A 1,153,433-nucleotide genomic window follows, 5' to 3' on the forward strand; every position below is an offset into this window, starting at 1 on the left:
TTTTGCTCCCTTCAGGGCTATAGGTACCAGATACTACAGTGATGGGCTCATTACAACTGGCAACCTCAGTAACAATGAGACATTATTGCATTGGCAGCAAGATGGGGAAGAACGTATTTAACTCTATATATGGGGGGAAACAGACTCTTACAGGGTCTCCTTTAGGCCCAGAGGATCCTTCTATCCCAAGTGGACCCTAGAGAGAAAGAGAAAGAAAATAAGCTGTAAATATAGGCAAGAATAGAGACCCCATTCTTTACAGTTTAAATGAAGTCAAAGCCAAAGAAAATCCATTTCAGCCTCCTTCAAATCAGGGTGGGAGAAGATGTCACTACAGCTCAAGGGCAGCACTTGCTCATTCGCATTGTGCTATTTCTTTCACTCCACAGTCTGTTCAAATGCCATGTACCCTCAAGCCCTGCACTCAGTGGTTTATGCCCATTGGTGATGCAGGATCTCTGGTGATTTCATCTCACGAGCCCTGGCTCCTCCTACACTCCCAGTCTTACACAGTTTCCACTTAGATTTCCTGCAAGTGAAACTCTCCCAAGCAACGGACAGTCAGATGGGTGAGGAGGGGTCAGAACTAGAAAACAATCCTGGTGAATTGTCCATGGGGATGGAGAAGTTCGTCCCAAGCTTTCCTACAGCCCATTACGGAAACAGGATGGATCTGGATGCATATTTTCATACCAACGACAATGTTTTTCCATATGTACTACTCCACCTGGGATACGGCTTGCTTACATTCGTCTTTTCCTGTATCTTCATCTCTGTTTTCTCCTTCCACTAACTCCTCTGGGCTGGCCTACCAATACCTGTAGGTGTCCCTGCCAGGGCTATGCTAAATGAGGAAAACAGCCTCTTCTAAAAACCGCTGCTCTTCCTGCAGCGTAACCTCCCTTCCGGTCTTTGATCTCACCTGCGGCACAGAGAATCAGGCTCTAGTCCTCAGCAGGAGGGGAGGAAAAGATGTAGGATCTCGCAGCATAACTTACAAGAGGGTTGTATACTAAGATGCGCACCCAGACATGCCCTTGCCCCCACCCTGGCCCCACCTGGCTGGTGGTGGGGCTGGGGCTGGTTGGAATGGGGGCTCTGGCTCCAGCTGTGGGGGCAAGGGGGAGTTGACCAGAGTCAAGTGAAGGGCCCACTAATCCTCACCTAGCCCTCACCCTGGGATCACTGCCTCACCCCTGTATCCGTAGTAACTCTGTTTCCCGGTCACAGGCCTCTGTGAGGTCACTGCCTCACCCTGTACCCTGAGTGACCAAATGGCGGTTTTACCGGATATCAGGCTTTCCAATTTTCACCAAAATCAACAGGGTTTTGCCCACGGATCCTTAGAACAGTCCTCAAAACGTTGGACTGGATCAGCTGTGGTGTTCACATGTTATCGCCTGACAGACACAGGCCAGCGAGATTGTGTCGGGCCTAGCTTGGCTCGGCCAATACTACGAGACACGAGCCCCATTCTTAGGAGAACAATGCTCACTTGGTCGGCAGCACGGTGTGCTGCTTAGAGGAAAGGAGTCAGGAGACCTGGATTCTCATCCCAGCTCCATTGTTGGTTCATTGTGTGACCTAGGTCAAGTCCCTTCACCGCTCAGTGCCTCAGTTTCCCCATCTGCAAAGCAGGGATAATATGGATTATCCGCCTCTAAAATACTTTGAGATCCTCAGACAAAAAGTGATATATAAGCACAAGTATTACTAGTGATACTTAATGGAAGGTGGCCAGTTTCCTACTGTTAGCCAGTTGTAGCCTGTTGCTGATGCTGGCTGAGCAAAGCTAGGCCCTACACAATCTCGCTGGCCTGTGTCTGTCAGGCAATAACATTTGAACACCACATTCGATCCATTCCAACATTTTGAGGACTGTTCTAGGCATCTGTGGGCAGAACCCTGTGGAGTCAGGGGGAGAGGGATAGCTCAGTGGTTTGAGCATTGGCCTGCTAAATCCAGGGTTGTGAGTTCAATCCTTGATGGGGCCATTTAGGGAATCTGGGGCAAAAATCTGTCTGGGGATTGGCCCTGCTTTGAGCAGGGGGTTGGACTAGATGACCTCCTGAGGTCCCTTCCAACCCTGATAGTCTATGATTCTATGAAAACTGAAGAACCAGGAAAGCCTGATTTCCTGGTAAAACCACCGTTTGGCCACTCAGGGTACAGGGGTAAGGCAGTGACCTCACAGAGGCCTAAGACACGGGGCCCTCTTAGCCGCGGGGCCCGATTCCAGGGAATCGGGGGAATCGGCCTAAAGCCGGCCCTGGACTCAGACAAGGCCCCACTTCTCCTGGGTGCTGCATGGGACACCTGTGGCCTGGGAAATGTCACGTGTTCTGTACTGAGAAGATGATTACGCATCCAGGAGCAATTTACCTGTGATCCTCTAGAGCCTGGAGGTCCACGTCTCCCTTGCAAGCCTTGTGGTCCCTACAGAAAACAGGGTGGGGTGAAAGCACCCTACAGTTAGGTTTGAATTAACTTGAGTGTAAGTGCCACCTTGCAATACACTTCATCAGATGCGCTGCATTCCTTATAAACCGTTCCCCTCTTTCAAGGAATGAGCGGGAGTGTCTGCAGCATGGGCTGGAGGTGCAAAGATGGAGAACGGTTCTTTAGCCTCCAGGCCAATTAAACCTCCCTCCACCCAGGCCTTGGTTGCCAATTAGTGCCTGCTGAGCTATCTGGTGCCAGGCAGAGACAGCCACTGGGAGCTGGGCTCCACCCCTTGAACTCATTTCACAAAGGTCCCCGTAGCAACTGCTGTCATCACAAGGCTAGTGTTGAGACATACCTTCGGGCCCCGTGGGCCTGGCAAGCCGGAAGGGCCCATTTCTCCCTACGAACAAAGCAAACGTAGGCACGCTCACTAAAGTGGCACAGCAGGCAAGGAAAGAGAGGTACACAACGGCAAGTATATGCCACCTTCCCCCACGCTGCCCCGTAGGCAGGGCCGGCTCCAGGGTTTTGGCCGCCCCAAGCAGCCAAAAAAAAAAAAAAAAAAGCCGCGATCGCGATCGGCGGCGGCAATTCAGCGGGAGGTCCTTTGCTCCGAGGCGGAGTGAGGGACCGTCCGCCGAATTGCCGCCGAATACCTGGACGTGCCCCCCAAAGCACCTGCTTGACAAGCTGATGCCTGGAGCCGGCCCTGCCCGTAGGGACTCACCTGAGAGCCATTGACTCCTTGTAATCCGACTGGCCCCGGCTGCCCCGGCTCCCCCTGCAATAAAACAACACACAGATACAGTCCCCATAGTCAGTGTGTCATAAAATGCGGGAGAACCATGCAGTCCGCTCCTCCACGGATACCGGTCAGGACAGCCAGGGGGCTGGCAGGAGCGGTCTGTCAGATCCGCCAGGCAGCTGTGAATTCTCCCAGCAAGGTTGCAATGTTGACCAGTCTGGAGTGGCTACTTCCATTATACCTGCTTTGGGGCCACCTGGCTAGGCCCTTGCTTGTAGATTGGTTGGGCCCTGGATGATTGGCCTGGGCCTACCATTGGATTTGCAGTGCCAACCAGTGGTTTCTGTCTTGTGGCTTCCAGAGACAGACCCCAGCAGAGCAGGGCACTCGGTTGAAGCAACACAGACAAGAAGCTCAGAAAACCAAGTTATTGGGCTCAATACAGGAGTTACTGGGTGAAATTTTATAGTCTGTGTTGCACAGGAGGCCAGACTAGATGACCTACTGGACACGTCTGGCCTTAACATCTCTTAATCTAGTATTCCTGGAGAAAGCCACGGGGGATTTCCATCAGCTCCGTGGTGTTAACACACAACAGAGTTCACCAGAAGCACAAGATGGTGAGCTCTTTGAGACCGAGACCAGCTGATTATTCTCTGTTTGTACAGCACCTAGCACAATGGGGTCCTGGTCCGTGAGCCAGGCTCCTAGGTACTGTCACTATACAAATAATACATCGTAACATTTCATTGTCTCACAATCCACAAAAGAGCCCCAGACAGCCACCATAAAGCACGGGGCTGAGCCAAACTGGAGAGAGCACGTCACTGGCATGAATAGGTCAGTCCCACTCCTTCCCGTGTTACCACCTCACACCTCCCTTTTATTGCTGCACAGGGATTTACTTCACTACGCTGCCACCTCCCACCGCCAACTCATTCCCACAGAGACTGATGCGTATGCAATGCCCTGTCTCCTAACCCTGGCAGGGCCAAGGCGTGGGGACAATTGTGGCCATATGTTTAAAACTCAGTAATGCTCTTGTATTGAAGAGACAGCTGCCCCCAATCGCACCACAGTGCCATTTCTTTGTGGGTGTGTAGCCGAGGGGTAACGGATCACTGAGAAAGGAATTCCCTTTTCTTCCACTTTTCTCCTTTCTGCAGATGGTGTTTCCATCTCGTGCACACTGTAACATGCCCCCCCCCCCCTTTCACTGCAGGACAGATTTCCTTTAGAGCTGCACAGGAAGCAGAATTTCCATTTTGCAGGAAATTCACCATTTTGAAATGTGCTGTCACTCCACCCTGGAGTGAAAATTCCAATTTCAAAGCTTCCTGGGAAACTGACTTTTTGAAAATGGGTCATTTCCATTTGGATTTGTTTTACGTTATATTATAGCTTGTAATATAAAATGAAATGTATTTTTAAGCAAAAAAAAAAAAAAAAAAAAAAAAAAAGGTTCCATCCCAAAAGCATCAAAACAGAATTTTTCGTCCTTATGAATATTCATCATTTTGATGTTTCCCCCCCAAAATAAGTGTTTGTTGAAATTGACACATTCCCCTGGAAAATTTCAATTTTGACAAAATGGCATTTTCTAATGGAAAAACATTTTGCCGGAAAATTTGCAACCAGCTGTAATTCCATTTCCAGCTCTCAAGGACGACAGCCCTGAATGCACTAGGGGAGTGCTAGGGTGACCTACAGCCTGAGCAGTGAAAACTGTCTGAGGCACAAGAACAACCTTGTTTTTATCCATTGGTTAAACTGAAAAATTATAAACTTACCATAGGTCCGGCCGGCCCTGGAGAACCCACTGCACCACTTTCCCCCTGAAGCAGGATAAAGAAACACTTGAGATCTCAACACTATAAGCAGCATCTCCTTTTCCCTTCCCCTCTTTTCTACTGAGTGACACAGTACCAAGTATAACCTGGAAAAAGCCACCTTTGGTATGTGAACGAGGACGATCTAATGCAGACCACTGCTGGTATGTAAGTGTAACCCACACTCACGCCATGTGGCACTCTGTTCCGCTCTGGTGGTGACTAGGCCACAGATAGGGACCTGGGTCTCTTAGCTTAGGCAGTAGAGGCTCATGCTTTAAGATCCAGAAGTCCCAGGTGCTCTGTTCATGGCATACACTCAGAAAAGTTAGATTAAAAACAAATATTCTTGCTGGAAGCTTGCAACATAACACTACTTCATTTCTTAGAATTCAGACTAACAACACACAAGAACCCAAAAACAGAGAGAGACAAAGCAGGCTGCTCCCTAAAACAGAGAGGCACAACTCACCCTGCCTTACTGTAGGCTGGCTGACTGCTGCCAGGCCTAGATCACACACTTCCCTAAAGAGCCTTATACACTGCAAGCAGGACCGGGAAAAGTCCTTGAATGACAATTTACACCATTTCAGTACAGAACACCAGGTTCAATCCCTGCTGTGGTCAGGGCCGGCTCCAGGCACCAGCCCACCAAGCTTGTGCTTGGGGCGGCACCTGGAGGGGGGCGGCGCGGCGCTCCGGCCGCCGGGGAGAGCGGGCCCACGGCCGGGCTCGCCGCCCTCCCCCCGGCGCTCTGGCCGCCCTCCCCCCCGGCGCCCTCCCGCTGGGGCTCCGGCCGCCCTCCCTCCCCCCCCCCCCCCCCGCAGGGGCGGCGGGGAGGGCGGCCGGAGGCTTTTTTGCCTGGGGCGGCAAAAAAGCCAGAGCCGGCCCTGGCTGTGGATGACCCGCCCAGGGGCAGAGCATCACACAAGCAGTGTTCCTATCCACTGCTGGGCAGGCAAACTGACCCCAGTCCTGTGAGGGTGAATTCCGACTAGAAGCTCAGAAGGCCATTGTGAAGGGCAAGTGATTAAAATCCTCATTTATCTTTTTACAAAATCCACTGGTTAATTAGTCAAGTGTCCACAGGTATGAGTCCAATGGCTTTAGTTGTACAGTACTGAGGGCTATTGGCTTTAAGGCTACTATATAAACTCCAGTGAATGATCAGTCCATTCAGTGGAGTGGTAGAAATGTTTGTAACCAAACCCTGAACTCATCTGGTTTCAGACTGTTGCAAACCTGAAAGAACAGTCTGAGTTTCCCAAGATTGACAAACCTTTGGCAAAGCGGGGCTGGATTTCAAGTGAAACAGGGCCCATTTATGGCTTTGGGTGCAATCTATACAGGACTCTGGCTACACATGGCTTTAGCCCAAAGACAGGCACAGCTCAGCAACTTGGCTGGGTTTCACTTTGAGTTTTGTTAATTGTTTGAATCTGAAACCCCAAGCAAAGTCCCATTGGGTGCACATCCCCATGGATGAGAATTGTGAAGAGTGTTTGGCATGAACCCCCTTGCAAATCAGAATCCACCCAAAATCCACCTACTCACCTCAACTCATATGGGGCATTGCAGACAGACTGGGGTTATTTCACCTGCTTTACATTCACAAAGGAGTATCTCCTCAGTCCTTAGGATTCATATTCGGAGAGACCCATTACCCTTTCATATGGAGAACTTGGATTGCTGGGAAGGGATCCTACTTCTGACACCAGAATAAGAAGGGACTCCCAATGCCCCAGGGTGACAGGCATATGCCATAGAGGCAGGCGGACCCCTAGGCCATGGCCCAACTACTTTCTAGCCAGGCCAAACCTGAGTGGCACTGCAACCCCATATGCCAGGTCATGACACCACTCACTCAAATGTGGCCCGGCTGCCCCTCCGCTATGAGCGAGTGGCATTGCGACCTGGCATGCGGAGTCGTAATGCCACTCAGGTTTGGCCCGACCGCTCTCCTGTGATGGTGGAGGGGTGGCTGGGCCAAATTTGAGTGAATGGTGCTAAAAGGTAGTTCAGTTCTTCCCTCTCCCTCCAAGAACATGACAGAGCTGTGTTAATGTCCTGCACTGCCTGACTCATCACTTCCTCCGTGCACTACCGTTTCCATTGGTCTCAGGACACATGAACAGACAGATGCTGCAACACTAGGGAAGTAAGCATACCACGGAGAAGAAAGCAACTCACTTACCTCTGGTCCAGGCAGGCCCTGGAACCCTGAAGCACCCTTGACACCCATCATCCCCTAGGAAACAAGCCAACATATTGAGGAGAGGATTAGGAGCAGACACGTCAGGCACAGGGCCACCTCATTTGCCTCTTTAAAGAGTCAAACCCAAGACAAGAGAGTCCCACCTCAAGGCACTCAGAACACTGGGAGACCTGTCCACTATTTACTGAAGTGCCATGGCCATTCAACAAGGGTTTCTTCCCCGGGGGGAGAGTCTCCAAGCATTAAGGAGCTTCGCCACACACCTCCCCATCCCCAAAAGGCCAGTAGCATCATCATAATTTTGACAGATGTGTAAATTGAGGTAGAGAGAGATTGAGTGACTTGCCCAAAGCCACATGAATCGGTCTCAGAGCCAGGAACAGAACCTGTATCGCCCTACTCCCTGTCATGTGCTTTAACCACTATAGACCACCCATCCTCATCCAATGACAAAAGGTATCAAAGTTAGGTACCATTCCAGCTATGGGACAGTGTCTGCTCAGGAGAGCAAAGGGGCAGAATGGAATTGGAGGGATGCTGCATGACAGAATCAAGAGGCACTGGAAGCTCAGTACTAGACCTGTGAGATGCTTGGCTCTTTTTGCCGCCTTTGGAGTGGGAGACCCTTGTTTCACTTCACACAGGTTCACGTCTCCCTGAGTTCTGCTTTGAGTTTGGGGTTCAAGCAACCCCCTGACCTCAAAGCAAAAGCGACTACTGGGCAAGTGGAAAGAGAGGTGAGAGAGGAACCCTGGGAGGTGGTCAGAGGATGAGAGGAGCTGGTTTCTTTGCCAACTTACCTGAGCTCCAGCAGGTCCAGAAGGGCCGTTTTGTCCTTTCACCCCCTGAAACAGCAAAAAGCACAGACAGTGACTGAACAGCACAGAGGAGCTCAGGAAGACGCACCCCATGCAGCAGAAAGCAGTGCCGGAGGGGAGGGGACGCCTCATGCCTGCTGGGATCCTGAACCAGGCCAGAGCGCGGTGAGCACGGACTGATCAGCACCCCCTTTCGCAGGGCGGGCAATGGGGCTGCTGAGTCACGCGGCTGTCCCACCAAATGGATTTCCATTCTGTACCCCCCAAAGCCAGGCCTGGTTGGGAGACGCTGCCCTGACTGCACTCCAACCAGCCAGGAGGTCTTTCCCCTTCTCTGTTGTAGGCTCTTTGTCGTGAAGGGGAACTACAGTCCAACCTACCCCCTCCTCCTCCTAAAACACAAGAGATGCGGAACAATGGGAAGGGCTGGCACCTTCTATAGGAAGGAGAAAGCAACGAAGAGCTGAAGGAACCTGTACCGGGGCTGCGAGCTAATTCAGCACACAGGGGCTGCACAGACGTGAAGGTGCAGAGAGGAATCAGATTTATTTTCTGAGTGATGATGAGACTTGAGCAGAATTGGCTTCATCTAGGTGAGAGGGGAGCAAAAGCCAGTATCCATGCAACATGGCAGAATGCCCCGAGGCCATGGGGGATGCTGGAAGGCTTACTGCCGAAAACCAGTGCTCCACATTAAAGTGACTCAAAAACACAGCTGCCAGCAACGTCTTTTGCATGCGTCTCATATCCACTGGGTCCCCGTGTCCAGGCTCAGAACAAGTGAACTCACCTTTGTCCCCTTTTCTCCTTTTTCCCCAGGTGGTCCGGGGTCGCCCAAGAACCCCTGAAACAGGTACATTGGAGACATGAGAACCACTGCAGAACTATTACCCACCTGGAGGCAATCAGCCCGCTCCCTCTCGGAGTGATGGTGATTTGAATGCAATTCACATGACCCAAACCTGGTCCATCTTAGGGCACAGCAACAACCTGGGTTACCCTTAGAGGCTGCAGTTAGCTTTAAAAAACGGTCTTCTAGCCTGGCATAAGTGATGTAATGACCTCATCTTCCATAAACCACTTGTGGCTCAGTGCATGAGGGTTGCTAAAGAGGTGGGATTGCGTACGTTGGAAAGGCCTGCAAGCTCTCGACAAAACAAATTGAAGCAGAACCACGTTCAGAATTAAGGCTGCTACCCTGGATCCGTCATGCTTAACGGGCCTGGTGGTTTGTAGGCATGGCATAGAGAACCCGCCAGGCACAGTGAGCCTTAGAATTCTGGATAGTCTTGATTTTTTTTCCCCCCCAAGGGCCAAATTTTTGAAAGTGCGCCGCTCCCAATCTGCCCCCACCGTGCTGAGCACTGGGAAAATCCGGCCCCGATGGCGGGAGCTGAGCACTTTGAAAAATCTGGCCCTATACCTTCAAGCGGCAGCACCGAAAATCCCCCAAGTTAATCGAGTAACGAATCCTTACATGCCCCCCGTTGAGCCCTGCAGGTAGGCAAGCATCACTGCTGTTGTACAGATGGCGACACCGACTCAAAGAGATTAGTGTCAAGCTGTTCAGAAGAGGCAACTGACTCTGGGTGACTCCGTTTCTGCGCGTCCGACTGGAGAGTCTTTAAGTGGCTGACTTTCAGAGATGCTCAGCTCCAGCAGAAGCCAATGGGCACTGAGAGTGCTTGACGCCTCTGAAAATCAGGCCACAGGAAGTCTCAAAATGGGCCCCAGAAAGTGGAGGCATCCCGGGAAAATATGGGCCCACGTGACTTGCCCAAAGTGACAGAGGCAAAAAGGAGAGCTGGGATTTGAACTCAGGCCTCGCAGGCTCCCAGGCCCCTGTTCACTCCACTGGATCATGCTAACTTGTGGATCTAGAGTCAATTCCCCCTTCTCCCACAGGCCTTGGGTGAGTTTGGCCCTGGGGAACAATCTCTGTTCCTCAGTTTCCCCAGCTAGGATAATAAAACTGCCCCACTTCGCAGAGGGGAAGGGATATGAAGACAACTTCATTCATGTTTGTGAGGTCATATACTATATACTACAAGGATCAATACAAGATTTATGTAAGTATCTGAATAAAAAGAGAATTATTTCAGAATATTTTGAAGTAGTGCTTTTTTTTAAAATTACTTATTTTAAAGATAAGGACAGTTTTTTGTTTTTTTGTAGTTAGCCCTTCAGACAATTGTGGTATGAATTGAATTGTTCTAACATATAAATCACACCGGACATGTCTATGGACCCTCTAACATAATGCAACAGGGATGGAAGCTGTCAAAACTGATGTCACAGTATTCTCTCTAGATCATGAGCATTACTGGAAGGTATGAGGAATATGCTGATGCCAGTTTTCTAAGGTACTGTAAATAGGGGAATTTTCAAACGTGACTGAGAACCATAAGTCCCATGAAAGTCAAAAGCACAAATGACAGTCAGGTGCCTAACTCCCATTGACTCTCTTAATATTCACAGGCAGAAACAGCAGGTAGGTGCCTAACTCGCATTGACATTTGGCGGGCATTAGGAGGACATTATCAAAGGCACAACCAGCATATGGGTGCATAACTCCCACTGAAAGCCAATGAGAGTTAGGCACCTGCCTGCCATGTGTGCCTTTGAAAAATCTCCTCCCATGTGTCTAATTCCTTCAGGCGCGGTTGAAAATTCCACACTCAATGTTTTTAGAATTAATTTTTGCTTTTAAAAATCAGGGCTGACATTTCAGAAGCCACCACAGGGATTTAGATGCCCAATTATGATGAAAATGAATGGGAATTGGGTACCCAAATCCTTTAGGCAGCTTTAAAAATTGCTGCTAAGGCCTTTGGCTTAAAAAAGAAAAAAGGAACCCAAACCAGTAGAACTCAATTTATTTTGCCCGAGGGCAGGTCTACACTTAAAACGCTGCCACTGCACCACTGGAAAGCTTCAGCGAAGATGCTATCTACGCCGACAGGAGGACTTCTCCCATCGGCATAGTTAATCCATTTCCCCGAGAGGTGTAGCTATGTCCACAGGAGAATTCTCCCATTGATTAGGTGCTGTCCACACCGGGGGTTAGGTCAGTTTAACTGTGTTGCTCTGGGGCATGGATTTTTCACACCCCTGAGTGACGTACTTATACCGACCTAATTTCCTAGTGTAGACCTGGCCTGAAAGAACTTTGCATGGACATTTCCATCCAGGCTGATAAATCCGAGGTGATTCAGAGGAACTCAAACCACCAGGCTGATCAGCCTCTGAAAACCAGAGTTTGGAAAAAGTAAGTGAGCATGAAAGGCTGCAGTGATTCAGATCCCAGAGGAACGTATTATTTGCAACATGATGCCTCTTCTAAAGAGGGAGCTTTGGGTTGGGGTGGAGAGAGGGTGGAGTCACGTCTCCTGTATTCAAGGCAAATGAAACCCCTCGACCTAAGGATTCCCCCTTCCCTGCTGCCCCCAGATCATTGCCTCCTGCTCACCTGGTCTCCTTTCTCTCCAGCTGGACCTTGGTCGCCCTTAAATCCCTGAGGGCCCTGGTAACAAGGAAGAAGGAATGGAAGACACAGAAGACCGGTTTATGATTGTGAGACCTGAACTGACACAGCTTGTGTGGCAGAACGAGGCGGCAGTTCTCAAACCGCGGTGGTGATGCTCACCGGGCCAAATTCAAGCCTGTTGTAAGTAGGCGCAACTCAGTTGGCTTCCCCCAAGTTGCTCCCACTTATATAAGCCACAGGCCAGTTATTGAGCCTGGCACTTTCTCCATATTGCAGCCTCATGAGCAGGGCTGGATTAACACTGTGGTGAACTAGGCGTCTTCACCAAATTCATAGGGAGTCCAAATGTCACCCCATGTGTCAGGTTGCAATGCCACTCACTCAAATTTGACCTGGCCGTCCTTCCGTCATAGTGAGCAACTCTCCAAGCGGCAGCCAGTCCTGATGGCTCCATGGCCAGTCCAGCTGTGGCCAGTGTGCTGTACAGTAGTTTGTTGTTATCCGTATTAGAAGGTAGGGGCTCCGAAATGTATGTTTGTCTAGGGCCCAGTGATGGGTTAATCTGACCCTGCTCATCAGACCAGTCACAATTCTCAGGCCTCATGAGCCAATCAGCTGCGTGAAGAGCTCACCCTGTGCTAATTCATCTGCAGTTGTTTTCTACCAAATGACTCCCCCCTGAATGCTGAGCCCACGGTCGACTGTAAAGCAGGGTTTCAGTGAAGAAATGTTATTTAGCCCTTCTGAGCTCTGAGCCCCACCCACTTCCTGGGGCTTTGCCACCGCTGCAGGTGCTACGCAGCTTTTCAGGCTCCCTCAAAGCAAGTCTCTTCCATATTGCTATCACTCTTTACTCCCCAGCCCAATCGGTGTAGGCATTTATACTGTTCACATCACCCCGCTACCTCCCCGCATTTGATGTTTTAATGAGGCCGCCACTTCAGACAGTCCCAAGCAGGTCATCCACGCTCCTTTCCTGACACAGTTCTGGTTATAAGCAGGCAGATGTGCGTGTAATTAATTCAACGATATTGTTGCCCCTTTTGGCCAGAGTGGTTAGCCAATACTTGTGACTTTAGCAGGTTGCTTCCATTAGGAGAAGAAATTGGTGATGGAATCAGGAATTTCTTGATGCAATCCTGTTTATTTACAAAGAATGTGTGCAAAGTCCTGTTTCCCCGAACACAATAGGAACAAACAATAGGAGGCAGTTTCGTTGCTCACAATTCCAAACCTCTTTCCAGCCTGTAACTCTGCCCAATAAGCTCTGTCTCTCAGCTTCCTCTTAGGGCCATGTTAAAAGTGCTTCTCTGCTGTCCCCTGGCTTTCCGAGCTGCTTTCTTGCTGGCTTTCTGCTTCTTAGCCCCACCAATTTTTTATCCCTCTCCATATACACCTCTCACAAGACCCTGAATCAAAGTTTGCACTTTCCCGACTGAAGTCAGCATGCAAGGCTAGTTAAGGGTAGGGCTGTTAGTTCAAAGAATAGACGAGCACCACAAAAGAAGTCAGAGCTTGTGAACTAGACAAGTGGATGGAAGCCAGATTCTCTCGTCTTTTTTCCTTTCTCCCTCCTGTAAAAACAACCTAGGAAACTAAATGCAGCAATGCAATCAAGCACTCCAGGAGTTCACTAACTATGCCCTGCTGACCATATACGCTGTTCCTCTTTCTCTTGTTAAATGTGAATCTTCAAGGCATTATTATTAAAGTAGTGCCTAGAAATTCCAATTATAGTTAGAGTGGGCCTTTTCTTTTGTTAAAGGAGGCAAATAAGCATATCCGTAAGCATCAGCTTCAGCTTGCTGGTTGCCTACACACTATCAGCTGGGACAATGGGAAGTGCCTTTACCTCTTTGTTGCAAACTATCCGATGATATCTGGCCAGAGCATCCAAAACTCTTGGCAGTTTCTGACTTTGAAACATGGGATCTCTCCGCATTAGTGCTAAGTGTTTTGCAACTAATTGGCCCATAACCAATTCTAATGAAGTGCAAAGTGATCCTTCAAGCTAATGTCCAGGTTCTCACCTGCTCTCCTGGTAACCCAGGTGGTCCAGGCTTTCCATCCATTCCAGGAAGCCCATCTGAGCCAGGGAAACCAGCGTGTCCTAGGAAGCCCTGAAGTCCAGACTCCCCCTGCAGAGAGAAAGCAGGTGGATCAATAAGAGGCTACAGAGGAACTCCACAAATGAAGCTCTATCTTACACTCCTGCCTGGTCATTCAGTTCTGCCTTAGGACTCAGTAAAAATATTTGTGCGTGGAGGGAGGAAATCAGCAGCATCCAAAGAGGTGAAGTGTTTTATTTCCACTGTAAACATGATTAAGAACCAAGGGGTGGAGGTAAAGAAGGTACAGGAAGATTAACCAAAATCCTGGTCATGATGAAGCAGATAGTACATTAAAGTCAAATTCATTGGCTACATGACAAGAAAGGAAATGGAGGCAGGAGAATAGGAAAGAGAATAAAGGCGACATCAGGAGAAGGTCAAGCAAAGGCCTTGTCCGTCTGTCTCAGCCCTAACAACTGCACATTGCTGACTGAGCTCAGAGACGTCTCTCTGGCAATTCCAGGTGTGCAGCAGCCTGAACAGACTCAAAGACCTGGTTACTTTCAACTGTTGCTTCTGCAGAGCCAAGAGCAGCTGCAGTTATGATTGGTGTAACCGTCACATCGGGCTATAGCCTGTGCAAACACATAATTACAGTCCCTGCCTCATGATAATCTGAACACACAAAACAACGTCCGTGGCAGAGCAATGTTCTATCGACTGGACTCACCGAAACCGCTGTGTATGTGCTCGGTATGGGTCAGCCGCGCCTCCGCTCCCACTACACCCGCTACCACAGCTACACTGCTACTTATGCCATGGTGTGTCTGGGTACATGAGCAGGGGAATCACACCCCTAGCTTGTAATGTAGACGTAGCCTCAGTAGCAGTATCACCAGGGACAGAGGAAAGTCACAAACGTGAAAAAACACCACCACCAAAACACAAGGGTCCCAAGTTCTGATTCCACCATTGTGTTTGCGCGCATTTGCAGACGTCAGGCTTTACTGCAGAGTCTGCACGTGCCTTTAAAAACTAGAATGGGGGGGCGGGGGAAAGTTTGTCAAGTCTGGCATGAAGATCAACTATGCAACAGCAGCTTGCTAGGGGGAAGTACTGTCTCCACAAAAACAACCAACGATGACAACAAAACTGTGGCAGCAAAGACGGGTCAGCTCGTTTCTGGGCCATCCAGGGGCTCGTCAGTATAAAGCAATGGCCATCTGTTAAAATGCAGCTGGAGACAGAGGGATACGCCCATTCGCCGCTGGCACGGCAGTGGTTTGGCTGTCTCTCTCAGAGATTGGTTTGACCTTCCCGCCTGGTGCAGCTCATGAAATGCCAGCCTGCCACTCATCGCCAAACTCTTCTCAAGGAACGAATGAACCAATACCGGCAAAACAAAAAACAGGCCCAATCTGCACCAAACCCAAATGATCCATTTGGGTGAGTCCCTCCTCAACTACAACCACAATCATATCATCCCAAGGGCTCTAGGTCACGTCGCTGTGGGGAAAGATTTCTCACATTCCTACCAACTAATGCCCTGAACCCCTCTGTACAGAGCATGATGCAAATTGGGACTCACCTCTTGGAGTGGTACATATGCCAGGCACACCCTGCACTGGAACACGGCACCGAGGAGGAAGAGGTGTGTACAAGATGGCTAGCGGGGAGGTGGGATATGTATGGAGGTGAATGGAATTTCTTCTTTAATGTAAATAGGATCAAAAGATGCTTGACTCAAGTTTCAGTAGAGACCTGCACTTCATTACACAATATGTTCCTAAATCAGTCTGGTGGTGTCTTAGCCAAGAAGCCCTGCTGTACATTACCATCATTATTGTATCTGGAGTCCCAGTCATGGACCAGAACCGTCACGCTCCATGCTCTACAAACAGAGAGCCAAAAGAAGGTTCCTATCCCAAAGAGTTTCCAATGTAATCTACATGCCAACTGCACAACTTTACACCAAAACGGTGGCATCACTTTCCACTGGTTCTGCCCAACGCTTGTTATTGGGACCTTGAGCTAAAAACGTGTTACCGTCCTCTGGAGTTGCAGAGCCACGGGACAGCGCGAGCGCAAAGCTCCACAGAAAGGTAGAACTCCGGTGCTGAAACGTTCAAACCCACAGACACGGATCCAACGGCAGAGGTCAGCAGTAAGGCTGAATCTCTAAAATCAATGCAATGGCTGCCCGAGAAAAGAGACTCAGGAATCCAGGATTTGGTCTGTGATACAAAACCTTGTTGAGACTTCTCTGGTTTGCTGAGACTATATCCTTTGGAAAATAAACATGTCCACCTGGACAATGACAAAGAGCAGGTCCTCTACATGTGTGGTATGCTATTCAGTATATTCCATGTGTGTGCTGCAGGAGTAGATCAACAGGGATCAGAAACATAGGCTGCATTTGAGGAACTAATGCAAGCACCAGACAAAGCTGCTCATTCAAACCTCAGACAATGCAGAGTTTCGCTTCCCTTGCAAATCTGGGTCTCTGTTCAGAGCTACACAGTGATGGGAGCTCAGTCTCAACCCCCTAGCTGGGATGCAGACCTGCTTTCGAAGCACATCAGGGGCACAGCTGCACTCTGAGAAAAATGGTTCCTTTTCATTCCTGCACTAATCCCTCAGCCAACCCCCTCGCCAATCGTGTTTATGCGAATGGATGAATAATTTTGGTACCATTTGATGGAAGTTACACTGACAGCCTCCAAGGTTTACATTCTGTCTGCTTAACACGATTAGTGAAATCTTCCAGATGTTGGCAGCTGGTAAAATACACGGGAAGGACACTGTTCATTGCTACCGATTCCCCAGAGCTACCCTCCTCTATTCTCCACAAACAGACGAGAGACATCTGGATTTACGGACTATACGTACCCCCCACTAAAGAAGCTTTTCCATCTTGTAAAAGGTGTATCACTCTATGCCCCCTCCTTGCAAAGCCCAAATGGACCAGTGCACAGACATCTTTGTTCAATTCCTCAGCCCGCAGTTCAAAAAACACTGCAAGGAGTGACTACTTGGACAGGGCTTGGAGAGATAAAGCAGCAACAATGCACTTAGTCAGGGGTTAAAAAAAAAAGCAAACCACTTATCTCTGCTATCTAATCCCATGGGCCTTGGAGATGCTAAAACAGCTCCGGGCTCTTTGTCTCCATGCCTCTGAGATGTCAACGCTCTTTCAGCTTTGCTGTGCTATTTAGCGACCTCATATTGAAAGATGCCCAGCACTGGCTCAGCAGAAGCTACAAGAATCTGCCCCCTAACTCCCCCCACGACTATGCATTCCATATGCAGATACCTGGGAAACCACAACTGTCTCTGCCCTAAACTCTCCAGTCTGGAAAAACATTTGAGACAGGGAGGACTTGGGGTCTACTAAGGATGGGGTAAACCAGTTCAGGAAAAAGGAATAATGCCCTGAGCTTTTTCACAAAATTCAACCCAGACACAAACTTCCACACTGAGGTTTGAAACCAGTCAATTCTCTCCTGGCTCTGCACGGACTTGATCTGGCTAGGATCAGGATGAGAAATATCAGCCAGCCTCATGTTCGCAAACACAAGGTTTGCATAGGTCAGATCATTAACTGAGTGCTTATCCTAGCAAAACCTTTTAAAGTTTCCCCCTTGCTAATGTTTACTTTGCAGTCTGGCTAACTCACCTTTGGCTTTGATCTCCACAGGCCCAAGAGATACCATCTTTGCCTGCATGCCAGACAGAGAGGCTGCATCTGGGGATTAACGGCGGGAGTTGAGAAAGACCATCTACAGCTTCTCCAGTGGTACACAAGACCCTGAGCACTTTCTGGTTGTGCTGGGGGTGGGCAGTGTTCCCTGTGGAGCTCCATGCTGCTCTGAGGCACAGGCCATGAAGCACTAGCTACATCAGCAATTGGAAGACAGTGACCTTAGAGAAATCAGGAAAAATATCACCCCCCAAAAAAATAACACTAAAACTCATCGAAAGGCCTGTTTCTCCTCCATGGAGCTCTTTGTGGAATCCAGTTAGAAGCCAAGGAAAAAAATCTGCCAATGACCTAAATTTGCATGAATCAAGTTGAGAATCTCCCCCCCCCCCTCCTCCCATACGCTCTTCCTAGACACACAGGCCAGAGGAAACAACTCACTCGGAAAACAGAAGCACGAGGAACGGACAGCTGATTCCTCTGAAAGTGGGGGCGGGGGGGGGAGAGGAGAAAAATGAATGAAAGGGAGCAGCATGGGGAAGGGAAGCAAAAGGGAACTGCGGGTAGATTGGATGTTATCACTGGGAACATTGTGGGATGAGGAAAGCTTGGGAGAGCACAATTAAAAAGGCATCGTTACCAGACTGGTGAATGTCCTGCCAGACAACAGTATAACAATGAGGTCAGGGAAAATCTACTGTCTCTTATAACTGTGAAGGCTGGACCTGCAGCAGTTAAAGACAAATGGGCCTCTTGGGGAGAACCCGGAACTGAAGGTCACACAAGAGGACCGTCACTGGGAAACAGCCGAGTATTTGGTGAGCAGAGGCTCAGAGAAGAGGATGGTTTTTAATTCAGAAAAAAAAAACAGCCACCTTTATGTGAAGTAGGTACAGATCAAGAGTGCGGTTTTCAAAGCCACCCAGGAGATTTGGACACCTGATTCCCCTTGTGTTTTAATGTGATTTGGGTATTCAAATCCCTTAGACAGCTTTGAAAATCTCAGCTGAATTTTGCAGAGCGGTTTGCTCAGTCCCAGCTGAGAGAGGGAGGATACCTCACCCCAGCATGAATAAGGAGGAAAGAAGGGCATAGGCTGGGGCTGCTCCTATCTGAAGGGAGCGAGAGAGACAGGAGCAGTGGAGAGATCTGTTTAGATTCAGAGTTGTCTGGAGTTAAAGCTTAGGGGAAGAGGAGGATGCTTTCCAGGATTTGCCCTAAAGATGATTGACAGAGCAGGTTTGGAACGACACACACAAGTAAATGAACAGAGCACAAACCCCAATTTCATCCACTTCCTTTAGACAAGGGGTTCAGTTTTTAGTGAAGGTGTCACCTGCTGCATCTCTATTGATGCTTCTAATGAAGGCCCAGAATCGCCATCCCAATGCTAGTACAAGTATCTCTCTAAATGGGTGATGACGCCTGGGGTGGTTATAGAACTCATGAAAATGACAAGGACTGACGAAATCACACTGGCTCAAACCAACCCCGCCTTGTGCTGGAGGCGGGTGATTACTCACAGCAGAGGAGAGCAAAGGAACAAAAACAAGACACAAATATCCAGCCAGGGGAATCCCGCCCTCCACCGCTTATCCTGTCTACAGTGAGCCAATCTCATCCCCATCTGGTATTTCAGATGAACCCACAGGCCATTCCCTGTTATTGCAGCACAATTGTGCATGCCCCGTATCTCTCCGAATCATGCCCTCTGAATGTACAGCGGCCCACCAGCAGGACGCCAACCCTGACACTAGAATATGTCTTACTGCCCTAGCGTTTGGAAGGTCACATACCTGGACTGGGCTAACACCTACCTGAGACAGCAGCTATAGGCAGCCAGCACTTACCATATACCCCAACCGGCCTTTATCTCCTGGGTCTCCTGGATATCCGGGCGGACCCTGCACACACACAGATCAAATCAATGCATGTTTGACTTTCCCCCAGCAAGCTCGGATCCTGTTGCAGTATTGACCGTGTTGAAAGAATGTTGGGCCTTGCAGCCTTGTTTAAAGGCACCATTACAGGGGAGACAATGAACAATACACAAAGGTAGAATTGGCAATCTCAGTCACATGCTGCGTGACAGGGTGATCCGCACCATAGCTCTCTGAATGCTCTGCGGAAACGGCCCTTGTGTGCTGTTCTGCCTGCATTCCCCTGCTTTATGGCAAAGGCACCATCAAGTACTCAACCACAGGCTGTGGGAGCAAACTCTCTCTCCACTGCTTATAATTCTCTTTTGGAGACTAGAACATAAGACAAGATGTCTTCCCCCTCCTTCTCTCTCATTCCATTTGGCTTCCACAAATTTCCTGTTATACAATCCATGTACCTTCCGAGGCATATTTATAATACAGCTTGTCAAGAGCACCCCTGTCTTTTTTCCCTGTCTGTGCATCAGCACGGTCAGTTACATCAGCAAGCCTAGGGACCATTAGTTAATTGTGGCTGAATAGTCAGCAGAGAGAATGCAAGAACACCAGAACTGACTTGGTGTAGGTCCTATAATAAACATCACTTCAGAAAAAATCATCCACAGGAATGGATATAAAATATTAATACAAATAGTCTGTTGCAAGATAAAATAAAGTTTCTTTAAGATACCTTTTTAATAGTACTTCACACCAGCCAGGTTATTGAGAGAGTGAAAGAGAGAGAAGGATGGGGATATATGTTGGAGAAATTGTGGTGAAAGAGGAGATTTTATACATAGTGACAGACATGTCCAGTCACTAGGGAGTACTGGCATGCAATTCATAACCAAATAGCACAGATGGTTGAATATTTATTACCAAACGATCATTTAGGGGTTGTCTATACAGCAAAGAAAAACCCGTGGCTGGCCCATGCCAGCCGACTCTGGCTCACGGAGCTCAGGCTGTGGGGCTGTTTCATTGTTGTGTAGACTTCTGGGCTTGGGCTGAAGGCCGGGCTCTAGGACCCTGCTGAGAAGACATTCCCTTAGCAAGCCTCCTCTCTAGTAGGTACATTCACCCAATAGAAGTGAAGAATTAATCTCTCAACTGCTAGTAGCTGCTGGCGTATTGAGCACTGACTGCCTCCCACAGGAAAAAGAAAAGCAGCCCCAAACTAAGGGAATGGTTCAAAAACCAAGTACATACACAATAGACCTGCCAAAAAGAGGACAGAAATTTGGGCACCCTTTTCAGCGTTCTCAGAGGAGGAGGGATCCCTAGCCAGCAAGCCAGAATCTTTAGCTTGACTATTAACTTGATCCTAAAAAGTAACAAGTAACGTACAATGACGTATATTAATGTTTTATTGTAACTTTGCCTAAATAAAAAGTGAAAAACACATATGGGGGGTTGTTGCTATGGAAAAATTAATGCACCAATTACATAGCCAGCAAAACAGACAAAGAACAAACAGATACATAGATATTGGGTTACCAGCTATTCGATACTCAGAAAAAGTACATTCGCCGGCAAAACAACCAGCACACCTATCCAAATGTTTTGAATTTTAATATTGGGTAGAAGTGCCTGGTTTGACATGCAGGTGTAGTCAGAAGTTTCACTCAATTTAATAAAGTCACCAGAAGCAACACATCCTGGGTAGTGTAGAGAGGATCACTCTGTAAGATGTCAAGTATCAGGGGGTAGCTAGGTTAGTCTGTATCTACAAAAACAACAAGGAGTCTGGTGGCACCTTAAAGACTAAACAGATTTATTTGGGCATAAGCTTTCATGGGTAAAAACCTCACTTCTTCAGATGCATGGAGTGAAAGTTACAGATGCAGGCATTATATACTGACACATGGAGAGCAGGGAGTTACTGCGCAAGTGGAGAACCAGTGTTGACAGGGCCAATTCAATCAGGGTGGATGTAGTCCACTCCCAATAATAGAGGAGGAGGTGTCAATTCCAGGAGAGGAAAAGCTGCTTCTGTAATGAGCCAGCCACTCCCAGTCCCTATTCAAGCCCAGATTAATGGTGTTAAATTTGCAAATGAATTTTAGTTCTGCTGTTTCTCTTTGAAGTCTGTTTCTGAAGTTTTTTTGTTCAATGATAGTGACTTTTAAATCTGTAATAGAATGACCAGGGAGATTGAAGTGTTCACTTACTGGCTTTTGTACGTTACCATTCCTGATGTTCGATTTGTGTCCATTTATTCTTTTGCGGAGGGACTGTCCGGTTTGGCCAATGTACATGGCAGAGGGGCATTGCTGGCACATGATGGCATATATAACATTAGTAGATGTGCAGGTGAATGAGCCCTTGATGGTGTGGCTGATGTGGTTGGGTCCTCTGATGGTGTCGCCAGAGTAGATATGGGGACGGAGTAGGCAACGAGGTTTGCTACAGGGATTGGTTCCTGGGTTGGTGTTTCTGTGGTGTGGTGTGTAGTTGCTGGTGAGTATTTGCTTCAGGTTGGGGCTTTGTCCGTAAGCGAGGACTGGCCTGCCTCTCAAGGTCTGTGAGAGTGAGGGATCATTTTCCAGGATAGGTTGTAGATCGTGGATAATGCACTGGAGAGGTTTTAGCTGGGGGCTGTATGTGATGGCCAGTGGTGTTCTGTTATTGTCCTTGTTGGGCCTGTCCTGTAGTAGGTGATTTCTGGGTACCCGTCTTGCTCTGTCAATCTGTTTCCTCACTTCCCCAGGTGGGTATTGCAGTTTTAACAATGCTTGATAAAGATCTTGTAGGTGTTTGTCTCTGTCTGAGGGGTTGGAGCAAATTCGGTTGTATCTTAGGGCTTGGCTGTAGACAATGGATCGTGTGATGTGTCCAGGATGGAAGCTGGAGGCATGTAGGTATGTATAGCGGTCAGTAGGTTTTCGGTATAGGGTGGTGTTTATGTGACCATCACTTATTTATGGAACACTGACCCACAGGAACCCTCCTACCAACACTACAAGAAGAAGAACTCTGCGTGGACTCCTCCTGACGGTCAAAATGACAGACTGGACCTCTACATAGAGTGCTTCCGCAGATGTGCACAGGCTGAAATTGTGGACAAACATCACCACTTGTCCCATAACCTCAGCTGTACAGAACGCAATGCCATCCACAGCCTCAGAAACAACTCTGACATTATCATCAAAGGGGCTGACAAAGGAGGTACTGTAGTCATAATGAACAGGTCGGATTATGAACAGGAAGCTGCCAGGCAACTCTCCAAGACCACATTCTACAGGCCACTATCCTCTGATGCCACTGAGGAATACCAAAAGAAACTACACCATCTGCTCAAGAAATTCCCGGCTACAGTACGGGAACAAATCTACATGGACACACCCCCAGAACCCCGACCAGGGGTATTCTATCTGCTACCCAAGATCCATAAACCCGGAAACCCTGGACGCCCCATCATCTCAGGCATTGGCACTCTTACAGCAGGATTATCTGGCTATTTGGACTCTCTCCTCAGACCCTACGCTACCAGCACTCCCAGCTATCTTTGAGACACCACCGACTTCCTGAGGAAACTACAGTGCATTGGTGTTCTTCCTGAAAACACCATCCTGGCCACCATGGATGTAGAAGCACTTTACACCAATATCCCACATGAGGATGGACTACAAGCTGTCAGGAACAGTATCCCTGATGAGGCCACAGCACGCCTGGTGGCTGAGCTTTGTGACTTTGTCCTCACCCACAACCACTTCAGATTTGGGGACAACTTATACCTTCAAGTCAGTGGCACTGCTATGGGTACCCGCATGGCCCCACAGTATGCCAACATTTTTATGGCTGACTTAGAACAACGCTTCCTCAGCTCTCGTCCCCTAGTGCCCCTCCTCTACTTGCGCTACATTGATGACATCTTCATCATATGGACCCACGGAAAGGAGGCCCTTAAAGAATTCCACCTGGACTTCAACAATTTCCACCCCATCATCATCCTCAGCCTGGACCAGTCCACACAAGAGATCCACTTCCTGGACACTACAGTGCAAATAAGTGATGGTCACAAACACCACCCTATACCGGAAACCTACTGACCGCTATACGTACCTACATGCCTCCAGCTTCCATCCTGGACACATCACACGATCCATTGTCTACAGCCAAGCCCTAAGATACAACCGAATTTGCTCCAACCTCTCAGACAGAGACAAACACCTACAAGATCTTTATCAAGCATTCTTAAAACTACAATACCCACCTGGGGAAGTGAGGAAACAGATTGACAGAGCAAGACGGGTACCCAGAAATCACCTACTACAGGACAGGCCCAACAAGGACAATAACAGAACACCACTGGCCATCACATACAGCCCCCAGCTAAAACCTCTCCAGCGCATTATCCACGATCTACAACCTATCCTGGAAAATGATCCCTCACTCTCACAGACCTTGGGAGGCAGGCCAGTCCTCGCTTACAGACAACCCCCCCAACCTGAAGCAAATACTCACCAGCAACTACACACCACACCACAGAAACACCAACCCAGGAACCAATCCCTGTAGCAAACCTCGTTGCCTACTCCGTCCCCATATCTACTCTGGCGACACCATCAGAGGACCCAACCACATCAGCCACACCATCAAGGGCTCATTCACCTGCACATCCACTAATGTTATATATGCCATCATGTGCCAGCAATGCCCCTCTGCCATGTACATTGGCCAAACCGGACAGTCCCTCCGCAAAAGAATAAACGGACACAAATCGGACATCAGGAATGGTAACATACAAAAGCCAGTAAGTGAACACTTCAATCTCCCTGGTCATTCTATTACAGATTTAAAAGTCACTATCATTGAACAAAAAAACTTCAGAAACAGACTTCAAAGAGAAACAGCAGAACTAAAATTCATTTGCAAATTTAACACCATTAATCTGGGCTTGAATAGGGACTGGGAGTGGCTGGCTCATTACAGAAGCAGCTTTTCCTCTCCTGGAATTGACACCTCCTCATCTCTTATTGGGAGTGGACTACATCCACCCTGATTGAATTGGCCCTGTCAACGCTGGTTCTCCACTTGCGAAGTAACTCCCTGCTCTCCATGTGTCAGTACATAATGCCTGCATCTGTAACTTTCACTCTATGCATCTGAAGAAGTGAGGTTTTTACCCACGAAAGCTTATGCCCAAATAAATCCGTTAGTCTTTAAGGTGCCACCAGACTCCTTGTTGTTTCTGTAAGATGGTAACACCCTGTTCAACAGAGACATCTGATGAGATCACGGTCTAATGATACTCTACACAAAAGCTCACTGTTGTAATGATTATCGTTTTGTCTCTTGATATGGACATGGCAACGATCTGTAAACCTATTATAACTTCACACATACAGTCACCGTCTCAAGGTGTGGTCTCTCGAGGGGATTCTGCTTCTCCTGACTGACCCTCCTTAGTTTGCTCTCAGTCAGGCCAGTTCCTGGATCCTCATCTCCAATTAAGCCTGCCAGCCCTTTACTCTTGCAGGCTCCTTTAGTCTCCTGGCTGTTTTCTTGGAGGCAGCCTGGTGCGGGGCTGTTGCCACTTTGCCAGCCCAGACCTTCCAGCCTCCCCTTCCTTAGCTGTACTCTCCCCTTTATTGCAGGCCTTGTTTCCTCAATTGGGTTCAGCTGTGGGTGCCTACCTCCATGACTGGCAGCTGCATGGGGTTATGATCAAGCTGCTTGCTTGTAAACAGGAGAGACTCTCCTCTCTCCACACTCAATATGGGGTTTGTAGGCCCCATTTCTCTCTCTCACACACACACACACACACACACACGATCTTCAATGAGTGTAAATGTGCATTGTTTCACCGAAGGAAGTCAATGGAGCTATGCCAGCTTAGGGGCTGGGCTTTCAAAGGGAGTCAGGCATCCAACTTCAATTGATTTTCACCCAGCTCCAACTTTTTTGAAAATCCCAGCACTGAAACTTTAGTTATAGCAATACAAACAATTTGACAGTAACAAATGTAAAGGCAGCTCAATTGTGGGGCCTAAATTGTTCAAGTGTCTCTAAACATTGCCTCTGAAAGCTTCCAATGAAAGCAGAAATGTCTGATGGGATAACTGAGGACTTGGCTTCTTCGGACATATTTAGAGGGGATTTTTCATACTTACAGGTAATCCTGGTTTCCCCGGATGCCCCGGCAGCCCACGTGGTCCTGGATGTCTCTAGATTTAAAAAATAAAGGCAAACAGTAACATATTTTAGAAATCAAAACTATTTGGAAAGAGACAAGACTCCAAATGATCAAACAGAAAAAATCTGAGACCATGTTAGAGGATTTAGAGCACAAAATCCATGCAACACATGGGGTGGAGGAATGTTATAATACAGAGAAAAGGACTGTGACGTGGGCAGAATAATTACATGGGTTTAAAAAAAAAAAAAAAAAAAAAGGATTCATTTCTGACTGATTCTGAAAATGAATGGGGAGCCAGCGGAGGTTCTGGAAGACAGAGCTTCTAAGGGGTGTAACACTGGATTCCCATCTCTTGTTTCCGTGAGCCTTCAATCCTAGGCTTAACTATGAGCCAAAAGTGCAACCCAGCCACTCCACCCTTTCCTGACGTACCTGGTGGCATTCTCCCACTTTCCTACTTTAAGGGGCCATTAAGACCATCTTGTTTGACCTCTTGCATAACACAGGGCAGAGAATTTCCCCCAATGATTCCTGGGTCAAGCCTGCCACTTCTGTTTGAGCTACAGCATATCTTTTAGAAAGACATCCAGTCTTGATTTAAAAAACAAAAAAATTCAGGTGCTGGAGAATCCACCACATCCCTACGTAGACTTACTTAACAGGAGACACTCACCGGCCAGCCTGCGTGGAGAAGCTGGTAAAATGAGGATTGCTAAAAGGAAAGGGGCGAAAAAAGAGAGAGCATGTAAAAAAAAAACCCCATGTCTATTATACCAACCAAAGAATGGCACATGCTTCTGTAGCCAAGACACCAGGAGCAATGCTACACTCCTGTCAGCTTCACGATTTCTATCACATTGGATGAGAACACCCACTCAGGGTGTGTCTACACAGAAACTAGATAGCTGTGGCTGGCTTGTGCCAGCTGGTTTGGACTCGTAGGACTCCGGCTGTGGGGCCATTTCCCTGCTGTGTTGATGACTGGGCTTGGGCTGGAGTCCAGGTTCTAGGACCTGCTGAGTGGGAATATCCCAGAGCCCAGAAGTCTACAATGAAACTGCCCCGCAGCCCGAACTCCGTGAGCCCAAGTTAGCTGGCATGGGCCAGCCGCTGGGTTTTCTTTGCTGTGTAGACATACCCTAAAGCTGCCACTCTTCTTATTTATCAACCCGGCAGCACCCACTCTGTGCTAAGAGCTTTCCAGCTTTCCGCCCACGCCCCGAAGAACTCACAGTCTAAAGACAGACACAAAGGGAAAGGGCTACAACATATCAGTACAGTGGTCAGGGAGGTGCTTGCCAAGTCTTGACAAAATAATGTTGATGTGGCTCCCCCCACTCCTCTCCCCTGCTCAATAATGCCTCATATTCATCGGTACAGGTCAGCTACTTTCTCTACAGGTGTCAGAGCAGATCTGGGGTTTCAGAAGGGATTTGAATGTGGAGAGAAGAGGCCTCATGAATGAGCTCTGGAAGGCCATTCTACTCCTAGTGGGCCGCATGGTGAGGTTGATGTGAAAAGCCGAATCGACAGGCGGATGAGGCTGGCATTGTTGGTGGAGCAGACAGGTTGGGAGGCAACTTGAAATGAGACCAGGGAGAAGAATTTGGTAGGACAGAGTTATGCAGGGCTTTTAAGGTGCCTTTCTGCTCTTGAATTCTTTGAATCCCCCACTCTGTTCCCAAGTTTTCTCCTTCCATTCAATCCCACCTCTCAAACCCATCTCTCCACCTTGCATTTGATGTGGTAGAAGACGGGGAGCCCGTGGAGGGATTCAAAGATGGAAGGATGATGGGAGGAGAGAAAGATGATCAGAGTAATGGATGAAAAAGATATTTTAGGGGCAGCTTTTTATATGGACTGTAGGGAGACAAAACAGGTGTCAAGGAAGCCAGAGAGGGGGAGGTTGTAATAACAGACGCAAAATGATGAGGGCCTGGACTAGAGAATTTTATCCAGAGAGAGAGAGAAAGAAAAGGACAAAGCTTAGAGACATTACGGAGGGATTTGGGTTCCCTTTGGATGTGTGAGGGAAGCAGGAGAAAGGAGTCACAGCTGGCTCCCTCATTACAGGTCTGAGTGACGGGGAGGAGGGTGGCTCTGTCAGCGGTGATAGCGATGGAGAGAGGAAGGGGTTGAGAGGGAAGTGAAGGTGATCGGTTTCGGTTGTGTGATGTTTACGTTGACAACGTGTCGGCCCTGGGATGTCAGATTGACAGGCAGGTAGGCAGGATCTGATGGCAGCGGGCAGGTTGATTTGCCATTCGTCAGCATCAAGATGGCAGCCGCATGAATGGATGAGATTGCCCAGAGAAGACATACAGTGGAAAGAGCAGTGGTGAGGAGGGAGAGGAAGTGTGTGTGTGTGTGTGGGGGGGGAGGTAAGGGGCTGGGCCATGGTATGTCTCCCCAGAAGAAGGAGAAGAGACAGAAGAATGGAAATGCGCTGAGTGGGGTGAGAAGAGGAGAAGCAGCAAGGGGGACGGGGTCCCATTGTGCCAGGTGCCAGCTCCTGCCCCACAGAGCCAATAATGAGATGTGAGACTCAACCTGTAGTGATTTCCTATTTTCCATTTTCACGTAAGATTATTCCTTTGCTCTGGAGATGGAGCCTCCTAGGTCAGGAGATCGTCAAATAGAATGAAACAGCAGAACAGAGGAGGCCACCAAAGAGGTCTGACATGCTGCCTGTCTCTGAGAATACAGAGCCATCACTAACTGAAGGGGAAGGCAGAATACCACACAGAATGCAGCTGTAACCTATGCTAACATGGCGTGGGCTCCGTCTTCTTCTGTCTCTGGCGAGACTACATATAGAGGTTTCCCAATCTGCTACCAGGTCTAAACAAAATGCAGCTTATCCTTTTGGATCCAGAGCACCTGGGTTCAATCCCCGCAGATGACGACAGGCAGATGTTAAACAGACGATAAAAATTGAATCTTATGGAGGCTAGAAAACAAAAAGATTTAATAGGCCACACAGTCCCTAGACTGGGGCCCAGAGAAAAAACTGCTGGAACAGGACAGTTTCTAGTGATTTCTCCAGTTCAGTTTAGAACTTCAAAAGTGATATGGCTTTGATTGCTTTTGGCGAGAAAATATCTCAGAGCCAAAGAGATCTCAGGGTCAGGAAACATCTCCTGATGTTCAGCCAACATGTTCTCTCAATTTCATCTCCTCAGTCCTTGCGCTGAACCCCACTACACTGCCCCAGATATTTCATTCAGTCCTGGCTGTTCACGGCCTCCTAAGTGACTGATAGGCTTGTTTTATCCCCCGCTTAGCCAAGCTGGACGTATTTAGCTACTTTCATCTCACCCCATAAATCAGTCCCTCCAGCCCCTTAATCATCATTTCTGTTACGCTCTGAACTCCCTCCAAGAAAGCCACCAGGATATTTCAAATCCTGTTGATTTGTTGCTTTTACCTCAAAAATATGCCACAAACATAACTTTTGGTGGTTAGTCATGAAAGTATTTTGGGGACATTAAAATCCAGAGGAAATGCAATGTGAGCAGCAGCTGCTTGACAGACATTTAGAGCCTAATCCATATCAAGGTCAATAGACTGGATTCCACTGACTTCAGTGGGCACTGGATCAGTCCCTTCAGGAGCAAGATGCAACAGGCACTGCCTTTTTTTACCATGCTCCTTTCAAAGTGTTTGACCAGGGTGGGGAACCTCCAGCCCACCGCTTCTTTTCATCCGGACCGCGGTAAGTCTCCGTGCCGCGGGCCAGATGTCCCGAGCCTCAGCGTCCCCCGCAACCCCCCTCGGGTCTCGCCGGCATGTCACTGTGGTCCCTAGGCGGAGGGGTGATCAGCGAAGCTCCGTGCATTGCCCCCACCCCCAGCACCAGCTCCGCAGCTCCCATTGGCCAGCAATCACACCCAAACTCCCTCCCAGACCCTGCACCTCCCCCACACCCCAACCCCCTGCCCCAGCCCTGAGCCTCCTCCCACACCCAAGCTCCCACCCAGAGCCCACACTCCAAACCTCCTCCTGCACCCCAACTCCCTGTCCCATTCCCGGCCCCACCCCCGAGCCCACACCCCCAGCCCGAGCTGCACCCCCTCCTGCACCCCAACTCCCTGTCCCAGCCCTTAGCCCGCTCCTGCACCCCAAACCCCTTGGTCCAAGCCCGAAGCCCCCTCCCACACTCTGAACCCATTTCTGGTCCCACCCCAGAACCTACGGAAGCCCCGAGTCTCCGCCCCCCTCCTCCCCCCCCGGGCTGGAGCCGCAAGCACCGGCTTGCCCCTCTGCGGGGGGAAGTCCCGAGCGTCTGACCCCCCCCACCCTCCGTTGGGGCTGTCAGTGGCCCCTGACTGATTTTTTACGTGGGTCACTATGGACTCCAAACTGGAACTGGGGTCAGGGTTTTTTCCCCACAAGATGTGTTTTCATCAGAGAATGCAATTAGTCAAAACAAATTCTTCACAGAACCATTACTGGTTTCAATGAAATGTTCATTGGGAAAGTTTATCAGGCCCAGGCTGGAATTTCTCTCTCTGTCTCAGTTTAACCAGAGAGACCCCAGAATAGCCAACAGCCCAGAGATTATGGCACTCGCCTGGGCCGTGGAAGGCCCAGGTTCAAGTCCTTGTTCCAAATCAGGTAGCACAGGGACTTGAATTTGGGTCTTCTATTGAGCTATTCTTGGGTCAGTCTCTCTGTTTTTTCATGAAAAAATTCAAAAGCTCTCAGTTTCCTCCTGATACAGAATGAAGCCCAATTGCTGCAACCACAAAATGTTTTGCAAAATGGAATTCTTGTTTTCCAGCCAGCCCTACTCCAAATCACCATCTGAGATGTGTAAAAAGAAGCCAGCAACACACTGCAGCAGGCAATACAAAATCCCGAGTGCTTATCCTGGGACCTAATGATAGCAGTAAGCCACTGCTAAAAGCCAGTCATGTGAGCTGCGTCTGTTGAGTATTCTGCCCCAGCTCAGTCTAAAAAATGACCCAATCATTCATTCAAAACTAGAGCTGGTTGAAAAATTACCAGTGGAACAGTTTTCCATTACAAAATGCTGTTTTATCAAATTCCGAATGTTTCACAGGAACGTGTCGATTTCAATTAAATTTGAGGGCACAATTCAACACTGAAATGAAATATTTCAATTTGACTTTCTTCGTTCGACTTTCATATAATAAAATCTTAATTCAAAATTCTATATATGTGTTGTATTTAATGTTTTCCATTATATTTAATATTTTATTTTAGACTTTTAATGTTTCAACAAGGTCCCTTAGATGTTGATGAATAGACATTTTCTAGAGTTTTTGTTCTGCAAAAGTTTCCACTTTTCATCATGAATTGGGACGGAAACAAATTTTGAAATGTCAGAATTTCCCATAGGACAGAAATTCCATTTTCCACCCAGCTCTACTCTAAATCCAAACGACAAGAACCTTTCTCGACTACTGATTTTCATTTATGGGCCGCTGCACTTCTGGATCATATCTCCACTGTATCTTTAAAAGAAAATTAAATTATAAACATTTAAAAAAAAATAAAACACCACAAAGGAAAAGGACTGAAATATGACTGGGAACTGGGAATATTTAGTCTGCAGAAGAGAAGAATGAGGGGGGTTTGATAGCAGCCTTCAACTACCTGAAAGAGGTTCCAAAGAGGATGGATCTAGACTGTTCTCAGTGGTAGCAGATGACAGAACAAGGAGCAATGGTCTCAAGTTGCAGTGGGGGAGGTTTAGGTTGGATATTAGGAAAAACTATTTCATTAGGAGGGTGGTGAAGCGCTGGAATGGGTTACCTAGGGAGGTAGTGGAATCTCCTTCCTTAGAGGTTTTTAAGGTCAGGCTTGACGAAGTCCTGGCTGAGATGATTCAGTTGGGGATTGATCCTGCTTTGAGCAGGGGGTTGGACTAGATGACCTCCTGAGGTCCCTTCCAACTCTGATATTCTATGATTCTATGACCTGGGAAGCTGGTCTCTCGGTAGTTTTGACCCAGCTAGAGGAATTAAAAAACTTCTGGAGAAAGCCTCATTTCCACACATTTCCAGTCCAGTTTTCTTGAGGGGCTCAGTTAGTTTGGAGAAGCACCCTAAAAACATTAGGGCACAAATTCAATCCCCCAGCCCTTTGGAACTTCTCTCATCAGCATGAATGACAGGAACACAGGAGGGGAAAGGTCTTATTTCCTCCTCCTGTCCCCAATCCTTTTCACTTTATTCTGGTCTCCAATACAGACTAGCGCCTGATTCTGCCAGCTCTCCCCAAGCCCCGGTCCACCACAAAGGCACAAAAGCACCTTAGTTTCCAAACAGAAACCAAACACCATTGATAGGACTGGGCTGCCATTCATTGCCAAGCTGTATACCCAGCTCCAGTCTTCAAGGCTGTGAGAAATCCCCCCCTTTCCCAGATTATTCCTGGGACATAGGAGGAGAGAGAAGGAGGGGAGTCTGAGAGAGCTCATTTACAAAAACAAACAAAGGTCTTTCACCATATGGAAATGTTTCTAGCAATAAGCAGGGTTCTTGGGCAGATGATGGATGGATACATTTAACTAGCTCTAATGTTGCACCAGGCATTTCGGCTCCTTTAAAGTTTATCCCAAATTGATTAAAATGAGCAAACGTGCAAAATCCCTGACAGCCTGTCAAGCCAGGCTGTGGCCCATGGCAGCGGAGTCTCATTTCCCTCAGAAGCCTCTTCAGAGATATTTTTTGGAGGCACTGGAGGAACTGGCATGCAGCCAATGCTTTCTCCCCATGGCTTTTGAAGCAGTGAACTCAGGTGCACTGGGGGCTTGTGATGCTGTTTCGTTAAACTTCAAACGAAGAAGAAGAAGAAGAGAGAATTGAACCCTGAATACAGGCCTCAGAAGCCAAGGCAAATCGATTGCTTTCTGCATTTTAAGCAGCTCATTGCCCGAAGGAGCTCTGGTCAGCAGAAAAGTGGAATGATTAGTGCTGACACTATCCGTGACAGAACACCAGCACTAAGAGAGGTCACATTGATGGGCCAACTAGTTTGAATCCTGCCTCTTATTGTGGCTAATACAGGATGCTTCGTGGGTCAGTGATACACTCCCATGCAGCAGCTAGCTAGTTCCAAAATGCCACACTGAACACTGGTGCAATAAATAAATAAATAATACATAAATAAATCCCTTCCTGACCTCTCACTGGGGACCAATGTATGCTCTCCATGGCAGCAATCAGCCACCCATTCCTGCCAAGAGTCACACAGCCCTAGATCATCTTGAAACAATTTAAGTGCAATTAGATATGACCGCAACCGCTTCTGATCAGTGGAAAGAACGCACCACTCTAATAAATGTTTTCAACATCTGCGCTGGGAGCAGACATCTCCATATTAGGAGCTGCATCGTGTAACATTTATCACAAGAAAACATCAGGAAGGGCCAGCCCTGTTGCCTCCTGGTAGGAAACTGCTCTCGGAGTATGGGAATAGTATAGGCAGAAATGTCTGTTTTGGGGGGAGGAGGGTGCAGGGAGGCCATCTAGACTTCTTTTAACAGTATTCCACCTTCTGGATGCTTATCAGAAGCAGCGTTCTAGAACATTCCAGAATATTTTATTAGAGACAAGACGACGTAGCCTTCATTTGCTAGCAACCTCCCTTTGACTCTCCTCTCAGGGATCCGCCGTGCTCCTTCCACAGCCGTCATTGGGGTGAGACATGGTCCAGGTTGGTCCCAAGTTATTTAAATGGTTACCCTGAGATGCTCTGCAGAGTCTAGGCCGTAACAGCCTGGCAACAGCAGCAGCTCCAGGGTAACTTCTGTGATCACTACAGTGTTACCTGCTGAGCCTCACCACCACTGCCCCAATAAAATCGTATGACTAACGTTACTCTGCTGCAGCCGTTTCACTGGAAAAGACAGAGAGAAAGAGGGAGAAACGAAGAGCTAGTTCACGGAGCTGACTGCCGCTGTTCTGTAGCAATGACCATCTGCCTCCTGGGTTCTGCAGCTTGCTAGCTCACCAGTGCTTGAGCATAGCGTTGCGCTCCCAGTCCCACCACTTTGGGCACTGTGATGCCATCAGAGAAAGACCTCACTGGAGTCTCAGTCTCGTTCTCACTCAGCACAGGGCAGGCTACTGCTCCACATTAGTCAAAAGCAACAGTAGCTGCCTAACGTTCTAAGTAGCAGGACGCCAAGCGGAAGGCGACAGATGTGCTGTTGGAAGCATGGGACGTATCCTCACTCTTCTACTGATTTCACTGCCGTGTTCAGGTTATGATGGCAGCAGAGCACCTCACCCACAAGACCCATCCCAGGAGGGTTAAAGGAATGACAGGTTCTGAAAGGAGCCCTGACCAAACCATCCCACTCGGAAGGCTTAGTGAAGGGCTTTAAGGGTGAGAAAAGGAGGCAAAGGCCAGAAAGACTGCAAGGGGAGGGAGTCCTCAAGGCTCCATCATGGATGGTGGAGAAACTGTTCCCCCAAGTAATAAAGGAACAATGTTCTGGGGGGAAAAACCCACCAAGTTCTAAAAGCCAGATCAGTAACTGAGCGAGCTGATCAAACAAACTTTGAAAGGCTGAGCCTGAAACCAACCAAATCTTAGAGAGTGCATGAAAACCTCATGTTGTGTGGACTACACCAACCTGGTGCTTTCTCTGAGGTCATCCAAGGTCTCAAGGAAGTCTCTCTCTCTCATGAGAACAGCCACTTCCCAAGCAACAGAACATTTCAGAGCCACCCAGGTGAGCTCAGATGGTTACAAACAAAGTCAGCTGTGATCTCTCTACAAAAGAGTTTCAGGGAAAATGAAGATTCCCGTATTACGCTGACAAAGAGATCAGCAAGTGTGTAGCCTGTCAATCTGGAGTGTGGCTGCATCGTTACACTTCGCGTTTGTTTCAATGTACGTCATTTTCTTCCTTGCCAGCAAAGCTGTAATGTTATCATTAGCCGAACCTATAGCTAAATCTCCTCTGTTACACCCTGACACCCCAATATTCACCACTGTCCTGTAATTAGGATATGGCTTATACAAAGCATGCCTTGTGAGGTGTCATTCTAAAAGTCTTGATCTGCTAGACAGTAATATCTCGTTGAATTGTATGTGCTATCGTCGTGTGTGAACTTATGAAGTTTGGCTATGTATGTGTTGCTGAAACATGTCCTGAGGTTGAAAACACCCACAAGCAGCCTTTCAGGTACAACAGTAAAAAGGTCAAACAATGTTAATGGCTTATTGAGGAAATGCACACGAGCACAAGGATTACCCCAGGAACTGTGTACAATAGAAACCTCTCAGAGATAACACTACACACTGGGAACTGTTTTACCCAGGTCCCAGCAAAAGAGCTTTCCAGCAAATGGGGAGAAGATATAAAAGGAGGGAAATGACATTATGGGGGGACCTCACTTTTCCAACACCACCACACCTGGAAACACCTGAGGAACAGACTGAACTGTGGGAAGTGATGGTCCCAGGCTAGAAGGATTTTTAGCCTGTGTATGAAAGCCCAGGAAAGCCCAGGCAACTTGTGCCTTAAGAATCTGCCAGTCTGTTTATCACTCAGGGTGAGAATTTGCTAATTTCTATATAGTACCTATCTAGCGTGTTAAGCTCAGTTTGCGGTTTTTGTTTATTTACTAAGGTAATCTGCTTTGATCTGTTTGCTATCCCTTATAATCACTTAATATTTACCTTTTGTAGTTAATAAACTTATTTCTTGTTTATAACATAACCCAGTTTGTGCAATTCATATCTGGGGGGGGGGGGGGGGGTTGCAAGAAGCTGTGCATCTCTCTCACCACATTGAGAGAGAGGGCGAATTTTTATGAGCTTGTGCTGTGCAGATCTTTCTATACAGCACAAGACAGTATTATTTAGGGTTTATCCCCCAAAAGGGGTGTGACTGTGAGTGCTGGGTGAGTCCTCTCACACAGAGCTGACTTCAGTCTGTGTCTGCCGTTGGGTGTGGCCCTACCCGTGTGTGTGTGCTGCCTAATTCAGCAAAACCGAGAGAGGGAATCCAGGCTAGTGGAGCAAGAGAGGCTCAGTGAAACCCCAGTACATCAGGTGGCATCCCGGACGGGGGGGGGTCCAACCCGTCACCTCCTCCACCACTGCAGTTACTGGGGTGGCCTTTCAACTACTCCGCATCATCTTTCCTAGTAGCTCTTTTCACCTGAAGAGTAGCAATTGGCTAAGAGCAAGGGGCCAGCCACTGGGTCCCATGATACACAAGGGTCCATGTTTTGTTCAGCGGACACATGTAGCAAGAGAATACACCATCTCTGCAGAGAACACAGAGCACTTGAGAATCAGCCTCCAAAACCGTGTTACAGATACCATCTGTTCCCGCCAACGATAATACCACTGTTTACTGTGGGCTCACAACACTCAGACGAAAGATGGCTTTGGGCAATATTTTCAAGTGACAGAGTTTAGGCATGTTAAACAAACAGAATGCAAGTGCACGAGGCCAAACCAGGAGCTTTAATACAAAATGCCTCCAAATAAAACTGGTATTACAGGCAGGCAGGAGAAAAGCATGGCCATAGCTGGACAGAGCTCAGAACCGGGAACCAGGAATGTCAGAGTTCTAACTCCAATACTGAGAGGTCACTTCACCCCATTTTGCAGGCAAATGAGGACTGGAAAGGTGACTGATCAGATAGGTGGCTGATCCCAAATGCACATGATGAGGTTTGCCGTTTAGCAGAAGGGAGATGGGGATTAGATAACCCCACAGGTTTCATCCATCTCTAACTTCTGTCATTCTATCATCGCTCTTAGTTATTTACTGAATTTCTGGTCTATGGCAACAGGCAATCAGAATGGTGTGGATGCTGGGTTAGCTTTAGCCAAGAGTTTGGATAAACAGCACAAACCTCATGACATTTCAGCCAGTTTGAATTCTCGGGAGGAATCTGGCATCATCCAAACCTGAAATTCACCCTCCCTTATAGTTCTGATCTGGCCTGAAACAAAAAAAATCAAAGAGGCAGATTTGGATCTAGGGAGCCCAAGTCCAAGCTTCTCAGAAATTTGGAAAGGTTCAGATTCCAGGTGCTGGGTTTGCTCCCATGTGACTTCACAGGAAGGGATAAGTAAAGTATTCACGTTCCATCTACCTTAATAGGAGTAGCAACGATCTCTTCACTATCTAGGGATGAAAACAACAGACTCTATAGACCCTTGATGGACCCAGCCAACACCTTGGAATGACACAAACCTCCCCTCTCCAATGCAACACGAGTCGCGGCACAAACATGCTGCATCACAACATCTGGCTGCCATGCGGTGAATGCTCTCCATGGTACTCTCCATGAGTGAGAGCTGGGCCAGTTCAGTGGCTTCACCCAAGTGACAGCAGGCGCCGACTAACCTAGGAGAACACCAGCAGGAATGACCCAAGTGTCCACAGGGCTGGGTTATCTTTTCTGATGGAAATGTCACTGCTCATGTCCAAACAGGTGATGCGAAAAATCCCTTTGCTGGCTTGGCTAGTGATGAACAATATCAAAAGCAGTGCTCATAGTCATGAGGATCCCTCTCATCTCCTGCCAAGCACCTGCAGGCCTCCAGTCCCCTCCTCCAGAAGCATCTCTCACTGGCACATTGCTAACAGGAGAGCATAAGCAACACAGGCCCCACTGCCTTGAAATCGGTTTGCATTTCCTGTATGGTGAACTCCCCTCCCCAATCACGCTGGCACCTTCACAGCTCTCCCACCCCATCCTCTTTGATGTTATTTACAAAGGGGAACGACGGAAGTAATGTAGACAAGAACACCCACCCCAAGAATGTACCCAACACACACGTGCACCGAGAGGAACACGTCCTCACCTGCGCCACCCCACCCGAGCGCTTGCTTTTACAGCACACCTGCACATGGCTGATGGAGCTACCGGCAGCAGCGACGAAGCGTTCTTGTTACAAGCTCGCTTTGTGAAACCTGCATTGCCCCCTCCTTTCTCCCCTCACACCTCCTGCTGGAATAATAAAAAGTGGGTTCCCCTTAGCAGAGGCGAAGCCAGGACATGCAGCTGGCGTCACAGAGAATACGCCTAAAGTACATGCTCCAGTGGCTTCTCAGAGCCAGCTAGGAACCTACACGGTTAATTGATCAACCTGTTGTGGCCACAGACCGGCTGTGCCACAGCAGGTCAAACCATGGGTCAATCCATGGCAACAGTGGCCAATAGCTAGGGCCCTACCAAATTCATGGTCCATTTGGGTCAATTTCACAGTCATAGGATTTTAAAAATCATAAATTTGATGTTTTCAGCTATTTAAATCTGAAATTTCATGGCGTTCCCAGCTCTTGTGGGGGTGGGGTCCATAGTGCCGCTCCAGCTTCTGTGAATGTCCTGCCTCCTCCACCCATAAGTCCCCGATTATCGGCTGATCTTGTCAACTGCAACTGTCATGGCAGCAGGAGGAAAACTGATCTCAGGACTAGCCCCATCAATGATAAGAACAGAGATCTAGAACTGCATTCTAATCTACGGGAAGCCAGGGGTGATGCCTTTGGGGCAACCAGCGTTGCTAAGCAGGTAGGTGGGTGCGTTTGGTACAACCTGGACCTTCTTCAGACTCCAATGGCTTCACTCCTAGATCCGAGGGGCATTAATCCAGCCTGGGATGTCGTGAACAGGTGGATCACCATGGCCAGGTCTGTGCCTGAAAGCTGGGGTACAATCTTCCAGTCAGTCGTAGAATTCATTATTTTTCTGCCACTGTGGCTATTTAGGCCTTCAACAGCCCTATTCCTGGCTATGCCACTGACTTGCTACATCGCCTCAGGCCAGTTACTTACAATAAACCCTTGGTCCCTGACTCCCCATCCAGAACACAGGTTAATTTCAACAGCTGGCCCCCTCTTCGGAGTGCTGGAAGGCTTGTTTGTAAAGCCAGTTTGTAGAGTGGCTGGCCCAGTGGCTACACATCATGGCTGCTGCATGGGGACATTGGCTCAGCACTAAAAAGCAGGGCTGTGGTAGGCTCTGAAATAGCAACATGTGCTTCCCCTGCAGACCCGGCCGGCAACCCAGCCAACACGCATCACGGCCAGCAGGGAATACGATGCAGCTTTAAAAAGCATTAAAGGGCTTTGATGTTTTAATATATCTTCCCTAACATCACGTCGCAGCAGCATGCAGTTCTAATAAAGGAAAAGTAATAAATACCAAACATACTGCTTCCATTTCTTGCCAGGACAGCTTCAATTGGAATTGTGTCACTGGCTTGAACCATGTTTCTCCTTAGGAGTCTTGCTCTTCTTTCCATGTGGTTTGAATCAGGATTGCTTTCCCTCCCCCTGCCCCAGGGCAAAGTTTGGGAATGCGGGTTAGGAAGGGGGGAAAAAAAAATATCAAAACCCTTATGCTTGAAATAGAAAACCACGGATTAGCCCTCCCGAGGAATCCCAGCGGCGGCTCGTTCAGCGTTGATCTTTGGCAAAACGGAAAAGGCGGGTACGTGAAGCAGGGAGGCTGCTGCTACGGTCTCCACCGCTTTGCAGAATTTACCCCGGCATCACCGCTGCTGCCACGGCAGGAAGCCCGCCAGTGAAGTTATGACTAATCAAAGCTCGTGTGCCAGAATATACAGCACTCCACACGCCAGCATCACACGCTGGGTAAGAGTGTCAACCCCCCTTTTCATTTCATGGCTGGGCCACAGAAAGGATCAGGACTTCATTTGTGCTAGGGCTTGCCTGGGCTGAGCCCTGGCACCTCTAGGCTTGGCAGTTCGTAGCCCCGGCACCTCTGGGCTTGTCACATCAGTTATGAATGTAAAAAAAATTGCTTGAGCCCTGGCCCCTCTTTCATTAAAAATTAAGCCCTGGAAAGGATTAATTGCCTATGGTCTATCTGCTAGCTAGACTCCAACGAGAGACTGCTGAATTGGAATTAATTTGCAAAATGGACACCATTAAATTAGGCTTGAATAAAGACTGGGAGTAGATGGGTCATTACACAAAGTAAAACTATTCCCCCCCCCCCCCCCACACACACACACACACACTGTTCCTCACACCTTCTTGTCAACTGCTGCAAATGGACCATTTTGATTACCACCACAAAACGTTTTTTTCTCTCCTGCTGGTAATAGCTCACCTTAACTGATCACTCTCGTTAGAGTGTGTATGGTAACACCCATTGTTTCATGTTCTCTGTGTGTATATATCTATCTTCCTACTGTATTTTCCACTGCATGCACCTGATAAAGTGGGCTGTAGCCCACGAAAGCTTATGCTCAAATAAAGTTTTTAGTCTCTAAGGTGCCACAAGTCCTCCTGTTCTCTCTGCTAACAGAGTTCTTCCTTAGGTTAATTGGTAGAGACCTGTGCTTTGGTATGGCAGATTGTGGGTTCAAACCCTGCTGCTGATGCCTGGGGGGAGTTTCTGACTTGGGGGTAGCAGGGTTTTCTCTTACTGCTCCCCAGAATGTGCGTTCTGAGTGACTATGAGCTTTTTGTCCCTCTGGCCCATGGAACGCTTATTGTGCAGGGCAATGCTAAGAGCCTCCTTAAGACCAGCTTCTTCTGGGATGCCCACAAGATGTGATTAGATGATCAAAGAAATGTAAATGTGTTAAAGACATGAGCATGCCTAAGCTGAGAAACCACTCAGTCTTACTGCCAGAACTCTCACCTGCCCTCCCCACTATCCTCAGGCATAGGGCCAGGTTGGAAATTAGATTGTAGGCTCTTCAGAGGTAGGCTGTGTGGCCTAGTAGATAGAGCACGGGACTAGGATTCCAGAGTCCTGAGGTTTTTTGCCAGGCTCTGGCCCAACACTGCCATAATTGAGGCTGGAGCAGGTATTCGCAAACATAGAGATCAGGTTTTTAAAATCTGACAATTAACTTCTCCGTGCCTCAGTTTCCCCAGCAGTCAGAAGGGCATAGAACTTATTTGCTGCCCGATGATGTGAGGCTCAACTGGTGTCTCAGAAGCTCTTGGAGAGCTGCAGGTGGCAGGTATTATTGAAGTGACACTCTTTCTATACAGAAACTTTAAGTCCCTTTTTTGTTTCACCCTGGCAAGAAAGCCACCGTCCCAGTTTGTGCTGCACCTCTCCGCTCAGGGGTTTTCAGGAGCAGCCAAATGCTGTGCAGTTCACCCTAGTATGCACTGCCCTGGGGAGCAAGCAGTCTGAGTTTTCCTTTCCTTCTCCGCAGAAAAGGGCTTGTCCTAGACTCACCATGAACGCCAGCCAGTCCTCCTTTGAATTTCTCCAGAGAACAACGGTAGGTACACCAGGGACGCCTGGGGGGCCTGGATCTCCTGGGGGACCTGTTCTCCCCATTGCACCAGGGTGCCCCTAGGAAAGAGAAGGGCAACTCCTTTAAGACGGGCTTGGACTTTTCAGTCAACACAAACCCAGAGCCAGCCTAAACCAAAACCACGTACCCCAACTGAGGGGGCGTTCAGATCTGAACAACTGGGCCGATTCCTGTGACCCAAATGGGATAAATCAAAACCCTGAGATCCAAACAACCCTGGGAAAGTCTGGAGCTGGGAATGAAATATGTGGCTTGACCCAACTCTAAAATGTACAGAGAATACACACAGGCCAAGCGAGATGCTGAAGGTGGAGATTACAGTTGTAATACTCCAGATGTGGCCTCACTGGTGCCGAATAGAGGGGAATAATCACTTCATCGACCTGCACACGTCGTACACATCCATCGGGGCACACCACTTTTAGACAGATGAATGATGCTGAATGATGCTAGGTTGAGAAGGGCCTTTGTACTTGAAGCAGCAAAATCACCCTGGTCTCTGTGGCCAAGGTTTTAAGCCACATCTGAGAAACCAGCATCCCTAGGTGGGCCTGCTGGCTGCAGTTTCAAGCAGTGCCCTGGTGTCTTCCTTCCTTGTTTAAGAGGGAATGTGGGGTGATTTAAAGGCACCCTGCGCACAGACAGGACAGCTGGGAGGACTGGGATTTAACCATGCCAAGGGCTGCAGTTTGGGTTTCTAAAGCTGGGAAAAGAGGCATTGTGCAGGGACACAGCCTTTGGAATAGGTCTCTGTAGTGCACTGCTGTCCTGGAGAGTTAAGGGTACATCTACACAGCAAAAACACCACCACCCTGGCAGCAGCAGGTGTCAGAGCCTGGATCAGCTGACTCACGGTCACGTGGCTTGTGTTACAGGCCCAAACTAGCCAGGTAGATATTTGGGCTCAGGCTGGAGCCTGGGCTCTGAGACCAGTGAGAGGGAAGCGTATCCAGCCAAAGCCTGAAGGTCTACACTGCTATTTTTAGCCCCTCAGTACAAGTCCTGCAATCCCGAGTCAGTGGACCTGAGCTCTGACACTCGCTGCTGTGGGGGTTTTCTGCTGTGTAGATGTACCCTGAGGAGCTAAGTCTCAAACCTAATAGACAACGTGAAGCAGCACTGGAGCGATGCCCGCTTCCCTCCCCCCGACACTATAACATCCAGGGTCTCTCTTTGTCGACAAGGCTATTCCTAAGGTATACAGAGTCTTTGTTAACAGAGAGGGCAGGGTGGTCTACTAGCGAGAGCACTGGACTGGAACTTGAGAGACCTAGGTTCTATTCTCAAGTCTGACCCTGGATGGTATTGGGTAAGTCACTTTACTGCTCTGTGCATCAGTTTCCCCATCTGTGAAATGGGCGTAATGATACTTTGTAAGGTACCTACTGGTAATTCAGAATAATAATAGTAGCTCAAACTCCTCTACTGTGCTTGTACAGAAAGGCTGTCTCAAGACACAAGCATGCATTTGGCTCTAAAACATCCCAACAAAAGCTGAATTATCATTGTATAAGTATTGGACCACCAGGCTTGGTGGGCAGGAAGCTCACCAGGCAGTTTCGAATCAGAAGATATGTCTGCTGCATTCACCCCTGGACCTAAACCACATCTAATGAACTTCAAGAGTTTTCCAATTTACTCACTTTGTCTCCTTTGGGTCCCAGAGGTCCGCGTCTCCCTCGGCAACCCTGAAAAGCAAAACAAGAGCTGTGTCACTCAACCATGTTTGTTTGCCCTGCTCCACCTACAAAGATTTCAGATGCTGGCACAGGACAACCTTGACCTGTGAAGATCTCCCAAGCTGGTCATAGGACAGTTATTTCTAAGCAGAGGTACTGCAAACACAGACTGGAAGGCAGATAACTCAACTGGAAGGCTGAGCTTGTTGCTGGCTGGGTGGAAACCAACAGCATGACTGTCACAGGGCCTGTCTACATGGGGCACACAGGAAAATTAATATGGATTAATGAAAGGTGGGACTTTAAAGTGAATTAGTTAAACTGGATTAAACCCATATGGGCACTCTCATTCAAATTAAAGTGGCGTTAATTCAGTTTTTTTTAGTTAAAATAAGATGAATTAAGGCCACTTTAAGAAACTCAACCCAGCTACATTGCTCAGGGGCATGAAAAATCCACACCTATGAGTGAAGTAGTTAAGCCAACTTAAATCCCCTGTATAGAAAGCACTAGGGAGATGGAAGAAAATAGCTACCACCTCTTGGGGAGGTCTATTTACTGCAGCAATGCGAGAACCAGTAGTAAGTGTCCACACTGGGGCACTGCAGGGTTTTTAATGTAGACATAGCCGGATTCCTTTTTTTGCAGGAAAATGCTGATTCCCACTACAACGTCCTGTTCCAATTGAAGGGTCCGTTTTGTAGGGAAGGTTTAGTGCAAGATGGAAAATCTAGTCAAAACACAAGGGAGACCCTGATCCAAATCAGGTCAGACTTGAACAGGGGTCTCCCGCATCCCAGCTGAGTGCCATAAGCACTGGGTTATTGGCTATACAGGGGTGAGACAGAGCTGGACACACACACGTAGGACAGGGAAATAGTTTCAGCAGTGTAAATCCCACTGATGATCAATGAGACTTTGTTTCTTGACTGCCTCTGTCACTTTTAAAAATGGTACTTAGCAGCCTTGGAAAATGTGATCCAATCCTTCTATTTGACAGTAGCCATCTTTAGTTTGTAAAGCTTTTTGCTCAGGAAAAGGATGAAGTACAAATATCATCAGCGGTGGTGGGGGTGGTATATTTGTGTTTTCAGTTGTTTGTAAGGAAAAAAAGCTCTACATCAAGTTCTCTAGTCCAGTGGTTCTCAGCCTTTCCAAACTACTGTCTGTCCCCCTTTCAGGAGTCTGATTTGCCTTGTGTACCCCAAGTTTCACCTCACTTAAAAAACGACTTGCTTATAAAATCAGAAATACAAATACAAAGTTGTCACAGACACACAGTTACTGAAAAACTGCTGACTTGCTTCTTTTTCCCATATAATTATAAAATAAATCAATTGGAATATAAATATTGTACTTACATTTCAATGGATAGTATGTAGAGCGATATAAACAACTCATTGTATGACATTTTAGTATGAACTGACTTCGTTAGTGCTTTTTACATAGCCTGTTGTAAAACTAGGCAAATATTTAGATGAGGAGTTGTACTCCTGGAATGCCTCTATGTACCCCTGGGGCTACATGTACCCCTGGTTGAGAACCTCTGCTCTAGCCTAATAAAAATTCAGCTCTTTAGCTACTGTAAATCAGCGTAGCTCTATTCAAATCATTAGAGCTATGTCCCTGATCCCAAAATATACCACCTGCATCAACAGCACTGGTGATTTCAATTGCAGCAGGAAGCAAACACCTTGAGTCCTGAGGGAAAATTGCAATTCAACACATTTGTTCTGGGCCTGGGTATTTTTACGGAGCCCAGCCTGCAAGCCAAGCCAACACGTGACTGGTGGCTCTGTAATGCAAGTCATGTTCTACTAAGCACTGAACGGAGACACCACCCCCTATCCCCTTCACCCCTACGCGGGACTCCGTTCACCCAAGAGTTTAGTTTGAGGGGGTAGCATTCATATAGACTTCTGTCAGCCAAGCCAAAAAACCAACCAACCAACCAGTCTCCTTTCACGCTGAGTAGAAGAGGAAACAAAGAGCCACAGTCTGTATCAATTATCAATATCCTTCCCTGGACCACCAACAGCAATGACAATGACTCATCAAACTGCTCTGTCCATATTTCCCAGTTATATTTGAGGGTAGCTGCCTTGGCACAGAAATAACTCAACTATCGTTCTGAAGACAAGGCCATTATCCAGAACGTTGTACTGGAACAACACTGGCCAACAGGTATGAATTCCACATGGCTTCATGCTTTGTGGACGTCCAGCCGCAGACGTTCTGGCCCTGTGCACAGCAATTTTGAGGCTTTTTTTTTTAAATAGAATCATATGGCGCACATTTCTCCTGAATGACAGCCACCTCGGGGGAGTTCATCCTAGAATATGATTCTCTGTAAAATGCCTGATGTTTAAAAGTGCTATTGGAAAGTTCTGGCTGACTTTCAGGATGCGTGTAATGCCGACGGACGCTGTTGTGGGTAAAATATAAAGCAGCTCCCGGGTATAAAAACACAACAGAGCTAGCAGAGGCAGCCATGGACATGAATTAGTCCTGCTGATTATTTGTGCTAGCAACCCACCTGTTTAATGGGCGGTGTGTGGAGCAATCGTCTGTGATTTCGCTCTCCACACAGACGCCCAGAATATAAGAGCTGTGGGCACAAATGTCTCTAAGTATTTATACCATGCCCACATCCATGGTATCTGGAAGCTATACCCAGTGGTCTCAAATCTGGGCACCTACCAACTTGTGAATATTAATAAGTGGTCTGATTTGCAGAGATGTTGAGTCTCCACATCTACCATGGAAGTCAGTGGGAGCTGGGACATTAAGTTCTAGGTTCCTACTGGCTTGGGATGCTCGCACAGCTGAGCTGTTGGAGCAACCGGCTGGAATCGGGCATTCTAGTGCGGCTACCAACCTCTCTTCTCTCGTACGAGACCAGCCCCTCTGCATCCCCAAAGGACGTTTCCAGGCAACACTATACTGCTTAAGACTATCAAAGCCTCCTTGTGCTGCCCCAACTGCATTGGTACCTTCCTCGAGTCCCTTCCCTGGTTTTCCTCATCCTTTACCTTCAGGGCCCTGCTCAGTTCTGCTCTCACCTAACCCCTTGCTAAAAGAAACCCACCAGTTCAGCTGGTTATACTCACATTCCATCCTGAACTGCCATCTCGCTCTCTCTGTTTCTCTAAATTCTCTTCAACATCTGCTCTTCTTTTGTCTCCTCTGCCTGCTTTTTATTATTTATAGCGCCCCCCCCCCGAAGGATCACTCTTCCCATTCACCCCTCCCTCTTTTCCATCTTCTCTCAGATGACATCGCCGGACGTTCTCATCTCTGAACTGTTAGTCCGTGCATGTTGCGAGTTAGAGGATAGCCCCTTCAAAGGCCTCAACGTCTCCCTATAACCTCTTTGCATTCACACTGGGGAGACCTACATGGCGGCGCAGGACTTTCTCTCAAGCAGGGCAAACCATTCAGCCAAAATTGGGGAGGAAGGTTGATTTTGTGGTTAAGGCACTGGACAAGGTCTCAGGAGGGCTGGGTTCAAATCCAGACTCTGCCACTGCCTTCCTGTGTGACCTTGGGCAAATCACTTATGCTCTGTGTGTCATTTCAGATTATAATCCTTCCTTCTGCCCTTTGTCTGTCTAGTCTACTTAGACTGTAAGCAACTCAGGACAGGGACACTCACACCATGTTGCTGTTAGCTCAGCCACGGCACAATGCGTCTCCAATCTCAGCTGGAACCTCTACATGCAACTGTCATACAAATAATGACTAATATTAAAATTAATCTGTACCTGAGTCTCATAAACGGACTGGTATTTTCAAAGAGAAAAAAATCCCTCTTCCATGGTCTTGGCCATGGGCACATATTATAAACTACGCTGCGTTCATGTTTGGGATACTCCATCTTTCTGTATTTTGATGGACAGTGAACTGATTAGATTATATTCTCCTAGTTCACATTAATGAATAGCCACCATAAATTCACAAAATAAATGCCATCTCAGGAGGGAAATATTACAGACAAACATACTAATCCTGATAGATGATGGACAGAAAGAGGTGAAGATTTGGGAGTTGTTACTGAATTCAACAGTCATCATGGCATCAGCTACAATTTCACAGTATATATTTCTCTCTCCTTACAAGCCAAATTCCTCTTACATTGATACCATTTAAAGCAAGACAAAACACATTCACAGCACCAAGAATAGTGGACTCAATGGCTGTAGCATTTCAGAGCAGAAGATGAAAATTGATCCATGGGGTCTCTTAAAGAAGAAAGTTCGTATTTTTCTCTGTAAATCATACTCTGTCATTCTGGAGTGTAATCCTTCATCTTCCAGAGCGACCTGACATTTGTAACTGCATGTGTCATGAAACAACGGATAACTCCTTAGAGAAAACCAGAGTTATGCTTCTGCATTTGCTTCCCCTATGGAATCACAATGGGTTTCTTTCAGATTTCAGGGTAAATCCTGGAATACAAAACATGCCAATTCCTTCAAATAACCAGTGCTAAATTTGATTAATAAACAAACAAACAAAAAATGAATAAAAAAAGCCTGACAATACTTACAAACTACCTTGAACCCGCCCCATATAAAACATTGGCAGTCAAAACCCCAGCACAGAAGCTTCTAATGTGGTTAGAATGAGACGCAGAGATCATAAGCATCTACAGTTTTTAAAATAAAAAAATATACTTTGCACTTAACATAGTGCTTTTCACCTCTAGACCTCAGATCTCTTTACAAACGCTTAAGGAGTATCATCATTCCCACGTTTCAAATGGACAGACACGTAGGGGAGAGAAATGACTTGACCAAGGTCACCCGGGAAATCAGGAGAAGAGTTGGGAATAGAACCCAGGTTACCCAATCTCAAACCTTTACTTAGTCCACTACACCCTACTCTGATGCCCCTCTCTGCAAAGACTAGGCACAGTCTGACCTGGTTAGCAAAAGCCGTCTGTGCAAAGTTATTAAGGAAAGCTCCATCTAGGATTCATTATGTGGGCAGCTACTCAAAACAGTTTGCAAAGGCATAAAACTTCTGCTGAGGAACTGCAGCAAAGCAGAGACACGCAGGCTGCGCTAGAAAGCGGAAAGCATCCTTGCTTTACGAGTATGACACATTAGCAGCCCAAAGGAAGATCAATTGCTTTTTCTTTGCACAGACAGAGAGACTGCAATAGAATATGCTAGGAGTGCCCTTTTCCAACATTAAGCATAAGCACCGCTGCATTAACCTTGCCCGGGTTAAGAGCTGCATCCCCTTGGCTCCCGCACCAACATGGCTCTTGACCACAAACCTCATGCTATCTCCATCTGCCTGTGCTTTACTGCCTTCTAAAGGCAACTAATGCTGCCAGGGCAGAGCAGATGAACATCTACGCTGCAAGCACAGCCGCGCTTTCCCCAGCTCTCCGTCCAGTAGTGAATCATGATCTCAGAAGCCAAGTGTCAGACCCTGTGCAGAGCTAAATGGGATCAAAATGTTAACGCGATCGCTTGGCTTTTCCAAAGCACAGAAAAAGCCTGACGGGGCCATTTTCAAGAGATCAGAAATATACAAATCTAGAACCAGAGAGACTTGTGCATGCAAATAAATAGAAATCTGAGAGTTTGTGAAGGCCAGGAAGGAGGAGAAGGGACAACCAGGGCACTCTGGAAACAAAGACAAACTGAACATGTAAGACAGGGAGCAAACCAGGCTTCCATTCAAGACAGGTTGTTTATCTTTATTGCCATGTTGCCTTGGCTATCACCTGCAGCAATGGGACATTCCACTGAGCTTGGAAGAGGGAGAGGAATTCTCATTATTGCAGCCCAATCATGACTCCTAGGTTCTAATTCCTGACTCACCCTGGGGCTTTGGCCATATCATTCTGCCTCAGTTTCCCTCCTTATTTCTACTACAGTGGCACCTAGAGCCCCCAGACAAGACTGGGCCCCCACTGTGCAGGGTGCTGTACATAAGAAGAAATTGTCTGTTGTATAAGTGTTTGGGGGGCAGAGACTAAGGGTGGGAGCAGGAACAGAGGCACAGAAAGGAGGCCCCTAACTTTGTTGCTCAGTAGTTGTGCAACCTTTGGGCCCAACACCCAGAGCTTAATTTTAGGGACTTTAAGGAGAAGTCTGTCCATTTTACCCCAAGCAGATTTTGACTCCCCCAAAAGGTGAAGTGTCAGAGACTGCATGAAGTCCACCAGGGACTTAGCTGTTGCTGTAGACTTAATGTGGAAGGTGCTAAGATATGTGGTAATGGGCGTCGGTATAAAGTTTTAAGAGAGGATGTGATTAATATAAGCTTAAGAGCCTTAACTAACTCTGGGTTTCTTGTGTCTGTAATGTTTGTACTATTTAAAAACAGAAATCAACAACCATAATTCCATGTGAAAGCCCCCCCCCTCCCCTTTAATATCAGTGCTATTCTGTGCTTCCCTTGCCTGGCACCAATCCACCACCCAGTCTTTGGCATCACAGACGAATGAGATCTGGATTCATTTCTCACTCACTGCCGACTCAGGGGAGCCCATCGCCCTCTGCCTTGCTGAACTGCCTGTGACAAACCAGTCAGGGATGAATGTCACCCCGCTCAATATTAAATACAGAGGAAGCCACAGGGTTTCTCATCAGAACTCCTTTCTCAAGGCAATGCCCTCTCTCTTCATTGGCGGTTCCCTTCTATGCTGCCATATCCATCCACCTCTTTGGGCCCTGTTCCTATGGGGTAGGGTTCTGGATGTTGGGGGTGTGATTCCCAGTTCACGTCAAGCTCTCCTCAAGCTAGTGTGCTACAAATAGTAACGTAGGGACAGTAGCACAGGCAGTGGTGAGTGTAAGTGAAAACCTGCCTGAAGCCCGTGGGGATGTACTGTACTCAGCTAGGCCATAACCACTCGCCATTGCCTGCGCTACCCCGGCTACACTCCCGTTTGTAGCGCGCTAGCTCCTTGAGAGCTGCCCCGGGTGCGTGAGCTGGAAATTGCACCCCTCGCTCCAAGTGCAGACGCCACCTCGGGCTTTCTTTGTGGACTCGGTGCGGCCGTGACTCGTCCTCGGTGGCGCTGCTCCGCTCCCAGACAGCGCTATCTCCTCCCTAGCCGCCCGCGCTCAGCCTGGCTTCCTGATGCAGTACAGCGTGCAAGTCCGAATTCAAGCCAATCGAGCATCAACCAACCGGCTCTCATGCCTGTTGGGCCTCCTGCCCCCTCCCCACTTTCAGAACCAATGAGCACCCCTGCTTTCCTCCACTGTACTATTGCTGGGGTCTGCAGCACTTTAACCCAGTCCCTCTGCTGCTTCTCTGCTAATTCTACAAGCAGAGTTAGGCAGCAAGAGCCAGCACAGGACATTGGGACAGACGACTCCGCTGGGACACCAATGGTCCAACTCCTCTCCCGGTGGCAAAATTCCCCAGTGCCTGGCTCAAGAGACAAGCACCCAAACCCAAGCGATAGGAGGCTGGCCTCCTTCCAGCAGCCGAAACCCTCCCAGCCTTTCTAGCTGATAACACCCTGCCACGCTGGAGCTTCCATCACATGCCTGTCTCTGTGTGACTGCAGCAGGGACTAGCTGGGCTCCTCTTCCTCGTCACAGGCCTGGTCTACACTACAAGTTTAGGTGGACTTTAGCAGGGTTAAATCGAATTAAACCTGGACACGTCCACACGACGAAGCCCTTTCTTTCGACTTAAAGGGCCCTTTAAACCGGTTTCTTTACTCCACCTCCGACGAGGGGATTAGCGATAAAATCGGCCTTAGCGGGTCGGAATTGGGGTAGTGTGGACGGAATTCGACGTTATTGGCCTCCGGGAGCTATCCCACAGTGCTTCATTGTGACCACTCTGGACAGCACTCTCAACTCAGATGCACTGACCAGGTAGACAGGAAAAGGCCCACGAACGTTTGAATTTCATTTCCTGTTTGCTCAGCGTGGAGAGCACAGGTGACCACGCAGAGCTCATCAGCACAGGTAACCGTGATGGAGTCCCAGGATCGCAAAAGAGCTCCAGCATGGACCGAACGGGAGGTACGGGATCTGCTCGCCATATGGGGAGATGAATCAGTGCTAGCTGAACTCCGTAGCAGTAAACGAAATGGCAAAATATTAGAAAAGGTCTCCAAGGCCATGAAGGACAGAGGCCATAAGAGGGACGCACAGCAGTGCCGCGTGAAAATTAAGGAGCTAAGGCAAGCCTACCACAAAGCCAGAGAAGCAAACGGAAGGTCCGGGGCAGAGCCGCAAACATGCCGCTTCTACGCGGAGCTGCATGCCATTCTAGGGGGTGCAGCCACCACTACCCCAACCGTGTGCTATGACTCCGTCACTGGAGAAACACACAGGGAAGCGGGTTCGGGGTACGAGGAAGATGAGGATGAAGATAATGTAGATAGCTCACAGCAGCAAGGAAGCGGAGAAACCGGTTTCCCCAACAGCCAGGATATGTTTATCACCCTGGACCTGGAACCAGTAACCCCCGAACTCACCCAAGGCGTGCTCCCAGACCCTGAGGGCACAGGGGACCTCTGGTTGAGTGTACCTTTGTAAATATTACACATGGTTTAAAAGCAAGCGTGTTTAATGATTAATTTGCCCTGGCAATCGCGGCCAGTACAGCTACTAGAAAAGTCTGTTAACGTGTATGGGGATGGAGCGGAAATCCTCCAGGGACATCTCCAGAAAGCTCTCCTTCATGTACTCCCAAAGCCTTTGCAAAAGGTTTCTGGGGAGGGCTGCCTTATCCCGTCCGCCATGGTAGGACACTTTACCACGCCAGGCCAGTAGCACGTAGTCTGGAATCATTGCATAACAAAGCATGGCAGCGTATGGTCCCGGTGTTTGCTGGCATGCAGACAACATCCATTCCTTATCGCTCTTTGTTATCCTCAGGAGAGTGATATAATTCACGGTCACCTGGTTGAAATGGGGCGATTTTATTAAGGGGACATTTTATTCAGAGGTGCCCCTTCCTGCTCTGCTGAACAGAAATGTTCCCCGCTGTTAGCCACGTGGTGTGGGGGAGGGGTGAAGTGATCATCCCTGAGAATTGGGTGTGGGGGGGGGGGTTAGTTGGGTTTGTGCTGCATGTTAACCCGGAAACCGCAGCCCCTCCTTTTACACTGCAAACCCATTTTAAATGGCCAACCCAATGGGTGCTTGATATGGGAAATGAGGGCGCTGCTGTTTGAAACCATTCCCACATGTTAAGAAGGTTAAAAAAGCCAAAAGACTGTGGCTTACCATGGCTGCCTGCAAGCCGAAATCTGTTGCCTGGCACTGCGTGAGTGATCTCTCACACCAAACCGGCAGGCCCTCAATATAAGAGGAAAAATGCGACCTTGTAACGAAAGCACATGTGCTTTGTAATGTGAACAGCAAAATTTAACGTGAAAGAGTGTACCCATTATTCTCTAAAGTGTGTCTTTTTTAACTACCTCTCCCTTCTCCTCCACCAGCTGCAAATGTTTCTCCTTCACAGAGGCTAGTGAAGATTAGAAGGAGAAAACGGAGGACGCGGGATGATATGTTCACGGAGCTCCAGATGTCCTCCCACGCTGACAGAGCACAGCAGAATGCGTGGAGGCAGTCAATGTCAGACTACAGAAAAGCACAGTATGAACGAGAGGAGAGGTGGCGGGCTGAATCGTGGGATGAACAGAGCAAGTGGCGGGCTGAAGATGATAGGTGGCGTCAGCTTGCAGACAGAAGGCAAGAGTCGATGCTCCGGCTGCTGGAGCATCAAACTGATATGCTCAAGCGTATGGTTGAGCTGCAGAAAAGGCGGCAGGAGCAGAGACCACCGCTACACCCCCTGTGTAACCAACAGCCCTCCTCCCCAAGTTCCATAGCCTCCTCACCCAGACGCCCAAGAACACGGTGGGGGGGCCTCCGGCCACCCAGCCACTCCACCCCAGATGATTGCCCGAGCATCAGAAGGCTGGCCTTCAATAAGAGTTAAAGTTTAAAACTGCAGTGTGTCCTTTTCCTTCCCTCCTCCCCCACCCATCCCGGGCTACCTTGGCAATTATCCCCCTAGTTGTGTGATGAATTAATAAAGAATGCATGAATGTGAAGTAACAATGACTTTATTGCCTCTGCAAGCGGTGCTCGAAGGGGGGAGGGGAGGGGGGGTGGTTGGTTTACAGGGAAGTAGAGTGAACCGGGTGGGGGGGGGTGGAGGGTTCATCAAGGAGAAACAAACAGAAGTTTCACACCGTGGCCTGGCCAGTCACAAAACTCGTTTTCAAAGCTTCTCTGATGCGCACCGCACCCTGCTGTGTCCTCTAACCGCCCTGGTGTCTGGCTGCGCGTAATCAGCGGCCAGGCGGTTTGCCTCAACCTCCCACCCCGCCATAAATGTCTCCCCCTTACTCTCACAGATATTGTGGAGCGCACAGCAAGCAGCAATAACAATGGGGATATTCTTTTCGCTGAGGTCTGAGCGAGTCAGTAAGCTGCGCCAGCGCGCTTTTAAACGTCCAAATGCACATTCCACCACCATTCGGCACTTGCTCAGCCTGTAGTTGAACAGGTCCTGACTCCTGTCCAGGCTGTCTGTGTACGGCTTCATGAGCCATGGCATTAAGGGGTAGGCTGGGTCCCCAAGGATCACAATAGGCATTTCAACATCTCCAACGGTTATTTTCTGGTCCGGGAAGAAAGTCCCTTCCTCCAGCTTTCGAAACAGACCAGAGTGCCTGAAGACGCGAGCATCATGTACCTTTCCCGGCCATCCCACGTTGATGTTGGTGAAACGTCCCTTGTGATCCACCAGGGCTTGCAGCAGCATTGAAAAGTACCCCTTGCGGTTTATGTACTCGGTGGCTTGGTGCTCCGGTGCCAAGATAGGGATATGGGTTCCATCTATGGCCCCACCACAGTTTGGGAATCCCATTGCAGCAAAGCCATCCACTATGGCCTGCATGTTTCCCAGAGTCACTACCCTTGATATCACCAGGTCTTTCATTGCCCTGGCAACTTGGATCACAGCAACCCCCACAGAAGATTTGCCCACTCCAAATTGATTCCCGACTGACCGGTAGCTGTCTGGCGTTGCAAGTTTCCACAGCGCTATCGCCACTCGCTTCTCAACTGTGAGGGCTGCTCTCATCCTGGTATTCTGGAGCTTCAGGGCAGGGGAAAGCAAGTCACAAAGTTCCATGAAAGTGCCCTTACGCATGCGAAAGTTTCGCAGCCACCAGGAATCGTCCCACACCTGCAGCACGATGCGGTCCCACCAGTCTGTGCTTGTTTCCCGGGCCCAGAATCGGCGTTCCACGGCATGAACCTGCCCCAGTAACACCATGATTTCCACATTGCTGGGGCCTGTGCCTTGTGAGAGGTCTATGTCCATGTCAATTTCCTCATCACTCTCGTCGCCGCGCTGCAATCGCCTCCTTGGCTGCTCCTGGTTTTGCTTTGGCATGTCCTGGCTCTGCATATACTCCAGGATAATGCGCGTGGTGTTCATAGTGCTCATAATTGCCGCGGTGATCTGAGCGGGCTCCATGATCCCAGTGCTAGCTATGGCATCTGGTCTGAAAAAAGGCGCGAAACCAGTATCTGACGGACGGAGGGAGGGAGGGAGGGAGGGGCGAGTGACGACATGGCGTACAGGTACAGGGAATTAAAATCAACAAAGGTGGCTGTGCATCAGGGAGAAACACAAACAACTGTCACACAGAATGGCCCCCCCCAAAGATTGAACTCAAAACCCTGGGTTTAGCAGGCCGTTGATTTCACGGAGGGAGGGGGAAGCAAATGAATACAGAACAAATCTATTTTTTACATCTTAAGCTGGCAGACGACGGTGCAGCATGACTGATAGCCCTCGGCATCTTCTGGGTGCTTGGCAGAAAATACTGGGCGCTTGGCAGAAAATAGCATACTACGACTGATAGCCATCATCATCAAGACAGTTTGATAGGACTGAGCATGTCTGCCCAGGTGCCCATGATTGACAGCCACTGCAGTACGATGACGACGGATACCAGTCATAATATACCATCTTCTACCAAAAGGCAAGGGGCTGCTGCTGTGTGCAATGCAGCCCCACGTCTGCCAGCCCCACGTCTGCCAGCACCCAGATAGCCGATGATGGCTACCAGTCATACTGCACCGTCTACTGCCAAAAGGCAATTAGCTGCTGCTGTGTAGCAATGCAGTACCACGTCTGCCGGCACCCAGAGGACATATGGTGACGGTGAGCTGAGCTGAGCTGAGCGGGCTCCATGCTTGGCATGGTATGTTGTCTGCACAGGTAACCCAGGTAAAAAGGCGCAAATCGATTGTCTGCCGTTGCTCTGATGGAGGGGGAGGGGCCTGACGACATGTACCCAGAACCCCCCGCGACACTGTTTTGCATCATTCAGGCATTGGGATCTCAACCCAGAATTCCAATGGGCGGCGGAGACTGCGGGAACTGTGGGATAGCTACCCACAGTGCAACGCTCCGGAAGTCGACGCTAGCCTCGGTACTGTGGACACGGTCCGCCAACTTAATGCACTTAGAGCATTTTATGTGGGGGGACACACAATCGGCTGTATACAACCGATTTCTATAAAACCGGCTTCTATAAATTCGACCTAATTTCGTAGTGTAGACATGAATCCACAGCCTCTGTGGATTCATCTCCCCCTGTGCATACACTCGCCCTCAACACCCACTGCACCTGGGAAGCCCGGCCCTATCCTGAATAGCATTCAGCTTCCCTCGCCTCCTCCAGGGTCTTCTCCCATCTCCAGTCCCGCCAACTGGGTTCCCTGCCGCCTGGAAATTGTGCACTGAAAAGACAGGACCTAACACAATCCACACTGTGCACTGGATTAGTAGCTTTGCTTAGTGTCACCCTCCCTCCCTCTTGCCCTCTCCTCACATCACGTCACATCTATTGCAGACTGTGAAGCCCTCAGGCCAGGCGCCCTGTCTTTGGCCTTTCTGCAAAGCACCAGGCACAGCTGTACAATCGACAAAGCAAGGAAGGAGCGTCTGAAGCACTGAGCCAGGCTAAGCAGAGCAGAGCCCACTGGGTAAGGCCAGAACTTACAGCAAGAATCAAGACACCTGGTCCAGTAGAGAGACATATTTGGAGCAGCAGAATTTATTGCCACGTTCACAGGGGCCTGTGCATTGTGTGGGGCCCTAGGCAATGGCACCGACCTAAAACCAGCTTGGGAGAAAAATATTTTCCAGATTTAATGCCTTCTGGGACATAGTTAAACACTTGAAAAATCCATCACTTCTTTGCTTTAGTCCCTGGGGCATTTTCACAACCTTTTGATGGGACTTGTGCGCCTAAAACCACCTAGATGGGCTGGGCGGCTCAGAACCCCAGTGAGAAATGGGATCGACACAGGCCAATTGCCAGGCCTCCGATTTACAAAAGGAAACACCTGAAATTACTTGAAGCAACTCTGAGTCCCTGGATCATAGTTACAAGCCAGGTTACGTTTTTCCATTCAGGATCTGCCTCATGGCAGACGTTAAGACAAAATTAACTGGTCACACATATGCGCTGTACTATGGGGAGTAGGGCTAAAATCACTGACCCACAACTCGACTCCCACTTCAGACAAGTGGATGAAACACACCAGAGCAGGCCCGTGTGCAGAGGGCTCTAGAACAAGGAGTGTGACCTACAAGGGACATTTAGAGCTGGTCGAAATATTTTGGTTGAAACATCTTTTCAGCAATCGATTTCCCCCCCCGGCTTTTCAATTAAAACAAAACATTTGGGGGCTTTCCCCGTCTCTCCTTTTTCCAGTGGAAAATAAAGAGGAGGGAGTTATTTTTCAGTTTTGTTTAGCCATAGAAGAACAGTTCTACCAAAAAAAAAAAATAATCGAACTAAACACCAATTTTTCCCCTCCTGAAATATTTGGCAGGAAATGTACAACTTTCGTCTACTAGCTTTAATCACTTTGGCTTCTACCAGGCTAGGCCATGTCCACCGAGTACATGGAGCTGACATTTTGTTGCACGCTCTGCTCATGTGATTCTCCCTGTCCTGATGGCAAGACAGCAGGATTGTCAAAAGTCGTAAAAACTTTGTGACTTTTGGAGTCTTCTTGGCATCTGTTCTATTCTCTAGTGTAGTCCTGCAGGCAAAAACAGCAGCAGCAAGAAAGAGGCTCGGGGGGGGGGGGGGGGGGGGGGGAGAACCTAATGGACCTAAATTTAAATGTCAAGTGACCCAATACCCTGGTGATAAAACACATTTTGTCTGAGGATGGGAGATTGAGTGGAATTGATCTTGTGACTGGGACAGAATTCTCTTAGGGCTGATTATTTTACATACAGTTAGTTGTTGCCATTAGAAAGTCACCCACGGCAGTTATAGGGAAATCACTGTGGTATTTGCTGTACCACTGTGTGGGAACTGTGGGTAAAGGATGACCGTTTAATGACAACGACTGCAAAGCCTGATCACACGTACAACCACGTAAAACCGGCCGCTGGTAGAGAACTTGATACATGCAGATTATTAAAGGGAAAAGCAAATAACTCAGAATTCTAGTCCTGGAAGTTTGTTTAAGCAGAGATGGTCCAGATGGCTTTCATTGGATGGTGGACAAACATCCATCCATCCATCAAGCTAAGATCATGTTCATAGCCGTTATCAGAGGCTAAGGCCTTCAGAAATGAAGGGTTAATGCAGTCTGTGATGGATGTGGAACTGCGCTGTAGTAATGTAAGAATACTGTATGTTGACCTGGTTATTGGGATGGTCGCTGTATGCGATATTGGGTTAAATCAAACAGCGCTGTTAGGAAAGAAAGTGGAAGGCGAAAACAGTGACTCTGGATAAGAGAGAGAGACAGCCACACACACCCACACCCAGCAAACACTTGGGGGTTACAGGACAACGGGAGAGCCACTGACTCTGAGGAGACTGACTCCACCTCCCGCTGAGTCCACCAAGCTGGTTTTGGACAGCAAGACTAAAAAGCCTGGGAACAGAGAGAACAAAGAGCTCTGGCTGGATAAAAAAGGGACCATCTAGGGAGAGACAGTTGTTGGGGACCTGTTCAGGGGAACAGACTGACACCCACTGGGGTGTCAGCAGACAGGTCTGCCTGGTCCATCATCACCGGGTGGCAGGACTTTAAGCAAGACAGACGTGCACATAGACTGGTCATTGCACTAAAATCCCTTTTGTCTCATGTCTTCATTGCTACTGTGAAGATTAAACAAGCTTGGTTTATGAAGGCCGGCTGGCCACTGTATTCACCTCCGGTCACACACTACCAAAGGGTAGCACAGTTGTCACACACAGGGATGTAGCCAAGGGCCCAGTCTAAGATTGGGAGAATCAACTGATTCCACCCCAGGAAAGGTAAAGGCCCAAGGCCTGGTACCTGAGGTACACTCGAAGAGGGGATGGAGATGCAGCTAGCCCTGGACCCATGGCATAGTCTTTCCCCACCCGAGAGGCGGACAGGTTAGTCCAACAAGGGGTCTCTGGGCGGCACAGGCGAGGGAGATGAACAGCAGGTGTAGGGAAAACAGCAGCGTGCCAGGTCCTCAGCAAACATGCTGCATATTAAGCACCGTGACTCTTCAAAACCTCCCACCTTCACACCACCCTTCCCTCCCCAGGCCTGCACCAGCATCTTGGCTATTGGCTCAGGCAGCTGCCCATTGACCCAGGCTTCCTGTCTCTGCTCCCGCAGCACTAACCTCAGCCTGGTTCCACAGAGCCAGTGATGGATGCCCCCTGCCCACCCCCACAACACGTACTGTTGTTTGGGGGGTGGGAGAGGGAAGGAAAGCAACAAAGAAAAGGGGGAGAGCTGAAGACAAATGAAATATAGAAGGTTGGGGAAGCCATACATAGAAGGAAGGATGGTTTAGTGAATAGGGCACCTGATTGGGCCTCTGGATACCTGGATTCTATTCCTGGTTTGGCCACTGACCCACTGTGAAGCCCTGGGTGAGTGATTTTGCCTCTCTGTGCTGCTGTTTTAACCTCCTGCCCTGCTCTGTGGGGCAGAGACTGTCTTTCACCATGTATTTGGACAGCACCTAGCACACTGGGGCCCTCGGGTGGGATTTCAAGGTGCTATTGCTATACAAACAAACAACATGGAAAAACAAGAGAAGAAAAAATGGGAAGAGAAAGAGAGGAAATGGAGAGAGCGAGAGCAGCAATTGTTCTGGGACATGGTGCAAGGGCACAAGAGAGCTGGGTCACATGCATCCACCAATCTGTGGTGCATTGAGGACTGTGTTGGAATTGCAAACTATCATTTTAAGACTGCAGGTGTGTGTGTGTGTGTGGGGGGGCATCCTGCTTGCAGGCAAGGGGGCTCCATAGGGAAGCGTGCCATGATGAGTCAGTCTGGACAGAGCCAGTCTAGAGCAAGGTGGGGGGAGTTGTGTCTCGCTGTCTTAGGGAGCAGTCTGCTTTCTCTCTCTCGGTTTTGGGGTTCTTGTGTGTTATCGGTTTGAATTCTCAGAAATAAAGTTGTGTTATGTTGCAGTCTTCCAGCCAGAGTAGTTTAATCTAAGTTCTCTCTCTGTGTCTATGCTGTGAACATAACACAATCCATCACCAACCGGGGACTCTAGCAAAAGTAGGAAGCCGGAAGTCACCGGGGGGAACTTCTAACCCTCAGGATGCTTTAGCTCAAAAGTGCCTGTATTCCTAGAACCCTCAAATGATGCTTTGGTTGACGTGAGAATTACGAACAGGAGGACTTTTCTGAAGTTTGCCAATGCTTTAGAAGGCACCAAGGCTTTCAAGCCTTCCTGGGCAGCAGGGAAGCAGCAGCAGCTGCTCTTGCAAGTATCATTGCAAACCCTCAAAATTTCAAAAAGCATTTGCCTTTCTTTGAGCCGATGAGCTGGACTTTACTTCTGTCTGCCCAGGACTGTATATGCATCATCCCCTCCACATTCATTCAGCTAGAAAAGGGCGGGGGGACGACAGTGACGCCACCTTAAGGGTTAACGGTTTAATATTTTACAGTAGACTGCCCGTAGTTGTGGGAGCAGGGCTGAAAGGGAGGGAAGGACGAGGTGTACCTGGGCTATTGCCGAGGGCTCAATTCGGCATTAATGGCTGCCTCCTGCGGTTACTGATGGGGACAGGGAACAATGACAGCTCAGCATGGTTGCCAGAGGGGTGGAAGTCTCCTGACCTCACCAGCTGTCAGGCCTGGAGAAGAGCCTCCAATATCGGAGCCTCTTCTTCAGACACCTCCCCGCCTTCCCCCAAATCCATGTGCCGTCACAGTCACGGTCGCTTGTGACTTCTGACTGCTTCCGTTACGGTAAATGAGGATTCCCCACTGTATACAGAACGGTTCCCTCAAACACAACCCCTCACACCTCACTTCACTTACAGGCAAACCTGGTGGTCCTTGCGGCCCCCGGGGTCCTGGCTTCACTCGAACCTGTTGCCCGTCTGCTGCTGTCCACAAGACACCGGCCTGACCATGGTCCTCACTCCCCTTTGCTTCACTGCCTGTCTTCCCTCGGTGCACGACCCCTTTGTTGTGCTCTGTGGGGACCACCTCAGTATCCAGTGATGTCTGGATTGGTTTCACAGCATCCTCGGGGCTTAGGGAAGCTTTAGAAGGGCTCTCTAGGGTTCCTTCACCCACAGGTGCCTCCGCCTTCCTATGGGAGTCAGAAGAGGGGGCCCTGGCTATGTTTCCTGCAGAACCCGCTGTCTGGCTGACCTCTGCGGAGACTTTGGAGAAGATGGAAGGGTTGTCTAGGTCTATGATGGCATCAATCGGTTTGCTGGGTGAGAACCAGGTCCGAGAGCCCGTGTCTCCCTTCAGCTTTTCCGTAGTGATGTTCTCATCCTGGGGTTTCGAAACGTGGTCTTTCTTGGAAGCCGGTCTGTTTACTTTGGTGGAGGTTCGCGAAAGGATAATGTTGTCATCAGCCACCTGAACATCTCGACGCCCAGAAGGAGGAACTGAGGTAACCGTGGTAATGGAATCACTGGCATTTCCTGCGACCTCCAACTCGCTTCTGCCAACCCCGGGCCTGCCAGGTCCTGTGATTTTATTGTAGGTGGTGTTCAAAAGCTCGAAGCCTTCCTCTTCAATAGAAAGGTGTTCCTCCTCTTCCTCCTCCTCAGCAGAGAGCCTTTTAGTAGAAGGGGCTGAAGTGAGGGCACTTCCATTGGGGCTGGGCCTAAGGTTCTCTTGGGAATTCTCCCACACCAGGGGTGGCCGCACGGCCAAATCTGAAGTGGTAAATTTTGAGCCCTGAAAGGGAGGAAGAAGAAAGGACATTTTTAATCATTTTAACCTGACAAGACATTCTCTCTTCGCATTCCAGGCCTTTGGAAAACACCTGCTGTTGGCCATGCTGGTCCAGAAACAACCCATGTTTATTAGCTTTTAGGTCCAACCTTTTCTCCCTCACCCATGAGAAAAGGGGCATTGGGTAGGGCTGGGTAACAGCGGCATGGAGCAAGTAATTCATTTATTTTTGATTATACAGAGTTGCTGGGTTGTTTGGTTTGATCTGGTGTAGTGGGTAGGCTAGTTTATCCCTAATTTCAGGGCAAACTGGAACTTCTCAGCTAAGGAACCAGAACCCAGAGCTCCTTAATTCATGAGCGTCATTTTAGAAGATTGCTAAAGGCACCCAGAGCATTGGCCAAGTGAAATTCTAGGCCACGGACAAAACTTTAACATGTAGCCGCTTCTTTTCTCAGCCTCGAACTAAAGGGTAAAACAAAATTAAACACCTGTTTTTGTGGAGGGGAGCCAGAGGCCAGAGTTATGAGGATGGAAATCCAACTCTGGTGCAAGCAGACTGAAGTCCACGGAGTTACACGAGGCACAAATCCATAAACCCAAAGTCTTTGAGATACAACTCAAAGCACTTAAAGTCCCCTTGTGGTCTCAGTGCAGTCACATGCTCAGGCATATCTCAATTAAGGGCCACTGCTAAGCTCCCAGCCCTTACTCTGAAACTTCCTCTTCCATTTAACAGCAGCTGGAATAACACTCTAGGCAGCAAACCTCCTTGAGGGTCCAGCAGGGAAGGGGGTTGGGAGGCAGGGAGAAGGAAAGATAAGAGGAAGTGCAGTCTCTGGGACATCTGTGGCAAATTAATGAATTAAACATGGTGACTGGCAAGGGTTTCATTCTGGGCTAGCCCATCATAGTAAACTGCCCCCTTAGGGACGGTGAAAGCAGCAATTGTTCTTGCAGCTTCCTAGCACAAGAGAGATGGAGTCCCGGTACCTCACCCTTCCCCATACAGTGAGAGGGGAGTGGGAAGAGGGGAGGGGGAAATCATGACATTAAAAAAGTTCCAAACTCAAAAAGAAAATAACCTCCCTAAACAAGTAAGATGTTCTACCCAAAGTGGTTTCGCTGCATTAGAACATATGTTAAACTTCATCTTCAGTACTGTTGTCACTAACTCCAACTTCGGTTAACAGTGAGGTCTGAACCCAGATTTTGTTGTCTGTTGTGTCAGACCGTAAGCCCTTTTTGTTCTGTGTCTGTAGAGTGCCTAGCACAACTGAGTCCTGGTCCATTGTATCACAATACAAATAATAAATCCTCTTAAAGCAGTTACTAGAGGGAGACCACGCCCCACACTTGCGTTGCCCTTTTAAATCTCCCACAACTGCAGCTCCATTGGTGATAGCAACAGTAGGAATGCTAGTGTAGACAGAGTTACCAGCCTTGTTACCAGGGTTATACTGTTGTAAAATGGGGACAGACCAGGAAGGAACACTCGTACGTGAGATCCTCTCTAGCCCATCCACATCTGCCAGGATCTTGCTTTGAGCAGAACTGGTTAGCAACATCATTTAGCCCAACTGTTTGTTAGGCACCTGGTCTTGGTTAACAGACCCGCTGTTGCTTATTTAGAAATGCTGAATTAATCGGTCACATACAGCAAGTGCACCACGAGGCAAAATCAAGAGAGGAAACATATAATTAAACTTCCAGAACATGTGGTGCCTCATTTAACATGACAGGAGGGCGGGAAGAGGTGGAAACCAGGAGGAAGGAAAACAGACCTCACTCAGTTACCCCTCCCACAGCTCTGTTTCTGTAACAGTGTTAGAAGAGGCCTGGATTCACAAGGAAGCAGGGCAAGGTGGGTGGGTGTCCATCAAAGCCATGATCCTGCTGATAAGTTAACACAACACAACCATCCCCTTTTAAGTTCACCTATTAGAATCAATGAGATGCTGTCTTGATTACAGAGAAACCTGAACAAGATACAGCTCTTATCAAGCAACTTCCTATCTTGTGCCCTAAGGTATTGCCAACATCCTAGGTAGAGCTGGGCAGGAAAGTTTCCCCGTCCCATGAACATTTTTGAGATTTTGAAATTTTGGCCCTTCCCAAATCAGGACAAAGTCAAAAATCTCAAAAATGTTCATGATCCAGAAAGGAGCAGGGGGAGAATTCAGTTCCAGTCAATGGAAACATTTTGTTTTGACTGTGTCCATTTAAAAATCTGTTTTTACTATAATTAACTTACATTTCAAAACAAAAAGTGGTTTCAAACTGGAAAACCAAAAACATTTTAATTTCCAACATGTCAAAAGAAACATTGACAATTTCAAAACGTTTTCAAAAATATTTCAAGTTGAGAACTCCATCAAAAGTGACCTTTTCCCACAAAAAATTCTGATATTGCTGGATCGGCATTTTTCAATGAAAAACATTGTGTCAAAATATTGCTGACCAGCAACGATCCTAGGTACGATTCTCTCCTCATGCAAGTTTTACCGTGGTGTAATTCCAGTGACTTCAGAGGAGTAGCTCCCAATTTACACTGGAGTAAGAGGGGAGGGATAGCTCAGTGGTTTGAGTATTGGCCTGCTAAACCCAGGGTTGTGAGTTCAATCCTTGAGGGGGCCACTTAGGGATCTGGGGCAAAATCAGTACTTGGTCCTGCTAGTGAAGGCAGGGGGGGGGCTGGACTCGATGACCTTTCAAGGTCCCTTCCAGTTCTAGGAGATAGGATATCTCCATTAATTAATTAATTAAATTAATTAATCAGAATGTGTTGTATCATTCTGCATAAGCCATCCATTTTTGTGGGTCCTTTGGGTGTCGCTTACGGCAAGTTGCCCTGTACTTAACAGGTATCCATACTCACTGCAGGAGTTTGTTTCAATCAGGCTGAGAGCTCACGACAAGTATTTTAATACTCAATGCCACAGATGTAAGCCCTGGTTACTTACCAATGGAACTAACAGCGAGCTTGCCATGAGGATAAATTTGTTTTTCAGAAAGTCTCCCACCACAGCACTACTGTATTTGCAGAGCAGTGTCCGTAGTGGAAGCACTAGTACAAGTAGAGCTCTGGCAATGACAAGCATTTTTTCCTCTCTGTTAACTAGTCCTGCTTTGAGCCAGACTAGACACGGTGGTAAAAACGCGGATGGCTGTGTCTATACTATCACTCCTGCTGTTGCTGTCCCCAGTGAAGTTACTAGGAGATTTCCCCAAAAGACTAGTGTATTCGAAGCATTTTTGGCCAACAACTCCAATGTTCGTTTCCTCAAGAACTAAATGAAGCCACAAAATGAAACCCTGGATGACGTGCTTGATTGATCTCTACACACAACGTGTGCGTATTTGTAAAAATAGGGACATTTCTCTGTCAGTGATTTCTTCCAATACTGCTCCTTGGAACAGAGAGTTGGTTGGGCTTCTAGATTACTAAATATAGATACACACAACTTATGTAACTGAACTGAAACTTGGGGCCAAATAGTAAATCCTTCCGCTCTGTGGCTGTGCAGGTGCTGCTCCGTGGCACTGTACTGCAGTCATCAGGGCACTGATCTAGCTGAGTGGGTTTCAACCTGTGGGCCGTGGACTCCCGGGGGCCTGCAGACTATGTGTAAGATTTCCAGAGGGGTCTGGCACCTCCCTTCAAAAATTTTTAGGGGTCTGCAAATGAAAAAAAGGTTGAAAACCTCTGATCTAGCTGAAATAAGTGTAAACTCCATACAGTTAGATACGGCATTTCCACAATTAAAATGAAGGAAAGTCAATAACACATTGTTGTCTGATGCACAGAGTCCACAGTAATCAGGGCCGGCTCCAGGCACCAGCTTGTCAAGCAGGTGCCTGGGGCGGCCACTCCGGAGAGGGGCGGCACGTCCAGCTGTTCGGTGGCAATTCAGCGGACAGTCCCTCACTCCAGCTCGGAGCGAAGGACCTTCCGCCGAATTGCCGCCGCAGATCGCAATCGCGGCTTTTTTTTTTTTTTTTTTTTGGTTGCTTGGGGCGGCCAAAACCCTGGAGCCGGCCCTGACAGTAATCCACTTCCTCGAGTGTCTCTCACACACAATTCAGTCTCCTGGCAAGCCTGATTAACAGAGAAACAAACAGCCACCTCGAGCAGAAATAAAGAAGAAAAAAAATCACTTCAAAATGAATTATTTGAATTCAGAATAAAACCAAACGCAATTGGGAGTCCCAGGATTGAGAGGCATCATCATCAAAGCAGCAGCTCCCTAGGGAGACCAGAGAGCAAGTGTGAAAAATCGGGATGGGGCGTAGGGGGTAATAGGCACCTATATAAGAAAAAGCCCCAAATATCGGGACTGTCCCTATAAAATCGGGACATCTGGTCACCCTGCCTAGCGTATCCACTGAGGTCAGTCCCACTGCAGAAAGGAAGTCAGGTTAAAAACAGGACCTGGCCATGCCCAGTTCACTACCTGAAGGAAGATCTACGGAAGATAGAACCAGAGCAGCAGAATGACACACAGTTGCTTGCCTGAAAAGATTTATGAACATGATATAAATACACAGCAAAATGTCCCTGCACTCTACGTGCTGTTTAACCCCAACCAACTTATTATCCTCTTTGTGGACATTTTGAAACAATTTAACGGTGGCATTTACTTATCTTCAAAGGAACTGATATAGGCACTCTCTAAGGGGGTAAAATAAGTTTGTCTTCTGGAGAGAGAGAGAGAGACACACACACACACACACATCAGTAACTGAAGGGATGCAGATGTGGGGAAAAGAACACAAACCAAAAGCCTTTACTACTTGCAATCAAACTGGACTGAACCTCCAGGACAAATAATTTCATGTTACAATACATGAGACTTACAGCTGGGTCCTCCATGGCTGGGTGCATATGGGGGAGATTAACACCAACCCTAAACAATTCACAGAATCATAGAATATCAGGGTTGGAAGAGACCTCAGGATGTCATCTAGTCCCACCCCCTGCTCAAAATTCCCCTACCTTAGGAAAGCCTATGGCAGCCCGAGCTGCTTGCAAATCCAGCAGCAGACAGCTCAGCACGAGGATCTTCATCATGTCCCGCAGGGCAAAACCAAGCATGGGGAATGGAAAGGTTCGACTGTGCAGTTGGCATAAAAGACTCAAGGGATGCTACATAGCCCCGCCCACTTCACTACCACAGAGCTAGTCCCGACAAGTGCCCTCATTTTTCTCAATGGAAGCACAGACTACAAGTATGGCTGGGCTCCAAAGCACACCACAGATTTTGGGTTCTTCTTAAAAAAAAAAAAAAAAGCCATTGCCAATTTGTACTTAAATATCAAGAGTGGGTAAGGAAATTTTACCCCGTTGGCACTGGAGTGAGCTGTCTCTCTCTGCTCCTGGCTATGTGAATATATTATAAAACTCCAGGAGCCAGGGTGTGGTCAGATTTGACTGGAGAAAGGCTTTAGTTTAACAGAGCCCAGGGCAATGGTGTCCAACTACAGTGTCCATTTTCCCTCGCAAACCAGAAATAACCCGCAGCAGCAAGCCACAGAGTCCAGATCAACTGACTTGGGCTTGCACTCCAGGGCTAACACTAGCAGTGTAGACATCCCTGCTCAGGCTCTAGTCTGGAGGGTGCAACTCAGGCTACATCCTCACTACAGGGGGGGGTCGATTTAAGATACGCAAATTCAGCTACGCGAATAGCGTAGCTGAATTCGACGTATCAGATCCGACTTACCCTGTTGTGAGGACGGCGGCAAAATCGACTGCCGCGGCTCCCAGTCGACGGCGCTTACACCCACCTCCACTGGTGGAGTAAGCGCGTCGATTCGGGGATCGATTGTCGCGTCCTGACGAGACGCGATAAGTCGATCCCCAAGAGATCGATTTCTACCCGCCGATTCAGGCGGGTAGTGTAGACCTGCCCTCAGAGCCTGGACAGGACCATCTCCACGTCTATTTTTTAGCCCTGTAGTCCATGTCAGTTGACCCAGGTCTCTGAGACTTGCTGCCATGGGTTTTCTTTTGCAGCGTAGACATACCCTAAGTCTCAAGGACACACTGGAAGTCTGGGACAGAGCAGGGAATTAAACTCACATCTCCAAAGCCCCTGGCTAGCAGCTTAACCACTGGAGCATCCTTAATGAAGTTATCCATGGCACTGGAAGAGAACATGTCCCACAAGCCCTTTCTGTAGCAGAACATGCCTTTGACTGGCAATCTCCTATGGGCCAGACAAAGAAAGCCCAATAGAGGTCATCTGCATGGGAGGAAGCAGCAGGTGCTTGTGAAGGTGAACAGCTCTCCGTTCCCACCCCTCCCCAGACTGGGATGCCTATGAGCGCAGATGTGTTGCGACTCTGAATTCATGAACAGGCCTCCCTGAGGGCTGACGTTCTGTCTCAACTCCCACCGCAAACCAGAAGCCAGTGGATGCTTCTGTGGGACAAAGGGTTCGACATCAAAAAACAGAGGGAGGAGGGGAAAATAAGTACGAAAAAATGGTGGTCTGGGGAGGAAATAAGCAATACTCCTGACAAGAGCAAATGGAGACTTTTCTTGCAAAGAGGTCCTGGTTTGTGGGTCAGAGCTTCGTGGGTTCAGGTCCCAGTGAGGGACAGATTCCTCGTCACATTTATTCGATATGCTTACAACCCTTTGAATAAAGGTGAACGACAGCGTCTGTTCTACTTGTGGCTTAATGCAAATCCCAGAGGTGCCAGCTGTGGGTTACCCTGTGGGCAGTGCAATGCCTGAACTTGCTGAGCAGTGGTTGCATTTGCAAAGCGTGATCTGAAACACCTTGAGAGGCCTGGAACAGAAATGGCACCAGGAAGATGCCAAGAAATGTGCACAGGGCCGGTGCAAGGAAGTTTCGCGCCCTAGGCGAAACTTCCACCTTGCTCCCCCCCCCCACTCCATCCTGAGGCGCCCCCCGCCCCGCAGCAGCTCTCCCCCCCCCAGGAGCCGTGTGGCAGCTCCCCACCCCAGCTGACCTCTGCTCCGCCTCCTCCCTGAGCACGCCGGCCCTGCTCTAATTCTCCTCCCCTCCCAGGCTTGCGGCGCCAAACAGCTGATTGGCACTGCAAGCCTGGGAGGTGGGAGAAGTGCGGGGGAAGGGGCGTAGGAACGCTGTAAAAAAAAATAATTGGGGGGCACCGCTTTTTGGCGCCCCCAAATCTTGGCGCCCTAGGCAACCGCCTAGTTTGCCTTAATGGTAGCACCGGCCCTGAATGTGCAGCACCTTTGAACAAGAGCACTCTGCAAAAGGAAGGCTTAAATCCAGCCTCTTGCCAGGGTCCTATGTCCCTCCACTGCCCAGCAGGGACTCACAGCTAGGAGCCCCCTGGCTGGGGCACTCCCAGCAGCAGGGGGAGATCGGACCCACCTCTCTAGCTGCAGGAACCTCTGAGGTTGGAGCTTCCTGCAGCAGGAGGAGGCACGTGGAGGTCGATCTGATCTCCCACGTGACAGCGAGAGTGGCTGTGCAGGGGAAGGACAAGTCCTGTCCCTCCCCAGCCCAGGGGGGACTTGCAGCTAGGAACCCCCTGGCTAGGGTACTCCCAGCAGCAAAGGGGAGATCAGATTTCATGGAGAAGGGCTTATTTCATGGTCCGTGACACATTTTTCACGGGCATGAAATTGGTACGGCCCTACTCATGATACTTTGAAACAGAAAAAGAAAGGTCTCTCTTCCTGAAGCACTGCCATACGAACACTCTCCGTTGCCAGCACCACTGTTATAGATCACGACAGAGAATCCATCAAAGCATTTCAAAGCTGATTTCTGTACCCAATTAAGGTGGAGCAGACTATCAAATGAAAGAAATAAGCTGCATCTGGTTAAAAACAAGGAACTGGAGAAGGAATACAGTTCTGCAGAGAAATCCCACCGTGAGTCCATGCGCAAAGGGACCAGGTGCTCATTACACTCCCAAAGTGGGGCGGGAGGAGGGGGTGTTATATAACATATTAATCCTGGAAAAGCCAAGGGGCTTAACAGAAGAACAGGATGGCCAAGAAATGATTTTCCCATCCTGCAAAAATATTCATACTATTGAAATTTTTCCTGCCCTGAACTGGGACCAAAAAAAAAAAAATCAACATCTCAAAAAGTTTCCCTGAATCCAAAATCTGAAAAAGTTTCTGGGTTCAGGTTAACCAAAATGTTAGGTTTTGATAATTTTAAAATTTTTTATTTTTGATTGCTTTTAAAATCTTCTTTAAGTCTAAACGTACTCCAAAATTTGAAACACAGCCATTTCTACTAGAAAAAACAAACGTTTTCATTTTGGGATGTTTTGACAATTTTGAAACTTACTTTCTGTTCAAAAATGTTTTTGAGTCAGGAAATTCGTCAAAACCAACTCTGTTTCCGCAGACAAATGGGGTTTCAATTCATTGACATTTTTTGGTGAGGAAAAAAAAAGGGGAGTTGTCAAAAAATCCCCGACCCGCTCTACTTAACAGCACATTGGTGAAATTGACAGACCTACTCAATTGGGAGGGTTGCAAACTTGAGCAAGGACTAACACAAAGCTATTTGGAGAGGAAAGATGCTCTTGGGGTTAGAGCACTGGACTACGCTTAAGCGGTCTGGTACAGTTCCCAGCTCTAACACAGATTCTCTTATTCATCTGACTTCAGTGAACCCACAATATCTTTGCCACCTGAGATCCCTTTTCCCCCCACTCTGAGGAATGTGAAACAGTGTGTGTGACAGCTGCAAGAGCAAGTATTATAGATCTGAAGGAAAAGGAGTCCCCTAAAGTTGGAAGAGCAGTGCCTATTGCTAACTATAACCACACCCACTTTTATAGCATCTTTCATCCAAGGACCTCACGATGCTTTACATTAAGCAATTACAGGTAGAGCTGGTTGATTTTTATTTTATTTTTTTGCGCTTTTTCAAAGGAAAATGCAGATTAATCAAAACCAAAAATGTTAATGGAAACAAATCAGTTTCAATGAAAGTTTTCTCAAGTCCAGGATGGAATTTCTGATCAAAAACCCAGAATAGCCAATAGGCTTGGTGGTTAGGCCATTCACCTGGGATATGAGAGACCCAGGTTCAAGTGTTCCTGCTGTACCGGATTTGGAAGAAGGACTTGAATCTGGATCTCCCACATCCCAGCTGAGTGTCCTAACCACTGGGCTACTGGCTATTCTGAGATTAGTCTCTCATTTTTCATGAAAAAAATATGAAAGGTTCCAGTTTATCCCACGGTGGAACAAAACCTGCCTCCGTTTTGAAAATGTTCATGAAGTGGAATTCTTGTTTTGCAGCCAGCCCTCCTTACAGCATAGACGCTGTAACCGACATAAGCAAACGTCGATAAACTGGTTTTCAGAGACGAAGAGTATCTGAATCTCCCATTCGGCCGACTCAATGGGAGTTGGCTGGGCTCAACAACTCTGAACATCAGCTTGCCCAAAATCCCAGATACCGAGCTGGGAAGAGAACCCGTATTCCCTAGTTTAGACACTAAACAGCCCTCCTCCTATGGTCAGCTTCAACTCATCTCATTTACACAAAGGACGGAATCCTAAACTGTTCCGGTGATGAAATTGCTGCAGTTAGCACTTGTGTAACACATACGACCCCACTGATTTTCCCAAAGGAATCCTGGATAGTATTTCAACATCGGAGCTCTCGTCACACAAACCATGGTAAGTCCTCTGCTTTTTCCTGGCACCACCTGCTTTTGAGAAGCCAAAGGGTTAAACAATGTTCGTGCTGTTCATGGGAACACTTTACGCATCACGGCTAGTGTATATGGGGCTTCAAGCAGCCAGCGCCGGCATCATCTGAAACTAATTAGCAACAGAGGATTGCGTGTGTTAATGTGTTTATACCACATATTAGACAAATACACGGCACGTCTCACAATCCTCTCTCTTCTGGGCTTTCCCATAGAAGCCATAAGCTGCAGGCCAGCACCATACAGGAACTCCAGCCTGAAATTACTTGGCAGAAGGCTAAGACACCATGCTTACTCTCTTCCCACATGCAGGGATCATGTTCTGAGCATTGGTAAGTCTTAAACCAAAGGCATCCAGATGTCCATTTCAGACATTAAGACCCAAGCTGCCTGGTGATGGCTTTGAGATGGATTTGGAAGAAAGCCAAACTTTTGGAGCAAACACAAGTTTTCTCCTACAAAACGTATTCTGAACGGTGAGGCATATTCCACCCCGTGCATACCCCATCTCCTCCTCCAGTCCAACCATCTGGGTGCATTTCACTCTACCCCCCCCACCAATCATTAAGTCCCATTCTGCCCCTTCTCTCCAGCCTTCCCGCAATTCACATTGAAAATTTTAACCAAGGTTGCAGACCAAAAGGCCCTATGTGATTTAGGAGCCTACGCCCCATCTTCTTTCTATGGAACTGAGGCGCCCAAGTCACGTAGGCGCTTTTGAAATTTTTATCCCTTGTCTATATTCAGAGTTTTCATTTATTTAAATAAAAGTGTTATTTCAAATTGATTTAATTAAAGTGGTTCATAATCCCACATGGACCCCCTTAATGCAATTTAAATCTGATTTATCTTGATTTAGCTACTCTTAATTCAATTCAACCTTAGATAGAAGACAGGTTTAAAATCAAATTCAGAGCATCTACACTGCGTGTTCCACTGGTTTAACTAAACAGGTTTGAAGTCACACCTTCAATTACACTGTGCAACTTTGAATACAGACCAGGCCTTAGAAGAAAATCTCTGTGTGCATTAAAAAACCCCACCTGCCCCCTAAATGAGGATAGATTTATTTGATCCGATTTGGTAATTTTCAGATCCATAATTTTAAAAGTTTAACAATCTATTTTATTAATTATTTTCAGGCCAGGGACTAAGTTAGTAACTTTATTTCAGAAAAATGTTTTCAGATTGAAATTCAGTCCAACTGAATCATTCATAGTTCTTATTTAAAAAAAAACCAACAGTTTCATCCTTAACCATGACGTGGGCTTAGCTTTATTAAAATGTAACCATTCTGATCAAGCCAATAAAACAAGATCTAGCTCACAAGAGGATGTCTCACAATCACAATATGTAGCAACCACAAAGACTATGTGGTAGGGTTGCCCAGTCGCACAAAACCGAACCTAGCCCCACCCTTTCCCCGAGGCCCCGCCCCTTCCACAAGGCCCCGCCGTTGTTCACTACATTCCCTCTCCCTCAGTAGCTCGCTCTCCGCCACCCTCACTGGGCTGGGGCAGGGGTGCGGGAGGGGAAGAGGGCTCTAACTGGGGGTGCAGGCTCCAAGGTAGGGTCAGAAATGAGTGGTTCGGGGTGCAGGAGGGGGCTCCGGGCTGGGGGGTTTGGGATGCACAAGGGGCTCCAGGCTGGGGCTGAGGGATTTGGAATGTGGAGGGGGCTGCAGGTTGAGGAGGGGGGTTGGAGTGTGGGAGGGGGTACAGGCTCTGGGCTGGGGCCAGGCTTGAGGGGTTTGGGGTGCAGGAGGGGACTCCAGGCTGGAGAGAGGGGCCAAGGGATTCGGCGTGCAGGAGAGGACTGTGGGTTGAGGCAGGGATTTGGGGTGCAGGAGGGGGTATGGGCTCTGGGCTGGGGCCGGGGATGAGGGGTACAGGGTGTGGGAAGGGGCTCTGGGCTCGGGGTTGGGGTGCAGGGTGTGAGTGCTTTGGCTGGGGTGCAGGAGGGGGCTCTGGGTTTGGGGGGGTCTCAGGGCTGGGGCAGGGAGTTGGGACTCGGGGTTGGGGCCCGGGCTTACCACAGGCAGCTCCTGGTCAGCGACGCAGCGGGGCTAAGGCAGGCTCCCTGCCTGTCTTGGCACCGCGCTGCGCCCCGGAAGTGGCCAGCAGGTCCGGCTCCTAGGCAGGAGGTCCAGGACGCTCCACATGCTGCTTTCGCCCGCAGGCACCAGCACCCCCAGCTCCCATTGGCCACAGACCCCGGCCAGTGGGAGTGTGGAGCCGGAGCTCGGGGTGGGGGCAGCGCACGGAGCCCCGTGGCCCTCCCGTGTAGGAGCTGGACCTGCTGGCCACTTCTGGGGCGCAGCGCAGTGCCAGGACAGGTAGGGACTAGCCTGCCTTAGACCCACAGCACCGCCGACTGGACTTTTAACGGCCCGGTCGGCAGTACTGACCGAACCCGCCAGGGTCCCATTTTGACTGGATGTTTCGGTCGAAAACTGAACACCTGGCAAACCTACTATGTGGGGATTAAGACAGCCAGGAATATAACTTGTCATACTGTTCAGTAGTTTATCCATCCTGTTCTAGGATAGGATTCATTCTGGAGTCTTTAGGGAATGCATTTGAGATATTTGTATGGGGGGTTAGACAGGATGGGGAGCGATCTCTCCGAGATGAAAAGATAAACTTCACATTCCCGCCAAGTAATGTGACTGTGGAATTCATTGTCATAGCATTTCACTGAGGTCAAAACCTTCACAACGTTCAAAGAGAGAGTAGGCCAGAGGTCCACAAACTTTTGAGGGTTGTGCCTCCCTTACTCCTGTCCATGCCCCCCCACCGCTCTGGAGCCAGGCTGGGAGCTGGGGGAGAGGTTGGGCGGAGACACGGACAGAGGTAAGGGGGTTGAGGCTACGGGCTGCAGTGGGGGCCAGCAGCCAGATGCAGAGCCGCGCCGGGGCCAGTCCCCACGCAGGGCTGGGAGCAGGGCTTGGGCCGGGGTGGGGCTGGCGCTCCCCTCCCTGTCCTGCGTGGGGGCTGGCCTGGGCCCACCATCCGCCTCCCCGAAATGTGCCTCCATGTCCCCCATTTTGGGAACCTCTGGACAAGACAATTCTGTATAAAAAGAATACATAGAGTTATAATGGCTAATGCTTAAAAAAAACATGTTGGAAGGGACATAAAACTTCTTGCTTTGGGGTTTAAACCAAATAGCTAATTATAAGGGATGCGGACCAGACCTGCAAGGGGGCAGATAATCCCACATCTGCTACTGTCAGATTCTGACACCTTCCTCTGCAGCATCTGGTGCTGGTCACTGTCAGACAGGACCTTGGGCTAGACGGACTATGGGGCTGATCCAGTCCGGCAGTTCCCTGGTTCCTGACTCCATCCTTCCTACCTCACAGCAGCCAACATGAGACCAAGAAAGGGGAGATACAAGCTCCCCAGCAAACGGAAGACGTGGGTTGAGAGGGGACAGGAGAGGCTGTTTGCTTTTCTAATGCCATTGGCATCACCTATTCTGAAGCCATGTTGCTTTTTAATGGAGGCTGCAGCTCTCCAGGAAAGCATGAGGCTCTTGCAGCCTCCATCAGCCTCCCTTCTTGGGAATGATTTTTGCTGCTTCCCTGAAGAACCAAATTAGAGCTCCCTGGGAGATAATTAGAAAGGAGCGTTTCAGTGCAGACCCACAGACCAGGCGCTGCCTGCCAAAGGGGGACACCCAGCTCCCGCAGGGACGTATAAACGTCAGGAAGGGTATTTTTGAGCTCTCTGCAAGGTATAATTAAACATCCTGGCAGACAGGATTGCTAAATCGGAATCCAGTGGTTTTGGGTTCCCATGCCCCAAATCCTGGCCAAAGGCAGCACAAATAGTACTAACTACTCTGCCGTGCATAGCACTTTGGGCAAAGCGTCTTCAGGCCCTAGCAAGCAGATGGGCTCTTTTAGGTCCAATGGCACAGAACCTGGCTGGCATGCAGGAAAACTGGGGTGTGGTTCCACCGGTGAAAACACGTGACTGTTTGAGCATAAGAATGGTCCTGCTGGGTCAGACCAAGGGTCCATCTAGCCCAGTATCCTGTCTTCCTACAGTGGCCAGTGCCAGGTGCCCCAGAGGGAATGAACAGAACAGGTAATCATCAACTGATCCATCCCCCGTCACTCATTCCCAGCTTCTGGCGAACAGAGGCTAGGGACACCATTCCTTCCCATCCTGGCTAATAGCCATTGATGGACCTGTCCTCCATGAATTTATCTAGTTCTTTTGGTCTTGACCTTCACAACATCCTCTGGGGTAAGGAGTTCCACAGGTTGACTGTGCATTACGTGAAGAAATACTTCCTTTTATTTGTTTTAAACCTGCTGCCTATTAATTTCATTGGGTGACCCCTAGTTCTTGTGCTATGGGAAGTAGTAAACAACACTTCCTTAGCTACTTTCTCCACACCAGTCATGATTTTGTAGACCTCAATCATATCTCCCCTTAGCCCAGGGCTTTGGAGTGGAGCCCGGAGCTGGAGCAGCTCTGGAGCAGTGGAGCTGCAGGTTTTTGCCTGGAGCTGGAGCAGAGCTCCCAAGCCCTGCCTTAGCCATCTCTTTTCCAAGCTGAAAAGTCCCAGTCTTATTAATCGCTCCTCATATGGAAGCCGTTCCATACCCCTAATCATTTTTGTTGCTCTTTTCTGAACCTTTTCCAATTCCAATATCTCTTTTTTTGAGATGGGGCGATCACATCTGCACACAGTATTCAAGATGTGATCGTACCATGGATTTATACAGAGGCAACATGATATTTTCTGTCCTAGTATCTATCTAATGACCAGGAGATCCACTCAGCCCTGCACAGTATCCACATGGGTCTCTTGTACTATTAAAACCTGCCCAGACTCCACCTTGGCCTTACTCTTCAATCGTGGCATTTCAAAGGAACACAAAACAACCCTTTCCAACAGCAAGGAATGGGCATGCTAGTGAGGACATACATGGAAACAGATGGGGAACATGCCTGGACAGAGGAATGAGGGGCGCGGAGAAGGCCTGTGCCTCAATTCTTTGGAAACAGAGGCAAAAGCATGAAGTGACGCACCCCAGTTGCAGAGGGAGTTGGTATCAGAACCAGGAGAACTCAGGTGTTTTGGGCTCCAACCATGTCCCTCTGACAGAACTGTACAATCAAGTGATTGCATGAACTGGAAGCCCTTGGCTCCCGAGGTTCACAGGGACACCAGTAGAGTGCTAACTTCTGAAGAAACCTCATCGCTAACACTCACGTGCACTGTATTCTTACCTCTCTCCTTTCTTGCCTGATAAAATTGCCTGCTGCTCTCTCCGACACCATGCCTGCCTCCCCGCCCGGTGCCTCAGCAAGGACGGGTCACAGGCACTGCTATTCCACTGAAAGGGTTTCAACAGCTCCCTTTTAATCCTAGTTAACCTGGGCAACTATGCTTCAGGCCTGTTTTCTTCAATCAGTAGAGATTCTACAGGGTAGCAAGAAAGTAGAGAAGTGGGCTATAGCTCTTAGCCCCTTTCAAATGGATAATATCACAGTGGTGTCTCTTTGCCCTGCATTTTTGCATTTAACCAGCTTTACAACCAGTATTACGACCAGATCTATATGCAGGGTACTGGGATATACATTTTAAGAACAGCCACCCGGCGCTTGGGTCATCAGTGAGGTTCAAACTCGGAACCTTCATTATTAAAATGGTGACCCTCCAACCGTTGAGCTAAAAGAGCAACTCCTCAAGCTGGTAGAAGCAGTAGGCTCTTATGTAGACTAGTCACGAGAGGGCGACAGACACAGTGTGTGGGGTTACATTTAGATTGCAGTCTACTGTGATTTCTTTTATGTGCTGCAGTAATTTTCAGATAAATAAAGGAAAGAGAGAAAATCAAAAGCACCATGTCCTTTTTTTTAGAAGCTTTTGAAGCCCCAAAATACTCTGGGGCAAGTGGTCACTAATAAGCAAGAGATAAGTGAAAAGAAGGGACGGGTGGGAGTCAAAGCCCCACAGGATAGAAATGCAGCCCAACGAGCAACCACAAGAGAAAACACCCACTAGATCCAGTCTGTCTGTCCCGAGATGCAGGCCCAATATGACATCAAGTCCATTGGGGGTCACAGTCCTGGAGAACAGGTCTGAATGAAGCCATCCAGGGGCCGGTTGGGCTTGGTTCTGGGGCATTCTTCCAGCACATTCTCCCTGAATGCCGACGTCCTGATAATTAGTGATGATACCTGGAGAGCTCATCTGCATATGCAAATCAAATTCACTATATTCCCTCCATACTATCACAAACCTACCCAGTCTAATGGAAGTGACTCAGGTGACAACAGGTGCACGCACCCTAACTCACTTAGGAGAAACAGGGCTGGACAATACGGGCCTCTGTCAGGCACAAGTTACCCAATCCCAAGCAGGACAGCAGCATAGGCTGAAATAGAAAAGCCAAGCAGTGAAAAATGGGCACTGTCCTTGTAGATGCCAATTCAATTCTGATACCCTAGGGATGAGGGGAATCATATCCAACTCTCCACAGAATTCAGTCACAAGCTGCTACCGGCGCTTCCCTTCGGCACATAGAATCCTGATCTAGCCAGCAGGATCCCTCAGCGAACGAAGAGGCAGCTCGACCTCAGGGTGTGAAGAGTTGGAATGTTATCAGGTTAGCGTTGCACAGATGGTTTTCCGGAACAAGGAGACACGGTGCATCAATCTAATGAAGCAGAATGTATAAACTCTGTCCCAGTGGGGTGCTGACATTGGGAGGGTCAGTGAGCACACAGCGAGGGGAGGAGCTGCTTTTACATTGCATCCAGGGGTTCTGAAGCTTTTCCATTCTGCACAACACTTCATAATCAAGATGTGCACCTGCCCTGCTCTCAGGGGCGGCTCCAGGCACCAGCGCACCAAGCGCGTGCCTGGGTCGGCAAGCCGCAGGGGGCGGCCTGCCGGTCACCGTGAGGTCGGCAGTCAGGCTGCCTTCAGCGGCATGCCTGCGGGAGGTCTGCCGGTCCCGCGGTTTCAGCGGCAATTTGGCGGTGGGTACGCCGAAGGCGTGGGACTGGCAGACCTCCCGCAGGCATGCCGCCGAAGGCCGCCTGACTGCTGTGCTTGGAGCGGCAAAATACATAGAGCCGCCCCTGCCTGCTCTAAAGTGAAATCTCCTTTAGCAACCTCGTGATCCGCCACTGCTTTGACCTGCGCATCACCAAGAGAATCTCCGCCGAGCAGTGTCTGGGAAGCACAGCACTGGGACGTCCTGGAGGGCAGTAGGGACTTAAAGAGGAAGCAAAGCTCTTCTGGGGAGTTTAGAAGGACTATTCTGTTTAGAAACAGACCGCTTCTTTAACCTATATTTTAAGCATTTCACAGGGTGCTGTGAACACCAAATCCTGAGCATAAAGTGGTCTTTGTGCAAAATGTCATAATCTCGCAGAGATGTGGTCTTCCTTCAATCTCTCGTTATATTTAAAAGAGGCATTGCACACTTTGGCCACGTTGACAAAACTAGGTTACAATGGGCAACAAAGTGGCAGATGAAATTCTGTGTTGATGAATGCAAAGTACAGATGCTCCCCGTGTTACGCAAACCCGACTTATGCAAATCCGCACTTACGGAAAAAGTCCCGTAAGCTTTTTTTTTTTTTTTTGGCGTAATTGTCGGGTATACATTCCCGACTTACGCAAGGCGTTCCAAAACGGAATGCTTGCGTAAGTCAGGGAGCGTCTGTAATGCACACTGGAAAAAAATAATCCCTACTATACATTAAAAATGATGGGATCTAAATTAGCTGTTACCACTCAAGAATGAGATCTTGGAGTCGTTGTGGATAGTTCTCTGATAATCTCTCTCAATGTGCAGCAGCAGTCAAAAAAGCTAACCATGTTAGGAACCGTTAGGAAAGGGATAGATAGTAAGACAATAAGTATCATAATGCCACTATATAAATTCATGATACACCCACACCTCGAATACTGCATGCAGTTCTGGTCATCCCATCCCCAAAAAGATAGATTAGAATTGGAAAAGGTACAGAGAAGGGCAACACAAGTGATTAGGGGTTTGGAACAGTTTCTATATGAGAAGAGATTAAAAAGACAGGGACTGTTCATCTTAGAAAAGAGATGACTAAGGGGGGGGATATGATAGAAGTATATAAAAGCATGACTGGTGTGGAGAAAGTGAATAAGGAAGTGTTATTTACACCTTCATATAACACAAGAACTAGGGGTCACCTGATGAAATTAAGAGGCACCAGGTTGAAAACAAACAAACAGAAGTACTTCTTCACACTGTGGGACTCATTGCCATGGGATATTGTGAAGGCCAAAACTATATCTGGGTTCAAACAAGAATTAGATAAGTTCATGGAGGATAGGTCCATCAATGGCTATTAGCCAAGGTGGTCAGGGATGCAACCCCATGCTCCAACTGCTAAAATCTGGCATTGGTCAACAGGGGATGGATCACTTGAAATTGCCCTGTTCTGTTCACTCCGACTAAAGCATTTGGCATGGGCCACGGTCAGAAGACAGGATACTGGGCTAGATGGACCATCGATCTGAACCAGTATGGCTGTTCTTACGTTTCATGAATGAGCGAAATGCTTTCTAAAGAGAAGGTTTCTGACGTTTCAATGAAAAATAAGTATCCATGTTAAGTGTAATGGGTGAGAACTGCTATGGTGAGAGGAATACCTAAACAGATTGCTTTCCCGCTCTCTCTATATCAGTACTTTAAAGACTTCAGTTTTAAACTATCAGAGATTGCACAAACACTTTTTAAAAACAAGAATCTGACACTAAGCCACATTTCTTCACTTGCATTTACTAGGCTGGAGTGATAACCATGGGGAAAGAAGGGTAGGACAGCATGTATTGGGGGTAAGCATTAGCTCACCACCTATAATCTTGGTTAAAATGCTAACCATTAGTTCCCAAGTGTCTCATCTTAGGGTATGTCTATACAGCAGGCATGGGATATGATTCCAGTTTGTGTAGACATACTCGAGCTACCGTTAATCTAGCTAGCCAGAGTTCTGGGTGGCCTTCCGTAGCCTGAACTGAAGGCCAGGCTGACACAGCTTCACTGTTCCAGGACCTGAGGTAGCTAGATTAAAGCTAGCTTGGGTACATCTGCAATCCCACCCCATGACTGCAGCGTAGACACGTCCTTAGTCCAGTTTGCATTTGTTCTGTTATTCCTTGCTTCCACTGGGCTGTGAACCTGTCGGGTCTCCCACGTTAATGAGGGTCAGACTCTGAGTGTCGTCTCAGTGCTGTAGAAGGTGGTGTTGGTGATTCAATAGGTGATATTTCAGCCGTTAACCAATGTCCCAGATCAGCGGATATTGGAGGGGAAAGGTTGTGCTGTAGCTATGGCGATCATTCGGGCAAGACCTGGAAATCATAATCCAGGCCGTAGGACACATCATCAAGTGTATGGGCGCTAGCCTAGTTCTCCTGGCTATAATCCAGTTCGGATAGTTATATTCCACGTACCTATATTCCCCTTGCAGTCACAAGTCCATATGGTTTTATTCCTAGAGTCCCGCTCTTAGTAGCGATGCCGCATACTGCTAAATGGCTGCTGTTTTCTATCCCAAGCATGGCTGCATTTCTGGGATTGGTGAAGAGATTCTTATACAGCCCTTCCTTACTTGACTTCCTATGAAGCTCAATGACTAAAAAACACATTGAAACCCTCGGATGGAAAGTGCTATTAAGTGCAAATTACTATTTATGCAGAACGTTCACTCGCCTACAACATTTAATCGCTGCTACCACGGCTATGGAGATGGTCCTCAGCCCCTCGCTGGTTTTCACAGGCTGTAATTTTCCATGCCTGCTGTGATGGAACTATTGAACTAAAAGGGTCGGTATAGAAAGAACAGGCTCCTCACTACAGAACAGCCAAAAAAAGGGAAGTCGTCCAATGTCTAAATGTGCCTTCAAATTCAGGCCGAGGAATCTTCAAGTCTGTCCTATTAACTTTATTAAAACCAAATCACTCTGGGTATTACTTATGGCAGGAAACCCTGAGGTGAGGTTTTAATAAAAAAAAACACACACTTCCCCACTGGCATTCATTCATTGACCCACCAGGCAGCTACAGCTGTCCACAAGCTGACCAAAGCTTCCTGCTTTTAAGAGCTGCCTAGTGGCATCATAAAGTTGAGTCATCGCTAGAACAAAGTCTGACCTGATGTCATTTGTTAGCTTACAAAACAGGCGGTTTTTATTTAGTTTGAAAGCGTATCAAAGCAAATTTGCTCGAGGTTTCCAAGCGTGGGCACATCAGGCCTTGTTAACATTGCCACAGGCTCCCCATTGGCTGCAGCCTATCAGCTCCCATTCTACCATCCATAGGAATCTTCAGCGCATAAGAGGAATCTAGGTACTTGTACAGCCAATGCCCAACACCATTGTATTAAAGCACCTCACCCACGTTAATGAATGCACCTCACAACGCCCTTGTGAGCTAGGGGAGTATCACTATCCTTATTTCAGATGGCGCACAGAGATTAAGTTATTTGCCCAAGATCACGCATTCCTAGGTCTCCTGAGTCTCACTCCATCCCGCAGTATGCTCATTGCTGGGCGAGGGCTCTGCAGGGAGTTCTTAGAGAACAAAGAATGTTCTGCAGGGATCAGGGGATCTTGAGCAGCTCTTCTTAATTCATAGCCCTCAAACGCAACACACAAACTGCCTTAGAACCTGTGATTTTACAGCAGGGCTTGTCCACACGGTCAGATCCATCGCAGGGGCTCATACAATAACAAGGCTTGCGCTTGCCTGCAGCGATGGGACCAGAGCATGGAAAACCAAGACCGTAATAACCGTCTGCTGGTCTTTGGCTGCAACAAGTTTCCATAACATGGTTATAATTAAGTCCAGCTCTGTCCACACTGGCAAGATAAAAGAGTGTAATAGCACAGCTGGGCCCCAAGGGAAGTTGAATGGGACAAGGTCTAAGCGTTCATTAGCACTGCAGGTGCTCACCACTGGAATTCACTCCTAGTCGAGGTTCTGACTCTGGCCATATTCAGAAAGCACTAGAAGATGTTCTTATTATGTCAGGCTTTTCCATGGAAAATGTTCTACATTTCTCATGCCATTTCCTCGACCGCCTGGGTCTTCCTCACTCTCCTTTTAAAATCGCAGTACCGAGGAATGGGGTGGTGGTGGGGTATGTAGGTTCTAGCAGTGAGGGCATTGGTATGGGACTTGGAAGACCTGGTTCAATTCCATGCTCTGCCACAGACTGCCTGAGTGACCATGGGCAAGTCCTTCAACTTCCCGGTGCCTCAGCTCCCCATCTGTACAATAGGGATAATAGCCTTGCTCTGCACCATAGGGGTGCTGGGAGAATAAGCAACCTGAAGATTGATACTACAGTGATAGGGGGGCTATGTAAATACCTAAGATAGACAGAGTACTTCAGACATGGCAACAAATCCTGGTGTCTTTATTCAACCCTGATCGGCTTCAGCAGCAACTCTGCTAGAGTAGAGTAAAAACTGAGGAAGGAACTTATGCTTTGGCCTACGATTTGGAGAGGGAAAATCCTAGTGAACGGAGTTATTTAAACCCTGTAGGGGAAAGCACAAGCTACATCATTTCATACTCAAGACCACATACAACTGGAAGGCAGGTGAGTCACAAGAAGGACAGAGAAACTGTGGGCCAAATCACCAGCCAATATATATCACCTTAGACCCACTGCTGTCCAGGGAATTATGCTGGTTTATACCAGCTGAGGATCTGGGCCAACATTTCTATGGAGGAATAAACTCTCTTTCAAGAACGGCAAGGATCTGAAGGTGCCAATGCATCCCAAAGAGCCCTGTGCTGCTTGGCTCACATGATGCTGTATTTAAAAAAAAAAAAAAAAAAAAGTGCAAGAAAACACACAAGGAATGATGGTCCCTAGAGTTAACCGATGTCTTCTGAGCCCCAGGTTAAGATTCTCTGTCCCCTCACAGACACTCTGCGTGACCTTGGGCAAATCACTTTGGCCTTGTCTACACACAAAAGTTGTACCACTTTAATTATACTGGTATAGTTAGTGTGGCACAAGCCCTTTGGTGCTTTACACCAGTATAGCTATTGTGGTTTGGGAAGGGGATTAATGATAATGGTATAAGCCACCTTTATATATCATAGAATATCAGGGTTGGAAGGGACTTCAGGAGGTATCTAGTCCAACCCCCTGCTCAAAGCAGGACCAATCCCCAGACAGATTTTTTTTTACCCCAGTTCCCTAAATGGCTCCCTCAAGGATTGAGCTCACAATGCTGGGTTTAGCAGGCCAATGCTCAAACCACTGAGCTATCCCTCCCCTGCAGCCACATAAGGGCTTGGACTATATCACTACAATCTTCAAGTATACGCCAGGCTTTGATCTCCTTGGACCTCCTCTCCCTGTCTGTCTGATGGGGATAGCAGTGATTCTCTCTCATATATCATGGGCTGTTGTGAGAATAACACACATTCAAGACTGTGCGGTGCTCTGAGACTAAGGCAAAGGGGGTCATATAAGTCCCACGGATACAATATTTCTGAGCAGGTCGAGGGACTAAAAGACGTCTCAGTCGAAAAAGAAAATTAAGGCCATGCCACATGGAAGCCATTCAACGTAATGCCGGGCTTAGAAATCCGCTCTTCAAAAGAGAGAAAGTCAACTCACTTGAAAGAGAAACAAATGCCGAACTAGATGGAAAACCTATTTTTGTCTCTGCTTTTGAGAACAGAACTGGAGCTGGGACTTGAAAGCACAGGCCTCTCCCTTCTCACCCTACAGGGTAGATAGAAAAAAACTAAATACCAGCTAGTAGCTCATTATGCACCAAGACTCTTTATCATTATAGCACATAAAAGCCTTCTCCAGCCTCGGCCTTGGAAAAGGCAGTTGCTGCTGCTAAAATAAAACAGGATATAATTTTAAACTACAAAAAAGAGTCAAAATCTGGAAGATGGCAACAGGATGGGCAGCAAGTCTAACATTGATGAGTATTACGGGCAGCCAGGGCTTAGCGCTTGAGCGCCGTTCCCAGCTCTTTCCTAAAATATCACGTTGAAAGGCTGTTTATACCCCAAGCACATCTGTTATTAGCAACAAGCTGCAAGCAGGAGGGAAATCAAAACATTCTGGGGATTTTATAGCTGAAGTTAATGCAAGACAAATATCTTCGTATGATACCCACCAAGCACAGGGATGCAAGCTTGAAGCAGGACACCAGGAGTTTATTCCCGGCTCTGATTCCATTTCCCCTCTGTGATCCTGAGCAAATCCCTCAACTTCAACTTTCCCGTTTGTTAAAACAGAGGGTATGTCTACACTACGAAATTAGGTCGACTTTATAGAAGCCGGTTTTATAGAAATCGGTTGTATACAGCCGATTGTGTGTGTCCCCACATAAAATGCTCTAAGTGCTCTAGTCGGCGGACCGTGTCCACAGTACCGAGGCTAGCGTCGACTTCCGGAGCATTGCGCTATGGGTAGCTATCCCACAGTTCCTGCAGTCTCCGCCACCCATTGGAATTATGGGTTGAGATCCCAATGCCTGAATGATGCAAAACAGTGTCGCGGGGGGTTCTGGGTACATGTCGTCAGGCCCCTCCCCCTCTGTCAGAGCAACGGCAGACAATAGATTCGCGCCTTTTTACCTGGGTTACCTGTGCAGACAACATACCACGGCAAGCATGGAGCCCGCTCAGCTCAGCTCACCGTCACCATATGTCATCTGGGTGCCGGCAGACGTGGTACTGCATTGCTACACAGCAGCAGCAGCTAACTGCCTTTTGGTGGTAGACGGTGCATCATGACTGGTAGCCGTGGGGCTAGCAGACGTAGGGCTGCATTGCACCAGCCCCTTGCCTTTTGCCTTTTGCCTTTTGGCAGTAGATGGTATATTACGACTGGTATCCATCGTCGTCATATTGCGGTTCGATCAGAGGCACCTGGGCAGACATGCTCAGTCCTATTGAACTGTCTTGACGATGATGGCTATCAGTCGTAATATGCTATTTTCTGCCAAGCGCCCAGTATTTTCTGCTAAGCACCCAGAAGAGGCCGAGGGCGATCTGGGTGCTGGCAGACGTGGGGCTGCATTGCTACACAGCAGCAGCCCCTTGCCTTTTGGTAGAAGATGGTATATTAAGACTGGTATCCATCATCATCGTACTGCAGTGGCTATCAGTCATGCTGCACCGTCGGCTGCCAGCTTAAGATGTAAAAAATAGATTTGTTCTGTATTCATTAGCTTCCCCCTCCCTCCGTGAAATCAACGGCCTGCTAAACCCAGGGTTTTGAGTTCAATCTTTGGGGGGGGCCATTCTGTGTGACAGTTGTTTGTGTTTCTCCCTGATGCACAGCCACCTTTGTTGATTTTAATTCCCTGTACCTGTACGCCATGTTGTCACTCGCCCCTCCCTCCCTCCTTCCCCTGGTCCGTCAGATACTAGTTTCGTGCCTTTTTTCAGACCAGATGCCATAGCTAGCACTGGGATCATGGAGCCCGCTCAGATCACCGCGGCAATTATGAGCACTATGAACACCACGCGCATTGTCCAGGAGTATATGCAGAGCCAGGACATGCCAAAGCAAAACCAGGACCAGCCGAGGAGGCGATTGCAGTGCGGCGACGAGAGTGATGAGGAAATTGACATGGACATAGACCTCTCACAAGGCACAGGCCCCAGCAATGTGGAAATCATGGTGTTACTGGGGCAGGTTCATGCCGTGGAACGCCGATTCTGGGCCCGGGAAACAAGCACAGACTGGTGGGACCACATCGTGCTGCAGGTGTGGGACGATTCCCAGTGGCTGCGAAACTTTCGCATGCGTAAGGGCACTTTCATGGAACTTTGTGACTTGCTTTCCCCTGCCCTGAAGCGCCAGAATACCAGGATGAGAGCAGCCCTCACAGTTGAGAAGCGAGTGGCGATAGCCCTGTGGAAGCTTGCAACGCCAGACAGCTACCGGTCAGTCGGGAATCAATTTGGAGTGGGCAAATCTTCTGTGGGGGCTGCTGTGATCCAAGTTGCCAGGGCAATGAAAGACCTGGTGATATCAAGGGTAGTGACTCTGGGAAACGTCCAGGCCATAGTGGATGGCTTTGCTGCAATGGGATTCCCAAACTGTGGTGGGGCGATAGACGGAACCCATATCCCTATCTTGGCACCGGAGCACCAAGCCACCGAGTACATAAACCGCAAGGGGTACTTTTCAATGCTGCTGCAAGCCCTGGTGGATCACAAGGAACGTTTCACCAGCATCAACGTGGGATGGCCGGGAAAGGTACATGATGCTCGCGTCTTCAGGCACTGTGCTCTGTTTCGAAAGCTGGAGGAAGGGACTTTCTTCCCGGACCAGAAAGTAACCATTGGGGATGTTGAAATGCCTATCGTGATCCTTGGGGACCCAGCCTACCCCTTAATGCCATGGCTCATGAAGCCGTACACAGGCAGCATGGACAGGAGTCAGGACCTGTTCAACTACAGGCTGAGCAAGTGCCGAATGGTGGTGGAATGTGCATTTGGACGTTTAAAAGCGCGCTGGCGCAGCTTACTGACTCGCTCAGACCTCAGCGAAAAGAATATCCCCATTGTTATTGCTGCTTGCTGTGCGCTCCACAATATCTGTGAGAGTAAGGGGGAGACATTTATGGTGGGGTGGGAGGTTGAGGCAAATCACCTGGCCGCTGATTACGCGCAGCCAGACACCAGGGCGGTTAGAGGAGCACAGCAGGGCGCGGTGCGCATCAGAGAAGCTTTGAAAACGAGTTTTGTGACTGGCCAGGCTATGGTGTGAAACTTCTGTTTGTTCTCCTTGATGAACCCTCCGCCCCCCCCCCCACCAGGTTCACTCTACTTCCCTGTAATTCAACCACCCCACCCTCCCCTCCCCCCTTCGAGCACCACTTGCAGAGGCAATAAAGTCATTGTTACTTCACATTCATGCATTCTTTATTAATTCATCACACAACTAGGGGGATAATTGCCAAGGTAGCCCGGGATGGGTGGGGGAGGAGGGAAGGAAAAGGACACACTGCAGTTTAAAACTTTAACTCTTATTGAAGGCCAGCCTTCTGATGCTCGGGCAATCATCTGGGGTGGAGTGACTGGGTGGCCGGAGGCCCCCCCACCGAGTTCTTGGGCGTCTGGGTGAGGAGGCTATGGAACTTGGGGAGGAGGGCTGTTGGTTACACAGGGGCTGTAGCGGCGGTCTCTGCTCCTGCTGCCTTTCCTGCAGCTCAACCATACGCCGGAGCATATCAGTTTGATGCTCCAGCAGCCGGAGCATCGACTCTTGCCTTCTGTCTGCAAGCTGACGCCACCTATCATCTTCAGCCCGCAACTTGCACTGTTCATCCCGCGATTCAGCCCGCCACCTCTCCTCTCGTTCATATTGTGCTTTTCTGTAGTCTGACATTGACTGCCTCCACGCATTCTGCTGTGCTCTGTCAGCGTGGGAGGACATCTGGAGCTCCGTGAACATATCGTCCCGCGTCCTCCGTTTTCTCTTTCTAATCTTCACTAGCCTCTGTGAAGGAGAAACATTTGCAGCTGGTGGAGGAGAAGGGAGAGGTGGTTAAAAAAGACACACTTTAGAGAACAATGGGTACACTCTTTCACGTTAAATTTTGCTGTTCACATTACAAAGCACATGTGCTTTCGTTACAAGGTCGCATTTTTCCTCTTATATTGAGGGCCTGCCGGTTTGGTGTGAGAGATCACTCACGCAGTGCCAGGCAACAGATTTCGGCTTGCAGGCAGCCATGGTAAGCCACAGTCTTTTGGCTTTTTTAACCTTCTTAACATGTGGGAATGGTTTCAAACAGCAGCGCCCTCATTTCCCATACCAAGCACCCATTGGGCTGGCCATTTAAAATGGGTTTGCAATGTAAAAGGAGGGGCTGCGGTTTCCGGGTTAACATGCAGCACAAACCCAACTAACCCCCCCCCCCCACACACACACACACCCAATTCTCTGGGATGCTCACTTCACCCCTCCCCCCACCGCGTGTCTAACAGCGGGGAACATTTCTGTTCAGCAGAGCAGGAACGGGCACCTCTGAATGTCCCCTTAATAAAATCGCCCCATTTCAACCAGGTGACCGTGAATGATATCACTCTCCTGAGGATAACAAAGAGCGATAAGGAATGGATGTTGTCTGCATGCCAGCAAACACCAGGACCATACGCTGCCATGCTTTGTTATGCAATGATTCCAGACTACGTGCTACTGGCCTGGCGTGGTAAAGTGTCCTACCATGGCGGACGGGATAAGGCAGCCCTCCCCAGAAACCTTTTGCAAAGGCTTTGGGAGTACATGAAGGAGAGCTTTCTGGAGATGTCCCTGGAGGATTTCCGCTCCATCCCCATACACGTTAACAGACTTTTCCAGTAGCTGTACTGGCCGCGATTGCCAGGGCAAATTAAGCATTAATCATTAAACACGCTTGCTTTTAAACCATGTGTAATATTTACAAAGGTACACTCACCAGAGGTCCCCTGTGTGCCCTCAGGGTCTGGTTCCAGGTCCAGGGTGATAAACATATCCTGGCTGATGGGGAAACCGGTTTCTCCGCTACCTTGCTGCTGTGAGCTATCTACATTATCTCCATCCTCATCTTCCTCGTACCCCGAACCCGCTTCCCTGTGTGTTTCTCCAATGAGGGAGTCATAGCACACGGTTGGGGTAGTGGTGGCTGCACCCCCTAGAATGGCATCCAGCTCCGCGTAGAAGCGGCATGTTTGCGGCTCTTCCCCGGACCTTCCGTTTGCTTCTCTGGCTTTGTGGTAGGCTTGCCGCAGCTCCTTAATTTTCACGCGGCACTGCTGTGCGTCCCTCTTATGGCCTCTGTCCTTCATGGCCTTGGAGACCTTTTCTAATATTTTGCCATTTCGTTTACTGCTTCGGAGTTCAGCTAGCACTGATTCATCTCCCCATATGGCGAGCAGATCCCGTACCTCCCGTTCGGTCCATGCTGGAGCTCTTTTGCGATCCTGGGACTCCATCACGGTTACCTGTGCTGATGAGCTCTGCGTGGTCACCTGTGCTCTCCACGCTGAGCAAACAGGAAATGAAATTCAAACGTTCGTGGGCCTTTTCCTGTCTACCTGGTCAGTGCATCTGAGTTGAGAGTGCTGTCCAGAGCGGTCACAATGAAGCACTGTGGGATAGCTCCCGGAGGCCAATAACGTCGAATTCCGTCCACACTACCCCAATTCCGACCCGCTAAGGCCGATTTTATCGCTAATCCCCTCGTCGGAGGTGGAGTAAAGAAACCGGTTTAAAGGGCCCTTTAAGTCGAAAGAAAGGGCTTCGTCGTGTGGACGTGTCCAGGTTTAATTCGATTTAACCCTGCTAAAGTCCACCTAAACTTGTAGTGTAGACCAGGCCTGTGACGAGGAAGAGGAGCCCAGCTAGTCCCTGCTGCAGTCACACAGAGACAGGCATGTGATGGAAGCTCCAGCGTGGCAGGGTGTTATCAGCTAGAAAGGCTGGGAGGGTTTCGGCTGCTGGAAGGAGGCCAGCCTCCTATCGCTTGGGTTTGGGTGCTTGTCTCTTGAGCCAGGCACTGGGGAATTTTGCCACCGGGAGAGGAGTTGGACCATTGGTGTCCCAGCGGAGTCGTCTGTCCCAATGTCCTGTGCTGGCTCTTGCTGCCTAACTCTGCTTGTAGAATTAGCAGAGAAGCAGCAGAGGGACTGGGTTAAAGTGCTGCAGACCCCAGCAATAGTACAGTGGAGGAAAGCAGGGGTGCTCATTGGTTCTGAAAGTGGGGAGGGGGCAGGAGGCCCAACAGGCATGAGAGCCGGTTGGTTGATGCTCGATTGGCTTGAATTCGGACTTGCACGCTGTACTGCATCAGGAAGCCAGGCTGAGCGCGGGCGGCTAGGGAGGAGATAGCGCTGTCTGGGAGCGGAGCAGCGCCACCGAGGACGAGTCACGGCCGCACCGAGTCCACAAAGAAAGCCCGAGGTGGCGTCTGCACTTGGAGCGAGGGGTGCAATTTCCAGCTCACGCACCCGGGGCAGCTCTCAAGGAGCTAGCGCGCTACAAACGGGAGTGTAGCCGGGGTAGCGCAGGCAATGGCGAGTGGTTATGGCCTAGCTGAGTACAGTACATCCCCACGGGCTTCAGGCAGGTTTTCACTTACACTCACCACTGCCTGTGCTACTGTCCCTACGTTACTATTTGTAGCACACTAGCTTGAGGAGAGCTTGACGTGAACTGGGAATCACACCCCCAACATCCAGAACCCTACCCCATGGGACTCCATCACGGTTACCTGTGCTGATGAGCTCTGCGTGGTCACCTGTGCTCTCCACGCTGAGCAAACAGGAAATGAAATTCAAACGTTCACGGGCCTGTTCCTGTCTACCTGGTCAGTGCATCTGAGTTGAGAGTGCTGTCCAGAGCGGTCACAATGAAGCACTGTGGGATAGCTCCCGGAGGCCAATAACGTCGAATTCCGTCCTCACTACCCCAATTCCGACCCGCTAAGGCCGATTTTATCGCTAATCCCCTCGTCGGAGGTGGAGTAAAGAAACCGGTTTAAAGGGCCCTTTAAGTCGAAAGAAAGGGCTTCGTCGTGTGAACGTATCCAGGCTTAATTCGATTTAACGCTGCTAAAGTCGCCCTAAACTCGTAGTGTAGACCAGGCCAGAGACAGATACCTCCTTCCCTCCATGGGGCTTGCACAGATTAGCCGTGGTTTAGAAAGTACTTTGAAGATGACAAACTCCCGCACACAACCTCTTTCCCAGTGTACTTTTCCCCAGGAGGGTATACTCCTGCTTGGGCCTGCAACTGCTTTTGCCCAGGCCTGCCGACAGCAATTCTGGGCCCCAGGCAGAACAGTCAATGGCCCCGCTGGAAAGGGCTGGCTGAGATTTACGACACTACTTTTTATCCTATTGATAACACATTAGAACCCGTCATGTGAAAGCTGTGGCGTTTCTTGATCTAGTTAACTTTTCCCCCAGTTACAGCCAGGGCCGGCTCCAGGGTTTTTGCCGCCCCAAGCAGCGCAAAGAAAAAAAATAATAAAAAAGCCGCGATCGCGATCTGCGGCGGCAATTCGGCGGGAGATCCTTCGCTCCGAGCGGGAGTGAGGGACCGCCCGCCGAATTGCCGCCGAATAGCTGACGTGCCGCCCCTCTCCGGAGTGGCTGCCCCAAGCACCTGCTTGGCAAGCTGGTGCCTGGAGCCGGCCCTGGTTACAGCACCAGTATTAAACAAATTGTGAGCCTAAATAGAAGATGTAGAATTTGTTATTTTGAATTATATATTTAAATTAAATAAATACATTATGGGATGAAATTAATTAATATATAAAACATTTAAGGAAGCACAAAGTAAGGAAACACCTAAAGTATTAAGTAGGCTAATTAAACACCTAATCGTGATTTAAAGACAAGGAAAAACTGATATACAAGATGTAACTGACTGAATATGACCAACAACATCAAAATATACAATTCTTGCGCTGCTGGTGCTGTGGGCCATCAACACGGAGAGCAATGAAGAGACGGCAGGCCTGGTGCGCCACATCTACTGGGAGATCTCCGAGGCGGCGGCCAGGGGCGAAGGCAGAGGGAAAACTTGTGCCTCGTTCCCTGGCTGAGCGGTGGAGGTGGCCCTCATTCTGCACTTGTGACAGCGGCTCGTCAGCCAGTGCTAGCGGCAGCGAAGGGGGGGCTAGCCCCGGTTCCCCTTGGCAAACTTAGAGAGGCTCGATTGGGTGGCTGAACTTGCTGGCTTGTGTTTGGCGAGGAGCAGCAGTCCCGGGGGAGGAAATCGGGTAGCGCAGAGGGAGCTCGTTCCTCTCTAAAGTCTCCCTGTCCTCAGCCCCGCAGCCGGCCCAGCGGCTCCCAAGCAGCCCGAGGAGGCAGCAAGCGCCGCGGTTCCCAGACTGCTGTCGCTGACGTTCTGCCGGACCAGCAGGGTGCAGCAGTGCGCTGGCAAACGGCTACTGTTGCAGTGAGGGACGGCGCTCTGTACAGAGTAGCCGGAAACCGGATTTCTTTTCATCTTAATTTTTATTTAAAAAATGTGTATCTATCCCATCCACCTAATCCCTTTTAAGTCAATGGGCTCCTGGGCAATTGACCCCTTTGCCCCCCCATCTCACCCCTGTCGGCGGGAGGGCTTTTGCCCAGGCATCTCATGGAACGTAGGACTTGCCAGCCTGGTACAAACCAGTGCTGCACCTTGCCTAGTATCTTGAGGCCAGTAGCAGCTGATTCCGCGCAAGGTTGAAGAAACGCTGCAGCAGAGGGTGATAGAATAACCTGCTCCCAGGCAAAGTCCCTCCTAACCTCCATTAATTAGCGGTTGACTGATGCCCTGAAGCAGGAGCGTGTAAACCTAGCCCGTACCAAGTTATCATAGAATATGAGGGTTGGAAGGGACCTCAGGAAGTCATCTAGTCCAAGCCGCTGCTCAAAGCAGGACCAATCCACAGACAGATTTTTACCCCAGTTCCCTAAATGGCCCCTCAAGGATTGAACTCACAACCCTGGGTTTAGCAGGCCACTGCTCAAACCACTGAGCTATCCCTCCCCCCATCATTTGGACCCTAAATCTGCTTCCTGTGCAGGTAGGCAATAAAACTGCAGCCTGACACCAAATCAGAAGCAAAAGCAATGATCTGCTTAGCTGGACCGAGCAAAGGCAAGGCAGGAAGTAAAAACCCGCTCCCCTCTGAGTGCACGGCGCTTTTCTGAACTCCTCAAGGCAGCCAGAAAAGGAGACAAGTTAGAGGTCAGCTGCGCACAAAACCTTCGTGAATGGGTCTAGCACCTGCTCAGAGACTATGAGCCCCACCTACCCAGCACCGAAGCCAAGAGCAGAGCCGCTGTGCCGCAGGAGCTTTGGGAACAACAAATTCCTTCTGTTGCTAGATCAAGAGTCCATGGCCCCCTCTCTCCATTCCCCCCTCCCCTTCCCCAAGATAACTGATTCCCAGTCAGTCCTGACAACAAAAGCCTAACTTGATGAGCACTGACAGGAAGAATGTGAAGGGATAAGCAGCCCAGGCGCGGCTGTCAATACCTCACTCCTGCCTATCTCCAGCAACTTGTTCATGCCGGGCTTCTGGGAGCAGCCCGTGGGCTCCCGGGCTTCAGAGCAGTTCAGGTGGCGGCTGCTTGTCTGTCAATGCGGCAAATCCTCCTTCAGCAGCCCCCATGGAAATCGATGCACTTCTCTGCCTCAAGAGCTCTAGAAAGCAGAGCCAGTGGAGTCAGTAGTTTGAGTGCTCAGGGACACAGCTCTCTACTAGAGCCGGGCAGGAAACGGGTTTCCCATATTTTCAAGAGTTCAAAGGTTTTTCCCCCGTCTCAAATCAGGCCGAAAAGTCAAAATCTTGAAAAGATCAGTGAACCAAACCACAAAGTTGTTTCTGGTTCAGGGCAATCAACAATATTTCATAACTTGTGTTTTGATTTACTTTTTCTTTAGAATCTTTACCCTAACGAGCTTAAATGGCTAAAGGAAAAGTCATTTTGATTCAGAAAAAACAGACATTTTTGTTTCAAACGTGTCTACACAAAATACTGCCAATTCCAAAGCTTTTTTCCCTCCACTTTCTTCATTGGGAAATTCAGACTCTGTTTCATGAACAGTTTCCATTTCAACAAACTGGCATTTTTCAATGACAAAGAGTTCTGCAAAAATTCCCATCTTGCGCTACTCTTTACCTTATGGCATGTTTCCTTCAGTAACAAAACCCCAGAGGGGATCAGCAGCACGAGGGGACTTGATGCTGCAGATTCTGGGAGATAACTATGGAGTAGCAGGAAGGTGTGCCTGATCCATTTGCTACTGTGGAAAATCAAGATACTCAACCCCCGCCCACTCCTTGGGGCTAAGGCAATGTGACAGCAATTTTTGCTCCCTTCGAATTTACAAATGATGTCCAGATGCTGGACCTGGAATATTAATACACTGCAAGCCTTGATTATTAAAGGCCTAAACTTTCAAGAGTGACTAGAGTGATTTTTGGGTTTCACCATTTTTAGGTCTCAATTTGAAACACCTTAAAGTGTCTAATTTTCAAAGGGCAGGTGCTCAGGACTTCTTACCGTCAAGACCTCGTAAGTTGCCTCAAGTTGGGTTTCCACCAATTGAGGTACCCAAAATCACTCTAGTCAGTCTTGAAAAACTTAGGCCTCAGGGTCAAATTTAGACCAGCCAAAGCAAGGAGTCACCAACCTAAATACCTTGAAGTATCTCTATAAAACAATGTGTGACTGTTAATACATCGCCACTGAGAATCCAATTCAAGAAAAGGGACGAAAGAGAAATCATTTTAAAAACCATCCCCTGGCAAATAGCAGCTCTTCTGACCTTGCACAAGATCAATGGATCTATAACCACATGGTCACAGCAAAACATCAGAACGACATGACTAATCATGGAGGTGCAGTGCTTTGTAAAGGAGCTAGTACAGGAGCAGAGAAGTAATCTCTCAAACTGAAAACATACTGAAATATCGCAAGCACGTGGTAAACAATAAAAGGCAGCATGAACATGGGAACCGAGAGCCTGCAGGTCAGCTGATAAAAGGTTTAATACTGGCAGTTATTCACTCTAGGCGATGCCACATTGCATAGCTGAATGGTGTTTTATTTTTATTATAAGAAAAAACAAAGTAAAAAAATCAACCCAGATTGCTCCCCAACTCATTTTTTTTAAATATAGTATTAAGAAGCAAAACACACATCTGGAATGCTGTGCCAGAAACCATCTAACTATATCCTATCCAGTTTGAAATGCAGCTCAGTCCATTTCAGATGGCTGAGACATTAGAAGGTCTATAATTAGAGCTGACAAAAAAAAAAAATGGGTGAAAATAAATTAGCCAAAACACCCATTTTTTGCGGCACAGAAACAATTGACAAATTCAGGTCGAATTCGGCAAATAGTTACATCTGAAAAACAAAGTGAAAACAACAATTTCCAAAGCACTGATTGCAGTCGACCCCTGAAACATTTTGTTTGACCCACGTGATTTTTTTTGTTTTTAATTTCATCAAGGAAAACAATAAAAAAAATCAGTTTCAGTTGGAAGTTAACCAATTTTTCTTTGGATTTTGCGGTTCAGCCACACACACACACAAAAAATCACTTATTTGCTCAGCTTGATTTATAATAAAAATTAGAGCTGATCCTTATATGCACCGTCTCAAACAAGTTGCAGAGAGAGGCAGGAACAGTTCCTCATTTGCTCAAACTTCTTCAGTCAAGCTTTCAAGATTCCAAACCGGCCTTTGCTCTCAAACACACACAGGGATTTCTGTCTAGACTGCATTAACCGCGACGCATATAGTCAGAGGTGCTGGAGAGCATTAGTGGGGCAGAAAACTGCCAGTGTTTATTCCATCAGGTCTGGTCTTTATCACACAAGACGCACACAACAAAAACAAGCAGTTTGCTACAGGATGCTGAGTGCCAAGCAACCTGCTGAAATTTAACTCCGTGACTCCCACCGATGTTAATGGTAAGCAAGCAGCCAAATCCCTCATTAACCACTTTGAAAAGTTACGCTTAAGAGGGGCTTCCCATCCAGACAGAGTGTTAGTTCAAAGACATCATAACTTAAAGATGAACAGCAAAGGGATTTTGTGTCTCTTTGTATCCTTTCTGGATTTGTATTCCAACCCTCATTCCCCTCCCCACCAAAAGAAGTTTTCTGTTCTTTCTCACCACCACCAATCTTAGAGTCACCAGAAATATCCTGGCTTGATTTGCTCAGTTTTGCTGGGACGACTCCTCGGAGGACTGAAGAACTAGTGGGATAACGACAGCATAAACAAACTGAAGCCTGAGCATGAGCTTTTCCAGACCTCAAGTGGAAGCAGGGTTTTTTGCTGGTAACTTCTGATCCCTCATCGATCAATAAAGGGCCCAGATACAATCTTATTTACTTTGCAGTTCATACAAAACAACCTCCTAGAACTCACAGCATGCTTTTTGCAGTTATATAACCTGGGTACTTAAGGGCCTAATCCTGTGAATGCTTATGCATGTGAATAACAATAATCCCATTGAGTGCACTCAGCTGCATAAGCACTTGCAAGATCAGGGGGAGAGATAAACGTTTGCTTAGTTCAATCCATTTATCCTCCTCTTATTTGGTGCTGCAGGGAAGGCCATTGTTCCGGTTTGTTATTTGGCCACACTGCCCACTGGAATTGCTTTAAGATACTTTTAGTTTTGCAGGAGACTCACAGGCCTTTGGGCGCCATAAAAAGAAGATTATTTTCACAGCAACCCACACAATGTCATCTCGAGATATCCTTGTGGCACCTTAGAGACGAACACATTGATTTGGGCATAAGCTTTCGTGAGCTATAACCCACTTCATCAGATGCATGGAGTGAAAGTTACAGTAAGCAGGTATAAATATACAGCACATGAAAAGATGGGAATTGCTTTGCCAAGTAGGGGGCTCAGTGCTAATGAGGCCAATTCAATTAGGGTGGATGTGGCCCATTCCCAACAGTTGACCAGAAGGGGTGAATATCAATAGAGGGAAAATTTTCCATCTATTCAAGGGACACCATCATAGGACCTAACCACATCAGCCACACCATCAGGAGCTCGTTCACCTGCACATCTACCAATGTGATATACGCCATCATGTGCCAGCAATGCCCCTCTGCCATGTACATTGGCCAAACCGGACAGTCTCTATGCAAAAGAATAAATGGACACAAATCAGATATCAAGAACTGTAACATTGAAAAAACCAGGAGAACACTTCAATCTCCCTGGACACTCAACAACAGTCTTAAAAGTGGCCATTCTTCAATAAAAAAAACTTCAAAAACAGACTTCAACGAGAAACTGCAGACCTGGAATTAATTTGCAAGCTTGACACCATCAAATTAGGCCTGAATAAAGACTGGGAGTGGCTGGGTCACTACAAAAATAATTTCCCCTCTGTTGCTATTCACCCCTTCTTGTCAACCATTGGGAATTGGCCACATCCACCATGATTGAATTGGCCTTGTTAGCACTACAAAAAGTAATTTCCCCTCTGTTGATATTCACCCCTTCTTGTCAACTGTTGGGAATGGGCCACATCCACCATGATTGAATTCATCTTTTATTACCCAAGCACAAGGGTTGGAGATGAAACCGCATTCGTAAAACCTGGACATCAGGCAGATGAGGAGACAGCTCAGAGGCTAATGTTGGTGAGTTCAGTGCTGTTGTAGTTCCTCTGTTAGTTAGGACGGAGGGCAAACCCCTGGAACAGAGTGAGGATGGGTTTGGGCACCAAAGTCTGGCCTACAGACTTAGGTCGGTATAACTCTGCCGCTCAGGGGGGTGGAAAACCCACGTCCGCGTGATGCAGTTATACCGACCGAACTCCTGGTGTAGACAGCGCTATGTTGATGGAGGACGTTTCCCGTCGACAGAGCTACCGTCTCTTGGGGAGGTGGCGCACCGACGCCGATGGGAGGTAGGGTCTTCACTAAGTGCTACAGTTCCACTACTGCAGTGCTGTACGTGTAGTCAGGCCCTAATGCAGGGGTGGCCAACCTGAGCCTGAGAAGGAGCCAGAATTTACCAATGTACATCACCAAAGAGCCACAGTAATACGTCAGCAGCCCCCCATCAGCTCCCCGCCCCCGCTCTCAGCACCTCCCGTCCCACCAGCAGCCCCGCCGATCAGCACCTCCCGCTCCCTCCCCGCACCTCCCAATCAGCTGTTTTGCGGCGTGCAGGAGGCTCGGGGGGAGGGGGAAGGAGCGAGGGCATGGCAGGCTCAGGGGAGGGAAGAGCTGGGGTGGGGACAGGGCCTGTGGCAGAGCCAGGGGTTGAGCAGTGAGCACCCCACGGCACATTGGAAAGTTGGCGCCTGTAGCTCCAGCCCTGGAGTCGGTGCCTATACAAGGAGCCGCCTATTAACTTCTAAAGAGCCGCATGTGGTTCCGGAGCCACAGGTTGGCCACCCCTGCCTTAGAGTCACAGATTCCAAGGCCGGGAGGGACCATTGTGATCAAGTCTGACCTACTGTATAACCCAGGCCAGAGACCTGCCCCAAAATCATTCCTAGAGCAGATCCAATCTTGATTTAAAAATGGTCAGTGCTGGAGACTCCACCACAACCCTGGGTAAGTTGTTCCAGTGGTTAATTACTCCCACTGTTACAAATTTACCTTATTTCCATCTGAATTGGTCTAGCTTTGTCTTAGTTACACAGATGCTCCAAATGATAGGATAGGATAAGAAGATTTGATGGGATAGATAGATAGATAGATATACACACACACACACACACACAACCAGTAACTGGTCTTGAAGCCAGTTGGAATTTTTAACAAGATTTCCCCCTAGTTTAGACTTTGCCTTAATTGTTCAAAAGCACCTAAATTACTTAACAGCCAAAGTGCCATTGAAAGCCCTTGAGACTTTGCTCTCCTAATCGCCTGTGTGATGGCTGGGGAAAAAAAGACTTCGGCTCCTATGTCATTTGGAAAATGCTTTGGAAAATGGTACCCATGGTACATTGGTCAAGCCATCCATCTGGCTCTGAAATAGCAATTACAATTACTCAGGAGGGAAAGGGATGGAGGGGGGGGGGAAAAAAAAAAGAGAAACGTGTCTTGCTTCCTCTTCCCAGTTTTACTAGTATGTTATGATTCCCTCTTAAAAATCCAGTTGGCCCAACTGCTCCCTCGTGATAAATGGTATAAATATGACAAGCAGAATTATCCAGCTCCAGAGACTGCATAAGAGCTGTTGTCTGGACGAGGGTAAACGCATGTTACCAGCACTTCCCTGGATCTAAATTGCTAACCTTGCCTGGAGACACAAACCAAGGATCTTATACCCTTGAAAAATGGAGACATCGATTTATGACATAAGCGCCAAGCAATTAATCGAGTACCTTTTGTACTCATCCACTTACATGATTGCCCTCAGCTCCAGCACTGTACTAACCAAGTCCTTTATAATATGCAATTAGTTAGTCCTAATTAGCAGTTAATGAAAACTCTGGAGCTTCCATCTACCCCTAAAAGTGCAGAGTCTTGAAAACAAAAACTACAAACTGAAGTTTATCACAGTCTCTGCAGCAGGTCTGGGAAAGACTTCTCTCTGCAGGAGCTGATCTCTGGTTTCGATTAAGGGCTTGAAAAATTAAACTTGACCCAGCTCCAGAATCTCATTATTCTTCCCCTTCGGGCCTGTGAAGTTCACCGGCTTTCTTACTATGGCAGAATCTCGCTAATTCACACTAACCAGCAGGAAAGCTACTGAGAATGAGCCGGGTTTCAGAAGCAGACAGATAACAGAGTAGATAAGGAGAATGCATCACAAACTAGGCTGCTCATTTGGATAACTGTGAAGCTGCGTAATTCAGGGCAATTCATAGTTTGCCTGGAATATCAAAGTTCTCTAATGTATTCTGAGGAATTTTATGGAACACTTTTTCACAACTGCATACGCTCGGATTTGCACAGATACCTCAGTTGCACGTGCATTAAGACTAAACTGTGTGTTCAAATTAGGGGCAGAATTCGGTACACACTTCTGAATAGCTACATTTATGTATTTTGCATAAAATTAATGACATCGTGAGAGTGAGAGACCATGCCATAGGATTCTGCTATTAAACTTTTGCTGTGACCTCCTGTATGTTCAAAACTAATAAATAGTACACCAAGTTTCAAAAGCTACTCACACTTAAACCCTTTACATTTCCACCTCTGGCTTAAACCTTTCCCCCTACGATTAGAAAAGCGACTCTGGCCTTGTCCCTTATCCCCATACTGAGAAAAGCGTTGGCAGTTATAAAATTTGGGCACTGGTCTGGCAGCTTCTGCCCCTTCCAAATACTCTATGACGGGAGAGCAGCAACAGGAATCTTCCTGGGGCAAATCATTGAAGTCCCACATCAGTAGCGGAAGCGGTAGCCATACTTTCATTCTCTTGCTCCCCCAACATCAACTTCAGAATTCACCATCTTCCCGTCATCCTCACCTCCTCCTCCCCTATTTACAAGAACTCCAGGCAGCACTAGCTATCCCTACAGATCATTTTTGTTTCCACTGACACACGTGACCCATGTTTACAGCACAAACCGATCCATCTGTGCAGCCATTTGATTCATTCCACCAACGCCTGACCAGCCTCTCAATCCATCAAGGGTGAAAAACGAAACACTCAAAACGTGCCCCTAAAAACTCTAAGCAACTCCATAATCTTGTGATGCTTCTTCTGCCTTTACTGTTTAATATGGTTCATGGGAGTTCTATATTTTTTCTGGAAGCTCTTCAGGGCAGGGATGTTGTCTAGTGTTTGTTCTGAGAGCATCTAGTGCACTTGGGGTGCTTGGAAAAAAAACAAACAACTTGTCCCCCTGGCTGTGCAATATGGTCTTTTACCGGATAATTATTGATGTAGTCAAAACAATCCATTTGTTTCCTTGAGAAACATCATGATGCGTAATGAAATCTTGGATCCCCTCCAAACCCATCCCAAAAAGGGACTACCCCTGTACACATCCCCCCCACTGAGTTGGGAAAGTCATACCTGAGTGTAGGATTCCTGAATTTCATTGGTTTCTTTTGGCACCTAGATAATCGAGAGAGAGGGAGGGAGAGAGAGAGAGAAATACATCACTACCTGAATAGCTGAATTTATTTAAGCAAGTGATTGTTGATGGCTCTGCTGTTTCCATAGGTTAAGAGCGTAATGGGTAACAGAACTGGTTCTTGGAAAAAGTCGCTCCTTTCAGCATGCTTCTCGCTGCATGAGCAGGACTGGGGAATTTGGTTGGTACTTTAACACCTGTGCTTCAAGTGTGCACATTTAGCCATTTTCTTGTTGCGATTCTGGAGTAAAGTTCCAGGAGCTTTTTCTCCGGGAACACAGGTATTTTACTACGCAGCTCTAGGAAGGACTAACAATGGGTGCGGCCCACAAAGACCTAGCTCTTCCAGAGCACTCTTGGACAAGATCATCTCTGGGTCACAGTTCCCCTTCTGTAAAATGGAGATGATACGAACCTACCTCATGGGATTCTGGCAAGTGTTAGATAGTAGATCTGCCCAGCAACCTGAGCAAGAAAAGTGCCATCTAATGCGCCAGGACCATCATTACTGGGGAGGACCGTGAGTAACGCTTGTTGTGCTGCAACTTGGGGCATTTTGCTTCTGAGCCCAAACTGAGCCGCTCAGGCTAGAAAAGATGGTGCTAGAACTGACACAAGTTTCTTTGGACTGGGCTCCCGGAGGAGCAGCAGCAGTTCTTCTTGAAAAATAATTAAGAACCCTGGTAAAATGGAGACCCACGACGCTTCTGGTTGTCAATTACACCAGTAACTTAGGGCTGGTCTACACTACACAGTTAAACTGTCTTATGTCGACCTATGTCAACCCAATTACGTCAGCGTCTACACTACAACCTTCCTCCTACCGATGTAAGGCTAGGTCTACACGGGGGGGGGATCGATTTAAGATATGCAAATTCAGCTACGCGAATAGCGTAGCTGAATTCGCCGTATCCGAGCCGACTTATCCCGCTGTGAGGACGGCGGCAAATCGACCGCCGCGGCTCCCCCGTCGACGGTGCTTACTCCTACCTGCGCCGGTGGAGAACGCGCGTCGATTCGGGGATCGATTGTCGCGTCCCGACGAGACGCGATAATTCGATCCCCGAGAGATCGATTTCTACCCGCCGATCCAGGTGGGTAGTGAAGACAAGCCCCAAGTGCCCTACTATACCAACATAACTCGTCCACTTCCAGGAGAGGGGTAAGGCTTATGTCGGTGTAGTTAGGGCGACAAAGTGTCTGTGTAGACACGGTGTCCCTTACGTCGGCCATCTTGTCAATTTCACGGCAGGAGCCCTGAAATTCACAAGAAAGCCCCCACTGGACCCTGCTCCTGGCTAGGAGCCGAGGTGAGAAGCTCGGGGGGCTGCCCCTCATTCCTGGCTGGGAGCCAGAGCTTGGTGGCTTCGAACCCCACTCCCAGCTGGGAGCTGGGGTGAGAAGCAGGAGGGACCCCCCTGCCTGCTCCCTGCTGAGCAGTCTTGTCAATCACAGCTCGGTGAGCCATGAAATTGACAAGGGTACCCAGCTCCTGGTGGGGAGCGGGCGGGGGGGCCGAGAAGATGCAGACAGCTTCCCCCCCACACACACGCTCCTGGCAGGAACAGGTAGGGGGGAGAAACCCTGGGCGGCTTTCCCTGCCCCCGGCAGGAACAGGGAGCAGGAGGAGGGAGGCAGCCCGCTGGGAGCCGGTGGGGCAGCCAGGCCCCTGGCAGGGAGCTGCCAGCGGAGCTGAGAGACCGGGCTCTCACCTCCCCACACTGCCCCTCTTAGGTCGGTGGAAGCGCTTCTGGTGAGGACATGCACCACCGACCCCAGGAGGGTAGTGTGGACATGCACATTACTGCAGTGGCTGTAAGTCAACCTTAAATAGGTCGACCTAGATTTGTAGTGTAGACCCGAGGTTCTCAACCTTTTTCTTTCTGAGCCCCCCCCAACATGCTATAAAAACTCCACAGCCCAACTGTGCCACAGTAGCTGGTGTTCGGCATATAAAAGCCAGGGCCGGCGTTAAGGGGTAGCAAGCTGGGCAACTGCCCAGGGCCCCTTGCCACAGGGGCACCGTGAAGCTAAGTTGCTCAGGCTTCTGCTTCAGACCCACGTGGCGGGGCTCAGGGCCCCGGGCTTCAGCCCCAGGCAGTGGGACTCCGGCTTTCTGCCCTGGACCCCAGCAAGTCTAACACTAGTCCTGCTTGGCAGACCGCCTGAAGCCTGCTTGCGGCCCCCTAGGGGGCCACAGACCCCTGATTGAGAACCACTGGTGTAGACATCCCCTTAGAGGAGTAAACGTTCGTAAGCACGATGCACGAGGACGTTCCATGCCTAGCCCTGATGCATGGCGGTGGGATTTCATGGTGGGAATGGAACTCCTGAGCACAACACTTCTCATTCGTCGCACTCTTTCTTTGATAAATGTGCTGCAGCATTGCGCAATACTAGCTGTGTGTGTTCTACACACCCACGCACACACACAATAACGCGCACACATACACACACACTTCCTACAGCTAAAACCCCTCCCTCCCAGCCATATCTTCCCCTTTGCACCAAACCCCTTCGCAGAGGCTTAGCGAGCGCCCTCCGTACCCTCTGACCAGAGGGGGCCCCGCAAGGAAGGGGGCCCCTAAAAGTGGCAAAATAAATACCGCATTCCAGTTTCTGCATTGTAAGGGGCCCCGCCCGGACATATGTTCGGAGGGGGCCACCGTTCGGAGGGGGCCACGTTCTTTGTTGCTACGGCCCTGCCCCTTCGCCATTTCACAAAGGGAAGTCAAATGCCAAAGCCCCAAATGACAGAGCAGCAGCTTATGTTTAACAGAGGCTCCTGGGTCACCAGGACATCAGCAGTAGAGCCATCTCCCATGTTGCCATGGGGATTCTCAGGGGAACGGGCGTGGCTCTGTTTGGAATGAGGGATAAAACTACCATGATCCCTGGCCCATGAGCCCCTCTCAATATGCATGCAATTGTGGGGTCTTCTCCACCCCCATCGCTGATCTAGATTAGCTTCCATTCAGCTTCCCCCATCTAGCATGATAGTGTACACCCCCTGCCCATCCATAGCTGCAGACTTAGTACCCCGGCAAGGTCATTCTGCTGACCCACCCAGAAACAGAGACCGGGCAATACGGCTGTGAGCTCCCACCCCAGACACAGTGCGGGAGGGGATGAGAGGAGACAAACTCCAAAGCTATCGCTTATTCCTAGCTCTCCCCAGGTGACATCCGACACCGTTGCTGAAACTCTTGCTACCTGCCACTGTTGCGTAGGTTATGGGGCAGTGGAACCAGGTAAACAGGTGCTATTGGGCTCCTTTCCGGCCCTGGAGCACTGACCCACGTGGGAAGGGAAAGACAAACACTACACCAGTGCCCAACCGCAAAGGGTGTCACAGTCATTATCATATTCTCTCCACACCACTGCAGAAACCTGAGTCCCAATGGGCTAAATTAGGTCAATGGAGAGACCCCAGGGATTAAGTAACATCAGGGATAAACTGAATCCCACTTTGCAATGGGGAAACCCAAGAATGCTCTTTGCAGGCCCTTGACACACCTCCGGCCAAGCGGGCGAAAGATCCCCTGGGGAGCGGGACTGGTTGCGGAAAGCTTCAGTGCTGAAAGTGCTGGCGCATCTGGGATTGTAGTCTCCACAGTATTCACTGGCAGCCCCCGGATCTCCCATCTGGAAGGTCAGCTGCTGCAGAGCACCCTGGGAGGCAAGGGAACAAACAAGTGGAGTTTACACACGGACCGCTGACACTGCCTCTGGAGGACGGGCGGCAAATAAAACGCAAGTGGGATAGGTTTGAATGGAGTTATTCGGACTCAGGATATGCAGCAATTACACTGGCAGGGAGATGCGCCACCACAGTCCACAGAGAAGGAATCCTATTCTAGGGCCAACAGAGGGACCCCACAGAGCAGCGATGTCTGAGCCTAGTATGCTTGGTCCTGCACACTTTTTTGTGTCATCTTGGCCAAGGTTCTGAACCCCGTGGGTCCCAACACCAACACGGGCACGTCCCCTGGCTCCATGGTGAGACGAGATGAACAGGCAGCAGGGGAACATCCGAGCACAACTCCTGAGAGGGAAGGATGGGATTCTGCAGCGTGCTGGGCCTCTCCGGAGAGATGAGAATGGCGCAGAGAGTGCTGAGCATCAGCCCTGAAGGGGCTCAGCACGCTGATGGATCAGGCCCCAAATCAACACCCTGTCCCAGAGGGCAGACACATTCCCCCCACCCACAGCCTGAAATTACCTAGAAGGGCTCTGGATTACTAGACCCCCAGCGTTTGGCAAGACAGGGAGGGAAGAACCAGCTGTCTCCATGAGGTCAGTGTTGGCTGGTAACTCCAAACACCACCTTCCCCGCACCCAGGCCCCCCTCCTTGCACTCGGATCCTTGGCTCTAGAACGGGGGTGTAAGAAGGCCATTGCCGCAGCAGGGCAGACAGCAGCTCTTTGCCTTCCTTGGCCTTTGCTGGGGACAGCCCTGTGCAGAGGAGAAAGTGTCAGCAGGAAGGAGAGAGCATCAGGGCCAGGGGAACCTGAAGAAGAGGAGGCCTGTAGGGAATGCAACGCTGAGGGCCTGGTTCTTGGCACTGGGAGAGGTGAAATGAGTATCTGGGGGGGAGTGGGAAGAGCCCTGCTTGCCTGGAGAAGCCAGGAGTCTCCACAGTTGCTATGGTTCTGTAATTATTAAAGTCAGAGCCAACTCAAACAGGGCTTCTCCTTGTTAGCATCCTTCTGAACCTCTCCTCCCTCTTGAGCCCAGTGTAACTGGTGCAATGATTTGTTAGCTGCAGCATCATTAAGCCATAAGCAGTTTTTTCTGCACCTTGTGACTGTCCAGAGCAAACATCTCTCTCCATACGAGCCTGCCCCATTTAATCATTCTCGCCCGCTGTCTCCAAGGAGCCGTAAAAGCTGAGATGAGATAAATGTGCGAAAGCTGTTGGATAATCACCCCAACCCCAGACCATCTTAATGAGATGAAATCTTCCTTCCAAGCCAAGGGTTTGGCCAGGCGACTGGCTGTGAAAGAGAGGTGGGGAAGGGTGACAGAGCTATACGCACGCCTGAATCAACAGGGACGGGCATTGTGCAGATGATGCAAGATGGTAAGGGGCCTTAGAGCTGCCTATTTTAATCTGGTTCCTGGTTTGCATGTTAGTTATTGGGGAGGGGGTTTCAGTGCAAAGACCCTAAAATAATCCTGGATCCAATAAGATCTAAGCATTTCCTTAACAGAGCTCCTTCTTATGACCTGCTGTGTGTTCTTAGACAGGAAGACTGTATCTCCAACGCATGCCTGTAGTGTGCCTAGTGCAACGGGGCCCAGATCCCTGCCTGGACCCTTTAGCCACTGTGTCTAGGCAAATAATGTTATTATTCTACAGCACACGTTGCATTGTCCAAGCCAGGACCAATTGAACAGGAAGGCAGCATGGTCTAGTAGCTGGGGGAATCCTGGTTTATATTCCAGGGTCCTGTCACACTGCTGTGTGACCTTGGGCAAGTCATGTCAACTTGTGGGAGCCTCGGTTTATCCCCCTGTAAAATGGGGGTAATTATAAATATCCTGGAGGATGTGACGGATGCTAGTGAGGAGCTTAGAGTCCCTCAGGATAGGTCTATGCTGCAATCAGGCGCGTGATTGCAGTTCGGGTAGATATATGCACGCTAACTTTAATCTAGCTTTTCTGGGTACCAAAAGCAATGAGGAACATGGACCCCAGTGCAGGCTAGCAAGGACTGTTCATAGCCAGAGTCGCTGGTTGGCTTGCACTGCTATTTTTAGTAAAGAAAGCCATCACACCTCGGTTTGCAGCATAGACAAACCCGTACAGGAACGCTGCTATGTCAGAGTGCCAATTTTGTATTGTTTGATTTCTCTCCTCCTAAATTTCAGGAGTCACAAGCATGTTGATTTGGCTGGAAATGGGATGCTGCATTCCCTGGTGCTCTCATTCTAGCTACATTCACGGCCAGTTCTGACACGCTGCTTTTCTACTTCAAAAGGCTTAAGAATCCTGTTTGGGGATATTAGTGTGGAGTGACTATCAAGCTCTTTCTTCACTGCTTATTTAAAAAGTCACTCATCTCAGAGGACGTACAAAACTAATCCCTCTCCCCACAGTGCGGGGGCACGTCTGTAACTGACACGTGGAGAAAGGAGTGGGTTAGAGGGGATTCTATTGGGGGTTTCCGTCTTACTGGCTGACGTCCTTTCACTGTTTTGGTTTCTCTGACCTAGGAGCAAACCCTTGGTGCACTTCAAAGCCTTTGCACTGCACATCACCTGCGTAGTGAAAATAAACAGGGTGTTTTCAGTGAGGGAGGAGATGGGGTTCCATCAGCAAGTGGAATTCCAGCATCATTTCATTAGAGTGCCCTCCCACCCCGTCCCAATGCAATGTCTCCCCTGCAGGCTGCCTATGCAGCTCCTTTGTGCTGAAAGAGAAGAGTCTGTGTGTAGGAGGAGCAAATTCTCACCTCAAAGGGAATCTCAAAGGATTCAATCAGGCCTCCAAGAATGACCAGCCCCTGCATGGTGATGCCCATCCCAAAGTAATTGGACCAGCCCACGCTCTCCACCAGCTGACAGTCCACATGCAGCTCCAGTCTCTCGGAGGAGATGCTGAGGGCAACCTGATGCCAGTCCCCATCCCCCAGGATGGAAACTGGGAACCTGTGTGCCCCAGGTTGGGGACAGGAGAAAGACAGAATAGGAGGCTCAGACAGACACAAAACAACCAACATCTTATACTGGGCTGGGTTCACTGTTCGGTATTAGCATAGGCCCCCTCAGAGGCTCACCCCCGTTGTGCTATGCAGCCAGCTACCCTGGACACACTGGATAATTACAAGCCAAAGGAAAGCGTCTCATGGAAATCTAACCCTTCCATTACTTGGAACTGGGCAAATCATTGGGTTTTCAGAAATCAGAAAAAAAATATTCAGTTTAGTTCTGAAAACTCAGGTCCCCCCTAACCAGTGAGCATCCAAACCACCAGCCTATGGGCCATTCTGCTCTCCGTCTCTCCCACTGCAGCTGGTCCACTTCGTATAAATACTTGACTGTTCACTGGGCCAAAGAGAGTGAGAAGGACCCTGCTGCCTGGTGATGAAGGCACTCGCCCAGCAGATGGGGATTTGTATAGTCTCTCTGCCTGATTCAGAGGACGGATTTGGAGGGAGGAGACCTGACTTCAGGGGTCGGTCCTAGGGCCGGTTTTGTTCAACATCTTTATTAATGATCTGGATGATGAGATTAATTGCACCCTCAGCAAGTTCGCAGATGACACTAAACTGGGAGGAGAGGTAGATACGCTGGAGTGACCTAGACAAATTGGAGGATTGGGCCAAAAGAAATCTGATGAGGTTCAACAAGCACAAATGCAGAGTCCTGCACTTAGAAAGGAAGAATCCCATGCACTGATACAGGCTGGGGACCGACTGGTTAAGCAGCAGTTCTGCAGAAAAGGACTTTGGGATTACAGTGGATGAGAAGCTGGATATGAGTCAGCAGTGTGCCCTTGTTGCCAAGAAGGCTAATGACATATTGGGCTGCATTAGTAGGAGCATTGCCAGCAGATCGAGGGAAGTGATTATTCCTCTCTATTCGGCACTGGTGAGGCCCCACCTGGAAGATTGCATCCAGTTTTGGGCTCCCCACTAGAGAAAGGATGTGGACAGATTGGAGAGTGTCCAGCGGAGGACAACAAAAATGATTAGGGGGCTGGAGCACATGACTTATGAGGAGAGGCTGAGGGAACTGGGGTTATTTAGTCTGCAGAAGAGAAGAATGAGGGGGGATTTGATAGCTGCTTTCAACTACCTGAAAGGGGGCTCCAAAGAGGATGGAGCTCGGCTGTTCTCAGTGGTGGCAGATGACAGAACAAGGAGCAATGGTCTCAGTGTATGAAAGGTCTAGGCTGGATATTAGGAAACACTTTTTCACTAGGAGGGTGGTGAAGCACTGGAATGGGTTACCTAGGGAGGTGGTGGAATCTCCATCCTAAGAGGTTTTTAAGGCCCGGCTTGACAAAGCCCTGGCTGGGATGATTTAGTTGGTGCTGAACAGCCTAGAGCCTGGTAGGGAGGAGATCCGAGTTCAAATCCTTGCTCCAGAGTGGGGATTCGAATGTGGGTCTCCCTAGCCACTGGGTCAGGGTTATTAGGGACACAACACGGTTTTCTGAAGCTGACCTTGACAGCCTTTCCCCAGCCTAAACTAATCAGGTCATCAAATTCACATTGTTTCAGATGGACTGAAACTGCATTTTTCAGCAAAAAAACTATTTGTTTAAAAAAAAAAAAAAAGTCACTCAGCTCTCCTTGTAACAGACACGTACCGTCACTGCAGTCTCTAAGTGCTGGAATATTGTAGCTTTCCAATACACTGGGGAATCTGTAGAAAAATCCCCCATCTAGTCAGTTACAGCCTCTTTCCCAAATGTCCATCTGTCCTGGGCAGGCCCCTGCGTCCACTCATCCAGCCCCACTCCCTCTGCAGGGTAACACGTCATGTGGGCACCCAAGCACTGGAATTGACTGCACTCTACTGATTATCTGCCAGTCAGCCACTTTATCCAACACTTTCCTTGGGTTTTGCAGCTGGTTTAGAGTCAACCTTTCCAGCTGGGATGGGGGGGGAAGGTTGGCTCAGTCAGAGCCTGAACAGCAAAACTGGCTCTGGCCATATCTTGCCTCACTGCAGACAGCAGCACGCCTGGACTTTCAAAGGCTCTTGCAAGGCAGAGAGAATCCCATCCCCCCAAACTGAATGGTGCAGGGACCCTTTCCAAGCGGAGTCTCAGCCTGGCTCGGATCCAATCCTGGAGTCCTAGGTTGTGTCAGCTGGCTCTTTTATTTAGGCTGACACTTCCCCCACCCCAATTTCTCGTACCCCCGGCTTTACACTGCGCAGATCCCCCCACCTGCCACATGGACGACACACTCGGCACGTGAGGCCGTTTATAACCATCACTTTGCCATCGTGTCATCTGCAGCCCCGAGCCAAGGCACGACTGAATCCGGAGTCACATTAACAGGTGATGGGTCACTGGGAACGCAACTCCCGCTGCTGCTTTGGACCTTCCCTGCCTGCCAGTCAGCAGCGAAATAACTCAAGAAAACCAGTTATGAGGCGTTCATGGACAAGGCAAGAAAGGGAGCCTCCCTCTTTCTTGGAGAGTGAGGAAAGGGGACTGGATCTCAGCCAGGTTCCTTGGAAAAGCCACGGCTGTGTCTGAGACAGGCTTTGAGGATTTCATTAGCAAAACAGATGTGTCATTATGCACATCATGGCAAATAATCATAAAACCAGAGAAGCGTAGTGTTGGAAGGGACTCAAGAGATTATCTTGTCCATCATCCTATACTGGGCAGGTTTAAATAAACCTAGACCATCCCTGACAAGTCTTTGTCCAACCTGTTCTTGGAAATCTCCAGTGATGGGGATTCCACAACCTCCCTTGGAAGCCTATCCTGGAATTTAACTATCCTTACAGTTTGAAAGTTTTTACTAATATCTAACGTAAACATCCCTTGCTACCAACTAAGCTGCTGTCTTCTTGTCTTACCCTCGGTGGACAAAGAGAGCAATTGATCGCTGTCCTCTTTATAACAATCTTTTGCGTATTCAAACACTTAGGTCCCCACTCACGCTTCTCTTTAGCAAACATGCCCATTTCTTTCAACCTTTAATAATAAAGATTCCAAATGCCATCAAGTTCTTATACAGCACTCTTCATCGACAGATCTCAAAGTGCGGTACAGAGGTGGTCACCAACATTACGCCCATTTTTACACATGGGGAAACTGAGTAACAGAGAGAAGTGACCTGCCCAAGGCCACACAGCCATCTAATGGCAGAGCTGGGAATAGAATTTAGGTCTCCTGACTCCTAGTCCCATGCTCTAGCCACTAGGCCACAATCCCTCCCAAATGACCAGGTCAGAGTGTGATCTCAGTCCAGGATTAAAATAACGATAGCTAGGCCAATACCAAAGCACTCAATTTGCCATATTGAGGTGGGCGGGATCTATCCATCACACATGAACCATCCACGTAGTACGGTAGCCTGGATTCGCTGCAAATTATTTTCTTCCTCCAACCGCTACATTTCAAAACTGTGAAGCATTAGCCTGGGGGGATACCTCAGTGGTTTGAGCATTGGCCTGCTAAACCCAGGGTTGTGAGTTCAATCCTTGAGGGGACCATTTAGGGATCTGGGGCAAAAATCTGTCTGGGGATTGGCCCTGCTTTGAGCAGGGGGTTGGACTAGGTGACCTCCTGGGTAGGATTCTAGGATTCTATTAATCCCTGGCATATGGACTCATAAGAGGTTTCCCAGGTGAAGAACAGTATTAAAGGCCTGCCTCACAAGGCCAACTGAAGTGTGGGCAGACAGACTGAACTCTCATATTTGTACCCCCCAAGAGATTCTCTCTTCTGCCCCTATATGACGAATTAGTCATGGCTTGAGGCTTTTAGGCTCCATCTCTACTAGGAGGTAGGGGGGTGATGCCCCTGCTTGCGTACAGATACTCGCACTAGCTCTCATCAAGCTAGCGCGAGTATAAATAGCAGGGTAGCTGCAGCGGCAAGGAAGGCATGGCTTAGCTGTCCTGAGTACCAAACCAATTCACACTCGGCATGTACTTCCACTGCCACCACCAGCGCTGCCCTGCTGTTTATACGCGTGCTAGCTCCATAAGATCTAGTACGAGCATGTGCGCACAAGCAGGGGGAATCACCCCCCTAGCGCCTAGTGTAGACGTGGCCTTAGAACAACAGCTCCACAGTACGTCCTGGTGACTAACGCTTCCTCCCTCCAAACAATTTCCAACCCAAACGGGGTGGATGGGGGAGTAACCCCGTTTCTCCAAGGGGGACTCTGCTCCATGAACAGTAGGAGAGAGTGCTAATATGCTGTCTACCCAGAACTATGTCGAAGTGGGGAGATGTCCAATCTCAGGCACAACCGGCAGGAGGATAGTATCAAATGCTCTAGGACAAAACCAGGAGCACACCCTCCCACTTAACCTAGAAAATCTACCAAAGCAGCCTTCACCTTAGTGGATGTGAGACTAGCACACAGGCCCTGTCCTGTCAACTCACCTGCATCAGTAAGTTGCAGTGAGCTCACCCTTCAACAGCCCAAGCAGGGGAAAAGGGTGTCAGACAACCAACTTTTGTTTGGTACAAGTAGCAGAGATGCTGCTTTGCGACCAGAGGGGCCCTGCCTCAGATGTCAGCAGGGACAGACCCTTGGAGAACTTTGAGGGGACATGACCAGCAGGACCGGCCCTGCCTGCCACACTCCTGTTGACTAAAGACCCTGAGTTTTGTTGCATCACCAACCTTCTTCCCTGCTGTGATCCAAGAACCTCTTAATTCCAACTAGCGAGGGGGTTCCAGGAACATCTTGATTCTGGTCTGTACATTCTGATTCACCAAAGAATGTCATGTGAGGTCTTAAATGAAAGCCGGGGTCACACTGGTCATTGATATCATTGTGAAATGTATATAGAGATACTGTGTAAGGAGTTACGTACATAACTGAAAATATGATCTTCGAGTCCGTAACAAGGCATGAGTCAGCATCAGAGGTGAAAAAAACAGGGTGTTCTGTCAGACAAGAGATGTTTATTCACCTCTCTCTCTGGCAGGATGCAACTTACGCATGGTACGCTAACATAATGGATTTACGTCAGCGAAGAGATGCAAAGTCAAAAGGGAAGCAGCACGCGGGAAAACCAAGCCCCAGGTGGTTATCCCGTCTCTAAGGACAGACAATGAACTTTGTGGGGGGTATAAGTAGAAGACAAAGACGACACCCCTTATCGTGCACATAGGAATAAATGGACAGTGCATTTACATTTATGAAGACGGGGTCTCAGACAACCTTGGCTGGAAAGCTGCAAAAGACATTGGGTGAGATAAACTTTAGACAGGTTAGCCTGTTCTTTAAGTTTAGCCTCTAGAAAGCATGTGATTTTGTTTTTTATGTAACCCTTTGTTTCCAATATCACTTGAATCTGGAATCTTTGATAATAAATTTGTTTTTGTTTTCATTATATCTAAGAGCGGTGATATTAAGCAAAATGCTGGAACAGAGCTGAATCTTACTGGCTGGTGTGTATACTGCTTCTTGGGGGACAGCAGACTTGATATTTCTGTGAGCAGCCTAGGGCTGGATATCACGGGGAAACACTTCAAAGGGACTCTGGGACTGGGGTGCAGACACCCAGTGAAGCACAAGCAAGACTCCTTCATGCTGGAGGCAGGGGGTAACAAGGTGACTCAGTCCCTGGCACCCCGAGAACCTTCACACCTGCCAACTAATTTCTCTCATGGCTGGAGCTAGAGCATGTCTCCATATGCAAAAGACCACAGTTCTACATTTTCAGATAGGCACCTGAGAGTGCAGTGGATGGATATGTGGGTGCAATCCCGTGATTACCAGCAAAAAAACATGTAGCAGCTCTAGCATTAATGGATAGCTTCATGCTCGTGACCTGGCGTGCCCAGGCAGTTACCCCTTTGCACCCACCGCTAAGTATTCAACAGGCTCAGCTTCGCTGCCTGCCTTTGGAAACTCCTCCCCAGCCCCCCCATATTTTGGGGTAGAGAAAGAAGAGAGCTAAGATGGAACTTACTCATAATGTCGCCTCCTAGTGGTGACAAAGACCAAGGCAAGGGGGTTAATCCTGATCTGGAACAGCACATGGCTACGATGACTGAGGATCGTCAAGAGGCTGGTCTCCTCCTTCAGAGAATACTTAAGTTTCACCAACACGCTCAGCTCATCTGCAAACCTAGGAGAGGGAAGCAAGCCACGGCATCCTGTAGCATCCGGTGTAATAAACGGAATGTTCATTCATTCTATATAATTTGATGCACAAAAACTAAGTTAAAAGAACATTATGCACATGGCAAAGTCAAGCCCCGAAAAGTTACGAAATGCTAGAATTAAGGAAGCTGTAGTACAGGCTTCAGTATGGGCAACACAAGCCCACCTGGCCCCCCGGGATAGGTATTTGCTTGTGCAGCTGGCGCTGAAGCCCACGCCGTGGCTTCTTCCCCTCTACTTGCAGGGGGACGTCTACACAAGCCGCCATGCACAACCCCAGCAGCAATGACAATGTACCCCAAGGAGAGCTGAGGGAGGAATGAGGTTTTTAAAAGACCAAATCACCAGGCATGCAGGGAGTCCGATTGTAAGAAGCTCTGGACAAGCAGCCTACCTGTCCCCAAAGGCCTCCCGGGTGGGGATGCTGAGGGTGGAGTACTGTCCAACCTCCAAGACACTGCAGTTGGCTTCGTCATAACTGAGGGAAATATTGCTGAAGTCCCGGGCGGAAGAAGTCAGTTTGTCCAGCAAGTTCACTTCATCTGCATGGGGGCAAAAAGGAAAGAGAGAGAGAGACTAAATGTTTCATGCATCCTCCTGCCAGAGTGCTGCTCACATCATTAGCCACGGGTAAAGGTGCTCGGGTGTACTGGAGGCCGCGGGAACATGGTCCCCCATAGCTAACAGCCCTTTGAAAGGGTTTTCAGGAGGAGAATGATCATGTCTGGGAATCTTCCTGCCCGGAGGAGTGTCACTGAGCTGTAAGAATCACTGAAATAGAGTCTCAGCCAAAGACGTGCTTATTCCAGAATGACCTCTGAATTTAGGGAGATAGAAGGACTCAAAACACTGCCTGGTGGATTAAACAGTATAGTACGTCTTAAGGGGATGGGACGGTATTTCTAATTAATATTCCCCCAGCCACATACCCACTGTGACAAAGCTCCTCCTCTATCTTGGTGGGTCCTGCGCTTATTGGCAGATTTTCTTGCCTCAGAGATTCACCATGTGGGTTGGGGAACAGCCCAGAGACCTTCCCCTCTGGAAGAACCCAGTCCAGGTAAATTGGGAGGTTTGGGGGGAAACCGGGCCCGCCCTCTACTCCAGGTTCCAGCCCAGGGCCCTGTGGATTGCAGCTGTCTATAGTGCCTCCTGTAACAACTGCATGACAGCTACAACTCCCTGGGCTACTTCCCCATGGCCTCCTCCAAACACCTTCCTTATTCTCACCACAGGACCTTCCTCCTGGTGTCTGATAACGCTTGTACTCCTCAGTCCTCCAGCAGCAGCACACCCTCTCACTCTCAGCTCCTTGCTCCTCTTGCTCCCAGCTCCTCATACTCCCACACAAACTGAAGTGAGCTCCTTTTAAAACCCAGGTGCCCTGATTAGCTTGCCTTAATTGATTCTAGCAGGTTCCTGATTACTCTAGTGCAGCCCCTGCTCTGGTCACTCAGGGAACAGAAAACTACTCATCCAGTGACCAGTATATTTGCCCTCTAACAGACTCCTGTACCCCACTGGTCTGGGTCTGTCACACCACCTACAATCTCTGCTCGACCTAGGGCAGGGGCAGCAAACTTTTTGGCCTGAGGGCCATATTGGGTTTCTGAAATTGTATGGAGGGCTGGTTAGGGGAGGCTGTTCCTCTCCAGCCAGGCGTGGCCCAGCCCCCGCCCCATCCGACCCCCCTGCTTCTCACCCCCTGAAAGCCCCCCCAGGACTCCTGCCCCATCCACCCCTCCCTGTCCCCTGACCGCCCTCGGAATCCCTGCCCGACTGCCCCCCGCCGCCCAATCCAACCCCTCCTCTCATTCCTGACTGCCCCCCCGGGACCCCTACCCAATCCAGCCACCCCTTCTCCCTGTCCCCTGACAACCCCCAGAACCCCTGCCCTTGACTGCCCCCCGCCACCCCATCTAACCCCCTGCTTCCTGACTGCTCCCCCGAAACCCCTGTTCCCATTCAACCCCCCGTTCCCTGCTCTCTGACTGCCCTGCCCCCATCCACACCCCCACCCCCTGACCACCACCCCCAACTCCCCTGCCCTCTATCCAACCCCCCCTGCTCCCTGCCCCCTCTGCAAGAGCCCTGCTACCCAGAGCATTGCGCCCGCAGTGCAGTGAGCTTAGGCTGTGGGGGAGGGCGAACGGCAGGGGAGGGGCCGGGAGACAGCCTCCCGGGCCAGGAGCTCAGGGGCTCGGCAGGAGGGTCCCGTGGGCCGGATGTGGCCCGCGGGCCGCAGTTTGCCCACCTCTGACCTAGGGTGGCCAGATGTCCCGATTTTATAGAGACGGTCCGGGTTTTGGGGTCTTTTTCTTATATAGGCTCTATTACCCCCCACCCCCGTCCCAATTTTTCACACTTGCTGTCTGGTCACCCTAGCTCCACCCAGCTAAAGGGTTTGTGTTAACTGCCTTTCTCCTCACTGCCCTATGAAGCTGTGCATTGCATCGTCCATAAGGATACCGCTATGTTCCCAGGCATGTCTGGAAACTAGCTCTCCCTCCGGTCCCCTCAGTCTAACAGGACCCCCGCCATTCCCACAGCGGGTTTTTCATATCCCAGAAAGGAAGGACACCTGTAGCTTTGCAGGCGATTATAAGAAAAGTGTGAGGATCCCAGTCATTTCTGTGATTGGCTGTCATGGCTGGGGAACGGCCACACCCCTTTTGCCAGGTCAGAGGGACGCTCTCGAATGGCACTGACCTGCTACCTGGAAATTACAATGGATGAAAAAAAGGGTCCTCTCAAAAAGCTTGTATCCCACGTGCTACAAAATGAGCCATGAAAGTGTCCAAGCAAGAGGTGAGGAAAGGTTCCTGCAACATCAGCGAGACAGGCAGCCCTCCTGCGGGAACCCCCAGCAGGCAGAGAGAAGGAAGGCCCATAGCAAGGCGTCAGCACAGCATGCTTGGCGGGAATGCAGTTTCCCAGGGAGAGCAGATCACGCTTCAGATGGAAAGCGCACAAGGGACGACTAGGGCTGAGCACAGCAGCCCTTTGCTCTGGGAGTGGGAACAAGCACCAGATAACTGCATCGCGGCCAGAACATCCAGAGCTTGCCCGGCCGACATGCGTGTGCACGTATGCAGATTGTCCTGTCCTGTCCCTTCCACAGCAAGGACGGGGGCCTTGGGCAAGCTACTCTTGTGACTTCAGGAAAGAGTTTAATTGCTACTGCCAAGAAGAGCAGCAAAAGCCAGGGCACTCTGCCGTGAGACCTCGCCATCCTGGGCCCGGTCGCTTAATCCAGGCTGTGGACAAAAATGTTGGCTTCAGACCTGAATAGTCTCCCTTCTTGAACCAACTCTGGGCGGTTTGTATAAACATGGGTCCAGTTTCAAATAATCTGGACTCTGCATGAATTCGACCCAGTCATTTCAATGCAGGTAGCGGGACAAACTATGTCATTTGGTGAGCAGGAAGGTTAACAACAGTTTGAGCAAAACATTTGCAATGCCAGCAGGCAGCGAGCTGAAAAGGAGAAGGTTCAGCCCTGGGGCTGGGGCAGGGAAGGCAACATCAACTCCAGTGTGGTTACATTGGATTTTTATGTCCCCAAGAAAGGAGAGCAACCACATGGTAATATGGAGCCCAAGAGGAGCCAGATTCCCCCTTCCCCATGAACAATCAAGAGTGGGCCAAGGCTACCACACCGATAATGGAAATGCGTTTGAAACAACATTTGGAACCAAGCTCATGAAGTTGTTTGAACTTTAAAAAACAGTGGGTCTCAGCCTTTTCTAAACCATGACCCCACACTGCAAGCGCAAAAACCTTCGGGGTCCCCCTCCCTCCCCATCTAGCCATAAAGGAAAGGGAGGGTGGTCACGACCCCCTGAAGTCTGTTCACAACCCCCAGGTTGAGAATCCATGCTGTAAATCAAAGAGTTTCAGCAAAGCAGAAGTCAGACTGGAAAGGAAGGCAGAGAAAATACAATCAGAGAGTAAGCAGTGCCCTAGGAATCTTCCACGCTAGTGCTGTTTCTGCACACCACTAGGAATCCAGCCGCTGAATTCCCAATGAGCCTGGGTATTTCTGCCAGTTCAGATCTCAGAAACCATCACATTCAGCAGTGACCAGTATTCTGGTTGGTCTACGATTAGATGGTGCATGGAAGAGATTCAACTCCAACTCCTGATGAAGGGCATTGATAGGGGAGCGCACACAGACACACAGCCAGTGATGTAACTGCTCGAGAGGACTTCAGTCTCCAGTGATGTCCATCCCGCATCAGCATTTAAAAAAATGGCCTAGATGAGAAGAAGCCCCAATGCTGACAGACAGCAGGACCCCAAATTACTTGTAAATCACCCGGACTGCCCCCATTGTTACAGAATTAAGATGACCACCAATGACATTCGCAGATTAGACACCCCAGTGTTTGCTACAGGTGGCTTCTCTTGCTGGTGGCGCGGTTACAGACACAGCCAAGCAAGACCGTGAAATACGCCAGCTGTGAAATCATGTAGCCAAACCGTCAGCTACAGAACTGATCAGCTCCATAGAAACCCCCAGCCCCCACTCAAGCTGAGGAATGGCTGCAGTTGCAAATTAAGTCATCCAGCTCTTATCTTAGCATGTTTAACATTCATATTGTGGTAGTGCCTAGAGAGGCACCAACTGAGATCGGGGCCCCACCGAGCAGGTGCTGTGCATACTCATAGTGAGAGGGAGTCCCAGCCCCAAAGAGGTTACAGTCGAAATAGACACGACAGACAAAGGGCAGGAGGAGAAAGAGGCAAAGTGACTTCCCCAAGGTCACACAGCAAGGCAGTGGCAGAGCCAGGAATAGACTACACGTCTCTCTACTCACAGTCCAAGTGTCTCTATCCACCATCACCCCGTTGCAATCCATACAGCAGATTCAATAACACAGGCTCTAGCATCCAAAACTCGGAGCTATTGATAAGCACGGCCTAGCTCAGTGCTTTGGAAAGAAATTTGGGACACCCTGCTATGAAAGGCACTGTCTAAAGCCAAACAACGTTCTGGGCCAACTGCAGTCATGGTGCCCAGTTCAGATACGGCTTACACCAGTGTAAGGTAGGAGTAACTCCATGGAAATCAAAAGTTACACTGGCATAAGTAAGATGAGAACCAGGCCATGCGTACAGATAAATGTGCACATGTTCAACTCTCAGCTCAAGGAACATCCATCTGTCCGTGGGTTTTACACTGACACCCATCACCGCAGCATCTGAGCGTCATCCATGTGTAATCAACGTGTCGTTCAGTCTCACCTCTGTAGAGCAAATGGGTTTGCTCTTGTAGCCAGGAACTTTCTTTGCCTCACAGAAGGAAAAGACCAGTGCTGTCTGACCTCTCTGGTATTTCTAGAGTGCATGCCTGCATATCCAAGTCCTTTCTCTTCCCTCACCTAGTGCTGGAGGGTCTCTCAAGCTAGCTGTCTCCCCTTCATTTTCTTGCTCCTCTCTTTCCAGCCAATTCTTTCTCCCACCCCACCCCCAGACCTATTGGATGTTCTATAGGAATGTGTGTGCAGCAGCTGTATAGTTTAAAGCAGGGTCCCTAGGGTCTGGTGCCTATCAGCAGCTGCAGCTCTTCTCAGACCTCTGGGGCTGAACCTTCTAATAAACACAGCTTTTCCAGCCCCAAATAAATCAGCAAGGGGAATGTCAGGGCAGCTTATGCAGCGCGGTTTCTTGCAGGGTTTGTTTCTGTTTTGCGGAGAGGCGGATTTCAAACGTTAAGGGATTTCCATTCTTTAGAATTTATTTATTTTATTTAATTTAATGCCCCAGACTGAAGCTTTGTCTTCACTGCTCTTATCTCCCTGTCAAATCCTGAAGTGATTGCCACCAGGTAGCTCTGCAAGGTCAGCAGGACCCCCCTCCCCACCGGGGTCGACTTTACCTTGAAGTAAACCTACAGTGCCTCGCCTCCACTGTGGTTGTTACAATGGGAGAACCAAGGGTATGTTCGTTCCTCCGCAGTAAACTTGCACCTTTTCTTAGCAGTGCAGACAAAGCCTCAGTACCTTGCTCCTATTGCTTTTCAAAAGCCCCTAATGGGGAGGGGCAAGACGGCCTGACCGAACATCAATGCTCACACCTTAGATCTGCAGGTGGCAGTACCCTGCTTACCCTGGAGCATCCGCCTCAGCCTGCTCCTCCCCAGGGCGCCGGATACATCAGTACGCCACCTTTCTCGAGGTACCCTCTTGTTCTCTCCGTTTCACAAAGAAAGAATAAAGAAAGCAAGTCTCTAGCCCTTACAGCTGCGAAGAAAACCTCCAGGACATGAGCCAAGTGCAGCGGTTGCAGCGGCGTCTGCAGAGAGTCTGACACAAGGACAAAGCCTTTCAAAAGCGACACGTGATTTTGGGTGTCTCCCTTGAGATGCCTTAAAGGACCTGGATTTGCAGATGGTGGGTGCTCGGCTTTTCCTGAACACCAGGCTACTTTAAAGGCATCTCAAATTGGGCACCTACATAGGTCCACACTGCACACCCAGGGCTCTTACCTGGTGGGGCGGGGCAACGACTCACCGGCACGGCGCCTCCTGCTGGTCGTCTTGGGAATTAGCTCTTCCAGCCCAGAGCACCCTCTGCGGGACGGTGTCTCTCCTGCCACTGGCCCCGTGTCCTTCCCAGACCCCGGTGCCCTTTGCCCAGGGGTTCTGCCCACCGCAGCACCCCCCAATCTGGGTCTCCCCACCCAGGGGAACCCCCAACCCTCTATCCCCATCTTGCCTCAGTGGCTACTGCCAGTCACCATCTAGCCCCCACTCACTGGGGCCGACGCAGTCTGTAAACCCCTCATCATCAGCAGCAAGGGGGGTTGGACCAGCTGCCTCTGCCTATCTCTGGGCTGCCCCTCTGCAGCCCTAGTACCCCTTTGTGGGCCCTTAACTCAGCCTGCAGCCTGGGGCTTTGCTAGGCTGGGGCTCCCCAGCACTGCTCCACCCTAGGTACCCTCCTCAGCTTCCCAGGCAGCCCGGTCCTTCTCTCTCAAAAGGCGAGAGAGAGAGAGAGTGTTTTCTCAGTCTCTGGCCCTCAGCCCTCTTATAGGGCCAGCCGTGGCCTGACTGGGGCGTGGCCCCACCTGTGGCTGCTTTCCCCCAATCAGCCTTTCCTTTCCCAGCTGCAGCCCTGTTTTAACCCCTCCCGGAAGGAGCTGGGTGTCCACCCTGCTACACCTGGGTTGTAGCCTTGACCCCCTACCATCCACACAGAAAAACCTCTAACGTGGTTTTGGAAGGGCTTTAAGCCCAGATACGCTGACATAGCTCGGGGGGGAAGAGGGGGTTAAAGCCTGGGCTCTGCTTGCAGTGAGGATGCAGGCTAAGGATGTAGTGAGAAGACCCGTGCCCAGAGTCCAGTCAGCTGCTGTGCTCGGGGCAGGGAGTGGGGAGCCAGGACCCCAGGGGGCAGCACAGGGCGCCAGCCTGGCTTGGAGGCGAGACCCGGCAGCAACCCGGCTGGGGAGCCAGGAGCTTTCTTGTCAATGTAACGGTTCCAGCTCACACCAAGGAGGAAGAGGTGGCGTTATTTCAGGAATCAAAGGCCACCGAAGCAGCGGGTGGGGAAGGGAGTCACCCCAGGACAGAGCGTTTCTGCCTCTGGGATCTCTGTGACCACATCCCTTGTTTCTGCCTTGACCTGCATGACACATGATGGGAAATAACCACTCCCGGCCAGGGGGCTTGGAGAAGGTAATTATCTCAGACAACACCCCGCTGGGCCCACCTGGCACAAACGCGCTGGGTTTTCATGGAGCCAGTAATGCAATAGGTGGGAGGGCGTGGACAATCTGACTTGATTACTTGACAGCGGGAGCCCTGCCAGTACCATCTGCACTAGCGTCTGCAATCTCTTGGCAGACATCCAGCCTCTGCTTTCACTCCAATTCCCACTGTAGATGAGGTGTGAGATTTATTCCAGGGCACACGAACACCCTAGGGCACGCTGCAGCTTGTCAGGATATATACACGAGGCACAGATCTGCGGCTTTGGCGAATAGCAAGCCAATTGAGCAGAAAGCTGTTTTGATCCAGTTCACACGCCGTAATGTAACAGTTCTGCCGTCAGGCTCCTCAAAGGGCTTTTCTAGGGAGCAGAGCCCCGTGGGAGGATTAGGGATCTGCAGGGGAGACTTGTGGCTTTTGCCCAGCTCTCAATGTGAATAGATAAAGTGAGGGGGGTGGATGTCAGTGGAGTTCCCAATGGGCCCGAGTCCGCAACATTCCACCACCACTAACCGATCTCCTCATTGGCAGTTTCAGAAGCGGGGCTGTGGACCGGACGTACTCTACAGGATGAACTATCTTCCCACACTTAGGCCCCGATTCAGGAAAGCTTAACTTTAACCACATATTTACGTGCTTTTCTGAATAGGCGTCTGTGCTTAACTTTAAGCAAATGCCCAAATCCCAAAATAAGCACAGGCCCCTATCCTGGAAAGCATTTAAGCACATAGTTAAAGCTAAGCACGTGCTTAAATGCTTTCCTGAACAGGGACCCTAGAGACGTCCCCCTCCAGGGTTGGGGCTCAGCATCACAGCAGGAGAGTGTGGTCGTCATACCAGTACTGTAGGTGCTCTGCGTACACAGAGAGGGAACCGTTCTTTGCACTCCTTTCACTGGCCTTAAAAACAGCAATTGACCAAAACAAAAAAAAAAAAAAAAATTAAGCATGAAATTAACAAGATCCCTTTTAAACTAGATTCAGACCAAAAAGGGAGCACGGCTACATTCCAGAGTGTGGAAGAGCAGAACATACCACACGGTCCCATCCTGATCTGGGAGGGCCAGTACACCAAGCGGTCATGCAAGAGTACAACTTGTCTGCAGAAATAGCAGTCGCACCAGCACCCAATCGTGGTGACACCATCTGTGCTTTCAAAGTGCATGTAGCAGGGGTCCCTCAAAGGAGGAGGTAAGGATGCAGAGAGTGAAATGAGGGAGAAAATAATAAAAAAATACCCATTAACCTGAAGGCAAGAAACTACAGGTAAGTAATTTTGGTACCCAAGATACATCTTTGTTTTTGGGTGAGATCAGCACTTAGAAACCATGGCGACGGGCAGTGTAGAAATACCGTGGGCCATCAGACACATTTACTGCCTCCCCACCATTCGCTAGCTGAATTGATGTTTAAATAAATGACATCTCACTCCCAGAGACACCAGCTTCCATTAAGAGGTGGCCAGGGGGATCCAAACTAGTGTATCACCTCCCCGGGGTGCAGATGCTGCCCTTCCGCATTAACCTCACACTGCAGCACTTTTCCATAGGAGCAGCAGGTTTCCATTTATTTATTTAAGCCGAGCCTCATCTGGCTAATTTCTGCTCTGTCAGGATAAGCCAGCAGGCCTCAGCAACCCACTTGAGCAGGCAGAGAAGAGACTTGTGCTACAAGAGAGAACAAACACGATCCTCTCAAGTGGCTTAAACAAGCAACCGCTCTCGGCACTGACATCTCTATTGCGATGCACTGGCTCTGCAGAGGAGATTGCAGCAAGGCAAGCTCATGTAAGCAGCCTTCGTGATGTGTTCAATCCAGCCGAACTGGGTAACTTCTGCTCCTGAGATTAACCCAGGGAAACGCTACTTCCCGCTCACCTTTGCTATTTTGTAGTTACAAGGACATTAAGGGACTCAGAACAGTTTTCAAAATATTTCTCTTCCATTGTAGTTCAGCACCTGCTGGAAGTTTGAAAGAGACCCGTTACCTCTGGAAGGGATACTGAGATTCCTGATTCAGGGCTTATGCTAATTAGTGATCAGATGAGACCCTCATGGGAGGCAGGTTATCCCACATCTGCCTCCTGCAGAGTTTCTTGCATCTTCCTCTGAAGCGGTGCATGCTCACTAGAGCTGGGATGAGTAACTGGTTTTTCAGTTTGGTGGCGACATCAGAAAAATCCAAACAATTAGGTTTCAGGTCAACCTGAAACTACAACTATTCGTTTCTATTCTGTGAAACGGAAAACCAAACATTTTCTGATTTGGGCCAAACAAAACTTTTAATTCGACCCAAAACAGAACTTTTCATTTTCAGGGTTTTGTAGGTTGCGTTTTTTGTTTGTAAAACGAGCTACAATTCTAAATGAAACATGTTTTTGAAATTTAAAGACTAAATGTATCATCCTGAAAATGTCAAAATGAAACATTTTGACTCGGTGTTTTTCTCCAGTTTTATTCAGCTGAAACTATTTGCCAAATTTGACCCGAATTCACAAATATTTTCGTTCGACTGAAAAATGCATTTTTCGGCAAATATTCTATTTGCAGAGAAAAAATGTGCCCAAATCGAGTGCCAGCCACTATAGGAGACAGGATACTGGATTGGATGGACCACAGGCCTGAGCCGTCCTAGCAGTTCCTATGACAGATACATGGAATGAACCAGGGTCCTATTTACATACAGCCAGCATGACCATTAGTGGGGAGGGAGCCCAGGACTTCCAGCACCAAAAGCACAAACCCCAACTCCTTAAATAAAGGAGGCAACACCCATCTCTAAGTAAGAAGCAGGCTGTTCCAGCCACCGGGGCCAAACACCGGGAGGGAAAAGGGAGGGGTGCACACACAGCCTATGCAATTACCATAAGAGCAGGTGGGAAACCTTTCCTTACATTGATCCCATGCTGAAGGAGGATTTTTCCCATCTATTTTGGTTTCCTATGAAGTGAAGCATCTGTTTTAGAGACTTACCCTGCTTCTGCAAGGAGCAGAAGGGGAATTTTACCACCAGCTAGTCTGGTTCTCAGGGTGGCTCAGTTTCCCCACCTGGAAAATGAGGCTCATCACACTCACTCACCGATGAGCTTGGAGACCTGCAGATGAAAGAGCACTCGAGAAGGGGGCATTAGAAGAGGCCGCGCACACTCTAGACTCATTAGCTGCGACAGATTTAACTGAACAATAAGAGAGTAGCCCCTAGCTTGGCCCTTCGGCACAGCTGAAAGGGCCAGGAGTTCCTCAACCCTAGTACTGAGGGGTCTCCTCTCAGTCCAGTCCTCTCCCAGAGGTTCCCCAGCCAGGGCTCGGTTCTGCAGCATGGCTTGTTGGGGTCACCACTGCTTGTTCTTCTATGTCAAGGCAGCAGCTTCCGTGAGTTTCCTGCCAGCAGGCGGCTCCCCTCACCTTGCAACAGCCTCCTTCCACATCTCTTTGCTAGTGCCCAAGCACCCCGTACCGCGGGAGGGTCACCACGCTGCCCTCTGCAGAGCGATGGCTGTTCAGCCAATCCACCACACCACACTGGGTTTCTCTGCATCAGTGCAAGACAGCATCCATTTCCCCCCAGGCTGACCATGGGCAGCTGCACCACCACCATTAACACAGGCCTCCCACTTGCAAGTGCTTTCCTTTCCAGAGGCGTGCGCTTGGCTAGCAAGGTGCATGCCCCATTCCATGCTGGAGGAAACGTTCCCTGGCGACTGCTGTGGCAAAGGAGCACAGGGCTAGTGCACCTTGCAGAGATTTAGTCCAGAAGCGTCCCAGAATTGAGCCTATCCCTTCATTCCCCTTGCTGTACTTCAGAAAGGAGAGGTAAGGTTCCCAGTTCACTTCAAGCACATTAGCTCATTTCAAAGCATATTTTTGGGTACATTCAGTATGCAAAATGCTGTGTAAACTAGTGTCTACTCTGCATTGTTCACCTTCAAATCAAAAGGACAAGAGAAGGTTCTCTCAGCACTTTAGAGAAGATTCTTAGAGATCAACATTCACTGCCAAATTTAACTTGCCTCTGGGCTGCTAAGGCAACAGAGAAACCTTTCCAGCCAGCTCTGCGCCAGGGAGACTTGTACACAGGCCAACATTAGCAGGAGCAAGCACAGGCCAACGAGACTGCAGCCAAGAATGTGTCATCTCAATCTTAAGTTTATCAGTGGTCACTATAGCACCAAGCGCATTTTGGGAGGACCAGTTCCAAGCTGGTCGTGGAGATGCCAATGAATAGCATCCTGTTCAAAACCAAATATGCCTATAAACACCCATTACAGATGCACCTTAGCTCATTGCTTAATCATATCAAATGAATCTATTACAATGCCTGGAGTTGCACAAAAAAAGAAGCTGCTGCTGAGATGCCAGATGGAAACAATGATATTGAACCAAAGAATGCAAGAGCAGAGACATTTTGCTTTAGTGCAATCAATTTCCAGCACATCCTGTAGGCCCCGCTGAAATGCACTGGTGGGATTTGAAAACAGGCAAGTGTTTTCGGACACACGTTTTGGGGTGTGATCGCTAATTGCAAAAGGGTCAGAGGTGGTAATATGGTGCACAGTAGCATCATGTTATACATGAGAGGTGGCAACGCTTTTGGACAGGCAGCAAAACTTGTACAGCAAAGTACCCCTCTGTGCGGGTCACATTGTTGGGGGACGGCAGGGGAAGCCGGCATGAATTGTTCTGTGTCTGTGGATAAATACTCAGCTTCCGTCTCCAGGTTGTTCATCCAGCACCTTTCACCAGTGCTCGTTTCACACAGCAGGGCTGTCCTTAACATATGCTTCTGTACTTAAAGGGACAGTGTCACTTTAAAAGATGGCCAATATTTTTAAAAAGTTTAAAGCAGTATCAAGTCCTACCTCTGCCTGTATCCCCCTGGTTTGATTTTACAACCATAATATTGAATTTTAAAATGAAGTTACTGCCAAATGCACAAAGTAAATGGGTTAAAACAAAATAGAGAACAATATTCCCCCCCCCGTAATTTCTTTCACTTGTAAACAAATGTACACCCTAATGCTGTGAATGTTAAACACACAAATCAAATTAAGTAAAACTTTCCTAAGAGCAGGCCTGAAAAAGAGCTCTGTGTAGCTTGAAAACTTGTCTCTTTCACCAGATGGTCCAATAAAAGAGGTAATAAGCATTTAGAGAGACAAGGTGGGTGAGGTTAAGTTAGAGATGATCTGAAATTTTCCAGTAAAACACTTTTCCATCAGCAAATGCCACTTTGCTGAAATCAAAACTTTCCAAAATAATGCGTCAGCGTAGACAAAATTTCATTTGGAAAGAAAACATTTCAATAAGGTCAAAATAATCCATTGGGGTGGAACAGTTCGAGTTTTCCTTTTAAGGTGACTTTTTGTTTTGAAATTTATTTGATACTATATTACAAATTATAAATATAAGATTATAATTTAAAAAGTCAAAATAGGACCAAAATGTTTCAATTAGCCTGAAACAATAAAATTTTATTTCATGGGAAATTGTGTTTTCATTCGGATTTGGAATGAAAATAAATTTTGAAATGTTGACCATCCCACATGGAACAGAAAGCCTGAGTTTTGCTCAGCTCAAGGGACCTAGCCCTCAAGTGTTAATTGTAACAATAGCAGTTAGAATCATAGAATATCAGGGTTGGAAGGGACCTCAGGAGGTCATCTAGTCCAACCCCCTGCTCAAAGCAGGACCAATCCCCAGACAGATTTTTGCCCCAGGTCCCTAAATGGCCCCTTCAAGGATTGAACTCACAACCCTGGCTTTAGCAGGCCAATGCTCAAACCACTAAACTATCCCTCCCCCCAAAAATAATATATGGAGTTCTCCTTCACCCCAGAAGAGAGTTATTTTCATATGTGAACATCAGCTTATACATAATTCTACAGCGATACTGTCACGACTGCTTTGGGCATCTCAACAATTCGCCACTCCACAGCCCGTTTCATTGTGACCCGAGCTGAGCTCAGACCACCTCTATGGAAATGAATGCACAGCACCACCGGCCCGGGAGAACTGAAAGAATTTAGAGCCACCAGCTAGCTTCCCTCGCTGCGGGAAAGAAAAGGGCTGTTAAAATACAACTATACTGTATTTAATGCTCCAAAATCTTCAGGAATCTGTTAATCACCACATCATATCCAAAAGCACGGCGAGATAAACCCTTCTTGGGACAGCTCTTTCCCTAAGACATAAAACATGCAAGGCAGCACTAGGCACGTGCCCCTACATGAGGATGGCAGGGAAGTAAGGAAGCCGCAGCGAATTGAAACGGAGGGAGACTTTACACAGTTTCACACAATTCATCTCTAAGGCATCTGGAGCCTGAAATTATCACAGGCTGTAGCCATTTTGGATGCATTGAGATTACAGGACGGGAGCTGCGAATTATTGAGGTGAAGACTGGAAAGGGACCTCAGCCAGAACAAGCCTTGCTTCTCGGGGTACGTCCACATCCCCATTGTCGAGATGGGGAATTTAGGCACAGGAATTGAACCCCAGTCTCTGGAAAGCCCACCCAGGCCCCTAGCCGCTACACCATCCTTCCCCTCCTAGGAGCAGCAAGAGAATGTGACTTGGCGAAGCACAAACCTTCCCACAGCCTGATGCTTAGTGCTTGGGTGCAGACTTGCCCAGGTGGCTACTTAATCTCAGGCTTAAAATATGCGGGGCACTTGGATACATCATCGATGGGCAACCTGCCAGCAGACGGCAAACTGAGATGGAATCAAGTGAATAGGGAGGTTCAGGAACACAGAACCCATTAAAAGTCAACAGACCCCATGCTGCTAAACCCCTTCTGGGCTTCCAAAACTCTCCCCTTATGTATCTAGACTGCAAGTTCTTCGGGGCAGGGACTGACTTTTTATTATGTGTGTGTACAGCACCCAGAACAAGGGGGACCCCGATCCTCTAGGCCCTACTGTAATGGACATAAATAATAATGATAATCCAATGACTAAAACACCCAAATGCTTTCTTAAGGAAGACACTCCGAATCTCTCAGGAACCCCTGAAACCAGAGCAAAAGCAATCTGATTTCAAGTGACACCGGACGTTTGCTTACATTCTCAATACCATGAGTTTCTTCCTGGTGTTGAGTTGTCTCGAGTGCTGAGATGATCTCTCTTCCCACCTCTGCCCTCCAAGGCCAAAAATGCCTGCTAGACCTATTTAATACATACAGTTGAGAACAATATAGGTCAATGGCTGTGAATATAAATCTTCCGGCATTCCCAGGATTCTTTTAAACAAAGTACAGCGGGGGGGCGGGGGGTGTCAAACGATCAGACTAAACATGACAACTGCAGCACAGCTGTAGACACAGCTTACAATTGGGCTTGCAAAGCTGCTCGCACACCCACAAATTTTTGATCAGTGTAGGTATGTTTCCTGATGGAAATATATGGCATGCCATGGCCACATCATATACACTTAAGAAAGGGAAAATTTACTCGGATGTTGCCTGGAGTCTATTTTAGGTACAGCTGGTTGAAACTTTGATTAAAGTTTTCCATGGAAAATAGCAGTTTAGTCAAAATGGAAATGTTTTGCAAGAAAATCTTGATTTGCCTATATTTTTCATGGGGGAAAAGTCCAAACAAATCATTTTGAGAAGGTGAAAAGTTTTATTTTGACTTTATTGTTTAGATTCATTTTGTTTAGACTTTGTAATTTTTTATTAAAATACATTTATTTTTATAGCATATTAAACTATTAGATATATATATATATATAATTTAGTATTTTACACTAGTATGAAATATTTTAATAATAAAAATAAAAAAATCAAACAAAATGAATGTGAATGATCGAAACAAAACACAACGTCTACCTTATCAAAATGACACAATACAATGGTCCCAAATAGATATATTTTGAATTTTTGTTTTGAAGGAAATTCTGAAAACTTGGCTTTTTGTTCAGATTAAAAATGAAAAAAATTCGACATGTCAGAATTTCTCATGGAACAGACGTTCTGATTCCCAACCAGCTCTAGTATTAGCTTGTAGAGTCATAGAAGCAAAGCAGGAAACCGACACACTGATCAGACCAATTGTCTGGGAAACAAAAGGAGATCTTGCAGTTAAGTTACCAGCCTGGGGACTCTGGAGAGAGGGTTCAATTCCTGGCTCTGTCACAGACTCACTGTGAGACCTTGGGCAAGTCATTTAATCTATTGGTATTTCCGTCCCAACCCCCAAAGAAAACAGGGATTGGACTGAGATACCTCTCTGGGAGACACTCAGATAGTAAGATCCCATCCTACCTTCCATGGTGCAGCTCAATGTACTTTTGTTCGTGACCTTGCATAAATAACTTTACAAGTTGGTATTAAGCCACTTAACAAAAGATGCTCGGTGACTGGGGGGGAATTAAACCACCTATTCCATTTAGTTAAGTCACTTCAGTTCAACTTCAAAAACTTCGAGCAGGTTGGAAAGAGCCAGGTTTGTCGCAGGCGCCGGGCGAGCATGGGCCAGGATTCTCTCCTATTTATTTATCTAAGTTGCCTTCCAGTTATGTTCTGTTTGCAATCGTGAGACAGTATTCGTCTCTCAGGGCATTTCAGCAAAGCCTGAAAGAACCATAAAAATGAAAGACAAATACAGGCAGGGAGACTAAAGCAAGGAAAAGCAACCATGTTTTGTGAAAATGAACTTGGTTTGTTTTCTCACTCCTCTTTAAGCCAAAAAGCTGGATGAGCATTTCTTGCTGAGTAAGGGCCTTGGCCCCCCGCATCGGAGAGAGGTCTCCCTCTGCAAGGCAACATCAGGGACACACATCAGTGCTGGCTATGAGGGCAAACGGGCCCATTAGGATTATAACTACAGGCTTCTTTTGAAGGAGCTAATCTGCACAGAGTCAATATATTTACAGCGTGTGTGTCGGGCATGCAAAGATAGATTCCATAGAGCATGCACATGGGGGCTGGCTGTGTGCTGATATGAAACAACCCACAATTCAGATGCACACTGAGAGGAAGCCATAGGCTAAGGGTCTTTAGGGAATGTCTGCACTGCAGCCGGGAACATGCCTCCCAGCCTAGGGAGGGAGAGAGGGAGGGAGGGACAGACACACACACAAGTTACAGCGCTAAAAATAGCCATGTGGATGTTGCGGCATGGACAGCAACACAGGTTAGCCACTCAAGTACAGAACCAGGGTACTTTGGTGGCTAGCCCATGCCACTGCCTATGCCTGTCTACAGTGCTTAATTTGTAATGAAAGAGGTGCCGGTGCTCCAGCCATTTTTTTACATTCATAACTGATGCAGCAAGCCCAGAGGCGCCGGGGCTCTGAACCGCCAGGCCCTGGCACAAATGAAGCACTGTCTGTCTACCTGGGCTGGGAGGCATGCTCCCAATTGTAGTGTAGACACACGGTTGGAGTCTTCTGAGAACAGCTAATCTAGGGGAAGTTTTAATGGGAATTGGTTAAAAATTGACTAGGGCATCTCGTCTTCTATTGTTTTAGAGGCACACTGTGGAGGGAGAACTGTCAGTCCTTCAGAATAAGCATTTGATTCAATGTGAGGAAAAGACTTGATTTTTAACTCCATGCCATGCAGTAAGAGCTATAACAGTGGCATATTTATCACGACGTTTTGTACTCGGTACCGCACATTTCATGGGGGAAAATGAATAAGCCCAAAATCACAAAGCCCTTGCAATTTGTTAAACCTTGCAACATCATCCCTGCAAGGGAAGCGGGGCGATTCCTGCGTCACTGATAGAGAAACTGAAGCACAGAGCAGCAGTTTGAGTTCAGGGATTTCCCAAGAGCACACTGCCGCTGACTGGCAGAGGCCAGAGAACCTGGGAGTCTGTTGCCAGCTCTTCCAGTTTTATCATGCACTATTTGAATGTTTCAGAGATGGGCATGGGGGTGGTTTTAGACTTAAAGCCCCAGCTACTGGAGTTGTAGGATTATGTGAGAATCTTGGCTTTTTCTCTTTTAAAGGAGTTTCTAGTGTTCATGGCTATGAAGAAAAAGATGAAAATGTGACTGCTTCAAACTCAAACATCCCCCCCCCCCAACATTTCTGATATTTTAACAAAACCTCATGATGTTTATGATGGGGGGGCAGATGACTGGTGGTTTTTGAACACATGAGATGGGCAATACTGCCACTAACTGCGAATCATCACTCATTCACACTTCAGCACAAGATCTCCCCCCACGCCTTCCAAACAACCGACTCTTCCATCTACCCACTCTGGGTAGCGAATATGTGCCTCAAAGTGGTGATCTGTCCCATTTTCACTAACCCTGCAAATAGGAAACCTCTAAAGTTGTTGACTGCATCCTGGCCAGGTTAAATTGACTGTGTCTAAAACCCTCCAGCTCTCCTAGGCATGGCTGACCTGAAATTCTATGAGGCTCTCTGCCGTTTGCCCGCCATGAAGCCTTGTAACCGTATTCCTACTGAGGGGGGAATAAGAATCTTGGCTTCCAAGTGATTTGTGCAGAACCTAATGACCATCACAGTTTATTGCGGTAAATTAGAAACGTTTTTGCACAGCCCCTCCTGTGAAACACGCAGCAGGAGGTGGGTGATTTCAGAAGAGCAAAGGAAAACAACATTTCATGCCTTTGCCACTTTGAGACCCAAACACACAGTAGCCATCTAAGGTGGGGTGGCCAAACGTACGGACTCTCCGAGCCGCATACGACCATCTTCAGAAGTTCGATAGTCTGGACTCGGGGCTTCAGCCCTGCGCCTGCTGAAGTCCTGAGCCCCGGCAGGTGCAACCTGTGGGGCTGAAGCCCCGACACGCCCCTGCCAGGCAGAAGCCCCTATCCCACCACCCTGCTGCAAGGCAGAGGTCCCGAGCTTCTCCCCTCAAGTCTAGTAGGTGGAGAATGGGGGGGGGGGGGCTGGAGGGCTCCACAAGCCGCACTTTAACTGCAAAAGAGCCGCATGCGGTTCGTGAGCCGCAGTTTGGCCACCCCTGATCTAAGCCCTTGTCTACGCTCGCAGCAGCATGTCGGGCGCACACAGCTTCACGCTGCAGCGAAAGGCAGGCTGGTCCACACTCACTGCGATGTGGAGCTGCATACAGCAGTGAAAGGCTGAGGCCCAGGTTCCCAAGGGGGAGCTGCCAGAGCCTTTCCCCACTGCCTCCCCCTTGCCAGAGCCTCCCGCCAGTGCCGGAGCCTTTCACTGCAGTGAGGGAAGGCTCCAGCGGCAGAGGTAGGTAGACACTAATAGCAGTGTCGACATAGGAGAGAGCTGTGTAGAGTTTACGCCCTTGGGTTCAGGTGTGTAGTGACCCCTACTCGCCTCAGCCGTGCCTCACCGGCTACATCTATCTGTGCTACCTGACACGCACGGCCTGTACTGTACGCGCCACCACAAGTCTAGACGTACCCTAAATCGCCTCATTGATACCTACATCCAGCAGTGATGTCTTGATTCCCAACCCCAAGGAGAGGAAGGAGAGCAGCAAAGGATGCATCAAATTATGTTTCTCTTGCCTTCCCCTCATGCTGGTAGCAACAGGATGTGCCGTGACCAATGGGATGAGCTGACCAGCAGCCTTTCTATTCTTTGTCTGAAGCATCAGACCACACATCAGAGCACCAGGTTGAAACCATTAGCACTACATTAACCAGAACACACAGATTCCACATTCAAAATGGCAGTTTGACAAGCGCCTCCACTGACATCTGTGGTACAGTGCTAGGGGGTGACTTGGGGTGCTCTCCTCTCTATCGAGTTTGAGGTAGGTTTTAAAATCAACTTTAGTTTGATGGTGGGCGAGTCAGCCCTCACCTTGTTCCCCAAGGTGTTAATTTGATTGAACGTTGGAGTGAACATTTTATGAGCAAAATGAACTGGAAATGTTGCAAGTCATTCCCTTTCTATGAGATCAACTCAAGCTAGGTGACATTTTTTGATCCCGATTAAATTTGCCAAAAAATGAGTTTCAGGGAAACCAAAACTATTTGTGAATTTGGTGAAGAGTTCCAGCTGAATAAAAAAAGAAATTAAGGAAAAAAATATCAAAGCGAGACGTTTGGACATTTTCAAAACAAGACATTGAATTATTGTGAAACAATGTTTCATTTCGAATTTTAGCTAGATGTTTAAAAAAAATCAAAAAGGGTAAAAAACCATAATGAAGTGACCCTCACCGCTCAAAAAGGGGGTTTGAACAAAATGTTTTGTTTGCTCTGAAATGAATTTTTTCAGTATGGTGAGAAAAACATTTTCAGTTTTGCTTCAAAACAAAGCAATTCCCCCCTCCGCCAGATTTTTTTGTTTTGGCCACCAAATTAAAAAAAAAATCAATTATTTGCCGAGCTCTGCTTACAACACCCGCCTCACCACTTTCACAGCCACCGTGCTAACAGCGGGCACACCTGGCCTAGTCTCAGTGCATCTAGTCTTACCAGTGGGTCAAGCCAAGAGATGGCATCTGCTTCTGTAGTATGACTGGCTTCATACCAAGTTTACCGGGTGGGCAGGGGAGCACCTGTGTGCCAGATGCTTAACATTTTTTGGGGGGGGGGGGGGTAAGTTAGATACAAAGATCAATCTCACAAGCAAAGGCCAATTAATCTCTTTGCAAAGGAGCCTTCCTGAAGGGGAGATACGTGTGTGTGTGCGCACGCGCGTGTACGCATGCCTGTGTGTGTGTACAGGTTTATAGAGGCATGTAATGCACACACAATGGGATTTATGGCCATGTTTTCCTATGTGGGGCATAGGCAAGGCAGGAAGTGAAAAAGTCTCAGTGTCCCTCATAGGTGCTGGAACTAGAGGTGCAGGGGGTGCTGCGGCACCCCTTGGATTGAAGTGGTTTCCATTATATCCAGAGTTTGCAGTTTGGTGCAATGGCTCTCAGCACCCCCACTATACAAATTGTTCCAGCGCCCCTGGTGTCCCTAGCACCTGACATGGGCATGCACCAGCCTGAGCCCACACAAACACAACACACGTTGCATTCTGCAATATTCCAGTACACTCATTCATCGATTACTTTAGCATTTGGGCCAGTGAGCGCCTTAGCTACTAATGGTTGCAATCAAGACTTATCCACCAGCTGTTGAAGTTTCTTCCTCACTCACTCACTCATTTATTTACTCATTTAAGGAACCAAAACAAACCCCAAACCCGCCCACGGATCCCAGCGAATAGGCAACACCTGGAGTTTTCCCACCTTCGAGCCATTTCTGAACAATTCTAGTCTCTTCTAGACAGGTTCTTATAACCACTCATCACCGCAGCATCGGAGCGCCTTCCAGCAGTGCGTTAAACGAACTCCTCCACTGCTCCACGTTCGACTGTCAATGAGCTTCTTGCACGTGGGAGGGGAAAACTGTGAGGCTGCAATGGAGCTCCAAGCACAGCCTTCACACCCCTCGAAAGCTCAGAAATCAGCCATGCTGCATAAACCTTCTTGTTTACAGCAGAGAAAAGAGCCCCTGTATATATACCGGCCCATGGTACCAGCCCCGGCTCTGCCCGTCTCAGCTTCCTGACAGCAGTTTTATTCTCTCTTTATTGGATCTATCACCTCTCTTTATCTGGAAAAACTCAAGGTACGAGGAGTCAAGTTTTATGGCTACTGAGATATTACAAACATGTCTAACACACGTGGAAATGAAGCACTGAAGGACCACATGAAACAATAAGGAAAGAAAGAGAGAGTGTGTCATACACACGCATGAGAGAAAGATTATGGATGGAAAAAAATCTCAGACTTTATGCAGCCATATCCTCTAACTCTTAGCTTAAGGGTCAAGAGGTCGACTCCAGCTCATCATTTTTCTCCCTTTATTTTTTAAGTGCTGTCATTAGCACACCTCCCGTTTATCTTCCATGACCCAGGCAATGTCTGCTGCCTATACAGAGCCGTTACAGCATCCCAACATCGGCTGGATTTACACACGCACCCTTGACCACATTGCCCCCTTGAAAGCATGCAGCTTTTGACTAGCCGCAGGAGAGGAAGGAAAGGAGAAAAACCAATAGTGCTCTAACCAACCACAGGACTCTTTCCAGCACGCTCATTCTGGCATCTTTCTTTATATTCATTTTAGAAGGGAACCTCAGTGGTGCAAGTACGGCGGTCCGGTACGCTGTACCAGTAAGATATTTATAGCCGGTACTCCCTACTGGAAAGACACAGGAGGTGCAGAACGTGGGGCCGCCAGCAGCTCCTCCAGCGTAGCTGTGTACTGCCCCCAGCCCCGCTCCCAGCCCTTCCATGCAGCTGCGTCTCCTGTCTGGGGTCTGTACAGCAGCCCCACCAGAGGACAGGGCTGGGGGTGGTACAGCCACGCCGGAGGAGCTGCTGGTGTGTGGCCGCCCAGTGTGGGGCCGCCCGGAGGAGCTGCTGGCATGGGGCCCCACATTCTGCTCCTTTCACTGCTGCAGTTCTGGAGAGCCCTGCAGTTCAGAAGCCTCCGGTGCAGTGGGAGGAGAATGGAGCCCTCTCCCTCTTCCCCAGGTAACGTGGGATGGGGAGGGGACAAGGAGAGCACGGGGACCACGGGCGGGGAGAAGTCACATCAGGGGTCACATGGGGAGGTAACGTGCCCCCCCTTTAGCTGGTGCCCCCCCCCTTTGTGTCCCTCCCATGTGTGCAGCATACCGGTAAGAAATGAATTCTGCTTGCACCACTGGAACCTCTCCAGGTCACTTTAACAAAGTCACTTTATTAAAAGGATCCCGTGCATCTGGCAGAGATGTGAGTTTCATTTGAGCACAAGGCTCCAGTGGAGAGGCGCAGGGGAGGATGGTTTCTGGGTTGCTCTGAAAAGAAACATTCATTTGTGGTTGTGATCCTGACACTCCGCAAAACAAAACCAGCGGCCTGAGCTATCCTCCTTCAGGATTGTTATAATCACTAAATACCTTCGCAATACTCAGAATACACTGCATGTCAGCCTCTTTCCCTGGGTGTATTTCTCCCTTTTCTGGTAATGAACACCAGCAGCTACCACACACAGATGCATTATTTCACAGTTTCTGCATTAAGTTGGGAATCAAGAACTTCTGAATTCTAATACCAGCTCACCCCCCATTCTGGCAGCCTTTAGAAAATCCCTTAACCTCGGTGGCTCAATTTCCCCACCTGTAAAACAGGGATAATACTCGCAAAGTCAGAATTAATTAAATAACATCTCTAAAGCATTTTGAACATAAAAAAGAGCTATTATTCAAATACTATTCCATAGCCAGGTTCTCAGGGCAAAACACTCTAGAAGTAGCTTTGCCTTGGCTCTATATCCAGAGACAAAATCGGGCAGGTGTTGCCAACTCTCACAATTTCTTTGTGATCCTCACAATACTGGCTGCTTTCCTTAAAGCCCCAGCTCCTGGAGTCAGGTGGCTAAATCAGAATATTAATTTTTATTTCAAAGGAGTAAGTTTGCAGCCTTCATCGTTGCGGAGAAACGCATGAGACGTGGACCCAAGTGAGTACTACAGGTCCAAAAGTCAAATGGCCCCACATTTGTTCATTAAAATCTCATGATCTTGAAACCAATCTCACAATTTTGAATGTTTCACGTTGGCAACACAAACCAAGGAAGAACAACCTCAAGGTAAACATCCTTCCACTGCAGGCTCAGTCTGACCATTCACCTTGCTTTGTATTTTCACATGTGTGTAATGTGACCTCACGGCTGAGCTCTGGTAGAGGGGCAGGTCTGGAAACTCCCAGAAGCTATCAAAGACCCTGAATGACAGCAGGTCAGCGCACCATGCAATCTGGTTTTATACAATGTCCGTAGTAGGTGTTAGCACCAAACTCATTGCAGAGAAAGCTATGAGATAGAGATGGACAGAAGAATTCTAAATGTAAACTGAGAGCACTTAACTCAAAAAGCTTTTGGGGAGGATAGGATTGCGTTCCATAAACCTGTATTAACAAGCACTCCCTGGATACATTTTTCAAAACCACTTAAGTCCCATTTTCAAAAGTGATTTGGGCACTTAGCAGCTGAAGGCTCATTGGTAATCAATGGGACTTGGGCGCCTAAATCTCTTTTGAAAATGGGACTTGGGTGCTTTTGAGAAAAATACCCACTGTCACCAAATCTTCCCTTTTGTCCTTCCCCAGCCCCCACAAAAATATTATGGTAAGTTACATAGAGACAAGACAATGAGGAGGCTGAGATTTGAGGAACAAAAAGCAGAAGTTGGGGGATGGAACAAGACAACAGAGAATCGAAGCAGAGATGAAGAGTGTAACGTTAAATTGAATTCAGAGATGGACTCGAATGCAGCCGAGGGAAGATGGGGGATGGAAGGTGGGAAGTGGAAATGAAGCCAACGAGGACTGGGAGGAGGGAGGAGAGCAGTTAGGAAGCCCATAGACTCTATCTGCAGTAGCCTTTTCAGGGAAATTTCCCATCATTGCATAATCACATGTGCATCTTCTCCAGTGGTAGCAATGGTGGGATCGTTAGTGTAGACAAGGCACAGGTATTTTTACCACCTTGGCATCTAAGGATAATCCCTGGCACTTTCTTTTTACAAAATGGGAAATATTTAATGACAAACAATTAAACAACAACAATTGAAGCTACTGTTGGTGAGCCCGATCTCCTAAAACCTCTAGAATTAACCACAAGGAGTGGAAGCTCTGCTGCTTCCATTTATGGAAAGCTATCAAGCAACGAGTGTCCCAAAACGAACCTGCTGGAAGACTAGGAAAGAGATTGGAAATATTGCAGTGACAGAAGTGTATGTGCTATGCTTAAAGATGCATCGATTCCGAGGCCAGAAAAGACCACTGTGAGCATCTAGTCTGACCTACTGCATATCCCAGGTTCAAAAGCCAAATGGATTCCCCTGAATTAATTCCTGCTTCAAGTGCAATAGCTGTGATTGAACTAGAGCACAGCTTATAGAAAAACATCCAGTCTTGATCCAAATATTTCCAGTGATGGAGAATCCACCACAAAACCAGCATTTAAGCTTGGCCAAAAGAAAATATGTATCGTTCTAGCCCATGGGATACTAATGAATGTGAGAAACGGTAATTAGGACTGGAGCTGTGGACGAAGATCCATAGCACATTTATGACATATGGTATGACAGTGTTCAAAATGTTCACTAATTCGGGGGGGGGGGGCAACCACCAGTAAAATATTAATATGAACACATCAATAAGGATCTAAAAACTGCTTATTCAGGGGAGCCTCATAATCTGCTCATTATAAGACCCACAAAAGTTTGCTGCTCAGAGCAAGTTAAGCAGTTTACCAGCTTATACGGCAAAGGGTGGAAACACTATTCTGTAACATCTGAAGTTCTCAATAGGTTGTTCAGACAGATCCGGCTACTTTGCATAGGGTAACTTTCAGTTTGAATAAGGAGTCTAAGGAGATGTGATCCAACCTGCTAAAGATCTCGGATTAACACACTTGCTGTACATTTTATCGTACCACTAGGCCTCAGTACACACCCCAGAGTTAAGGATGCAAATCACTTTCCATTATGGGCTCACTTAAATTGAGGTTGATCCTTAGGTGACTTAGGAGGGTGTAAACCAAGCAGCAGGGCAAATGCTCCCCCCAAATGAGTTTTGCCCTCTCTCAATTCAAAAGGCAGAAGCGGCCCTAATGAAGCCCATTTGAGAATCAGCATGCGAGACATGAAAACGTGTAAATCAAGATCCACCCCTTTCCTCTCGCATGGCCATTTCAATATGGATTAACCTCTGTCGCACACCGAGGGAGAGAGAAAATCTGCACAGTTCCTTTAAAACACAGGCTGGCACATGCCCACTGCAGGCCAGTTTTCTGTAGCCAGAGTGGAGGAGAATGACACCTGTTATCCTATGGCTCAGGTGTTCCCCCATCATAAACATCAAGATGTCAGACCTTAATGGAGCCACTTATCTTCCCCAGCCCACAGAATATTTGTACAGAGCATGCACACAGGCAGTTTCTAGGTAACCTATTTATAAAAGAACAATTCTGCCGCACTCCAGGAATTGCACCATTCTGCTCTCACTTCCAGATCTTCTCCCCATAATATTTATGGCTCTTGGCACAGCTCTGCTGAATCCGTGAACTGCTCTGCAACGGCAGGGCCCGGCCTCTTGCCATCTGCAGCCCATGAGGGACACCACGCAAAGAAAGCGTGTGTTTGATTATGAAATGAAAATGGCGTCTCCCTGAGCCATGTCCCGGCATTTTGACTGAAGTGTTTAAATCAGCCCCCTAGCTACACGGAGGAGGAAGGGGGGTGCTGCCTATTGGCTGCCTCAAGTCATCTTTTCTGCAGCCCCAGGAGCCGCTCTGGAGTGAGCCAGGAGTGATCTGAGGAGTTGATTTTCCTTCCTTATTGCTGGATTACCCTCAGCAAGGGGGCTTATGGGGCAAAGAGTTCCGAACATCTACCCTAAAGTCTCTATTGCAGTATTAGTCTCACCCTAAAAACTCCAGTCATGAGATTGGCTTAGAAACCCCTGAGACTTTAACCAATAATAAACTGCATTCTTTGAGTCTGCTTTCTGCTTTTGGGGCCTTTAGGGCTCATGTTGTCCTGATTTTCTCAGTAACCACAAGGGCTAGAAACTTACTTTTTTTTTTTTTTAAATGAACGTCGAGATATTATCCAATGTATTCACATGACCCCAGGAGCTGGAGACTTAAGTAAAAACACCAAAAACCATGTGAGCTGACAAGACTGTGATGGGACCCCTGGATCTTTTTGAAACATGATCACCTTCAACACTGAAGACACTGGACACTACTGCTCTACGCAAAGGATTCTGTTCCTGGGTTTCAACTGTTTTTAAGCCTCAGTAAGAATAGAATTTGCCTCCAAAGTCTGAGACAATAAAGCAGGGCTCCGAGAACTTGGCTGAATATAGACCCAGAGTGGGATTTTCAAAACTGCCTAGATGTTTTAGGACCACATGGTTCATTGATTCAATTAGACGTATGCACTTAAATCACTTTGGTCAGATTTGTAAAGATATGGGAGTTGGATACCTACATGCCTTTAAAAATCTGGCCCTTTGGCATTTTTGAAAATCCCACCTACAAAGTTGAACAAGTGGTTAAATTCTCTCGCGGGCCACAGGTGTTGTAAGACACTTTGGTGCAGTTCGTGCCTCTGGGGCGAAGTTCTGTTACAGCTGAGATAAACAGCCATACTTCAGCCTAAGTGTTAACCTGGTAGAAGGCATGCTTTGGGCCCATCCTTGCAGACTGAACCAAGCAGCGTCAACGCCCTGGATGGGTGTGTAATAATGGAGGTTCTGTTCCCAACAGCGTCTACAGAAAATGGCTCCTCTTCTGCTGCCTGCGTGTTCCATCAGGTCGGCTCATTTTAGTCACTGTTATTTTGCGCAGAGAGCCCTTCAGGGGACATACCCACAGGGTTCAGGAGTCTCTTTACTCGCCTAAGCACCTTTCTGTCTACACTGCTGGCATGTAGGGTATGCACTGTACACACCGCCAAAAGCAATGTGACACAAAGACTAGGGTGACCAGACAGCAAGTGTGAAAAATCGGGACGGGGGTGGGAAGTAATAGGAGCCTATATACGAAAAAGCCCCAAATATTGGGACTGTCCCTATAAAATCGGGACATCTGGTCACCCTAAGAAAGACCCAAAGCGAGGGAAATGAAATTCTTCACACAGGAAACTTAAAATGCAGCAGGATTCCTTCTCCTAGTGTAAATCACTCTCCGTCACCTCCGTTTCATGATTTACACCCAAAACAAAGAATAATTTTCAACCGTTAAACAATGGGAGGGGCACCAAATTTTTGTGGAAGGTAGGTAACTCAGGGACTAAAACGAGCAATGCCCCTCAGAACAAGGAGCATGTGAGAGGCATGATGGAGATTGGGTCCTTTGTATAGCCCTCTTCCCCCCTTCAGCCTCTCAATTTATCATTCTAAGAGCAGACCTGCTCAAAAAGCTGTGGGAAAAGATGGGAGGCGGAGAGACAAACAGTAAAGGGTGTGGTAAATCGGCTCACTTAGATCTCGCTGACAGAATGCAAGATTTGTCTTCAAACACTCCATATTTCAAATCCTATGCATCTCTAATGACCCCTTAATAGCACTCATTACAGAGCATCTCACTCAACTCTTATACATCCAACGCAGATGAAAACAAAAGACATGTCCACAGGCAAAAACCAACTCTTTGAATTACCCAGTTCAGGGTCTTCAGAAAAGTGTTGTTAATGCAACCGTGTCAAACTAAATGCTGCATTTCTGCACCTCAGATGCATTTGTAGGATGACAAATTAGTTTAATTCTCTCTATCAAATGCAACGTTTTCTGTGTGCAGTAAGACAATGATGACATTTGCTTTGGGGCCATTTCCAGGTAGCTCTGGCTCATAAAACCAAGGCCTGTTAGCAAAAAACAAAATAAGTTACACTTTTCATAATGTAATGTAGCTCTTTAATAGTAATATAATATAATGTGATGTCAGTTTGTCCTGGGTCTGGCTCTATTTAATATCTTCATCGATGATTTGGATAATACCAAGCTGATGATACCAAGCTGGGACGGGTTGCAAGCACTTTGGGGGACAGGATTAGAATTCAAAATGATCTTGACAAACTGAAGAAATGGTCTGAAATACACAGGATGAAATTCAATAAGGACAAATACAAAGTACTACACTTAGAAGGAATAATCAACTGCACAAACACAAAATAGGAAATGACTGCCTAGGAATGAGTACCGCAGAAAAGGACCTGGGGGTTTACAGATGATCACAAATTAAACAAGAGTCAACAATGTAACACTGTTGCAAAAAAAGTGAACATCATTTTGGGATGTATTAGCAGGAGTGTTGTAAGGAAGACACGAGAAGTAATTCTTCTGCTCTATTCAAAGCACTAGTAAGACTTCAGCAGGAGTATTGAGTTCAGTTCTGGGCACTACAGTTCAGGAAAGATGTGGGCAGACTGGAGAAAGTCCAGAGAAAGGCAACAAAAATGATTAAAGGTCTAGAAAACCTGCAGGGAAACAGAGAAAAAACGGGGTTTGTTTAATCTGGAGAAAAGACGACTGAGGGGGGATCCAATAACAGTCTAGAAGTACATACAAAATTGTTAGAAAGAGGAGGGTAATAAATTGTTCTCCTTGTTCACTGACAAGAAATTATGGCAAGGGAGATTTAGGTTAGACATTAGAACAAATTACCGAGGGAGGTTGTGGAATCTCCATCCCTGGAATTTTTAAGAACAGGTTGGACAAACACCTATCAGAATTGGCATAGATAATACTTAGTCCTGCCTCGGTGCAGGGGACAGGACTAGATGACCTATCGAGGTCCCTTTCAGTCCTGCATTTCTATGATTCTTTCATATACATTTTATTATTTGTATTACAGTAGCATGCTGCTTTAATTATAACAGATTATAAAATGTCTATGGAAGAGCTACATTATGTGATTAAAATGGTAACTTATTTTGTTTTGTGCTAACAGGCTTTGCTTTTCTGAACCAGAGCTATCTGAAAAGCCCCAACCAAGATCAGGGTCTGATTGGGCTAGGAGTTGTACAAACACATATCATATGAGACAGTCCTTGATCCCAAAGAGCTTGAAATCTAACTGGACAACGCTGACAAAGGGTGGAAGAAATAAAGGATCATCCCTGTTTTACAGATGAGGAACAAAAACAAAGAGTAAAGGCCAAATTTTCATGAGCTCGGCTCCCAGACCCCTAAATAGGTCTCAGAACCCAGCAGCTCCCACTGTGATATTTGTGGCCAGATGTTCTAATGAGCTTAGCCCCAAATGCACAGAGCTCATTTGAAAGTCTAGCCACTTACTTTGGTCTTCTGAAAATCCACCCCAAGCCACTTGCCCAAGGTCTCACAGGGAATCCGCATGAGAGCTGGGAACTGAAAGCAGATCTTGAGCCCCAGTCCAGTGCATTAACCACAGCTTGAAGCCTTTTACAAAGGTGGGTGAGCACTATCCAAAGAGTAGTGGTGGAAAACTGCACCTCCACTAGACCCCTCACCAGTGGAGTTCCCAAAAGGATCAATTCTCGCTTTGGTCTCTCCGTTCCCTGCACTGGCTTCCCACAGAATTTTGAATCAAGTTCAAGGTCTTGGTCCTTGTCTTCAAAGGATTCCCTGGCCTGGTCCCAGAACATCTAACCGACCACCTAATGCTCCGGAACCAAGACAGTGGTTGGCAATTACACTTCTCTGGCCCAATGGATCTCTCAACAATAAGAGTAAAGCTCATCTGTGTGGGAGACCGAACCTTCTGGAGGTCTGAGACTGGAATGAACTCAAAGGAACTAAGACCTATCACAAACCACATCACTTTCTGCCCCAAGTTCGGGCTCATTTCTTTGACCTTGCCTTCCCTTCCATCAACACCTAGCAACAGCTATGTTTATATTTAAATAAAACTCCCACTCCCTACCAAAACGAGACACCCCCCTGCACACACTTCCTCCTCTGGGAGAGGATGAGCGCGCAAACACGAGAGATCTGTGTAATCATATTGCTTAATGCGCTACTGGAAGGTGCTCAGATATTATAGCGCTGAGTGCGATAAAAAAAAAAATCTATGTAGAATAGAGCGTCGTCCCCTCTTAGAGATGAGGCACACAGAGATTAAGCAAGATGCCCAAGATCATACAGCAAGTCAGTGCCAGGCCTGAGAATAGCATCCAGTTCTCCCAGTCTGGTGTTTTACTTATGCTGCTTCCTTAGGTGGCTTTTGGTTATTTCACAATCTTACTTCTATAAAGAGGGAACCATAGGTGCCGACTCCGTGGGTGCTCCAGGGCTGGAGCACCCATAGAAAAAAAAAAAGGTGGGTGCTGAGCACCCTCTGGCAGCTGCCCTGATCAGTGCCTCCTGCTCCCCCCAGCACCTCCCACCTTCCGGCGGCCCCGCCAATCAGTGCCTCCCCCTCGCCGCGAATCAGCTGTTTAACGGCATGCAGGAGGCACTGGGAGGGGATGGGGGAGGAGCAGGGGAGGGGCACGCTTGGGGGAGGGGTGGAACGGGGCAAGAAGAGACAGGGTGGGGTCTTGGGGGGAAGGGTGGCGGGGCCTGGGGGGTGGGAGGGGAGTCCCCTCCCAGCACATTAGAAAGTCGCACCTATGCAGGGAATATAAGTTTTGTGATGAGTAAGGAGTGAGATTCTGTTCCTTCCACACAATCCCTGTTGCACACAGTTATCTCAACGGTTGGGTTTGCTTTAAAATATTCTCACCCCTTTTCCCCATCTTAAATCTGAAACTGAGATACCTCAGTCCTTCCCTGAAGGCTGGGCTACAAAGCCACAGCTGCAGTAACTCTCTCCCCCCCTCAAGGATCTTGGCAGCAGGTAAGATTGAGGAGAGAGGAGCATCAGGACGGCATAGCTGGTGGAATGCAGTGCTCTTGGCTGAAGAGCTGAGAAGAGGTGGAACGGAGGGGAGTGAAAGGCAGGGCAAACGCGAAGAGAGGACATTTACTGTAATTGGAATTTAATGACAGGAGCTGCTGGTCAACAGATGTTGGGCAAGTGCCTGTTTCTGCTGTCATCCGTGCTTTGGCCCCTCCCCGTAACCTGCACTTCTAAAGCAAGGAGTCACTCGCTGGAGCTCCGCATGGGGGTTGGTTTTGCTCACTGCAAGCCTGGTGCTACTCACATTCAAATCACTGGCAGAGGGGCCAGTTCAGACTTTGCAGTCCCCTGAATGCAATGGCTGCCGTTGGGGTCTAGCCAACAGGCGAGAGGGTGCCTTGTCTCCACTCCTTGTACATCCATGATCTGCACAGGTACAGTCTGGCCAGAAAGGAGGGGGTGAAGGGGGTGACTTCATTTTTCCCATTTAGTCCCATTATAACCATATCTAGATCCAGCATCCAATTAATGCCAATGTTCAGCAATCCTGAGTTATAAACCACACCCACACCCCCCAACTCTGGTGCCCGCGTGCCTCCCAGTTCTTACCAGCTAGGTACAAGAGACAGAATTGAGTAGGATTCAAATGCTGCTCTCCACAAGAGGAAGGATGGTCCAGTTGCGAGGACACTGGTCTAGAACTTGGGAGTCCTACGTTCAAGTCCCTGCTCCACACAGAGTCCCTGTGTGACGTTGGGAAAATCACATCATCTCTGTGCCTCAGTTTCCCCTCTGTAAATGGGGATAACTGCCCTACCTCCCTGGGTTGTTGTGGAGATAAACGCACTAAAGACTGTAAGGTCCTCAGACACTATGGTCATGGGGGCCATATACGTACCACTGACAGAGATACAGTTCAAATGCAGCCCCAGTGATTTCTGCAAGGTTGCAGATACAAGATTTATCTCTGGATGTTTCCTGCCGGGGATGTTGCTCAGCAAAATCACATAGGACATAAATTCATTCCTCCCCAGAAATGTTAAAACAAGCACCTAGAGGGCCTCTAGAAACTGGAGACTTTTTAGACCTCTGGACTCAATTATTCAAGGTCAATGCAGGTCATAATACACAGCCTCTTAAAGAAACCCCCTACAGGTTAAGGGCATGAGGCTACCATCCATAACTCCCCAGGATGGAGCCAGCATACTATACACAGCAAACACTTCTGCAGAGAAGCTGGAGGCTGCTTCCCTTGAACACAGATGCGGTGCCCCTGCAAACTGAAATCTTGGCCCTGCATGTGGTTTGTAGGCAATCAGCCAGCTCTTCCTCTCAGTGACCCTTAATGCAGACATTAGAGCGACTGTCCTTCCCCCCGACCCATCACACAACCCGATCCATGGAGCACGCCCGCTAATCCGCAGCAGCTATGCACGGCGGCGCCGCGGCTTCACAAGGTTGTTTCATAATTAGTTGCAGATCTCGAGGCCACCAAACATCCCTTTTGGATCCAGGTCTGGTGTTCATTTATTGGCACATCTACCGCATCAGCGAAGCCAACACCAGTATAATAAAACCCCTCAAGATTGACGTTGACAGTGGAACACGGGCTGTCTGCTACTCATCAAAACTTCTTCGTTTTACTGTAGCCCCACTGGCAAAACGAGCTCACGCTAGCCATCCTCAGAGGGAAGCTGTGGGCCTCTCTGTCCGAACCGTTGGGTTGGGACTGGACTCCGGTCCTGCCTGAGAGGATCCCTTAGATTTCTCTCTGTGGATTACTTTGTTTCATTGCAGTATTTCAGTTTCCGAGGCGACGGGAATTCATTGCAGAAGAACCTTTCTATTTGCGGTTTCTCATGCTACGATCCAGGGCTCCCCGCACTCACAAATCCCAATGCCATTTGCATCCACGCTAACCAGGAGGGAATGTTTACGGTGGCTGCTCATTCTGAGGTGGGAGTGGAGTGAGGGTACCTCTCTCAAACTTCACCTCTAGTGCAGTAAAAAACAGAAAGGAGGAGCGAGTTCAATATAATCTTCCAGCCATTGCATACGATGCCGGTTCAGATGCTGTGATTACACTGCATGGTTTGGATACATTAGAATCACACTTTGTTGTAAAATAATAATAAAAGAGTGCACCAGTCACCCAGCATTCTCAAAGCACTTTATAAAGGCAGGGAAAGCTTCATAATCCCCATTTCACAGATGGACAATCTGAGGAACAGAGGGGCAAAGTGGCTTGTGCAGGTTCACGATGAACAGGTGACAGAACTAGGAATAGAAATCAGGAAACCCAACTTCCAGTCCTTCATTCTAGCCAGTAGACCACACTGTCTCACCCTTAGCAGTTAGCTTTTTTGTGGCTTCCAAGCACATGGACGCTTCCGTTCTTTGGAATCACGCACAGCAGATAATGCATCAAATCAGTTATCGTGTAAGTATCATGGATGCCCCTCCTCCATGATGCCTGCGGACTGGAAGCCCCTTCAATTTTTCTGTTCTCAGAAGACAGAGCTGGTCATCAGCTTCCATTTCCAGACCCCACCCCCACTTCCCACACACACCCCATCAGATCTCACAAGCTAAGCAGTCCAGACTTCATCTGGGAGACTTCTCAGAAACACCGGTAACACATACTGAAAGAAATGGTGTTGGGAATCCAGTAGTTGTGGCTCTTCCAAACACCCCTTTTTAAAGGTCTGCTCCAACACAGCAATGGGGTGCTGTGCTATTGTGTTGTGAAAGAGGCCCAGACCACTTATTGTCATTCAAGTTCCCAAGGTATTCTCTGGAACCAGTTGGCCTAGCCATATGCACCAAAATTATTCTGTTGTTTACTTTCTAATCTGTCACGTAGGGTTGCTGTGTGCTGTTAAACATCAGCTGCATTTCATGCTAGAGGTGACTGCAGTTCAATGATGGGTGAAATTATCCATATTTTTATATACAGAACACACATACACATTATATCTATATCTATCTGTCTATATATAGATATATCGAGAGCGAGAGAAAAAAATACGTCTTAGGGGAAGGGATAGCTCAGTGGTTTGAGCAATGGCCTGCTAAGCCCAGGGTTGGGAGTTCAATCCTTGAGGGGGCCACTTAGGGATCTGGGGCAAAAATCAGTACTTGATCCTGCTAGTGAACGCAGGGGGCTGAACTCGATGACCTTTCGGGGTCCCTTCCAGTTCTATGAGATAGGGATATCTCCACAGGTGATTTAAGATTCCCTTTACAATAAATTTTTTATGTGTTACTCTGATTTCTCCCAATCTTGACAAAAAATGAATATGTAAACCAAATATTTATTAAAAATACATTCACTGCTAGGAGTTTTTTGTGTGTGTATGTGTGTAATGATATTTGTAAGAATAGTTAACTTTCTATAGATACAGGTACTTTTCCTTAAGAATACACAAACTGTGTCTTAAAATAATAATGTAAAGAGGTGAAAACTTGACCTTTAATTGCATTCTACATAAAGAAACAAAACATGGCAGCAGCTTTCCCTGGGCTAAATCCCTTTGACCTATGCATAGCACATTTACTAGGAGATGAACTGAGCACATCTGTCATATGGGACCATTAAACTGTATCAAGTAATTCCAGGTGTGGAGAGGCAGGTTCTACACAAAACACCAAGTCTCTGCAACTATTACAGAATCCTCAAGGGATGATAAATGTGGGTTATGTGGCAAATAAAATAAAACAAAATAAAACCCCCCGAAACCACTCAACAAACCCTTTAAAACCTCGAAGCATGAAAGAGCTGTTCACAGTAGAATCAACTGCTCACATCTTTCCAGCTCTTCAGAGCTGCACGTCTGGATCATCCAGGGCCAAACACTGGACAAAGACCCTAAATTAAGGTCAACAAAACAGCGATCAAAACTTCAACAAGTGTTGATTGTACCAGGTATAAAACTTTGAATAAACTCAGTTTCCCCAAGTCACCCTTCCTGATCTCAGTTTACATTCACTGCCATAAGATACCATTCAGTCCAAGAGCTTGGGGCTGCAGCTAATTGCTGGGGTGAGGCAGAAACATTCCCTATCAGCAGGTTATGCCTTGATTGTCCATTCTGGGGTTTTAAAGCTTCCTTGGGAGCATCTGGGATGAGTCAATGTGGGAGATGGAACATTGGACTAGATGGACCATTACTCTGATGGGGCTTGGCAATTCTTGTGTTCCTTAAGAGTTCGCCATAAGAGTGAGGCTGACGGCAGGTTTTTGTGACTGCAAACATGGATCTAGAAAGGGGGAGCGCTCACACATGCACCTAAAAGTACAAGCTATAGTACCTGCAGTCATGCTACACACTTCAGATATCGGCACTGGCAGCCCCACCTCTCGAGCCCCATCCTTCCCACGTCCTTGCAGCATCTCATTGAATGTACTTCTGGTAGCTCCAGTAAGCTTTCCCTTTGTATCAAATTCTGCAAAATTCTACCTGGTTCACTCACCCAGGGAGGGGAACAGATGTGTGTTTTAATTATAACCATCCCCTGGCTAGAGGACAGAGGAGTAGAAGTAGAGTTCATGTCAAAGGGTATGTTTTCACTACCCGCCAGATCGGCGGGTAGTAATCGATCTATCGGGGATTGATTTATCGCATCTCGTCTAGACGCGATAAATCGATCCCCGAACGCGCTCCCCGTCGACTCCGGAACTCCACCAGAGCGAGCGGTGGTAGCGGAGTCGACGGGGGAGCCGCGTCCATCGATCCCACGCCATGAGGACGCAAGGTAAGTCGATCTAAGATACGTCAACTTCAGCTACGCTATTCTTGTAGCCGAAGTTGCATATCTTAGATCGATTCTCCCCCCCCCCCCAGTGCAGACGAGTGATTTCGGGAAAGGCGGGCTGGTATCTGGGACTCCCTTGACTGCAGCAGATCCCTGGGATTTGTGATTGCAAAGGTCCGAATATTCTTTTCCATCATTATATGCCAACAATGTCACTTTTCTGTCACTGAACCAACAAGTTCATGGTGTTCAGTGCTACGCGCCAGCTGCGTCTGACAGACGTTCTCATGCACGCTTCCTGAGGGGAGGAAGCACTGATACTCACACTGCAGCCAAGCCTATTTTTTGGTGGCCCCGATTCAGCAAGGTTCTTAGTGTTAAAGGCACGTGCTTGAGTAGTCCCACCGCTGTTGGGGGTCTGTGTGGACTCGAACCAACCTCTAACATTCTCCTCGAGAGCACCTTTGCAAGTCACGTGCTCGACATTCCTAACTCTACCATCTCTGCCCCAAGCATTTTCCTATCTATGGTACATACATGCCCCCATCACCATTTTGTTATGTTTTTATCCCCATTTTACAGCTGGAGGACGGAGAAAGTGACTTGCCCAAGGTCACACAAAGCCCGTAGCAGAGCAGAGAATTGAACTCCTATCTCTTAAACCCAAGGCTAGTACCCTAGTCACTAGATCACGCTTCCCCGTGGCTATATAGACAGCAGTGAGGGCGGACTGAGCTTATTACATGACTTTGTCATTGTTCAATCAGTCGGGAACCACTTGGGCAGAATTACCATAGTTACTACAATATCAGCTCTGTGATAGCTTTAATGATTGAATCCTTGTTATGTCTTTCAGCCATGACCATTTAATAACCACTCTCTTCCCTTCACTCTCACTAGGGTATTGTATATCATTTCAGCACATTCAAAGGACATTGCTGAAATTAGACATTACATTTAATCCTTCAGCTGGCAACAGACTGAATGCCCAATAGTTTACCTGCAGAGGACACTCTCGGACAGCGGTTCTCAACCGAGGGTCCATGTACCCCCGCGGGTACTCAGAGGTCTTCCAGGGGGTACATCAACTCATCTAGATATTTGCCTAGTTTTACAACAGGTGACATGAAAAGCACAAGCGAAGTCAGTGCAAACTAAAATTTCATACAGACACTGACTTATTTGTACAGCTGTATATACTATACACTGAAATGGAAGTACAATATTTATATTCCTGATTGATTTATTTTATAATTATATGGTAAAAACGAGAAAGTCAGCAATTTTTCAGTAATAGTGTGGCTGTGACAGTTTTGTATTCTTATGTCTGATTTTGTAAGCAAGAAGTTTTGAAGTGAGGTGAACCTGGGGAGTAGGCAAGACAAATCAGACTCCTGAAAGGGGTACAGTTGTCTGGAAAGGTTGAGAGCCACTGCTCTAGGAAGCAACATTATACATGAAAGAGCCTATATTGACAAGAGCCCCTTGGATGTAAGAAATGAGCAAGATGCAACCTCTAACCTCATCTCTTCTGCATTTTTTAAGTTCTATGAGTGAAATATTGGGTGGTAATGCCCCCAGGAAAATGCAAGAAACTTCTTTCCTTTCTTAAGAGGCAGAGAAGGTGTATATTACCCTAATTCAGGAAATGGGTGTAAAAACCTTTGAACATTTAAACTGAAAAGGGACTGGAAGAGAAAAGTATGTGATGCATCCTAAATGAATGAAAGGAGAATAGCTATGTTAGTGTGTTAAATGCTCCCACTTTGTGATTATTTCAGTTATCGCAGATGAGAGAGGATATTAGCTCTTGTATAGTCTGGCTATAATCTTAATATTAGAAAAAGAACAGGAGTAATTGTGGCACCTTAGAGACTAACAAATTTATTTGAGCATAAGCTTTCATGGGCTACAGCCCACTTCATCGGATGCATAGCCCACAAAAGCTTATGCTCAAATAAATTTGTTAGTCTCTAAGGTGCCACAAGTACTCCAGTTCTTTTTGCGGATACAGACTAACACGGCTGCTACTCTGAAACTTAATATTAGAGTGCAGTCAAAACATCAGAATTCCATCCTGTGGGAAATTCCAATATTTGTTTTCATCCCAAATTGGAACAAAAAATTAACATAGAAATTTCTCACAAACTGAAATTCCAAAAAGTTTTGGAAATGGTGATGTTGCATTTAAGCATCTTTGATCAAACTGAAACATTTTGACATTCCCAAGGTGAAACGTTTCATTTTGGTTTGTTGAATTGAACTAACACGTTTCATTTCAAGTCAGTTCAACATTACACTGTATTTCCCTGTGGGGTTGCAGTGCCTCATGGGAGTTGTAGTTCAAGTGCCTCATGCCCCCATTCACCTATTATAGGCTGGGTTACTTGGCTAGACTACATCTCCCATGACAAACCACACAGCTTGGTCAGAAGGGAGACCATGTTGCATCATGGGAGTTGAAGTCCAGCCAGACCCATAGCAGAGAATGAGGGCATGAGGCACCTGAACAAAACTTCCACGAGGCACTATAGGGCAATGTGGTTTAATGTTGAACTGACTCTAAATAAAACATTTTGGTTCCTGAAGTATTTAAGTTTGGGATGAACCAACCCAAAACGAAATATTTCATTTGTTTTCACAACAGAAACAAAACAAAACCAGCAACATATATATTTGCATAATCTGCATTTTCTGCTGAAAAGTCGCCTTGATGAAAAATTCCTGACCAGCTCTAACCTTAGTTAGCTCCTTGTGATCATTCTTTCCATTTCCTACCAGGTTTGGTTAGTAACGCCCATCTTACAAACAGGGCCGGCTCTAGGTTTTTTGGTGCCCCAAGCAAAAAAAATTTTGGCTCCCTCCCCTCCCCCCCCCGCACCCTCCTGCTGCCCCAGCCCTGGGTCACTGGTAACTCGCTCCCAGGGCGGGTCATTCAGCAGGAATTTTGGATGTGCACAGAACACAGACAGGATTGGTTCCCATATGGTTACAGAACTGCAGTAAAGTGGAACAATTTTCAGCTTGTGTGATTGAAGGCTATCTGGATGCATATTATAAGACTGTCCTACATAAATGAGGAAAAGTTGAGGTGCCTTTATTATTCTTTTGTTCCATTCTTTGTTTCTATGGGGAATTTGCCAATGCAATATCACTGTCTTCCTTTTAAACAAATAAAACTAAAACTTAAAAATAATAATAATAAAAAAAAGCAATGGCTGTTGAAAATAGCAACTCCAGTCCTAATAACCACTGGGAAGCATTTCTTGCTCAATTTATTCTACTTTTTCCTACAGCAAGTTACAGTGGATCAGTATATTTGATTTGGGAGAAATGAAGTAACAGCTGCCCAAATTGAGCTTGAGCACTCCTGAATTTTGAGGGTGTTCAAATCTGGAAGGCAGGTGCTAGATTCCCTTTCTGTATATTAGCTAAATCTGGAAAAGAAAAGTCAATTTCTGCTTCCATGGCTCAGAAGTGTAAATCCTCCTACGTGCCTGGTACTGTATCTAAAGCTGCCCAGTCTAGTAGAGCCTCCCCTCCCTTACTTTTCATTTTAAATTCTAGTGGGATCCATGTACCTGCCTTGCTAGGCTTCAGATAGAGAGATGCACTGTCCATTTAGTCCACCCAATTCTTTCTTTGGGGGAGAGCCCAGGGCTGGGGCATCAGGGGGTGCGGGGGGGGGGAGAAGAGCCCAGGCTGGGGCGGCAGGAGGTGCAGGTGGGGGCCAGAGCTGGGGCAGCAGGGAGTGTGGGTGCAGGAGGGGGGAGAAGAGCCCAGGGCTGGGGCGGCAGGAGATGCGGGTGGGGGGAGAGCCCAGGGCTGGGGCGGCAGAAGATGCGGGTGGGGGCCAGGGCTGGGGCGGCAGGGAGTGCGGGTGCAGGGGGGGGGGGAAGAGCCCAGGGCTGGGGTGGCAGGAGGTGCGGGTGGGGGGAGAGCCCAGGGCTGGGGCAGCAGGGGGGTGCAGGTGGGGGCCAGAGCTGGGGCAGCAGGGGGTGTGGCGGGGGAGAGTCCAGGGCTGGGGCAGCAGGGGGGTGCAGGTGGGGGCCAGAGCTGGGGCAGCAGGGGGTGTGGCGGGGGAGAGCCCAGGGCTGGGGCAACACAGGGGTGCAGGGGGAGCCCAGGGCTGAGGTGGGGGGCGGCAAAAAACCTAGAGCTGGCTCTGTCCCTACCAGGGCCGGCTCCAGGCACCAGCCCACCAAGCCTGTGCTTGGGGCGGCACCTGGAGGGGGACGGCGCGGCGCTCCGGCCGCCGGGGAGAGCGGGGCCACAGCCGGGGCTCGCCGCCCTCTCGCCGCCCTCTCGCCGCCCTGCCCCCTGCACTCTGGCCGCCGGGGGGAGAGCCGAGCCCCAGCCGGGGCTCGCCGCCCTCTCGCCGCCCTGCGCTCTGGCCGCCGGGGGGAGAGCCGAGCCCCAGCCGGGGCTCGCCGCCCTCTCGCCGCCCTGCCCCCTGCGCTCTGGCCGCCGGGGGGAGAGCCGAGCCCCAGCCGGGGCTCGCCGCCCTCTCGCCGCCCTGTGCTCTGGCCGCCGGGGGAAGAGCCGAGCCCCAGCCGGGGCTCGCCGCCCTCTCGCCGCCCTGCGCTCTGGCCGCCGGGGGAAGAGCCGAGCGCCAGCCGGGGCTCGCCGCCCTCTCGCCGCCCTGCGCTCTGGCCGCCGGGGGGAGAGCCGAGCCCCAGCCGGGGCTCGCCGCCCTGCCCCCTGCGCTCTGGCCGCCGGGGGGAGAGCCGAGCCCCAGCCGGGGCTCGCCGCCCTCTCGCCGCCCTGCCCCCTGCGCTCTGGCCGCCGGGGGGAGAGCCGAGCCCCAGCCGGGGCTCGCCGCCCTCTCGCCGCCCTGTGCTCTGGCCGCCGGGGGGAGAGCCGAGCCCCAGGCGGGGCTCGCCGCCCTCTCGCCGCCCTGCCCCCTGCGCTCTGGCCGCCGGGGGGAGAGCCGAGCCCCAGCCGGGGCTCGCCGCCCTCTCGCCGCCCTGCCCCCTGCGCTCTGGCCGCCGGGGGGAGAGCCGAGCCCCAGCCGGGGCTCGCCGCCCTCTCGCCGCCCTGCCCCCTGCGCTCTGGCCGCCGGGGGGAGAGCCGAGCCCCAGCCGGGGCTCGCCGCCCTCTCGCCGCCCTGCCCCCTGCGCTCTGGCCGCCGGGGGGAGAGCCGAGCCCCAGTTGGGGCTCGCCGCCCTCTCGCCGCCCTGCGCTCTGGCCGCCGGGGGGAGAGCCGAGCCCCAGCCGGGGCTCGCCGCCCTCTCGCCGCCCTGCCCCCGGCGCTCTGGCCGCCGAGGGGAGAGCCGAGCCCCCGCCGGGGCTCGCTGCCCTCCTCCCAGGGCTCCCGGCGCCCTCCCCCCGGCCCTTTTTTGCTGGGGCAGCAAAAAAGCCAGAGCCGGCCCTGGTCCCTACCATTCACAGCAAGCTGCAGCATGAGGCTTCAGTTCTACACTCCTTCCCCCTCCCTTTCCTGTTAATTGCGGCCGAGGGAATGCTGGGAAATGTAGTTCTTTCCCTGCTCCAGGGCTGGCTCTATAGGCAGGGAGCTAACCAAGGAACTACAGCTCCCAGGGCTCCCTGTTGGTTCTCAGCTCTCATGCTGGATTCTTGCGCCCCTGCAAATTTGCCGCCCCTAGCACCTGCTTGCTTTGCTGGTGCCTAGAGCCGGCCCGGCTTACAAATAATCAATTCATTCATGGAGAGCACTTTTCAAGTGCCAGAACTCCCACCCAACTTCCAGATACACAAAAATCTAAACTCTTTAATTGTTTCTTTATGTTTTCTTTCCTTGCGATGTCTCAGGGAGAGGAACAGTCTTTTTGTTATTTAGCTGTACAGGAAAATGAGTCCTTAATCTCTATTTTGCATCCTTACATGCTACTGCAATAGAAATAATGACCAGATAGTCACTATTTGGAAGCTGAGTTGATTTTCACTAAGGTTGAAACAGCCTTAAAAGATTTACCTTTGATGGTACCTTCAATGCATGATCTGAGATAAGCATTTGAAGTCACCTAGAAAACATCAAGAAGTGGTGTGTGTTTGATTGTGTTTTTAATCTGGTGTGGACAGGACAAAGGGCATCTATGCAATTCCCAATGTGATAACAGAAGGGGAAAAAAGTTTCCTGGTTGCAATGTATAGAGGCCCTTAATCAGAGGTGTGACTGTAGACATGTATAGACAGACCTGAGCTTGCTTTGATCTCGCTCCCTCAAACAACAATAGCAATGAAACCACAGCAAGATGGGCTGTGCAAACCTCCTTGGGACCATGGGTACCCTTGCTTGAGAGGCTAGCCCATGCTGCTGCATCTTCACTGCTATTGTTATTCGAGCGAACCATATCAAAGCCAGCTCAGGTACATCTACAACTGCTGCAGTTACTTCTGATTGCAATGTAGACATACCCTGACCAGTTTGCTCAAGTTACTTTGGAAAAGTATCATTCACTTATCCCAGCCATGTAATTTTGGGACAAACTTTTCATCATAGTGTTTTCCACTGACTAAGACTGCTCCCATGGGTGAGGTAATATCTTTTATTGGACCAGCTTCTGATGGTGAAAGAGACAAGCTTTTGAGCTCCAGAGAGCTCTTAGGTCTGGGAGAGGCTGAGGGAACTGGAGTTATTTAGTCTGCAGAAGAGAAGAATGAGGGGGGATTTGATAGCAGCCTTCAACTACCTGAAGGGGGGTTCCAAAGAGGATGGAGCTCGGCTGTTCTCAGGGGTGGCAGATGACAGAACAAGGAGCAATGGTCTCAAGTTGCAGTGGGGGCGGTCTAGGTTGGATATTAGGAAACACTATTTCACTAGGAGGGTGGTGAAGCACCGGAATGGGTTACCTAGGGAGGTGGTGGAATCTCCTTCCTTAGAGGTTTTTAAGGTCAGGCTTGACAAAGCCCTGGCTGGGATGATTTAGTTGGTGTTGGTCCTGCTTTGAGCAGGGGATTGGACTAAATGACCTCCTGAGGTCTCTTCCAACCCTAATATTCTATGATCAGAGCACCACAGCTAAATACAACATGGAAGAGATTGTGAAGTACAAGGAATTAACACATGTTGCAAGAAACCATTCAAAATGAAGTGGGCAATTAACACCTCCGCAGTCACAGGACAAAGGAGAGTTAGAAATCTGGGTTATAGTTGTTGCAATGAGACATAAAACCAATGTCTCTACTGAGTCCATGATTTTTGGGGTCTAGTGCAATTATGAATTTAAGCTTTCAGGCTCATCTTTTAAAGGTGATGTACAGGTTTTCTTTGAGGATGAGGACTGAGAGGTCAGACATGCAGTGATCATTTTCTGAAAAGTATTCACCCACCAGTGATAGAGTGTTTTTGTCTTTTATCATCTTTCTGTGAGAGTTCATTGGAGAGCGCAGTGATTGTCTGGTTTCACCACCTAGTTGTTGTTGGGGCATTTGATGCACCACGTGTTGTGACAGGCCTGTGTAGCACCCACAGACCTTGAAAGATGTGTTGTGGGGGATATTGATCATCGTACCAGTGGAGATATGGCTGCAGGTTTTGTATCTGTTGTTATGGCAGGGTCTGGTGCCACTTTGAGCTGGTGTGTCCTGTCTGTTCGGAACTTTCTTTCGATGATGAGCTTGGTGAGTGGGTGGTTTGAAGGCCAGAAGAGGGGGTTCAGGAAAGATTTCTTTCAGGACATGGTCCCCATCAAATATGGGTTGTAATTGCTTGGTGATATCCTGTATGGATTCCAGTGTGCGGCAGTAGATAACAACTGGGGGTGTCATCTCCTGTCTTCTCTAATCAACTCCAAATATAGACACAATGAATGCTTATGCAACCAAATCAAATTCACACTCAACAGGGTCAAATAAAGATACGAGGAATGGAGAGAGAGATATCAGGTAAACTACTCGCCCGAAGACTTCAGATGGAACTAGCCAGTAACAATATTTCTCCCTTCTTAAAAGGAGGGAGTGTCATGTTGGAACTAACAGATATAAATAACCAGTTTAGGCAGTTCTGTTAAGCTTTACATAATCAGTCAACTCATTTGACCCTAACAAATTGGATCATTTCATTGAAGACCTGCCTTTTAATACCCTAATTTCAGAACAAGTGTTGTTCATAGACAAAAGATTTCTCAACACAAGAGATTGAACAAGTTATTTGTTTCTTATAAATCTCTTTGTTCCCAAACTTCACCCTGAAAGACGACCCTGAAATCAGAAATAATCCACACCACTGCGACAAATTGCTTATTCTTAAATCAGAGACAAAAAGCAAAGACGACTCCAACTGAAGAATAAGGTTGGCTGCTGTGCCTGGCAACAGTGAAGTCAGTGGCAGCCTTTTCACTGATGTTAATGAGTTTTGAAATAGGCCCTAAGTTCCTCAAAACACCAGGTGCTGCTACGTAAATCAGCATGGCCAACTCTTGCAATATTTGGTGTTTTTCGTAAAGCCCCAGCTCCCAGAATCCTGTGATTACAAGAAAATTTCAACTTTAATTAAAATAAATGAAGAGTTTTTAGCCTTCATGGCTACAGAAAAAAGCTTGGAAATATGAACCCCTAAAGGCTCAAAACCCAGAAAGTAAATCAGAAAAAAACAATTATTATTTTTTAATCTCATTGTTTTGGAGCATGACTCAGGATTTTTCTACCCTACAGGGTTGTCTGGAAGCTGGGGGAAGCTGCCATATGGATCTCTGACCTCATTGGAAAGTTTCAGTGGTTTAATAAAAATTAGCTATACTTTTTTAAAACACAGAGCGCATGCTTGGAGAGTCTTCATTACACAGCAGACGCTCCTAAGCTGTGCGTGCCATGCAAAGGTTGGTAAAGCAATTAAAACTGAAGGCAGAGCAAAATATGAAACAGAAGCAGAATTGTCTCTACATTGAGCATCACTCTATGTTTCCAGGAGGTCTCTCCTTTAATAGATCTGCCTGGTGCCAACGCTAGGAAATGTACCATTGGGTTTCCCCAGGGCACAGAATATGGAAGGCTATATCAATGCTCTCCCTGCCCCCCTGGATCGAAGGTCTGAAGCCTGGCCCTTCACCCTGCCAGTCCTCTGTGATTGATCAGGAATCCTCATGGCCTATTCACTGCGCTTTGCTCACGCTACGCCTGTTTGTCACACACAGCCCTGATGAGCAGCATCTATCTGCCTTTGATCTTCAGCTGACTCCAGCCAGACCCCAATACCCTGCCTCAAAGGCGCTTCCCGACAGCGCAGCTTGTTGGACGTTCCCTGAAAACTCTCCAACTCGGCCACCCGACTCATGAGAGGAGCCTCCCTGGTCATATCGTCACCCCGAAAATACAGAGCAGACACAAAAGTCACAAGCCCAAAGTCAGGTAAAGAGAGCAACTTCAGTACCAGGTTCCTGTCAGAACACATCCCACCTCCCTGGCACCTTAGTCCACTCCCGGAACCCTAGGCAGCTATGCCAGTACACCACAGCCCTCACCTGTAGTACCCACCTGCTATTCCACCCGGTGCTCTCCTCCCTCATCTCACAGGTCTGCCAGTGCACCCCAGTCTCACTCACAGCACAGAATCCCCTGCCCAGACTTCCCACCACAGCACCCCAAGTTTGCTGCAAACCCTACTATTTCGAGCCTCATCAGAACGGCCACACTGGGTCAGACCAAAGGTCCATCTAGCCCAGCATCCTGTCTTAGTCCTGCCATGAGTGCAGGGGGCTGGGCTAAATGACCTCTCGAGGTCCCTTCTAGTCCTATGTTTTATGATTCTAACACCACAGCATGTGGAAGTACTCTTCACGGCGTTAAAGCTATGTAAGGCCCTAGCACTGAATACATCATACTATGCCAACCTAGTCTCCCAAAGGGCATGGCCAGGCAGTTAAAACATCCCAGCTGCCCTGCGAGCATGAAGCCAGATGGTTTATACTAGCTTCTCTTTTTAAAGAAAGAAACAGAGCTGGTAAATGTAAAAATAAAGCAATGCTTGTCTACAAAGGGCCAAGCGCTTTCTGCTCTCCATTACCGACTGCCTTGAGGGACGGCAAGGAGAGGCATCTGGAGTAACTACACCTGAACGGGGAGGCCATGTTTGTACAGGGAGACCTGTGCTGATGCCAGCGTTAAGCTGCTGAGAAAGTCCAGCGTGTCGTAGCCTTTTCCAGAAGCCTGAGCAGATTTCTTCACTCATGAAAGTTGCACTAGTTTCATTCCCGGGGCAGCGTCGCCAGCCCTCATGATTTTAAATCACAAGTCTTGCAACAGTTGGTAGCTTTCCTAAAACCTCAGCTCCTAGAGCCATGTGAATACTCCAGAAGCTCAGCTTTCATTACCAGAACAAAGTTTCTAGCCTTTATGGTTGTGAAAGTAAACTTGTAAATGTGACCCCTAAAGTATCAAAAGCCAGAAACAAATGAGGAGACCCCAACCATTTTATTTTTACAATCTCATAATTTTTACAGCAATCTTGTGATTTTGGGGGGGCCTGACTTGCGATTTTTGCATACTTGGGGTTAGCAATACCGAACGTATGACTTTAAACCAATGCAAACCTACAGGGACACTCATTTCCCTTTAAAAGTGGCTTATTTGGGGTCGATTATGAACAGGTTAAAGATAACCTGAAATAAGCCAGAGTCAGAGTTTCCACACATGGGGTTGAAAAGGGTTAACTAAATTGCTTTAAAAATTTATTTCAGTTAAACCCAGTGAAACTTCCCCATGTAGACAACACCTCAGACTGAGCTGAGGGCTCATATATTAAATAGTTCACAGCCTTCCCTTGTGACAAACCTGACCTCTGAGTGTGTATTACCCATTACAGAAATGTAACAGTTAGAACTCCACAAACAACCTTAACTCTGACCCTAAGCCTTGCCTGCTCCCCATTCAAGTTCATTATGAATTCCCTGACCAGAAACCGTACATATGCAATAAGTATCTTATGGTGCAGTTTATATGGGGCTTTGTAAGAAGATGCAGATACACAGTAACTATATAACGGAGGCAACGTTCGTAGAGGAGAAATGGAGGTGGAGAGCAGGGAATTGCAGTAAACAGAGAGGGCCCAATCCTACAAGGTGGTGAGCGTCTTCAATTCCCCACGGACATCAGGACCAGGTGCAGTTCAATAGGGCTGGTCAGCTCACAGCAGAATAGCACATGCGTGAAAGTTCTTAACATCCCATTCACCTTCACCCCTGAGAGACCCAAGCAGAAGCACTGGCAGGCTGGCTGTGCTCCCCAGACAGCATCTGCCGCTGCTTCCCTCCTCTGCAGGGTCTCATGGGAAAGGAAAGCTCTCCAGGCCCGGGGCTAGGCAGCTCCACAGCACTGAACCTTGGTTCCTGTCAAGCTGTACCGGACCTGACCCAAACGGTATCTCTGCCACACCCACTCAGAGCACATAACGCTCAGTGCTCTATCCCCCTCTAGTGGCGGCTGGGCAACACACAGAGGTTGCTACAACCTCGGCTAACAGACTTCTGGGTCTTTTAGCTCAAGAAGTAGAGGTTGGCACATTAAAATATTGAAGTCCCAATTCAATCCTTGGTGTTTGACGACTCCGCCAGAGGCATGGTGTAACACAGACCTTGCAGAAGCAATTGCCCATAGTGAGTAACTTGGAAATGATCCAGCAACTTACTAAAGCATGCAGGAGTAGCTACACTTTAAAAAATGTTTTGATGACAAACAAATATGAAGCTCCTAGCCCAAAGTTTTCTCTCAGATGATTATTCGCAGCAACTTGAAACCCCAGAATGTTAAAGTGTCCGTTTTTGAAGTCTCACTTCTCTTGCACATCTTGCCCAATCTTCCTCGAACCGCTCCTGAAACATTCTCCTCTAGCAAGAGCACACCAATAAGAACTCAGGTGGGAAGGGAGCATTTGTGGAGAGGTTGGGGGAGGAGGGAGAGATGAACGTGAGGGTGTAAAAAAAATAAAATAAATACAATTCTGCCTTATCCCAGGTTCATAGCCTCCAAGGCCAGAAGGGACCATTGTGATGATCCAGTCAGACCTCCTGGATAACACAGGCCGGAGAATTACCCCAAAAGTACCTGGAAATTATTTTGCAATCTTAACTAAGCAGTCACTGCTGCAGATCTAACACACCACTGTGATACATTGGGTGAAACAACCAGGCTGAATAGCTGCCAGGGAGGGCTATCGGCTTCCTTCCATCATTGCACTCTGCTAAAATTTCACCTTTACCTTGCTTATATTTACACATCTAGCTCTAAAGGGCCAACTCACCATCTTAGCAGGGTACCCTCGCCCCTGGCGCAGGTGACCAAAAGCGGCCTTTAACCTTTCAAAAATTACGCTGCCGGTGGGCATGTCACAGCCAGGCAAAGTTCAGCTCAAATCATTAGTGCTGCACTAATTACCAGCATTGTGGGCTAGAGAGACATCGTCAAGGTTGACAGGTCTTAAACAGAAGTGGATTTGAATAATGTTCTCTCTCTGGGCCTTGGGGGGAGGAGGGTTGATCTATTTGCTATCTGAGGCCTGGTCCACACTAACCCCCCACTTCGGACTAAGGTACGCAAATTCAGCTACGTTAATAACGTAGCTGAATTCGAAGTACCTTAGTCCGAACTTACCGCGGGTCCAGACGCGGCAGGCAGGCTCCCCCGTCGATGCCGCGTACTCCTCTCGCCGAGCTGGAGTACCGGCGTCGACGGCGAGCACTTCCGGGATCAATCCGGGATTGATGTATCGCGTCTAGACAAGACGCGATAAATCGATCCCAGAAGATCGATCGCTTACATCCGGACCAGGAAGTAAGTATAGACGTACCCTTAGCAAGCCTCTCAAAAACTAGAATTTTGAGAGAGGAACTCCATCTGTTAAACTGGCTGCCTCATCCCAAGGGTTGCTAGTTAGATTTTGACTGCGGAGGATGCAGAGACAACAAGATTAGGGACTCTCCTCTGCTCTTGTGCTTTGCCTCCAGCCAGGAGACAAACCCAGCTTTGATCTGGTCTTATGGGCGGTGACAGCAGGATTGCTGTAAATTTCAACATCCTGCCCTGCTCCTAGGACAGCAGCAGGCAGAACAGACAGATGTGACAGAGAATCTAGCTCTAATTATAGGCCGATCACAGTACCAGCTTCCACAGCTGCTGTAGGCGCTGTTATTCCCACTGCTGTTGCTGGAGAAGCAAAGTAGTTTTAGGAGCCAGCAACAACTACTGGCTTGCAGGGCTGAAAGTGATGGAGTGGTGAGAATTAGTGCTTGCCACCCAGGGTTATTAAAAAGAAGCCTTGCAAAGAGATGACAATTAGCCTCAGGTTGAATGGTCTTCATTAGAGGGGATGACGTTTGCTTTCATATCATATTTCACTCTGCTTGGTTTACATTTTCTTTTCAACACAGGTCCTGTGTTTGAACCGCCTCCTCCCAGAACGATTCCTCAGCGCCAGAATTTCTCAATGATGAAAAATCCAAATGCCAGGCCGTCCCCGCATACCCTGTAATGAATCAAACAAGATCTGACATTGGAAACCAATACCTTGCCCAGAGCTAGTCAGGGAGAATGGAAACAGACAGAGCCGAGGGCTATTTGACGCAAATCCATCTATAAGTGGGCTACGGGCTGGGTTAAGAAAAACCCAGTGCCAGCATCGGAAGGGTTTAACCCGAGGAGGTTTGGAATGACTGTTCATTCAGAGCTGCTAACCACCTTCAAGGCTTGCGGGAGCCAAACGAAATGGACGGCGCTCAGCACTAGCGAATGGCGACATTTTTCATAGTAAACGGTTTTTGGCTAACCGTGCAGATTCGGCAACGCCTAAATGTCTTGGGAATTCACGCCGGTTTCACCAAATTGCTTTGGTTGGGGGCGGGGGGGGGAAATCCTACAACAAATCTAAATGTTTCATTTCAACACTTTTTAAATGTTTTGATTTTTCAGTTTGAAACAAATGTTTCAAGATCGTTTTAGTTTATTAAAACCAATCAAATGGTTACAAATGGTCAAAATCTCAACGTTTCATGCACGTCAAAATGAATTTTTGTTCAACTTTTCCAACTCACTGAAAAGTTTGAAGAATTTTTTTCCACCCATAATTAATTTTTTCTTCCATTTTTCAAAATTGCCAGTGAACCAAAAATCATTATTCACCCAGCTCTGCTTAGCATTTGGCAAGATCAGGGCCTTAAAAAGAATGCATGAAAGTACATCTGTGCAGGTTATACCACATTCTTTATTACTTGGGAGTTATTTTTCATCTCATGCTTTGGAACTTGTAGTGTAACGGAATTGGGTAGTGTCCCTTTAAATAGTTTGTGATTCCTCTAGTGGTCCTTGATATCTGCTATATTTCAGAAGCCACCACAGCAACAGTGTATATATATGTAGCTAGGCCTTGCATGTTATATGTATTTACTAAACAAGGTTATTTGAATCCCATAGTGCCCATGTGGTTACACACTGTGTAAAAAGCATAAGACAGACCTAGCAGTTTCAAGAACAATTAGAATAAGGTTTCATAGAAGACAACCCAAGAGGAAGCCCTCCCTTATGGCTGAAAATTTGATTCAAAGATCAACAGGCTACAACAAACCCAAGTAATTCAATACTTGCTACATAACACTTTGTGCCAACTTTCAAAAGCAGCCTCTTTGCATGATCAAAACTATGCATCTAGATCTTCGCTGCGGGCGGTCATTTGGAGGATGCACGGACAGATCACTGGGATAATTTCTAGGCCAAAATTTCCAAGATATCTGTCTGAACCACCTGAAGTCCATATTTAGGTAGATACATAAATGGACTGATTTTCAGGGGTGCTGAGCTCTTGTGAAACCGCGTGTCCACAGCTTCTGGAGAACGTCTGAAGGTGGACCCATTTATTAAGGGCCCAAATATGGATTTAGGCGCCGAACGTTAGGCGAGCAGGTTTGCAAATGTTGGCATTAGCTCTTGATAACTTTATTAGCATCAACCGACCACATCACTTCAGTGGTTAACACCATGCCTGCATTATACGACACCTACGAGCAAAAGGACAGCTTCTCCGACAATGGCCCAGGGTGTCTGGAAGACGGAGTAAGGAAAGCTTAACTCGCAAAGAGTTTCCATAATCATTTCTAATGCACTGTGTATGGTGTCTAGGAGCCCTAGTCAACAGGACCCCCAGATGTGATACAAACACTTATCCTTGAAGTACCTGTACCATGAATCCGATTCCAACCACTCCTCATTTCATCGCCACGGGGAGCTGCAGCCCAAAGTGACAGAAATCTCTTGCACACATGTGTGAATGAGATGTGGTGAGAGTGTACCAGGAAAACTGCAACAAGCTGTAGGTTTGTGACCGGAGCATGGTGTGACGAAGTGGGACTGTTCTTAATGTTTCCTCTGAATACTGTGTGGGAAGTGCACGGAGGGGCAGAGGATGCTGAATGCTCCAAGGTCAGACCCAGGAAGATGAAGCTGTGAGAGCTTCTTGCCCTGAAGACAGTCTGCTCACAGAGAGGAGACTTCACCAGAGTCCTGACTGGCTTTGTAGGGAGCAGCAGGGCCGGCTCCAGGGTTTTTGCCGCCCCAGGCAGTGGGGGAAAAAAAAAAAAAAAAAAAAAGCCGCGATCGCGATCGGCGGCAGCTCCACCACGCCTCTTTCTTCTTCGGCGGCAAGTCCTTCCCTCCGAGAGGGACCGAGGGACCCGCCGCTGAATTGCCGCCGAAGAGCCCGACGTGCCGCCCCTTCCCCTTGGCCGCCCCAAGCACCTGCTTGCTGGGCTGGTGCCTGGAGCCAGCCCTGGGCAGCAGTTCCAGAGCATCGCCCGGGAACTCCGTGACACTGCAGGCAGCCACAAGCCCGATAATCCCCCAGCACGACGCAGCCAGGGTCAGGGGACTGAATTTGGTGCGAGATTATGGATTCTCCTCCATATTTCCCTGCCTTGTGAATCTCCCTCAAGGGCAAGCCAGCCTGGTGCTGGTGTGTGCCCCAAGTACTGACTGAATTCTAAATCCTTTCCTTAAGAAGTGGGCTTTACCTTTCCGCCTGCCCAGAAGTAACACCGCTAGGTCCCCAGGAGCAAACCCTTTGTGTTTTACAGGGGATGGTTTATTGGAGGCTAGTTTATGATCATGTTTTTCCTTTCCCCTGTCCTTGGCTCCACATCTGGATAGAAAGCAGGGGCTGAGCTCCACCCTGGGTAAGGGGAGTGGGTAGGCAGCGTTCCAGCAGAGGCCAGCACCCACCCTGCCCTCCCCACTATTCAGCTTGCACCCTTTGCTCTTCCCCATGCAGACCCGGGCATGGAAGTCCCAGGAGCGTCCCAGTCTGGCCTCGGCTCACTCCCTGTCCACAGATGTGCGGTCAGCAAGAGGGGCTGGAAAGCCAGTTATTTATTCCCCCCTTGGGTAGCTTTGTGGTAAAAAGTCTCTCCAGGAGGCTGGCAGAAGAAGACAGCGAAGGGGGAGTGGGGATCAGGTGTCTTATCACAGCAGTACACAGCTGGGAGGGGAGGAGAGGAAAGAGGAAAAGGGTCGTTTTGGGGGGAGTGGTAATACAAGGAAATAGGCCAGTTAACAGAAGTCTGATAGACAGGCAAAAACAAAACCAACAATATGAAGATAAACAATAAGTGGGCAAAGTGTTAGAGAAGAGGTATGTAAACCCACCCCCTCCCTTGCAGTGATTAAGTATAATCAAAATGCAATGATTGATTGCTGAGACAACCACATATCTACTATCATTACCCGCATTTCCCATCCCCACCCTGCTCTTATTGTTATTTCTGTTCCCCTTGCCTCCTTGACCCTCCCCCGTCAATTTGCTGGAGTTTGAGTCTTTGGCTTAAATTGGATCATAAGCTCTTCAGTGCAGGGGTTGTAACATCTGGGGTGTATGTACAGCACCATGCACAACGGGGCCCCAATCCTGACTGGGACCTCTGGGCATTACAAATGTTGAGTGGATTTCCTTTGCCTCCCATCCCTCTGCTCTACAAAGGGGGTTTTGTGCTTCCCTTTCCTGAGCCTGGCTCAAATCAAACCAAGTCTGCAGGGAAATGAACAACCCCGTATGGAGCAGATGACATAGCAGGGCTGGGCAGAGGGGGAGTTTTAATCACCTGCCACTGCTGATATTGGAATTAAAACCAGCATCTCTCACACAGGCCAAAAGCCCACGTGCGTTAGGAGTGACATAGCAGCCCTGCTATGAATACAAGGCTTGTAAAAGGGGGACTTCTTTTTTTTTTTTTTTTTAAACAATACCCAGTGAATATCTGTAAAAAGAAACCAGCTCTGCCTGTTTTGATTTGAGATGGAACAACATTACCTCACCTGATATGTCTCCTTAGCACCATGGCTGTGTCATGTTAGACATTTGTGCACCTAAAATCTGCCACTTGCTTCCCAGGGTATCAATTATGAGATCTGATCATTTCAGAGCTTGCCCACAGGGGACATGGCGTGGAGGAGAACATCAGACCCACATCACTTTACATCCCAGCAAAGACCTCTTTATCACACTAAAGTCCTGGGCCGCCAAGGACCCGGCCAACTCATTGCCTCAATCAGCCTGTTATTTTTGGCCACAGCTGGGTCTGCAGCACATAAAAATAGCTGGTGTTTTAGTTTGGACCCATTAGTGATGGGAGTTCAGGTTTATTGCTGGCAACATGCACTGCCTTGAGAGCGCGGGAGAGCTTTTGTAAATATTTCTAGAATGAAAGATAACAGGATTCTGCATGGTAGCACACAGGCCTTGCCAGACTAATTCAATCTGCTTATTTTTCCATGGGAGTGTTGCATGTATCATCTGTCTGCATTAAACATATGTATTTAGATTATCATAAACACACATGGTATTCTGATGATATCTTACACCTTCTTGTCTAGAAACCCCTCTTCCAATTATTTCCATGGAAAGGCACTCATTAAAAGAACATTAAGTTGCAAAATCAAGCACTAATTTTAGTATTTCCTAAAGTTGACCATTGGAACCACTTACTAGGGAGGTGGTGGATTCTTCGTCACTTGAAGTCTGCATTAAGATTGGGCGCCTGTCTAAAATAAATACATATAATCTAGCTCAATCACAAGCTATGGGCTTGATGCAGGAGTCAATGGGTTACATCTTATGCCGGTGGTCAGACTAGATGATCATAATGGTCCCTTCTGGCCGGAGAAGGCTGTGAATGTTCCCCATTGACCCATGTCATCAGCTAGGGCCCAGGTAATGGGTTAATCCAGCTCTGAGGTCAACTACATTACCCAGAATCCTGTGCATCAGCTACACATGCATACAGTCTCTCTCACTGACTCAGAGAGAGAGGGAAAGGCTGACACTCACGTGTGGCTGACACATAAGATTCTAGGTAATGTAGTTGCAGGAGATCACCTTATTAAATCGGGAGTTTTTTGTTTGCAAACGGGAGTCTCCTCGACATACCTGGATGGTCAGTATGGCAGGAGGATGAAAATTGGACAGAATCACAGAGAAATCCCAAGTGAATGCTTAGAGCATATTCTGAGTGAATCCAATTCTTCACTTGGATTCAAGGCTTCTCTCCACTGCCATCCAGTGAGTGCTGCAGGCAAAGTACAGTCAAGGGGAACATACAAAATAGACACTCTACCCCAGGGTCACAACTGGAGATGGCTCCAGCTTCAGGTCTGAATCAAGCCTTCCCCGCCCACGGCGTTCAATGGTGCTGCACACCTGACATGCTTGTGTGCCCCCTTTACGCTCGGTACATACACTCCCTACTTGTGCACGGTTAACCCATTGGCAAGTGTATGTCATTCACCCCTCTCTGGGCCCATTTCACTGAGGGATGTGAGTCTTTTACCGCCCCCAGCAATACAACCTGACTATTCAGCACAAACTGTAGAATGACTCATGCTTTTAGTTCCGGAGATCACCAGATCAATGCCTGATGCGTGTGAGACAGCTACCATCCTGACCAACATTTATATTATGTTCATTCCATACATACAGATAAGTTAAAGTATGTTTCTATCTTTCGGGATGGTTGCAACATAACACTACTTTATTTCTTAGAATCCAGAACCCTAACACACCAGAACCAAAACCAGAGAAAGACAAAGCAGGTTGCTCCTTAAGGCAGCAAGGCACAACTCACCCCACCTTGCTCTAGGCTGGCTCTTTACAGACTGACTCAGATTGCACACTTCCCTACAGTGCCCCCTAGCCTCCAAGCAGGACCAGGAATCCCCTTACAAATGAAAGCAGAGCAGGAAAAAAAAAAACAGGAAAGTTTCACAGACATTCAGCTTGGCTACCATGGCGTTAAGATATTGGAAGGTAGGTAATGAATCCAAGCTCAGAGCATGGCATTCCCATAGCAGGGCTGTTCGCCAGAGGAAAGTTGGGGTTTAGATTAAATTAAAATAAATTAAATAAATTAATTAATGGAGATATCCCATCTCCTAGAACTGGAAGGGGCCTTGAAAGGTCATCGAGTCCAACCCCCTGCCTTCACTAGCAGGACCAAGTACTGATTTTTTCCCCAGTTCCCTAAGTGGCTTCCTCAAGGATTGAACTCCCAACCCTGGGTTTAGCAGGCCAATGCTCAAACCACTGAGCTATCCCTGCCTCCTCCCTCAGATTCATGCTGATCTCAGAAGAGATCTTGAAGCAAGCGCCTGAGGAGTGAGCAGAGTGAAGCGAGAAAACCACAGGTAACCAAGGGGTATCTGCTAATGACACTTCACTGCCAACGCTGAGAGCTGGGCAGGAAAGGAAGTTCTGCATAAGAAATGGGAGAGTTTTTTTTTTTTTACTGCATCAATAGTGCTGCAGCTCTGAAAAGAAGCTGGCTGTGGCATCCGGTGGGAATTAAACTCCTTGGTATTCCACCCGCCTCAACACGGTAAGATCGGTAGCCAGGACCCCTGGATCAGGGTTTCGTATGTCTGAACACAGCCTGCCCTCAACACAGAGCAGCTTGCAACCTCTTCAGATGGGCCGTAGCGTAGGGCAGGTGCTATGCAAAGCTTCCCTACACACAGACTGGTCGTGTTACCTCAATTCTGGCCTACAAGCGGTGCAGTTATTCCAGTCCTATGCAATGCTGCCCATACAAAGCAAGTCTGACCTGCAATATGCCATGCCTTGCTATTTCAGCTGAGGGCCCCTCTTAGGGTTACCAGGTGTCCGGTTTTCAACCAGAACGCCCAGTCAAAAAGGGACCCTGGCGCCTCCGGTCAGCACCACTGACTGGGCTGTTAAAAGTCCGGTCAGTGGCGCAGCAGGGCTAAGGCAGGCTCCCTTTTATATATATATAAAAAACTAAACCTCTAAGTTCCCTGTAAGCTGTGCTGCATGGCCACACAGCAGGCTATCAAGGGCCACGCAGACAGGGAGAGGAGCCCATCCCCCAGCCCAGCCCAGCTCAGCCCAAGCTGCCGGGGAGAGAAGCCCCTCCCCTGGCCGGGCCCAGCCCAGCCACGCCGGAGCTGCTGCAGCCGGGGAGCAGTGCCTCTCACCCGGCCCCAAGCTGCTGCGGCGAGAGAGGACTGGGGGGAGTTCTCTTCCCACCACAGCCCCGGGGCAGCCTTCACCCCAAACCCTCTTCCCTGGCCCCACCCCAGAGCCCACACCTCCAGCCAGAGCCCTCATCCTCCACACCCCAACCCTCTGCCCTAGCCCTGAGCCCCCTCCCACACCCCAATCCACTCATCCCCGGCCCCACCCCAGAGCCTGCACCCCCAGCCAGAGCCCTCACCCCCCTGCACACAACCCTCTGCCCCAGCCCTGAGCCCCCTCCCACACTCCAAACCCCTTGGCCCCACACATCACCTCCATATTGATGCACATAACATTTATTCCTCACATGGACATAAAAAATTAGAGGGAACACTGATATATACATACATATATACACACACACACACATAGATCGATCGATCGATAGAATGCAAGCACATGTACTTTGCAATGCAACAGCTGGGTAGGCGCCCAACCTGGGAAAGGGTTTGAGGAGCTTTTGGGATGGGATTTTAATGCTTCAGGTCTTTGGACGGAGGACATACCAAGAGGTCATTTTCACTGGACTGAGAGGAAGATATGTCGTCCTGCAGTAAACCAAGCTTTGCAGCTTCAGATACCAATCTTCTCTTAATTAAGTAGATTTTAATCAGCTAACTAAGATTTAACTGAGGTCAACTTGTTTGCATCCATTCATTTTTAGGTCACTTTCTCAGAAGGTTTTTTTGAGGGGGTTGGTCGGTTTTTGGTCTTGTGTGGCTAGATTAAAGCCTTAGCCTTTCTGTAGACCAGCCTTTACATTCCGAGTTGGGTTCCAAGTACCAATGGTCTCATACTGGTTCCTGGGGAACATTGGTTCATCTTACGGGACCACACCACAACTTTTACACAATTGAGTTTTCACTTTAGACAGGCCCATCCCATGTTATACAAATTCTTTATCTCATCACATCAGTTCTTATCCCTGCAGACCAGTTAAATCTGGGCCCTACATAATTGATACTATCACCCTACACAGGCACAGATACAAACTGATTCTGAGAAAGTGATTTCAAAGGCCTTTGTGATGCCCATATGCTACCTCTGACAGCTCCTTCATTTGAAATCCTCTTATTCCTCTTCCTATTCCCACCTTAACCATGCTGAGCAGTCAGAGAACCAAATTCTGCCCTCAGTTACACGAACTGGGAGTAACCGAGAGCAGAGCTTTGGTCATACAGGGCTTTTCAAACCACTGTCCGCCACACACGTGACTCTATTCGGAATCCTTGCTCGTTCCCCACTTTGCTCATTAGCTTCTTGATTGTGTATTTACGCTCACGATCTTCTGTGGCAATAAGACAAAGGATCTGATCGTCACAGGGAACTTTGCAGTTCAAAACCACATAACAAAGGTAGCCTGAAGAGTGAAATAATGCCACCTGGATGAAGGGAGACGGGACCTTAGCTTAGAACAACCAGCACTGCCAACATCCACACCGATGCTGGTTCCTCACATGCCCGCTGATAAGTAGTTTTCACTCTGAAGTTATCCAGTTCTTTCACTCTGGACGCAATCCGTCTAGCAATGATCGACACGCACCCAACACCATCTCATTCTCCCTAGAAAGTCCAAAAGGCAACTCCCAGGCCTGCTGGGACTCTCTGTGCTACCACAGGCAGCATGAGATTTAGGACTCAACCCCACCACAGGTTAGGGGGTGGGGAAGGGACAGTCCCAGGTCAGGAAAAAGCTAATTCTCCTGCTCGTCAGCCTCACTGTGGGCCTTATGACACTGACGGTGCTTTGAAGCCCAGGTCATCACAGACCTGAGTTCTAGTGGCGCGGGGTCAGCTCCCATCGACTCCAGCGGCAGAAGTGCAGCACCTCGGAGCATGAGGCCCTAGGTGTATAATTAAGGAGTATCCTTCTTACACCCCACAGCAAGGACAAGGACAAACAGCCGCAGGAGAGAGAGACCTGATGTCACATCCACCCCCAGCTCCCACTGCCGATTTTGCTGTTGCCATGCCCAGGTACCTCCAAGGGAGGAGGAACGGGGCAGGGTAGCTATCTTGCTGCCTGATTGCCCCAGTGTAACCCAAAGGTTCACAGAACAACCAGGCTCCTAAACCTCATCCCCTCAAGGACAGCCATTTCCCCTTCAAAGAGCATTTCATTCAGCAGGGGCTACATTAGGGGGAAGCCACATTGAATTAAACAAGGTACTGTCTCTTCAGCAACGCATCACTTCACGAGAGGACGCTAGGGAGGTTAGTATGGGAGCCTGGTTTGGGAAACCTAGAGAATGTAACCTCGGAGCATGACCAGCATCAGCAACTCCTCTAGCATGGCAGAAACTGGGGAGGGAAGTGCAAAGGGGCTCCAAAGAGTAACAGCTCCCATCTCCTGCAGGCTGCATTCTGGCCTCTTACTTCTCTCATGGTGAGTAAAGAACAGATCACCCAGTATCTTTTCCCTATCACCTACAGGGGTCGTGAGACCCAGAGCTGAAAGCTGCTATAGAAATGCAAAGAATTAGATATGAACCAAGAAGAAGATCAATAAGCACCAACAAGCAGCCAAAGTTAACGCCAAATGACCTTGAGTGAACATGATCTTCTGACCTATGAAGCTGCCTCCAATGTCCTCTCTCCCCCATCCCAAAACACATGCCAAGAACAATGAAGCCCTCGCATAAAACAGAGGAAACAGCCGACCCAGAAGGCCCCGTGGACATTAAACAACAACCTGTCCAACTTGAGTCTTCAGCTGCACTCATCACTTTTCTTTGGAAGTTGTGCTGCTTCAGTGAGACTCCATCTCGGCGCGCAAAGACCACCGGCTGGATATATGAACGCCACAGGTCACTGCACCAGTGTACAAAGCTGCATGCAGTGCCGAGCTCAGGGAGGGCAGCCAGGAATAGCCTTCTGTTCGGCTGGGTTTCACCTACCCCCTTAGAAAATGAGCCTCAGCACAAAATAAACCCACTGCAACCTTGGCAACCGATTCCACAAGGGGAAGCGATAGATAGGGAGTGTGGATTGAAATGGGGAGGAGAAGGAAGCAGCAGAGCAGAATTCAAAGGAGGGAAGCCAGGCTAACGCAGGGGGAAAGCCATTCAATGCATTCGGATGGTGTGACGATTCGAAATATCAGGTTTAATCAGCACCAGAGAGGAAAAGTCCAGGTGGAAGCAAGAGAATCATAACAGTCCATTACCAATACAGATATGCGCCTGTTGAAGAAATGCGAGTCGGGCCTGCAAGACAAAGCCAGGAAGAAGAGCTCACCAAAATACCTGGCTCTGAGCAGCTCTTCACAAGCCATCGCATGTCCACCCAAGTGGAGATTTATTGGTTATCTGTATGACTGCAGCACATAGAGGCCCCAAGAAGGGCTGAGAACCCATTGTGTTAGGTGCTGTGCAGACTATGAAAGGGCCCATGCCCTGAAGAATTAACTCCCTCTTAAGATGTACAAGCCCTATTTCAAAGGGCTTCGTTTGCTCTCGGTTTTTGGAGGAGCAGAGGCGTGGAAGGTTCCTAGGCAGGCCGTAAGCCCAACAGAACCCAGTATGCATGCCAGTGAGCAAGAAGGTAGAATGAAGCACCAAACTATAACAATTCAAGTCCCTTTCCTCAGGGGCTGGCTGTATTAACACAAAGAATATCCAAAACACAAGAGCAGAGCAGCTTCTAACACTTGGTGACAGCCACCAGTTGGGAGCTTCCAATTAATGAATTAATCCGTTCTTCATTTCTGTGTACTAACAGCCTGTCTCTTTCCCTGAAACATCTTCTCTTCCTCTTCCCCTCCAAACACCCAGCTGCGATCCATGGCACTGGAGTTCTGAGATGACAAATAGCTCTCAAGTTTTGGATGTGCGCTTCAATCCAAGGAGCTTCCCTTAGGCATTGTCTACATTTAGGGTTGAGAAAGGTAGGTCGACCTAGCTATGTCACTTTGGGGTGTGAAAAACCTCAGATCCCCGAGAGACCTAGGGCAGGTCTACACTTAAAACGCTGCATGGGCCCAGCTACACGGATGCGCTTTAATGAAGATGCTCTGAGCTGAAGGGAGAGAGCTCTCCCATCGGCTCAGTCAATCCACATCCAGGAGAAGCAGTAGCTATGTCAGTGGGAGAAGCTCTACCACCAACATAGCGCTGTCTCCACCGGCATTTAGGTCGGTAAAACTATATCGCTCAGGGGGGTGGATTATTCACATCCCTGAGCCATGTAGTTACAGAAGTAATTCTGTAGTGTAGATCAGGGCTTAGTTAAGCCCACCGAAGCCCCACTGTAGACAGCGCTAGGCTGACACAAGAATTCTTCTGTCACACGCGCGACCGCCTCTCAGAGAGGTCGATTTACCACAGCGATGGAGAAACCCCTTCCACTGCCATCGTAATTCTCTGCACGACAGCGGCAATACCAGAGCTGTGTAGCTGCCATGTTTCTAGCACAGATGTAGCCTCTGACTTAGCCCTAATGTCAGCCACCAGAACAGCAGCAGGAGCGCCGTTATCTGCGACACTGCCAAGTGCCAAGCCGAGGTATGCCCACGTCTCCCTTGCCTGCCCTACAGGCTCGCACCAGTGAGACTACGCTCAAGGCTGAAATCGAATGTCTAATGGATTCCAAGCGTGCACTCCCTCGGGCAGGGGCAGTCTCTTTGTTCGGTGTCTGTGCAGCGCCTAGCACGATGGGATTCGGCTCCATGGCTACGAGTACGTGTAATTTGAGCTGGGAGGCGTGATTCCCACGCCTCCCAGTACCTACCCGTGAGCTCAGGCAGGCCTGTCCTTGGGCAGCTAACCCGAGCTGCTGCCTGTGCTGCCACAGACACTCTGCTATTGTTATGCTCTAGCGCAGCGATACTCCGACTGCAGCTTGCGAGCCGCAAGTGGCTCTTTAATGCATCTCCTGCAGCTCTTTGCAGCACATGATATTAAACCACTGGGTGATTTAATTATTAATCAATCAGGATGCGTTCACTATGCTATTAACCAATTAAGTTATCAACTTGCACTTATTTGCTGGGAGAAAAATATATATATATATATAAAAAACTAAATAGTCCCCAATTATACTGTTCAAATATGAATAGTACTACAGGAAACGAAACACTGAATTCACGTGACTGTGGCTCTTTTGGGTAATGTTGATTGCTTACGTTGCTCCTGATCCACTGAGGGCTGAGTATCGCTGCTCTAGCAGAAGCAGAGGTAGTGCAGGTATGAATCACACCTCCCAGCTCAAATGAAAACGTACCCCGGGGTGGAGGCTCCCAGCTCCTGCCACAAGACGCGTAACAGACCACGCCTTAGCAACAAACAGAGCTTTGTTTTAAAATAAAAAAGAATTCCCCTTTGCATCTTAAACGCACCCAGCTGTCTCCCCCCACACGGAGCTTATCGACTTCAAAATGGAGGAAAGTCCGAGTCCCCTGCTCCACCCACTAGGCACACTGCTTATTTAAGATTTTCAGTCCATCCTTGCCTCCACCATGACCACAGCTCTCACTGCCTCGTCTGCACACCGGGAAAAGTAACACTGGCTATTTCATGATGCTGTATCCCTTTGGGAAGGATTTGCTCTCCTTGGATTGTATTTCTCCTTCAAAGTCAGCTCGCTGTGAACTCCCTCAGCCACCGGTAACCTCCCCAGGCACCCTTGAGTTTAGCGGCAGGGTTGGGAGAAGAGCTAAATTATAGCGAAATGAAGCACTGGAAGCCAGCGCCGGGCACAGCCATGCGAGAGGCTCTCCTACTCTCAGCAGGCTGGCATGGGGGCTAGATTAGAGCAATGGATTGGAAGCACTGGTGAATGGACAAAAAGCAAGGACGGACTGGATTGGACCAGCCTGTAACAGACATGAGCCTTCCACCTCTTTGTTACACTCTGGCAGTGCTTGTGTAGCTTCTCGTGCCAACACAGGTGCATTGAATTGAGCAGAGACCACCAAGTTCATGCCCCCTGTGACTAATTTTTGAAGCCGCACCTGTGGAATGCTAGTCAGTGCCCCAGATCTCCCAGCCCCCTAACCACACCCCCACACGGCATAACTAAGCCCAGCCTTGCAGCTCTGAAAAGGGAATAAAAGAGCAGCCTTATAGCAGGACACTGGCCATGATGTTTGGCTCTACATGGTCCAGTTCTGATTGATGTTGTTTGCAGCTAGAGATGATTTCCAAATGTTCTCCTTCAGAGAAAGCGGTGTGAGTTTCTTTGGTCAGATGGATAGGTTTGGGGGTGGGGGTGATGTCCACCAATTCCCAGATCTGTGATTACAAAACCACCCTAACCATACCCAGCACCTGCACATCGTTGTGCGTCATTGCATCACTCTGCAGTTCATACAGGTGTGTTGCATTAGGATTCTAAAACAGAGTCAGCCCAAAGGAGGCAGGGAATGCAAGACATCAGCAGCTAGACAGAACAGGCCAATCATCAGGAAAAGCTTTAAGACCAAGCACTGTTGTCAGTTACCTCATCACCTCCTACCTGGGTTTCCCAAGGAGCGTAAATCCTGGTTTAACAGTGCATCCTAGTGGAGACCTCTTATCAGTGGCTCCATCGCAGGGAGCGCCAGACCCCAGGACATGCATGATGTGAACAGCCACATGGAGGAATAAGGGACTTTAAAGGTTCATTGTGCTTTCCACGGGAAAAGCCCCATCCCGTTTGGAAGGTGGGAATGGCTATCCCAAAGGACACGGACAGAAAGTGACGCCTCCCAAGCATCTGTCTCCAAAGTAACTGGCTCCTTAGCAAAGTGGTACAGAAGAAGAGCAGTTATACAGACTGCCTAAGCGCCTCGCATGGCTGTACAGTGAGTAACCAGCGCACCAGGGCAATGCTCCCTCCCCTGAACACAGGCAGCTTGTCTAGACACATAAGGAAAAGGACCGATGCCGTTAGCTGGGTGCAGAGTTGGGGGAAATCCCTGCAGCAATTTCAACAGACATACATCAGGCTTGACCCTGCGCACAGAGGTTTGCACCAGTTGAACTAGGTCAGTTTTTAAAACCCCATTTAACTTAAACACATGCGACTTTGAGTAGACAAGACCGGAGTGTATTTCTACTCTACATTGTAAACCTGAGTCCGTGGCTCGCACGCTGGTGGACTCAGCGTTTCCAAGCCCACAATGCCCACCGCATTGTAAACTGGGCTTACAATGGCTGGACAAGGGTACCCCAGCCGTGCTAACCCGCCCTTGCTGCACTACCCAGACCTGACTTGGGTCTGCGGCTTGGCCCGCATCCACACTGCAAAATGACAGGGCTTGGACGTGAGACTCGGGCTCTGACCCACCACCCTAGCAGGGCCCTAAAGCCCAGGTCCTGAGTCAGGGGGGCTTGGGCTCAAACCTGGGTCAGAGCCCGGGGTTGTCCAGGAAGGCCAGAGCACAGCAGGATAAGGGGTACAGAGCTAAAGGGGTCTCTGGATGAGCGAGGATTGTCCCCCAGACCCCTCAGCAGAGCATGGCCAGGCTCCATTGCCGCAAAGCAGGTCTCAAAGGCTCCCTCCCACCACCCCCCTGCTGGGCTGTCTCCTAAGCCTGCCCCATGCAGCCCCCAGCCGGAAACACCCGAGCACCAAAACTAAAGCGCCAGCCGGGCACGAGCAGGGCCCCTCCCCAGCAGAGAAGCATCTTGCTGCTGGAGGAAGGACTGGAGGGGCTGCCCGCGGGGAACAAGGGGGAAACGCCCCCAGGCTGGGTAGTCTGTTTGCAGGCCCGTGTTGGAGGTGCCCCCTAGCCCAGGGAGGGTCCCCGGGGATGCCCCAGCGAACAGGAGACTCCCCCGTCCCTCCTACGGAGCGGGCGGGGAGCGGAAAGGGATGGGCTCCCCCACGCAACAGCATCCCGGGCTAGAGACCTCCCTGCAGCCGGGAGTCCAGCTGGGGACCTCAGGCGCACCCCCGTTCAACACAGGCAGCCCCCTCCTGCCTCCACCCCGGTCCCCGCTTCACCCTGCTCCCTTGCCCTTTCACCCCCCCAGCTTCCCCTCCCCCTTCGCCCCCTTCACTCCCTTTCCCCTTCACCCCCCCAGCCCCCTCGCCCCTTCACCCCCTGCTCTTCCCCACTCACCCTCCATCTCCCCCCTCGCTCCCCCACCTGGCCTCCCCCTTCACCCCCCCAGCTTCCCCTCCTTCACTTCCCCCCCCAGCTTCCCCTCCCGGCCCCCTCGCCCCTTCACCCCCTGCTCCTCCCCACTCACCCTCCATCTCCCCCCTCGCTCCCCCACCTGGCCTCCCCCTTCACCCCCCCCCAGCTTCCCCTCCCGGCCCCTCGCCCCTTCACCCCCCCAGCTTTCCCTCCCGGCCCCCTCGCCCCTTCACCGCCTGCTCCTCCCCACTCACCCTCCATCTCCCCCCTCGCTCCCCCACCTGGCCTCCCCCTTCACCTTCCCCTCCCGGCCCCCTCGCCCCTTCACCCCCTGCTCCTCCCCACTCACCCCCCCCTCCATCTGCCCTTCACCCCCGCTCCCCCCAGCGCCCCTACCTGGGTGCAGTCCGGAGCCCAGCTCGGAGGGCTCCTGCTCCAGCCCGGCGCCCAGAGCCAGGTAACGCAGCAGCAGCAGCATCCGCAGCCCCCCGCCGCCCATGCTGCCTGCCGCGCCCGGCCGAGCGGAGTCACTCCCCAGCCGGGAGGTGGAACTCAGCCCCGCCGCGCCCGGCTCCCTCCCTTCGCCGGCCGGCTGCTCCCGCTTCCAGCCCGCACCCACCGGGCCAGGCACAGCCCCCGGCCCCGCCCACCGCGGGACTCCGGCCCGGGGCTGCCTGGGGGCACCTGCCCCCCCCCCCCCCCCCGCCTTGGCTCACAGCAGGGTACAGGGGGCCCCTTTCCGGCTTGGCACGGACAAATTAACGGGAAATCCCCCGGCCTGGCACTGCATGAGTTAATGGGGACCCGCCCCCTTTCTGGTGCGGCACGTGTTAATGGGGATCCCCCCCTTGGCTCCCCAGAGGTTAATGGGGATCCCCCTCCCAGCCTGGCACCGTATGGATTAACGGGGACCTCCCTCCCTTTCTGGAGCTGCAGGGGTTAATGGTTGGGTACGTCTTCCCCCTTTCTGTCACTGCATGGGTTATTTCTCTCCCCTCCCCCCAGTGGAGCCCTAATCGCTCCTGTCATGGTCTTTCACATGATAAAAGACCAGAGGAAAAGTGTGTGAAGCTCAAAGCTTGTCCCTTCCACCAGCAGAAGTTGGCCTAATACAAGTTATTACCTCCCCGCAAGTTAAAAGGCCAGGGCCAGAAGCGGTTAATGGGACACAGGCTTCCTTTCCCCTAGCCTGGGGCTTCATGGGTTAATGGAACACCCAACCCCACTCCACTCCCACCTGCTGCTGGTGAGAGAATACTTGCCCTGGGGGGGGCCATAAAAGCTACCCCCCCATTACAGTTGGGGTCTGTTTATCCAGCTCTCTGAGGTGCAGGGTCCCCCCAGGCTCCTGGCTCTAGCCTCCTGTGGGATTCTGGTTCCCCTAGGGGTCCTGTTTTGGAGTCCCCAGCGATGGCACACTGGGAGGAGGAACCATTCTACTTCTCAAGGCAGTTCTTAGTAGGGCCTCTGGGTTCTTGCCTCTTACTGCCCTGCCCTTTACCCCCTGCCTCCGCAAACCTAGTGTCAGTGACTATTCACTGATTAGCAACCAAGCTTGTCTCTAACACGGGCTCCACCTGCTTACTTTCAGCTGTTCCAGGGCCGCTACAGTTGCACCATCTGAGCCAAGTGCTGCTAGTGAGCTGGGTGGTGACAGCTTCCTGGAGTCTTTTGCTGTCAAAGGCCACATCCACACTAGGAAAAGAGGCATAGCTTACCTGTTAATTAACATGTGTGAAAATCCTAGCATGAACAGAACAAGTTGTAGTTTTAATGTTAGTTTGTCGAGGTGAAGGCCATCTGTGATAACTAAACCCACCTTTTTCCTAGTGTAAATGTGGCCAAAAAGAATGTCATTTTCCTAAAGACAGAGGATTTTACAGACTCAACCTGCAAAGGGCTTGTCAGGAGAAAGCAGCCCTGCTTTGCAGATCTATAGACTGCTTCTCTCAGGTACCGTCTACACAAACTCTGCAACTGTCTCATGACTACCAGTGCAAGCGAAGGAGTGCTAGCATAGACTGTAAGTCAGTGGTACTTTTAACCACCTTGCTTTCCAGACCTGCTCTGTATAGGGTTAGATAACCTAGGGCCTGCTCCAAAGCCCATTGAAGACAACAGAAAATGCCCATGGACTGCAGTGGGCTTCCAGTGGTGGTAACATGTGTATCCCCTCTAGACTAGCGTTCCCACCATCAGAACAGAACACAGGGAGATTTTAGAGGAAGAGGTTTGTACAGATAAGCAGCCTGATTCTCCACTGTCCAGCAGCTTGGGTAGTTACTTACACCTGTGCAAAATGGGTGTCAAATGCTATCAAGGCGGAGTGGTAGCAACTGATGCGATGCTCACTTTGCTCAGGTGTATGCATTGACATGGTAGTGGAGAATCAGGCCTGAGTAGGTCTTGACTGAACCCTTGTTCAGGAACATTAAACTATGAAGCCAACCCTCTCCACCTGTTTGTTATGGGGGCTGCAGGAGCAACTGTTGCTACTCATTATAGTTAGAAAGGTTTCCCTAATATCTCAGAATAGTTAAGCAGTAGAACAGGTGACCTAGGGTGGTTGTGAACTTGCTGTCTTTGGAGATTTTAAACAGCCTGCTAGACAAACACCTGTCAGGGCTGCCCTAGTTAGACTTATCCTGCCTGAGCCTGGGAGGATGGAGTAGGTGAACCCTCATGGTTGCATCTAGCCCTACATTTCTATTATTTCTACTGCTATTCATTCCCTGATTACCCCTTCTGAGGCAGCATCCTGCCACCATCTTACTCAGCTGACCAAGGAAATAAACTTCAGAGACTTTGCTTTACAAAGTGTATAGAATTTCATTTGTCAGGAGGACATTTCCTTCCTTTGTCAGATGTTACTGAATCATACTGATTTTCAAGGCTGAAACCTTCTGTCCCAGCAGCCCATCTGGAAAGCTCCTGTAGCATTTCCCCCATGGGTCTCTTGTAACAGGTTTCTGCTGTGAGACATCTATCCAGCCTTCAAGGTAACTAGCTGAAGGATGCAACCCTGCTGTTCACATGCAAATCTCCCATTGCCTATAGAGTGGGGGGCTTTGTGTGAGAATCAACTGCAGTCAGGCTTTTTACATTCTCATTGTTGTACTTAGGAGGAAAAAAAGCCTTGTGAAATGAATGCATTTACTCTGCAACAGTCTTTTGCTCAGTTTAATGTTACCTTTCAAACAAGCAATCATCTTAAATGGCAAATCCAATAGCCAAATACACCCACTCCCTCCCACTACATTAGATGAGAAACACGGGTTTTATGCCCCCACCCATGGCTATTCCAGGGTCAGTTTGTGCTCTGGTAACTGCTCAGGGACCATGGCTATTTGGGCTATACAGTACTGAGTGGTGAGTGCACAACTGGAAACTAATGACTAATAATAAACAGATGCGGACAAAAGAATTGGGGGAGGAATATTTTCTGGCTCAAGACCATCACAGAGATTTGAGATGGGGTAGGGGGAGAAATGATTACATGCTCCAGACCACCCCATTTGCATCAACACAGGTTTGCTCCCAATATCTCAATCATCATTTCCCCCAATCTACTTAAATCTTGCCTCCTAAATCAATCCCTCCAATCCTTTCATCATCTTTTTTATTCCTCTTCTCTGGATTTCCTCCAATTAATCAACACATTTCCTGCAATCTGAGGTGCCAGGTATTGCATGCAGATTTCTAGGCACAGTCTCACCAATGACCTAGGCAAAGCGTTCAAACGAACCTAAGAGATTGAAGATCCAGGACTTAGGGAAGCAGTGTGGCCTAGTGGACCTCAGAAGACCTGGGTTCTAGTCCTGGCTCTGCCACTGGCCTGCTGGGCGACCTTGTGTAAGTCAAGTCATTTATCTGTGCCTCAGTTTCCCCATCTGTAAAATGAGGATAGTGATCCTGCGGTCCTTTGTAAAGCATTGTGAGATGTACCAATGACAAGCGCTATATAAGAGATAGGTATTATTACTTAGTCCCATTTGAAAACGTTACCCTCTCACTGTATTCTGTGGCAGTGGATCAAAGAGAACGTATCGTCAATTTTGCAATGATCAACAGGAATGAATTCCAGCAGGTCACTGGAATGAGTAAATCATAGACTTAGTGGAGACTCAGATGTCTATAGAACTCTATGGACTCCTTATGCAAATAGACATAGAGTTGGGAACCAACTCAATTCGAGCCAAACCATCTCGGTCTCTCCTGGGATCTCTTTTTCATGTCTATCCTGTATATTTAGTAACTAATGGGTTTCAATACAACCCATGTTATGAATTCATTGAGGGTCATAATCCAGCATTTCCTGTATAATAGACCCCCTTTGTTTCCTCATGATGTAAGAAGGCCTGCAAGGATTGTTTTTAAACAATAGGAGGTGGGGGAAGTTGCTCTTTTATCTTAGAAATATTAAGAATGCCAAGTTCAATTCCTGCAGATGACTTGTTGAGGGGCATGGTTAAAATTGGTGGTCAGTACACGGATCTGAACTACTGTGGACCTCTGGTACTCAGGAGGGGTCCCATGGTGGGAGGGATAGGTAACCCACACTAACCCTGGGGAGGGCCATGTCTCCATCTAGTGGCCAGACTGTGTAAGAGGTTTAATATGTCCGCCACAGCGTCTGAGCCCCTACACCTCGCCCTTTAGCTCAGGTAGCAGAGGTGTGTGCTTTTAGATTCAGAGAGACTTGGCTCAATCCCAGCAACCAGCCCACCCAGGAGCCATCACAACACATGGAAAGATGCCCAGCCAGACGTACATGCTCTTATCCCCTGGAAGAACATACCAGGGATGAAGCCAATACCGTTCTGTAGAAATTCCTCTTAAACCATAGGGCATACAGATTTCTATACTAGGGATCTGATTTATGGAATAAGTTCTATAGGATGAGTCAAAGCCTGTAGAAAAGTTATTTGTGTATTAAATTCTACAGAACTTTTCCTTAAAGGTAGGAAGAGCAGTGGGCACAGATTGACTCCCAACTGTTGGAATGGGCTAGCGAGTAAATCTTCCCCTTCTTCCTGATCAGACGCATTGATCAGAGGGAAGCCCTCCCTTCTGACCATGTTTGGAAGAACAAAGATCTCCTTGTCCCCAAAGCCTGTACATTTGGGACTGCTAAGGAGAGGCCAAATGGTTCAGGCCAGCAGCCAAGAGATGTGGTTCTGTTCCTCCCATTGACTTGCTCCAGAACCTTGACCAAATAATTTCTCCTCCCACTCCGCTGTCAGTCTTATCAATGGAGATCATAAGATTTTGGGAGCAGGGACTATTTATTACTATATATGTACAGCATCTAGCACAAAGTGCTGGTCTCATTCGGTGGTTCAAGGTGCTACCAGTATCCATAATAAACAACAATAGGTGGGCAGTGAGGGAGGAGAGATGGAATGAATCCTAAAAAGCCTAAATCTGGATCTCCAAAGAATACTGAAAAATGCAAGCGATTCTCCTTTCTGCCGTTCTTTTCAGGCGTAATGTTTCTGCAATGCTGGGAATAAGCGCAAGTGACTTATTGCTTTTTGACTTGTCAGAAAGAGCACAATGTCTGATCCTGCTCTGGGAGCGTTCAGCAATTTCTCTGGTGGTGGGGGAGGAAGTTTGTCTGGTGGCCAAAAGAAGCGAGTTGCGGATGTTCATTTATATTTACAAACATTCCTTGGATTTTTCTTCTGCTTAAATATGAGGTCCGAGCTCCAGGGAAATGCAAGCGGCTCTCATTAACTGTTTTACAAGTGTGACATGTTACCTCTGTGTATTAGGCAGGTGACGTAAACCTCTTACACTGCCAAACAGACCTCCTGTGTCTTGAAGCTCTGTTTGATTTCAATGGGAATGTATACTTGAAATAGTATCACTGGAGACCGTTGCTGGCTGTGGGAGGCAGAGGATTCAGCACGGCAGGTAAGGGGTTAATGCCTAACACTGCTCCACCTCCATGAGAGTAACATGCATGTGTAAAAATGTGCGTCTGTCAATCTGCAGGGAACAACTAAAGATTCGATCAATTTCTTACAGCATTCAACCTGGCTTATGAAATTTTGCTACACATTGGACTCCAAGAATTGTAACCTTAGTACAATTAGGCAAATTCACAAACAGCTCCTTTAAAAAATGAGCATCTGCAGGGGAACGCAACCAAAGAGAGGATCAATTACTTATGGCATTCAATCCAGGCAATGCACAGATTCCAAACCCAGAAGGGACCATTGTGATCATCCAGTCAGAGAACTGCCCCAAAATAATCCCTAGAGCAGATCTCTTAGAAAAACATCCAGTCTTGATTTAAAACTAGTCAGTGATGGAAAATCCACCACAACACTTGGTACATTGTTCTAATAGTTAATTACTCTCACTGTTAGTTTGTGCCTTATTTGCAGTCTGAATTTGTCTGGCTTCAACTTCCAGCCATTGGTTCAGGCAATCTTGCTCCATATGAAATCCCACCAATGGCATTTTGGACTCCTCATATTGAAAAGGCAAATTTCATAATAACGACTCTTCCCTAGCGAGATCATTAGAATGAGCAATGCTTTCGGGGTGCTGCTCTCCCATTCATCATGCACACTGCACACACCACCTGTGGAGCTGTACGTTTTTTGCTAAGTTTTTATTTTAATTCAAGGACTTTGCTTCATACAAAATGTAATTGTAGAAACAACTGCAGAATTCAAAGTTTGGCTGATAAATATTACTCAGGCAGCAAACTAGGCAATCACAGAACCTTTTTTTTTTTTTTTGTAAAGTTCCAGTTGTGTTGCATGGTTGGAACGTTTATCATTTTTAACACTGTTTTTTAAATATAAAGTTTTGCAACAAACCCCCAATTTATATCAAATATAATTAAAAATTAACAACTGATGAATACATTGTATCAAAAAAGTACGAAGATAAACATTTTCCATGCACATACTTTATATATATATATGTATATATTTTACATGCAAACATTACTTATTCAAAGTACAGCCACTACGAGACTGGTTCTGGATGCAGAAAACTGGTTGGTGCAATTCAAGTTTGGCAACTCACTATGAGAATTCTGGGAAATATTATGTGTGTGTTTAAGAGACAGCGCACAGGCTGTAAAAAATATGCAAACGGGGTTATGAACAACAGTGGTCAGGCTCTTCTGTCATTGTCATTTGGAGAAACCCCCCGAGAGAAGAGTGGGAAGTCATCAACAATGTTCTTCTTTGTGGTCTATACTATATAAGAATTTAAATGATCCAATGCCATCTATTTCTGTGAGATTCCAGCCATCTTATTTATATGAGATTGTGGCTTTTAATATCTAAAATGATGTAGGAAGGGGAAAGGCAGGGGTGGAGGAAAAGACAAAATAAATTAATACAGAGAGAACATTTCCTTTCACTTTCCAATGTGGGTACAATGGTTGCATGCACTATCAGCCATACTGGTTTTTTTCCTCCTTTACTTCTTGGAGTAAAATAGTAATGTTTTCTTTAAAATTTCAAAGAAAGTGTTTGTGCCTTCATACAAGGAAAATGTATAAAACATTTGGTCACAATCATGCTGAAGCCTGAAACAGGAAAATCCAGCAGGTAAAGCTACAGAATGGATGAAGGTCTTTTTGTTTGTTTTGTTTTGATTTGTTTCCTTAAGTGTCATCTTGTTGCATAGCCCTACAATTAAAAATTACATCCGTTATCCATAATGTACCTCTCGGCTAAAGCACTTCCTTTCCTCAAAGTGCACAGATATATAGAGATATAATAGAGATGAGTTGGTTATCTTTTAGCAGAATCCAGGGATGAGATTGGCCAAAGCTCCTAAAACAAAACAAGGTTCAATTTTTCTCAACATAAAGGTTAGAGGAGATGTGGACGACCACACGACACCTGTCCCGCTCCCCTTCGGAGACTTTGCCGATAGTGGCAGATGCCTTCCGAGCCATTTTCTGAAACGTGTGATACCCCTGCTAACCTAGCTACAAAACGAAACTGGGCCCAAACTTGCTCCTCCCAAGTACCCACTCATTCTATAGTCTTAGTGTCCCATGGCTTGGTCACTATCTCAGGCCTACTCCTTGCCAACGTTCTGACCAACGCCTCTTTTGTTGTTTGGCCTTGCTGGGTTTTTCTTCTCCTCATTCTTCTCCCTCACTCTTCTCTCAAAGCGCCATGCCAAACCCCTGGCCGCAGCACGTCCAACAGTGGCCACACAGCGGTTCTTCCAGCCCATCAATGGAAGGTCTGCCAATCTTTTTCTTTAACCCTTTCCCCCCCTTCTTGTCATTGTCTTCTCCCCAGACTCCAAACGCAGAAATCCGCACTCACGCACAAAAAGGAAATGATCCAACATAAAAATACAGAAATCTCATCCCTGAGAGTCGGATTTTTTTTTCAACAGGCAATAATAACAAGGCTCTCTCCAACTGCCCTCGACACGAACTACGCACCATGAAACGTTGCCAGAGCTTTCACAACCAAGTTAAGACTAGACATGCAATGTGAAAGTCTCTCTCTCTTTTTTTTTTTTTCCTGTAAAAGCATTGCTGCCGATGCTGTACTTCTACCTGCATTTCTCCTGCAGGATCCTAAATTCTGTTCAATGAGAAAAGGCCGATTTTGTTTGCCCTGATCATTCTCCTCCCGCTCCTCAACAAAATTATTTAAAAAATATTTTTACCCTCCCCTTTGAAGTTTCCAACCTGGCTACTTGAAAACACTGTTCAGAACACATACACGTGGCATTGTATGCACAGTAGATATCTGAGACAAACAGATCTTACAGGCTCTTCCTCTCCCTTCCCCCCCCCCCCCACACTTTCTCAAGTTCTGATGCGTTGAAGCAAGAGGGAGCATCATCGCTGTGAGAGATTTCAAAGGCTAGGCACTTAGTAGTGAACAACTGGAGCATTCAATAGAAACAGTGGGACCTGGAATGACAATTGGACTAATTCTCTACATAAAGTTTGTTTTTTTTTTCGTTTTTTTTTCTTTTTTACTGTACAATTTACAAAAATGCACACAATGAAAAGTTAAAGTTCTATCTAATAGCTTGATATAAAACCAATTCCTTTTCTCCTTTCCACCACCCGCTTTTTTTTCTTTTCTTTTTTTTTTCTTCTTTTTTTGTTTTTTTGTTGCTAAATCAAGCTTATATTGTAAACAAGACAAAACATTGAGGGCATGTTGCAGTTGACAGGAGATGGGGGGACAGAAACAAAAGTCCCAGCAGCAAGGAAACCGTCCTTACAAAGTAGCTTTATCGGGTGTCAGTGTGAAGGACTCGACGTGGACAAAGAAAGGAAAAGAAATCCCCAGAGCAGCGTGTCGAAGCAGAGAGTCACGGCGACACAGTGCTTTATCAGCTTGAAGGTTTGTTACTGGCTCCAGTGAAAACGATTGCTGTTGTTGAACACTGAGTCAAAGGACAGTCCCCCGTTCTGATTTGGGTTTCTCCTTTCCCAGTGCGTTAGGCAGATCTCTTTCTCTTAATGTTTGAATGAGATAAAATACAGGTTCGATTGTGTACAAGAGTGTCCATTTCCATCCCCGACACCCGCTCTGACCGGAAAACTAAAACAAAAACAAACAACCACCCAACAAAAACTATGGATCGACAGTCCTTTTTCTGCTGTCAAAGTTCAGACCTTCCCACAGCTCTGTGCATACATTGCAGATTTGGCATCTGGTATATGTCATTTAACTAGACAAGGCAGTAGGCAGGTGAGAGCGAGAGAGAGAGAGAGAAAGCACTCCCTCCACAATAATGATCTTCAATTATTTATTTATTTATTTTGTCTAGTGCAAAAGGGGGGGAAAAAAAGAAGAAAGAAAGAAAAGACAGAGGCTGAACGAGCGTCTCAGATGGCATCGGGTTTGGAGCAGTTCTCGCCAGCGGCTGTTTCTTCCCCCCCGTGACTCCGGTCACCATGTGTGTCTGAGCACACAGCCATCCAGATGATAAAACTCATCGATTCCAAACGCGTACACCGGCAAGGGCTTTGCCTTTATGCTAGCACCAGTCGTCCTCATCGGCTTCGTGGTAATAGCTACGGGTTCTGGCGCATGTCCCAGGGCCCGTGCTGAGGCCCAACGTGTAGTGGTAGCCGTTGGGAACCCTGCGGATTTGGTGAGACTGGGAAGTCAAGGACGAGACGTAAGAAGTCCTTGAGGACCTTCCTGAATTGGTGGCGACAGCCTCCTCGAAGGTGAGCGTGTCCTCGGGCACGACACGGTGCGGGCTGTCACTGTCGTCGCGGTGTCCAAGGTAGGGGTCGGAACCAATGCGGGCCACCGGGGAGCGTGAGTGGCTCTGAGAGTCCCCATGCAGTAACGCATTATGCTCAGACAAACCTCGGCTCAGGCGCCCCGGGGAGAAAGCGGGCAGGCTGGTTTGGAAACTGGTGAAGTGCACGGGTGAGGAGTTGGCGGTCTTGTAAGTGATGCTGGGGCGGGGGGTCAGCGGAGTCTGCGGGAGCTGCCTCCGCCCGCGGCACGGGGTGCTAGCACCAGATGTCGACAGCAAGGGGCTCCCATTAACTGAACCACTACCCTACATGAAAATTGGAACACAGCAAATCAAAAATAAAAAAGGAAACACCAGACAGACACAAAGGCACGCGGGTAAAAAACAGAAGGACAAGCGACAGGAGGGAGAGACAAATCACAAGAGGAGAGAAAAAACAAAAAAGAGAGAGTTTAGACAAGCACAGTCAGGGGAAGGAGGTTATAGAGAAGCAATTAAAACAGAGATGTAAAGAGCTGGAAAAGTGCCGTGAGCGATAAATCAGAACAGAAACAATCAGAGCGCTAGTAGGACGCAAACCAGCAGACGGCTCCAACAGAAAGGGACACTGTCCAGAGAAAAGTCATACACACCAATCATATTCTTTCCCAGCTCCTTACCTGAGATATCCAATGGACCCAGTAGGAAAATGTTTATTATTTTCCACAAAACAAATTGGAAAAAAAACCCTACACTCTTTCATATTTTTTTAAACATTTTGCAGTCTTTTTCAGGTTTTTGACACCTGAACATTGTCCATTTTTTGATTTTTTGTTGAAAACTGAAAATATTTTGGATTCTTGGGAGTGCAATGAAAATTTCTGTTGAATTAAAAAAGCCATTTTTCATCACACACACACACAAAAAAGATGAAAATGTTTTGACCAGCTTGACTCTAAAACACCTGGGATCATTAAAGAGAACTCTTAAAAATCTATTTACTTTTCACTATTTATGCTGTGCGTTTCCTTTTTGGGTCTCAAGCTGGATGGCAGAGTAGACAGGTCAGTTTCACACTGTTGGTGAAATTATGTTCTTATAGACTGTGAGTCACTTTGTAGAAATCAACAGAGTTACGCTGGTGTAAAATTGGTGGAAGCCAGAGGAGAATCAGGCCCTTGTGTTGGTGTTTGTTTGCGGTGTCACATGGAAGAATATGAATTTTCTGAAGTATTTTTACAAACATTTATTTCTTGTTTGGTTGAAACGACCTGACAGCGCCCTTTAAATATATAAGAGCTTCATCAGGTCATTCCAGTTCTTATTCTGCCACATACATTTTTTCCATTATGTTTTTGTAGGTGGATTGAGTGGTAGTGGAAGATAGCGGCCTTCGTCTTATATATAGCGAAGTTACCATAGACACTAAAGGGGAAGGGATGCAGATCAGGATAAGTAAAGAACAAATCAGAGATCTTCTGACCAATTTTAATGAATTAAAATCAGCAGGGCCTGATGCTCTTCACCCCAGGGTGCTGAAGGAATTAGCTGAAGAAATCTCAGAGCCACCCACTGGCAATAATATTTACAAACTCTTGGATGACAGGGGAGGTCCTGGAAGACTGGAAAAGGGCTAACATAGTGCCCATCTTTAAAAAGGGGGGAAAGGAGAAGCGGGGGAACTATAGACCAGTCAGCCTGACTTTGATACCTGGAAAGCACTAGAGCAATGTATAAAACCTTCGATTTGCCAATACCTGGAGGATGGAGGGGTGATCACTAGCAGCCAACATGGATTTCCTAAGAACAAATCATGCCAAACCAGCTTGATTTCCTTCTTTGACAGGCTAACTGATTTGGTGGATAGGGGGAATGCAGTGAACATAATATACCTGGATTTCAGCAAGGCTTTTGACACAGTCCCATATGACATTCTGATAAGTAAGCTGGAGAAATGCGGGCTTGGCGAAACTACCATTAAGTGGATACATCATTGGTTAAACAACCACAAACAAAAAGTAACTGTTAATGGAATGATGTCAGATTGGAGGGAGGTCTCCAGTGGGGTTCCATGGGGATTTGTTCTGGGCCGGGTGTTGTTTAACATCTTTGTTAATTATCTGGATGTAGGAATAGAGAGTGTACTGATCAAATGTGCAGATGACACAAAGCTGGGGAGGGCTGCCAACACTTTGGAGGATAGAGCTAAAATTCAGAGGGATCTTGATAAATTGGAGAACTGGGATACAGACAACAAAATTCAACAAAGACAAATGTAAGGTGCTACACTTAGGGAAGAAAAACCAAATGCACAAATACAGAATGGGGGATAACTGGCTTGGGGACAGCACTGCTGAGAAGAATCTGGGAGTTGTGGTGGATCGCAACCTCAACATGAGTCAGCAATGCGATGCTGTTGCAAAAGAAGCAAATGCAATTTTAGGTTGCATTAACGGAGGCACAGCATGCAAGTCACGGGAGGTGATAGTATCACTCTACTCGCACTGGTTAGGCCTCAGCTGGAGTACAGTATCCAGTTTGGGTCACTAACGTATAGAAAGGATGTGGAGAAACTGGAAAGGATACAGAGGCGAGCAACAAAGATGATCTAGGGATGGAATGCAAGTCATATAAACAAAGGCTGAAGGAACTGGGTATGTTTAGTTTGGAAAAGAAGAGATTAAGAGGGGACATGATAGCGGTCCTCAAATACTTGAAAGGCTGCCATAAAAACGATAGAGAAAAGTTGTTCTCTCTTGCCACAGAGGGCAGGGGAGGCAGAATGGTTCCTGAGATGCCAAATTACAGTCATCACCACCACCTCCGCCAGGCAGCGGTGGCTTCTGGGACCCAGTCTGCTGGAGCTGGCAGACATCAGGACAAATACTGTGTGCTGCTCAAGTGACACAGAGACAGTCCCTTCAAACTAGCAGACTTAGGCAAACAGAGATTGTGTTGTTCATTCCATTAATGCTGAGTGTGTGTGTGTGTGTGTGTGTGGGGGAGATAGGAGTTAGCTGATTTATTTATTTATTTTGAAGCAGGGAGGGCCAGAAATCAGATACTTTTTGAGGTGTATAGGCAAAATGCTTCCCAGGCCTGGCAAAATCTGCTAAGCCAGGCATGGCTCCTGGTTAAAGGTGGTGTCCCCAAGGGAAGGGAAGAGCTAACAAATAGAAGACGACGACGACCCTTGAGCGTTAATAGGCAGGTTACAACAATGCAGAAACCAGCCCAACCGAGCTTCTCACAGGCCCCTCATCGGGGCAAACATCCTCAGCTCATTAGGGTGGAAACTCTACACTGACTGCACTGTTTATTTAAAAAAAATCCATGTGTTCCAGCGTGACCAAAGGGACATATTAACAGGTCCGTGTGAGTCAATTGACATGCATCGCTTGGGGGGCCTTTTTAATGCTATCCTGTATGTAGAACATACATGGACACTGGAATGACATTCTTCGTCCGTCCTTCCTGAATCAACTCAGGCATTTGTTTTTAAAGAGACACACAGGGCAAACTAAAACTCAACGGAGTAGTGGGGACAGGGTAATAAGGTGTCATTGGAGCTCCAACACTGAATGATTATTAACTTCAGGGAATCTTTTTGTTTATAATTAACATGTGCATTGCATTTAATGCTCTAGTATATACACATAGAAGAGGAGAGGTCCAGCAACCCCACTAACAATAACAGAAGTAATCATCTTCTTCCCTTCTCTCAAGGAGCGGAGGAACAGCAGGATCAGAAAGAAAATTCATCTGCAGAGCAGCTGAGTATGAAATAGGATACATTTAAGGCTCGTAGTAGCTGGAGATAGAAAAGACTTGTTCGATCACTGAATCCATCCCTGTGCCTGGGCAGGGCCTGAATGTGTCAGACACCAAACAGATATCTCCCATGGCATGACTAGCTGTAGCACTGAGGTTTCTACAGCACAGAGAAGGCTGTTGGCTTAACTGGAATCAAGCAACTTGTTACTTGGGAGGGGTAGGGGTGGTGGTGGAAGGGGGACTACTGCCACTTGGTGGCAACTGCTGAGCTAATGAGGTAATTGGCTTAGCAAAGGGGAGGATACATATTTGGGAGGAACAAGATGTAAAGGGGAAGGAGTTCAGAGGGTGTGCTGTGTACCTATGCTACGTCCTGCCGCGTTGGGAAACTGAGGATTAAAGGAACATAGGTAAAAAAGAAACAGACTGTGGGTGGTGGTGACTCAGAGACCACGAAAACAGGCTGGGTAGCACTGCACTCCCGGGGGAGCCTGAGGAGCTCCCTGTGACACTTGGTCTTAGCCAATAGACCAAGTGGTGGATGATTTTACAGAGTGTATTCTATACCTTAAGTACGCCAGTGTGTGTTGCAAAGCAATGCGTTGGGGACTAATGAGGCATTAAGCATTCAGTTACCGTCCACACCCAGGCTCCGAGACTATAACCTGTTTTGCTGCTAGGAATCATGAAAGTACAATGCACCCGGAGAGAGGAATAATGCACAGAACAAGGCGAAGAGGTGGAAAGATCTGTTATCTTGGGGGTGGCACTAGTTATTATAAAGACTCTACTTCTTTTTCAACCTTCCTTCCTTTTATCCCATGGGCTCTAACCCACACAGCAAATGCAGCCGGCTTTCCTTCCCTCGGAGCTATCCATTTATCAAGTGACGCTGCTGCGGGGATGTGTGTCTGTTCAGATGACAGTACCAGTCAGCCCTCCTGAGACGGCCTGTCAGTCACACTCAGACTGCAGCTCTAGGCAGATTTCTAAGTGTGGTCACAACTCTCTCCGCCCTAGAACTAGCGCTAGACAGTGTTTTGAGACCCACTTAGGGCTCAGTCTGGCAAGGTGCGGAGCACCCTCAACTTCCATCCAAGTTCTACTTTTTCCCTACATTACGTTAGCTGGTTCCCGGCTCCTGTAGAGTTGATGTGTTTGTGGGTGGATTTAGCACGGGGGGAAGGCGCCCATCCTAGCTCCTGTTTCAGAATGCTGCTGAAAATGCCCCATTCCATGAAGTTTGCCAGCTGCAAAGACAGGACCATGCTGGAGGCCATCTTCTGCCCTCAGTCGCCCCTGCTGAAGTCAGTGGTTGCAGGGGTGTAACTGAGGGCAGGATTTAGTTCTCTGGGTTCCCTCTCTCTGCACTGGACTGTACTTGCTTGTATTCTGGTGGTCTGGATTTATGTGGTTAGTACAACTCCATTTCTGTATAACGCCCACGAGTGCTCTATGCAAAGTGCGGCAATAGGCGCTGGGTTAATATCTCTATCTCCTGGAGAGAGACAGCGCAAAAATCAGCAGTGCAACCTTCCCATTCTGCCCTGCCAGCCTGCCTGGGCTTAGACCTCATGGGACAATTTCCCCAGGAGAAGTGAGAAGGTAGTTCAGTCTGCAGGCCCCACTTAGTCCTTGGCCTCTCTCCTGACACTGCCAACAAGGGTGCCGACTGGGAGGGTGGATTCTGAGGTATGGACCCCTGTTCTGTAGGAACTGGGCTGAGACCATCAATTCATTTTGCAGAAGGCCTCCAAAGAGCCATCCGATGGCAACAACCCTCAGTCACCAGCCTGGATCTGAACCAGGCTCCATCTCCTATTGTTCAGCCAGTCCCCAACCCTGATTTTTTTTTTAAACCTGGGTGCACCCGTTGAAGATGTCATGCCTCCTCCCGCCTTGAATCTCCTCACCTGTCTGTGGGGGCCTGGCTCCAGCCCCCCATTGGGCGAGGTGGGCCTGCTGTGATCAGCTGATTTGGGCTGAGAACGGTCCCGGCTCCCGTAGCGGTCGCAGGAGTAGAAGCGCTGTTTTTCGGAGGAAGAGGAAGAGTGCAGCTTTCTCTCTTGGGACCTGCCTCGTTCTTGCTTCTTATCCTTGGAAGACGCCTCACCTGAATGTGCCACCAAAATAAAGTAATGGGTTGGGGCTGCAATAACCATAGAAACATTCAGCTTGGGGCCGAGCAAGTTCAAGGACTCTGGGGGTCCCATGTGGATCCTCTCACATGGAACTGCCCCCCCCCACCCACCCGTAGTGTAAGCCTCCCTGCTGGGCACCATTGCTCATAGTGGGAGGAAACAGCCATAAAGGCCCCCCCTTGGGGGTATTGTCATCCATGGGGAAAGGCCTGGGGCATCATGCTCCCTCCCAAGTCCACATCCCCTCATCCTGACGCATGAAGAACAGCGGTTTGGGAGGAACAATCATCAGAGTTCTGTGGTGTGAACGAGAGACAACAATGTGGAAAAGCCTTTACCGGCATCCCCATCGGCCAGCTGGTTGGGTGACCTGTCCAACGACTTCTGCTTCTTGTCTCTCCGTCGATGGCAGCGATGGTGATGGTGGTGATGAGCCTGGTCCGGGGGCATGCGCTCCAGGGAATACTCGTACAGGTGCATGGCATGCGGGCGCTGCGGCGTCAGCGTGGAGATGGAGCGCTTCATGGGGCTGGTGTCTGGGATGGGCTGCAAAGCACAGGGAGGGAAAGGGGAGCGGGTGGGGGAGGGCAGAGATCACACTGCAGTTAATTGGGTGTCTTCCAGAATGGGAGAGTTTTGCAGGGCTGGGGTGGGGGAAAAGACAGAAAAGGTTAATCAAACAGAACGGGAAAGGACAGAAGTGGTTGCACAATGAAACATTTAGTGCTGAATGTGTGGAACGAACGTAGTCGGCGATACCTGAATTGGGCTTTATTGTGAATTTTGTGACAACACAATTACTGTAGCCATAGAGGAATGCACACATCAGCCACAATACACAGTGTTCATGTGAGTCATCAAGAAGGACTAAGTAGGATCACAGGGCAGGCATGGCATCTAAATGTTTCGCAAAGATAATACGCCAACATTTGTTTCACCCAGTGCAATTCCAGAAACTGCACTATTCCCAGTGCAATACCAAAAGAAATAAGCAGGCGCACGCTACTGTACATCAGACAAAAAGCAAGAAAATCAGTAATAACGATGTGTAAGTGGGGCAGAAAGACAGGCCATGCTGTCCAGTGGCTGTAGCGAAGGACTGGGATTAAAAGAAGGTGTTACTTCAGGCCTGGGCTAAGCCACTTGCTCTGTATGAGTTCAAATATGTGAGTTGGCCTCCTTAAGAACATAAGAATGGCTATTCTGGGTAGACTAATGGTCCATCTAGCCCAGTATCCTGTTTTCTGACAGTGGCCGGTGACAGATTCTTCAGAGGGAATGAACAGAACAGGGCAATTATCCAGTGATCCATCCCCTGTTGTCCAGTCCCAGCTTCTGGCAGGCAGAGGTTTAAGGACACGCAGAGCACGGGGTGGCATCCCTGACCATCTTGGCCACTGATGGACCTATCCTCCATGAACTTCACTCATTCTTTTTTGAACCAAGTTATACTTTTGGCCTCCACAACATCCCCTAGCAACAACTTCCACAGGTTGACTGCGTGTTGTGTGACAAAGTACTTTTTTATGTTTGTTTTAAACCTGTTGCCTATTAATTTCATTGGGTAGCCCCTGGTTCTTGCATTATGTAGACAGGTAACTAACACCTCCTCTATCATATCCCGCCTTCCCTGGGGAATAAACTGCAATGAAAAATTAAAACTAGGGAGCCAAATTCTCCTCTTTATAAGACTGGTGCAAGCCCACTGATTTTCCATGGGGTCACATCACTTTAATGGAGGAGACTTTGGCTCAGGACTTTCATTTAGTGGTGCATTTTTTTTCCTTTCGAGTAGGAGAGAAAGGAACAGTCCTTTCTCTCCGCCTCCAATGTCTTCTTCACTCCATGGGACCAGCTGCCTGTTGGAAACATCATATGCTATGGATGCGGCTAAGATTTTTTCACAGTTATTTTTAGTGAAAGTCACTAACAGGTCACCGGCAATGACAAAAATTCACAGAGCTCGTGACTTGTCCGTTACTTTACTACAAATAACCGGGGGCAGGGCTAGGTAGGGGGGAGGAATGGAGTCCCATGGGGGGGACTGAGAGGCCGAGCCCCCGCGACGGTGGGGGGCACAGCCCTGACTCCAGTGGCCGCAGCAGGGGGCGCAGCCACAGGGGGCACACAGCCCCTACCCCAGAGCTGGCCCAGCTGCGTGACAGGGGAGTGCAGCCCCCACTGCAGCCCCCAGCAAGCCCCAGCCACAGGGGGGCACACAGCCCTGGGAAGCTGCAAGGAGGGCGCGCCGCCCCAGCTGCAGCCCCTGGCAAAAGCTGTGGGGCTGGGGCACATGGCCCCGGCTGCAGCCCCGCCAAGCCCGGGACGCCCCGGGGCTGGAGCGCGTGGCCCCCGCCAAGCCTGGGACACCGCGGGGCTGGAGCTGCAGGGTCCTGATTCCAGCCAGCCCCAGTTGCGGGGCAGGGACGCACAGTCCTGCCTTTTCCTCCTGAAGCCCTAGAAGTCACGGATGTCCAGTAAAGTCACGGCATTCGTGACTGCCGTGACCTCTGTGACTAAATCGTAGTCTTAGCTATGGATCATATTGTTGCTGTGGGAAAGGGAGCTTCTCTCCTCACACCTGCTGGGGGCCTTGCAAATCCATTGGGGCTCCCCCTGCTGCTTTTCAAGATCTTGTAACCACCCCTCTTCTGTCTGGTGAAGGCTAGAGGGGATTCCCTGCAGACATTAGCCAGTGCCAATCCTTAACTGGCTACAAGCCTTCCAGTTCCTCTCTTCACCACATTCCCAGTTTACGAACAAATGACAAGAACTTTGCATCAAATACAGGCTTCCTGCAGGCAATGTTGAGCCTTGTCCCTAGGCCAAAGCCAGACCTGGTCTCTGTGACCTCCCCCTTTACAATCCCAGCATTAAGAATACGCTTTCCAAGTGTCTCACCAGTGCAATATGAGGTGGTCAATAGAGAATGGAGACTTCATGACACTCTCCTCCCCCTACCCCCACTGCCACCATATCCCCAGCCCTGCCTTTCTAAGAACAGCAGCTCCCCGCTCCAGAACATTTCACCTGTTGCCAAGGTGCTGCAGGAGAAAAGGCAGATCTATCATGATGCAGGTTCAGAGCCACAACGTGGCTGAAGGGGGGACCGGTGAGAAGAGGACCGCTCTGTCTGCTGGGAGGGCCTCACAAGACAGACTTCTTGGAGAACCAAAGTGGAAATCCTGTTGAAACTCTAATGGAACTTGAGCCCTTAGCACCATGGTAGGACATGTGCAGAGTAGTGCCATGGGGCAGGTGCTGGGGTCACTGAGAGGAGTACCAGTGTGCTTTGAGTTTTGGTCTCTCTCTACATTGCCATGGTCTTTGCTTGCACTGAGCAGGGGGTTGGACTAGATGACCTCCTGAGGTCCCTTCCAACCTGATATTCTATGATCCTGACTGCTACTAGCTCAGCTCGAGACCTGTCTCCTGCCCAGCGACCACTGACAAAGCTCCATAAATGACAAGAATCTGTTTTTCTTTTCTTTCACTTTGCTTGTCTCCAGTTGTTCTGTGGCCCTGCTTTATGGACGTGTCAGCCACCCTCTAGAGGTTCTGCTGTGTCTACTCATTAGGCAAAAGGAACGTGGTAGAGAAGAGACTTCTACCCACAACAGTCTCAAGTCTCATGGATGTGGACTCAGGATTTCTCTCTGTCCCTTTGGTCATATGCATGACAGAATGCTCCCTCCTCCTATGTGTGCCTAAAATGACAGCTCTAGCAAAGCATTAACATTGTTCTTTTTAACCTTTCTATCTACTCCATTGTGGGGTTGTTCTGGTGGTTGTTTTTTTAACTGGTGGTGCCACTTTGTTAGCATACACTGGAGTTTGAGTATCTGCTGCCCCCAGATATTTGCACATTATTAGGCTAGCTGGTATGCAATTATTTTTAATGTAAAGACACCCTTCATTTCCTAGTGGGTAGTGTCAGTGATGGGGTTGCTTATCTCACATGCCAGGGAGCAATCTGAGCAGAATTTTTAACCCCCGCATTCTTTCTTCCCAGCAACTCAGCCAAACCGTGATCCTTCCCATCAGGCCTCCCAGGTGGGATGTTGTTGCTGGAAGCAGGGCTCTCACAGACACATAAGCACTGGGAAGGCACAGACTGGGCACCGGGGATTAAGATATGGCCAAGAGGACTCTCTCCAGGGTGCGGTGATGCTGCAGCCTATTGAGGAGCAGGGCAGTTGTGACTGCAACCTTTGAACAGGAGTATTCTGAATCACGGTAAAGGGACAGGAATTGGTTGGACGGCTAACACTCTCGCTGCCCAGTTGGGAAGATGGCTCTGGTGAGTGGTGTAGGTTTGGAGTGGTGAGTAGTAGATGAGACGCGCAGTGGGGAAAGTAACTGAAATACTTTCCTGGTGGATTGTATTTTCTAAATGGACAACCTACTCTAAATTCTCAATGACCGAGGGACAATCTACACTCATTGCTGCATTTGCTTTCCACAACCACTCTGTATAACTCTTCATGAGTGATGGACCTGAATACTTAGAGGCTAATATCTAAACTGTATTCTTAAATGTGTTCACCTATATTTGGGTTATTGCTGAGTGTGCACTCTATGTACCTTATGACTTTAAAAACAAACTTTGTATTTGTGGATAATCAAAGCACTATACCCAGATGTACAGACACTCCTTTCTTAACCTGTGCACTATGTACTTTTTTAACATTAACTTTAATAAAAAAATTTAAGTAAGGGGGAAGAGAAAGGAGGCAAAGAGGATCTCCGAACAGGGGACTGGCAGGTTATTCAGCCCATATAGACAAAGGACAGCACCGCTTGAGCGCCCTCTCCTGGAACTCACAAGTGGGCTTTCCCCACTCTGGAGCTGTCCATTTTATAGGACCTTCACGAGATGTACCTGTCTTAATCAGACAGAGCTCTGTATTTAAGTCACCAATAGAGCGAACAACTGGCCACAGTATAATTCATGCCTTATTTGTTTCCTTTTCCACTGCCTGCTTTGTACCTTCTTCCACGCTGCCCCCTGTGCATGGAATGACCTCCCAATGCCAGGTCCCCACACTTATTATTCAGAGCCAGGAGATTTCTTTTTTGAGGGGCTGAGGGTAAGGTAACAACACTGCAGATTTGACATGCTGAGATCTGGGAAATGACAGATCTTGGCCAGGAAGTAAATGCAGGAAATCCCCCCATCCTAAAAACGTAGATCAAGACCTTAGATTAAGTAACCTGATAACCTCCCTCTGCCCAAAGGAACTGTTGCAAAGGAAAGGGCAGAGAGGGGCAAAGACTTTCAAAAAAGAAGCCAAGTACATAGGAAACAAACCTTCCTAGGGCCTGATTCTTCAGTTGTTCCAGGTGCAACCCTCTCCTCCCCCCCTTCCCCCGAAACTAACGAGAGATTGATTAGAACAGTTTCTCTTCCTATACCACACAGACAGGTATATTCCCACCTGGAGGCTTTCATTACCACCTACACCCAAGGTACATCTATGCTGGAGCTGGAGATGTCATTTCCAGTACACATGCTAGGTTTGATTGCGGTAGCACGCTAAACATGGCAGTGTAGCCGTAGCAGCATGGGGGGCAGGAGAGGCCAGCTGCTGGCGTACAATCCCACCCGGGACCCTAGTATGTACTCGGGTGGCTCTATTGTTAGCATGCTAGTCCCCCTCAAACCTAGCATGATTACACCTACGCAAGCAGGAAATGACACCTCCAGTTCGAGTGGAGACGTACGGGAGGAGAATATACCAGAGCCTTTGAGAGGTTCGTTAGTTTCTCATTCATTATCAACCCTCACTGTTTTCCCTTATGACATTTTTAGCCAACAAGGCAATACAAACAAAGGCAAGGTATCACAATGTGCAGTATGCAACTATGGATCAAAGGAACTGCCATGAACTGAAGTAGAGGGAGACCGCAGCTGCATCTTTACAGCACCAGAAAGTAATCCAAACAAGGAGTGCCGGGGAGGGGGAGAGGGGGAGAGGGGGAGAAAGGGGTTAGTGAATGTTAATCATTGCTTAATAACAATTGAATAGGATACAACTTAGTGCAAACTACATACTGCTAGGTAACTCCCCGGTGACCGTGTTTTGCTCCTCTGCAAACAATTCGGACAAGATGAGAGAGAATATTTGAAGCAGCCATTGTCAGACATCACGGCAGATGTGCAGCAGACGAGATGATGAGACGGGAGGGAAGGTGACCGGAGGAAAGGAAGAAAGCAAACGGGGAGGGAGGAAGCGAGATCGGTAGTGTGAAACGATAAAAGACGTGAAACGCAAAAGGACAGAGACGTGACAGGCAAACAGAAAAGGGGATGAATGAAAAAAAAGGATTGTTAATAAAAGTTAAAAAAGAAATTAAAGTTTGGGGAGGAACCAGAAGTAGCACATAAAGGGTACGGGGGAGGGCACAGAGGGGAAACACACAGAAAGGACATCAGTTATTCTGCTGAAGCTACAAGCACTAAAACATTATATCATTAAATGAGTTAGATCTGTTCAGACAGCATAGGCCTGATTCACAAATAAATGACACCGCATTAATGCAGGGAGAGTGTGCACTTCGCTCTGGGCAACATGCTTCTCCCAAGCAAGAAATTCACTCCCTGGCTTCGTTAATGGCCTCCCTCCCATGCCCCTATTTGCTCACAGGCTTCATCTGTAACTCTTTATTGGGGAAATGGAGGCATCGATTTGTTTTGTTTAAAAAAAAACTATAGGAGAAGTTGAAGGAGTCTCCTGAGGGAAAATGATGGGTCTACGGAAGAGCCCAGGAGCAGTCTGGCAGATTTCATCTGTTCTGCTGGAGGGCTATCTGTGGGCCATGGGGCTTTTCAACCTTGGACTGTGATTTTGTCAGTTCTCATCAGTTAAGCAAGGCTGGGATTGGTCAGTACTGGGTATGCAGTTTTCCAAGGACTGCCCAAGTGCTACAGGTGACCTCTTTCCGTGTGAATCAGTGTATTAAACTGGAGCAGTGTGGTGCTGGGAATGCTGTGGTGCTGGAGGGGTTAGCCTTTATTTTAGTGTCCTGTGGTCATCAAAAAACTCATGCAATTTCTGTGTTAACCCCTGAAATTTCCCAGGAAGAGATGCTACTAAGTGAAATGGCTACCAAGACACAGCTGCTTTTCAGTGGTGGGTGAGGGATTCCTATGCATGTGCAGTGGTCCCCATTAAAATCTATAGTTTTGCCTTTGCAAGCATCAGCAAAAATTTTATTGGCAACCACTGTTTACATGCACAGTCCTTAATGTGCTTTGGGATTCTACAGGCTGAAAAGAGCAATGCAAATATGAAGTTAGTGTTAATATTGCATTGAAGAAAAGGATCAATGCCCAACACTAACGCCCAAGGAAGGGTTGTTTTTAGGGTTCGTATGCTGACATTGTTCCCATTAGGAATGGCTTTAGGTTTGGTAGAACCTGGCACAAGTCTATCCCATCAGGGTAGCTCAGCTTTCGGGGCTTGGGGGTGGGGGTGGTTGGTTTTAAGCAAAATAAATAGAGTTTCTGAGAACACAAAGAATTCTGGGAGATAGAGTCTTATCCAAGGATTTCCTACAGTCCTTGGGGAAAGGTGTTCCTTTAGATCTTCCTTAAGGTAGCAGAGAGATCCAGACAGCAGAGCTGGGTGCAGTTTGTGCACTGATCCAAGCTGGCTGTCATACAGTCAGTCAGGAAGGAAGGACATATCTACTGGAGGTGCTGCTGTATACACGAGAGCCCTTCAGTTCTAGAATTCAGCACACCTCCCACATTCTGTCTCACCTGTGGAACAGCACAGTCACACGTGACTCACTCGTTATTATATGAATCAGGCAATTTGAGCTAAAGAGACACAACTAGGCATGGCAAGATGGAGATGTTCTAACACATAACAGGCAGTGTGGTGATCGGAGAGTGTCTGGCGGACATGTTAGCAATGCACCTGTGAAATGCCCAGAAGTGATTTGAGAAAACCGTGTTGTCGTGTGCCCCATGAAGCGCACAGGGGTAGTCACAAAGTTGCTCTGAAGGCCACCTCTCATGACAAGGCTTCCTTACAAGGCTCCATCAGATAAGCAAAGGAAGTAAAGTCTTAAGCATCATATTACCAATCCACCATACAGTGCACTACATGCTAAACCTAGTTGGAGGGTGGAGGAGGAGAGAGGCAGAGGAAATGCTTAGTGTCTAAATGCAGCCCTCTGGTGAGGGAGCGCCTACAGCACATTTCATATATAAACCGGCTCATCAAAAAGAAACATGCAGCTTGTTTTATTCCCAGGGCTATGGATATACCCCGCCACGGACTCAGGGCAGTGACGTATGCATGTTCTATGCAAGGCTATGAAATACACCTCTGCAAACCATAGAGTGACTCCCTGTCAGTCGGAACACATCTTTTCAGCTAGACAGACATCAGATTAAATGAGGTGCTTCGCCCAGAGAGCAGGATTTCTTTTTTGCTGCCTGTATAAGGGGATGGAGACAGCTGGGGGAACAGCTCTGTATACACAGCATCCCAAGGATCAAAAGCACAAAGGCTGCTCAAATTTCTGAGCCTCCCGCTCCATCAGTGTCTCTTAAAGAAACAAACAACCCACCAGTCGCTTTAAAAAACAACATGACACGGACAAGAAGAGAGAACGTGTTGAATGCTTGACTTACTGTAAGTTTTCCATTGCCAGTAAAGCCTCCCTCCCTCACCTGAGTTTCGGCGGCCAGACGCGGCATGGAAGCCGCCCGCCCCTGGCTCTCCAGGCCAAGCTGGTGTTCTCCGTTGGCCAGGGTGGGGCTGATTTCTCTCATTTCTACAACCTGATTGGATTGAGAAATATTTTCAGAAGCAGGAACATAAATGTCCGTTTAAAGCAATCGCTCTGCCAGGCTTGTTCCAGGACTAAGGCGAACTGCTGGGTTTCTGTTTCATCTGTGAGGATTTACGGCTAGTCCGAGACACCAGCCTGATAGCCCTGGTGACTGAAGGTCACTATTTATCTACAGAACTAGCTCAGCCTGGAGAATGCTGGTGTACGCTTCCCCACACTGCCCTGCCAGCACGCCTCAACGTGGACCCCTTCTCAGCGTAGGTCAGTCTCCACGCCGCACTCAGTCAATAAGGGAGCCAATTAGTGCCAAATATGGTGGTGCTTTTTATAGTACAGCCCGTCGATATGCAAGGAGCTGCACTAAAGACCCCAAACCTCAGCTAGGTCACTGAAGAGCCATCCTATGGTAAACACTCGCAGTAGCTATTCACCTGGGCTGGATTTGAATAGGTGACCTACAATTTAAAGACTCCGTAAACCCATCGCACTAGTCCCTCAATCCGCCTTTGGGTGTTTGGTTTCTGATTTCCTCCTCTTGGCTAATTTCCCCTGCTCCGGTTTCTCCAGTTCTGAAAAGTTTTGCTGTGAAAATGACACTCGCTAGAAGGAACAGTCACAGCCCAACCCTCGTCCCCCTCCGCCCTGCCCCACTTAACACCCACTGTCCAGCCATGTCCACCTCTGATCATGTATCAATGATGCCAAACTAATCCCAAATTCTCTTTTCTTCCCCTGCCTGTCACCTAAGCACCAATTCCAAGCAGCTCCAACAGCCAATGAGATCCAGGTGTATGGCAAGGGACAGATGGGGAAGCCAGGCACAGTGACTTGCTCAAGGTCACACAGCAACGTTTGTGGCTGAGCTGGGAATTGGACCCAAGTCTCCTATCTCCCAATCCAGCCACCTAGCCATGAGACCATTCTTCCTCCCCCATGCTCCCATTTGGAATAAGCCTGAATCCGCCACACACCCAAGAGGGGCATCTGCCAAAGAAAGTGTTACAAAGACATGAATGGGTCAGATTCAGTCCTCAGTTACATCCAAGCAAGACTTTTGCAACCAACAGAGCAATATTTGTCCCAAAACATGAATGGGGAGCTGTTTGGGAGTCAAAAGGAATAACTCGCTTGACACCTATGGAGACCTATTGCATTCTGCTTTATCTTCACCTGTTTGCTTGTCCGCTCAATGGGAATTTCTTCCGAGTGGCCTCGTTCAAAAGCTGGGGTCCTGGTTTCGTAAAACACATCCTGAGTGCGCTGAGTCCCCCACGAAACAGACTCCTTGATCCCGCTCTCTGGGGCTGGCCTGGTGCAAGGTGAAGAGAAAAGGTGAACTGCTGTGCTAGGCGTTGCAGCTGGATTTAGTTAAAGCGCTCTGGAGCGGTCTGGGGGTCCCCCACTTCTCAAGTCGTGTGGCTGGATGGGGGGAGCGACTGGTGAAGCTAGTAAACTACAGGGCTCTTGAGCTTTGACTGACAGATAATTTCCTCATTCTCCCTGAGGATCTCAGGAAGAACATGGAAACAAAACCAATCTACTTAAAAGGGAAAACAGCAACCTGTTTTCAGTGCCTTAGGAAATTAATTCTGGCACTGACACAGAAGACCAAACTTTTCTTGCAGATCACATGTTGCTAAACGGGGGTATTTTCCACAAAAGAACAGACGAATGCTAGACTGTCACTAGTAAACACACACAAAAATACTCAGCAAATACACATGCTTATGTAAAACATGGAGAAGTTACATTAACATGGCCAGCTAGGCTAAGACTCTTAAATGTTATTGGCCAAATTCCTCTAAGGTGTAACGCAAATGAAATCAGCAAAGCTGCATCAGGGATAAATTTACCTCTAGGTTTTTACAGTTTATTACCACCATATTTCCCCCTACTGGTTATTAATGTATTTATATCTCAGAGGTCTATTGTTGAATGTCAGTGGCATGAGTGACCCAGACAAATCTAACACACAAGGAGAGCAGGAAATAGGGAGGGAAGTAGAGGACAATTGGCATGCATATTGTGCAGAGATTGTATTGTCTGGCTGCAGGAAACGAAGGCCAAATTCTTCGCAGTACCATGCATGGAAACTCCCACTGACATTAAGTCCTGTCATATCTGCGGGGCATTCTTTGGCCCCAAGACTCTTTAGAATCAGTGAACGTTCACTGGGCAAGTTTTGCAATATTCCAAGCTCCCGGAGCCCGAAAACACAAACTAGCAATGGTGGGAAGTTACGAAATGCAGACTGCATGAGGGGGCTGGCTCGAATACTGAGAAATCAGAGAACTATGGAGAAATCACCATGGGGGCCACCGCAGTCAAAGGTAATTGTGGGAAGCCCAGGGAATACTCACAATGTGCCCCCATTGTTGAGCGAGGTGCAACTTTTCTGGCGAAGGAATGCTTTAGCATGGTTGAACACCAGAGGCTGGGTTTGCTCCAGGGTTGCTTTCAAGGGGTGGAACAACGACACTGGCCCAGTCTGCAATGCATAAGGAGAGGGCATCAGTGAGAAAGCTACAGCTGCTTGGAGAACGTGGGGTGTGGTCTTTCCTAGTCGCGTTCTTAGTGGTGTCCACTTTATTAAACCCTCTTCCAAGATCACAACCAGCACTAATTGCCCCCTTCACTGGCATTCTCTATGGATAGGCTACATGCTGCGAGGGCCACATTGGACCTTAAAAGTGGTCCCTATGTATCAGGGATGAGGCACGTTGCAGGGAAAGTATAAAGGAAGCATGCGTTGCCACTGTCCTTGCTGTACACATTCTGTGGGCAAACAGAAGAACATCACAATCCAGGGATGTCAATCTGGCACCTTGTTCCAGCACTAAATTCACTTTTAAAAATGTTTTCTTTCGCTCTTTCCAGTTTGTTTTCATAGCACATAGCCGAGCCTTTTATAGTTCACAAGACAGGCTATTTAGGAGGAATGGTTTTAGCTACACATCAATTTTCAGATCAAACAGAATAAAATGATATGGTCTTGAGTCAACCTCAAAAGGTCCCACAGCTTAAAGGGTCAGGTGCTAACTCAGATCTCAGTCTGGGATACCGAGTCTCGTACTGAACATCACCCTGAAGCCTACTAGGTGCTTGTTATTTCAATCCCAAGGCCATGTTTCTGATTTAGGGCTTCATGATACCAATGAAATTTACTCATCATCCCAGCTTGGCGTTAACTGAGTGACCCTATGACTATATTATACACTTTATAGATGAAATCCTGGCCCAACTAAAGTCAGTGGGAGTTTTGTCACTGATTTCAGTATGGCCAAGATTTTATCCTATGACCTTAAGATCTGAACATGGACACAGCCTGGGGATCATTCCTGCAGTTCCTATTCAGTCACAAGGCCTTTTGAAGTCAACGGGAGCTGGGTTTAAATTCTGAGTCAGAACCTCAGGATTTAGCCCAACAACAACAACATGCCGTGCTTGTGAGCTGTGGAATGATTATTGCAGCAAAAGTAAGGATCACAGTAGCGATAAACAGGGACAGATGAACTAGCTTGGCTTCAATAAGAATCAACCCAAACCTTGGCCCCAAACTCAAGCCAACTCTTTCTCAGTGTTTGCATAAACTTTTCACTCATTGTTTGTCATTGTTGACCGCTGACACCTGACCTGATCTTGGAGGGGCTACAGTTTGGGGTAAAATATAACTTATCTGTAAAGCATGCTTATAGACATCATAATGGAAGTTACTGAAGCTGCAACAGCAAGTAGAAAAACCCAAATACGTGTATTAAAAATAGGCTCGGTTATAGGTCTTAAGCATTAAGCGTTAAGGGCTTAGAGTCAGGCCTCGTAGAGGTCGGCAGTCAGCATAAGTTAGCATAAATATTATGTACTTGACCAAAGGTTATGAAATATGTGCTTGACACAGGGTTAAATACGGCAATCTGTATTTTGTGAGAAGTTAGCAATGCATCTAGGGATAAAGAGATAAACCACAAATGAAGAGATGACAGCATCTTAGGGGCTTTTTGCAATAAAAGTTAACTGCATTGATGTACCAAAACTATTGGGAAAGGGACTCACATTAACTGTTGGAAATGTAATTATGGTCAACTGGAATATCACATGTGGACAACCAGAACCCTAAAACTGGTCTCTCAGAATATCAAATATGAGTAGGGGGCTGAGATTTAATTAGATATGGTCCCAGATGTATGTGGGCAACCAAATAGGAAGCCTAGACCAGCACATTCCTTGTGTGGTAAGTGTCACAGTGAGCACCACTGATTTTTCTCCTATTTTTACTGTAATCAGTCTCCATGATGTTGTAAGTATGTCAATCACCATAAATCTGCATAATCTGGGAAGTTTTGTTATAATTATTGTGCTTTCTTTTCTTCGTCTATAATTTCAATTACACTTGCCTGCATTACCTAAAACATCATCAAGTCTCTATCTGTGTGTCCCACACTCAACCACAATATCTGTGTAGCCATCTGGGGGAAGAACTTGCGTTAGTGACAAGTACAATCTCACACTCTCAAAATTTACCAGGCTATATGTGCCTCGGCCCTCTCAGTTCTGGCCAGGGTAGGAAGAGAAGTGCCCAAACACCATGGGTGGAGATATTTTCAAGGAGTAAAATTTTCAACAGTGCCTAAGTTCCATTTTTCAAAAGTGGCAGCACTTGGAAGCCTAGATCTCACTGACTTTCAATGGCTCTTAGGTTCCCAAGGGCCTAAGCACATTTACTGCTTTTGAAAATATTACTCTTAGTCACTTAAAGAGCCTAAATCTCATAGACTTTTAATGAGACATAGGCTCCTAAGTCACTTAGGTGCTTTTGGAAATTTTACCCAAGGTATTTCCAGCTCCGCTGAAATTAGGAAGGGTCAGAAACTAAATGAGATTTTCCACTTCCAAGATGCTTCGACAATTCAAAAAGGCTTGGAGAAGCAACCCAAATTTCAGGTGCTGGAGGGAATGGGACCGCTAGACTTTCTGAGGTTTGGTCATTGCTAGTATAAAGGACCGTGAGATGCACAGGCACCTTGGTGGGAGTGAGAAGAGGGAACAGCGTCTTGTTGCTGGGTACCTGGCAAAGACCTCCAGGTGGCTGGTGCACTTGTTCCCTGCTGTTTTTATTCTGCTTGTAGAAGTCGAATATCATGAGAGCGGCATAGACCTTCCCCACAGTCATTTCGTCAGCTGGATTAGGAAATGGGAGGTGAAATGCAGAAAGGAGAGTCAGATGGAGAGGGGGAAAGGTGCAGGAGGAGAGAAGGAACGGGTGTTAGAAATGGAGGGAAAGGGAAGAAATTATTTAAATGGGGGAAATGTCCAATGGACAAGAAAAGCAAGTAAAAAGCCATATAAGACGTCACATTAGAAGTGGAGAAGGAGGAGGAGGGAGAGAGAAAAAAGAGGAAAAGACATGGTTAGAACAGACTTCTTCAGCTTAGCAATTTTCCTCTTCCTTCATTCTCTCCCTGACCATTGTTGCCTTTCCTCTCTCTGAGGGTCAGGGCACCCCGCTTTGAAAGCCACCCACCCCCCTAGCTTTGCTCTCTGTTGAAAATATTTAGGGATATGTTACAGGAAGGATGCCCTAGGCAAGTAAAGCCATATGGTGGTGTAAGAATGGGAGACAGAAAAGAACGTTTAAATTAATACCAGATCTGCAGCCAGCCTTTTTATCATCAGAAAGGCCTTATTTTTCTTTCATTATATTATCATCAACAGGGGAATAACGGGCTAATATACATTTAAATTGTATTTCATTTTTCCAGATGGTTTTTTGGTTTGTTTTTGTTTTACAGGTCTATCACTGACCTCTCCCTGTCGCGCAGCTTAGCGCCATACCTTTCTCAGTTAAAGCTGCCCTGATTGGACGGGGCTGTTTCTCATTAATCAGCAAGCCAGGGGATTCAGAGCCCTTGCTTTTGCCAATCAAGAGAATTTCAAACTTTCCATTTTCTCAACACGCTCCCACAGGCCATCCTTAGGGGAGATTAAGCCTTTAGTACCAACCCCCCCTTCCTATTACACGGGCTCTTTGCAGCCTTTAACATCCTTCTCTTGACTTTTTTTTTGGATGCAGACAGAACCCAGATGGTAGAAATTGCTCCCCTGACCGGCAGGAGCCAGACTGGAAGCAGATAAAACTACAGGAAGCAGGACTGCTGCATGACAAAGAAATCTCTCTTGAAGAGGCTGGACAAGGCATTGCTCTCTTCTGGCCACTATGTATTATCTTCATCCACAATGCAATGAATCTACTGGCTCAGGCAAGAGGCACTAGGATATAATGTTTTGAGACCCATGCTTGGGAGTGACCTGGGATTCTTACTACGGAGGGATAGGGACATGAGGCTGTGAGCGTTCCAGAGGTGACACTTGAAGGAAACTCCAGGCAGAGGATGAAATGGGCTTCTGTACTGTGTCATCTGGACTGCGGTGCACCCCGAGGGTTGGCTCTGGGCACGAGAGGGGAAGAACCTGGATTTCTGTGGCTGCCTGGAATGGGCTTTTGGGTTCATGTCTCTGCATTGCTTCTAAGGGGAAGAGGATCCTTCCTTAGCACTTACGTTTATGGGGAGGCACCAACAAGTCCAATGTCTTCTGGGACAGATTGGGCCAAACCAGAGAGATCTCTTTCCTCAGCTCGGCATCACACTGGTGCTGCTTCACACCCGCTGGGCAGGGGGCAAAAAAGGCAAATGAAGCGGAGCGCAAACGACTATACGTTGCACACGTACTTTCCTCATTTGTACCTCAAATGAACGAGCAAGCTACCATGTGAACAGATCCTGTCTTTTCCAAACCCATTCCCCTGCCTTCTTCCCAGAACACCGAGTCAGGATCAGCTTCACCACTGATATTAACGGCAGCGCTAGCCCTCCCCACTATAAACCAGCGTGTGAGTTCTGGAACGGATTCAGTCTGACCAGTACAATATTTCAGGGACCAGTTTGATCTGGTGTCCCCACCAGCGGGACGCACGGCCACTGTTACCCTATAACCTGAACAATGTCCTTCTCACATCATTAGCTGCTTCTGAGGGACACAGCAAAGCCACAGCAGAAAACAATCTTACTATGAAATAACAGTGGGCTTGAGCGATTACATAAACACTCTCCCCGCACGCGCTCCCCTTCCTCCCTCACCAGGGTGGGTGTGGGGGGAGAGCACACACAAAAAAATTAAAAGACCGTTATATAACATCAGCATCAAATAAATGCTATAAAACGAAACACAAGGACAGCGAGAACGTTAAAAAGGCCAAAGTGGGTTCTCGACATGCGGGCTGAGAATGATTCAAGTATTTATGAGGTAACAGGCTGGTTCCCAAGTGGCTAAATTGCACAGTACGAGGCTGAGTAGTTTATCCCTATGACAGAGATGGATTTTCTAAGAGAAAAGCAAACGGAGGAGACTATTATCGTCTTATAACAGGGCTTGGAGCATGCCACCTGCCACGCTGCATCTCATGGGCTGCTTACGGGACTGTTTGTCTTACCAGCCACTCTCAATTACATTTGGCAGGAGAAACCTAAAAATCCAAACCAACCAGGTAATAATGGGTAAGGCCAAATCCAGAACCTCAAATCCATGCCCCTGACTACCCTGTACCCCCTCAAACTCCGTTCTGTGGAAAGTGGCCTATTTGCTGGTTCCTGTTTGCATATGGCCAAAGGTCTCACAGACAGTCACCCTCAATGAAGTGACTCGGCCTGACCGATCACCAGTGAAATGTAAGAAAATGACACAGGCTCTCAGGGCTCGGCTGTCCCCTTCACACGCAGGCTTATTAGTGTGAAGGCGGTCCTGGCCCCTAAGAAATGAGACCGTCCTAAACACCTGCTTTAAAGTTACATGGTCAGAACCTCTGCTGGCGTCAGTCAGCCTAGATCCATTGGACCATAATATTTTGCCCCCTACAGCAGAGGTCTCCAAACTGTGGGGCGTGCCCCCGGCACAGAGAATGTTCGGGGGAGCACAGCTGGGGCCCAGACCAGCCCCCACAGGCGGCAGGGAGGGAGCATCATCCAGCTCCGCTCCTGGCCCCAGCGCCCAGGGCCCCAGCTGCCGGCCCCATGCCTGGGGTCCCAGCTGCTGGCCTCAGCCTTCAGCTCTGCTCCCAGCCCTGCCCCCACCTCCAGGGGTGTGTGTTGCAGACAGGAGTAAGGGGGGGCGCAAGGTAAAAAATTTGGGGACCACTGCCCTAGAGCAATTTTCACCCCAAGATCTCAAAGTGCATTTATGAGCTAAAGCGTCCAGCCCTACTATGAGCTGAGAAAGTATCACAAAGAGGTTAAGCTGTAGAGCCTCATCGGTATTTAGGCTCTTCACTCCCATTAATTTGAGGACTTCAATGGCTCAGACACCGGTTTGATACCGGAGTGGGTGGGTGAGATTCGGTGGCCTGCGTCGGGCAGGAGGTCAGACTAGACGATCATAATGGTCCCTTCTGACCTTAAAGTCTATGAGTCTATGAATAGGAGTTAGGTGCCTAAATGCCTTTGGGCAAGTCATGTAGGCCGAGATCCTCAGTCTCATTCAGTTAGCCAAGAACAGAGCCCACCTCTCCCGACTCCCAGTCCCGCATCTTAGCCACAGGGACATGCTTTGTCCTCCCTTTAGGTTGACATTCTACATGACCATCAAAGACTCTGGCCATTTCCACTCTGTCCCTGGCTCCAGCGGAAGCCACAGCTTTGAAGGCCGATTAACCAGGCTAACAATCCAAGGTAGAATTTGATATATTTTATTATATTGTACTGTTTAATTGGGAAGCCATGTATCTGCCTGATTAAGCATTTCAATAATTGAATTTTATCTCAGAGCATAATATAGGTCAGAGCTCGCAGACTCGCGGCTTCCACGCCAGCAGACAGCATCATTAGCAGGGAGAGGTTTTTCTTCTGACTGGCCTGGCTAAGGCAATAAAACCTAAGGAGTCAGGGTTTTTTTTTTTTTTTTTTTAAATCACAACGCTTGGTGCTTGCCTGGGGCTTTTCACCTCACAGCCATTGACTCGGGAGAACAAGCCACGTTCTCCATTTACAAAGCAGTACAGAGCGGTGGAGTGACTTGTCGAGGACACACATCTGCACTGCACCCCGGAGGTGCAATTCCCAGCTCACGCAGACCAAGGCGCTAACTCTGCTCCAGCTAGCCGGCTAAAATTAGCCGGGTAGCTGCAGCTGCCCGGGGGGCGGGGCGGGGCGGGCTAGCTGCTGCACAGTCCCACCCACCCATCTGGGTACGTTCTCGGGCAGCTAGCCCAAGCCATCGGCCGTGCTGCTGCAGCCACGCCCATTTACATCAACGCGGGCTGAGAATTACACCGCCCAGCTGCTGTGTAGACATACCCTGAGTCAGAGCAGAGCTGGGGTCTCCCAATCCAAAATCCATCAGTCCACCTTCCCTTTTAGGAGGTGGAGGTAATCGGCTAGAGGATCCTCCCACTTCCTCTATGGAACTCCTCCTCCACGTCCCCTTCCTTTGGCTTAGCGGGCTGGCCCTCTCTGCACAATAACCCAGCTGCGAGCTAGCTTCCGAGCTCACGCTCACGTGCGCGCCCGTCTCCCTCTCATCTCCCCTCTCACCTGACGCGAGTTTGATTTCTAGAGCGGTCCGGATCAAGGCCATCAGCGTGGAAGTGAAGTGGACCGTTAAGTCCGGGTCCGAGATCGGCATGTTCATCCGCACCAGGCGCTGAGGAACCAAGCAGAGCTGCTGTCAGTGCCTGCTGGCGCTGTCCCTCCCCCACCCTCCACGCTGCCCCTTCTAAGGGGATCATCCCTCCCCCCGATTCTTACAATAGCAAAATCACAAGTCTGTGCCATTCGGAAACGCTAACCGTTCGCGTGCTGATTGTTGGGAGACGCAGCCTTGCCCCTGGGGAGGGCGGCTTCTTTTCTGGACTGCTGCGGAACCAGAGGGCTCACTGCAAAGTTCTCAGACTGGGATTTGCCAGCATTCATGCTGCCCTCAGAGGGGTATATTTTGTCTCCAGCTGGATCAATTTGATCTCCCTTGGCAACATCCCATGGCAGGACCTACCACCCTAGCCTAATCTCCCACCACGTGAGCTCCACGGGTCCTGGTTTGGGCAACAGAAGCACAGCAGCAGCTGAGGCCTTCTCTCAGCTATCTTCGGGGTGCTACTGATGCTTCTACCAAACCAGTCACACCCTGGTTGTGTATGTCTAAGGAAAGCCACTCAGTCAGGGTCACCGCTGGCCAGGCAAGAGGCATAGGGTGACATGGCACATTAAGGAGAACACTCTATGGCTGACTCCAGCTGCAGGCGTTACCTGTCCCACAGGGAGGCTACAGCACAGAGACAAAGAGCCACAAGCAGGACCTGGGAGCCTCAAGTCGGTCTGAAGGGTGAGTAGGTCGACACTGCAGGGGCAATTCCCTTCTGGGGTCAGTGAGTGCAACGCCACCGCAGCGAGTGTGGCTGTGCCTGCTGATCCCAGCTGTGCATCTGGCCCTGCATTTATACGGAGTTCTGGGAGACGTGGCGTGCCCTGACCGTGCACACAGTCACGCTGCTGTCTCACCCCACGCCTGTAAGGAGAGCTGAGCGAGACAGAGAAGGGGTCTGACCTGCCACGCGCACGAGGGCTGCTCCTAGCTAAGGGAGAGGGAGGATCCCTGTTATGACAGACACACTGGACTCTTTTCTCCACCCCTCTCCTGCAGATCCCCTGCAATCCCATTAGAGCGCTGTAGCGCTCCTCCTCCCCTTCCCTTGCTGCCAGCTACGAACGCCCATCCAGTCCATAGCAATGCCATGGCCGAGTAGCTGGAAGGAGTCCTTTTATTGAGGAGTGCTAGGCCCTCCCTTCACCCTTTCCTCCTGGCAGTGGAGTGTGATGCCCGCACAAAGCTCCAGCTCCTCCCCTTTGATGGGCAAGTCACAGCATCAGAGTGACTCTTTCCAGAGTCTGGCTAGGGATCTTGAGGCCCTGTGGGAACGCTTCCCCCATCATCCATGATTAGACTCCCCGGGCCAAATGAATCACTGGTGTCACTCGAATGAAGTCAATGAGATTACACCAAGTGTGCCACTTTGGCCCATCAGCTCTTCCTGCTTTTGAACAAGTTGGCTGGTGGAGCAGTAAGTGATCACTAGAGGCCCAGCCCTCCAGGCTAGCTGATAACCTGAGCACTGTTCAGTAAGGACTGATTTCTTTTCCTCAGCAAATGCTGAGATCCCAGTTCCTCAGCTTTCATATGCTGTTCAGAAACTTCCTAAACTGGAGCCAAAGCAGACAAGCCTCTACATTTCTTTTCTCTAAGATTTCATGCAACACAAAGAAGTTACTGGTTGTTATCTGTAGAGTTATTTTATTTTTTTTGCTCCTGTGAAAGGGGTTTGCATAGGTCGGTAGAACCCAAGGTTTGGGTCCCCTGCACAGGGTGGATTTCATCCCTGGGGAGTGCCATCTGGAAGCTGATTAGGCTGTTAGTTTGATCACTCCAGGGAAACCTTTTCTTTGTTTAACAGAAGTTCAGCACTTTGCTAAGGGCATTTAAGTGGGTTCTTTGTGATTCTTCACCATGCTGAAGATATTTGTACATAAAGGGTTGCCACAGCTGCGTGTGCACAGAAAGGGCCAGACTGGACCTAGGCGCTGGATGGGCTTGCCAGGGGCAAAGAACCAGCCTTCTGTCTGCATCCTCTCATCCCTGTGCTCTCCTACACACAGGGGCAGTGTCTCTCTACGAACTCCTGGGGTACAAAGCACTCCACCAGGGGTAGGGGAAAGTGGAGACATGGCTCCACCCCCTCCACTCCAGGCAACACAGCTGGCCAGATGCACAAGGGAGAACGTGTTGCAGCCCCCTACAGGGAGGCACCGTGAACGCACTCCTCGTGTGCTCCCAACAGTTCCAAGAGGGACTGTGCTGGAGAAGCCCTATTGAAGCCAAATCCATCCTAATTGAATTGGCCTCATTAGCACTGACTTGGTAAGGCAACTCCCATCTTTTCATGTACTGTATATTTATACCTGCTTGCTGTATTTTCCACTCCATGCATCTGATGAAGTGGGTTCTAGCCCACGCAAGCTTATGCCCAAATAAATTTGTTAGTCTCTAAGGTGCCACAAGGACTCCTCGTTGTTTTTACTGATACAGACTAACACAGCTACCCCTCTGAAACCTATTGAAAAGGTGTCCCTTTCTGCCTAAAACTCAAACACTTCCCAGGAGAAACTGAATCTGGATTCAGATCCAGACACCACTTCCTTGCCCCATCTCCAACCACCGCAGAGAGGGAGACTAATAGTTTCAAAAGTGCCTAAGTGATTTAGGAGCCTACTTTTTTTAAAGTGATCTGGACATGTAGGCCTGGTCAACACTTAAAAATCAGATTGAACTAGCTATATGGCTCAGGGCTCTGAAAAATGTTGATCCCTGAAAGCTGCAGGTAGGTTGACCTAACCCCAGTGTAGGTGTTGGAATTCCATCTGGCAGAAGTGGATTAACTACACTGACAGAAACTCCCCTTTTGTCGAGGTAGGAAGCACCTATGTTAGGTGCTACAATGGCACCGCTGCAGCACCGTAGCTGTCCTGTTGTAGTGGCTGTCGTTAGACAGGCACCTAAGTCTGGATAAAAGCCAATGGGAGTTAAGCCTGGTCCATACACAGTTTTTGTACCAGTATAACTATGGCAGTGGAGGGTGTGATTATTTTCTATCTGTATAGTTGTACTGGTACAATCCCTTGTGTGGATGCAGTTATACCTGTATAAAGGGGCTTTACGCTGGCATACTTTATTCCCCTTCCCTTACTGGAGTAAGCTATACCACTAGAAGCACATTTATTCTGGTATAACTTTTGTTCACACTAGGAGGGTTTTAATACTTTAACTATGCCGGTATAGTTAGAGCGCCACAACTTTCGTGTATAGACAAGGCCTTGGGCTCCTAAGTGGCTGGCACTCTTGGAAATAGGACTTAGGTAGGGTGACCATATTTTCCCAAAGGGAAAACGGGACACCGCCACGCCGGCCTGAACCCCCCACCCCTGTGGGGCTGTCCCAAGCCGTCCCTGCCTCCTGCCCACACAGGGCCAGCCTCCCCACTGGCAGCCAGGGCCGGCCCAAGGCCCCCCCCCGCCGCCTGCCCATGATTCCCCTTTCCCCCCATGTTCCCTTCCTCCCCCGTGCATTGGGCTGGTCATCCGAGCCCCCACCCCCGCTGCCTGCCCATGCACAGGGCCACTTGAGGCCCCCATCTCGCCTCTGCATGTGGGGCAGGGTGGCCCGAGCCACTCTATCAAGCCCTCCCTCCAGCACAGGGCTGGTGTTGCCACTCCCTCCCCCCCCCCCCCGCACGTTCCTCCATGCCCCGTTAGGGGTCCCACCCCACTTTTTTGGCAAAACTGGACATTTATCCCGTTTGCTCTTGCCAACTGATGATCAGTTTGGTCAAAAAAGTCGGGACGGCTGGGAGAGGGACTGTCCCAGCCAAAATGGGACGTATGGTCACCCTAGATTTAGGCCACGTCTACACTAGAGACCTTACAGCAGCAAAGCTGTACCGATGCAGCTGCGCCGCCGTAAGGTCTCCCATGTAGCCGCTCTACACTGACAGGAAAGAGCTCTCCCATCGGCATAATAAAACCACCCTCAACGAGTGGCGGCAGCCATGTCTGCAGGAGAGCATCTCCCACTGACATAGCGCTGTCCTCGCCGGTGCTTCTGCCGCTGTGACTTATGTCGCTCAGGGGTTCTGTCACCTGAGAGACAGAAGTTAGACCAACAAAAGTGCCAGTGTAGACATGGCCTTAGGCTCCTAAGTCACTCAGGTGCTTTTGAAAGTTTTACCCAGAGTCTTTTATCAGAGACTCCAAAGCTGGGAATAGGATTTTGTAGGGGTCTTGATGCTCAGTCCTCTGTTCTAATCATTAAACTGCTCTTCATAGAAAAGGACAGGACTCTCACATGAATATTCCGTCCTCCTTTTCCACCATCGGGGAAAAAACAGTTTGGACTCTTTGTGGGGGGGGGAAGCTCAGAAACTGTATTTCCCAGTGGTATAAACTGAACATTGACTTAGGAGTCGCATCAAACGCAACCACAGAGAGGGTGGAACTGAGGTAAAAATGGCGGAGCCTGATTCCCCTGTTCACTTCTAGGAGCGCAAACTTCTACACCACAGCTGGTAGCGCGCATCCCAGTTCGGGTAGATCCCAGCTCTGCTTGTGCTGACACACTATAAACAGCAGCGGGGCGGCCGCTCCGGCTACCTGCCCAGCTATGGACTCTGGGCGTCGGGTGAGACTGTACTCGGGGCAGCTAGTCTGAGCTGCTGCCTGTGCCGCCATGGGCACACTACTGCTTTTAGACTATTTTAGTCTGACTGTCTGCTTGTGCTAGGAAGCACCCATGCAGCTGCTCTGTACAGGTAACTCCTGTGACGTCAATGGAATCGTACCAGCACAAAGCATCATGGGAGAAATCCAGCCTGTACTGTTTAAACCACACTGGTTGCTTAAGGAAACTGGACTGTTAACGTGGGCATGTGCTTGCATCTGATCCTGAATGAATAACTCCTCTCATTAGCTTCATCAGCCCTCAACCTCAAACCCTCCCAGCTACTTGTGTGGCAACAGGCCGAGGGTTACACACACAACGCCAGCTGCCACAGAGGAGTGCGGGAAGAGCTCAAATAAATACTCGATCGCTCAGGGAAACTGGCCAGCCCTCGGAAGGGCAGGGATGAGCGTGGTAGGACTTTAAACACTATTTTGAGCCCTGCTGACATACAGTGGGGCGGGGGCACCCTTTGGGCACATTATCTTTGTCTATGGTGAACAAGCACTGGAAAGAGCTGAGACCACCCCATTCATTTTACACGTTAGGTTCTGATCCCACGTCTAAGGGGGCGAAAGGCTTGTGCAGCAACCCACTCTGCCCCCTACAGGTTTAGTCTAGTAATCAATGAGCTAAGAGAAACCAGGACAACCTAACAGAACCCCCTTTAAAACAAGGACAAGGGGTGCTCCTCTGTGTATTGACATGAGGGATAACAAAATCGAAGCTGAGCGTTTCCTCCTCATGTAATCCAAAGGCAATAGCAAATGCTGGCAAAGCTCCACACATTTTGTCTGTTCAATGGTGTAAAACCGAATAGCGCCTCGGTTGGAATATCCTCCTTCAGCACGCCAAAGGTTAGCGCAAACGCAGTGTGTTCAATGCAATCCAATGGTTAACTTACTGAAAGAGCCCCACTGAATCCTACTTCAGTGAGAGAGAGAGAGAGAGAGAGAGAGATAAGAGATGGAGAGAGAAAGAAGATGCGTGGAAATGAAGACCAAGCAGGTGAGAAAATAAATCCTCCTAGGAGAGCTCCATCCTCCTGAGAACTGGGACTGCAAAACCTGGCTCTCCCCATGGACCTAGCAGAGTTAATTCCCAAGAGGAGCCGTGCTCACGCACAGAGGGCAAAATGTAGCCCATACTGTGACCTGACACGGCACCACTGCCCTGAGGCCCTTCCTCGCAAGTTTCAATCAGTGCTGATGGGATGTCAAAGGCGAACTCTCCAAGGGCACGTGTAGCCCTGTGTATCTGCACGCACAAACAGACGTGTGGCGCAGCCGGTTAACTGAGCAAACGGGCGCTCACGTGTACATGCAAACCAGTGTTCGCTGGGTGCAGTGCTAGCGGCCCACCTGGACATGTGGCCCTCCATATTTATTCTGTGTCCCATTGTAACCATACTGCTCAATAGCAGGAGTGATGTGACTGGCTGCCTTGCCTTGCGGAGTCCTACATAGCCTTTACAGCCATACAGTGCAAACTAATCGGATGACCTAATGCCAACACCTCTAGAGTGACCCAGCATGGGTTATTTCTGATTGGACATGTTAGCAATACATGCCAGCCATGGCACGGAAAGACAAGAATAACTTTTAGCCTGTGCACAGCATTTTTCATCTGAGGATCTCAAAGCACTTTACAGATATTCATTTGGAACTAAAATCCGGCTGTTAATGTCAGAGATGGTGTAGCGAGTCCAGCAGACTCAACCAGACTCCCTCCTGGGGGAAGCACAAGCTAGCTCCAGCACCACTGCAATGTGTGGCACAATCATGGCCCTCCACACCCAGCCAGGAGAGAGGATGGACAAGACCAGGGCCTTCCCTCTGCCCTCCATCCAGCTCCTCCCACAGTTGGTAGCAAGGATCAGTGTGCACGCCCTCCAATGGGACTGTAGTTAGCCACTGAGCAAGGAAAGTCTCTTTGCACTCCCTGCAATGCCTTGCTTACCCGTGCACATTCCGACCATAAGCCTCACTACTCCTGTCCGAGGCAGGTTATTATTGTTCCCATTAGGCAGAGAAGTGAAGTGACCTCCCCAAGGTCACAAAGAGAGTCAATAGCGGAGCCGGGAACAGAACTCAAGAGTCCTGACTCCCAATCCCCTACTTGAATGACTCCTTCCCAAAGAGCAGAAGACAGGATAGCAACCTGTAATGCACATGAATAAAGTGCTCTCATTATCTCTCTATAGCAAGATTTGGGTTTGTTTATCGCAATGGTTTTAAATCATCTACTTAGAGCAGCCACCCCTTTCCGAATGCATCCCCGGAGAAAAGGGAGAGGAAAAATCAGACCCTTTCTATGGTCGATTCCCCTTATTTGGGGGCTACCCACTGTCATGCTGAATAAGCACTCAGGGGCCAGGTTTGTTAGGAGAGACGCTCAGTCCTTTCACTAACTCCACCAGCACCCAGTTCAGCATGAGTCTGCTCAGGCTCCTAGAAACATCTAGTTCACACTGGACAAGCTGATTCATGTTGTCTTATCTGGCAACATAAATAGCAAATATCTCTTTAAAGTAACATTTCCCTCCAGTTACAGCACCTTGCAGTCCTTAATATGTGCCAAATATTTATTTTTTTCTTCCTCCCATTTAAAAGCCTCATCTACCTGCAATGCTGCTAGGCCCTGCCACATAAAAATCATGGAATCGTAGGACTGGAAGGGTCCTCGAGAGGTCATCTAGTCCAGTCCCCTGCACTCCTGGCAGGACTAAGTATTATCTAGACCATCCCTGACAGGTTGTTGTCTAATCTGCTCTTAAAAATCTCCAGTGATGGAGATTCCACAACCTCCCTAGGCAATTTATTCCAGTGCTTAACCACCCTGACAATTAGGAAGTTTTACCTAATATCCAACCTAAACCTCCCTTGCTGCAATTTAAGCCCATTGCTTCTTGTCCTATCCTCACAGGTTAAGGAGAACAATTTTTCTCCCTCCTCCTTGTAACAAATTTTTATGTACTTGAAAACTGTTATCATGTTCCCCCCTGAGTCTTCTCTTCTCCAGACTAAAAAAAACCCAGTTTTTTCAATCTTCCCTCATAAGTCATGTTTTCTAAACCTTTAATCATTTTTGTTGCTCTTCTCTGGACTTTCTCCAATTTGTCCACATCTTTCCTGAAAAGTGGCGCCCAGAACCGGACACAATATTCCAGTTGAGGCCTAATCAGCGCGGAGTAGAGCGGAAGAATTACTTCTTGTGTCTTGCTCGCAACATTCCTGCTAATACATCCCATGGCTTACAGTTTAGGGGCCTGATTTTCAAAGGTGCGGAGTGTCCAAAACTCCCACTGAAGTCCATGAGAGCTGTGTGTGCTCAACACTTCTGAAAACCCTGTAATCAGCACTTCCCTCTACAACCCCCATGCTGAGAAAAATGTCAAAATGTTGCTTAAAGTTTCTGTGACGGTTCCTTGCAAATCCAGAGGACCTGGGAGGAAGTAATTGCTTTGTCTTTGACCTGATCTAGCTTCTGGGTCTATGCAACGCATGTAGAAGTCAGCAGAGGAGGCCTTGCACTTTTACTGAGGCTAGGTCTACACTACAGCGGGGGTCCGACCTGAGATACGCAACTTCAGCTACGTGAATACCGTAGCTGAAGTGGCGTATTTTAGGTCGGCTTACCTGGCTGTGAGGACGGGGGAAAGTCGACCGCTGCCACCGACTCTGCTACCGCCTCTTGCCGCGGTGGATTTCCGGAGTCGACGGCAGAGCGATCAGGGATCGATTTTATCGCATCTTCACTAGACGCGATAAGTCGATCCCAGAACATCGATTGCCTGCCGCCGGACCCTCCGGTAAGTGTGGATGTAGCCTGAGTCACAAGCAATCTGCCCAGGCATCTGAGCACTTAGTTCAGACTAGGCGTGCTCAGGAGTGTAACACAATCGTTAGCAACCTAAGCTCGCACACCTTATCTGGCACCTTCCACCGTGCTTGGAAGTGGATTCACATTACACAGACTGAATTAACCCTCTCCATTCCTCTCCGGCACAACGAGGCAACCTTACAGCGCTATAACCCTGTGAGAGCTAACGAGCATGCTCAGTGAGAGAGGGGGCTGCATTATCTAGCCCCTCTGCTCTTCATGTCCCACTCAAAACCAAAACATGGCCCATTTTAGCAGTATTTCAGACGGCAGTCCTCACTCTGCGACCCACTGAGCCTTGGCACTGCCTGCTGCTTTGAAGTGTGATTCAAAAATTTGCCAGAAGGAACTGTAGGGAGGAGGGGAAGGGTTTAATTTGCAGCATTTTTCCATTACTCCAGATTTCAAAGGAAAACATAAGAGCGTGTTGATACAGATGGTAAGGGATCACAATGCTCCTAGACTCCAGTAAGGAGTTCACTCCACTCCAGGATCAACTTGGGACTGCCTGCCACAAATAAAAAGTGTGGCTAGCTACACTAATTAAATGGGGGAAGAAGACTACCTTGGACGAAGAGAAAAGCCCACGCTAGATCTCTGTGCCTGGCAAAAACAGATTTCTCTGCTCCTTTTGCCATTCCCCTTCCTTCACTTCATTTGCTCTCACATTTCCTCAAATGGAGTTTGAAGAGAAGTATCAGGCAGGAGATGGAGATCTAGTTCCTGATTTCCTAACCTGTGCCAGAGAAACTTCCTCAATCCCCAGATCTTAATTAGGCAGTTTCAGAGTCACTCTCCCTTCTCAACATGAGCAGAACAGAGGCTAACAAGAGGAACCTAACCAATGTATCAGAAGATCTTGTTAATGTTTCTGCAGTGAAAGGCCTCAGGGGCTGGGGCTGTGATATTTTCTCTAGAGCATCCTAATTAACTCTCTGCATCACAGAAGAGGGAGCAACCAGATAACAAGATAGCAGCCAATTACAGACTGGAGCATGGGTTACATCTGCAGCATTTCTTGCTCCAGGAGATGAGAGAGTCAGACGTGCCTCAGCTATTAACAGGGGTTGTAACTAAAGCTGGGCAACTAACTAACTGTGCACAGGTGTTCATTCCAGTAAAATACAGAACTGACCTGGCCTGAATCTGTGCCAATTTCATGTTCACTTTTAGAAAACAGTCTCCTGAAAATCTTTACTTACAGGAATTCCAGTGGAGACAGAGAATTTTAAGCAGATATTAAAGAATGTTAGGGGCAAACCATCTCAGTGTAGAGGGCTACTATACAGCCTATACATCCCTTACATCTCAGTGCTTAAGTGAAATTTAAAACCACATAGGCTGCCTATAGACCCTCTGCAAGGAAGTGAACTGTAAACATGAGTATGTGTATGGGGAATCTGACTCACTGTTACACTCATCCAAATGTCAATGGAAAAAACCACCATGTGCTCTGTGTAGCCTATTAAAACTAGCTAACACCACTCAAATTTTGGATACTGAAAACTCACTTTGAACTATTGTTTAGTCTCCAGAAGAGAAGAATGAGGGGGATTTGATAGCTGCTTTCAACTACCTGAGGGGGGGTTCCAAAGAGGATGGAGCTCGGCTGTTCTCAGTGGTGGCAGATGACAGAACAAGGAGCAATGGTCTCAAGTTGCAGTGGGGGAGGTCTAGGTTGGATATTAGGAAACACTATTTCACTAGGAGGGTGGTGAAGCACTGGAATGGGTTACCTAGGGAGGTGGTGGAATCTCCTTCCTTAGAGGTTTTTAAGGCCCGGCTTGACAAAGCTCTGGCTGGGATGATTTAGTTGGGAATTGGTCCTGCTTTGAGCAGGGGGTGGGACTAGATGACCTCCTGAGGTCCCTTCCAACCCTGATATTCTATGATTCTATGATTCTATTCATGGGCAATTTATGGGACAAAAATCACCGGGGGAGGGGGAGGGGGGAAGAATGATTCCCAACAGTGAATACATTCAAAAGAATTGAGAACTGCTGACGGAAATCTGCTGGCAGAAAAAGAATCTGAATTTGTTGAATAAATTATTTGCTATGAATAATTAACCCTGTTCTAATTGTAACTATTATCCTCTGACTTATTTAATGCCCTGTCTTTTGACTGGCTAGTCATTGCATTTCCCCATACAAACACTGCTCGGAGAAGGTAGAATGACCAGCCTGTTAGCATAGAGACCAGTTAAAGGCTGTGATTCATTTAGAATCTTTCACAGCATAATCCAGACATTCAAATTCTGCTGGCCCCATTCTTGACACAAAGCTTGGGAAGGGAGAATATTTGCCAGGTGTCCCCAAAGCCAGTCTGGCCGCTTTGATATGGCCTAAGGAATTCTAAAGTATAGCCCATGGGCACTACCATCTCAGTATGCAAGGCTCAATCTTTGGGCCAACAGAGGGTTACTCAGAACAAGATGAAGCATTGCATGCTGGAATTTGTAGTCAACATGGGCTGCACCTGTGGTTCAAGATGGGCAAGGTAAGGGGATGGACCGGGTATTCTTGGCAAATTGTCAGTGTGACGCTCAGCGGGGCAACGTTTGGATATTCCTGGTATCAGCAAAACCGTTGACGTTACATTGAGGCTTGGCAGAATTTGATTTTTTTTTTCATAATTTCGAGGGATAATATTGAGGAATCAAAAAATTAAAGCTTTATAACCAGTAAACATCCTATGTCAAAATATATGAAGTAAATAGCCTTAAATCAAACTCTAATAGGTTCTCAAACATCATTTTTCTTACTTTGCCTATCTGTACATTCCCACTATTACCTATGGAAATATTTTTTCCATCTGTTTGTGTGCATACAGTGAAGTCGACATTTCCTGACATTGACCAATAAAAATCAAATCTTTCCAAGCCTAATGACTTTCTGCTCCAAAGTCCCACCTCGACTCAAATCAACCTGAACCCCCTCCTCCAAATTCTAATTCACTTTGGCATCAACTCAATAGCAACGCATTGCCAAGTACACAGAGGGCGTTGCGCTGGTTGGGTTTCCTTCCCCCAGTTTCACTGCAGCTACACCGGAAAGTCTGGGATGTATAAAATCAGCCCCACGCTGAAAATGCCATTGTCGATAGCTGTGTACAATGACTGCAAATGCTTGGGCTCCAGTTTTGCCAGATGACGAAAAGCACGCTGTTGGAATGCTCACTGTATTGCCTTGGGCTTTGTCTTCACTACCCGCCGATCCGGCGGGTAGCAATCGGTTTATCGGGGATCGACTTACCGCGTCTACTGAAGACGCGGTAAAATCGATCCCTGATCGCTCTGCCGTCGACTCCGGAAATCCACCTCGGCAGGAGGCGGCAGCGGAGGCGGCGGCAGCGGTCGACTTTCCCGCGTCCTCACCGCTAGGTAAGCCGACCTAAAATACGCAACTTCAGCTACGGTATTCACGTAGCTGAAGTTGCGTATCTTAGGTCGGACCCCCGCTGCAGTGTAGACCTAGCCTTGAAAACTAATGAAGGACAGATTTCCAAGAGAGAGAATCATGAGCACCAAGATGCATGCAACCATTGCAGCCACAAAATCTTTTAATGTATTCAGATAATGCACTGACCATTTTCCTATGCAATTTTTCCAGGCGTGCATGTATGCGTACATACACAAGGGCAGGGTTATCCAGGATTATTTGTCTACAAACCTGCTAAAAAGACCAATGTTTAGAAGCTTCCATGCTCCCAGTGTACGTTATAAAAAGAGGGGAGACCCATAACTAGAGCCGGGCAAATAATGGGTTTTTTCCTGTTTGCTGCTAATTTTAAAGAAATTGACCAATTTTTTTTTTTTTTTTAATTTTCAGCAAATCTAAAAGTCAAAAAAAAAAAAAAAGGTTTCTGGTCGAACTAAACATTTAATTCAACCTGAAACAAAATGTTTCCATTTTGTCAAAAATGAAACAATTCATTCAACCCAAACTAAATGTTTTGTTCCATTTTTGGCCACCTGTAAAGGTTTTTTGTATTTTTTATAAACAAACAAAATGTTGCTTTGAACCAAAACGTTTTGTTTCAAAAATGTCAGCATAAAACATTTTGATTATTTTGTACTTTTGTTTTGTTTTTGACAAGACCAGTTTGGCGAAACTGACACGAGCTCACAAAAATGTGTTGGTGTCGCCAAATCTGCATCTTTTGCCAAAAAATTTGGACCAGCCTTCCCCGTGGTTGCTGGCAAACTCACAAGGCCTGTACAGGACGACGATGAAGTCTCAGTAAACTTTGCTAAATGGACCGAAGGCTCTGATTTGAAACTATGCTACCACTAGAAGTTTAATCAATTGGAGGGAAGCCAAAGTGCTACTTTCCCCTACCCCAGCCCCAGCAATGTCGAGGAAAGTGGCCTTCTTCTTTCGAAAGCCCAGTGTCTCTTGGGATAAAGCTCTCCTGTCACCTGAGGAGTGTCAGAACAAGGCACTAAAAGATTCCCATGCATGAACATCAAGGCAAGCAGCAAGCCACGTGCATAACAACTCTGCAGGGATTGGTCTTGCTAACCAAGGAGAACAGTTCACAAAGGAGGAACAAAATAAACAAATTTTAAAAAAAGAAAGAAATTTGATGGAAAGAAACAGTAGCCCCAAAAGGCTGGAGAAAATAAACAAACAAAAAACAACACTGAAATATCGAGAAGGTCAACAGACAGAGACAGGGACAAATCCATACAGGCTGCTCAGATCTTTGCAATCAAAGAGAGAGTCAGGAAAATACACATGATACAAAGAGGGACAAAAAGGGCAAAAAACCTTTTGCCCAACAGAACAGAAAACAAATGACTTTTACTGACAGCGAGAGAACAGGAGAGGGCAAAGACAAAACATTGACTCCTTTCACTAGCTGTCTCTGAGCTACAGTTGCACAAGTAGAGGGTGTCATTTGAATTGTTAGTTACTTATTTTCTATCGTCTTAGAAAGCAAATTTGTTTGTGATCTGAAACATGTGCATGTAGCCGAGCATGGATGGTTGCACTGTGCCCCAAGCAGGGCCCACTGTCTGTCACACCGAGTTTTCCCATCAGTTACCAACAGATCGTGGTGAACTGCAATGGTAACACCAGGTAGACAATGACCACTTGGCAACCACTGGCGTCTAGGGCAACTGAATGCAACCATTCACATGCAGTGTTACTATGAGTGCAGATTTTCAGCACAAACATGTCTCCTTGCACATGCTCTTCCTAGACACGTCAGTTAATAAAAATGGAGGAGAGAGGCAATGAAAGCCAATGTCATTATTAGTGAAAGCATGGATTTTTACAAATTAAATTAGTGAAATCCCCTAGTAACACTGCTACCGCTATCAATGGAGATGAGCCCAACCTGCAATGACTGATCTAACCCTCCAGTACTTTGTGGGGGGGAATTCAAATCAAGATCCAGGGGCAAACTCCAGAGCTTGGACCTATTCTATAGTGAGCCAAAGTGGAACAATATATCTGACCACCTTCAACTCAGGGAAAGTCTGACTGTGAATCTGAACTTCACAGCTCGGACCCGTCTCTACTTATGAGTCTCGGTTACACTCCCTGCCATCTCTTTGGAGAGCTGTTACTTGATGAGTAAAAATTAAGGGTAGGAGAATCAAGTGGGTGTATTTTAAAAAAATACTCAAGGATACCTAAATGCTATGGGAGAGGTTTATAAATACAGACATAAATTAAACTGCATGTAGGAAGACTAATGTGAAAAGAACTTTCTAGTGACGAATGAGAGCAGATAAGTATGTAAGGTCTCAGGCTGGAAAAAAGTCTGCATATATAGGTTAAACAACAACAAATGCAGCCTCTAAACAATGCAGAATTACAAGCAGGGCCGGTGCAAGGAAGTTTTGCGCCCTAGGCGAAACTTCCACCTTGCGCCCCCCCAGTCCTTTGGCAGCTCCCCGCCCCCCCCCACCCTGAAGCGCCCCCCCCCCCCGCAGCAGCTCCCCCCCACGTCTACCCTGAGGCGCCCCCCTGCGGCAGCTCCCCCCTCGGGAGCCATGCGGCAGCTCCCCACCCCAGCTCACCTCTGCTCCGCCTCCTCCCCGAGCACGCCACCCCCGCTCTAATTCTCCTTCCCTCCCAGGCTTGCAGCGCCAAACAGCTAATTGGCGCTGCAAGCCTGGGAGGCGGGAGAAGTGGAGTGGTGACCGCGCGCTCGGGGAGGGGGCATAGGAACACTGTAAAAAAAAAATTGGGGGCACCACTTTTTGGCGCCCCCAAATCTTGGCGCCCTAGGCAACCGCCTAGTTTGCCTAAATGGTAGCACCGGCCCTGATTACAAGCAGCCAATAACCCTGTTAAAATGTATGTTTTAAACACACTTATTGGCTACTTTTAATGTAGAGAGGTAGGAAAAAGTAATACAATTGAAAATATTATGCTTCTATGTGTGTGCACGTACATACATATGCTCTAAAAAGCATATATAGAAAGTGGCCAAAAAACCCCAAATAAACAAAAACCAAAACCCAGCAGCTCTGAAAAATCAAGCTCACTGCGTCTTTGGGCCTCTAAAATAGACACACTTAAAAAAACCAGTGGCCACTTTTGCAAATGTCGTCCTTTCTGTGTGTGTATATATATTACCAACGGATATTTTAAATGGCTGAAATATGGAAGTTTAAAAATTGATAATGTGTCTGCAAAGTTTTTATAAGGACGTTTACTATATATTGGCCATTATTATATATTCATAATAGATACGCCCCTTCGGAGTACTCACATTTTATGCCAGGAGCATATCAAGATGCACACAGAAAATGTACCTAACTGATCATTCGTATAATACTGGAGCCAAAATCCTCCTCCAAGCCAACTATTCTTACCTTCTTTTCACTTTGTCCCATAGAGGGGAAATGCACTACAACAGGGAAGAGCCATGTGGAAAGTATTTATTTGAAACTTTGGTTGATATTTACATGTGCTACGAAAGGCCACAGTGAAATTCAGGTCTTCCCGGAAGTGGGTGGAGGTGGGGACTGGACCTGGGGTTTTGGCGTAGGCCCATCTCACATGGAACTGCTCCTGAAACTCAGTGTCACATAGTTTAAAAGAGAAACCAGGTGACACTTGGAGGTACGATGTGGTCTGGGTTCATTCCAACCTGTCACACCAAGTAAAGCTCAGGGTGGATGAGTGGGATTTTCAAAAATGCTCAGTGCTGGCCTAATTCTGTTTCCACTAAAGTCAACAGTAAAACTCCCATTGTCTTTAATGGGAGCCAGTCCTGCATGCTGTTGAAAATCCCTTTGAAGGCATGAGAACCAAAGCTAAAGAAATATTCCCAATGAAGCCCCCTCCAAATGCAAATTTCATGCAGAATTTGGTGGTGGCAGCGCAAGTCTCGCTGAAACCAATGGGAGGGAATTGGCTGGAATCCTGGATTGTGCTTTATACATTCAATCTAATTTATCTCTGCATTTCTACCACACTCTCCACAGCAGGGTCTGAAATGTAGCAACTAACGTATTTTTATAAATGTACTGTGTCTTGTGGCTTAATTAAAACTTTGTTTTAGGACAAATTATATGTGATTTCTCTTTTTCCTTTGGACCAAAATGGTTTGATTTGTGTGCAGTTGTTTCCACGAGTGTATTAGGGAGCATTTATGGTATTGGCTGTATTTAATAACTTGCTACCTCCTACGGCCCTGCCTATCCTAATTACTTTGACCTAATTAAAAGAAAAAAACAACACACAACTAAAAGGCTAGTCAGAGTAGACAGAGATATACAAAAATAAGTGGAGTTGTATTGATGGCGTAAATTGCTCATTAACTCGACTTCCCACCCCGCCAGTGGACTGGAAAGGAAGCAGAGAGATACAGAGAGCGCCACTTATATAGCTAGGTGGAGACATAGCTAGAAAGACAAACTAACGTGTCACAATTTTAATGACTGAAAAAAATATTATCAAAAATGCGGCACGTTTAAAATCCAGTCTGCGTAGAAAGAAGATAAAGCACCAGAAAGAACTCAGCATCACACCAATAATATCACAGGAAAACGGCACCCATTTCAGCCATGGCAAAAGAAGCTTTCACTGGTGGTTTGGGGAGTTTTTAAGGATGATCTACCTTATAGGCAACTCGAGCAGGGCATTTCTTTCCCAGGCCTAGAGGTGGGGACATGTGTCTCAGCATCTCATACATGTCAGTGTAACTGATGCGCCCGCTTGGAATTGAAGGCGGGGAGAGAGGGGGGGGGTGGCAAAAGCAGGAGGACACAGAAATCAAACCGGAACCAAAATAAAAATGGGGAGCAACACAAAGAGTGAAACGAAACCAGGGAGAGGGAAATGCAGGGGCGGAGCGGGGGAGAAAGCAGACAAGAAAAACAGATATCCGGTTAATCAGATTTCTCAGGAAAGAGAAAAATAAACAAAATAAACAGGAGGGTAAACTGTAGGATTTCTCCGCTTCCGTCCCTTTGGTTGAACCCCCGGTGTCTCCTCCTTATCGCAGAGAAATCCCAGGTTAAACGCTGACACACTAATCCCTGCGGCAGCAGTACGGAATGATTGATGTCTACGTCAATGGATGTGGAAAGGGATTGGGGTGGGTAGGGATTTTGTGGGGGATGGAGGGGGGTTTGTTTTTTTGTTTGCTTGTTTTTCAAATCAAAAAATGGTTGTATTCACCATGCCAGGGAGAGCTGGTAGGCAGAGTTATGGGACAGTCACAGATGTGACATATACAATGCTTCTCTTTTCCTTTTGTGAATAAGAAGTTTTGCTTCCAATTTAGGTTAAAGGCTAAAAGAGAAAGAAGAAGAAGAAGAATCCGCTTTTGTTTTTTCTCACATGGGTAGACTACGATTGCTCGGACTCCCAGAAAGAGCTGAATCTCTGCAGCACCCTATCCAATGAAACCAGACTCCTCCAACAACTCAGATTCGGATCTGACAAGGGCAGCCGCATAGCTCCCAGCCAACCTTCGATCTGCGAGTGGGGACTGGGGAGAGGAGGTGGCCATTCCATTGTCTAACCAACTGGCTTCATTAAAAGGGTACGTTGACCAGCCTGCGAGTTTGGGAGCAGTGGAAAAAGCTAGGAACTACCGGGGCTCAACAGAAGCCTTGCAATTCTGTCTCCATTGTTGATGAGTTTTGTTACAGCCAGAGTCCACGACAAATTAAATCCTCCATTGGGAAGAAGGGGCGGCAGAGCTGAAAAGCCATCCCTTCCTGGCTTGCTACCCCTACTGTTGCTGCCGTTGACTTTGGACACAACTGTAGTGTCTGGTTTTATCTTCCCAGCTGGCTGCGTGTTAATAATGTTTTGTAATTCCACAGTGCCTTTCATCCAAGGATACCAAAGCATATTAAAGAGCATTATTAATTAATATTAACCCCCCTGTGAAGCAGGGAAAGTATCATCTCCATTGTATAGATGGTGAAACTGTGGCACAAAGAGGTTAAATGAACTGGCATAGCTCATACAGCAAGTCAGGTGTAGACTCAGGAATAGAGCCCAAGTACCCTGAGTCCAAATGCTCTAGGGTGCTCACTAGACCACACTCCCAGGTACTACACAGATGGCTGATAGATGGGGGGCTGGTCTACACTGGGGGGCGGGAATCGATCTAAGATACGCAACTTCAGCTACGAGAATAACGTAGCTGAAGTCGACGTATCTTAGATCGATTTACCTTGGGTCCTCACGGTGCAGGATCGACGGCCGCGGCTCCCCCGTCGACTCCACTTCCGCCTCTAGCTCTGGTGGAGTTCCAGAGTCGACGGGGAGCGCGTTTGGGGATCGATTTATCGTGTCTAAACGAGACGCGATAAATCGATCCCCGATAGATCGATTACTACCCGCCGATTCGGTGGGTAGTCTGGACGTACCCGGGGAAAAGAAAGGAAGAGAGAAACAACTGACAAAAGCAAAAGGATAAGTGTCTATGCCTAGCCATTATCTCAACGTAGAAATACAGCCCTGGGGTTTTTATTCCCACCTGAAAAAAGTATATTTCTGATAGATTTTTAAACCTCATTGATCATATGAATTGAACATGGAATGTACATTTTAGAGAACTATCCACAGTGGCTCCAATATCTCTTTCTTGAGTGGTAACAGATAATTTAGACCCCATCATTTTGTGTGTATAGTTGGGATTATTTTTTTCCAATGTGCATTACTTTGCACTTATCAACACTGAATTTCATCTGCCATTTTGTTGCCCAGTCACCCAGTTTAGTGAGACCCCTTTGTAACTCTTTGCACTAAGCTTTGGACTTTGCATCATCTGCAAATTTTGCCATCTCACTGTTCACCCCTTTTCCAGATCATTTATGCGTGTGTTGAACAGCACAGGTCCCAGTAGAGATCTTTGGAGGGCTCCACTATATACCTCTGTCCATTGTGAAAAATGACCATTTATTCCTACCCTATGGTCTTGGTCTGTACTGCAAACCTAGACTGGTATAACTACGTTGCTCAGGAGTCAAAAGCCGTGTTGACTCTTCCCAAACATACTGTGTTCCATCTATGTGTCTGATAATTTTGTTCTTTAGTGCAGTTTCAACCAATTTGCCTGGAACTGAAGTTAAGATTACTGGCCTTTAATTGCCAGGATCGCCTCTGGAGCCTTTTTAAAAAATTGACATTACATTAGCTATCCTCCAGTTATCTGGTAGAGAGGCTGATTTAACAATAGGTTACATATCGCAGTTAGTAGTTCTCCAGTTTTATATCTGAGTTCCTTCAGAACTCTTGGGTGAATCCCATCTGGTGCTAGTTACATATTACTGTTTAGTTTATCAATTTGTTCAGAAATCTCCTCTACTGACACCTTAATCTGGGACAGTTCCTCAGATTTGTCACCTAAAAAGAATAGCTCAGGTGTGGGAATCTCCTCCACATCCACTGCAGTGAAGACCAATGGCAAAGAATTCATTTAGCTTCTCGGCAACGCCTTGTCTTCCTTGAGTGCTCCTTTAGCACCTCGATCATCCAGTGGCCCCACTGACTGTTTTGCAGGCTTCTTGATTCTGATGTACTTAAAAAACATTTGCTGTTATCTTTTGTATTTTTAACTATTTATTCTTCAGATATTTTCTCAGGCCTGCCTGACTACACTTTTACACTTGACATGCCAGACTTTATGCTCTTTTCTGTTTTCCTCAGTAGGATCTGACTTCCAACTTTTAAAGGATGTCTTTTTGCCTTTAACCATTTTGCCTTTTTTATTCTATTGTTTAGCCATGACGGTATCTTTTCGGTCCTCTGTTTTTATATTTATTTATTTATTTGGGGGGGTGGGTACATATTTAGTTTGAACCTCTGTTATGAATCAAGAATTGCCTCTCCCCAGGAGAAGCTGTTCCACATGTCTAGAAATGTTATTTCTGCATATCCTCCTGAGGTGACGTACCCAGTCAATATGAGGGTAGTTGAAATCCCTCATTATTATTGCGTTATCTGTCTTTGTTGCTTCTATAATCTCTCTGAGCATTTCATAATCACCATCACCATCCTGGTCAGCTGCTCAATATTATACTCCTACTGTCCTACTCCTATTGTTCAAGCATAGAATTTCTATCCAAAGAGATTCTATGGTACAGTTTGAGTCATTTAAGATTTTTACTTTATTTGACTCTATGGTTTCTTTCACAGACAGAGCCACTCCACCACCAATGCAACCTGCTCTGTCATTCTTATATATATATATTGTACTCTGGTATTACCATTTCCAACTGATTGTCCTCATTCCACCAAGTTTCCACAACACTTATTATAACAGTATCCTCATTTAATGCCAGGCACTCCAGTTTACTCATCTTAGTACTCAAGACTGCTAGCATTTGTATGTAAGCATTTGTACATTTTATCAATATTCAGTTGCTTCCCTCCATATGTTATATTTAAATGGCATTCTTTTACATTTGACTGTTCCTCAGTAGGCCCTACCTTTATCTTTACCAACGTCTTTCCTATCACCTTTCCTAGACCATAGAGTTCACCCTTTAATAAATTCATCCCTAACGGAGATCTCCACTGGAACCATGTGCTCCTCTGCATCTGTCGGCTTTCCTTCAGCTCTTAGTTTAAAAAATAGTCTAAAACCTTTTTGAATATTAAATGCTAGCCGTCTGGGTCCATTTTGGTTTAGGTGGAGCTCATCCTTTCTGTAGAGGCTCCTCTTTTCCTCAAAAGGTTCTTCAGTCCTTAATAAACCTAAGCTAAAACCCTCCTCCCCCTACACCATCATCTCATCCAAGCACGACAGTACTTTGCAAGTCCATTACACTGTCATCTGAGGATCTCAAAGAGATCTGTGTTGTTCCTAACGGCAGTCTCTGCTATTACACTGTGGCAGAGAAAGACTATTCAGTCCCTCATCCTTTCCTAAGCCTATGTAAGCATTCCCACCCTGCTGCATCGTTAACTGGGCCCTTGATCTAATGTCCTTTCAACTCAGGAAAGAGCAGGGATCAGAGGTTAGTCACTAAACTGAAAGTGCAACATCAGCTAAAAATCCAAAATAAAATGTCCCCATATTACTAGATTTCCTCCTCAGTATCCTGCAGAAATATTATTATGCTGTCTCTCTCTCTCTTATATATATATATATATGAGTGTTGCCCCTTGCTCACCCCTTCCCATCTAGACCATGAGGGATGGAAGCTTTTGAGTTCACTGTCTCATAAGGCTGCCTTTCTCCAGCCAGCTGGGATGTAGGAGTAGATGGGGAATTGATGCATCAAGGGATAAGGGGGCAGTCAATCATTCCTTTTCAGGCAACGGGTTAGTCACGTTCCAGTTTCTTTTCAGTATCGTTTGCATTTGCAGTTTGGATAAAAAGGAAAAAAAAAAAAAAAAGAAAACCAAAGAAGGAAATGCTGGACAGACTCTCTGAAATTCCAAACCTTGTATGCCACCCTATGAGGGCACTTCTTTCCTAAGCCAAGGGGTGGAGCAATAACACGTAACAAATTGTACATATCCTTATAATGAATCCGGCAACTGGAAAGAAAACATCACAAGTTATAACAGCACAGGCAAGGAGGGAGGCCTTGTTCCAAAAGATCACTCCCCTACAGAACATAGCAAATGGCAGAGGGTGGAGGAGGAAAACATTCTAGAAACAAGGTTAATTTGACAGTGATTGGGTTTTCTGGGAGGTAGACACCTTAATTCAGATCTAGAGAGGGAGAACTTCCAGTTGCTCTACAAAAGCCACAGCATAAAGTAGCATGGATGTTTTAATTACTGTCCGAACTACAATGCAATAGAAAAGATCTTCTAACCACCGCATTTAATTATGGGAGTCACTAATGTTATAGTTCTTTAATGTGTCTGAAATATAAGAACATAGAAGATTAACAGTCAGCTCAGTAGTTTGCTATCTTAAGAGCCTTATGAGACTGATTAGGACTGAGAAAATTCAGATCCCATTAGTAATAACTGAAATCAGAAATCGCAAAGTTGTTTTTATGGTTAATTCTATTATTTTAAAAAAAATGTTTTCAGTTAATCTAGCAGCTGGATTAAGAAACGTCATGGATTACTTTTATTTCTAATTATAATTAGCCAAATCACCTAAATAAATAGCAGCACCGAACTTCAAGGGAAGCTGCAAAGAAAAGCAAACTGGTATTTCCCTCCCCCTCTCCCCCCCACACACTTTTTTTTAAGCTTCTTTACGATACATAAAAAAGGCCTTAGAGATTTTTCCCCCCAATATTTTCATATGGTTTTGTTTTTTGTATTAGACATTCCGAGCTGGTTTACTCATAGCTTTTGCACAGGTATAATTGTATCGGTTTAGAAAACTACATAGTTCAATTGGTGTAACCCACTACTATGAATACAATTAAATTGATATTAAACTGTGGCATATTGATATTATAGTGGCATTTTCCTTTGGTGAATTTACTGAAATTTCTAAATCAATATTGTTACGTCAGTGCAAAAACTGTGCATAGACAAGCCCCGAAATATATCTACCCTGGGAGACTCTGTGGATGCCTGGAAGAGCTAGTGTGTTTTTGACATGACAAATGCCACTGTAGTGAACCATGATTAATTGACAGTGGAACTGATTCTTATTCAGGCAATTGAAATCTCTTTGGTTTTTGTTTGCCATTGTTAACACCTATTTGTCTCAGACACTTGTGAGAGAAGCTCTTCTTGTTAGGGATTCCACAACCCTGCTCCTTCAATTAAGAGCTGAAAACACTTAGGGCACGTCTTCACTACCCGCCGGATCGGCGGGTAGCAATTGATCTATTGGGGATCGACTTATCGCATCTACTGAAGACGCGATAAAATCGATCCTCGATGGCTCTGCCGTCGACTCCGGAAATCCACCGCGGCAAGAGGCGGAAGCGGAGTCGACGGCGGCGGTCGACTCACCGCCGTCCTCACAGCCAGGTAAGTCGACCTAAAATACGCAACTTCAGCTACGCTATTCATGTAGCTGAAGTTGCGTATCTTAGGTCGACCGCCCCCCCGTAGTGTAGACCTAGCCTTACAGTACATGCTTCTAGTCAGCCAAGAAGGACTCTGACAAAAGAGGAAAGACAAGGCTTGACGTTCCTAATATTTCCAAGGGGGAAAAACAGAAGACTCTTCAAAAGAAAAATACAGCACCTTTCAGGCCTTCTTTATACATCTTAAAGAAAAAAAAAAGCCATACATCCAATTTCATTTTATTTTGCAGGTCATCTTGAAGTTCAGTGCTATTATTTTTAAAAATAACTAAAAGTGGCTGATAATTAATGTGAGATTGCCATTTGTCAGTATCAGTTTACATGTGATAGATTTTCCCCAGAACCAGATTAGTAGGGTTCATAGCTCTCTCTCTCTCTCTCTGATGTATGGTGTTTCTACCATCCTTTAATCCATCAGCATTACCATATTTACCTTCTATTTAGCAAAATACTTTTTTAAAACAATAGTAATATTTTCTCTGCTTTTACCTCTTTCTCAGCATTTTGATTATTTCCCCCCAAGAAAGTTTAAAGACACAATAACCAGGAGAACGATGGTGACACTGAAGATAATATTTTAAAGACATAAAATATTAAAATAAATATATAACTATTACCCTATACATAATAATATTTGCACTTTGCACTCACACTTCATCTTTGAGTCTCAAATAGCTTACAAAGGTGGATAAGGCATTATTATGTTCATTTTATTGATGGGCAAACTGAGGCATACAGAGGTTAAGTGGCTTGACAAAGGTCACAAAGTAAGTCATCGATAAAAGTAGGAATAATAATCTAGTTTGCCTCAATCTAGATCACACTGTCGTATAATCCCCTTACATGCAAATTATTATAATTATCTATTATTCCCCATGACATGTAAACACCTGCATTATGAAGAAAAGTTCTTATCTCAGAAAGTGTAAATCACTGATATTTTAGGCCTCAAACCTGCAAACACTTAAGAATATGCTTAGTTGATGTATGGGACTTCAATGGAACTACTTGCATGTGTAAAATTCTGCAAAGGCCTGTTTTTGAAGGCTCAAGGCCTAAGATATCAAAAGTCCTGATTCCCCTTTGATTTACACAGTTGCACTTTGGGAGTAACTCCACCGAAGTCAATGGAGTCACACCAGTGGAAAACTAGAGTAAATCAGAGACTGAAGCTCCCTGATCTTCATGCGTGACATAGTACAGTCTGCATTCATTACTTTTTAAAAATAAGTGTCATTTAAAACCATTTTAATCATTCACTTCAGAATCAGAAGAGTGAGGAAATCATGCAGAAAACACCCTCCTTATGACCCCCATGGTCTGAGCATCTGAATCTTAGGAAAAGCGCATTGGGGTTTTTTCTTGTACACAGGTAATTTCTCTCATTGGTGCTCATGGGAGTTGAAGTTATTTGTTAAGGGAGAATGGACATTCCCAAATTTTCAGCCTCACGGAGTTTCCCATCAGTGGTAAGAAAGTGGACAGGATTTGCAAATGAAAAATAACCCCCAATTGCTGATTAGCTATTATATAAGGACTGGTCTGTATTAGAAACTTGCACTAACTAAAATCTAGTTATACTGGTTCAAATCCCTAATGTGGATGCACTTGAGATGGTATAGATTATGTTTAAACAGATTTACCCACTGTACTAAAGCTACTACATTAAACCAAATTAGTTTAAGTTTGATTTAAACCGGCTTAAGTGCATTCTTATTAGGGGTTTAAGTTCATGTCTATAAACATTTCCCCTACATCTTCAGCTCTGCTTGCGGGGGAACAAAAACAGGACGAAAAGCATTAAAGGGTTGGAAGCAGCTTGTGTGTTGCAGATGTACAAGTCTGAAGCCTTTTCACAAGAGAGCTGTATTTTGTGGGAAACACATTGCCCGGTGGCTTAGTGCGGAGGATGGGGGATAAGAATTGGGTGGTAGTTTGTAAAAAAAAATTGTCTCCAATATACAATTTCCAAAAGCTGTGAAAGATCAAGGAAATGGTTCTGACTGCACCTCAGAGCATCTAAAACCTTCAGGTTTATGGAGCTCTCTTTGACCTTTTAAAGCCTTCTGTAGAGGCTAAATGTCCTGCTTTGTCATAAAGGTGGCACGTAACCGAATGCTTTTCTCCCCTACATTTGTTGCAATGTTTTCAAGCAAACTTTGCTCCGGACCTGGTAACAAGGCAACCTTGTGGGAGCCAACCTCCACTTCATCTCTATGCTAAAACTCTTCCAGCCTGACCTCTTGGTCTGTGGTAACACTCTCTTGCTCCTTTTACTGCAGTGTTTCTTGCCACGAGGGACCCAGCCAGTTGTGTGTAGGTTCCTCCACTACTGTATTTGGATTAAAAAACAAAAAATCCAAGGCAGATTTAATTGAAAACCTCACTTTCTGGCTGGGAGAAAAAAACCCTTTCCCTTAACAAGCCTGTATACCAAGGATGTTTTATTGGAGATTCACTGGGAATTGAAAGGCTCAGAGAAGTTAGGTTTATTGGTTTTTCTTCTCTTTATTGCTTTACATGTCTCAGCTTTCAACCTCTTGCCCAAAAAACAACGTATTCTTAAAAAGATCAAAGATTTCATCTGTGAATTGCTGCCATTCAGTGGATGTTTCCAGGATCAAAACACAATTTCTGATGCTTCTTCTCTATTTAAGTTGTATGTGTTAAGCAAACCAATGCTCTATTAACAAATATTCAGTCCTTCCCCCACTGCCTTGCAACCTGTGTTGTCCCGTACACCTGTTCAGAGTGGATGTAAAATGCTACCGGGCGTGAGTGGAGGATTATGATTTGTTAGCATTTTACACTCAAGTTGCACAGCTGAAAGTGATGACTCGATGTGCAAAGTAGTGGCAAATCAGGGCCACACTCTTTAGGGAGGAATGGCACCTTGAAAACGTGAAAAGAAAGCTTCACTGGTTTCCCATGACCTCAACACAAATACACGCTGCTGTATTTTATTATTTTAAATGATTAAGGCAATCCTTGTCTATTAACAAATGCTGCATAATCTTTGTGTATCTAGACTGGGTTTGGGAGAACTTAATTTCAAGTGTTAACTAACACGCTTAAGATGGCGAGAGATTCTACTTTCTTTCCCCTTCACACTGGGAAATGAAAACCAAAGGTGTTCTGTTGTGTTTCCAGAAATAATAAATGCCTTTTCTGCATGACCATGGAGCTAGGATCAGGCACTCTGTTTGCAACGGACCCATTCGTTTTCTGGCACTGTTAAGGGTTTGAGTTTTCTTTCTTTTCTGGTTCCCATGTCAGCTAAAAGGAAATTCCCCTGTAATTACATCAGATTTGTTAATCTCAAGTGCAGAGTGAATCTGGGTTGCAATGTTCACCTCCCCACCTCTTTTCAGCTCTGGATTTTGTTTTCCTTGTGGACTTGTAGTCACATTAAAAACAGTATATGGACTATGTCTATATATATATTGTCTACATAAATATATGCTGTGTACATACCAGGCAGCTGGGTCGTATTCAGCCCAGACCCGAATGAACTCATCCAGGTGATGGGGTCCTAGGATGGAAGAGTCTCGTGTCAGGTACTCAAAGTTGTCCATGATTACAGCCACAAACAGGTTCAACATCTGCATAAGGATGTTGGGGTGGGGGAGGAAAGAAACACACTTGCCTTTTACCTTGTGGATTCGATGTAAGATGTGTAACTGAAGAATGAAGCTGCAAGTTGAGAATACACGTATTTGCTTAGTGCGAGGTGTGGTTTCTCCACATCCCTATGTTTGTCTTGAAGTCTCCCACTTTTTAATCTTTGTTGCACCCTCATCCTCATTTGACGTGGCACTGCAGCCACTAGTCACCCTTCAGGCCAGCAATAACTGGAGAAATCCTCCCTTGGGGCCTGTAATCATAGCTCCTCATTCATTAATAATAGCATGTTAACAGGAGACCTGCCCAACCCTACTCCACAGGCTAAATGCACTTTCCTTTTCCCGGAGCGTCAGTCACTGCAGGAGCAGAGCAGGGTGCAGGCACATGGAGAGGCAAGGGAGAAGAGGAAGCACCCCGCCCATCCTTGCAACTAACAGGATCTGCAACCCTTCCACCAATGCCCAGCAGCATGTTCCCCTCCACTCCATACAACCCCACCCTAGAGCATCCATCTCTGCCTCAGCATCCCCAGACAACAGCTCCTGACCCTCCACCAAAGTCTCCCCAGTACCAGCAGCTCTCCACTGAGAAGGTGGGTCCCCATCCAATAGCACCCACCTTCCTCTCCAGAATCCACAAACCCACCCCCATCAACCACCTACATCAGACACCCCCCCATCCCGAAATTGCCATGTTTTCTTGCCAGGATGCCAAAGAGACATAGGATGTGACTGCAAAGGATTGTGGGATTGGAACCATCACCACGGATTGTTTGGGGAGGTCCTGGGTAGAGAACCTTTGAGAACTCCTGGTTTAGAAGTCTGCTGTGAGTGTCAAGAAATAAGATTAGAATATGCTGGCTTAGCTTTTTCTTCCTGGCCGCAGAGCCAGGATCAGGAACTCCATTTGGCCCATTCTTTTTGGCAGCATTAAGGTTGTTTTAGGATGATCAGTAGCCCATATAAAAAGAGCTGCTGGTCTAAGTCCATTTCCCAGGCATGCGCATCACAAAGCCCAACACCGCAAAGGGCACTAATCTGTCATGGGGCTAATGGCTCTTCAGGAGAATTAGGGCCTACTTGACTCATGAAAACCTTGTGGGCTACACCTGGCAGCAATCAGGTGCTCCGGGTGATGCCCCTTCTGCTAATGAGCAAGGGAGCAGCTTTAGCTAGAAAGAGGCTGCTAGAACAGAATAAAGGGCACATTGATTAGAAGGAAGGGGGAGAGAAAAGGTTCTCTCTCTAGAGAAGCCATGCAACTGGCGTAGGCTGGAAGGAGCCCACAGGGGGTAGACTAGGTCTCTGTGGGCGCAGGGCCTGAATGAGGGCTTGGAGTTGACAGTGAGAATGCCAAGAGAACTGTCCGGGTCTGGAGAAGGGAAGCAGTGGCAGAGCTCCTGTTATTGGGCTCTGGGACAAGAATGGGCCTAGGCCTCCGTCCCACAGAGCCCTGCGGGTGGAAACTGGCTCCATGGAAGGGAGTAAGAAGGAGCGTGATGTGGCAGAAGAAACCTGTTGGGAGCAGAGTAGACTCTTGTGGGGGAAAGCCCTGAGCTAGGGCCTACAACGGTGTGACCCTAAGAACTCCTGTAACCACACCCACGCACTATTTTAATAATCTTTGTACCTTATGTTGTAGCACTTCACAAAGTAATTGTTCACTGGTCAATGATGTCAGGATGAAATGTATGTAGCAACATTACAGGTCAAGTTCTGAATTCCCTTTGTATGACAATACTGGCCCATGTTCAAGACTGGACAGCCGGGCCTGGGTAAAAGGGTTAAACAGGTTTGTCCTAAACAAAGGAACATGGGTTCCCTTAATTTACACATATGCAGTAAACAGGCCCATAAAGCTAAGAAGGGGAGGAGATTGAAAGAAGCAGAACAATTTGCATTTTCGCAAACAGCATGGTCCTTCACCACCAGACTTCATATCCCTTCCTTACAAATTGAATAAACTGTACTTTGGGGGATGACCTTCAGAAGAATCCATTTCAGACGTTCAGTAGACTATAAAAGAAAGAGGCAAGGAACCCAAGTTCTCCTAAGATGATAAAGGAACCAGCACTTTGAGCTTCCAGAGAAGATCGTGACGTGTGTGTGTGTGTGTGTGTGTGTGTGTGTGTGTGTGTGTGTGTGTGTGTGTGTGTGTGTGTGTGTGTGTGTTCAGCTGTCCTGCTGGAAGACTGTGGGTGAGAAAAGCCATCGTGAACCCACACTTTATGTTGCCAGGTTGAGTTTTAGTTACTAGAAAGCATGTTTCACTTTTGTTTTCTTGTAACCATTTCTAACTTTTTCTCTTATACTTGAAATCACTTAAAATCCCATCTTCTAAGTTGTAAATAATAAACTTGTTTTACTTTTAATCTAAACCAGCAGTGCTGTGTTAGAACTAAAGTGCTTGTTAACTCCAGTTAGAGTGATAAGATGTTGTTAACTCCAGTTAGAGTGATAAGATGTTGGGTTTTCTCTCTTTAAAGGGTCAAACGGACCTTATTGTTCCTGTGAATATTGCAGGAGAGGACTGGACATTGCAGAGCACATGGGTTTGGGAACATTTGGGACTGGGAGTGCGTTGGGGTCACCCTGCTAGTAGTAACCGATGCTGGGGGAAGCCAGGGTGGGGTTGTAGGCAGGCTGCTGGGGTCAGAGTTGCTGATCCAGGGATGTGTAGGGCATAGACATTCAGGGTGTCATCTGCATGCAGCAGAGCACTGAGGCACCCAGGGGTACATGGCAGGTGATGGCAAAACCCCTCACTGGTCTGGATTGCACCCCAGAATGTGACAAATGGATAGAAGGCAGGTCAGGCTCCCATGGGAGCAAGGCGACCCCAGAGATAAAGTGCCAGCGTCCCTGGGGGAATCCTGCTGGAGAAGTAGTAGCTACTAGTTTGGCCCGAGAGAGGCCAAAGAATTATTACACTGGATTTGTTTGGACTTTATGACTTGGCCAGAGGGCTGAGCCACAGAAGGCCCTGCCAGAGGCAGATGGCCAGTAGGAGGTGCTGGGAACAATGTCCCCTCGCAGCTTCGCACGCTGACGCAAGGGGACACCACAGGTGGTGAGCACACTACCTTACCCTCCCTTGATGACCCCCTCCACAAAGAGTCAAGGACTGAATGGGCCATGGAGAGTAAAGTTCCTTCTCATCGCCTAAAGACAGTCCCTGCCTGGCAGGACTGAAGCACGCTGGGGAACACTGGGACACTGCTTCCCATGCTACTTGCTGCAGTGGATCAAGAGAGGAGTTTGTTCTTCAGGGCTGCTAATCCAGCACCTTTCGCCAGTGTGAAATTCAATACATGTGTATTATTGTAACAGGAAACGTTTCTCTCCGTTACTGAGGCAGTTATGCTGAATGATACAATCCCGGGCATAACTGGTACAAGGTGACTCACTCTCTCTCTCTGGAGAAACATTGTTTCCTTATTCATAATGCAGGCAGAAAGTGCTCCAATCAACTAACCCATCATTCGGACGTATGCAGCTCCTCTCCTGAGAACATTCCCCAGTGCTGCTCAGATCAGAGCAACTCAAGACACAACAGCTCAGATGAACGGGTTTTGAACCTGGAGGTCCTCTGTTAGGATCTCAGAGATGAGACTCCTCAAAGGGACCCCAGGGATGAGAAGGATAGTATGCAAAAGGCCTCTGCCTCCAATGGCAAGATCTTAATACACAGGTTGGCAAATGTTCCTGAGAGATAAGGGTCCAACCCAACTTCTATTAAAGTCAATGGAAAACCTCACACTGACTTCAGCAGGAGTTGAATCGGGCACAGAAGGTAGGCTAGGAAGGTCACAAAAGACAGGTAAGGTCTTGTTAGTTTCTCTCACCCAAAAGGTGGAGGTGATGCCCCTGTGCCAGATAAAGACCTGAGAAGCACAAGGCAGCTTTCTATATTTCTGCTCTCTATTCCCGGCGCTGATGTGGGTGCTGCTTCGTGGCATGACATCTGCGCACCAGGAAATAGTGCAGCGGAGCAGTTTGCCAGCTCTCTGCTTGTGATCAACAAAATTAAACAGAATTTAGCGGTCTCCAGCTCAGCAGCAGCTGCAAGTCATTAAAATGAAACCAGGCAATTAAGTCGGGGGTTTGAGTTTGTGCTGTTTAAAAGAACCCTGCATCCTTCCGTACTCACGAGGAAGAGGGGGTGCATCTTTGGTTGGGGGATCGTGTACAGGATGTGCTACTGCTGTTACGCATGACCCGCTAATAAAGACATCCCCAATCCCTAACTTACTGCCACAGTAATATACTATATGAATGTCAATTAATCACTCTTTAGACCTTTCTTCCAATTTACATGGTATTACTAACCCCATTTTATAGGCAAGGAAACTGAGGCAGAGAAAAGTGAATTGACTTGATTACCTGGTAAAGTGGAGAACAGAATCCAGGTATCCTTATTCTCAGTCCCATGCTCCAATCTACTAGAATTCTTTCAGGGTGTCAACAAGCATGTGGACAAGGGTGATCCAGTCGATAAGTGTACCTGGACTTTTAGAAAGCCTTTGACAAGGTCCCACCACAAAGGTTCTTAAGCAAAGTACAGTCATGGGATAAGAGGGAAGGTCCTCTTATGGATTAGTAACTAATTAAAAGATAGGAAACCAAGAGTAGGAATAAATGGTCAATTTTCACAGTGGAGAGAGGCAAATAGTAGGGTCCTCAAGGATCTTGTACTGGGACCTGTGCTGTTCAACATGTTAATAAATGATCTGGAAAAGGGGATGAACAGTGAGTTGGCAACATTTGCAGATGACACAGAATTACTCAAGATAATTAAGTCCAAAGCTGAATGTGAAGAGTTACTCATCAAACTGGGTGACTGGGCAACAATATGGCAGATGAAATTCAATGCTGATAAATGCAAAGTAATGCACACTGGAAAAAATAGTCCCAACTATACACAAAAATGATGGAGTCTAAATTATCTGTTACCACTCAAGAAAGAGATATTGGAGTCATAGTGGATAGTTCTCTGAAAACATTTGCTCACTGTGCAGTGGCAGTCAAAAATGCAAACAGAATGCTAGGAACCATTAGGAAAGGGATAGATAATAAAACAGAAAATATCCTTAATGCCACTATATAAATCCGTACTATGTCCACACCTTGAATATTGCATGCCACTCTGGTTGCCCCAGCTCAAAAAAGATATATTGGAATTGGAAAAGGGCAACGAAAGTAATTAGGGGTATGGAACAGTTTCCATACGAGGACAGATTAAAACGACTGGGACTAGAGCCCTGCAAATCCGCGGATATCTGCATCTGCGGATGTGGATATCCGCGGACCATTTTTGCAGATTGTGGATCAGATGCAGATACAAATTTTCTATCTGTGCAGGACTCTAACTGGGACTGTTCGGTTTAGAAAAGAGATGATTTACGGGGGATATGACAGAGGTCTTCAAAATCATGGATGGTATAGAGAAGTGAAGAGGGATGTGTTATATACCCATTCACATAACACAAGAATTAGAGATCACCCAATGAAATTAATAGGCAGCAGGTTTAAACCAAAGAAAAGGAGGTACTTCCTCACACAACGCACAGGCAACTTGTGGAACTCATTATCATGGGCTATTGTGAAGGCCAAAAGTATAACTGAGTTCAAAAAACAATGTGATACTTTCATGGAGGATAGGTCTATCAATGGTTATAAGCCAAGATGGTCAGGGACACAATTCTATGCTCTGGGTGTCCCTAAACCTCCAACTGCCAGAAGCTGGGACTGGGCAATGGGATGGATCACTCAAAATTACCCTGTTCTGTTCATTCCCTCTGAAGCATCTCACGCTGGCCACTGTCAGAGACACGGTACTGGGCTAGATGGACTATTGGTTTGACCCAGTATGGCCGTTCTTATCTTCTTAAGGATCTGGGAATGGACCGTTGAAAGTGCTTAAGGGTACGTCTATACTTACCCGCTGGTTCGGCGGCAAGCAATCGATCTTCTGGGATCGATTTATCGCATCTTGTCTAGACGCGATAAATCGATCCCGGAAGTGCTCACCGTCGACGCCGGTAATCCTGCTCCGCGAGAGGAGTAGGCGGAGTCGACGGGGGAACCTGCCTGCCGCGTGTGGACCCGCGTTAAGTACCTTTAAGTTCGAGCTAAGATACTTTGACTTCAGATACGTTATTCACGTAGCTGAAGTTCCGTATCTTAGTTCGAACTGGGGGCTTAGTGTGGACCAGCCCTTAGTCACTTACGAGCATAAATCCCATTTTACAAAGTAAGAGACACTTAGGAGACTAAATCTGAATGAAAATCAGTGGGACTTAGGTTTTTTAATACCTAAGTCTTTTTTGATCATAGGACTTAGACTCCTAAATCACTTGGGCACTTTTGAAAAGGTTACTCCTAGACTATACTTTTTCAGGATCCCTTCTGCTACCCCCAAAATGCATTAGGTGCAGTTACACTTAATACTGCCTCCTCAGTCAGAAACACCAATAAGAAGAGGTGGCTATTGAAGGAGGTGAGAGTTTACATGGTATAAACCTGATGTTTCATACAGCTTCCCTCCTGCCTGCCTGACACTGAAGGCCACTGACTACTCCAGGGCAGCTGAGGCCAATGAAATAATTCCTGCTGAAGGTACTCGGCTCATTTTGTGGAACTGAAGTCAGTACATTTGGCTAGTATGTACATCTGACCATGTGTTCTCTGATACACATTAGCTACACAGCAGGTTGTTCCATACATAATAATTGCAATCCTAAAGTCCTCACATCCATGGCATCTTTTTCGAGTTTGGGGCTTGATCCAAAGAAGTCGATTGGAGTCTTTCTTCTGACTCCACTGAGTGTTGGATCAGGTTCAGGTTGGGAGTATCTGCTCACCCCCCTTAGGATCAAAGAAAATGATTCTCTTACAACCTGTTACAGCCCCCCCAAGCCTCAGAGTAGGAGTCAGGGGCAGGACCCTGTCTCCTCTCCTCTTTCTGCACTGCCCAGAAGAGGTGGTTGGCCACAGGGGGGAGTGCATGTTGCACTGCCCAGGGCCATGTCTACACTACCCACCGGATCGGCAGGTAGTAATCGATCTATCGGGGATCGATTTATCGCGTCTCATTTAGACGCGATAAATCGATCCCCGAATCGACGCCCGTACTCCACCTCGGCAGGAGGAGTAAGCAGAGTCAAAGGGGGAGCCGCGGTGGTCGACTTGCTGCCGTGAGGATGGCCAGGTAAGTCGAACTAAGGTACTTCGACTTTAGTTACGTGAATAGCATAGCTGAAGTTGTGTATCTTAGATCGATCCCCCCCCCCCCCTCAGTGTAGACCAGCCCTAAGTGAGGACACAGCAGGTGAACTGGGAAGCTATGGGAGGTTGTTCTCCCATGAAGGTGGTGCAGTTTTGTGTAGTCCCCAATGCAGGGCTGGGTTCAATACAGGTTTATTTAACTGCTACAGAGCAACTTTTACAGTTGCTCTATTTTTTAGTTTCACTTTATATCAAAGAGTGCAAATTAAACAAGGAAAATGATGTCAAACCGGACATCCTTAAAGCCCCTGAAGTAATGTTAAAAACCAATACATTACATAATTTCCCCCAACTCTGTGATGTAACAAAATCTAATAAACCATAAATACACACCCTGCTGGCAAGGCCGCTGTTCTATAATGGTTTAATCGTTTGTGGGGAACCACATGTTTTATTGCAATGAAGTGCCAAGTACATTTTTAAAAATGAGTAATGAGTGTGTCTCAAATATTGCAGCTGGCTTACTTTTCACGCTCTATTTTGGAAGCCCCGCCTCCTTTCCTTAACTCTTCAGCCTGGGGCCTCCCCATGGCCTGCCAATGAGTGAAGGGTGTCAGCCCAGAGCTTTTGGGAGCACTGACTCAAGGCGTAAGATCATTCAGGGCTGTATAGGTCACAGATGTACGCCAGCCTCCCATTCCGCTACTCCATTTTGAGTGTGAAAGTTGGCGTGATTCGGTGAGGTTTTTCCACGGGGGAGGAGGGGGCGGGGAGAACCTGAGGAATGTTAATGGACTTTAAAATAGAGAATTTCTGATGTTAGGTTAGGGATTTGTACAAGGAAAGCTTTAAAGTGGTGGAGTGCTAAAGGAATCAGTAAATGGAGCAGTAACTTTTTATCAGCTTCCAAGGTGCTACAAATTTTAATCCACACAGGGAGGAGTGAGATGTCAGATGCCAAGGAGAGGGCTCCAGTTGGCCAAAGGACCTCATGGTGACCTAGGAGGTGGCATGTCTCCCTGCAATATATAAATGCCATATGAAGCTAGTTTTCCTGGACGGAGTCTTTTGTGGGTAATAGGGATTGGCTGCATTTGTGAAGTTCCGATTCATAGGGCACGTCTTCACTACCCGCCAGATCGGCGGGTAGCGATCGATCTATCGGGGATCGATTTAGTGTAGACGCGATAAAATCGATCCCCGATCGCTCTGCCGTCGACTCCGGAACTCCACCGCAGCGAGAGGCAGAAGCGGAGTCGACGGGGGAGCAGCAGCGGTCGACTCGCCGCCGTCCTCACAGCCAGGTAAGTCGACCTAAAATACACAACTTCAGCTACGCGAATAGCGTAGCTGAAGTTGCGTATCTTAGGTCGACCTCCCCCGTAGTGTAGACCTAGCCATAAACAGCTCTTAAATTTTAAGGCAATCTCTTGTCTGTACAGTGGAAAGCAGTGAGGGATCATATGTAGGCTAGAACAGATAAATCCTATTTGCCTTCTGGTAAGTTTCAGAGCTGTGATTTCAACTCTTCAGTCTCTGAGTTTGTTCCCTGTGTGCCTGATTCTCCATTCTCGTACACTGATGGAGTTATGTCAGCATAAAACCCAGCATCGCTGAAGGCGGAATCAGCCTCCAGGAATGGATAGCCTTTCATGTGTTTGCAAGGGATTTGCAAAACATAGTTTATGTTAAAAGACTAGTTCCAGTCCTGCCTGATGAACAATGGGAGAATCAGCTACAGCAGCGTGGTGTGCTTCTTTCACCTTCATGACTGAAAATTTCCCAAACACCATCAGTGGAAAATTATCAGGTTTTTCCCACAACAAATAAAATACAAACTTGGTGCTTTCCTGCTGCTTTCTGAAAGCAACATAGAGCCGATGGTGTCCCTACCTCCCCAACCCCTCCCCATTCCGAATCCCATTCTTCAAAAGCCCATATAAAAATTGAGACAAAACAGATTAATGTTTAATTCCATAAATTAGACCCCCTCCCCCTCCTGGGGAGAAAGATAAAAACTGGTGCATTAAACTAATTACTAAATTATCTCTTTGGAGATTAAAGGGTTTTTATCACCATGATAATAAATGCTTTTTAATGGAACTGTCTTGTAATGTTGTCTAAATCATCATTAGGGAGCAGCAGAAAACAAGGAGGTGGGAAGGAGAAGAGGGACCTACTTCGTGCTAAGTGCGAAGGGAGCTGGAGGAGTTAGTGAGGGCTGATGTGATGCCTGCAGTTTGATAAGACAGAAAGGAAGCAGAAACTGGGACTGACTTACCAGAAAGGAACAAAGGAAGATGAAAGAGACGAAGTAAAAATAGGCAAAGTCACTGCCACATTCGTTTTTGGTGAGGCCGGAGAGTTTGTCGCAGGCTCTGTTACTGAGGCAGGACAGCATGATCTCGTGCCAAGCTTCCCCGGTGGCACTCCTACAGATGGGGGACAAAGTTTCAATGAAAGGCAAAAGCGTGAGTTCTTTTGACTGCAGAAATGTACACCATTAGAGCTAATCAGAGCTCTGCCCAGCACACCTGGTCCTGTTACAGGAGATCAAATTAACCAAAAAGACACCCTCTAACAATCTTTTCTAAATTCTATTTTGAATTCCTTTATCAATTTTTTGTTACAAACTACATCTTGCTTCCATCCATGGCTAGCTTTTGTGTGTTCGTATGCATTCTTGGAAGCAGTGTGCACTGGCATTTACTGTACCTGATTCATTTACCAACTTTGTGAAAGAAAGAAATGAAAAAGATTCCCCTCTTATGAAAGTCTCCTGGGTTTTTCTTTAACTTCTTCCCCCCTCTCTCTTTCCCTGTGTTCTATATAGCAGCAGTTCCTGTAGTAAGAAACAGATGTAAATATAACCTTAAATTTTCCCAAAGTGACTCCCAACTGTCACACGCTATTTAAAAATAAATTAATTCACCAGTCCCAGAGGCACTCAGCCAAATGTACCTTCTCCCATAGCAGTAGTCACTTCTTGTCTCTTTTCCAAGCATTCTTCCATCAAATGACTGAAACTTAGCTTGTATGCAATGTAATTGCCGCCACGTTGGTCCCAGGATATTAGACAAGGTGGGTGAGGTAATATATTTTATTCCACCAACTTCTGTTGGTGAGAGAGACTGGCTTTTTGAGCCACATCGATCTGAAGAGCTCTGTGTGTCTCGAAAAGCTTGTCTTTCTCACCAACAGAAGTTGGTCCAATAAAATATATTACCTCACCCACCTTGCCTCTGACACTTAGTTTCAGATTAATAGATTATAAAGCCAGAAGGGATCATTATGAGACTCTAGTCTGACTTCCCGTATATCACAGGCCAAAGAACTTCACCCAATAATTGATGCATCAAGTCCATAACTTCTGCCAGAGGGCCTGATTCTCCATTGCCCGGAATCTTATGTAGCTGTTTACACCTGTGCGAAGTGGGCGTAAAGTGCTGCAGCTCTGAAGTCCTAACATATTTGTTATTCCATTTGTTTCCCCCCCCCTAAACTTTACAAACTCCATAGGATATTACAGCATGGACTGTTAAAACCTCCCACACAGTACCCGACTCATGTGCCTTGACCCTGATCCTGGGGCTGGTTCAATTCCTCGTGCAAGTCAGAGCAGCCATGAGACTTCTCCTAGTTGTGCAAGGTGCAACTGGGGATCACCAGAGTCAGGCCCCAGACCTTTGTCCACCCTTCTACAGTGATGGTACAGCACAAAGCGAGCAAAGTCAGCTCTAGGCCACTCAGGAATTCCCCCTATTCTAGGAGTATCCTCAGCTGGCTGGTTAAACTAACTTTACAGTCTCCAGTGCTGCTGCAGCTGTGAAAAAAAAAGGGCTATACCAGGGGCCAGGATCTGGCCCAAAGGATCCAGGGGCAAGATTGAAAAAAATCTGATTTTATTACAGTTAAGAACATAAGAACGGCCATACTGGATCTGACCAAAGATCCATCTAGCCCAGTATCCTGTCTTCTGACAGTGGCCAATGCCAGGTGCCCCAGAGGGAATGAACAGAACAGGTAATCATCAAGTGATCCAGCCCCTGTTGCCCATTTCCAGCTTCTGGCAAACAGAGGCTAGGGACACCATTCCTGCCAATCCTGCCTAATAGCCATTGATGGACCTATCCTCCATCAATTTATCTAGTTCTTTTTTGAACCTTGTTATAGTCTTGGCCTTCATAACATCCTCTGGCAAGGAGTTCCACAGGTTGACTCTGCATTGTGTGAAAAAATACTTCCTTTTGTTTGTTTTAAACTTGCTCCCTATTAATTTCATTTGGTGACCCCCAGTTCTTGTATTATGAGAAGGAGTAAATAACACTTCCTTATTTACTTTCTCCACAGCAGTCATGATTTTATAGACCTCTATCATATCCCCCCTTAGTCATCTTTTTTCCAAGCTGAAAAGTCCCAGTCTTATTAATCTCTCCTCATATGGCAGCCGTTCCATACCCCTAATCATTTTTGTTGCCCTTTTATGAACCTTTTCCAATTCCAATGTATCTTTTTGAGATGGAGTGTCCACATCTGCATGCAGTATTCAAGATTTGGGCGTACCATGGATTTATACAGAGGCAATGTGATATTTCCTGTCTTATTATCTATCCCTTTCTTAAGGATTCCCAACATTCTATTCACTTTTTTGACTGCCGCTGCACATTGAGTGGATGTTTTCAGAGAACTATTCACAATGACTCCAAGACCTCTTTCTTGAGTGGTAACAGCTAATTTAGACACCATCATTGTATATGTATAGCTCGGATTATGTTTTCCAATGTGCATTACTTTGCATTTATCAACATTGAATATCATCTGCCATTTTGTTGCCCATTTACCCAGTTTTGAGAAATCCTTTTGTAGCTCTTCGCAGTCTGCCTGGGACTTAACTGTCTTGAGAAGTTTTGTATCATCAGCAAATTTTGCCACCTCACTGTTTACCTCTTTTTCCAGATCATTTATGAATATGTTGAATAGGACTGGGCCCGGTACAGACCCCTGGGGGACACCATTATTTATCTCTCTCCATTCTGAAAACTGACCATTTATTCCTATCCTTTGTTTCCTATCTTTTAACCAGTCACCAATCCATGAGAGGACCTTCCCTGTTATCCCATGACTGCTTACTTTGCTTAATAGCCTTTGGTGAGGAACCTTGTTGAAGGTTTTCTGAAAATCTAAATATACTATATCCACTGGATCCCCTTTGTACACATGCTTGTTGACCCCCTCAAGGAATTCTAGTAGATTGGTGAAGCATGATTTCCCTTCACAAAAATCATGTTGACTCTTCCCCAACAAATTATGTTCATCTATGTCTCTGACAATTTTGTTCTTTACTATAGTTTCAACCAGTTTGCCTGGTATTGAAGTTAGGCTTACTGGGGTCACCTCTGGAGCCCTTTTTAAAAATTGGTGTCACATTAGCTATCCTCCAGTCATTTGGTACAGAAGCTGGTTTAAATGATAGGTTACAGACTACAGCTAGTAGTCCTGCAATTTCACATTTGAGTTCCTTCAGAAGTCTTGGGTGAATACCATCTGGTCCTGGTGACTTATTACTGTTTAGTTTATCAATTTGTTCCAAAACCTCCTCTAATGACAACTCAATCTGGGACAGTTCCTCAGATTTGTCACCTAAAAAGAATGGCTCAGGTTTGGGAATCTCCCTCACATTTGCAACCATGAAGACTGATACAAAGAATTCGTTTAGTTTCTCCGCAATGGCTTTATCATCCTTGAGTGCTCCTTTAGCAACTTGATCATCCAGTGTCCCCACATCCTGCTTCTGATGTACTTACACATTGTTTTGCTATTACTTTTTGAGTTTTTGGCTAGCTGTTCTTCAAATTCTTTTTTGGCCTTCCTAATGATATTTTTACACTTCATTTGCCAGAGTTTATGCTCCTTTCTATTTTCCTCACTAGGATTTAACTTCCATTTTTTAAAGGATGCCTTTTTGCCTCTTGCTGCTTCTTTTACTTTGTTGTTTAACCACAGTGGCCCTTTTTTGGTTCCCTTACTATGTTTTTTAATTTGGGGTATACATTTACGTTGAGCCTCTATTATGGTGTCTTTAAAAAGTTTCCATGCAGCTTGCAGGGATTTTGGTTTTGGTGTTGTACCTTTTAATTTCTGTTTCACTAATCTCCTAATTTTTGTGTAGTTCCCCTTTCTGAAATTAAATGCTACAGTGTTGGGCCGTTGTGGTGTTTTCCCCGCCACAGGGGTGTTAAATTTAATTATATTATGGTCACTATTACCAAGCGTCCAGCTATATTCGCCTCTTGGACCTGATTCTGTACTCCATTTAGGACTAAATCAAGAATTGTCTCTTGTGGGTTCCAGGACTAGCTGCTCCAAGAAGCAATTATTTAAGGTGTCAAGAAACTTTATCTCTTCATCCCATCCTGAGGTGATATGTACCCAGTCAATACGGGGATAGTTGAAATTCCCCATTATTATTGAGTTTTTTATTTTAATAGCCTCTCTAATCTCCCTGAGCATTTCACAGTCACTATCACCATCCTGGTCAGGTGGTCGGTAATATAGTCCTACTGCTATATTAATATTCAAGCACAGAATTACTATCCATAGAGATTCTATGGTACAGTTTGGTTCATTTAAGATTTTTACTTCATGTGATTCTATGCTTTCTTTCACATATAGTGCCACTCTCCCAGAAATTAAGAGATTTATTTCAATCAGATTATTTTAAACTGTATAAGCAAACCAGAGTGAGCTAATTTCATGTCTGTCTGGCTCTACACACACTCCATTAATCAAGATCCTTAGCAGGATATCCAGTTACAAGCATTACATCATCAGAATAAAATTTCATTGGCTGACCAAAGCCTGAGCCCCTGACATTGGTGCTAGCGGCTTGCGGAAGCAGTAGCCTTATGCAAAAATTAACCATTTCTTGTGCATAACATATAGCACACCCAGCTGTCAGTGAAATATACACAATAAAAGGCAAAGCTACCAAATATTGAGGGTTGTTTTTTTCTCCTTTTGTTAGAACCACAGAAAAGGCAACAGACGGCTGAAAATATTGCTACAATTCACTTAAAAGTGGATTCCTTTTCCAACGCGAATGAGTGCAAGTGGAAATGGATTCATTCTGAACCACAAGTATCTTTGAAATATGAAATTTCAAGTTGGTCATGATGCAAAAATAACCGTTAAGTTGAATCTCTCAAAACAGCAAACTCTGAGTGGCATAAACTCACATGAAATGAAACAGGAATTTGTGTGCAAAGTCTGGCAGATACATTTCCAGCTGATGTGTACAGCTCTAACCAGGAGGAACAGAAAATGGAGGGAGGTATACTTCACTACAACTGCTGCGCTTGGAGGACTTCTATTAACTCAAATAATCTCAGCAATTAAGCTGGCACATGAAGACAGAAACTTATTTATTACTCATGTGGAAAACCTAAAAGTTCGTAGATTTTATTTTATTTACCTGAACAATAGCATCAGGGCTTGCAAGAAAGTTCTGAAGTTGTTGTGTCGATTAATTGAGGTATCATCATCTAGTGCAATGTTTCCAAATACCTGCAAAAGAAAACAAAAGCATCAGGACCAAATGCAGCCTGGAGTAAGCTCCCCTGGGAATCTCTGGTCGCAAGTCAGCAGTGATGCATGAGAGCAGCACAGTTGGCATAACTGGGCATAAAGCAGACGTTAGAGAGGGTGGTAATGTAACTTGCATTGAGTTGACATTCAGCAGATGGGCAAAATAGGCGTATCATATACTGTGGAGGCAGGGGTGGAGCAGGAAAGACGTCAAACAGAAGAGAAGATGGCCTGGATGCAAATCCAGCTGGCTGTCCCCAAAACTGATGGAGCCAATTCAGCTTTAGCATACGCAGGTGTAACTTTCATTTATTTCAATCAGAGTTACTTCCGCTTAACACCAGGGCTGCATTGGATCTCCAGGGAATATCAGATGGAAAAAACACTCATTTCGGATACCCAGGGCCCAATTTGTCAGTGCGTCTGAGCGCTGTTTGGCACAGGACCTTGGGGTGGGGGCAAAGGTGGCTTTATGCCTTCTCTGCACCTCTCCTATTCTGGAGTCCGGGGAGCTCTTCACCTTACTCTGAAATAGGCCCACTGCTGGAGGCAGGCTGTAGCAATAGCTTGTCTAATGCTCTGCGTCAGCACGGCAAATCTTAGATTTTTAGATATTGAAGCCAAAATGTTACCTGCATGCCGATAATGGCATAGATGAAGAAGAGCATCGCAATGAGGAGACACACATAAGGCAAGGCCTGTAGAAAAACCAACAGGGTCAGCATTAACAAAGCAGGGCCACAGACTAGCCAACAGTCTTTACTCATTATTGGTTAGCCAGGTGCTTCGTCACATTGTGTGTGGTTTGGATGAGAGCACTAGCAAGAGAAACCGGAGCGGCTGTGGCGCAAAGGAGACCTTCAGAAGATACATTGCTGGCAGCAGGTCTTGCCTTATTACAAACCATTAGGATTTTTTTATAGAGTTAGTTTCCCCCAGTGTTATATTGCATACATATCCTTGTGAGTAGACAGAACCTACCCAGAGAGGAAGCAATAACAGACTGCATGGTGCGTACTTTAGCTTAGAAACGACATACCTTGGCAGTTCTCAGGCAAAGTTACACAGTGATAAAATAGCTATTTCTAAAAAAAAATTTAAAAACGTTCTCTGAGAAAAATACATCTACAAAGAAGCAAGCATTGGTTTTAATTGGGCAGAAAATTACATTGGCGGGAAAAAGTTTTCATGATCAATCATTAAGGGCTAGACTTTGACTCGGCCTAGATGCCCATGCTGAGAGTTAGTACGGACCCAATCTGTGCAGGTCACCAGGACCTTGCATCTGGGTGAGCAGGAGTGATGTGCCTGCTCGCTCCTCCCCCTGGAGCAGATGGGAGGGGAGGAGAATGGCTGGAGCTGCATCTCCTCCATAGGACAGCTAGAACAGCTGAACCAGCGCGGTGTGGGGGAAGAGAGACGCTGATAACCGGGAACTGTAAGTGCTCAGGATCAGGCTCTTCTGTGCCTATGTTTCCACCCATGTAAAAAATGGGGACAATAATATTGTTATTCTGAGGGCTGGGCACTCAGACCACCTCACTGGAGCTGCGGGGCGTGATGACCCATTCAAGCTAAATGAGGGAACAATTAAATGCCCCTTTCTTTAGCAGTAGCTGAAACAAGGGAAAACCATCGCCCGAGGCCAGACCGCATGCAGTCCTGGGCCATGCAGTCCAAGGAGTTTCCTGGGATTCCGATAACAAATGCAGCGGTAGGGGACTGATTTGATTGCAGCCATGGGTGAGAGAGGGGGGGGGGGGAGCAGGAGAAACACCTCAGAAGCACGGAGAAGGCAGCAAGGGAGCCTGACAGACTGCCAGGGAAGCACTTGTAGCGTGACCCTGGGAAAGAGCTGAGAGAGAGCCCTTTTGGGCTGAGTGCTGGCTGGAAAGAGGCTTGGAAACTGCGAGCAAAGAACCTGTCTCTCGCTGTTTGATTCCTGGAAACAGGACTTGGTACATTCCTTGCAAATAAACAGGATCATACCAATGAATATACCTGACTCCATCGTCGATTTCTCCTCCCAACAGAAACAACCTACAAGACCCTGAAAATCAGTGAACCGCTTGGGCCAAAGAGGGTAACAATCCTTATCTGCCTCAGGGTGGAGTTGTGAGGACATGTTCATTCATGTCTGCAGTGCTTATTGAGTCAGATAGAAGTTGCTACAGAAGTGCAGTGTATTATCAGCAGGCAGTGGGGACACACTTTGGTTTCCAGGTCGAATCATCAATCAGTCTTGGATAGGGTCGTATATTAAGCAGAGTGCAGTTTCTCCATACGAGGCCATCTCTGTGGATGAGGGGAAAGCAGTGGATGTGTTATTCCTTGACTTTAGCAAAGCTTTTGATACGGTCTCCCACAGTATTCTTGCCAGCAAGTTAAAGAAGTATGGGCTGGATGAATGGACTATAAGGTGGATAGAAAGCTGGCTAGATCATCGGGCTCAACGGGTAGTGATCAATGGCTCCATGTCTAGTTGGTGGCCGGTATCAAGCAGAGTGCCCCAAGGGTCAGTCCTGGGGCCGGTTTTGTTCAATATCTTCATTAATGATCGGGAGGATGGCATGGACTGCACTCTCAGCAAGTTTGCAGATGACACTAAACTGGGAGGAGTGGTAGATATGCTGGAGGGTAGGGACAGGATACAGAGAAACCTAGACAAATTGGAGGATTGGGCCAAAAGAAATCTGATGAGGTTCAACAAGGACAAGTGCAGAGTCCTGCACTTAGGACGGAAGTATCCCATGCACTGCTACAGACTAGGGACCGAGTGGCTAGGCAGCCGTTCTGCAGAAAAGGACCTAGGGGTTACAGTGGATGAGAAGCTGGATATGAGTCAACAGTGTGCCCTTGTTGCCAAGAAGGCTAACGGCATTTTGGGCTGTATAAATAGGAGTATTGCCAGCAGACTGAGGGACGTGATCATTCCCCTCTATTCAGTATTGGTGAGGCCTCATGTGGAGTACTGTGTCCAGTTTTGGGCCCCACACTACAAGAAGGATGTGGAAAAATTGGAAAGAGTCCAGCTGAGGGCAACAAAAATGATTGGGGGCTGGAGCACATGACTTATGAGGCGAGGCTGAGGAAACTGGGATTATTTAGTCTGCAGAAGAGAAGAATGAGGGGGGATTTGATAGCTGCTTTCAACTACCTGAAAGGGGATCTAGACTGTTCTCAGTGGTACCAGATGACAGAACAAGGAGCAATGGTCTCAAGTTGCAGTGGGGGAGGTTTAGGTTGGATATTAGGAAAACCTTTTTCACTAGGAGGGTGGTGAAGCACTGGAATGGTTTACCTAGGGAGGTGGTGGAATCTCCTTCCTTAGAAGTTTTTAAGGTCAGGCTTGACAAAGCCCTGGCTGGGATGATTTAGTTGGGGATTGGTGCTGCTTTGAGCAGGGGGTTGGACTAGATGACCTCCTGAGGTCCCTTCCAACCCTGATATTCTATGATTCTCTTGCCCCCCAAATGTTTCGGATCATCTGACTTTGGCCTGTATCATTACAGATGTTATTAGCGATCTTGCGACTATCCGGCTCTCTTAGAAGTCCAGCCAAAGTATTTGGCTCATGCAGCTGCAGCTCTCTCTCTCTCTCAAGACCAGGCCGGGTGACTTGCTCAAGATCTGGGTGACTTGCTCTTTCAGTGGCAGAGGTTGATCCAAACCCAGTGTCTCCCGAGTCCCACTCTTGTATTTTAACTACAAGCCCACCCCTTCCACCATTCTGTGGGCACCGGTTTATTTCGGAGGAGGAACATTCTCAGTCCAAGGGTGGGAGATGTTTTTGGTTAGTTTTAAACTGGCTGCTGTAGCTATGATAGACTAAAACCCTCCCCCACCCAGCCCATGGATTGAATCCTTAAGGAAAGTGCTATCAAACAAATGTCATGGGGTGTTTATTTTAAAGCATACCAGCCATAGCAATAGGCTCTTTAATTACACGGCCTGACATCTAGGCGAGAGTGGAAATGTTGAGGGCGTATTTGAAACCACCAGCTTGCCTGCCCCACGGTCTCTCAAAGGACTTTAAATACAATCTCATTGTAATGAACTCAAGTTCCAGCTCTCCAGGCTGCAGCCTGCACAGCATACTGCTGCCTTCCTGCTGTAGTGATACGAGCCCCATCGCCAGCCTCCGACACCTCCCCATTTATTTCAAAACCGTGTGTTGAAATCCCACAGAGGGATAGCTCAGTGGTTTGAGCATTGGCCTGCTAAACCCAGCGTTGTGAGTTCAATCCTTGAGGGGGTCACTTAGGGATCTGGGGCAAAAATCTGTCTGGGAATTGGTCCTGCTTTGAGCAGGGGGTTGGACTAGATACCTCCTGAGGTCCCTTCCAACCTTGATATTGCGCTCAGGTCCTCTGAACAATCCTTTCCCACTTCCCCTGGCCATCTAGCAATGCCCTTGACCATATCCCCTTCACCTACTCTTGGAGGAAGTTTCTGCTACCGGGAACATCCTGCCTCGCTGACTCCACGTCACATTCCAAACATGCTCCCTCTGGACTTCGCTTTCCCTTTGCAGTTATTTATGGATTAACTCTGTAAGGCATTTGCAGGGGGGTAGTTTGCATGGAAGGCCCTAGACACAATAAACCTGTACTATTGTTCTCAGGAGAGCTCCTGCAGCAAAAACTTCCATGCAACGATCTAAAGCAGCGGCTGTAAGACCTCAAGCTAGAGGGAAGCTGTATACGCAGTAGAAAGCCTGACAGATGATACCTAGACATACAGAGCAGTACATCACACACTCTGCTGTAACTCAGTATGCACCTAAGTCAGGGTAGGGAAAAATGCAGTTAGCTGCATGCGGATGTGGGCTAATGGATAGATCTGCACTTTGAGTCCTTGGCTAACAGGAGAATGTAAGCTCTTTGGGGCATCTTTTACTTGTGTCTTTGTACAGCACCTAGCACCATGAGGCTGAGGCCTCTACCACAGTAGAAACAATTAGTAATAATATATGCTAAATATTATCATTGCAGATGGTCTGGTGACTACACTGAGACATCCCTATAGAATTTAGGAGAAAATGATAGCCTTCCTAATCTACAGAATGTAATTACAGCCCTTCTACAGAATTAAAATCCAAACAAGCCCCACTCATTCTCTACCTTCTATAGGTTTTGGAAAGCCCTACTAAATATCTGTAGACCCCTACTGTTTTTGCCGTTGTTACATTCTAGAAGAGGTTTTGCAGCAGACAGAGCAGGAGACTGGAACGTTGCACTCCTGAGCTTTATTTCTGTGTCTGCAACTGACTCGCTTTGGGGCCGATTTTCCAAGGTGTTGAGCACCAGCAGGATCCACTGTTGTCAGATGTTAGGGGTACTCAGTGCTTCTGAAAGTCAGACCAAGGAGGACCTTCATCAAGTTAATTACCCATCTTACAGAAAGGTTATCAGAGAATGGCCTTCTAGGGATGCTGAAAAGCTTAGTTCTTTAGTATTTGATGTCCTCATCTGGAAGATGCTACAGAAGTGCAAAGCATTAGCTGATCCCGCTCGGCTCTCGAGCCTGGCTGCCACTCACCTTAAAAGACTGTACAAATGTCCAGAGCAGAATGCGGATGGTGTAACCCTGGCGAAGAAGTTTGATAAGTCTGGCTGCCCTGAAGAGCCGCAGGAAGCTGAGGTTGATGAAGTTGTCCTGTGGAAAGTAAAGGTTTTGTGTCCTTCAGAAATTAACGCGACTAGAAACCACAGCCCGCAAAAAAGAAATTAAAATTACCGGCTTCACGATCTAAGCAGCAAATCGGCCACCAGAAAACCTTCCAAAAGAAACATTCGTCAGTGCAGATCACTCCACATGCAGTAAGTCGAGAAAACCCCTCTCTACAAAAGCCCCTCCCTCGGCTATTGGGTAAATAATAAAAAGAAAAATGGCCCTCACACGCTTTTCTTTGAATTCTTGTTTTCTTTATGCAAAGCAGGTTTCCCCAAACCGTTAAGGAAAGGTGATGGTGCATTATTATTATTTGCTATTGAGTGGGATTGTTTTGAAGCCTCATTTTATTTTTATTAGAGTGAATCCAACGTAAGCCAAGGGAGTCTCTAACAGTGGGAACCATTAGCCTCTTCCATGACAAAGGAAGAGATCAGCCAATCCACTTTAAAGCGCCCTCCTTTTAGAAATATTTACACAACAGGTGATAGGACAGGAGCCTTGCTGAGAAGCATTGCTGGGGCATGACCATTATCTTTAGAAGCCTGATCATTTGAAGACTAGAGTGACTTGAGAGAAGGTTGAATGTTCAGCAGCAGGGGTTGCCCTTAGGAGCCTGCTGACTTATTAATGATTCATAAATATCCCTTTTAAGGTGGATCAAAGAAATGCCAGGGATTTTGATTTTCATTTGATTGTTTTGGTTGATTCTCCTCCTCCCTTCCCTTTTCTTTTATTTGACCGAAAATAGCTCAGCTAATGAGCTAATCTAGAGGGGGGTCTTTCCAAAAGAAAACATGCAAACGTTAAAATAGGAGGGCCGGGGGGAATCTAAGTAGATTAAAAAAAAAAAAAAAGTCCCCCTGCCTGCGCTGATCCCAAATCTCATGAATGTGAAACTTTAACCCCAGGAATTAATTTGACAAGGTTAACTACATAAAATCCCACCTAGTATTAAGCAATGGAGGGGGTGACACAATCATAAGGAGGCCTTGTAGCTAAAGATGAATCAGTATAGGCTTCCCCTTGTTCCATCTCCCCCCGCCCTCATCATCTTTTACCACAAGATACCTGCTCAGATTAAAGTGACTGAAAGCTCTTGTTTATTTGGGTGCATAGCTCATGCTGAGTTTTTAGGCGCTTGTTTGATCTATGAACTTATTTAAATGCCAGCTCAGCAATTGGGCCAATAGTGCTGCATTCCACCGAGACCATCAACTGGTTCAAGAAATCAGTTTCAGACATGCACTTGTTTTGTGTTTAAAAGGCAAGCGGCTCAGAGTTAGGCATATACTGTATGTCAGACTCAATCCTAAAATAAAGAGAAAAGAGAAAAGCACAGAGATGTTCAATGAAAGAGCAGACAACACAAAGCTATTTCTGGTCTACAACAGAAGGCAGATCATGGCAGGCAAAACGCAAGCAAGGATTCTCCTGGGCTCTTCAAGGTTAGCAAAACAGAGCGGAGGATTCAAAGATTATTTCTTAAAACTATACTTTTCTCTAGGTTGTTGCTCCTTCATAAAATACCTAGCAGAGCTCAGCTCAGCATTAAAGGCCATCTATGGACAGGAGTCAGATTCTGACTGTGGTTACACAGCAATGTCAATATATCCGAACTTCATTGCTTTAATCTAGTCTTCAACCTAAACACACGGTCTAAGATCTCGAGTGGTCAGTTGCATCTGTGCATAGTGGGGGTACATATCACCACTGGAATTGGGGCGCAGTTCATACTGACCTTGTGCAGGCCTGATCCAAAGCCCAATGAAGTCAATAGAAAGACTTCACCTTATTAGCAGGTGTTGGATCAGGCCCCATCTGACCACATAAGGTGCACGACTTCGGAGAATCAGGCCCTTAACTCCCATTGAGACAATAGGTAGATATGGCGTGATATTTGGGCCAGATCCTGCACATACAAACACGCACACGACTACCTTCCTCATACACGACTACCTTCCTCATATAAGTAGTTCTGTGCACATACAGTAAGTGTGAAAAGGATCAGGCCCTGAGTTTATAAAACATTAGAAGTGCATTTATACAGCATTTCCCCCCCTAAGGATTATTACCGCATTTGCTTAGTAGTAAAAACGCTATAGTTTGTTTTGTCCAGACTCCAGTTAGAACTCCCTCATAAATCACAGTCAGCTGATATGATGCTTAACATTTGTCTTGATCAGTGTCACGGTCAACATTGCATTAGCTAACTCAATTTTTCACTCTACGGGAAAACACAGGACAACTGTGTAATGGTAAGAAGTGCTAAGATCTCTCCCACATGAACCTGGTCCAGGATCGGATCTTCAAATGTGCCTCAGGGAGTCAGGCACCCAACTCTCATTGAAATTTATTGGGAGTTGGGTGGCTAACAACTTTCAGTTCTTTTTTTATTTTTTTTAACAGATCCAGGCTCAACACCTGCTTTGCCAACACACCTGCCACCATTTCACCAATTGTAATAAAATGAACAGCCCAGAGGAGGATGACCAGAGACCCAGGAAAATCCTACTTTATCAACAGTTACGAAGCATTTGAGGGACGGTTCTCCGTGCTATTCACCGGTTGGTAACATTACACACGCAACTGTGATAATCAAAGCGGTATTGCGTGTGTGTTACCCCCCAGTACACTGTGTAGAAATCCTGCCCCTCGTTGGCAAGAGTGCCTCGGCAGTTATTAGAATCGCATGCAATTAAAGGGGAAACTCCACATTGCAATATTTCTTGTGCTCAATTGTTTTTGCATTGATTTTCCTTTCAATTAACTCTATGTGACACACGAATGTCATTCCTGTGGATTATTTGTTTCCTTCTTGCTGTCCCCCTTTTTCTGTTGCACAGGTGCTGAAGACTGACCAGGGTGACATTATTTTCAAGTATTAGCTTTTACCCATTCCCATGATATCATGCTATTTACCATATTTAAAAGCAGCAAAGTGACCATAAATATGACATCCTGCTATTGTCCAAATCTGCTCCTTCTGCATCTACAGCATCATCTCGGCTTCATTTGCAGACAGCTAAACTGTTGGCAGTGTCAGCAGAGGCAGTAAAGATGCAGAAAAGCCATCTGTATTTTATTCTGCTCTGGGTATTGGCAGCAAAATAACTGGCTAAGTTAATTCCAGAAGCTTTTATTTGAAATGGCAGTTGTGACGCCTTATGCCACAACTGAATTCATTCCCACGGACTATCATATCGATGTTAGTTACATCTAACAGAATGATGAAATCAGTGAAAATTACATTAGTGTGCTTCATATGCCTGTTTTTTTCTTTCAGCTAACTTATGCCAACACTGTCAAAACTGAATTTGGCCCAGAGATATAACAGAAAACAAATGGACTGCAGCTATAGGATATGTGTACTCCACCATTAGCGGTGTGGTTGCAGCTCGGGTAGGCATACCTGCACTGACTTTAGCCTACCGTGGATAAATACAGCATGAAGATGCAATGGCTCAGGTCATGGCCTGGACCAGCAACCTGAGTACGTTGCCAGGATTCCAAATGGGCTTGGATGGCCCATGCCGCTGCGTCTTCACTGCAGACATGCTAGCTGTCTTCCTTCAGAATAACGGTTTTTCCAAAGTCATGCGCCGCATGTGGCAGGAATTTGGCCTTGAGGACAGAGGTCAGCCTTTGGGTCTTCAGTGCTGTGACTGGGATATCTCGGGGAGCCTTTACTGCACTGTAGGGGTGACAGTTGGGAACTAACATTTCAACTATATCACTAAGAATGAGTGTGTGAACAGTCTGAAATGTGCAGAGAGAAGGGTATGGTCTTCCAAAATGCACGTGACTCTATTAACATTAAGGGAAATGACCAGACCTTGGGTGAAGTGTTGGCTTCATTGAAGTCAATGGAGAACTCTCACTGAAGTCAAGAGGGCCAGGATTTCACCCTATCTATGTGTGTGTTCAGGAGCTTCTGTCAGTTCAAGCATGTTGTTTCCAGCGGCCCTGATCCTAGAAAGTGAAGTCAAGGGGATTCCACAAGCATGTCAGGTTCAGCCCATGGAGGATCAGGATCTAAACCATTAAGCTGCACCACGGGTAGTACCAAGGCCCACGTTCTCAAACATGGGTGACAAAGTTGTATGAGAATAAATTGTGCACTCGCTTGTTGTACATTCAGAACCTGCTTTTGCACACACAAATTTGGTAGTGCAATCATGGCCTTATACCATCACTGCGGTAATAATTCAAGTTACCGTAAAGCACATCAAGCACGCACCTTTCAGATTTCACCATGAAAATTCTAGAAAGGCATCATTTGAACTTTACATTGCTTTTTCTTCTCTGTTGCTTCCCAGAAGACAACTTCCTCCCATGACCCTGCATTAAATGGTTATGGAATGTGTGTGTTTGCAGTCTGTCATGGAGGCCAAAGCTAATTTAATCTCTGGAGAAAACCGCAACTGTGCAACAGAAAATCCAGATGGAAAACTAACACAGCTTAAAGAGATGCTGCCAGATAAAATGCATGTATTTTTAATAAACCCATTTCCTTAGCTGTGTTACTAATACCACCTGGGATTATTACAAATGGAATAGTTTTTTAAATGTATTTTTTCACAATCTAAATGGCTTGCTTTTTGTATTTGCTCATCTTGGGCGAAGAAAACAGTCTATGGTCGGATTTCCTATAAGCCAATGGGAGTTAGGCACCTAACACTGATTGAATTTCAATGGAATTTGGATTCCTAAATCCTTTTGGCCTTTTTTGCAACCCCAGCCTCATTTATTTTATTTAGAATGCTTTACTTTTGTTGCTAGTCACTGTCTTCTTCTAGATCTCACGTGGCGGCAAAATGGGAGCCTGCTGGCTTTGCAGTGGACGTTCAAAGCCAAACAAAGTCAATGTTTTCACTAACCTCTTTTTAATTCAACGAAATTAATTCTATATCAGCTTCACTAAAAATCTTTGCCTTTCAAGCAAAGTTAAACTGTGGGTTTAAAGCACCTGGCATTGTCCTTTTAAATGGACCACGTCCTTTTTCACAAAGTCCAACAAATCTCAGTATAAAATAGTGGTTGCTTAGAACCTTAAATTTGATTCTATAACCTGCAAAATAAAGATTTCCCAAGCCAAACTATCTTCCCTACTCCAGGTCATACGAAAGCAGGTATCCTTCTAACACTTATTCAGTCCTCCATGAAAATAAAGCAAGTGTCAGTTTCCCCTTTATCATTATCAAGAGTAACAACAAACAGCAAAAAATGGGTTATTGGTAACTTTGTGTGCCTCATGTCACCAATTAGCCAATGGGAAGAAGATGCACAAGAGAAGCCAGTTGTGAGGCACGCTGCAGACATACAGTGAGGCTTTCCACTAGTGCAATCGGAAATCTCATAAAAATGAAATAAAATTAAAAATAAAAATAATAATAAAACAAGAGAAAATAAAAGCAGAGAATTAAATAATTGTTTAAATTCAATGAAACCAACCGTTTCCTATATGTGATGTTTTCATGGATGAATATTTGCAAGATTATTTACAAATTATTTTTTGAGCAGCAGGTGCACAACATACAGACGGAGACATGGTTTTCGCATTGTATGTTGATTGGATGGCGTGATTCAGCAGGTAGGTAAGGAAAATAAAGAACAAAAACAGAAAACAAAAGAGAAAATGAGTAATCAGGACAAGCAAAAAACCGAAGCTCTGAAAATTTCATTGGAAAAAAATTATTGGCTTTTGGTTTTTTCCCCTTTTTTTAATGGTAATTAAACAAATTAAAGAAATGCTTCAAATCAAAATAGATTTTGAAACCCTAAAGATAACACAGACAGTGTGGCAGTTATTTGCATTTCATTTTGTAATGCAAATTAGTAGACAGTTCACAAACACTTTTTATTTTATTTTTTTGTATTTCCAGGCAGAGAAATAGATGTCAGTTTCACATATGCTCTCAGCACCTCCTGCAGGCCTAATGCACTCAGAAGAACTGACCTGTCTTTAACTCCATCTAATTTACTTAGGTTATTAAACCAGGGAAAAATTGACATACGTGTTTTTGCCTAAGGAAATAAAAAAAAAATCTACTGCATTCACAAAGTAAATTACATATAACATGACTAAGAAATTAAAAAAAAGCAGTTAATCAACACATTTCTTTTCCTTTTATCTTTACTCTTCAGTGGTACAAAAGTGCTGATGCAGCAAGGCTAGCCGGGTTAGCTGGTTGAGTTGGCTTGGAGAATATTTACAGTTGGAAAGTTGAGGGAGATTGGCCAAGCAGGAAACTGGAATCATTGCACCTATTTGCAAGCCAGATCTATCTCTTGTCCATCTCTAGTCACAGTTTGCCAGCGATCTCAGGGTTGGTCTCACAGAGGAGTCCTTCCCCTATGGACAGTGGAAAGGAATTCATTTTCCATCATAGGGACCCATGAACAGAAATTGTGCTGAGCTGAGAATGGCCAGGATGTCATCTGTGCAGGGGTGAGCAACGTGTCCGTACACAGCCACAAGTGTCCGTGGTAAAAATTTTGAAGTCCATGGTAATTTTTCAAAAAATGGAATGATTGAATGACATAACCGCCCCCAATGTCCGTCACTAAGTACAGTAACTCTGTCAAGCGTCCGTCGCGCAACATGGTGGTGCCGACCCCTGCGTCTGGGGTCCTTTGTGCCCATGTTAAAACAACAATATGTAACTTCAAGCTGATAACTAGTTAGGCTGAGCATTCACGTGGGGGTTAACTAGTGGTGTCATACAAATGTCCATACTGTTGTTTACATCCTGCTGAGAGTCTTGCCCAGAGGAAGGCTGGGCTATCAACAAAAGGGGCATTTCCTCCAATAAGGAAACTATACACTTTTGACACCAATCTTTGGAAAATGACCCGAGAACAAAGTCCCTTTCCTTTCTCCGGCTCCTGCAGTTTGTATAAAACCACAGCCTTGATCCCAGAAGCATGTGCGTGATGCACAAGGGTTGCTATGTTCCAGACTATGCATGAATAGAGATGACATGTGAGTTCAAGTAAGGTTAAGCACTAGCTGCACTCTTCTATGCTGAGCCAAAGTAAGTCTTAGTCCCTTTGCCAACCACACTCCTTTACACGCCAGAGCGCGAGGGGCAGGAAAGGCGTTGGGCACGGACAAAGATTAAACACAACTGAAGGGATACGCCCTGAAGTATGCGCCTCAAATGTCTAACGAGGCACCACACTGCCTGTGCCCCTCGTAAGATCTGTTCCAGCTCCCAGGTGGAGTTATTGGTGTCTGCCCGGCCGTGCTCTCGCTAAAGCAGGGCAAAATTCCCTCGCGCTCCTTGTTCTTTACACCATTTTTCACTTGGTAACATTTTCAAAAGCAGCTCAGTGATTAGGAGTCTACGACCCATTGAAATTTACAGGGACAAAGCTGCTTAGGCCCAGATCCTCAAAGATCCTTACCTAACACCCCCGGATTTCAGTGTTTGCTCAGAAGTGTAAAGGAAAAGAGAGCTTGGATCAATTTCTGTCCTGCACTTCCAGGAGATGGAGTACAGCTGGTGCAGCCAAGGGGGAGAGGTCCACATGCCCTCCAGATTTTGGGCTGTTGCAGGGGCCAAAACAGCCCTTGGTGTAATGCAGGCAGCCCTAGGGCCTGCTCTAAGTTACAGCTGCCTGTGTCTGTGTCTGTACCAGGCGAGGTCAGAATGGCCATAGTGGTGTGTGCCACAGCCTTGCCCCCCCATGCCTGGGTTTGTGAAATGGGGCCATAGCAGGGGGCTGAATCCCTCCTCTTGGGTTCCACCCTGGGTATCACTGGCTTCTTTGGGGTTGGAGAAGGAGGAAAAGTTCCAGGGGAGCCAAGCCCCTGTTGCAAGGTTGCCTAGATTGCACCCAGGAGGATGGAACTATAAAAGTACATTTCTGTTTGTGAATGACGCACTGCAAACTAGAATTATTTATTGCTGTTAATGTCCTGTTCTAGATGTAATTTATGGAACGCCACTTCAAAAAACAAAAAAGTGTCATTAAGCAATGATTTCATGAGATCTGTATGTCCCTCTCACCCTTAAGTGAGTTAAGCTCCTTTCTAACATCTCTTCAGCTAGCTTTGTGTGGTGCCTGAGAACTATTCGCGCCCTGATCCTGTCTGAAGTTTACAAAAAGATGTGCTCTGCTTAAAGGATTGTTCACCAGAGGCTACAAAGCTGTTCCGTAACGAGGACTATGTTACTATAGACAGTGACAAACTGGAGAGAGTTCAGAGGACAGCCACAAAGATGATAGAAACCCACTGAGGAAAAGGTTGAGACAAGTGAGCATATTCAGTTGAGAGGAAAGAAGAGTAAAAGGGAGACAAGACAACTGTATACAAATACTTATAAAGGCACGATTAAAAGAGAGCAAGGATTAAAATAGGTTCATTAGTCAATGGATACGGAACAAGGGGTAATGGGCTGGAGCTGAAACGGGGCATTTAGGTTAAATGTTAGGGAAAAGTTTGTAAGAACAGTTTTGCAACAGAACTCGCAGCCAAGGGAAGCTGCAGAACCAGTGTAGCTGGAAATGTTCAGATACCCCTCTCTGAGGGGGAGCTAGATACATTTAGTTCCTCTTATACCAGGATGTAAATGCTGGCTAAAATGCAACTTGGGAGCATCCATGAAAAATGTTACAGGTGCTTGGAAGTTTGGCTCTTTTGTATATGACCATCTTCTGATGTAACTTACACCATCCTTTAAACCATCGAAGTATTTTGCCCTCCATACATGATGGTTAAGCTTGAAGAAATTACAGTACAATAAAAGGGTAATGCAGGCATGCATATTAAATCATTGGTCATTCCTAGCACATTGTATTTTCAGAATTACTATGGGCTTGTCTACATGAATATTTAGCTTGCAGCAAGCTGACGGGTTTATCTACCCTGCACTAGCCTGCCGTGCATTAACAGTTTGGTATTGTGCATTGATCCCATCCTATTGCAAACAGAACTAGATCAAAGCACACTAATGAACTGTTAATGCGTGTCAGCAGGGTCCAAGTGGACAGTTAGTCTGCAGCAGGCTAGTGTGGTGTAGGATTCACACCTCAGCTTGCCATGAACTAAATGTTCACATAGACAAGCTCTAGATAAATCTGTTACAATTTGAGTGTGAAATGTACTATTTGTGCGGAGACCTGCATACATATTTACTCATCTGTGTTATGATTATAGGAAGCTCTAAGGTCCATCTCATTGCCCGCTGAGGGTCAGACTATGGCTGGCCTCTCCATGGCGATGCAGGAGAAGAAAGGTGGGAGCATGGAGCTTTCCCCCCAGCACTTTTTCTGCAGAGCCAGGCAAAATTTCTCTCTCTGCACTCTCCTGACAACAGATAGTGCTCCATCCTAGCAATGGTTGGAGTGCAAACTACCCCAAAATTGTGGGTGGGGGAGGTAAGAAGACCTACAATGACTCTGGGGTAAATTTCTCCTCCCCAAACAAATCACCACCCCCACACCAGCCAGTTGTGTGATAGCTGCTTCCAGGGTCCTGGGATATTGCAGCTTTGTACCATGCAGCATGGACCGGTAACAAAGGCACAATTGGCTCGATTCTGTAAATGAGTCCCTGGGACAGGACTTCTTAGAGTAAGGGGGAAGGTCTGGGCTCTCAGTACACACAGAAATATCCTAAAACATGTCTCTAGGGGCTAGTCTACACGGCAAATTAAGTGTGGCGAGCCAGGGTGTGAATCTACGATGCACCAGTTTCCCGCGCAGTAAGATCCTGTGTGGAGACTGCTACAGACCACTGAAAGTCGCAGAGTGCGGTTTGACATTCTACAAGTAGTAACCGGGACATTCAGTGAGCTGGACAGTGTCCACAGGGGATGTTACACTAGCAGGTGTGCTGTAGATTCACACCCCAGCTTGCCGTGTAGTAACTTGCCATGTAGATGATGTACAAGGAAAAGTTACAGTGCTGTACATTTTCAATATGCACAGCTAAAACAACATCAGAATGTGATGAAGACAAGCAGCTAAGATAAGAATAGTTCATAAGCGGGGTAAAACCAGGTTCTCGGTATGGGGTCATTATTCTTCCTTGCCCTTATGAAAACATCCTATAGAATTTAATAGAAAGTAGGACATTTTTAAACAATCCTCAAAAATTCCTTAGCAGTGATGGAAGTCTCTTACATTTTACAGCTCGGCTGGTAAGTTCTACAGAAATGATCTCATTCTCTACTACATTCTTTTAACACTAATTTCTATGGAAACCTTTTATGTAGATTTTTAAAAATGAACAATGACCCCAACATGGCTAAACTGAGGTTGCAGACAATGCTATTGTTCTAACCCTCCTCCTTCCTCACCCCATCTGCTCCTTCCTGGTGTGTCACTTTCACTCTTTTTGTCCAATATAAAACATAGATTGAAAGCTCGAAGGGACAGAGAACAGCATCTTTACATAAGAACGGCCATACTGGGTCAGACTAAAGGTCCATCTAAGGCCAGTATCCTATCTTCCGACAGTGGCCAATGCCAGGTGCCCCAGAGGGAATGAACAGAACAGGTAATCATCAAGTGATCCATCCCCTGTCGCCCATTTCCAGCTTCTGGCAAACAGAGGCTATCCCTGCCCATCCTGGTTAATAGCCATTGATAGACCTATCCTCCATGAACTTATCTAGTTCTTTTTTGAACCCTGTTATAGTCTTGGCCTTCACAACATCCCTTGGCAAAGAGTCCCACAGGTTGACTGTGCACTGTGTGAAGAAATATTTCCTTTTATTTGTTTTAAACCTGCTGCCCATTAATTTCATTTGGTGACCCCTAGTTCTTGTGTTATGAGAAGCAGTAAATAACACTTCCTTATTTCCTCTGAGAAGCTCCTAGCACAGTGTGGGACACTACAAAACAGAAACAATTGTAATAACCCTCTTTGGGTTTCTTCTCCATTAAATTCTATAGGACTTTTCCATGAAGGGGTAAAAAAGGCTCAACGATGGGATCCTTTCATTAAAGGAGAAAGAGATGGCATTTCCTAGCACAGCTACTAACACGGCCGTTCTCATCAGAACTCCTTGTAAAATGGGAATCTTTAGCCAGACAGTTTTTTCAGCCTCGGGAAAAACCAGAGCTAATGTGAATGGGCCCCCAAAGCACATCATCTCATGAGGAGCCCCAGAGGCAACTCCAGGAAATAGGTTGGTGGGAAGGAGATGTGACGCCTTGACAGGGCACAGTTTTGTGGGTTAACGAAGTGAATTTAGCAAACTGTACTTACCGCAATCTCTGTTACTAAAATATCAGTAATACTTCCCAAAACTGTTACGAAATCAAAGACGTTCCAGGCATCTCGGAAATAATTCTGCAAAATAAAAACACAAGAAAGGAAAATAAAATCCCTAAATTAAATTTGGGGTTGTTTTTTAATCTCTGTGTCATCTCACAGCATGAATGTTTGATGAGAAGGGAAAGCAGCAGAAGGTAAATGAGAAAGGAACGTACCAGTACACCAAAGGCAATGATCTTCAAAACGCATTCCATTGAAAACATAGATGTAAATACAATATTCAGGCATTTCAACATTTCTTCATATGCGTCTGGAGCACCATAGAACTAAACCAAGAGGGAAGACAGGCTGTTACGGGAAGGCTTTTTATGCTGATGAAACAATGTCCATAATTGACGCGCCTTACTGTAGGACTCTTCATAGAATCATAGAATATTAGGGTTGGAAGGGACCTCAGGAGGTCATCTAATTCAACCCCCTGCTCAAAGCAGGACCAATCCCCAACTAAATCATCCCAGCCAGGGCTTTGTCAAGCCTGACCTTAAAAACCTCTAAGAAAGGAGATTCCATCACCTCCCTAGGTAACCCATTCCAGTGCTTCACCACCCTCCTAGTGAAAAAGATTTTCCTAATATCCAACCTAAACCTCCCCCACTGCAACTTGAGACCATTACTCCTTGTTCTGTCATCAGGTACCACTGAGAACGGTCTAGATCCATCCTCTTGATTGATTTAGGGCCAGATTCTGCTTTTACTTAAGGCCAGATCCCAGTCTATGCTATGGATCCTTTGTGCCATTCCAAAGGCACAACAGGGTCATGACACTATCTGAATTGGGCAGCTGAACATTCCCCTAGCACTGGAGAATCTTCTGCTGGTGTAGGACCTCCTCACAAGTAGCAGGTACATTGGAGGAGTGCTCAGAAGGTTAGAGTGTGCCCCGAATGCTGCTGCACCCAAGTAATCTCCAGCAACGTAACAGCCGCTGGGCTCATCTGAGGCAGCTCCATCTTACGCCAGGGATTGGAGGAGATCATACATGCGATACAGACACCTCTGCCTCTCCCTTTTGAGTGCTGTGTTGAGTGAAGCCCAGCCAGACCCAAGGATTCTCCATTTGGTGCAAATCTGAGTAACGGTGTTGACTTGAGTTGTTCTGGATTTCAACCAGTGTAAACGAGAGTGAATCTGACCCTTAATTAGGAGTGACAGATTCAGTGGGGAACACCACATTATTAGAGAACTGAGTCCCAATTCCTCTACAACAGGCATAGGGGAGTGCAAGCAGAAGCAGTCTGAGCTTTCTGCCTTCGTGGGCTGGGGAGCTCTGTCTTACCATGGTCCACGTCCAGGCAATCCTGTCTTCTTCAGTAAGGACTGCCCAACCAACAGTACTGCGGCCACACCAGTGACTAGGCAACATCAGAAGCTAATCTAGCTCTTGTCACTTCCATTTTACTCTAGTGTCTCAAGCACGTCACTCCTATAGCAAATGCCACATTTCCTAGCCCACATGAAGTCAGGAAGAACTAACAACAGCTCACTAACCTTCATCATCAGCACAATAGTATTGAGTGCAATCATGACCATGATAAAATATTCAAAGGGAGGGGACACCACAAACTTCCACATCTTGTACTGAAAAGACTGCTTGTTTTGAGGCATGTAGCGGGTCAGTGGCCTGGCACTTATGGCGAAGTCTATGCAGGCCCTCTACAAAACAGGAACAAGGGGAAAAAAATCAAAATCGGCTGGGGTCATCCAGTAGCCAATGTGTTCATATGAAACAGGTTATCTTTGAGAGCATGGGTGAGGTATTTTGGGGAGGATGGACTGAGTATGTTTATCACATAGTGGCTAGGCACAGAACAATCAGCTGTTTGGCGCCTGGTGGGAGGCACTTGGGGGAGGACAGAGAGCAGCAAGCGGTGGGCAGGGGGGTGGCCTTGGGGGAGGGGGCGGGAAGAGGCAGAGCGGAGCAGAGCCTTGGGGCGGAACAGGGGTGGAGCACCCACCAAGAAAAATAAAAGTCAGCCCCTGTGCATTCACAGAGTGCAAGTACTTAACACCATGTTCATCTGTAATAGGGAGGAGTGGTCCACAGAGACATGTAATTTTGTTTAGCTGCTCAGGTCAAGTTGTAGCATCATATTCAGAGATGTGTGGTCTCCATGGGCCATACATCCATGCAAAGGATTAGGGGGGCGGCAACTTGATTCTTTACATTTCATATTCAACACATCTCTCAATGTGGTCATTGGTAACACAAAATTTAGGACCTCCCTCTGTTAATAACTGCTGTAAAGTCCTTAGTACTGGTGGTGGTAAGGGTGGGATTTTGTTTGTAGCAAGGTAGTCTGAGTCAAAAAATGCCAACTCCCAGTGTGCAAGGGGTTGCTGAATTCATAACGCCTGGGTACCTCGTTTTTTTCTAGACTGCATTCCGACATCACTTTATCTCCTTGCTCCTGGAAGGTGATGATGATTAACGCCACAAATATATTCACAAAGAAGAAGGGGAAGACAACAAAGTACACCACGTAAAAGATGGACATTTCCATTCGATAACCAGGGCTGGGACCCTGCTCCTCATATGTAGCATCCACCGAATGCTTCAATACACTGTAATCAAATGCAGAGAGAGAAGAAAAGCAATTAAATTAAGTGCAGGGCAAAGTACCAGTGAGCGCTCTAGATTTACTTGGTATCAGAGGCTTCACTGCGGAGATTCTTCCTTACATGCATGGGATTAAACTCACTGCCACCTTTGCAACTGGGAAAGAACTTTCCTTATGGGCTAGTCGGCACCCTTTCTTTTTCCTCCATTTTGGAACAGGGGACCATTTGTTACTGTCCCATCAGCATATTTGCCATGATCAATTTTCTGAGATTGCAAGGAGAAGGGATACTTTGGGGTCTGAATCCTTCCTCTCGTCTTCTATGTGTCAACAGGGATGAAACAACAGCGGTGAAAGGACTGTGAATAATCTGCGATGCACACTGCCCTGAGAATATGTTGGCCCCTGAGGTTTTCATTCATTATTGTATTAGGAAGTGGGGCCTGGGTGTGACGGAGCAGGGAGCGGGGCAGATTTGACCTGGGAATGTTGCAGGGGAGTTACACTGGGGATGGGGGACTTCCCTTGAAGGAAGCTACCTGAGCTGTAACCTGAGCCAGGAGGGGGGTTGGGAGAAGTGACACCTTCTGGCCGGGAGACTGAACAAAGGAGAGAAGGATCTGGGGGGAGGGGGGGAGAGAGCTGCTGGAGGAGTTTTTGTTGTCAGTCTTGGGCTGGGTGGTGCAACGCAGGGAACCCCAAGCTGGGGTCTAAGCTCCCTAAATCCCCCAGAAGGACTTTATTGAGGGGTTCTGGTTGTACCTACACGCTCTGCTTGGGACTGTGTTCCTGTCATCTAATAAACCTTCTGTTTTACTGGCTGGCTGAGAGTCACGGTGAATCTCAGGAAGGGGGTGCAGGGCCCTGACTCCCCCACACTCCGTGACAATGGGTGAAAGGGGTTGCCTGCCACATGAAAAAGACTTCCAGGTTGCATTTTTTACTACTATTTCCCATTAAAAGCCAAGCAAAATAAAGTAATACGCATAACAGTAATGATAGTTTTGAGCCAAAAAGCCTGGAATGCTTTCCTCATGGGTCACAACGTTCCTTTCGCCCCCGACCTCAAGGTCAGCAGCTTTTGTGAACCTCTTAATCTATTTCACACCAAAGAAAGCAGGGCAGATCTGAAGACTAGGAGTGAGCAGACAATTATTTATCAAAAAGTGCCCAGGAAACACCACTGGACAACCTCATAGGAATGTGCAGAAAAATACACTCAAGTCCTGCCTAATCCTCTGATTCGTTTAACATTCTCGTGAGGAAAACCAGAAGCCTGGCTGATAACGAATTCCCCATCCACTTTGCACAAGTCGTCGATTGTTTATCTGTCCCTGACAGCTACGAGGAGTTAGCATTACATCTCAATGAGGTAAATGAACCCGACAAACTCCACGTTACTTACGTTGGCCACCCCTCTCCTGTGGAGACAGTGAACAGCGTTAACAGAGCCCAGAGGACATTGTCATAGTGAAACTCATACTTTTTCCACTGCCTGGGCTGTGCCTCCACCTCACTCTTCTCATAATCCAGATACTGACCCCTAAAAAGAAGAGCAGAGGTTTGAAACAAGTGAGGTGACAAGGCTCGGCAGCAATTAAGGATGATTATCGTTATTACTTGTATTGCAGTAGTGTATGGGAGCCCCAGTCTTGGATCGAGACCCCATTGTGCTAGGCACTGTACAAACACAGAACAAAAAGATGGTTCCTGCCCCAAGATTTTATAATCTAAATAAAAATGAACAGAGCCAGAGAATGTTAATCTCTGCACAAGGTGCAGCAGAGACTTGAATCCACAACCTTGGGCATGGGAGGGGAGGACCATATCCCTAGGTCGGTCAGTCACACATGAGAATTACTAAGGGCTTCTCCTCACTACCATGGCAAATCAGCCGCTGCTGCACTAATGCAGCGGCGTCGATTTAGCGCGTCTGGTGAAGACGCGCTATGACGATGGGAGAGCGTTCTCCCGTCAACGTAATTACTCCACCTCAACAAGAGGCAGAAGCGATGTCGACAGGAGAACACTCTCCCACCCACATAGCGTGTTGTAGACACCACTTTAAGTCGATGTAAGTTACGTCTCCCGGGGGGGGTTCCACACCCCTGAGCAATGTAACATACATCGACTTAAGTGTAGTGTAGACAAGCCCTAAGACAATGCTTACAATTAAGAGGACATTGTCGATTACTTTAGGCTTGGAATAATCTGATCCATCAAAAACTGTTACAATCTAGTGGAGAATGTCCTCTGGGTTCCAAATATCTGTTTGAAAACAAATCCACTATTCAGCCAATGAGAAACTGAAAATACAAACCCCAGAAATACTGCTGACACGTGACCTCATAATATATTTGCTCTGCTGCTGTAAAGCTGGCAGCCAGAAAAGGAAATATACAGAGAGATTAACCTACATATCACTGTTCCAAGCGCTGTCGCTGACATTACTAAAGACATTCCCAGATGATAGCAATCATCAAAGAAAGATGCAAGCAAGGAGGAGCCATGCCGGCTTGTGGTGCATAAGAACAACATAAAAAACACTGTTAAAGGACAAATCAGGCTGGAAACACGGGTCTTCTATCATATTAGTGCCAGCAATGGCCCTTTAACTTCCTTTTAACTTCTTACTTATTAACTACAATGTTCAAATAAAAGAGCTTCAAGAAAAAAAAAATCCATTTTAAAAATCAGAAAGGCAGCTAGCCAAATTAGCCACACAGACCTTGATCCTTCAAACACTTAAGTTTGTGCTCTACTTTAAGCACATGATTAGTATGAACCAAGTCACTGCAACTACTCAGACTTAAAATTAAGTATTGGACTTTGCAGGATCGGGGTCTTAGACATTAAAACTATTAAAAACAAAGGGTAAAATTAACGTCTGGTATAACTCTGTTAAAGCAGCACTCTTATTCAATGGAGCCACGCTAGAATTAATTGAGCCCAGAATGATGAGACTAAGTTACACACAGTTAGGAGAGTTATCACCGTCAAAGGAACTCAGGACGGGACCCAGGATTTTCCTCCTGCAAGTAATCCACTGCTGGCTTCCAGCAAGCCCTGCCATCCTGCCAAGTACCTGCAGTCCTTTTCTAGCTCCTTGGACTCATCCGTGCAGTAGAAGAATTTGCCTTTGAAGAGTTGCACAGCAATGACAGCGAAAATGAACATGAAGAGCATGTAAACAATTAGGATATTGAGGACGTTCTTCAGGGAATTCACCACGCAGTCAAAGACAGCCTATAATGGTGGGGTGAAAAACAGGGGAAGAGGTGAGGAGACAGAGAGAGAGAGAGATCTTGGCATCTAAACAGGAACATGTGAAATTTTGGATCAGATACCTTTAACCTGCACACCAGATGTTTCAAATTCCTAATTCTACTAATACCCATTTCCTGCAGTTCCATTCTTTTTCCTTGTTGCAAGAGTTTAAACCGTGTGACTGAATTCTGTGATATTGCCAGTAAAAATGGCAAATATAATAACCGGTTGTCTATGTAAATATTAGCCCCAAGCAAATATTTGTATAGCTGGATGAATAAGTGAAAAATGTATATGTGACTAATCTATTCAATGACTGTTAGGGAATAAACTTTGTCAAATAAATTACTCATTAAATATTATTTGAACTGTTTGAATGATAAGAAAAATTATTTCATGATAAAATACCAAAATGCTTTGAATAAATAATTTGTAGCAAACAATTCAACCAGTGTTAACTATTAAATAATTTAGTTGGCAAATGTAGCTTGTGAACTGTCTGCAAACACTTTCTGAAAGTATTTGTTATATGGTATTAGTTGCCAAATAATTTCAGCAAATGGCTGTTGGCTTACAGCATGTTCATGAGCAGTCTGTGGTGATAATTCAATGTAAGCAATTCTGAGCGGGATTGATTAGTTCTGTTCGAACACACCAGGCATATGGTATTGTTTTTCTGAATGTAACTCTTAGAATCATGTTTCTGGTGCAAGCACAATCCAGAAATTCCAAATTCACGTTCTGCAAATATTCTCTAATAATCCCCACAAAACATTCAGTTTCAGTGACCAGTAACTAGTTTCCAAGGAGCAAATGCAAAAGGGGTGTGAAGACAAGCAATATGAATTCAGTTTCTGATTCATATAAATATTCACTGACACTTTTTAGCAGTATTCAACCCGGTCTGGCAAATATAAGTTTGAAAATAAAGAATTTGTTTAATAAAAAGCCAGTGTTTCTTTGCATTCCAGAGCAGACGAAAATTAACACTGCTGATTTCAAGGGCCACAGAACAACACATTTAAATTTCCAATCAACTAGCCTTGGTCTTCTGCAGAGTTTTCAGGTGAATTTAGCGTGTGTGAAAATTAAATTGGCTAAAATTGAAATGATCTGAACCTGAACCAGGGGGATTTGGATAAAACAGGACCCAGAGGGAAGCTAAAAAAAATTGGGCTGATGTGGTTTCACAAAAGCAAACGCTCTTTATGTTTTTGGCCCATCTCTAATGGAAAAGCTCCGTATTGGTGAGCGCACAAAAACACTGTACCAGGGCCGGCTCCAGGCACCAGCGTAGCAAGCAGGTGCCTGGGGCGGCCAATGAAGAGGGGGGCAGCACGTTCGGCAATTCGGCGGCGAGGCCGTCACTCCCTCTCGGAGCGAAGGACCTGCCGCCGAATTGCCGCTGTAGAATGAAGCGGCGGTAGAGCTGCTGCCGCTTGCAATCGCGGCTTCTTCTTTTTTTTGCTGCTTGGGGCAGCAAAAACGCTAGAGCCGGCCCTGCACTGTACAGCCATTATTTCCTGCACTGAGTGCCTACAATGCACATCTGTTTAATCCTGTAAATCCTCCCACCCCACAATTCCAGTGGCGGGCTACTCTTGAACAGTTTTCAATCCATTCTTGAAAAGTAGTGAATAACTAAGCTCAGGCCACCACATTCATTCAACTTGTGACTCGGGATTCCAGAGATGTAAGGCTATGGTTTGAGCATTGGCCTGCTAAACCCAGGGTTGTGAGTTCAAACCTTGAGGGGGCCATTTAGGGATCTGAGGCAAAAATCTGTCTGGGGATTGGTCCTGCTTTGAGCAGGGGGTTGGACTAGATGACCTCCTGAGGTCCCTGACATTCTATGATGCTAACCCTGCATTACACACTCCGAGATGAACAGATTAAAATTCCTCCTGACCTAGTGGAAGATTTCCATGGACAGAGCTGGGCAAAATGTGCAGAGTTCACTGTGTACAAGTTGTGCAGTGAAAGTGAATGCTACAGGAGTTACTTTTTGCACACCACAAAATTTCAAAAAATGGTGTTAAATGTGTAGGTTGCGTTTTGGGTGGGTTTCCCCATCCCCAACCTTTATAAAGGCTATTGGTTGTGCAACAGTTCACAAAATTGAAGGTGGCATTTGCTGTGAAACCAAAAGACCTTTTAACATTTGATAAAAATGTGCCAAACTATTAAATGAGGGTGTGTGTGTGTCTTTTTTTATCTAAGTAAAAACTGGCAAAAATTAAAATCAATTACAGTAGAATAATAGGTCTATACATTACCCACTTTGAGTTTACACAAGAAATTTTGCCCACAGCCCACCCTGCAAGTCCCCAACAAAGAAGAACTGTTTCCTGTTATTCGCCAACCTTTAACTTGGGCAGACGCTTGATAGTCTTCAGTGGTCTTAGGACTCGCAGGACTCGCAGTGACTTGATTGTGTTGATGTCTTTGCCTTTGCTTCCTCTGAAAGGGGAATGAAAGAAGAACAAAAGGAAGGAGTTTGGTTCTAGAGGGGCTCATATAAAGGCCTGCAAATACTCATATTTTTCAGATTTGGAGCCAAATTTTTCCCCTTGGATGCTCACACAGGGAGTTACAGATGAGCATCCGCTTGAGAAGCGTAAAGCGATGTACAGAAGGGAAGTTGAGGGCAGAACTTGGCCCTGAGAAAGTTTAACTGCTTGTGCTCTCCATCCCGGCATCACTTCCCAGCTATTCACACCGTGTCACCAGGCTCAGATTCCTCCCCTTCCTCTCACCAGTAGGAGGGCAGCAGAGGATCTCTGGTTATAGCAGAGAGGAGAGAAGCCAGAGCACTTGAGCACAGCTGCAGCTATTGGTGGGAGAAGGGGGAAAAAGTCACATCTGCCCCACCCAAAACATTTGTGGCCTGTGTTACACACGTCACCGCCTCTTCCCACAAAGCCAGAAGTTTCGATGACACACCTCCCATCCAATTTGCCAGGGCAGCTCTCTTAATGGTCTGGAGATAATGTTTTCCTTAGTAAAACAGGCAGTGAATAGAAGGGACTGGACCTTTTGGTGGGTAGATGGACAGCACGTCCTACCTGGGCAGAATAAGCTTTCCATTTCTGCATTCTGTACAGCCATACTATCGCTCTCAGGTCTCTTTTAGAGGACATGCTGCCAAGACCATGCTGAGCCATGTAATATGCAGACATATTACATGCCTGAAACAATAACAGTGTAATTTTTCAGGCCATGCATGCAGAGGTTGGAGGTCACTTCTCTTTTACGAAAACCGTATGCGAAAGGTTAATAATTTATGCAAACAATACTGTTCATTTAGCTACCATTAAGGGGATGGGGGGGTTGATGAAGAGATAGAGTTCCTTCCCCAACCCACCCCCAAAATAAAAAAGTAGGGCTTTTTCTGAAGAGATGCAGCTAGGCCTTTTGTCAATCTGCTAGTACAACAATGCAGTTCACCTTCATTTAGTATGGCGTGAGAATGAGATGGAAGACTGTTGATGGAGCTGAACTTGACTACAGGCATGGGTTTAAGGGCTGATTGAGACATAAACTTGCACTGAAATAACAAAAGGTGTGAATGAACACTGCTTTGAGCAGGCTCCCTGGCTCCTCTCCGCTCCCCCCACATTCGGCTTCCCTTCCCCATTGGGAAAGCATGTCAAGAAAAACACAATTAAGCCAAGAGACTCAGAACTGTACAGCATGGGCAGTGGCAAGTTCAAACTTCTCCCACACAGCCTCACCAGTAAGGACTTAACACTATTCTGGAGAAACCATATTTAGGGGGGAGAGGACAGCTCAAACTCTATGGCTCACTCAAGCCACTGACCCTGCTGAGAGTGGTGATGGTGAGTTTTGTGACTTGGCTCCATTAGTAAAGAGAAACCAACAAGTCATTTCATACGACCAGCTGAACAGAAATGAGAGGGTAACAACTTTTGCTCGCTACTGAACAGAGTGGATTTGCACCAGTATCTTAGAGGTGAACATACCCATGTCCCATTTGCAGTCTTTTTCTCTACCTAGTGTGACAGTCTGTATCCCTATGTTCACCCTTTCTACAAAACTATGATAAATCTGGTACAAAGTGTGCCTTGTAAGGTATCATTTGGAAACTCATAATCTGCTGAACATTATTGTCTTGGTAAAATGTGTGTGGCAACAATGTATGTAAAGCTATGAAATTCTATTGTATAAGACATGTTCCAAGTTTAGAAAAGCAGCCACAAACCAGTTCTTCAAAGACAAAAGGCAAACTAACGCCTTGGCCATGGGTCAACAAAATCAAATAGACCATCACCTGGTTAAGCAGCCATTCTTTGGCAGGGAAAAGGGCGAGAGTGAGAAATTTAATTGTTGTCAAAGAAACGGCTGGAAGTTCCCATCCCACAGACATGCTGTCACCTGAACCACAGCTGGAGATGTTTCTCAAAGAAGAGAAATGCCATAAGAAAGGGAAGCAAACACCTCAGATTACCTCTCTCCCTTCATCTCTATGCACAGCATCAACAACACTTGAAAAGACAAAGGAAGCATCATTGGACTGAGGGGAGATTCTGACTGGAAGATTCAGCTAGTAAGACTGCTACAGCATGCGGTGAGAGAGACTTTTGCTTTGAATTCTCTTAGCTTGTTAAGTTAGGTGTTACTTTGTGTTTTACCTTTTGTTTCTTTGTAACTAATTCTGACTTTTATGCCTCCTTACTTGTAATCACTTAAAATCTTTCTTTTTGCAGTAGTTAAACTGATGTTATTGTTTTCTCTAAACCATGTGTTTGGGTTGAAGTGTTTGGGAACTTCAGCGGGGATAACAAGATTTGTGCACATCATTTTCTATGAATGAAATGACAGATTTGCTATGAGCCTCTATTGTCCAGGAGGGTGCTGGGCAGTACAAGGCACACAGGTCTGGGACTGAGAATTTACTGGTGTCGCTCTGTAATATAATTCATGGCTGGCTGGCTATAGCTCTCATACAGTATAGCTGGGGGTGATTTACATGCTGGAGGCTGGGTGTGGGCAGACCAGGAGTGGTTGCTCTCACAGTGAAGCAGTATAAAAGGCACCCCAGATTGGCGAATTGAGGGGAAACAGCTGTTCAGCAGTCCAGATTGTACCCTGGGGAATGTCACATCAATCACTTCTGTTCATTTACAGTGCACGGATAAGCAAGGGCGACATCAGGAACATTCAGAATGAAAGCTGAGAGGCTCTTGCCTATATCATCTTTACAGGTTAGTCTCTAGTGTTGAGTTCCATGACTTGATTGGGAGGGATGGAGGGTGAGGGGCTAGGAACACAGACAGGGAGAGCACAGAACATCTGAGTTTTTCCACTGCTATTTTAGAACCACTTTAAGCAGACACATCTGGAGCTTGTTCCTGCTCTAATTCACATTGCTGTAAACCAGACGTAGCTCCACTGAAGTCAATGGAATTACATTAGCATAAAATTGGTGTGAGATTAGAAATCCAAGCTATGACTGGAAGGGATTGCCCACTTCCACTATTAGTCTTAAGGGAGACTGTTCTAGAGATAAATTGATAAAGCCATTATAGATCCTCATGATCTCTCATGGTCTAAGGGGTTGGGGAACCTCTTCTGCAATTGAGTCACAAGGGGATTTATGGGTTTAACTCCAATGCACATGAGGGGAGAAGCGTTTGCTTCTGTATACTCCTCTGCATAGAGATGGCAGAAGAGGCTTTGGAAAGTCCCTCTATAGCCCAATCTCTTGCCAAACCACCCAAGCATTGAATCAATCAAAATAGATGGTTTTCAGGTATATCACCATAAATATTTTTGTTCTTAATTTGCAAAAAACACAGCAGCAGTACAAAGCTTTTCTATGGAGCTGCATTAATCAGGAGTATTAATTGTGATTTAATATGTTAATAACTGCTCTTTGAGGAATGTGAAGGTCTCTGATGGAGTCGTGACCTGACGGTGCTCTCGGTGAAGCTCGAAAGCTTGTCTCTTCCACCCACAGAAGATGGTGCAATGAAAAAACAATATTACCTCATCCAACTTGTCTCGCCCGATTAGGAGACATTTGATGACTAATAGGCACTGTCTCCATTATGCAGCTGGTAAAAGTTTTAGCCACAGCTGTGCTTAAGCATGGTCATTGCTAGCATGGTTTCCCTAAGCAGCATAGTTGCTGAAAAAACATGCTAGCCTGCACCATGCTATTGACTATCCCCTCTAGGCAGGCTGTTACACGAGTGTCAAGGGAAAGGAATCCCTGTCTATGTGGGTCAGGGAGGACACATGAAGGAGAGTGGAAAGCTAAGACGACAAGCCAACCGTTTGGTTTAAGAGATTCTATGAAATGTACCCATAGGCATCTCAAAGATAGCAGAAAAACTTGACAGTTTTTATACCGTGTCTGACTGAGTTGTAAGCATTTTTTCCAGAGGGCAGTAACAAAGTTTTAGCATTGTGCATGTGGTCCATCAGCTCCTGTCGTTGTCTATGCTGACAGAGAATAGTTGCCTGTGTTGTAATAAATGGCACAGCCAGTGGGAAAATTGGCAGATGCAAAAGATAAAAATAAATAAATATAGGAGGCCAATGGAATGCTAGGCTGATTCAACCCATGCAGTGCTAAGCCCTGATCCTACTTCTGCTCAAGTCAATGGCACAATTCCTTTAGTTCAATGGGAGCAGGAGAAGGTTTTTATTTTTCTTCTTGCAGGATGTCTGAGGACACTGAAATGTAATGTGAGAGGAGGCAGGGATTCACCATACAACTCAGATTGCAGCCACGAGGGAATAATTTCTGCGGTCACAGGGACAATAATGCCCTCATTTCTGAAGGAAGCAGAGACTCTGTGGGGCAGATCGACATTAGCAAGGTGCAGTCAAACTCCACTCAGCTGAGGTCTGCACTGGCAAGTTGCCAGGTGTCTGAGGTTCATAAGCCATTTGCAGGAAATGAAGCAAGCTGTAGCCTCTTTCGTCTTCAATACAGAGGGCTGGCTTTTAGAAAAAACAGGAAAGCTCATCTTCAGTGGGCTAATGCTTTCCTAACCTTGCTCTGTGGGGACTGCAGGAAGGAGTGGTAAATGGGTAGCTATTGTTCTACCTGGCCTACTGCAAGGGTCTCTTGGAGGGATTAGAATATAATCCAATATTATTAGCTGATGCAGTAAGCATTGAAGGCAAAAGTTAAGATCACCAACACTGTAAGGGCCTAAATGTGTTTTGAATTTTGAATATGGGTTAATGTCACATTAAAAATGATCAACCATCTAAACAAACGGGTGTGACTCCCATTTACACTAAGGGGTGGGGATCGATCTAAGATACGCAACTTCAGCTACGAGAATAGCGTAGCTGAAGTCGACGTATCTTAGGCTAGGTCTACACTACAGCGGGGGGTCGACCTAAGATACGCAACTTCAGCTACGTGAATAGCGTAGCTGAAGTGGCGTATTTTAGGTCGACTTACCTGGCTGTGAGGACGGCGGCAAGTCGACCGCTGCCGCGCCGCCGTTGACTCCGCTACCGCCTCTTGCCGCGGTGGATTTCCGGAGTCGACGGTAGAGCCATCAGGGATCGATTTTATCGCGTCTTCACTAGACGCGGTAAGTCGATCCCCGATAGACCGATTGCTACCCGCCGGATCGGCGGGTAGTGAAGATGTGCCCTTAGATCGATTTACCTCGGGTCCTCACAGCGCGGGATCGACGGCCGCGGCTCCCCCGTCGACTCCGCTTCCACCTCTCGCCCTGGTGGAGTTCCGGAGTCGATGGGGAGCGCGTCCGGGGATCGATTTATCGCGTCTAGACAAGACGCGATAAATCGATCCCCGATAGATCGATTACTACCCGCCGATCCGGCGGGTGGTGAAGACGTGCCCTAAGACCACTTTATACTGCTCTGGCCTTAAAGTGAGCATGACAGTAATTTACTCTCCCTTTAGGCCCCTTTACACTGTCAGGGCAGTGACTTTAGTGTAAACGACACTCAGGCCCAAAGGTTTTAAACAGCATTTTTGGATCTCTTTATGCGTTTTTACATCACCAGATGCTAGCAAGCAAAGATGATGTTACAGCCAGTGCACGCTGGCCAGCTCTGCCAGCATAACCAAGAGGAAACTGTTCACATCCTTCCACTGAGTTTCCGTCTTCAGGTGTACAAGCACAAAAAAATACTTAACTGCTCATCCTTCTGTTCGATTTGGAAGACAGAGCCCTTAGACATAAGAAAGAATCAAAAAGAAAAACAACTAATTTCACAGCCCAATTTTGTTTTCTGAAACAGGATGTGCGAACAGTAAACAAAATGAGATTCAAATGTTTTGTGAAAAGGGAAGAGATATTAGGTACCTGTGGGTGTGATCTATACAATGCTCATCTCTGCAAACAAAAATCTAGTGCTCTCAGTATATAGAAACAAGAACTGGCTTTTGGCAGCCCACCCACCCACACTACGAAGCACAGGAAACAGATGGATCTGTTTCTACACGTCTTGATGTAGCTGGGAAATAATGAAATACAGGCAATCAGGGAGGGCTTCTCGTGGGGTGCACTGTATCTAAAACAGCACAAAACATGAACTCCGGCAAACTAGAAATCCATTGATGTCTGAGGCCATGAATCCTGCAGTTACACAGCCGTGTTCAGGAGCCGTCTTGGAATGGGCAGAATTTATTACAATGAATAAGAGGCAATGTTTAAAATCTGAAACTGTTCTTTGTACAGAGGGAAGCTGTTGGATGGCTGATCTGGGAGAGTGAGGCTATGTCTGTAGAACAGTGATCACAAACCTCAGGAGGGAGAGACATTACTGCAAACTGGAAATCCAGTAGGCTTCATCTACAACCAATTTATAACCAAATATTAAGTGACTGCATTCCTGGGGAGGGGTAGAAGGTTAATAGACATGGGGCTTAATGAACAGGTATGGTGACACCTCCCCCCGAGCATAGCCACCAGTCTTCTTGATGTAGGGATATACTTCAAAACCATTCTATGATGAGAACGGGAAGCATGCTGAATTCCTAATAAAGGATTTCAAGATTTAAAACTCTTTCTGTGTGTTAGGAGGATCTCAGTCAATAACAATGAGGGTGGGGTTTTCAAAAGCACCTGAGTGAATTAAGAGCATGAGCTCCATTGAAAGTCATGGAGGTGCTTTTGAAAAACCCACCCTGATTTCCTGTTAAAAAAATAAGGCTCTCCCTACAGGAGAGGTGGAATTTTAAAGGGTCCAGGACTGTATGCGATGGATTAATGCAAGTGACATCTTGATGAGACATACCCCCTTTTGACAGCTCCACTAACTAGCTATCTGTACAAGGACAAGAGTGTTTGTTTTTAAACGGAGGGCTTTTCCAAATTTGATTGGCAAAATGCCCTAGTACGAGGCTAGGAAACAAACTGGAAGGGTCAGATGTACTACAAATTCAGTTAATGGATATACACCAGGATGCATTTCACTGTCTAATATTCCCTGCCCAAACACATTGTGGGGGTGAGAGAAAGAAGAGGGGGAGTTGATCGTCGCTGCGCTATGAACTTTGTTGAACAGCTAGAAAATGGACAGAAAATAGAAACCCAAAAATCTAAAAAAAAAAAAAAATCACGGAAAAAAATAAAAAGGAAAAATAAAATGGCCTGTGGGTTTGTGTTAGGCCAATACTGGCGGCATCCGGCCAGCTCTGGTTGTCCTGTAGTAGAGTGTTGCTCATACATTTAAACTATTAAAAATAACAAAAGAAACCTCGTAAGTAATTTTTTAAAATAAATAAATGATCTGTTAAAAAATTGATAGATCTTTCAAACGGAAGCTTCTTGTTTCTGTTGATCCTGCCAGCAGCTCTGATTTCATGTACACAGGGCTCTTAAAGGCTTATCATCAAATATTCATGGAGAGGAGGAGCCACTGTCTCCTGTGATCGCCTGAAATCCCCAAGGTAGAACGTGAACTCCTCCGCTTAAGAGCAAATGAGGTCACAATTCTGCCTGAGTGTGATTCTATCCACTTCCAGTGCCTAACTGATCCAGCTTCTAAAAGGGAAGAAAGAAGAGAGCACCCTACTTCCTAGATTGTATCACAAAACTCCTGTCCCTTTCATTCTGTCTCTTCATCTTCCTCTGCAGAGAGACTGAGGAGAATCCCTGCCCTCTTCTCTTACTCTAGAAAGCCAGAAAAGGAGATGGCACAGTCTGTCTTCTGGCGGAAGGAGCTCTCCGTGGTCCTGAAAAGGCAGCTCCTTTGTCCCACAGACATAACTGAGATCCCCTGACAAAAAGGTTAAAGGTCACTCTTGCAACATCTTTCTTTTGTAGTGCCCTCAAAACCCCACATCACTTAGTTTCCATGTCAGAGAGCTTTCTCTATTGGCAGTTGCATAGAGCCAGAATTCATGCGGGGTTTGATTCTTAAGAATGCAGAAAGTTATGCATGAAACTTCCATTACCGCTAATGGAGTTTGCACATGCAACCCCCTACATGAGACTAAACCCTGCTACTCTGATGCCTACTTGTTTATTATTTTTCATGCAAACTTCTATCACACATCAAGGCTAGTCCCAATAAGTCACTCCCCCAAATCTTTCACACTGTAGCTGGATGCATAAAAATTTGCATATTTCAATCTGTGACTTTTGCTAAACATAGGAACTGCAACCTGGGTTTATTCTTCTGACTACAGTAATCAGGGACAAATGAGAGCTGTTAAGAGGAAGGGGATGTCATTGAAGAATGGGTAGTGAAGGGACAAAGAAGTCAATACAATGGGTGTAACATGGATCATTTCCACAGGTGAGTGTGTACACTCTGCCGAGAATACACACAGTTCACAGGCATAACAATGCAGCAAGAGAGCAATAATGCATTACCCCATGAAACTCCTAGAGAGAGATTCCAGCAACAGGAAGACAAAGAAAGAGCACAGAGTCAATGACAAACAGAAACAGAGGTCTATACAGTATACCCACTGCACAAAGAGATCCGTGCTCCCTCCCCACCACCCACCCTAAACTCAATGCTTATAAAATAAATAAGGAAGTAAGTAATAGATTTGATATGTGACATATGCACACACACCCTGGCTGGTGTCAGATTGACAAACAGACAGTATTGCTATACTTTCAACTTATTGTCACTTTGGGAGGAAATAATTTTCATTGTTCAGCAAATTATGGTAAATTCATTCACTTTAAACAAGCTGTGCAAAATTCTACACATCTGGGGTAAACTTTTTTTGTTGATGCCCACCGAGTGTATCTCTAGTTTTTTCCCCCCATTCATAAGCATCATTTGATTGAGCAAGTAGAATTTGTGCCTCGGGCTGGCCAAATGTCATGACAAATTTGCAAGGCTGTTTTAAGCCCTTCCACTTCCATTTCTTTAAAGACAACAATATACAGCCCAACCCTCATGTCATTTTTATCATCAACACAGGGAGATGATTGCTAGACAGAAGATATATAATTTTTGTTATTATTCATCGCTTACAAGCATCTCTTTGGGGCCCACCTTGAAAAGAATAAATTGAGTTACAATCTGAAGAACTATGAGCAGAAGAAGGTGGACTGGTGCAGCAGTGACTCATATTATTATCTATATTAACAAGCTGATGCTGTTGCAATATTCCAGCAGACAATGTTTCTGAATGGGCTGGTTTGACTTGGTGTCCGCTTGAAATGCCCATTTGGCAAAATTTAATACAGATCACCACTATCAAACAGTAGATCAAGAAAATGAATTTGGTGAATTAAATGGGTTTGGCTGAGAGGTAGTCATTGAGCTGTCTTGTTGCAGACTGGAATCAGTAAAGGCTGCAGTAAAGAATGTTTACAAGATTATCGTAGGCTCTACCTACATTTGTGCTCTAGCATTTGGAAGCAAAAAAAATCCCTACAGAGGCACAACAAAATCACCCATCTCACTTAGCAAATCAAGTTCTTTTCTAGTGATAAACAAAACTCCACAAGGTTCAGTCAGAAGGCCTTTGGTTTGGATAAGTACTCAGGAGTCTGAATGTTTATCCAAACTTCATCCGAACTGTCCGAATCCCTTATGTTAGCAGAATTGGACTAGGAATCTCTGGAGAACAGGCTCTCACAAGACTGCTGGTACTTCCTGCATCCAATGAGTCCAGAAATCCTGAAAATATTGTCTCTCTCATGGAATTTTATCATTTACAATCCCAGCTGGAATATGGAAGTATAGAAGCTACAGCAAGAACAGCAGCAGCAAAAATAGGAAATTCTTCAAACTCTTCCAAACCGCAAAAAAAGTTGGATTCAGTTCAACTCTGGGCGAAGGTTTGGGATGGTTCTTGTTTTATCCAAACCAGTTTCCCCATCCTTCTTTATTGCCTCCCAAAAAGGTGCATGTTTAAGAGTCCTGCCCCCTTCCCTTTATAATCTTTCCATGAACCTATTCTCGACATTTACTTAAAGAGTAGGTAACACACGTCGTTCAAGACACGCTGTCATGAAGTACAGCCCAAGGATGTACAAATAAAGTGCAGAGGCTGATATTATACTATTAGATATAAATGCCAGCGTGAACTAAAGAAATACTGAATACAATGCACTCTCAAAAGGAGCAGAAACTAGAAACCTTTCATCAGAAACAATTTGTCCAGCAACATAAAAGGCTCTATAGATCTGCTGATGTTCTACGTTACCTTAAGAGAACCATGTTCACCAAGGAGAAGATATTTTAAAGACCAATGATATTATTGGTCTTCAGAACACACAAGAGTTTCTCTGACTGGACAAGCTCCCTAGATTTCTCTCCTCCCAACCTCTCTTGGAAGTGTGAAATCTTACTGGAGAGGGAGATCAGGAATTTACAACAGACCACAGACATGGACATTATTTCCCAGAAAATGACATTTAAGTTTAACAATACTTAACACTTCTAGACCACCTTTCATCTGGGGCTCTCTATTTTTTTTTACAAGCCTTAATTAACTAAGCCTCACTAAATAAAAGCTTGACAGGTATTATTATACCCATTTTTGCAGATCAGGAGACACAGGCATAGAGAAGTTTAGGGTCAGTTTTTCAAAAGTGGCCTCTAATTTTGGTGCCCAACTTTACACAACCAGAGCCTAATTACCAGAGGTATGGAGTGCCTGATTGACCTCAACTGGAGTTAGGAGTTCTCAGCCCTTATGAACACCAAACCCTCGGTACCTAAAATTGGGTACCCAAAGCAGTGGGCAACCAAAACTAGAAGTCATTTTTGAAAATCTGGGCCTCAAACAACTTGCCCATAAGATCACAAAGCTCATTAGCAGCCAAGTCAGGAACAGAGTACAGACCTCCCAGTTTGCAGTCCCCTTCTCTAAACACTAGTCAACATTGTTACCTTCATCATATGCTGTAATCTAACCATTTCTGGGAAAGTCCTTGTCACCATTATGTTGTTGAAAATAAATCTAGAGGATTAAAGGATCTAATTCTGTGATTTAATACAAGTTTCCAATAGCCTATGTCCAAGCTCTCTCCCTGGGGGAAGAGGGAAAAGATGACTGTCACATCTTATTGTTTTTACAGTCTCAGTGACTGAGGTCAAATCAACTTAGATTTGGGTTTTATTTTTTAGAGCATTTGCCATTGAACTAAAACAAAAGATCTAGAATGTAGACTTCATGGACACAACACAGAAGGAATTCTGAAACTACAGAAGAAGAAAAAAATCTGGGCCAGATTCACTGGAATGCTCTGGCAACTTTATGTAGCTCCAGTGATGCAAAGCAACCATAAACCTATCTTAACTTTAAGATGAGTTTATGGTGGTTTTGCATTGTCAGAGTTATGCAAATCAACCAAAGAACACGAGTAAATCTGGCCTTCTGTTTAGAAATGGTTCTATTTCTGTAACATATAGGGTAGGCTTGCACACTTCCACTAGCTCAACTGTGAAGAGCAAATTCATTCTTTTGATTGGCAAGTAAAATACTGTTAGAGCTTGTCTATATGCACACTCAGTTTGCAGCCATCTGGGGTGTAAATCTACCCTGCACTAGCCTGCCATGCATTAAGTATCCATATGGACCCCGCTGCTGCCATGAACTAGAACCTCCCTAGTGCACTTTAATCTACTCCTATTTTAAACTTGCCTCCAGGTCAAAACCTGGAACTTCAGAGGCATATTGAAACCCCTCATAATGCAACTGGTAAACTACACACTACTACAGGGCGGGAAATGTTCTCCCAGACTCCCTCTGTGATCAGCTTGTGTTCTGAAGTGTCTGTATTTCTCCTCCTGTGTTCTTTACTAGTAAGGGCATATGAATGAAAAGAGGATCTTGGTTTCGTAACAATTCATCTGTGTCTGTTGCTCATTCCTCACTTGATATCAAAATGTTCTGTGAAATCACAGTAGTTGGTTTGGGAAATTATACTGATGTCAAGTATCAGAGGGGTAGCCGTGTTTGTTGCTTTTTACAGATCCAGACTAAGAGTACTGTGGCACCTTATAGACTAACAGACGTATTGGAGCATAAGCTTTCGTGGGTGAATACCCACTTCATCAGACGCAGTGGGTATTCACCCATGAAAGCTTATGCTTCAATATGTCTGTTAGTCTATAAGGTGCCACAGGACTCTTTGTTGCTTTCTACTGATGTCAGAAACAGAGGATAGTGACTTGAGGTACTGAATAAGCAGCAGGAGAAGAGGACCTCTGTAGAAACTTGGAAATTGTTGTCATGTAAATATCTTTAATGAAAAAGAATGAGGGGAGAGAAATACAGAAAACACACAAAGCAGAAGCTGCAGTGATTCTAAAAAAATATGTTTTTCCAGATTTGGGGGGAAAGATATACATTATCTGGTGAAAAAAAATGCACTTTCTTAAATGGCTCGATCTCCTGTGATCATTTTTTTCTCAATCAGAGCAGCTTAAAAATATTCAGAGCTGCCAGAAACTTTTGCAATGAGCCAGGAAAGGCTTGCCAATAGGTCACAAACATGGGTCCAGATTCGAATGAGTGGCAGCTGGGACCAAAACACACCTGGGTGAAGTTTCGATGAAATCTAGAACAGCTTGTTAATTGAGGTTGACATTATGGAAAGTTCTTTTCCCCCTAAGTTTTGGGTGAAAGAAAATGAAAATTTCACTTGAAGTTTTAAGTTTGTTCTGACCCAAACTTTAAAAGAAAAAACTGGGGCTGTGAAACCCATGAACCTGTTGTGAAAAGGAACCACAACTACTGAGCTTTAAATGGCTCTAGTTCAGTGTCACATCTACGCTCCTCTCTCCTTTCCTGGAAATTCAGATTCTAAAGAAAAGCTACTTACGAGAAGGCAAATGCCACCAGGGCCCCACTGACCACAATAAAATCCAAGATGTTCCACAGGTCACGGAAATAGGAGCCAGGATGAAGCAGCAGCCCCAGGTCAATCATCTTCAGAGGAAACAAATTAACATGCCACATGTAAAAACACAGGAACCAGCTCCAAATACAGATGTGTAGCAGGGATATTTATTATCTGCAATGAGGTGAACCCCTATATCCTTGATCAAATGATTTCGGTCCCTTCACAAAACCTCCTTATAAATCATAAGAACAGCCATACTGGGTCAGACCAGAGGTCCATCTAAGCCCAGTTTCCTGTCTTCCGACAATGGCCAATGCCAGGTGCCCCAGAGGGAATGAACAGAACAGGTAACCATCAAGTGATATTGTCACCCATTCCCAGCTTATGGCAAACAGAGGCTAGGGATACCATCCCTGCCCATCCCGGCTAATAGCCATTGATGGACCTATCCTCCATCAATTTATCTAGTTCTTTTTTTGAATCCTGTTATAGTCTTGGCCTTCACAACATCCTCTGGCAAGGAGTTGCATTGTGTGAAAAAATACTTCCTTTTGTTTGTTTTAAACCTGTTGCCTATTAATTTCATTTGGTGACCCCTAGTTCTTGTGTTATGAGAAGGAATAAATAACACTTCCTTATTTAATTTCTCCACACCAGTCATGATTTTATAGACCTCAATCCTATCCCCCCTTAGTCGTCTCTTTTCCAAGCTGAAAAGTCCCAGTCTCATTAATCTCTCCTCATATGGCAGCCATTCCATGCCCTTAATCATTTTTGTTGCCCTTTTCTGAACCTTTTCCAGTTCCAATATATCTTTTTTGAGAAAGGGCAACCACATCTTCATGCAGTATTCAAGATGTGGGCGTACCATGGATTTATATAGAGGCAATATGATATTTTCTGTCTTATTATCTATCCCTTTCTTAACGATTCCCAACATTCTGTTTGCTTTTTTGACTGCCGCAGCACACTGAGTGGATGTTTTCAGAGAACTATCCACAATGACTCCAAGATCTCTTTCTTGAGTGGTAACAGCTAATTTAGACCCCATCATTTTATACGCATAGTTGGGATTATGTTTTCCAATGTGCATTACTTTGCATTTATCAACATTGACTTTCATCTTCCATTTTGTTGCCCAGTCACCCAGTTTTGTGAGATCCTTTTGTAGCTCTTCGCAGTCTGCCTGGGACATAACTACCTTGAGTAGTTTTATATCAAAAGTTACACAGTAGTGATGTTTTTGTTTTTGACAGGTTTTCAGTAGGGGAGAGGGAGGTTTGCTTTTGTAATTTAGCGAGAGAAGTTAGTATTTCAGAAGCAGATAATGTTGACTAGAGTCAGGAGTAGTGCAAGCATAATGCCGACAGACCCCGGTTGCTGGGATCGAACCGGAGACCTCTGGAGCTTAGTGCATGAACCTCTACTGCATGAGCTAAAAGCCACCTGGCTGTTAGCTAAGGCTGTAGAGCAGACTCAGTCTCTCTCTTTAAGTGGTCTCGGTGCCACTAGACGGGACAGAACACCACACCCGGGAGGTGTGTGGGTTACATACTTCCCCTAGCTGAGGAAGCGTGTCCCAAGCTTCAGAATCTTCCCAGTTGAAATCCCGGACGAGCCCTCACTTGTAAGACAGACAGACCCCGGTCGCCGGTGGGCAGGATCAAACTGTGGACCTCTGGAGCTTAGTGCATGAGCCAAAGGCCAAATGGCCCTTAGCTAAACCTGTAGAGCAGGCTCATTAATCTCTCTCTAAGTGGTCCCGATGCCACTAGATGGGACAGTACACGAAACCCAGGAGGCGTGTGGGTTACACAGGCAGATGCTCTGTAAGCTTCCTTACACATATTTTTGCCAGTGCACTCCATGATTGTCAATCCCCTTAATTTTCCACTTCCTGGCCTTTTCCTATGCCACATTGTGTGGTAGTTTGTTACAATGAACACATATTAGAGATTATGCCGAGAATAGGGCAATTTGGATCCATTCTTGTAATTTAGTCTTCTCTTAAATATACGTTCACCTGTACTGTTTACTTCTCATTGTTTAATACATATATACTGTAGTGTACTGGTCTTATGCACTTTGCCAACTACACAACATTAAATTAAATAACATCCACAGAGGCATCTCTGCTGGAAGTTACTTGGGGGCCAAACTACCTGACTATAATAGGTAGAGAGAGCTGCCCAAGGAAGTAATAAATTCCTTGTGTTTGGAACCCCATCGGTGGCAATATCCCCCCAAATGTGATCCCCTCCCTTTCTGTTCTTATGTGTGAGATGAAATAGTGAATGTTGACCTTTGAATAATCGTCACTGAGCCTCAGCATTTACACCTGATTGAGATGAATGGGGCTGTTCGCACTTCTGAGAACTAGGGTTTCGAGTAGCTGCAGACTCACGCTGACATTTCTGCATCACACTCCATTCACATTTTTGAGATTTTCTTCACAACCATAACAGCAAGAAACTTTTTTTTTTTTTTAAGACAAAAGCTGAGATTTTGGAGAACAAGACAGTAGCTACAGAAAGATGCTGGTATGATGTACGGGTGTGTGCCAGCTGTTTCCAAGCCCTGTTCATAATGGGTAGAACTTCTTACCATCAATGTTTTCCTACACGCATGAGAAATATCTCATTTTCTACAAGCCCTGTTCATATCTCTTGCTCTGGACACCTGAAAATATACCACAGTGAATCTGAAAAGTTGAATAAATACCCATGGTGATATTCTTACCTTTATCACCATCTCGAAGGTAAAGACACCCGTAAATATATAATCCAGATACTTCAGCGCCTAAGTCAGAAAGAGAAATCTGTATTTAAAGGAGACTAAGAACAGAATCACTGAAATGATCTGCCCAAAAAGAGTGTATGGAAGGCCAATTCCAGCAGTGGCATATTTACCAAGGTGTCATTGCATAACACCCATTTCATGGGTTGCTTTCAGGTAGTTTACACCACAAATTGGAGTTCCCTCCATGGAACTGAAACAGTATTTTTTTTACAAAAGAAATCATTGTCCGAACGCTCGTGTGCACGTGTGAGAGATCATCTGTGTGCACATGTACATAGCAGGTTTAAAATAGCAAAGTGAATACACTTTAAATCACAATATTTGAAAATCTTTTCCGAATTTGCTTCTCTGCCAACACCTTTGTACAAATGTGCTTCCCTCTGCAATAGTTGATGATAGCATTGCTAATGCCTCTGGAGTGTAAGGAAGAGATATACATCCCCTGGTCTAGAGCAGTGGTCAGGGCCGGCTCCAGGCACCAGGCACCCAAGCACGTGCTTGGGGCGGCACCTGGTAAGGGGCGGCGGGAGGAGCGCGGCTCGGCATTCCACGGGGGGGGGGGGCGCTCCGGCGGCGGGGGGGGTGGGCTCCAGCGGCGCGGCGCTCGGCGGGGGGGCAGCGCGGGGCTCGCGCTGGGGGGGGGTTTCCGGCGGCCTCGGCACGGGGGGGCGGGCTCCGGCGCGCGGCAGTCGGCGGGAGCGGGCTCCGGCGCGTGGCGCTCGATGGGGGGGGGGCGGCGCGGGCGCGGCGCTGGAATGGGGGTTCCGGAGGCGCTCGGCAGTGGGCGGGGGCGGGCTCCAGCGGCGCGGCGCTCGGCGGGGGGGGGCGGTGCGGGGCTCGCGCTGGGGGGGGTTCCGGCGGCGCTCGGCACGGGGGGGCGGGCTCTGGCGCGCGGCGGGGGGGGGGCGGCTCGGCGATCGGCTGGGGGGGGGTTCCGGCGCGCGGGGGGCAGCGCTCTGGGGGGGGTTCCGGCGGCGCTCGGCGGGGGGGCGGCGCGGCGCTCGGCTGGGGGGGGCTCGGGGGCGGCGCTTTTTTTTGCTGCTTGGGGCAGCAAAAAAGCTAGAGCCGGCCCTGGCAGTGGTTCTCAAACTTTTGTACTGGTGACCCCTTTCAAATAGCAAGCCTCTGAGTGCGACCCTCCCTTATAAATTAAAAACACGTTTTTATATATTTAACACCATTATAAATGCTGGATGTAAAGTGAGGTATGGGGTGGAGGCTGATAGCTTGCGACCTCCTGAGGGGTCCCGACCCCCAGTTTGAGAACCCCTGGTCTAGAGCATAAACCAACCTCTAACTAGCAAGTATTAGGAAGAAACTTTCCCCTTAGCTAGTTTATTTCATAGGTGCCTATTTCAGGGTTTTCTGAACCCTTCCCTGAAACCTCTGGAACTGGCCAGATTGGAAACAGGCTATGAGACGAGGTAGTCCCCTTATCTGATTCAATATGGAAATTCCTATGTTCTGAGGACTGCAACTCCTGATTTGTTTTAGGGGTTAGGAAAAGGCAGAATCCTGAACTCAGGCCTCAGTAAGTAAAACACCTGACAGTTCACACCTATCAATTAGATAATCTTCTTGGTAAACTGCTTTGGATTTTAAGTGTGAAATTTTCAGTCCCAGTCTCTGGTTTTGTTTTACACTTGGAATTGACTGCATCTATTTCGTGTACACAGTTTGTGCAACAAATCAGGCAGCTGGATCCTGCTGTATTTGTTGCTAATTTAGGGCCAGATACCGCTGATACCCTTGATAACAGGGCTACTCACGGAGTAAGGTGTTACTGAAGAGCAAGAGTATTTTAATCCGGGCCTGTAGGTTAATATAGCTTTCATTCTCCAAAGTCACATGAGACGAGTGGGGAGGTTTGGTAATCATCTTAATTCTAGTGACTAGCTGACACAGCATCTGAGTCTCCTGATCCAAATACGGATGATCTGGAGTAGATCCGTTCCAAGAAACCCAACGGGTACCTAGGTGCTAACACAACAGGTGCCCAGCCATCCAATCTGTGACTGCAGCTGTGGGGTTTGTGTGTAGATATAAGGTGCATGCCCATTTGTGTGCGCATTATCACTTGGGTGTGTAAGCTCAGACTCTGGTTTGAAGCCTGTTGAAAACTGGGCCCTAAATGTATTTTTCTGTACTTGTTTAAAAACAAAATATCCACCCTGGGCTGGTCCTAGTGGTTACTGTTGTGCCAAACCATTCAGGAGACGCCACTCTACGCCTGGCTTCAGTCTCTTGCTTTCTGTACTACAGACGATGAAAATACCCTGGAAGTGTACTGCACCCTCAGGAGCGTGGCAATGCCTTCCATTGCTCGGCAGCGATCCCTCTGGCTGGTGAAGGCACAGCCCCTTTCCAGGTTTCCAAGGCAGTCCCATCCAGCTGGCATCAATCGACAGCTAAGACACAGGTTCTCAAAGGTGGATGGGGTTCAAACAGAGGAAAGGGCCAGAGAACCTCAGTGCTTGTAGTAGGGAAATTGACAGACCAGATTGTTGGTATAAATGACTAGCCACTACTTTGGAAGGCCATGCAAGTAAAAAGTTCAATGTTGGCTCTGCAACGCTTCTCAGAAGGAGACATGAAATCTGGGAGCTGTCATTATGTTAGTGTGAGTCTCACCCTAATTGATACCTATCCGGCCTCAGTGCTAGCCAGATTTGGTGGCTGTTTTCTTCTCTCTGTATTGCACTTGGCTGTCAGGGGTGCAGATCTTACTTCCAGAGGGTCCCAGGTTTGCACTCCCAACCCCAGTGTCACCCACTAGATAGCACATGTTGATATCACTGGATGGAACCCCCACACTCTGCAATCTGTGTTGTTCTGCTGTCCACACCTCCTACCAGAGAAGCAAAACAATCATCTTCTGGTTGCCTTGGTCACTACTCACATCATTCCTTGGAGACTCAGCTTGGACAGGGTCTTCGGCAGCCAGGGCAATGCTGCTCAGTGCTATGACGATGAGGATGACCATCTCAAAGTAGCGCATGTTCACAATGTAATGAAACAGGCGTCGGATTCTGAAAGAACAAAGAAATAAAAGAAAGCAGATGGAAGCACTGACATTGCTACTGTCCCTCAGAGTCTGCATCACAGTGTTGGTGGCTTGGGGGGCGGGTGGGGAGCACGTTGCTTATCAAGAATATCAGCTTTGGGAATTTTATTATGGTTATAGCGGGAACTGGGAGTCATGACTACTGGGCTTTATTCTTTGATCTGCCACCAACTTGCTGCGGGACATTGGGCAAGTCACTTCTCTTCACCTCACTAATCCATCTGTGAGATGGTGATAGTGGTATTAGATATCCCAGGACCATCAAGAACTTTAACTTATTGGGGCACAATTTTGCAGACCTTACTAAGGGCTAATCTTGATGGGACGCTAGTGTGCCGCTACCCGGGGCATGAAACTGCAGCACGCTACCTTGACGTGCAGCAACTACAGTGCACTAAAAGTTCTGTAGCACACTTTGCTGTCCTCCTATTTCCAACAGCAGTACGAGAGAGTGCACTATGGGACTTTCAATGAGCCGTAGCAGTGTCCATATGGGACACCCCAGCGTGCCATGCACTAACATCCCCTGTATGCAGAAGGCTTGACTTGATCCTGTTCAGTTTAGTGGCAAAACTCCCAAAGACTTGAATGATGCAGGGTCAGTACCATAGTACTGTAGGATCAGTACCATAGTACTGTAGCACTTACTCATGCAAGAAATTCCTTTGAATGAAGAATCAGACCTTCAATGTTTGCTATGTGCTTTGAGATCCTCAGATAAACAGTGTTTTATAACTGCAATGTAATGTTTTTATTCTCTCTCTCTCCAGGCATCTCTACCATGCTCTTTAATACAATATTTGAGAGCTGGACAACTAGTTCATAACCAGTAATTTATTTGATACATTTAACCTCTTTTTATTGTGACTCATCTACAAGAAAATTGTGAAACTCTGGTATTTCTATATCATTCAAACTATTCACAAATTCTTTCAGCAAATAACTCTTGATTGGCACTCAGTTGCAAATGTTTAATTGCAAATATGCAAAATAATAAATGTGCATGGTGTTGGTTAGTTAATAATAAACTTGGTATTGTTTCTATTCCCAGATTGGATGATGTATGTAACTAACCAACAGCCCTAAATTATGATAGGAGCATATATTTAGCAAATATTTGAGCAGTGGATTTTAAAATTCCCTTTTTGCAAGTATTTACTTTAGTAATTCCTGTTGCTAGATTAGTAATGGAGAGTGAATGTAAAAGGGGCACAAAACAACTGAAGTGAACTTGTTATGAAAAAATACTGAAATAACAGTCATAGAAATAACAGGAGTACTTGTGGCACCTTAGAGACTAACAAATTTATTAGAGCATAAGCTTTCGTGGGCTACAACCCACTTCTTCGTATGCATCCGAAGAAGTGGGTTGTAGCCCACGAAAGCTTATGCTCTAATAAATTTGTTAGTCTCTAAGGTGCCACAAGTACTCCTGTTATTTTTGCGGATACAGACTAACACGGCTGCTACTCTGAAACCAGTCATAGAAATGTTTCACAGAGTTCCCCAAGCTCTAGTTATGCATCTTACAATAAGGCAGAACTATCCTGATGTTCAAGGACTCTAAAGAAGTGAAATTACCCACAACATTTGTAACTTTAACTTACATGTTGAATTTGGATTAATCAAAGAAATAACAAGTAGTTATTTTTGGTTATTTGTCATTCATAACAAGTACTGAGATGCAGAAATATTTGTAAACTATGACTGGCATGTTATAAATAATTTTCTATGTGCTTTTTTTAAACATTGGTACTTTAAAAACCATCTATTTAAATTATATTTTTCAAAAATGCTTTGTGCTCTGGGCAATACAACAGAGCTTGGGAAGATAATCATCTAGAAATAGATACTGTGAAAAAATATCCCACCCTTCAAAAATAGAAAGGAACTGCTTTATGAAATAGAATCAGAGGTGTGAACCTACACCCAACCTTCACCTGTGTAGACCCAGAAAAAACTTCTGTTTTCTTCCTGTACCTTCTCGAGACCTTTTGGTGCTTCTGACCATTTTAGTGTGACATTTCATTTCAATCTGTTTGTAGCCCTTCTTACATTGAAAGTAACTTTCTGAATGTAAAGGGGCTCAGTAACCCGATGAAATCATCCAATTGACACACACCCAGAGCTAGATTCTGGCCTTTTCAGCTGGGATGTGCGGTATGGCGTACTAAGGAACAACACGGCAGCGGGAGAGCTCGGGAGGAATTCTGGCTGAGTCTCCAGGGGAGCATATGTTCCACAGACAGCTGCATTACTCTTGCACATCACTCTGTGTCTGGCCAATCTCGTCCTTACTCCTCCCTGTAGCCCCAGCCACAACATTTGCAGGGATCAGTGTATGTGCTCCACAATGGGACCGCATTTAGCCCCTTCATGGGAGGCATCTTGTGGCCTCCTCATCTCGCTTACCTTCACAGTGCCGGGCCCCGTATGGCCCTGTATGTTAATGCCTACTTTGCCCATATATGGTCCCATGCAGGGCCAGCTCCAGGCACCAGCCTGACAAGCAGGTGCTTGGGGCGGCCGATCCGGAGACGGGCAGCCGCTCCGGAGAGGGGCGGCACGTCCAGCTATTCGGCGGCAATTCAGCGGACGGTCCCGCACTCCCGCTCGGAGCGAAGGACCTCCCGCCGAATTGCCGCCGCAGATCGCGATCGCGGCGCTTTTTTTTTTTGGCTGCTTGGGGCGGCCAAAACCCTGGAGCCGGCCCTGGTCCCATGAACTATGTATTACACCGTTGGTTGGTTTTTTTCTTGGGGGGGTCATGAGAGGGGGGCATTAATAGAGCACAGAGGATACTGGAATATGGGGCTCAAAGCTTTCTGCAAGATGGGGTAACAGAAGAAAAAGGGGGCGTGTTTTGGGAGTTACCTGAAAAAAGGTTGAGAACACCTGTCCTGCTCTAACTGGTCTGTACCAGGCTACAGGCAGCCCATTCTCAGTCCAGGACTTTGTATTCTTTTTGCTATTGCAGCTTAGTAACGTTATCAGGTGTTTAACTACCTAAGACTCAGTCCAGGCAGTCAACCCACAGCTGAGGCAAAGCAGAACAGGCAGCCAAATATCCGAGGCAGAATAATGTTTCAAATCAAGCCAGCCAGGATCCAAGCCCCATCATTCCAACATTTCTTTGTTCCCAGAAAGTTCATCATTCTTTTGTACCATGCTGTGTGCACATCTGATCAAACTCTTCCCTCACACTGACTGTGTATTATCACATTCATCAAAGGATGTTTTGTTGTATTTGAAGCTACTGGTTAGAACTAGTACAATGTGTTCACAGCATTCTGAGAAACTGAAATCTCCATAGACTTTTCAATCAGCCACCCCAGCCCTCCACGAAGCCTTAATGACAGCTGAAGGAACAAACCACAGAAAATGTAGAAGGGGAAATCAGATATTTCTTTCAAATTAGAGAAGCCCATGCTGACAATGGGAAGTGGACTGAGCCCTAAATTCATTTCCTATAGGCTACTGAACAGCGGTCAGATTGCTAACGGTCTGGGCTCCTTTGTAGCTACAGTTTGTATTGAAAGATACCCTCCGTATTTATTTCCAATGTATTCCAACTACACACACACTCATAGTCAGGTCATCTTGGTGAATGTGATTATAGCCCAGAGCTGTGAAAAGCAGATCTAATCAGGGTTTAATCCAGAGAGAAATGATCACAAATAGTGCAAGCAATCCTCAGAGGTGGCAAAGATTCCAAACCTCTGCTCCAGACCCAAGTTACTGCTTGAAATGACTCACAGCCCGTTATGCTAGAACTCCTACGGCTCATGATGACGTACCTGTCTAGTCCTGCGGCACTTGGGAATGACACGGTTCTCTACGTGCAGAGTCAAAGTGCAAAGCTACCCATGAGACACAGATGCTGTAAGCAACAGAAGTGCTATAACCCCAGCAGACCCTATATGTTATACTCAGCCTCAGCTCATGAAGAAATACTTGCAATGTCCCAGAAATTCAGCTTCTATGGTGATGTGGGGCTACAGGGCTGGCAAGAGGACCACATCCTCCAAGGGAAGGTGTTTGTGGAGCCAGGCTGCATTCGCTGGTCTCAAAAACACTTTCCCTCAGCCCTTTGCTCCTCATAACGCCTCTTCTTCTACTGACATTCCATCCTCCAAAACAGATCTCTGACAAAGGTATGTGCTCTTGGTCAGACTGGAAATTCAGAGGAGCAATCCACAATAGCGAGCTCACAGTCTCCACCGATGGATCACTGAACAAATATTCATTAACTTGACCATCAGAAGCTCAGACTTCTTCCGGGATTTGCCCCCCTCTTTTCCATTGGTAATTTATTACCTCAGAAAAGCCCAACTCAAACGGTGCATCTGGTTCGTAGGCCAGTCAAGCTACATACTTAGTTTTCCAATGGATTTGACTAAACATAGATCAAGTAAATGTACATTATTTTTTCTCCACATATTCACACACACATGCACAAGACAGAAAACGCACCATGGTGGTAGAAGACTTACGGGTTTGTAGGGCTTAAGATAAACATGGAGCTATAAGGCAGGATTGGCTTAGGCCCATTTTTTGTCAAGTCATCAATCTCCATATCTTTCTTCTCTTCCGTTTTACTTTCAAATTCAACGTTGTTCACTACAAAGTGAATTGAAGGAAACAGGCATCAAACAGGTCAAAAATGTAAACACATCCCATTCATAAATGTTCTTCAACTGCTGGATATATAGACAAGGCAGCTTGTATACAGAAAAGCCGCTTTCAAACATGCTGATTAAGTATAATGAACCTACTAACTGTCTGTTGTTAGCATGGCTATTTATTATAGTATAATATACAGTACAAATAAATTATTCCTTAACTGCTTCACTGATGAGCAACATTTCAGAAATGACTGGGAAATGCCCCAATACGGGCAAATCTTAAGGTTTTGGTTTTTTTTAAAGGGTCTGTCAAGACGGGCATTGAAATTTGATCCCAAACAACCAGATAGCTCTAGAATCCAGCAGGTAAGGATAGAGAATCAGCTAATGAGCCTAACTGACAGCATGCTCCTGAATCTTTTGATGCATGGGATATGAACCAGCAGCGGGGATGGATCTGGAAGGCTCAGATAAGCAAGGTATAGCTTTGCTTTGATAATTCTGGGATTGAGAAAAGCCTGAACTTCTCTGTGTTAGGAGTTACTGAAGTCAGATGCCCAAACCATGAACCAGAGACCCTGTTTATGCTGCATGTTCTCTTCTTAGCCAAATAGCTGCTGCATACACTGGCCAATCAGTTCGTAAGTCCAAAAAGACATTCTCTTGTGATGCTTTAGCTGAGATTTTGTGGTTTACCCACCGAACCTATACTTTTTATCCCCCCCCCTCAACAAACCGATATTTCAGCATGAACAAATGACAGATCTCCCTAAATCCTTTTCCAAAACATGCGGAGTAAATTCCTTACTAATTCTCAGATCAGATATATGTCAACATCACAAGGGAAGAAAGAACTAGGGGAGACTGTGACTGAAAGAGACGTCAGTATCAGAATGTAGCAGAATTACTAAACATCTCCTATGGTCAAGAGAGTAAAGAGGAAGAGTACAAACAGGGGCCTAAGAGGCACAGTCCAGACTGCTTTAAGCCAAATTACATTCCCTGTATTCCAGGCCCAGCTACCAGCACAATTTACTGCAGCTCCAGGGGCTACTCTAAGTTAGGACGACTTGCTCAGAAGAGCTCTCCAGTCATGCTCCCAAAACATCCCCTTCTTCCCCTGCTCCCTCCCGCCAAGCCAGGGAATGGAGAGGGCTGCTCATAAAGTTCTGTGCCACTGGTATTTTCTAGCTCGTTCCACACCCCTTTACACAGATGCAGCAGGGAAGAGACTTGGGGCCTGACGATACAAATCAGACAATACAAAGAAAAAGCTGTATTTAGAGTAAAAACGGAAGCAGCCTTCTCATCTTCTTCAGAAAGGGGCCTTGTACTGGTCGTATCCAGGATATAAGCTCAAAAAGGACAAATAACAACCCACCAATTTCTCATTCATCTGAGTCATAATGAAAGAGCTTAGACATGGCACGCCAGCCCTCGTTAATTAGAGCACACTTTGAGTGACAAGCTTTAATCAAACTCTGCTCGCTGTCCCTTCCCTAGCACTCACTTTGGATAAAGGAAAAGCTTTTGGCGTGCCTGGCTGACAGCTGCCCCACGGTAAAGTGACCATCGCTCTGGGGTGATAGGCTGTTTGGTTTCAATAGTCTTGATAGTGATGTATTGGCTGATGTGCTACATGGGGCTTGTCCTAGTCACTTTGAGGGGAAAACCAGTCTACTGGTATTAATAACACACTGTAGTGCTCAGATGTTCTCAAAGTGCTTCACAAACATTTCCTGAATTAAAGGCTCACAACCATCTCCCTCTCTTTCATTTGGGGACACTGAGGCAGTAGGGTTTAAAGGGCTTGATTTCCACAAGCGCTGAGCACCCACTGACTTCAGCTGGAGTTGTGGGGGCTCATCTCTTCTGAAGAACCAGGCCCCAAGGGATTTGCCCAAGAGCAACACACCAAGTCAGTGTCAGGGCTTGTCTACACAGCGTGGCAATGCGCACCAGAGGGGTGGGATTTCAAAAGAGCTCCGCACCCAGCGTGCAGAGCTGTTTTTGAAAATCTGGCCCATGGTCCACAACTTCCATTGAGACCGACAGGTTGTCCAAGGCACTCACTTGGTATGACAGTGGTCTCCCCTGGAGGCGCGGTGATGGTGACGGGGATGTTCACAGTGGTGGTTTTGTCCAGTGGTGGCTGAGTCATCCGTGTCACATTCTTCTCGTTGTCAGCATCTTCTGGCTGCTCGGGCACTTTCTGCAGGTAGGTGCTGGGCAGGGTATGAACTGGGACGACGCTCACGCTACCCCCAGCCTCTATCTCACACTGAGTTTCCCTGAGACAGAACAGCAGAGATTATAAACCTCTTTAAGACCAAAGCAGGGAGAAAACCCATGCCCTGCAGCCAGGCCACCACAGGATATGCCTGTCAGATCTTCTCAGCTAAGCCAGGTCAGTCTCTACATGGAAGATCTCTGGGGAAAACTCATACGTCAGTGATTCAGTAAAGCTACGTCCACATTGCAGCCTCAAGGTGTGATTCCCCTGTTCACGTGCACATACTCGAGCAAACACAGGTATCAAGAGCAGTAAAGCTGCAGCAGCATGGGTACTGAGCTGTGCCAAATACAAACCCACCTGAAACGAGTGGGTACGTACTCATACTAGCACCAGCTCAATGAGAGCTGCCGCAAGTAGGTGTACGCGAGCAGGGAATCACGCACCGAGCTCCGAGTGCAGACGGAGCCGTAGTGACTCTTTCTCCTCTGAGTCCGACTGAACCAGCATCCAAGCCTGAGGTTGTTATTATGATGTACTATTGTATTACCTCGACGCCTGCTAGTCAGAGACATGGACCAGGGCCCCATTGTGCTAGCTGCTGTACAAATGATGTTCGGAGGCTTTGGGTGTCTGGCGGTGCCGTTTGCGTTAATGAGACATAAAACTGAGGTCCCAGCTATGCGCAGTAAGGATCCAACTGGGCACTTTTGCAACAGTAAGCAAATTAGCCTCTCCGTATTGGCCGGATTGCGAATGAGGACATTCCATTCCATCTCCCTGCAGTTTCATTTCAATCTGGTGCTCTTCACTTCCTGACCTAAGCTGTTGTGGAAAGTTGCACTTTGCTGTTAACTAGCTGCTGAGTTCCACTTTAGAAGTGGCTACATTTCAGCAATGAGCAAAGCGTGTATGGCTGATCTATAACATTTGTAAAGTGCTTTGGGATCCAGTTGGAAGGTGCACTATATAGAGATCATCATGTCAATTCCACTCTGTTACCAGGACTTCACAGGTGAACTATGCCCACTCCAATGATTCCCAACTTAATTTGTTTCCATTTAGATTAGCAGCGCAATAAAGGCAATTTTGTACTCTTTCCTCATTTCTTTATTAAATATTCTAAATGATTCATGGTGATTAAGTTTTCTATTAATTCTAATAAGAATGAAACATAACAGAATAGAATGGTTTGTGTACTCTCCTGCAGCCCTTAGATAACAGCAATGCACTGAATGCGGTTGCCATTATGTGCACACGTATCGTCTTGGACATAATGGACTCATCCTTTTCCCCGCTGAGGTCTATGGGAGCTTTGTAATGGACTTCAGTGGGAGTAAGACTGGGCTGTCGAAGCTATTTTTAATGAGAGAAAATTAGCCAGGGCACTTAAGTTTTCCAGCACTTTAAGTGCTGGCTGAATAATGACCAGAAAGGGACTGGGGTTTAATGTGTCACTTCTAACACAGCAGCCCTGCCTTAGTAAGGCGCTGCGAAAGCAGCAGCAAGTAGGAGCCCAGTTGCTAGTGCGAGACGTGAACGTACAACCTTCTAGCCCATACATGGAGCGCATCCCACGGAGTCACGCGGATTGATTAGTTAAGTGCTGTAAATGGCTCTCGGGTGTATTCTCAGATTTCAGGCACTGTTCAAAAATCTTTAACCTGTCACAGAAATTGAGCCTCAAGGGGACTCTGGGCACCCAAAATCTATATTTGCCTCATGATACGGTTACAATCAAATACATACACTCGGGGCAAGAAGTGACTTCAAGCCTTAGCCAGTCTATGGAGTTTCCACCTTTTCCCCATAAGTGTCGCCTTACATTGTTAAGTAGTACAACAAAAGAGACATTTTGGCTCAGGATGGTTCCTGGATTACTCCCAAATGAATCAAACACAGGAAGAAAGAATAGCCTAAAGAGATCATTAACGGTGAAACTGTAGCTACCGCATCTGTGCAAAAATCAATCCCTGCAGAGATTTCGACTGCACAAGCTCACCAAGATTGGGCTCCAAGAGCTCTAAAGGGCTGGAGCATGTTTATGTGAGATGCTGTAATAGCTTGAGAGAGGTGTGAGTGGCCAGTTGATCGATTACATATGTTCTTAAAAGCCCCTAAGTGCTTATTAGTGGTATCCCCATTTTAAGGTGCCTGTGAACACCTACTGAGGAATCAGCGTGTGATGGAATCAGGGTAGTAAGTGGCTATTGTGCTTAGCCTAAGACACTCTGAGACATATTCAGCTTCAAATTAAATTCATTTACAAACTACAACAGAAATTCACATGCACAAAACTGTCAAGGATCTGACAACAGCGTAAATACCCTGGCACATGAAAGCTGTCTGGATACTGCAGACACAGAAGGCAAGATTTTGATCAGCCATACACTGGTATACATCTGAAGTTTTCACAGAAAGGACTTCCTGGGGATTACTCTGGATTTGTAGCACACTGAAACTGAGACCAGGGGGCCAGATTCTCCTGCTCTCATCTGCAGCTGTGCAGTGGGAGGGGAGGAAACAGTCTTTCAGAAGGGCCAGACAAAATTTCAGTCCCTCTCTGCTACCCTGGGGGTGCACGGTGACCAAGAAAAGATTGGGAAATAGACCCCTCCACTATGTACAGTCTCCGATGCACACTGGGGAACTCCAGGAGACACCCCCACCTTACTACAGGCACAAAATAGCTCAGAATATGGCCCACTGAATATGCACGCCCTCCTGTGCTGTGGTTGGCTGCCTGGAAACCAAGCAGCATTCTATGGGTTAAGCGTAACAACGTTCCATCCTGCAAGGGACATGTTCCATTTTCATCATTCACTAAAAAGGGATTTCTCCCCACTGCTCCCCACTCACCACTGAAGAGCAATCCTTTTGCAATGCCATCATGAAGCATCTCACCTTCTGATGTCAAAGTGCTCTACAAGCATTCACTAACGTAACCTCCTAACTCCCGCTGCGGCAGGTCAGTGTTACAATACTCATTGTACAGATGAGAAAATAAAAGATCCCTCCTATTCTCAGCCGGTTGTGGCACACGATAGTTTAGCCTTCTGAGGGCTGCAATGCTTTGGTCTACTGTTGGTTGCTGGATTTAGTGTGTGGGTTCTGGGTGGCCTGTGGCAGGCAAGAGGTCAGACTAGACCAGAGGTTCTCAAACTGGGGGGCGGGCTCCCCTGGGGGGTGCCGAATGTGTTCTGGGGGGGGTGAGAAGCTTTAGGGAAAAGATGTACTGTGCACGTTTTACTCCCAGAAATGAATAACGAGCAAAGCTGATTCCTCCAGACATAGCGGGTCCTCAGGTGGCGCTGTGCATTTGACTCTAGAGGCGCTGGGCATTTCGATGGATTTCTGTGACGCTCGCCCAGCGTTCTACAAAGCTGTTGCCATCTGTACATTAACCCGTTTGCTACGAGGCGGTGCGCACGCACGCACCACACTCACAGGTTTGCTTTTGCTCTTATTACACTGGATCGTCGGCTCTGTTCCAATCAAGGCCTTACTGTTCTTAATATTTAGGGAGAGTCACATGTTGATTTGTTTTTACTGGTATATGTCCTTGTCTGGCGGGGAGCGGGGCACAAACGACTACAGACACAAAGAAGGGGGACGCAATCGAATACGTTTGAGAACCCCGGGACTAGATGATCTGGTGGTCCCGTCTGGCCTTAAACTCCACGACTCTGTGAAAGTACGGGACGTGCAATTATGCACTAAGCCTCTTGGGGGCATAGCACACAGATACACAGCCCGCAGGGTAGGAGGCTATCATGGCCAGACCAGATGTCTTTTTAAAAAGTAAGCTCCAGCTCAACCACAAGTCACGCACTTCACTGCAGGAATTACTGGGTGAAATTCGATGGCCTGTGATATGCAGGAGGCCTAGCTGGCTAGTTCCTTCTGGCCTTGAAACCTACAACTCTATTTGCACCCTTCTGATCCTCGGCTGTTCGGGGAGTCTGGGTGACCCCAACAGGACTTAGGCAGCCCTAGGGGTTACCAATTTAAGCAAAGGAGAAACAGAACACTTTTATTCCAAAATCAGACCGCCCACACGCAGACTTGCACCAATATAACATCAGGTACGAATTAAAAACCATTTCGTTATTGTGATGCCAGTTAGTGCACAGAGCAGCCCTGGGACAGAATGGGTTACCAGGCTTAAGGCCTAATTCGCCACCACCTTGCAACAGCTGCAGCCTTTTACAACTCTGCAAAGTGCATGCCAATCAGAACAGCTTTGTTGAACACTTTGCACAGGTGTAAAAGACTGTGTAAGGCACAGAAGAATCAGACCCTCCCAGAGAACTTTGCACTGCAATCAGGAGGTGTATGTCTACCCACCTCCTAACTGCAGTGTAGACACACCCTGGGTCTGAGGAGCAAAGAGGCACTGATGTCATAAACCTTAACATGGCAAACATACGGGCTGGTTCCCTTCTCACAGACACAGACGCAAGTCACGAGTAACTCCACTGAATTCAATGGCGCTACAGCCCATTGGCGTGCCACTGAACCGAGAGCAGAATCAGGCCCATAGCGTTTGCATGCATGTAATTTCACTTGTAAACAGTGTCAATTAGCTGTCAATTAGCTCTACAACCTTTAAAATACAGCCTAGCTGTGCCCAGAGTGGAGGGGAGCTTATGGCAGTGCAGTGACAGTTGTGTTGTGTAGATGTTAGCAAACATATCTCCATTGAGAAGGGCAAAACCCTAGTACCGAGACACTTTTTACATGCTCCGAAGCTGCGGTGCCATTTGGGGCTTATTTTGCCCCATGCAGACCATGTGACATTCTAGAATGATGTATTCAACCCTAAATATTAATACAAGGGCAGCCAAGGCAACTAGACACCCCAACAGGCCCCCAGACTACGCCTTACAACACTGTCATTACAATGCTGTAGGCCATCAGAGAGACAGAGTGGATGTATACACATTACTAAGGAAGAGCTTGGCATTTTCACAGGCTGGGTCCGTGAGATGCACAGGGCATGGAACCTGTGCTGGTTTCTGACAATGACTTTCACTCAACAGTCAGCTTTCTGCTCCACCCCAGACATTTCGCCATGAGGAAGGGTGGGAAATCAGTTGGGAAGAGGTGACAAAATTGCTTAGATTGCAAGGCCTTTGGGGCAGGGGCCATCTTTTTGTCCGTGTTTGTACAGCACCTAGCACCTGGGGGTCCTGCTCCATGACTAGGGCGCCTACATGCTGCAGTCACACAAATGATAAATAAGAACAGTAACAATACTCTGCTAAGTAAATACTACAGTATGATACAATCGTAGTCCAACACACTGTTAAAAGCAACGGGGCTCAATTCATTCTGCTGGCGCAACCATGAACACGTGTGCCATGCTGGGAAGCATGCCAGGAGCAGGGGCCCAATCGGGCAACTCTTCATCAACCCTCACTCTGCCAGAGGCCCTAGACAGGGAAAGGCTTAGGCCAGGCCAGAGACATCCTAGCTCAACACCACTTCAAGGCAGCATTGACTAGAGGAGCTCTGACCAAATTGTAAAGTTGTCCTTTAGAGGGAACAGCCCCTCTTGGCATGGGGAGGGGTGGCTCTGTCCTCTTGCCCCTGTGGGGGTTTGAAGCCCACAGTGCTATTGAGAATGACTAGTGAATACTGCAGTGAGTCCCCCACAGCTGACATACTGACAAGGTCTGTGTGTGCAGTGCTGACTTACCTGGGCTGATGGTTCTTAAGATCTTTCTCCCCAGCCTCTCCTTCCTTCTCCCCATTCTCCTTCTCCACCGACTCATATGTCGACAGAGCTCTGTGCCGGATCTTGTATCGTCTGTGGGGCTCTTCCCCATTCTCTCCTTTCAAGCCGGGATCGCCTTCCCGGTTCCCTGACCTTGACCCTCCTCGGTGACGTGAACGCCGCTCGCTTCTGGCACCGTTGGCTGTCCCATTGCCTTCCTTTGCTTGCCTCTCCGCTGAGTGCCGGTGAGGCCGGTGCCGCCGGTACTCCTTCTCAGTCCCTTCTTCCACGGAGCCTCGACGATGATGCCTTTTACCCCCTTCCTGGCTTCTGTTGCGCTCGCTTTTTCCTTCCTTGCTGCCCCCCTCTCCTTCTTTGCTGCGGCTCCTGTGCTGCCTGTGTCGTTCCTCCTTATTGTTCGTGCCAGACTCCCCGTTCTCATCCTTGGCCACGTCGCTCTTCTCCTGCTCTCCCATTTTGTCTTTATCCCGATGCCGGTGGTGCTTCCGTGGCACTTCTGCATTGTCGGCAGAGGTGGCCTTGACCTGCTCAGTCTCCTGAACGTCCACCGGGCTTAGCTTACCGACGTTGTTCCGCCCTTCGGTCCTTGGCTCTACCACCAGAGGCCGATCCAAATGGGTCTTCATGTCTGGCCGGATGTGGAGGGTGGTAGCATAGCGCACCCGCTCCTCCGGATCGAGCTCATTGTACAGCGCCTCGCAGCTGGCCCGGAAATTGTGCATCCGGATCTGGCTGGTCCTCTGTTCCCAAACGGACTTGGATTTGGAGGAGTTCTGCTGTTTGCTGCAGAACAGAGGAGAAAAATAATAAGGAGATAGTCAGCATCAGGTCTGGCTCCACTTCTCCAAAAGAAATTTTAAACGAAAATGTAAATTTCTAGCCGAGACAGGGAATTGTAGGGTTGAGCCAAAGAAAACATAGGGATGAAGATAGAATGACTAGTGGAAAACACATGAGCAGATAAAGCTAGTGGGGTCACCAGAGTGCTAGTGACATCCCCACACACAACTGGTACTATAAGAAAGGGCTATTTTGAGTTCTAAAACATGGCCATCCCATGGTCTAGGGCCGTGTACAATTGGCACAATTAAAGCCACTTCTCCTGAAAACCGTTGTAACTCTCCAAATCCCGCCAAATCATCCACTGACCCCTTCCCTAACCAACAGTCTTTCCCTGATCACCAGGACAAGCCTGGGAGAACGACTGAACCTCATAGTGCAGGGGTCGGCAACCTTTCAGAAGTGCTGTGCCGAGTCTACATTTATTCACTCTAATTGAAGGTTTCGTGTGCCAGTCATACATTTTAACGGTTTTAGAAGGTCTCTTTCGATAAGTCTATAATATATAACTAAACTATTTTGTGTGTAGAGTAAATCAGGTTTTTAAAATGTTTAAGAAGCTTCATTTAAAATTAAATTAAAATGCAGAGCCCCCCGGACTGGTGGCCAGGACCCGAGCAGTGTGAGTGCCACTGAAAATCAGCTCGTGTGCCGCCTTCGGCACGCATGCCATAGGTTGCCTGCCCCCAGCCCCCTCACATTTCAACAAAAAAGTTGGTCATTTGAGCAACCCTGGACAATCTGAACTGTCCCATTAGCGCTTGGGGGGAGAGGCAGCCTCTGATATATCCAAAATTCAAGGCACACGCCAGTCATTACCAAAGTGGCATTGATCTCAGCTGCTACGGGAACAAGTCTGGCAAAGGTGCACGTGAGACACATACAGCTAGTCTGCACCCCTGTCACAAGAGGATCTGGAGGGTGATACAACACAGATGGAATGAGGACTTCTTTATAACCACATAACAGCAGCAACCGCAGCCTTGCCAATAAGGACATGCCGATAAGTACTCTGCCTAACCAATGAGGCAAGGAGACAATGTACTCCTGTTGGCCTCTTTTATTTAAACCGGAAATTCTAAAGATTTGGGATCCAATTCTGCTCTCATTTGCACCAGTGTAAAACCAGAGTAAGCCCACTGGATTCAAAGGAGTTATTCTGGATTTTACACTGACTTAAATGAGAACAGAACTGGCCCTTGGTTCCTTCACAAAAATCCCCTTGCCAAGAAAGGAAATGCTCTCTTCCCTCTCAGACCCCGATCTGCAGCTCTACGGTGTAATCTCAGTTGGGACTTCCCTAGTCAGTCACTGCAGGAAGATGAACCCCTGCAGTGGGACAGGAGATCTCCGAGGCTGACTGACCGCCTTGGGAGAGGCTGTGGAGATAGGAAACCAGAACTGTTTTCTTGACATTCATTCGGGTCTGCTCCAGTGACAGAACAAACCAGAGTGTGAGTTTATGTGCTCTGACTCAGACTGGCAGTGTCTGTCACCATTCTCAGGCCCTACGGGAAGCAGCGTTCAGACGGAGTTATGTCACGCCACGGGAGATGTCGGAAAAGGTTTGCATCTCAGACATCTGCCATGTTTTACTGAGCGTGGTGTCGGCCAGTTTTACTAAAAGAGGCAAAAACGTATGTAAATATTCACTTGGAGGGGATGAGGACAGTCAGGCAGACGAATCTGATTTGACCACAAAATCAGAACGAACACAGCTGATCGCTCAGTTCAAAGCTGAAGGCTTCTCTTTTCTTGGAAGGAGTTTTCTATAGGGTGAGCACAATTTAAGCCAGTGGCCTACCAGCTTAGTGGATCATTTAAAGTACTGCGTGCTCTCAAAAGGAACTAGAAAGGGAGGCATGGAGAGCCCTCCAACTCTTTCCTGTAACTGACAACCCCGAGTGTCTACCCAACTGGCAGAACCCTGCCTCCTTACATGGGCTGGCTGACATGGGAATTTGAGAAGCAAGTGTGGGATACTCGGTATGGCTCATACACCTGCATTGCTCTCTCAATTCACAGCTATATAACTGCAGCCTCTACAAAAGTAGTTGCATCCTTGGGCAATTCTCACCTGAGGGGCTGGCAATTTTAAAATCAGGACACGCCACCTTCAGGCCCTGCCAGCAGAAGCTTCCCGGGAAAGAGACAGCACCAGAGCATCTCCTGACTGTCTTGGGATGGATCCACCAGCGTGGAGGCTGCAAACAATAGTCTGGGGTCCCCAGGACAGCGGGGATGGCTTTAGGGTGACCAAATGTTCCCATTTTATAGGGACAGTCCTGATTTTTGGGTCTTTTTCTTATATAGGCTCCTATTACCCCCCCACCACCTGTCCCGATTTTTCACACTTGCTGTCTGGTCACTCTAGATGGCTTGTTCTGCTGTGTGCTTGGTCTAGAGATCCTAGAGTTTTGCGGAAGCCCACAGACAGGGTCATGCTAGGGAGCAAATCTGTCCTGTGACACTCAAACTCAGGGAAAACAGCAAGAAAGCTTGAGCATGATTCGGTGCGTTTCTATGCACTGAGTGTCATTTACTGTGTGCAGGCAGCACGATGTTGCTGAGCTGATACTGTTCATTCGATTTTAAAGCCCTTGGGGCAAGGATGATTTTTTCTTCAGCGTCTTGTACAGCACAGAGCATGCTGTCAGCACTAAAATAACACATCGTAATAATGTGTTAATTGAGGGCTGGGTGACAGCCCTAACGCTGATTGATGTGCTCTATCTATCCACAGAACAGAAATAGCTCGGGCAGCAGCACCGTGCCCTCCCACACACACCGCCCTTCCAGTGCGCTGCCATCCTGACTCGGCGGGACCATCTCCAGAGGGGAGTTCTGTCTTTGAGACCCTCGCAGCCCGTGGCCAGTAAAGCGGACAATCAATGCGACTGTGGTTGTTATTTGTGATGTAACCTCTCCAACGGCACTTGGATTGAGACCCCCAAACGTATTCCACACAAATTCCTAAAGCACTCATACCATGGAGAGGGGTGCCAGCTAAAAACCTAGACAGACTGAGAGTCATCATCAAGTAGAGACTTCTGATTCCTACCAACCTAGGCTGGATTTGAATCGGTGAATGGCTGTGCCATTGAGTGGTATGACTTCCTGCCCGTGTGGCTTATGAAACTTTGAGAACATGCATACGGCCCTCTGAGATCTCAGAGGCTTTCTTTATGGCTCCTACCCAGTTAGAGCCCCTATATGATGGTGTTTGCAGTAGGTTTTGAGATCTTCCCCTTGTGTAAGTTTCAGGTCAGTGACCTACTAATGCAGGAAGCAGTTGCTCTGGAAATGGCAACGTGATTTGTTTTTTAGCTGTTTTTCACATGTATTAAGAACACAAAACAGTCATTAAAAAAAATGCAATCATCTCAGAGTTGCAAGGTGTTCCATTGTGTTTGGACTATGGACAACTGAGAGCTGAAGCCGCTGCTAAGAACACACACCACTGGGAACCTGTAGGAGCATAGTAATTTGCATATTAATGAAGTCTATTTTGCAAAATTTTCTTCCTTAACAGGGACAGCAAAATTACAGACTCACCAAACTTTTCAGAATCTATAAATACTGAGGTCACATCATTGACACTGACAGTTAGCAAAGGGTGACACCCACACAAAAAATGCATTGCCAGCCACTAGCTTTTGTTACTAACAAGCCAAAGAGCAAGAGAATTAGTTAGCAGTGAGGTTTGGAAGTAATGATTACATTTATTTCATGGAACGAAATGGAAAAAAAATTAAGATAAGCATAGACACTTTCTGCAAAGTTTGAAGCATGCCCTCCGTTAATCATCACACCCAAACTAGTCAAGAACATCAGGAGCAAGTGATGGTGCATATTTGGGTCCTGGCTGGGAAATGGGAATAAAGAAATAGAATAGTTTGGTCCCTCCAGGAACAGTATTTAGCTGGGGGAGTTATGTACTCTGCTTGTCCAGTTAAATGTATCTGATTCTTGCTTTCCACATGTTCTCCCAGTAACTGAAATACAGACACATTTGAGTGCCGCTTCTCTGACGTTGTATTTCTTCAGAGAGGAAGGCTTTTGAACTTATTCACCAGACTTATTTATGGCACAATAGCAGTCACCTTAAGACAAAACATAGTATCATTAAACTACCATATGAGGATACAGTTCATGTGCGTTGCGCACAAAGAATCGCAGAAGAGATGGGGAAAATCTAGCTAATGTACAATTATTCCCTATAACACATTCTCTGGTGCTTTGTCTAGTTCAGTTTTAAATGACTCAAGTGATGGGGCTACCACAAAATCCCCTTAGGATACTAAATATAGCATTAGCAGCAGATATTTCTATGTCGGGTGTGAACTAAGCAAAATGGTTCTTTACAATAATAGGTGCAACCATGAACTCTGTGATCACATCTTTTGTTGGTACTGTTGATCTGGTGCTTTAAATCAATAGCTCTCCATATTATTCCTTCTGCCGACAGGGCCGGCTCCAGGGTTTTGGCCGCCCCAAGCAGCCAAACAAAACAAAACAAAACAAAAAAAGCCGCGATGGCGATCGCGATCTGCGGCGGCAATTCGGCGGGAGGTCCTTCGCTCCGAGCAGGAGTGAGGGACCGTCCGTCGAATTGCCGCCGAACCGCTGGACGTGCCGCCCCTCTCCGAAGTGGCCGCCCCAAGCACCTGCTTGGTAAGCTGGTGCCTGGAGCCGGCCCTGTCTGCAGACCTCCTCATAAGAGGAAAAAAATCGACTCATGAATCCACCTCTCTTCCCCAAACCCCAATGTCCACTGCCTTTATTCAGTTCCCTACCAACAAAGCTCTTCCAATTCTTTATAGTGGTATCGCCAATATACACAGCTTCAGTCCCCCAGGGCCTGACATGACAAAACAGATTGGCAGATATTATGATTAGCGCATTTTAATTGCATAACGTCATCAATTCTACTTGGATTCAGAGACTGACTACCAAACAATAAAGCAGTGTCTATAATCAGATAATTTACATTTCTCTGTACAAAACAGACATTGTGTCAAATAAAACTGATGTTAATCTATCAGTTTCCTGACCGGTGACTCCTCTATTTCCTCATTAAAAATAATACAAATGAAATATCAACTAATCACAATCTAGATTATTCAAGAAAGTACAGTGCATCCCTTTTTGGTATTTTTTTTTAAATCACATTTAAGAACAAGCAACTTTCTTATTGGCTGAGGCATTTTTATCACAGCCATTTAGAGTGCTGCTTTTTGATAAGGACCATTACCTTCCAGAACAACTGTTTAAAATAAACCACTTGAATAAAAACAAATAATAAATCATACATATTTTCTCATTCATGTCTTTAGGAATTTTACCTGAGTATAGACGGAATAAACGCTGTATAAGAACTCCAGAATTTAGTGCTATATGTTTTAGATATCCTAGAAAAGTATTTTCTGATTAGAGCTGTTGGGGAATTTTTTGTTGAAATATTTTTTGATGAAAAACACAATTTCCGCAAAATCAAAATCGGATTTCTTTTTTTAGAAAAAATTTCAATTTTGCCTAAATGTTCTGATTTTCTATGGGAAAAAATCTAACAAGTATTTCAGTTTGGTTTGAGTTGATCCGAATTGAACCATTTGGGTTTGTTAAACCCAACTGAAACATTTTTGTTCCTGGTGAGTTCAACACTAAATCTCTGCCCGTCTCAGCTCCTGCACTGCCTCTTGGGAGTTGTAGTTTGAGTGTCTATGGGCTCCGCTCTCTGGCTGGACCACGTCTCTCATGATACATCGCAGTCTCCTGCAGGTTGAACTGCCATGGTACATCAAGGAAGTCCTATGACCATGGAACCTCACAGGAGGTGTCGTCCAGCCATGCCTTCTAACATTATATGAGCATTAGCCCATTGAAAATTACAATTTCTGTTCTGTGAAAAGTTTTGATATTGTAACTTTTTGTCCGAATTCAGGACAAAAACAGTTTTTGAACATTCTGATTTGTGACCAGCTCGAATTCTCTATTAAACTCATATTGGAAGCATATAATTGAATTATGAAATGGCTTTAAAACTGTCAACAATGTCAACTTCCTGGATCAACAGAGACCAATAAATACAGGAGCCTGACTTTTAGTATTCTCGTATAAAAATGCTATTTCACTTTCTAGCTCGTTGGAAGAAAACAATTAATATGAAAATAGTGGTGGTGAAGGGCACTCTTTTGGCTGGTAGTTCTGGGGGCTGGAGTCCTCTGTCCAAACAGCAGTTACAGCTCAGGAAGCACAAATGCTGACCTCTCTCATGCTGTCCTGCCAGCATGTCTTAGTCCTGGCCTGGAGAATTTGTTCTCCATGGCACGTTCAGTTCTTGGTCTCGCTGCTGAAACTGCCAACAAACATCAAATTTTGTGCCAAGTTCTGATAGCAGTTTTTCACAGAAACTAGATATTGTAATGAATCAGCTGAGTTGTCAGAGGTCAACGGAGACCACTATGGTGAATGCGTTAAGTAGTACATTTGCTGTTCTTCACTCTACTGCCTGGAGGGTGATACGTCAGCAGCGGTTGGAAGGCTCTGGGGCAATCAGAGGAACTGCCAGATACTAGAATCTGTAAGGTCCATCCGCTGAAGTGGCTTAAACTCTTGCCCTATGGTCATTGTATACTTAGCCCACTTTCAGTACTGTATCCTCAGCACCTCAGCAATCCAGTGACCGCCTGGGGGAGAGGATTACAATAACAACCTATTGGATGATCCAGTCCATCCCTTACTGACACCTATCCACTGGGAAGAAGAAAGCAAGCCTCAACGCCTTTCATGCAGGCTATCGAGCAATCTTTAAGATGGTAACAACTTTGGGTGATTATAGAGCAGGGCTTTTATGGATTGGTAAACTAGAAAGGAAAGCTCTAGTATTTCGTTATCAATTCCCCGAGCCAGCCAGTCTCTCCAGCAATTCAATTTCACAAGAAGCAATAAACCACACTATAGTGCAATTTGCTAGAGCCTCGAACACCAAAATGAATGGTGTCGTCCATTGAGTTACATCTTCAAACAGCCAAAGTCCTCAAGGCCAAAGCCTGAAGCTTTCTCAAGCAGAACTTCTGTTGAAATCAGTAGGAATTTTGCCTGAGTAAGGAGAACTGCAGGATCTGGATTCAATAAAATGCACCATCATGCATGCCACAGCCTATTGCTCAGTGTCAAATTATATGATCATGCATTAATTTATTAGTATACACTGAAGCCTACTATTTTTAGCAAATTCTAACTTCAAGAAAACTCCAAGTCACCACACTCATACCATATTGATTAGATTTCTCGTTAGACCTTATGATTTTGGTACCATTGGTACACACTGTGATAAAGTAATTGCATACTTAGTAATAAATTACAGGGGTGAAAAATTCTTTACTAAAAGCAAGTTAAAAGTGCACTTTTCAACCCTGATTCAACAAACAACACATCTAGCTTAAACATATTGAACGATCCAGTGCACAGAAGTCCTCCTAAATCCAGTCAAATGACATTTCCTTTTCAATGAGTTATTTTCTCTACGTCACTCATTATAATTTCAATAAGACACTTCAGTGATTATTATGCACAACTGCACAGCCCACACTGGGTTCTGGCTTAAATCCCGGTAGGAACTCATTGGTTCTGATAAGAACAAAACAATTTAGTGCAATGAAGCTTTTTGCTGTGAGAATGGAGATAAAACAGAAGACATGGATAGTGAATTCAGGCAGAAGCAAGTGATATGGGTGAACAGTGATTTGGATGGCAAATGAGGACCAGGAGATATTAAAGCTTTTTTATTTCCCTCCTGGATGGGTGCTGCAGAATCATGCAGTTATGGCTTTAACCAGAGAAGCAATTGCTCCAAGAACATCAACTTCTTTTAAAGTCAATGGGCACTGACTGCAACCATGGGCAGAATTTGCCCTAAGGCTTAAATGTGACAAAGCAGCAGTTATAATTTCCCAGCTAGACTTCCAAGACGCCTACATAGTGTGCCTACTATAGCACTTTAGACTCATGTCCGCCTTTCCTCCCACCCCCCTCCATATTATGTATTTAGGGGGAGGGAGAGCTCAGTGGTTTGCACATTAGCCTACTAAGCCCAGAGTTATAAGTTCAATCCTTGAGGGGGCCATTTAGGGAACTGGGGTTAAAAAAAAACTGTCTGGGGATTGGTCCTGCTTTGAGCAGGGGGTTGGACTAGATGATCTCCTGAAGTCCCTTCCAACCCTGATATTCTATGTGAATCCACTGCAAAGATGACCTTTATCATGAGCACTGTTGTAGCTGTATGTTGAGTAGGCAGTAGTGTTCCTTAGTCAAAATTTTCAGCCACTGACTATAATGGGAACAGCAGGTGCTCAGAACCTCTAAACATCTTATTTAGTGCCTAAATCTGGAGTTAGATGTCTAATCTTATAGGGACCCAGGGTTGAAATGTTGGCCCTTTCTACAACATGTCTTGAGATCACCCCCTCTTTTATGTCTGGAATGAGACTGATGCATCATGGGTGCTATTACAAACAAATACCTCTAATCAAAAGAGAATCCCAACCGAGTGAGTAACTACATAGGCTGGGACTCAGTTGCCCATCTTAATATAACAGAATATGTAAAACACTGATAATATTTCCTAGATACCTGTGACTGGGGTGATTGAAGGCACTTTGCCTTTGACTTATACCTTAAGTATAACTGTGCACTTAGCTGTGTGTTAACACTTTATAAAGCAGCTCGTTGCCAGTTGTCAGCGTGCATTTTATGCAAATGATGACTCACTTTTTAGAAGTAAAAAGAATTGTTTGTATAAATGTTTAATTCTTTTTCTTTCCCAAGTGAACCAAACATGGATTTTTGTTGGTTGCAGGGTTTGTACCATAAGTTCATTACAACACGAAGGTTTGAAAATGACATCAGAAGGTGACTCGCCTTAATATCTTTTTGTTAAGAAGCTACCTCAGATATTTTTGTCCTGATTTTCTTGCCACTTACAATTTTCAACTGAACAAATTCCCGTGGGAGAAAATTAAACACCGAATACTGAAAAAATATCTAAATTCCAGTGGGAATTTTTTGTGTGTCCATTCAGTAACCATGGATTCTCAGGGCCTAATTCTTAGGGATATTAAGGCCACTTTCAACTGCTCTCACAATGCAAAGCAGTGTTAAGGTGGAAATAAGTTTTATTTGTACTTCACATGACTAGAGCATGGCCTTGGGCCTTGTCTAAAAATTATTCCCCTTTGTACTAGTATAGTTAAAATGGTTGAATCCCCATAGAGAACATGCAATTATATTGATATAAAGGTATCTTATACCAGTATAAGTATTTCCACAGGGGAGGAGAATTAGCTACGAGGCACCTTTATACTGGTATAACTGCATCCACACTACGGGGAGCAAGGGTGGGGAGATTGTACTGATTTAACTGTTTAAGTAGAAAAACCAGCACCTCTAGCCGAAATAGTTATATTGGTGCCAAAACTGTGTGTAGGCCTTAGTATAACTAAGAATCAGGTCCTTCAAGTTTAGGTACAGAGGGGATTTTATTGGTACAAACTGGATACTGGAAATCCAACATGTAACATATAGCGAGTGACAGGGCCGGCTCCAGCTTTTTTGCCACCACAAGCGGCGAAGCGGAAAAAAAAGAAAAAGATAAAGCCCCGATCAGCGGCACTTTGGCGGCAGCTTAGCCGCGCCGCTTCATTCTTCGGTGGCAATTCGGCGGCGGATCCTTCGCTCCAAGAGGGACTGAGAGACCCGCCGCCGAAGACCCGGACATGCCGCCCCTTTCCATTGGCCGCCCCAAGCACCTGCTTCCTTCGCTGATGCCTGGAGCCAGCCCTGGCGAGTGATAGCTACCTATGGGATCCAGTGAATTGTTTAGCCAAACAAGTATTTGGCTGGGGAAAAGCACTGCAGATATGTATAGAGAAAGAAATGCAGACTTAGGTAAACTTTCAAAATTCTAGATCTGCCTTACACACAATGGGCCTGATTCACATTTATTGCTCTGGTAGTGTGAAGGGGCCTTAACGTGGATATAAACTATATCTGCACCTGCTTGAAGGCTCCACTACATGACTGAACAGGTGTGAAGTGGCTTTAGGGTCAATGATACTCACGTGATTTGTGTACTTGTCATTCAGAGTCAGTTTTTTAAAAGTGCAGTCTGCACCGGTCTCCACGAGATGGGCAATATGGGTCAAATTCAAAGATAACGGGCCTGGTTCACATTAACATGAAAGCTGCTTTATACTGCTCTGGTGCCGTTTTAACTTACACTGCTGGAGTAAAGTCCCACACCAGCAGAGAATCAGGCATGGACTCAATTCACCACATCCCCTTCCCTGCCAAACCTCCGCCTTTCTTCTCCCTTCCACCTGCCTCCCCTTGTCCTGCAAGAGACTTCCAGTGTACTAAGCAACAGACAGACATCGCAACTGGTGCAGGAGGCAGCACAGTCCTCTCCACCAACTTTGCACCAACAGAGATTCCCCCTACACAGGGGGAATTTTCCAGCATGGCACAAAGTGAACAGAGATTGGAGAAACCAGTCCAAACATCTCTAAGTTGTCCCGGGGCAAAACCGGACCTGAGATGCCACTTGGAATCAGGGAGTGGGAGGAAGGAGCAGAAAGGTGGTGGAAAGCTTTCTGTTTCCCAACTGCTCAGGTGCGCTGAGCCCTACTATGATGACGCACCTGAGGATCTGGCTCTTCGTGTCTGAACTGCACTATCTAGTCTTCCCAAGAGCATTACACCGTAGAAAAGTAACACAAAATGATAAAAGTGTAATATAAGCCAAAGACACTCAATGAGTTGATGACAAACATCACTGCATGACGTGGAAGGGATCAAAGGTATTTTCTACAAAGCTGCAACGTGCACCTTTGAAGCCTACTCATGATTCACAATGAGTCCCGGAGAGGGTGGGATTTTTAATGGGAAGTGGGTGGAACGGTTGAAGGGTCTACCACTGTGTTTGCGAAATTCTAGGGTACATTGGAGCTTTAAACTCATACCCCAGGAAGGGGTGGAGGAGCGTGTCTGCTCATCATAACAAATTTCCAAGGGTTATTTAGGCAGAGTTTTCAAACACTGTCCCATTTGAGTCCTGTTTCCAGAAGCTGGCTCCCTTTGAAACTCTCCCCTTCTAGCTTTCATTTTAAAGAGCACGCTCATGGTGGGGCCCCATTCTCCTTCTGAACCAAAAGTGCAAACACTGGTGGAACATCAAACCCATTAGCCCAGTGTATAAATAACACAGGAAAAAAATATAAGTGAGAACAAGACAGGCCACAAAACAAGGGAAGAGGGCAAGGAAGACAGTAAGAGGGAAAGGAAAGGAAAACTACTAAGTAAGGAAAGGACAAAGAAGGGCAGAAAGAAGAAAAGGGAAAAAGGAAAAAAAAAAGGGAAAGAAGCAGGGGAATTCACACCCAATGTACAAAACACTACAGAGTTGCTCACGCTCAAATCACAAGCATTATATGGCACTGCTGTACACCTTCCAGTCCTTCCAGCGAATGTTGGCCTGGAGGTTTTCCACAATGATGTGAATGATTTTTGGAAAAAACAAGGGAAGGGGGAAGGCATCAGGAGGGTGGGAAGCAGGGAGGTTTATAAATATATAGATATAGATCATAAATCCATTTACTGAATATTGTAACAGAGAGCAACTCACGGTGAATTTACGCTGGAGACTGACGAGCTGCGAGATACAGTACCTCGAGTTTGCTTTACAAAACTGCACATGCAAAAAACAAAAAACAAAAAACAAAAAAAGGTGAGAAAATAAAGGAGAGAAGAGAAACTATAAAAGACATCGGGAGGAGACTCATACAGGCTGTGTCCTATCGAATGCAGGCTGCAGCGTGCATCTTGGAAGGAGCCCGGGCAAGCTTCAGAAAGTGTGGAAGCCACAGAGACATCATCTTCTAGTTAAAAGGAAAACAACTGGAAAATCAAACCGGAGCCAAAAGAAAATATAAAAAGGTGAACCAAAAGACACAAGATGATCATAAGACTTTTTGCTGCAATATGCTGTACTCACATAGTCAGAGTCCTCTGCACAAGCTACCTTCAGGGCCCCAGAGCAGAGGTCTTTGTAGAAATAGGTGGAGTTTGCATTTACAGCATGTACTGCAATGATTCATTTCCAGCTAAGAGAAGGACACAAGGCCACCAATTCCAACTCAGGTTATCGTAGCATCAATAGGGTAGGGGAAAAAGGGCCTGGCCCTGAGGATATACCATCCGCATGGGCAACAGGAAGCATGTCTGTGTCTCAAACATGGAAATAAAGAGGCATTTGTTCACATTTTATTTGATAGATTTGCCTCCATTTAACACATGTGACTGCCTAACCGGGGTGGGGTGGGGGTGGATTTGACAGATTGGGGGGCAGTTTCTGCCTGTTCCAGCACTTAAAGGGAGACTTAGTTCTAATTTTAAAAATAATTCTATATATTCTGTTTTTGCAACATTACATTGTCTATAGACCCCTCCCAGGAGGTGGAAAATATAACCCGTCCTCTTTCTGAATTTACCACTTTCAGTTTAAACACCGATTTATTTCCATTGGCTTTTTGTGGGGTTTATTTAGCTAACAACTGGTACTATAAAGCCAGAAGGCCCAGATGATAGGATATTGCCCCTGGGAAGGAGATGCGGTTGGAGGGGGGAAGGCAGGATGAACTGGTGGAATTTTAAATATATACATTACAAACCCACAGCATATTAAGTAACAATGTATTATAAAATTAAAAGTAGACCAAGGTGAAGTGCATGTATATATAACACTACCTTATAGGGGATTGGATAGCTTGTGTGGGGGAGCAATCATTAAAGACACTTACTTGGCTTTGCTTGGAATAAATGGTCTTGGGGAACAATCATATGGTTATTTTGCCGTAACTTCATTATTAGTATATTTTATACTGCACTGAAACAAACAGGAGCGTTTTTGACCCTTCGGTGCTGGCACTCTTTACGTTTTTAAAGGGAAATTATTGTTATGGGGTCACCAAAGCTGGTACTCCTTTATTTCTTGATTTGGCAGGATGTTAAGTGAAACTCCCAGCAAGGATCCTACAATTGCATAAATGTCTAAAGTATGGGTAGAATGGCCTGAGAAAACTAGGTGGAAAACTCATGATAGCAGAGAATGTACCAGTCATGGCTTACCGCATCAGAGATTCGGGGAAAGGAGAACCAGCACTGGCAAAGGTGTCTGTGGAGGCATAGAGGCAAACTGAAGCATTTTATTGCTTAAAGCACATCTCAAAATCCCTTGGCAAAACACTTGTGCTTATCATCATATTCCTCATTGCCTCATTTGGTCCGGTGCAGGATGAAGGCCCCACAATGATGCTGCCAAACATCCCTGTACTTGGCCAAACATGACTACGCAAGTCCTGCAAAAGGGCTCTCAGAAGTCCATTTCTCTGTCTTCATTGCTGGAATCCCTGTTCTGCAATACCCATCAGCTAATTTCATACTGAAATCACACTATGTAGACTCACAGGGCAAAGACAGCCTCCTTTTTCAAAGCGAAGTGGAGGAGGTATTTGAGCTTTGCTTGCTGCTACTTACCATGAGAGAGAGAGAGAGAGAGAGTCTTTCTGGGCAGCTGTTTGCTGATTCACAGTTACATGACAAAAAGGGCAAAAAAGCAAACTAACTGGAAGAGTCACAATACCCCACACACCAGCACATTCAGGGAGCAGGAAGAGGGAAGAAATGACAAGCCGGCAGGATAAAAAGAACGCCTCTTCTAGTCTATATGTCATCGTACACAGAACTTTTTATTTGCTAGTTATTCAGGCACATTTCTTGCAGGGTTCTATTGGTTACCAACAGCCATGCCCAACGACGACTGTAGAACAGACCACAGAGTTCCAGAGACCAGAGAAAATAAAACAACCCGCCCAGACCTTCATCCCCAAACCTGTACAAAAGGGACAGATGACCACTAAGAAGTGTTTGTGAACGATGGAAGTGTGCTCCTGTACCTGCTCTTTCATGTACTGGCTTTGGTATTTTAACATCACATCTTTTTATTTATTTACCAATTTATGATGAGTTGGCAGCACCCTTGGGTCAGAGCTAGCAATGCAATTGGTAGGGTTTACCTGTGAGCAGGAGGTCTTAGCTGAGCACACAAGTAAAAAGCCTTAAGCAACTACATAAGGGACCAGCAAAAACCAGTTGCCTAACAGAGAGGGTTGTTAACTGGAAAACACATGGAGTCATTTAAAGTGGTCAATTACGTGGTCGGTCCTAGAGACAGCTCTTAGTGAGGGATTTGGCCCGTATATTCCGCTACAAGGAGAAACTGTCTCCTTATCACTCCATACAGGGTTACAGCCATCATATCTGGGAATTCCCGCTCCCATCAAAATCTCCAGCTGGAGACCTATTGTACAGCATGTTATGCTTCGACTCTTGGAAGCCAGCAACAACTCAAAACCATTACCATCTTGGAAAAAAAAAATCACTCAGTGTGACAACTTAGGCACAACTATTTTGCAGGTTGTTATAAATTTAGTAATTTGGCTGTTGCTGCTGTTTTAAGACTTTCCCCAAGAAGAGTCTGAGGCAGACCCATTGGAAACACAGGAATAAACAGATACAAAGGTTATTTATTTTAAGCACAAGTTTTGCCTCAGTAGCCTCTGAGCGCCAGTGGTGAAGTGGATGTGCTTGCGTGGGCCTTCAGATTCCTTTATGAGTCATAACTTGTCTGTCAGTCTGGTCAACTGAACTGCGAAGAGAGCTGGTGTGTGCTTTTGTTTAATGCAGCCCCTTTTGTACATGACATTGGTGCATCTCTCTGGCTGGGAAAGAAGAGGTGGAGGAGGAACTCAAAGGTGTGGTGTTTGGGACTGAAGGTTTGTGAAATAGCAAACTTAACTACAAAAAATTACATTTCGAAATAGGGGCTTTGTGCCTTAATCCTCAATCCTGATGTGATGCACTTCTCTGGTGCCTCTCACGTAAGGACTCAAAGTGCTTTACACATTGACCGATGGAGCCTCACGCTCCACAAAGTTAATAAGTCACCACCCTGTTTTCCCCACCGAGACACAGAAAAGTTAAATGAGTTGCCCCAACTCCCATCGTGAGTTAGTGGCAGAGCAAGAAACAAAGCACTGATTCCTGCCTCCCAGTAACTTGTTCTATCAGCTAATGAACTCTACAATTAAAGGGGAATTCCCCTAAGATGGGCTTCCCCCTCTCTCCTCCATTTTCACCACCAAGGAAACTGCACCAATGGCTTGTTGTCAAGTCCCATCTGTTATTACAGTAGCTCAATTCACGAGGCCGAGCAATTTAAATGCTATACGAAACAGAGGTTTTCAAAGGACAACTCTGGGTAAACTGAACAAACCCAAACTCACCTCAAGAAACAATAAAGCAAGGAAAACGCTAAACAGAAAAAAAAATCACAAAACCAGAATGAAAATAATGAGCTAAAACTAAAATGTAAAACATAGATTAAACAAACATCTTGTTTTAAAACAAACATCGCAACAGAAAAATGTCTCATATCAGCTTCAATCCTGAAAAAGAAAATAATAAGCCTATTCAGGATAGAGTTCACCAGGTAAAAAAAAGCCAAGTCATGGCCAAATCAATCCGCTCTTATTAGCCCTTTTTATGGAGTAGAAGTTGAACCACTGACATCCTTAAAGATCAACAAACCACGAGCTACAATAACTTACTTCATTGCCTCTCCCAGTTATAGATGCAGTATTATAATATAGCACCTTCTGAGTCAGTTATGAGACAGATGATATCCTTACTTGACTGCAAAGATCAATAAATTATTAAAACAGTTTCAAGGTTCAGTAGTAGGACTTTACCGTCTACCAACCAAAAAATAATCCTTGTTCGCACTGAATCCTATGCATCTGCAAAATTCTAAGATATCACTTAATACACTGAAATTAGGTTGCCCTACTAAAGAAGCAACTAACTTTTGTAGCCTAGAAAGCAAGTTCTATAACTGATTCAGTAAGCTGAATTCTTCCTGGAGCTTAGCTGTTGTTAAATGAGGTTATTTTCCATAGCAGAGCAAAAGGACAAGTACAGACAATCACAGGCATATGGATACACATGTACACCTCCACATACAAACAAATGCACAGTACATACACATCGCAGTAATGCATGAGGATGCTGCCACCCACTGTAGTGTAAATGCACGATAAGGAGTTTCCAAAATGTAGACTTTGATCAGATGAGGAAATAGGAGTGAAGAGGATTAGACGAAGGGGCGCAGGATTCGCTCCCACTTATAGCACAAATGTTACAAAACTGACAAGAAATAGAAGCAAAGGAGCAAGCACAGTATCTTACTGTTTAAACACAAGAGAGGGAAAATAGAAATGACTTTTTACCAGACTGAACACCAGGATGGTTTTGCCACCTCTGTAGGTTCTAGGAACCCAAAGGACAGGTCCACCAAATTAATAACAAACCATATTAAGAGTCACACTACAATGTTCATTGAGAACCATTCTGCTAACATGAACAACATTACTAAGAAAACACTTGAACCACAACACTCTCTCTACAGAACACTGAAAGAAAGAGAGTTATTTTAGTTGACACAGGCAGAGGGACTTTTGAAACACATTTTCATAATATTGGTTTATACTCAGGTCATCAATTATGATAGAAATTCATTTTAAAATATGCTTTTTGAAAAGTAAGTTTAAAACTAAGAGAACAAAATCAAATAAAGCCTTTTTTAAAAATAAAGACCTATTAAAATTATAAACACAAATTTCAAAGAAAAAAATTCAGTGTGGATAGATTTATACATCACTCAGATCTCTGTCACATCCATCTATTAAACCACCTGTCTGTCACCAACCAACAATCCATCCACACATGTACTTACCTTCTAACCACTAATCTGTCCTTCTATGTTTATTCATTCAATCACCCATCTATTTATTCTTCAGTCTTTCTCCCAACCTAATATCACTCACTCACACATGCAAGTAAATCACAGTAGCCTTGTAAGTATCTCATGCTTCTATACAGCAGATACAGCTTGTCTAGAGACACACTGTTGAAAAAATAAATTCTACATTTCCAAATGTGGCCTCTAGTATTGCAAGCACAATTTTGCTACTGCTGTTAAATGTGGAAACAACTAATTGCACCTGGAACTGCATTCATTTTATAAGCCTAACCGCCTGAATTTACCTACACATCAGGCACATAGATGTCTGAGCAGATATAACTGTAGGCACAACAAATAGTAACTTGCAATTTTGCACTTACATGTAACTGTAGTCACAAAACTGATCATGTGATATCAAAAACCAGCTTAAAGCCTGATGAAAAATCAGGAACTAAAACTACTGTTGGTAACTAAGAATCTGGGGTGAAATCCTGGGCCCATTAAAGTCAATGGGCGTTTGGGGTTCTAAGTAATCTTCACATATACAATCATTTTATAACAATAATAGAATAAACAATGCCATCTTACATTTTAAAGTTACAGTACACAGAAGTACATCAAAGAATAAGAGTAACTTTTCTCATGTGATTTCTTTTGAGGCTGGCAAATCATTATAACAGGAGAATGATCTATAATTCTAACCATATATGCATTCTACAAATATGAATTGCAAAAAATGCTAAACAGATTAAGAATATTCTTTTCTTTTTTTCAAATTTAGTGAACAAGTTTCATTTGCACCCTTGTTTCTGAAATAACATGATTCTAGATTAAATACACACTAATGAAGGCCTCATGAGATGGATTTACACTGGGGAAAATATATTAGAAAATTGTTCACTTAAATAGGGTTCTCTCTGGACGACGGATATTTTGGAACACACCTGGACAGGAAATTATTCTAAATAAGTTTAGGCTTCCCTGCTCCTTGGAGTCATTTCCAGCTGCCCCTTTCTGAGGACTGGAGGCTGTCGAGAAATACTTGTAGCTCCCAGCAAACAGCAGGGCAGTATTTTTGACACAAAGACACTCAAACTTCCCCATGGAATTGCATAAATTGAATAATTGTGTGCGTCAATCAGTACATTTCAAAATGTGTTCATTTTCAAACACAGGCTCCCTAAGAAGCACACGCAAAATGTGTGTTATATGTGCAAACAAGCAATTGTGTGTACCAAATTAAGTCCTTACCCTATGCAGGCAAAACTCCCACTGACCTCAAAGACCTCAGCACATGTCTGAAAATTACCTATTTCCACCTGCCTATGCATGTTCTGCAGGAGAAGTTTAGATTCATATATTTGAAAAGCTGGCCCAAAGAGTAATATTTTCTAAGCATTCTTCCAAAGTGAGATCGCACAAGCACGCCCACTTCCATGCACAAAGCCTACATTTGCATGTGCGAGATGATACTTGTGAATGTGAACCAGGTGCATAGGAGTGCCTGTTCACATGTGCAATGTCCCATTTTGCACACTCTAATGGCTTTTTTTGAGAGCAAAGGGCATGCAAAGCCACTATTGTGTCTGAAATTCAGGAGGTGGTCTTTACAATTTAGTTATCAAAGCACAGATTATTGTATTTAAACTATATTTTATATGTCATACACACGCATCTTCAGAACGAAAGTCTGAAGTGAAATGATAACAGTTCACCTGGTGAAGTCTTTCCTAGGACAACTTAAAAATGCTCTAAAATGCATTTCTTTTCCAGTGATGCAGAGACAATGATATTTCAAAGAAAAACAAACTAAATGCAAAGGTACCAAATAAAACACAAAACTAAGTGATCGACACTGAAGTATTCAAATCAACCTACACCCCTTGTTAGTCCTTCATATTGTACATCAGAATTCATGTGCCCTATGAGTTGCTACAATGGAACAGATACATACTCAGTCTGAAGAATAGAAACAAAGTTCCCAAATAATAAAAATTACGCTTACGCTGCTATGGAAATATTAGCTGCAGACATGGGACTGACTTCTGCTACCTCCTTGGCCTTCTGGAGTGCAAGCTTTTGATTGGTAGCTTCTTCCATCTCCTCTTCATCCTGTTTCCGAAATCAAGACAAATCCAGGTTTACATCATTCATCATTTAGTTAAAGACCTAGGATGAAAATCAACTGAACTCATAAATGGCCATAAGTGATACACAACTGTCACAGCCACTTTTTAACTAAGTAACAGTTAAACACTCTGAAACACTGCATTCAGGTTTTGTTAAAGGACACAACTGCATGATTTGTTACAGCATATTTTCCTGAGCAGGGCCCATGGGCTTTACCTGTCTGGTGCCATATTAGCAAGTTATGAGCCTGAAGGCTGCAACTACTCTGCATAAAATGGAGCTGACGGCAGCTGCCCTCATCTTTATACAGTGGCAAAGTCTGTCAATACTGGAAATCCTATAATGCAAGGTTCTGTGTGGTTCCATCTGCTTAGGTTCCTTCTACTCAGACCAAGAGGGAGAACTGCATGCTGGGTGGAATCTCCAGTCTCTGAGGGCATCTTCTTATACCTCTTCTCATCATAATCAGGCAACATGTGCCACAACGTGGAAAGAGAATATAAAAGAGCATGACATTTTGGGTGTAAAATAAGGCCACGTCCCATTGATTAGACTGAAAGTATTTTTTCTTAAAACAAATAATGTACCAGAGGACCTGAATCTGAACTTATTCACACCAATTTTACACGGGTGTAACTCCATTGATTTCAATGGGAGTTACTTCAGATTTACCCTAGCGGACCTGAAATCGGAAGCCATATTAAATGACGGTTATGGCCAGAAAGATGCTCATGTAAAGATAGCTCCTTCTTACTCAGCAGATTAGAAGTTTGCAACCTGACCTGAACTCGACGGGACCGAAATACCAGGGTTGGGTTAAATGACCCTGTTGGGGCTTGGGTCCGGTAGTCTCCGATCACCTCCTCCTGCCCAGGGGTTTGTGAAGGGGCAGCTGCATGCCCCCCTCTTTCCAGCCACCACCACCTTGCTGCGCTCTGTGTGCTGCCGAGTGTGAGGTGCTGTGGCTCATGGTCTCCCAGTCGCTGCGCCAACCCCCTGGACAGCAGGCAGCAGGAGGCAGACGGAAGGCAGTCATTGGGCGTGAGGAGTGGGAAGCCCCCACCAGGTCAAGCCCCAAGGATGAGGTGGCAGCAGTGCTGACACAGGTTCAGGGGGAAGTGTTGGGTTTGGGTCAGGTCTGAAAACAACTTGACCCACTCAGACTCTGGCCGGGTCAGGTCAGGCTTTAAAACTAGGCCCAAGCAGACCTCTATAGCAGGTCTGCTCCACGTGTGCCTTGAGAAACACATCAGTTGACTCTTCCAAAAAAACCCATAACCACTTTCTGTGTTTGCCACTCCTGTTAGCATTGCAGGACCCATACAGTTGCAGAAGCGTGATCTACTGTGTTCTAGCGAGTGCACCATCAACACCATTGTTTCGTTCTGACTGCTGAACCTTTATTTCTGATGGTGAGCCATGGAAACAGACCCCAGCTGGGCTCAGATCCCAGGGCCGGCCTTTCTAACCTTCAAACTAGTCCACTTTGTCAGGGAAATTATGGAAAGATAATCATGGAACCCTACAATGCCACTTTTGACATTACTCTGAGTCTAATCACTCTTCAAAGATGAGGGCAGTTATAGACCACACGGTAGCACTTTGTAGGATGCTATTTGACCACCTCCTGCAGTTGAGGATTAGCTTTGTGAGATATTAACTAGTGCATAGCCTACACATGGATTTCTCCACCCTGGAGTAGTATAGGCAAGAACAAGTAACTGGTCTGAATTTAATAGTATTTGATCAGATTTAACTCACTTGGAAATTGGTTTCCTTTTCCTTCCTCTTTTCAAGGGGAAAAAATGACAGTGAATTATAGATGTGGGAAAAAACCCTCTGCCATTAGCCTTTCAAGCTTGTTTTTCTCTCTCCAGATATTACTGCATCTATAATGAGCAAATCCTCGTTGCAGTTAAAGAAGGAATCCAAGCCAGACCAAGACGAAAACGCTCCATTAAACAATTATACAAAGTCAATGTTTCTCAGCTGCCAACTTCCAGTACATTTATCAATCACTTGAGACTCTTACTGTAAGTCAAATGTATATTTTTATTTTGCAGAATATGAATCCGTTGGGGTATAAAATCTGAAAGTGCTGTAATTTGACGAAGGTTTGACTGTTTTGTTTTTATGGGCTGGGGTTCTCTGATTGTCTCTTCTCCCAAGTTCTAGCCAGCTTTAATACGATCACAAAGGTTTAAATGTTGTCATGTCCTTTTTTTTTTTAATATCTCATTCACTGAACATAAACCTTAGAAAGTAGACGATTACATTTCCTGCTTCTAAGCCACTCTTAACTGCAGCACAAAATTTTGATAGACTCTGTAGCTCAAGAAAACTGCTATTGTATTTACAAATTTAGCAATACATAACTTAGAACAACTACAGTGTTTAGCAGACAAGTGTTTCAGAATAAAATAAAGATGATAATAGTTCTGTAGCACCTTCTATCCAGGGTTCTCAAAGCACTATACACGTATTAATTAAACTTCTGTCTTACACTTCTCTCTTTGAGGCAGAGAGAGAGAGAGACTGTGTTGGCTCATAGTCGCTACCGCAATACAAATCCAATATTACTACTACTACCGACAGCAGCAGCCGCCGCCCTGGGTCATGCATCTCTATCAGTATCCTCATTTTACAGAAGGGAAAGCAGATAGGAAGGTTATAAGTGATTTGCTTGGGGACACTTTAGTGGGTCTGAACAGAACCCAGCATTCCTGTCTCCCAGGCCTGTGCTCTAACCACTTGATCATCATTCCTTCCCTGAAGCTGATATCTAGTCCATAAGCCCTACACTGGAACATGCATCTGATCAATGGATGAAAACTTTGATATGAATGCTCAGAATTATCATCATTAAGGCTAAGATTATGTCACGGAGGTCATAAGAACATAAGAAACAGCCGTACTGGGTCAGACCAAAAGTGGTCAATGCCACATGCATCAGAGGGAATGAACAGAACAGGTAATCATCAAGTGATCCATCCCCGGTCACCCATTCCCAGCTTTCGGAATCCGTGAGTACCAGAGCCCTCAGTGACATTTTCCACTTCAGCTCTGGGGCCAGTAGGGCTGGAGCTGTCAGCCAGCAGGGGCCCCAGAGCAGTTGTAGGCAGCAGGCTCCATCACAGCTCCCCGCCGCCAGCCCCTGTAGTTCTCAGCCACCATGGGCGGTGGAGAGACCCTCGATCTCTGAGCTGCTGTGGATGCCTGGGAGACCCTGGAGCCGCAGCAGCGGTAGGGGCTGGACCCTCTCCTTCCCCATTCTGTCACAGTTAGTGAAAATCAGAGACAGGTCTTGGGGCTTCTGTGAAGTTTTGTTTATTGCGCGTGACCTGTCCGTGACTTTTACTAAAAATAACTGCCCGAAGTGGAGGCGAAGGCAGCCCCTTGCCCGTGTCCCCACCCCCTAGCCGCCCAGGGCAGGAGGAGGGTCTGCGACTCTATCCCGGGTCCCCACAGCTGCCCACGTGGCTCTCCCTGACCCAGCTCTGGCCGGGGTTGCGGGGGGCCTCGGAGCCGTGGGGAGCCACGGGGGACCCGAGCAGCCCCTGGCCTGTGTCCCTGCCCGCCCGGGGCAAGTGGAGGGTCCGTGACTCCATGGATCCTCACAGTTGCCCGTGCGGTTCTTGCCATAGCCAGGCTGCGGCTACGAGGCCCCCCTTCCGGCCAGAGCCAGGTCGGGGAGAGCCATGTGGGCAGCTGTGGGGAGCCGGGATAGAGTCGCAGACCCTCCTCCTGCCCTGGGCGGCTGGGGGGTGGGGACACGGGCTGGAGGCTGCTCTCAGCCCCCCCACGCCCCGGGCAGGTGGAAGGTCTGCTGATTGCCGCAGCTCCCTACAGCTGCCCGGGCTCCCCAGCAGGGCTCCACACTGGCCTGGCCAGGGGGTGGGATGGTGGAGCTCAGGTGGAAGAGGAGGGGAAGTGGGAGAGCTATGGTCCCCTCCCTCCCCCCATGGTTCTGGCGCCACTGGCCCAGGACTCGGCCACATGGGAAAGAAGAGCTGCGGGCCCGAGGCGGGAAGCTGGAGGGGCCCTGGAGAGAGGGTGGGCGGGGCCATGCAGGCAGATTGGGTAGGCTGAGCCTTCCCCTGCCTTTGATACCTGCCGCCCATGGGCAGCACACACTCTTATTCAAAGCAGAAGGGGGAATACTTGAGGAGTTTGTATTCTTAGGGAGTTGCTTTACAGTACTGGTCAGTTTTCTAATCAGGTTTCCACTTACTAAACTGCATTGAAATGCAGCATCCATGACTCTGCTGGTTTCCACTATCAGTGACAATCCACTGGTTAATGCTACAGAATAAGTTCAAGTCATGTGATAAACCATGTCCTATTTCATATCTAATACAGGTGGTGCTGGCTGAACAGATGCAGACCTAAATGGAAGTGGGGAGGGGTTTTTTGTCCTCCCCAAACAGTCATTTTCAGGTTACTTACGGTATTTGGACATTGTATGCAACACTGATCTTGATGAGTTTTAAAATGTAATTGTCAAAGGAAGTCTCTGGGGGTCAACCGAGTAATTTAATTATAGCTCCAGGCCATTTTGGATTTTACATGATCATATTTACTTAGCAATAAATCTCTCATTCTCTAGGTAGGCCGCGTAATTGAATTACTTTTATCTTTTCCCTTCCCTTTTGAAAACCCTAGTGATTTTTGGATCCATGAAGTAAAAGAGAGTTTCGAAAGAAGCTCGGTGATTTGGCAATACTTTTTGATTCTGTCAATATTTAATTGCACTCTATAAACTCTAACAAAGGCAGGTTCCTAACCATCAGAGTCAGCTTCTGAAATAAGCAAAAGGGGAAAGTTAAAAGGACTGGAAAGGAAGAGAGATATCTAGTTCATAGAACTGGAAGGGACTTTGAAAGGTCATTGAGTCCAATCCCCTTGCCTTCACTAGCAGGACCAAGTACTGATTTTGCCCTAGATCCCTAAATGGCCCCCTCGAGGATTGAGCTCACAACGCTGGGTTTAGCAGGCCAATGGTCAAACCACTGAGCTATCCCTCTCCCCTGAGCTTCATTAAACAAGAGCTCTAAGGGGCCCAGTCTTTTATTCTTGCATGCAAGTGACTCCCACAAATCTGCATGGGAGGGGTTAAATGCACCTATGGAGAGGATCATAAATCTCTATTATAAGAATGTATGGACTTTATTATGCACAGAAACAGCTGAGTTTCTGAAAGGGAAAATCTTCCCCAGTAAAACTAAGCCCCATCCCCAAAAGTCAGGACTCAAATGAATCATAACAGAAAAGAGATGCAGAAAACATGATCTCACACACAGAGGAACATTTATTATACACCTGATACCCATTATCCCTTTCTTGTGCTATACATCAGACATCCGCTTTCAGGAAACAAAGCTCCATTCAGAGCTGCAGTCTGAAGGCAGCAATGCAGCTGCCTAGCAGAGAGGGAGGACAGTAGAAGAAAAGTTCAACCCTAAAACAGCCCTGTACCATGGTATAGTTAAGTGTGTTTGGATCTGAGTGGCAGGAATTGGGGTGGGATAAGGGACCTTCTTTTAGTCTGGCTTCCCACCGCAAGAACTATTAGGGATGTATGGTATCTCTGAACTACTGGCAACAGTGGCATGCTGTCGGTGTCTGCAAGGCATGCATTGAATGCCTCAGTCTGGCTGTGCCTGCAGGACAATTCTGTCTGGCCCTGCACTTGTGTGGAGGATGCCATTTTGTAGAACAAAATGGCATCCTCCGCATAGCATGACCTCACGTGTACTGTATATGCAAGGTCACACCGCACAGAGGATGCCATCTTGCGTGCCAATGTACAACTGCATGCCTGACTGAAAATTTCCCGGCATGCCACTGACTGGCAAGCATTGTCACAGCTCTACCAAGGAAAGCTCTCCCACTAGCCGGTGCAACAAGCACAAGGATTAGTGATCATTTTACTATAGAAGGAATAACCCATAAAAGTCTGTGAAATATAACTGCCCAAAGGGATATTATTATTTCTTATTGTATTATCTTAGCGCCTAGGAGCCCCCGTCATGGACCAGGATCCCGTTGTGCTAGTTGCTGGACAAACACATTTCTCCTCGTTAATTAGCAGGGGCCACACCATTGTAGCAGAGGGAGCAGCATTACAACAGGCCTTGTGTTAATTTTATTTGCCAATGAGAACGAGTTAGAAATGTGTAAACAAAACCATAGAGACCGAAGAAGGATTCTGCTAAGGATTCTGCTATGGTAAGCTGTAGCATTTTGGACCTTTCCAGCACAATCCTGGGGTATATATATTTTCCCATAAGGGATGTTCCAATGTAAAACAAAGTATTAAAGTAAAGCTACCTCAGCTTCATTTTAAGCTCTTGCCAGGTCCTGGCATTCTGCCAATGCTCTGGCCTGTGTGTCGAATTTCTCTTGCCTCTGCCAAGGGGCAGGCAGGTTTTAATATCTTGACTGAAACTCTGTAAAGGCCTTTTGCAAGTGGCTTTCCACAGACCTGACTGGAGGATTTTAATTCTCTGATTTGTACTGAAATTCGGCAAGGTAAGAAGTATTAGCACGAAACACCAAACTAGGCAATAGGACACGAATCATTGAATTTCCCCAGGCGAGAGCTTCAAAATATGCTATTGAGTAAGCTAAAAACCTTCAACTGGTTCACCGCTGCCCCCTGAAACTAGCTAATAGTCAGAGGTCCTTCTTCACTTTTGTGTGATAGCAAGGAAAAGTGCTCACTACCCACTCTATAATAAAATAAAACAATAATATTATTATTAATAATAATAATAGGGAATCTAAAGAATAAGGAGAGCTCAGAGGTACAAAGATGCACATGCACAGATCTTCATTACTAAGCAAAAAGGAATGTATCTTTCAAAATCAACTCCCTAAATAAGGGTTGCAGCAATGGAAATGGGTAAAGAAATGTGCCACAGGCGCATGACACTTGTACAGAAATCTCAAGGCCACCAGAGGTTGGCTGGAATAGGACAGTTCATTTAGATCCACCACCAGCGGCGTATACAGAATTCTAGGGTCATAGGGGGAGAATGCAATAAGAATTCATTAATCACATTTGCAGAATGGAGATCACATACTACAGTCCCCCTGGAACAAGTATGGGTTGAAGAGCCAGATGTTTCATACATACCTTGGTTAGCTCTTGTGCATTCGCAAGATTGTCGACAGCAATAGCCAAGAAGACATTCAGGAGTGTGTCTTTTAGACAGCAGCTAAGGAAAAATCTTCACACAGTGATGGGTTAAATAATCTTCCACCTATATTCCCCCCCCCACCACCACCTGCAACCAACAGAGTATTATAGACATGGGAAAAGGAAAAATCTAGTTCCCCTCCTGCCAACATAGGATTGCACCCTACTGAATATTCTCCAGTGCTTTGTCAATCCAGTTACGAATTACCCAACTTCATCACTTGCATTGGGAGACTATTCCAGAGCATAGGAGATATCACAGTTTCATCCATTCTTCCCCTCCAGCTTCTCCACTCCACCATGCTGACTCAAACACATGCACCTACTTTTTGGCCTTCTTCATTCCCCCCTTAAATATCAACCATTAGCTGAAAAACGGTTTGCTCTGAGACAATTCTTCCATCTCTACTATACAGTGGTTGCCATTAAAAAGGAAAATATCTTCTCAAGTTAAATTTGTCTCACTGCAATATTACATACTAGCTAGAGAAAAATACAACTTATCACAATAAAGTCAATATGTCAATGAGATTATTGCTTCCTTTATCACTGGCACATATTATATGTCTAGTATTATTCTTTCATTTATTATTAGGAGGAACACTTTCATTTTTGCTTATGATTTCAGCTCTTCCTTGTTCCTTCATATTTTTTTATTGTGACCATTTTTGGTATTGGTTTCCAATAAAGCGAAGGATAAATTACAAATAAGATAGTACATACACAAAAGGCGGAGCATATACAGCAAACAAACAAAAACAAGACTTGTCCACAAATCCAAAATCATATCTCAGAAAGAATCCCATGTTGTGAAAATATCTGATATATGACAACAAGGTGTTCAGCTCTAGATGTCCTGTGATGGCTGTCTGAAGTAGTGATGGATCTGCTGAATGGGATCCTAACATGATAATGAAGATGATCTTGCACGTACTTAGTCTTCTTCCGCTAAAGAATCCCAAAGTCATTTACTACTATACGTGCCTATATGTGTGTGTATATTGGTTGCTTCAACCACCAGAGCAAAACACTGTAGTAGTTTGACACAGTAGTTGTTGCACAAGAATTTAGGACAGGAATTGAAAATATACAAGAACCAACTGAAATGCCTGAAGGAATTTTAGGCAGACAGAACGTAATTAACTACTAGGCTGTGTCTGCTGGTGTGGTCTGTGAGCTGGGAAAGATGCACAAGGCACTGCTGTAGGGAACAAATGATTTATAAGAGAAAGCAATGAGATAGAAAAGAGTGAAGGAGATAAAGGGGAGTATGGCAAGGAGCAAGGGTGTGTAGTATAGTTAGCAGACCCTTCCATGGCAGCTAAATCTAAGGGCAGGTCTACACTACAGCAGGGATCGACTTTCTGAGATCGATTCACCGGCGGTCAATTTAGTGGGTCTAGTAAAGACCCGCCAAATCGACTGCCGATCGCTCTCCAGTCGACCCCTGTATTCTACCCCCAACAAGAAGAGTAAAGTAAGATGACGGGAGATTTTCTCCCATCGACCCCCCGCGGTGTAGACCCTGCGGTAACTCGACCTAAGGTACGTTGACTCCAGCTACGTTAAGTTGAGTAGCGTAGGTCGACTTACCGCGTAGTGCAGACATAGCCTAAGACAGGATTTAGGGAAACACTGGGCTAAAAACTCATTTAACTATGTGGGTGCTTTGCACTTCTCAGGCAGCTGTCCTAGTAGGGCAACTGGGACTCCCCAGTGTCCAGGGGATCTGTGGTGGCATAAAGCTGGTGTAGTTGGCTCCACACCATCCAGTCCCAGACCCCTCAGCTTAGGGGCACATGAGGGATGTGCTCAGAGCACCCTGAGCTCCAGCAATACTCAGCTAGCTGAGTGGTACCTTGGGGACCATTCCCAACAGTCTAGCTCAGAGCAGGCTGCTTAACTTAGTGCCTGAGTCTTTTCTCAGTTATGCATTACCACTGTGATGAAGCAGAGAAACTGCCCATCAGCACAGCAGGGGTAAAGAGAGCCTTTGGGCCCACCTAGCCCTGCCCCATTATACCTGCAATCAATGCCAGGTCTGGAGGGGGGAGAAAAGGAGAGAGCCTGGCTCAGTTTAGGGCTGACTGGCAAAGAGGCAAGAGCTACCTGCCTCCCTACCTGAGAAGAAGGGTCACTAGCCTACCGGCTGAGGCAGCCATCAGGGAGTAAGTACTGTTTCCCTGGCCAAGGGAGACTAGGAGCCTCCAGCACCTGAGGTAACTGGATGACTGAAGCACAGACACATTGTAGGGTTCGGCCACACCAATCTTATGACTGCCCCGCCCGAAGGAGCCTGGGTCTATGGCAGGGCACTGCCCAAGATTCACAAAGGGACACTGGGAGACAAGTCACCCCAATGAAGGGACAGTGGTAGGAAGTAGCCCAGAGCAGGTGATTTAGACTCCCTGCTGCAAGGGCCCCCTGTTCAGGGGGTCGACTCACACAGGGCCCTGGTCTGGGACCCAGTGGAGAGGGAGGGCCTGGGTCCCTCTACCCCACCGCCTAAAATCCTGAAGCACCTCCACTAGGGAAACAAGGGGCTAGAGGTCAGGCGCAGCCAAGGCCGGCTCTAGGCACCAGCAAAACAAGCTGGTGCTTGGGGCGGCACATTTTTAGGGGCGGCATGGCCGGCGCCAGAATGCCGCCCCTAAAAATGTGCCCTGGCCGCCCTAGCTCACCTCCGCTGCTGCTGCCTGGGAGGGAGGGGGAGATCCCGAGCGGCCGTTTCGCGCGCCGCTGCTCCCCCTCCCTCCCTCCTTCCTAGGCTTGAGAGCCTGGGGGGAGGAGGCAGGGCTGGGGATTTGGGGAAGGGGCGGAGTTGAGGCGGGGCTGGGGGTGGGGTAATTAAAAAACGGGGGGGGGGGGGGGCGGCCAAAATTGTTTTTGCTTTGGGCGGCAAAAATCCTAGAGCCGGCCCTGGGCGCAGCAACCCCTAGGCCCCCTGGCCCTACAAGCACCTTCTTACGCCACATTGACTCCCTGCACGGTGACACTAAGCAACAGGGGTTGTGTTTAGTCAATCAGTGAGCTACAGAGCCAGAGAAAGTCACGAGGTCTGTCAGCCTCCATGGGTACGTCTACCCTGCAGCTGGGAGCGAGCATCCGTGCCCGGGTTGACAGACTTGTATCAGTGGGGCTCGCACTGGCGTGCTAACAATAGCTGGGTGAGCTTTGCAATCCGGGCTCTCAGGCCCACCCAACCCCAAAGGTTTGAGAGCCTGAGCAGCAACGTTGACACCCCTGTTTTTAGAGCATCAATGCAAGCCCTGTTAGCACGAGTCTGTCGACCAGGCTGTCATCTCGGATGGCGGAGTCTGGTCTGTAGAGATGATCTCCCTGGTTCTGAGAAAAACTGGAAATGGTTCCTTCTTGTTTGCAGGCAGGGCAGGTAGGGGCAATGGGTGAGAGAATATCCTTCCTGCTGAGTCAAGTCAGCGGAAAAAAAACAAACCCTCTGAAACAATCATTCCCCACCCACCATGCTGTCTCCTTAATGATTGTGTTTCTGACAGACGTTTGAGTTCCATTAACTTTTGATGTAAAAGATACTAATTTCCCAATTCCCCTTTACATGCCCGATTGGAACATTAGGTTCTAATTTAACAAAATGGAGTGACAGCTGTGACGGCTGCATTACCGCTGTCAGAGGTCACTGCTGCCATTCCAAGTGACCACGGCTATCTGGACTTCTTCCTCTCAGGTGCTACCAATGCTTTCAAAACGCCTCTGAGCAACCAAGTCAGAAACCCAATGGGGTTAAATGGCAATCACGGAGCTGGCTTCCCACTCCTATCCCTTGCATGCAAACAAGCAGAAAAAGCCTCATGTAATGTTGTTAACCGCCGCCAATATATCTTTTAATGGGGTGCGCTGTTTTGATCCACCTTCAAACTGATACAGTCTGGTCAAATGGGAGCTTTGGGACCATGCGAGTCACATGAAGACCTTGGCAGCAGCCCTGGTTGTACCAAGCACTGCACAAAACTTCAGCATTTGGCTCAGATTGTATCTTCCTGGACAGGTTAACACAATCTGCAGGTTAGCTGAATTCAGCAGCTTTTGTTCAGCATTGCCCTCACGCCATAGTTACAAAGAGAGGGCCATCACAGGCTGCTTTTGAGGGATAGATTTGGCTTTGAAGTTTCATTTAGGACACTCCCTCTAGGTCTTGATTATATTCAAAGCTGCACTTGTGTACAGAGCAACACTGAATATAGACAAGGCCTTACCTTGTATCGGGCCAGATTCTTTTCTCCATCCCAATAGTGCCACTCCTATTAAACGTACTGAGACAGAGCCAGCAATAGGATTTTGTGGAACTAGAAATATAATATAAACGAGAATCTCAGGGTTTGGGGGTCTTTTTGGTTTTGGTTTTTAAGCAAGTTTCTAGCCCTTTTCCTTGCAAAGGGCCTCGAAAACATAAACTGATACAAACAAGTGGGCAGCACTATTGAAGCCGGAGGCTGGGGATACACCCACTCACCACATTTACAATGAAACAGTTACGTCTCCTGAAGAATCATCTCATTGACTCGCCCCAAAATTCTTAGGCCAGTTCTGCGCAGAGTGATGCGATCACAGACCATGGTGGGCAGGAATTTATGTATGCAGCAGGTGGGGTAGCAGCAAAACATTGCTTTGGAAGCCCACCCCCAATTGCTAAAACAGGCTCTCTAATCGGAGCAGAATTTGGTCCATTTCTTTCCAACCTCCTTCTCCTAAGCAGTAATTCATCAAAGGCTGGTGCTGAGAACCTGAAAATAAAGCCACTCCTTAAAGAGGAACCTCAGTGTCTTCTTTTGCTTTGCTACTGCACAGCCTCCCAGTTGGAGCACACGTTAGCTAAGAAAACCTGTTCCCAGAGCTGATCTGACTTCAGTGATGCAAGTAAGAAAAATGAGAAGAGCCATGTATATTTCAACTCCAGTGAAAATGTCCACGGGAAAGGGTGGTGGAAAACTAGTGTTTGCCTATTGAACAATCCAGGTTGGGAAAGAAGCGTTCTTTTCAAGCTTCTAAGAGGGTATTGCAAATGACAGAGGCAGGAACGAAATAGTAAAATTATTGTTTAAAAAGTAATTAACAGTGTCCCTTTAACTGATGGATTAGAAATAGAAGAGACATTATCTGTCATATCTAATCCACTATCTGGCCATTGCAGGATTGTTCCCTAAAGGATAATAGATATATTGTATCCTACCAATATTTCCCTTTTCTTAATGCCATTCTATTACTTCAGGTTATACCTACTTGTGCCGCCAACAATTTAACATCTAGAAAAAATATTAGGGAGGGTTGGTTGGTTGGTTTTTGGCAGACTACATTTATATTTCATTTTCAGACATTTCTGATTATGTTGTACCTGACACAACATAAGCCATTTGAAAGTTATGGTTCACTTTTCTCTGATATATGAAAAGAATGCTCCCTGCATGCCACAAGCATTAAAAATGTATTTCAATGAAAGACAGAGGTGGCAGCGACCTCACTGAAATCCTTTTTGAAATATCAGCAGGAGTACGAGTGGGCTTACCACTGCTATTCCCTGAGTGATGAAGGGAAAAAGAGACACTTTAAAAACAGAACAAAAAAAATCCCCCACATCTGTTCTTCCCAATCTGTGCAGATTCTCATGAATGTTAATTGGAGATAAAGTCACATGGTTAGGAAGCAGAGTAATCCCAAATTTACTCTATCAAATTATACCGGTCTGAAACATTTCGGAAGACATATTTCTACAGAGACAAAATAAGCCATACTCTGATGTCACTTACACTGGTGTAAAACTGGAGAACCTCCACTGAAGTCTTTTTCCAGATTTGCAACAGTGTACAGTATCTCACATCCGAACCTGGTCCAGGAACTTCGTTGGGATGAATTAGCCCTGTTATAGTGATTTCCTTAATGTCATAAATACTTTTCAGTTGGCTTTCTTCTCCTCCTGTGTACTTCATTTATGCAAAAACTCCACGGCGGTGAACTCATGTTCACCTGCAGGATTCACAGAGAATTAAAGAATCACTCTCGACATATCTTATTTTATGTGTGTATATAGTGCCCTGAGGATTCCTCTGTCTGCATTACAGGGTGTGTGGCACGTAGTTCGGATTGCCTGGAACAGACATGAGAAGCAAAGTTTTGGTGGCTCTCTCCTGGATGAGCTGAGTGAGAATCCCGGAGGCATGTTACTGAGCACTGAAATGGGCAATAATGAAAATGAACTAATAATGAAAGCGACCTGAAGAAAAGCTCTGAGTAGCTCAAAAGCTTTGTCTCTTTCACCAAAAGAAGTTGGTTCAATAAAAGGTACTATAATAATAAATGGAGATATACCTATCTCATAGAACTGGAAGGGACCCTGAAAGGTCATTGAGTCCAGCCCCCTGCCTTCACTAGCAGGACCAAGTACTGATTTTGCCCCAGATCCCTATATGACCCCCTCAAGGACTGAACTCTCAATCCTGGGTTTAGCAGGCCAATGCTCAAACCACTGAGCTATCCCTCCCCCATCTTGTGTTTCTAAAACAATGAAAGAGCCAGACTATTAAAATGTCTTTTAAAATGTTTTCCCCAAGTGTAATCTTCAGCTGGAACTGTCTGTCAGTTAAAATGGAACTTTAAAGTGGTTAGTTCCGCAGCATGAGGTCCCTTTTATGTGCAAAATTCTCATGGTTGGGGATGCTCAGCCCATAAATCTAGTTGAGCTGCTAATCATGTTCCAGAGTTGGAGATAATGACTATTATTTTAATCTAACCCTTTACCATCTAGTCTGCTCTCTACCTCGAAAAAAACATTTCATGGATTCAATGAAATCAATAAAGAAGTGACAGCAAAGAGATTTCAAAGTGTTCCTTTATGGCACCTGTTCTTGGCAGAGTACGGCAGGTAGGTGTGAGGATCTGCAGAAGTTTCAGACACACATCAAGAGGAGTCTGGGTGGAAACATACAGGGGAGAGGCCCTCCTTGCATCCCTAACAAAGAGGACAGTTGGATAGCTGGAGCGTACAAAGAACATGATGTTGGCCCTGGAAGGCATGTAGCATGGAAATGAAAATAAAACCAGTATAGGAAACAGTGTATCAACCAATGGGAAACCCTTTCCCCTTCTCCAGTGCCATATGTCCCTGTAGCGGGGTGGTCACCCGCTCTAGCTCAGAAAGGGTTAAAGCCAGCCCTGGGAGAGGGCTGGGGCTGCGAGCTAAAGGCTCGCTGATTGGGGGAAGCAGCCGCAGCTGAGCCACGCCCCAATCAGGCCACAGCTGGCCCTATAAAAGGCCAGTGAGCCAGGAGCGGGCAGAGTCTCTCTCTGGCCATAGAGAGAGAAGGACCTGGCTGCCTGGAAGCTGAGCAGGGTACTGAGAGTGGAGCAGGGCTGGGGGAAGGCTAGAGGAGCTGGGGAGCTCCAGCCTGGCAATCCCTCAGGCTGCAGGCCTTTGATGAAAGGCCAGGACGGGTAATGGGGTAGACAAAGGCAGCAGGTCTAAACCCTCCTCACCAATGATGAGTGGCAATTATACTTCAGTCCGCCCCAGTGAGTGGGGGCTAGATAGTGACTGGCAGTAGCCCAAGACTGAGGCGAGGTGGGGATAGAGGGTTGGAGGTTCCCTGGGGAGGGGAGACCCAGATCTGTGAGGGTACAGCACGCCAGCCTGAAAGGGGCAGGAGGGACTCAGGCCCAGCGGTAAGTGGGACACCGGCCTGCAGAAGGCTCTCTGGAGCTGGAAATGCTAATTCCCTGGACGACCAGCAGGAGGCGCCGCAGGGGTGAGTCCCGCCCCGTGATAGTCCCTCACAGCATTTCATAAAGGGCAGGGCTCTTCCTAAGCAGGTCAGGACAACAACTTTGGGACAGTCTGGAGAAAGTCTCTATGGCTTCTGTGCCTCCCTAATTCTGGACTGCTCCAGGTACTGGAGTGGCTCCAGATGCATGTTAGGCTAGCCTCGGGGACTGCTCTAACCTACAGCAGCCTTGTATAGCTGTCTATGGGCTATCCAGCGCACACAGCGCTCTGTCCACTCCCTTGCCTGCCTTCGGCATACCTATACTGCGAACCATCTCTCACAGCTCCTTTGCAGGGGGAGTTCGAAAAGGGGCTGGTGCAGGGAAGAGACTCTGTCCCTTGGTGGCTCTCAAATTGAACAATACTCTTTGAAAACTACACTCTGGCTCTGATTCGCCATTCCATCACCCAAGTTTTATGCTGGTGAAACTAATGAATTCTGTGCAGTGACATCAGTGTATAGGAGCAGAGAATTAGCGAGGGTGGAGGGGGGGAAAGGGATAAGAATGGAATCCATATCCTTTTAAAAAGCATTAGATCTCAGTCTCTTTACGGTTAAAAGCCAGCCTGTTTCTCCCAGTCTCTCTCTCTCTCAATGTGATTATATTTTCATCTCATTTTCAAATGCCAAGCCCTAAGGATCCAGAGCTCTTCCCTCCTCCCCCGCCCCCTCCCAATTTCAGAATCTTCTTATTTCCAGCAGGGTCTCTGCACTGCATGAGCTGGATACCCTAGTGCAAAGACCGAGCCCGTCTCCATGTAGTAGATACTGCTGCTCACTGTCAGTCTGAATTAGAGCTGGGTAATTCCGAAGACAGCCTCTAATGTGACAACTACAACTCAGATGCCATTTAATCTGCCGTTCCTTATCATATTGCCTCACGCTGAATACAGAGAAACGTGCAAAATGAAAGGCTGGTATGCTTCTGTGAATGTGCACTTACCTTGTTTTCTCACTTTCCCCCCAAAATGATTCTACATTGACTGTTTCAATACAGCTATTCTCCCACCCCCGCCACCCACCCTTTAATACAAATTCCCAAACAAACATCTTTTTTGACCTGGAGCAAAGGCTGCTAAGCCGAAAGAGGCTCTCTCAGGTAGGAGGTGGTTGTGAGGCACTCTGATCAGCCTGTTAAGGCTCCTTTTCCCTGCTATAGGACCTTTCATCCAAAGACCCTGAAGCGTTTCACAAAGGTGAATATTATTATCCTTATTTTACAGGTGGAGAAACAAACTGAGAAACAGGGAGATCAAGGGGTAGTTTACTCTCAAACATTCACCAAATAAATAACTAAGGCCGTGTCTATACATACAGCGCTGCAGCTGTCCCAGAACAGTTTCACCGCTGCAGCACGTGCGGTGAAGACGCTCTATGCACTGAAGGGTACAATATGTGTTAGCTAGATGTGGTGTTTGTTGAATCAAGGCTGAAAAGTGCACTTTTAACTTGCTTTTAGTAAAGAATTTTTCACCCCTGTAATTCATTACTAAGTATGCAATTACTTTATCACAGTATATAACAGTGGTACCAAAATCACAAGGTCTAAAGAGAAATCTAATCTATATGGTATGAGTGTGGTGACTTGGTATCTAATAAATATTTTCTGGAGTTTTCTTGAGATTAGAATTTGCTAAAAGTAGTAGGCTTCAATGTCTACTAATAAATTAATACATCATCATATAATTTTACACTGAATAATTAAAAGACTCAGTGTGTTAGAGCAATAGGCTGTTATTCAATCCTGATCCTGCAGTCCTTACTCAGGCAAAACTCCTACCGATTTATGCGACTGGCATAAGCTATGTTGGCGCAAGAAGCTCTCTCGTCAGCATAGCGCTGTGCACACGAGTGCTTATGCCAGTGTAACTTCTGTCGCCCGGAGGGTGGAATAGTCACACCCCTGAGTGACGTAAGTTTTGCCGGCCTAGGCTGTAGTGTAGACCTAGCCTACGTTGGATTTCATTTCAGTGCAAGTATGTGTGTGGACACACTTCACGCTAAAAGGTTCTATTTGGATTTATCTTAAATTATTTTTTCCCTGGCCTAAATTCAATCAATATGGGACTTTCTTAATTTGAAGTAAGTGTCCACACACAGACTTGCCGTGAAATACCAAAAGGTATGAATTAAAACCAATTTAGTGTTTGGAGCAGGTCTGTGCAGAGGCAAGCCCTAAGTGACTTACACAAGGTCACCCAGTAAACCGGTGGCAGAGTCAGAATACCACCAAAGTGTCCTGACTCCCAGACTTGGGCTTCACCCACTACACTACATTGCCTTCCAGCACTTCAGGAGGCTGGAGAATCCTGAATGCTGATTTGCCAGTGAGAGACGGCATGTCATACCATGGACAATTCATACTGAAGTGCAAGGATACAGTTACCAAACAACGTCAGGACGATGAAGTAAATGGAAGAGAACATTCCTGAGTGGACCCCACCTTGTGATACTATCCCATGATACATCACTGCATTCCAGTCTTCGCCAGTCAGTATCTGGGTAGTTAAATATGAGAGAGAGAGAGAGAGAGAGATGAGCAAAGGATTGGAGTGTTTAAGCATCATTTATATACAGCCATGGGCACAGATCCTCAAAGGGAAATCTACTGATAAGAAGGCCACTGCAAAGGGGTGTGCCAGAAACCCGTCCAACACCTTCAGGTTATTTAGCCTTCTTTTGCCCATAAGAGTTTCTAGAAGCTCTTTCTGCAGATCAGCTGCCACCCTGTCTCTACCAACGTAGCTACAACGCCGCATACATATCTACCTAAAACTGGCAGTCGCTTGCATTTTTTTCTGCATCCCTTAAGAGGATAGGGAGAGATTCCTCCTGAGAACTCCAGTCAATTACATTCCTCAACATACATTGTTTAAACTATTTTGGTTTAGATAAAACCAAAGTAATATAGTGATTATTGGGAGGTACAGCAGAGAAAATAGGTATTAACCACCAGACTCTATAAAATTCCTTCCAGCCAGCTGGGGGTGGTTTGAGGCAGGATTTATGGATCCTCAGATCCAAAGCTTGGGCTGGGAGGAGGCCCTTGGACTCAACAACCCATGAGAGGCCCCTGTAACCAGAGACATCTGTGGTCTGCCATGAGGGCTGAGGAGTACTTGGGACCACTGGCAGCAGGAGGCCAGTAGCAGCACTTAATGGCTGCTCCTTAGTCCTATTCCCGCCTCAAAACTCCTTCCTTCAGCGGACTCTGGGGCTGCCTGTTTTCTGCTGCCTGGCAGCACCGGCACTGTGAGATTGGCGGCTGGACACAGAGTGAAGACTGCCAGCATGCAGAAGCGGTAGCAGCCCTACTCCTATATGCCCTTGCCAGGCCAGCCCAGTGGAATCTTCGGTTTCCTTCTATTAGCCAGTCATGCATAGGGGCCAAGATCTCCACAGCTCCACCTGTGATGTTTCCCATGGATGGGAGAGAGTCACTGACTTCACTCCACAGGGGGGCAGGAGAAGAGCCTGCCTCTGGCAGGGGGGAACTCTACCAGCTGCCTATGGGGCAAAGGCAGATGGAAGCAGATGTCTCCTGATGCAGGAGGTACCCTGGCTGTGGGTTGTCGGAGGTAACTGGAAGATGTTTCAAGTTGCGGGTGCTAGGGAGGGGGTACCTGGGCAGTGTGCATGGGACAGCTGGGGGGTTCCCTGAGTGCTATCTGGTGGGTGCTGGGGGACAGGTGGGGGAGCTGAGGGGTGAGGGGAGCTAGCTGGCAGGTGTTGGAGTAGCTGGAAGGATGCTGAGGAGGTACCAGGGTGCAGCTGGAGGAAGTGGGTGTGCTGGCAATGGAAGGGAGGCAGAGCCCAGCAGCGAATCCCTCACCTTCTTTTTCAACCAGCCATTGCTCTCATCTCGGCTCCATGCTTTGCCCTGGCAGAGTGACAACAGGCTGAGCAGCGAGGCCATCTGGATTTTTGCTCAGCAAGCACCACCCAGCAGCCTCGTGGAGCAACCGTGGAACCTGCTTCCTACTCGCCTGCCCCATTCTCCATCTGTCCCCTCTTCTACCCACCCTTCTCCCTCGCCAGCAGCACTGCACCAGGCTACCAGCCACAGCTGCTTCCTCCTCCTGGCTGCTCCATGCAGCTTGGCTCCAGCCGGGGAGCAGTGAGAGTGGAGGGAAAGAGGCAGCTAAGCTACAATTTACCCTTACAGCAGCCCTAGTAACCTGGAGGATCCCTGTTGCCTCCCTACTAGATCCTACAGGGCTCCAGGCAGATGCGATGGGGCTGAGGCAGACAAGCGTCACAGGAGACATTGGACACTTGGTAGCCCCACCATCTTGGTTTGTCAGTAACAGCAGGTGCAGGTGTAACGCCAACAGACCCCAGTTCGTCGGCGGGCTGGATCGGATCAAACCCGGGACCTCGGGAGCTTAGTGCATGAGCCTCTACCACATGAGCTAAAAGCCAACTGGCTGTTAGCTAAGGCTGTAGAGCAGACTCATTTTCTCTCTCTCTCTCTAAGTGGTCTCACTGCCACTAGATGGGACAGAACACCACACCAGAAGGTGTGTGGGTTACACAGGGGTCTGGTCAGCACCTGCTGCTCCCTGCCGTCTTTGACCACAAGGCGCCACAGACAGCCAAATGTTGCAGACAGCAACCACCAGGCCAGAGAAACACAAAACCCAACACAGAATCTAAATGAAGAACATAATCGGAAGGAGGCGGAACCTTGGGTTCGTAGGTGAGGGACTGTGACTTCCTATGTGGTTGTACAGGGCACAACACAATGGGACCCGGATCCTGATTTGAGGACTTTGGATGCAGACACAATAACAATAAATAGTACATGAATAATAGCTAAACAAACAGTGACTAATGAATTTGTCTCAGGCTTTGATAAGCATCACAGCTACTAGGTGCTCATTCCACATCAAAACTTTCACTCTTCTGAGCCTCTGCCATCCCCGTTTTTCAACAACTTTCTTTGTGTTTTCAGCACTCTGAAATTTGTGCACCTAGCATTCTGATTGCCCCGTATGGGGGATTTTAATTATAGTGCTTCTTAGTGCATTAGGAAATGTTTTTTGGAATTCAGTACTCCAACCCACTAATAGAAAGTTTGAATGGTCTGTATTTAGTAAGAAAATAAATATGATCAATCAAGACCCACGTGTGCACGATATACTAGAAAGAATTTCAAATTTCAGACTGCCCACCAGCTCCTGACCTCGGGAAAGGCTCTGGCTGAGATACAATGATGATTCTTATGGCAGACTAGCAAATATAGTGCAGTGTGTATATCCTAATGACCACTTAGGGACAGAGATTCTGGTCTCAGTTACATCAGTGTAACTTGAGTAACTGACTCTGGCCATTGGTCTCTCAGCACTAGTGCTGGATGAGTTCTGAAAAACAGGATTCACAAACACTTGTTCAAATAATTCCCATGAATGTGCATCTGCTTTCATTTTGCTTTCCAGGTCCATTCATGTGAGTGAATTTGGTTCACAAGAATGTTCATGGAAAGAGAAGCTGGGGAAACAGGCATATGCATGAAAAATCAGGATGGGAGTGTTTAGGGGTCAACTGGAAAAAGCAGGGTTGCCAGTTTTGTTTGGAGGTTATTCCTGGAGGTTTCATCACCTGACAATTGGAGGCTCCAGAACAATCCTGGGGGGTTGGCAACCATACTGGAAAGCTATTTGTGGCTTTTGGAGTCACCCAGCCAGGAAGCAGAAATATCATGTGACTTAGGAAGCCAATCACAGATTGCATAGCAAATCACGACTAGTGAAGAGCTGTGGGAAATGATCTGTGAGGAACTCACACTATTTGCCAGATCATTTGAAATATGGAAAAAAGTCACAAACGTCCAAGTTTGTTTTATGGAACGTTTGCAGAAAGATCAATGGGCAAAACTTACCAGATTGTCTGTGGTGATTAGTTTGGCCGGCACTGCTCAGTATTGAATGCAAAGGTTTGGCTGAACAGCCATCAGATGATAGAATAAGAATAGCTTTTAAAATCTGCTCCATAATAATACTGGACTGACTAGTGCGTGTTAGTGATGTCAAAGCCTGGGATGCCAATTCAGGAAAGCACTGAAGCGCGTACTTAAGGTGCTGTCCTGAATGGGGATGCTTTCTGAACCGGGACCTGAATGAATTTAAACCCAGCATCAGACACCCATGCAAAGCTTGACTCAGAAAAGAAGACAGCTAGAGTGGTCAAAAGCAGAGGGTCACTGAGGTCAGTACTTAGAGAGCTCAGCCACTGAACAAAACATCCCTCAGCAGAGCCAAAGTTCAATAGCATCCTGTCTCCAACATTCCACATCCCCTCAGGCACCCGTCAATGGCCTACCTCTTACCAGCTAGCAACGTATAATTATTTAAGTGGCAACCCTCAAGTAGTGCTGCATGGACAGCCACTGAAGTTTTTCTGGTTTATAAACAGCCTCTGTGTCTATGGTTGTTGTAAACATTTCTTGCTGAGCCGATTGCTGGAGTACAGAGATGTAGCAAGTTGCTACAATGCCCTGGGTCACATGGTAGACGACTGACATGGAGACTCAAACACTCCTGCTGAGATACAAAGGGCAGCCTGAGTTCAGAGGGAGAGCTGAAGGGAGTAGAGTGGCTCCTACAGCAGACTGGAGATCAAGGAAAGGATCGGGAAGGGAGGGCTTGCTGTGCCAGCTAGGTGAAAGACCTGGCTGGGGATACGTGCTGTGTGGGCTACAGCAGAAGCTCTCTGTGGCCTTAGGAGGGGCTGGGGGCAGGAGGTGGTTTACCTGTTTCAACTGATGTTGATCTATATTTGTGTCTGAGCAATAAATGCTTTGCTGGGAAAAAGGGACTGAAAAACTGACGCTGGTGGGAGTGTCATTGGCTACATCTACACTTGGATATGTCTATGCCAGCTGGAAATCGCACCCCCGGCTCCAAGTATAGACGTAGCCATAGATGCACTGGCCAGTGAGTTGGCCCACTGGCTTGTAGGAGAGTAGGGAAACTGAGGCAGGGGCAAGGTCTAATGCTGGGTTTGGGGAGCCCTTATTACAGTGTTCTGAATGGTTGTGTGTGTGGTGGGGGGAAACATGACATCAAATTACTTCTTCAGAATGAACAGGGTAGCAGAAGCTCGCTTCAAAATTTCACTGAGTTTATCTTGTGTTGCCATTTTACACTTACTTTTACATAAATTTCATAACTGATCTGCAAAGACTCACTCTCATCCCACAGAAGCCCTATTGCCCAGTGTCTTTATCATGTGAGTGGAAAGCAAGTACTATAAAATTTCCCACCAGGTAACAATTGGCTTAAACCAAAACTCCACCAGAGTCTGGGGATTTTCATATCTGGAGCTACGCTTTTCAGCTCAGTCCCGTCTCTGTCACAGTACCTTTGCTCTTCTATAGGATCTTGCCTTGGAAGAACCTCAAAGCACTTTGCAAATATGAGCGCAGTAAGCTTTGCAACATCTCAGCAAGCTGAGTAATATAACCCCCCCTTCACATCTGGGGGAATTGAGGGCCATAGCAAAGCAGCTTACCCAAGGTTACTCACTGAAATTGTGGCCGACCTGTGAATAGAACCCAGATCTCGTTCTCTGTTTTAACCACAAGACTCCTTTGGAGGACTGTGAACTGGAATGTCCAATCCGGGCATCACTCAACTTTGGGGACGTTTGGGTCTGGATCCAAATTCGAACTTCTCAGATTGAGCCCATCTCCAGCAAAAATGGATGTACAGTGAACCGAGTGGTAAATGACATCCATGCCGAGCTTGTGCCCCTACGTTCATGGGTCTCCCAACGGCAAATGAAAATTCACTTGCTGTTTCAAACAGAACGGGGCGCATCACTCCCGTTTCTCTAACTAAGCAAGTGATTCTGTAATAATGTCAGGCATGGAGCAGCTGCAGAATCAGGGCCTTAAAACCTGAGCTGCAGCTCTCCCAGACCATCCCATTGTGTTGCCTAAGGTTGATGAGTCTTTCCTGGCTCCCCCACTGATTTTAATTCTTATCCAATCTTATCCTGCAACCTTGGTAGTGCAAAATGCTATATTATTTCCTCATTGCCTCAGGCCCTTCTCCAGCAACTCTCCTCATGAACGTATGGCAACTGCCGGAGGAAATGGAAGCGGATCATTGTGTGCTCAGTTGCTACATTATGCCATTATAGATGCTGTGCAGAGGACAACACACGAGTAGTCCCACTGCAGTGTAAGGTATTGTGGAGGTGACCTCATGAAGGACGCTGGAGGGCCTCCTCCAGTCCTTGGATTATGCTTTGTCTGTGCAAAGTGACCGTCCATTTTCCCCGTAAAAGAATTCTGTTTGCCTGAATTTCAAAGAGCCCCTCAGCATTTATTTTAATGGATCATTTCACTGGTAAATGTGTGCAATATAATCCCACAGCACATTGTGAGCAGTTCTTCTCTAATAAACAGTTGGCGATGAGCAAACAAAAATGACTTTCTCCTTTCCTAAATTCCAGATAGCTTGAGGGACATCTCCTCCATCGGGAACCGACAGATGTCTACATGTTCCTTTCTAGCGCACACCCCATAAAGGAGGAAGCTTTACCTGGAACACAGTGAGGATGGCAGCAGGGAACGTATCGAAGTTTGTGGTCGGTGTTTCATCTTGGAAATTAAACCTAAGCAGGAAATAAAAATTAAAAATTAAAACAGTGCAGGAAAAAAATATCTATGCTCTCATAATTCTCTATCGCCAGAGTCAGAAGACAACATTTGCTCCACATAGAGATAATCTGGTCAGTTTCAGGAAGGGATGCGGTATGTTAAGTAAGGCTATGTCTACACTGCGCAGCTTACAGCCTCAGAGCTATGCCGCTAAAGCCTCACCACTGTCAGGCACACAGTGTAGCTGCTCTTTGTCGGCGGGAGAGAGCTCTCCCGCCAACAAAATACAACCACCCCCAATGAGGGGCAGTAGCTTTGTCAGCGCTGTCCATACCGACGCTTTTCGTCAGTAAAACTTTTGTCGGTCCGGGGTGTGTTTTTACCGCCGAAAGTGCAGTGCAGACATGACCCAAGAGAGGTGTGTTTAGCAGAACAGTTAAGAAAATGGCATTTTCGTCTCACTGGAAATTCCAACATTTTGAAATTAATTTCCATCCCTAAATGGGAATGGAAAAATCAAAACACTGAAAAATGTTGTGGAACAAAAGTTTTAAATCAGAAATATCCAACTGAAAATAAACTAAATGAAACTATGAATGGACATTTCAACATCAAATGTCATTTTGTTTAGATTATTTTTTTAAAGAACAAAATGACAAATTTATCTTTAAACGAAACAAATGCTCTTCGTTTCTTTCAAAATGTCAATTTGCAACAAAAATGCTTGTTTTGACATTTCACTTTGGAAAACTGAAATTATTCATAGAAACTGGCATTGTCCCATAAAAAAAAATCTCAGGTTTGATAAAACTATGTTCCAATAGGAAAATTTTCCACATGAAAGAATTTAAACCAGATTTGCAAATCCTCTGAGCCATCCAGTCCCCGTCAGCCTTTTGCCTTCCTCGGGGACTGCTTTGATATGAGCAACACACTACACTTACTGTCCTCCAAAGAGCTGCATTCCCAGCAGAGCAAACACCACAATGAACAGGAAGAGCAGGAAGAGCAAACTGATGATGGATTTCATGGAGTTCAGCAAGGAGACCACCAGATTCCTTAGGGAGTTCCAGTATCTAGGTTGTAAATCAAAGCAACCAACCATTAGTGTCACGGGGTGAGGAGGGGCCACTTCCGGGAGAGATTAAAACGATCTAGCTCTTTAAAAGGGACCTGATGATGAGTGTTCTATGGGACACAGTCCAAGCTGAACAGTCTCCTTCAATTCATCTGGGCCAAACTCTCCACTGATGTAATGCCAGCAGAACAATGTGGCCCACTTGAGTCTATCAGATAGCAAAATAACACACAGAATCAGAGAAGTCAGAGATGGAAAGCACCTCCTGAGCAAATGCCTGCCTGCGGAGAATAGTCACCTCCCATGAATTCTGCAGTGCTTTGTCCAATCTAACTTTAAATGTTCTAAACAATGCAGCATTCCTTAGCTCATCCTCTCTGCAGTATAGGTCTGTTCCCTACAGTATATAATCCCATGCATTTTCCTTTCCATTACTACACATACCAACTGTTGGGAATGCCAAGAATGAGGATTTACTGATAAGGCCAAGGCCAGAATGAATTGGCGGGGACTGTGAACTAGTCATTTTGGTAAGACTGGAGCCAGGACTGAATGGTTCATTTCCATAGGAGCCTGATTCCCCCCACCATGTTGTTTGGGAAGTTATTTAAACATGAACTTTCAACTGTTTCATGCCTGATTTCCACAGACAGACCTAAAAAAAAAAAAATCTCACATTCAGGCATTTAAATTGAAACAGACTTTTAGGCATAGAATGTGAGCACTTAAGGGGGATTTGGCCATCCTATTTAGCAGGCAGTCATGATTGAAAATTAACCTCACTGCATCAAACCCCTAAATTGTGCAAATTGTGGACAAGAACTCAAGGAAGGAGAGCATACCTCAGCTCATGACCTCCATACAGCAGGGTCCACCTGGCCAGGCACTGCTGTTCCATCTGCTCTTATCCCCACCAGGTCATCCTGGATTTATTCCATCCCTTGTCATTATGGGCACATACATACACACACACACACACACACAAGGGTGGAAGAGGCAGGCTAAATAAAGGAGGTCCTGAGAGGATGTACAGAAATGGCACTCTCTCTTTATTTTATTATCCTGCTGAGAACAAGCAGGGAACGTTTATATTAGGAAAACTAATGAATCAGAAAATGCAGATAGAGCTATTAAAGCTGAGGATCTCTTTAACAATCTCCAGTTAGACAGACGAGCCTGAGAAACAACAGGGTTAGAGCACACAATGGGAGATCGGGATTTAAACCTTTGTATATGCTGTTATCTAGGTTTACATTGTAAACCTACGGCTGTGGGACCTGTGCTTGTGGACATGGAGTTTCCAAGCCCATGCTTGAGCATTCATATTGCATTGCAAACCCAGGCTTACCGTAGCTGTGCTAACATGTCCATACAGCACTATTCAGACCTTCTTATTCAGGTCTGTGGTTTGATTTGCGTCCACACTGCAAAATGGCAGGTCTTGGACCCCGAGGCTCAGTGGGACTCAGGCTCTGACCTAAGCAGGGTTCTAAAACCTGGGTGCTGAGTGCTTGCTGACCTGAGTCTGACTGATTTTAGACACAACAAATCCTGCACCTTGGCAGGGGGTTAGACTAGATGACCCTTGCGGCCCCTTTTAACCCTGTGGTTCTATGATTGGTGTGTGGACAGAAGAGGGGCTTGGCCTCAAACCTGAGTCAGAGCCCAGGCTTAATGTGCGGTGTAGACATTCCCTTCAAGTTTTTCTGATCACTTTGGGATAGCAAGCAGGAATTTTTCCAGCTCTTTCTCTTTCCTTTTTCTCCAGTTACTTCTATCACTTCCTCTCTCCAGACCAGGAAGCTACCACACAGAGCCTGGGTTCCTGATGGCAGTCCTGCTCCACAGTTTCCACCTGGGCTATGGGGGACAGGCCCTTAACCTGAAATCCTTACTGCAGAGCAGCTGTTGTAGGGTGTGGAAGAAGGGTGCCAGATGATTTGTCTGTTCCCCCCACCACAACTCCATAAAACAGCTTACAGAGGAAGCTGGCTTTCATACAGGCTCCTAATTATTCTATTTCTACCCACTCCTCCTTCACTTTTCTCTGTTCCACTTTTCCAGTTCTTTTCCTAGAACACCATTCCCTTCTCCACCATCTACCAGCAAGCAGAGCTGGGTGAATAACTGATTTTCTGGTGTGCTGCCTGTTCTGATTTTTTTTTTAATTGTTTCGGGCTGTCCCAAACCCAGAATTTTTCAAATCTTTCAGCAAATCAAAAAGTTAAAAAAAAAAAAAATGTTGTTTCAGGTTGACAAACATTTCATTTAGATTTCAAACACTAACTTTAAAAAAAAATTAATAAAATTGAAGGAAATTTCTCAAAAGCTATTTTGAATTCATAGATTCACAGAGCCTAAGGCCAGAAGGGACCATTGTGATCATCTAGTCTGACCTCCTACATAATACAGGCTAGGGAACTTCCCCAAAATAATTCCTAGAGCAGATCTTTTAGAAAAACATCCAGTCCTGATTTAAAAATTGTCAGCGATGGAGAATCCACCATAACCCTTGGGAAATTGTTCCCATGGTTAATTACACTCACTGGTAAAAATTTACGCCTTATTTCAGTCTGAATTTATCTAGCTTCTACTTCCAGCCATTGGATCGTGTTATAACTTTCTTTCCTAGATTTAAGATTAACAACTATATGGGCCTACGACAGGAGTGGGTGCATGAGGTTCTGTGGCCTGCAACGTGCAGGAGATCAGACTAGATCGGGGTTCTCAAATTGGGGGTTGGCACGCCTCAGGGGGTTGAGAGGTTATTACATGGGGGGTCGCGAGCTGTCAGCCTCCACCCCAAACCCTGCTTTGCCTCCAGCATTTATAAGGGTGTTAAATATATAAAAAGTATTTTTAATTTATATGGGGGGGTCGCACTCAGAGACTTGCTGTGTGAAAGGGGTCACCAGTACAAAAGTTTGAGAACCACTGGACTAGATGATCATGATGGTCCCTTCTGGCCTTTAAGTCTTTGAGTCTATTTGTTCCCCATGTAGGAATTTATAGACTAATCAAAATCACTCCTTAACCTTCTCTTTGTTAAGCTAAGTAGATTGAGCTCTTTGAGTCTATCAATGTAAGGCAGGTTTTCTAAACCTTTAATCATTCTCATGGCTCTTCTTTGAACCCCATCCAATTTATCAACATCCTTCTTGGACTATGGACACCAGAACTGGACATACTATTCCAGCAGCAGTCACATCAGTGCCAAACACAGAGCTAAAATAACCTCTCTACTCCTACTCGAGATTCCCCCATTAATGCCTTCCTGCCCAGCCCTTGAAATCCCGGCTGGGGTGGCTAGCCCCCGGCCCCTCCCCTGCTGTCCCCCATCCCCTGCAGCCTCAGCTCGCCGTGCCGCTAGCGCTCTGGGCGGCAGGGCTGCGAGCTCCTGCCAGGCAGCGCGGCAGTGTGGTTGGCTCCGGCCGGGCGGCGCGGCTTCCAGACATGCTGCTCTGAGCGTCACGGTAAGGAGGCGGGGGGGGGGGTTGGATAAGGAGCAGGGGGCCCGGGGGGCAGTCAGGGGACAGGGAGCACAGGGCGGTTGGATGGGGCGGAGGTTCTGGGGGGGTGGGCGGTCAGGGGACAGGAAGCAGAGGACGGTTGGATAGGCATGGGAATCCCGGGGTCCTGTCAGGGGATGGGGGTGTGGATAGGGGTCGAGGCAGTCGGGACAGGGAGCAGAGGGTGTTGGATAGGGGGTGAGGTCCCGGGGGGGACGGTTAGGGGCGGGGGATTCTGGGAGGGGCGATCAGGGGACAAGGAGCCGGGGGGTTGGATGGGTTGGGAGTTCTGAGGGGGGCAGTCAGGGGGCAGGAAGTGGGAGGGGGCGGATAGGGGGCGGGGGCCAGCCAGTTTGGGGAGGCACAGCCTTCCCTACCCAGCCCTCCATACAGTTTTGGAACCCTGATGTGGCCCTCAGGCCAAAAAGTTTGCCCACCCCTGGCTTAGACCCTAAAAAGAGGCTAAATTGCTCTGATGGAGAGACAGGGGTTTTCATGACCACAGTCCAGGACAGAAAGTTCTCCAAGGGAATTTTCCCTGCCTCATGCTGCTGCCTGCCTCAGGCTGGTATTTCTCAGTTAACATGACTGGGCAGCAAACACACAGGTCAGGTGGCTGGATTATCCAGAGTCGCTGGGCATACCCGGGTCATTTCAGCACCCATCTAGGACTGATGACAGGCCCCAGGGCTGTAACAAGGAGTTAAATTTCTACAGTTGCCAGTTCCCATTACATCTTGACAAGGAGGAAATTATGTTGAGCTATTTTCTCCTTGTCTTCCTCTCTCTGAATTTCTGTGCCTCTTGGGCTGCATTCCCACTCACGGTAGTGACGTGCCATCCTGCTGTGACCTTTTCAGCCTGCTGCAATTTAACTTTCTAACCACCGTGTCGCTCTGCTTTTTACAATCTTCCCGGCTTGTGCTGATGGAAGAAAAAGCCTCCAAATCAAAAGGTGTAATACCCCCAATTATTCAGAGCAGGATGGTGTGCCCCTGCCTTCCGCTGAACAGATTAGAGGCAAAAATCCCAGGGCAGGATGCTTCAGGGAAAGATTGCAGTGAAAGCCAGGCAAAAAGGAAAGAATTAGCACAGGGTGAGGCTGTAATGAGAACCAGACAGCAGCAATGTAGCATTTGGAGCTCTTGCTTTGCTAACTTTCTCAACTAGCTCATGGTCAGATGTGTGGTGCTGGTTTGATTGAGCACTTTTCTGGAGCTTGCTGCCCCTTCAGGACATTTCTTTTCTGCTGAGAACCTACAATTTTTCCAGCTCCCCACCCTTCCCAGAAAGTGTCAACATTTGGATTTCCTCAGACACTTACAGGTGAAAGTTGGAGCCGCAGAACGATCAACATGTAAAAAGCCAGATAACTCTAAGGGTGTGTCTACACAGCAAAGAAAGGTGTGTTCCTAACTCGGGTTAGCTAACAGGTTAAAATAGCAGCAAAGAGATGGCAACTCAGTATGGCGTGTCATTCCATATTCTTTATGAAAATATGCCTATGATATGAATATGACATAACTGATATACTCTATGCAAGATGGCTCATGTGAGATATCATTGGAAAGGTTATAATTTACTGAATGCCATTATCCTATTTGTGTGTATGTATCATTTCTGTATCTATGTATCTGTATTTCAACTATGCTACTTTGGGTGACGCCCACTGCCAACACTTCAGGTACAACAATGGAAAAGTCAGACAGGGCAGATGGCCCATCAACAAGGACAATGGACTGTAAAAGAGCTTAGTCTTCCCGTGAACCTGTGGGTCAGCCTGTGAAGAATGGCCACCAGGGCCATACAGGGTCAGGTGGTCTTGTCACCTGATGCTAAAACATTACCTGGGACTTCTTGTAACTTTCCACTGTAAGGGAACCGGGGTCAAACTAGGAAACAAAGGATTCCCGCCTTACGCAAATCCTATTTAAAGGTGGGGAGTGAGGCAATCCAGGTCGTGAGTTCTCCCCTGCTACCCCACCCAAGATGACTGCTGGAAACAACTATGGGTATGGCTACACTTGCAAAGTTTTTGCATTGTAAGTTTCATCAGTGATAGGGAACCGGTGAAAGAAAAGTGCTGGTTTGTGTACTTAATTCCTCAGGCATCAGAGAGTGTTTACACTAGCAGCACTTCCATTGCCGATGAGAGCAGTGCTGTAGGGCAGCTATCCCACAGTGCAGCTCTCTGGATAGGTCTTGGGGGGGGGGTGCGAAAGGCATTCTGGGTCTCTGCTCAGTGCCCCGTGCTGCCCTGCTTCATGTCCCAGCAGCCCCATTACTTCCTTGTTTCTTTCGTGGCATTTTTTTTAAACCCCCTGCCACATCTACAAGCGAAGGGAAAGTGAGTTTCAAACTTCCCGGGGCTAACAGGGAAGGGGCGGACATCTGTTTACCTGGCGTCAGAGCAGCGGAGATGCTGGCCAGAGTGGTCACTTTTGGAGCTGTGGGATATCCTCCAGAGGCCAAAAGGTGTTTACACTGGTAGAACGTGTCTTCACTTTCACAACAGCGTGAAAAAAACAGCTGTAAGAGCTGTATGCCTCTCATGAAGGTGGTTTTCTTTTTGCGGTGAAACTTCTGAGTTTCACCGCAAAAAGTCATTAACAAATGTAGACGCTCCCATGGTTTTAGCATAAAAAAGGGACATTTTGCGTTTTAAATGGCAAGTGTAGACATAGTCTAAGACTGAACAGGGGGAAAGAACTGGGCCCAGGCTGGAAGGACGTCTGGCCTGTGAAGAAGATTATTAGAACCACATTTAGGGTTGAGAACTCACATGTAACCAGTTTCTTTAGTGTATTAAGCTTAGTTTGCGTGCTCTGTTTTATTTTCTTAGTAATCAGCCTTGTTCTGTCTGCTACCTCCTTAACGACTTAAAATACACCTGTTATAGTTAATACATTTATTTCTGGGTTATAATGTAACCCAGTTTATGCAATTTCTAACTGGGGGCATAGAATTTCAAAATTTCTATGCACAGCCCTCTTCCACATTGAGGGAAGAGGCGAATTTCAGAATCTCTCTTTGGGGCTGCGCTCCAAGGGAGGTGGACATCTAAGTGCTGGAGCAAGTCCCTTAAGCTGAGTCTTCCCAGAGCTGATCTGCAGCTGGGTGTGGCCCTGCCTGTGTGTGTTGGAGGAGGTTTTAAGAGCCTGGCACAGCAAGACAGGGTAAAGGGGGCCCAGGCTGGCAGAACAGGTAGAGTCAGTGGAATTGCAGCACATCAGGTGACTTCCCAAGGGGTCAACCCGTCACACTCAGCTTTTAACTTGGGTTAGCAGCTCGACTTCAACTCTGCAGGGATATGTCTACACTGTAGCCGGGAGGGAGCTTGGTCGGGTAGACAGACTTGTGGTAGAGAGGGGCTCATGCTCGTGCGCTAAGAATAGCTGTGTGGATGTTGGAGCACCAGGGAGGGGCTCAGGCGAGCCACCTGAGCTTGCCCCGGGGGGTAGACGGGGCTTGAGCTCAGGTGGTTTGTCTGAGCCTCTGCCGTTGCCGCAACGTCCACACAGCTACTTTTAGCATACTAGCGCAAGCCCCGCCACCATACGTCTGTCTACCTGAGCGGGAAGGGTCATTCCCAGCTGCAGTGTAGACACACCCTTGGGGGCCTGGCGTTGAACTAGAACCGGTAATCCAAGTTAAAAGCTGAGTGCTGTGTCTTTGTCACTATTTTAACCAAAGTTTGCTAACGTGCATTAGCTAACCTGAGTTAAGAACATACCTTTTACTGCAAGACAGTTTGTTTGCTCTGCATCCCCAATCCTGCAGAGATGTGGTAGGTGAGGCTAACTGACCAGAGCTGAGTTGCCCCAACACTCACCTGGCTGCTATACTCCTCTTGTTAATACAAAGAGATAATTAAAGAGAGGAAGGAAGGGAGGGGCAAACTTGTTTGTGGGGGGGAAAACAAAACAGGCACGAATGCCCATACCATTTTTCAGTTAGCTCAACATTACAACTTTAACATCCTGCAGCAATCGATTACAAATTGCACAACTGCTGTTTGTTAATTCCAGCGCATAGTAACCTGACATGTCAGAAGAACAAGTGAAAAGGTTCGTCCACCAAACTCTACTGGATCACAAAAGTGCCAGATTCACAACCCTGGAAACTGAAGACCTCAATACACTCCTAGATTAGGTACAGTACAGGCAGCACTAGCTTCCTCCTGCTGTTGTGCTGGCAAATCTTAGTCTTGTCCTCTGCAGGGGAGTAGTTTCATCTTCATGACTTATTCAGCTGTAGCAACAATCACCCGCTTTGGCTGACATGGGTGTTGGTAGCACTCACATCCGATAATCGCAGTTCATGCTTGGCAGTGTAAGGGGGATGGACAGAAGCAGAAGTTACTGCTGGGGCCCGAATTCTACATGGCTTTATAACAGGAGTGTGCAAGGCAAGCGGGCAATGTCGAGCTAAATAGCCAAAGGGAGCGAAAAAGGAACCTGGACTTACTTGGTTACTTTGAAAATCCTCAGCAGTCGAAGAGCTCTCAATACACTGATGCCAAATGAGGTACCTGGCTTCACTGCTGCCCAAATCACTTCAAAAATGCTCCCCACTATCACCTGCAAGAACAAGCCATTTTAAAAGGGAAAATGGTTGCATAACCGGCTGGGGCTTTGGGTCCTCCCACAAGGGCTAGGGACCAAAGAGGAGACAGCTCCTGCCCTGTGATTGGATTCTAATAGGGGCTGCCAGTATAATTTGCATAATCAAGGAAACAGCAAGGAAGCCCAAACTCTCAGACATAATGGTGCTAATTTTGTAAATGTGCGATCCAGCCGGAGAAAGGGGCGGCATGTCATCGCACTGCCCCGGAGCAGGACGGCAACTCAAAGTCACAGTCTGCTGTTTGCTTCTCCCTTGCTGTGGTGGCAGAATCACCATACATGAGCCCTTCGGGTGGTGCAGATTGCTTCCCCCTTTGCACCAGTTCTGTGTGTTGGCTGGTGTATTGTGACTCTTGTGAGGTCACAGCCAAGGCTCCTCCCACTCCCCACCAGTGCCCACTTGCACAAGACTGGGGATAGCAGTCAGGCAGAAGCTGTGCCCATCCCCAAACTGTGCATATGGGCAGCCCCCACAGGGATGTGAAGTGTCTCCGTACACCCCCTTACTCCCATGAGTAAGGGCACAGCTGGGCTCACGAGTGTGCACCGTATAGGAGCTAAGTATTATCATGATGTAAAATCGACTGGAAGCATCTCTCTGATCAGAACCTTTAAAATGCTGGTTAATTAAGATACTTGCAGTTAAATAAAAATCCTTAAAATCCACTAGAGTTCGCATCCAACCATTCAGCAGCCCCCGGCCTTGAGATATTTACAGAATTGTCTCTGGACATATTTTGTTAAAATGTTGGCAGCTATGCAATAGTACAAACCCTAAGATTCAAAGGGACTTTCAATGAAATGTAGTGCAAATAGGGAGAAATTATAGTAATGAAAAATGCATTATAGTAAAGGGGAATTATATAAACGCTAGGTTACTGTTTAGGTAATAAGGTAAGACAAGCATTTCTTAGCCTTTATATCTAGCTTCAGGCAAGACCAAAGGTTGAGACACTTTAGCGATGGAGAAGCACAATAATTGCCTTGAAATGCACAAGGGGCTTATTTCTACCATGGAATGCAATTTTCACAGAAAATCAAGGTGAATAGACAGACCTGTGCCAGTTACCACACCAGAGTGATGATATGAGATTGTCGACACCCTGAAAACACCATTTGTGTACAGCATTCCAGCTCCTTTTGAGCAGAACCCAACTCTCCTCTCCTCCACTGTGTATCCTTTCTAGGGATCCATCATGCATCAGTGAAACCTTCCCCCAGACCCTCTGAGTTTTAAATTGATAATTAATTTTCTTGCCATATTAAAATGACCTCTTGGGAGTAACTTCACACAAGACTCCACCAGACGACCCCTCCCCGGGGCCAATGTCTCTGTTTTGTTGTTTCGCTCTTTGCTTTTGAACTGTTTCATCTCAATGGTTTGTCAAACTAAACTGACTACAGAACTGTGTACTGTTCCAAAGGGGGTGAAGAAACGGAATTAATTTGGGGAGTGGGAAGGTGGGTGCGGGAGAAGAAACATAGATAGTGGTGGGTTCCCAATGGACTCTCTAAAATGGGAAGAATAAGAAAAGTGCTCAAAACCCACTCCCTCCTGGGAATCCCAGTCTGTGAAACTTATTACCAGTGCTTCATTCAGCATGGCATGAACAAAAGCCCAGTGGATTTCTTCTGTGTTTAATATAAAATTCTTAAATAATTCATCCCACAAGATCGGGTATAAGTTTTTGTTCCTTGTGGGTGGAGCATTCTGATTAACAATGCCTTTTATGAAATAAATGACGGGAAATTAGCAGGCAGTGAGGGTGAAGCTTGCCATATTGTGGCCCATGCAGTACCTGTGTGGGGGATAGAGAACATCAATCCAGCATCTTTCACTAGAACTTGACAAAAAATGAGGCAGTGATAAATTTAGGTTAATTAAAAGCCAAATTAAAGTGTTACAAAACGGGCTTATTTTCTTGACACAGCTCACACAGACTGGAATTTTCAAAGGCGTCTCAGGTTGTTAAACGCCTAACTCCCGTTGACTTTCAATAGGAGCTGGGTGCCAACTCCAGGGCCGGATTTAGAGGTAGGTGACCCAGGTGACCACCTGGGGTGCCAGGCTTGGGGGGCGCCAGGCTCAGAGTGCTGTTTTGGTTGTTAGCGACAAAAGGGAAAATAGAATGTTTGAAGTAAAATGTTTCAGGTATTCCGTATGTGGATTCGTTTTTAGTAACCTCCTAGAATGTTCTGGGATCTTTGTGGAACCTTCCAGACTGCTTATATATAGCATGACTAAATACAGATTTACAGATCCTAGTAAGCAAGTTTTATCGTCTTATATGACGGGGATAAATCACGCATGCAAATCATGCATCAGAGTCATGAAATGGGCTACAAATGCAATAAAAAAAATAAGGTATTCAAAAGTTTAACAAATGGAGAGGGTACTGAACAAGCTCCTCGCCTGGGGCACCAGTTGGTCTAGGGCCGGCCCTGGCCAACTCCCTTAGAAGTCTTTGAAAATCCCAACCAAATTTTCAGTCCAGCCGTAGCAGAACCTTCGTTTTTGCAGGCACAAAATTATGCCCACAACAGCTTGTTGCTTTTAGTTCAGGTGATGTTCACTGAAGTCCCTGATTACATCCCAAAATCAGGAATGTAGCCATCAAGGTGACTTAAACTGTGGGTGCAAGTAGTTGCAGATGCAATGCCACACACACAATTATTTGCATGACAGTTTGCTCCCACAGAACTGGGGGATGGTGTCCGCACAGCTAGCCCTAAATGTTACGTTTTAGCATGAAAATCGCCAAGTTTAGGCATATTTGATATGTTGTGTCAGGGGTTTGTTGTTGTTGTTGTTGGTTTCTTTTCGCAGTGTCAGTGAAAGGTAAGGGATTTCCAGCCCCGCAAAGTACACCTGATGCTTCCCACATGTAACAGGGTGGTTTACCCCGTTAAGCAGCAGGGGCTCTAGGGCCCGTCAGCCCCAGCTGGGAAGAGGTCAGGTGATCCAATGAAGAGCTGAGAAAGCTCAGTTGGGGTTGAGGGGGGCTGCAGGAGGAAGGCTGGCTCCTATGATTGGCCCTGAGAGAGGGGGCGGGGGCGGTGTTGGTCTGGGGAATAGCTTTGTTTTGTCTGACTTCGCGAGGCTTTTAAAATCTTAATTAATAAACCGTTTCCTGAAAGAGTGGCATGGTGTTAGTCCTTCCTGGGCTGGGAGCCCGGCCAGCTGCCCGACACACACCACACCTTTCCTGACCTTGTTCTGCTCCAAACAGCCCCCCTCTAGAGAGAAGGGGTTAGTCCAGGCTCTACGCCTAATCGGTCCTTGGCCTCCCTGCTGAGATGGCCAACAAAGGGGCTGATTAGAGTCAGCTGTGAGAGTGGAATTTGTGATGTGGGCACCTGCCAAAGGGGAAATGGAGTGAGTCTCAATATTCATTTCCCAGTCGAGGAACGGTGCAGAAACAGTGAGTTCAGTCCCAGAGGGGGAAGGGAATCACTCGCAGCATCTTGTCAGTTAAGCGTCCAAGGTGTCAGACGTAAAGTCCACCTCAGACTGGCTGGAGGACACACGAGATGCCCCAGCTGTTCTTTTCCCTCTCTAACCTTTATGGTGGTGACTGCATCTTGAGTGCCAGCGACACGAAATATTGCAGCCCAGATACTCTCTTAGGATCCAGGTACACAATTCCCATTAAAGACAACAGAAGGTGTGTAAGCCTATGTGTAGGCAGAATGTAGCCCATTGTGTTAGACACCCATATCCACAGACACCTATAGAAGTGTCCTGTCTTTCCAGAGGGCCTGAGCAAAAATGTTTACATCAATGGCATATGCTCAGCATCTCCCCCCAAACATGCCACTTTTATTATATACGCCTCATTATGGACACAGAACTTTGAAACTCACTGCCCATGTATCGTGAGGGGAAGTCACCCACAGGATGGTAGGGAATCCGAGCAAAGGGAAACATGATTTAAAACACAAACACACCCCTAACTTGAAAATGGCATCTCCTGGTATTAGAGCACTTAGTGAGGCTGCTGATGAGAACTGGCTCCATGTGGGCTTTTAGCAGAAAACAATTCCCACAGACATACAGTTCTGGTTGGCTACTGGGTTTCTTAGGAGGCAATTCCTAGAGGAAGTGTATTCAGACTGGCATGTTTCCTCATTGTATCTCACTGTTCACTTGATTTATACAGGGAAGTGAGAGAGGAGTAACTAATCTCTGTAAAATGTGCCCATGGGACATCATTGCCTTTGCACTCACTGATAAACATATAACATCACTCAACAAAGGAGGGGCTTCCACACCACATTGGTTTGTGTAGCTGATGTCAACTTACCCCAAAGTCGAAGCAGTTGAACGAGGAGTGGAAGTAATTTCTTGGCCCCAGTCCGTACATCTTCAAGGACATCTCAGTAAGGAACAGACCCAGGAAAACAAACTCTGCAAAATCTAGAAGCCAGCAAAGAGGCTGAATCAGTTAATGAGGTCCTGCTAGGCTGAGATAACGCAGTGCAACAGCTTCACAGCATGGACTGCCTCCTGCTGGGCGAAAACTCCTCTGCAATGGGAAGGTAACTGCTTTAGTACCCTTTCACACAATTATTTCCGCATACACGTATGGGAGGCACATCGTACAAGAAGCACAAAGGAAGCAGTTTCAGCTCTGCCGTGGGAAGTTAGGTATGTGAGCTTTGAGAAATCCTGTCCACCTCTAGGAAAAGCATTTTGAGAAAGAGGTTTGTGAGGGGCTGTTTATAAAGGCCTCCCTTAACTCCACCCATAATATTTTGCATATGTACAATTACACAGACCTGTCAATCACTCTTTCAAATGGGTGGTAGATTCACAGATTCCAAAGGGACCATTGTGATCATCTAGTCTGACCTCCTGTATAACACAGGCTATAAAGCATTATATGTGCTGGAACTAGGGGTGCTGCCACACTCCTTGGCTTGAAGTGGTTTCCATTATGTACAAGGTTTACAGTTTGGTTCAATGGCTCTCAGCGCCCCCACTATACAAATTGTTCCAGCGCCCCTGTAAAACTTCTCCCCAAATAATTCCTAGAGCAGATCTTTTAGAAAGACATCAAATCTTCATTTTAAAATGGTCATGGATAGAGAATCCACCATGCCCCTTGATAAATTCTTCCAATGGTTGCATCTAACAGTATCATGTGCAGTTTACCCAGTTTGCTCAAATATGCAAAAAGATGTGATCCTAAGTATTGCTAGCACAAACCTGTGATCCTAAGTATTGCTAGCACAAACAAGGAGTCCCTTTAAGTCCCTTTAGATAATTGGTTAAATTAGATATGCTATAGCTGAAAAATCACCTTTTTCAAGGTGTGATTATGGTCTTAAAAATGACAATGAGTAAAATTTTTACAAGCAGCTATGTCCTATTTTCAAAAGTGCCTATGTCACTTATGTGCCTAAGTTCCATTGACTTTCAATGGCACTTTGATAACTAAGGGCAGGTCTTCACTACGGGGGGGGGTCGATTTAAGATACGCAAATTCAGCTACGCGAATAGCGTAGCTGAATTCGACGTATCGGAGCCGACTTACCCCGCTGTGAGGACGGTGGCAAAATCAACCTCCGCGGCTCCCAGTCGACGGCGCTTACTCCCACCTCCGCTGGTGGAGTAAGAGAGTCGATTCGGGGATCGATTGTCGCGTCCCGACGAGACGCGATAATTCAATCCCCGAGAGATCGATTTCTACCCGCCGATTCAGGCGGGTAGTGTAGACCTAGCCTCAGTGATTTAAGTCACAAACACACTTAAGTCACTTAGAAATCCAAGTCCTATTGAAAGTCAACGGAACATAGGTGCCTAAATGATATAAGCATTTTTGAAAATGAGATTTAGGTGCTTTTGCAAATTTTACCATATGTAAAAATGATACCACCTAATTCAAGAGACCTGCACCCTGTGCGCATTCAGTGTCCAAGGTGCTGACTTTACTACTGACTCAAAGCAGATTCCTTTTGTTATCCCTGCAGAACGTACACAGCTCGGAGACAGCAAGTTGGGTACCATTCTGCCTCATGCATCACCAACAAAACAGCCAGGTACGTTTTTGATTGGAAAGTTTTTAATCACCTATCATGACATAAGGGGCAGAAAAAATCCAGCTGGATTTTTCAAATCCCAGATTGAATTTGCAGGAGTCGCAGTTATAGAAAAAACTACCGTTTGCTTCGTAAACTGAGCAGCTTGGATCTTGAGGTCACTGAGAAGGAATAACCAGGGAACATTTTTTTAAAAGCAACATCAAAAACAAAACTCTACCAAAACAGAACACTCCACTGCACACACAGTTCTCCTCCTGGGGAAAGGATGAGAGAAGAACAAACCACATGACAGATATTAATCTCGATGCTTAATGCACAGCTGGAAGGTGTTTGTATGCAACAGCGGTAAATACATTATAAAAACTGATATAGAATATGGAACTCACATGTCATATTTACAGAGTCACTCTTTTGTCTACAGCTGCCCTTTAAGCTTTGTGATTCGAACTCTCCTTAGCCCGTTAACAGAATTCCAGTTCCCTTCTCAGCAGAACTCAGCCCTACCAAAGGATGTGGCCTTCAGGACATAAGTGGAATGAGTTTAGTGGAATCCTTCTATTTCCTCATGGATATTTGTTCCACCACATGCTATGAAACAGGCAGAAGTCTCTACCTATGAGGGGGCAAGATATGAAGCAGCAAGGGTAGCTGCAGGTCAGGGAATTTGCATCCACATGCCTGTTCTACCTAACTCTAGGCAAAGCTCTTGGTTTCTTGCTTTCAAGAGCACCAAATTTACCCCAAACGTTTTAAAAATAGCTATGGATCCAGGAAGTCGCACTGGAGAAAAGTCCTGGCTCAGTGTGAGACTCCTTCTATGTAGGTATTCTAATATCTAGCTCTTATATAGCAGTTTTCCTCAGTAGATCTCAAAGCACTTTACAAAGGAGGTCAGTATCATTATCCGCATTTTAGAGGTAGAGAGAGGGGGCAGTGACTTGCCCAAGGTCACCCAGCAGGCCAATGGCAGAGCCCGGAATAGAACCAAGGTCTCCTGAGTCTCAGTCCAATCCAATGCCCTACCCACTAGATAAAACTACCACGGGCTGAGAACTATCTAGCACCCTAGATATTCATATATAGAAAAACACAACACAGATTGGCTGGATGGATAGATAGACAGACAGATCAATCTGGGCTTTTTTAAGGTACATGGCAAGAAATGGGAGTAACAGATGTAAAAGTCAGAGAAACAGCTAAGAAGTTTGAGTGCCTGCTCCAGATCTCCTCTTTGCACCCCTGAGAGAAGAAACCAAATGTCGTTTCAGAGCTAGTGATCCTTGCGTCCAGAACTAGACTCAGTGGCACCTGGTTCCAGAGATCATAGCTGGCAGTGTCAGCAGTGTCTCAATGGTGACCAGCTGCCACGGGCCCTGGCACCAAGAGGCCATATGCAGGCAATAAAGGAAGGGCGGAAGCAAGGAGGCAGAGAAAAACGAAAGCACTTAACTCTTTGAGTACGAGAGCAACTCAGAATGAATCAGCTTCTCTGGCTGACGGATCCAAAACAGGATTTCTTCTGACATGGTTCTGCCCATATAATTGAAAATGCAATTTCATTGTTTGGACCTCCTGGTATTCAGGCCCTAAATTTAATTTAATCTCCCTTAAACAGAAGCATTCTGTAATTCAATTTAAAGGGAAAATAGTTTGATACAAATAGTCTAATTTAATTTAAAATGTATGCTGCTGGCAAAGGCCACACTGGTATCATTTTGCCCCATCTGTCTGAATTAGGTAGTTAGTGGCTCTTTTTTGTCAATCACCAACAAATTAATTCCATTTCCGCACTGTCTGGAAGTCTGATGTCATTAGGTGCAGGAGTTGGGGATGCTACTATCAGGTTTATTTGCTCTTCCCCGTGTGGAAACCTCTAACCAGGAAAAGAGCCCCAAGTCCAAACCTCCCTCTCTTCTTGAAGAGAGCGGGCTTGAAATAACCAGCAGACATAAATAAACATGCGTGTTTCAGAAACCCTTTTTCTTTTGATTGCAAATGTTGCATATTTATATCCAGAGGGAGCTGGGCCTCTACTTCAAAGGCAAATACGATACCATCAAGAAACTAATTGCATAATGCATTTGGTTAAGCGCACTGCAGCGCACAAAAGAAAACAGACGAGATGAGTTCTTAGACCCTGATGGCCCAAATATCTTGATCGAGTTCCCTAGTTCCCAAAAAATAATAGTAGTAATAATAATGTTTTTGTTCAGCCTTTTAAAAAAAAATTTCATTCGTAAAGCGTATTGAGGGAAGGTGTGAGGTATTAGATGGACAGTCCTGGAGAATGTCAGTCTCCATTGGTGGGAGCCAAAGAACAACATGGACAGCAGCAATGTGAGACTTCCCTGCACGCTGCCCAGCCAAACTTACCTAGAGAAGTGAAAGGACAGTTCAGTCTCTATAGTCCATTAGTTCCTCGGTCTTCTTTCATAGACGTATAGATTTTAAGGCCGGGATGCTAGTGAAGGCAGGGGGCTGGACTCAATGACCTTTCGGGGTCCCTTCCAGTTCTATGAGATAGGTATATCTCGATATATTTTGGGGGGGTTAGTCCTGCTTTGAGCAGGGGGTTGGACTAGATGACCTCCTGAGGTCCCTTCCAACCCTGATATTCTATGATTCTATGGATAACTGAGATCATCTTTTCTGATCTCCTACATAACACAGGCCATAGAATCTCACAGAACTTCTGCGTCAAGCCCATGATTTCTGGTTGAGCTGTAGCATCTCTTTTAGAAAGGCATCCAGTCTTCATTTAATGACTGCAAGTGATGGAAACTCCACCACATGCCTAAACAAGTTGTTCCAATGGTTAATTACCCTCACTGAAAACATGTGCCTTGTTTTTACTCTGACTTTATCTAACAGCAGCTTCAAGCCACTAGCTCTCATGATGCCTTTTTGTGCTAGATTAAAGAGTTGTCAGTGATCAGAAATCTCTTCCTCTTGAAAATGCCAGCGACAGTGGCAATTAACGCAAACAGTGATGGTGGGTGATTGTATGAAGCAAACCTGTCCACTGGGAACTGCAACCTATTTCATCTAGGCCACTAAACAAAGGTCTGCACTTTGAAGAAGAGAAACTGCATAGCAGACCCATAATATTTATAGCATTGTGTGACACTGATCAGCTTTCTCTGCAGAGGAGAAAAATTGGAAAATGTTCCACAAACATCCAAAAAGTTCCAGTGCCTTCTCCAGATCTCTTCATAACATAAGAACATCAGAACGGCCATACTGGGTCAGACCAATGGTCCAGCTAGCCCAGTATCTTGTCTTCCAACAGTGGCCAATGCCAGATGCTTCAAAAGGAATGAATAGAACAGTGCAAACATTAAGTGATCCATCCCCTGCCATCGGGTCCCAGGATCTGGCAGTCAGAGGCTTAGGGACACCCACAGCATGGGATTGCATCGCTGACCATCTAGGCTAGGCTCTCATTCTTTTTTGAACCAAGTTATACTTTTGGCCTTCACAACATTCCCTGGCAATGAGTTCCACAGTTTGACTGTGCGTTGTGTGAAGAAATACGTTCTTTTGTTTGTTTTAAACCTGCTGCCTATTAATTTCATTGGGAGACCCCTGATTCTTGTGTTATGTGAAGGAGTAAATAACACTTCCTTATTCACTTTCTCCATACCAGTCATGATTTTATAGATTTTATCGACCTCTATCATATAGACCTCTAACATATTTCCCCGATCGAGATGCTAAACGAGCACTCAAGGACGATAAGGCCATTGCGGAGAAACTAAATGAATTCTTTGCATCGGTCTTCACGGCTGAGGATGTGAGGTAGATTCCCAAACCTGAGCCATTCTTTTTAGCTGACAAATCTGAGGAACTGTCCTAGATTGTGGTGTCATTAGAGGAGGTTTTGGAACAAATTGATAAACTAAACAGTAATAAGTCATCAGGACCAGATGGGATTCACCCAAGAGTTCTGAAGGAATTCAAATGTGAAATTGCAGAACTACTAACTGCGGTCTGTAACCTATCATTTAAATCAGCTTCTATACCAAATGACTGGAGAATAACTAATATGACACCGATTTTTAAAAAGGGGTCCAGAGGAGATCCTGGCAATCACAGGCCTGTAAGCCTGACTTCAGTACCAGGCAAACTGGTTGAAACTATAGTAAAGAACAAAATTTTCAGACACAACATAATTTCAACAACAATTTGTTGGGGAAGGGTCAACATGGTTTTGTAAAGGGAAATCATGCCTCACCAATCTACTAGAATTCTTTGAAGGGGTCAACAAGCATGTGTACAAGGGGGATCCAGTGGACATAGTGTACTTAGATTTTCAGAAAGCCTTTGACAAGGTCCCTCACCAAAGGCTCTTAAACAAAGTAAGCTGTCATGGGATAACAGGGAAGGTCCTCTCATGGATTGGTAACTGGTTAAAAGATAGGAAACAAAGGGTAGGAATAAATTATCAGTTTTCAGAATGGAGAGAGGTAAATAGTGGTGTCTCCCAGGGGTCTGTACTGGGCCCAGTCCTATTCAACATATTCATAAATGATCTGAAAAAAGCGGTAAACAGTGAGGTGGCAAAATTTGCAGATGATACAAAACTACTCAAGATAGTTAAGTCCAAAGCAGAGTGCAAAGAGTTACAAAAGGATCTCTCAAAACTGGGTGACTGGGCAACAAAATGGCAGATGAAATTCAATGTTGATAAATGCAAAGTAATGCACATTGGAAAACATAATCCTAACTGTACATATAAAATGATGGGGTCTAAATTAGTTGTTACCACTCAAGAAAGAGATCTTGGAGTCATCGTGGATGGTTCTCTGAAAACATTGGCTCAATGTGCAGCAGCAGTCAAAAAAACAACAAGAATGTTAGGAATCATTAGGAAAGGGACAGATAATAAGATAAAAATATCGTATTGCCTCTCTATAAATGCATGGTACGCTCACATCTTGAATACTGCATGCAGATGTGGTCGCCCCATCTCAAAAAAGATATATTAGAATTGGAAAAGATTCAGAAAAGGGCAACAAAAATGATTAGGGGTATGGAACGGCTTCCGTACAAGGAGAGATTAATAAGACTGGGACTTTTCAGCTTGGAAAAAAGATGACTAAGGGGGGATATGATTGAAGTCTATAAAATCATGACTCGTATGGAGAACGTAAATAAGGAAGTGTTATTTACTCCTTCTTTAAGAAGAACAAGAACTAGGGGTCACCAAATGAAATTAATAGGCAGCAGGTTTAAAACAAAAGAAAGTATTTTTTCACACAATGCAGAGTCAACCTGTGGAACTCCTTGCCAGAGGATGATATGAAGGCCAAGACTATAACAGTGTTCAAAAAAAGAACTAGATAAATTGATGGAGGATAGGTCCATCAATGGCTATTAGCCAGGATGGGCAGGGATGGTGTCCCTAGCCTCTGTTTGCCGAAAACTGGGAATGAGCGACAGGGGATAGATCACTTGATGATTACCTGTTCTGTTCATTCCCTCTGGGGCACCTGGCATTGGCCACTGTCGGAAGACAGGATAATGGGCTAGATGGACCTTTGGTCTGACCCAGTATGGCCATTCTTATGTTCTTAGTTATCTCTTTTCCACGCTACATAGTCCTAGTCTTTTTAATCTCTCCTCATATGGACGCTGCCCCATTCCCTTAATCATTTTTGTTGCTCTTCTCTGTACCTTTTCCATTTCTAACATATCTTTTTTGAGATGAGGTGATGAGAACTGCACACAGTCTTCAAGGTGCAGTCATACCATGGATTTATATAGTGGCATTATGATATTTACTATTTTATTATCTATCCCTTTCCAAGTGGTTCCTAACATTTTGTTAGCTTTTTTGACTGCCACTGCACATTGAGTGTATGTTTTCAGAGAACTGGCCACAATGACTCCAAGATCTAATTCTTAAGTGGCAACAGCTAATTTAGACCCCATCATTTTGTATGAATAGTTGAGATTACGTTTTCCAACATGCATTATTTTGCATTTATGAACATTGACTTTCATCTGCCATTTTGTTGCTCAGTCACCCAGTTGCATCCCGGAGGGAATGGCTATTTCTCCAGTGGACCATTGATTCCGGGGGCATATGGATATCTGCTGCTATTCACTGAGGACCTGGGTCCAAAGAATTCACAGAACACAGATGCTACTAAACGAAAGTGAAACTAAACAAATATTCCAATTAATTTCTTAAAGCTCCTACAGTTCCTGTTTCAAAGCAGTGGAGACAATAGGAAATATCAAGCAGAGAAAGTTAATCAGAGCATTTCAATAACACAAAAGTTAAAAGAACAGGGGTGGGGGAAAATCAATGCAGACCCAAAGGCTCTCACCATCTATTCATTAAGTAAAATATATTTGTAATGTAATTAAATGCTTCCCGGAGGGACAGCTATACTTGAATTAGAAGGTGCCTGGTTGAGTTTCAAGGTGCTGCAGACCCTCCCAGACTTGACTTCACTCCTTGGACTCCTGCCCATTGCAGTTCACAAGACTCCTTTCAAGTTCAATTACAAGTGCCCTCCAGGAAACAATATAATTAGAGGCGGTTACATTTCTCATGTTCTACATCAGGCCTTCCAAGTCTCACTCCTTTACAGAGAGACTCACTCGTGGATTAATCTTAAGGACGGTTTTTAAACCTCTCACTATTGTGGCGAAGGATTTTGCTGTGTGTTTCAATGAGATATTTCAAATCTCCTGGTTTTGTGGAATCTCATTCAGTGTCACTGACACTCTTCGATATAACCCTGTTACATCCAGGGTTCATTCACCATTAGACGTAAGGATAATTAGAGTGCCTATGGTTCAGTGCAGAGACAGGCCTAAATAAAAACACCAGATCTGATCACCCCTAACATTTGGAAAAGTTTCTATCTGCATTTCTGAAGCTTTGAACCGTCTTAAAGGAAGAGCAGGGTTTGTTAATCATTTCGGAGCTCTTTGGTCTGAAAATGACAGGCTGGAAATACTGCACACAGCATGGTGGCACTCCTGCTACTGGTCTCAGCCAAAGACAGGAGGTGCAAAAGCAAATGAAAATTATGAACAAGGAGTTAACCAGGCTTATCTGAACTTTAGAAAATGTTGGATCTGAGCTCAGCTGGAATTTCATCTCAAGATTCAGGTTCATCTAACCACTGTACCCTTCCTTAATTGAAACATCGTCTTCTCCAGCCTATGAAATGAGGCTAGAATTACAAACTATGACACTTGCTCTTAGAATTCCTATGGCTGAGGTTCATTCTCCATGTCCAAGGCTCCTTTTCTCTGATTGTCACCAATCATAGAATCAATCATAGAATCATAGAATATCAGGGTTGGAAGGGACCTCAGGAGGTCATCTAGTCCAACCCCCTGCTCAAAGCAGGACCAATCCCCATCTACCAGTCTACACAGCTTATAATATTCTAACTAGAGAGAGGCTAGAGACGCAAAGCTCACGCATGGATCTGAACAGCCACCAAGTCTGTGGGTGTTCAGATCTAGAGTTTTGGCTTGGGACCCACCTCTAATTTCTACAGTCCCATGCCAAGAATGTGTCAGGCTGCTGTTTCTTAGAGCATGTGGCCCATTTCCACTGGTGTTTCCTTAGCACCACCCAGGGATGTATTTGTGGGCATGGGAAACTATACAAAGATCTCTGGCCTGCAAATGGTAGAATGAAGGTGTCATAGGAAATGATCGTGCAAACCACAGAAAACTATATAGGACAGAAAGAAGAAACAGCATCTCTGGTTGGAAAGTTACTGAATATTTAGAGTCAAGGAACAGATGTGACTGAGAAAAGAATTTCTCTGCTGTTCCTATTGAAAATCAATCAATCACAGGGGTCAACTGTGATTCCCAGTTGGGTAGCATCCTGAATGCACAGATTAGAGCACCCGGTCAAGATTTTCAAAAGCATCTTGTGGTTTTGGGTGTTTCCATTTCTGGGTGCTCAATTTCAGACTCCGCAAAGGAGCCTGGTTTTCAGAGAGCAGGTGTTGGGGAATTTCTGAAAATCAGGCCGCTTGAAGGTGTCTCAAGTTGGGAACCCAGAACTAAGTGATCCAAAATCATTAACCACTTGGCCTCTGTCTTATAATAGGAGGTCATTTCTGGTAGACTCCTCCTCTCGACAGTTACTGCTGTCGTGGCAAAATGCGCATTTCAGTGGGGTGGGAGTGTGCCCCGTATTGCCCCCATTGAGATAAGTTGGACCCTTAACTTCTCACCTTTATCCTAGATTTTTTTTCTCCCCACGAGGAAATGCATCTTTAATTCCAGTTAACATGAACATTCCTTCAATGCGAGCTTGGATATCAAAATGAAATGGATTTCAGCTCACATTCCTATTTAAACATTCCCTCAGAAATGTTACTGCATTTCTACAGTTCCAGAAAGCAAACTTGGAAATCTTCTGGTTAGAATGAAAGACTTAAAAACATTTTTCTAGCCATTTACTCCTAATTGGAGAAGAAATCCTAAACCTGATATTTCTAATTGCTTTGCTACTCTAATCTATTATTTCTGCTGTTTAATTCAGAAAAAGAATAGGTAGGACTGATTGCCTGTGTCGTCTGTTTCTATTTTCCCTCTAAATCCTGAGAGAGCAGAAGAGTTGAAAGGACTTTTTTCTCCTTTTCACCCAACCCTCATTATAGCTTTCAGTTACCTGGTATTATTAAATATTTTAGTAAATATTAGCAGGAGCTCTTTGAAGATACAGTAACCCGTAGCTTCACCCTTTTAGCCTGTGGGAAAGGAAAGACTTCAAAAGTTAATCTTTTTTTTTAATTATTTTAAGATAGGAAGACTTAGTTCCTAAAAGTTATTCTGTTTTACACATCTTATTTCATTTTTTTTTTCTGGTTTGGAAAAATTTGCCCATGAGCCACGAATCGATAATCCACATATTGGCGCAAGGGCTCGATCATTCAAGGTGCTGAGCATTCTGGCCCAATCCGGCAAAGCACTTAAGCACATGCTTAACTTTAAGCAGCCCCATTAAACTCAATGGGTGAAGTCCAGGCCCCATTGAAGTCAAACGGAATTTTGTCATTGACTTTAACGGGCCCAGGATTTCACCCAATGGGACTACTCATGCTTAAAATCAAGCAACTGCTTAACTGATCTGTTAGTCCGGGCCAGTGTACTTATTACCTTGCCAGACTGAGCCCCAGAAGCATGAAGCAGATCAAACTGTACCGAGAGTCCACCTCCAGCTTCTCTGATCTTCTAATACAAGAAACTGCAGCACACTAAGGGCCAGGTTTCCAAAGGTGCAGCCTACACAACCGGGGGCCAAATTTTCAAAAGTGCTCCGCATTCAGCAGTTCCCATTTTGATGCATATAGCGAGATTAGCACCCAACATACTGGACTTGTCTAAATGAACAGTTAGTGCACAGCAAGCCGGGATACAGATTTACAGCACGTCCGCAGACTGCACACTAACTGTCCGCGTGAACCCTGCAGTGCACTAAGGAACGTTTAGTGTTCACCAATAGGTTCTACACGGATGGTAAGTGTGCGCTTGCTGTGCGATGTTCGTCTGCACGTGCACGCTGAGCTCTTCTGAAAATGTCACCCTAAGAGCTGAAGATCTGGGGCCTGATCCCAATGTGAGTTTTGCAGGGGACTTCAGTTGGAGCAGGATTGGGGACAAGGGCTCCAAAGACATAGGGAAATCTTGGAAAGTGCATCATGCAATTTGACCAGTCCGACATACGGCGTCATTTTCACAATATCCCTCTGCAGAGAGGGACTCTAGGATGGGGACAGAACAGTACGTGGGCGAACTCAATTACAGGATATGGAAATGCTGTTTAACTCTCTAAATTGTTGGAGTCTAAGACTCCATTACCACCTTCACATTCATGCTATCCATGAGCTCTGCTGTCACAGAATTAAACTTCGAGGATCTGACTATAATTTCCCTCACAAACATTTTACACCGGTATATCTTCACTGACCGTATCTTTAAACCATTATGAGGCCAGAATCAGGGCCCTACAACTGACCTTCTGCTCAGCAGTTGCTTTGACTCTGTGCTAGGTTTTAAAACACATCATCTTCTATTCAATGTCTAGTCATCTGACTTGAATTCTTTGTCAGATACATACAGACAATGCAACTCTGTTATTCCACCCCATAATAAACTCAACCCTCCCCAACCTCTCAGGGAGAAATTGATGGTGCCCGGAATTCATTGTCACTGTATGCTTAAATTCTCAGTTTATCCAAACTGCAATTTCTCGGGAGGTTTTGGGTCAAATCTTGCAACCTTTAGATGAGCAGGGCCGCTCCTACTTTTATAAAAAAAAAAAGGGGGGGAGGGGCATTGTGAAAGCAAGAAGGCGATCAGCTGAGGAAGAGTTTAACTGTATAAAGGATCTAATTGCAGAGAGCAGGATTCATTGGCTATTCATTACAAAATAAAACAACATTACACACTTTAAAAAAGCAATAACACTCCAAGGGCCTTTATACAGTACTGGATGCCCATACTAATGGGTGACCAAAGGCATCGGGCTAAAACACATCTAACATGCGTAGGCATATGATATCATCACCCACCTGTCCTGTGTTGTTGCTTATATGTGTACTGGACATATTTTCACAGTGTGATTCGCTGGAGGGTACTATTACATTTCTCCTCATTGGCCACGCCTGGCTTATTAAGGCAAGTGCTCTCATGGAAAGCCACTTTCTGTACAAGTGCATGTTCAGAGAGGGTTTGCTATTCATTGGCACAATTGGACTGAATTAGTGTAAAATGTTTTGGTGCAGGGAATACTGTTTCTATTAAGTGGAACTGTCCATTGCACAAGTTGATATCAAGTGGGCTTCAGGGTCTATATTATCTTCATATGTTTTACTATAAAAAAATGGCCTAGTGTATTGAACTTAGGGAAAATCTGAGAACAAGCTATACATCTCCTGGGTGGGGGTTGAATTGTGAGGTTCTCTGGACAGCCACAGGTGAAGACAGCTCGAGAAACTTATAAAGCTGCTGGGAAGGACCCAAGTAAATGTTTTTTCCCAATCCACAAGCCCCCCCAAAAATCCTCCTGCAATGGGCATAAGAAGTTACAAAAAGCCCTCAAGGCTGCAGGTGTTAATGGCAACGTGGGGCTAGTGCTCAGAGCACTCAGGAGCGGGAGGACCGGATGGAACATGGCTCTGATCCCGGACACTTACACAAAGCAGTGGTGAGCCCCTCCGGCTGGTCATAATGCACCATGGCGACGCACAGAGTGTTCAGGGTGACGACACACAGGACGATCCAGTAGAAGCTTTGTGCTTTCACCATGCGCCGGATGAAGAACCGGAACATCTTCTCCTTCCTCCGGAAATACGAGGAGCTCTCATTCTTTCCACTCTTCAGACTGGCCCGGGCAAATGGAGACCCTGGGCATTGGAGGACACAAGGGATTATCATCAGACTAAAATCAGGAAGATAATGGGGGAGGGGGAAACTTGAAATCACAACCACAAAGGGCCCAGATCCTCAAAAGTATGTAGATGCCTAACAGAAATGACTGAGAGTTAGGTGCCCAAATACCTTTGAGGATCCGAACCAAAGAACCTCCCCCCTCTCTGGAAATGCAGCTAAGCACAAACGTGGCCATATTTACAATGAGCTGCAAGAGACACCGATTTGCCCAGACCATCCCAATGGATTAACACTGGGATTTGAAAAGAGCCTAATGGTGTCAGATGCTCAGGTCCCATTGCCTTTCCAAGTGAATTGGGCACCCGGCCCCTCAGGGGCCGGCTTTAGGAAGTGCAGGGCCTGATTCGAATACCCGGTGGCGGTCCGGGTCTTCAGCAGCACTTTGGGGGCGGGTCCTTCACTCGCTCTGGGTTTTCCGTGGCACTGAAGGACCCGCCCCCGAAATGCCACTGAAGACCCGGAGCGGAGTGAAGGACCCGCTGCCGACATGCCACCGAAGACCCGGACCGCCGCCGGGTGAGTAAAAAAATTTAAAAAGTGCCTAAGTTAGGCGCTCTTCTTTAGGGCCCGGGGCCCTCTTAGGCGTGGGGCCCGATTTGGGGGAATTGGGGGAATTGGCCTAAAGCCGGCCCTGCAACCCCTGTAAATAACTTGAAAAATCCTAGCTAATCTCTTAAATCCTGAGCTCTGACTGGCCAGGTTAAAGCTATGGGCAGCATGGCACTTACTCGGTTATCTGTGACACGAGTCTAACTCCCTCTCCCCCGCCAGCTAGCCCGAGTGTCGTGGAGCTGGCTGCAGGCACCCTGTGGCTCCACAGTGCGAGTCACAGCATGGTGTGCATCTCCCTGTGCAATCCAGCGCTGGCGGTCCGGAATGCTGGGACCGAGAATGTACATGATCGCTTCCCTGCCCTCCATCACTGCACTGGCCTGGGCGCAGGGAAGTAATGCTGAGCCCCCTTTATCTCTCCTTCAGAAAGGAGAAAGATACAACCTCAGCTAGTGCCTTCTGCTCCCAGCAGCCCAGGCTGGCTAGCTGGATGGGGCAGAGCCTCAGACCCACCCCTTAGCCTGGCAGCCTGAATCCCCTTGAAGCTGGGAAGTGCTAGCCAGTGTCTCCTCCCAATACCCTGCGTGGCACAGATCCTGCCCCAGTGCTTGTGCTGCGGGAAAAGGCTCCCTACATCCCTCTCTCACCTCCTCCGCCCGCACAGCACAGGGCAGGATCTGACCTCAGTGTTCTAGGGCATTTGCTCTGCCTCTCATGGCTGCATTTCACATCTTGTCTGAAATCCTGATTAAGAGTCAGATGTTTAAAAATAGACACTTGAAAGAAGAAAGGCATTCTAGATTAAAGTGTCCACCCTACAGGGATGGGCACTCTAGAAATGCCTGGTGTGCTATTTGTTTTAAAACACTTCCTTCCGTGCTGAAGAATTTCTCACTGTTTATATTGCCCTTCAAGGCAACAGAATTAACCTGAGGCCAAGAAGAAAGCTGTGTCCGAGTTCTGATGTTATTCTGTAAATACAGACCTCTCAGGAACCGATGGCAAACCTCTGCTGGCAAAGCTGCCCAGGAGATCTGCACACGGATATTCCCACTCCGCTTACATCCCTACCGCTCTTCATATGGACACCGCTCTGAGATAACTAAATTCTGCATTCAGTTCAACTGGTCTGAAGCTGGAGTAACTTCTCTGAAGTGAACCTAGCCCGGTGTAAATCAGAGTGGTATTTGGACCAATGAGAGAATACAGATTTGCCATGTGCCTCTGAGCAGAATTTTGCCCTTTCCTTGGAAAATCACACCCGACATTAGGCAGTCAGAGTGCTGAACTGGCTGGATATTCCAGTGCTAATGTGTCCATTCCAGCACCTAATGTTCCTATCATAAAGCAGCCAGGATCTACCATTATGGTTTTATCAGCACAGAAAGAACACAAAGAGAAGGGAGAAAATGAAAGTGTGGATTAAACTATTCTTTCAGAAAGCACACTGTGACTGATGTTTATTGTTATACAGCTTTCTAATGTGACTATAAGGTACCTGGAGGCACTTTTAATTGAATTACAAAGCAACTTGTGCAGGTAACAGCTGGCAAGAGGCTCATCAGTGCAACTATTGCACTGGTCAGCACATTTACATCACACTTTGTAATTAGATTGTTAGTTCTTCTAGGGTCTTTAAGTCACATCAGAGAAATATGTTACTATAGCATAAGGAAAATATTAGAAAAAACCCACATTAAATCCTCACTTTGTCCATAAACCCCAGTAGGTTTTGATTATTTATGATATGCAGAGTTTCATGCATTTCAGGAGGATAAAATATCTCTTCCACAGCCTGCAGCACTTTTTGTTTTCTCTGCTGTATTTGTTTCTTCTTCTCCACCGTGTGCCCTGCTTTACCAAACACACACTCCCCAACCGGGGGAACCAGTCATACAGAAAAGGGGGCAGTGCAGATATTTTCCTGACCATACACTCAATAGATGGGTCTCAGTTCAGCATCAGATTATCCATGAGTGCAAGTGCTGCTGCTTCCATCAGATCTGCTGTGTGAGGCGCTAGATGCAGAGAATTGCTCATGGGGCACAAGTTCCTGGAGCCCAAGAGGACTTAGGCCAGGTCTACACCCAGCCGCTAGTTCGGCGGCTGGGAATCGAAGTTCTGGGTTCGATTTATCGCGTCTGGTCTGGACGCGATAAATCGATCCCGGAAGCGCTCGCCGTCGACTGCGGTACTCCAGCTCGGCGAGAGGAGTACCGCGGAGTCGACGGGGAGCCTGCCTGCCGCGGGTGGACCGCATCTGAACCGCGGTAAGTTCGAACTAAGGTATGTCGACTTCAGCTACGTTATTCACGTAGCTGAAGTTGCGTACCTTAGTTCGAATTTGGGGGTTAGTGTAGACCAGGCCTTAGAAATGGATTAAAAGCTCCCTATATGTCCTCGTGACAATAAGCGAATGCTGTAGCAGTGTGGACCTCCTGCCACCCACACAGCAACTCCACCCCACCCCCCACCCCCACCCCCACACACACAATGATGCTCTGATTTCTCCAGCAGCAAAACTTTCTTACTAGTTTCAGCAGGTTGAACAGTTCAACTGCTTTGTGGCTAATCTGGGTGGATTCCTGGGGATGTGATGGTGGGTTACAGAGTCACACCAATGCGCTGTACAGCACTCACCTGGAATGATCCGCTGCTCAGTTAAAAAAACCAAAACCTTTGAATCTCTTAGGGCCTGTCTACATAGCAAGTAACCGCACAGCGAGCCATGGTGTGATTCTACAGCACACCAGCTTGTTGTGCAGTAGCATCCCATGTGGACAACACGACAGCAGAGTGAAAGCAGGGCCGGCTCTAGGATTTTTGCCGCCCCAAGCAAAAAAAATTTTGGCCGCCCCCCCCTTTTTTTCGTGCCCCCCCTTCGTCCCCAGCTCCGCCCCAAATCCCCGGCCCCGCCTCCTCCCCCAGGGGTGCCGCATTTCCCCCCCCATTGCTTCCTGTTGGCCCCCCCCCCGCGACCTCCCACCCTAGCTCACTTCCGCGCCGCCTGCTCCCCTGGGCACGCCGCCGCTCAGCTTCTCCTCCCTCCCTCTCAGGTGAGGGACGGGGGAGAAGCGGAGCAGCAACGCGTTCAGGGGAGCAGGTGGAGCGGAGGTGAGCTGGGTGGGGGGGGGCGCAGGAAGTAACGGGGGGGTAGAGGAACTGCTCCCTGCTCCAGCTCACCTCCGCTCCACCACCGCCGCCTCCCCTGAGCACCCCGCCACTCGGCTTCTCCTCCCTCACAGCCTTGCTGTGCGAAACAGCTGTTTTGCGCCCGGCAAGCCTGGGAGGGAGGGGGGAGAGGCGGAGCGGAGGCGAGCTGGGGCAGCGGGGGCACTTTTTCTCCATGACACAGAGTCAGTGCCTATGATGGCCGGCGCCAGAATGCCGCCCCTAGAAATGTGCTGCCCCAAGCACTTGCTTGTTTTGCTGGTGCCTAGAGCCGGCCGTGAGTGAAAGTCCCAGAGCGCAGCTTGGCTCATTGTACTTTCAATTAGTTGTATGCCAAGCCGCACTTCAGGACTTTCACTGCGCTATAGCAGCGACCACATGGGACGTTACTGTGGGGCAAGCTAGGGTGCTCTAGATTCACACCCTGGTTTGCCAAGCAGCCACTTGCCATGTTGACAAGCCCTCAGCCCGTTAAGTGCCAAATTTTCGAAGAGTGGAAGTGAGTGTGCACGGTGCATTCGCATTTGTACGTGCACATGGACAGGTACCACTTATGCTTCCATTTTCAATGGGCATCATGAAAAGCTCATGATCTGCTGCTCCTTAGTGTCTGTGGGAGCATGGTAATGCATTAGAAGCTGGCTGAGAGCAGCTGCTGCTTTAGAAGCAAACTAAAATCAAGACACACTCAGCAAAGTTTCTTCCTAGGGGGTTCATTCAGGACAGTTAGAGGGGAGAGGGCAAAATGATTTACCAGAAAATAATACCTAACCAGAAAATAATCAGGACATGTTCGCAGCTTGGGGCTATAGTCCAGCCTGGCCACCACTGGAGGTGGAAATTTACCATCTCAAAGGCCTTCCCCTCTGCTGGTGCTCAAGCAGCAGAGAGCTGCCTGAGCTTGCAGACCTCCAGCCCTGTCTCATCACTCCACCCTGTCCACCTGTGTGAGGTCTAAGCAGAGAATTCATTCCTGTTTTCTGGAAAGCAAGTAGGGTTTCTGGACCCTATCACATTCCTGCTTTACGTATTGGAAGATGCTGTGGTCACGGAAAGGATCTGGGACAGGTATATAATGGTGCACACTGCACCTGATTTATGCATGTGAGCATGGGGTGACCATCTGTGCGCAGCCCTTCATCTCCACATCTGGCTTAACAATGTGGAGATCTGCAACAAGAGACATTGCTAGGGCAAAGGTTATAGAACTAGCAGAGACGTCCAGTCCAGGGTTTCCCTGTGCCCATCCAGAATACAAGCCATTCTCTAAAGAAGTCAGCCATGTGTCCAACAGGGAACACTGTTCATTGTTGTCCATTCCCTCGCCTCCCCACAACAGATGAGGCTAGAGAGCACTTTAAGGCCCAGGCTGACGCAGCGGGTGGTGTATGGATGGAGGAGCATTCCCCAAGAAGGAGTCCCAGAGACATTGTGCCTGATGCAGGAATGACTCCTCCAAGGGCTCTGTAAGGGCAAGGACTGGGATTGTATCTGGCTCTCAAGCAGGAGTGCAGAAGGGTGGAGGAGAGCTCCTGGCTCCCCTCCCACTCCCTTGCACGCTGGTTAAGGACCAGATGCTGAAATGTCCCTGGGTTCCAGCAATTAAGTGCAGTCTGTCGAAACAAAGGAATGGCTCAGAGGAGTGTGACACAAAAGCACTTTGCCCGAGTTCTTAACACCGCCAGAGAATGCTGGGCCAGTACTCACCAACGGAGCAAATGTCTGTGAAATGGTCCTCCCCCTCTTCAGCATGAATCAGGTCGTTTTTGCTCTTCTTTATTGTAGCTCTTTTCAACACTGCATGCAAATTAAAAAAAAAAAAAAAAAAAGCACCATAAACATTGTGTAGTCGATCCTCTCTCCACCTCTCACTCGCCAGGGCCTATATTTACTTCCCAATGCCAACTAAAAGCTGCCATACATGGATAAGCCGTAGCAAATGGATCAACCTACTGCTTTGTACGGTGGCCTCTGCTTGCTTTGATGTCAGGGTCATTATTTATTTAACCTTCTAAATCTCGAAAGTTTGCCAGGCAGGACTTCTGTCCACCCACGTCTCAATGCGACTGAAGTGGCAAGAAAAGACAGCGGGAAAGAAAAATATCTGGTAGCTTCTTAGAGCTCGGAGGCAGGGCACTGCCACCATTGTTCATTTCAGCACAGCTACCGGAGTGATATTTATGTTAAACAAAGGTATATGCAGAGGAGAGATTTGCCTTGGTTAATTGAGCCATGATGAGATATGGGATAGTAGTGCTATTATCTGTTAACATATTCATATTGATACTCTGTTTTTCTACCGCATGCACCATTAAAATGTCAGCATTCACTCTATTCCAGTAGAGAGAGTTTGCCACCGTATGTTGCCCTAAGCACAGGAAATACCATGGATAAGCAGATAATATCCCATGGTGAATGTCTTTTTAATGACACCCACTCTACAATACCTTCCATCTGGGGACGTCAAAACTCTTTGAAAACATAAGCCTGACCCGGCAACCCCTTTTGTGAGGTAGGTAAATATCACTATCCCTGTTTTACAGATGGAGAAACCGAGGCACGGAAAGATTAACTGATTTGCCCAAGGCCATTGAACATGTCAGTGGCAAAGCGGAATTGCTGCCTCGCAAACCCTGCTCTGAGCCTTAGACCACCTGCCTTGGAACCTTGCGAACTATCAGAAAATATTTTGATACCGTCTTGATAAGAGTTTAAAAACAATATCATGATTAAGCACCATTTGATACCAGCAGTAAGACACTCCATGGTGTGGTGATACAAACTGTCCACTGGAGACATACAGGAAATCTGCTATGTCAGAACTGTCTTGAGGATAATTGGGGTTTACGGTAATGTGAACAGGGGATCCTTATCCTACACCAGCTGCATTGCTATGATTGAATAACGGGTGCAGCACCTCCTCAGCATCAAAATCCTTCTTATAAATGATGGCATAGTTCACTTTAGATATAGGCTCACAGCAACCCCCCAGATTCACAAGTATCCGAACTCTGGAGGGTGAAGGGTTCTAATCGGAACTGGGATCTGGATCCAATTTTTGCATATACCGACTTAATACAGGTGAAGCAATAGGCCCCAGCTTTGGGGCATTAAATATCTGGGTCTGAATTCTGTGGCCTAACTCCGTCTCTCTTTTAGTTACACAACTCCGCTCTTGTAAAGCTATTCCTCCAAACCAGGCGCTCATTGCAACCAACAGCACCGGCTACAGCCAAGCACTGTGCAAAACTTCCCTCCCACTCCAAAGTTCTGCCGAAGCACCTCAAACCTGACCTGCCAAACCCCCTGCTTTTCCACTCCTGGGCCTCTCCTGCGTGCAGATCACCAACCACTCCAAAGCATGCCAGATTTTGTGATCCTTTCGCATGGTGGACCAGTGGCCATGGAGGATTCAGATAAACCTTGTTCCTAGTGACCTGTGGTACTCAGGATCTGAGGTCACAAGCAAAAAGTCTCACCCCACTGTGCCACCTAACCCCCTGTTGATTTGCAATCCACTCACTGTTGTAGCTGCTGCCGCCAGTCTCCGCCGGTGCTGTGCCTTGCTGAATAGGCCCTTCGGAGGCAGCCCTCCCTGACAGTGAATGGGAGGAGAAACAAAAAAAGAGAAGGGGAGGGACGGGGCGGGAAGGGGAAAGGAGGAGACACAGGAGGACGAAAGATGGTCAGAAAAGGGAGAGGGAAGAGTCTTTAACTGAATGTTCACTGTCTGTAACATCCTAAGAGTTTGATGTCAGAGGCAGGGGGGAAACACTCTCCATAGTCTCACGGCACCTGTGTCGGAAATCTTAATCCCTCGAGTTCTCCTGCTAACATGAGGCCCCTAGGAGTCGTGAGATTAGATAGGATCACCACACCCTGCTATGTCTTACTGCTTAAAAGTGACAGGGGTCTTTGTCTCTTTGTGAAATCCTTTTGAAAGCCTTCATTTCGAGCCCTGCCTTTATTTATTTTTGCTGGCATCCACACTGAAGCCTTCCCCTCAAGGCTACAAGTAGACACATCCCTCCACACTACCCAGAGGCTGGTAGGGGGCCCTGTGCACACCAGACCCCCACAATTACACTGGGAGTCTGGCAGATCCCAGGGGTGGCGCCCCATCCCAGAACGACGTGTCTCATAGCTGCTGATTGTCCACCTGAAACTTTGAAGAAGTCCTACACAGGAAGAGGGAATTTTAGCTGGGTTTGCTCCAAGGCTGGGATCAGAATTTTCAGCTGCATGCAAAGATATGGCGCTTGTATCCGCTAGGTCACAGTGAAAACCACATCCGCATACGGCGTATAAACCTCTCCTCTAGTGCAAGAGGAAAAGTACAAGGCAAAACGACCTACCATCCAGGGGGGACTTCTCTTCGGCATTCTTGTCTTCTTCTGCCAGCATCACCTCCTCTGCAAAAGGGAAACAGCAGTGCTCAACCCTGGATCGGTTGCATTTTCATCATAAAGCTTCCTGACTGGGAGGCAGTGGGCGTGGCCGTTTGCCACAGCATTAGCTCACCGTACCGCCCAACTAGACTTAGTGTTTAGACTCAGCATTGAGTAAGGGGCAGCCCCGAGAGTCGTAATTACTCCCTTGCGCCCTTCTTGCTTCAGGAAGGAAAGCAAGTTATGAAAACCCTAGAAGGGTTGCAGCTTGCTTCGCCCCTCTCACCGAGCCACCTCCTCAGACAAGTAAGAAGGCAGAGCATTGGCTTTGCCAACACCCCTCTGCCCAGTCCCCACCTACTTGCTTGCAGTGGAGAGTATCTGGAGAGCAATTGCTGCCACCCACTCCAACCTGGACCCAAGATCTGCATAGGCGTAAGCACATACTGTAGTACCATCGCTCTCGGTCAAATTCGAGCCATCATACCAGCAGTGAAAGAGGCCATATGCCATTACCATGTCTCTGAGACACTCACTCATCAATGCCAGGACGTAAGGCACTTGTGCACTGATCTGCAACTCGTCTGTGTGAAATCATGGCTCCACTGAAGTCAATGGCAAAACTCCAATGGATTTCAGTGGGGTCAGGATTTCACCCACTGTGTCGACACAGTTAAAACTACATAAGACACATGAAAAAACTTGTTTTGTTTTCCATATTTATATGATTTGTCTCCAAAATTGGCAGAGTTGATGATGCTCTCCAGTAATGTCCGAACCTAGTATTGACTGAAGCCAAAGCATGGAACCAGTGGTGCTTTAACTTACTAGAGAATAGGGCAAATTCCATCCACGTGAAACTACACGATACAGTATTCTACAGCAACAAGCCAAAAGACCAGGGTTTGTATAAATAGTTCTACAGTGTTTTGGCTTATTACTGTACAGTAATGAATTTTCAAAGGGTTTTTTAAAGAAGGGACTGGTGAACCTCACAAGACTTTGACATTCTAAATTGTAATTTTCTTTACATTCTTAAGCATAACTGTGCACTTGGATTTAGTAAAGTATCTGATAGAGTATCTCAAAATCCTACTTGAAAAGACAATTTAAATCATCTTAGATTTGGCTAAAGAAACAGACCACACAGCAAAGAACCTATTAGTTGGGGGAGCTATCTAGAGAGATACTAGAGCAGGGGTCGGCAACCTTTCAGAAGTGGTGTGCCGAGTCTTCATTTATTCACTCTGATTTAAGGTTTCGCGTGCCAGTCATACATTTTAATGTTTTTAGAAGGTCTCTTTCTATAAGTCTATAATATATAACTAAACTATTGTTGTATGTAAAGTAAATAAGGTTTTAAAATAGTTTAAGAAGCTTCATTTAAAATTAAATTAAAACGCAGAGCCCCCCGGACCAGTGGCCAGGACCCGAGCAGTCTGAGTGCCACTGAAAATCAGCTCACGTGCCACCTTCAGCACACGTGCCATAGGTTGCCTACCCCTGTACTAGAGAGATGGATGTTAACAACAGTCTTAAAATATCTTTATTAATTATATGGAAGAGGTAGTGAATGCTGCTACACTAATGAAAAGACACAAAATTGAAAGGAGAAATAATACAAAGGGACAGAGAGATTAGAAATATGGGCAGAAAAGAGCAAAATGAGATTCAACTGGGGAAAATGCAGATTAATGCATCTGAGTGAAAAATAATTAGAGACATTCAGTCAGCGGGAGGGAGAGCTCCAGGAAGCAGAGGTGCTGACAGAGACTGGCAGGTGATCGCAAACAACAAATGATAGATCAGTCTGCAGTTTTACAAGGTATCCAATGAGTCCAATATAATTTTGGGTGCATATGTAGAGGCATCACGTGACAGAACAGGAAAGTAGAAAGTGCCTTTCTAGATGGCTCAGGTGTGACTCCACCTGCAACATCACTGGACACCTCAGTATCCAAAAGATACGCACAAGTTGGACAGTTGAGAGAGGAGCTGCAGAAATGTTTAGGAGTGGGGTGGGGAGGGAGAAGATGACAAGAGTTAAATATGGCTAAGTGACAACGCAAGGGGAATATGATATTTCTGAAATATGAGGAAGAGGAATAATTTAACGTTGTAGAAAGGGGTATTACATGGGAGGTACTGGGACAAATTAAGTAAAGGAGTTGTCCGTGACTGTGAGGTCCCGTAGGCTGTGGAACAGTCTCCCAAGGGAAGTAATGGAACCCTTGTCACTTTGTCCAGTTTACTTCTGAACGAGCCACGGAGTAGTAGATGTACAATATAGAACGATCTTCTTTTGGCTGGACGATGGACTGCATACCGTAATAATACAGGGCTTTATCTGTAGCTTCTCTGAGCCTTATTTCACACAGCTAGATACATTAAGTTACAGTGAAAACTAAAATCCAACAGCCTGGCTTGGATTTGAGTGTAAACTTCATGTTTGCAACTGAAACAAAGAATATGAAAAAAGAACAGGAGTACTTGTGGCACCTTAGAGACTAACAAATTTATTTGAGCATAAGCTTTCGTGGGCTACAGCCCACTTCATCGGATGCATAGAATGGAACATATAGTAAGGAGATATATATACATACAGAACATGAAATGGTGGAAGTAGCCATATCAACTCTAAGAGGCTAATTAATTAAGAGGAGCAATTATCAGCAGGAGAAAAAAAACTTTTGTAGTGATAATCAAGATGTCCCATTCCAGACACTTGACAAGAAGGTACGAGGATACTTAACATGGGGAAATAGATTCAATGACTCATTACACAGATTGAATCTATTTCTCTGCACTTAACTATCCATAGTGATAGCTGCCTTCAAGATTAGACCTATTGCTACTAATTAAGTGCTGGGAATACGCTTGGTGCTGGACATGGCACAAAATAAAGCCAGCCCTTTCCCTAAAGAGCTTGCAAGCTAGCAAGCCAGACACCACAACCGAGAGACTACGGCTCTACAGTCTCTGTCATGTAGAGAAAGGACATTGCGTGCCAAGGAAAAGGCTGGATTATTGGAATTAAAGCTGCAATGGAAATACAACAAGGCAGAAGAATCAAATTAAGTTATCGGGGCTAGTAAATATGAAAGACAAAAATGCATCTATAAGGAGAACCCCACTAAACTTTCATCTGGGCTCATCACATGTCCCATGAATGAGCACCCCGACCCTCCCGCTGAATCTCTGGCATGGCTTTGCCTCTCTTTAATTAATCCAGTTTCTAGGCTCAGCTGTGTGAGGGGATTGCTGTCTCTGTGCATCTTCCACAAAGGCTACGTCCTGATGCTCTTGAAAGCTCACAATGCTGGAGCATGAGACTCACGTGACAACGAGCTGGAAGAGAGAGGTTAAATGAATCGTCCCAAAGATCGCTTATTCCAGGGGAAAAGAAATGCACAGGAACTGGCGGTGAAGGGCTGTGGCTAGGAGATGGATTTGAAAGGAATTAAAATGCAAGAAGCGGCTTGATTCGCTCTGAATTGTAAGACTTTCAGTCTCCAAAGCGAAAACATTTTCAAATGATGCATGTCCTTGTAAGATAAGAGAAATGGCTTCAAAAGACTATTTGGGGACTTACGAATGCTTTTCTCTTTGCAGAGGGAAGTTCTAGCTCTCAGCTCCCTTAGAAATGCAGCATGACAGCCTAAGAATTGCTACAGCTCTGAGGAGTTTAATGAAGAAAGCAGCAGTGGCAAGACCATTTTCACGGATTACATCGGTGTCTCCTCAATGCTCTTCTCCTTTATTCCCCTAAAGGGCACAGTTTCAAATAAACTCCTTGCCACCTTCCTTTTGAGCCAAAGAAAAAATACCCTTCCCCAGCAGAGAGTGAGTGAGGCTGCAGGTTCCCAGCACAGCAACAGCTTTCCCTGGTTTCCAGCTAGATATCACTTGGCGTTGAATTCGCCGAGGAAGTGGTGGTTGGTAAGAGAACTGTGTTTGTGGGTCTAGGGCTGTAAAACAATGCAATCCATAGACATTGTGCACCATTGGCTGGCTACATTTCAACGGTGGATAGAGATTACCCTTGGACAGAGTTTATTTAAAAAATCCCATGGACTTCATTCTTTAGTCTGTGCGGTCTTTAAGTCAGATTAAAGATGTCTCTTTCTAGCAGATATGCTCAACCAGAAGTTCCGGGCTTGAGGCAGGAGTTACAGGGTGAAGTTCTGTGGTCTGTGTTTTGCAGGAGGTCAGACTAGTTGATCACGATGTTCCCTTCTGACCTTAAAAAAAATCTATGAATCTATGAAAATTCTCCTTGCATGCCAGTTTTACACCAGTGTATCTTTGCTAACCCGAACAGAGTCACACCACATTTACACCAACGTGAAAGTAAAATCAGACCCTATATGTTGGCTTCCTTCTCTCATGTCCACCTCCAGGCCCTTCTTTCAGAATGCCCCATTATCTATGTAACACCCACCTGAAATCTGTCTGCCTAACGACCATCCTCTCCTTATCCACATCCCTCCTAAAAACTCAGATTCGCTGGGTTGCCTATGCAAAGCGAGTTCATACATTAAAAATATAAATCCGCTCCCGCAAAACTGCAAGGGAGCCATCAAGACATGGACATGTTGGAATGAGTAACCCCAAGGTCTTATTCTTGTGCCCGCCTCCTCCCCTCTCCCCACTCCGTGGCTCGCGATTCTCACTTGGACCACCTGTGAATGTAGGCTATAAGCTTTTTGAGGAAAAGCCACTCCCCTATAACAAGCCCTCTCTGTTGAAGGCACCTGCCCTCAGAGTGTTAATATGGTCTGCAGCTTTGGGGTCCTTTTGCAGTCCTCAATGCTACCAGATGTCCAAAGGGCCATGATAGTAAAAAGCAGTCAGCCTCATCCGCAGCTGAGCAGGAGTCTGCATTTCATCCTTGGCCATGGTGATCCACACACTCGTAACCTCCAGCCTTGATTAATGCACCTCATTGTATCTCAGAATGGAGCCCCATACCCTGGAAAAGCTCCAACTGGTACAAAATGCTGCAGCCCATTTGCTGAACATGGGGTACCACAAGGACATCACCCCGGTGCTCTGCTCTCTGAACTGGCTCCCACAATGAAAACCGATTCCAGTTTAAGGTGTCTGCCCCGATATTCAAAGCCTTCCATGGGACTGGTCCTAGATACTTGATGTTTCACTGGAGAGTTGAAACTATCAGCCAGTTTGGGGAGGCTCATGGGACCAGGAAACAGACCTCTGACAGAGTCAGGAATCGGGGCCGGCAGCAAAGCCAGTCTCCTGGCAACCTAATGAGTGCAGCTGGCCTGTAGTAGGCTACCTGATTGGCTATGCCGTCTGATTGATTGAAAGAATCAGCAAACCAGCTCCTACATGTAGCAGCAGTTCAATGATTGCTCAAAGCGTGTGCCCCCAGCTGTGATAGATCCTGCTCCTGCCCTGTCCTCAGCCCCGATCCTGCTTGGCCTCACACCAAGAACCCCAGTCTCGAACCTCAGCTCCAGTTCCTGTCTTCTGACTCCGGCTCCGACCATTGGCCCTGGCACCAAGCCTCTGACTCCGATTCCCTGGCTACCATCCCCTGCTCTAACCACTAGCCATGACTCCTGTGCCAACCCCGAGGCACAACCGCCCACATCCCAGTCACAGACAGACAGGAGCTGAATTTAGACAGTTGGGCTCCCCCCTCCCAAGAGATGAGATTGATCACACCCCATTTAGAGCCAAATGCAGGACTCCTCTCTGGCCTAGCCCTCCCGCAACAAACTCTTATCTCCCAAACCTGCACTCAGAGCTGAGATCCAGTTTCCACACTAGCTCCTCTATTCCTGTCACTCACAACTTCCTCAAACAAATTCCGTTGAGCTAAAACGATCAGTGCTTAGTCTCAGCCCCAAGGTAAGCTCTTCTGGGAAGTTTAAGTAAAATTGCCTGTCTTCAAGCTTGGAAGCACTAAAAATACCAAAACCACTCTTCTAATTAAATTCCAGCTGAAATATTAGCATTTGCAGGGCTTAGAAATACCTAGCTTATTTTATAACACTATTTCGGGGGGGGGGGGGGGGGAATCAATTCAAGCTTTCAGAAAATGGGTGTAATTTATTTTTAAGTCAGCACATTTAAATCCAGCGCTTTCTATTTCTTTTCCTATCCTTTTGTTAAGAAAGCATTTGTTAAGTACCCCCTCAATTAAGGCTTCCTGTATTAAGTATACCTCATGCAAGCAGTCCCATATTAAGGATGTCACCATTAAGCACACCTTTGTTTCAGATGCCTCAACTAGAAACGCCTCTGCCAAAGTGATAAACTCCTCCATTCAAGCAGCCTCAGGTAAATCCATTTCTGCATCTGTTAAAGTTACATTGCTTTGGTGATTTACCAGCAGTGAACTGTCTCTAAGGTCTAATGCCAAGATTCTTACTTCTGCATTCCTTAAGTAGCCATGTGGGCTGGTTGGTCCAGGACTGTCCACGATATGTTTCTCTCACCTTCCTCTGAAGCAGCTTGTTCTGGCAAAATTCCCATTGACTTCACCAGGGCCAAGATTTCAAGACCTGACTTTTGAGCACTTGATTTCTCAGCTTTAGCATAGCCTCCAATGCTACTTTTTGCATTTAATGATTTCCCAGCCTAGCTATTTTTTTCCCGCTGCATGAAACTTCCTTCAGGCTGTACTAGGAGCCTGTATTACATTGCTATTGTATTTCCAACAATGCCTCAGTAGGAGTGTTTTATTATTCCCTGATTCAGCTACTTCCTTTAAGCTTTGCAGTTCTAAATGTCACATGTCATTAGAAAAAATGGAAACGATAGGCATCTCATAGCATTTGTACCACACGCTCATGTGACATTTAGGGGCAAAGTGACACAGCAGCCAGACATTCCCACAGAGAGGTTCCACAGTGGCGTGCAAATTTAAGGGAAGAGATTTCACTGTATGTTTTGCAACTTACGCATCTCAATTTTCAAACAACCACTTCCAGTAATACCTGGCACTTGCGCAGTACCTTTCAGCAGACCATGTCAAAGCTCTTTAACCAATCAGAATAAAACCAGGCCACATCCTTGGAAGAACAGTGTTGTTATCTTCATTTTACCAATGGGGTAACCGAGGGTACCTCTACACTGGAGCTGGAGGTATAGCTTCTAGTTGGAGTAGACATACCCGCGCTAGCTTTGATTGAGCTATCATACTAAATATAGCCATGTAGCAAGAGGGGCGGGATGGGCTAGCCACCCAGAGTACCTACGTAGGATATTAGATAGGACAGTACTCAGGGTGGCTAGGCTGAGCGACTGCTTGTGCTGCCGTGTGCACACTGATGTTTTTAGCATGCTGGAGCCATCAAAGCTAGCGCATATATTTTTATCTGAGCTGGAAATTACACCTCCGGCTACAGCTCAGCTCAGAGAGACCAAGTAGTCACAAGGGCCCCTAAAACAAGGCAGCTAGAGACGGGATTAGAACGGAGGCATCCTCTGCTCTAGCTACTAGATAAACCTTTAATTAATTTGAATCTGAAGTAGCACAAAGTTGTAAACAAATGGAGGGACAATTTATGAATAGAAAGCAATGTGAATGGTTCCTTTCTTGAATGCTAAGGAACCACAGAATTAAAAAGGAGATAAAGTGTGGGTAACTAATTGAGGGTAGTTCCCGCTGAGCAGTTACACTCAATAAATCTTGGTCAATACAATTGGCTTTTGCTTGTCACTCTACAGAGTACAGTGCGAAATAATGGGTTCAGGTGACCATACAAACTGCTGCTGCTTCTTCCTCCTACTTAACATTTCAAAGCTTCAGCCTTTCCTCTCCGACCAGACTGTCAAAATTCTTGTCCAGGCGACTGTCATCTTCTGTCTTGACTACTGCAATCGCCTCTTCAAATCCCAGCAAATGTTAATGCCTCAGAGGAATTCACAGAGGGGCAGAGCTAGCCATGGATGGGTTTGCAGAGGGGGTAAAAGCCATCCAAGGAATAAAGGGAAAGAAATGAAGCCACTGGAGATACATAAGGTCATTTTTTCAAATTCAGGCACCCAGGCTGTGCATGGTAAAACACAGACACAGCAGTTACAAGCATGAACAAAGAGACAGGTAGGGGCACAAAATGAGTCACTGCAAGCACTTGTCCATTTTGCATGTGCAACTGTCTGTTTTGAACACACAGTTATCTGTTTGCAGAAGCATATTTTGTGGGTCCAACTTAGGGAGCAGCGAGAACAGTGTCCCCTGCAGTGTTAGTTGCGGTTTCAATGCTATTTAAAAGGGGGAGAGGCCTAATTTTTTCAACACAAGGTTGTTTCTTTAGCATCACAAGGTGGCCCAAGTCACAGCATACGCAAGTCGAGACAAAGCAGGAGGAGGGCTCTCTCCTTACCTGCCTTGAAGATCCACTCCAAGTACCCGTTCAGCTCCCGTTCGATCTGCTGCTGCCTACGGAGCTTCAGGAAGGCCCGGCGGTTCTCCACCCTCTCGCGCTCTTTGGCGAACTCGCTGCAGAGAGAGCGAACGTGTATCACACAAGGTCAAGACAGCTTAACAACTCCTCCTTTCTCCTTCAAATTTACTTTTAAAACTCTCCTTTGCCGGGATGCCTACAAAACACTTGACAATGGTTAGGTAGCAGGTGTACTGACAAATACGGTCCCTTTGTTTCCTTTTGCTTCCCTAGCTGCCTGTCTCCACCTGCCGTCTCAGGTCTTATACTCAGATTGTAAGCTTTCTGTTCTGTGTTTGCCTAGCCCAATGGGGTCCAGTCCAGGACTGAGGCGCTGAGACACTACCACAATACAAATAAATAAAACAATAATAATACTGCTGCTAACACTACGTAATAAGGTGCATGTAAACAAAAACCTCTGCTCTTCCCAGAACCACAACTTAATAAAGATCAAAATATTATCCCACAGCGGAGCTCCCTGTAGGACTAGTCCCGTCGTACAGCACGCTGAACGTGATCAGGGCACAGCCGGCCTTTTAGAATTCGGAATGGGGAGTTTTAGCCCATCTCTGAACTTTCACGGGCCCGGGCGGAGTTTTCACAAATGCAAGTCAAACTTGAATCAAGAGTGCTGGTGGGCACTTGGCAGTTATGGTCAAGCATCTCACACAACCCTAGGCTGAGGATCCGGGAAGTCCCATTAGCTGCTAAAATGACATGGAAATCCATAGTCAAAACGGAACTATAAAGAGGAGTCTGCCAGAAAGTACCTGGAACACGGAGTCATCTAATGTATCCCCCAGCCAGAGCGGGAATCTCTTACACATTATATTCTAGTCTGTGTTTAAATCACCCTAGTGATGGTGTATCCACCACTTCCCTCGCGAGGCTATTCTGCAGCCTAACACACAACACTGTTAGAAGCTTTTCCTGATACTCACCTGCAGTTCCTTTTGCTCAGTTTCAATTCATTGATTCCCAGTAACACAACTTTGAATTTCCCTGCCCAGTCCCTCACTCACTTTGTGGCTGATTCTGATCTCACCTGGGGGCAAATCAGGAGTGACTACACTGAAGCCAATGGAGTTTACACTTGGGTAAAAGTGGTGTGAGGGAGATCAGGATTGGACCTTTGGTGTTGACACCTTCCAAGTACTTACAGATTATCCTCTTATCCCCCAGTTAGTCATCACTGAGCCAAGCTTGGCCAGTCCCCGCAACCTTCCAGTTAATTTTTGTTGTGCTTTTCTAGATTCCCATCCAAAGCATCCAACCCTGTTATCCAAACATGCTCTATGGTTAAAAACCAGCAAGGCTGGGGGTAGGGGATTAGAGGTGCCCGAGGCAGCTTCATGATTTTCATTTCATCTGTCAAAGCTGACACTTTAGCTTAGTCTGGAGGAATTGTCTGACCCGTTTCAAAGGGACTACAGTGAGAGCTTGATTCACAGCACAGCGCGACCGGCTACCAGCTGATACTTGCCATCAGCTGTGCCGTTATTCTGCTCTTCAATCTCAATCTTATGCCTCTCCTCTCCCCTCCCACATCCCACAGCACAACTCATGACCCCATCCTTTAGGTGGAGGAGCAGCTGTGTCACTCCCGGTCTCAAGTGCCTGCCTTGGTATTCAGTGGGCATCTAGCTTGCGATTCGCAAACCTGCACGTGTCAGCAGGGATACTGATTTTCCTCTCTGTCTTTTTTTAATGTTCTGCTTTCTGGTTCAGCGCCCATCGGTCCAGGCCGTGGGACCTCCAGTCAGTTTTGATTTCTTTCAGAGAGAGGAGGAATAAGATCTGACAGCGCCGGGGCAGAGACAGTACTCGTATAAAACTGCTGTGCGTGGAGGCCCAGCTGGGCTATGGTTGCTGCTATACGGTGTTGTTCCACTGCAAACGATGCAGGACTAGATTGTGCCAGATAAACACAGCCCCGAGTAGGAGGTGACGTGGTGTTGCAGAGTCCCAGGCAGAGGGTCATGAAGGACTGTGCTTAACCCCGTGCCCTGTCCGAGATTTAGAGTAGTGGGAGGCACACAAACAGCGCCCCTTCTGGGCAAGGTGCGCTGCAGTGGGCCTGGACAGAGCAGTCTTTGAGTTCTCCCGAGAGCAGGGACTATGAATGTTCTTGGCTCTTGAGTAATGCGCCTAAGATGTGGGGGGAGGTCCCTTGCACATCTCTCCCCCCCCCCCAGTCACAATCTGGGCCCAGGGAAAAGTAAACCCTAGGTGGGGTTTAATATGCTCTTGGCTATTGACTAGTGGGTGTAGATCCTGCCGTGAATGAGTGTGCTAGGGCACAAGACTGTCCTACTGTAGCTCCTAACCAGGCTGACTGACACCCCGCTTGTAAGGTTAGATGCTGTGACAGGCTCCAGCCTGACTAGCAGAGGAAGTCGCACGTCATCAACTATCAAAGATACAGTCCCTGGAGACATGGTACAGTGACCTCTGCCAGGTTCAGCCACAAATGGAAGATGTTTAATCCTAAAGTTATATGCTATAACACTGCCCCATGCAAGAGCAAGACTGAATCCCAGGTCTCCTGTTCTCCAATGCTGGCTGAGTTTGGACAAGCTGTGGAGGAAGGAGCAGCTCAATTCACTTCTCATTGACTCTCTGGTATGATTAAGCCAAGCCACCCAAGCCACCTGGACTGCAGACAAGGGCACTTTGGGAAAGGTTTTTCCTGGTGGTGAAGTGTAGATGCCTGGTGGAAACAGAGGACTATGCCCGTGTATCTGCTCACAGTCAGGGTGGGGAAGATTATTTTTCCCCTCCATTAAAGTTTTCAACAAAAATACACTCCGCCTCACACACATTTTCTTAAACATTTTTCTTTGTTTGTTGGTTTGTTTTGGCACAAAACTGAAACTCAACAAATTCTCAAGTTTTCCAGTTTTCAACAACTGCTTTTGACAACCCCAAAATGTTCACAAATTTCTGTTAAATCCAAAAGCCATTTTCCATTAAAAATAATGTGTTAGAAAATTTTCATCCAGCTCTAGGTGAGAGCACAGAAGGACCCAGAGACGGGGGTGGCTGGCATTAAATAAACCTTCTGATTTATTTAGCAAAATTGTTATTTTCACACCAGTGACAACCAAAAATCCCTCACAGCGTCACAGAAGTGAAAGCAGGAAAGAGCTGTCCGGGCATCCCGCCACACAGTAGAGCAGCTCTCAACCGACAGGACTATTCCTTGTAGGGCGATTCCCAGCATTGTGCCCCGTTCACACAGTGGGGCTAGTTTCCACAGACTGTGGCCTTCTACGTTTCAGTGCGTGGATGCTCTGCAGCATGGTCTCACTCATACATAGGGCAGGAGGTAGATGAAGCACAAGAGAGTGCTCGCACCGGGGAGGTGTGAGGTGAGAAGCTAACATCAGTGACTCACGCAGGCAGGGCTATCTAGCCTTTCACACACCAAGCTCTAACTTTAGGAGAGGAGATTTTTCCTCGCTCTTTTTCTTTGTGAATTTAATGCTGCTGGTGAAGGATGCCAGACTGACAGCCCTGGAGACGGAAAGCCCTTATCTATCCACAGGACGGGCAGCAGCTTCTTCACCAATGGACTGCAAGCTGGAGCTGGAGACAACCATCTCCAGGGATTGGAAGGCCCATAGCCTGTTCATCTCGTTTGGCATCTCTTTTCCAAGTGTCTCTCTTCTCTTTCTCCTACTGTTGTGCAAATGAGTTCAACGTGCTGGCACCAGAGACAGACTCAGAGTGGTTCAAGGAGATGGAACAAAATATCACAGGTGGTTTCATTGATCTACTCTTGTGAGTAAGCTGGTATGTACACAGGGAAAAGTCCCCTCCTCCCCCCCCCCCGGGCAGAAACTCCACCTAAGTCTGGTGATCCAAGACAGTACCAGGTTACCAAGGTGCTGATGGAGGCAGCCATCTACATAGCCCAATGCAGTTGGCTCTAAAACTTTCTCCCATCATACCCCACTTTTACCAAGGCAAACGACAGGATTGGAGCGAGGGGTATTGGGAGCCTGGAGTCTTGGAATAATTTAACTCAGGCTACCTCAAATTCCCATCATCCCCTTCAGCCTCCCATCAACCTCCCTGTCCATCTATGTGCTCCCAGAAGCCAGATTGTCCCCCCACATGGTCCCTGATGGCTCCCTGCGGCTTCCTCCTCCACCTCACTCTCTCCTGTCCCAGGGGCTCCCTGCTGGCTGGGCACCAGCAAAGGGGAACAGTGAGACCATGGCACCAAAGAGGTTCTCCCCACACCATAGTTCGCCATAGTGAGGCTGGCAGCTGGGAGGCCTCACTGTGGCAAACACCATACTCAACTCTTTGCTTGGATGCAAGACAATCAAACATCATAAGGACTACATATGGAATATATCTGTAATAAATCACATGGAGACACCACACTCATGAACAGGGAGCAAACCCAGGACCTTCAGCATGAAAACCACTTGAGCTAAAGGAGTCACTTCTTTTGCTCAGAGTAGCAGGCTGTTCAAGTTGCTGGAGCCAGCCAGTAGGAAGAGACACAAAGGGGGGTCAACCCCTGGGTGGGTAGAAGATTAAAGTAAATCAGGGTGTAAAAAATGTCAGGATGGCCATTTTGAGGGAAATCATAGCTAAGGAAAAGAAGAGACCATTAAGCTAAGCTAATCACCACCGGGACCAACAGGGGATTATTGCCTGATGAAGGTCTTCCAAGTGGTTTATCCATGCTAGCTGTAAATATTTCAAGCAATGTGGTTTCCACAATTTCCTCTGGCAGTGACATAAACTGTGTCACAGCATCCAAACCCTTGGCTTCCTTCCGTGGGTCTGCAGAGCAGGTCTCAGGGTTAGCTCTGCCACTTTAGAGCAAACTAGCTGAAATGCAAGTGTCGGACAATTTGGCCGTCGTTCTTGGGTTTCCTACCAGCCTCTCTGGGTCAGCTACTCCTGACTTCCTGTGTGACCTCAGCCACGTCCTTCAACCTCCCTGAGCCTCGTTTCCCCGTCAGTAGAATGGGGACATTAACATTTACCCATCTCAGATGAAAGGTGCTATGTACTGTTTATTAATAATTATTATTAAATACAATTACCATATAACTGTGCTGTACATAAATTATCAGAACACAGCTCCTAAAATAGGATGGCAGCCATAGGCTATTGAATGGAAAGCCATGCTCAGTACAAGCAGAGAGAGAGAGAGAAACTGAAGCACAGACCTAGCAGAACAGCTTTATCACCACCCCATGCCCAAAAAGAGATGAGCTGGGCGCATGCAAACGCCCCTTGCGTTTGTGAAACAGAACCTAGTTCAGATGCCTAGAGCTCCGTCACCTCAACTGGGAATTGACCTTCCACTGATGAAGAGTTGCACTGAATCTGCAGAGCATAGCACACAGGAAGCTAACGGCATGCAGCACTGCGTGGGAAAACATAATCCCATCCGAATGAAGCCCAGCCGTATAAACACAACTGGTGAGAAGGCTATTCTTCCTTCTAGGCCTGGCAAGCCAGGCAGATGTTGCAGTGTCTGGGTTGGTCACTGGCTGAAGAGAATTCTCTCGGTGGAAAAATAAAGTAGGCCGAGAGAGATGGATGAGCCCTGCGGAGGCTAAATTTGGAAGCTATTGTTACTGAATGTAGGGCAGTGCCCAAGAACAGGCTTGCTAGGGAATAGCAAACAGTATGTTAAACAGCCTAGTCATTCAACAGCCTAGAGAAAAGGACAGCTGACGCCTAATTCAAGCTGAAAATAAGATTTGGAATAAGGCAACTTCTTTGGTTCCCTGGGATCCAGACCCCACAGTCAGAGGAAGAGCGAGTGCAGCAGTGAATCTGTCAGCATAGCATGTGGTGGTGCCAAGCTTGCCTGAGTGGTGCCAGACAGCCGCATGCTGGTTTGCCTCATTTGGCAGGAAAATTAAAGACTGAGGAGTGGGAGGAAGGCAAGAGCTGTTCATGGGGGGGCCTGTGTGGGTGGGAGAGTTTGTCAGGGGAGAGGAGAAGCGGTGCCATTTTAAGGGCTTGGGGGTGGGGGTGTCCCAAAATTCTGGTGGATCAGGGACCAATTTAGTTTTAATCCACCCTTGATGTGACCAGTGATGAAGGAACCTCAAAAGGTCCAGAGGTTTGGTGAAGATAGTTCTCCTAAATGTTGAATACTTCTCAGAGTCTTCTCCAAACCTTTCAGGAAATTAAAACTGGCCTAAAAAATCTCCCAAGGACCTGCTGCCTATTAATTTCATTTGGGTGACCCCTAATTCTTGTATTATGAAGAGTAAATAACACTTCCTTATTTACTTTCTCCACACCAGTCATGATGTTATAGACCTCAATCATATAGAATCATAGAATACTAGGTTTGAAAGAGACCTCAGGAGGTCAACTAGTCCAATCCCCTGCTCAAAGCAGGAGCAATCCCCAACTAAATCATCCCAGCCAGGGCTTTGTCAAGCTGAGCCTTAAAAACCTCTAAGGATGGAGATTCCACCACCTCCCTAGGTAACCCATTCCAGCGCTTCACCATCCTCCTAGTTAAATAGTGTTTCCTAATATCCAACCTAGACCTCCCCCACTGCAACTTGAGACCATTGCTTTTGTTCTGTCATCTGCCACCACTGAGAACAGCCAAGCTCCATCCTCTTTGGAACCCCCCTTCAGGTAGTTAAAATCATAGAATATCAGGGTTGGAAGGGTCCTCAGAAGGTCAGCTAGTCCAACCCCCTGCCCAAAGCAGGACCAATCCCCATACAGATTTTTGTCCCAGATCCCTAAATGGCCCCCTCAAGGATTGAACTCACAACCCTGGGTTTAGCAGGCCAATGCTCAAACCACTGAGCTATCCCTCCCCCCTAAGGGCTGCTATCAAATCCCCCCTCACTCTTCTCTTCTGCAGACTAAATAACCCCAGTTCCCTCAGCCTCTCCTCATAAGTCATGTGCCCCAGCCCTCTGATCATTTTCGTTGCCCTCCACTGGACTCTCTCCAATTTGTCCACATCCCTTCTGTAGTGGGGGGACCAAAACTGGACGCAATTCTTAGGTGTGGCCTCACCAGTGTCGAATACAGGGGAATAATCACTTCCCTCAATCTGCTGGCAATGCTCCCACTTATATAGCCCAATATGCCATTGGCCTTCTTGGCAACAAGGGCACACTGCTGATTCATATCCAGCTTCTCATCCACTGTAATCCCCAGGTCCTTTTCTGCAGAACTGCCGCTTAGCCAGTCGGTCCCCAGCCTGTAGCGGTGTATGGGATTCTTCCTTCCTGCACTTGTCCTTGTTGAACCTCATCACATTTCTTTTGGCCCAATCCTCCAATTTGTCTAGATCACTCTGGACCCTATCCTTACCCTCCAGCGTATCCACCTCTCCCCCCCAGCTTAGTGTCATTGCGAACTTGCTGAGGGTGCAATTAATCCCATCATCCAGATCGTTAATAAAGATGTTAAACAAAACTGGCCCCAGGGCCGACCGCTGGGGCACTCTGCTTGATACCGGCTGCCAACTAGACATCGAGCCGTTGATCACTACCCGTTGAGCCCAATGATCTAGCCAGCTTTCTATCCACCTTATAGTACACTTAGTCCACCTTATCCCCCCTTAGTAGTCTCTTTTCCAAGCTGAAAAGTCTTTTTAACCTCTCCTCATATGGAAGCTGTTCCATGCCCCTAATAATTTTTGTTGCCCTTCTCCGTACCCTTTCCAATTCCAATATATCTTTGTGGGGTGACCACATCTGCACACGGTATTCAAGATGTGGGCATATCATGGATTTATATTTTCTGTCTTATTATCTACCACTTTCTTAATGATTCCCAATATTCTGAATCATTACATTCTAAGTGGCCATTCTTTGGCAAGGAAGGGAGCAGGGACAAAAATCTATTTATCAGCAAAGAAACAGCACAGTTTCCTTTCTTCATTAGACTGCCTGTCACCTTGCTCCCAGCTGGAAATGCTTCTCCAAGGAGGGACAGGACTACAAAAACAAGAGGCAGACACCCCAAGACACTCCTTCCCCTCTCCCTGCCCGCTGTATTCTCTGCACCTGAGAAGACAAAAGGAAACAGCTGTTGGACTTTGGGGGCGGAGTTCTGACCTGAAGAGTCTGGTCAGAACCTTGCTGGAAGCACGTGGTGAGAAATTTTGCTTGAATCTAATATAGTTTGTTCAGTTAGGCACCAGTAAACGTTTTATCTTTATTTTTCTTGTAACCATTTCTGACTTTTATGCCTAATTACTTGTACTCACGTAAAATCTCTCTTTGTAGTTAATAAACTTGTTTTACTGTTTTATCTAATCCAGAGTGTTAAAGTTGAAGTGTCTGGATAACTATTTAAAATAATAAACTGTCATATTATTCCCTTAAAGGAATCATGGACTGAATATATTTGTACTTTCCAGGAGAGGGCTGGGCAGTAGACAACACACATTCCTGGGGGAAGATCTGGGACTGGGGGTATGCTGGGGTCACCCTGAAGTATAACCAAGGCTGGTGAGAGCCAGGGTGTAGCTGGCAGGCAGGAGTTACCCACAGACACTCAGGGTGTAGCTTGCATGCTGGCAGGTTGTTTGTGAGCGTCCCAGGTGGGAGCTACTACAGCAAAGCATTGTAAGGCACCCAGCGTTGCATATCGGGGTGACACAGCCCCCCACTAGTTTGGATTGTGCCCCGGTATGTCACATAGGATCCAGCCTAGTTTGTTCTGGGGCAGTGAATCACTGACAGGCCTAATCTTGGGGGTGTTCAGTCTGCTTCTCCGCTCAGGGAATGGGGTGACACTCTAACCCTTTCCCCATGGCCTGATAGTGACTGTGTCTCCATCATCAAAAGCATCCACACATAAGCAGGAACACTTGGCTAGACTTGGAGGGAGCAGGTTCCTTAGACTTCTCTGGCTCATTCAGCTGCCCTGTGGGGTGGGAGAAGAGGAACGGTGGGTTTTGCTTAGCCTTCCCTTTCATTCTGTGGCCATCTTGCTTCTGATGAAGAAAGCCATTCCAGGGTGGGATGTGCCACATGTCTAAAGACAGCAGTGTCACAGCTGCATGGGTTACCAAGACACCATAAGAACACAAAAACGGCCATCTTGAGTCAGACCAATGGTCCATCTACCCAGTATCCTGTCTTCGGCCAGACTGCAGTCGGTACATCCCTCCATGGTTATCAATCCCTGCCAGCCCATGGAGTGCTTGTTCCTGAGGCTGCTCCATCTTGAACTCGGCCTCCTTTGTTGCAACATGCTGCTTCTCAGGTGGTTGTCAGCTCGTGATGCTGCACTTGCCAGCCCACCCTTTCTGCAGCAAGCTCACGTTCTCCCCTCCTGCAACTCCCAGCTACAAAGTCCTTCAAAGCCCCTGCAGCTCGTCTCACTAGGAATCCGATCTTGTTAATGTTCTTACGCTTCCCTCAGTAACCACATTAGTGTTCCAATGTTTATGAGAAGCGGATCCTTGCTCCAGGGGAAGAATTTATTCTGCAGGTTCATATCTCTGCTGCGTCTTCCTGGAGCACAGTAAATCCATTGCAACATACAATCCCTCCCGGCTGCAGCAAAAAGCAGCCACTTTGTGATTCTGTTTATACAACTAAAAGACATATGGACACCAACCTTCAGTGACTCTAACCAGGGCCGGCTCCAGGGTTTTGGTCGCCCCAAGCAGCCAAACAAACAAACAAAAAACAAACAAAAAAAGCCACGATCGCGATCTGCGGTGGCAATTCGGCGGGAGGTCCTTCGCTCCGAGCAGGAGTGAGGGACCGTCCGCCGAATTGCCGCCGAACAGCTGGACGTGCCGCCCCTCTCCGAAGTGGCCGCCCCAAGCACCTGCTTGGTAAGCTGGTGCCTGGAGCCGGCCCTGACTCTAACATCCATTTAATCACTGCTAACCTGCCCTAGGAGAGACAAAAAGCAATGAGCGTGCCCTAAGGGGAAAAGAAAAGAAAAGAAAAGAAAAGAAAAGAAAAGAAAAGAAAAGAAGTGAGAAGACAGGGGACCAATCCTGCAAAGTGCGAAGCATTGCCAAATGCAGATGAATTTGCAAATGCAAATGGCATTCCATGCTGAGTATCTGTCAATCCCATTGACTTCTAAGGATGCTTAGGAATGGGTCCAGGAATTAAAATGGAGAGTGGTTAGGCAGCCATGAAGAGGAGGTAGAAAAAGACAGTGAAAAAAGAGGCAGGGGATTTGAGATACAGTAGCAAAGCTCAGGACCTGAGCAGGGTTAAACGTAGGCTTTCTTTCCTTTGATTCCTGCCTTGTTTAGCTCCAGATGGATGTATTTTCAGTGGGGAAGTGTCACTTGAAACAGGGCCAGCATCCCTTTGAACTCTTTTGGAAGCTGAATAATTCAGACAGACGCCCACCACCTCGCCCTGCGATGCGGCAGACCTCCGAGAGCCTGAAATGGTAGGTCAGGGAGACGGCTGCAAGAGAACAGAGACCCCCGTCGTGCCAACCTTCGCATGTCCCAGCATGCCGGCCACAGCCCGACCACCTCAAAGATGCTAACCTTTGGTATTGCTCAGAAAATCTGCTCTGTGCAAAGAACAAAGGCAGATACAGCAGCAGCTGCATTATTCATACTAGCAGATCGGAGCCACAGGGGTGGGGGAGGGATGGGCGAGGTGAGGAGAGAACATCTTTCTCTTCAATGCACTAACCAGAGCAGCTGCTGAGAGGTTACAAACGCAGGTAGAAAATAAAATGAAATTTGTCTTTAAAAAAAACAAAGGCAAGTAAATCTGGGGGGAAATAATCGGAAGCCTATATATGGTGGGAGGGGAGAGAGACGCAGGCAGCCGCAAGTCAAGAGAGATCCAGGAGTGACAATGGGCCACAAATTAGAGAGGAGTTTGGAATGCATCATGGTAACAGCACAGGCCAACACAATTTGAGGCTGCATGCACAGAGCAGGAAAGACACAAGTCCATGGCTATCTGGCTCCGGTGTGACCATGTGGGGAATACTGTTTTTGTAGAGTGACCAGACAGCAAGTGTGAAAAATCGGGACAGGGGGAGGGAGGTAATAGGCGCCTATAGAAGAAAAAGCCCCAAATATCGGGACTGTCCCTATAAAATAGGGACATCTGGTCACCCTATGTTTTTGGCACCTTGCTACCAAAAAGATATAAACAAAGTGAAGAGAGATCAGTGAAGACTGAAGGACACAAATTTATCTTAGGTACGTATAGGCCTGCTCCCCCCTTCCCAATCAGATATTACTATCTGAGTACTTCACTACTTTTAACACATTTAATCTTAACAATAGCCTTGTGAGGTAAGGTAGCACTATTACCCCCATTTCACAGATGGAGAATCGAGGCACAGACAGGCTAAGCAATTTGCCCGTGGTCATGCACGAAGTCTGTAGCAGAGCAGAAAATTGAACAGTCTTTCCAAATCCCTGGCTAGCAGCATAACCACTGGGCCATCCTTCCTTTCTGTTTAGGAGGGAAAGAATTAAATATGTCTAGCTTGGCTAGGAAATCGCTTGGAAGGGAGGTGGTCACAATCTACGGGTGCAAGAAGGGTGTACACACCAAGAACAAGGAGGAATTGTTTAGAGCAATACAAGGGGGTATAACTGGGCTGGGATGAGATGAGATAAAATTAGGGAAGTGAAACATTTGGCAAAACATCACCAGGAAACTTCTAATACAACTGAGACGGCTTTGGTTGCAGCACTGCCTCCCACGGGAAGGGCCAGCTGCCCTGTCACTTTGGACGTATCAAACCGGAGAGCAGGTTCTGAGAGCCATGGAGAAGGGAAAGTACGTGTCTGCTCTCATGTGCCTTCCTTAGGAGCTGTGCATAGCTGGTGCCTTTCAGCATCATTCCTGGACATTCCCCTCTGAACGGAAGCAATTGCAGGGATGGCGTAACAGAACCAGCAACCACGGCGCCCGATGCTGGGACGAGGCGGCACATCAACACCAGTGCATGGAGCTGTGCGCCCGTTGCAGGCACTGCTGCGCTAGCGGCATAGATCGGACCTGCTGATGGGGTTTGCATGGGGAGGTGCACAGCTGTTGGGAGGAGAGGAGGGCATGCTGTCATCCCTGGCCATGGAGCAATTCTGTGGCTGCTACTGCACTGTGGAGAATACAGCTGATGGATCCTCCTGGCAGTGGCTATACCAGCTATGTCTCTGCACTTCCCTCAGCCTGCTATAGCCCATCCCTCATCACGCTAGGCTGACTGTCCCTGGGGAGGGTGCGGGAGCGCCCCTTCTGCCTACAGGTAGCCTGTGGTGTAACTACGATGGTGCCTAAAGTAGAGCAGCCTCGGCTGGTTGAGCCCCCATAGCCTCGTGAACCTGGTGCGACTGCACCACTTGCACCACTGTAGCTACGCCCCTGAACGTAGCCCCCACGGAGCTCAGCTTTGCAGTGCACTGGGGCTGCAGCCTCCCTGTTCAGGCTCTCCCCATCTCGCCCACCTCCGACACACAGCAGAACCATGCCAGCACTGCTGTGTGCACAGCTTTCTGCAGCCCCTGCTTGGCCCAGCAGCGTTGACACTAATGGAAAAGTGTTAGCACCAGTAAACCGACGGGCTCGAGATGGAAGCAGATGCCCCGAGTGAGAAGGTGCCTTTTTTCAGCATCGGTTTCTGGAGCATAAAGGCACTTGTGTAACGACACCAGCATCTGAGCCAGAAGATTAAATCGCCAACATTTAACCATACGCGTCGAGGAAGCATGAGGGAGGAGTAAGATTTGATGATGATGCAGATGACAGAGCACACTGCTGCAGATCTGCCCTCAGTGCTCCCACTAGCTACATGAAATCCCCAGCATGCCCAGTGCTATCCAACCCCGTCTGGCCTTCGGGCTGGCGTCTGGCTGTGTCATGCTGTGCATGGGAGAGACAGCCCCCCCCCCCCCACCCCCCCGTTGCTTCCTGACTGGACTCGGAGACGGGGCTCCCTGGAGGGCAGGAGAAGCCCAGCTGGCAAAGACACCAGCCCTTGCTAATAGCTGCCATTTATCTCGGGAAGGGCCAAGGTCTAGGCTTGATCAATCCTGCACATCCAGAGCTGCTGCTGCTGCTGCTTCCCCCTCATCACTTGCACAGAGGAAAACATAGCTCTCCTCGGCTAGCTGAAAAGGGATGAAAGCATCAACGGGAGAGCGATGCTCACAATCAATCCAGGCTTTGCCACCATTTCTCTCTCTTGAGCATGGAGTGAATCAAACATGAATCAAGCAGAGAAAGCGCCATGTAGTCCCAGAGCCGGGGAAGCGGAAAGGCCCAGAGACAAGCCCTTTAATGCCCTTGCAGCCTCTTTGTCTTTACACCAGTTTCCATTTTATTTTCCTGGTCCAGGAAGTAGCGCTGCCGATCCCATGTCAGCGCAGCTCTGAGGCAGGGGGCTTGGGGACAGCAGCCCCATTTGCCCCACAGTGTCAAGGGCCATTTTCAACAGAGCCAGAAAATGAGAGGTTGTTTGGAGGGATGCTGTAACTAGATCCAGCAACTCTCCATCCCAGTGGGGAAGGACAGCCCCGTGTAGCTTAACCTAATCTGGTCTCCCCATTGGTTCATACACTACAGGCTCTATCTTCTACCTCACTCCCAACAGGGGTAAGTGTGTAAAACACAGAGTGAGTGAATGACAGACAGCTCCTGATACCCTTTAGTGCAGTGGTTCTCAACCAGGAGTACACGTATCCCTGGGGGTACACAGGGTCAGTCAATGGCCTAGTGGATAAAGCCCTAGACTGGGATGTAGGAGATGTGAGTTCCAGTCCCAGCTCTGATTGGGGGGATAGCTCAGTGATTTGAGCATTGGCCTGCTAAACTAGGGTTACCATCCATCCGTATTTCTCCGGCTTTTGCGTCTTTAAATAGCCGTCCGGGAGGAATTGGTAACAAGATTAAAAGGTCCGGGATTTTTCCTCCTCCCCTCCCTCCCTCCCGTCCATGCAGAGTGCGGCCTCGCTGATTGGGCGGCTGGGCCTGATTGAGCCGCTCCCAATGGCCTCCCGCAGCCAGAGCCTCTCCCCCGCCCCCCGCCTGCAGCCCGGAGTAACAACAAAAACAGTCCCCCCAGGCAGCGTGTTTTGCCTACACGTGGAGTCAGCAGGCATGGGCATGGTAAGGGGAGTCCCAGGGCGCAGTCAGGGAGCAGAGGGAGGGTTGTGGGTCGGGAGTTCTGGGGGGGAGGGCCTGTCAGGGGGCGGGGAGCGGTTGGATGGGGCTTGGGAGTCCCGGGGGCCTGTCTGGGGGTGGGGGTGTGAATATGGGATGGGGGGGCGGCGGGTTATATTCTTTTGTGGTGCCCGAGCTCTAGCAATATCCAGGGCCAGGGGCCCTGCTCCAGTAGGGTTACCATACGTCCGGATTTTCCCGGACATGTCCGGCTTTTTGGTCCTCAAATCCCTGTGCGGGAGGAATTGCCAAAAAGCAGGACATGTCTGGGAAAATAGGGAGGCATGGTAAGGGGACCGCCCCCTCCCCGGGCTCCAACTTTCCAGGGCCAGGTGGCGGCTGTTCGTTCTCCCCAGCTGGGCAGCCAGACTCGGGAGCAGCCGCTGCTGCAGCTCCCACTGCCGCGGGGGGAAGCACCAAGCATGTGGCGCTCTGTGGCTGCGGCTCTGGCGCCCGGGGCGTGAACCCCCTGAGCCCGGGCCTGCTGCGGGAACCCAGCTGGTGCAATCCTGCGGGCGGCCCTGGAGTGGGGGCAGCAGGTTGCAGGCCCCCTGTCCTGCTCGGGTCCCGCAGGGGAACAAACGGGGCTGGGCTGCTGATGCCTCCGCCCCGGGGCCGCTGCGGGATTGCAGCACCAGCTGGGCAGCCAGCCCAGCCGCGACTGGCCAGGGGCTGGGCGCAGTGTGCGCGCTGCTGGGTCCCCGCAACAGGCCCGGGCTCGGGGGGTTCGGGCCCGGGCACCAGAGCCGCAGCCACCGAGCGCCACGTGCTTGGCCGCTTCCTCCCCCCGCGGCAGTGGGAGCTGCAGCAGCGGCTGCTCCCGAGTCCGGCTGCCCAGGTGGGGAGAACAGCCGCCGCCTGGCCCCGCGGGCCACCCCCCTACTCTCCCTCCAGGTACCGCCCGAGTCCTGCCTGCTCGGGGCCAGGCCGGACTCACATTTACCCCGGTCCCGCGCTCCCCCTGCATCTCCCGGGCCTCCCTCCAGCGCTTGTGGAGGGAGGAGGAATGGTGGGGGGGTTGGCTTTTTGTTTTCTGTTCTGCCGTCTTTCCCACCCCACCCCACCCCCCCTGGTCACCCTGGGGGCGGAGTTGGGGCGGGGAAGGGCGGAGTTGGGGAGGGGCCGAAGCCCCGTGGAGTGTCCTCTTTTCGCAGGATTGAAATATGGTAACCCTATGCTAAACCCAGGGTTGGGAGTTCAATCCTTGAGGGGGCCATTTAGGGATCTGGGGCAAAATCAGTACTTGGTCCTGCTAGTGAAGGCAGGGGGCTGGACTCAATGACCTTCAAGGTCCCTTCCAGTTCTATGAGATAGGTATATCTCCATATATTCTGTATTCCTGGGGTACATCAACTCATCTAGATATTTGCCTAGTTTTACAACAGGGCTACAGAAAAAGCACTAGCAAACTCAGAACAAACTAAAATTTCATACAGACACTGACTTGTTTATACTGCTCTATATACTACACACTAAAAGGCAAGTACAAGATATATATTCCAATTGATTTGTTTTCTAATTACATGGTAAAAATGAGAAAGTCAGCAATTTTTCAGTAACAGTGTGGCTGTGACGCTTTTGTATTTTTATGTCTGATTTTGTAAGCAAGGAGTTTTTAAATAAGGTAAAACTTGGGGTGTGCCAGACAAATCAGACTCCTGAAAGGGGCACAGGAGTCTGGAAAGTTTGAGAGCTGCTGTTTTAGTGGACCACACACAGAATAAGGGACCAGCTACCTCAGCTGCAAACTAAGGGTCACTGAGCTCAAGTGGGAGAGACCTGTACTTTGGACCAGAACATGGGCGGCGTATCATAGGCTGGGGGAAGCTGAGCCTCCCCATACAGCCCAGTGTGGCCTTGCCCATGCGCCGCTCATCTGGCGCTCCAGGACTGGGGGCGCTGGGACCGCGCTGCCCGCCTGGCACTCCAGGGCTGGGATCGGGGGCGCTGGGACCGCACTGCCCGGCATTCCAGGGCTGGGATCGGGGACGCTGGGACCGCACTGCCCGCCTGGTGCTCCAGGGCTGGGATCGGGGGCACTGGGACCGCGCTGCCCGCCCAGCGCTGGGACGGGGGGGGGGGGGCGCGCTGGGACCGCACTGCCTGCCCGGTGCTGGGATGGGGTGCGCTGGGACCGCGCTGCCCGCCCGGCGCTCCAGGGCTGGGATGGGGGGCGCTGGGACCGTGCTGCCCGCCTGGCGCTGAGATGGGGGGTGCAGGGATCGCGCTGCCCGCCCGGCGCTCCAGGGCTGGGATGGGGGGCGCAGGGATCGCACTGCCCGCCCGGCGCTCCAGGGCTGGGATGGGGGGCGCTGGGACTGTGCTGCCCGCCAGGCGCTCCAGGGCTGGGATGGGGGGCGCTGGGACCGCGCTGCCCGCCCGGCGCTCCAGGACTGGGATTGGGGGTGCTGGGACCCAAGGGCCAGTTCACCCACCGCCCATGGACCCAGAAGTTCTGCTCTCACCTCTGCAGGGACCACGTGGGAGCATGTAGCCTCTCTGCTGTTTACAGCAGTGAGTCTACAGCCTATCCTGAAGGATGATCCCTCACTCTCACAGACCTTGGGAGACAGGCCAGTCTTCGCATACAGACAACCCCCCAACCTGAAGCAAATACTCACCAGCAACCACACGCCACACAACAAAAACACCAACCCAGGAACCTATTCCTGCAACAAAGCCCGTTGCCAACTCTGTCCATATATCTATTCAAGGGACACCATCATAGGACCTAACCACATCAGCCACACCATCAGGGGCTCATTCACCTGCACATCTACCAATGTGATATATGCCATCAGGTGCCAGCAATGCCCCTCTGCCATGTACATTGGCCAAACCGGACAGTCTCTCCGCAAAAGAATAAATGGACAAATCTGATATCAGGAATTATAACATTAAAAAACCAGTAGGAGAACACTTCAACCTCCCTGGTCACTCAATAACTGACCTAAAAGTGGCAATTCTTCAACAACAAAAATTTCAAAAACAGATTCCAACGTGAAACTGCAGAACTGGAATTAATTTGCAAACTGGACACTATCAAATTAGGCCTGAATAAAGACTGGGAGTGGTTGGATCATTACAAAACCTAAACCTAATTTCCCCCATACTAATTTCCCCCTACTGTTACTCTTACCTTCTTGTCAACTGTTTGAAATGGGCCATTCTCATTACCACTACAAAAGTTATTTTTCCTCCCTTGGTATCCTGCTGTTAATTGAATTGTCTTGTTAGACTGACCTCACACTTGGTAAGGCAACTCCCATCTTTTCATGTATTTATACCTGCTCCTGTATTTTCCACTCCATGCATCTGATGAAGTGGGTTCTAGCTCATGAAAGCTTAATAAATTTGTTAGCCTCTAAGGTGCCACAAGGACTCCTCGTTGTTTTTGCTGATACAGACTAACACGGCTACCCCTCTGAAGCAATGGGTTTGTGACCCAAGTGGGGTGGCACTGGGAAAGACGGGAGAGTCAACACATCTTGGACTCTGTCTGCAGTTCTAATGTGGAGCAGAAGGTAGGCTAAGCCCCACATTAAAGATCACCCAGAGTAAGAGAGCAGGAATCTGAAATTAATGCAAGATACGTTTATCACACTGACATCCCTTTCCATTATGCAACATTTCTGAGGAAAATAATTGATATCAGCCAAAGTGAGATCGCAGTAGGTAAGTGTGGGATGGAAATAAATCTGGGTGGAAAATGAGCGACTGTCCCTCATAATGAGGGAAGAGAAGGACAGGGGAATTTTTTGCCATTATGATACATGAATTAGCCTTTCACTCTACTCCAGTCTCCGCATCTCTCACAAGCTGAAGTTTTATGATCTCAATCTAGCAGAATCCTCTGAAAGGGAAAAACCTGTCACGAAACTTAGCAAATCAAGCCACTAAGACAGACGGCTCAATGAGGTTTGAACGGAGCTGGGCGCTCCCAGCCAATAGGCTGCACTAATCAGCACTGAAGCCACGGTTCCCCAACACACCAGGGTAAGGAATGAAAAGCAGAATCCCCTGGGGATGCTGTAAGAGATGGGAAGCAATGATAATCTAGGACACACTGCCTCAGCACTGAGAAAACAGCAGCCGATGGGAGGAGGATGTATTGAAAGTTCAGTTCAGACGACACCGTGATAGGGCGGAACCTGCTCAAAATGAGCTGTGGCAGGAGAGGTTTAAGATGTGCTGTTACAGTGAACCAGGAAAGCTGCAGTAGCTCTTCCAGGACAATCAACAGCTGCTAGTTCAAGCCAGAGACGAGCTCTTCAAATCCACTGAAATCCATTAAGCCTGGCACCTTGAAGCCAGAGTCATTCTCGGTGTGGAGAGATATCGAGCAGTACTCCCCCCGCAGAAGGAGGCTCCCTGCCTGGTCGCTCAGAGCCAGTGCTGTCGATCTGGCTGTGGCAGAGCACACAACACGCTTGGGGTGTTAAATATAGACAACATCAGCAGCCTTGCTTATCCCTGCACGCAGCCGGTCTAGACGGTGCACAGGTATGTCTCCACCAGGACAAATAGGTGCTAGCTACCATCTTGGTGCATCGCCGCACTTCCTGGTTGCAGCTGGGACCTGAGGCCCCAAAAAAGGCTGTTCCTGCTTCTTGGTTGGGCTGGAAATACCCCCAGGGCCACCATCAGTGTTGTGGAAAAGCTCATTTTCAGGAAGTGGCCAGCACCATCCTTCGCACTCAAGAGGTTCAGATGTAAAAGCATCCAGGGTTTTGGAGGTACACCCGGAGTGAGCCACTTGCAACTACTCACTCCCCTCCCAGCAATGCTGAACGTGGTCTGAAAAGACTGCTGGTGCGGGGTGTCTCATCACCCCCACATCTGCCCCGCAATTAATTCTGCCCCTCAGCCCCCAAATCAATCCAGTCCCCACATCAATTCTGCCCCCACATCTGTTTGCACCCTCCAGCCCCTCTTCAGTTCTGCCAGCCCTTCAGCCTCACCTCTTCCCCTCCTGGGTTCTTCCCATGTCTGGGGGGAGGGGGTGGAGCTGCACGGGTTCCCTCTTCCCCTCCCCAGGCCCAGTACTGCCTGGAGAGAGAGGGGAAGTGGGGGGGGGGGGTAGAGGAGCTGTCAGTCATTGCTCACAGAGCTTCTGCTGAAGCTCTGATTGGCTGCTTGCCCCACTGGCCCACCTCATAGGGAAGAGCAGCCAATCAGAGGGGGGGGTTCCCCCAGGCGGCAACCCAGCTCAGTGTGCCCCCACTTCGACCCAGCACACTATAAGCGCTGCCCCACAGACCAGCCCTATGCACTGCTCCTGTGGGAGGAATGCTGGTGAGGGAAGGCTGGATAGCGGGCAGCCTGGAGGAGACTCAGGAGGGCCTGAGAGCTGGACAGAGACACACCTTGATGCTGGGAGGGGGACCAGCTTTAGACCACAGCAGGAGGACACAGAATTGCAGCCTGCTGCCAAGAGGATGGGGTACAAGGTTATAACTAGACCTGGTTACCGTGTATACCCCTGGACTGCCCCCAGGGGCAGAGTTAGGAACTATGGGCTGGTCTCCTGTTCGTGTTAAAAAACAGCCATGCCTAGCTTAACTGCCCCATTGATTCCTGGTAGGATCCTTTTATCAATTTGAGGCACACGAGTGTTTTGGGTTTGAGTGTCTGTATCCACACAGTGCTGGAGCCTGAAGAGCCCAGTGGTTGCAGGACCTCTAGCACTCACGTCTGATCTCACAGCCTACCCTTAGCACACTACCAACCATGTAGGGGACCACAGCCCTCCGAGCCACACCCTGCAGTGTTGTCAGTCACAGTAGGGAGAACACTTTACAGACATCCACACGGCAGCCCCCGAAATACTCTATGAAGGGTTTAATAACTAGCTAGGGCAGACCGCCTTTCAGCAGGCTGAATAAAACAGTTAAAGCATGATCAGATTAGTGCCAATGTGGATGCAAATAAACTAAAACTGTTCAGCTAGGCCCTCTGCGACTGCCCCACAGTGCATTAGTGGCCTCGTGGAATCTCCTAGAAGGCACTGCTTCTGGGAGCTAAGGTGGGGATTGTGGGATAGGTACCCAGAGGGCACTGCAACGGAAACAGTTTAGAACAGCACTACTATGGATGTAGGACAAAACGTAAACTGATTCAGCCAGGCTAGTCTGGACACACGGGCCTGTTTGTGGTTACGTTGGATCAGTACAACCACTCCAGTTCGCTAGTGTCAACGAAATCTGAGATACTCGCTGAAAGGTGCCTGGGAAACATTGGTCGGGTTGTTAATTTGGTTTCTTTGAGGTAAACATTTTCTTCTTTAAAAGGCTTTTGCTGTCTGTGTAGCTGAAGAGTGCATGCGGACACCTTAAGCCAGTTTGATGTGTTTGCTAGGGCACGGATGACTGGGTTGATAGATGGATGGCCAAACACACACTGTATCTGTCCAACGTGATCAAGTACACCGTCCACTGATGTTTATGAGTGGGAGGGTTAGCCCAGTAAAACAGATGCCAGCCAGGTGAATTATTGGCATTGGTCATCTCTGAAGGGCGTCTCACCTACTCATGCTCAGCTAGAAGGATAGTGCCTGTGATGTGGGATATTGGTATAGGTAAGGGAGGAAAGGAAGGAAGGGGAGTGGAGACCCCCAGGGGTTCAAAAGGAACATAGAAGACACCCTGTGAGGGGAAAAAATGATGGCAACTCATTGCAGAGCAAAGAAGGGATGGGCATGAGCTGAATTTGAGAGGCACATCTGGCACTGAGGTCTACTAGTCTTACTCCTCCCTGACCAATGGTTCCAAAGGATAATGGCATGCAACCTCCGAAAACCCAAAGTGAAGAACACGACTGCACACAGCTGTCACAATATGGTGAGTACGCAGCTTTGTTCCTGCTGCAGAGACTTGCACTTTGTCTACACTAGCAAAATTAGGACCTTGATTTCAGCAACTGCTAGAATTCGGCTGCACGAGTTTTTAAGCCACTAATGTAGACATGAAAACCCATGCCATGGGGCTAAAACCTCCTACCCTTGTCTTGAGCAGTTTAAGACTGGTGCAGCTGCGTTACCCCTGGAAAACGGGTACTGAGTTTGTCCTTATAGACTCACCCTTAATGTCACAGTGAATCGATATGACAAGGGTATGTCTACACTACAATCTGGAGACCATGTGTAAGCATATCCGAGCTAGCTTTGAGCGAACCAGCTCCCTAAAAATTGCATCGTAGCCACAGTGGCATGTGCTCCTTTGGAAAATCTGCCCACTTATTTTGGTGTCTCAAAGGGAGCTGTGCTCTTTTGACCATCTGACCAATGATATTTGCACTGGGGAAGAGAAAACAGCCACCCGCTTCAGCGATGAGCATCCGATGACAGAGAGCAGAAAGCTGAGAAGGTCATTTTGAGAGGGTATTTAAATATTAACTGATTACAAGAGCGCTGGCAGCACTTTGATCAGCATGCATGGGGGGTGGGTGGGCCACGCCGTACAGCAGGGAGAGCCTAGTTTAATCTGAATGACAGAGCCAACATGCTTTAAATGACATCTTTAGCCATATACTCAAGGGACATCATCACGTCAAGTGTGGTCTGATGTTTAGGGTTATTTTTATATCACAATTTTACGAACACCTAAGAGCCAAACATTTTTCTCCAGTTTTTTGTTGTTGGTTGTTTATTTTACTTTAATTTCTGCTGGAAATGATGGGGATGGAGGGGTTATGTGGCCTTCCTTTTCAAATAAATACCACACCTGCAGTGTTTGCAACCCAGACATTGCCAGGTTTAACTAGTACATGAGAACCAGGAAGCAAAACAGGCGAGTTTATTTGCATTGCCCACCGAGAGAGGAAAAGAAACAAAACTCCCAGCATAGAGAAGGGACAGGGGCGTGGTAAAGGGAGCCCACGTGCGAAGCCCTGTCTACATTAGAGAACTGTGCACTGGTATTATATTATTGACACTCTACTTCAGTGAAAAGCCCTAATGTAAACGCACTGCACTCATGTAAAACAGGGTTTACCAATTCCCTCAGTAACTTGGGTATAAACCCAGCTTTACATGGGTACAGGGCTTCTAAATGAGTCTAACTAGTGGTGCAGATCTCTCTAAAGTAGACGGGACCGGAAACAGTGGTAGCTGTTCAAACATAGCTTTGCCCGGTACTCAGACACTATATAGCAATGAGTGCAGTATAAATGGCTAGCAAGAGAAATTCCTAGATAAATGGTGAAAAGTAATTTGATTTTTTTTATTACTGCTCTTTTCATAATCTCCAGTGCTACTGGGAATGTAGGTAATTTCATTTGTGTTTAAAGTGATTTATTATTATTGATGATGGTTTTTGAGATGATGGCATCTCTTTAAACAGGTCAGAAATCTATAGCATTTCCCTTGCCACTCTGGGAAAGGGGCCTAATCCAGGCATCAGAGAGGAATTAGTTAAAACCTAATCACAATGATAAATACCCAAGAGCTATTTTGTTAAAAGTCTGTTCCATGTCTTTCCATGTCACCAACGGTGGCAAGTGGAAGCTATACACGCAACTAGAAATCGAATTTTTTTAAAAAGCCATATACATGCCAATGTAGTTTGCAAGGTTAAGGTTGTGACACTCTGTACCTCGGGGGAACACCCTACACCCCCATGTTCATCCTTATAATATGATTGTGTGGTATCCAATGCAAAGTTTGTCATGTCGGGTGTCTTTGGAAGGCTCATGATGCACTGAGCATTGTTGTTATAGGAATGTTATACGTTGTAATTTCATGTATATAGTTATAAGGCTGAAAATGTGTCCTCATGGCTTAAAATAAACCCAGGCAAAAACTCTCCAAGAGCAGAGGGGCAGTTCACACCTCATCAGGGCATGTATGGGACAAACCCAGCCCAGCCTCACAGGAACAAAGGACGCTGGCCTAGGCAGCAACAAAGGATCTGTTGGACCCCCTTCCCTTGGTCAGTTTGGGACTACGATTACGATGAGGTAATGCTCACCTGACTCTGAAGGGGGGGGGCAAAGCCAAGAGGGAAGAAAGAATATGATAAAAGGGAGAGATGTTTGCCATGCTCTTCCTCTCTCTTCCACCTCTGTCTACAGACATCACCACTAAGAGACTGAAGCGCTGATCAAAGGGGAGATCCTGGCTGAAGAGCAACCAGCCAGCCTGGGGTGAGAAGCATCTAAGTTTGTGAGGACACTGAAAGTGTTAAGATCAGCTTAGAATGCGTTTTGCTTTTATTTCATTTGACCAAATCTGACTTCTTGTGCTTTGACTTATAATCACTTAAAATCTATCTTTGTAGTTAATACATTTGTTTGTTTATTCTACCTGAAGCAGTGCATTTGGTTTGAAGCGTGTCAGAAACTCCCCTTGGGATAACAAGCCTGGTACATATCAATTTCTTTGTTAAACTGACAAACTCATTTAAAGCTTACAGCGTCCAGCGGGTATAACTGGACACTGTAAGATGGAGGTTCCTAGGGTTGTGTCTGGGACTGGAGATATTGGCTAGTGTCATTCGGTTGCACAATCCAAGCAGTGGCTGGCCAAAAGTGCCCACTGGGAGCAGCTTACATGCCAGAGGCTGTGCGTGAACATCCCGGGAGTGGGGGTTCTCACAGCAGAGCAGGGAAAGGCTGGCTCCCAGAGCCAAGGATTGGAGTGGCCTGGCAGATCACCGGTCCAGATAGCACCAGGGGAACGTCACAAAGGTGTTGGATGTATATAATCACCTGAATAACACTCATGAGAGGAGGGATGGTATATTGATTACGGGGCTGACCTATGACTTGCGAGACCAGCCTTCCATTCCTCACTCTGCTTCAGATATTTTGTGTGACCTCGAGCAAGCCAGCTAGCCTTTCTGTGCTTCAGTTCCTCGGGCGTACAATGCGGCTCGCAGCACTGCCCTATCTCCCAGGAGCGTACGTAATGAGATAATGATAATGGGGGCCAGATAAAGACTGAAGACATGATTTTGGAGTGAACCCTTTTGGTGCTGGTCCCACTAGCCCCCCAGCCCCAAATTCATGTGTGCCTCTGCTTTACAGGAAGCTGGTATATAGCTGGGGCTGGCCATGGCCGAGGGGGTCGGTGTCTGCTGGGTGCAGCCGGCACACTGAGCAGCTGTACTGCAGATTAATAGAAAGTCCTTGGGTGAAATCCTACCCCATCGAAGTCAATGGGAGTTCTGTCATTGACTTGACTTGGGTCATGATTTCACCCTTTGGCTCTCTCTTTTAATGATCAAATGCTCTGCGGGCAATGACTCTTCACATGAAATACAGGGTTTTTCCTATAATTTTAGCAGAAACACATTTCTTTGAAGTGATGCTCCAGAGCCCTCTCCCAGAGAAGGTAACAGCACTGGTCACTGCCTGCAGGAATGCAAGGCTTCGTCATCAGCATGTCTAAATTTAATCACAGTAACTTGCCATTTTCTACTATACTCTCCTCGTCACCGTAATATTTAGTACCTTCCAGTAGTGCGGTAAGCAACGTGGCTAACGTCAGCCACAGGTGGTTGGATCTTTCTCTTAGCCTCTCCTCACGGGATCTTCCTCGTGAAGCTCTTTACAAATCTTAATTAATTGAGTCTTTCCCTGTGAGGTGAGTATTATTTCCCCTATAATACAGATGGGGAAACTGAGGCACAGAGTGGCAAAGTAACTTGCCTGAGGTCAGAAAAAGCATGTGGCAGAGCAAGAAACAGATCTCTCAAGTCCTTGCTTTGGTCACAAGATCACCCTTGGTCCAAACGTAAGGGAACAGGAGCCTGCAACTTTTCTTCATTATTATTATTATTATTAAGCAACATCTTATTAACCAAGCTGGGCTGAGACACTGGGGAACCATGCAGGTGAATTGTGCAAACACTAAACCACCCCCAGCTCCAGCCACTGCACAAATGCTTTCGGTACGATATCACATGGGTATGGACATGAGCTTGCCCTTTGCCAACTCCTCTGAGATCAGACGATGCCTGATCAATGGCCCTGACAGAATATCATTACCCCTAACACTCATCTAGGAATGAAGGGGAAGCAAAGCTCTTTAGCTGGCCAGACATCAGCCTGCTCTCTGACTAGGGCCAGCCCTAGACCAAACGGCGCTCCAGGCAAGAAGCATCTTCGGACCCTCCCGCTCCATTTGTTAAACTTTTGAATGCCTTATGTGTTAGTGCATCTGTAGCCCATTTCATGACTTTGATGCACGATTTGCATGCGTGATTTATCGCTATCATATAAGAGGATAAATTTGCACACTAGGATCTGTAAATCTGTATTTATTCATGCCATATATAAGCAAGCCTGGAAGGTTCCATGAGATTCTACAAAGATCCAGAACATTCTAGAAGATTAATGAAAAAATGAATCCACATACGGAATACCTGAAACATTTTACTTCAAACATTCTATTTTCCCTTTTGTCATTAACAACAAAACCAGTGCCCTGAGCCCGGCGCCCCACAAGCCCGGCACCCCAGGCAGTCGCCTGGATCACCTGCCCCTAAATCTGACCCTGTCTGTGACCTTCTGAAACAACTTATGCCAGCTGTACCCTCCCTGCCCCAGGACAATGTTCCTGATCCTCACACAAAGCCGCTCCCTACTTTTCCCCCACACCTGCTTTGAACACAGGAGGATCTGTGGATATTGAGGCTCTTTTAAAAATACTAGGCATGGATCTGTTCTTTGAAGAACGTTTTATTTCCCTGGCTACATAAGACAGAGAAAGAGCAAAGGCTGCAATATTAAAGGGCTTTTACATCTGAACAGCATTAACCTTTTCCTCCAACACAGCTGCACACTCCTCTCGTTACCAGAAGGGCAATCAGCAAACAAGGGATCGTTATGCCAGGGGCTGAGAACCATGCTGTGAGAGATAAATCTAGGTGCACATACACAAGCCCAATACTGGTTTATCGGAGGGGCTCTGGCACACACTGTAAGAACTTGTGTACTACTGAGATAGGTCTGGATGATAAACCCAGATCCAAACATCCACAGATGCTGGGGACACTCAGGTTAGGATCTGAATTTAGCAGCTCTCTCTCTCTCTCTCATGGGCCAAATCAAAGTCTCACATCCAAACTTAATGAACCCCTGGCTCAGTGTTACCAACTTCATGCATTAAAATAATCTGAGTCCACACACACACACCCCAAACCAGGTGATTGGCTTAAACATCATGAAATTTAAAAAATAAAAATAAAGCTGAGTTATTTTTATTTGCCTTCTGGTTTTTGAGCCTTTACATTCCACATTTTCAAGCTTGCCTCCTTAACTACAAAGGCTAGAAATTTACTTTCACTTTTTAAATGGAAGCGGACATTCTCCTGTAATCACAGGACTCCAGGAGCTGAGGCGTGGCAGGTGGGGCTGCTCCATAATGCCCCCTCTAGGGCCAAACCCTACCTTAATCCATAAGATTTGGCCACCTGCTTGGAGCAGATCGGTGTCACTCTCTCAACATTTAGATAACAAAATAAACTCAGGATTTGGCTGTCTGCACTTTTATGCAAAGAAGCCAAACTTCAAATGCAAACACTTAGTTGCAGCACTCGAAGGCAAGGGCCTGGCCCAGCGGTGGGGTCCAGGACTAGCACGGAGCAACACCTCCTCTGGTCCAGTCTCCCTCATCTCTCTCCTGAGAAGAAGCAGGCAAGCCTTCTTAACTGCTCTGCTGGCTCTTGATTGGTCTGCATTTCCTCCAGGCCATTCTAGACCTTCGGAGGACTGTCTTCCTGGTAGCCTACTCTGAGTGGATTTTCCTTGAGCAGACAGGTGTCAGGGAGCCAATGGCTCCAGCAGGGGGCAGAAAAGGCCAGATAAACCCCATCACACCGGTCTTTAAGAAAAACACAAAATATTGCAAGACATGAAATAGAATCATAAGAGCTGGCAACACTGGGGTTTTATACAAACTGGTTACGTCTACACTGCACAAATGGCAGCATACAGCGTACATTCACTACATGCCCCCCTAGCATGGGAAAAAATAGCAGTGTAGGCAAGTAAAGACACCCCTGAACCCCCAGGCTCTATGCCCTACGCGGCTCTCTAAACACCCAAGCAGTGTCTCCTCCATCTAGGCAGTGTAGTGACCCGCCCGCTCCCACCACCAGAGCCTTTCCCCACTGCCTTTCCCCAACCAGAACCTTCACTGACACCTGTAGCTATACACCACAGCATGGACACGGCCTGCTTTTCACTGCAACGTGTAGCTATGCATACCCTACACACTGCCCCAAGTTGTGTGTGGTGTAGACGTAGCCACAGATACCATAGTGGATGTCACCCAAGGCACAAGCCCCTACCACTGCATGAGCTGACAAGCTAGCTCCATCATCTGGGAGTAAGTAGCAGGCTGTCACCATCACTGGAGCCCGTCACTAGAGGGAAATATACCCAAATGCATTACAAACACATACTCACATGCTTAATTTTAAGCATCAGAATAGTCTCATTGACTTTAGTGGGGCTACTCATCTGCTTACAGTTCAGCACTTGAGTAAGTATTCGCTAGACAAGGCCTAAGTCAGTATATTCCATGAAACTCCCTTAACCCTGGCAACTGAAGTCACATTTGACAATTCAGGACCATCTTGGCCACTGACTTTTCACCAGCCCTGCTGGTGTTCTCAGGTTACAGCTGTGGGGTGGCCTCACAGGGGCACACTATTACAAGGAAGAGAAAGGGGGTAGGTAGGGAGTGAAACCCAAGTAATGTGCTGAGTCTGTTGTGTCACCCACCTGTCCCAGTCCCTGCCCACCCCACGCTGAAGCTGTTATTGCCCCGCACATCCAGGTGGAGACGGACAAGTCATCGGCGCCTTACCCTGATAAGACGCCCAGCACCAGGTTGAGCATGAAGAAAGAGCCAATGATGATGAGAGGGATGAAGTAAAGCCAGTTCCAGGTATTTCCTGCGGCATCATTGGTCTGGAAATAGAGAAGGGGAGAAAGAAAAGCAATTTTTTATCAGTCCCCAGAAAAGCAAACATCTATCATTGCAGGACAATGGATCCTTCCTTTAGACTCCCTATAGACTGTGCCAATATTAATTAGCATTGTTACATGTGCAGCAACTGAACTGAGAACTGAAATCCCAGGAACAGAATGAAGCAAATTTGGGTCTCACTGTACTCTGCATGAGGTGTCCACATCACAAAACTGCCACCAACTCCAGCAAGAATAGCAGTCTCTGATTGAAAGGACCCTAGGACCAGGCCCCTCCAACCTCAGGATGGCCTGTCGGCATTCCTTCCCGACACACACTTTCAGATATCCAATCCAGTCATCCACCTTGTTACAAATATAGCCCCTCCATTCCAAACTCCCTGCCTAAGATCTGAGCTACCATGTGCTTACATCTGTGTTGTGCTTACATCTGAACCAAGACACAAAGCACATAAGAGAGATGCAGTCTTCTTTTTGTGTGTGTTGCAATTAACGCAGCACATGGCGGCATGCCCAGAATTCACACACACACACCAAACAGAAAATGAGGAAAACGGTCGGCAAAACAAATAAGGTGAATGTATCCTTTAGCGTGATGCCAACTTTGCATCTGCTTATCCCGCACTTTGGAAGTCTGTCATCGAAACCAGTATCTAAAACTTTCTGAGTCAGCAACTGTGCGTATTGGGGGGGGGGGGGGGGGGCGAGACCGGGTTTTAGTTTCTGACAAAGTTTCTGCATTCTTTAACCACAAGGGAGCTCTTCCAGTAATTGCTGAAAAGTAAAATGCCATGTGGCCACTACACAAGCCAAGTGCCTTGGAGAGTTCAGATTCTTCTCTTGTGGAAGAAAAATGCAGCAACTTTTGAATCAGCTGATTTGAAGACTATAGTTCCTCCATCCCTAATACAGGCCTGAAATGCCTGATAGACTGCAAACAGAACTTGGCAAATACTGCAGGAAAATACTTGTGAGCATTGGCTTGAACAAAATCCATTAACTCACTTTGACACAGAGTCTTTTATTCACAATGTGTCATGCCTTATATTCACCATTCCCCAACATTTGTGCAAGTGAAATTTTGCTCACAACTGTATTCACACAGGAAGAGGAAGTGTCACAAATGCATTGACAAGTATTTGAACCACATGCGTTCTTGAAGCCATCTTGAAAGCTCCTCGTGTTGTTTGGGAGTCATCCAATCAGGGAGCAATAACAAATACCATGTGACTTAGATGACCAGTTATACAGTATCAATTACAGATAATAAACACTTGAAGTATTAATCGTGGCAAATAGTTCATGAGTCACCGCTGGAGTATACACTGACACAAACCATTCCTCGAATGACTGAGACGAAGGAGCAGATTCATGAGGAACGTTTCTCTGAATAACTAATGTATTTATAAATATCTACGGCAGCTGACGGGTGATTCGCCAACAATAAGAGGGGCTAACAAATTGTGCCTGCCAGCATTTCATGCTGTCCTAGTTAGAAACCTCTGAAAAGAAAGAAAGAAAGAAAGAAAGAAAGAAAGAAAGAAAGAAAGAAAGAAAGAAAGAAAGAAAGAAAGAAAGAAAGAAAGAAAGAAAGAAAGAAAGAAAGAAAGAAAGAAAGAAAGAAAGAGAAAAAAAGAAAGAAAAAGAAAAGGCACAGAGAGACTAAAGGAGGGAAAATAGGTTGTCCCACACCCGGTCCATCCTCTGCTCCCACAAAATACGTTATAAAAAAAAAAGCCACCACCAATATATTTCAGCCTTCCCCCATCCTATATTTTTCCTTCTTTTGCAGTTTTTTCTGTCTTTCTGTTCTCTTCTTTCCTCCTGCTCTTAGTTTCCCTCCCTTCCACTCTTCTTCTCCTTTTCTGCCCTGCCCCTTCTCCACACGAGGATGAAGTGTGAGTACCTTTCCCCAGGTGCTCTGGCTCCGCTGATAGTGTTGATGCTCAGCGGTAAGCCAACGGTGAATGTGTGCTACAGGTGCCCCTCCACAGAGGAGATGAGTCTGTTACAGCACCAGGGAGCGAACCAGGGTCTGTTTGCTCAAGCTTGAGCGGCATAGGCTCATTCAATTCCCACTCTGTTGGCTAACACAGCAGCACATGGATGAAGAGCTCCCTCAATGGCAGACCACATTTACCAGTACTGGGAACTGCAGTCTGATACTGGGAACTGCCCTGATCAGGCTGATGGGACAAAGGGGTCTAGAAAAGGTCAAAGGGGGAGCACAGAGGAAGGGCATAGATGGGAGAAGAAAATCCATATAAACATGCACTGCTTTATAGGTTAAAATGTTGCCAAGTGATCATTTGTTTATCATTTACTTATTCATCTGAAGCCCAAACTTGGTGACCGATGCATGATTCAATTCCGCGATCAAAGCCTTTAGAACAGAATGGGCAGAAAGGTGTCTCATTGAACACCTTCCTTTGAGCGTCTGCAGGGTCGCCTTATGTTTGGGGCAGGCAAGGGCATGTTTTTCGCATGCACAAAGGGGTCAAGGTGCAGGCAGCATTCAGCAGGAAGGGAGAAGGGGCCATAGGAATCTTCTTGGGGGGGGGGGGGGGGAAGAGGTCTTGTGTCCACACAAGAGGGGGATCTTTTTTCCACAGCCCTAAAACTTGTGTCTGGACACAGCTTACGGCTCCAATCCTACCCTAGCGAGATGCTTTCGTGAATCAACCTGTGAGCTGCCAGGAAAAAGGAACTGCCAACCCTGGGCAGCAGAGCCCTGCAGCCGTATCATGACATGCTGAGCCGCAGAGGGCAGTGCTCCATGAGCGGAGCGGCTGGGCTGGACTCCCACATCCCGACTCAAGTCCTGCTCATTAAGTGGGGGAAGCCAAGAGATCAAATCAATTTTTATGCTTCCAGTTAACGCTTGGCTGACTGCTGCTCAGTCCCCATCGCAGGACTAACCGGATAGGGAAGGGAGGGAAATAAAACACTTTTAATGAGGTGACAGCATTGTATCAAGATGCAGAAGGCGCTTACGGGCAGCTCCCAGCAGCTTCAGAACTGCTGCACTCACAGCAGTAACAACAGTGAGTTGGCACTTTACAAGCCCCACATGTATATCCAGCTAAGGGTTTATACGTGGCCCCCCATCACCACCGTATCTGCGCACCTCACGATCTTTCAGGCGTTTATCCCTACAACCAGAGCTGGGGGAAACTTTTCATTTGAATTTGCCAAAATCAAGATGCTTTGGAAATTCAGGTCAAATCTGGCGAGTACTTTCGGCTGAATAAGCAATGAGGAGTTAGGGCAGGATTGCACTTGGGTGGCTAGCCCAACTCACCACCCATGCCACTACAGCAGGGGCGGGCAAACTTTTTGGCCTGAGGGCCGCATCGGGTTTCCAAAATTGTATGGCGGGCCGGTTAGCGGAGGCTGTTCCTCCCCAAACAGCCAGGCGTGGCCCAGCCCTCGCCCCCTATCTGACCCCTCCTGCTTCTCGCCCCCTGACGGCCCCCCAGGACCCCTGCCCCATACAACCACCCTGTTCCCCACCCTCTGACCACCCCACCCCCTATCCACACCCCCGCCCCTGACCACCACTCTGAACTCCCCTGCCCTCTATCCAACCCCCCCTGCCCCCTGGCTGCCCCCGGAACCCCTGCCCCTGACTGCCCCCTGCTGCCCCATCCAACCCCCATCTCCTTCCTGACTGCCCCCCCCGGGACCCCTGCCCCTATTCAACCCCCCTGTTCCCTGCCCTTCGACCGCCCCGCCCCTATCCACACCCCCTCCCCCTGACCACCACCCCCAACTCCCCTCCCCTCTATCCAACCCCCCCACTCCCTGCCCCCTTACCGCGCTGCCTGGAGCACCAGTGGCTGGCGGCGCTACAGCCGCACCGCCCGGTTGGAGCCAGCCACACCACCGCCGCTGCCACCGCACAGCACAGAGACCGGGTCAGGCCGGGCTCTGCAGCTGCGCTGCCCCAGGAGCTCACAGCCCCACAGCGCAGAGCATTGTGCTGGCGGCAGAGCAAGCTGAGGCTGCGGGGGAGGAGCCGGGGACTAGCCTCCCGGGCCAGGAGCTCAGGGGCCGGGCAGGAGGGTCCCGTGGGCCGTATGTGGCCCGCGGGTCATAGTTTGCCCACCTCTGCACTACAGCCACGTTGCTCGTAAGCACTAGCTCGAGCGGAACCAGCATGTGTACATCTACCTGAGCTGGGAATCACACCTCCCAGATCAGGGATGGACAAACTACGGCCCGGGGACTGCATCCGGCCCTCCAGACATTTTAATCCGGCCCTCGAGCTCGCTCCGGGGAGTGGGGTCCCGGGCTTGCCCTGCTCCGGCGCTCCAGCTGGGGAGCGGGGTCAGGAGCTTGCCCCGCTCTGCACAGCTCCTGGAAGCAGCAGCATATCCCTCCTCCAGCTTCTACGTGTAGGGGCAATCGGGGGCTCCGCATGCTGCCCCTGCCCCAAGCGCTGCCCCCGCAGCTCCCATTGGCCGGGAACCACGGCCAATAGGAGCTGCAGAGGCGGCGCCTGTGGACGGGGCAGCACAGGGAGCCCCCTGATTGCCCCTACACGTAGAAGCTGGAGGAGGGACATGCTGCTGCTTCTGCGAGCTGCTTGAGGTAAACGCCGCCCGGAGCCTGCACCCCTGATCTCCTGCTGTACCCCAACCCCCTCCCCCAGCCCTGATACCCCTCCTGCCCTTGAACCCCTCGGTGCCAGCCCAGAGCACTCTCCTGCACCCCCAACCCCTCATCCCCAGCCCTACCCCAGGCTGGAGCCCTCACCCCCTCCCCCAATTTTGTGAGCATTCATGGCCCGCCACACAATTTCCATACCCAGATGGGGCCCTCGGGCCAAAAAGTTTGCCCACCCCTGTCCCAGATGCTGTATAGCCAAACCCTCAACCATGCGAAAGCCTTAGGCTACCTTGCCTCATTGCACTAGCAAGATGTCAGCCTCTGCCTCATTGTGAATTCTTTTTAAATGATGCTTTCAGACAATCTGCTTGACAGCAATTCACTCCTGCTTGCAATCGGCTGCACTGACTAGAAACCCTTTTGTGCCACCCTGCCGCTTTCCCTTCTCTCGCCCTATTCTTGGATGCAGCTTCATTGGTGGGTCTATGGCCCTGAAAATGCCAGGGGACAGAGCCCTTTTGCCCTGTTAAACCAGGAGGAGGAGGCTGTCTTTGTTTTCAGAGCTTCTCGCCACGGGAAGAGAAGGAGCGACCACCGCACTCAGCGCGACCCAATTCCATCAAACACGAGATGGGATTTCTGTTCCAGCCAGCACAGATCAATGGAGACCTGCCAGCTCAGTCAAATCTCCCCAATTCCGTGTACCTCACGGCAGTGGAAAGTTCTACCTCCAGGGACCCTACCTACTTTCAGTTCCACACTCCCTCCGGCTGGGGGAATCACCAGGGGAGCTTCATGAATCGTGGGCATAGCTGCTGACTTCCACATTCCACTGACTTCAAAGGGCGCTGATCAAAGGGGCCACATCCCAGCATCGGTATGAAAAAGGAGCATGTAAATACTCCTGAAGACTTTGCCTCCATTGTCAGCTACATCTCCATTAATGATGAGAGGGGGCTGGGAGGAAACGTGGGATGTTCCCTGCAGATCCAGACCAAGCAGCAAACAGCAAGGGGAGGTTGCAGCAGTTTCTGTATAGACTGGTGTAAAACAATTTGCATTAACAGAGAGCCTCTGTTCTAGTAATTCCCAGGTGCCTAACACACAATAGCTAGTTTAGCATCACACGTACCCTTTTAGGTAGACAAGTATTAACAGATGATTAAATTGACCTGTTGAACAGATGAGCAGTCGGAGGCACAGAGAGATTAAGGGACTAGCATCAGGTCATAAAATGAGCTGGTGCCAGAGGAGGGAGCAGAATCCAGGAACCCTGACTCCACACTTCCCTTACTTTAACCAGACTACAAACCCTCCCACCTGTTGTTGCATCTCTCCTTTTTTCAGAAGTGTCTCTGTGCACTTTCATATGACGCTAAGCCAACATTCTGGTCAAGAAAAGGCACATGGAAATGTGTCCAGTCATCCGGTGAGTCCAAAGAGATCAGCTAATAACACTGAGATGAGGCATTGTCGTCAAGGGCACACTCCCTCCCTGGGAATGGCCAGCCACTGCCTGTGCTAATGTTCCAAAGGAGAAAAATTCCACGGGAGAAAATGGCTCCTGGAATCTTACAATCATGCCATCCTCCACCCCTTTGGGTTTCTAATGATGTACTTTTTCTAATGAGCGAAAGAACTCCCAAATACTCATAGGCACATTGTCTGCACTCCACCTAGCAGAAGCCAGAGAGCTGAAATCTAGCACATGCCTCAAGGGGCTTCTCTACGCTCTGAGGGTATGTCTAGACTGCAATTAGACACCCACAGCCCCAGCCCGAACATCTGCACCGCAGTTACACAGCCCCTGAGCCCTGCAAGCCTGAATCAGCTGACTTGGGCCAGCCCCAGGTGTCTAACTGCAGTGTAGACATACCCTAAGGGACTAAGCATGGTCTAAAGCGTGGAGTTTACAGTTTCTTGCAACCCGGGCCAACAATATGCCCACCACCTCCTGCTCCGCAGCTCAGGTTCACACGTGTCAAGGACCGAATGGCATGAGCAGAATGGCAATGTGTGTTTAAACGGCCTGTTCAAATAACCCAGTAAACGTGCTGAGAGTGATGAAATCCGTTTTGGGGACAACAAAAGCAGTAGAACAAAAGAGGCCTCCCCGCAGGAAGATGCTGGGTGGCACATGGCAGATCCTTTGAATTCCCCTTCCTGGGACCGTCATGCTGCGGTGAACTTTAAACAATCAACAGAATCGTTGAACAAAACACTATTTATCTTTCATTTCGCCTCCTGCCTTCCAGGTTTTTAGCGGAAAACTGAACGTTCTCCAGGCCCTCCCCCAAAACCTCGCTATCACCTTCAGCAGTCCCTCAACTCCTGCCTCTGGGGTACACGAATAACAATAGGGGTTGCCTATGTGCAAATTTGCACCAGTTTAGTTGAACCACTGCAAACCCCTGTGTGGATGCTCTGATTTCGGTGTAAGTAGGTAATTCCATTTTAGTTTTAACCTGCTCCTAATCCATTTAAATTAAACAGAAAGTAAACCCAAGAAAGAGCTCCCACACAGCCTTTGGCAATGTTTTAACTAGGTTTCAAATCACACTAAGTTCAACCAGTACAAGTTTGCATGTAGACAAGTCCTTGGTGGAGTTTCACTGGCCTTTTCTCACTCTGATATTAAGTTCAGGCTACAACACGGTGCGATTGATAATGTTTCCCCCCCACTGCCTGTTCAGTGATGGGGTAGCTTAGCAGTCAAGACATTACATTTGATGCCCCTCTAGAATAACCAGCTCAAAAAAGCCCTTCATAACTCCGAGACAGATACGTTTAATTTCACATATGGCTATTTTGGTAGAACCTAGATGCACCACGGTGCTAGGTGCTGTATGTAACCCTTCTGCCCGTTGGAATTGGCAGCAACCAGGGCCGGGTTCAATATCTAGTGGTTTCTCTTCAACAATACAACACAAAACCAGCTCAAGCCCCCACCCAGTATCCTGGGACAATTACACACCGCCCCCTGGGCACCTCTAAGAGGCAATACTTCCCCTCTCGCAAACACAGGGTCTGAGTGTAGAAAAGGAACTTTTAATAAAAGGAGGGAAGTAACCTGGCATTAATTTGTGAAAACACCGCAAACAGGGTTCATAAACCTAAACCATGAGCAAAAGACCCACCCCCAAGTAAGTTGGGCAGTGTCCTTTTCCAACGGGTTAAGTCCAGCAACCAAAAGCCCCTTTAACGTGCCTGTCCCTTCTCTGCACCCCACTCGCAGTTGTTGTCCTTGGTCAGTGCAGACCCAGAGTCCAGATGTGCATCTGCAGAGTTCACCTCCCACCCTGGGTGGAGGGGGGTAAGAAAGCACTTTATTCACTCCACTGCTCGGGCACTTGCTGACTGTTCCTCCTCGCCAGCCGCCTGGCCAATCACTGCACCTCTCCGCCAGCCACCATGCTGACCAATCACTGAGCTTCTCTGCCCGTCGCCTTGCTGGCCGATCTCCACCAGTGGCAGATTAATGATTTTGCCACCCCTAGGCCCTGAAATAATTGCCGCCCCGCCCGCCCCTGGCCCCGCCCCCACTCCACCCTTTCCCCACCCCCATTCCAACCCCTTCCCCAAAGTCCCCGCCCCAACTCCACCCCCTTCCTGACCCTATTGGATCCCTTCCCCAAATCCCCGCCCCGGCCCCGCCTCTTCCCCCAGCGCGCCATGTTCCCCCTCCTCCCCCTCCCTCCCTGCCCCGCGAAACAGCTGTTTCGCGGTGCAAGTGCTGGGAGGGAGGGGAGAGAAACAGGACACGGCGGCGCGCTCACGGAGGAGGCGGAGGCGAGCTAGAATGGGGTGGGGCGGGGAGGGGAGCTTCTCCGTGCGTGCTCAAATTTGCCTTGTCGGCCTAGGCGATAATACGCCGCTGATCTCCACACCTCTCTGCTGGCCACCCTGCCAGCCGCTCACCCATCCACTGAGATGTCTTCAGGTCCCACCACTTAACAGGGAAGGGATAGCTGAGTGGTTTGAGCATTGGCCTACTAAACCCAGGGTTGTGAGTTCAATCCTTGAGGGGGCCACTTATGGATCTGGGGCAAAATCAGTACTTGGTCCTGCTAGTGAAGGCAGGGGACTGGACTTAAGGATCTCAATGACTTTCCAGTTCTAGGAGATAGGATATCTTCATAATTTAATTTTTGGGGGGAGGGATAGCTCAGTGGTTTGAGAATTGGCCTGCTAAACCCAGGGTTGTGAGTTCAATCCTTGAGGAGGTGATTTGGGGAAAAAATCTATCTGGGGATTGGTCCTGCTTTAAGCAGGGGGTTGGACTAGATGACCTCCTGAGGTCCCTTCCAACCCTGATATTCTATGATTCTATGAACACAGCTCTCAGTGATTTCAGCTGTTAGTGGGGGAGCCTCACTGCTGGTGCTGGGCAGTCTCTTGCATCAGAGACACTGTCCCAAGGCAGGTCTAATGCTTAGACCTAGGTATCAATGATTTCAGCTCTGCGGTGTGTAACGAGGCTCTCAACTGAGTCTAAATTAGCTCTGTTATTACACAGTGGAGCGAGTAAGGATCAAATGGTGTCTGGGACCCTTAGGCAAGGCCCATACCACCAGATACAAGTACCTGTCCCCACCCTCTCTCAACTCACTGGCCTTTGCAACCCAGCTCACTGAAATCCCGGCGCTTTATCCCACTGGCCACAATGGCTCTTCTACTATCACAGAGGGATGAAACTTTGTTTTTAAAGATCCTGTCAGCTTGGACAGAGGGATGAAACTTTGTTTTTAAAGATCCTGTCAGCTTGGACTGGACATTAAAGCTTTCATGGCACTTTTCATAGAGCAGGGGCTTATTCTCGATCGAAATTTCCATCACCTTTGTTCTCGAGTAGAATAACGCGTGTCGTTTGGTTGCCTCACGCCACCCAAAGTGGGTGCTGTACACACATAGTTTGGGAATCTTTGGGATTAATGTAAAATATTGTCATTGGGGACTTGGAAGTTCAGGCTGTGATAAGCATCCAAAATGCTGAGGTGCTTATTTGAACATCTAGAATTTGCAAAAATTTGGAAATCCACCCAGGTGTTTCTTGTTGAGCCAGCAATACCACAAGAGTCATTTCTGGTTGTGTCTGTTTCTGGTCCCATTCAAAACCAGGAACTACAGAATGGCGTAGCAATGGAGGGGTGGTAAGGACCTGAAGCATCTTTTATGGTAAGGTGACCAGACAGGACCGGACCGTAATGCTCAAGTGTTGATTCTTTATGGGGGCTGTTGGAGACACACAGATCTTGTGGCTCCCTCTGGCTCTCCACCTCCAAGCCTAACATGCTGTCTGTGTTGCTGTCTGGGATCAGCACCCAGAGTCTCTTTAAGGGTATGTCTAGAGTGCAATCGGAGGTGTGACTCCAGCCCGTGTAGCTATGCCCATGCTAGCTCAGGTAGCAATAGCGGTGAATCCACGGCGGCACAGGCTAGCTGCCGGAGTACGTACCCCCATGGTTCGAGTCCAGCAGGGTTGGTTCTGTCCATAGATCCAGAACTGAAGGTCTCTGAACAGTGGCCTTGGTTGTCTTCTCTCAGTAGCACAATCCATTTATTTTAGCAAGATTACTCTTGGTTTACACCAACAACAGAGAAGAATCAATTCATTTGTCTTTGCACAGGGAGACACAGAGTTGTCTAAATAAGTTTCCCTTCTTGACTGGGGTGGAAGACTTGACTTGAATGCCCCTGCCTCTTTTAGGGAAGAAGTACAGCCACTATCGGGACATAGCACATTCTGTCCGTATGAAATGCAGCCCATGCAGAAGTTAACAAAGAAATGTTTATAAGTGTTTTGGAGTTCAATAGAGAAGAGATTTAATTTGACAGAGGTATCCGAGGTGGAAATAAACAGACCATTAGCCCTTTAGTATGTCTTTTACAAAAATGCATGGCATACCCAAAGTTCACTCTATCTTAGTTAATTTAACTACTGGCAGAATCTGACTTATTTGGGGCAATTAAATTATAATCTTCCCTTAAAGAAGCACTTTCACTCTCAGCTAGATCACTGAGCTGAATTCCATTTACCTTTCATCTGATTTTCACAATTCTCCATGCCACTTCTGCTAATTAGCCAAGCCATTTGTGCTTTATTTATTTCCATTTCTTCCTACTCATAGCTCTGGGTGCACACACACACACACACACTGCCATAATCAACACAAGCAACAGAGTAGAATTTGGACCAATTTCCACCTGAAGCCCTCCTCTGCCCACCCAAACAAATTTCTCCCAGCACCTGCTCCCATCCGCTTAGCCCTCCACCCTAGAAAAAGTGATAGACTTTGCAACAGGACAACTATGGGCTCCAGGGGACCAATGGGAAGAAGCGAATTCCAGACCCTACACTGAGAATGGCCAGTTTCTAGCCACCTCCCATTTCAGTCTGGGGGGGCTATAAAGTCAAGCACCTTTAGCAATATCACACAGAGAGGCAATCGTCGAACCAACCAGAACAAGTTATTTATCTCTCTACGGTATTTAAATGTGCCCCCCCTTACTGTACTATCAGAGCACCTCAGAATCTTTAATGCATTTCTCCTCACAGCCCCCCTGTGAAGTAGGGAAGTGCTGTTATCCCCATTTCAGTGCTGAGAGACAACATGATTTGCCCACGGTCACAGCCTGTGACGCAGGAAGGAATTGAAGCCACGTCTACCACATCCCAAGTAGCCCCCTAATCACTGGACTAGAGCCCTGCGCGGGACTATTTTTAACCCCGCTCCCATCTTGCCCCGCAATACCCATTCCCACCTGCTCCCGCTATTATAGTAGCTGGTCCTGTGGGAGCCGCGGGATCCCAGTCCCACTGCATGGCTCTACACTGGACTATTCATCCTCCTATGCACTAGAGTTCTAGACGTGAACACTAACACCCTGAGTTGCACCCAGAAATAACTTAGAAGCCAGCCCAGCCCCACAGGTGTCACACACACACACACACACACCCCCACACACACACCCATGCTGTGAATTAAGCAGCTGGGGGCACACTCTGCACTAGCTAAAGGTTCTGAATGGTCTTCAGCTGAGGCACGACCAGGCAGCCGGCCATGGCAAGTGTGTTGCTAGCAAAGTGGTTATTAAGGGGGACATTTTTTTTTTTTTTGGCAAATGTTCTTTTTTGAGCATTTTGTCCCCCTTGGCTAGGCAAGAAGCATGTGTACAAAGCCTTTCATTAGAGCTTTTGTTCCCTCTATTATCTTTGTTCCTGAAACTGGCCTGCGCAATAATCTGTTCTTCCTTTTAATGGGCCCTCTAGATAGTTCACTGGGTTTGCAGCAAAATTTTGATTAGATGCAAATTTCCGGCATCCTGTTAACTCTTCATCAAATGTAACACTAAGGAAAATAACCAGCATCCCCCTTCTCCCCTGTCCTCTTCCACAGTCTGAAAGCCTGAGAGCACCAAATCCCTCTGACTAGAAACAGGTCCTACACAATGCAGAGATTATTATTTGTAATATGGTAGTACCTCAGAGCCCCAGGCACAGACTAGGACCCCAGTGTGCTAGGTGCTGTACAAACATGGAACAAAAAGAGCTTCTAAGCTAAGTAATAAACTTGGAAATTATCTTCGGTGGTCCAGTGAAGGTATTTTCTTCATAGATTCCAAGGCCAAAAAGGATCATTGTGATCATCTAGTCTGGCCTTCTGTATAACACAGCCCAGAGAGCTGCCCCAAAATAATTCCTAGAGCAGATCTTTCAGAAAAACATCCAGTCTTGATTTAAAAAGTGTCTGTAATGAAGAAGCCACTACGACCCTTGGTAAATTGTGCCAATGGTTCCTTACGCTCACCATTAAAAATGTATGCCTTACTTCCAGTCTGAATTTGAGAACTTCAACTTCCAGCCTTTGGATCACACTACACCTTTCTCTAGATTGAAGAGCTCATTATTAAATACTTGTTCCCAAGCAGATACTTATAGACTGTAATCAAGTCACCCCTTAACCCCGTGATCCCTTTGCATCATTTAGGGTTAGATGGCCGATGCCTCCCTAGCATGGTTTCAGCTGACAATGGCATTTCTATGTGAATAGAGCTCTGATCAGCACTTGATTCACTTCGTCTCATCTATGCCAAAGAACTCAGATGCCTAAAAGTAGGCACAGCTAGTAGAATATTAATTAGGCACTGCATGTCACTTGCTTTATTTTTCAAAGGTTCAAAGCAGAGCTGGTCACAAACTGAGGGGGGAAATTGTGAAAAGGTTCAAAAAAGTTGCAGTCCTTTTTATTGTGCAGGTTTCAATAGGAAACAGGTTTTTGCTTATTCAAGTTTTTTCCCCAACAATGATTAAATTTTTTTTTTAAGTTTTTCCTTTTTTTCTCTGTTACCATTTCCCCCCTTTATTCTTTCCCCCTTCTCGCACACTTTTTAAAAAAAATTTTGCACTGGAAAAAGGAGATGCGGAGGAGGTAAAGCAATAAAAGCAAAACGCTACTTTTTTGTTTTCCAATTTCATCGTAACAGAAAACGTGAACAATCATAATAATTGGGCGAGAATTTCGGAAAAAAGGGCCATTTTTCAACTAAAATTTTTTTGGGGGGAAAACTGAACCTTGGAATATCTTTTAGTAGTAAAGGGAACACCTACAGTCTTTGTCAATGATGGGTACATTAGCAATACACACAGGTAGGCTATGCTGTTATGATTTCTATTTGAGATTTTCCTCCTGCTCTGTGCTTTATAGAAACACACTTTAATTGCATTCCTGTGTGAATTGTAGGGTCAGTGCTTTCTTTCAACTAAACAATGGACAATACACCATAATAACTCATTTAACAATAGGAAGTGCTCATGTCTGCGGATGTAAGATGCTGTCGGGGTCACTAGGCAGAGAACCCCATTGAACAACCATTGGTCTACAAAAGGCTCTGAAAAGCTAGTGGGATCTAGTGGAATTCTGCCCCGTCAGATGGGTCACAGTCAAAGAGATTTCGTCTCACCATCTCCTGTTTCCAGACACATGAATTAGCCGGTATCAGCAAACAGATGTGACTTTGATTTTCAATGGCATAGTAATAACAATAGCAGCCAGCTCTTCTATAGCACTTTTCATCAGTAGGTTTAAGAGCATTCTACAAAGGAAGTCAGTATGATTACCCCCATTTTACAGATGTGGAAACTGAGGCACAGAGACTTGCCCAAAGTCACCTAGCAAGTCAGGGACGGAGCTGGGAGCAGAATCTAGGTCTTCTGAGTTCCAGTCCAGTGCCCTAGCCACTACACCAGTAGTATAAAATCACATAGTAGCTACTTGCAAACTTTCTTTTTCAGTCCATTTTAACTTTGGCATAGACATAGACCCAGTCCACACTTAACACTTACATCAGCCTTATAAAATCACATCCCTGAGCACCATAGTTAAGCCGACCTAACCCTCCCTGGTGCAGACACGGGTAGGTTGATGAAGAAATTCTTCCATTGACCTAGCTACTATTGCTTGGAGAAGTAGACTGCCTACATCGATGGAAAACCCCTTCCTTTGGTGTAGGAAGTGTCTACACTACAACGACATAGCTGCAGTGCTGCAGCCACGCCACCATAGTGCTTGTAGTGTAGACACAGCATACGTCAAATAACTCTGGTTATTGTTTTTCAGATGCTCAGTTCATTGATCAAGTGGATCTGGTATTTAGCTCTACCTTGGCATGACACTTCGGGTAGAAGCACTACCAGCAGACCTTTCCCAGCAAAATAAAACTGGCAGGGGGATGGCCTAAATATTAGAAGACACACACCAATAATGAGGATTCGCAAGAGCCTGCTTTTGGGTTTCCTTACAAATATTTTGCAGAATTTTATTGACAAAATGTCTCAAGTAACCAAATGTTTTGGAGCTACAGCTCAGTGGCAAGGCCAGATAGTGAGCTGAAAATTAGGCAGGTTTGGTGGGTCAATAGAATTGCACTCTCCACTTTTCCTCTCCTCACTCCAAATCCTTCTGCATCACTTTTCTTGTACAACATTGCATCTATTTATCTTCAGAACTTAGATAACCCCTGGCACCATAGAATCCAAGTGCCTCATAGTCTTAAATGTATTTATTCTCCCAGCACCCCTGTGAGGTAGGTCAGTACTATTAAACTTATTTTACAGATGGGAAACTGAGGTACAATGAGACTAACTGACTTGCTTGAGGTCACACCCAAAGTATGTGGGAAAGCAGGGAACTGAACCCAGGTTTCCTAAACCCTAGGCTAGTGCCCTAACAACTGGACCATCCTTCCTCTGCAGCATGCATGCCCGTTTTGATATTTGTATCATCTCTGGGCCAGCAATGGTTACAGAGAGAGGGTTATGTCCCTCTGTAATCTCCTACCATGCAAACAGGAATTCTGCCCATCTGCATGGCTTCTGATCTCAAGATTACCTTTAATATTGCTACGGCTCAAAGGACTGCAGGCCTCTAGAGCCCCCTCTGCTCACAGGCTGAAAGCAGAAGAGGACTAGTGAGATGACCCTCTTTCCAAGATAGCAGCTCTTTGATTCATCTTTTACACCCTCTGCTGGCACAAACGAAAACTGGGCTGTTAGAGTTATTGCTTTAATGATATAAGGGACCAGACAACTCAAATCTCCCTTCCTCCTCCTCCTCATATCCTTTCACAGCTCCTGCTTCCTAACTGGGCAGCGGGCTGAGAATCAGCCCAGCTCTGCAATTCTTTCGATTCTCACAAACTCTCCAAATTCAGCAACATTTAAAAACAAATTTTAAAAAAGTCATTAAGTTCCAGTCTCTCTGTCATTTTATGTTTAAAAGAGCAAAGCACACAGCTGTTTGCTAATTGGATCAAAAATGAATCCAGCATAGAATCAGCATGGCATTTGATATTAAATGATTAAAATACAAACAAGCCCAAACCCTTAATACATTTTTTTTTTTATTGGCTCAAATGAAAAGCCACTCTGGCCCACTGAGAATTCACTACTTCTCAGCATATTTTTATAAACGTTGCTGGGCAAAAGGATGCTGCTAGACTCCGCCATGCTAGCTACAAGACTATAGGTTCACATTTCACATGGCCAACACCAGGACCCGCTTTGAGAGAGACTCAGAGCATTGTTATGGCACAATTGTCCAGGTGCATGATGGGGATTTTTATGCTTCTCTCTTCAGCTTCCAATATAGGCCAGTATCAGAAGCTGGCTTCCACATTTATATAGCCCATCAACGCCAATGTTTTCCAAAGTGCGGAATATGCTTAGTACCACCCATGATAGTTCCAAGCACATCAGCAGAAGGTATCTGTAACACCTTCTACTCACGTGTTAACACGCTTATCACAGCTATCAAACATTTATCAATGAAATCAATGGAACCCAATCCTTTTGATAAGGAAATTTGGACTCTGATAATATAGCCTTGTGTGGTGGCAAGAAACATCAGGTGTGAGGAGAGGGGCACAGTACATGTGTCCATTAAGATTGGTAGGCCTCTGACAACACATCGTGGGGTTGAGGCGTGGTAGGACTGAGAATGGTTTCATTTTCCTGAAGCGGGGCTCTAATGTCAGATGTTTGGGAAACGCTGACGTAGGCGATTCCTACTTTCCTCTTAAAGTGAGGGGCTGAAAATAAAGCCAAGCCCTCTCCCCGTAGTTTGGCATTGGTCACTCATGCCTAACAGAGATGCAAAGAACCACAAAGCTCACTCTGAGCTGGGAGGTGGGAAGATGAGGATGTGAGTGAAGGATCTTTCACGTCACTCCATCACGATCTATTCTTCTCATGCCCATGTCTCAGAGGAACGTGAGCAGTGAGGCACTTGATGCGAATTTTTAACAAATCTCAGAATGGCTGAAAAGAAGGGAGATAAAAATAGAAGCAGCGGGGCTGGCGGGGGGGGGGGGGGCACAAGGGGAAAGCCCTCACCAGGCCTAAGCAAAGCAGCACAGCATGGGATGTGCAGATTCCGATACACAGAAGAACAGAGCTACTGCAATGGCACCACGGCATTTGAATGCCAGGCAGAGGGAGAGCAGGTGTTCTGTCCCCAAAGGCCCTGCTGAGAAGAGCTAAGAGACTCAGAGGGCCAAGCAGGCAGTAGGAGACATGAGTGCCCAGATGCAAAGGGGCTATTTGCTCCATCTGGACAGAAACTGAAACGGAACCAGGCTCCAATGCAGGGAAAACATGGTCTGGCAGCCTTGAAGTGGCTGGGCTGATGGAGGCTCTCCGCAGGGGTGAGCTGAGGTGCCCTGAGTTCTCTTTTTCTCATGGACTCAGAGCCCAGCTGAGTCCAGAATAGCTTTGTGGAGTTACCTATGATGCACCCCCATGTGCCCCTCTAACCAGGGAGTTAGAGATCTGCAGAGAGGGGTGACACTTTCTCGGGACACGAGAATTATGGGTGACCTTGCTACACCTCTGCCTTAGCAAAAGAGATGTGTTGGTGCTAAGCTGAGTGGCACCTTGTCACCCCTGTCCGTTAGCCACCCTAAGCAAATTTCTCAGGACTCTGCCAGCCCTTACTTGGCCTTGCAGGTAAAGCTTGGTGTATCCCAGTGGCTGAACCTCCTTGAAGAGCTTTTCCCTGCAATTCCCAGCCCCTGTTACTGGACACTCGCAGAAATTACCAGCGCCACTGTCTCCAAAGAGACAGTGACCACAACAGCCTGCTAGCACAGCGGAGGATGCACGCTTTACTTTAATATTACAGCACCGACATGAATTTAGGATAAAACAAAGAGAAGTTAATTAATAAAGATAGATCTTTAAGTGATACCATGCAAAGACAGTGGAAACAGATATCATTACAAATAAAATAGAAGTATAATATGCTTCTAAGAGACTAAATATAGTTTTGGTGCTTAAAATGGAAACTTCACAAGATGAAGGAGGAGGAAGCCGGACTAACCAGTGACATCCACTTCCTGAGCAAATGCAATAAAAAAAAAAATCATCCCCACAGGACTTACCATTTATAACCCTCTGACCACTCCATACAACTCCAGATATGCTTAACAGCTCTGCAGAAGGACTACAGGAAAACTGAGGAACCATCTCCTCCACCTTAGATACTCCAGAAGGGACCATCTCAATAAAGAAATCATCACATGCTCCCATACACTGGAATTTAGAAAAATCAGGAAACCTACCTGAAGATCATGCAGGATACCCAAAACAACTATCTAAAAAACACCCTGATGACAGCCATCTAACACAAAAACAAAAAGGTGGAACCAACTACAGTAATTCCACAACCAACAGAACACCACTTCTGGGATAAACCAAGCCACTAGGATCCACCACCTGGGCACTACACAACACTCCAACATCATCAACCTATCAAGACTACCCCTAACCAGAAGGGAAGTATCTGTACTCTCCAAAAGACTGAACTTCTGACCCACACAGAACCTGATACCATATTAGCATGTGGAGAGCTAGAAGAATTCTTCCATTGGTTCTGCCTCAAGGAATTCTTTTACAACAAAGATGACACCATCCACAATTACCACATCCCCATCAATAGTTACAAGAAAAAAAGAATAATCTCACTGGACACCCCCCCAATGGGCAAAACCACACACTTGATCATTATGTCAATTGCTCCAGGAAAAAAATTGACTATGAAATCCTCAACAAACATTAGATCCACCACAGTCTCTCTCCCACCAACGGGACAGCCATACAGTCCCTGAAATCCAACCACTGGATAGTGATCAAAACAGCCAACAAAGGGGGCACTATTGTAGTCCTTAATTGCAATGACTACTTCAACGAGGCCAACAGAATATTCTTTGACACCACCTACTATAAAGAACTAAAAGACAACCCCACACCACAATTACACAGGAATTTAAAGATATCAAATTCTGCTCCACGCCACTCCAAGAAAAACTCTACAACCTCATCCCCCATGAACCCTCCCCAGAGACCTTTCCCCTGTTTCTCAAGATACACAAATAAGGGACCCAGGCAGACCCATCGTATCTTGCCAGCGCACTCTTACTAAAGGAATACCAGGACTCATAATATACACCATCTTCAAACCACTCACCACAGAGAAAACCGTCATTGCCATCATGGATGTCACATCCCTATATATCAACATCCCTCACTATGACAGCATCGCTGCCTGTCTCAAATACCTAGAACATAACATGCAACACTCAGAAATCCACTCAAAACACATTGCCAAACTCATCCATTTCATCCTCACCCTTAACAACTTTACATTTAACAACAAATGCTTTGTCCAAACCATGGGAACAGCTAGGGGTAGTAGGATGACTCCCCAGTATGCCAGTCTCTTCATTGGCCATCTCGAGGAAGAATTTCTGGAAAAATGTACCATGAAACCAACAATATACCTGACATATATCGATGATATTTTCCTCCTCTGACCAGGCGTTCTAAATTCCCGTATAGATTTCCACCACAACTTCAACAACCACCACCCATCCATCAAACTCTCTCTAGAACACTCCCACACCAGCATCAACATCCTGGACAGCATGATTAGCTTCAACAATGGAACTCTACAAATGAAAATATACAAGAAAGCCATGGATCACTACATTTTCCTTCACAGATCCAGTAACTACCCAAACATACCAAGAAATTGGCTATCTACAGCCAGGCACTCACATAGCACAGAACATGCTATTAGGAGAAAGTCCAGGATATACACCTAAACACACTTCACTAAACAAGGACACTCCACCAGAGAAGTAGATCATATCATGGAAAGAGCCACCCAAATTCTCCAGGAGAACCTGATTCAGTACAGGAAAAAAACCAAACCAAACAACCCTGACTGCACACCCTTAGTTGTCACCTACCAAACTACAGTACATATGGAACCCATATGGGATATCATTGAACAATGACTACTATTTGATGGGGACTACTTCCTGAAAGATATCTTCCCCCCTCTTTTGGCCTCCAAACAACCCCCTAACGTTGCCAAACTCATCATCAGAAGCAAGCTCCCAACAGACCAGATTAACTCAAAGCGGCACCAGACCCTGCCAGAACAACAGACTCAAAACCTGCAGACATACCTCCCATTGCTATGATAAATACCCCCACAACACACCTTTCAAGATTCAGGGGTCTTACACATGCCTGTCACAGCATGTGGTGTACCTCATCCAGTGCATCAAATGCCCCAACAACCACCAGGTGGATGAAACCAGACAATCATTATGCTCTGGAATGAAATCACACAGAAAAAGTGATAAAAGACAAGAAACCATGCCACCAGTGGGCGAACACTTTTCACAAAGTGATCACTCCATAGCTGATCTTTCAATATTTGTCCTCAAAGAAAACTTGCACAACACCTTCCAGAGGCGAGCCCGGAAACTTAAATTCATAATGTCGCTAGACACTAAAAAACATGGACTGAACAGGAACACTGGTTTCATGGCTCACAACAACAACCTGGAACACACCTCGCTGCTAACCCTTAGCCCACTTCAAAACCCTTTTGCATAACAATCCAACTTTTATTGCCTGCTCCATCTCAAGTGCCCTTCTTCTCGTTACTCCTTATGCTTAACTATCTGTCTCAACTTGTATTTAGCTCAGACCTTGTCTGCACTACAGGTTACTTCGGTATAACTTGTCGCTCAGGGGTGTGAATAATCTGCACCACAAAACATAAACTGGCCCACGCTCTCCCCAAACTTGGACGAGATTCATCTAGAATGTAACCAAAGTTCAACAAAAGGTCGAGCACACCTAGCCCATCTCTCAGGATTGTAAGGGAACTTACAGTTCGGTCCAGTTTGGGCAGTCAAAACTGGGTGGGGAAGACTGCCATTGCCTTCAAAGGGACTAGGAGTTCATCCTTGATTTTCACACTTCCAGCAGAGTTTTCCAAACAATGGAGAACCAAACAAAATAAAATACGGGAAAAACATACTGGACAGCATTCTTATTAACTGTAAGAGTGGTACCTATTCCAAGTCTCCTTATAATCATGATTGAGATACTTTATAGTAAAGTTCCATTTATAAATGTTCCATAGAGGTTATAAGCACGTTGCAGACTTGACTAGGAGATGGTATGGATGTTTCTAAGCACATCAGCTGCAGGTGTCATGGATGGCTGTAACTCATGGTAATAAGAAACTCGTTGCCCTGTTGGTCTCTCACAATCTATAACAACTGACTGACCATTTATTGAAACACCAATTTCTCTTTTATTAGCCCTTTATTAACTGTTTATAAATGGAACCTTGGGATTATCTTATTTTTATTAGAAGCTGCACACTCAGATGGATAGCTTTGCTGGTTCTGTTGTATCGGCGTTTAAACACAGTTGCTGCTAGCATAGCTCTGCTGACCATCAGTCTCTCTCTCTCACACACACACACCCCCTGGTTAGGGCACACTCCTGCATGGTGGGAGACCCAAGTTTAAATTCCTTCTTCACATCACGCAGAGCGGGGAATCAAACCTGAGTCTTTCATATCTCCGGGGAGTGTTCTGACCAATGAGCTACAAGTCAGAATGGCAGCCTCCTCCTTCTCCACTGCTGCAAAAGATCAGTTGCAGGTTGAGTCATTCAATCTGAAAAGGATTTCTTTTTTATTCATTGACATTTTTTGCAATTTCTGGATTTGGTTTGGGTCGAATCAATTCTTTTTTCAATTTTTCAGAACTGCCAGGAAATCAAAAAATCAGTTACTTGCCCACCCCGTTCTATTGCCAATCCACAACGTTTTAAAAATCATCAGATTTCTATACTACGCCTTTTGATTTTTGAGCTCTTAGGGTCCACACTTTCAAACTTCTCTCTGCAGTCATGAGGGCTAGAAAATTCCTTAAGAAAACAGAAAGAAGATAAAAACAGAGATTCTCACAATCACATGCCTCCAGGAGCTTGGGGTTTAAGAAAAAATCTGTGCTAAATGTCACAAGACTCAGGATAAAATCCTGAGAGCTAGCAACACTGAAGTTGTGCTTGGACCCTGCTAGCAGTGTCTGTGTTTAAATACAGTCATTGCAAATCATCATGCAGTTAATTCAGCCAGAGTGTGACCAGGACATAAGTCTTTATTTTGTTATTCCCTCCTCCCTCTCCTCTGGCCCTACCCTTTTCCCAGAAGCTCAGACTTAGAGAGAGAGAGAGAACTGAAATGTTTTCTGCACCGATCTGAAGGCTTATGGCACCAACAAATCAATCAATAAATATGCTAACAGGATCAAGTGATAAAAAATTCATTCAGTCCTGTGCTACTGCCTCATTCATGAGAGTGCTCAGCTGCTCGCCTGCCTGGCACTGTTAAAAGTTTAATTCACTGACAAGAATTACAATCTGGCCAAGGAACTTTTACTTCAGCTAATCATTCCCCTCCCCACAATTTTTAAAACAGCTTTAGACTTTAATCATTAATCTAAACGAGGTCCAAGCAAATCACAATGCCTGCTGGTAATGCAAGAGCTGGGTCGGACCCTTAGTGTGGACAGTATTGAGCTGGGAGCATTAACACAGCATCTACATGATTGTCGGTGCCCATCAGTGTGACATGAAGGTTGTATGAAGCATGCATTTAGAGGAGAAGCTTCTCCAAAGTCACACAGCAATCCAGTGGCACAGCTGTGTATAGAACTCAGGAACCCCAATGCTTTAACCACTAAACAACACTCTCTCTACACCCCCGCCCAAAAGAGGAATACTTATTAGGAATTTGATTTGCATTGTTTTGTTTTTGAGTGCAGTTATGTAACAAAAACATCTTTCACAATAAAGAGATTGCACTACAGTACTTGTATGAGGTGAATTGAAAAATACTATTTCTTTTATTGTTTTTACAGTGCAAATATTTGTAATAAAAAATAATATAAAGTGAGCAGTGTACACTTTGTATTCTGTGTTGTAATTGAAACCAATGTATTTGAAAACGTAGAAAAACATCCAAAAATATTTAATACATTTCAATTGGTATTCTATTGTTTAACAATGCGATTAAAACTGTGATTAATCACAATTAATTTTTTTTCGCAATTAATTTTTTTGAGTTAATTGTGTGAGTTAACTGAGATTAATTGACAGCCCTAAAAAATGTAGAAAATTAAGCATTCGTGTGCACCAAGTACTTTACCATGCAGTATGGTTTCCCCTGTACAGTCTGTTATCTATCATAATAACAAGACCACTCAGTCCTATTTCTCGTTCAGACAATCACTAAAACAAACAAGTTTGCTTATATTTACGGGAGATAATGCTGCCCACTTCTTATTTACAATGTTACCAGAAAGTGAGAACAGGCATTCGCATGGGACTTTTGTAGCCGGCATTGCAAGGTATTTACATGCCAAATATGCTAAACATTCGTATGCCCCTTCATGCTTCAGCCAAAATTCCAGAGGACATGCTTCCATACTGATGACGCTCGTTAAAAAAAATAATGCATTAATTAAATTTCTGACTGAATTCCTTGGAGGCGAATTGTATGTCTATTTTACCCGCATTCTGCCATATATTTCATGTTATAGTCGTCTCGGATGATGACTCAGCACATGTTGTTCATTTTAAGAACACTTTCGCTGCAGATTTGACAAAACGCAAAGAAGGTACCAATGTGAGATTTCTAAAGATAGCTACAGCACTTGATCCAATATTTAAGAATCTGAAATGCCTTCCAAAATCTGAGAGGGACGAGGTGTGGAACATGCTTTCAGAAGTCTTAAAAGAGCATCACTCTGATGCAGAAACTACAGAACACGAACCACTAAAAAAGAAAATCAACCTTCTGCTGGTGGCATCTGACTCAGGTGATGAAAATGAACATCCATCGGTCTGTTCTGCTTTGGATCGTTATCGAGCAGAACCCGTCATCAGCATGGACGCATGTCCTCTGGAATGGTGGTTGAAGCATGAAGGGACATATGAATCTTTAGCGCATCTGGCATGTAAATATCTTGCGACGCCAGCTACAACAGTGCCATGCAAACACCTGTTCTCACTTTCAGGTGACATTGTGAACAAGAAGCAGGCAGCATTATCTCCTGCAAATGTAAACAAACTTGTTTGTCTGAGCAATTGGCTGAACAAGTAATAGGACTGAGTGGACTTGTAGGCTCTAAAGTTTTACAGTTTTATTTTTGAATGCAGTTATTTTTTGTACATAATTCTACATTTGTAAGTTCAACTTTCATGATAAAGAGATTGCACTACAGTACTTGTATTAGGTGAATTGAAAAATACTATTTCTTTTGTTTTTTACAGTGCAAATATTTGTAACAAAAAATAAATATAAAGTGAGCACTGTACACTTTGTATTCTGTGTTATAATTGAAATCAATATATTTGAAAATGTAGAAAACATCCAAAAATATTTAAATAAATGGTATTCTATTATTGTTTAACAGTACGATTAATCACAGTTAATTTTTTAATCATTTGACAGCCCTAATTTTTTTCCAAATTAATAATATGTAAGTCAGCAATTAAAAACTCTAAATAGTAATCCTTCCCCTACATTCATTCAATAGTCATTGTAAATCTAAATACCTAATACTAGTAACCCTTTGTGAATCAGATTGGTTGACTAGAACAATACTGCACTATCTTGGGAGTTTCGAGGGGTTGTCAATTGATTTATCATTTAACAAAGCTCCAGAATATTTGTACAGGGGCACCGGAATGAGGAGGCCAAGGCCCACCCGCTTTTTGAAAGCGGACAGGCCTGGCCTGCCCACTTTTCACCACGGGACCGGCCCCCTACTCCTCCTCATCCCCCTGAGGCCCCCCCCCCCCCCAACAGGCTGGAAGCTGGAGCCCGTCCCGGGAAGTCTGGGCAGCTGTGGGGAGCTGCAGACCCTCCACCTGCCCGAGGGGGGGGGGGCCCGAGAGCAGCCCTTGGCCCCTGTCCCCACCACCTGGCCCCCCACCCACATCTCGTGGCTCCCCACATCTGCCTGAGTGGTTCTTATCATGGCCCGGCTTTGGCTCTTCGGCCCCGCCCCCACGTAGGCAGCTGTGGGGAGCTGCGGACCCTCCACCTGCCTGCGCCAGAGAGGCCCGGGCTCCACAGCCTGGCTCCGGCTTCCAGCTTGGCTGAGAGGTGGGGCCCTGGGGGAAAGAGAAGGGGCATGGGGCAGGGCCACGGAGGGGGTGGGCCCTCGTGGGCCCCCCACTATTAGGAAAACTCCATCACCTCTGTATTTGTATTGTTATCATAGGCATTACCAGGTGTTATTGTTGCACACAATCTACCAAGTTCTTTTTCTGAGGCCTGGTCGACACAGCTACATCGCTCAGGGGTGTGAAAACTCCACAACCCTGACTGGAGCTGCCGCAGCAGGGAGAAGCACCTCTCCCTCCCAGCCCAGGTGCTGCCGCAGGGACAGAGAGCTGGGGGGAGTCCTCTCTCCCCGCCGTAGCCCCAGAGCTGCCTCAGCCCCGGCCCCACCCCCAGAGCCTGCACCCCCAGCCGGAGCCCTCACACCCCTGCACTCCAACCCTGTGCCCCAGCCCTGAGCCCCCTCCCACACTCCAAGCCCCTTGGCCCCACCCCCACCTCATGAATTTTGTTATGTGCACCAATATGGAGGTGATATATCACACAACACCTCCATATTGGTGCACATAACAAAATTCATTCCGCACATGGGTGGGAAAAAGTTAAAGGGAACACCGGTGTCTACACTGAAGCGCTCCAGTGGTGCAGCCGCACTGTAGCATTTCAAGTGTACACAAGCCCTTAGTGTGCAAGCAAGTTTTGACTCTTGGGAAGTGGAGCAGGGAGGCAGGGTTGCCAACCCTCCAGGTTTGGCCTGCAGTCTCCAGGAATTCATAAAATGTATCTTTAATTAAATATTATGTCATGTGATGAAATCTCCAGGAATATGTCCAACCAAAATTGCCAACCCTAAGTCAGGAGACTGTAGTTGGACCTCGACTACTTATTAAGAGCTGTGGACTGGGACCCACTGGAGAAGAAGAGGCTGGGATCCCCTACCAGCCCACTGAGGAAGCTGAAGCAGGAACCCCTTGTAAGGGGGTAAGGGCTACTGAGAAATCTTGACAGCAGGGGTAAGGACTAGTGAGACCAGAGTTGGACCGAAGGCCCAATGTGAGGTCAAAGAACTATCCGCTGGACCGTGGATTTAAACTCTAGGGTGACTCGGTCAGAGCGCTGAGTTGCAGAAGGCAGCAGACCACCACCCAGCCACAGCAGCTGTCTGCAGAGGGCACAGAAGGAGAACCTGCTCCACCACACCCAATCCTATCGGGGCGCGCCGGCCGGTGAGTCTCATTCTTACGCCTGGGCTCTGATTGCTGTCAGTGCATGAGGCAGAATCGCTCCTTGGGAACCAGGCATTGGGCAGAGATTTCTGAAAGGAGGGGTTGCCCTGCATGCTGTTTGACCGGGATGGGTATGTATAGTGTAAGTAAAGCAAGTTACACTTAGAATATACCCAGACTTAATGTCACTGATTTCTCCTAGAACAAGGGAGCTGACCTACAAAGCCCCAGACATATTCTGCCACTCGGCAGAGGGGCAACACTGGTGTAAAAATGGGCCGCTAGTGTCGGACAAAGGGGTGACATATATATATATGTGTCCTATAGTTTTTAGGAATCTTCTTTCAGTGGTGCTGATCCAGTGTGGTGGCTTCAGTAGGCTAAGGCTGGTTGAGACTGTAATGAGAGCTCTGTTGGTATAACTTGGGATAAGCATCCTCCCCCCCCCCCCCCCATGCCACAGCAGACATGCTCTGTACTCCTAAGTCAGTGACAGAGTCCATCCTATGGGCCAACTCCCAGAATGTTTAGCAAAGCACCAGGTAGCCAGTTGCCAACTTGGAATGTATGAAATGGTGGATCAATGCCCAAAACCATTATATGAAATGACCGCCCCAAGAACAATGCATAAGACTGATAATCACATCTAGAGCACCTTAAATGTAGATCTGGATTCATTTTGTTCAAAAGCGAACAGGAGAAGTACAAAGTACTGCATTTTCCTGCACGTGCTACAGATAGAGGCTTCATCAAGGCCGCCCAGAGGGGGGGGCAAGTGGGGCAATTTGCCCCAGGCCCTGGGCCCCACAGGGGCCCCCATGAGAATATAGTATTCTATAGTATTGCACCTTTTTTTATAGAAGGGGCCCCCAAAATTGCTTTGCCCCAGGCCCCCTGAATCCTCTGGGCGGCCCTGGGCTTCATAGAACATCAGGGTTGGAAGGACCTCAGGAGATCATCTAGTCCAACCCCCTGCTCAGAGCAGGACCAATCCCCAGACAGATTTTTGCCCCAGATCGCTAAATGGCCCCCTCAATGATTGAGCTCACAACCCTGGATTTAGCAGGCCAATGCTCAAACCATTGAGCTATCCCTCCCCCCATACTCCCTTCCAAGCAGTATTCAATGGCAGGAGAAAGTGCGTGTTCCCCAGTGGAGCAGAGTTCAACCTGGCTATACATCAACTGCAGCCTAACAAGGCTCCTAGCCTGGATATCATCCATAATGACAAGTATCAGAGGGGTAGCCATCTGTAATTTTCACTCCATGCATCTGAAGAAGTGGGTTTTTTACCCACGAAAGCTTATGCCCAAATAAATCTGTTAGTCTTTAAGGTGCCACCGGACTCCTCGTTATCCATAATGAGTTCGTCTCTGACTTTGGACTGATCACCAAGAGCTGGCTGCTTCGATTTCTGAATCACTGTACTCAGGATTGCAACATCCCTAGAGCCTGGTGCAGAGCAGAGGCTCTAGTGATTCATGAGCCAGGGAAAACATTGACAAACCCAAAGAGCTATTGCCCAATTTCTCTGACGTCTGTTACCTATAAGCGGATGCTGAGACTAAGATGCAGATTAATGAGGTAGTCGAACCTCAGCTGCCTTACATTCCGGCTGGACTCAGGAGGTAACGATGCACCCAAGATTAGGTACTTCGTCCAGCTCAAGACACAGATAATGCATTTGAGTCATGAAAGAAAGTTGGTGCAATCCTTACTGATCTGTGAGAAGCCCACAACACCGTGCGCTCACTGTGCCAACTGCCAAGGTGCTGCAAGTTATTCCTTGTAGCCGACGGAGCAGTTCATCCAAGAAATGATCAGCATATGACATTTCATCCTGCAACAGACCATTGGGTCTGACCCAGTATGGCCATTCTTTAGTTGGGGAGAAAATTGGTTGCCTTAAATGTCTCTGCAATGGCCTTCCACAAGGGTCAGTTTTGGCCTCCCTTTTATGCAATATATACACATACAACATTCCTGAAATGCAGGCCGAAAAGTACGTGTGCACTGATGACATCCCTATTGCTGACACTGGAAATGACTTCCACAGGATGGAAGGGATTCTCAGCCAAGATCTGGATACTTTGACCACTTACTTCCCCAATTCCCTTGTTTTAAAATGAGTCTTTTCCTGGCTGAGAGAAAAACCTGCTAGCAGAGCTCCTCAAAATTTCCCAAATTTAAAAACTTCAACAAAATTGTGGGTAGCAATTTCTGATTAAAAGTTAAGGGAGGGTCTTCTCATAACATTTTTTAAGAAAAATTAATCCAGTTTTTCAACATGCTGTAGAACTGGTCAAAATTTTCCAAATGTTGATGAACATTTTTGTCAAAATTTCAAATCTAATTTGAAATTGGGAGGTGGTTGAAAATGCTAATCCAGGAGAAATCAGTGAAAATTCTGGCACCAAGCCAAGATACCTGATTACCTTGTTCCATGTTTGCAGAGTGGTAAAGAATATTGCCTGAACCCCTAAAGGCACAGGTCTGGCCACACATCATGTTGAATGATATGCTGCACCACTGCTTTGCAATGCGTGGCTGCTGTTTTGGGTGTCTGTAAAACATAATCAATTTCAAACATATCAAATTACAGGTGCCCAGCTAAGGAATTTCCAGTCCAGGAGATTACTAATATCTGCTTTGCTTTTCTGTCTGGGTAGCTCTCTGCCATCAGCCCTGTATCAGCACACTTGTATCTGTACTGGTTTATGTCCTCCTGCAACAGTCCCACAATGCAACATTGCCTTTAGCACTAACCTGTCTGGTAAAAGTTTTGAACTCAGCTGTCCAGGGATCACATTGACTGGACCATTTAAAATTCCCAATGCATCATTTGTAGCTGCATCTGTTCCTGTTACCAGCTACCTTTCACACAAGTGCGGCATGCATGGCTCCAGCTCGTCCTCTTCTATTTTAGACCAAGTAGGTCAAAGCAACGGGACAATTTGTAGGAAGCGTCACAACTAGGAAAGGCCATTCATTGTTCTCAAGATGACTTGGCTACACACAATGGTAAATTGCACCATTTCGGAAGGGGTTACATATTTCAAATTACTGGATTTGTTAAACTGGGTGAGTTCTGTAACCCCTGGTATTTGGATACCTCAAGGGGTCCATTGAAATGGAAAATTAAAGAGACTTTTGCTGGAGTCTGGCCTCAAGACATTGCCTTTGACTTACCAGATTTACACAAAAAGCAGATATAGTGCTGAAGGCCTCTAAGACTCCTTTAAGGCACTGAATGGAAGATTGCATTACACTGAGATAAGCAGGATGCCATCTGTGAAGAGAGCAATTTTATGTTCTTTATCATGGATTGCAATGCCCTGAATCTCTGGAGCATCTGAGAGCTACTGTAAGTGGTTCAGTGGAGACAGCAAACAGGAGAGGTGACAAAAAATGAACAAAATAAAAAGCAGTGCCTTGTACATCATCTTTTAAAGAGAAATTCACTAACTGGGAGCCATTCAAATAAAAGGCGGCACACCGAGAACTGCAGAACAGTCTGATGGAAGTTATAAATCAATGCTTGAAATTCTGCATCTCCAGCAATATTAAAAGATAGTCACCAAACAATCTTCTCTGTCTCTAATGCTAGAAGAAGGCTGATATTATGTTTGTTTAATGGCATAAATGGTGCTTAGCTTTCACAGAATATTATGGCAGTTTGTGGCACCCATTGGAATAAGATGGGTCAGCGTGACTTAGCCAAATTGCTAAGGCAGATTTACACATTGGTTTTATACCATTTAATTAAATTGGTCTAGAAACAGATATATTTGAATCAGTATAACCTCCTTGTGTGGATGCAGTAATACCAGAGTTTTTAGCTGTATACCATAGTTCAGTAAATCTACGGGAATTAACTATACCAAGACCTTTATACTGGTTTAATTGCATCCACATTCGGAGATTGTCGCTTTAACTATATCAGTTGCTAGACCACTACAGTTAAATTGGTACAAAATCTGCTTGTGGACAAGCCCAGAAGCTTTTCGCCAGTATGTTATTGTCTAGATTCATTAGTGATATTGGTCAGTATGATCTACAGTATCTTTTTTTCAGGAGTAGCAATGCTGACTGCCAAACAGGAGTTGGGCAATTTTCCCTGTGGAATGGAGTGACAGAACATTTGACATATTTGAGGCATTAGAAACTCTAAGAAGATTTAGAGAACTTGCTGCTAAAACCATCCGGCCCTGGAGATTTGCCACTTGCAAGGCCCATTATAGCACTTTGAACTTCCTCTGTTGAATGTTAGGTTCTCCAAAAAAAAACCCGCTATGGGCTGAAATCTCCACCAGTCCCGAGATCTGCTTGGGCCCAGGGGAGGAAGTCCCAGCATGGAGCTGTGTGCAGTTCTTTGATCCCACACAGCCCAGCCCCAGGTTAAGTTAGAGCTGCCAAGGGGCTCACAATATTTCTCAGGGAGCTACCCAAATAGAAGATTGGGTGTAGTGGAACTCTGCCCTGCTGTGCCCTTCCTTTCTCTGACCCCATCCCAACACTCCCCTGACACCAGAAATGCAGATGACAGATAGCACAGGAGGCAGCTAGGATACCTCCATCATCTTGACAACATTGGAGAGTTCTTCAATGGTCTAGCAAAAGGGAATTCTGCTCTGGGTGCCTCTGGCCAGAACACAGCCACTTTGCTTTGCACGGAGAATCACACCCTATTTATTTGTTTGCATTAGGAACTCCTGAGGGTGAATAACGTTTCTGGCAGACTATTAAAATGTGTATTGTCTTGCTTTTTATTGTTAATAAGTGTCCTGTTATTTTCTTCCACTATAACAGAAGATGTAACAGTCGAGGCATTAGCAGGATGGCATATTTTTGAAAGCATGCAGCTGGCTTTATTTCCTTATGCAGGAAACCAATTGTTGGACACATGAGAGAGCTGCTTGTACCCTAAATGTGATAATATTGTCAAGCTGCAAGTTAATTTCTTCAGCTTCAGCTTTCATTTCTTGGCAAGCACCAATGATTAAGTTGCTGTTTGGAGAGATTTTAGATTCTTTTCCAAAGTCAATTGCTTTGCTAAAAGGGCTCTTTGGGTGGGCATGATAGATGTCACTCCTTTACTGTGCATCTAAAGTGCCTCTCATAAAACCTGTGAAGAGGCTGCCCCACTGTCATTTGTTTCAACCTACTGCTGAATATATGGTAACTGGTAAACTAAATAAGACCCTGAAGATTCAGCAAAGCACACAGACATTTGCTTAACCTAAAGCATTTGCTCAAGTGCTTTCCTGAAGAGGGATAATTTGCTATAGCATGACTTTTTTGGGGGTGGGGGTGGCTTACCCAAGATGAATTTTCATCTCAGCACTAGGTCTTTGACAGTTTGTGCTTCCAGCCAGGTATATATTGGTGCATGATCAGTGATACGTATCAGACAGATCGTAGAAGCTAAATATACCATTGTCAAGACTGTTTCAGCCTTAGGCAAAATCCAAATCTATTATTATTATGTCTTTAGATTTATTCAATTAGTTCTGGATGAGGAACCATGAACTTTGCAATGGAAAGCAATGTTTTATTTCAGCAGGAAGTGAGAGTCCCAGCATCTCTGAAAATGAGACCATCTGGGTCTCACATTGGCCATTCAAAATTAGGCGATGCTTTGGATAATTTGGACCTTTGAGCGGGGGTAGGCAAATGGGATCAGGTAAAATAAGTCCCAGCCTGAATCTTTGCCCTAAAGTAAAAATGAACCCACGGTTTTAATGAGACGATAAAAACTGCAGTTAACTTTTAAAGTTATAGGTTAAATCCTAGCCCTATTGAAGCCAAATAGTATTTTGCCATTGACTTAATAGGGCCAGAATTTCACCCTTTGACTTCAGTGGGGTTTCTCCCACTTAAACCAACAGAGAAGTTTTGATAAGCAGGTGATGCTAGGTAGTGAGGATCGGATCTCAAAGGGGTTCTGAACATTTAAGAGTAATCATCCAAATAACTGGAAGTGATGTTTGATCTAACCTGAATTAGAAGCCAAAGTGTGGATAGCGCAATTAGATACATGTGTTATATACACTTGATTAGTTTTCATTACCAGCAGCTGTCTGTGTCTGAGGTATTTCCAGGGCCAATAAATATTTGATGATTAAAAAGAAAAATCAGATTTTTTTAAATTTAAATTGGATTTTTTCCAATTAAATTAAATACAGATTTCTTTTTAAAAATAAACCTATTTGAAATTACAACAATCTATGTAAAGGCCTAAACTTAGTCTAATCTATTAAAATCATTTAAAGTAAATAAAAAATAGGCTTATATGTTTACTGCCAAAGTTTTAAAGAATGTCAAACCAGGGAACTGATAAAGTCACTGGCTAAGCACTCGGAACCAGAGTAGGTTAATATGCTAAACCACATTTTGACCATAGTAGCCTCTTCTGTAGTGCAGAGAGACTATTTTCTTCACTTCAGTTTATTTAGCTAGTTCAGCTCAATGATTCAAAGTTAAAAATGAATAGGACTTTGAAAATCAGAAAAGCTTTGTTTTCCTCCTCCAATCTATGTATAAAAACTCGGTGTGAGGGTGAGAACTACTAGTTCTAAAATCTTGAAGGACATGGTGACCAGAAACAACCAGTTCAGTTTAGGAACTGCAGAAAATACCTTTCTTTGGTTATTAAAACAGTTTTAAATGCAAAACATGTTTTAATCATTTTTGTATGTACCCAGCCCAGTTAAGGTAGTTTTATTTAATTAATAAAAAACAACTGTAAAATGCTGGGAGAGGGTTGCATTTTTAATTGGATTCAAATTTCTATCCAGCTAAAGCTTGACACAAACCACAAGTAAAAAATTAATCATCTGGTAACTAAGTGCATTATTCACCATTTTCTAACATGATAAAAAATAAAACATCTGAATAAATGCAGCTTCAGCTATATAACTGCTTAATTCAAGTCAGCTAACTTGCCACGACTGACTTCACAACAGCCTTTTCTGGGACCATTCATGTCCAGTACCACTGGTGCAGTGCCAATCTTGGATGAACAACGGCATATGAGGGCCAACAGCTGTGTCCTCGCTGAGTGACAGTAACTCTGGGATAGAGAGACAGGCACCCTGACAAACTTGCAAATTGAGGCTAGGTCTACACTGGGGGGGGAATCGATTTAAGATACGCGAATTCGACGTATCCGAGCCAACTTACCCCGCTGTGAGGACGGCGGCAAATCGATCGCCGCAGCTCCCCCGTCGACGGCGCTTACTCCTACCTGCGCTGGTGGAGTACGCGCGTCGATTCGGGGATCGATTGTCGTGTCCTGACGAGACGCGATAATTCGATCCCCGAGAGATCGATTTCTACCCGCCAATCCAGGCGGGTAGTGAAGACAAGCCCTTAGATACAGATCCTGGACTTGGCTTAACAGGCTGCTGACAGGAACAGCCAGAGTGACTGCCACAAAGCAGAATTTGGCTTATCCCAATCTTCATAGTCTGATTGCGGGGCAGCGACACAGACGGTCAAACATGGGGTGGAGGAGTGCACAATTAGAAGCCTGGAGAGTGGACTGCCACACCTTGCTACCTTTGATGATGCGGCAGTTCGATGGCTGAATAATCTAGATAGTGATTTGTGATGCACACAAAAGAAGAAGATTGCTTAAATAAATGTGCACAAATGTGTATCCTCTTGGTTTTCAGAAAGAAGCACCAAATTTAGTGTAAAGGCTGCATTTCGTTTCAAATCAACACATTGTAATGGCTAACCAGTCAAATCAATCTTTCTTTAGGAAAATAACTAAAAAGCACCAATGCAAAACAATTAAAATTAAATATTTAAAAATCAAGGTTTTCCGCTTGCTGATGTAAATCGTGATTTCAATCCGTGATTTCAATCAGTCCACCCTGGGTGTTTCTAAAGTGCCTAGCACTCAGCACATAGATATCCAACTGCAGGATTTGGCCCATTATTTACTGATGTCCTTACTCAAAGCTCTCGCGGAAGGTTAATGGGGGGGTTGCCTGTATATGAATGGAAAAAAGACTTCAGCCACTACCAAAAACTTCAGCCACTACCAAATCCTCACAACCTCACAAAACAAAGCCCACTTCTGTTATTGCCTTCCTTATATTTTGTTAATCACTTGCTATTCTTAAAAAAAAAAAAAAAAAGCCCACTGCATGCAGAATCTCTCCTTTGGATGAAGCAGATGTACAAGGATTTCCATACCGAACCATTGGTCACAATTAAACAGGTTGTTTTTCACATTTTCTAGGAAGACATTTTTGGCAATTAAATCCATCCTGAAAAAAATGTGCTTCTGCCTTGTACTACATGATTAATGATTTTTCTTGCTGCAAACTAAAGCAGACCAATGAGCACTCAAAAGATTAAAGAATTTTATTTTGCTTCTGGGTTACTGCTGACTACTCATCTTGGTCCATAACAGCCTGACAGGGTTGGCCTTCAGTGCATACTGGAAGGTCCATATTTAAGCAATCGGAGATGGATTGGGCATGGTAGCAGTCATGTGGAATGGGACTGCGTGTAGAGTTTAATTCTTTTTTGTTATATGTCTGTTGCTGGTAGATAGAGGCAAAATATTTTAGCCAAAACATTTTTGGAGGGGAAAAAATGCAGATTTGGTGGCACTGAAGTGTTTCGTGAATTCATGTTGATTTTGCGAAATTGTTTCAGCCAAATAAAACCTGAAAAACTTTAAATGTTTTGTTCTGATATTTTGCAAACGTAATGTTTTGATTTTTCAGTTCAAAACCAAACTTTTCATTTCCTTCAAATTTACTAAAAACAACTGAAAAACATTAATGATGGCTCAAAACGAAACATTTTATTTCAGGTCTAACAAAATTAATTTAAAATCAAAATGACAATTTTTTCCCACTTTTCAATTAGCTGAACATTTTGAAAAGCTTCATTTTCAGATCCGCCGGAAATGATTTTATTTTTCCTTGATTTTTTTGGAATTGCCAGTAATCTGAAAAATCCATTATTCGCCTATCTTTATTCACTGGGTTGGATTTGATAGGGGGGTAACTGGCGAGTTTGTTTATTTATACATGTATTTTTAAAAGGTTGTGAAGGGTGCCCAGAGTGTTGGATGGGTGCTTTTTAATGAAGAGTAGCAAACAGCTAAATTAATAAATATTGAGCCAAAAGCTTGGGCTGTAATGAGATTCCTGAGATACACTGTAGCTTAGGGATAAGATAGATAGAGAAAGTGGGTGAAACTCACCCCTGTGCAAAAAGCCAGCACTATGCCTCTCTAAAGTTCCATTCAAGACCTCAAAAGATGATTGAAATGGTGTAAATGGTGCACAGGCCTGGTGCTGACTCGGTGCTGACTCTCTGCTCTGAGCCAAATCTCACACATCTCAACACTACAGCCAGCAGGGCTCCTGGGTTCAGTTTGTGTTTCAGGCAAAAGAGCCGGACCCATCTTTATTCTTCTTTTTGCTGAACTGGCTCGCTCATCCCCAAGTGTTCCCCACATTGAACCATCTGAAGATCCTCCACTGACAATTCTGCATGAGCTCTGATCTATAGTTGCCACCAGTGGGCAGAGCGAAGACGGGCTCATTCTTCCTCCCACACAACTTTTCATTGTCCTGCTGATGTGCCACTCAAAGCAGCTGCCAGCCTCCTGCATTTTTGCTCCCAGTCCTCCTCCCACCATTTTACTGTATGTGGTTGTAGCTCTGGGTTTATATGGAAATGCAAGCAAGTGAAAGACTAACGAGGGCCAAGTGCAAACCTGTGTCCTAAGAAAGAGGGCTACCCAGTCTCTGTTATCACTAAGAACATAAGAATGGCCATACTGGGTCAGACCAAAGGTCCATCCAGCCCAGTATCCTGTCCTCTGACAGTGGCCAGTGCCAGGTGCCCCAGCGGGAATGAACAGACCAGGCAATCACCAAGTGATTATTCCCTATCACCCTCTCCCAGCATCTGGCAAACAGAGGCTAGGGACGCCACCCCTGCCCATTCTGGCTAATAGCCATTGATGGACCTATCCTCCATCAATTTATCTAGTTCTTTTTTGAACCCTGTTATAGTCTTGGCCTTCACAACATCCTCTGGCAAAGAGTTCCACAGGTTGACTCTGCGCTGTGTGAAAAAATACTTCCTTTTGTTTGTTTCAAACCTGCTGCCTATTAATTTCATTTGGTGACCCCTAGTTCTTGTATTATGAGGCACAAATAACACTTCCTTATTTACTTTCTCCACACCAGTCATGATTTTATAGATCTCAATCATATTCCCCCTTAGTCATCTCTTTTCCAAGTCCCAATTTTATTAATCTCTCCTCATACGGAAGCCGTTTCATACCCCTAATCATTTTTGTTGCCCTTTTCTGTACCTTTTCCAATTTCAATATATCTTTTTTGAGAAGGGGCAACCACATCTGCATGCAGTATTCAAGGTGTGGGCGTACTATGGATTTATATAGAGGCAATATGATATTTTCTGTCTTATTATCTATCCCTTTCCTAATGGTTACTAACAATCTCGTTGCTTTTTTGACTGTTGCTGCACATTGAGCAGATGTTTTCAGAGAACCATCCATGATGACTCCAAGATCTCTTTCTTGAGTGGTAACAGCTAATTTAGACCTCATCAATTTTATATGTATAGTTGGGATTATGTTTTCCAATGTGCATTACTTTGCATTTATCAACACTGAATTTCATCTGCCATTTTGTTGCCCAGTCATCCAGTTTTATGAGATCCCTTTGTAACTCTGCGTTGGGCTTAACTAACTTGAGTAGTTTTGTATCATCTGCAAATTTTGCCACCTCCCTGTTACCCCTTTTTCCAGATCATTTATGAATATGTGGAATAGTACTGGTCCCTGTACAGACCGCTGCAGGACACGACTATTTACCTCTCTCCATTCTGAAAACTGACTATTTATTCCTACCCTTTGTTTCCTATCTCTTAACCAGTTACCGATCCATGAGAGGACCTTCCCTCTTATCCCAGGACAGCTTATTTGCGTAAGAGCCTTTGGTGAGGGACGTTGTCAAAGGCTCTCTGAAAATCTAAGTACACTATATCCACTGGATCACCCTTGTCCACCTGCTTGTTGACCCTCTCAAAGAATTCTAGTAGATTGGTGAGGCATGATTTCCCTTCACAAAAACCATGTTGACTCTTCCTCAACAAATCATGTTCATCGATGTGTCTGACAATTCTCTTCTTTACTATAGTTTCAACCAATTTTCCTGGTACTGAAATTAAGCTTACCAGCCTCCTCCTTGCAGTCTCCATTCACTGTCAATTAACTAATCCAGCTGCACTCTTGGCAGCAGTCACTCCTCATACTGTGGGTGGGCACTGTCTGTACGGAACACACCATTGCCTAGGCTTACACAATCCAAAGGCTTCCTCCATCGGTGGTAGCAGCTGGACCCATCGCCGCTGCGTGTGTGAGAGAGAGGGCTGCTTCTCATTAGCAGGTGAAAGTATCCCTAATCAAATAGAGGATGATATTTGACACTCATTATTTTAGAGGCTGAGGAGGCTGGTAAATTTCTCATTGTGCTGCAGGGGCGAAAAGGAGAAGGCTAGTATAGATGTGGCCCATTTCTGCAGCAGACGGGCTCCCCCATTACAGACAGCATGCTCTGGTATTCACACACAACCCACTATACACATGAGCCTCAGTGCAAATGGCATAAGCTACACTGGCTCCTTAATGCAACTCCTGTGTTTGCTGCTGCTCTGTTCCCTGCCACATCTCTCAGCGTTCAGAACATTTAGCTAATCAGAGCTACTTCCGTGACAATAACTTAGGCCTGGGTGAATACGGGAGGCCCTGAGGACACTAGGGTGACCAGATGTCCCGATTTTATAGGGACATTCCCGATTTTTGGGTCTTTTTCTTATATAGGCTCCTATTACCCCCATCCCCTGTCCCGATTTTTGCTGTCTGGTCACCCTAGAGGACACCTTCCCCCAGACAACAGATGAAAGGGGAAGCTCTCCAATAGGACTGATTACTCTTGCTTTCTTTGCCTTTTGCGTCCGTGCCCTGCAGGGAGGTTGGGGGAGCTTCTGAGCAAGAGGAGGCTGCACGGAAGCCTCGTCTCAGAACATTCAGCGATCGCACGTTTCTTAGCTCCTCCGAGCTTCTGACATTTTATCCTCCCCACTCCTTATTTCCTGCAACTGGCTGCACCATGAGGCCACCAGCCTCCGGTGGGGTTTGCCAATGGGCATGTCTACGCTGCAATCGCAGGTGTGATTGCAGCTCAGGTAGGCACTCCCAAGAGAGCTGTAATCTAGCTAGCATGGCTAAAAATATCAGTGAAGATGCAGCGGTGTAGACAGTACCAACCCGCCTAGACCTCTGTGTCCCATGCCCTCGCATCTTCACTTCTATTGCTAGCCATGCTAGCTAGATCTAACCTAGTGCAGGTATGGTACCAGAGCTGCAATGACATCTCCGACTGCAGCGCAGACATACTCTATGTCCGTCCTCTGGTTCCCAACAGTGTGAATCATGCTGTGTCCCAGGCCCCACAAGAAAGCACTGCAGCTTCAGATTAATCAGCCTGACATCAACACACCTGCAGGTGGGCAGACATCTATCTTCTCACCCCTGGTAGTTATTCCTATGACTAGGGCTCTACCAAATTCACAGCCATGAACAACACGTCACAGACCTTGAAATCTGGTCTTGTGTGCGCTTTTACCCTCTACTCTACAGATTTCATGGGGGACACCAGCGTTTCTCAAGATGGGGGTCCTGACCCAAAAGGGAGTTGCAGGGGGTGGCAAGGTTATTTTAGGGAGGTCATGGTATTGCCACCCTTACTTCTGCGCTGCCTTTAGGGCTGGGCAGCCAGAGAGCGGCGGCTGTTGGCTGGGCGCCCAGCTCTGAAGGCAGCACCTCGCCAGCAGCAGTGCAAAAGTAAGGGTGGCAATACCAGACCATGCCACCCTTACTTCTGTGCCGCTGCTAGCAGTGGTTCTGCCTTCAGAGCTGGGCGCCCGGCCAGCAGCCGCCACTCTCCAGCTGCCCAGCTCTGAAGGCAGCGCCACCACTAGCAGCAGCGCAGAAGTATGGGTAGCGTTGTCACAACCCCCCCTACAATAAGCTTGCAACCCCCCCCACACACACAATTCCTTTTTGGGTCAGGACCCCTACAATTACAACACCGTGAAATTTACTGAAAACATAAAATTTACTATTTAAAACATCTTATGACCATGAAATTGACCAAAATGGACCGTGAATTTGGTAGGGCCCTTACCTATGACTAAGCAACCACCCAAGAAGGAATCCAGCATCACGGCCCACAGCATCCCAGGGAAGGGATTTCCAAAACCTTGGTTGCACGGTCCATTTTGCAGGCGCTGGTGCCCTCTGCAATCTGGATTCATGGCACCCCACTTTCAAATAGTTCAAATTCTACCCGTTGCACAGAACGGAGAATGCAGCTTAAAAAAAAAAAAGTCACCCTGGAAACTTGACATGTGGCCAGGGTGAAAAAAATAAAACCTTTACTTGTCCTTTTTCCTCCTCCTTTGTGGCTTCATTAAAAGCCACATTTTTGCCAAGTGATTTTTTCCCCTTTGGCTGCCCATGCTTTTGCTGGCTAAACAGTTTTTATTCCTCAGCATGTTCACTGAGAGCAATGAGAACTGATACACACACACACGCGAGCGAGAGATCTCGAACCCACCATAAATCCCTTCAGCCAGTGACACTGCAGACAGCTAGCTTCAGGCGCACATAAATATCAAGTGCAAATGAGCCCTCGTTAATTCAGGCTGATGCTGGTGCCTAACATGTATGGATTTGGGCTGGCAGTTAAAATCACGTCTAATTGATGGCGGGATGGTAGGTGCGTTCTGAGAAAACAGTGATTTCAAAGCCACCTCCTTGGAACCCCGTGGGGTTTGCCGGCTTATTCCACAGCTAAGGCAAAGTAGGTGAGACATGCAAGCACAGGTAGATAACCTCAGGGTGAAAACCACCCCCTTGCAAAATGCCAGCAAAAGCCATTCAAACCCTAAATGGAGAACGTAAGTACTGCCTAGACTTGTATTGGCCTCTGCACAGAGATTAATCTCACAAACAGAAGCTACCTATCTTAGCTACTTATCTGCCCCCACCACTGTAATATCTGGGCATCTCACAGTCTTTATTGTGTGATCCCAACACCCCTCTGAGGCAGGGTAGCATTATTATACAAACCCTTCTACAAACAGAGAGACTAAGTGGTTTGCCCAAGGTCACATCAGATGTTTGTGGGGGAGAAGGAATTGAATGCGGGTCTCCCAGAGCACAAGAAAGTGCTCTAACCACTGACTCATCCTTCCATTAAGTTACCAAAGGTGAGTCCTATCTATGAGAGTGAGGGCTGCATTACTTCATCTTATTTATTTTTCTCCTCTTTTTTGTTCCATATCAAGCTTCAATCCACTTCTACCTTCCTTTGAGGGTAATTTTTCTTTTCTCAGCTAAAAATCTGATGGCTCTCACAGCCTAGGCTGGTCATGCTCAAATCCTCCCTGACAGACATCCCAGAAACACCCCCAGACTTTAGGACTCACCGTTTGGTTTAGTGATGGGCAAACCTCAAACAATGTGTCTTTTAGGTTCATCTGAAAGAAGTATCCAAAAGTCTGGAGATGCTTATCTGAGCTATGGAAACATAACTGGGTCTAAAGTCTCATGAGCACAGATTCTCTCCCCAAATTCCAGGGACTTCTGCCTTCGTTGGGCTGGAAATAGAGTGAGAACAAATTTTCTCATTGTATTTTGATCCTTCCACTTCCATTTCTAACACGAACCAGGAAATTCAGAGATACAGGGAGAAATGAAAAATAGGACCAAGTTAATCAAAAGCCATTCTCAAGCCCACTAAAGGTTGGGTTCAAATTAGGCTCAAGTTTTGGGTCAATTCTGATTTTTTTTTTGAACCACAAAGCACATATTAGCATAGCAGTTCAGCCCTAGTAGTTCACAGATACGAAATATCCATTGGCCACTGGTATTAGGCAGGAGAAACAGATGTTGCACTTACAAGAAATATTACAATCTCTCCTTATTGAGAGAGAGAAATTTGAAATTTTGTGTGTTCTGCAGGACATTCCATATCTCGCAGGGCAAACTCCCCCGAATAGGTTTAAGCGCCTGTACAAAAAAAAAAATATATATATATATATATATATATATATATATATATATATATATATATATATATAATCCTACATGAAATCCTGGCCCTACTGAAGTCAATGGCAAAGCTCACATAGATTTCAATGGGGCCAGGATGTCACCCAGGACGGGTGAAAGTACTAGGTTCCAGGACTTGCACACCTCACTGTTGCTATTTATTTCCTGTTAAGTGTAGCACAGGGATTTCTCAACCTGAAGCTCGTGGGCAGGTGGCAGGGGAGTTGCAATCACCTCGCCTTTGCAAAATGAGAGTGGGGTCTGGCTAGATCCTGGAAAGAGATGGAGGAAGGAGTCCTGGTATGGAAGAGAGCAAGAACCACTGACGTCGCACAAGAGAAGGAGACAAACAGAAATGACTCTCCTACTCCCGGTGGAAAACATACACCATAGAATTGTAGGACTGGAAGATACCTTGAGAGGTCACCTCGTCCAGTCCCCTGCACTTTGGCAGGACTAAGTATTATCTAGACTATCCCTGACTGGTGTTTGTCTAACCTCCCCAGGCAAGTTATTCCAGTGCTTAACCACCCTGACAGTTAGGAAGTTTTTCCTAATGTCCAATCTAAACCGCCTTTGCTGCAATTTAAGCCCATTGCTTCTTGTCCCATCCTCAGAGATTAAGAAGAACAATTCTTCTCCCACCTCCTTAGAATCATAGAATATCAGGGTTGGAAGGGACCTCAGGAGGTCATCTAGTCCAACCCCCTGCTGAGATCAGGACCAATCCCCAACTACATCAAATCCTTGTAACAACCTTTTATGTACCTGAAAACTGTTATGTTCCCCCTCAGTCTTCTCTTCTCCACACTAAACAAATCCAATTTTTTCAATCTAGGTCATGTTTTCTAGACCTTTAATCATTTTTGTTGCTCTTCTCTAGTCTTTCTCAAATTTGTCCACATCTTTCCTGAATTGTGGCACCCAAAACAGGACACAATACTCCAGTTGAGGCCTAATCAGCACAGAGGAGAGCGGAAGAATTATTTCTGGTGTCTTGCTTATAGCACTCCTGCTAACACATCCCAGAATGATGTTTGCTTTTTTTGCAACAGTGTTACACATATTTAGCTTGTGATCCACTATGACCCCCAGATCCCTTTCTGCAGTACTTCTTCCTAGGCAGTCATTTCCCATTTTGTATGGAAAAGTCCTATAGAATTTGACAGGGAGAAAGCCAACAGGATTCTGTAGAAATGTAATTGGGTGCTATAAACCCCATAGTAGTTAGTAGAAGATGACATCCCTTTGAATAGTAGGTGCTTTTTAAATATCCTATAGAATTTTATAGCAGGGATAGAATGCTCTATTGTACTCTCCAGGATGGTTCAAAAATTTGACAGTAAGTTTACTAAATAGAGGTTTTGAATCAAGGTTGGATTTTTTTTCTAAACAATCTGCTCTAGGAATTATTGTGGGGCAGGTCTCTGGCCTGTGTGGTACAGGAGGTCAGACTAGATGATCACAATGGTCCTTTCTGGCCTTGCAATCTATGAATTCACTACGGCCCATTAAATGCTGCAGGACTTTTCTATGAGAGCCTATATTGAGCCCACAAACTCATTTCATATGGAGGCCACTGAACGTATGGTAAAAAAACCCCATATAATGTCTGTGTGCCATACCATACTATATTTGTGACATGGAGTAGAAGACAATGACCTCTTGAGGTCCCTTCCACCCTACATTTCTATGATTCTATACTACACACATTTTAAAGAGGTAAAGAACTGTACCCAAGGATATTGTAACTAATTCTAGAACTAGGGGTGGAGAAAGACCTGATAAGAACAATCCTGCATGAGCAGGATGACCTGAGTACTTTGTCTAGTCTAGTTTGAAATAACTCCAGCAATAGAGCTCCCGTGTTTCTCAGGGGACACTATTCTACCGTCTACTGAACCTCACGGCTAAGAAGTTTTTTCCCCCTGATATTCAACCTCAGTTTTCCTTTCCCCAGTCTCATCGCATTGTTCTTATTTGCATCCCCTTCATCCTTCCTTGGTTTCCTTCTGGGCTCTCAGAATAATCCACTTATAGCAAAACAATATCCTCTTCTGTCTTGGGGAGTAATTTATTCAATCTAGTTCAGCTCCCCAAAGTGAGGTCCTTTTGACACCCCTCCCCCCCAGGTTCAGGGTTTCACAGCCCTCCTTCTGGGGCTGAGAGAGTCCTGCCCTCCCCCGCCAGCCCACAAACTCACCCTTCAAGGTTTCACAGCCCTCCTTCTGGGAACCAGGAGCTAGCTGATTCCTCCTCCTTGATAGGGCTTGGAGCATCCTTTTGAGATTCTCCCACTCAGTCATCTCACCACCACCATAATCCTCTTCAGGTGGATCTAATAACCCCAAACCTTTATCTGGGCCAGCTGAAAGGGGGGGGGGGGGGACTTTGACCTGTCACTCTACAAGGCTCCTGGTCCCAGGCCCTTAAAGAAAAAGTGGTTTTGGTTTTTCCCTCACCTTCCCTCTGCCAGACAAACTATAACCCAGGACTGCTTCATTTCCTTCCCTGGATACATGGAACAGGATAACTCAAACTACCACCCCTCTGGCCTTAAAGGGTCAGTATCCCATTACAATCCCCCTTTTACAGATGGGGAAACCAAGGCAGAGGTGAAAGAGTTTGCCCCAAGACACACAGTTATTTGGGAGCAGAACCCAGGGCACGTGCTGTGTACTCACTCCTCCATGCTACGCTTCAATAAGAGTCTTCAATAGAAATTAAACTTCAGTCCACAGGATCAAATTTAGGTCCCACGCAACTCACTTTCCATAGACGAGACCTGGAAAAGCAAGGCCTTGTCCACCCTGCATACTGTCTCCTGTGCTGCCCCTCATACTTGGAAGGAGCGCCCTCTAAACATCTGCACTCCCTGTAAACATTGGCACAACTAACTCATTCTCCTTAAAACTTTCCTTCGTTGTGGTGCCAACAAAAAGCTTGACAATGGAGAGGCTGGTGGTGCAGCAAGATCACTGTCCATCATGCTGACCGATATGGTCTCAAATGTTTCCTCTTGGTCCCCCCGATCTGCCTCCCTGTATCCACCCACTGTCTTGTCTTCTTCTTTGGGCAGGGACCATCTTTTTAGCTGGCGTTTGTACAGGGCCTAGCTCAGTGGGGTCCTTTGTCCATGACTAGGACTCCTGGGCTCTGTGGTGGGTAATAATTTTATTCTAAAGATCCTATGGAACATTTAGCAAGAGTAGAGGTTTGCTCTGATGTCCTTGTTCAAAACTCCCCGTCCCTCACTGTTTGCTGGTTGGTTTCCAATCCCCACCCCACAGGAGGCTGTACTTCAGTGGTGCTGTATGGTGTGTACCCGTATATAATTTGTAAAGCACTTTAGGATGAAAGGAGCCATGTAAATTATTATAAACACTTCTAGGCAGTTATCTTAATCCTCTTGAGCAATCATTTAGCCAAGCTATACACATTAAGTTCTTTTAATCTTCAGTCCCTCCAGCCTCTTAATTCTTGTTCTCCAAGTTTCCTCCAATGTAATGATGTGTATCTAGTATCAAGGTGCCCAGAACAGTAGGCAGTATTCTACTGGGAGATACAGTCACATCTGTGCTGTACAGAGAAAAGCTATGGCTTCCAGAGTCCAAGGAACAATGTTATTTTGTATTTCAGCAGGCTACTCTCACAGTAAGGTACCACCCTGGATGAGTAAAGGTTTCAGAATCTGGCCATATGTTACGGAGGAATCTCTGTGGTCCCATCTGTACTCTATCATCTTCCCACAATTGTTCTCAACCTTCTACATAATGTGACCCCGTGCTACAACAGAGAAAAGTTTCAGGTCCATCTTCTCAATGAGCCACAAAGAAAAGGCGGCGGGCTGTGACAAGGGAAACTGGTTCCCGAGTCCATGTTGAGAACACATGTTCTGCCACGATGGGGAAAATGGTTATGGCACGTTAGTCTTCCAACACATTTAAAACAGTGTAATGGCCGTGTAGATGGGCTCAGTCTATGCTTTAATCATGTTCTCAGATTATGCTGAGGCCTTGGGGTTCTCTCAGTAGGAGAGAATTTTGGCTCTGCTCTTTGCGGGAGAAAAGATGGTTCCCCGTCATTAGCACCACAAGACAAAGGGACTGTTTCTAAATCATCTGCTGCTCTCTAAAACTCACAGCAGCTTTCTGGCTGGGTGCAGGCCACAGCTGGTGAGCCTGCGGTATGCAGAAGAGCTTGTTTGGAGCGATTACTCTGCTGTTATTGTGCTACTGTTTCAGAAATTAGCTTCCCCCAGCTTATTCTTAAAGCATTTTACCTGATTGATGCTTTAATCTCTTTGCCTCAAGCATAAATCACTTTCCACATAAAGTCTTGCTAGAAAGCTTTCATTGACTCCAATGAAAGGGAAACTCCCATAAAAGCATAACCGGCAGATGAGTGAGGCAAAGGGGGAAAGACATTTTTGCAGTCCATGAAAACCTGAGAGCCGCCCCCTTGCCTTTATAAGTCCTCCGTTTATTATCATGGAGAGGGGTTTAAGGATTTCCAAGCCAGTCTTATCTATCACGAAGCCCTGCCTTCTGCCTGCTGTGTTACTCTCGAAGAACCCGTGGGAAGGTCATGTCCATATCAGATGTGAAGTCAGCACCATCCTTTAGAAACACTTAAACAGTCCACAGAACCATTGCTGCTCCTAAAAAGACCCTTTGTGAAAGAGCTGAGCCCAAATGGCAAACCAGACCCAAAGCGCCCTCCTTGGCTGGGGAAGTTTGTGCCTGGATTTGATCTCTGCAGGTCGTCTATCTCCAGAACAGGAAGAATCAGATCCAACCCCTTCCCCCCCCCCCCAAAAGCTTTGGGGGAACTTCAGGTCCAAATCCCAATGCTACAGCTCAGGCCCATCTTTCCAATGGGCTGAATCACAGCACTAAGCCTAAACAGGCCAGAACTCTGGGGTTTAGTTGCCAGCCGAGACCCGAGCTCTAGGGCTTGGGCTCCGACAACAGGACCAATCAGAATTGGTTATTTCTATCAGCCCAAAGTTGCTTTGGGAAGGAAACCACTCCTATTCCCTGGTGACGTTAATGAGGAACTGGCTAAGCAGCTAGGACGCGAGCGATGCTCTTCTGGGTTTATGAGTGACCCTAACAATGACTTACATAGGGTAAACGCCGTACCTCTTTCCACTGCCCTCATGGTAGAGCGCAGCAGCAGCGCTGGCTGTAGCCGAGAAATATGAACAGCGACAGAGTGCTATTGATCCAAAGCAATCAAACAATCAATCCGCTTGTTTTTCAGGAGGAAACGGCCCTCCAAGCTCATTGCAACCTCAACTTCCCCATAATGGCCTTGGGCCCCAGACTGCCCGGCAGGATAACCCACTTTCAGTCCCTAGGACGGACCCCGCTCCATGGTAGCCCATTTTAACAGCGGAAAGCAAGAGGAAAAGTAAACGGCCTTCCCAGCCCAAGTAAAACCAAAATCTAGCAGGAGCTGGACAGTGTTCACTCAAAGGCAGTGGAATAGGAACAGCCCTGCTGGGAACAGGGAGATGACCTTTTCACGGCTCCTAGGCAGTTGACGGCATGAGAAGTCTCAGCCCTGATTCCTTACAAAAGCATACTCATACTTGTACCTCCCTGGAGGCTCATCTCAGGATCTCACAACACTTTGCAAATATTAATTAAGCATCACAACAAAAAGTGGATCCACGACTTGGCCAAGGTGAAAAACCTGCATCCAGGGGCTGGCAAGTTCACCTGGGGAAAGCAGAAGAGACCAGAAGGTTGGTCTCCTATCAGGACATGCTCCACCCTTTTAAAGTCCTAATCCACCCTCACCTGTCCCAGCCCAGAAACCTTCTCCTCCCTGGCAGAATGCTCCTAGAGCAAAGCAAACTCCTTAACCAATAACCAGGCCCTCAATATGTTCCGGGGGAGGGGAGGAAAGAGGGGCAGACTAGGCTCTGCAAGGTAGAAGCCACGTCTTACTCTGTTTCTTAAAGCGTTGGATAGATTATGGAGCTATGTACTGCACATGCTCATTATTTCACTAGGAGGGTGGTGAAGCACTGGAATGCTTTACCTAGGGAGGTGGTGGAATCTCCTTCCTTGGAGGTTTTTAAGGTCCAGCTTGACAAAACCCTGGCTGGGATGATTTAGTTGGGAATTGGTCCTGCTTTGAGCAGGGAGTTGGACTAGATGACCTCCTGAGGTCCCTTCCAACCCTGATATTCTATGATTCTATGATTATTAACAAACCAGAGAAAATATCCAGGCGTCTCCTGTTTTGCATTTTAGGCACACGGGCAGGGAAGAGTGGGTCACAATATGGGGCTGGCAGTCCAGAGACATGGCTTCGGTCCCTGAGTTTGGGCTCTGCCCTAGAGGTAGCTGTAGTCTAATGGACTGAGCATGGGGCAATGAGTCAGCATGATCTAGATTCTGCTATTGACACATCTTGGACAACTCATTGTCTTGCTCTATACTTCATTTCCCCTCCTCTATCTAGTGAGGATCACGACCCTCGCACCCTCCCTTTGTAACATGCTTGTAGAGCGATGGATACAAAATGCAGTGTCCTTCTGGCTCACTTCCACACTCTAGACTCAGCCAGCGCAGGCAGCAAAGTCTACAGAATAGCTGGTACGCAGCTGGGTTGGTTGGAGCCGCAGGCTTTGATGGGCTGGGTACTCTCTGTTGTGCACAGTCTGATAGTTGCATCACTGCACAGTTGCTCTGATGAGCTTAGTGTCTCTGTTGTATGTTTCTAAATTATACGAGTAGGCACTGGGGGAAACGAGAGGAAAACTACGCCATTACAAAAACAAGGAAGGAGACCGGTGGCACCTGAAGAAGTGGGTTTTTTACCCACGAAAGCTTATGCCCAAATAAATCTGTTAGGCTTTAAGGTGCCATCAGACTCCTCGTTGTTTTTGTGGATACAGACTAATCCGGCTACCCCTCTGATACTAAGCAATTACAAAACAACAAACCAGATGGATCTTCCCTTTTCTCCTCTCTTATCCCTCCCCCCCCCTTTTCACTCTGCTGCTACCCTGTGAACAGCACAGCTCACTAGTAAGTGATAGGAGTGTACCATCAGAGGGATATAGGGGATGCAGCTGGCAGAGGGACAGGTACAGTAACGCCTCACTTAACATTGTATTTATGTTCCTGAAAAATGCAACTTTAAGTGAAACAATGTTAAATGAATCCAATTTTCCCATAAGATTTAATGTAAATGCGGGGGGTTAGGTTCCAAGGAAATTTTTTTGAGGCAGACAAAAGGCATTATATACGGTACAGTACTGTACTGTACTGTGGTTGGGAAGTGCCCCAGGCTTACCCCACACAGGTACAGCCCGCTGCAGGCAAGAACGCTAGGAAACACCTTTGCAGCAGCAGCGGCAGCTTCCCCGGAGAAGAACAGGCTTGGACTTTGCCAGGAATGCTCTAGGCCCGCCTCTTCCTGTCCCTGCTCCACTCCAGGCCCACCTCTTCCCACCCCCACTCCACCTCCTCTCCGGAGGACGCACAGCTGTTTGGCGGCGCTTAGGACTTTCTGGGAGGGAGGGGGTGCGGAGATGCAGCGCTTCCCCGCTCCTGCCCCTCCCTCCCAGAAAGTCCTAAGCGCGAAGTGCTGGGAGGGAGGGGGAGGAGCGGAGAAGCCCTGCATCTCCACTCCTCCCCCTCCCTCCCAGAAAATCCTAAACGCCACTAAACAGCTGTTTGGCGGCACTTAGGATTTTCTGGGAGGGAGGGGGAGTGGAGACGCGGTGCATCCCTGCTCCTCCCCCTCCCTCCCAGAAAGTCCTAAGCGCCGCCAAACAGCGGGGGAAGCGCTGGGAGGGAGGGGGAGGAGGCGGAGAAGCGGAACTTGTGCAATGCTCCCTTGTAAAGACGCTGCTCTTCCACAGAATCTTACAAGCAGGCAGCCAAAGGACGTTATAAGGGAGGATTGCACAACTTTAAAGGAGCATGTTCCCTAATGGAGCAGGGACGTAACATTGAAACAACGTTAAGCGGGACGACGTTAAATGAGGAGTTACTGTAATATGGAAACAGGCAGACCTGGCTATTGTCTATCTAACTCTGCTTTAGTTGAATCTAGATGGCTAGGTGACTCTTTGGCCATGTTTCTCAATGGTACTTAGTCACATGCACAGAGTTAAGCATGTGCGCATTCCTGTTGAAGTCAAAGGGATATTGGATACCATGGTGATAGGCAGATGCTTAAAGTTACACACATGCTCATTGGCTTAAAGTTACACACATGCTTAAGAACCTTCCTGAATTGGGGCTTCTGATATCATGGAAACAGGCAGATCAGAAATAGGATAGAATTGTTGGAAAGAAAAACAATCCTCCATTTTTGAACTGTCCATGGTTGCATTTGTGCTCCCACAGGAATGACAGCGTCACAGCCTAAGAAACATTGTCCTCAGCCATTCACAGAGCCTCCCACTTGTAGGTGATGGGAAATCCACCTGACATCTAAGGCTTAACCAGGGATAAGCGGCTGGGGCTTATTGCTCCACAGACAAGATCTGCAGCGTCCGAATCACGTTTGCACAGCCAATCCTTGCTGCCCCAGATCAATGTATCGGTTTCCAATTAGGTTAATGGTACTGCAATAACTTCAAAGCAACCCCAAATCAATTCCAATAGCCAACTCTGCTCCCTGCATGCTAGACAAAAGGCAGGCTGGAGGAAGATGATCTAATATGCCATTTATTCATTAATAAGTCAAAACCAGGACTCTAATGGGCTTTTCGCATGATTGTTGATTGTGGAGAGAAGAGAAAGGGTCAGTGAATGGGTCTGGGGGGACTGGTTGTGTGATGAAATAGGCAGGGAGTGGAGGGGGGAACACGGCTGGGAAGTGAGGCCTTCCCTCCACCTCGCGGTTGCAGACTTCTGCGACCAATCTAAATGGGCCGGCGATTGTCGAGAAATGAAGACTTGTGCAATGAAAAGAGAAGGGAATAAATGAGATGTATCGGCTTCAAATAAAGCAGAATTGCACCTTACAGTTTACCGTGCTTGCTGCTAACCATGCTGTCCTGCTGTCAGAGAAATATCCAGAGGGAAGGGGTCCCATAGCCCAGAATTAAATGGTTTTTAAAACACTGAGCACAACTTAAGTCTTCATAGGTCACTGGCTGTGCCCATTCCAATAATGCTCAGTAAATGCAATTGTCTGACTCTTTCCCTTATGTCTAAATTCCATTCCACGATAAGCAATAAAGCCCATTAGGCCTGTAAAGCAGGAGGTTGCAGCACTTCTGGAGTGGTTACAAGTCACATCGCTTTTGGCCTCATGCTTTATAGCACTACTCAAGGCACCCTATAAATGTCTCCCTGCCCCGAAGCATGCTGCTGCATTGGCTATTATCACACAAACCCCTCAATTAAATACAAAACATTTCGGTGTCACTAGCACTCATGAGCGTGTTCTACAACCAGCGTGCTCTACTCCCTTGTGCCGAGTGCAGTCACCTACATGGCACAAAGAGGGTTCAAAACCGCTGGAAAATACTCTCAGATCTAAACTGTAGCCTTTTGTACCCACTTTGCACACGTGTAAATGACTAAACAAAGTGCAAGGCAATGAAGGTTCAGACCCAAAAGACCACATTCATCCTGGGTGCAGCTCCGCCCAAGTCAGTGGAGATACGGCAGGTAAGAATGTGGCTTGTAAAATGCTCCCAGAATAACCCAAACCAGCCCTCCATTTGAGACCATCATCTACCTATGTTCCTTCAAGCATGTTACAATACACAGCACTAGGTGTATTGGAAAGCCCTTAGATACAAGAGACGAATGTCAAGGAGTCACTGATTGTGCCACTTCTATTAGGCCTTTGATGAAATATATTCTATAAGAAATAGTGAGGATGGACTCAACGCTTGGAGCTCCTACAATGGGATAAACCCATTTGGTGTGAAACTGCATCAGTACATTGCAATGTAACCTGATGACATTTTGGCATGGTATCATCATGGTGAATCAAAAGTCACTACATAGGTATGCAAATACAAGGAATGCTGCCTCAAAATGCCATCTCTCTGGACTGCGATAATGATTGGTGGGACCCGTAAAGGATTATAAGGCATCAAGGAATGTCCTACAAAGCACAGTGCTCGCGGGCCACAGGACTGCCTTAAGAAAATTGGGACAGTCCCAGAAAAGCCTGGGCTGAGGGCTATTGATGGAAAAACACCAACCAGCTGATGTGTTTTGCAGTTCAAGCCAGAATTCTAATCCTATCTCAGTAAGAATGAACCACTGACAAGTTCCTCCTTGTTTTGTTCTCCACACTGGGAATCTGTGCGAAGCCTGCCCCCGCAGTGGACTAGAAAAACGCAATTCACACATCGCCCGGAGATCTCTTTGTGGATATTGTCTGTGATACTCACATTGTAGAGGATGTCAGTCCAGCCCTCCATGGTGATGCACTGGAAGACAGTTAGCACAGCAAACAGAATATTGTCAAAGTTGGTGATTCCATAGTTGGGGCCTGGCCAGTATTTCCTGCATGTGGTTCCATTCTCACATTGCCTGGCCGGGGGATCCTCTCCACAAGGAAAATCTCCCACCTCCTCACCTGCAGAGACAAGAGGGGTGGGGGAGGGAAACAGTTACTGATCAAAGACTCCCAACCATACCGGTATCACTGAGCTCTCACCAAACTGCCTCCAGGAGAAGCAGGGTCTGATTCTCATTTACACGAAGGTTCCTTTCTGCTATTTTGGGATCTTAAAGTGGGTGTAGCTATAATGTATGCCCACGTAAGGCCCTTTACATTGCCAGGGGTGTGTGATAGGGGCTTTAGTGACAGTGTAAATGAAAATCAGGCCCCATGTGTCCAAAACCTAGAGCCCACAATGGTGTTAGTGCCATGTTTGGGGCCCCAACTGAGCAATACTATAGCGTTAATAGTCAGAGTAGACCAAGGAGATGCCCTTGATTTAAAGCAGAATGAATACTGTGATTCAGGGATGTACTGTAATGTGTAGAAAAGTGCTAAGTATTAACATTACTACTATTGTATCATAGAATATCAGGGTTGGAAGGGACCTCAGGAGGTCATCTAGTCCAACCCCCTGCTCAAAGCAGGACCAATCCCCAGACAGATGTTTGCCCCAGATCCCTAAGTGGCCCCCTCAAGGATTGAACTCATAACCCTGGGTTTAGCAGGCCAATGCTCAAACCACTGAGCTCTCCCTCCCCCCCCCAGTGATGATGGACAGAAACACAAAGATTATGAGGCAGGTTCTCCGGTCTGCTAAGGCCACTTAGCACAGCAGCTGTCCCAGCAGAAGGGGCAGGAGGGAGAATGTTGAGGGTGCTCCAAGGGCGAAGTCATGAAGGGAGGGGCAGAGCAAAGCTAAACCCCATCCTATATAGTGTATGTTTACACTTCTCGAGCTGGGAATCACTCCCCAAGCTCGGAGACAGACCCACGCGAGCTCTGATCTAGCTAGCATGCTGAAACCAGACGTGTAGCTATGGCAGTGGGAGGGCCTAGCAGCCCCCGAGTCTGATCCCGCCCAGGAGAGGAGCTACGCACTCAAGACGGCTAGCCCATCCCACCGCTCACGCCGCCCACTAGCTTGATCATAGCTAGTGTGGGCATGTCTACTCAAGTTGGACATAGATCTCCAGCGTGAAGTGAAACCATACCCAGAGGTACAAGGAGTGCCTAATGCCAGCGGTGAAAGTTAGAGCTGCACCTAAACGGCTCTAACTTTTCTCTGGGACCAGACAGTAGGACAGAGAGGAGAACTGAGCCCTGTAACTTCAGCAATGCAGGCCAGAGGCTCATGATACCATAGTCCGTGTAGCACAGCTGAGAGCATGCTAACCTCTGGGACCGAAGGCAGTGGGTTCATGTCTCTTAGCAAGTTTTGTGCTCCTCCCCAGTGCAAAGAAGGCAATGCTGAACAGCTGTAGGGGCCATCTAGCAGGGAAATATTCAACAGAGGCTCTGGGGCCAGGGCATACCAACTCCCTCCTGGCCCATGTTGGAGAGTGTAGAGGAGGAGGCTGGCATGCCCTTTCCAATGCGACTTCTCTCATTGAAACAGGTTTTTATGTCCATGGCTGCCAAGCGCTGAACACAGAATGGACTGTAAGCCCTTGGGGATGGGACTGTCACTATGTTACATGTTTGTACAGAGTCTAGCACAGTGGGGGCCCCGGCTCCAGGCACCACCACAATACAAATAATAAATGAACAACTACTACTAATGGCTGCTCTGCTGGTCCTACACAATCACTGCAGTAGTCATCCGTATTTAATTCATTTGTAAAGCGACCCTGAGTACGAAACACAGTCTCTGTTCTATGGTGGTTGTCCTCCAGCCCCACTGAAGGTGAAGGTAAAGACTTCTACCACTCAGGAAGACCTTAGAGGATGTGTGGAAAGGGTGAGCTAGCACATCCGAGACAAGACCAGAAATATCCACTCAGTGTCGTGAATAAGCAAAGAATGATTGATTCCCCCATCCCGCTGGCTCTGAGCAAGGTCAGAAATAGCAATTTGTTGTCATGACTAAGCAAAGATCGACCACCTGTCAGGTAGACACTCAAACCCCCTCCTCTCCCACCAAAAATTAAAGTCACTTTATATCCATATTCCTCTTGGTTTTCATGCTCACTGTTATCTAGAGCAGTTATTACTCTACTGCCTTGCAGTTGATGGAGAAGCTTTGGGAGCCCAGGGCTCGATTCTCAAAGTAAATAAACTCACCAGGCCACGTTTTTCATTTACACGAAGGCCCCTTTATAACACGCTGGCAGAGGAAAAGGTCCTTACAGAAAGACACTGCGAGGGCAATAATAAAATAATAATAAATAATAATAATGATTACACAGAAAGAAGCCTGCAGAGGAAAGTCTGGCAGCCTGGCTCTGTGGTATTTCACAATACGGTGTGTGCAAGCAACCTTTTCCCATCTCACCAGCCCTTTATTACAAGGTTTTGCCCTCAGGCTCCCGTGTGGGTCGCTTTGGCTCTTGTAATGGATGTTGAAGGGTTTACTGAGGCAAGGCAGCAAGAAGAAAGAAGAAAATAAAGTCTTTGAGGACAATTCTCCAGGGGCCCCTTGGAAAAGCGTGGCCGGCTTTCTGACGTTTGGCCTTTTGTTACAAGGTAAGCCTTTCTAAAGGCAATGAACATCTATTACTACATGTATTGATTACCTTATGAGCAGGAGACATGACAAGCAAGTCGGGTCTTCTAAAGTCCATGTGAAAGAGAGAGTGCAGGGGAGGGAATCGGAATTAGCTATTCCACTTACTATTTTTTTTAAAAGTTTGCAAAGTGATGCGGCCAAATTATCATCATTTGCATCCCAGTAATGACTTACCAGCTGCAACTGAGATTAGGGCCCCACTGTGCTAGGAGCTGTACATGCACAGCCTAGAGTAGGGCTCTGCAAATCACTGAATATGCTTGTTTCAGACATGCTGAAATGAAGAGTTTTGACATTTCTGAAGACATTTCCTTTTTTCCCCCTGACAAACAATTTGGCAAAATCAGTCCAAATTCTCAAATTCTTTCAGTCAACCTGAATCTGCATTGTTTGGTGAAAAAAGGGATCACAAGAAATAGTTTCACCCAGCTCAAGTCTAGAGTTCTTGTAACTGAATACTAGTTAACTCAAGTTTTTAAATGCTAACCTGTTTTTAAATCCATGCCACAAAGGTTTGTCCCAGGATACAACTAAACCACAAAGGTTTGCATCACAGAACAACTGTTTGGGTCACATCTAGATTAGTCTTTTAGCAACTCAAGTTAACAATCAAGCAATCAACTCAAGTTAAAACAAACCTCTAGTCTACACAAACTCAAAAGGAGAGACCCCAAAGAGTTCCCAATCTGATCTCAGTTATAAATCCAGGATAACACGATTGATTTCAGTGGGATTATTCTGGATTTTTACACTGGTGTAACAATGCAGAATTGGCTCATAATCTCTAGTGCATGTTTCAAAGGACTAGGTAGGCGTCCAAAGGAAAATTCAGAAACGGGTGTGGTGCCTTCCTATCTCAAGACAATTTTGTAGCCATAACTTCTGGAGTCTGGTAAGCAGGGAATGATGAATGAGAATATGTGCAAATGGGTGTGCATAAAAGAATTCTCTGTGTCAGCAACACATGAGTGCATGGAAGATTATGGAGAGTGGAAAATATCTCACATATTCACTGAAAATCGCACACTAATGTGTGAGTCTATCTTAGACTTTTGCCTGGTTTTCACCAAAACAAAAAGTGTCTTTTCCATAAACTCAGAACAGCCCATTGTGCCATATTACTAAAGCTGTGTCGATGTGGGCCATGACATTTCCATTCATATCCCATGAGCTCACCGGCTTTCTGAATTACTGCTCTTTGCTTCTTGGTTTCCATAAGAATCCCAAGTGACTGTTTCATTTGGGGACTGGGAACAAGGCCAGGCCTGAATCCCCCTAACTTCCCAGATCCCCAGACCTACTACTGTTGCAGGGATGCAGCTCCTGAGGAGGTTCATATTTCCACCCTGAAGTCAATGCTCAGAGCAAATGGACCTGAGCTTGTTAATGCACCTCTTCTGAGATTAGGCATTTAGGTTTAAAAGGCTGGGTTGATTAGATTAGCGGGATGCTTTGCTTTCCCTGCACACAAATCCCACGAGGGATTCCAGATCCAGGAAACCTCGCCCGCCGCCTTTTCAGAAATGCAGCGAGGAGGGGAGGAGAGGGAACTGGGTAGAATCAATTTCTGTAATTCATCTGTAGATGAACACATTAACCACAGCGCAGAGAGCTGCATGGTGCCCTTTAACAGAGACTCCTTCATATGCTGGTAAGGTGGAGGCTTTAAGGAGGTCATAACCTTCATTCTGGAGCTGGCCCTGCTTCCCTCCTGTCGAGATGCCAGATGCCATGATGTATGGTACTCACAAGCTTCTGGCTGGGCTCCCAGTTCCATACTTGAGTGCTACTCCAAGAGCAGTGCTAAGCTGGGTATGTTACATCACATGCCACAAACAGGGCTCAGCCTTCCGCTTGGCCTAGAGATCTGTCAGTCATAACATCATCATGATGTTGTCCACCAAGATGGCTCCCAAGTGACCATGAATGGGACTGTGGCTTTTTTTTTTAAAAGACGCTACAAACATTAAACGGGGAAAAACCCAGCAACTACCTAACACTTTCCCTCCTTTGCCCCACCCACCGAACCCGTCATGTCAATGAGGAAAAGGCTGAGAATTCTAAGTGGCGCTTTGCCAAGGGCATAAAGAAGAGTATTACGCGATGCTTAGACCAACACCTGATCACTTGAACCTTCTGTTCCCTGGTTCTCACCTCTCCCCACCTCCGGTCTACCGCAAAACACCACCAATCTAGCCATCTTCTTTATCCAGGGCTCTCCCCTCCTCACACTCACTCGTTGGCAGTCTCCTAGTGTAACCCACCAGTGTAGACGTGTTACAGGTCTCCCTCTAGTCCGATCCACCTAGGATGTGAGTTGTTACAGCTCCCCCTTAGGGAGCGTTGGCTCTTTAGCCACTCACGATTTCCACTCTGGAGGTCCCCAGTCCGTCAGCCCAGACGACGGCTGTCTCACTACCACATCAGATCATCCTCCTCACCTGCGAGGCCCCAAACAGTCTGACTCCCACCTGTGTCTCTGCTCCCATATCCTTGCAATCGTCTGTCATCTCAAACAAACATCTCCCCAATTGCATCCCCTCAGTCACTCTGGAGAGCTAGGGCCAGATTGTCCGCTGCCCTGACCCCACGCTGTCACTTGCACGCCAGTCATTCCCAGGTGGATTCAGGAGCTTTTCACGCTCCATTTGCACTGGCATAAATGACTCCACATGGCACAAGGGAACGGAGAAACCAGCCTCTGAAACCTCATCCCCATTTCTATCACGTGAGCTGCAGGGTGAGCTTGGGCAAGTTACTTCCCTTCTCTGTGCCTCTATTTCCCCAGCTAGAAAATGGGGGTAAAATAGGAACAATCCTAGCTGTTATCTAGCGCTTCTCATCAGGAGATCTCAAAGCACCTTACCCAGAAGGTCAGCATCATTACTCCCATTTTACAGATGGGGAAACAGACACAAAGGGAAGTGATTTGCCCAAGGTCAGCCAGTCACATACTGACAGAGCAGGGAATAGAAATCGTGTCTCCCGAGTCCCAGCCCAGTGCTCTAACCACTAGGGAACGCTGCCTCCCATGCTGCTGCTCAGTGGCCTTGTGCGTGTGTTCGATGGAAGTTATTTCTGAGCCCAGAACAGAGCTGAAGGTCCCACATCATTCAATGGCCAGGCAGCCTTTTTAAACCTATTTAAATAGCTACCCAGCTCACTGGGGGGGGCGGGGGGTTGTAAGGATCATTTAACTAATAGCCGTAAAGCTCTTTGAAAAAGCAAAGCTCTATATAACTGCTTACACGGCCATCTCTGCTTGGGAAAGATCTTCCACTCCCTGGCCAGCAATATTGTTATTACCCATTTGAATTGTGGTAGCATCTCTGAGCCCCAGTCCTGGACCAGAACCCCATTGGGCTGTTGTACAAACACAGAACAAAAAGTCAGGCAGCCCCTTCCCCCCCAAGAGCTGTTCATTTAAATAGCTCTCTTCCCCTCCTACAAATCCTTTCTTAAAATCCATTTCTTCCAGCAATCTTCTTGCTTTCCTTTGGAGTCAGCTCTCTGCAAACCCCCTTACCTGGATCATTGTGCCAGGTTTCGCTTACCTTACTCAAGAAAAGTATCTCACTCTGGGTTTGCAAAGCCCTGTGTCAATGTAAGATACTATTGTAACAGAGTTTTTACAGAATTGCCAAGGGCCTCCCAGAGCATTGGCTGGGACACTCTTTTATTAGGGTTCGTATAAATCTAAATAAATAAATGCAACAGATGCTTAATGATAATCACTGAAAAGGTTTTTTAGCTTGCAAGCTCCTTGGGGTAGGAACTCTTTCCCTGTGTGATTCCACACCACCTAATACAACTGGGCACCATGTTAATGAAAAGATTAAAAACTGACGGGGGGGGGGGAGGAGGGGAGAAGAACACGTTCTGCGTTTTTTACAGTTAAATTGCACCTCAAGCAGCTATTCTGATGTTGCACCTGCCCTTAGTTAAGGGTCTCTGGGTGTCCAGGCCCTACTCCTCTATTTTCTGGGGTTTATTACACAGTGGCAGGTAGACACGTGTCATTTTCACTGCAGGGTCCAATTTCCCATTTCCAGGCCGCAACGTTTCTTATGGCAATTGCCAGGTTTTATCCTTATCCTTCATCTGGCCTTTTATTAACATGCTGTGAGGGCGTTCTCTCTCTCTAACCACAGGTGCTGCATTGCTGATCGGACTGCGTGTAACGGCAGGGCTGACTATGGAGTCAGTGCAGCAGATGGGAGGGGTCAGCGTGTAGACACTTAGAATCATAGAATATCAGGGTTGGAAGGGACCTCAGGAGGTCATCTAGTCCCACCCCCTGCTCAAAGCAGGACCAATCCCCAGGATTTTCACAGTGCTAGCTGTGAGCACTCCGCCCGGACATGGGGTATGCTGTGCAGACTGTACACTCTGTAACAGAGCATCCTAAGGGCCCAGCCGTGTCGCCCTTACAAGACACTGGTACTTAAACATCCCCGGCCATGCTCCAGCAGCCTGCATCACACTCTTCCCAAATCCCACGCAATTGCTTCCGTAGCCACTTCCTTCTCTGTTTCCTACACGCCCCACCTGGAAGACTGTGGTCATGCCATAGATTCCTCCTTCCTCTCACCTGCCATAGCCCCTCATTCTTCCCCCTCCTTCTCAGCTTCGGCCTGCTCGCACTCTACTCCCTCCTTCGTCTCTCCCTCAGCCGGGTTTGGAACCATCCCTCTGGACTTTTCTTCCTCTCTGACTGATTTTTCCATCTGCCCATCTCTCCTAATTCACAGGGACTTCAACCATCACATCGATGGCCAGTCTTAGCTAGCGGCCTTCCAGTTCCTCTTTCTCACCAGCTCTGGACTGTCCCTCCCACTCATCTTCACGGTCACGCCCTCAGCCTGCCCTTCTCAAAGCTCCATCCAGTTCTGACTTCCCTCTCTGTGTAGTCCTTCACCCCTGTGTCCTCCTCCCAGAATTTTCATTTGTCTCTCTCTCTGACTTCCCTGCTGCTCGCCATCTGTCCCAACCCACGCTTCATGCTATGGTGTTGTCTCTTATCCCAGCAACCTCTAGAGATCTCACAAATAAACAGCTGCACATCAGAACCCCAATCATCTTGAAATCAAAAGTCACTGCATCCAGCCAGCGCCATGAGTGCCTGGTTGCCAGTTACAATGCAAAAGTCACACACACACACACAAACTGAGGGCCTGAGCTGCTTCTTACACACGCTGGTGTAAACTGGGAGTAAATCCATCCAGTGGAGCTACAGTGCTGTAAATGAGAGGAGAATCTATCTGGTTGCCAGTGCGCATGTGTGCACCCAAGCGTTCTGTGGCACTGAGAGAAGGTGGGCCGGGAGGGAGAGAAGGAGTGGAAGGGGAAAAAAGAAAACAGAGAAGGAGGGAGAAAGGGGTCTAATATAGAAGGCTGTGGTGCAATCAGCTAGAAGAAAGCCAGAAATCCCAGAGGAAAATAAAGAATCAGAAAACTAACTTGAATGGAAAAGAGAAATTGAAGAAGACTGAATGAACGTAGAGACAAAAACTGGAAATTGTATTAATCAAATGTTACACACAAATTAGCCTGGAAAAAACAGAAACAGGCTCAGTACACAATAGTTTAAGACAGGAAGTGAAGAGTACTGGGCCAGTGAAGCTGCACAGACTTATAGCAGCAGAAAACTGGGCCCACTACATCCAAGTCAAACTGCAGGGTGAATAAGGGAGACAGAAGGTAATTATGCCAGCTGGAATTTTGCCAGGATACCTCTGGGTCAAGAGGTCATCACTAGACAAGCTCCTGGACTTTGGCTTTAAGTCTCATCACAAAAAACCCTGTGGAATTCAACCTCTCTTACGTAGGTCACTTCTCTGAGAGACAACACTAGGCCCTCAAACGGATAACGTGTGCCCTGCTGACTTACTGAGGGAACAGCAGCAGCTCAATCTCACCTGTTTCGTTCGAGAAGCAGGTTTTATGAAACTTCCCCATGTAGAACTCCAGCCCAATGATGGCGAACATCACAATAGCAAAGAAGAGAAGCAGCCCAATCTGGAGCAAGGGCACCATGGCCTTCATGATGGACTTGAGGACAACCTGCAAACCTGTAGGAAGCAAGGAAATTATTGTAGTCAGTGACTGGAGAAAAAGGGGTTTTTTGGAGGGCAGGGGAGTTTGGATTTTTAATAAAATGCTCTGGATTGGCAATGTCCTGCAATGCCTCTTTCTTCTAGGTCATTGATTCAAAGCTCTCCCTGCTCAGTAAGGATTAAGGCTCCAAACCAGATCCCATCAAAATCTTCCAATTAGCATCAGTGGGAGCCAGGCCAGGTCCTAAAAGCTGTTCAGTGGCTCATGTGAAACGTGTTGGTGGTCTCAAGCCAGTGCCCAGAGCACGGGTCCAAATACCAAAAAAACTACTGCCACAATTGGTGTGAATTTAGCACTCTCGTTTCCCACAGAGGCCAAGGAGTCAGTGGGTCAGAGAGAGCATCGTGGTAAGTCATAGTCACTGGGCCAGGTGGGGAAAAGCGAGAATGCTTTACAGCCTGGTAGTTAGCACACTCGCCGGGGAGGTGGGAGACACAACTTCAAGGCCCTACTCCAGAGACTATAATTATTGATAAAAAGTGGAACAGCTTCAAGAGGGGAGTTTGAGAAAGCCCAATACCAGAATATCCCATTGCCAAGTGTGCAAGTTTAAATGCCTAGTCTACATCAGGTAGAGAGGGGAATTGAACCTGCGTCTCCCACATCCCCACTGAATGCCCTAACCTGGGGGCTAAAGCTTATAAAGGGAGCCAACATCATCACCGTCTCCTCCCTTCCCCTCCCCTGTCATTTTTAGGACTCCTTTCCTTTGCTTCTGACAAAAGCCTGAAAAATCAAAACAGAATTTTTGCGGGGCCAAATGAAACATTATCGACGTTACCGACATACGTCGACTTTTTCAGTTTGGTTGAAACGATTCGGCAAACTCCACGCAAATTTGCAAATCATTTCAGTCAACCCCCAAGGGCATTTTTCAGTGACTAAATGATTAGTCGGAAAAATTTTGCCCTGCTTTAAGTGAGACCCATTTATAAACAAAAAGGCAGTGGTGTCACTACATTTCGCATACCCATCTTGTGGCTAACCAGAGGCCTGCAATCTCTGGGGCTTCCAATCTTGGGCCTTTTCACCAGCACTCAAATTCAGTTTCAATTAAAACAGGGGAGAAAAGAGGAGAAGGCAAAGAGATAAAGCTGTCAGATAATTTTATGCAGATGTGCATAAGGAAAGCAATGCCCTATTAATCACCTGTTTAAAGCTACCTTGGCTGTGGGACCCACACTGGAGCAGTGGGAATAAAGGATCATCTTTGTCCCACTGCCTTGTAAAACTTAAGTGAGGTCAACACAGAAGTGCACAGAAAAACACTCATCTAGGCTGGGAAAAAATACAGACACATGGAGAGAGCATATTAGGACAGCATTCAGCACATCTAAGGACTGTGTGTGTATTGCAGGGGGGAAGAATTATAAAGCTCTCAGGTGCCAAAGCAGCCTTTAAATTGTATAGCAGAGCTATAGTATGTCTTAAATCTATGGCAGGGGTGGCCAACCTGAGCCTGAGAAGGAACCAGAATTTACCAATGTACATTGCCAAAGAGCCACAGTAATACGTCAGCAGCCCCCCATCAGCTCCCAGTGCCTCCCACCCACTAGCAGCCCCGCCAATCAGCGCCTCCCCTTCCCTCCCGATCAGCTGTTTCGTAGTGTGCACGAGGCTGGGGGGGGGGGGAGGAGCGAGGGCACAGCAGGCTCAGGGGTGGGGGCGGGAAGGGGTGGCAGGGCCAGGGGTTGAGCAGTGAGCACCCCCCGGCACATTGGAAAGTTGGCGCCTGTGGCTCCAGCCCTGGAGTCGGTGCCTATACAAGGAGCCGCATATTAACTTCTGAAGAGCCGCATGTGGCTCCAGAGCCACAGGTTGGCCACCCCTGATCTATGGTTATGACTCTGCTCAAGGGGCGGAAGAGTTGTGGCTGCTGGATTAAGTTGAATGTCTGCTTTCATAAGGCATAAGTGCCCATGAAACAAAACGTGGCTGTTTTCTCGTATGTAAGTATCAAAATGGGAGATTCTCTCCCACCAGATAATCAGTTTTAGAAAGTTGGCTGGGGCTCTAGAGTATTCCATGGAAAGGTGTAATGTTGTGGTGATAGTGAGGTGAAATTCGCCCCTATGCAGCCAGCCAGCACACAGCCTCAGTGCCACGGAAGTCCCACTCCCACTCTCAGAATAAGGCGTACGCTGGACTTATGTGGCGCATACTCCTTGTGCTGATCTCTCTGCTCAGGGGTGCCTTTATGCAATGGAGAGGTGAGTTGTTCTCCTTTAAGAAACTCTCGTATCTGTGATCTCACCCTCCCTGCAGTTCCTATATGGGATCATGGTTATTTTATTCAACTTGCTTTGGTTTCTCATATGAATTTCATGCTAGAGAAAGGTGCTGGATTTACAGCCCTGGGGAGTGGAAGCTGCTCTTCGTCCACCCACAGCATGGGCAATGGCAGGACAATCCTTTCCCGCACTGTCAAAGCGCCTCACGAGTGGGCTGGGAAGAAGGGTCAGTCAATGGCCTAGTGGCTAAAGCCCTAGACTGGGATGTAGGAGACATGAGTTCCAGTCCCAGCTCTGATTTATCAAGTGATCTTAGACAAGTCATTTCAGCTTAGTTTCCCCTCCAATGCTTTATCCTGTCTATTTATATGGCCTTGTACACTCAAAAAGCACTTGTTGATTGGTGCTTAACAGATCAAGGGCATTTCACTATGACTATTAATTTCAAATAAAAGCAGCAAAGAGTCCTGTGGCACCTTATAGACTAACAGACGTATTGGAGCATGAGCTTTCGTGGGTGAATACCCACTTTGTCGGATGCATGTAGTGGAAATTTCCAGAGGCAGGTATAAATATGCAAGCAAGAGTGAGTCAGACTAGAGATAACGAGGTTAGTTCAATCAGGGAGGATGAGGCCCTCTTCTAGCAGTTGAGGTGTGAACACCAAGGGAAGAGAAACTGCTTTTGTAGTTGGCTAGCCATTCACAGTCTTTGTTTCAAATTAATTTCAAATACAGATTAAGAAATAAAGGCCAGCTTGTCACAAGCCCTTTCCTTCTGGATGGGAAATGCCTATGTAATCTGTGCTCCCAAAAGGACACTGCTGTCTCAAGTTTCCAGGCAGGGAAATGCATTCCTCATCAGCTCTGCACAGCCCCTGGTGTTTTGGCTGCAAGAAACCATCTCTGGAGCACAGCTGAAACACCAGGCTGCTGTTTGAGAGGAGGAGAAGGATGCTAATGAGTTAATCCGGATGAACAGCTGAGCTTCATGTGAGTGCATCCCATTTAAAAGGGAAACAATTTCCTCTCACTGCCTCATGCTGCATGGAAAATGCTTCCGTTCCAAATTCAGCAAGGGAAAAATGAACAGATATCACTAGGAGTCCCCTGTATTTCTACAGTGCCCCTCACCAGAGCATCTGGGCCCTTCAAACTAACACAAAGTATCAAGTTGCCTATGGTGAAAACCTGATTATAGAGACTGTCCCTTTATCCGCCTTGCCCTTACCTGGTGTTACTTACAGGCCTGAGTAACATGGGAGGCCAGATCCATATTTGGTGTTAACTGCCTTAGCTCCAGCTAAAGATCTCCCTTGGGAATTCTAGCACTGGGGGGCCAGAAGGTTGGCAAACTTGGCATCTGGCAGTGCTTGGAGTACAGATCAAGCCCCAGAGTGAAGAAGTCTCAAGCACCATATCTGTGAAGTTCCAATCCTGGAGCCTACTGTGGTAGCACTTTGCAATCCCTTTGCATAGGTGTAAATGCTGACACACAACACAGAGCAATGGAAAATCAGGTCCCGGGCATGGAAAGCCAGGGCACCAGTGCGATAGGAAGCAGGGGGAAGACTATATAGTCCAGAGGACACAGACCCTAAAGGCCAGAGGGCCTCACTGACAACGACAATGATGTTGCAATGATTCTCGTTACACTTACTTGGGATTCCTGACACCAACTTCAAAGGTCTCAATACCCGAACAGCTCGCAGGGTTCGTAGGTCAAAATCAGTCCCAGCGGTGGCTAGAATCCTGATTTAAGACAAAAAGGGGCGGGTGTGGGGAAAGGTGAGAAAGAGAGAGAAATTGAATTAAATGTAAGTTTTCCAAATTACAAATAAATGAAGCATGATAACAAATTCAGGCCACCTAGGACTTTATGGTGGTCATTACACTGCATTCAGTAGCCAGTAAAAACACACAATGCTCCTGAGTCACATATCCCTACTACTCGAGTTAAAGGAAAATCTCCATTAGCTCTCTGCAATATAGAGCCTATGAGACACAGTTGAGCAGTTCTGATTCCATCCACTAGAAAGGAGTGTCCCATGTACACAGACACACAAGTACCAGTGCATTTATATAACGCAAGCTTTGCTTTTTTTTTTTTTTTTTTAATGTTTTTTACTTTTTGTTTTATCTGATTTTGATGTTTTCCATTTAATCTTGAACAATTTTACCCCCTTCAGTTACATGAGTTCAAAATTATTAACTTAGCCTTCTGGAGTCGCCTGCCTTGCTCTTTAGGAGATTGCGGAGTCACCCCACAAGATCCTGGGTGAGGGGAGGAATTCACACAACACACAACCTTGAATTTTGAAAATTACGGAGGCTAGAGGAATTACGAAAAAAAAATTCTAACTTTTCTCACCCACTCCCCATCCCACCAAAAAACCCTTTCAAATTCAGAATGTTGATGACATTTTGAAATTTGCTCAGTCCTCACAGTTGGGGTCATATTTTCAAGAGCTCATCTCCTATCGTGCACCTAGTATGAAATGTGCATCTAATAGGGCTCTTTTGAAAACTGGCCCCCGGTGTCCAGAAATCTGCAGGTCAATTACATCTTTGGCTGAGGGTCTCTATCTCTACCTACTGCACCAACTCCAGATGGAACCAACTATAGAGTTGGTTGAAAAGTCTCCCTGAAAGAGCATGGTGTGAGCATCTACCCTGTAACAGTCTGCAATAACGCTGAGAACAAAATGGCTGCCATCTTGGCAGGCAGACAGTTCATAGACACTAAAGGGCATCATACACAGACAACGAAAAGGCATCACAGTTTCAGGCTATCCTAAGTGCACCACATTTCACTCCAGCACCAAGGGAAGAAAAGAGGGCAAAGGATCCAAAAGGCATCAGGAATGCAATCTTCCCTGAGCAAGGAAATTGGAACCCCTGGTTGCCAGTCAACTTAGACACTCAATGCCCCCTCAATGACAAGAGTAATTATTCCAGCTCTTCCTTTGGTGTTTCAACAACGAAAATGTTAAGATCTGGGGAAGGAAGATCCCCTGTAACACACGTCCACTGAAGAAAACAGCTCAGAAGGGAAAAGCACCTCACCAACTCCCTCTTGAGTGCTCCCTTTAAAGTCATTGTAAGCAACATCCGTTAATTTTGATAGGACTGTTGTGAGGCTACTTTAACAGAGGGAACAAAAGGAAGGTGTGGATGAACTAGCCCTGCCAATGGAGTCTGCAAGACCCAATGTTACCCAGGCCCAGCCATTTTTAGCCATTCTTGCTTCCTGCCCATTCAGCCATCACTTCTGTCATTGTCTCCTTCCCAGACGGAAAAAATATCCTCGTGCACAGAGGTCAGTAAAGCAGTCTGGCCTAACATCATGCAGATGTGTTCATGCACTGCCCTTTGCCACTGGAGAGCTGGGTTCAAATCCTGCCTTAGGAGAGCAATTAAGGGGGGGAAATTCTTGACAATACAACTCTCTGCCTAGTGATCTACATAGGCCTCAAAGCTAGGCTCAAGCAGGAGAGGTTCCTATGCAACCAAAGCGTTGATGAGACAAGCCCAAGATGTTATTTCCATCATCCGTCTATGATTCCGTTGAAAGTGAGGCTCATTTTAGTCCATCCCTGGACACGTGCCCAGATCACAAACCCGCTAAGCAATGCAGCACAATTTACACTCTCTCCAAAGGTCTTGGCTAGCAGAGGTTGTCACAAGTAGCATTAAGATGTATCACCAAAGCTGTGAGAGATTCCAGCGGTTGTAATAGCATAGTGGATGCTTTAGGTCAGGGGAAAGCTATACAAAAGCCTGGGACAGGAATAATCAAGAGTTTGGCAGACAGGACTGGGGCCTTGTCTACGCCAGAAAGGGGTTGCTGGTATGGGTAGATCGGCAAACCCTCCTAGTGTAGATGCAGCTGACACAGGCAAAAGAGTGCTTTTGTCAGCATAGCTTATACAAGTTCCCCAAATGAAATAAGCGACGCCGGCAAAATCACGCCCCTGCTAGACAAAGCTATGCCTGCAGAAGTTTTCAGTGTAGCCCCGGCATGCAATACATTGGGGAGCCCAGGACTGAAGGAGCAGGAGGTGCTAAAGTCAGGATCTGAGTGCCTGGGCAAAGCAGGGTGAGAGCCCCGTCCAGGCATAGCAGGGGCTGAATGAAGTGAGCTGGGGGCACCAACCCACGTTACAGCTGTCTCTAGCCACTATGACTAGCCCTACATCTTCCCAACGAACTGGAGCGACCAGAAAAGAATGAGAACATATTGTGAGTGACTGTCATCCGAGCCCAAGCTACTGAAGATCATTTAAACCAGGGGTCGGCAACCTTTCAGAAGTGGTGTGCCGAGTCTTCATTTATTCACTCTAATTTAAGGTTTCGCGTGCATACATTAACGTTTTTAGAAGGTCTCTTTCTATAAGTCTATAATATATAACTAAACTATTGTTGTATGTAAAGTAAATAAGGTTTTTAAAATGTTTAAGAAGCTTCATTTAAAATTAAATTAAAATGCAGAGCCCCCTGGACCGGCGACCAGGACCCGGGCAGTGTGAGTGCCACTGAAAATCAGCTCGTGTGCCATAGGTTGCCTACCCCTGATTTAAGCCAATAGCTATCGCATTCGGAGGCATTGAATTTGAAGCTTTCATGCTCACGCTGCCATTCTCCTTCCCCCCCCCCCCCCCCCACCATGCCAGTGCTCATGTGTCAAACCTTTGCAGCCTGGCAGCGCCATACACTTCAAGCCTTAACCGTCAGCCTTGGCTGTGCCTGCCGAAGGTGCTCGTGGCCTCCAGTGGCTTTCACGTGGATTCACGTCGTCCTGACCCAGGCCCTTTCCTGTCTGCTACAGGCTGAGAGGAGGAGCCCTTGTGCTCTCACCGTTTGCTTTCAAACTTGTTGGAGAGAGACAGGGAGTGAACGCAGGAGAGAGTCAATTAGTCCCACGGCACCAGTGAGTGCCCCAGTGACAGCGCCAGCTGTCTCGCTGCTCAGAGGCGCCTCTTCACTCCCCTGACGTGTTCTTAAGAGGTTTGAAGTGAATAAAAACTCCCTGGTTTACGGCTACCCCCGCTTCCTGCACCCCCTTTAGTCAAGGATCTCAGCCACTCGCCTACCCTGTGCTGTTAATAACCATTTGCCCTACCCCAGTGTGTGACAATACAATTCCTGTAAGGCACTTTTCCGAATATTCTGCAATAATGCCATTTCTCCCACATAATTGCATGATAATATACAGCTCCTGTATGGCCAATTCTGCCACTGTGCTGCTTTGCAGTTCTACATGGAGAATAATACCAATCCCCAGTGAAGGGAAGGATGTAATTAACTGAAGGCTTCTGCTAACTTCATAAAATTTGCATAAGGGTTGTCTTTCTTCTCCCCCCCCCCCATTCCCTGAACTCAAGCTGTAAACCCTCAGAACCCTTTGTGGGCTGCTTCTGGAGCAAGAAGGATTAATAAAAATGGGGGAGAAAGGGAGAGATCAAACGAGCCAGATGACAAGCATGACTTGAAAATCCTGCGGAAGCTTTCCTGTCTGCACGCGTAACAAGTGAGAACAAAGAGCAAGTAACTGAAGAGCCAGAGCTGGAGGAGGAAATTGACAGTGAGAATAAAAATAGTGGGAAAGAAGTTTTTAAGAGGCGACTTAGCAACAAGGGAAGAAATTGGGGCTGTACCTTTTCATGCTTCTTGATGAGTTATAAGGACATCTTGATGATTTGTAGGTTTGGGGTGGGTGGTTTCGGCTTGTTTTTTTACTTTAGAAATAGTAGGTCTTGACTTCCCTGCTGGAGGACTCTGTGGAGGACTGGGAAACCAGTGGGATTATGAAAGCACAAGAGACTGAAAGCTGAGCAGTTGTGCCAGGAAGGGACTTTTACTCAAGTGTGATGATTAGAGATTGACAACGGAGCTGCAGCACAGAGTCTTGCTGAAACGATACAGACTCTGCCTTCCCTAGAGAAACCTCGTTTTATTGTGAGGCATGTGTGGCAACAGATTTACCCCCATAGCTGTGTGCTGGGCTGCACGTTCCCCCTCACTGCGACTCCTGCAGGATATTGGAGCGTTTTGGAACTACCTGAGTAGATCAGGAACTGCTCAAGTCAAGAAAAATCCTTGGGATCCGCAATTATATCAGTCCATCTAGTCCAATACCCAGGGTCCGACAGTGGCCTGCCAGTACCAGCTGCTTCAGAGGAACATGCAACAGACCCAGGCAGTGATGGGACAACCTTCCCCCAGGAAAAGCTCTTCCCTCCCAACCCCAGTAGCCACAGGTTGACTTATGCCCTGAGCACGAGATCTGCATTCCTTCCAAACTACTTTATTTTTAAAATATTTCCTATTGAATCCTGGATATTCTTGTAAAAAGCAACAGAGAGTCCCGTGGCACCTTTAAGACTAACAGATGTATTGGAGCATAAGCTTTTTTGCTCCAATACATCTGTTAGTCTTAAAGGTGCCACAGGACTCTCTGTTGCTTTTTACAGATCCAGACTAACACGGCTACCCCTCTGATACTGGATATTCTTATTATCCATATAAACGTCTAATGCGCTTCAAAAATCCTGCTACACTCTTGACTGCAATAGCATCTTGTTGCAGTGAGTTCCGCTGTCTAATCGTGAATTGTGTGAGCAGGCTGAGTGGGAGACCAAAAACTCTTTTCTCGTGAGCCAATGTAGGCTTGTAACAAAGGTGTCCAAAGATGAAAACGTAGTGCTTTATTCCCCCACTGCCCAACAGCATTGCACTGTGTTATCCCGTTGTACCATCGCTTGGCTAAACTAAAACTTCCCATCTTACCTCCCTCCTTTAAAGTGCTCTCTGGCCAATTTCTGTCCTCAGAGGCCAAGGCCCATTTATGAGAAATACGTGACATCTTCTGTTCCAATGATCCCTGGTAAAAAAGCTTATTTCTCTGGTTATAAAATGATGCAAAGGGGAAAAAGGAAAAACTCAGGGTAAATAATTGTCTGCTTTCATTGCCAGGGGACTCAGTATTTTTACTGTACTAGTACAGTGAGAGACACATTGTCACCCAATGCCAGGGATTTCACGGAGACATGATCGTGAATCTTCTTATTGAAACGCTGATCAAAGACAGTCGCAAGAAAAGGCCAGAAAATGTATTCGAACTGAGCCTCTGGATCTGTAAAGCCCGAGGCGAGGAGGGTTGGAAAAAGCTAACCCTCTTCTTCAGAGCTGCTGCTATCTTGCATTCATCCTGGCTTTACAGCCTTTTAGCAGATTTAGTTCATCTTTTCCATATGATCCCATGAGGAACGGATGACAAAAGCTTTCTGCCCTCTCTCCATAGGTGGATGGAGGAGAGGAAAGAGGGAACTAAACACGGGGAGACTTTCTGAGTTAAGTACCAGGAATAATGATCCTAGATAAGGAGCTTTCTGTGAATGCCTCTGCTTAAATGACACTGTGGGTCCTGCTTCAGCAGAGAATAATCACTGAAGCTCAGGGTTAGCGGAACACCAGACTGCAGATGATTTGGCATGTTTTTTTTCAGCCTAAACCCCGGGCGCCGTTGATAATGAGATAAGTTGCAATGGAGGGGACGAGGGAGAGATCTCCACGTGAGAATTGTAACTAGAGTTGTGAGAAATTCAGCAGCTTCAGTCTAGAAGTGTGTGTGTGTGGAGGGGCGGGGGGGTCATGTCAAACTGCAGCTGAAACCACTGAGATTGAAAAATAACCACAGCATCGCCCCTCTTCTGAGCGCTGTCAGATGTCAGGGCCTTGCAGCTCAGTTTCCCGTTAGAGGAGAAACCAGTGGCATGGATGCAGGGTATTTTTTTTTAAGATAACTGGTTTATTTATGCTATATACACCACTCCTAGAACAGAGGTGAGCCCAAATGGTGGGTAGGAAAACCCCTCTTTCAGCGTCTGCAGCCCAGACACCAGTATCCAGTTCCCAGGGAGACCTTCGGCTCAAGAATTGACTCGAGGTAGAGAGATTAAGGCAGAGAGTCAGCTCTCTTGATGCTTGCAACAGCTTCCCTCAGAAGAAACTGCATCACAAACCTAATCAACAAGACAGCAGTTTTTCAAAGACTCTATGCTGCTCACACAATAAGAAAAAGAACTTTTAAGATTATGTGTAATAGCCCCATGTGGTGACACCTGTCCAAATAAATACCAATAATCTCCAGGCAGCATTTTCTTCTTGGTCTCAGATCTCTTTACAAAGTTAGGTATGTGTATTATCCCCATATTATGTATGGGGAAACGGAATATAGCGACTTGCCCAAGACCTTATAACAAAACAGTAGTAGAACCAAGTTTTGGACCCAGATTTTCTAGACCCATACCAAGTCATCTAGGCCCCAGAGACCTCCATCTCCTGCTTTGAGACTGAAATCAATGCCATATCACCAAGTTCCACAATTCTTCTGCTATAACTGGTTGAACAGTATGTGTTTGGCACATGCAGGCCACTGGGTTGGTCTATGACTCATTTGCAAGCCATGCCTGACAGCTGTCAGTTGTATCCGTTCTTCACAAGAACTGGCGGACTAGCTTGGAAAACGAATTTCCAGACTCCGAGCGGTTCACGAACCATTCATTGGATCTATTCACGCTTCAACACGCCTCATTCGGGGCTTCTACCCCAAGCTCCTTCACGCTTTCTCCCGTGTTGCCCCTTCTGCTTGGAAAAGCCGTCTCATGCATATCGGTAAAGTCACCACCCTAGCCCTCCTTGGAACTCACCTCTGCCATAATACATAAAGGGAGCCGAAACCTGACAGCAGCTAGGCAGATGGTAAGTTGCACTTACTGCTCCTGAGAGGCTACGTGCATCATTAGTCAATTATTTTTGTCACCTTCTGTCCCTTACCCTGACCTGCTTTTTTGTTTCATCCACCAGTTATGTCTTGTCTTCTCCATTTAGACTGTAAGCTCTAAAGTAGGCACTGTCATTTATTGTATGTTGGTACACAGCTGAGCATAAAGGTATTACTGATCACATGTAGGACTGGTTGAAATCTTTTCATTCCAAAACCAATTTTTAAATGAAAAAATGGCCTGTTTTGAACATGAAAATGTTTCTTGCAACATTTTCCGATTTTTCTAGGAAGCTCTCCCCCACCCTGCCAAAAAATATAATCAGTTTTTGCAAACTGGTTTGTAGTTTTTCATCAAAACCTATTTTTTTTAAAAAATCAGCAGAAGCTGTAGAAAAAAAAGAAACATTTTTGTTTTTTTCCTAACCTTTTCACGGAAAGTATTTACAATTTTCCACCAGCTCTCATCACATGGCACCGCTTCCACTCCCTGATTGGACAACTGAAACATTTGAACAGAAGCATAGTGAGTAGCACCTTTCTGGTACAAGTTGATGAGACTTTCGGGGTTTGTGAATACCAGCAGCTGGCTGAATTTGAGTGTGATCAACAGTCTAGCCCCACAAACAGCGGACCAGTGTCTACCCCACACCATAAATCACTCTAAGCTCACTCCAACCTCAGCCCCGTGGCAGCAGACTCCTGAACTGTTCCATTCATGTGCTGCATCTGAACTTTTCAGGGGAATCTGCCCTATTTCGAGCAAGACCAAGTGACTGTCACTTGCTTTCTGGTTTTGATATGAAAGTTTAGCACTTGTTTCAACAGAACAAGCAGCACTCAATGGGAAATATCAAGAGGAAGGGCATGTATGCACCAGTCAGTCCATTTGTGTGAGAGTGTGATACCCACCTACTCCAGAAAAGCCTGGCAAAGACGCCTTTCAGGGCACCCTGAAAGTCAGTGAGAATCTGATGCTCGTGAAAATGAAGAATTCATGTTACTCATTTGACCTAGGCATAACATGTGGCCAGGTGCTATGCAAGGTGACGCCTTTCAGGGCACCCTGAAAGTCAATGAGAATCGGATGCTCGTGAAAATGAAGAATTCATGTTACTCATTTGACCTAGGCATAACACGTGGCCAGGTGCTATGCAAGGTGACGCCTTTCAGGGCACACTGAAAGTCAATGAGAATCGGATGCTCGTGAAAATGAAGAATTCATGTTACTCATTTGACCTAGGCATAACATGTGGCCAGGTGCTATGCAAGGTTACTACACACAAGGTTCGATTCTCATCTCACATCATACACTATTACATGAGTGTAATCCCATTGGCTTCAATGGAGTTACTTCTGCTTTATGACAGTGGGACAAAGTCAGGTCCACAGCCTTGCTCAGTGCTGATCTGGAACGATTCCTGCTACTCCAGACTTAGAAACACCAGAACTGCCATTCTAGTCCATCAAACCATTTATCCTGTTTCCAGTAGTGGGGTATTCCTGATGCTTCAGAGGAAGACGAAAGTCTTCCAAAATGCAGCTGAACCAACATGCAAAAAAACTTCAGAAACAGACTTCAAAGAGAAACTGCAAATTTAACACCATTAATTTGGGTTTGAATAGGGACTGGGACTGGCTGGCTCACTACAAAAACAACTTTCCCGTTCCTGGAATTGACACCTCCTCATCAATTATTGGGAGTGGACTACATCCGCCCTGATTGAATTGGCCCTGTCAACACTGATTCTCCACTTGTGAGGTAACTCCCTTCTCTTCATGCGTCAGTATATTTATGCCCGCATCTGTAATTTTCACTCCATGAATCTGAAGAAGTGGGTTTTTTACCCACGAAAGCTTATGCCCAAATAAATCTGTTAGTCTTTAAGGTGCCATCGGACTCCTTGTTGTTCTTGTGGATACATACTAACATGGCTACCCCCTGATACTTGACAACATGCAATGCGACTCTCCCCCAGGGGGTGTAGCAATTCTTGCCTTCCTGATCCCTGCAGTGATCCAGTGATGTTCCCAAGAGCAAGATTTCATCACCCCAATCACAGTACATGTAGATACAAATAAATTTAACTCCTGTTATCCCACACTTGGACCTTACTTGAGAAGAGACTGCGGAGTCATACACCACCTCTGTCACCAAATCCTGGTGGGTTACCTGGTGGACGTGAACTAATAGGATATTGGATGAGATCAAACTATTTTCCCCAGATTTGTGACCTAAGAACAGATCCAAAGGCAGGTCAGTGGCGGTGAAAGGCTAGTGAATGAGTTCTTGAACTGGATGTCAGGATGCTGGCAGTGGTTTTGCTCACGTCTTGCCTCCAAACTCGAAAGACCACTATGGCGTTGCTGTCAGTCTCTCTCTCTCTTCCTTACGTTCTTGTTCTCCCAGCTATATCACAGATTTCCAGGAGAGCACTGACTGCACCATCTGGAAAGATGCCCTCTTCTAGTCAATTTGATTTCGTGGGGTGTGAGCTTTATCTTGGCTGCTGAAGGCAAGCAGCTGACACCAAATTTGGGCAGACAAATAGATTAGGAATGCTAATCACTGCTGTATAATTTATAGCACCGCCAGTTTCATCTGTGGGTTAGTTAGAAGACTCCATATTAGAGACTTCCCTAACCATCAACCTTAGTAACCCTCTGACATACATGCGAGCACTCGGCTTGCCTGCTCTTTGTTGGACGGCTGACACAAAGGAATCCAATCATCCAACCAGACCTCTGCACAGTGCTTTTCTAGCCATTCCTTCCTCTGCCTGCCCAAGGAGCCTTAGCTCTATTTTATTTAACCCCTGTCCATGGCAATGATAGTTCAAAGCCATTGCCAAGCAGGACAACAACAGTTCGCCCCCACCAACATGGGATTATAGTGTTATCTACAAGGTGTGAAACAGCTTCCCAACACTTACTAGCCTCACGACTAAGCCTGCTAGCCCACATGAAAAATAACTCTGCGGCCAGCCCCCCAAAACCCACTCTACCCCCAAAGCCACCCCAGTGCAATTTAAAGGTAGATAACAGTTAGCACTGTTTATTGGTATTTATTATTTGCAAGACACTAGCACCTCGATGCCCCAAACGAGGTCAGAGAGACAGTCCCCGCTCTAAGCTTGCAAATTAAAGAGACAAAGGCTAGGTCTACACTACCCGCCTGAATCGGCGGGTAGAAATCGACCTCTCGGGGATCGAATTATCGCGTCTCGATGGGACGCGACAATCGATCCCCGAATCGACGCTCTTACTCCACCAGCGGAGGTGGGAGTAAGCGCCGTCGACGGGAAGCCACGGAGGTCGATTTTGCCACCGTCCTTACAGCGGGGTAAGTCGGCTGCGATACGTCGAATTCAGCTACGCTATTCGCGTAGCTGAATTTGCGTATCTTAAATCGACCCCCCCGTAGTGAAGACCTGCCCTTAGTTATCAAAGTGCCATTGAAAGTCAATGGAACTTAGGCACATAAGTGACATAGGCACTTTTGAAAATAGGACATAGCTGCTTGTAAAAATTTTACTCGTTGTCATTTTTAAGACCATAATCACACCTTGAAAAAGGTGATTTTTCAGCTATAGCATATCTAATAGCTGAATTTGTGTATCTTAAATCGACCCCCCCTGTAGTGAAGACGTAGCCAAAGAATGGGCAGAAAGAGGCCCAGAGAGGCAAAGTGACAAGGGGAAACAGAAGCATTCAGGGGAAGGAGCTGTTCTGCTCCCTGACCCCAGCCACCCTACTCGCTCCAAGTTCCTACACATCCTGGGTGGGTTTCTCAAGCCCTGGTTATATATATTAAACACCAGGCTTCATTCAGTACAAAGATACTTGGCCTCGATATATAATGTAAACATCTCTCCTCATTCCATCATTAATCTGCATCAGCAAATAAAATGCAGAGGCACAGAAGCAGGGCAGAAAGTCACCCATGGAATACATCAATCCCTATGGATCGATCTCTAGGAATTAACTGAGGTCATCTGACCTGGGTACTCCGTGAAAATCCCAAGCAGGTGTTTGGCACATTCCTAAAATAAGCCACAACGACTGCCCCACAAAAGGAAGAGTCACAATTCGGGTGACCAGATGTCCCGATTTTATAGGGACAGTCCCGAATTTTGGGACTTTTTCTTATATAGGGTCCTATTACCCCCCACCCTCTGTCCCGATTTTTCACACTTGCTGTCTGGTCACCCTAGAATGGAGTGACATCAGGCTTCGAAATCCCCAAAGAAGCTACCGAAAGCCAATCTCCTGAGCATGATTTCTGGATTAGATTTCACCCCTTGGGGGGGACGACCCCCACAGACCCTCCCATTTTTATGATGAGAGCCAGAAGAATCCTGAGACATGCTATTTTCAAATCTAACTGAGCTTTTGCAGGGTTGCAGAGAGCCAAGGGACAGGGCTGCTCCCCAGGAGCACGGGCACATGTTGGTAAATCATGTGTCTTGTGATCTTGCCTTGTTTGACACTAGGTAAGACAGGACTAATATCCAGAGCCCGCAAAACAGCAAAGGGGACTTTTCTTCCCACTGAACATGAAGCAAGCTGGCAGAGAAGCTTGGCCAGCTGTGTTTTCCTGACTTTGCATTGGGAAAACAAGCACGGAAGAGTTAAAACCCATCCTGCATTTGGATCTAGCCAGAAAGTAGGTCACCCTCCACCTCGCTACATTAGCATTGCAAAGGGAGACACAGCTGCCTTTTTGAAACTGGGCACGGCAGAGGGTTTGTTCCTGGGGTATGTGACGGGGGAGAAGCGAGGGGCCATGCCCCCAGAGAGCTCTCCGGAGCTGCTGAGTGTCACACCTCTCAGGTTCCACACTCCAGACCCCGTTATGGAGCTCTGGGTCCCTGATGGAACCTCATGCATGCAGCACGGTTGCAGTTCCTCATCTCAGCCGTGAGGGGTTGCCTCTCCCATTGCTGGAAAGAGGGAGGATGGAATGAGCTAGCGCAGGGCACATGTACACTGGGGAAGGTGTGTTCTTAACTCGGTTAAGATAGAGAAGACCAGGAACTTGACTTTTACCTGGCTTAGCAACTCGAGTTTAACTCCACGCTTCCCTACAGGCCTTAACTCAAGCTGCTAATCCGAGTTTAAAGCAGAGTTGCCATGTCCTCACTGCTACTTTTAACCCCAGTTAAGAACGCACTGTTTGTTTGCAGTGTAGACGGACCCTTAATATTCTCCTGGCAGGCAGGTGGGGGCACGTGGCAAGGTGTGTGGGGGGGCACATGAGGAGGCAGAATGAGGGGGGTGTCGAGCAGGCACAGCGGGGAGCATGGTTAAGAAAGTGGGAAGAAACGAGGCATAAAATCATAGGCAAAGAAAGAGAGATTAGGGCACAAAAGGGGAGGAAGGAAAACAAGGAAGCCCGAGCAGGTTCTTAGCATTGTTACTCCCATTTACCGAGCGTTCGCTTTGCCCCTCGTTTTCTCTCTGTGCTTCAGAGGGGGGGTCAGCCATTGCTAGGATTTTTTTTAAAAAGTTCCCCAACCTTTGGATGGAGGGGGGCAGAATCCCCCCAAGCCCCTTCATGTCCAGGCAGGGGGTGATACCCCATCTCCATAACACCTCCCTTTTGGGCTCCGTCACCTTCATTCCCTTTTTAGAGAAGCTAACAGGGCCCATTGGCCCCTCGTCCTACCACGTGCGCCTAAGGGAGAGCACTGGAGAGCGGAGGACAGGGATGGGGGTGAGACACAACCACACTTGTTTACTCCAGGTTGGGGAGCAAGTCACCCCTGCCCCCAGCATCCAAAGCTCCCAGGCTTCACTCACACCCATCCTATCACCCGAGGAGCATGCCAAGATATGCTCCCCTCGCCACATACAGCAGAGCAAACCGGGGGGCTCTCTTTGACCACGTTCCCTTTGCAGCTGCATGTGGAACGGAGGGGGTGGGTTGGTTTGTTCTAACATCTGCCAAGAGGCCTGATTCTCCTGGGTTTCCTCTCTGGGGCTGAGACTGCTTTTTTCTCCCTATGAAGAAGCTACCTACTTGTCCTCACTACCTCCCCTCAGCTTCCATGGGCAAGAAAACAGCCACCAGAACGGATCCTCGCCGGGGCATTTTCAGCCTCCTTCAGAAGGAGAGAGAGAGGATGCGACAGGTGGAGGAGGAAACCTCATGGCGTGCAGGGAGCTGCGGATGGGACTAATTTCCCATTTCTTCACCAAAGGCCCTGTCCTGAAGCTCTTTGCTCGGGCCTTTCTTGTGCAAACCTCTCGCCAAACGCAAAGGGGAGTTTTGCATGAGGCAAATCTGAGTCAGGGTCTAGAAGAGTCAGCTCACCATTAGTGGGCCCCCTCGTGGCTGGGAACAGCAGAGCCGCTCTTTGCTTTCTAGCGTCCCCTTGCTGATGGTCACTCCAGTCCCCCGGCCGTCTGCGTCCTGCTCTCTGAAGCCTCTGACACAGCTTCCCCTAAACACCCCTCTCTCTGCCTTTAGCCCACAAGAGGAAACTCCCAGTCACCGCTCACCGAGGGCTCCTCTCTGGCCTCCTTTCCCACAGCCCCGTGCTCCTTCCTTTAGGAAAGCCCAGCTCCATCCCCACTGGGTTTGATCACCCACTATGCTACCCACCCGCAGCGCCATCTGGTGGCCTAATTGGGCTCAAGCTCTGGTTAACCCATCGTTAACCAGTGTGGGGCTTATACACCCTATCACAGGATTTGGCCCCAAGCAGGAATTGTTTCGTTTGGCTTTCTTATTTTTTAAACAGGGCCATGCTGCCTTTGTACAGGGGCGGGGTGGGGATGTCCAAGGGCTGTGATTGCTCAGGATTTTTTATTTGCCTGTTCTATTTAATTAGGTCCCTAGAGTCCTGCAGTCCGGGACCCCCCGCCACCCCATCGTGAGACAGACCTACAGCTCTCTATGGCCTGTGCTTCATAGCTTTGCCTGTAGTGCACTCAGTATCTCTCACTACCTGCCAATGGTTCCAAAGTATTCACTCGCCTTCTGTCCTCTGCCCACTAGGCACTTATTCCCCCAGATATGTCGGTTAGCTCGGTGCAAAGCTCCCCTCCTGGTTTGGTTTTTTGTCCTGACCCCTCCATTGGTGCTGGACTGTGCTCCTGGCAACAGGTTTCTCTTGTCCAAAGGTCCACACAGAGCACTGCTGGACGGGTTCCCAGGGAAGCACATGTAAGGCAGGAAAGGGGTTCGCCTACTCTGAATTGTCCTCCAGTCCCTCTAGCCCCAGAGTGCAATGCCCTGGAGGGCAGGCCCCCACAAGAATGTCCAATTATTTAGACTGTAAACTCTTTGAAGCAACTTTTTTTATATTCTGCATTTGTACAGCACCTACCACACCGGGTCCTGGACCATGGCTGGCGCTCCTGGACACTACCATAGTACAAATCAGAAATGATAATAATATACCTAATACTACTATATTGCCACTAGGAAGGAAGGAAGGAAGGAATACATCCCTCTGAATGCTGTAATGCGGTATGTATGTATCCCTGATCTTTTCTTCCAACTAGAGCTGAAAGGTGAACTGTCAGGCAGGTTGGAGGGAGGTTACCAGTGGAGTTCCTCAAGGTTCGGTTTTGGGTCCGATTTTATTTAATCTATTTATTACTGACCTCGGAACCGAATGTAGGAGTGGGCTGATAAAGTTTGCGGATGATACAAAGTTGGGAGGTATTGCCAATTCGGCGAAGGATCGGGATATCCTGCAGGGAGATTTGGATGACCTTGTAAACTGGAGTAATAGTAATAGGATGAAATTTAATAGTGAGAAGTGTAAGGTGATGCATTTAGGGATGACTAACAAGAATTTTAGTTATAAGCTGGGGACGCATTGGTTGGAAGTAACGGAAGAGGAGAAGGACCTCGGAGTCCTGGTTGATCGCAGGATGACTATGAGTCGGCAATGTGACGTGGCCGTGAAAAAAGCTAATGCGGTCCTGGGATGCATTAGGCGAGGTATTTCTAGTAGGGATAAGGAGGTGCTGATTCCGTTATACAAGGCACTGGTGAGACCTCATTTGGAGTACTGTGTGCAGTTCTGGTCTCCCATGTTTAAAAAGGATGAATACAAACTGGAACGGGTACAGAGAAGGGCCACTAGGATGATCCAAGGAATGGAAAACCTGTCGTATGAAAGGAGACTCGAGGAGCTCGGTTTGTTTACCTTAACCAAAAGAAGGCTGAGGGGGGATATGATTGCTCTCTTTAAATATATCAGAGGGATAAATACCAGGGAGGGAGAGGAATTATTTCAGCTCAGTACTAATGTGGACACGAGAACAAATGGATATAAACTGGCCATCGGGAAGTTTAGGCTTGAAATTAGACAAAGGTTTCTAACCATCAGAGGGGTGAAGTTCTGGAACAGCCTTCCGAGGGAAACAGTGGGGGCGAAAGACCTCTCTGGCTTTAAGATTAAGCTTGATAAGTTTATGGAGGGGATGGTTTGATGGGATAACGTGATTTTAGTCAATAGGTCAATAACGTGCCATCGCTGGTAATTAGTAACAATGGTCAATGATGGGATATTAAAAGTTACTACAGAGAACTTTTTTCCAGAGGGTCTGGCTGGAGAATCTTGCTCGCATGCTCGGGGTTCAGCTGATCGCCATATTTGGGGTCGGGAAGGAATTTTCCTCCAGGGTAGATTGGCAGAGGCCCTGGAGGTTTTTCGCCTTCCTCCGCAGCATGGGGCAGGGGTCGCTTGCTGGAGGATTCTCTGCGACTTGAAGTCTTTAAATCATGATTTGGGGACTTCAACAGCTCAGTCAAGGGAGAGAATTATTCCAGGAGTGGGTGGGTCAGCTTTTGTGGCCTGCATCATGCGGGAGGTCAGACTAGATTATCATAATGGTCCCTTCTGACCTTAAAGTCTATGAGTCTATGAATAGATAATGCAAAACAATGGCCAGGAATATTCATTTGAGTATTTCACAATGGCCACACACACACACACCCCTCTTTTGCATTCGCTTTCCTCGCGCATTCAAGTCATCATGCTTTAGTGACACAATCACATCCATGAGGATTGGCAGAAATGGAATATTGTCCTTCGCGCCCCAAAGTGCTTGCGTGCTCAGCCAGTCAGGGAACATAAACACCGCCACGTGACTGACCCGAGCAATCAAAGCCAAGTGCCGTGATCAGAATTTCAAATATTCCCGATTAGTCCACGGAGTAAAAATCAAAAGGAAATCTGTCGAATACATTCAAGGCGGCCCTCATCTGGTTATTCCATGAGCAGACAGAGAGGCCAAGTTTGCTGCAGATCATTTGCCCAGCTTCACTTCCTACTGTACTTCCATCAGAAAGATCTCCTTCACAGTTCACCCTTGCATACGGGCTCCCTTGGCATGGTGCCCCAGCACAGCACAAACGCAGCAAGTACAGAACAAACCGTGAGGGCCTTGCTGCCATAGGTGTGTCGTTAAACAGCGCTTCTTCCCTGCCTTGTCATTGTGTTTGGTTGCCCTCTCGGCTGAAGCGCATTGGGAGCTGTGCTGTATACAAGGGAGGGACTCGTGTCCTTCTGGCTTGTCGCATCCCATTGATTTTCCAAGAGAAAGCCAGCAGGGATGCTAACCTGCCACTCTAATGCACAGCCAAATAGAGCTCTTTGTCAAGTAAGGAGAAACCACAAGCAGCTGTGCCAGCCACGCTGCATTACAACAACCTGAAAAGTGCTCAGCCACCGCTTCCCACTCAAGGGAAGAACATCGAACACGTTCTGCTTAGTGAAGGTGGTTTTCTTTCAGGGAAGAACAGGTGGTTCACAAGCCAGACTATCGCAGTTTCTCCCGCCTGGCACCAGGCCATGCAAAGCAATGAACAGTCACTGGCATTGAGCATGTGACTTGCCTCTTAAAGAACATGGTTGGAGGACACTGAATCCAAAAGGCAATGCATTGCAGCAGTCTTTAAGTACACACCTAAGCATTTAAGCAGTGTACTCCCACATCACCTGTGGCCCACTACCCAGAGTTCTGGTTCCGTCCAATTGCATGACCTAAAGCACAGCCAGGCCAGTTCTTGAACAGGAGACCTCCAACACACACCCGGGTATCGTAGGAGCACAGTGGTGAGTCCATACAGGACAAATGCCTGCTGAAGATGCTAATTCTTTGCATGTAAAGGCAGTCAGAGATCCCAGGTGCTTTTTGCCAGAGCAAGGACACTACCCCCAGTGCACTGGTTAAATCCCAGCCATGCCTTTCTGCCTCCCTAAATTTCCCCTCTGATTCCAATTGGCTGTAGCATTCTTCCCTTCCTGTCCTAAACAGCTGCACAGCAGGGAGCGGCTGTGGGAACAGCTGTCTTGTTTCATCGTGCTCTGTAGTTTGTCTATACGTTTGTAAAGCACTTTGGGGATCCTATGGGGAGGGAAGGGGTAGGGGAAATGAAAGCTGTTATATTATTTTTTTCATAAGGGTGGCCCAGTAATATGCTTAATCACTGTTCCATTAGGAACTGGGACCCTTTTACCTCACTTCTCTCCTACTCGCTCATCACATCCTGCTCTCCTCCGCCTGAGCACACAGCAGCAGCCCCTGTACACCCTGAAGGAGAATGGGTTGGGGGAAGAGTATATTCCCTCTCCCTTCCTTACTTCATTCTACCCTTCAACGGGTAGTGTTCAACAGCTCGATGTCTAGTTGGCAGCCGGTATCAAGCAGGGTGCCCCTGGGGTTGGTCCTAGGGCCGATTTTGTTCAACATCTTTATTAATGAGCTGGATGATGGGATGGATTGCACCCTCAGCAAGTTCGCAGATGACACTAAGCTGGGGGGAGAGGTGGATACGCTGGAGGGTAGGGATAGGGTCCAGAGTGACCTAGACAAATTGGAGGATTGGGCCAAAAGAAATCTGATGAGGTTCAACAAGGACAAGTGCAGAGTCTTGCACTTAGGAAGGAAGAATCCCATGCACTGCTACAGACTAGGGACCGACTGGCTAGGCAGCAGTTCTGCAGAAAAGGACCTGGGGATTACAGTGGACGAGAAGCTGGATTTGAGTCAGCAGTGTGTCCTTGTTGCCGAGAAGGCTAACGGCATATTGGGCTGCATTAGTAGGAGCATTGCCAGCAGATCGAGGGAAGTGATTATTCCCCTCTATTCGGCACTAGTCAGGCCACATCTGGAGTATTGCATCCAGTTTTGGGACCCCCACTACAGAAGGGATGTGGACAAATTAGAGAGAGTCCAGCAGAGGGCAACAAAAATTATCAGGGGGCTGGGGCACATGGACTTACGAGGAGAGGCTGAGGGAACTGGGCTTGTTTAGTCTGCAGAAGAGAAGAATGAGGGGGGATTTGCTAGCAGCCTTCAACTACCTGAAGGAGGGTTCCAAAGAGGATGGATCTAGACTGTTCTCAGTGGTGGCAGATGACAGAACAAGGAGCAATGGTCTCAAGTTGCCGTGGGGGAGGTCTAGGTTGGATATTAGGAAACACTATTTCACTAGGAGGGTGGTGAAGCACTGGAATGGGTTACCTAGGGAGGTGGTGGAATCTCCATCCTTAGAGGTTTTTAAGGCCCGGCTTGACAAAGCCCTGGCTGGGATGATTTAGTTGGGGTTGGTCCTGCTTTGAGCAGGGGGTTGGACTAGATGACCTCCTGAGGTCTCTTCCAACCCGAATCTTCTATGATTCTATTATTCATGCTACTATGTGTCCTACTGTGATGACTGACTGCAGCCGGCCCTCCTGCAACTTCTGCCAAGCACAAAGGAAGCTGCGTGTGATGTGGGACTGGAACATTGTAAACTAGGCAGCTCCCAGCAAGCCCCTCCCCCACGGCCGGGGGGGCTGCTCCTGCAGCAGCCCACCTTCATTCCCCTCCTTCCCGGCCTCCTCAAGGAACTTCACACACTTCCAATGAGGGTCCAGGTTTATTAATACCAAAGTGGCAAGCAAAACTGAGAGTCCCAAAATGAAGTGTACACAGTCCAACTCCTTTCCCTGCTTTTAGCAGGCCACTCTCAGCCCTACCGGACTGGAGTCATTCCCCTGGCATCTCAAACTCGCCTGCAGCCGTCACTCTGCCACAGCTGCCTCTCTGGCTCTTTCTAGAGACCAGCTACCTTCTATCATGCCTCATCACAAAGCCGTTAACGAGGCACAGGTAGGGTTGCCAACTTTCTAATCACAGAAAACCCGAACACCCATGCCTCACCCCTGTCCCCCCCTTCCTCACTCCATCTCCCCTCCCTCCGTCGCTCGCTCTCCCCCACCCGCGCTCATTTTCACGGGCCGGGGCAGGAGGCTGGGGTGCAGGTGGGGCTGAGGGCTCTGGCTGGGGGTGCAGGCTCTGGGGATGACAGATGTGAGGTGCAGGAGTGGGGGTTCGGAGTGTGGGAGGGGGCTCTGGGCTGGGGTTTGGGTGAGGGCTCCAGCTGGGGGGGTGGGCTCTGGGATGGCGCCAGGTATGAGGGGTTTGGGGTGCAAGACGGGGCTCTGGGCTGGGGGGTAGGGCCAAGGGGTTGGGAGTGTGGGAGGGGGCTCTGGGCTGGGGCAGGGGGTTGGAGTGCAGGGAAGGAGGGCTCTGGCTGGGAGTGCGGGCTCTGGGGATGAGGGGTTTGAGGTGCAGGAGGGAGCTCCAAGCTGTGGCTGAGGGGTTCTGAGTGTGGGAAGGGGCTCTGGGCTGGGTCAGGGGATTGGGGTGTGAGGGGGCTACAGGCACTGGGCTGGGGTGCCAGTTCCAGGGTGGAGCCACAAATGAGGGGTTCGGGGTGTGGGAGGGGGTGTGGGCTCCGGCCAGCTCCCGGGAAGCGGTCGGTATGTCCCTGCGACCCCTAGGTGCAGGGGCAGCCAGGCGGCTCTGCGCACTGCCCCCACCCACAGGCATGGCCCCCACAGCTCCCATTGGCTGCAGTTTGCAGACAATGGGAGCTGCGGAGCCAACGCTTGAGGGCAGCGCATGGAGAACCCATAGTTGCCCCTCTTCCTAGGAGCCGAAGGGACATGCCGGCCGCTTCCCGGGAGCCAGGCAGAGCCGGGTAAGGAGCCTGCCTTAGCCCCGCTGCACTGCCAACCAGACTTTAAATGGCCCGGTCAGCAGTGCTGACCTGAGCCAGCAGGGTTCCTTTTCGACCAGGCATTCCAGTCGAAAACTGGACTCCTGGCAACCCTAGGCACAGGTAGACTGGACCTGCTCTCTCTTAAAGGGCCCAGTCCAACCTGTGACAGGTATCCGGGGATGGTTGTCATGTAGATCAAAGCCATGGGTGCTGTGCTTCTCTCAAGCATGAGGCCTGCCTGATCTTTCACCCCAAGTGTTCTGTTAGGAACCAGAGTCCCCTAAGAATCTAGCTCGTGATCTTAGCTAATGTAACACCAATATTTAAAAAGGGCTCTAGAGGTGATCCCGGCAATTACAGACCGGTAAGTCTAATGTCGGTACCAGGCAAATTAGTCGAAACAATAGTTAAGAATAAAATTGTCAGACACATAGAAAAACATAAACTGTTGAGCAATAGTCAACATGGTTTCTGTAAAGGGAAATCGTGTCTTACTAATCTATTAGAGTTCTTTGAAGGAGTCAACAAACATGTGGACAAGGGGGATCCAGTGGACATAGTGTACTTAGATTTCCAGAAAGCCTTTGACAAGGTCCCTCACCAAAGGCTCTTACGTAAATTAAGCTGTCATGGGATAAAAGGGAATGTCCTTTCATGGATTGAGAACTGTTTAAAAGGCAGGGAACAAAGGGTAGGAATTAACGGTAAATTCTCAGAATGGAGAGGGGTAACTAGTGGTGTTCCCCAAGGGTCAGTCCTCGGACCAATCCTATTCAACTTATTCATAAATGATCTGGAGAAAGGGGTAAACAGTGAGGTGGCAAAGTTTGCAGACGATACTAAACTGCTCAAGATAGTTAAGACCAAAGCAGACTGTGAAGAACTTCAAAAAGATCTCACAAAACTAAGTGATTGGGCAACAAAATGGCAAATGAAATTTAATGTGGATAAATGTAAAGTAATGCACACTGGAAAAAATAACCCCAACTATACATACAATATGATGGGGGCTAATTTAGCAACAACGAGTCAGGAAAAAGATCTTGGAGTCATCGTGGATAGTTCTCTGAAGACGTCCATGCAGTGTGCAGAGGCGGTCAAAAAAGCAAACAGGATGTTAGGAATCATTAAAAAGGGGATAGAGAATAAGACTGAGAATATATTATTGCCCTTATATAAATCCATGGTACGCCCACATCTCGAATACTGCGTACAGATGTGGTCTCCTCATCTCAAAGAAGATATACTGGCATTAGAAAAGGTTCAGAAAAGGGCAACTAAAATGATTAGGGGTTTGGAACGGGTCCCATATGAGGAGAGATTAAAGAGGCTAGGACTCTTCAGCTTGGAAAAGAGGAGACTAAGGGGGGATATGATAGAGGTATATAAAATCATGAGTGATGTGGAGAAAGTGGAGAAGGAAAAGTTATTTACTTATTCCCATAATACAAGAACTAGGGGTCATCAAATGAAATTAATAGGCAGCAGGTTTAAAACAAATACAAGGAAGTTCTTCTTCACACAGCGCACAGTCAACTTGTGGAACTCCTTGCCTGAGGAGGTTGTGAAGGCTAGGACTATAACAGCGTTTAAAAGAGAACTGGATAAATTCATGGTGGTTAAGTCCATTAATGGCTATTAGCCAGGATGGGTAAGGAATGGTGTCCCTAGCCTCTGTTTGTCAGAGGATGGAGATGGATGGCAGGAGAGAGATCACTTGATCATTGCCTCAAGGTTCACTCCCTCTGGGGCACCTGGCTTTGGCCACTGTCAGTAGACAGGATACTGGGCTGGATGGACCTTTGGTCTGACCCAGTACAGCCGTTCTTATGTTCTTATGTAGTTCAGGCATGTGGCATGAACATAAGACCACAAGGATCCTACTATATGGCAAACTTGTCAACAGCAGGTCTTTGTGAGGGTCTCCTGGGGGAGGAGGGGTAAAATGACAAATAGGCCATCTCTTTTAGAAGAGGAGGAAGGAGCTGAGGTTCCTCTCTTTAGAGCTTAGCAGGGTCTTCAGGTGTCATCTCCTGGAGTCTTATCTGCAGCAAGACCTGACTGGCTCTACATCCCACCACTAGGAACCACTCCTCCCCAACTCCAGCCTGCGCCCCTGATATGCCCTGTCTTCCCTCATGGCCAGGCCCTGCCCCCTCCCTCAGGCTAGGACACTGCAGGGAAGAAGGCACTGAGCAAGCAGACAGGCCCATATGTTTTCACTACATCTTGTGTTCCAATCTGTCAGATTAAAGCAGCAGTTCTCAAACTGTGGGTCAGGACCCCAAAGTGGGTCACAACCCCATTTAATGGGGTTGCCAGGACTGGCCTAGACTTGCTGGGGCTAAGAGGCCAAAGTCCGAGCCCCAACGCCCATGGCCAAAGCCTGAGGACTTCAGCCTGGGTGGTGGGGCTCTGGTTACAGGCCCCCTGCCTGGGGCTGAAGCCCTTTGGCTTCAGCTTTGGCCCCCTGCCCGGGGTGGTGGGGCTCGGTCTTTGGCCCCCCCTGCCCAGGGCAGTGGGGCTCAGGCTTCGCTTTGGCCTGTGGAAGAAGCCTCCTGCACTGAGATTCGGCATTGCTAACCTCCAAGCCTTTAAAAATCATGAGTCAGGCCCAAAAAAATACATGAGATTAAAAAAAACAACTCATGATTTTTAAGGCAAACGACAACAACATTTGGGGTCTGTTTATTGGCCTTCTTATTTCTAAGCCTTTAAGGTACACTCAGATCCTGTCAGCTTTTCTCTGCAACCAAGCCAGATAGAAACTTTTAAATGAAAGCGGAAATTCTCCTCTAATCACATGACTCCAGGAGCTGGGCCTTCACAAACGGCACTAGATAGCACTAGACTCATGATAAAATTGTGAGAATTGGCAACCCTGGGACTCATCTCATGACTATTAACACTCACCTCTGTGTAACTCTCATAACAGTCTGAGAACAGGAGAGAGTGGATATGTTTTTTTTTGCCAGAGTCATTACAGCAACCGTGTAATGTTGTTCTAAAGAAGAGACAGTTTGCCAAGATATCTACAATATTGTGTATTCCCTCCATCTGCTTCTACTAAATAAATTCAGGGCCTTATCTGATATAATGAATGGAAGTTGGCAATAATTGCATAGCCATCCGGACAGTGCTTTAAACCCAGCGCAAGCAGGGCTGCTGACATGAGGAAGACAGAATCGATCCATCTGACAATAGAACAAAGAATTGTGACTTGTTTGGGTTTTTATTTTAAAAGGTCGTTTATCCACCTCAGCTCCTGTGCAGGTGCATTCTAGGAGGTATAGTTCATGCTGCTGACAACCCCATTGTTCTGGGCGCTGTACAAACACACAACAAACGATGACATGACGGGTACGAAGCTGGTGCCCCATCCATTCTGGCGCTCCCACAGGTGGGGCTGTCCCAGTCTTGCGCAATGGGTGGAGCAATCCCCAGAAATGTTAGTGTTGATCAGGCCTTTGGGTGAACAAGGGAGTCATCCGCAGCACGCAGGAGTAGAATGGTTTTCAGCAGCCTGATGGGAAACAGCAGCACCTCCGCTGGATGCTCGATGTTCCTTCCTCTCACAGAACGAGCCCTTTCCTACGACATGGGCCCGACTCCAAGAGTGCCCTTCCCAGCCCAGCCTGCCCATGAATTGAAGATCCTGGGGAGGAAGACAGTATCTGCACCAGACATCTCATTTCCTCTGCATTCTTGCTGAGCAGCCGTGCAAAAGTCAGCTGAAAAATAATTATCCAACAAGACAAGAGGCCTCAGTAGGTAACCTGCAACAGAGTCTCCTATCCCCTTCCTCCTCCTCTCTTCTCCCTCTTCTCCATCACCTTGGAACACTCTAACCCACAGCTCCTTCTCTGCCGCTTAGATGCACTACTCCAATAAAGGCACACGTCAGCCCCTCAGTTCTTATTACAGTTGGAGATAGTGGCATGACCCTCGCTGGGATGGACTCAAGTGCAAAACCCTCAGCAGACCAGTAGATCAAACGTAGTTGAGTAGGAAGAGAGCCCAAGATAGAAGCCATTGTATCAGAGGCCTGGTATGAGGCAGGCCCTGCTCACAGAATCTGGCAAGAACAGGGCTGATATTGCAGAAATACACATTCCTAAGCAGTGCTAAGCACAGAGTGCTCACGCAAACACATCCCGCTATCAAGGATGGTACAAAAACATCCCCCAAGGATAACAGGAACACACTGACCCCTCCTAAAAGATAAGATCAGGATGACGGTATGTAATAGAGATGTTTTAATTGAACCAACATGTACAAGGTAATGGGTGATAACTAGCCACGTCAGGGGACAGTAACTAACTATGTCAGAGGGGCAGTACTAACTTGTGTGTATCGGGGTATAAAGATGTATCTCAGAGGGAGTCCCTTTGTTCAGCCAAGGGAGGAATAAAAAGTCCCGCCATTCACTGCGCTGCGTCCATTGTCACAGGCATACATGTCTTTGAATCCTCGTGGAGTCTGCTAGGTGCTATTACCGTGCTTTGTCGACAATAAACCTGGCATGACACCTTCGTACCTTAACGGATCTGGTGGTCATTGGGAAGTTCGCTTGAGGTCTGCTATGCCGACTGTCTGCACAGAGCTGGGACAGTGCACAGGGAGAACACACACACGCAGCCAAACATCTAACCACAGTAGTCTGATGCACAGAGCATAGGACTGGGAATCAGGAGATCCGGGGGTCTATTGCCAGTTATGCCACAGACTCCGCTGTAACCTCAGGCAAGTCCCTTAACCTCTTTAACTCAGGCTGTAACCCACCCACTTTGCAGCAAGCTAAATCACTCAAGTGCTGATAGCCATAGAGTTTAAGCCCAGAAAAGACCGTGAGATCATCTAGTCTGACCTCCTGTACATCACGGGCCATCAACCCCACCCAGCATCCGCCCACTAAACCTAACCACCAACCAAAATTAGACCAAAGTATTACAGCCCTCAGGTAAGTGCCAATGCCTTCCTACAATTCCCCCCAGAGCACAGACAAGCTCTCCCACAACTGCCAACTGCCTGGGAAAGAACCCTAAAGTGTCTCAGCACAAAGAACTATGGGATTCACCCCCAGACACACATGGGCGAGTGGAGAAACAGTGAGGACCCAGTCACACGGGTAGGGTCTTGTAGAGAGGATCCTAGTACCCAGGCTAGGCTAACCCAGGTGCCCATCCACCGGGTTACCTGTGCAGGGCAGACACAGCCTGTGTGACCGTTGGTAAGCTGCAGAACCTCTGCCCCTCCATTGCCCCATGGGGATGATACGTGGCTATGCCAAGGAGGTGTTGATAGACTAATAACGAGGGTCTGACTCTCCGAGCTTCCGAGCACCTTGTACAAGGAGCTGTGCACCCTCAGCTATAAATGCCTCCAAGGGGAACTGAGGGTGCCAGATGCCTCACAGGATCAGACCCCTCATGTCTAAGCACCATGGGCCTGATTTCCAAAGGAGTTCGGCACCTAAATAAGGGCCAGGTTCTCAACAGAGCTCAGCACCCCATGTACCTGGGTTCTCTTCCCTGCTCAGCGTAGACTCCCTGTGAAACCCTGGAGAAATCACTGACTCTACCCCCAGCCTCGGTTTCCATTCTGTAAAATGGGGCTGGTACGTCCCTACCTCACAGGGGTGTTGTGAGGATAAAACCCACTAACGACAGTGAGGCTCAGATACTAGGGTGAGGAGTACCTCGATAGTGGGAGAGGGACCAGCTACAGACCCAGAATACAACCAGGCTAGTTCCCAGCAGCTCAGGTACTGGGCTTTCTTCAGACCCTGTCAGTTCACTAACCAAGTTCAACCCAATGCTTGCTCCAGTCATCCCTGAAATGCAGCAGGTGGGGTCTGCTCTCTGCTTGCAGACAGCAGCTCCAATATCCCCTCCTGGCTAGAAACCGAGGCACGTGAGGGACAAACATTCTGGATTCTGAGCTCCCCACAGCAGCTACTGCATGTGGCAGCTGGGAACTTGACTTCTAGACACAATCAACTCACTGACTGCTGTTTCTATTACCGTCGTGTCTTTTGCTACCTACAGCCCTTCTCCCCCCACAGTTTGGTAGCCATTCTCTCTACGCGTGGGCATTTTGCTAGCCACATTCTCTCTCCTCGCCCTAAACATTTTGCTAGTCACATTTTCTCCCCGTCCCGTGCCACAGTTTACTAACCACAATCTTTCTCCTCCTCTCCATTTTGCTCAGCCTCCTTCTTTTCCCCCAGCGTTGTCAGAATAGGCAGCTGCCCGCAAGGCCAGCACAGATGCTGCTATTAGCTAATGACGCAGGAGGCAACATGGGCATGGCCGGTGTCCCCGTTGAATTAAGATTAAACGCTCCCCCCCCCCCCCTTCTAACTCCATCTTTGAGGCCAATGCAATTTCCCTGCTGCAGAGAAGCAGTGTCTATGTAACAGGGTAAGAGAATAGGGTTCAGATAATCGGGAATCCAGTGACAGCGGCTTTTGCTCTCCAATGGGCTGTTACTAATGCAGAAATTGCTCTAGAGAAAAGTCCAGCAGCATTTTCATCATAAGCTCAGTGTTTCTGGGCTCTATCATTCAGTCATAAAACTTACACTCAGCTGGAGCTTGACACATGCGGTCCCAGCACAGCAGCAAATGTCGGAGTTTGCCGAGTGTCCAGAGCAGTCTCTTTAGGCCCACTGGAAAGTTACAAGCCTGCAGTAAGGAGATGGAAGTTTGCAGCCTTCTGAGCGGGCTGGTGCTCTCATATCAGCTCAGCTTCCGCCTTCGCTGGCCAGTCACCCTCTGTCTGAGCGCTGCAGCCTGACAACTACAACAGGACCGTACACCCCGTGCCACAGATAAGAGCGCTGCACTCCTCTGTTTGCTACAGCAAGTTTGTCAATAGCGTGCAATAGGAGCTGATTATGGGATGGGACAGAGGGAATAGGGGTCATTTGTCCCCAAACTCCCACAATTCCCTGAGAGGCATGCAGGTATCCCACAATGCACAGCGGCTTTTCCACAACATGCAGCAATGGCTTCCCATGCGGTAACACAGAGGACACTGGGGCACCTACCCATAATGCAACATGCTTTTTGGCAGTATCACCTGATGCAGCATGGGCACAATGCGTCCAGGGTGGATGCACTCTACTAAAACAGTTTTGTCAGCGGTGCTAGGCCAGCACAACGTTTACTGGTACAAGCTTCAGTACACACAATGGCAGAACCAGTTTTTACAAACAGCCCTTTACTGGCTGCATTCAAACTTGAGGAGCTATTTCCCGTCTCATTTACATAACCTAGAGCCAGAGATCAGGCCGTGTGGAGCCTGGCGTAGAGAGGTCCCTGGCCAGGAAAGGGTGCAGGGAAGGCGAGCTGCCTCTGTGGCAGTGAATCCCCTTCCTCCGTGCACAGCTGGGGATCCGCGGGTGAGGAGCGGGCGGGCAGGGGCTTGGAAGGACGCTCTTTGCTCACATCACCCATAGGGAGCCTGCTCTTAATTCTTATCGCCTGAGACTGCATTAGCAAACATGAGCAGAGGCAGAACAAACCCTAACTCACATGGCCAATGTCAGGCACTCAAAACCTGTGAGTAAGCCCTTCCCCCCGCCCCCAAAAATATCATGAGAGTGGTTTAAAATTCCTGAGATTTAAATAACAAATGTTGGGTTCTTTTAATTTGCCTGCTGGTTTCTGAGCCATAGGGTGCCCCTGGGTCACGTCTCCCAGCATTTCGCTGCAACCACGAGGGCTAGAAACTCACTTTGGGTTAACGAAAGCTGCGCTTTTCATGTAATGACAGGCCTCCAGGAGCTGGGGCTTGGGGGGGGGGGAAAACACCAAATATGGCGAGACTTGGAATAAAATCGTGAGAGCAGGCGACCCTGGATCCGGAGGAAGTGGGGATCTAGATCCAGATCTGGCTTGGAAGGCTGGCCCCAGGCTCAACCAAAAACCCTGGTTCCAAGCACCACTGAAACTTGGCAGAGTTCTGACGGGATCCGGATTGTGCTGCTCAGGCTCCGTGGCAAAGGAGGTTGGTAGTGGGAGGCAGCTGAACTTTGAGGGGTGAGATCCATAACCACAGAGGGAAAGCGCTGAGAGAGAGCACTGGACCAGAGAGAAGAACGCAGAGCTCTCTCATGATGGGTTTGGCTGAGACAGATTCCACCTTGTTCAGTTGGGTGAGGAAAGCCCCTTTGTCCTTAAACCCGGACCTCAACGGGGCAGATTGCTCCTTGCACTCGAGTACTGTTCATCTTGGCACTTCAACACCAGTGCAGGCAGAGGCCCCTAGCGAAGCTGTCTCCACTCTCAGCAGCCGATCACACAGCCAGAGGGAGGAGACTGGACAAGGAGCCCATTTTCCAACCAACCAACAAAGAAAGAGTGAAACACAATGGATTTTGTCACTGAAATGGGGCCATTTTCAAGTTTGTAACACACTGCAAAGCAGCTGAAATATTTAGCAGTGTTAGTCAAGCCTTTGCAAAGGGCTTTACGCATGAACCTTCACAAACCTCGTGTGAATTAGAGATGATCCCCATTTTGCAAGCAGGTAAACCGAGGCACAGGGTGATGAAAACACTGAGAGGACCAGGACTCTGTTCTCGTTCAGCCACTGACCTATTGAACAGCCTTGGGCACATCCCTTTGCTTCCTCTCTCAGGATGCCTGTTCCCCCCGTCTGTCTGTCTGATTAGAAAGCCTTTGGGGGCAGGGACTATCTTTTACTAAGGTTGCACAGTGCCTAGCATGATGGGACCTTGATCTTCAGTGGGGTCTTAAGGCATGACTGTAATGCAAATAATAGATAATAATTGCCTGAGTTAACAGAGAGCGCGCATCACAGCTAGGATTAGAACTCAGAACCAGCCCTGTTCGCAATCTATTGCGTCTCTCTGGGTTGTGACTCCGTCACACAGCTCTAATGCCCAAGCAAGAAGCTCTCCAGGAAGAAAGGGAAATAGTAGGAAATGCTGCTCCGAGGCTGGATTCTCTTAGCAACTTTCCACTCTATCGGCCTGAGTTAAATGAGGATTTGCATCCAGCGGAGCCCAGCCTCGGAAGCACTAAACTCCAGAAGGGAAGGGGAGGAAGGAGTTTAATCTCCATAGTAAGCATTTCTGACAATCGCTTAGTCATTTACTTTCCTCTCATTTGTAGTTATCAGAGATTCTTTCCTCCGGTAACCCTGGAAACGGCAGGGAGGAGGCAGCTCCAGATGTGCCTGTGTCCATGTCAGTGGCTGCTGCTGTTATTTTGGCTCTGCGAGGACCTGCAGTCTCGGGGCGTCCCTGTTCTTGCAGCCTACCCCTCCCCTGGCCAGAGGGATCGGACGAGTAGCCCCATTCCGAGTAAGGATGAGGGCCCCATCTGGGAACGAGCAGCAGAGGACCCCGTTTTACCCTCCCTTGTGAGTGGGGATCGCATTCTCCCTTCTCAGCCTTCAGAGCTGAACTCACACCCCAGAGAGATGCTGTGGGGTCAGCGAGCCCCTACCACACTTTGGCCAGTTAGGGAGCTGTGATGAGGAACTCTCCAGACATCCTCTTTGTCCAGAAAGGTGGTAGCCTTGTAGTTCCGAGGGCACAGAGCTGGAGCTCTCCGTCTCTCTGATGCGTGAGCGAACAGCTCCTTCTGCCGCTGGGGCAAATGAGAACAGCAATGCATCGGTCTCCCAATTCTATGCAATATACATGACTGGTCGGTAAACAGCAGCTGCTCCAGCATCTCCACAATCCACCCAACACGTACATGCTCCAAAAGAGGGCCCTAAAAAGCAGCAGTCGGACTGTAACAACGGCCCTGAACAGCAAGACTGAGGGGGACTTCCAAAAGTGCCCTTAGTTAAATAGGTACGTACACAATTACCTGCTAAGAGGATCATAGTCCCCCACCTAAAATTCTGGCTTAATGTAGCCACTAGGACCCTTCCCCACATCCCCTTGCTTCCCTCACTTAAAGGAAAAGATCAAATAGGAATAGCACTGTTCTCAGAAAAACTTAAAGCCTTACTCTCCCCTCACAGCAGTCTGAGTTTCAGAATTGTTGCGGTCTAAAGTATGTCACTGGAAATCTGGATATTCCAACATGAACCAAAGCCTCACACACTCTAACAGAAGAGAGGGAGCCCTATGATGCAAGTGAAGAGACAACAAATGAGCACTGCATGGTTTCTAGTTTTTAAACACAACCTGTACATAATCTGTGGAACTCACTGCTGCAGGATATTAATGCAGGCAAACAGCTTACTAAGAATTTTTTAAGGACTTGGCACATAGATTTTAAGAGCAGAAGGAACCATTATGATAAGTCTGACCGCCTGCATAACACACAGGCCATACAGAATTCTAGCTGGTAATACCTGCACCAACCCCATATCTTGTGGTTGAAGCCTGTAATGAATAGCAACTGGAGGAACATTGGTAGGATTAAAGAAATGTAAGGTCAGTTAGACCCCATGTGTGATGCATGTGCTTTTCACCAGGTAGATCTAAGGAGGATTTCTCACCCCCACCCTATGTACAGGACTAAGTGCACTATAGGTGGGTGTGGGTGTTTGGCTGGGAGAGGAAGGGGCTACAGCTTCATCTGAAGCATCTAGAACGTGTCACTCTAGGAGGGAGGTTATATGGCTAGGTGGACTCTCTGTTCTAGCACCGCAACCAGCCACACTCTTCCAGAGGCCTCCAACCAGGTAGTTTATCTGACCTTGAGGGATCTAGTCTCCTTCGCCATCCCTTGCCTGTGCCTAATCCTCACTAGCATCAGTAGGAGAACGGTGCCTCAGTGGTGGGGAAGTAGATTCCCAGAAATAGTTACAGGTTTGTTTTCCTTCCAGTAATTTTTGCCTGTTTCTTCTGTGTGAGCATCTTTGGAGACAGGGACAAGCAATAGCCAGTGCTGAAACCTTCAGGGTCGTGCAAAAGGGAACTTTTACCACCACCACCCCTGTCTAAGTACAGCATGCAAACCATAATGCTATGAAGCAGCGCGAACCCACAGGCAGCTCTGCACCCACGGGCTTCCTCATGATCCCTGTGAACCGGGAATCTGCCACACTACGGCGCTGAGAACAAAACTCATCGGCTGCAGAGCCGTCTAAGGAGGGGGCAGCATGGTGTGATGTGCAGGGTCCTCACTTTGTCTGAGACTCGGGAGATTGGGTTTTATTCCCAACTCTACCATTGACTCACCTTGAGCAATGTTCTGTGCCTTTATTTCCCCTCCCACTCTTCGGCGGTCTGGTCATCTGCAGATTGTAAACTCTTCCGGGGTGGGACTATCTTTTAGCATATGGATGTACAGCACCTAGCACAATTCATAGATTCATAGATTCTAGGACTGGAAGGGACCTCAAGAGGTCATCGAGTCCAGTCCCCTGCCCGCATGGCAGGACCAAATACTGTCTAGACCAGTGTTTTTCAACCACTGTTCCGCGGCACACTAGTGTGCCGCGAGATGTTGCCTGGTGTGCCGTGGGAAAAAAATATTAAACCATGCTTGAATGTCGGAACTGGTTACTAAAATTTTTGAATCCCACCACTGATGTTAAGGACTATAAATAGCTCAGAATATCAGCTTTGTGTTCAGCCAAACAGGCCCAGGTTGCGCACTGAATAAAGTATTTTATAATTTTTCATATTTCTGTTTACTTACTATTTCATAATAAAGTAATTATAAAATACTTTATTTGTGTTTATTTGATTCCTATTCAAGAGAATTACTTTATATATAGTCAATATAGGCACAGAGTTAAATTTTTTAACATTTTCTAATGGTGGTGTGCCTCGTGATTTTTTTCATGAAACAAGTGTGCCTTTGCCCAAAAAAAGGTTGAAAAACACTGGTCTAGACCATCCCTGATAGACATTTATCTAACCTACTCTTAAATATCTCCAGAGATGGAGATTCCACAACCTCCCTAGGCAATTTATTCCAGTGTTTAACCACCCTGACAGTTAGGAACTTTTTCCTAATGTCCAACCTAGACCTCCCTTGCTGCAGTTTAAGCCCATTGCTTCTTGTTCTATCCTCAGAGGCTAAGGTGAACAAGTTTTCTCCTTCCTCCTTATGACACCCTTTTAGATACCTGAAAACTGCTATCATGTCCCCTCTCAGTCTTCTCTTTTCCAAACTAAACAAACCCAATTCTTTCAGTCTTCCTTCATAGGTCATGTTCTCAAGACCTTTAATCATTCTTGTTGCTCTTCTCTGGACCCTTTCCAATTTCTCCACATCTTTAAGTTCTCCACAAAAAAGTTTGTTTAGAATCGGTTTGAAACTTCCCCTGGGGAAAACAGCATCTGTCAAAATGAACATTTCCTAACCAAGAGTTTTCGCAAGACCTTTCTCCTAGGAAAAACACTGGCTTTCTGACCAGCTCTCCTTAAAATCCAAAGGAAGGCTTTTTCCCTGCATCAGATCACAACAGCTTTAAGGCAGGATACATTTCGGAGCCTTAAGCACTTGATGGTGTATTTTTTTCATGTTCATTTTATCTTCAACAGCAGCATCAGCTATGTGAAATCTCCCAGCCAGCTACGCCCCCCCAGCCCAGGTGGGAAACCAGCCTGCCAGAGGTGCTCTGTATGGACACGATTCTTGGCTCGATTTCATGAGGCTGCCTGGGTTTGAAGAGCGCGGCTCAGGGAAACCCAATTGCCTCTTTAGCTGTTGATGGCTCAGATGACTGATCAAACTTTGATATTTATATAAGTGAGCCACTTGTCACAGTAATCTTCAGCAGCCCACATGCTTGGCAGGGAAGGAAAACTCCTTCAGTCGTTTGTAAGGTGTAGAGAGGCAAGTGGGGTTTTTTGCCAGCTCCCTTTTGCTTTGTTGTCATATTTCCAGGCAGCCTGGCAACATGTCATGAAGCATGACAGGGGACGGGGGAGTGGAAGAGCAGTCAAAAGCCAGGTGAAATGCTCTTCCAGTGTACTCAGAAGCAGCACAGACTCCGTTTGGTTTCGGCAAGGCAGGATCAAGGAAGTGGCTGCGAGCGCGAAGGCGGTGCCAGGGGCAGGAGACAAGGAGGTCAGCAGGAACACGCTCCAAGAGGCATGTCTCTCCCAGAAAGCAGGTCTCAGGCACTGCACATTCAGCCTGCAATCCTCCCCAACAGACTGTGTGTGGCTGGGAGGGGGAAGGACTCAATCAGCATCAACTGCGAGTTTGCTGAGACCACAGCCCCACGCCCCACTTTTGACCTTCCAGTCCTGAAGTCACTCCCAACAGATCCGTCATAATACAGCTTTCCTGCAACACCTCGGTTATTCAAGTCTAGGTCCCCAGCCAACTGGGCACAGACTGGGTCAAAATACTGTAGGCCAATGGTTCTCAAACTGTGGTCCGAGCTCCATTCAGGTGGTCCATGGAGAGTTCCCGCTAAGGTATGCACCTGGGTGGCCGCACAAGAGAGAATGAAGGGCCACCCACCTAATTAGTGTAGCCGCGCAGGCGTGGCTCCACTAATTAGGTGCCTGGACCCTGGAGAAGACACATATGTAAGGTGAGGTGGTGGCCTTGGGGGGAATAGTGGGTAGGTGGGAGAGGGAAGTGGGGTGAGCAGAGGGGGTGGGGGGAATTTGGGATGTGCAGGGCTGTGGCGGCCAGAGAAAGAGGTGACTTTCCCCAGCTCCAGGGCTGTGGCTGCCGGGGAGAGATGGCCCTTCTTCCCAGCCTCAGCAATGTGGCTGCTGTGGCGTGGGAGAGACTCCCCTCCTTCCCAGCCCCAGCTCAGGGGCTGCCGCGGTGGGCGGGAGAGGGAGAGACCCCCCCCTCCTTCCCAGCCCCAGTTCGGGGGCTGCTGCAGCGAGGAAGAGAGGGCACATCCATTGCATTAGAAAGGTAAGACTATTGAGATTAAAATATGAGTTGTGTGCTTTTATTTGTAGAACAAACAAATGTTAATTATTATTAATGGTTTTTTTTATACAGTGCTTTTATCCTAAGCGCTTTACAATAGTTAGCTAATGCTACAGACAACATTTAGAAAGATCATTAAGTGGTCCGCCAAGACCCTCAGCAATTTTCAAGTGGTCCACGAAAAAAAGAGTGTGAGAACCACTGCTGTAGACAAAACAAAACCAGAAGAAAACTCAGACCACCAATTTCACGTTACTTGTGGCCTGCCCTCAGGCACAATTTGAACCTGGGTCTACAGAAGCGAAAGGCCGGAATATGAATCCACCAACGCAAGCCCCTCGAAGTAACTACAAAGGGTTCGGTTTGCACCATTTCCCTGTGTTGTTCCAATATCGTTTCAGGGGAGATTGTTTTGTTGGGGTTTTGTGAGGTTTTTTTAGCCATTTTCTTCTCTCGTTACAACTTTCTCCCTTGTTACAAGAATGAGACAGCAGAATTTTAATACCTTGTATGTTCTGTGACAGAGAACAGGAAACTGTACCACTCTGACCTTTTCAAAGTTTTATCATTCGATTGGCTGTCCACAGCCACTCTTCACTTTTACTGCCTCTGCCACCAGCGAAAAAGAGGCAGAGGGGACAGCAAATCCAAGTACAGGCTAACCCACACGTGCCAGCTGCTTTCCTTTCAGAGAATGCTCTAGCACCTCCTCTTCAGGGGATCAGCACAGATCTCAGGAAGGAAAACGTCTCCAAGCCTGCCAATGGGAGCCAGGTGTTCTGAGTTCTAGTCCCGTGTCTCGCTTAGGAAGGAAGGCAGTGGTCAAGACAGCAAGGGACCTGACAACACAGATAGGAGAGAGGTAGCCCCCTGGGAGGTGAAATAATAAAATCTTGCCTTTCTATATCACCTTCCTTCTGAGGATCTCAAAGCGCTCAGCAAACATAAGTTCAGACTCGCAACCCTCCCTCGCAGAGGTAAGGAAGGATCACATCTGCATTTTACAAATGTGGCAACTAAGGTTCAGTGACGTACTCAATATCACCGAGGGGAGTCAGGGGAAGAATCAAGCCCAGAACTCCTGAGTCTCACTCCCAAGCTCTAACCATTAGCCCACCTGCCCTCTCATGGCTGGGCATAGAACCCAGGAGCCCAAGCTCCTGAACACGCATTGTCCCCAAATCCCACACTCCTTTCCCGTTCCGAGGGAGAGGGGCGTTATTCATTCTCTTATTTGGCCAGCCTCCTGCGGCACCTCCAGAGTCTGATTGGCACCCTGTGTGGTTGCAAAAGGGAGCTGGCAGCACCAGGAGAGCTCTGACAGGAAGTGACCTGCTAAAGCCTTGACGTGCAAATTGCTTATGCCGGATGTCAGTCATCCTTCAGCCAGCAGCTGGGAAGACACTTGCCTTTCCGGAAGTGGAGCCAAGCCCACGAGGAGTGTTTTCTTGTCTCTGGGAGGAGAATCCCACGGGTGGGGGAGGGCAGTGAGACTGAGAGCAGGGTGGAGAAGAAGGTGCTGAGCGTAGCCGTGGGATTCAGGATGGCATAGCATAGGGATGCTGGGGAAATATACAGAGGGAGGCAGGCGCCCCTGAAAACACTAGGGAAGAGGTTAGAGCAACACAAGAAGTCAGAGGCACAAAAGGCTGGGTAACCCTGGGGGTTTAGGCTCAGCCATAACCAGAACAACCCTGTCCTCAGACAGCAACGCTATGAGATGGTCAGAGTGGCGGCTGAAAGCATCTGCTGCTGATTCACGGTGGCAAGTGGGGGCTGGTAGCATCAGCTCCCCATGACAGCCCTGCCCAGGCACTTGTGTCTGCCCACTCTCCAGTGGGGATCCCCTCCGTGATCCAGCTTCACTGCCCGATTCTGATCTCTCTTGCTCCGGTGTGAATCAGGAGTGTTCGCACTGAAGCCAGTGGAGATGCATCCCTGGAACAGCAGCGTGAGATCAGTCAGGCACCTGGATTTTGGAGGTGCCAAAGCAGAGAATTCTTGGAAGAGAATCCATGCCAGGCTCCCCGTGGGCCCCAGCTCCTGGCACTCACTGCAAAGTGCACCTGCCCTGGCCCTCGTCTCCCGCTAACACCCCGCTGCTCTCTGTGCTCTGCTCTAACTTCTCTCCTGTCTCCTCCGCCCTCTCTAGGCTTTGGGCCCAATTCATAGTTGCCTCACCAGCATAAAAGGGCCGTAAATCCGCCTGATATGCCCCTGGAGAAATGCCCCCAATACAGGAGATGGTGTTGGCAGGCATAGAACCAGCAAAGCCAGCCCTGTGCCCCCCTCCCAGCAGGACCCCCGGCACAGGGACATGCTGAGAGTGCATCAGGGGAGTGTAAGTATAAAACCAACTGCATTGATTTACTTTTAGGACAGCACCCCTGGTAGTGACCAGAGGAAGACTGCGGTCATGGTCCTTGGGTAGGCTGCCCCTTTTAAGACCCCTTTTAAGACCCCATGGCAGACCCATGCCTCCTCTTCTAAGGCCCAACCACTGCCCAACTGGGTCTCCAGATTGCAGCCCTCTGATACCTGGACTTGGTACCTGCAGGCATTCTCCTTTGGGAGCCCATGGACAGCGGTAGTTTGCCAAAACAATGCAGGATTTATTCTGCCCAAAAGGGACACCGCACTTAGAAGTGGATTTAAAGTAAAACAGAGACCTGGGAGCAGATTGTTATGAGCTGGGAGAAACCTCCTGATGGATTGAGTTAAAACCCCTTTGAGATTGATAGGTTAATTGAAGGGTGAGTTCACACCTAACTGTAAGCATAGGGTGACCAGACAGCAAATGTGAAAAATCGGGACAGGAAGTGGGAGGTAATAGGAGCCTATATAAGAAAAAGACCCAAAAATTGGGACTGTCCCTATAAAATCGGGACATCTGGTCACCCTATGTAAGCATAAGCCCCTACCTAAGACAAAAGAAGTGTGTGAACCCGCCCAGGAGCGTTGGGCTGAGTATTGGTTTGGATAGGGGTCTGTTGGGTGTGGGGGATGAGGAGGAGAAAGCAGAAAAGACAAGAACCTAGAGAGAGGCGGAGGCAAAAAGCAAGGAAGCCAAGCAGTAGCCTGTGAGCACAGTGTGACCCTAAGGCTATGTCTACACTGGCAATTGAACGACAAAACTTGTGTCTTTCAGAGGTGTTAAAGGTTTAAGAGGAGCACTCTCCTGCCGACAATGCAAACGCCGCTCATCGGGGGTAGAATTTTTTTGTTGGCAGGAGAGCCAACAAACAGTGGCTACACTGCGCGATTTTTAGCGGCACGGTTGTGGCAACACAGCCATGTTGCTAAAACCGGTGTAGTGTAGACAGCGCCGAAGCAAAGCTAGAGCGATCTTGTGGCTCAGTGATTGGCTAAAGAGGCTTGGGCGGTCAGCTAAGAAACTCTTCCTTTCATTCTTGGTTCCTCCTGCATTCAGAAGAGAAGGACTTTGTACGTTCCTCGCAACAAACAAACTGGCAGCAAAGAAAATACCAGACTCCATCCATTTCTACTTCCACCTGGAACAGCCCGAGGGCCCCAAACTTTGACAAGCCACTCAGGGCGAAAAGGGGCAACCCATTGTCCTACACATATTATATTCCCCTCCTACTGCCAGCTGGATATGACTTTGCCTAGGGGTACTCCCTTCTTTTGCGGGCTGAGCTGTAGCCTGCTTGCTGTGGATCCTAGTTCTCCATCTCTGGGTCAGCCTGCAGCATACTCCCCTGGGTCAGCTACCAGCTGAGCTGACCACTTCCCCACTCCCTGTCTGCCAGGAGCACCTTTGACAGATCAGTGGCTTTTCCTCTCCAGATTCTTGCCCTTGCCAAACAGCCCTGTCACCAGAGTCCAGGCTGAGAAATCTCCCTTCAGGGCTGTAAGCCTGGCTATTGTTTGAAGAGATGCCCTTATGTAGGCCATTGTTTTGCCTTCCCTGCCTGGTCCCTTTAACAAACCCTTGTTGATCTAACTCTATGCAGTCAGGCAGGGTAATATCACACCAATACACTGAGGGGCATATGTTGTTATATAGATATCACAGATGCATAGAATATCAGGGTTGGAAGAGACCTCAGGAGGTCATCTAGTCCAACCCCCTGCTCAAAGCAGGACCAATCCCCAACTAAATCATCCCAGCCAGGGCTTTGTCAAGCCTGACCTTAAAAACCTCCAAGGAAGGAGATTCCACCACCTCCCTAGGTAACGCATTCCAGTGCTTCACCACCCTCCTAGTGAAATAGTGTTTCCTAATATCCAACCTAGACCTCCCCCACTGCAACTCGAGACCACTGCTCCTTGTTCTGTCATCGGCCACCACTGAGACCAGCCGAGCTCCATCCTCTTTGGAACCCCCCTTCAGGTAGTTGAAGGCTGCTATCAAATCCCCCCTATTTCTATTTCCCAATTCTCCACAGTCCCTGGCTTCTTATCTGGTAGAACTGCCAAAACGTTGGAGCCCTTGCGTTCTATTTGGAAAGAACCTGAGACAACAGCAAGGAACTTAGGCCTGATCTACAGCTAAAAATTAGATCAATCTGGCCCCATTGCTCCAGGCTGTGAAAAACCTCATGCCCTGTGCAACTTAGTTCGGCCAACCTAACCCCCACTGTAGATGCACTGAGGTTGTCGTAAGGATTCTCTCATCGACTTAGCTACTGCCTCTCGAGGAGATGGATTTACTACAGTGACAGGGAAATCCCTTCCGTCGCTGGAGTGTCTACACTAGCAGAACTGCAGCTGTTCTGCTGTAGCACTTGTAGTTTGAACATACCCTGAAGGTCTTTCCATCAGTCTGCCATGTAAGTGCTTTCAAACAAGCGGGGTTAGGTTCTATGCCTGGAGATCCAACTGTGGACCAGTGCCAGCTGCCTCTAAAATGCCATTAATCCTGCCTTGTTATCAAAGCCACTTAAACAACCCACAGAATTGATTTAATTGGGGATTTTTTTCCCCTTTTCTCTCCAAACCTTTCCTTCTTCCCTAATGTTTAGCTGCGATCTCCTCTGACAAATTTCTCTCCACCGAGAGGGAAATGGGCTCCGATTTCTACAGGCGACTGATAACAGCCTAGTAAATTTTAATCCTTGCCTGTTATTGTATTACCGCCAGAAGTACATGCATTGAAATAAAAGGATCACCAACCCCAGCGTAATTATATTAGAAAGGTAATTATCTCCTCTGCCACAAGACTTTGCGCTCTTCTTTCTGTAACTAAAGTTTCCAGCTAATGTTTGCAGCAATGGGGCCCACAACCACGAAATCACTGGGAAATGTAAAAGCTAATTGACGGTTGAGCATTAAAGAAATACAGGAGGAGGCTGAGGAGGGGAGACAAAGGCAGAAGGAGCCCACAAGAGCCCCTGAACTGGGAGCATATCACAGCCATTTCCTTCCTAATGATTGTTATTGATTTGTTGTATGATAACACCTAGAGGCCCCCCGCTGAGATCAAGGCCCCATTGTGCTAGATGCTTACAAATGCATGGCAAAAGAGTTCCCACCCCAAGGAGCTTACAACAGCACTGCCCACTCCTAGCATTCAAAAATCACAAGCCAGGACCCAAAAACATGAGATGGGCTTAAAAATCAAGAAGTTAAAAAAAAAAAAAAAAGAATCAAGGTTGGGTTCCTTTCCCTTGCCTTCCGATTTCTGACCCTTTAGGGCACATTCACGTCATGCTTTCAAGCTTTCTTCTGCAACCATGAGGGTTGGAAACTTGTTTTTCATTTTAAACAAAAGATGAGACTGTCATGCCACCTTTTGTTAAGTCTAGCACCTGGATCTGAAAGGAAAGCACCAAATATTGTGAGACTCAAAATTTAAAAAGCCCCACAAAGGATGGAAACACTGTGACAATCCAAATAGACAAAGGGTGGGAAAGGAAACAGAGAGGTGAAGAGTCTTTCCCAGCATCATAAGAACATAAGTGCTGCCATACTGGGTCCGACCATGGGCCATTTGCCCAGTATCTGGTCTCTGACAGTGGCCTGTACCAGAGCTTAAGGGATCATGTACAGAACAGGACAATTAAGGGGTGATCCACTCCCATCTTCCAACCCTGGCTTCTGATAGTCAGAGGTTTAGAGTCACCCTGAGCATAGCGTTGCATCCCTGATCATCTTGGCTAATGGCCAGTGATGGACCTCTTCTCCATTAACTTATCTAACTCTTTTTTGAACCCAGTTATACTTTTGGCCTTCGCAACATCCCCTGGCAATGAGTTCCACAGGTTAGTTGTGCATCATGTGAAAAAAAGTCCTTCCTCTTGTTTGCATTAAACCTGCTGCCTATTAATTGCATCAGATGACGCCTGGTTTTTGTATTGTGTGAAAGCGCAAATAACATTTCTCTATTCACTTTTTCTACACTATTCTTGATTTTATAGACCTCTGTCAATCCCTCCTTAGTCATCTCTTTTCTAAATTGACTAGGCCTAAACTTTTAAGGCTCTTCCATACCCTTGATAATCTTTGTTGCCCTTCTCTGAACCTTTTAGAGTTCCACTAGATTGTTTTTGAGATGGGAAACCAGAACTGGACACAGTATTCAGGGTGTGGGTGTGCCATGGATTTACCTAGTGGCATTATGATATTTTCTGTCTTATTTTCTATCACTTCTCTAATAGTTGCTAACATACTGTTAGTATTTTTAATCACTGCTGTGTATTGAGCAGAAGTTTTCAGAGAACTATCCATGGTGACTCCAAGATCTCTTTCTGGGGTGGTAATAGCTAATGTAGAACCCATCCTTGTATAGGTGTAGCTGGGGTTATTTTTTCCAATGTGCATTACTTTGCACTTATCAATGCTGGATTTCATCTGCCATTTTTTTTGGCCAGTCAGCCAGTTTTGAGAGATCCCTCTGTAACTCCTCGCATCTGGACTTACTAGGCAAGTAGTAAAGGCCGGAATAGAACCCAAGTTTCTTGAAAAAAGCAACAAAGAGTCCTGTGGCACCTTATAGACTAACAGACGGATTGGAGCATAAGCTTTCGTGGGTGAATACCCACTTCGTCAGATGCACAAAGTGCACTTCAGTGGTCTAACCACTAGGCCACGCTATCTCTCCGCCAGTTTCAGCCCAAAACTTTGCATCTGAAGGACTTCATGCCTGGCATTTACACAAACAACTGAATAGAATTAAACCGCTTTTTCTTCTAGACAACAATTTATCTGGAACTGATCTCTGTAATTATATTTTTGAACCAGCACATGCTGTACGTATCAGGATCGGAAGATGTTGACTTACATATGTCGGACCCATTGTTTGATGAGTTCCTTTTTATGCCTTGAACTATTACTGAATGGACTAAATTACCATCTGAGACAGATAATTGTACTAATTATGTTCATTTTTGGAACATGTTGAATAATTACTGTCTTAGATCTATGAATAACTGACCAAATGATCTTCTGGGTAATATTTCCCCCATCCTCTTTTGCATCCCTCAAAATGAAGGGCTAGGACTGGAGCTAGCTGAATATTGGATTTTTGAGTTGGCTAGCCATTCCAAAAAGTTTTAAAAAAAAATTATAGGTTGGACCAAAAATGAACATTTTCAAAATTTTCAACCAATCAGGTAGTACCAAAATTTTTTTAGGCCAAATGAAATGTTTTGTTTTGATTTTGACCATTTTTAAATGTTTCTGACATTAAAAAAAAATTAAAAGACATTTTGAATAAAAAAGTCATTTCCATAAAAAAAAAGTAAATGTTTTGTTTCCAAAATGTCAATGAAGCATTTTGATTTTTCTTCTGACTGTTAGGGTTTGTTTGTTTCTGAATGAACCCTTCAGTGAAACCGCCATGAATTCACAAAACATTTCAGTGTCATGGAATCTGCATGTTTCCCCCAGTTCTAGTTAGGTCCGTTCTTCCCAATCATTCCAGTAGGACCACTTACCACCTGGAACGGGGAAGATGGGTTGTACATCTCAGACCCCATTTCAAGACAGAAGGTAACAACTAGATTTAGCTACAGATGAACGAAGCCTAGTAGTTTGGTAAAGCAATCCTGGCCCCATTGAACAAAATGGCAACATTCTCATTGACTTCAATGGGGTCAGGATTTCACCGAAGTATCCAAACATCCCGGATCTGCATAAAGAGGCTGAAAGCTTGGTGGGATTGGGCCCTTGGGTGACATTCCCAGTACTCCCCATTCAGGTCAGGCCTGGAATACCCCCAAAAGGCTGCCCTGATGGCAGATCAGCCAACCTGCTTCTGGTCCTGGCTGAATCCAGGAAGTGCAGAGAAGCATGGGAACAATATGATGAATGGGGCTCAGGCCCTGCCAGTCCCGTTTATATGGTCTCCCTAGAGTTCTGCTCCCATACTGAATAAACTGACTGGCCATCTAACCTTTACCGGGAAAAAACAACCCACACAACCTCCTGCCCCAAGGGGAGGCTGTGTGGCCTAATGGACAGAGCACCAGCCTATGTGTCTGGAGAGCTGGGTTCTGCTCCTGCCTCTGCTGTCTGACTTTAGGCCTGTCACTTCACGTCTCTATTCCCCCTCCTACCCTTTGTCCTGTTTTCTCCGTTGTAGGGACTCTCTCTCACTACGTGTCTGTACATTACTGAGCACGACTGGGCCCCAATCTCAGTTGGGGGCCTCTAGAGGACTCCTCTAAATCGTAATACTGCTCTGGAACGCTAATGGCTTTCAGAGATGGGCCCACATGTGCCATGCCAAAGCAGTGTCTGCCTACTCAGAACATCTGTCCTAACCCACACAATCCTCCTTTCATCCTCCAGACCCAAGTCGCTGATGGCTCTGCTACTCCCTTCAGCTTGGAGCCAGAGGCGTCATCTTGCAGCAACGGCAGCTCCCAAGGACTCGAAGGCCACCAAGTGTTGGTGGGTTTGGATTTACGCCTATGCCCTGGGGTACAATATTGGGAGGGCCTTTATATTATTGTGAATATTTCACATTACACCAAGGCGCCCCATTCAGGATCAGGGCCTCTTTGTGCTAGGTGCTGCTGCCCATATGCACCAACAAAGCCATGGTCCCTGCCGCCAAAGAACTTGTAGTCTTCTCCATTTGCACTAGCAAATGCCACACACTGCCCCAGAGGATGCTAGGCATGGGCCACTGCACAGCCAGGAGGATTTGGGAGGAATGAATTCACCAGGATGAAGAACTGTGTGAAATCTCCAAAAGCTACATCAGGAGAACAAGAAAGAGGGACTAAAGACAATTAAACCCAAAGAGGGAAACAACAGGAAGTTAACACCTGCCACTAACAACACCTGGTCCTCCCAAAACAGCCTTGGACAGTGTACAACTCCAACAAAGACAGTTTCTGGTTTTTCAAAAAGTGCTTTCAAAAACCCAGCCAGCTAATTCCAGGAACAGCCCGGGAAAGAGTCAACTATAGATCTCAAACAGCTATATATAGAGACAGGGAGGGGAGCTGGGTCTGGCTGGAGAAGATGTTTCATTTAAGCTGGCTGTGTCGAAACATCCACCAAGCTGTAAGCAACTCCCTTTCCAGGTAGCTCCTGGGTGTGGCTGGATAGCACGAGACTGGATAAAGTAGGAAACTAAGAACCAATGTAGTGCTCTTCTACTGGGCTGCACTACTCCCCTCTCCCTATAGACACACACACATTGCTGTAATCATCACCTAATCCTACAGTGTGACCGAGAGCTCAGCTAAATTCATCACTTCCTGTGGGACCCAGGAGTCCTGGTTCTCCTCCCGTTGGCGCTGGCTTCCCAGAACCATAGCCGCAGTGGCGCTACTCCAACCGCGCAGGGCCAGGTCACAGTGTGCACGGCTGGGAGCGGCAGGGGACAGGACTCGCTGCCAATTCAGCATTTCTGGAACTTTCTAAAAAGAAATCATAAGGCATACAAAGACTTGGGGTTTTTGTCCTTTGCTCTTTGGAAATCCCCCCCGATTTATCAGCCCCACAGTGGGGTTGAGGCCGTGACCGGACCCACCTCTTTCTTTCCGCCCTGCCTAAGCGGCACAACTCATCAGCCTGGCTGGAACTGCGCAGCGTAGGGGGCATTCACGTCTGCAATGCAAACGAGGCCTGTCTGCTCCCACCTGGTGCCCACATGGCTGCTGGGCCACGTCTCCGGAGACCCCATCGCTCTGCTTGTAATTGGATTCTTCCCCTCTGGCTAGTGCAGCTGGATTGCACCGAGGCAGCAGTTTTACCATCCGCCCCAGCTCGTTGACGGATCGTCCTCCATGGTGATGTGTTGCCTCTCCGTGGCGTGCCAGGTCAGCAAATTGTTCCTCCGCTGCTCAGCCTGCCGGGTTGCTGGGACTCTGGCATTTGCCAGCCCAGATAATCAGCAGGTTCCTCTGCTCCACCCCGCCACGGCGAAGATTAAGTCAGACTGCACCTTCAAGGCACAAGCTGCTTCGTGCCAGTCAATCAATTCCTCCCCGTTCCCCTCTGACTGTGGTGCATCCATGAGGAGAGAAGGTCAAAGTGATGGGGGAGTGGGGGAGTCAGCCCACATCCCTCCCATTACTTTGCTCTGAAAGATGAGCTTCCTTTAACCTGCATTTTTTAAGCAGAAGGAGAAAAACACATCCCGATCCAGCCAGTGTCAGCAATTAGGAGCATGAAATATCTGGTTAGAGGAGCTTTATAATTACAGCTTTTCCCTGTTCCCTCTCGCTGCCAAAAAGAAATCACTAAAGATCAGCTGCCTCTATGGGCTTCTTCCAGGTTGGCCCGGGCAGGCCGGGCAGCCGTCTTGGAGGCAGACTGGGTTGAGGCCCACGCCTTTTTATTTCTCCAGGTCTGAGTTCAGATTCTGACCAGCCCCAGATGGAACGGGCACACGTGGCCTCAGCCATTCTCTGCGGTGAACAAACGTCTCAGAGGGAATGACGCTGCGGGTTTGGGAGCAAGAGCGGGGGCCTGGTGGATGGAATTAAATGGGCCCAAGCCGGCAGGCAGGCCGCCCACTAACCAAAACATCCATCTCGGAGGATTTTCTCTCCTGTTCTGAAGGAGCAGGCATCCTTCAGCTGCTCCCCCGGAGCCGCGGCCAAATACAGCAGGTGGCGGGATGTGGGGACACAGGCCAACCAGCTCCCCCATGAGGGGCCCTGAAAGACCCTGGAGGGAACCAGGCACCACAACTTCTTCTCAGGAGTGAGGGGAAAGCCGAATCCGTTGGGGCGGGGAGGTCCCAACTGCGGAGGCCCTAGCTGGAGACAGGGCAGAGGCGGATATTCAGGTTGGGCACTTTTCTTAGTCAGGGAGCTGAATGTTACTTGGATATTGGGACCCCTGAATGTGAGCTGAACATGGCAGCCCACAGGCCACTCAGCAGGTGACTCTTGGCTTGGTACCCAGAGGTTTGGATGCTCAACGCTCTTGTGCCTGCAGAACACATCTCTCACACACCCGTGCCAGCACAACCTACATCCGCCCCCACGCCCAGCCCCATGCTATCACAACCTACATGTGCCCCTCACACTCACCTCTACATTGCCACAACCCTGGCACCCGCCCCTCACACTCACCCCCTGCAACCTGCACCCGCCCCCCCGTGCCGTCACAACCTACATCCACCCCCACGCCCAGCCCCACGCCGCCGGAACCTGCCCCCGCCCCCCCGTGCCGTCACAACCTACATCCGCCCCCACGCCCAGCCCCACGCCGCCACAACCTGCCCCCACCCCCCCGTGCCATCACAACCTACATCCACCCCCACGCCGCAGCAACCTACACCCACCCCTCGCAACCTGCACCCACCCCTCGCACTCACCTTTGCATTTCCACAATCCTGGCACCCGCCCCTCACACTCAGCCCCTGCAACCTGCACCCACCCCCCCATGCCATCACAACCTATATCCGCCCCCACGCCGCCACAACCTGCACCCACCCCCCCGTGCCGCCACAACCTACATCCGCCCCCACGCCCAGCCCCACGCCGCCACAACCTGCACCCCCCCCCGTGCCATCACAACCTACATCCGCCCCCACGCCCAGCCCCACGCCACCACAACCTGCACTCACCCCCCCGTGCCATCACAACCTACATCCGCCCCCACGCCCAGCCCCACGCCGCCGCAACCTGCACCCATCCTCCCGTGCCATCACAACCTACATCCGCCCCCACGCCCAGCCCCACGCCGCCGCAACCTGCACCTCCACATGCCATCACAACCTACATTCGCCCCCACGCCCAGCCCCACGCCACCGCAACCTGCACCCACCCCCCCGTGCCATCACAACCTACATCCGCCCCCACACCCAGCCCCACGCCGCCGCAACCTCGACCCACCCCTCGCACTCACCTCTGCATTGCCACAACCCTGGCACCCGCCCCTCACACTCACCCCCTGCAACCTGGACCCACCCCCCCATGCCATCACAACCTAGATCCACCCCCACGCCCAGCCCCACACCACCACAACTTGCACCCACCCCCCTGTGCCATCACAACCTATATCCTCCCCCACGCCGCCACAACCTGCACCCACCCCCCCGTGCCGCCACAACCTACATCCGCCCCCACGCCCAGTCCCATGCCGCCACAACCTGCACCCACCCCCCCCGTGCCATCACATCCTACATCCGCCCCCATGCCCAGCCCCACGCCACCGCAACCTGCACTCACCTCCGTGCCATCACAAGCTACATCTGCCCCCACAACCTGCACCCACCCCCTGTGCCATCACAACCTACATCCGCCCCCACGCCCAGCCCCACGCCGCCACAACCTGCACCCACCCACCCGTGCCATCACAACCTACATCCGCCCCCACGCCCAGCCCCACGCCACCACAACCTGCACCCGCCCCCCCGTGCCATCACAACCTACATCCGCCCCGACGCCCAGCCCCACGCCGCCGCAACCTGCACCCGCCCCTCGCAACCTGCACCCGCCCCCCCGTGCCATCACAACCTACATCTGCCCCGACGCCCAGCCCCACGCCGCCGCAACCTGCACCCATCCTCCCGTGCCATCACAACCTACATCCACCCCCACGCCCAGCCCCACGCCGCCACAACCTGCACCCGCCCCCCCCGTGCCATCACAACCTACATCCGCCCCCACGCCACCACAACCTGCACCCCCCCGTGCCATCACAACCTACATCCGCCCCCACGCCCAGCCCCACACCGCCACAACCTGCACCCGCCCCCCCGTGCCATCACAACCTACATCCGCCCCCACGCCCAGCCCCATGCCGCCGCAACCTGCCCCCACCCCCCCGTGCCATCACAACCTACATCCGCCCCCACGCCCAGCCCCACGCCGCCGCAACCTGCACCTCCTCATGCCATCACAACCTACATTCGCCCCCACGCCCAGCCCCACGCCACCGCAACCTGCACCCACCCCCCCGTGCCATCACAACCTACATCCGCCCCCACACCCAGCCCCACGCCGCCGCAACCTGCACCCACCCCCCCGTGCCATCACAACCTACATCCGCCCCCACGCCCAGCCCCACACCGCCACAACCTGCACCCGCCCCCCCGTGCCATCACAACCTACATCCGCCCCCACGCCCAGCCCCATGCCGCCGCAACCTGCCCCCACCCCCCCGTGCCATCACAACCTACATCCGCCCCCACGCCCAGCCCCATGCCGCCACAACCTGCACCCGCCCCCCCGTGCCATCACAACCTACATCCGCCCCGACGCCCAGCCCCACGCCGCCGCAACCTGCACCCATCCTCCCGTGCCATCACAACGTACATCCGCCCCCACGCCGCCACAACCTGCACCCACCCCTCACAACATGCACCCACCCCTCACACTCACCTCTGCAATGCCACAACCCTGGCACCCGCCCCTCACACTCACCCCCTGCAACCTGCACCCGCCCCCGTGCCATCACAACCTACATCCACCCCCACGCCCAGCCCCACGCCTCAGCAACCTGCACCCACCCCCCCGTGCCATCACAACCTACATCCGCCCCCACACCACCACATCCTGCATCCGCCCCTCGCACTCACCTTTGCATTGCCACAACCCTGGCACCCGCCCCTCACACTCACCCCCTGCAACCTGCACCCACTCCTCCCACCCATGTCGCCACACCCCCTGCACTTCCACACACATCCCACCATCACCAGAACCTTGACCCGCTCCGTGTGCTCTCTCTCTCCCACCCTCACACACACCAGCATGCCTACAATCTGAATATACTCCTCACTCCCACACATACACCCCCACCAACCGTCTCCACAATTTACACATCCTCTTCCTGCACACACTCCATCAACACGATCCAATCATTCCAGCCTTCCCCGCGTCACCCTTCCCTTAATCCTGACTGGCTGGAGTAGTCGTATTAAGCCATAATCTTTGCAATTTCTTCAGCGCTCACACGCCTTATACCTTAATGCCAGGATAAATATGCCCATCCAAATGTCTGTTTGCTAAGCTGGCTGACTAGGAGACTGGGTGGTATAGCTACATCGGAGGCCAGTGAGTGGCAATTTTTAACAATAAGAAAAAAATAGCCAAATAGGAAAACACGTGACTAACAAGCAAAGGGTTTCATTGTACAATTCTGCAGATGAGACCTGGAATCCCAGGGCTGCTCTCCACTCCTGGCTCATTAGGTGATGCCCTGACTCTGGGAGCTCCATGCCTTGCGTGCTACTGGAAGGCAGGTAGCTCGGGTCCGTCCTCAGCCAGGAAGGAGGCAGGGTTTGTTTTTCCCTAGCAGGCCTTTAAGGAATGGCTGAGCCAGCTGAAGTCTTCCTGGAGACCCTCTCTCTTTGGAAAAAAAAAAATCACACATTAGGTTCAGCTTTCAATAGAAACATCAATGTGCTTCCACACCAGCCCCTGAGAAGACACCCCAGCCACCGCCTTCCCCCTCTCAGCTGAGCTGTTTCAGACAAACGCCAGCCAAGAACCAAAGTGCGAAACAAAAGCACCGGGACAACAGAGCTGGCGACAAAGGCAGGCGTCCTCCCCTGACTGCCACTCAGCAGTCACGCGAAACCGAACGACATTCAGGGTCGGAGTCAACAGCAAAGGACGTTCCAAGTCGAGGCTACCACCGGGCCCTGAGCCCACTCGCCACACGTGGGCGTTCCAGCCCGTGTAGTCTGCGCGGTATCCCACCCCAAGAGGAGCAATCCGCCCTGTCTCTCCTGCCAGCTGTCATCAATCCCCCTGTCCTGCTGCAGTGAACCAGGAACCAGCAGGGTCTCCGGGGCTCTTGAGCTAGCATCAGGCAGACGGGACCAAGCCTGAGGTGAAGCGAGCTCGTGTGCGCTCAGCCCCCAGTCCTGAGCAGGCTGACAGAGGCATAAATAAATGCTATTCCAAAACACAGGAAGAGGGTCTGGGCAATGGCTCTGAATTCTTTCCTCCCTCGTGCTCAGCCCTGGCCGCATTCCTGCATGCCACTGCTTCCGTACTGTACCAGCACTGCAATTGTGTGCACCAAGGCCCATGAGGAACACTCCCCTTGGACGGCCTGAACTGTTCCACAAAGACAGGCCCTACCTAGACAGCTGCCCAGGGGGTTATTGCATGGACCATGGGCTGCCCTAATTTTGACAGTGACCCTGTGTCGTGCGTACCCAGCTCTGAGGATATTCAGTGCTCTCACCGCAGCGCCACATGGGGGCCACATACCACGATGCAGCAAGGCAGGAGCCACAAATTCACAATTCAAGGGGACGCGCGACCAGACAGCCAGTGGGTTATCAATTGCCTCTGCTTTCCTTTGCTGCACCTGAATTAACCCTCACAGCAGAGCAGCCCAATGGAGCGGGAGCTGCGCTGGGATGCCGGACACCTGGGTTCTCATCCTGGCTTGCTTGTGACCCTTGGCAAGTCACTTCCCCTTTGTCTGTGGGGTCTGTTTAGATCAGGGGTGGGCAAACTTTTTGGCCTGAGGGCCACATCGGGATTCCAAAACTGTATGGAGGGCTGGGTAGGGAAGGCTGTGCCTCCCCCAAACAACCTGCCCCCCGCCACCTATCCGCCTCCTCCCACTTCCCGCCCCCTGACTGCCCCCCTCAGAACTTCCCACCCATCCAACCCCCCCTGCTCTTTGTCCCCTGACCACCCCCCCCGGGACCCACCGCCCCTAACTGCCCCGCCCAGGACCCCACCCTCTATCCAACCCCCCCACTCCTTGTCCCCTGACTGCCCCATCCTGGGACCCCCCTCCCTAACCACACTCCCAGGACCTCACCCCCTATCCAACCTCCCCTGCTCCCTGTCCCCTGACTGCCCTGACCCCTATGCACACCCCCGCCCCCCCCGGGACTCCCACACCTATCCAACCCGCCTGTTCCCCATCCCCTAACCACCAGCCCCCAGAACCTCCGCCCCATCCAACCGCCCCCTGTCTCTCCCCCGGGACCCTCTGCCCCTTATCCAACCCCCCCACTCCCCACCCCCTTACCATGCCGCTCAGAGTACCAGGACTGGCAGCCACGCTGCCCAGCCAGAGCCAGCCACGCCACCGCGCAGTCTAGAGCACCGGGGCAGGTCGGCGGCTCTCGCAGCCGCACTACCCGCCAGGAGCTCACAGCCCCGCCGCCCGCCAGGAGCTCGCAGCCCTGCCGCCCAGAGCGCTGGCGGCATGGCGAGCTGAGGCTGCCGGGGAGGGAGGATAGCAGGGGAGGGGCTAGTCTCCCCGGTCGGGAGCTCAAGGGCCAAGCAGGACAGTCCCGTGGGCCCCATATGGCCCGTGGGCCGTAGTTTGCCCACCTCTGGTTTAGATAGTTAGTGCTTAGAGGTAGAGACTGTCCCTGTCTGTCTAGACAGTGGGACCCTAGTTCTGTAGGAGACCTCTAGGCACTACGGCAATCCACGGAGTAAGTAATAATAGCAGGAGGGCTGTGCTAGCGGAGAGCCAGCATTCAGCTGTTTCATTCAGCTGCTGAGGCAGAGCGACCCAGAGGGGTCTTCACACCTGGCCAGGCCGTCTCCTCAGCCTGGCCAGGCCGTCTCCCCAGCCTGCCCGGTGGCCATCTGCCTCCTGAGCTCTTGGTCCCTGGTCTCTGTTTGTCCTCGGTGCTGCTGGCTTCCATTTGGCTTGGTGGCTCGCTCTCCGGGCACCCCTGCGCGCAAACAACAGGGGCCTCACTGAGTTATATTAGCCTTGTCTAGGTCATCCCCGTTTGTCTCCGTGAAGCCTCACTCTTAAATTCCGCTGCCATGACCCTCCGCTTGGACTCTGCTCTAATTATTAATGGGCTTTAATGAGCAACTGCTGCCACCCGTTCATATTTCACTGCCATGCAGGATGCAGTGAGAGGCCCCATGTCTTCGGCAGGCAGCTCCTTGCAACGAGGAAACAAAACACCCTTCTCGCCTCCCGGCGCACACTGCCCAGCAGTGGCTAGTCCTTGGCACAACAGAGAGGATTTCATTGTTAGGGAAAAGGCACAGCATCCCCCTCCAGAGAAAAGGAAATGACCCCCAGAGCCCATTCCTCAGGCACAGGAGATCAGCAGAGGCACTGAGCAGGCTGGGTGGAGATAGATGGCTATCGTTTCCCCTGCTAATCCATCACCAGCACATCCCCATATAAACCATCTTCTGTCCCTCCCTGTGAGGAAGCACACAATGCACTGCCCCTCTACCCCCCTGCCCAATCCCACAATGCTCTGCCTCTCTACCGCCCTGCCCAATCCCACAATGCACTGCCCCTCTACCACCCCATCCAATCCCCCAATGCACTGCCCCTCTACCACCCCTTCCAGTCCCACAGTGCACTGTGCTGCTACACCCCACCCAATCCCACAATGCACTGCCCCTCTACTGCCCCCCGCCCAATCCCACAATGCACTGCCCCCTCTACTGCCCCACCCAATCCCACAATGCACTGCCCCTCTACCCCCTGCCCATTCCCACAATGCACTGCCCCTCTACCCCCTGCCCAATCCCACAATGCACTGCCCCTCTACCACCCCATCCAATCCCACAATGCACTGCCCCTCTACCATCCCACCTAATCCCAATTGGTGCAATGTGGGATCAGCGTGCAGCCTCAGAGCAAACGACCCTCAGTGGCCAAAGAAAGATCTCAGCTATTCCTAATTCCCAAACCCCTAGTGGCTGGCAGATCAGCAGCGAGGGCCTGCGTTTGAGATTAACATGCAAAGCTGGGTGGGAAATGTTTCCTGAACAGAGACCTTTCAGAATTTTTCATGAAAAGCAAGAGAGGCTATTTCTACAGTCTGCTGGTTGGGGCCCTCCCCTGCGATGTGGGAGATCCAGATTCCAGTCCCCACTTTGTCTGATTCAGAGCACTGGGCTATTCCGGGCTCTCTGTCCATTCCATCCTGGAGCCGAGACACCTCTCCTGATCGAAGTTTTGTCAAAATTGACACATTCCCAAAACCAGTTTTGGTTCCGAGGGGGGAAAAAATTTAGTCCAAAAATTCCCAACCCGCTCTATTAATGTGGTGATACGTGAAGCCAGCCTTGCAAAACGGTCATAAAAATGGGTCAAGCCCAGGTGCAAAACCCCGCAGCTGCCCTTCACTGTGAGGATGGAGAGCAATGGGGGAAAAAACAAAGGATATTTTACTTTCCCATCAAATGACTATTTCTCATCCTGGCTGCCAGCGGACCAGCATCCTGAAAGAATGCATGGAGCTACTCCAATGTACTCTAGCGAGAAAACTGATAGCTATGGATAGACAGACAAAAAGAGAAACGGCAACAGGTAACTCTTATTCACTGTCCCTAATAGGTAAAACCAATAGTTCCATTCAAAGGCATACCTAGAATGGCTCCGGCCCATCACTGAAATCACTGCCCATCATGCTGACCAATATTATCTCATAGTTTCCTTGTACTCTCCATCTGTCTGTATCCACCGGTTGTCTCATCTTATACGAATGCCTCGTCTGCCAGCGTGTAGCGTACGGGCACGACACAGGCTGGATCCACACTGCACTGGGGTGTGTAGCTACACATGGCAGTGAAAGGCTCCGGCAGCAGGGAGGCAACAGGACACTGCAGTGCGAAAAACAGCAGTGTGGACAGGAGAGGCAGTGCTTGGGCGTGTAGAGAGCCCATGTAGGGTATATAGTCTGGGGATTCAGGCATGTAGGGTTCTCTACTCCACTCACCTAAGCCACACCTCACTTTCTACAATGCTACTTATACCTGTGCTAGCCGGGCTCCACATGTGCAGGCCTCCCTCTAGATTGTAAAAACTCTTTGAGGCAAGGTCTGGCTTTTTGTTCTGTGTTTGTACAGCTCCTAGCACAATGGACACCTGGTCAGTGACCGGGACTCCTAGGCGCTATGATACTTCATAATAATAATACATCCCAGGCCTGCAACACCAAATCTTCTTCAGCATTCCTGGCCTTCTAACTCTTTCAACCATTTACAACTCACTGCAGGGCACAGGTGCCGACTTTTCAAAGTGCCAGGGGGAAGCTCAACCCTGGCTCTGCCCCAGGCCCTACCCCCACTCCACCCCTTCCACCAAGGCCCCACCTACGACCCGCCTCTTCCCACCCCCGGCTCCACCCTGCCGTGCCTCTTCCCGCCCAGTTCCGCCCCTCCCCCAAGCGCATCGCATCCTCGTGCCTCCCCCCTCCGCACAGCCTCCTGCATGCCAAGAAACAGCTGTTTTGCGGCAGGCGGGCGGTGTAGGGAGGGAGGGGTAGGCGCTTATCCGCGGTGCCCGCCAGTGGGCAGGAGGCACTGGGGGGAGGGATGGAAGCTGATAGGGGGGCTGCCGGTGGGTGCTCAGCACCCACCATTTTTTCCCCGTGGGAGTCGACGCCTATGCTGCTGGGCATTGCTCCTGTATATTCATCCACGGCCATCTCTAGCCCCTGCAGAAGGGCCAAGGCCTCTCCATAAACCAATCCCACTGCAAAGCAACAGTTACAAAGGACTCACACTGCCCATGAGCACCGGAGAAGCCCCAAGGCCTGGTTTATCAACAGGCAATAGTCCTAGAGACAGAACAGTGGCTGGAAAGATTTCTGCTAATGGGGATCTACATAACCAGAGAACAGTGTAACCTAGGGCTTCCATATGTCCGGATTTCCCCGGACATGTCCGGCTTTTTGGTCTATAAATAGCCGTCCGGGGGGATTTTTAAAAATCTAAAGATGTCCGGGATTTCCCCCCGGTCGGCTATTTATAGACAGAAAAGCGGCGGCCAAGCGCCGCTCGGCAGCCAAAGCCCCTTCCCGGCTCCCCCCATCCCCTGCAGCCTTCCCACGCCGTCCGGCCCCGCAGCTGTCTTCCCCCTCCTCCCCTCCCCTGAACGCTCCGCCCCCCTGCTCCTCCCCCTCCCCTGCTTCCCGCGAATCAGATCTTCGCGGGAAGTCTGAAAAGAAGCAGGGGCAGGTGGGAGGCAGCAGCAGGTAAGCTGGGGCTGGGGCAGGGGGGACGCGAGGAGAGCAGCTCCGGGGAGGCACGGCCCTGGCCGAGCGGCTCCCTCCGGCCCGAGCCAAGCAGCTCCGGCCTTGGCCCCAGCAGCTCCGGCCTTGGCCCCAGCAGCTCCGGCCCAGCTCGGCTCGGGCCCCAGGGCACCGGCCCTGGTTCCGGCCGAGCGTGCCAGCCTGGGAGGGGGGGTTGGATAGGGAGGGAGTTCGGGGGCAGGGCTGTCAGGGGGGCAGGGGTGTGGAGAGGGGTTGGGACAGTCAGGGAGCAGGGGGGGTTAGATAAGTCGGGGGTTCTGGGGGGGCTGTCAGGGGGACAGGGGTGTGGAGAGGGGTTGAGGCAGGCAGGGAGCAGAGGAGGTTGGATGGGTCAGGAGTTCTGGGGGTCCTATCAGGGGGCAGGGAGCAGTTGGATAGGGCGTGGGAGTCCCGGGGGTCTGTCTGGGGGAGGGGGTGTGGATATGGGGTGGGAATGTGGAGAGGGGTCGAGAGAGGCAGGGAGCAGAGGGGGTTGGATGGGTCGGGAGTTCTGGGGGTTCTGTCAGGGGGTGGGGAGCAGTTGGATAGGGCATGGGAGACCCAGGGGTCTGTCTGGGGGCGGGGGTGTGAATATGGGGTGGGGGTGTGGATAAGGGTCGGGGCAGTCAGGGGACAGGTAGGGTCCTAGGGGGGCAGTTAGGGTGGGGGGTTCTCAGGAGGGGGCAGTCAGGGCACAAGAAGCAGGGAGGCTTAGATAGGGGGTGGGGTCCTAGGGGGCAGTTAGTGGCAGGGGTCCCAGGAGGGGGCAGTCAGGGGACAAGGAGCGGGGGGGGTTGAGGGTTCTGAGGGGGGCAGTCAGGGGGTGGGAAGTGGGAGGGAGTGGATGGGGCGGGGCGGGGCAGGGCAGAGGCGGGGCTAGAGCGGGGCTCTCCCCCCCCCCCCCCCCCCAGTGTCCTCTTTTTTGCTTGTGGAAATATGGTAACCCTAGTGTAACCAACAGTCCATGCCTGGCCTCCAGAAAGAGCTGTGTATTTATTCCCCAGATGAATGCAATCTCTTTAATATGGCACAGCTACTCATGTACAGTTACCGACCTGCAGCCCCTAAAGCAAGTAGCACATAAAACAGTGGGGTTTTCTCCAAAATAGACACAGAGGACCCAGGTTTCAAAGGTACCACCTAGCCTGTGCACAGGAAGTCAGCACAGACAGCCATTTGCATTCCACAAATCCCTCACTTACTTGTGAAATTCACCCCTGTACAGGCCAGCACGAGGCCTGTGCATGGCTTAAGCCCCCATGAGTTATATGGGGGGCTTCAAAAGAGACCTTGTCCTGACCCTCTGCTCAGGCATGAATTCACTCTTACATGCAGAGACACACATTTGCAGGCATTTTTGCATGCAGCTGCTAGCTCTGTGTATGCAAGGATAAGCATGTGCAAACTGGTGCAGGTACAAGGCAGGCGGCAAACTTTGAAAATAAAGTTTATTTGCTAACCTCTCTGGAGATCCTTATTGCTCATCCCCTCCGATCTCTAAAATGGGCAGTGAGAAAGGATCTGGTCTCAGCTGGGTTCAAAGTCAAATGAAACTGAGATCGTTAAGGCCCACAATAGACAAACTGGCCTGATAGGAATCCCAGGTAATGTGGTGGGTGTCAGTGTGATACACTCTGCCTTTCACTAGGGAGAACCAGGAGGAGCCCACACATGAATTTATGAGCTCTGCACTCATGAAAATAAAAGGAGCATTGTCTGGGCCCCTCTTGACGGAGTCCTGGCTCGGACGGGCCTTACACATGATGAGAGACTGAAGAGACAGATCATATAGCTGGAAAGGAGTGGTACGAACAATCCCGCACTGGCAAGGGACGGACTGGATGATCTTTTCCATATCTAAAGCGTGGGATGGGACCCAGAGGCCCAGGGGAGGGGAAATAACTTTGCCAAGGTTGTTGGTAGAGCCAGGCATAAAACCCACAAGCCAGCACTAAACTATAGCACCGCCCCTACTTCAGTGTATTCAACCAGCCCAATGTGTTTTGGGAGCAGCTGGACTCTGTCGCCTGGAGCATACGAGACAGAATATTCGGGAGTGAAGACAAGCCCTAGAGCTGTAGTAGATTGGGAAGGAGGTGACCCAAAAGAGGCTGGCTGATGGAGCAGGCGTGCCCCACTTTGCTGACAGCTGCAGGGCAATGCGGAAGGCTGGGAGCCTTTTCTGAGGGCGCTCCAGGGCTCTTTCAGGAGCAATATGCATAATTGTTCTCCCAGCTGGCCATGCTGTAAACAGCCTATTGCAAAAGGGAGATGCATGGAGCTGTGTCTTGGGGGGGGGTTAAGGCCCCAGGCTAGAATAAATGAGTTTGCTCAGAGAGGCGCAGGGACGAGGCCAGAAATGACAACACCCCACGTTCCAGATCTTACATTAGCATTAGCACACAGAGGGTCACGGGCTGATGAATTGGTTACCATCACAAATCAAGGAGTCGTAATAATAAGGCTGCTAATGATTTAGAAGGGGGAAAGTCGGCCCATCACCCAACTGAAGCCAGGGGGGCTGTAGCTGATGCTGGGAACCAGGCAGGAGAGTTGCACAAGGTGCAGGAGAATTACAGAGCTTATGCTATACAAGGTATTACTGTTCATGTTCTAAGTACGGTACATAAGGATTGCAAGGCACCCACTTTATACCACCCAGGAGCACTGGGGCCTATACAGGCCCTAATCCAAAGCCCGTTGAAGTCAATGGATCAACTCCCATTGACTTCAAGGGGTGTTGCACTGGACTTGTATTGCGTAGGGCCCATACAACAGCATATAGCCTGAGAACCCTATGGCCTACATAGGCCCTGATCCTGCACCATTAAACTCAATGAGAGCTTTGCCATTGACTTCAAGGCGCCTAAGATCAAGCCCATACTGCCTAGAGTCCACTGTCCTGTGGCTAATACACTGCCCTGGCTCAGAGAGTAGGAAGCGAAGGTGGCAGAGAAAGAGAGACCTAAACCCTTTGTGTTTGATTCTGAAGTAGGGTGACCAGACAGCAAGTGTGAAAAATTGGGACGGGGACGGGGGGTAATAGGAGGCTATATAAGACAAAGCTCCAAATATCGGGACTGTCCCTATAAAATCGGGACATCTGGTCACCCTATTCTGAAGGCAGGAAGGAGGCAGGTTCAATGCTGTAAGCAACACATCACAGCTACTTTCTGATGGGGACTGTTATCTTCCCTGGGTGCAAGCCAGTGCCCAGAGAGGAATGCAGAGCGCTTGGCAGTAGCGGTGGGGATCCCTGGGCTGAGGGGAGGGGAATAGGCCTACCAGGGACAGCCCCAAGGATTGACCGACGAGTGGTGGGCCTACTGGACTGTAATGGTGTCCTCGATCCAAGATGCACGTGTGCCTGTTACACACGCGTGTGAGTGCGCATGCACACAGCGCAGATCTATCCTGAACAGACCAGCAAGAAGAAACGGTTAACCCTATGGACCCTCAGGTTCAAAGCATTGGGATGGGCTCTGAGATCCCATCTGCTCTCTCCCCCCACCTCCCATCCCAGCCCCCTCTCAGCTCATAAAATTATACCCCTTCCACTTTTCTAACCCATCCCGACGTCCCCTGTAGGTAGTCACACTCTGAACAGGGAGAGCTTCCTCTCCTGCATGGATCCACTCAGTGCCAGGACATCCCTGTCCATAGCCACTCGTGCTGTTGTGCTCTGCCCCCTCCCTGGGGCAGGACTAGCAGGCAGAGCTGGGAGGCGGGTGAGGGGTTCGGTGGTGTTGCTTTCCCTCGTGAGCCATGACCGGGCCCCTCCTTTCCCAGCCCAGAGTTCCTCCCCTTTAGGAAGAGCTCTGATCGGTCAGGGATGGGCAAAAGGCTTCCAAGAAGCTCTCCAGATAGTTTCTGGGATTTGCACAGCTATTTTCGGTCACCACCCTTTCTTCCTGTAATTGAAAGCCATTGGCTTTGCATGGAGAGCCAGCTCAAAACCAAGTGGGGTTCTCTGAGTGACAGACAGAGAACCCCGCCTGCCCCCCAAAAACCCAGGCACAAAAGGGCACTTTCAATTGGAACAATAAATCCAGTGTATAATGTTTCCCTCCCCTGCTCCCTGATCTATTAGCCCCTGGATGGTTTCACTAAGTTTCCTCGTCTCCTGCCTCTCTCCACCGATTTTCAGGCTCTCCTAAGCAGAATGTGACCCTCATATGTCTGAACTTGTCACACACTGAACCCCACAATGTTCAGCTGGATTCAGAATAAGGCAAACCGAGTTTGTCCAACCTTCAATGAGAACCCTGCCCAGTCACCATCCAACGTGACAGCCCACTCTGCTCCCGACTCTTCAGCAGCCCGGAGAGGGTTAATAAACAAATCCACATGTTTTTAAAAATATCATCTGCACCGAGGCTAATGAACGCTGTGGTCTTTGGAGATTTGTGGCATTCGTTGCGTAAGTGGATTTCAATTAAAGCCATCCATAAAGAGAGTTTTTCTCCCTCTCTTAATCACAGCAGCATATCAGAGAGAGCTGAGAATGTATCACTAAATGATATACCTAAGGTGGCAAAGAGCACCGTTCTCCTACTCCTGGGGAAAAACAGATTCATTGATACAGGTCGGACCAGCACAGGACCCTGGGTAATTGTACAATAATTACCCTAATAAAAATTTTAAATTAAAAAAGCCAACTCTGTCAGGTTTAGGCTCAACATTAGCTACGTAGGAGACTGATTACAGCTACCACCTGATGAAACATTAAGCACCAGGTATTCAAATCTCAGCCCCTGTAACTGTTCACATATATTTGCATGTCTTGCTTATGTACACAAACACCTAATGTGCACGTACAGATCAGGCAGTGGCACACCCACCTGGCCAACGAGGCACCTGGCAAATGCACATCCAAATGGCTTGCATGTGCCATTGGGAATCTGCGTGTATAAGGTATGTTCTTCATATGTGGTACAGATCATGAGCTTGTTCTACCTCTGTACTCCCATCAGAGTATCCAAGCATCTCTCAATCATTAAGGAATTTATCATTCCAACTCTCCTTTAGGGTTGAGAAATATTATGATCCCCCTTTTAGAAACAGAGGAACGAGGCACAGAGAGATGAAGTGACTTGCCCAAAGCCAGGAACTGAAGCCAGACCTCCAGAGTCCCCATCCAATGGCTTAATCTTCCAATTCTGCTGTCTCAGTTCCACAAGGAGGATGCCGTTAAGCACCCAGGGCAGGTCTGAGCTGCACTGTCAAACACTGAACATCTGAACAGTGCAGCCGGAATCCATGGCACAGCAAAAACCCAGGAAAACAAATCAGAAGAAAAGCTGCAGATGAGAATTGCTCCGCATAATACACTAGCAGAATCCACCTCATCTTCAGGAGGAGAGAAAATGCTTACCCAGGCAAAAGAGATATTGGCACAACAAAAGGAAGCATATTAAGGCCGCTCCTTTGAAGCAAATTTATATATCAGCCAGTACAGAGTTTACAACAATACAGAGGGGCCGGATTGTTAACCGGACAGCTTTTCGCTTGTGAATTCAGACCAGCAGTGCTAGAAATTCATTCACACCCGACAGCTGTTTCAGTGGCCTACGTGAAATGAGTTCAGTGGTCCTCAGTTCACTCCCCAGCTGGAGTAGCGGCCACGCCGCAACCATCACCGCCATAGCTTGGCAGCCTCAGAAGAGAGGCTCAGGACGAGCCCCGGAGGCTGACCTCCTCTGTTACCATTCGGCTGGAGGGGTGGGTCTAACTCTAAGGCAGTGTAGTCTTCCAGGCCAAGGAAGCGGCAAGGGGCAACATGGGCAGTGCTGCTGCTCGTTCGGTGGACACGCAGGAAATTTCAGTCTCCACAACTGTCAGCCCAGCACCTTTCACAACAAGAACATGGGGCTCCTCCTGAGTAGAGGGGAGCATTCCCTGGAGACTCTGCACTCACTGGGGATCAGCAGAGCGGCAGCGACCCAGAGAAAAGGAGACGAGCAGTTCCAGGTCGGTACTAACGAGTCCCACCCACCCTTTCCTCAGCTATGCTCCGGATGCCGCGCCCACCCACACGCTGTGTCTCCACACTGTGTCGGGAGCTGGCCTTCAACCAGGTGGGATGTTCTAAGGCCGGAATGAGTCTTTAGGGCACTTTTCATGCTACCTAGCCCAGTACCCTCCTGCCTTCCCTCTCCAATGGAGCACTCTAAGCGTGCCCTGCCCACTAGGGTGACCAGATGTCCCGATTGTCCCGATTTTTCACACTTGCTATCTGGTCAGCCTGCTGCCCACCCAGCAGTAACATCTTGGTACCGTTTGGCTTTCAGTTCTGGTTCCTTGAAACCGGTTCCCCTCCTTGCCTTCCACTGGCCTGGTTTAGGAGACAGGTCCATCTCCTTCTCTACCCTTCCCGTTAGAAATAGCTCATGCACTAACTGCAAGGGTTACCGTGCAAGGAAGAAGTCGCTGCATTGTATTTCTTTGGAGAGTTGCCTGGTTGCAAAAATTCATGACTAAACGTCTGTTCCTATTAGATCCAGAACGGCTGCACTGCAATCACACTAATCAAAGGGAAATGATTTGGCATTAACGCGGCAGGGATGTGTCCTTCCACTCTAGTTTATGGCAGGGGAACATGGGTTAATTGGGAGCGCTGCCGCCCCTCCTTAGGGTTTGACATACCCCAGGAACACCCAGTGGCAGCACTAATCGCCCAGAGACTTTACATTTGTTGGAAATTTTCTTCTTGGGCGAGGTGTGGAGGATGGAAATGCCATTCGTTCGGTCACTCTGAGATCTGTCTCCTGGTCCTCGGGGCCAGACTAGCCCATCACCTGGCCCTAGGTGAACATACACTTCTGGGCCCCTGCCTTCTAATATGAAAACCAAACATCTGTTCAGAACGCTCAGTGGGTCCAGCCGGGCCTTGCTGCCGAGAGTGGCAGTGTTAGGCAATTACCAGGGGGTGGGGGTGCCTGAAAGCCAGATCTGGCCTGCCGGGCATCAGCTGCTCCATCTTACTCCCTGCCTGGGGCTCTGCTGTAAGGACGGCCCTGCTACCTAGAGCCAACTCCACTTCGGGCTCCCCTCAGCTCCGGCACCTGCGCCCCCGTCCGGTCCCCCACAAGCATTTCTGCACTGACCCACCTCTGAACACGCCCCCTTCCTTCCCCCCCGCCAGCTCGGAGGATGCTCTGCCGCTGGGAGGGAAGGCGGCCACCTGGCAGACAGAGAGTGCAAGGGCTGGAGCTGCCAGGAGCCCAGGGCCAGCTGGAGCTGAGTAGCAGGGCCGTAGCAACAAAGAACGTGGCCCCCTCCAAACGGTGGCCCCCTCCGAACATATGTCTGGGCGGGGCCCCTTACAATGCAGAAACTGGAATGCGGTATTTATTTTGCCACTTTTAGGGCCTCCCCCCCCCTTCCTTGCGGGGCCCCCTCTGGTCGGAGGGTACGGAGGGCGCTCGCTACGCCTCTGCCGAGTAGCGAGGCCAGCGTGACAGCAGAGCCCCCAGTGGGGAGCAGGAAGGAACAGCTAGCACCCAGCGGGCCAAAGAGGCCCTTGCTGGCGGCTCCAGCCCTTGTGCTCCCATGCCAGGCGGCCCCTTTCCCTCCCCTTCAGAGCATCCTCTGAGCCAGCTGGTACCAGTGCCTGGCCCAGGCCGGGGATGGGTTTGGTGCTCAGAGGTGGATCAGAGCAGGGAAGCTGCAGGGGAGCACAGGGACTGGTCCTGAGTAGTGGGGCTGCCCAGACAGTGGAGCCCCCAGCTGGGAGCCGTAGCTGGGCACAGCCAGGGGGAGGCAGGCACAGGCTCTGAGGGAGGGGGAGGCACCCCTTGCTTTCCTGGGCCCAGCTCCCCCACCTTCCTCCCGAGTCCTGTGGTGGCCCCAGAATCGAGCTTCACAAGGGGCCCCCATGGAACAAACTCCGCCACTGGCTGCGGATCCGCTGGGACAGGCTGCTCGAGGCATGGCTCACCATGTCCGAGGGCCTGCCGGGCCAGACCTGAGTGGTGCTGCGACCCCATGGTAGGGTTGCCCCTTTCTAATCGCACAAAACCGAACACCCTAGCCCCGCCCCTGCTCACTCCATTCCCCCTCCCTCGGTGGCTCGCACTCCCCCACCCTCACTCACTTTCACTGGGCTGAGGCAGAGGATTGGGGTGCAGGAGGGGGTGAGCGCTCTAACCGGGGGTGTGGGCTCCGGGGTGGGGCCAGAAATGAGGGGTTCAGGGTGCGGAGGGGGCTCCAGGCTGGGGCAGGGAGTTGGGGTGTGGGAAGGGGTGAGGGCTCCGGCTGGGAGTGCGGGCTCTGGGTTGGGGCCGGGGATGAGGGGTTTGGGGTGCAGGAGGGGGCTCCGGGTTTGGGGGGGGCCAGGACTGGGGCAGGGGGTTGGGGCACAGGCTTACCTCGGGCGGCTCCCGGTCAGCGGCGCAGCAGGGCTAAGGCAGGCTCCCTGCCTGTTCTGGCTCTGCACTGCGCCCTAGAAGCAGCCAGCAGGTCTGGGTCCTAGGCGGGAGGGCCAGGAGGCTCCACACGCCGCTGTCGCCCGCAGGCACCGCCCCCTCCAATTCCCATTCACCGCATGCGGAGCTGGTGCTCAGGGCAGGGGCAGTGCGCGGAGCCCCATACACATACACACACACCCCCAGGAGCCGGACCTGCTGGCCGCTTCCGGGGCGCAGCGCGGTGCCAGGACCGGTAGAGACTAGCCTGTTTTAGGTCTGCAGCACCACCGACTGTACTTTTCACAGCCCAGTCGGCAGTGCTGACCGGAGCCTCCAGAGTCCCTTTTTGACCGGGCGTTCCAATCGAAAACCGGACACCTGGCGACCCTGCCCCATGGGCCCTTCGCAGCATGGATTTGGGCCCTCGAGACGTGCCTCGTTTGCCTATGAGTTAATCCAGCCCTGTTGACCACTGCCAGTGAAACATTCGCACTTACAAGCAAGCAGCTCTCTCTCCACCGTTATTCCTTTCCCTACAGGGACACCTTTCCCCCAATACGAGCGTAACCCACTGGTGAGTGTGGGCTACAGGTCCCCCCCTGCCCGATCCACTGAGTCTGTTACAGCCCCACTCACAGAGGCGCTCGGCTCTTTAACTCAAGTTGCAGCAGCTCATCGTCATACTTTTAGTCCGGAAGTCCCAGTATAGTACCCGGTACGCTAGCCAAGATGGCAGCCATTACATAAGCAAATCTCAGCCACCCATCTCCTCCCATGGCAACTCCTAGCCCCTTAAGTATCTCCCTTCCCCGATATCTTACTGACACATTTCTCCATCCCATCCCTTCTTCCCCACAGAGATCTATCCACCCACCAGCTCTGCCCCCAAGCACACACACCCCCACATCTCTGGTTATGCTGATAATGGCTGCAGACTTAACACTGACCGTTCAAAAGCCACTTTCCTGCTGTTTAATCGACTAGGAATGCCCATTGTGTTCCTCTTCCTCCACTGGGAGGGGTGAAAAACATTAAACATCAGGTGGGACTCCACACAGCAGCCCAATTCAATGGAGGCTGAATCAGCCGCAGTTCTCCCAGCCAAACTGGCCCAGCCTAGCTCCTTGTGGGCTGTACCAGCTGTCTCTAGGCCCCCGCCAGAGCCTGGCTCGCATGCCCTCATGCACAGACTTTCTACTGGGAAGTGAATTCTACGAGGTTCCACCCGCACAGGGCCAGTGAGGCCCAGGGAGCAGGTTTGACACACATGTAACTGGCCCAGAGAGTTCGCTTTGCCACAAGGGGCAATGGCTGATGACAAATTACTTTGGAGTTTGAAGCCAGAAAAGGGGAGATGACACCGGTGAAGCTGGGGAGCTTAATTTCCCCTTCAGCTCTTTCGACTTGGAGAGAGACAGGCTGAAATCACGTCTGAATTCTCTGCTGTTTAATAACACCGCCCCACTTCTACAGCTTCCGCTTCCACAGAAACTCCAGCCCAAAGCCTTCTTGCCCTTCCCATCATGCCCTCTTACCCAATCACCCGGCACCGCTGACCAAAGCAGGCAGCCATTTCTCCAACGGGCATGCAACCCTCAAAGCCACAACTCAGACCCTCTCGGCGTGAACAATTGCTCCAACCAGCTCTTGAGGGCTTTGCGTGGATACCAGGTGGGATTCATTAAAAGATCAGACTCCAGAGAGTGAGCCAACTGGGCCCAAAACAGGCTCCAAGACATTGCCGCTCCCCTGAAGCTGCCTCATCAAAGGCTGCTGAGCTCAGCAGGTTGGGGAGGAGGTGGCTCGGTGGCTGGGAATCCGTTTTTATAAAGTTGAATCAAGTGTAATTTAGTTAAAACTATGTCACCAGGAAGAGAAATTTCATATATATATATACGAACCTAATTAACTCAGTTCCAGAGACCCCCTTAGGGCAAGAAAAGGGAGGTAAGGATTAGAGCTGGTTGAAAACTTTCCAGGGGAACAGCTTTCTGTCAGAAAACGCTGATTCGATGAAATGGATGTGTCCGGCAACACAATTTCATTTAGGAAATCACCCAAATGATTTATTTTGATAAGGTTAGCACGATTCATTTGGACTTTTCCACTGCAAAATAGCATTTCCATTTCAACTTATTTTCGATTATAAATTAGGATGTAATAGAAAAGTCAAGAGCAAAGCAAAATATTTTGATGGACCCTAAACAACATATTTTGGATTTTTGTTGTTGTTGTTTTTGTTTTCCTGGAAATGTTGATGTTTAAAGCAAATCTGAAAATTGCAGGATTTCCTGGAGGATGGAAATTCCAGCTTTCACTCAGCTCTAGTATGGATACAGCCTTTGGCATGTCAGGAAGGGATCCAGACTGGGGAAATCCAAGGAACAGTCATCCCAATTTTTAAATGAATTCCCGTTGGCTAAGATCATGTCCTGCTCCATGAACATCCACAGGACTGAGATTTGCTAGCCTGGGTTTTCCCTGAAAGCCAATTCAAACTGCGTACATGCCTTTGCACCACAAACCTGCTTATAAAAATAACACTCACCCAATCCGATAAAGAAACAGTGCCATGTGACTGAGGGGGCCAATCACAATTAAGCAAGCCAGCTTGCATTCCAGGTTTGAAACTTGCAAATAGCAACCGAAATTTGCAAAAAATGAAGACTGGCAATTTTCAAATGACAAGTCAATTTGAGGAGATCATGGACATTCTGCTAACAGGAAAGGGGAAAATATTTGTGAAGATACTGTCTATTGTCTGTTCATTTACTATTATCTAAGGGTTTTTTCAGATTCGGGGCTTTGATATGACTTCAGTGGGACTCCATGGGGGTATAAGGCTCTGGATCGGTCTTATCTTGCCATTAGGGTGACCAGATGTCCCAATTTTATAGGGACAGTCCCGATATTTGGGGCTTTTTTTTTTTTATATGGGCTCTTATTACCCCCCACCCCCGTCCCGGTTTTTCACATTTGCTATCTGGCCACCCTACTTGCCATGAACCAAGGAACACTGAGGTGTGGCGTCAATAAAAATCAGTGGATGTTGGGAGGAGAGGAAATTGGTGGATGCTTTCAGTCCTTGGGAAAAGGTTCAGTTTCAGATCAGGTCAGTTCCTATTTGATGCATCTGTTTTCATAGAATCATAGAAAGGTAGGCTTGGAAGGGACTTCAAGAGGTCACCTAGTCCACCCCAGCCCCACGCTGAGGCCCCCATTCCTAATAAAACATTGCACTTCCCTAGCTCCTTTGCCCTCCAGATCTCAGAGAGGTTTGCAAACATCAATTAACTGATCCTCACAATGGCTCCTGTGCGGCAGGTGAACATTAATTTCCCCCTTTTACAAGCTGGGAAGGAGCCCAAGGCCCAAGAGATTATTTCGCAAACCCGTTCTTGCCTCCCCTTTACTTCTTCCGTCTTTTGATGTCGTGATTTAGATCTAGACTGTGGATCTAGACCAGGGGTCGGCAACGTTTGGCACGCGGCTCGCCAGGGTAAGCACCCTGGCGGGCCGGGCCAGTTTATTTACCTGCTGACGCAGCAGGTTTGGCCGATCGCGGCCCCCACTGGCCACGGTTCGCCATCCCGGGCCAATGGGGGTGGCGGGAAGCCGCGGCTAGCACATCCCTCGCCCGCGCCGCTTCCCACCGCCCCCATTGGCCCGGGACGGCGAACCGCGGTGAGTGGGGGCCGCGATCGGCCGAACCTGCCGCGTCAGCAGGTAAATAAACTGGCCCGGCCCGCTAGGGGGCTTACCCTGGCGAGCCGCGTGCCAAACGTTGCCGACCCCTGATCTAGACTGTTCTCAGTGGTGGCAGATGACAGAACAAGGAGCAATGGTCTCAAGTTGCAGTGGGGAGGTTTAGGTTGGATATTAGGAAAAACTTTTTCACTAGGGGGGTGGTGAAGCACTGGAACGGGTTACCTAGGGAGGTGGTGGAATCTCCTTCCTTAGAGGTTTTTAAGATCAGGCTTGACAAAGCCCTGGCTGGGATGATTTAGTTGGGAATTGGTCCTGCTTTGAGCAGGGGGTTGGACTAGATGACCTCCTGAGGTCCCTTCCAACCCTGATATTCTATGATTTTATTTGTTTCTTCCCCCTTATGTTCCAAATGACTTTATTTTATTTCAATATATACCAACTTAAAAGGCATTTGTTTCTGCCATCCAGGTGCCTTCGGCACATCCCTAAACAATTAAAATTCCATAACAGACCAATACAGTTGTGTCCTTGCTTTTTACCCAATGCTAAGAATACAAGCCAACCACAGGACACAGCTGGGCTGCAAACAACCATGTTTACTAACTATATACAAACATACAAGTCCTAGCTACATACATTGTCATAACTATAAAGGGAAGGGTGACAGCTCTCCTGTGTACAGTGCTATGGAATCCCTCCTAGCCAGAGACTCCAAATCCTTTTACCTGTAAAGGGTTAAGAAGCTCGGGTAACCTGGCTGACACCTGACCCCAAGGACCAATAAGGGGACAAGATACTTTCAAATCTTGGGGGGGGAAAGGTTTTTGTGTGTGTCCTTTGTTTAAGGGGTTGTTCGCTCTTGGGACTGAGAGGGACCAGACATCAATCCAGGTTCTCCCCATCTTTCTAAACAAGTCTCTCTTATTTCAAAATTGTAAGTAAAAGCCAGGCAAGGCGTCTTAAATTTACTTTGTTTTCTCAACTTGTAAATGTACCTTTTACCAGAGTGCTTATCTTGTTTGCTATACTTTGAACCTAAGACAGAGGGGATTCCTCTGAGCTCTTTAAGTTTGATTACCCTGTAAAGTTATTTTCCATACTGATTTTGCAGAGATGATTTTTACCTTTTGCTTTAATTAAAAGCCTTCTTTTTAAAAACCTGATTGATTTCTCCTTGTTTTAAGATCCAAAGGGGGTTTGGATCTGTATTCACCAGGAGTTGGTGAAAGGAAGGAGGGGGGAAGGGTCAATTTCTCCTTGTTTTAAGATCCAAAGGGGGTTTGGATCTGTATTCACCAGGAGTTGGTGAAAGGAAGGAGGGGGGAAGGGTCAATTTCTCCTTGTTTAAAATCCAAGGAGTTTGGATCTGTATTCACCAGGGAATTGGTGAAAGGTTTCTCAAGGCTTCCCAGGGAGGGAATTCTTAAGATGGTGGCAGCGGACCAGAGCTAAGCTGGTAGATAAGCTTAGAAGTTTTCATGCAGGCCCCTACATTTGTACCCTAAAGTTCAAAGTAGGGATACAGCCTTGACATACATACACTGCTGCTCTGTTGGGCTTGGGTTCCAGATGAACTTAGTCACATTAGCAGGGGCTTCTCACAACACATTTTTCGGTGGCCTCAGAGTGCGGCCATCAACTCTTGCTGGTAGCCACACTGACAATTTTTCCTAAAATACTTAATGAACTTTAGGAAAAACAAATAAATATGCACATATGCATATCCAAATCATTGTAATTTATTTAAGTAGGGTTTTTTTTCCAGACTCAGTAATAAAAGTAATTTACAGTTGTCTCTATTCTTTACTGGACCTAAACAGAATAGAAACACAAATAAGGCACTTGTCTTTTGTTGTTGATTCTTTTGCTTTCTTGGTTGCGCTTTTTTCCCCCCCTTAAGACTTGCTAGCTGGTAAGTCTTCTGCTGTGAAGAAAAATATCACTTTTCACAGCAGACCTACTCAGCCCCGGCAAGCCCTGGGACAAATTAAGCCCTGGATGGGGAGGTGGGCAGGGAGGCAGCAGGGCCCAGGGACGATGGCAGGGGTGGTGAGCCTGGGGCCGGAGCCTGGATCCAGAGCCTGCCACTGTGTGGACGGAGCCCAAAGCCCCATGGCTGAAGCCTCCCCTACCCCCCAGGAAAATGGGGAATTCACCAGTTGCCTGCACCTCCAGAGTCTCTGGAAGGGGGCAGGGCCCAACGGCTGCTGGCGGCCCTGCGAGAGGGACCACTGCTTTGAGTCCCCCCCCATCACAGCCCAGATGGCTGTGGCTGCAAGAAAAGGCCCTGGTGGCCACCTTTGAGAAACACTGCATTAGAGTCTTGTTCTGTTTCATGTTCAGAGATGAGCCCAAGCCACACAAGTTCAGATCCTGATTGAACTTTCCCAATACTCAGGGCTATTTGGAGCCAGGGTTCTGGTTTGTGCCTGTCCTTACATGCCCTATGGAGCTACGTGATGACCAGCTAACAACTTCAAATGGGTCAGCCTGTGTCTTAAGCATTCACAGGGCTTGAGCTAACACAGTTAAAGAAAATAGGATGACAGCTACCAGTTTGGCAACACCAGAGTCTGAACCGAGGAGGTACAGAGCTAACTATATACATGTCACAAGGGCTTGGGCTACAGAGCCCGGCTCTGTACTTAGACTCCCAGTTAGGGTGACCAGATGTCCCGATTTTATAGGGACAGTCCCGATTTTGGGGTCTTTTTCTTATATAGGCTCCTATTACCCCCCACCCCGTCCCGATTTTTCACATTTGCTGTCTGGTCACCCTACTCCCAGTCTTTATAGCTCAGTAAGCAAGCAGGACAGTATCAGGGGGTAGCCGTGTTAGTCTGTATCTATAAAAACAACAAGGAGTCTGGTGGCACCTTAAAGACTAACAGATTTATTTGGGCATAAGCTTTCGTGGGTAAAAACCTCACTTCGAAAGCTTATGCCCAAATAAATCTGTTAGTCTTTAAGGTGCCACCAGACTCCTTGTTGTTTTTCAAGCAGGACAGGTATCACTTGCCAGTGGGACCCCAGAGCATCCTTTTGGCCCACCAAGGCAGGGCCTCAAACAACACTTTAAACAGCAGCATTTAAATCAGTGGAGCTAACTGCACTGCTGCTGATGAGAGGTGTGAATTCCACACTAATGCCGCTCAGTAACCAGATAAGTAAACTCAGGCTTAATGAGACTCAGGGGAGACAGCACCTATAAAAACAACCAACTCATGCCAGACTGTGGGCTTTGCCTTGCTCAGCAGCGGTGTCTCCCTGCACACACAAACACAGGGCACATTCCTCTGGCATCCACTCATCCTGGGGCCTTTGCGGGTTCCCCACCACCACCACCACCACCTTTACCCCAAAGCAAAGCAAAGAAAACAAAACAAAAAGAAGAGAGAACCATAGTGAGGACTGCTGTAATTAATGAAGTGGGGAGAAATAAACTCCCCAAACACAGATGCCAGGACAAATATAATGTCATCTCTTTGAAAACAAGAGCTTTTATCATCTTCACCGCGGCATTGAGCAATGCCTCCGATACTGCATTTCCCTTGTCTCCAACAAACATTAAACACCCAGGGCTGAAGTCTTGCCTTTGTTTTGTTACTATCAAACTTTTATTGTGAAGAATAAAACATGTTACTAGTGCCGAAACAAGCAGCGATTTCAGCGGTAAGAGCCTTTGGGTAAGGACTGGTTTCAGAGGGGTAGCCGTGTTAGTCTGTATCAGCAAAAAGAACGAGGCGTACTTGTGGCACCTTAGAGACTAACAAATTTATTTGGCCATAAGCTTTCGTGGGCTAAACCCTGAAGTGAGTTTTAGCCCACAAAAGCTTATGGCCAAATAAATTTGTTAGTCTCTAAGGTGCCACAAGTACGCCTCGTTCTTTTTGGGTAAGGACTGTCGCTCTGTCTGGGTCTGGTGCCGAGCGGGCTGTTGGAGCTTCAGCAATCATCAGCCTACTTTGCACTTCGACGGTGCTCGTTGTTTGTAAGGCAAAAGGCACTTTACGAAGGCGGGGGAGCAGCGTTAGCTCCTTTTCACCAACGGAGAAAACAACTCCGAGAGAGATGAACTGACTTGCTCAGGGTTTGTCTACACTGGCAAGTTTCTACGCAGGAAAGCAGCTTTTTGCGCTCAAACGGCAGACGTGTACACACCGCCAAGCCACTTTGTGCGCAGAAACTCCTCAGTTGCAGCGCTGTAAAAAAAAGCCACCTCGCCGAGAGTCGTCAGGCTGTTTGCGCAGAGGCTCCAGCGCTCTGTGGCCAGTGTAGACACTTGATTGCTTTCTGCGCTGTAATTGGCCTCCGGAGCTGTCCCATAATGCCTCAAGTGACTGCTCTGCTCATTGTTTTGAGCTCGGCGGCCCTGGAGACATGCGCCCCTCCCCTTTCAAAGCACCTTTCTGATAGGCTTTGCGGGTGTGCGTGGGTGTGGGTGTCTCCTCCATATACACACACACTCCCTGTCACACACTCTTCCCCCCCCCCACTTCAGTTGAAAAGCAGCTGGCAATGTAGTAGGACGCCCATGGAACAATGGGATTGGGAAACCTGCATCATGTGACGCTGTGCCTGCCCCATGAGGCATTGCAAACCCTTCCCAAAGCACGCTGCAGCCACTTGCACACTGGGATAGCTACCACAATGCACTGCTCTCTGTGGTGTTTCAAGAGCTACTAATGTGGACATGCTCCAGTCACAAGGAGCACAGTGTGGACACGCAACAGCGACTTAATTTCCAGCGTTCTAATAAAAGTGGTATCACTTGTGGCGCAGAAACTTGCCAATGTAGACATATCCTTGGAGTCACACAAGTCACCAACAAACCTGGGAACAGAACCCAGGAGTCCTGACTGCCGTTGCTTCATTTTAGCCACAAGACCACTCTGTCCCATTTAGTAGCAACCCATGTTGCAATCAGTTGTGTCCATCCAGCCCGTCCCCATCTTTCAGCCTTGAGTCTGGAAAACATCCCTGTTCAGCAAAGTGCTTAAGCACATGCTTCAAGTTAAGTCGGTGCTTAACTGCTTTGCTAAATGGGGATGGACTTTAAGGACGTGTTTAAGTACTTTCCCGAAGCAGAGGCCGCACAGAATAGTAACAAGGTACAGGCTAATGCAGTATAAGATGCTGATACATCAGTTAGCCCATTCCTGTGCCATGCAAAAGACCAGGGTCAATTCCTGGTTCCCTTTCTCCCTGGTCTGTCAGGGGACTGGGGACAAACGGCGAGAGGAATGGTGTGTCTCTGCTCAGCAGAATCGAATTGGATCCTTTATTCTAGGTAACTCCCCAAATGAAAATGGCTGCACCAGCTTGGATTTTTGCATCTTCTCCTAAGCTCCCTCGGCTGTTCCTGAGTGTGTGGGGGGTTTGCTTATTCCTGCTTTATTCAACTATTCATAGACAACTATGCCTGAGAAGAGACAGACACTGACGGGCCCAGGGAGTACCAGCAGTGCACTCTCTCTCATCTGCAAGCTTGGCATCAGCAACACAAGGGCTCAGGGTGAGCAGCAAATGGGGCTGGGGGGTGAGTCTCATCGCTTCATCCGGGATGTGCAGAGCACTCAAGAGGAAATAAAAAAGGAGTGAAAACCACTTCAGGATGGAAGGGGGGGGGAAGAATTCTGATGTAAATGGGCCAGATACTCTGCTAAAAATGAACATGCCTCTGAATTAATCTACAGACAATTGTCTCTCCTGCAGCGCTCCTCTGCCTGTCTGCTGTCAGACATGTACCACCAGCCTTTCCCCTGATTACCGCTGAAATACTGTAATAGCACTGTACACCAGAAACACCAGCATTTGGGTTCACTCCAGAGGCATTTTCACAGGGTGGGGAGGAAACCAGGCTAATGCTCTCGCTTTTTAGTTCTGGGGACTTAGATTTAAATTCCACCTTAAGTCATCAATGAGATGAGTTTGGTGGTTCTCTGCCCTAGGTATTAGAAGGCGTTTGTCCACAGCACAAATTTACTGCCCTATTTGGCATGACCAGCAGTCCCTGCTCAGGACAGAGCCAAGACTAAGCATTGAAACGTACATGGTGTCATCACAGATCAAGACTGAGGGATACTAGAACAGGGCCAGGAAAGCTTGCGCTGTGCATTCCACCCTCTAGGAGGTGCTGTCAGTCCATTGCTTTTCAGCAAAATGAACAGCAGGAAATAAGATGGATGCCTAACACAGCTGCCTTTGCAAGTGGCAAATGCACCGCTCAGCCCACCTGGTTTTAGAAAAATGGAAGTTATTTAAGATTGTCCATAGTGGATCAGATGATTCTTCCATCCAGGCGGGTATCTCAACACTGGTAGCATCCAATTGCTGATCTCTCGCTCAGCTGTTTGCACCTCTGAGGGTTATCTGATGTTTCAGAGGAAGCTGATTCCACCGCCCTGTCCTTAATACACCTGACAAAATGGGCAATGAATGCTCTACAAAGTGGAAGTGATGCATTCATTGCTGTTCCTCCCCAGCCTTCTTTGAGTTCTGAGATCCAACTGCCCTTATCGGAGCAGACAACTACAGATGCAACAGTCTGAGCTCCATCCCTCAGGTACAGCAAGCAATGGATCACGCAAAACATCCGTCACTGCTTCTCGATGCTTTGTTCACAGGAACCAAGTTAATCCCCTAGTACCCACCGTAGCCCTCTGCACATGAGAAAGAATCAATAGCAGCTGCGGATTTTATTGGCCAAGCCTGAACTCCAGATGTTTTCTGCACTCTGTAGAGTTGATCTCATCTAAGTTTGGTTGACACCATCCAGCTATGCATGGGGATGCAGGAGTCTGAAGTGCCAATGCCTAATCCAATTTCTCCCTCATGATTATTAGCGGAGTGCCTCCAAGACCCAGTCATGGACCAAGACCACATTGTGCTAGGCGCTGTACAAACACAGAACAAAATGACAGCGCTTGCCCCAGAGAGCTTGCAATCTAGCATATGCCCAAATAACTGCTTAGTCTGCTCCCCCTGGGGATGGAAAAGATGCACCCAGAGTGGCTTAATGGGCTTACATGCAAATACTACATTTGCATATACAAATAACAGTTGATTTGGTTCGGGTGCTTCCAGAGACATTTGCTGCTGTGTTTTCAGAAATGCAGGGGCATGAAGGAAAGGAATTTGTGGGCGTTCGTTACCGAGCTGGCAAGAGACAGCGCCCTCTTGTGGACCGGCATACGCAGCCCATTCAGTTGTACACCAGTGTTTGTCTGAGCCGATGAATGATTCATATCTCCATATTCTAATCTGCAACCACAGCAACCAAAAAAACAAACAGAGAAAAAGTCTCTTTTGAGGCAGTAATTACAGAAGAATCACGGGGAAACGGAGCACTGGCTTTTGCAGAGAAATACCATGTGTTTTCTAAAATATATAATTCCAGGATTAAGAAATAAGATATTGTTAAGGGACAATCTGCCTCTTTACACAGAGAGGTATTTTCAAAACTATTTTTACAGCTGCTTACATTAGAGAGGTCACAAATCAGAAGATTTATTGGTGAAATTTATGAGCTGGGGGAGGGAAACTGCTGACAGGGAAGAAAACTGAATCAATTTGAAATCATAGGACAAGAGCTGCATTTAAGTGGGATTCAAAGAAGGTGTTAAAGTCAATAAGCCAGTACGAGTCACTAAATAAATACATGCACACCCGTCTACCCCGAAGGACTTCTCACTGGAGGACACAGAATGCTATGAAAGAAGCTAAAAACAACGATTCCTAAAGGACAGCCAGGCCCGGTCACTGAACAAAATAGCTGAGAATGAAGATAGGGCGTGGCACATTAAGCAAACAAATAGAAAGGCATCTCATGGAATGTATAACCAAAATAGAAAAATATCAATTTTCCCTGCCTGGAGCTTTTCTTTTTAAAAACAGTTCACCCTAACCAAAACGACAGTGATGTGTCTACACATTCCAGTAGAAATAGGTTCAGACACTCATCAGAAGTGTCCGCTTCAAAGGTCCACTATAAAGCAAAAAGGATCAGACCAAGAAATAGCCTGCTTCCATTTAAGTCTCTCCTCGACTGGGAAAGGGGCAGCGTTATCTACCCGCTGATAACCCAGCCTGCCTTGCCCCAGGAGGCAAGGAGGGAATTGCCAGGAGGGAATACATTTTCCAACAACTGTGAAGTCCTGGATCTCACAAGAGACCAGCTAGGAACCAGCTTGTTCCTCATTACCCAGGATAAAGGAAAGGTCCTGCCCCCATCTCCCCCCACTCATGGACAGGGCCATCCTTAGGGTTTATGGGGCCCTATGCAGTATTATTATTAAACTGGTGCCCAACGGCAGCCCGGGCTCACATGTGTATTTTAGATAAGGGGGGTCTTTTGAAGCATTTGTTTAAAAAACTATATGTCTGAAGATCCAAGCATTTAAGGCTAAAGATGAACACTCAGATTGTGCATCTAAAAATCTGTGCAAGGATTTTTTAGAGTTGTGATTTTATAATCTTCAGCAACACACTAATGAAATATTTTTAAAGCAAATTTTAAACTAAGGTCCTGTAGCCTAACATGTTCTGAGGAAATATTACAGTCATGCATAACTGTTTTTGTCAGTAAATTCAGAAACTGACAGTAGATAACTGGGGGTTGGCAAATGCCTGTTAAATGGATTCTTTACCACTCGAATGGCTCTTTAACAGTTTCAATGTTGTGCTAATAGGGCTGGCAGGATGGAAGACTTTCGCTTTTAAGTTATTAGATCCCCTCCAGAGGAAGACTCACCAGGCTGCAGCAGCCAGCTGTGGAAGCTTGCAGGAAGGGTCAGAACAGAGATAGGAAGAGGCGGCAGGGTAGACAGGGGGGCCCCACATTTTCGGGTGCCCTACATGTATGCTGCATACGCCTAAGGATGGCCCTGCTCATGGACTTCCAATTTTGGCCTTAAAACCAATCAGAAGCGAAGTGCTTTTGGGGTCCCAAAGCTCAGACTGCTTCCCTAACATCACTTCTTCCCCTTCAGTGATGATGTGTTTCACAGCGCACGAACAACTTGTGGAACTCCTTGCTTGAGGAGGTTGTGAAGGCTAGGACTATAACAGGGTTTAAAAGAGAACTGGATAAGTTCATGGAGGTTAAGTCCATTAATGGCTATTAGCCAGGATGGGTAAGGAATGGTGTCCCTAGCCTCTGTTTGTCAGACAGTGGAGATGGATGGCAGGAGAGAGATCACTTGATCATTACCTGTTAGGTTCACTCCCTCTGGGGCACCTGGCATTGGCCACTGTCGGTAGACAGGATACTGGGCTGGATGGACCTAGCAATGCAATGCTCCTTTAATTCTGAGATCTCTCAATGACAACATAAGAAAACCAAAGCAGAGGGAGACAAAGCAGCCTGCTTCCTAAAGCAGTGAGGCACACTCACCAGCCACTGCTTGCACGCTTTGCTACCGAGCCCCACTCTTAAAGCAGAAGCTTGCAATTCCAGCACAGTCTGCAGCATGAGTGACTGTACCCCTGCCCCCAAGTAAACCTGCAAAGAGTTTGTGCTGGCCTAGGAGGGTTCCCCTCAAGCTTTAAAGGGCCTGTATACCCTGTTGGGGGGGGGGGGGATTCTGCACCCTGTCATCCAACACGGTGCATAAAACCCACCCATCCATCTGAAACAGCAGCATGTGATTTGAGTCACACCCAGCAAAGGGCCTATACCCAACAACAGTGGGAATTAAGAGGATCAAGTCTACCAAACCCTTTCAAAGCCAAAAGGGTGCGTTTCCCAGGCACGAGCTACAGAAAAGTTAGGTTGACATAGCTACAGTGATCAGAGGCGTGAAAAAAAAAAATCACAGCCACTGCAGTTAAGCCAGTTTCACATCTGGCACGGATGCAGCTCAGAAGAATTCTTCCATTAACCTAGCTCTTGCTGCTTGGGGAAGTGGATTACCTACATTGACAGAAAAACCCCTTCTGTTACCATCGGGCGTGTCTACACCACGGCACTGCAGCAATTTAGTTCTGTTGCTGTGGTGCCTGTAGTGTAGACATGACCCTGGATTCTAGGGTGCTTTTGAAAAGGACTGCTCCTTTTTCATATCAGCCTGTTGCCATCTGGCACCCCGGGAGCATGGACAGTTGAGTCATTCTGTTGAGTCCTTTATTCCTTTAGCTGGAATGTAGTTCAGAAGGGCTTGGTTCACTTAGGGTGACCAGACGGCTCGATAAAATCGGGACTGTCCCAATTTTTAGGCGTTTGTCCCGCGTCCCGACCGATGTTTGGTCGGGACGCAATTTGTCCCGATATTTCGCACTCCTGTTTTTGTTTTGTTTTGTTCCGCCGGCGGGACTCCGCTTTTTTTGCTCTGCCTGCGGGAACCCCTCCCCCCCCCCCCCATGTGTCCCGATATTTTCTTCATCCCATCTGGTCACCCTAGGTTCACTGCATAGGTTTATACTTATACATAGAAAATACGTTCTTTGCAGTGGTGTTGTAGCCATGTTGGTCCCAGGATATTAGAGAGACAAGGTGGGTGAGGTCATATCTTTTATTGGACCAACGGCTGTTATCTTGCATTTGCTCAGGAAGTAGATGTTGCTGCTAAGTTTTGCTTCCTTTTTCTTCATGTTGTGGAGTGTCCATATCAGACAGCAAAATTCATTATCTTCCACTGTTGTTTGCAGTGTTGTGGTAGCTGTTTTGGTCGCAGGATATTCGAGAGACAAAAGAGAAGTTGGCCCAATAAAAGATATTACTTCACCCACCTCGTCACACAGATGTGTTTTTAAGAAGCTTAGTCCTTTAGCTGGTTTTTGTTGTTGTTTCAGGATTTTTTTTTTAATTATTTTTCATTAAAAAAAAAAGCAAGCAAATGAGAAAAGGAAAAAGAGAGTGAAAAAGATCCAAGACACACACAGCATATGCAATATCCCAATGGCTCCAGGAAGGGTGCAAAGCAAAGAAGTAATATGGGAAATTAACTCAACCATTTGATGCACATGTCAAGGAAACAAGACGGACCATTTTGGTAAGCCTCGTCTTTATTTACTATAGTCAATAAGGACAGCATCGAGACAGGAAAAACTGAAGAGAGCCTGAGTTTGGGATGAATTAGAATAAGAACCACAACATTTGGATGCTTGTACAGAGCTGCTGGAATAGTCTGGAGAAGTCACAAGAACAGGTTTTGCTCAAGAAATTTCTGATGCTGGTCAGATCCTTGGATAATTTTGGCAACGTGGTTCCAAGGGAGCCCAGTGGTGGGTGGACAGGAAAATAGAGTTAACCCAGCACTTGAGAAGCTTTAAAACAGAGATGTTCCCACGCCAGCATGTTGAGTATGGATCCAGACTTGCCCAGTGCTCTGGGATCCGGCGTTTGGCTCACCCATCCCATTATACACACAGGCCCTCCTCTTCCTCTGTGTGGGAGGGAGGTGTGGGGTTTGGATCTGGGGCCCCAATTTGAGCCACTTTTTTATCTTTTTAAACAAGGCTGAGCTCAGTTTTGCTTCCATCAATGGATGACCAAGATCATTTCTCTCTCCTGGACTCCTGGCCCAGCCCGAGTGAGTTAACCAATCAGGTTCCATAGACCGCTGTGCCAAGCCAGAGAGATGCTGAGGGAACATGCGAAGAGCTGAGGGCTCTCAGGACAGAGCAAAGAGGATGGGTTCAGGGGAGGACAGACACCAAGGCCCAGATCAGATCAGACTCACCCTGCCAAACTTGGCATAGTTGGATGCTCATAATATCAAGCTACTCATGCAGAACGAGCTCACCACAGCTAACAACGTGACGGAGAGAGGAGTGGAACTTGTCTCTCTCTCAGCACTGTGCTGATCTCCAGGGATCACAGCTGGCAATGGGTCAGAGTCTAGAGTCCACTTTGGACAAGCACCCAGAAGTTCACCCAAATTAGCCACACCTGGCAAGGACCCTCTAATCCCATCCCCTTCCTGTCACCACCCTTTATCAGGCAGGTGCTTCCCACACCCACCCCTCTGCAGCAACATGCTTCATGTGAAACTTGACAGCCCTTCCCCCATCCCAGAATCCTCCTGGGGAGATGCTACACATCATCCATCTCCCTGTACTGATCTCCCTTAGCAGACTCTGCACCAAAGCTCTTTTGGAAGAGGAGCCTCATCCTCCCACACCCCCTGGAGTCTTCTTCCAGGCAAAAAATCACACAGCTGTCCTCCTGGCCTGGCCAGGTGCCGATATGGGCTTGCTGCTCCCCCACTGGCTTCCCTGAGTGGAACACGCAGCACTACCTGGGAAGCTGCCAGATTTGGGGCTTGCCAGGAGCGCTAGGCCTTATGGGGCACGATTACCGGGGGAGTTCAAGAGTGCAGCAGAGGCAGCAATGGGCCTCCGGCATCAACCAAGAGGGAGGGAGAAGAGAGCAGAAACAGGGGAGGCAACACTTCCTGAGTGGATCCAGTTCAACAGGAAGCACAGGAGAAGGTTTGAAATGATCCTATGGGAGGAGAGTCTAATTTTAAGCCAAACTGGCCCATCCATTCTACTTATCACAGAGATGCGGCATTTTAGCCCTACTAAGTTTCAGTGGAATCCACTTAGGTGTCATGTGCATCGCACAGATAGGCCGGGGCAGATCCTGGTTTGCCCCTTGGTGCTGCTATAGATTCTGGCCATAAACAGCCCATGGAGAATTCCTCTTACTGGGGGGGGGGATTCCCCATTGGTATAAAGATGGCAGAGCCCACACCTGTGCTAGCCACATCCCTACCATGAGATGGGGTGATGGGGCTAGGGAGGGGATGTAGACAGAGCATGGCAGAGCTCTATAGGTGTAAGTTAGAGCAACCTAGGGGGTGCTCTAATAGATGCCAGAGCTAGGCAGCACAGACTCCAGGAACCATAACTAGCTCCCCGAACCTTCCCCCCAACACCACTCCCCTGAGCTGAGTGGAGCTCACTCACAAGGGAGAATCTGCCCTGTGTCTCCCTAGGGATATTTAAACCAAATAAATCCACTCTGAGCCTGTTCAAGCTGCTCCTTGGCATTCTGTTCCTGCCTTCATTGCTGCTTCCACTCCTGAAACGTTCCCCCAAAGGGAAGCTGATGTCTGCTCCTTCCACCCCCATACAGGTACAGCACTCTGCAGCTACCGCGGTGCATTACAGCGTATGGGGAACTGCCTTTTGGCGAAGCACCCTGCATCGCAACCGTGCAACTGCAAGGCAGGAAGCAGGATTTGATGAGCCCCGGGTGATAGAGGAGAGTAAACCTTATCCTCCTGTGCTATTGCTGCTGTCTTTGAAATCTGGCACCTTGGACAGGGATGACAACATAACAATGAAGTCAGGCCTCAGGTCTCGCCATGCTCCAAACGGTGGGTTGCTCTTTGCGGGGTGGGGGCACAAAATACCAGAAGTGATGCAGTAATCCCCAGCTAACCCCAACCAGAGGAAGGCTCTGGGGAAGGGAGGGGGGCCATGGCAGTCAGCAATCTGGTCTCAAATATGATTTGTAGGCTTTTTGGAACTGAAACAGCTGCTTTGATCACTAAACTCCATGTTCCCCATGAAACATATTGAAAATGTGTGTCCGCCACAATGACTCAGCAAGTTAGCTAATCCTCGTCTTCATTCGCCTTATCTTCCCAGAGCAATTCTAGGCTTCTAAAGAGATGTTTGCATGTCTCCTATCTGGGTTATTAGCCGCAGACGTGATACAGAGCGACATTATTGCGGATTTGATCACGGCTTTGCCGGAAAGGGCAAAATGAGTTACTAATACCAGGTCTCAGGAGAGCAGTCTGCTTCCCTGTTCTGATTACTCATTGCCAGCTGTCGTGAGAAGGGGAACATTTGAAAACAAAATCTGGTTAAGTGCCTTTTGTGCTGGTGAAAGACTCAGGATCCACAGCCCTGGAGACCAAAGTCCTCTATTTATGCTCCGGACAGGTATAGCACAAACAGTAAAAGCGTAAGCTTCCCACGCACTGGCCTGCCAATGTACTTCGACCCTGCTCCACAGGGATCCCCTCGCGGGGAGAGAGGGAGGGAATTTAGTTCAAGAGCCAAAGAGGGCAGGAGAATTTTTTCAGCCAGCTCTGTGGGCTGGTACGGAGCCATAAAACAGGGGGCCAAGTGTGTGCTTGCGTGTCAACTGCAATCTTGGCCAACACCAGGGATTGATCCAAAGCTAAATGCATAAATCCATATCTCTGGAGCTAAAGAGCCAGGCTCTGCGGCTGAGGGCTGTAACAGTCTCAGATCCTCTGTGGATCAAGAAGCGAAGGGGATACATAACACACACTGACAAGTGGGTGAGACTTGGGCTTGCTAAGCATGAAAAAGGGGAGTGGTTTCTCAGTGTAACTCACTAACGCCCAAGCTTCCCCCAGACTGCTGTCTAAAGTCACAGGCATGCACTGTTGATTATTGCTGGATTTTTTTAATTTATAATCTTTATTTCCTATTAACCTTTTGGAGACTGCCCAGCCGAGAGGTAGTCTGTATGCTCAGGATTAGCCAGTTTCCTGGCAGTGTTTATGGTCGAGGGCCTGAAATATTCTGTCTCTATGCTGGCCCACTCTGCACTATTTCTTTGCACAATAATTCACCTTTAGCCAAGAGATACATGGGATAACTTATTATTGGAGTGCAGTAGAACCTAGAGGCCCCAGCCAAGGTCAGGGCCCTATTGTGGTAGGCCCTCTACACCCACATATAAAGAGGGTCCCTGCCCCAAAGACCATGAAATCTCCACAACCGAAGAGTGGAAATGGAGGCACAGAGAGAGGAAGTGACTTGGCCAAGGTCACCCAGCAGGTCAGAATAGGACCAAGTCTCCTGCGTCCCAGCCCAATGTCTGATTCACCGGAACATACTGCCTCCAAAATACAAGGCAAGCGAGATTGATGGGGACAGCCTATCCCTGCACGTGCGGCACCTCCCTGCAGCCAGCAATACATTTCTGATGGGCTTTTGACGAGGGGCATCAAGTCAAGTTTTTGATCAGAACTAGGATATGCCTGTGCCCTGTCAAGTGGAGCGAGAGCCCAGCTTGATCTAACAGAGAGAACACAATAAGGGCTTGTTCTCAAAGGAGTCCTCCTTGCTGTGCTTTTTCTTTTAAAAAATGTTCCTCTGTTGGTTTCCCTTTGTTCACGTGATCATTTGGACATTGAGGGTAAAACTGGCCACTCAGCTAATTCCCTTTGGTCACTGTAGCCATCCTGACTTAGTTTGTGAGGTTAGAAAAGGCCCAGCCTAAGCCGATTTAGGAGCGGTTAGTATTTAGATGGGAGACTGACCAAGAAAGCTCCGGAAATGGAGCTGGTGATTTAGGACGGGGGGCTCTTCCCTCTGAGTCAGTGCTGAATTGGTGCTACAGCACAGAGCAAAACGGTGTCCTTGATACATGGCCCGGGCCACTTGGCCGTGCAGTTGGGAGATCTGGGGAAAGAAGGAATGCCCATCTGCTGCAGTAGCCCTGGTGGTTGGCATGTCCCCCCTATCTGGGTGGAATGGGTGACGGAACTGCATAGTTACTAACCCACTGATCTTTTTCCGAGCTACCCCCCACAAAACCCCTCATCCACTCTGCTAGGGTACAGAGAGTCTCCATATAGCTGTGCTGCATGGTACACAATAGAAAAATTCCCCCCAGGGGGACCCGACCCTCCATCCCCTCCTGCAGCAGAACTCCACTGGTCCTCAGCACCTGCAGAGGGAGGGGAAGGATGTGAGCTGAAGCTGCTGTTGAAGGCGCATCTTTTAGAAGACACATAAGACCAAGATCCCAGCTAACAACCTCAGCACCCTTCCCTGAGAAAGCTGCTCCTTCTGATGTCTGGGCCCTGGCTGAGCTTGGGTTAAACTCCAAGGCACTGCTGAACGGTCCAGAAATGATCCAGGGAGGTTGAGATTTACCGTTAAGCATGCCAGCCATCACCAGACACTATATCTTTGGGTCTTCAGATTGATGTAGCCTGCAACATAGATGGCAAATGTATATACAACTTCACAACCATGTCAGCATTATTTAAACATCCTCTGTCTTTTTAAAGCCATCGCACTGATAATCCAAAGTCTACACGCGGAGTTTTATTTAGTACAAACTGAGTGCATTCAAGCCAGCACCAGCTGCCGACAACAGTGACAGCCAAATGACCACTTGTCTTTTATGGACTCAGACCCTACAAAACATCCTTAGGCAGGTGGCCCTCTCCTTGTCACCCACCCCATCCTGCACGTCAACCTCCAACCAGTCCAGAATTACTGCTGATGCAGCCTGAATCCTCTGTGACCCAAACCCTTCATAGCAGCAGGCAACAGCCAGGGTAAGCAGGGACAAAAGAGCAGAGTGAAGTGATAGGAGGGTTCTAATGCGAAGATCCCCCAGACCGAATTATGGGTTTCAGCCCTCTACGATGCCAGAAATTACTGTGTGTGGTTCTTTGGCCTGCGTGCTGCAGCAGGTCAGGCTAGATCAGTGGTTCTCAACCAGGGGTCCCCTCGGGGGCCATAAGCAGGTTTCAGGGGGCTCGCGAATCAGGGCCCGCATTAGACTTGCTGCGGCCCAGGGCAGAAAGCTGAAGTCGCATTGCATGGAGCTGAAGCCTGGGGCCCCGAGCCCCGCCACCCGGGGCTGAGTCAAAGCCTGAGTAACTTAGCTTCACAGGGTCCCCTGTGGAATGAGGCCTTAGGTAATTACCCTGCTGGCTATCCCCTAACACCGGCCCTGGCTTTTATATGCAGAAAAACAGCTGGGGCACAGGTGGGCCAGGGAGGGGTTTTTAGCATGTTGGGGGGCCTCAGAAAGAAAAAGGTTGAGACCCCCTGGATTAGATGATAATAATGGTCTTTTCAGGCCCTAAACACTGAACCCCTCAGATGAGCCTTTTGATTTCAACCATTTCCATCATCCTCAGCAAGAATTAAGAGCCAGATTCTTAGCTGCCTCCATTATCCAGTGGGTGCAAATAAGTGGGGGTGAGGAGGCCAAAAGGAGCCAGTTGTATCTCCCTGGTCCTGACAGCTGTTCTACAGTAGACTGGGCTCTGGCATAGTTTAGAGCAGCTTCAGAGATGCTCTAAAATTCACCCACTTGGCTAAGAGTCTGTTGCACCAGCTGAGAAAAACTAAAGCTCATTAACGTTCCCATCATGCCCTGGGCCATAGGAGGAGCGGCAAAGGAGCCAGGTATGGTGGCTCCATCCAGCTGGGAACTGAGGGTACATCTACACAGCAAAAACAACCCCACGGCAGTGAGTCTCAGAGCCTGGGTCCACTGAATTGAGCTCACGCTACGGGGGCTAAAAATAGCACCGTAGACATTTGGGTTCGGGCTGGAGCCAGGGCTCCGAAACCCTCCCTGGGTTGAGCCTGAGCCCAAACATCTACACTGCTGTTTTTAGCCCCCTAGTACAAGCCCTGTAGCCCAAGTCAGTTGTCCTGGGCTCAGACTCACTGCCACTGGTCTCTTTTTGCAGTGTAGATGTACCCTGAGTGTCTCTAACCTTGAAGGTTGTATTTCTTGTCCCTCTGGCTAGTTGAACTGAAGAAACAGCTCCTGCCTAGATTCTTCATACCCTCAATTAGCTTGACCAACCGAAGAAATTTGGTAGGATGATGCCTCACCATATGTATATGGGAAGAGACTCAGACAGCTCACCCCAGAGGATCCCTCTTGCCACCACTTTGCTGGATTTGGCTTCAAACACAGAAGGGATTACACTAGAAGAAACAAAAGATGCACAACCAGGCAACACCAGGAGAAGCCAAGGGACAGACCTGGAGTAATGTAATACGTACCCAGGGGTCACCACTCAGACTTGGGTACACTCTTTACACAATCACGCTAACACAAAAAAATGTTCTGAACCAAACTTTCCAAAGTGGCCTCTAACGCTGCACCAGCAGCATGCACAATTGTTTGCATGCATGTGAACCCCCGTTTGCATACACAGGGTGTCCTCCAGAAAATCTGGGCTTCTCACTCAAAGTTTAAAGGGTGATCCATCTCCTCCTGCTCTACATTCCTGTGCTATCTTACATGGGTGTTAATCCCATGGGGCAACAGAGAGCATGTCCAGAACTAATGTGCTTCCAGAGAGAGGTAAGGAAGTTACAGAGGATAGCTTCCTGTTGCACAGGAAGAGGGGAACCGTGATGTTCTCTGTCACTAGGGTTCCTACTCCAGGGCACCCCTAGGCCGGGACACAGCACTCACCCAGGGCTCTGCTGTGCCCTGTCCAGGTTTTCCACCACACCAATCCAGTCAGAGTCATAACCAGCCTGGAGTGTCCCCCCATTCTGGGGCTGTCAAACACAAACTCGTGGTACAGCTCCCTTCCCTCAGAGGGCTTCAGGTAAACTGTGGCAACTAGCCTCACTGGCTAATGCAAATGAATAGTGCCCATCACAAGTGGTTCAGCATCATGCCCTCCCTCCTTCCCTTTTTGGGGGTTGGGGGGGCTGCCAGGCAGCAGTCCTTTGAGACGTTCTTGCCTTTAGCCAGCGCTTGCTCTGGGAGCTGAGAATTGAAGACCTCTCTGCTCTGGGTTTCCCCCTTTTAAGCTCCTCCCTGCCAGTCTGACAGCTCTCACAGGTGAGCTCATTAACTCTGTGCTGCCCAGGATGGGGTTTTATACCCCATCACTGTCCCAGACACAGCAGCCATAAAGCCGCCTGACCCATCCTGAGCCCTCAGGTGGATCCAGTCAGTACCTCCATGGAGTCAGAAGGAACTGGAGCATGAGCTGGTGCACATCACATTGGCATTTGCTGGCGTGAAGCGACCTGGCCAAGCTGCAGGTTTATCAGCAGTCTTTGAACCCGCCCGAGAGGCGCGCATAGCAAATGCACACGCGGACGTCTGCCCGGCTTGTATGCACAGTTGTTGTCTTCTGGGAATTCTGCAAGTGGGAGTTTGGCTGAGCGGGCGCTTATCGACAAGCTGCTCCTTTCGCTCAGGCCGGGCTGGGGAGGGAGGGAGATCAAAGGAGTCAAAACACAAGCATTGGGGTTTGGGCCTGGAGGGCATGGCTGTGTGTGACTGACAGCTCCCCCATGCCCGAGGGAAGGACCACTTCAGTTCTAGGATCCTAGAGGGCGCCTGGAGCTTCACCTCATTCCAACAGCATCTGGGGGAGGGGGAGGAAGAGCTAAACTCATGTTGGGTCCAGGGTTCTCCTATTCCAAGGAGAGCAGTGCAAACAATAGACTTTTCACTTTCCTGGCTACTCTGTAAAACCCCAGTCTTGTGGGGTTGGACCCACAACGAATTTTTTAAAAAAAATTGGCAAATCGAAGAGGAAAAAAAAAAAAGCAAATTCATTTTGGGTCGAGTTAAATGTTTTCTTCGACCTGACACTAAACATTACCAATCGCTCCATCAAAATGAAATGTTACTGAATATTTTTAAAATAAAATTGAAGGAAATTTCTAAACAAAAAGTCATTTCAAACCTACAAATGTCACAACAAAACATTTCAATGTTGGAGGAATTTGTTTTCAACACAAACAATTTGGGGAATTGATACAAATTCGATAAATGCTTCGATGTTGCCAAATCTGCATTTATTTATTTTTTTGCCAAAAAAAATTTAGCTGAAAAGTTTGGCCCCTCTCTTATTCCAAGGAGTCCTAATTAGATTTGCTAGCAAAAGCTAAAAGCACTATAAGAATGTTTCCAGCTGAAGTCTGTAGATGAAATCGGGAGGTGTGTGTGTGTCTGTGTGTGTATATCGGGGTAGGAGCTGCAGGCTAGATTTTTAAACACTTAGCAATTCATTGACTCCGTTTATGCAACTTTCCATCACACTGACACAGTGAGCAATGCATCAAGCCTTGCAGTGTAACGCCAAGTGATACAAAGTGACAGCAATCAATTATTTACGGTTCCACTTTCCAAACAGCGCAGAAATATCCACTATTGGCACAATATTCAGGCTAGGAAAAGAAGACCAGTGAAGGAAAGCAGAGGGTGTGACTGATGGTTAGACCCGTGGGCCAAGAGCCAGCACACCTGGATACTACTTCCAGCTCTATCGACGCTCTGTGTGACCTTGATCAAGTCATTTAATCGCTCCGTGCCTCAATTTCCCCATTTGCAAAATAGAATACTAGCCTAAGTCACAGAGGATCCTTCTGCTATCTAATATTTTAAATCACTTTGAGATACTCAGATGAAAGGAGCTAAAAATGTATATTATTATTCTTTCACTTAAAATATGGCTACATTTGCTCTAGGGTTACAATGTGTCAGATCACTAAGTAGAGATATTCTGTAGGGATCACGCATGCTTCCAATGCCATTTGTATTAATTTTGATGGAATAAATGGGCCACGAAGGTGATAGCTTTTCATATGAAAAATAAAGTCAGGACGCCAAGTATCAAGGGTAATGCCAAATACATTCTCACTAAGTTACCAGCAGGGAGGCTGCCTTCTGGGCAGCGCCTTGAGGTGCCAGACAAGGGGTCTCCAGATTGCCAAGACTCAGAAAGAAACCGCTGGTACCAGTGTCATCTTCCCTGGGACCTAATGCATGTCAGATGGTGCATGACTTAATGACTATTTCCACTTGAGACAAGGTAAGCCCAGCTCAACTGACTCAGCCTGAAGAAGCCTTCCCACTTCCATTCCCCTGTGCCAACACAAGCGTCCCTCCCAATTTCACATCTCCGCTGAAGAGGCAGTAGGTATCAGACATGGTCTGCACTACCTGGCTAAGGCCATGCCAAGGGACTGGGCCCCCATGGGCACAGAGAGACAGCATAAGAGAGTCAAAGAAACCATTTCATTTAGAGAAGGTGGGAGGAGTGAATGCTTTAGATGAGGGATGAAAGAAGCAGAGATGCCCCAAAGCCCTCCAGAATCTCCAGCAATGTCCAATTCTCAGTAACATTGTAAGTGCCCAGTAAATGATGCAAAATTATGGTGGGGAGAAGAGAAGGGGGCTGTGAGACCCACCAGCCTCATTCGCAACTGCCAGGGCAGGCGCCATCGGCACACCAACACTTTCCCAAGATTTCCTTTCAGGGTGCATGACTGTGTCCCCACGCGCCCTGTAATATGGGACCAGATGTACAGTTAGCATGCCATGGAGCGACAGGTCCCACTCCCATGAGCTCTCAGAAGTTGGGATGCTTCTCACACCCACGGCTAGTGTGTGAAAGAGCCCAGGAGAAAAGGCTTCTGGCCCAGACAACTCAGCTGTGAGTTTTCTGTTTTTGTTTCATGCTCACAGCCTGGTCTGACTGAAGTCCACAGGAGCAGGCTTTTAGTCTCCATTAATCATTTTATATGCACTATCAATGTGCTTAGCGCTGTACAAGACAGAAATAAGAGCAGGACAAGGGCCTAATGCTCCTACTTGATATTTACAACAACTTATATGCAGCAGAGGGCTTCTTTACCCCACAGACCCCAGGAGCTCTTGCTCTCTCCACAGGAAAATTAAGTCTTGCTTTTAAAAGAGCAGTCTCATTCCCTATTCATTCCAGCCTGCTGATGCAGTTAGATCCTGCAGACCAACCACTTCAAACAGGAGGCTTCGTATCCAGCTCCAGCCCATGTGTGGGAAGCAGTTGCAACAAGGACCCAGAATGAGGGGACACGCACAAATTATTCATGCAAAAAAACCCTTAAAATGCAGCGGGATTCCTTCCTTTGGTGTGAATGACTCTGCAACCTCAGCCTCCTGGTTCCTTATCTCTGATGCAAATTTTCAACAATAAAAGAAAACAAAATTTGTGGGGAATGTGAGCAATTCTCAGACTAAACTAAGCTCTCAGCCCTGTGCATTTCTCCACAGTCCCCCGGCCCATTCACAACAAGCTCCCGTAATAAACCACATTTGCCCCAGAGATCCCATCGGCCAGGGCACACTACAGATCAAATCTATTTCTCGCCATGCTGTCTGTCTGGTCATTGGGAAGATCTGTGCTGAAGAGAAGAGCACTACAAAAGGACTGACTCTCCTCCCCTGGGATGCTTACTTTGTCCCTGTATGCTTTGAATCAAGGCTCATATGGTAGGTGCTAGAAACACTAACTTAATAGAGTAGCTTAAAGCCATATGCTGATGCAACAATTACTCCTCAGAGAAAGAAGCAATTGCTTGCCATCACCCTTTCCTCTTCAGCGGTAACTACAGGCACACAGTGTTTATACGACAGATCCTTAAACTAATGGGCAAAATGACAAAGATTATTAGAGAGACAAGGTGGGTGAGCGCTTCTTCAGCTCTGTGGAGCTCAAAAGCTTGTCTCTCTCACCCACAGAAGTGGATCCAGTAAAAGATATCGCTTCACCTACCTTAAAAACAACGAGGTGTCCAGTGGCTCCTTAAAGACTAACAGATTTATTTGGGCATAAGCTTTCGTGGGTAAAAAACCCATTTGTTCAGATGCATGGAGTGAAAATTACAGATGCAGTCATAAATATATACTGGCACATGAAGAGAAGGGAGTTACTTTACAAGTGGAGAACCAATGTTGAAAGCCAATTTAGTCAGGGTGGTTGTGGTCCACTCCCAGTAGTTGATGAGGAGGTGTCAATACCAAGAGAGGGAAAATTGCTTTTGTAGTGAGCCAGCCACTCCCGTCCCCATTCAAGGCCAAATTGATAGTGTTAAGTTTGCAAATTAATTGTAGCTCTGCAGTTTCTCTTTGAAGTCTGTTTTTGAACCAGACTACCTTGTTTCTCTAGTATCCTGGGACAAATATGGCTACAACAACACTTCAATAAGACCTGCCTATTTATTCAGGTTGAGATGGGGGTAAGGACTAGGCCAAGCGTGAGAGTGAGTTAGTGTGAGCATGTGCATTTCTGTGAGTGTAAGTACCTGAGCACGTGTGAGTGTAGCCATGTGGATGAGTGAGCGTGCATCTGTGTGGCTGAATGAGTGTGACTATGAAATGAGTGTACATGAAAGAAAACACATGACGAAGTGCTAGAAATACACAATTGTTCCATGCTTATTTTCTTCCAACATTTGACCAAGACAAATGTTAAAGCTGTGATGGACCCCAGTCTCACTGATGAAAAATCAGCAGACAAGGGAAAGGGGTGTCAGGGAATTGGAAGCCAAACAGAAAAGAAAAAGAAAAAAAGAGTCAAATGCAAAACTGTATCCAGGAGGAATAATGGCCATATGGAATAAGTGATCAAGAAGCTGAATTCTGCCTTCAATATGTTCAAGAAGGAAACTACACGAGACCCAATCTGGGGGTGGCCAAATCCTTCTAAAAAGAGAAACTGCCACCCCAGCTTGTACTGGAACATTTGGTGTTTCATTTGCATCTTGGAATGAGGCAACTGGTATCATTCAAACTTTATGTTCATCTTTTGGATTGCTGCCCTGCTAGGTCACATTTGTGGCTCTCACATAACCAGGAATCCCCCAGTGACAATATGCCTTTCCTGGCTCTGCCTTGAAACCAAATTCCAGAGCAGTTGGCATGGAAATTTACCATCAGATAACTATTAAAGTTTTCTGTTGGATTGTGAAGATTATTTTAGGGCCTTTGGGTGGAAAATGTAAATAGCGTGGCTCGAATCACGTGCTGTAGGGCCCGCAGTCACACTCCTTTGCACTGCAATCCGTTGAGAACTCATAACCCAGGCTGGCTCAGTATCTGGACAGCAAGTATGGCCCCAATCCTGCTATTTGCAACATTCACGTGGGCCGCTGAACCTGCAAGAAGACCCAGCTGGCTTCACAGTATATTGCAGGATCAAGGCACCTTCTGTCTGAGAAACTCATGGTGATTTTCAATCATTAATTAACGTAAACCTCATAGTCTCCTCCCCTCCCCTCTCAGCTTTTCTCCCCAGTGAGGTCAGTTTCATTGTCCCCATTTTACAGATGGGGAAAATGAAGCGTATTAGAGCTATAAAGTGATATGCCCTAGTTTACACCCTGTGAATCTGTGGCAGCCAAGAGAACCCAGAGCTACAGATGCCCAGTCCTGTGCGGCAATTGTAAAACCATCTGTCCTTTCACCTGGGAGAAGGAACACACCTCACATGGCATTATAAGCACTGATGAGATAATGGAGTTGACCACTAATCCCAGGAGCCACATACAGAGAGGGATATAATTAAGAATGGGAGAAACCGGGATCAGACTAAGCTCAATTATCAGAAACAGCACTGTTCGTATTAAAACAAACAGCACTAAAAAAACCCAAACCCCTAAATACTGATGAACCACTTAAAAAACTGAAGGTTGAGTTATGGATCAATATGGGGCTAATTTTTCTGTGTACATTTTATTATTGTTTCCCCTCGACTGTATTTTCCAGTCTAACACTCATTTCTTCTTGCTAGCTAAAGAAAGAAATTTGCCCTTTTCTTCCTCCCTTCATCTCATGTGAACTCCAGCAGCTCTTGCTCATGTTTCAAGAGGACCCATCATGGCAGCAGCCAGAAAGGAGGCAGAGGAAGGCTGCTGATGAAAGACTTTACAGATCTTCAGCTAGAGCAGTGGCTCTCAACCTTTCCAGACTATGGTCCCCCTTTCAGGAGTCTGATTTGTCTTGTGTACCCCCAAGTTTCACCTCACGTAAAAACTCCTTGTTTACAAAATCAGGCATAAAACTACAAAAGTGTCACAGCCGCACTGTTACTGACAAATTGCTGACTTTCTCATTTTTACCAGATAATTATAAAATAAATCAATAGGAATATAAATAGTGTACTTACAGTTCAGTGTATAATATAGAGAGCAGTATAAACAAGTCAGTGTCTGTATGAAATTTTAGTTTGCCCTGACTTTGCTAGTGCTGTTCCTGTAGCCTGTTGTAAAACTAGGCAAATATCTGGATGAGTTGATGTACCCCCTGGAAGACCTATGTGTACCCCCAGGGGTATGTGTACCCCTGGTTGAGAAACCACTGAGCTAGAAGACCCACTGGGACAGGGCCCCACTACTGAATCACTAACACCTGCGTGCACTGCACTGGGTCGCCCCATAATGATCCAACCCATCCTCACTCCCATCCCAGTAGTGACCCTGCTTGAGCCAGCTTTGCTGGTGAGAGCTGATGGAATCACAAGGCTGCACCACTAAGTGCTAACTGTTTCTTTTAGGGCTTTTCCCCCTTGCCTCTGCCGCCTTCATTTTCTACATCAGTCTGTTTCTGTGCGGTAGATAAGGGCAATTTCTATTGTTACTGTGCCTCCCAACTTCCGCCTGTCATTCTCCTTCTTCCTTTTCCTTCGTGGAGAGGACTTGGGTCCCAGTCCTCGGTGCTGCACCCAGCGGACCACAACAGCATTAAAGGCGGTGACTATCACCATACCTACTTGCCCATGACTATCAGGCTTGAAATCCTTCTTTATTAAAGCGACAAGTGCAGATGTCTGCGTTCCAAACCTCCCTACCTCCTTTGGCAAATAAATGGCTAGCAATTGCAAGATGAGTATTCACCTCTACTTCTATAGGAGTCACGCTGCTGGCTGGAACCTTTAGTGAGCATCAGCAACTTGTGAAGTGTGAGCCTTGCATTCTCCTCCTGCTAAACTCTGTTCAGGTTGGTACCTCCCTCACTCCCTGACTCTCATCTATTTTGCCCACCTGACACCAGGACTATAAGCTGTCCAGGTAGGGGCTTCCTTCTTTGTCTGTACAGTACCCACCACAATGAGGCCCTGCTTCATCATTTGGGTGCCTAGGTTCTACCATCATACACATACACACATAGACAGACAGAGAGATAGATAGACCGACCTTCAGTGAAGCAGCAACATTTAGTAACACTCACTGTACCAAGAATGATAAATGCAAAAACACACCATGAGTGCAGCCAAAGGTACCCCACCTGTCCTCTTCGCAGAGCTGCACGATCAATACTATACGGTCACTTCAAAAGGGGATCTGCCCTTCCACTGGATAGCTCTAGAGGTGCCCATTGCCCTAGGTACCTGGAGTGCGCCTATGCAGCAACAGAGAAGCTAAAAGATCTCAGCCAAAAACAAGCTTCAACAATTCTTTCCTCCCTTTCTACTCTGTAGAAACACTTGCTGGTTAACTCAGTAGCAAGGTAAACAAACAGTGATAATGTGCATGTGGGTGATGATTCAGCCAAAGCAAGTAGATCAGCACTTGAGCAACAGGCTACAAACATGTGCTTTATTTCCTCAATGAGAGAGACTCCGCAATGAGCAATGGCTACATAAAGACATCATGTTCCATCAGACAGCAGCATGCACGAGGCAGCTAGAATTAATCACATGACCTCTAGCGCAAGAGCCCACAGGCAGGGGCAGCACTGGGGGGGGAAGAGGGCTTGAGGGGCCCTTAGCTCCCCTCACCCCAGTAGCCACCCCTCCTAGTGCAAAGGTCAAACATTACACAGAAGTAAGGGTGGCATGGTATGCTATGCTGCTGCTGGCGGCGGCGCTGCCTTCCGAGCTGGGTGCCCGGCCAACAGCCGCTGCTCTCCAGCCGCCCAGCTCTGAGGGCAGAGTTTGAGAGCAGAGACTGCTGGCTGGGTACCCAGCCAGAACTGCAGAAGGGTGGCGTGTGCACACAAGATGTATAGCGCAGTTCCCCCACCCCAATTTTCTATCTAGTCCTCCTCTGAGCCCCCCCGCCAACAGGCCTCTACTGGGGAGTTAAAAAAAACAGTTTTGGCAGCTCAGAATAGATTACATGTATAGAGCTGATATATTTCAGAGTAGCAGCCGTGTTAGTCTGTATCCGCAAAAATAACAGGAGTACTTGTGGCACCTTAGAGACTAACAAATTTATTAGAGCATAAGCTTTCGTGGGCTACAACCCACTTCTTCGGATGCAATTACATCCAGGAGAGGGGCAATGGAACATACGCACAAGCCAGTACAGTACAGCTAGGGGTAGGAGAGTGGTTCCTGGGAGAACAGGCTGGCTCCTCGGCAATAAGAAAGGCCACAAAACTTAACAGCTGAAGGAAAGAAAATGCACCAGGAAACCTGCAAAATGGCTTCTTTAGGGTTGCAGTGACGGGCTCTACCAAATTTAAAGGACCAGCACAAGAAAAGCTCTCTGGGTGAAAGTTCCTGTAAGATGGCATATCCCTGCACTGTGGAGAGTTCAGAGGGACGAGGAAGTCACCAAGGAAGGTGCTGCTGCCCCCTCTATTGTGCCTAGTACGGCTGTATCACAATTCCCATTAGATCACTTTTGTTACTGGATAACAATGAAACAAGGGTGCTGTATTTTACAATGGCTAACTGAACAACAAAGCCATGGAAATAGGGCCAGATCCTCAGCAGGTATACACTGGTGTAGTTTCACTGAAGTCAATGGAATGATGCTGATTTACATTAGCTGAGAATCTGGCCCCTAGGTTTATTAGCAGAACAATGTGCATGCGTGAAGTTCGTTTGCAATCTCACGATCCCGCCTTGAAACATATTACCTTTTCCTGGAAGGGGAAGAGACATCAGCCCCTTTGCAGATGGTCCTCTGAGGCAACCATTGTGCAGTTGTCAATTTTATTACCATGCCACTAGAATCAAAGGAGTGTGAGGATGTGCCTAGTACATTCATCTTCACAGCAAGGGCTTGATCTCTTCCCGAATATTTCCTCAAACGCTCAATAGCCCAGCAGGTGTGTTCTGCCTGAACGTAGCTGGCATGCTAGCAGTACAGCCAGTGCCCTCTACCTGAATGTACCCGGAAGGTTTAGCAGCAGCCAAGTAGTTAATTTTCCCAAGAAATATATCTGCTCTATTTAAACAAAGGCAAAAAAACAACAACAACCACTACCAACAACAGCGGGTGGGGGGGGGGGGGGAGCGTGTTGTTGACAACTCTAGCAGCAAATTAAGAAGCTAAAATAAAATGTACCATCAAGTAACAAGCTGGAGACAGGCCAGAAATCAAAAATAGATGTAAAGAAAACTGTATGGCGAAATCAGTTCCAAGCAGGCTCACTGAGCTCAATTACTAGAAATTAGTAAAGGATCTGGAAAAAGAAATATTGCAAGGCTACAATGCATTAGGTGGTGTTAATGATTGCTGTTGTGTTTACGGGCTGCTTTCTAATCATGTTTTTATGGCAGGGAATTTGACATACTAAACTGGAGCATTATTAATAGGGGAGCATGGCCTGACACTTCCAGGCAGAAATACACCTGATTTAGCTTCTTTAATTTAAGAAATTACATTAGAAGTGAATGTTAATGGTTGGGATCTGGACCTGCAGCAACTCTATCGCCAACCCCAGAGGTTCAAGTCTCTGGAGACAGATGCCCACAAAGTCATAAGATTTTTAAAAGAAAATATTGAGGATTTTTTTTTGTCTTCTGTTTTTTGAGCCTTTAGGAGTCCTGGTATAAGCTTTGCTCTGCAGCCATGAAGGCTAGGAAGAGACTGACTTTAACGAAACAAAAAAAAAAAAGTCTCACCTAATGACAGGACTCCAGAAGCTGGGGCTTTGAGCAAAGACACAAAGTATCCTGAGACTCATGGTAAAAATCACCAGAGCTGGCAACACTGCGAGCAGGGATGAGGGAACAGGCCGATACGCTGATGCTTGCACTTGGATCATTTGGGGATCGTATTATTTAGGAAAAACATTCGGCCCCAAACGTGAATATCAGCAGCTCTGCAGCTCTTCTCTGCGAGCCGGTCTTCCCTTGCATGTCCTCGACTCTGGAAGAGTTCTACGCCACCCTCTCTCCCCTTCTCTGAGCACCTGGGAAAGGGAAGACACAGTCTTGATGGGCTCTTTTCTCCCAAGGAGGTCCTGGGGCAGGGATAACCTGGGAGAGCAGTCTTCTCCTCCAAACCACCTGGAGTTCCTCTCCCTGGAAGAGAGAACGGGGAGCAGACTAGAGGGGGGTTTTCTCACCTTCTCCCATGCATAGTCAGGATGGCAAGGATGCCAGGCCAGTGACAGCTCAGACCTCGCTAACTGGACAGTCAGGACTGGGGTTGAACAGGTTTCTAGGAGAACCGAACATCTGGTACGCTATGGTAGGCCCAGTTCACCATTGCCTTACGGCATCATTCACCCCAGTGCCCAGGGAGTGCAAAATGCTGCTGTCCTGATTTGATAGCACTTCCCACCCGCTTTCTACTGGTGCAAATGACTCCACAAGGTGCAGGCAGCAATGAACTGAGCCCGCTGGGCACCATTGGAAAGTGTTTTATGGGGTGAACGATTCCTCCCTAGCCTGCAGCAGGAGAAGAGACACAGACACACGACGCTTTCAGGCAGTCAGGCCTGGTCTGCACTAGGAAATTAGGTCAGTAAAACAACGTCAATCAGAGGCGTGAAAAATCCACCCTCTGAGCGACGCCGTTACCCCAACCTAACCCCCGCTGTAGACAGTGCTAGGGAGGCGGAGTACATGCACTGGCAGGAGAACCCCTCCCGTCGGCATAGGTAGTGTCTTCCCTGAAGCGCTGCAGAGGTGCACTTATGCCACTGCAGCGTTTTAAGCGTAGACAAGCCCTCAAACAGCCCCCTTTGAAGCTCTTAGAGAAGGACGTTGGTGACACACAGATTGAGCCAGAGCACCTATATTTAATGAAAAGGAAGAGAAAGCCTGTTGAGTTTGTACATTACCAGAACCACTGCCCCATTTCAGCAGAGCACTACACAACAGCTGGTATCTTCCTCAGTCTGCTTTAACAATAATACCACCTAGCGCTTCTCATCAGGTGATCTCAAAGCACATTACAAAGGAGTTCAATTTCATTATCCCCATTTTACAGATGGGGTAACTGAGGCACCAGGACAGGAAATTACTCATCCCAGGTCACCAGCAGAGCCAGGAACAGAACACAAGTCTCCCAAGACCCAGTCCTGTGCTCTAACCACTAGACCACAGGGCTTTGCAACTCTCTCGCTCTCTAGATATATTTATCTATATAGATATATCCTCTTGATAGTGACTCTGGTGCCAGATTGACAGTCCTAGAGACTCAAAGTCTCTATTAATCCACAGAAGAGGGCTGGTGTGGCACAGACAGTGCACTGCAAGCTTCCCTGTGCCCTCGGAGAGCTGTAACCCTAACCAGCTCAGTGGATCACAGCAAGGTTCAGTCTCCGCAGCCCAGTTGCTGTTTGACATCTCTGCTGACTTTGCCTGCAGAGGGTGATGTTGGTGCCAACGGCTCCCGTTGGAGATGGTGATTTGGGATGTGGCTATTTGTATATTTGACAGCCGCCGTTTACATGCCCCACTTTATCCTTTCAGTAAAAATCCTTTTCTTCCATTCTTTTCCGATTGGGCCTTTCCCCTCTATGTTACCATGTATCATTTCCCCACAGGCCCCAGCCCTCTCTCATCCTCCTTTCCCCACCACTTCATCATTCTCTTCTCCTCCCTAGTTTTATCTTCACTGGTCCCACCTCCCGTCCATTTCTCCCGTTCTCTTGAGTAGTTCACCTTCCAAATGTGGGGGTGAAGAGTCTTTTGGAGAATAGGCAAGTGATGGGCAATGCCTTTGAGGATGTCATCCTCCAAATAAGGCTGCACTGCCAGCCCTGGAGGACCTTGAAGAAGAGCTCGGTCGTTCTCCCTCTCAACCTCCCTCAGACGTATCACTGCAAATATGACAGTGCTCCAGGGCAGAGATCCATCGGCCTCCAGGACAGATTGGCTTATTGACAGCAGAGAGGTAACTGGGTTGGAGAGCCAAGGGTAGAGCGGCCTCTCAAACATGCAGTTTTAATTGACTTGAATGTTTTTCTTTAAAATGGGTTTAATTTTGGGGCATTAGGGCTGTTTTCATTCATTGTACAAGCAATCGCATGGGCAAAAAGGAAGAGACTTGCAATCAGATTTGCTTATTTAAAGGATTTATCAGTTTAACGTGTCCGGCAGTTTTCTTATTTCAACCAGTTGGTACACAGGGTCATATCCATTTAACAGATTCCATCTGTCCTCCTGCATTCCTCTTGAAGGAGGCCCCAATGCACTCAGCAGCTGTGTAAATTGGCATGGAATAACTTTACACTCCAACAGCGCTTAGTCTCACATTTGGCATTTAAGTGGATGTCAATACCATGAAATTCACATTCCCTAAGAAAAAGCACAGCAAAAAACACTGCCTGGGTGCTAAACTGGTCTTACCACAGCTCTGCATTATATATATATTTTTCCAGTGCTAAGAGCAATGCAGCACAAAAGCACAGTGTTCTATATACGGAAGATTATAGATATTTTTCAACATTTTACCTGTCAGGTACTGAATAGCTCAAGGGGATTGATAACAAGCTAAGGAGCCTTTCACCTAGCCAGTAAGTTGCTGGGTTGAATCCAGCCCCGGGCAACAGGGTTCAAAAAATTACCATCTGATGCCTGCTTAGTGGCTCATGCAAAATAAGTTATTGGTTTCAGTCCAGTGGGCAGGGGTCCATGCATCTGAGAGTCACTTCCACAAGTGACTCCATTGCTGGCACTCACTGAGACTCCATTGCTGGCACTCACTGAAGAGAGAGGACAAGGACTACACAGAGATGGGTCCCTTGAGGTTAGCTGGCATAGAAGCTTGCACTACCCGTGCGGAATCTGCTCTGTGGCTACAGAGAAGCACTCAGACAGTGGCTGTGTCAGTCTGGCACCTTTCTCTGAAGAGCCCTTGTTCTTTCTTCTCTTCCACATTGTGAAATGTTGAGTCTTCTGTACTTTCCTTTCCGTCTCTGTGCTTTGTGTCTCGTTGTGCTGCTTACAGGGTCCCTAAGAAACACGGATTGCCCAGCATAGGAAGAACCTCTGAACAGCACAGCACTTCCATCCGGGAGGCACAGAATTACACACACAACTCAGCTCCCGTCTCAGACATGTGGAGGTGAGCTCACGGGCAAAGCCAGATGGGTGGGTCTTACCCAATAACAGGTTGAAGCAACCACAGCATTTCTTCACAAGAAGACCCTGGAAGGGGAAAGAGGCCCCAGCACAGGTAGGGAGGTGAGTGGCCATTTCATATCCAAGGGGGCAAGGATGGAGTCGGGGCTTGTTCGGGGAGGGGAGGGTGCTAAGACATGGCAGGTAAGGAGGCTACAGGTGGAGCAGGGCTGGGAACATACCAAGGCTCCTTTGGGGAGCTGTTGATGGGGGAATTACACTCAGACTTTCTACAGGGACTAGGGATTTGGGGGACACAAAGGGGCCTGGTTTTCAGAGGGCAGGTGGGTGGCATGTGCTGAAAGGCAGGCCCCTTTGAAGCCTCTCAAGCTGGGCACCCAAATGTCTGGTTACTTTGGAAGGCCTTGACCTTAGGCTGCAGAGGGGGCCTGGGCCTGCTGAGGAGAGGAGGAAAGCTCCAGAAGAAGAGTGTGCCAGGCAAAGGCGGGGAGCTGAATCAGGTCCAGCTAAAAAGGGCAAAACCAGCAGCTTATTACAAGAGCCCAAGCCCTGAGCAGGCCGTCTGGTATGGGGGAACCTGCTCTTGTCCATGCCCACTCGAAGCAGAGCTGGCTTTCTCTCTGCTCAGATCCTTTCCGAGAACAGCTGAGTGGGCGCGTTTGTGCCTGAATCTGAGCTTCTCTGTTTGCAGCAGCAGCTAGGGATGGCTGCATTACTCATGAGTGGGATGTGCAGCATCATCCCTCATGAATGAAAGTTAAAAAAAAATAACAAATCACACCGCCCACTACCAGGCACTCTATAAATACCATAGCAGGGGGTGTCTGCAGAAGAACTGGAGGTGTCAGCTTCATGGCATACTTACAGAGCTGCTCACATAACTTGATTAGCAGCCACAGCGTGGCAAAAGTCTGATCTTTTTGAAGGGGTCTAAACTAACACAATGGGTTCCGTTCTACTCTGTTATGCCCAGGCCACCCCACCGATCTCCATGTGGTTGCGAAAGTTTTTCTCTGTCCGGTTCCCTTTTCCCATCTTCCTAGTGGATGGGCAGTTATACGTTTGCCTTGCGGTAGTGCCTAGAGGCCTTCCAGCAGCAATCAGGGCCTCAACGTACTAGACACTGTACACAAATGTCATGACAAGACCATCCCTGCCCCGGAGAGCTTGAAGTCCAAGTACAGCTGGAGGAAGACTGGTACCGCCCCCTGCCGTGAACAGTGAGAAATTGACCATAGCTTTTATGTGGGACATACAGAGCTGCTGCAAGAATAGGAGCAGGAGAAAATGTTTCTAGTCGTGTCTGGAATGGATGGATGAGTTATAGAATAAAGGTACGAGAAACTGATTTATAATAGAAAACCCCTGTCCTGTAGCTTGAACCAAGTGGGGAGAAAAGTCCATAATCTGATCTTGGTTGCATCCTGTATAAACATGGAGTAGCTCCTCTCTGGATTTACACCCTGTGCGACTGAAGTCAGAGCTTGGCCCTTTAAGGCTCAAAGCCCCTGCCTATAACTTTTTAAAATCCAGAGAGCAAAAGTTTTTGTTCATGAAGCAAAATAAATAATAATAAAAAAAATCACACCGTGGCACAAAGAGACCTTTCTATTAAGACAGCTGTTTGTTTTCACTCTTGCGGAGAAGGACCATAGTTACTTGGAGAATGCAGCTGGGGAGAAGTCAGGGATGCGCCGTACAGAGATAGTGGCAGAGGGAGAGGAGGGCTGAGAGAGGCAGAGCACTTTGGACAGTGGTTAGCAGAAGGCCACGCAGCAGCCTGGAGAGGAGGCAGACTCCACTGCTGTGGGCTTCTGAGTCACTTTTACAGACGTCTCTCCCTAAATAATAAAGGAGGTCCTTGTTTAGTAAATAATGAAAGTGTGTAAGTGCAGCAAGTCTCTGCTTTGCACTGAAGCGTATGAAAGGAGCATCAAGGAAATGGGGCCTCTTTCCCCTTCGGAGTGATGCAGCAAACCAGCTCATGCCGATTTGTAACCCTTTCAAGACGGGTGATCGCCGGGGACCGTGTGCACAGCCCCAGCATGCCCCCGGTTCCAAGGATATCGAGCAACATTAGACACAGGAAACTGGCCTCTCCCACCGCACAGAAATTGAGCTCTGATTGCCAGAGTGCATAGGCCTTCAGCTGCTCTCCCTCTAAGCTGCCTTCTCTGGGATCTGTGGGGAGGGTGGCACAGAGGCGAGCCATGCAGTCCCTATGTCCGCTGGAGACCACCCCCTCCACACACACATGCACTTTGGGAGAATCCTCGGAGGGGACGTTAAAGCTAGTCTCTGCTCCTGGGCATTGTGAAGAGAATAGAGAGGGACAACTAACCTGCCAGTTCCTCTCCGATTCCAACGAGAAAAATGGGCTCAGCTGCTCAAGTTTTTGGGACAGATTCCAGGGAGAGAAGGGGGAGCCCAGTTAGTGGCTGGTCCCTTCAAGGCCACTGCCAACTGGTGCAGGTTACAGCAGCCCTCCAGGGCTGGGGCAAAGAGAATCAGGGAGCAGGTTACACCCCTCCTCCCCATGCTCAGTACAGACCGGATGCAGCTGAGAATCCAGCTCACAGTGTTTGTAAAACAGGGAGCTCTGCTGGTATATTGCAATGGTGGTCAGCCATATAAAGGCAGTGACAGCGGCATGGCTGGCTAAGATCGCTGCTCTCACAGCCACTGCCTCCCATTCAAGCACGTGAGCTGTAAGCCCTGCATGGAGCAGGACTCTTAAATAGGGGGACAATCATAGAATATCAGGGTTGGAAGGAACCTCAGGAGGTCATCTTGTCCAACCCCCTGCTCAAAGCAGGACCAATCCCCAATTAAATCATCCAACAGATTTTTGCCTCATATCCCTAAATGGCCCCCTCAAGGATTGAACTCACAACCCTGGGTTTAACAGGCCACTGCTCAAACCACTGAGCTATCCCTCCCCCTAATGCACCAGGGCTTGAAAGGAGGCCCATTGGGAAGGCAGGGAGGAGAAATCTGGAATAAGTGCCATGAACACCCAAAGGGACATTACATGTTTGCAGGCTTTTGGTGGAGATGGGGAATTAAGTGGCAGGGCCATAAGCAAAGTCAAATCAGGAAATAAGAGACATTCACTCTCATGATGTTACTCCGTGAACCTGAACCAACTGAGTGCAACCCAAAATAAGCAGGGCTATCAGTAATTCTTCCCTGCATCCGGTTTGATTGCTGCTGGAGTAGTATGAGCCCCAGCAACCATCTTTGCACTGAGACCCTGCTCTTGCCTGGATCAATATCGTTATTATGTGATGTATAATAAGCACCTTACTTATGTGCTCCTACACTCGGCATAGCCAAAAAATTCAGCGCTTCCTAAGCCTTCCTTCATGGGGAAAACAATTAAACACAGCTGTAAAGGGACCACTGGAGCCTGTTCAGCCTCATTATTGCCTTTTTGTTTTAACCACATAGGGTTAAGATTTTAGATGGGTGGTGTCTTCCTCACAGGATGAAACTAAATTATTTAGCTCTGTTCAGCTACAAAGCACTTTACAACCAATCGATTCAGCCTCACAACAGCCCTGTGAGGTAAGTACCATTATCCCCATTTCTCAGACAAGGGGTCCGAGGAAGAGGTCAAGTGACTCACTGAAGGAAAAAGAACTTGTAAGTGCCAGTACTGGGATTAAACTCCAGGAGTTCATAGGACTGGAGCCAGGCAGGGGCCACTAGAAGGACAGCTTACTTGTGTACGGCAACTTGAGTTCTTTGAGATGTTTTGTTGCTATACGTTTTCCCCAGTAGGGTGGGAGTGCACTGACCTATGAGCTCTTGACCGGACATTTAAGTTAGCAGTGTCCATGGGCCCGGTCCTGCACACTACACAACCTTGTGCTCCACAGCGAGAGTATATAGGGGAGAAGCAGACCCTTCGCCACTCCAGCTCCTTCTCAACTACTGAGCCTAGAAGCCTGGTCAGCAGAGGGGAAGGAGGGTGGGAGGTGGAGCATCCCTAGCAACAAAACATCTGAAGAACTCAAATTACTGTACAGGTATAAACCTCTCCTTCTGCTCCACCACAGGAGACTCCAAGCAGTAACTCAGTGCATAGGCAGGAACGGAGGAAGTAGATCCAAGACCGTTTGAGGACAGCATCAAAGTTGTGTCCGTCTTGGATGCAGGTAGGATTGCGTAATGTTTGGAGAACATGTGAACTGAGGACCGGGTAGAAGGCCTGTAAATTTCCACGATGGGAATGTCTTTAAGAAGGGCTATAGAAGTGGATTGAGCCTGGTGAAGTGGGCCATCATTCTGTGAGGCGTCTGCCCCCCGGCGGCTTCGTAGCAGGCTAGGATGCAATCTGAAACCCACTTTGGCAGTCTCCGTATGGAAACTGACTGCTACTTCATTCTTTCAGTGAAGGGAACAAACAGACTGGGGGAATGGATCACTTGATGATTATGGATCACTTGATCGAAGACCTAAACATTCTCCTCCTGCCCAGATAGAAGGCAAGAGCCCTTCTAACATCTCAGGTGTAGAAACTAGCCTCTTCTCTTGAGGGGTGGGGTACGGGATAAAATACTGGCAGGCAGATATCCTGACTGATATGAAAGTCTGTCACGCCCTTTAATAGAAATTGAGGATGGGGGCACAGCACGACTTTGTCGTGGTAGAAGGTAGCATGTGGGGGGTCAGCCAGGAGCACCCCGAGTTCGCCCATCCTTCTGACGGAGATGATGGCGACCAGGAATGAAGTCTTAAGGGAGAGATTAAGGAATGAACAGGTACCAATAGGCTCAAATGGAGAGTTCTTTGCGGTGTTGAGGACCAAATTGAGGTCCCACGGAAGTTCCAGACATGAGGAAATAAAAATAGATAAGCCCTGAAGGACTCTGGCTGTGGGTGGGTGGACATAGACTGGAAGGCTCTCGATAAGCAAATGGAAGGCCATAACAGCTGCCTTTAACAGAACTCTTGGATAGTCCCTATGTTTTCAGTTCCAACAGGTAGTCTGGGATCTTTGAGAGAGGAGCTTCAGAAGCAGATAGAGCATGGTGGGAGCACCAGGAAAGGGAGCATTTCCACTCCTGCAGGTAAATTTTACGTGTGGAGGGCTTCCTATTACAGCCTGGGCATCTGCCAAGCAGCCCACTCTAAATCTGAGAACCATCAAGGAGCCAGCCCTTGAGGCATTGAGGCTAGGGTGACCAGATGTCCCGATTTTATAGGGACAGTCCCGATTTTGGGCTCCTATTACCCCCTACCCCCCGTCCCAATTTTTCACATTTGCTGTCTGGTCACCCTAATTGAGGCATCACTACAGAAAGATGAAGTACATCCGAATGCCACACTTGTCTCAGCAATGAAGATGCTATTAAGGTGGCCTGCACCTGCTCCTGCCTCAATTTGATTAAGGTCCTGAGGATTAGTGGACCGAAGGGAAGGACACAATATTGATAATAGTCTGTGCCAATGTCAATACACAGAAGGCATTTATGTGAGGCTTGCATAGCGAACTGAATGTCAAGGGCAGCAAGCCAATCCCGCTACTTTACGGATGAGATTATGGTAGCCAGAATCATCATCCTGAAGTGCTGCCAAAGAATGTAGGTGTTCAGGTTCCTGAGGTCTAAGATCAGCCTCCAGCTGTCGTTTGTTATGATGACCAGGAAATATTTGGAGTAAAACCTCTTCCAACTAATTCTGAGGGAACACCCAGAGACACAGGAGGGATCTTTATGAGGGGGTCCCTCAAGAGCGAGGGGGGCATAGAATAGAAATGATTAGTATATCCTATAGAAACCACCTCTAGGATCCACTTATCGTCTGAGCTGATAAGTTCCCAAGCAGGTAGAAAGTGGGATAGGCGGTCTGCAAAGGGGGTGGATGGCGGGTTCGCACAGCAGATCCTGAGACGAGAGTTGTTTGTGACTGTCAACCAGGTTGTCAAAATGGTCATTTAGCAGAAGGCTCAGGCAGGGAGGGAGGGGAGAGTCACCATCAAGGGTGGTCCCTTCTTTTCAGGTTTGGACCTCCTTCCAGGAGGTTCTGCAGGTTTGGAATAGGTGTGACATGGGTCGTACTGGAACAGCCGGGAGCATTATGCTGTCTGCCTTTTTGTTCCAGGTACATAAACCCCGAGTGACCTCAGTGTTGTCTCTGAGTCCTGGTGGGATTGGAGAGAGGTATCCGTATTGCTTCTGAAGAGCTTAGACCCTTCAATGGGGAGGTTTTCCATCATGTTATGTATGTCCTTAGTAAGGCCAAGCGACCGGAGCCCAGATGCTCATCACATAACAGTGGTGGCTAAAGATCATGAAGCTGTATCACCAGCAAGGAAGCTTTGGCTCTGAGCTGGCCCTCAGAAAGGACAGCCTGGTGCTGCTCCCTCTGGCCCTGTGGCAGGTGGTCAATAAAATGAGTAAACTTCCAATAGCTGTTGAAGTCATCAGGGCTTGGTAGTTTACTACCTGAGACTGTAGAGCCGCAGTAACTCTTCCTGCCAAGGCAGTCCAGGTGTTTAGCCTCCGTGTCAGAGGGAGTAGATTTTGAACAAGTTTGACTGTTTCTCTCATTGACCACATACACCGCAAACAAACTGGGATGGAGGTGAGAGAAGGAATGCTTCAGTGCTTTGACTGCTATGTAATATTTGTTGTCTGCCCATTTACACGTGCACGTGAGAGCACCGGGGGTCTGCCAGAGATTATAGGCTGGAGACAAGAGCACTTCATTAATGGGCAGGGCTCTTACTCTGGGGGATGAGACGTAAAACGTCCACAAGGGAGTGCCGAGACTCCTGTACCTCGTCCGTAGAGATTTGAAGGGACTCTGCAAGCGGCTTCATTAGGTCCTGAAAGCTCCTAAAATTGTCGGCCTAGGAGGGTGGTGATGGCATCACCGCCTTGTCGGGGGAAGAGGAGGGTGTGTGTGATGAGATATCATCTCCTCCATTGGTAGCTGCTGCTCCTCCTGCACTGGCAGATGTGTGGTACTGGTGGCCGCTCTTGCAGTGCCAGGGGTTGTTGCAGCATCAGCAGGTCTTCCAAACATCTACTGGGGACACGCCCTACAGAGCTGGTTCCCACACATTTTTTTTTTGTTAAATTTAATGGAGATATCCTATCTCCTAGAGCTGGAAGGGACCTTGAAAGGTCATCTAGTCCAGCCCCCTGCCTTCACTAGCATGACCAAGTACTGATTTTGCCCCAGATCCCTAAGTGGCCCCCTCAAGGATTGAACTCACAACCCTGGGTTTACCAGGCAATGCTCAAACCACTGAGCTATCCCTCCCCCATAAGAGGTTCAGCGGTTCCACCAGGCCCATTGCAGTGGGTAAGAGAAGAGTCTGCAGGGGTATTCACGTTCAGAGCACCTGGGGAGTGCTCGGGGCTCTGGTGAGTTCTCCTCGGGGCACACCTCAATGGGCGTAGAGTAGTACAGTAGAGCTGTAGAGCCTGGCTCTGACATTTCAGATGTGCCACCCCCAAGACAAAAAGGGGGGGCTGGATATCGGTGCCAGGGCTGGTACTGGGGGCCGAGAACGTGTTGGAAGAACTGGAGGACAGGTCGGTACCAGAAGATTGGTGCCTGTTGTCATGTGTAAGGGTTTGTGCTGACAGACGTAGCGGCACCAGAGGGGAGCTTCTCTCAGTGCCCCCTAAGAGCACCCTGGTTCCTTGGAGATGAACACATCCTTGCAACAGAGGAATCTTGAGGGTGCAGGTGTGCGATCAAAGTGGATAGTCAGAGCTGGGGGTGGTATTGGAGCTTTAGCAGGGGATGGTAACCAAGCTGGAGTTGAAGGCGGTACAGAGGTGGCCATCCAAAAGGTATCTCTGCACTCCGAATGCACGTGAGCTGAAGAGGACAGTGCCAGAGAGGAAGCAGAGGGCTGGTGAGAGGAGTCCGTATGGCTCCGGGACAACGCTGGTATCATCGTCTTGGGTTTTTTCAAGTCTTTTGTTTTAGACAAATCTCGATGCCTAGACGTTTCTGTAGATGGTACTGGGGATGGTCCCTCTTAGTGCTGCTTCCTGACAGACTTATGGGGGCAGAATGTCTCCTGAAGCGGTACTGACACCTCGGTGCCAGCGTCGGTGGGAGCCTCGGACGTACCCATTACAGGACACGTGGTCCCCCAGGGGTCAGCTCTGAGAGGGGACAGACCCCTTCTTCTGAGGTTTCTTTCAGGGGGAATAAGGCTCTTTTCTTAGAGTGCTTCGTCCCCGAGGCAGCCTCACTGCAAAAACAAAACAAAAAAACCCCGCGGCAGCAAGTCTCAGAGCCCGGGTCAGTTGACTCAGGGTCACGGAGCTTGTGCTACAAGGCTAAAAATAGCCATGTAGACGTTCGTGCTGAGAATGGAGCTCAGGCTCTGAAACCTGGCGGGGGGGGGGGGGGGGGGAGAAGGTTCTCACAGCCTGAGAATGAACGTCTATATGGCTATGTTTATCTGCATAGCGCGAGCACAAAGTCAGTCCACCCAGGCTCTGAGACTCACTGCGGCAGGGCTATTTTGTTTTGCAGTGTAGATGTACCGTTAGTCACTGGTATGGCAAGGCCGAGTAGAGGAGGGGGAAATTGGACCCCGCGGGCCAGGAGAAGCTTCAATCTCACCTCTTGGCTCTTTAAACCCTGTGCAAACCTTGCACAAGGATGGGACATGCGAGTCTCCAAGACACCAGTGACAGCTGGTGGACAAACCTATGGCAGGTCTGGCAGGATTTGAATCCTGGAGCCTTTGGCACACCCCAGAAGTTAGCTGCCGAGCAAAGGGGGCCAAGGAATTGATCCCAAGAGACTGCGCAGGGGCCCCCCTAAAGCAGAAACTTATGCCAAAATTAAATTACACTAAATTCTAAAATAAAAGCAAGAGAAGAAGCTTCTAGGAAGCGGTGGACACAGCAGTTGCTCTGTCTCAAATGGCAGGCAGTCGAGAAGGAACTGGAGCAGCAGTGGGTCCACTCCTCCCTCTATACCCGCGCTCTGGACAGGAGGTTGTCTAGCATGCAGGCAGGGATCCGCAGACACTGCTCATTTAAATCTCCGGTCGAGAGCGCATTGATGTGCACACATCCTATGGCGGAGCGCCCATGGCGACATCTACTCGAAGTAGAACGTGCTGCTCTCTCAAAGCTGCCTGTTAAAACACTGTTAGAGAGCAGAGGCTTTTATCTTCTGGTTCAGAAAAGGGATGTTGTGCAGGAGGTTTCCCAGGGCCTCACTCCATTAAGCAAGCTGAAGTTTACATCCCTCGCTCTGATTGTATTATTGGAAATCCTTATTCCTGTCACACGCCGTTTCTTTCAAAAAAGGCTACTTCAGCAAATATTCTTGGATACAGAAAACAACGTCTCCTCAATCTATTTTTTTTTTTTAATTTTCTGCCAAGGAATATGTACGTTAAGGGGTTGTTTTGAACTGAGAAATCTGATCGGCTAGTGTTTAGACTGTTCAGGTATTCAGTGTAATCAAAATGGGGCAGAGCTCCTGAGACAACCTGTAACAAGAATCATGCAAATCAGAATAAAAGTAACAATAAGCCATGAGGTATCTAGTGGCCAGACCACAGGGCTGGGAGCCAGGAGTTTGGGTTTCTATCCCCTGCTCTGTCACCAGGCCATTTATGCAAATCAACTTGGTTTGCCTGCATTTCTCCATTTGTAAATCTGGGATGAGGATACTTGGCCCTCATCGGAGGGCTGTGGGGCTTAATTAATTAATGCTTGAGATTTTTAAATGAGGCAGAGCAGGGCTGCGCACAGCCAATATTATCTATCAAAAAACTTGGTTCTTACGGAAAACTCCTTTAGGATACAGTGGGGAAGACGACCTCCATTTTCCAAAGCACCCGAGCACTGAAAGTGAATGACACTTACGAGCCATGGTCACTTAGTGCTTTTAGATATTTTACAAACCCAGTAATGTTCTGTCCAAAATATTCTAAAAACCCTATGGATTAATAGACCATCTACCTGACCTCCGGCATAGTACAGGCCAAACTAGAGAACTGAATAGGAAATAACATCTCTCTTGGTTATTATAGGCTCATTCTCTGCCTCACAGAGCTTACGTCGTCAGAGAGGCGAAGAAGCCAGAATGCTGGATGGCAGTTCAGGAAAGGGAAGGGTGAGAGAATGGAGGAGGGATGTCTGTAGGAGGCCAGGGATTATATTCAATCTCTATATGGCAGATTGACAGAAGGCATAGCACAGAGAATGGGCAAGGGCCAGAGGCAGGCAGGCAGGCGGTGGGAGGAACTAGGGTGACCAGATGTCCCGATTTTATAGGGACAGTCCCGATTTTGGGGTCTTTTTCTTATCTAGGCTCCTATTACCCCCCACCCCCGTCCCGATTTTTCACACTTGCTGTCTGGTCACCCTAGGAGGAACGGAAGACCAGAGGAAGTGATGGCGAGCAGAGATGGAGGCTGGGGGTAAGATCTTGTTGGGCCTTTTAGGAGGAACTCAAGGAGCATGAAAGTGAAATAGTAAGAGACAAGAAGCCAGCAGTGAGATTCAAGGAAGGGGGTAGCGCAGCAGAAGAGGAAGACGACTGGCAATGGCACGTGGAACACTGGACAGTCGGGCGGAGCGTCAGGCCGCGAGGGAAAGGCCTGGCAGGAGAGCAATTATAATCAGGGCAAGGGAGGAGAACGGTTTTAGCACCAGGTAGAGTATAGGCAGCATACGCCAGTGAGCAGATACACCAGCTGGGGGAGAGACAATACAATAACGCCCCAGTAAAAATTCAGTTCAAGCCCCTTTCCCCTTTACCAATGCAACAAAAATCCAGAGCAAAGCTGCTCCAAACACTTCAGCACAGCCTGCGTCTGGTGAGCTGGGAGGGGAGAGGACACTCCCTGCCCCCATATCTAGCCTCTTTTGCAAGGGCTTCCCCCTTCCTCGTACAGCCCCACCCCAGATAGGCCATGTGACAGGCAGGGGAGCTGGCAATCCTTCCCATGCCGGGACGCCTTTCCGCCTTTTCACGGACAGGTTGTGGAACTTGTGAAGGGGACGGGACTTGCTGAAAGATTGAGATCTCCAATAGCAGGGACTGCAGAATGCAGAGAGAAGAGGAAAAGAGCAGGGATGGGAGGAAACTCCAGACAAAATAAATCCACACAGCCTCCCGACCTTGGCCACATGTAAGCCGTTTTCAGGGAGGCTGAGATGAATCGCTTTTCACACATACACGTCTCTCCGCTTGTGGTTCCCCCCAGCAGACCATCCCTGAAGTACTATCCTGCTGCATCTTTCTTTCGCCCAGCCAATGCCCCCCATCTGGGACTCTCCTGCCATCTTCTCACCAGGCGAGCAGCATAAGCGGACTGTGACAATGCCAGCCACAAGAGCTCAGCCTTTTGCGCTGCTCCAGTTCGCAGGCTCCTCCCCCTAACGTTTCAAAGATGTTGGTCTCTTGTTAAAAATAAATAAATAAAGCAGCTTCTGCAGCCAATGTATGAAACCACCCCTGTCTTTGGAGCACTGGCTTCTGCGGGTTTGCGCTTCGCTTTACATTCTCAGCACTCCATTGTTTCGAATCAAGAGTGCTGGCCACCCCAAATTCCCATCTCACGAGGCTCGTGGTACCTTGCAGGCCCAGGCCCAGCCCCGGCTTTAGCTGCTTTTGGTGCTTTTTGTCTTATTTTTGCACGGATCTCACCGCACTGGTACGAACCCTTTTGTAGATTTGCTGGCAAATGTGACAGGTGCCATTTTGACTGCCGCACCAGGGGCATTCAGAACGTAAGGCATGAGGTCCTACAGCTTCAACTAAAGAGCCAAATTTTGTAACTGGGGTTGTAACAGACTCAATTCTCTGTGAAGTAGGCACACGGGGGGTGGAGAGGAGGCACATAACTCCAGTGGGGTGAAATTTTTCAGACAAATAAATTAGTCACCATGAAACGAAGTTTTGGTCCAACCCAAAACTATTTGCGAGTTTGACACCAATATTTGCAGTCAGTCATAACATTGGCAGAGGAGGAGGAGTTGGTGGTGGTGATGCCACTGCTCCCCTCCCCCCACACACACATACTCCCATAACCTCTAGCCCAATGGTCAAGGTTAAGTGGTAAGCAAAGGGGTAGACCCACGTTCTACACCCTGCTCTGGGACAGACCCCAGACAGGCTTTTTCAATTCACCTAAAAGTTCCAACCCATTTGAGATTCGATTCAACCAGAACCATTTTTTTTTAATCTGCCACCAAACCGAAAGATCAGTTATTTGCCCAGCTATACACGTAACAGACACTGACCAGGGCATCCCATCACAAACCCTACCAAATCCGAACAGCAGCATTTCACACCCACTTTGCCGGGTGTAAATAACTGCAGAAGGTGAAAAGTAGCAGAGAATCCAGTTTCTGATCTAGACAAGACCAAAGTGAAAAAATCATCATCATCATCTTCCCCATGGCTGCGGCTACACTGGCCTAGCAACTACAGACATTCTAGATCCTTTCTTTCTAGCTAAAAAGAAAGGGAGAGGAAAAATTGCTTACCAAGATGATTAAATAAAATGTAAGCCATTCCAGCTACCCACCGGCTCCGGGTTTGACGTCAGTGCAGAATGCATTAACTATATTTGTCGCTCATGATCTAAAAATATCTGAGGCATTAAAAAAATAGGGCAGTGCTGCAAATACTGCAGGTCTTCAAGGGGCACAAAGCACCTCTGAGTCTTATCTGCGTCCAACAGCTCACCGGAGAGTGGTCATTTGTCCACACTGATGCACCACATGAGACACAGCCCACAGCCCTGAGCTCTTATGATGAAGAAAGCCCAGTGGGAACGGGCGTGGGGCTACCTTTTCGTTATGAATGTCTGGTGTCTGGCTAGGTCAAAGACCCATGGTGGTGACTTTGATGGTGAATTTGTTCTACAGACAAACAAACTGTGGATCAGTCGCTGTGGCTTTCCCTCCACTTTCTGTTTGCTGCATCGCAGCCTGAGCCAGAAGGGAGGGTGAAACAACATATGACTGTACAGAGCAAACAATTCACAAGTGCTAAAAATCGACCCTACTAGGTGAACTAAAAGCAGATTCACCCTGGAGTTTTAGATGATGAAACAGGGCCTGTACCTCAAGTCTGGAATTCAGCCTGGTTCTCCTTCTCTTTCTACCTGCCTCTCTCTTCCTTTCAAGCTAGCTGAATCTCATATTCACAAAGGGTGGTGCAGACACTAAGGTGAAAATCAAAAGGAAAGTTGCCATCTCAGAACAAATGCTGGAGCAAAACCTAAAGGAGCTATTGATTTTTTGTCCTTGGCAAAGAGTGTGCTTCGTAGGGCAACACCCCCCACCCCACCCCCAGCACAAATTTCCAAGACTTAAGCTACTTCTTTGCTTTAAAAAATTCCTACAGGGTGTGTTGCATGGGGGGAAATATCTAAGCATGGAAAGCTGCTGCAGAAGGGAGACAGTCTCCTGGTCTCAGATGGTTGCAAGTTGCTTGAGGGTAGATTCAAGGGAACAAAGCAAAGAGCTAGAAATCTTTTTGTTTTGTAGCTAAAGAAGAGGCAGTAAGTCTGGATTCACTGATTTCAGGGACTGGAAAACAAGCTTCACGAACAGCTTTGAGTGTTAGGCCTGGTCCACACTAACCCCCCACTTCGAACTAAGATACGCAACCGTAGCTGAAGTCGAAGTACCTTAGTTCGAACTTACCACGGGTCCACACGCGGCAGGCAGGCTCCCCCGTCGACTCCGCATACTCCTCTCGCGGAGCAGGAGTACCGACGTCGACGGCGAGCACTTCTGGGATCGATCCGGGATCGATGTATCACGTCTAGACAAGACGCGATAAATCGATCCCAGAAGATCGATTGCTTACCGCCGGACCCGGAGGTAAGTATAGACGTACCCTTATTGTTACTATTTGTTTAAGCCCTTGTCTTAAGCATTTGCTGAATATTGATGGAGTTAAGCATGTGCTTCAAGTTAAGCATGTACTGAAGTGCTTTGCTGAATTGGGGTACTAGTGACTAATGGTTGGCTTGTCAGATGTAGAGGTGGGCAGATATTTTTTTTCAGTTCTCTGGCAAGTCTAAAAAAAAAAAAAAATTGTGTTTCAGGCCGAACCAAAAACTTCTTTTGGAACTTTTTGGAGAATCAAAAAGTAATGAGTCTCCAAACTAAAGGTTTTGTTTCAATCTGAAAATTTTCCTTTTGATTTTCAGACATTTTGAAAAAAGTGAAACAAAAAGGTTCCCACAATGGCTGAAGAAGGAGTTAGCGTCGCCCCCCTCCCCCCCGTTCTAAGCTTCGGCCCAGTGGTTAGGGCATTCAACTAGGAGACTTAGAAGCCCAAGCCCCATTGACTTTCCCCTGGTCTCCAAAAGAGCTTGCTACCTACATTTTTCAAGACAGACCAAATCAAAACACTTGGAGGAAGGTGAGTTACTACTAATTAACAATCAGAGTGACAAACACAGCAGAGAAGTATTTGTCTTGAGAATAAAATGGATAAGCTTGATTCACCAATATTTTACAACCATTTTATTTCCTATTTTTGCCAGGATTTAGGCAAGAAAAGCAATGGGAGGAAGTGGAGACCAGTGAATTCAATTCATTCAATGGAAGTTCCATTAAGTAGTGCTGTTATATACATTATGGGATAGTGAGAGGACAGTATTCAACACAGCAGTTCTGCAAACTCCCCTGGCCAGAGAGCTGGCAATCCATCAATAGCAGAGATAATAGGTGGCTGAACTGTTTGTCAATGCAATCGCCCAGTGGCTCTCAGCCTTTCCAGACTACGCTACCCCTAACAGGAGTCTGATTTGTCTTGCGTACCCCCAAGTTTCACCTCACTTAAAAACTATTTGCTCACAAAATCAGACATAAAAATACACAAGTGTCACAGCTCACTGTTACTGAAAAATTGCTGACTCTCTCATTTTTACCATATAGTTATAAAATAAATTGATTGGAATATAAATATTGTACTTACATTTCAGTGTATAGTTTATACTGCTCTATATAAAAGTAATTGTATGCAATTTTAGTTTGTACTGACTTGGCTAGTGCTTTTTCTGTAGCTTGTTGTAAAACTAGGCAAATATCTAGATGAGTTGATTTACCCCCTGGAAGACCTCTGCATACCCCCAGAGGTATGCATACCCCTGGTTGAGAACCACTAACCTTTGTTAACCCAATGCAGGTGTTTGTCGCCCTCTAGTGGTGGATGATGTATAGCGGTTTATGACTCTATTGCTGCCTCCACACTAACAGCCAAGGTTCTTTAGTTCAAGCACTAGAAACTCATAGTTTTAGATCCAGAGGTCCTGGGTTCAGTCCCCCCAGACAACCCAAGCCAGGATGTCATTAAACACATACCGGTGATTAGAGGTGATAGCATGCCATCACGTGGAGACTGGACAGTCTGGGTCAGTCATTTAGTTATATAACCATGGAGACTTTAGAGCGCTAAGAAGAGTTAAGCTTTAAACAGAAAGGTGGACTTAACTATAGCAGACTTAGCAGTCCATTATAATAAAAGTGTACAGTTTATGGGATGGAGAACACAGAGCCGGTCCCGAACCCTCTATCCCGAACCCTGACAATGAGGCAGCTAGTTGGGAAAGACAAGTGGCTGCACCCTTGGCAAATGGCCCTGCCTACATACATGCAAACACAATGACATTGGTTCTCTGAAACAAAAGGAAATTACTAAATAAATAAATAAATCTGGCTTCTCTCTCACTCTATGAGGAAAGAGCCCAGATATTTTAAAAATCCAGGAATCACATGCCTAGCCATATATATTATAATGCTTCTCATTATGCATAAGAGGGAAGGAGAAGCTTTTAAAATGCTTTAATATTCGCCAGGCCTGCTCATCTTGGTCTCATTGAAGTAAACATACTCTGTCCCCCACTAACGATTTCCTCTGGTTTACACATCACAGGTTGTCCAATCAGGCGCCAGAAATAGCATCATGTGACTTAAGTGATTAATCATCCAGCATGAATAATGAACACTGGCATGTAGCACTGAGAGAAACTTTTTTGGTCAATAGTAAATATGCTAAAAAAATTTTCAGGACACCAAAACTCCCAAGTTCACAAATAATTTTGCTGAAAACAAAAAGGGATTTTTTTCCCCCAGAAAAGTCGAAAATGGTTAATTTCAGCCATTTCAAAATAAGACATTTAGACTCTTGATTTCGAAATGGCATTTTGTTAGGAAATTCAGCTAATTTTCTTTTTAAATGGATGACGACCACCCAAAAAAAACCTGAAACAAACAAAAATAATTTTGGGTCAACTAAAATGTTTTGCTAAACCCAAAAATTATATATTTTTTTTCATTTTGGTGATAAACTGAAGGGAAAAAAATCAGTTCTGGTTCTAACCAAACCAATTTTTTTTAAATTTGTATTTTTTGGTTCAGCCCCCAAACCAGGAAAAAATCAATTACTGTATTTACTCAGATCTACTAGCACAAATGCTCATAACAAGCAGATGGTGAGCCATCCATAGGCTAAAATTTGTTTGCAAAAGAAATTCTGATGATTCAGGATAGCAAATGAATTTTTGCAGGCAGGGGTGTGTCTGTGAAGACTGAAGAATTTGCAAAAAAGGATAAAGACCTAGATTTACCTAGTAAATTACTCACTGGAAATTGTTTGCCCAGTTCTAGGAACAATGTTAGCCTCCCATTAAGTTTACCAAAAATTACTCCCTTGGTTGTAGAAAGAAAACTAAATGCTGTGTTCGCAAGTGCATTAAATGTGCTGATAAGACAACTCTCACTGTCGCTGAAAAGACCTGGAAATCAAGTAGTAATGTTTTAATGGGAAGGATAGAGGTGTAGAGAAAATCTTGCTATAAGGAATATCTAACTTTATCAGCTAAAATCCTGTGAGCATAAATCTGCTCCCGATCCTCTGTAACCCGGTCAACGGTCATCTTCCCTGCCAGAAGCTTTAGCTTGCTCACCTCCATTTTACTGGTTCTCCCATCATCTTCTATAAAGGTGGCATCTCTCCAGGATATCAGATTAACGGATTTTCAGTCTGTCATTGGTTAGTCTAGGGGGTTTCACACCAGGGAGAGTTAACAGACAGAAAACTCCTGCAGTAACTACTCGCAATGACAACATAACTACTGTGTGAAAACTTAATTGGATTTAATACAACACAGTCACAAACCTGCAACGGGATTGCTTAATCCACGCCTTTAGGTTTAGGTAATTGTTGGGTTGAGTGATTTGCAGCAGAAACCAGTTTTAACTGTATATGGAAGAAGGTTACAATGAGTTCTGCACTAGTGTTAGCACAGACATAAAACAGCATGACCTTTGAAAGGGGGAAAAAACCCACCAGCTTACATTCGGAGATTAAACTAGAGCGGTGGAGGCTCTAAGTAGTGCTGAACCTCCACCGCTCCCACATAAATAGAGAAGGGTGTATGCTCAGCACCTCCTATTAGAAGGTCCAAAGGAAGCCGAAACGCCATAGCTGAGGGCCTGAGAGTCCTAGGGGAAAGGGAGGTTCCTGAGGCAGGGCCCGTGGTTGAGGGAGCATCAAATGTCTCAGTTCTAGAGCAGCCAGGAAAACAAACAGTGATTTTTGTGAACAAATTCAACAGGCTTTTCAGTTCAATGGATCTGAAGTAGACCCGTTTTCTCAAAATTGTTCACTATGTTTTCCAAAAATGTTTTACATTGAAAATATTATCGAAATGGTTATAAAATGATGTTGTTTACCAAAAAGCTGGTTTTTGATAAATAAAAAAATGTTGATAACCATTTTAACAAAAATTTTAAAAACGGACACAATTTTGCACACACATAAAACGCAAGGACAATGTTGACAATTGTTGACAGCTGGCAGTACGTGCGGTGTGTGTGTGGTCTCTTTGTGTGCTGCATCAGCTCGGCGCAGATAGCTGGCCTAGAGGACCTCAATAATGTTATCCAGAAGGACCACAGACTTGATTTGGTGGCGAAGGCGTTCGGCCAGGTTCATTGCCCTCAATACATAGTACCACTCTCCCGGATCAATGTCTACAGGTGCTAACACATGAGTGATCAGTGGCAAGGAATCAGCTCAGTCACCGGCAGGACTTTCCAATGCCCCCTTGGCTGGGCAGTGATGCCCCTCCTATTCCTTCTCTTTTATACACTGACACAAACGAGTTCCATATTACACTCCTGACATCGGTAGTTACCAACTCTACACCTTGTACTTGCCAGTTCGAACAAAACGTCTTCATCCATCATCCTGTCCCGTCCTCCCGTTGTCATTTTACTTGGGGTCGTTATGCTCTTGTACCATATCCCAGGACTGTGTTTATGCCATAACTCTATGATGGGGTGTGCCTGTACTCGCTTTCTGGAATGTGCCTACATGAATACCCTGTGCCTAGTACTTCTTAGGAGTGCCTGGTGTTTTAGCAATGTTAGCCGGGTTTTTGACAAGTTCACGTACCGGATAATGAAATTATAAGCCGGCGTTTGCTTTATGACAGGGCCTGGCTTTGGTAGACAGCATAGCTCTTGCTAACTTTGGTTCAGGCATCAGGCCTTGCAGCAGGCCCAATGCTCCAGGCTCTGTCTACTACAACAATTTTCCACAACATTTTGTTCTCAAAAATAAGAGGCAATTTGACATACACAAACACTTTTTGTTCTAAAAATTTCAAGGAGCTCTAGTAGGGTGACCAGATGTCCCGATTTTATAGGGACAGTCTCGATTTTTGCGTCTTTTTCTTATATAGGCTCCTGTTACCCCCCACCCCCATCCCGATTTTTCACACTTGCTCTCTGGTCACCCTAAGCGCCAGGGCCGGCTCCAGGCACCAGCTTACAAGCAGGTGCTTGGGGCGGCCACTCCGGAGAGGGGCGGCACGTCCAGCTGTTCGGCGGCAATTCAGCGGACGGTCCCTCACTCCTGCTCGGAGCGAAGGACCTCCCGCCGAATTGCCGCTGCAGATCGCGATCGCGGCTTTTTTTTGTTTTGTTTTTGTTTGGCTGCTTGGGGCGGCCAAAACCCTGGAGCCGGCCCTGCTAAGCGCTACTCAATTCCAAGTCATATTCGCTCTATGTCAATACAGACTATCAAACAGCTCATGGTAGAGAAACTACTGGGACTGTCCACGGAAACTCCACCCCCAAATCCACCCACAAGATATCATGTGACAATACTCAACCAATAAAATGCAATGTTAGAAACTTTACATTTTCAGAACAAACTCTCATTGGCTAATCAGGCCTTGAGGGCGGCGGAATGACTGCATCTGCTCTACGATAACTCACCAGGTTGCTCAATAAACCTATACTTCTGCATATATTCATTGAAATGTTTCTGGGGAAAATTCCTACAGCTCTGATTTGACATGAGATTGAGACAGACACCCTATGATCTCATCTTTACAGAATCATTTATCAGAGTAGAGCCTCACTTTAAAGTGTGAAAGAGGAAATTCTCATCAGTGTAGCTAATTACAATGCAGAGCAAATCACTACAGAAGATTTGAGCGGGTCTCAGTTGGAATAAGAATTAAAAAACAAACAGAAGCTGCCCTGTTGATAGTCAGATGATATACTGAGTCCAGTTTTGCCTTAGATAAATAGATGTGATTACCTCAGTATACCTATTAGGAATAGCTAGGTTCAATGTTAGACATCTAAGGCAACTGGCAGTTTTAGAGGATGACCAGCTAACGCTGGGAGAGGCCCTAGCACCATTCACCGTTATGAGGTAACAAAGGAGTGGCATTTCTTGCCAGTCACTGTTCTGAAGGACAGAAGGTTAGGAATCGTGAGTCTCTATTGGAATAAGCTTGCAAAATACTTAGCATTTTGTGTGTTCTTTGGGCTAGACGTTGCTCTCAGATATGCCTAAGTATAACGTGAGTAATTTGCCAAAGGCCTGTGCAAAACTTAAATCCTCAAAGGCTTTAAGAGGGACTAACGTATGCCCCTCTGCACAGGGTAAATTTCACACACACGCCCCCCAAAGTAAGAAAAATGGATCTCAAAAGCTTGTCTCTCTCACCAACCGAAGTTGGTCCACTAAGAGATATTACCTCACCCACTTTGCCTCACTCAATTCATTTAGCAGATACTGCGTGTGAATATGGGAGGGAAGAATTCAGCCCTTACACAGTAAATATTTAGTTGGCTGGGTAAGATATTCTAGCTACCAATCACTGCACTTTGTTCTAAGTCCAACTCTTTTAGGGAGAACAACATTCTTGAAACTTTTTATAAAAAAACCACTGGAATTCCTAGTGTAACAGGCCTCTGTTCTTGGCCTAGCCCAGCACCTGGCCAGGTACCCATCTATAGTCCAGCTGAAGGACATGTCTGACTTGTGCCATCTGCCTCCACTTTGAGAAGCCAGGCTGATGTCATCTGCAGCACTCAGACACTCTTGCTGGGTTCAGTGGCACAGGAGGCTGCCTCTAGGAATGCAAGTTGCAGCCCGGCGTAACGACAGCCCACCTCACAGGGATCCATGAGTCACTGCCGGTCCTTACCTCACATCCCAGTCCTGCCAACCTTGTCCCCGTTTGTAAATATAAACCCCGTTCCACGTGAACAGCAGCAGCCATTAGCAAGATCCTGGTGCCCTAGTGCTAGCAATTCACTCCCAGACATGTGAGACCGAGTTGCAGTAAGTTTAGTAGCCTCCAGAACCCTCATGGTCTTCGGTGAGATAAGGCTTTATAATAGGGGTTGGATGCTAGTGTCAAGTGGCACCTTAAAGACTAACAGATTTATTTGGGCATAAGCTTTCGTGGGTAAAAAACCCACTTCTTTGGATGCATGGAGTGAAAATGACAGATGCAGGCATTATTATACTGACACGTGAAGAGAAGGGAGTTACCTTTCAAGTGGAGGACTAACACGGCTACCCCTCTGATACTTGAGCGTCGCGTGGGTGGGCAGATTGATCCTAGGTAGACGTTTCTAGTCAGGAAAGATTCAGGGCTGGGTAAGCAGAAAGTGCTGCAGGTCAGGACAAAGCTGCATTAGCAGAGCTCCTGTGGAGACCCAGGGCTGGAACGGCAGGGGGTTCCGCAGCGGAGGTGCATTAGCAGAGCTCCTGTGGAGACCCAGGGCTGGAACGGCAGGGGGTTCCGCAGCGGAGGTGCATTAGCAGAGCTCCTGAGGAGGCCCAGGGCTGGAACGGCAGGGGGTTCCGCAGCGGAGGTGCATTAGCAGAGCTCCTGAGGAGGCCCAGGGCTGGAACGACAGGGGGTTCCGCAGCGGAGGTGCATTAGCAGAGCTCCTGTGGAGGCCCAGGGCTGGAACGGCAGGGGGTACCGCAGCGGAGGTGCATTAGCAGAGCTCCTGAGGAGGCCCAGGGCTGGAACGACAGGGGGTTCCGCAGCGGAGGTGCATTAGCAGAGCTCCTGTGGAGGCCCAGGGCTGGAACGGCAGGGGGTTCCGCAGACGAGGTGCATTAGCAGAGCTCCTGAGGAGGCCCAGGGCTGGAACGGCAGGGGGTTCCGCAGCGGAGGTGCATTAGCAGAGCTCCTGTGGAGGCCCAGGACTGGAACAGCAGGGGGTTCCGCAGCGGAGGTGCATTAGCAGAGCTCCTGTGGAGGCCCAGGGCTGGAACGACAGGGGGTTCCGCAGCGGAGGTGCATTAGCAGAGCTCCTGAGGAGGCCCAGGACTGGAACAGCAGGGGGTTCCGCAGCGGAGGTGCATTAGCAGAGCTCCTGTGGAGGCCCAGGGCTGGAACGGCAGGGGGTTCCGCAGCGGAAGTGCATTAGCAGAGCTCCTGTGGAGGCCCAGGGCTGGAACGGCAGAGGGTTCCGCAGCGGAGGTGCATTAGCAGAGCTCCTGTGGAGGCCCAGGACTGGAACGACAGGGGGTTCCGCAGCGGAGATGCATTAGCAGAGCTCCTGAGGAGGCCCAGGGCTGGAACGGCAGGGGGTTCCGCAGCGGAGGTGCATTAGCAGAGCTCCTGAGGAGGCCCAGGGCTGGAACGGCAGGGGGTTCCGCAGCGGAGGTGCATTAGCAGAGCTCCTGTGGAGGCCCAGGGCTGGAACGGCAGGGGGTTCCGCAGCGGAGGTGCATTAGCAGAGCTCCTGTGGAGGCCCAGGGCTGGAACGGCAGGGGGTTCCGCAGCGGACGTGCATTAGCAGAGCTCCTGAGGAGGCCCAGGGCTGGAACGGCAGGGGGTTCCGCAGCGGAGATGCATTAGCAGAGCTCCTGAGGAGGCCCAGGGCTGGAACGGCAGGGGGTTCCGCAGCGGAGATGCATTAGCAGAGCTCCTGAGGAGGCCCAGGGCTGGAACGGCAGGGGGTTCCGCAGCGGAGATGCATTAGCAGAGCTCCTGTGGAGGCCCAGGACTGGAACGACAGGGGGTTCCGCAGCGGAGATGCATTAGCAGAGCTCCTGAGGAGGCCCAGGGCTGGAACGGCAGGGGGTTCCGCAGCGGAGGTGCATTAGCAGAGCTCCTGAGGAGGCCCAGGGCTGGAACGGCAGGGGGTTCCGCAGCGGAGGTGCATTAGCAGAGCTCCTGTGGAGGCCCAGGGCTGGAACGGCAGGGGGTTCCGCAGCGGAGGTGCATTAGCAGAGCTCCTGTGGAGGCCCAGGGCTGGAACGACAGGGGGTTCCGCAGCGGAGATGCATTAGCAGAGTTCCTGTGGAGGCCCAGGGCTGGAACAGCAGGGGGTTCCGCAGCGGAGGTGCATTAGCAGAGCTCCTGTGGAGGCCCAGGGCTGGAACAGCAGGGGGTTCCGCAGCGGAGGTGCATTAGCAGAGCTCCTGTGGAGGCCCAGGACTGGAACGGCAGGGGGTTCCGCAGCGGAGGTGCATTAGCAGAGCTCCTGAGGAGGCCCAGGGCTGGAACGGCAGGGGGTTCCGCAGCGGAGATGCATTAGCAGAGCTCCTGAGGAGGCCCAGGGCTGGAACGGCAGGGGGTTCCGCAGCGGAGATGCATTAGCAGAGCTCCTGAGGAGGCCCAGGGCTGGAACGGCAGGGGGTTCCGCAGCGGAGATGCATTAGCAGAGCTCCTGTGGAGGCCCAGGGCTGGAACGGCAGGGGGTTCCGCAGCGGAGGTGCATTAGCAGAGCTCCTGTGGAGGCCCAGGACTGGAACGACAGGGGGTTCCGCAGCGGAGATGCATTAGCAGAGTTCCTGTGGAGGCCCAGGGCTGGAACGACAGGGGGTTCCGCAGCGGAGATGCATTAGCAGAGTTCCTGTGGAGGCCCAGGGCTGGAACAGCAGGGGGTTCTGCAGCGGAGGTGCATTAGCAGAGCTCCTGTGGAGGCCCAGGGCTGGAACAGCAGGGGGTTCCGCAGCGGAGGTGCATTAGCAGAGCTCCTGTGGAGGCCCAGGACTGGAACGGCAGGGGGTTCCGCAGCGGAGGTGCATTAGCAGAGTTCCTGTGGAGGCCCAGGGCTGGAACAGCAGGGGGTTCTGCAGCGGAGGTGCATTAGCAGAGCTCCTGTGGAGGCCCAGGACTGGAACGACAGGGGGTTCCGCAGCGGAGATGCATTAGCAGAGCTCCTGAGGAGGCCCAGGGCTGGAACGGCAGGGGGTTCCGCAGCGGAGGTGCATTAGCAGAGCTCCTGAGGAGGCCCAGGGCTGGAACGGCAGGGGGTTCCGCAGCGGAGGTGCATTAGCAGAGCTCCTGAGGAGGCCCAGGGCTGGAACGGCAGGGGGTTCCGCAGCGGAGGTGCATTAGCAGAGCTCCTGTGGAGGCCCAGGGCTGGAACGGCAGGGGGTTCCGCAACGGAGGTGCATTAGCAGAGCTCCTGTGGAGGCCCAGGGCTGGAACGGCAGGGGGTTCCGCAGCGGAGGTGCATTAGCAGAGCTCCTGTGGAGGCCCAGGGCTGGAACGGCAGGGGGTTCCGCAACGGAGGTGCATTAGCAGAGCTCCTGTGGAGGCCCAGGGCTGGAACGGCAGGGGGTTCTGCAGCGGAGGTGCATTAGCAGAGCTGACGCTGTGATGGGAAGAACTGCACACCTGCCTGCAATACACCTGGCTCCAATCTTTCTCAGCCACAGACTTTCATGAGCACTACAAGTCTAGTTTCAGCTAACAAAGTTACATAGCAGCAAAATATTAACTACCCTCGACAATTTTAGCCCACAAGAGCCCAAGGGGGTTGCCAGTGCTGTTATAGAAAGGGGACCGTCTTCCTCCCTGATGCATGTTTGAGGTGCATAAACATTGAGCTGAGGGAGGATCTAGGGTTGAGCTAGATGGTACAGCCTACCTTAGAACAATAAAATGGTAGAGCTTGGCATAGGGCAGGGAGATGCTATGCAGTTCTCTTATACTCCCTTGCCAATGTGCTGTGTGCCTGACCCGCATAGGATAATGAGCTAATTAGGGGTCACACCCCAGATTAGCAAACAGGTCCTGTATTCTGCAACTGCTCACTCTCCCAGTCCTGTTCTAAGGTACGCCAGGTAAAGGGAATTGCAGTAATCTAGCCTGGCAGGAACATAGGCATACATCCCTGCGGCAAGGTTTGCATCTGAGCAGAGAGGTCATGGTACCCTGTGTGATGGGGGGCTGGGGGGTACCAGCTGAGGAGCACAGGATTTCAGTGCCACCATCTTTACGTGAGAGAATATTGTTTTATTTCAGTTCAGTTCTTGATTAGTCTCAAATCACAAGTGAAAGCAATTCAACAGTCTTATGCGGCATCTACTCCACCAAACCAGCTGCTGCCTCCACCCTGGGTCCCAGGGCCGGGTGGGGGTACGGGCGAGGAGTGGGCCACGTTGCTTAATGCACGGCTGGAACTGCTGAGATCTGAGTGGTGTAAGAACTTACATGGAACAGAACAGACGGGGGGGAACACGAGCTGATGCGCTGTCTAGCTAGGACAGAAGTGATGTGGGTTGGTAAAGGGGAAGCCATGGGAGACATGGCCATACCTCGGTCTGCAGCATCTATTGGAGTCAGCATGGGGGCAGGTGCACAGGCTTTGGCTGCTGCTGGGAAGAGGCCCGACTGAGCCACACACGCTTGGGGTTGAACTCCAGCGGGGGCTTTCCAAGAGGACGGCCGTGCCCGGGGCTGGAGCCAGAGGGTGCGACTGAGACTAGCTGCGTTCAGAACCTTAGGAGAAGGATCTGGGCAACTCTCACGAGAGGTGGGTGGGGACCGGGAAGAAAAGGATTGGTTCTCTAACTGAAAGCCAGGATGATGGGGAGCTTGAGAGACAGAGGAGCTGCTGATCATGCTGCTCTGGGTCTAAAGCCTTCGGCTGCCTGAAGGGAATGCAAGGACTGTTGTTTGTATTGGCTCTTTGGGTTGAACAGGAACCCTATAAAATAAACCACGAGGGGGTTTTGCTTGACCCGAGTTTCCTGTGAGGTTTCTCTCTTCCTGCTCAGACCAAAGGGGCAGATGCCAACCCTGTGACAGTCCGACTGGCAGCTTGATGGGAGCATTGTTCCTTCACGGCTTCTGGATTCCCAGGAGCGGCTCGTCGCATTCAGCACATGGCCCATCCCTGGCCCACACCACTACCACCGGTAGGGCAGGCACTGCGACACAGCTCCAGCAGCAGCTGGGCTGGGTGAGAAGATGCAGCGGAAATGGATTTCACCTGTGACTTGAGACAAATCGCTAAGAACGGAAATAAACAGCAGCTTCTCTCATGGGAGGATGATGGCACTTGACCACTATGCCACACTATCCCAAACATGCCCCCGGCACCTACCTGCCATGTTTCCCCCACCCCCATACGCTCCTCCTGCACCTACCCACCGCCTCTCTCCCTCCCGTACACACACCTTGGGCTACCCAGCCATCCCACCCGTACTTAGTATATTCCCCCAAATCTCCCCTCCTTGGCATCAGCATCAACTCTCACCAGCCTCCGTGCCCTCTCTGTACACGTTTGAGTGCCCGTCAGCTGAGCACATCTTTCATCCTCAAACACTCCTGCCTAATCTCTCTCTTTTTAATGGGCTGGTTGTCACGGGGCTGCCAGCACTTATCCCTAACCCCTCCCTCCCTCTCCTCTGTCATGAGCCAACCTCCTTCTCCCTCTTACATCTTTCATTCTGAATTATTCATTGGGTGTCAGGGATGGTGCAAAAATACATTCAGGAAAAAAAGAGATTCCCTGATGCTGCTGCCCAGATGCCAACGGCCTGACCTCTTGCAATTTAAGGATCAGCACCCCTTTGCTCTAACAGGCTGCAAACAGCTCCGTAATATTCTGTCCCCTGCTCCAAGCCAAGCGACACTGGCCCCAGAAAGAGAAAACAGCCCAAGAACCCCGCCCCTCATGTTCCAGCACATCAAAAGACTCTGCTGAATATAGAGAGGCACATATATACACTCGTATAAAACATAAATGCCGTCATCCATCAATATTGATGTTTGCTTTCTCCCATACACCCAGGCCAAGCATAATTACATGCAATTTTTATGCTGCCTCCAACATACTTCAGTCTGCGAACATCAAAGCGCTCGTAGGTAATGCTACAGTTGTCAGCACTACTGTACATCAAAACGGAGCTCTTGGGGAGAGCGGTGGGTGGCTAGGCGAGTAATTGCACCAGCCTTTCACTCTGCCGATCTGAATGCAAATCTGCCCTCAGTTCTAAGTGGAATAAGCTTGGTGATCAGAGTCTGGTTCCCTGCTTGGATCGGGGACGCACCTCCATAGGCCCTGTTTATGACTAGAGCAGTGGGGCAGGCAGGACGTGGGGTCTGAGATGCATTCTGTGTGGGTACAGAACTAGAATAGCAGGGGGCTGAAAACCCATTGGGAGATGCGTTGAGCAGTAGGAAGGGAAGCGGGAAGGGGCTTAGCCTGGAAGAGCAGGGGTTAGCCAAGCTCATGACAGTTTATATCACAGGGCCAGACTCTTCCCCACGTGCACATCCCATGCAAGGGCCAGCCTTGATTGCCGTCCCTGTGCTTGGCACGTCAGATCACGGAGGAGTGCGCACAGGCAGCCCATTCATCTGGGGTTAAGCTGAACAATGCTGTTTTTTCAAGGTTTGTCCTGTCTGATACGGACATAAAACCAGATGAGACGTGGTTGTGTCCGGTATCATGTTACATGGGATGGAAGATGCCATTTTGAAGAGCGTACCATGCCACCCCCACTGTGCATGTGAGGTCACGCTGGGGGGACAGGGTCATATGGGGGGGCTCCCGGAAGTACTGGAAAGTGTGGGAGTACTGGGGACATGCTCAGCGGCCACCCTAAGAGCGCATGCAGCTGCAGCGCCTGCTAGGAGCTCTGAGAACCGCTCTCTTGCTAGACTGGCATGACTCCATGTCACCTCAGTCGTGGGCTGAGAAGCACAATCTGGCACTTAGACTGTTAGCTGGTTTTCAGAGGTGCTAGATCGGGGTGGCCAACCTGAGCCTGAGAAGGAGCCAGAATTTACCAATGTGCATTGCCAAAGAACCACAGTAATATGTCAGCAGCCCCCCATCAGCTCCCCCGCCCCCAGTGTCTCCCACCTGCCAGCAGCACCTAACCCTCCATCGCTGCGCCTCCCGCCAACCGCGATCAGCTGTTTTGTGGTGTGCAGGAGGCTCGGGGTGGGGGGGGGGAAGAGAGGAGGAGGAGCAAGAGCGCAGCAGACTCAGGGGAAGAGGGGAGGCCTTGGGGGAAGGGGTGGAGTGGGGGCAGGGTCTGGGGCAGAGCCAGGGGTGAGCAGTGAGCACCCTGTAGTGCATTGGAAAGTTGGTGCCTGTAGCTCCAGCCCCGGAGTCGATGCCTATGTAAGGAGCCGCATTTGGCTCCGGAGCCACAGGTTGGCCAGCCCTCTGCTAGATTCATAGATTCCAAGGCCAGAAGGCACCATTGTGATCTTCTAGTCTGATCTCCTGTATAACACAGGCCACAGAACTTCTCCCAAAATAATTCCTAGAGCAGACCTGTTAGAAAAACGGATGCTGAGCACACACAGCTGCCTTTGAAGTCACCATGAGATGCTGGGGATCAGCACCTCTGAAAATCTAGGCCTAAGCGTCACAGGGCAGGGGCTGCATCTTCTTCTATGCCAATCATCATAACAGTGGGGAAGGCAGTGAAGTACCTGACTCAGTTATGCAGGGTCCGGGTCTGTGCGGTTAATTTCTACTCAGGATGTTCCACTACTGTCTTCTCGAGACCTGTGGCAATCATGTACAAAACTTCCCCTACGTACCCTAGGCCTGGCTACAGCCAGTGCAATCAATCCCTCACTTCCATTCAAGATCGGAGGCGGGGGGAGAGCTACAATATTCAGGCGTCAGAGACTCCCCATTACAGACACTGGAACAGTGATACAGGCTGCACCCACCGTCACAGCAGGAGATGGAAATGAACATGCAATTTCCTGTGGGAAATTTTGATTTTGAAAAAAGGCTATTTTCCCCCCATCAGAAAATCCTTGATGGAAAATTCCTAAATAGCTCTAGTGGAATCATCAATAATGAACAGATTTCATATTGCAAGTATAGGAGACATCATACCTAAGACCAAGTACCAAGATACACCAAATGGCAAGATTACGTATACACACATACAGAGTACATCACCAATTTGTTGCTATTTCTTTTTTATATCTTTGGTGCCACAGTCATTTCTTTGTACCCATTTATCACAATGGGGAGGATGGTTTTGTAGCTAGAGCAGAGGATTGCAAGAGTTCTGCGTTCAATTCTTCACTTGCAGTCCTGTGTAGTAAGCCTCAAAACCATCCCTCCCCTTGTGATAAAATGGGACCAAACAGGTGAGCAGTACTGCTATTTAATATACAAGGAAAAGTGTCCTCCCCCTTTTTAACATAAAAATGTAAACTGCAAAACACTTGCCATTTTTATGATGTTTCTTTTTAGTACTTTGTTTCATTTCTAGATTGTGTTATTTATGAGTAGACTTGGAAGGATTAGATTTATCGGTCAACATCAATTTCACCATACACCCACAAATGAAAAGATATTTCATAGAATCATAGAATTTCAGGGTTGGAAGGGACCTCAGGAGGTCATCTAGTCCAACCCCCTGCTCAAAGCAGGACCAATCCCCAACTAAATCATCCCAGCCAGGGCTTTGTCAAGCCTGACCTTAAAAACTTCTAAGGAAGGAGATTCCACCACCTCCCTAGGTAACCCATTCCAGTGCTTCACCACCCTCCTAGTGAAAAAGTTTTTCCTAATATCCAACCTAAACCTCCCCCACTGCAACTTGAGACCATTACTCCTTGTTCTGTCATCTGCTACCACCGAGAACAGTCTAGATCCATCCTCTTTGGAACCCCCTTTCAGGTAGTTGAAAGCAGCTATCAAATACCGCCCCCCCCCCATTCTTCTCTTCTGCAGACTAAACAATCCCAGTTCCCTCAGCCTCTCCTCATAAGTCATGTGCTCCAGCCCCCTAATAAATTTTGTTGCCCTCCGCTGGACTCTTTCCAATTTTTCCACATCCTTCTTGTAGTGTAATATTTCCATTCATGATAACCAACATTTATAGATAAGCAAAGTAAGAAAAATGTGGCTGGAGATCTTAGAGTTTGATTTGCTTTATATATTTTGACATGTGATAGACAAGTTGTGTTTTAATGGTTATATGAATCTTAACATCTACCGTCATTAAATAATCGTCTGACCCCTCCACCCAATCATTTTGTGCAACCGTGAAAAAGTAAATCAATAAAAACTGAAAAAAAGCTTTAAAAAAAAAACATTGATCAAAACTGAATTTTGCCACACCTTTTTATGAGGTTGTTTTTTTATTAGTGCATATGAATCGTTTGCCCAGCATTGTAAGTGCTTTGGGAGAGGCCTTTATAACTAAAGTTATTAAGGCTGAGATTGATTTTTTTTCTGCAATTAAGTTATTTCAAATTATAGTTCCCACAGCAACTGTTATTTGACCCTCTTGCATATGCAGGGCTTTAATATGACTGGATACGTTGTTAACTTCAGATCCTGTACTCCTGGCAGAGGAATCCACCTTAGATAGATATAGACAGACAGGACAGTTGTCGATTTTAAAAAGAGGTTTCTTGCCTAATGTGTAATTCAAATTTCACTTTCAGAATTGCAAGACATTTTTCTTTACCTTGATTAAAGGGTTTTAAAAATGAAAACGAAGGTTGAACAGTGGGTTGGGCTATAGGACATTCCACAGAGAATAGGACAGATTCTCCCCCTCATGCCAGCAACACAGGGGGTCCATTAATGAGCTGTAGCTACCCTCACAAACTCTGTCATAGGGGACCCATCAGGGGCAAAGAGACAGCAGATTACGGGGAAGCCTGTAGCACATGGGGGCTGCTCTGAGTTACGCAGCCCAGGGGAAGTAAAGGTGGTGTGAAGCCACCTTTGCCAGCTCTCCCCGTGGGCTGTTGCATTCTGGAAGCACAGCACAGAATCAGAGCCCAAGTTTTTTGAATGGCTTTTGAATTATGGCTGGTGCCACTGTTTTGATGATACCCTTCTCAGAAATGCCTCCCTGCCCTGGAAAGCCACGCTTCCTCAGCATGAACCTGGCAGCATGGGAGGAGCCTTTGTCATACCAAAAAATAAAGAAATAAAGAAATGAGCTGACGACACAACAATACACCCATAAGAGCCTTTTGGGGGTGTCACAGGTGGCTGGCTGGCTCATTCAGGGATGGCGGGGGGAGAAAGGAGCACTTTTTAAAGGAAGTAACTTTTTTTTTTTAATGTCACATTTATATTTCATGTCTCATTTGAGGAGCTCAATGCTCTTTACCCTATTTTACAGATGGGACACCAACACCCAAAGAGGGAAAGCAACCTACCCAAGGTCACCACGCCAACCAGTGGGAGAGCAGGGAATAGAACCCAGGATGCTTGGCTCTGTCAGATGCTCTAACCCCTAGATAATGCTGCTTTCTTTATGCCCTGCCTACCTCACAGGGAAAATACATTTTGATCCCAGCTATTTTTTTAAACCAGTGGGAGAAGCTCCATTTTAAAATTTCAGAACAACCCCAAGGAATTGCTGTATATGATGTTGTGAAGGCCAAGACTATAACATGGTTCAAAAAAGAGCTAGATAAATTCATGGAGGATAGGTCCATCAATGGCTATTAGCCAGGATGGGTAGGGATGGTGTCCCTAGCCTCTGTTTGCCAGAAGCTGGGAATGGGCGATAGAGGATGGATCACACGACGATTACTTGTTCTGTTCATTCCCTCTGAAGCACTTGGCATTGGCCACTGTCAAAAGACAGGATACTGGACTAGATGGACCTTTGGTCTGTCCTAATATGGATGTACTATGTTTCTATGGCTCTGAATAGACCAGTGTCGGTATAGAAGGGAGCTCTTTGCTACCACACAGAAACCCTCCAGACAGGGACCCCATTCAGGGCAGACCACAGGAGGGAAGGGGTGGATGAGAGGGAGTCGTCATGGCCAGGGCAGTTCTGTGTCCAGTGATTTTCCTGTGGCAGGTCCCAAGGATGCCCTAACCTGGGTCAGGGGCCAAACCAGCCCCTGCAAGCCCAGAATCATGGAAGTTCAAACCACCTCCCTGCAGTGAGTATGTCCCTATTTGCAGATATTAATCACATAGGGAGAGAGAGGGTATGTAGAGTGTGACTAACAACATTCTTGTTGGGGCTGGTTGAAACTTCCAACATTTCAAGTTTGCAATGAAAATTTTCTATTAAAAAAAATGTTATGTCTTTCGACCAGCTACAGAGCTGACAAAATTACCAACAACCGAACATTTTCTTCAAAATTAAAAAAAAGCAGCCAAAGAGATTTTGAATAATTCCTGTGAAATTTGTTTCAGTTTTTCCGAGCAGCTCCAATTTTTATTAAAGGACAAGGACTTCCCCAAAACCCCACTTTCTTTGGTTACTTTTAACCCTTGATTTTCCCATCTCCTTCATCCTATGCTCAACTAATGCTGATCCAAACACCTGCTTCTTTAATAAATGATCACTTGCAACTCCTGGCTTGATCTCTAGGTAGCAAGTGGCTGTGTTAGGGATGCTTTGATTGGCATGAGTGCAATAAAAGAAGCATCATGGGTAAAGCAGAGTTACAATTAACCATCTGGTTTTATGAACTTTTTTTTTTTAAATGTAACATTTAGGCTTGGCAGGATTAGATTTTTATCAGTAAATGCTGATAAAAATCAATGTCAGCACACACACACAAACCAGTGAAAAAATATTTCCATCGATAATCGAAATGTACAAGATAGGCAAAGTACGAAAAACGTTGCTTGGAGTTTGATTTAAGGCTATTTACTTTGTATATTTTGACATCTGATGTGGACCGTTTGTATTTTAACAGTCATAAAGCTTCAACTTTTTGATTCTCAACATCTTCTGTCATTAGATAATTATTGCCTGGCCCCCGGAATTTCCCACAACTGTGAAAATTTAAAAATTGAGAAAAATGCTTAAAAACTATAATTCTGCACAACTTAGAAAATTTAAATTGATAAAAAGTTTAAAGAACATTAATATCCATCAACATGATAAAAATATTGAATTTGCCAAGCCTAATAATATGCTAAAACAAATCAAACAAAACACTGCACTCATAAGCTTATAGGGTCTGATTCTCTTCTGACTTCCTCATGGGTCAATCAGGAGTTACTCCTGACAGGAGTCAGTGGGGTTACATTGGTGTAAAACTGCTGTCAGGCCCATTAATGCCAGATATAACTCTAACCCATGTCGGCAGAGTAGGGCTCTTTGGGTACGTCTATACTTACCTCCGGGTCCGGCGGTAAGCAATCGATCTTCTGGGATCGATTTATCGCGTCTTGTCTAGATGCAATAAATCGATCCCAGATCGATCCCGGAAGTGCTCGCCGTCGACGCCGGTACTCCTGCTCGGCGAGAGGAGTACGCGGCATCGACGGGGGAGCCTGCCTGCCGCGTGTGGACCCGCGGTAAGTTCGAACTAAGATAGTTCGACTTCAGCTACGTGAATAACGTAGCTGAATTTGCATATCTTAGTTCGAAGTGGGGGGTTAGTGTGGACCAGCCCTTTGTAGTAGCTAGAGGTTTATGTGCTGCTGTCTGAGGGGAATCGATAAATCGTTTCCCTTGCTACTTTGGACACAGCTGCACTTGCCTTGGCCCAACCTCTCCTGGAATGGTGGTGAAGTGCCAGGAGCGTATCATCACGCAGGCACAGACCGTGCACAATAACAACCTGACGTGGGCCTGAGCCAAATGCCCCCGGAACATGGGAAACTCAAGGTGTGGATCCAGATGGCACAGCCCAGGCCCATGTCTAGCATCTCTATGGTGTTCACTGATCTGGAACAGAGATGAGGGAGGGAGGTAACTGTTCCTCCTTTCTCCACTTGTATTTAAATGAAACCTCGGTGCGATGCCACTGGAGAACAGAGTCCCTGACAGGTTTAACCCTGCCAGTAAGGCCTTTGATAGCGGCGTCTCAAGCTCACCAACCCTTACAGGCAAGGGCTCCTATATTTCCGTCCCCTTTGCTGGCCATCTCTCCCTGCACCACGTCATAGGAATAACCTAGTTCTACTCTAGCACTTTTCATCCACTGATCTCAAAGCTCTTTACACAAGTGGCCAGTGTTGTCATCACCATTTTACAGAAAGGGAAACTGAGGCACAAAAAGGGACGTGACCTACCTCAAATTTCCCAGGAAAGCAGTGGCACAGCCAGGAACAGACCGATGTCTCCCAAATCCTAGTCCAGAGCCCTACCCACTAAGCCACAGGGAAGCACTCTACACCTAGGTAATAAAAGACAACCCCTACGCCCGAGAGCTCGCAATCTCTACACACATTGAGACAGCAACAGGCAGATGAACTGATTGTACTCCTGGGAGACACATGTCCTAGCCTCCCACGTGACAGTGACTGCACCATCATGCTGTCCTCTCCCTTGTCTTCCCCCTCCCTCTGGTGCCATCACCCTGTTTGCTCTCATTTTATCTTGTAAGTCGTGTATTGGCCTTTAGCTGAATCCTAAGGGCTATGCACATTCCTTGTACTGTACCTGCCGTAGCAGTAATAGCCACCCACGTAGAGCATGGTGGGAGTAGCAGAGCCAATGGCATCTGAACCTGCCATGGGGTGGGAAAGGCCGGAAATAAGACAAACGAACTGGCAAAGTTCCCCTCGGGCTGCTACAGTAGTTGCTCCCCAGCCTTCAAATCCTCCCCTCCCCCGCCTTTGGGAACAATGTGCAAATGAGTTGGGGTTAGCTGCTGGCACCTCAAATTCAGACGACCTGACTTTAGCTTATTGGGCCACGTTGCAGCGTAGGTAGCTTGGAGCCGTGCTGGCTTCGTTTTACTGTGTCCTACGTCGTTACATTTGTAAGAGCTCTGCCTGCCATTTTGTTCTCAGAGTTGCTGCAGATTACTCGGGAGACACACCTACTATGCTCTCGATCTCCCCCTCGCTCCTTGCATTCCTCTAAAGTTGAAGTCCTTTTAGCATGAAAATGGCAGTCTCACTCCTTGTGTCCGGAAACATGAGTTACGCACTAAAGGAACACCACTCACCAGTCTCCTCCTCGGCAGCACTCATGGGCTTAGATTACCGTCGCAGCAATGAGAGCAACCAAGAGTGAGGCCCCACGGGGCCCTGTACAAACACACCGCGAGACAGGCCCTGCCCCGAAGAGTTTACAGTGAAAACAGACTGGACGGACAAAGGGTTGAAGAATGGAAATACTATCGCCCTCCTTCCAAAGAGGGGTGAATCTGAGGCACAGAGAAATCAAGCAACTCATGCAACATCAGAGAGAAAAGCGGTGAGGGAGCCAGGATTTGAACTCAGAGCTCCTGAGTCCCAGGCAATGTCTTAATTACAAGGCCAACCACATGCTCCTCTGCATTGATTTCAAGGTGTTCACGACTTCAGTTACTTCTAGCTCAACATACTGGTCCAGGAGCGGCAACTTGTTATTGAATCTCCTGCCTTGCAAGAACGACTATAAATACAGCCAACCAAGCAGGGCCGCCCAGAGGATTCAGGGGGCCTGGGGTCTTCGGTGGCAGCGGGTCCCGGGGGGGGAAGGACCCCCTGCCGCGGGTCTTCAGGGCACTTTGGCGGCGGGTCCCGGAGCAGAAGGACCCCCCGCTGCCGAATTGCCGCCGAAGACCCGGAGGCCCGGGCCCCATGAGAGTTTTCCGGGGCCCCCGGAGCGAGTGAAGGACCCCGCTCCAGGGGCCCCGAAAAACTCTCGTGGGGGCCCCTGCGGGGCCTGGGGCAAATTGCCCCACTTGCCCCCCCCCCGGGCGGCCCTGCAACCAAGATCCGCGAGGGACTGCAATACCCCTGGTAATTGACCTAGGAGGGCTGTCCTAGAATTCCAAATAAAACATCACCTGCAAAACTCAGAGGATTGTTTCATTTTTCATATTAACCCCAAGCATTTAAATAACACAGTGGGTCCCCACCTGGGACCGGGGCAAAAAGGGAACAGACGCTGCGTTTAGGAAATACAGTTCTCCAGTACGTTGCTTCCCCATTCAGAGATTGCCTGCCAGGCTGTGCATGAAGCTGCACTCAGAGGAATCTTGATATTCGAGCAATACAGGAGGGACCAGATTCTCAGCTGGAGTAAGTCACTAGCTCCAGTTGACACCAGTTGAGAATGTGACCCATAAAGGTGCAGCAGAAGCAGCATAACTCGGTACAGGTGTAGGCTGGGTTCGGTTCCCTACTCTGCCACAGCTTCCTTAGGCAAGTCATCTCTGTGCCTCAGCGCCCCATCTGTGAAATGGGCCTAATAGAACTTCCTACCTCACAGAGGTGCTGTGAGCATACATACATTACCAGCGTCTGCAGTACTCAGATACTACTGTAATGGGGCTAGATCATTACCCCCAGAAAACACAGGGGGGTTATTAAGGAACTGGCCCTGGGAGGTGCTGAGGAGGATCAGCACCTCGCAGGGTCCGGCTGAGCAGGGCCGGCTCTAGGCACCAGCAAAACAAGCTGGTGCTTGGGGCGGCACATTTTTAGGGGCGGCCTGGCCGGCGCCAGAATGCCGCCCCTAAAAATGTGCCCCGGCCGCCCTAGCTCACCTCCGCTGCTGCTGCCACGGCGCGCGAAACAGCTGATTCGCGCGCCGCTACTCGCCCTCCCTCCCAGGCTCTCAAACCTGGGAGGGAGGGGGAGATCCCGAGCGGCCGCCGCAGCGAAACAGCTGTTTCGCGCGCTGCTGCTCCCCCTCCCTCCCAGGCTTGGGAGCCTGGGAGGGAGGGGGAGAAGCGGCGCCCGCGCCGCGGCCACTCGGAGTCTCCCCCTCCCTCCCAGGCTCTCAAATCTGGGAGGGAGGGGGAGATCCCGAGCGGCCGCTGCTCCCCCTCCCTCCCTCCCTCCCTCCCTCCCTCCCAGACTTGAGAGCCTGGGAGGGAGGGGGAGAAGCGGCGCCCGCGCCTCGGCCACTCGGAGTCTCCCCCTCCCTCCCAGGCTCTCAAACCTGGGAGGGAGGGGGAGACTCCGAGTGGCCGCGGCGCGGGCGCCGCTTCTCCCCCTCCCTCACTCCCTCCTAGGCTTGAGAGCCTGGGGGGAGGAGGCAGGGCTGGGGATTTGGGGAAGGGGCGGAGTTGAGGCGGGGCCGGGGGTGGGGTAATTAAAAAACGGGGGGGGGGGGAGCGGCCAAAATTGTTTTTGCTTTGGGCGGCAAAAATCCTAGAGCTGGCCCTGCGGCTGAGTCCTGTGAGAAGAGAGAAGGAAGTGACCCTCCGAGAGAGGACATTAGCCGGCTGTGCTCCTCCCCGCGCTTTCTCTGCTCTTCTGCTGCTACAAGTTAGTGGTGGGTAATTTATCCTCATTCATGTCCCGGGCAGAATAAGCCTTTTTTCACAGGAGTTTGAAATCATCAGGATATTTGGTACTTATGAAGAATTGCAGAGTAGGGATAACAGACTCTCTGTTCCAACCAGTTGCTGACACACTTTGCCTATGTCACACCGGCATTTGGGAAGCTGTGACCCCGTGGTTCAAGTCCTACAAATATTTCCTATGACTGGGAGTCAGGCAAACCGGGATCCTGTTCCTGGCTCTGCTACTGGCTTGCTGGGGGACCTTGGGCAAGTCACACGCCCTCCCCATCCCCCGTGCCTTCGTTGCCCTATCAGAATAAGGGGAAGAGTGACACCCATCTCTCGGGGGGGGGGGGACGACATGCAGGATATTATGGATGTGGAGAGTTGTGTGGCACTCTCACTTGACTGTGGAGGAAACATCAGGCACAGGGCTGGTTTGGAAAGGGGGAGATTGAAGGAGGGTGTCATCCGTTCATTTTCCACCATCGCTCAAGTTTTGTGGCATGACTCGCGGCTTGAGGGTGTGTTTTATCCACGTGACCCCAGAAGCAGGTCAGTTCCAGAGGAATGACAGAGTTCCCAGCTCCCATAGACATCCAGTGCTTCTCTACCAAAACTGGCCCAATCCATGGAGTTCCGATTTGGATCTAAATCCAAAACTCTCACAGGGTATGTGGACATGGGGTACTTCTAACAGACTCACACCTCCCAAGCGCCAAGGGATGAGTCATTCAAAGTTGCCAGAAGCTGGGAATGGGCGACGGGGGATGGATCACTTGATGATTCCCTGTTCTGTTCATTCCCTCTGGGGCCCCTGGCATTGGCCACTGTCGGCAGACAGGATACTGGGCTAGATGGATCTTTGATCTGACCCAGTAGGGCCGTTCTTATGTTCTTAAAGTTGGGTCTGTGGCATAGACTTTGTCACATTGGATCAGATCATTGGTATGGCAAGTCTGCCTGCATCTGCGCCCCAGACCTATAAATCCAGAGGAAAGCACCAGGGCCACCCAGCCCTCCATAAAAAACTCCCCAATGTATCCAGCCAGCCCTATAAACAGAAGAAAAACAATTCCTGCCTGATCCCTGCAAGCAATTATCTTACTTCCTGAAGCATGAGTTTTGATTATGCTTGTAGGCAGTGTTTACTCAGAGCCCAAAGAGACAGACCAATCTCACACAGGAGCGATAAAAGGAAATGGAATTCAAGGCAAGACTTTTCGAATCAACACCTGACCTACCTTAAAATCATTCTACCATGATACTGGGGAGGAGGGGAGAAGAGTCCGTCAGATTTTAAACTGTTTAGAGGGAGCAGAGAGCTTGGCTGAACCAAACAATAGGGAATAAAAATGCCTATTAAAAAGAGAGAGAGAGAGACCTTGTCAAGGTCCTTTTAAAAAGTTATATGTTTTATATGGAGGTTTGCTGTTGCCTTTTTTTCCCTGTAGAGCAAATGTCCTTTCTTATTTCTCAAATGGTCTTTTCGTTGTTAATGCCTCATCTATTAATAATCCTTCACTGGAAGGGGAAAAGAAAAAAGCAGATTTCCGTCAGACGTTCAAGCTGTTAGTCTGTGATGGACAAAAATAAACTCAAGGAAGTAAAATTAGCTCCAGCGCAGGTCAGTCAGTAGGAGCTCAATGGTCATCACTAGAACTGCAACGAACTTCCTTAACACAACTCCAAACTGGGCAATGCTTACTCCGGTTCAGATTCACCCATGTACATGAGACTCAGGCTGGTTTGCCAGCTGGTTCACCTGGGTTCCTACAAGGTCTGAACAAAGCTGGGCCAAAAGGATAGCTTAGGGTTGCTAATTTTTGTTGGACAAATTCCTGGAGGATTCATCTTTAATTAAAGATTAAATCTTTAATTCCTGGAGACTCCAGGACAATCCTGGATGGTTGGCAACCCTAGTATAGCTCTAGGTGGAAACCAGTTGAGAATTGAGAGTTTGGCTGATGTGTGCTTTGAGCAGAAGGCTGGTTCAGTGGGTCAGGCCTCAGTCTAGGACCTAGAAGACCAGTGTTCAATTTCCTGCTCTGTCCAAGACTTAGGGCTGCCAACTTTCTAATCGCACAAAACTAAACACCCTAGCCCCACCCCTCCCTGAGGATCCGCCCCTGACCTGCCCCCTGCTCACTACATTCCCCCTCCCTTGGTGGCTCGCTCTCCGCCACCCTCACTCATTTTCACTGGGCTGGGCAGGGGTGCAGGAGGGGGTGAGGGCTCTAACTGGGGGTGTGGGCTCTGGGGTGGGGCCAGAAATGAGGGGTTCAAGGTGCAGGAGGGGTCCCTGGGGTGGGGCAGAGGGGTTTGGGGGTGCAGGAGGGAGCTCCGGATTTGGGGGGCTCAGGACTGGGGCAGGGAGTTGGGGTTCGGGGTTGGGGAACGAGCTTACCTCGGATGGCTCCCAGTCAGCGGTGCAGCGGGGCTAAGGCAGGCTCCCGGCCTGTCCTGTCTCTGTGCTGCACCCTGGAAGTGGCCAGCAGGTCCGGCTCCTAGGCGGGGGGGCCAGGAGGCTCTGCACGCTGCTCTCGCCCGCAGGCACCGCCCTCCCAGCTCCCATTGGCAACAGTCCCCAGCCAATGGGAGTGTAGAGCCGGTGCTCGGGGCAGGGGCAGAGCATGGAGCCTCCTGGCCTCCCTGCCTAGGAGCATGGATACTATGGGATCATTTCACAGGCAGGACAGCAGGCCCTCAACTGAAAAGCATTGAATTGTGGGAGTCTGGAATGAGCCTGAGTTTTGCCAGTTTTCAGGTGTGCTGCAAAACTCCTCTCTTCACACAAGCCATGGAACAGTGCTGCAGTCCTTCCCGGGGAGCGTAACACCTGAGAACACCCCCAGGTAAAAAGGAGCCGTAAGGACAGAAGGGTGGGGAATATTGTCACAGAGTCAGAGTTCATGGCCAGAAGGGACCACCAGATCATCTAGTCTCGCCTCCTGTCTATCACAAGCCACCACCATCACCCACCACCCACACTCTAAACTCACAGCCAGACAAGGTATTACAGCCCACAGGAGACTGGACAATCACGTACCATAGGCAGAGAGAACAAGGTGAACCCAGACCTGAGGTCTCTACAATGGCAGGGAATAGCTTACGTGAGCTATACCCAGATAATCCACACCCCACTCTGCAGAGGAAAGGGGGGGGAAAAAAAAAACCACGGTCACTGCCAGTCTCACCTGGGAGAAAATTCCTTCCCGACCCCATATATGGCCATTCTTCAGACCCTGAGCATGTGAGCAAGAACCAGCCAGCCAACCCCCTGTGAGAGGGAATGCTTGGTGCCACCTCAGAGCCTCGGCCCACCCCATCCAATGTCCAATCTCCAGACAGTCCTGGGTAGAATCTAGTCACTGTTTCTAGGTCTGGGACCTTGGATGCACTAGACTGAGACCTCTCCTCTGACGCCCTTCCTTGGCACATGGGCCACTGCCTATCCATCACAGACCCTGAAACCAGCATCTGAGACCTCCAAGCCTCACCCCACCCAGTCGCTTACACACGCCCCTACGTGCTCCTATGGCTGTGGGCCCTCTAAGCTTCTAGTTTAATCCCTTAACCAACAACATGGCAGGGAAAACAGGCCTAGCAAAGGAATTTCTTGATCCCAGACACTTCGCCCTTCAAGCACTGGAGAGCTATAAAGAATTCAAACAAGTCCTGAGACACCCTCCCCTCGAGTCTCCTCTCACTCCTCCTGAGAGTCCAAGGTTTGTGAGTGTTTCCAGCTGGGCAGAGTCCCTTCTGCCCTCTCTCTTTGGCAAGTCCTTCCTCCATGTGGTGACGGTCTCTCTCTCATACACACACAGCTCAGAGCAGCACCCTGCTCATAGGTAGAGTCTGTCTCTTTGCCACGTGCTCCCCTGCCTCCTCCCCGAGTCATGCTTGCCCCAGCCAGGTAGAAAAACAATTGTTCCCTGGGTGGACCAGTAGCTGAGAGACAGTCATTGATAGCCCTGATTTATTGTCTTGATAGCTTCTCCATGGTAGTCCTTCATGAGGGGTCAAGCCCCTTTCCCACGTAGGGCACCTGTCTGGAACGCAACACAATGGGATGCCTTTGGACATGTCCAGACATGCATTTGACACTTGATACAAAACGGAGTTCAAAATTTGACACAGACGTAGCCCACTTTGTCCCTCAGCAGACAGGCCCACTCACATGACAGACCAAGATGCTCTCAGCATCGCAGTGTGCTTGCCCCTGCATCCAAACCCTGCAAGGGGAGGCTGAACAAGAACGGACCCTCATGTGAGCATGTCCAACCAACCCAGCCCCACCAGGTAATCGTGCCATTTCCATCCCTGACCCCGGATGGAACCGGGGAGTGATTAAAATAATGATCAGAACTTTTCAGAACCCTCAAGTTTGTTTGCCCTCCCGTGGGAGTGAATATAACATTGTGACTTGGGTTGCTAAGCATCAGTAAATGACTGCCAGTAAATAACCATCAGAATCTGTCAGTAAGCATCAGGGGGAGACTGCACATGTAATTGCAAATGGCAATTTAGATACTTATCTTTTTCTTACTTGCATGTGAGCTTCCAAACTACAGGATTGATCCTGCCAGGTGCTGAGCAATTTCTACTAGCCCCCTCAACAACCTCTTAAACCAGGGAGCGTTGATGACTCCCAGCACCTCACAGAGAGTGTGGAAGCCCTGAAAGTAGAAGGAGTGTTTAAAAAAAAAAAAAAGACTGTTCTACTCCCAGCTCTGCAACGGACTTAGGTGAGTCATGTCACCTCTGCCTCAGTTTCCCCAAATTGCAAAATTGCAGTAATTCCCAACTAGCAGAGACTAAGTTAATGTTTGTGCAGCACTTTGAAATCCTCAGGTGGCGGCTGCTATTAAGTATTATTTTGCTTTTTTACCCTGAAGTCTGGATTCTTTTCTATTCAGCTAGAAAATTATACCTGTGCCAATTTTTCAGGTTGGGCAGCAGCCCTAATTGGCGGCTTCTGCTTGAAAAAAAGACCTCCCCCACGCTGCAATATTAGGGGATGGTACCAGGGTAAGGTGCAATGTGGGCAGACTGCACCATCTCCTTCTCTCAGTGGGTGAAATTCATTCCCCCTCCCTGAATAATCAAGCTTGGTATGGGGAAACCCAGGAGAGGAGATGAGGGCCGTTCCCTAAAACCCATGTGCAGACCTTGGGGGGGGGGCGGATGCGCTGCAGACACGCCGGACCCCTAGAAAGAGGTGGGGGTCACTGGATCCAAGTACAGGCAGATCCAATAATCCCCAGTAACCTCCTGCATGGCTAGGTGGTGCCAAGACCCTCTGCATGGCCAGTCGCCCCCTGCTCTCTGCCCCTAACCACAGAGGGGCAAGGCAGGTTTTCAGCAGCATTGTTAGGCCTTTGCATGCCCTGTCTACCCTTGTGTGAATTTCACCCCAGCGTCTTAGCTCAGGTCATTGCTGACAGGCCCTGGGCTTCCAACCACAAAGGAGGGCCGAAAGAAAAGGAGGTTGCGTGTTTTCTGTGCATTTTCCAGCCTCCCGGCTTGGAGTGTCAAACAGCAGCAGTAAACAATCAAAATATTATTTTACGAGATAATGCAGGCTATTGCCAAAGCCAGCGTGAAATACATTCCACCTAGCGCCGTTTAATTTCCCTGCGACCAGCCCTCGGCTAGTTGCCAAGCTATAGAGCCCAGGCTGCAGTATAATAGCACAGGCTGCCTTATCTGCAGGGAAATAAGCGAAGACCAGCTGAAAACAGCTGAGTGGAATATCACCATAGAAACCAGGCCAGGAGGAACAGGCGCTGTCTCTCTCCCTGGCTAATTTCAACATGACAGCAAGCAGAGAGGCTGAGCCTTTGGGCTGAGGGTGGGGCAGGGCGGGGCAGGGGAGAGAGCCTGGGGATGTGGTGGTGGGGAACCAAGCGAGCACTGCAGAAGAGAAGCTGTTTTGTTTTTTCCTTTCATAGGCAGAGATTTTATTTTTAACTGCAGCCAGGCTCCCTCCCCAGCCGCCCACCAGCCCTTCCGTGATGCAGAGCGACTGCACTTTGGCTCGCCCCGCACACCACGGCTTTTAATACACCCCCCCCTCGGTCGCCCCTCTCTTGCGAGGCTCATGCAACAGGCAGAGCATTTCGAACCATTGCCCCAGGAGCAGCCCAAGGAGGGAAGGAGCTGAGCGGCTGAGTCTGATTCCCTTAAACAGGCCTGAGGAGGCAAGAAAACAAAAATCAGATACTTCAGCTCGAGATGGATTTTCTTTTCCTTCCTCCTTCGCCACACTAGCTGCTCAAGTTCCCAACGGACATCTAAGCCCAGCAATGTCCAAATCTATCCCGCCGGCTGCCGGGACAAGACAGCATGTACAGGGGGAACAATTACATTAAGTAATGCTGACTGAGTAATCTTTCAAAACGGTGCCTCTCCCCAAGCCGAGATGCTTCACTCTCTGCGAAGGAGCCCCAGAGCCCTGACTGTTTCTGGGGGAGCAACTCTTTGGGGGGTCGAGGGAAGCATGCCACCCCTTTTCATTGGCTCTGTAAAGCATTGTATAAATAAATAAGGGAGCTAGTCTGGAGCAGACCACGTCTAGCAGCCTGTGTCCGGCCCCGACCCAGGAAAGCACATGCATAAATCCATCCCAATTCAGGAAAGCACTTAAGCATGTGCTGAAATTGACAGAATTTAAGAATGTGCTGAAGTGTTTTCCTGAAGGAAGGCTTCAAAGAATCAGGGTCTCTGATAGTGGCCAATACCAACTGCAGCCAAGGAAAGTACAAGAAACCCCGGGGGGACAGTTATAGAATAACCTGCCTGGAGGGAAAGTTTCTTCCTAGTCCCCAGCACTTCAGCCTTTGCACTATGCCCTTCATCAAGATGGTTTCTACCCCTCCTTTTAAAAATTCAATAATTCTATCAAGTGTAACTGTGGACATTTTTATAATTACTCATAAATGTAATGTCAGTTTTTTTAATAAACTGCTAAGTTCCTGGCAATGAGCTCCTCATGTTAATTATGTGCTGCATAAAAATAAAGCATTACCATGTAACTGTTCTCCATTTGTTGCCTTTCAATTTCATGTAATGAGAGAGCGAGCGTGAACAGGAGTGCCTGATTTACTTTCTCTGGATCATTCTTCATTGTGTATACCCCTCATCTCCCCATTTATACATCTCTGCTCTAAATTAAACAACTCCAGGCTTTTCCATATCTACAGGCCAATAATTTTCATCTGGACACCTCCTATATGATTTTTTAATATATGTATTTTCAGATGCCGTGATCAGACCAGAACATGGTATAGCAGGTGAGGGCATCCCATTGACATGCCTCCAGGATTATTGTCTAGCCCATTCTAATCCTAAAAAGTTGGTTGGTTAGAGGTGGGTGAGGTTCTGTTCCCCGAAATGGGCAAGAGGTCAGACTAGATCAGCAGCTCTCAACCTTTCTAGACTACGCTACCCCTTTCAGGAGTCTGATTTGTCTTGCGTCCCCCCAAGTTTCATCTGACTTAAAAACGACTTGCTTACAAAATCAGACAGAAAAATATAAAAAAGTGTCACAGCCACACTCTTACTGAAAAATTGCTGACTACACCATAGAATTATACAATAAATTAGTTGGAATATAAATATTGTACTTACATTTCAGTGTATAGTACATAGAGCAGTATAAACAAGTCATTGTCTGTATGAAATTTTAGTTTGTACGGACTTCGCTAGTGCATTTTATGCAGCCTGTTGTAAAACTAGGCAAATCTCTAGATGAGTTGATGGACCCCCGGAAGACGTGCAGACTCCTGGTTGAGAACCACTGGACTAGATGATCACAATGGTCTGAGTTGGCTTTTTTAGGATTGCTGCCGTGCATTGAGCAGAGGTTTTCATCAAGCCGTCCACAGTGACATCCATATCTTTCTCTCAAGTGTTTACTGTTCATTTAGAATCCAGCCAGTTGTAGGAGACATTCAAATTATTCCTTCCAAAGCATAAAACCGTTTTTGTTGTTGTCTGCAGAGCAGATAAATAGACTTGATTTTTTTGTTTGTTTTGGTGGCCAAACAGAGGAAGAGGGCAGAAAAAAAAACCATTTTTTTTTTCTTCATTTTGGGTCAAACCAAAATGAAAAATTCTTTTGGTTTTCCTCCCCAAAATGAAAACGGGGGGGGGGGGGGGGGCAGAACACAGATTCAGGTCAAACAACGTGTTTTGTTTTAACCCTGGTAAAAATTAAAGCTAGTTAAATTTAGAAACAAAGTCAAAACATTTCATTGACCTTTTTCTGTTTTTTTCTTCCTTTTTACTGAAACTATTTGACCCAAGTTTGTAAATCATGTCAGTCGACCCAAAACTTCATTTATCAGATAAGCTATTTGTCAAAAAAAAAAAACAAAAAACCACATCACCCAGCTCTATCAGCATTGAAATCCATGTATAATCATGCTGCCCATTCCCCTAGCTTGGTTAGGTCCCTCTGGAATTCTTTAGTCTTGACTAACCTAATTATTGTCACCTGCAAATGTCAACCCTTCTCTCTTCAATCCCTGTTCTGGACTATTAATGAGTATATTCAACAGCAGCCCTAGCATGGACCCCACAAATGTTTGCAAGTATGGAAATGCCCAGTGATAATCACCCGCATAGGCGCCGACTCCGTGGGTGCTCCGGGGCTGGAGCACCCACGGGGAAAAATTGGTGGGTACTGAGCACCCATCGGCAGCTCCCCACCCCACCCCCCTGCCCCAGCTCACCTCCGCATTCGCTCCACCTCCGCATCCTCCCCTGAGCGCGCCACGTGCCCGCTTTTTCCCCCTCCCTCCCAGCGCTTGCGCCGCGAAACAGCTGTTTCGCGCAGCAAGCGCTGGGAGGGAGGGGGAGGAGGGGGAACGCAGCGTGTTCGGGGAAGAGGCGGGACCGGGGCGGGGATTTGGGGAAGGGGTCAAATAAGGGCAGGGAGGGGGCAGAGTTGGGGCGGGGACTTGGGGAAAGGGTTGGAATGTGGGCGTGGCATGTGCGGGGAAAGGGTGGCGTCAGGGCGGGGCCAGGGGGCGCGAGCACCCACCGGCGCCGGGGAAAGTTGGCACCTATGATCACCCGGTAAGTCTTAACCCCTCCACAGTCCCCCTTTTACTCTCCATCCAGAACAGAGAGGCCTATTATACTCTAGTAGGCACCTGATACTGCCCATTATTATTAAGACCGCAGATCAAACTCCATGATAGCAGGGAGGGGTCTAATTATGTGCTTGCACAGTGCCCCTAACTGAGGCCCCAGGGACTGGACAATCTTTTTGTTCTGCGTTTGTGCAGCACCTAGCAAAATGGGCTCCTGGTTAGGATTACCAACTTTCTAATCACACAAAACCGAACACCCTTGCCCCACCCCCTACCCCGCCCCTTCCCCAAGGCTCTGCCCCTGCTCACTCCATCCCCCCTCCCTCCATTGCTCACTCTCCCCCACCCTCACTCACTTTCACCAGGCAGGGGATTGGGGTGCAGGCTCTGGGCTGGGGGGCACGGGCTCTGGGGTGGATCTGGGGATGAGGGGTTTGGAGTGCAGGAGGGGGCTCAGGGCTGGGGCAGGGGGTTCAGAGTGCAGGAAGGGGTGCAGGCTCTGGCTGGCGATGTGGGCTCTGGGGTGGGGCCGGGGATGAGGGGTTTGGGGTGCAGGAGGTGGGTCAGGGCTGGGTGCAAGAGGGGGTGCAGAGTACGGGAGGGGGCTCAGGGCTGGGGGTGCAGGGGATGAGGTGAGGGGTGCAGGCTCTGGGAGGGATTTTAGGTGCAGCAGCGGGCTCAGGGCTGGGGCAGGGGTGCGGGCTGCGGGAGGAAGTTTGGGTGCGGGAGGAGGGTCAGCGCTGTGGTGCGCAGAAGGAGCTGAAGGGTGCAGGCTCCGGGAGGGAGTTAGGCTGCGGGAGGGGGTTCCAACCTGAGGGAGGATGTTGGGGTGTGGGAGGGGGTTCGGGATGCGGGCTCCAGCCAGGCACGCTTACTTCAGGTGGCTCCCAGAAGCGGCCGGCATGTCTGGCTCCTATGCAGAGGGGCCAGGGGGCTCTGTGCACTGCCTGCACCCACAGGAACTGCCCTGCAGCCTCCCTGGCCACCCCTGTGCCTAGGAGCCGGTCTTGCCGGGAGCCGCGCGGAGCCAGGGCAGGTAGGGAGCCTACCTTAGTCCCACTGCACCCCTGACCGGACTTTAGCGGCCCAGTCAGCACCGCCAGGGTCCCTTTTACACCAAGCATCCCGGTCAAAAACTGGCCACTTGGCAACACTATTCCTGGTCCATGACTGCTGCTCTAGTGAAATACAAATAAACAAGCGATTAACATGCTTAAAATATTTTGGTTTGGAGCGATAATTTGCCATGCTTGGTCTCTGTGTGAAGGTGGTGATTTATTGATTGATTGATTAAGTTTAAGCTAAATGCTTTCAGCATTTATGTTAGGAGTGCTGGATGAAAAAGTGCACTTCACCCAATGTTTTTTAAATTGACATACATATTTGTTTTCCACCTCAATAGCTCAAAAATGACTCAGCTTTGAAAGAGCAAAGTTGGCATGTATGGAGCCCTTTGTCTCCGTGGGGAGTGCAGCTTTCTAAACTCTGGAAAAAACAACATTAGTTGGAAAGTGAAGTTGCTGGTAAATTTTTTAAGTCTCACGTGGCCCCGCTGCTCTTTGTGACATCACAATGCACGTGTTCACTGCTTGACCTGATATGCCCAGTGGCTGCAGTTGCAGGGACAATTTCCCTGAGAGAACTAAAAGAGTGTCAGTGAAATGCAGAAGGAAAAAGCTACTGCTTCTCCCCAAAATAAGAGCCTGTTCTGGAAGAGATGTCAGAGGTGTAGAAAATATGATGGTTGCCCTGATCTAGCATCTTCCTCGGCAAATTTCTCTGCTGCAAATGGAAGGTGTCATGATAAGAATTTAAAGACAAGATTTTGAAAAGTGACTATTGGTTTTGAGAGCTCACCAACAGCCTGCAGAAAGTGCTGGGCGGCTGCCCTCCGAAAATCAGGTACATGTCTGAGATGTCTCAAGTTGGACACCTCAAATTCACTAGTCACTTTTCCAAATCTTGACCCAAGGTTCCGGGGAAGATTTTCAAAGGCATCCAGTGGCAGGTAGGGACATAATTGTTTGTGCCTCTGACAATCTTCCCCCTTCCCCAATCTCTTCCACTGGAAATATACAACCATGGCAACACAGAGCACTGTAGAAGGTGATTTGTAAGGGGGGGGGAAAATAGGGCTATTATGTATTATCATTTATACAACAGTAGGGACTAGAGTCCCCATCGAGATCAAAGGTACATTGGGCTAGGGCTGTACAAACAAGCAGTAAAAATCTCAGCACTACGGAGTTTACAGTCTAAAAACATGAGTCACAGGGAGAAAGGGATACAGACTGAGCACTCCGGGTGATGACTGGCAAATGTCATGCAAGTTCTATGAGGGGTTTTTTCAATTGTTATGATTGGTTTTTTTTTACTGGGGGGAGACAGTGGTTTTGTTTTGCTTTATTTCATCTTTGTGTCCTTTTAACCTTCCGTATCAGGTAGAGAGCAAGGCCTGAAAGTTTGATCATTTAAAAAAAAAAATATATATATATATATATACACACACACACCTCATAGAACTGGAAGGGACCCTGAAAGGTCATTGAGTCCAGCCCCCTGCCTTCAGTAGCAAGTACTGATTTTGCCCCAGATCCCTAAATGGCCCCCTCAAGAATTGAACTCACAACCCTGGGTTTAGCAGGCCAATGCTCAAACCACTGAGCTATCCCTTCCCCCCCTCTCACCTTGCAGTTTCTTTCATGGATCCTTATCTTATAAGCAAGCAACTTATTTGCTGAGAATGGCATCAGGTATTTAACACACTCCATGCAAAACAAAACACAGACCCTAGGGGCAGGGGATAGGCACATGTTTCCCCATGTGCCTATCAGAACCTAGAGCAGTGGTTCTCAACCTGCGGCATGCGGGCCACTTGCAGCCCATTCAGCACAAGCTGTGGCTCATGTGACATCCTCAGGGCCATACAAGTAGTATTGGATGCAGCCCACAATAGTAAATAGGTTGAGAACCACTGACCTAGAGTAAGCAGAGGGGAAGATCCACCCTCTGCATCCCCACTCCCTCCATGCACTCTCACTGTGGATGAGGGGAAAGCGGTGGATGCGTTATTCCTTGACTTTAGCAAAGCTTTTGATACAGTCTCCCACAGTATTCTTGCCAGCAAGTTAAAGAAGTATGGGCTGGATGAATGGACTATAAGGTGGATAGAAAGCTGGCTAGATCATCGGGCAGTGATCAATGGCTCCATGTCTAGTTGGCAGCTGGCATCAAGCAGAGTGCCCCAAGGGTCGGTCCTGTTCAATATCTTCATTAATGATCTGGAGGATGGCGTGGATTGCACCCTCAGCAAGGTTGCAGATGACACTAAACTGGGAGGAGTGGTAGATACGCTGGAGGGTAGGGACAGGATACAGAGGGACCTAGACAAATTAGAGAATTGGTCCAAAAGAAATCTGATGAGGTTCAACAAGGACAAGTGCAGAGTCCTGCACTTAGGATGGAAGAATCCCATGCACTGCTACAGACTAGGGACCGAGTGGCTAGGCAGCAGTTCTGCAGAAAAGGACCTAGGGGTTACAGTGGATGAGAAGCTGGATATGAGTCAACAGTGTGCCCTTGTTGCCAAGAAGTCTAACGGCATTTTGGGCTGTATAAGTAGGGGCATTGCCAGCAGATCAAGGGACATGATCATTCCCCTCTATTCGGCATCGGTGAGGCCTCATCTGGAGTACTGGGTCCAGTTTTGGGCCCCACACTACAAGAAGGATGTGGAAAAATTGGAAAGAGTCCAGCGGAGGGCAACAAAAATGATTAGGGGGCTGGAGCACATGATTTATAAGGAGCGGCTGAGGGAACTGGGATTATTTAGTCTGTGGAAGAGAAGAATGAGGGGGGATTTGTTAGCTGCTTTCAACTATCTAAAAGGGGGTTCCATAGAGGATGGATCTAGACTGTTCTCAGTGGTAGCAGATGACAGAACAAGGAGTCATGGTCTCAAGTTGCAGTGGGGGAAGTTTAGGCTGGATATTAGGAAATACTATTTCACTAGGAGGGTGGTGAAGCACTGGAATGGGTTACCTAGGGAGGTGGTGGAATCTCCATCCTTAGAGGTTTTTAAGGCCCAGGCTTGACAAAGCCCTGGCTGGGATGATTTAGTTGGGGATTGGTCCTGCTTTGAGCAGGGGGTTGGAGAAGATGACCTCCTGAGGTCCCTTCCAACCCTGATATTCTCGGATTCTAGAGAGGCACAAGGGGGTAAAGAAGAAGGAAAAACTTCAACATGCACTCCTCCTGAAGGCATCTTTCCTACAGGATCAGAGGCCTGATGGTAGAAGTGGCCTTCTTCTAAGCCTCCCAATTTGATGCTTACTTGAAATGATGAGTTCAGCATTTGAACACACTCCCAGTGCAAACACTGACAGATAATAAAAGGCTCCGCCTCTATGGTGCAAATCCAGCCTCACTTCTACATCCTGGAAACGCTGTACAAAGATTTATCGTTCCAACCCTCATCTTGATTAGATTCCTCTTCTGCTTAACTACACCCCATTGGACTGCAACTCTGTGAGGACCTTCTGACATTTCACTCATATAAAAGCTCCCGCAATACCCCCCTCACCTGTTTTTCAAAGGCATTAATGAAGACGCCAATAGTTGATTCTTAACCTTTCTGGGTTTCTTTTTTGTTTGCTTGCTTGTTTGTTGACTGAATCATTTTTGTAAATCCGTTAGAGGTTCTAAACTGGATTTTAATAGCTGGGCCTGAGGCCAGCAATAACCAAATGTCATGTGACTGAAGTGTTTGCTCAGATGTAATTTGTCCTCATTACAGACCTCAGAAAGCCCATAACGCACTTCACCTTTCTGACAGTATCTGCAGCACTCGCACAGTTAGTGATTCAGCAACACGTTTCCTCTGCAGCTCCTTCAACTATCCACATAGAATAAAAACGCCCTGCTTTTCAGGTGATGCTAGAATACTGCTTTCCACAAAACCACCCTGCGAAGGCTTGGTGCAAGGAAGAACTTTGAAGTTTTGAGGCTGATCCAAATTCCCTGAACCTCTTTGGTCTCCTCTCCCTGTCTAGGTCCAGCGTTTCCCAACCTGGAATGCACATTCCAAACTAGCTCAAGAAAGAGGAGCATGAGGCAGAGCAATGGAGGTTGCATGATCCCACATCTGGTCATCTTGGGGGGAAATAAGATGTCCTAATGTGGAGAAGGATGGATTCGGGGGATGTAATAGTTTGTTTCACACTATTTATATGCCACACCCCCCCCCCCCCCCCCCGTAGCCACACACTTCTACACTCTGGATCAGCCCTTTAGCAGAGGGATGGGGGCATTGTAAAAAGATTCACATAGATTCCAAGACCAGAAGGGACCATTGTGATCATCTAGTCTAACCCTCCTGTATAACACAAGTCAGAGAACTGCCCCAAAATAATTCCTGGAGCAGATCTCTTAGAAAAACATCCATCTTGATTTTTAAAATTGCTAGTGATGGAGAATTTCCCAGAATCCTTGGTAAATTGTTCCAGTGGTTAATTCCCCCACTGTTAAAAAATTACACCTTATTTCTAGTCTGAATTTGTTTAGCTTAAGCTTCCAGACATTTGATTGTGGTATGCCCTTTGTCTGATGGATTGAAGAGTGCACTATAAAATATTTGTTCCCCATATAGTTACTTACAAATTAATCTTCTCTTTATTAAGCTAAATAGATTGAGCTCCTTGAGTATCACTATAAGGCTTGTTTGCTAATCTTTAATCATTCTCATGGCTCTTCTCTGAACCCCAGAATATGTCAATGTTCCAATAATTGTCTCAACAGTACTAAATACAGAGGTAAAATAACCTCTCTACTCCTATTCAAGAGTCCCCTGTTTATGCATTCAAGGATTGCATTAGCCCTGGTGGCCATATCACTATCCTGGGAGCTCACGTTCAGATGACTGTCCCCCCACGACTCCCAAATCTTTATTCAGTCAACATGCTTTGATCATGGTCTAAGCACCACCTCTAAAGGACCCTGTGCTACCTTGCCTACAGACAAGCGTGGCTGGCCCAGGACATTACCACAATCTGTTATGTGCCACAATCGGTGCCCTGGCCCCTAGGACACAATACATGCAATGACAACAGCTTTTTTTCCTATTGCACCTTCCTGAGGTTGGACGAGAAAGTAACCTATTTCTCCATCCAACCCCTGAAATCACAAGATGTTCCTAGCTGAAAAAGAACTGGGTAGATCTTTGCCCACTTTACTCCCATCCAGCGATGCTAACAAGGGAAGGGATGGCAGAAGCATCTATAAATAGGCAGAGGCTTGGAAGCTCCACTTTTACTTTTCAGCCATGCCATCTGAGCCCAACATCTTCATATGCCCAATGCTTCTAGCAACAGGATTAGCTAACTGTCTCCTGTCCCATTCCCCCAGCTAGGCTGGCAGAGAGATTTAAAGCCCATTTCTCCCCGTAAGAGAGTAATTCTCTTGAATGGAAATAGAACAGGTGATCCCAGCAACATTCAGTCCCTCAGACACAGCTGTGAGGGTTCTAATATGTCCCTCCCTCTCGACCCCAGCAAGAAATAGCCCCTTCTCTTTGTGACGGATTTCTTCCATGAGAGATCCATAATCCACAGTTATCATGCAGCCTCTCTTGCGTCAACCCTCAGTCCTATGCATTCCCCCTTCACCTTGCCAGGTCCCCTATCAAGATTTGTTGAACTGTCTCCTCCAGACAGAAGAGGCAGCCTCCTCTGGGCATGGCATGTCTGGCCAGGAAATGCCTGATATGCCATGAGAAAACTGCTTCTGTAGTAAGATTTCCAAACCAAAGAAGTCTGGATGAAGGGATGGCTCAGAATCCTGGTACATAAAAACTCTCACGCGCCATGAAGAAGTGTTCCAACTACTGGCTGGAATAAGTATATGAGAAGCAAATCAGGCCTCCTGAGAAACTCATTAATAACCCTCGATTGATCCAGTTGAGTGAAACGACTTAGGCATATGGAGATAAAGGCTCCCCCCTTTTACATAGGCCCACGCACAGAGCAGCACATGGACCTCAGACCTCACAGGTGCATAAATTGCTGGTCAGCACATCTCATTGAGTCCAGCATTTTCAGCAATATGAAGAGTTGTTCTTAGAATGGGCTTAAACGAACTCCCGAGCTAAAGTACCCAGGTCTGGTTCTGATCTCCCTTCCCGGAGCCATTCTCTTGGCTTTACTGATAGACACCAAGGTGTGAGATCAGAATCGGGCCCCTTTGAGCATGGGAAATACGCATTTCAAAGAAAGATTCAAGAAAATGAAATCCAGTAAGAGGAACAAACAAATCAGCCAATTACGGCAGATACAGCCACGTCCTAGGAAGATGAGGGTAAGATTTGGTTCTCCTACTTTGACACAAAAGAGCAATACCAGGGTCTTTTGCATTGTTAACTTTTTTTTTAAATGCACATTTTCCTCCTGAGCTGGGAGATGTTCAAAGGCAGTAGAGAATTATCAGAACGGCTTCTGCTTGTGTTTCTGTAACACGCAGATAGTGCCATTCTTCAAGTGTGCAATGATTGTACGTTACATTTCCATCAGAAACCACACTGTCCCTTCTTTACGCAGGACGTCAAGCTCGGATAACTGGGGCTTGACTCTAATTGGTTTTATGCACAATTGAACTCTGTGGGTAAGGCTCCCCACACTTAAATAAGAACCATCTTACATTTACACTGTACCTCTCATCCCAAATGACCCTAAAGTGCTCTACAAGGAACAGGAGTCGCTTCACTTACTGTACAGAAGTAGCCACCTCTCGGGTAGACGGAAGCAGCTATTTAATAGTGCTGGCACGGAGCGGTCCTCTGACTCTTTTCCAGCCTCAAGAACGGACACCAATACTCCAGGTGTTATTCACCACCGCCATGCTTCATCATACCCCTTCAGCAGGCCGCAGCCTGGAGTGTTATTTACATACTATTGACAGTCAGTAGCCAGCTTCTGGGAAAGGATACGGTATTAGCAGCAGCCAGTTCTGCCTATCCCTGCCTTCCTTCTCTCCTCCCTAGCACTTCCTTCCTGTCTGCCTACATAGGCCCAGCTTTTGGGGTTTCTTCCACCCAATTAGCACCTCAGCTGTATCTCTACTCCACTAATTGGCACCCTCTGTCAACTGTCTGTCTTTCAGTCAGGCCCCAATTAATGTATCCGGGGGGCGGAGGGGGATTGAGTGACAGGGTGCTGAGCCAGCTGCTGACTCTGCACACCCTGTTACAAAGGCATAATGATAGTTTAGGACAGGAAGTGGAGAAGATACTACATGCAGTTTGCACTGCAGAGCAAATTTAGGAAGATAGCGTCTCGGGTCGGTCTTAGGCAGGACACTTGGATTAACACCCCCCAACACTGCTGAAAAGTATAAAAATGGTAATGACCGCAACGGGCCAGGACCGGGGTTTCAGGTCTTCATGAAAGACCCCAGAGATTTAAGGTGAACTTCACACAAAGCTCTAGCTAAACAGGAATTTCATGCTCCCCGCCATAGTTCACCACCATATCTTGCTTTTTGGGAAAAGATGGAGTTGACTACTGATCATCAGACAAGACCCCTGGGGTTTGTTCCAGACAGTTCTGCCACTAAATCACTATGGGATTTTATGCCACCATTTCCTAACTCCCATCTGTAAAATGGGGATAACTATACTCAACTATATTAACCTGGGAGGCTTAATTAATGAGCCTTTGCAGGTTACTCTGAACTCCTCCGATGAAAGGTGAACATATGAACAGTCATACTGGGTCAGACCAAAGATCCGTCTAGCCCAGTATCCTGTATTCCGACAGTGGCCCATGCCAGGTGCCCCAGAGGGAATGAACAGAACAGGTAACCATCAAATGATCCATCCCCTGTCGCCCATTCCCAGATTCTGGCTGCTGTAGAACTGCTAAGTATCATCATCTTCATTATGAAACACAATGAAGACTGTGCTCATCATTGGTTAGCTTCTGCTCAGTAAATGCTCAGCACAACCGTCATGGCACCAATTGGGCCTGGTGTTTGACACCCCAGCAATGGATTTCACGCAAGGAAAAGCATACCTTGCCTCCTTACCCCTGTCCCATGAAAGGTCTCACATAATAATGTCAGGGTTATATTTTGTATTGTGGTAGCAATCATGAACCGAGACTCCACTGTGCTAGGTTCTGTACAAAACAGACACAAAGACGGTCCCTGCCCCAAAGAGGTTACAAACACACACAAGGAACTTTTCATTTTCAAACATTAATTAACCCTGAAAAATTGCCTCCTTACAGATCAGAAAGTGCGGCACAGAGGGTAAATGTTCTGTCCAAACTCATAGACGGTCACAGCTGGTATTAGAACTCCCGGGTTCCTACTTCACAGCCCCATACTCACCCCACTAGACCAGTTACATTCTATAACTTATGTGGATCTTAATCCGCCCTGTGTTCTCCTGGTCTAAGTGTGCTCCGTGAGCTCGTGGGAATTTTACACAATGCCGTTTGAGATATTTAAAGCTGTATTGCTAGCAAGGACAGCTGAAAGAATGGAATCAATTGCCTGCATCAAGTTCCTTGACCCTCACTTTGAAAAGCTCCCTCGCACAGGAGGAAAAAATAGAAGTGTGCTAAATGGTCCTTACAAAGATAAAATGGCCAAACGGCAGCATGCTCATTTATTCAGCGCGTCAGGGCCATCTTGTCTGCAATACGGAGGAGAGAGAAGGTCAGTAAAATCCTGAGCACATTTCAAAAACTTCCCTTAATAAACCCATAGCAGATCTGCAGCCTCCAGAGACCTCCATTCAAAAAGCCAACCCAGGTGATAACATTTTAAGTTTCACACAGGTCATACACTAAGGGGAACGGGGATGCTTTCAGGAACGTTTGGATCCTGGTTCTTGAGAAACCAGCCAGCCCTGCAACAGACTGAACTATGGGAGGGGAAGTCTACTTTATGAGATAAGGAAGTGTAGACCCAGGTTTGTGTTTTGTATTGTAACCATTTGTAGTCCATTGCATTGATCCATTCTTCAACACCTCAAAATTGACCAAATCATTCAATTTGTTACCCTAGTGCTGCTGATAGGGGCCGCAGTGGGCCACTTTGTTTACCCACAGATCAGTTCAGGTCTCTCCCATATTACCCGCCCTCTCTGCCACTCCTCTAGAGGAGACTGGAGTTTAGTTTCTATGGCTCATTCAATCCTTGGTCTTTCTGCTATGACTGACACCAAAGAGAAGTTTATGCCAATGGTGGTGGGGGGATTCAAAGAATTTAACATACTTAGCGATAAAGTTAAAGAGAGGCTGAAATAATTTAGTTTAAAAAAGAGAGAGAGAGCAGATCCTGCAATGAAAAACACAACAGAAGACTCCAAGAGGTGGAACAAACTGAGTTTTAGCCTACAAAGCAGAATAAGTGTTATAAAAATTGTCTTCTGCTCCAGAATTTAACGCTGTGTTGCAAATGCCCCCTTTAGATATTGTGGATAATTGTTTCACCAAAGAAAGAGCAATTTCACAATTCAGCTGGACCAGTGACAAAGCAAAACCAAAATGGAAGAAATACCTTCATGGGAAGATGGCAGTTTGAAACTTTAACTGGTACCAGAAAGCTGCTAACTGATCACACATTAAGATTTTTGGGCAGATTCTTATCCATTGATTTTAGTGAAGCTATACCAATTATTTGGTCTTTGTGAATACCAGAACCTAACCCAATACCATGGAAGGATATTGCATTCAATAAAAGGATGCCTAACTACAATCAGACTTCTGGTGTTGGAGCTTATCTACTTTCATCATCAAAAATCCCATCATAAGGCTTGCCTGGAAATAACACATAAAAGCAGGGGAAGAACAGATTTGCAGCTAGACACATACGTCTGCAGTGATTCCTTATTTATCCTGCATGGGTCAAGAACAAACGAACACCGGCATGCTGTTTTGAAGACCTATATGGTAACGGCACATTTGCAACTTACACTGAGCTCCAGGGAGGGTTTGGTTCAAATCAGAATTCTGGCAGTGCCTCCATCACAAACCATTCTACAAAGCCAACCGTTACGTTACAAGATCATCCGGCCCATAAACGTGTAAGTATTTTTGGTTCAGAACAACTCTAAACTGCCTCTCCAAAAGACTTTGATGTGGGAGGATGGAAAGGCTTATTCAGAGGTACCAAGGACTCATTGATGGGGTAATTACTCTGCAGTAATGGACAGTAATTTGAAGTTACAAGGGTGCAAGATGCTCCATTATTTATGTGGCATTTACAGTGACATTTCAAAATGATGGATTCAAATTTACGCCATCAATGTTGGAACAACATGGGGAATACACTTTATATGCTTTATGAGAGCAAAGAGATCTATAAATTCTAAGAAAAAGTCATTACAAATATTTTAGCTGTCAATCTGGCTCTGTTATATGCAGGAAACAATGTTGCAGGGTCCGGCAGCTTTCCAGATCCAACGAGCTTTGCACGGTGCCCTGCACGTAATCCCTAATGAACTGGCGAAGTGACACAGCCAGCAGAAGTAGAATGGGTATCATGTCTTCCCGTCTCCCCGTTTTATGAAGGAGCGATGTTCAGATTGCAAGCCAGAGCCGCAGGTTTTTGGAAGACATTTGGCTTCCTTGACCTGTTTGCACGGACCTTACACCAAGGCCCAGAATTTACATAAGAACGGCCATACCGGGTCAGACCAAAGGTCCATCTAGCCCAGTATCCTGTCTACCGACAGTGGCCAATGCCAGGTGCCCAGAGGCAGTGAACCTAACAGGCAAGGATCAAGTGATCTCTCTCCTGCCATCCATCTCCATCCTCTGACAACAGACACTAGGGACACCATTCCTTACCCATCCTGGCTAATAGCCATTAATGGACTTAACCTCCATGAATTTATCCAGTTCTCTTTTAAACGCTGTTATAGTCCTAGCCTTCACAACCTCCTCAGGTAAGGAGTTCCACAAGTTGACTGTGCGCTGCGTGAAGAAGAACTTCCTTGTATTTGTTTTAAACCTGCTGCCTATTAATTTCATTTGGTGACCCCTAGTTCTTGTATTATGGGAATAAGTAAATAACTTTTCCTTATCCACTTTCTCCATATCACTCATGATTTTATATACCTCTATCATATCCCCCCTTATTCTCCTCTTTTCCAACCTGAAGAGTCCTAGCCTCTTTAATCTCTCCTCATATGGGACCCGTTCCAAACCCCTAATCATTTTAGTTGCCCTTCTCTGAACCTTTTCTAGTGCCAGTATATCTTTTTTTAGATGAGGAGACCACATCTGTACACAGTATTCGAGATGTGGGCGTACCATGGATTTATATAAGGGCAATAATATATTCTCTGTCTTATTCTCTCTCCCCTTTTTAATGATTCCTAACAACCTGTTTGCTTTTTTGACCGCCTCTGCACACTGCGTGGACATCTTCAGAGAACTATCCACGATGACTCCAAGATCTTTTTCCTGATTTGTTGTAGCTAAATTAGCCCCCATCATATTGTATGTATAGTTGGGGTTATTTTTTCCAATATGCATTACTTTACATTTATCCACATTAAATTTGATACCCTTCCTCCTCATTCCAGGAGTGCAGCGATTCATTTCGGTGGAGTATGGTACTACTGAACCTCAATAAGGTCATCCCACGCTGTCCCTGGATCCTCCAACAAAACAAATACAAATCTGCTATACAAAATATCCCCGTTTTGATATAGCTGAGGCTGTTTTAGCTAGTTAAAGGTGGTGTAAGTGCAAAGGCATAAAGGGGTTTTTGAAGACACGTATTTGACATTTGTTTAAGGGGAAGTGGGGAAGAGGAGTGAGGTGGGATAGTGAGACATCGCTAAGACTTCTCCATTTGATACTGTACGCAGGCCCCAATGCTCCACCACTGAAGCCAGCTGGAGTTTTGCCACTGACACCAGTGGTGCAGGATCGGGCCCATGCAGAGTACATGCCGGTGTGGTCGAGATATTTGGGGCCTGTTCCAAGGCCCCCTGAAGTCAATAGGAAGAACAGCTGCAGCTCCCATTGACATCAGTTAGGTTGGTGGATTTATACCACCTCTGAAAAACAACTCAGCCCTACTCGCTTTGCCAAGGCTGTCCAGGGAGGGTATGGCAGAGCAGGGAACAGAACCTAGAACCATAGTCCTTTTCAACAGGTGCCTATTGCCCATCAGAATTTAAAGGGCTATGCAGCATGTTGGAGCGAGCTAGCAGTAGGTATATAATCAGAAAGTTTGCCAGTTAGGGTGCACACACAAGTTGGATAAAGAGCACCAGTGGGACATATAGGTGTCTAAGCGTGTAATAGGGATTCACATATGAGCTGGGAGAATTGAGAGTGATTAGTAGTGCATTTTTTCTCTCTCTTTCTTTAAGCAGAACCTGTGGCAACGTAGCATGAGCTGTTTGCACTAGCAACACACAAACACCCATGCGCAGTGGCAGGAATCAGAGGCAGTGGCCTGGAGTCGGACGGCAGAAAACAGCCTGTGTGGGACATATTTATTAATGCAACATAAGGGAATGGAGAAATAAACCCCTCTTGCCTGCATCTGCAGTCTGAGCCGAGTTAGTCCATCAATCATACAAGCCGCGGATTGAGTCAGCTGCACCTTGCGTCTCTCCTTTGTAACAAGCAGCAGCCAAGCACTACCATGAGACTCACTAAATCTTACAATATTGCAGGGTTAATATCATGCTGTTATGGGTCTTAAAAGAAAAATGCTCAACACGGGACTGAGTAGCCTACTGAGAAATGTGGAGCACCTAATCCCACCTTGACAAGAAAAGGGAAATCAGTATTAACTCCACATGATTTAATTCAGAGAAATCTAGTTTCAGTGTATACCTAAGGTCTGGATCAGCTTGTTTCATGAATTTTAAACACCAGTGCATGATAACAGAGTCATTGTGCCTTATTTTACATACGTCAGCTTCATTTGGATCTACAAATTAATAGAGCAATAGTTCACGTTTTTTTTTCTTTAATTAATCGGAACACTTAAAATAAAAACTAGACTGATACTGTTAACTATGAATATTTGCCCATTTGTTTTCATTTCTCCACCTGTGTAGCTAGCTATCCACTGCCACATTGTATTTATTTCAGAGAGACTTTTTCCGCTGTCTCCAATATAAATAATAGTCGGTTAACAGAGAATGCTTTCGTTATGATAACCTCACTTTCATTGGCTCATCACTAAGGCTAAGTTTTTATCAGGGATATTTTTAGTAAAATTCAGGGACAGGTCACGGGAAATAAACAAAAATTCACGGCAGTCCGTGACCTGTCCCTGACTGTCACTAAAAATATCCCTGACAAAAGGGATAGGTGGGTTTCCTGGGGCTCCTGGGTTCCCCACCGATGTGGTGCGTGGGAGCTCCAGGATCCCCCCTGCCGGACTGCTGCGGGGTCCCCTCACCTGGGCAGCTGGTAGCTGTGGGGTCCCCACACCAGGTTGGGGGCTGGGAGCTCCAGCCCAGGGCAGAAAATGTTACAGCGGTCAATGGAAGTCACCGATTCCGTGACCTCCATGACATAATTGTAGCCTTACTCATCACTGGTTGAGATATTCTCCTTTTGGGTGGAAATTTCCCATGCTTGGTCTCAGCTGAAAGGAAATATTCTCCCCCGCCCGCCTAGTTCTCTCTGTTCCTTTTCTTTTGTTTCTTCTTAAATGCCCATCCACTAGCTTTGGTTTTAAAGAGATATATACACATTTCCCAGTGGGAAAAATAATTGCACATTTCTTTCCTTTAAAGAAATAAAGTAGGAACACAGAGATCTCTCATTGGCATGTAAATTTGGGAGCATGTCCATAACCCATTTTGAAAAATTTAGTTGAACTTTAGTTTAACTATTTGGGGCAATAACTGCCTCTGATGGGGTCTGTACGGGGCCTAGCCCAAGGGGGCCCTGATCTCAGCTGAAGCCTCTTAGCTTCCATAATACTAATCGAAGTACAGGGGCCTAATCTTGCAACTCTAGCTCAAACAAGCAGGAGGAAACCTGATCTGTTTTCAAAAAGACCCCACTGTGAAGAGAGGTTTCTTCCCCGTTACCAAATGTGCATTAGCTAAAAACAGGGTGTCATTCTCCTGCAATGGAATACAAGCATCTCCCCTTTGAAGTCACTTCTATCCTCTAGTGGAAGAGCAGGTCCCAGAGGCTGAAAACAACACTTGCTATATTCATTGCTGGACCATTGCTGTTTTAAGGTCTGCGATCTGGCAAACCAGCAGGACTAGAAACAGAGACATAGATACTCTCCCCTGCCCAGCCTGAATACCTCCCTGCAGCAGCACATAAGGGTGAGAACTGTACTGCAAGGGGCCAGGGCGAATTCCTCCTGCCCAGGCATAGTGCATTGGCCCCCTTGCAAATCCTGACACCGGGTGCATAGAATCATAGAATATCAGGGTGGGAAGGGACCTCAGGAAATCATCTAGTCCAACCCCCTGCTCAAAGCAGGACCAATTCCCAACTAAATCATCCCAGCCAGGGCTTTGTCAAGCCGGGCCTTAAAAACCTCCAAGGAAGGAGACTCCACCACCTCCCTAGGTAACGCATTCCAGTGCTTCACCACCCTCCTAGTGAAATAGTGTTTCCTAATATCCAACCTAGACCTCCCCCACTGCAACTTGAGACCATTGCTCCTTGTTCTGTCATCTGCCACCATTGAGAACAGCCGAGTTCCATCCTCTTTGGAACCCCCCCTCAGGTAGTTGAAGGCTGCTATCAAATCCCCCCTCATTCTTCTCTTCTGGAGACTAAACAATCCCAGTTCCCTCAGCCTCTCCTCATAAGTCATGCGCTCCAGACCCCTAATCATTTTTGTTGCCCTCCGCTGGACTCTTTCCAATTTTTCCACATCCTTCTTGTAGTGTGGGGCCCAAAACTGCATGCTGGAGGCAAGACTAGGGGTCAGAGGGGAGTGTTGGGGCAGGGGGTAGAATTCCACCACACACTGCAATGGGGGTTCTGGGCTGTTCCAGGCTATAGAGCAAGCCTTGGCATGCTGCCATAAATTAGAGCACCCCCATGACTGCTCTAATATACCAGAGCCATTTTGGCTCCTGGGGCAGCCCATGCTTCTGAGGCTTACAGGGACCTTTGCTTCCGTCCCCCAGGCTGTGTCTCTTGGAGGTGCAGCAGCAGATCTCAGCTAGAGGCTTTCAGCATTTGTACAGCTGAGATTCCAGCCTTCCTACGGATGAACAGCATTTGTTTCTAGCCTTGGTGCTTCACATGATCTCAGGTTTTAAGTCTGCTAAGAATCCCCTTTCGCTCAAGTGCAGCGCACCCGGAATCCATGATGGGGTGGAGTAGGGTGAAGTTTTCACATGAGCAATCACTTGGGATGATCCGCATACTCTGCGTCTGCAGCTCATTTGTGTTTTCAAACTCATGCCAACAAACGGCTGCTGCTATTATAGAAATGGTTTGTGTCCCTGGGCCCTGACGGAACAGAATGTGCTACCCTGCGGGTTACTTCTGCCATTATTTGCCAGCGCTGAGAATTCAGCAGCAGGCATTGTGCACACATCTCACGCAGGTGGCTCTGATTAAGCCAGCACGTCTCCATGTGAGCAACAGCCTTCCTTAGACCTGGGCTTCAGCAAGCCCACCTAGATGGCACATTCCAATTGCCCTGCTGAGCACAACGGGTGCAACAGCTTTCCTTTCGGGCCAACCCCTAGGGAGATGGTGAACTGCAAATCAATAGATCAAAATGACTTCAAGGAACACTGGGCTGGTATACTGGCCTAAAATTAGCCATAGCAGCTTGGTTCCAGTTCCCACGTGCCAGTCTATCCCTCTGCTCCTACTGCTCCGTGCTAGTAAGCACAGAGGACTGGGATAAGACAGAATTCTGGTTGTTGGACCCACCACAGGAAGCTGTGTAGTTTCACTGGGTCTGTCAACACTGCAATAAGACACCCGCGACTGGCCCATGTCAGCTGACTCGGGCTCACAGGGTTTGGGCTGTAAAATTGCAGTAGACACTTTCAGGCTCAGCTTCCGCGGCTGTGTGGACAATATGGGTACGTCTACACTGCAATTGTATAGCCTCCTCTTTCCCCCCAGAGTGAGCCCGAGTCAGCTGACATGGGCCAGCCCTGGGCGTTTTACCACAGTGTAGACGTACCCTTCATTGATTGAACATCCACATTGCATCTAAAATGGAGCAGGAATGGCCCCGTGAGCCTACATGAAAAGGCGCAGCCCTTGAGTGCATGTCAGACATGGTACTCAGGGGGTTGTGAAGCACACGTGGTGGAGGCTGAATTCTGCTTCCATTTGAGATGAAATTGAGGAACAAACCACTCAGGCCTTGATCATGAGAGTCTTCGCTCAGGGGACGCAAGGCTGGGGCACTCCAGGGAAGTGGAGGCTATGTGGGGTCCTAACTAGGGCTAAGCACAAGGCAAAGCCCCCTGCACTGAGGAGGGGGTCCTCTTGCACGATGGGCCCCCTCCCCTTCGAGAGCACAGGTTCAAAAAGGAGTGAGCAGAGGAGGGGCATGTCTGAGGAGGCAGTACTATAGTGAATCTCTGAACTGCCTGCTCCCCTCCTGGAGTAACTCCGGGAGTGTGCACGCCGCATTGTCCACACACAAATCTGTCTGACTCAGGTCAGCAAGAACTTTGGAGCTGACACTCGGGTCCAAGCCCTGTCATTTTTGCAGTGTGGATGCAGCTCAAGCCACCAACTCAAGTCAGAAGGTCTGCGTGGTACAGTGTGAATCATAGAATATTAGGGTTGGAAGGGACCTCAGGAGGTCATCTAGTCCAACCCGCTGCTCAAAGCAGGACCAATCCCCAGACAGATTTTTGCCCCAGATCTCTAAGTGGCCCCCCTCAAGGATTGAACTCACAACCCTGGGTTTAGCAGGCCAATGCTCATTGAGCTATCCTTCCCCCCCGTACTGTGGTTGCATCAGTACGGTTCTGAGACCCAGGTCCAGCAATGATAAACCCAGAGTTACAATGCAGTGTGGCTGCTCAAGCACAGCCTTGGAAACACTTGAGTCCACTAGGCTGAATCTCACAGACCCAGGTTTACAATGTGGTGTAGACATAACCTCAGCACTCTCACTAACACAAGGCTGCTTTCTCATGCTTAGTCTCTCTCTAGTTCATTGCATTTCACCTTGTGCTTACGTGACAGCTGCCACACCAGGGATTGCACTGGGACTTCCATAGCTAAAAGCTCGGGCTGCTACTGCATGAGCTAAAGGCCTGGTCTACACTACGACTTTAATTCGGATTTAGCTGCTTTAATTCGAATTAACGCTTGACCCATCCACACAACGAAGCCATTTAATTCGAATTAAAGAGCCCTTTAATTCGATTTCTGTACTCCTCCTCGACGAGAGGAGTAGCGTCAAAATCGGTATTGTTAATCCGAATTAAGGTTAGTGTGGCCGCAATTCGATGTTATTGGCAATTCAATGTTATTGGCTACCCACAATGCAACGCTCTGGAAATCGATGCTACTACGGTAGCTTGGACGCACACCACCGAATTAATGGTGCCTAGTGTGGCCGAATACATTCGAATTTATAAAATCGGTTTCCTAAATTCGAATTATATAAATTCGGATTAATCCCGTAGTGTAGACATACCCAAAGAATCAGGGTCTCTGACTGGGGCTGTAACAGACTCATACTTTGAGTGCGGCAAAAAAAAAATTCAGCAAATAGTAAAATCCACCCCAAAAAATGCACTTTTCAGGGCAACAAAACTATTGGTGAATTTAGGTTGAATAATAGTTTTGGCCAGGGGGAGAACGGGGAAAAAAAATTGGTAAGCACCAAAACATTTTGTTGGATCTGATTGAAGTTTTTTTGGTGTCTCATTTCAGTGACAGCAACCAAAAAAAAAATTCAGTTTTGTTCAAAACGAGCTGATTTTCCCCCAGATTTTTCCAGTCAGCCACTGAACCGAAAGATCAATGATCCTTAGCTCTACTCAGATCCTCTGTGGAGCAGCACACAACTCACCAGTGGGTTACACGTGCCCATGCAGCTCTCCACACATGCTCCATCCATGTTCCATGTGTTCGGGCCTGATGGTCACACCAGATGCATTTATTTAGCTGTCAAGGGCTAAACTAAACTACCCAAGTATGGGGGGGTTGGCAGGGTGCAGCAAAGGGAGGCAGTGGCTGTTCCTCACAATGGAAAAAGGAAGCACCCTCCAGTCACAGTTTCATGGAACGGCACCCCTTCTGTGGGCCACCAAGGGCACCCACCTTAGGCTTGTAGCTCCTGGCTGTCACCTCTCTTGGGCAGAAACCTGCATCTCACTCGGGATTTTAAGACTGCAGAGCTCCCTGCCTTACACTGGGACATCCCCAGCAAGCCAGACTGCCCCAAAGGCCTGCACTTTGCCTTTTCTCCAAAGGCTATGACCAGTGTATCGCCCACAGTTAGAAGTTACCAAACAGCTCCTTCTAAGCAAGCACATTTATTCTTAAGGTAGGGGCATTAAAGAGACAACATCTTAGAATATAAAGGAATCTACGTACATGCTAAAAAGCTGATCAGAGGTCACTCTCAACTCCAACCTGGCACTCTGGAGGTTTCTGTCCTTCAAACCCCGCAACTGGGTTTCACCGTGGTTACAGATTCATGTGTCTTAGATCCAGAACCAAGGCTGGACAGATCAGCCCCACACACGGGCCTTTGATCTTGGGCTGCTGTAACAGGTAATCAGCAGAAAAGGCCCTCTCCTCAGGACATAGCTACAAAAGGCTGGGGTTTTGTTTAACTGCAGGTGTGGAATTTGCATTAGCCACTCCCCAGGGTTTCCCCAGGAAATCCACTTAACAGTTATTGTCCCGAGATGTCCATATTTATCCAGCACAATTCAATATGGTCTTTGAACGCCTTTACACTTCAAAAGTCTCACACCTGTCACATCTCCCCCTAGGAAACTCCCGGCCCACCTTAATACAATAAGGTCTTCCAAGGACATTGCAGGAAATTGCCATGTCTGCCAGACCTCCCTCCATCATACAGGAGCAGAATCAGAACTTCACTCACCTACCGAGTGCTGCAGTAGGAGAAGCCTCAGGAATATTTTGGTGCTTTTTAAAAAGCTGCATTTGTGCAGCTACCGCAAATGATTTTTTATTTAGAGGCTTCAGTTGGGTGGCTTCTTTTCTTCGGTTTCAAAGGGCTCTCGCCTAAGAGGCTCTAATGATCTTGGAATTACAGTACCAACACAAGGGAGAAAATGAACGGCCATGGTCAGGCGGAGGAAGTACCAGGCTCCTGGCCTTTATCAACAAAATTCCTCTCCAAGCATCCCATCCTCTCAGTCCACATGAGGAGAGTTAATTCCAACCAGTGTCTTTCCCACTGGGGAACTTTGCTTTCTGGTTCAATTCATTTTTACTGATGTGTCCTCGGCACCCCTCAGACCTCTGGAGGTCTCGGTCTGTCTCTCTTTTACAGACACACACACATACAAAGACACACACGTTTTTCTGTTCAAAACACAAGTTCTAAAGGTTCTGCCGCTTAACTCCACTTGCTTAGGCACAGCTTAGCCGCCACCTGGTTGTGTTCCCTGCAAGTTACGCTGCCTGGGAATGCGGAGGCCTGGCCTTGAATCGCACCTGACAGAAAAGAAAAGCCTGGAGATTTCAATCTAATCTACCCTGAGCACTGCTTAATCATCAGACTGCACATGAGACAAAGCAGTTGGCATTGCTGGGGAAAGCCAGCCCTGCCTGGAAAAACCTCACCCGCCTTCCTGGATTTCAGGTGTGAAACATTAAGGGCAATAAGCCATTAAAGGCAGCCCTTGTACTTGATATGGAAGACGACAACTCCACTGAAAGGCACTAGATCAGCCAATTTCTAGATGTCCCCCTGCCTCGAAGCATCACAACGGATGTGTACCTAATAGGCATCTTTTTCAGCGGCACCTCCGCAGGCCCAGTGGTAAGGGCAGGGGACTGGAAGCCAACAGGTTCCATTGGGTGATCTGGGAGCCACTTCACTCCTGCCTGCTGTAGGGAGAGTTCCCTCCAGTCCTAGCAGGGGCGGTGCAACTAGAGAAACCAGACTTCTCAAGAGAAAAACTGGGACTCTGTTGTGGCAAGGAGGGGTGGAAGAGGAGTAGATGGCCAATCTTTCCCTCTACTCTCCCCCCGCCCTCCCCCCCCAAACAATGCCTCAGCGTCTATGAGGGGCTCTTAAAATGGCGGTGGAAGGATTCTAGTGGAAACAGAAAGTGAGAACTTGTCTTTTTTTATCCTAGTCGAAACACTGTCTCTGTCCCTCCTCTCCCCATTCAAACACCCGGTCATGACTAATCTAGACAGCCTTCTCCCTTCCATCCCCTGCCTGGATCGGTCTGTCCCTACAGTAAACAGGCAGAAGTGTGTTACTCCTCAGTCGCTCCATCACACAGAGAGATGGGCACTCTGAATACAATGGGCAAACGTTTCCCTAACCACCACCATTGCAGCCCCAGTCCCTTGTCTCTGCCACCCCATGCATGACTTAAGCCCTGTTGCCCTGGCACTCCCCAAACCCCTGGGTAAACACAGAGGATGCCAGTCACTGTCAGCACACGAGCTCCCTGGGAAGGCATCCACCTTCTCCTCCCTGTCGGTACAGCATTGAGCCCACTTCAGAGCTCAGTTAATCATGATGCATGAGGGCACCAGACTCTTCAGTTCCCTGCATGACTCAAAACCCTGACTGATCAGCCTCACCTCGCCGCCCTCACATTCTCCCTTTTTTCTCATGCAAGGAGCCCTGTGTACACCACGGTTCCAGAGACATGAAACCCAGCCCGCCCTGCCGAATTGGGCTCCAGAATCTAAGCTTCAACACTTTCACATTATGTTTCTACCCCCCAAATTGTAAAGATAACCTTAAAAAACACTGAAACAGATGCAGCATTCTCTTCCTCAGTCTGCACACAGCTCCAAGAAGTGCCAATTGCCCTAATCATCTCAATCACGCTGTTAACCCTGAAACCTAATGACGACCTAATTCCACTAGAGAAAACATCCTATTCATGCGTATCTCACAATCCCAAGATAATTTCCACGCCTGGCCAGCTACTGTCCACTCACCTGCCAAAATGTCCAGCTTCCCCTTCCACTGTCTATGTGACAGAGTGCGAAGTATGAAAGCGTGAGTCAGCACTCTGTTCACAGCAGCCCCAATGAGGCAAAGCAAACTGGAGCAGAGTAAGCCGAGCTGTGCCTAATTTGTGGGTGGGGCAGGGCAGAAAGGCTAATTAAGCCATTAGCCAGAGCCCACAAATAGGCACAGGAAGGAAGTAAAAAAAAAAGGGGGAAGCAGGCAGTAAGAGGGAGAGAGAGATTGCTCTCCCCTGCTTGTTAAAGATGCTATGTATGCTGTGAAGGTGGTGGGACTCCTTTATAAATAAACTGCACAAGGGGTTGGACCAGCACAAGGGTCTCTGCGTAGTTTGTAGACCGAGACGGAAGCAGGACTGAGGTGGCCTTGTTACAGTCTATGATGAGGTTATGCATTGCCGGTGCAAACATCCGTGGTCCACTGGACAGCATAAAACAAACTGAATTTAGAATAAAACCACCCCTGAGGTTTCTAGGCCCGTCGTATTAGCCATTTCCATAGGTCACTTAGCTTGAAGCCCCCACTTGCTAATTGAAATGAAACTGCTGACAAGAGTTTCCAATCCGCTACAGCGCCCAGTGGGCATTGCTCCTGATTATAGGCCACAGACTATCCAGGGCTTTGCCGATGAGAACATCACTTAGCTGCAAGCCAGTCATAGAATATTAGGGTTGGAAGGGACCTCAGGAGATCATCAAGTCCAATGCCCTGCTCAAAGCAGGGCCAACACCAACAAAATCACCCCAGCCAGGGCTTTGTCAAGCCAAGCCTTAAAAACCTCTAAGGATGGAGATTCCACCACTTCCCTAGGTAACCCATTCCAGTGCTTCACCACCCTCCTAGTGAAATAGTGTTTCCTAATATCTAACCTAGACCTCCCCCACTGCAACTTGAGGCTATTGCTCCTTGTTCTGTCATCAGCCACCACTGAGAACAGCCGAGCTCCATCCTCTTTGGAACCCCCCTTCTGGTAGTTGAAGGCTGCTATCAAATCCCCCCTCACTCTTCTCTTCTGCAGACTAAATAAGCCCAGTTCCCTCAGCCTCTCCTCATAAGTCGTGTGCCCCAGCCCCCTAATCATTTTCATTGCCCTCCGCTGGACTCTCTCCAATTTGTCCACATCCTTTATGTAGTGGGGGGACCAAAACTGGACACAATACTCCAGGTGTGGCCTCACCAGTGCCGAATAGAAGGGAATAATCACTTCCCTCAATCTGCTGGCAATGCTCCTACTAATACAGCCCAATATGCCGTTGGCCTTCTTGGCAACAAGGGCACACTGCTGACTCATATCCAGCTTCTCATCCCCTCTGCTGGGGGTCACTACAACTTGCAGGCTTTGAGTAGCGTGGGCCAGAATCTGGGCTCTTGTTAGCAAGCTTTGCTTCCACTCCACGGTCAGTGCAGGGGGTGGACATGCACCTCATGAAAGGCCCCCATCTCCTGGTATCCGCCCTGGGGACGCTGCAAGGACACATGCTTCAGTAACTACATTACTTCCCTTCACTGAATAGATGCCTTAAAAATCAATTGTTACCTTAGATCTTTAGGTTACAGGAGTGAATTTAAATAATATTTCACCCGCTCGTAAGCGTCTCTGAGATACGCATCCTCTGAACAGCAAATCAAGGCACAACGGGGAATTGAACGTGAGTTTCCTGTGGTCCGGGCTACCCACCAGACAATTCTTCCTCCATCCATTACATGCACGTAAGATTACAGCAGAGGTGGAAATATACAGCATACGCCATACCAGACCAGACCACAGGGTTACTGAATCCGGTAGCCTGATTCCAACAACAACTAGCACCGCATGTCTTTGAGGAACTGAACTCAGACATCACAGTGATAAGCACCTCAGAAATACCTAGGAGGCAGGCCGATAGGAAGGCAAAGAAGGCGACTTCAGTGCGACTACACAGGGTAGTAAGTATTTGCTCTGGAGTAAATTTGCAAGCTCAGGCTCCAGGCTGCAAGCTTAATAGGGATGTTGTCTTCTTTCCTGTCTGCCAAGGGCTGAGCACACCACTTGTGGTACAATGTAAATAATTAATAAAGGAGAGAAGAAGATTCCCTCCTGACCCCAAAAGTGATGGGCTTATGGCCTGGAGCATGAAATTTACAGCTTGCCCTTGAGCCGCTATGTTGCCTTCTGCAGAGCTGACATGAGCCAAAACTTTGTCAGTAAAATGCACAGCTCTGAGCGGGAAGATCGCTATAAGGAGCAAATATCTGCAATACCAAGGGGCCAATATTGCAAAGTCACTTTTCTGGCCATAACCACATTTTAGAAAATCTCCAACTGAGCCCCATTAATGTAATTGATTTTTAATGGCATTCTCAAAGAGATTAGGTTAACATATTAACAGGGATATAAGACATTGAAATTAAGCCTCACCCAGCCTTCCTCCCCATAACAACAACAAGGGTCTCAGAGGAGCCAGGAGGTTAGAACAATTATTACAAACAGGAACACGGAGCTGCTGTGGCCGGGGGCAGTGGAGGAAGAAGAGGAGGGTCTGGATAAAGCAGTCAAACGTGTGCCTGCGTATCATCAGCTTCAAATGCTCCCCGGTGGGCTTCAACATCTTTAAAAAAAAGATTTTTAAACATTTATTTGGGACATTTATGTGCCCTTAAAAATAACCATAGCTAGCTCTGATCAGTACATCTCAAAGCACTTAAAGAAAGTCAGTATCATTATCCTCATTTTACACATGGGGAAACTGAGGCACAGAGCGGTGATGTGCCCTATCTACCATCACCCAGCAGGCCAGAGTCAGGTATAGCACCCAGGTCTCTTAAGGCCCAGCCCAGTGCTCTACCCACTAGGCCACACTATGGGTGCCTACATTGCAGCTGGCAGTGTTCTTTCCAGCTCGGGTAGACAGACATGGGCTGGCCCTGCTTGAGCTAGCATGCTAAAAATAGCAGCGTAGCCAGCGGGAGCATGGGCTGGCCACCTGAGTACGTACCCAGGGAGTCCAGGTAGGTTTGTACTGTCCTGCATCTCTCGTTGTGAATACACAGCATTACCTGCCTCGACAGTCTTTTTTCAATGTAGTCCAGTTAAAGCAGGGAAATCGGATCATACTCAGCTTCTTTCATCCCTTTCGCCTCTTGGGCTAATCCAAGGTTACCCTAATTTTATATCAGTTATCATTAGCATTAACTTTGTAACCGGGGGGAGGGGAAAGGGGAGATAAATGCCTTTTCCCCCCCCCCATAATGGACTTAATAGATCAAGGAGTGGTTTTATCTATCCTACAATTGGCAGCCAAGTTTAGTATTCCCAAATCCTCTTACATTGTACGTATCCAATTTAAAACACTTTATCCATTACTACACGAAAGGGATTTTAGACAGTGTGAAGAGCACAGGATTCACCCCACCCAACTTTTTAGCTATGCATCCCGGGGAAAATTCCTCATCTCGGGACTTTATAAAATCTTCAGCACCAAAATCTCTCTGTCTGGGAAGTGGTTAAATGAAGTTTAACACCAGGAAAGGAAAACTGGAAAAATGTGTTTGTTTCTATTAAATCTTTTTCAATGTCAGATTAGGGATAATCACTACACATTAGTAAATAGGATAAAAATGTCACCTGCTAAAATGTTTCAGAAATGGTATTTTGGGTCCTGATTCAGTAAAGCACTAGGCCACATGCTTAACTTTGAGCACACACTTAAGTCCCTTTGAAAATCAATGGGCTTTAAACACATGCTTTGCTGAACTGGGGCCTTGAACGCTAATGTGATCTCTGTGAAGACACAGGATTTATATCCACTGCATTTGGACATGCATAGGCTTTAGGTGCTGTTGATCAGCTACATGTACTTATTAGCCAAGTCTTAGGACTGTGAAATTGTTCCTTCTCTGGAATTTTGCCTGCCGAATACCAGAAACAGGATTACCCACATATCTAGGGAATGCGCATGGCCAGCATCTGCTGTTATACAGTTAGGTTTACAGGCAGCCAGAGCCTCAGGTGATCGTACCCCCTGCTGCAGTCCCAGCCATGCTAGAAAAGCATCAGGCCTCCTTCAGGATTTATCCCCCCTGCCAGATTCCCAGTGGCAGAGTGCTGCTATCCCATCAAGAGGCATGGAGAGAGCTATGAAATGGAGCAGAAGGGAGCTAGCGGCCCAGTATATGCACCTCCTTACCTCTCTAGAGCATCCCTTCGTGACTGGATGCAGCACTGCAGGGGACTTTGCCTCTTGCACTCCCTCTGGGGCCACTTCCTCAGCCGCAGGGGTCCGTCCCAGGTGGTCTCATCTCTGGACTGCCTCACTGGGGCTTTGGTGGCTCCGCCCCCTGGCCAAGCCACACAATTGTTGAATCCCCTTCCGGGGTTCAGCTCTAAGCAAAAAGGCCCTTTGCCCTTCCTGGGCTTGACTCTAGACAAAGGGTCTTTCGCCTCCCCAGGGCTCAACTTCAACTCCTCCCCCAGGCTTTTCCCTGCTGGGAGTCCACGTACCACTGAAACTAGCTTTCCATCCCTCATGGGCTTCCATCTTATTCCCTGGTCCTCATGGGCCCTTGCTCAGGACTCCTCTCCCTTTAGGGTTGCCAACTGTCCAATCACACAAACCACCCCGCCCCCTGCTCCACCCCTTCCCCAAGCCCCCCCCTCCGAGGCCCTGCCCCACTCACTCCATCCCCCCTCCCTCCGTCGCTCCCTCTCCCCCACCTTCACTCACTTTCACCAGGGGGATGCAGTGTAGGAGGGGGCACGGGCTCTGGGCTGGGGGGTTCAGAGTGTGGGAGGGGCTCCAGGCTCAGCCTGGAGCAGGGGGTTGGGGTGCAGAAAAGGGGCAGGGTGCAAGTTCTGGGAGAGGGTTCAGGTCTGGGGCAAGGGATTGTGGTGTAGGAGGGGGTGTAGGTCCCGGGAGCGAATGTGCATGCAGCTCAGGGCTGGGTTACAGGCTCTGGCCAGGTGGCGCTTACCTTGGGCGGCTCCTAGGCGGCGGTGCAGCAGGGCTAAGGCGGGCTCCCTGCCTGCCCTGGCCCCGCACCGCTCCTGGAAGTGGCCAACACATCCCTGCGGCCCCTGTGGGGGGCAGGGGTCTCCACGCGCTGCCCGCACTCCAAGCACCGACTCTGCAGCACCCGCTGCAGGGGTGGAGCCTGCCTTAGCCCAGCTGCACCACCAAACTTTTAGCCGCCTAAAAATCTCCCGGTTTGGCTTCAGTTGCCTCCGGGAGATTGAGTCCGATTCCGGGAGACTCCCGACGAAACCAGGAGGAATTGGCAACCCTGTCTCCCCTCTAGGGTCTTACCACAGGAGCTAACCCTGTTAATGCAGCTCTGCTTTCTGCCCACAGCCCATCCCAACTACTGGTCCTTCTCTCCAGGCCTGCCCAGGAACAGGAACCTTTCCTCATCTCCTCTTTCCTGGGTCTCCCCCTTTCTACCTGAGCTCCCTCTGCTCCTTATACAGCCTTGCTCCTCCTCCTCTGGCCAGGAGGCAATCACCCCCCAGGTGAGGAGCATAACTAATTAGGTTCTCTCCCTTGCCTTACAGGTGGTGGGGATTAAGTCCAACACTCTCCTCTGGGAAGAGAAGGAACTAGAAGCTGCATTATTCTTCTCCAGGCATGGGAAGTTTGTATTTAACAGCTATGTTTTCATTTCAACCTAACACAACACAGCAACAAGAGCCTGCCGCAAGCTGCGGCCAGCCGCTGTCCGTTCCGAACCCTGCCTTCCCATCGTGGAGGATGGCTTTGGTGTAGCAAGAAGAGGGGGTGTGGCCGCAGAGACCAACAACAGCTATTCTGCACAGAAGCCATTTCTATATTATTGGAAAAACAGCCCCATGTTTATCATTACAATTCATTTTAATGACACACGATTTTAGAGCCAAAATCTGCTCTCCAATATCCGCACCGATACATATTGTTTAAGGCCTGAAGGGACCGTTACGATCACCTCGTCTGACCTCCTGCATCACACAGGCCAGAGAATCCACCCAGTAATTTCTGCACAAAGCCCATCATTTCCTTCAGCTGCAGCATGTCTTTTAGCACCATAGCCAGTCTTGATCTAAAGATGTCAAGTATTGGAGCCTGCATCTCACTGCAACTCACACTGATGACTTTCCTCGTGTACCTGCTGGCAACATTTGGCCTTTCATATGTATAAATAAGTTTATTAGGAGTTGCTGTACGAGACCAGACCAGTGCTCCAGTATCATAGCTGCTACTGGCCACTGTCAGAGCCGTTTCAGAGGAAGGGTAAAGACACCCCATAGAGAACAGTTATGGAGTAACTACCCTAGTTTTTTCCTAACCCCCGTCATTAACAACCCTGAAGCAGGAGAGATTATATCCTTTCTAAAAAAAAAAAAAAAAAAAAAAAAAAAAAAAAAAAAAAAAGGTTCCTCTCTAACATAACTGTGGATGTTTTCTTGGTTCATGTAAGTGTCCAGTCCTTTTTTGGATCCATGTGGGCCCCAGTTATTTCTTGAGGCAATGAGTTCCACAGGTTAATTCTGCATCACATAAGTTTACACTGCAAATGAGCAAGTGTCTTTGCACATTCCCTATTCTTGCATTATGAAAGGAGAAGTTGGAACACACAATTTACCTTCTGTATGAATCCTTATTTTCTATACCTCCACCATGTCCCATGCTAAATGGGCCCGGTCTTTTCAGTCTCTCTTCATATGGAAGTTTCTCTGGCCCTCTCATTTGCATTGCCTACCTCCTAAACCCACAGTTTAAGGGTGCTTGGTTCTGGAATTTTGGTTTCGGCCCAGCAATAATAGCATGCTCAGAGCCTTTCCCAGGCCACTTTGATCAGCAATGGGTTTTTAATCAGAACCTCCTTCCTGCCCCAACACTAGCCAGCTATTGAAACCAAGGTGGCCTAACTAGACTGGCAGGGTAAGTGTATCCACTTAAAATCAACAGGTGTCTTCAATATTCCTCCATAGAAATACCAGAGCAAATTAGATCCTTCCATTCAATTATTGAAAGCCAACAGGCGGTGCATTGCCTGACTGGCTGGTTGCAAGAGAATGGAGAGAAAGCCTTCTGTTCATTGCCTGCTACGGATTTAGATAATGCTGAAACACCAGGGAGGAAGGAGATTTTTTTAAAATAAGGGATTAAACCAGCCAGCTCATTTGCAGGAATCACAAAGGGCTTTTCAAATATCCCAGCTCTTTATATGCCTGACATGTCACCTGGGGGGAACAGGAGCTATTTCGGCTTGGGCTCGGCTAGGATTCCTTTTGATCCATTGTTTTCACACTGCAGAAGTGGAGTTTCCAAGACTTCACATTTGGCCCAGCCCAGAATTAGCTTAAGGGAACCTTGCGCTGCCCCATTCATTCTACTGTCCACTATATTAAAGACACTTTGCCTTTATGCAGTGGCCTTTCTACCGGAGATCTCAAACATCAAGGGGGGAAAAAAAAAAAAAAAAATCACACCTTCCCGTGTAAGCAGACAGACACAGGAGGGCCAGAGTTAATACCACCAAGCCCTTATATGACACTTTTCATCCGGAGCTCTCAAAAGGAGGCCAGTGTCATCATTCCCATTTTATAAATGGGGAAACTGAGGCACAGAGAGGCGACGTGTCTTGCCCAAGGTCAGTCAGCATGCCAGTGGCAGAGTCAGGAATAGAACCAAGGTCTCCTGAGTCCCAATCCAGTGTGCTGTCTAATAGATTGCACTAACAATGTTGCCATGACATTGCAGATTAACAGCTTAATCATCTGAGAGCCAGGAGAATATTTCCTTGCTCTTGGGATATGTACGTGATGGCCCAACGGCACTCTACCACTCCCCTGTCTTCCAGAAGCCCTGGGCTGCTTGGCCCAGCCTGGATCAACCCCCCTTACCACTCTCATGTTGCAGTTATTGACACTTTGGAATGAATGAAGTGGAAGTCACTTTTCCCCACATCCTGATCCTCCTTGGCACATCACAGAACCACAGGGTCAGAAGAGGCCACGAGGGTCATCTAGTCTAACCCCCTGCCAAGCTGCAGGATTTGTTGTCTAACCATCCAAGACAGGTGGCTCCAGCCTCTTTTTGAAAACCTCCAGTGAAGGAGCTTCCACGACTTCCCGAGGCAGTTTGTTCCATTGTTCTACTGTTCTCACAGTTAGGAAGTTTTTCCTGAGATTTAATCTAGATCTGCTGTGGTGTAGTGTGAACCCACTGCCGCTTGTCCTGCCCGCTGTGGCAAGAGAGAACAACTTTTCTCCATCTTTTTTATGGCAGCCCTTCAAGTATTTGAAGACCGCTATCATGTCTCCCCTTAATCTCCTCTTTTCCAAAGTAAACATATCCAGTTCCTTCAGCCTTTGTTTATATGATTTACATTCCATCCCTTTGATCATCTTTGTCACTCGCCTCCGGATCCTTTCCAGTTTCTCCACATCCTTTCTATACAGCGGTGACCAAAATTGGACACCATCCTCCAGCGGAGGCCTAACCAGCACCAAGTAGAGCAGTACTGTCACCTCCCGTAACTTGCATGCTATGCCTCTGTTAATTTGCTTTTTTTGCAACAGCATCGTATTGCTGATTCATGTTGAGGTCGTGATCCACCACAACTCCCAGATCTCCCTTCAGAAAACCTTAAGGAACTCAATGTTCCCAAAGCACCAAAAACCCTTTAGGATCAGCCCTGGTCCTAAATATTAACACCCCCATGTTCTCAAAAGTGGCCTCTAATTCTAAAGCTGCCTGGCTTTAGATACCTGGGAGGCTGATTTTCTGAGGGGCTGCTTATCCACAGCTCCCACCCCCTTCAACGGGAGCTGTAGGTGCATTCTCAGCTCCTCTAGTGGTCAGGTCCTTAGATGCCTAAAGCTGGATATTCTGAAACTGAGGCACCCAAAATCAGAGGTTGCTTTTGAAAACTTAGGCCTAAGTGACTTGGTCATGGCCAAAGAGTGTGTCAGTGTCTGAAGAGAACCCAGGAGTCCTCAGTCCCACACTTCAGTGCTAATCATTAGACAACACCCTGTAGTAATTTTTACTCTAGAGCAGTGTTTCCCAAACTTGGGACGCCACTTATGCAGGGAAAGCCCCTGGTGGGCCAGGCTGGTTTGTTTTCCTGCCGCGTCCGCAGGTTCGGCCGATCGTGGCTCCCACTGGCCGTGGTTCGCTGCTCCAGGCCAATGGGAGCTGCAGGAAGCGGCGCGGGCCAAGGGACGTACTGACCGCCGCTTCCAGCAGCCCCCATTGGCCTGGAGCAGTGAACCACGGCCAGCGGGAGCCGCAATCGGCCGAACCTGCAGACACGGCAGGTACACAAACCAGCCCGGCCCGCCAGAGGCTTTCCCTACACAAGCGGTATCCCAAGTTTGGGAAACACTGCTCTGGAGCATTGAAGATCATGCAAGTTAGCATGTTTTAGAGCTGCCCTTTTATTCTTCTTTGCTCTCTGAATCACTAACACTGCTTACACAGCAATACTAGTAGATTCATTCATGGATTCAGACATCCCAAGGCCTGAAGGGACCGTTGTGATTCGCTAGTCCAACCTCCCGTGTAACACAGGCCAGAGAACTTCCCAAAAATAATTCTTGCAGCAGATCTTTTAGAAAAACATCCAGTCTTGATTTAAAAGTTGTCAGTGATGGAGAATCCACCATGACACTTGGTAAATTGTTCTAATGGTTTGTTGCCCTCGATGTTAAAAATTGATGCTTTATTTCCAGTCTGAATTTGTCTAGCTTCAACTTTGAGCCAATGGGACATGTTATGCCTTTTTCTGCTAGCCTGAAGAGTGAATTATCAAATATTTGTTCCCCATGTAGGTACTTATAAACAGTAATCAAACCCCTTAACCTCCCCTTTATTATGCTAAGTTGATTGAGCTCCTTGTGTCTATCACTCTGAGGCTTGTTTTCTAATTCTATAATCATTCTCATGGCTCTTCTCTGAACCCTCTCCAAATTTATCAACATCCTTCTAGAATTATGGAAACCAGAAGTGGACTCAGTATTCCAGCAACAGTTATGCCAGTGCCCAGTACAGAGGTGAAATAAACTCTCTAATCTTACTCCACATTCCCCTGTTTATGCATCAAAGGATTACATTAGCCTTATGGTCATGCTGGAAACTCATGTTGATTATCCACCACAACCCCCAAATCTTTTTCCCCAGAATAGAGTCCCTCATCCAATAAGTATGGCCTACATTCTTTGTTCCTAGATGTATATATTTACATTTAGCCATATTAACACACATACATTTGCTTGGGCCCAGTTTAACAAGTGATTAAGATGGCTCTGTATTAGTGACCTGTCCTCGTTTCATTATTTATCACTTCTACAATTTTTGTGTCATCTGCAAACTTCAGCGATCATTTTACGTTTTCTTCCAGGCCACTAATAAAAATGCTAAATAGTATATGGCCAAGAACTAGTGCCTGCAGGACCCCACTAGAAACACACCCATTCGATGATGATTCCCCATTTACAATTACATGTTGAGACCTATCAGTTAGCCCGCATTTAATATGTGCCATGTTAATTTGATAACTTTCTAGTTTTTAATCAAAATGTCATGTGATACCAAGTCAAAGTCTAATATATTACATCGACATTATTACCTTTATCAACCAAACTTGTGATCGCATCAACAAAAAGTATCCAGTTAGTTTGATAGGATCTATTTTCCATAAATCCATCTTGATTAGTATTACTGTACAGTACTCTCCTTTAATTCTTTATTAATCAAGTCCCATATCAAACTTTTCATTATCTAGCCCAGGCTCGATATCAGACTAACTGGACTGTAATTACCTGCATTATCCCATTTACCCTTTTTAAATATTGGCACCACATTAGCTTAGTTCCAGTTGTCTGGAACTTCTCCGGTGTTCCAAGACTTATTGAAAATCAACATTAATGGTCCGGTGAGCTCCTCAGTGAGCTCTTTTAAAACTCTTGGATGCAAGTTATCCAGACCTGTTTATTTAAAAGCATCTAACTTTAGTAGCTGCTGTTTTACACTCTGCTGAGATACCAGTGGAACGGAAAGCATGTTATCATACGATAGGACATCCTTTGCTTTTTTCCTCAGATACAGAACAGAAATATTTCGTGAACACTTCTGCCTTTTCTGCATATTTATTGCTGATAATTCTAATGGACCAATACTGTCGTCAGGATTCTTTTTGTCCCTAATATACTTAAACTCCTTCTTATTGTCCTTAACTCTGCTGGCCGAGCCGCCCAGGCTCTCCTCCCCCCTTGCCCCAATCCCTCACCGGGAGATGGCAACAGGAGTCTCAGCTGTCAGCCCCCCTCCCTCCCCCGCATGCCCTGGGGGCTGACAGCCTGAGCTGTGAGCCCAGCAGGGGGGTCAATTTCACAGCAGGGAGCCTACCAGCAGTGAAACTGACATTTTTGTCAGGTTCACGGCTGCTATTATTTCACATTTGGTCTTCGGCTCTGGCTGTCTGTCAGCCCCAGAGCCAGGGGGCTCCAGCTATGAGCCCTTTGCGGCTGTCAGCGCCCTACACTCTGGCTCTCAGTGCCCCACAATGCCCCTCTTCGGTCAGTGCAAGTGCTCCTGGTGAGGACACACACTACCAGCAGAAAGAGGGGCATGTGGACACCAACAGCCGACTGAATTACTGCTGTGGCTGTAGGTCGACCTAATTTAAGTTGACCTAATTTTGTAGTGTAGACAAGCCCTAAGTTACCATTACTTTTACATTTGGTGATCAGCTCCTCTTTATCTGTAAAGACGAGGCCTAATATTGGATGCAACACTCCGAGTTAGTTACCTATGTAGCACATTCTGCCCCAGAGAGTAGCAACTGTCAGCTGACCAGATTCTCCCACCAGGGCAGGCAACAGCTCCCTTGCCTCCCTAGGGGACAGATACCTGCATCACCCAGCATTTATGGAACCATCACAGCTTAGGGACAGACCACAGCAAACCTCCCCACCACACCGAGCCCCCATTGTCTTGACATTCTTTGGCTAATGGACTCGGTAGAGATGACGTTCTGTTGTTACCAGCCTCCCTTTTAATGCCATGACATGTGTAACACTGCTGCCTAGATTAATGATCCCGGCCTGCGTTACCAGCTCCAATAACGACCCTATTGCAATGGGGGAACATGCCTTCCGTTCAATTGCTTGTGGATTATTTCCCTCCCCCCCTCCCCCCACTTCTGCAGGCAGCCCACTGCAGGGTCTGTGGGCGAAGGAGGAGGAAGCTCTCCAGTAATGTCACAGCAATAATCACGGGGGATTGTGTTTCTTTTTTGCTACCAGAAAAAGCTGCAGAGAAGTTGTTAACAGGCACAAAACATGGAAATCGGCAGGAGATGGAAATCTGAAAAATGCTGCTGTCATGTTTCCTCACTCTCTTTGGAGAAAAGTCATTTGTCACAGACCTCCTCCTTCTTGCTCGTGGTTGCATAAGGACCATTATTTATCTACTCACAGCCCAGGTAGTCAGCTCCTCTAGTATTTGCTGCTAGTAAAACAAAACAAAAGCACCTTAAATTCATTAGCTAATTCCCTTCAGAGACTTTCACCTGAAACTCACACCTTGCCGCAATACGGGGAAGGAGAAGGAGCGAGCAGAAACTCCAGGCTTGGAACGTCTGACAAAAGAAAGGCTTAAAAACTTCTTGTGTCATGACATGGATGAGTTCAAACTAAAGCCCCAAATATGCATGGCCAGAGCCCTGCACCCGCATGGCACCCCACTGCCTTCAATGGAGCCGCACAGATTAGACTGCAGGATTGATGCCTAGGATGTCCCAGGCAGAGGTGAAAGGAAGCCGGTACGGTACGGTACGGGGTACCAGCAAGAGCCAGTGCACCGTGCTGGACTGGACCAGCTTCCGCGGCAGTGGTTTAAAGGGCCCAGGGCTCCAGCCGCTGCGGGGAGCCCCGGGCCCTTTAAAGCGCCGCCGGAGCTCCGGCAGCCGGGCTCGGGCGGGGATTTAAAGGGCCCAGAGCTCCGCGGCGGCCGGAGCCCTGGGCCCTTTAATTCGCCCCTGAGTCCCGGGGCTCCCAGCCGCCTCTGCAGCTGGTAGCTCCGGGATGATTTAAAGGCCCTGGGGCTCCCAGCCACAGCCGGAGCCCCAGGGCCTTTCAATCTTGAAAGGCCCCGCCTCTTCCGGTTGAGGTCACGCCCCTTCCGGCTGAGGCCACGCCCCCACTCAAGACTCCGGCGTACCGGTAAGTCCTTTAAGTTACTTTCACCCCTGGTCCCAGGTCAGGCATGTTCTGTGTTCCCCAAGAAGCGCTTTGGAGTTCACGTTTCCTTCCCCTTCTCAAGGCAGACAGATCCACAACTGGTGTAAATTGGTGTCACGCCACTGAAGTCAATGGAGCTATTCTACGGCTCTGTCTACACCTGGAGCTGGGGAGGGCGTGAGTCCCAGCTTGCGTAGACATGCTAGTGCTGGCTCTTGTTGAGTTCGTGCGCTAAAAATAGCAGCGTAGCCCAGCAGCACGGGCAGCCGCCGCATAGGCTAAGTACGTACCCACGGGTCTGGGTGGATGTGCATGTGGGGACTAGACCGTGCTGCCGCTCACCACTGCCCATGCTGCTGTGGCCAGACCACTATTGTGAGTGTGCACACTCAATGAGAATCTCTATGAACTAGGAATCACAGCACCAGCTCCAAGTGTAGATGTAGCCTACGTGCACCCAGCACAGCGGGGCCACGACCTGGTTGGCTCGTAGGCACTACCGTAATATACATGTTAAGCCCTACACCAGTTTGCACCAGCAGAGGTCCTGGCCTGGCCCACAAGGTCTGGAGACTAAAGGAAACTTGGTCACCCAGCACAGAGTCTCTCTGTGGCTTTATTCCTAAGCCTTGCTGCGCACAGGGCTTAGGAAAGGCTCACCTTGACTCACAATGCAGCCATATGGTACAACCCACCTCTCCGGCTGCCTTCGCGAGTCCCTAACAAAATCCCAGATTCCACACAAGAACGTCTGTGCAGAGCAGGGGGCAGGAAAGATGGAGAGACATCAGTATGATTTGCATTATGGTAGTGGCCAAGAGATGCCGGCAGAGACTTGGTCATTGCGCTGGGCACTGGCTGCTCCTAGGAACTTCCAATCAAAATACGCAAGACAGAGAAAGGGTGGGAGGGGAAATCGAAGCACAGAGCTGTGATGTAATTGGCCCAGCTGGGATCGGAACACAGGTGGCCTGACTCCTAGTCTAATGCCCTTCTCACTGAACCACACCGCCTCTCAAGTCTTCTTGGATTCACGTCAATAAACTTGGAAGGGGCTCAGATACCATGGGCACAAGCCAAGCCCCTTAAAGCTAGCTCCTGAGGGGGGAGTTCTGCCTCCACAGAGGCCCTTCTCGCCAATTACCAAGCAGCTGGTTCTTGGTGGGTTCTCTGATTGATTTATTATTGGGGCCTATGGTCTCTCGCCCTGCTTCACTATTCCCTTCCAGACACCAGGGAGAGATCTCAGCAGGGAGTTAACGTCGCATTCGCTGGAATGCACCTAGACCCTCTTCACCCGGTCACATTTCTTATCTGATTTCATTTCGCAAGGTACCACTAGCTCTTCTGCACCAGCAAGTCACCATCCATCATGAAAGCACAAAAGAAATTGAAAAGAGGGATCAAATCGACTAATTCTATATAGGCTTTGCTCTTAGTGTGACTCATGCACAACATGAATAGCAATCAGCCATAGCCCATCGCCACCCATACAATCCAGTGATACAAAGAGGCTTACTTCTTTCCTTCAACAAATTACCAAGATTAAAGCCTGTTCCTGTGAAAGTATCCATTTCCACTGATGCTTGTGCTCAGCTTTGCCTTCTGCTGAAGATATGGAAAGGGTTAAATACATACAAAGCACAGACAAACCTACATTTCCCCTCTTCTGGTCCCTTTGCCCCTAAAGCACTTCAGGTATGAGGTTCATTAGACAAATCCAGGGAGCATATTTTCAAAAGCAGCCTCTGACGTTGCACCAACAGTTTCTTTCAATCTACTTCTTTGTGCACACACAAACGCCGATTGCCTGGGCAACTGCATTCAGACACGCAAGTCCAAGCTTTTCGCATGCATAAAGACACAGGCATGAAAACTGTAGGCACACTTATAAGAGCCAGGTTGATGCCCCATTAAAGGCGTGACACCATGAGCTCCATGCCATGGGAATAATCTACAAAAATACACCCTAAATTATAGTAGGACTCTAGGAAAATGTGGGTAAAAGACATTAAATATGTAAAAGTCTCCTATGTGAATGATCTTTTTCATACCTATCTCCATTGCTATGTATATTACATACCAAAACTAGATGAATAAAAACATTAAGGTTGAAAAGTCAAGCACTCATAATTTAGAAAGCATCAGACTTAACATTGCCTGTGCTACTTTAATTTGCCCCATCCTGTATGCATGCATTCGGGTCGTCTTTAGTTACATGACCACATCCTATTCTTTCTGCAGGACAGACCCTGTTCTGGGATTCAATCAAGGTTGTGTAGTGAAAAAGGCTGTTGTCTGTAGGACCCTGGCCTCATTTGCTGCAGAAGTTGGAAGGTGTGTCGTGAATGAGGCAGAGAACTGCAGGAAGAGAAAAGATGATTTAATGCCTGAGGCAGGTGAATGCTACCTTGGAGAACTGGATTCTATCCCTGCTTCTGCCACAGAATTCCTATATGATGCTAGGCAAGTTATTTAAACCAAACTTTTCACAAGCGGTCACTAATTGTGTGTTCCTCATTTTCTAGGTGCTTAACCTATTAACAGGAATTGAGCATCTAAAATCTAGCAGGCAGTTTTGAAAATCCCAACCTACACGTTTGCATCGAGAAATTCACTTTTCATTCTTTTACCAACCGCTTTGCAAGTACTCTTCACCCCCATGTCAAACAAACATTCGCGAAACCAGGTCAAGGTATTTCCCTCTCTGTCTGCATGATCAGAGCTCCAGACACTGCTGTGCATTTCCCTTTTGATAATTCATGTACCTTCCTCCTCAGAGGCGTAGCGAGCGCCCTCCGTACCCTCCGACCAGAGGGGGCCCCGCAAGGAAGGGGGCCCCTAAAAGTGGCAAAATAAATACCGCATTCCAGTTTCTGCATTGTAAGGGGCCCCGCCCGGACATATGTTCAGAGGGGGCCACCATTCGGAGGGGGACACGTTCTTTGTTGCTACGGCCCTGTTCCTCCTAATAACTGTCAGACTTGGTAACTCTTAAGAGAATTGGGTTTTGGACCCTATATCAAGCTAGGAAGCTTTGTATTTAGCCTCCTCTTGCTTTCTGCTGCTTATTTGATACTTGCTGCTTGCCCTGCACTTAGACAAAGAAAGTAAAGTGTTCTGGGACTTGATACCACTGAGGTAACTAGCCAGGTCCACATCGAGGACAATCAGGCCGTTACTATGTGCAGAAAGAATTACCTTCCCAACTACTGTTGGGTTTACTAGTGCCACTAGAGCGATGCTTCCTTGGAAGCAGAGACTGAAACAGCTCCGCCAGAACATACCGCCCGACATTTGTCAGTCTGTCTTCCCACACTGTGTGAGAGTACCGCTCCTTCTGCTGCATGGAACGCTCAGGCAGACACAATCAAGTTTCCCTCCATTGGCTATAGACTATTATGCAAAATTGCTCTGCTGACATTTTACAGTGAATGCAACAATGTTTCCCTTTAGTACTTGCCGCTTAAGGTGGGAGAAAGCTCTGAGGCTAGCGCACAAATGTGACTGTATGGCAGGCTACAGCTAGTTCTTCATTGCAAGGAACAGCAACAGGTTCACACGGCATGTTCCTTCTATAGAGTAGAGGGAGTTTACCATGTCTGCCTCATTAAGGACCTGTTTCAGAGGGGAATTGCCATTACAGGGCACACTGCAGGTGTACAGGTTGATCTAAGAGTGTGCAGGGCCTATTCTCTGGTGCTAGTCCACTTGCTCAGGTGCGTTTTGTTTTGGGTTTTTTGTTAACAGTTACTACTGGAAAGAAATGTCACTGGAGTTAAAACACACCAATAAAAATATGCAAGTCAAATAACAGCAGCTATTAAATACTTGTGGCTCCTTCTAATATAGCAACAGACATCACAACAATGCAACTTCCCTTGGTACTTGTCTGCAACCGGAGGAGTTTCAAACAAACAAACAAAAAAATCCAGGGGAAAGAAAAATTTTCTGAAGAGCAGAAATCTATTTGTTTCCCTTGCCTTTATTAACAGCAGATCGGCAGGCTTTCCTGAAAGTAAATGAGAAAGAGACACCACAGCACTTTTGCGGTAAGACACTGACTGAGTGCTTTCTGGAATGATAAAACAAGCCATTTTAGGCCACAATCTATTAGCCTCCAGTTTAGTTCAATAGGATATTGATCCTGGCTGCAGATACCAGAAATGTGATTTATTTTCTAATTAACAAGTTCTAATGTCTAATTTTGACAGACAAAATGTCTATCATTGCTGGCAGCCACAACATCATCATCATCAAAAATGTTCCAGGATTTGGGCTCTGGTGTGGGGGAGAAGAGGCTGAGAAAGGGGTACGGCAGTTTGCAGAATATCTGTTGAGACAGGTGATCGGCTCATGTTCAAATTCACACAAAGGACGGGTTTGATAAAAGCACAGCACAAACTAGCCCTCTCTCCCTATGGAAACAGCTAATGAGAGCAAATCTGCTTTTTGCTTTTCTGGGTTTAAGCTGAAAATGAGATCAGGTTTTCCGGTGTTCATCATTTATCTTTACAAAGAATACAGGATTAACAGAGGCGCTGTGTGTGTGTGTGTGTGTGTGTGTGTGTGTGTGTGTGTGTGTGTGTGTGTGTGTGTGTGTGTGTGTGTGTGTGTGTGTGTGTGTGTGTGTGTGTGTAATTTTCTGTACCACATCATATGTTTTCACAATCTCACAAACCTGAGAAATCAAAATCCATATATATTTAAAATTCATTTGAAGGTGAGCTTTGTTCTGTGCTTGCACTCTGAACGGAGACTACCTTTTTATCTTTGCAATGAGAGGGGTTTGGAATGACCTAGGGGTTGTCTGGTTTGACAGTTGTGCACTTTCCATATAAGAGAAATTAATCCATCTCACAAAGTATCAGTACGTATGGGTAAGAAGAAAATAACTTGGCAACGATAGAGTTTGCCATATTAGTGTAGCAAGAGTAATACTGTAGCACGCATTCTATAAATATGTGAAATGCTGCATCAGCTGCAGATTTACTACTGTAGGTCATTTTTATTATTTTCTGTATTACACACACACACACACACACCCCACACCACACCATAAGCATTTTTAAATAAACTGATCTGCTATCACCTTTCATAGAAAAGAAATTCAAGCTGAATTCGTGTCACCAACGAGCAAAATCTTCCCTGAAGAAATAATCAGGTTTGTTATTGGTAAACATTCTTCCTCAGTGACCTTTCTTTAAAGTCCTCCTGCGGGGATGTCATAATGATCTCTCTCTCTAACAAACTGGCTTTGCTTAAAGCTTCTTATGTATATGGGTTATTGGAGAAAAAATGAGTGGGTAAATAAAGATATCTGAGCTAGCCAACAATGCCCAAACAACCATAAATTCTTGCCTTTTAGTCTAGAAAATGTGTAGCAAGAAGGGTAAACTAAGAACCACCTGTTAATCTAGGAAATTGACCAGAGTACAAGAGTCTTCACAGAAAAATTAATTTAATATCCTGTGTGATGTTGCAGATCTTTCAACACCACTTCTGTCCCATAGGTTCCTTCTTTTCATTACTGGTCTTTCAAACTCAGGCCCCAGTTCAGGAAGGTATGGACACTACATACCTAACTTTGAACACATGAGCAATCCCATTGATTTCAATGCTTGAAGTTAAGCATGCACGTAAGTACCGTGCCAAAGAATCAGGGCCATAAGTTGTAATATTTACAGGTGATGTGAATTTCTTCAATGGAGATGGCTGCTATACTTGATTTCACTCAGTTTACACTAAGTCTTCCCTGCACTGCTTGCCTGCTGGGAAGTCCATGTACAAGACAACTTCAATACAACCCAGCTAGTGCCACCACTGGAAACCAGAAGCCTTGACATTAACAGGATTGAACTTCAAAGGATTATACATGTTTGCAGATGACAACAGGATTCCTTATTACAGCTGTCTAATCAAACTGGTAATCCACAATTATATTCAGAGATCAAACAGCTCTGCAAGTACTTGCAATAGAAATTATAGCAATAAAATGCCCGTGTCGTGCCTACAGCATTACACATTCATTTATGATTCCATAGGCATGGCACGCGCCAGCAGTATTCCACACCCTGGAGCTAAATCCTGAGCAACTCGGTCACAATCAGGAAGCATTTAACACGGTGTGTTCTGATTTTGTGTTCAGGTCTTTAAAAAAAGGTAAATCAAAAAACCGGCCCGTATAATCCGAAATATGGCCCCTATTCAGAAAAGCATCTAGATTCAAGAAAGCCCTTGTACTCTTAACTTTAAGCACATGCATAAGTACTTTTGGAGTCAATCAGACTTACGCATATGCTTAAATGCTTTGTGGAATAAGGGTGAAATTAAACATGTGCTTAAGGGCTTTCCAGAATTGAGAGCTGTTTCTCCTTTCTTTACAAGGGTACAATGAGAAATAGGATGTGAAACATCCTATCATCATCAATGACTGTAGCAACTGCATTAATTCAGGTTTCATCCTGGTCCCCGCTAACAAATTCCTAGAATATGAGCCTGATTCTCCTTTTGGGCTCCAGTGAAGATACTCTTGATTTAGGAGAATCAAAGCGTACACATTTATTTTCTTCTTAATGCATAAAAAATTCCCTTCAACATCTTGACAGTCACATCACATGGTACATTGAACAACAAATAGAACTAGTCAGAATGCATCTAATGATTTTATATATGCATGCACTTTCCTAACAGCACTCCATTCCACATCACATGCCAGGATACGGACATCAGAGAATGTATATTCCCCATGAGAATATACTCACGGTGCCAGAGAGAGGTATGTAAAACAAGTAGATATTAACACTAATGGGCTGATTCCGCAGTCTTCCATAGGCAAAACTCCCACTGAAATCAATCAATCAGGTGTTTGCCTGTATAAAGACTGTATGATCAGATCCTCAATTAGGTCTTCAAAACCTTAACATCTATTTTGGACTTTAAGGGTACAGTTCATAAATCACTATGGATTCACAAGAACTCTTTAAACAAAGTTACTTTTCTAATCTCTCACTGGCTAAACACACTATGGCAAAGTACATAACTGTAAACTGTTATAACCTACAGCATAGGAACAACGCATGTTCAGCATAGGTGCAACATACCAAGCCCAACAGACGTTTTCCAGCTAGACATGTGCATTACACAATTCAGGAAGCGCAAACAGAATTTTTAACTGTAGAGCTTTTGAGAACGCTCAGCCTCTTTCTATTATTCCTTTTAAAGCCACTTTTTTGTAATGGGTCAGCTTCATCTGTGGTGAAACTCCATGAAGTATGATGGAGTTGCAGCTGTTTCAACAAAGACAAAACTTTCACCCATCACCTTTGTCAGTGTTTCCTTTTGAAATCATTCCACCATTTCAGAGGAGGGTTTATTGAAACTAGAGTTTGAGTGCCTATTGGTAATTAGAACCTGGAAAAATGGGTATCTCAGAGCATCTGGGCAAGTTATGACAGTATGGATTTTAACAAGTCTTCAAAACTTCTTTTTAGTTCAGTTCAAACAATACTTCAAAAACCAGCTCATTCAGCACAACAGCTATTATTTAAAGACCGTACGTCCAGCAATGCACAGCTTTACTACAGTACACATTTCAAATTCTTCACGGATCCAAAGTTAAAAAACAATATGAAACAAAGCAGTCTTAGCAAACTTGAAGCAATGGTAACAGTCACCTACCCTGTGAGGACAACGACAAAATCCATCACGTTCCAGCCGTTTCGGAGATAAGAGCCTTTGTGAAAAACAAACCCCAGAGCGATGATTTTTATACCAGCTTCAAAACAAAATATTCCAATAAAGTACGGCTCAGTATCATCCTGAAAGGAAGGGGAAAAAAATAGAGATGTCAAAGAGAGAGAGACATTTCTGTGTTTGCCTCAACTTCTGTACAACTAAAAATGTTGTGTTCAAGTTTCTTAAGTGGAAACCCATATATATTTATGTTACCAGACCTAAGGACATAGTAGTAAAAAAAAAATAATAATAATAAAATAATTAAAAACTGTTCCATGAATTTTTTTTACATTCAAAAATAAATTGTGATTCAACATGTTTGCGAGTCTCATTTTCTTTTGCCGTGAATATCTGAGCATTCAAGCTTCAGACGCCCAAGTAGTCATGAAAAGGGAATTTTAAGATCAAATATTCACCAAGCACAAAATTTCAAATTTGAGGTTTAATTGTACACTGCAAAGTTCTTCCCATGTTGGTGACTTACAAGCACCATACAGTCGGGGACCAGAAACAAAAGCACCTGACACATAGACAATCAGACCAGCATGGACTGCAAATATTGGGAACATATTATTTGCAAATGATCTGCAAACTGAAAATTAGTTGATGGGGAAATAAGTTGAATCGTGGAATAATTTGAGAATGTTATGACCTGATTGTGGACAATTCATTTTAATAAATGTAAGGCAAAATTCAACCAAGATTACTCTTTGTGAATGAATTGTTTAGCTTCATTTGATTTATAAATGCCTTCCCACTTCTTGTAATACTGCGTACAGATGTGGTCTCCTCATCTCAACAAAGATTTACTGGCACTAGAAAAGGTTCAGAGAAGGGCAACTAAAATGATTAGGGGTTTGGAACAGGTCCCATATGAGGAGAGATTAAAGAGGCTAGGACTCTTCAGCTTGGAAAAGAGGAGACTAAGGGGGGATATGATAGAGGTATATAAAATCATGAGTGATGTGGAGAAAGTGGATAAGGAAAAGTTATTTACTTGTTCCCATAATATAAGAACTAGTGGCCACCAAATGAAATTAATGGGCAGCAGGTTTAAAACAAATACAAGGAAGTTCTTCTTCACACAGCGCACAGTCAACTTGTGGAACTCCTTGCCTGAGAAGGTTATGAAGGCTAGGACTATAACAGCATTTAAAAGAGAACTGGATAAATTCATGGTGGTTAAGTCCATTAATGGCTATTAGCCAGGATGAGTAAGGAATGGTGTCCCTAGCCTCTGTTTGTCAGAGGGTGGAGATGGATGCCAGGAGAGAGATCACTTGTTCATTACCTGTTAGGTTCACTCCCTCTGGGGCACCTGGCATTGACCACTGACGGTAGACAGGATACTGGGCTAGATGGTCCTTTGGTCTGACCCAGTACGGCCGTTCTTATGGTCTTATAATGATCCACCCCTCCCCCATCCTCCTCCAAAATCATTTCTTCTGTCAATTCTTCTTTCAGTAACTTTCTCCTCCATGGTGTCTCCACAGCTTCCTTTATCTGAATTGTTGCCCTATATTTATTTTTGTTTAACTTTGTGAAACAAGCTTAACTTTGTGATTAGCTTGATCATAATTCAGGCAAAATTCCCATTCACTTCCCTTGGAGTTTTGCCCAATTAAGGACAATGGGACTGGGTTTTTAGGCCCCCCAACCCTGCAATGAGCTTTTCTGGGCTCACATGGAGTTCACTGAACAATCAGAACTTTATTCTGTCAGCTCATTGGGAGTAGGGGCCATATTTTGTTCAGCACCACAGACATTTGTGGCATTGTCATATTAGGTTATTTAAAGTAAAAATTAAGTATCAGAAAATTCTCTTCGGTGCCAAAGAGGAATGGCTGTGGCTGGCATTAACGTCTAAGCTGGAGATAAAGGCAAAGACATTAGGTACAATTTTCAAAAGCACCTAAGGATATGTCTATACTGCCAACAAAATCCCCCACAGAAGCTGGTCTCAGAGCCGGAGTCTACAGATTCGGGATCCTACTACGGCACTAAAAACAGCCGTATAGACCTTCCTGCTCAGGCTGAAGAGCGGGCTGTGAAGCCTGGCAAGGAGGTTGGTCTCAGAGAAAAGCTGCAGCCCAAGTGGGAACATCTACATTGATATTTTTAGCCCTGTAGCATGACCCCCCATCTGTAGACCTGGGCTCTGAAACTTGCTGCTGGAAGGTTGTTTTTTCCAATGTACACGCCTTAAGTGACTTAGCAGCCTATGTCCGGTTTTCAAAAAGGACAGATATTTGGGAGCCTAAGACCCATTGATTCTGAGTGGACTGTAGGCTCACTTCATCCCTGGTGTCTTGCCATTTAAATCAATACAATTCCAGTGGGGATAAAATTTGGCCCAGTATTTTTTGGGCAGGAACAGCAGCAGTTTTGACTCTCACAGGTTAAGCGGTAAGGAAGTGAGATTGATACAAGAATTTGTTTTGCAAGCATCAAAACTCTTGCTCAGCTCTCAAACCCAGCACATGTGCACATGCTCAGACTTTCCAAACAGGGTGTACCATAAACGGCCAAATTCTCACCAGTGCAGGAAGCAAGGAGCCACACCCCTCCCAAACAGGTACATACACAATTGTCAAGTAATTGGAAAGAACGCCCATCTGAAAAACTCAGCAACCCATCGTTTTCCCAGAACTCCATGCCCCAACCCACCCTCTCTATAGGAACAATTATCATAGGGATGTGTGTGCAGTTCCTATGGTTAAGGGCAAAGAGGGGTCAAACATTTCAAAATTTCAAACTCTCCCTCACCCTCCCCCCAAAAATCTCAAGTTTGTAGTGATAAATTTTCATCATTTTTCAGCCAACTAACAGGGCACTTATCCCCCTGCTCCCAAACTCCTAGGATGGAGTTTTGCAACACATCAAAGAGATCTAGAGGCTCAGACCCTATTAAAATTAACAGGAATTAAGCATCCAAATCCCCTAGATCGGCATGAAGACCTGATATTTGGGCTTTTTACTTTGCCTTCTTTCCTTCCTTAACTGCTTTCATAACTTGAGAAAGAGCAGACTGGATGGAGGGTGTATCCTCCACCCATCTCTCCCCCAGAGTCTTTACCTGCTTCCATCCCTCACTATCCACACCCCAAAAATCTATCCCTTCTACAGGGCAGGAAGCCTGTAGCTGGTTTCCTGTAATTCACATGATTTTTCCTTCTTTAAGTTGGTGATTCTTAGCTTTTTTCATACCAGGACCTCGCTAAAGCTCCCAGACCCCTCTCCTAGTTAGCAACAAGGGAAAGGTGAGGGTCACCACCTGACTCTGATTTATGATGGCTACCGCTTGCAGCTCACACCTCCAGATGGAGACCCTATGATTTGGGGAAAAAACCACTTTCTTCTTCTCTGTAACAGGAGCTGCACTGGTTTGGAGAAGAGACTCCAACATGGAGGACAGCTCACGTAGGCTCCAATTCAGCAGCATGTCTAATAAACTGGACACCAAAAGAGGGATGTTCCTTGAACCATAGGGGGGGGGCACACAGTCATCTTGGAGCCAAGAAGGGGAAACCAAGGCACAGCTGCTGCCTCAAGCTCCCCTTCTCAGCTCCCCAATGAACACACACACCCCACATGTGTCAGAGACCATTCCTTTTTCAGGGCCTGGTTTCCTAGACCCACACAATAAGTATAAGCATTGTTCCCCCCACAAAATAGGGCTTCACAAATAGTCAGCCCCCTCTGGGCTTAGCCCACCCTCAGGATCCTCTACAACCCAATAGACAAACAGTGCCCTGTCTCCCCTACCAGCAGGGTCTGCCCCCTCAAGGCTTTCTAACCCATCAACCACTCACCTGGCTACTCTGGAGAGCCCCACCCTCAGGCTCCTCTAGTACCTGGCTTCTCTCCCAGTCCATCTGCTCCACTCCTGTGAGGAGCCCTTCCCCTACTCTCCTCTCTGCTGCCTCTGCTTCCGCAGCAGAAAGCCTTATATCTGGGGTCCTGTAGGTCACATGCTTATTATGAGTCATGTGGCTTGTGACCGCCAGCTCCCAGCTTTAAAGGGCCATCGCCCATAAGACACACTACGGTGCCTACATGCACCCAAGGACCAGTACTCTACTAGAGGGCCTTATAGGATAAGTCCCTCCCAAAGCTAGGGGGAAGGGGAAGGAAGTCCTTGGCAGCTCCAAGGGGGCTGGGGGAAAAGAGGGTCCGAGCTGGGTTCATGTCTTTGCTGAAAAGAAAAAACAAACACACACCGCTGGGGTGGGGGCTGGAAGGGGAGGTCTCTTCTGATGTGGGGGGGCCTCTCTTCTTCAGACCCCCTTTCACCAATTGTCATGGTTTCAGCCCAATGAGACCTGTCTCTTCCCTCTGGCTGACAACTCAGCAATGCTGCTGTCAGTCAGGGAGATGCCTTCAGATCATCATCTATCCCAGTGGTGCCCAAACTGTGGGATGCGCCCCCCTAGGGGAGCACGTAGGAATGTTTGGTGGGGCCCAGGCCAGCCCCCACGGGGGGCGGAGAGGGAGCGCCACCCAGCCTCACTCTGCTCCAGCCCCACCTCAGCCACGGTTTCGCTCCCAGCCATGGGTCTCAGCCCCTGGCTCCCAGCCCAGCTGTGGCTCTGCTCCCAGCCCTGGCCAGGGCCCATCCACAGCTCTGCTCCTGGCCCCAGCCCTTTCCCCAGCTTCAGCCCCTGACCATGGCCCATCTGCAGCTCCACTCCTGGCCCTAGCCCCAGCCTCAGCCCCCAACCACGGCCTGGCACGTGGCTCCGCTCCCAGCCCCACCCCCAGCCTTGTCCCCTGGCCACAACCCCACTCCCAGCCCCAGACCCACCCCCATCTGCGGCCCCAGCCTCAGCCCCTGACTCCTGGCCTGGCTGCGACTCTGGCCCCAGCCTCGCGGCCCCGTTACGTCTGTCCGCATCCCCCCACACCTGGGAGCTGCAGCCTCGGCTCCCCATCACAGCTCCGGGGGGTGGGTGTGGAGAGGGATAAAGGGGGGGGCATGATGTGAAAAGTTTGGGGACTACTGATGTAGCCCCATTCAGCCTTTCCCTGGAGGGTGGGGTAAATCCACAACCCTGGTGGGATATTGGGGTGGCATCTATGTGCTCAGAGCGAACCCTTGACAACATTCCCTACCAGGGCAGAATTCTGGTGGAGAAGTTGGCCATAAGCTGTGCCAGCAGGCTGCTGATTGTGGACGCAGCTGTGACTGGGCCAGACACACAGATTAATAAATACGTTTCAGATCGGAAACCAGCTCTGATTCTGGAATGTTATCGCTATTCCCGGTTCATTTCCTAATGTCGTTCCTTGGGCTCTGGATGACAAATCGAATAGGTTTGGGTGTGCTGGTAAATAGAGGCTTTGTACAAACAGAGGTTAATCTGAGCAGCTTGCGTATGCCTGCACTGAATGCCTGTGGCTGGGATAAAGAATGAAATCCATTAGCCAAGTTAAAAATCTGTCATGTTGAATAACAGAGCAGCCAGCCTTGCCCCGCCTTCCCATCAAAAACATCCCAAAAACCCAAGCGTGCGCAGTCTTCCAGAGCATCCCCAGGTAGAAATCTCCTGTGTCTTACAAGCAAGTGTGGACACTGTGTACACTGAGGTCCATATGCCCCACAAAGCAGGGAGCAAAGCAGTGTGTTATAGCCAGAGGAGGCTGGAGAGGCCATGGAAAGGAAAAGTGTGACCAGGAGGAATCATACCATGGCATCACATAACTGCCACCGGTTCTGTGCTGCTTACATGACAGCCACAAATTGCACACCGCCGCCCCGAAGAGGAATCAAGGAAGATCCTTTGTGTCTAGGCAAGTCTAGCCAAGAAAACCAGCCTTGGATATGCTGAAACCTTGCAGACATTAAAGCTGACGTGGGCGACATTAGCTCCTCCCACAGGCCATGTGAAAACCCAGCTGAAGGATCCCGTAGACGCAGGGGAAGGGAATAGGGCAACCCGTGGTAGCACAGCAATAGAGCTCTTGAGCTGGACTGCCATGGCTAGGGAAGCCCAGAGCCCTGTGAAAACAGGGATACAACTAGAGCTGGATGGAAAACTTTACACCAACAACATTTGAACAAAACTAAATGAAACTTTGTGGAAATTTTCGCAATTCTTCCCTTTCCCCACCCCCTTTCTGACACACTCTACAAACAACACATGTATGCTCCAAGAGTCCATAGGGCTCGGGTTCTTTGTGTTGTAGGAGTATTTACCTGACCAGCCCTCTATCCCTTCTGCAGTGCTGTTGAGTCCCACTCCCAAGGGGTGATCTGATCATTGTTTCAGCTAACAACTCCCATGCCACCGTACTAGCAATCGTGGTTTAATAAACGTGGGAGGGGGAAGATGTGGCCCCTAAGTCCTTACACCAGAAGGGCCAATTCTTAGTCGCATTGAAGTCAATGGTAAAACTGCCACAGGTTTCAATGGGAATGGGATCGGGATTTGGCCCCAGGTATCAAAAATGAGAGGGCAGTTCTTCCCACGATGTGGTTTATGGTGCATCTGACATTAGTTGTTTAGCATTTTCGACTGCAACAGCTTATGCTCTGCAGGAGAAACAGGAAACACATTCAAGATGCATCACAACTAGAGCTGGCTGGGAAATTTTCACCCTAAAATGCCATTTCTTCCCAACTGAAACTGTTCCCAAAAACGGCATCAGGTTCAATGACACACCCAGCTTGAAACAGTTTGGGTAAAGAGATTCTCAAACTGGGAAGCTTCTGTTTTTTCAGTCAAAAGGACTCCTCGTTGCAAAATGTTAGTACATTTTCACTAAAGAAAAAAAAAAGTAAAAGAAGGGGGAAAAGGTTGAAATGAAAATGAAACACTTCAGAATTATTGAAATAAAATATTTTTATTGACCTGAACAAAAAAAAAAAAAAAAAAAAAAAAAAAAAAAATATGAGAGTTGCAGTCCCCCGCATTGGGATGGGGAAAATGTGTTGAAAATTGTTGTGGAAATAGGAATACCATTTCCTGCCCAGCCCCAGTTGTGACCCCCTGCAGAAAAATTGGAAAACTAACAAAAACTATTTCTCATTAGCAATACTTTTTTTTTTTTTTTGCAACACACTTTGAGGCTGAAAGAGCTAATCTAACCTCAAAACATTATCAACGTGACTCTTCGGTAAGGCCTTTAGAATGGAAATTAATTGGCAACCTTAACTATAGCTATCAAAACACTAATTAAAATGGCCCCCTGGCATGTCTACACCGCACACTACGGGTATGCCTACACAGGGATCAAAACCTGGGGCAGACCCACGGCAGCTGACTTGGCCTAGGTCTACACTACGGGGGGCGAGGGGGTCGACCTAAGATACGCAACTTCAGCTATGCGAATAGTGTAGCTGAAGTTGCGTATTTTAGGTCGACTTACCTGGCTGTGAGGACGGCGGCGAGTCGACCGCTGCTGCTCCCCCGTCGACTCCGCTTCCGCCTCTCGCTGCGGTGGAGTTCCGGAGTCGACGGCAGAGCGATCGGGGATAGATTTTATCACGTCTACACTAGACGCGATAAATCGATCCCCGATAGATCGATCGCTACCTGCCGATCCAGTGAGTAGTGAAGATGTGCCCTTGGGCTCGCAGAGCTCGGACTCTGGGACTGAAAAATTGCTGTCTAGATGTTCAAGCTCAGGGTGAAGTCCAAGCTCTGGGACTTGTGAGGGTGGAGGGTCCCAGAGCTCAGGCTCCAGCCTGAGTCCAAATATCTATACAGAGATTTTTAGCCCCACAGCCAGAGTCTTGCAAGACCAAGTCAGCTGACCCAGGCCAGCCATGGCCATGCAGTGGGTCTTTTATCCATGTGTAGCCATATTCTAAGCCTGGGATCTGACTCAGGTTTGAGCCCAAGCCCCACTTCCACCCACCCCAAATCAGTCAGACTTGGGGCATTAAGCACTCAGGACCTGGGTCCTAGAACCCTGCTAGGCAGGTGGGTCCAAGCCCTGTCATTTTTCAGTGTGGACACAGCTCAAGCCACTAACCAGAGTCAAAAGGTCTGCGTAGTGCAACATGAACGCATTAGCATGGCTGTGCGACCTCAGCCCAGCAATTGTAAACCCAGGGTTACAATGCAGTGTGGATGCTCAAGCATGGGCTTGGAAACACCGAATCCACAAGCCCAGATCCCACAGACGCAGGCTTAGTATGCAGTGTAGACACACCCATAATAAAGGCTGGCTCAGGGTATGTCTACATTGCGCTAAAAGACCTGCGGCTCCGAGTCTCAGAGCCTGGGTCAGCTGACTTGGTCTCGCAAGGCTCGGGCTGCGGGGCTATAAAATGGCAGTGTAGACATTCGGGTTCAAGCTGAAGATCCTCCCTTTTACAAAGCCTCGAAGGCCAGGTTCCAGCCCGGGGCCGAGCCCAAGCCTCTACAATGCAACTTTATAGTCCCAGAGCCCAAGCCCCACGAGCCTGTCAGCTGACCTGGGCCAGCCACTCATGCTGCAGGTCTTTTATCACAGCGTAGACTCACCCGTCGAGACATTGCTGTCCACTATCAGTGGGTCAACAACCTAGGGATCAACTCGTACTTCACCAGTCAGTAAGAGCTGGCAGTGCTGTAGAGACTCATAGGAACTGGGTGAGTTTTATGCCACACACTGGTGAGCCTCTGGCTCACTAAGGAGTAACGCTCACAGCAACTGGGCAGGAATCCCAGAAGGACAACACCTGCAAAGAGGAACCTGGAGGAAAGGTGTTAAAATGATGAGGGGGGGGAAAGACCAATAAAATGCTCCTCTCAGCTTCAGAACCCCATCCTCTCTCCCCCCTCCTTTACCCCCAATCTAGAGAAATGTAAGGACAGAAATAAGATTTGCTAATTGTGCCCCTTGTTGCTTGGAATAATCCATCACTGAAGAGTAAGGGTATGTCTTCACTACCCGCTGTATCGGCGGGTAGCAATCGATTTATCCGGGATCGATATATCGCGTCTCATTAAGACGCGATATATTGATCCCCGAACGTGCTCACCGTCAACTCCGGAACTCCACCAGAGCGAGCGGCGGTAGCGCAGTCAAAGGGGGAGCCGCGGCCGTCGATCCCGTGCCGTGTGGACCCCAGGTAATTCAATCTAAGATACTTCGACTTCAGCTACGCTATTTGCATAGCTGAAGTTGCGTATCTTAGATCGACCCCCCCCCCCCCCCCCCGGTGTAGACCAGCCCTTACTGTGTGAGCTTAGGCTAGGAAATCATTTTGTCCCTTTGCTGGTTCATATTTTTAGGAACTCCAAGGGAAAAATCCAGCATTTATCCAGCCCTTAATCTTTACAGAGGCAAAACTTCCACTGAAGACAGATGGGTCCCAGCCAGTGCCTTCATCACAAAACCATCCTTCCCCAAGTAATAAATCCCAAGACTGATAACAATACAAACTCACAGAATGGTAAAAAGGTTGGGCATGTATACACGAGTTCCTCTTTTTCCTTCGCTCTTTTCAACTAGATAAGGGGGGGGGGAATCAATACGGATACAATTAAGGAAGTTCATAGGTTTGTGGAGTGCCTAGCACAATGGGATCCTGGTCCATGAATTGGCTGCTAAGCACTCTGCTAATATAAATAAATAATAGGCACTCCCAGGTCAACTTGCACAAGAAAAGGTGGGTTCAATAAATGACCCTGGATACCTTTCCAGTTCTATCACCTATGATTGTATTCCTTTGACTAAAGAATTATTCAGCTCGTCAACACTGCTCATCGCAATGTGCTATTCTAGAGATCATGTCCTGCAAAGTCTAGGAAACTGTAACAACCATAGATCAGAATCTCCTTCATTTCCTAGCTTTTGGCCCTAAGCCTAATATTACTTTAGTTTGCATCATTTCATTTATACATGTAAAACACAGATGGATTCAGATTTAGTCCCCCACCAAACAGGCACCAATATCCATTCATTCCAGCTTGGAAGTCTCTCCAGTTTGCGTAGAGTAAGAAAAAAGGAAACCAAACACTGCCCATTTTGTCATCGGATGATAAGAAATGAAAGGATCGTTTTGAAGCTATTCTTATTTTCCATTTGAAATAATGTAATTGACTCATTACCATAAAGCCTGCTGGTAAATTACTTTTCTTTGTAAGCTGGTTTCTTTTTGGCAAGATCGTAAAATTTTCTAAATCCAAAGAGTTTAGCATTGAGAGGTCCCCCACAACGCATCTTCAGTAGGATGATATCTGAAGAGTAAAGAAAACCCTCTGTATTCTATACAGAATACTGGGGAAAATGACCCAAGAGAGTCATTCGGTTCTACATATAGTACTGAAGCCTTTGGAATTCTCTTCCCACCTTGATCTGTAACAGCCTGAGTTTGTTGGTCTTCAGGGATCCAACTTTTCTCCCTTGACTTTAAGAAGATCGGCAGGGCTGGCTAGCAGTGATGCGCAATTCTGGTGGGGGTCGTATAGAGAGTGTCATTTATTTTTGTTATATTCATGTTGTGGCTGGGTTATTAGTTTTGGCCTTAGGGTAACTGATGGGTCTGTTTATTTATACATGTACAGTAAAAGCTTTCTTATCCAGCATGTTGGTGGAATGGGAGGTGCTGGTAAGTCAAAAATTCTGGTAAACTAAGAGGGAGGGAATTTGGGTGTGGGAGAGGGCTCGGGGCAGGGGGTTGCGGCGCGGGAGGGGATGCAAGTAGCGGGCTCTGGAAGGGAGTTTGGTTGCGGGACGGGGCTCAGGGCAGGGGCGTGGAAGGGGATGCAGGTTGTGGGCTCTGGGAGGGAGTTTGGGTGTGGGAGAGGGCTTGGGGCAGGGGGTTGCGGCGCGGGAGGGGATGCAGGTTGTGGGCTCTGGGAGGGAGTTTGGATGCGGGAGAGGGCTCGGGGCAGGGGGTTGGGGCTGGGTTGCAGGCTCTTGGAGGGAGTTTGGGTGCAGGAGAGGGCTCAGGGCAGTGACTTGGGGCACAGTATGGGTTTCAGGGTGCCAGATCCAGGCAGTACTCACCTCGAGTGGCTCCCTGCAAGTGGTGACACGTCCCTGCTGCTCCTAGGTGGAGGCACTGCCAGGCAGCTCTGCGTGCTGCCTCCACCCACAGGTGTCGCCCCCGCAGCTCCCATTGGCCGCAGTTCCTCAGGGCAGGACAGGGACAGCGCACGGAGCCCCTGTGGCCATTCCTCTGCCTAGGAGCAGCAGGGACACGTCGCTGCTCCTGGGAAGCCACGCGAAGCCAGGTAGGGAGCCTGCTGCCCCGCACCAACTGGACTTTTAACGGATATCTGAAGTGCCTGGTTTCTAGAGCTTTCTGGTTGGTAAAGTGCTGGATAACACAGCTTTTACTGTATCTTTAAAAGATTGCTACGGGCATCCAGCACTGGGTGGGTAAGTTCTCTTTTATCACAGAATAGTAAAAACCTAAATAAATAAATGCAACTCACCAATCTCTCTGACATGGGTGTCTTGTCATCCTCTGGTAGATGCTGCTCCAAAGCCAGAACAATGCAATTGGCTATGATTGTCGCTAAAATCATGTATTCAAACGGAGTAGGGCCAATAGTTAAAGAAGAAACTAGCTGACACAAGGAGAATTTCAGCAAGAAGAATAATCCCATGTATTCTTATTACACGTCTACAGATGTTGATCATTCAAGTGGCATTGGTGTCTCCTGGAAACCCTCAGCCAGGTTTTCTCTGAATCATACTTCAGGCCCTTCTAGGGGTGTCTTCGGGAGGTTTTAAGAAATCAATTCCCTTCTTTGGGAACCAGTGATTTAGATTTTGTCACACAAAATCCCTCTATAAATTCTGGGTTTCTCATCTTCTTTTTCCAAAAGCAAATAGGAAGTTTTGATTTTAAAAAAGACTGACAATATAAAGTGCCCCCCAAGAGACAGTAAAATGGGATGTCCCCCGCTGAATTATGGGTTAGTAATTCTCTGGCATTTAAATCTAAGCATGTTATGTAAATAAGTAAATGACGGGTTAGGGAACTTAGATTTCAAGCCTTCTCTCTAGGTCTGAAACAGGCGTAGCGAGTGCCCTCCGTACCCTCCGACCGGAGGGGGCCCCTAAAAGTGGCAAAATAAATACCACATTCCAGTTTCTGCATTGTAAGGGGCCCCGCCCGGACATATGTTCGGAGGGGGCCACCGTTCGGAGGGGGCCACGTTCTTTGTTGCTATGGCCCTGGTCTGAAATATGAATTACTGACGGATTGCCATGCCAGATCAAAGTTATTCAGTGCCTGATAGGTGTGAAGGGAAACCAGCTTCACAGGCTAGTAAAGCCAGCGGGAAATACTGTACCTCTGCCTTTCTCTCTCTCTCTTTCTCTTCTCACCTGCACATGAGCAAACCCTTGGCTGACTCCAGCACTGAAGAGTAGCTCAGAGTCGTGGACTTGCGGATACAGACTAACACGGCTGCTACTCTGAAACCTGTCAGAGTGGTGGGTAACACTTCTCCAGCACCGCGGAGAGCTCCCCTGGGCAAGGACAGCGCCTGGTCTACCCCTGGCAGTTTCACCACAAGCCAGTCCTTTCATGGAACAGGCTACTTGATTCACTCCAGAGAGCATCCTTGGCAAGTACCATACATTGAACTCATCTCTGGCCTGAGCTGGAACTTCCCCAAGGAAAGTGGGGTTTGCGGACATTTTGTAGCTCTGCTTTTCCTGCCGACTCTGGGGTTTCTATAGTGTGTACGTTCCCTTTCCTTAGTGGTAAAGGAGAAGGAGCGGGAGGTGGCGAGACTGCCCCTGGGGCTTTTGCTGCTTGTTTATTCCAGGCTGGATTGCAGCCCCCATCCCTGTGTTTCCTAACATTAACTGAGAGATCACTGTGGGGAACGTCTATTCCCCAAACCAGCGCATTCCCCTCCCACCAGCCACCCTCGGAGTTCAAGCTGGGGCGGTCTGAATGGGAGCTGGGCTCCTGGCAAGTGCAAGGGTTGCTAGGAGGCAGAGAGGAGGCCTTGCTGCCGCTAGCCAAGGATTAATAGGTGTGTGATTTCAGATGAAATGAAAACAACAGGCTCCCCGGAGATTCCCCAGTGCAATGCATTCCTGCTGGTGCACATCAGCCACTGCACACACGCACCCTGGCAACCTAAACCTCAAAGGAAGAGTCGGGCTCCCTTTGCCAAGCATTTAGCTCCCCACCGCATGCATCATACCAGAAGCAGAATCCCCCTTCCCAGCGAGGTCTCTGCAGATCACTTGCTCAGGGAGCTGGTTCTGGGATGAAAAGCATCTGCCCCTTCCTCAGTACAGCCATGGACTGCCTCTTCGCGTCCTGCCTCACTCTGCCACTGAGCATTTCAAAAACAAAACAAACCACAAGCCCAGGCGCTCCTGATTCCGGGTATTCCAAGCGCGAGGGCTAACGTCAGTTCTCATTGGAACAGCCTGGCCAAGGTGGGGTGCTAAAAACGGGCTGCAACAATTGTGTATTGGTGAGATGTCAGTCAGGAGACCTTGACTATTGCTGTCCCTAGCACTAGCTTAAACGCCAAGGTGTCACCATTTTACCTCACAGTGGCCCTCCTGCAGAGAGAGAGAGAGAGAAAGGCTAAAATATTAAAATAAGAACCATAATTTACCCTCAGATCCCTTTGCACGGCTCTAAATAGCATGAAATGTGCATGCATAATACACACACACACACACACACAAAGACAAATAGATGTATTTCACACCCCTATTACACACCCATTTATTATATTCAAACGCTACCACCCCGATATTACAAACAAGTTCTATTACAGGTACACCCCCCCCATATCATCCCCATACACACAGCTCTAGACTGGGCACACACAGCAGTTATATGCTCCCTAGATCACACACCTCTGTATTATACACAGACACACCCACACACCCCAAGCTTTTATTACCCCCAGACTCACCCCTCCCTGTTTGATCCCTTCCCCCCCCCCCACACACACACCCCTCCCCAAAAGGATATGGCCATTCGGTTATCCTCTTGGCGTATTTCCGAATAACGTTATCCTCGCTGAAGATGAAGAGGGATCTGTTGACGGTGAAGCAGTTCTGTTTGACGGGGATGGGGTTGTAGAGAGCCATCGTCCGGGCTCTCTGGGCCATCGACTGCTTGTACATCCTTTGGCCGGGTGGAGGGCCACCTTGCCGGCTGCTCCCTCGTCCAGCCCCGGCCGGACCGCCGCCTCCATAGCGGGTGGGCAGATCATCTCCGAACCGAGCCATTCTCGCAACGCACAGAGCCGGGCGCTACAATCCACACTGGCAGCCGAGGCAGGGGGAAGACGCATCCCAGCACCCAGGACTCTCCCTCCTGGGGCCTCGCTGCTGGGAGGGGGGCGTCTCTGCTCCTCCGGCTGCAGCTGGGGAGGGGAAGCAGCAGAGGGAACGGTAGGAACCGGCCGGTCCAGCCAGCCACGCCGCGCTCCCCACCCGGCGGAAGGGAGTGGAGAGGGCTGCGCTCAACTTCCCACCCAGGTGCCTTCCCTCCAGCCCAGCCTCATGCTTCTCCCGATCCAGGCGGCTCCCCCGGCGGAGGGCGATGGCTCTCCGGGCTGGGGGGGCAGGAATCCGAGCTCTCGTCCTCCTTCCCCTTCCTCTCCTCCGGCCTTCTGGCTCTTCCTCCCTCTCCCCTTCCTCCCTGGGCGGCCGGAGCTTTCCTCCCCTCCGGCGGTGGCCAGGGTAGGCAGCCAGAGCGCGGCGCCGGAGAGACTCCCTGAGTCACCGGCAGCTCGAATGGAAACGTTCAGAGTAACCAGTTTGTGGAACCTCAGCCCCCTATAAGAGCCCGGCCCGGTGACTCCCCTCAGCCAATCAGCTGCGGCAGCTCCACCCAGGCCAATACAAGCCCTGGAGAGAGCGAGAACCAAGATTTTCTTCCCCCCGGCTTCATTGCCAAGCCCTGGCAGAGTCCTGAATGCATAGCAAGGGGGTGGGAAGGGCCATTCGCTCCCCCCCACACACACACACACCCTGCCCATCCGCACCCCAGTGATGGGGGGGTGCAAAGCGGGGTGGGGGACTTGGATCCATGCCATAGAGATGCCCCAATACATGGTTAAGTTCCCCCACCCTCCACCCTGACATGATGCCTGAGTCTGCCCCTGCCAGCAGAGGACACACTACGGTGGGCAAGGAGTTAGCAGCCCTGGCCGCCTCCCCCGGGCTGGGGGGGGGGGAGGCGAGGGGCGGTGCTGGGGCTGAAGGGGGGCTAGCTAGAAGTTTTGGGGCGGCAGAACTGAGAAGCAGGTGGCCCCACGCGCGTGCGCGCCCCGCCAGCTGTGAGCTGTCCAGCTGCGGCAAGGCTCGCCCCGAGCGGGGCAGAGGGGGCTTGGGGAGCCGCCCCGCCTGGGTCACACGCGCCTGGCTTCAGCTGGAGGAGTTTGGCCACACACAGGGGCAAACGCCAGATTGGAGAAATCGGAGTCATCGCACACAAGGGCTGGGCTGATCCTGTTAGACTAGTAAAGCGTTTGCAGAGCCCGCTGGGACGTTATGAACTCAGCTTTACCGGGGAGCTGGTCCTGTACGGATTGGTATTGGAGGATTAATTGGGGTGCGGGGGGGACTCTTAGGTCATCTGGAGCCCAGGGGCCCTAGCCGCAGAAACCCTCCCTGACTTCTAGGGGGAGTTCTGCTTAACCCGAGGGCATGATAGGGCCCCTGGTTTTTCTAACCGGCTTGTTGTTAATAATATATACTGGATTGGGATCAGTAGAGGGGGTGGGTTGTGTGTGTGTGTACACATCTCTCTGTACCTGGGCATTAACAGACACCTATCTGAACATGTCCAACTGTTCCACTCTGGAGAACTCGCCTTCCTTCCCATGGGCGTGAACCCTGGCTACTTTTAACCTGTATTTACCAATGAAATCCTTTAATCCTGTTTATTTCAACACCCTCTTTTATTCCCTTTCACTACAGGTCATGAAGCTAACTCCTTATTCCTGCAGCTCCTCATCATATGCTGCTGTATTAGGTAGCTTGGGTGGATTCCCTTCTTTTACAGCTAGACTAAGCTGACATAACTAGTCACTCTAAAAATGTACCCTCCAGAGAAGTCAGTCAAGACATTTTCACTTCTCCCACAAAAGGAAATCCTGGATTCATCTCATTCTGAGCAGCTAATGTATTTTTGCCTTAGTCATCCAAGCTGTCTCAGTTCAAAACCAACCCACCATTTAGGCAAGGCTGCAACAATCACATCTGCTGGGGACAGAAGTGTATTCATAAATAGGGTCAGCTGCTGTCTGCTAACATGTGACTTTAAAGAAGAAACTGGCTTCTTCCACAGGGCTTTGGAATTAGATGGGCTTTCTTGTATACGAAGCCTGCGTAATCATTACAGGCAATATATTGTTTTAGAGCCAGGGTGAAAGAGTATTGACATTTAAATCAAGGGAACACAGAAACAAATAATAATGGCGGAATGACATCATGTCCTGCCTCGGTGATAAGACAAACATGGTACCATCCTGACACATCCACGTCATCCTGGTTTCTAAGGTTTATAGGGAGAATGCTGATAAAGGAGCTTCCAGTGTAGAGACCTACAGGGAATGAATGAATTGGCAGCCTGCTGGTAGATGGAATATAAAAATGGTTTCCCAACACCCACAATCCAGGCCAGGGATTTTCAAAAGTGTCCAGCGCGCTGGGTGCTGGGCTCTTTGGAAAATCTTGTCCTCATTGTGCACGCAGAAAATATGGTCCTATGTTCTATCCGCTCAGTCTCCCAGTAGCCCCAACTGTGGGTACCGGCCCCTTAAAAAAATCTGACCCCACTCTCTTTTGAAATCATAGTTGAGCCGGCGAATAACTGCAAGGTAATGTTCCTTGACAAAAATAGCCTCAGGTCATATGTCCTTATGGGCTTGATATTTGCAAGATCCTCAGAGGGAAAAACAAATCTTGGGAGTCAACCCAGATAGCTCGAAAATATAAATAAATAAATAGTACTTAGATAGATTTGACATCTTCAAAATGCAAGACATCTTACTGATTGCCTGGCAGGGAATTATTATCCCCATTGTACATATGGAAAAGTCAGGGCTCAGGGTGGTTATGGGTTGAGCTGGTTGGGAAATTTCTCTCCCTGTAGAAATTTTTTTGACAAAAACCTTTTTTTTTTTTTCATTTTTATTAAATGTTTTCAACAAAAAAAATCATTTGAATTTAAAAACTAAAACACTCCAAAGTGGAATTTTTATTATTATGGTAACTGCAAGTTTGGGGGGGTTCTCCTGTTCTGGTTTTGGTTGCTCAAAGCCTGAACCTTGATGTTGTTTTCATTTTTTCAGTGAAAACCCACTGACATTTTTTATGAACAATTTCTTTTCCCTCTCCCATTTTTGGATGAAAAATCTTTTTATAGACAATATTTCAACCAGCTTTGGGTATGTGGTGCTTTCTAGAGGTACTCCAGCTCCTGACGCCTTCCCCTGAGGAAGTGGTGGATGCTCAGCAGCTCTGAAGAACCCTGCCTGAAGGATCTTATCCACGATGATAGTGCAAATCAGCTCAGAGCCAGAATTAGAGTTCCAAAGTTCCTGTCTCCCAGTTCTGTGTGGCTCCGTTAGACCCTGCTGCCTCTCTCCATGAGGAAGTCAGCTGTGGAGCTGCAGTTAATAATACGTTAAAAAGGATGCTTGGGTACATTCATAACGACTAGAAAATAATGCAAACATGTTGTAATTACATTAAACTAATACCCGGATATTATAGTGTACTTTTCGTAAGTAGATCTCGTAGCACTTTGCAAAGTACATCAGTATTATTTCCATTTAACAGATGGGGAAATTGAGGTACAGAGAAGGACAGAACTTGCCCCAGGTCATTCAGGAGGCCCATAGTAAATCCAGGAATAAAATCTTGGACTCAGATCTCCCAGGCCAAGTATGCTAGCGATGAGGCCACACTACCACCTCCGCTATGCCCTTCTCTGCAGTTGCATGATCTGTTTTGTTAGACCTCGGGAAAGATCAAGCTGAGAGTCTAAAGATCCAAAAGGCCAGCAAAGCTGTCTGGAGACATGGAGGGACTTAAGTGCAAGAGACAGATTGCAAAAGATAGGATTATTTAGCCTTGAAAAGGGAAACAAGGAGATTTAGCTTGGGTACATAAGATTATGGAAAGAACAGTAAAAGAATATTCTTACATTTTACCTGACCAAGGAAATGAATGGAGAGCAAATTTCAAGCCAGTAAGGAAATATTTAAAACACTCTGGAATCTACCACTGCAAGAGGACAAAGCATTAAATACTTTGTTCTAAAAATAGACTGGATCATTTGATGAATAATGTTTTACAGTTACCAATGTGAAGATGATGGTGCTTCTCATATTTTTATGGCACCAGCCTATTGCCTCTGCCATCAGAGAGGAATTCTTCTTTCTGCCCTCCCCCCATCCTCCACTTGGAGCAACATTGCACCATCAACGAGGGGGTTCGTCTTCCTCTGAAGTACCAAGCATTGGCTAGTGCCTGAGGCAGGACAGTGGGCTTGGGGGAGCAATATTTGGATCCAGAATGGCAAAGCCTACATTCCGATGGCAAGCTAAAGAGAATGACACAAAGTTACAGACATTTGGATATAAAGGAGCTGCTGTCCCCTATTTAGTGGGATGGGATTCTTATGGGACACACTGGACACTATTCACTATGACAATATGGAAATTCCTAATAAGTTTAGGCCCCAACTCTAGGGCTTTTTGGTTCAATCATGTGGAAGCACCATAGGTCACCTGCAGCTTGATACGCCCCAGATGCCTGAGCTTGGTCTTCTGCCTGGAAGCAAAGGGGCTGGGAAAGACACCACACCAACATCCTGTTATGGCTGGTCACCAAGATTGTAGTCTAGCAAGTAGGTCTTTGCAGAGATGGTGGCAGAAAGGCGATAGGGAAGAGACTAAATGAAAACTGAAGGAAGGGCCATTAAATTCCAAAGACTCCCATGAGGACTGGCCCACAACTTAAATGACTGCTCAGAGGGAAGGGGAAAGTTCCTTGGCATACACCCTGCTTGGATTCAGATGAGGCCCTGGGAAGGCCATAACTGAGCATATTATTTGGCACTTCATTTAAGTGCCATGACCACCACCACCACCACCCCCAAAATTGTGCACCACCTAAGGAAGGAACAAACCTTTATTCCAGTCTACCAGCAGCTGTGGAGCCAAGGTGTGACCTCAGATATGGATCATCCATGGGAGAGCTGCTAAAAACCTCAGCATTTCTGAAGACCAAGCCAATAATGCTCTCTAGGTCAAAGCCAACACCTCACATTCAGGACCCGGTGGCACTTTTGGTAAGCATGAGGTCTTCCCCGTGTTTTTGGCCACATATGTCTGCTTGCCTAACTGCTGTGCATGCAATGGCTACCTATCACCTAGAGAGTACAGCCCTTCTGTGACGCAATTAGCCGAGAGCTTTGGAGTGATACCTCCTGTGGAAGGGCAATATGATTATTCCTAGCTTGGTCAGAGCATACATAACACCATTGAGCAAAGGATGATCGGAGAGAGTGGGGATGGGAGGGATTCCTAACGTTCTTTAAATTGTATCAGAGAGAAAAGAACAAAATAAAATATCCAACAAATTTAGAAGAAAACCATTTGATGGCACTATTCCTATTATTCGCACTTCTCCTAGGCTCAGAGCAACGTCCCATTTGGCTCCCCTATTATTATTTGTATTACATTAGCACCTAGGGTCCTCAGCTGAGATTGGGGCCCATTGTGCTAGGCACAGAATAAACACGGTAAAAGTCAGTCTCTGCCCCAAAGTGTTTACCTTCTAAATAGACAGGAGAGACAAAGGGTGGAAGGAAAAGCAGACATGAGGAAGGAAGGTCCCAGAGCAGTAACCGAGTCAGGAAGAGAACCCAGGTATCCTGAGTCCCAAAAGAACACCTCATCCACTGGACCACACTGCCTCTCATATCACGCTATCTAATACTGAATGCATTTCCTTGTGCACAAAGATTGGCTGCAAGCCATTCCATTTCTCTGATGGGTTCCTTGCCCCCATCCTTTTAAAAGGCTATTTTACATGAAACCCAGCTACCGCCCTTTCTTTGTCGCCAAAGAAGCGGGTTTCATGTGTGTCTGAGGCTGCTGCCTACAGCTTAGTGCGCTCACCCAATTAGCTAAATAATCAGACAGTCAGAAATAAGCAGCCCAGTAAAGACTTTGGATGTTATGGCCAATGTCTGGATAATAAAGGGTTAAAAAAATTTGCTGTGCTGGCGGCATATCACATCAAAGATCACAGTGAACAACAGGGTCTGCTCAGCTATTCAGTGAGTGGGAAGGAGAGGCAAGGAGCCCACAGTCTGGTGTCCAGTCTCCCATTTAAAAGGTCACTGTGCTAATGACTTAGCCCCAGCAACGCTAATTACAGTTTTCCTTTGTGGATGCCAGTGAAGTCCAATCAGGTAAGGCTGCACCTGCTTGCGCCTAATTAGGTTCTCAAATACCATGGTGCTGGGTGCTGAATTGAATGTGTCCTGATATTTTTATTTCAGACTTTGTACATTGATTTTCACTGTTACCTCTGAGCTTGTTCTTTACGAAGTTCTTTACCCTCATCCTTGAAGACTTGGCAGCAAACAGAGGACGTTAATGGGCTACGATAACACACTCACTTTTCCACCCCAGGAGACCTGGAGTTTGGTGGATCTTAGCCTAATTTTTAGTAGCAATTTTGGCAGCATCACAGAAATCCGCCACGCATTTTGAAACAAACTCTCTCCATGCAGTAGGCCATAGCAAATTAGTTGTTAAAGGCCAGATTTTCTAAGGCATTTAGGGCAAAATTTTACAGGTATTTAGATGTTGCTCTGCTCAGCATTGCAAGACCTAAGTGACTTAGGAGCCTAAGTCTCATCATGAGTAAGTTCCTAAGTAACTTTTGAAAATAAGACTTAGGTACACAACGCTGATCAGAGCAATGCCTAAATATCTTTAAAAATCTGGGCTTAGTGCATAAACATAAAAATGAGCACTGAGGGGTATTTTCAAAAGGTTAGGCACCTAACTCCCATTGATTTTATTGGGACTTAGGCGCTAGCCCGTTTGGGCATTTTGAAAATCCCACCAGGCTCCTTTCTGCATCTTTAGGCACGTAAATACTTTTGAAAATATGACCCTAACTGAGATGGCAGTGTCACGCTATGTGCCCAAGACTGGGTTAGCAGTGACTGTTGCAGTTCAGGAGTGAGGTGCATTACGAAAGCTGTTAGAGGGGCCCCAAGAGTGGGCTACCCAGGTTGTTCCAGGCCAGGGCTAGAAAGGTAGGAAGAGATGCTTGCACAGTGCCTCCTCTGTGTCTTACCCTAGCACCAGTGGCCCTTAGCGATGCACTTTCACAAATACCCAGTTCCCCTCTTCCTTGCCAAATGAAACTGGCAATGCCTCAGTTTGTCCCCACTAGAAATTTCCCTGTGCGGCTCTCATCAGTTGCATGTAAAGTTACACAGTGGAAGAGAGAAACACTTGGTTCTATAATAAGGGTGGTAGTAAGTTAGGCAGAGGCAGAGCGTGACTCATCCTGGAATGGTTACTCTTCTCAGTGATGGGGAAGATAATGTGCTGATGCATTAAGGGAGCAAAGAAAAGATTGCCCAAGGCCCTGGAGGAGGTCCCTGACACAGGAACATACCACGCCACATTTCCAATTTTGCCAGTGCTTGGAATGAGGCATCTAAAGGGAGGCCACAACCCACAGCACAGAGCCCCTAAGTCCTCGGTCAGCTTTCAGAGAACCTAAGGGGGAAGAGTACACAAGCAGAGCAGGACTTTGCAGAGTTCTCTTCTTCCTCGTTTGGGAAATTGGTCCGTGCATTTTAAACTCACGTTCTAAGAACAAAAAAGCTGGTGGCCTGATTTTTTGAGACCTGCAGCTCCCATTAAGTTCGATAAGATACTGCAGGTGCTCAGCATCTCTGACAGTCACTCACTAATTGGACACTCACCTGCATAATGGCACATGTCTGGAACAGGAGTGGGGTGGAACCAACAGCCATTTATATAAAGACTATTTTTGCATACAAGAAAAGAGTCCTGGCTCGAGAGTGACTGAAAACAGCCCCAATGGAGGTGACTGCACCCAAGCTGCTGCCGCTGCTTTAAAGTGAAAAATTCCCCTAGCATCCCCTTCTGCCACCCTTATGTGCAGTAATACCTTCCTTCTCAGGTAGTGCCCCTGAAATCAACAGCTAGGGTACCACTCGAATTGAGGAAGAGTTTCAGAATGGAGTCCATTATTATACATGAAGAGAAGGGAGTTCCTTACAAGTGGAGAACCAGTATTGACAGGGCCAATTCAATCAGGGTGGATGCGGTCCACTCCCAATAATTGATGAGGAGGTGTCAATACCAAGAGAGGGAAAGTTGCTTTTGTAGAGAGCCAGCCACTCCCAGTCCCTATTCAAGCCCAAATTAATGGTGTTAAATTTGCAAATGAATTTTAGTTCTGCACATGGTGGCTGAGCTTTGTGGCTTTGTCCTCACCCACAACCACTTCAGATTTGGGGACAACTTATACCTTCAAGTCAGTGGCACTGCTATGGGTACCCTCATGGCCCCACAGTATGCCAACACTTTTATGGCTGACTTAGAACAACGCTTCCTCAGCTCTCGTCCCCTAGCGCCCCTCCTCTACTTGTGCTACATTAATGACATCTTGATCATATGGACCCACGGGAAGGAGGCCCTTGAAGAATTCCACCTGGATTTCAACAATTTCCACCCCACCATCAACCTCAGCCGGGACCAGTCCACACAAGAGATCCACTTCCTGGACACTACAGTGAAAATAAGTGATGGTCACATAAACACCCTATACCGGAAACCTACTGACCACTATACTTACCTACATGCCTCCAGCTTCCATCCAGGACACATCACATGATCCATTGTCTACAGCCAAGCCCTAAGATACAACCGAATTTGCTCCAATCCCTCAGACAGAGACAAACACTACAAGATCTTTATCAAGCATTCTTAAAACTACTATACCCACTTGGGGAAGTGAGGAAACAGATTGACAGAGTGAGATGGGTACCCAGAAATTACCTACTACAGGACAGGCCCAACAAGGAAAATAAAAGAACACCATTGGCCATTACGTACAGCCCCCAACTAAAACCTCTCCAGCACATCATCAACGATCTACAAATTATCCTGGAAAATGATCCCTCACTCTCACAGACCTTGGGAGGCAGGCCAGTCCTCGCTTACAGAGAGCCCCCAACCTGAAGCAAATACTTACCAGCAACTACACACCACACCACAGAAACACTAACCCAGGAACCAATCCCCTGTAACAAACCTCGTTGCCTACTCTGTCCCCATATCTACTCTAGCAGCACCATCAGAGGACCCAACCACACGAGCCACATCATCAGGGACTCGTTCACCTGCACATCTACCAATGTGATATATGCCATCATGTGCCAGCAATGCCCCTCTGCCATGTACATTGATCAAACCAGACAGTCTATACGTAAAAGAATAAATGGACACAAATCAGACATCAGGAAATGTAACATACAAAAGCCAGTAGGAGAACACTTCAATCTCCCTGGATGTTCAATAACAGATTTAAAAGTAGCCATCCTTCAACCAAAAAACTTCAAAAACAGACTTCAAAGAGAAACTGCAGTGCTACAATTCATTTGCAAATTTAACACCATTAATTTGGGCTTGAATAGGGACGGGAGTGGCTGGCTCACTACAAAAGCAACTTTCCCTCTCTTGGTATTGATATCATCAATTATTGGGAGTGGACCACATCCACCCTGATTGAATTGGCCCTGTCAACACTAGTTCTCCACTTGTAAGGTAACTCCCTTCTCTTCATGTATAATAATGCCTGCATCTGTAATTTTCACTCCATGCTTCTGAAGAAGTGGGTTTTTCCCACAAAAGCTTATGCCCAAATAAATCTGTTAGTCTTTAAGGTGCCACCGGACTCCTCGTTGTTTTTTTCAGAATGGAAATCTTAATGAGCCAATCAGATAGCATATGGACAGCTAAGCTTGCTGATTGGCTCGGAAATGCAGGCTAGTTTTCCTGCAACTGTAATTTCAATCACCATTTTAAAATGCGTGCACACAACCCCAAACAAATCTTCTGCCCCTCCCCCCTCCAAAACCCTACTTTGTCCAAATACACCATCCTAGAGAGATTCCTGGATGTGCCTGATGAGGCCATTCACCATGTATATAATATTTAGTGGAGTTCATGTGCTGGGAACTTAAGATTTATTATCCTTTAAGATAAGCAATGTCCCTGCTTTGTCTCAATCAATATTTATCTCTTCAGTCAATCATTCTTGATGATCACCTCAGGACAGACACATAATTTTAATACTGTCTATCTCTCTCCCTCCAACCTTTGATGGGAGATATGTAAGATTCTGGTTAGGTTTCCTGATCCTTTAGCAGTATGAGCATTCTCTGAGGGAGCCAATCCTGCCTGATTTGCTATATTCTTCTGCACCCTTCTTTTACAAGGAAATATTCCCCAGGGCACCTTCTAACCCTTCTACTGATGTCTTGCTTTTCTTCATTAGTTGGGAATTGTTCTAGTGCATTGGGCCCTCTAACCTAGGAAGAAGCACAAATTGTAGTGTATTCTGGGGAGACAATGGAAAATAGGAAGGATCAATTTCATATACAAGGGTCACTTCCCCACATCCTTGGAGCTGCCACTTCCTTTGCTGCCGTCCTTAGAGCAGGGAGAAATATGAAGGAGGTGGAGAGAAATTGTACTAAAAAAGTAGACACTGTGATTAGTTTGTTTGATTGGGGAGAAACTTAAATGTCAAAGCTATGGAGAACTAAAGCTGGCATAGCAACGACTTCGCTGAAAACACGAAAACCAGAACAAACAAAAACCTGTGGACTTACGGAAGTTTGTATGTCCAGCACTTGTCTTATGGTCTTGTAGTTAAGGTGCTTCTAAGTACCTAAATCCCTGTTGAAAATGAGAATCAGGCTCCTAAATCAGTTAAGTGTTGCAATGCCAAGCACAGCAATGCCTAAAATAGCTTTAAAAATCTTGCCAAAGCCCATCAAAATCAAGGGAAGTTAATAGGAGTTTGTTTGGGCAATTCATGCCTATGTCTCAGTTCCCCATCTGTAACACGGGGATGATGAGACTTCCTTTTACCCACCCTTTGTCTGTCTTTTCTATTTTGACTGTCGCTCCCAATGTGTGGGTGATTAGCGCCCAGCACAATGGGGCCCTGATCTGAATTGGGGCCTCAAAGAGGAAACAGAGAACAGCAGTGTATTGTTCTGTGGGATACAATTAATGGGGGGCTGTGAAGCTATTCAGATTAGAATCAGATCAAGAAAAGCCATGGTACAACCTCCCTAAAATTATAGGAAAGAAATTATGCCCAGCCTTCGCTCTTCTAACATTTGGAGAAATTAACGCACGTAGATGTGTAAAAGGGGACATGGCAGTGAGGTGCTCCGGCCTTGCCAACTAACTTTCGCTGCTCACTGTCTATAGTAGTTATCAGGAGAGGTTCTGAAAGGCACAAGGGGGAGGTAGGTGGCTACCTCCATTAACTAACTTTCAGTGCGAAGCGAGCACTTTTTGTGCCTTTGAATATCTCCTCCTGAAATGCAGATAGTGCTTTGAGAACTGGACTGACAGTTGCATAATATTGACAGTCAAGGAGTCCCCCAGGCTTAAGTCCGGGTGATTTTCTGAAGAGCGGCTCCACCTTCGTAAAATTCTATTTTGTAACTATTAGCAACACAGACAGAGGCAGAGTCCAGCTTTATGACTGCACATGAAGATAGGTGCGCCATTAAAATACAGCTAGTAAGCAATCAATATGCTTAGGTTGAGTGCCCATTGTTTAAGACAGCTAATGGTGGACGTTACACCCCACACTCCAGCGTAAATTAAGTATTCAGCTGTTTTCCCAGATGCCTTTAGTCAGTCATCTTTGGCCCAAGTAATTAGGGCTCAGTGTTTAATTAAGCTCTGGTCACATACAGAAGACAGTGATTTCCGTCTCGTGCTCACAGTTGCTTAAGATGCTAAAATAAAAGAAGTAGCCAAAGGGGAAGAAAAGGTTAATCAGTGTACAGAAAATGAAATACCCCTCTTGCACCAGCATTAAAATGGGGGATTATTTTTCCCCAGTTTCTTCATTGGTGGAAGAACACCAGGCCACAAGACAGTAATAAGTCAGGACACTGGCCCGTTATCCTGTCACAGTAGGCCTTGTACTGACACATGCAGGGCTAGGATCGACCCCTCTGGTTTTTTCCTTCCTTGTGGGGATAAAAAGGAGCGAAGACCTCAGGTCTTTGGCCCTAGCTTTGGCAGGAGGAGAGGTGTTAGGCTAACATGGCTTCATCCCCAACCCGGCCCCTGCCCCTCCAGCAGCCCTGGTACAGGATGCTGTAGCGTGGGGGCTCAGGGGATGGGGGTGGTGATGGCGAGTGAAGGGACAGGAAGCATAAAGGGGCACCACTCTCCAGTGGATCATCCTCCCAAAGACTGGGGGACTTGCTGGCTGTCAGTACTTTAAGAGGATGCCCACTCTACCCTCTCAAAACACCTTCCTTTCCCCAAGGTTTCCTTTCCCTACCGGCCCAGCTAGAGGGAGGGAACGGTCAGCAGCACATGCTGCCCATAGGGGCCTGGAGGCGGATGGAAGACTAATGCCAAGCAAGTGGGTCTCCCTCCCTCTGCAGGCACACCAAGGGATGGGGGTCTTCCCCAGTGAGTATGGGACATCTGCAGGATAGGAAGGCCATTGCCCCTTGCCCTTGCCGGGGGGAGGGGACCCTGCTTCCCCAAGAGGATGGTTTGATTGAAGTCCAGCAGTCAGAGTCTCAGCATTTCTTGACCATTGGTGGGTACAAAGCAGGGGCGTAGCCATGCGTGGGCCTGGGACCCACTTAGCATCCAGGCCCACCCAAATCTGAACCGGGGTGTAGTGCTGCCCCAGCGCATCACTCAGGCACCTGAATTCTGCGCCCGCCCTTCAGAAAGCTACACTCTGGCATCTCTGCCTGACCATTTTCTGAGCCGCCCCATGTGCGTGCCCAGCTTGGCCGGTGAAGCCCTGGGTCTGGGGGCCCCAGGGCTGGGAAGAGGGCATGGTGTCAGGAGAGAAGCTGAACTAGCAGGTGCTCAGGGTCTGCCCGTTGGCCAGCGGCGTTCTCCACATGGCTCATCCCCTGCACAGCTAGAGGCAGCGGCGAGGCCGGTCTCTCTGCAGTGCTCCCAGCAGAGGATGCTCTTTGCTGGGCAACTCAGTACAGAGTCCGGGCCAAATTGCACATTGCAGATTGCACATTGCAGATTGCAGGCCTCTGTTCATTCCCGCGCAGCACAGCCAGAGCAGACCCTGCACGGGGGCCCCCACAGGAGACGTGAGCCCCCAGCTGAAGGGCAGCAGCCCAGACCCCGCAACGAGGCAAGGGCTCCCTCCCTTCCCCCACTGCAGAGTCAGGGTGCAGCCAAGGATATCAGCACTCCCTGCCCCAGCCCGGCGGCACGGCCAGCCAGCATGGCCAGTGGATAGCACGATCTGTCATTGCCCATCCACCCGAAAGTCAGGGCCCACCCAAATTTCCACTCCTAGCTACGCCACTGGGACACAGATACCGGGGTGAGATGCTCCTTAGAAATACGTGAGGTGGCTGCAGTGATTTGGCCCCTGATAAAGGCAATGCAAATCCCCAGTCTGTTTGACTAGCTTGTGAATGGAAAGCAGAGCGCCCACAAGCATGGTGCCAGTGAAGGCTGCCTGCAGGCTCTCCCCTTCTGTATGGGCAGAGCTGCTCCTTGGCAGCATCCCGGGGCAGAGCTTGTGCTTGCTACGGGGGGTTCTCAGGGGACCTCAAAGAAACACCTTCCAGTTTGTCACAAGCCCAGCAGGAAAACAGAGCAACCACTGCCGCTTTGCAGATCACTTGGGTTTCTTATGTGAATTCTAATACTAGACTGGCAGCCCTGGAGACGGAAGTGCTCTATTGATCCACAGCACAGGCAGAGCGCAGACAGCCCGCCTTGCACGCTGCCCTCACATTGCCCTGAGAGGAGCTCAAGTCTCCCTACCCATTCATCTTCTTGTTCTCAGATGCCAAGAAAGGTGCCACTTGTGAGGGTGGGGTTTTGTGAGGCGGACCCTGTCCCACTCAGCCGTGAGTCTGGAGTGGCCAATTAATTCCACACAGTCTACAGACTGACCATCAGCTGAACTCTCCAGCACTGATGAGCAGAAGGCAAAAGGCTCTGGATCGCATTACAACCCCCCTTGGCCTGCTGCCTCCCTGACATCCCCTCGCCCCCCTCCCCCCCCCATTCCTGAATCCCTCCAAGGAGGAGTTGTTCTGCAAAGTTGGAGCATCTGACAACAGCTCACAGCAGCCTTGGTATTTTTATTGTACTCTAGTGCCCTCTATTTCAGCACAGACAGTACTGAAGCTCCTTTTCACCTCTCACATCCTCAAAACTGCAGCTGAACTGACAAAACATTAAGATGTCGTCCCTCTCAGAAGAGCTGTCAGTATGTGCAGGAAGAGGATGACTTCTGACAGGTTTATAGACAGGTAAGAATCCTGACCTTAGTCTTCATCTCTCGCGGTGCTCTTCATCCCGCAGGGCCTACCGCACAAAGGCGTAGGGCTGGCTTTAAAAGTGAATCAGATTTATAGGTCTATAGCCTTCCATTGATACATGAGGGATTTATGTAGGAAACTGCCATTGGGATGTACCTTGGTAAATCACCTTCAGATTCCTGGGAGAATAGCTCCTGTGTTCGGAATGTCACTTCTTGGAGCCTTCGGCTAAGTTTATATCAAGAACTGGAGTAAAATGTACGTGGAGACAGCTTAGGATAATTCTGGAAGTTGTTCTCTACTGCGGACAGATGCTCCCATAGCACATCATCAACTCCTCACCCACAGAGTAATTCTGCCTTCGTTTATTAAAGCTAAAGTTGTGAGTCGCAAAATGCTCAGATCATTCCTGGGTTTAAAGACGCGTTTACAGTCATCTCCATTAGATTACACACAGGGAAATACTACGGCTTGTCTACACTTTCAACGCTGCATTGGTGCCGCTGTAGTGCTTAGTAGTGTCTTCACTATGCTGATGGGAGAGCTTCTCCCACTGGCGTAATTAATCCAGCTCTGCGAGAGGTGGTAGCTACGTAAAGGGGAGACACTCTCCTTTCGATGTAGCACTGTCTACACTGGGGTTAGATTGGTTTAACTGCGTCACTCAGGGGTGTGGATTTTCCATACCCACCCCCACCCCCAAGCAACATAGTTATACTGACATAAGTTGGTAAACCAAGCCTAAGAACACTGCCAGTTACAAAGGCAAATGCTATCTCACCCCAGCAAAGGAAAGTAGATAAGTATCCATTTAGGAAAAGCCTAGGGCTGAGCCAGCACAAGGGGAAAAGAAAAGAAAGAAAGATAGATCATCCCTGCTCCATCCTACACTAAGAGAAGACATTCTTCTAAGTTACTAAGACATACTTCTAAGGTTGGGATTTTTTTTGAAACTTTTAATGAAAATTTCCTACCTCTTTTTGACTAGCTGTATCAGAGCTGCACCAAGATAAATACAAATGCCTAGAATTAGAGAGGAAGCCTGGTCCAGTGATAAGGGCACTAACCTCCGGTACAGCTATGGTGCCGTAGGGCCATAGCGTAGATGCTTCCTACAGTGATGGAAGGAAGTTTTCTGTCGCTGTAGATAATCCACTTCTCCAAGCAGCGGTAGCTAGATGGATGGAAGAATTCTTCCATCAACCTAGCTGTACTTATGCCGAGGATTTACATGAAGCGCCATAGTGGTGTCAACCTAACTTTTAAGTGCAGGCCAGGCCTAGGACATGGGACACCTGGGTTCTACCTTGCTCTGCCACTTCCTATGTGACCCTGGGCAAGTCTCTTAACCTCTGTGAGCCTCAGTTCTCCATTTGTAAAATGGGCATGATAGCACTGCCCTCCACACAGGAGTTTTAGGCCTAGAAATGCATTTAAAAAACCAAAGCAGCTCACAAATTAGGATCATATAAGCACCATAAATCGTTTATCACATATGCAGCTCAGATGACAATCTCTTCTCTGACCCATGACAAAACCCCAACCATTAGAGTGCAGCAGCATAATAAAAGGATGTGACATCTCCAGGGCACTTCTGAGCATGCCCTAAAGCATTGGCACAGAACTCCTCAACAGCACCGTATACTTGTATTACATAGGTTGCTTAATTTGTTCTCCTTACATTAGAGAAAATATTGGGACCTTCTTGTTAGGTCAAAAACAATTTAATCAGGAACACGTGCATACGGTCAGAACCAAACGTTTATCCCAAGGGGAAGTCAGACATCTGGAGAGTTCACATTTCTAAACCTAGCTGCTTACAGATCAGTTTGTGTTAGAGCCGGAGATGCTGACCCAGAAGTGAGCGATATTATCTAACAGTCAGCAGCAGGGAGGCTGACAAAGTATCGCTGCACGACCCCAGTCGGACAACATTGCCCATGCGGTTCAACTTTAGGTGAGTAGTCAATGGATGAAAATGCAGCTGACAGCTGCAGCCCTTCTGCAACTCAATGGCCAAGCGTCATGAGATTCTAGCCCAGTCCTTCATGAGTGGTGGTGAGGGCCCTTGGTGATAACAGGTGATACAGGGTCAGGAAGCCTGCATTCTTATCCTGGCTTCGGGAGATAGTCTGGTTCAGTAGGGAGAGCAGGGGATTGGAAGACAAGATTCCTAGGTTCATATCCCATCTCCATCCCTAACTCATTGTGTGACTCTGGGCAAGGAACTTAGCTTCTTCCAAAGCTTAACTACTCTTTAGTTAGGAAAAGCTTCCTAACTTTACGGATAATCAAGCACTTGAACAGGCTTCCAAGGGAGGTTGTGGAATCCCCATCACTGGAGATTTTTAAGAACAGGTTGGACAAATACCTGCCAGGGTTGGTCTAGGTTTACTTGGTCCTGCCTAAGCGTGGGGGGTTGGATTTGATGACCTCTCTAGGTTCCTTCCAGCCCCACATTTCTATGATTCTTTGTGTCTCAATTTATCCATCTGCAATTGGAAATACTGCTTTCCTACCTCACATGGGTGTTTTGCAAGACTGAACTGGCCTGATTCAGAGTTGCTTGGCACTGTTCCCAATGACTGCACTAGGATATGTGGGTGCTCAACATCTCTGAAAATCAAATCCAGGTTAAAAATGTCAACAGCATCAAAGTCCCATTTTCAAAAGTGACTAGATTCAAAAGGTATTTAGCTGCCTAGTGGGATTTGTAAATGTACCTAAGTACATTAGGCACCTAACTCCCATTGAAGTCAAAGGGAGTTACATGCCAAGCCTGCTTAGGCATTTTTGAAAAGAAAGAGGAAAAAAAAGACCCACCTTTACGAGACTAAGTCTCATTAAATATCTAAGTTACTTAGATGCTCTTGGAAACTTGACCTTGAATGTTTCTAAAATGTTTGCACCTTAGCGTGTCAAATAGGGCAAAGGATTTTCACCTTTCAGGGCACTGGGAATGGCCGACACATACTCACGGCCTGATACTTTTTAGTGAAAAAACACCATAGCTTTGTTAGTTTGGTCTGGGTAAGTTACCCAGACCTAAGAAAAGAAAGAAGGACACAGTTTAAACCTTGTAGGGCCTGAACAAAAACCACCATGGTTTCCTCTTTGATATACAGTTCAGGTTTCCCCATCTTTTTCCCTTTAAACTGGACTTGGGACATTTAGACCTGCCACGAATAAGGTAAAACTGCGTAACTCCAGGGCAGCACCATCTCCTCTTCATGTCAGGCAGAAGCAAAGCTATCCAATCCTGGTAGTCTGCCTTTGATACCCAGCCGTTTGATATTTTCTTCAACATCTAAGCGCCTATCTGATCATCAGATCAAACATTTCCTCCTGTCAGTTAAGTATTCTGGGACCTTTGGGCTAGAGAAAGCAGAAGCCAGTCATCTCCCTGGGTCAGTTTCATTCCATATGCACAACAATTTGCTGCCCTATTTCCCCCCAAACATCTTCATGTTCTTGTCAAATTATGTTGCTCGCTATTCAAATTATTTCAGGGAGGGGAGGAGGAGAGAGAGAGAGAAAACATAGAGCCAACTCTTTCAGTAGAGAGAGATTTGCAAGTTAAACATGGTAATTATGACTCACAAGCATTCTAGGGAGGTATATATTACTTGGACAAGGAACAGGGCTTTAAGTATCTGCTTGACACTTTCTGTTGGAATGCTGAAATTAAAGTGATCATCTTGTGGTGAAACCAAGCCGGAGCATTACTGACAGCAAGCTGAACGATCAGGAGAACATCCGGCACTCCCTAGAGCCCTGCACCCAGCGGGTAATTACATTTAGGCTGCAGATGGATCACCTTGTGCTGTAAGCCTGTCCAATCACGCCAGCTAACCAGGGTTGGGAATCGGCCAATATTTGGGACTGTTGGTAATTCAGCAGACAGTGCTTTTTCCCTCTGAGTCAGTCTCAGTGCCCCAGCCTTGCTTTAGGGAACTAAAACCTGAGGTTTTGTTCACTTGTGCTTGTTCAATGCACATTTCATGAGACTGCCAGCATTAACCCTAGCATCCTGGGGAAATCCAAACTCAGCCGATCGCATCGGATGGAAACTTCCTGGGGACTGTAGGTACGGTGGGCAGAATGCAGTCTTCTTCTCCACTTGTGCTTCCAAGCGGTTGCGCAGGGTTGCTGTGCACTGAACACTTACGAGACAGATGCAGTTCACTGCTGGGTCATCCTACTTATGCTTTGCATTTCAGTCTATATTTGTAAAGGATACCCAGCACTGCATAAATGCAAGTCGCCAAAAGGATATTTACATTTTAAAACCAATCATCTGCTTCCAGTAGCACAACACAGAGTTTTGGATAGTGGTGCCCTGGCCTCTGGGTGTTACCATAATACAAATAAACAAACATCTATTGTTACAAACTGCCCATTCATTTAGCTATGGCTAGCATTGTCCTCTGCTAACAAAACCAGATCAATGCTAAAGAGCCAACCAGCTCAGGCCTGTAAGCATGGCCCAAACACCCACTCCCTGACAAGCATAGCACTGTTGTTACCAATAGTCACGCCCAACATAAGCCACATTCTGCTTAGTTACAGATGGGGTCCTCAGAGATTTCTTAGCTGCTCTGTTGCAGGCATTGCTAGAGTTCTCCTGCCACGAGAGAGCCATGAAAGAGCGGGGGTGGGGGGGAGGCAGTAGAAGGCAAATAAGTGTATTTTTGCAACATCAGTACCACCAGGCTAAAGTGACACCTCTTTGAAATTAGATAACGGTGAATCAGTTCAGGAAAGACAAGAATGCCTCCAAGTCAGATGGTGTTTATTTCATGAACCAAAAGCTTTCAGAAGGTTCTGAAACAGCTGGTTAATTGCGCCCCCATTCACCCAATTATATCTTCAGACCTTTGCACTTTGATCTGGGAGAAACTGAAAGTGCCCCAGGAATAAGACTTTTCTCACCGTTTTTCCAGCCCAGCTAGAGGTGGGATGCACCAGAAATCTCAGGAGTAAGGTTGCTCTCAGGACATTTCCTGCACAACATTAGCATTGAACCTTTGGCAATTCCCCTGTTGCTATTTAACGTGTGCTGGAGTCTTCATAGAATATCAGGGTTGGAAGGGACCTCAGGAGGTCATCTAGTCCAACCCCCTGCTCAAAGCAGGACCAATCCCCAACTAAATCATCCCAGCCAGGGCTTTGTCAAGCCTGACCTTAAAAACCTCTAAGGATGGAGATTCCACTACCTCCCTAGGTAACCCATTCCAGTGCTTCACCACCCTCCTAGTGAAATAGTGTTTCCTAATATCCAACCTAAACCTCCCCCACTGCAACTTGAGACCATGACTCCTTGTTCGGTCATCTGCTACCACTGAGAACAGTCTAGATCCATCCTCTTTGGAATCCCCTTTCAGGTAGTTGAAAGCAGCTATCAAATCCCCCCTCATTCTTCTCTTCTGCAGACTAAATAATCCCAGTTTCCTCAGCCTCGCCTCATAAGTCATGTGCTCTAGCTCCCTAATCATTTTTGTTGCCCTCCGCTGGACTCTTTCCCATTTTTCCACATCCTTCTTGTAGTGTGGGGCCCAAAACTGGACACAGTACTCCAGATGAGGCCTCACCAATGTCGAATAGAGGGGAATGATCACGTCCCTCAATCTGCTGGCAATGCTCCTACTTATACAGCCCAAAATGCCATTAGCCATCTTGGCAACAAGGGCACACTGTTGACTCATATCCAGCTTCTCGTCCACTGTAACCCCTAGGTCCTTTTCTGCAGAACTGCTGCCTAGCCACTCGGTCCCTAGTCTATAGCAGTGCATGGGATTCTTCCGTCCTAAGTGCAGGACTCTGCACTTGTCCTTGTTGAACCTCATCAGATTTCTTTTGGCCCAATCCTCTAATTTGCCTAGGTCCCTCTCTTTGATATCCCTACCCTCCAGCGTATCTACCACTCCTCCCAGTTTAGTGTCATCTGCAAACTTGCTGAGGGTGCAGTCCACACCATCCTCCAGATCATTAATGAAGATATTGAACAAAACCGACCCCAGGACCGACACTTGGGGTACTCTGCTTGATACCGGCTGCCAACTAGATATGGAGCCATTGATCACTACCCGTTGAGCCCAGTGATCTAGCCAACTTTCTATCCACCTTATAGTCCATTCATCCAGCCCATACTTCTTTAATTTGCAGGCAAGAATACTGTGGGAGACCGTATCAAAAGCTTTGCTAAAGTCAAGGAATAACACATCCACTGCTTTCCCCTCATCCACAGACCCAGTTATCTCATCATAGAAGGCAATTAGGTTAGTCAGGCATGACTTGCCCTTGGTGAATCCATGCTGACTGTTCCTGATCACTTTCCTCTCCTCTAAGTGCTTTAGAATTGATTCCTTGAGGACCTGCTCCATGATTTTCCCAGGGACTGAGGTGAGGCTGACTGGCCTGCAGTTCCCCGGATCCTCCTTCTTCCCTTTTTTAAAGATGGGCACTACATTAGCCTTTTTCCAGTCATCCGGGACCTCCCCCGATCACCATGAGTTCTCAAAGATAATGGCCAATGGCTCTGCAATCACATCCGCCAACTCCTTTAGCACTCTCGGATGCAGTGCATCCGGCCTCATAGACTTGTGCTTTTCTAAATAGTCCTGAACCACTTTTCTCCACAGAGGGCTGGTCACCTCCTCCCCATACTGTGCTGCCCAGTGCAGTAGTCTGGGAGCTGACCTTGTTCGTGAAGACAGAGGCAGCCTGGAGGAAAGGCATCCCAAAGGCTGCAGAGTGGACTCTGCAGTGAGCTGATGCTTAGGATGACAAGAAACCTGGCTCTGGGTCCCTCACTCTGCAGGCTGGGTGTGTTGAGTAGAGATGGAGCATTGATCCCCGTTGTGGGAGGAACGCTTCCATGAAGGCTGGAATCAGAGCACTCAAGCCCACCAAGACTAGGAGCACCTTGTGTAATTCTTGCATGGCCCATCAATGATGGGTTCTGGTAGTTGTTACCTGGGATTGGTGGGAGAATTGCTGAACCTCTGGGCTTTGCAGCGCAGGTGAGTGGGTTGGAGGGATGTAGAATTAAAGGAGAAGTGATCAAAGGGGTACAAGAGACCCAGCCACTGGCAGAGCTGCTGCTAGCACTGTTACCTTCTATAAACTCTCACCGAGCAGTTTGGCCTGTTGGGTGAGATTGAAAGCAGCTGCTCAGGGCTACCTCCTGAACCAGACAGGAGGTTTCCCTCTGGTTTGCTCTGGTAGTTGAAGGGAACAGACTGCCAGCCATTTCATGGAATATACGGGCCAGCTGTCTGAGACGGGAAAGAGTGGACTTTGTCCCTCTAGCAGGCATTGGTAGCCTGAGCGTTTGGTACTGCTCTCTCATAAATACATAGGAGAGGGGAGGACCCAAGATGACTGGCAGAGTCATAGAGTTTAAGACCAGAAGGGACCATCAGACCATCATCACCCAGCACCAGCACACTAACCCCAACCACCAACATATCACAGCCCACAGGAGAGTAGACTATGATGTGCCACAGGCAGAGAACAGGAGGGACCGAGGTGCACCAGTGCCCGAGGCCCCTGCAATGGCAACAAAATGATAACGTGAGATGCACCCAGATAATCCTGGCAAGTGACCCACACCCACAGGCTGCAGAGGAAGGAGGAAAAAACCCCAAGGTCACTGTCAATCTGACCTGGGGGGAAAATTGCTTCCTGACCTCACACCGGGTGATCAGTTAGACCCTGAACACGTGAGCAGCAGCACCTCTGAGAGAGAGAGTGCTCGGTGCCACCTCAGAGCCCTGCCCCATCTCGATGTGCTCATCCCTAACGCTACAGAGAAAGGAGATAAAAAACCCCACACAAAATACATCAGGCGGTGGGGAAATCTCTTCCTGACCCCTGAAGCTGGCAGGCAGACACATGAGCTTTTAGGAACAAACTGGATGTGCTAAGCCCTGCCCCCTACCATCACAAACAATCCCCTCAGAAGACTGGTCTTGAAAGCAAGAGGGGGCTGAAGGTCTTTTAAATACAGGAGTTGCTTTCTTCAAGGATAGATCAGCGGGAGAGGTGGCAGGTAACACAACTGTGTGTCTGGAACGTATTGTGCATTTAGGACTGTAAGATCCTTGGGGCAGGGGTCATGGCTTGCTCTCCATTTTGTGCAGCTCTGAGCATACTGTTGGCTCTCAAATAAATATTGAGGCCCAGTAGAGGGTCTATAGTAGTATAATATACGACAGCCCTGCGCTGGAGGTACCACCTCTGGGGGTGAGAGGGCAGATCAGCCTGCATTGCCCGTTCAGTGCTTGGCCTTTCTTGACAAGCATGTAAGAGTGAGAGCCTCACAAGTGGGAATAATAGAAAGGTGATCAGGAATAAGTAATGTAGGCCTTGAAAGGCGAGGCGATCCAAGGAGGAAACCAGAGGAAACAGAAAAGCATCGTGCTTTGCATGGGTTGTCAGAAAAGAAGAGAGATGAAGGCATAGTGCTTACATTAGTTATTTCAAACCCTTATCCCGTGCATGGCAGTAATCCAGATCAGGGTCCCATTGTGCTAGGCAGCGTGCAAACACACACAGCAATACAATCCCTGCCCCAAAGAGCTGACAAGCCAATTTAAGACATCATGCAACAAGTGAGAATCAAATGGAAGGTGGCCCAGAGCCCCACATGTGTACACAAGTGGATATGTAGGTACCTTAATGTGATGGCAATGAATAATTTAACGATTGATTTCTATTTTAAAAGAAGGAAGAGTGCCAGCTATTTCCACCAACTAGCCCTTGCCAACTGGCAGTTTCCTATACGGTTCACAATAGCAGTGGATCTTGAGGAGGGAGTTGAAGGAGTAAAGGGCGGCATTACTGACAAGGTTAGGGAAGGTGTTCTATGCGTAAGCAGTGGAGCAGGAGAAGGTGTGAAAGGAACAGAGGAGGGAATGGGGATGGATCCATGGTGTTCGGGGGACACAGTTAACGTTGGTCGTAACCATGCATTTCCATGCTTTCAAACATCTGGGTCTCTCTGACTTAGCTAGGATTCCAATGCTTGGCTTTTGACATGTACTCTCAACCTTAATTCTAGCTTAACAATATTATTTTTATGTCTTATATCTTCGACTAAGTGGGTGTGAAAATAAAAACGCTTGACCATGGTTTGTGTTTGTTAACCCTTGGGAGAAATTGTTTAAAATATCAATTCAAAACAAAATTAAACAATTGTTCACATCATTTTAAATTTCTAGCTAGAGTTAATTTTGATAACTACTTATTGGCATAAGCATGATTGACCTTAGAAAGTATCTGTATTAAAGATCCATATTTGGACATAGATTGTCTTTTCAGGATAGAGGAATGAAGCTAAACTAGATGACCAGTTTTAAATACCACTTGGATTTCTCTGTATTACAATTGTTGAATTTAATTACCAGTTAGATAAAACTTCGAACATGCCAAGTTAAATTTTATGCGGTCAGTTTCTGTCATTACCTATCATATAGCTGTCTTATTTTACTATGTGAAATTCTCTTTTATGCCTTTGTATTTTATTTTAGATAATAAAACTTGTAAATACAGAAGACTCAGATTGTCAGGCCAGATCCCCAGCTGGGGTAAATCAGTGTTACCTTCACTGATGCCAATGGACCCATATTGACTTCTAGAATAAAAGAATGTTGACTTTGGCCCAGATCATGAAAGGTTTAGGCAACTAACCCCCATTGATTTCAACGGATGTTAGGAGCCTAAACAGCTTTCAAGATCTGGCCCTTTGCAACTTTCATGTAAGCAAGATGGATTTCTTATGAATTAGCAAGAAAGGTTTGGAATGGTTAACTGAAGTTAGCCATTGTGTTTTGCACGTCTCCCTCTCTCACAAGCAAAGAAGACAAAGTTTTCTAAATGGAATTCCTTTGACAGAATTCAACATCCAGCACAGACCTCTTAAAGCAAGACTGTTGTTCCAGAGAAAGGCGACATTTCAAGTCTAGCTAATCACCGACTGCCAAAGAGGCTTATGGAAGCAGTAGTTTTCAATGATCCCATTTTACATTCCATTCCTCTTCCCAGAGCACTTGAGCTACTTCAGTCCCACCCTACTGTAACACAAGCCTGGCACTGCTGAAATGCATTTCTCTAGGCCAGATTCATGGTCCAGTGACAGACAATGAGCTCATGCAGACAGCGACAGCTACAAGCCATAGGGGAGAGAAGGCACAGTATGAAGGAACTTCCCTTGGGCGCCCAATCAATCTCAGCAGCTGTTTATTGCCTCACATGCTATAAGGCCGGGAAAACTGGTGCTTAAACAAACCACAGGTCACTTGTCTGGCTCTTCTGTCTGCAGTTTCTGAAAAATACTATGAATAAATTGCAAGTAACTTCTTTGGGGGAAAAAACTCTGATTTGTGTGCACTTCCCAGCTGAGCTTCAGTGCTGGTCGTACAGCATCACCCGATCATGCCCCTAACTCAGATATGCAGTCGCTCCCGGGGAGAGGAAATAGGGGGTGTCACTTTGGCCTTACTGCCCCAGCATGAGATAAGGAGAAAGCAAGCACCAGCACAAACACAAACTGTCTGGGATTCGTCCTCTGGCAGGCTGCTTCCTGGAGCAGAAAAGGCTGAGTCCTGTTAAACAGCTCACAGCCAAGCAGGAATACACGGAGTGGTTGGTTGGGCACCTCCCTCCCTCCCATCCCGTCATCCAGCCATTGTCTCCCAGGCTTTAGCTTTCTACTATCTCCTTGGATTTGGGAGATGGTAGAATGTTACCTAGCACTTGATCTCCCATCTCTTTCTTTCCTACCTTGCCACTTCCCCACATTGTTTCATGCTCTAAGGAAGTCTCTCATAGTGCTTTACGTCTTCAAAACACTGCCTAGACATTAGCCAGGTTAGTCCTCCCAACCTCCTCAAGGGAGGTTGATTACTAAGCAGTATCCTCATTGCACAGAGGAGAAGAGATGAGAGAGATGTCCAAGGACCCCCAGCAAGGCAGTGGCAGGAACGGTAATGAAAGCAGTCTCATGCTCCAGCTCTTGGACCATGCTGTGCCCCAACAACAACAGGCTGTCACTTCTGGAAGTCAGGGTTCAAGTCTGGATCAAGCTAGAAGTGAAGTGAATTTGATGGTCTCAACCTAGTCCTCAGAGTACATACATCCAGCTCATAACAACGCACTTCACAATGCATCGTGATTAGCCAGACAGACTCTGGACTTTAAGAGCAGTGGATGCTGCGAGGTACATTCACACAGCAAGCTAATTCCCAGAGTAGGAATAAGGTGGGGTATGCAGGTCAGGGTAGAAGTGAACTAGAGGAGATGACAGGGAGGGGATGCAGCTTGCATGGGCACATGCCCACCTCAGAGCCTTTGGCACAGCTACATGGAAGAGATGGGAAGGGAGAGGACATGTCCTTCCTGATTATTTGCTGCACTCTATGTCCCCCTAGAAGTGGCTGCAGGTCTCCTCCATTCCTACACGTGCTCCCCCACTCCTCCAATTTTAACCTGATTGTGCTCATCCAACTCCCTCATGGGAGCCCTCCCCATGGAGTATTTTAAACCCACACAAGAAAAGAAACACGATCCTAAAGAAGCATTGCCAGTTTTACACAACGGCTTCCTCCAGCAAGGAAGATACTTTGTATTGACATCAGCATCTAAGTGAATGAGAAGTAGGTGTCCCCATCAGGAAAGCACCAATCAGACTAGCAGAGCAAGATTGTTGTCAATCCCTCGGTTTGCGTCATCTCTGAGAGGGTGCCCAAGAAGTGACTCCTCTCAGGAAGAGAATTGGGGTTGCTAACCCTCCTGGATTGACCAGGAGTCTCCTGGAACCAGCATCGATCTCCCAGTGGCTTCTGAAACCAATCCAGGAGATTTTAATTGGCTGCTAAAAGTCCAGTTAGCGGGGCTAAGGCAGGGTCCCCATCTCCCCTGGCTCCACGCGGCTCCTGGAAGCGACCAGCACGTCCCTCTGACTCCAAGGCAGATGGGCGGCTCTGGGGGCTCCGTGCACTGCACACACACACCCCGAGCGCCAAATCTGCACCTCCCATTGGCCGGGAACCGCGGCCAATGGGAGCTGAGGGTGCAGTGCTGCAGGTAGGGGCAGCGCGCAGAGCTGCCTTCCCACCCCTGAGCCTAGGAGCCAGACATACTGGCCACTTCCAGGAGCCGCTCAGGTAAGCACCGCCCAGAGCCCACACCCCCTCCCACACCCCAACCCCTGCCCCAGCCCAGTGAAAGTGAGTGAGGGTGGGTGAGAGCGAGTGACAGATGGAGGGGGGACAGAGTGAGTGGGGGGGAGGGCCTCGGTGAAGGGGTGGGGCAGGGGCAGGACAAGTGTGTTTGGGTTTGTGCGATTAGGCAGTTAGCAACCCTCAAGAGAACCCTACCCCCTCCGAATTAACTTATTCCCACCCCTTCCTATGGGCAGGGCAGGTCTTGTCTCTGCTCAGACACAAGTGACAACTTCAATTACAACCCTGGTGTCTTCCCGCTCACGTTCTAACAACTGCGCCAGAGCTTGCTGCCGAGTAGCCAGTCAGTCAGTCAGGCCAGATTCCCCAGAGATGAATTTTATCTCCTTCCCTGTCATTCCAGAGCTGAACGATAAATCAAGTCTGGGTTTGGTATCACACAGCTTCTCCCTTCTGGGGTGACACTGCTCCTTCTGCCCCCTTCTTTTTCACAGGCCAGTTCCTCCATTACTGTATTTTAAAGGACATCTTCATTCACTCCATTAGACGAGGAGCCGTGGGATTCATGCTGCCAGCCAGATATTCCAGCTGTTGCACTTAATGGAGCGTTGAGCACTGGATATGTGGACGCAGCAAAAAAACTGGTTTATTGGCTATGCAAATCCTATTTAACTAACTCACAAAAGACTTAGGCTAGGAATGGCAAAGTTGCCTAAAGAACTTGGACACTCAGTTCCCTTTGAAAATCCAAGCCTTGGCTTTCATTTTACTACTCTTCAGCGTTTGATTTGAGAACTTTCTTAACAAATCAGCAATACGTTTTTGTTCCGCACGATGTGCATTTTACCTGAAGGGGAGGCTACCATGCAGAACAGTGGCAAATGGAGTGTCAGTAACAGGCTTTTGGAGTCAGAAGCATCTTGCCAAGGATTCGTTCATAGTTCAGACAACAATCCAAAGCACACAGCCAGCTGATTCATACCAGCTGTGGTCATCTGCCATGCACTTGAAAAAGTAACTAATACAAGAATAGTGGGTTTTAGTCTTCTGAAAACTGGAGTTTCCACACATGGGGAATGTTTCAACTATTTTACACTTCAAGCAGAAATCCATTTACTTTTTAGAGTTTCTCTTTACAGCTTTGGCAAATCATCAGCAATCTGTTGTACAAGACCCACTTCTACTACCTAGAAAAAGATATGAACCGGGATCGCTCTCTGGATAGCAAGGTGTCACTATTAGGAAAGAAATGGGATAACAACAGGGCAATATATACTCTGTTAGTTATCACAAAGAAATGTATAACTGGACCATTGAAATCAAACCCACAGACACCATGTGGATTTCTTTAACAAAAAAACAATATTTCTCATTGAAATAAACTGCATATTTTAGAAATCACAGAGAAGTGTCAAGACAAGTGGTCACTTGAAAAATAAACAGACCATTCACTACTATCTTCCTTCGGTAGATTAATAAGATTAGTCATAGCAACTTTGTACGCTTATAATTCCACGTAAAAGACAAAACAGTCTAGTGTCTTCTCAGGACCAGATTTTCAGAGGTATTTCAGCCCTTAAAGATGCAGATAGGGTGTGTTTGAAAATTCCTACAAGCACATGCCTGCATCTGTGACGGGAATCGCTCACCGCAGGGGACGCCTCCTTGTGACTGCTCCTGGGGATCAGTTCTCGCCTGATCTGGCGCCTTCTTCCATCAGGTACTCAAGCTGTGACCCCTCCCCTTCTCCCCACAACCCCGAGTGCTCCCTCGTTGTGACTCAGCCCTCCAGCCAGGTCACTATAGTCCTCCCCTTCCAGGGTAACAAAGTGTCTCTGTACCAGCCATTCAGTTGGTATCTCCAACTCCTGTACCACTTCTCAGCGGCTGGTAGGGGAACCAGGCCTGCCCTCTACACTGGCTTCCAGCCCAAAAGGCAGCCAAGGTCTGCGCAGTCCTATTCCTTGCTGCTGTTTCCCTGGACTTCTTCCTACCCTCCAGGTGCAGCCAATTCCCTAACAGGCCCCTTGAGCCCTCATTAACCCCTTCAGGGCCTGTGTGGGCGTACACACCCCATTACAGCCTCTTTAAGCACCTCAATACCTTTGACAATCTGGTATGTATTCCGATTTTTTTTCTAAGTGTCCCTTCGCCTTCAGCCGAGTTGCAGTCATTTTGAGATGTGCATTAAGAGTAGGATTTGCGCTCCTGACTCAGAGGCTTTTGTGAATGCCACTCAAAATGACTGCGGTGTCTAGAGGCCCCAACCAAACTATGGTGCTAGGTGCTGTACATACAAATAGAAAGCAGCAGAAAAGTCTGCAGCCTAAACAGACAAGGAAGTATTATCCCCATTTTACTGACGGGGGACGGAGGCACAAAGAAATTACACAGCTAGTATAGGAAGAATTCATGCTTTGCCCTCCTGTAGTTATATATTTTTTCCATATGAGGATCTCAGAGCACTGTGGAAATATTAACTGGTTAAAATTTACAGCCCCTCCTATGAAGCACATACTGTAGGAATTGTTCATCCATCACTGAATGCATCCATCTCTGGGGTGGAGCCCCACAGATCTCTCAACAACTCATGGCAAAACAATGCAATGGTTTCAGAGCAGGAACTTATGAAGAATGCTACATCCAACTAAACCACAAAGGTAGCTTACATAGGCAGAATGTGGCCTTAGGCTAGGTCTACACTACCCGCCTGAATCGGCGGGTAGCAATCGATCTCTCGGGGATCGAATTATCGCGTCTCGTCAGGACGCGACAATCGATCCCCGAATCGACGCTCTTACTCCACCAGCGGAGGTGAGAGTAAGCGCCGTCGACGGGGAGCCGCGGAGGTCGATTTTGCCGCCGTCCTCACAGTGGGGTAAGTCGGCTCTGATACGTCGAATTCAGCTACGCTATTCGCGTAGCTGAATTTGCGTATCTTAAATCGACCCCCCCCGTAGTGAAGACTTGCCCTTAGTGTTGTAGGATCCTAATAGCCACCAGCAGTTGGGCCCTTGCTTTTGTCTCCTTATTAAAAACCAGGGCCCTAGCACTAATGCTGGTGTGCAACTAATTCAAAGAAGGAACAAGCATCTACCTACTGAATCACCAACACGCACGCCTTCCTTCACCACCTGGGCACAAAAACAGCCCTCCCTCCCATCCAGTTAATGTCCTAGCCTGCGCCTGATTAGTTTAGAAGAACTGCTAGGATTACATCACAACATTCAGACAAGAAGCCTTCAGTCCAACTACAAAACTCTTCCTGTGGTAACAGAATTCAAGCTACAGTGAGTCCTTGGCAAAGCAAAATGCTTTCATGCCGTAAGAGTTCTTTTGCTTCACGTTTGCCCCAACACAAGTCCCTCTTTAAGAGACAATTCATGGTATAAATGAGAATATTCTTCCCAACAGCTTTACTCATGTATATAGCCGTGATTTTGCTAAAGCAGCAGGCTACATTTACTATTCACAAATTCCTAGGCAATTTATTACAGCTATTTTCCTTTGACAGCTGCACAACTAGAGAGAAACTCTCTTCCCAGCAGAGCCAAAAGAGAAGGATATTTGTACCATTAACTTTGGGTAAGGCTCACCCGCTTATTGGTTGTTCTGAATCCTATTTACACAGACTGGAGTGTAGCCAGTACAAAGTGAAGTGAAGTAATTGCTGCTGCTCGGGTGGAATGTTTTCCACCCAGCTCAGGCATTGCAGTGGCTGGATGTTATATTTTATTTATAGGCTTGGCAGAATACCATTTTTTAAATATAATTTCAACGGATACCCGTGTTTATTTTTAAGCATTGTTTTTAATTTTAATCTATTTAAATGTTCACTGTTGCACAAAATTATGGGTTTAAGGATTCCCTCCCCCCCCCTCAATTTTTATTGATTTAAATTTTGACATTTGTGGGAAATTATGTGGGAGTCAGACAATAATTATTTAATGATAGACACAAATTCAAAATGATACATCTTTATAGCCATTGAAACGCCAATTGTCAACGTCACATGTCAAAATATACACAATAAGAATCCTTAAATCCTTAAGGAACTCTCTTTTATTGTGTGTTTGTACAACAGGGCCCTCGCCTCAGTTGGGACCTCTAGGCAGTACCATGATACAAGTAGTTATTGCTACTAACAAAGACCTTCCCCTAGCAGAGAGCTGAGGTATAATCGGAAAGGGCTTTCTGCAGTCTGAGCTGCGAATGAACTTAACCAACAGGCGGGTTCAGTGCAGCCAAGATCTGAGGGCTTTTCCAGCTCTTAGGGGTCCCCTTCCCCCAAGCATCTGTCTGTGCTTTCACTGCCTGCCAGTCCCACCTCCTCAGAGCCCTTCCTGGCCCTTCTCTAATTCATCACAGCTCTGCCCCGGCTGCATTTCTCTGCCAAGTCCTGCAATTAGAGCATCCAGCTGTGACCTTTCCTCCACTCTAGGAGACCGTGCTGACCCTCCACCTGCCCTGGGTATAGTCTGTGTACATCAAAGGCCCCTCCATTCAGTGACCACCTTCCTGCCCCAACACTCCCATTCACCCCAAAAAGAGAGACACCCAACCACCTTTGTCTGTGCGCAGAGACATCCTATGCATTTCCTAAAACCAATCTTTGGACACCAGGTACGTAGGTATCAAATACTTTTGATTTCGGAACCAAAATTAGAGGAGGACTTTTTTCACAGGGAGAGCTTTCAGACAGATCCATCTTAAAATAGATAAGCCCTTTTAAAACTAGAATCTCTTGCCATATTTGGTAGTTACCAGAGCAATGGGTGTTTAAACAAAGTCTAGGCTCGCTGTTAGTCCAGCCCCTTTCTCCTATTTGGTCATCTAGGGATGTTCATTTGTAGGGTTGGGATTGTAGCCTCCCGGCCCGAGCCGAACAACAGATGGCACTATCCTTAGCGTTGCCATAACCCTGCGCTGAAGCACACAGGAGAAGCTGAGGCTTGGAAGAGAAAATGCCCTTCTCCAACTCCAGACACAGATGAGCCCCATTCATCTGGAATTCCCCAGGGACACCCAACCCCGTTGGATTAGTCGTGGCTTTCAGAGAGGAAGCATCAGTGGCTATTGCACAGGCCTGGGAGACAAAGGGGTGGAGTCTATTCTTAGCTCTGCCACAGATTTGCTTTACCTGAAGCAAGTCACTTTTGGGGCCAGATTTTCAAGTGCAGCACGTTCGGTGCGGAGCCCTTTTGAAAGCCTGGGCCTGACTGCGGGTGCTGAGAACGTGGAAAGCTAGTGCTCAGTGCTTTGGAAAAACCTGGAGCACTAGGACCAGATTTTCAGAGGTGTTGAGCACCCTCTGTGGGAGCTTATCATGGGGTCACTTGTTTGGTCAGCAGGCCTAGTGGTCTGGGCCTCCGACTCCAGTCTCTCTTCCAGTCCACTGTGTCCTGGACGGGGTCCCAGCTCAGTCGGCTTCCTTGCTGGTAATCCCACCCCAGGGCTCAGAGTAGGGGAGTCTGGAGTGGGCAGGGGTACCTAGACCTTCCCACTCCATTGGGCCCCAAAAGTGTAACAGTGTGGGATGGCCAGGGCCCAGTCCAACCTGCTGTTCACCTTCCCCTGGGCCACTTCCTACCACACCTGACAACCTCTGTTTGGGACCTGGCTGCCATTGAGTTAAAGTCCTTCGCTTCAAACCCCACAATCTAGGGGTCAATGCTGGTAGCCTCTAGTGCCCTATTTGCGGTTCTCCCTCCCTCTTGGGTAACGTCACAGGGGCAGGGGTCAACTCACAGCAAGACCTCAGCAGTGGAGGGGCTGTTTCTCTTCCCATTGCCGAGTGATACTCCTCCAGGAAATAGCTTCTTTCCCCCTTGCCCGGGTTGCTGGGGCTCCATTTAGTCTGGTCCTTTCCTCAGTTCTCGACCCTGCCTGAGGTGCAGTTTTCCTGGCCCGGATTGCTCCAGTCCTTCCCCTATCTCAGCCTTAGTGGGGCTCGGGATCTCTGGCGGTCATACCATTCACTGTTCTTTGCCTCAGTTCCACCCTCTAAAATGGGGATGACAGGACCAACCTCACCGGAGAGGATGTGAAGCGTTCATGAATGTAGGTACGATTTTTTGAGATTCTTTCGTGTGTGTGTGTGTGGGGGGGGAAATAAACGTGCCATTATTGTTATGTAGGGCTGCTGGCCTCCTTCTCGACCCCCCAATGAAAGCAGTGGTAGATCAGCTGTACAGGCTGGCTGCTGCTTCCCAGCCTGGAAGTCAGTGCTGGCAGGTTTTACAGAATGGTTAGGTTTGAAAGGGTCATGTGAGACTTGGTAGATCTAGAGGGGACGGGCGGGGAAGCGGGGAAGGAAGCAGCAGAGCCCCATGAGGCAAATCATGTTTGACCCACATGCAGTAGATTAAATTGTAAACTCCTTGGGACAGAGACTATCTTTTTATTCTGTGTTTGTACAGCGCCCAGCACAATGGGGCGCCAGCCCACCACTCCAGCTCCTAGGTGCTACTGCAAACACAAATATATAAATGCAGTAAAACGGTGTCGAATTGTATCTTCAACAAAGAGGAAGGTGGGACTGTCAGCAGAGCGGCTTTATTTTTGCTTGCCTACCCTCTTCCAAGTGTGCTTGCTTGCCCAGCTCCTCCGGCCGGTCAGAGGAATTGCTGCAGTTGCTTAATGGAGTTGCTATTTTGCTCTTTCACATTCCCAACTCTCCGTATTGGTAAATACAAATTAAAGGCAGCGGAGTAATGAAAGCCAGTAGCTGGGGTGACACTGTTCAACCTCTTTCCCCCAATTAAAACTGTACCATTTCACCTCTGCTTACAACCTGTGTTAAGCAATATTTGGTTCCTCCGTGTACTCATTCATTCTGTTATTGCTTGTGAAAGTGAGGGGAGAAGCGGCTACTGCCCAGCTTAGAGGTCTAATTCCCCCCTTGACTTGTGTGAGCGCCGCTCCCATTACATTTTAAGACTCGCAGCCCGTTATCCCCCAGCCGATCTCACAAAGGAGGCTTAAGCCGAGACGGACCAGCTCCACGGAAATGCTAGGATGGTACTGTAGGAAGTGGAGCTGTATCCAGTAGGCAATATTGTTCCTTTTGAGAGGGCATTAATCATGGTGGTAGGGGGCGCTGTGCTGCTGACCGTGCTGCCTTTCAAGATGAGGCGTGGAATACTGAAGCCAAATGTTGCAGCTGGCTCCTGTCTATTTAATGGGATGAATCAAAAGCCAGGATCCAAACAAGGCAGAACCATGTGGTGTTTGACCTATTTGAGGTTTCATTCGTTTATATTTGTACAATGCCCTGAGCTCTGCAGATGCAAAAGGCAGGTCCGTCCTTAGGCATACGCAGCTGCGTACGGCACCATGAAATTTGGGACACCTAGGCAGCTGCGTGCTGCATACGCGGCAGCACCAGCCCCGTCGACCAGCCCTATCCCTCGGCTGGCCCCCCCTGCAAGGGGCAGGGCCATCCCTAGGGCGGTGTGGGGCCCCGGACAACTCCCTCCACCCTGCCTCTTACCCAGCCCCCTGCTAATCCCCCGGGCCACTCTGGGCCTGTGGGGCCCCCAAAAGTGGCCCCCCACAGCTCCTACCTCCCAGACCCTTGGGGGGGGGGGAGGAGGCCTGGGGCCCCACACGGCCCCCCTGCGGGGGGGGGGCGGTGTAGGGCACCCAAATGGCTAGGGATGGCCCTGGCAAAAGGTGCTAGAGAATGGTCTCATGATAAGGCCCAAGGGCACAAATTCTGATTTCACTTAAGCTGCTGCAGTTCTGTTGAAATAAATGGGCAAAATTTGGCCCAGCATCAGCAGGGAGAGAGCTATACCAAGAAAGACGCTCCCTGGTGCCTTTGGTTAACATGCACTCACATCTAATAAAATACATTGCTTAGACACAAACCATAAGGTTCAGGGGCACGTGAATTTCAGTCTGATATGGGAAAAGCTTTCATAACTGTTTCAGGACATTTGGGTCTCCCCCTTGCTGGCAGAGATAGCATCCATGGCCTACCCAAACAATACAGACATACACGTACAGCACCCTGGAAAGGAAATTAAAAAGGCAATAGCTTGTCTCTTCAGCAGAGGATGGAATGTGCTGTACTATCCGTAAGATAAAGTAATATTTCTCCTGGAACTGGCAGAACCTCAGGAGTAAGGAGATGGGTCAAAATCATATATATATATATATATATATATATATATATATATATATATATATATATATGAGAGAGAGAGAGAATAACTCTCACCTGCACAACAGTCATGCAGCCCTCTCTGCTCTGCTACTTCTCATATTTTCCAAGGCTGTGAGATAACAGAATGGGATTTCAGTGCTGGCTCAGAAAGGGAGGTTCAGTTTTTAATGATGGGCCAGATCCTCAGCTGCAGCAGATCAGTGGTGTTGTGCCAATTTACACCTGGCTGCTCTGATGCAAGTTTAGCCTGGCTCCACTGTCGTCAATGCCAGCGACATAGTTAAGCACCCACGTAGACAGTGCTGGACCAATGGAAGAATTCTTCCATCAGCCTAGCTGTCGCCTCTCGGGGAGGTGGATTACTTACGCCGACAGGAGAACCCCTCCCATTGGCGTAGGAAGTGTCTACACTGAAGCGCTGCAGCTGTGGGGTTTTAAGTGTAGAGAAGCCCAAAGATGCCACTCACCAAAGCTGTCCAGCCACTACCTTTCACCAGGGCTCAATTTCTGTCCAACATCAAAACAAGTTAACCCTCCTCCCCAGGCACACACTACAACTCGGAGGAGACAGTTGCACCCCCTCTCCCACCCTGCACCTCCCCATCAAACGGTATTGTCACGCTGTCTCTCTTAAAGAGGCTTTACTTTTAGGGCACCTCCACCCAAACAAGAGAGGCCCCACTGCAAATGCACCTGTATCTACTCACCCCAATGGCACAAGCCACTGCTATCAGCACAGGCTCTCGGGGAGCAGCGATGCACCACAGAACATTTCCCTTCAGCCTGTCGGGGGCACTCCTGGGTTCTCTTTGCACGGGGCCGTTTTTCCCACCGGTTTAATTTTTGATGTCCAGTTATCAAGTGATACCAGGATTATTGTTGGTATTCCCAAGTCCGGGCTCAGGACGCAGATTCCGTCGTCCCAGACCCAGCAATTGCAGTCGTAATGGGGCCTGACAGGATAAATATTGACTGGGGCTGTGGTGGGAGCGGGAGGGAGAGGAGAGACTTCCTGAGCATGGAAGGAAAGTGATGCTGCCCTGTCAGTCGTGTGTAATCAGGTCTCATCCTTTATAAACACTGGACGGGCCTCGTTAGCTTTTTCCCAGCCATGTAGGGGAAGGCAAGGCTCAATGAAAACGCAGCTGAAACGATGGAGAGGCTGCAGGACTGAGACCGGGCCAAGCAAGCTGCACAACCTCCAGTGGGGGGGTAGGGGGCTGGTTCCTCACATATGCCCAGACACCGCCTCCTCCTGCCGCAGCTGCTCTGCGGGACAGACAGGCATCGATCGTGGCTTGGGGCCCCCAAGGGTGGGGGTTAACCCCCTTTTTAACGGAATGAAAACCCGTTTAAAAGCAGGTGACATGTGCAGAAGAACAATCCTGACCACACGGCCCCGAAGGCAGGATTCCCTTTAGCTCTGCCCCTGTATCCTCCCTCACCAGGCACGAGCCCCTTGGCCCCCCTCCAGCCGGCCTCCCTCACTCCTCATCCACTGCCTCAGGCCTTAGCCTCCCACTCCCTAGGGCCCTGCTCCAGGCCTCCCCCGCTGCTCAGCCCCTTACTCCTCAGACCTTGTTATCAAACCTCACCCGCAAGTAACCCAGGAGAATCAGCACTCCTAGGTGCAGTGAGACCTACAGTATTAACTCTATAAATGCCTCCTAACAGCATACCTAGGGTGACCAGACAACAAATGTTAATAATCGGGACAGGGGGTGGGGGGTAATAGGAGCCTATATAAGAAAAAGATGCAAAAATAGGGACTGTCCCTATAAAATCGGGACATCTGGTCTCTCTAAGCATACCCCAGCATCTAAGGTCCTGGATTGAGCCTCAGGACACCTGGGTTCCATCCCCAGCTCTACCTTTGACCTGCTGTGTGACTTTGGGTGCTCCCATCCCCCAAAAGGGGACGAGCAGCCTCACCCCCCTCCGTAAAGCCCTTGGAGCTCAATGGAGGGCATAGATGACCCCAAACCTTACACAGCAAGTGCGAAAACCCTCGCTCAAAGGAAAATGAATTATTGAAAACTTGTTTGTTTCTTAGGCTGATGTGGAGGGGAAATTGAGGGACAGTGGCTGCTTAACTGGTATCTCCTAATACAGAGCTGCTTAGAAGCCATTCCGAGTGCCTTGTAGTTGAAAAGGCTGCATATTACTTTGTGTTGAAGACCAAAAAATAAAAATAAAAATCCCCCAATAGTTAACAGAGAAGGCTCAGAGCCAGCAGCTTCAGACCAAAGCCCCAAACAGACACTCTTGATAGATTTTTTTAATATTATCTTTTCAACAACAACAACAACAACCGTGAGACCACAAACATCTCCTCTGCTCCCAGGCGTCACAGGGCATTTACAGCTAAGGATTTAGCTCCAGATTTCATAAATAAATATCAAGTGGCTGCATAGGAACTATGCTCCAGGCAGTGAGTCAAAACATCGCCATTAAAATTGGGGCATCCTTTCAAATATAGTGTTTCAATAAACCAATATCCCCAGGGGAGACCAGGGCCAGACAGGTGTCATGGGTTCGAGGCTCTTTCCACCCACCGTGGCACAACAGTTCCAAGCCGCCAAGGTGAAACTTATTATTAAACAGGTTTATTACAGTAGCACCCAAGGGCCGACGGCGAACGGGGCCCTATTGTGCTCGGCTGAACAAACCCAGAAGAGCAGACAGTCCCTGCCCAGAAGAGCTCACAAGCGACATGGACGGGACAGACACAGGGTGGGGGAAAGGCTAGGACACAAGCAGAGTGAACAAGTGTCAGACCAGGGCCAGCTTTAGGCCGATTCCCCCGAATCGGGCCCCACGCCTAAGGCGCCTTTTTAATTTTTAAATTTTTTTTTACTCACCCGGTGGTGGTCCGCTCCGGGTCTTCGGCAGCACTTCGGTGGTGGGGGGTCCTTCAGTGCCGCGGAAGACCCGGAGCGAGGGAAGGACCCCACCGCCGCCGAAGTGCCGCCGAAGACCCGGACCGCCGGCGGGTATTCGAATCGGGCCCCGCAGGGCCTAAAGCCGGCCCTGGTTAGTTCCATTGGGCGGGTTTTGTTAGGATGGGATCCGCGAAACGGGAAGGGTAGGGGGGTGAGGAGGACAGGGCTGGGGGGAGAAGAGGGGCAGGTGAGGAATAAAGAGGAGGCAAAAGGACTGTGAGGAAGTGGGAGGGAAGCGTTGGGGGCAACCAGCCAGTGAGCACAGGGCAGAGAAAGTCCCATCAAAACTGTAGAACCATGTCGTAGGTATGCAGCGTGATTGTAGCCATGGCAGCGCCAGGAAATTAGCGAGGCCCTACTCGGTTAGCCATGGACCATTTCAAGGGCCGCTTGAAAGCCATTTGAACAGCTAAAGCAGAACCAGAATTAGGGTCGTTTTCTGGGCTGAACTTCTCGTTAACGCAAAGGGAGCTTGCGTTCAAGTTCTTCTCTTTAACTTCACAGCCCCCTGAATGCTCATGGGACGCTACCCCGACATGTCATGCTGTAACAGGCAGGTGTTCTGATCAGCAGTCACAGAGCCCTGCCCTGCCATGTGAACTCTCGGCCTCACATAGCAGCAACACCTACTCCGCTGAATTTGGTGTCAAGTGATCCCTGCCCAGCAAGCTAATAACCCTTTCCTTAACTTGTAGGATCAGTCCAATGAACCTTAGAGAACAATCCAGAGACTGAATAAAACCCCTGGTTAAGAGGACGGTAAATATGCAGAGGGCAGAATGCACTTTATATGCAATCAGGGAAACAGCTTCTCCTACTGTGAGCTCTTCATTAGAGCAGGTTGGAAAATGGGAAGATGACTTCTTGAGAAGTGGCACCATTGTTTTTGTTTCACAGGGTTCAAAATAGGCCCATTTTCTGTTTGCCATCACATTTTCTGCAATCGTTTTGCAAAGGGGGAAACTGAGGCACTGGTAAGTTAAAGCTGAGCTTTTTAAAAGGGACAGCTAATTTTATTTGCCTGTCCGGAGACACCTATCATTACTACTTGCAATATAGTAGAATCCAAAGGCCTCAGCTAATATCTGGGCTTTCCAGTGCTAGGCACTATGGATCCACATAGGGTAAGTCTACTCTTAAATGGTGACATGTAGAGTCCAGATACTGCATCTATATGCAGCTAGCAGGGGTATAAATAGCAGTGTGGATGTCGAGGCAAGTAGAGTAGCGTGCCCTACTCACCTGAACCCCCAGGTTATCTACCTCACGGGCTCTCTTTACACTGAAGCCGGGCCGCCCACATCTGCACTGTGATTTTTAGCAGTGTAGCGTCCTGCTGCCACCCTACTGCCAGGGCCTTTCTGCACCCCAGTGAGAGGCTCTGGCGGTGGGGAAAGATTCCAGCCGTGGGCGCGCAGCAAGGAAAGGCTCCAGCAGCTCTCCACTGCCGGAGCCTTTCTCCACTGCCTCCCCTGTGCCAGAACCTTTCCTCGCTGCACTGAAAGGGGCCAGCAGCAGGGAGTCTTTCCCTGCAGCACGCAGCTCCACGCTGCAGTGACCCGTGTGGGGACAGCCGGGTGTGTGGCTCGCTGTAGCGCCTGTACGCTACATGGCGCTGTGAAGTGTAGGCAGAGACAGGACCTGCTCGGAAGGTCCGACAATCCGAACGGACATGACAGACAGACAGACAGACAATGGAAATGTCATCACCCCTGTTTTTCACATGGGGGGGTGGGGGCTGAGGCACAGAGATTACATGTCACAAGGTCACATGGAGTCTGGGGGACAGTTAGAAACTGAACCCACATCTCTTTAGCAACAGCCCTTTGACTTAACCACGAGATCTCTAGCCCTTGTGGACCCTGATTAGGGTGACCAGATAGCAAATGTGAAAAATCAGGACAGGGGTGGGGGCTAATAGGAACCTATATAAGAAAAAGACCCAAAAATCGGGACTGTCCCTATAAAATCGGGACATCTGGTCACCCTAAGCCTGATTTTTCAAGGCACTAAGCCACAGATTTAAAGAAACAGTACACATCCTCATCATCTGTGTGTCCCTGCTAATAATAATGGACATATTACACACTATTCAAGCAACTTTATAAAGTTGATTATTAGAAAGACACATACAAAAGCCCTCTGGAACCAGCAATAAGCCCGTCTCATTTAACACTCCAAAGTACTTGATTTTGTGTTGCATTCTCCTACGGCTGTATCCTTGTACAACTTCAACCTTGTCTGTTGTAAACTCTTGCACAGAAAACAAGGGATAGCACTATTTTTAGTGCTGGCATAGGCGCCGACTCCGTGGGTGCTCTAGGGCTGCAGCACCCATGGAAAAAAATTGTGGGTGCTCAGCACCCATAGCTCTAAGGCAGCGCCGCCACTGATCACCTGTTTGGCGGCCCCCCGATGAGCTAATTGGGGGCGCCTCCAAACAGCTGATCAGCAGCAGCCACCAAACAGCTGTTTGGCAGCTCGGGGAGGGGCTAGGGGAAGGGCAGAGAGCGGTGGATGAGTGGGGACCTCAGGGAGGGGGGTGGAGCAGGGGCAGGAAGAGGCAGGATGAGGGCAGGGCCTCAGGGAAAGGGGTGGAGTGGGGGCGGGGCCTCAGGGCAGAGCGGGGGTGGAGCACCTCCAGGGAAAACTAGAAGTCGGCGCCTATGAGTGATGGTACATATGACACACGTCGGTCTATCCCAGCCTCCTGTCCAGCTAAACTCTCCCCAAAATCCTACTCATTCAGCACAAACTGGGTCTGGGATAAAACCTGAGATGCCCTCTGGGGATTGCTTCTATTAATTGTTATGAATCGTGTTTATTACCATAGTGCCTAAGGACCAGACAAGAATGGGGCCCCACTGTGCTAGGGGCTGGACAAACACAGTTGTTCCAAAACTTTGGCCTAGAGTGTGTGTTTGGGAGTTGGGGGTGTGTGTCTATATGTTGAAGGGGACTTTTTGGAATACAACCTTAGCAGGCCGACTCCAAGAACTGCACACAGGTGCTGGAAAGGAGGCAGGAATGGAGAAAGAAATTACAAAACTTTTACTTTTTTTTTTTAAAAAGCATGCTGTACAGTCTATCTGTTGCCTGAAGGTTGCTTCCATTTAATTGTTTTATAAGGTGTCCCATTTGTTTGCCAACCTATGGGCCTAATTCAAACTGCTCATGAGGAAAACTTCTGTTATAGAGTTAACCTCAGGGTGCCACGCTTCAGGGCACAGTAAAGCAGAGAGCACGGATTGGCTGGATGGCAGACAGGATTGAAACTAGAGCTATGAAAGATGGGGGCTTTTAGGTTAGAGGATTAATACTAAAATTAATAACGCTTTGCCTTTGGCTAACTTCTTCCCTCTGAAGAGATGGTTTATAGGCACTACTCAATCAATCCTTGGTGCCCCCTGGCATTAACCTTATTTTACAGATGGGGAAAGTGAGGCACAGAATGGGGAAGTGATGTATTAACTGAGATCCGCTGAGTTCAAGTTGTTTTATTAGAGGGGCTCAAGCTGTAGCTGGGGGCGTTCAGATATATGGTTTTAGCTCCACCCCTTATAAAGCAAGAAACTCTGCAAAATTTGGATCTAGGTCGGTGCCTATTTTCAACATTGGCTCTAAGCTCCCTGCGTGTCTCTAATGAGTTACCAAGGCACCAGCGCTGACGGGTGGTTGGGTCAAGACTGGCAGGCATGAATGGTTTTGACATGGTCTGGTGTAGGGCAATGGGTCTCTGGTTTCCCATCCCCTGTTTACACACAGTGCATATCACAAAGCTAGCATTGACCCAATGTTGGCAAGAGAACCGTATGCTATTTCGCCTTGATTAGTAGTTTCTCAGGGGACTCAAAAACATCAGCCGCTGATGGACTCATGTCCTCTCTTTCTAGGCAGTCCCCAGGACCAACTCACCTAACTGCTCTCAACATAACTAAGATCAGCATCCGGCCCCTTCGGTTCCTCCTCCCATTCTCAGCGTCACGCCATCATTCTTGGTACCCCCTTGTGCTTCGAGGAGTCACCCCACACCTGGGGCATTCAACACCCTCCCTCAAATCTTCTCAGCTCCCCATTCTTTACAGAACCTCCCCTCACCCGCTCGCTGCGTTGGAAGTATTGTCCGGTGTGCAGGGTTTGTCTGGAAACCTGGTAGCAGAAGGCACTTGCCTGTGTCAGGTCTGCGGCCAGCACAAAACAGTACTGCCCAGAGGGGCCTCTCAAGAGGAGGCGCTTTAAGCCACCTTTGTGCTTCCTGGATTCTGGGCTTGTCTGGGTGCTGATGCAGCCCCAAATGGAAGAGCAATCCCAGTGCTCTTTGGCAGGCTAGGATGGCCAGCGCCTAGGACCCTCCAGCTGTTTCCCCTTCACGTTGACTCTCCTCTGCTGGAATTCCTTAGGCAGCTGCTTCATGATCCCAGTACAACAGCATAAAGGGGGCAGAATCTGCCCCCTGATTTTGTGCTATTGAAGACATTGGGCAGGGTTTGCCATTGATGTTACCAGGCAGAAGTAGGGGTCAGGCCCCGTATGGAACATGGCTATGAAACTGGTTGGGGAAAAGGAAGGAAAGAGAACGTGATGCGAGATCCCGGCTTAAAATCCAAACCTTCCTGTTACCAGCCTCTCCCTGCATCTCTAACAAACCGTGAACGTTGCACAGAGGTCAGGGAGCATTTCAAAAGCCCCGGAGCAGAACAGTCCATCAGCCTGGGGACATGCACAGCTATCACACACTGCAGATAATAAGCAGGAGCCGAAAACAGACAGGAGCCCAAACTGCCCTTATACTAATCATCCAACACAGCCTAGTTTTCCCACTCCAAGGTGGGCAGCTGAGCAGAAAGTGTTACAGCCAGCACAGTCCTGGGGCCTACGCAAGCGGCAGCATCCCCAAGATAGCCGGCTCGCTAACATTCTGGGAGTCCCCACTGCAAACTCCCAGGCACCACTGCAAGAGAATTAAATAGATGGAGGGCACAGAGCCTGGAGTCTACAAGGGGCTCTTAGAAAATCCATTAAGACGACACATATTGAGATGCTCACAACAGGGCAAGCCCAATGCCGGTATGATACCAAGGAAACCACCAAGAGGGATTCTCATGCACTTCCAGATTTATCAGCAACAGCAGACATCCAGCCAGTAAGCCCTTTTCTCATAATCAGGGGAAGCAGGTTAGCATCAATTAACCCTCTGAGCGCTGCACCTCAAGTGTGTGGTGGTGCCTCCTCCTGACAATGAGAAAACGGGGGTGGGAGTGGAGAGGAAGAGAATAGGGAGAAAAGTGCTTCTTTACGCCAGGGTTTCTCACTTGTATTAGTAGGGTGGGTCCAATACACAAAGTGTGTAGCTGGATCCAGACCAGGACACAGAGTCCCAGATCTCCCCTGTACTCAGACACCTAACTCTCATTGAAACCAGTGGACGTTAGGAGCCTAAATACCTTTGAGGCTTTGGGACCAGAGACCCGAAGGGCCAGATTTTCAGAACTGAAGAGCAGCGCCCACAATTGGGGCAAGCTTCCAGGAGAACTCAGCTCCCATTTCACCACCCAAATACGCAGCCAGGTTTGGGTTCAGATTTTCACATGGGCTGCTGAGCACGGCTGGAAGTCTGGCCCCTATTTAGCTCGCGCGAGGCTCTCCAGACTAGGAAAGAAATCGGGTTTGTTTTCCAACGGGACAGCGAGTGCCTTTTAAACCCCAGTGTAGGCAGGGCTAGCTCGAGCTTTAAAACCTGTTAGCTGGTCGAGATGAAGCCTGGGCAGCCTCCAGAGAGTGGAAGAGGAGAGTTAGAAACCCTAGAAACGAGGGGTGATTAAAAAAAACAAAAAACAGGGAGAAAGATGCTTTGTACTAGAGCAATCACTCCTGGAGGGTAAGATTACAGCTAATGGGCCAAATCATCAGCTGGTCTAGCTCCAAGTCAGTGGAGTGATTTACACCAGCTGAGGATCCGACCTCATGCAGGTAAACAAAGGATGCAGATACTACCCAAAGTTCTAAAGAATTTAATAGGGATGAAAAGTAAGAAGTTTCCATAGAAATTACTCCATGCCCCAACCAACAAGGTAGGTGAAGTCCTATCTTTCATTGGACCAACTTCTGTTGGTGAGAGAGAGACAGGCTTTTGAGCTACACAGCACTCTCCTTCAGGTCTGGGAAAGGTACTCCGAGCGTCACAGCTAAATGCAGGATGGAACAGATTGTTTAGCAGAAGTAGTTAGAGCATATTCCAAGGGACTGTTCAAGGTGAAGTGGTCCATTAACACCCCTGCAATCACAGGACAAAAAGGGGGGTTAGTGGGTTACAGATTGTTGTAATAAGCCATAAATCCAGGGTCTTTATTAAGACCCTGGGTTTTAGTGTGTACCAAAGTTATGAGTTTAGGCTCTAAGACTCGTCTTTTGACAGCGTGGTGCAGAGGTTTCCTTTGAGGATGAGGACTGATAGTGATCGCTCTGTGAAAACTCCATGTGGTACCTGAGCACAATATGCTTTGAGCAGGGGGTTGGACTAGATGACCTCCTGAGGTCCCTTCCAACCCTGATATTCTATGATATTCTATGATTCTATGCCGCAGATGGTGCACCTGACCAGACTCGTGGGACTTCGGCCTGGTCTAAACTAGGAACTGACATTGGTATCGCTACATTTGCCAGGGGTGTGGCTAATCCACACTGCAGTAGCTATACCGACCTAAGCCCCAGTGTAGACAGCAGGAGGCTGAAGGACGAATTCGTATGTTGATCTAGCTCCCGCCTCTCAGGAGGTGGATTAACTACAGCAGCAGCAGAACCCCTCCTGTTGCTGTAGGGCGTGTCTACACTGACGCACTACGGCAGGACAGAAGCAGCTGTGCTGCAAAAGTGTTTTAAGTGCAGCCCTAGCCTCAGTGTTCATAACAGGACCCAGTGCCAGCTGGCTTGCTATTCCCACTGCTGAGGGCTTGCAGGCTTATCATGGCGTGTATGAAGTATGGCTGGGGCTGGGACAGAAGGGATGTACCACGGGGACCTTAGCAGTGCAGCTAGTGCTTTTTGGTTCTGGGGAGATTCTGCTTCAAACCCTATTTAGCTCACAAGCCAACTTCCCATCTAAATGAGTGCTCATCGCAAAACCAGTGCGCAATCTGCCACCAGCCGAAATTCCTGCTCAGGAGAGAGCCAGGCTGGAGCAGCACGGGGAGATGCAAGGGGGAGCCATTCTGTGCCCAAAGAGCCCCTGTCCCTATGGTTCTGCACCACCTTTCACCTAGGCTGGTTTTGCAGCGTTTGCTTACATGGAGTTACTCCTGCTTCACACCAGTGTGAGAGGAGAATCAAGCCTTGCTTTTCAGGGTAGGCGTCGATCTCATGCCTGTCACCAGCGAGGGAGCAAACTCAGCCGAGTGTGCGATGGGGAAGGATGTGAAATCCTGCCTCTCTGCACGCTAGCTCCCAGCTCGCTAGTGCCGGTGTTTAATGCCGGCTCCCGGTGCAGACTGCTGACCATCTCAGCTCTTCCTCTCTGCAGGTTTGCTCAGGCTTAGAAACGTGCAGGACCCCGGCAGCGTTATCCTTGGGGACGGGGGGAGAAGATACACGCCCTCCATCTCTCGTTCCACCCCGCCGTCCCTCATCTTGGCTTGCAAATTGGGCCCCCACTCACCCATGGGTTTTATGGTTACCATATGTCCCTGTCAAAGCAGCCTGCACTGTCCGCTAGGGGGCAGTCTCCTGGCTCCAAGGGTCTGGTTTTAGTGGTTTGGTGCAAGGCAAAATTAGGAAGGAAGTCAGTGAGTGAAAATAAGCAAGGGGTACGCAGAGCTCTTCCAGGGGTACAGCAACTCATCGAGATATTTGCCTAGTCTTACACCAGGCTAGATAAAAGCCCTAGCACAGTCAGTACAAACTAAAATGTCATACAGACGGTGACTCGTTTATACTGCTCTGTATACTATGCACTGAGATGTAAGTACAATAGTTATATTCCAATGGATTTATTTGAGAATTACATGGTAAAAATGAGAAAGTCAGCAAATTTTTAGTAGTAGGGCGGCTGTGACACTTTTGTATTTCTAGGTCTGATTTTTAAGCAAGTCGTTTTTAAGTGAGGTGAAACTTGGGGGTCCACAAGACAAATCAGACTCTTGAAAGGGGGACCATACTCTGGAAAGGTTGAGAGCCGCTGCCCTAAATAGGGGCTGTGCCTGATGAGAATCGCTCCAGCAGCTTTGCCAAAGGTAAGAGGCTTTGTAGCGGGACTGTGATCGGTGTCGGTCCACCTACCCGCTAGGGGGCGGTGGGGAGCTACGACGTCGCGGGCTGGCCTGGGTCACGCCTCCGCCAGCGGGGAATTAGCGGCGGGAAGGCCGCCAGCCAGAGTCTGTAGCGCGCCCCTCAGGCAGGGGAGCGCCGGCACAGGTCAATAGCGCGCCCCTCAGGCAGGGGAGCGCCGGCACAGGTCAATAGCGCGCCCCTCAGGCAGGGGAGCGCCGGCACAGGTCAATAGCGCACCCCTCAGGCAGGGGAGCGCCAGCAAAGGTCCCGGCGTGGCTCGGCCGGGTAGGGGAACGCAGGCCCACCCTACACCACTGCGTTCCAGCCCAGGGCCCTGACAGTGGCAGGACGAGGGTCCTGCCACTGGATCAGCGGGGTCCTTCCGCGATACAGACTCACCACTGTGCAGCTCTGTCCCTGGGCTACTTCCTACCCGATCGCTCGTCCGAATCCCTCTGGTCCCGTCAGCGCGTCGGGGTAGTCCGCTGTTGGCAGCTCCAGCTCCCCCTCAGGTTCAGGCTCCTCCAGCTCCTCCCGGTCCTCGGCTGCTGGCAGCTCCAGGTCCCCCTCCGGCTCCTCCAGTTCCTCTGGGTACTTGGCAGCGGGCAGTCCTGGCAGCCCCAGTCCGTCCTCCAGGTGAGGTTTCCACTGGTTCAGGGCCTCCCCTGGCGTGGCAGCAGGGTCTGAAGGGAGCAGCCCGTGGTCTGCGTCTGCCTCCCTCCCTGGTGCTGCCCTAACTGAGCTAAGGGCCCCGCCCTTTATACTTCCTGTTCCACCCCTCCCCTTCCGGGGGGTGGAGCGAGCTTGGGCTGGCCCCGCCCACTCAGGCTGAGAGAGCGGCCCTTTACCCTCAGGTTCGGAGGGCAGCCACCCTGGCTCCCTACAGGGACACATTTTTGGCTAACAAGTGGTTCCAGTTAAGAGGAGCAATTGGTGATGGAGTCAGGTTCCTTTGGTGTCATCCTGTTTATTTACAAAGAATGGCTAAAGACCTGTTTCCCTGAACCCAGCAGGACTCAAAGAGCAAGAGAGTTTCTTTGCTCACAGCTCCAAGCCCCCTTCAGCCAGCACTCAGCCCAAAAGCTCTGGCTTTTGGCTTTTCTCTGCGTTATGTTCCCTGTAACTGTTCAGGCTGCGTGTGGAGCTTCTGTCTCTCTCTGCTTTTCTTTCACGGACAAGCAAACCTTCACAAAACAATACCCAGCCAAATCACTCATCCACACGTGCCTTGCATCGGCCTTTGTTTGGGGTAGAGGCTGCTATTGTTTCAACTACCTGGTGCCATAAAGAAGGTTAAAGGTTTCTTACAACTATCTGAAATAGTCACACCCAAATCATAACAGGATCTAGAAGAGACTAAAGTGAAGTGGGGGGGGGCGGGCAGGGGAGGGGCAGTGTTTCTTGACTTTGTTGCTATGGGCCTGATTTTTCACTGGGATAAACTAGGAGGAACTCCACCCAAATCAATAGAGAGCTGCCACTGTGTGTGTGTGCAGCATCAGGATCGGGCCCTCTGTTTGGAAGCTCTTAATAAGTCAGTTCTGTCCCTTCATCTTTAAAGCTCCAAGTGGTGCCTTAGTTCTGCTCTGTTTCCATATCTCCCCACCCCGTTCCCATTAATAGGAGCAGCCACCGGCCCCGGGCCTCATTTCATATACAGTGTGTTTATCATCATGGGCTTCTCTGCGAAGTCATGGTGCCCTGAAGTCTCTGTATAGGAGGAGATAATAGGCATCCAGTTGCTATGTGTCTAAGCACAACCAGTAGCTCCATGCAAAACTTAATTACCAGCCCTCCTGCACAACTAGACTAACAAATAGCTCCAAGCCCAAGGAAAGGAAGTAGGGGGGTGGCCAAAGAGAATTCATACAACAGAGCGACTGCCCCCTACGCCTCCAAATGGAGAAATACCCAGAAAAAACACACACACCTACAGAGTTAATCAACCGAACACTCCAAAATCAAGCAATGTAGAGAGAGGAACGCCGAGTGCTAATGAAACTGGATAAGCCCCCAAGCATGAGAACCTTCCAGGAGCAAGGGAGGCCAAGAGAGCCCATTAACACTGATTTCAGAGTAGCAGCCGTGTTAGTCTGTATCCGCAAAAAGAACAGGAGTACTTGTGGCACCTTAGAGACTACTATATCACCCGCTGACAAGGCAAACGGAGCTTGACAGGGTGCCATGGACCCAAGCGGTTGCATAACAGAGAAGCCGGTTAGCTACCCAGATTAAAGGCATGTCCAAAGATACGTAGTGGGCTGAAGGCGCTGTTTGGACCCGCCCGTGACAGTCTCCCTAGGGACACACAAACCAGTGGCATTGCCTTTACTAACACACGGCAATTAAGAGTTAAAAGGGGCAGTGTCTTTGGCTTTGTAAGGGGGGAGGGAGGCCACTCTGTATCAGGCAGCGCTCTCCTGCTCAGGCTCTAGTGGTGGGCCGAGCCGTCGGCAGTCTATCCCACGTAACCTCCTAGCAGAGGCAAACCACCATTGACAGTCTGGAGGTCGAACGCCCTCGGGCGGGGCAGGGCAGGGCAGGAAGCCACCTTTAGCTCAGAGCTTCCCAGCCAGGTCTGCCACCAGTCAAGAGTCTAGGGCTCTGGCCGTCTAAGCAAGACAGCGCATAGGCAGTCTTCAGCCTAAGCCTCCAGGCTAGGCAGCCAGCACTCAACCAGTCTATAGGGCACGGGCGGCAGGTATAACGCCGCTGCTGCCGGACGCCCGGTTCCGGGTTTGGCGGGTGACGTTTTTGCTTTATTATGCCCCATGCAGGTTCCGGGGCGGCTGAGGAGGGGTATGTGCTATTCAGCTTCCCAGGTTCAGTAGTCATCTCCCTGGACTCCAGAGAGATGACTGATCAACCCGGGAAGCTGAGTAGCACATACCGCCTCCTCAGCCGCCCCGGAACCTGCATGGGGAATAGCAAACGCTCAGGTTCTTCTTCGGGAAGAATGCTGCGGCTTTTCCGGGGCGGCTTGGGGAGGGGAGGGGAGGCACGACTGGCCCAGGGCTCTTCCGGGCAAGTTGGGGGGCTCCTCCTGGCAGGTGGGGGGGGGCTTTCTGTTCCAGCCATGCAGGGGGTAGGGGGGTCTCAGGGCTCCAGTGGCAGAGGGGGGCCCTCAGGGTTCCAGCCCAGCAGGTGGCATGGGCAGAAGGGGCAGAGCTGGGAGCTAGCCTCCCCAAAAGGGGGGGGTGCCACCCGCCACCCATTCTATAGGGGAAGCTCTGGCCCTCCAGGCAGGGCAGAGCTGGGCTTTTGCCCAAGCCTTCCGGCTAAGACAGCCTGGGCCCACCGTCTCCTGGCTGAGGCAAGACACAAGTGATGCACAGGCCTTCTGGCCTAGGCTGCCACTCCAGGGGTGGGGTTGGCAGCAGGGGGACCCAGGCCCACCCTACTCCACCAGATCCCAGCCCAGGGCCCTAACAGTGGCAAATGGGCCCCTGTTCTGGCAACAAAACCAGACTAAAGTCTGGTTCCCCGGGCTACTTCCTACCACAGTCTGGGCAGGGGGGTTCCGTAGGCCAAGGGTCCTCTGTCATCTTGGGGTGTTTTGTGGCAGTCCATCTGGGTAATGCCCTCCAGGGTCGGTCTCCGCCGGGGGCAGGGCCCAGCACAGTTCAGCTCCAGAGTTCTGCAGCAGGCCAGAGACATCTGTCTCCTTCCTGATGGAAGCATAAATCAGTGTGACAAGCAGCTACGGCTACTCACGTGCACATGCTTCTCCTGCCCCCGCAGTGCTAGGGGACAGAGAGCACTAGGTAGAACCAGTTTGCTCTCATACACTTGGGTTGCCTCCTTAATGTGAAATCCCTTGAGGTAGGACTAGGCCAAATGCATTTCCTGGTCTCTCACACTTGGGCCAGCAGAAGCTGAGAACCTATTGGAGGGAAGATTTGGGGAGTTGGGGATTGGTCCTGCTTTGAGCAGGGGGTTGGACTAGATGACCTCCTGAGCTCCCTTCCAACCCTGATATTCTATGATTCTATGAAGATGGTCGGCTCCAGGCAAAGAAGAGAGAGCAAATGGCTTTGTGGCAGTGTGGCCTAGTGGTCTGTACATAGGACTAGGCGCTGCTACGTAATCCTGGGAACATCACTTCCCCTGGAGTGCTTCTGCTGGCCCATCTTTCCATACCTCCCTGACAAGGACATTGCAGGCCAGCACCTTGAAAACGAACAGGGCTAAATAACTGCTAAATGTTGTGATCAATATGATTGTGCCAGGAAGGGGCTTTGAAGGGAGGCCAGTCCAATCCCCATCCCGAAGATTAGTGGCTATGAGACAAAGCGAGCCTTGAACTAAGGGGGGGTGGAGGCCAGAGGTGGGATTCAAAGGACACTTCCCTCAAAGAGGGAGACAAGGTGAACCGACGTTCAAGCTGCATGGCTAAGGCAGAATGCCACTGAAACGCTGGCCTCCCCTTATCTCCTCAGCTGGAGTCGAGCCCAACTTTTACTACTGTTTACGACTATTTTTATGAGCCTGTAAATGACTCCGTGGGTTTATTATTTTTTCTTAAAAGGCAGATTTATGGTGACAGATCCCAAAGATCACGCTTAATCACTGTGTAGATTATGACTTGTTTCTTGCCCTCACGCATCGGCGGAGTCGAAGCTTAAGCGACCTCATGGGGAAGGACCCCATCACCGGTTCCCTCCGCAGCCTCGGGAGTAACTTCTGTAGCCTGAGCTCAGCCTCAGAGATTTGGCAGGAAGAACCCATTATCGCCTTAACCAGCCCTTCTCCCCCAAGCTGCAGCGGACACAGGCCGTGTTTAATACAGAGCAAGCAGCCTCAAAACCAAGCCTGTGGTTTGACCGTAGCTGCCGCTGCTCCGTTCTCTGGACCTGATTCAAAGCCTGGTGAAGTCACCGGACAGCCTGGCAATGATGTGAGTGGGCTCTGGACCAGGCACTGCCGTAGCTACCGCCGGGGAGCTTCAAAGGCCATCTCTGACAGGGAACCTTGGAAAGGGAAACTCATTTAGGTTTGTGGTCAAGAAGGGTTTTCCCCCCTATTTTGATTTCTCGCACTCGAAATTCAGCCTTGATGGGCCACTGGGGGAACGAGCAGGAGTCGGAGCGGAGCCAAGAGAACTGTGTTTGAGCCAGGGGTAATTATTGTTCAGACTGTTTTAAATTTTGTCAACCCCAGTTTAACACAAGTCATGGGGTGCAAAGCTCCTTTGCCTAGGGCTTCCCCGCCCTCACCACGCCTGTTACTGCAGGACTGAGAAAGCGCCCAGTCCACGTCTCCGAGTCCTCCAAGGAGTCCTCAAGCAAAAACAGGGAAGCCCAGACATCACGTTCCCGATCATTCTAAACTTAAACTACCCCCACCCCCCGAGGCAGAACCACACCTCCCCTGCCCCCTTACAAAGGTGGGGGAGGGGAAGAAAACCTTGCAGGCCTTCGTCATATATAAATAAGCTAACGTGGGCAGCAGTCCATTTTTTATTTCCATCCGCAGGTCCTTTTTATCTGCACTGTAAGAAACGTCCCTTGGGAACCCTGCATCTACAGATCACTCAGCCAGCAGTGGAAACACATTCATGCAATTCTCGCCCCATGTGAACAATGCTCCGGGGGGATTCACAGGTGTCCCAAGCAAAGCTGGTAAGAAACTGGCATCTCAGTGCTGGGTGAGATTTTTGGGGGGGGGGGGGGAGAGGGGAGGAAGGGGGTGATCTCATTAGTTTTTTTCCTTGAAGGGCAGGCAACTGGATCCCAGGGATGGTGGGTTTGCATGGCCAGGGCCCGCAGTCCTGCACTGCAATCTCTACGGGTGGACTACTGCTCCTGGAGAGAGGCCCATGGAAATCTATGGGGCTCTTTAGTGGGCACAGCAATTGGCCCATGCTCGAAGCCTATTTTTGGAAGGCTGCCTTGCTGCTGACCTATTCTGCAGAGGCAGTTGGGGGAAGATCACCTCAAAACACCATTGCCAACCTCAAGCACTGAGAAATCATGAAGGCCGCTGCCCAAAAATATCCTGAGTGACTTAAAAGCACAAAATTTATAATACTACTAGATGCGGGGGATTTTCATTTTGCGTTCTGAGCTTTTAGAATACACATTTTCTAGCTTTTCTGTGCAACCACGAGGGCCAGAAATTTGCCTAAAAAACCTCACAACAAACCCCCCCTCCCCAAAAAACTGAGATTGCTATCTAATCACATGACTCCTGGAGCTGGGATTTAAATTAAAAAACCCCAAATCTCACAATACTTGTCATGCAATCAGGAGAGTTGGCAACACTGATGAATGAAAGAGCCAAATTCATTTTAAAGCACTTTTTTTATTGATTTCATTGAAAACAGAACAAGAAAATGACCAGAGCCAAAAGACTGCTCCTTTAAAATTGTCAAAAACATTAACAGAAAATAATAATAATAATAATAATAAACATGACGGCATTATGAATGTTTTAGAAGAGATGCACAAAAAAAAACCTGTTACTGCACTAATTACAGTATTTAAAGATATATGCAAAAAAAAAAAAAATTAAGATAATGACCTGCCCAGCCATCACACAAAAGGTGATGGCAAATTTATTCACACTACAATACTAACAATTTAAAAAAGGTTTTGTGTTTTTTTCCTGCGTTTTATACTAAAATCACTTTGTTCTTTTTATACAATTGATAGTTTATATTCACGTGGTGAGTAAAAATCACACCAGAATCAGCACCGTTTTTGTTTTGTGGTTTCTTTTTGTTGTTGTGTGTGTGGGGGGGTTTTTTTTGTTGGTTTTTTTTAATGCTTTGTCCCGAATGTTTTAATAATGGTAAAAAATAAATCAGTTCATTTCAACTTCATAGTGTGTGGCTTAAAAATTAACTCGGAGGTGCCCAGAGTTGAGAAAAGGGAGGGGATGAGCTGGTGGTAATGGTATCTCCTCTCGCTGGGATGTGTCCTATCTGATGCTTGCCCAGCCTGAAGCCAGTCAAAGGTTCTTTATAGTATACGGATCACTTGGTTTTGTTTTAAAAAAGCAAACTGATTCTTTCAGAAGTTAGTGTCTTGTACAATCCCCGTCCCCCTCTAAGATTGCGAACGCAGCAGGAGAGGCAAATCCTTCCACTGGTGAAACCAACACTGAGACAGTAACATGCCCAAGGGGCAGAGGTGAGAGCTGGTTTTTAACGGAGAAAGCTTGGTATGGAGCAGGGGTGGTGGGGAGAGAATCTCTGGCAGGCTTGGAACAGAGACAGGGATGGGGGGGGGGGCATGAAGGAAAAGGATTCTTTTCCATTTTTCTTTAGAAAAAAAATAATAGATCGGCGGATTTGGTAACCGACGGGCGTCTGTTAGAAGCAAATAACCTCTCGCTCCCAGCGACAGGGCCAGGAAAGACCACGCTGTAATGTCCTGCCAGGTGAGGGAGAAATTCGTGGTTTAAAAGACCTGCCCCACAAAGCTGCGTCAAGTAAACCAATGTCAGAACCGTTCCCCCCCCGCCCCTTTAAAAAGTAAGTTCCATCAAGTATTCAAAGTTTATTGTAAGAGAACTGGAGATGACTTGGCAATTAATAACAGCGTTCTGAAGAGGAGGGGTAAACTCTTCCCTTGGCTCTGACAACACTTAGCACATGAAGAGACGGATGCTAGGACATCTTGCATGGAAAAACTGCGACAGCCATCCCTTTGCACTCACTGTAAAACCAGCAGCTTTCCAGGGGTGGAGAGGGAGGAACACTACAACATGGAGTCCGGATTTGCTTTCACTTATTCCTCAAGTAACAGTCGGTGGCACATCCCTAGATGTCACGAACCCCTTGGCTTTCCTTGAGTGTGTTTTCTCTTTCAATGGAAATTTCAAACAGTGTGTGAATCTATCGCGTTCAAAGAGTTCAGGCTCCCGGGAGCGAGTCCTCAGAAGGGGCCGGCTGCCACGGCAGAGCTGGTGTCGGGGAGTCCGTTCTCCTGGGCGTCCTGGGAGGACGTGCTCGCTTGCCGCTGGGCCAGGGCTGTGCTCGAGTGTTTGCACTTGGGTGAACCGCACTGACAGCTGAAGTATTTGCCTTTGATGTCCCAGAATCGGTCCCCGTAGTCAAAGCTGGAAGAGAGAAGGGGAGCAGAGGGGGGACGTTTGGTCAGTGGAACACAACAGGAGGGATCTGGGTGCGCACGCAAACCAATACGTTAGGGTAGCAGAGACGAGCGAAACCAAACAAGGTTGCACAGCAGGGGGTCACACACTTCATAGCTTGTGCAGGCTGAACGCACTGCGCACCCCAGGGGCTCCCTGTACCCTTCCATCCGTCCCCCATCAAATTCCCTGGGTGCCACTCTCCCACCTTCTTTTGTAGGGACCCCCAACTGCCCCCAGGCTCACCCCTGCCAGGGGTCTGTGTGCCCTCCATCCCCCTCTCCCATACCAGGGTCTCCCACTCTTCTCCTCACACCAGCAGCTGTGTGCACCCCATTCCCACTTCCCCCATGCCCTCCATGGAGGGGACTACGTGGCAGGGGCTCTGTGTACCCCCCTTCCCCATACCAGGTTCCCCGAATCTCCCCTCCACCAGTTGTGGGCCCCCCCCACTCTCCTCCTGCATGGCAGGGGCTCTGCGTGCCCCCATTTCCCCTCCACTGCAGAGTCTATCCCCCCCCCCGCTCAGAGTTCTGTGCACCCCATTTCTCCCTCCCTCCCCCCATGCCATGCCAGGGGCTCTGATGGAATCTGTGTGTACAGAGCCGATCCCTTCTAACAGGGGCTGCTGCCTGGCACTCGGAGGCAAAGGATGAAATGGGCCAGGAGGGTGAGTGCCTTCTCCACTCCATGCAGGGGCAGAGCCCCTTTGGCCCAGGGGAAAGGTGCCCCCAGAGGCTGAAACCCTTTGTGACATCCCAGAAAAGGTACAGTACCAGCAGCAGGTCGAGATTCCCCTCCCACACCAGCCTTGGTCTATATGCCTCAATCTGGACTTGGCAGAACCACGTCTCCTAGTGAGGGGTTGATTCAGTCTCGGTCATTAGCATCACTGCTGAAGCTGCCAAGAGGGGACCATTCGGTGCTACCAGTGATGGGAGCGCTCGAGCTGGACAGAGCCCCCACCAATGACATTCACCCAGCTGGCGAACAGCACGGTAATGGCAATGCCTCTCCAGGAGTGCCCGGCGGGGCCAGGCGGAAGGGCGTCCCACTGCCAAACCACCCAGCCCCCTTCTCCCACAGAGGCCGGCAAGAGGTCTATGCAAGCCTCAAGGGGGGAACGGACAGCACATAAAAACGCTCCCCAGCCACGAACGTGACAAGCCTGGGAGGACTAGATGGCCTAGGGGACACCATGATGGGGAATTCAACACTTGTGCTCCACGTGGCCTGTGGGTTATTCTATCTGGCTGGGGGGTGATCACTGAGCTGTGATTGTGATTTCCCTTCCCACCCCCCGGGCTGGTCCCTGCAGAGCAGGGGTGGGACCCTCTAAAGGAACCAGTACAGCTACTATCCATGGTGTAGCTATAAACTTACTAGGTCCACAGTTACATGGGGAACAACATTTCTCTTTTCCTTTGCCATGTCCTCCCTCCTCCAGCACTGGAGCCCTCTCTGGCTTTAGTGCTTCCGAAATTGCTTCCTCACTGCTGCCTCGAAGGACACCTCCTCGGGAGTCATGAAGATGGTACAACGGAGCTGGAGCCACCTCGGGGAAACCCGTCTCCCTGCAGCTCCTCCTACCTCTTACCGTATCGTTACTAGGAGCCGTCACGCGGAGACACTAAAGCAGCAGGGCAAGAACGTTGCGCAAATTGTGACGAAGCGTTTGCGACATCGTTACCTGATCTCTAGCAGCTCACTGAGCCCCACCCGCTCAGCCCGCAGGTCGACCAAGCAGGCAGCGGACGAGAACGGACGGCAGTCACTGCTACCCTGGGATGGATGTGAATGGGGACACTTCTGTGCAGAAGGCTCCCTACACTGTAACCATGGCCCCGAGCCACCCAGATCCCACAGGCAAAGAAACTGATGCATCCTAAGTGATGGCTAGAAGCCGTCCGTAGAGGTAAACACCACAACATATACGTCTGCAGTCTTGCCTGTCTATCTGCGCAGCGATAAAGCCTCAGACCCAGAGGCAGTAATTTTCTATTGTTAATCACTACACATTCACCTTCCCACAGCTGAGAAACGCGAGACATCATAGGGAACAGCTCCCAAAAACCCGGTAACGAAGCTCATTTGTAATGGGAGCAGATGCACTGCTGGAGTCTGGCACAGGGCTGTATGCTGCCCCTGCACCCCGGGAATTCCCCTGGGGACCACTGCAGCTCCTTTGCCCTGCCGGAGAGCGGGAAAGGGACCACATGGGCTGGAATCCGGCTCATTCTCTTTAGGCACTTACTCAGGAAAGCAGAGCTGTCCGGCCAATGGCGAGCTGTATTAGTGTCAGTCACTGGAGAGACAGGATTTGTAAGTCAAATACGACACCTGAGGGATCGAACCGATGAATCAGAGTCTGCTATTTCAAACCCAGCTCCCAGCTGGGGAACCAAAACGCTGCCCAGATCAGGCTGGAAGCAGACAACATGCCGTTCGGCCCAGTGAGCTTCCTGGTCCGGGATCTACGGCAAGCACATCAGCAGCAGTGGCAAAAATTGCCAGTGCAAGTAGCCCCAGTTTGGCATCAGCCCTAGGCCCTGGCTCCTAGATGAGCTGGGTGCTCTGCCCCTGATAGGAAAGATAGCCTCTTGCATTTCCTTATCCTTTCAATACAGAGACTGGAGGGGCCACTGCCATGGCCATGGTCAGGAGCGATGCAAACAGTGCTGGGCCCCGGTCAGAAAACACACAGGCGTGGCAAAGCACGGTAATGGGCGTGGCTCCACCCCTCGCTGGGCGTGCGAAGCGATGGAGGGACTGAATGGGGGTGAAGCCAGAAGAACAAGTAACAGGGAGGACACAAAAGAAAGCAGCCCCTCCCCCCCTTAACTTATGCCTGCACAATTCCCAGTGCTTCTGGGGCCACAGTGTGAACAGGGGCAGCTTCCACTGGGCCCCATTCCAATGTCACTCCTGATTATCACCAGTGCAAGTAACTCCACTGAGGTCAATGGTGTAACAGTGACACAAAACCAGTGTGAGTCCAGATCCAGGCCACTCACTTCAATAGGAACTGCACTTGCTCTGCCGGGGCTCAAGCTGATCCCTTCAGACTACGAAGCTGATGTGATTTACACTGATTTTCATTTACATCGTTAGTTACTTTGTCCTGCCCGTTTTCGGATCAATTCATCCCGGACGTGCTGCGTACGTGATCATTTTTGCCTCACCTCGGAATTCAGCCCCTCCCTCGGAGCCAAGACAACCTCTTCACCCAGCTTCGCTTCTGAATCTCACTGAAAGTAAACGTCAGATCTTTGGGGACTTCCCACGTGTTTCTATGGCCGGGCACCCAGAACACATTCCTGGCCATCTCCAAAGCGGATGGCCTCTGAACCGTACAGTTGGTCAAATTTAGAGCACTGTTGCCGTGGTGAACCCACTGGACCTATTGGTATTTGCTTAGCAATCGTTACTACTCTCTGCAATCCCAGCATCGGGCGCATGTTGGAGGTTACCATTAGCCTGTGTCCTGGCCTCCTACGTTACAAAACTAAATGAGAAGAGGAGGAAAAGGGAGATTCAGTAGCCGGGTTTTACATCGTGTGACTCTTAACGATAAGGAACAGGAACGGAGCAGCTGTCATTGGGCCACCAAGTCCTCTATCCCTGCCTTGGGTCATGGCTGGAGGCCTGACTTGACGAGAGCAATGAAACATGCAGGAGGCCTCCTCTCTTGCAAGACAGGATGGGGGGGGGGGTAATGAGCAGGCTGAAAACGAAATGTTGGTGCTCAGATAAGTAATGGGTCAGTGAGCTAAAAGACAACGTCTGAGTTAGCGACGATAAGAGGGGGAACACCTAGGGAACCATTTACTAAGAACAAGATACAATGGACAAGAGAAGTCAGGAGCATAAAGAGGAGGTAAGGAGTAAAGTCGAATGTGGATAGAGCATACTGCACAGGGATTGGGTCCTGCAAAGTAACCAAGCCAGTCCCAAAACGTGCAATGCTATGTACAGTAACTGCAATGAAACGTGTACTGGTATGGAAGGAGGAGGTTTGCTGTGTAACTTTGGATGTGTTGTACACCCTGTATGTGCCCCTCACCCTGGAGCCTGATCAGCTCAAGGGCTGTTTGAGTGTATGAAGAAAGAAACCTCAGTGACGAGTTTGGAGTAGAGCCGAGTTCTTGGGAACCAAGCAGATAAGGTCTCACAGGCTACCCCAGCAAATGCTAACACTGGATGCCACAGAGGAAGGGTGGTCTAGTGGTTACAGCAAAAGACAGGGAATCTGAGTAGCTGGGCTCTATCACTGGCTCACTCCTGGCAGGACTAAGTATTATCTAGACCATCCCTGACAGGTGTTTGTTTAACTTGCTCTTAAAAATCCCCAATGATGGAGATTCCACAACCTCCCTAGGCAATTTATTCCAGTGCTTAACCTCTCTGACAGTTAGGAAGTGTTTCCTAATGTCCAACCTAAACCTCCCTTGCTGCAATTTAAGCCCATTGCTTCTTGTCCTAGCCTCAGAGGTTAAGAACAATTTACCTCCCTCCTCCTTGTAAAAGCCTTTTATGTACTTGAAAACCGTTATCATGGCCCCCCTCAGTCTTCTCTTCTCCAGACTAAACAAACCCAATATTTTCAATCTTCCCTCATAGGTCTTGTTTTTTAGACTTTCAATCATTTTTGTTGCTCTTCTCTGGACTTTCTCCAATTTGTCCACATCTTTCCTGAAATGTGGTGCCCAGAACTGAACACAATACTCCAGCTGAGGCCTAATCAGCGCAGAGTACAGCGGAAGAATGACTTCTCGTGTCTTGCTTACAACACTCCTGCTAATACATCCCAGAATGATGTTCGCTTTTTTTGCAACAGTTACACTGTTGACTCATATTTAGCTTGTGATCCATGTTGACTCCCAGATCCCTTTCCCCAGTACTCCTTCCTAGGCAGTCATTTCCCATTTTGTATGTGTGCAACTGACTGTTCCTTCCTAAGTGGAGCACTTTGCATTTCTCCTTATGGAATTTCATCCTATTGACTTCAGACCATTTCTCCAATTTGTCCAGATCATTTTGAATTTTAATCCTATCCTTCAAGCACTTGCAACCCCTCCCAGCTTGGTATCGTCCGCAAACTTTATAAGTGTACTCTCTATGCCATTATCTAAATCACTGATGAAGACATTGAACAGAACCAGACCCAGAACTGATCTCTGCGGGACCCCACTCAACATGCCCTTCCAGCTTGACTGTGATCCACTGATAACTACTCTCTGGGAACGACTGCCCAACCAGTTTTGCACCCACCTTATAGTAGCTCCATCTAGGTCGTATTTCCCCCGTTTGTTTATGAGAGGGTCATGCGAGACAGTATCAATACCGTTATATCCCATGCAACTTGATAGGGTTACACGGAGTGAGAGTAAGGGGAGCGCTGCGCTCTCTGGGGCTGATTCTTCACTGCCTGGCACCTTGTGTTGTCATTGACACCTGGGCAAAGCAAGCGTGAGACTCCACGTTTCTGATCTAGCGGAGTGGCACACCCACTCTGCACTCTACGAGGCAGCAGAAGCCCTATCCTGCTGCATTTCCATCTGCCCAGCGGTGAATAGAGACACTTCCTGACTTCACAAGGGGGGGTGGGCGGGAGACAAAATTCATTACATGTTTGCAAAGTGCTTTGAGATCCCTGGAAGCATTAAGGGGAAGACAAACCCAGAATGCACCGTGTCAGTGAGGCAAGGATATGCACAGGAGGGAAAATTCCTTCCCAACTCCTGCACCAATCCCTGTACCCCGTAAGGCATGAGGCTTGCTTACCCTTACCGGAGCCTGCAATTGACTGGCATCAGTAAGAATCCCTAGCTCTAAGTGCTTTTCATCAGTGGAGCTCACAGCACTTTACAAAGGAGGTGAGCATCGTTTCTGTCCTATTTAACAATGGGGAAACTGAGGCACAGCAACGTGCCCAAGGTCACCCAGCAGGCCACTGGCAGAGCCAGGAATAGGACCTACGTCTCCCGAGTATCAGACCATTGTGCTAACCAGTAGGCCACTATCCCTTCCCCAGCCATGGAATTTCCCACTCTTAGGAACCCAAGCAGCACTCCCAGTGTTCGCTTACACAGCTGCACGCTGGGCAGATGTGTCGCTTTGGAAAGAGGCGTCTCAGATTCAGAATGACCCAGAAACCCCACGACATGTGGAACGTGAGCACAAGGACGATTCCCAGGGGAAAGGCAGACCCTGTGGGCAGCACATACCCGATTTCCTCGCCGGCTTCGATCTGCCTGGTGCTGAAGAAGGCAATCCTGGGAAAGCGCAGGTCCTGGTGCGACATGAACACTCGCACAGGGGTGAGGTTTGGCTCACAGAGATGGTTTATAAAGCGGCTGATGTTGCCATAGAAACGAGCATCTATGCAGTACACCTCTCCATCCTAGAGGGAGGAACAGTGAAAGTTGCATTAGGTGGAGTTATTTAAAAGCAGCTGAGATACAGGTCACTTCACAGTTAACACACAAGGGAATTTCAAGATCTTTCAAAATGTTGGAGTCTCGGAGTCTCCCACTTGAAGGCTTAAAAGGCCAAACCATTAAGCATTACAAAATATACGTCTCTTCAGAAAGCACTTGGCCTGCATGCCTGGAGGCTGTTCGAAACACTCCTGACCTGAGAAGCCGTGTGTGGAGCTGAGCTAGCAGATCTGCTCTCCACAAACCTGCTCTGCTAAGGCACCAATCTGCTATAGTGGTACTTCTGTTCCACGCGGACAAACACCTGGTGGGTCAAAGGCCAGTGGATTCAGGAAACAGCATCTCTCCTGTCCTGCTAATTGAACATGACAGCCGAGAAGCACAAAGCAGGCGCTTACAGCCAACACACTACTTCCTGCAGACTACAGTGAAAGACAGAACACATAAATTCTCTCTTTCCATAATGCCCTCACAACAGTAATAGTAATATTTTGTTTTCCTTGAAAATAAGAGACTCCCTCAGGGCTTTTTATTCCAGCGGCGAATGACTCTGCAAGCTGCAGGCTTTAATTACAGAAGCTAATTTCAGTCACACACAAGCCGAAAGCAAAAGGATCCATTAGTGGAGCTCACATTCCCGTCTGGGCAAGCACCTCACAATCCGTAATGGATCAGCTGTGCCAGAATTCTACCAGCCAACTGATACAGGAGCCCCAGGAGAAGACATCTGAAGATGTGAAAACGATACACACTTGGTCTACACTGAGCAGCCTGCTACAGTTTTTAAAATGTAGCAGGCTTTGCAATTTTAATGGCATCTAGTTCAGGTTGGGGTGTTGAGTCAGGCCAGGGCAAGAGTCTGTTGGATATAAATGTCCGCCTTAGGGTATGGTGAGGAACATGTCCTTCGTTCCACAGTGAACAGAGAGTAATGAGGACTTGATCAGAAGGCTTTAGAGAAGGTGCCTGAGCTGTTTACAGCAGCAGGACAATAAAACCCACCACACTAGGATTTCATAGAGGGTTTAACCCTGAAAGCTGGTCGCTGCGGTGGAAAGGTTCAGCTTCTTCAGTTGTGATTCTGTGCACGAGTCTCTTCTCGTTTTGCATGATAAGCAGGAGCAGGGTACGTGCCTGGCGCTCCACAGGTGCATCGAGCCTGCCAACATCACCATGTGTTGACAAAATGAGGCTCTAGTTAAGGATTCATGTCAGGAGCAAGAGAGAACCAATGTGAACGGGAAAGAGGCATGGGGGTTGTTTGCCTCCCTCTTTTAACAAAGAGAAAGCAACATAGGAAGGAGGAGGTTGAGGGAATGGATCACACAGTGTGACCTGAGATGTGGGCCTGACCCTGCCATTCTTATGCAAGTTCTTCCTCATGGACATGGTCATTGTTGACTGCAGTGGGACTACCTGCATGAGGAAGGGCTGCAGGAGCTGGTCCTGTGCTTGTGACATGCAAAGTCATTTCCAACACCACCAAGAACGGAACTAAAATGTAGTTCAGTAATGGGGTGAAAGATGGGACTTGTGGGGAGATACATCACTGGGAGTCACAAGACCAGGGTTCTAGTCTCAGCTCTGCCATAGACCAGCTGGGCGTCTTTTGGCAAGTCCCTTAATCATTCTGGGCTGGGACGCGCTAGGAAATCATTGTCTTAAACATATTAACTAACCCCATGTAAAACACAATGGAGCTTTCGAATGTACGTGGACTAGCCTTCCACTTCCCCATATATTAAATGGGGTGATACCACCTAGGTCAAAGGGGGGCGTAATTCATTAATGTTTGCTATATGCTTGAGATCGTCCCATGAAAGGTTCTAAAGGAGAGTCAAGTGTTACAGTTAAAGCAGGCAACTTTCATTAGCGAGAGGCTGCACCTGATAAAACCCAATCTCGTCTTTCCCAAAGATCCCGAGAGAATGTGTGTTTCTCTGCATTTCGCTAGTACAGAAAGAAGACGACTGTCCTTTTAAAAGGGGAAGCCCAGACAACATCTACTATAGTACATCCTATCCAAGAGCACTGAATTGGCAGTTGGGGGCTATTAAACAAACATTTGCCTTTTTTCAAACACTGAACAGGATGTGCATGTAGGACCCAGCATGCTAAATAAATCACAGCACGCACAGCCTGGAGTGACAAATAAAGATAACTAAAATAATGCCCCCATCGCTCCTTTGTGCTACAGGGCAAACCCAAACTCAGCCATTCTCCAGTGATGCTGAGTTTTGCGAGGCTGTTGCCTGGCTGGGTGGGACTTAGCGGCCTCTTCTTTCATAGATTTCAAGGCCAGAAGCATCCATTGCAATCATCTTGTCTGACCCCTGCATAACACGGGCCATAGAACTTCCCCAAAATAAGTCCTAGCGTATGTCTTTTAGAAAAAAATCCAATCTTGATTTAAAAACTGTCAGTGAGGGAGAATCCGCCACGACCCTTGGCAAATTGTTCCAATGGGTAATTACTCTCACTGGTAAAAATTTCCACTTTATTTCCTGTTTGAATTTGTCTAGCTTCAACTTCCAGCCATTGGATCATGTTACACCTTTCTCTGCTAGATTGTTATCATTAAGTATTTGTTCCCCATCTACATACTTATCGATTGTAATCAAGTCACCCCTGAATCTTCTCTTTGTTATGCTAAATAAATTGAGCTCCTTGAGCTATTACTATGGTTTCTAATCCTTTAATCATTCTCCTGGCTCTCCTCTGAACCGTCTCCAATTTATCAACATCCTTCCTGAATTGTAGACCCCAGAACTGGACACGGTATTTCTGCAGCAGTTGCCCCAGTGCCAAATACAGAGGCAAAATAACCACTCTGCTCCTACTCACGAGTCCCCTGTTTATGCATCCCAGGATCGCATCAGTGTTTTTGGCCACAGCATCACACTGGGAGCTCATGTTCAGCTGATTATCCACCACAACCTCCAAATCTTTTTCAGTCACTGCTTCCCAAGATAGAGTCCCCCACTCTGTAAGCATGGCCTACATTCTTTATTCCTAGATGGACACATTTACATGTGGCCATATTAAAATGCTGTATTTTTTGTTTGTGCCCAGTTTACCAAGCAATCCAGATTGCTCTGCATTAGTGGCCTGTCCTTTTCATTATTTAGCACTCCCTCAATTTGTGTGTCATCTGCAAACTTTATCCGTGAGCATTTTGTTTTTTCTTCCCGGTCAGTGATAAAAATGTTAAATAGCATCGGGCCAAGAACCGAACCCTGCAGGACCCTACTAGAAACACACCTCCTCAATGACGATTCCCCATTTACAATGACATTTTGAGATCTAACCATTAGTCAGCTTTGAATCCATTTGACAGGTGCCATGTTAATTAGAGATTGTTCTAGATTTTTAGATCAAAATGTCATGCGGTACCAAGTCAAACACTTTATAGGAGTCTAAGTATACTACATCAACACTATTACCTTTATCAACTAAACTTGTGATCTCATAAAAAAAAAAAAAGAAATCAAGTTAGTCTGACAGCATCTATTTTCCATAAACCTGTGTTTATTGATTTTATTCATTGACTTTATTAATTGAGTCCCATATCAGACTTCATTATCTAGCCCAGGCTCGATGTCAGGCTGACAGGCTTATAATTAAGGTTAAGATTTTATCACGGTTATTTTTAGTAAAAGTCAGGGGCGGGTCACGAGCAATAAACAAAAATTCACAGAAGCCTGTGACCTGTCCCTGAAATGGGCCTGAGAAGGGTATGAGATCCCGAGCATTGCTGTGGGAGGGGAAGGGGGGCGGGGTCCAACTGAGAGCTGTGAGGGTCCCCTACTGCCCGCCATGGCCCAGAATGCCAGAGCCCCCGCCAGCTGACAGATCCAGCCCCGCTGCTATGGGGTGAAGCAAAAAATGTCATGGAGGTCTCTGGAACTCACAGAACCCATGACTTCTGTGACATAATCTTAGCCCTACTTATAATTACCTGGGCCATCCCATTTACCCTTTTTAAATATTGGCACAACATTAACTTTCTTCCAGTCTTCTGGGACTTCCCCAGTGCTCAAGACTTATAGAAAATCAACATTAACAGTCCAGCAAGCTCCTCCACCAAGTCTTTTAAAACTCTTGGTTGCATGTTTTCTGGACCTGCTGATTTAGAAGTGTCTAACTTTAGTAATTGCTGTTTAACATTCTCCTGAGATACTAGTGTAATAAGAAATGTGTTATCATAGGATGACATCATCTGTTTTTTCTCCAAACACAGAAGAGAAATATTTTTTGAGCACTTTTGCCTTTTCTGCATTATTATTGCTAATTCTAGTATTTCCTCACAGCTAATTTGGCTCATAAACTGGTTTCAATTTTGTGAAACTGGCCCTTTTAAAGCACCAAGCGTAAATATATATCACTGGTCTGAATTTTATTCCGTTTGCACATGATCACTCGTACCTAAGCTAGCCTTAATTTTTCATTCAGCAATCAGTTCCTCTCCATCTGTCAAGACAAGGTCTAACAGAATTCCTTTGCATTAGTTTCAACAATTTTTGAGTTAGGAAATTGTCACCTACAATATTTAGAAATTCCAAGGATGTTTTAGTACTGCCACCATGACCCCTCCAGCATCTGTCACTCAAACTGAAGTTCCCTATGATCACACAGCTTTTCCTTTCCTATACATTATAGATAGGTGCATAAGGAGCTGATCTTCCTGTTCCCTAGTGTGATTTGGTCTGTAGCAGACACCAACTAATGCCCCATCTTGTGCTTTACCAGTTAGGACATTGATCCACAAGCATTCCAGATCATTTTCTTCTGAGTTGTCAGTGATTGAAAACAGGTAATGCCATTTTTGACATATTTTCCAATCACTCAGCGTATAGCAGGGCCTTGCTTTCTGTTTCCTGCTTTCACCTGATTGCATTCTGCTCTCCTCTGGCTGGTTTTGGCTGACAGGTTTCTTTCTCTGATTGATTACTCCCATTTGGGGGCTGTTATTCCACAGATGATGAGGTGAAATCCCATACAATTCCACTCCCCTGACACTCCAGAAGAGACAGCTCCACCCTGCTCCTCCCAGTTAGTAACTCTACACTAGCTTTCTGAAAACGGGACTACATGTGGCTGCCAAAAGGCTCAATCTATGATTAATCCACAGATTCTCCATCAAAGCTCCCAATGGCTACCTAAACGGAGAGGAAGGATGGTCCCGTGGTTAGGGATCTAGCCCACGAATTGGTTCGGTTCAACTCCCAGAACTGCCACAGACTTCCTGCATGATCCTGGGCAAGTTGCTTGTCCCCATTTTACAGTTGGGGAACTGAGGCACAGAGTGGATAACAGCACTTCCCTACCTCACAGGGTTGTTGTGAGGATAAAGGTGTTAAAGACTGTGAGGTGCTCAGATACTATCGGAATAAGAACCTAAGGTACCCAGCCTTCAACCTTTATGCATCTTCCATACTGCTGCAGCCGGTGAAGATAAACAAGATACACTGTTTCACAGTGTATCCTGATGCCTCTTCATTGACCAAATCTCAGAAGTTAGGTGATGAAACATACCTAAAGCACTAGGTTCTAATCTGCTCTCTCCTGCCCCACCCTGCAGATAGAAAATATACCCTAGGGATCGGTCCTGCACCAATACTTTCTCTGGTTTAGCAGACTTTGATGGAATTGTCCTAGAATTTGTTCCACGGGCCCCTTTCCAATTTAGCTTCTCTTAAAAAAAAATGTTCCCATCTCAACTCCAGGCATTACCGATTCCTTGACCTCCATCCTGATGTGCAGACTCATGCCCTCCCTCCATTTTTGGGGGGAGAAGGGGAAGCCATTGCGGCCCGTTTCCAGAACATTAAAACTGGCCTTTCTGATAAAGATGCTCAAGACAGTGGTGACTGTCTCTCCTCGCTCCGTTAGCGAGATGTTTCAGTGCAGCCTCAAACACTGTAGCACTAAGAGTACTCAGTGGGGTCTGTCCTGCTCCTGCACATAAACTCCCTCTGGTGCCCAGAGATTGTCAGGCCTCTATGAATCGGCAGCAGCAGCAGCACTCCAGGTTATAAAGCCACCATATATTATCTGACCATCCTGCTGGTATTCCGGGTTCACTTTTCCCAGGCATTTCCAATATGGATTCTCCCCAGTGGAGTGTGCCAGACGACTTTGCACCAGCTATTACCTTCACTATGATCCTAGTGGTTATGGTTACCCCATTATAATTTATTTGTCTACCACTGCTGATTTACAATGGATCTGCTGTCTCATAGCTCAGCCCAGTGATTGGTTAGCTCCTCAAACGTAGCCCTAGCAAGGAAGAAATGTTGCTCCCTGACCCAACAGATCAGCTTCGCTTCTTTTCTGCTGCCCGACATTTCTACCGAGAGAATCCTGTTTACCTTACAACAGGGGGCTTCTCCATGTCCTCTCAAGAAGCCTCTAAATGGTGTGGTTGGACTATCCTGGTGGTTAGTCCCACAGCGCTTTACACAACCACAGAAGGGAGCTGAATCCACTCTTGCTCTCCAGTTGCTGAACAGCCGCGGTTGGGAGTGCAGCAAGCGGGCCACTCCAGAGCTGTGTGCTCAGCACTCTGCACTTCTCCAGAAAGACCCAGATTTGAGTCCCAGGTACTCCTCGAGCTGGCAGAGGCTAGAATTTACTTTGGGGGGAGCCTGCTTGGCCCCTGCCCCTGGTGTTACCGAGGGCTTTGCCTTGCTCTACAAGTACCGCCTCCCCTCTGCATGGCACAGGAGTAGCTGCGAGGGCTCTGGAGGGGGGCACGAGGAGCACCCCAAAGAGAAGATCCCCTCTACTGCAGGGCTTTCTGCACGCCGGTCTCAGGCAGAGCCAGAAATGCTGAGCAGTGCTTTCACCATTCCTCACTGGCTGGTCAGCCCAACGAAGCTGTGCCCAGATTCCAGCGAGGGCAGAACATGTCAGAGCTGGTTCCTCATGGGAAGGGGATGATTGGCACACGCTACATTAGGAAAGGTCTGTACTGGCTGCAGGTTAAATACTGTGATCACGCTAGAGACAAAATCTTCCGATATAAGCGGTTACGTGGTCTTGGCCTGCTGGCTTCAGTGACCTCCCTACATTCACGTCTGTATGTAAGAGCTCTGCCAAGGCAAATATCTGGGATGCTCCCAAGTTTATGCATAAATCTTTCAGGCCTTGTCTACGCGAGAGAATTAAATTGGGCAGCGTTGGTGTAAAGCTGTGTCTATGCTAGGAGGGCTTTATCAGTATAGGGATACCGGTACGCTATCCTGCCACAGAGGCAGCTAGACCGGCAAAGCTGCGCTTTGTCCCACAAGCAAAACAAGCCGGGCCAGTAAAAGCAGTCTAGCCAGTAGAACTGTGTCTCCACTGGGCTTCTGCTTGATCAGCGACGTCGGTCAGGAATCACACCTCCTGACACAGCAGTCTGTAGCGCCGACCTGGCCGGAGTGCCAATGGCACGGCACGCCCACACTAGCTATGTTGTTTCAAGTGCATCGCTGCACTGTTCAGTGTTGGTGCAGCTGTACTGGCCACTGAGCATCCTTATTCCAGAGTTCCTAACACAGCTTCCTGAAGCAATGGCTTCTGGGAGATTCTGAAAGGCCATCTGGGAGCCCAGGAGAACTATGGGAGAAGAGGTCAGACTCCCATAATACCATGAGAAATTAGCATAATTTCCCCTTACAGAACTCCTGACAATTCCCTGGTGCTAGCATCATTTCTTAGTTATTTACCCAAAAGGGAAGCCAGGATGAATGACGGGTTTCTGATCTCTCGCTTACCAATCTGCCACGGGTCACTTGCTGGAAGATTCTCTGCACCTTGAAGTCTTTAAACCATGATTTGAGGACTTCAATGGCTCAGACACAGGTCTGATACAGGAGTGGGTGGGTGAGATTCTGTGGCCTGCGTTGTGCAGGAGGTCAGACTAGATGATCATAATGGTCCCTTCTGACCTTAAAGTCTACGATTCTATGATTCTATTCCCTACAGTGTATTTTCAATCCTAGGCCCAGTCAGCCTCATTAGCAGACCATGCTGAAGAAACACAGGACAGATGTGGGTTGGCAGCCACGTTGACATGCCTCAATCTAGGCTGATGGAGAAAAGGTGCAATGTGGAGATGATGGCCTAGTTAATCTTTGGAGGAGGAGGATGCAGACTACTAGCTAATCCATGGATGAACAGACTGACCCTGGGCATTTAGTGAAGTTTATGAGAGAGGCTGGTCCTTCTACTTTTCTGATTTCAGAGCACTGGCTACAAGACTCCTCACTGGATCCTTCTTTAGTGTTTGGAGAGGCCTCTCCCTTTCTTAAAGGCAAAGCCTCTTTTTACATCTCTAACCGCCAAACCAATATGGAAGCAAGATGGAAGCTGGTTTGCAGCTCCCCACAGAAAGTCATCAGCATCACCTTTCTGCACGTTTGCTCTTGCCAAGGACAGTTTCACATAAAGCTTCCGCTCAGACTTTTAAAAGTGAGTTTAAAGCCCCTGAGAAAGGAATGAGCTGATGGCTCGAGGGACACCAGTCCTTCTCGGGCCAGATGCAGCACACCCAGCAGCGCAAGCTTCCCCACACAGCCCTGCCAGGCTACCAGAAGCCAAACCTGAAAGGTCCTTTACTGGTGAGCTGGTATTTCAGTCTATCAGCTCATTAATCGGTGAGCTCTTTAGTAAGGCTGCCAACATGGGTGCTGGTTAGTGCCAGCTGGGGGTGGGCTTTGCTACAGAGGTACTTGGACATTAGAAATCAGACTGAAACAACCAATTTAATTCACACAGCCATCAGATGGGAATAACTTGCAATGACTATCGACCTGAGCTGCATTCAAAGTGCTGACCTAATGCAGTCAGGCTTTGTACCCCATTACCAATCCCCTGAGCCACGCAGTCCACGCTTTACTTAGCTGTGAACAGATTTCAGTTACCGTGAGGTGAGAAGTGCTTCTCCTCTCCCAAGCTCTCGGACTGCTCTGCCCATCAAGATGAGGACAAATTTTCTTTTAGCTCTTTAGAGTAGCAAGCGCTGGCTTTTGTTTTGCCAGGGAGTCCCTTGAACACACTACCTTGTTGTCAAGGTCAAAGAGATAGGAGTCCTCTTCACGTACGTCGGCCTCTGAATCAGAAATCAGCTCTCCAACGTACCTGTCGGATGAATGGGAAATGCAGCAATGAGACGCTTGTGCAGATGCTAGCTTGGATTTTAACACCTTGCCTCTTGTGTGCAAAGTACACCTCTACCTCGATAGAACGCTGTCCTCGGGAGCCAAAAAATCTTACCGTGTTATAGGTGAAACCGCGTTATATCGAACTTGCTTTGACCCACCGGAGTGCGCAGCCCCGCCCCCCCGGAGCGCTGCTTTACCGCGTTATATCCGAATTCATGTTATAGCGGGTTGTGTTATACCGGGGTAGAGGTGTAAAGAGTGAAAGTGACAAATCAGCATAAGTCCATAAATCAGCATAGGTCCATCAAAGCCAGTGGAGCGATGCTGATTGACACTAGCTGAGAATTTGGCCCCACATCTTTAAAATAAAAAAACAAAATTCCTTTACTCAAGTTACTGCTAATACTTTTGAACATTACAAGTGAATTTTAAAAAAGGATATACTTTCCCCCCAGTAACAACAGACTAGTTAGTTTTGCTTTTGTTTACTGTCCACTGACTTTCTGGTTCCCATGTACAATATTGCAACACTTGGGTTGCACACATTGTAAGAGGATGTTTACATACCAATGCATAACTGTTTGCTTTGGAATGTGCAAAAAACCATGGAAATATTGTTACTGATCATAGAAGCTACTTACTTAAAGCCGTGTCTTACCATCCCCTAGATGTCGACATTAAGTTAACCTGACAGTGTCCCTTTCAGTAATTGGGCCTCCTACCACCTTCAAATCAGGAGTACAGGTATGACTTTATCAGAGTCAATGCAGTGAGATCACCATCAGGCCCAGTAAGTATTCTGAGATGGCAGCCTTCTCCTCTCCATCTGAAACGGCTTTGATTCAAGTAGAGGATTAAATATTTGTAACTTCTTCCATGCGTGACGCATTGCCAGCCTAGCTATCACTATTATTATTATTATTTATTTGTATTACCATAACGCCTAGGAACCCTAGTCATAAACCAGGACCCCACTGTGTGACAGACTGAGAAGCAGAAGGAAAGTGAGACAATCTCCATCTGTCTTATCTTATATTCGGATTGTAAGAGCTGTGGGACAGGAACCTTACTTCTGCTGTGCGTGTGCACAACGCCTAGCACAATGGGGTCTGGGTCCACGGGCAGGACTCCTACGTGCTATAGTAACACAAATAAATAAGAGTAGTAGTGAGAGGTTAGGAATATGAGTAAACGTCTTTTGAAGAGAAAACGGAGATTTCCATACTACTTGTTCCGAACGCTCTTAACAGCATTTTCAGCTTCCAAGCGCTTTCCCAACATTAACTATGTGCATTTACCCTCGTGATACTAGCATTTGACCCCAGGGCCCTGGAGATGAAAGCCTGAAACATTAACCCTGAGAACCACCAAACATTCCATAATAGAGGGGGCGTTCAGATGCAGTTCCTGACCTCGAGCAGTCTGGCACAGCATTGCTGTATCAGGCTAGGATGCCGACTGCATGTGGAATCCTATCATCTTGCCTTCAGTGCATCTTGGTATCTATTAACCACTCCCATATGGCTGCAGCATTGTTGGAAACCACAAAATCATTAGTAACCTAGAGCAATAGGGGATTATGGATGGAGTAAAGTTGTTTTAGTGTCGCACAGTATACAAAACTGAAGGCAGATCAAAAGCAGCTGGAAAATAGCACCCGGAAAAGCATTTTATTTTGTGACACTCCTTTTGATAAGCAATTCGGAGACAAAAACGTTAGTTAAAACCGAAGTTGAGATGCAGCTTATATGTTCCTTTAGGGCCCAATTCTGCAACCACTCTTCACTTTCAGCAGTACTTACTCATGCAAATAGTCCCATTGATTTCCCAGATCAGAAGTCAGTGGAAAGACTTGCATGAGGTAACTCTGTTATTCAGTAGCACTTATCTAATCTATCTATCTATCTATCTATGGCTACATCTACACTACGGGGGGGGTCGATTTAAGATACGCAAATTCAGCTACGCGAATAGCGTAGCTGAATTCGACGTATCAGATCCGACTTACCCTGTTGTGAGGACGGCGGCAAAATCGACTGCCGCGGCTACCAGTCGACGGCGCTTACTCCCACCTCCGCTGGTGGAGTAAGCGCGTCGATTCGGGGATCGATTGTCGCGTCCTGACGAGACGCGATAAGTCGATCCCCAAGAGATCGATTTCTACCCGCCGATTCAGGTGGGTAGTGTAGACCAGGCCTAAATCTTAAGGGCTTATATGGTGTCCGTCACTTAGGTATCTGAGCGCATTCCATGTAAAAATCAATAGCAAAGTCAAGACCCGATGGAGTCTCTGGATCTTCTCCCTTTTTGGGGTAAAAATTCTGCTTGGCACAGGTTGTTTCTATGGCGGGATGGGGGACAAATCACAAAACATATGAGGTATGGAAATGGAAACAGGCATCACCAGCCCCCTTAGCTCTGTCCTTGTGTCCCACCAACCTGAGCACCCTCTCTACATGCTATTATAACCACCTGTGAACATTCTAAAGTTGATAGGGACATTATTAGCAAGGAAACAAATACGCTGTAGATTCAAATCAATTCTCCCTGGAGAGCTAGTTGCATATGGAGCTGGTAACATGAGCGCCTGTTTCAGAGAAGGAGTGATTCTGGCATTGTGGAGCCATCTTTGAAGAATGGGCATGGGTTAACTGACTGTATGTACGTGGAGGGGCCGATGACCTACATTTTACTAGGCAGAATATCGTTCCAAGGACCTACACATAACGTAGACATGGCAGCAGGGACCGGAGGTTTCTGTAGTGGAGCGGTTTGTAGCAACCATTCTCAGCCTGTGGTCTATGGCGCAATTGCTGGTAACTTGGGACAAGCTGGCTTGTCTAGCTCTTCTTGTTTTCAGCTGCCAAACTGCATTTGAAGACAGCTAAACGCTTTCCATGCAAGCCATTGCTGTGTTTTGCCAAGGGGGTGTTTTGCAATCATGAATGGGAGGGGAGGGGGCTTGAGTGATCGTGAACGGGAGGTGGAAAGACACTCAGTTAAAATCTGGTCCAGACTATGTGTGTGTGTGGGGGGGGAAATCTGTGAATTGTAGGTGATTAAGAAGGGCATTTTGCACAGCAAGGGCTTGTCTGCATGGGGAACAGACTGGAATAGCTATTGAAGAATCAGTGATTACACAACAGTTATTGCAGATCAGAGCTCCCTGTGTCTCCACTCTATTCTGGAATAGAAGTAATTTCTATTCCAGAATAATTACTCCGCTCTGAAAGCGCACTAACTATGCTGGAATAGAGTAATTTTTACTCTGGAATAGAATGTCCACAAGGGGAGCTATTCTGAAGTAGCTATTGTGGAATAGGTTATTCTGCAATAGCTACTCCAGTAAATTTCCCCCTGTAGACAAGCCTTACGGTGTGTAAACACTGGGGTTTCTTTCCTTATGGGAATAAGGTGAGGGAGGGACAATTCCATGCCCTGCATATAGACAGTTAAAGGTAAGAAGCTAGTGTGGCTGGCTCACCAAAGGAGGGTGAGCTGAAGACTGACCTATGGTTATGTTGGTGACACATAGTGCGGGCATGTTACGTATTCATTCAGAGTTGGTTAGTATGTGGTTCATTTTTGTAATGGAGAAGAGGTACAGTGTGATGGGTGAAAGGGTGCCATGAGTTGTGGATGGGGATAAGATGAGCTAACGTGGCTTGTGGTGTCTTCACTCAACTCTGCAGTCCCAGAAATGTCACATTAGTGATCATTTTTATTACACCTTTACCTTAGTTTTAAATGTCCTGGCATTCATGCCTTCTGTTTAAAATTACACTTCTCTAATCAGCGGTTCCTCAAATAACTTGTGCATTTACTCTAGTGAAGTGCGGCAGAGTAACTTCCCTCCAGTGCAGAGGGGGTTAACTTCCCTTGGGAGGCACAGCTAAGGCCCTCCCGGCCCCCTCGCAGGAAGTGCAGGGGTGGGGCAGGAAGTATAAAAGTAGGGCCCTGAGCTCAGTTGTGGCAGACCATGGAAGGAGGCAGACGTCCCAAGCAGAGAGCTGAGCCCTCAGCAAGGCCCAGGACCAGTCAACCCTCTGCCCATGGGGACGGAAGACCCCAGGGAGAGACCGGAGGGAGGGTCGCCCAACCGCGAGCCTGTGAACCAGAGCCAGGCAGTGATGGAGCGGCGCCAGCAGAAACTGGTAGGAAGTAGCCCAGGAAAACAAGATTTTGGTTCGGTTGTGCTGCCGGGATGCGAGGTAGAAACCCTGTTTCCCTGCTGACCCTGTGGTGGGATCACCTGCCACCGTTAGGGCCCTGGGCTGGGACGCAGTGGAGCAGGGTGGGCCCGGGTCCCCCGCCCCACCTTATATTCAGCGACTGGCCAAGCACGAAACTTTAGGCCAAGACAGCTGAGCCAGTAACTGTTGGTCGCTCAGCCCACACCCCCAAAGGGGCCTGACCCCGAGACTGTGCGGTTGTTGCCTGCCCCACCCAGGAGGTTGCGGGCGACAGACAATTTGCTTGCCCTGCCCAGAGGGCCAGAGCCCCAGCCTCTGGTTGCCTGCCCCAGCCAGGAGGCTGCGGGTCAAAGACTGTGTAGCTGCTCAGCCCAGACGCAGAAGGCCTAAGCCCTAGACTTTGGCTATTTGCCCCAGCCAGGAGGCTGAGGCCATAGACTGTTTCATTGCTCAGCCCCCAGACCCCGAGGTGCCAGCATCATAGACTGCTGGTGTGCACCCCAAACAGGGACTGGGGATCCCTGCCGACGGGCGGTGTGCAGCTGCAAGTCAGGCCACCCCGATGAACTTCTGGCCCATCTACCGACTCCCTGATGCCGCCGGAAGGGAGCACCCTGACCGCGACAGGAAGGAACCCTGTATCCGTATATTTGTGAAGAGTTGATGCTTTTCCCACCCTTCTTACTGGAACCAATTGATCTCCAGGCACGGGTTTAGCTCTGGACTTTGAATGCTCCATCTGGGTAGAAAGCCCTGTTCGGGGTTTACCAACTTCATTCGCCAGCCCAGCTGGAAGATAGACCTCAGGAACAACCCAGGCAGGGTTTGGCTTTAGGCCTGAACCATGAAAACACCATCAAGGCCATTATAGCTTTTAATGAGCTTTTGCAGCAATGCAGGTGCAGGACAACTTTACCAAACTACTGCTGAATTTATTTATTTAAATTTCTGCTACTGTTCAGACTTTCAGGCTCAGATTTCTCAGAGGTAATACCCTTAAAATTAATCCCCTGCCCCATCCCAAAATACCGTGAGGCATCCATGGCATACTGCTAAGAAACAGAGATCCTGCTTTCATGGGAAGAACAGGAGCCTGGCCTCACTGAGAACATAGCTGAATGGGTCATTTTCCAAAGATCGCTATGAAGAATCAGCACCACGCTGAAGCCTAAGAAATCACTGGTTCAAACAGGAATTTATTTTTGTTAACCATACATAAATGATAGCAATCATTTTCTTTCTTAGGCCCTGATTCAGCCAAGCACTTCATGCGTTTAACTTTAAACATACACTTAAGTGCTCTGCGGAGTCAGGGTCCAAACCAGAACTTCGGTACTGTAGAAAACCCTTAACTGTCTCACCCTGACTAGAGACTGGCCCAACCCAAAACACGGGCTCCAGAGACACTGATGCACCTCCAACCCCTCAGACTTTGGGATGTTCCAGACGTGAATTTTGCAGTTTGAGCCCGTCTCCAATACAAATTAAATGGATTATTTCTACCCCCGCCTTGCATTTCCCATATCGCTACTCATTTCTGCTAAACAATCAAAGCTTTCAGAGCTTAAACCAATGTCTCTCAGGCATATCTATCAATACAGCAGTCACTGTGACAAAGTCATAAGCCCCAATTCAGGAAAGCACTCCTATTCTGGACAGCACTTAAGCACATGTTTAAATCTCACTGCTGACAAACGGATTTAAGCACATGCTTGTGTGCTTTGCTGAATTAGGGCCATAATGTGGAATTTATGAGACTACTCTCATTCCAAGGTGATGCATGGAGGTCACTAAGGTAGGGTGGCTTATGAGCTGACTGTAGACTCCAGCAGCATGGGGAAAGCTTGAAGATATGTTCTAACTGCTTAGGGAATGTTCACTTAGGGGATGGATCACTTGATGGTTCCCTGTTCTGTTCATTCCCTCTGAGGCACCTGGCATTGGCCACTGTCGGAAGACAGGATACTGGGCTAGATGGACCTTTGGTCTGACCCAGTATGGCCGTTCTTATATACTTAGACTAGAGGGTTCTGTATGAAGCAATTTCTTTTTGCATGCACTTCTCCCTTCAATAAGGAGTGTTCTAATTTGGGTGCATGACACCAACTGTTCAACACACCATCAGAGTTCATGAGCGGATGCTTTCTTTGTGAGCTACTCTAAGCCGATGAACTTACTCGCACACGAACGTTCCCAAGGGGATGTCTTGCATCGACCGCACGCCCCAGCCCATCTTTTGCGTTCGATAAAGCTGCAATCGAACCCTGAAAGACAAGGAAAGGGGTCCCGTTAATGGCATCAGAGGCGGCGCTCTGCAGAAAGGCGTCCGCTCTCTGGGGAGGGGAAGGTTACACAGAAATTGCAAATTTAATCAGAAAATGTTAATTTTAAGAGACAGTTTCTAGTTTTGTCACCATGTGACCCCAGTTCCTTGCACCCCAGGATCTGCTCCCTCTGCTAATGTGAGCAGAAGGAAGGAAAACCAGGTGCAAACTGGCTTCTGGCACAGCAAGAGGGGGAAGCAGCGACTATGTGGCAGCTCTCCTTTATCCCCATCCTGCAGAACCCCCTTTATCACACTCCATGGGGACTGGGATTGGTGCCTGGGGGGGCAGGGGGGGGCGGCAGGGGCACTATGGGACTGGGTGCTCTCCATGGTACCACCCCACCCCCCTTAAACCTCTGGGGATTTACACATGGGATACAAATGTCAGCTACCAGCTTCTCTTCCCTCCTGCGTGTTCCCCATCCGCACAATGGAAGGAGGAGATGTTTGAGGAGAAGTCGGCAGGAGCCCATGGGAGCATGGCTGTGTGGGAAGTGTGCTGCAATGGAGGGGATGGAGCTGGAGCAGTACTCAGAACGCCCTGGATCACTACACAGATATCCATTCCACCTGCAGAGAGCTGGAAGTTTGGTGGGTCCCACTCATTCCTACCTAAGCCACTAGCTGAGAGGTAGGAAGGAAACTGTGTAATTTGAAACTTGCTGGGTTTCCTGGCCCCTATATACAGCCTATAAAACTAGACTCAGAAAAGACCCGGTAGGTCCTCTACTGCACTGCCCAGCCACTGCTGGAATATTTCATAGGACCATCTTATACTTAACATTCTCCAGGAAGGATCTCCTGCATCCCCCGCTGGAGCCTAAGGCCACTTGCACAGACTCCATTATTGGAGGGGGGGATGATGGGGGAGAATCCTGATGCTCCCCTATTTTTTCCTTTCCTTAATTTCACCCCATTGTTTCTTTTGATATCCCCTTTACATCGCACTGTCTTAAATAATCCCTCTCCCTCCGTGGCACTTCATACCCTTGGCAGACAGTACCAGGAGCACAACCCAAGGCAGATAAGCTTTCCTTAGCACTAGCAGCTTCAGAAAATGTGCTCACACCGTGCTTCAGGCCTGAGGAAGCTGCATTCTGTTTTGCTTCATTCATCACCAGTAAAACAGGCAGCTGAGTTTTGGATCGCGGACACTGTGTTGTTGGGGGGTGACGCAGGGAACATCGCTTGCTTTTCAGACCCCAGGCAGAGCTGGTAGGCCTGCCAGAGGGAAACATGCGCACTGACATGTAACATTCATTTGGAGCAAATTTGATAAGGGAAATACTGAGAATGAAGAGGGAGCACCCAGGCATCATTACTGAGCAGCCACTTTGCAGAGCAAAAGCCAGGAGTTATCCTTGATTCCTCAAGGGACGTGGCCCATAGAGCTCTGGGAAATATCTGACCTTATCACAGGCTCCACAGGGACTTATCACTCAACCTCAGTTTACAGAGCCACCCTGCCTCCCTTAGCAAGACTTTAACAAACAGGGCACAATAGTGACAACCCTGTTTGCACAACTCCTTAAGGAACAAACAAACACATTGTGCCGACCAGGAAAAAAAAAAAAAAAAGAGAGAGAGAAAGCGCGGTCAAGAATTTCATCAGGAAAGTCTCCTGAGTGGGTTTTTTTCCTTTAATATATTTCAAATTTTCATCACAATTTCAAAGTTAAAAAATCAGTTCTTTACTAAATAAAACTAAACCAAACCGCCGACGACATCAGTTTAACCTAGAGTCAGTTCTCCGTAACATCCCTTCCCCTGTTTTAAAGGAGACAGCCAATGTTACCAAATTGAGTCCCTAAAGTTAAAGGCTCACATCCATCCTTCAGCAACACAATCGAAATAGTGTGATTGACAGCACTGAAGTCAATGGGTGCTGAGCAGCTCTGGAAAATAATTCATCAGACCAGTTACAGATTAAGGAACCCAAGTCCGTAAGCTTTGGCCATCACTTCTGATATGAACTGCTAACCTATCATTTTGATATAAATGGCTACGTTTTTTTTCCTTATTATTATTATTCTATTTTCCCCAAAGACCTTACCCTGAAAGCAGCATCTGAACTGCCAGTGAAGCGACCACTTACTTAAAAAAAAAAAAAAACAGAAGCAACTAATAAATTGTACATTTGGGTTGACTAAAGAACACAGAGGATCCAAGTGTCTAGGCCAGTGTCAGGGTGGTATTCCCAGCTGATCTCACAACCCTGCTGTTGTTTTGTGGTCACAAGCAGGATCCAGAGGCTTGGCTCTGGTTTACATCCTTCGATGATGATATAGCTGCACCATTTCTCCCTCATCTTTGGAAATCTTTGCTTTTACAGACAGACTAGAGAAGATAGGCAAGGAGCTTTATTCCTTTGAAAATAATGATCCAAATCGGGAGCCTTCTCTCTCACCTGAGCCCATTCTGCACTACCCGATTCCGGCAGTTTCGCCAACATGAGCAAGCGTGGTTACACTCAAAGATCAGCGGTGGCTCAGACATGTTGAATTCAGGCAGGAGTCGGCCATCCTGGAGAAGAGACATGAGATTATATTCCCGTATTCTTTTGGAACTGGAAATAAAGCTGGAAAGCTCCAATCCAGAGCTGAATTTCCTCAAAGTTTAAGTCAATCTAGAGCTGATACACCGGTTCCCATCCAGCTTCTAGAGTTGACTCAGATGACAACATAGATCCATAGCCAAACTTCCCCGAAGTTTGAGGGAGCTCTGCACCATTATCGGACAGGACAGGCAATAAACAAAAACAGTACTTTGCATGCATGTGGTGCTATTCAGCTGCAGATCTCAAAGTGCTTTACAGAAGTGTGCATGCTTCTTTATCCACAGTTTGCAACTGGGGAAGAGAGAGTCTATGGTACAGCCTGACTAGAACCCAGGTCTCCAGACTCTGAGGCCCGCACTCATGCCGCTGGACCACCTTTCTTCTCGTAAGAAGCCCCTCTAAGTATCTTCCAGTTACATGGAGATGAGACGGTGACAGATCCTGCACCATATTTAACAAATTTGGACATAAATACTCAAAGGACACAAGCAGTGAAGTCACTTTGGATTGTGAAGCCTGTTACAGCACAATTAAAATGGATACCTGGCAAAAGCCAGGAGATAACAAAATTCCCAAGGGAGAAGCCTGCAGAGATTATGGGAACATGTGATCTTAGTGGAACCTGCCCAAGGTTAACCTCCAAACCTCCCTGGAGGATTTAAGCATATTCACACAAAACACTAGAGCAGCCACCTAGCAACCCTGTAATTAAAATACATCCACTCAGCCTTCACAGGAGGTGGATCACAGTAAATAAGGGAAAAATAAAACATCCCTAAGTCCCTTCCCCTCATTGATAAATTACAGAAACACTTAACGACTGAACAGCGCACACTGCATTCTTCAATGGGGCTTGTACCTTGGGAATGGATTGTTAAACACTGTGTATCATGTGGGGATAATTAATGGCTCCATTGGTATAGAAGTAACGTAAGTTTGAGACTTATTGTGTCTCTTGCCACATACACACTGAAGCCAAGATTACAGTCTTAAGTATTTTATATACTGGAATTTAGAAAATCTTTAAGAATTTTTTTAAATGAACTGTTATAGTACATGAATATTGGCCAAACCAAACATGAAGTTCAAAGTCCTCACCTTGTCATACCAGCAGCGCATACTGAGTTGGCCACACATGCAGTTGCTGGAGGAGCAGTCATCTATGCACACACAGTACTGGAAGGGAGAAACAAGGAGCAGATCCAATTCTCACACAAATGCAACAGAAAGACCAAATTGGTTAAATGGGCTGGAAAGGAAACAGCTATCAACTTAGCTATTGATATACCCCATCCTCTCCCAAACACCAAGAACATGGGGGCCTCCCAAGCATTTAAAAAACAGGCACAAATCCCTCCCTCTCTCTCATGAGACAATAGCACAATCAGCTTCATTGGTTTCACAGGGCATTATGTTTGCTCGTTTTTGTGGGTGACATTACTGCGGGGAAGCTAGATCACAGAAAGGAATTTTGCAGTCAGTTCTGACAGGGGGTGATCCTGTGTCCATTTTTCTCTCGTGCAGGAGTGAATTCTAGGATATTACACAGGGCTCATAACTATGGCACCAGAACACACAGCCTTCATGGATATCACATAGAACAACACAATCAACAGCCTGGATTATACTATTGCCAAATATTACTTTGCTCACCTACAGCTTCTGTCATTGGAGGATCTACAAAACATTGACTAATTAAAGCCTCACTACACCTAAGAGGAGTGTACGGGCTACATCAGACCCATGAAATGCAGCCATCTCTAGAGTGGGACGTCATGTGCAGTTAGCAGCAGTTTAAGAAAGGAAGGGATGAAGAACCCTACATCCAAGAGAAACAGCTGGGGGAATTTAGGGAGGCAGAGTCCAAATGCCTAAGCTGGAATTTTGCCAGGACACTGGGGTTAACTACCCCAATTCTTACTGAAAATGCCACAGGGTTTTCAATTCAGACAAAATGGAAAGGATCGTGGGTTTTGCCTCTCATCTTAAAACTCGCACCTCCACCATCACAGCACCTCTGAGGCTTGACTTTCAAATTTCCATGGAACAAAATGTTTTCTCAGTTCCAAGGAGCAGTGGGAGGAATTTCCATTCTTCTGTCACGAAAAGACCTATACCAACAAGGTGGAGGAGGCAAGTGTGTAACTGGAATACAAGCACACAATCAAGCAGCTCAACCATGTTTGCTCAATCACTGCGTCCACCTAGAGAGACAGACAGACAAAAACAAACACATCTCTGCAGTGCACACTCCAGCTGGCTCTCTCATCAGCACACAGCAACCTCTCTAACAATATTCCATACCAGGACAGGAGAGAGACACCCACCCACCCACGTATGTACCCGGCCCATCTAACCTGCAAATGAGTGATGTTTCTATCGATGTTCATTGGGGAGGTCACACAGTTCTGAGAAACGTATTTGTAGTTGGTGGGGCAAGGCTCGCTGTCCACTGAATTGATGCATGGAATTGGGATCTGCTCGTAACCCCGGGCAATGTCTCTGTCACAGCAGGAGAAAGGTAGGGAAGAGAACAATTGCTTTATGCAACAAAGATACCATCCTCCACTCCCCGAAACAATCTGGTGATTACAAAATCAACAAGTGCAGCTTGAGTGCCATCCCGAGCAGAATTTGAGCTCTGAATATTTAAGGTTGAAAGGAACTCCGTTTCATTCTGAATCCATTTTTCCAACCAGATGTATAAATTATTACTTCCTGTTGGACTGTTCCATATGGATGATAAATTCATAAATGCCAGCCCTGATTCGGCACGTGCTGCACCAGCCCTGATTCGGCACGTGCTGCACCAGCCCTGATTCGGCACAAACTTAAAAGCTAAGTGCCTTCCAGAATCGGGGCCTCATCCCTCAACCTAGAGAGCTTGCACTTGGCAGTCACAACAGAGGCTAGCTGGACTCTCACCTGCTCACCGTCTTTTCTATCTGGGCAGGTTTGTCAGTAGATGATTCTCGGATTGTCTTGTTCATCTGCAGAGCCACCCAGACCTGAGAGTTGAGACTTGAGCACTGGAGTGGAGTCTCACCTTCCTTGTTCTTCAAGCTGACATCCGAGCCACGGGAGAGAAAGAGGCTGCAAAACAGCAACAACAATAGATAACCCACCCAGAAAGAACTTATCCGAGGCGGAAGAGTCAAATGGCATTCTGCAGCCATTCCTCAAGGTCGCATTCGCAGGACCACTCTCTCTTGAGAATGACGACTCAGAACAGGTTCCACCACTTTAGAAAGCAACCACCTCAATTCCCTTTTTATAAAGCTGGTTCATTGAACACCACTTTCTAAAGGGGGGGGGGGTTAATTTGGAAGCTGGGTAGAGCAACAGAGTGGCACATCAGCCTGCCAATTCTAGAGAGCTGGGTCCAAATCTTGCCTTACATCAGGCATGAAAAGGAGTTTGCTCGTAACCAGCCTAGCTCCAAATGGACATGAAACTAGGCCTAGGCACCACTGAAGTCCCATTGAAGCCCTATTTTGAGGACATAAATGGAACTTTACAAAGGGGCATAGGCCTTGAGCTAGTTCTTTGTACAGGGGTGAATTTCACCCTCTAAACGGAGCTCTCGTCACTAACTGGGATTGCTGCATGCATTGTAACACAGGGAAAGCATTCAGGGCCTCCATTCGACTGCTCTGCAAATGGAGTGGCCCTGCATCCCACATCCCTATAAATGGGCTCTGCTGCTAGGAGCCATCACAAGCTCCACTCGCATGCTTACAAAAACTCAGCCTGCTTCTCCACTGCCTCGTGCGTCGTGCAGTCAGTTACAGCCGTGCATGTGCTACTGAATCAGGACACGAGGACCCGGTTCTCATTCACTCAAAGGGCCCCTTTACACCACTCTGGCAGTGGAAAGGAGCCGGACAGTGGATGCAATTTTAATTTGCGTCATTTAAGGCCCCTTTACACTGCCAGAGTGGTGCAAAAGGGTCTTGGGGTTCATGAGACTCAGCCCCGTGTATTTCACCCCCACTTGGCCCGGGTGCAAAGCAATGCAGAATCAGGCTCTTCATCCTATTTTGTTTCGTGTTCAGAGGTAAAGGCATTTCATAGCACTCCTCAACTTGCCAGCCAGTGTCCCAATGAGAAGTGAACAAAGTAACAAAGGAAAGCGGGGGTGGCAGGCGCCGTACTTACACAACACACTCATAGCGGTTCTCTCTGGCTGCGATGTGCAGTGGCGAGTCTCCATGAATATTTACTGCATGTAAATCGCACTTAGCAGCCAGCAATATCTCCGCTATGTCAACACAGCCAGAAAAAGCTGCCCAGTGCAAACAAATATTCTCCTCCTGGAGGGGAAAACACAGGAGAGGCTGTTTAGTGCACTAAGATCCCACCACTTTGGGACTCCACTGTCCTTAGCTCTGTAGCTATGGCATTAAACACGTGGCCGGCCTTCTCCTTTATCGGATTTCTCTCTAGCTCGGAGGAACACAACCCTGTAACAGGCAGGCAGGGAGTTCTCAGCACAGCCGCCTCCACGCTCACTGGAGATGGTGAGGCTACATCTAAACTACGGCACTGCTCTCTTTATCTGTACAGACGAGTCATTTGTCTCTAAGCCACAGAACGATCTGGATCGATCCACAGGGAGACACGACAGATGCAAACGAGCCCCAGGGAAGGGCTAGGAGCTGAACCATCCAAACCAGATGTAGCCAAACTAGCCCAGCTCCTAACTCTCCAGGATCACAGAGAGCGACCCCAGTGGGAACAAGCAGAGCACAAGCTGTAGGGTACAAAGGTCTAAAAGCAAGACGCCAGGCACAGGGAGAGCAAACTGATTTCAGGCATCTCTTAAATACTGCGTGTACCAGTCTCTCACTAGAGCACTAGAAAGAAGGGAACACTAATCTTGCTGATATAGATGTTTTAAGTGATGATCCTATTACTGTGTAATTTGTAGTACACCTTGGAATCCTTCAGCAGGACAAGCACTAGAAAGGCTGATTGTGACCACATAATGATGATGATGATTATAAATGGAGGTCTCTCACAGATGGCAAAAAAATGCATACTTAAGTCTCTGCAACTTAATCTCTCTATTAAAGGGAAGATCTGAGTTACAAACAGATGCCTGGGAGCAGGGGTGGCATATTTTCGACAGGGCTTCTGCTCCCCAGCATGCCACCATCTAGAAAGGGCAGCGAATCCCAAGTATAGTTCTGAAGATTAATTTAATCCAGCAAGGATACCACTGCACAGACTGCGTATCAGGTGACAGAGAGAACAGACCAATTTACAGCTCCTGCCATTCTAATTCACGCGGATTAAAATCAATGGGGCTACTTGAGGAGTAAGGTGCTACTCAGTGTGAGAAACGATGGCAGGAGCTGGCCCTTAATGACCTACAATGAGTAGATGCTGGAACTCTGGACAAATTAACGGGGATCTCATACGTGTGCGAGGGAACTGCTGGACGGAATGATTGGATTTGCACTATGAGACTAATGTGCGATCCAAGGGATTGGTAGCTGGCGGCTTTTGTGATGGATCAGCCATGAAACCGTTTTGTTCAGAACCAGTATTACGGCCATGGAGTCAATTGCAACAATCTGGAAAGCCCTCTCCCACCTCTGACTCTTATGCTTTGTCAGGGCAGGACCTGCCTGGAAAGTACCCAGCTCCCCAAGAAATGGAGGCTCCTAAAGAGGAGGTGCTTTTGGGCCGGGGAAGACAGCTACTAGAGAACAGTCTGAGCCATTCTGAGCGCAGTGAGATATATGCACCTCTATCTATCCCTGACAGCATCGGGAAGACACAGAGAGAGGCACTGGGGGAGACCAATAGGAACCAGCTTCTTACATCCACTGGACTCACAGGAGTTTTTCAGAGGCAGAGTGGGAAAATGGGAAAGACGTTGCAATCAATCAATAACAGGAACAGTGGGAGGTCTGACCCATCTCCTAGATGGGGGACTAGACACTGCCTTCTCCCTCCTCCCCAATCATCCCGCACATGCTCCCTAATTGCTGCCCCATGTTTTATCTTTCCGATCAGAGAACGTGGTTCCAGGTGACTGGCCTTCGCTCAGGCAAGCAGTCCCATCTGCAACTTCTCACATGAGGAAGGGTTTGCAGAATCGGGCTCCGAAGGCCTGATCCTCAGAGGCGCTTAGCCCCTGCAGCTCCCATTCACTTCATTTGGAGCGGAAGCTACTCAGCATTTCTGCAAGTCAAGTCCCCAGAGTGCAAGCTCTCTGGGGCATGTAACGTGTGGTACTCTGTGTGGGCCCCACCCTGCAGACACGACTGGGCACAGGACTTACTACTACACGGAACAGGAGAGACACTATGGACATGATTTTTAAATACTGTAGGGGGAAATACTTGGAGTTGAAGGCTAGCAGACTGTCCTGCAAGGACCTACCTAAAGTGCAAGCAATGCGGCTGCTCGCGCCTCAAACGCTCACCTCCCGTGTTGGACTGGCTATCAAACCCACTGCTCCCTACTGTCCTTTCCGAGGGGCTTGGCGTTACTGGTTTGGGGAGCTTTTCAATAAAGATCATCATTTATGTACTAAAAACCCCAACTCCGGTAAGTCTTACGTTGTCTCGAATATTAATGTCCGACCCCTTGGACAGCAATAGCTTCACCAGTTCAACGTGCTTGTATTCGGTGGCCCAGATCATGGGCGTCCAGCCTCCGTCGTCCTGGGAGGGGAGAGGAGTGCATGAGACACACACAGCATGGACAAAGCAGCGCCTGCCTTGATTTCCACTGGCCCCGTGGGCTGCAGCCACGACAGGCAGCACCTTGCAAAGGAAGCTACTGACCCCCTTTGTCTCAGGCCACCACGGGATTGTAAATGGTTGTGGAGAAAACCCTGTTGTCATTCATGCACAGCACAGTGTGGTTCAACCCCATCCGCCCCACTCCTGCATCCCGGCGTCGCACCACCGACTGCAAATGGGTCTCCGGGGGTGGGGGAGAAAGGGCCCGTCTGTGCAGATAAGATTGTAGCATCAGAGCCCAAACCTACATCTGAATTGGGTTGACTGCCAAGGCACCAGGGGAGCTGCCAGTCACGTATACAAGGCCCAATGAGCAGCCCAGAACGGGCCTGGAAGAAGGCATGGGGAAGGCAGTGTTGCTGCACGCCTTATGGCTGGATGTCCTATTGAAAATGGCTTAGCTGCCGGCTGCCCCCCACCCTTTCCAGGACAGCTCAAATGGGCCCCAGGTCAGCTTCCTCTCTGGTCCCATTGCTGGGAGGTGGGGTTGTGAGACGCGCCCGCAGGGGCAGACTGAGGTTCTATTAACAGACCCTTGAGATAAAGGCCCCAGGATCAGCAGAGGCCTAGAGGAAGCAGGGAATCGAAAGCAGAGGCAGAGGCAGCACAGAGCACAGCTGTCTGCTGGTGAGTGGGCTGGGCTGCCCGATGTGTGTGGAAGGGAGGCAGAGAAGGAGGGTCTCTCTGTGGTGGCCTTGAAGGCTGGAAAGGTAGGATCAGATTATTGATGGATCACGGCCCCATTAGCTAAGCATGTTTGTTTCTCCAGACCGGCCCAGCAGTGTCTGAGTAACCATGCGGCGCGCTGCTGAGACTGCAGGGACAGACCACAGTTCCTGAGCCGCGGAAAGCGCCTGGTCTTGCTCAGGCACCGCGCAGAAGGGCCTTACCTGGCAGTTGACGTCCATCTGCCCGTTGGAGAGAAGGTACTGAACTACGTCGTAATGCCCTTTCTTGGCAGCCAAGTGCAGACACGTGGAGCCCTCAGCATCCTGAGCAACAAAACCACAGAACAACTCAAGGAAAATCGTCTCCCGCCCTCCCCGGCGTCGGACATTGTTGGTGTTACAACAGCCGCACTGGGGTATGTCAGAAAGAGACAGGCTAGTGGTCGGAGCACAGGTCTGGGAGCTGGGAGAGCCCCCTGGCCCCTCCTGCTGCGGACGTCAGGAGAGAGGGACAGCAGCCGCAGCCAGCCCCCAGTAGGGTGACAGTAGGGTGTTAAGCGAAGCCCTGACAAGCCAGCACTAGGAAGCACAGGTGGGGGCTGGGAGGAGGAGAAGGGCCTTGGATGAAAAGGCTCTCCCGAGAGCTTTGCAGAGATTGCAGCGCTGGCTGTCTGCTGCTCCCCCGCTCCATCTGCTGATGGTGGTTTTCTTGCCCCTCCCTCTCCATAGAGCTGCCCCCTACTGCTCCCCCGCTGGAGCCGGAGGGGCAGGAAGGGTGGGGGAGAATTCTCTCCTTTACATAGGCAGAGCTTCAGCACAGGCTGCGACTCTGCCCATAAGGCCCCTTACGTCAGCAGGGCCCCCCCGGGAGAGACAATCTCAACCAGAAACTTAAGGCTGTGCCAACACCTGGATTTTTTTTATCCCCAGTTGCTAGCCCGATGCAGCTGCTCAGTACAAGCCACTTCTCCCACCAGTGCAGTATGTCCACACAGGGGGCTGCCCCGGCACCTCTACACTGGAACCACACGGGGTCCCCATAGAGACAAGGCCTGAAAGAGGGTCTGGAAATGCTGAGGAGAAACTCAGATCAAGTTTTGAAAGCAAAACCCCCTTTGGGGTCTTCGAGTACGGGGGTCTTCTACAGGATGGAAAGGTTGGAGGGCTGGGGTGTGAGTGATGGTGGGAGGGGAGAGACCCACAGCATAAAATCAGAAACCAGCCGTGCTCTGGAGAACCCAAACTTTTACCTCACACAAACTCAATCCAGAGCAAGCCCCAAGGGGCTGAAAATAAATGAAAAATCAAAAGCAACCACCCCTCCCCCAATTTGAACCACATCATTCCTTCACATTAAACCCACAAAAAACAACACATTTCAACATAGGAGCACCTCTTTGGCCCACAAGAGTGAGGACACCCTCCCAAATAGGAGTCCAATACAGAGAGCACAGGTGCCTCACAGACAATGCCTGGAGGGGGGGCAATTTAATTGGATGGGGATGTTGTGAAGGCCAAGACTATAAGAGGGTTAAAAAAAAAAAGAGCTAGATAAATTCATGGAGGATAGGTCCACCAGTGGCTATTAGCCAGGATGGGCAGGGATGGTGTCCCTAGCTCTGTTTGCAAGAAGCTGAGAATGAGCGACAGGGGATGGATCACTTGATGATTACCTGTTCTGTTCATTCCCTCTGGGGCACCTGGCACTGGCCACTGTCGGAAGACAGGATACTGGGCTAGATGGACCCTTGGTTTGACCCAGCATGGCCGTTCTTATGGGGGAGGTGAGGTTTTAGACAGTTTACACTGTGAAGCGCCTCAGGGCAAAAAGAACATTTTTACTCTCTCTAAAGTGTCCCAAAAGTCCCTATACACAAGTGTCCATGAGCACGGTGTTAATAATCAATGGTGTATCTTACTCCTGACAGGTTCCGCACATACAAAGAACAGTGGTTGCACAAAGTTCACTGCAACCTTGACATAAGTGAAAAGCATGCTGGGAATCTGGTTCATAGTTAGCATAAGCATAAAAGGCTTGTAGCTATGTATGACACTGGCTAACAGCAGCACCTTTCTGCTAAGATTAACAAGAGGTAACTGTAGTCTCTCAATACACCTGTGTGAGAGCAGGCACAGTTAATATTAAACTCCCACTGACTTCAATGGGACCAGGATGTCCCTCTGACAGGAACAGCAGCAGTTCGCAGGGGGACCCAGGAATGCCCTTGGTCATTAGTTGCCCCTTTCTTGCTTGACAATCCCTCTCTCTCAGCGAGGGGAGGGCAGAGAAGTAGCAGCTAGCATTTCTGTCTCTCTGCAAAAGAACCCCAGTTGATGTAGCAAGGCTGCTATTTTCAAACATGACTAATATTGTACAGGAAACTAATTAACGCAATAAACTTCAGGAATTATTGAATTTCAATAACGATCCCAGGGTTGTAACAGTTCTAATTTACTTTTGCTGGTTAGGATAAGGGTTTTTTTTCCCTTTACCTTTATTAAAAAAAAAAATCTCTTTGCACTGTGCCATTATTAAATCACACGACCGGCGTTTGGCAATTGCTTGGGGATGCCCCTGGCACCAGCTAGTTTGAACCTGCACATGCCCCCACACGTTGGAGAAGGTCTCCAGGGGAATTGTCAAAGGCCCGATGACAGACTGCATTTGGCCTCTTGTAGCCTGCAAGCAGGATAATCCCACAGACATAGGCCAGCTCCTCAGTGGGCAAAGCATCATCACCATACTGCTCCATTCCTTAGCGATAGCACAGGCAGCGAGCTGAAGTGAGCGGGTGGTAACTATATGAAGTTTGTGGCGAGGAGGGCTCCAAATGGCATCTGATTTACAACATTAATAATCCGTCCATGTATTTTACAAGAGAGCTGAAGCAAACAGGGCATGTTACGGGCAGCTGGCCAGCCACGCTTTTATTGTATTTGTTTACATTAAAGGGCTGTATTTTAAAGACAGCCTCTGATTTTGCCACTGCAGTTTTGTGCTTGCAAATTGCTACACAATTAGGTACTTAGACAGCTAAATCCTCTCTCTTTCACCTTCAGTTGATTTGTAAGCACCTAACTAGAGGCCTGTTTAAAAAACTGCCCCAAAAAGCCTAGTGCTGAGTTAATGGAGCACAAAACCAGAGGTTAAAAATCAGAACTCTCTTTGTGCCCATGGAATTCAGAACCAACTATTATTGCTATTCATTATTTTATTACAGTAGCATCCAGAAGCCCCAAACATGGAGCAGATCCCCATCGTACACTTAGGTAGTAAGAGACAGTCCTTGCAATCTAGGTGTTAAATAATTTTAAAAAATTATTACCACCAGCCAGCCCGACCCTTCCCCTCGACCACCAGCCCCCTTCCCCTCGAGCTGGGAACTTGCATCCAGACTCAAACCCTTCAAGAAAGGGAAGGAAAGCCTGACCGGGCACTCAAGAAGAAAACAAGGAATCAACGGCTACCTTGGGATCTACCAATGCTCCAGCCTTGATAAGGTACTTCACAGCATCCAGATGGTTATTCTCTGCTGCCTCCATCAGCGGGGTCCTCTGGTCCTCCGAGCAGGTGTCTATGTTAGCACCAGCCTGTTAAATGGCCAAGGTAAACACAAGAGCCATTATAATAGCTACTGTTTATCAACGGAAGAGTATGGGAATACAGATTTGCCAGCAGGTTGTCTATTGAGAGAACGATTCACCCACATAAAGAAAAATGATGGGGAAGAGGGGGAGTCAAAGCTGATCTCTTTCCGAGAATCACATTATTTGCTCTCTTCCATATTCAGAAACTGGGAGCACAAAGGAACGCACATCTGGACTTAGATGGTCACTGTTATTAACTCATTCTGTGCCGCTGTAGAATTCACAGCTGGTCTCTGATCATCTGTACAATACCTCAAAAATCTCTATGTCCTCTAAATCCAAAGAGAAGTTCTCTATTTCCAAGAGCCCATCGACTCCATGGGGACGAGGAAACAAACAGCTATCCCCTCCCTATCCATCACAGGCTGCTCTGGAACGACCTAGTCACCAATAGTGAGGATAGGGTTTTTCAAAGCGCTCAGCACTGGGATGACCGTTCCCACTGAAGTCAACAGTAAAATTTCCATTGACTTCCATGAGAGCAGAGTTAGGCCAATGTGGAGCTGCTTGGGAAAATCCTACCGTTATTTGTTGTCAGAATGGTACTGTGCAAAGCATTTGGCCTGTTTATTCCCTATGCTTTGCCCAATAACACACAAGCTGCTTCAAAACAAGCAAAAAAACAAACAAACCAACCCAAATTCTACAATTCAGAGGCAGGCACAATCCTTGGATTTTGTTGTTATTAAGAGAAGGCCGATCTACAGCAGTAACAGGCCGACTCAGATTCATCTTTGCACGTAAAAGGGGGCCCATTGCTTCCAGCTACCCTTCAGTAGACCCCTTTGTTTTTATGCTTTTAAAGATCTAAAACACCCAATTCCCACTGTGGAAGGGGTGTTTCAGGTTAGGGGAGCAGGGGATGTTAGTGCCTCAGTATTGTGTTGTCGCAACAGCCTCGCAGTAGGAAATGCATGAGATGATGGGCTTGTCCCCATGCTCCATCCTCCTGACATGGTCATCCCTTTAACAGAGTTATTCTTCTAACCAATTTTATTCCTGTGATTCATTGCAAGGCCTTACCCATGCAAGTAGTCCCACTGACTTCAAACAGGACAACTCACCTGGATAAAAGGAGCAGGATTAAGGTGAACGTTTTAAAAAGTGACCACTGATTTCACGCGCCTCTATTTTTGGGGGCTCAACTTGAGACACCTTCAGGAGCTTCATTTTCAGAGCACAGGAGGCTCAGCACTTTCTGAAAATCAAGTCCCTTTGAAGTCTCTCAAATTGGGCACCCAAAATCGCCGGCCACTCTGAAACCATGGGCCTATTCGTTTTGCTTTACTTTCGCACACGTTTAAAGAGCCCACCATTTTAAAACCATTCATTTAAGAGGGTTCCAAGGCAAAGCATTTTTTTGTATTCCGGTTCTTGGCGTTAACCACGTGTCTACCTTTATACAAACTTATTAGTGTCCAAATCCCATCAACTCGCACTCCACAGACCAAAAGAAGAATGCACTATTATTCACAGTGCCTTTGATTTGCAATGGAAGCACTGAGCGGGGGGGCGGGGCGGACGGACAGCAAATCCTGAGATTGAAGGGGTAGAATGGAAGGTAAAGGCTCAGCAGGTTAATTCCCAAATGTTTTTCAGCCATGGGGGGTAGGAAGACATGGCATGGAGAGAAGCCTCTTGATTTGAAGAATATAAATGGAGATGAACCTGAATCAGCATGTGGCAGATGTCCACGTGCCCGGATTCTGCAGCAGCGTGAAGAGGGGTTCTCTTATTCTGGTGCTCCATTTTGAAGTTGGGATCAATCCCGTCCACTGAAAAACAAACAGAGACTCTTCTCCAGCTGGGATACAGAGATCAGCAGAATCACCACCAGTGAACTGCCACCAATCTCGCTTGGGAGCTTAAATTAAATTGTTGTTACATCATTGCTATCACCAAGTGCTAAAACAATGAAACCCAAGAGTGACTATTTTTGTAGACCAGGCAGTTCTCAGATATGATGTGAACTACCTTTTAACACAAGAGATGGTCTCATGGCTGCCTCTCTTCCCATTTGCTATCCTGCATGCCACCTCCCCTCTCATTCACAATTCTCTAACATCCTGATGGCTACAACAGCAGTTGTTGACATGGATTAAATAATTTCCCTATTACTTCTCCATCTGTAGCGTCTTTTACAATAATAATACCACCATCACCTAACTCTTATACAGTGCTTTTCATCAGTAGATCTCAAAGTGCTTCATGGTCTCTAACATATTTATCTTCTGTGAGGTAGGGCAGTGCTATTATCCCCACTTTACAGATGGGAAACTGAGTGCCTTGCCCAAGGTCACATAGGAAGTCTGTGGCAGAGCAGAGAATTGAACCCAAGTTCTAGGATAGTACTTTAACCACTGCAGCCAGGGAGAAGCCAACAGCATGTGACCAGCTTGCTCTCTCTGGACCACCAACAAGTCCTTGATGGATCACTAGCACTCCTCTTCTGTCTCTGCAAACATTGGGCTCCACTGAAGTCAATAAAGCTACTCCAATTAACCCCAGCTGAAGATCTGATCCAGCTGTGCAGAAACTGACAGATGATGATGATGGCCAGCCAATAATGGCTGGGCATGACAATATGGTATGTAGGATGAAGTCGTAGTTACACAAAACACCAGTGAATCGAATTTCACTACTACCGAGGACTCAGACAATGAAGTCAATATTTGCCAAAAGGACAAAGGTGTTTGTTAAAAGAAAAAGACTGAAAGTATTTGCAAAAGTGTATTGCAAAACACTGGAGAGGAGCGAACACAATCAATAGAAAAAACTACTCAACAGTGTCCTGCAACCAAAACAAAAAGAGCAAATATTCCCGTGTGATCAGTGATAAAAGCAACTTCAGAATCTCAAAATTATCCTCCAATTGCAGTTTATTAAGCACCTTAATAATAAAGCTTTGCACACTGAGGATCTTTCATTCTCTGCAAACTCACGGACAGTATTCAGTTAAAACACCCTCCCTTCCGCATGTAAACATCCCCCCGCTCGTTATGAGGCTAGGCAAATTGCGACAGTTTGGAAAATTACATGGAGGATGTTTGAGGGCAGTTAAGGATGGGCATCTGTATAAAACGGTGTCCAAATTCAGATGCAAACTCAGATGGGTCCACATATGAGAGAGAAGAGAAACAACTGCCAACGATAAGTTATTGGCAAAACTGATTTTAGCTTCCAACACCCTCCCACCTGGGCCAACGGGGAATGCAAAGTAGTGAACTGCACTGGGGCAATTGACTTGCAGGAGCTGGAGTACTGCCAAACTAGCACCTTCTGGGAAGGATCCACTTACCCAACATAAGCAGGACCTTCTGAAGTTCCCCTTGCCTGGCAGAGAAGTACAGCTGCTTCGGGTGGAACCGTAACTTCTTGGGTCTGTAGCAGGGAGAAAACAGGCTTATTATTTACTCTTAAAGAAAAATCCCAAGAGCTCTGTCTTCTCCTGACTGCCATCGGTTCATACCAGAAATCTGTTCCTAAGGAATATCAGGAAGTACCACGTGCATCTGCTCTCCTTGAAGGGCACCTTACTACCACCCTCTGCCAACCCCCTTCAGACATACCATGGACAGCCCTATTCCTGAGCCCACTAGACAGAGCCTTTGGGTTCACCCAGTGGATGTCCCTCACTGAAAGCGCGAGAATGCAGCTACTGCAAGCGCTCGGCTTTTTACCACACCCACTCAAGCAGCGTGTGACCAGCGTCACACGGCTGCGCACACAGAGCGAGGCGTTAGAGGCAGGAAGCAGCATTTTCTCCCCGCGACTCCTTTAGCAATACCTTTCGCGTGAACGTTCCACGGGGTTCAGCTGCTCAACAGACCTCTACCATGGCTGCTAAACAGCAGCCATTAATTACCTTGTTTTTGGAGGACTCCGGGCTTCTCGGAATATCTAGTAGGATGTTTCTATTTAGGCAACTGTCTGAAGGGAGAAGGCTCAAAGGAGCCAGACAGAGGGAGCTCCTGACTTTGGGGTTCACTCTTGTTGGTGTGCTAAGAGTGTGAATGGGGATCCCTGGTAGGTCAACCTTGGTAGTCCGGTCTGTGGGAAGGCAGACTAATCCCCACTAGCAAATCCATCAGCATGATGGATGCAGCAGAAGCTGGGCTCAGAATCCACAATCCTCAGTGGAGAATGACCGATCTGAATAGAAACACACTGTGTTCAAGTGGGCCACAAAGCCCAAAGAGACTAAATCCTGGTTTGTTCCAGCCCAATGAACCAGGGTGGCACTGGAGAGACTCGGGGGGCCAGTTCTTACTTTTCTGAATCCAGGGCAATCAAAGCGCTTTCCAAGGTTTCTTTAACTGGTCCCTGAGGCAGGCCAGTGGCAGGCTTCACAAAAACAGAAGACCCAGCCAAATCAAACCCCTCGTTAGCCAAACTCTCTGGCTTGTCTTCCTCAGACAACTGTGTTCCAATGCCACTGAAGTGAGAGAGAGAGAGAGAGAGAGAGAGAGAGAGAGAGAGAGAGAGAGAGAGACAAACGTAAGCATTAAACCCAGACAAGAGCACATACGTCTTATGCCAAATAAGGAAAGAAAACGAGTTTTAAATGCAAATGCCTTAAACAATTTTGAAAAGTGGCCTCTTGGCCAGAATTCTCCTCGGACCAGAAGCAACGTTACCCTCTCATTAGAGTAGTTGTGCTCTAAGTAACATATCTGGGGATACAGCTAGTACTGCAGCATGGGGCAGAGAGCACTGTCCCAGCAGCCTGCTGAGAAAGTACAAGGCGGCAAATGACAAAGATCATTAGCACACATTCAGATAAACCTCAAGATTTAGGATCTCTCTTAAGCGCTGCTCAATACTGAAGACTTCCAGAACAGGTGGTGATTTGCGTCTCACTCTGATTTTCTCTATGCACACATGCTGGTTGGTTGGAGCCACATGTGTTATGGTCCGGTGCTATGTAAGCTTGCTCTCGGAGATGATATCTGCTAACCCCAATCCTGACCTGCAGACACCCACTACTAATCCAGTCCTAGGCTCCTCACGCAGCTCTGCCAATCCACCCCAGTCCCTGCAGCTCTCCCTGCTAATTTTGGGCCTCTCTCGAGCAGAATGCAAGATGTGCTGAATTACATAGTGGTTTTATGAGGTGGACAAATGTCTCTGGGGACTGGACTGACACCAAGAACTCATTTAACTTGTGACATGGGAGGCCAGGTCTTCAGAGGTGGAAGTCTAGTGCATCATCCTGGTACAGCCTTCAGCTTCCAGCTGGTGGATTTGGCACATAAAAGACAAGAACCAGGAATCTGCTTGATACATGAAGCGGTGGTGGTGGTGGTGGTGGTGTGTGTGTTTCAGACATAAATCAAGGCACAGTGGAGGAGCCTTCCACTGAGCAGCAACTCACCTCCCTGTGGTGGTGTCTGCCCTTCCCTCCAGGGCCACTGGCTTCTCCTGCTCGTAGGTCAGCAACACCATGGAAGTCGTGTCTGCTTTTGCTATCGTCACCTCCTTCGCCTTAGAGGCCTCTTCCCCGCAGTGCGGGCAGTAGCTCGTGTCATTAACCTGGGAGGCACAGTTCTTGTGGAAACGGTGGGAAATGCTGCTTTCAGGCTGACACTCCATGAAAGTGCCCTGGGGGGAGAGAACACACAGAAGTAGTTCACATGTTTAGTCATAAATAATAATGTTCTTCGCCCTTCTCTTTACTATCACCTTTAGTATCGCTTTAGTATCACCAGCACATGCTGGGAAGGAAGGCCAGAATTATCACCATTCTACAGATGAACAAAACAGCAGCAATGAGAAACAACTGATTGGCTAGGATTACAAACCAAGCCAATAACCGATCTGGTAACAGAACCCAGGAGTCTTGGTTCCCCGCTCTCTGCTCTAACATCTCCCAACATCAAAACTCTTGCTGGTGTTTCTAGAAACACAAGCTCTAATATGTGGCATGTTGTAATGGCTTCTACATTGGAGTCACACTTCCCCTTTCCCACTGGATGCTCTCTCTGTGCACACGATGCTCCCAAAAGCAAAAAGGGCACATGTCAAGATGACAGGTCTGCACACTAAGAAAATCTGACAATTGACCTCTAGTGCAGGCCTTCACTTACAGGTGTGCTGTAAAGCTACACTGACAATGGAGTTAATGCCTGGCCTTACCTACACAGAGCTACACTCCTAAACCAATCTCAGAGAACCCATGCAAGGGGTTACACCGATGTAGCGACTTCAGTTTCTAAACCAACTTAGCTACATCAGGATGACTTTTGTGTTTACTCAAAGCCCTATAACAGTGCGCTGTAGAACGCCACTTAACCGGCTGCTAATGACTTTCTTCTCCTCTCTCCAAAATCCTCCAACACTTCCTGATGACTTGAAGTTATCCCAGAATCCATCATTCTGTGGCACCAGTGTTACCTGAAGCCCATTATTGTGATGGCACAGACTGATGCATTCTGGGATAGCTGGGAGCTGCAGCCAATGGGAGCTGCGGGGGCGGCATCTGTGGATGGGGAAGCGTGCGGAGCCGCCTGGCTGTGCCTCTGAGTACTACGTAGGAGCCGGAGGAGGGTCATGCTGGCTGCTTCCTGGGAGCCGCATGGAGTGGGGCAAGCCCCTGACCCCGCTCCCGGCGGGAGCCGAGGGCCAGATTAAAAGGGATGTGGCCCGCGGGCTGTAGTTTGCCCACCCCTGTTCTAAGAGATCTGCTCTAGGAATTATTTTGGGGAAGTTCTCTGGCCTGTATTACACAGGGGGTCAGACTAGATGGTCACAATGGTCCCTTCTGGCTTTGGAATCTACAAAGGTAAACTGGGAAAAGTCATTATGGGAAAGATCAGTGGGGGGGGAAGACACCCACAGCCCTGAAATTCTTAAGGCAAGGCCTCCAACAGCTGTCAGGCTGGATCAGTCAATAATATTCTTTGAAGTTCCTCTGGAGGCTAAAGGTACCCCAGGGTATGTTACCTAGCTGCCGCTGTACCTTTCCACAGCACTTGAAGCAGCATTTCCCAGCAGTGAGAGGGAGAAAAGATATGCGTGATCACTGAAAGGCAGCATGGCAGGCCTCTCCATTAGGCACCCGCAGCACCTCTGGGTCCCCCCAGGCTAAAATGAGAGACTTACTGCAGTGCAGAAGTATCCACAGCCAGGGCAGCACTGGTGTTTCACCATTCTCCCTCTGTGGTCCTCGCACAGCACCAAGAGCTGGACCTTGTTCGACGGGCGCATCAGCTCATATTTCACCACGCTGTTTGTGCATCGGCCCAGCTGGAATAGGAATAATGAAAGGAAACGCAATTACTGGAGACCAAAACACAGACAACCCTCTCGGCTTGTGCACATTGCCGTGATGAAACCTGGCCTTTTCACAGCCATTCAGATGCACGCCAGACAGCATTAGCCATCCAATAGGGAGCAGGGAAAGCTGCTCTCACAGGAAGAAATGCATCATTTACTAACTAACATGCATATGGACCAGAGAGTCATTCAATCCTCATAAGGAAATTCATAACTGGAAATACGCAAGAGCCAAGCCGCAGCAGAATGGGCAGCCCCTGGGTTTGAGTCACCAAACACTCCCTCTCATTCTGCCAGAAACGGAGGGCGTCATTGACTGAGGGAACAAGACCTAATGCACCAAAGCGTGTTACTGTTCGAAAGCGAACACATCATGAGACAGAGGGAGAATCACGGGGCAATTAAATTATGGCTTGCGCTTGTTGAGGTCCCGTGCTGGAACACGCTCAGGTACGTTAAGGGCCAGATTTTCACAAGAGCTCAACACACTGCGCGAGCACTGTGTGCTGAAACCTTTAAAAAAAATAAATCTGGCCTTCTAGGGATAGAGTTGCCATCAATGTCTGATTCAAAGGATCCTTATGTTCTCTCCCACTACCTTAGGTTATTAACCTATTTTCATGATCACCTATATCAACACCTATGCTGCTTGCTTTACTGGATCAGAGAAACCAGTGCTTCCCCCTGCTGAATTCGCACTTATACATCTCGTAATTTTCACTTCCTGGGTGCCAAGCTCTAGGCAGCATGGGGTTATGTTTGGGTTTCCAAAACTTTCACCAACTCCTTAAATTCTACCTCTCCAGCACCACCTCCAAAAAACCTCCTCCCCCCCCACCCCTTAAATACCATGACAACCTATTGTGAAAAACATCCCTACCAAATCAAAACACTGGGCCTAAAACTCACTGACGTGACTGTCAACACCGCTGCTTGGGGCAGAAGTGCCACTAATAAAAGTGGCAGCCTCTCACTCAGAGTGAGCTGAAAATTAGCCAACGAATTCCCTTGTTTTACCTAAAAACTAAGCAAATTTGATCAGACATATAGCAGGTCTGTATTAAGTAGTCCTGCTGTTACCTTGGTCGCACTTTCTATTAAGGTTTCATTTCCAGGTAGTTTTTAAAGAGTACGTAAATGATTAATAGCTCTTTTATCAAACTGACAATCAATTGTTACAGAGGCCAACAGGTGGCTTATAACCTTTGATAACCCCTTCCAATGTTGTGCTTACAACATCCAGCTATGTACTAGTCATGTAACATGCTTAAAACATCTATTAGCCACTTCTTAATGCTTTATAACATAGAACCTTAATATAAAGGGTGGCCATTATTCCCTCGGCTTGCTCACCCCCAATTTGTCTGGGAAAGGGATCTCTCAGAGAACTGTATAGCTTCTTGCCAGATCCTCTCTTCCTTGTCAAGAGACCCCTGAGAATGAGACTCCAGGTCTTTTCCTCCCCAAGGCTCTAGGGATGTTTTCCTTTCAATGACTAGCTCTTGTCTCGCATTGGGGATTCCTTTGCCATGGGGTACTCGTGTGCGGAGGTGACTGGAATACAGGTGGCCTGCAAAAGGCTAATTATCTCCCCCTCCCAATTCTTTCCAGAACCCAGAAAAAGAAGTTGAACAATTCTGATTCCCTGCCCCGTGCAAGTGATGCTGTGTTCTGCGGGGAAGGCAAGCGTCTCCCATTAAAAAGGAAGTTTAACAGTTTGTTTTCTTGCTTGAAGTGGTGCCTCCCAAGCTCCCCAGAGAGGACGAATCAGGGGCTTACTTCAGAGCTACTGGCAGCCACTGGAACCAGGCGAGCTCTGCTGTGGTTAATTGAAAGTCACAAGCGTAGCACTTTTCAGCCAGCAGAACCTGAAGGCAGCACAGGGCTTCTGGGATCTAGAAAGCCTTGTAGCAGAGAAGTAATGTAGGGGAGGGGAAGTATAGGTGGGAGTTAGTGGGCGGGCAACTGCTCCAGAAACGCTTTCCAAGCACTAGGAAAGGTCTGTATTGGCGCCTGGGTAATCAAGAGAAACGGCCTCCCATGTTTCCTCAGTTTGAATGTTCTCAGTCTGATGCATGCAAATGTATTTTATTCCACTTGGTTTGGAGTGCCTTTATTTTAACAAGCCAGCCCAGCCGGACAGCCTGAGACAAGCAGCCCAGAACCACCTGCTGCCCCTGCTCCGTTCGCTCTCCAAGAGCGCCATCCCCTACCGCTGGGCTGGCTTGGTGTCACAGTGGCACGTCCCTGTTTTCAGTGGGTGGCTGATGTGTATGGAGTGCTGGAGCTTGTGTTCCCAGCCCAATAAAAGGGCCTGGTGTCGCTATTCAGACAAAGCGGCGGGTCCCGATCTTACCATGCTGTAGCGCCTCTGCGGGGCCTGATAGATGCTCCCTGCACTATACCCCATTCAGCTGCTATGTCTCCTTTGTCCCCTCTCTCCCCTCTTCTGCCTCCCTTTCTCTTTTTCCTTCTCATTTTGTATCCTCCCCTCTAACTTTTTGCTCCTTTCCTTGTGTGTGGGGGGGGGGGGAGGGAATTTTCCCTGGCTCTTTCCCCTCCCTATGCCCCTCTCATCAGAACTGCACACGCTATCGGGGGAAGAGTCTACTGGCGCTTCTGTGCAGCTGCAACACGTGCTCCTGAAGCTGACCTATATCCCTCGAGAGCCTAGTCACAGGGCCGAAGCAGGAGGGACGGCAGGTGGCTTTCAAGCAGCCAACAGCCACTTTACCTGCTACAATACATGGGCCGCGAGGAGAGTTCTTGGTCCTATTTGCTCCCAAACCGCCCTCTGCATGGACTAGTCTGGGGACCAGCCCCAGGCTGGGAAACTAGCCTGTAAACTGAGTGCACTTATGTTCTCAGCACAGGCCTCTTCAGACTCCTGCCGTCAAAGTCAAACCAACTCAGCACATCCAATGTCTCTCCCCAAAGAGAGCAGGCAGAGTCCTCAGCGTGTGAAGCAGATGGGACTAACCCTTCCATGGGAGGAAGCTGAGAGAAGCTGAAGGAGGGGCTCCTACCTCATTGTCCACGCTCTCCGTTGCCATGCACTGGTTGTTGGCTAGCGTGGTAATCTCTCGGCTTCTGGGGGTTTCCATTCGACAGCTACAGAGAGGCACTTCCTGAAGACCATCCATTTCCATTGCTTCAGGGCCATTAGAGAGACCTACGGTGCGAAAGTCAAGTCAGTCAGCTCTGTAAATTACCTCCTGAGAACACTCACAGGGAAGAAAAGGGGACAGTTGGTCAATGTTAGCTTTACCCTTCTAGAGCCCCCTCCATACAAGGTTCTCAAAGCACTTAGTGTGGAGTTTTCAGAAGTGTCCAGTGTTGGTCTAACTCTGCTCCCCCTGGGAATTTTACCACTGATTTCAATGGAAGCAGACACTTATGACAACTGAAAACCCCACCCCAGAAAGAGTGACTGGCCCAAAGTCACACAGTGCACCTGTGGCAGAGAATAGAGAACGCAGGAGTCCTGACTCCCAATACTCTAAATATCAGATAACTTGAAGGGGACCAACTGCAGTTCAAAGTCTGAAGCTACATTATAGCAGCATGGCAGAATGTCAGGAAAGTATTTCATCACTGGCTTCTGTTTGCAAAGGCTTATGACATGGTTGAAAAATATTCCTTGGCACATTTAGTCTGAGCCAGGGATGGAATATTTGAATCCTATCTGAACAGTGTTCCTTACACATTTTTGAGTTACAGAAACACACATTTTTTTAAAACTTCCTATACATGTCCCCTTGGCTAATTCAAAACTGTCTTGTTCTTCAGAGCCAAGCCTGGGAAGCTATTAGGTCTTCAAGTGAAGTAATCATGCTGCTTTTTGATTTAAAAAATAAAAAAGCTTCAACAGGGGAGTTATTTTATTCTGGGCAAAGGTTGAAACACCAATACTAATCATTCAGGTCACAGTAGAGATTCCCCTCTGGTGACACTATGAAAGCAACATTCTTTTTCTTCTCTGAGGACACCATTTTAAGGGTTAAAAACCAATCCGTTTTCCTCTCGTAAGGAACATCCCCAAGCTGTAAGTATTAGGCTTCCAAGAACCACTACAGTCCCCGGATAAAGTCTGTCTCTACTGCAGCCAACTAGCTGAACGAGCCAGCTAAGGATGGGTCATGACAGTGCGGTGAAGGCCCCTGTACATTTTTGTGTAAAAGCCATATAAAGCCTTAAGAAAACGGAGCCTCTGCCAGGATCACAAGGTGAGGAGCAGTTTATTTCTCCTTCCAAGCTGCCATTTCAACAGCCCTTCTGACATTCAGCGGATCCAGTCAAAACACCCACCACCAGCTCACGGGGGTTTGGGGGAGGAAGAGAAATTGACTTTCCGTGCATGGTGGACACGCCCACCAGCTCTGTGATGTCCCATGATCGAAAGAATACGGCAGACTTCCAAAGGCGGCACAGTGTGGGGGAGAGTCAGTTTGATGATGAAGCGCTGGACTCAAGACAAATTCAGCACTGGGAACAGCAGCCTTCTCATTAGAAGAGGCCTCTCTGGAGCCAACAGGCAGACAGCCCTGTACTCGGCTCCCCGGGCACTGCCCTCCTGCGTAGGAGAAGCATTCCATCCTCAGGGAGTCGACCTGCCCGTCTCAGAACGTACTTACAGTCATGAGCCAACGCACCCCACTTTGCAATAGTCACACTGCAGTGCTGGGGGCTAGGACTGTAGAATACTGCACGGCTGCGGCGTGGTGCTTTTTGGGTAAATAAGGGTTTTTTAAAAGGGAGGAGGGAGCTGCAAAACTGGGCAGACAAAAATCGAGGGAGAAAAAGTCAGCCAAAACTATGAAGGCTTGCATCCTCCCTGAGAAATGTTTGCAATCTTAAAATCCACCAACAAAACCCAGTAACCTAATTTAAGCAGGGTTCCCTCCCTTGAACCCCGTTCTGCACACCACTTGGCCCAGACAGTAACGGTGCCACCTATGACCCTGAGCTCAGTGAGATTAGCTAGCTGCCTTTTTAATGATGCATCTCTTCAAATTCTCCTATCAGTAGCCACCAGGGGGCATCATCTTAATACAGAGGATAAGACCAAGGAAACAAAGAACCAAAATGGTACATGGCCATATTTAGAAAGCTGACACTCACCTTCTGATTGTGAAGATAGAATTCCCTTTACTCGGAGATCCAAAGAATCAAGAGACACTTCCATGTATTCCATACTATTCTCCTGCCCAGCTCCCTCTCTGCCTCCCAAAGGTGGTTTATACGCTTCAGTACCTAAATTAAAATATACATATATTTATATAGCAAAAAAAAGAGTGTGTGTATGTATAAAGGCCACATTCATCACAAGAAAGCAGTATGCAGGCAATGCTCCTAAGAGTCTATAAATACAGATGCACACAGAATAATGAAAACGTAACATCTGGGCACGTATGTTACAATTGATCTCTTATCTCTTATTTCCTTCTCTGTATGATCGGGTAGATTTTTCACTTCCACTTAGGTAACGATAAAAGAATAAAACGAGAGAAACAAGTCCTGCCTTCCAAACACACATCTGTCTGCTGCTGTACTGCATCAGCAGCAGAAGCTTAAATGGCAAGAGAAAGGGATGGAAGCCTAGCTCACCCTGACTTACCCCACAATCTCTCTAGGCCACTGCCCCAGCCAGGCAGTGCAAACGAAACTGGAAGGGAATGGGACAGCTGACATTCAGATTAATGGGAGGGGGAGCGAAAGTGCCCAATCCTACCATTAAATAAGCAATGCTGCCGCTGAATCGAGATTTTGGGAGGGGGGGAAGGGATATTTGGGAATCTTTTCAGGCATTTCAAGCCCCTTTAGATTCACCCATCTTCACACTTGTTTCTTGCTTGCTCCTACCACTTAGTCTAATTGGTGCCAACGGGCTTTTGTTCCCCTGGATGACTGGGGGAAATCTGGTTTTCACACCAACACCTGTATTTGCAGGTCAGCAACGGGACCCAGGCCTGCATTTTAGTATTAGCTATTTGCCCAGAAGTGATTGGCACCCCCACTTCCTATTAATAAAGTTTTCGTCATCCAATCAGGGAAAAGAAACACCGGGCACGACTGATGTGATCGCTGTCACACTATGAACCAACCCAGGGACTGAAACGCGTTCACTCAGCCCGTTATGACAGAAGTTGGTAAAAGTCAGTCTGTCTGCAGAAAGTTTGCAAGCAGAAAGACCGCTTCACCCATTGGATAAACCATTTGATGGTGAAGGAGAAGTGTGAACCTTTAATAAGGGAGCTGACTGAAAGGCTTCACCGCTGTACTCCTGGAGACTCAACCTCTTTCACCCTGCGGCCAGAGAACTGATCAGACCCACCCTCCCTTCAGTCTCTCTTTGCAGCAACTCACGAAAGGGCAGTGTATGCTATACAGTATGTTGCACATTTTGGGTCAAATAAATTCGACACTCTGAACTTTGCCCTCATTGTGGAGGTGCCAAGAGGCCAACCATCACACACTTTGGATTGCTTCCATATAATGGGAATACCCAAAACCAGGCATAGGCAACTGCACAAGAGCCATAAAGCCTCATGCCCCAGCCTACATGGTGGTTTTCCTGTGTCCCTTCTGAGCATACTTGGATGAGTTTGTGAGATTTGCTTGGATCTTAATTCTTACTACAGAAAAGCCACCTGATTTGCTCCTTCTCTGCCACAGGCTCTGATTGTGGTACTCTTTCCTCTGGTTGGACGAGGCAGGCAAGAGAACAATCCCATGACTAACTGGGAAATGTTCACCTAAGGAGCAGCAGCCAACCTGCCCCCACTGCCTTCTACCCAAACCGATGCAGCCTTTCTGCTTGTTGGCTCTTCTGCTGTCTTGGAGGAAGAACAAAGATTGGGGGTTATTCCCAAATCTGCCATGTTACCTGAAAAACCTACTGATTCCTTTGTGAAGGGAGAAGTGCCCATAAGTGCTTCACACACAATCACTGGCTGCTGGGCATCGGTGTTCTGAAGTATAGAGGATTCACGTGCGGGAAATTCACGGGGGCAGAGACTGTTTTGTTCTGTGTTTGTACAGCGCCTAGCACGCTGGGGTTCTGGCCTATGACTGGGGCACCTAGGCGCTACAAAAATACAAATACTAAATAATAATGTCTATCTGCAACAGTAGCTGTGTCGACGACCCTGGTTACACCATGGTTCTATATTGCTCCACTGTGCCCCTGAACCTTTTCAAAATCTCAAACAGTTCAGGTTTTGTGGGTGGTTTGGGGGCAGAGTCAATGTCCGGCTGGTGGTGTAAAACCAAACAGCACAGTAAAATGCATTGGGGACAGCTCTTTTGTACCTGGGGCCCTAACGTAGCTGAAGTTCAAGTGTAAACTGGCCCGAAGTGTCTTCTTCAAAGCTGGTGAAGACAGGGATGCTGGTGTAAGTTCCTATGCAAATCCTGAGATGCATTTGAAGGTAACAGAGGCAACCTCTTACCCTGTAATCATTTTCCACTCAAGCCCTTCCCTCCTCCCACTTATCATCCTTAACATCTACAAAGGCAAGGCAACAAATCAACTGGGAGTAGAGGCCACCATTCTTTTATCTTCACCTGGAAGGCCTGTTTCTGTATAGTTAGCAGACAAACGCAACCGATTACCTAACACGCTGGCTTGTTTCTTTTTATTCCTCCTCCTCCTCTTCCGGGTGGGTTTCAGCCACGGGCTGTCCGTCTTTCCTTTCCTCTTCAGCAGTTTCTTCTTGATGCTGGACTCGGAGCTCTGAATAACCAGAAAGGCCATTTGCACACAAAGCACACCCGGACCGGTGGCCAATACTCATTTCCACCCACGCTAAGGCCACTTACACCACCAGAGTGATGTCAGGGTGGTTAGTGCAACTGAGAATCAGAGTTTGAAATCAAAGTGGTGCTAAGAAGTCTCCAGAGCTTACTAGACACATGCGCGGGCACGTTTTCCATCATTAAAACAGTGCATGCTTCGCTTTCAACATGCTTTTCTGGGACAAGGTACTGGGTATACACACAGCCCAATCACACTCACTACAGAGAGAGAGCATCCAGCACTCTGGAGACCAGTCTCATCAGTGAGGTCCACAAATCCAGGTTGATTTACTGCTTAAAATGTATGTAATATGCTTATACAACATACTCCAGACTTGGTGGTCAAAGCATCCAAATCTCTCAGGCAGCCTTGAAAATCTAAGCCTCTAAGTCCATGTTCAAAATTAAATTCACATCCCATTAACGGCCCAACCCAACTCCCACTTCAATCAAGGAAGAGGTTTCAGTTCTACATTGTCTTCCTCCTCAAAATACTCTCTACCACTCTCTACCCTCGCACCGGAGCCACTCAGAAAATAGCTGGCACTGAGCTCTTGCTCCCCAGGGCATATTGACCAATGAGAGGAGTAAGGTACAGAGCCAAGCGTACTGCTGACTACACTGTGCTCCAGGTGTTTAACTATAGGGACTCTTAGTCAAATGCTTCTGTTGCTCATTCTTCCCTAATGGCTCATTGGGAGAGCCGTGGTCACTCAGACAGCCAGGATCCAAACCACAAAGGGTTTTACAGATCAAAATCCAACATCGTGAATTGTCCCAGAAGGGATAATGAGAGGCCTCAAGGAACTGCCCAGGAAAAGTTATTCTGGAAGCCAGAAACAAACCAATGCCAGGGTGCATTACTACTGACCAGGATCGGACCTTCCCTTCCCTCCCCAACTTAACAGAAATGGTACTTGTTGCAATTTGTTCCACCTCCAACCTTCCGCTCAGCCAGATAAACTGATTATGCAAATAATTGAAAGAAACGACTGAGGCTAAAGATTTTCATAAGCGACTAGTGATTCGGGATGCCTTAAAAGGGGGCCTGATTTTCAGAGGGGTTGGAGGCAGGTCAGCACTGTATGAAAACCAAGTTCCCGTGAGACATCTCACAGTGGGCACCCAAAAAGCGCAAACATTTTGACGCTGTAAAAAAGTGCATTTATCTCCCCATTTTGCTTGAGGCAGGTGACTCTGTGTGTTGTTTATAAGCCTAAATCTCTCTTCTCTGTGGTGTTCCATGCCTCACAGGGCCCAGGGAGGGCCGGGGCCGTGGATTAATGAATGAACTCGACAGTGTTCTGAAAAGGAGGGTTCAATTTCAGCTTATAAAAAAAATGGTTATAGACTCATTACAACTGCCGGGTCTGTATCTAAGGAAGAATTTAAGAGGAACCATCAAATATTTCCATTAACATTAAATGTAAGAAGAAACTAGTCAGCACCTTGTTGAAAACAGCGAACAAACTCATTAGTGAGCATCAGAAGGCAACTGGTTCTATTGCAAATCGTGGACATTATGGAAAATATGGCACCCGTGTGGGTAGTTCCATTGGGTTTCAGACAGTGATTCCGTCACCCTGGCAGGGAACCATGGTGCTTCTCTCTCTCTCAGGCAGAGCGTACAGGGCAAAGATTGAAAAGAAACGTCTCGCAGCTTGGCTTACCAAGTCAGATTCATCTCCATCTTCCTCCTCCTCCCCAGATTCTCCAGATTCTTGTTCCTCCTCAGATTCACCATCTTCCATCTGTAGTCAGCATCCCCCCAAGAAGAGAAAGAGTCGTCCATGTCAGCTATTTCAAACCAAAGCACCTTCCTCATCATGCAACCACAGGGCTTCTGTCACCAAGCACCATCCATGCTCTAGCCAGAACGTGAACTAACAGAACTCACTTCCCAAAGCAAGAACCCCTCGTCTGTTAACTCCCAGCAGGGGCACGTGTACTGGGGCAGGATTGGGAGCTCCACTTCCAGCACGAGGAAAAGCTTTGCTACTCGGCATGAGAATCATAACCTTTGTGGCTTCCCAGAAGCAGGGCCAGCTTCATGTCTTCGCCATCTGTTTGGCTCCTACTAATATATAAAGATCCAGCCACTCAGGAGCGGTGATATGAACAGATATGGCGATGTTTGGTGCATCTGGTTTTTACTGCTTCAACTATAAACCCTCTTGCTTCAGGATATAAAACAGCCTATCACTGAAGAGGATTAGGAAGAAACTTGCTCTTTGATAAGTTCATTTTATGACTGTCTACTATGGGGTTTCTGCTTCTATCCCTCAAGCCACTGTCCCGAGACAGGCTATGAGACTAAACAATCCTGTATGGCAATGCCCCAATTTCAAAATTCCTACAGCAGGCAAGGAGGAGAAGTGGCAGGTCACCAGGAGCCTTTGCTTCCATAGCCCTGTTCTCTGCCACCTCAAGTGCTAAGTCCTAGAAACGTCCTCACTTCATACTGTGAACTTTGGTTCCTCTCTTTCTCTGTCCTGTCCCCAGGTACAAAAATCCCCTTTCAGCTCTTTCACAGTCACTCGAAAGGCATCCAAATACCTTTCTGGCATTGTCAGCATCAGATGAGACCTCCTTCGAGGTCCTGTTGTCCTCTGCGGGAAATGCAGCGGACTGTTCAGCTCCATGTTCGTCTTCCTCTTCCAGGTCGTCAGAGTCTTCCTCTTCGGAGTCCACCTCTATGCTCTCCCCATTCATGTGAGGGCTGATGTCAATTAGGTCCTTTTCACCCTGAAACATACCCAAGTACATAAACCAGGAAGGCCACAGCAACTCATGCTCCTGGCCCATTGCATCTAACCACAGATTCACATCATCTTCTTTGTACCAGGACACCGGCTGTGGATTGAGTACAGGACGAGTTTTCCCTCAGAACCCAGTAAGGCTGCTAATGCATCTGGACAGAGATTTTGCCGCAAGCAACCTAGCCCTATCAACCTGGAGGACGAGATGCCAACGGGAGTAATGCTGGGCTCTTGTGGCAGTACAGAGCATTAATGGCAGGGTCGCTGGTCAGCCCTGATGCTTACTAGAAGTAATCATGAGTCAAGACTGACCAGTTAACTGAAAGCATCGAATTTATTTCACAAAGGGACAGTTCCGTTGTGTCGTCTCAAGGATCCAGGGAGGGTCCCTCTGAAAGGAAAAGAAGTTCTAACACCCAGGCTGGGATTTTCAGCTCTCACTGAATTAAATGGTAAAACTCCCCTGGCACGAACTGCAGTGGGAGCACAGTCAGGCCAGCTCCGAATCCCACCTTTTAAAATCACCTGCCTTTTCCGCCTTGCAACCTCAAGCACTAACACGAGGGACTCTCCTGAGGGCTCCAAGGCAGAAACATTTGTCAGGGTCACCTTGAGAAATCCCCAGTTCCAAGAAAATCACAGAGAAATGGGAAGCAAAAAAACAAAACAAAACAAAAAATCAGAAAGAGGTTGTTTTCATTTGTTCAAGGTCTCTTGACACACGGCACCTGAGAAGACTCCCTGTAACTGCCCATTTGCAAAACTTTCCCAACCACCAGCCGTAGAAGGGTGGGAAATGGTTACAGTGAGAATGCAGTTGTAAAGAATGAATGACAGATCTACAATGAGCACATGGAGCTGGTCTCCCAGTGCCAAATACACATGGATGAAAGAGTCAAGCCCTTTATTCCCCCAACAAGCAAGTAGGTAGCAGGTTTGGCTCAGCCCTTACCTTGGCACCCGCAGTGGAATGAGTTATGCTCTTAAACATCTCAATCATCGTTCTCTGTTTTAACACTTTGGTCTTTTTCTTGGGAACCAGACTATAGGTTCCCATTCTCCGCTTCTTCTTCCGAGATACTGCAGCAGCTGGGGGGGGGGGGGGGGGGAATAAAACACAAAGCAGATTCAGGATGGGAAGGAGAAAGCATGGAAAGCAGAAGAGATGCCATTCGAGTGCTTTAAAAATGAGGTTACGGGCAGAAAAGCAACACAGAGCACAAACATAAGGGCTTCTGGAACCAACTGCTTCACTTACAAGTCAACCAAAAGAGTTTGTGTGCATGCACACACGTTTCCGACAAAGCTGCAAACTCAACCTACGTTCTGAAATTCCCCTGCCCCGCCCCCAATTCTTTCTGCTCCTTACATCACCACCAGCAAGACAGAGTCTCCCTCTCAGAACTTAGCGGGCAGTTTTGCTGATGATGCAGGAGGCAGAATAGAATCCAGAGCCTACAGGAGTAACAACATATGTTTTAACCAGGAAGGTGATCAAGAACAACTTGAGAACACACAGGGAGCAGAGATATTGAATACGGAGATGGATGTTATTTAACTTCACTTTAAACCTTGCACCAAAGTTTCAGTTCTCTTCCTTAAACGCCTCTATTCAACCCTTAATTTTGTTAGCCTCCCTCCAGCCCTCTAGACAAATCAGAGATCACACCTCAGTGCCTCACATTGTCTTGGGAGAATACATGTCACATGTAGATTTGGTTCCGGCTCTTTGAAGAATAATGTAAGCCCAGGGAATGGCTATCTTGGGAGTCAACCTTATTGCTCTCTTGCTGTGAACTCTCAGTTCCTTTAGAACATTCCCTTGCATCTCATTTTACTTTAAAAATTTCACTTAAAGGATGTTAAAGAGGCTTCTCTTTAAAAGAGATGTGTTAATACAAGTTATTGTTATTAGAAAGCTACACTTCATAATAAGCAGAAACCAGTAGTAAACTACCATCAGAATCCTATGAAATTGCATATTAGCAGCTATAGCAATCCCAAAGAAAGCCTTCGGTGTAGCAATATCCCATGTGACAACTGAAGGGCTACAAATTTGCCTATTGTAAACAGCTTCACCCGAGAGTGTAAGTGAGTAAATGAAATGTCTGCTCATGACTGCCTTCAGCACCCAAGGGAAGTGGGAGATTGTGATGGAAGGCACAGGTGCCCTGCCCTCTACATACTCACTGAAGCAGAACACCAAAGCTACAACAGACTGTCAATATCTGAACACTGAGGCTCAAGATACTAGTTTATACTGGGGATTTTCACTCACCCATTCCATTCTCAAACTCTTGATCTCTCCCCTTCTAAAACTCCCCCTGGCTTCTATTGCATCCCTCCAGCCAGCAACACTACAGCAACTTCTATTGCATCCGTCTATTGAACACTACAGCCAGCAGAGCTGATGTCCTCAGACTCAGAAACTATGTTAGTTACACAGAACTCCCTTGGACGGGGAGACAGCTTCAACAAGGACTGCAGGACTAGGCCCTGAGCTATCCAAAGGCTGCAGGCTAGCACATGGTCCATGGTGTAGGAGGCAAATAGCACATCCTTACAAGTCCTGCCAGTCTTGCTCAGTCCAAACTCCAAGAGGAGTCGATGGGAATTTGGGGTGCAAAAGGAGTGCTTTCTAATTATCTATCTTAGATGCTCAAGGCGCTTTGGTTCTTTGGGATCAGGCCTTGAAACTTCACTCTGACCTGTGCCATGACATAGCCCTATAACTACAGCAAGTTCCACAAATCTGCATGTGGTACAAACTGGCAGCTGTAAAAGAAGAATAAGGATGGGATTTTCAAAAGCATCAAAGGGATTTAGAAGTACAAGTCGTTGCAAAAAGTCAATGGGACTTGTGAACCAAAAGTGACTTGGGAGCACCTGAAAATCTTCACCCTAAATGTAAAACTGATAAGGCAACTAGATAAGCACTCTGGGCCAGATCCTGCTCTCAAACACTGTTGTAAATGGGGAGTAACCCCATTGAAATCAACCAAATCAATTGAGTTTAATACTGGGAGTAACAGAGCATATTCTGGCTCGAAACAGGCCACTATCAAATACTTTTTTCCAGCTTGGTTTAATTTAGTCTTTTTAGGCCCCACCTACCCTCTCAAAATCAACTGACTGTGGCCAAGTCATGTTATAACATGGTTTATTCTCCCAAGTGCAGACATAAAAACATATGGTACAGCTATGTAAGAGAACCATGTCTCAGCCTAGGTGGTGAGATTCAGTGCTGTACTCTAAGGAGCAGAGCACAGAATTGTAGCCCTGGGAAGAGGTGCTAAAGCAGCTTTAAGCTACCTTTATGTCCTCCCAATACTGAGGTTCCCCAGGTGACCAGGGAGGCCCCCAGAATAACTCAAACACCTTATGGGCTGCAGCCCTGCCCAGAAGCTCTAGTGTTGTGGACTGCATTCCTGCCCCCAACGTGCTCCTTACGCTGGGGGTCCAAACGGAACCTGGGAGGGCAGCTCTACCGCTTTCTTCTGCAATGCCGGCACTGGAGGAAAATCTCCTCCAACGGGATACACTGCTTTTAGGATCTCATTTACTCTGCTCAAGCTCTTGTGTTTCTCTTAAAGGGGCTGGCGCATAAAGGGGCAAGGATTTCCTCTTCCATATCGAACTAGGGAAAAACCATGGTTCTCTAACATGCTTTTAACATACAATAGTTTTTTTCTGCCTACATTGCCCAGAATAAGTGATATTTGGTCATATTCTTGATTGAATACGTTTTCGTAATGCAGGTGGGGCCCAAAGGTTCAGGCGGTGTCTATGCTAGCCTCCCTCTCCCCCAAAATTCCCCATCACTGTTGTTCCACTTGTGCTAGCAAAGGCAGGCTGCTAGCATTTTAACAAACACACCTCAGAGCAGGTCACGGCAACACGGTGGTTAATACAATGGCAACTGCCCGGGTCTGATCCACACTGGCACTCCACTGGGGCTAGCAACAGAGCGGAACTTTAGGGGCAAAAGACAGTGGAGACAAGGCCACAGCAGAGCAACTTTTAGCCTCCCCTAGCCTGACAGTGTTTCTTCCCAAGCACAATAAAAAGGGATTTTATTATTATTATTATTATTTGGCTCTGTCCTTTTTACCTGTCTGAGATTTTGTGGTGGCCACATAGCTCTGGTTCTGAGGTAGTGACTGATGAAGGCCTGGGAAAGGGGGCAACGGTGGGGGCTTGCCAAACTCCAAGACGTTTTTGTTGCCTTCCTCCTTGGATTCTTTTTGATCTCTGGTGTCTCTCGCTTCTTTGGGGTCTTTACTTGCATGCTGGAAAACAGAGATTAAAATGAGCCTCTGCATCCGGGTCAAAGGTTACTAGTTACATTCAAAAGGAAAAAGCGCGCGCGCGCACACACTCTCTTTCCCCCTCGCCCATTTGAAGAGGGGGGTCTACATTCAAAGCAGAAGCGCACAGACCCAGTCATTTATCCGACTGCTTTCCCCTCCCACACCAATCTCCTCCACCAAACAGTTCTTTGCCTAATCCCTGCAGCACTCTGGCAGCCCACTGCTCCTCCACTTAGTGAGTCCGGCTCCCTTTGAAGGTGTCTAGCGGAGAGAGACTGATCCAAAGCATGTGTACATAATGGAAAGCAGCAGATGCTATTTACACAGGCCTTTGGTCACCCCTGGAGGAGAGGAGTTAATGCAACAGCTCTGCCTGCTCCCTGACACACATCTGTAATGAGGTCCGTATGTGAGAGGGTGGACGGGCAGAGGCAACACAGTCTTCCAGAGAAGCAGTCTACCATAGTTTACAACATGCGTGTAACACTGGAAGAGGATTGCTCTGTGGTTTTACAGCATTTAGCACGATGAGGTTCTGGTCCACGACTGCTATCTAATAAAGGCAATAAACAACACGGAATGGGGGAAAGAAGGCGTTTAATTGTTTTGCATGACACGGAGATGCAAAACAAAGGCTTGGATTAAGCTTGTCTAGTGGCTACTGCAGAGACTGAGCACCAGGATTCCTAGAGCCTGATTCCCTGTTGCCCTGCTCCTTGGGCCCTCATTTACCCCGGAACAGAGTGGGTGTAGAATGCGACCATTCTGATGCGGTAGCATTTTACGCTGGCTTTGCTCTGCTCAATACTGGCCCATTCAAACTTCTCTGTGCCTCTGCTAAGCGAGCCATCAAGGGGGTTAGATACCAAATGGGCCTCAGGGGGGAAGCAGGTTGTGAGGCTGTGAAGCCCAAGGTTCTTTGAGGAAAGGTGCTACAGAAATCCTAAAGCATTGTTATAAGGTCACAAGCTTTGGGTTGACAATGTTTTGATGCTGCTCCGTTTGGGAGAGGGAGGCTTCTGGTACAGGAGCTCTGGACCGAGAGCTAAAATGCCCAACAGAAAAAGGAAGCCAGACAAGGAAGACTTTTTTAAGCCCCTATCAGTCTAGGATCAGGGACCCATTCTCAAATGCTGCTTTCAAGTAACATGGCCTTGAGAAAAAAAATCACAGCTCTGCCAAGGGAGCATTGCTGGCAGGAAATGAGAAACTGGTCACAAATTTCAAGGCCAAAAGGGATCATTATGATCATCAAGTCGGACCTACATGAAACAGGCCACCGAATTTCACCTAGATTCCTGCATCAAGCCCAGAACTGCTGGTTGAGTTACAGCACATCTTTTCGAAAGCTAGTCAGTCTTGATTTAGAGACTCCGAGCGATGAAGAAGCTACCACGTTCCTTGGTAAGTTGTTCCAATGGTTCATGATCCTCACTGTTAAGAAATCTAGCCTCTCTCTGCTAGATTAAACAACCCTCCATGACCAGAAATCTTCTCCTGGTGTACATACGTACAGAGCATGATCGAGTCACCTCTTCATGTCCTCTCTGATAAATTACATGGATAAATTAAATTAAACTTAAGAAGCTCAAGTTTTCTAGACCTCAAATCATTCTTGTGGGTGGGCCTTTCCAATTTTTCTACATCCTTTTAAAAATGTGAATATCAGAACACAAGTCTTCCAATATTAGTCTCAGTAATGCCATATATATCTGCTCGATATCCCCCGTGTATACATCCAAGGATCATGTAAACCCTATTAGCCACAGCATCACACTGAAAGCTTGTATCAGTTGGTTATCTACCTTGGCTCCTAAATCCAGAATACAGTCTCCCAGCCGGTGAATATAGCCTATATTCTTTTGTCCCTAAATGTATGACCTTGCATTGGGCTGCAGTCAGATGCATCTTCATCTGGATGGATGGACTGAAAACATTGAGAATTGTCAACTAGATCACAGAAGAATGGAGGAAGAGTTTGCCAGGACCAACACAAAGAATTAATTAAAAAGAAATACGCTATTTGCTTTGTTTTCCTGTAATTACAGTAGAGAAGTCACTAAGGCATCTCAGATACTGCTGCTCGGTAGCTGTTGGCAAATAGCAACTTTCAATGTCAATCCCGCAAAATAATATGCAAATCGAATTAGGTCTTGTAAGATTGGAATTACTGGAACTCCAGTGCGTAGGGAACTCCCTGAACCTACTATCTGGAGACACACACCTCAATACAAAGCAGACAGAAAGCATTTAAATGGAGCGATGCTACCGGTTCTCTCCTGGGAAGCCTGACTGGACAGAAGATTTTAGCAGCCCCAGTGTGGACAATCCTGGATATAAGAGATTAGGTTAACAAGGATCAGCAAAGATCTGAAAGCATGAACAATTTTCTCTCCCTTCCCCAAACTCAGCCAGACGATGGAGAAGAGAAAGGCAGAAGAAATAAGGCATTGCCCCTTCCTTGTTCCCGCTATGAAACTCTGCTTTCTGCAAGATCATTATACACGTTCTATGGACAATTCCACTTAGAGCTTTTCCATTTCTAATTGCTATAAATTCTATTAGTTCCTCTGGTCCAATCCCTGGAAACCAGTGTGGAATTTTACCCTACGGCAGTTTCTTGTGCTCTGTCCTGTCCAATCATAAATGTTTCCAGAGGAGACTTTCACAGCCAACCTCATCTTGTCATGGAGCTTCTCCTGATAGTCAACCTAAAATGTCCTTATAGTCTGATCTAGCAGTCTCAGAGCTGGCTCAAGCAACACTATTCAATTGCACCCTTTGCTGCCAGGCCAATGCTCTGGCATGCAACTGCCACTCTGCACTTGCCCGGAATTGCTCTGCCAAAACAGATGAGTTGCAAGTGTCTGCACTATTCAGACCTTCTCTCCTGCCCACATGCATCTCTCAAATGGGAATCTTGCGGGAGAAGGGTTCTCCTTTTTCTTCGGACACATGCTATGCTTTGTCCTGGCAGGCTCTGTGCTGCTGCAGCAGAACGGTGTCACACACAATGCAGTGTTGTCAGCTGTAACTGTAGAAGTCACTACCCGAGGCTTTGAGCCAGGTAAAGTTCCCTTCCTTGCTTTTTAACACAAAGGAATAGATACTTCAGCTCAGAGCTATATGGCTAGGAGCAGGGACATTCTAGGGAAAATTTTAAAATAAACCCCACACACTTAGTGAATTTACTACTGGGGAGAAAAGCATCAGGCTAAGAGCATAGAAAGGGAGGGCTTCTATTGTAGAACAGGCAGAGCAGGTACAAAGAGCAAGACTACCATATTATCTGTAACAATGAGCCTCGCCCCTGTTCTGGAAGGACCCACCTCCTCGAATGCATCTCAGGGTATGTCTACACTACACATTTAAGTTGAGTTGACATACAACCACCGCAGTAATTACTGCGGTTTTTCAGGTCCACACGACCCTCCTTCTGTTGGTGGTGCGCATCCTCCCCAGCAGTGCTTGCACCGACTGAAGAAGGGCAGTGTGGGGGGGCTGCCACCCAGGTTCTCAGCTCAGTGTGGAGCTTCCCACTGGAAGCCCAGCTCCCACCCGGGCTCTCAGCTCCTGGCAGCCAGGCAGAGGACTTGAGAAGTTACATCCAGTTTAATACTATCCAAAGCTGGGAAAGTACAAAGAGAGGTATTCTCAAATATTAGCCTGAGAACAAGGACAAAACTGGTGGTGAGTAATTTACCAGCCAATATTCCTTCATCCAGTTTGCCATCGTCAAGTCCTAACACGAATCTGCCTCATTTCCTGAAAGTCCAAATTCCTCCCCTTCGGGTGGCAGATGTATTGGATTTTTCTTCCATTTATGTCATTTTGTTCAATAATAATGAAAATTGCCCCTTTGGAATTCTGAGAGCATGTGAGATTAAGGCCATGTCACTTTACTAGGATAGGAACACTGGTATACTATCCCAGCCATGTGCTCCTGGCACGGACACAGCCGTATCAGAAGAGCTGGGCTTTGTACCAGTATAGTAAAAACATACTCAAGGGAAACTAGCTATACAGCAAAGTGCATATACACTAGAGGCTTCTGCCTGCACAGCTATGCTGGTCAGGGATCACGACTCATCACAACCCTGACCAACACAACTATGCCCGCAGAAGCCTGTAATGCAGACCTGGCCTCAGTGAGAGACTTTAGCACTGGTGAAAGATTCAGGATAAACAAACCTGGAGTCTGAGGTGCTCCTTTTATCCACAGGATAGGATAAGCTAATTTGCCTTGACCCTGACCTCGAGTGGCCACCTCCTAAGAAGTGAAACGGGTATGCAACTTCCACAGCCCAGTGAGTGTAGGTTTATTTGCTGAGAATGCCAATAAGGGGATGAATGCTAACTGTGTGTACTTTCAATGCTACAGACCCTTAGCCCTGGAATCTGGACTGAAATCATCTGGTTTCATGTAGGTTCATCAGAAAGCATAACATTCAGCTGACACCTATTCTGATAGGATTTAACTGGCAACCTAGAGGTTAAAAGCTCTATATCTCATGTCCAGTGCACTAATCCATCCAGTCCCCCACTATAGCTGAAGCCTTGAACTCTGTCCCCTGACTACACAGGATAAGAGGACAAGTACATACAGAGCTGGAGTAGGTCAATAATGATGTAGGTTTGTTGAATCCACAGCAATTTTATTTATTGTTCTCATGAAAGAGTTTTGGCCCAGGGGTTCTTTTTGTGTTTGTTATTTTTATAAAGGAGCTAAAAAAAAATAAAAAAAATCTAAGACTGGTTCTACTCTCATTTATCCCTCAGAGAGAGAGAGAGAAAAGTGGTCAGGATATCCCCATACTATGTCAGATATTCAGTCTCTTGGGGCCATTACTGTCTGGCGTCACTTAGGGCAGCCTTCAGGCTATCCTAACACCGCACAAAGAGAAAGCAGTGTACAGAGTAGCACCAAGAGCCATTGAAGTTAACAGAGTTACACCAGGCAGAGGGCAAAATCAATGTGGAAGAACACGTTCTAAAGCAGTGGTTCTCAATCTTTTTTCATTTGTGGACCCCTAAAACTTTCGAATGGAGGTGAGGTGCAGACCTCTTACGAAATCTGTTGTCTGTATATATAGTTGAATTCTGTTCAGTCAGTTTTCAGTCTAAGTCTTTCACAGACCCCTTTGACGTAGTCCGTGGACCCAACCACAGGTTGAGAACCACTGTTCTAAATAATGCATTTTCCCATAGAGCATCAGTTACACTTCACAGAAGAGGCTACCGAGTTATTCTCCCATGCAAGGCATTGTGGAGGCAGTCAGGGAGCCAAGGGAAGACATGCTGATGTCTAGCATGGGTTTCAGAAGATGCCCAGATCTAGACACAGAGGAGGCAGGATTGAACGGGATCTTTTCTCTGTGCCTCAGGAGAGCAGATGAGAAAGCTGCTGATGTCAGAACAGGAGCACACTTATGGCACTTGAGACGAAAGATTCATTGTATAGATGAATGCGAGTGCTCTCCATACTTTAATGGGATTGATTAGGTGTGTGTTATTGGCATGCAGCTCCCTTAGAATAGTAGGGAAAGTTATTAAAAATGACAAAGATGGAGTACCTCAATTTTTCCAGAGGCAAAGCAACTAATTAAGCCCTGTGCCAGCATGGCACACGGCATTCTGCCCAGAACCAGACAATTAAGAGGCCCTTCGTTACCAACCAAGTTACTAGCAAGGAAAGAAAACAAGACCAAAAACATCTCACTGTGTCAGTGACAAACACTGGTAAATATCCTCCAGCACAAATCATTTAACGAGAGGGCAGCTTCAGAGAGCACATCAGCAGAATCTTGCCATTCATCCTCGACATCCAATATACCCATTTCCAGCTTACACGTGTAAGCTCTTTCAGGCAGGGCTGCCTGTCACACTTCTCAGTGAAATATAAGGCTTCAGGCACTTCTGTCTCAAACACTCTATTAGCCAGGGGCTTGAAAACCTAACCAACTAGCCAGGGGACTAGCCCCATTAAGCCAGCACAGCCAGGTCCAGAGGCAGCACTCAGTAAGCAGCCCATCTCCCTTCCTTCCCCAGATGCTGGGACATGGAGGGGCCACAAGAGTCCAACCAATGTGCTGCCTCTGGACCTTACAGTCAGGGCCCCATCTTGCATATCAACCTCTGATAACTGGCGTTAGTGTAAATGGGATTCAAGCCCAGACTATCAAGCCAGCAAAATATATCACGAACTACACGAAAAAGCTGAAGGACTGTAGTATTGACGCTACGCATTTACATTAGGGTTGGCAGAGAATGACCATTTTCTTTAGCGAAATTCAAACATGCCACAGAGGGTTTTGGTGGTGGCCCAGCATACGAATGTTAACCTGGAACGGTACGGATGAGGACACTGCAAAGCTAACTATCCACAGCAGACAAGCCACAGTACTTAGACTCCGACTGGCACTCTTAGACCGGGTCTACATGTAAAGTTCCGCTGTAAGGTCTGTAGTGTAGACATAGCCCAAAGATGTGATTTTAGACTGATTTCATTAAAGCTGACCCACGTGTGTGGACACCTTATATCAGTTTAAACTTGGCTTATATTGGTTTAGCTTGCCACACAAGTTAAAGAGATGCAAGCCATGTTTAAACCAGTGTAAGAGTGTCCACACACAAAATCGAACCAGTTTAACTTCAGTTTAAAAACTGATTTAGAGCTTGTCTACATAGAGTTGTTAACTTCACTGTCTACACTTGAAAGGTAATGGGAATTCATTTAGGGTGTGAACTTAAAGTAGAATAGCTATTCGGAATAACTCCATGTGTGGACACTCTTGTTCCAGAATAAGAGTGCCCAGACATGGAGTTTTTCAAGAACAGCTATTGCACTTTAAATTCACACCTTACCTTAATTCGCGTTAATTTTCAAGTGTAGACAAGCCCTTAAATTACGTTAAACTGGTGCAATTCTGTGTTTAGACAAATCCTTAGGAACATTTATAATTAGATCTCATTCTTTTCTTCACAGCTGTTTGGGTTATCTACATTTTTGGGTTATGTACAGTTCATTTTCCTTCAGGAGAGACTATCCTTTCTGCTCTCATGGTACATTCCACTTGAAAGACAATCACGTCAATCAGGATTCCCCCATGTTCCGACAGTTCTATTCTCTGCAAAACTAGAGCATTCAAGAATGCGAATGCATCCTAGATGCTCACTGGCTGGCGACTTGTAATTGTCTATGCTTAGTTAGTCAAGCGTGAGAACTCCCTAGGACACTCTGAACACGTGGACTACATAGGAGAGCATGGAAGGGGTTTGGTACCAGGCTGTAATATTACTTACCATTGATATAACAAACAATACTTTGTAATGACGCAGCATCTTTTGTCTGGGGACCTTAAAGGGATTTACACCACCATTATCCCTGTTTTATGGACAGGGAAACTGAGGCACAGGGAGGGAAAGTGATTTGCCTGAGGTCATGTACTAACTCTTCCGTCTATGCTGAGAAATAGGTCGGCTTAAGTACATCGCTCCCGGGTGGGGATTTTTCACACCCGAGTGACATACCTGGGTCAACTTCATTTTTTAGTGTTGACCCAGCCTCAGTGTTAGGAGCAGAACCTCGGTCTCCCGACGCCATCCCCTGATCGAACCACCAGACAACACTGCTTTTTGTATTTCAATCGATCAAATACGAGGAGGGTTTTACTATCAAAGTTCTTAGGCTCTTCTAGAGTTGTGAAAATGAAGTTAAGTTTGATAAGGGGTTTAAATTCTCATGCCAGTGGGGCAGAGTATGGGGTTCTTTACCCAGAAAATATATGATCAACGGAAGCGTTCTGAAAGCATTTGAGCCTAAAACATACAACCAGCTTCCTTTTGGCCCATTTCCTCCTCTCGCAAAGCCTTTCATGTGCCTGAGGAAGCTGTAGGTGGACTAAGCAGGAAAGAAAAATCTCTCACGTGGGGTAAAAGATGCAAGGACATGTGTGCAACACAGTGGCTGGGCTGATGCTTTGCAAATATCAGTATTTTAAAACAAAATCACCATAGACCTGTAGCAATGAAATCTACGGCTGTGTTTTGGTTCCTAGCTGCTTTTCTGGTTCTAAAAGTGACTCCCGGGTGGAGAAACAACCAGTCTCCACCGGTTTTGTTTCTACCAAAGACCACCCAATTCACACAGAAAGGGGATGCCAAGTTTGCTTGAGGGGGACTGAAGTCCAAGAAGCAACTCTCTCTTCCCAACCGATTTTTGCAGAGGCCAAGAGAAAAGATTCTACAAATTGAGGACTAAGGAATCCTAATTTTTTCCTATCCTTGGCTCAGGCAACACAAGTTTCTAGCAGGAATAAAACAATGCTCTAAACATGAAAACGTGGAAGCTGCAGACTTCTACTCCCTCATCTGCTGCATGATCTCCAAAGGGTAAAGACTTGTTGCTAAGGCTGTGCCACCTGCAACTTAGGTGCTTTACTTATCAAGTGGAAAAGGCAGGTGTGATGGTGGAGTCTGATACTTTAAAAGACCCTGAGATACTATGGTGATGAAAGTCATATAGATAGAGAGAGATAACCAGGAAACTGAAAAATGGGAACTAGTCAGGACTTTGTGCTACTCAACACAGAACTGGATGTAGCCAAAAGCCATTGGGGGGAAAAGTCAATAACTATCCTGAATGCTGAACTGAGCAGACGTTTCGTTGTTTATAGAAACTAGATCAGATAAAAACAGAAAACTCTGTGCTCAAATTCAGATGCAACGGCTTGAGCATAGACAGACAATTATTCAACACCCATTGGCTTGGTCTTATTGTGTATTTTGCTTCTCTCTCAACCAAAACTAAATGGGGAGAGTTCTTGAGGATGTGATTTTAAAAAACCTGTGTGCACAGCTGCATGCCTAATTTTTGTGCCGTTACTGTGATTGCAAATGACCATAAATAGCCATGTGCTCAAGCAATCACAGTAACCGTGCACGTAAATTCAGCCATGCAATTGCTTGCAAATGTTAAACCCCCAGCTTTCTAAAACAAACCCGCAGCCTTGTGGGTTCAGGTACAAGTTATTCTGATTTACAGTCAAATAAAAGTGAGACAAGAGCAGTGAGGCAATCTCTCCTCACCTGATGTTTATCTCTTACAGAAAAATTGCCTCCTCCTGTTCCTCTGCCCCAAGGGATCGCTCGCTCCATGTGAGGTTCCACACGGGTTTGTGTTGTTGACCTGCTTAATCCAAGTGTATGAGAGGCCACCCTGGGAGATGGCAAAGCAATTTTGGCTGTAGTGCTTTATTTGGATAAGACGCAGTTCAATGTTGTGCTTTCATCAGACCTGGAAGTGCAGTAGTGATTCCCCCGTCACTAGCCGAAATGGGAACGGGAATGAGAGGGAGCTCATTGAAGTGCACTCAAGAGAAGAAGGCAATCGGGGTAAGGTCTGGCAGGGGTGGTTTCTGCCCACCTAGTGAGGTTGTGTGTCCAAGAGTGCACTATCTTGAAGTGCCCTTGCTTCCAGAGTCACAGATGGTGTTGGCAACTAACAGGACCTTTTCCCATCTACCTCTGGCTAGGTGCCTGTGACCTTTTCTTTCTGATCCAGACCTCGCCACAGGGATCCACAACTTTGTGACCTCTAGACTGGATTACTGCCCTGTTACAGCACGTGTGGCTCTGCTTGAGGATCATTTGGAAGCTGCATCTGGGGCGTAAGGTGTTGGCAGCTAAAGGGAACACATTACACCAGTCCTTCAACAACTGCACTGGCTTCCTATTTGCTGCTGGGTGCAATTCAAAGGGTTAAATCTGGCTTAGAAAGCCCTTTCTAACTTGGGTGCTGGCTATCTAAGAGTCTGCCTTTCTCCATGAGCAGCTACGGCAGTGGAGGGCAGTTGGGATGCTTTAGCTAAGAGATCCTAGACATGAAGTGCCAAAGAGCTGGTGGCAGAGCATTCTCAGTGGAAAGGCCTCGGTTCTGGAAACCATTCCCCGCCTAGCTGATCTGACAGAGCCAGAGTTTGCTAATGTTTAGTGCACAAAGCAAAGCCCACCTCAGTTCTCAAGCATCTGCTCAAAGGGGAAAGGATGGGATTGTTTGGAAGTGGGTGTTCCCCATGCCCCAAATCCATGGTGCCTCTGAGAGAAGGCAGAACTGTATGTTTTATTAAATGATGGGCATCCACCCTGAGTCACTCAGAAGGGCACATTTTATGACTGAATAAGTTTAATTAACAAATAAGAACTGTAGAACGGGATACTGATCTGGTGAGGTACCAGGACACTCAGCGACGTGCGACAGAATAAAACCCAGACATCGACAGTGGGAAGTTCCCAGAGTTTTCCATCGGGGTTGTGCATGATGTTCCTTTGAGTTGGCCTTATATGGAATCTGTTTCCAAAGCAACCCTGTGGATTTAGTAAAAAGGCTGAAGGTGCAACACAGCTGCGGCTGAAAGGCAATTACGGAGCTCACACAAACATGCTGGGGGAGGTAACCGATCAGTTGCACATTTAGAAACACAAACTGGGAGCGGGAGGTGTGAAGCTAATAGCAGCGGCGAGTTATAAACCATATCATCACCCCTGCCTCTTTGTAGGAGAAAGAGATCAGTGACCTAGCTGGACACTTCCAAATTACACCTGTTGGCTCAGATCAAGGCTACCATGCCACCCCCCCCTCCCCCCAAAACCCCAAGACCATTTAGCAGCAGAGCAACTCACTGCAGTGCATATACATTACCAGGCTAAGTGTGGGTTTAGGCATTGTCTTCCGTGCTCTGTGGACCTTGACTTCAGCGTTCGTGGCGGTGGCTTTTTTAGCATCCATGTCCTTACTCCCCTCCCCAAGCTTGGCTGGCAGGGTGGCTTGCAGCTGAGAAAAGGCGCTCAGAGTTCTCCCTTTGCTTGCTCCTCCTGGGAGGGTTTTCGCAGCATGGCCAGTGAGAGAAGCAAAGGTGCCTGTAGTCCTTAGGGGCTGCTCCTGCGCCATCTGCTTAGTTAAAATATATCCATTGCTCCCTGTTACAGAAGTCTGCGTGAAGTCATTAGCTTTCATGTGGTTCTGCTTCCCGGTCTCACTGTCTCTCTCCGAAATGCCATTCTCCGCTATCCTATTTAATTTAGTACTGGAGTCCTGCTGGCTCACTTTTGTATTGTCCTGAGTGTTTTTAGTTGGGTTTGGGTGGCTACCAGCTTCGTTGCGCTCACAGGAGCCATTGGTTTCACCATCTGCCGTCATTTTTGGTTCCCCTACTTGCTTTTCTGTAGCACTTTCATCTGCAGCCATGGCATTAAATCCTAGAGACAGAGGGCGAGAGAAAGAGGGGTTACAGGTTACTGAGCCTCAAAAGGAAGATATGGCTAACTGCCATAGTAACTATGTCACAGCAAATCCCCCCTCCCACCAAAAAACTGGACGCCTTTTTTACCCAGTTGGTTATTTTGGGCTGGCTCCTTAGCTAGTGTAAGTCAGTGTCGCTCTTCTGAAGTCAATGGAGCCATGACCACTTACATCAGCTGGGGGTCTGGTCCCTCACTTCTAACGATAGGTTTTCAAGGTAAAAATACTCTTTAGCATTCCCAGTAACTACATTTATTTGATCATCCTTCAACACCTAGCATGTCAAACAAAACGCTACCCAATCCTCCATGCCCACCTCAGGCAAAGCTCTCGTTACAAAGGCCAGAGTTACACCGGAAAAGTTTTGCTGGTACGGCTACACCAGCAAACTCTCCCAGGGCAGACGCAGCTTATACTGGCAAACGAATACTTTTGCTAGTATCACTTATACTGGTTCGGTGAATGAAATAAGCTACACCGGCAAAATCATTTTTTTGCTGGTATAACTGTGTCTACACTAGGGCTTTTGCTGGTACAGAAGCATCATCAAAAGCATCACACTCAGGGTGGATTTGATTTAAATCAAATGGATTTCTATATAAAAGTGCATTCTTGTTGGTTGTTATAAGCTTAATACATATTCTTCACACCTCAGAGATAGATGTAGGTTTTATTTTTAGAAGATACACACTATACATTTTTAAAGTGATTTGTTTTGAAAACTTTTCAGATTAGTTTTACAGCTATATCAGAAAATGAATGATTGTTTGGTTATTTCGTTTACCAAAGGTAATTGAAGCAGATATTTATGAAGTCATTGGGAGGGGAACTATCTCCAATTCAACAGGTTAATCATTAATATTTAGAGGATTTTCTTGCCATGCTGTATTAAGAGGAGAACATCACCAGACAGACATTTAAATTGTTTTATTTAACTAAAACAACAACAACATTATGTATTCTGGATTTTTTTCTTCAACAGCAAACATATATTTTAACAAAACAAGCATATGAATTTTTGAATTTAGTTACACATTCAAGTTTTTTAAAATCAGGTTTGTTTTTGTTAAAACTGTTTTTAACTAAAATAGTTAAATGAAATATTTAAAAAAAAAAAAATGAAATCGACTGTGTCAGCCAGGTCACCATGAGAAACTTAAAATATTGGCTTCTGCTAAAATATTGGCTAACTCGGTCGTCTTCACCTTCATTTTCCTGTTTGTTCATAATCTGGAAAAGAAAAAACAAGCTTTCCTACTTTTTCAGGTCCCAAACGATTTCACAATTTGGAATGAATTAGTCCAAAGGAAGAAAATATTCTTTCTACACCAGCAGAAGCAGCTACTGCTGTTAAAAGTGAGATCATCACTTCAACAGTCTCTGAATCCAAGTGCTTAAGTGACTTCCACCAGTTCACTGGTGTGACTTTCTTTAAAACATCATCAGCAAACATATATTTCTTGAATAGTTCACCCTTAGCTCTGAAGTTTATTATAGTTGGCATTAAGGAGGGATGACTGCTGGATGTCCATGTCATAGCCAACTCCTCTTCTTCAGCAGTTAACGTTTGACCCTGGTACCGAGTATTGAGAATATTTGCAAGAAAATGAGCTGGAGATAGTGCTTGTCCCATTCGTTTTTTTAATGCTTGTAATTTAACTCTGTCATTGCATATTTCTCTTTTCAAGATCTCACTCAGTTCCTTCCAAATTTCAACAGCATCGTCAATAAAACAGCTATTTCCCTGCATTTTGTTCAAGGCTACAGAAATAGGCTTCAGCATGTGTTCAACATTTCTCTTAAACCCAACGTTGAGAACTTTGGCAGTGACAGTGCCATCTATTTTTTCATGATTTTGTTCACAAACTGTCATCAGATTAGACCAGTTCTTGATATAGTGCTCAAAACAGTCCACTACTGAGTTCCATCGTACGTCCTGTGGGAGAGTTAGCTTGGTTCCTCCCACTTTTTTCAGAGCAGCTGCTGCAAAGTGGTTGTTACAGAAGTATTTTGCAATTTCAACAACATTAGCCTTCTAGTCTTTGGCTAGGAGGTGCATCAAATGAGCACTGCAACGGTATGTTATTAACTTGGGACTCTCTTCATGCTCTTCTAAATAATTTCTTCTCATCTTGGATACATTTGCAGCATTGTCTGTGACCAAGCTGCGTACTAGACATTTGAATTTTTTTTCACAGTTTGTTATAGTTTTTACTGCTACTTCTTGTAAGTATTCTGCTGTGTGCGCATTTCCTGATGTATCAATTGTTTCTGTAAGAAAGACATTCCCTTCGTCTGTCATCACACAAGCACATACAACAGGATCATTGTGGACACTGTTAGGTTAACGATTTTATCCTCTAGACCTTTTGCACACTGCTCAATTTCTCTTTCATACACTTTATCCAGCAATTTGCCTGCGACATCCGCTCTGTTGGGTGGACTGTATCCTGGTCTTAATGACTGAACCATGTTAATGAAGTGTGGGTTCTCAATCATACGGAAAGGAGAGTTTGTTGCATAAACAAACAGGGCAATTTTTTCATCAATTACACCTCTTTTTGTAAACTGCTGGTTCTTATCACAAACTTATCTATGGTTGTTTCTGGGTGATGGAGATTTTTTTCCCTTTTTGCTACAGTTGATATACTGTGGCTATGTGACATACATGATGTGACTGAAACACTATCATTGGCCGATAACTCTGATACTATAGAAAATGATGGTGATTTTGAAGGTGGATAGTCTTCAGAATCCTGTATGTTGAGGATGGATTCTCCTAAACAAAATAAGTCAATGCAGTTATTTAATTATTATTACCATACTGCTCATTTAGTATTGCTCATTGCATTCACTGACATTCAGTACTACTTTAAAGGTGAAATTGTAAAAGGAAGATCTGCCTATGTCAGCTATTTATTTTTTATCACAACTGCATCTAAAATGCTAGTACAGTAACTCCTCACTAAGGGTACGTCTATACTTACCTCCGGGTCCAGCGGTAAGCAATCGATCTTCTGGGATCGATTTATCGCGTCTTGTCTAGACGCGATAAATCGATCCCGGAAGTGCTCGCCGTCGACGCCGGTACTCCTGCTCCGCGAGAGAAGTACACGGAGTCGACGGGGGAGCCTGCCTGCCGCGTGTGGACCCGCGGTAAGTTCGAACTAAGATAGTTCGACTTCAGCTACGTGAATAACGTAGCTGAAGTTGCGTATCTTAGTTCAAAGTGGGGGGTTAGTGTGGACCAGCCCTAAGTCGTCCCGGTTAACATTGTTACATTGCTGATCAATTAGGGAACATGCTCGTTTAAAGTTGTGCAATGCTCCCTTATAACGTTTGGCAGCCGCCTGCTTTGTCCACTGCTTGCAGAAAGAGAAGCCCACTGGAGCTAGCTGGTGGGGGCTTGGAACCAGGATGGACCAGCAGCCCCCCATCAGCTCCCCGCTCCCCTAAGTTCCCTGTGCAGCAGCCTCCCAGCAGGCTATCAATTGCCAGGCAGTTCAGCTGTACCTCCCCCCACTGCCGTGTGCTGCTCCTGCCCTGGGAGCCTCCTGCTTGCTGTGCAGGGGGGGAGGGGCTTATGTTAGGGTATCCCTCTCTCCCCCGCTTCTTTACCCCAACGGGCCATCTCCACAGAGCGGTGGGGTGGGGGTGGACAGGGCTCAGGAAGGAGGGAGCTTGCTGGGAGCAGCTGCTGTCTCAACTTCCTGATCTACTTAAAAAGGCAATGTATTTAGAATGGGGTCAGCGTACTTAAATGGGCAATGCGTCTCTCTCTCTCTCACACACACACGGTGTGTGTGTCTCTGTCTCTCTCTGCCATGCTGTCTCCCCTCCCTCCATTTGTGCTGCCTTGTAGAGTGTGAGGCTACATTAACAACAACGTGTTAATCCTTGAGGGCTAAGTGCTAGTTCATCATTTAGCAGCAAGGCATTCCCTGGGAAATACCCCACCCTCTGACTTCACCACCTCAACCAAGCTTCACAATTATCATTGCTGTGTACAGTATTAAATTGTTTAAAACTTCGTGTGTGTGTGTGTGTATATATATGTATATACACATATACATATATATACACACACACACACACATATATATATATACACACACACATATATATATATACACACACACATATATATATATACACACACACACACACATATATACACACACACACACACATATATACACACACACACACACACATATACACACACACACATATATACACACACACACACACACACACATACACACACACACACACACACACACACACACACACACACACATATATACACACACACACACACACACACACACACACACACATATATACACACACACACACACACACACACACACACACACACACACACACACATACATATATACACACACACACACACACATACATATATACACACACACACACACACACACATACATATATACACACACACACACACACACATATACATATATACACACACACACACACACACATATACATATATACACACACACACACACACATATACATATATACACACACACACACACATATATATATATATATATATATATATATATATATACACATATTATGTCTTTTGTCTGGCAAAAAAAAAATTCCCGGGAACCTAATGCCCCCCGCTCTCCCAATTTACATTAATTCTTATGGAGAAATTGGATTCGCTTAACATCGTTTCACTTAAAGTAGCATTTTTCAGGAACATAACGTTAAGTGAGGAGTTACTATACCATAGAGTAACAACTATATTTTTTGCTCAAACATGAGAATTCAAGAATAGTCCAGAAGGAAGACAGGCAGTCCTTAAGAAAGAAGTATGAAATAAAAAAGTTAACCAACCTAAAGATCCTGCCTGTTCAGACATGTTCCTTTCATCATCTTCAATGCAACTTCCTCCTGAGAAGGAACACTTCTCATGATGTTGTTTCATTCGGGCAATCAGGCCTTGCATTTCTTTGTTGCACTGTTTGCATTTTGCACGCGTGCCTGTCTTACCCACAGGTAGAGGAACTTCATTAAAATATTCCCAAATTGGGTCTCTTTTATGGCCTGCTGTCATTATAGGTTTTCCCTTCCAGTGAGGGAATGGTACGGTAGATCTCAAATCAATGAAGGCAACACTCAGAAAGACCTCAAGACTTCTGGAATATGCTGCTCAAACAGTTTCACTTTTGTTTCTACTGCCTGTCCCTCCCTTCTCACATTTATCTCCAGACTTCTTCTCCTTGTTCATATCTATTCCACCCCCAACAATCTTTGTATTCATTGAACTTTTTGAAACTTTGCACTTTTAGAGAGAGGTAAGGGATTGACTCTGTGTATACAAATTTGCAGAGGGACAACATGGTTGACGTCTGTTATTTCTCACCTCTATATATTATTTATTTTAAAACATTTTTGCTGTTAAAAAGCATGTTATTTGTGGAGACACAAATCTGCAGTTTGAGAACTGCAAAACTAAGCATCTCTGATGGTATCTTCTAGACTGAGCACTGAGTCCCACTGGGTAGATACAAAGATTAACCTAAATAATCTATACAGAAGCTCCTAGAACCCCATAAAATTGGGTCCCTAATCCATGAACTATTGGAACCCATTTACAAAACTTTTCCTAAACATTACATGAATATATTGTCTCATACTATACAATTAGAAATTATAATCCCTATTCCATGATGAGATATCTTTGAGCTATAATGTTTCTTCATTAAAACTATCTTTAGACAGGTTTTTTCCTCAAAAAGCATTTTATCAAAAAATTTGATTTAAATTTAAAAAATCCGCATTTTTTTTTTATTAAATCATTGATTTTTATCCACCCTGATCACACGCTGACTGATGTTGCTATACCAGCCAAAGTTTCTAGTGCAGACCTGCTCAAAGAGTATTTAGCTTGCCTAAAAAGCATAGGATCAGGACACATGGTTTCCTAGCAGAGGCATAAGGCAGAGTAAACACAATGCCAAACCACTTAACACAGTTCTAGGCTAACCACATTCATCGAATTCAAATTACAGTGAGAACTGTGCTAACAAACTGAACGAAAAAGCTCATTCACAACTAGAACAGGAAGGGATGTGTTAAAAGTTCTTTTCTCCCTTGCAAATGCACCCCCCCACACACACACACAAATTGTCCCATCCAAGTTGTAGTTCCAAGTAAAAAGGATCCAAATATGAACTACATGTGAAGCCGAAAAGTTGCCAGCCAGGACAACTAACAGCTCCCTGGACAACCGGAAGCGATAACAATTCACTGGCCTGTTCTGTGGAATGATTAGGTTGACCTACTATCAGGGATTCCTTATATTGTTTTCTTTCCCGAGGCCAGACAGATTAAGAAGCATAAGGATAAAATACCACCTGAAGCTTTGAGCTATCTGTCTAACTGGGATGTCAGGGCACGTGGGACTAATTTACAACCTGTTTGATTTGAAATATGTATTGGTATTTTAGGCTGGAATTTTTAGAAGGGCTCAGAACCTTCAGAAGAAGCCAGATTTTCAGAACAACTCAGCACATTGGATACGGAGCTGCTTTGAGAATCTGGCCCTTTAGATCCATCCAAACATTCTCTTAGGGGAATCCCGCCCCTCTCTTCTGCTTGGGGAAGAAGTGATGTGGTTCTATAGCATGGGAACAGATTTTGGACTACACAGGGGGATTCACGTACCTGGAGCGCTGGATCCGAGCTCAGCTCTACCAGCCGTTGCTGAGACCCAGTGCAAAGATGGCACTGGACGCACGGCAGGGGCTGGTGAATCTAAGGAACCGAGCACTGGCTGCAAGAACCAATGTACCTCTGAGACTGCAACAGGGGCTGGAGAACAACCTCCGCTGCCACAAAGATGGCAGCAATGGAGCATTCTCCCCTGGTGTGGGACCCAGCGTCTAAGGCAGGGATGGGCAAACTTTGGCCTGGGGGCTGCATATGGCCCTCCAGACATTTTAATCCGGCCCTCGAGCTCCCGCTGGAGAGTGGGGTCCTGGGCTTGCCCTGCTCCGGCGTTCCAGCCGGGGAGTGGAGTCGGGAGCTTGCCCCACCCCGCTCCGCACGGCTCCTAGAAGCAGTTGCACGTCCCTCCTCTGGCTCCTATGCGTAGGGGCAGCCATGGGGCTCCACACGCTGCCCCTGCCCCAAGTGCCGCCCCCGCAGCTCCCATTGACTGGGAACTGCAGCCAGAGAGAGCTGCAGAGGCGGCACCTGCGGACGGGGCAGCGCACAGAGCTGCCTGGCTGCACCTCCGCGTAGAAACTGGATGGGGGACATGCCGCTGCTTCTGGGAGCTGCTTGAGGTAAGCGCTGCCCAGAGCCTGCACCCGATACCCTCCCGTGCCCCAACCCCCAATTTTGTGAGCATTCATGGCCCTCCATACAATTTTCATACCCAGATGTGGCCCTTGGGTCAAAAAGTTTGCCCACCCATAGTCTAAGGGACTAGGAGGCTGATTTGCCCCTAAATTATGAGATCTTAGTTTTTGAATTATATATTTATTTTTTAAAGTATTCAACTCATCTTTAACACACTGTCTGCAAATGGGTTTCACCTGGAGAGTCACAGTGGCACCGGACTGTTTCACTTACACACACTCCATATCAGCTCTAGCACTTGAAACACTCATAACGTTTCCTAGCACTTCCACTTTCTCTAGTCATCAGCTGAGATTTAAAATGTTTCCCCATCAGAGCCATTTGCCATTAGTCCTAACACTGATTATAAATGTGCCATATCAGCTTCACCTTTAAAGCTCTCGCTTATTTCACATTGAAATCAATGGATGTTTGGCACTGAATATCGTGCAGGAAAGTATCTTCATGTACATGGCTTTCCCATGGGACTCTGCGGCTTCGGCCTGGCTAGGACCCTCCATTAGGAATGCTCTCTTTTCCCACACAGAGAAGGTCAGGCATGGTAGAGCTCCCCAGGTGGATACCGCCAGTCTAGACTACGGACAGCTAAGTAACTTTTAAAAATAACTCACTAGTCTTCCCTGCAGGAGACCAGAGGCAAAAATGTGCCCCAGCCATGCAGCTTCATGGATGTGCAAGCAGGCTTCAAAGCCAGAGCAACCCCAACTCTTGCCACTCGGGACAGCTTCAATTTAAGGAAGCATTCACAGCTTAAGAAACCAGTAAGATGCAGAAGGCATGTGCTTTTGCCAGCTGTGATTTAAAAGGAGGAAAGACACAAGAATGGATTTTTCTGTTACTGACCACAATCACTGAGGGGAAACATTAAGCTAAAGAGCAGAAGAAAGCCGACAGCCCTTTATATTCCCCAGTTTGCATTTTTAAATTGGTCTTGGTGTAGCCATTTCAATCTTCATTTCAGCGATGTTAGCACTGGGAGAAACACACAATTACGGGTCGAGATTTGCAAGGCTCCGGGAGTGGAGGGTTCCCAGCGTTTTGCAGGAGGCACAAAGCACCTGGCAAGAGGAGGCCCTAAAAACAGGGCAGATTTACGCTGCTGAGCATTCCCACTGAAGCAATCAGATAGCTTCTGCAACTGACAATTGTTGCACTCTCTGCTCATTCAATTTAGCTGCCATAAAAGTGACCAAATCAAGACAGATTAGAGGAGTGGTTCAAAACCAGGGGTCCGGGGCCCGCTGGGGGGCCGCGAGCAGGTTTCAGGGGGTCCACCAGGCAGGCCAGCATTAGACTTGCTGGGGCTCAGGGCAGAAAGCCGAAGTCCCACTGCCTGGGGCTGAAGCCAAAGCCTGAGTAACTTAGCTTCACAGGGCCCCCTGTGGCGTGGAGCCCCAGGCAATTGCCCTGCTTGCCACCCCCTAATGCCGGCCCTGGCTTTTATATGCAGAAAAGCAGTTGTTGTGGCACAGACAGGCCGTGGAATTTTTATAGCATATTGGTGGGGGGCCTCAAAAAGAAAAAGGTTGAGAACCCCTGGATCAGAGCACTACACTAGGGGAAAGGATAATTGTATTACTCCATAAAGGACGCAGAGACTTTATGAAAAAAGCCACTTGACTGAAGTTTAAAAAGAAAAAAAAAAACCCTACAATTTTCTACTTTTAATAAATGTTGAACATAAGAACGGCCGTCCTGGGTCAGACCAAAGGTCCATCTAGCTCAGTATCCTGTCTACCGACAGTGGTCAATGCCAGGTAGTCCCAGAGGGAATGAACAGAACAGGTAATCATCCCCTGTTGGCCATTCCCAGCTTCTGGCAAACAGAGGCTAAGGACACCATTCCTGCCCATCCTGGCTAATAGCCATTGATGGACCTATCCTCCATGAACTTATCTAGTTCTTTTTTGAACCCTGTTATAGTCTTGGCCTTCACAGCATCCTCTGGCAAGGAGTTCCACAGGTTGACTGTGCATTGTGTGAAAACTCCAATCTGATGGGCTGAACAAATGCCATTAATCTTTACAAACAGACAAACATTTCTGAACCTTGATTACTGGAAACTGTACAAAGCGACAAAGGAAAATAGTCCATATTCTGTAGAGTAGTATGGAACTTTAGAACTTGACAGTAGACCTACCGGCCCCTTTTTCCACTGTGCTGCACCTGTGCAATCATTTACGGCAAAGCAAAGTGAACATGTTTCTGATTTCATAGATTTCAAGGTCAGAAGGGACCATTGTGATCATCTAGTCTGATTTCCTGTGTAACTCAGGCTATAGAACTTCCCCAAAATAATTTAATACCATTCTGCACCGGTGTAAGCAAATGTACACGGTGCAGAACAATGCAAAATCTGCCCCTTTGAGCTTCCATCCACAACCCACTTATTTGCTGCTCAGTGGAAGGAATGAAATGTGTCATAGGGTCTGACAATCTAGTTTCTAGTGGACACGTGTCAATAGCAAAAATTGGGATTACAATGATCATCCCTGCGCTCCCTGGTTGGTGAAGCCAGCAGAGAGGCCAAGGATTTAAAATGACCAGAGATTAAATTTCCCTTTCATCTCAGGTCAGGTTTGAGGCACATTGTGGCGAAGGCTTGTACTACAGCTGCCCATGAAGTACCTGCTCTGGGGAGAAAAAAGATAATCAATCAATCTTCAGAGCTGTCAACCTGCTATTTTTCACCAGCACTAAATCGAAGAAAATAATAATAAATTGACTAGTTTAAAAAAAAAAAAAATAATAAAAAAGTTGGCTGCTCCCTGCAAACATATTTTTGCGCTGCCCAAATCCCCTATGAGAGCTACCGTGACAATGCCTGATGGCCTGCATGAGCTCATTCAGGAGTTGCTAAGGATTATCTCAGGTCCCTGCCCAAGCCTCTAATTAGAAAGACCCCCCACTAAGCTCCAGTTTGTGTCAAGCTCTAAACTGCTTAATAAGACCTGGTAACATAATTTAGTCTCTTTTTATAGTAGAAACACCTTGATCTGGTGATAAAAACATTGTCATGCCAGCTCAGAACAGCTAGACCTAGCCTAGTATCCTGTCTCTGGCCCCAATTCAGCAGTCCATCCCAACACAACAAAGCCCTGGCTTAAGTCTCATTCAAGTCACGAGTTTAAAAAGTAAAGCACCTGCTTTGCTGAACAGAGATGGACTTAAGTACACTAAGTACATTGCGGAATTGGGGCCTCTGAGAGTGGCGAGTACCAGATGCTTCAGAGGAAGGTATAAGAAACCTCATCATGGATAGTTATTAAGTAGCCCATAGCAGAAGATCCTCCCTAACCCCAGACACTAAATAAAGAGCTTATGCCAGGGGTTCCCAAACTTTTTGCCCATTTTGCGACTTGCTGTTTCCTGTGACCGCAGACAGCAGCAAAGCAACATAGCAACTGAAGAAGCAAAGGAATTTACACATGAAGTATGTTATTGAATGCTCTCTAATGTGACACATGGGCTTGTGTGTAACGACACAGCGTCTCGAAGTCCGACGGCGTGGCAGAAATCGAACATCTAATTGCCGATGTGACATCAACAGTAGATCCATACCGAGGCTTGATGGATACAAGTGTGCTGAATCCAGCGTCACACAAATATGTGCTCGTGAATGGCACCAGCAGTTGCAAGGTGTGCGTTGAGAGTGCAGGATATTCATTCTTGATAGTGCACCAGAACGCCGGGAGATAAAGTTGGGCATAAGTTCCTTGCAAGAATTGATTGCAGGAAATTTCAATGAGCTGTTTGATTTCAGATGCTGGCAAATCCATGGCATCTCGGGCTTGCACTGAAAGGGGTTTTGCACCCAATTGGACTTTGTCATGTCCAAGTCAGGGAAAAAGGATGTAAATTGTTCCTCCATCTGCCTGAGATGCTCAGCAATCACCTATGTGGGTGGCTGAACAATTTTATTGTCAGCCAGGAACTTGCAAAGCTGTGGGAAGGAGTCATAGTTTGTCTTCAATAGATTATTCTTCTAGAAAACAACTTTTTTCATGAATCCTGTTATTTGATCACTCAGCTGAAGGATGTGGGTGTTCTTTCCTTGCAGACCTTTATTCAATTCATTCAGCTTCCCAAATACGTCTGGGACATAGGCACATCTTCCTCTGGTCACACAGAAAATCAATTCACTCTTTTTGCAATTCATTGCATAGGCATGCAGCTCGTCTCTCAGTTCAAAAAAATCATTCCAGTATTTTTCCCTCACAAGAGCGAACGAACTGCAGTGTGGAACACCGCCATGTTGTGATTGGACCCCATGCCTTCGCAGAATTTTGCGAACACACACCTGCAAAGGGGCTGAGTCTTGATGTAGTTCACAATAGACAAGACCGGCTGCAAAACTTCACCTCGCTCTGGACTCAGAGCTCTAGATGCCAGCTGTTCTCTGAATCATGCAGTGAGTCTATAAAGCAGACGGAGCAACTTTCTTCATCAAAGTACAGACCTGCTTTGTGGGCTGCCACAGACGGAACTCCAACTAGACAGAAGCCCACCGTGCGATGACACGAGATACTTTTGTCTTGCATGTAGCACATGGAACATTCCTTGTGCCGTCTTGTGTCCAGGAAGACGGAGCTAGAACAGAATGTTTGCGAGAATTGCACCCTGCCACGTGTACTGCACAAAAGTCAATAAATGTGCATCACGAACTTCAGGGCTCACATCAACGTGAAGAGCAAAAGCATCCGTGTTTTTCAGATGCTTCTCCAGTGTGTTTTCATGATCTGCTGCGAACACCTCAAGCCTTTGCTTCACTGTGTTGTTAGAGAGTGATACGGCTTTGAGTTTGTTTGCCTCAGTTTCCCTTCACATTATCTTCACCATATCAACTGCAGCTGGCAAAATCGAAGTCTCTCCAGTTGTGTGAGGCTTTTTGGCCTGTGTGATGTGGTAAAACTCACCTCAAATGATGCCTTTTGAGCGCAGTCACAGACGGACATGGCTTTCTTGAACGGCACTTGCTGACGCGAAAGTTCTTCTTTCCAGCGCAGGAAAAATGACTTGGTTTGCCTGAGTGTTCCTTCTGAAGGGTTTCCGAGTGTTTCAGTTAGTTAGGTTTCATGCTTTTGCTAGATAACACCATGTGACATAGCCGGCATTTGGGCCTTTCTTCCTTCTCCCAAACTCCCCGGTGAGGCCATGCTCAAAGAAAGCTTCATAATATTTGAGAATACGTTTCTTGCACTCTCCTTTTTCATTCATAACCGCACCACCAAACTCACTGCTGGAGGCTGCAGCAGAGATTCTGCATCAAAATGACTCCACTGTGCCTCTTATCACAAATCAGAAAGAGGAATTCGCGGCTAGGCAAATGAGGCAGGACTTAGGAAGGCCCCATGTGGTGATACTAGGGAAGCAGAGACAGTGACTTACAATGATTCTTTATCAAGTGCCAACAGGGTATTCAGGGCGGCATAAAAGAAGGTATGGGCCCTGCCTTGAGGAGCTTACAAGCCACTGCAGAAAAGGCTAGCACAGGCTCCGAAGAGCTCAGAGAAGATGCTCTGTTGATAAAGCTGCTGCCCACAGATAACCAACTTCTGCATTCAAGTCTCTCAGCTGGATGCTTGCACAGTCGGATGGTGCACGTGGAAAAATGGCAGCCACACAGCCAACGTGTCCAGACCTGCTTCACAAACGCCATGCCAGGAGGCCACCGTTTTACAAAATAGTGGCCTCCGCACAGTGTGACTTCGCACATGTGGTGCGCGCTGTGTGGAGGCTGCCATTTTGTACATCAGCCTCCTGGCACAGCATGGGTGGAGCAGGTCCGGACATGTTAAGGGTCAGACGGCATTGTCTCGTGGGCTGAACCTGGCTCGTTGGACCTGTGACCCCATCCGCTGATGGCACAGCCCCAAATGGGGATGCAATCCAAATTTTGAGAACTGCTGGCTTATGCCCTGAAGCCTGAGGCTTTATAGTCTTTATACATTTTTCATCTTCTCTAATAATACTGTGAGTATTCTCACTAGCCATTTAATATGTCTCATCCTTTTTAGACTCCTGTTAAGATGCTGGTCTTGCTGATATCTTGTGGCAATGAGTTCCACAGGTCACTTAAGCAGAGCATAAAGTATTTTCTTTTAAAAAGTGTTGCTTTTCTGTTTCATTGAGCATCTCCTCGCTCACATATTATGAGAGAGGGTGAACGGAAATGTCTGATCTAGCTGTATATTTTTACCATGTCTCGTGCTATTCATCTCTTCTCTGAAGTCTGTCTTTTCAATATTTCCTCATATGAAGTTGCTTCAGGCCTCCACTCATTTTCCTCACCCATCTCAGACCCCCTTTTGTTTTTGCTGCAGCTGTGTGGTGGTTTTTTAAATATGGAAAACAGAACAAAGCACATTATTTCACGAGAGGGCATACCCTCAATTTATACAGTGGCATCGTCATATTTTCAGCATTATTTTCTATTCTTTTCTTTATGCATTTGAGAATTTTGGTGGGTGGGTGGGTGGGTGGGTGTGTGTGTGTGTGTGTGTGTGAGTGAGTGAGTGAGTGAGTGAGTGAGTGCGGGTGTTGTTTTTTACCCCACTGCACACTGAACAGAGGATGTCATTGAACTGTGTGCAGTGATGACCAGATCTGTTTCCTGAGTGGTTACAGTTAGTTTAGAAACCAGAAATGTGTCTGAGTGGATACGTATAATCAACAAAAAATTTAACCTCTTCAGTTTTGCTAGGTCCTTCTGAAGTTCTTATTGACTTGCCATGTTTTAGCCAACCTCAATTATCTCTCTCCCAGACATCACCCACTTGTGGCACCACATGTCAGTCACGGTAAGGGTACATCCACACTGCCAAGCAATGAAAGGACTGATAGCACAGTTCGGAGTACAGATGCTGGCTTTAATCTAAATATCACAGGTAACAGCAGTCGCCTAGACTTGGCGCACAGGCTTCCGCACAGGCGAGCAACCGAAGGACATACCCAGGGTCCCTGGCAGGCTTGAGGTTAGTAGTTCGCTGGTATGCTTACCCATGCTGCCAATCATTCCTTCACTGTGCACGGTTGTGACTCCTTTCAGACACAAGGAATGAAACAGCTCGTGTTGACATTTAAATGATCACCACTGGGCCTCGGGGTCAACACCTCGCTGAGATGAGTGGGGCAGTTCTCAGCTCTCGCTCCTGCCTCTCTGCAGACATCTCCTCATTGTTTACACCCCACACGTCGGACGTTTTCTTTTCAAGCGGAACAGCAAGAGAGGGGTTGGTGTTCTTTAATGAAAGCGGAGATTCTGAACAAGAGACTCCTGAGAGAGGAGCCAATATGCCATGCCACCTCATATCCCAGCACTGCCTGCCATAGTGTGCGTTCCTTTCTGTTGGCTTTGATGGTACTGGATAGCTGTCTTTCAGACGGATTCACGTTTGGCTCTTGCGCTGCGATAGAAATGGTCTGTGCTCCTGGCCAGCCTGCCAGTAACTGTCCCCAGGCAGACGGTTTAGGACTAGGTCTAGTTGGTCCTGCCACAGTGCAGGGGGTTGGACTCGACTTCTCGAGCTCTCTTCCAGATCTACATTTCTAGGATTCTATGACAAAGGAGCTACAGCTCATGCCAGCTGCTCTGACCACAGCCTGAGGGGAACAGTACTTACTCTATAGACACAGCTGAGGATGACTAGGTCAACATGACCGTCTCCCCTTCAGTTCGTTTGTGGCTTTCAGCTGGGCACCTAACTCCCTTAGGTCTCGTTGAAAACCATAGACTTCTATCCTCAATTACACTAGCCAGGAAAAACAGCTAGGGGATATGGACTGTCATGCTTCAGGGCATTAGCCAACCACTATGACTGAGCTGAGGAAAACTCTTCTTGCAAGTGAATGCACAGTTGTCCGTTATGGGTGTTTTGTACATTCCCCTGAACCATAAGGCATTGACTTCTACTGGAGACAGGTCATCCGGAAACTGCTGGCCCATCTCCCCAGCCCAGGAAGGGCTAACACCACACCCAGGTTTCTTTCAGGCCCTTACTGCAGAGCACAATTAATTTGAAGACAAACACACACCAAGTAACACCAAAACCAAGTATCAGAGGGGTAGCCGTGTTAGTCTGAATCTGTAAAAAGCAACAGAGGGTCCTGTGGCACCTTTAAGACTAACAGAAGTATTGGGAGCATAAGCTTTCGTGGGTAAGAACCTCACTTCTTCAGATGCAAGTAATGGAAATCTCCAGAGGCAGGTATAAATCAGTATGGAGATAACGAGGTTAGTTCAGTCAGGGAGGGTGAGGTGCTCTGCTTGCAGTTATGGTGTGAACACCAAGGGAGGAGAAACTGCTTCTGTAGTTGGATAGCCATTCACAGTCTTTGTTTAATCCTGATCTGATGGTGTCAAATTTGCAAATGAACTGGAGCTCAGCAGTTTCTCTTTGGAGTCTGGTCCTGAAGTTTTTTTGCTGTAAGATGGCTACCTTTACATCTGCTATTGTGTGTCCAGGGAGGTTGAAGTGTTCTCCTACAGGTTTTTGTATATTGCCATTCCTGATATCTGACTTGTGTCCCTTTATCCTCTTGCGTAGTGACTGTCCAGTTTGGCCAATGTACATAGCAGAGGGGCATTGCTGGCACATGATGGCATATATAACATTGGTGGACATGCAGGTGAATGAGCCGGTGATGTTGTAGCTGATCTGGTTAGGTCCTGTGATGGTGTTGCTGGTGTAGATATGTGGGCAGAGTTGGCATCGAGGTTTGTTGCATGGGTTGGTTCCTGAGTTAGAGTTGTTATGGTGCGGTGCGTGGTTTCTGGAGATTTCCATTACTTGCATCTGAAGAAGTGAGGTTCTTACCCACGAAAGCTTATGCTCCCAATACTTCTGTTAGTCTTAAGGTGCCACAGGACCCTCTGTTGCTTTTTACCAAAACCAAGCTATTTCCCTGACCTAAACTGGCTAGGGAGCCCAGAGCTCTCTCCCACTGCCTCTTTCAGACCTGCTCCAGGGACAGCCACAGATACCAACCTTCTGACTGCAGCTCTCTATAGGCATCATGGGTCTGACAACTGAACAGGAGTAAAGGGGCAAACCACCCTGTCAGAACTCCCAACTACTAAGTCATCCTCAAACAGTCCAGAAGGTGCAGTAGTTCTACTCCCATGTGTGTATAACCAAAGCTTTGCAGCGCACCTGTATAGTTAATCAAGATAGAAGAGCCATTTCCTCAAGATCAGATTGCCTTGCTGAATTCACTTTTAACAAGAGGTCGTTCAAGGGTTTGTGGGTCTTACGGTTTGCTGGTAAGAAAGAGAACTCTTCCCTTCTCAGAAAAAATAAAACAATTAAAGGAAATAGTAAAGCAGAGAAAAGCCCAGTTGAAAGAAAAAGGAAATTGAAAGGGGGATGCTAAGTGAACGAGCGCTCGTTAGTATAAGACTCTGGATCAAGATTTTATATTAGAATTAAGAGGAAAACTCCAACCATTTTGTTCAACCCAGAATCAGGAAAGTTTTCACGCCAAGGGGGATTCTTTTCTTCTTGGTGAAACAGAATTGAAAACATCAGGCCTGATCCCCAGCGGGCGCAAGCCATCACAGCTCCCAGCCTTCGACTGGTCTCTCACTGGGAGCTTTCTATCTGCTGGGCTGAGCCAAACAGGTGCAGGCTGCTTTGAAAGACCAAGCGAGATGTAGCCGGTTGCTCTGCATTGTGAACATTAGCAGAAGAACTGAAGTCATGCCGATGTAAGAGATGATTCAGTAGTTCGTTACACACTGAGACAAACTAGATACGCCCAACCTTAATATAACACAAGAGCAACTTTTTTCTCCATTCACCCCTTTTTCCCCCAAGCGAAGGGCTGACCTGAACTTTTACCCATAGAAGAACTTAATGAAGGTTCTAGTCACCAGTTTGCTATTCTCTAGTAGCTTTTTTCTCTCTCTATTGCGTGGCCTTAGATAGAAAGGAGCTTTTAGTCAACACATGCAGCAAATACTGGGTTTTACTTTGTCTGGGACTTGCTCCCAGGACACTGATAGATGTGTGAAGTTTACTTATTTCTCATTTTTGTGCTGCTAGGCTGAAGCCAGAAGAGCCCCCCAAATTACTGAACTACAACACCGCAGCTCTGCAGTACCTTTCCTTCCAGGAACTCAAAGCACTTCATGCATTACGCTTCCCAAAATGCATGTGAGGTAGGTAGCTGTCTTGCCGTCCTACAGATGGAGAAAACCGAGGCACAGAGAAGTTGTATGACTTGCCAAGGGCCATGCAGTGAGTCAGTGGCAGAGCCGGCACAACCCACACTAACACAAAGCAGCTTTGTTACAAATAACTGCCCCTATGTGGATCTGAATTGATATGGACCTCTGAAGCTCAGGACAAGCATTTCCAAATTGTGCAGGTGTATAATCCATACTCTCATCCGTTAGCTCAAGCAGTAAAGGGTCCAGCTTTTAGCTCCAACAGTCCTGGGTTCAAACCCTGCAGACAGCCCAGCCAGGGATGTCCTTACAACAGGAACAGAATCCAGATCAGCTCCTATTCTAATAGACAACAGTTCTCATCCAACACGAGACGACCAGCAGTCTCATGCTCTTTCAGACCTGATCATGCGAACCAGAAGCTTCTCACTGAATCTTCTTCTTGAGCTAGTTGGGTCCTATTTTACAGATCCAAGAGATTCAGGTAGTTGAGAGACATTTCAAAGAAGCATCCAGACCTCAGGGTGTTTCACCAAACCAAACCTCCCAACCTGGGGAGGTGCCCATCCATCACTGCACCATATGCTACCTCTAGAGAAAACATTCCTGTCAAATTGTCAGGCAGTAGTAATTATTTAATGTTTGGGAAGCACTTGAAAATGTAAATCATTAAATAAATGATATGCATTATTGGTAATGGAATCGGGGAACATTACCTAATTAAACTCATGTGGCACCAATGCTGGTTTATGAAGGTCAGGTTAGAACTATATATACAAGCCACACAGCCAAATAATCATGCAAGCCATAGTCAGGCATGTTAAAATAATGGGTTAATACAAAAAACACAATAGGGAATGGAAATGACATGTCTGGGCCTCCGTACTTGAAATATTCTGTCCCATACCTCCATAAAAAAACTGGTAGACTGAAGGAGGGAGGATGGTTTGAAAGTCCAATACCTCGGGAAGCACCAAGACTGGAAATGCACGTTTTATACCATTGCACACGTGGGATTCTCCACTTTCCTATGATACACGGTATTTCCTTTTAGCCCAAAATCAGTCAAGAGGTATCAAGACTTTCAAGTATCACTCCATTCTGATTATCCTCTTGGTTTTTTAACCCATTAGAATCTAGAGGTTGCTGGTTGAGAACAGCTAGAGCTAGAAAGCAATGGTTTGTATCATGCAAAAGCAGTTTCATATCCCACATCCAAGTGATATAAGGCACCACAGCCAGTTTCTCCTCTCAGTTACACTGGTGCAAAGACTTAAGCACACACATAACTTTGACTTCAATGAGATTACTCACATGCTTAAAGACAAGCATGGGTGCAAATGCTTCAGGATTTGGTCATCAGTCTCTAACTTGAGCGGTTTGTAAGAAAGTGTTTCCTAAAAACACAAACATCGACCGTAGAACTCTGTTCTGGGAAGAGCTGGGTCCACCTGACCAAGAAGGGGAAGAGCATCTTCAAGCACTGGCTCACCAACCCAGTGAGGGAGGCTTTAAAGTAGGTTCAAAGAGGGTAGGTGACAAAAGCCCACAGGTAAGCATAAAAAGGTGACATGGAAATGTACACTAGGGTCACAAGACTCTACACGGGAACAACAAGAAGGCAATCAGTGGGGCAATCTGCTCAAAATCTTAGATGTCTATAGACAAATGCAAGAAAACACAGGAAGACCTGGAAGTATTAGTACCTAAGCTAAACTATGACTAAATTGGCCTCATTGAGAATTGGTGGGATAAATCTCATGACTGAAATACTGGTATAGAGGGGTACAGCTTTTGTAGGAAGGACAGACAGGGAAAAGAGAGAGGCGGCATTGCATTATGCATCCAGAATATATATACTTATGTCAAAGGCCAGAAGGAGGTGGGAGGCAGACCAGTTGAAAGTCTCAGGATAAAGATAAAAGGGGAAAAAAGGGGGTGATATTAGACCACCAAATCAGGAAAAGGAGGTGGATGAGGCATTTCTGGAACAGAAATATCCAAAAGACAAGGCCTGGTAATAAAGGGGGACTTGTACTACCCCTACATCTGTAGGAAAAGCAATACGTCAAACATCAAATCCGTCAATAGAACACCAATACGTTCTTGGAATGTGTTGGGGACAACTGTGTTTTAGAAGGTGGAAGGAGTATCCAAGGGGGCAGCTATTTTAGACTTGATTCTGACCAACAGGGAGGAATTGGTAGCGAATCAGAAGGTGGAAGGCAATTTGGGTGACAGTGATCATGAAGTGATAGATTTTAGGGTTCTAAAGGAAAAAGTGCAGCAGAATAAGGACAATGAACTTCAAAAAAGTAGACTTTTAACATAATCAGAGAACTGGTAGGTAAGGTCCCAGGGGAAGAAAATCTATGAGGTAAAGGAGTTCAGGAACTGCCAGCTCTCTGGAAGGAGTCAAGATTAAAGGTACAAATGCCAACTATCCAGACGTGAAGAAAATTTATAAGTTTATAAGAAAATTTATAAGAAAAGAATAGTAAGAGGCCAATATGGCTGCATCAGGAACTCTTGAATGGCCTGAAAATCAACAAGGAATCCTACAAAAAGTGGAAACCTGGACAAAGTGCTAAGGATGAGTACAAAAGAATAGTACAAGCATGCAGGGACAAAATCAGAAAGACTAAGGCACAAAATGAGTTACACCAAGCATAGGCCATAAAACGCAGTAAAAAGAGGTTCTTTAAATACATTACGAGCAAGAAAATGATGCAGAAGAAGTGTAGATCTTCTACTTAGTGGAGAAGGAGAGCTAATAACTGATGACAGCAGGAAGACTAAGGTGTCTAATGGCTATTTTGCTTCAATCTTCACTAAAAAGGTTAACAATGATCAGATACTCAACACAATTAATATTAACAAGGGGGAAGGAATGCAAGCGAAAATAGGGAAAGAACGGGTTAAAGAATATTTAGGTAAGTTAGATACATTCAAGTCAACAGGGCCTAACAAAAGTCATCCTAGGCCCAGGGGACTTAGGAACTAACTGAAGCAATCTCAGAACTGTTGGCAATTATCTTCAAGAACTCATGGAGGATGGGTGAAGTCTTAGAGGAGTGGTGACAGGCAAACATTGTTCCCCTTTTTAAAGATAGGTACTAAGAAGATCCGAGGAATTATAGACAGTCACCCTAACGTTGATACCCGGAGAGATACTGGTACAAATATTTAAACCATCAATTTGTAAGCACCTAGAGAGGATAAGAGGGTTTTAAGGAATAGTCAGCATGGATTTGTCAAGAACAAATCATGCCAAACCAACCTAATTTCCTTTAACAGGGTAACTGGCCTAGTGGATAAGGGGGGAAACAGCAGGTGTGATATATCTTGATTTAAGTAAGCTTTCTGATGCAGTCCCATATGACATGCTCATAAGCAAACTAGGGAAATGTGGTCTAGATGAAATTACTATACTGTGGATATACAACTGGCTGAAAGACAGGACTCAAAGAGTAGTTCTCAATGGTTCACTGTCAAATTGGGAGGGTGTATCTAGTGGGGACCCACAGGGGTCAGTCCTGGGTCCAGTACTATATAATATTTTCACTACATTATTCAAGTCATTTTTGAAAAGCTTGCCTCTAAAATTTGTGGATAACACCAAGTTGGGTGGGCTGCAAACACGGTGGAGGACAGGATTAGAATTCAAGAGGATCTTAACAAATTAGAAAATTGATCTGAAATCAACAAGATGAAATTCAATAGAGACACGTACATTTAGGAAGGAAAATTCAAATGCACAATTACTAAATGAGGAATAACTGGCAAAGTGATCATACTGTTGAAAAGAATCTGGGGCTTATAGTGGATCACAAATTGAATACGAGTCAACAATGTGATGCAGTTGCAAAGAAAAAAAGGCTAATGTCATTCTGGGGTGTATTAACAGGGGTGTCATATGTAAGAGATGGGAGGTAATTGTTAAAGATATTGGGCATGTTCAGTCTTCAGAAAAGAGAAAACTGAGGGGAGACCAGATAAGGCTTCCAATATGTTAAAGGCTGTTATAATGAGGATGATGATCAATTGTTCTCCATGTCCACTGAAGGTAGGACAAGTAGCAATGGGTTTATTGCAGCAGGAGAAATTTAGGTTAGATATTAGGTAAAACTTTCTGACGATATGACTAGTTAAAATTCTTTAATAGACTTTTAAGGGAGATTGTGGAATCTCCATCACTGGAGGTTTTTAAGAAGAGGTTGGACAAACACCTGTCAGGGCTGATCTAGGTTTACTTGATTCTGCCTCAGTGCCAGAGGCTGGATTTGATGACCTCTTGAGGTCCCGCCTACATTTTTATGATTCTGCAATTCTATGCTGGATTGAAGAGAAAGGGAAAGTGAGATGGTGCTCAGATTGGTATGAATTTTAAGGTCTGATATCTCATGTCCAGCAAGAACTAGAAATATTTTGGAGGGGCCAGTTCAGTTCTTTTCTAAACCCCAGTCCTGGACTAGGGATTAGAACAAAAGTACGCCCATCCAGGCAGAAGCAATGACTTCAGTAATGACCCCATGAAGACAAAAAACAAACAAACAGAGAGATACAGGTTTAAATATGGAGATCAATATTAAATCCTCAGATTGCGTGTGAATGTGTGCAACACACACACAGACTCTGGTTGGAAATACCTTATGTGATGAAAAGCAGGATGTGCACAGCATCGTTCAAGGTAAAAGCAAAAGGGCAACAATACACAAGTAAGGAGATGCCCCATAATGACAGGCCATGTCCCAGTCATTCCCCATTGCTACCATTTCTTCCTGAAGCAAACAGCAAGCTCACAGGAAACCACAAAACAAGCTTCAAGACATAAAAAAAAAAAAAAAAAAAATCAAAACTGATCATGAAGCAATTAGCAACCAACTCCATAGGGCAAGAGCCACTCATTGTCCCCTGAGTGAAAAGAGTTCCTTAAAGCACTTGCTGGATTCTCTAGTATCTAAGGAACTAGTCGTTACTAATATTAACATTAGAGAAATAAAAGGCAGACTTCAGTTCAAACTAGTTATGGATCAGGAGATCAAAGTAACCTAGTCTCCTTTCAGTTTCAGAGGCACATCAGAAGCAGAAGTGAGAAGCGTAATTCTCGTGATGGGTGGGAACAAAGAAACTGAGACCCACATCTGCATCCTTTGGGGGGTGATCCTGCTGCTGAAGAAGCCCATGAAGAGTTCTGCCATTACCTTTAATGGGAGCGGGACAAGGGTCATTAATACACACAGCTCAACTGTCACTAATCTATTGGTTCATTTTTAACCATGCCATACGCAGTGTTCCCACTGATGAGGTTTGGTCCCAGATCAAAGCATGAACTTACCTTCCTCTTTACTGTTGGTAATATCTTTCAGCAGCTCAGTCTTCATGCAGACGTCTTTCCTAGTCTCGGCCTTACTCTGCACTGCTCTCTGGGGTGCGGGAGGAAGGACAGAAACAATTACTGTTTAGCCCAACATCCATTCACTATACATTTTAACAAGACATAATGGTGAAAATATCCTGTTTACATTCCCATGCCAGGGCAGAAAAGTCATGGGCAAACTGCAGAGTGAAAACTAACAACTCCAGGAAACTGCCTGCAAGGTTCAGGTCAAAGCTCAAAAATTCAAAGGCTTGCCAGAGCTGGCAGTGCATCTCATTCGAGAAGGATGTGAGCGTGGATTTTCTTGTACAGTTGAGATCTAAGATCACATGGGGAAAAGATGTGGACCAAGATTTTTCACTAGTGATTTTGGGTGCCCACCTTGACACCCCCTAAAGGAACCTGATTGAAGGTGTCAAGATGGGTATCTCACAGAGACAATCACACTCACTTGTCACTTTTGAAAATATAGGCCACAGTGCCAAGGACTTAGCCAAGCACAGATGATAAACATAGGTGTTTTTCCCAGGTTGAACAGACACAATTTGCAAGAGTTAAATCTTCAATCTAGGAAAGCAACAGTTAATACATAATTTAAGTTTATTGAGTTTAATGGTATCCATTTCTCACCCTCATCTAACTTCTACAGTTTTTGCTTTTTTTTAATGAACACCTGCTATATTATTCAGCCACTGAGGCACTCGGCATCCCGCTGCTATATGGGCTTGGTAGCTACGCTGCTTATCTTATAAATGCCTGGCCATAAAGAAAAGCGCAGCAGCAACAGAAAGGAAAAGGGTATTTTTAAAAAAAAACATCGGCGGGAGGGGCACAATTCTCTGGCTAAAGTGACACGCTAGTTTAAAGAGTAAACACGGCAACTGCCTGGCAAAGCTGCATCTGGTTAACGCAAACAGAACTGTCTGTCTTAAAGGTTGGGGAAGGGCAAGGGTGAAGGGTTCATTTCATGCTGTGTGCATCACAGAAGAATAAGAAGCCTAGGTCAAGCCAACTGTTGTAGGCCTCCACAGAGCGCAGATGGTGCCTGCAGCCATGCAAATCGAAAGGTTTAAAGCACATTGGGCGATAAGGAAAAACCCCTGCCCATCTCCCATAAAGCAAATAAAGGAGATAAGACATGAACACATACACTGTATTGCCCTTTTCATTGTCATTTAAGTCTGAACCTTCCCAGGCTAGCAACACAGCTGATCTTGGGGTTACTATAATCAGCCACCATGCAATTTTTGTTTCCATCTGAGCTCAGCGGCACTGCCAAGTTCCTCTAGGTGTTACTGCAGAGATGCTCTCCCATTATGCATTGCAAAAGCCCACCTGGCCCCTTTAGTAACCATCCTGTAGGGCCCATGCTAATGTCACTGGCTACAGGCTGTTCAGGAAAGAGCGGGGAAGGACACTAAGGCCACAGCATAGAGGGTTAAACAAAATGCTGGCATCATCTGAAAACCAATGGTTAACTAAGCTAATCAGAGGAGAAAGTCTTTAATGTCAAGAAAATCGCCACTTGTTAAAGTTTCCAGGAAAAGCTCCCTTTTTATCTAGAAAAATGTAGCAACTACACTTCAAGTCCTGCCTGGGGAGTTGAGGGCACTCTGCATCTTGCAGAATCGTTCCCCAAATGAGTAATCCATCTCCCCATGCATACACAAACTCCACACAGGTGCATATCCAGGAGATCCCATTTGAGAGGAAACACAGATATTGGACACACTATTTTCAGATTGAAAAAAAAAGATAAAGATGGGGGTTTTTTGTTTGTTTGTTGTTTTTTTTAAAAGAGTGATGTAAACTCTAGTTTAGCCATATGATCAACCTGCCTGAACAAGCCAAGCTTTGGCCATAGGGACACATGCATTTTCCACAGTGAAACGAGCATCAATGCAGCCTGAAGTTTGAATGGAGGCCAACTTCATTTTTGTTAAGACAAGAGTTAAATCCTTATTCTTGATGCACACATGTATACTTAGGTCCCAATTCTCATCTCCCTTGCTCTGGTGTAAATCAGGAGCAAGCCAATGTTATTATACAGGTATAAGACTAGTGCAAGCATGAGCAGAATCAGTCCCATGGTATCTACACAACGACATAGACCCTGGGGTTTTTGCTCATGAAGAATGAATACTTGCCCTTGCTATAGCAAATAAAGAGTCTCAGTATCTCTAACAGGGACCAGTTTGTTTTCAGAGGTTTATGTTATACAAATAAAGCCCTTTTATGTTCCCACCTTTAAAATGATTCCAACTAAAAGCCTCAGGATTTCAGAAAAGCCATTTTTGCTCTACTGATTTACAATCTCTTTCCTTCAAAGTTTGACACCTTTACCCACCCCCAGCCCCCCCAAAATCACACATACTCCCCCTTTCATCCCTTCCAAGGGATATGTTATTGCCACGCAAGAGAAGAGGCCTAAAGGAAAGCCACTGCTAGAACTCTGAAGAAAGAACTGACCATAGCAACATGTCTCAGCTACTGTAATTAACAAGAGTGCCCTGCTGCCCAGAATTCTTGCAAACAAAACCAGCTTTCTAAGAGAATTCCCATCACCATAAAAGAGACTTAGCAGCACATCACTTTCCCAGCTCACAGTCAATACACCTGTGCCCCGCCAGACAGAGTTACTCTAGGTTGCTTTTGACAGGCTCGCATGGTCCATATTCCAGAACCACATCCAAATAGTCCTCATTAACCACGTCAGTTCCACCACTTTCATTTTTCAATAAAAACCAAAGCAAAACCCCAACACCAATGTCTAAAGCAGCACAATGCATCTTTGCCCTGTGGGAGGGAAAGACCATTGGAAGATGTGAAGCAAACTTATCAAAAGGAGGCTACAGCAGACAATTGCTGCAAAGCATTTGAAGCCTGCCTCCCATAAAGCCTGGGAGGAGGCACCTTTCCCCCTTCTTGGTCTATCAAAAGTCAGTTGTATCAGCTTTATGGCAAACATTTTCAGCCTGAAGACAGTATTTACACAAACAGAGCCCTGCAGAATCCACACAACCAACACCACACACACACACACACTCCTCCAAAATCAGCAGGATTCTAGCTTCCCATCCATTTCCATCCAGCACACAATTTCATCCAAACTTGTTAGCAGCAACTTTGTTGTAAGGGTCAATACCTCCATTTTTTTCCCCTTAAATTCAAAGCAAACTTCCCTTTTTGCTCACACTCCACCATGCCCCAATCTGTCGGCTCCTGATTGGCAGAGAAATCTTATACCCACCCTCCTAGCAGAGAAATGTCTGCTTTAACAGCAGTCCCAACAAAAGCCAACTGCCAAGCACAGTCTGCTTCAGAATAAAAGTCTCACTCTCTTTTCCCCACCCCTCCTTTCCTGCAGCCGTCTGTCTCCATTCCACTGCCTACAACAGAGTGATTATTAATCTTCAATCACTGGAGAGCCTCCACAAAGACAATGCACCACAAACCATGAAGCATTTTTTTTTTGCTTTCAAGGGAAATAAAAATTATTGCATCTTAAAAGACAGACTGATTAGGTCTTTAAAAGCCATGAGAATCCAAGGAGTTGTAATAGGGTTGATTATTTTTTTCCCCTTCCACTTCTGGGTACAAGAAATCAGGCTCTCTTTGTTGCTTTAAAACTAAGGCGGCAATGGAAGACGGTTTAGAGAATCCATGTAAAGGGTTTGCAGCATTTCCAAACACAGAGCTAGAAACTCAACTGGTGCCTTTAATAAAAAAAAAAAAGCTGAAAAACAGAAAGAAACCTTCTCAGCCTTCTCTTTGGAAATGTCATTAGCCATCCAGGTTCACTCCATAGCAAGCTGGTTCCAATAAGGTTTACATCAAAAAGACAACACCAGCATATCAAAACTTGTAGCTTTCCTCCCTCCACGAGCCCCCAAGAGAGCAGCGAGTTACATCATGAACCAGAGTTCTCTAAAGGCGGATAAGAAAAGGGATCAGAGTTTGATATGCTAAGGTGTAAACCTTCAGTAGGTTTCTCTTTTTGTCTTAAAATTAACTGTCCAGTAAACTGAGACTTAGAAGAAACATTATCCGCATTTAGATACTCAGCTAGAACAGGTCAATGCGAAGAAGAGCTGGGAGGGAAATAATTCAAGGAAGACTAACCCTTCTCCTCTCAAACTAGGCAGAGCACACAGAAAATTATGTTCTTTAACATTCAGGGCACTATCTGCATCAACACATCTGTTTGCAGACAAGGAAAGAATGACATAGGAGTGATCTTGAATGGCCTATAAAGCCTACAACCAGAAGGTTCAAAGCCTCAATGGATATGTAGCCCGTCTTTCCATGACACTGCTGCCATTCCACTCCCCACAGTCCACCCCCACCCCCCCGTTACAACACCCGGTCTCCCAACAGATCAAATTCTACTCCTAGGCAAACCTCCAGCAAGCACTTCAACAAAGCAGAATTTCACCTACTGTGCAAGGCGGCAGCGAGGTATGCAATATGTACTGTAGCAAGAAAGAGAGGCAAAGCCCTTAATAAATGATGCAACTCCAGCAGCAGTAGATTCACATTCACCGTTCTTTTTCACCTCCTCCCCCCATTTTCTTCCTAAAATCAACTGTCTAATAATATCCTTTGGCTTGAGAAGATAAACATTTAGCAGCTAATTATTTAGGAAATAATTATTAAGAAAACAACTACAGACAAAAAAAGGGGGGGGGGTTTCTTGGTTGGCATGTGAAGAGTGTTAATTTCAGGCGTCTGTACTGGTCATGTCCTGCTGTCCAGTTGCTAAGATTAGGATAAGGCTTGCTGGTGTCACACTGACCATTTCTTAACAGAACAAGCAGAATAACTTCATTCAGTGAGGAGAAGAAAACCAACCAATAATGTACCTGGCCTACAGAGCAGTCACCATTCTCAAAGCCCCTTTTAAGGTTGAGGCCACTTCCTTACAAGCTGCTAGCAATCATGTGAACTGCATCTAAATAAACCATATTCAAAACAAGCACTGCTCTCCTTCTGAAGTTGGCCTTCAAGTCACATTAGTCTTATGATTCTTTTGTTTTATCAAGCAATTCAGAGGACAGATTCATCACACAGACTTTCCCTTCCCTCCCTAAAGATGAATATTTTCTTCTATCAATGAGATTCTCTTATTCTCACTATAAAAAAAAAAAAATCTTCCAAAGCAGCAGGGGTGGGAGAGGAGGGGTTGGAACAAGGTAAAAGTCTCTGCCTGCAAAAGCCAGAAACAGCCAAACACATGCATGAAACGTAACAGTATTTATGTCAAAGGGACTTTTTACAACACAAAAACTTCATAATGGTCTTTGGGCTTTTGTGCAAACAGGTTTTTGCAGGGCCTCCCACTCAGGCCTGCTCAACGTGCAGTTTTTGTACTGATATAACTATGGCAGTTGGGGGGCGGAGGCATTTTTTTTTTTTAATCAGAATAGTGATCTGAGTAAAATTCCTAGTGTGGCTGCAGTTACACCAGTGCAAAAGGTACCTTATACTGGTACAACTTACTTCCCTTCCTGTACAGGAATAAGCTGGTATAAGTACCATTATAGCAGCATCTCTTTGACTATATACCAGGATAGTTATGCCAGTACAATATATGCGTATAGACAAGCCCTAAAAATCAGTGCAGACAAAGGCATCTCCTCCTTCCACAGGCTGAGGTTGACAGAAGTACCAGAGCATTATTCACAGCTGCTGTTTTCCTTGCCCTACCGCTGGAAAAAAATCCTAAAAATGGAGAGTCAGATCCTGCCTGGCAACCCATCGTTATCTGTAGCAAAAGCTAAACTCTCCCACTGGCTACAAACATCCATTTTAGAAACTTCAGGCCCCCAGAAGACTAGCAAGAATAAAATGTAATATGAATGGGTATCCGAAGCAAAGCCCAACGGGTGCAAACACAGATCTTTTAGAACACGAAGACTGGCATGCTTCTCTCATTGAAATTACTCAACCACCTCTTGGAGCCATAAGGCCCACCCCCTACCAAACTGTCATATCCAGCAGAACAGTTAGCTCTCCCTTCCCCTCCAAGAGGAAGTCGCAGAAAGGGTTCACTTCGCATTTCCAACTTCAGAAGCCACGCTGGGGTGGCAGGCGAGAAAAAGACACACACAAAATAAAGTTCTCTCCCCCAGCCCAAATAAGCGTGATTTCTTGGAGCGGAGAGGCCCTCACTCAGGATCACAGCCTCTTCAAACAACTCTTTGTGTCATCTGTTAGTTGTCTTGACCAGGTAGCACTACATTGACTCCTGCAAGCTGAGAAACAGACAGGGAGGGAGGGGGAGGGAGAGAGAAACAAAAAAAGAGAGCAATCTAGGGCCAGTTCTTCTAATAACTACAGAAAAACCTCACCAAGACTTTACTCTTCTTGAAAATGACAAAGCGAAACAGCACGGGTCAGTACTCGAAGTCCTAAAGGTAGGAGATCCTCAGAATCTATCAGCTATGGCCTACAGGCTTAGTCCCAGAAGTATTTTTTCTGCTCTGTCATTAGGATGGAAGCCTGGTCTTTTCCTTCAATCCCCAGAATTGCACTGAATTAGATCATCTTTCTCTGATCACCTCCCCCTACCGGCTGTTCCCTGAGCATGCTCAGCTCGGCCTTGCACTGCCATTTCATAACGGCATTGTTTACAGACACACAGTGACCTGCCATTTTTTTGACAGTAAAATAGAAGCTGCTATTTGCTTCTACTAGCAACAGCTAATTCACAGCCCAGTTCAGACCAAGTCTCTCGTTACAACCAGGATGCAGTCAAGTTCATGTCATGCAATAAAAATCCAATCTGGGGAGGAGAATTATAAACACTGGAAACTGCAAATTCTAACGCTGTGGGGTTGTTGTTTTTTTGTGGTAGGTCAAAATCCACCTGCTGTAAGAATTCAATCTAGCAGGAAAGAGTTAACCCTTTTTTGGGGGGTGAGGGGTCGGGAGATAGACATCTAGGGCTTCAAGGGAAAATGCCAGCCATGATTTTAGCTTCTTCAAATCACAACCATACCTCCATGTCACCTAGAAATCTAATATTCAACCCACTGTGCCATCCTCTGACAAACCTTCCCCTGAAAAAGAAAGGGTTGGGAAGATGGTATTTCCCTTGAATAAATAAGTTGGCTTCATCCCAGCAAATACAGTTTTTCCCTTTAAATGCAAAGCAGAATATTTTCACAGGCACACAGGAAAACGAAGGAGGAGGGGGAAAAGTTCCTCATTTAACACCAAGAGCTCCATGAACAGCCTTGCAAGGCTATTAAAGCTACTCTGTGTTCCAGTTCTCTCTCTCTCTCCTTTTATGCCTAACCTCATACTTTACAAGTGAAAGCAGCTTCAAGTTGTGAAGAAGAGCAAATGCCAGAAGAGCCCTAAGTTTCCTCATCCTTGGAACAAGGACAATTTGTTAAATGCTTCCTTTGCACGAGGCATTCTACTGCTCAGACACACAGTATGGCAGCGACTCAGGGAACGTTTGCATGTGAGACTTCTCTTACACCTTCCCCCCCCACCATCTTCCACCTCTCTGATGGAATTTGAAGGGAAAATGAATCGCCTTGGATGAGAGGAGGGGGAAGGAACTGCCTAAACAGCTCTTATTCAGCTCCTAGAGCATTCAAAAGCTATCCTGCTATCAACGTGGGTTTTTTACACATTCCTGTTAGCTTATACTGTGTGTGTGTGTGTGTGTCTCACTCCTGCTGCTTTACTGACTACTGTATGTTTTGGCATGCATTATTACATAGGGAGTGTACCTTCCCATAGGATCCTCCTCACCCCCTCTGCCCCCACCCCAACACCACCTCAGCATAGCCAGAGACAAATCAGGCTGTCTAGCACACCACAAGAAGATCCAAAGTGCTAGAACAAGAAGTGAAGTTCAAGTAAAAAGTGTGTGTGCAGGGGGTGGGGGGGGGGATAGGTTCATAACAGAGGGAAGAGGGAAATGGGTCTTAGGGAAGATCACATTACAACTTCCAGGTTCTCCTTTGTGAAGAGGAGTTGATTTCAAGCCTCTTTAAAATGTACAGTAATAGAAAGGACTTCTGAAAATTATATTAAGAGCCGTAAGTTCGAGATTTGACTCTAAGGGTATTGACAGTAGATTGCATAGGAAGAACACAAGCTCCTTCAAGGCCCTACAGCAGTTAGCACGTATTTTTAAGTGCTTCAAGTCTTTAGTCTTTAATGGAAGGCAAGGTTATTCTCTGATTCCTGGTTGAATAGAAGTCTCCATACTAGTTCCTTGACCCTTGCAAGTATCAGGAGAAGAGAGGGAAGGGAAGGAAGAATTGTTTAAGAAAAAAAAAAAAAAAACAATAAAAGGCACCTGATGTCAAACCATATCTCCCTCCTCCCCCTTACAAACCTGCTAGTCACAATGGCAGAGGGTCTTAAACACCTTGTTTATTTGAATGAAATATTTCCCTTCCACGGTACAAAGAAGCATGCAATCCTTTTTCATTAGGAGATGGTACAGTACAAGAGAGGTCACACTGGCATTGGGACTCTTGCAGCATACCAGTTGCCATACAACCAGCCCAGATGTTCAGGTTCCATGCAATACCCAGATACAAACAGCACCTCCGCACCGCAAGCCCAATCCTTCAAGAATACTGAGCACCCTCAGGTATCAGGTCCAAGGTAAGCTGGAAGTCTTATTTTGATCACCAAGGGCCTGATCTGCAGAGGTGCTGAGCATTCCCAACTCCAGTGGAAGTGAGTAAGAGCACCTGTCCGCAGATCACCTCTGAAAATTGGCATGTGACTGTTTTATATATAAAATCAGCTGAATCCTCCAGCAAGTCCTGACTTTCCTCACATAACTAAACATCAGCTACATTTCTGACTCATCCAGAGGAAGCTACGTAGATTTATATAGATTAGACTAGCAAAAAATTCGACTCACCCATTTGCTTGGGAAAAGTGAAAAATAATTTTGAGGGCAAGTTCAATATCATTTTTCTATCCAGAATAACTATGGCAAGGAGAGGCAAATACACAGTGGCCCTGGGCTAGTAAGTTTTCATGAAGTTTCTGGAAGGCTGGTTTAGGCCACGTGTACTGTAACTACATAAATTAGCATAATGCTCAGTTTCATATGACAGGGAAAAACAAAGACCTAAAAACAAACAGGTGTATGGCTATTAACCCTAACACTGCTGAAAACTGACCCAGAATTTTAAAACAGAACAGAAGGTTACAGGATGGGCATTTCAGCATCAGCTTTTGAAAGCATTTGCAAGGTTTCAGTCTGCAATTCCAGACTGCCTAAAATGCTTAGGAATATTCCATCATGCCGATATCATCATGGCCATGATAACATAGGAGCACTCTTAGCACCACAGTCAGTCAACGTTATCTCAGCATTTCTATCACAAGCCTACTTGCAACCCAAAACACATTCTTTCTGGACTGCAAATGATCACTCGCTTTCAGGCAGGGAATTTGCCTTTTCTTAGTACTATCTTTGGAAAAGAAACCTGGCTTGTCTCTTCCCCAACAGCTTTAATACACAGGCTCTCAATATGCATTCAAAAGAGGAAAAATGACATTCTTAGGAACATTTTCAGAGTATCGCATAAACAACAGACATTTGGAGCAGGGTGTTACAGACCGTCCGTCATTTCCCCTACATTTGTAGGACAGATTTCTTTAGGATGGTATTTTCGCCTTTTCTTCTTAGTTAGAATGTGTGTGCATGTACACACTCATGTGTGTGTGTGGGAAGTAACATTAAGCAGATTTTACAGGCCTAGATTTTACATACCAGCAGGGGTTGGTAATATCATCAATTCTGGAAGCTCTGCAACAATCAAGGGACAACACTGAAGGTCAAGGATGGAGTATATCCCCGTACACTGAATGTCCTCCTTTTTGTCCATGGTAAACTAGACCACAAGGCTCTTTATACACAACGTAAACAAAAAAGGTACATGGCAGAACTAGGTGTGAGGATTTTAGTCAACATTTTCAATCATCTGCCAGCATGAGCCTTTTGCCATAAAATAAAATGAAATATCAATGGTTCAATCATTCCCTGATCTGGACTGCAGGTTATTGAAAAAGGATTCTTTCCCCACAATAAAATACAATCTTCATCCTCCTACCACCCCAAAAGCAAAACTGTAGGCTTCCTTGACATAAGCCAAGACTGTCAAAATGTTTCTAGCAAGCAGGTGAAATGTGGCTGCAGGCCCTCTCCTTTGTCTTTGAAAGATCAGCCTTCGAACGGTTTAAAGACTCCAGAGTTTTTTCCTCTCACTTCTATGAAATGGGGAGGAGAGTTCACACATTCGAAAGAGAGACTCCATGCTAAAAAAAAAAACCCCAAAGAACTCCCCAACAAATTAGGTAAGTGAAAGACTCACTGAATTTGTAGAATCTGAGTGCGCAAGCGTCCTTCGCCACACATAACTTAAGACCCAGAATTGTGTACAACAGTCTATTGAACAAAACATTCATCAGAAAAAAGTCAGAAAGTATGCAAAGCAAGCTCCTGAGCAGGTTACTCTAAATCTCCTCCTTTGAATGAAGCCCCCTACACATCGCCCTGCATGCTGCATCAATATGTAATATAGTTCAGCTGTGCTGTTCTTCCTTGCGTAGGGCAAAAAATAAATAAAAAAATCCAGCCATGATTATCTTAACTGTCTTCCTCCTCTCAAAGGTTTCTCCTTTACTACCTGACAACAGTCTGTCTGCGGACACAACCTGAGGGAATCTGCTATTTATGACACATGGAGCATGGACACTAGAAGTTACTGTACCTGCAGACATCTGTTGGCTTCTTTTGATGAAGACTCAAAGAGTTGCATATTCCAGATCCTCATGAACAGTGATTCAGTTTCTGCTCATGTGATAAAAGCTCCCTCTACAGAGTGAGCATGCCCAGTGGAGACCATTTCACTGCTCACTCCAATCTGCAGCCATTTCACAGAGAACCTGCACACTTCAGGGCTTCCATTGGAACAACTATTATCTCAGGCATCACAGGGATACTGCCTCTGTCCTGGTACAATACACAGTTAATAAAGATAATCTGTCAGCATTCTGACATAATGCCACGCCTAAGACTGATCACTAGCCTGAAAAAACCTTTTAAAACCATGCAATAATGTGTTCTGTTTCAGTGGCCTTCAAGAGTAGCTCTTGCCTCCAAAAGGAGATGCTGCATATTAGCATTTAAAATTGAAGACACTCGTGCTAATTATATTTTGTGTAATAAACTGTGCACCCTCTGAATGCTGGGCTCAATGCACATGGGTTAATCGGTAAACGTACAGTATCCAACTGAAAGTGAACTTGAGATACATATGATACAACTAGCTCAGCTAGCAAGATAAAATAAGAAGTTTTAGCTTCAAAATCATAAGTAGTTTGTCTCTGTTCCATTTAACAATTAAGCACAAACTCTTGGCAATCCCCATATCTGCTAAAGCTCCCAGTCAAACTGCCTGAGTAACTTGCAGGAACATCTGTAAGCAGAGATCAGCTGGACTGGATTCAAATGCAAGAAGTGACATATTTATCATAATGCAAAATGGGGGGTTTTCTGTGTTTAATACTTCTCAGGAAAACCTCCCACAGAGAAGGGAGGGGTAGGGAAGGACAGAGGAGAAGAGAGAAGGAAGGGAAATTCTTATATAGAATATAATGTCTCCTGTTAGTTCTTGAATATGGAAAATACAGCTTTCCCATCAACTAGGACTGAAGACTTTTCTCTCAAGATTAAAACAAATGCTCATTCAACTTACTGCACCACAATGGACTGAGATGAAGAGGAAAACCTAGCCTGTGTCAGACCTTAAAAATCCAGAGCAAGATACTGAAATGTCCAATGATTTTATTTTCCTCAGACATTGCATGAGAATCAAGTGTACTAAATTCTAGTTTTCACATTGAGTTATGAACCCATATCTGACTAGATTCCCCTTCTTTCCTCTCTTAGCCCTGGTCTACACTACAGGGTTAGGTCGAATTTAGCCGTGTTAGGTCGATTTTATAATGTCTACACAAGCAACCCCGTTCCGTCGACCTAAAGGGCTCTTAAAATCGACTTCTGTACTCCTCCCCAGCGAGAGGAGCAACGCTAAAATCGACCTTGCTGGGTCAAATTTGGGGTAGTGCGGACACATATCGACGTTATTAACCGCCGGGAGCTATCCCAGAGTGCTCCAATGTGACTGCTCTGAACAGCACTTTCAACTCTGATGCACTAGCCAGGTACACAGGAAAAGCCCCGGGAACTTTTGAATTTCATTTCCTGTTTGGTCAGCGTGGCGAGCTCAGCAGCACAGGTGACCATGCAGTCCCCCCAGAATCGCAAACGAGCTCCAGCATGGAGCGAACAGGAGACACTGGATCTGATTGCTGTACGGGGAGAAGAATCTGTGCAGGCAGAACTCCGATCAAAAAGAAGAAATGCTAATATATATGCCAAAATCGCACAGGGCATGATGGACAGAGGCTACAACAGGGACACACAGCAGTGCCGCGTGAAAGTCAAGGAGCTCAGGCAAGCCTACCAAAAGACAAAGGAGGTAAACGGTCGCTCTGGGTCAGAGCCCCATACATGCCGCTTCTATGATCAGCTGCATGGCATTCTAGGGGGGGACCCTACCACTACCCCACCACTGTCCGTGGACATCTGCAAGGGGGGAGTCTCACGCAACATGGAGGAGGATTTTGTGGATGAGGAAGAGGAGGAGGAGAATGTGCAGCAGGCAAGCGGTGAATCCTTGTCCTTCCCTCCTCCCCTATCCCACGCTACCCCACCTGGGCTACCTTATCAGTTATCTCCCTTTTTTTTTTTTTTTTTTTAATTAATAAAGAAAGAATGCATGGTTTCAAAACAATAGTGACTTTATTTCCTTTGCCAGCTGTGATCGAAGAGGGAAGGGTGGTTGGCTTACAGGGAATCAAAATCAACAAAGGGGGCGGGTTTGCATCAAGGAGAAACACACACAACTGTCACACCATAGCCTGGCCAGTCATGAAACTGGTTTTCAAAGCCTCTCTGATGCGCAGCATGCCTACCTGTGCTCTTCTAATCGCCCTGGTGTCTGGCTGTTCAAAATTGGCAGCCAGGCAATTTGCCTCAACCTCCCACCCCGCCATAAAGGTCTTCCCCTTACTCTCACAGATATTATGGAGCACACAGCAAGCAGTAATAACAATGGGAATATTGGTTGCGCTGAGGTCTAACCTAGTCAGCAAACAGCACCAGCGAGCTTTTAAACGTCCAAAGGCACATTCTACCACCATTCTGCACTTGCTCAACCTATAGTTGAACTGCTCCTTACTACTGTCCAGGCTGCCTGTGTATGGCTTCATGAGCCATGGGAGCAAGGGGTAGGCGGGTCTCCAAGGATAACTATTGGCATTTCAATATCCCCAACAGTAATTTTCTGGTCTGGGAAGTAAGTCCCTTCTTGCAGCTGCTCAAAGGGCACAGAATTCCTAAAGATGCGAGCGTCATGCACCTTTCCCGGCCATCCCACGTTGATGTCGGTGAAATGTCCCTTGTGATCCACCAGTGCTTGCAGCACCATTGAGAAGTACCCCATGCAGTTCACGTACTGGTTGGCAAGGTGGTCCAGGGCCAAGATAGGGATATGTGTTCCGTCTATTGCCCCACCACAGTCAGGGAATCCCATTGCAGCAAAGCCATCCACTATGACCTGCACATTTCTCAGAGTCACTACCCTTGATAGCAGAACGTCAGTGATTGCATTGGCTACTTGAATCACAGCAGTCCCCACAGTAGATTTGCCCACTCCAAATTGATTCCCGACTGACCGGTAGCAGTCAGGCGTTGTGAGCTTCCACAGGCCTATCGCCACTCACTTCTCAACAGTCAGGGCAGCTCTCATCTTGGTATTCCTGCACTTCAGGGCAGGGGAAAGCAACTCACAGAGTTCCAGGAAAATGGCCTTATGCATGCGAAAGTTTTGCAGCCACTGGGAATCATCCCATTCCTGCAACACTATGTGGTCCCACCAGTCTGTGCTTGTTTGCCGGGCCCAGAATCGGCGTTCCACTGTATCAACCAGCCCCACTGCCGCCATGATGTCCCACTTGCCACATCCCGTGCTTTCAGGAACGTCTGTGTCCATATCCTCCTCACAATCGTCCTCGTGCTGCCGTCTCTTAGCCAGGTTCTGCACATACTGCAGGATAATGCGCAAGGTGTTTACAATGCTCACAACAGTAGCGGTGAGCTGAGTGGGCTCCATGCTTGCCATGCTATGGCGTCTGCATGGGTAAACCAGGCAAAAAGGCGCAAAATGATTGTCTGCAGTTGCTTTCCTGGAGGGAGGGAGGGGAGACTGACGACATGTACCCAAAACCACCGTGACAATGTTTTTGCCCCATCAGGCATTGGGAGCTTAACCCTAAATTCCAATGGGCAGCGGAGACTGCGGGAACTGTGGGATAGCTTCCGTGAGTCGATGCTAGCCACAGTAGTGAGGACGCACTCTGCCGACTTAATGCGCTTAGTGGGAACATACACAATCGACTGTATAAAATCGATTTCTAAAAATCGACTTCTATAAAATCGACCTAATTTCGTAGTGTGGACATACCCTTAGTGTCCATAACAATGCATGTGACTGTCATGATCTTTTATTGTCGCAAGCTGAAAACAGTCTCAATTTGCTCTAAACCAAGTATTTATTGCACCATTCCCCATATACAGTACGTTTGAAAAGTTGTAATGGTTAAACAACAGCAGGAATCTTCCATAGTGCTGCATCAACTAAAACAATATTATTTTCCTCTGTCCAAGCACTTCAGACAAGTTTCACTACCAAATGGTTAAAGTACACCAGTCTAAGCTGAGGGGATAAAATTGATAAAGAAAGAAAATTTGAGATGACAGAATAAAGCAAGGATATCACTTTCATCCACTGGGTTTTTGTCTGATTCAGCTTTAAGTTGTAATACATATATAATGGGATTTTTTTCTGGCCTTTCTATCAATCACTGGAAGTTGTAACGGTAACCTATTTAAGACAAAACAAAACAAAAAAACCCTGACAATTCAGACAGAAATGTTACAAAAGATTACTGTGGTTCTAACCAAAGATGGCTTTAAAATAGGTCTAATATTTCCTCTATACCTCTTTATGGCATGATCTTACAAAACTAACATTAAAAATGTGGGAATGGATACAGAGAAATTCATTACAAATGCAAAGTCAATGAGCTAACTTAGTCAAAACACATTTTCAGAGGAGGCTAAAAAAATGATACAAAAGCATGCTACAGTATTCGTTCTTTCAGTAGGTTCACTAATACAGTACGTCTTACTGCATCTCAATGCTAGAAGTGTTTTCGCTGCTAAGGTTAAAAAGACACTGAAAACAGAAGTTAATGCAGACTCCAATTTGCTTTTCAAATCTCCCCTCCATTTTGAAAGCATCTCCTCCAAAGCACTAAACACTGATGATCCTCAAACAACATAGTGGGACGTTTCAGCAATTACACTAAAAACTCAAGCAAAGCAATCAATTAGCATCTTACCAGGAACATTTCACAACGTCACAATGAGACTATATAAAAGGATCAAGATTATTTGTGTCTTGGTTGGTGAGATAATGGTCAAGTTCTTTACATTTATGAACGCAAAAGAGAAAAAAATAGCTTCTAAACTGCCCTTAAAACACTGCACATACCATAAGCTGCATCACACTGGTATCGAAAGGCCAATATCCTAAAGTAACACTGTTGTGTGCATCATGTCTCAGGAGAGAATTTTTTCTTCTTTTGGAACTAACGTTCAATGGAATGCTGCAAGTCACATTGAGATAATCAGTTACAATACCTACGAGTGACGTTAAATAACAGTCTTGTTCGCAGCTCTGAAGTTTAACTGTGTCCCGACAGACCCAAACGCTATCATGTTATTGTTTGATGCCCAGGGCAAAGCTGCACTGTTGTTTTAAGGTGCTTGGTATTTGATGGAAGCTATAGACAGTGCTTCTTGCTCTGTTTCTTTCTTGGTCCACATGAACAACAGTCCTGCTTAGGCCACATGACCTAGCTCCCTCTACAGGTTCCTATGCCACAGTAAGCATGCTCAGATAGGAGACCATTTCCTTTCAGCTTCTCTCAGTGTTGTGGAAACTGCAGCCATTTCATGGAAGCCAGGCAGTGCACAGACACAACCTCTTTCTAGACAGATCTTGCAAGACATTAAGAGGAGCCATCTTTTGCATCTCTCTCTCTCCCCCTTGCTCGCTCTCTCTCACACACAGATTGAAGCAGAAAACTACTGACATTTCAGATGAGAAGATGGTTGAACAATTTAACTATTCAGTGACTTTACACATGTAAAATCAGGTTGAATTGATCTTTCCTTTCATCCACCCCTCAGGAAAATCAAATCCTTCTCTAAAATGGATGTTAGTTGAATGAATTCACACATAAATTAAACAAAACAGTCATTTGTTTCCAAGTAAGATTTTTCCCTTCCCCCTCCCCTTGAATTAACCCAAGTATACCTAGAAATTTCACCATCAAACTCTCTCTAGTGTGGATTGTCTTTGTCAGGGAGAGCACATCACTTGTTTCTTTTTAAAAATGTCTTCTACAGGGGCCCATAAAACAACAGGAACCTTATTTTTAAACTCCTGGCTCTCTGGCCTCCGTTCTGTGATTCAGAATTTGAATATCCTTTTAGGACTTCACATTTTAAAGAGAGAGACAGCAGAACAACCATCTTCCTTCACAAAGGATACATGGTTCCTAAGAGGCTTTTGCTTCATTTACACCATTATATATGTCATTTTCACAACGGAAATAAAAGTGGGAGGAAAAGGGAGGTTTTTCCTTCTGTAAGACGAGCAATATTTTGCACCCTCTCCAATTCATACTTCACTTCTACCCAGAAATGAAGTTGCTTTTCTGTCTTCCCTGAAGCTACCTTAAAAGTACGACAAAGAGGCGATCTTAAGAGAGAGAGTAACTTTCCCTAGAAATGAGAGCGCATCTCTTGGAACCCTCGTTTACTTTTCCATTACTAAAAAAACTGCTCATCAGTTCCACCACAATCCCTTAAAACACCTCCTTCCTCCCGCAACGATTATTTAGGGGAATTATGTCCTAAACAGAAGGCTGGATCCCTCAGCTCCCATTGATTCGAATGCTCACTCAGCACCTCGCAGGAACCATAATTCAATAATATTCTGAGAGGTCAGCTAATGAATTATACGCCTGTGATCATATTCCACCCCACATTCTGAAAGCTGGGTGTGTTCAAAGGTTTTAAAGCCAAAATCTCAACAAGTTTGATGCTGCTGTTAGCCATTCTGAAGTGTAAAAATGCGCCCCTTGACTTTCTATGGAGAATGCTATGAAAACCTATGCTGTGGTGATGGCTGCTGAGATACGAGCTCTTTGGAAGATGCTCCTGCGTTTTTATAAGAATGTGCAGAATCTCTCAATAATATAGCAACCCTAGAACTAAAAGGTTAAATTTATAATGGGCAGATAGGGTGTAACTTAGAACATACTGTATTCCTAACAATTCTAATTTACAAATTCCTTCAGCTTTAACATGCAGTTACTTGGCAATCAACATTTCTATTTTGGAAATCCAAAACTTCCACTTTTCCCCTTCATTTAGCTTCTGCACACAAGAAGCTTGTACTGTACAAATAAGGCTTTGCCGGGGTACCGAATGCATCATGCATACTTCACCTTCAAGAACAGAGATCCATCTTATTGCTTTAACCACAGTAACCATTTGCTCAGCAAAGAAAAGTATTGTTATTTTTCTTTGGGAGGGGAGACGTGGCAGGGATCAGAGACATTTCAGTGGATCCACAGAGCAAAGTCATACTAGTCATGATCATAGCCTTATGTCAGTGAAGCAGGCAGTAAAGATGGCTGCTTCCATTCACTCTCACTTTTGCTGCAGCTCCACTGAAATGCTGAAGATCATTTTAGAGACAATTCTGCTTCTAAATTTCCTATGTTCTTGTATTTCCCTCTCCTGACCTCCCACCTAATTTTGCAGTGTTAGGGACAGACAGCCGCATGAAAATACGATCTTTGGGATTAATCTGTTCACGTTGCTTTTATTAATTCCCCAAAATCATCAACCTCTGGTTGCAATATCACGTGATGGCTCTGTAAGTGATTCGGTTGACATAATGAATTTGTGTAAGGGAGAGCAGGAGGAAATGAACTCTTAAAAGCAAAGATCCTGTCTTCATGCAAATGTCACTAGCAATAAGGGGAGAGAAATACAGAAAGCATGATGTGTACACTCAATTGTCTCTAAAAGGATTGCTTTTCAGCCATTGCCATGAGGTGGCAGTGGACCTTTAAGGCTATCTTACCTTTCACACAAACACAGTAGAAAAGTGTCACATGAGCCTTAGCGTCTGAAACTATTAAGTCAAACTTCCTCCTCCAGGAGACTTGACCATACATGATAATTTCAGCCCCAATTTTCTCAACACCAGAAACTCAGTGAGGGGAGGGGGAAGAAGCCAATGAGATCAATCATGAAAAGCTATAAATATATTCCACATATGAGCGAATGAAAATGAAAGCATTGCTTATAAACTGCATTGTCACAATGCATGTATTTCATACATATGCTTATTTTTTCCTCATACATTTCTCCACTATTAGTACACCATCACCTATTACTAATGAGAAATGCTATACATCCAGACATGTAGCATAGATGTCTGAGGCGCAGGACAGACCTTCAGAAAGGCACTTTAAAACTGACACCAAACTTACTACAAAGTTGCTAAATCAAACAAGCCATTTAAGGATTGCATAATGCCTTCCTTGTGCTCCGACAACTCTCAGCAAAGGCAATGGGAGAATTGGATGTGCAAGAAATGCAGGTTTGGGCAATAAATATGCAAGTTAATTTAGGCAATAAACTGACTCATCACTCAACAGATTGATCTAACCATGTAAGGCAATCATCTGGAACTAAGCAATTAAATCAAAACCTGCAGGTTTCACTCAAACATTTACACACTAAAGTACATTGTGAAGAACAACCAGAGTTGTCCTAAAGAGTCGAACTACTTTACTGGATGTAGTCTAAAGATGGACTGTAATCAGAGAGACTTCTGTTAATGAAAAAAGCAAAATGCACTAACTTCATACAGTCATTCCAAAGCTCCATTCTTCATACTGTTCTAAACAGGATACCCTCATTTGTAACTTTTTTTAGAACCAGGCTGATATGAATTTGGACAGCCAATACAATGTTCCCCATAGAATATATACAGTATCTCAGCACTGACTAGATGTTTCTATAATCACCAAACTTCCTCCTTTCTCTACACTAAGTAAGACTGTCATTATACCTCCCTACAACAAACACTGACAGCAAATGTAAATGTTTTATTAGCACTATACCATGTGGCTTGCTAGTACACCAACTGAAGTCAATCACCTCCTCCTACTGCACCAGTCAGCTGGTGATTAAAAATCCCATGGAAAAAGCTAACAACTGCACACCCAATGCAAAAACCCAACCCAACACAGATAACAGACTGCTGTTCTTCCCTTCAAACGTACTTGCCAACACTAAACCCTGTTGACTTCAGGCTGACAACTAGCATAAATCACCATGTCGGCCAAGGAGCAAAATATATATATTTTCCCACTTCTTGCAAAATTAGAAAGACAATTGATTTCATGGAGTTTAATTTGTTTATAATCATTGGAATGCAAAATAAAAAAGGGAGTTAGTTTTACATTCCTTTGCACTCCCATAACCCCAAACAGCTTTGGATTCAAACTGAAATGTAGATCTGTTCCTTTTCAGAGTTACAAATAATAATAATTAACAACTGAGTTACCACAATCCTACACTGAGCGTGATCACATGTTCTCCAACATGAAGGCACAATCAGACAAAGCCAAAGCCTTCGCTGCCAGCCCTGTTTCCGAGTGGCTTGCCTGTTGTTGCTTTATGTCATAACCCTAACATTAGACAGGTTCTTTCTTTATATAGGTTTGCAAGTCAGTAAAGGTCATTATTTTAAAATCCTCCACGCTGATCAGCAGGAAGCAGTTTGAAGCCATCTTATGTGAGTGGTTAACTATGCTGCTTTTGAATCAATTCCAACACTTTCCTCAAGAACCACTTCATCTGGTCTATTTACTCCCAAGTCAGAATCCCTACGGAAGCCCCATGGCACGTGAATTAAATTTCCTGAATTCCCCTACCTCTGTGGTTCTGTCTGAAGAGAGCTGCTGTTTCCTTCCAGATCCTGACTTCAGGCCTATAACTCCTTCAGCCACAAATCCATCTCACTCTATGGGTGCAGCTTCAACCCTGGAGCATGCTCAGTAAAGGCATCTTCAGCCATTTCAGAAGCATAAGGAAGTGTCATTAGCAAAAAAAGGTGGAGGATTCATCATGATCCAGTCAACCTCACTGTTTCCATCCACTGTGTCATCAAGGTTAATCTTTCAATATGTGGAATGCAGGCTGCATTTTCAGTTGTCAAGCGTTATTTTAGAACAAAAGCAAGGAGAACATCTTGTCTCTGGCAAGCCTTATGCAAAAAGTAGCATTTAACAGAGACACTGAAACGAGCATATTTTCACCTTAGGCCTTTCACAGATGAGAACATTTTCATCAGAAGTCATTAAAAAATGCATTTACAGCAGACTTAAACTGAGGCTTTGAGTGCACTATGCAAATAGTGCTTTTCATCTTAAAGCTAAATCTACCTTAATTTAGTCTATATTACCTGGAAAACTATTCCAAAGGAAAGTTACAACGCATGATGGGAAAAGAAAATTGCAACACACATCAAATTACTTTTTAAGAAACCAAACAAGGATATTTGTTGTTGTCCAGTCAACCCTCAATTCATTTTTCAACACTAATTCATCAAAATACATAGAGTATTTTTTCCCTCCAAACTGCTTTACAAATTACAAAATAGGCAAAGTCACTGAATATTGAAGTCCATCGGGCATTTTTCACTGGCACAGTGCATCTTGTGAACTACTCTTCCTGTGAAAACTATGAACTTTCTCCTGCAAACCTTTACTCCTTACTGACGTGAGTAGTCCCATTAGTTCAACAGGACTACTTACATAAGGAAAAACTAGTTGTATGAGTAACGGTTTGCAGGAACGGGCACAAAACTAGCCATTAGCCCCTACAAAGTTTTATTTTACACCATACTCCTCATCTTGGGTCTTAGCCAAAAAACCTCTGGACACGGAAATCAGTTAACTGTCCATGCACACCACTACTTGACCCTGGGGTTTTCTATGCATCCCATGACTAACACTTCTTTAGTTCGTGTACAGTGTCTGCTTCAATGCAAATGTTTTGGGCCCTCAAAAAACAACCTGATATTCACAACACAGCATTTCACACAAGCCCTGGACTAGCTTAGCTGGTAGTTGGGTCAAGAGAGTGCATCTTTTTCTAAGCTAAATTTCCAAGGAGGCAATTAGAGCCACCCAAATGATAAAAAGGGGACCAAAATATATTTAATGCAATAAACCAAGTTAAATGTACCATTTTCATCTATCTACAGCATACTCACGTGCCAGGTGGACATTTCTCGCATGTAGCTTACATTTGGTATGCAATGAATTCACAATTTATATATATATACACACACACACAAATTCAAGATAGCATTCTATAGCCAACTAGTGGTTTTTTGCTTTAACCAAATTATTTTGGGGTAGTAAAGTGCTGATGATGGCTTCCTGTTCACTCTCAAAGCAATGACATTCACTTTTGACACATCCTTTCGAGCAGAGCATCAGTGAGATGCATTTCACCAGAGTATTTTTCAGAGTATAACACATTTGGTAAAGTGGCCCATGATAAATTTACTATGTAAAAAGTGTGTGTTTGTGTCCACTCAAGCCTTTAGTTCTCCCGAAACATTTCATTACATCACCCGTACTCACAAACTGAAGTAGCCATTTGGCCCCATGACACTTTCTTTATGGGAATGTGTAGTGGGTCCATCATTTTCAATGCACGACAGTGTTCTCCTTACACCATAATAGGCAAATCTAAGATATTATATAGGTTATTAAGCACAAATTGGCATAGTCTGCTGACAAATTCCATCCCCCTCCTCCTCTCTTTACCTTTAAATTGAAAGTAATTTAAAAATAATATGCAGACCATATAATCCTGCGGCATGTCTGCTAAATGTAAGCATTTGCAACTAGCGCAGCTCAAGCATGTCAGGTTTGTTTCCTTGGAAACAAAGACCAATTTGTAAGCATTGCCTTTTAAAAAAAAAAAAATAAGGAAGATGTACCTGCAACTCTTGTTGATAAAAAGGAATTAAAACTGCTTCACATACCATCAAGGTTCTTACAGAACTATCAATAGTCAGTGCAGCAAGCCAACTGTTCATTAAAGGGACAGACTGGCTTGCAACTATATAAAAACCCCTTTTCAGTAGCTATCTGCCCAAGGCATTTGCTTTGTTTCCTTGGGAAGTGGTGGGGAAAGAAAGGAAATCAAGATTCAATCGCTTACCCTAGACTAGGTACTCTGTTTCCAGTGGATGAGCAGACTAAGTGGGAAACCCTTAACACAGTTCCACAAGGTATGTTAGCACAGTTCAACATACACCTGCCATCAACACAGACTGAAGAGCGGCAACATGTCCAGTAGAAACAGTAACCTTTCCCAGATTTGTTTTGTTAGTTTTATCTCCAAAGTGTCAGGCCAAGGGCATGCATTAGGGTTTATGTGCAAAGGCTTCCTTTCTTCACAGTCATAACTCTTCTCGTAGGGCTGTTCACACCGAAAGGTCCTCGAGCTGAAGGCTATAAATCCTCTGGTGATGACACATAACCTCTTTGTGTGGACAGGAAGGAGGGCAACGAGGGAGAAACATTAAGTATTAGCGCTGAATGATCTAGAGCCTGATCTGCAGAGGTGCTTAGCACCTGCAGCTCCCACTGACTTCATTTGGTGTTGCCGGGGCTTGAAAATCAGGATGCAGGAAGTCAAATGAACACACATAAAAGAGCAAATAAAGTGATGGCTCCTTAAACATATTCTTCTGAAGACTGACTCAGCACAGAGTTCATCTTAAAACAAGCTGGGCCTCAAGGCCAGCTTGCAATATCTGCTTGAGTTGGCATGGGCCCGATTCTCCCTTACATGTGTGTAAATCACAAGTAACAGCAATGAAATCAATGGAGATACTGAGGTGAGAGGAGAACTGGTCCCAGCATACCTCATATTGTTATCCTGAATGCAACCCGCAGTGTGGGAGGCACTTTCCAAATACAGAATAAGATGCCCAAGAAACCAGGCAAGCTACAGAGACAGGGAAAGGGATGCAACAGACAAACAAACCTCTGTCCTATTTAAATTGTCTTTTAATGGTAAAAGCTAAGTGTTTACCTTTACCTGATTTACAAAAACAAAGCAAACCACCTTCAAGTCCTCATAATTGATGACTTATTGTTTATACGTAGATAATAGATCCACAGAATGCGGCCACATCACCAATATCTAGTAAAACTGCATTTCTTTCTTGCAAATGGAGAGCAAGGCACTGAGACCTCCACGCCATCGAGCACCTAATTTTCAATAGTACTCTGTCCAAAGGTTAATCTGCAACGAGGGTGCTTGGAAACTTTTAAAATCAGGCCTTCAGCTCTTATCCATCAGAGGGTTTTAGAAGAGGACTTCTGCTTGAAAATGCCAATTTACTGAAGGAACGACCTTGTGACCCACTGGAACATGCTCACAGTAGAACCCAGGCAGTAGCCTGAAGGGTAAAATTTGACATTAAAAACTTGCATGTGTCAAGGGAAACTGCCTCAGATCAGTGGTTCTCAACCTCTCCAGACTCCTGTGCCCCTTTCAGGAGTCTGACTTGACTTGCATACCCCAAGTTTCACTTCACTTAATAACTACTTGCTTACAAAATCAGACATCAAAAGCACAGAAGTGTCACAGCCCACTATTACGGACTCTCATTTTTACCATATCATTATAAAATAAAGCGACTGGAATATAAATATTGTACTTACCTTTCAGAGTGATGCTTGAGCCTGGTTTTCACTTGCGAAGCTGAAACCCGAGCCCCACCACCCGTAACTTAGCTTCGCGAGGGCCTCTGTGGCATGAGGCCCCGGACAATTGCCCTGCTGACTACCCCCTAATGCCAGCCCTGTGTATGTTTCCATGATTTTATTGTTCATTGCCCACGCCCTGTCCATGACTTTTAATAAAAATACCCGTGCCAAAATCATAGCATTACAGATAGAGCAGTAAAAACAAGTCACTGTCGGTATGAAATTTTAGTTTGCACTGACTTCGCTAGTGCTTTTTCTGTAGCCTGTTGTAAAATTAGGCAAATATCTAGATGAGTTGATGTACCCCGGAAGATCTCGGTGTACCCCCAGGGATACGTGTACCCCTGGTTGAGAACCACCACGTTCGAGCATGAAGCCCTATCTTAAAAGCAAATCCACTGTCAGTACATTGACTTTTCAACTGACAGTGAAAGGCATTTAACTGGTTTAATGCAATTTTCCAATCATAGCCCAGTCTGAAATACTGTAATCCCAAAGGCAAATTCTCCAGCCAACCACCCACAAATGTACGTCTTCACCTCCTGCAGCTTATTCTTATAATACTAGATTTGTCCAAACCAATGTAGATGTTCTTGGAGGCTTTGACCATTTCCCAGCCCTAATTATCTATGTGTCTCAGCTATAAAGACAGATTAAATACCCAACAGAGCATTTAAAATCACTTAAAACTGGTTATAAGGAAAAATTATCATCTGATTAATTTTATTACTACAAATAATAAAAATACTTAGCACTTTTCATCTCTAAATCCCAAAGTGCTGTATAAAAGGTGGAGATAATGAAACTTACCCATTTTATAGATGGGAAAACTGAGGCACAGAGAGGAGAAGGCCAAAAGTTTGAAAAGTGGCCTTAGGCTACGTCTATGCTACCCTGCAGTTTGGACTGTAGGGGTGTGAATAGCTGAGCACCCCAGAGTGCTGAACGGTAACACCCCATATGGATGCTGGGAGCATGAACTAAAAGGTTCCTAGTCACATTAACAAAAACCTCTTCAAAACAGGATTACGTTAATGCAGCCTAGGAACCTTTTAGTTCATGCTCCCAGCATCAACATGGGGGTGTCACAGTTCAGCACTCTGGGACGCTCTGCTATTCACACCCCTGCAGTGTGGTATAGACAAGCTCTTAGTTTAGTGTACTGAGCATGAGGATGGGTCTTCAGAGACCTAGATTCTACTCCAGGCCCTGCCACTGATTCGCTGTGTCACCTTGGGCATGCCACTTTAGCCAAAATTTAGGCCACTGCTTTTGGTTTCCAAATTTGAGATACTTTGGGTCTGACTTCAAAATTCAATGGGATGTGGGCATCTAACGCCTTTAAAAATCCTAGCCTTAATTATTTTAAAACAAGCATAAAAGTTACCAAACAGAAGTAGCAGCTATATTATTTTTTCTTTATATATCCCCCTCCCCCAAAATAACTTTTAGTTGATGGGAAAAAAATTGTACAAAAAATGTATTTAAACAAAAAGTTTAATTTTTAATCGGTGCACTTCTTTGTATTTAAACCAGACTGCATCCTGCTGTTTTAGAATCTGTGACACCAGTACACCAACTGGCCAGTGTCACAAGAGGTCACTCTTCAAGAAGTTAGTCACCACCAGCAACAAGCTCAGAAAAACCACTTGTACTGAAAATTATTTATTTCTTTGCTGGAGTGGCAGGGACACAGAATATGGTCAGACAGCTGACAGCTGGAGTTGCTACATCATGTGGTTTGTACAGATAAGCATTTGCCAATTTTTTAGGTAACAATGTAATATGGCAACAACAGTATATGCAAAAATATCGGGTCAGACCACTTGCTTCTTAACAGGTTTAAATATTGCCTCCCATTCTCCCTTTTTTCTGCACCCTTGTTAGTGCCCCAACACGTGCTGCTTGCAAATACCTAAGTAACAAAGAATGAATGCTTGGGGCCACTCGTGTTCCTGGAAATGTATGAATACTAATTTAAATGAGGAAAGGTAGCCATGGCATTTGGTGCACTGGCCTATTTAACCACCCTATTTAAATATGTTCCACAATTTGCCATGACAAAGGCCCAACATTCATCTTCCATAAGAAGATTCTATAAGAATAAGCCTTTGTCATGGCAGAAAAAGGGGAGAATGGGAAGTAGTTTCTGTTCCTGAGGGCTTGTCTACACTTACCGGGGGTTCAACGCACGGCGATCGGTGCATTAGTGGTCGATTTAGCAGGTCTAGATCGCTTTCCCCTCGACTCCTGTACTCCACCTGAACGAGAAGCGCAAGGGGAGTCGATGGGAGAACGTCTCCAGTCGACATCGCGTAGGGTGGACCCCGCAGTAAGTAGATCCAAGTACGTCGACTTCAGCTATGTTATTCACGTAGCTGAAGTTGCATAGCTTAGCTCGATCTCCCCCCATAATGTAGACAAGGCCTCAGTCTGCCACAGGCTAGCTGTCTGATCTTGGCCAAAGTCAATTGTAACCCTGTTTTCAAAAGCGGTCACTGATGCTGGATGCCCAACTTTGGACACCTTAGGCCTGATTTTTGGAAGCGCTGAGCACCTATTGCTCTGATTGGCACTTACGGAAGCTGCAAGTGTTCAGCACCTCTTAAACTCACGCCTCAAGACTCAGACCGAGCACCCAAAAAGCAGAAGCACCCCGAACTAGATCAATATTTTCAAAACTGGCCTCTCAAGCGGTCAGTGCTCCAGGTTTCCCAGGTAGGAAATAATACTACGCACCTACTGCCCAGGAAGATGTGAGGCTTTATTTGTTAACATCTGGAGTGGCTTTGAGACCTTCAGAGAGAAGGTGCTAGATAAATGCAAAATATTAGTAGCATTATTCGGAGCTTTCAGAGGGCTGTGCTAGGCAAAGTGGCCATTTGCTTTTGAAATGTTTTCAATTCAGCAATCCAGCCTCTCTGCTATTCTTTGCTTTCTCGCAGACACAGTAGCTCCTATCTGTCCTTGGTGTAAATCCAACGAAGTCAAAGGAGTTACACTGGGGTGAACTTAGTCTAGCGACAAAAACTACTCTTTCCCCAACTCTCACTGGGCAAGAAAAATGCAAAGGCCCAGGGCTCAACATTTCAATGTTTTGTACTAGCTCAGACTAGCTCTCCAAGTGCTGAGCTCTACAACTCGGTATTGGGTTCTGGCCTTGCAGTACAATCCTGCATCGAGGGGACGGCTGCTCTTCGGAACAAGGGGCCTGATCCTCTGTTTTCCTGCACCTTGTGCAGTCATTTACACCAGTAAAACGCTACTATTCTAACTTGGTAGCATTTTACACCCCCTTTGCATAAGTGTGACCGCACAGTGTGCATGGGCAATGGAGAATCAGGCTCCAGATCTTTTAAGACAGGGAACCTACTCACAGGTATCATCAACCATCTGATCATTCAGGCCTCAATTAAATAAACTCAAGTCAGCTTGCTTTCCTCCCGCAGCTGCGTAACATTTCCCACTTGGTAAGGGAAAGCTCTGCAGTTTCACATGGGGCTTATTAGTAGCTGGATCATTCCTAGTATGTGCTCACTTGATCTTGTCCAGAAAACCAGAACTAGCCTTAGGGTACGTCTACACTTACTTCCTGGTTCGGCGGCAGGCAATCGATCTTCTGGGATCGATCCCAGAAGTGCTCGCCGTCGACGCCGGTACTCCAGCTCGGCGAGAGGAGTACGCGGCATCGACGGGGGAGCCTGCCTGCCATGTCTGGACCCGCGGTAAGTTCGGACTAAGGTACTTCAAATTCAGCTACGTTATTAACGTAGCTGAATTTGCGTACCTTAGTCCGAAGTGGGGGGTTAGTGTGGACCAGGCCTTAGTGAAGATATTTCAGACTCAGTTGACTGAATGGCTTTGATCAATTTATCCCTGTAGGCCTTTGATCTACTCACTCCTGTTGTACTTCGGGGTTAAATCTTGTCCTCACTTACCCCTATGAGGGTAGGATTTAGCCAATCAGAAAGATTCCCAGGACCAGCCATCCTATTCCTACAGTCAGGAGTAGAAAACATGCAAACCAGAAATCTCTTCAGTGCAGTGAGGTGTGCGTTTTATACAGCGTTACCATGGCGCATTCATTAAGCTTCAGCACAGTGTGTGGTGATCTTTCCCCAAACAGGTTAATGTCAAGCTAAATACTGGTAGATCACCTTGCAAACATTATTTAGCTCCTTTCTTGAGCCCCTGGTGTCTTTAGCGGTCACTAGAGAGCAACACCAACATGGGAACTGCGAATCTGGGCTGGCAAAGCACCTCACAGCCTCAACTACACAAGAAAACAAGGGTCGATCCTGCCACCCTCACTTACTCACATTACGTAGTACTTTCCTCCACAATGGTCCCACTGAAATCTATGGGACAACTTGCAAAGTAAGACACCACTCAGTATAGGGTTGGCAAAATGTGGTGCATAGTGAAACACCTTTGTAGGAAGTAAAATATTCTTATTCATTCTTTTCTGTGTATACTTTGTACCCTTCCACTTCATGAGTGAAAAGCCCAAACACTACAGACCTTAAATAAGGCCCTGAGCCTGCAAAAGAAAATCATGGAGGCAGATCCCAGAGCCTACCTGGAGCCTTAATCAAAGGGCTGGTCTACACTAACCCCCCCACTTCGGACTAAGGTACGCAAATTCAGCTACGTTAATAACGTAGCTGAATTCGAAGTACCTTAGTCCGACGTTACCGCGGTCCAGACGCGGCAGGAAGGCTCCCCCGTCGATGCTGCGTACTCCGCTCGCCGAGCTGGAGTACCAGCGTCGAAGACGAGCACTTCCGGGATCGATCCGGGGCACTTCCGGGATCGATCCGGGATCGATTTATCGCGTCTTAACCAGACGCGATAAATCGAACTCAGAAAATCGATTGCTTACATCCGGACCCGGATGTAAGTGAAGACGTACCCAAAGTCAACAGGGCTCCTCAGAGATGTCTGCCCACATCCATCTCTCTGCGGGATTGGGGTTTAAGCATAAGCAAATGTATGATCTAAATGCAAATGTATCTTAAACCTTGACTGCTTGTAGGGAATCATCGTGTGGTTGTGGGAGGGATTGCTGAGTAGCATTTTCCCTTTCTCTCCCTTTAAGGGGAGTGGGGAAGAGGCCCATTCGGGCACATCACGATAACTATATAAACTCAGATGGCTATAATGGGAAAATCCCTTTGGCACTGCCATTACTCTGCTAGGATTTTTGATATTCCCCCTTCCTGACGTGCCTCAGATGTTGGTGTGAAACCTACAAGGGTGAATATTTACAGGTCAGTAAACTGACATGCCTGGAGCTCCAGACTTTTTTTTTTTTTTTTAAACCCCCTTTGGAAGGAATAGTCTGAAAGATCAGTTTTAAGGCACTCTCAGACACCTGTCATTTCAGAAAACATTCAATGCTCTCCATCCATTCGGGAGTGACTAAAGCTTTGCTGGAGTCCCAGTTCAGTGCTGCATATTACATACCTAATCTAAATATGCCTCATTCCAGAGAGACTGGAATGGATGTCATGAATCAAACAAGCAGCCTTCATCCATCCTAACATACAAACTGAAAACACGAGAAACATGGCTCACAGTCATAAATAATAAAAGTACATAAAAACCTTTATTTATCCCTGCGTCAGTATAATACCAATGCCCCAGTCTGTAGCGAAATGCTAATGCCACATCTTCATAAAGCAGAACTCTCTCTGCAGTGAGGGATGCTACTAAATCAGACATTCTGTTCAGATCTAAATTGTGGAAAGTGGACACTCGTGCGCATGCTAAACAAATGAGAGAGTCCAGTGGATTTTTCACTCCTTCATTTCTAGCACAATTTTATTTCTCTTGCAGCCTTTTCTTTTGTCCCCCTTAATGCTACTGTTCACTCAATTATGCTTAAATCTAGGCATCTCTCACTCTATTTGAGGAAAAGGAAGGAGAAATAGCCGCTGTCACTTCGCTTATAAAAACTACATCCAAACAGTGCTCCATCAGGATCATGATGGATTTAAAGTTGCTGAATCCTGGTCATTGGAGGTTTTTAAGAGCAGGTTAGACAAACAGCTGTCTGGGATGGTCTAGGTTTACTTGGTCCTGCCTCAGCCCATGAGGCTGGACTTGATGGCCTCTTGAGGTCCCTTGCAGTCCCACATTTCTATGATTCGATGTCAGCCCATGCACTGATATTCCGCATCTTGCCATGCAAAATATTAAAGCAGGATCTCTGTCCCATTTACAGAACGCATTGAGAAGCGGGACAGCTAAAGCTTTGGCGAAGGAGACTGTTCCATTAGGTACTCTATTCAGACAGCCATTTTCATCGCAACCTACCTCGTAGTGCTTATCAAGGGCACGCTTCATTTCCGAAACCAACTCTCACACTGCCTGGTTCCCAAAATCGCCTTTAAATGTTACATTCATTGAAAACAGGGGCAAAGTTTTTAAATTGTGTCTGTGTCTTCACTGCAAAAAAAGAGGTGCATGTTTGACATTGAGATGGCTCACTTGAGATAGCCAGCTCGATAGAAAATCCTAACAGAGAGAAGGCACTGTAGTTTTTACCTTGATGTTGCTAGTTGAGGTGAACCCCAGGTCGGATGTATAGTGTTGACCTACACTGAGGTCAAACCTACCTATATCTTGTCTCCACTAGAATCTCACATTAAGATAGCTATTTCACCACAGCTATCTTGATGAAAAAACACACCTCTTTTAGCAGTCAAGACAGAGCCTAAGATTGTGATAGTCATTTTATAGTGTTTGAGAACAACAAGGTAGACAGGCTATTGCCATGCCTTAGGAAGCATGAGTTACACAGAATATGTATTCACTAGCACAGAGTATAATCCTCCTAAACTCTCTTTGCACATGGCCATTCACATGCTTTATCAGGGCCTCTAAGCATCAAGACATTACTCAGTCAGCTGTAGTGTCTTAAATGAGGGGAAGCTACTGCCTCCAGGGGGGGTCAGGTTGGGGGAAGGGCAGGGTCATCCCTCTCAGTCCAATGCCAGCACAATTTTCAGATTTATTTTTTCAACAGCCAAATCACCATTTAATCACAGGTTCACATGATGGATAAAGCAAACATCTTGTTACATAACACAGGGGTAAGTTACTAGGTCTTGCTTCTTCCCCTCCCACATCCTTTGCCCTTTTCATCCATTCTCCACCTTTCTCTCTGTATCTTTAGGTGTCTTTTCTTCAGTCTTTTTTTAACATCTGGGCTTTCTCTTCCACTAGTTTGTCTAGAATTGTTCATCCCCTTAAACGTTTCAGTGCATTTCTCTTCTTCCTCATCCTCTATGCCAAGTTTTTCTTCTTCTGATCTGGTCTCTCTTCCCCTATTTTTACCTTCAGTGTTTTCTTTCTCCTCTTTTTCCCCGCTCTCCCAATGACATCCCCCCCCACACTCCATTTATAATCCTCTTCCTACGGACCCCTTCAGATGGTAGTTGGAGCACAGATCCTGCTGGTCCTCAAAATGCAGGGGATGAAGGTGTCTAGGCAGCAGAGTTAATTGGCAGCTGCTGTCCTCCAAAAACAGGTGAGCTTGCTTGAAAACTCTGCCAAATCTCCTGTCCTGATCTCAGAAACTGTAAAATTCAAACCACAAAACACATCCACACACTCCCCTGAGCCAGCCAGTGAGGAGGAAGCCCAGCTTACTAGGACCTGTGTCCCCACTCTCATTGTCTGTACAGGATTCCAAAGAACATTCCTTTCTCTAATTTAACCTAGGGATAGACCGGGGTAGGCAACCTATGGCACACGTGCCAAAGGCGGCACACGAGCTGATTTTCAGTGGCACTCACACTGCCCGGGTCCTGGCCACCAGTCCGGGGGGCTCTGCATTTTAATTCAATTTTAAATGAAGCTTCTTAAACATTTTAAAAACCTTATTTACTTTACATACAACAATTTATACCTGCCTCTGGAAATTTCCATTACATGCGTCTGACGAAGTGGGCATTCACCCACGAAAGCTCATGCTCCAATACATCTGTTAGTCTTAAAGGTGCCACAGGACTATCTGTTGCTTTTTACAGATCCAGACTAATATGGCTACCCCTCTGATACTTAACAATAGTTTAGTTATATATTATAGACATATTGAAAGAGACCTTCTAAAACCGTTAAAATGTATTACTGGCACGCGAAACCTTAAATTAGAGTGAATAAATGAAGACTTGGCACACCACTTCTGAAAGGTTGCCGACCCCTGGGATAGACACAGATCTTCTTTCTTGTTAAGTGTCCAAACAGTAGAATGTGTGTGTGGGGCCAGGGAATAGGGGGAAGGGCTCCTGGCTTTTTTGAAGCTCTTCCAACCTTTTACCTTTTGAGTGATGGAACAGCCACTAGTAAGGGCTAGTTATACCAGAATAATTATCCCGTTATATATATCAGTATATGTCCCCATGTGGACACACTATTCTGGAATTAATGTGACTTTATTCCAGCATAATTACTCCACTTAAAAAGCCAGGATTTATCCCAATATAACTGTAGCAGAATCATTATCTTGTTGTAACTATGCTGGAAAGTTTCCCTAAAAATCGGTGGAGGAAATAAATTTTGGAATTAAAATCTCCCCTCAAAAAAACTTTTGCAAAGCAGGACCTTTGGAAATACAGGGTTCCTGTTCATTTCTATTTGTCTGGATTCTCTGCTAGGTCGCAGCCCCTACCTCTTACATCAGATGTTTTTACTCATGGGCACAGGCACTGCCAGTATCCCACTGTAGACTAAAGATTCCAGAAGACAGTGCCTACGCCATCGAGTTCAACACTCCGGCATCCAGATTTACTCTGAAAAGGTGAAGAGCACCCAGGTGCAGAAGGCCTGTGCAAGGCAGCACCTAAGCCTCCCATTGTCACTGTGGGGGGAGGAGGCAGACTGGCCATGCAGAATGTGTCTGCATCCCTATACCCTGTGCACCGGGGGCTCAATCCTGCCAGGTGCAGAGCCCTCTGGCCCCAGTCAAGCAAGGCACTTTAAGGAGGACTGTTCACATGCTTAAAGTGGTTTCCTGGGCTGGAGCAAAGCAAGCCAGCAGTTTGCAGGAGCCAGCTCCATGTTTGGGGACTCTCCAGCAAACCTGATTAGTCTGGAACAGAGGGAGTACTGGATTGGCACTTGGATACAGTCACCAGAACTCCCACGTAGGGGCATGAATAGGCTGTGACCACTTACCAGTCCGCGGACTGGAAAAGCAGTTATGTCTGTTCTCATGTCTCTGGGGTGGATTTTGTCCCTCCCCTGTCCCCAGCAGCATTCCCAGCACAAAGCCCAATTAATTGTGGTTTGTGTGGTATGCAGGAGAAAGAGGGCAGATGGGAGGGATGAATTTCAGCCAGCACCCCTGCAGAACCTATATCACAGGAAAGCATCAGTGCTCCAAAGCCCACTGCTCAGGTGCATTTCACAGTAACCAAGAAGAATCCTTTGACACCTATTTCCCTCCTGAAGCTGGCTTCCTTCCCCACCCTCCCTTGCAGGCTGGTTTATTATTGGACGTTTTATTGAAAAAATTAGAGTGATGCCATCGCCAGGTGCCTTAGATTTCTCAAAAAAAAAAAAAAAAAAAAACCCACTAATTGATTTTTCAGCATTATGACTTAGCAACTTGATTTGTTATTGTAGGGTTGCTTGCTCATGAGAACTAGGCTACTGATGCCAATTTTTAAATTTAAAAAAAAATGGAAATTGCACTAATTATTTATTTTCATCCAAACCCACAAACAGAAAGAATTACATGGAGTTTTAAGTCAGAAGGGGGGGGGGGGAAATCGATCGAGTTATGGGCCTATTGACCTTAAACAGTGCCCTTTTGAAATCGGAATGATCACATATTTAACTGATGGGGTGCGAATGCTACACACTCCCAGACGAGGCAGCGGCAACACAATGCTGTTTAGTAACATTCTTCTAGAATTATGCTATTTAAGAAACTGCACAGACCTTTCACCTAGATGCCCATTTTAATACAACGTCATCTGAAAACCAAGGCAAAAAATCCAAAATAAGGACACAACGGTTTTTTAAAAAATGGGCCTATTTACCACGGTTACCCTCATTTCTGTCTTTAAAAAAGAAAATAATCAACAAAACTATTATTGAACTCTGGAAAACGTAACATTCAAAGTAAACAGTCCCCAAAATGCTACGCAACAAATCCACCCAGCCCTAATCTTTTCTCCATACTATACATTATGAATGTATCCCAAGGCACTGTGGTTTGTAAGCTGCGTTTCATGGCTCTCTTTGCCTACTTACTTCAACACTCAAAACGACGAAGTGTTGCCTTAATTCTGCTGCTTTAAAGAGAGAAAGACTTGGTGGGACTTACCACAGGCAATTAAAAAAAAATAAATCAACTGACGTTGCAATTTGTGGCCTTACCTGCTTCTGAAGGAACACATGAAAAGGGAATATTTCCAACAACAGCAGCATGCAAGCAAAAGGCAGCACCTTAGAAATGGCACCTTACACAGCACAAATGAAAAGTGCAAAGGTTCCATGCTACCAGAACTAGCCTGGCCTTCAGCAGAGCAGATAAAATATCAGAGAGACAAACTACTGATATGTGCTGCTAAGCCATTTAAGTTTAGAGAAGCATTTCCTCTAAGACAGTCTTTAGAAAACCCCAAAGGACTGAAGAATCAGCAGTAAAAACCTCTTAAATAAAGCTCGACATGATCCATACCTCTGTTTGGCTGTGCTGGCTTTTAAGATTTTCATCAAAGATTTCAGAGGCCTACACTGGTCTGTCCATGAGTTCCAACCCCACGGTAGGTGCTGAGGAGCATGCTCAGTGAGCACTTTCTTACAATGCTCCACAGCTTCCTTCAGCTCATGGCACTGCAGTTGTGCTAGCCAGCTGAAGAGGAAGTGAGTGGAAGCAAGGTGCAGGAGATACTGTGTTACTCTTTGGGTGTTTCAGGGGGAAAGGAAGCAAATATTTCCCTTCCAAACGGAGAGCAGGGACAGTTTTAAGCACTCCAGATCATGTCTCGGACTAAACTAAGAGATTAATCATTAAGCGATTAAAATGTGCAAACATTTTGCTTGGTGTGCCGACTGCCACATTTCATATTTCAAACAACATCCACGCCAATATTATTCCTTAATTTAACATAACTGGATCTCGGATACATTTCCAACAGATTAAACCACAGAAATAGCCACATGTTTTAATGAGGATTTGGCACTATTCAAAGCCAAACAGATTTCAGTAATATTGGTAGGCCATAAATTCTTTCAAAAGAAGGAGGGAGGGGAAGAAAACCCAATGGTAATATATCTGCATTCCCTACATTAGAGCCTTTTTGAATTTTAAATGCAAATTAAAAACCCTAAATATTTAGTGCCATGATAATTCCAACAACATCTGGACAATTTTCTTTGCCTTGTAAAAGATTTTAGCCAGCTTTTTCAGAGACTCAGTCCATGTTGTTCACACAGAAAAGGCTCCTTTTACATTTGCATGCTTCAATCAGATTCTGTAGTTTCTATGCCAACATGCATTTGTAATTCTTTAAAAAGAGCATTTGGGAGGGGAAAAAAGAGCCTGAAACATGTTAGAGGGTTGTTGTTTTTTCTGTCCAGGGCATCCATTCCCATTTTCTCTGAGCCACGGTAGCCTGAAAAAGGCCATGAAGCCATGATCTTAGCCATTTGAACATTTCCACCTGCTTTAATGTGCAGTGGCAACTCAGAAAGAGGAAACGAAAGTTTATTCAGTCAGTCTGGGTTTTTCAAAAAAATTTTATTCCAGCTCTCCATCCAGGATTTTGGAACAGCAAAAAAACACACCAGTGAATCCTGATGAGATAGCTCTGGGTTAGGAATGACTGTGGCCACAATCCTGCAATTTGAAGCACGTGGGTAGACCCCAGTACCATCACGCTCATTTCATTGGAACTCTGTTTGCCTATAAAGGTCCCTCTGCCCAGATCAGACTGCAGAATTGAGGCCTATGCATGTTCTCAAACTCAAAGTAAAAGTACCCAGAGGCAAAGAGCAGCTGTTGAACTATTACTGGGAAACAAAGTAGTTTGTTTTTTTAACCAGCCATAAGCAACAACCCCACCACACCCTGCAAACAACTCAATTTTTATAGTCAACACTCCTGCTCAGAACTATGCAGAACTGTAAAGCATTATGTAACTTTCAATGAGATAGAGCTTAGTAACCTTCTAGTGAGCTGGTGTAAAGTGATCTATAGGTTTTATTTCATTACAAACATTGAATCTATCTCCCCATGTAAGTATTCTCACACCTCTTATCAAACTGTCTGTACTGGGCTATCTTGATTATCACTTCAAACGTTTTTTTCTCTTACTTAATTGGCCTCTCAGAGTTGGTAAGACAACTCCCACCTCTTCATGCTCTCTGTATGTGTATATATATCTCCTCAATATATGTTCCATTCTATGCATCCGAAGAAGTGGGTTGTAGCCCACGAAAGCTTATGCTCTAATAAATTTGTTAGTCTCTAAGGTGCCACAAGTACTCCTGTTATTTTTCCTGTTCTTTTTGCGGATACAGACTAACACGGCTGCTACTCTGAAACCTGTAAAGTTACAGGCGCAGCTGCCATGGAGACAAAGAAAGCTGCAACCAGGGGAAAAAACAGCTTAAGAAAATCATGGGAATAAGTATCACCGCACTGGGGGGGGACACCCCCTTCTGAATGCACTATCACTGTGGTTTTCTGTTACACCTAAAGTTCATGCATAGTATGTGGCACTGCCTTGGGGTCTATTCTTATAACACAGAGATGCCAAGAGCTCATTAAGAAGGTACCCACTGGAAAAATACACAGGCTAGATGGCTAAGCCTGAAGGAGAGTTGAAATGGGTCTTTCCCACGGATATGCAGAATTGACATGACTGTTTCTTAACAAGGAATCTCTTGTTGCTCACTAAGAAGAGAAGCTGCATGGACAGCACTAGCAGGTTTCTCTGTCTACAGGGATGCCTGACCATTTTCTCATCTTTGGCGTCGGGGGGGAGAAAGAGCAGAACGCAGTGTTTGGTGATCTATTGCAAGGGATGGAAAAGATCTATTGGATCCTCAAATCCATCCCCTCTGCATGAGCAGAGTATAGTCCCCTAACACAGGAGGTGTCAGACTGTAAACTGCTGCTATGATCAATCCAAGCCAGGAGACCAAGAGGAAGTACTCCTGGGTGAACTCCTCCCACTGACTTCAGCTGGAGTTTTGGGTGCGCAAAGCATGCAGAATGGGCCCCTCGAAATTTGGATGGCAGGGGAGCTAGAAACAAGGAGAGAGCGTTGGCTGATTATGGGATAAATGACAGCATTCGAGTTATCACATACGTGTAGGACCCTATTGGCTTTGTAGAGCTGTATGCCTACGCAGTCTGCTAATTTATATCACTATCGCTTCATTGTGAGCCAGCCCCACTGCTTTTTGTTCCTTCCTATGCTGATGCAAGAAACATGCTTGAAATACAAGTTTAGTTCTTTATAGGGGTACGCACCCGTCACCCCAGAAAAATGAGCAATGCCGCAGACTAGGGAGCTCAGCCTGGTCTCCCTCAGGATGAAGACTGTGCAGTTGTGTTACTGAGCCTGCAGTATTCGGGTTTAAACATCACACCTGCAAAGCCTCAGAGCTTCGGGGATGAGTTTGTGAGTGGGCAAAGGAGAAAGGGAACGTGTGGAGATATATACATCTGCATAGATAGTCAAGCGTGTTGATCTAAGGGTCTTAACCAGTCAACAGCTGAGGGAAGAGCATTGTACAATGTCCAGGATGGAACCAGGTAGCCCTGTTTGATAGCTGCAACCTGCAAATATACAACCTACATCTTTCAACAGCCATGGTGGCAAAAGGGGGAGTCATGGTCATTCCACCTCTGAAGCGATTGATTTCTACCCAAAGATGGGGCTGAAGTCCAGGGCCCTGAGCCTTGTCAACTGTGGCTGAAGCCAAAGCCTGAGCCACTTCGCTTCGCGGGGGCCCCTGTGGCATGGGGCCCCAAGCAATTGCCCTGTTTCCTATCCCCTAATGCCGACCTTGGCTTTTATATGCAGAAAATCAGTTGTTGTGACACAGGTGGGCCATGGAGGTTTTATAGCATGCTGGGGGGGCCTCAAAAAGAAAAAGGTTGAGAACTCCCACCTTAGGGGAACTCTCCAAGTGGGGTGCCTTGAGCTGAGACAGTGGCTCAGTAAATTAAACCCACTTTTAAACAGGGATAGATGTGGCAAGTCTTGTACCCTATGGAGCAAATTCTGCAAGGTGACTTGCTGCCTAATGTCCAGAGAGGCAATATTGGACAGAATGGGTAGCTAAGCTAAGTTGGTCAGTCTCATGGTACCTCTTATCATATGAATGGTTTCATTCAACTGACTGTCTACTAGTCCTGTGTGAAAAGAGCTGAGCCACACCGTGGAGCAATATTTTGCTACAGAATACACCTCTACCCCGATATAGCCTCGGGAGCCCAAAAAATCTTACCGCATTATAGGTGAAACTGCGTTATATCGAACTTGCTTTGATCCGCCAGAGTGCGCAGCCCCCCCCGCCCCCACCCCACCCGGAGTGCTGCTTTACCACGTTATATCCAAATTTCTGTTATATCAGGTCGCGTTATATTGGGGTAGAGGTGTAGCAGAAAGCAAGCCCAGAATTCCTTAGTGTCCCTGCACTCGCTCCCAAGGTAGGACCAGCTAGTTTGCTGGTCAGGTTGTTTCTTGACTATATTTTCAGCAAGGTTTTGGTAAGGTGTTCCTTGCAAGTCAAAGCACAGCCCAGTATAGCACCCAGATACACAGGCTTTGGGTCATGGTCCAGCTTTCAGCATTTTGTGAAGATATCAAGGGGTGTAATGCAGCTACATTCCTGTTGTATACCCCGTAAGTAACCTGCTTCATCAGTTGCACCAAAGCTGCAACTAAGGCATGGTCTATACTGGGGGGGGGATAGGGGGTGTCGATGTAAGATACGCAACTTCAGCTATGGGAATACCGTAGCTGAAGTCGACATATCTTATTCTGACTTACCTCCCGTCCTCATGGCGCGGGATCGACGGCCGCGGCTCCCCCGTCGACTCCGCTACCGCCGCTTGCTCCGGTGGAGTTCCGGAGTCGACGGGGAGCGCGTTCGGGGATCGATATATCGCGTCTTAACGAGACGCGATATATCGATCCCCGATAAATCGATCTCTACCCGCCCATACGGCGGGTAGTCTGGACGTACCCTAACAGGCCAAATCCTACTGATCCTGGCCATCGTGGTCTCTCAAGCAATCTTAACATCTTAAAACACGGATGTAGAGTTAAACTCTGAGGGCCAGATTCTGACCTCTGTTAAACAAGTGTAAATCTACAGTAAGCACCCTGGGCCCGATTCTCTTTTGCCCTGCACTGTGTGTAACACGCTGCCATTCTAATCTGGTACGATTTTACATCTGCTTTGCACAGGTATAAACAATCATACAAGATGCAGTGCATCGGCCAATCAGCCCCTTGACTTGAGTGGGTTACTCCAGACTGACACTGGTGGAACAGAGATCAGAGTCAGGCTCAGAGAGTGCTGGTATCATCACATAGTGGAAAACAGAGTAGGAGAGTGGCAGCAACATTAAGTCGACACAACAAGACAGGACTGTCACACTGGGGTGGACTAGTAATGGGACCCAGTTAGCCAAAGCAGGTGCAGCACCACAAAGAACTTGGAGGAAAGAGAGAGGTACCTGTAAAACACTGGGCCTTTGAAAAGACTATTGAAGGGGACACAAGCTAGGGTCCTGAGAAGGTCTACAATGCCCTGCAAATGTTGGCCTCTACCATCCATCCTCTCTACTCTTTGTTTTGCAGATGTCAAAATGAACCGATGCATTTTGGTTAAAACAAGTCTCTGGTCTTTCAGGAGCTTTGCTGTGAATTTCATAAACTTTGACTTTTCACCATGACACGATCCTCCTGTAATGCACAATACCTTCCAACTGTAACCCCATGGGGTTTGGAGAGCATGGCACCTTTAAAACCTCATCCTGAGGGAGAGGAAGTGCTGGTTGTTCCAGGGGGAGAGGCGTCAAGAGAGGGAGAGGACAGGGCCATGTGGTGTCTGTAGCTCCAGACAAGAGTGCCTACATGGAGCAGGCCCTCGTGTACCAAAGCAGCCGAGAACCGGCCTGGAGCCCAGGAGGGACAAAGCAGCCTTCCAGGATGGGAGCCATGGGGGCACCGTGCCAGGAAGGAATCACCTGAGAAGGACAAACCAGAGCTGGACCCAGTATCTCCATCATCAGCCAGAACTGTATGGGACCAGGAGTAGTGGGGCTTGTGACTTTGCATTGGGAATAAGGAGGGAGGTTGTTGCTCTGTGTGGATTTGCAGAGAGGGGCAGAAGAAGGCACCAGAGGGGTTTGTTGGGGAAAGTTCACTGGCGCTGAAGACAACCAGGAGCACCCAAGACTCATTGCTGGACTGAAACTCTGCCCAGGATTCCTAACCTCTGAGTCTAGACGCATTGCTCAGCATCTATACTTTTATATTGTGATACCCCTGGACCCTCGGGTCCTTGTGTTGGATGTTACCCTGTTTTACTGCTCTCTCTCTCTTTGTTGTTTTTCTCCATTCATCCTTCTGTAAATAAATACTTCCCTTTCCTATATTCATTGTACCATTCCGGGGGAGGGAGGGAGGGAGGGATGTTTACTCCACAGGGTACGGAACAGGTGTCCCTGGGATGGTAGGGAGTTTCCCTGCTGCATTCCTGTGCATGCATTTTCTTGGCGGAAACTGCCCTGCAGAGCGGACTCCATCTTGGCTATTAGGGTGCTACAGTTACACAAAAGTGTTTTTGACAATAACCCACCAAGAACAGATCATATCTTTACAACAAAGCCCTGCATGGCTTATAGATTCAGCTTTCAACTCATGTATCAGGAACATCGGAAATACACTGCCTGTGGGCCAGATCCTCAGCGGATATAAATCAGCAGAGCTCCATTTACTTCAGTGGAATTATGTTGGTTTATATTAGCAGGGAAACTGGCCCTGTGTTTAACTAAGGAACTGATCCTGAAACACTGAAGTCATTGGGAGTTTTCCTGTTGAATTCAAGGGGAGCAGACTGTGAAATTGTAAGCTCCTCAGGGCTGGGACAATGTCTTCCTCCATGTTTGTTAAGTGCCAAGCACGTCAACAGTGCTCAACACGTCATCATCATATTAAGCAGCAAAAGAAGGGACAGAATTGGACAGCTTTATGCTGCAGCATATCCCTTGAGGACTTCAGACTGGGAAGGAATGAGAGTTCTGTTGTAACATGCTACACAGACCAATTCTAAATCACTCTCTGGCAAAACAGAAAGCTATTAGGAGCCTCACTAATTAACTGTCTCACTACTTTGGTGGTATTTAAATAAAAATAAAAGCCCACCCCAAGATCTATGCTGAACAAAGAGGGTAGAGATTTGCTCTCCCGTACATGGCGGCACAGCCAAATTGTGGATGAAAATGCAAGGGATTCTCACCTGTGCGGTTGGGCTGATGGAAATATCCCTGGGCTCTTGATCCTTTGCGCTGAGCCTGCTGCCAGTGGGTCCCTTATGGGATTATTGCAGCAGCCTAGTAAAACAGTTACTACTAGCTGGACTAAGTACTATGGAAAGAGCGTGGAAATTAATTAACTCCTACCCCGCTCCTTACTATGACGGATTACCTTCCAGCTCTTTTGGGACAGCCTCACAAAAACAGGCGGTGGAAACACACATGACAGATACGCGGGATTTACTGCCATGTGGCTTCTTGGTATCCTTCTGTGTTGAAACAGCGTTGGAGCTGCCAAGGCTCTGTCCTTGCTGCCTTCTGATCATGCAGCGAGGTGAGGAGGCAGGTTTCAGACCAAACTCAGTCCTGGTGTAAGTGAGTATCTCCACTGAATTCGAGGGTGATGCACCCACATATACCAGTGTATAATGCTGGTGGGGAAAGCGAATGGTTTGGACAAACAACCCCCTGTTCATTCCCTTGGTCTCTCCTGCCCTCATACCAGGCATGCCTTCAGTCAGACAGTATTCACAGTTCTAAACTTTTCTGTATTTCCCATAGTTCAGCACAATCCAAACTGTGCCAAAACCACCAGTGTGTATTAGGATTAACATTCACTGCAACACAACCTGAAGCACCCCTGACACATGCAATGGATGACACAGGCCCGAGCACTTGGCATTCCTGGTGGGCAGGAGGCGGATCATATCAGCCACAAGAAGCCTCGTTTGCCATTTAGTAGCCAAGCTGTTCGTTCAGCCCATGCATCATTCTGCCATGTGTTGAACCTAATCTCGTGGCGGAGGCAGGAGGAAATTTGGATGTGGCCATTTGGGTTGGGAATTAATCTAAATGGCAAAATGGAGGAGTTGCACCTGCCTGAATCTGGAGTCACTCCATAGATGTTAATGGAGATACACTGGTGTAAATTCCAGGGTAAAAGCATTCTTAAACAAGAACAAAATTTAGCAGCAGGATCAAAGACAATATGACCCGAGATAAAGATGAAATTCTCCTCTTCACCACACACAGACACTGACCTACATCTCTCTGCAGTAGCTACTCTCATCACTAAATATTATGACATTGCTTTTGATCTTTGCCAAGAAGCCATACAGCATTTTGCTGTAGTAAATTTAGCTTGTCCCTGTGCAGACAAGAAATCACGTGATATTTAACAGTCCGAAGAGCCAGGTATGATACACAGTAAAAGTCTCATTGTTCCACCACAGCTCACTGAAATAGATCTTTAACTGTTTTCAAGCAATTTAATGCCGCTGAAACTGACGAGCAGACAAACAAGTAAACCCAATGAAAAACAATGACAATGCTCCACATTTAAAATAAAAATAGTTTGTGTTTAATGCTGTATAATTTTTAGGGCTTCAATTCCAGCCAGTTCATATTACCAACAAAATCCTAGATAAGACACACTATCTATCACAACAGGTTTGACCCCATTTGTAATATGTAGAGAAAGGACTTCATAATCCTACAGAACACTGAGCAAATGGTACTCTTTGTGGCAACTTGAATACTAGCCTATTAAAATCCAAACCCTCTCTTATAGCAACTCTGATTTTAAACACACAGCCATCTTTTCAGTCCAGATTTTAAGCACTTTGCCTAGCAACTCGGTCTGAAGGGCAAATCACTCCAGAAATAGGCAGACAATTAATTTTCTTTTATTCTGGAAGAGAGGATTATTGGAATAAATAAAATAATCAGCTTAGCCAAGAGCACAATTGACAACTTCGAAAACCAGGGGACTTTCTCATTTTTCCTTCCCATTCAAGGTGTTCTTGGACGAAGGCTGCAAGGCAACTGCAGAACTTCTGGAGGTAAATAGCTTGGGAGAGCTAACCCATGCCACGCCCTGGCTGTAATCAGCAGCAGGAATACTTAAGAGATTATCATCATTTCAGACACTATTATTACTAATTTTAACTGCTGTTTAGAAAGTAAAGAACAATACAGAAATTAAGGGCCAGACTGATCTCCTTGCTCTGGTGTAAATCTAGAGTAACTCCACTGAAGTCACTGCAGTTTGAATGGATTTCCATCAGTTTAGAGAAGATTGGAATCTGTACCTAAATTAAGTGTGGGAGGACAGTTACTTGGACAAGGTTTGGTGCTGAATGCAGAGTAGAAGGGTACTGCTTTCGGTTTCATTTGCTTATTCACTTTTTTTTTTTTTTTTAACTATTTGAGATATTTGGTTCTCTGTTTTGTGATTAATCCAGTTACTGGGATGTCTGAAATACCCTACAACCTTTAAACACACAGGTGGATCTATTAAATATTTGGCATTTAATTCCCAATCTCCAACAGTAGAGGAGGGAGAGGGGAAAGGAGATCACCAGTGTCATACTACAAAGAGGGCAGAATTTGATTTACACATACTACTGAAAGATTCCAGATTATAAACAGTTTGGGTTCTATATGAGAGACAGTTTGGGAACTTTGTTCCAAGGTTGCTAAGGGCCTGAGAAGACACCGAGATAACGATTGATGGACCCAAAGATTCCCGAGAACACTAAGGACTGCAGAAGCACTGAGAAATCAAATGATCTGGAAAATAAAATGAGATTAAGATATATCAAGTTAGTGGGGGCTCCTCCAGGCGCAGACGCAGGGAAAGCAGACTTTTAGTTTGCAATGGATTATGAAGGAGGTTAGGGACAGATCATTTCTAACGCTCATAATGTGTCATGGTGAGATGTATCCCCAGGCAAGCCAATTAAGTAACACCTGTGTCGTTCTTGGGGAAATAGCTGCTCTTGCATTAAGGGGCTTGCACATTAAAGTTGGTAGATAAATCTGAGTCTGGTTTCAGGATGCCAATACTGTCCTCCTTCAGTATCATGATTCATAACACCAGAGTGAAATATGTGGCCTGGGATTTACCCTTCTGCTTTCTCCAGAGGGTTCACTGTAAATTCCAGACATCTGCCTCTCCCCTTCTCCGTAAAGCTGATGCAGAGTTCCTAGAGAAGGCCGAGTGGAAAGATGGATCTATATCTTTTCTAAGGAGAACTTCAATTTCTTTTGTTTTCCTTTCTAACTGCGAATTACTGACAGCAAGTAGGTCTGGGAGTAGAGGCCGCTCTAAGAATGATCTGTTGTGCACTTCCTTCTCTTCACGAGCCACTATGTCACTTCCTCTCTTCAAATACTACCTTAAAAACCTGCCTGTTCCTGACTCTACACCCCATCCACCTCTCCTTTCCCGGGTCTTTCCATTCTCCCCTCCTTGTAACTAGCATCCTCGCATATATATCAGTTACATTTCAGATCTTTCCCTTCACTGTTTCATTTATTGTTCTTCCCCTGCAAGTTGCATACCCATCACTCTCTCCTTTCACTGTATATCATTTTTCAAAGATACTTTATGGACAATAACAACATTTTGTTCCCCTGTGGCACCTTTCATCCAAGAACCCCAAGGTACTTTACCTATGCTTATTAATTAATTAAGCCTTGTCCTCCTGCTGGTAGCGGAGTGATTAACCTTGTTTTGCAGATGTGTAAAAGACCCTCTCTGTCCCCGAGAGAGCCTCTAAACTACTTCCCACTTTCTCTTTATACCTGCCTTGATAAGCCCAGGCAAGAATCCTCTTTCCAGCCAGTGTAACCCACACCCTGCTCTGTCCCCTCCTAGTGGCATCACACCATGAAGCTGGCCAGTTTTCCTGGGGCAGAACTCCCATGGCTGATTATGGTATAATACAGTCCAATTCTTCCTGCCCATCCACCACAGGTCATTGCAGAACACTCCACAGAGCTTGTGTATGCTGCGGGAAGGTGGGGACCTGACTCCGGCAGATGGACAGTCATACTGAATAGGAATAGAGTAGGTAGGACTCTGATCCTGTCCCCCAGTAGTGGGGGGACTGGCAGTTCATATTGCCAGAGCAGGAGTGCAGCAGTTAGGAGCCCTTTGAGGGTTCTGAAAAGCTGAAATGCAATCTTTACATTGGATTCCAAAAGGGCCAGCAAGCCAGGACAAGTGTTTGAGGAGAGGGGTGATATGATTCCACTTCTAGTGCAAGACACAACAAGGTACAAGCAGAGACAAACTCCATGTTTTAAGAAAACCCTTGCCCAGTTTCCCAGCAAAAAGAGGATTCAGCACAGTGGACAATTACAATGCTTAAGCCATATGTCTGGCTTTAAGGTCATTACCAATCAGATAACGACTGGCTGAAGGAGTTAAGATACTGAAGCAAAGGCAATGAGCCTCCAATGGTCATTATTTGGCTAGTAACGACTAAGAAATATGCCATATAGCCTAGTTGGTGAGTCGCTTTTGCCTTCGGATCACTGCTGCAGCCCTATAACATTTCTAAGGACTGGTCTCAGGTGTCTGAAAGGCTGGTCAGTTCCACTTTCTTTTATTTCTTATGAACTGCTTTTAACAAACTCAGGGGCTGATGTCTGCCAAAGAGCTAGGCATCTACTAGTCAACAAGACTTTATTTTGCTTTCAATTCCTCCACTGAATTAAGCAGAGTTGCACTAGTGGAACAAAAAGCAGAAACTGGCCCTAAAGCTGGGATTTGCAAAGGAGTCTAAGGAAGTTAGGTACCCAATCTCACTGAAAATCCAATGGGATTTGGGCACCTAACTTCCTTAGGTGGGGCTTACAATGGACTAGGAGTCCAGTAAAAGACATCAAGGTCTGCTCTGCACTGGCGTTTTCCCAACACTGCACCAGCAATGGTGCAGCTCCAGCTACGACAGCAATGATGGGAGCACTAATATCAACAGGCTGCTGGCGATTAAATCACTATGTTCTCCTACCTTGCTCAGATGGGGTCCAGACAACTGGTGGCTAACCTGCCTTTGGCAGTCTGTCTATCCCAGCACTCCTAGCAGCAGAGCTACACTGGGGGAAGCCCGGCCTCTGGCTCAACCAGCTTAGCACCTGTTAAAATCTACACTGCCTTGTCTACACTAGACTTTCAAAATGTGTGTGTTAGGACGTTACCTAACACTTCTAAGAGCTCACTTTTGAAAATTAGTCCAGACTAAACCTAGGGGGGTCAGACAGGGCTGTGGCTAATTCCCTTCAAATGAACCAGTGGGAGGGCCTTGCCTGTCATGGAGAAGCTGCCCAGCGTCCTAGCTGGAAAGAGAAAAGTGTTCTACATGGGCTCATGCACAGGAAGGGGAGGTAGCTTGGGGGATCTGTCAGGAGGAAGTCCTAGTGCCCTACCAAGCCAGACCAAGCTTTGACCAGGACACAGGAACACACTGAGAAGCTGCATGTTTGGTGACACCAAAGGACTGGACTTCTCGCTAAATACACTCAAACTGTTTCCTCTTTTTAGTCTGAATCAAGCTGAGCAAAGCCTCAGTCCTACCCCAGTGTAAGCTGACCACTGCAGAGAGGTTCTGAGCCAAAAGGCATGTGCATTGAAGTGTCGTATTTCTCCTTGTTGAGTCTTCCCTTTAATTTCTGGTGCCAGACACTACAGCCCTAGACCACCTTCCGACAGGACAAGTGAGAGGAGGCCAGACCAGAGGCTGGAAGAGATTTTGAGATGAGCATTTGGAATTGTTTTAGTGACTAGTTAATTCTCACCCATCCCCTGGATGAGGTTGAGATGAATGAGGAGGGCGAAGAGCACTGATCCAGGCGCTATAGTCACTTTCTACAAAAAGAGGATGGAAACAAGAACTGTCTGCACTTTGGGAGAGACACCATGATATATGGATCCTACCTCAACAGGAGGTTTCTTCACTGTATGCCCACAGCCCTGGTGTTATGAGACCTTTGGATTCTATATTTGCAAGACACGCCAGCACTTACACATGGTGGGTTAATGTGAGATGACTATTTGGTTTGTGGTGGGCATAGCAATCAGATTTTAAGTCCTGTTTTAGTTTTCTTGCTTCAATTTTTCCTTGTATTTTATCTTAAAAAATTGAAAACAGCCCCCTTTGCTTCAGCCAGTTGTAATTTGCCCTGAGTTTGAGTGGTTTTTCTCATCATGAAAATCCTTCTAGTGCCTGCGGATCCTTCACTGGCATCAGACAAAAGATAAAAAACCCTTGTTAGGAACACACACACATTGAGAAACCAGGCAGCATTGCTGGATCCCAGCAGAACTGTCGCTTTTCCAAGATGACAAACACAGCTTTGTTCCGTCACATTTGAAAACATATTCTGAAAACAATGCTCCTCCCCATATATATAAAAAACCCTTTCCTCGCACCCAACAAAAGGAAGACATAATTAACCCACCCTCAGAGAGACTACAATGGTTTTTAAAACAGTAAAATGCAAACCATTTGCATTTAATAGCTCATTATTCCCCCTACATACACACCCATCGGTATTCCCTAAAAATGTCCACAGAACATTGACAATCTGTGCTAGCCAAAGCTTTCGGAAAGGAGTGAAAGAAGATGGCTCCGAGCGAAAAATAAACCTAAGAAACTCAACAACGGTCTGGCAAAATCTTCCTGAAAAATACAGTGCATCTAGCTCAGCAAAGTCTGTCACAGAAATGCCCTTTTGAACTCATTTGACTGCACTAACTTTCACCTGTGTATTGTGTTTAAGCCCACAGCTATTGCAGGAAGAATCCAGTGGGAGCCATCAGCATTTGCCTACCTGTTAAAACACAATCCCCTTCTTCACACCACCACCAAGGACATAAGTAGCCATTTTCCAACATGCAGCACTGCAAAGACATACTCCTGCTGCTGCTGGAAATTCATTAACAACGGGCAATGCCAGGACTAACATTACAGCCATCCAACAGAGTTTCTCAATGGCATAGACTGTACAAAAAGAACTGTTGCCTTCTGTTCACGCTTTCTCATCATATTGCAAGATACTTTAGCTTCCTCAGAACTAGGAGGAGTGCACCCTTCCCCTCTTTTGCTCCAGTAATACAGTCCTGGAACTAACAAGGTAGGAAGCAATCCATAAGCACTCTTGCTACTGAAGACGGGTGAATTACTAAAGCTAGTGATGTCATAATCAATGCTACCCCACCCCCCAAAAAATCCCCAGCATGCTTCAGTGACAATTAGTTCACCTCGATTCCATCATCCCCCACAAGGGTTAGTTAGAAGTTTTCAATGGCAAACACCCAAGCTGGGTTTCTGAGCTCTGCCCTTCCCAGCACTCACACAGTGCTGACTCAGTCCAAGAAAGAAACTAAACTGGGCTGGACTTCAATGGAGTTACAGCAGGGCCCAGGCTGGCCCTTGATCTGCAGTGTCTTAAGTTTCTTGTTGCTGATGTTGTTGTTAATTAACGTATCAAGGATGGTAAACAATGTTTTCCTCCGCCCATGCTTTCGGGGCAAGAGCTGATTCCATGCTGTCCTTTCACTAATAACTGCCAGAGGATTTCACTCTTTCAGGCTGCACTCACAAAAGAGCGACTGAAAAACAAAATGGCCCAGTTTCACCTTGACACAGTCCTTGTGCACACAACAAGTCCCTCGCCACCAAGACAGGCGTCCCTCAGCATTCAAAAGTGATCGCCCTTTAGACCAAAGCTAAGCTATCTCACCAATATAACAAGTTGGCAGTTCTTTATGCATTTTTTTTTAAAAATAGAATAAAAAGACTATTCTTCTGCAAGCAAGCAAAGCTAATCCCTTTACAAATTTACTTTCAACAGAAGCATGATATTTCAAACAAAACAAAACAAAATCACATTGGGCTATGCTCACAACTGAAAAGTACTGCGTGTTATCAGCTCCTTCCTGCCAACACAGCACAATGTGCAGCGCAGGCCTCAACTGGTATATTCATTTAGCCCAACGTGAAGGCAGAACAGGGCTCTATCCACTTCTAGAAAGTAAACCAGCTTCGCAGTATGGCCTTGCACTGAAATAGGATTACAGTGGCCTGGAAAACAAAATAAACCCACAACATGAAGGTTACCCATAAAATCATAACAAAGATCCTTCTTTCCCACTTCTCTATAGAGAAAACCTTTATCAACCCCTCTATGTTAAAGTAGAAACACAAAAAGATATGTACATTAGTCCCATGTACCTCTGTCAATTTTTTTTCCTCGTGTCTTTAGAGCAGTTGTTTACTGCAGCCAACTGCAGAGAAATTACAGTAGCTTAACTCTCCAACTCCCTCTAAAGGATTAATCTTCCAGTGAGCATGCTCACGCGAGATCTTTTTTCAGCAGTTGCATCCATTTCATGAAATGAGGGCTGCTGCAGACATGAGGAAATGCCATTTCAGGACTACATGCAAAGTTGAATAGCTCCATAAACAAGTGCTAATCCCTTTCTGAAGTTCTAGCAAGAGTCTCTGTCAAACTCCCTACCTCCAATGACTTTAAAAACCCTGAGACTAACATGCACTTCCCCACATTTTTTACAATGGTTTCTCTATAAGACACATGGTTTAAATGTCTGCTCTTGACTTTCTCCCGACAAACTGGTGGAGGGTCCCTCTAATGAAGATTTAGTCAAAATAGTTCCTTCTCCCTGGCATTTTTTTCCTTCTTATCATTTCTTGGCTCATCTCTGCTTTAAAAATGGCAGAAAAGATTTGAGGGGGGGAGTGTTTTTAGTCAAAAGGAACTGTTTTAAAAATATTTCAATAGTGCAGCACAGTAAGTAACAGCTCCCGACAAACACATTTTACTCTACAGATTAAAGGCCAATGCAAATGAGGATTTGCTTACTGGCAACAAATCCAATAGCTAAACAAGACAGTTGGAAGTAATCTTGTCCACTCATTCTCCGGCCACCCTACATCATATCTTAATTGGAGCAACTTAATTCCCTCTCCCTCACCCTATAGCTGTGCGTCTCAATCAGAGCTTTCTTGGTTAAAATGACAACATTGCAACTGAAAGACAAAGATTGATCCCTTAGAAATAGATTCTCTTATATTCTTCCGTTTTTATCTTCTTGTATTATCATCATAGCAACATTTCCTCCTTTGCCTTCTCATCTATTTTATGACCCTTTACTTAATTACTCTTCATAGCCGGGAGGAATCCGAGCTCCCCCTCCCACCCTACCCCCATAAATACTCATATTTTAGGGCTATGATTGCTGCTTCAATCTAGAAGATTTAGGGGACAGGTCTGATCATATGAACATCAGTGTAAATCTGGATTATCTCAGTTGAAGCCAGTAGCATGAGATCAGAATCCAGCCCTCAATTTTCCCCGCTTGATACTAAAGCTCTAAACATTTTAAAGAGTGTTACATTCTTAAAATATCACAAATCCCATTTTGTTTTTTAAACTATTCTTTAGAAACTGCACTACAAATCCAAAATGTCATGGGAGTGTTAAATAAGGGTTATGTCTACTTTTTAAAATGAACTCAAACCAGAGTGACAGCATCCATAAGAAACGATAAACATTTGGTGACCGTGGATATTTTGCTCTGCTATCACCTAAATAGAGTCACCCACAGGAAGGAAACCTCTGTTACCATGCATTAAAATAGATGTTTTGTTTTATTTATAAAGTGTTCAAACTGGTTGGTTTTGATGTGTCATAGCACAGGCTGTTCAACGACTCCTCCCTGTTCCATGATTTGGGGATTCAGTGAATTTAGGGTCGCATCCATCCTGAAAGGTGCTGAGCTCTCTCAACTCCCATCAATATACACAGGAGTTGAGAGTGCTCTGTACGCTGCAGGAAGAGTTTAGAATAATGCATAATCTGGCCCTGAAATGCAGAGAAGGAAAATCCCAGACTTGAAAGCAGGCAGATGTGAAAACGATTTTGTTCTGCACTTCCTACATCGCGGCAGGATTACAGCCGAACACAGTCGGGATGTCAGATATGGTGTCACCCTGACCCGTTGCACCCAATTTGGAAACGAGTCTCACTCCTTGAAAGTTTATACTTTGAAGATTGGTTGCCATTGATTCTTCTTCAAGCAAACAGTCCACGCTGGCAATCCATCAATAATAAGCAATTACTTGACAGCCTCTTATCTGCAGATGCCAGCCCAGAGAACTCGATTTGCAGAGGCAATGGGTCAATAAATCAAAGCCCTTCTCAATTTTAAAAAATCAGCGTTTACAAAACCGCCCGACCTGCAGCCTGGCTGAAAAGAGCCACCAACCCAGTGGTGTTCTGGCAAAGGAGCAAATTGTGCCTTCCTAAGCTACCAAATGGGCTGGTTATGGGCGATGCTGCAAAATCAGCCCAGGGCACTGCTCATTTTTCACTGCCATCATGAAAGCATTAGTTGGGTGTGGAATGGGCCACACGGGGGAGGAATCTGCTTAGCATAAATAGTTGCAAGGCAAGAGCAGAATGGAGTGGCCCTTGTGAAATGTTTACCATTCAAGCCTTAATCACAATGACCCATTTAACTCTTTAGCGGAACCCCAGAGCTTACAGATAAGGGTGTGTTTAATGGCACCATGCCAGCAAAACTCAGGTACTTTTCTCTTCTTTAAATTCAGCAGTGGATTTAAATCCAATAAAATCAATATTCCTGTTCATCTTATGGAAACTCACTTCTCTGTTCTTCCAAGTCAACACGGAGTTTAACACGGGTACCAACAAAGTGCCAGTAAGAGGAGCACCAGCCCCACTCTGAAGATTCAAGACAGCGTGTTATGCTATCAGGTGCAGATGACTTTTAAAAGGCCCCTTCACAGGACAAGGAACAGGGATAGTTTGTATGATTTGCTGGGCACTAAGCCACTACAAAGAGAGCCTAGCACAATCCCTCAGCAGGATCTCTTGGGGCTGCAGGAGTATAAAAAACATGCATTTGTACAGCGCCTACCACAATCCATTATTAAGGCCCATGGATGCTCTGACAATACAAATCATAATAGTTACTTTCCTTCTGCTCCTGTTACTGGAGGCGGTGAAACAGTTTCCTCTGTGTCAAATCTTACTGCAGGAGAGGAAGTGGGGAAGCCTGCAAGTTGCAGAGCAGGCATGGAATTGGGGGCCCCCCCAAGACCCCCACCTTGCTTCACGTGAGCTTAATCATTTTTATAATGATTAGGACCAAATCTGAACCACATGAGTAGCCCCACTGACTTCAATGGACTGCTTGGGTGATGAAGACGAGCAGGGATTTGGGGCTTAATACTACTCCCATTAGAATTAATAGGAAGGTTACCACTCAATCCAATGGAAGCAGGATCAACCCCTTCGTCCTTACTATAACATATGCTTTACTGCAGCATCTTCACTGAATGGGACACCAAAATCACTCGCCCGATAAAATGCAGGCATTTGGGGGGGGAGGGGATGGTTATACCTTGTGGCCTCCATTTTCAGTGACTTTCATAGCTTTGGGAAGAACGTGCAGGTGAAGACGGAGAGACAAGGTGGGTGAGGTGGTATCTTTTATTGGGCCAACTTCTGTTGGTGAAAAAGACAAGCTTTCAAGTTTACACAGATCTCTGCATAAGCTCGAAAGCTTGTATCTTTCACCAACAGAAGCTGGTCCCATACAAGCTATTACCTCACCCACCTGGCCTCTCTAATGTCTAGGGACCGATAAGGCTACCACAACACTGCAAACAGGTGCAGAAGAACAGAAGATGAGTTGCTTTAATTGTATCATTCTTACTGAATGCACTTGATGGGGTGGGTTATACACTGTGAGCTGTTGTAACCAATCACTGCAGAGCTGGGCCTATTGAGCCTTCATCTATTTACTATGTGAAATGCTTTTGGTTCTTTGCTTCATCATTGCCTGGGACAACAGGAAGCTGTGGGAAGGCATGCCAAAGTCTGCAAGGATCTCTCTTCCTCCTCTTACCCACAGAATTGCTGCAGACGACAGCTACTCCATCTAGCCTTGCCTTTTTAGTTTACTACTCTATATCATGGCAAAGCATAGAGGGACGTGCAAAAAAATAAAATAAAATAAAAAGGTGTTAGCTTACAATACTGCTATCACTGTTTCATAGCAAACCCACAAAATGCCAACCCCGCTGACAGAATCCCACAAACCACACTGCAGAACAGTCACAGCTTCCTCGGTTACACGATCAATTAAAATAATTTTCCAGAGAATCGCTGCTGCTTTTCCGAGGTAAAACTTGCTGCCTTTTTCCTATGGGAGAGAAGTGAATGACAACCAAGAGCATGACAGGTATATCCAGCCTCTCTGGGTAAGTGCATCAGCTGGATATGCAGTTTGCAAAATGATTAATAACGCCGGCAATTTAAGGAGTTCTTTTCCTGATGGCGTGAGTCTGTCAGCTGCAAGGCCTCAGTCTTCCAGGGTTTACCCCACGGGAAATTTGGACCCCACCCATTCACAGCTGGGGCAGCAACGCTGGTTTTTCTGGGAGCATTTGGGCTGAAGAACTGCAGGCTATAAAGACTGTCCATTCATACTTCCGATGTGTTTGCGGCACTTTCATGAGGGTGTTCTTGGCCCCCTGTGGTGTGCTTCCTTTATTTCCGATCAGCTCCATTGCCATTGGGAGCCATTCCTCTTTGAGTTTGGCTGTGTGGTCACAGCAATGAATTCTAGCAATGGGAGCAAAATGAAGCAAGGCTCCTGGCTGGGTACCACAATGGATGCTCTCTGCGGAGGAGATCGGGGACATAAAATGGGAACAAGTTGCTTCCCTTCGAGCAAGATACAGTCACTGTGCACTGCAGGGAACATTACTTGGTGGAAGGCTCTGGGTAGGCTTTAATGGACCCGATTCCCCACAGCCTTGAATACACACTGGCATAAGTGAGCAGACAACTCTGACTTGGCAGTGATTTGCATCCACTCTGCCCAGGCAAAAGGCCAGGCCCTGTTTATCTTCTCAATGTGATGTTAGCAGGGGACCAACCGCCAACCACAATGGATTTGTTGGGGGTGATGACAATCCTGGTGCAGCTGATCAAGTTGGGAAACACCCCACCTGTGAGATGTGACATGGCAACATGGCTCAGCATCAGGTGGGCATTCCTTATCATTGCTCCGGGCTGTTCTGTGCTGATGTGTTGCAGCGCTCCGTGATCCACTCGGATATGCTCAGCCTGGACATACCATTGTGGGTTGAAATGTTTATAGCTGGTAGTGTGTGCATCGGTGCATTGGGTGAGGGAGTTGGAGTTCCAACTAAGCAAACTGCTACTTGGGTTTTGTAGTGGCTAATCCTTGCAGGGGGAGGCTTCATGGAAGTATCCCTGATAGGACACTTGTGGTTAGGCCTAAATCCAGGAAGGGCATTAGGCAGGGGAGTTAATACTAATCACGCAGCGGGATATGACTAGATCCCAATTATCTACCAGGGCTCTTCCATTATCGGGGTGTCCCGATTGCTTGCATGAATATAGGCATTTTGTAGAACATTAATCATGCAGGCTGGCTCAGGGCCTGTGTACTGCTGCTACAATCATCTCCAGATAGGTTGGACCCAAGGTGGATTTAGATGGTTCTATCTGCAAGGACTACCTATTGGGGTGTTATATGCAATTACATGATAAGGCTATAGCCTATTGCCAAAATCAGCCCACTGTAGTTGTGGTTCCTTGTGGCATGTTATCTGTGATAAAAGTTTTGATTCTGGAAACATTTGGAATAGGGGGATGATCCTCAGAATCCATGATCATCATACACTCATTTGGGACTTATTGTTCCAAGTCTTGCTTTGTTTTCTGTCCCTGAAGAGAAACAAATTGTCGCTCAAGGTCATGGTGCTTCTGACGATTGAAAAGTAAATCTTAGGGCCTGATTCTCCCCTCACTTACCTAAATGTAAAGCAGGAGGAGGTCCAGTGAAGTCCATGGGGTTACCATGGTGCAACTGTGAACAGAGAATAGCACTCCCCAATTCTAGACAAGTGATAAGAGTTTGAGGCCAGAAGAGGTGACCAAATCATCTAGTTCGACCTCCTGTATATCACAGCCACCAACCCCACCCAGCATCTGCCCACTAAACCCAACCACCCAAATGAGACCATATCACAGCCCACAGGAGACTAGACTAGGATGTGTCACAGGCAGAGAACAGGAGGGACCGAGATGCACCAATGCCTGACGCCCCTGCAATGGCAGGGAAACGATTGAGTGAGATAGACCCAGATAATCTTGGCAAGCGACCCGCACACACACACGCTTCAGAGGAAGGCAAAAAACCCCAAGGTCACAAGTGGTTTAGCAGAGTGTAGCAAAGGCAAATACTCTTGCACAGGCTTGTAAAAATGAATCTACAGGCTTACTGAATACAGAGCTATCCATAACTCAAGCTAATAACACTATTTAGCCGTCAAACAGCCCTTTATATTTCAAAGCACTATATGCATGTTACCAAACTAGCACTAACAACCCTGCCAGTGACGTACGCAAGCCTTATTATCCCAATCTTACAGCGGAAGAAACAGAGGCAGAAAGGTTAAGTAACTGGCTCACAGTCATGGAATTAGAAACTGACCAATTGCTTAGCACTGGAAATAAGACCCAAAGGGTCAGATTGTACAGTTTTTAACAGCCATATCTCCCAATGCAGCCAACGGGAATTCAGACCTGAGGAAGGACTGCAGGATTTGGCCCTAAGCTTTTGACCTCTCCTGACCTTGGGCTTGATCCAAAGCCCACAGGAGTCAGTGGAACACCTGCCATTGACTTCAGTGGGCTTTGGATCGAGCCCCTTTAAACAATTTACTAACAATGCCTGGGCCCTCCCTAGTATCTGTTATATTCATGTGTACCATGCTGTAAACGTGCAAGGTGTCAGACAGTGGGAGATCAGAGCCAAACACAGAGTAGGTCCAGTGCTCCGAAAGGCTCGCAACCTAAAGGAACCTCCTGCGGGACCTCTCTTACACCTTGTTCCGGGAGCATCTCTCTTTTGTTCAACAATGCACCGTTTACCCAGTATGCAAAGCAAGCACGCTCTGGGTTGGGCTCCAGCTCTGGGAGCTAAGCACGACCTCTTCTACAGATTATACAAACTTTTCTCACCGTTTCATCTGAATGAGTGAAAACCCGGGCAAAGACAACGACTGTCCTGAAAGGGTGTGAGAAAGAAAATGAACCCAAGGCTCTGATCAGATTTCACCCTGGGCTGCACACAGTTTTTGTACCGATACTATTTGGGTTAGGGGGGGACTTTATAATGAAATATTTATACTGGGACAACTCGTAGTGGGAATGCAGGTATACTGGCATAAAGGTGCTTATATCAATATAGCCTATTCCTGTACATTTACAGGAATAAGTTATACTAGTACAATCACCTTTAACTGGTAAAACTGCATCCACACTAGGGGTTGTATCAGTATAACTATAGCAGTTTTGAACCTGACATATTTAGAGCAGTACAAAAGCTATGTGTACACAAGCCTTCACTCTGTTCACTCTTACCCTTGCCATGTACCTTATGCTCATGGATTTTAAAGTCCAGAAGAACCATTGTGATCCTAGTCTCACATTTCATCCAGTGGTCCCTGCATTAAACCCAATAGCATGTGACTGAAAGCCAACAGCTTGTAGATGAAAATACTCCCTTATTAGGCCAGCTGGCATTCAAACTCACAATCCCTAATTTAGGAAGTTGGTATTGTAGACATTAGGCCACTGGGCTTTAGTGTTCTCTATAGGCCTGATCCAGTGAACGTTAAGGCCTGGTCTCCACCTAAAACTTAGACCAACCTAGCTACGTCACTGTGAAAAATTTCATATCTTGAGCACTGTGGTTAGATTGACCTAATTCCCAGTGCTGAAGTGGCTACGTCGACGGAAGGACTCTTTGCCTCTCCGAGAGGTGGATTGCCTACACTGAGAGAAAAACCCCTTCCGTCGACATAGGAAGCATCTACACTACAGCGGCAAAGCTGTGCCGTACCTGTGCCGCTATAGTGGCTCCAATATAGACATGCCCCAAGGCACAGTCATAACTGCTACTCAAGTGCCTAAGTGCCTGCGAGATCAGGCCCTACCTGTCTGTCACTGTCATGTATTTATAGAGTGCAAAACTTGGTAGTGTGCAGTCCCCACCCCCACCAAGCTTAGACCTACACTGTAGCATTATAAGAAATACCCTGTTTTTTAATCACACTTTGAGCTGTGTTTCCATGGGAAATCTTTGGCCACGGGCAGGTCACATGGCTTGGTCACAAATACCATGCTGTGCTGATAGCATAGGAGATAGTTTACAAGTGACATTGGGTCCCTTGTCCTAGAAGAGGCTGCAATTGTCACAGAGGTGACCCAAAGTATTCACTGGAGAGGGGACAGATTATAATTGCTTCTCCAGCCCTCTACTGACCCCAGGTACCCAGCCAAGAGACAGCATCTAGTTTCAAGGAAGACAGTCATCACAGCTTGCAAAGTTCGTACCACAATGCAGCTGTGAGCGTACGGGGAGGGGAAATGTAACCTAGAAAATGACAGCATGTGGGTGAATAAACAGTTAGCTCTGAGATCAGACTGTGGACAACATCATCCTGAGGTTCCTGGGGCAAAAAATATAAACAATGATTCAAATACAGTTGTAGAAAGCAGCTGGGGAAATGACTGCGTCTCCTGGAAATCTGTTTACAGAATGAACAGACTCCCAAAGGTGGCCTGCTTCTGACATTCCCTGGATTACTATGCTCTGAACAGATCTGTTTACCCATGTGTGTCTGCCAACCCAAAGAACTAACTAATGGGTAACCTAACATTGCCTTTCAGATCCAAGAGTTCCTTTACTTGGGTCAAATATGGCCAATTTCTTAAAAAGCTCAAATGCTGTCTTGCAAAAAACCCAATCCTGGTTAGTGTTCCTTACATGCAATTTAACTTGTACTTGCATTACACAGTATTACTTCACAAAAGGTGAAAAAGACCCCCTGCAGAGAGGGCCAGAGCAAAACCTTTCTAACTGAGAATAAGACTTAAGTAAGATTTGGATCACTAACCCTATCCTGCACCCCCAGGAGTCACAACCAATCTCAAGGCTATTCAAGTAACTGTGCAGATGTTAGAGCACTTAGAAGAGACCAGCTTTAAAGAGAAAGCTGGTTTAGACCTTAACTATAATAGACCTGGTGGTCCATTATAATTTAAATTGTGCATTGGTCTTACAATAGTGCTCTGCTCTGAATTTCAGCTAAACTGAACATGAAGTTGAGTAATGCACAATTTTGCCACCCTTCGAATAAAAGGAAGTACTGTGAACTCATGCTAAAAATATTAGGGCCTTTATTCTACGCAGAAAGAGGTTACATTGCCCAATGGTACACCACTTTTTACAATGGTTATGGTCTTCGGGTGCAATCGTCTCATACTCTTTGAAAGAAGCATTTGAAACTGGAATGGTAAAGAAATAGCTAATTGAACAATTATCCCTTCAAAGTGACACTTTCCTATACATCATTTCTCAAGCTACCCTGGAAAATCACTGACAATATTTCAGAGCTAATTCTGTCTGTTTGTTTGTTTGTTTGTTTTTAATGATCAATGTTAAAAAGGGTATATAAAGAATGTGTAGTAGCTACCATATTTGTAAGGGTTTTTTTTAATATGTAACTTAAGAAGCCAATGAGAATACTTATCACCTATGTAGCTTTTTTCTCCTTCAAAGTGCTTTGAAGACATAAACTACCTAATCCTCACAGCACCCCTCTGAGGCAGGGATATAGTATTATCCCCATTTTACAGAAACACAGAGAGTTTAAGGCCAGCATTTTCAAAAGGGGGCTCTAAGTTGGATGGTTCAGATTTTGAGTATCCCAATTCAGACACCTAGAGCCTGCATGCAGCGGTGCTGAGCATCGGCAGCTCCCGCCGACCCTGATCAGAACTGTGGAGGTTGAGTGCTTCTGGAAATCAGGCCCAAGTGTCTCAGCCAAAAACTGAAGCACAAAAAACCTGTGACCCTTTGTGGAAATTTCAGCTAAGTGACTTGCAGTCAGTTGCAGAGGAAGGCGGACTAATACCTAACAATAATAATGATTTGCACTTCTATAGCACCTTCCATTTACAGATCTCAAAGCAATTTAGGTATATAAATAAATTAAGCCCCTCTGTGGTCAGTTAGTAGTATTGTCCCCATTTTACAGATACAGAATGGAGGCAGAGACAGAGATTAAATCACTTGCCCCTGATCACAGAGGAAGGCTGTGGCAGATCAGAGAACAGAACACAGCTCGGCCAGTGGCCAGTCCCAGGCCATAGCTACAAGACCATACTTTCTCCCCATTAGATTAGCACTTTAGACATCTGACTCCCAGTTCCCTGCCCATGCCACCCGTCCACGTCTACAAAGAAGGGTTTAAGTGACTTGCTTAAGGTCAAAGAAAGAGAAGCAGCCTGCTAGTGCTCACCGAACTAGAAAACAACTGGTATAGAAGCATACTTGTCCTCAGCAGACTATGCCAATTGCAAAATACACAGATCTGGACTTATATATGCAATAATAAATAAATCCAACTTATTGACATAAAATGGCAAATGCACAGAGAGCAGAGCATCACCACCTCCTCTATAGATGTGCCGGGTGCTGTTTGTGCATGGCTGGACGTTGAGACACTGCACTACAGATTGCAAGGGCAGTGTGTGTTCGCAATAAACTAAAGCAATGCAATGAGGATACAAGGGCAATTAGCAGAATTTTGGACATGTTGGATTTAACAAGTCAACTAATACATTTCGAACACGGCTGCTTTTCAGTTGAGAGAAATTCTAAAGCTCATAATCAGGCTCAGCCAACCAGATCTTCCTTGGAAGTTTCCAAGGCCTCTGTATTAAAACTTGAAAAGAGAAAAAGATCAAATTTTGTTAGAAACTGCTGAATGCTTAAACATCCTAGGGGCCAATCCCACTCCCAATGAAGTCAATGGCAAAGCGTCCAGGGTACAGGATCAGCTCCCAGGAACATTTTTAGTTCACTGTTCTGCCTTTGTTGAAAACCCAGGAAGTGCAGCCCTCTGTCTGAGGGGCTCTGCCTGCACAGAACTCCCATTGACTCACCCTGATAGCTCAGCACAGAGCAAGTTTACAGGTCTCTACTCATGCATCTCTACATTCACCACTAGTGACCAGCCTTGAAGCTGGGCATCTTCTTATACAGAGAAGACAAATGTGGTTTTTCTTTCAGTACTCAGAAGCATAGTCAGCTTCTCAATATTTTACTTCCTGTACAAAACATAGACTGTATCCGTCATTCAGGTTAGCAAACCCAGGTTAAAATAGCAGTGAGGACACACAACTCGGATTTTAACTTGAGTTACCAGCTCCAGTTCAGCCCACAGGCTTTAACTCGAATTGCTAACCCGAGTTAAAAGCCGAGTTGCTATTTGAAGCTGAGTTACCTAATGCAGGCTAGCGAACCTGGCTTAAGAACACACCTTTTTCTGCAGTATAGATACAGACCCTTAAACTGCAAAGGGCAGGGGCCAACTTTGTGTTATATTTGTGTACAGCACCTAGCACAAGGAGTCCCTGATTCCTAACCGGGGCCTCTAGCCACTACCACAATACAAATAATAAACCACAATAACAACAACAGAAGGTATACCTATTAGTACAGATGCACAACCAAGGGGTATTTTCATCCCAAAGCACTTATTCAAAGTCTGGTCTAATACCACATGGGGGTCGGAGCAGGATAAACGTGTCTTTCAACATCTTCCCGGCATTCTCAGTCTAGTAGCAAAGACTTTGGAAAGAAATTAAATCAATGAGCCATGAATGATTAAAAACACTTTGCTATAAACATCACGCTGCATCAGGGAGAAGGCTGGCACTGTTAGGCAGGGCCGGCTCTAGGCACCAGCAAAACAAGCTGGTGCTTGGGGCGGCATGGCCGGCGCCAGAATGCCGCCCCTAAAAATGTGCCCCGGCCGCCCTAGCTCACGTCTGCTGCTGCTGCCGCTACTCGCCCTCCCTCCCAGGCTCTCAAACCTGGGAGGGAGGGGGAGATCCCGAGCGGCCGCGGCGCCCGAAACAGCTGTTTCGCGCGCCGCTGCTCCCCCTCCCTCCCAGGCTTGAGAGCCTGGGAGGGAGGGGGAGCAGCGGCGCCCGCACGGCGGCCACTCGGAGTGTCCCCCTCCCTCCCAGGTTTGAGAGCCTGGGAGGAGGAGGCAGGGAAGGGGCAGAGTTGAGGCGGGGCCGGGGGGTGGGGTAATTAAAAAACGGGGGGGGGGCAAAATTGTTTTTGCTTTGGGCGGCAAAAATCCTAGAGCCGGCCCTGCTGTTAGGAAACCAGCAGGGCAGCCGTGTCACCAGGATCTAGGGTATCCTGTTTGGGAGAGGATGCTATCGAATACACCACAGGCTGATTCCAAATGTTCAGAATAAGCATAGTGCCCCATATTTGCGTTGAGAGAAACCAGACCTGCTGGGGCTACGACTGGGACAGTCTCCAACTCATAAGATGGACACCAAACTAAAGACAGTGTCTGGAAAAAACAAAACACACTGAGGGAACAAACTTACCCTTTCTCCACCATTTCAAATGATGTACGTTGGACTCTCTCTATAGGCTGTACATTCTTCATGGACCAAAGCATAAACATTTCCAGCAAATTGATATTTGCTGGGCTAGTGGTGCTGCCTCCTTGTGTTTTAGTTCAACGAGTAAAACAAACAAACAGACAGCATGACCTCTCCTTGCTCCTCTCTGCAAGCACATGCACCCCTAGGACACAGTGCTCGTCACCAAGGGTGAAAGGCTCTGTGGGAGCTTCTTGTTGAAATACTGGTAGCACATCTCAGTATTAATTGCCATCTGCACATGAAGGGACAGTAGGAAAAGTAAATATTGCACCTAGCTTTGTATAGGTGAGGTCCACTTTTTAAAGAAGTGTTAGTTGTTTATCCTCAATGTTTTGGAGGGAAGTTGAAATATTCTAGGTGAAGCCTCTAAAAATCCTATAAGACATTTGCTTACGAACAACAAAGGTTTGGACTTTAAAGAGATTTGCTTTTTAAAGAATCTTATAAGCACCAAATTGTAACACTTCAACCTGGCTTGGCGTTAAAAAACATCATTGCAAGGACCACAAGGTAAATTCCACGTGCAAGGAAATCCCACTCCCTTAACATTTAGAACTCAGACTAACTGACAATGACTATTATTTACATGCATCCGATTAAAAACTCCTAGTATCTTGGTAGGAGCCTGTCTGTGGGTGCAAAGCATTCCAGATGCTGATTTAGTTTATCAAATATTTATTATGCCCCTCAATTAATACATTATTTAGACTCGGGCTCTATGCTCTAGCAATCTGGACATCATTACATAAAAAGTTATAGGGCAATAGGACACCAGATGGAACTAGATAAACTAGTCAGTGCCCATGCCCATCAACATTTTACTCTCTCTATACTTCTTTAACACCTTCTACAGACCATTTACACCAGTGGTGGGTGGCCCGCAGCCCACCAGCGGATTACCTTGACAGGCCACGTGCGGCCCATGGGTTGCGCCCCACTGGTTTCCACTAACCACTTTTGATGGTTTACAGTTTGTAACTACCCCTTGCACCTAACAGACCCCTCAAAATTCCCCGACCCAGTACTTCTTCAGGCCCCTCTGAAAACCCAAGAGAGTTAAGCACCCAAATAGGGTATGTCTACGCTGCACAGTTAACTTGGATTCTAACTCAACTCCCCTACCATCCACGCAGAAAAACCTAAGAAAGAAAGAAGATTCTCACATAATCACATGACTCCAGGAGCTGGAGCTTGGAAAAAAACAGCAAATATCATAAGAGTTGGCAACACTGCAATTTGTATTTTAACATATTAGCAGCTCAAGGTGAACCGTAAAGGGAAACTTAGGATTCATCTCGACCAACTCATATGCATTAAAATACAACTTGCCCTCTCCACTCTAGAGGTTTAAAATGTGTTAGTTAAAACATCTAAGCTAATAGGTTTTACAAATACACCTTTCATCATAGTCTAAACAGGGCTGAAGCACACAGCATTTCTGTTCCCTTCAAGTCATACAAAAGTCATCATTAACTCCTCACTGAGGTCCCCTCATTTCAGTCCTGGGTCCCCATGGCTCTCTGTATAGCCACAGTCAACAGATTAATTCTTGCTACTCTGTACTATTCATTCTCCACATGTGGAAGAAGTCCTGCGTCCCCTTCCTTTTTAATCAAAGCACAACCACCAATGAGCACATCACACCACATGCAGAATCACTGATTTCCTGCATTGTGCTAAAATACCTTATTTCAAAACCCAGCTGTCTGTCTCTAAAGTGCCTGTCATTGTAGCCTTTGGGCACCAATATTACCGCTATCTATTCATTCAGCCCCAAATGTTGTGCTGATGGTTTTGGGTGCTCTATCCGCTATAAGCCCCAAATCCTTTTCCTGATCTGTGTGTTGTGCTGTCTGTCCTGAGAAGTAATAACCCCTTTTTGAATTTTTGCCCTTACTCACCTTACTTTACATTTCCCAACACGGAATAGCAAAAGCCATTTACCTGGTGATAATCCTAATCTATCCAAGTCAATCAGAATCTGGTTGTCTCCTTCCTCTGCACTTATTTCCTCCCTAGCTGTCCACCTGCAACTTTCCTCCCTGTATTCCGTGCTGCTTCTTCCAGACTATTGATATGCGGACAGAAGTAGGCCTGAATGCACTGATTTACCATTCCAATTCACTTGCCATCCCGCTTACCACTCATCACCGCCCTTGAGAAATCCCCCTGGCAAAGACACTGACAGGGGTGAATTTAATATTGAATGGCCTGTCTTTACCCTCCATCCAGATCCTTATTCACACAAATAGTTTACTCCCAGTATCATACATGCTCATCTTGTCCAGCAGTTATCTGTGCGTTATGTCAGAGCAGCAAGGAATCCTCTGCAATGTGTCATCCCATGGAACCAAACTACATTCAAATTTAGACTCAAACAAAAGCATGTAATATAGAAGCAAACTGCAGGATGGTAAGGAGGGGCCCAGAATATAGCCTTAAGAATGCAAGCAGTCCTCACGGAAGAATATTTCTCACTTGTTGGAGGGTTTATCAGACCTCCTAGGCTCTGTCTTGATGGGCATAAAGGGGGCTTTCTTCAATCTTGTTTGCTCAATTGAATTAGCTTAAAGCAATTGAAAAGCCCTCTTTGAATGCTCCTTAATACACAGGCTAACACATTTGAACTCATATTAGCTGAATGTATTGTAGCTTTGGGTTTGTCTACATGGGCAGAAAAGGGTGCTAGTTTAACACGATTAAAGCCCCATTGGGAGCATCCACACTAGGAAAAAAGGTGGTTTACTAGCACCTAACATAGACAAGGCAGTTGGTAATTTTCATGCTTGTTAGCAGGATAAGTAAACCCAAGGCATCCCCAGAGTTTACTGTGACGTGCTAACGTGCGAAAACTACCAACTGCCTTGTCCACATTAGGATCTTACCACGTTAGCTAACATGTGGTAAACAAAGAAACAAAAAGACAAAAACACCTTTTTTTCCCCAGTGAAGACTAAAACCTCTGAAGCTGGATTAACTGGCCACATTTTAGCCTAGAGCAGAGCTAACGTGGCTGCAAACACACCCATTTTTGCCTGTGTAGACGGGCTCACACTGGCTTACCGTTAAACTAACTCTACTGAGTTAACACTGATTGAAGAAAACATTTTTTTTTGATCCATCAAGTCATGGCCTTCTGAATCACTCATGTGAAAAAGAGAGAGGGGGATTTAAAATGCAAGAGGTTTTCTTAATTTTAACTTACCTGAAGCAGCTTAAGTGTTAAAAATAATGGGCCTAGGCAAGCAGAGCAGAACACTCTCCTCACTTGTGAGCCGGGGATCCTGAGAGGATATCAGCCATCAGGAGTATCTGAGAAGAGGAGGCAGAGCAGGGCAGGACTGAAAGAACCACAGGAGATCACGTCACCTGCAAAACTGAAAGTGGGAAACTCTGAGGAAGTCATCTATGTGGAGTGGTTTCTCATTCTGCCCAGAGCTCTTCCTGCATCCTACACTCAATGGCCTATTACAATATTGTCCTTCCAGCCAGGGAACAGAAACCCCGCTTGAAGCAGTAAATGCTGTCCCTTAATCCACAACACAAAGTATTTCCAGGGGCTGATGAGAGAGCAGACCCAACCCTTGCTGGCTCAGGGGTTAAGAGCAAGACTCAAAGCCCGGCAGAGTCTTATCACTGAGCCACCTTTTCAAATGTGCTCAGCATGTTGGTGCTCTGTTGAAAAGCTAGCCAGGCGTGTCACAACAGGAGCCCTGGGTGCTGAGTTTCTCGGACAGTCTGGTCCCAGTGGTGGATGCTGAGCACTTGAGAAACTGGCCCTATGGGGTTGGCTTGTCAGCCCTAAAGATAAAAGCATCTCCAGAAAAAATATCTTACTGATGAACAGATGAAGAAAAAATCATTTCTAACTAGAGCTGGTTTATTCAAAGCACAGAAACTAGACACCAATTTTCACAGAAATTGCTCTGGACCCAGGAGAAACTGCATCCTTGTTGGAATCTACTTGTTTTCAAACTTATCTAAGGGCCACTCTTCCAAGGTGAAAACTGCAGAACCTGTTGGTGACTGTATCACACAACAGGTGGGCCTGCAGCTTTGTTCATCAACAGGCCTTGGGAAGACATGCCTTGACTAGCAAACTGACACAACCCTGGACAGATGTCTGGGGGGGGACGGGGGGGGGGACACATACCCCACTTCTTATTCATCACAGATAAAATGCACCCCTTAGGGGCTTTGCCTGGGCCCCATGTACTGTGGAGGAGCTTTACCCCAAGTTATCATTTTAGAAAGGGCACATTTCCAAAAGACCCAGGGCTTGAGGTTCTTCTCACTCATGCTGGTGCAAATCAGGAGTATCTCCACCAAACTCAATGAATCTGCAGGTGCACTGGGGTAAAATTGGTGGGAGCAAGAAGCAAGTCAGGCCCCCAAGCTTTAATCTTCAGCATGTTGTTGACTCTAAGGCGGGGGTGGGCAAACTACCGCCCGCAGGCCGGATTCGGCCTGCAAGCCGTTTTAAGGCAGCCCGTGAGCTCCCGCTGGAGAGCGGGGTCTGGGGCTTGCCCCGCTCCGGCGTTCCAGCTGGGGCGCAGGGTCGGGGGCCACACCACGCGGCTCCCGGAAGGCACGGCATGGCCCCACTCTCGCTCCAATGGGAGCTGCAGGGGCGGTGCCTGCGGACAGGGCAGCGTACAGACAGGGCCGGCTCCAGGCACCAGCTTAACAAGCAGGTGCTTGGAGCGGCCAAGGGAGAGGGGCGGTACCTGCGGCAATTCGGGGGGGGCAGGTCCCTCACTCCCTTTAGGAGCGAAGGACCTGCCGCTGAACTGCCGCCGCCGATCGCGGCTTTTTTTTTTCCAATTGCCACCGCCGATCGCAATTGCGATCGCGGCTTTTTTTTTTTTTTTTGCTTGGGGCGGCAGAAATGCTGGAGCCGGCCCTGCGTACAGAGCCACCTGACCGCGCCTCCACATAGGAGCCGGAGAAGGGACATGTCGCTGCTTCCGGAAGCCGCTTGAGATAAGCACCGCCCAGAGCCTGCACACCTGAACCTCCCCCCGTGCTCCAACCCCTTGCCCCAGCCCTGATCCCCTTCCTGCCCTCCAAACCCCTCAATCCCAGCCCAGAGCACCCTCCTGCACCCCAAACCTCTCATCTCCAGCCCCACCCCAGAGCCCACATCCCCAGTCGGAGCCTGCACCCCTTTCTGCTCCCCAACCCCCTGCCCCAGCCCAGAACCCCCTCCCACACCCTGAACTCCTCATTTCTGGCCCTACCCCGGAGCCCGCACCCCCAACCAGAGCCCTCACCCCCTCCCGCACCCCAACCCCAATTTTGTGAGCATTCATGGCCCACCATACAATTTTCTATTCACAGATGTGGCCCTCGGGCCAAAAAGTTTGCCCACCCCTGACCTAAGGTCTAAGACCTAAAGAATCAAACTAACCTTATGTAAAAACCTATAATGAATCATCCACAGGAGAAGTAAAGAAGGCAGGTATCCCCTGTGTGGGTCCTGTCTGTATCATACTTGCAGGACAGTTAATTAACTAGGCTCTCAACCATTAGCTACCATGCAGATGAACTACTCTAGGGGTATGTCTACACTACGAGGGTAGTTCGATTTCACTTAAATCGAATATGTTGAATCGATATTGCAAAGTCGAACGTGTGTGTCCAAACTAAGGACAGTAGTTCGACTTTGTGAGTCCACACTAACGGGGAAAGCGTCGACATTGGAAGCGGTGCACTGTGGGCAGCTATCCCACAGTTCCCGTAGTCCCCGCTGCCCATTGGAATTCTGGGTCGAGCCGCCAATGCCTTCTGGGTAAAAAAAATGTGTCGAGGGTGCTTTTGGGTAATTGTCGTCATCCGTCCGTCACTACCGCCCTCCCTCCCTCCCTGAAAGCGCCGGCGGGAAATCAGTTCGCGCACTTTTCTGGCCAGTGACAGCGCGGACGCCACAGCACTGCGAGCATGGATCCCGCTGCGACCATCGCTGCAGTTGTGGCCGTTGTCAACGCCTCGCAGCTTATCATCCACCTTTACCAGAGGCAGATGCAGATAAACCAGGCGAGGAGGCTACGGCACCGCGGTGAGGGCCTGAAGTCTGAGAGTAGCACAGGCCTGTCAGAAAGCACGGGACCCAGCGCCGAGGACATCACGGTGACAATGGGTCATGTGGATGTTGTGGAACGGCGATTCTGGGCACGGGAAACAAGCACGGACTGGTGGGACCGCATAGTGCTGCAGGTCTGGGATGAATCCCAGTGGCTGCGAAACTTTCGCATGCGGAAGGGGACTTTCCTTGAACTTTGTGAGTTGCTGTCCCCTGCCCTGAAGCGCAATGACACCCGGATGCGAGCAGCCCTGACTGTCCAGAAGCGAGTGGCCATAGCCCTCTGGAAGCTTGCAACGCCAGACAGCTACCGGTCAGTCGTGAACCACTTTGGCGTGGGCAAATCTACCGTGGGGGTTGTTGTGATGCAAGTAGCCAACGCAATCGTTAAGGTACTGCTCTCAAAGGTAGTGACCCTGGGAAACGTGGAGGTCATCATAGATGGCTTCGCCGCGATGGGATTCCCAAACTGCGGTGGGGCTATAGATGGAACTCACATCCTTATCTTGGGACCGGACCACCAGGCCAACCAGTACATCAACCGAAAGGGCTACTTTTCAATGGTGCTGCAAGCACTGGTGGACCACAGGGGACGTTTTACCAACATCAACGTCGGATGGCCGGGCAAGGTTCATGACGCTCGCGTCTTCAGGAACTCTGGTCTGTTTAGACGGCTGCAGGAAGGTATTTACTTCCCGGACCACAAAATAACTCTTGGGGATGTGGAGATGCCTACAGTGATCCTCGGGGACCCAGCCTACCCGCTAATGCCCTGGCTCATGAAGCCCTATACTGGCGCCCTGGACACTGAAAAAGAACTGTTCAACTACCGGCTGAGCAAGTGCAGAATGGTGGTGGAGTGTGCTTTTGGCCGTCTCAAGGGGAGATGGAGAAGCTTACTGACTCGCTGTGATCTCAGCGAAACCAATATCCCCATTGTTATAGCAGCTTGCTGTGTGCTCCACAATCTCTGTGAGAGCAAGGGGGAGACCTTTATGGCGGGGTGGGAGGTTGAGGCAAATAGCCTGGCTTCTGATTACGCCCAGCCAGACAGCCGGGCGATTAGAAGATCCCAGCGGGACGCGCTGTGCATCCGGGAGGCTTTGAAAGCTAGGTTCCTCAGTGAGCAGGGTAACCAGTGACTTTTAAGTTTGTTTAAAGAGAAGCTGAACCTGCCCCCGTTTCTTTACCCGGTTAATGTTGTCTATCCTATCCAGCTACATACCCCCTTCACCCCCTTCCAAAAAAATAAAATCAGTTTTATTTTGTTAATGAACACCGTTGTCTTTATTACTGTTTTCGCGGGAATGTTTTAAACCTGGGACGCAGACTGTGGTGGGGAGCGGGTGTAGTGTACTGATGCAAATGATGCTTCTAAACTCCAGGAATGACAGGATTCGCAGTGGTGGACTGGTTGTTTCAACGGAGCCTGCCAGCCCTCCTGAGCGGGACTGCGTGTATGTGAGGGCTATGTGACTGTATGGCAGGGGGAGGAGGGTTACAGATCCCCTGCTGCGTGGCTCTGTGATCCAGGAAAAGGACCGCTGCATAAGATCTGTAACTGCCCTCCCCCGCCACAAAGTCACAGAGCAACCCCCGCCCCCCCCCCCCACACACACACACAGAACATGAAAACCACCTCCCAGACTGACCAGGGTAACTAGTCACTGCACTGTGTATGTGCCCTGCTGCTGGACCTGCCCCCGCCTCTGTACCCTGCTAAAGGTGACTGTCCTGTCCAATTACCAAGCCCCTTCCCCCCCTTCAGACAGACTCTCCTCCAAAAGAACATGATGGAAACAGTAATGAACAGAAACGTACTTTTTATTAACAACCACACATGAAACTGGGGGGTGAAACTTGGACGGGGGCTTGGGTGAGGCGGGAAGGAAAGGACTTTTCAAATTTTGGGGAATGACAGCCTTCTGGTGCTTGAGCAGTCTGCAGGGGTGGAGTGAGAGTTTTCACGGACTCTGCCGCCCCTCCTTCTTTGGACTTTGGGCGAGGGGGGTATGGGACTTGGTGGCGGGGGAGGGCGGTTACTGATAGACTGCAGCGGGGCTCTGTCCTCCTGCCTCTGTTCCTGCAGAACATCAACAAGGCGCCGGAGCGTGTCCGTTTGCTCCCTCAGAAGTCCAAGCAGCGTTTGAGTCGCCTGCTGGTCTTCCTGCCGCCACCTCTCCTCACGTTCCATGTGTGTCCGGTGCATTTGGGACAAATTCTCCCTCCACTGGTTCTGCTGTGCTGCCTGGGCTCGGGAGCAGCCCATTAGTTCTGAGAACATGTCCTCTCGCGTCTTCTTCTTCCTCCGCCTAATCTGCGCTAGCCTCTGGGAGTGTGATGCCAGGCTGGGTTGGGAGACAGTCGCAGATGTGGCTGTGGGAATGAGAAAAAGGTAGTGAATTCCTCCGAAAGATAAATGTAGTTGTGAACAAAGAACATAGTCTTTCTCTGTGAACAAGACCATGCACTGCACCTATCACATGCGCACTCAGGACAAGGTCGAATTTTCGGACCTCGCCTTCAGTGCCTGGGGTCTTGCACTGCCGATCTGGGAAGCGGGGCAGGACACCGGAATTTCTGTAGCAGGCCGACATGGTAAGCCGTAGACTTGTGGCTGCTTAAAACTTTAATAGTAGCACTGGCCTCCTTTCACATTGAAAGCAATGCCAGTCTCTGCTGCCAGCAATCGACCAAGCATGAACTCTGCCCCTGTCCCACCCCCTCGTGGCTGTCCCAGGGAAAGATCCCTGTATGCTGCCCCTCTCCCGCCTCCACCGCGTGGCTGTAAACCGGCAGTTACAGTTCTGTAAAGGAACGGGCAAGCAGTCCCAATACTAACAGTCCCCTACCTAATTCAAAGCAGGTCATCATGAGCGACATCACAATCATGAGGATCTCAGACAGCGATAAAGAACGAATGCTTCGGGAAAGCCTGCAAAGACCAGGGCCGTATGCCGCCATGCTGTGCAAGGCTATGATCCCGGAGTACTTGAGGATCTCCTGGCGCGGAAACGTCTCCTACTTCGGAGGACCCAATAAGGCCGCTCTCCCCAGGAACCTGATGCACAGGCTTTCCCATTACCTCCAGGAGAGCTTCCTCGAGATGTCCCAGGAGGATTGCAGCTCTATCCCCGGACATATAGACCGCATTTTAATATAGCTGCACTGGCAGGGACTAAAGAGTGGAGCGGCTTGGGCAGCAGAATCATGCAAAACCGGACATTGTTAGATTTTTTTTTAAATAGTTGGGACTGAATAGTTAAGCGCCTAGGGCAAACAAATCATGAAAAACACATTGTTGTTATTGTTAATATTCCAGTTCTGTTAAAAATAAATGTTTAGATGTTTAAAACACTTACTGCTTGATCCTTCCCCTGAATCTGTGTCCGGGTTAACGGCTGGGGACGGTTGGTAGGGGATCTCTGTAAGGGTGATGAAGAGATCCTGGCTGTCGGGGAAATCAGCTTGGTAAGCGCTGTCGACTGCCTCGTCCTCCTCATCTCCTTCCTCATCTTCCCCGTCCGCTAACATGTCCGAGGAACCGGCCGTGGACAATATCCCATCCTCAGAGTCCACGGTCAGTGGTGGGGTAGTGGTGGCGGCCGCACCTAGGATGGAATGCAGTGCCTCGTAGGAACGGGATGTGTGGGGCTGGGATCCGGATCATCCGTTTGCCTCTTTGGTCTTCTGGTAGCCATGTCTCAGCTCCTTGATTTTCACGCGGCACTGCGTTGCATCCCGGCTGTATCCTCTCTCTGCCATGGCTTTAGAGATCTTCTCATAGATCTTTGCATTCCGTCTTTTGGAGTGCAGCTCGGAAAGCACGGACTCATCGCCCCACACAGCGATGAGATCCAAGACTTCCCGATCAGTCCATGCTGGGGCCCTCTTTCTATTCTGGGATTGCACGGCCATCTCTGCTGGAGAGCTCTGCATCGTTACCAGTGCTGCTGAGCTCGCCACGATGTCCAAACAGGAAATGAGATTCAAACTGCCCAGACAGGAAAAGGAATTCAAATTTTCCCGGGGCTTTTCCTGTGTGGCTGGTCAGAGCATCCGAGCTCGGACTGCTGTCCAGAGCGTCAACAGAGTGGTGCACTGTGGGATAGCTCCCGGAGCTATTAGCGTCGATTTCCATCCACACCAAGCCTAATTCGATATGGCCATGTCGAATTTAGCGCTACTCCCCTCGTTGGTGAGGAGTACAGAAGTCGAATTTAAGAGACCTCTATGTCGAACTAAATAGCCTCGTGGTGTGGACGGGTGCAGGGTTAATTCGATGTAACGGCGCTAAATTCGACATAAACGCCTAGTGTAGACCAGGCCTAGGTGTAAAAACGGAGGGATATCTACACTACAGAGGCACAGATATGGTTCTACAGATAGGTCTCAAAATGCAGCTGTCAACAGGGAGTCATTATTGAGTGGGTGTGTTTCCAATGGGTTCCTGCAGGGATCAGTTCTTGGCCCTACACTATTTATCATTTTTATCAATGATCTGGAAGAAAACATAAAATCATCCCTGATAAACTTTGCAGATGACACAAAAATTGGGAAAGTGGTAAATAATGAAGAGGACAAGTCACTGATTCAGAGTGATCTAGAGTGCTTGGTAAACTGGGTGCAAGAAAACAATATGCTTTAAATTTAAGTTTAAATACGGCTAAATGTATCATAGAATCATAGAATATCAGGGTTGGAAGGGACCTCAGGAGGTCATCTAGTCCAATCCCCTGCTCAAAGCAGGACCAATTCCCAACTAAATCATCCCAGCCAGGGCTTTGTCAAGCCGGGCCTTAAAAACCTCCAAAGGAGACTCCACCACCTCCCTAGGTAACGCATTCCAGTGCTTCACCACCCTCCTAGTGAAAAAGTTTTTCCTAATATCCAACCTAGACCTCCCCCACTGCAACTTGAGACCATTGCTCCTTGTTCTGTCATCTGCCACCACTGAGAACAGCCGAGCTCCATCCTCTTTGGAACCCCCCCTCAGGTAGTTGAAAGCAGCTATCAAATCCCCCCTCATTCTTCTCTTCTGGAGACTAAACAATCCCAGTTCCCTCAGCCCCTCCTCATAAGTCATGTGCTCCAGCCCCCTAATCATTTTTGTTGCCCTCCGCTGGACTCTTTCCAATTTTTCCACATCCTTCTTGTAGTGTGGGGCCCAAAACTGGACACAGTATTCCAGATGAGGCCTCACCAATGTCGAATAAAGGGGAACGATCACGTTCCTCGATCTGCTGGCAATGCCCCTACTTATACTGCCCAAAATGCCGTTAGCCTTCTTGGCAACAAGAGCACACTGTTGACTCATATCCAGCTTCTCGTCCACTGTGACCCCTAGGTCCTTTTCTGCAGAACTGCTGCCTAGCCACTCGGTCCCTAGTCTGTAGCAGTGCATAGGATTCTTCGGTCCTAAGTGCAGGACTCTGCACTTGTCCTTGTTGAACCTCATCAGGTTTTTTTTGGCCCAATCCATCTAGGAACAAAGAACGTAGGCCATACTTACAGGATGGGGGATTCTATCCTAGGGAGCAGTGACTCTGAAAAAGATTTGGGGGTTGTGATGGATAAAAAGCTGAATATGAGCTCCCAGGGTGACGCTGTGGCCAAAAAGCTAATGTGATCCTGGAATGCGTAAACAGGGAAATCTCGAGTAGGTGTGGAGAGGTTATTTTACCTTTGTATATGGCCCTGATGCGACCCCTGCTAGAATTCTGCATCCAGTTCTAGTGCCCACAATTCAAGAAGGATGTCAATAAATTAAAGAGGGCTCAGAGAAGAGCCACAAGAATGATTAAAGGATTGGAAAACCTGCCTTGAGGTGATAGACTCAAGGAGCTCAATCTATTTAGCTTAACAAACAGAAGATTAAGGGGTGACTTGATTACAGTCGATAAGTACCTACACGGGGAACAAATATTTCATAATGGGTTCTTCAGTCTAACAGAGAAAGCTGTAATACAGTCCAATGGCTGGGAGATGACGCTAGAAAAATTCAGACTGGAAGTAAGGTGTAAATTTTTAACAGTGAGGGTAATTAACCATTGGAACAATCTCCCAAGGGTTGTGGTGGATTCTCCATCACCGACAATTTTAAAATCAAGACTGGCTGTTTTTCTAGAAGATCTGCTCTAGGGATTATTTTGGAGACATTCTCTGGCCTGTGTTATACAGGAGGTCACACTAGATGATCACAATGGTCCCGTCCAGCCTCAGAATCTATGAATCCCACCCTATAGGGCTTGCCACAAGGTAGTAATCACTGGAGAACAAACCTGCCTTTCAGTGCTTAGGTTGGTGCTAAATACGGATTTCTGCCCCCAGCCTCAGCACGGGCTTCATTACTCTAGGCATTTTTCCCTAGAGTTAACGGACTGCCATTTAACTTGAGGTACTTAACACGTTTGTAAAGTCTGGTGTGGACATTGCCCACATGTTTGTTCTAGATTATAAAGGCTTATTCTTTACTTAGGGTATATCAGACATATCCTGTTTTCTGAGCACAAAGCTCACACAGGAAAGAACAAACCACGACTCTTGGCCACAACACAATTCCCCAATCCCACTCAATTTCTTCGCTAAGGTGCTTACCTCTCACGTAAAGTGCTGTGAGATCTACTAAGGATAAGCGTTATATAAAGAGCTAAGTGTTATTATCTGGCAATACAAATTGATCATGGGATGACAGAAAAGGATCGGTCAGTCCCTGCTTTCCCATTCCAGTTGCGGGATGTAAGGGCTACTCCTCCTTACAAACCAAACTGCTAGCCTCTAGTCTAAAAATCTGCATCAGTTTCCAATATTCTGCCCTGATTTACATGCACTCCATCCTCACTGATGTCAGTGGGGTTACATATGGTATAAATCAGGGGAGAATCTGGTCCCTAAACTTCTTGGAGCTGGGAGGGACAAAGGGGGAGGAAAGACTAAACTATGAGAGTGATCTAAATAACTCACCATTTCCCCTCCGCCCTCCATGTCTCACTGCTGTAGATATTAAGCCAGTGCCCTCAGAGCAATAATACTCAATAATTCTCCAGGGAATTGTGTACGGAATAGCCCCTCAGCCAAGATCCTTGGAGATTTCCCCCACCGTATGTGTACATTTTTATTTGCAAGACTAAACTATATATAAAGAGTTCATGGGGAAAGAGCCCTCAGTTACAACCATGCAGCGCCACATCAATCAGCCACTGTAGCTGAAGGCAGAATTTGGTGTATTAAAATGATGGAATTGCCTGGATACTAACTCTTAAATCACACAGCAAGATTAATACCTGATCCCCTTTAAAAGCCCTACTGTTATTACTCACATGAATAAGGGCAGCAGGATCAGGCCTCTAGACTGCAACTGTGACTGAATATGATGTATGTAGTCCTTACTTGAGCAAAATGCCTACTGAAGTTAATGAAGGCTTTCCCTGAGTAAGAAATTCAAGATTTCACCCGACAAGCATTTAGATTGAGCGTTCCACCTTCAAACTATTTTACAAAGAACTGCTAACGTTACCATCTGCATAACTCTCCCACAAACTTCATCGCACATGGGGCTGAAATTTCCTCTGCCACACTGCAGTATTTTGGATCCAGGATTAAACCAGAAAGCTGTGAAAGGTTACAGCATATACTACTGCACACCTGAATGTCAGGTGCAGCCAGGCTGTTGGAGGATACTGATCATTAAGTGCTTAGTGGATATGACTATGATGTATCCAATTATCAATCTGCAGCAGCTATTTGTATCCAGTTGATATATAAATATACAATAGCATTATTATCGTGTCTGTTCTCTTATGCACATGAAAAATCTTGTTCACTGCTGCAAGCTAGTGTTTACTCTTCACTTCAGTGCAACGTGTATATTCTGAAACTATGTTCAAAAAGAAAGTTTGGGGGAAAGTCTTAGTCTTGCGTTCGGTAGCAAAGCAAGCAAAAGGCATCTTTGCTCAGTGTGATGCCTGTATTTCTTTACTGGGACATTTAGAGCTATGAATCTATGTAATCTTTGGGGATATTTAGAGCTATGAATCTGATGACTAATTGCCATCATGTGGTGAGGGTAGCTGGCAAACACCACCTCCTTCAGGGATTTTGGATTTGAATTTGATACATTCCCTAGCATTTCAGACTCGGTGCATTTCAAACGACTGAACGTGAGTGTTGAGTCAAAATAAAATCTTCATGGATGGAAACTTTATGGTCTGAGTTCACTGACAGATTTCTGACAAACCTCCCACAGAAAGTGTGTCACAACCTCCAACCCCATTTATGACCCAGGGGGCTCTCCAGTCCTTCAACATCACCTTTTTCTGATCAACATAACCTTGACTGTAGAGGCTGCTGCACCAACTCACACTTTAAGGCCAGAAGGGACCATCATGAACATCTAGTCTCACCTCCTGCACATCGCAGGTCACAGAACCTCACCCACCCACTTCTGTAATACACCCAGACCCTCTGGCTGAGTTACTGAAGTCCTCAAATCATGATGTAAAGACTTTCAAGTTACAGAGAATCCACCATTTTTACACTAGTTTAAACCTACAAGTGACCCATGCCCCACGCTGCAGAGGAAGGAAAAATTAAAAAAACAGGATCTCTGCCAATCTGACCCAGGGGAAAATTCCTTCCCGACCCCAAATATGGCGATCCGTTAGGCCCTGAGCATGTGGGCAAGACCCAGCAGCCAGACACAGGGGAAAGAATTCTCTGTAGTAACCGGGAGCCCCCCTCATCTAAACTACTGCCAAGCAGGCAAAGGGAAAGTGAAAGGATGCCAACGGATACACACTCGGTAACCAAAGAGAGCCTGGAATCTCCTTTGTTTTCATGGAACACTAAAAGTTCCTAGGCCCCAAAAGTTGTTTTCTGCAATGGAAAATTTGCCTACCCCATTCCCTACAGTCCCATCATCCCCACTCCTGCTCAAGATGCCAACTAGCTCTTTCTGAATGCTCATTTTCCTCAATGTAATTTGGAATGGGCCTGTTTAATAAAAATGTATTTCCTTTTCACCACCTCCAACTTCACTTGTTTGATTGAGAAGAGGTTGTATTGATTTTAAATGTATCCCTCCAAAATCTCCACACATCCTATAACTGAGGTGAGTGGATGGTAATGAAACACCACCCCCTTGATTAATTGGTTGTGCATATGGGGGGGCGGTTATGTTGTACTCATTGGTTAAGCTGGAGGAAGAGGGAAATTTTATATTGATTTCAACGTGCGGGGAAGGGCAGAGCAAAAGAGTATTGACACAGTACCCTTGGAGTTACTTGGGACTGTGGTGATACTGATATGTGTGCATGTGTGGAGGATAAGTGGGTATCAGCTGTCCCCACTGGAGTGGGGGGGGGGGATCATCTCCCCCTCTAGTGGGTGCTTAAAATCCCAGCAGTGGGTAAGAAACAGACAATCTTCCTTTCATAACTAACCATTGGGGCCCACACTATGCAGCTCCCTAATGAGCTCTGGGGTCAATGATCCCCAGGACTCGTTCCTCTTGCCGGGACAGGGCCCTCAGAACCTACACCCCAGTGTCGGTATGGGATGGGTGTGGGGGATGGTGTTTGAGGCACACATGGGATTAAGCAGCCCGCTGTCAAAGTCACCGGTTCAGCACCCTTCAGACGCGGAGCCAGCAGGTTTTACGAAAACCAGGATGAAGAGCTGCTCCTTACAAACCTGGCCAGGATGGAACAGGGCTAAACACAGGGGTCAGGGACACACAGTCACCCTAAAAGGCTGAGGCTCCCCCATGCCCCCTGAACTTCCATGTTCAGACCCACACACACGCACACCCCACCAGGAGCCGCGCATGGCTTGTCCCTAGTGGCACTTCAAGTGGAAAGCTTTCAACCACTGCTTTAGGGTCGGCAGCTACTTGGCAAATGGGTCTCCTGGGGCCAGTGACACCTGCAACCAGCGATCCCCATGGGGCCAGCAATGGCCCCATGCGGCCCCCGACCCCCTCGGGGCCAATGATGCTCATGGGCCCCCCGCCCCCCTCAAGCACCCCCTGGACCCCCAGGCTGGCTCTGAGGGGGACCGACCCCTCGCAAGCCCAGCCCCCTCCACGTGACTGCCCCGCCCCCTGCCCAGCTCATCCCCGCCCCGTGGGCCCAGGACACTGAATGGCTCATAACCCCCCGCACGAGGCCCTGCCTCCTGAACGGCTCAGAGGAGCCTCGGGCCCGGGACCCTGCATGATCCATACTGCTCCCCCCGCCCCCCATCGCGGGCCCCGGACGCTGCATGGCTCAATTCCACCTCTGCCGGGCTCACAGCCACGTGGGCCCCGGAACCTGCATGGCTGATGCCCATCGGGGGCCCCGGCACCTGTATGGCCCATACCACTCGCTAGCCGGGGAGGGGTGTGAGTTATACAGAGTCCCGGGCCCCACACACACAATGGTAGCGGCTCCCACATTCTTCCCCTCAGCGCGGAGTTGGACTGAACCATGGGGCGGGCGGGGGACAGGGCCCCTCCTCCCCTCCCACAGCGCCTGTTTGGCCCTGGGTGATACCACTCAACCCTCCCCCCCCCCCCCCGCCTTCTCCCCCGCCCGGGGTAGATGGACGCTGCCGCTCTCACTCACCTCGGTATCCACAGTGGCCATGGCCGGAGGGAGGGAGCGGCGCCCCGGAGCCTAGCCCCGCCCCTTCGGCGGCGCCTCACGCCTCGGCTCCTCCCCCTCCCCGGATTCTTCTCAATGGAGAGTCTCCGTGAGCGACCACGCATGCGCCTAATATCATGGCGGCACCCATGTCTTTCCCCCCCCCCGCGTAGCGTCATGGCGGCTCCCAGGAGTGCTGATTCCGTACAGCTCCGAACACATGGGCGGCAGAGGCACACGCTTCTGCGGCCGGGCGCTGGGACCCAGAGGCAGATCCGCGCAGCGCCCAGGGAGAGCGGTGGGGGCGGAATCCAGCCCTTTCATCTGAGCATGTGTGATCTGATGATTGATTAATTAATTATTTGTGTCCTTTTGTGTGACACCTGTACGTTTTACTGCGGTAGTATTGACCCCGCCGCCAACGCCTCCGCCCTGCAAACAGCTGCCCAGGTTCGGCGTGAGCATGGGCTGGATCTCTACCCCTCCCCCGTTTGCATCCTAGTTTGCACCTAGGTTCGGACAGGCATTCACTTCCCGCCCCACGATTCGCCCTGGCAGACGGGCACAGCCACATGTCTGCCCCCTAGAACACTGAATGGAGAGGCTGTCTGTGAAACTATTGCCTTGACTGGCTTTCTCAAGATACTACTGCTACTAAGAATAGTGCCGAAGAAACTCTGCACCAGAAAAGATCATTTAGGGCAGTTTTAACAAAAAAAAGAATACTTCCGCAGGTGAAGGAATTTGCTGCATGTGTTTCAATGAGACATTTAAAATCTTACCCGGATTTCCCTCCTCCTTCCCCTTCAAATATACTCTTATTGAATCCTCCACAGCACTGCAAATGCCTTCTCTCTCTCTAGCTCTCTTTCTATATCTATATCTCTCTATATATGGGATTACATTGTACCCTTTATACTGAAGGATGTTACAGAATTTAGCAAACTACATAGCACGGCACCCGGAAAATCAGCCACTTCTTGGGTGCAAGGAAGAAACCACCCAGCATGCTGCACAACAATGGAGCATTTTGGCCAAATCCTCTACTCTTATGAACGGTCAAGGGATTGTTAATGGGCCATGCTGAGAATAATCAAAAGAGCACAGGAATGAATATTGTATTGGTTGTTGAGGGCATTTATGAGGAATATGCAACAACTACAGTCAAGTGCATTAGGTGATCATGTCTCTTGTGATCCTTTCTGACATTCTCCAGGTAAATGGCATTAGCTTTGCTTTTCAGACAAAGGTGGCTTGTTATTTAATCATAAAGCAATTAGTGCCCACTGCCCAGATTCAAGTTCTGAGTACTTGGTGCTGTTGCTTTCCCTGTGAGCACCACAAAATGTCCTGGGCCAAGATTTTCAGTTTGGGCTCCTAAATCTGTATTTAGGTGCTCAAATAAGTGGACAGATTTTCAAAAGTGAGGAGCATGCAGCAGTTTCCATTGAGGTCAATAAGGGAAAGACGTATGGAATAAAGCAGCTAAAAGAAACAAAACAGTAACTGGAGAATCTTGGTACCTTAAGGATCATTATTTTTTCAAATCATAAATGTTGATTTTTATGATTTCACAGCAGGGGTTTCCTAGGACACTAGACGCTCAGAATTCTTTTCTGTAGGAAGCTGGGTTTTGATTATTGTACATGAAAAATCAATCCTATCTCATGCCTGCTGCATATAATAAACTGTCTTAGGATGGAAAATTACCAACATTCCCTGTAAAAGAAAAGGCTGGTGGTGTGTTTGGGGGGGGGGGGTAAGAGTGGGGAAATCCATTAATTTTTAACCAAATACAGATGTGTTAATGTCTCTGATTAATAAAAGTCTCTAAAATTCAAAAATATTTTAGAATTACCTAGTATTAGCCACTGTTTTAGCTGATGGTGTCCAGCAGTGAGGTGCTAAGGCAGAGGTTGGCAAACTGCGGCCCACGGGACCCTCCTGCCCGGCCCTTGAGCTCCCAGCCGGGGAGGTTAGCCCCCAGCCCCTCCCCGGCAGTCCCCCCTCTCCCGCAGCCTCAGCTCGCCTTGCCGCGCCGAGCCGCCAGCCTGCCCTGGTGCTCTAGACTGCGCGGCAGCGTGGCTGGCTCTGGCCAGGCGGCGCAGCTGCCAGTCCTGGTGCTCTGAGTGGCATAGTAAGGGGGTGAGGAGCAGGGGGTCCCGGGGGGCAGTCAGGGGACAGGGAGCAGGGGGGGGTTAGATAGGCGTGGGAGTCCCAGGGGGCCTGTCAGTGGGCGGGGGTGTGAATAAGGGTTGGGGCAGTCAGGGGACAAGGAGCGGGGGGGAGGGTTGGATGGGTCGGGAGTTCTGAGGGGGGCGGACAGGGGGCAGGGACCAGGCTGTTTGGGGAGGCACAGCCTTTCCTACCCGGCCCTCCATACCGTTTCAGAACCCCAATGTGGCCCTCAGGCCAAAAAGTTTGCCCACCCCTGTGCTAAGGGCTAAGCAAAAGCTACCACCTATTTAAACCAGAAAATTCTTTTCTATCCTTCAGGACGGTTCCCCTATCCTTTTGTCAAAGACTGAGAAGATTGAACCTTTGCAAAATCCCCTCCAGCCCTCTCCCTCCCCCACATTATTTTTTCTTTTTAAGAGTGGGTGAAATGTATTAATAGCCTTTCCTGAAGAAAGAGACAGAATTGCTTGAAAAAACCCACACATCATTTCAGGACCAGAGGGGTGTTGAAGAAGATTTTCACCTGCATCTGTCACATTCTCCACAATGGTGGTGTGAAAGTCCCACAGTTAGCAGCCCTCCTGCTGGGAATACCTGAAAGGAATCCCCTAATCCACAGAATTGTAAATTCATTAATGTGAAACAATTAACTCTTTTACAAGTATTGAACAAGGACACTTTAGGCTCTGTAAATAGGGGAATAAATACTATAAATTTAACAGTTGAATTAGCTCGTTGGGCCTGATTCTGATCTTCCTAACAATAGAAATCAACAAAGTAACACCCGTGACAAACTATGAGCGGGGATAGCAGATTCAGTTCCCCTGTTGTATGAAGAAGCCTCTTTTTCTGAGGGCCTCCAATTTTATGAAGTGAGAAATGTCAATGCGCATTGATTTGAATTTACACATACATCAGCTCCCTCAGGAAACAATATTCCCCTCCCTTGCCCCATAAATTGATTGATTTCCTAGAGCCTGCAACCCGTTGGGGGCAGGGAGGTTCGCTCCATTGTGCAGCCAACGCGAAGGACTGGCAATATTGTGTTGATGCTTCTGTTTGTCTTTGGCAGATGGCGAGGTTCTCTGTGTATTGCTATTATTCTATATTTGTTTCATGGTAGCACCTGAGCCCTAGTCACCAACCAGGACCTCATTGTCCTTAGGTGCTGTACAAACCCAGAACAAAAAGATAGTCGCTGCCCTGTGTGTTTATTCTCTTTACACATTCACATAGCTTGTGCTTTGCCCACTTATCAGGTTATACATCAGATTAGAAGCTTATCATGGGTCTGTGAACTGTAACCGGCAGTGCTGAGTGAATGGTTTGATTTGTACAATATAGAACTAAATTAATTAAAAAAAAACAACCCACACCTACCACCTCCGCTTTTCTGGGAGCTGCTGCTCTCTAGTACAGGGTGCTCCCTAGAGAGGGGTGCAACCAACAACATGCAAATTGTGACTCGGGGGGTGATGCAGAGTCTGGCTTATGGTCCAAGATAGAGATAAGGGCCCTTTGCAACATTCTGGACTCTGGCTCATACTTGAAACCTCCTCTCGCTTCCCTACCCCAAAGTTCAGGAGTGTTAGAATGCGGAATGGGCCCCTCTCTATTAGGCATCTTTGTCCCCCTGTTCCATCTCTTCACACCATCTCTATGCTCTTTCAGGGGTGAGGAATGAGCAGGTACCGGTCCCTGTGACCGCTGCCATTCTGTCACTGAGTTATGATGTGAAACAAACATGTCAGCCAACAACAGACTCAGGTGAATCCCAACTTCTTTTCCTTGTCTCCTCTCCTAATCACCTCAGTTTGAACTTATCTGGCCATCTGACCTCACCAAGAATTCACTGGGAGAGGAGAGGGCATTAAAGGCAGGCGGAGGAGGGGGGTGTGTGTAGAGGGGGTGGCTTTCTCCCTTTCCCTTAAGAAACTCCCCATAAATCTTGACAGTTCCCTTTGTACCCTGCACAAGAGAAACTGGCATCTTCTTAATGGAGTAGGTGTTTACACAACAGGGTTGCCCTATCCAAAACAAGTAGCTCTAGAGGAGAGGTTTTCAACCTGGGGTCCACAGACTATGTCTACGATTTCCAAAGGGGTCTTCACCTCCATTTGAAATTTTTTTAGGGATCCACAAATGAAAAAAGGTTGAAAACCACTGCTATAGAGCATTGCTTGGGTAGGGCTTGCACAGAAATTGCCCCAGTTTCATTAAAGATTTAGTGAAACTGGTGCAACTGTGTGTCTAGAGCAGGACTTGGCATTATAGGGACAAATTCTATTCCTTCCTGTGCTTGTGTCTACGATTGTGTTAAAAAGGCCCACTCTAGATTCACACCAGGGTTGCTAAGAGCATAACTGGGTCCACATTTTCCACCATGATAATGTAAAAAATTTCTATAGAATTTAGACATGTCTCGGTAACAAAATAAGGGATACATTTGTTTGTGAATTTGTCTGATGAAACTTAAGAAGACCAGAAAGATTATGCACCTGTTGGAATTTAATGCAACGGCCAACAATGTGCTCTTCTTGTCTGTGCTGTGTGCACAGAGTTCCAAAGCTCTTGATTCAAGAAAGAATTGTTCAAACCTGAGTCCTCTGGCCGATTGGTTGTTTTGAGTGAAATCCCAGGGAGAACTCAAGTGTTGAGAGATACAGGCAGATTTTCAGTTTTCCCCAATTTGGGGTGCTGCAGTTTTGGGGTTTCCACACTGAGATGTCTTCTGCTTCATTTTCTGTGGTGCAGAGGACTCCTTAATTCCCTAAGCCGCATCTCTGAAAATTGGGCCCTAAGCCAGCTCTACCCTACAGACTTCTGCAGGCATAGCTATAGTCAGTCACGGGTGAGAAGAGGTGTGATCCCTGACTGACACCGCTTTGCTGGCAGAAGTCCCTAGTGTAGGTGCAGTTGTCCTAGCAGAGCTGTGCTTTTACCGGTAGAGCCTGTTTTACTCCTGGGGGTGGTTTTACTAACCTCCGACAAAGCACAGCTTCACCTGTACAAGCTAAACACCAGGAGCACTTTGTGGATATAACGATGCCAGTGAAGTGCGCCTAGTGTAAACATGGCCGAAGGTGTCTTAAGTAGAGCACCCAAAACTTGGAGCCACCTGAAATCTGTAAACATTTTGTCCTGAAATGAATAATTGCGTTTTCAAGGGCAGTTTGGTGCAATTCATGTCCCCAAACTGCAGCAGTTTACTCCAGTGATTCTCAAACTTTTGTACTGGTGACCTCGTGCCCCCCTGAGGGGTCCCGACCCCCAGTTTGAGAACCCCTGGTTTACTCAGTTGCTTCTTCCACCTTTTCAGTGTGAACTTGGCATTGCAGGAAGTAGAGATTCCTGAATTGCCAAAGCACTGGGTGTGTTTTGATGGGGCTGCTGCCTTTTCTGGTAGCAAGAGGCTCTTTATTCTTTCGGTCTGGGAGATGCAGACAGTGCCCACAGGCAGGGATAGACACCATCACATAGATCATCAGAGAGAAGGGCACCTGTGCTTCCAGAAACAGGAGGTAAAGAAAGGAGCAGGCTGGAAATGAAGATGACTCCGAGTTCTGCATCTGCCTGAACGCTGCTGCAGTTTCCCCCCCTCTGATTGTGGTGTGTGGTGGTCAATCCCCTAACACAGTCTTTCTAAAAGCCCCAGGGCAACCCCAGTGCCTTCCAGGAGCAGCTCAAACATAGCCAGGTAAAGGGGAGAAAAGGAATATAGTCTCATTCTCACCTTGTCATTTCCATGGGGAGCTCAGCCAAAGCAGAACTGCTCTGGAATACTAACTACAGCTGGGTCTGCTTCCACTGAGTCCAAAGTAGAAATGGCTCAGCCAGGAAGGAAAATGATCAGGTTGCTTGTGTCATGTGTTTCAAATGTGGCCACCCAAAGGGAACAGCTGAAAACAAAAATCAGATGGGAGTGTTTAATGGAACTATATCCCGTGCTTCTCTGGGATCCTTTCATAACATGTGCTGAGCTGCTTCACCACCCTGAATGGGTCAAGATTCACAGCTCCCTGGACAAGGAGATATTGTATCCTATTTTTAGATGGGGCAACTGAGGCACAGACAGGTTAAGAGATTTGCCCAAGGTCACACAGTGAGTCAGAGGCAGAGACAAGGATAGAGCCAGGAGTCCTAACTCCAAGGCTCCCTGCTCTAATCACTAGACCAGTCTGCCTTCTACTCGTTATAGCTAGAGGCAGATCCGAATGTTCTCTCCATTCCATGTGGGTGGGAGGATCCTATGGGTTTGGGAAACACAATCCCCACCCCCCAAATCCCCTCCCTAATCCAAGACCGGCAGGGGGGGCCACACTCCAGGCATTGTCTTCTCAAGGTAGGTCTCCATACAGGGTCTAGCTTGAAGGCCAATGTGGGGCTATTTCCCAGCCTCTGGAGGAGTTTCTCTTTGTCTAAATACCACTCAGTCAGGCCTGCTAGGGCTGATATCTGGCCCTGGCTCACCATGATATTTCTGCAGGGCTGTTATATTGCTTTTAGAATGCACTGGGTCATACCAAAAAGGCAGGTATGGGGAAAACAGCCCAGGGCCCTTTCCCCAGGTTTGGTCGCTTACCCCCTGCCACAAATCAGCAGCTCTGAGCACCATCTCTCTGGCCATGAGCGGATCATATGGGCCACATCCAGCCTCTGACGGCAGGTTTGGGGTTCTGACAGGGAGCTTAGTCATTGCTGCCCCTCCTTGACAACGCTCATGTCTTTCCCCCCCCCCCAGGATCAGCCATTTCAAAGGCCAACTCAAAAGGCTTTGCAACTCCCACTTGGTGGGCTCTGGGTTCTTGCATTGCACGGACGTGTGAGTAGGCCCGTCATATGCTACACAGCGATGCATCATCCCTGGGCTTCTGCTTTCCCCTCCACCGCCTTGCTGGAACCCTGAAGACTCCCCAGCGAACGGGCTGGAAGGGGAGAGGAAAAAGCAACCCACGGATCCTTTGCAGAACACAAGACGCACAAAAGCAGAAGGCCACAGGCCCGAGCGCCCCAGCCTAACTAGGCCACGGAGGCCCCATGCAGGAGGAGAAGCAGAGATGAGAGGCAGGCTGCTGCCACCCCATGGCAGCACGGCAGAACGAGCAGGGAAGGCTGCAGTCAAAATAAAAGTCCTTCCCTCCCCACGCCTTATTGCAACTGGCAGGAGAACAGGCCTGAGCCTTGCCAGCCATCCCTCCAGAGCAGGGAGTGAAGCAACAAAGGGTGGGAGCCCAAGAGAAAGGAGCTGCTGGAGGGCGGTTGCTGCTGTCTTTAAAGGGAAAGCAATCCCCAGGGCTGGGCATCTTCCCCGGCCTAAGAACCAAGTGTAGACCAGGAGCTGTAGTGCACGAGGAAGTGGGGCTTTGTGCATGTGTAGCATTCTCTCTTGCAAAGGGTGCTCGGGTTAAAGGGATTTTAATACCTCCTTGCAGTGTGAGTGGACTGGGCGCATGGATCCAGAGGGCTCACTCTTTGCTCAGCCCCTAGAGAACCATGAGCTTCCTAACACACGCTTCAGCACACCCATGGTCTTTTGTTCTCTAAGAGAAGGACATGGAGCCTTAATTACCTGACAGCTGTCAGTTCCGCCTTTGCTGTGCAAGGGGCGGGGGAGAAGGGAAGCCAGCGGAGAATCAATGCAAATTGAGGCTAAAAGTGGAACATGCCGGATACTGTATGTGTCTGATTTCCAAGAGCACAGGGGTCATCTGGTTACAATCACAGTGGGATTGCTTACGCTTCCTCCTTCTGAACCGTGTTTATGGAACGGTATGAAAGCTTCAAGGGAGGCTACAGTAAAATCAATTGAGCTGCTGGGGCAAGGGAGCAGGGGAGACAGTCTCTTCAGATTAGAGAGACATTGATCTTTGCTATTTCTTCTTCCAAAGACCCGAGTACTCCCTTCAAAGTCCATAGGAGTTTTGCCATTAACTGCAACAGAAACATGTATTTCTGCATATATTCTGCACAACTCAGATCTGGGTCCAATAACCATTTATATGCTACCGGTCTTATTACCAGGTAGAGCTCCTTCATTATGTCATTGGTTCTATAGAATTCTCTCTCCTCCCCCACCCCACAACCCTCAGACCTTGTAGGTATTTAACACAGGGACTTATCTTATTAGGGTGCCCTGCGGCTTGCCAGGCACCTGGTCACCTTTGGTTCTCATCTCATTGTTATGTAGGCCCAATAGGATCTTGCAGGTACCAGTCTCTTCTGCCACTCCCCAAACTACAGAGTATCCTCCAAAGACAATTCTCTGTGAAAGACGCATGCAACACGAGTCTGTCCAGCCTCATCCAGAGGGACAAGTTTATGTCAAAATTAATCAAGGAACCAAAGGATACGCAGAGAAGACATTCTTGAATGGCCTCTACACCACTGCTACAAGCCTGGGTGCCAAACAAGAGGAAATGGACTTGCTCATTTATGAGCCTAAATTTGATCTAGTTGGTATTACTGAAACCTGGTGTGATGATTCACACTATTGAAGTGTTAAAAATCAATGGTTATAACCTATTTAAGAAGGATAGAGTGGGGAAAGGGGGAGTGGCACTCTACATCCAAAAAGGCATTACCTGTTTCTGAGTCACTGATAACTCAGAAGACAGTGATCTTGAAGGCTTATGAATCAGTGTCCTAACAAATAAAGCACAAGCGGGGGGTCTCAGTTGGTGTTTGTTACAGACCAAATCATGCTAGGGAACAGGATGACCTATCTAACATGTGTAGGGGAAAAAAGCTGTTTGATCATGGGAGACTTCAATTTGAGTGACATATGCTGGAGATTTCATGCTGCCAGTACTAAAACATCCTCAGAATTTCTAAACATGATCCTAACTCAAAGTGTTGCGGCCAACACAAGGAATTCTATATTAGACTTTGTCTTCACAGATCAAAAGGAACTGATCACTGAGCTAAAAATTCATGGTAGCTTAGGTACACGTGATCATGAAGTTCACATTTATAATGTGCAAGCAGAATAAAGCCCAGGCCAGTAATAATTATTTGATGTTTTAATAAGGACAGTTTCACAAAGCTGAAAACAATTATGAACCAAATCTACTGGGAGCAAGAATTTAATTAGAAAAATGTGAATAATTGGGAATCATTTAAGAACATGTTACTATAGGGTAGGCAATAGGCCGACCGCAGGCCAAATCTGGATGGTCAGACACTTTTGAATAGACTGCAACATTTTGTAGTCACTTGTTATTGCGGTGTGAAAAATGTTTCTCGAGAGTCTGATTCTTGACTATACCTTGACCAAGAAATTTGGACCTGGACAAAAAAATAATTGGACTACCCCCTACCTTAGGTGCCCCCAAAATACAATAAAAAAGAAGACCATAGTGGTTAAAAAAAACTGACTTGGTTTAGCGGGAAGTCTGTATAACAAATGGCACTGTATAACAAATGGAAGAAAAGAGAAGTTGATAGTAATGAATATAAATCAGAAGATAGGAATTGTAGAAAACTGATAAGGAAAACAAAGAGACACAAGGAGAAAGCTATGGAACAACAGAGTTAGAGACAGTAAGGACATTTTAAAATATATTAAGAACATAATTAATCCTGACAATGGTATTGGTCCATTACTAGATGGAAATGGTAGAATTATCAATAATAATTCAGAAAAGGCAGAAGTGTTCAATAAATATTTCTGGTCTGTATTTCAGAATCAAAACAGATGAGATAGTATTTTCATTTCATTAGTAATCTCAGCAGGATGTGAAACAGAAACTCCTAAAGTTAGACATTTTAAAATCAGCAGGTCCAGATAACTTGCATCCAAGAGTTTTAAAAGAGTGGACTGAGGAGATTTCTGGACCATTAATGTTGATTTTCAATAAGTCTTGGAGCACTGAGGAAGTTCTAGAAGAATGCTAATATTGTGTCGGCTTTAAAAAGGGTAAATGGGATGTGTGACATTCTATAGCTTGGGGGAGCATCCTGGAACACCATATTCCTCATTTTTTATAATCATGATCTTACATATAAAGCAGGCCTTGTACGGTATCGGGGGAAAGGTTATACTCTGCTGAAAGTCATTTCTCTATCCATAGATGTATGTCATTAATGCTTATGAAGTTATAAGAATTGTGTTGTATGGTTGTCACTAAAACATGCTGTATGTTGGGGAAATCAGCTCGATATTCGCTCCCCAGAGGCAACAGCACGGAAAATAACCAACACCCGGGCGGGGTATCAATCAACCCATCAACAGCCATTGTCCAGCAAGGGAGCTACAATGCAATGACTCACCTGCATGAGGCCACACCAGGGGAATTGCTCAACCTTGCTGGGAGACTCAGCAATGCCCCAGACATGCCTGGACCTGTGTTTTCCAAGCACGTGGACTGAGGGTATAAAACAGACAGAGTGGCCATATGATTGGCCCCTTCTCCTGCCCCAACCTACGCTGCAAGCAACTAAGACACTGAGAAGAAGACAAGATTCCAACAGAGGAGATAGTATACAGATTTCACCCTTGAAATCTGCGCCAAAGGACTGCACTATCCAGTGGGGTGAGAAAAACTGCTCAATCTGGTTGTTGCCCAGTCTAATAGGGCTGAGAGTTTAGACTGCGTGCTTATATTTTATTTCTTTTGGTAACTAACTCTGACTTTTTGCCTATCACTTAAAATCTACCCTTTATAGTCAATACATTTGTTTTGCTGTTTATCTTTGCCAGTGAGTTTGTATGAAGTGTGTGGCAAATCTGCGCAGGTTTGACAAAGGCTGGTGTATGTCCACTTTCTATTGATGAAGTGGTGAACCAATTAATAAAACTGCATTGCTCGTCTTGAGCAGTGCAAGATGGTATATTCCTGAGGTACAGTGCTGGGAGCGGGGGGGATTTGGCTCTGGTGCCTTTCTCTGTGTGATTCACGAGTGGCTCTGGGAGCATTCATGCAATCTAGCTGTGTGTAGGGCTCCACATGCTGTTGTGCTGAGTGATCACAGCGCCTGGAGGGGTTTGCTGCTGGTCACTAGCAAGACATTGTGAGAGACAGCCCAGGCTGGTGAGAGTTCAGGGGGTACAGCAGCCCCACAGTCCCAGGCTGCACCCCGGGGGGATCCCGGCACTGGATGACCTGAGTAATTATAGGCCTGACATCAATCACAGGCAAAATAATAGAGCAGCTGATACTGTACTTGATGAATAAAGAATTCAATAAGAGTAATGTAACTAATGAAAATCAACATGGGTTTATGGAAAATAGAGCCCGTCTAACTTGATTTTTTTAATGAGATTATGAGTTTGGTTGATAAAGGTAATAGTGTTGATGTAATAGACTTCTGAAAGGTGCTTGACTTGGTACCACAGGACATTTTGATTTAAAAACTAGAATGATATAAAATGAACACAGCACACATTACATGGATTAAAAACTGGCTAACTTTTAGGTCTCAAAATGTAATTGTAAATGGGGAATTATCATCGAGCAGGTAGGTTTCCAGTGGGGTCCCTCAGAAATCAGTTCTTGGCCCAATGCTATTTAACATTTTTATCAATGACCTGGAAGGAAACACAAAAGATCACTGATAAAGTGTGCAGATGACAAAAAGTGGGGGAGTAGTAAATAATGAAGAGGACAGAGCAATTGGGATCACTTGGTAAACTGGGCACAAGAAAACAATGTGTGTTTTAATACAGCTAAATGGAAATGTATCCATCTAGGACAAAGAATGTAGCCCAAACTTGCAGGATGGGGGGCTGTAGCGAGGTCGAGACTCACCCATGCGGCGCCTCCTGCTGGTCGTCTTGGGAATTAGCTCTTGTCCAGCCCGGAGCACCCTCTGCAGGCCGGTGTCTCACCTGCCTTAGGGCCCCCATGTCCCTCCTGGACCCCGGGGCCCCTTACTTTTGGGTTCTGCCCCTACAGTACCCCCACTCTGGGTCTCCCCTCCTGGGGAACCCCAACTCTCTCACCCACCTTGCCTCAGTGGCTACTGCCAATCGTCATCTAGCCCCCTCTCATTGGGGCAAACTGCAGTCTGTCATGGCCACTCATCATTGGCAAGGAGGTTGGACCAGCTGTCTCTGCCTAACCCCAGGCTGCACCTCTGCAACCCCAGTACCTATTTTGGCCCTTTTAGCAAGGCCCGCAACCTGGGGATTTACCAGGCTGGAGCTCCCCAGCTCCTCTTGCCTATCCCCAGCCCTGCTCCGTTCCCTGTACCCCTGAGCTCCCAGGCAGCCCGGTCCTTCTCTCGCCAGAGCAAGAGAGAGAGACTGACTTAGCTCCTGGCTCACAGCCCTTTTATAGGACCAGCTGTGGCCTGATTGGGGCATGGCCCCAGCCGTGGCTGCTTCCCCAATCAGCCTGGTTTGGCTGCTTTTACTCCTTTTCTCCAGGAGTGGGGCAGCCGCCCCACTACAGGGATTCTCTCTTGGGAAGCAGTGACTCCGAAAAAGATTTGGAGGTTGAGGTGGATAATCAGCTGAACATGAGCTCCCGGTGTGACTGTGTGGCCAAGAGCACTAACGTGATCCTGGGATGCATAAACGGGTAAATCTCAAATAGAAGTAGAGAGGTTATGTTATCTCTGTATTTGGCACTGCTGCGACCGCTGCTGGAATCCAGTGTCCAGTTCTGATGTCCACAATTCAAGAAGGACATGGATAAATTGGAGAAGGTTCAGAGACGAGTCACGAGAATGATTAAAAGGATTAGAAAACGAGCCTTATAGTGATAAACTCAAGGAGCTCAATCTATTTAGCTTAACAAAGAGATGGATAAGGGGTGACTTGATTACAGCTTATAAGTACCTATAGGGGGAACAAATATTTCATAATGGGCTCTTCAGTCCAGCAGAGAAAGGTATAACAATCTAATGGATGCAAGTTGAAACTAGACAAATTCAGACTAAAACTAAGGTGCACATTTTTAACAGCGAGGGTAATTAATCATTGGACCAATTTACCAAGGGTTCTGGTGGATTCTCCATCACTGACAGCCAGTCTTGATTTAAAAACTGATTTTCCAAGAGATCTGCTCTAGGAATTATTTTGGGGAAGTTCTCTGGCCTATGTGAGACAGGAGGTCAGACTAGAGGATCACAATAGTCCCTTCTGGCCTCGGAATCTATTAATCCATGTTTCTCTTCGTTTTCAAACACTAGAAGACAGAGGCCTCTATTTTTCCTACTGTGTCCCCTTCACACTTCATAAACATCTGGGGTGTTCCTTTGTGCTTCCGACAGCCCCCTTAATACTAACTTATTTCCAAGATAACCCCACACCTTCCCCTCTCTTTTCAAATCTCTTCTGAAATACGTTTTCTTCCCTGATTTTCTCTTGCCCGCTGCTGCTTTTTATAATTGTTACAGAGGGAAGGAGGGAGAACTAGAGGTTAGGACAGGGGACTTGCTGTGAGGACTTCTGGGTTCTATTCCCTCATCTGCCACTGACCTACTGGGTAGACGTGGCCAAGTCGCTAAGGCTCAGATTTTCCAAAGAGATCTGGGCCAGATTTCGAAGTGCTTGGCGTCCACAACTGGGGTCTGATTTTCAGAGGAGCTCGGCTCCTGCTCAGGCACTGAAATAAAGGCCAGATTTCCTAGAGAGCTCAGCACCCGACATGCCCCGATTGTGAGTGCTTTGCCTTTTGGAAAATCTGGCTCTTAAACGGCCGATCCTGCTTCCACTGGAGTAAAACAGTCAAAGTTCCATCAACTGCAGTGTTGCAGGGTCAGGCCTGTAACTGCTCTGTACCCATTTCCCTGTCTGTAAAGTAGGAATAACCATGTTACTATTACCAGTGTAACTGCCCCTCCACTTCTTCTGGTATAGCCAAGTGCACACCCTCTAGATCTCAGGCCACTGCCTGTCTCTCAGGTTGGACTTGAGATTCTCCCACTTTTAACCCAGGCCCTGGGTTGCAGTGGCCTGCGTATCAACCATGATTTACCTCAGCAGGTCTGACTTATGTCCAGAGTAGACCCTGCACCTCTGTTCCCTCCGGGGCATAGACAGTGCTAATCAGTGACCAAACAGCCTCCTTAAAGCAACGTCTCATGTATTTAGAATAAAAGCATTTCACCGAAAAGACACCTTAAAAACAATAAAGGACACTGTATGCATGTCTAGCATCGCTGGTAGCTAACCATCTTCCACAACGTGATGCTGGTAGGACTAAGGCCCAGACCCTCAAAAGGTATGTGGGCACCTAAGTCCCCTTGAAATCTATGACAGCTAAATAACTTTGAGGATGTGGGCCTAACTCCCTGCGGACTCTCCTGCAGAGCCTCTCTCTCTCAGCTTGTCTCCCTGTTAGAGCCTCTGCCCAGTCCCCTGGGCACCCTACAGCAGCTCACTCCCCTTGTCATGAATCAAGCCTCTCTTAAACTGCCCTTCGATCGTGCAACTCCCAGCTCTGGTAAAACAAGGTTTGCAACTTGTTGGAGACAGGCGACAGGACCCAGGGTTGCCACCTTTCTACTGGCTGGTAACCAGACCCTGAGGCCCCGCCCCCTGCTCCGCCTCTTAGAATCATAGAATATCAGGGTTGGAAGAGACCTCAGGAGGTCATCTAGAACAACCCCCTGCTCAAAGCAGGACCAATCCCCAACTAAATCATCCCAGCCAGGGCTTTGTCAAGCCGGGCCTTAAAAACCTCTAAGGATGGAGATTCCACCACCTCCCTAGGTAACCCATTCCAGTGCTTCACCACCCTCCTAGTGAAATAGTGTTTCCTAATATCCAATTTAAACCTCCCACACTGCAACTTGAGACCATTACTCCTTGTTTTGTCATCTGGTACCACTGAGAACAGTCTAGATCCATCCTCTTTGGAACCCCCTTTCAGGTAGTTGAAAGCAGCTATCAAATCCCCCCTCATTCTTCAATCCCAGTTCCCTCAGCCTCTCCTCATAACTCATGTGCTCCAGACCCCTAATCATTTTTGTTACCCTCCGCTGGACTCTTTCCAATTTTTCCACATCCTTCTTGTAACGTGTGGCCCCAAACTGGACACAGTGCTCCAGGTGAGGCCTCACCAATGTCGAATAGAGGGGAATGATCACGTCCCTCGATCTGCTGGCAATGCCCCTACTTATACAGCCCAAAATGCCATTAGCCTTCTTGGCAACAAGGGCACACTGTCGACTCATATCCAGCTTCTCGTCCACTGTAACCCCTAGGTCCTTTTCTGCAGAACTGCTGCCTAGCCATTCGGTCCCTAGTCTGTAGCAGTGCATGGGATTCTTCCGTCCTAAGTGCAGGACTCTGCACTTGTCCTTGTTGAACCTCATCAGATTTCTTTTGGCCCAACCCTCTAATTTTTCTAGGTCCCTCTGTATGCTATCCCTAACCTCCAGCGTATCTACCACTCCTCCCAGTGTAGTGTCATCTGCAAACTTGCTGAGGGTGCAGTCCACGCCATCCTCCAGATCATTAACAAAGATATTGAACAAAACTGGCCCCAGGACCGACCCTTGGGGCACTCCGCTTGATACTGGCTGCCAACTAGATATGGAGCCATTGATCACTACCCGTTGAGCCCGATGGTCTAGCCAGCTTTCTATCCACCTTATAGTCTATTCATCCGGCCCATACTACTTTAACTTGCCGGCAAGAATACTGTGGGAGACTGTATCAAAAGCTTTGCTAAAGTAAAGGAATAACACATCCACTGCTTTCCCCTCATCCACAGAGCCAGTTATCTCGTCATAGAAGGCAATTAGGTTAGTCAGGCATGACTTGCCCTTGGTGAATCGATACTGACTCTCCTGATCACTTTCCTTTCCTCTAAGTGCTTTAGCATTGATTCCTTGAGGACCTGCTCCATGATTTTTCCAGGGACTAAGGTGAGACTGACTGGCCTGTAATTCCCCCGATCCTCCTTCTTCCCTTTTTAAAAGATGGGTACTACATTAGCCTTTTTCCAGTCATCTGGGATCTCCCCGGATCGCCATAAGTTCTCAAAGATAATGGCCAATGGCTCTGCAATCACATTCACCAACTCCTTTAGCACCGTCGGATGTAGCACATCCGGCCCCATGGACTTGTGCTTGTCCAGCTTTTCTAAATAGACCTGAACCACTTCCTTCTCCACAGAGGGCTGGTCACCTCCTCCCCATACTGTGCTGCCCAGTGCAGTAGTCTGGGAGCTGACCTTGTTCGTGAAGACAGAGGCAAAAAAAAGCATTGAGTACATTAGCTTTTTCCATATCCTATGTCACTAGGTTGCCTCCCTCATTCAGTAAGGGGCCCACATTTTCCTTGACTTTCTTCTTGTTGCTAACATACCTGAAGAAACCCTTCTTGTTACTCTTAACATCCCTTGCTAGCTGCAACTCCAAGTGTGATTTGGCCTTCCTGATTTCAGTCCTGCATGCCTGAGCAATATTTTTATACTCCTCCCTGGTCATTTGTCCAATCTTCCACTTCTTGTAAGCTTCTTTTTTGTGTTTAAGATCAGCAAGGATTTCACTGTTAAGCCAAACTGGTCGCCTGCCATATTTACTATTCTTTCTACACATCGGGATGGTTTGTTCCTGCAACCTCAATAAGGATTCTTTAAAATACAGCCTGCTCTCCTGGACCCCTTTCCCCCTCATGTTATTCTCCCAGGGGATCCTGCCTACCAGTTCCCCGAGGGAGTCAAAGTCTGCTTTTCTGAAGTCCAGGGTCCATATTCTGCTGCTCTCCTTTCTTCCTTGTGTCAGGATCCTGAACTCGACCATCTCATGGTCACTCCCTCCCAGGTTCCCATCCACTTTTGCTTCCCCTACTAATTCTTCCCGGTTTGTAAGCAGCAGGTCAAGAAGAGCTCTGCCCCTAGTTGGTTCCTCCAGCACTTGCACCAGGAAATTGTCCCCTACATTTTCCAAAAACTTCCTGGATTGTCTGTGCACCGCTGTATTGCTCTCCCAGCAGATATCAGGGTGATTGAACGGCCATGCGATCTAGTAACTTCTATTAGTTGCTGGAAGAAAGCCTTGTCCACCTCATCCCCCTGGTCTGGTGGTCTATAGCAGACTCCCACCACGACATCACCCTTGTTGCTCACACTTCTAAACTTAATCCAGAGACTCTTAATCCAGGTTTTTCTGCAGTTTCATACTGGAGCTCTGAGCAGTCATACTGCTCTCTTACATACAAGGCAACTCCCCCACCTTTTCTGTCCTGCCTGTCCTTCCTGAACAGTTTATATCCATCCATCCATGACAGTGCTCCAGTCATGTGAGTTATCCCACCAAGTCTCTGTTATTCCAATCACATCATAGTTCCTTGACTGTGCCAGGACTTCCAGTTCTCCCTGCTTGTTTCCCAGGCTTCTTGCATTTGTGTATACGCACTTTAGATAACTCTTCACCCAAGGCCCTGCCCCCTTCTCCACCTCTTCCCTCCTGGCCCCACACCAGCTCCACCTCTTCCCTCCTGGTCCCGCCTCTTCTCCAATGGCCCTGCCTCTGCTCCACCTCTTCACCCTCCTCCTCCCAATTAAAAAAAAAGAAGACACAGACATCCAGGATTGTCAAATGGCACCTGGACACAATAGCCAAAACCCGGACTGTCTGGGTGAAAACCAGATGGGTGGCAACCCTACATGAAGCTAACAGCTTGCCCTATTGTGTATGCTTGGGTGTCGCCTTCAGGCGCAGATCCCCATTAAATTTGAGCATTATAGGCATACAATGAACCTTCCACTACCGTCCAACACGAGTTAGCTCAATCGAGTCATACACAAAATTAAAATAGCCTAATAATTTTCCAGTCACATACTGTGTTCATAAAAGTGATACATCTCAGTGTTCAGAACATTATTACAGGTCCACCTCTGTCACAGATACCTGCCTATCATACGGTGGCTTTGGGAAGTTTAATAATCCTTGGCTGAAAAGGTTATGTGAGGGCAAGGTATGATTATGCCTGTGAAGGATGATGTGCATGAAAGATGCTGTACCCTTAAAGTTGCACTGTACAGTGTTGCAGATGTTCTCTACATATTAAAATTTATAGCATCTTCTTTCCCCTTCCCCTGCTAAATGCACAGCCATGAAGTGAAACATTTATGGCTGGGACTTGCCTCGGAGCCCGACAAGAGTTAGTTCAGCTCCCACTGACTTGTTTTTAATTTAAACATAGGTTTCTTTGGACAATCCCAGTCACTCTTTTTGCAGACTGGTATCTGTGCCTTGTTTGGGCGGAGACGTACCTGTCACTCCCAAGGCAGCGGGAGCTCCGAGCACGGGCCTGGCTCTTCGGAGTTGGCCACCCAGAAACAGACGTCAGGACTGGAAGCGTGGGCTGAAGTGGCCCGTGCACGTCACCCAGTGAGTCTCTGGCAGGGCCACAAATAAAGCTCATCGGTCTCCTGCTATCAGGAACGAGGGCCTGCGGGTGAGCCTCAGACTAGCTACTTCAATCTCTAGGCAGACGAATGAACCCAGATAGACTACAGCAGAACCACCTAGATGGGCCGACCCACTTGATTGGTCATGCTCTTAAGTCCAGCAACACCAGTAGGTCATCGGCCGCTCAACGCTTATGTCCACAACTGCGATGGCTCCTGTGCCTGCCTTGTTCCCAGCCCTGATCAGTTCCTGGCTCTGTCCTTTGGCTCGGACTCCTGATTCTGGCTCTGACCCTCAGCGGTGTTCCTGGTCTCTAACTGCCCACTGCTCTGACCACTAGGCATGACAGCCCATGCCCCAGTCATGATCCAAGCCCTAGTCTGGAGCCCTATGCACTGGACCATGCCGCTCACATAGAAGAACATGTTTTTGACTGTTGCGGAAGCTGAAAGTGAAGCAACTATGTCGGGCCCTGGCAATCAGGCCCAGGGCTAGGTTGGTAACTCTCCAATATCTTGAGTGACAGGCAAAGTAAGACCAGTAGCTAGACCAACACTGGTGCTGGACATTTAATATCCAGCCCATTGGCTGTACCTTCAGGCAAAATCTGCTTTGAGAGAAACTGAAACCAAATTTTTCCCCTCAAAGTTTTCTATTAAATCAAAAAATGGGAGAAAAAAAAAATCAAAATCAACCCAAGGTGTTTCAGGTCGGCTCAATTTCCCGCCTCCCCCCTCCTCCAGATTTTCCCATTCCAATTAGCTCGAGTTGTAAGACAGATGGTGGAGCAGGTCAACCTGGTATTGGTGCTAGTTGGTCTTCTGTAGGAACCAGCAGACCCCAGTTGAGGGATCCTAATGGAGCATATCAGAATTTGCACCATGGTTCTATAGCATTTTACGTATGGCGCGCAAACCCCCACTGTACCTCTGCTGGCAGAAGGCAGGTGGGAAACTCAATGGGCACATTGATCTTGAGCCAACACACAATCTTACAAAAAACAAGAATTTTATTTATACCTAGAATTGGAACAATCGTTACATTTGGCAGTTTAAAAACCCAGGACAAAAACGCTGTGGTGGGTGTGTGAAACTCCGTTCATTTATTTAAATTCTTTTTTTTTTTTTTTAAACACATAATAAATGTGCCAACGTGCAAAGCAGTACAGAACCATCAGCAATTCTGTCGTATAGAATCCAAAAAAGGGTAAAAAGGATCACTGAAGCATTAAAACCATGAGAATTGCTGTAACAAAGGACCCAGGAGTGTTTCTACTAGATTTTTTTTGGGGGGGGGGATTCCAAAATTTTCTCCATCCTAACAGAGAGAGGTATTTTAAAATACAGCCCCTTAAAAACACCCCATATATTCTAGATTATTCTGAAAGTTCAGGGAGCTTCCCTTCTCCCCAATCACTAGCAGAGTATATTTAAAATTTATTGAACTGAAAGTTCAGTACAATAAAAAGCTTTTTTAAAATGCAGTACCAAGAAATAAAGGATATGGGTCAGGGGGAGCAGGAGAAGCAAAATCCACACACCCCCAAATTAAAGGGGAAAAGATCAGATTATTTGAGTGCACTGTTTCCCTAATAGTTTAAGATGAAGAGATAAGGTTAAAAATCCAACCGCTGTCAAACAAGCGAGATTACAGTTTGAACAGACAAAGGGGAGAGGCGGAAAGCAGGCAGTTCTAAATGCATTTGGAAGCATGCACATGGTGAAGAACCAAAATTGCTCAATCAAGGAGGAGAAAACTGATCTGTGAGACGAGGACATTTTCCCTTCCCTCCTCTCCCCCCAAATGTGTCCCTCACACACACTGTAAAGTGACAGGTGACAAAACAGTGTTTAGCGGAACACACAGCATTGAAAGAGCCGGAAAGATGGAGGCTCCACAATTGGACTGCAGGACGAGAACAAACAAACAAAAAGACAAAGGAGGAAGCAAATAAAAAGGACAGCGGAGCTATTTTTGGTATTCTCCAATAAATGCTCAATATAGAAACAATTAGCTTGCAAAAAAAAAAAAAAAAATCACTAACGCCCCTACCCTCTCTATTTAAAATAGAACAGTTACTTAAGAAGTTTGTTCTAGGAATTTAAATGAATCACAATGCACTAGGGTGCCATTCTCTGCCCAGAAACAGCAATGGACAAGGAACAATCGTTCCCTGGCTCAGTTTTGGAGTTCAGAGACCGGAGCGGAAGACGACCAAGGGCCTGGATAAAGCTGTCAGAATGGAAAGCAATTGCAAGGATTGGGACTAATTAGAAAGGAGACAAATAAAAGGGTACAAGATAAAAGTAACAAACTAACGAATGGGATAGAGGCGGTAGATCTTCCGTTCACCCTTTCCACAATAGAACAAACTGAAGAATGAATTCAAAATGGATAAAAGGAAATAGACTTTTTCCACACAAATGCCCATTTACCCTGTGGAACTCACTGCCACAGGATATTGCGACTATGACTTTAGTAGGATTCAAAAAGGGATTGGAGATTGGATATTCTCGTTATCCACATAAACGCCCAGAGTTCCAACAGTAAATATTAAACAAACAAGAATCTTGAAAGGGAGCCACTCTATTGGGAGTCAGGAGAATGCTTCCCCTGGGGTCAGGGTTATCCCATACACGTGGGCTGCAAGGTATCTTGCACCTTCTTCTGGAGCATCTCTTGGGAGACAAAATATTGGACTGGACTACTAGGTTAGGGTGTCATCCAGTGGAAACGTATAATCCAAACGGGCTCCCAGTGACTTCAATGGCAGCTTTGCTAGTGGGCTCCAGTTAGGGTTGCCAACCCTCCAGGATTATCCTGGAGTCTCCAGGAACGAAAGATTAACCGTCAATTAAAGAGAATGTCATGTGATGAAACCTCCAGGAATTCAGTCAACCAAAGTTGGCAACCCTAACTCCAGGGGAACAGGACTAGGCCCTAAGCAGTTATAAACTGGAGCAGCAAATAGCCTACCCCAGGAGCAAGCTGGGAACACTCGAGGGGAGTCTCACCCAGGTTACCTGCCAATTCCTTGATAGTTAGCTTGCTGCTGCTCAACCGGGGCATCCAGCAGAGTAAAGGCTCCCATAACGATGCATCGAGAGGCGTCGGATTTTCCTGGCAGCAGCCATCAGGGATCAGATTCCGCAGCACCCCCCCCCAGCGCAGCGGGCGGATGGAGACACTGCTCAGCAAGGGGACGTGACCTGCAGCACGTTCGCCTGCTCCTTACTGGGGAAGTGGAGACACATTTAAGGCAACGGGGCTTTTAAACCAACACAATGTGCTAGAGGCGCTAGTTGGGGGGGAGCAAGCTCCAGCACATTGGAGCGTGGGAGAAGCCAAGGGAGACGAAGGCCCAAGCAAGACGTGCTGTCTAGGGCAAAGCAGGCCTCTTCCACCTGCACTGGCTGGAAGCCTAGGCCAGATGCTCACAGGCAAGAGGCACCTGCATTATTTAAAAGGGAAAACTAGGACGACAAGTGCTGGCTGAGTAAGCAGGAGGGCACGCTGGGGGCTCAATTCCGCAGGAGCTCTGGTGCCACAGTTCAATCTCGCCGTTCAGCTAGAGGCAGGAGGCGCCACTAACCCCGGAACAGCCCATTGAGCACCAGCAAAGGAGCTTCATAGGTAGAGAGACCCTCCCTTTCCCTCTGTGGCCAAAGAGAGAGGAAGGCACAGTGGGAAAGCCCTTAACAACCACCCTTCTGTGTAGGGAAACAGCTATCCTCCCTCAGCCCCAGTCCGCTTTTCCTCTCCCAAGGGCCATCTCCGACTCTGCTCTGTCACCCCCCCCCTGACATTTCAACCCCACTGAGCGCACAGGGGGTGCATGGGAGTTCCACAGCATGGCATTTAGCTCACCAGCTGCAAACAGCTCTGCCAACGTAGACGCTAGCCTGGTGAGCGAAGCAGCACCCCCACATCTATGCAGCACACTGTTTCCTAGTATCTTGGGTCACAGCAGCCCTTTAGCTTCACATATTCCCCCCTGAATAAGGAAATTCCCCTGGGACTCGCACTGGATTCTTCTGTTCAGAAAACACAGTCCTGCTGCACGGGGATTTGCGCTCAGAGCGAAACTGGGCAGAGGCAGCTCATACGGCCTTCTTCCAAACCCATCGCTAGGTAGAGACCTGCGGCATGCCCAAAACTCAGGTTAATCCAAAACCCCTTCAAGTCAATAGATTTCTTTCCATGGTCTTTCTGATGTTTGTACAGCACCTGGCACAATACCTGCTCCACAGCAAGGACTCCTAGGTGCAACCATGATGTAGATAATTGACTTCACTGGGATTTGGATTAGGCTTTGGCTTTAAAGGAGGAACATGAGCAACAGCAAAGTGGGTGCGGGAAAGGGGCAGCAGCAGAGACTACGGTGGATGAAATGTGAGGATCCTGGCAGCTGCCAACGTTCACTGAACAAACAGAGGTAGGACTGGGCAGCACTTCCAGGAGAAAACTGCTTTTAGGGAGGAGGTAGCAGCTCATTGCAGGGAGCAGGTGAGGGACAGGCCCTGGCCAGCAGTCAGATTCAGGTGAAAACATACAAGAATGACAACAAAGCAGCTGGGGGATGAACTTTTGTCCTGTGGCACCCCATGAATATTTACAGGGAGCAGCACCAGCCCCTTCAGCATGGGAGCAGGGGGTGGGACTGGAGAGGCTGGATCTGGTTCACACGTTTGAGCGATCCTTCAAAACTGGAACAGCAGCAGGAAGTGGCTTTTAATTTCCCTCCTAAGCCTTGGCGATATTACTCATGTCATCAAAACCTTCTAAAAGAGCCATGCCACTTGCGTGCTCCCATCCACAGCCCAGGCGTCGCTTCCTTCTGTGTCTGGATGATCAAAAATTTCCTGGCTCTAGATTTTCTTTAGTTCTGAGATGATGCAGCTGGAGGGCTGCAGCCAGTCTACAACCAATGGTTGGTGGGTTGTGTTTTTTTTAAATGCATTTTCAAGGAGTGTTGTCCCCAGCAGTGGGCACAAACTGATTAGGCTCCAACCTTTTCTCCCAAGTCTTGGCTATTCCATTTCCTGGAGATGATTTTCCTCCTCTAATTCCCTAGCTTGTAGTGAGCCTGCATACGAAATTGCACAGCACGCTGACTACACCAGTGATCAGACAACACCTGCTGGCCATTTTGATGAACTGTACGTTCTCAGCACAGCAAGGCACATAATAGAGGTAAGTGAACTAAATCTAGCAGCTACTCCCCCCCCCCCGCGAGCTGATCCAAGCCAATGGGAGTTGAGGGAACTCCCTGAGGATCAGACTCTACCATATTATAGGGGAGCTTGAGAGCAGGCAATTCACTAGTGAATAGGAAATGCGATTCCGCCATTAAGGCACATACCCGCTCCCCCATCTCAAAATCATCAGGCTACAGAATGAATAGATGTGCCTGCAAACATCAGACCCTTGGTGGAAGTGCAGAACCACTCCTAGGAAAGCACCTCCCTCCCATGGCAGTTAAAGGGCCACACACATCCCCTGTGATCCCAAATCACAGGTGCAGCATTCTAGGCCACATGTACCGATAGAAATGATCATTTTGCAAGAATCACTCCATTTTTCTCAGAATAATTTATTAAATACAGCATTAAAATTTTATTTGTTATGAATTCAGTCATTAAAAACAAGTTTGTATTTCATATATTTATGGACCTGGACAATCATTTTAACACTATCGGTGCACAGAGAGAGAGACCGACCAACAGTGCCAGCGCTGCTAGGGAATGGTTATTCCCCCATCCTCCCTTCCCCCAAAGCCGTTCCACACAATTAATGACATTTGCACAGAAAAGCGAGAGCTGTCCCCCAGCAGCCAGCCCTCGGTTAGGTAGAGGCAGGTGGAAGCAGGGGTGATAGAAAGGTTTAAGCTCCCAGGAACTGGCTTCTGCTAGTGGGTGCACAGCTTGAGACCCCTTATCTTGGGTTCAGCTCTCACGGGTGAAAAATGTCTGCAGCTCCCATCCCTGTCAAATGCAGCTGTAGGTGATCAGCATGTCGGATTATCACACTGGTAGCAGGTCAAGATGGGCACCCTCAAAAAACAAAAACCAACCATGGCAGAGGCCCCCTGTTGGGGGGGGGGGAAGTTGCCTCTAAATGCCCCTAACTCTGCCCCTGGAGCATGCACATTTGGTTTGGTTTTGCACTGCGGCTGGGAACCCTACTCCAGTGGCAGATCAGCCTGTGCCCCAGGACAGCACAAGTTTGTGGGGGGAGCTGCAGACAGCTTTGATGTGGTGAGAAGCAGGAGTAGGCCACAGTCCAAGCACCTTCCTGGCACTCCCAGCCGCTGCCCAGCAAGGCTCTTTGGGAGGAGAGCATTTCGTGGTATAGGGTCGTTTCAAAGGGCGGGGGGGTGTTCCCCATCAGGCGCCTTGGGAGAGTTCAGAGGTAGTGTTAGACGGAAGTTTGAAGCATGATTGTCAGTTTCCAGCTGGCTGAGAGCAGTGGAGAGTGGGAGCGAAGAGGTTACGCCCTCCAGCGGATTTGAGTAGCATGGCAGAGTTTATCCCCTTTATACCAAAGCCCTACAGCATTTAAAAGGGATGAAGCCAATAGGGTACTGAAGGTGGTGGTCAGAAAATCCTATAAGGTTTTTATAGACAATTCTATTCCTGCAGGAGACCTCTAAAGACTGGCTTTAAAAGTGCCACAAAAAGGTATTAAGTTGTATAGCACGGGCCCCTTCCCCCCCTCACCGCCCAGGACTATCCCCAATACGAACCCTGCTAGGGTTACTGACGAGTGCCTAGGTCAAGGCCCTGGCTCGAGCAGCCCCCCTTGTCTTGTCACGTGCTGGCAACGTTTTAGCTTGCAACTGTTGGAAGCTGGCCAGTCACTTGGCAGCATGGCACTGCCGCGAGCCTGCCCTGTAGGCCCTATTTACTCCCTCGGTCTGTGGCTGTACCTTCCAGAGATCTGTTGGGGCAGATGTTGCCCCATTGATTTGGTGTAAAGTGGGGGTGCAGAGCAGGTAGGAAGGGCGTTGAGGAAGTCAGCTACACCAAAGGCCCAAGTGGAAGGATGACTAAGGCTGCTGAGTCCAGTCCCGATTAGAAACAGCACTCAAAAAACCCACCACATGAAAAAAAAAATGTATCAAAAGAACCCACACGAGCCCACTATTGCGGACAGTAGAGACAACAATTCAGTAGCATTTTCCATAAGGCATCACAGGTGCTTCAATAATAAAGCAGTAAATAAAGTGTTGGATTACAGTACAGGAACACAGACCATTGTGCAAGGCGTCCCGATGGCAGGCAACATCTCCGCCCCGCTGCATCAGGAGAGTGGGTGTGAGGGGGCTGCACAATTCCCCTCCCCCCCCACATACATACACACACCCACCACGCCCCACACTGCTTCTCACCGCTCGATTTCTTTAAAAAAAAAAAAAAAAAAAAAAGGACTTAAAAATCTCAGCCCAGGAGTAGCCGGTGGCCCCAAGTACAAGATGCTTTGCGCGGTACCAGACTTGGCAGCAGACGGGGAGCCATGGGCTAGTTGCCATTGCTGAGGCTGGAGTTGGCGCTGCTGCAGCTCTGTTCATAGGAAGGGGGTGCCTCTATAGGGGAGAGGGAAAGAAAAAAAGTTTAGGAGTCAGCATGTACAGCTTACTTCGAAGGTTTCCTTCCCACCACTCTGCTCCTCCAGCTAGGGCCAGATCCAAATCCCACTGAAGCCAAATGGCAAAAAGTCATCTCAGACTTTACAGGATTAGAGCCCATAAAGAGAGACGCACAACTGAGTGAGTGTCTTTTTGTGGACAATCTGCCATTCTGCTCCGGTCAGGGCATGAACTGGAGGACAGAGGAGCCAGGAATGACTTTTGTGGCCCACAGAACACCGGAGATGCAGCCCCCAGCCCTGCCGTCTGCCTGGGAAGTACATGAACTGGTCACTTGCGAGGCTGTAAAGGACAGTCTGTAGCTACTGAACGAGACTCATACCCCTAGAATTTGTCTGTTCATGCAAGAAAAAGAACTTTCAATTAGGTGGACGGCCATCAACACAGGCACTTACATAGTCCTTCAGAGCTCTTTAAAGGTTAAGCTTCACAATTCCCTGGTTTGGTAGGGATTAACACTCAGTTTTACAGGTGGTTCCTATCTGTGTTCGACACGTGCGGACACAAGCACACCGTGTGCAGGAGATCGGAGAATTCTAGCAAGAGCGTCCGTTGGTCTGTGCCTGCAGTTGTCCTCCTCCTGCGCCGAACCCAGGGGATGAGAGAAGGTGCAGACCAACACCTCCCCAGTTCCTTTATTTCTGCCAATCAGATACAATCCGCAGCAGAGGGGAAGGAGGGTGGGTAGTGCAATACGGATAGGGACCACACATCTCAAAGAACCTCCAGTTACAGGTAAGTAGCCTCCATTTCTTCTTAAAAGTGTGTGTTCCTAGGTGTATTCCACACACGGGTGATTGGCAAACTGTATTCAAATCAGGTGTGTGCACGGGGGTGCAAGGATGCAGTTGGTATAGAGGTTTAATACTGCTGGCCCTGCTCCATCTGCAGACAAGGCCTGGACCAATGCCTAACGTTTCACAAAACTATGAATGGAGCTAGGTTAATGTCCAAATGAATGTAAGAATCTTTCATGCCGAGAGCTGCAAACCACATTCCCTCCACCAGGAAGGGGATTATTTATACCAGGTTAACCAGCTGGCATTTTGATTTGCCGATATACACACGTAATGGCTGAAGGCGGAGAACAGGTCTCCATCCTCCATTTTTCTTGGGAACGATGGAATACGGGGAGTAGAAACCTTTCCCTTGGTGCGGAGGTGGCACTTGTTGGATGGAGAATCTCCTCCTGAGTGGTCCCTGAAGAGGAACCAGGAAGGGGAGAGGTTTTCTACGGAGTAGCCACAGTGGCTGATTTCTAATATCCACTTGTCTGTTGTGATTACCACCCAGTTGTGGGCAAAGAGGTGGAGGGGGCCACCAAATGCTCCGGGGGCAGAAGTGGATGGCATCAGTAGGGATAGGAGGTTCTTGATCATCCCATCAAAAGTAATCCCTGGGTGGTGGATGTGCTGGAGTATTTGCAGGTGTGGCACAGAGAGAGAATACCTACGTCTTTGTATCCGCCGACGTTGGCATGGTGGTTCAAAAGGGCGCTGGTGGTGGAATGGTGGAGGCGGCAGATTTGGCTCATGCACTTGTGCTTTCTCTTTGGGGCAGGGGTGTAAATGCCTGGGGAGCAGAGGATTGTCCTAGAGTCCTTAAGTGTTTGTAGAGACTCGTCAAACTTCACACTAGATAGATTACACTCGATGGGCAAGTTCTCTAGGACATTCTGAACCTCCTGGGGAAACCCAGAGGAGTGTAGCCAAGACTCATGCCTCATGGAGTATTCCTGTCTCCATCCCACTAGATGCCATGTTAGCAGCATCCACGGCAACTTGAAGGGATGTTTTCGCCACCAATTTGCCATCCTCAATGAAGTCTTGAAATTGGGCCTGGTTTTCTTGAGGAACATTTTGGACTTCAGGGACAAAAACGCCCAGTAACTGTTGAAGTCATTTTGCCAACAGAGCCTGGTAGTTAGCAATACGAAACAGAAGGCTGGTAGAAGATGACCTTCTAGGGAGGAAGGTAAGCCATTTGGAGCCCTTGTCCACAGGTGCTGCTTTAGGATGCTGCAGCCTAGATCTCCCAGAGGCTGCTTGCACCACCAGGGAGTTGATTGCTGAATGTGTGAAAAGAAACTCCACTCCTTGGCTGGTACAAAAATCTCACCACTTGCCCCTTTTCAGGGTGGTGCACAGGAGGCTGGAGAATGCCACGCTACCCTGGCTGGTTCCAGGATGCCCTCATTTACTGGGAGGGCTACTTGGCTGGAAGCAGAAGGCTGCAAGATGTCAGAGAGTGTGCTGAGCATCTTGGACATCCTCAAGTGAAACCTGGAGTTCATTCACCACTCTGCAGGAGCTCCTGATATTGCCTGTGGCCATCATGCAGGGATAGGGAAGAAGGGGCAAATTGCCTCATTTAGTGAAGGTGAGAAACACCCATTGGTACCTCAAGATCCAGCTTGAATTTCTTCTCCCTTGTACTACCAACCAGCTCCATTGTGTAGTGTAGAAGCGGGTCAATGGGACTCATGGATGGCTCCAGGTTGTCTAAAATAGGGATCCCATAGACCTGAACAGGTCCAATATGAAGGGCTGACCAGTTGTGGGGGATCCCAAGGAATCACATTACATCAGTCCCTTGGATAGTTGTATCTGGGTGGAGGATGGACTCCAGATCTTTGAGTCTGTCTGAACTCCCCTCCATATGTGGGGATGATGGTTCATCTGGAGCTTCCAACCCACCTAGAGAGAAAGCTGGTTCCTGTTCAACCAGAGCCATCTGCACTGGTGGGTAAAGCTCCTGCCTATGGACAGGAGAGGGGAGCATCTCCATTTCCTCAAGGTTCCCTCCTCCAGTGTCAAAATGTCTCAAGACCTGAAAGAAGGGGAGGTTGAGGAAGGGGAGGGTGAAGATATACATTACAGCAGTGGTCACCACCCAGTCGATCCTAGAGGATCTCTGGTGGTGCAATGGGGCTGCCACTAAGGCAGGCTCCCTGCCTGCCCCAGCCCCACGCCGGTCCCAGAAGCAGCCAACACAGCCCCGGGAGGCGAGGGGGGCAGGGGTCTCCCTCCGTGCCTGCAAGCACTGCCCCCGCAGCTCCCATTGGCCAGGAACAGGGAGCTGTGGCCAATAGGAGCTGTGGCGGTGGTGCTTACAGAGAGGGGCAGCACACAGAGCCACATGCCCCCGCCCGCCTCCAGAGGCTGCAGGGGCATGTTGGCCCCTTCCGGGAGTGGCGTGGCGCGGCGCGCCAGGGGATGCTGGGAGCCTGCCTTAGCCTTGCTGCGCTGCCGACCGGGAGCCACCCGAGGTAAATGCTGCCCGGTGGGAGGCCACACCCCAATCCCCAGCCCAGAGCCAGCACCCCAAACCCCCTCCTGCACCCCAACACTCTGCTGCAGCCCAGAGGGCCCCCCCTGCACCCAAACTCTCTCCCAGAGCTTGCACACCTCCCCCATCCTGCACCCCAATCGCCTGCCCCAGGCTCAGCCCAGAGCCCCTTCCCACCCTGTGAAGCCCTCAGCCCCAGCCCAGAGCCCCCTCCTCCCTCAGCCCAGAGGCCCCCCCCAGCCCAGTGAAAGTGAATGAGGGTGGGGGAGAGCTAGTGAGGGAGGGGGGATGGAGTGAGCAGGGCGGGGTAGATCCTGGCTTGCCCTTAAATTCGAAAGTGATCTTGGGTGTAAAAAGGTTGGAGACACTGCCCTACAGGGAGGTGTAGGTTTTGGTTGGTCTTGAAGTATGAGGTGTTCCTATAGTTGGGACTAGCAGATCTGGCATGTCCCTAGTCCAGGAATGGGTTGGTACCGTCAAAATCTAACTGGGACCTCAGGTGGGCTTGGTGTGCCGATCCTTCGGCTTATCAACTGGAGACGTGGTCAGTGCTGGCAGAGCCTTTCATCTTCGCGCCTTAGCCTCACGATCAGAGGGTTTACGCTGGCTAAAGTCTTAGGATTTGGGCACAAGGAGGGATTCCGTCTTTTGGGAGCAGACCTAGAAGGACCCGTGTCCTCGTACTCACGAGTGTGCCCCTTGCTCTCGTGAGCAGCCCTAGCTGATGACTATTTGGGTGTTGCAGCTCTGGAGCGCGTGCTTGGAGGGCCATTGCTCATTGGTGGAAGCCGATGTACGGTGTGTGGGGGAGAGTAGAGGGAGTCTCCCTGGCCTGTATCTGACTGAGTTCTCAGATGGAGATCTCCCTCCTCACAAAGGCAGCACTGTTGTTTGAGGCCCACAGAGAAGGAACGGGGATAGAGATACAGTTCTTCAGTGAAGCTAAACTTACTACTAAAAAGACAAACGACCGCCACCAAGACTCCATCCAGCAGATTTACAGGTTCTGAAGACAAAGACGAAACACAGGGGTATCTACGGCCACAGAAGATTCCGAACTCGGGCCATGCGGTGGTAAGAAGGAACTGGAGAGGTCTCCGTCTGCACCGACTCTTATCCCCTCAGTTCGGAGCACGAGGAGGGCATCTGTGCGGGTTCGGACCGACTGACAGACACTACTGGCTAGAAATCTCCAGTCTCAGGTGCATGGCGTGCGTGCATACCCACGTGTGCAATACACATAGGGACCAACCCTCGAAGTAGTAGTCACGGTTTTGCTTACCTATGCAGCGGTTAGGTTAGTACCCCTAGAGCTCCCCCCCTCCCGATCAATCAGCATCCTCTCACTCCCCTTGCAATTCATCCATCCCTTGTTTGCGGATGTTTGGCCTCGAAGAAACAGCTTGGGTCAGTTACACAGCCAAGACGCTGCCTAGTGCCTCAGTTTTTACCCTGGGTGCGAAGGGTGCTCTTACTGCCTTCGGATATTGGTTTAGTCTAAACCTGCTCTCACAGACCCTATATGGGCAGTTCTGGGATAGGCAGGGTTCCATGGATTTTCTCCTCATGTATAAAGGCGTTCCCAAATTCTTACATGCTGGACCATCTCATCAGACATGTAGAATTTCCCCTCTTTGAGCCAGACCAAATGCCCATTCACGTCAAAGGAAAGACTCCCGTTAAACTCGCTTTTCCAGCTATGTTGCCCACCAGCATGGGCCCAGACATTTACACCATCCTGTTGGACCAACACCATCTTTTACAAAGATCTTCTCCACTTCCACAGCTATCCAAGATAATGGTGGCTGTGGGTAGGTAGCCTCACTCAGTAGACATGTGACATGACTGTCATGGCTATAAGGGGGGGGGGGGGAAGAGAAGAAGAGAGAAGATCCTTTATGGAGGCTACTGGACAGAGACACCCTGTGGCTTTCCTGACTAACAGACCGTGTGGCCTTGTCTCCTCATACAAGGCTCTCCCCGTGTCCTGGCCTGGCTCAGCAGCCATGGAAAGAACCACTACACCACACGGCAGGGCTTCAACCACTGCTCTGGAAGCAGCAGGGTAAGGGACAATTCTGTACTCCCAACAGCCGCTAGATTGATTTCCCCTCAGAACCTGGACAGTGGCTCTTTTAGAGCTCCGGGAGGGAGCGCTCACCATAGGGGTAACCCCACGTGCTGTACTCCGGAGGCAAGATGAGAGAGCCGGCGGTGGGAACCGGAACCACTGTCCCCTCAGCATAGTAAGGGACGGTCGCTCCTGTCGCCAAGCAAAGCGTGGGGTGGTTTGGGGAGGCAGTCTGGTCTGAGTCCAGCCTTAGGTCCTGGAAGCTCAGTCCTGGAGCGTAGCTGAACGTCTGAAGCTGGGAATGGCTTTTGGTGGGGATTGAAACATTGTCCATTGGGTGATAGCCACTGGCAGCTTCCTCCTCTTCTGGTGGGGCGGACGGGACCACAACGGACGGAATGTGCTGGACCGACCTAGCCGGGGTCACAGGAACCCTGTTCACAGCAATGTTGCCGATGTAAATAGGCAGAGTGACTGAAACCTCTGGCGACTTCAGGGAAACCTGGGGAGAGGGGAAAACAAAGGGCATCCAAGTTGGTCAATCCAGGTTCTGCCAAAGGACCAGTTGCTCCAAACACAGGCAGTTCCAGCCACTGAGCAGAGATTAACGAGCCAGCTACAGTTCTAGGCCCAAACGTGCCCGAGTGGGAGCGAGTTACTGGGAGGTCCCCAGTCTCACGCTGGAGCACCCACATGGTCTTGTTTGGTGCCTTAACCAAGTTTTTAAGAGGGCTCAGGGCCAAATTTCCAAGTACTCAGGACCCAACGTGCAGAATTCTGCTGAAAGCTTGGCCAGAAGCGTCACCTTTATTCCTACCTCTAGCTGGCTAACCCCAGACTTGCTGAAGTTGGGACTGCTCTGTTAGGCTTGCTGCTGAAAAATGCTAAGTAAAGCCGTGCGTCTATGGATGGGGATTGTAGTATTTCCCCTGCACCAAATCAGGAAGCGGACTGGACCTCTGTAACCCAAGGAGCTGCAGACACACATCTGCTGAGCAGTCTGACAGGCAAGTCCTACCACATGGGCGTTTCCTCCAGACCAGGCGGTGTTCACTCCCAGGAGCGCAGTATAGTTTGGAGAGCTTCCCCCAGGCACAAACTCCTCTGGCTCCACCCTCCCCAAGGACTCTGCCTGCTCTGGTCCAGCCCATTGGAAGCACTCACGGGTGTTCTGCTGGTAGGAAGGGGCAGGGCAGTACCTACTTGGATATAGTAGTCGACATGTATGAGGCTGCAGCCGTGCAGCACAGACTGCGGCAGCGCGGGGACAAGGATCTGCTCCTTCCATTCCGCGTGCTTCCAGGCCTTCACCCCCGAGCCCTCCACCTCAGCAATGGTCCTCAAGTCATAAATCCAGCGCTTGGATTTATAAGCGACCTTCTAGAGAGAGGAGCGAAGAGGGGATTAAGCAGAAAGATTTCTACAAGGTCCATTTCACTAGGCTTCCAGCTTTGCTCAGGGCTGCCAAGAACTAGAAACCCCTTAAGCGTTGCCGAGTGAGAGTAAGCAGAGGTCTGGCATGACGGACGGCAACCTGGAGTTTCTGCCCTGTTTCAATTATGTGACAGTCGCCATCTTGGTGGACACTCTGGAGACTAAATCAAGGACTCCAGAGCTGAAAGCATGGACTACTACAGCTCTCTAGCTGGTGCTGCCAGAGACTCAGTGGAGCAGGCACAGAGTGGGGTGAGGATCTGTAACCTGCCCTCTGCCCGCGCACTGAGTTACACCTTGACTGCATTCAAGGGGGCTTCTCTCCTCCCACCATGCCCAAGTTAGTTAATTCTGGTTCCCCTCTCAGGGTTTGGTTTCCACCTGATCTCCTCCCACCACCACCTACTGTGCACCTGGGGAAGGGAGATGCACAAGGATTTCGAGTTTAGCAGACCCCCTCCATTGATATTATCATTGTGCCTAGGAGGGAAAGCAGGTCTTGAGACACTGCTCTCAGCACCTGTCTGGATGTGGCTCCATCCAAGCCAGCCCAGCATTGGTCCCAGTCCCTGCCGCTGACACTTACCTGGAGGAGGCTGGCCACCACCGTGCCAGTGTCCCGGCCAGACTTGTTCTCGATGTCGGTGCGCAGCTGGATTGCCTGCCCCACGATATACCCTTTGAGGTCCGAGGTGGCGGTTAAGATGATGTTTCCACTCTTCACCAGCTTGTAGTTGAACTTCTTGGTGATGGACGTGGTGTTGGGTTGCTGTGGGAGGACAGCAGGTGGTCAGATGTGGGGGCTCAAGAGGGAGTTTGCAGTTTTCAGAAAAAAAATGGTCAAAGGGAATGAGGGTTTGTGGCCCCCCCCCCCCCCAAATCCTAAACACCTGGTCTTCCAACAACCTTGGTATCCTATGCAGTTTGAATGAGGTGGCATCCACCTGCAGGCGCCTGCAGCATCTCCCACATGTGGACAAATACAACGCTATGAGCTACTGTACCCCACAGATCATCTTCCAGAGTAGGGCAGACTTCGCTGGTCCCCAGAGGGCTGTGCAAACCACAGGTAAACACAAAGCAGCTGCCTTTCCCGTACATGCTGTACAGTGATCTCAAGGGCCAGTGCCCAGGGGGGGTTAGTCTGTGCAGGTCTGGAGCATTCCTCTTTCACACCAGCAGTGATACAGCCACCCCAGAACAAGGGTCTATTCCTCAGGAAAGATTCCAGGCTGGCAAAAGCCAGACGATGGTGTCATTAGACCCAAAGGGCCATTACAACAACCCCTAGGATAGGGCTGGTTACATGCTCCCCCAGGCCTACACCCAGTGGGATCACCTAGAAAAAGGCTGGTTCTCAGGCAGATCTCTGCAGCCCACGCATGAAGGTGGCTGAGATAGTCAGTGGGGCAAGTAGGGTGGTCCAGTCTGGTCCGCCGTAAGCTATTTATAGCCAGTACAGCGTACAGGAAAGACACAGGAGGAGCAGACAGTGGGGCCGCCCAGTGACCCCAGGCCGGCAGCTCTACCGTCCCCAGGCCTTCCATGCAGCTGTGCACCCGGGTCTCCTGTCCGGGGTCTGTACAGCAGCCCCGCCGGAGGACAGGGCTGGGGGGAGGGGCTGGGGTCGGTACAGCCCCGCCGGAGGACAGGGCTGGGGGCGGAGGGGCTGGGGTCGGTACAGCCCCGCCGGAGGACAGGGCTGGGGGCGGAGGGGCTGGGGTCGGTACAGCCCCGCCGGAGGACAGGGCTGGGGGCGGAGGGGCTGGGGTCGGTACAGCCGCGCCGGAGGAGCAGCCAGCGTGGGGCTCGGTTGCCAACGTATCTGAAATAAATATTCTCTGCTGTCAGAGGGAGCTGGTTTGAAGCTCTTCTGCTGGCGATTCTCAAAGCAGGTGCGACTGTGAGCCGGCTATTGTTGTTCTTCTCTTAACAGCCCACACAGCAGCTGTGCCGTGTCCACCCACTGGGAGCGCTCCCCTCCCCCCCAGGTAACGTGGGATGGATCATGGGGAGGGTCGGGGGAGACCAGGGGGCCCCAGGCTAGGGGAGAGGTGGGGTCACACAGGGAGGTCACATGCCCCCCCTCAACTGGTGCAGCGTACCGGTAAGAAATGAATACTACTTGCACCACTGGCGCTAGTGGAAACAGGCCCATAGATTTACGGCCCAGACCAACGATGCCCTGCAGTGCTTTGGGTGACAACGTGCTAACCCCTACTGCATCTCATCCCATGCAGTGCGCTCCATGAGCAACCCTCTCCTCCGAGTTCGAGTTCCCCCCCTGGCTTTGCAGGGCCACACTGCATAGGGGGAGAGGGATGCTTGGCTTCCCCTTTATGCCAATGGGAGACGCTCCAAGGTGCAAGAGCCTCGTGCCCGCCCCCTTGCTGCTCTCTTACCTCAATGTCCGGGATGTCATTCAGGTTGAGCGGGCAGAGAATGTAGAAGACCTTGTTGCACTTGTGGTCCTTGGCGAATCGGGGCGTATCTATCACGGCTTTGACCTGATGGACCACCTTCCCAAAAGGGCCTTCAAACGACGTGGGGGCTGATGCTGGATTCACAGGGGAGAAGGCAGTCAAAAGAGAACGCCTCAAGCCATCGAAAGGGGAGCGCGGCCTTACCCACTGAGCCTGAAACACTTCCCTGTGGCTCAAAGCAAGAGGAGAGGCAGAACCTTGCAACTATTTGGGGGTTAGGGTCTCCCAAGTGCATTTGAGCTTGTGTGTGAAGAATCCGAGACCAAATTTGGTCCACTGGGATCACTGTAGCCTCCTTTTTACTGAAGGGGCAACCCGTGCCATGCAGTTATGGCGTATGGAGAAGTAGGGACAGCACTAACTCCTCTTATTTGTACTATGGTAGTGCCTAGGAGCTCCAGTCATGGACCCGTCCTCACGGTGCTAGGCACTGTACAAAACAGTGAACAGAGATGGTCCCTGCCCCAAGGTCCTGACCATCTTCTTCCCACTCTGCTCTGGAGAAGTTTACAATACAGAGTTCCCACCAGCTCTGGTGAGAAGGTGGGGTCGCTAATGCAGGCAGACTCCAGCAGCTTCCAGCTTATTTTACTACCGTGTGGTTTAGTTAATATGGCCGTAGAGGCACCAGAGGTTCCCAGAGCCTCATCGGCACTAGGCAAAGAAGAATTGCGTAGTTCCTTTTCGGGTGAACCAGCAGTAGGGTCAAGAGGCAGGACTACAACGCAGCTTCCATCATCACTATCCCCAGCAGGGGTGTAGGGATCTGAATTTGGCCCGTGGAGACACAAGTCAGGGCTCCCATCAGTACTACAGCTCCCGAGGAGATGGGTTTCCGCGGAGATTCTCTAATGAAGAGACAACCTCCAGAGGGATAATTCCTTAAAGGGCCAGTTTACTCAAAGTTGCTCTTCTAAAGAGCCGGAGTCAATTTAAGACCAACTCCAGCTGTGCATTGAGAGGCTGCCCTGAGGGCCTCACTTTAATAGAGGTTATGCTCTTACTGCTAGCGCTCTCCAATGCTTAATGTGCTCTTAGGCCTGGACTAGACCAGGAGAATAGCTCTGGTTTGAAAACATACTGGCGTACGCGACCTTAAATGTGACTTTGCACCTGGCACGGACACGCTTTAATACCACCAAGAGTCACTAGCTGTTTGTGGCTGACTCTGGGCTCCTGCCAGTGTTGCCAATAGGTACAAAAGTCACGTTTAAAAATCACAGCCAGCCAGCTCTGAATCATCACCTAGTCTCCTAGCGGAGGCAAGATCTTAGAGGCTTGACAATAATGGTCCTTTCCCCACTTGGCCAGCGTGCAATTTTTACCGTATAAGCCAGAGGAGAGAAGAGTCTCCTGGAAACACTAGAGTCACTAAGTTTTCACAACCCTGAGCCCCAGAGAGCATCCCAAGCAGTCAGTATCTCCACTGTACCTGGCAACAGGAACTGGAAGGGAAAGGTGTGCTCGCCAGCTGTCAGAACCCCTGCAAGAGACAGCAAAAGGCAAGTGAGACAACCTGGAAGCATCCTGGGCACTAATGGCAGAAAACAGGATCTCAGTGCATTAGCACCAGGCTCCCCCCGGAAGACAAACTGCGAGCTGAGAGCACATGTACAGGACTCATCCCCACAAAGCAGTCCTCTCACCACAGCTGAAGCACTCTCACGCTCAGTGCATGTAGTAGGTCAAGATCCATTTGCCTGTCTAAACACTAGCAACAGGGGAGATGTGGGGCACGATCCTTGGAGCAGCAGATGCAGTGGTCAGAGGAGCAAGGTCTATAGCTACTGGCTGGCCACAGGTGACTGGTGTGGGACCCAGGAAGGAGATGCACGTGAACAAGGCCAGGATGTGCAGCATGTTCTGCTGGCTGTCCTGGGCTTGGGGAAAAGTTTGGTGGTGTCAGACCAGTATAACCTTAATCTTCCCCACATGCTGCTCACCCTCAAGGAGCCCATTTACCTAAGTAAGACCAAACTCCCCCTCCTTCCGCCAGGTTGCTTTGCAGTCTCTGGCTCTCATCAGCGATGTTCCAGCTTTGGCCCTCCTGAGCCCCGGTAGGATTAAAGGCAGAGTCCAGATTCAGACTCTGAGACCCTACGGTTTTGATCCTGGTTTTTAGAAGCCATAGCTGAGATCTCACATATATCAGCTTAAAAAGACTTCAGTGCAGTCCACTGCATTTGTCCCACATCCAAGTGCAAGGGTCATACTGTGAACAAGGCCTGTAATGCAATAATCAGGCCTAGATAGACTGCAGATCCCAGACATGATCTTTGTGCTTTCAGCACGGCAGGCAGTCTCCCCTCCCTCCGTTCTGCCTGGCACCTACACCCCAGGCCCTCACCTAAAGAGCTGGATGGAACCATTTGTACAGTGGGGGTGCGGAGAGCCATTGAACCACCCTGTACATAATGGAAAACACTTCAAGCCAGGGCGTGCGGCAGCCCCCTCAGCATCCCTAGTTCCAGCACCTATGGCTCCTGCATCCCACTTCCATCCTCTGAGATGGGAACAGAATTCAAGAGACTGTGGCATGAGAGATGCACCTCTACCCCGATATAATGCTGTCCTCGGGAGCCAAAAAAAAAAAAAAAAAAAAAAAAAGTCTTACCACGTTATAGGTGAAACCGCGTTATATCAAACTTGCTTTGATCCACCGGAGTGCACAGCCCCCCCCCGAGCACTGCTTTACCGCGTTGTATCCGAATTTGTGTATACGGGGTAGAGGTGTAATTGCCGGTCTGGTGGTTTGCCTTAGCAGTTACGGGTATTAGAGACACTTGGATTTGATCAGGCATTGGGAGAAGGGTTTAGATTTTGTACCAGAGACTTCATTTTAATTTGGTATCAAGTTCTCCGCTTCAGCATGTGCTGCCCCTTTTCCAAACCCACTATTACTTTAACTACAGGGGCCAAGCAGCAACTCTAGTTAAAGGTCTTTGGACCACATTAATGGCATTGTAACCTACCGTAAGAGCACTTCTTTGCAATCTGGAGAAACAAGCAGCAAAGAGCCAAGATTCGCTTGGCATGGCTAAAGCAATTAGCAAATCCTGCCTTTTAAATTACAAGCCAACTGCAATGCTCTGTGCGCCGCTCTCATTCCAACCTAGTTCATCAGCAGTTGATAAATTGTAGTTAAGGGCAGATAAGCGATACTGTTATACTCACTGTTTAATCTCCAGCAATAAACAGCAAGAACGAAGAGGGTTTTACAGAATTGTTGTTTACAGGTACACGTGATGTTTTTAATTGGCAGCATAGCAAGAGGAACCTGCTACCTATTAACTGAAGCTGTGCACATTCTGCAGGTTACTTATGTCAGCAAGCCAGAGCCAAAACCCAGAACTGAGCGAGCTAGTTTGTTGATGCAAGAAATGGGCTACAATACAGCTGCCAGTCGCTATGTTAACGTAATAGTAGGACCCATTTGTCAGCAGACTAAGCAGGTTATCGGGCGCAGATGGGAAAAGAGACATGGACAGCAATGGAGTTTCTCTTCCCCATTTGCAGGGAGACATTTTTGCAACATGGAATCCTGTAACAGGGTTGGCCACTTCCTGAATGCCTGTTTGCAGTCGGAGTGCCTCTGCTGACACCTGCTTCTGTTTCCCCCACCCCTTCAGGGCCACACCAGAACGGCGCACGGACTTATCTCCGGGTCAGCACCACCCCTGCCTGGAGCCAGTTTCACAGAGTTCTGAATAGTCCTCAGGGCCCCAAACTAAAGTCCATTGCCGCACAAGATTCCAGACTTTTCACGACCAGAGCTCTTCTTCTGTCCCTGTCTGTTCTCCCAGGCCATCTTCCCAGCTGGAGCTCAGCCCCCTGGCACTGGCCTCTAGGCCCCCAAACTACTCAGCTCAACTCCCATCCAAGAGCCTCCTTTCGGTCCCAGCTCCCCTGGTCTCAGGGTCTTTTTGCAGGAGCCCTTCTCCCGCTCTACAATTTCCTGATCTTACCCCTTACTGCCCTCAAGTGGGGCTTATTCTGTGATCAGGGACAGCTAGCCCCAGGCTCTCCTGCCCAAGGGCATGCCACCCTCTTACAACTCTAGACAGATTTCATTCACACCCCAAAGTTGGAGGAGTTTGAATCAAGGTCTGCCCAGTTGCAAGCTTTGCTAGGAATTCTGTTTTTTATTCACGCAGCCGAGCGGTGGGGGCTGTGCAAGGGGGAAAAAAACAAACAAACCAGCTGCACACAGACTGGGTACATACAGAAATCAACAAGCCTCTCTGACCTTCAATGGAAAGACACACAGAATGTGACAAGCGTTAAGATCTTAATTCCTCCCAAACTCCTCATGACTGAACAAATGTCTAGGCACCTCGTCCTTTAGAACAGGAAAAGGAATCATCCATTAGATATGCTGTTAGGTTTCAATCCTCTCCCCCCTCCATCCCCAAAAAACAAAAACCACATACCCACCCACCCGCACCCCACCAAGGTGTAGGCTAAAGTCTAATAACTAGTCTAGTCACTAGGTGGTGTTCTGTAGCAACTCTTCAATTGCAGGCCTGCTCAAGCCCTTGCTGGGAATGACACGAGGATTTCCAGGGTAGAAGGGGTTACTCTTGTGTTTTTAGAAGGGGTTGGAGGAGGTGTCTGTGTGGAGTAGATTTCTCATTTCCTTTATTTGCCCAGTGCTGGCACACAGCTATAGGAAGTTCAGACCAATCCATGATAAAGATCATGCTATAAACTTGCTGGACTGAAGCTATTTAAAATAAACAAACAAACACCCACCCACCCCAGCTCTACCAATGTAATTCATACATAGAGTGGCTGAAGCACAGGCCTGGGTGACAGGAGACCTGATTTCCAATCCCCAGCTCTGCCATCAACTCACACCAAGGCTCAGGCAAATGGTTTCACCTGCGTGCCTCAGTTTCCCTACATGTAAACAAGGTAATGTATTCACCTACAACACTGGAGTGGTTGCAAGGATTAGTTATTTGCAAAGCACTGTGGAGATGCCAAACTCTGCATCAAGCGTTCATTGCTACAGTCAAAACCCCCGACTGCTGCGTCTTGCCTTCTCCGCCCTAGTCGCGCACGGTTGAAGTGTGGTTGCAGCATCAGACAGTTGGCTTTGCTATTCTGGAAGCTTTCCAAAGAGGATACACAGGAGACAACACGTGGCCTTCCTCGGAGAGGCACCTGTGCCCAGCAGGGTTTCCAGTGGCTGCACACAAAGACTATTTATGAGAACAATTAAAGTGTATGCGCGCGTTTGGCGGCCGGGGGGGGGGGGGGGGAAGGAGAGAAGAGGAATAAAAGTCTGGCATTTTGTGCCCTCCCGTAAGATGGAGGCTGGCTAGCCAACTCCTGCCCCGGCTGGATGCAGACCAGGCCACCCTCAGACAGCTGCGCTTCCAAGGGCCGTGCTGAATCTTGAAGTCTGTTATGTCCATGGCCGTGGCTGGGCCACCTGTTCTAGTTATTGCAAGCGATCAGTGCAGTGGAGAGAAAGGGAGCTCGGATGGGTGGCTCTCAGCCTGCCTCAGGAAACAGACAGGTGGGCCTTAAGGTATCAGACACATTTGTGATGCTCCCATGACCAAGAGCTCACTGAATATGAACTCTATTTGTGCTGTTGCCTGAAATTACTTTTCCAGCCCCTCCTCACAGAGCAGCAACGGGTCATTCTCTTTAGTCTTCGTTATTGCTAGAGGGTGGGTTTGCACCATGCTTGATAAAGTCAAGGGTGTAGGCTCAGTGAGGTAAGCACGACCATCCTGCCCCAAAGCCCCAGTGCCCCCAGCCCTCAGAATGCCCCCGTGGGCTCTGCCAACCACAGCATCCCCTCAAGTGGGCCTTTGGAGACAGAAGCTGCCTAGAGGTGGATAGATTAAGGCCATGAAGACTAGGGTCTGGGTCATTATGCTGCACCAGAAACTGAACAGGAAGCCAGTGGAACGCAACATGCTCTTGAGTCTCTAATTTGTCAAGCAGAGAGAGAGAGGCTGCAGGCAGCCAGCAGCATCTCCCCAGTTCAGGTCTGCTCACTGGTGACCCAGGTCAGAGTTGTTCCACCCTGTCCCCGCTCTGTCCTGCCCATGCACAGCCCCCTCCTGCCAAGGGTAGGGCAACTTTACGCCAAGAGACCCCTTGCACATGGGGAGTTCTCCAGTGGTCTTGGTGGACGGCAGACTGAGCCCAGCTCAACAGGCAGGCTGCTGGGTGCGTGTGTATGTGGGGGGTGCAAACTGGAGTGTCTGAAGGGTTTCAACCTACATCCCCAGGCAGAGCAACACGTATCCACGCCTTCAGGCTAGGCTATCAGCAGCTGAGTCACCACAGAGGATCGAGCCCAGGCTCCTGGCTGAATGGAGATGGAGCCCACAGTTCTCACCACTGTTGAGTGCAGGTCACGGTGATGACTGGAAGGATGTGCCCTCACTAGAGGCGGGGGGGGGGGGGAGATGTTCCTAGTGGATACTGGCTCACGGCAAAGAAAAGCCACTGCACCGGCAGCTTTCCCTGGTGCCAGACAAAGCTCAGGGCTGTTACAAGGCAGAACCGGGGGGGGGGGGGGGTGCGTTAGCAGAGCGGGTAGAGCCTCAGCTGGGAGTGGCTCTACTGCAGTCTAGCATTTTCAGGAGCACTCAGCTGAAATGTCAGTTTGGGGAGAAAGCAGGCGGGGTTTATGATCCAAAGCAAGGCGTTAAAAGGTGCATCTTCACGGCAAACCCCCCATGACAGCAAGGCTCCGAGCCGGCTCTGCTGACTCAGGGTCATGCTATGGGGCGAAGAACAGCAGTGCAGACACTCCTGCCCGGGCTAGAGCTTGGGCTCGGAAACCCAGCGTGGGGAGCGGGTCATAGAGGCCAGGCTTCAGCCCGAGCCACATCTACCCGGCTATTCTTAGCCCCGCAGCACAAGCCCAAGTTGGCAGAGCTGGGTTCCGACACTTGTTGCTGCAGGGTGCGGGTGGGTTTTTTGCAGTGTCCACGTATCCAAAGCCACAGGTTTGGTAGGAAGCGTCAGGAGGTTGTGAACATTCCAGGGGACCCAGCTTGGCAGATCACGCAGCTGTCACAGCTCGGGGATTCCAGGTCACTGGCTTGCTGCCTCTCCGCTCAGCGAGAGTGGGGTGTTTAGTCGTCATGCCGTTCCTCCCAGATCCCTTGTTCTCTGTCCTTGGAGGAAGGGACACCCCTCTCCCGCAACGCGCACAGAGCAGGGAGACTCATTCTAATTAGCTGCCATGTCTGACCCATTCAGGGCACAAGCTCCATCCTGCACCACTGCCACAAATCCACCACGCACTAAGTGGGTGCAACTCCAGAGACCTCAGTGGAGGAACAGCCCCCTACCCCCCTCCCCCAATACCAGGGAGGGAGCAGAGTTGGGAGGCAGGTGTGCGGGAGAGGCAACAGGCTGTTGCAGAGAAACGTACGAGGATAATCTCCACTAGCTCTGTATAGCCCGGATGGCTCGAGTCCCATGACTCACCATCCCACCTCATGCCAGTGCGGTTTAACTTCTGTGGTCCCTTCACTGAAGCCTCCATGAGATGGGAAGGGGAAGATGCAGCCTTCTTCACCCTGGTGGAGGATGTGCATTAGATAACCTGCCTAAAGGGGATAAAGCTTTGCTCAGGCACTAGCAGACAGTGCTCATGTGATACGACACTGGCCGCTCTTCTGGTTTATTCCTGTTGAAGGCAGGTCCACAGTGCAAGGTAGATTTGGGCAGATGCACCCTAGGGGTATTCCAAAGAGGAGAGGGAACAGTTCCTGGAAGCAGGCAGATTGCTCTCCTCTTGTTGGTGCCACGCTGGTGAAAAGGCCAGGGTGCCTCCATCCACCCTCTCTGCACACAGCACACTTTGCCAGGAGGAGAGTCCAGGGTCAGTGGTGAAGAGTTTTGGCCTATGCTTCGCTGCTACTTCTACATCTCACATCCACCAGTACAGATCAACCAGCAGCTGTCACTCACTGACTGCCGGGCAGTCAGTCTGGTGGACCTGCTGGTAGGAGGAAGGCCTGGATGACAAGCACCGCATGGATCATGAGAAGTGGGTGTGGGGGAGAGACAGACACCTCCATTCTCCCCATAGCTCCCCCAATTCCCCAACAGGGGCCTTTGGGCACCACCACAAGAAAATTGTTCTGGATCTTACTTGTATTAATTGTGCTCCCTGCAAAAGTTCTAAGAGCCAATTTTAACAAAAAAGGTTTTCCCTTAGATACAAAAAAAGGGGAGGTTTCCTCTTTAGACTGCAGCCTGATAAGTCTTGTTACACAGAACCAGCAGGGCTGAGAGATGCGTTTCTAGAGCAACATGAGAAGCGCCCACATGCTGTCTGGTACGAGCGCGTTTTACAGGAACCTGTGTGCAGACTGCCCCCCCAGTGTCAGAGGGTGTGCGAAGCAGGTCTTTAAAGCAAAGCCCACAAATTCAACCCCATTTCTTCCCCCTCCCACCCATTCCGGCTTTGATACCCAGAGAGTCTCCTCTTGACACGGTCTAGTGTGCATGATCCTGTTCTTACTCCTAACAGCAGCTTTAAAATAAGAACTATGGAGAGGAAGGGGTTGAGAGTTACCACCCTCCGCAAGTGATTAACGCAGGATTTCCAGAAGCCTGAACAAAGGGTGTAGTTTGTACAGACACAAAAGCTTTTCCTGAAGTTTACATGTAGCTAAAAATACCTCTGAGAAAGTCATGATGCCCCGGAGGCAGCTGGATTAGCAGGGCTCAGTGATGAGGATTCCACCTGCAGCAGCTTTTCCTCCAGGTTGACGAGCAGAACTTGGGGCCTTTGAAACTTCTCCCCTATAGACTCCTGAGGGGAATAACGGCTTGTCTACATTACAAAATTAGGCCAACCTACAGCCACCGCAGTAATTAAATTGGCTATGGATATCCACACTACCCTGCTTCTGCCAATGGTGCATGTCCTCACCAGGAGCCGACAACTGGAGTGTGGGGCACGGACAGCTGTGCAGGGCTCACAGCTGGACAACTGCAGCTGTGAGCCAGGCACGGGGCTCTATTTCACAGCAGGGAATCAACCGGCAGTGCCACTGTGCCACGGCTGGTATGATTTCACATTTGGTCTCTGGCTGGGCTGACAGCTGGAGACCACAGGCTCTGGGGCTGACAGCTGGAGCCCCAGACCAAATGCAAAAAAAATATCAGCCATGAAACTGACAAGGACCCCGTTCCAGTTCTCCAGCACAAACCACGAGGGACCCACCAGCATAGACTCCAATGCCCTGCCCTCACACCACCCCAGGAGCTAAAGCAGTGCTATTATCCCCACTGTACAGATGGGAAACTGAGGCACAAACAGTGTATTTTTCACACCCAAGCAATGCAGATCGAAATTTTAAGGGTAGACCAGGCCTAATGGTACAGGAATGTACCAGTGTACCTGAGCCTCTCCCCTCAGGGCACAAGGGCCCGTGTGGCACCAGCACTCCACACCCGGCCTGGGGGAGGGAACTACAAACTTCCTTGTCTTAACTTGAAGACTTTTTTTTTTTTTTTTTTAAACCCTAATGAAGGCACAGCCAGTCTTCACCTCAGCCTCACTCCAGTTGCCCTCTGTCCACTTTACTCCCTTTGTCTCTTCATTGAGGGACCTCCGTCCCACCTACACCACATCCAATGAATTAAGATCATGGCACTAGCCTGCTGTTCACAAGCCATCATTCTGCCCCCATGGTCTAGTCCTCTCCAACCCTTTGCCTTTCTTAGCTAGGTAGGGCCTTCTCTACATGGGGAAGTGTTACCAGTTACACAGGTCTAGACAGACCGGGGGAACTCCAAGTGTTAACACTTCTCCAGGTAGAAGAGGCCTTTTTTGGGTTTAGTTCAAAACCCCTTCCCAAGCAGCACCAGTAGGCAAATCCCCAATCAACCCAACCCCCAAAATACTCTTGTACCAGAGTAAGATTCCACATAGGGGAGACACCAGCATAAGGGTCGGAGTTTATATTAAAGTTCATACCGTCGCTTTACCAATAAAAAGAAAGGCATAGCCTATAGACAAGGCCTTAGATTGAGGGCTCTTTGGGCAGGACTGCCTACCGCGTTTGTGATTTGTACTGCAGTATGTGAGACCCGTCATGGACCAGGACCCCACTGTGTCCACGAGTGAGCAAACCGAACAGAGATGATCCCTGCCCCAAAGAGTCTTATGATCTATGTATAAACGAGACAACAGGTGAACACAGAAGAGAGCAGAAGGAAATGAGACACTGCTGGTCAGTAGGACAGGTCTACTACTCTGAACAGTGCCCAGTAGTACAACGGGGCCTCAATTCTGGTCCCTACCATAACCACCAACACAAGTCTCTAATGCAGCAATACTCAGAGCTCAGCGGTTCAGGAGCCCAATTAGCAATCAACATTACCCAGAAGACCCCACAGTAGTAGCTGGCTATTGTACTATAAACAGTAAGACGGGGCAAATATTTAATTAAACACCAATCACCCAGTGTCTTAATATCATCATGGGCTGCAAAGAGCTGCAGGAGATAGACTGAGGCTCAGGAACTGTTAATGTGAGTATCATGGAGCTAAAAACATCTTCTCATCCCAAAACATCTTTGGGGACACGGGGAGCAGTACAGCCTCTGCATTTGTTCCTGTCCATGGCCTGTTCCTCTATTCAGCCCAGCCTGATCATGTCTCTGCGTATGATGGACACTGCTCATTGTAGTGAAGGTTTGTAGGATGTGAACGCCTACCCCTCTAGGACTGAAGCCACCAGACATTATAAATCCTACCTTTGTAAAGGGCTTGGCGCGCCAACAAAGAGCACTATACAAGTGAGGTGGGTTTCATTACCCCGCTTACAGATGGGGAACCTATGGCACAGGGAGGTGAAGTGGCCACCTAGTCAGCGATCAGCCTCTCGGTCTGACTGACCTTGATTATACCTGCATCATGTTCTTTGGCATCCTATCATCTGTGTGTCTTCTATAGTATTCCCACCACTAATCTCTTCAAATGCAGCCAACCCCATGCTTTGATTTTGCATCCCACTCTCCCCTTAGCCCTGATCTACACCCCCAAGAGCTGTTGTTACGCCAACCTAACCCCGGTGTAGATGTGGCTAAGTCAATGGAAGAATTCTTCTGTTGACCTAGTTACTGCTGCTCAGGGAGGTGGCTTGCTACAAATAGACAGGAAAACCCCTTCTGTCACTGCAGGAAGTGTCTACACTGTGGCGCTGCACCTGCATAATGCTGTAGTGCCCGTAGCGCAAACATGCTGGTCTTCATTTCTAGGAGTCACTCCACTTTACACTCACCATCTTTGGAGGAACTCTCATCTCTATTGCTTCCAGCCTTCGGAGGTCTGCTTCAGGCCATAGAGTAATGGGGTATCAAAACCGCGTGCTAACATTTTCCACTTCAGTACCAAAACAGACCCTTTAGCCATCCACACTTGTGTCTGATTCTGTGCAGCACTTGTGGCAAAGACACACCGGCTTTGCACCTGATCTGGACAGAGCCATTGGGACTCATCAAGCTTCCGAGGTCCACACAAGATTCTACTTGTTCTACAACTTCACTACGGCTGCCTTTCAAACACTTCCTCTAGCACCCCCTTTCCAAGACGCAGCCACTCGGTCTTCTTGGAGTTTATTTTAAGTCCAAGGCAATGACACCAATTTTCCAAAGTTAGTGAGGAGTATTCAATGCTGCAGAAACAAGCGCTGAAGAGGTGCTGGAACTATGGAAGGGAGATTTTGATGAAGAGCTGACCCCTGCAGTTTGTCCAGGTGCAAGCATTCTAGACATGCCAGATGAACAGGAAAGCTTGCATGGCAGAAGAGATATCAGCACTGAGCCACGGTCAGAAGAAAACAGCCTCTAATGTAGATCCACTTACTGGGTAATAAGCAGGATCTAAAACGGTTTATTTTAATTCAGTGAGTTAACAGTCTAAGCGCATCTACATTGGAAGTTTGCTTTGACGATAACTAAACTGATTCAGTTTAGTTATGTTGGTGAAAACAAAACCCCCACGTGCACCCCACCCGACAGCAGACCAGCTCTTAATCCACTAGCCTTTGCAAAGCACTAGACCCTTGAATGAACGCCGTTAGAGAAGCATCACAAAAGGAGGTCACCCCATGTACAAAGCGCACAGTGACAACAAGAGGAGCATGGAAATAGGATTCCAGTAGGATCACTCGCTCTCTTAAATGGGTTGCTGCTACAGCCATCTGCCCTCTTCCGCAGGCAGGGCCCTATGCAGCTCTCTCAGGGTACACCTATACAGGGATAAAAAGACCTGAATCCTAGAATATCAGGGTTGGAAGGGACCTCAGGAGGTCAACTAGTCCAACCCCCTGCTCAAAGCAGGGCTAATTCCCAGACAGATTTTTGCCCCAGATCCCTAAATGAGGATTGAACTCACAACCCTGGGTTTAGCAGGCCAATGCTCAAACCACAGAGCTATGGCTGGCCTGGGCTCACAGGGCAGGAAAAAGGAAGTCTGTGTAGATGTTCAGCCCCAGAGCCAGCTGACCTGGGCCAGTCACAGGTTCTCTCTCTGTGTAGACGTACTAATAAACAAGGACTTAGGGTTTCTGCCCAGTGTGATGAGGCCTGATGTGCTCAATACACTTGCTGCACTGGCCACTTGCAGTGGGATGCACAGACTCTAAAGGCTAACGACCCAGGGCGACCCCATTGCCCACTGGCTGCCAGAGCAATTGAAATCTAATGGCCCTTAAGTACCCCCACATTCCCAGGAGAATACAGACTTTGTTTGGTCTTTAGACATACAGGCACCAGAAAAGAAAAGGGGCAGGGAGAGAACCTTTGCATCACCCCTTAAACAGCATGACTCGCAGTACTGATGCAGCTAAGCAGGGCTGATCTAGAGGGGAGACAAGGGGTTTAGTACAGCAGCCAGAGGACCAATGACAACCCTACTCACATGGGCCCCCTCCCTTCCAGGGAGGGAGAGGTTACACAGTGTTTTGTCAGGGCAGACAGTTCAGACTGGTTTATAATTACATTAAGCTCCTGTGTTGTTGTGGTTTCCTGGTTACAAACCACTGCTCCTGGACACAGATTAGTCTTGCAATGCAGGGGGGATAGGACCAGATCATGGTTTAAAGCTTAGGCCAGCGGTTCTCAACCGTGGGTCTGTGGCCCCCTAGGAGCTGCAAGCAGGTTTTAAGGGGTCTGCCAAAATAAACCAGAAAGCAGGGCTACAACTGAAGCCTGAGCCACTTAGCTTTGCAGGGACCCCTGTGGCATGGGGCCCCAAGGAACTGCCCTGCTTGCTACCCCCTAACGTCAGCTGTGTGTGGTACAGGTGGGCCGTGGAGTTTTTGTAGCATGTTCAGGGGAGGAGGCACCTCAGAAAGCTAAAGGTGGAGAACCTCTGGTTTAGACCATGATCCCAAGCCATCCTATATACCTGCAAAGCCCTAGGCTTGAGCAATGTCTGAAGACAGGACTTGGTTCCATCTGCCAGACAGAGCCCCATCTAGAGGCTAGAGCACCACACTGGGGACCCAGGAGTCCTGGATTCTTCTCCCAGCTCTGCCACTGGCCTGGTGGGCGACCTTGGGCAAGTCACTTCACCTGTGCTTTCAACTGTGTCTCACCTTCCCCACTCATTTGAGAAATCATGGAAAGTGCTATATACAAGTAGGTACTGTTATTCCTGTCAGGCATGACTAGAGCGAAGCTGCGACTGTTTTCTCTCAGTGTCAATAGGACCCAATATGATAAGAGGAGCCTTTGAGAAGCAGGGGGAAACTGGCTAACCAAGTTTAACTTGAGATCCATTGTTAATTAGTATCAGCAAAAACAACGAGGCGTCCTTGTGGCACCTTAGAGACTAAAATTTATTTGGGCATAAGCTTTCGTGGGCTAAAACCCACTTCATCAGATGCAACTTCATCTGAAGTGGGTTCTAGCCCACGAAAGCTTATGCCCAAATAAATTTGTTAGTCTCCAAGGTGCCACAAGGATGCCTCGTTTTTATTGTTAATTAAAAGCAACCCCCCACCCCGAGGTACAGAAAAAGTCTCCTTGGTTCGGAGTTTCTGCAACCAATGCTTGTCTTGGGTCTAAAGAACCTGGCCCCATCAGCACACAGCCAGCTTTACTGCAGGAACACTGGGCAGGGGAGGCGTGTGTGGGGGGGAATTACATGTCCATGCAGCAGGACTGGCCTCAGTCTCCAACTCTCCATGCATGTTGTCAAAACAACCTCCACTACCTGTCCCAGAGGGAAGTGCAAGGGCAGAAATGCAGTACACAGCTAGTGCAGGCCAGACACGCCACCGGCACTTGCCCATTGCTTTGGGTATCATAGGACTTAGAGGCAGTGTTCCTCTCATTTTTCCCCACCCATGTGCAGAATGAATTTTGTTCACCTTCATATTGGTGCAGGTAACAAAATTCATGTGGTGGGGCTGGGGCCGAGGGGTTTGGAGTGTGGATGGGGGCTCAGGGCTGGGGCAGAGGGTTGGGGTGGGGGGGGGGGCTGAAAGCTCCAGCTGGGTGCATGGGCTCTGAGGTGGGGCCAGGGATAAGGGGTTTGGGGTGCAGGCTGCCCCAGGGCTACGGTGGGGAGAGAGGACTCCCCCCCCCCCCCCCCAGCTCTCTCCTGCCACAGCAGCACTGGGGCTGGGCGGAAGAGGCACCCCTCCCCCAGCCACGGCAGGTCCAGCCCAAGGCTGGGTCCAGGCTGGGGGAGGGGCACCCCAGCCACAGCAGGTCTGAGCTGGAATTGGGGCACCCCTCCCCCAGCCCGGCGGGTTCCCTGAGCGCCTGTACGGCGCTTAATAGGCTGCCGTGCAGCCTACAGGGAACTTAGCTTAGAAGTCATGTTAGCATGTGCATCACATCACTAGACCTAGACTAGATACGGCTGAAGTGTTTCATCCTTGGATGTAGATACAGCCCAAATGGAACAGAGCCAGGCCATGACCTTTAAACTCAGGCTTCCCTGTGTTGGAGAGGCCGGGGGCACCAGCCCCCCCGCCATGCGAGAGGAGGCTGTTGGCTACACGCACAGCAGTTAGCATGGCATTCTCTCACCAAATGCATAAAAACGCTGCTGCTGCTGCTTTAAACAAAAGTGCAAGAGAGACTTTCAAGACCATTTGACAAACAGCAGGCCCGGCAATATGGTAATTTCTCTCAGGCTACTTATTAGAGAATGATGCATTAACACGCTCAGCCGAATCCTCCGGAGAGGAAGAAATTACACAGTGCCTTTTGTTGGTCCCCCTGCCGCCCATCACAATAGCACAACCCTCCTGTATGCTGTAATTAGCCCTCCAGCGCCAAAGATTTCATTAGAGGAGAGGGGGCTCCTGCAGACTTCTGGTATTTACAGTGCTGTTAGCACGGCTCTGTCCCAGCACGAATTCTCTTCCAGGTCTGGTGGATTCCACTTAAAGCTTCTTGCTTCTCGGTAGGCATCAGAACTTCAAGCTTTTGGCAGGGCCCAGAAAGAGACGGGGAAGGAGCCAAAGTTCTGCTATGTTGCAAGACACTAGGGTTTTTATTCTGTGCTTGCAGGGCGCCTGGCACCCTGGGGTCCGAGCCTAGGACTAGAGTCCCTAGGCGCTATGGTAATAGGTCATCTCAGCAAGAGTAGCAGCTCTCCTCTAGGTTACTATAATCACGATAGTCAGCCAGTGGGCTTCCCACCACGCAGGCTTTCAGATTAAATGTCATCTTCAGGTCATCCACCTCTCCTTACCAGGCTCGTAAGTTGCTGCTGCAAGTTACCAAGAGGTCAGGGCTTGTACAACCCCTGGGGCTTGCTCCCAGACAGCCGTAGCCCAAGGGCCTCAGATGGGAGGTATTCCAGCTCCCTGGTAGGAGAGCACAGGCGATGACTTAGTGGCACAGCTGATCAAGGTGAAGGAAGACAGCATCTCAAGGGCCGCTCCATCACCGAGCAGGCTCAGCCCCCTCTGCATGTTCTTCCCAGGCCAGAGCTGGAGGGACTGTCTCTAGAGGTGCCACTCTGTTCCTGGTACCTGGTGAGGCCGCTCACCGTAGTGAAGGTTTGTATGATGGGATCAGCTATCCACTGCAGCTATCAGACAGTATAAAACCACTAGCCTTTGTGCAGTGCTTTGGGATCTGATGGAGAGCGCGATACAGGGGAGGTTGGGATCTTTACCTCCTTCCCCCCCCCTGCTTTTTAAAAACAAATGGGGAAACCTGAGGCAGGAGGCGATGAAGCGACCTGCCCAAGGTCACCCAGTAGAATCAGTAGCAGAGCTGGAAATAGGTCTCCTAAGCCCTAGTCTAGTGCTTTAACCACTCAGCCACACTGCCTCCCATGCTGTTGCTCAGAGGCCTTGGGCGCATGTTAGATGGAAGTTATTTCTGAGCCCGGAACAGAGACTCCATGCCAGTCAACAGCCAGTCAGCCCGCCCTTTAAAAGGTATTGAAAATTAATTATGCTGAGCGTGGAGACACTGCTCTAGCCCCCCATACATTGCTTGGGTGGCATAGCCAGGCCAAGAGAATCAGGGGACTGAGCATGCGTAGGGGGCTCTATGCTGCTCCCCCTTGCCGCTGCTAATGTAAGGAGCATGGCAGGATGGAAAGAAGCTGTACCAATGCAAGGGACAATTGAGACCTGTGCCAGCCAGCAGTATAGGCAGAATCCAGGCAACAAAAGGGGATTTCAGTCCACCTGTGCCTTCACACCCTCCCCTCCGGGCTGTCTGTGCTCTGTCGGTCAGGAGATGCAGCACCAAATCTGTCCAATAATGTGGGTGCGAGGGAGGATTTCTCCAACCCTGCATCACCACAGAACATCCCCTTGTTCGAGGCGTTATATAGACCTAGATCAGACTTGAGCCGCCTTGAGATTGGGACACTCTGCTGACTCATGCCATGACCACTTCCCCTGGAAGTGTTCCTGCTCTTGAAGAGGGAATGGTTTTTACACCTGCTGCTCAGAACAGGCACGTTTGGGTGCACAGGTGTCCTGTGCTGCTGCTCCTCCCTAGCAAGAGCGAGGCCAGAATCACACGTGGACAGCAAGTGGGAGCTGCAGTCCTCTTGGGGATCTCACAAGCAGGCAGCTCCACACAGGCTGCCCAGCTGAATGGAACCAGCTGACAGGCTTCTACTGCCATGGTGGATTCACTTAATGCCTCCGATATCGCTCGTTTATAAATACTAGTGCGCTCACCCCCCAGTGCTCAGGGTGTCGTACAAGGAGCAACACCACCCATTGAATACCCACAAGAGGAAATAAGCGAGAGTCCAAGTTGAACAGACGAACCACAAAAGCCAAACCAAGTGGGAGAGTCTGCAAATGCGCCTTTTCCTCACTATTGAAAGCAGAGACATTTAACTAAGCTCCATTAAAGGGCAACACTGTAGTCAGAATGAGATGACCTAACTCGGTGCGTACTCAAGCAAAGAGCAGAAACCAGAGATCTCGGAAAGCCTCCTGCCCAATTCCATTCCAAATCACCTGGGTCACTCACCAGTTTCCAGTGGCTTTTTATGTGAAAAATCAGAGCCCATTATGTCACACGTTAGTGCGAACAGGCCAAGGCTATAGAACGCAGCACGTGATCACCTACTGAGCGCATGGCTCTTCAAGCCACAAGCCCATTTCTGACCCTGACGTAGCTACAGAATGCGGGAGTTCAAACCTACTTGGTTCCGGTCAGATTTTAAGATAGATAAATAAATTCCAGTGATTCCCTCTCACACCCCCTCCCCCAAGCAGGGCAACATTATCGTGCTGTGAAAGACAGAATTGGCTTTTTAAAAATAAAGTTTACACGTTGTATTTAACAAGTGTCTTCCCTGTCAGCGTTCAAGAGCTTGTCTATGCAGTTTCTTTACTGCTTTAACTGCATTTGAGACAAGTATGGTTTAAGGCAGCAGTTCTCAACAGGGGGTCTGCAGCCCCCTGGGGGTCCACAAATCCTTTCAGGTGGGCCACGGAGCCCCACAGCTAAAACCCAGAGCCTGAGCACCTCCTGCGGGGCTGAAGCCCTGATCCCTGCTGCCTCCCGTGGGGTTGAAACTGGGAGCAGCAGAGCTGAATTCCCGAGCTCCAGTGCTCCCCACAGGGCAGAAGCCCTGAGCCCATGGGCAGAGTTGGGGGGCACAGGGGTCGTTGCTCCCCCCTGCCCTCCCCCCCTCTCCAAAAAAACAAAACCAAAACAAACTACAGTGCAAGAGCAGTGCAGTCCCGGGGCAGCTCCACACACCCACTCCACCTCCTTCTCTCCCAGCCCCCTGGCCAGGTCAGAGGCAGGAAGCCAGAGGCAGGGTAGTGCAGGCAGCTGCTGCTCTGGCTTCTGCCATGGAGCAGGCAGATGCAGGGTTCCCTCGTCTCCAGCTGCTGCTGGGGGTTGAAGTTGCTCCTCAGCTCCCAACACCTTTGCTCATGCAGCCGGTAAGAGCCGCCTCAGCGGGGGACCCGGCTCAGTGGCTGGCAGAGCCCTCTGGGAACAGGGACCGCAGGGGAGCTCCCCCAGCACCCAGCCACTAGCTACCCCCCTGCCCTCACACAGCCCCTAGCTACTCCCTTCCCTGCACCCTGAGCTACCCCCCTGCCCAGAGCTACCCCCATCTGCACACAGCCCCTAGCTACCCATCTCCCTGCACAGACTCAGCCCCCAGCTATCCGTCTCCCTGCACCCCGAGCAGTTTTCAAACTTTTTGAGCTGAGCCCCCCCCCCAATCTTTTGGGTTATAGTTTTTGGTTATGCCCCCCCGCCCTCCATCCCCACAGCCCAGACAGGCTGGGTGGCCTCCTGAGGTGAGTCAGGAGGTGAAGGTGGCACTCCCTCTCCAGACCCCACTGTGCAGAGCTGGCTCAAGCCCTGCTAGCCCCTATGCCCCCCCCCCCCCCAGCCCAGAGCCCTGAGTGTCCCCCTGGGCCCTGGAGTTTTTAATAGCATGTTGTGGGGGGCCTCAAAGAAAAAGGCTGACACCCCCCCACCAGTTTAAGGTGTACCACCCTGTAGAATGGATGCAGTTACACTAGTGTAAAAGGTGCTGTATATCAACATAGTTTCCATGCTATTTTAGGTTTATTTAATATATATTACATATAAATAAAAAAGTTACCTCTAATCAAAATAGTTTGGGTCAGTACAACTGCCCCCCCCCCCCATGCCCAGTGTGTTTAAATGAAGCCTAAAGCTTATGGAAACAAGATTTTTCAACCCCCCACTGATTTCTGGGCAGGGTGGTGTGGGTGGAGGTTGGGGAAAACAAAGAAGATGCCAGGCTACTTACAATGGCATCTTGGAGACTGCGGGCCAGTTTCAATGGCTGTTTTTGCCGAGTTGTTGCAGTTTCCCTAGCGAGGTGCAGACCGGGGCCTTCCAGGCTGACAGCACCAGTGTTCCAAAATGTGTGTCCAGTCTAAAATCCACAAGCTTGGGGTTGTTGTTTTTTTTTTTTTTTTTTAAGGGGGTGGGTGGGTAGGGAAGAGACTGATTGGAAGTGCAGAGGAAGCCAGGGATTTTATTTACCCTAGGGAGCATCTCCCTGAATTCAGGTTTTCCCCCTTCTGGTCACAAGGCAGGGGGGGCCAATGTGGCTGAACTGTTGGAGAGAAAACAGTTCCATGAAAAACAGGCAAGATCTGTTTGCAACCTGGCCTTGCAGCCCACCTGCTGGGTTTCTCTGAATTGGAACAGACATGCTGTCAGGCTTGATAAACTGGCTTCTTGCAGAGTGAGAAGTACTAATGCTGGAGAAGAGCCAGATTTTCCCATTGCTTTGAATGCAAGCATGTCATCTGCCACCCCACCTCCAGCTAGGGGGTGGCAGCCTGGCCTCCTGGCCCCACTCAGGAATCTGGAATAAAGTCACAACGGGCTGGTTGACCGGATTGTTTAGAACAAAGCTGGGAGAGAAGGGAGGGGTGGGGGGAAAGACAGGTTAGATGCCTTGATCAGATCACTTTTCAACCACCTTCTTGCTGGTTACTCAACTCCCAGGGGCTTGTTCTCCCTGCCCATCCCAGTTCCAGAAACACTCCAAATTAGTACCCAAGTGTCTTAGGAGGGAGTCTGGGTTGGGCAGGAGGGAGGAAGGAGAAATGTGCAGATGGGAGACTTTGGAAAGTCCTGTCTCCTGGCTGCTTTCCACCTCCTGCTGCTTCACCACATTCTCCCCAAGCTGCTCCCCGGTGTGTGGGTTTCGGTCGGCTGGGAGTTAAGATACAACTGGTTAAAGGTCAAGGAGCTTTTACACAGCTCAGCGGCCTTTCCCAACAGAAACAATGCAGCTTTTGTCGCGGGATCTCCAGAGAGGGGGGTTATTCCGTAGCAGGGCGGGCAGCGCTGACCAGCAGGGATACAGAAAGCTGTGACAGAGGCCTTGGACAGAGAACTGAAGCGGTTTTAAAGAGATGATACGGTGTACAGAACAAAGGAGCAGTTACAGCCGTAAGACTAGCTTTCCTCTGCTTGTTCGGCTTTCATTAGAGACACAGGGAACTTCATTCCTTTTCGGAGAGGCCTGAACAGGGATATATGGGAAGCCCAAACCTGAGCATCAGCTGTCCCAGCAACCCGGACCCCTAGTAGTGTGGGGCAGGGGGAAAGGGAGCAGAAGGGATGCGCAGTTTATGGTGTAGTTGCAACTCTAGTCCTTGGTTCCAGAAATGTATGTAAATACATGCCTGCCCCCGCCCCCCCAAAACAGCTTGCATTTTTGCCAAACTCTGGCAGGGGGAGGGGGAGTTGCACATTGGCTATGCAAAGCCAGCCCAGAGAAAGAGGGAAAACACATTCCAGAGCCAAGAATGCCTTCAGAGGCAGGCTCTCCCCTCCTGCCTGCCAACTGGAGGGCCTCGGTAGTTGTAAGTGCTATTCCCTTGGCTGAAGCTAAGCTCCAGCCCAATCCCCCCCCCCTTAAACTTTACATTCCCTCCCTCACCCCCTACAGCAGTGGCTCTCAACCCCCTTGTGGCCCATGGGCCACTTGCAGCCCAATCAGCACATAGCTGTGGCCCATGTGACATCCTCAGGGCCATACAGGTAGTATACAGATTGTGTGGATGTGGCTCCCATAACAGAGTTGCATATGCAGCCCACAATGGTAAATAGGTTGAGAACCACTGCTTTACAGGGAGTGTGATAGGGAAGCGGATGCCCAGGCTTCAGCCTCACATGAAGCCACCACTATGGTCCTCCAGAGCTCCAGCTGAAGTCCTCCCACCAGAAGATGGAAATTCAGGCTCAAGAGATCTCCCGAGCCAAGAGATGGGTACAAGAACTCATGGGGCATCTTTGTACATCACAGGGGAGCAGAGAGCACAGGCCGTTTGCCTGCAGTTCCCTTTTAAGAACTAGGCGGTCAACGGACACGTCTAAACACACAAGGACAGGACCACCGTAGGCTACTCAGCTGTCCCTTCTAGGGCTTTTTTGCTCATCAGGAATAGCTTCTTGTGTGCTTCAGCATCCAAGGAGGTAGGGGGCATTCCTTCCCCCCCCCCCCCCCCCGACAAGGCACAAAGTAGGAGCATAGTCCAGGAGGAGGAACCCAACCCACCTCCAGATTGTGAGTTCTGGGTACGCTTTCTAGCGTGTCCTGAGGCACTGTACTAATAACCCATATTTAGAAGTCACACACCTTCCTCCAGCACATACAGAAGAGAAAAGCAGCCAAATGAATGGAAAATTGGAGATTCCTTCCGGTTCAGCTGCTTATAATATAGGCCTTGTCCTTCAAAGAAAGAAGGGGACAATTTGTCATGCTGGATCTGCATGGCTCTCACTGGCGCACCCACAGAACAGAGGGGTGAGGTAACTGGAGACACAGACGCGTGATTAAAGGGGAAGAGAAGAGGTCAACTTGCCTAAGCTTGAGAACTTGGGATTGCTGAGCTCACCAAGCGAGTTTATTGCACTGTCTGAACACAGAGCCAAGATGCAAATGGAAGGATGAACACACAATGCCAACCTAGTTCCATTCTCTACCACCCTCTCTCTTACAGCCGGCTTCTGCTGCAAGCCAGCCTCCACAGTCGCCCAGATGGGATGACTAACACAGTGAGTCTGCGGTTCTAGCACATATCATTCATTCAACAGCGAACGCCCAGCAAATGCCGCCCTTAGCAAAGATCCTACACAAAGAGCTGTTTGTCCTTTTTCCCTCCCCCCCCCCCCCCCCCATACCCAGAAGATGGTGAAGCATTTCAAAGGGGCCTGTAACTCATTATTTTGCCTTTGGCAGGCAGTTGGGAATGTCCCTCTACATAGCAGGCTTGCACAATGAGTAGACATTATACATATTCAAATCTACGGTTCGTTTCCACAGGACTGTACCTCAACTGCAAGCCAACGGACCAGGGGACAGCAGCTGAGCTGGAGGTCAGTAGATCTAGGAGTTGGAAACCACCGCCTGCCTCATCAGAAAGTCTCTCGGGAAAGCCGGACAGAACAGGAACAGAGGGTCAGGGGAGTAATGCACCAATGGTGCACACAACATTGACAGACCCCAGTCATTGGCGTGCGGGATCGAACCTGGGACCTCTGGAGCTAAATGCATGAGCCTCTATTGCATGAGCTAAAAGCCATATGGCCCTTAGCAGCTGTAGAGCAGACTCATCATTCTCTCTCTCTAAGTGGTCTTGTGCCCCTAGATGGGACAGAGCACCACACTCAGGTGGTGTGTGGGTTACACACACACACACCCACCCACACACCCCCCAACACCATTTAAAAATTAGGTTGACATAGCCACAGCGCTCAGAAGTGTGAAAAATTCATACCCCCTGAATGCTGTAGCTTCGCCGACCCCAACTCCTGGTGTAGTCCTGGCTAGGTCAATGGGGAGAGGGGAAAACCAACCAAGCAACCCACCCTTCTCCTGTGGATTAAACTACAGTGATGGAAAAACTCCCCATCTCTGTAGGAAGCATCTACATGACAGTGCTACCGCTGCAGTGCCATAGCACTCAGCATAGCCAGGGCCTCTGTGTCTGTCACTTCCTGGGTGACAGCAACTGATGGTGCCACCGTGGTTTTGAGATGCAAAAGGCAATAATACAGTTGGAAGTCACTAACATGGCTACCTGGTACTCAGCTGTGAATTTCTATTTGAAATAGTACTAAGTCTCTTCCCATAATTGTACTACAAATTTGCAAGACAGCAGAATAAGTGACAGGTGTGTGGGGAGAGAAGTGAAGTGACTAATGACTGCTTTAGAGTGCAGTTGAATAGCAATAAATAGCTAAACCATCTTATTACTCAACAGTTCTGCTCCCTGTGCATTTTTGAGACGTATCTGCTGACTTTACTGACAAAGAACCATTTGCTTCTGCTTTTTACTCCCGCTAGCCCTGCAAAACCAACACAGCTATAGGCGAATAAGCTACATTCTGTTCATCATGCATCAAACAAAACTGGTGGGTAAGTGCCAACTGGAAAACCAACTCCCCCCCTACCCCCACACCACTATTCCTGGCAATTGTAGGCAAGCCTCAAAGTGCCCAGCTTGACCCTCAGATCGAGTCTGCAGGGCTGGCAGTTTACACATAAAAATCCACCCTGTGTTATCTGAACAGGTGTGTAACATTTAACGCTGGACCACTAAGATGACCGCGCTTTACAAGTTCAGTCATTTTTCAGTTTATGAAAGCATGAACTCAGATCAATAATATTTTTATTTATGAATAATGGTACCTAGTCTAAGACTTTCTCTATGAAGTTTGCCTGAGACGTCATTTAAAAAAATGCAGCCATTTAAAAAAGGTGGACTTTTTGCTGAGTTGTTTGTTCCTGTTCTAGTGTGGAAAATAGACGGGCACTTTCTTGCCAAGCTTTGTACTGGAGGATTTAGAAAAACAGATGCTGGCGGGGGAGACTAGAGCCTAGCACATGTAACATGCTCTAGAGTCTAGGGAAATGAGCAAGAGGGATGGGAGGCAGGAGGTCATGAGTGCTACATTCACCTAAAGTGACTGCACCGGCCTCAGTACTACGTTGTATTTAAAAAGCACTGTACAGGATTATTTATGCCTGAGGAATAGGCGACGATCACTGACAGACGTTGGTCCAATAAAAGACATCACTTCACCCACCTTGGGAACAACACAGCCACTACAGCGCTGCAAACAGTGACGTGCTCATGGTTACACAGCAAAGTCCGTATCTGATCTGAGTTCTTATACCCACGTCTTTGTGTCTAATGCCCAATCTGCCAGTCCACGCCACCAGCTCCAAGCAAGTGGCTTGACCTTTTTCACCTCCGTTTCCAAATCTATAAAAATAGGGATAATACTCAACTCCTCAGTATGTAGCTGAGCACACCTTAAAATGCATCAGATTTTACCCTTGGCAGGTATTCACTAGCTGTTTTTTAGCCGCCTTGCTCAGACAGTCCCTTCTACTTAGCCAATTAATGAAGCAACAAAATTGTAGGAAAGCCACCAAAATTAGGGTTTGACTTTACCTTTCTCTAGCACCTTTTGATGCATCCCAAAGCCCCTTACAAACATCTAATTCAACACAGGCACCCCTGCGAGGTCTGTATTAAGTGCACTGAAAATAAGGATGAAGTGAAAGACAGCCCATAAGGTCTGTTTTCACAGGTGTTGAGCACTTCCAGCTCCCACGGTCCTGAACTGGAGTTTAAGCACTCAACACCTCTGAAGATAAATCAGGTCTTAAGTGAGTTGTCTGTGGCCACAGCTTGGGACGGACTGACTCCCAGCCGCCTCCTATCCTCTATCAATGTTAGCCAAGACACGGCTACCTGACTTTAGAGATTTTAAGGGCACTGGCAGGGCTTTTCAAATGAGCCCAGGAAGCCGGGCACCCACACTTCAGTGAAACTCGGTGGGAACTGGCCAGGCTTAAGTCTCTTGGTGCATTCTGAAGACATTAAAGAGTCTGAGCTTTCTCCTGACTTCAACAGTCCATTCCCCCATCTGTGCCGGGGATTTCCATTCCTTCCTCCACCCCCCAGGTTAGTGCAGGGGAGTCCTAATTTAGAGGCTCCAAGGGCCACACCGGTTTCGTCTATTTTGAGTGACTCAGGACAGAAGCACATGTATGACTGTTTCTCCCTTGACAATGATTTAAAGATTCCACAGGCAATGCATGCCCCCAATGGACAGTTCTGCCTCCACCTGGGTGTTGGGGGGGGGGGGGCGGGGGGGAGGAGGAGAGACTGAAGCCCGCGCTTTATTCCAGAAAAACAGGAGGATGCCTGATGGCAACAGCACTGCTAGGACAGAATGTATTTGCTTATTTTGCCTGAATCCCTCAGTTGAACTTCTGGGGTTGGGACACTTCAAAGTCGCATAGTCCATGCAGCTCACTTTCCCTGTCCGCCACCTAGGCGGCTACATGGTTAAGCTTTTCCAGAGCAGACAGTCATTCAGATGCAGGATCCTCACAGAAATCATTGGCATGAAAAATCACCACGCTCCAATGCTCAGACTTTAACCTGTAACCACTTTAAAGTGACTTAAATGGAGTCTTAAGCCAGCCAAAAGCCCTACAGTCCAGCGCAGAAAGCATCCAGCTCTCAACTCACTTAGGGCTGTTTTACCTGGAGTGCTTTATAAAACCCTTTGGGATTCGGCAGCCCAGATATTCACCAGCCTGGTGTATGCACTGTCTGGCTTTGTTCTGGGGCTTTTCCTACTCCCCCTCCCACGCTGCATGTGGAAAACAAAAGTTGTGATCCAACCCACTCCTCCAGCTTATCGATCTGTGTGGCAACCCAACAGGAAAGTAACCCTGATGGTTCCTCTTCACCCCCGGGGTCTGGGCTGGAGAGAGGTTTATCCCAGGAAACACTGCAGGATAGAGCGGACCTTTCCCCAGCATGTGCTAAAAGCTCTGCTTGCAGACTGCTGACTTGGCAAAAGCAGTCAGTCCTGTTTTACTGCCTCTTACCCATTTCCTACTAGGAGACGAAGCCTCTGAAGGCCCATTAGTTTGTTTCCTTGCCACACACACTTCAGTATACAAGTTACAACTACATACGCCGCTGTGGCAGGTGAATGCTGGTACCGATCGGTTTCAATGGAAGCCTAGATACAGCGTGAATTATTTGTGGTGTACTGACCTATTTACCGGCTGAAAGGCGGCATTCATTCAAACGCAGAGTCCCTGGAGCACACCCAAGTCATTCTGACTTGTGGCAGGAATATATGCCAGGAGCTATCTAAAACACAGCTCCTCACTGGGTGTGCATCTGCTAAGCAAGGGAAGCATTGCAGGGATTTCCTTCTTGCAACAGTCCTAGCACAGCTGCTCTCGACTGTAGGCCAGTGCACTCTGCGGTTCCTGAAGCACCCTTCCTGTAAGAGCCAGCACTGAAGCGGCAGGCAGGGCCTTTGTAGTTTCTAAAGACTTTGTGCAAAACTGGTGCAGCTGCAACACCTGTAGACTCTGATTGCACCAGAGAGCAATCACTGTGCACTGCATTGGTTTTAACTAGACATGAGCTAGAGACCTTGGCCCAGATGTTGCAAGCAATGTTTGAAAGCCACATGAGGCGGGTGCTGTGTTGTACTGGCATTCCAAGGCCTTTCTGCATAGCGTAGACAACCCCTAGCTGTCTTGCATATAGCCCCACTAACATGAAGTCACCTGTACTTTGCATGCAGCTGAGCCAGTTTCAACGTAGGGGCATTTCAGGAGATGGAGGCATTCGGTATCTTGTTGGCACACACATGCAGAACTTGCATCATAATAAAAACCTGCCCAAAAAAGGTATCCAAAGGGAAGGACTCTTCCTACTAATCAGACAGTTCTCCATTCACCTATATCCCCATCCCTTGCTGATCTTACCTTTATCCGCCAGCGAGAGCGTGCTGTTAAAGTACTGCTCCTCTACAGTCCATGCGGTGTCATTGGCCTTGTTGGACACGCCGCAAGATCCAAAGCAGCTCACTTTGATAGCTAGGGGGAAAAAAATACACATCTACATCAATACTGCAATAGAGTTTTCAGTGGTCTTCCCAGGCCAGTAAAAGAAATTTACAGGTCCCAACTTGGGTCTCATCCTGCGGGCTTCCTCCTCTGCTGAGACACAGCCAATTTACTTTTAAGTAGAGCATCTGTGCACTAGTTGCTGTTGACAGTGCCCCTTTTACTTCACACACACACACACACACACACACACACACGGGAGTGGAGATGAGACGGAGGTCAGTGGCTCTCAGTTCAAAGGGTATTTTTCTCCCTTTACTCGAAAGCGATTGCTCTAAATGCAGCATCTTTCTCCAGCAAGCCAGGGCATTTTCTAAGCTAGTCTCATCACACTTGCTAGGCAAGTTAAAAGCCTCTGGGTAAGATTTTTCAAGAGCAACTAGGAGCTCAAACCTCCTAGAAAAATCAGTGGGACTTAGGGGCCTTTGAAAATTTTACCTGGTCTCCCATTTTTCTCTGGCTCCCCTCCCCTTCAGTTCAACTAATCCTCCTCAAACACCCCCACACCAGGTAACTTGTGGTTTCAGCCCCAATTCCTGGGCACAAAGCAGAGCAACCACTGATCCCAAGGTGGGTCGTTCTCAGTGCCAGAAGGACCTGTTAATGCAGTGAAGGGAGCAGAGAGCTGCAAGAGCCCCACAACCCTTGAACCCCTCAGGGAAAAGGACTTTGTCTCCTTTCGTTTGAAGAGAGCCAGATGCACCAAGCCCACCAATAGCTCCCTCTGCCCCTTCACAGCAAAGTCAGTTCACACACTAACCTAGCAGTCATATGAAGAAAGGAGAACATGTGACACCATCTGGCCTACCTGTTCTCAAAGGGGCAGCAACACCACTCGCTCAGCGAGACACAAGGCAAAACTGTTTAGGGGACGGGAGCCGAGATGGTCTGTATAGGTACTTACAGAAAGCTTATGCCCAAATAAATCTGTTAATCTTTAAGGTGCCACCAGACTCCTTATTGTTTTTGTAGATACAGACTAACACGGCTACCCCTTGATACTTGTCCTATCTGAGTATCTCACGAACGTTAATGGATTTTACCCTCACCACACGCCTATGGGAGAAGGGGAAGGGTTGCAGAGATGGGGAAATTGAAACACAGGTAGATGAAGCAGCTTCCTCAAGGTCACGCAGGGACTCTATGGGAGAGCAAGGAACTGAACCTGGGTCTAATGCCACCCCGACATCCTAGCTGCTAGAGCAAAGGTTCCCAAACTTTACTTAAGCAACCCACCAACTGCACTGTCTATTTTGTTATCCACAGGGGGTCCAAATTCATGGGGGGTTCCCCCCCAAGGTCACAGGCCAGTGTCCTTCTCCTTGCCCCACTGACGGGGCACCAGAGCTCTCTGCCCCTGCACTGCAGACCTAATCCCAGCCCAGAAGGGAGGCTGAGGTGGGTGGGGTTGAGCAAGTGGCATTGTGACCCTGGAGCCCAGTTTGAACCAATTGGGGAGGGGGAGGGGGAAGAGAATCAGGGCCAGCCCCGAGGGATAGGAGTTGCCACTGGAGGGTGTGTGCAGGATGGGCTTGGTCTCCACCCCCATCCTCCCTGAGGCCACCTGTCTGCACCTGGCCTATGGCCCACCTAAAACCTTCCCACCACCTGGGAAATGCTGCACTAGACCATCTTTCCCATCCTGGTGGTTCTGAAAGCACCAACCTTCCCTTTCTACTAGGGAAAAGGAGTAGGGGTGGAAAAGTCTCATGCAGGCAGGTTAACATTCAGCACAGCACCAGGCATGATGGCTGGCCAGCCACACAGGAAATCCTCTCTGCTAGGCTGCGGGGAGGAACACGGCGCATTCTTGGGGGCAGTAAGAATCAAGACTGAACACACTGCAATTCTGGTTTCTCGAAAAGCACTTTGGAGGGGGGAGGGAATTTTCCTCACTGCTGATCCCTTACAGCTCATCCGGAAGACAGGTCCCTGGCAAGCGAAGTAAGCAGTTGGTGTTTACCTTGGCCCGTCTTGAAACAAAGGCTGGTGCTTTGTGACTTGACAAAGCCTTTTACAAAAGGCAAGAGCCCTTGTGCGGCGTTTCAGGAAGGGCTGATCAGAAACTAAGGCAGTATGCTGAACAACTCCCTCTCACCACTGGGTTTATGGATCTGCCTACGTAGCGAGTAGACCCTGGGCTTTACAACACAGCTATGGCTGGCCCAATTCGGTGTTTAGTACACACCAATTGAGCACCACCAATCCTGGAAGGAAGTAACCATGCCGGAAACATTCTTCAACAGGATTCTAACAGAACAGCTTCACTTGTTCACAGCTTCCCTCTGAAGTCCCCAGCTGCACTGAGGACGTAACCTGATCTTTCCCAGATTATAGTATAATTAGATCCAGGTTTCTAGACCAAGCTTCTGGGCAGCATCTCCAAGATCAGAGACTCTTTAAACCAAAACATTTTCACGTTGGGCTTTTGGCGGTTATGCCTTCTGGGCTGCTCTGACAGACGGCATCAGGCAGAGCAGTTAGTCCTGCAAAGTCATAGCAGAGCTGGAGTCAAAGTATGGCTTTATATCCTGAACCATGGAGAGAGACAGACGTGTAAAACTAGATCGTTATACAGAGATTGTCCTCCTACAGTGGGGAGCGCCACCTCTCTGCTGGGTGGAAGGGTGGGCATGTAGACCCTGATACAAGTTGATGGGACCAGGACTACATCCAGTGTCTCAATACGGTCCTCTCCTGGTTCTCCTCTAGTTCCCTGGCAGCAACTTTAGCTCTTTTTTGGGGTCCTCATCCTCCCCCACTCTGAGGCTTCCACAGGGTTCCTCCTTTGGCAGCCTCTCTGGGTGACCCACTAATTCGAAGTAACTGAAGCCACTAAGTATCTGACTCAGATGTACATGGCCCTACCTGAGGGGTCTCCCTCCATCCAATCTTGCATCTAAAACCTGCCTCAGACATCTCCTGCCGGAGGGGGGGGGGGGGGGGGAAGAGTACTGTTATCTTCACTCATCTTGGCCTAAACTTACTCCCCTTCCACTGTTGTGATCCCACCATCCTCCCTGCCACGCAGGCCCATAACCTGGGAGTTCTCCTCAGCTCCTCCTCACACAGCCAAGCAAGCAGTGTCCAGATCTTGCTATAACATTTCAGGTCCATGCAGCTCAATTTCTCAGCCAGGCTCTTCAACATTAACCTTATTGCTGTAGTCTCCTGCCCAAGTGTCCCTCACACCCATGTCAGACCCTCCCGTCTACAGCTCCGGAGATCATCTCCCTGGCCAGTCCTCTGACCACACCAGTCACACGGAATCGTCGCCTTCCCCTTCCCCACTGCACTGCATTCAGTTTTCTCCCCCATTCAGACTCAAGGTGCCAATTTACTCCATTAGGTTTCTTGTGCCTGAAGTGCCATAGTCATCATAGAATGAAGCAAAGAGCAACCTCCATTGGTTACCAGTTTTTTCTGCATTGACCAGTAGTTAGTCAGAATACGCCCTCCCCCCCTACATACTGCATGGAGATTGGCATGTGTACTTAACTCAACTGGCTTAATCCAGAAGAGTTCTTTATATACACCTCTACCTCGATGTAACACGGTCCTCGGGAGCCAAAAAAAATAAATAAATAAATAAAAAAAATCAAATCTTACTGTGTTATAGGTGAAACCGCGTTATATCGAACTTGTTTTGATCCACCGGAGTGCGCAGCCGCCCCCCGGAGCGCTGCTTTACCGCGTTATATCCAAATTCGTGTTATATCGGGTTGCGTTATATCGAGGTAGAGGTGTAGCATCATAAAGGGCAATTCTCATTAAGAGTCAATACAATATAGAGAGTCCAATGCATTGGACTTCCCTTCTTAGCTCAGAGGCAAGGCCTTTTGTAAAAGGCTACCAGGCTGGTTTGAAGGATGCCTTCACCACTACAATATTTCCCAAGCAGTTGGCCAAATGAGAGACTAAATTGTCTGGCCATCAGTTGTGATCTCTTGGTCAGTCGTGCAGACATATAGACACCCCTCAGTCTCTGAGCCAGTACAGGTCACCTGACAGGCCCATATTAGAAATTAATGGGAAGTGTGCTTCCAAATCTGCTAGGCAGCTTCGGAAAAATCCAACCCTTCCGCCCTAGCAGGAGGGGGTGCCCACAACAGGGAAGGGAATTCAAGACTCAGCTACAACCGGTCACTGTTCACCAGGGCAGATACCAGAAAGAACAGCAGAGGGAAGCCCAGGTTTACTGCCGTTAGGACTCCAAAGCACACCAACCACACGTTGAGACGAATTCCACTACATAGCTGCCAGTGTCTCTGGGTTTAGTCCTTCCCATAGGGGGAAGCTCACACCAATTGCTTAGCCAGCCCATCTGTGACAGATGAACTGTTCCAAAACCCAGCCAGCTCCTCTCCCACCACAGTTACATTTTCCCCCACAATGAAGATAGGAAAATTACAATCAAATTCTTAATCTTTATAGTCCCAAAGGACACATCAGGGTCTCAACAGGAAACCTCCACGGGCCACTTCAGACGTTCATAAGCGATCAGCATCTGTTGCAATGTGGGAGGATTACTGCCTGGTAGTTAGGGCCTGCCTGAACTGAGAGGGCACTCTGCAAAGTTTGTGTTATCTAGGCACAGATGTATGCATGTGGAACACAGGGGACACAGCCAAGCTTGCAGTTTGCTTTAGTCTAGCGCACAGCTGTGGATGCTTGATCTCCCTTTATCACAGGCCAGAACCATGGCGTCTTTGGCACCTAAGGACTCCTCGGCTTTCTGTCAAGGAAATGGGAGCAAGTCTGTGGCCTAGCTAGGCTACTGTACTCAACGGTCTGCCATTTATTTGTTTTCTGTAGATCCAGTGGAATCCTGTTACAGGCTCCATTACAGCCATGTTCCTTCTGAGAGTTCTAGCCCCACCCCCGCTACAGGAAGAGCTGTTAGACAGCAGGGTTTCCAGACCACACATGAGCACTGGCATTTCAGCACCAGCTTGCTCAGGTTAGGATTGGCTCACCAAGGCCTAAAATCCCTTGCCTGGAGCTGAGCAGCAGTTACATGGGTGGGAAAACCCTCCTGCCTTTGAAAGAGTAAAAAGGAAAGCTAAAGCCGTCCTCATCCTTTAAAACCAAATTCCCTAATGAGCAGTAGGGGCTGGTGGATGACAGAAAAAGGCTTTGGAAAGATAACTGTGCACCCCCTATATTGCCAGCTCTCACCATTTTATCATGACTAGCGATTTGGGATGTTTAACCTGTGTCGTGAAAACATGATGCCAGGTGCCCACTCTGGAATGTTCCCTTATTCAAAATGGCTACCGTGTCCTAGTCCTCTCAGTAGGGCTGAAGCCAGCAACATAACCACTATGTCCCTACGGCCTGCTTGTGGAAGTGACGCTGCCCTTAAAGTTTACAGTGGGAGATGGCAGTGTGGCGGAGATTGGAATTTGCCATGCCCACAGGCAAAAAACGCTGCCACTCTATGGCTCGGGGGGCTGGACAGCAGAGACACTGACTGATGGATGGGAGCAGGAAGGAGAGGGGTCTAAAATAGGTGGAGGTAGGGCAGGGTGGTGGTGGTGGTGAAGGAGTCCTGCCGCTTAGGCCTTGGCTACTCTTGCGAGCTACAGCGCAATAAAGCGGCCCCGGGCGCCCTAGCTCACTCCCCGTCCACACTGGCAAGGCACGTAGAGCACTCTGACTCTACAGCCACAGTGCTGCTGGTACTCCACCTCGGCGAGTGGAATAACATTTGCTGCGCCCCTGCTGGAGCACCCCAGTGTCAGTGTGAACAAGGTGTTGCATTACTGCGCTCTGATCAGCCTCTGGAAATGTCCCATAATCCCCTAAAGTCAAGTGGCCACTCTCATCATTGTTGTGAAATCGGCTGCAGGAATGAGGAAATACCCTTTCAAAGCTCTGTTTGGAGAAGCCGGCAGCAGCCCCGAGAAAAAGCAAACATTTACTGTTTGCTTGGAGTGAGAGAGAGAGAGGCGGGGGGTCTGAACTTACAAGACTGAACTGACATGCTCTCAGCCCCCCAAAAACCCACTCCCCCCCCACATACACACAACACACTCCCTGTCACACTCCACCCCACCCCACTTGAAAAGCACGTTGCAGTCACTTGCATGCTGGGATAGCTGCCCATAATGCACCGCTCCCAATGCTGCTGCAAGTACCGCAAATGTGGCCACGCCACTGCGCTTGAAGTGGTCAGTGTGGACAGACTGCAGCGCTTCCCCTACTGCGCTCTACCAAGGCGGGTTTAACTCACAGCGCTCTACAGCTGCAAGTGTAGCCAGGCCCTTAGTGTCAGGCAGAGAAGAATGTGAGGGGGCAGGAGGTGTTCAGGGAAGCGCTGCTTCTTGCCAAAGGTTAAGCCAGTCTCATTATTTTTAGGGGCTACCACCACCCATAGCAATGATTGATAGGAGTCCAAAGTTCTCTAATGTGTATCTAACTCATCAACCCTGTACCAGCGTGAGGCATTAATCAGCTCTGTGGTTCCCAAGTTATTTGCCATCCAACCCTTCTTTTATCCAAAGATATATGCCAGGAGTACTCCTGGCAGTTTCCCCTCTCAGAGGGGAGGGCGGGGGTAAGTGGAGTCTCGATCTGAGCAGCCAGGGAGAGGCATGCATTGAAATTTGACTTTTCAACCTGAAAGCACCACACACAGGCAGAGCAGAGGGGAGTTAGAGAGTCAGACAGACTAAACACTATTTGATCATTTTGGGGGCCAAAATATTTTTGGGGTGGGCAGAGTCATGATTTTTAATCTCTTGAGATACAGTATTGTCTGTCTGTAGCACAATAGAAGTTCCACTGGATCATTACCTAGTGATGGATGGGAAGGTGAACAGTCATGTCCTGGGCACAGAAGTTGCATTTCTCACTGCTATGGCTCTATGCCACGGGGATTAGCATGTGCTGTACTGGAGGGGCGTTCATGGGTGCAGAGGTTCCAAACGTTCGGCCTGGGTGTACTTCCCAGGGAGAGGAAGGATGTGGGTAATTTCCCCATCATACTATCCAATTTCAGCTATTTGAGCCACATTTACAACAAGCAAACAAAACAGCCTCTAAAGTGACACCAGCAGCCCCATATTTCTGCACTTTCCTGTTCCACTGGGTGGACTTGATATTCAAATAGTAAGAGCTCCAGGGTTTAACAGAAGTGAAAGACACCCAATCCCCCCACATGTACATAGTGCAAAATCCAGAAGTACCCTGCACTTGCAGAACAGCCAAACCTACAAGATAGGCAGCGGTATCTGCATGCATCCAGTGATGCCTCACATTATGGGTCTCTAGTAGGAGAATCAAGTGATGGTGAGACAAAGGCAGACAGATCAGCCACATCTAGCGGGTAAACAGAGTGCTTAGGATCCTCTGCTGACATCAGCCTCCCCTCCAGGTGATTTAGGAGAGTGGCCAAGTCCTTTTCAGAGCTCAAGTGGCTTTTCTCTGTTGGTTCAGAGTGTTGCAGTGCCTACTCTCAGGGAAGCTCAATTTCCATCGTAGATGGGAGAAAAGCAAGGACAGACACATGTGAATGAGAAGCTGTGTACAGCACACTCCCCTGCAGGAGAAAACGGGGAAGAGTAGCAAGCAAGCGACAGAGGGCGAAGTTCTCTTCTACTTCCCAGAGCGCTAACCAGATGTCGCGAATGTGCACAGAATGTCACCTGCTGTCCTGCATGAGGAGTGAATACAATGCTCAGCAGGAAGTTTGGCAACAAAATAAAATCCAGAAGGTCACAATCCCTCCCGCCATCCCAGCTACTCTGAATCACCTCAGAGGCAGGTCTTCCTCCTACAGCCACTTCTTTGTGAATGAGGATCCCCATGACAACGGGGCTAGGAGTCAGGAGACCAGGGCTCTGTTACCAGCTCCGCCACTACCTTGCTGTGTGACCTTGGGCAAGTCACTTCCCCTCTGTGTCTTGTTTCTCCACCCACCCTTTGCTTGATTTTAAGCTCTTCAGGTTAGCAAGCAGCTCTCAGTAGGTCTGCACAGCACCTAACAAACAGGAGCCCCAATTTTGATTGGAGCCAGGGTGCCATTTCAGGAGAGCAGGAAGGTCGTTCCTCCTTCCCCCCGCCCCCCAAGTTTCATACCACATTTGGGTGAAGTTTGCAGTAGGAGGGAAGACGCTGCCACCCCCTGCCCATGGAGCTGTGGCTGGCTGCACTGCTAGGGACCAGGAACTTGCCTCCTGATCTGCTGCGCAGAGCTGGGTGGGGGCTGATGTCAGGAGTGGCCTCCATCACGTACCTGGGTGGGTAGAGCGCACCCCTTGCCCTGCCAAGATGCCTGGCACAACCCCTACCTACCCACTCCCTGTGCCCTGAGCTACCCCCTCTTCTGGCACACAGCACTACCCCCTGCCTGCTCCCTCACCGGTTTTCAAACTTTGACCTGAGCCCCTCCCCTTTGTGAGTCAAGTCTCCCCCCCACCCCCCCCAAAACCCAGACAGGCTGGGTGGAACTGCTGAGGTGAGTCAGGGGATGGAGGTGGCGCTCTCTCACTAGGCCCCAGCATGTGGAGCTGGCCTGAGAAGTCAAACTATTCTCTCCCCCCCCGGCATAGTGTTTTCAGGTGCCTCAGTTACCCCCTCCCCCTGAAAATATGAAATCGCACCCTGGTTGGAGCCTTAATGCAACCAACCCCTATAGCACTGACGGGGGAGGCTGGAGACTGCAGGGACCTCCTTTAGGGGATATTTCAGACAAGGTTCAGGTCACTACTCTGGAGGGTTGGGGCAGGGAAGCAGCTGCATTGCCATTACCAAGGTTAAATTAGAGCCGTTGTGGCGAAGGGATGGGGAGTGGCTGTGGGTTGGTGGGATGGAGGGGAAGCGGTGGCATGTTTAGTAAGTTTGTTCTATCTCAGTTGCTCTCAGTGCAGCATTATCGGAGTAAACGCTGGAGCCGGTCTACATACATACAGTGTGTTTGTAAAGTTTATCCAGAGTGCCCAGAGCTTGGAATGGATGCTCTTTAAACAGAGCTGTTTAAATTGCCTGAGCTACACGGTGCTGGTCTCTGCAGCCATTGTGTCATGTTAAACACGGACCCCGCTCCCTACTGATCACAGCAGGCCCAGGAGTTAGAGAGGGGCCTTTCCAGTACGACGCAGGGAGCAGGAGAATGGCAATCTGTTCTTATCAGTTTAATATCTGATATGTTCTCGATGTGAGAACTTTATATTAAATGGATTTTTCTCAGAGTCTCTTGAGGGGCAGCTCGCTCATTCTAGGATCCAGCAGGGAACAGCAAGTGCTCTGGGAAACTAGAGATTCAGCTTTGTGACACAGAGATTTATCTGAACACCAGCCAATTTTAACTTGGAGGGAGGATGAGAACTGGGCCCCAATTAGAGGGCAGTCAGCCAAGCACCACGTTTTAATTAGATTCTCCGCGTACACACACACAAGCTTGAGACCAGGAGTGCCTCCCACGTATCTGCAGCTAGACCCCAGAGACAGGCTTTCAGAAGAGTCGGTCGATAGCTGAAGGCACCAAAAATAGCAATAGCCAAGCCAAGCCCTCCCTCCCTAAAGAGAAAGGAGATAATTATCCTGAGCACCCATGAATAAAGGGGAGGAAGCCCTTCATAACCAGCACAATGTTGGCGATAGCAACAGTACATCCAGGTCCCCACTCCAGTCCCAGTAGGGTAATAAGAGCAAATTAAGTGCTAGTATAGATAGCACAGGCTGTTTTCAGACCTTGAGCACCATTATAGCAAACGTGACCGCCTGGCTTGGGAAACAGGAGATCAGTGGCATAGCCAGGTGGAGGGAACAGGGGAGAGCGATTAAAAAAAGGGCCACCTGCTGCGGCGCTTTTACCCTTCAGTGGCGAGACCTTCACTCGCTCCAGGTGTCTCCGGCGGCACTGAAGGACCCGGCGCTGAAATGCCGCCGAAGACCTGCGGAGCGAGTGAAGGTCTCGCCGCCGAAGACCCGGAGCTCCCCTGGGTGAGTAAAAAGGCGCCAAGAAATTGACAAGGCGCCGCTTGTGCTCAGTGGGGGAGCGTCCCCTGCCCCGTTCCCCCCCAGCTACACTACTGCATGAGAAGTTCTGTGCCCAGCTTGGCCATGGACCGGCTGGGCAGCCTGGGGCAAGTAACATTGCCTCTGGTGACCCTTTAGGCTGACCAGATAGCAAGTGTCAAAAATCGGGACAGCAGGTGGTGGTGGTGGTGGTGGTGGTGGGGGGGGGGGGGGGGGGGGTAAGAGGTGCCTATGTGAGAAAAAGACACAAAAATCAAGACGGTCCCTATAAAATCGGGACATCTGGTCACCCTAGTGTATGCTGGGGTAGGGCATGCTCAGTCTCGCTTGTTGAAGCGGTTCCACTTGCGTAGTCATTGAGCAGAGAGAGGGGATGTCGTCTACACAGCGAAGAAAAACCCATTGCTGACGCATGCCAGCTGACTCAGGAGCGGGCTGTGAGGCTGTTTCACTGCTGTGTAGACTTCCAGGCTCAGGCTGCAGACCCTTTCCATCCTTGGCTTGCCTAGTGAGACCGAGCTCTGCTGGGGGTGGGGGGGTGGGGGGGGGGGGGGGTGGTGTCTGATCTCAGTTGGATCCGCTAGACTCTTGTGCAGTACAAATAATTAAGACATTTGTCCCTCTGTCTACACTAGCAGCTGAAGAACCACATTTAGCACCAGTTGATGGGATTGAAGTGGGATGATCGAATGATGGAGGACATGCAGGGCCGGCTCTAACGTTTTGCCACCCCAGGCAAAAAAGAAGAGTGCCACCGTCCCCCCCCCCCCCCCCCCGAGCGCCGGGGTGGGCCGCTCAAACCCCCGCCCCCGCTAAGTGCCGGGCTGGGCCACCGCCGAAACGCTGCCCTGCACAAACAAACCTTGAGCGCCCCTCGCCACCCCAACATTGGCCGCCCCAAGCACGTGCTTGGTCAGCTGGTGCCTGGAGCCGGCCCTGATGACATGTTACTGAACTATCATTGTCAGCAATGGGTCAATTATCTAGCATGGCCAAGTCACAACAAGGACACACACACACACTTCTGCACCACCTCCCAAGAGTGGGAATCAGTGAGCAGACCTGGCTTCAGAAAAATAAGAAGCCCACATCAATTTGCTGAAGCAGAGGCATGAGATTCTGTATTCCAAGACATGCAGCAGGTTATAAAATGCCACAAAGGTCTCAGCAAGTTGCTGTAACAAGCAGCATGTGTCTCAACATATCAGCAGCTTGAAGGATTCATCTCAGAGACAGAAGTCAAAGCTCAAGTGTGTTTGGAGTTCTTGCCGGCCTTGTTGGGTGTATGGTAGGCCCCAGCATTGTATGGAGTTATAAGCAAGACAAGACTTTGGGAAGCTGGAAAGTTTGTGAAGAACTACAAAATCTCTAGGTAAAAAAGGAGTTACTTTTAGTCTCTGCTCAACGTGTAGAAGAAAGAAAATTAAAATAGAGTGCATCTTGAAAAGGTCAATGAAAACTTCATTGGTAGCAGAACAAAGGGGACTAACTTTCAAAGGTGAAAAGCACCTTAAATTCACACAGATTTAAAAAAAAATTTCAACCCCTTCATGTCTGAGGAGCAAGGAAAGAGATTGGAGAAAGGGCTGGGAAGCCTCAACAGAAGAACTGGCAACCTTAGCTTAAATAATTTGCATAAAATTGCTAAAATTGGGAAAAGAGACACTCCTAATTAACCAATAACTACTAATTAATTTAGCTGTCCCCACCCTGCTGGGGCTGTCCTATCAGTTCTTGTACATTTTTATATACACCCTGCACCAAAAAAAAAAAAGGTCCTATAACTGAAACAATAGAGCAAGTCATCCGAGTAAGGTGAGAGGAAAGGGTAAGATAGATACCTATAGTAAGAGGTGCTGAGGAGGCAGTATTTTGGTTTTGCAAAACCAAAAATCAAGAGCGGTTTGGATCCAGATTCTAAATTTAGCCTACCCTTCATTTGCAAGGGGGGTGGGATCATTCCCCCACTTAAAAGCATGCTCCGGGAACAGGGTTTATGCTTCTACAAAATGGGGCAGACATGCTTAAGACTATGTCAGGGGTCCATGGTGTAACCAGCCCCCTGGCATGGCTATTTGTAATATAGAAGGGGATTCAGATTCCACTGGTCTGGAATAGATGCTTGTCACCCATACGGATTACAGCATTAAAAAGGGTGGGAGAAGTTGAGTTCTTGTGGTAACTGAACTTTGATCATTGTGACAAGAGGGAAAGCACGCTTCCCAGGAGCTGGATTTGCGTCAAATGCGATCACATGAATCATGGTTGAAATAGTTCTAGTCAGAGAAGTGATAAGAGACAAAAACACCTTATCACCTGTAGGTGAACACTGTTCACAAAGCGATCACTCCCTATCCACCTGTCTCCATCCTCAGAGGAAACCTGCACAACATTTTCAAAAAGTCGAGACTGGGGAAGCTTAAATTCAGAACTCTGCTGGATACTAAAAATCATGGACTGAACAGAGACCCTGGATTTATGGCTTATTACAGGACTCTGTAACCCACTAACCCCCCCTTTTTGTCCTATGACTGCAGAGGTGTTACCAGGCCACTCTATCTTGAACAGTCCCTTAGAATATGCTCTAACTACTTCTGCTAAACAATCTGTTTTTTCCTGCATTTAGCTGTGACGCTCGGAATACCTTTCCCAGACCTGAAAGAGCACGGTGTAGCTCGAAAGCCTCTCTCTCACCAACAAAAGTTGGTCCAATAAAAGATATGACCTCACCTACCTTTTCTTTCTGTTCAGAGTCAGACAGACACAGTTTATAGTCGAATGACAACATTAAGTTGTGGTTCTGACCCAGGCTACTTTCACCCCCAACTGACCTTGTCGCTTCTGCTCTGCTCAGACCGGTTATGCTCTCTGCTCCCATTGTTTGAACTATTACACCACCCTTTGTGGCTCTTCCGAGGCGATGTTGTAACACAACCTGTGTTCAGAGCACAACAACAAAGACAGTCCAGTGCTAGAGAGGTAGAAGATTTCCCAAGAGCCAGATATGTATAGTCTAGCTAAGGGATGATCGAGCAGGTGATAGCAATCCTTAATTAGATGAAGGATGAAGAGGGAGATTGGCCTGGGTGGAGGCCAAGGGTCCTACATTAATAGGAGTTAAAAAGGGGAAAGGTAGGCTGAATACCAAGAGTGATGGGAGAGAAATGCAAATCTGAAGTACTCACACTACATTGCTTGGGAGAGTTGGAAGTGGACAGAACAAAGCACTGGAAAAATATAGTTTAGAGAACAATTGTGTATTGTAAGGAGAGGGCTAGACCAAGCCCTAGAGGTTTCTTTTCCGCTCGATGTTGCGGTGGCCTCTTGGCTGACCATAAGGTTTTCCTCAAGTATTAGCACACACCAAAAAGCCATAGTATGCAGTGGAGCTATTGGGCACTCAAGAAGCTGCAGGAGAACAATCCTTGATTAGCCCAAGATGGAGAACAGACATTGTACATTTTCCTGCCATTTATATTACAGCAGCAAATCCTAGGAAGACACTGCATAATTCTAGTGTGGTAACTTTAGAGTTCCTCTTTAACCCAGTATCATGGGTATTGATCTTCAGGGGTGGAAAAAAGCCTATGTAGTTTTGTACACTAGGACTGCGAGGTAGACCCTGTACGGAGACACAGGCCATCACAAGAGGGACAGCACAAGAATGGCTGGGATCAAAATCAAGCTGAAAAATTAATGAGTCTAGAACAGCTATTACTCCAGCATGTGACTATAAACTATTCAGTGACCTTCTTGGGTTCAGGATTCACTTGTTATTTGAAGGTAGATAAAGTCAGACGGGAATGCAATGCTGCCCAGTGTTCTCAATGCCTCTCATACCATGGTTGCCAATATGCTCAGGCATGAAACAGTGGTCATTAGAGCCAGATGCCCTCACTGATTTCAGCAAGGAGTTCTGCCCCCCCGAGGCATGGCCCAACAGGTAGGACAGCAGCTGCAAGACAGACTGGCCTTGTTTTGCAAAAGGGTTGTGTTGAGCAGAGGGGGGAGGCAGCAGCAGCTAAAAAGTGAAGGGGAGGAGCATCTCCGCAGAACGTTTCCTTCCCTACTACTCTACAATAACCCCAACCATGATCAAATCTATCAGAGACACACACCCCCACACCACTCCCCCCGGAGCAAGAGAAGCAGCTGTAAATGCCACTGTTTTCCCTCTGCTTGCTGACCAGATTTCTGACGACAGCCAGGCACACGTGGATCTACAGACATTCGAGCACACAGCTACCAGAAACAAACACTGCAGTCAGAGCGCTGTAGTTTGTAGGGACCAAAGCCAGGGGAGGCGGGAGAGAGAGGCCAATTCTCAAGATAGGAACCCTCCTCTGAGGGAGCATCTTACGCCCCCATCTCACCACACTTCACTCTAGGAATCCCACCACCCTGGTGGAAGAGGACTCTGATGCAGAGAGCCAACACAAGACCTACACACCAACGGTCCAGTCCCACTTTGAGGGGATAAGTAGGATTTTGCATAGACTTGGTGCTAGACCTCTGGATGGGTGCAACATTCAGCCCTGTGTACGTTTCCCAAGGCATGATGCAACAAGGGAAGTGCTCAAACCTCCCACCTACACGGACTGCTTAAGGGAATCAACTGAAAGCTGCTTCTTGAAAGGGACTAGGGAAGACAGTTACTCTTAGGCCAGGTCTACACTACCGCGGTAGTTCGACAGCTGGCAATCGAAGTTCCGGGTTCGATTTATCGCGTCTGGTCTGGACGCGATAATCGACCCCGGAAGCGCTCGCCGTCGACTGTGGTACTCCAGCTCGGCGAGAGGAGTACCGCGGAGTCGACGGGGAGCCTGCCTGCCGCGTGTGGACCGCGTCTGAACCGCGGTAAGTTCGAACTAAGGTATGTCGACTTCAGCTATGTTATTCACGTAGCTGAAGTTGCGTACCTTAGTTCGAATTTGGGGGTTAGTGTAGACCAGGCCTTAGAAACCCACCAGTTAACATGGAACAAACTAGACTAGCTAGTGGTTGGCTACAACAAATCATGATGGCCAAGGGAGTTGCATTCAGCACTAGCTCAACATTACGTCTGGACTGTGTCTGCAGAAGGGTTGTAGAAAGTCCAGATAAACTGCCAAATCCAGCCTGTAGCGTCCCTCCCTCTGTAGAGTTCAGCTGCAGGTCTGTATTGCTTGTCAACTCCAGACAGTTTGAGTTTGTTCCACAAGGAAGAGAAATAGGAGCAAGTATTCCGGCAGAGTAAATCTGGATAATACATGCAAATATTCAAATTAGGCACAGCCCTGGGGCTACAGGCAATTTGCTAGTCCTGCCAAAGGGGATGCATCTGGGTTTGTGCAGTCTCTGCATTAGCAATATCCTGACCATCTTCCCCCTGGGTTTTACTTCAAAGGAATCCTAAAGAGCATCCCCCTGGCCACACTTTACCCTTCCTTGGCCTTTCAGCACATTGCTGCAAAAGGTTACGTAGCCCGTGTCCATAATGCCAAGAAGCTGGTCAGGTAGAGTTTTTATTTTATTTTTCTGGGTAACTGCCTCCATGCTAAGGAGAAGTTTTGATTTAAGCAAATACAGCTTTTTCCCAACAAAGTGCTGTACAGATTCTTCACCGTGGGGCTCTAAGTACAGTTCACTTGTCCAAATCTCCCCCATGCGACACATGGGTCGATCGTCTCCAGTCTGCAAGGATTTTCTTCCATCACAGACAAATTGAACATGACAAGAGGACCTGTTCTCTTTCCCCATCGGGGATTTCGTCTGCATGCATCCCAGGGGAGGGTAAGAAAAAAAGTTAACTGCTGAGTTCATTATAAACAGGAGTCCGTGTGTTTAAACTTCAGGCATTTTCCCCTACTTAGACAACACACTTATTTATAGCACCGCGCGGGTTATCAGCACACTGGCTGCCCCTGGAGGAAGAAAAAATGAGTCACCTTGCACAGCTGGAACAAAATCTAACCTGAGAATGTTTACCACGCCTGGTTCTTTACACAAGCTGCAAGGCGGGGAGTGGAAAGTGAACCAATGCATCCCACATAGACTTTGTTTTGGTTGTTTGGAGGGGGAGGGGGAAAAGAAGAAACAAAAGAAAAGTACAACCAACGCGTGCTCATAATTTTCAAAAAACTGCCAGAGACAACTGTAGTTTCTTAGCAACAGGCATCAAGCACCTTACCTTCTGGGACATGAGTCTAGAAACTGACATCCAGCAGCTTTGCGTTAATAGCTCATTTTTAACCCCCTTCTGTCACTCCACTGGCACGGGAGCATCTCTTCACAAAGATTTCCCATCCCCCAACCCCAGACATACAAGGATTTATTGAACTCAGAGACTGTGGTTTAGTTCCAAATCCTGCTTCTGTAAGTCTTGTGGAATGGGGAAGTTGCTTTCCCCTGATAACTCTCATTATCTCCCTTCATCTGACACATGCACAGTGGGCATGTCTGGGTAATTACAGAGCCATGTGATCCGCTGCACCTTTGATTTACCCTTCTGCCTAATAATCCTGATTCCTGGAGACTTATTCTAACGCTCCAGATCGACAAGTAGGTTCATGGGCTTTTAGGATCAACCTGCTGCACAGATGTTTCCTTTACTCTCCTCCCCCACAGTTACCCCAGACTGAAGTCTAGGAAGGACAATATTCCTAGACCTGGGCTTGCAAAGGAAATGGGGGGGAAAAAGAGACAGAAGGAGCATCTGTAGGGCCACTTATGGTAGCCCAACATCAGTGCCAGCCTTTCCCCAGTGGGTCATTGTTCTTCTCCCAAAACGTGTATGGGGGTAGGAGTGCAGAATCCCACCCCTGGAATACAGGTAGGGTTGCCAACTTTCTATTTACAGAAAACCAAAACCCTTGCCCCGCTCCTTCTGAGGCCACGCTCCCTGCTTACTCCATCCCCCCTCCCTCCATTGCTTGCTCTCCCCCACCTTCGCTCACTCGCTCATTTTCACCGGGCTGGGGCAGGAGGTTGGGGTGCGAGAGGGGGCGAGTGCTCTGGCTGAGTTAAGCCAGCGTATACGGATGCAGCCCTTAGCGCTGTCATCAGAGAGCCGCACAAACACCCCCACGCTCCTGTGAGCCAAGGCAGTGCTATTACTTCCTAGTTTCAGGGGAACAGAGGCACAGGGAGACTAAGAGTAGATCTATACAGCAAACCTCTGCAGCAGTAATGGTCTCAAAACCAAGATCAACCAATTCAGGCTCATGCTACAGGGCTAACAGTCGTGTAGATGTTCCCACTCGGCTCTGAAAACCCAGCAAGGCGGGTACGCATGCCTACATCGCTAGGTCAGTTTACCCAGGTTCTGAGACCACAGGTTGCACTTTTTTTTTTTGAAGCCACAGTACAGACATCCCCTAGTGACTTACCCACTCACACAGGAAGTTTGTGGCAGAGCTGGGAACTGAACCCTGGTCTCTAGAGTCTCAGACTAGCACCCTAGCCACTGAGCCAGATGTCCTCTCATTTCGATTACCAATGGCTCATTCTGATTTAGCTTAAATCTGATCCTAAATGGACTTTACGTAGACCAAAACAGGTTGCTAAACCTGAAGTAAGAGTGTCCACACCACATTTTACACTGGTTTAAATTCATACCTTAAATTATTCTGGTGCAAGTTTCACATTTAGACAAGCTCTAATGACTCTTTAGGTTCTGGCAAACATTCCCCACAAGGCGCTTTAATGCCCGTCAAGTCTACAGCCTAATGAAGGTGCCCCTTCAAACACGTTATCCATGTATTGTTCTTTCCCTGCACGCACAAAGCAAACCATCCCATCCCTGTCTGGCTGCCAGGGCGAGCCAGCAATTCACTGAATGAGCGAGATCAGCAATAAGCAGTCAGAGGCCGAGAGACCTCGTGCTCAGACATCCTGGGAGCACAGAGTCCTTTAAATCTGGCCAATACCAATGGCAACGTAAGCCAGCTCATGAGGGCCGTGGGAAGAAAACAATCAATCCTTTCCCCTCAGCCATTGTGCGTACCACAGACATTGGTTCAAAGGGGTGGGACCCCATATGGCACTGAGACTCCCGTGTAAAACTCCTGGGACCAATCAGCATTTCACCCATCACCACAAAGGGCTTTAGTCACTGAACAGGCCTACTGCCTTTCCAGCCTCATTTTAAGAGAGGGGTTCAATAATGAAAGGAAATGTACACTTCATGGGTTTATTTTTATATCCAAGTAAACAACGGTTCATGTTGGCCCTGATCCTCGATGCTCTGCACTTGTGTAAGTGAGGACACAGGTCACCAGGCATAGGACAGTCATCCCCCCCACCCCCTTTTTTTGACAGCACCATGTAGTGTCTTTCTGGGATTTAACTAGCAACTACTACAGTCCAGGAAATTGTACACACCCAGTTCCTTCATTTATGTTCATTTTTGCATGGCCTCCTTTTCCAACATACCAAATGGTACCTACTATGCTCAGAAACTTACATGCACCTAAAACACTAGTTAACAGAGGTACAGAGCAGAGATGACGGCCCATTAAACACCTCTTAAGAAGAGGTTAGCCCTTGTGAGACCTCAATCAGATTCTCATTCCAATTGTTTGGGCACCTTCATAGAATATCAGAGTTGGAAGGGACCTCAGGAGGTCAACTAGTCCAACCCCCTGCTCAAAGCAGGACCAATCCCCAGACAGATCTTTGCCCCAGACCCCTAAATGAGGATTGAACTCACAACCCTGGGTTTAGCAGGCCAATGCTCAAACCACTGAGCTATCCCTCCCCCCTCAGTCCACTTCCTGGAGAAATAGGGCCTGCTCTGGCACTTCAGCCATGTCTATGCTAGGAGCACTTTACTGACACACTATACCACCACCGTGTTCCTAGTGTGGATGCAGCTATAGCAGCAAGCTGCACTTTTACTGGTACGGCTTAGTCTATTCCACACACCCACCAGCAAATCCAAGCTATATTGGAAACAGCGCCTCGCATAGCTGCTTCTACACTAGGGGCATCAGTCAGGTCAGGGAATCGCACCTCCTCACACTTCTGACGGACCAAGCTGTGCCAGCAGAAGCCTGTAGTGCAGAGCCAGCCTTAAAGAACTTATGGAGCTGAACTTCCCTCTTCAGACTCTATTCCCATTAGTGAGCAGGGTCTGACTTGAGTCACTGGGGCAGGGAAGATTGGGAACAAGGACATAACCTGCGCCTATTTTGGCAAGGAGGTGGTGAAAGGTTGAGACAATGTATTTGTTCACCTACACAATTTAAGCCTATGACTCGATGTGGACATATCCATAACAAGCATTTTGTTATCAGAGAAGCCCAAGGTTTTATTCTGAGCTGAAAGTCAATTACAAATTGCCTGGAAGTGGCAATCTACAACTAATTTATGACCCCTCACCCCCAAATTCTTATCAAAAGACATCCCTTCCTGCACTGGGATACTCACAGTATCCCTCCTCTGCAGCCATCCAGCTTTCTAAAAGACTTACACTTCCACAGGTGTTCTATTATAGGGCTTCAATCAGGCGCTACAATTCGACTCATGTACATCTGACTCCGGTAGTGGTTGCATGCAGATATCCCAGGGCAGTATTTGGTCCCAGACACGATTGTATCGATCCAAGAACTAGTTACAAATATCCCCCATACCATTAGAGTAAAACCTGTCAATTCTGGTGGCAGGCCTTTACACTGCAAGTTTTAAAGACACCCAGCAAAAGTCAAATCACACCAGACACTGGAGTGTCATCTATTTTTAATTGGGCAAAGGAAATTCAGGATTTTGTCAGCCTGTGAAGAGCATCTTTGTGGACAGGCATCAGTTCACCTCTGCTTTCAGATCCCAGAAACAAATAGGAAATGGGAGAAGAGCACATCATACATACACAAATCTGTTAACTGGAGGCAGTTACATCCTTTGTACATTTCTTCTCCAAGCACTTTTCACTTCCACACAAAAGAAGTTAGAGAAGCCACAGGAAAGAGATGATTATCTTTCACAGCAATCCTGTAACAGGGCGAGAGGTCATGGAATGGCCTGACAGAGACATAGATTTGCATTAAAAAAAGATTAAGACCGAAAACAGCGGGGGATTGATTCTCCCCCATTCTCAGTGAGTGCACAGCAACTTTTGAGTATCTTGCCCTCCAAGTTTAATAAACAATTAAATAAAAGACTTAAATACCGAGGTCTAACACCAAGAGCCCAGTTGCCACTTCTTTCCATTTGTTTTCTGGTCTCTGTTTCTTCACCCTCAGCCTCCTTCTTTCGATCATTGATCAGATCCATTCTGCACCTTCCCCTTTACGATAGCCCTCTTCCACATCCTCTGCTCCCCTTTCTCCCCACCTTCACTCCAACAACCCTCCCCAAATCACAGCTGTTCTCATGGAACCTATGAGAGCCAACATCACTGCCTACCAAGAAATGGTTGATCCCCCAACTCCCTGCAAAATACTTTAGATGTCTCTCTGTCAAAGAGGTTACACGACAATACACCAACCACCCACTTCCAAGTCTTCCCCACCACCATGGAAAAGTAAACATGAATAAACAGACTGACCCCTAGAGCAGAATATTCCCTAGATCAGGGGGACCTCAGGATCCCAATATGAACTCAGCCTCCCCCTCCATTAAAGGATATGAATTTTCAAGTGGTAGCCAACAGTAAGAAAAGTTACTCCTTCAAGCAAGGGAGCCACTAAATCCACTCCCCTGCTTAGCAACAGACTTATGCTGCAAAGCAACAGTACTGCCCACTCTTATTTGCCTATTCTCCTGGAACGGTCATGCCCCAGTGCCCCTTCGCCACATTTGGCAGCATATCAGATGCTGGCCACTAGCTCTCAGGTCTACATTCCACCTGCCCAACGATGCACCAAACACCACAGATGGCTCCTGGTCTCATGTTTCCATCAGCAAAGAGGAATTGAACAGCAAAGCTTTGCCCACAGGCGAGGCTGGGGGAGGGGAGGGCGAAAGGAGTGCACCACAGACCAAGGCACAATCTTGAGAATAATTATTTACATGGCATTTCTGATCCACCAGTGAACTAGCGAGAGGGGCAGAAATCCCCTTTTGCTCCATGTCTCAGCTCTGTGGCCGAGTCTGTCTGCTAAGGTGCTCTCCTCCCACACGTAGCGGAATTGGATTCTGAAACTGGGAAGTAGTAAACAGTCAGCGTGATAGACGGACACAGAATTACACTGTTAATTGCATTGATGTACAGGAACATGCAGCGGTGAGTGTTAGGTCAGCAAAGAAATACCAGGGTAGGTTGAATAGCTAGCTGGGTTTTGAATGCATGGGGGAGGGGGTCCAGGGGTGAAGGAGGGACAAGAACGCTTGGATACTTCTCCTGAACAGGACACTTGCACACTTCTAGACAGTAAACAATGTTTGCTCCGTCCCTGACCTGCATTTTGCAAAAAAAGTACTCACTGCTTGACTGTCCCATCCAGAACGATTTTATAGAAGCGCTATTTGGGGTGACCCAGGAGCTATGTAGTCATCTGTACATATTCCAAATCCACTCTTACTGGAGTTACTGACCATTTGCATCAGTGGGACCCTGTCTTAGATAGGGCACTGCTTCAGATGCCATCTTTTCAATATCATTTTACCATGTTCAGCATAGCCAGCCAGGACCTGCTCCCTAGTGTGGATTCAGGTTAATAACTTTCACTTCCATTTAGCTGGCCCAGCTGGACCTTCAGCTCACCCCCATGGGGATCTTGGCCAGATAAATGGAAGATAGAAATAACCACCTGTGACTTAGCCACAAGTTTTTTCCCTAGCATGGGTGCAAGTTAAGTTAGCTAACCCCACCATCCTTTCCTAATCTAGACAAGCCAGGAGAAGAAAGATGGTCTCGGGGATTGGGTCCTGCTTTGAGTAGGGGGTTGGACTAGATGACCTCCAGAGGTCCCTTCCAACCCTGATATTCTATGGTGTTATAGCATTGGCATTGAATGACATGGTTTCAATTCTCAGCTCTACTATCAATTTCCTCTGTGACCTGGATTTCTGCACCTCAGTTTTGCTATCTATCAAATGGGGCTAGAATACCTATAATAAGGATAAATATGCAGGGGGTAATCAGATAGCCCCATCACTGCCAGTATTTTAGTACCTGGATAAAGAGTTAGCATGTTTTAAAAAAGGTATACATCAGACCTAAAATGTGTGTGTATTTGAAATGTTAAGGTATAAAAGTCTCACTTAGCAGAGCCATTACTATATTAATCTGGACAGCTAAATAAGTGTGTGTGGAACAGAGGAATTTTCAGAGCTGCTTTTAGAAGCACACTTTTAGTCTCTTCATTCTTGGTCTGTCAGTGGTGGTGTGGGAGTCAGGGCTGTTCTTTTAACAATATTTTCCAGGAGGAGCTCAGTTTGATAAAAGAAAAGCAGAACTGAAACAATCTGCTTTACCACTGGAAATCAGAAGCTTTAAAGTTGTTGAAAGGTTAAAAAAGCACCTCCCCAGAGGAAGCAAGTGGTTAAAAATAAATAAATAAATAAATAAAAGTAACACACCCTTGTAGTGTTTTCCTTACAACTCTGAAGCCGAGTCTTCCAATTTGACTCAGTCTCCAGTTGTCAAGATGGCAGCTTCCTGTTCTTTAGCAGGGCAGAGTTAGTATTTAGGACTTCATTGTGGGGCATTCCTTAAGGGAGACCTCTGGCTAAACACAAATCTCTCTAGTTATGACCGAAAGGTGTGCAGATCAGAGAAATGTGTTTTGATCTTAAAGGTGCAGGTGTGTTGGTATCCGAGTCCTTTCAAAGGAAAGGCTTGAGGTTTCCAATGTGTTGGGCAAGGCAGAATGACCAAGATACTCCTCTGCTGGCCGATTGTGGCATCAGACACAGCATCTGAGAGCCAGACAATATGAGCCATAACACGAAGTAGCCTCAAGTTGGTGTATTTTTGGGGGCAAAGATGGTGGGATCTCAGCCTTTGACTAGGGCTCCTAGACACACCACCACAACTAACTGGATGCCCCCCCCGGCAGCAGCCCATTGAGAAGTCCCCTTCCTACAGTGGGCATACAGCAACCTTATTGCCGTTGGCCAGAGAGCAAACAGAAGAAGCTGTAAACCTCAGGGGGCAAACTACAACCCCCCAACTCAGCTGCTTAGAGTTGAGATACTAGTCGCCCACAAGCGCAATAAATAAGATATTAGCCAAGTCACTAGGGAGGATGTATAGGAATGAATCAGACAACCTGCGTTTTGCAGGCAGCTGCCACTGGCCCTTCATGCAGGCTTCCCATTTGGACACATTCAGACTCCAGCCAGGGGATGGTATCACACCAAATCCTGGAGTCTAAAAATATGCAGACTCCTGCCCTGGAGAGCAGAGCCAGACGTGCAGATTTGCATGGGCTCACTCAAGCTGTCATAGGGAAACTGGGCCACCGACTGTCTCCCTCTGCAGTGCCACAGCCAGAGGGGAGAGAAGGCTGCTCCGTGAGCTGCTGAGTCAACCAGGACTCCTCTGCCTAGAGCAGATGCTTATGCCGAAGGCCATCCCTGCATGCAATTAAAAATAAAACTTGTCTAGCAGCCGTCATCAGCTAGCACTTCCCAACAAGTTTTACAAAAACCCTGCTCAGGTCCCATTACAGCCCATGGCTCACCAGCGTGTTACTAAACACTACCCGAGTACTGAAAGGCCAGGGGCTGGTGAAAAAGTCTTCCTATCTTTGTTGCTAAAGCTTATACAAGACTCCAAAATTTCCTAGGCTCAAGTCCACATAGGTCGCTACAGCAGGGTGGGGGGGGGGGGGGGAACTTTTCCAAAATGAAGGGAAAAAAAGGGCTCATACAACAGATCTTGAGCGGTCGATGGGGTTAAAGAAAACCCGTAACTGAAGGCAAAGTGAGAAAAGTGGGGGGGGGGAGGGGGGGAAGAGGGGGAGAAGAGACACTCTCCAGAAAATCTAATTGCCTATGGCTGCCCCACATGCAAACAGCAGTCAGTAGCCTACTGTAACCATAGTTACCTCACAGCTGGCCACTAATGCATCAGGGCTAGTTGGACTAGCTCAGACTAGTGATACTACAGCTCTCTGCCCTATTATTGGGAGCAGGTTCTCGGGAAGAGAGAAGTCAGTCCATAGGTACGGGGAGGGGGAGAAGGAGAGAGAAATCAGTGACTACTGCATTAGAAGTCTCATGCTGAAAGAGGTAAGTAGCATTTCCTAAGGAGAATGGGTGTAAAACACCACCCTCACCGAGCCTCTAACAAGTTCTGTACAATAGCTTTCAGAAGCCAGAAAGACCAATGTCCAATGGGAGAGGTGTTTTAAATCAAGACAGGCATACTTGCTTCTACAGCAACTGTGCTTTCCAGACAAGGTCAACTGAACAAGGTCCTGGCCCAGAAGGACTAAATCTAAATACTTGGAAACAGTCTGAAGAATCAGAGACAGAGGCAACGAGAGCAGAAGATGGAGGAGGGAGAGACTCAGCCTTAGGGGAAGCAGGAAATAATTTGCATTTCTGAAGCACCAGGGCTATCAAAGCACTTTGCAAGCAATAATGAAGACAGGGAAGAAGCTAATATCTATTTTACAAAAAAAAGGAGGAGGAACAGGTACAGACAAAAGTGGCTTGCCCTAAAAGTCACACAGGAAGCCTGGGGCAGAGCTGAGATAGAGGATCTTGGTTCTATCCCCAACCACCCCCATCCCATTAACCATCCCTTGTTTATACAGTGAAGCCCTGTTTACGCTAAGGAAATTCTGTTAGATAACTTCCCATCACTATCAGGTCAGTTCCATGGGTGTCTGCAGGGCTAGGGTCCCCAACACGGCCAACACTGGTAGAGCTGAACTAGCATTAGCAATGGTGGGAAGGGGTTTAATTCTTTTTAAAACAGTTTTAGAAGATTTCCCCCTAGGATAGACCAGGTCTTAGAGTTTGGAAGTTTTCAGAGGAAGATTCCAGTCTAAGTCGGGGTTTCACAACTGGCAGAATTCCAGTGAACTAAAACAACACAGGATTCACCTACTCTGCTATGAAAAGTTTTGCAATGGTCAGATTTGCTAACAAGGAGGCGCCGCAGTGCTCTTCCTCGACTACAGCCAAAGTGCCTGGCACAGACACCATACAGCCTAGCTCCTCAGTCCCCTTACCCTCCCATCCCCACTGTCTGAGAAAGCCTCCCTTCTCCCTCTCCTAAGCCACCACATCAGCGGTCCCCAGACAGCAGCAGGCCTGCTTGCCGTTTTCATTAGTCACAGTCCAACTGGACCCAAGGGAAGATGTAGAAATCCCACTTTCAACCGCACTCTGGAGCACGAGCCCTTCACCAAGGAGTTGCTTCTCACCATCACATCACAACTTGGGAGCCACATTGACTCAACAGTGTGAGAAATGGAAGCGTCAGATGATCACCTGGACCCAGCTCTGCTGGGCTTTGCCGCCAAGCTACTCAGGTGGTCATCTCTCTTTGACCTCATGTTTGGGTAAGCATTGGAGTCAGAGTTGTGTCAGCATATTGCTGGCACTTCTGTGAATCAAGTGGTATAGGGTGGGGGTTTTTTTGTTGGTTGGTTTTTTTGGAGGGGGGGATATTCGGGGGAGAGAAAGAACATTCTCTGCAAGGTACACAAGTATACACAATCTTTCCCCACTCCCCTGAACTGGTCCTTTACAGTCAATAATTCTATAAAAAGAGAGGCACCAAGACACTCTTCAAACAGTTCTCTCTGAGCACCTTCCATATCAGAAACAGGGTCTTAACATAAATAAATCAAAATCAGTTCATTTAACATGAGGTGTTGAGAATTCAGATTTGAGGGCAAGTATCTATATGGCCCTCCCTCCCCAAACACACACTACAGTGACAGCTGAGTTTAACCCTTACACTTGCTTGTGTTTCAAATATCCTCCACTACGGTTTGGCCTCTAAACACAGTCATACCGAGTTAGGACCAAGCACATAACACATGCTCCAACCCAGCTAAAGAGGACTTAGGTATGGCTGTAGACTTTTAACTCACTTCAGTCCTATTCACACAAGCTGGGACAAACTAGAAACAGGCCAGAACCCAGATATTCAACTTCACACTTCAGATCTTAAAACTATAAGGAAGAGATCTAGTGAGGAGGGGGAGGAAATGGGTGGAAGGGCAGTTTATCCCACATTAGTTTACTGTGGGAACCAGTGTTGAAGACAGGGTACTGGAGTAGATGGACCCTGGAGCTGAACCCACCTGACAAGTCCTATGTTCCAAACCCCGGCAATTCCCCAAACTTTATGGGGAAGTTCAGACTCACAGCTGAGCTTTAGGTCAACACTCGGGGTCTGTTTTAGGGTTTTACACCGCCACCCATCAGCATCTGAGTGCCTGCCGCATAAAATCAACACTGTTGTCAGAGCCATGCCCGCAACAATGGAATTTGAGCAATTCTAAGCAACTGCTCCCCAAACCGGGGTTGGGGGGAGCGCAGCGCACACACACACACACTTGCTTTGACCAGATGGCTCTCACACCTGAAACAGGTAGAGGAGAAACCCACAGTTACCCTGGACAGGGAGACAGTTGCCAGAAGCCTGCTAGTACCCACTATGCTTAAACACAGTCTGTTACCAAGGCTATTCCGCCCCCGCATGCACAGACCCTGCGCAGAGAAAGTTTTGTTCCTGCTGCCCATGATCCAAGGAAGAAACTCCCCCATCCCCACCCCCTCCCTGAAAGGGAAGGGGAGGAGGGAGAATGGAGCAGAGGATGGGGGAAGGTGGCGAAATATTAGTCACACTCCTGCTGAAGCCCACAGGGAGGTAGAAACGAAACAACAGACAACGTAATCCAAGCCCTACTAGCAAGGAGAGGGGCTGGATGGTCCAAAAAGCTGCCCCCCTCCGCCAGTCCTCTGCATAACAGAACTCCATGAAAACCAGTCTCTTGAAACTCACAAATAATGAAACTCCCAGTACAAAGGTAGTATGGGTGTGGAGGGGTCAGATGGGGCTCAATATGGTCATACTGAACTCAACCTCTAAGTTCAGGGGCAGATGGACCAGGAGGACAAGGGGAAGCCAGCAAATGGGGAGGTAAAGCCAGCAGGCGCTGCGGCCGGGAATCTCACAGCCCTGGGGAGCGGGGGCCCTACACCCGGAAATGCAATGGGCGAGGAGAGCGGAATGGCACTGCGGCAGGGAAGCTCGCAGCCCGAGAAGGGCGCTATTGGGGGAAAGGGGCCCCGGGGAGAGGGGGCTGGCACTGCGGCGGGGAAGCCCGCAGCCCGAGGAGGGCGCTATTGGGGGAGAGGGGCCCGGGGACGTGTGTGTGTGTGGGGGGGGGGGAATGGCACTGCGGCGGGGAAGCCCGCAGCCCGGCCATGAGGGCTCACCGCGGTACGGCAGGCTCCCGGAGAGGCGCACAGTGACGGTGCCGGCCAGCGGCTCCCCGGGGCTGTAGACGACCCGGCTCTCGCTCAGGTGGATCTCGAACAGCTGCAGCTTCCCCATGGCCGGGCCCCGCTGCTGCTCCCCGCAGGGCTCCGGGCGGCGGCTGCTGCTGCTTCTTCCCTGGCCGGAGCAGGGGCGGCTCTACCTGCTGCTAGTGACGCGCCGGGCCGGCGATGTCCCTGCCTCTTAAAGGGCCAGCACCGCCCTCCCCCGGGCCGGCAGCCGCCTCCCGCGGCGGGGGATGCCTAGGAGGTGTGGCCCCAAACGGGGTGTCCCGCCCCGGCGCGCCCCATCCCGCACCCTGCAGCTAGCGGGGGAGGGACCCCTGCCTCCTGGTCTGATGCCCTGAGATCTGGATCCAGCCAGGGAGAAAGCCTGTTTCCAAGCAGGGATCTGTTTGTTTCAGAGTGGTCGCCCTGTTAGTCTGTATCAGCAAAAACAACCTGTCTCTCTCTGTCCAACTGCCCGCCTGTCTCAGGGAGATAAAACCAATCGCCTGCAGCGGCTAGGGGCAAAGGAACTGTGCTCCAAATGCACCACTTCCTACCCTGAATCGTAAGGAAAGGGGAAACAGGGTGGGCAGGTGCCTCTTGAAGATAAGAGCCATCTGTCCTTTATTCCCTGGCAGTGCAGGCAGTATCCGACTAGTGGGGAGGATTATGAAGAACCCAGCCTTCCTCAACTAGTGAGGGGTGGGCCGCACCTTGCACCCGAGGTGCCAGGTTGTGAGAATGCTCTGTCCTCAGAACCATCTACCTCCCTCCCTCCCTATCCTGCTGTGTCTCCATCCCTGTTGTATGTGCTGAGCAAGTCAATACAGTCAAAATACCATTTATTTAGCAATTAACTGGTGTGACTTTAGTGCTGGTGAAAGGCTCCTCCTGGAGACTCAGGCCTGGGTGAGGACAGGTAGGTTGTGCACACTGGAAGAATTAATAAGCCCTGTTTATCCACAGAACAGGGATCGTATTGACAGCAGCCCTGTAAACTTCCCCCCACGCTACTCAGACTTTTAAGAGACTCCAGTTGATATGACCAATTATTCTGCCCTGGGTCTCTCTATGATGAGACTGCCAGTAAAGAGGGGGGCAAGAACTGTCAGTCCTGATGGTAGTTCCTGTGATGAGAATGGCTATCCAGTAGAAATGGACTTGAAATTCCAATTAATTTTACCTGGACCCCTTAGCAGCCATTAGCTGGGAAAGGGAACAGCTGTTGGTTACCACCAACCTGGCTGGATTCACACTGGTGATTAAGGCCTGGGCTCTGTTAGCACTTTTCTTAAAGTCTCCTGCCATTGCACTAGCATTGGTACAGTCCCGTTAGTACTGTAGTAGCAAAAGTGGGAGGGCTCTGTCCCACTAATGATCCCATCCCTAGTGGCTTTCATCCAAGGTACTTTACCAGTGCTAATAATTAAACTTCACCACAACTCTCTGAAGTCAGTAGGCATAGAATTATAGGGCTATAAGGGAGCAAAGGTCATCTAGCGCCAAGAGACAGGATTTGCATCTAAACCTCTCCAGCCTCCTTATGAAAATTTCCAGTGAAGGAGCTCCTACAACCTTCCTAGGCACTCTGTGCCATTGTCCTTCTGTTCTTACAGTTAGGAAGTTTTTCCTGAGATTTAATCTAGATCTGCTGTGGTATAGGTTGAACGGATTGCCGCTTCTCCTGCCCTCTGTGGCAAGAGAGAACAACTTTTCTTCAACGTTTTTATGGCAGCCTTTCAAATATCTGAAGACTGCTATCGGGTCCTCCCTTAATCTCCTCTTTTCCAAACTAAAGAGTCCATCCCTTTCATCATCTTTGTCGCTCCCTCTGGATCCTTTCTATACATTGGTGAACAAATCTGGACACAGTACTCCAGCTGAGGCTTAACCAGCGCTGAGTAGAGAGGTACTATCACTTCCCCTGACTTGCATGCTATGCCTCTGTTAATGTAACCTAAAATTGCATTTGCATTTTTTTGCAACAGCATCACATTGCTGATTCATGTTGAGGTTGTGATCCACCACAACTCCCAGATTCTTCTCAGCAGTGCTGTCATCAAGCCAGTTATCCCCCATTCTGTATTTGTGCATTTGGGTTTTCTTCCTTAAGTGTAGCACCTTACATTTGTCTTTGATTAATTTCATTGTGTGGTCTATAGCCCAGTTCTCCAATGAGTCACCCTCTGAATTTTAGTTCTATCCTCCAAAGTATTGGCAACTCACCCAACTTTGTGTCATCTGCAAACTTGATCCTGGACGCTCTCTATTCCTACATTCAGGTCATTAATAAAGATGTTAAACAACACCGGACCCAGAACACATCCCTATGGAATCCCACTTGAGACCTCCCTCCAATCTGATATCATTATTATCCCCACTTTACACAAGGGAAACTGGCACCGAAAAGTGAAATGACATGCCCAAGGCCAAAGTGTGAATAAGTAGCGGAGCCAGGAATAGAACATAGGCACCCTATTTGCTGGTGTATCCACTAGGTATGCTCCCTATGCTGTAATACAACTGCAAGCTGTAAATTTTATATCTCTTTCTGGATAATGAGTATTTTTCTTATATGGATGGTTATGAAACCTCAGAATTTACTCTTTTGCCAGGAGCTACAAGGATCCATGGTTGCAGTTTGCTTAGCAATTTACATGACATAACTATATGGACCCAATGTCTTACCACTTGAATGCCAACTCACTCACCATTCCCTACTCCTCACCTCTTGGTTGATTATGTTCTGCCTATGGGGTATGTACTCATAGGCTATTTACATACCTAATTGTCTGCTCATCTGCAGCTACATGTATGCACTGAAAGTACAATTCTTATCTAACAGCACATAAAGAAGCATGAGGAATGAAAATCACAACTAGAGTTGGTGGGGGAAAAGTATGTTATATTAACATTTTAATTAAAGTATTTTTGTTTAATTTGAATGTTTACAGAATTTTTTTGACAAAAATGTCTAAACAAAAATTTTAGTTTTTAAAAAAAATTGTTCTGAAATGTTTTTGTGGGCGGGGAGGCGTAATCCCACTTTCTCTTACTTTTTAAAAATCTCTCCCTTCCCCTCTTTTTTTCTGCTGAAAAAAGATACATTTTAAAAGTAGGATGAAGCGAGATTCTCCCTACAATTTTAAAACAAATTTTTCATTTGGAAAGTTCATCAAAAATCTAAAAGTGTTGAGGAATATGAAATTTTTCCTGGAAAAATGTAACTGTTATCAAAATCCCAGGTTAAAAAACAAATAACCGCATCTGTTCTCCTTTGGGACCAAAGACACCAGCCTCTACGTGGGGAGCAAAGAGTAGCTGTATTTATGAAATAAAATGAGGATACCAATGTACATATGCAAAGACCAGCAGTAAGTGCAAAATATTATTAGTGTATAATAGAGCTATCTGTACGGGGGAAGGTGTAATGATTAAAGCACAGGAGTTTTCTTCTGAATCAGATCTAAGTTCCATTCCTTCGCCGTCTCTTCCTGGGTGACTTGGGCCAGGTGTGTCTCAGTTTCTCCACCTACAAACTGAGGATGATAACACTTACCTTGCCAAGGGAGGTTGTGAGGCTGAATTTGTGAGGCAACCAGTAACTTCAGTGAGAAGTGCTATCGAAATGTCCCTAAATAACTACGTAATGACTGATATGCACATACACATAGGCCAGTTATGTGAACACATCAAGGTGAGGCAACCCCTCTTTATCTTTAGTGCAATTGCAAATCACAGGACCATTTCCAGATGATTTGTGGTTCCAGGAGTGTGCTGTGGGAGCCAGGCACGCGTTGTGGATTTCATAGACTGATGAGCACTGTCACAATTCCTTGGCCTGTTATCTTTTCTAGGCAACGTATTAACACTGGAGAGAAAGCCGTGCAGTGTAATGAACCTCCCATAATGTCATAAGCCAGGCACGTGAGCTACAGCCACGGTGGGAGAAGAAAAATACTAGTACAGGCAAAGCCAAGGTAGCCAAAGCGTACAGCTGAGTCGGGCCCCTGGATTTATATCAAAAAGATCAAGAGGTGACTTGATTATACTGTCTAAGCACCTTCACGGGTACTAACAGGGCTCTTTAATCTAGCGAAAAAAGGCATAACAAGAACCAATGACAGGAAACTGAAGCCTCATCTGAAAACACACACCCCTCAAGACAGCTAATGTCTGGATCTTTTCTACTTCTGTTGCAGGCATTTGTAGACAAAGTAGCAAATACCAGAGTATTCCAGGTGAGGTCACACCACGGATTTATTTAAATACTGGTATTATAACATTTCCCTCACCATTCTCTGTCCTCGTCTCAGCACACTGTAACATCTTAGCTGGTTTCTGACCACCACACTCTAGTGTTGTTATTTATTTATGATAGCACCACTCATGGCCTAGGACCCCACTGTGCTAAGAACAGTCCAAAAATATAACAAAATCAAGCCGATGTCTTTATTGAGCTATTCTCTGTGACTCAGAAGTCGCTGCTAATCCTTGACCCATCCATTTATTATTTGTACTGCCATAGCACCTAGGAACCCCAGCCACCGAGCAGGACCCCATTCATAGACTCACAGAGTTTAAAGCCAGAAGGGACCATTAGATCATCTAGTCTGACCTCCTGGATAGCACAGGCCTTTAAATTTCACCCATTGACCCCGTTTTGATCCCAATAACTTGTGTTGGACTAAAGCATCTCCCAGAAAGGCAGCCAGTCTTGATCTGAAGACGTCAAGAGCTGGAGACGCCACCACTTCACTTGGTAGTTTGTTCCCGCGGTTAATCACTCCCATTGTTAAAAGTCTGTGCTCGTTTCTCATTTGAATTTGTCTGGCTTCAGCTTCCAGCCAATGGTTTTGTTCTGCCTTTCTCAGCTAGATTAAAGAGCCCTTTAGTACCCAATATTTTCTCCCTATGAAGGTCCTTATACACTATTATCAATTCACCTCTCTTGATAAACTAAAGAGATTGAGCTCTTTAAATCTCTCACCGTAAGGCAGGGGTGGGTAAACTTTTTGGGCCGAGGGCCACATCTGGATGGGGAAATTGTATGCAGGGCTGGGGCAGGGGGTCGGGGTGCAAGAGGGAGTGTGGGGTGTGGGAGGGGGTGTGGTGTGCAGGAAGGGGCTCAGGGAACAGGACTGGGGTGCAGGCAGGGCCGGCGCAACCCATTAGGCGACCTAGGCGGTCGCCTAGGGTGCTACAATTTGGGGGGCGGCGACCGCGGCGGTATTTCGGCGGCGGGACCTTCTGCCACCTCTGTGGGGGGCGGCATTTCGGGGCGGGACCTTCCGCTGCCTAGAGCGGCAGAAAAGCTGGCGGCGCTCCTGGGTGCAGGAGGGGTGAGGAGTGCAGGAGGGGGTTCAGGGCAGGGGTTGGGGTGCAGGAGGGGTGCAGCAGGGGCTCAGGGCAGGGGGTTGGGGTGCACAGGGGTGCAGGGTGCAGCAGGGAGCTCAGGGCAGGGGGTTGGGGTGCAGGAGGGGTGTGGGGTGTACAAAGGGGCTCAGGGCAGGGAGTTGGGGTGCAGGAGGGGTGCGCGGTGCAGGCAGGGGGCTTAGGGCAGGGAGTTGGGGTGCGGGGTGCAGGAGGGGTTCGGGCTCCGAGGTGGCAGCGGCGCGCACCGGGGCCAGGGCAGGCTCCCTGCATGCCTTTCCTGTCCCCGGCCCTGTGCCGCTCCAGGAAGCGCTGCGGCCCCTGGGGGCGGGAGGGGGGAGAGCTCCGCGTGCGCTGCCCTTGCCGCGCCTCCAGGTCCCTCCCCCGAAGCTCCCATTGGCCGTGGTTCCCCATTCCTGGCCAATGGGAGCTGCAGAGGGCAGTGCCTGGAGGCAAGGGCAATGCATGGAGCCCTCTGCCTCCCCACCCGGCGGCTGCAGGGATGTGGTGCCAGCCGCTTCTGAGAGCGGCGTGGGGCCCGCAGCACCATGGGGGGCAATCCCGCGGGTCGGATCCAAAGCCCTGAGGGGCCGGATCCAGCCCACGGGCCGTAGTTTCCCCCCCCCTGCCATAAGGTCTCCAGCCCTCGAATAATTTTTGTGGCTCTTTTCTTCACCCTTTCCAATTTTTCAATATCCTTTTTAAAATGCGGACCATACACAATATTCCAGGATTGATCTTACCCATTGTGTATACAGTGGTAAAATCATCTCCTCACTTCCCTGTTTAGCCATACAAGGATCACCCACTTTTGCTACAGCATTGTACGCAGGACTCATTAGGGGACCAGATGTCCCGTGTTTACAGGGACAGTCCTGATTTTTGGGTCTTTTTCTTCTATAGCTCCTATTACCCCTCCCCCCCCCGATTTTTCACACTTGCTGTCTTGTCACCCTAGGACTCATGCTGAGTTGTGTGTCTACTACGACCCTTAAATCCTTTCCAGATACAGTTCTTGCTGCTTTCCAAGACAGGACTGTCCAGAGGATTCAGGGGGCCTGGGGCAAAGCAATTTTGGGGGCCCCTTCCATAAAAAAAAGTTGCAATACTATAGAATACTATATTCTCGTGGGGGCCCCTGCGGCCCCGGGGCCTGAGGCAATTGCCCCACTTGCCCACCCCCTCTGGGCAGCCCTGTTCCAAGATACAGTTCCCCATTCTGTAGGTGTGGCCTGCATTCCTTTTTCCTAAACGTGAAACGTTGCATTTGGCTGTATTAAAACATATTGTGTTTGAATGGGCCAGCTTAACTAGTGATTCAGCTCCTTCTGTAGGACTGCCCTGTCTTCATCACCATTTACCACGCCATTATGCTAGGTGCTGTACAAACACAGAACAAAAAGACTGTCTGCGCCCCAAAGAGTTTCCAATCCAAGGGTTTGGCTACATTTAAACGCTGCTGTAGTGCTTCAGTGAAGATGGTACCTATGCTAAAGGGAGGGGTTCTCCCATTGGCTTAAGTACTCCACCTCCCCGAGTGGCAGTAGCTAGGAGAATTCTCAAACCACTGAGCTATCCCTCCCACCTCCTGTCAGCCTAGCGCTGTCTGTGCTTTAGATTAGTTTAACTGCGTTGCTCAGGGGTGCGGATTTTTCACCCCCTTGAGCGATGTAGTTATACCGACCTGATTTCCTAATGTAGACCAGGCCTAAGTACGAGACGAGTCAACGGGTGGATTCAGACAGTTGGAAGGGGGAAAACAAGGAAACCATGAAACAAAGTTGGTTAACATGATAGGCAATGGTTATAACACACCAGCTGCCTAACAGTTGTCAATTTTTTTGTAGGCATGGCAAAGGAGAGTTTGAAGAAGGGAATCAGTGCCTATGAAAAGCAGAAATTATTCCTTCCATTGGGCATATCATTTAGAGGAAAATTCCAGCCATTCCATGAACATATTAGCTGCCTTATAGGTGCTCAATACTACTGTTTACTAACATTTCAGAATAAAGTTATCTCAGATCAAAGCCAATAGAATGGGCTCTGTCAAAGTTAACCTTGAACGTTCCAAGATAAAGGTGAAATTTACTCCGTCCATGGAGATAGCCGTGGTCCTTTGAAAAGACTGACCTGAGATGGAAAGAATCTCTCTCCTACTGATTTTGCTGGAGGACACAGTCCATTTTGAGTGCAACATCCCGGTAAGTTTCAACATGTAGTTAAGAGGGTGTATATGCGAGTGTTTATGCATGTACATTTGTTACTGCACGTGTGTGTGCAGATGTCTACATCCATGCATGAGTTCATGTGTTCATGTGTCTGGGCATGCATGCTGTTATAGGCAGATGGGGATTCGTTATTTACCTCCATGGAACCCCCGAACTGCTTCCTCTCATGCAGACCAGCCCTCACCCTCCTGGGGTCTTCAGTGGCATGCCTGCGGGTGGTCTGCTGGTCACGCGGATTCAGTGGCGTTTCTGCGGGTGATTTGACGGTCCCGCGCCGAATTGCCGCCGAAGCTGCAGGACCGACGGACCTCCCGCAGAAACGCCGCTGAAGGCCGCCTGACTCCCGCCCTCACGGCTTGCTGCGCTGGTGACTGGAGCCGCCCCTGCCTGGGGAGAGGGCTAAGGGAGAGAAGTCCCACTCCCTGCTAGTCACCTCCTTCCTTTTAATTCTAACTCCAGACTAGCAAAGAGAATCAGGGAGGAGCAGTGTAAGCAAGCCAAGGACTCAGCTGGGCCAGCCCCATTACTCTGCACTTGCTTACCTCACATGGGTGCTGTGAGCCTGAACAGGTTAACGCCTCCACAGCACCTTGAGATCCTCTGTTGAAAAGCACTAGGGACGGGCAAGGTATGATTATTATCATGCTAATCTGGTTAGCTGGATTTCTGCTCTCCTCCCTGACGGGAAGTTTCTCTTTGTGACTTTGGCATTAAAATACAGAGAGAGGGACAATGGCTAGATGGGAAATCTCTCTTCCCTCCCTATGCAGTTCAGAGGCTCAGCCCCAGGCATAGTGGAAGTTATTTTGTAGTGTAGACAAGCCCACAGTTTATCTGTCTTCATCTACAAGCCCTGCATGAAGTAGGCCTCCCTCAATCCAAGCTCTCATTGAAGTCAATGGGGCTTTGCCTGAGTAAAGACTGAATTAAAATGGAGGGGCAAATTCCGATGCCATTATTCCCACTGAATCGTTTTTTGGGCCTTGTCTTCACTGCAAACAAAGGTGTGCTCTTCACTGAAGTTCGCCAACTTCCATTCAAATTCTAGTGAAGCCCAGGCAGCTGCAGCGCCAACACAAGTTGTTTTAAATTGAAGTCTCTTGGGGAGCACACAGACCGGTTACTTGGAGCTGATGTCCTTGGTAACAGCCTTGGTACCTTCAGACACCGCGTGCTTAGCCAACTCCCCAGGCAGCAGCAGGTGCACGGCGGTCTGGATGTCCCGAGAGGTGATGGTCGAGCGCTTGTTATAATGCACCACGCCTCCCCAGCAATGCACTCGAAGATGTCATTGACAAAGGAATTCATGATGCCAGGAGCGCCGCCAGCTTTTCTGCCGCCCTAGGCGGCGGAAGGTCCTGCCCCGAAATGCTGCCCCCCACAGAGGCGGCGGAAGGTCCCGCCGCCGAAATACCACCACAGTCGCCGCCCCCCAAATTGTAGCATCCTAGGCGACCGCCTAGGTCGCCTAATGGGTTGCGCCGGCCCTGCATGGTGCCCATGGCCTTAGAAGAGATGCCGGTGTCAGGGTAAACCTGCTTCAGCACCTGGTGCACTTAGATGGAGTAACTCTCCTTCCTGGTCTTGTGATGCTTCTTATCCCCTTTCTTCTGGGTCTTAGTCACCGCTTTCTTGGAGCCCTTCTTGGATGCAAGGGCAGATTTCGCCGGCTCAGGCATCTCGATCGCTACTCACACAGCACAGAACAGGAACAGCAACGCCCAGTCAAAGACTACAAGGCAGCCTGGGTTTCAACTTGACCCACTAACTTGGCTGAAAACTGCAACTGCCTTGACTTGTCTAGGATCCCAGCTGGGGTTAGCCAGCCTGAGCCGAGAACACACCCCTTGTTCCCTGCAGGGTGCATCTGCACAACAGCTGCAGGTGTAATCTTCAGCTCAGGCAGACACACGTGCACTAGCTGTGGTCCAGCCAGCTCTCCAAAAATACTAGTGCAGCCCTGGTGGTGTGAGCGGTGGGATGGGCTAGCTGCCCTGAGTATGATCCTGTCTGAAATACTAAGTACATACCCGGCTTGGCTAGCCCCTCCCACCATCTGTGCAACCACAGCTGCACTGCCGTTTCCATCCTTTATTCACAGTGGGGTGAAATTCACACACGTGCAAAAGGCCAGTACAAGGGATTATGCTCTGCTTACATCCTATTTTGAGGGTTTAAGTGGGGTGTTGGCCCTCAGCACAGGGGTGATCCCCTACTCACACCAGTGGTTCAGCTGGGACTGCTCCTGTGAGTAAGTGAGACTTGCACAATTGGCCCAAAGTTAACAAAAAGAAGCTAATTTAAAAGTCAATTACGTCTGCTCCTCCCCACCCACCGAGATTTTAATACGTATCGAAACTTACAACAAACAGCGCTCAAGGTTGACTGTTTTCCCCATTGGAGAAAAACTCTTTCCCTTGCAGTTCAGCCTTTCCCCCGGAAAGAAGGATGATCTAGAGGTTCAGGAGCTCGCCTTCAATGTGGGGAGCTGGGATTCAATTCCCTGAACTTAGGATGACCAGACAGCAAGTGTGAAAAATTGGGATGGGGGTGGGGGGTAATAGGAGTCTATATAAGAAAAAGACCCCAAAATTGGGACTGTCCCTATAAAATCAGGACATCTGGTCACCCTACCTAAGCTACTACGACTTCCTGTGTGATCCTGGGCAAGTCACTTAGTTTCATTGTGCTCAATTCCCCAGCTGTGAAATAGGGAGGATGGCACATCCCTATCACTCGGGTGCTGTGAGGCTAAATACAATGATGAATGCAAGGTGCTCAGGTACATATGGCCATATAAGTACCTAATATAAATAGAGACATGGCTGCCTCCCTCATTTAATCTCCCAGTCATTCACCGCCAGAGCAATGGTGAAATTGCCACAGATACCTGCTGTTTGTATTTATATTCTGTCTCCTGCTTACTGGCTCCCACCTTCTTCTATTTTCTGCTTTACGCCCTTCCTGAACCCCCTTTCTTTTAGTGTTGGGCTGGGGGTCCCACTTGTTTTCCCAGCACAATTAATCCCCCTGTTCCCTACCATCCCTTTCACCAAGTCAGAAGCAGCACCTTGGTTCTCAGCAATTTATCTGTCCCTCCAAGAGTCCAGACTAAAATCGATCTCCAGCCCTGACAAGCATGTTCAGGTTGCTAGTCTCACCGTTCCCTGGTACACACTCACAACAAGCCAGACTCACCAGTGCCTTGGGCATGACGTAAAAGCAAAGCCCTGACTGCTCATGGTCATTAAAGAGTCTACCCTCAGCACTTACTGTACAAATCTTACTACAGGCCATGCTGGCCCTGATGGGGCCTGGTCTTCCTTGCACAGCCCTGGTGGCACAAAGCACCAGAGCTTAGCTGGCTACCTGGGTCTGGGGTGTCCCCTCCTGTATGAAGAATGGCTTAGACTATCTCCTGAGCCCCCAAGCACAAGGGTGTGGCCAGGGGAAAGGGGACATAGTTGCACCCCCCTAGTGATAATTGCCTGCCAGACCATCTCCTTGGGGCCACAGGCAGCTCTGAGGCCAATCTAAGTCTGGACCCAAGATCCGCAAAGCTGCGTGTGGTGCCCAGGAAAGGGTTAATTTCTCAAACAAAGCTGCTTTCAGAAGCTGGAAGGAACCCTGTTCTGCCTTCAGGGCAGGATCAGCCAATGAACATTTCTCCTCATGAGGTAATGCTTCTAGATTAGAGTCTTGTTGGGGGGAGTCTGATAAATTCAGAGACCTTCCTTCCCCGCTGAGCATTTCAGCTCAGAGCCCCAGAGGAGCCGGAGAGGGAAAACCCTGACTAGCTCATCCACCAGGCCACAGCAGGATGTTGTTCCCCACAGGACAGTTTACTTTGTTCAGTTATCATTTGATTTGATTTTACGTGAGGTAACATGAGAGATTAAAAGGTCATTGGAGCCTAGTTCAATTGGACTCATCATGAGACTGATGAGTAATGCCTGACAAACCTGTACAACTAGCAACATGAGGTGCAATTAAAAAGTACGCCTTGCCTTGACACAGGTGATCAATGCACTAACAGTTCTCACTACGTGGATTAACCTGCACGGCTACTGCTTGTGGAGGTCTCTGGTCTAAAACGAGTGGCCAAGCTAGGTCCTGTCTACACTATAAAGTGCACCAGTGATTTCCTAACCAGCTTAGGACACCAGCATCTGACCTGGTTACAATAAAAACGACCGAGTTGTGTCCACAGCAGCTTTCTTCATGACTTGACAGGGTGCCTCACCGCGTTTGTAGCAGTGCCTTGTGGGAAAATCAGGTCTGCTCTCCCATAGTGCCTTAGCAGGGGGCACATTGGCCAAGAAGGGCCATGCACAGAGAGCAGTGCAGTCTTTGAGGTTGTACCGCACAGAGATCTACACGGCAGCAGGACCAGCCAAACGGGTTACACAGGGTTGTGGTACGATGAGCGATGAGCAGAACTGGAGAAAGAGGGTCAGGTTTCAGGAGGGATCAGGAATGCATGCTGGGCCATGCTCTTACCAGACACACATGAGCCTTCCAGCGTAACACTGGCCTCTATGGATATGTCTACACAGCAAAGAAAAACCCGTGCCAGCCGACTCGAGCTTGCAGGGCTCAGGCTGTGACGCTGTGTCATTGCTGTGTAGACTCCCAGCCCAGGCTCGGACTGGAGCCCTCGCTGTGGGACCTTGAGTCCCACCCCGCAGGGTCCTAGAGCCCAGGTTCTAGCCTGAGCTCCGATGTCTACACAGCAATGAAACAGTCCCACAGCCTGTGCCCTGCAGCTGACACAGTTGTTCTTTGCTATGCAGACATACCCTATGTATGCTCGGTAAAGATAGCTTCCCTGCAACTCTGCCTGCCCATCGCATCACTTGTCACCAATGAAACCAGGAGAGTCTGTCTCCACTGAAAATGAATAGCGTGCCCAACTGCCTGCAGGACACAGCCACGTACCAGGCTTGGCCGTTGGCAGGGATGAAACACTGCCAGGTGCCATGGTTGCTGGCTGGGCATTAACCGTGTTGCGTGTGTGTTAGAGACAACTATGTCATTATGGTTTATTTTACCAGTGACTATTGACCCACCAGAGCCTCTGGGTTTGGATCTGGATCTGAATCTAAACTTTGCCAAAGCTCAACCTATTTTATAGGTAGCCCTGAGCTGAGAAGTTCTGATCCAAATCAGAGCTTCCAGGGCCACATCCTCCGCTGATGTAAATGAACGTTCCTCTACTGAAGTCAAGGGAGTGACTCCCATTTACACCAGCAGAGGATCTGGCCTCTCAGCATGCTGGTTCGAACCCTTCTCTAACAGTGACGCTATCTAGTGTACCTTCTCTACTGAGTCTAAGCTGGGGCTTGGCCTGCCCATGACCCCAGCAAGTTCACTGTAGATCAGAACACTTCTAATTGACCTTCTAATGGGGTAACTGAAGCATGCAGCCTACTGTCTGTCAGCAACGGTCTAGGTATCTTTGGTCCTGCCCCAGCACAGGCGGATGGCTTGGATGACCTGTCAAGGTCCCATTTCTGTAATTCTATGGCAGTCATTGTTTGTTATATTTTTTTAAAAGAATAACAACACATGCATTACCTGGGGGTTATCAATTGCAGTGACCCTCACCCTTTCCAGACGACTGTCCCCCTTTCCGGAGTCTGATTTGTGTTGTCTACCCCCAAGTTTCACCTCACTTCAAAACCACTTGTTTACAAAATCAGACCAAAAAATACAAAAGTGTCACAGCCGCACTGTTACTGACAAATTGCTGACTGTCTCATTTTTACCAGATAATTATAAAATAAATCAGTTGTCCTTACATTTCAGTATATAGTACGGTATATAAAACAATAGAAATGAGTCATTGTCTGTATGAAATGTTAGTGAATCATAGAATATCAGGGTTGGAAGGGACCTCAGGAGGTCATCTAGTCCAACCCCTAGACAGATTTTTACCCCAGTTCCCTAAATGGCCCCCTCAAGGATTGAACGCATAACCCAGGGTTTAGGAGGCCAATGCTCAAACCACGAAGCTAGGCAAATATCTAGATGGGTTAATGTACCCCTGGAAGAGCTCAGAGTACCCCAGGGACATACGTACCCCGGGTTCAGAACCGCTGATCTATGACCTTTTGCTCCAAGTCACCTTGCCTCATTAATGGAGTTAATGGAAATGGTAATAGCAGCCTCTGTTGTGAGTCAGGCCAGCACCATCTCTAAGCACTGCCTTAATGCACCATCCAGTTCTCCATCCAAAAAGGTTCCCCCAGTGCTTCCCCGGGTGCCCACGTGTATTTCCTCTGTCTCCATGATGACAGCAACCGCCGATTTGTTGGGATACGTTAATGTATAGACATCTTGCAGTTTTATAAACTATGCAGATTACAAACTTGTGGCAGTTAACGGTTGTGGAATTGGGGATCGTGGCAAGAAACTGCAGTCTGGTTTAGGTCCCAGGATGCAGAACGACTGAGAACCCCTCCTTTAACAGCCCTTCCCATGGATCTGTTCCTTGTTCAGCTGGATTCTAATAGTGGGCTCAGTATTAAAGGGACTGGGGTGGACCTTTGTCAGTGATGGGCCGGATATTTTTAAGCAATCAGACCATCTAATGTCAAGTAGATTCTGCCTTGAGTTGCTCTGTGTTCTGTTCCTGCCAGTTCCATCCCCATGTGTCCAGCGACGACTGCTCCATTGCCATGGTCCTGCCCTCTCTTGCTGTCCCCACAGGCTAGGCTAGTCAACGTCACGGATGTTTTTCATCACTGTTACTGTCAAAGGTGGAAGCTCCAGGGCAGCCCAGATGAAGGCATCTCTACAGCCTTCACAGAAGATAACGTGCAGAGTGACCTCTTCCTCACTCTAGTCGAGCAGCAAGGTGGTAAAAAGGCCTGCAGCTGAGATATGCCATTATTATTTCTTGTTTGTATTACACTAGCACTTAGAGGCCACAGCTCAGTTCAGGGCCCTAGTGTGCCAGGTGCTGGACAAACCTATAGGCTTTGTCTAGACTAAGATTTAAAGGTGTGTTGTTAGATCGTATTAGCTAGCTTCATCGAATGCCTTTTAAAACACTAATCAAGACAAGGCAAGTTGTACTGTAGCCATAGGTGCTGGAACTAGGGGTGGTGGTGGGGCTGCCGTACTGGCTGGCTGACAAGCATCCACCGAAATGCCACCGAAAAGCGGCATCATCAAGAGGTGTCGCCGCCGAAATGCCACCGAAAAGCAGCGTCACCAAGAGGCGTTGCCACCGAAATGCTGCTGATTTTCGGCAGCATTTCGGCGGCGACACCTCTTGACGCTGCCGCTTCTTGGCGGCATTTTGGCGGATGCTTGTCCACCGGCCACGGTCCTCGGTGGCTCGTCATCTGTCGCCCGCCACCCGGAAAAGGTTGGGGACCACTGCTCTAAGCTCTAAGGCAACACATAATAATAATATAGCAGTTGATCCTCTATTGTGAGGGAGATCGGAGCCGGAAAGAAGAGAGCAGGAAAGAGCACTCACTGTTAATTCCCTCTACCTCTTAGATGCAAGAGCAAGGAACGGGGAAATAGCTACTTGAGCACTATTTTGTCACAGCATTCCTGATTTAACGCTTGCCAATGAAGTGAGCGAGCATCATTCTTCCCATGTCACAGGTGGGAACACTAAGGCATGAAGCACTTCAGAGTCTGTACTGTAGTGAGTCAATGCCATTGTGATTAGAACTCAGGAGATTCCGGCTCAATCTACTAGACCACGCTGCTTCTGACAGCGGTGACAAGTGCCGGAAGTGGTCCTGGTGACTCAGCAGGTGATGTTCGTCCCTATGAGTCAGGACAGGGCTTTGAAGATGTCAAGTATTATGTAAGCATTAAGTACTGGGATTAGCCAACCATTGGCCCAGTGCGTATGATGTTAAGACATTGTGCTACTGGAAGCACTGACTTTGGCATGAGATTTAAACCAAAGTTCCTGACCCCTTATGGGCACTGGACATCATGTGAAATTTTCTCACGAGAGTCGAGGTACTAGTCTCACCCTGCTAGCCAAATTCCAGGCAGGGTGACTACCTTTTGCATACCTGAAATTCCCCCTGCATCTTCATGGGAGGTGATGTTCCTTCATTCCTCTCCTAAAGAACTGCTCAGTGCTGTTGTACATGGCTGTGTTCCACCCCAGGCATGGCTGCATTTCAGTGGCAAGCAAAATGCTGCTGATCTAGCATGTCTATCTTGTAAGCTGTTTTGAGAGCCTTTGGGGATCAAAGGTGTTCTAGCAAATAAAATATTCTTATCATAGACCTTTAAAGGCAGCACTACGCTTATGAAGAGAGAGAACTGATTTTCAGTGGGCCTAGTTTGGAGCAGTTGCAGTGCTCATTAACTCCCGCTGAAAGAACGAGCCAGCCAAGCTGTACAGCCAGGAATATGGACAAAGAAGCTATTATTGACATTTTAGTTCAGGTCTTTACCCATAACACCCTCTCCTGGCCAGAGGCTTTGACTAAATCTAGTGTCCTCTTTATAACCTGCTTTTATAACCAGTTATCAACTGAATTAAAAGGAGTGGAATTTATAGTGATGAAAAGCCCCTGAAGTCTGAGGAACTCAGAGACTTCTGTCCTGTACAACACACACACCCATTTCAGCTGAGCATTTCCAGCTATGTTGAAAGGCTACGTGGAAAAAAAGCTTGACTACCGCCCCCCGCTGGTCACAGACAATACTACAACCTGCCTGCATTTATGTTGCGCTAGCCATAGACACCATTTCCAGGCCTGATGGGAGCTGTTTGTCTGACTTTCTGCACCTCATGGCACACAGGTGGCAGCGCTGCGTTACTGCCAAGTGTTTTGCAAAGCTCACTCCTGTCATGCAGCCTATGGGGCACCCTTTGCTGTCATAATTCAGCTCCTGAAGCAGTTACTTGGACTGCGTGGGATCAACGGGCACGGTGCTGACCCGTGCATAGAGCATGACAAGCTCCCTGCCCCGAGGCGCTTACAGTTTAAACTCTGGGTCATGTGTGCAGTGTTCTGCTGTCACCCATACACAACACAGGCTTCCCTCCAGCTAGGAAACCCTTTCTGTTGCAAAACTAAATATCCCAGGAGGTAAATGGGTTAAGGCACAGGGGGAAAGAAGTTTGAGTTCTTGAATTAGTTTTATAAAACCTGTAAAAGTCAAGTCTGCAAACCACACTCCACAAAGATCTCCCCCCCCCCCCCCATCTGTCCAAAATAAGGAGACGGGGTGACCAAGTGGATAGAATATTACACTTGGAGTCAGGAGACCTGGCTTCTGTGCCTAGCTCTGCTAGTAGCTTACTCAGGCCTAGCCTAGTAGGAAAGGTTTGTGGGTGTATGTGGGGGGTCATAGTGGATCATGAACTCCCAATGTGATGCTGTGGCCAAAAGGATTCAGGTGACCATTGGCTGTATAAACAGAGGAAGCTTGAGTGGGACTGCAGAGATTATTTTGTACTGGCCACTGGTGCGCCCGCTGCTGGAATCCTGTGGCCAGTTCTGGTGTCCACACTTGAAGGATGTTGGGAAACTGGAGAAGGTTCAGCGAAGAGCCATGAGAATGATTAAAGGATTAGAAAAGCCTACAGGGCACTGACAGAGAGCCAGGGCCGGCTCTGGCTTTTTTGCCGCCCTAGGCAAAAAAGCCACCGGCCGCACCCCCCCCCCCCATTGCGGCAGGGGAGGGCGCCGAGCATGGCTGCGGCCCGCAGTCCCCGACCGGCCGGAGCGCCGGGGGGAGGGCGGCGAGCCCGGCCGCGGCTCTCCGCTCTCCCCGACCGGCCGGAGCGCCGGGGGGAGGGCGGAGAGCCCCCGGCGGCCAGAGCGCCGGGAGGGGCCCCGCTCTCCCCGACTGGCCTGAGCGCCTCGGGGAGGGCGGCGAGCCCAGTCGCGGCCCCGCTCTCGGGCCGGAGCGGGCCGCCCCCCTCCAGGCGCCGCCCCAAGCACATGCTTGGTGGGCTGATGCCTGGAGCCGGCCCTGCAGAGAGCAGACAGCCAGATCCACTCCCAAGGCTGCAGTGGCTGTCTACCCTAAACAAGGAGGGAGGAAAGGCTAGTCACTGCCTTGGGCACTTCTCTTCTCACTTCTCACTAGCAGCTTCTCTTCTTAGGCAAACTCCCCCCCCCAGCTTCACCTTTTTAAGTTCCCCTTCTCCAAGCAGCGCATGTGCTCCAGGTGCACCTAATTAGCAAGTGCAGGGGCTTGCTGCCAGCAGGATGGGGTGTGTCCCATCCCAACTGCCCGCTGTTTCTGGTTCCTGGAGGAGCTGCGCTGACCCACCCCATGGAGTTGCAGACAATCCCTGGCCCACAGTGACACATAAACCATTCATCCACTTAATACAATAGGTTCCCCCAAAGGTATTGCCCGGCACAAAGGTTCAAGGGTGACCGGATTATCGTCTATAAATAATGACGTGGGGAACAGAAATTTGATCCTGGAGGGCTGTTCGGTCTAGCCGACAAAGGTGTAGCACGATCCAATGGCTGGAAGTTGAAGCTAGACACATGTAGACTAGAAATAAGGTGCCCGTTTTTAACAGGGAGGGTAACTGACCGTTGGAACAACTCACCAAGGGGCGGGGTGGATCTCCAGCCCTGGGTGTTTTTAAATCAAGACTGGAAGTTTTTCTAAAAGCTCTGCCCTTGTTCAAACAGGAATTAACTCAGGGAAGTCATATGGCCTGTGCCATACAGGAGTTCAGACTAGATAATCACAACGGTCCCTGCCGATCTTCTCAGCTTACCCTTTTGTTTAAACGTCGTCTTTGGGGGACGCAAGCGGGGGGGGGGGGGGGGTTGAAAGAAGAGACCGCAGCCACTTGCTGCAGTGACGCGCACCTGGGCACACTAGAACAGCCCAGCTGCTGCCGGTTCCCTGACAGCTCTTACAGAGATGCCAGGAGCTAAGCGCCAAACCTCACTCAGGGTCCTGCCTCCTCAGCTGCACCATGGATCTGCTGGGCCCTGAGGAGGAGCTATTTGCATTTCCCTGATTCGGGAGCCAGCTGGGCCACTGGCATCGTTCAGAGCAGTTCTTGTCCCCAAGGGGCTGTCTGCCAGCCGAGGATACCACAGTGGAACAGCACTCTGGTTGTCTCCTCCCACCTGGGAATGCCCCAGCATGCTCCCTATGCCAGGGGCTGCAGAGTGATGGGAGTGAGGCTCGGGATTGACATTTTAGAGCAGGCTGTTACGGATGCTCTCTCCTGGCAAACTAGAGCAATTACAGCCAATTGGGCAGGGGTAGGGGCTCAGCCATTCAGGCTGCCCCATATGAAGGGCTGCATCTGGATTCCATAGGATTTGCCTTACCAGATCAACCCACTATCCAGACAGTCTCCTCTGGGAGTGCCCACTGCTCAGAGGATGGTGAAAGAGCCCAGCATTCTGCTGGCCAGTTGAGCAATGGATGCTGTGTGGAGGAAGGAAGGGGATTCCTTCCTGATCCCCTGTGGTGGGGATCCGGGTATGCCCTGCAGCATGGTGACTGATCACTCACCTCTTTTGCCAGCACATGCAAATGTAAGTTATTCAGCTACAGTACCTGACTCTCTGGGTGAGGAGGTGTAAGTTACATCTCCTGCTAGGCTGGCCATCACCCGTTCCCCTGGAGATGCTGTTCGGAGGACACATTGAATGATCAGCTCTCCCATGGCCCTGGCCACTTCCCAACCAGTGCTACGAACGTCACAGGCAGCTTGGTCCCATGCACACCCCACACTTGTTTTTTGCCCACACCCCAGGGACTGAACCGGGGTTCTGCAGAGCTAAGAGGACACGCTGCTGCAGCTTGAGCGAAAGAACTAATCCGGGGGCTGGAACAACTCATCTCCTCTGAGGATCAGTACAGAGCGCGCCCTGTAACACACTCACAACTACTTCCCACCCCTGTAACTTCCCCTCTCCCACACACACTGGGGGCCTCCATCTATCAGGGAAGTCCAGGGTGAATCCTGTCACAGAAATGGACCTATGGTTAGAGATAAGCACAAACCTAAACCTCAGATCCAGGTACCCCAGAAGGTTCAGGGAGCTCTGATCTGAATTTTAAATCTTCACAGTTTGAGACCATCTGTCTTTACCACATCCTGTGGTAGGGAGTTCCACATGCCCTGGGAATCGTTTCTTGATGTTTGCTCTGAATTTGCCAGCTGTTCATTTCAGCAAGGACCCCCTGGTTCTCGTACTGCAGGCAGGAAGAGAGGAGGAGGGCTGGGTGCGGCACGGGCTTCTGTTTTCCACAGACTACTGGTCTCTGACACCACACCAGGCAGGAAGCTGCCACCCAGAAAGGAGGCCTCTGCTGGGGTGAGAGAGAGGACTCACTTGACAGAAAGAAGGGGGTTTGCGGGAAATCGTAGCCCCCGATGGGAGTGACTTTGAATCTGGGCCAAATATAGAAAGGGAGGTGCCTGAGTTTACATACTAGGTAAGCATGTGTTATTCCTGTCTGCGCCTGCTGGGGGCAGCAAAACACCCAGAGAAGCATGTCTGTAACCTGTATGTCCCCCAGGGACAGTTACCTACACAGCCGGTAAGGTCTGGGTTAGACCAGCTGGTGTCCTGCTAACAAGCAGCCTGACTAGGTGCCTACAAAGTAAACAGCCTGCCCAGTCAGACCTGCAGCGGGGGGAGATGGGAGCTTTGCATCTGAGAGGTGCCTCTTGCAGGGTCAAACTCAGGCTCGGGGGACCTGAGCTGGCTTAAGAGGAGCCCACCTAGTTCTGGCAGCCAAATCCCAAACGTGCTGCCCCTGTTGCAGGAGAGGCAAGCGCCCTGCTCAGGTTGCAAGGACCAGGCTCACGAGACACTAGCCAGGAAAGGAGATTTGTTGTGCAAGCCAGGACTGCCCCCTTATTGTTTGGGCCCAGGCAGGAGCCAGAGTCGCTGGAGCCCGTGAATAAGACGGATAGGTGCAGGCTGGGTGGGTGGCCTGCTTAGACTGTGCTGAGGAGCAGCTGTCGCTGTTAAAACAGAGATTCTCCCCTCTGCACCTCACATTCCACTGAGGCACTGCTGGGGACACGACCCCCGGGTGTCTGTGGGGAAAGGCTAGCGGATAGAACACTAGGTGGGAACTAGCCAGGAACGGAGACTGGGGACCCAGTTCCAGATGGCAGCGTGCACAGGTGTGTGGCTCTGTGGTTTTGCCTGGGTCCCACCTCTGCTCGCTGCAGCTGGCTGAACAGGGAACGCTTGAATGAGCAGAACATTCTGACCTCTCTCCAAACCCGTTGCTATCAGTCGCTCCCCAGCGTTTCACACACAGCCAGGCAGGACTCCCAGCACCTAGCAACGGAGGCAACTCGGTCCAGACGCCTGAAGGGAATCTTCAGCTTCTTTGCGTAACTGCATGCAGGGCTAGTCGCTGGTCAGATGGTGCCATTGGCTCCCATAAGCTGGCACTGGGCAACCCAAGTTAGTGACAGCAGGGTCTACAGCAGCGTTTCTCAAACTGGGGCCCTCTAAAGGACTTGAGAGCCAGGAACTCCAGAATTTTAACCTCAGGTCTCCCACAGATTAGCTGAACGAGCCACTTCTCTCTGGGTGCCTCTGTTTTACCATCTGTAAAGTGGAAGGAATGATGCTTGCCTGCCTAGCTGCATGGATTAGTTAGTTCAGACTGCAGCGTTCACAGCATACACACAGAGAAGTTAGATAACATTCCATGCTGGCAGATTGCAATGTAACACTACTTTATTTCTTAGCTTTCAGAACGATAACACACAAGAACCCCGAAAAATCAGAGAGAGAAACAACAGGCTGCTCCTTAAGGCAACAAGACACAGCTCACTCCACCTTGTTTTAAACTGTCTCTATCCAGCCTGGTCCGGCTGTCTGCTGACTCAGATGACCCAGATCACCTGGCTTCCCTCCAGGCGCCCTAGCCTGCAAGCAGGACCAGGAAACCCATTACACGTAAAGTGGTAGCTTGTCCTTTTTAACCACTTTCCAATACACCCCGAAGAGCCATATTAAGTATTAGCAATCTGCACTCCTACTCCTCACTGGGGCCTTTGGGTGCTACTGCAATATAAATAATAGGAGATACATATTCACCTGCAACTCCAATTCCAAGAGATTCCAGTGCCGGGCTGCATTCCTACCCCTCTTCTGGGCTGGCCTTAAAGCCTTCTATTGACAAGTAGCATTTGCTTTTACTGACCTGGCATGCAGTGATCAGCAGCGGTGGATTAACTCTGACCTCCCCAAAAAGCCCCCTGGCTTCAGAGCTGCCATGATTGTCTCTCATCTCCACAGAGGTGTGGCCAGCCTGGAGGCTGGAAGCCATTTCTCCAAGCTCCTCTGTCTCCTGCCAAAGTCAGGGAGAAATTCACACGTGTCCAAAGGACACGCGGCTGCAGGCAGGAGTGTTGCAACGTGTGGGAATGTTACTTGAACCAATTACAACCTGGATGCCCTACCCGGGCAGTAACACACCCAGAAGAAGGTGCTCGTGGCAGTGGGTGGCGATTTAGGTTCCAGGCATATGTGAGCTGGGAAGTTCCCTGTAAATAGCTGGCCCCATGAGGGAGCAGCTGGATTTAATACTTAACTCTTCATCCGTCGATCTCACTGCCTGTTACAAACGAGGGTCACGATCATCATTCCTGTTTACGGATGGGGCTAGGGAGGCACAGAGACGGGACTTACCCAGACTCACACAACAGCTCAGTGGCAGCGATGGTACAAGGATGCAGGGGGCCTGGGCTCTCTCCGCGAGACCCTATCGGACCTGATTCAGTCCTCGGCAGGGGGTTCCGCCTTCTGTGTGTCACCAGAACAAAAGCCTCCATCTCTTGAAGCACAGAGAAGACACAGACATGAATCGAAATAGGAGCCGGCCGTGTCTGGCTGAGGTGCTACAGCCATCGCCGGGGTTGTACGAGCGCCGCTGGAAGATGTGGGATGAACGGCTGCAGCTGACTAGTTTTCCCACAGCACAAACAGGAAATGACAAACATCATGGCTGCTGCACCAGTTCAGCATGTCTCAACTTCTATGTAAATTATCCACAAGCCCCTGGGATAGAGGTCTCAGGATTCCCAGAATGCCCTGGGCATAGCCTCTGCTCTATGGCACGCACACGCCCCAACCCAGGTTTGCTGTGTGGCTGTGCGTAAAGCCTTGCACAGGACATTTCATGCCATTGGTGTCCTGGCAATGGCTCCCTCAAGCGGCTGTAGTGCCCGGCCATGGGGGTGGAGATCTCTTGGGGTCGGGGGGACCATTTCACCATCAGTTCTTCCGGCCATTTTTTGGACCGAAACCATATGCTAGAACATAACATCTCTGGGAAGATTTTCAAAGGCACAAATACCAGGTACGGGCCAGGTCCTCAAAAGTATTTTGGTGCCTAACTGCCATTGAAATCAATGAGAGATAGGTGCCGAACTACTTTTGAGGATCTGTGCCTAGGTGCCTAAGCTACCAGTAGCTCTCCATAGAAGCAGGTTGGTCTAGTGGATCAAGGACCCATATGGGCTTCAGAAGACTTGGGTTCAATTCCTATCTCAGCCACAAACCCCCTGTAGGATAAGTCACTGAATCTTTTCTGTGCCTCAGTTTCCCAGTTATACAAGGGGCATAATGCTTCCCTCGCTCACAGGGTATTGTGACAAAGAAAATCCACTAGGTACTGTGTTGATGTGACAATGAGTGGAGGGAACTTGCAAAAAAGCTCGATGTCCCTTTGAAAAATAAGTCTGTGTGTTTAGTGCCCCCCCTCCCCCCCAAAAAAAACACTTAGCACAGGGCGTATAACAATGTTGGTGAACCTGCTTTCCCAAGTGTTCTCTCTGAAAGCGGGTGGTGGGTGGCCAGAGACGTGATTATAAAGAACCTCTCTGTTCCATGCTTACATTTCTTTATTCATTTTCCCAAAAGTAAATAGCATTCAACTACGATCCCTTCCCCATTAGCCCAGCATTGCACGCTGACAAGGAGGGAACATTATACTCATATTTGTCCTTTCTCGTTAGGAAGTTACAAAAAATTAGTAAGGGGAAATTCTGGCAGTGTCGTTTTCACCCCACCCTCGCTGGAAGCTTCTGTTGTCAGGCAGACCAGGGTTCTTCAGTGCATTTATTCTAAATTTACTCCAAGCAACATTTGGCCCTTGGGTGCTTCTGTTATGTTCAGAGCCAATAGGAAATTTTTGCACGGCCACACTGTTTTCGTATTTCTGACCGTAGCAGGCTGTGCCAGGTTTCTTAGTAGAGCCCAATTCATAGCTCCGGACTGGTGTCACGCCCTCCACTGCAAGGGAACGTCTCCTGATTTACATGAGCACAAGAGCAGAATCAGGCTCTTAGTTACCAGACACAGAGTCACCAAAAGATATTCAAGGATGAAGCAGTCAGTGGTGACTGGATCCAGTATTAGAAACAGGGCCGGCTTTAGGCTGATTCTCCCGATTCAGGCCCCATGCCCACGCCTAAGAGGGCCCCGCGCCCTAAGGAAGAATGCCTAACTTTAATTTTCACTCACTCGGCAGTGGTCTGGGTCTTCGACGGCATTTCGGCAGCGGCTCCTTCAGTGCCGCGGAAGACCCAGAGCGAGTAGGACCCGCCCCTGAAGTGCCGCCGAAGACCCGGACCGCCACCGAATTGGGCCCCGCAGTTCCTAATGCCGGCCCTGTCTAGAAATCCCAGGAGCACCCAGCATTTCTGTAAGGTGGCTTGCAATGGCCTGTCATTTGGATAGGTGGGGTTGCTGTTCTCTGGTTCCCATATCACTTTGATGTGCAGAAGCCCTGGGTTTTGTACCATGCCCTTACAGCGTGCTACCTCCTTGGCCCGAGCAAGGGGGTGAGGCTCGTTGGAGACACGGGGAGGTCCCCTCACTGCTAAAAGTGTATCTTAATCAAGGCCAGGACAGCTTGTGTTGTAACTGGGTTCTCTGCCACAGTTATAGCGTAGATAAGCTTTATGGGAGCCCTGCATGCGTTCTGCACGCTCAGGGTTTCCTTCACAACTGGCCTGGCTAGAAACTTAGTATCTTCAAGCAGAGACGCTTCAGTTCTGCAAAAGGGAAAAAAAAGCTGATCTGGGGTGGGAGCTTAAAGCTGCATCATCCTCGGTGTGCAACTTTTTATTGCCTGTCTACTACGAGCCACTCAGCCCAGCCCACAGAGAAGTATGTGTCATACATTTGCATTCATCACCTCCATCAGATCTGCTTTTCCCGTGCCCAGCCCTTCAAAGGAGGCAGCAATTTGGAGCAAGGTTGTTGGATGCCTTAGGCATCCTATAGCCATTGGCTTGCCCTCGAGCCAGGGGGGCCCTCCGGGCACTCACCCATAGTCTAACGCTAACCCTCCAACCAGCTGAGCGAGTGATGGGCATCCAGCTCCAATGCACTGAAATGATCCTGCTCAGGCTTTTAAACTGCCCTTTGTCAATAAACTCTGTAGGACTCAAGCCGCAGGCAGCCTGGTAAAGATTGCTTTGAGCCAAACCCCAGGGCCTGGCCCGAATTTCCTTAATGGAGTGTAGGGCAGAACTTACCTTGATGGTGATGGGTTAATAGGACTTTCCCCAGCTGTAACATTTATGCATTTAAGCCAGGGGTGTCAATGACATGACAAAGCTCAGAGTGATGGGTCCACACCTCCTCTTCCTCACCCCTAGAAATGCCTAAATCACACGAGTGAGTAGCACAGCTGGGCGCACAAGCAGCCCCCGAGAGACCGCTTACCAGGGCTCATTTGTATGCTTCAGGCCCTGTTAAATGGAGTCTGACTCTCGCTGTAAATGGAGCCCTGCACCATTAACTAGGAGACTTAGGAATCAGGCCACGGGGCTGGCTGCTGAGTCAGCTGGCCGCACCCTGCTGTGTAAACACCTGCCAGCTGCTCAGCCCGTCCCAGCCATGTTTGCTCAGGCTGCGTGAGCTGTTTGTCTTTCGGAGAATCACGGCTAAGGTGGATGGTTTTCAGCTTCCGGCGTCAGGGCAAGGCGGTCCCCCACTGCCCAGCCTGGTTTAGGGATGGAAGTAGGATGTACAGACCCTGTGCACGCTGCACCGGCAATATGCAGTAATGATCCAGACTGGAAGGGGGCCCTTATGGGGCCCATAGCAACAGAACCCCGTGCAGTAGGGAGAAAACTGCAAAACTCTTGCTTCCTTCCAAGGAGGTAGCCTGGTGCACTACTGTACCAGAGACCCAGACCTGATTCCCACAGCCCAAGCACTTGCTCCATGGGGCAATAGGCTAGGAGGGGACTCTACTCAGGACAGCCACGGCTGATCAAAACCATGCTAAACACCTAGGGGACATATGGCATGCAGCCAGAGTAGGGACATCAGTATCACTTGCTAGGCGTGTCCATGCATACCATCGTCTGGGCAGCCCGCGTGAGCCATGTGCTGGGGCACATTCACAAGCAGCATGGACATAAGGCCATCCACTGGTCAGCACAAAGGACTTTTGCTGCCAGAGAGGAGCACAAAGGTGGTTAAAAGCAGAGTTAAAAATGGGGAGGAAGAAATCCACAAGGCTCTGCCAGATTTGAGGGGTGGGGAGCTATTGGGTTGGGACAGGGATGGACCAACATTGGTCTTGGTCTTGTTCCCCCAGGAGAGCAGACAGGAAGCAACATCTTCTCTTGGACCAGGATGCAATCCCATCCACGCAGGTTAGACACTTCCTGTCTTGAGTTAGTTTCCAGCAGCCGCAGGCATTGTGGTGGGTCGCAAGCAACAACCCAAGTAGTCACCAAGGTTTGAGATACAGCAAGCGTCCCACTAGACTTCATTGCTCTTGTCAGGCCACATCGTGCAGTGATCCCACCAGGTGTCCTGTCCATGATAAGCCGGGTCAGGCCTTGTCTGGCAGCCCTCAGTGAACAGAGGTGCTGCAGGAAGCAGTTACTGAAGGTTTGTAGGACCAACAGCCCAGCATGGGTCTCTACTGGTGCCTTTCAGCCAAGAAATACAACTAAAGGTCCTGACCACCCCGATCATTAAGGATCCCACAACACTTATCTTCAAGGTTGCTTCATTATCTTGGCCAAATTCCATCTCAGGCAGCCACATACGGCTATCTACATTCCCCGTCAGTCAGCAGTTTTGCTTGGAAGAGGTATCTTCTCCCCCGCCAAGTTTCCTAACCAGAACTATTCCTTAGGGCCATCACCACTGCACAGCTGCCATGTCTCACCCCATGGGTGGCTGCCTATCAGCGGTACATTAAGTGATCCCAGAGTTAAATCTGTGGAGAAACTATAGAAAAATGCAAAAAAACTTATTTATAGCAGAGAGCAGCTGACATGTCAGCCAATAAGTCTATTTATTGTTACCTTACAATACAAACACGGCGGGGGGAAGGAGGTGGAGAGGGAAGAAGAGGGCTGAGGGAGCGAACAGAGTCAGCAGCTTTTACATAGGAGTCTATGTACATCACAGTATAAAGTCAATTAAAAAAAATTAAATCCAAGTTTTAAAACCCTCATGTGTGATCTAAAACCAGTAACCAGGAGTTTGGCTGAGAACTATATAGATTCTCCCTCCCCCCACAAATACATCTGAAAATATTTTTCTAAGCCACCATTTCACAAGACCAGAAGCAAAGTTCTAAAGAGTCTGGACTTTACAGCTGACCAGGTCACACGTTCATAAAACCCACATGAGAAACTAGGTTAGAATCAAAACCCCCACCCTCTTCAAGGCCTCATTTGTCTGCATAGTCTGTCGTTTGCATCCCTGTCTCGTTGAGACACGTCGTCCTCACAATGGCCTCTGTGACAGCATACGGGTCGCAGTTGGCTGCAGGCCGGCGGTCCTCGAAATAGCCACAGCCATCCTGGCCGACTTGGCGGGGGATACGGATGCTGGCCCCTCGGTTGGCCACGCCGGCAGAGAACTCAAAGATGCTCGAAGTCTCGTGGTGCCCGGTCAGTCGCCTGGAGTTGTCCCTGCCCCCTCTGGGGTCGTACACACAGATGTGGTAGTTGTGTCGCTTGCTTAGCTTCTCAATGGCAGCTTCAATACATCTAACCAACAAGGAGAGGAACAGTTTAAAACACGGCTATGCAGCACGTTGCCCAGTGGAACCCTGGGCCATGGCGGGGGCTCCCAGGCACTACCGCAATACAAGTAATAAAGAGATTGTGTTGAAAATAAGGACTGAGTGTGGGGTGTGAACGTGACTGAGAATCCTGCCAAATGCCATTACTCAAGCAAGAGACACACGCAGGGCTTCAGGGACAGGTGGCACCTCGATCTCACCTGTTCTCTGTCTGGGGCACAAAACTGTGGTCTTCGGAGAACCACAATGTCTTAGTTTGACTGAAGTCACTGGGCCCAACATTGGGTATCTGGATGAAATTCAATGGCCTGTGTTATGCAGCTCACACTAGATCGGGGTGCCCAACCTACGGCCCACCAGAGCATTTCATGAAGCCTGTGACTGGCTTCAACACAACATACTAACGGACGATGCATTAGAATTTTGTTGTTGTGCGCAAATTTTATGAATGGATTTCTTTATTTGTTTTTAAAATAGGTTGTTTCTACAGATAGACAATACTATCTAAATACATACAAAACAAGCCAAACTTATCAACAAAGGGGACTTTAAATCTTATTAAAATATGTAGAATCTGTTTGGCCCACACCAGGTTGTGCTTAGGTTTATGTGACCATCATGTGTAATAAGGTTGGGCACCACTGCACTAGATGATCCAATGGTCCCTTTTGGCTGCAAAACTACAAAAACAGTTTTCTGTCTGCCTCATGCGTACCCGGTGCACGGGCTGTGGGAAGGGATTTCACCCATTCTCTAGAAGCCATGTCAGAAAGCCCCTCAGAAAGGTGCTACTAACCACAATGACCCCAGACAGACTCATTCACTCACTTGAGACCGCCCTCCTTCCTCATGTCTTCTGTGCTGTAATTGGTGTGGCACCCAGCTCCGTTCCAGTTGCCAGTCATGGGTTTGGGGTCCAACGTGGCCACGACCCCAAAGTCTTCACAGACGCGGTGCAAGATGAACCTTGCCATCCACAGGTGATCTCCCATCTCGATGCCTTCACAAGGCCCGACCTGGAATTCCCACTAGAAGAGGAAAGACGAGCATTAACGCTAAGGTTTGGGTTTCTCCCTTAGCCACTTGCTTTTGACTCAACAGTCGATCATGGCAGACTCCTGCCCAGTGCTCCGGCACGCACGCCAGTGAGCTATTTATCAAGGGTTTAATCATCCGGCTCCTGCCAATGTGCAGACAGAGGCTGCTCCACCCGGGATGGCTAAGCAGAGGCTTCTGTCATCTGATGCCTTTCAGAGGCAACTTTATAGCATCTGTAGGCATCACCCAGCCTAGCAAGGATCAAGTGCAGGACACGGAAGGAAGTGGACCAAGGAGCTTAGGAGGTCTCACTTCATTGCGGGTTAGAATCAATTCAGGGCTCGTTAAGGTGTAGGGCGGACAACACTGCAGTAAAACCCTCCACTTATCCTGAGCAGGTACAGCCAGTGTAAGATCTTCCCCCCTCCCTGCCTTGCCAATGACCCTCAGCCCTATTCCACAGACAGCAGGGATGGGGGTGAAAAAAACAAACCAAACAAAAACTCCAAACAACTCCTCCTGGGTGCGCCAAGACTCTAGGCCTTGTCTACATGGGAAAGTCGCACCGGTTTGACTTAAGGTGCGATTTTAAAATGGGTGCAACCCTCTCATGCGGAATGAGGAATTAATGTGAGCTAATCTGAAACAGGAGTGTCCATTCAGGGTTGGCGCTAGTTTAAAAGTCACACCTTCAGTGAAGCTGGTGCAGCTTTCTCTTGGAGACCAAGCCTTAGCTGTACGAGGTCACGCGACTCAGTGGCAAGTGACCGTGCTGGTGTAGAGGAAATCTAGCCTGCACAGTGACTTTGGAAACCCCTGCTTCCACCTTTCAGCACTGGAGACCAGGTTCTCCAGAAGAACCCACTGCCCCTGGTTGGAGAAGGAGCTAATTTCTCCTTTCCATGTAGATTTGCTGAAGACCACAGATACTCAGGGCAGACAGCTCTCTTTGGTACTGGGCAAGCGGTCAGGTGCTGCAACAGCTGTGAGTAAGTGGGGCAGAGGGAAGCTGGAGACTGGAAGAACCAGATCCCCAGGGAGAGCACGGCAGACCTAATGCTCGGGGCATTGCCAGGCAGTGCAAGGTAAGCATTCCAACTCCCCGTCAGCTTCCTGCTTCAATGAATGCTCCCTTGACAGGACAAATGAGAAATGCTCCTTCCGTACATACCTGGGAGGGCATGACCTCAGCGTTGGTGCCACATATCTTCACCCCGGCATAGATGCACGCCTTGTAGTGGGACTCGACAATATCTCGCCCGTACACCTTGTCTGCTCCAACCCCACAGTAATAAGGCCCTAGAAGGGAGACAAGACACCACGTCACCAACCAAGGCAAGCTCAAGGGAGGAGCAGTGCCCCTTCATTTCCCATCCCACACGCTTATCTTCTAGCGTGCATTTAGAACTCGGAGACGTCCCCAGTGCTTTTCTTCCAGCACAAGAGCCCCAACAGCCACGGAGATGCAATGGCTTCTCCAGCGCGGCGCCAGACTGAGCTGAAGGGACTTCGTCTAGGAGCGAGAGCAGTTCAATCTCCCTGGCACATCCTATTGTTGGCCTCCGCTAGGTTGCCAGCAACACGACCAACTGTTGTGTGGACACCTGCCCATCCTATCGGAAAGGTATTGAGACCAAAAGCTGCTCCATGTGAGAGCTGTTCGGTGGACACGACCAGCGAGGGGACGGATTGGAACAGCAGCTAGGAAGGGAAAAGCTCCATAATCCATTCCCAGCACTCTGGGCCATTTAGTCTCAGGTGTTCCCCAGTATTCCCACAGTAAACTCGGACGAAGCGTCCATTTCCCCACAAACCTCATGTATACTCTAGCTATTGCATTCCTTAGTACGTAGTTCCAGCAGAGAGCCTGCACAAACTAACTGCTCCCAATTACACAGAGGCTTTCCCAGTGTGGGGGTGGCAGGAAGAAAGGAAGTGAAGAACTGCTCCATGACAATGAACTCCACCCCGAACGCGAAGGCTGGCTTTTTGAGAGAGTTCTGACAGCTACTGTTGCCTGTGTTTATTGCAACAAACTTGGAACCTGAAGGAGTGTTCACCTGCTGCAGTTTGCTACAGGTTTCCCTCCTTCAAAGGAGGCAGTTAGCTCTGCAGTACAAACTCAGAGGGAAAACCAGAGATGTTGAGAATCAACCCCAGTCAGGGGGATCTTAAAGAAAAGAACAAAACCCTCTAGCGTCACTACCCCCACACAATCCAGTCTAGGCAGCCGAACCAGTTTGTGTGCCGGGGGTGGGGGAATTTGCTGGAGTGCCCAGTCTTTATATAATAACCGCCTGCACATTTTTTCCCCAGCCAAGTTCTCCAACCCTCGACAAACAAGTTCTAGAATGGAAAAGTTTGTGTAATCTCAGGCAGTGTCAGGAGAGTGGTACCACTGCAGGTCACGTGACCTGCAGGGCACATAATACACAGGTGTGCCACTGGTACTTAGCTGAACTTGGCACAGTGCTGCCTGTAATTTAAGTTTCAGGAAAAAGCTGCACCCATTTGCTTAGAATGCTAATTGGTAGGGTGATTCAGGGGAGAAGCCCATAGCTGGATCAACACCTTCAGAAGGAGTTCTGGCTGTCTGAAGTGAGAACAGCTGAATTAAGCCAGCCAAGGTCATCCACCCACCAGTACCACTTGGGATGGAAGAGCTTTTTTGCTTGGCTTCACTCACTCAGCAAGTTCAAACAGCCTTAGATGTAGGTCCCGCCATGAGAACTGCATTGGGGATGGGGTGTGTGTGTGTGTAAACACACCTGCACCCACGCAGAATATGAGGCTCTGCCCACATGGTTCTCGTTGCAGGATTGGAGCCCCAGTCATGAACTGCATAGGGCTTAGCACTGATCCTGTGATGCATTGAGTGCCTTTGATTGCCATAGAGGTCAATGGGAACTGCACCTTGTGAAGTCAGTCCTTTCATCGTAGAAGAGGTGCAGGAGTTGGGTAGCGCTGTGCTAGCTAGCAGGAGTCTGGGAATACTAGAGGGGGGGGGACATTCAGGGGCAGGAGAGTCTAGCTCTTACCTTGTGGACCTGGGAACCCATTATCAGGCCAGCCGTACGGGTGTCCATTGATGCCCAACAGCGTGTACTCTTGCTCCATTCCAAACCACGGGTGGCTGTCCTTAACCAAGTCCATGACTTTTTTACATGTGTTCCTCAAGTTAGTTTCTGGAGAGAAGAGAAATTCCTTAATTAGACCTGAAACACTTAACCTGGGGATCAGAACCCTCCAGCATTTCATTCAGCCCTTCACTTGAGGGCCTCTCTTACTGGGGAAGATACTTTTCCTTGCATAGCCCTCTATGAGCTATAGAGGGTTCTCCTCCAGCCACCCTCTCTCTGCTGGGAATCTGCAACCAATATTGTCATTATGAATTCATGACACTATATTAGTTTGCATGGCGACAGACTTGTCTCAAAGATAGGACTAGGATGGCCCTGGCTGTGGAAAAGCTGGGCTGAGAGGCCGATAAATCCAGACCAACACAAGATGTGTTCAACAGCGGGAAAGGGAATAAGGAAAGTAACTGGTTACACAAGGTCATCTCCCTCTATCCCTGAATAAAATGTTCTCTGCTCACCCACCATTTGCTTTAGCATTGGAGGAAGACAACAGTGCTTGATTTCAAAGGGTGTGTAATTTTATATACAAAGTGCAAATTTAACCCCCTGCCCATTAAAATTGATACAAAAATCCATAAACATCTAAGTAGCCATATACCCCCCTGCCTCCCCCCATCCCATCACCACTGTATCTGGCCATCTGCCAAGTAGGTATGGATTTAGACCACCACCAGTGGTAGGCAAATAGTCTTCCCATTTTACACATGGATACAGTCCCTTAATCAGAAGAAGTCCATCTTCCCACCCTACACATGTGTCCCCAACCAAACTTTCCTGAGCTCTCTTCCCACCTCACTGCCCCCCTACGTTCTGGGCCAGCATTCGAACTGGCTGAGCACCAAGGCTAGTCTATCTGGCTTTCTCCCTCATGGGAGTGGCACAGAAACCCATCAGAACAGTCCCGAAGGTACTGTTGGCCCAAGTGAGACCTGGAACGGAAGAATCCAGGTAAAGGGGAGAAGAAGGAAATGAAATAACCGGTTTTCCCTGTCACAGAGAACGGCAGCCTGCAGGCAATAAGTTGCACTTTTACCTACAGTGTTCATCGAAGAGACCCAAATGCTGCTGCGACAAACCCCAGGGATTTGTAAACGACAAAGCACCAGCAACATTTTCTTTTAAAGGTCCCACTTAGAACGTTTATAGGGTGGAGAGAAAAATGAAGAGACCCTCTAACCACGTAAGCTGGGCACCTTCAGAGAAAAGTCAGTTCAGGGATTGGCATTCACTGGGTATCAGGTAAGTGCCGGCTACCATATTCCCCTTTGAATCTCTTTAGCTCTACCAGGATCATGAACATGGTACAATAGAGGCATTTAAACAAGCTTCAGAAACTGAGATATTGTCTCCTGAAGCTCTTGCTGGGGGAGAATCTGACTCCGGTTCAACCCCAAAACGAGCCACTGCTTTAAAGATACAGTTGAGCCCCAGGTTGGCTGCTATGAATCAGCTGATTCCTTTATCTGTAGAGGATGGTTGGCTAATTTAATGAAACAAAATACTGTAACCACAGGAAATTTGTAGCGCATGACGCAGGACCTTTCTGGATACTTTTGCCAGAAAAGCGCTGCCTTCATTTATCAAGCCAAACGCAGCTTGATTCAAGGGATAAGGAATGTCTCGTATGTTTAAATTACTGGGGACTGAAATCTATTAAACCATATTGCCTTAAACACTGTAACATGGATAACCTCCTTGTTTGACAGAATACAGCCAAGTGCATGGATTTAAATACTTTTGATTATTTTAAGCCATAAATTCAGTCATCTGAGATCACAACAGTTGCTTCTCAGAGCTGTATTACTGCTTGATAGGGGTCCCTAGCCTCTGTTTGCCAGAAGCTGGGAATGGATCACTTGATGATTACCTTATGTATGTTACAAGAACTAACTTAGACAGCCCACCAACACGAATTTACAGGTAGAGACCCAGGACTGAGCTTCAAGCCTGCACACTCCTATTAGACGGGTGTCTCAAAAAGTAGGGCAATTCTTAAAGGTAATGGACAACACAATAATTATTTTTGTAAGTCCAGAAGTCAGGATTTAGACTACGATACTTCACACAAAAGTGAAATGCCAGAGTCTTAGTCTTTTTACAACCAACCAACCCACCCACCCTATCTTAGGCCACCACACCCCTCAGACCTCCACCATCCCAGAGAAAGCTTTGCATACCAACATGTGGTCCCCACATGCAGGGGATCACCTGACCCTCCTTTGCCCTCACAGGAGCCAGGAGACTCCTCATTCATAACTACACCTCGTTCACTCTCAACAATGATCCGAGATCACTTTAGACAAGGTCAGGAATCAATCAGCTTCTCCACAGTCATCCTGAACACGCAGGCCTGATTCCTGCTGTGCGCCTGACAGGTGACTGTACCCGGCTATCGGCCAGGATCAAGGATACAGATATCATAGGAGAGAAGATCAAACTGCTGGAAGTCAGAGAAGCAACACACGAGATACAGATTTCCTTTCTCAAAGCCACTAGTGGAGCTTTCCAGCAGCAAGGGGAAGGAAGCGTGAGTTGTGCGGAGCTAAGGTTCCAGGTACCTTAACCGAGCTTTGCTTACTGGCATATTGTTTTTTATTTAAAATACACTTTAATTCCACAATCATTTCTATGTTTTTAAACCCTAACTGCCAAGTTTCTGTCTTAATGTTCAATATGCTACATTCTAGTTATCTGGTTACAGTAAGTATTCAGGGAGATTGTATATTTGGGAATACAGGTTAAAATTAGTTGGTGCTGGCCTGGTCTACGAGGAGTGTGGTGACCTCTGCCGACAGATGCAAGCAGAACATTAGCTACTTTTTGACTACTCAATAGAATTCTCCTTGTCCTTCCAACACCTGCTAAGATGGGTTCCTGCAGATAACCAGCACCAGCGACGGGGTTTTTGCATGCCTAGGCTAATTGCAAAACATAGCTCAGTCACTGATTAGCACATGCAACTTCCCATTGACTTCAAGTGGCATGGGAGGTGCTCAGCTCTTCTGAGAACAAGGCCCTAATATTTTGATGCCGGTGGCACTTAGCTGGTGTGTCTGTTTGGTAACACACTGGGTCTGGTAACAACCAGTTTAGGACAGTGCAGACAGACAGGAACCTCACCTGCATGTTTTCTGTTGTATTTCAGGACCTCACACAACACTAGCTTGTTAGGGTCCAGACAGAAGGGATCTCGGAACATCCTGACTGGTATCAAGAACATATCGCTGTTGGAGCCTTCGGCTTGGTCTGTACTGGATCCATCGAAATTCCATTCTGGGACATCTAGGAGCGAGAGGAAAAGGACAAATCCCTAAGAATAAAAATCCCTCCATTTGATCATGTTAAATGTTCAAGAATTTTAAGAAGAGAGCAATCAAGAGCCCAAGGAGGATATACGCCGCAACATGCCACTGAAAACTGCTTCAAAAGGAAATCCAGGAAGCTTTTGACTCTCCTGTATCTAGATAAAGCCCAGTCCTGCAGCTACTACTTCCATCACTGACCATGAAGGGAATACAAATCCAGCAACAGCCATAGGTGCTAGAACTAGGGGTGCAGCAGCACCCCCTCATTTGAAGCAGTCTCCATCATTTATAGGGTTTCGTTTTGTATAATGGCTTTCAGCAAGCACCCCCACAATAACTCCCCTTAACCTCTTTGATGGTTCAAAGACAGTAGATTTAGCCTTCAAACAGCTCACAGCATTTTTAGTGACTAACGCACCAGACAGGGTTATCATCTCCATTCCAGCCATAGAGGTGCCTCAGAAACTAGAGGTTTGGCCTCCGGGCCTTTGGCTCTGTATCCACAGCATCTAGCCAAATCCCATTACAAACCACTTTTGATGGAATCCCATTTAAACATGCTTTTTGGAAATGAGTCCTGCTCTTAAGAGGTAAGAATGCTGCCCCCTCACCATCCTAGCATTGATGACAGAGAGATTATGGATAGCAAACACGATCATCACCATACCACCTTACATACATCCGCAACCCTGTTCGTTTACTTTGTATAATCTGCAGGGAAAAGAGATCTGTTCTGTGCATTATGCCACCAAATAAATCAAACAAACATACAGCAGCTCCTCATATAATGTTACTAGTGTTACAGGCCTTGCATCTAAAACTCTTGGCTTCTATATTTTGCTCCATGTACAGACACAAGAGGGTGACTGCTCCAAACAGCTGACAGGCCCAGCATTACCTTCTATGCACTTTGGTTCCTGGTCCATGGTCCGAGTTTTACAGCGGACTCCTTCTCCACTCCCGTCAATCCATACGTAAGTCACCAGGACCCTGCCCCCTTGGGGAAGCCTCATGTACTGGTCCCTGACCACCTTGTTCAGCTTGGAACTGTGTGACACAGACATGATGACGGATCTAGAGAACGGAGGAAAACAAAAAAAGTCCCAGTTAGAGAGACCCTTCCAGAACAGGGTGTACTCTAGCCATGGGGAGAGCAGGAAAACCTCACAGCGGCTGGGGCTGACAGCCCCCCCAGCTCATTCCTTCCCAGCAGGTAGATGGGAGAGCAGGCAACTTATTTCTCGTTACAGTAGTAACAGAGTCTGGGCAGATGCACAGTTTTATCACCTTACACCATTTCCTTTCCACTGCGGAGATGGGGCTTTGGCGCCATTTCCTATTTAAATTTTGTAAGAGAGGAACGATTGACCATAAAACCCGGAGCGGTTCCACCACCCGATTCAAACAAACAAACAAAAAGCCACCCCGCCCGCCCGCCACAAATACAGCGACCCCCTGCAGCCTTGGGACGCGTTTGCGATTAGTTCTATCGCTGCACAAAGACAGTCCTGCCCCCCAAGCGCGGCCTTTGTTAAAACAAGTCATTTACAGAGGGCGGGAAAAGGACCGTTTGTATCCGGGAGAAGCGATCGAAAGCGCCACAAATCTCCGGCAGAGACCCAGGGACGGCCGTGTACGTTGTCAGGTTGGCGCAGCCACGCGGGGCTCGTCTACACACAAACGCTGGAGCGGTTTGGCTACACCGGCGTGGCCCAAGCGAGCCAGGCGCCCCTTCCCCAGCGCGCACGGCGTGTGCGCGGGATAAAAGGGAGCCCCGTGGGGCAGGGGAACGGGCCGGGACTCCGGACTCGCCGCATCCGCTCCACGAGCTGCGCCAGTTCAGTAGTTTCGGTTCAGCGCGATGCGCCAGAGCGGAGCTGCAGGCCCCGGAGCGCCCCAGGGGAGCGGGGGAAGAACTTTCCCGGCTGGCAGGAGAGGGGCCGTTTCCCCCCGCGGGATCCCCGACCCAGCAGGGCTTGAGCCGGCGCGCGGGAGCAGGGCGCAGCGTCCCGCCGGAGATCCCCGGGGGCAGCCCGCCCCCGGGACCGGGACCGGGACCATCCCCGGCCGGCCGGAGCACGTGGCGCCCGCGCTCCCCACTTACCGTCCCTGGCCGCGCAGGAGCCCAGCGATGCTGCCGCCGCCGCTCCCCGCCCGCAGCCCGGCTGCCGCCGCCGCAGCCTCTTATAGGCGCCCCAGCCAGGCAGCGGGGCCGGGGGCAGAGTGGGGCGGCCGCTCCCCAGCTGATGCAAGAGCCGGCAGAGGGTTGGCTCCCTTCGCCCCTCCCCGCGCTCCGGGCTGGCCCCACTGCGCGCTGGGGTGGGGAGTCGCTTTGCGCTCTAGTCTCCCCCACTCCCCGGGCACGGGCGCAGTTTGCGATTAGTCCCCGCCCAGCCTGCCGGAAGTTTGGAACAAGTTTGGTTCTTTGGTCGGGTTGTTTTCTGTTTGTTATTGTAGGGTCGTCCGGCCTGAAAGGTAGCTGGGACGATGGTTTTTTTGTGTGTTTGCACGTGGAGCCAGGCTGGGGGCTGCCTAGGGAGGAGAGGTGCACAGAGAGCAGGGGGTGGATTTTTGAGAAAGTTTAAGGGGGAGGGGGAGTGGAGGAAAAGGGGGTGTTTGGGGCAGCAGAGGGGCAGCAGTTGTGACCTGTGTATGGAGTGTTGCCCAACACTCAAACATCTTTTTAAAACCTCAGTTCCTGGAGTCAGTGATATAGGAATATCAGCTTGCTTTTCAAAAATATGTTTTATTCCTTTGTGGTGCAGAGAAAAAATAAAACAACCAGACAGCAAATAAAAACACGCAATGATTTTTTTTTAATTATTATTTTTAAGCCAAGCTCATGATTTTTGGGGACCTGACTCATGAATTATGGATGCATGACCTTGGCAGTACTATGGGATGTACATCCTTTCTGTATGAGCTCGACTTTGAACATGCTTTTCAGGATCAGTTCTAGCATGGGCTGGGTCTCGGGTTGGTGGGAGCATAGGTGGACCGTATAACTACAGCATGGCGGAAGCAGCTGGAGAAATTATTGAATAGGGCTGCTTGAAAAGAAGCATGCCGTTTTAAAGTTTTTTTTTTTTTTTTTTTCCATTTAAAAACGAAAAATACAGATGAGATTGATCTAACCAGATTCCCAGTCCCGTCACAGTGGTATAAATCAATAGGTGACACCGGTGGATGAAATGGCACTGTTGGCCAGAGGTCTGCCCCCCTATCGCACCAAAATGAGATGCCCTTCACAGTAAAGTGTGTGTGGAGCAGCCCGGTTGGGTGCATGCTTTGAGCAGTACCGAAATGGCTAAGAACACTGACATTTAGCATCGATCAATCAAGAAGAAAGACCTGTGGCAGCAAGTCTCAGAGCCCACGTCTGAGTGCTAAAAATAGCCATGGAGGTGTTCCCTTCAGGCTCAGAGACCCATCCCCCTCACTGGTTTTCAGAGCCCAAGTGAGACCATCCACCCGATTTTTAATGCCCTAGCTCAAACCCAAGTCAGTAGGTCTAGGCTCTGAGACTTGCTGCCAGAGGGTTTTTTTTTTTTTTTTGCAGTGTGGACAACACTAATAAGGCTTCTGCGTCATGACTGATACAAATGGGGAAGTTCACATCTTCTTTGGGCTACTGTTTCAGGCTGGCGGCAGACATACGTTCGGGTAACAGTCTGAAGGCTATCTTTAGAATCAAAGGCACCAGGGACAATTTTTGTTTAAAAAACACAACAAAAACTAAGAGCAGACTGGAGTAAAAGAGTGACAGCTGTTAGGGGAAAGTACTGGTTAGCAGAGGACTGCAAACTTGCCATATTCACCCTGAAGCATATGGGCATTTATAAGTGAAAACCAGACACTTAGTTCAGGCCCCATGCATAGAATAAAACCAAGGGCTTGTTTACACACACAAGTTAAGCATTGGTTTAATTTAAGCACGTTCACAAACCAATTTAGCTGAACAGGCTTGTAGCAGGAACAGGTGACCAGCTAGCCTCGTGGTTAGCTCATGGCCTTACAGGTTCTGCCAGTCTAGTCCTCCCAGGGAGGCCCCAGCTGTGGCCTCAATTACTGCCCATGCTCCGATTGCTCTCTCAGAGTTCATCACTATAAAGGCGCGAGGGTGGGGGGGCAAAGTAGGGGGACCCAGGCCCACGCACTTCACCTCATGCTGAACCAGGAGTGTCTCAAAGTTTCCAGCTCAGTTACTGAGCAACCCCAAATTACCCCCAGATCACGTGCTACTGGTCTGGAGTGCCTCGGTTTGGGGCACAGTCACTGGCTTAGCAGACTCTCCTCACTCTCTTAGTGTCTGTTCAGTCAGTCAGTTTCTCTCTGGGCGTTCAGCTCCCAAAGAAGAGAGGGAATCCAAGTCCCTGATGCTAGAACAGCCCTCACAAAGCAGTTGCCGCTCTCAGCATCTGCCACATACAGCTCATTCCTCCTCTCGCCTGTGGTACCAGTGTCTTTTTAAAGCTGTTCCTCCACTGGGAACAGGACCCGGACCTGTTGAGGGGTAAGGCCTCCCTAGCCCAGGATTGGTCTACTCCCCATCCTCATTCAATGTGGGGCCTGCAGACCCCATCCCAAGGGGCAACCCATGCGTAAATGATTATTTCAGTAGACGAGTGGCTTACTGCAGTTTAGCTTCAATCAATTCCTAAATCGATTGAAGTTAGACAGATAACCCTCTTTTCTCTCAAAAGAAGTGTGTCCACACAGAGGTTTACACCCGTTTAAATAAGTTGGGTTAAAAAAAAAAAAAATCACATTGCAAATTAAGCCTGTGCAGATGTGTGCAGACCAGTCCCCAGCGCAGAGGACCAGCATTGCTCACTCTTGGAATTTTATTATGGGGCTTATGATAGTTGGTGGGATTTTGTTTTCTAAAAAAGGCCCAGCTACTGGACTCATGGGATTACAGCCTGGTCTGCACTTAAAACATAGGTTGACATAGTTATGGGGCTCAGGGTTGTGAAAAATCCATACCCCTGAGTATTGTCCCTAGGCCGACCTAGCCCCTAGTGTAGAGGCAGCTACCCCGATGGAAGAATGCTTCCATTGACCTAGCTACAGTCTTTGGGGAGGTGGAGTTCCTATAGGGATGGAAAACCCCTTTCCATCGCTGTAGTCTGCATCTACACTATGGGGTTACAGAGGCATAGCTACGGCGCTGTAGCACCCATAGTATAGACATGGCCTACATGGGACTCCCATCTTTAATTTAAAAAGGTAAATTCTAACCCTCATAGTTTCAGAGAAAAGCTTGATAACATAAAAGCTCACCCTCCCTCCCCCGAAACAACCCAACAACAAAAAACCAAAACCCCAGCGGGCAAAGAAGGACCACCTTGACATTTTTTTAATCTCATGATTTTTGAGGCCTGACTCAGTCATTTGAATGAGCTCACTTTAGTGAAACAGTAGTTAAACATCTCTAGGCCATTGCTTTGCCTTGACAATTAAAAACTCTAGCCACTAAACACAAATTACCCCTTACTGCTATTGATGGGGAGGCAAATAGTAGAGAACTATAAAGCAACAGTCCTGTTGTTTTTCCTCGGAAGGTGCTTTGATCGCCTATGATGATAAATGTTTAGAGACGCGCTGGGTGAGGTAATATGTTTCTTGGGCCAATTTTAGCCGGATGAGAGACAGAAGCGTTTGCTATTGCACAAGAACCAGGAAGTGTAGATGCTGACCACAACAAAAGCAAACCCGCTTAGTGTTTTGGACAGCAAGACTGTTGTACTCAACTGTGAGCCAAAAATCAACCCTGCTGTAAGCAAGGCAACTTCATTGGAGTCATGCCCACTTAACAAGGCTCAGATAATGAGAGAGCATGTAGGAGTGAGGATTTGCAGAGGCCCTGAACGAAAGGCTGACTTATACTGCATCAGCAGTAGTACTGCTGTGGTAACGTTTACACTGAGTTCTCCAATCTGAACTCAGTTTCAGAATCTCATATATTTTGAGTTGCATCAGTACATTTATATTAACAAGGCTGCAGTCCATATGCAAATAGGCAAACACCAGTGGGTTTTCTATCAAACTTGTGATTTGATAAAAAAAACCAAACCAACCAATAAATATTGTTAGAGAGGTTTCCACATTCCTGTGGTAGAGAATGTCCCAGGGACTCCCATCCTTTCTCTCTGTTCCAGATTAAATGTGCTGTTGGTATGAACATTGGATGAGTCAGTCCTATTTTGCATCAGTCTCCTTAGCTTGTTTATAGCACTCCCTGATTGGGAAACTTCCTTGTTTGATTCCTATGATGCTTGTTATGTTGGAGGTGGAGCAAAGCAGAAGCCGGAATACCAGAATGAATAAAACAGGCCCTGTGGCTGGCTACCCTCCAACACAGATCTCAGTGGGGAAGAACTTATGTTCTTATGACGATCGAAGGGGAGGAGAAATGGGGGCATGCAGCCTCAAACACTTCTAAGACTCTGGGTTATCTGAAACATTGAAAACTGACAAGAAGTTTTAAAGATAATAAGTTAGAGAATCCCCCAGTTTGCAGCCATTCCACATAGTCAATAGTGTTAATACTAGAAGTGGGGGTGGAGGCTTGGGGGAAGTTTCCCTGCCTGCCGCCGCCAATGAGGTTCTTCCCCCTCTATGAATACTGCTCAGTCACCTCTGGCCTAGATCGTTTATCCAGGCTCAATCTTTCTTAAGAGGATTTTTTTTTGGCCTTTGGAATGCACCAAATTCCACCCAATGTGGTATCTATAACCTCTGTACCTTATTCCACCTACCCATTCCCTTCTGCTTTGTCATTGCTTCATTGTGGCTGAGATCCTGTAAGGAGCTCTTTGCAGGTGCAGGAGTCTATCCACAAAGAACTGCTCGCAATACTGGGGCCTTAGACTGTAAGCTATTGGGGGCAGTATCTTTAGGTGTCTGGAGGCCATCTTGTGCACAGTGGGTGCTGAATTAAGTTGTTTAGTAGTAGCAATAAATAGTGTGGTTGCTGTGTTATAACAATGTTGCTTTACAAAAAAGAATCCCTGAGAATAAAGCCAGCCTATAAATGTGTTATCCCCAACTCTTACAAATTACAGTTTAAACCCCATCTTTTACCAAAGCTATTTGGGATCCTCCAGCATTTAATTCTATAAATGTGGGATTGGGGGTTTTGTACCCCTTTTGCAAGACACCCTTTAAAAAAAAGAAAAGACACTGCTGACATATTCTTAAAACCTTCTAACTCACTTTTAGAACAAAAATAATCCACCTGTATTCTGAACACCTTGAATTTCACAGATAAAACATTCAGAATCATCCTCCGTATTCTAATCACGGCTATTCAGATCTCAAACACTGTGGGACTAAGTCTCATCTCACACTGGTGTAACTCTCCTGCCTTGTGTAGAGTTACTCCTGATTTACACTGGTGTCAGTGAACTCAGGATCAGGCCTAGATCCCGTTGATTGTAATACGATCTTTTGTCCTACAAGCGTTTTCCATCTAAGGATCTCAACAATCTTTATGAACAATGTATTTAGCTTCAACACACCCTTGACAGGCAGGTACAGTAAATATTATGCACCAGGAGGAAAGCGAACCAAAGATTAAGTGACTTGCCCAAGGTCAGACAAGAGTTCTGTGGTGGAGCCAAGAACAGAACGTAGATGTCCTTATATCAGCAAAAAGTCACTTAGATTAAATCTTTCAAGGAACTTTTCAGAAGACAGTGTCATTATATTAGAAGCCCAATTTTACATGCAGGCTCTTTCAAGATAAAGGAAGCTGGAAGCAGAGAAACAAAATTCTGTTTTATTGCTACCAACTAATAGCAAAGACAAAATAGAACCCCATTGTCAACGCTGTTCAGTGGCTAGAAACAAGCTCTGTGTGTGGCATTCCAAGAAGTAGTGCAGGTCTTTTCAGAGGTTTCATCGTGTGGTTTTGCTATTATTAGAGAGAATACAGTGGGGAATGGTGATGTAAGGTCTAACTTCCCTGTTGATATACACCACCCTCTACCTCTGTTCTTCTTGGTGAGCTTTGCAGCCTCTCACTTCTGTGTCTCCCCTCCTACAATTCATTTCTCCCTTGCTGTAGTCCAGGGCCGCCCAGACTGGGCTTCATGAGTCCATGGTGTCCTGTGGACAGGTTGTTGGTCACATAGGAATGACTCCTCCTCGGTTCCAGCTGCTAACTTCCAATCACAAGGAACAAAAGCTCCATTGAATGGTCTTAGATTACTCCTTTCCCATGTCAGCAGTTGCTGGAGTTGCCACAGGGAAGGTACAAGATAGTGAATGGGGGCACTGGGGTCCACCAGACCAATCTCTTTGCTACATTGTGGCCCTCACTGGGGGAGTGCTGGAGAACTCCGCTGCTGTAACTCCCTTCAGTAAGTTTGGCAGTGACCTGAAATACTTTTCATTGTTTCAATCGTTATCTCTCTGACTTTGAGACTTTATTTTTCTGACTATTTTCTACCTTTAAAAGGAGATACACCAGAGATATTATCAATGCATTTCTTAAAGCAAATACCCCAGGACTAAATATATTCATTAAAACATGGAGCTCAAGCTGAACAAGTGTATTTCCTTTCAGCACCAACAGTAGGAAATCACTAGCTGTAGCAATATTAACATTCAAACCATCCTCAATTCACATGATCTACCAAACATTATATTGCCCAAATGCATGAACTCATCCACCTCCACAATCAACTTATCACGCAGCATCCACCCTGCTCTCCTTCACGTATACTCAATTCCTCACAAGTCAGGCAGAAAACACACAACTTTCACTCTGACCGACAACACTTTAAGGCCGTCTGTTGGTAACAGGTTCATTTTGATGAGGTCAGAGTTAAGGGTGTGCGTTTGAGTGCACCTGGCTTAAGTAAAGGTGTGCATTGTGGGAGGTTGTGCGCTGGAAGTGAAAGGGAGTTTGTGAAACAACAAGGAACAGGAGGGAAATTATATACCAAAAATTAAATCTCAGATTTAATTATAAAACTGAACAAAGAGGCTGTATGGAGAGAAAGGACGGTCCAGTGGACTTGGGTTCCACCACAGGGTTTCCATCTGATCTTGGGCAAGTCACGTAGGCTCAGATCCTTAAAGGTATATAGACACCAAGCTACAAGTGCCTAAATACCTTTGAGGATCTGGGCTGTAGTCTCTGGCCCAAATCCACAAAATGCCATAGGCGTTGCAGCGCTGAGTATCACGGCACCTGGAAACCTACAGGAACAGCATTGCAATCCACAAAGCCAAGCTAGGGGCCCAGGCTCCCTATACAACTCATGGGGGAGACAGGCCCCTTAGAATGCAATCCACAGAAGCCAGTACACCAGTCAGGGAGCGGCTTACGCTGGCCAATGGGTGATGCCCACGAGAGGGTGTGTGCTGAGCCCTGCCCCTGTCATGGAGATAGGCGCCTAAGGCCAGCTGCAGGGAGGCACCTATCTCAGCTTTGCAATCCACAACTGAAACCTGCTGTCAGGAGTCAAGCGGCTCAGGTGCCTAAGGAGCTCCTGGGGAGAATGAGTTCGGCTCTTGCCTCGCAAGACAGCCTGAGGAAGAGGAGATCTTGTCCACGGTATAGCTTTTAGCCCAGTGGTTAAAGCACTTGGCTAGGAGGTGGGAGACCCAGGTTCAATTCCCCCCTCACTGCCACGTCTCAGGAGTGTGCGCTAGCTATTGAGCTAGGGCAGGGGTGGGCAAACTACGGCCCGTGTCTGGCCCTCAAGTTCCCACTGGGGAGCAGGCACTCCAGTCGTGGAGCGGGGTTGGGAGCTTGCTCCGCTCCGTGCATGCCGTGGCTCCATGCAGCTCCCGGAAGCAGCAGCATGTCCCTCCTCTGGCTCCTATGCGTAGGGGCAGCCAGGAGGCTCTGCACGCTGCTCCCGTCCCAATCGCCGGCTCTGCAGCTCTCATTGGCTGGGAACCGCAGCCAATGGGAGCTGCAGGGGTGGTGCCTGCAGACGAGGCAGTGCGCAGAGCTGCCTGGCTGGCACCACGCCTCCACGTAGGAGCTGGAGTGGGGACATGCCGCAGCTTCCGGGAGGTGCTTGAGATAAGCGCCACCGAGAGCCTGCACCTCTGACCTCCTCCCATGCCCCAACCCTCTGCCCAAGCCCTGATCTCCTTCTTGCCCTCCGAACCCCTCTGTCCCAGCCCAGAGCACCCTCCTGCACCCCAAAACCCTCATCCCCAGCCCCACCCCAGAGCCCACACCCCTAGCTGGAGCCCTCACCCCCTGCCACACCCCAACTCCCAATTTTGTGAGCATTCATGGCCTGCCATACAATGTCCATACCCAGATGTGGCCCTCAAGCCAAAAAGTTTGCCCACCCCTGAGCTAGGGGATAGTTTGCTGTGGGGCTCCCTCAATCTCTCCTGTTGAAACTGCTCCACTGTGGCTAAATAACGGAAGAGTGGTTGGAGCAGGGGGACTGGACCCAGGGTCTCCCACCTTCCATCTAGGTGCCCTAACCACTGGGCGCCAGAGTCATTCTCTCTTTCGCAATGACTTAAGTATTTATCCTCAGTGGAGCAGCTTCAACAGGAGAGAGGGAGGGAACCCCACAGCAGAATATCCCCTAGCTCAATGGGTTGAGCACTCTCCGGGGGAGGGACCTAGTTTCAAATAGTTTCTCCCCCCCACCCCAACAGAAAACATAGGTGCGAAAGTGAGTTTAGGCATTGAGAGGGGTGTCAGCAGGAGTTTTGTGGATTGCAGTGTAGCCAAAATTGGGACTTAAGGCACCTAAAGTTTGTGGTTTAAGAGCCTAAATACCTTTGTGGACCACACCTTTGGTGCTTGAGTTCCCCCTCTGTACAATGGGGGTAATAGCCCTGCCCTACTTCCCAGGGATGTTGTGAGGAAAACAGACATTAAAGATTGCGAGGTGCTCAGATACGATGGAAACTACTTCAGACTAGTGCTATCCTGGGGATTGCGTATCTAGGATAATCAAGGGAGAGGACTAAGGTGGCAGCATCTCCTCTATACAGAGCCTTCGTCCAGTCACACATGAAACAACATGTGTCTCTAAACCAAAAGAAAGACAGGTAGATTAGGGAGAAGGCAAAGAGCAGGGACAGGGTGGGGAAGACGCACAAACACCATAAAAGGATTAGAAGGCGTGATGACCCAGGAAGAGAGGTTATGGGAACTTTACTGTATGCACAGCTTAGAGGGAGACAGAGCTTTCTATATTGGAAGAAATGGGAAGGCGATGCAGTATTTAAGACAGAAGAGGCTGGACTCACAGGGAGCAGTGGCTTGAAAGTGCAGTACTGTACATTTCTCTAAACAGGGAGGTCAATGGAATAACTAGAACACTTTGCCCAGGGTGATAGTTGTTGGGAAGCTGATAAGAGGTGTTCAAAGGTAGACTAGATAAAGCATGGGGGTCATAAACAAACTAAGGAAATACAATGGCTACTATAAGATGGATGCATAAGTGGTTGGAAAACTGTTCCCAGAGAGTAGTTAGTCAGTGGTTCACAGCCATGCTGGAAGGGCATAATGAGTGTGGTCCTGCAGGGATCAGTTCAGGATCTGGTTCTATTCAATGTCTTCATCAATGATTTAGATAATGGCATAGAGAGTACATTTATAAAGTTTGCGGACGATACCAAGCTGGGAGGGGTTGCAAGTGCTTTGGAGGATAGGATTAAAATTCAAAATGATCTGGACAAACTGGAGAAATCATCTGAAGTCAATAGGATGAAATTCCATAAGGACAAATGCAAAGGACTCCACTTAGGAAGGAACAATCAGTTGCACATATACAAAATGGGAAATGACTGCCTAGGAAGGAGTACTGCGGAAAGGGATCTGGGGGTCATAGTGGATCACAAGCTAAATGTGAGTCAACAGTGTAACACTGTTGCAAAAAAAAAAAAAAAAAAGAAAAAAAAAAAGGCAAACATCATTCTGGGATGCATTAGCAGGAGTGCTGTAAGCAAGAGACAAGAAGTAATTCTTCCACTCTACTCCACGCTGATTAGGCCTCAGCTGGAGTATTGTGTTCATTTCTGGGCGCCACATTTCAGGAAAGATGTGGACAAATTGGAGAAAGTCCAGAGAAGAGGAACAAAAATGACTAAAGGTCTAAATCACATGAGCAATGAGGGAAGATTGAAAAAACTGGGTTTGTGTAGTCTGGAGAAGAGAAGACAGAGGGGGGACATGATAACAGTTTTCAAGTACATAAAAGGTTGTTACAGGGAGGAGGGAGAAAAATTGTTCTGAGGATAGGACAAGAAGCAAGGGGCTTAAATTGCAGCAAGGGAGGTTTAGGTTGGACATTATGAAAAACTTCCTAATTGTCAGGGTGGTTAAGCACTGGGATAAATTGCCTAGGGAGGTTGTGGAATCTCCATTATTGGAGATTTTTAAGAGCAGGTTAAACAAACACCTGTCAGGGATGGTCTAGATAATACTTAGGCTACGTCTACACTTGAAACTTCAAAGCGCGAGTGTGGTCACGTGCGAGCGCTGGGAGAGAGCTCTCCCAGCACTCCTGGTAATCCACCTCCATGAGGGGAATAGCTCCGAGCGCTGGGAGCGCGGCTCCCAGGGCTCGGAGCCTGTCCACACTAGCGCTTTAAAGCGCTCAAAGTTGCTGCGCTCAGGGGGGTGATTTTTCACCCCCCTGGGCCAGCAAGTTAGAGCGCTATAAAATGTAAGTGTAGACAAGCCCTTAGTCCTGCCATGAGTGCAGGGGACTGGACTAGATGACCTCTCGAGGTCCCTTCCAGTCCTACCATGCTATGATTCTATGTAAGGGCTTACAGAGAAGATGATCCAGCGCTAGTTCAGGAGGATGGACTAGATGACCCTGTAGATCTAGCCCCTTCATCTGTGATTCAGCCTGCAGCCAGTTCAGTCTCCTTGGCCCATTCAGTCCTTGACGTCTGAGCGGAGGCTTCCAACGGGATTGCCAGCTGGGGTGAGCAATTGATATGAAGGCTTGTTCATTAGGACCTGGACTGCCACCGGCCTATGCCCCTGACCCTGCAAGTTGTTCTGTGCAGGTGGATACATGTGCCAACACAGAGCTGCATCAATTTCAATGGGACTGGGTGCAGGAGTCCATTCCCATGAGACAGCTTGAAGGACATGGCCTAAGTATCTTCTCCGTTGGCATGCCAAATATTGGTGGGATAGGTGTGCCTTTCTAGTGCCATCACTTCAAGAGACAGAGGGATTTTAATCTCCCTTTCACATGCTTGCTTTCTCTCTCAGCTCAGTAACAGTGTGATCTGGTGTGACTCTGTATTCTCATTGTGAATGCATTAGTGTGGCATATGACAACACTGTTAGCAATAGATGCCAACATCCCTGCTGGAAGCCATCATACGACTTTGTTGCAATATGGTCAGACTGATGTGAGTTGGTATGTGTCCCCCGCCCCCAACCATTATACAATGATCACTTCTGCATTGTTTTTGTAAAACCAGAAGGGTTGGAAGCCCTCCCCCAGAGCGAAAATATTTGTTCAGTGACAGACTAGCTTATATCTACAAGCCATACATCCCAACCACTTCCTCCTCTCCTCACTCTTCTAGTGCTGTCACGCCCTTTTTCAGAGATAGCAGTGTGCTAATGATAATGCTTTGAAGTTTGAACCTTCATACAAGGATCTCAAAATGCCTGAAAGTCATGTCTGCACGTCAGGCACAGCACTATGAAACTCCAGCTCCCTGACTCTATGGGTGCATCTTCACAGCAATTCAACACCCATGGCTGGCCCGGGGCAGCTGACTCAGGCTTGCGGGGCTGTGAAATGTTCAGGCACGGGTAGATGTTCAGGCACGGGCTAGAGCTCAAGCACTGAGATCCTGCATGGGCGGGAGGGTCTCAGAGCCCGGGTAGCTACACAGCAATTTTTAGCCCTGCAGCCAAGCCCTGCGAGCCTCAGTCAGCTGATGTGGGCCAGCCCTGGGGTTTTTATTCCAGCGTGGATGTACCTTAAAGTACTTACATGGCCCCCCTTACGTCACAATCTATTGTATTTACTCCACAACGGGCCTGTGAGATAGGAAAGCATTAGTCCCATTTTACAGATGGGGCACAGCAAGACTAAGTAATCTTGTCCACGGTCACAGAGGAAACCTGGAGGTAGGTTGCTCTTTCTTAAACAGAACCAGTGGAAGTGACACAACAGATGGCAGGTAGTGAAAGACAGGCAATCAGACACCCTGATAGCAAGGCCAGTCTAAAAACCTGAACCAAACTGAATTTTACCATTTCCCTGCACAGAACATTGCAGGGGTGTTACCAACCAGGGATGACCTCATATGGCTTATATAGGATTTAAGGAAAATAGTAAGAATGAACTAAAGTCTTGCTGAGAGAGCAGAGTGTGTGCACCTCCTCAGTTACAGGCTGCAGAAAGTTGGAGACCAAAATGGCTGCTGATTCTGGTCACCGGCAAAGGCTTTAGAAATTTAAAGGTGCGGTATAGAGAAAATAAGGTAATTCGCTTTCACAGCTGCATACACACCACTCATTAATAAAAATACAGAGCCTATTAGATATGCAGGGAGTGGCTACAAAACTTAGCACAAACTTTTTGGTTTATCTGCTGCCTGCAAATTGAAAATTCCCATTAAAAGTGTTACCCGCAGGAAACATACAGCAACTTCTGGCACCACATGTGGACTCCACTAGTTTGTGGACAAATACACTCGGTGAAATACTTGGTTATAGTCTCCATTTGGCCAAAGGCTAGCCAACATCTTTTTGGTATGGTGGTAACTTGGGGGCATTTCCCCAATTATAACTATGGTACACAGCTGGGCCTTTGGTGAAAGTTGTAATATTTCAGTAAGATGTTTATACATATTAGAGTTTCCAAAGTTTGGGATGTTCATATCCGGGGCTTCCCCCATCACAGAGATGAGGACTGCTCCAAAATTTGGATCCCTACTTCCCCAAACCTGACTCGATTCCACTCACTTTCCCCATGTTGATCAGGAATCACCTCCTGCACATACAAGCCAGAGAGACCAGAGGGCCTCATTTTCAGCAGTGCTGAGACCCCACAATGCTATTTGAAGCCAGTGGGAGCTGCAAGTGCCCAGCACCAATGAAGGTCAGGCCCAGAGCACTTGGAAACATCGTAATAAAGCAGCTGCCATGTTACTTTCTGAATATTGGAGTTGTTTGGAAAGTAAGCTGCACCGTGTATGCCAGGGAACCCCAGTGCTGCCCCCTCCTTATAGCTGCAGAGCAAGGACAAAACTGATCTAGGATGACTGATGAAGGAAACAATTTCTGTTCATCTCTCTAAGAAAAAGTAGATAGTAACCAGGTAGCATGGCAGGGTGTGCTTAAATTTGTGATATGAAAAGCACTTTTCTGTTAGAAATGGCTACAATCCAAGACCTGAGATCTGACCCCACCTGCCCTCAGATCTGGGGAAAATGTTTGCCTGAATTAGAAAGACCCACCTGGCTAATGAGCTTGAGCTGGTGCAGGAACCACAAAAGGGATTAAAATCATGAATACCAAGATGTTTGCCAAGCGTCCCCTTCTAGAAGGGAGATAAGAGACAAACCCTGCTGATCATATTTCAGAACATGAAGTTCAAGGTCCTTGTTTTCTCCCTGTTCACAACACTTTCTGTTGTTGTTTCATATAACGTACACAGTAAGGAGAGTGTTTGTTTGTGTGAGTGCTCGGTTATGAAAGCTCGAGAACAGAAGAAAACTGTCCTTCCTCGATGTTAACTTATTCTTCACTTAACACTTGTTAATATTAGGCACCCTTTATGAAAATAGTCTGAGCAGAGAGAGCGTTTTATAATAGCAGCATCAAGGGCAGTGCCGGTATTTTTGTTATTTTTCCAGAGTGGAAGACTCAAAGTCAGAAAGAGAAAGACTGACATGAACACAAGCAGAACCACTGCCAATGTGACTCGAACATATGAAAGAACATAAGAACATGAGAACGGCCATACTGGGTCAGACCAAAGGTCCATCCAGCCCAGTATCCTGTCTGCCGACAGTGGCCAATGCCAGGTGCCCCAGAGGGAGTGAACCTAACAGGTAATGATCAGGTGATCTCTCTCCTGCCATCCATCTCCACCCTCTGACAAACAGAGGCTAGGGACACCATTCCTTACCCAGCCTGGCTAATAGCCATTAATGGACTTAACCTCCATGAATTTATCTAGTTCTCTTTTAAACCCTGTTATAGTCCTAGCCTTCACAACCTCCTTAGGCAAGGAGTTCCACAGGTTGACTGTGCGCTGTGTGAAGAAGAACTTCCTTTTATTTGTTTTAAACCTGCCACCCATTAATTTCATTTGGTGGCCCCTAGTTCTTATATTATGGGAACAAGTAAATAGTCTTCTCAAGAATAAGGAAAAGTTAAATAGACACTCAAGTGAAAAACTGCACAACTTTCTCTGAAGACTTAGGCAGCTAAGTGTGGAGACTCAGTTAAGCACTAGTTCTCAGCCAGGGGTACATGTACCCCAGAGGTACACAGAGCTCTTCCAGGGGGTCCATCGACTCATCTAGATATTTGCCTAGCTTTACAACAGGCTGCATAAACAGCACTAGCCAAGTCAGGGCAAACTAACATTTCATACAGACACTGACCTGTTTATCCTGTTCTATGTGCTATACACTGAACTGTAAGTACAATATTGATATTCCAATTGATTTATTTTCTAATTACATGGTAAAAATGAGATAGTCAGCAATTTGTCAGTAACAGTGCGGCCGTGACACTTTTGTATTCTTATGTCTGATTTCATAAGCAAGTCTTTTTTAAGTGAGGTGAAACTTGGGGGTCCGCAAGACAGATCAGACTCCTGAAAGGGGGACAGTTGTCTGGAAAGGTTGAGAACCACCAAGTTAAGGAACTGGTGAACAGTTTAAGAGGATCACAGGAGCCATCCTTGACTTTGAACGATTATCAATGATGACCTCCCACAGGAGGGACGTGAGAGCATTTTCTGATTCCAGAGACATACACCTGAGCAGACTGAAGCCAGCCTGGCTGCTATCACAAAGAACAAAGCAGCCTAGCAAACAATCAACACAGCTCATTTCCCATCAGTATCTACCACTGTATCTGTCTGGTACCGAAGATTTACATAATCAGAGGCTAGAATGAGTTTTTTTCAGACACATTCACTTCCCTAAACACAAGTATCTAAAAGCAAATTGCATACCAAGCATTCAAAAAAATCACGAGGCAGGCCCCAAAACCTTAAGTTTTCTTTTTTTTTTCTTAAGAAATGTTGGGTTCTTCTCTTTTGCTTTCCGGTTTTGGAGCCTTTAGGGTGCATTCGGGTCATCTTTTCAAGCTTTTCTCCACCACTGCGAGGGCTAGAAACTTACTTTACTTCACATAATCACATGACTCCGGAACATCTTCCTAAAAGCTCATGCTTCACGGTTTCAGCCAGCCAACTGCTGTGGTCAGGAAGGGATTTTTCTTCATCCCATTGTATTTTTCTTTAAATCACCATCCTCTGAATTATCAGGGATGGCCATGGCTGGAGATGGGATATTGGATAGGGAGGGCCAGGGCTCGGAGATGGCACTGAGCATTCTCTCTCTCAGGTGCTTGGCTGGATGGATCTTGCTCACATGCTCAGGGTCTAACTGATTACCATGTGTGGGGTCAGGAAGGAATTTTCCCCCAGGTCAGATTGACAGTGACCTTGGGGGAGTTTCGTAGTCTAGGTGCTGGAGGACTATAATACTCAAGTCTAATTTCAGTTGTTGGGTGGGGTTGGTGGCCTATGATATACAGGAGGTCAAACTAGATGATCTGTTGGTCCCTCCTGGCCTTGAACTCTGATATTCCATGAGCTGGAGCTTTAAGAACATCAAGTACCATGAGACTCATGATAAAAACATGAGAGTTGGCAACAGCAACGTTTTATTCAGTGGAAACCGAAGACCCCAATCCTGCAAGGTGGTTTGGGCAGGCAGACTTCTGCACCTTCCTTGAGCTTTCAGGATCAGGGCCTAAGATACAAACAATGAAGCTGCAGTAATTTGATTCCTGTTTGTGAGAGCAGCCTGGCAGCAAACAGATCCTGTGTCTCCATCAGAAAATGACGTTTTGTCAAAAGCAAAGAGTTTGGCAGAACGATGTTGATTTTGGGACAAAGCTTCATTTAGGGAAAACAGAATGGGGCACCTGAAAATGTTTTCAGAATGGAACATTTCAATTTTTGGTTTCTGTCAAAATGAAAGGTTTCCATTGACCCAAAATGTTTTGTTTTACTCCCCCCCAAAATTTTGTTTCAGGAGACATTCCAAAATGTTTTGGTTTTGTTCCATTTCAGAAAAAGGAAAAAAAAAAAAATCACAGTTTCCCACAGAACAGAAAATTGGGTCCCTGCTCGACTCTAGTTATTAGAGTGCTTTTACAGTCAAAGACAGCCATTGCTGAAGTTAAGCTCAGATTAAGACCTTTGTTAATATAATTGTTTAATTATATATTACATTGAAAAATATTTACTCTGATCACTTATACTGTGCCCAGACAGTATAGGTCAGGGGTGGGCAAACTTTTTGGCCTGAAGGCCACATCTGGGAATAGAAATTCAATGGCGGGACATGAATGCTCACGAAATTGGGGTTGGGGTGCGGGAGGGGGTGAGGGCTCTGGGGTGTGGCCAGAAATGAGGAGTTCAGGGTGTGGGAGGGGGCTCCGGGCTGGGGCGGGAGAGTGGGGTGTAGGAGGGGGGTGAGGGCTCCAGCTGGGGGTGCAGGCTCTGGGGTGGGGCTGGGGATGAGGGGTTGGGGGTGTAGGAGGGTGCTCTGGGCTGGGACCGAGGGGTTCGGAGGGCGGGAGGGGGATCAGGGCTGGGGCAGGGGGTTGGGGCATGGGGAGAGGCTCAGGGGTGCAGGCTCCGGGCAGCGCTTCTCTCAAGTGGCTCCCGGAAGCAGCGGCATGTTCCCCCTCCGGCTCCTACGTGGAGGCGTGGCCAGGCAGCTCTTCACGCTGCCCCTACAGCTCCAATTGGAGCCCCGGAGGGGGCCATTGGAGCGTGTAGGAGCCGGAGCAGAGAGCAGCCCCCGACCCTGCTCCCCAGCTGGAGAGGGGCAAGCAGGGGCCGTTGTTTGCCCACCGCGGTATAAGTTTTATTGCTACTGATGAAACCTCTGAGTAGTAATTGATGGTAAGCTGTTTTGGAATGCAGCCTAATGAATGTTTTTTCTTTGAACACTAAACAGTAATGCTGGGTTACGTGTCTCTGATTGTTTAGCTAGTAGTAATATAATAAACCTCAGTTTATCGGCAGAGTTAAGTCCTTCATCTTAAAGGACACAGGTAAAACGGACTTTAAGTGGAGCAAACAGCCTCCTGAAATGCTCTTCTGAATTAAAATCCTAAACGTATGTGACAATTACCTGACATGCGGCAACCCCAAGCCCTAAACGTCCCTGAATTTTGGGGAAGTTCTGATCCAAACTTCATTGCATAAGGCCATCTCACAAACACTGATGCATTTGCTTCACTTTAAATCAAGGTGACTACTCATGGTAATAAAGCACAGGCTTAAGTGTTTGTAGGATCAGGAACATGCTGCAAGTTCTGTGGCGCAGGAGTCCTGTCTATTTTTTAATTTTAGGTAAAACACCATGCACCCCCGTGGGGTTATGCTGAATATTATATTATCAATATAATATGTAAGCTCGGTAGAACTCTCAGGTGTCATTGAGGCCTTTGTAAATATGGGCACCTCTAGTTTAGGAAAAAGTAAGACACCTCTTTAATACACATCCCTTCTGCCAGAGGTGACAGCCTATGTGTTATTCCACGTGCACAGAGGACAATTTGTTTCCTTCCTAGAATATAACGGAAAAATAGCTGTGAACGCATAGTATTTTCCCAGGAGGTGAACAGGAAAAGGGACCAGCCCACCTTCTTCATGCACATTCAGAAGTGACCCTCTACCAGCACCCCATTCGCTGATTAAAGAAGAGCTAGGACTAGTTTCTTCCATTGCTTATATACAATCAACATCCACTGATCACACGTGAGTAAATGGGGGTGGAGAGAGGTCAGAACTTTTCTTCGTTAGGTTTTAAACTTTTTTCAGTTCTTCGCTGTCAGAGCCTAACACAAGATAAGTTCATCACATGACTAAAATTAATCACACCAATTAATTACCTTTCTCACCTTGGCATAACACTCAGCTGTGCGGGTCAGAAGAAGCCAGGGCAAAGCTTCCAGGGAGGAGAGAAAGAGAGGAAGCTACCCTCCGTTCCCCTGACTCTTAGCAACTTCCCTCTTTGCTGGGCTCTCCCAATCAGCCTCACCTGAGGTACTCCCCCTTTCAGGTAGCTGAGGCTACATCTACACTACAGGGGGGGGTCGATTTAAGATACGCAAATTCAGCTACGCGAATAGCGTAGCTGAATTCGACGTATCGCAGCCGACTTACCCCGCTGTGAGGACGGCGGCAAAATCGACCTCCGCGGCTTCCCGTCGATGGCTCTTACTCCCACCTTCGCTGGTGGAGTAAGAGCGTCAATTCGGGGATCGATTGTCGCGTCCTGACGGGACGCGATAAATCGATCCCCGAGAGGTCGATTTCTACCCGCCGATTCAGGCGGGTAGTGTAGACCAGGCCTGAGACCTCAGGTTGGAAGGGAATAATTGCTTCCCTGTACAGCCCAGGTGGCTATTAACCCCCTCATAGCCAAACACTGTGTGTGGCTTTATGCCCTCCACTGCCCTTTGAAATCCAGCACCAAATGCTTCCGCTTGAGGATTGCAAATTGCCTGGCCTTCTAGTAAGTTATACACACAAGTTAGCGTGAGTCAAGGTTCAGGAATTCAGTTCTAGTGTTAGCACAAAGCCCTGAGCATTACTGACTCTGCTTGGTTTCTTGTCTATTGCAAATGGCTTAAGGAAGCTCTAGGAAAATAGCTACCACGCCCATGGTAGTGGCCAACAGCTGGTGCTTCACAGGAAGGCAAACCCGCCCACTCTGCCTAGCCAATGGTTAAACAATAACTATTCCTTCCTGAGCACTCAATGCGCTAAACATTTCTGCATTGCTAGCACATGAGACCGTATCCACCACTACCACAGTATCTGAGAATGCTTCACAAGCTGTAACATATTTATCCTCCAGACACTATCATGAGGTATAAAAATGCTATTACCCCCATTTTACAGATGGGAATGGAGGCACAGATGCCCCAATCCTCAGAAGGATCCACAGCTGCTAACTCCCATTGATTTCAGTAGAAGTTAGGAGCCTGAATACCTTTGAGGACCTGGGCTTGAGAGACTCAGGACTAGATTTTAAAAGGCATTTTGGTGCAGCTAGGCGCTTGGTGGGATTTTTGGAAGGGCCTGGTTCCCATTGGGGGAGTTAGGCACCTAGGACTAGCTCTAAAAAGGGGACTTGGGCTCAGTGTTGCAATGCCTGAAGCTGTTCCACTTTGTATAAACAAGTAGTTATTAGAAGAGGAACTGGACATCAGGTTTCCTCTAGCCTAGGAATGTGACCCAACCCCAGGGCCATAGAGTCATTCCCGCTGTTTTTCTGGCCTACTAACTATTTGTTTTTACAAAGTGGACTGGCTTCAATAGGAGAGATTAACAGAGTCCCACACCAGACCACCCCATAGCTCTGGGGTTAGGGTATGCACTGGAGAGGTGGGGCCTGCTCCCAATCAGGCAGGGGGTGTGTGTGCTAACCACTAGGCTAACAGTTATCGGGGGATCACTACCTTTATTCTCCATTTTGCTCAGGGCCTGATCTGTTCTGCAGCCTGTGAGAACTCTCACTGTATCAGGCCCCAGAGGGGTGACGGCCTAGTATGAGATCAGGATTGAGGTGTGAGCTGCACTGGGGGTCAGGAGTTAGCCAGCTGTGTGCATGCCCAGTCGATTTTTAAGTGCCTAAGGGACTTTATTGGTGGAAACTCTAGGGACCGAGGGACTTTAGGGGACTAGAGAGTTAGGTGGCAGCCGATCAGAAATTTTGAGAATTAAACTTTGGACTTAGGTGCCTAAAATAGCAGTTAGGATCCGAATCCTTTTGTGGCTCTAGCCCCGAGGTACTTCCACCTGGGAACGTTTGAAAATCCCACCAGGTGCCGATCTGCATCGTTGGGGCCTTTAAAACTCTGACTCTAAGGCCTGGTCTACACTAGGCGTTTATGTCGAATTTAGCGCCGTTACATCGAATTAACCCTGCACCCGTCCACACCACGAGGCTATTTAGTTCGACATAGAGGTCTCTTAAATTCGACTTCTGTACTCCTCCCCAACGAGGGGAGTAGCGCTAAATTCGACATGGCCATATCGAATTAGGCTTGGTGTGGATGGAAATCGACGCTAATAGCTCCGGGAGCTATCCCACAGTGCACCACTCTGTTGACGCTCTGGACAGCAGTCCGAGCTCGGCTGCTCTGACCAGCCACACAGGAAAAGCCCCGGGAAAATTTGAATTCCTTTTCCTGTCTGGCCAGTTTGAATCTCATTTCCTGTTTGGACATCGTGGCGAGCTCAGCAGCACTGGTAACGATGCAGAGCTCTCCAGCAGAGATGGCCGTGCAATCCCAGAATAGAAAGAGGGCCCCAGCATGGACTGATCGGGAAGTCTTGGATCTGATCGCTGTGTGGGGCGATGAGTCCGTGCTTTCCGAGCTGCGCTTCAAAAGACGGAATGCAAAGATCTATGAGAAGATCTCTAAAGCCATGGCAGAGAGAGGATACAACCAGGATGCAACGCAGTGCCGCGTGAAAATCAAGGAGCTGAGACAAGGCTACCAGAAGACCAAAGAGGCAAACGGACGATCCGGATCCCAGCCCCACACATCCCGTTTCTACGAGGCACTGCATTCCATCCTAGATGCGGCCGCCACCAGTACCCCACCACTGACCGTGGACTCTGAGGATGGGATATTGTCCACGGCCGGTTCCTCGGACATGTTAGCGGACGGGGAAGATGAGGAAGGAGATGAGGAGGACAAGGCAGTCGACAGCGCTTACCAAGCTGATTTCCCCGACAGCCAGGATCTCTTCATCACCCTTACAGAGATCCCCTACCAACCGTCCCCAGCCGTTAACCCGGACACAGATTCAGGGGAAGGATCAAGCAGTAAGTGTTTTAAACATCTAAACATTTATTTTTAACAGAACTGGAATATTAACAATAACAACAATGTGTTTTTCATGATTTGTTTGCCCTAGGCGCTTAACTATTCAGTCCCAACTATTTAAAAAAATCTAACAATGTCTGGTTTTGCATGATTCTGCTGCCCAAGCCGCTCCACTCTTTAGTCCCTGCCAGTGCAGCTATATTAAAATGCGGTCTATATGTCCGGGGATAGAGCTGCAATCCTCCATGGACATCTCGAGGAAGCTCTCCTGGAGGTAATTGGAAAGCCTGTGCATCAGGTTCCAGGGGAGAGCGGCCTTATTGGGTCCTCCGAAGTAGGAGATGTTTCCGCGCCAGGAGATCCTCAAGTACTCCGGGATCATAGCCTTGCACAGCATGGCGGCATACGGCCCTGGTCTTTGCAGGCTTTCCCGAAGCATTCGTTCTTTATCGCTGTCTGAGATCCTCATGATTGTGATGTCGCTCATGATGACCTGCTTTGAATTAGGTAGGGGACTGTTAGTATTGGGACTGCTTGCCCGTTCCTTTACAGAACTGTAACCGCCGGTTTACAGCCACGCGGTGGAGGCGGGAGAGGGGCAGCATACAGGGATCTTTCCCTGGGACAGCCGCGAGGGGGTGGGACAGGGGCAGAGTTCATGCTTGGCCGATTGCTGGCAGCAGAGACTGGCATTGCTTTCAATGTGAAAGGAGGCCAGTGCTACTATTAAAGTTTTAAGCAGCCACAAGTCTACGGCTTACCATGTCTGCCTGCTACAGAAATTCCGGTGTCCTGCCCCGCTTCCCAGATCGGCAGTGCAAGACCCCAGGCACTGAAGGCGAGGTCCGAAAATTCGACCTTGTCCTGAGTGCGCATGTGATAGGTGCAGTGCATGGTCTTGTTCACAGAGAAAGACTATGTTCTTTGTTCACAACTACATTTATCTTTCGGAGGAATTCACTACCTTTTTCTCATTCCCACAGCCACATCTGCGACTGTCTCCCAACCCAGCCTGGCATCACACTCCCAGAGGCTAGCGCAGATTAGGCGGAGGAAGAAGAAGACGCGAGAGGACATGTTCTCAGAACTAATGGGCTGCTCCCGAGCCCAGGCAGCACAGCAGAACCAGTGGAGGGAGAATTTGTCCCAAATGCACCGGACACACATGGAACGTGAGGAGAGGTGGCGGCAGGAAGACCAGCAGGCGACTCAAACGCTGCTTGGACTTATGAGGGAGCAAACGGACACGCTCCGGCGCCTTGTTGATGTTCTGCAGGAACGGAGGCAGGAGGACAGAGCCCCGCTGCAGTCTATCAGTAACCGCCCTCCCCCGCCACCAAGTCCCATACCCCCCTCGCCCAAAGTCCAAAGAAGGAGGGGCGGCAGAGTCCGTGAAAACTCTCACTCCACCCCTGCAGACTGCTCAAGCACCAGAAGGCTGTCATTCCCCAAAATTTGAAAAGTCCTTTCCTTCCCGCCTCACCCAAGCCCCCGTCCAAGTTTCACCCCCCAGTTTCATGTGTGGTTGTTAATAAAAAATACGTTTCTGTTCATTACTGTTTCAGTCAGGTTCTTTTGAGGGAGAGTCTGTCTGAAGGGGGGGAAGGGGCTTGGTAATTGGACAGGACAGTCACCTTTAGCAGGGTACAGAGGCGGGGGCAGGTCCAGCAGCAGGGCACATACACAGTGCAGTGACTAGTTACCCTGGTCAGTCTGGGAGGTGGTTTTCATGTTCGGGGGGGAGGGGGGGGTTGCTCTGTGACTTTGTGGCGGGGGAGGGCAGTTACAGATCTTATGCAGCGGTCCTTTTCCTGGATCACAGAGCCACGCAGCAGGGGATCTGTAACCCTCCTCCCCCTGCCATAAAGTCACACAGCCCCCACATACACGCAGTCCCGCTTAGGAGGGCTGGCAGGCTCCGTTGAAACAACCAGTCCACCACTGCGAATCCTGTCATTCCTGGAGTTTAGAAGCATCATTTGCATCAGTACACTACACCCGCTCCCCACCACAGTCTGCGTCCCAGGTTTAAAACATTCCCGCGAAAACAGTAATAAAGACAACGGTGTTCATTAACAAAATAAAACTGATTTTATTTTTTTGGAAGGGGGTGAAGGGGGTATGTAACTGGAGAGGATAGTCAACATTAACTGGGTAAAGAAATGGGGGCAGGTTCAGCTTCTCTGTACACAAACTGAAAAGTCACTGGTAACCGTACTCACTCTGGAACCTAGCTTTCAAAGCCTCCCGGATGCACAGCGCGTCCCGCTGGGCTCTTCTAATCGCCCGGCTGTCTGGCTGGGCGTAATCAGAAGCCAGGCTATTTGCCTCAACCTCCCACCCCGCCATAAAGGTCTCCCCCTTGCTCTCACAGAGATTGTGGAGCACACAGCAAGCTGCTATAACAATGGGGATATTGGTTTCGCTGAGATCACAGCGAGTCAGTAAGCTTCTCCATCTCCCCTTGAGACGGCCAAAAGCACACTCCACCACCATTCTGCACTTGCTCAGCCGGTAGTTGAACAGTTCTTTTTCAGTGTCCAGGGCGCCAGTATAGGGCTTCATGAGCCAGGGCATTAGCGGGTAGGCTGGGTCCCCGAGGATCACTGTAGGCATCTCCACATCCCCAAGAGTTATTTTGTGGTCCGGGAAGTAAATACCTTCCTGCAGCCGTCTAAACAGACCAGAGTTCCTGAAGACGCGAGCGTCATGAACCTTGCCCGGCCATCCGACGTTGATGTTGGTAAAACGTCCCCTGTGGTCCACCAGTGCTTGCAGCACCATTGAAAAGTAGCCCTTTCGGTTGATGTACTGGCTGGCCTGGTGCTCCGGTCCCAGGATAGGGATGTGAGTTCCATCTATAGCCCCACCGCAGTTTGGGAATCCCATCGCGGCGAAGCCATCTATGATGACCTCCACGTTTCCCAGGGTCACTACCTTTGAGAGCAGTACCTTAACGATTGCGTTGGCTACTTGCATCACAACAACCCCCACGGTAGATTTGCCCACGCCAAAGTGGTTTGCGACTGACCGGTAGCTGTCTGGCGTTGCAAGCTTCCAGAGGGCTATGGCCACTCGCTTCTGGACAGTCAGGGCTGCTCGCATCTGGGTGTCATTGCGCTTCAGGGCAGGGGACAGCAACTCACAAAGTTCAAGGAAAGTCCCCTTCCGCATGCGAAAGTTGCGCAGCCACTGGGATTCATCCCAGACCTGCAGCACTATGCGGTCCCACCAGTCCGTGCTTGTTTCCCGTGCCCAGAATCGCCGTTCCACAACATCCACATGACCCATTGTCACCGTGATGTCCTCGGCGCTGGGTCCCATGCTTTCTGACAGGCCTGTGCTACTCTCAGACTTCAGGCCCTCACCGCGGTGCCGTAGCCTCCTCGCCTGGTTTATCTGCATCTGCCTCTGGGAAAGGTGGATGATAAGCTGCGAGGCATTGACAACGGCCACAACTGCAGGGATGGTCGCAGCGGGATCCATGCTCGCAGTGCTGTGGCGTCCGCGCTGTCACTGACCAGAAAAGTGCGCGAACTGATTTCCCGCCGGCGCTTTCAGGGAGGGATGGAGGGCGGTAGTGACGGACGGATGACGACAATTACCCAAAAGCACCCTCGACCCTTTTTTTTTACCCAGAAGGCATTGGCGGCTCGACCCAGAATTCCAATGGGCAGCGGGGACTGCGGGAACTGTGGGATAGCTGCCCACAGTGCACCGCTTCCAATGTCGACGCTTTCCCCGTTAGTGTGGACTCACAAAGTCGAATTACTGTCCTTAGTGTGGACACACACGTTCGACTTTGCAATATCGATTCCACATATTCGATTTAAGTGAAATCGAACTACCCTCGTAGTGTAGACATACCCTAAGGGTATGTCTACATTGCATCTGGCAACAAGCCTCCCAGCGTGAGGCCACAGACTTGCCCTGGCAGGGCTCTTGCTAGCACAGGCGCTGACTCCGTGGGTGCTCTAGGGCTGGAGCACCCACAGAAAAAAATAGTGGGTGCTCAGCACCCACTGGCAGCCCAGCGGATCAGCTCCTCCCGCTCCCGCTCCGTGCCTCCCGCCCGCCGTGGATCAGCAGTTTAGCGGTGTGCAAGAGGCGCTGAGGGGGAGGGAGAGGAGTGGGGACAGGAAGAGGCAGGGGAAGGGGGCGGAGCGGCGGCAGGAAGAGATGGGGCCGGGGGGGCTTGGAGGAAGGGGTGGAGTGGGGGTGGGGCCCGGGGCGGAGCGGGGGTCAAACAGCCCCCGGGATCTGAGTAATTCGGTGCCTAGGTGTGCTAGTGCTCTAAGAATAGCCGTGTAGACGTTCCGATTCGGGCTGGAGCCCACGTTCTCAAGCGTAGGGTGCAGGGTGGGCTTGAGAGCACAGATGCCCCATGGCAGTGCAGGGAACTGAGCCAAAGTCTCCCAAATTCCCAGCTAATTCCCTAACCACTGGGCCAAACTTCCTTAACCTCATGGGCGGCAGGTATCATAGGCTGGGGGAGTCTGTGCCTCCCCAAACAGCCTGGCGTGGCCCCACCCACACTCTGCCCCCAGACTCCCTCCTGCAGTTCCCTGCGCTCTACCCTGGCCCAGACTGGCTGGGGCTGGCTGGCCTCCCGCGGGGACTTGGGGTGGCTGGCACTGGGGGCCGCGGTGCCCTCCCGGCGCTCAGACCGTGCCGCTCGGCGCACTGGGGCTGGGGGCACTGCGGCTGTGCTGCATGGTGCTGGGGTGGTGGTGCTCTGGGCTCCTGTGAAGAAAGGGGGGCAGAAGGGAAAGGGGAGGGGTGGAGCCTCGGGGACAAGGGATGTGGCTGGGGGCCAACCTCCCCCAGCGGCTGGGGGCCAACCTCCCCCAGCGGCTGGGTCTTCAGCCACCCAATCTTAACCTAATCAGGTAACTGACTCAAAATGTCAGAGAATCTCTAGCGACCCTAAGAAAAAAAACCTATCTGTTCATCTAATCCATCTCCTTGCCAGTGCAGTATTGTCTCCGGTTGTACATGTAGTAGAATTCTTCCCAGACAGTTTAAATGTCCCAAGCAATAATGCTTCCACCACTTCCCTTGGGAGCCTACTTTGTAGCCTTGTTGATCTCACTATTCAGAAGATTTTCTTGATAACTCGCCGTCAATTCCACATCCCTTTGATCTAACTTAAGTAGCTCATCTCTTCGGAGAGCATGAGCATGATTCCCTTAACCATGGCCTAGACAAAATGTAATTATCTTCATCCATTGTCAACATAAGAACAGGAACTGAATAGATACATCAAAGTGAAACTGACTAGGCCTGGGATTTTCAAAAGGAGCTAAACAAGTTAAACTCCTAATTCCCATGAATTTCAGTGGGATTTGAGCTAACTCCATTATGTTCCTTTGAGATCCCGCCCATATCTTTCCCCATTATTCAAGAAGAAATGCAGAAATTAAACAGGCAGCTTGAATAGGAAGTTTAGTTTTTAAATTTTTTTGATTTTATGGGGTTAGAAGCAACATGGGTCAGGGCTTTTTTAAAAAGTCTATGGGACACAATTCTCCGCTCACTCCAGTGTGAATCAAGAGTAACTTCACTGGAGTTGTTGTGTATTGAGTGTGGAGATAAATGGCTGCTACAAGGTTTACAGCTCTCTGTGTCCCAGTGATTTCTTCCTAAAACTGTTGCCCCCAAGGATATAACAGGAGTCGTACTCAACACAAGAGGAAACGGACAGCTTGTAGGCAAATGATTTTTTTTTTTAAGGCAGAAACAGTCCTCAGTCTGTTCAGAGATCACAGGTTATTTTTAATGTATGTAAGCTAGTGAAGAGTTTTTGCATGTCTCAAGTTCCCAAGCAAGCTCTCCCATTTAACTTATCAGGTCTTTTCTTTTTGTTTTAAACAAAGAAATAAGTACAGGTGGGATCTTGCTCTTTGACAATCATTAACCGCCCATGTTTGTTCTCCCACCACTCAGATAGTTTCTTTCCTAAATTGTATGGGATATGGTGAGGAAACAGTCCCTAAACTAGTTCTAACTGGCTAAACCTGGGTCTATGTATCCTACTTGGAGTTTCCCAGTGGTTTCTTTGTAGGGGAAAACTAGGTGGGTTTCCCACACCCAAAAACACTCCGGGTTCAATTCTCCTCCCAAAGTGGGTTTACTCCAACAGAATTGCATTGACTTCAGTGGAGGCACTCCTGATTTTCCCTGTTGTAGTTGGGAGAAGTATCACAGCTTCTACCTGTGTCCTGGCTCTAAGTTATCAATTTCCAGGAGAGGGGAAATCTATTCTCTCCTTGAATATCTTTTCCTGTGCTTTGTACTATAATATGAGAGGAAGTATGGTCTAGTGGTTAAAGCTTAGGACTGATAGGACTGTGGGGGTCTGCCATTTATGCCTTTGAAAGTCAATGCACATACTTGCCCATCCAGGGACACATTTGTGCGTGGTGCTAGGCAGAAGTCTCCTGCAGAAAAGCAATTTGCACATTGGGTTATTTTTTCAGTGGTGACAAGATTTAGTTTCTTTTATCAGGCTGCATGAATTCCAGGAGCTTATCTCAATTGTTTCTGCTCCTGGACTCATCAGCAAAGGTGAGAATAGGCTGAGTACTTCCAGTGTACAGAACCCTACCCAAGCCCAACGTCTATGTTCTCAGCCTTCCTGCTGATTTTTCATTATCTGATTCTCCGCTTCCCCCCCGTAGCATTTCCGAGTCTGAGACTCATTGCTCTGGTCCTTGCACAGCCTGAGAAAAGCTCATTAAGTTTTGAATCAATTCTTCACTTCACTCTCTGGCCGTGCAGGGCCGCTAAGTTAGTAATTACTTTCCTTGGCAGTACAGAATCCTAAACACATTAGGACTGGAATGGACCACTAGTGGGTCATCTCTATCTTTCTTCATTGCAGCAGGATTGATTTCACTATGGCTAAACCATTCCTACGATATGAGCGTCTAGTCTAGCCAGGAGTATTTCCAACCATGGTAATTCGTCAACCTCCTTTGGTAGCTTGTCCCATAGTTTTAGCTGTTTTTTACTGTTACCCCTTTGCTTCACCAGTGCTGCCTCTTTTACAGCCCTTCTTCCTGTCTTGTCTGTGGGCTTTCTTTCTCACTGCCCCATTGGCCAGGAATGCCCTCTCTGACTTACCTCACCACGCATCCCTCCTTGCCCACAATCACTCCCATCTGACGTTGTTCATACAAGTGACGAGCTGTGACTTCCGCTTTTCTGCTAACTGCCCCCTCATTTTACTGTTATCTTCTACTTCCAATTAACTGCCTTTCTGTGTTGCTTCCTAGCTGTCATGCAAGCAGGGCCGGCTCTAGGATTTTTGCCGCCCAAAGCAAAAACAATTTTGGCCGCCCCCGCCCCCGTTTTTTAATTACCCCACCCCTGGCCCCGCCTCAACTCCGCCCCTTCCCCAAATCCCCAGCCCTGCCTCCTCCCCCAAGGCTCTCAAGCCTAGGAGGGAGTGAGGGAGGGGGAGAAGCGGCGCCCGCGCCGCGGCCACTCGGAGTCTCCCCCTCCCTCCCAGGTTTGAGAGCCTGGGAGGGAGGGAGGGGGAGACTCCGAGTGGCCGCGGCGCGGGCGCCGCTTCTCCCCCTCCCTCCCAGGCTCCCAAGCCTGGGAGGGAGGGGGAGCAGCGGCGCGTGAAACGGCCGCTCGGGATCTCCCCCTCCCTCCCAGGTTTGAGAGCCTGGGAGGGAGGGCGAGTAGCGGCGCGCGAATCAGCTGTTTCGCGCGCCGTGGCAGCAGCAGCGGAGGTGAGCTAGGGCGGCCGGGGCACATTTTCAGGGGCGGCATTCTGGCGCCGGCCATGCCGCCCCTAAAAATGTGCCGCCCCAAGCACCAGCTTGTTTTGCTGGTGCCTAGAGCCGGCCCTGCATGCAAGTTGGGAGCTCTGTTGGGGGCAGGGACTGTCTTCTTTGTTGGTTCTCTAGGGTTACCATATTTCCACAATCAAAAAAGAGGACACTGGGGGGGGGAGCCCCGCTCTAGCCCCGCCCCTGCCCTGCCCCGCCCCATCCACTCCCTCCCACTTCCCACCCTCTGACTGCCCCCCTCAGAACCTCCAACCCCCCCCCCCCGCTCCTTGTCCCCTGACTGCCCCCTCCTGGGACCCCTGCCACTAACTGCCCCCTAGAACCTCACCCCCTATCTAAGCCTCCCTGCTTCTTGTCCCCTGACTGCCCCCTCCTGAGAACCCCCCACCCTAACTGCCCCCCTAGGACTCTACCTGTCCCCTGACTGCCCCGACCCTTATCCACACCCCCACCCCATATTCACACCTCCTCCCCCATACAGACCCCTGGGACTCCCACGCCCTATCCAACCGCTCCCCGCCCCCTGACAGGACCCCCAGAACTCCCGACCCATCCAACCCCCTCTGCTTCCTGCCTGCCTCGACCCCTCTCCACATGCCTGCCCTGACAGCCCCCCTCCAGAACCCCTGACCCATCCAATCCCCCCTACTCTCTGTCCCTTGACTGCCCCCTCCAGAAACCCCCTGCCCCTTCTCCAGCCCCCTGGCCCCCTTACCCTGCCGCTCAGAACAGCATGTTGGTCTCCGCACGACATGTGGCTGCGCTCCCCAGCGCAACACACAACCCGGTCCCTGCCCCCGCACAGTGCTGCCGGAGCGGGGCGCTGGGCAGCAGGGGAGGGGGAGCAGGAGCTGCCAAGGCCCGATGCGAACTGCCCGGCCAGCCGGGGATCTGAGAATGCAGGGAGGGAGGGGAGGGGAGTAGCTCTACATTGGCCGGGCTGGACTCCGGCAGCTGATCTGAAGCTGCGGGGGAAGGGCTCTGGCTGCCGGAGCCCCATGCGAGCGGCTGAATTTCCTGCAGCCCTGCCGCACTCTGCATGGGGGGTAAATCCCGGACATTTGTAGCTATTTACAAATTCCCCCCGGGCGCTATTTTTAACCCAAAAAGCCGGACATGTCCGGGAAAATCCAGACGAATGGTAACCCTATGGTTGTCTGTTCAACACCTAGTACAACAGGCCGTGGTTCTTGATTGGAATTCCTAAGTGCTACCATAATACAAATAATAATCATAGGTCCTAAGTCCTAATCATCCCTTCATGGAAGTGGGAAATATCACAGCTCAGTAGCTTTGATTTTGGTTATGGCCCACCCGTATCCCTCATCAATATGTGGCCTATTTAGATTACAAGCAGTTCACACAGGCAGACTTGTCTCCTGGATTGTCTCCATTGCAACACGTTAAGAGCCATACAAAGAATAAATCATAAAGGTTTCTTAACGTTTAAAAAACGCAAGAAGAATTCATGAGGGCTTGGCCACCGAGTGTGTGATACTCAACATTTGTTGAAACGAATACAAATGTTACACGTGTGGCAAATTGCCAGCACTACTATGATGGGTCTTGCGCTTTCTCTTCTTGGGGGGGGGGTTCAGGGCGCCATTTCTTGCCCCTGAAACTGGAATATTAACTGCCCCACTAGTGTCCTAGAGGAGGGGAGTGGAGAGGGAGGGACCCGGGCCCACCCTCTACTCCAGGTCCCAGCCCAGGGGCCCTAGGGATAGTGGTAAACCACTTGAACTAGCGGTTCCTTCCCCTGGGCTACTTCCCTCTCCTGCCCTTCAGCTTGTGGGGGGCTTCCTGCCCTCCCTCTGCACAAGCCAGGTGCCCCTTTACCATGGTCTTGGTCTCCTTAGCCCACCGCAGCACTTCTCCAAACTTTTCTCTGCTTTCCTCCAAACTGTTCTCTGTTCTAACACCAATCCTCTCTGCTCCAACTCCTTCCCCTGTCTGATTGAAGCAGGGGGGTTTTATCAGGTGACTGACTTCAGGTGCTCTAATTGGCTTCAGGTGCTCTAATTAATCTATAGCAAACTTTCTTCCCTCTACAGGGAATAAGGCTCCCTTCTAACCCTCTCCTGCTGCCCTCTGGCCATGCTGTATCACACAAAGCTAGTTGGAGAAAAAGGATTAGAACATAGATTCCAAGCATTTTCAATAGTTTTAGGCCAAGTCCTGAACCTCTATACACCAGGCTCTGCTTCCTGTTTACAATAGGAAGGTTCCCAGTTGCATGGGATGCAGAGTTTGGCACACACAGATAATGTCCTGGATGAATGATGTGATCATATGGTGACTACTGGCTTGATCCTGTATTCCGGGTGCAACCAAAACTCCCACGGCAGTCAATGGGAAAGTAAGGAATGCATCATCAGGCCTTACAAACCTAGGTTTCAGCAGTCTCAATCATGGGTCAAATGTTGGGTCTTGATTGTTGTCCAGCACACCGTTTATTTTTTGGGGTAATCTCATCCCAGAACTTTTGCACAATCCCACATAATGTGCATAACATCTCTAGGCCCCTGTGTGACACCTCCAGCCCATTTCCCATACCCAAGTGGTGTGATTGATTCAGTTGCTTGTGGGTATATATCAACACCAAGTTTCACATCCATTTGCAGAATGTCGTTTCACAATACCTTGTACTTAACATTTATGATTAGTCACTGACAAAAACTAAACGTAGTTAATGCAGAGTTAACGTCACCCAGTGCTGTCTCGTGCCCTTCCAGAACATGGAGCTTAGCTGAACTCAAATCTCTGAAAGCCAGATATGATGAATTAAGGTAACCCAAGCTTGAACCTCTGAAAGCCAGAAAATTCAGAGTCAAGGTACATGCTATGTTGTGACTCCGATGTCAGATATGCATCTACGGATTCTTCTTCCCCATCCCAATGTAGCTCATGTACATTTACTCTCCTTGGAACATCACTTTGGTTTGGGCAATTCCCTGCAACAGATTTTGCATGAGCCGCACTAATGTCTAATGCCCTGTGTGGTGCCTATGGGTGGTACATGTCAGAAACGACTGTGGTGTTTGGCTGTGTTTTGTAATTACCGCCTAATTCTTATGTTGTACACAGTAGTCCCAGGGTATGACAAGGTGGGTGAGGTAGTCTTTTGGAGCGGTGTTAATGGGCCACTTCACCTTGAATGGTCCCTTGAAATGTGTTAACTACTTATGCAAAACAATCTGTTCCACATTGTATTTAGCTGTGGCACTCGGCGTACTTTCCCCAGAGCTCTGTGTAAGCTCAAGAGCTTGTCTCTCTCACCAACAGAAGTTGGTCCAATAAAAGAAGTTACCTCACCCAGTGTGTCCCTCTCATTCATGTGTGTCATATAGCGCCTTCCGAAGTAGCTGTGCTACTCAAGGCAAATTTCCTGAAAGTGCAAAGCCCCTAGACTCACAGACAGCAAGTAGCAACATGTTCAGCAATCCTTCTCACATAGCTTCCGAGATCAGGACTGGAAGACGGTTGATAAACATGGCTGGGTTCAGTGACTACAGCATGGTGCCCTGAGCGGCTCTGCGAGTCTGACACTAGGTCTGCTCCTACTGCCCGCCTCAGCCATACTTCTACACACGCTCTCCCAGCCGCACCCAGCTCATGCACGCTGCAGGCTCTTTGGCGCATCAGTTCTAAACTTCATCCTCACGAGCTTTTGAAATATTGCTTCCCCAAAGGGGCAGTGGGGTGCCAGACTGTGACGCAGTAGGGAGTGGGGCGGATTGACCTAGGAATGTCGTCTAGTTTTACTGGGACTGTCTGCATTGGGGATGGGATAGCAGGGGATGACTTTATTTGAGGGACGATACCTGAGCTTGTAACCTGAGCCAGGAGGGGGTGGGGCCAGGTGACACCTTTGCCTGGGAAACTGGACAAAGGCGAGAGAAGGAGCCGGGGGGAGGGGAGTGAGTCGGCTGGGGGGGTTTCTTTCAGTTTTGGGCTGGCTGGGAAGACACAGGGAACCCCAAGTCTGGGGTCTTAAGCTCCTTGCCCCCCAGAGGGACCTGGCTGAGGGGTTCTGGTTGTACCTACAAGCCCTGCTTGGAACTGTGTTCCTGTCATCTAATAAACCTTCTGTGTTACTGGCTGGCTGAAAGTCACGGTGAATCGCAGGAAGTGGGGGTGCAGGGCCCTGACTCCCCCCCAATCTGTGACACAGATGTTAGCTGAGATCAGGTTGGGGAGATGAGGGTACCACTACCCTGCAAGTGAAGATGGGATTGGCGCACGGGAAGGCTTTGATTTAGCTAGCATGGGTATCAGTAGTAGTGAAGATGTGGAGGGACCACAGGCTTCAATATGAGCTAGCAACCTGAATATGTACCTCAAATCCACATCAACTCCAACCCTGTGCTGTCACTTTGTCACTACTGTGGTTACCTATACTAGCTAGATTAAAGTTAGCATGGGTATGCCTATCCACATTACAATCACACCTTCACTTGCAGTGTAGACATACTGTTTGAGCCCAGGTGTGTGCAAACACAGAAGAACCAGGTAATTTTTATGAGCGTCCGTCTCTTGGGAGCCCTTTGCTCGAATAACTCAAATATAGATCACAAATTCTATCCCATAACCCCACGAGGTACAGCACATTTCAATACAATAGGAGTAATTTGCAGATTTTAGTGCACTTAGAATAGTGCTCTAAGATTTGTGTGCTTACTCCCAGACTTTGTGAATGTTCTGAGCCAGTTCTGAAATGAATGGGTTGGACCGAAGTCTATCATACTGTATATCTCTACCCCAACCTTTGCCATCAGAAGCACCATGTAGAAACTTCCCATTTTCCTCTTTGAGGAAAAGTTCATTTTTCAGTTTCCCTCTCCAGGATTTCACAGGACTTTGTTAGCAACATTACATCTTTCAGCTGGAAAATTACATTTTTTTAAAGCAGAGATCCTAAACTTTTTCCATAGTGTGCAACACAGATTCATAGAATCATAGGACTAGAAGGGACCTCCAGAGGTCATCTTGTCCAGTCCCCTGCACTCAGGGCAGGACTAAGTATTATCTCCATCCCTGACAGGTGTTTGTCCAACCTGCTCTTAAAAATCTCCAATGATGGAGATTCCACAACCTCCTTCGGCAATTTATTCCAGTGCTTAACCACCCTGACAGTCAGGAAGTTTTTCCTAATGTCCAACCTAAACTGTCCTTGCTGCAATTTAAGCCCACTGCTTCTTGTCCTAGCCTCAGTGGTTAGGGAGAACAATTTTTCTCCCTCTTCCTTGTAACAGCCTTTTATGAACTTGAAAACTGTTAGCATGAGCGACTGGAAGGCGAGATGTCACTGAGACATTCTCTACACCATACCAGCCCCTTTCTCTCCCACATCACAACCCTTTTTTGGCAATAGCACAGATATCCCTAAAAGCAACTAGAAAAATTGCTTTCTTAGAAATGTAACATTTCTAGCTGCCTTTAACATGCTAAATAGGGAACAGAGACTGAACTGGAGCGAGGCTCCTGGCTCCAGCGCTTCCTGCTTCTGCAGAACTAAAGCTCCACAGGAATCCAAATAGAGCAAATAAATTCCCTGCAGAGGTGAAAAGTTGTGCAAAAGTCACGGTGAAGCTCATAAGCAGGATACGTAAGGGCTGGTCTACATTTAAAATTGAGGAGGACAAACAGAGCTTTGTCCATCCGGGGTGTGAAAAATTAATTCGCCTGAGTGCCATAGCTATGCCAGTCTAACCCCTGCTTCCATTGACCACGCTGCCACTGCTCGGGAAGGTGGATTAACTACAGCGACATAAAAACTCCTTTTGTCACTGTCGGAAGTGTCTACACTAACGTGCTACCGCACCACCACTGTGCAGCTGTAGAACTCCTAGTGTAAACAAACGCTAAATTTCACAACCTAGAGTGCCTGGTACACATGGCTTACCAATACCATATGCTGGGCCTGCATGCTTTATGGCGGCTGGAGCACTTCTGGGCATAGAGCTGCAGAGCTGGCTTGGAAGGGACCTTGATAGGTCATCTAGTCCAGTCCTCTGCATGGAGGCAGGACTAAGTATTACCTAGTCCCTGACAGGTGTTTGTCTAACCTGCTCTTAAAATCTCCCAGTGACCCTTGGACTGTGCCTGGAAAATCTGTTAGATGCACAAGACTTTTCCCATGAAAGTTATAATCTTTACAGAGCTTTCATGTAGCACACAGAATTTTTTTTGCTAGTGGATAATTTTGCAATTCTTCACCCAGCTTATTGGTCACATTGCCTGTGTTGTAGTTCTCCTTCTGGTCTGTCAAATGCAACAAGGTTCAAATTCCTAGGTCAAGCTGTTTTTGAGATTCATGATGTCAGAATAGCCAAAGAAATTCTTCTGTAGGTTCAGATTGAAAGGAGGTTTTGGGGAACAAGTTAACAGACATATGGGAGAGGATTTAAAAAAAATAAATCAGGCTTTTAATGGAAAAATATCTTACTACCTTAACTATGGAGTTACCACTGAAGCTAGGTGAAGCCAACCCTACAGGCAATGGCTGTAAAATTCTTTTTTAAAATAAAATCTTGGCTTCTGTAAAAAAGGACAGACGTTGCATATAGACACTAAAGCAGTGGGCTGAGGATGCGGTCAATTTTTGGTCCTTAAAATTTCATCAGGGTTTGTCCCTATAAGAAGCGGGGAATTTCCATGAGTGGGAGTTATTGCCATAATGCACTCTGTTATGACACTAACAACCAATTCAGATAAGCAGCACATTGGTATTTTTCCCCTCCAGCTGAAAGGGAGTTAATCTCCGAACAAGATCAGGGAGGTTGGACCCATTTAACATTGTTGTGTGTCCAAGACTCTTTCATTCAGCAATGGCCCTTTTTCTGTTGCAATTCAGAGAAACTGCAAAAAGGTTATGCTTGCTGATGCTTAAATTTTAAGCAAGAAGTCAGAATGCTGAAGTAAAACTATACGCCATAAATAAGGTCCAAGGAAAATTGTGGGTTTTGTTTTCCTCTCTCTTTTTTTTTTTTTAAATTCACAGCAGCATCATGGGTGTTTGAATTTCATGGGATGCACATGGGAAGAAAGTATCTCAGACCCCCATGCATGGCTGTGATTTTTCCAACAGTGGCTGCTCATGGGGGTTAGTGGGCCGATTCCATCCCAGAGAAGGATAGGGAGGTAAGGATCAGGGGCCCCACATGGCGCCAGCCAACTGGTCCAGCCCAGCCTGGCTTGCTCCGTGCTGAATTCTGGCCCAGGCTGCCACCACTGCTGCTTCCTGTCTGTCTGTCCAGCAGAGGGAGAGGGCAGCACTGATAAAAAGTGGCAATCAAGACCCCCGGCACGGCCCACCCCACAGCAGCCCCTGCAAGAGACCACAAAAGCTGAGACCAGGATCTTCCCCTGGGAGCTTGAGCAGGTGTGATGGTTGGGTCTAGTCTATCCGATCCCCCACTCTGATCCCCCCACAGGGGCAGGGCTCCCCCATACATCCCGATCCTCCTGCTGGGGCAGGGCCAGAAATTCCTCTCTCTGATCCTGTGTTCATTTTGTGGCACTCCTGCCTGTCAGCCAAAAGCTACACCTTCCCCCAAGTTTCTTCTGAATATGGAGCATGGCTAGGTCCCAGTGGAGTCAACTCACTTAGGATTCTCCATCCACACAAGGGGGCTTCAGCCCACTTATGGACCCTGCTAGTAACTAGGCTGGAGGACGACAGCAGCCAGCTCATGACGTCACACGCCGTGGAGGTTCTCATGCCAAGGATCTCTGTGTCTAACCTTTTTCTTATCTCAATGTTCAACAACATGAGGCTTGCCACGGCCCAGAAAATGGCAGCCACCAACTTCAAATGGCCCCCGTATCTTTAACTCAGTCCCGCTGTGCTTACTTCATGCAAGTTCTTGATTCAGGAACCTGTAACGGGGTTCAGTACTCCCGACTGGGGCAACCTTCCCGTGGGGATTAGTTCACAACCAGTCTGACGCTCTCGCCTTCAGTTGTTGGCCCCATGGTCTCTGTCTCCACAGTCAGGCTACTCCCTCTTCACGACTTGGGGTTCTCCCTCTTCGTGGCTTGGCTCTCCAACCAGGTCATTATAGTTTCTCTTTTCCAGGATATCAAAGTCTGTCTGGACCAACTGTCCCAGGCAGTCTTCCGCTCCACTGCCTGGACTTTGCCACTTCCCCGGTGGCTGGTAGGGAAAGCCAGCCCCACCCACTACTCTGGGTTCCAGTCCATAGACCCTATGTCTAGCAACCAACGGTTGGCTCATGCTCTGACCTTGTTGCTGTTTCCCTGGGCTCCTTCCTACCTTTTGTCTCTATTTTCTGGCCCCTCTCTGGGTTACCACTGGAGCTTCCTCTGTACCCCGTGGTGATTCCACCCACACCCCCCATCTCAGGTTCTTGCTGAGTCTGTATTCCCAGGCAGGATCTCAGGGCTAACTCCCCCATCCTCTTTGTCTCTTATCAGCATCCCACCTCCCTAGGGAGCAACTGTAGGGTTCCTCCCTATAGCCCCTTCTTGCTACCAACTTCCTCTCTTTATCCCTAGCCCAGCTCCTCCCCCATCTGGGCCTCATCCGTCCTGAGTCTCCTCCAGGTGCAGTCTGGCAAGGGCCCTTTTTCCCACTCAGGTGGTGTGTGGGGTGACACCTCATCCCAGGCCCTCTTTGGGCAGCACTGTGTTATTATTGGTTTGAGCTGGTCAGAAAATGGGACTAAAAATGGTCAGGAAACTTTTCAAATGCATGTTTCCATCAGAGTTTCACTGTCACAGTTGTGTTCCAATCAGCTTTATTATTGATGCTACAAAACACCTAGGCACAACGGGGTGAGTTAATGAACGTCTGTGAGAAGCCATAAAAGCACTCACACCACTTTACCCTCTTAGTAGCTCAGTGTGGGTGGTAAGTATTAGCCCCATTTTACAGATGGGGAAACTGAGGCACAGAGAGGCATTAAGCAAGTTGGCTAAGGTCACAGAGTGAGTCAAAGGCAGAGACAGGAATAGAACCCAGGTGTCCTGAGTCCCTGGCCTGTGTGATAGTCAGAAGACCAGTCTCTCTCCCACTGTAGGTGTCCAAAAGTTGGAATAATAGGCCAGATCCTCAGCTGCTGTAAACTGGTGTCACTGCATTGAAATCAATGGATCTATGTTGATTTACATCAGCTCACCTAACCCAGTTCGTTTTCACTTGGCTGGCTGTGGGAGAGGTTTCTGAATGAGCCCGACCTCACTCCTATCCCCAAAGAGTCTCAGTTTTTATCTTGTGTCCCATGGACAGAAGCTTTAAGACACTACAGCTCAGCGAATCAGTTTCACACAGAGGAAGGTTCAGAGAAGGGTGAAAACAGTCCAAACAAACACGGACATAGACGTCACCAGCTTCCCTTTTGCATGGCTATGAAAGCTGATCACCCCAGCCACTCCTGTTATAGCCATGGAAACGGTTGTTGATTAACCACAGCTGAGTGGGTAAGTGCATTCTGTATCATCTGGGCCCAGCCTTAGAAAAAGACTTTGCAAATCATCCCGTCTGGTGATGTATAGTTGTGTACGTTACAGAGCCGCTCTCTCACCACTTATTTGTACCCCTTGGTCTCAGAAAGGGCTGCCCTTTCCGTACCTCCAGAAACCCTGGCCAGAGGGATTTCACCATCGCTCTCTGTGTTTCTGACTAATGCCAATAACGTTCAGCTCCTATGCAAAACGTGTTGAATCCCTGTACGTGCTTCTGGCCTACTGGACAGACCAACTCCTCCCAGGCCTTTTTTCATTTCTCACTGGCTTGTGAGAACTAAAACACACACACACACAACTGGCCATCTGCCTGCTCAAATGCCCAATTTGCATGCTCAGTTACAATAACTGCACAGCTGAATTAGGCGCACAGTTGCACGCTGTTTGGAAAACCAGACTCAAAAGAATGGATGATTCTTTGTATCTAGGCCTATTTTTATGCTTCAGATTCTTTCTAGGCTCGTCTCATCTCCATTTCCAGTTATAGCCACTATAGGTAATGAGCCAGATTGTCCCACACAAGAGCAGCACATGGAGACTACAACCCCCCATGGCACTGGTGCTCCTGGAGTTGTGTAGCCAGGTCTCCGGGGTGCCCATTTTCTCCTCTCCAACCTGCCATAACTTACCCAGAAAAGTTAATCCAACCCCAGGCTGTATTAACCCTTCCATGGTTTTCCAACCTCCGTCCGAGCCCCAGAGGAAGCGGTGACGACCCCGGTGGCAGAATGAGAGCCAAGGGTGGGGATGGTGGGGGACGCAGTTGCGGGATAGAGCTTTGGAGGCAGAGCTACCCCAGAAATGTCTTTGGCCTTTCACACCTGGCTTGAGGGAGAACCCCTCCCCCACCCTCACCAGTTTCGAAGGGGAGCGGGGAGTGTGTACCTGATCCTCAAATCTCAGATCCATTGGCCAACACCCACCCCCAGCAGCGCAGCGGACAGGTGATAAGCACAGGGCTTACAAATGCTCCCTGTAGCCCTTTCCCCCTCCAGGCTGTTTTTAAACTAATGTCTGCACCCTTCCTTCTCGGAGTTTAGCATCAGGACTCTGTCCCCTGCAAGGATCCACCCTGCAAGATCCGACAAATTACATTATAACAGTTTAATCAATTTCTCCTGTTAGCAGCACCAGCAACCTTTCTTCCTGAGCCAGCTGCAGTGTGTTACTGTGGTCGAAGGGCCGCTCGGCAAGAGCTCTCAAACCAAATCTTCCCCCACGCAATTATTTATGGCAGAGAAATTGCGGCTCATTGTGGCTCAGTGACATTCGAAACAACTGATGTTCTGTTATTCTTTGTCCCAGTGTCAGGTCGTCCTCCCGCCCACCGTCATCAAGCTACCTGGATGTCTCAGTTTCTTTTGTTTTTACTCACATGGTGGGGTGGAAAGAGCATTATCAGGTCCCTGGTGTGAATAAGGGGTTAACTCCAGCTCCTCACCCTGTCTCTGCTGCTGGGGGCTGACTCAGCAGCTGACACAAAGGGGAAGGGGTTACACTGAGTATGAGTCAGCACGCCTGGGTTCTGTTCCTAGTTCCACCAGCTCACAAACAGGTTGCCAAAACAACCTTCTCACTTCCCTAGTGACAGTTGAGGGAGACCCTCTGAAACAGGGCTGGCTCCAGGCACCAGCCTGGCAAGCTGGTGCTTGGGGCGGCCGCTCTGGAGAGGGGCGGCACGTCCAGCTATTTGGTGGCGATTCGGCAGACGGTCCCTCACTCCCGCTCGGCGCGAAGGACCTCCCACCGAATTGCCGCCGCAGATTGCGATCACGGCTTTTTTTTTTTTTTTTTTTGGCTGCTTGGGGCGGCCAAAACCCTGGAGCCGGCCCTGCTCTGAAATGTGCTTTTATCAAGTGCCTTTGATGCTTAAGGGGATAAATCCTGGCTTAGAGTAAACTGGTGCAAATCCACATGCGCTCAGTAGGAGCAGAGCCCACTTACCCCCACTATGAATTTGGCCCAAGGTGTCCAGAAACTGCTGCTAAATCAGCAGGAAGGGACCAGATGATATTGGAAACTCTTGGCTTATGTTCACACAGTAGGTTATTATCTATGTCTGCCTACTCCTTATGGAGACAGTGCAAACACAGCATGGAGTAAATAGAAGGGCATTGCCCAGAGATGAGCGAGACAAATAATCAAAGGGGATAAATCATGTTTGAGTGTGACTGTAATTTCAATCCTGTAACGTCATTAACATAATGCAACCTGGAGCTGGAGCTACTATAAGGTGGGTGCATAACTGGTTGGAAAACTGTTCCCAGAGAGTAGTTATCAGTGGTTCACAGCCATGCTGGAAGGGCATAACGAGTGGGGTCCCGCAGGGATCAGTTCTGGGTCTGGTTCTGTTCAATGTCTTCATCAATGATTTAGATAATGGCATAGAGAGTACACTTATAAAGTTTGCGGACGATACCGAGCTGGGAGGGGTTGCAAGTGCTTTGGAGGATAGGATTAAAATTCAAAATGATGTGGTCAAACTGGAGAAATGGTCTGAAGTAAATAGGATGAAATTCAATAAGGACAAATGCAAAGTACTCCATTAAGGAAGGAACAATCAATTGCACACATACATAATGGGAAATGACTGCCTAAGAAGGAGTAGTGCAGAAAGAAGGAGTAGTGCAGAAAGGGATTTGAGGTTCATAGTGGACCACAAGCTAAATATGAATCAACAGTGTAACGCCGTTGCAAAAAAAGCGAACATCATTCTGGAATGTATTAGCTGGAGTATTGTAAGCAAGACACGAGAAATGATTCTTCCGCTCTACTCCATGCTGATTAGGCCTCAACTGGAATATTGTGTCCAGTTCTGGATGCCACATTTCAGGAAGGATGTGGAGAAATTGGAGAAAGTCCAGAGAAGAGCAACAAAAATGATTTAAAGGTCTAGAAAACATGACCTATGAGGGAAGATTGAAAAAATTGGGTTTGTTTAGTCTGGAAAAGAGAAGACTGAGAGGGGACATGATAACAGTTTTCAAGTAATAAAAGGTTGTTACAAGAAGGAGGGAGAAAAATTGTTGTTCTTAACCACTGAGGATAGGACAAGAAGCAATGGGCTTAAATTGCAGCAAGGGTGGTTTAGGTTGGACATTAGGAAACACTTCCTAACTATCAGGGTGGTTAAGCACTGGGATAAATTGCCTAGGGAGGTTGTGGAATCTCCATCATTGGGGATTTTTAAGAGCAGGTTAGACAAACATCTGTCAGGGATGGTCTAGATAATACTTAGTCCTGCCATGAGGTCCCTTCCAGTCTTACAATTCTATGATAAGCACAGCTTCATATAAGGCTTCCCATTCTCTTCCCACAGAGCCATCCTGAGGCTTACTACTCTTATAGGACACTCTTCTTTCACAAAATAATACGTTGCACATCTACAGCACCTTCCTGTCAAGGATCTCTGATCATTTGTGATCTTTATCATTTATGATCATATGCCTTATCCTTTGCGAGATGGGAAGTCTAATTTTTCCCATTTTGCCAATGGGGAAACTGAGGCACAAAAGGCTAATGACTTGCCCAAGTAAGTCTGTGGCAGAACTGGGAATAGAACCCAAATCTCCCAGCCCCATGTCTTCATCAGGATATTGTTATAGGGTTTTACAACTCATTTCCCATGGGATGCCCACCGGAGTGCTAGCTGCATTGCTAAAAGTAAATTTTACAAGGCTAAGGAGGCACAAACTACAATATCATTAGTCTCAGTGACAGCTGGCAGGGCCAATAAACCCCACTTATGATTTTTTCTTGGATACTCTTTGTGTCAATAGAAATATCAGTAAGTGGGACTGAGGGCTTGTCTACATGTCCCTGCCCTAGATTTGCTAGTAAGAAGACAGGGAAAGGGGAGAGAGACCTTTGGTGAAAAATGTTGTAGGAGCAGCAGTGATCTGTATGCTCTGTATAACCTGTATGCTCAAAAGGTCTGTTACACTCCCCTCCCCTTGTCTCCTCTCCCTCTTTGAATACCTGTGAAGTCGCTTTCCCCCACCCCTCCCTCCTGGAATGCTTGGGGGATGAATGGGCTGGTTGAACAGCTGGAAGATCAGAAGAGCTCCTAGATAGACAAGGTGTCTGAGACTCTAATTAGGCAGCGCTCATGCATCCAATGCATGGACACTGCCCGAGGTGGAGTGTGACCAACCAGATGCAGCCAAATCATCTCTAGTCTAGGGTTACCATACGTCCGTTTTTTCCCGGACATGTCCGGCTTTTTGGTAACCAAACCCCCGTCCGGGGGGAATTGCCAAAAAGCCGAACATGTCCGGGAAAAATACCGGCCGGGCACTTCCCCTCCCGGGCTCCAGCTGCTCTGCTCCGGCGGCGCAGGGTCCGGAGGCATGGGGGCTGCCCAAAGCCCGAGCGCTACCAGCTTCATGGTTTGCCGGGCAGCCTCCAGACCCTGCGCCCCCGGCTGGGCGCTTCCCCTCCCGGGCTCCAGCTGCACTGGGGAAGCGCCAGCCGGGGGCGCAGGGTCTGGGGGCTGCCCGGCAAACCGTGAAGCCGGTAGCGCTCGGGCAGCCCTTTTCGCGTGGCTGGGAGGGAGGAGGGGGAGTTAGGGCGGGGAATGGGTGGAGTTGGGGCGGGGAAGGGGCGGAGTTGGGGCGGGGCCGGGGTTGGGAAAGGGGCGGGGCCATGGAGTGTCCTCTTTTTTTATTTTTTAAATATGGTAACCCTACTCTAGTCGCAGGCCATGAGGAGCAGGTCCTTAAAAGGGGAAGGGACCACGTGCTCAGCAGTGCACTCACAAGCTTGTACTTCCCATGAAGGCCCTTCGCTCGGACCGCCTGGCCAGTGTTCGCTGCGTTGTATTCCATCGTGCCTCGGGAAGACTTACCTTCATCGCACCATCCATCGCTGTGCTGTGGGACACTTACCTTAAAGGATCCTGACATCTCCAGTGCTGTGCCTGTCCTGGGAGCGTGAGTATGCGAGTGTGAGTGTGACACCCTCCCCCCCTTCTTTTGAGCGTAGCTATCAGTATAATAAACGTGCTGCTTTCTGCCAAACTCTGGTGGGTCATTAGTCCTCCCTAAGCTTACTAGCTGACCTGATTTCGGGAAACAAAAAGCAGAGAAAAATACTTCATAGGAACATGCAATCTGGAGAGTCCCCTGGCACCAGTTTGGTTTGGACCCTTTCTCACAGGGCTGATGGGCATTTTTAACATCATTGAACCCTTTGGCCTGCAGCGGCTGGTCTGACACCGGGGTCAGCACAGCACTTGCTGCTGGCCAGCAGTTAGTTGGTCACATGGGATGTTAGGCACCTTTGAGGGTCTGGGCCACGGTGTCCATGTTTCCAGCTGCTCTTACAGGCATCCAGGCTCTTCCTTGCAAAGAAAGACTTGGAAGCCTGTAAAAGCTGGAACTGGAGGTGGCGGTGGCAGGCTGGCAGCCACTCGTGGGAGCTGCTGCGAGCGAGGAAGGACACAGGGACAGGCCTTGGGACCACAGCCATCACTGGGGATGTCAGCACTGGCGGTCAGCAGGAGAGCAGGGGCCAAAAGGGCAGAGGAGGAGGAACACGTGTGTCCAGAAGAGTACAGGAACCAGGTGGCTGGGCAGTATGTCTAGGAGGGAGACAAGGCGAGCATGAGAAGGGGAAAGGAGGACCAGCCAGTAGGGAAGCATGTCCTGGGGCAGGGGAGTAGGGGAAGAGAAGCCCACGCAGAAAGGGGGAGAAAGAAAACAGATGGGGGGAGGCAGAGGATGAAGTGAGGGGCACAACCAGACAATGTGGTTATTTCCCTCCCAAAGGGCAAATCACACTGCATGCATTAAAGCCGCTATTGAGAAACGCATTTCTCTCCTAACGGCGCTTTCCCATGGAAGCAATTGCTACAGCTGCCACAGGGTGTTAGGGGATCAGGAACGGAGCAGAGCCAGGGGACCCATACGACAAAGGAATTTGAGACCCTCAGTCTCTACTGTCCCCTTTTATAGGCTGCTAGCCTGGCTGCCCAGCCCATGAAGGGCACAGTGCCACACCCAGAGGCTTTTCCAGCACAGTTCTGATCTCCAAATGTAAGATATAAGCAAAACATCAAGCACGAAAAACAGATCCTCCGCCCACTCTGGGCTACAGCTTCCAGAAGCGTTTCTCCTTTGCCTCTCACTCCCTCCTTCTTCAGAGCCATCTCCTTTGGGCAGCTCGCCCCCTACTGAGCTCATTAAGCCCCTTTTAGGGATCTTCTGAACCCTTTCCAGCTGGGTCTGGCTGTCCCTGGAGCCCCCTGGCCCTTAAGGGGGCAGACCGCCCTGTTACACATCTCCCGTCTTCTCCAGAACCTTGCCCAGCCCAGGGCAAGTTCTACATAGAATAATAGAATCATAGAATATCAGGATTGGAAGGGACCTCAGGAGGTCATCTAGTCCAACCCCCTGCTCAAAGCAGGACCAATTCCCAACTAAATCATCCCAGCCAGGGCTTTGTCAAGCCGGGCCTTAAAAACCTCCAAGGAAGGAGACTCCACCACCTCCCTAGGTAACGCATTCCAGTGCTTCACCACCCTCCTAGTGAAACAGTGTTTCCTAATATCCAACCTAGACCTCCCCCACTGCAACTTGAGACCATTGCTCCTTGTTCTGTCATCTGCCACCATTGAGAACAGCCGAGTTCCATCCTCTTTGGAACCCCCGTTCAGGTAGTTGAAGGCTGCTATCAAATCCCCCCTCATTCTTCTCTTCTGGAGACTAAACAATCCCAGTTCCCTCAGCCTCTCCTCATAAGTCATGCGCTCCAGACCCCTAATCATTTTTGTTGCCCTCCGCTGGACTCTTTCCAATTTTTCCACATCCTTCTTGTAGTGTGGGGCCCAAAACTGGACACAGTACTCCAGATGAGGCCTCACCAATGTCGAATAAAGGGGAACGATCACGTCCCTCGATCTGCTGGCAATGCCCCTACTTATACAGCCCAAAATGCCATTAGCCTTCTTGGCAACAAGAGCACACTGTTGACTCATATCCAGCTTCTCGTCCACTGTGACCCCTAGGTCCTTTTCTGCAGAACTGCTACCTAGCCATTCGGTCCCTAGTCTGTAGCTGTGCATGGGATTCTTCCGTCCTAGGTGCAGGACTCTGCATTTGTCCTTGTTGAACCTCATCAGGTTTCTTTTGGCCCAATCCTCTAATTTGTCTAGGTCCCTCTGTATCCGATCCCTACCCTCTAGTGTATCTACCATGCCTCCTAGTTTAGTGTCATCGGCAAACTTGCTGAGAGTGCAGTCCACTCCATCCTCCAGATCATTAATAAAGATATTAAACAAAACCGGCCCCAGGACTGACCCTTGGGGCACTCCGCTTGAAACTGGCTGCCAACTAGACATGGAGCCATTGATCACTACCCGTTGAGCCCGACGATCTAGCCAGCTTTCTATCCACCTTACAGTCCATTCATCCAGCCCATACTTCTTTAACTTGGCAGCAAGAATACTGTGGGAGACCGTATCAAAAGCTTTGCTAAAGTCAAGGAATAACACATCCACTGCTTTCCCCTCATCCACAGAGCCAGTTATCTCATCATAGAAGGCAATCAGGTTAGTCAGGCACGACTTCCCCTTGGTGAATCCATGCTGACTGTTCCTGATCACTTTCCTCTCCTCTAAGTGTTTCATAATTGATTCCTTGAGGACCTGCTCCATGATTTTTCCAGGGACTGAGGTGAGGCTGACTGGCCTGTAGTTCCCCGGATCCTCCTTCTTCCCTTTTTTAAAGATGGGCACTACATTAGCCTTTTTCCAGTCATCCGGGACCTCCCCTGATCGCCATGAGTTTTCAAAAATAATGGCTAATGGCTCTGCAATCTCATCCGCCAACTCCTTTAGCACCCTCGGATGCAGCGCATCCGGCCCCATGGACTTGTGCACGTCCAGTTTTTCTAAATAGTCCCGAACCACTTCTTTCTCCACAGAGGGCTGGTCACCTTCTCCCCATATTGTGCTGCCCAGTGCAGCAGTCTGGGAGCTGACCTTGTTTGTGAAGACAGAGGCAAAAAAATCATTGAGTACATTAGCTTTTTCCACATCCTCAGTCACTAGGTTGCCTCCCTCATTCAGTAAGGGGCCCACACTTTCCTTGACTTTCTTCTTGTTGCTAACATACCTGAAGAAACCCTTCTTGTTACTCTTAACATCTCTTGCTAGCTGCAACTCCAAGTGTGATTTGGCCTTCCTGATTTCACTCCTGCATGCCTGAGCAATATTTTTATACTCCTCCCTGGTCATTTGTCCAATCTTCCACTTTTGTAAGCTTCTTTTTTGCGTTTAAGATCAGCAAGGATTTCACTGTTTAGCCAAGCTGGTCACCTGCCATATTTACTATTGTTTCTACACATCGGGATGGTTTGTTCCTGCAACCGCAATAAGGATTCTTTAAAATACAGCCAGCTCTCCTGGACCCCTTCATGTTATTCTCCCAGGGGATCCTGCCCATCTGTTCCCTGAGGGAGTCAAAGTCTGCTTTTCTGAAGTCCAGGGTCCGTATTCTGCTTCTCTCCTTTCTTCCTTGTGTCAGGATCCTGAACTCGACCATCTCATGGTCACTGCCTCCCAGGTTCCCATCCACTTTTGCTTCCCCTACTAATTCTTCCCTGTTTGTGAGCAGCAGGTCAAGAAAAGCTCTGCCCCTAGTTGGTTCCTCCAGCACTTGCACCAGGAAATTGTCCCCTACACTTTCCAAAAACTTCCTGGATTGTCTGTGCACCGCTGTATTGCTCTCCCAGCAGATATCAGGGTGATTAAAGTCTCCCATGAGAACCAGGGCCTGCGATCTAGCAACTTCTGCTAGTTGCCAGAAGAAAGCCTCGTCCACCTCATCCCCCTGGTCTGGTGGTCTATAGCAGACTCCGACCACGACATCACCCTTGTTGCTCACACTTCTCAACTTTATCCAGAGACTCTCAGGTTTTTCTGCAGTTTCATACCGGAGCTCTGAGCAGTCATACTCCTCTCTTACATACAAGGCAACTCCCCCACCTTTTCTGCCCTGCCTGTCCTTCCTGAACAGTTTATATCCATACATGATAGTACTCCAGTCATGTGAGTTATCCCACCAAGTCTCTGTTATTCCAATCGCATCATAGTTCCCTGACTGTGCCAGGACTTCCAGTTCTCCCTGCTTGTTTCCCAGGCTTCTTGCATTTGTGTATAGGCACTTAAGATAACTCATTGATTGTCCCTCTTTCTCAGTATGAGACAGGAGTCCTCCCCTCTTGCGCTCTCCTGCTTGTGCTTCCTCCCAGGATCCCATTTCCCCACTTACCTCAGGGCTTTGGTCTCCTTCCCCCGGTGAACCTGGTTTAAAGCCCTCCTCACTAGGTTAGCCAGCCTGCTGGCGAAGATGCTCTTCCCTCTCTTCGTTAGGTGGAGCCCGTCCCTGCCCAGCACTCCTCCTTCTTGGAACACCATCCCATGGTCGAAGAATCCAAAGCCTTCTCTCCAACACCACCTGCGTAGCCATTCGTTGACTTCCACGATTCGACTGTCTCTACCCAGGCCTTTTCCTTGCACAGGGAGGATGGACGAGAACACCACTTGCGCCTCAAACTCCTTTATCCTTCTTCCCAGAGCCATGTAGTCTGCAGTGATCTGCTCAAGGTCATTCTTGGCAGTATCATTGGTGCCCACGTGGAGAAGCAGGAAGGGGTAGCGATCCGAGGGCTTGATGAGTCTCGGCAGTCTCTCCGTCACATCGTGTATCCTAGCTCCTGGCAAGCAGCAGACCTCTCGGTTTTCCCGGTCGGGGCGGCAGATAGATGACTCAGTCCCCCTGAGGAGGGAGTCCCCAACCACCACCACCCTCCTCCTCCTCTTGGGAGTGGTGGTCGTGGAACCCCCATCCCTAGGACAGTGCATCTTTTGCCTTCCAATCGGTGGAGTCTCCTTCTGCTCCCTTCCCTCAGATGGGTCATCTACTCCACTCTCCGCATTAGTACCTGTAGAGAGAACATGGAAACGATTGCTCACCTGTATCTCCATTGCTGGTACATGGACGCTCCTCTTTCTCCTTCTGGAGGTCACATGCTGCCAAACTTCTTCATCATCCGTCTGTCCCTGCTGCGCCTGCTCTGAATCTTCAGAACATTGTGGCCGTAGAAGCATCTCCTGACGTCTGTCCAGGAAATCTTCATTTTCCCTTATGCAACGCAGAGTCGATACTCGGTTCCTCCAGACCTCGAACCTTCTCTTCCAATATGGAGACCAGCTTGCACTTTGTACAGACAAAGTCGCTTCTGTCCTGTGGAAGAAAGACAAACATGGCACAACCTGTGCAGGTTACAACAGCTGATCGCTCACCTTCCATATCACCTTCCTCTTAAGAGCTTCCTCAGCTGTTGCAAGAACTACTCAGAGAAACCTGCAGATGAAAGCCTCAGTGAGGCTTATTTATACCCTCAACAGGGCACAGTCTTTTCCCGACAGTCACCTCAGCCTCCAGGGTCTCCAGTTTTTGATCCTTCTCTGCCATGCACTGGTTCTGTAGGAGGATTGCTACGCAAAGCTTCATCAACTCCTCCCCTACCCTTAAGCACTGTTGCTCACCCTTTTCTTGGTACACCGCCTCAGCAGGTGTATTTAGTCTTGGTCCAATTCCTCCCCCATGTTCTTGGGCTGGACAGAACTTCTCCCACGACTGCTCAGCTTCCTGGGACTCACCCAGAGCTGTACCCTTCTGCCCAGTATGACACTGTCCTGGGAACCATTTCTCTTCACTTGTAGAGCCCTGTGTATTTCAGGGGCAACCCCCACTTCCCCAGGGTCACAATCAGCAAGAGGCCATGTCTTTAATACCTGTCCTGCCTTTCCATATCCAAAGCACACCTCAGAGGAGTCCTTCCTCCATGGTTGTGCGACAGGCCACTTAGAGGAGGTACGGTTTGGAGGAGATCCCAGCCTCCCCCTTGGTTGAAATAGCACCCCACATGCATCCATTAGTGGGCAATTTCTCTTAATGTGCCCAGATTAGCCCCACTGGTAACATACTACCAGGACTTCCCAATCCCAGCCACCCCCAGGGGGACTTCCAGTAGGTTGTAGAACTGATCACGGGGCCAAAAACCCTCTTCAAAACCTGTCTCAAGCCACCCAGGACTCTCTCCCTTTGTGAGTTTCCCCCGGCCTGCCTTGGTCAGGGCACCTCCTGTTCCTGCCTTCCGAAGTGGGTGACTCCTGGTCTGGCAAAACACTCAGCTCCCTAAGCCCCTGCTCACTCCACCATCTCACCCACGGAGGCGGGCCAAAGACATATACCCAGCAGGACCTGCAAGGATTGTTCCAGACCCCTCAGGTCCACGATTCTCCCCACAGAACTCGTTTTTTGGCACGACCACCAGGTAGCGAAGTCTCTCAGCTGCTGGCTGCTACATGCAGGCGTGCTCCCCAGGGAAGCGTCTTGACCTGGAACCAGTGACAATCTGCCTCTGGAGTCAGTCCCAGTCTCTCTAGAATGGCTGCTTTTGCCTCAGGATTTGAGCCAGACTGTTTGTCACTTGGTGTGCCGCCTGGGCCTCTCCGGTCAGAAATGGTGCCACCCTGGCCACCCAGAGTGACTCCTCTCGGCCAGCAGCACTGGCCGCTCGCTCAGAGGGGCAAAGGAAGGCCTCAAGGCCACCTTCTGGCCCCAGCTTCACCAACCCGTGGCCAGTCCTGCCTGAGCTACCCTCTCCAGGACCAGTAAGGCTTCCTCAAATCCCCCTCTCAGGGTGCTTCAGGAGCCATTCTTGTTGCTGGCATTGGCTCTCCGGGTCTGTTTCTGCTGTTCCTGTTGTTGCTGCTTTGGCTCCCACCATCGGTCGGAGGATGGCCTCCAGCTTTTCCATTTAGTTTTTGTTCTTTTAAATACTAACTCCCCACTCCCCACCCGACCAAGTCCCTCTCCCAGCTATCACTTCTGCCACTGTTTCATCTCCCCTACCCCTTTCCCAGCAGTAGCTTTAAATTTCCCTCTTTGTTGGGTGAGGGGAGGTCTCAGAAAGTCCTGCCAACTCTATCAGTTATCACAGGGCCACCGTATCCAGTCTGTCTTCAGGCAAGCTGCTGCCTCAGTTTCCCCTCAGTTCCAGGGGGTGGGGGCAGGGGAATCACTTGCCTCCATTCTCCCCCAGCTGTAGGGTGCGAGCCTGTCTCCCAGCCCTGGAAGGATTCATCGACACACCCACAGTCTTTTTCCAGGCACCGTTTTATTTTCCAAATGTAAAACGCAGACAAAACATCAAACTCGAAAACAGCTCCTCTGCCCACCCTGAGCTCCAGCTGCCAGAGGCTTTTCCCCTTTGTCTCTCAGTCCCTCATTCAGGAACCCACCTCCCTTCCTGCTGCCCCTCCCCTGCAAGTGAGTTCTCTCAGGCCTTTATAGCACTCACCCAACCCCTTCCCAGAGGGGTCTGAAACCAAACAGGGATGGCTGTCCCCAGGGGGTCCCCTGCCTCTTACATGGGCAGGCCAACCCCTTACACCTTTACCCTGAAGCAGAACCCCAGAGAGCAAACTCCTCCCTAATGCATTTAACCCTCTCCTCTTAGTCACTTACCTGGCCAACCGAATACATTCCCTGAGGATTTACCGCTCTGCAGTTGCATTCAGAGAGCACCTTCCACAGGGTTAATGTTTGAAAGAAGCCCGGCAAGGTCCCCCTTTATGTGTATGCAGCCTTATTATATACAGAGCCCCAGTATAATCACCTCACTGGCACATGGGCGGGGAGGGACAATGCAGGGAAGATCAAGGAAATGGGAGTCACTTCAGTACAGTCTCTCTCAAAGGGAGAAGTTAGATGATAAGATAAGCCAGAGCCTAATTTCCATTGGCTGGCCAGCTTTTCCCAGACTCATCGCTGCCCTGATTCTATCTGTTGTCTGATCAGCTCTCTTCTCATTTCCCCATAGTGAGTGGAGGAGCTGGCAAGGGCAAGTCAAATGCAAGACTATTGACAGCCCCAGGAGGAGGCAGGGAGCGGAGGCACGAGACATGATTTGATGTAGGAGCCAACTATGAAGGGCAGCAATAAAAGTGACTAGGGCACATGGCCGGTTTTTTGATCTTGAAGGCTCCCTGTTTCAGTGCTCCGCAGATTCAATCTGCTTCTACCCAAGATGCTTCATTCTCACACTGATGCTGTCTCACTGCCCAGCGTGGCATCATCACGTCACGTGACATCAGTTCTTCGCCTCCTGACAAATGTCCCAGTGCCAGAGAGAAACTCCAGGGCTTTCCTGCACGCTCCTGGTGTAGGACTCTGCTGGACAGAACCTTGGGGCACAGAACAGCCCTTGAGCTGCAGGCTGGGTGTCAACCCCACGTCCCACCCCAGTGATTGAGAGGACTCAAAAGCAAATGATCTGCTAAGGCAAAGGGGTTGATTTTATTTCCTGCTCCAGGGAGCCACAAGAGGTTGTGGGAGAACTGTATGTTTCTTTAAGTGGTCCTACACTGCCTTTCCTTGTAGGCCTTTGTGTAATGGGGGTACCACTGGCAGGGTTGGGAGCACAATTACAGGGTTTCAGGGAATTCTGGGTAGCTATGCCCCCAAGGAGGGACAGATCAAACTTATACCAGGGGACATTTCTGCCCCCACATCAGCCCTGGATCCTGGTAGTGAAAGGCAACCTTCCAAGCTTTACTTCCCAAGAGGCACAGCACAGAATCTAGCCCAAAGAGTCTAACAAAGTTAGGGAAGGGGCCTGGCATAATAAAACATGGGTACAGCACCTCCCTCAGCATAGAGACTTTTGGCCTCCTTGGACTGTAAAATATTTCCTGTTCCTTCAGTACGCTACTCTCAGCCACCTCGCTAGGGAGATCACGTGTCCTTACAAAGAAGGATCGCCCCAGTTCAAGGTCTGTCCCCATGTCTCCATATGTTGGTATTTTCTTCCTGCATTTGGGGCCTCTGCAGATCCTGGGCCTGGCCCCCTGACTGGCTGAGCGGATGAAACTGACAGCAGGCTGGCTGGGCGCATGTGCGCCTCAAGCAGCAGCTGCCGCCTGGCCTCTCACAGGCTGATGCTGCCCCACGGAGGTGGGGGATCAGCTGGATTTGGAGGGGTTGGTTGGTTTTTAAAAATAAACATCCCCCCCCCCCCGGTGTATATAAAACTGCTTCAGAGATGCTCGGAACCCTGCCGTCAATTTCATCCGCTCAGCCAGTCAAGGGACCAGGATCTGCCGAGGCCACAAATGCTGGAAGAAAACACCAACATTTCTAGAATCAATGGAGAGCACGGACTAGCAACCTCCTTCCTTCCTTCCCCACATGCATTATCCTGACTCCTCCCATCCCAAACCCTTCTCCCCACGTGCCCTCCTGTTTCCCCTCTCCCCTGCCCTCTTCCAACCTTTGCCCTGGGTGCCTTGTTTTAGGTTTTGAAAATCTGGTCTCCACGGCCTTGCCCTTCCCAATGAGAAAATGAACTTGACCTACACGCATGATGTTGTCAGTCTCTGAGCAGAGAGAGAGAGAAATACCCATGAGAAGGGAGAAGTCACAGTTTAGTGAGTCTGAAAAGCCATTAAACAAGACATCAGCTCACCTGCTGCCAGGGGCATTTTCAACATTTCAGACTCCTCTGCTGCCAAGTCTTCTGAGAAAAACGTGTCCCAACAGCCTCACTACCTTTCAATCAAGAGACATGTCTGCAGGGCAGGATTGGCCTAGAAAAATAAGTGATGAAAAAATAATGGCCATGTTTTCCTTTATGGATTATTTGCATCCGGAGCCCTGCAAGAGTCCAGGAACTCCTCAGTCTCCTTTCAGCTTCCTTGTCCCATTCATGACCAGCGACTCCAGGTTACTAAAAGCTCAGAAGACCCAGCAGGCTACACAGATTCCTTTAAGCGTGTTTCTTAAAATTCTCAAGGCAGAGATTCGCATTGCTTTGCTCCCCTTCCCTTGACAGGGGAAAACTGCAAATGCTTTGATAAATGAGTCGTGCTTTGGTCCAACGGCTTATTTGTGTTGTTGCAGCATCTAGGAGTCCCAGGTATGGAGGAGGACCCCTTATGTCAGGCGCTGCACATACACAGAGCAAAAAGACGGTCCCTGCTATGGTGATGGGACCATAGAAAAGCGAAGGTAAAAAGAATGTCTATTTAAGTAGGTCCCACCCATTGATATCAGTGAGTACTTGAAGCCTGTGTGGCTGCTTTACTGATGGGCTTCTATGGTCTTGCCTATGGTACAGAATTTTGCAGGACTTAGTAACAGTTCTTGCCCCTGCGATTGGCTGAAATTCCCCCTTACCCAGAAGTGCTAGAAAGGCACTAGTAGCACGGATTCGGCTGGGCTAAGTGACGTCTGAGCGTCAGTCATTCTGGGCTTTTGTTGTCCCTGGTGCAGTGGGGCAGTTGATTTAACAGCTGCGCAGCAATTCTACAACGAGTTTAGATTAGAAAGTGAAGGACACAGTAAAAGTTCAGGGGGGGGATTTGAGGGGAGTTGACCACAATTATTCCAGTGATGTGCCCTGGGAACTTGAATGACCCACATAGGGAGAATTAGAGATGGGCCTGAAACACTTATCATCTGAACGTGACCCCACTTCCCAGGCATCAAGCAAATAGGCACCAGACCTGAACCATCCCTAGTCTTGGCTTTGCAAAACAAGCCACCCTCCTCCTCCACGCCACTTTTACAAGACAGCTTCCCCAGCAGTACAGTGCCCCCGGCACCGCTGACTCAGTGGGAAGAGTTGCACATGCTGCGTCACTAAAACCACTTCTTGCAGCAACTAGTCTCCCAGCCAAATACTGAGCAGGCCCATCCCAACTTAGTCTGTTGGAGCTGGCTGAGATCGCGGCACTGTGGCAGCTGGATGATTGCCAGATAGGAGATGTTAGGCAGCAGAGACACAATGCTCTGATGTTTGCAGGGTAAAGAGCATTACACTGAATTCTCATAAGCTCTTTCCAGAAATAATGAGCGATTTACAGGAAAGGAGGATTAACTCTGCCAGATATTAATTTTACTTTCAGAAACTCCCCAACCACCCCCATTTGATGTTTCATGTGGATTTGATGCTTAAGTCTGATAGGACTAGGAAGTAAACCAGAGCGAACACTGTCAGACACAGATGTTCAGCCTAGAATCAGAAGGGCATTCAGAGGGCAAAAGAAACCGGAAAAAACAAAACAAAACCCAACATGAATGCTCGGGACTCCTTAAATACATAAGGATCAGAAAGCGAATTGGAGAAACAGAGTCAGCTGTGGAGCAGAGCCTCCCTCCCCACCCCCCTTGCATTGTCCACTGGCTTCTCTCCCCCAAGGCAAGTCACATCAGAGCCAGCCTAGTCCCTGGGGCGGGAGCCATAGGTGAGGAGCCCTCAGCACAGCTCACTGTTTTCAGTGGGAGAGGAGGTGGCTTGAAGCCATCTTTGCACCTTGCAGTCCTGGGCATGTCTGTGCGCCTGGCTGGTGCCCAGGGCCGGCTCCAGGCACCAGACGAGAAAGCACGTGCCTGGGGCGGCACATTGTAAGGGGCGGCATTCCGGCCAATCTTGGGGCGGCACATTCCGGCCGCCCTGCCGGGGTTCTTTTTTTTTTTTTTTTTTTTGCTTTGGCAGCCTGGTCCGCAGCTCCGGAGCCCCAGCCCCCGGCCGGCTCCCTGCGCTCCGCCTGTCCCAGCCCAGCCCTGCAGGGGCACAGACCCCGGACCGGGGGGCCAGGAACTAACGATCCCCGCTGCTCACCGTGCCTCCCGGGACGTGTCACTCCCCGCCGCCTGTACTGGCCTCCGCCTCCTGCGCCGCTCTGAGCCCGGCCCGGCCGAGCCGCCTTTAAAGGAGCGGCTGAGCCAGCACCTCCTGCAGCCCCCGGGGGCTCCGCCTGCCCAGCCGGGAGAGACACCCCAAGGTCGGAGGGGGGAGCCCCTCTTGCCCGGATGCGAGCGGGCAGCAGCGCCTGGCTGCCCATGGGTGGAGGGAGCGGGCGGGCACCGCCCTTCACCCCCCTGCGAGCCGCCTTGACCGCCCTCCACGTGCTCCCGTTTTTTTTTTTGCTTCGGCAGTCCGGCTGCCCCCGCCCCCTTTTTTTTTTTGCTTGGGGCGGCAAAAAAGCTAGAGCCGGCCCTGCTGGCCCCCATCATAACACGTGGCAGCCTTCTGGCTGCTCTACGTTGCGCTGGCTGCCAATGGCCACAGAGAGCCGTCTTGGCAGCTAGAGCATAGGGGGGCTCTGTTTGCACCCAATAACTGGGGTCGGGTGGGGGAGGGGAAGAGAGTTGCAGGAGCAGCAATGGTGCCTCCACACCACTCGAATACCCTCTGCACTGTGGATTGCCAGGCACCTGTGCCCTGGAGGCAGCTTTGCACCACATGAAGCACAGGGCAAGACTTGACACAGATCTTTATTCTCTGTGAAACACCATGCACACAGCCTCCAGTAACCCCCAAAGTCTGCTCCAGGGACTCCCACAATGCCCTAAACCCCCTTCCATTTACCCCCATCTACTAGCAGCCATTATACACCTCCTCCAGTACTACCCAGACTACGGTGCCAATCCCCATAGTACCTAGGTGCCCGCTTCCCATCTTAACCTCTGCTCCTTGTACCACAGACCTCTTCCAGAAACCCCACCCTCTCAGTACCTCCTGGAAACCACTTCCGTTTCCTCCTCTCCAGTAACCCCCAGAGCCTGCATCTTTTGACTGTCCATCACCTCTCTCATGGAGGACAGGTCCATCAATGGCTATTAGCCAAGATGGTCAGGGACACAGCACTATGCTCTGGGTGTCCCTAAGCCTCTGACTACCAGAAGCTGGGAATAGGCAACAGGGGATGGATCACTCGATAATTGCCCTGTTCTGGTCATTCCCTCTGAAGCATCTGGCACTGGCTACTGTCAGAAGACAGGATACTGGGCTAGATGGACCCTTGAGCAGAGACCCAGCATGGCCGTTCTTATGAATGGGGCGGGGGGAAGGATTAATCTTGGAGTTAAACCACAGAACCTGGCTCCTTTCAGAGACCTCTGCACTGACTCTAGAGCACAGTAAATGCTCAGGGGGACATATTTAATGCATCAGGGCAGCAGCTAGGAGCAGAGGGCTAAGCCGGAGAGGGATAAGGGAGCATTACAGAAAAGCTTTCTGGTCTGCAGCTTGACCTCTTTATATATCTGCAGTGTATGAGCTGCCCAACTAACAGGAGCTGGCCAGGGGGAAATAATCTCTTTATAGCATATGGAGGGAAGGAGGAGCACTGGGAATCAATAATGCTGGGTTTTATTCCCAATTCTGCCATTTGCATGTTGTGTGATCTTGGGCAAGTCACTTAACTTACATACCTCGGTTTACCAGTCTCTAAAATGGGGGCGGGATACTTTCCTCTGGGGGGAGGTGCTGTGTTTGTAAATCACCTTTAGATCCACCAATGGAAGGCGATGCAGAAAGGCAAACTGTTGTTATATTCTCCAAAGCACGCCTTCCACTCCTTTCCTCCAGAACTGCCCTCTGGTAACACCAGGAGTATGTGTGAGACTCAGAGGAAAATTGCCCTGCTTATGTGACCGAACCAGGACCCAGCCATGGAGCATTTACCCTCTAGTCACTGGCTTCCTGAGAATCCAAGAGTGATAGCTCTGCCAGTGTAAATACCTGAGAAAAGGAAGGCCATTCTTCTACAGTGGCCAAAGTCCAGGGAAGAATGAGTCAGTATCTTTATTGCAATTCAGGAAGCATTATACTTAGGGCCCTACCAAATTCACAGTCCATTTTGCTCAATTTCATGGTTATAGGCTTTAAAAAAATCATACATTTCATGATTTCACATATTTAAATCTGAAATTTCATGGTGTTGTAATCGTAGGGGTGCTAACCCCAAAAGGAGTTGTGGGAGGGGTCGCAAGATTATTGTAGGGGGGGTTGCGGTACTGCTACCCTTACTTCTGCGCTGCTGCTGGCGGCGCCGCTGCCTTCAGAGCTGAGCAGCGGTTGCTGGCCGGGAGCCCAGCTCTGAAGGCAGAGCCGCCACCACCAGCAGCGCAGAAGTAAGGGTAGCATGGTATGATATGCTGCCCAGCTCTGACGTCAGCGCAGAAGTAAGGGTGGCAATGCTGTGACCCCCCCTAAAATAACCTTGTGACCCCCCTGCAACTCTCTTTTGGGTCAGGACCCCCAGTGTGAGAAACGCTGGTCTCCCCCGTGAAATCTGTATAGTATAGGGTAAAAGCGCACAAAAGACCAGATTTCACGGTCTGTGATGTGTTTTTCCTGGCTATAAATTTGGTAGGGCCCTAATTATACTTGATCTCATCATCGATCTCTGCCACCCACAGTAGGGGCTTATAGTGCTGGCTCTTAGCACCTGATCAAAAGCATCTCCAAGTCAATGATAATTCATAGAATCATAGAACTATAGGGTTAGAAGGGACTGCAAGGGTCATCTAGTCTAACCCCCTGCCAAGATGCCAGTTGACTTTAATGGGCTCTGGATCAGGCCTGTATTTTCATATTCTGATGTCACAAAAACACACACCCATTGTTCTCACACATGTTTTCTAGGGACAGTGATGTCTCTGCACAGTTAAGGTTGGAACCAGTTTTTTTTAACATAATAGCCATACTTGGTCAGACCAGTGGTCCATCTAGCCCAGTATCCCATCTTCTGACAGTGTCCAGTGCCAGAGACTTCAGGGGAATGAATAGAACAGGGCAATTATCGAGTGATCCATCCCCCATTGTCCAGTCCCAGCATCTGGCAGTCAGAGGCTAAAACCATTTTGATCTCTCTACTCTTGATCGGTGTAACCCAATCTGTTTGAACAGCCTGCTGTGTAGGCATGTGGCAGAGGATTTGGGGGAAAGTTTGAGGTAATCTGACAAGGCCCCACTGAGATCTAATCATTCAAAACACTGAGAGATGTCACTTCCTGGACAATTTCCTAATTTATTTCTTTATTTGTATGTGCGCATCATGTGGTGTCCCCCAAAATAACGTAGCCAGGAGAGTCCACATTTGGTTTATTCCATTGTCCTGACTGAGAACTGGTGCCTTCCATTATTTTTGTGAAAGCTGGCAGGTTAATTCTGAAGTTATTTCTTTGTTAAATCTGGAGTTTGTAAACTCTGCAACCCATGTGATGGCATTAAGGATGCCCACAGCCAAAAACTGTAGACTTAATAAAGTGCATTGTTGAGGCCTTTTAAACTTGCTTTTGCTCTCTGTTCCAATTGGTAGCAACCGCATCACATTTTCACTCATCATCGGTATAAAAAGTTGTCTCGAAAACACACACACACACACACACACACACACACACACAAGGAAATTCCCAAACAAAAAACTTTGCTAGTAAGTCAGTGTTAAGGTTGTAACTAGACCAGTAATATATAACAATAACATTTATATTTAAATGTTATTTAAAAAAAAGAAACATTTGAAAGTTGGGAAATTAATGGAGGTTATAAATCAAATTTATTAGTTAGTCTGTATCCGCAAAAAGAACAGGAGTACTTGTGGCACCTTAGAGACTAACAAATTTATTAGAGCATAAGCTTTCGTGGGCTACAGCCCACTTCTTCGGATGCATATAGAGTGGAACATATATTGAGGAGATATATATACACCCATACAGAGAGCATGAACAGGTGGGAGTTGTCTTACCAACTCTGAGAGGCCAATTAAGTAAGAGAAAAAAACTTTTGAAGTGATAATCAAGATAACTCAGTACAGACAGTTTGATAAGAAGTGTGAGAATACTTACAAGGGGAGATAGATTCAATGTTTGTAATGGCTCAGCCATTCCCAGTCCTTATTCAATCCTGAGTTGATTGTATCTAGTTTGCATATCAATTCCAGCTCAGCAGTCTCTCGTTGGAGTCTGTTTTTGAAGTTTTTCTGTTGTAAGATAGCCACCCGCAGGTCTGTCATTGAATGGCCAGACAGGTTAAAGTGTTCTCCCACTTTTTTCTCTTACTTAATTGGCCTCTCAGAGTTGGTAAGACAACTCCCACCTGTTCATACTCTCTGTATGTGTGTATATATATCTCCTCAATATATGTTCCACTCTATATGCATCCGAAGAAGTGGGCTGTAGCCCACGAAAGCTTATGCTCTAATAAATTTGTTAGTCTCTAAGGTGCCACAAGTACTCCTGTTCTTTTTGCGGATACAGACTAACACGGCTGCTACTCTGAAACCTGTTATAAATCAAGCGTTTGAAAGTCCAGAATTTAAAGTATTGTGGTACAAAAAGCCTAAATTTCACTGGGACACTGGGAAATATTAAGAGGTACAAAGACCAATGCCATTGTTTATTAGGGAATTGTTGTTTTGCATGACTTGCCAGTTGGCTAGTCTGTGTAATTGTTTTAATGATCCAAGTGGAATTTCTCCCTCTTGTTGTGAAAAGATTTTCCTTATGAAGTCATGAGAAGATTAGGTTGACCTGGATTAATGCCTTAATTCCTGCCATTAAGAAGGCTTCCTCTTCCCTTTAGCTCCCCCTTTCCCCAATGCATTTAATTGGGGATAATACATCATAATAATTATACTTTGCCCTTCTATAATCCCATCCAGCTGAAGACCTCAAAGTACTTTACAAACATTTATTAAGCCTCACTGCTCCACTGTGAAGTAGGTGGCATTATCACCAGTTTGTAGCTGGCACAGCGCAGTTAAATAACTTGTCCCAGGAAGCCTTTGGCAGAGCTGAGAATACAAACGATGCGTCCTGAATCCCAATCCTGGTCTTTAATCACCACAGCCCCCTCCATCCCTTGAGGGGGTTTCCTGATTAACTGATAGCCTTTGCAGAACTCCATGGATTGGAGCTACTTTTCTTTCCTGGCAAGCATCTAATTTAAGGTACTGGCATAGTTCCCAGTACTGTAGCATCTGAGAACCCCCTAATCTTTACAGCAGCCCTGTGAGGTAGGACAGTGTGGTTATTCCCATTTTATGATGGGGGCACTGGATGGGGGAACCAAGGCCCAGATCCTCAAAGGTATTTAGGCTCCTACATGCCACTGATGTCAGTGACTTGCCCAATATCACACAGGAAGTCTGTAGCAGAGGGAATTGAACCCAGATCTCCCAAATCCTAGGCTAGGGCCCTAACCACTGGACCATCCTTCCTCTCTATAGGTGGAATCACCCTTCTTTTCCACCACCCCCCACCAAAATCAGTGCCTCTCTGCTGGCTTCTGACTAGAACCGAGAGCTTAAGGTTCAGCCAGGTTCACGCTCTTGAGGTTTTCTTTGAGTTTCTGGCTTGCACAAATCCAAGCAAATACTAACAGATGCCCCATTTTAACCCCCACCCTCTGCCATGACACCCTCTTCCCCCACAGACCAACTTGGGATCCTCCCTAATTCCCACTCAACCTCCTCCACCCTTAGACCCTGGCTTCCATTTACCACTAGGTTCCTTCTGGGGGCAAGAAGACAGGGGAGCTATTGACCTGATTCTTCCCTTCCCCCACAAGCCCTTGAGGCGGCAGCTGGCTGGTCCCTGCCTACAAATGGGACCTTTATTGTTGGCCAGATGGCCTGCTGCCTCCATAGGGGATGGATGTCGAGTAGGTTCATTGCTCTGCGTAGCCCACTATTAATACCGACAGTGGAGCTGCCTGCCTCTAAGTCCCACATTCAGCACCAGGGCTCAGTCTGTAAAGAGAATTCACCCCATTCCAGGGCCTTGGTGCACCTAGAACGTATGCCAGGCCAGGCAGTTTCCCTATTACCTGGCAGGTGTTGGGATTAACAGTTGATGGTTTAGGTAACAGTTGGCTATGGGGTGTAGAAAAAAGGTATCTTTATAGCCTGCAGGAATTCAGGTGGCAGAGCAAACTTTGCTATTCCACTCTCTGGCATTCTTCCCCTCTCCCCATCTGATAAACCACTGTGCATGTTACCATGAGCAAGCCCATTAGATACATGGAAACGAATAAGCAAATAAATAAAAGAAAGAAGTAAATAAAAGTCACTTGCGATTTTGGAGCACTTGGGTCTCAGTCAAGTTGGCATGGGCCAAAGATTCCAAATGTGGCCATTGATTTTGGGTGTTAAGGATCCATAACTCCCAGTGAAGTCAACGGAAACTAGGTATGGTCCACAGCTAAGAGAAAAAAAAAATCATGCTTTAATAATGTTATGCTGCAGGTGGTGATGACTGCCAGCAGCTGTCTTTCATCTATGTGCAGTCACAGGGCTCTTTGAGGAGCTGATGGGTGTGCTTTCATTCGGGTTAAATGAGGGAGCAATAAAATGCCGCTTTGCTTCGAGAGAACTGAAACAGAAGCCACTGTCCAAGGTTCTGGGCTGTATGGGAAGGCCGGAGCTTGAATGCACCTCAGGGAGAATACAAGGGGTTTCCCTGGAACTGATTGGAACTGTAGAGGCTGGGCTATTGATTGGGGAGTTGTGTGTCAAAGGCAGATGGGGCCAGAGAGCTAGAGAGTCACTAGTGAGCGTGGCCCTGGGCTGAAGCCAAGAGAGAACTTTTTGGGTACAGGACTGGCTGGAAAGTAGCCTTGGATGTATGAGCAGGAAAATTACCTCCTACTGCATTCAGGGAAACAACTTTGTGGACATTCTTTGTCAATAGAGAGGCACTAAAGAAATATTTGACTCATATTATCAGTTTCCCCTCCTAACAGAAACAACCCAGCAAATACTGGCCCAAATTCTTGCCACTTGGGCTAAGGGGCAACAGTAATAAGGAGCTCTTATGCAGTACTTTTCATCAGTACACCCCCAAACACTTGACAAAGGAGGTCAGTATCATTACCCCCATTTCACAGATAGGGAAACTTTTGCCCAGAGCAGGTAAATGACTTGAGCAAAGTCCAGCAGCAAATTTGGAAAAAGAACCTGGTTTTTCTGAGTCCCAGGCCAGTGCTCCATCCACTAGGCCATGCGGGTGTCTCAGGACAGCCAACCAAAAATTGAGGCACTTTGGCCTGAGTTCCCATGCTGACTTTCTTGCCCCTTTACAGTACCAGAGTGGTGCAAAGGGGCCTTAGAATGAATATGAATCTCACTCTTGGAGCCAATATCCTTCTTAAAAATGTGGTGTTTCTCTTTCTCCAGGCTTGAGTCTTTTCTCTCTGACACTACTGGAAAACAGGGCCCTGTTGCCTGTTTTCTCCTTTCATTCCCAGGACATACATTAAAAGGCTTTGTAAGGAATTCCAGCCTGTATGTTTTGTTCTCACTCGGAGACCCGCCCCCCATCCGATCTGCACATTATCACTAGGCAATAGGGTTTAATCGCTGCAGAAGGTAAACGGAGCCGTTATCGCTTCTTGAGGGTTGCATTAAGCGGCTGTTTGGACTTGACTTTGTTTACACGGCTTGGTGTATTTTAGAAATATGTTTCAATGTTAGATTCTTTTGAGCCAAATAGCTCCCCTGGGACAAATCCAGCTGCCATTGTTCTTTTGTTTTCCTCTTCTGCTCATGTGACCTGTTTTTCATGTCGGCGGTATCAGTGATATAACAGGGCTTAGATCACAGTCATGTGTTTTAGGAACTAACGTCCTCTAGTTATCCCCAGAGCAGGTAAACCGCAGACAGAAATAGCACAAGAGTCCTCCACACCATTCTGCCAGTGGCCTTCAACCTTGCCTTGAAGGGCCCCATCTTTAGTTGGGGCAGGTAGCTCAGACTGTCCTGCCCATTCAGTCCCTGGCTTTTCTGCAGAAGCTCTCAACCCAGGGACCGACTCGTCCTGATGGCTATGGTTTTTGTGACACGGCCGTTTGTCAGTTAGGATTTGGAATGAGATCACCACCATGTTTCCTGTAGATCACAGATCAGGTCTCAGATAGTATAGCCTTTGCTCCCTGCTGATCTAGGCTGGACAAACACCTGTCAGGGATGGTCCAAGTATACTTGGTCCTGCCTCAGCTCAGGGAGCTGGATTTGATGAACTGCAAAGGTCCCTTACATTTCTGTTACTGACTCTCCACTGTCTGCTCTCCCCATGTCCCCATGTAGGGCAGCTGGCCTGTTTCCCCAGCCCAGGAAGGATGAAATGCCATGCCCAGATTCTGTTCAGGCCCTTCCTTCAGGGCGCAGTTTATTCCTCCAACAAAATACCCACAAAGTAGCTGCAAAATGAAGCTATTCCCCTGACCAAAGCAGGCTGCAGGGGCCCAGAAGCTTCTCATTGTATCTCTTCTCCACTGGTCATAGCAGCCATCTGCTTCCCCCACTCCCTTTCCAAGGGAACCCTCTCAGCCCTTTAGAGGAACCACTTGACTTTTCCCCAGCTGCATCTGATTATCTGCCCGGCCCAGACACGTCTTCTTAAAGGGGCTCTGTCTCCAAACAGGGCTGACTGGTGCCAGAACCCTTGGCCCTTAAAAAGGCAAGCCACCCACCTATACCCACATTCTCATGTAGTCAGAGAGGTATCTATCACCATCCACGCTGCAGCCTTTTGCCCAATCCAGTTTTGCTTCTAGCTCCAGATTTTCCTCACTGAAACATGTCCCACCCCATGGCTAAATGGGAATAGGAGAAGGTGGGTCTGGGCTCACTGAGAGGCGCTTTCAAGAATGCCACTGATCATGCAGTGTGCTTTTTAACCTCCATCTTCTTTCCTCCCAGAGACAGGGAAAGATGATGCAGTGTTGCTAGTTCACGTGATTTTCTGTGAAGTCTCATGATAGCTGGCATTTTCTTAAAGCCCCAGCTCCTGGAGTCGTGTGACTACACCAAGACCAGAGCTTGCATTTAAAAAAAAAAAATCAGTTTCTATCCCTTGTGGTTGCAAAGATATACTTGAAAGTGTGACCCCTAAATGCTCCAACACCTGGAAACAAATGGAAAGAACCTCAAATGTATTATTATGAGCTCATGATTTTAAAGCCAATCCCCATGTTCGTTTTTTTGGGGGCCTGACTCATGATTTTTGAATAGTCGGGGTTGTCAACATTGTGATGGGAGCTGGGACAGCACATTTCGTTACAATTCAAGGTTGCTTCTTGTTAATGTAGTAATAATAAACTCCTTGGCATTTAGCCTTGGCATTTTAGTCCAGGATATGGTTATAACCCATCTTATAAACAGGAGGCATCATCTAAGTATCTAGGTAACTAGCTGTGGTTATACACAAAGAAAATACAAGACAGCAGGGTCTTGTACATTTCAATATGTCACCTGTGCACAGGAACGGAACTGACAGAACCACAGCAAAACAAATCAAAAGAATCCTTGTGATCATATGTAGCCAAGTCAGGCAATGTTGAAGATATTCCTGTGTAATGCATGTTATTCCTCAGTTGTTCACTAGATGGCCTTCTTCTCACATGCAATCACTGGAAATGTAAGTAAGGAGTCAGGAAGCAAAGACCTTTCCCCTATTTGTCTGCAGTCTGTGTGTTTGATTTGTAATTAAACTCTGCTTCCCATTCATGTAGCTAATGGGGGCTGGTTGAAGTTTTTCCATTGAAGCTGGGGTATTTTTTTTTTTTTTTAAGAAAAATCGTTTTTTGGGCTAAATGAAATTTTTTGCGAAATATCATCTGCTTTTTGCAGAAAATATTGAGGTTTGGTCAAAACTTTTTGGCTGAAAGTTTTCTATAAAAAGTCAGAATTTTTCAAGGAAAGAACTTGTATTCCTGACTAGTTTTGTTTCTAACTTAGCAGCGGTTTGTGGGGGCAAGAGAGAACTGCAGGAGGTTCTGCTAGGAGTTCATCCCAAATCTGCCGAACCGTAGCTTTCTAGCCTACGCTTTACACAATGTGTGTGTGATACCTTCAGCTGCAGATGTGCTTGAAATAAGCCTATGTGGGATGCATTGTGGGTGAGCCCATACTATAGCACAAGAAGAGCTTGTGCACCTAAACATTTAGGTCCGTCCACACTCTTCAGAAACAGCGTAGCTAGCCACGTTAGTTCAGAGTAAGACTCAAGGGCTGGGTGGGGATATAGCTTTTGGGGCAGCTGGTTTGCTGTTGTAGACTTCCCTTCCTGAGAAGATCAGGTTCACCAGATCCAAATGTAGGAGCCATCTTTACACCCTAGCTTTCCTTCACCAATACTAATAAATCTTCACATTACACCTCTGTCCTGGTATGAGAGGAGAGAGGGGCCATATTTCCATGCTAACAGACCTGTTAGCACCGTGACGAGCTTGGTATCAATGAGAGAGAGCTGCAAGGTGGCATGTTGAGGACCCAGATCCAGCAGGGTCATCCCCGGACATGGTTAAAACCTGATTTGGGCTTGGTGTTTAGATGGGGCTGAATCCTGTTCTTAGCTGCATTCCTGAAGGGTGTTACCGCTCTGCTGCAGACCTTTGAACCCCATTTATGCCTGAAGACTTAATTGTATTTTAACCATTTCAGGAGCCTTCCCTGTTTTAATCTAGTCCTCCCGCACAAGGACCAAAGGAAGAGGCAACAAGCTGAAATCTGGACACGGACTTCCATTTCCCTGGTTTATGAAGAGGCAGCTGTTGAGTGTGTGGGTGAGAGATGGAAGCTCTGCCCTTGCTGGGTGATTTGCACATCAGGTTGCAGCAGCTGTTAGATAACTAATTCATGACTCCGTCCTCCAGGAGGCAGCACCAGCATCAGAAGCTGTGGGAGGATGTAAAGGGATAGGGATAGGCTACCCCTACACACCTCATCATGGCCAGGTGCAGCCCTGCAGATATGCCTGACCTTACTTTACCCCAACTGGGGGTTAACCAGTGTGCTTGTTTGATCAGGGCAATGACAAGCCAAGCACCCTAATTAACATAGGATGGTGTCATTTGAGGGAGAATTACCTAAAAAGGAGCACTTAGACAAAAGTTTAAGGCTCTTACCTCAAAGAGGTAAGTGGGTCACTCAAAACTAAAGACTCTGAGTCTGGTTAGACCAGTCTTCAGGGGGCTGGAGCAGAGATCACCACCCCTGGCTAATTGCACAGTTTCAAGTCTACACCCCCTCTCACTCAGCTTCCTCCTCCTATTTTAAATAGGGTTGTCCTCCGGTGGAGCAGGGAGCCACCTTGATTGCGTGCAGGTGGTTCTGATTGCAGCTCCTGGCTGGCCCTTTAAGTGTAGCATACTCCTTCGTAGAGGGATTTTACCTGGGCAGCATGACAGCTGGTTCTGTTCACCCTGCAGAAATGGAGTGGGCAGTGGAGCAAAGGGAGGACATGTGCTGCCCAAGGAAAAAAAGTGCAGAAGGGGAGGACTTGCCCAGAAAGGCCCCAAAAGAACTCGGTTTTGCTTCAGCATCTCCCATGCTGTGCACTGGCTTCAGGGAAGATCATAGAATCATAGGACTGGAAGGGACTTCAAGCCGTCATCTAGTCCAGTCCCCTGCACTCGTGGCAGGACTCATGATCTAGACCATCCCTGATGGGTGTTTGTCCAACCTGCTCTTAAAAATCTCCAGGGATGGAGATTCCACAACTTCCCTGGGCAATTTATTCCAGTGCTTAGCCACCCTGACAGTTAGGAAGTTTTTCCTAATGTCCAACCTAAACCTCCCTTGCTGCAATTTAAGCCCATTGCTTCTTGTCCTAGCCTCAGAGGTTAAGAAGAACAATTTTTCTTCCGCCTCCTTGTAACAACCTTTTACATACTTGAAAACTGTTATCATGTCCCCCCTCTGTCTTCTCTTCTCCACACTAAACAAACCCAGTTTTTTCAATCTTCCCTCATAGGTCATTTTTTTTTAAACATTTAATCATTTTTGTTACTCTTCTTTGGACTCTTTCCAATTTGTCCACATCCTCCCTGAAACGTGGTGCCCAGAACTGAACACAATACTCCACTTGACGCCTAATCAGCGCGGAGTAGAGTGGAAGAATCATTTCTCGTGTCTTGCTTACAACACTCCTGCTAATACATCCCAGAATTATGTTTGCTTTTTTGGCAACGGTGTTACACTGTTGACTCATATTTAGCTTGTGGTCCACTATGACCCCCAGTACTCCTTCCTAGGCAGTCATTTCCCATTTTGTATGTGTGCAACTGATTGGTCCTTCCTAAGTGGAGTACTTTGCATTTGTCCTTATGGAATTTCATCCTATTGACGTCAGACCATTTCTCCAATTTGTCCAGATCATTTTGAATTTTAATTCTATCCTCCAAAGCACTTGCAACCCCTCCCAGGTTGGTATCACCCACAAACTTTATACATGTACTCTGTATGCCATTATTTACATCACTGATGAAGATATTGAACAGAACCAGACCCAGAACTGATCCCTGTGGGACCCCACTCGTTATGCCCTTCCAGTGTGACTGTTAACCACTGATAACTACTCTCTGGGAATGGTTTTCCAACCAGTTTTGCACCCACCTTATAGTAGCTCCATCTACGTTGCATTTTCCTAGGTTATTTATGAGAAGGTCATGTGGGACAGTATCAAAAGCTTTACTAAAATCAAGATATAGCACGTCTACCGCTTCCCGCCTATCCACAAGGCTTGTGACCCTATCAAAGATGCTGTAGGCACAGCTTGCAAATAACGTACAGTAAAGGGCCAGACTGATGGCTGTTCTAGCGGTGTAAATTAAGGGTCACTCTGACTGCAGAGGAGTTACTCCTGATTTACACCCGTGTAACTCAGTGTGGCTCAAAGACGGTAGAAACGGTGCAGATCCCCAGTGTTCTGCATGCAGCTACCAAACTCACAGGACCTTAATTGAGAGTTTTGAGGCTATGATTTTCCAGTGCCCCTGCTAACGTGATTAGTCTGCTGGTGACTGGATACCCTCTAAAGAGAGTACTTAGCACAGGCGGAGGGTGTGACTTTTCAGTGTCACCTTGTCCTGCTTCTAACTTGAGTGGCACACACCCCATTTGGCCACAGAGCCAGGGCCTGGCAAGCCCCTTAGCTGGTGTAAGTAGGCATAACTCCACTGACTTCAATGGGACTATTCCAATTTACAGGGGCTGATGAGCTCTCTCTTTGGGTTTAGTTTCCTTAGAGTTTAGGAGTGAGAAAAAATACATTGTGCTTGCCAAGGTGGCCTAACTTTTGGAAACAGACACATGGAGCAGAGGCAGAACCTTCATTTCATTGAGTTTTCAAACAATACAAATCAGAACAAAGACCACTGCAATTTGCACCAATTCGCTGAAAGTGAAATGCTGGGTGTGACTCTCCCGACTTGCATGTTTCATTGTGAGTTACACTGGTGCAAAGGGAGTGCAAAACTGCACCACAGCGGAACGGCAGCATTTTGAACAGTGGTAAATGCCTCTGCAACGTTGCCAGGCAATGGTGAGTCAGGTCCATTCATTTTAATGAATATAAATACTGTTAAATGCAAAGTATAATAGGTCACCATGAATTCACGCCCCCACCTGTTCATAGAATCATAGAATATGAGGGTTGGAAGGGACCTCAGGAGGTCATCTAGTCCAACCCCCTGCTCAAAGCAGGACCAATCCCCAGACGGATTTTTACCTCAGTTCCCTAAATGGCCCCCTCAAGGATTGAACTCACAACCCTGGGTTTAGCAGGCCAATGCTCAAACCACTGAGCTATCCCTCCCCCTGTTGTGCTGATTTACCACTTGGTATGTTTTATACTAGCTAACTAGAGCAGTTAGCATAGAAATCCAGTGTTTCTGCTGATACAATTATCTGTCCTATTTGTGCAATGCCTTAATACCACAAAAATATTTGTACTCACAAGGAGGGGACCCCCAAGCAAACCCCTGGTTTAGATCACATGCACACCCATGGTGAGGACAGCATGAATTTGGCAGCTTGGAACCATCATTCCTCAGAGTTGTTAGCAGCTTTATAATAATTATCCAAGCATTATTTATCCAATTATAACATCCTTAAAAGTGTTATGGCGCCTTTCCTCTTGCAAGGCCCATTAAAGACGTGACAATTCCCCTGTGTGGTAGATGTGTCAATACTAGAGAGAGAGAGAGAGATTAAAACCACGGTTGAAGTTTGTAGGATAAATGTGTTTCGGTTACAGAACTGAAGTAGTTAGCAAATACAATCATTAGTAGGTTGAGTCAGCAGGTAACAGATGACAAGGTACAGCAGTCAAAGAGCAGCAATGTGAGTTTCTTAAGCTGCATTGTCAGACAAAGCACGGAGCTGCGTTAGAGCCAGGGCAAGAGAACCTGATGGAGGTGGGGGAGATCCTAGCCAAGGAGAGAAATAACCCCTTCCATGGATGGAGAGGAGAGAGAGAGTGGTCTGGTCTAGGGGAGAGACACCCCCAAAGGGAGAGTCATAGCTCCATACCTCAATGCCAGATAGAAGGAGAAGGGAAACCTGTGCTGGTAATTACAACTTCTGTCATTAACGTGAACTAGAAAAGGAGCTGATGGCAGTGTCACGAGGAGGCATTTGGATCTGGGTAATCTGGGTGCCTGCTGTCACGGCAATGAAAGTTTACCAAATATGCAAAATTAGGGCATTGACCCAGAATTTCATCGCCAGATTTCTGTAGTGCTCGCCTTGTAGATTTCTGTACCATCTCGCCATGCAGAGAGGCCCCAAAGGCTCTCAGCTGAGGCCATGCAGGAGTGTACAGTGTATTTCATCGAACGTTTCTGAGCTCACTCGTGCTTTCAGCTTTCTCCCACGTGCCTCGAGAGCCTAGAAACTCGCCAAGCACATTCTCCACGATATGGTGCAACTGATTCTGGAACTTTAAAAAGCCCCAGCAGCTTGGACACGAAGGTTGACAAGTTTTGTCGTGCAGAAGGGACCTTGGGAACCCTCATCTCATCGAATCTACTGCCTGCCACACTGGTATAATTGCATTAAGGGTGGTGCAAACCTCCCCCTCACACACTCGTCTCTAAAGAGACGGTAATGCCTAAATCTAATGCTGATCACAGGGTACTAACCAGACTCGCTGCACAGCCATGCTAATTACCATCGTTTGAACACAGCTGTTGTGAACAGAGTCCAACACCTTGTCTACACTGGGAATTTGCCCCGATTCAAGCAATCGGTGGCCTGACACCAATGGAGACACTATCTATACCCAAGTATAGACAAGGTAAGCCGTGGTTTGCACTGGGGTGGCATTCCCTGGTTTGAAACAGATGCAAATGGCAGCTTACCTTGTCCACTCTGGTGCAGCTGTGTCAGCAAGTGGCCACCACCAACTGGAATTGGACAAATAGGCCATGTAGACAGGACCCGGTCTTACGCTCCTTGACCATGGATGGAGATTTTTGTCTGAGACTAGTGCTGCTCCACTATGGAATCTATCATAGGGTGTTATCAAGATACACTTCTTTTCCCAGGCCTTCCCACCAGGTTTCCTTGCTGGCTGATAAAGCAGCAGGCAGCAGACGGGCCAGGTCTCTCTACAGCACAGTTGGATTCGCAGCCTTCCCAGAAAAAAGCTCTATGTTCACCTTGGACATGGAAACAGATCAAGACCCTAGAATGCTGTTAGTAACAGCTGTATTATAACATGTTAAAATTAGGAGGTGGAAAATGGGGGAGAGGGGGAGATAAAAGGGAGAATCCACTCTTGGGAACCTCATGCCACCTCCCCAATCCATAACTCCTGCTTTGTCCTTCTGGAGGTCTCGTTACCCCTGATGGCTAGTGCGGTCTTCCTGTTGATAACAGTCTAGTTCTTCATACTTCTCTAGCACCTTTCATCCAAGGATGTCACTGTTCTTCTGTGCTGAAGCCCAGAGAGTTTAAGCAGTTTGCCCAAGGCATCAGAAAGTCAGTGGCAAAGACAGGAATTGAGCCCAGGAATCCCTTGTTTATTATACTAGCCAATAGGCATATGTTACACACCATCTTAATATGCATTACATATTATATTATTACAAATATTAGCACAAAGCTTTATATTTGAACGATATTTTGCTTACACTGGTATCCCATAACACTTTGCAAAGCTGAAGTCAGCTTTGGCCCTAGCAAACACTAAATTTGTTCTATGACCCAGTAGTGGTGCCTTCATGGGTAGCTGAATACAGGATCCGAAACAGAGATAAGACAAGTAAAGAACAAAACAAGAAGTTAAGTCCCAGGCAGACTGCGAAGAGCTACAAAAGGATCTCTCAAAACTGGGACTGGGCAACAAAATGGCAGATGAAAGTCAATGTTGATAAATGGAATGCACATTGGAAAACATAATCCCAACTGTACATATAAAATCATAGGGTCTAAATTAGCTGTTACCACTCAAGAAAGAGATCTTGGAGTCCTTGTGAATAGTTCTCTGAAAACATCCACTCAGTGTGCAGCAGCAGTCAAAAAAGTGAACAGAATGTTGGGAATCATTAAGAAAGGGATAGATAATAAGACAGGAAATATCACATTGCCTCTGTATAAATCCATGGTACGCCCAAATCTTGAATACTGCATGCAGATGTGGACACTCCATCTCAAAAAGATACATTGGAATTGGAAAAGGTTCATAAAAGGGCAACAAAAATGATTAGGGGTATGGAACGGCTGCCATCTGAGGAGAGATTAATAAGACTGGGACTTTTCAGCTTGGAAAAGTGATGACTAAGGGAGATATTATAAAGGTCTATAAAATCATGACTGGTGTGGAGAAAGAGTAAATAACACTTCCTTATTTACTTTCTCATAACACACAAACTAGGGGTCACCAAATGAAATTAATAGGCAGCAGGTTTAAAACAAACAAAAGGAAATATTTCTTCACACAATGCGCTGTCAACCTGTAGAACTCTTTGCCACAGGATGTTGTGAAGGCCAAGACTATAACAGGGTTCAAAAAAGAACTAGATAAATTGATGGAGGATAGGTCCATCAATGGCTATTAGCCAGGATGGGCAGGGATGGTGGCCCTAGCCTCTGTTTGCCAGAAACTGGGAATGGGCAACAAGGAATGGATCACTTGATAATTACCTGTTCTGTTCATTCCCTCTGGGGCACCTGGTATTGGCTGCTGTCGGAAGACAGGATACTGGGCTAGATGGACCTTTGGTCTGACCCAGTATGGCCTTTCTTATGATATATTTTATTATTATTAAATTAAGGAACGGTTGCGAATGGGTGGATATGATTTTAGTGACGTACAGAGAGTTTTCAGAGTAGCAGCCGTGTTAGTCTGTATCCGCAAAAATAACAGGAGTACTTGTGGCACCTTAGAGACTAACAAATTTATTAGAGCATAAGCTTTCGTGGGCTACAACCCACTTGAAGAAGTGGGTTGTAGCCCACGAAAGCTTATGCTCTAATAAATTTGTTAGTCTCTAAGGTGCCACAAGTACTCCTGTTATTTTTACAGAGAGTTTTGTAACTTGTAAAACCACACTATAAATATAGCTAGCTTAAATGCATATTTTGGAAGCACACTTTCTGTGTAAGGTGAACATCCTGCAAGATAAAAATTGGTCCCTGGAAGGAGGGAGGGAGGGAGGGAGGTGTGTGTGTGTGTGTGTGTGTGTGTGTGTGTGTGTGTGTGTGTGTGTGTGTCCTTTTAGTATTGTACAGTTTTGTTTATAGAAAATAAAATTGGCTAAGTGAGGTTGATTGAGCTCTTGAACATTTTTCATAATGAACCACAAGTATAGTCAAGTAATTGGCTATACAGAATAATCAAATTTATATTGTGATCGCATGTAGAGGCCAGCTGGGTGAGGCTCCATTGTGCAAGGTGCTCTAGAAACACTATAACCACAATACTTCCTCTTTGGCTGTTGCTTTGTGTAATGCAACTAGCTTCTAGATCAGGGGTTGGCAACCTTTCAGAAGTGGTGTGCCGAGTCTTCATTTATTCACTCTGATTTAAGGTTTCGCGTGCCAGTAATACATTTTAATGTTTTTAGAAGGTCTCTTTCTATAAGTCTATAATATATAACTAAACTATTGTTGTATGTAACATAAATAAGGTTTTAAAAATGTTTAAGAAGCGTCATTTAAAATTAAATTAAAATGCAGAGCCAGGACCCGGGCAGTGTGAGTGCCACTGAAAATCAGCTTGCATGCCGCCTTTGGCACGCATGCCATAGGTTGCCTACCCCTGTTCTAGATTCTGCAGCCAATGCCATGAAGTGGGGATAGGATGTTCATCCGGAGGAAGGTTCTCTTTCCTATATGCTTTTGTGCTGGGTTCACAAGTCCTGCACCTTGCATTGCTCGTCACCTTCAGAGACATTTTTTCTCCTGGTGAGAAACTGCATTATGATTTACATGGAAGACAAGGGTTCGACGTGTTTTGCAGAAATGGGGTTTTTCACTGGGTTTGCTAACGGTGAGAAACTCTCTTTTGGTTTACAGTCTTAGGTCCAGATCGTCAACCCCACTTTAGCTGTGCTGGGCCATTCCAGCAGCACCAAGGAAAACAAAGGTTGGCAGACCCAGCTACCTGAGGATTTCCCCTTACAGCTGTCAGTTTAGGGGGTGTGACTGGGAGAAGCATATGGCAAGAACACCCTTACACTCCAGTGATCCCCTGGCTACAGGAATGATCCCTTGGAGACCATTGTAGCTGGTAGACCATAGAGCAGTCCTGAGGTTGCTCTAAGTTATGCCAGGGGGTGAACTGACATCCAGCAGCCCTGGGGATCAAGGTATGTTTACAGTGCAATCATAGGGTAGGATTCCAGCTCATGTAGCCATACATGAGCTAGCTTTAATCTAGCTAGTTTGAGCACTGGAGCAATGAAGGAGCAGCAGCAGGCACTTCAGCATGGACTACCCCAATGAGTAATTAGTGTCGCAGGCGGCCGTGCACAGCATACACTGAAGTGGGCACTGCCACAGCTTCACTTCTCTGGTACCCAAGCTAATTAGATTAAATCTAGCTTGGATGTCTCTCCGTGAGCTGCAATCATACCCCATATTGCAGGGGAGACGCACCTTTAGAGCCACGTTTGCTGCCTCCAAACTGTGTCGAGCAGAGTTCTGGCACTGCTGAAGATCTGGCTCCTAGAATTGACAGCACCTCTGACCGGTCCCCCTGGAAGTGCTAGCATGGGCCCTGAATCCTGCAAATTCATTTTAAGAACCGGAATTTTCTCAGGGATTTTGAGAAGGACTCATTAAACTTCTCACTAGCGAAGTTGTAGATCAAGGGATTGAGACAGCAGTTCACCATGGTGAAAAGCCAAGAGGCATAATACACAATTTCCACCTGGTGCAGGCGCTCACAGGACAGGTTGTAATACTTTACAATCACTCCTATGGTCCTGCTCACATGCAGTGGCACAAAGCAGATGACAAAGATAGCCAGGGACACCATTATCATCTGTAAGGACTTCATTTTCATCACCCTGCCCCGGAGGCTCGTACTGTTCATTTTAGCAATGGTAGATCCCAGCAAGGCATAGCAGGTCAAGGAGATGCCAAAGGGGAGGAGGAAGTTGACCGTCACCAGGAAGATATTGTAGTACAAGTAAAGAGAGGAGAACTCCGATTGATGGATACTCATGCATTTCACAGAGCCATTGATTGATGAAGTCTTGAGGACGATGAACAAGGGCAGCCCTTGGATGCTTAGGAGAAACCATACAAACAAGCTGAGCTTCTTCAGGAAGGACTTCTTCTTCCAAAGGGTCCTGGAGCTGTAGTGAACGACAGCAACGTACCTGTGAATGCTGATGAGCGTCAGGAAGTAGATGCTGCCATATAAGTGAGTGCTGAGGATGAAGATTTTGAGCTGGCAGAGGAACTGACCAAATGGCCAGCTGTTGCCCATGCTGAAATAGGCAACAATCAGCGGCACAATGGGAATAAGAAGGGCATCCGTTAAGACTAGGTTGAACTGGAGGATCACGCTAGAATTCCACTGCTTGATATGGAACCAGAATATCCACAGACTGGTGCTGTTCAGAACCAGGCAGGCCAAGAAGAGAATGCTCAGCAGGATGGGGATGACATGGGGCAGGACCTGTGGCTTGCACTCTGTGCTGGCGTTCGTGACAGGATGAAAGCTGGTGGCTCTAAAGACTTGGGAAGAAGTCTCCATGCTTTGGGTGACCTGCAGCAGAAGGGGCAAGAAAGAGAAAGTATTGACACTTTTAGGGTCCCTCTTCTCCTTTGATGGGATAACGATGAGCCGAATTTTAGAACAATGCCAGGAAGTACGTCAGAAGCAGGTCTGCAGCACAGTTACTGGGTCCTGCAAGTCCACTGCAATATGATGTCCCTTTGGCTAACGGCATCTGCCAAGCATATTAAACTAAGTATTTAGCCAACCAAAGAATGAGATACAGTAGATAGGGCTGAATTTGGCTTGCTCTTTCATAAGCAAATGCAAACCCATGGAAAACAGTAGCTTTGAGCCTGCTTATACCAGGGTTCAATTTTCCCAGTGTATTACGGGGAAAGCAAAAAGGTTACATTTAGAGCACCGAGCAAATTATTATAGGTGGGTCCTAAGAACTGAAGTCCTGTCTGCTCCCCATGGACCTGTAAATAGCTGGGATGTTTTTCTTAGCAATAGGGGCTTACCCTAGTGTCTTTGGCCAAAAGTTTTCCCTCTTCCCACTGTTGTGCAAGGTGTTTTACATGGCTGATTGCTGCCCTTTGCCCCAGAGATGGCTGCATTTCAGTTGTGTAGCATACTTTCTGAAGCACTTTTGGATTCTTCAGTAAAGTCAGGCATTACTGACTACCCCAGGGGAAACGTTGGAACAAATGAGCCCTGACCCTCTGTATTTTTAACACTTGGTTCCAAAAGCCACTTGTAAAATGCTGGAATCATCCACTTTAGATAAATCATCACACCAGTTCAATGAAATATTCAACTGCATTTCCCTCTCAGTGCATTGTCTTATGGGTGTTGTAATTCAGGTGGATCTGACTCAGAAGAAAATATTTCAGTTCAATTTTCCTGATGGCAAATTGGAATTTTCTCCCACCCCCCCGCCACAGAAAGTTTTGATTTTGTAGAAATTGCATTTGCTGTCAGAAAATCATTCCGGCAGGAAATTCCCAACCCGCTGGGAGGCAGCATACGCCTCCCAGGTCAGGTACGGAGACTCAGAAGAGCTCTGGTGCTCTCTGAAGTAGGGCTTATGCTCAACAATATCTGCTGCCCAGTCCTGGGGTCTTTTGTTGAGGGAGGGCAGAGGGGATGAGAGTGATGATGGACTGCTCCGCCACTCCCCCAAAGTCTTTCCTGGTGTTAACCCCTCCACCTCCCAAGCCCTGTAACACAGCTACCTTTCTTCCCACCAGCAAGGACCAGACGGGATTCCCCTTTGGGACCCCCAAATGCTGCTCTTTTAATTAGAATCTTCAGGGCAGGACACAGAGCTGTGACTAGGCAGGCACACATCACGGGACTTGGTTCATTTTAATCGACCATCACCTGGGCCCACACAAGTGAAGCCCTCAGCCCCACTGACAGGTTGTTTACAGCTCAATTTTCAAACATGGGAGCCTAACGTTGGGGATGTAGGTCATGGGTAGAGCCACGCAGCTTCACCCCTTCCACCCAAGGCCCTGCCCCTACCCCCCCTCTGCCAGAGCCTCGAGCGCCCCCCTTCCCCCACAGCCCGAGGAGCCCCAGCTGAAGCAGCCCGGGCTCCTGCCAGCTTGGGGGAGAGGGTGGAGCATGGGCGGGGCCAGAGCTTAGCCTCCCCTGGCCTATTATACCTGTGTCATAAACATACAGTTAAGGGTTAATTCCTCTTTTACCTGTAAGGGGTTAAGAAGTTCACGTAACCTGGCTGACACTTGACCAGAGGGACCAATGGGGGGACAAGATGCTTTCAAAGAGGGAGGAGGGGAAAAGTCTTTGTCTGTTCTGTGTGGGCTTTTGCCAGACAGGGAGAAGGAACCATCCCACTCTTAATAGGGTAGTGAGTAATTAGAGAAGGAATGTATTAAATTTCTGTTGCAAAATAGAGGGAGAATCAAATTGGGTAGGGAAATCCTCTGTGTTTTGAATCTGTTGTCTGTGAGATTATCTTGCTTTCTTATCTCACAGAGGTATTCCTTTCGCCTTTTTTTTTGGCTTTAATTAAAATTCTTCTTGTAAGGGGGAAAAAATGTAATTTAATACATTCCTTCTCTAATTACTCACTACCCTGTTAAGAGTGGGATGGTTCCTTCTCTCTGTCTGGCAAAAGCCCACACAGAACAGAACAGACAAAGACTTTTCCCTCCTCCCTCTTTGAAAGCATGTTGTCCTCCCATTGGTCCCTTTGGTCAGGTGTCAGCCAGGTTATGTGAACTTCTTAACCCCTTACAGGTAAAAGAAGAATTAACCCGTAACTGTATATTTATGACAACCCGCCGCCCATGATGTATGGCCATATTAAAGCACCTAAGTAGCCATTTCAGGCTCTTAAATCTGCACTTAGGTGCAGGTATTTTGGTGCACTCTGCAACATCAGTCACTGCTCAGCTTTCGAAGCTTGAGTTGTCCCCCCCAAAATGCCACAGTGTTTTGGACAAAATGCTACGGCGTACCGTACACTACGTCTCGTTTTTCCTCAGTCATCTTAAAGCCTACACAGGCCCTGAAAGGAAGCTCATGTCAGACTGCCTATCAGGCACCCTCAGCGAGCTAGTGCATCTGCTTCTTCCTGCCCTGGGTCCGTAACATGGGGTATAAGACATTCATAGGACTCTTCTCTGGAGACCACATTCACAGTAATGATCTATGTATTGTTAGCTAGCTAGCTGGGTGTGGCTGGAGCAGTGTGTGGGAGGAAGTGAGCGTGAATATGTTCGTTGTCCCCCCACAGTCACAGAGGTATTCTTAGAACATACATAGTTTCATTCTCTCATGAGAATGAGTGAGTTAGACAATTAAATTGCATCTTTCTGTTCACTTCAGGGCTACTCCGTGTCTTTATATTGTGGCTCTCCAAAGAACTGGCTAAGGGATTTGTGAGGGGGTTTAGAGGGGAGCGTTATCTGCTTGTTAGCACAGTGGACCAAGAATCAGGATATCTGGATTCAAGTCCTCGGTTTTCCACCAGTCCCGAGACACCTTGGGTGACTTTAACCACTCTGTGCCTCGGTTTCCCCTTCTGTCAAATGGGGGAATCTTAATTATTACCCAGTCCAGGGGCTTGTTGAAGCTTAATTATTGTTTGCAAAGCCCCGTTGAGGCTCAGGTGAGAAGAGTTACTGCTATACAATTGCAAATTGCTATCAGGGAAGGGGATGCAAATTCTGCTTCTTGCTACTTTATGCTACAAAGCAATTCCTTCCAGATTAGCATCATAAACCCTTAGCTGCCTCCCAACAGGATCCTCCAAACCAAGCAGCCTACATGGCTTTCCAAAGCAAGTCCAAGACAACAAATGTTAGGGGCCACCTACTTCAGCGGGCAGTGACACTGTACTCAAAGCTATGGACACATTTGGAGTGGACTCTTTCTGCTCTCTTCAGAGCAGGAGCTTTGTTGGCTCAAAGAATGACCACAGATTTCAGACAGGCAGCTGCCCGCTGTACAAGGATAAAAGGCCATGGGCTTCATTTTCCTCTCATGGGGATACATCAGGAACAACAGTGGTATAAAACCAGTGTGAGATCAGGATTGGGCTCAGTTCAGAGCCCCCTCCTTGGACCTGATCCTGCTCTCAAGGGAAGTTTTGCCCGAGTAAAGAGTGCAGGATCAAACGCTGCATGAAGGCGGCACCAGAGTCCAAGCAAGGACTTACAACGATATGCAAGAGGAGAAGATTTGAGGTACAGTACAAAAAAAAGGGCCAGGAATTGCCTAGTAAATTGAGAGCAGCTTTAAACTAACAAAACAAACCAGAAAAAGCCAATTGAGCGTTATTTAACGTGAAATGGAATTATACAAGCCATAAACCATAAGCTTTGTAATTACGCAAGGGCCAGATTCTATTCTCAGTCACCGCAGTGTAAATAGAATTACTCTGGATTTATACCAGAGGAGCCGAGAAGAGAATCTGACCCTGGATCTCCGCACAAAGCAATCATTTTGGTTTACTATTTGGCGTTACAATTCCCCCCTCTTGGCATTCATGCAGCCTTATTGACTTCGGGGGGAAGGGGGGGTTGCCCGGGTCTAATCGAATGGTGAATTTGGCTTTGGCTGTCATCTCCTATGCACGTTGATTGTTAAAAACAGAATATTAATAAGCCATTTTGAACAAGCTGTCTGGGGGAAACTTACCACCCTTCTCAGGGAGAGGAGCTGTACTTCACCATCTGAGTTGCAGCCTTCCCAGCCAGAAGCCACATGGATACAAATTCATTCAAGCTTGCAGATAGAGGCAGAGCTGATGGGACGGAAGAGGCTTAGGTGACTCTCAGGAGGAAGAGACGGTTTGGCAATGACACTGCAGCAGCCTAGGGCGTTTCAGTCAGCAAAAGAAGTGGGTGATGCAGTGTTCCAGGAAACAGTTCGAGTACTTGCTTTGCAAAAGCACCTTTGAGCTTGTGAGCTCCTGGCCATCTCCCTCTGTGGTGTCTACAGGGCTTGCAGAGACAACAGAGCCTTGAGGCAGCCAACTCCTTCCTCTAAGCAATTCAAGCACAGCCTGTGCCCAGGTGGAATTGTACCACTCAGAAAAGGATCAGTCTGTCAGGGGACGAGCGGGATCTGAGCTCCACAACAGACTTGGAAATGGTTCCCCCCAATAATATACACAAATCCAGGAGGAGACAAGGAGCCAATCTGAAAGGTTATAGGGAGTACAGACCCATCTTGGGCTTGGCAGGCAGAGGGTTACCACTGTCTTGCAGAGTGGTGGATAAACCCACACCTGGTGTGCTGATTGCAGGGACTGACTGGTGAGGGTTGCCTGGGCAGCTGTGATGAGTTAGACAATCTCAGTTTTGGCCGTGAAGCACTACTGCATTACACCCATTTATTACTAGTAATTAAAGTAGCTGGGCAGTGGAGTGCTGATTCAAAGACCATCTCTGAAAAGCCCTCACACCAGTCCCATGAGGGAAATAAGGATGAATAGAGAGATCAGCCCAGGTTGGATCAGCCAGGAATTTACCTACCCAATGAATCATAGAATCATAGAATATCAGGGTTGGAAGGGACCTCAGGAGGTCATCTAGTCCAACCCCCTGCTCAAAGCAGGACCAATCCCCAACTAAATCATCCCAGCCAGGGCTTTGTCAAGCCTGACCTCAAAAATCTCTAAGGAAGGAGATTCCACCACCTCCCTAGGTAACCCATTCCAGTGCTTCACCACCCTCCTAGTGAAAAAGTTTTCTCTAATATCCAATGAGGACACTGATGACACTGCTTCTGCTGATATCCCTGTGGCTGACCCAGGAGTAAGGCTCCAGACCAGTATAATCCTAGGGACAAGCCATGGGCCCTAAAGGTAAAGATGTCACACTTACTAATGCCAAGGAGAGCAATTTCAAACCCTTTTTATTCCTTGACATCCAGATCAACTCATGAAGGACCATCCATTGACATTTTCTGGGGACTCAGGATTTCATTTTTGTTCATCTTGCCTACTGTACACCTCAAACATCACTCGATTTGGGGGAAAGTCCACAAAGTCTGAGGAAATTGGTTTTATTTTATGTTTAGCAAAATGACTTCCTCCCTGAGATCCAGGCCCATGCCAAATTTGTCATGTTTAAGTTGAGCCATTTTTCAGCTGGTTGTGTGCAAAAAAAGGCCTGCAAAATGGGACTACAGCAGAAAAAGTGTACTGTTGAAACCCGTCCCTCCTTCCCTTTTTATACCACTTGAAAATGGGTGAATGGATTTTGCTCAAGCTTTCAAAGAAAACTCACCTGAGTACTGAGGCCAATACTTTTTAATATAATTCATGATTAATCTGTGGAACTCACTGCTACAAGATATCATTGAGGGCAAGAGTTTAGCATGAATCACAAAACATCCACAGTTGGGGGGGATAGCTCAGTGGTTTGAGCATTGGCCTGCTAAACCCAGGGTTGTGAGTTCAATCCTTGAGGGGGCCACTTAAGGATCTGGGGCAAAATCAGTACTTGGTCCTGCTAGTGAAGGCATGGGGCTGGACTCAATGACCTTTCAGGGTCCCTTCCAGCTCTATGAGATAGGTATATCTCCATATAAAAATGCATAAGGGGCAACCTTCATGCTTCAGGGCATAAGCCAATCACTGACTGCCTGGGGTTAGGTACACACTTCCCTTATAGGCAGGATATTCCAAAATTGTCCACTCCTTGGTTTCTTGTGCATTCCCCTGAAGCATCTAGTACTGGCCAGTATTGGAGACAATACACTGGACTAGATGGATGCTGCTCTGATCTGGCGTGGCAGCCCCAGTGTTCCTCTAAGAAGTTTCAGCCCAAAAGGGAAGTTTCTGTGAAAAGTTAGAGTGGGTTAGAGCGTAGCAATCATATCAACCTTAACCCTAGAGCGTGTGACCACACTGCTTTTCTTAGCTTTGGGGAGACTTCAAACAGTTGCTTCTTTTATAAAGAGCTTTGAGTTCTACTGATGAAAAGTGCTCTAGTAAGACCTAGGCAGCATTAGTTATTATTATTATTATTATTTATTTATTATGTCCCTACAGGAGCATTTGGGGCAGTGTTTAAGATCACAAATCCACGGCTGCAACCAGTCACATTACTCCAGGCACTGTCCTGCAGTTGTCTGGTGCTTCAGGAGTTGTCCAGCGGTTCTCAAAGGCCATGGAGTTCTTTGTAGGTGGGGTTGAACTTACAATTACATATTTCAGCCCTTTGATTGATTTTCGAAACTGAAAAATAATGGGAGCCATAATGCAGTTGCTGAGGCTGGTCTTGTGCCAGAGACTTGTCTGTTTGCATTGGTTCCAGTTCTCAGATTCTTGTCTGAGGCCCCGTGCAAAGTGTAGCACAAAGTGAAGCGGAAGTGGCCCCTATAATAGGGATATGGCTTTTGTCATGCTAGTGGGGGGTGGTTTTCTTTTAAGTGCCATAATTTCTTTTTATTTTTTTAAACTTTCTTTTTATTGTTTTTATATAACATATAAATACGTAATGAAATAAAACATAAATACGTGCACAAGATGGAAACACCATATAAATAACGACATTCAGTGTTCACTATTTGTAAAACCCGGGGGGAAAAATAAAACAAGTAAATCAACAAACAACACCCCCCCGAACCCATAGAGGTCACGCAGGCCATCAATTGTTCGAGTGACTAAATAGATAAATAAGTGAGAACATAACCTCTGAGAAAGGCTACGATTATGTCATGGGATCTGTGACTTCCAGAGACCTCCTTGACATTTTCTGCCCCGGGGCTGGAGCTGTCAGCTAGCAGCCCCGCCTCTCACCCGCAGCTGGCGTCGGCCCCCAGCAGCTCCTAGCTGCCAGGCAGCAGGGGGACCCAGAGCTCCCAGCCCCCGTAGGCAGTGGGGGGACCCCACAGCTCCCAGCTGCTGAGAGTGGCAGGGGGACCCCAGAGCTCAGACTCGCTGCAGGCCACGGGGCTCCCCGCAGCCGCTCAGCCATGGCGGGTGGCAAGGGCCCCCCCCAGCAGCAGCCCAGCTGCAGTGGCCCATAGGGGGACCCCAGAGCTCCCAGCCACTGCAGTGGGGAGCGAGGGGATCCCAGAGCCCCCAGCCGCTGTGAGTGCTGGACCCTTCTCCCTTCCCATTTTGTCAGGGATTCACGGACAGGTCGCGGGCTTCTGTGAATTTTTTTTATTGTTCGCGACCTGTCCGTGACTTTTACTAAAAATATCTGTGACAAAATCTGAGCCTCACCTCTGAGTATTGGGGACTAATATATACTAAACTGCAAAAGGACACAATCGTTTCAGGTGTCACCGGACATTCTCATATTTTTCCCAAGCGTCGCTATTAGACAGACTCAGTTTTTCCATTGATGCAGCAGCAGAGAGCTCACTAAGCCAGGCTGTATAGGAGGGAGGAATTGCAGATTTCCATTTTCTCAAAATATCTTATTTGGCCACTAAAATTAGTTACTGCAATTACCTGGTCATACCACCATCCAGCACCCCTAAAATACACACGCTTGGAGAAGGAGAGCAATGCTTAAAGGTTTTGAGAAAGCACTGAATATGGTGTTCCAGAAGACATGCATTTTTGGACAGGTATAGAGGATGTGTGGTAGGTTGGCAGGGGCTGTTTGCATCTCCAGCATTCATTCTGGAGTCCAGTAATACCTGTTTAATATCTTGTTCTGGAAGAATCGCAGGGATAAAGAACTTGAGGTAGTTTTCATATTAAGCCAGTTATCCTCCCAGCTTTCTGTTGTGACTGCAAGGCGAAGTTCATTTCCCCATTTTATTTTGAGACAGAGTTTGAATGTGTAATGCAATAAGCCACCTATAAACAATTCCTACAAAGTGACTTTTGCTTAACACATTCTTCTAGTGGTGAGAGAGTTGACACGGACCAGTTGTCACATATCTTTGCATGAATCCTTGAAGAAGGAACTGTGAGCCGGCAGTAGCTGACATTTGTTGCACATGTCCTCGAAGGAGGCCAGTCTGTCATCTTGTATTATATCTTTAATTTTTGTTAATCCTTTTTCTATTCAAGTTGGCTTAAGTATGGAGTTGGCCTTGATCCTGAGGCATGGCTTTGTCCATAGTGGTATGAGGAGAGAATTAGTAAGATTGGATGCTGTAAACATCTTAACATATTGTAGGATGCCCCCTGTGGATGCAAAGATACTTGTGGTTTCTTTGGCTATAAAGAGTACAAGTGAAACTAACCATGACTGTAGCATCTTTGAATTCTGCTGCTGTGTCTCACAGCAACAGATTAAAACAAGCTCTCCAGGTTTGAATTTTGGTATTGCCTTAGAAGGACATCAGATGGCCACACTGCGGGGTGGCTTTTGCACTAGGCACTCATAGTGTATTGAGCTTGGGGCTTTTAGCAAAGGACATTTGCTTCTTTTAAAACATGCTTTAGACCAGTGCTTCTCAAAGCTGGTCCACCTCTTGTTCAGGGAAAGCCCCTGGCGGTCCAGGCCGGTTTGTTTACCTGCCGTGTCTGCAGGTTCGGCCGATCGCGGCTCCCACTGGCCGCGGTTCGCCGTCCCAGGCCAATGGGGGTTGCGGGAAGCGGCGCGGGCCAAGGGATGTGCTGGCCGCCCTTCCCGCAGCCCCCATTGGCCTGGAGCGGCGAACCGCGGCCAGTGGGAGCCGCGATCGGCCGAACCTGCGGACGTGGCAGGTAAACAAACCGGCTCGGACCGCCGGGGGCTTTCCCTACACAAGCGGCGGCCCGACTTTGAGAAGCACCGCTTTAGACAATAAAAAGTTCATTCTTGGTGCATTTCAGTTCTATTGTTTTAATAGGACCATGCATTTATTTAAGGCCTATTCTGATACCATCAGCCACATTGAATAGCACCTCACTGAACAAGTAGTCTCACTGGGTCTCCTAAGTGTCTCAGCGCAGGGGTGGGTTCTGCCCACTGAACTCAAAGACTGCTGAGAGGTGTGCAAGGAATGAGCAAACAGGACGACAGTCTGAATGTTTTACATGTAAATCAGTTTATTTGAAGATCTACAGAAAGAGCAAACACAGAATACAAACCGATCGGATGGTCAACGTAACTAGGTATTCACACCCATTAATGTTTCCTTAACAAAGCAGTTATCAGGACAGCCCGACTGCATCACCCTTAGTACCTTCCAGGACTACTGGCTTCAGCTGAGGGCAGGTTCTTGGCTTTTATAACCAGGGTCAATCCCATCATGCATTGCACAAACAATTAAGTAAAACCACCTTTTATATACAATTGCTCTTAATCAAATTCATGTTGTCATAACTATAAAGGGAAGGGTAACAGCCCTCCTGGGTACAATACTATAAAATCCCTCCTGGCCAGAGACTCCAAAAATCCTTTTACCTGTAAAGGGTTAAGAAGCTCAGGTAACCTGGCTGACACCTGACCCAAAGGACCAATAAGGGGACAAGATACTTTCAAATCTTGGTGGGGGGAAGGCTTTTGTTTGTGCTCTTTGTTTTGGGGGTTGTTCGCTCTTGGGACTAAGAGGGACCAGACATCAATCCAGGCTCTCCAAATCTTTCTGAACAAGTCTCTCATATTTCAAACTTGTAAGTAAACAGCCAGGCAAGGCGTGTTAGTTTATCTTTGTTTTCTCAACTTGTAAATGTACCTTTTTGCTAGAGTGTTTATCTCTGTTTGCTGTAACTTTGAACCTAAGGTTAGAGGGGATTCCTCTGGGCTCTTTAAGTTTGATTACCCTGTAAAGTTATTTTCCATCCTGATTTTACAGATTTTTACCTTTTTCTTTAATTAAAAGCCTTCTTTTTAAGAACCTGATTGATTTTCCTTGTTTTAAGATCTAAGGGGTTTGGATCGGTGTTCACCAGGGAATTGGTGGAGGAGTCTCTCAAGGCTACCCAGGGAAGGGAATTAGCACTTTGGGAGTGGTGGCAGCAAAACCAGATCTAAGCTGGTAGTTAAGCTTAGAAGTTTTCATGCAGGCCCCCACATTTGTACCCTAAAGTTCAAAGTGGGGAAGCAGCCTTGACACATGTTAAGACTAGAAAGACGAGGGAGGGGCCAGCAGACCACACACAGCAAGGAAAAACAATCCAATTGTATGTTTCTCCCACAGAACTAGAGCTGATTGGCTATTTGAAAAAAAGGGGTTCCCTAATATTTCCGCTACTAAAGCACATTGTGTTTGGTTTGCTGTTATTCCGGGGTTCTGTTATTTATTATTCACGACACACTGGGAATTTCTGAAAATGCCCACAAATTCGAAGAGTGCCTGTAGCGGGGTGGCCACCCCGTTCCTGCCCGGAGTGGTTAAAATAGCCCTGGAGAGGGCTGCAGCTGGGAAAGGAAAGGCTGATTGGGGGGAAGCAGCCACAGGTGGGGCCACGCCCCAATCAGGTCACGGCTGGCCCTATAAGAGGGCTGAGGGCCAGAGGCAGGGGAGACCCTCTCTCTAGCTTCATTGAGAGAGAAGGACCTGGCTGCCTGGGAAGCTGAGGAGGGTACCTAGGGTGGAGCAGTGCTGGGGAAGGGCAGAGGGAGCTGGGGAGCCCCAGCCTAGCAAAGCCCCAGGCTGCAGGCCGAGTTAAGGGCCCACAAAGAGGCACTAGGGCTGCAGAGGGGCAGCCCAGAGATAGGCAGAGGCAGCTGGTCCAACCCCCCTTGCCGATGATGAGGGGTTTACAGACTGCCGTCTGCCCCAGTGAGTGGGGGCTAGATGGTGACTGGCAGTAGTCACTGAAGCAAGGTGGGGATAGGGGGTTGGGGGATCCCCTGGGTGGGGAGACCCAGATTGTGGGTTTCTGCTGGGGGCAGAACCCTGATGTAGAGGGGCACCGGGGTCTGGGAGGGACACGGGGGCCAGCGGCAGGAGAGACACCAGCCTGCAGAGGGCGCTCCGGGCTGGAAGAGCTAATTCCCAGGACAACCAGCAGGAGGCGCTGTGCCGGTGAGTCGTCGCCCCGCTATAGTGCCACAGATTTTGGCAAGACTGGTTAGTCACTGAAATTCAGTACCAGAAAGTGAGTTATTTGCTACTTATTGTTTGGATTCTAAAACTGAAATCACCCAGTCAGGGAGCAGACACAACCCCATGTGACTTAAGGGGTCAATCACACACCATGATAGTCAAAGCAAACAATTTGAAAACAACCAACACCACAAACATTGAAAAACATTCGGTGAAGCCTTCCATATAATGAATCCATGAGAAGGAAGCAGAGAGATGAAGAGGCACACACAGAAAAAAAGCTACATTCAAGCTGAATGTTCTGTTCAACAAATAAGGCAGCCAGCTCTACCTACAAAGGACACCATTCATTTTTAGAGGACGTGAAGCTTATTACAAGAGTCCGTCCAATAGTAACAGATCCTCTTCCATTCTTAATTTGACTCGGCTACATGTGACTGCAGGAGGTGAAAACTGAGACTTTTCCCTACACCATAATGTCAATGCTTCAAATAAAGACTCTACTAAGAGAAACACTATCTTTCAGCACCATCTATCTGTTCATTCAAAAGCTGCTGTTACATTAGGCACTGCTGCTCAGATCCATCCGAACTACGCTGGTTAGGAGATCATATGAATAGATTTTAGCAGGTGGACTAATTCCTAATGTGGTGCTATGCCATGCAGTGAGATGGATCTCTACGTCTCAGATGCATTTCAGAGTGGTGGGTGTAAGAAAGAGACAGTTCTTTTCTCCCTATGAGTGAGAGTCATTCCTGTGCAGAGGGCCAACAGTTCACAAGTGATTAATTCTGAGTGTTGCGATTTTTAGATGCCCAAATTGAGACACCGTAAAGGAGACTAACTTTTAGAGGGTGGGGGCTCAGGAGTTCCTGGGAATCAGGCCCCTATAAAGTGTCCCAGGTTAGGCACCCAAAAATCAGCAATAACTGTTGAAAATTTTGCCTGTCCATCATTTAAATCCTCAAATTAGAATTTCAGTGGGACTGAAATAGGGTGTGGCCCTCCACAGAGGGGTGAATTTCACTCTGTAGGAGTTAAGTGCAACCCACTTGCCCTAGGAAAGAAAAAAAAGAGTCACCCCAAAAAGCTACAATAATGGATGTTTCTGAAATACGTGGACAAGCTCATTCTTCTCTTTGCAGCGTGACAAAAATAAACGTCACCCCACCCCTGGCTGATCTCACCCAGTGGCTGTGATGGGTCTCTTCCGGGTGTGTCCTCACTGAGGAACAGCACCTTGATCTCTGGATGAAGCTTATTCTTGCCTCTTCAGCTGTGCCCGACTCAGCAATCTCAGAGCAATAAAAGCTTGGTCAGTCTCAGGAAGAGACGTGTCAGGCAGAGATGCAGACTGTGGTGCCTGGATGCTTTCACACTGGCTACTGCAAGATGACAGGTAGGTGGCCCTCACAGTGCAGACTTCACAAGGGATTTTGTGTCTCAGGATCAGTGAGCATCCCATGCCAAGCTTCAGAAAGGACCCACGAGGCATCCTCATGCCTTCCTGATGATTCGCCCCGGTTTCCTCCAATCCCGGTACCGCTCTCTGCGCGCCGAGTGCAGCAAACGCCTGGAGGACCCAGAGTGGTTTGATCGTGTGAAGCTACAAAAAACATAAAATGAGCCATTGTTACTGATATGCTTCAGTGCTAGGAGTCAGTCCCTTGCAGTTAGTGAGCTGACAACCTTAGGCACAGGAATGGGCCTCAAGGGGAGGAGCATCCCAGACTCCTAGGTAAGGGCCAATGCTTGATCCGTTTGGATGAGGACCTGCACTTCCCCTGAAGTTCAAGGTGGTGTTAGATGTTTGGCTGCATATGAGTGTGATCTCACTGCGTGCTGCTGTAATGCTGACAGACCCCGGTTATAAGCAGGCGGGATTGAACCTGGGACCTCTGGAGCTTAGTGCATGAGCCTCTACTGATTGAGCTAAAAGCCAACTGGCTGTTAGCTAAGGCTGTAGAGCAGACTCATTTAACACTCTCTCTAAGTGGTCTCAGTGCCACTAGATGGGACAGAACACCACACCGAGGAGGTGTGTGGATTACACTGCCCCAGCTTTGCACAGCCAGCCAACCTCGAGCAAACCACCCCATGACCACAGGAGCCGTTAAGGTACGAAGGCACCAGGCCTGGTTTATTGTGGACAAAGCCCGGTAATAGCACCTGAAAGACTTTACCAGGATTCTAAGACGTGTGCCCGTGACAATGGACACAGCTCAGTGAATGGCGGGACTTTCCTTTCCCACCTCGGCTGGACCAAGTCACTCTCTCAGAGATACCTCTTTGTACCCCGATACACACAAGTTAGTACTGCCCCTCTGACATAGTTAGTTACTGCCTCCTGACGTGGCGAATTATCACCCATCACCTTGTACATGTTGGTTCGATTAAAACCTCTTTTATTTATCACACTGTTATTCTGACCTTATCTTTTAGGAGGGGTCAGTGTGTTCCTGTTATCTGTGGGGAATGTTTTTGTACCATCCTTGTTACTGGGATGTTCTGGTACCACTCTTCTGGAATGTGTTTGCGTGAGCAATCTGTGCCTAGCACTTCTTACGAATTTGTGTTTCTGCAATATCAGCCCTGCTCTTGCCAGATCCTGTGAACTTGAAAGCAGGCGGGGCCTGACGTTTGCTCACAGCCTGACTTTTGCTAACTTCGCTTTATATCAGCAAAGCTTGCCCCAAACTTTAGCTCAGGTCTCCACTACAAGGGCTTATCTTTCAGGCTCTCTTCCTACTACGCAAGGGTTTGAGATCACAGGCGTGGAAGTCCGGCCCGTTTCCTCTTAGCGCTTCTGAAACTGGGATGATTCTGGGAACTCCATCAATGCTGCAAAGCTGCTAGCTATTGTAACAAGCCAGCTACTAAATCAGGAGTGTCTAAATGTTGCAATACCAACGGCCGCAGGGGCAGCTTGTCTTTGAATCGGAGGGTGGGATTTTCAAAAGTGCCCATGGACGCTAGGAGCACAAATCCCACTGCAAGCCAACGGGATTTGTGCTGCTTATTGTCTTCGGTGCTTTTGAAAGCCCCACTCTACAGGTAGATATTCTTCTAAAACACCCAGAATAAATGCACAGAAACCTAACGTTTGCTTGTACTTTTGCTGTCCTTGATATGTTGCTAGAAACTGCTTGTTGGTTGCCTTCGCCAGCCTTAAAAACTTGGATGTGATGGGCTTTGCTCCACCCTGAACTGGGCAATTAGAGAGCGTATTTGTGACCGTGATGTCAGCTTCTAAATAGAACATCACTGCGTTTGCCTAAACACTCCCGAGGGAAGCTGGGCTCATGGGAACATGTGGGGGAAGTGAGTCACATAGTAGAGATTAGCTGAGTCACAACACGAAATTCAGACTGGTGACATTCACCCCCATGAAAAAAAAGGCGGTCTGAGCTTAACTTGAATTAAAACAGCAGCGAAGACACGGCAACTCAGCCTTTAACTTGGGTTAGGAGCTCCAGTACAACCCTATAGGGCAGCGGCTCACCCAGCTTAAAAGCTGATTGTCTTCACTTAGGGTGACCATATTTCCCAAAGGGAAAATGGGACACCACATGGGGCTAGCCCAAGCCCTTCCCTTCTCCCCGTGTGGGGCTGGCCTGAATGGGAGTAGTGTCGCTGCTCACCCGAGCCCTACTTCCCCCTACGTGGGGCTGGCATTGCCACTCCCCCCTCCCCCCCCACATTCCTCCACACTCCACTTTTTTAACAAAAGTGGGCATTTGTCCTGTTTCCTCTTGCCAACCGATCACGTTTTCAAGAGCAAACTGAACAAATGCCCATTTTTGCCCAAAAAGTTGGGACAGCCAGGATAGGGCTTAAGAACGGGACTGTCCTGGCCAAAACAGGATGTATGGTTACCCCACTTCACTGCTGTTTTAACCCAAGTTAGCCAACCCAAGTTAAAGACACACCTGTTAGGATAGACCTGCCCTGACACCTAGCTCTTAGTGTTGGCCCCTCTGGAAAAGGGTGAATTTTGCCTTCAGGATTTGTCTTGACTAGGCTCAAAGGTGCTGTAGAGAGTGTTAGGCCTGGTCCACACTAACCCCCCACTTCGGACTAAGGTACTCAAATTCAGCTACGTTAATAACGTAGCTGAATTTGAAGTACCTTAGTCCGAACTTACCGCGGGTCCAGACGCGGCAGGCAAGCTCCCCCGTCGATGCCGCGTACTTCTCTCGCTGAGCTGGAGTACCGGCGTCGACGGCAAGCACTTCCGGGATCAATCCCAGAAGATCGATCGCTTACATCCGGACCAGGAAGTAAGTATAGACATACCCCTAGCTAGCATGTGCTAATGTCTTCTAAAACTCTAGACAAGGCAAATTAGAATAATAGAATATCAGGGTTAGAAGGGACCTTAGGAAGTCATCTAGTCCAACCCGCTGCTCAAAGCAGGACCAATTCCCAGACAGCTTTTTGCCCTAGATCCCTAAATGGCCCCCTCAAGGATTGAACTCACAACCTTGGGTTTAGCAGGTCAATGCTCAAACCATTGAGCTATCCCTCCTGCCCCACTGTGAGAATTTTGACTTTGATGTCAATGATAACACAATTAGTCTTATAACCTGAAGAAAAGCTCTGTGTAGTTCAAAAGCTTGTCCCTCTCACCAACAGAAGTTGGTCCAATGAAAGACCAACTTGGCTACAATAAGTCACTGCAAATAGTCCTACTGCAAGTCATTCTTCTAATATTGGTGGCTCTGCTTGTTAGGCTAAGTTGTTTCACTAGCATCCATGGCTGTGAGTCCTAGTGCAAGTCATTTAACCAGTATTTGTACCAATCTTAATGCAAGTTATTTTGCTAGGCAGGAAGTGCAGTTTAGAGCTGAGGTTCTCAAACTGGTGGGGGCATGCTTCCCTGGGGGGGAGCACAGAATGTATTTGGGGGGTTGGGGGGCATGAGAAACTTTAAGAAAAAACTTACTGCACACATTCAGAGCTAGGCGGTCAGAGAGCAATGGTTGCTGGCCGGGCGCCCAGCTCTGAAGGCAATGCTGCTGCCAGCAGCAGCAGATAAGTAAGGGTGCCAATACCATACTATGTCACCATTACTTCGCCACGGCTGCTGGCAGTGGCACTGCCTTCAGAGCTGGGTGATCGGCCAGCAGCTGCCACTCTCTGCTCTGCCTTCAGAGCTGGGCGATTGGAGAGCAGTGGCAACTGGCTGGGCGGGGGAGAGAGACAAACTACTCCAGATACAAAGAAGGGGGCAGGGCAGTGATGAGCTCCCAAAATCCTAATAACCGGTTCCCTACCGGGTCCTCGGCAGCACTTCGGCGGCGAGGGGGGGCTTCACTCGCTCCGGCTCAGAACCCGCAACCCATCAACTCCCCTGCTCCTTGTCCCCTGACTACCCCATCCCGAGACCCCCCCACCCTAACTGCCCCCTAGGACCCTACCCCGTACCCAACTCGCCCCGCTCCCTGTCCCCTGACTGCCCCGGCCCCACCTACCATCACCCCCCGACTGATCCCCAGAACTCCCACACCTACCCAACCCCCCCGTTCCCCGTCCCCTGACCGCCCCCCCAGAACCTCCGCCCCCTCCAACCGCTCCCTGCCCCTTATCCAACCCCTCCTCCCAGCCCCGGCCCCCTTACCATGCTGCTCAAAGTGGCAGGTCCCGTGGGCCAGATGTGGCCCGCGGACCGGAGTTTGCCCACCTGCCGGCCCCTTTAATAACTGGTTCTACACCGGCTTCTAAATTTAACAACCGGTTCTTGTGAACTGGTGCGAACCGGCTCCAGCTCGCCACTGGGGCAGGGGCGCAATTACATACGTTTGAGAACCACTGGTCTAGTGCAGGGGCGGCCAGCCTGAGCCTGAGAAGGAGCCAGAATTTACCAATGTACATTGCCAAAGAGCCACGGTAATATGTCAGCAGCCCCCCATCAGTTCCCCACGCCCGCTCTCAGCGCCTCCCGTCCCACCAGCAGCCCCGCCGATCAGCGCCTCCCCCTCCTTCCCCGCACCTCCCAATCAGCTGTTTCGTGGTGTGCAGGAGGCTTGGGGGGGGGGGGGGAGAGGGGGAAGGAGTGAGGGCACGGCAGGCTCAGGGGAGGGGGTGGGAAGAGGTGGAGTGGGGGCAGGGCCCCTGGCAGAGCCAGGGGTTGAGCAGTGAGCCCCCCCCCGGCACATTGGAAAGTTGGCACCTGTAGCTCCAACCCTGGAGTCGGTGCCTATACAAGGAGCCGCATATTAACTTCTGAGGAGCCGCATGTGGCTTTGGAGCCACAGGTTGGCCACCCCTGGGCTAGAGGCTTGGGCACTGACGTGGGAGTTGAGAGACCTGGGTTCTATTCGCAGTTTAGCCACTTTGCTTTTTGTTCCCACCCTTTGTCTGTCTTATCTAGAGACCATAAGCTCTCTGGGGACATGCCTGTCTCTTAGGGCTGGTCTACACTGGGGGGGTGTGTGTCGATGTAAGATACGCAAACTTCAGCTATGCGAATAGCGTAGCTGAAGTCGAAGTATCCTATTCGACTTACCCCGCTGTGAGGACGGCGGCAAATCGACCGCCGTGGCTCCCCCATCGACGCCGCTTACTCCTCCTGACGAGGTGGAGTAGGCGCGTCGATTCGGGGATCGATTTATCGCGTCTAGATGAGACGCGATAAATCGATCCCCGAGAGATCGATTTCTACCCGCCGATCTTGGTGGGTAGTGAAGACGTGCCCTTACTTATGTGTATGTGCAGCACCCACACTATGGTGCCCTGATCTGGGCTGGAGCCTCTAGGGTATTAATAGAATATAAACAATAACCCCCTCTGTGGCTCTTGGGCGCCATTGCAAGCTGTTTCACTTCTGCTTTGGCTCTGCGACCCAGTGAGAATTGTGTCACTGGTACCTTTTGCTCCAAGGCCAGGAGACTGTCATTTCACTATTGCCAGCGGCTCAGAGACCTGGGATCGTTTGAATGATGGGAAACGGAACAGCTTTTTTCGAGCGGCATTTTAATGGATCCTCTTTCTCTTTGAATAGGAGTTCTCTTTCTTTAATCTTTTAGCAGTTTGTGTTGCATACATGCCTGATGAATTGATGCCAAATAATATGTCGTCAGAAAACTCCAGAATTATTACGGACACGATTATCACAAGCCTGATGATGTTATGTTACTGGAATGCAAGGCTAAGGATTGCACAGACACACACTTAATAGTAAGTATTAAGGACATTTGGGGCTTTTCTTTTGCAGCCTCATCTCCCCACACAATATTGCATGTTGTGCAGGGGGGAAAAATGATTAGTATAATGGGCAGAGCCCAAACAAAGAGTGGGGGAGAGAGCACTTGATAGTGACATAATCTCTAGTGATTTAATCTAAAATGCTCAGATTGCAAGTCCTCTATTGAGGTTTATGTTACACTGATGAATATTGTGCAGGAAATATAGTTATCCACATTCTTTCCCTCCAATATACGCTGTTTGGGAGTCCAAGTCACTCAGTTATAGTATATATCCACATTAAAACAAATCATAAGCATAAATCCGTGACTATCAATCAAATCCACAATGTGTTTGTATTGTGCATGGTCAAAAGATTAACAGCCCTAACCCACGATAGTGTATTCACACAGTGCAGAGGGAGATATACATACACAATGTAACCATCTATAAGAGAGCAACCTTCCCCGTCTTTACATACATGAATCAAGCATCCAGCTAGTCCCCTCTTCTTTAATATTAAGCATCAACTCACCTAGAGGACCAAACTGGACCCACTTGCTTCTTAGGTTTGGTTACCTGCTTCTGATACTCCATCCAGCCACTGACCAACTCATGGAGGATCACCACATAGAGAAGGAAAATCAGAATCCTTGGGTCCATTCGGGGCACTTCGGGATCTGCTTCATTGGGCACAGGAGACATTGGGCCAAGAGAGCAAAGGAAGATCAGCTGGAGAGGTACAATTCCTACTGGGCCTCTCACTCTCTCTGTAGCAGAGGGAGGTGGAGGGTCGGGAAAGGCTGCTGCTGAAGGGAAGCCTTGCTGGCTGCAATTGTGCAGAGCAAATTAATGCTGTAAAATCTCCCCAGGGATAGAAGGCTGATGCCTATGACAGAACGCAGCATCAACACAGCTGCTGAGGTTATAGACGTCTCCCTTAATGCTGTTGATGATCTCCTCTGCTACTTGATTCTTGTCTTCTCTCTCTCTCATGCTATTTCTGCATTACTCTGCAGCCATCAGCTTCCTACACTTTTATCACACAAGCAATCCAGCTTCAGAACAATCCATTTTGATTGGCGGGAGTAGGAGAGAGTTGGCTTTTGTACCCCGTAGGCTTAGGAACTGTAGCATTGTATATGCCAAAAATCAACTGATCTGGAGTCTCTTGCCGGTCTCCTCCCAGTATTTCTGTTAGGATTACGACCCACAGCTGACAAGTATCAAATCAAATTCTTTCTATATGGATTTCTCAGGCAGAACATCTCTTCCTCCCTTGCTTTTTTCCTCTCTCCTTTTTTTTTTTGCTCCCGCTGCTATTATTCATTATTTAAACCTTCAATTTGTATTTAACTCTGTAAAGCATTTGAGACTTGTACAGTGTAGGAGAAAGGGGTACATAATATCATTAGGTCTCAATCTTTACTACACCAGCACTTCGCTCTCCACTTTCTGGACCCTCTCCTATTTAGTAAGATGGGAAAGGTAGGGTGGTCTTGACCTCAGCACCTGTGCATGACCCCCTGGCTACACAAAACAAACCGGCATTATATTTCACAGAACAGTAAAGGTTTCTCTGATTAGTCTGCCTTGTCTGGATACTTGAAGGACTAATGGAGAGAGCCACATCTATTCCGCACTTAAAATCAAGAGGCAGCATTTACAAAAGATTCTGCCTTGGGTTTTAAAAGAAGCCCTTCCTCAGGCAAAACTCCCATTTGCATCAGTGAGCGATTGCCAGAATCAGACCTGCAGGATCAGGCCTTTAACAGTAGAAATGTCTAGAATCATAGAAGATTCGGGTTGGAAGAGACCTCAGGAGGTCATCTAGTCCAACCCCCTGCTCAAAGCTGGACCAACACCAACTAAATCATCCAGCTAGAGCTTTGTCAAGCCGGGCCTTAAAAACCACCACCTCCCTAGGTAACCCATTCCAGTGCTTCACCACCCTCCTAGTGAAATAGTGTTTCCTAATATCCAACCTAGACCTCCCCTACTGCAACTTGAGACCATTGCTCCTTGTTCTGTCATCTGCCACCACTGAGAACAGCCGAGCTCCATCCTCTTTGGAACCCCCCTTCAGGTAGCTGAAGGCTGCTATCGAATCCCCCCTCACTCGTCTCTTCTGCAGACTAAATAACCCAAGTTCCCTCAGCCTCTCCTCATAAGTCATGTGCCCCAGCCCCCTCATCATTTTCGTTGCCCTCTGCTGGATTCTCTCTAATTTGTCCACATCCCTTCTGTAGTGGAGGTCCCAAAACTGGGCCCGAACCTCTTCCCCCAATGATAATAAGAAAGGCACTTCTTTGCCCCTGTAGGGATAAAGAGAGGATCCCCTTCAACCTCCTCCCCCATCAGTGATCTGGATCCCTCCAGTGATAAATCCAAGGCCCGATCCAATTGGTCTAGCGCCACTGAATGGAACTGTGAGAATTTACACCAGCTAGGGATCGGGCCCAGAATGACACAAAGTAAACCTTATGACCTTTACATTGCTGACTACTATGGAAACAGGAATTGCTGAACTGGATCAGATCAACTGTCCATCTAACACAGAATCCTGTTTCCCACAGGGACCAGGACAAAATGCTTCAGGGAAAGGTAGGAAAGCCCCATAATGTAAATGTTGGGACATGGCTTCCCAACTCCAGGCAATTAGTGGTAGCCTTATGTTTTGAAGCATGAGGTTAGATATTTCCCAGAGTCTTTTGCCCTATTGAACGTAGCCTGCAGATATTTTTATTATTTACACAGATAATAAGAAAAATACTTTGCTGTCATGTAGCACTCTTGAGCGGTCCATCCAATGGTCTGATCCTTTTTTGAATCCTGCTAAGCTCTTTGCATAATATTATCTACTTATATAGACTTCATTGCTCTAGTGTTGGAGCATCATGTCCCAGTGAGTTCCAAAGGCTGTTTGTTATGTTAAGAAAAAGTGTTTGAGCTAATGGATACTTCTGTGCAATAGGCATATTTTCAACATTTTTCTTTTAAACACATCACCTCTGTTATGTACATGATGATTCACAAAGATGATTCACAAACATTAAATAGGTTATAAATCTGTATCTTAAACACATCCAATGATAGTTACAGTGCAAACTGACTGCATAGATTAAATTGTGTAAGAACTTTTATTCAGCTATCAAATACTCTTCAGTTAATGAAACAAGAAGTGCTGAATAACGTTTTTTTTTAATTGCATAATTTGGGAAGAGATCCTAATTATTCATATAATCAAAAGAATAAAATAAACAAGAACTGAGGGTGTTTGGCAACTTATAAAATGTTAACAAGAGGGAGGAATGGAAATACTTGAAGTTCAGCATGAAAGGATGGTGAAACCATGTTTCTATAGCAACAGAGACAGTTGCCAGGCTGCAGGAGATAGGTTCAGATGTACTGCATAACTCATATTGCATGGGAGTTCCTACTAAAGACAACACTGACATTTTATAAATCACTCTCTACACTTTTTAATTAATAAAGGGCATATGGCGACCCCTTTGCTTACAATGGTGAGCTCACATGAAGTCAGTGGACCCACTCGTGTGAGAAAGTGTTCACTGGTCTGAACAAAAGGAGGCACAATTTGACCCTAAAGAGTTTTATTTGTTGATGTGCTGCATCTTGTGAATACAAAATGATTCCCATGCCCTCTGATTATTGGAGAAAATTACAGCTGGTTGAATAATAACATTTTAACCCTTCCCCCCACAGATTGGAAGGTATATTCATGAATAAACAGCCTTACTTCACTGGGTTGCCACAATGAGCATTCCAGCAACCACTGGATACATCTGAACATGTTCACGTCTTGACATTTATATGAATTTTAGCACACAGCTTCTTCATCCAAAAGCCACAGGAAGCACAAACATTGCGCAATATTTGCTACTTGATAGATATTAATTTCCTGTCTAAAAGTTTCCTCACATCCGGGAACAGGAAGAATACGATATGGCCTAGTTTACATTTCAGAGCAATGTCAGTTAAGAGTGGGGGAAAAAAAAGAAAAGTCCCACCTGAGACAGCTGTGTTGGCAAAAGCCCTAGTGTAGATCATAGATTATTAGGGTTGGAAGGGACCTCAGGAGATCATCTAGTCCAACCCCCTGCTCAAAGCAGGATCAATCCCCAACTAAATCCCCAAATGGCCCCCTCAAGGATTGAACTCACAACCCTGGGTTTAGCAGGCCAACCCTCAAACCACTGAGCTATCCCTTTATGTGAGCAAAAAAGTCTTTTTGCCAGCATCGCTTATTTTGTTCAGGAAACCGGAATAAGCTGTGTCTACATTAGGATGGTTTGCCAGTATAGGTTTACTGGCAAACCTGTTCCAGTGTAGACAAGGCCTATGTGACATAAATGACCACTCACACAGGGCAAATAGTAAAAACAAACCATAGGCTGGAAACTGTTCTTCCAAACTGTTTGGTGAATACCTATGAACAACAAGTACATTCACAACTATAAGGGTTACTTTGTGAATGATTCAAAAACAGAACCAAGGCTAACTTCACAGTGAATATTATTTGCAATGAATAATTTTACCAGCTCTATTGAAAACATGAATCACTCCTCTCCCAAAGAGATACGTATTTTGAACTTCCCAGCACCAGATATTAGGGATAACAGATACTGTTGCATAGTTAAGGAATTCTTTACACGAGTCTAATTTGAATCTACTGAACTAAATTCACTGTTGGTATACACAGGCAAAATTTGTCTGAAGGCAATGGAGTTGTGCCTAATTGTTCCTTTTGCAAATTTGGCCCAGTCTTTAAAAGTAGAAGGGACTTTACAATTATTTATCTTGTTTGTGAAAATATTTTCTCCTGTGTGGGAGTGAGGAGAAGAAGCAGATACTCATTGCATTATGTGTCCAAGGCAAAACTGATGCTTATGGGATGGCTTTGGAGCGTGCAGGAAAAGTGCTCTGGGTGTTTTATTATTCTGTTATTATGAATATAGTTCCTTAGACTATCCTAATGGCCAGACAGGTCATTGCCCCTTTGACTGTGCTCTCGAATTAGAGGGGCATTAAAACAAGGCTCCTTCCCATGGAGCAGGATAAGGTCTCCCAACCCTTCCTCCCAGGAGCCAGGAAAATGTTTTCAGGGTCCTCCCCACACCCATGTTCCACCATCCAGGGAATCAAATAACAATTCTCCCTCCAAGATAAGACCCTCTTCCCACCAGGCATCCCCACACTAGCTAAGGGTAGCGCCACCTCTTCTCCCAATGATGATAAGGCACTTCTTCGCCCCTGCCAGGGATAAAGAGAGGATCCCCTTCAACCTCTTCCCTCATCAGTGCTCTGGAGTGGACCCCTCCAGTGACAAGCCTCTTCCCCAGAGAGCCGGCACGTTGCCCAGTGTGACAGCGTCTGTGCACTACCCCAATGGGCAGGGGGCAGGATGCAGCGCCGCCCCACCCCTGCGTCAGGACAGAGGCAGGACATAGGGAGCTGTCCCTGGTGCTGAAGAGCAACCCTGCAGCAGCTACAGCCCCTCCTGCATCTTTGCGGCAGGCGCCCTGTTCCCTTGACTGCGGAGGGCGGAACGCCCTGCACCTGACCGTTGTCAGCCCCTATGAGCCCCGGGGAAGCGGGTGGAACGCTCATTGTCTGAACGTTCCGGGGCGGGGCGACTGGAACGTTCAGTGTCTGAACGTTCCAATGCTGGGACAGAGCCGCAAGCAGGAGGGGTTGGTTCCCCCCGCCTCATTGTTCTCCCGTGTGGGGCTGAGGAGCAACTGCTCTCCCCCCCGTAGCGGCTACTTTCTTGGGTGAGTCCTCCGCCTGCCCTGCTCTCACACCAAGGGGGGCTCTGTATTGGACTTTTTGCAGGACGACCCCCGCCTAGGGTGCCCTCTATGTTGGTCGGGGAGACTGCTGTGTTAGAGGGAAGCCCATCTGCGCCTGTGATGCCCCTGGAGGCTCATCAAAGGCAGCTGAGCTTTGTAGCACTCATGTATGGAGGGGACGGGGAGGTGGGAGGGTTAAAATGTATTTACCTTGCTGTCTGCTCTGACACCTTCAGGTGGGACCAGAGTATAGCAATCAGTGCATCTCCTTTGTCCCCTCCACACAGGCATATTATCATCTCCCTCTAACTGGATCTCAAATTTGGTAAAGCTACTTATATGGTCCCCCCCTCTCCCCTGACTGGAGTATCCAAGTACCTCACCATTTTTCATATATTGATCCTTACACCACCGCTGTGAGGCAGGGCAGTGCTGTTATCCCTCACTTTGCAGATGGGGAACGGAGGTACAAAGTGGTTGCCCCAGGTCACTCTGGAGGTCTATGACAAAGCAAAGGATGTAACCTGGGTCTCCCAAGTCCTGGGCTAACACCCTAATCACTGGACCATCCTGCCCTTCATAAAAACAAAAAAGCTTTTTTTTTTTTTTTTTTTTTTTTTTTAATTCACCACCCATACACTGGTACTATTTTCTCTTCTTTGGTTTATGATCAGATGCTAATTCCGTTCCTAATTGCACAGTCATTTCTTTTCCTTACTCTGTCCCCCCTCCTCCCTCTCCGCCACTCTCATTTCAAATCAAGAGCTTTGTAGAAAGAAACTCTCAACATCTAGTCCTAATATTGAGGACAACCGGCACTCAGATAAAACTAAGCCCTTGCTTAAGTGCTCTGCTGAACTGAGGTCTGTGTGAATAAAGGCTATAGATCTGGATCCTGGAGAGATCAATCCAGTGAAGTGCTCCATGTTCAATCCTGTGAAGTCCTCAACTCACATTTAAGTCAAGAAGAGCTCAGCAAATCATAAAACCAATTTGGCAAGTATTTGCTCTTGCACTTTTGACCAGCTCACCTGCCCTGTGTCCACTGACTCTTTTCTGCTGTGACAACTTCTAACATTCCTAACCTCTGCACAGCTTCAAAAAGCTGCCTTTTAAAACCAGAGCAAAACCACCAAGCTGCTACAAAATATGTGTGCTGCTTTCTCCCATCTGTGGAGTTCCCTCTTCCCCTCCCCTTGCCCCAAGTTACAAAGGCCCGAGGTGCAGAAAAAGCAATATTCAGTCCTGGACTAGTAAAAAGTTTAAAAAGCAAATACCTTGTGAACCTGTAGGGCTAGAAATGCATTCATTATCCCACCTGATTGCTGAAAACCCTTCTTTCCAATGTGTTCCATCAATTCTGTCCATTAGAAACACAGGGAAATATCAGGCTGTCAACTGAAATTATTATATATACACAAAAGCCATTTCAGAGGTTTTTAAAAATGTATTAGTTATAATTTCCCTCTCTGTTCTAGGCCTGTAGAGTTAGACTCACAATACTAATGCAGCTTTGCTGTAATGAGGGAACGATATGAAAATCACCAATATATATTTTATAATCTCCTTAAACTACCTCAGTTTCCTATAAACTAAAGTATGTGGCATAAACAAAACATATGATGGGGTAGGTTAGACTCGGGCAAGAAGCATTACTAGCATTTGTGGAGAAAGAACTATGCTGATTTGAAAGTTGTTTAATAGGAGATGTTGTCATAGGATATATGTTAAGCAAAATTGTATGATGGGGTATGTTACAGGGTGAAGCCCAAAAAAGAACTGGGTGCATGGAGACAAAGAGGGTATGTCTACACTGCACACTAAGCTTGGGGTCTGACTCAGGTTTGAACCCAAACCCTCCTTCTGTCCACACACAGGTCCAAGCCCTGTCACTTTGCAGTGTGGACACACCTCAAGACACAGACTCGAGCCAGAAGGTCTGCGTAGTGCAGTTTGGATGAATTAGTATGGCTGAGAGACCTGGGTCCAGCATTTATAAGCCCAGATTTACAATGCAGTGTGGACACAAGCATGGGCTTGGAAACACCAAGTCCACCAGCCCAGGTCCCACAGAGCTGGGTTTATAAAGCAGTGTAGATGTATCCAGGGGCTTGGACTCTTGACCAAGAGCTCCACCCAGACGGCTCACTTGGAACTTCGGGGGTTTGAATTCGAAGGCTGGTCCATTGACTCCTCTGAGGAGAGGGAGCAGCAGGCCAGACAGCGTGGGAGAGCTAGGCTGCAGTCACAAGGGGAAGCGCTGCTGGGCTCAGATAAGATTAGGCTGTCCCTATTGGAATAAGAGGTAGGAAGGTTACTGGACACCATTGTTACATTTACTCGGGTTAGTGTTTTGTCGAACCCAGAGGTCAGTGAGGAAGTCAATTGGTGGGTTTTGAAGAGTTCTGCATGGCCCTCGAAACACAGTTAAGAAGAAAAGTGGGTGCCCTGAGAAGATCAGAGGGGTAAAAAGGCTGTGCTAGTGACCTGGAGACACCACTGTTGAACAGTGTGTGCACCCAGGAAGGGGCAGGTCATTACAGCATTTTTTTGGGATGGGTCAAAATTCCCTCATGGTCAATCAGCATGAATATTTGTCAGCTGGCACTGGCTATAAAGAGCTACTGTTTCACCCAGTGCTGGCTCCTTGCTGAAGCCAGGTGCACTGACGAGGAGAGCACTATATTATTGGCAAAAATCAAACGCTAATGGAGTCGGTTTGACATCACATTCCTGATGACTCTGTCCCGGATAGAGAGATGCGAGACAAGCAGTAGTGAGCGACAACATTGTGGACCATTAAGGATTTTGGTTGAGTATTAATTTGACTCGTGCATTGCTTTGCTACTCGGGAATAATGCAGCCATGCCAATAAAGTCTTTATACTAAACCTTCATGTAACATGTGTACACACACAAATGCACACACGGACATTACTATTAATATTATAGCTTTGATTTGTGTCTGTCATTTACAGAACAGCAAGTTATTTATTTAATGTGGGTCTGGGATTCTCTCTCTGTAATAATCCTTCCCCTCTCCTTTTGTCTTCAGATAAATAATTCTCTAGTTTTACAATAAAGGACAAAGATCAAAAAGGCATAAAGACAGCATGGCAGAAGCAGCCCAGTTGAAGGAAATCCTCTTGCAGTCTGGTATGGGAGGCAGGCAGGATTCAGGACCAAATGTTAGACAGCCGAGAATTAAGAAAAACTCTGAGAAACAGAAGGAAATGAAAACCAGACTCTCCCACTGGGTCACAAAACGACCAATATCAGGTCTTGTGGGACAGAAACCAGCCCAGAGGAGAACTCTTTCGGACCAGGATTTAAGTACCCACAAGAGGTAATGCAACATGCCCTGTCTGCTGCTCCTTGCATGCATTTATATTATCTCATTCTCTAAGGGTACATCTACACTGGAGTGGGAAGGTGTAATTTTCAGCTTGAGTAGACATACCTGCACTAGCTCGAAAAATAGGGTGTGACTGCAGTGGAACAGGTTAACCCGCCCGAGTACGTACCGAGGGTCTCGGATGGAATCAGACGCAGGTTGGCTAAACCCTACGACTTCTTGCATCCCCGCAGCTGCACTTCTATTTTTGGTGTGCTTGTTCAATCAGAGCTAGCACTGGTATGTCTACCTGATCTGGAATTGACACCTCCAGGGCCAGCGTCGACGTAGTGGTTAACATGCAGAAATCCCTAGGGAACGAACACGTTAGTGTGCACAGCTACTTTGAGAAAATGGTCTGGGACCAATGTCAGCCCTGTATTTCTCCGATACACTAGTTCCTGCTGTTTTCAGGTATTTGAGCACGCAGAAAAGTTCAGAATCCCGGCTGAAATGCCACCAAGTCCCCAATTTTCAGATGGTGGCAACACCCAGTCGCTTCTCCTCTGGTCTGACTGCTGCAGCCTCATTTGCACCCCCCTGTGCTCAGGGACTTCCCTGCTAGTTAGATGCATCATCCTTCTTAAATCCCATCGCTTCTGAGGCTTTAGCCGTGCCATGCACACTGTGGTGTCAGCAATGGGGAAGCGCTGGGATGCAGGGAAGTCTGAATGGGGTCAGAGCAATGGGATTCAGTGAAGGACCTATTATGTCCTGTCACTGTCTTTTTTTGCAGTGGCTATTTTTCTCTCCTGTGGAGGGTGATTTGGGTCTAGTTACCACTAGAGGAGGAGATGAGACAGAGATGTGGTGGGTATCCCTGCTGTCCCTTAGTTGGTACTTGCATTCAGTCCAATACCAAATTTAGACTGCCGCTTCCCTTGGGTGTGCAGGGAGGCCAGAACTCATTTACCTTCAAGCTCCCTAGAAGCCACCCCTGGCCCCATTGAGTCCTTCCACTTAGAAAATAGTATAATTGAAGTCTTGAGTTGGAAAAAATACCTTGTGGGTGCAGTGCTTTTAAGCCATGTCATTCATTGTTCCATAAATCACATGGGGTGCTAATCAGATTGCTTACTAAGACTTCAGAAGAATAGCATGAAAGCCTCACAAACCGCAAGCTGCAACACACAGACTTCACCTACAAAGGCAAAACTCATTGTTAAGACATCTAATCAAACAGCAAGCTGGGTGAGGTGCTCAAGTTCCCCTCACTTATTTGTAATATTCATTTTTTAGAGGAAAACAACTTTGCTACACTGAAAACATTGGGCTATGTTTGTCCCTAGTGTAAGCCGATTGAAACCATTGGGTTACAACAGGGATTAATTTGGCTCATATATTAAAGAACTGGAAACCATGTTTAGTTTCTCACACACAGGATGTTTATACAAAACCGACAGAGTGGGTGGAGCAACTACTATGGTAGCCCACTGGGGTCTCACTCCAAGATACCTGCAGAATCCAGATGCTACAGTGCTCCCCCAAAGCCAGCAATCAAACAAAACTCTGGAAGTGTAAGTACCGCCATAGAATATATACATATCAATCCTTTATTGCTGGAGAAAGTGTGTATTCGAATCTGAATTCCTCGAAGAACACCAGAACGATACAGCACTAACAGCAGTGGTGCTAACCACATTCCCACCATCACTTATTCACCAATGTGTTTCCACCCTGTTGTGGTGGGACCACATCTAGTGGGCGTGAAGGTAGGTCAGTCTCCATGGCCCATTCTGTCTTTGGCCTCTGCAGGGATTGTTTAACAAGGAGGCCTATTGTGCTAGGCAGGGACGGCTCTATGTTTTTGCCGCCCCAAGCACGGCTAGTCACACGGATTCGGAGGCGTTTCTGTGGGTGATCTGCCGGTCCTGCACCTTCGGCGTCCCCGCCGCCGAATTGCGGCCAAAGCTGCGAGACCGGTGGACCTCCCGCAGGCATGCCACCAAAGATTACCTGTCTGCCGCCCTCACAGCGACCGGCAGGCCGCCCCCCACGGCTTACCGCCCCAGGCACATGCTTGCTGCGCTGGTGCCTGGAGCCGCCCCTGGTGCTAGGAGCTTTGTAATTAGGTGGTCATCTGTCAACTAGGGATTGGACAGACCATCAAACCCATTTCATATAGCCCATCAGATGGGAACAACTTTTGGCTCCTGGCTACATGAGGAGGATTTGAACTGGTGACCTAGAAGTGAAGGTTTCTGTATCCCATTAATAATCTCTTGCGACAAATGCCTTCATTTTAACTTCAGAGCATGGTATTATTTGCAAGAGAAGTACAATTAAGAGTCTGCCACCAACAAATACTCTGTCCAACTTCCCTGAATTTGATTCTTCCTTTGTGTTTCATGGGGATTCACTTCATCTGGAAATACATTTGACCTTTCTTTTCTTACTCGTCTCTTTTCCTTTCTAACTGCAGGGAAAGCTGTACAGTCCTGTGACAAGAGGCGAAGACAGAAGTGTGGCCTGCAGAGGGCACCACTTACAGCCATCACAAGCTCAAAGACACAGTGCTTTCAGCAGATTGGGGGAGAATAAGAGGTAATACACTCTCCTGAACACATTCTTAACTGATTGACTTATAGGCTATAATGGAAGAATAGACCAATGGGCAAGTATTTACCTGAAGAACGGCATTTCTTTTCAGGTTTGTATCAATGTGCTACCTGTTAAATGCAGTTATGGTCAGAACAGTGACTGTAAAAAATAGCACACATCAGATCTTCTTGCATGTCTCTGAGGCATTGCCACTGAGTTCACTGAATAACAACAAAGAAGTTTTTACTCCTGTTAACCCTGCAGAGCAATTTTGGGAGAGTGAGCTGAATTCATGTGGCCAAAGCATCATCAGCTATGTCTACTGAGTTGCAGCTGGAGAATTATTCCTGGGGGACAGTGTGTGAACCAGGAACAGCCCCTTTGACTCAGGGAGGGTTGGTAGCTAGAGAAACAATCTTTTTACTTGTAAACTGAGCAAATTTGATAGTGAGTCACTGAGAGAACAGACATGGCCCTGGAGCAGGGGTGGGCAAACTTTTTGGCCCGAGGGCCTCATCTGGGTATGGACATTGTATGGTGGGTGATGAATGCTCATGAAATTAGGGTTGGGGTTCAGGAGGGGGTGAGGGCTCTGGGGTGGGGCCAGAAAAAAAGGGTTCAGGGTGCGGGAGAGGGCTCTGGGCTGGGGCAGAGGGTTGAGGTGTGGGGGGTGAGGGCTTCGGCTGGGGGTGCAGGTTCTGGGGTGGGGCTCAGGATGAAGCGTTTGGGGTGCAGGAGGGTGCTCCGGGCTGGGACTGAGGGGTTTAGAGGGCAGGAGGGGAATCAGGGCTAGGACAGGGGGTTGGGGCACAGGAGGAGGTCAGGGGTGCAGGCTCTGGCCAGCACTTACCTCAAGCAGCTCGCAGAAGCAGCGGCATGTCCCTTCTCTGGCTCCAGCATGGCCAGGCAGCTCTGCACTGCCCCGTCCCCAGGTGCCACCCCTGCAGCTCTCATTGGCTGCAGTTCCCAGCCAATGGGAGCTACAGAGGCAGCACCTGTGGATGGGGCAATGTGCAGAGCCCCCTGGCTGCCTCTAAACATAGGAACCAGATGGGGGACATGCCGCTGCTTCCAGGAGCCACGGTGCGCGGAGCGGCCCCCGACCCCGCTCCCCAGCAGGAACTCGAGGGCTGGATTAAATCGGCTGGCGGGCCAGATGTGGCCCGCGGGCCGTAGTTTGCCCACCCCTGCCCTGGAGCCTGTCCTGCTATTTTTAGAGTTGCTTTTCAGGGTATAAACACTCTTTAAGCTTTTGAAATAGTATTTTATATGTTCTTGATACAAACGCCACCTTTCCCCTTCAACCTTCACACCCTCACATTGGGCACATGTAATCGCTATGATCTGAGTAGAGAGTAGCAAAGGTGAAAAGATTTGATACTCAGGTCTGGTCAGCTGCTTTTCTCACACCTGGACTTGAGAAGAGGCGAACACTTGGTCTAACTCTGATGCTTTCCCTGTCTTGTTTTCTGGGTAAAGGCTGACCCCTGAAGATCTGGAGAAGAAGCGATATCAAACCATTGCAGAATACCAGTTTATGGCTCCAGGTAAGAAGTCCATATCCAATAGGCAACTGTCTTACAAGAAGTACGGTAGTTGATTCTCATGCAACATGTAACTTTCTCTTCCCATATCAGACAAGCTCTTCTAACCAGCACAGCAGGCTGTAATCAGCCTTAAAAGCTTTGCAACTAAGTGACATTACTACAATATTCTTAGTGTTTCCTTATAGGGAATGTCATTGTATTATTAGCAAGGGTAAAGCTGGAAAGTTTAAAGGCGACGCTGTAGGAGCACCGTGTTAAGATACTTGATTGCATTCCATGCTGCTGATTGAACTGCACTGGAAACGAAGCTTTATATTCTATGCACCTTGTCAATAAGACACCTCTACCTGGCATTTAAAATTGTATTGTGCATTAATTAAGAAGCAAACAATTACACACTTCTCTTTAGAAATTAGTGTCTCTCCTCCAGGAGTCCTACCAAGGGGCTCAGTTGTGAAGGTGGGGGTTTTGTGATGTGGTCATCATCAATCCACCTCCCTGCTGATTTCTCATAGGCCCCAAAGCAGATGGTAAGAACTCATGACAATAGAAATCCAAGAGCTTTAGTCATTTTCAGTAGAATTTACTGGATTATCCAGCCTCTTAGCTTTCATTAGAACAAGTCTGTACAACATCCCTGGCTAGATTCCCGCAGCTTCAGTAGAGTTACACCAGGAACAAACTGGACCCCATCTGGTTTTGAAGATGGCCTCTAGAACATGAATGGCTGCACCATGCTTGTGAATCTGCTGACAGACTGAAACACTAGCACAAAGGTCCTGTCCACACCATAGGGAAATGGTACTAGCCTGGTTTCTAAATGTGGTTTCTTCTAAGAAAGGAGAAAACATGTCAGCATTGGTTTCTCCAGCCTCCGTGGGTCAGACCTAACTGTGTTCAGAACTGCTTTACAAACCTAGCCTAGGCACTAAGACAGGGTGCAAATGAGTTTCTAGCACAGAGGAACTATGCTAGGAAAGTGTAAAGCTGTTCACAACTGTTGTCAACCACAATTCTCTAAGTCCTCCCCAATCTTGGCTTGACATGGTTTGCCCACTACTGTAGATGGACCCATACTATGCTCTTTGGCCATGGCAGGCAGTCAGACTGACCCCAATAGAGCTAGGGATTGGCTACACTTTGGGTAACAAGTGCTGATCATGCTCTGGCCCATCCTACATCACACTAGCAGGCAGACCATCTCCAGCTGCAGGTCAGAAAGGGACAGAGTGAAGCTGTATCGATCACTCTGTCAACCATGTCTCCTTATCATGGTACAGATAACAGCATAGGCCAGGACTGTCTGGGGAAACAGAGCTGAAGGTGTACTAGCACCTTTGTGGGAAGGCTCAGGTGTAACATCTCTGGCTAACACAGTGTCTCTGTGTTATAGATAGGGCTGGAGAGAAGTACAAACCTCCCATGTTTGTAGTGTTGACTCTGGAGATTAATGATCAATCACCACTTTTCTGCTGCTCCTGTTATCAGATACGACCGGACTCCACAACTGATGCATCCACCTTGCTCTGCTGTTCCATTCATTGCAAAGGGCTCTTCATTGCCTTTACTTAGCCAATAGGAATAAGGCTGCAAGATTGGAATATGTGCATATTTGATCAGATGTTCTTAAATGACTCAAATCAAGGTTAGAAGGGTGGGGAGCTGTGGGCCTTCACAAGGTCACCCCCCGCCCCCACATGTTGTATGCCGGGATGCAGTTTGCAGGACTCGGGAGGTGGTTTCATAGATTCATAGATTCTAGGACTGGAAGGGACCTCGAGAGGTCATCGAGTCCAGTCCCCTGCCCGCATGGCAGGACCAAATACTGTCTAGACCATCCCTGATAGACATTTATCTAACCTACTCTTAAATATCTCCAGAGATGGAGATTCCACAACCTCCCTAGGCAATTTATTCCAGTGTTTAACCACCCTGACAGTTAGGAACTTTTTCCTAATGTCCAACCTAGACCTCCCTTGCTGCAGTTTAAGCCCATTGATTCTTGTTCTATCATCAGAGGCTAAGGTGAACAAGTTTTCTCCCTCCTCCTTATGACACCCTTTTAGATACCTGAAAACTGCTATCATGTTCCCTCTCAGTCTTCTCTTTTCCAAACTAAACAAACCCAATTCTTTCAGCCTTCCTTCATAGGTCATGTTCTCAAGACCTTTAATCATTCTTGTTGCTCTTCTCTGGCCATCTTTCAGTGGCAGTGAAGATGGGTGACTTCCATATTCCTGTAAGTATATTGAATGACACACTTGGGTTCTCAGTGATATCTGGCATCAACATCCCAGCACACGGGGGAAGTGAAATGGAAAATATGGCAGAGAACTCTGCAGCTTTGGGTGTGATCTTGAGACCGCAAAGGCAACGAATGGAAAATATTTGCTTCCTTGTTTGAAATTGCTTTGTCTAAGGCTCTCTGGCAGAAACGCCATATTGATTATTGTCCTTTTATTCCAGGAAAGACCTTTTACTATTGTACCAGGGAGAATGTGAAGCAGCATCTGCGCTCCATTTACCTAGCTCATCAGCCAGGTCAGAAGCCACCTAAATCAGCCCTTCAAACAAACTGGCCTCCTGTTTGCTGCCAGGAGAGACATAGGACCCTCAGGTACGAGCTGTCACACAGCCTTTTCTCTGGGTTTGAGAACAGTGCTGTAAACATGGACCCAACTACAAGGGTTTGGCCACATCAAGACGTGCTAGGCTAGCTCTTCTATAGCAAAACGGGGACCCATCATGACCCCGCCAGCACAGGCTGTAGTGCAAACAGGACTCGGGGTTTTACCACCAGGGTGTTTCTATCCCAGGCATTTTTTTAAACCACCCTCCTAGAAGAAGGTGATCAAATTGCCTGAGCCCTGTCAACACTACAGTTCCAGAGTTGGTACCACTGGTGGGGATTTTCATGTCCTAATTTTCCACGTGTAGATGAGACCCCAGTGTAGACAGGTCTAAATTGTGTTAGGAAACAACTTTAGCTGGAATCCTGTTTAAAGCCGAGCTTAGCCAGCACCAAAGCATGTGTCCCTCTTATATTGAAACTACTGAGCTAAGTAACAGGCTACAACAGAAGCAGGTTTGCCAACTCCTCAGACCACTACATTATCAGGGCTAGCTCCAACTCCACCAAAGCCAAGGGCAGTCTACTGCTAGGGAGGGGTTTTATTTACAAGGGAGAGCACATATTAACTCTCCGGATACACACAGCACACTGGAAATGATCTTTAGGTGATTGAAAAGCCCCAAAGCAGTTGTCCCAGCAAACTGCCCTAGAGAAGTGATCCAAATGACAATCCAGTGCTTCCCTCCCCATAGCTCTTACGCACAGCAACTCCCCACTTTGCTGGCCTCTGGCCTGACACATAAGTGTATAATTTCCCTCCAGCCATCTGCATCACAATGCGTCATATCTGCCCATGAGAGCTGTACTTTTCAGATGGGTCTATTATCCACAGGAGCAAGGGAGAACCCAGTGTTTGGCCAGCAAGCACATGTTTTCTAATGATCAGACTTGCAGAGCTGCATCCTAATACCCTCAAATTGCTGGTTCTCTTCCCCTTTTCATCCTTTGCATCACAGCCTGCTGGAGTCATTCATTCATGATAGTCCCAGGTGTCATTCTGAGGGATAACGACAATGGGCTAGAGAGTGCCTCTGGGCCTCCTCGGTGTCCTTTTGCTCCAGAACATTCAAGGAGATGGATGTGGCAACACGGTCTATTTCGAATGAGTTTTGGCCTCACCCTGAGTGGTTGCAGGTGCTCACTGTCTCTCAGAATTAAGCCCCTTATTGTAAATATTCCATCTGGTAGATGCATTGTGGTGAACCAGGGAGCATTTCTCACCGTACCATCAATGACCCTCAAGCGTTCCGAGTGGTGGAATCACACGTTAAGGCCAGGAGCATCAGAAGGGCTCAGCACCCAGCCGGGGACCCAGATTTTCAGTGGGCATTGAACTCCTTCAAAAACTTGACCCTTATTTAGGTGTCTAAATGGGAGCTGAGTGTGTTGAAAATCTGGCCTCAATTGGGGGTGCAGAGCTCTCGAGACCAACTCTGCTCAGGCTGGATCTTTTTAGACAGGTTTCATTGCATATTTTTTAAAGCCTTTTGTTCATGCTTAAAGATGCCAGCAGCACTGAGTCCAAGGGCGAAAGGAGGCTCCACTCAGCATGCCAGCTGGCTCCTCACTGCCCAAGGTGCTATACTTCCTTGGGGCAGTTTTCTCCAACTCCTCTCTGGTACCCCTCTGTGGGAGATAGAATATAGAAGATCAAGGTTGGAAGGGACCTCAGGAGGTCCTCTAGTCCAACCCCCTGCTCAAAGCAGGACCAATCCCCAGACAGATTTTTGCCCCAGATCCCTAAATGGCCCCCCTCAAGGATTGAACTCACAACCCTGGGTTTAGCAGGCCAGTGCTCAAACCACTGAGCTATCCCTCCCTCCGGGTCTGCATGCAAGAGATGCGATCAGCTCTGCTCAATAGCTCCTGGTGCTACCAATGGAACCCCTAAGGCTTCTGTGGGAGTGACTGCTGCTTCTCATCTCCCAGCCCCTATACAAACTAATTTGTATGCAAAGTTAGGGTGGTGTCCCACAGGATGAAAACAGCTTCCTGTCACGAATAAAGCAGGAGTGGAGACACTGTTAGGGTATGCATCTCATAGAGGCAAAAGCACCCACTGATTTCAGAGTTTTATCCATTTATCAGCGTTTTATGACTGGGTCCTTTAACGTGTAAACTTTAGGGCAGAGGAAAATGCCCCAGGAAGTGAGACGCAGAATTGTTTACAATGTTTTCCTAAAGGTTTCTGGTGCATTAAGCTGGTTTCTCATTCAGGGCCCAGACCTAAGGTCCTTTCTGGAGCTGATGGGAAAATTTTCATTGAAGCAGTTTGGTTATTGACTAACACAAGTATACTGAAAAAAACTACTCTAATTATTACACTGAAGCCCAGTTCCTCAAAGATATTT

The 1,153,433-nt window shown here is 47.8% G+C and overlaps 5 protein-coding genes and 1 pseudogene across 6 annotated transcripts; all 6 read right to left on the bottom strand.

Annotated features, from left to right (window-relative positions):
- Positions 1-186,882: 186,882 nt before the first annotated feature.
- On the bottom strand, positions 186,883-689,666 carry CACNA1B (calcium voltage-gated channel subunit alpha1 B). The gene is made up of 50 exons (XM_065418603.1): positions 689,407-689,666; positions 686,882-686,987; positions 675,450-675,589; positions 488,413-488,504; positions 484,324-484,476; positions 475,625-475,812; positions 424,095-424,198; positions 396,081-396,196; positions 387,688-387,744; positions 386,856-386,927; positions 385,040-385,129; positions 379,354-379,563; positions 366,427-366,539; positions 361,965-362,077; positions 353,855-353,986; positions 352,852-352,924; positions 346,683-346,800; positions 336,450-336,517; positions 329,187-329,293; positions 321,947-322,009; positions 309,385-310,206; positions 303,524-303,741; positions 301,319-301,445; positions 296,661-296,790; positions 293,702-293,761; positions 290,942-291,048; positions 286,517-286,528; positions 278,039-278,135; positions 275,494-275,654; positions 273,814-273,951; positions 272,211-272,412; positions 271,339-271,503; positions 270,006-270,116; positions 269,782-269,865; positions 264,012-264,017; positions 258,426-258,542; positions 253,517-253,582; positions 252,772-252,863; positions 247,582-247,732; positions 237,925-238,052; positions 228,093-228,189; positions 211,397-211,505; positions 208,373-208,480; positions 206,836-206,993; positions 204,179-204,306; positions 202,989-203,127; positions 201,658-201,807; positions 193,349-193,556; positions 192,783-192,982; positions 186,883-187,422 (listed from the first exon to the last, which is right to left on the bottom strand). Exons 1-50 carry the CDS (start codon positions 689,664-689,666, stop codon positions 186,883-186,885), a joined length of 7,206 nt encoding a protein of 2,401 aa, XP_065274675.1.
- Positions 689,667-743,200: 53,534 nt separating this feature from the next.
- Positions 743,201-839,019, bottom strand: EHMT1 (euchromatic histone lysine methyltransferase 1). Its single transcript, XM_065418744.1, has 28 exons — positions 838,982-839,019; positions 835,795-835,882; positions 812,276-812,832; positions 801,378-801,555; positions 798,219-798,355; positions 797,064-797,252; positions 796,178-796,258; positions 794,325-794,445; positions 791,832-791,963; positions 789,737-789,882; positions 786,537-786,680; positions 784,810-785,036; positions 783,706-783,870; positions 782,734-782,816; positions 781,104-781,210; positions 779,256-779,378; positions 777,946-778,101; positions 776,010-776,111; positions 774,934-775,038; positions 772,520-772,674; positions 771,287-771,454; positions 770,719-770,863; positions 769,460-769,537; positions 768,212-768,327; positions 765,656-765,742; positions 759,184-759,262; positions 749,924-750,099; positions 743,201-743,663 (listed from the first exon to the last, which is right to left on the bottom strand). The coding sequence occupies exons 1-28, from the start codon at positions 838,985-838,987 to the stop codon at positions 743,480-743,482; spliced, it is 4,035 nt and encodes a 1,344-aa protein (XP_065274816.1). The 5' UTR covers positions 838,988-839,019; the 3' UTR covers positions 743,201-743,479.
- Positions 839,020-940,449: 101,430 nt separating this feature from the next.
- ARRDC1 (arrestin domain containing 1) lies at positions 940,450-1,004,388 on the bottom strand. Its single transcript, XM_065418671.1, has 8 exons — positions 1,004,190-1,004,388; positions 976,734-976,844; positions 951,394-951,444; positions 949,881-950,035; positions 948,065-948,247; positions 947,248-947,424; positions 946,135-946,546; positions 940,450-940,622 (listed from the first exon to the last, which is right to left on the bottom strand). The coding sequence occupies exons 1-8, from the start codon at positions 1,004,305-1,004,307 to the stop codon at positions 940,558-940,560; spliced, it is 1,272 nt and encodes a 423-aa protein (XP_065274743.1). The 5' UTR covers positions 1,004,308-1,004,388; the 3' UTR covers positions 940,450-940,557.
- An 8,570-nt stretch (positions 1,004,389-1,012,958) lies between these two features.
- On the bottom strand, positions 1,012,959-1,013,517 carry LOC135891299 (histone H2B 8-like; annotated as a pseudogene).
- A 17,563-nt stretch (positions 1,013,518-1,031,080) lies between these two features.
- Positions 1,031,081-1,041,498, bottom strand: LOC135891160 (glutamine synthetase). 2 transcript variants are annotated; one of them, XM_065418655.1, is made up of 7 exons: positions 1,041,451-1,041,498; positions 1,040,245-1,040,420; positions 1,039,162-1,039,323; positions 1,035,940-1,036,086; positions 1,034,073-1,034,200; positions 1,032,692-1,032,891; positions 1,031,081-1,031,828 (listed from the first exon to the last, which is right to left on the bottom strand). In XM_065418655.1, the coding sequence occupies exons 2-7, from the start codon at positions 1,040,408-1,040,410 to the stop codon at positions 1,031,507-1,031,509; spliced, it is 1,125 nt and encodes a 374-aa protein (XP_065274727.1). In that variant the 5' UTR covers positions 1,040,411-1,040,420; positions 1,041,451-1,041,498; the 3' UTR covers positions 1,031,081-1,031,506. The 2 variants fall into 2 exon arrangements, with proteins under 2 accessions (XP_065274727.1, XP_065274728.1); XM_065418656.1 differs by lacking the exon at positions 1,041,451-1,041,498 and adding an exon at positions 1,040,896-1,040,991.
- Positions 1,041,499-1,115,605: 74,107 nt separating this feature from the next.
- On the bottom strand, positions 1,115,606-1,116,577 carry LOC135891216 (P2Y purinoceptor 4-like). The gene has a single exon (XM_065418716.1). The coding sequence runs from the start codon at positions 1,116,575-1,116,577 to the stop codon at positions 1,115,606-1,115,608; it is 972 nt and encodes a 323-aa protein (XP_065274788.1).
- Between the last annotated feature and the right edge of the window lie 36,856 nt (positions 1,116,578-1,153,433).

The sequence above is a fragment of the Emys orbicularis genome, chromosome 18 (assembly GCF_028017835.1).
Source record: "Emys orbicularis isolate rEmyOrb1 chromosome 18, rEmyOrb1.hap1, whole genome shotgun sequence".
Taxonomy (NCBI): Eukaryota; Metazoa; Chordata; order Testudines; family Emydidae; genus Emys; species Emys orbicularis.

What these genes read in the sequence shown, in the direction of transcription:
- ARRDC1 (XM_065418671.1), bottom strand. Translation starts at nt 1,004,307, where the DNA reads ATGGGGAAGCTGCAGCTGTTCGAGATCCACCTGAGCGAGAGCCGGGTC. An exon ending in TGGTGGCCAGCCTCCTCCAG is followed by an intron (nt 947,425 to 948,064) that starts GTAAGTGTCAGC and finishes TCCTCTCTCTAG; the next exon opens with AAGGTCGCTTATAAATCCAA. An exon ending in ATGTCGACTACTATATCCAA is followed by an intron (nt 946,547 to 947,247) that starts GTAGGTACTGCC and finishes CCCTCTCCCCAG; the next exon opens with GTTTCCCTGAAGTCGCCAGA.
- EHMT1 (XM_065418744.1), bottom strand. An exon ending in ATTGCCCTGGATTCAGAAAA is followed by an intron (nt 782,817 to 783,705) that starts GTAAGAACTGGC and finishes TCCCTGCTACAG; the next exon opens with ACCCAAGAAGTTACGGTTCC. An exon ending in GAAACATCACTCATTTGCAG is followed by an intron (nt 769,538 to 770,718) that starts GTTAGATGGGCC and finishes TCTCCCTTCCAG; the next exon opens with TACTGTGTGTGCATAGATGA.
- CACNA1B (XM_065418603.1), bottom strand. Translation starts at nt 689,666, where the DNA reads ATGGCTCGGTTCGGAGATGATCTGCCCACCCGCTATGGAGGCGGCGGT. An exon ending in TGGCGGCAGCAGCTACAACA is followed by an intron (nt 385,130 to 386,855) that starts GTGAGTGGATTG and finishes ATTTGCATGCAG; the next exon opens with TGTTGAAAAGAGCTACAATA. An exon ending in TTGAGCGGACAAGCAAACAG is followed by an intron (nt 201,808 to 202,988) that starts GTGAAGATAAAG and finishes CAATCCAATCAG; the next exon opens with GTTGTAGAAATGAGAGAAAT.
- LOC135891160 (XM_065418655.1), bottom strand. Translation starts at nt 1,040,410, where the DNA reads ATGTCTGTGTCACACAGTTCCAAGCTGAACAAGGTGGTCAGGGACCAG. An exon ending in GGAACCAAAGTGCATAGAAG is followed by an intron (nt 1,039,324 to 1,040,244) that starts GTAATGCTGGGC and finishes TCTCGCTCCTAG; the next exon opens with ATGTCCCAGAATGGAATTTC. An exon ending in TGGGTTCCCAGGTCCACAAG is followed by an intron (nt 1,034,201 to 1,035,939) that starts GTAAGAGCTAGA and finishes TCTCCCTTCTAG; the next exon opens with GGCCTTATTACTGTGGGGTT.
- LOC135891216 (XM_065418716.1), bottom strand. Translation starts at nt 1,116,577, where the DNA reads ATGGAGACTTCTTCCCAAGTCTTTAGAGCCACCAGCTTTCATCCTGTC.